The sequence below is a fragment of the Marmota monax genome, unplaced genomic scaffold (assembly GCF_021218885.2).
Source record: "Marmota monax isolate L192 unplaced genomic scaffold, Marmota_monax_Labrador192_F-V1.1 WCK01_AAM20220418_F8-fsc00033, whole genome shotgun sequence".
Classification (NCBI taxonomy): Eukaryota; Metazoa; Chordata; class Mammalia; order Rodentia; family Sciuridae; genus Marmota; species Marmota monax.
The window spans coordinates 11,730,238-12,803,791 of record NW_026694282.1 but is presented as its reverse complement, the minus strand read 5'-3'; the positions used below and the strand labels follow the sequence as shown (position 1 = coordinate 12,803,791).

Below are 1,073,554 nucleotides of genomic sequence, written 5' to 3'. Positions count from 1 at the left end.
GTTTTAACAAAAACATCTCATTGTTTTAATGTTGCATTCATCATCTTATTGAGTTTTCATGAAGACAAAACCAAACAAAAATTCCTAGTATTTAATAGATTAAAAGCTAAATGAAGCCAGGCTCAGTGGCATATGCCTGTAATCCCAGCAACTCAGGAGGTTAAGGCAGGAGGATTGCAAGTTCAAAGCCAGCCTGAGCAATTTAGTGAGGCCCTATGCAACTCAGTGAGACCCTGTCTCTAAATTAAAAATACAAAAAAGAGGTGGGGGTGCTGGGGATGTGGCTCAGTGGTTGAGTGCCTTTGAATTCAATCTCTGGTACAAAAAAAAATGCTAAAGTAGGAAGTCAACCTAATTAAACTTTGTTTTTGTATGTGGCTATTAAGTCTAATATCTGTTTAATATCTGTTCTAGAGCAAATAATATCATATGATTGAGATCTGCCCTCACATATTATCAAATCAGCAATGGAGAATAATCTACACATTTTCAAGAAATATAAAGAACATACAGGACAATGAATATAAATAAAATTCTGTGTTTATTGGGATAACTATTCCCCACAATTGTGCATATCATTCTATGATATATGTCTTTGTATTTTATATTGCCAAAAACTTCTTAATAACTGATATTACAGGCGGCGGAAGCCTTTAGTGAACTGACAGATTCTGATTTATTTGTCTAAAATTTAACTATTTCACTTAGGGCTCTTCTTTTTCTTTTTTTTTCTTTCTTTCTTTTTTTTTTGTACCAGAGATTGAACCCAGGTGTACTTAACCACTGAGCCAAATCCCCAGCCCTTTTTATTTTTTATTTTGAGACAGCCTCTTGCTAAGTTGCTTAGGACCTCATTAAGTTGCTGAGGTTGTCTTTGAATTTGTGATCCTCCTGCCTCAGCCTCTGAGCCACTGGGATTACAGCATACACTACCATACCCAATTTCACTTAGGACCGTCTTAATCAGGAGTATAATTATGTAAAGGTACAACAGGGATATTTGGTCCACATGAGTCTATATGAAGACAAAACCTTGGTAAAGATGCTTAGAACTTTTAGTCAGGATAAAGTTGAATTGGAGAAGGTCACATTGGCTGGAAAATAAAGAACTGAGTCTTTATTATGCTCTGGATATAGGTGCCCCCCCCCCAAGTTCCTGTGTTAATGAAGAAATATTCAGAGGTAGAATGACTGGATTATGAAATCTGTAATCTTATCAGCCCATCCTGGTTTGAATGGACTGACTTTTTTTTTTTTTTTGGTACCGGGGAGTGAACTCAGGGGTACTCAACCACTGGGCCACATCCCCAGCCCTGTTTTGTATTTTATTTAGAGACAGGGCCTTGCTGAGTTGCTTAGCGCCTCACTGTTGCTGAGGCTGATTTTCAACTCCTGATTCTCCTGTCTCAGCCTCCCGAACCGCTGGACATACAGGCTATGGTAACTGTAGGTAGGTGGGGCATGGCTGGAGGAGGTGGGTCACTGTGGAAGTGCCCTGGAAGGGTTCATCTTCCCTCTGGCCCTTCTCCCCTGCCCTCTGTTTTCTGGCTGCCATACCCAGGAGCTTTTCTCTGCCAGCCTTTCTGCCATGATGTTCTGCCTTATCTTAGACCCAGAGCAATGGGCCTGGCTGACTATGGACTTAACCTCTGAAACTAGGAACCAAAATAAACTTGCTCCAAGATGTCTTTGTCAGGTATTTTGATCACAGAAACAAAAAATGGACAACCACAGTTCCTTACCCGTCTGTGAATCCAAATGCAGCCCATCCTCCAAACCCTGCAATATTACCCCCTTTCACTCAGACTTTAAGCCTGGGCTCCAGCTGCCCCCTACTCACTCCCTCAACCTGAGCCCTCCTTGCTGGGCTCAGTCAAGCTGGGCACACACGCTGGTCACTCACTGGAGTTGGACATTTCTCCCCCAAATCCCCTTCTCTAATGTCTCGCCTTCAAGCTCTCTGAGATGCCACCTTCTCAGTGACAAACAACTCTGCTGATCACACCTTGCAGCACTCACAACCCCCCCTTTCTTCCCATTCCTTCACTTTTCCCCACAACACTTATACCATTTTTAAAATTAGATTTGTTGCACACTATCTCCTCCCACTAGAATATAAACTCCATGACATCCGGAATCGCTATATTGTGTAGAGATATGTATCACCTGGAATATAGTTTGTCACATAGTACATGCTCAACAAACATTTGGCAGATGAATAAATTCACATGGGAGATAAATGCCTAATTAAGATCTACTAGAGAAAGATTAATCCAAAACAATATATAATAATGATAACATCAATTTGATGCTGTAACACCAAAAGTTATATATCAACTAAGTGCTATCAAGTGCTTTTTATAAACTAAGTACATTCTAAGCATTTTACACGGTTGTGGCAATGACATGAAATTGCTTCTCCATGCATATCCTTGCCTTATAGTCAAGGTTACTAAGAAATTCATCTAAGGTCACAAGCAAGAAAATGATGAAGCAGGATTTAATTCACACAATTCTCCAGAGGAGTCACATTCTTTTTCTGTTTTCAGGGCTGGGGATTGAACCCGGGGCCTTCCACATGGTAGGCAAGTGCTCTACTACAGAGCTACATCCCCAGCCCCAAGTACCCACATTCTTAACACTAGGAGGGATGCTTTCACCCATTTGGCACTGGACACTCTTTCAGACTGGTCCCCTTCTCTGGACACACACTCCATGTTGTTAGCAATCCAGTCTTCAGTTTCTTTCCTGGTCATATGTTCTATGGTTGCATTGGCATTTCTATGATCAGTCCATCTGAGATCAGATTGTGCATTTTTTTCATACAACAGGTATTGAAGACTATAAAGGAGACCCTGAATCAAAAATAAGATGGGAAAATGGATCGGATGGGGAAACCAATTTTGTCAGAATTACTTATTCATTGGTGATGTGAGGGGAAGACTAAAGGCTAAAGGGGGATTCCCAAGTGAGCAGGAGGTGGAAACCAATTTTAAAAGTCCATAAAGAATTTCCCAAGGTGGGTTCAAGGTATTGCTATGACAATTTGAAAGGTACATAAGAAATTTCCGGGTCTTGCTCCTTGCCTCTAAAATGTAAGCAAAACATACATTTCACTCACAGGAATCCAAGCAGGCTTTTAAAAATTAATAAAAAGAAATACCCAAAGCACGAGATGTTATTTTTATAATCAATGATTTGAAAAACTATCACAGTTAATTTTTGCTAATTTTCCTCTTCCACTAAATAAATTAAGTGGCATTACTTCTTCAGTTATAATATATGTGGGTACATGAACCATCAGAAATATGTAGCTGAAAAGCAGTAAGATTATTATTGCTTATATTCCATTTACTTAATTCAGAAATAAATAGGGATTCATCACATGCTAAAAGCAGCAATTTGATTCACTCAAACTTCCTTTGAGGTCACTGGAAGTTATACAGACCATAAATGTTCTCTGGTTCCTGATTCCATTGGGAGATCTTTAATATGTCAGGAAGCAATACAGGCTTAGGTTTTAAGGCTGGATGAAATAAATATGCTGTGATGAAAATAAATATGCTGGATGAAATAAATATGTCCATTCCTAGGGCTTCATTAATATTATTCACAAAAGAATTCAACCACAGAACATCGAAGGAGGAAGCATACATCAAGAGATGAACAGATAACGGATAGAATATAACATATAATGATTTAAGTCAATAAATCTAAATCAGATCATAAAATCATATATATATACACAATATATTAAATCATTAGATAAGCATATGCTGCATGAAAGTAAGGAAAATTCATTCAAAAAAGTAAGCTTCACCCCACACTTCTAAGGAGCAATTTGTAGTACAGACCCAATTTCAGCATGAGATTGTACAGATGGCATGAAGTGTAGTGTTAGTAATAAGCACTAGCAGGAAATAATCTGGACCATGAATTAAGAAAAACCCTGTGATCTTACAGGTTTGAAATTTAAAAAAAAAATACAACTCCAGAAGACCCTAAGAATCATAAACCAATCATTTCCCTGTCCTGTTTGCATTCATAAGAAGGTAAGCCTTTGGTCTCATAATATTTAATTGGAATTCAAATTATCTCTCCTAAGTGACTTCAAAAAAACTTCTGTGTCACTTGGATAGAGAAATATGACAGGAAGGTACTCAAACCCCTCACCTGTTGTAAAAAGGACAGAAAGCTGAGTAATTTTAAAATAAACATCCTTGCTGCTTATGCATTCCAGAGTTACTGCGTTAGAAAGGACTAGGGGAGATTTGAGATGGCAGGCTAGAAGGCTGCATTCCCAGTCGCTCTGTGGCTCTGGATTCAAGCAGCGGGAGTACTTCTCAGCGAGGTGGGTGAAAGATGGATTTCACTAAAACTTATTATTGGACAGTCAGAGTGTCTTGGAGACTCAGAAATGTGGGTACACTAAACAAAGAAGAAAGTGTACATTGGAGCCAAGGCAACTGTGACAGTGGTAGTGGTGCTGGTTCACTACAGGAAGAGGGAGAAGCTGAGATCAGAAAAGCAGCCTGAACTTAGCTGATCCAGAGGCTGCATCGCCAACTAGTATTTGAAAAGTGCTCTGTTTCTCAGCTGGCTGCTGAGAGCTAAGGCGGGAGCCATCTTGAGGAGGCCATGCTGCAGCTGCAAGGGAGCAAGAAAATCAGAACAAACATTGACATTCTGACCAGGCAAGCACCTATCCTGTGGCCCAGGGTGTACCTAGCAGAATGGAAGGGAAAAAAGAATAGAGAAGATTGTACCCAAGAGGATTTAAGTCAGAAAAGTGAAGATTTTCCTCTGAGTCTGGTGGCTCACGTGACCAGCCAAAGAAGTCTAGGAATCTGAACCCGTAAGTGTGAATATATTCAGGGACTAAGACTAAAAAGACTTGTTTATGGGCAGCAGAGTGTGTGAAGGATTGGCTCCCCTGTTCCATGAGGCTCAAGAGATTCAGACTTCTGACTGAGCTCAGCAACTGCCAGGCCCTGGGGGTATGTTGATCTCATCTCTCTGACACCACTCAACTAAGTCTCAAAGGCTGACTAGACCTAAACTCCAGCCACAGAACTCCTCTCACAGAACTCTGTAACAGCCCCACCCTGGGAGTGCATAGATCTGGTCTGCACAGACAAAATTCCAGTTGACAGTACTGGTCATCCCATCCTACTTCATACTGATGATAAGGGAAGCTGAAACTTATTTCAACCACCTTCAGCCTTAGGCCACTACACTGGGCATCCTGGTGAGCAACACAAAAAGAAGTGGTTACCATTCCCTAAACTGCCCCCCCTCCTTAGTACATAGCCCAAGAGGAAACAGGAAGAAAGACAATTGGGCATAGACTATGACAATCCATTCTCCTGTACTATTTTTGACCTCCTCGGTGGAAATGATTCCTTCATTCATTAAGAATCTTTTTCTCTCTGGGTGTGTGTGTGTGTGTGTGTGTGTGTTTTCTTGCTGTGCTGATTGGTTCATGGACATATACATATTTTTTCTTTTTTCTCATGAATAGCATTTTTTAATGATGTTATTTTTCCTTGCCTTGTTGTTTGAGAGTTAGGGTTTTTAGTTTGTGTATTTTGGGTTGTTTGGTTTGGTTTTAATTTATTTATTTCTCTTGTCTCACTCTCTTTTCTTCTCCTGCTAATAGCCAGATTTCCTTGTTCTCTCTTTCTCTCTCCCTTTACTTTGTTTTTCCTATTTTTCTCCTCCTTTCTTAAAACTATCACCTAATACCTCTCTTCTGCAGTCTCTGTTCACTTTTTGAAATTATAAACTCCTATCACATTTTATTTTCTTTTAATTAACTGCATTTTTACCATCTTTTGGAACTGATGCATTTATATAACTCCTGCCCCCATCATTCATACTGTTGCAATTATTGCTGGTGTAGCATTGACACCTGTTGTTGACTTTAATGTAGGATCCAGTTTATGGTTACTTATTGTTTTTGCTGTTGGCAATTGTTGAACCTAAACTTCTGTTTTTTTGTGGTAATTAGCATTGTAGATGCCATAGTAGGAACCAGGTATTTACTTTAATACTATATATTGTTTGCATTGTTTGGTTCCCCCTACTATGAGGTTCCCTACAGAGACAGGACACGTTTATAGGGTACTGACTCTGTTGTTGAGCTCAACTTAACCAAAATATAGCATACCTTGCTCCACAAAGTAGTGACACTCAATCTTTAGCTATACTGTAATACAAAGAATAGAAAAGAGAAAAATACAAATTAACAACCAGGCTCCAAATAGAAATGGTTAGGGGTGGGGCCTCAGGTTCTACCCATGGCATCCACTGTTTTAGCAAAAACAGAGAGAATTAACACAAAGGGAATCTCAATCTAGATCACGCTAAGGCATATTGGCAAATGAAGACTCTGCCCTAAACAGGCCCATACGTGAGTGGAAGAGAAATCCCTCTCCCAACAGATGCATGAAACTCAACACAGGGATACAAAACATGAAAAAACAAGGTAACATGACACCTCCTAAAGTTCATAATTCACCAGCCACTGACCCAAAAGATGTTGAAGTGGATGAAATATAAGATAAATAATTCAAAAGAATGATTATAAAATTGACCAATGAATTTCCAATAGACCAAAAAAAAAAACAATTGAACGAATTAAGGAGTCACTACAGGATATGAATGAGAAATTCAATAAGGAGATAGAAATGCTGAAAAAGAATCATACAAAAATCATGGAAATTAAAGACAATAAATCAAATAAAAATTTAGTTGAAAGTCTCTAATAGAGTACATCATGCTATAGACAGATTCTTAGAGCTAAAAGACAAACTGGTCAGTCTTGAACAGTCAGACTTTAAAGAAAACAAGTAACCATGACAAGAATATAAAAGAACTCTGGGACAATATTAATAGACCAAATTTGACAATCATTGCAGTTGAAGAGGGTTGGGAGATGCAGGCTAATGAAATGGATAACTTTCTCAGGGAAATATTATCAGAAAAATTTCCAAACTGTGAGAATGAGATGGATATCCAGATACAGGAAGCATTCAGAACACCATTGACAAAAACCTTTTTATGTCACATTATAATTAAAATGCCAACATACAAAACACAGAATTTTAGAAGTCTCAAGAGAAAAACATCAAGTCATAGTTAGAGGAAAGCTAATCAGAATCACTTCCAATTTCTTAGCACAAACTCTAAAAGTAAGGAGAGCTTAGAATAATGTGTTCCAAGTCCTCAAAGGAAATAACCCAATCAAGATTGCTATATCCTGCAAAGATATTCTTAAAAATTGACTAAGAAATAAAAACCTTCCAAGATGAGCAGAAACCAAAATACTTCATGACTACTAAAACAGGACTTCAGAACTTTAATACTTAAAACAAAAGAAATAAAAAGAAATTCAAGAGCTCAGAAATGACAAATCTCATTTGAAGAGGAGCTAAGAAAATGAGAAATGGGATCAAATTAAACATCAATAAGTCAAAATGGCAGAAATTAATAAACATCTCTCTATAATAACATTGAGTATCAATGGTCTCATCTCTCCAATTAAAAGACATAAATTCTCAGGATGAATAAAAAAACAAGTCCCAACTATCTGTTGTTTGCAAGAACTGTACCTTACAGGCAAAGGCAGCCACAGGCTGAAACTGAAAGTATAGAAATTGATATACCACATGAATGGAGCTCTAAAACAAACAAAAGTAGCTACTCTCATATCCAACAAAGCACACTTCAACTCATAATTTACCAGAAGAGACAAAGAATGTCACCTCATACTCATAAAGAGAAAAATCCAACAAGAAGATAGAGCAATAACAAATATTTATGACCCAAATGTGGGTGAAACTAATTACATAAAAGAGACCACTACTCAAAGTGAAGCCTCAGATAGACTCCAGTATAATAATACTGGATGACTTCAACACAGTTCTCTTACCATTAGATAGGTCTTCCAGACATAAACTCAATAAGACTCTTTGGACTTGAAAAATTTGTAATATAAATCAAATGGACTTAACAGACATCTATAGAATATTTCATTGAACTATAGCCAAATACACTTTCTTCTAAGTAGCTCATGAACCTTCTCCAAAACAGACAATGTGTTAGGCCGAAAAGCAACCTTAGCCAATACAGAAAAAAAAGGGGGGGGCATAATTCCTTGCATCTTATCAGATCACAATGGAATAAAATCAGAAATCAGAACAACAAAACCCTACATAAATTATATAAACATATGGAGATTAAACAATACACTTTTAAATGATTAGTGACAGAAGAAATCAATGGAGAAATTTAAAAATTCTTAGATTTAAATGAGGATAGTGATATAACATACAAGAACTTCTGAGACACTTTGAAGGCCGTTCCAAGAGGAAAGTTTAGAGGTATGAGTACTTACATAAGGAAATCAGAAAGATCCCAAATAAATAACATGATGATGAATCTCAAGGCCCTTGAAAGAGAAGAACAAACCAATTCAGTAGAAAGAAGGATATAATTAAGATCAGAGCCCAAATCAATGAGCTTGAGAAAATAAAAAACAATACAAAAAATTAATGACATGAAGACTTGTGTATTTGAAAAGATAAATAAGATTGATAAGTTCTTGGCCAAACTAACCACAATACAAAAGATAGAATACACAAATTAATAAAATTAGATATGAAAAAAGAGAAATCACTACAGACATCAAAGAAATTCAGTGGATCAATAGGGACTATTTTGAAAACTTACACTCCAATAAATTGGAAAACCTATAAGAAATTGATACATTTCTACGAAAATACAGTCTTCAAAACTCAATCAAGAAGACATAAAAAAATAGACTAATACTTGTAATGAGATAGAAGCAGTAATAAACAGTCTTTCAACAAAGAAAAGGCCAGGAGTGGATGAATTCTCAGATGAACTCTATCAAACCTTGAAAGAACTAATGCCAAAACTCTTCAAATTATTCTGTGAAATAAAAATGGAGGCAAAACGTTCAGTTGAGAGGGCGCTGGAAGATGGTGGCGAAGGGAGTGCATCACCCCCGTGTACTGCGTCACTGTGCGGGAGAATGATGAGTTAGAACAGCTAAAAGCTATCTTGTTAGGAATTTCCAGCAAAATTGGGGTGCTCCAAAACCTAGAGGAAGGATTTCCATCGCATGAGGATCAGCTATGGGGGCTCAAACGTGAGCGATTTGTCCGCACGGAGGGTCACACTGCTTATTCAGCAAATCGCCCCGTGGCTAGAGTCTGCAGCTAGAGTCTGCGGTGCGCGCTGGGAAACGACGAGATAGCAACGCAAAGATACAGCGCTGCAGATTCTGCGGGCTCCTGCCAGCTGTGCAATCACTGTGCTCAGTGCTGAATTCTGGGTTTGAGACGGGGGAAGGAAGCGATCCAATTCGGTTCTCCACACCGGTCAGACCACAGAGGAAGCCAGCAGCCACCATCTTGGAGAGCTGACATCACCATCCCTGTTTTCGACTGATCGCAGCTCATTCAGCCATAGAACAGGTAATTTCAGGCTGCCATTCGCCTGCGTCTCACAGACAAATTACTCAGGCTCAGTGCTAAAGAACCCGCGGAAACTGCTTCTTGGAGCCTGCTCCTATCAGAACATACACCGAGCCCGGAGCGGCCAAATTCCAGCTCCCGGAACTGCTCTGGCGCAGGGCTAAAGAACCCGCGGAAACTGCTTCTCGGTCCAGGTCCTGCTGAATACTGTGGAGGTAAATACCAACCGAGCCTTCATAGGCAGTGGCAACAGGATTGAGACAGGGCTTGTGAGGGCCGGTCAGGACTCACCCGTTGCTTTGGTCACCCGGCAAAGGGAACGAAATGCTGCCATTCGCATGGGATACCAACATGGCAGAGATCTGATGTCATCAGAAAGCGGCGGAGGAGAGAACTTCATCGATACCAGCGGCGACAGAAACAGTTGGTCTCCTGGTAAAGAAAGTGAGTCACAAACACCCAAGTCTCTCTCTCACTTTGTCATCAAGCCAGAGGGGCAGAGCAGAGCCGCCGCCCGCGCCCGGAACAGGCCCAGCAACCCGCCGGCGTGGTAGTCACGTCACCCCAATTGGAGTAGGGGCCGAGCAGAGCCGCCGCCCGCGCCCGCAAGGTAGGCAGACCTGCGACCAACCAGCAGAACAGGCCCAGCGGCCCGCCAGCATGGTAATCACATCACCCCAATTGGAGTAGGGGCAGAGCAGAGCCGCCACCCGTGCCCGCAAGGTAGGCAGACCTGCGACAGACCGGCAGAACAGGCCCAGCGGCCCGTCAGCGAGGTAGACAGATCACCCCGATTGGAGGAGGAGCACAGCCGCCACCCGCCCCTGCAAGGGAGACTTTTCAACTATACAAGAGCAATATAAATATATAGGGGGAAAATTTCAAAAACACAACAGTTTCACCAAGCAGAAAGAAACGCAAGCAGTATGAAAAGACAAGGAAAGAAAGGACCACAAGCAATGCAGGTCAACGCAACTTTAGAAGAGGTAATAGCTGCAGCAGATGGAATGTCAGATAAAGAATTCAGGATATACATGCTTCAGATGATCTGGAGTCTCAAGGAAGACATCAGACAGCAAAATCAGACAATGAAAGATCACTTCAACAATGAATTACATAAACAAATCCAAGAAGCAAAAGATCAAGTATACAGGAAGATAGAGGTTATAAAAAACAAACAAACAGAAATCCTAGAAATGCAGGAAGCAATAAACCAACTTAAAAATTCAATTGAGAATACTACCAGCAGAGTAGAACACTTAGAAGATAGAACATCAGACAATGAAGACAAAGTATTTCAACTGGAAAAGAACATAGACAGCTCAGCAAGACTGTTAAGAAACCATGAGCAGAACATCCAAGAAATATGGGATAACATCAAGAGACCAAACTTAAGAGTCATTGGGATACAGGAAGGTATAGAGGTCCAAACCAAAGGAATGAGCAATCTATTCAATGAAGTAATACGAGAAAACTTCCCAGACTTGAAGAATGAGACAGAATCCCAAATCCTAGAAGCCTACAGGACGCCGAATGTGCAAAATCATAAGAGATCCACACCTAGACACATTATAATGAAGATGCCCAACATACAGAATAAGGAGAGAATTTTAAAAGCTACAAGAGAAAGGAAGCAGATTATATTTAGGGGTAAACCAATCAGGATAACAGCTGATCTTTCAACACAGACTCTGAAAGCTAGAAGATCCTGGAATAACATATTTCAAACACTGAAAAAAATGGGTTCCAACCAAGAATTGTGTATCCAGCGAAATTAAGCTTCAGGATGGAAGATGAAATTAAAACCTTCCACGATAAACAAAAGTTAAAAGAATTTGCAGCTAGAAAACCATCTCTTCAAAACATCCTCAGCAAAACATTACAGGAAGAGGAAATGGAAAATAACAATGAAAACCAACTGTGGGAGGTAGGACAGTAAAGGGGGGAAAATAATCAAAGAGGAAAACAAACCATGTTTAGTAACAGAAATAAGCAAATATGGCTGGAAGAACAACCCATATCTCAATAATAACCCTAAATGTTAATGGCTTAAACTCACCAATTAAGAGACACAGGCTAGTAGAATGGATCACAAAACAAGACCCAACAATATGCTGCCTACAGGAGACGCATTTGATAGGAAAAGACATACATAGGCTGAAGGTGAAAGGTTGGGAAAAATCATATCACTCATATGGACTTCGGAAACAAGCAGGAGTGTCCATACTCATATCAAATAAAATAGATTTCAAGCCAAAGTTAATCAAAAGGGATAAAGAGGGACACTACATACTGCTTAAGGGAACCATACACCAACAAGACATAACAATCATAAATATTTATGCCCCAAACAATGGTGCAGCTATGTTCGTCAAACAAACTCTTCTCAAGTTCAAGAGTCTAATAGACCACCATACCATAATCATGGGAGACTTCAACACACCTCTCTCGCCACTGGACAGATCTTCCAAACAAAAGTTGAATAAGGAAACTATAGAACTCAATAACACTATTAATAACCTAGACCTAATTGACATATATAGAGTATACCACCCAACATCAAGCAGTTAGACTTTTTTCTCAGCAGCACATGGATCCTTCTCAAAAATAGATCATATATTATGTCACAGGGAAACTCTTAGACAATATAAAGGAGTAGAGATAATACGATGCATCTTATCTGATCATAATGGAATGAAACTGAAAATCAACGATAAAAGAAGGAAGGAAAAAGCATACATCACTTGGAGAATGAACAATAGGTTACTGAATGATCAATGGGTTATAGAAGACATCAAGGAGGAAATTAAAAAATTCTTAGAGATAAATGAAAACACAGACACAACATATCGGAATCTATGGGACACATTGAAAGCAGTTCTAAGAGAAAAATTCATTGCTTGGAGTTCATTCCTTAAAAAAAGAAAAAACCAACAAATAAATGATCTCATACGTCATCTCAAAATCCTAGAAAAAGAAGAGCAAAACAACAGCAAAAGAAGTAGAAGGCAAGAAATAATTAAAATCAGAGCTGAAATTAATGAAATCGAAACAAAAGAAACAATTGAAAAAATTGACAAAACTAAAAGTTGGTTCTTTGAAAAAATAAAGAAAATCGACAGACCCTTAGCCATGCTAGCAAAGAGAAGAAGAGAGAGAACTCAAATTACTAACATACGGGATGAAAAAGGCAATATCACAACAGACACTTCAGAAATACAGAAGATAATCAAAAATTATTTTGAATCCTATACTCCAATACATTAGAAGATAGTGAAGGCATAGATAAATTTCTTAAGTCATATGACCTGCCCAGATTGAGTCAGGAGGATATAGACAACCTAAACAGACCAATATCAATTGAGGAAATAGAAGAAACCATCAAAAGACTACCAACTAAGAAAAGCCCAGGACCGGATGGGTATACAGCAGAGTTTTACAAAACCTTTAAAGAGGAACTAATACCAATACTTTTCAAGCTATTTCAGGAAATAGAAAAAGAGGGAGAACTTCCAAATTTATTCTACGAGGCCAATATCACCCTGATTCCTAAACCAGACAAAGACACTTCAAAGAAAGAAAACTACAGACCAATATCTGGAATGAACCTACATGCAAAAATCCTCAATCAAATTCTGGCGAATCGGATACAAAAACATATCAAAAAAATTGTGCACCATGATCAAGTAGGATTCATCCCTGGGATGCAAGGCTGGTTCAATATACAGAAATCAATAAATGTTATTCACCACATCAATAGACTTAAAAATAAGAAACATATGATCATCTCGATAGATGCGGAAAAAGCATTCGGCAAAGTACAGCATCCCTTTATGTTCAAAACTCTAGAAAAACTAGGGATAACAGGAACATACCTCAATATTGTAAAAGCAATCTATGCTAAGCCTCAGGCTAGCATCATTCTGAATGGAGAAAAATTGAAGGCATTCCCTCTAAAATCTGGAACAAGACAGGGATGCCCTCTCTCACCACTTCTGTTCAACATAGTTCTCGAAACACTGGCCACAGCAATTAGACAGATGAAAGAAATTAAAGGCATCAAAATAGGAAAAGAAGAACTTAAATTATCACTATTTGCAGATGACATGATTCTACACCTAGCAGACCCAAAAGGGTCTACAAAGAAACTATTAGAGCTAATAAATGAATTCAGCAAAGTGGCAGGATATAAAATCAACACACATAAATCAAAGACATTCCTGTATATCAGCGACAAATCCTCTGAAATGGAAATGAGGACAACCACTCCATTCACAATATCCTCAAAAAAAATAAAATACTTGGGAATCAACCTAACAAAAGAGGTGAAAGACTTATACAATGAAAACTACAGAACCCTAAAGAGAGAAATAGAAGAAGATCTTAGAAGATGGAAAAATATACCCTGTTCATGGATAGGCAGAACTAACATCATCAAAATGGCGATATTACCAAAAGTTCTCTATAGGTTTAATGCAATGCCAATCAAAATCCCAACGGCATTTCTTGTAGAAATAGAGAAAGCAATCATGAAATTCATATGGAAAAATAAAAGACCCAGAATAGCAAAAACAATGCTAAGCAGGAAGTGTGAATCAGGCGGTATAGCGATACCAGACTTCAAACTATACTACAGAGCAATAGTAACAAAAACAGCATGGTACTGGTACCAAAACAGGCGGGTGGACCAATGGTACAGAATAGAGGACACAGAAACCAATCCACAAAACTATAACTATCTTATATTTGATAAAGGGGCTAAAAGCATGCAATGGAGGAAGGATAGCATCTTCAACAAATGGTGCTGGGAAAACTGGAAATCCATATGCAACAAAATGAAACTGAATCCCTTTCTCTCGCCATGCACAAAAGTTAACTCAAAATGGATCAAGGAGCTTGATATCAAATCAGAGACACGGCGTCTGATAGAAGAAAAATTGGGCTACGATCTACATACTGTGGGGTCTGGCTCCAAATTCCTCAATAGGACACCCATAGCACAAGAGTTAATAACTAGAATCAACAAATGGGAGTTACTCAAACTAAAAAGTTTTTTCTCAGCAAAAGAAACAATAAGAGAGGTAAATAGGGAGCCTACATCCTGGGAACAAATCTTTACTCCTCACACTTCAGATAGAGCCCTAATATCCAGAGTATACAGAGAACTCAAAAAATTAGACAATAAGATAACAAATAACCCAATCAACAAATGGGCCAAGGACCTGAACAGACACTTCTCAGAGGAGGACATACAATCAATCAACAAGTACATGAAAAAATGCTCACCATCTCTAGCAGTCAGAGAAATGCAAATCAAAACCACCCTAAGATACCATCTCACTCCAGTAAGATTGGCAGCCATATGAAGTCAAACAACAAGTGCTGGCGAGGATGTGGGGAAAAGGGTACACTTGTACATTGCTGGTGGGACTGCAAATTGGTGCAGCCAATTTGGAAAGCAGTATGGAGATTTCTTGGAAAGCTGGGAATGGAGCCACCATTTGACCCAGCTATTCCCCTTCTCAGTCTATTCCCTAAAGACCTAAAAAGAGCATGCTACAGGGACACTGCTACATCGATGTTCATAGCAGCACAATTCACAATAGCAAGACTGTGGAACCAACCTAGATGCCCTTCAATAGACAAATGGATAAAAAAAATGTGGCATTTATACACAATGGAGTATTACTCTGCATTAAAAAATGACAAAATCATAGAATTTACAGGGAAATGGATGGCATTAGAGCAGATTATGCTAAGTGAAGCTAGCCAATCCCTAAAAAACAAATGCCAAATGTCTTCTTTGATATAAGGAGAGTAACTAAGAACAGAGTAGGGATGAAGAGCATGAGAAGAAGATTAACATTAAACAGGGATGAGAGGTGGGAGGGAAAGGGAGAGAGAAGGGAGATTGCATGGAAATGGAAGGAGACCCTCAGGGTTATACAAAATTACATACAAGAGGAAGTGAGGGGAAAGGTAAAAATAATACAAGGGGGAGAAATGAATGACAGTAGAGGGGATAGAGAGAGAAGACGGGAGGGGAGGGGAGGGGAAGGGGGATAGTAGAGGATAGGAAAGGCAGCAGAATACAACAGACACTAGTATGGCAATATGTAAATCAATGGATGTGTAACTGATGTGATTCTGCAATCTGTATACAGGGTAAAAATGGGAGTTCATAACCCACTTGAATCAAAGTGTGAAATATGATATATCAAGAACTATGTAATGCTTTGAACAACCAACAATAAAAATTTAAAAAAATGGATGCAACACTTCCCAATTTGTTCTATGAAGCCAGAATCACACAGCAAAACCAGAAAAGGACACCTCAAGGAAAGAAAACTACAGACCAATATTCCTGATGAGTAGATGCAAAAATCTTTATAAAATATTAGCAAATTGTTTTCAACCATATATTACGAATAGTGTATATCACAATCAAGTTGGTTTTATTCCAGAAATGCAAGGATGGTTCAACATACACAAATCAATAAATGCGATTCATTACATAAACAGAATTAAAGACAAAAATCACTTAGTCATCTAATACATGAAAGAAGGCCTTTGATAAAATTCAGCACCCAATCATGATAAAAACACTGAAGAGACTAGGGATAGAAGGACCTTAACATCATAAAGGCTATATGTGAAAAAACCCAAAGCCAGTCTCATAGCAGATGGGGAAAAACTGAAAGCATTTATTTACTTTAAAATCTGGAACAAGGCAAGGATGTCCACTTTTACTACTTTGTTGAATATAATACTAGAAATTCTAGCTAGAGCAATTAGGCAAGAGAAGAAAATAATAGTGTATGAAAATAGGGAAAGAAGAAATCAAATTATCACTATTTGCAGATGATATACCTATACCTAGAAAATCCAAAAAACTCCACCAAAAGATTGCTAGAACATATAAACAAACTTAGCAATGTAGCAGGTTATAAAATCAACATACAAAAATCAATAGCTTTTCTATATACCAACAATGAATCTGTTGAGAAAGAAATCAGGAAGACAATTCCATTCACAATAACCTAAAAAATAAAATAAAAATAAAAACTAGGAATAATCTAACCAAGGAGGATAAATATCTCTTACAATAAAAATAAACAATGAATTTGTTGAGAAAGAAATCAGGAAAATAATTCCTTTCACAATAACCTAAAAAAAATAAAATAAAAACTAGGAATAATCTAACCAAAGAGGAGAAATGTCTCTTACAATTAAAACTATGGAACACTGAAGAAAAAAATTGAAGACCTCAGAAGATGAAAAGATCTCAGTAGAAAGAAGGATAGACAGAATTAATATTGTTCATGGATAGGCAGAATTAATATTGTAAAAATGGCCATGCTACCAAAAACAATATACACATTCAATGAAATCCCTATCAAAATAACAATGACATTCTTCACAGAACTAGAAGAAAATAGTCCTAAAATTCACTTGCAAGAATAAAAGACCAGAATAGCCACAGCAATTCCAAGCAAGCCAAAAAAAAAAAAAAAAAGCAATGCTGGAAGTATCATAATATCTGACATCAAATTATACTAAAGAGCTATTGTAACAATAAACTGCATGGTACCAGCATAAAAACAGACACATGGACCAATGGTGCAGAATAAAATAACAAACCCATATAACTTCAGTCATCTGATCCTTGACAAAAATGCCAAAAACATACATTGGAGAAAACCAGGCTTTTAAACAAATGGTGCTGGGAATGTGAAAGAATGAAACTAGACCCTATTTTTCACCCTGCACAAAGATCAAACTAAAAATGGATCAAAGACCTAGGAATAAGACCAGAAACTATGCAACTTCTAGAAGAAAACTAGGGTCAACACTCCACCATATAGGCACAGGCAATAACTTTCTCAACAGGACCCCTACAGCTCAGGAAATAATGCCAAGAGTTAATAAGTGGGATGGCATAAAATTAAAAAGCTTCTGCACAGCAAAGGAAACAATCAGGAATGTGAAGAGAGAACCTACAGAATGGGAGAAATTTTTGCTAGCTATTCTTCTGACAGAGGATTAATATAAAAAAGAACTAAAAAAAATCTTTAAACCAAAAATCTAATTAATAAATGGGCAAAAGAAGAAATACAAATGCATGAAAAAAAAATGTTCAACATCATTAACAATTAGGGGAATGTAAATCAAAACTACAGTGAAATTTCATCTCATACCAGTCAGAATGGTAGTCATCAAGAATGCAAACAATAATAAATGCTGGAGAAAATGTAGAGAAAATGAATTCTTTTATGCTGTTGATGGGATTGTGAGTTAGTGTAGCTACTATGGAAATCAATATGGTGTTTCCTCAAAAGGCTAGGCAAGAAAGACAATATGATGCAGCTAAATATTTATGCACTCCTCGGTATTTATCCTGAAGAATTAAAATCATCTTGGGGCTGGGGTTGTGGCTCAGCGGTAAAGTGCTCGCCTAGCACATGTGAGTCCCTGGGTTCTATCCTCAGCACCACATAAAAATACAATAAAGACATTGTGTCCAACTACAACTGAAAAATAATAAATATTTGAAAAAAAATTAAAAAGAATCATCTTACTACAGGGATACATGTATATCCATGTTTATAGCAGCAAAATTCACAATAGCCAAACTAAGGAATCATCCTAGGTGTCCATCAATGGATGGATGATAAAGAAAATGTGATGTGTGCGTGTGTGTGTGTGTATACACTGGAGTTCTATTCAACAATAAAGAAAAATAAAATCATGCTATTCGCAGGAAAATGGATGAAACTTAAGACCATTATGTTAAGCAAAATAAGCCAAACTCAGAAAGCCAAAGGTCATATTTTTCTCTCTTATGTGAAAGTTAGAGAGGAAAAAGGAAAAGAAAGTTGAGGGAGATGTGGGAATCTCAAAAAAATCAAAAGGAGACCAATAGAGGAAAGGGTCCAAGGAGTGGGAGGTGGGAGAACCAGGGGAAATTCTGGGGAGTGATATTGGTCAAATTATATTGTTATATTGTGTATATGTATGAATATGTAACAACAAATCCCAGCATTATGTACAACTATAATGTACCATTAAAAATTGTGGGGAAAAAAAGAAGAAAGGACTTGGAACAGAGCAGATGAGTATGCTAAGTGCCTTATCAGGAATTAGAAAGACATTTTAGGGGAAAGAAAGGCTCAGAATTTATTTACTGAGGATTAATTTGGTGCCAAGCACTGTGCTTGACTCTGGATGTATTATGTCTCATCCCATCTTTGTAACATTTATGGAGGGAAGTATTGGTGACAGTTCACTAGTCTGTGAAAGTAGAATCTGGGTACTGATTGCATGCTGGGACAGTGGTAGCTCACACAGGGGAAATCCCTATCCTCATGTAGAGCTATACATCATGCATTTTATTTAGAGTATATAAACTAATTCTCGTCACAATCCTAGGAAGCAGTCCTGTTACTATTTCCATTTTACAGGTGAGGATATTGAGGGTTAGGGGTAAGAGTCTTACCCAAGGTCATGTAGCTGGTTAGTGGTGGAGCTGGGATACACACCCAAACAGTTTATCTCCAGAGCTTCTTAATCACTGTATTATACATACATACATACACACACACACACACACACACATACACACACACACAGATTATTCTTCCTTTCAGCTTGTTTGCTTGTTAAGCTGATGACAGAGCTTCTTACACCATGAGGATCATAAAATAAATTATCCCTCAAAAGCCCACAGAAGCTTGGGAAGCAAAGATGAGAAAATTTCACAAGGTGTAGTGAATCCCTCCTTCACAGTATAAAAAAAGGGTGAGTCTGATAAAAACAAAACAAAACAAAACAGTTACTGAAACTTAAAATAATTGAGGGAGAGGAACATGTGGGCTCATTGCTCCTGTTGCAGAGGTTGCTAACCAAGCAAGCCAGGAGGGAAGCTAAGCCCCTACACTCTCCATACAGTCAAGAGTCCAGGGAAGCTCTTGCCCCTTTGGTCCCCTATCAGAGGGGTTCATGTCACCCAAGGGCCCCACAAAACAGTCTTGTTCCTGGCTAGACTATTGCCTTCCAGGGAAGACTTTTACGTATTGAGGAGAGAAAGTAAAGATTTTTCTCCTCAGATCTGGTTGTGCAAATATTCAAAACTGGAAAACATGGAAAAATCCAACCTGACTCAGTTAACATTTTCACCCCTGCTGTGGCTGAGCACTCTTCCTAGGCTCTTAGTCAGTTATAGTAATCTATCTGCAAATGTTAGAATTCCACAGATTTCACAATTTTTATGGTCAAATAAGCTTGTAACATTTTTGGCAAAACATTAGAAAAAGATTTCCTACTAGAGAACTTTTGAAACTTTGTAGGCTCTAACATGCACCGTTACTGTCTAATAGAAGCATACATGTCAAGGGAAGTGTTTTCCAAACTAGCTAATTGTGGAAGCTTTTTATAGTACTACAGTTGATGGAACACACTTTGGGAATACCATTGTTATGGTTTAAAGTAAGGTGTTCCCCAAAACTCATGTGTCAGACAAATTCAACAGGGTTTAGAGGTGAAATTATTAGATTGTGACAGCCTTAACCTAATCAGTATATTGATCACTGATAGGGATTAACTGGGTGGTAGCTATAAGCAGATAGGTTGTAGCTGTGGGTCATTGGGGGTGTGCCTTTGGAGTATATATTTTGTACCTGGCAAGTGGAGTCTCTCTCTCTGCTTCCTGGTGGCCATGTCCAGAGCCTTCCCCTGCCACACTCTTTCACCATGATGTTCTGCCACACCTTTGACCCAGAACAGTAGAGCCAGCCATCTGTGAACTGAGAAACTCTGAAAGCATGAGACCCAAAATGAACTTTTCCTCCTCTGAAATTGTTCTTGTCAGGTCTTTTGGTCACAGCAGTACAAAGGCTGACTTAAATAATAATCTTCATTGGATTTCTGTAGAATCAGGAATAATGAATCTTACCCTCATGTATGGATGGATCCCAAATGATATTGTTTTTAAAAAATATTTGTTTATAAACAGTAAAATTCCATATAGTAACCATAATAATTATATGAATTTTTCTCAAGATGTAGTGAGAGGGCTGGCTACCTGTCTCAAAATCACAGGGGTGCTACTTAAAGAGGTAGGTTTTTGGAGGGAAGGATAGCCAGCGTCTCTTTGCAGGGTTCTTTCTTCCCATGGGAATCCAAGCCGTCCTAAAACTTACAATCTCAGATAATTAGCAAATAACAAAGCACAAATACTCAAAAATATATTTACAGGAAATGAAGCCCCTTATATATCTAGTCCACATGGGTTCTGGAACTAGACAAAAGGAAAATGGCTCTGGTGGTTTATTTAAGGGGGTCCATCAAAGACAGGGATAAGGTTTCAAGGAGGAGTCTTTCTTTATGATGTCTTGCAGTCAGCAGGTTGACTGACATCTTGGATGATCATACCCATCTCAGGTGCTGTGTGGGATCTTTGGCAGACCTTGGAGAAGTTCACCTGCATTAGGTGGTCAATCCCTGTGGGGGGTGCCACAGGGAGTTCCCGATGCCACTTATCCCCTCAGGAGGCTACTGTGACAGTCCACACACAGCCCACAGGTGGCTGGTGATAGCAGGTTGCTGGGCCTTGCTCAAGAATTACTAAATCAGAATCCAGAGAGTGGGATTTAGAAATTTGCATTTATTAGAGCACCTAATGCACTCCCTTGACTTTGACCACTGTAGGCCTTATTTATATTCATCTTTGAGTGCCACTGTATCAGGTCTGCATGGCTATGTAATAAGTCATAATAGATTTATTGGCCTAAAACAATACAGATTTAGTATCTCATAGCTTTTGGAATTGAGGAAGCTGGCCATGATGTAGGTGTACCCTGTTTCAGGATCTCTTACAAGGGCTACAATGAAGGTATCATCTGGGAAAGGATTCATTTCTAAACCCATGTAGCTGTTGGCAGGATTCAGTTCCTAGAGGGCTATTGGATTGAGAGCCTCAGCTGCTTATTAGCTAATGGCTCTGGGGAACACTCTTTGTCTTGCCACATGGATCTGCCCAATGGCAGCTTACTTGACCAAAGTCAGCAAAGGGGATAATCCATTTATAAAATGCAAGTTACAATCTGGTTTGATGCAGTCATAAAAGTGGCATCCCATCATTGTTGCCATGCTCTAGTGGTTAGAAGCAAGTTACATGTTTCACTCATGCTTACAAAGAGGAAATTATCACAAAAGCAAGAGTAACTAGGAGAGGATCATGAGGGGCCATCTTGGAATCTGTTTTTAGAGTCAGTGGATGGTTGCAGGGCTGTTAGCCACTAAGTATCATCTCCAGGTGATTTAGGCAACATGAGAATGATTTCAGAATGAGAGAAATACTGTTACTGCTTTGTATTCTAGTCACAAGCAGGGGTTCAATATTCTAATTTAGCACACAAAATAAAATATGAGAATCCAGAAGGCACTATAAATTCCTGACAGTGCCACAAAGAAAGAAAGGAGATGACATTCTATTCAAAAGAGGCTCCTTCGATTTTACTAAAATATTTTTGGTCTTTGAAAATTTAAAATCCTGCATGATATATAACTTGACTATTTTGATGAAACAGAGTTCATTATTAGTTTTATAAAATTATAAGGTTGAAACTAATTATTTATTTAATCACTTATTCTATTTTATGCAGTGTGTGAAATTATTATTTGGATTTAAGGAAAATAATATTCAAAGTAATATTTTAAGCAAGGCCTTGTGGCTTATGTTCATGGGCCACAACAACTAATTAAGATCTTGTAGAATTTATCTGCATTTAATGAACTTTGTTCAAGGTAAGGATGACTGACTAAGTCAACATTCTTTGAAAATATGTTTTGAACTATTCTGTAACATTGTTTTATTTCTGAAATTGTATATGTCTTCAACTTCATTGCCTATTCTACTGACATGCTCTGCTTCTTAATAAAAGGGTATATAAGCTGAGTGTGATGGCACACACCTGTAATCTCTGCTACTATGGAGGCTGAGGCAGGAGGATTGCAACTTTAAGCTATCCTCAACAATTTAGTGAGATCCTGTCTCAAAACTGAAAACTTTTAAAACAGCTGGATATGTAGATCAGTGGTACAGCACCCCTGAATTCAATCCTCAGTATACATATATTTTTTAAAAAAGGATATGTGAAAATCTTACCACTCCTAATCATTACATACATAGAAAGTTTAGTAAGTAAATTCAACCCAAAAGAAATGAAAATCTGGCCACTCTTAGTCCATATGTACTTGGCAAATTCAGATAAGTTCAAACCAATAGACATTCAACCCAATAGATATTTAAAGGATCCACTTTCTGTGAAATTTAATTTTCCAAATTTCCAGTTTAGCAAATTCAGAGTCAGAGAAAAGGTAATTAGTTCATGATCGTATGGATAAAATTAATGGAGCTGAACTCAAATATAAGCCATCTTACTCTGAGCTCAATGATCTTGTAGAAGAAGATACAAAAATAAGAGGGGGTTTATAATACAGATGTGGTCAAGAAACATAAAATCATACATAAAATAAATCAAGTCATAGATAAGAAAATATAATCCAATAACATTCTTGGCACTGACAATGAAGGCTTCTTAAGGTTTTTGTTAAAGAATTAAAATATTATTTAATATAAAGAAAATGAACACACTCCTATAAAGGGAAGTTTCTAACATATTGAGTAATAGACTATCTACTTTTATTGAAAACTAATTACAGCCCCAAATTATAACCTTCAGGGAGGAAACATTCAATTTTTTGTTTCCATAATCTCTTCCCACTAAGTAAAAACGTTTCTATATTGAATTAGTAGGTTAGAGCTACCAGAGCAAAGTTCCACCAACTGAGTGTCTTAACCTGCACCAATGTATCATCTCCTGGTTTGGGAGGTCTGAAGCCCTACATCAAGTGTCTGCAGGTGGGTTTCTTCTGAAGACTGAGAAGAAGCACCTGTCCCAGGCCTCTCACACCTTCTGGTGGCTTGCTGGCCATCTGGCTTTCCTCGGCTTCTGCTGCATTCCCTCGTCTCTGTCTTTATTTTATCTTCACATGACGTTCTCATTCTCTTTGTGTGTCCCTCTGTGTAAATCACATCCTGTTTATAAGAACACCACTTATGTTGTTTTAGGGCCCCATACTACTGCAGGATAATCCCATCTTAACAAATTGTATCTGCAGCAACCACATCTCCAAGCATGGCCACATTTTGAAGTATGGGGGTTCGAGCTTCAACACAGGAATTTGGGAGCATACTATTGAGACATTTCAGAAGGAGGATGAATCAATGCACAGAGGAAAATTAGAATCAATATTCAAATTAACTGAAATAGTTTCATGAAATCTAACGCTATTTTTAAAATAAGTCTAGCACAGTTGGGCTCTACCAAGGCAATTACCTGTGGAGAGCATTTGTCATATCAGCAAATAAAAATAACTGTCCTGGGACTAGAAGAGGACTCAGCAGAGAGAGGAATATATGGTGAAACAAGAAAATTCTCTTTTGTGTTCAAAAATGCAAAGCTGACTTTTGGCACTTGAATGCTTCCTGAACTAAGCACTCATTGACCAAGCACTTGCACATCCTTGACAGATTTGGGGCACACAGTGGTTGACATGTCTCTGGCTAGTTCTGTCTCCTGGGTATCATCAGGTCCAGCTAGTGGTTCCATGAGATGCCACTCCTCCTCCTGTGAAATTCTGTGCTTTACCAAGCTTCCTCATGGCTGTGTCCTCCAAAGCCCTGTGGTGGTTTGTAGCCCCATGGGGTATGCTTGCTTTAGGTTTCTCTCTTATGTTGCAGACTGTTAGAAAGATACCAAAGGAAAGGCTTCCAAAGGTCTGCCAGCTCTTTATTCATTCACATTCTTTCCTCCCTCCCAGCCTTCACTTGACAATGAGCTAAATGGTCCAAAAGAAAACCAGTGCTATATATGGGTCCACTTGCCTTTGGTTGACTAAGGCTCCCAGGCTGAGGCTTGCTAGCCTGACATCTTTTCCCTTTGACGAGTCTTCTCTGCTTCTTCCTCGCCTTAGGCAATTGAACTCAGTGCTGAGTCCATTTCTCTAGGTCATGTTCAGGATAGAACCAAAGGTTGGACTTAATTTGTGAGCTTTCGCTGCACTGGAAAACTTTCAAGTCCTTTCACAGTCATCCTGAATTTTCCTGATGCTTGTGGTATTTTGATTACCACTGTCTCTTAGTGTTGAGAGGCTATGATGAACTATAGCTAAAACTGAGATGGGAAGATAGGTGAGCCTTTAATATCATGAAGAAAAATTGGGTCAATTTACTTTCCTGTCTTTATGGCTTATTACTTGAGATAATATATGAATAATCTATGGTAATATTATATCAATAATCCATGAAATATTACTATTTATTCCTGAGTACTCTTATGACCACTTAAACTTTATATTCATTTTTCAATCTGTATGTGAAGTAAAATATGGACTTTGTTAATAGAAATATATGAAACAAAACAAAGATTTTATATAGGATCTAGGTTTTAGAATCCCAATATGAGAGTTCCATAAAATTTTCCCCAAGAATTATAGTTAAACAATCCGTAAACCAGAACTTGCAGGGCATTTGGATTGAATCTTGCTTTCTCTGACTAGTTTTTAGCACATATTTTGATTGTACTTACCCCAAAGAACATATTGTAATTGTATTAAAACCAAAATGGTCGATTTTAATTTTACTACATAGAATATCAATGGTTCTTTAAAACCCAGAAACCAATAATTAACATTATTTCTTGAAACCATATTTATTAACTTTCAGAGAAACTCTTATAATGGTTTATTTGGAAAAAAAATACTAAAACCCATTTTAGTGCCAAAGATGAAATAGTATGGAGATCGAGTCACAAAGCTCTGGGGAACGCTCCGCAGCATTCTGACTCCCACGGGCAGTGATATCATAATGTCCTACTTAGTCTTAAGACCTCCTGTGACACAGGAAGGAAGATCTGAGGAGAAGTCACAGATCGCTGGATAAATCACAACAATTTCCCAATGAGTTTTATATTTTTTATTTTTTTATCTGGGTTTTTTCCCTCAGGGATTAGCAACCTGAAAGCGAACATGGAAGGTGAGTAGACATTTCGAATATCACAGAATGGTAGATGTGAACGATGACCCTTAACCATGGAACACTGGTATGTGGCAGCTTTGTACAGGATGGTGTAAAGTTTATTGGGGGACATGGCATTACTTAGATTTTAAATCACTTACTCAAATTGTTTATGAAACATTGAGGTGGAAAGCAGAAAGTTGCAAAGGAAAGCAACATATTTCTGATCCATGGCGTGTTGTACGTTTTTTAGAGCTTCCTGAAGTGAATTCTTCTGATGAAGATTATTATAAAGAAGATGAAAATGTGGATAATAATATTTCCATAAGTGATGAAGGAAACAATGCTGAAAGTATTCCTTTTATACAACATGAAGAAGAAATACATATGGATACTACTCCTGCTAATGAGAAAACTGGCAATTACTACAAAGATATAAAACAATGTAAGACTTTTAAGTTAATAGCAATATATATTAAAAAAAACCTGCAACAATAGATTTTTAACAGCTTTGATTTACCTTAACTCTCCTTTCTAAATGCTTAAAATCTTTTGGTTGCCTACTTCTTAAATTCTGATTTGCCATATACACTTTTCAGCATCTAAAATGAAATCCTTATTTTCCTACAGTTTATTTCCTGAGATGTTGAAACTTTAGCAGGATTCTCCTGGAGATTATTCTAATGACTGTAGTTCATCACAGCATTGTGGCTACTTACCTCATTTGATGGTTAGTTAAACAAAATGTATGCAAAGGGGTGTGTTGGTTCTATAAGGCTTGTGAAACAAAGTACCACAGTGAGTACTCATAGGCTCAAAACAGTGGAAATCTCTTCTCACAGTTCTGGAGGCTGGAAGTCCAAAATCCAAATATTAGTGGATCAAGTAAAGGCTCTCCCCAAAGCCATGAGGGGGAGGATCCTTCCTTTCTTCCAGCTTCTGCAGCCCAGGTGTGCCATGGCTTGTGGCAGGAAGTCTCTCTTCAGTCTCTGCCTTACCCTCTTCACAGGGTGTTCTTCCTGTGCCTCTGTGTCCACACTTCCTCCTCCTTGTAAGGACATCAGCCATCTGAGTAAGAGCTCATGCTACTGCAGTTGTCTTCATCTTAATTACATCTGCAACAAAGCTGTTTCCAAATAAGGCTACATTGTGAGGTACCAGGAGTTAAGACTTCAACATAAGCTTTTTTTCGGAGGGGCTGGGAAGGGTGGACACAATTCAACCTATAACAACATTACTTTAGATGTTTGAAAGTTCCATTGAAATTCAGTTTTATAGGGCTGGGGATGTGGCTCAAGTGGTAGCGCGCTCGCCTGGCATGCGTGCAGCCTGGGTTCGATCCTCAGCACCACATACAAACAAAGATGTTGTGTCCACCGAAAAATAAATAAATATTAAAAAAAAAGAAATTCAGTTTTATAACTCACTATTACTTTATATGGGTTTCCTTTCTGCAATTTGTTATAAGGTGTACTATTCTAAAAAGTAAAAACTTCATAAGAAATTATTACTAAAACTAAAGACTAAGATCAAATTTAATTATTATGGGATCCTTATTAACATTAACCAAAGAACAACAGAAAAAATAATGAAGATATATATATATATATATATATATATATATATGTGTGTGTGTGTGTGTGTGTGTGTGTTTGTGTGTGTATGCATTCCGGTGCTTTTTCGAAATTATAATCAATAAGTTGTACTATTGTTTTCTCTTTTATTAAATACATCCCTAATCACAGAGGTGTGATAGCAGGAACAGAGGCAGGAGTAGTTCTAGGTGACCTCTGGAACACCTCTGCATATAGATATGCAGAACAGAAAAGTTCAAATACATCCTCTTCAGGATGTACCTCTTTTTGTACCAAACAGGATCTATAAATCAATTTGACAATTGGCAATTAATTGACAATTACTTTGATTTTAAAAACTCTGAAATTTTATACATAATATACACAAAACACAAATGAGCTTATACAAAGTACTTTTTTTATTTTAATAAGTTTTGGCTCTTTTAACATCTACCTCATTATTTTTAATGGATACACAGTATTCAATAAAATGATGTTCATTAATATATCAATTATCTCATTAGAGAACACTTAGATTATGTTCAATTCCCCCTAATATTCTTGATTATATTTCTCTTTGGCTAAAAGCTATATACTGAAATTGTTGAATATTAATGTCTTATCTTTTTAAATATTGGTAGATACCCCAAATTGCTTTGCAAAAAATTATTCACCAGTTTACATCCCCAAAATTCTCCACAATGAATAACAACAATTATAATATTTGAATGTGATAAGTGACAAATATATTTTCTTTGCTTTTGTAATTTGCACTCTAATTATTTGTGTGATTGATATTTTCCTTAATCCTTAGTGGGTATTTTTAATTTACACATCTGTGACTTAACCTGTTAATATCTTGTTCATTTTTCTTAGTATGGATTTTCATTGATTTGCAAGGGCTCTTTCTATATATAGTATATTAACCTTATTTCTATGATAAAAGTATTAACAATTTTCTCCCAGTCTACTGCTTATCTTCAAAATTGAGTATCATAGAGAAAATTTTGAGTTTTATAAAATCAATTCTGTTAATTCCCTTATAATTCCTGCATTTTCTGTCTTGCTTAGACAGGCTTTATCTAATCCAAGATGTTATATTTTCCTAACTTTTTATAATAATTTCCAACTTTTGTTTTTAACTTAAATCTAATGATTTTTTAATATGGCATAATATATGTTAAGACATACTTTTCAAAGAGAAGAACTGATTATCTAACACTGATTCTCTCCTTATGTGAGTCTCATATTTAATATGATCCCATTGTCATATGAAATTGGGTCCATTGTTGCTCTATGTATTGTTCTTTATCTGAATTCTCTGAAATACCAAAGTATTTCAATTTTTTAATTTTTCTAACTCATAATATGAATGTTGGCCTGTGATTTTCCCCATAGATCCACCTCAGAAATTTTATAACAAATTATGTATGTTAATGGTACTATCTTTTTCATGTTATATGCTTAAAGAAATTAATACATTATGTAAATATTAAACATGCACATGTATTTATGTGTGCTCAAAATTTTCTGTCATCCATGATATTTTGGAAAGAAGAAACACATGTTTATATATGTTCAGTTTGCAATTTTGCCCTAAATTATTTTTACCCCTTGGTTGAGTGAATATGTTCATTAGCTTTGAACTGTAACCAACCTGACAATGACACTTAGGGGGTAGCATTCTTTCTGTTCATGGGTAAATGGAAGTATATGTGGGAGACCTTATTTGTTGTTGATCCACTTGGTTTTTAAGCTGAAGTGTTTCATAGTCTCACAGAAGATACAAATGAATGTTTCTTCCTTGTTTTTTGATAATATCAGTACAAACAATGATTATATTGCACGTGTACAAATTTATTTTGGCATCTCTTCTGTACCAACATATTTTTTTCCAAGAATTTCCTCAATAATTGTTTCTTAAAGACATTCAGCTTAAGCATACTATTTTGGCTTTTTTTCATATGAATTTTCTGTTTGACCCTGGCCCACTTTCATTTTGTTTTTGTTTTTTGCGGTTCTTGGGATTGAACGCTGGGCCTTGTAAATGTGAAGCAGGTGCTCTATCACTGAGCTAATTTTCTATTCCTGTTCTATTTATGTTGAAACAGGATCTCATTAAGTAGCACATGTTGACCTCAAAATGTAATTCTCACACTTCAGTCTCCCAAGTAGCTGAGATTCCTGCAATGTATTACTGTGCCCTGTGTATTCCTCCCCTCATCCATCCTTCCTTCCTTTCTTTCTATCTTTCTTGAAGATGAAAAATGACTCAAATATTTTATAATTTTTAAAAATTAGTGAATGTGTTTTAAAGAAAAAAAATTCCTGTGAGAAAAAAATTTAATGAATAAGTGACTTATCTGTTTGCTGAAGACTTTTGATTTTATGTTTTCAGATGTGTTCACCACAAAAAATCCAAATGGTACAGAATCTGAAATAAATGTCACAGCAACAACGGGTCTGAGATTTGCTGTAAAGCACCGTAAGTCCTGAAAGTCACTGTTGAACATATGAAAGTTCTTAAAGCACCACAAGACACTGGTGTGTAGGAAAGAAGTCTTTGTTCCTAAACAGACTAAAATTCTCCCTCTAAAGTAGATGCTATGATGCAGGGATCCAGCTACTTCTGGGTTATCCTTTAGGTTTTTCTCATTCTTCCTCCCACTCTATATCCTTGAGGCTCAGGTCCATTGCCCTGAAAATTTCAAAAGGCAGAGATGCTCTTACAATTCTAAACCTCATATTTTGGGTCTGCAGGGAAAGGAAAATAAAATAACTGAATTGAGGATTATAGGAAATGATGCAACTTTCTTCAACCTACATTTTTGTTCCTTTCTACTTTGTAGACCTTCAAAAGCCTTCAACAGAGAGGAGAGAAGGATTCTGGCTGTGGCAGTTTCAACACTGGGAAAACCCAGACTGAAAAATGCCCGATTATAATTAGGCATTAGCAATCATGGAATATTTCTGAGCAATTCCAAACTTTGTGAGACAGTGACATTTCTGAGGCAAACATTAATTAGATACTCCCTCATAGGAATCTGACTTGTGCATAGCAAACATCTTGAAGTATGTGGGATAAGAACCAGATACCCATCTCTCAAGCAGTGCAGGTACCTCACAACCCCTCAGGATGTGTGCTCCTGAGAGCCATAGGACACAAGAAAAAGCTACCCAAAACTAAATTGTATCCCCACAATCCAGGCCCCCAAGGGACTGTCACAAAAGTTGGATAGGGATAAGGAATTCCTGCAGTGTTCAAGGGGATTGTGATAGAGGAGACACTCTGTCATGGGAGGGATGCCCTAGAGGAGAGTCCCTGGAGGCAATGGAGATCTCCCTGATAACTTTGAAGATCACTGAATGAAGTAGAGATCCTAAAGCTGGCAGGGAAAGGGAATGCTCCTCTCCCAAGAAGAAGAAAATGATTGTCTAGCAGAGTTTAAAGATTCCTTACCATTCATTTGAGTCTCCCCTGAGTCAGCATCAACTCTAGTAATGGGTTTCCCTTTCCATCCTTCCTTGTCAGCAGGATACCTGAAAGGGGTTTGTGGGCTCAGGCTGGATTCATTCTGCCTCTCTGTTCAACTCCCCACTCCTGGGAGGGTCTGAACTCCATATGGAACTTGCACTGGCTCCTGCATTCAGCAGTTAACTAAAAAAAAGATTGCCAACTACATGGGGGAAATGGGCCTCCAGTCTCAATTGTTCCCACACCTGTCTCAGTGATGTACCTCCAGACAGACACATTATAGACTGAGATGGGTGCTGAATGAGGCCTGCCGATCCAATGTGTAGTCCCAAATCCTTTCATTCCAAACTGTTTCCAATTGACAAGGACACTCTCGGTGCCTCCTCTTCATGTCATCACATTGAACAACAACCAGGCTGCTCTGGACTACAGCTGTCATTTTAAGGTTGTGCCTTGACCTTTGAAACCAAGTGTCTTAGCCAGTGATTTCCCAGACCTCCAGAGGAGCCTGGCCCCCTGGGCCTTGCTTTTCCTCTCTCTCAAGTTATAGGCATGTTAACCTCACCTCAGGCAGCCCATCATCCCCAAATCTTATTCTTCAGTGCCTGGTCCTTTCCCCTCTGTAAGTTATTTCAGGAAAACTTCATCTTTCTCTTCCATCTCTTCTCTCTCCTTGTCTATGTTGTATTTTTGCTCCAAAATATGCTTAATATCGTGGATGTTTATCCAATATTTTCATATATTGATAATTCTTTATCTCTCTTCCTAGGTAAAATTGCCAGGATAACAACTGAAGAAAAACACTTTCGTCGCAAAATGCCAAGTATTAAAACTACTATATTGTATTCATATCTGGATCATGTCATATGATTTAAAATTATAATATTCACCACTCTGAGCATTATGTAAAGGAATAGCATGCTTAAAGAATTTATACTACTACATTTTAAAGTCACTATAAAATCTTTTAAGTGGTAAATGTCTTGAGTCAAATTTCAGATGTTTCTGGCAAGGAGTAGGTACTGGGATTTTTATAAATTTTATTTTCAAAAAGTGTTATGTTTGTATCTACATAAAATACATACTGCTAAATGAACGTATATTTATATTGTATAAAAGAAAACATTTACCAACTTAAAATATTTACATATATATCTGAGTTTTTATTTATATACATATCAATGTATTAGATATAACTTAATAATAATGTAAAAATCTACCTGCTTGAGGAAGAAATATATATATGATAGAGTCAATGATATGGGTTTCCTAAATTATTAAAGGAAAAGATATTGTGAGTGAAAGTTTACAAAATCAACACCACCACTTTACTTTTCTGCCAAGATTATTTTTCCTTAAGAAATATTTGTAAAATCATAACAATACAGGATGGGTCTACTCTAAAGTCTTGAACTAGGTGTCTAATTTAAGACAATGTATTCTTACTTATCATTTTTTTTCCTACAGAAACAACTCCAAATGTTCCAGATTTTTGGACAATGTTAGCTAGAGGTAAATTCATATCATAGGCAGCTGGGAAAAAAGATTTGGTTCTCTAAAATCTTGTATAAGAAAGCCATGATTAGTCTAAATACGTACAGTGCTAAGAATAAGTCAATGTTTTGTTGCCATATGTAATAGCAGATGCCAAACAAACCCAGAGAGGTGCTAAAGAGAGTTTTTAATCCACTTCCCCAAAGGCTTATTCTCATATAGATGTTAAAATCTAGTTATTCAATTTAATTCATGATTAAAACTTTTAAATAAGGTTCTTGCACAATATAGGCCCTCTAGTATTTGCAACAGGGTGCACATAAATATACAGAGATGCTTGTAAACATGCAAAATATTTATCAAGATATATACATGCACAAAATTTATATGTATCATAATATATATGCACACCTGTCCAAATCAGTATATGCATGCATGTATAAATAAATGTATGTATGTGCACATGTAGTTATGTATATATACATGTATCACACAGATATACATGCATGCTAAATGTGAAATATATACAATATTCAGTCAATCCTCACTGTTTGTGCATTCTGTATTTATACTCTGTATCATCTACTCACCATGATACCTTTGTCACTCAAAATCAATGCTTTCAGCATCTTCGAGGCTATTTAGACATCAGGAGAACTTCATATATTTTTAATGTCCTGATAAGAACACTCAGTCATCCCTTCAGCTGGCCCCCAAGTGTGGTGTTAAACTAGCTGGTTAATTTTCTTTAATGCAAGAAGGCAGTGATGTGTCTAATGAAGAAAATGTATGTGGTAGGTAAGCTTTCTTCAAGCCAGAGTTATACTGCTGTTTACTGTGCAGAACATATTATCATGAATATTGAGAACAGGACCTACATCCTCTATAAACACATGATCATAAACATATATTAATTTTACCTAGAAAATGTTATTTGCCATGACCATCAATTTATTGTTTTAACAGCTATAAATGGAACAACAGTGAGCATGGATGATAGAGATCAATTATTTCAACCAATTCCAGGTAAGAAGAGTACTTCAGTTAATAGATACATAAATACTCACATGTTTATTATCCCTTGGTGATACTATTTTCCTAGTAAAGTGTAGTGCAGGCAGGAGGGTGTCCTGGTGGCCAACATCACATGAAAGAGGACATTTCCTGTTTTAGAAGAGTAATGATTCCTGAATATTCTTCTTCAGTTACCAATTTGCAGACGAGTGCTTCATAGCTTCTATTACTGACCCAGAGAAACAAAATAGAGTAGTAGGTGAGTGGAAATACAGAGAAGGCAGTCTTAGAAAGAAAGAAAGAAAGAAAGAAAGAAAGAAAGAAAGAAAGAAAGAAAGAAAGAAAAGCTTTAATTGCAGAGGAATTTTAAGTTTAGCGAAAAATTTAACTTAAAGTACATAGGGGTCCCACATCCTATGCCTCTTTATTTTCCCCTATTATTAACATCTTGCATGGGTGTGTCACATTTGTTAAAATTTATGAAATAAGAGTATGATTGGCTAAAGTCCATAGTTTACATTAAGGTTCACGCTTTGTGTTTTACAGTTCTTTGGGTTTTGAAAAATGCATAATTTCATGTGCCCATCATCAAAATATAATACACAAGTTAGCTCTGTAAGAAACTACCAAACTGTCCTCCAGAGTGGCTGTACTATGGCACACTCTCACCAGTAATGAATGTGAGTTCCTGTTGCTGAATACACTTTACCTTAATGGAGTAATTGCATTTTTAAAACAACTCCTAATTTGAATGGACACTTTCATGAAAAAGCAATGTGTTAATTTTCCCCCAAATGCCTGTCCTACAAAAAATGATGGAAAAAGAAATATATCTGGTGATATACCCAAGACCTGTCACCCCAGTTCTGTACTGAATTATTTGAAGAATGTCACCATTTGCCTTGTGGTGCTTCAAGAAAATGGAGTGAGTCTTTTTTGTTTTGAAATGCTATCCACAGGGATCACTAATGCTGGGTCATTTTAAAAATGTGTTATTGTTTCTTTAACTGAAGTGATTAAATGTGGCTTGATTGATTTTCTGTCGTTTGCTGAGCACACAAAGGGTATTCTGGAGCTTTAGCTGCATTATTATGTCAATCCTCACAGCAACTCCATGAAGTTGGATTTATCTCCATTTTATAGAGAAAGAAACTGAGGCTTAGAGCAAAAACCTGTCCCACACCTGTAACTGGCTATTTCAGTGATTAGGAATTCCAAACTCTTCTCTGGTTCTGACCATGACCTTGATAAATGCACTATGAACAAGCCTCTTTAGAATGACTCTTTAAGGAGTCAGAAAAGCAACTTAGGAGAATTTTCCATTTTAACAATTTGTTGGAGGTCTCAGAGTCAGCTAACAGCCATTGACTGCTCTCTACATCTCCTTCCACAGGGAAGAAGATTACACTTTGACCATTTTAAGTTTTATCAGAGAGCTCAGACATGGGAATTTGTTATTGCTTATTAACTATTACATAAAAGAAAGATCTTTGGACCATTTGGAATGGGGGTGGGAGGAACTGTGAAAAAAGGAAGGGACAACCAAGTTTATTAAGTCAGATGAATATTCAGGAAAAGGTCAGATCTGTCAGTAAAGAGGCATTTTTTATTACTAGTTTTAATAATTTTCTTCATGTCTCTGGATCCAGGCATCATTTTTTGATTTAACTTATTTTTAAGAGTTAAAAAATGTTTGCATTTCTCGATGCACTGTCAAGTACATTAGATTTAGTCATCTCAGTAATTAAAGGCAAGCTAAGCCCTTAAACCTCATGGAGAGAGCCTGCACACACCATCCTTTTATTTCAAAGAACAACCAGTACATGTTGCAACAACAGAACAACATCACCCTTTTCTTCTGAAACACTAGTGCCTTGTGTGTACATTAATCATATTAATAGTCATCTCTACAAAGATGATCAATTACTTTAACTGGTTTCCAGGAAAGTCAGGGAGAAAGTCTGCTATATACACATTTTGACATCTGGTAACCTGGATTTAAAGTCAGACTCTACCACTTACTAGCTGTGTGCAAGGGGAAAATTCATGAACTGCTGAGATCCTGCAAAATGGAGCTAAGGACAGCTCCTCCAAGAGTGCTGTGAAGGGTAAAGAGGAAGGAGTGCTTGGCGTGGGAAGTAGCCTTCTCTCTGAATTGCCTGTGGTAGGAGAATGAGCAGTGGACACTGAGGGTGGCATGGGGTTTCTCTGCATCTTCTACCATCCTCAATCTCCAGGGAAAACATCAAGAATTCACTCTTCTCCATTGCCTTTTTTTTCTTTCCTGTCAGAATCTGATGTCAACACTACAAAAATAAGCAAATCAGATGATCTAGAGGATATCAAGATCAAATTAATGCTGGGTATCTCATTGATGACCCTTTTCCTATTTGTCGCTCTCTTGGCATTCTGTAGTGCCACACTGTACAAACTGAAGCAGCTAAGGTAAGCTCACCAACCTCTGCAGTGTTTATAACCGATGCATGCTGTCAAGCTCAGTCCTTCCTGTCCTGGGTAAATTGTTAGCATATTGTAATGCCTGAATAATGGAGCTGTCAGTCTTTCAGTTTGAGTCCATTTCCTCTATTCCCAAGGAGCATGGGGCCATCTCAGGCAACATCCTACTTGAACTTTTCCCCAATATTTTCAATCGTCAGCAATAGGGATGAAAAGAAAGCAAGGAACTGGGAGATGGGTGAGCAAGGAACTGAGAGATGGGCGAGCAAGAAATGAAAGACGGAGACCAGGCAGAGATCCATAGGAGAATTTGTCAGAGCTGACAAATAAAGGCCATCTCTCCATAGACGGAGAGAGGCAACACAGGCTTGAGTTCTGGGACTTTTATGGGGCAGGTTCAGGGAGGAGAGCCAGGTGGGTCATAATATAGGAGGTTAAGGGTGGGGTTGATATGAAGGAGTGGTGAGCCTTTCTCAGAAAGTCCCTTTGGGCGGGAAAGGGAAATTTTTCTTAAAATAGCAGCTGTCACTTAAAATGACTTATCCAGATGCTAAGCAAGAAACTTACAAGGAATATATATTTTCCCTTAATAGCAGATCTTCTTAGGGTCTAACATTTTTCACCAAAGCAAGCCTTGCCTGATACTCTTCGGAAAAGCAGATCCTCTGTCTCATTTATACTTTGAAGTTTATCCATTTGTTCCTCTGTCTCATTTATACTTTGAAGTTTATCCATTTGTTCTTTCTCATAAAAAAAAAAAATTCAACTAAAACCTGGGGCTGGAGTTGCAGCTCAGTGGCGGAGCACTTGCCTTGAAAGCCTGGGGCACTGGGTTCGATCCTTAGCTCCACATAAAAATAAATAAATAAAGATGTTGTGTCCATCTACAACTAATTTTTTTTTTAAAATCAACTAAAACCTGAATAAGGGGCTTGTTTTTTAAATTTTCATTTATACAGTGTGACCGATTATTTTCAAAAATCCTAATAGAATTGTTTCATGTTCACAGTTAACAGTAATTCTTTTGATTATTGTATTTTTAATAAATCATATTGAAAGACCTAAGCAACCTCATTTTACTTGGGACCTCATTTTGCTCTGAAACTTAACCCCTGACCTAAAGTCAGGACATACTACAGAAAGCTCTGTGCAAACAGTTCTCTTGGAAAAGCCACAGATGGTGATTGCCTAAGATAGGCCAAGATATTGAAATATCTGAAATTCCAGACAACCCCCCACCTAGGTGGGGTGACCAATATCTAAACCAGAAGTCCTTCAGCTTGGCTGTATCCCCCTTGGGACAACCCTCATGGTTTAAACCAATCATTTTTAAGAGCATCAACCTCTTGAACTAACCAATATTCCTTTCCAGATTCTTTCCCACCACTTGATAGGCTAATCATGTTTTAGAGTTGTTATTTGATTTTCCCGCGGTGTGTGATGATTTGCTAAGAGATGCTATGATGTTTGTGAAGTCCCTGCCTTCCCCAAAGAGTGTATAAAACTGCTGTAAATCCTGGGCTCGGGGCCTCTCAGCATCACCAGCTGTTGTGTGTGCGGAGGACCGAGCTAGCTCGCAATAAACACCTCTTTGCTGCTTACATCGATCTTGGTCTCTGGTGGTCCTTTGGGGGGTCCAGAACTCAAGCATATCATTGGGGGCTCGTCCGGGATCCCCCTTATAAGCCTACCCAGACATCTCGATTGAGAGGTGATGAAAACCCGGCCGGTAAATTAAGGCATTGCCGATGTGTAATTTTCGGTACTCTGGTTGCCTGCAGGTTTTGGTTCTGTATTTTCTGGTCGGCAAAAGGTCCTGGTGGACGCACTATAGGGCCGCTGACGGGGGATTGTGGGAGACGTCCCTAGCCCCTTCTGGGTTCTGAGTGGATCGCCCTTTACTAAAGGCGTCTGCATTTTGTAGCTGACAGATCCTCCATCTGCCTCTGCTTTTAGTCTCAGTTTAGCAATCCACACAGCCCTGTGCATTCTGTGTTATCTGTGTTTGTTTCTATTGTCCTGTCTGCCTCCACCTTGACACCCTGGCAAGGGAACTAATCCCCCTCAGAATTTTTGCAGGTCGTAAGCCACCAGGGGAGTCCAATGGAAGATCTACTCTGCCTTCTGAAATCCTCTTTGAAACGCTATGTGAGGCATTTGCTGTCTGTCTGTGTTATAATCTTGATTTGGGGAATAGCTGTAGCTGTTTTCTCTTTCCACTTAGACATGGGACAAACTCAGACTACTCCTTTGACCATACTGACTGACCATTTCACAGATGTTAGGGAAAGAGGACATAATTTGGGAATAGAGATAAAGGAAAGAAAGCTAGTTACTTTGGGGTAGGGTGGCCACCGGAGGGGACCTTTGACAAAAGTGCAGTCCTCCGAGTAAAGAACGTGATTTTTCGCCTGAGAAGAGAGGGACATCCATAACAGATCCCTTATATCTTAGGGTGGATGGACTTACTTGAGGACCCCCCTAATTGGCTAACTCCCTTTTTACATGTGGCACATGAGGCCAACATTTTTGTGGCAAAAGAGGTTGATTCTAGGCCACGAACCCCAGTACCTACCTAACCGTCAGCCCCCCCACCCACCGTATCCAGTCCTCCAAGGGGGCAAGGACCCCCTTCTCTCGGAATCTGCACCCCCTCCCTATGTGCGCCCCCAACCAGCCCAATGAGGGGGGTGCAGAGGGAGGAGCAGGAAGAGCAGAGCAGACGGGGCACTGGAAAGACCAGCAGTGGGAACCGGAGGGGGAGCCCAGCGCGCCTTGTCCCCTGCCCAATATCCTGACACCACCCCGGTCTTGCCCCTCAGGGAGATAGGGCCCCCTGACAAGACCGAGAACCCTAGACTTCAGTATTGGCCCTTCTCCACTAGTGATTTATACAATTGGAAGAATCAAAACCCCCCATTACTCTGACAGCCCAAAGAGTTTAATCTCTCTCCTGGATAGTGTTATGTTTACTCACCAGCCTATCTGGGATGATTGCCCAAAATTGCTCCGCATTCTCTTCACCACGGAAGAAAGGGAAAGATGATATGCTCGAATTCAGGACCCCTAAAAGACCACCAGAGACCAAGATGGATATAAGCAGCAAAGAGGTGTTTTTTGCGAGCTAGCTCGGTCCTCCGCGCACACAACAGCTGCTGATGCTGAGAGGCCCCGAGCCCAGGGTTTGCAGCAGTTTTATACACTCTTTGGGAAAGGCAGGGACTTCACATACATCATAGCATCTCTTAGCAAATCATCACACACCACGGGAAAATCATAAAACAACTCTAAAACATGATTAGCCTATCAAGTGGCGGGAAAGAATCTGGAAAGGATTATTAGTTCAAGGGGTTGATGCTCTTAAAAATGATTGGTTTAAACCATGAGGGTGTCCCAAGGGGGTACATGCCAAGCTGAAGGACTTCTGATTTAGATATTGGTCACCCCACCTAGGTGGCTGCGGAGGGGGCGGGGTGCGTCTGGAATTTCAGATATTTCGATATCTTGGCCTATCTTAGGCAATCACTGTCTGTGGCTTTTTTTCGAGAGAACTGTTTGCACAGAGCTTTCTGTGGTATTTCCTGACTTTAGCATTGCAGTTGGTCAGGGGTTAAGTTTCAGAGCAAAATGAGGTCCCAAGTAAAATGTGGTTGCTTAGGTCTTTCACATATATTTCTTTAGTCCATTAAAATTCTGATGCTAAGTATTTAGTCCCTCTAATTCCATGTCATTTTACATGTTTCTTATTACTCTTTAATTAAAAAAATATTTTTTTTCTTTTATTTAGTTGTACTGGTAATTCAGTCCAGGGGCATTTTACCACTGAGCCATACCCCAGCCATTTTTATTTTGTATTTTGAGACAGAGTCTTGCTAAGTTGCCCAGGATGGCTCCAAACTTGTTATCCTCCTGCCTCTGCCTCCCAGATAGCTGGAATTGCAAGCATACAGCACCATTTCCATCTTATTAAACTTTTGCTAAGGCAAACTTCATTGTTTCAGTAAATAGGTTTCTACATTGTAGTCTTAAGGTTTAAAAATGCTTCATCTACATAGGCTTTAAATATAATAAGATTAATATTAAAGAAAAGCTATATCATTTACATACTGTTATTAATGAACTAGTACATTGGACAATTATATTACAATTCAATTATATTTTATTTCTTATAAATAAAATATAAATGAATTATATTGAATTAGTTACAAATGTGCACACTTAAACACAATTTTTGTTATCTGTTCTTTTTTTTTTCCAGTTATAAAACTTATGACAGTCAATACTCCATCAACCCAGAGCTGGCAACCCTATCTTACTTTCATCCGTCAGAAGGTGTATCAGATACATCTTTTTCTAAGAGTGCAGAAGACAGCAGCACATATTTGTATGCCACTTCTCCAGAGCTGAAACCATTAAGAACAAGGATATCAAAATCTAAAACCATAACAGATGTGGTTTCCACATGCTCAAATGATGCAGGCTTAATTGAGGCATCATGTTTACTAATTAACCGTGAAGAGCTGTGTGAGGACAGCCATGAAGAGAAATAGATAACTTTAATTCTTTTGTCATAAAAAAAGATCTTTGTGTCTCACATTAATGTCATCATTTTGAAATTGCTGAGACATTTAATTTGTTTTTCCATTTTATCAGACTGAGATCTGGGCTGCTCACCACTTGAAAACCAATTTTTATTTGGTGAGAGTTGGTTGAAATGAATCAGGTTTACTAGATGTCCAGCACTTTGAAAGATGGTGGGGCCTACTGTCCTCAAAGCTCCATCTTAGGGGATCCAGGGAATAAAGTACTTTTATAGGAAAGAAAAGGCAGGCAGGGGCAGAAATGCTATATGTTGAGTGAGGTCCTTTTTTAAAACTATTTTTAGTTGTAAATGGGCACAATACCTTTATTTATTTTTATGTGATGTTGAGGATCAAACCTAGTGCCTCACTTGTACTAAGCAAGTGCTCTACCATAGAGTTACAACCCCAGCCCAGTGAGGTCTTTATTATCCAGGGCATGTGTTCTCTTTTTCCTTCTTCTCTGAAACATTGCAGTGGACCTCAAACTCCTAGGGGCTAATTCTTATAACTCTTTTTAGACAAATGTTTCTTTTATGCAAATTAGTCCTTATAACCGTGTATATATGCTTTGCTTTAGTTGATGCATAGAATTAAAAGAACCAGGAGTGGCATTGTATATTTTCCTATTATCTGAAAGTAACCAGATGTTCTGGTCTCTGTAAATCAAAAAAAAAAGATTATATAGCAGTTAACATCTTAACCCCATTTAGTTGGGGTTATTCTTTAGAATTTAGAATGCCAGGGGAAAAGGATGAGATGTCAAAAGAATTAAAGAGGGGAAGATACCTTGCAAAAAAAAAAAAAATCAGAGAGAGTAAGCAAAAGTAACTGTCAAGGACAACTCCCAAGGAGTGGTCACTGTTATGATTTCCCACTGTAGATCCTTCATTACATTTCTATGGAAAGTAGGCCTTTGACTCAATTCTGGTTACTTCCTGCTGAATGCAGAAGAATGGAGATTTTTGGAATAGAAAGCTTTGACATGGTGAAATATATAATTTTTGTTCTCATTTATTTTTCCTTATGGAAAGGGTTGTTCTGTACAAGGCATTCATTTGCATAGTTTTTGTAGTATAATACAATAAATCCTTATGTAGGCTCCCATTATTATTATTAGGGGTGTTAAACATTCTTCAAGGATGGATCTGTCCTCAGATGGCATCTAAGAAAATAAATTTGAAAACAAGTCTACTCCTTGTAGAAAAGAAGTTTTATATTCTAAAGTCTTTGGTAGTCAAGTAGCCTGTCATCTAATTTTATCAATGCTCATTTCTACTTAGGATGAAATATCAATGTATAAGCACAGAATGTATTCACAATTTTCCAGCATCCCTGTCCACAACTTTATCATTCTTTTACCAAGGAATCATCAGATTCCTTTAAGTTAGCAATATACTCATCATCACTTATCTTAGTTATACTGTTCTTTGAATATGTATTTTAAGATTCTCTGCCAAGGTATAGTTCCAGGCAGGATATGGAGAAAAGGGGCAGATGTACTTTCCATTGGCAGAGCTCACTTGACTCTAGAGCGATGGACCCCAAGGCTTTACTCCTACAAGCTTGCCTCCAGGATGGAAGGGGCAGAATGGCTGATCCATCAGGTGGGCAAATCTTGAAAGAGCAAAGTGACATGAGGTCATTAATATCTGCCCCAGCCGTCCTACATATTGTTTAATCCCAGATTCATTTTCTAACTTAAAAGATGAGGCACCTATCATAAAGGTTAGAAAAGAACTTATATACAGAATTTTAAAGGGCTTAGTTTAGGCCCACATCAGTGTGCTGCCCTAATTTGGAGCAAAGAAATAGGTAAAACCTTATCCCATTTTAAATGAGTCTATTGACAAAGTTTAGACCAAGTCCTTTTTAAGGTATGATTCATCTTTTCTGTTTTTCTCTGTGGATTACAGTCTCCATAATGAATATTGTTTCCAAGTTATTTGTAAACCTTTACTCACTTTTGGGGTGACTTTAGAGGCAAACAATGGTTCATTTTTACTTTGAATTAGCTTGGGAAGTCCAAACCTGGGAATGATTTACTTAAGCAAAAATTTAATCTCCTTAGTTATCGTCTTAGTTTTAATAGGATGTGCTTGTACCCTGCCTGAAAATGTATCCATAAATACTAATAAAATTTTTAAAAGACTCAAAGTCTATTTGCCTGCGTTCAAAGGGACATAACCCTTTATATCATATTCACTACTCCATCTACTTCTGATATATGAGATGTGTTCAGTCTTTGGATTATTTTTAACACATAAATGATTTCCTTGAGTGACCTTATCAACTGTCTTGTGAAGATGTTGAAGAGAAAGTAAGGAACGAGACACAGGTAAGCAAGAAATCAAAGATGGAGACCAGGCAGACATACAAACAAGAATTTATTTGTTAAAGGTGACAAATATGCAGGAGGCTCAGGAATCAAAGCCAGGGCAAGTCCTAATGCCTGTGGTTAGGGGTTGGGTTATATGAGGGAGTGGTGAGCCTTTCTCAGAAATGCCCTTGGGTGGGAAAGTGAAACTTTTTCCTTAAAATGGCCATCTAGATGCTAAGCAAGGAGGTGTGGACCTTTCAAATAAGGCCCTATTAAATCCATCAGTACATTTCTGCCATAATCTGTCCCTTCATGAAGGTGTTTTAAAATTGAATATGCCAGACCTTCAGGGAGTAAACTGATCCTGTGGTTATTAATTTTCCACAGTTAAGTGTGAATTCATATCAGTGAAGACACATTCTTGGACTTCTTTAGCAGTTCTATCAGAATTCTGATTTTCTCTAGTCATGTGGGGATCACTGTTTTGGTGTCGTGGGCAGTACCTAATAGCCCATTGGGATGGGAAAGCAGTTGCCTCTATTAGGGCCAGAATTTCCATCAGATGTTTGATGTCCTTATTTCCTGAAGTTAATAACCTTTTCTCCTTCCAAGTAGTTCTATGTGTGTATACTATCATAAAGGCATATTTGGAGTCAGTACAGATGTGTACTTGTTTTCCTTGTGACAACTGTAAAGCTCTAGTGAATGCAATAATTTAGCTTTATTTGTGTACATGTGCTGATCAGGAGAGCATGGACTTCTAGTGCCTTATATTCAGCTCAGTATCATTCTTTTTCCACAAAGCCGCTCCCATCATTGTGATACCACCGGTTACCAGTGACGAATCCTGCTTCCCCACGTGTTGAAGTTTGAACATTAGAGAAGCACGCCAAGGCAAGCATATGTAGCAGGGTTTACTTAAAAAGGGGTAACATAGACTTCTCCCGGGAGAGAAAAGGGAAGGGGGCCATAGCTGGTATCATGCTATCCCAAGAGGAGAGGTGTTCTGCCTTTTTATATGTCCTAGGCTTCTTTTGTTCTCCTGCCTTTTCCCCCCTTCTCCTTCCTGCAAACGTGACTAGGCCCAGGAATGCTCGGTGGGATGGCCCAAAGCTGAGAAATAGGTAGGCTGAGGGGGGAAGGGCAGGGTGAAGTAGCTAAGGACACAATAACAACCTTATAGTTCCCTGTAGGGAGAGGAAATTCCTGGGACAGGTTACCTCGGCAATGGGTTGAAGTAGGGGCAGGTTCTTGATAAGATCCCTCAGGGGACAGTCTCCAACTTCCCAGACTCACTCAAAATTGGCCTCCTTGATCGACCTGACTCGATTTACCTATCGACACTGACTGCCTGTCTAATTCTGGCTTCAATTGTATAGTTCACATTTATGAGATGTCAGTGGTTGGTTTGATAAAATCCACTCTGCTGAAATAGACTGCATCAAGAATTTTTAGACAGTTGTGTTTCCAAATCAGATTCAGTTTCTGTTATTTGGGAGCAAGGTGGCTGGATTTAGGGCTGCAGTAGCTCTCAAGACAACATTTGTATTATTCAGTAAAATAGCCTGATCTTTGCTATTTGCCCTGCCTCCATGTTTAAGAAATTTCTGTAATACTGGCTGAATTTCTTTGAAAGCTTCCTTTTTGAGAGGGTACTGTTCCTTATGTGGTATAGTAGCTCCCTCTATTAAGGCATTATTTACCAGTTGTGAATGTATGGCTCAACCTGTGGGCTCCTTCACCCACAGAGCTTCACTGAATTTCTCATAGACCTCAGGGGAAAAGGATTCTTGTTTCCTTTTCCGGGTGAGAGGAAGCAGCTGCTGTAAACCTAGAGCTTGTTCTGGCGAGAAGTGCTTTTTGAAGAGAAAATCACTTCAGTGTTTAGTTTGCCAGCAAATTCTGTCCTAATAATGGAATTGAACATTCTGGCAATGCACTGAAAACCGTTTCAATCTAAAATTCCATCGCTGACATTCCATAGGCCAGAGGATAGGCTTTTGTTGCATTTTCCCTGCTATGCCTGCAATTAATACTGTCTTTTGACTATTCAGAGTGTCTTCAGTATCTACTAGAATGTCAATCATTTGGTTCCCCTGTACCCAGGACTCCTGTGGGGAAATTACAGTCAGCTCTGAAAAATTGCAGGGAGCCTCTGGGCTTCCTCATTCATCATTCAAGTCTCAGTCCTGTCTCACCATCTGTTTGTGTGCTTTTTTTTTCTTTCCCTACTCCTTTAATTTCACACAACCACACTTTCAGTATCCTTCCTCTTTGGAACAAGCACATTGATCCCTTCCTGGGGTCTTTTTTTCATACTTCTCTGAAATCATTTTTCTTTTTTCTTTTTTTCTTCTCATGTTCAGTCCTGCAGTAGCCAAAGGAAAAAAAAATCATAGCCCACCTTGCAAAAATAGAATAATGCAGTCATTTTCTGAGGATCATCTTTATATGGTGGAATAGAGCCTTTCTTTGACAGTTTGGATGTGAGGTATCACTCAAAAGCTTCTGTTAATGCAGAAATAATCAGAGGTAAGTGATTAGATTATGAGCTATAACCTAACCAATTCATCCTAGTTTGAATGGGCTGACAGGGTGCGAACTGTGGGTAGGGTGGGGCATGACGGAGGAGGTGGGTCACTGGAGCATACACTGGAAGAGTACCTCTTCCTTGTAGGTCCCCCCCTCCACTTCTGCTTTGACCCCACCATGAGCTAAGCAGTTTTTCTCCACTGGGCCCTTCCCCATATGTGCTGCCTCATCTTGGGCCCAAAGGAATGGAGTCAACTGTCTATGAACTAAGATCTCTGAAGCTGTAAACCCAAATAAACTTTTGCTCCTGTAAGTTATTGTTCTTGGGTATTTTGGCCAGAGTGATGTAAAACACTTTCAAATTTAACAAATCTGAAGGCGAGAATGGAATATAAGTCCAGTAATGATATCCTGCTGGCTGGCCATTATGGTTAGAGGATATTTTCTTGCTTGGAAATTGGATGTTCCCTGGCCAAACTGAGTGCTTTGTGGGTCTTAAAGGGAGAGACAGCTCCTGCCTCACTTTTGTATTTTGGAGGAGGCACAGCTCCGGTGTTACTTCATCAATTGTTCATAGGAGAGGTGGTACCATGACACCTGCACCAACAGGGAGCAGATTTAAAGCATTTAAAAGACCAATTTCTTTATCTTTCTCTTCAATCTGAGTTTCATAATTCAGGAGAGGAATGATGGCATTTCCTGCTCTCTCAACCATCAATCTATTTCCCTCTTTGTTAGAATCCTCATGTTGAATGAGCATGAAAGTTAGTATATAAGGGGTTTCATCCCATTTACTTGACCTTTGGAAAAACAATTCTGATTGTAAAATAGTATGGAAACTTGAAGATTTATTAAGTAGTCACCTTTCATCAGGATCAAACACATCCTGGCAACAGTTTATTGCGAAATAATGCCAAATCCTGCTTAGTGGTAGAATCAGAGCTGAAAGCTATCTACTCAGTATGTAGCTCAGAGGACTCTTAGATGGTATTGAAACTGAGCCACTTATTCTAGACATAAAAGTAGTTAGAAGAGAAAAAGCCAAACCAAAGCAACAAAATACTGTCCATAAAAATAAATCCCCCCCCCAAAAAAAGCTGTGAATACTAGTCCTTAGAGTCTTATCTCACAATTACTAACAGGGGCCAAATGACCATTTAAATAACAAATGGAAGGATAGAGGATCACCAAAGTTTACTATGGTGTACCTTCCCTGGCATGGAGCCTGTCAAATCTCCAAAACAAGAAACATTTATTCCTTCTATATATTCAATGAAAAATTATCTCACTTTTGTACTGTGGGTATATAGTTCAGTAGTAGAGCAATTGACTTGGCTACATAGGACCCTGGTATGCACCCTAATAACACACACACACACACACACACATATGAACTTCTGGTTGTAAAAAGTAATTTAAAATGTAAAAATAATTTAGGGTATGGAAAACTCAATAAGTAAAAGCATCCTAGACAGATACTTATGAAAGATATACATTCTAAGCTGCTTCATTCATAAATGCCGCAGTCTGGCTGGGCACAATTCAGGAGCCACTTGTCAAAAGAAACTAACTTTATTTTTAGAACCACACATGCCAAACAAAACCGCTCCTCAGGAAAAACCCTCAGAGCCCAACTGCCACCACCGGCTTCCCACAAGCCTCTCTCTCAACCACAAGCCTCTCCACCTCCCACAATCCTCCTGCTCTTGAGGCTGATTGGCTGGGTCGCATGGGCGGAGCCAAAAAAGTCCCCCAATGAGCAGCTCCATGGTCTGAAAGGGCAGGGAAACAGCCCAATGAGCATCACCGCAGAGGAGCCAATCAGCTAGATGTTGCTGGGGCTGCTGTGAGCCAATCATCAGCTGGCAGTCTGAAAGTTTGCTGGGGCCCCTTCGGCTGTGGCTCTCAACACATAAATAAGGAAATGGACCTATTTTCCTTTCCAGGGCAATCTGAGGATTTTCAGGATACACATCCCCACTTACTGAGTGCCTCCTTGATACTAGGCATTTTAGTGCGTTGTATCACATTGAATTCCACTATCCTATGAAATGTGAGTTTATTTTACCAATTAAGAAATGAAAACTCGGGGCTGGGGTTGTGACTCAGTGGTAGAGCACTTGCCTGACATGTGTGAGGCACTGGGTTCAACCCTCATCACCACAAATACATAAATAGATAAATATCCATCAACAACTAATAAAATATTAAAAAAAGAAAAGAAATAAAAACTCAAATAAGCTAGATATGTTACTGGAGGCCTTGTGCTTAAGAGGGGCAAAGCTACAATCTGCTTCCCAACTAAGTTTCTCTCCATAATTCAGGAAAGTGAATATTCAAAATTACAACACAAGTCAAAAGATGTTGGGATCAAGGTAAGCCCTCAAACCCAGAGGACTGGGGTTCATTAACTCAGGCGTTCTTTCAGTGCCACCCTCCAGGAAGTTGCTTCCCTATCTTTGGCTTACAAGGTCTCTATGATCCTCCTTCCCCATGCAGAACAGACACATACTACCCTCACCTGCCTCTTCTCCTACTTTCTACCCTGGGGCCCTTTCATCTCCGTTTTCTCCTCAGTCTCACTCACCATTGGTTGAGAAGATGAAGCTCCACCCCAGTAGACATGGACTATTTAAGACCCAACTCTAGAAGAAAAAGAGGGAGAAGGACAGGGCTGGCTTTTGCCTGATCTCTGCCCATTAACAGTTGGCAGTGTCTGAGGCAGCAGGGTTGCCTTCAGCAGCAGCCCATGCTACCCTCTGCTGGTTACTTTTGCCATTTTCTATGCCCTTTGGACAGCCCAGGTTGGGTGCCAGGGTCTATACTGCCAGTTCAGGCACCAGGAGCTGTGATGGAGACCCAGTGTGGCAGGTGGTTGCAGCTGCTTGGAGGTGCTCCAGTTGCAAAGCAGCCCTGTTGAGTCCACAGGTGGGAAAGGGCTTGTGGGAAGAATGTCAGGTGGGCTTGGGCAGGGGTTGACTGCCAGCTATTCCCATCTTTTACCTCTAACCATCTGTCCACTATCCTGGAGAGGCACTAAGAACTTTTTAAGGTTGGAAATAGGTGTAAGGGTCCATGTTGAATCATAGAATCGGTCTCTATTTCTACAGTAAAGTAAGAAAGATAGTTAATGAGAATAGCATGATTCAGTCTAAAATGGTTGAAAGACACATGTTAACCATATTTCAAAAAATTGGTTTCTCACCCTCAGACTCCTTGGCACAGCTTGAGGTATCATTGTAAAAATGCAAGCAAGCTATCTGAGGGAGCTGGGAGGGATACAGGAAGGATGTCAGGGAGTCCCTATTGGTCTCTTGTCCCCTCTTTTGCAAGCCAGGAGAGGGTAGCTCAGCCCAGGCTGGTGGGGAGAGGTCTTGCATTTGTCACGCTGGCCCTCCAGGTCACTCCTATGCCTGCATTTCCTGGACAGGTTTTCTGGACCTCTGAGCTGCTTCACCAGAGAGGGCAAAGCAAAGCAGTCAGTCTGTGGGTTTCTCCCCATTCTAAAAGCCCCCTTATTTCCTTCCCTGATTTCCCTGATCTGCCTCTGCCCTCACTGAGGATTTCAGTTCTGTCCCTCTATTCCTAGAGTTGTATTTTGCTGGTTTTTTGTTTCCCTCTATGGTACTTGGGGGTTATTTCCTCTAGATTGGCTGGGGTGGGTGAGGAAACACAAGCACTTGCCTTAGAAGTAGGAATCAAGCTCTCTCAGAATCCCCAAGCATCAGCCTTCCTAGCACAATACACCTGGACCTATTTTCTCTTTCTTTGTCCCTCCTGCTCAAGTCCCAACCTGTGCTGAACAGTGAAGGTGCTGATGTGGAGGTCCCATTTGGGGAGTTTCCCATGGGCCTTTTGGGTGGTCACACAGTTCTTGAGACCCTGGGTTGTCTGGAAGAGGTCCCCTTGATGGGAAAGACAGCTGGTATGGGCTGGCGGTTCCAGCACATCCCTTCTTCCCCCTGGGAGGAGCTGGCCCCACCACCCAATAAGGAGAAAAGAACTTAAGAACGCCTTGCACCTGAGATATCCCATAGGATTGCAGGCACCACCTACATTCCAGGCCGGTTGGAGATCTGGGACCAGGAAGCACTCAGAGCTAGATGGTGTATTCTTAGGTAAAGCACATGGCTACTCCTGGGAGAACTGGACCCCAGAGGACTCTCAAAATATCATGTGCGGTATTTGCAGGTTGTCGTGTGCACATGAGTGATCTTACAGGGTTCTGCCCTTCCTCCCTTCACCATTCCCAATGTGGGATTATTGTAAGGGATGTCCTGTGCTCTGTGAAAGATAGGTGGAGGACCTTGGTAGAGAGTAGGACACCCCTGATGAAGGGGGAGGAACAGGCAGCTCAGCCTTTGCTACATGTGACAGGAACACAGAGTCATTACCTTCTGAATCCAGCTGTTCTGAACCACCTATGCCTGAGCAAAGATTCTAAGTGTGCCTTCAAGCTTCAAAATTAACTCTCCAAATCAAGCTGCTGGTGAGGTAGGAAAGCTAAAACTACTTGTGTTCATGAAATATAACCACTGCTTTTTTGTTTTTTGTTTTGCTGTTTTCTTTCATAGTGCCACCCACCACTGTTTACCAGCCCTTCTGAATCACCAGGGCTTAGTAGGATCTGGCTTTAGCATCCAAGGGCATCTCTGGCTGTTTATCCAGAGGTTTCCGCCCATTCCAATTTATTAAAGAAAATTTAAACCCAAGCATTTATATTTGGATCCTGGGATCAATCTCATTCTCTTCCTTGATCCTCCCCTCCCTCCTCCATGTGAAGGTTACCTTCCCAGGTGCATTGTTTGGGATTTCAATGGAGTTAATTTCTTCATAGAAAAGGAATGGTAAGTTGAAAGGCTCTCAACCAAGAGAATCTTTGTTGCCCAAGGAGGATGCATTTGTGTGTTATGTAAAATAAACTGAGTTTTAAGAAACATATTTGGACCACCTCTCAGATCTGCAATCTCTTGTTTGGGAGAAGGGAAAATGTTTAAATTATCCTAAAACTGGTATAGGGAAGTGGTCTTGTAAAGAGGGTGGAGGATCTGATTCTCATAGTATCAATTCAGGAAGGGCTGCTAGGGTGTTGGGGACAGATGCTCCTTCAAGCCTTGTGTCATGTCTGGTCCTCTCCTGTGAACCCCACAGAATTTGCTGGAATTTGCTCTTGATGATTTTTAGGTATTTATGGATATTGGGAGTGGTGTTTGGTGTTTGAAACATTCTGTGGACTCAGGAGCCTTAGAATGTTGAGACCTACTAAAAGATAGAAAGACTAATGCTTTTAATAACCATTTCTTGTGTTCAGAGGAGATGTTTTGGTGCCAAAGGCAATATGCATTTACCAGTAAGTGACACCTCTTTTCTATTGACAGCGATAGGTGCAGGTATGGAAGTATGGGAAAGAAGCAACAAAAACACTGAGTCCATCAAGACTGAGGTTAAGGCAAAGGAGAAGCAGCTGTCCACTAGTGTACACTGGCATTGAACTCAGAGTCTTCTGGCCTCCCCAACTGACACAAGTAAGGCAAGATTTTCCTGAGGACGATCTGTTCCCAAAGGAAAAATGTCCTGAATCATCTAAGAATGAAGACAGTCCACCTAGAAAGTAGGTGATAGCCCCCAAATGTCCAGCACATGATTGATTGATTGATTGGTTTGTTTGTACGTACCAGGGACTGAACCCAGGGTGCTTAACCACTGAGCCACATCCCCTGCCCTTTTTATTTTTTTATTTTGATACAGGACCTCACAACATTGCTTAGGACCTCACTAAAGTGCTGAAGCTGGCTTTGAAATTGTGATCTTCTTGCTTCAACCTCCTGAATACTGGGATTACAGGCCTGTGCCACCATGCCCCACTCAGCACATGATCTTGAATGTGACTCTTGGCTCAATTATTCTGCCAAACTGCCTGGGGTATCAAAAATCAAGGGGATGAGACCCATCAGGAGCATTTCTGCTACTTGAAAACTCTATGGGTAGAAATCGGCACAAACTGGAGACCCAAAGACTTTATGTTTCTACCCATGAGAATTATAGTCAATCTTCATGAAGCTGATGAAGATGATCTTATAATAGTTACCTCCAGTCATGACTCCTCAATATATTCAATGACTTCAAACACCAGAATGTGGATGAAAGGATACATATCACTCGCCCTGGGAGGGGGGAGAGACATTTTCAAATTGGTGGCACAGAAGAGGAAAACATAGGTAAAACTACCACACAATAAATTATGACAGTAACAAATCAGAAACACTTTAAATCTCTCAGGAAACTCCACTGAATGTTAAGTAATGTGAATTTATGGAGTTGTTGAAACCCATGTGTCTAAGATGGGAGGCCTTGGTGAGGAGAAAAAAGTGTGGCTGTTATTTCAGAAGGTCTATCCTGTGCACCTGGCAGTGAGAAAATCCTAAAGAAAGTCGTTCAAAGAACCAATGATGTGTAAGAACTATTCATGATACTTCAGGGAAAGAAAGTGGATGTTGGTGCTCTCCAAGCCAGCCCCCGTTCTCTGATGCAGACGAGCTTGCCAAAGACAGAGTGCTGGGAGTGTGAGAGGGGAGTGAAGATTTCCCTAGCTTTTTTTTTTTTTCTTTCATTACCTTAGAATCTTTATTTTTAATGTTTTGTAATATGTTTTTCCTAAAGTGGTTAAGCAGATTTTCATCTGGCTATGAGAACTCTTCCAAACTTAATAAATTATGATGATAAACTTATACAACCTGGTGGAAAGAATGTCCATGAGATGATACAACTTTTGTAATTGTCAGGTTTCAATTAGAATAATCTAGAAAATAGGGCTAAAACATTCAGTAATCACATCATCCAGAATTAGTTATTGCCAGACTATTAAAATGGGGGAGGGGGGATGAGGGGATGTAATCAAGAGTGCTTACATAGCATGTGTGAGGCCCTGGATTCAATCCCCAGCAACACCAAAAAAAAAAAGGGGGGGGGAGATTGGGGGGGGAAGGATCACATAAGCACAGTGCTGATAACAGGTGTTTAATGATACAATGCTCTTCACAGGGATGACTACAGAGACTTTTTAAAACTAATTTAGGAATTTATAACCATGCATCATAAATCTGAAATAAACTACTTTCTTACCACAAATACTTTGTAAACACTGCAACCTTTCTTCTCTCCAAAATAACCCTAATATCACATGAAAACAGTTAATGGGGGAACCAGAAACCTAGATTTATGAACAAAACTATAAACAAAATGGAAATATGTAATTCAGTGGTTTGGTAAAAGCAGGGAACTCAGTGCTCTTCACTGTGCTGCTGTGCTCTTCTTACTCTTGCTCTTTCTGTCTCTCTTCTTCAGCCCATCCATGTTAGCTCTCAATAGGTTTGAATAAGCCATCTGAAATTTATTCACTTCTTTGGAGCTCACCACTGTGCTGATCTTCTTTTTCCCATCCGTTGCTCTCAACAGACACTTGTTGTCTGAGGGCTCAACGCCCTCCACAGAACCCTTCCTCGGTGTGGGTTTAGTTCCACCATCATCTGCTCGCTCTCCAGGAGCACCATCGCAGCGCTACCGGACGCTTCCGGTCAACATAAGCACTGAGCAGTTGGAACCCGATTTCCCTAGCTTTGAAAACAGAAAATTAATGGAAAATGGTTCTGCTTAGGGTCTTCCTGAGAGTGACACCTGATCTGGTTCTGATGGCACATTGTAGGAAGGTCTTGGAGTTTTCAGTGAGTTCACAGAAAATGAAGCTCAGAAAGGAAAGAATACTAAGCAGGTTGGTGAATTTTTTCCCTCCTTTATCCTTTTTTTTCTTCATCTACTTATTTTTCTTAAATATAAATTATATATGTATCTTTATGAAATTATATATATATATATATATATATATATATAGTATTTTGATGACTAATATTTTGGAATGAAAAGGAAAAAGACCTGATCATTGACCAGCCATACTATCTTGACATTTGCCAGAATTCATAATCAGTAATTCATAGTCAATTTTTACAAATTAGAGGTTTCTTTTTTTTTACAGGAATCTATTATGCATGTGAAATTATCCAAATTCAGTGCTTTTATACATTTTTATCCTAATATCTAGGACTGTCTTTTGTAAGCATAGAACCATGTGGATTTTCAAGAAATGTGCTAAATTTATTGTGCTTTCACTATTCTAGAATTGTTTGATCCTTTTTCCCACAAGATCTCAAAATCACTTCTGAAGCAAAAGAGAGAATTGTACACCCTGATGAATTCAACATGAGTCATTTACTTCTTTACCTCCATCTGGCAGAAAACTTTAGCACAACTACCTTGTAAACTCTACAGTTATTTCAATGTTTGGTATCTTACCTTTCACACCAGGGGGCATAAGTGGGCAGTCAGTAAATTGATTCCTACTTGTGAGGATTTTCCAAGTGTTAGGTTTCCCCATTATCTGCCATTTTCATTAAAAGTAGGTGTATTGTCTTCACATAGCCTTTTAACCATAAATGTCTGTCCTCTTTATTTGCAGATTCAGAATTTAGGAAGAGAGTGGCAAAGGGAAGCTGTTTACATGATGATCAGGAAGCAGATAACACAAAGGCACATCCCCAATGACCCACCTCCTCCGAATATCCCTTACCCACCTTTAGTTATCATTCAATTAATACCATCAGGGATTAGTTCACCAATTGGGTTTAATCTCTTGTAACCCTAATATTTCACCTATGAATGCTCTTGCATTGTCTTACACATGAGCTTTTGGGAAACACCTAATGTGATACCCACCTAATCATGATACCCATCAAAGGCGGTACAGATAAAGGCTACCATTAAGGGTAGACAGGCTTTTGTAGCAGCCACTTAAAAGCAGATGAAAGTGTGTTTACATGTTCAACCTCTCAGATCCAAAGGAAAGGTATAGGAAAATCTGTTATTTTCCACTCAATCAAAGTGAGATTTTTTTCTTTCAAATATTTCTTCTAAAATCCATTTATTGCAAACTATAGTCAATGACACACAGCTTTATATGAAAAGTTTGACATGATTCTTGAATATTTTATTGTTTATCCCTAACTATAACCTTACATATGATAGTATTTTAAGTATTGTTTATGAAACAAATTGCATTATAAATTATCTAAGTTTTTTTAAATATGTACTGGGGTTATATTTTGGTATTTTTTTGTGTGTTTGAATTATTCAAGAACATTATGCATATTTCAAACTGCAAAGTAAGTGTTATAACAATAATTAAAATAAACCCTAAACATTTAGGACCAATGTCATTAAAATATAATTCTAGAAAATTCACTCATACAGTTTTCATCTGGATGTGGATATGTCAAGTTTTCCTTTACATTTATTGGGGACATTTTGTTGGGGAATTGTATTTGTAGCTGGAGAAAGTTCACCAACAAAATGAAGTATTTCAGACATTCCTGTGGAAACCATTCTTTCTGTCCTGTAAAGGTAACGTAAACCAAGTATGGACGCAAGAATTGCATCTCATCACATCTGGCTTCATATTCAGCCTCTGGAGGTGAGGCTGTATTTTTCTTTCTGATCCCTAATTCAGAAAAATGCCTGATCTGTTGAAAAGAAATATCAACATAAAATTTAAGTTACTATTAAATATGGTTATTTTCATTTTATGATATGATCTGTGCTTGTGCCATTTTTAGAAGTTTGGCCTATTGTATCCTTGGAAATTTTAGGTATTTTCTTACATCTAAACATCTATGGATATGATTAATTTAGGTCTTTTCAATTTTTTCAAAGGAAATTTTCACATTGGAATGTACAGAGAGCAGTGTGTATGTATGTGTATGCATACGAGAATGAGAAGTTCAAATCTCTGCTTTGGGAACCTGACTGTAGCAACAGCAGTACAGTGAAACCAGTGACTACCACGTGGAAAACATGCAGAGAGTAGGGTACACTCAACAGTCTCACTTCACCTCTTTGTGAATCTAGACAATTCCATATCTTGTATTTTATTCTGCATTTAAACAATGGGAAACTTGAAATTATTTTTCAATTTGAATTTTACTTGTTTCTACAATTCTTTCATACTGTTTCATAATAGCAGTGTTAAATCAGACAAAGTGCTTCTCAAACTCCCAAATGGTTTCTCTGTTGTACTAGTAGGTTAGAGCTACCAGAGCAAAGTTCCACAAACTGAGTGGCTTAACCAGCACCAATGTATCATCTCATGGTTTGGGAGGCCTGAAGCCCTACATCAAGTGTCTGCAGATGGGTTTCTTCTGAAGACTGAGAGGCAGCACCTGTCCCAGGCCTCTCCCACCTTCTGGTAGCTTGCTGGCCATCTGGCTTTCCTTGGCTTCTGCTGCATCCCCTTGTCTCTGCCTTTATCTTCACATGATGTTCTCATTCTGTGTCCCTCTGTGCAAATCACACCCTGTTCATAAGAATACCACTTATGTTTTAGGGCCCCATACTACTGCAGGATGATCTCATCTTAACAAATTGTATCTGCAGCAACCACATCTCCAAGCAAAGCCACATTTTGAAGCCTGGGGGTTGGAGCTTCAACATAGGAATCTGGAAGCATACAGTTCAACTAATAACATCTATTGAGACATTTCAGAAGGAGGATGAAATCTAACATTATTTTTAAAATAAGTCTAGCACAGTTGGGCTCTACCAAGGCAATTACCTGTGGAGAGCATTTGTCATATCAGCAAATAAAAATAACTGTCCTGGGACTAGAAGAGGACTCAACAGAGAGAGGAATATATGGTGTTCAAAAATGCAAAGCTGACTTTTGGCACTTGAGTGCTTTCTGAACTAAGCACTCATTGACCAAGCACACTTGCATACCCTGGGCAGATTTGGGGCACACAGTGATATGTCTCCGGATGGTTCTGACTCCTGGGTATCACCAGGTCCAGCTGGTGGTTCCATGAGATGCCACTCCTCCTCCTGTGAAATTCCGTGCTTTACCAAGCTTCCTCATGGCTGTGTCCTCCAAAGCCCTTGGTGGGTTGCACCCTGTTAGACACCAAAGGAAAGGCTTCCAAAGATCTGCCAGCTCTTTATTCATTCACATTCTTTCCCCCCTCCCAGATTTCACTTGACAATGAACTAAAGGGTCTAAAAGAAAACTAGTGCTATACATGGATCCACTTGCCTTTGGTTGACTAAAGCTCTCATGCTGAGGCTTGCTAGCCTGACATCTTTTCCCTTTGACAAGTCCTGCTTCTTCCTCGCCTTAGGCAATTGAACTCTGCTGAGTCCATTTCTCTAGGTCATGTTCAGGATAGAACCAAAGGTTGGATTTAATTTGTGAGCTTTCTCTGCACTGGAAAAATTTTCACAGTCATCCTGCATTTTCCTGATGCTTGTGGTATTTTGATTATCACTGTCTCTTAGTGCTGAGAGGCTATGATGAACTATAGCTAAAACTGAGATGGGAAGATAGGTGAGCCTTTAATATCATGAAGAAAAATTGAGTCCATTTGCTTTCCTGTCTTTATGGCTTATTACTTGAGATAGTATATGAATAATCCATGAAGATATTACTATTTATTCCTAAGTCCTATTCTGACCACTGAAATTTTATATTCCTTTCTCAATCTGAATGTGAAGTAAAACATGGACTTTGTTAATAGAAATATATGAAACAAACCAAAGATATTTTATATAGGATCTAGATTTTAGAATCCCAAAGAATTGTAGTTAAACAATTCATGAACCAGAACTTGCAGGACATTTGGATTGAATCTTGCTTTCTCTGACTAGTTTTTAGCACATAGTTTGATTGCAACTTACCCAAAAGAACATATTGTAATTGTATTAAAACCAAAATGGTTGCTTTTCATTTTACTACACAGAATATCAATGCTTCTTTAAAACCCAGGAACCAATAATTAACATTCTTTCTTGAAAACATATTAACTTACAGAGAAACTCTTATAATGGTTTATTTAAAAACAACAATAACCCAAACCAAAATAGTATCAATGTTAAATCAGACAAGTGCTCCTCAAACCCCCAAATGGTTTCTCTGTTGTATCAGAACAAAGTTCCACAAACTGAGTGGCTTAACCAGCACCAATGTATCATCTCATGGTTTGGGAGGACTGAAGACTGAGAGGCAGCACCTGTCCTGCTGGCCATCTGGCTTTCCTTGGCTTCTGCTGCCTCCCCTTGTCTCTGCCTTTATCTTATCTTCACATGATGTTCTCATTCTCTCTATGTGCCAAAGATGAAATAGTGTGGAGATTGAGTCCCAAAGCTCTGATGAATGCTCTCCAGCATTCTGACTCCCACAAGCAGTGATGTCATAATGTCCTAGTTAGTCATAGGACCTCCTGTGACACAGATAGGAGGCTCTGAGGAGAAGTCACAAATCACTGGATAAATCACATCAATTTCCCCATGAGTTTTATATTTTTAATTTTTTTATCTGGGTTTTTTCCCTCAGGAATTAACAACTTGAAACCCAACATGGAAGGTGAGTAGACATTTCAAATATTACAGAATGGTAGATGTGAAGGATGACTCTTAACCTTGGAACACTGGTATGTGGCAGCTTTGTACAGGATGGTGTAAAGTTTATTGGGGGACATGGCATAACTTAGATTTTAAATGGCTTTCTCAAATTGTTTGTAAAATACTGCAGTGAAAAATAGAAAGTTGCAAAGGAAAACAACATATTTCTGATCCATGATGTGTTATACTTTTTTTTAGAGTTACCCAATGTGACATCTTTCAATGATGAACACACGACTACAATTGTTCATGCACACGGAGAAGGAACTACAATTAATCATGCACACGAAGAAGAAACTCATATAAGTTTTACTCCTCATCCAAGTACAGTACTTCATGGGGAAACTACTCCTGCTAATGAACTTCATGGGGAAACTACTCCTGCTAATGAGAAAACTGGAAATTATTACAGAGATATAAAACAATGTAAGACTTTTAAGTTAATAACAATGTATAAAAAAAAACCCTGCAGCAACAATAGATTTTTACAGCTTTGATTTACTTGAACTCTCCCTTCTAAATGCCCATATCTTTTGGTTTCCTATTTCTTAAATTCTGATTTGCCATATACACTTTTCAGCGTCTAAAATGAAATCCTTATTTTCCTACAGTTAATTTCCTGAGATGTTGGAAGTTTAGCAGGGTTCTCCTGGAGATTATTCTAATGACTGTAGTTCATCACAGCATTGTGGCTACTTACCTCACATTAGTAAGAAATTACCTCATTTGATGGTTAGTTAAGCAAAATATATCCAGAGGTGTTGGGTTGGTTCCCTAAGGCTTGTAAAACAAAGTACCATAGTGAGTACTCAGAGGCTCAAAACAGTGGAAATCTCTTCTCCCACAGTAATGGAGGCTGAAGTCCAAATTCCAAATGTTAGTGGATCAAGTAAAGGCTCTCCCCAAAGCCATGAGGGGAGGATCCCTCCTTGCCTCTTCCAGTTTCTTCAGCCCCAGGTGTGCCATGGCTTGTGGCAGGACCTCTCTCTTCAGTCTCTGCCTTACCCTCTTCACAGGGTGTTCTTCCTGTGCCTCTGTGTCCACACTTCCTCCTCCTTGTAAGGACATCAGCCATCTGATTAAAAGCCCACCCTACTGCAGTATGACTTCATCATAATTAGACCTGCAACAAACCTGTTTCCAAATAAGGCCACATTGTGAGGTACCAGGAGTTAAGGCTTCAACACAGCCTTTTGGGGGAGGGGGTTCTGGGAGGGGTGGATACAGTTCAACCTATAACAACATTACTTCTAGATGGTTGGAAGGTCCATTGAAATTCAGTTTATAACTCTCCATTCCTTTATATGGGTTTCCTTTACACATTTTGTTATAAGGTGTACTATTCTAAAAATTGAAAAGTTCATAAGAAATTATTGTTAAAGACTCAGATTATATTTAATTACTCTGGGATCTTTATTAACATTAACTGAAGAAAAATTAAAAAATATAAAAACAATGAAGATATATATATATGCCATATATATATATGGATGCCATATATATATATATATATATATATATATATATATATATATATATATATATATATGGCATGTATATATACATTTATAATTCTAGGGCTTTGAAAATTATAAGCAATAAGTTGTACTGCTGTTTTCTCTTTGATGAATCAGTATCTCTCTTCTATAGGTAAAAAACATCTCTTATGTTCACAGAGGTGTAGTTAGCAGGAATAAAGACAGGAGTGGTGTCTAGATGACCTCTGGGTCACCTCTTCTGTGTTCTGAATGGAGCAGCTGAAATAGTTCCTCTTCAGGATATGTGCCTCTTTTTGAACCAAACAGGATCAATAAATCAAGTGCTTGACAATTACTTTTATAGAAAAACTTAAAAGCTCTCCATTTTTTTACAGTACACAGACAAATGGGATCGTACTAAGGACTTTTATTGAGAAGACTGGAGGTCCTCGCTAGCCTAGCGTGTTCACCTAGCATGCGTGAGGCACTGGGTTCGATCCTCAGCACCACATAAAAATAAAATATATGTGTCCACCTATAACTAAAAAATAAATATTAAAAAAATACTGGAACTCTTTTTACATCAACCTCACTATTTTTAATGGACATCCAATATTCCACCAAATGATGTTACTTAATATATCAATTGTCTCTTTTTAGAATGCTTAGATTGTGGGCAATTTTCCCGTATGCATTTATTCTTCTTAGACATACACTTGGGTGTATCTCTCTTTGGCTAGAAATCAAGTACTGAAATTGTTGAATAAAAGGAAAAATCTTTTGAAATATTGGTAGATAGCACCAAACTGTCACCCAAAAATTGTTCCCCAATTTACACCCCTCATGAATGCTCTAGTACTTCACCCAATATGAATAATGTCTACAAAAAAAATCATACTATTCTGTGAGGGTTTTTATTTTGGTACTGGAAATTAAACCCAGGAACACTTAACCACTAAGCCACATCCCCAGCCCTTCTTTTAGATCTTATTTAGAGACAGGTTCTGGCTAAATTGCTTATGGCTTTGCTAAATTGCTGAGGCTGTCTTTGAACTCTCAATCCTCCTGCCTCAGCCTTCCAAGCCACTGGGATTACAGGTGTATGCCATCGGTCGTGGCTGGTTCCTATTTTGTGAGTTTTCTAAGTGTGAAATATATTTTCAGTGCTTTTGTCATTTGCACTGTAATTACTTGTGAAGTTAATCATATTTCATTGTATTTATTGAATATTTTTTACTTTTGTGATTCTTTTATTTATATCTTACCTGTTTTTATCAGATTTTATTTTTGTTGATTTGTAAGGACTTCTCTTAAATGTAGTATATTAATCCTTTTTCTATGATAAAAGTATTAACAGTTTTTCACAATCTGTTGCTTTATTGTTAAACTTTGTTGAGTATCTTTAATCATAGATAAATTTTTCAGCTTTACTAAATTTATTAATTCCTTTATAATCTCTGCACTTTGTGTCTTGCTTAAAGAGGCTTTATCCAATCCAATATGTTAAATTATTTTCCTAAGTTTTTATAATAATTCCCTATTTTTGTTTTTAACTCTTATACCTTAAATCAGTTATTTTTGTATATGGCAAAAATAAAAACATTATATTTTCAAAGAGGAAACCTGATTATCTAACACTGATTCTCTACTTACATGAGACTCACATTTAATATAATGTAGTTCTCATGTGAAAAATGGTCAATTGATACATTTTTATTGTTTTTTTTTTCTGATCTGTCTGTTCTCATAAAAATACCAGAGCATTTTTATTTTATACTTTCTCAGTTCACAACATGAATGTTAGCCTGTGATTTCCTTTTGTTTTATTTTTCCATAGGTCCACATCATAAGTCCACAATTCCCCCCCCAAATGATAATATAGCAATGGCGCCATCTTTTCTATGTGTATTGCTGAAGAAAATTAATATATATGTAAATATTAAACATATATTCATGTATGTTCAAAGTTTTCTGTCATCCATGATATTTTAGAGAAATGTTCATGTTTTCTGTGCACCATCTTGACACAATTTACTTTGTCTTCTTGGTCAGGTTAATATGTTAGTTTTGAACTGTAACCAACTTCACAGAAGACTCTTAAGAGTAGAATTCTTTTTGTGTATATTAAATTGACGTGTATGTGGGAGATCTTGATTGTTACTGAGCTATATGGATTTTAAGCTGATGTGTTCCATAGTGTAACAAAGTTCAAATGAATGTTTCTTACTTGATTTTTTGATGACGTCAATACAAGCTGTGATAACATTCAACATTGCCAAGTCTACTCTGGCAGCTGCTATATACTTGCACAATTTTCTGTGAATTTCCTTAGTAATTGATTCTCAGGGTCATTTAGCATAAGGATATGGCTTTTTTTCATGGATTTTCCTTTCAAATTTTTTGGTGCCTATTATTTATTCAGAAGACTGGCTTTCATTGTGGCATATTTGTGTATGTAATTTGATCAATTTCACTCCTCACTACCTCCCTTATCTTTCCCTCCTCCCTCTTCCTATTCTTCTTTCCCCTAGTGGTTTCCCTTTTACTTGCGTGGTGTCCCTTTATTCCCATATTTATATCACTTCCACATTCAAGAGAAAAATATATGATACTTTTCTCCCCAAGTTTGACTTATTTCCCTCAATATTATGATCTCTAGTCCATCCATTGTTCTTCAAGTAACATAATTTTATTCTTTATGGTTGATGAAAACTTCATCATGTATATATACCACATTCATCTGTTGATGGATATCTGGGCTGATTCTATAGATTGACTATTGTTAATTGTGAAGCAATAAACATGGGTATGCATGTATATCTAAAGTATGCTTCCTTTAATTCTTTTGCACCAAGGAGTGCTATAGCTAGATCATATAACAGTTCAATTTTTAGCTTTCTGAGGAACCTCTATACTGATTTCCATAGTGGTTGTACCAATTTACATTCCTATCAGCAGTATGTAAGTGTTCCTTTTCCTACATATCCTCACCAACATTTATTGTTAATTGCATTCTTGATGATTGCCAATTTGACTGGAGTGAGATGGAATCTCAGTGTAGTTTTGCTTTGTATATCCCTGATGGCTAAAGATTTGAAAGATTTTAATGTCTTTTCATATTATTGATTTTTTTGAGTTTTTTTTTAGTTCTTTATAAATTATGTTGGAAGAGTAGCTGCCAAAAATTTTCCCTGGAAATTTCATCAAAATAGAGGAAAGATGAGTAGAGTAGGTGAAGAAGATTGAGGAGAAGGAAGAAAGGACAGGAAAAGGAAAAACAGTAGCATGAATCTGACCAAACTTTTGTATGTGCATGTATGAATGTGGCTCCATGGATCCTGGCATAAGGGATATCCATAGGACACTAATTTAAAAAATAAAACTAAATAGTTTGAACAGAGATCAGTGGAGTGGAGCGAGGGGAGTGGTAGGGTGGGGATCAGGGCAGAGTGGGTTACTGGGGATTGAATTGGAGTGGGTTCAGTTCCTGACTTTGTGATAATATGAAGGGTGTATCCTGATATTGTACATACAACTAAAAAGAGCAAGTTTAAATTTTTTTTCTTCCGTTCTATAGAATCCTTTTCATTCTCTTAATAGTTTCCTTTTCTGAGCAGAAGATTTTTAATTTGATGCAATCCATTTATTGATTCTTGGTTTTACTTCCTGAGCTACAGGGGTCCTATTCAGGGAGTCTTTGCCTGTGCCTATGTGCTGAAGTATTTCCCCTATTTTTATTCTAACAGTTGCCAAGTTTTTGGTCTAATTCCTAGATCTTTGATCCATTTTGTGTTCACTTACTTATACAGGGTAAGATGCACGGAATCTAGTTTGTTTTCTGCACCTGGATATCCAGTTTTCCTAGCATCAGTTTTTAAAAGACTGTCTTTTCTCCATTGTATATTTTGGGCATCTTTATCAAGAGTCAGGTGATAATAACTGTGTGGATTTCTCTGTCTTCTTTTTTGCTCCACTGTTCTACTTGTTTTTTTTTTTTTTTTTGCCAGTACTTTGTTGTTTTTGTTATTATGGCTCTGTAGTCTAATTTAAAATCAAGTATTGTGTTGCCTCCAGCATTGCTATATTTGCTCGGGATTACTCTGGCAATTATGGGTGTTTTGTTTTGTCACAAATTTTAGGATTTTTTTTTAAAGTTCTGTCAAGACTATGGTTGGTATTTTGGAGGTAATTGCGTTGGCTATTTAACAATGTTAATCATGCCTGTCCGTGAAAACAGGCAATCTTTCTCTCTTTTAGCACTTTATTCAATTTCTTTTTTCTTATTTTTTTTTCATGAAGTAAATTTCTTTTTTTTAATTGGTTGTTCAAAACATTACAAAGCTCATGACATATCATCTTCCATACATTTGATTCAAGTGGGTTATGAACTCCCATTTTTTACCCCAAATACAAGTTGCAGAATCACATCGGTTACACATCCACATTTTTACATAATACCATATTAGTGACTGTTGTATTCTGCTACCTTTCCTATCCCCTACTATCCCCCCTCCCCTTCCCTCTCATCTTCCCTCTCTACCCCATCTGCTGTTGTTTAATTCTCTCCCTTGTTTTTTTTTCCCCTTTCCCCTCACAAACTCTTATATGTAATTTTGTGTAACAATGAGGGTCTCCTTCCATTTCCATAGTTTCCCTTCTCTCTCCCTTTCTCTCCCCCCACTCGTCTCTGTTTAGTGTTAATCTTTTCCTCATGCTCTTCTTCCCTGTTCTGATCTTAGTTGCTCTCTTTATATCAAAGAAGACATTTGGCATTTGTTTTTTAAGGATTGGCTAGCTTCACTTAGCATAATCTGCTCTAATGCCATCCATTTCCCTGCAAAATCCATGATTTTGTCATTTTTTAGTGCTGCGTAATACTCCATTGTGTATAAATGCCACAGTTTTTTAATCCATTCATCTATTGAAGGGCATCTGGGTTGATTCCAAAGTCTAGCTATTGTGAATTGTGCTGCCATGATCATTGATGTGGCAGTATCCCTATAGTATGCTCTTTTAAGGTCCTCAGGGAATAGACCGAGAAGGGCAATAGCTGGGTCAAATGGTGGTTCCATTCCCAGCTTTCCTAGGAATCTCCATACTGCTTTCCATATTGGCCGCACCAGTTTGCAGTTCCACCAGCAATGTACAAGTGTACCCTTTTCCCCACATCCTCGCCAGCACTTATTGTTGCTTGACTTCATAATGGCTGCCAATCTTACTGGAGTGAGATGGTATCTTAGGGTGGTTTTGATTTGCATTTCTCTGACTGCTAGAGATGGTGAGCATTTTTTCATGTACTTATTGATAGATTGTATGTCCTCCTCTGAGAAGTGTCTGTTCAGGTCCTTCGCCCATTTGTTGATAGGGTTGTTTGTTATCTTGTTGTTTAATTTTTTGAGTTCTTTGTATATTCTGGATATTAGGGCTCTATCTGAAGTGTGAGGAGTAAAGATTTGTTCCCAGGATGTAGGTTCCCTATTTACCTCTCTTATTGTTTCTCTTGCTGAGAAAAAACTTTTTAGTTTGAGTAAGTCCCATTTGTTGATTCTAGTTATTAACTTTTGTGCTATGGGCGTCCTATTAAGGAATTTGGAGCCCGACCCCACAATGTGTAGATCGGAGCCAACTTTTTCTTCTATCAGGTGCAGAGTCTCTGATTTGATATCTAGGTCCTTGATCCATTTTGAATTTACTTTTGTGCATGGCGAGAGAAAGGGGTTCAGCTTCATTTTGTTGCATATGGATTTCCAGTTTTCCCAGCACCATTTGTTGAAGATGCTATCCTTTCTCCATTGCATGCTTTTAGCGCCTTTATCAAATATAAGAAAGTTGTAATTTTGTGGATTGGTCTCTGTGTCCTCTATTCTGTACCATTGATCCACCTGCCTGTTTTGGTACCAGTACCATGCTGTTTTTGTTACTATTGCTCTGTAGTACAGTTTGAAATCTGGTATCGCTATACCTCCCGATTCACACTTCCTGCTTAGAATTGCCTTTGCTATTCTGGGTCTTTTGTTTTTCCATATGAATTTCATGATAGCTTTATCTATTTCTACCAGAAATGCCGTTGGGATTTTGATTGGCATTGTGTTGAACCTGTAGAGAACTTTGGGTAATATCGCCATTTTGATGATGTTGGTTCTGCCTATCCATGAACAGGGTACATTTTTCCATCTTCTAAGATCTTCTTCTATCTCTCTCTTTAGGGTTCTGTAGTTTTCATTGTATAAATCTTTCACCTCTTTTGTTAGGTTGATTCCCAAGTATTTTATTTTTTTTGAGGATATTGTGAATGGGGTGGTTTTCCTCATTTCCATTTCAGAAGTTTTGTTACTGATATACAGGAATGCCTTTGATTTATGCGTGTTGATTTCATATCCTGCCACTTTGCTGAATTCATTTATTAGTTCTAGTAGTTTCTTTGTAGACCCTTTTGGGTCTTCTAAGTATAGGATCATATCGTCCGCAAATAGTGATATTTTAAGTTCTTCTTTTCCTATTTTTATGCCTTTAATTTCTTTTGTCTGTCTAATTGCTCTGGTTAGTATTTCAAGGACTAAATTAAATAGAAGTGGTGAGAGAGGGCATCCCTGTCTTGTTCCAGATTTTAGCGGGAATGCCTTCAGTTTTTCTCCATTTAGAATGATGCTAGCCTGAGGCTTAGCATATATAGCTTTTACAATGTTGAGGTAAGTTCCTGTTATCCCCAGTTTTTCTAGTGTTTTGAACATAAAAGGATGCTGTACTTTGTCGAATGCTTTTTCTGCATCTATCGAGACGATCATATGGTTCTTATCTTTAAGTCTATTCATGTGGTGAATAATATTTATTGATTTCCGTATATTGAACCAACCTTGCATCCCAGGGATGAATCCTACTTGATCATGGTGCACAATTTTTTTGATATGCTTTTGTATTCGATTCGCCAGGATTTTATTGAGAATTTTTGCATCTATGTTCATTAGAGATATTGGTCTGTAGTTTTCTTTCTTTGAAGTGTCTTTGTCTGGTTTCGGGATCAGGGTGATGTTGGCCTCATAGAATGAATTTGGAAGAGCTCCTTCTTTTTCTATTTCTTGAAATAGCTTGAAAAGTATTGGTATTAATTCTTCTTTGAAGGTTTTGTAAAACTCCACTGTATACCCATCTGGTCCAGGGCTTTTCTTGGTTGGTAGTCTTTTGATGGCTTCTTCTATTTCTTCCTTTGTTATTGGTCTGTTTAAATTGTGTGTGTCTTCCTGACTCAATCTGGGCAGCTCATATGACTTAAGAAATTTATCGATGTCTTCACTGTCTTCTATTTTATTAGAATATAGGGTTTCAAAATACTTTCTAATTATCTTCTGTATTTCTGTAGTGTCTGTTGTGATATTGCCTTTTTCATCCCGTATGTTAGTGATTTGAGTTTTCTCTCTTCTTCTCTTCGTTAGCATGGCTAAGGGTCTGTCGATCTTATTTATTTTTTCAAAGAACCAACTTTTAGTTTTATCAATTTTTTCAATGGTTTTTTTTGTTTCAATTTCGTTGATTTCCGCTCTGATTTTAATTATTTCTTGTCTTCTGCTATATTTGCTGTTGTTTTGCTCTTCCTTTTCTAGGGTTTTGAGATGTAGTGTGAGTTCGTTTATTTGTTGGTTTTTTCTTTTTTTGAGGAATGAACTCCAGGAAATGAATTTCCCTCTTAAAACTGCTTTCATTGTGTCCCATAGATTCCGGTATGTTGTGTCTGAATTGTTGTTTATCTCTAAGAATTTTTTGATTTCCTCCTTTATGTCTTCTGTAACCCATTGATCATTCAGTAACATATTGTTTATTTTCCATGTGATGCAGGATTTTTCCTTCCTTCTTTTTTCATTGATTTCCAGTTTCATTCCATTATGATCAGATATGGTGCATGGTATTATCTCCACTCCTTTATATTTACTAAGAGTTGCCCTATGGCATAATATATGATCTATCTTTGAGTACGATCCATGTGCTGCTGAGAAGAACGTGTATCCACTTGATGATGGTTGATATATTCTATATATGTCGGTTAAGTCTAGGTTATTGATTGTGTCATTGAGTTCTATAGTTTCTTTATTCAGCTTTTGTCTGGAGGATCTGTCTAATGGCGAGAGCGGTGTGTTGAAGTCACCCATAATTATTGTGTTGTGGTCAATTTGACTCTTGAACTTGAGGAGAGTTTCTTTTATGAACGTTGCTGCACCATTATTTGGTGCATATAAATTGATAATTGTTATGTCTTGTTGGTGAATAGTTCCTTTTAACAGGATATAGTGTCCTTCTTTATCCCTTTTGATTAACTTAGGTTTGAAGTTGATATTATTCGATATGAGTATGGCCACTCCTGCTTGCTTCCGAGGGCCATGTGAGTGGTATGATTTTTCCCAACCTTTCACCTTCAGTCTGTGTATGTCTTTTCCTATCATATGAGTCTCCTGAAGGCAGCATATTGTTGGATTTGTTTTTTTGATCCAGGTTACCAGCCTGTGTCTCTTGATTGGTGAGTTTAGTCCATTAACATTTAAGGTTACAATTGAAATATGATTTGTACTTCCAGTCATGTTTATTTATTTATTTATTTTAGTTTGGCTAGTTTTAACTTTTTGGTTGTTTTCCTCCCCCTTTACTGAGATACCTCCCGCTGTTGGTTTTGGGCACTGTTTTTCCATTCTTCTTCTTGTAGAATTTTGCCCAAAATGCTTTGCAGTGCTGGTTTTCTGGCTGCAAAATCTTTTAGCTTTTGTTTATCGTGAAAGATTTTAATTTCATTGTCAAATCTGAAGCTTAATTTTGCTGGATACGGTATTCTTGGTTGGAATCCATTATTTTTCAGCGTTTGAAATACATTGTTCCAGGATCTTCTCGCTTTCAAAGTCTGTGATGAAAAATCAGCCGTTAACCTAATTGGTTTACCCCTGAATGTAATCTGCCTCCTTTCCCTCATAGCTTTTAATATTCTCTCCTTGTTCTGTATGTTGGCTATCTTCATAATTATATGTCTTGGAGTTGGCCTATTACAGTTTTGGATGTTTGGGGTCCTGTAGGCTTCCAGGATTTGGCAATCCATTCCATCTTTCATCTCTGGGAAGTTTTCTAGGATTATTTCATTCATTAGGTTGTCCATTCCTTTGGCTTGAATCTCTGTGCCTTCTTCTATCCCAATGACTCTCAAATTTGGTTTTTTGATGAGATCCCATATCTCTTGGATAGATTGCTCATGAGATTTAAGCATCTTTTCAGTATTGACTATATTCTTTTCAAGTTGATAAACTTTGTCTTCATTATCTGATGTTCTGACTTCTACTTGATCTAGTCCATTTGTAATATTCTCGTTAGCATTTTTAATCTGGTTTATGGTTTCTTGCATTTCTAAAATCACTGTTTGGTTTTTTTTTAAGATCTCTATCTCCTGGTAAAGCTCGTTCTTTGCAGTTTGAATTTGTTTGTTTAGTTGGTTTTCAAAATATACTTTCAATTCTTGGATTTGCTGTCTCATGTCTTCTCTAAAATTCCGTTCCATCTGAGTTAGGTATGCCTTGATTTCTTTCCCTGTCCATGTTTCTGATGCTTCTAGGTCCTCCTGTAGATTTAAGTTGTCCTGCATTATCTGTACTCCTTTTTTCCCTGTTTTTTTTCATGTTGTTCACGTTACTTTCCAGCTCTGTTTGACTGCTTTGTAACTGCTTTCTCCTATACATTTGTTTTGGCTTTGTTTATATCTGTTGTTTCTCCTTTGTGGTGGGAGATTATGCCTATAGATGTTGGGCTTTATTGTACTTTAGAGCTGATTCATTCAATTTATAAAGGGCTTCCGGATTTTGTATGCATATAGTGATTTGTTTTTTGTTCTTAGGACTTTATGTTGGGTGCTATGAAGGTATACGGGTTAGTATGTCTTGGCTACTTTAGAAGATTGCTCTACTGAAGGGGGATGCTAACCGTCAATTGGATCAGGGTGTTGGTAGTAGCTAGGTATTTAGGAGCACTATAGATGGCCTCAAAACATTCACCTGTTTGCATTTAGACAGTTAAACGAAATGGAGGACGTAATGCTTGGGATGAAAGTTGGGGGGAAGGGGAAGGAAGGTGCTCTTGAAAAGTAAGAAGGAGGGGGAGTTAGATAGCATAGAGGAGAATGGAAAGAACAATAAAACTTGGAAGGGGAGAGAAAGAGGGAAAAAGGGAGAGAAAAAATAAAATAAAATAAGAAATAAAATTAGGTCTTAGAGATCCATTTTCTTCTCTTCCCGTAGGCAAAGCTGTGCCCTCCGGGCTGAGATTTGCCCTCAATGTGTCAACAGCAATCCCTGTAAGGCGGCTCCTGGGAGTCTCTCAGTCCTGTTGGTCCAGAGCCGTTTCACTTCTACAGCCCCTCCTCCCCTTCCTCCTGCCAGCCAGCCAGGTCCTGTGCACCGGAGGAGGTTCTCCAAGGATTTGGTTACACTTTCAGCCCCTCTGGGTGCTCTATTTCCCTAATGACTGAGCACTCTCTCTGTCATTCATCTAAGCCCCAGTGCTGTGGAGCTGTGTTCTGGGAGTCAATAGTTTAATTTTTCAGGACCCCTTTGGTGGGCACACCTTCGGAGTCTGGCGGCTAAGACCATTGGTGTCGCCACTGGTGGTAATGGGAGTTGGGGGTCGAGGATCCCATCTGCTTCCCTCAGCCCCTACAATCACGACCACTCCGCTGGCAGTAGGAGGAGTTGGGGGTCTGGAGTGTCCTCTGTTTCCCTCCGCCCCTACTGTCACGCCCTCTCAGTTGGCGGTTGGGGGAGTTGGGGGTGGGGAGTCTTCTCTGCTTCCCTCCGCCCCTACAGTCACGCCCACGTCACTGGCAGTATTGGGAGTTGGGGGTCGAGAGTCCTTTGGCCCTTACAGTCACGCCCACGGAGAGATTTTGAAGTTTCCCGGTTGTTTGTATCTGATGCGGGTGGGAGTCACACACCTGCTAAAGTAGATTCCGCTGGGAAGGAATCTCTTTGGCTGAACTTTGGTGACTTCCCCTCTCTGCAATGGCGGGCCCCTGCCTCCTTGCTGGAGTGTCCGAAGGGAGGGGTGGAACTGGCTTGTCTCTGGTCTGACCCAATCTCTGGTTTTAGTTCCCAGTTCGCTATTTCATAAAGGCTTGGTTAGATTTCCTTCACGTCATCTGGGGGGGGGGGGAGCCGTTTGCTGGGTGGGCGGGGCCGTTCGCAGTGGGGGCGGGGCCGTTAGCAGAGCTGGGAGGGCACAGGCCGTCTGCCGGGCGGGGACCCTTCTCGCCTCACAGGGCCGCTGGGGGCCGCCTGCAGAGCCTGGGGCGCTGGCCGCGGGCGGGGCGCCAGCAGAGCCCGGAGGGCGGGGGGGGGGGGGGGGGGGGCGTTTGCCGGGTGGACGGGGCCGTTAGCAGAGCCAGGAGGGCGCAGGCCGTTTGCCAGGCCAGGCGGGGACCCTTCTCGCCGCGCCGGCCGCCGGGGGCCGCTTGTAGAACCCGGTAGGCAGTGGCCTCATGGCTAAGAGCCGGGCGGGAGGGGTGGCCGATCACTGAGCGAGCGGGGCCACCAGGAGAGCCAGGATGGCGGGAGCCGTCTGCCGGGCCAGGCGGGGACCCTTCTCGCTGCCCCGGGCCGCCGGGGGCCACTTGCAGAGCCAGTTGGGCGGTGGCTGCGGGATTGGACCTCTGCGCCCGCGTGGCCGGCCAAGATTCACTTGTCTGGGGCCAACTGTCACCTCTAATATAACTTACTACTTCCTGGCAGGTCTCCTTTCAGCGGAATTTTGCTAGAAGTTCCTCAGTAGGTAGAATGTAGCTGTTTTAATGGGTGTTTCTGATCCGGTTAATGTGGAGATACTGAAAGTGCTGCTTCCTTGCCGGCCGCCATGTTGGATCCCCCCTCAATTTCTTTTTTCAGTATTCTGTAGTTTGGATTGTAGAAGTGCTTCACCTCCTTCGTTAGGTTTATTCCTAAGTATTTTTTTTAAAGCTATTGCAAATAAAATTGTTTTCCTGAGATTTTTTTTGTAGTAGATTCATTATTGGTATATAGATTTTTGTATGCTTAATTGTATCCAGCTACTTTGCTGAATTTGTTTATCAGTTCTAGCAGTCTTCTGGTGTAACCTTTAAGGTGTTCCTAAGTATAGGATCAATCATCTACAAATCGGGATAATTTGACTTCCTCCTTTCCTCTTTATATCCCTTTTCTTTCTTTCTCCTAATTGCTTTGGCTAAAATTTAAAGTACTATATTGAATAGCAGTGATAAAAGAGGGTATCTTATTCTTGTTCCTACTTTTGGGGGAAATGCTTTCATATTTTTTCTACTCAGTATCATGTTGGCTTTGGGTTTATAATATATAGTCTTTATGATGTTAAAGTAAGTTCCTTTCATCCCTAGTTTTCAGGGGTTTTATCATGAAGGGATGCTGAATTTTGCTGAAGGCTTTTTCTGCACCTATTGAGATGATCATATGGTTTTGTCCTTATTTTTATTTACATGGTATATTACATTTATTGATTTATATCTGTTGAACCATGCTTGCATCCTTGAGATGAAACCAACTTGATTTTGGTATATAGTGTTTTTAATGTGTCCTTGAATTTGTTCATATTTTATTGAGGATTTTTGCATCTATAATCATCAATAATGTTGGTCTATAATTATCTTTCCTTGAAATGTCCTTATCCAGTTTTGGTATCAGGGTGAAACAGACTTCATAGAATGAGTTTAGAAGCATTCTCTCCCTTTCAATTTCATGGGATAACCTGAGTAGTATTGACATTAGTTTTTTAAAATTTATATATAATAGCAGAATGCATTACAATTCTTATTACATATATAGAGCAAAATTTTTCATATTTCTGGTTGTATACATAGTTTATTCAAACCAATTCATGTCTTCATACATGTACCTTGGATAATAATGATCATCATATTAAACCATCATTAATTACCCCATGCCCCCTTCTTTCCCCTCCCACCCCTCTGCCCTATCTAGAGTTTGTCTATTCCTCCCATGCTCCCTCTCCCTATCCCACTATGAATCAGCCTTCTTATATCAAAGAAAACATTCCGCATTTGGTTTTTTGGTATTGCCAACTTAATTTAGCATTATCTTCTCTAACTCCATCCATTTACCTGCAAATGCCATTATTACTCAGCAATAAAAGAGAATAAAATCTTGTCATTAGTTCTTTAAAGATCTGGTAAAATTCAACTGTGAATCTGTCCAGTTCTGGGATTATTTTTTATCCAGTGGGAGACTTTTAATTATCATTTCAATATTATTGTTTGTTAGTGGTCTGATTAGATTTTCTATATCCCCCTGGTTCAGTTAGGTCTATGTGTCTAAAAATTTTTCCATTTCTTCCAGATTTTCCAATTTGCTGAATATAAGTTTTCAAAATATTTCCTTTGGATCCTCTGGATTTCAGTCTTACTATTGTAATACATTTTTGTCTCTTATTTATTTTATTTTATATTTAAATTTGTTCTAATGACAGCAGAATGAATTTTGACACATTGTACACAAATGGAACACAAGTTCTCCTTCCTTTGGCTGTACATGGTGCAGAGTCACACCAGTAGTATAATCATACATGAATATAGGATAACAATATCCATCTCATTCCACTATCCTTTTCATCCCCACACCTTTTCCCCTCCCCTCACTCCCTCTGCACAATCCAGAGTTCCTTCATTCTCCCCAACCCCTATTATGGATTATCATCTTCAGAGAAAATATTCAGACTTTGGATTTTTGTGTTTGGCTTATTTCACTTAGCATGATATTCTCCAGTTCCATCCATTTACCTGCAAATGCCATAATTTCAATCTTATTTAAGGCTGAGTAATATTTGATTGTGTATATGTACCATACTTTATCCATTCATATGTTGAATATCCATATGATATTCATGTAGCTAGGCCCCATAGTTTAGCTATTGTGAATTGAGCTGCTATAAACATTGATGTGGCTGCATCTCAGTAATGCTGATTTTAATAAGCTTATGCTTATTTGGGGTATAATTGAAGAGTGGGATAACTGGGACAAATTTTTTCCATTCCAAGTTTTGTATGAAATCTCCATACTTCATTACATAATGCACCAATTTGCAGTCCCACCAGCAATGTATGAGTATACCTTTTTCCCCACATTTTTGCCAACACTTATTGTTGCTTGTATTCTTGATAACTGCTATCCTGACTGAAGTGAGATGAAATCTTAGAGTAGTTTTGATTTGCATTTATCTAATTACTAGAGATATTGAACATTTCTTCATATATTTGTTGATCAATTGTATATCTCCCTCTAAAAATTGTCTGTTCAGTTCCTTAGCCCATTTATTAGGCTTATTTGGTTTTTTGGGTGTTAAATTTTTTGAGTTCTTTACATATCCAGAAGATTAGTTCTCTATCTGAGGTGCGTGTGGTAAAGATATTCTTACATTCTGTAGGCTCTCTCTTCATGTTATTGATTGTTTTCTTTGTTGAGAAGAAGCTTTTTAGTTTGAATCCATCCAATTTATGGACTTTTGATTTTACTTCTTGCACTTTAGGAGTCTTGTTGAGGAAATTAGTTCCTAAGCTGACATGGTGGAGATTTGTTCCTATCTTTTCTTCTATTAGGTGCAAGGTCTCTGTTCTACTGCCACTTTGAGTTGATTTTTGCGCAGGTTGAGAGATAGGAGTTTAATTTTATTTTGCTACATATGGAGTTCCAGTTTTCCCAGCACCATTTGTTTAAGAGGCTATCTTTCTCCAATATATGTTTTTGGCTCCTATGTCTAGTATGAGATAACCATATTTATGTGAGTTTATCTCTACGTACCATTGGTCTGCATGTCTATTTTGGTCTATATGCCAATACCATGTGGTTTTTGTTACTATTGCTCTGTTGTATAGCGTAAGGTCGGTATTGTGTTGCCTCCTGCTTCACTTTTCTTGCTAAGGATTGCTTTGGCTATTCTGGGTCTCTTATTTTTCCAAATGAGTTTCATGATTGCTTTTTTCTATTTCTATGAAGAATGTCATTAGTATTTTAATAGGAATTGCATTAAATCTATGCAAAGGTCTTGGTAGTATAGCCATTTTGACAATGTTAATGGTCAAAATATAAGAGCATGGGGGGATCTTTCTATTTTCTAAGGTCTTCTTCAATTTCTTTCTTTAGTATTCTTTAGTGGTCTTTCATCTCTTTCTTTTTTTTAACCTTTATTTTATTTTTATTTATGTGGTGTTGAGGATCGAACCCAGGGCTCCACATGCTAGGCGAGTGCTCTAGCACTGAGCCACAGGCCCATCTTTCATCTCTTTTGTTAGATTTATTCCAAAATATTTTTTGAGGCTATTATGAATAGGGTAGTTTTCCTAATTTCTCTTGCAGTGGATTCATCACTTATGTATAGAAATGCATTTGATTTATGAATATTGATTTTATATCCTGCTACTTTGCTGAATTCATTTTCAGTTCTAGAAGTTTTCTGATGGAATTTTGTTTGATCTTCTAAATATAGAATCATGTCTTTGGCAAATAGAGATAGTTTGAGTTCTTCTTTTCCTATTTGTATCCTTTTAATTTCTTTTGTCTGTCTGATGGCTTGGCTAGAGTTTCAAGGACTATTTTGAATAGAAGCGGTGAAAGAGGGTATCCCTGTCTTATTCCAGTTTTTAGGGGGAATACTTTCAATCTTTCTCCATTTAGAATGATGTTAGCCTTGGACTTAGCATAGATAACTTTTACAATGTTGAGGTATGTTCCTACTATCCCTGGTTTTTCTAGTGTTGTGAACATAAATAGGTGCTATATAATGTTAAATACTTTTTCTGCACTTATTGAGATGATCATATGATTCTTATCTCTGAGTCTATTGATGTGATGAATTACATTATTGATTTCCATATTTTGAACCAACCTTGCATCCCTGGAATGAAATCCACTTGATTGTGGTGCACTATCTTTTAAATATGTTTTGGTATGTGATTTGACAGAATTTTATTGAGAAGTTGTACATATATTTTCATCAGGGATATAAGTCTGAAGTTTTCTTTCTTTGATGTGTCTTTGATTGATTTTGGTATTAGTGTGATACTAGCTTCGTAGAATCAGTTTGGAAGTGTTCCCTCCTTTTTATTTCATGGAATAATTTAAGGAGTATTGGTGTTAATTTTTCTTTAAAGGTCTTATAGAACTCAGTGGAGAATCCATCTGATCCTGGGCTTTTCTTGGTTGGTAGGCTTTTGATAGCATCTTCTATTTCATTTTTTAAAAACTGATGTGTATGTCCTCCTGATTCAGTTTGGGTAGATCATATGTCTCTAGAAATTTGTTTATGTCATCGAGATTTTCTATTTTTATTGGACGTAAATTTTCAAAATAGTTTCTAGTTATCTTCTATATTTCAGTAGTGTCTATCATGATATTTTCTGTTTCATCATGAATTTTAGTAATTTGAGTTTTCTCTCTTTTTCTTTATTACTGTAGCCAAGGGTTTATCAATTTTTTTTCAAAGAACTAACTTTATGTTTTGCAAATTTTATGAATTGTTTCAATTTCATTGATTTCAGTTCTGATTTTAATTTTTTTCTGTCTTCTACTGCTTTTGGTGTTGATTTGTTTTTTTTCATAGGGCTTTGAGATGTAATGTTAAGTCATTTATTTGTTGACTTTTTGTTCTTTTAATGAATGAGGTCAATGCAATGAACTTTGTTCTTAGCTCTGGCTTCATAGTGTTCCAGAGATTTTGATATGTTGGTGTTCTCATTTACCTCTAAGTATTTTTTTATTTCCTCCATGATTTCTTCTGCTATCCATTTGTCATTCAATAGCATGTTATTTAGTCTCCAGATATTGGAGTAGATTCTGTTTTTTTTTATTATCATCCATTTCTGGTTTCATTCTGTTATGATCTGATAGAATGCAGGGTATTATCTCAGAGTTGCTTTGTGGCATAAGATATGGTTTGAAAGGATCTGTGTGCTGCTGAGAAGAAAGTGTATTTGCCTGATGATAGATAAAATACTCTACGTCCATTAAGTCTAAATTATTCACTGTATTATTTATTTATATAGTTTCTTTGTTTAGTTTTTGTTTGAAAGATATATCTCATGGTGAGAGAGATGTGTTAAAGTCACCCAGTATTATTGTGTTGTTGAGAAGGGTTTGTTTGATGTACACAGATGCTTCATTGTTTGGGGGCATATATATTTACAATTGTTATGTCTTGTTGATGTATGATTCCCTTAAGCAGTATGAATTGTCCTTTTTTATCACCTCTAACTTACTTTTGTTTGAGGTCCACTTTATCTGATATGAGGATGGAAACCCCTGCTTGTTTAAGCAGTTCATGTGAGTGATATGTTTTTTCCCAAACTTTCACCTTCCTTCAGTCTTTTCCTAGGAGTTGAGTCTCTTGATGACAGCATATTCTGGGTCTTTTTTTTGTAAATCCAGTCTGTCCATCTATGTCTTTTGATTGATGAGTTTAGGCCATTAACATTCAGGGTTATTATTGAGATATGATTTGTATTCCCAGTCATTTTGGTTTATTTTTTGGTTTTTAACTTGACTTAGTTTCTCCTTTAATTGACTTTCCCTTTAGTGTAGTTTCTCCCTTTGCTGGTTTTCTTTTTTTTTTTTTTTTTCATTTACTCCTTGTGAAATATTTTGCTGAGAATGTTCTGCAGTGTAGGCTTTCTAATTGTGAGTTCTTTCAACTTTTTTTTATCATTGAAGGTTTTTATTTCATCTTTAAATCTGAAGCTTAGTTTTGCTGGATATAAGGTTCTTGATTGGCATCCATTTTCTTTTGGAGCTTAATATATTTCATTCCAGGACTTCCTGGCATTGACATTCTGGATTGAGAAATCAGCTGAGATCTGAATTGGTTTCTCCCCATGTGTAATTTGATTTTTTTTCTCTTGCTGCATATAAAATTCTATCCTTAATCTGTATGTTAGTCATGCTCATTATAATGTGCTTTGGTGTGGGTCTGTAGTAATTTTGCACATTTAGGGTCCTGTAAGCCTCCTGTATTTTATTTTCTATTTCATTCTTTAAATTTGAGAAATTTTCTGATATTATGTCATTGAAAATATTGTGCATTCCTTTGGTTTGTATCTCCACACCTTTGTCTGTTCTGATAAGTCTTTTTTTTTCTTTTTACTTAGAAATTTACTTTTTTTTCTTTTTCCTTATATATGACAGCGGAATACATTACAATTCTTATTACACATATAGAGCACAATTTTTCATATCTCTGGTTGTATACAAAATATATTCACACCAATTTGTGTCTTCATACCTTCACTTTAGATAATAATGATCATCACATTCCACTATCATTAATAACCTCATGCCCCCTATTTTTCCCTCCAACCCTATCTAGAGTTTGTCTATTCCTCCCATGCTCCCTCTCCCTATCCCACAATGAATCAGCCTCCTTATATCAAAGAAAACATCCAGCATTTGGTTTTGGGGGATTGGCTAACTTCACTTAGCATTATCTTCTCTAACTCCATCCATTTACCTGCAAGTGCCATGATTTTATTCTCTTCTAATGCTGAGTAATATTCCATTGTGTATATATACCACCGTTTCTTTATCCATTCATCTATTGAAGGGCATCTAGGTTGGTTCCACAGCTTAGCTATTGTGAATTGAATTGCTATAAACATTGATGTGGCTGCGTTACTATAATATGCTGATTTTAAGTCCTTTGGGTATAGACAGAAGAGTGGGATAGCTAGGTCAAATGGTAGTTCCATTCCAAGTTTTCTAAGGAATCTCCATACTGCTTTCCAGATTGGTAGCACCAATTTTAAGTGCCACCAGCAATGTATGAGTGTGCCTTTTCCCCCACATCCTCACCAACACTTATTGTTGTTTGTCTTCATAACAGCTGTCATTCTGACTGGAGTGAGATGAAATCTTAGAGTGGTTTTGATTTGCATTTCTCTAATTTCTAGTGATGATAAACATTTTTTCATATATTTTGTTGATTGATTGTATATTAACTTCTGAAAAGTGTCAATTCAGGTCCTTGGCCCATTTATTAATTGTGTTATTTTTTTTTTGGTGCTTAGCTTTTTGAGTTCTTTATATACTCTAGAGATTAGTGCTCTATCTGATGTGTGAGGGATAAAGATTTGCTCCCAAGTTGTTAGCTCTCTATTCACCTTACAGATTGATTCTTTTGTTGAGAAGAAGCTTTTTAGTTTGAGTCCATCCCATTTATTGATTCTTGATTTTAATTCTTGTGCCACAGATGTCTTATTAAGGAAGTTGAGGCTTAATCCCACATGATGGAGATTAGGGCCTATTTTTTTTCTTCTATTAGACTCAGTGTCTCTGGTTTTATTCCCAAGTCCTTGATCCATTTTGAGTTGCGTTTTGTGCAACTCAAAATGGTGAGAGATAGGGGCTTAATTTCATTTTGTTGCATATGGATTTCCTGTTTTTCCAGCACCATTTGTTGAAGAGGCTATCTTTTTTCCAATGCATGCACCTTTGTCTAATATAAGATAATTGTAGTTTTTGTGGATTAGTCTCATCCTCTATTCTGTACCATTAGTCTACCTGTCTGTTTTTGTGCCAATATCATGCTGTTTTTGTTTCTATTGCTCTGTAGTATAGTTTAAGGTCTGGTATAGTGATGCCACCTGCTTCACTCTTCCTGCTAAAGATTGCTTTAGCTATTCTGGGTCTCTTATTTTTCCAGATGAATTTCATGATTGCTTTTTCTATTTCTATGAGGAATGCCATTGAGATTTTGATCAGTATAGTGCTTTTGGAAGTATGGTCATTTTGATAATATTAATTCTGCCTATCCAAGAGCAAGGTAGAACTTTCCATCTTTTAAGGTCTTATTTGATTTCTTTCTTTATGATTCTGTAATTTTCTTTCACCTCTTTTGTTAAGTTGATTCCCAAGTTTTTTTTTTTTTGAGACTATTGATATGGCATGGTTTTCCTCATTTCCCTTTCTGAGGATTTGTCACTGATATACAGAAATGCCTTTGATTTATGGGTGTTGATTTTATATCCTGCTACTTTGCTGATTCATTTACTAGTTCTAGAAGTTTTCTGGTGGAACTTTTAGAGCCTTCTAGGTATAGAATCATATCAGCAAATAGTGCAAATTTGAGTTCTTCTTTTCCTATGTGTACCCCTTTAATTTCTTTTGTCTATATAATTTCTCTGACCAGTGTTTCAAGAACTATGTTAAATAGAAGTGGTGAAAGAGGGCATCCCTGTCTTGTTACCACTTTTATAGGGAATGCCTTCAATTTTTTTTTCATTTAGAATGATGTTGGCCTGGGGCTTAGCATAATTGGCTTTTATGATGTTGAGATATGTTTCTAGTTTTTCTAGTGTTTTGAACATAAAGGTGTGCTGTATTTTGTCAAATGCTTTCTCTACATCTATTGAGATGATCATATGATTCATATCTTTAAGTCTATTGATGTGATGAATTACATTTATTGATTTCCATATGTTGAACCAACTTTACATCCTTGGGATGAATCCCACTTGATCATGGTGCACAATATTTTTGGTATGTTTTTGTATTTGATTTGCCAGAATTTTATTGAGAATTTTTGCATCTGTGTTCATTAGAGATATCGGTCCAAAGTTTTCTTTTTTTGATGTGTCTTTGCCTGGTTTTGGAATCAGAGTGATATTGGCCTCATAAAATGAGTTTGGAAGTGCTGCCTCTTTTTCTATTTCCTGAAATAAATTGAAGGGTATTGGTATTAGTTCTTCTTTAAAGGTCTTGTAGAACTTGGCAGTGTATCCATCCAGTCCTGGGCTTTTCTTGGTTGGTAGACTTTTGATGGTGTCTTCTATTTTGTCACTTGAAATTGATCTGTTTAAATTGTGTATATCATTCTGATTCAATTTGGGCAATTTATATGACTCTAGAAATTTGTTGATGCCTTCAATATTTCCTATTTTATTGGAGTATAAATTTTCAAAATAATTTCTAATTATCTTCTGTATTTCTGTAGTGTCTGTTGTGATATTTCCTTTTTCATAATGTATGTTTGTGTTTGAGTTTTCTCTCTCCTTTTCGTTAGCATGGCTAAAGGTCTGTCAATTTTATTTATTTTTTCAAAGAACCAACTTATTTTTCTGTTAATTTTTTCAATTGTTTCAATTTCATTTATTTCAGCTCTGATTTTAATTATTTCCTGTTTTCTGCTGCTTTGGGTGTTGATTTGTTCTTCTTTTTTAGGGCTTTAAATATGTTAAGTCATTTATTTGTTGACTTTTTCTTCTTTTAAAGAATGAACTTTATACAATGAACTTTCCTCTTAGAACTGCTTCCATAGTGTCCCAGAGATTTTGATATGTTGCAAGTGTTCTCATTTACCTCTAAATTTTTTTAAATCTCCTCCTTGATGTCTTCTGTGACTTATTATTCATTAAGTAGCATATTATTTAGTCTCTATTTTTGTTGAAGTGGATTTTATTTCTTACTTTATCATTGATTTTTAAGTTCATTCCATTATGATCTGATAGAATGCAGGGTAGTATCTCTACTTTTTTATATTTGCTAAGAGTTGCTTTGTGGCATAGAATATGGTCTATTTTAGAGAGGGATCCATGTACTGCTGAGAAGAAAGTGTATTCTCTCATTGCAGGATGAAATATTCTATATATGTCAGTAAAGTCTAAGTTATTGATTTTATTATTGAGTTCTATAGTTTTTTTGTTCAGCCTTTGTTTGGAAGATCTATCTAGTGATGAAAAAGGTGTGTTAAAGTCACCCAAAATTATTGTGTTGTGGTCTATTTGATTCTTGAACTTGAGCAGAGTTTGTTTGATGAATGTAGATGCTCCATTGTTTGGGGCACATATATTTATAATTGTTAAGTCTTATTGATGTATGTTTCCCTTGAGCAGTGTGTAGTGTCCTTCTTTATCTTTTTTGATTGACTTTAGTTTGAAGTCTACTTTATTTGATATGATGATGGAAACCCCTGCTTGCTTCCACAGTCCATGTGAATGGAATGATTTTTCCTAATCCTTCACCTTCAGTTTGTGGATGTCTTTTTCTATGAGATGAGTCTCTTAGAGGCAGCATATTGAGTCCTATTTTTTTAATCCAATCTGCTAGTCTATGTCTTTTGATTGGTGAGTTTAGGCCATTAACATTCAGGGTTATTATTGAGATATGATTTGTATTACAAGCCATTTTTGTTTATTTTTGGTATTTAACATGACTTGGTTTCTCCTCTGATTAGATTTGATTTTCCTTTAATGTAATCCCTCCCTCTGCTGATTTTCCTCATTGTTTTTCATTTCCTCTTCTTGGAATATTTTGCTGAGGATGTTCTGTAGTGCAGGCTTTCTAGTTGTAAATTCTTTTAACTTTTGTTTATCATGGAAGGTTTTTATTTCATCACCAAATATAAAATTTAGTTTTGCTGGATATAAGGTTATTGAGTGGCATCCATTTTCTTTCAGAGCTTGGTATATGTTGTTCCACAATCTCCTGGCTTTGAGGGTCTGGGTTGAAAAATCTGCTGAGATACAAATTGATCTCCCCCGATATGTGATCTGATTCCTCTCTCTTGCAACTTTTAAGATTCTATCCTTATTCTGAATGCTAGGCATTTTCATTATAATGTGCCTTGGTGTAGATCTGTTGTAATTTTGTACATTTGATGTCCTGTAAGCCTCTTGTATTTGGTTTTCCAATTTGTTCTTCATGCTTGGGAAATTTTCTGATATTATCTCATTGAAGAGATTATTCATTCCTTTGGTTTGCACCTCTGTGCCTTCCTCTATCCCAATAACTCTTAGATTTGGTCTTTTGATGCTGTCCCATAATTCTTGGATTTTCTGTTCATGTTTTCTAACTATCTTCACTGTGTGATCAAATTTATTTTCCAGGTTGTATACTTTATCTCATTATCTGATGTTCTTTATTCCAAGTGATCTAATCGGTTGGCTATACTTTCTATTGAGTTTTTTATTTTTCATTTGATTTATTTCAAGGATTTCTGACTTTTTTTTTCAGAGTCTCTCTCTCTCTCTTGAAGTAATCTTTTGCTACCCGTATTTGCTCTCTTATCTCACGTTGGAGTGATCAATTTTTGCCTGTATTTGCTCTTTTAAGCCATTCTTTAATTCAGAGATCATTTTAATTATGAACCTTCTGAACTCCTATTCTGACATTTCATCAACTTCACTGTCCATGGCTTCTGTTATTTTAGTGTCCTGGTTGTGTGGGGGAACTTTCCTCCCTTGTTTTTTTATATTTTCTATGTGTCTTCCTTTCTTGTAGTGTGGATCTGAGATATTACAGTTTATTCCCTATATTCTTATAGTACCACTATAAGAATATTGAGGTATTGTCTGTACCTCACCTTGATGTTGGGCTTCCAGACACTGTTGTTGTCCCTCAATGAATGCTACTGCATCCTGGATCTGGGTTCTGCACAAGTTGGTGTGGGTGGATCTGGGCCACTGGGCTTGACCTCCCTCAGTGGTCTGCTGGTTGGAAAGGGTGGTCCTTTATCAGAGGCTAGGCTCTGGTGAGTGTCTGCCCTGCCAGGGGAGGGGTGGATCAAGCCTACTGTGTGCCTGGGACCCACAGAGGCTGGTGTGGGTGGATCTGGACCACAGGGCTTGACCTCCCACGGTAGTTTGCTGGTTGGAAGGGCCTGATAAGTCTTAATTTTTTTTTTATGTTATCTCATATTTCTTGGAAGTTCTTTTTGTGGATTCTTACCATCTTCTCTATACAGTCGACTTTATTTTCAAGAATGTATATTTTGTCTTCATTGCCTGAGGTTCTATCTTCCAAGTGGTCTAGTCAGTTGGTGATACTTTCCATTGAATTTTTAATTTGGTTTATTGTTTCCTTCATTTCAAGGATTTCTGCTTGATTCCTTATTATAGTCTCTGCCTCTTTATTGAACTGATATTTTCACTTCCTATGTTTTCACTAGGATACCACCCTTTATTTTGAAGATCAGTCTAACTATATACCTTCTAAAATCCTTCTCTGACATTTCTTCTATTGTTTCATCTATGGATGATATTGTAGGAATATCTTGGTTTATTTGAGGTGCTTTGTTCCTTTGGTTTTCATGTTGTTTGTGTGTCTTCCCATCTAGGTGTGGGTTTGAGGCAGTATAGTTTCTACATTGTAGTCTTATAATGTCCCTGAAGTCTTCTAGTACCTCACCTTTAAGGGGGAGATCAATATTAACAGCAACCCAATGCAAACAATATACAACCTTAAACCAAACAACTCCTATTAAGGCAGCTACAGTTTTGTCACAATAAACAGAAATGATGGGTTCAATTATTATCTATGATATAAATAGTAAGTTTGCTAAAAGGGTTTGCCATTTCAAATGATGGACAAAGAGGGAATAGAAATAGCATAGGATGTGAAGTTTATGAAGGAGAAGGAGAGAAGATAGAAGTGAACATTTATAGTAAGAGCAAAGGAGGAATTAATAGAGGCTGGCTGTTAGCATGAGAGAAGTGAGAAAGAGAATCTAGGGAGACAGATAAGTGAGAGAAAAAAATACATATATATTAAAAAACAGTAAAAATATAAAATATAAGAATACACACAAAAACCCCTGTAGTATACTATTCAGACATCCAATTCTTCAATAAATTGATGCATGAAAAATATTGGGATTCAAAGATGGTAGAGGTGTGAGAGAGGGGTAAAAAATGAAAAGTCTCTATGGAAATTTGAATGATTGCTTCCATTGGTTTTCAAAAATTTTCTCAGCTTCCTTTCTCTGCCAATAGGTGGAAGTTTGATGGTAGCTCCAGTCTGGTGAGTGCCAAACTGGTTAGCTGGGAGAGCTGATGGCAAGATGCCCTCACATCCTCTTCAAGTCTTCCCACCCATTGTTGCCAGCCCCTTCCATCCCCAAGCACTTCCGGACTCACTGGGTGGGAGAGAGCCTATTCTCTCTAGTTTTGACAACCTGTGCTCCTCCCAAGGAACTGCCCCCATTCTCTAGCTTTCCACAGGATTGCCAAGCCCAGACTAGCCCACGCAGACCCACATGCAATTTGACGGACCAGGGCTTCCCCAGGCTCTGCCTTGCTGCAGTCCCAACATCTCAACACCATTCCAACTTGCAGAGAAACCACAGAGATGCACTCACACAAAGAGCAAATCTGCAAAGAGGCAGCCAGATGGTGGCCACTAGCACACCTGGCAGAAAGACCTCAGGTGTAATCAGACCTGCAGGTCCTCCAACAATAGATCTCCAGACTTAGGCAGCTGCACGCTGAGATGGTGCCAGTGGCAGTAGCAAACCTGCAGGCCCCTTGGCCCTTGACCCCAGCCCCTGGCTTGTGTCCCAAGATGGCAGCAGCTGCATGTGACCAAACCTGTGGGTACCCTGACAATGGACTTCCAGGCCACAATGGGCAGCAGGTGTTCCTTGGGTGGTCTGTGGGTAAATGGCGAGCACTTGTTGGGTGGGTTGCATGCAATGTGCAGGCTAAAGGTGGGAAAACAGGCAATTGGCAGGTGGTCATAAGTGGTCAGCAAGCAATCTGCACTCAAAAGGCATATAATTTTATTAATTTGATTTTTCTCTTTCTCTCTCTTTTGGTTAGCTTGGCTAGGGATTTATAAAACTTGTTTATTTTTTTGAAGGACCAACTCTTTGTTCCATTGATCTTTTATATTGTTCTTATAGTTTCTATTTCATTAATTTCAGCCATAATCTTTTTTATTTCTCCTATTGATTTTTTTTTTAATTTTTTTTATTGTGGGTTGTTCAAAACATTACAAATTTCTTGACATATCATATTCCACACTTTGATTCTAGTGGGTTATGAACTCCCACCTTCACCCCATACACAGATTGCAGATTCACATCAGTTACACATCCATTGATTTACAAATTGCCATACTAGTGTCTGTTGTGCTCCGCTGCCTTTCCCATCATCCACCCTCCCCCCTCCCCACCTCTCCCCTCCCCTCCCCTCCTCTCTCTCTACCCCCTCCACTGTATAACCCTGAGGGTCTCCTTCCATTACCGTGCAATTTCCCTTCTCTCTCCCTTTCCCTCCCACCTCTCATCCCTGTTAAATGTTAATCTTCTTCTCCTGTTCTTCGTCCCTACTCTGTTCTTAGTTACTTTCCTTATATCAAAGAAGACATTTGGCATTTGTTTTTTAGGGATTGGCTAGCTTCACTTAGCATAATCTGCTCTAATGCCATCCATTTCCCTGTAAATTCTATGATTTTGTCATTTTTTAATGCAGAGTAATACTCCATTGTGTATAAATGCCACATTTTTTTTATCCATTCGTCTATTGAAGGGCATCTGGGTTGGTTCCACAGTCTTGCTATTGTGAACTGTGCTGCTATGAACATCGATGTAGCAGTGTCCCTGTAGCATGCTCTTTTTAGGTCTTTAGGGAATAGACCAAGAAGGGGAATAGCTGGGTCAAATGGTGGCTCCATTCCCAGCTTTCCAAGAAATCTCCATACTGCTTTCCAAATTGGCTGCACCAATCTGCAGTCCCACCAGCAATGTACAAGTGTACCCTTTTCCCCACATCCTCGCCAGCACTTGTTGTTGTTTGACTTCCTAATGGCTGCCAATCTTACTGGAGTGAGATGGTATCTTAGGGTGGTTTTGATTTGCATTTCTCTGACAGCTAGAGATGTTGAGCATTTTTTCATGTACTTGTTGATTGACTGTATGTCCTCCTCTGTGAAGTGTCTGTTCAGGTCCTTGGCCCATTTGTTGATTGGGTTGTTTGTTCTCTTATTGTCTAATTTTTTGAGTTCTTTGTATACTCTGGATATTAGGGCTCTATCTGAAGTGTGAGGAGTAAAGATTTGTTCCCAGGATGTAGGCTCCCTATTTACCTCTCTTATTGTTTCTTTTGCTGAGAAAAAACTTCTTAGTTTGAGTAAGTCCCATTTGTTGATTCTAGTTATTAACTTTTGTGCTATGGGTGTCCTATTGAGGAATTTGGAGCCCGACCCCACCGACTGTAGATCGTAGCCAACTTTTTCTTCTATCAGACGGCGTGTCTCTGATTTGATATCAAGTTCCTTGACCCATTTTGAATTCACTTTTGTGCATGGCGAGAGAAAGGGATTCAGTTTCATTTTGTTGCATATGGATTTCCAGTTTTCCCAGCACCATTTGTTGAAGATGCTATCCTTCCTCCATTGCATGCTTTTAGCCCCTTTATCAAATATAAGATAGTTGTAGTTTTGTGGATTGGTTTCTGTGTCCTCTATTCTGTACCATTGGTCCACACGCCTGTTTTGGTACCAGTACCATGCTGTTTTTGTTACTATTGCTCTGTAGTATAGTTTGAAGTCTGGTATCGCTATACCGCCTGATTCACACTTCTTGCTTAGCATTGTTTTTGCTATTCTGGGTCTTTTATTTTTCCATATGAATTTCATGATTGCTTTCTCTATTTCTACAAGAAATGCCATTGGGATTTTGATTGGCATTGCATTAAACCTATAGAGAACTTTTGGTAATATCGCCATTTTGATGATGTTAGTTCTGCCTATCCATGAACAGGGTATATTTTTCCATCTTCTAAGATCTTCTTCTATTTCTCTCTTTAGGGTTCTGTAGTTTTCATTGTATAAGTCTTTCACCTCTTTTGTTAGGTTGATTCCCAAGTATTTTATTTTTTTTGAAGATATTTTGAATGGAGTGGTTGTCCTCATTTCCATTTCAGAGGATTTGTCGCTGATATACAGGAATGCCTTTGATTTATGCGTGTTGATTTTAAATCCTGCCACTTTGCTGAATTCATTTATTAGCTCTAATAGTTTCTTTGTAGAGCCTTTTGGGTCTGCTAGATATAGAATCATATCATCTGCAAATAGTGATAATTTAATTTCTTCTTTTCCTATTTTTATGCCTTTAATTTCTTTCGTCTGTCTAATTGCTCTGGCCAGTGTTTCGAGAACTATGTTGAAGAGAAGTGGAGAGAGAGGGCATCCCTGTCTTGTTCCAGATTTTAGAGGGAATGCCTTCAGTTTTTCTCCATTCAGAATAATGCTAGCCTGAGGCTTAGCATAGATTGCTTTTACAATATTGAGGTATGTTCCTGTTATCCCTAGTTTTTCTAGAGTTTTGAACATAAAGGATGCTGTACTTTGTCAAATGCTTTTTCCGCATCTATCGAGATGATCATATGGTTCTTATTTTTAAGTCTATTGATGTGGTGAATAACATTTATTGATTTCCGTATATTGAACCAGCCTTGCATCCCAGGGATGAATCCTACTTGATCATGGTGTACAATTTTTTTTATATGTTTTTGTATCCGATTCGCCAGAATTTTATTGAGGATTTTTGCATCTAGGTTCATTAGAGATATTGGTCTGTAGTTTTCTTTCTTTGAAGTGTCTTTGTCTGGTTTAGGTATCAGGGTGATGTTGGCCTCATAGAATGAATTTGGAAGTTCTCCCTCCTTTTCTATTTCCTGAAGTAGCTTGAAAAGTATTGGTATTAGTTCTTCTTTAAAGGTTTTGTAAAATTCTGCTGTATACCCATCGGGACCTGGGCTTTTCTTAGTTGGTAGTCTTTTTATGGTTTCTTCTATCTCCTCAATTGATATTGGTCTGTTTAGGTTTTCTATATCCTCCTGACTCAATCTGGGCAGATCATATGACTTAAGAAATTTATCTATGCCTTCACTATCTTCTAATTTATTGGAGTATAAGGATTCAAAATAGTTTTTGATTATCTTCTGTATTTCTGAAGTGTCTGTTGTGATATTGCCTTTTTCATCCCGTATGCTAGTAATTTGAGTTCTCTCTCTTCTTCTCTTCACTAGCATCGCTAAGGGTCTGTCGATTTTGTTTATTTTTTCAAAGAACCAACTTTTAGTTTTGTCCATTTTTTCAATTGTTTCTTTTGTTTTGATTTCATTAATTTCAGCTCTGATTTTAATTATTTCTTGCCTTCTACTTCTTTTGCTGTTGTTTTGCTCTTCTTTTTCAAGGATTTTGAGATGAAGTATGAGATCATTTATTTGTTGGTTTTTTCTTTTTTTAAGGAATGAACTCCAAGCAATGAATTTTCCTCTTAGAACTGCTTTCAATGTGTCCCATAGATTCCGATATGTTGTGTCTGTGTTTTCATTTATCTCTAAGAATTTTTTAATTTCCTCCTTGATGTCTTCTATAACCCATTGATCATTCAGTAACCTATTGTTCATTCTCCAATTGATGTATGCTTTTTCCTTCCTTCTTTTATCGTTGATTTTCAGTTTCATTCCATTATGATCAGATAAGATGCATGGTATTATCTCTACTCCTTTATATTGTCTAAGAGTTGCCCTGTGACATAATATATGATCTATTTTTGAGAAGGATCCATGTGCTGCTGAGAAAAAAGTGTAACTGCTTGATGTTGGGTGGTATACTCTATATATGTCAATTAGGTCTAGGTTATTAATACTGTTATTGAGTTCTATAGTTTCCTTATTCAACTTTTGTTTGGAAGATCTGTCCAGTGGTGAGAGAGGTGTGTTGAAGTCTCCCATGATTATGGTGTGGTGGTCTATTAGACTCTTGAACTTGAGAAGAGTTTGTTTGACGAACATAGCTGCACCATTGTTTGGGGCATAAATATTTATGATTGTTATGTCTTGTTGGTGTATGGTTCCCTTAAGCAGTATGTAGTGTCCCTCTTTATCTCTTTTGATTAACTTTGGCTTGAAATCTATTTTATTTGATATGAGTATGGACACGCCTGCTTGTTTCCGAAGTCCATATGAGTGATATGATTTTTCCCAACCTTTCACCTTCAGCCTATGTATGTCTTTTCCTATCAAATGCGTCTCCTGTAGGCAGCATATTGTTGGGTCTTGTTTTGTGATCCATTCTACTAGCCTGTGTCTCTTAATTGGTGAGTTTAAGCCATTAACATTTAGGGTTATTATTGAGATATGGGTTGTTCTTCCAGCCATATTTGTTTATTTCTGTTACTAAACATGGTTTGTTTTCCTCTTTGATTGTTTCCCCCCCCCCTTTACTGTCCTACCTCCCACTGTTGGTTTTCATTGTTATTTTCCATTTCCTCTTCCTGTAATACTTTGGCTAGGATGTTTTGAAGAGATGGTTTTCTAGCTGCGAATTCTTTAAACTTTTGTTTATCGTGGAAGGTTTTAATTTCATCCTCCATCCTGAAGCTTAATTTCGCTGGATACACAATTCTTGGTTGGAACCCATTATCTTTCAGTGTTTGAAATATGTTATTCCAGGATCTTCTAGCTTTCAGAGTCTGTGTTGAAAGATCAGCTGTTATCCTGATTGGCTTGCCCCTAAATGTAATCTGCTTCCTTTCTCTTGTAGCTTTTAAAATTCTCTCCTTATTCTGTATGTTGGGCATCTTCATTATAATGTGTCTAGGTGTGGATCTCTTATGATTTTGCACATTCGGCGTCCTGTAGGCTTCTAGGATTTGGGATTCTGTCTCATTCTTCAAGTCTGGGAAGTTTTCTTGTATTATTTCATGGAATAGACTGCTCATTCCTTTGGTTTGGAGCTCTGTACCTTCCTGTATCCCAATGACTCTTAAGTTTGGTCTCTTAATGTTATCCCATATTTCTTGGATGTTCTGCTCATGGTTTCTTAACAGTCTTGCTGAGCTGTCTATGTTCTTTTCCAGTTGAAATACTTTGTCTTCATTGTCTGATGTTCTATCTTCTAAGTGTTCTACTCTGTTGGTAGTATTCTCCATTGAGTTTTTAAGTTGGTTTATTGCTTCCTGCATTTCTAGGATTTCTGATTGCTTGTTTTTTATAACCTCTATCTCCCTGTATAGTTGATCCTTTGCTTCCTGGATTTGTTTGTGTAATTCCTTGTCGAAGTGATCTTTCATTGTCTGATTTTGCTGTTTAATGTCTTCCTTGATACTCCAGATCATCTGAAGCATGTATATCCTGAATTCTTTATCTGACATTCCATCTGCTGCAGCTGTTACCTCTTCTAAAGTTGCGTTGACCTGCATTGCTTGTGGTCCTTTCTTTCCTTGTCTTTTCATACTGCTTGCGTATCTTTCCTGCAGGTGCGGGCGGCGGCTCTGCTCTCTCCTTATTCCAATTGGGGTGTCGTGGCTACCACGCCGGCAGGTCACTGGGCCTGTTCTGGGAGCTGGTGGTGGCTCTGTTCTGCCCCTACTCCAATTGGGGTGACGTGTCTGTCGTACCAGCAGGCCACTGGGCCTGTCCCGCTGGTCGGTCGCAGATCTGCCCACCTTTCGGGCACGGGTGGAGGCTCTGCTTTGCCCCTACTCCAATTGGGGTGTCGTGACTACCCCGCCTGCAGGATGCTGGGTCTGTTCCTGGCAAGGGAGGCGACTCTGCTCTGTCACTACTCCAATTAGGGTGGTGTTTGTACCCCGCCGGCAGGCTCCTGGGCCTGATCCGCCGGTCTATTGTAGGTCTGCCTACCTTGAAGGCGCGGGCGGCGGATCTGCCCTGCCCCTCCTACCACGCCTGCGGACCCCTGGGCCTGATCTGCAGGTTGATCACTGGTCTGCTCACCCTGCGGGCACGGGTGGCGGTTCCGCTCCACCCCCACTCCAATTGGGGTCACGTGACCACCACACCGGCAGGGCCTGATCCGGGCGTGGGATAAGGATCTGCTCTGCCCCTACTCGAGTTGGGGTGACGTGTGTACCACACTGGCAGGCCACTGGGCCTGACCCGCCAGGCTGTCACAGGTCTGTTTACCTTGCAAGCGCGAAGGGAGGCTCTGCCCTGCCCCTCCTACCACGCCCATGTACTACTGGGTCGTGGGTCTGCCCACCTGGCGGGTGTGGGTGGCGGCTCCGCTCCGCCCCCTCTCCAATTGGGGTCACGCGGTCACCACGCTGGCGAGCCGCTGGGCCTGCTCCGGGGGCTGGCGGCGGCCCGGCTCCTTCCCTCTGGCTCGAGGACAAATTGAGGAGACTCGGGTGACTGAGCCTCACCCCCCTTACCAGGAGACCAACTGCTTATGTCACCGCTGGTATTGATGAAGATCTCTCCTCCACCGCTTTCTGCTGACATCAGATCTCTGCCATGTTGGTATCCTATGCGAATGGCAGCATTTCGTTCCCCTTGCCAGGCAACCCAAGCAATGGGTGAGTCCTGACCTGCCCTCAGCAGGACCCGGACCGAGACACAGTTTCCGCGGGCTCCTAGCCCCGGTCCAGGGAAGTTCCGGGAGCCGGAACTCGGCCGCTCCGTGCTCGGTGTAAGCTCCTATAAGTGTAAGCTCCAAGAAGCAGCCCCCGCGGGCTCAGTTCCGGGAGCCGGAATTCGGCCGCTTAGTGCTTGGTGTATGCTCTGATAGTAGCAGGGTCCAAGAAGCAGCCTCCGCGGGCTCCGCAGCCCTGAGCCAGGGCGGTTCCGGGACGGTTCCGGGAGCCGGAACTCGGCCGCTCTGTGCTCGGTGTAAGCTCCTATAAGTGTAAGCTCCAAGAAGCAGTCCCCGCGGGCTCAGTTCCGGGAGCTGGAATTCGGCCTCTTGGTGCTTCGTGTTTGCTCTGATATTAGCAGGGTCCAAGAAGCAGCCTCCGCAGGCTCCGCAGCCCGGAGCCAGGGCGGTTCCGGGACGGTTCCGGGGCGGTTCCGGGAGCCGGAACTCGGCCGCCCCGCGCTCCGTGTTCACTCCGATAAGATCAGATTTTAAGAAGCCCCCAGGCGCTGAACCCTAGCAATCTGTCTGCAAGCCGCAGGCGAATTGCAGCCTGAAATTACCTGTTCTATGGCTGAATGAGCTGCGGTCAGTCAAAAACAGGTGTGGTGACGTCAGTTTACCAACATGGTGGCTGCTGGCCTCCTCTGTGGTCTGACCGGTGTGGAGAACCGAGATGGACCGCTTCCTTCCCCGTCTCGAACCCAGAATTCAGCCCTGAGTGCCTCTCCTATTGATTTTAAGATTGATTTCCTCTTGTTTTTCTAAGACTTTAAGATGTGCCACTAGGTTATTTATTTGAAATCTCTCTTTTTGAAATAGAAGCACTCAAAGATGTAAGCTTTCCTCTTAGAACTGCCTTCACTGCATCCCAGAGACACTGGTATGTTGTGTCTCCATTTTTGTATGATTCTAAGAATTTTGAAATTTCCCCCTTAATTTATATAGTGAGCTACTTATCAATCAAAAGTGTATTGTTGAATATCCATGTATTTGTATAGCTTCTAGTTTTTTCCTATTGATTTCTTATTCCATTGTATTCCGAGAAGAGTCAAGAGATTATTTCAAAGTTTGTATTTGATAAGACTTGCTTTATATAATAGTGTGTTGTCAATTTTGGAGAATGTACCATGACTGGCTGAAATGAAAATATATGCAGCTGCTATTGTATAAAGTAGTTGGGTAAAGGATTCTGTGTATTTCTGTTAAGTCCAACAGATCTATCATAAACTTTAAATTTGGAGTGAGATGGTATCTTAGGGTGGTTTTGATTTGCATTTCTCTGACTGCTAGAGATGGTGAGCATTTTTTCATGTACTTGTTGATTGATTGTATGTCCTCCTCTGAGAAGTGTCTGTTCAGGTCCTTGGCCCATTTGTTGATTGGGTTGTTTGTTCTCTTATTGTCTAATTTTTGGAGTTCTTTGTATACTCTGGATATTAGGGCTCTGTCTGAAGTGTGAGGAGTAAAGATTTGTTCCCAGGATGTAGGCTCTCTATTTACCTCTCTTATTGTTTCTTTAGCTGAGAAAAAACTTTTTAGTTTGAGTAAGTCCCATTTGTTGATTCTAGTTATTAACTTTTGTGCTATGGGTGTCCTATTGAGGAATTTGGAGCCAGACCCCACAGTATGTAGATCGTAGCCAACTTTTTCTTCTATCAGACGGCGTGTCTCTGATTTGATATCAAGCTCCTTGATCCATTTTGAATTCACTTTTGTGCATGGCGAGAGAAAGGGATTCAGTTTCATTTTGTTGCATATGGATTTCCAGTTTTCCCAGCACCATTTGTTGAAGATGCTATCCTTCCTCCATTGCATGCTTTTAGCCCCTTTATCAAATATAAGATAGTTGTAGTTTTGTGGATTGGTTTCTGTGTCCTCTATTCTGTACCATTGGTCCACCCGCAGCCATCATGAAGTCAAACAACAACAAGTGCTGGCGAGGATGTGGGGAAAAGGGTACACTTGTACATTGCTGGTGGGACTGCAAATTGGTGCAGCCAATTTGGAAAGCAGTATGGAGATTTCTTGGAAAGCTGGGAATGGAGCCACCATTTGACCCAGCTATTCCCCTTCTTGGTCTATTCCCTAAAGACCTAAAAAGAGCATGCTACAGGGACACTGCTACATCGATGTTCATAGCAGCTCAATTCACAATAGCAAGACTTTGGAACCAACCCAGATGCCCTTCAATAGACGAATGGATTAAAAAAATGTGGCATTTATACACAATGGAGTATTACTCTGCATTAAAAAATGACAAAATCATAGAATTTGCAGGGAAATGGATGGCACTAGAGCAGATTATGCTAAGTGAAGCTAGCCAATCCCTAAAAAGCAAATGCCAAATGTCTCCTTTGATATAAGGAGAGTAACTAAGAACAGAGTAGGGACGAAGAGCATGAGAAGAAGATTAACATTAAACAGAGATGAGAGGTGGGAGGGAAAGGGAGAGAAAAGGGAAATTGCATGGAAATGGAAGGAGACCCTCAGGGTTATACAAAAGAACATACAAGAGGGAATGAGGGGAAAGGGAAAAATAATACAAGGGGGAGAAATGAAGGTCAATAGGGGGGGTAGAGAGAGAAGAAGGGTGGGGAGGGGAGGGGAGGGAGGAGGGGGGATAGTAGAGGATAGGAAAGGCAGCAGAACACAACAGACACTAGTATGGCAATATGTAAATCAATGGATGTGTAATTGATGTGATTCTGCAATCTGTATATGGGCTAAAAATGGGAGTTCATAACTCACTTGAAGCAAAGTGTGAAAGATGATATATCAAGAACTATGTAATGTTTTGAACAACCAACAATAAAAAAAAAAAAAAGAAAAATAAACATAAACTAATAGTAAAAAGATAAAATAAGAAAAAGTACATGTATGAAGACATGAATTGGTGTGAACATACTTTATATACAGAGATATGAAAAATTGTGCTTTATAGTATAATAAGAATTGTAATGCATTCTGCTGTCATGTATTTAAAAAGAATAAAATCAATTTTAAAAAAGATTAAAAAAAAAAAAAACTTTAAATTTGGTAAGTCTATGATTTTCTATCTGGAATGATCTGTCTCAGAGTGGTAGATTGAAAAACCCCCACTATTATGTTGAAGTCTGCCAATACCATTATATCAAATGTTTGTTTTATAAAATTGGGTGTACCAATATTATATCTTCTTGGTGGACTATTCTGTTTACTGATATACAATGATTTCCTTTGTCACTTCTAGTTTTAGCTTGAAGTCTGCTTTGTCTGATATTAAAGTGATTACTTCTGCTTGCTCTGATTCCATTTGCATGCAATATCATTACCCCATTCACTTTAAGTATTTGAGTGCCTTTGCATATGAGATGTGTTTCTTTGAGACAGCATTCAATGGGTGTTGTTTTTTAAACCAATGTGCCATACTATATCTTTTATAGAAGAATAAAAACCATTTATATTCAGAAAAAAGAGAAAAACAAGGGCCACTTCATCAATTTGCCTGACATTCTTGTGCAGAGGCCATGTTTATTTTCCTATAAAATTCCAGTTTTAATATACATATTACGGGACTGAGCAATCCTCATGAATTTTCAGTTTGACTCTTGCCCCACTTTCTTATTTTGAAAATAAAAAAATACTCATATTTCTTATAACCTCTTTAGTTGTTTAGAATTAGTGCATATGTTTTAAGGAAAAAATTCTATGAAGAAAAATGAACATGAAGTGACTTAGCTGGTTGCTGAAGACTTGATTTTTTTTGTTTTCAGATGTGTACACCACAAGAGTTCCACATGATACAGAATCTGAAATAACTGTCATAGCAACAACCGATCTGAGATTTGCTGTAAAGCACTGTAAGTCCTGAAAGGCACTGTTGAACATGTGAAAGTCCTTAAAGCACCACAAAACACTGGTGTGTAGGAAAGAAGTCTTTGTTCCTAAGCAGACTAAAATTCTCCCTCTAAAGTAGATGCTATGATGCAGGGATCCAGCTACTTCTGGGTTATCCTTTAGGTTTTTCTCATTCTTCCTCTCACTCTATACCCTTGAGGCTCAGGTCCATTGCCCTGAAAATTTCAAAAGGCAGAGATGCTCTTACAATTCTAAACCTCAAATTTTGGGTCTTCATGGAAAGAAAAATCAAACAACTGAATTGAGGATTCTGGGAAATGATGCATCTTTCTTCAACCCATATTTTTGCTCCTTTCTGCTTTGTAGGCCTTCAAAAGCCTTCAACAGAGAGGAAAGAAGGATTATGGCTGTGGCAGTTTCAACACTGGGAAAACCCAGACTGAAAAATGCCCGATTATAATTAGACATTAGCAATCATGGAATATTTCTGAGCAATTCCAAACTTTGTGAGACAGTGACATTTCTGAGGCAAACATTAATTAGATACTCCCTCATAGGAATCTGACTTGTGCATAGCAAACATCTTGAAGTATGTGGGATAAGAACCAGATACCCATCTCTCAAGCAGTGCAGGTACCTCACAACCCCTCAGGATGTGTGCTACTGAGAGCCATAGGACACAAGAAAAAGCTATCCAAAACTAAATTGTATCCCCACAATCCAGGCCCCCAAGGGACTGTCACAAAAGTTGGATAGGGATAAGGAATTCCTGCAGTGTTCAAGGGGATTGTGATAGAGGAGACACTCTGTCATGGGAGGGATGCCCTAGAGGAGAGTCCCTGGAGGCAATGGAGATCTCCCTGATAACTTTGAAGATCACTGAATGAAGTAGAGATCCTAAAGCTGGCAGGGAAAGGGAATGCTCCTCTCCCAAGAAGAAGAAAATGATTGTCTAGCAGAGTTTAAAGATTCCTTACCATTCATTTGAGTCTCCCCTGAGTCAGCATCAACTCTAGTAATGGGTTTCCCTTTCCATCCTTCCTTGTCAGCAGGATACCTGAAAGGGGTTTGTGGGCTCAGGCTGGATTCATTCTACCTCTCTGTTCAACTCCCCACTCCTGGGAGGGTCTGAACTCCATATGGAACTTGCACTGGCTCCTGCATTCAGCAGTTAACTAAAAAAAAAGATTGCCAACTACATGGGGGAAATGGGCCTCCAGTCTCAATTGTTCCCACACCTGTCTCAGTGATGTACCTCCAGACAGACACATTATAGACTGAGATGGGTGCTGAATGAGGCCTGCCCATCCAATGAGCAGTCCCAGATCCTTTCATTCCAAACTGTTTCCAATTGACAAGGACACTCTCCGTGCCTCCTCTTCATGTCATCACATTGAACAACAACCAGGCTGCTCTGGACTACAGCTGTCATTTTAAGGTTGTGCCTTGACCTTTGAAACCAAGTGTCTTAGCCAGTGATTTCCCAGACCTCCAGAGGAGCCTGGCCCCCTGGGCCTTGCTTTTCCTCTCTCTCAAGTTATAGGCATGTTAACCTCACCTCAGGCAGCCCATCATCCCCAAATCTTATTGCCTGGTCCTTTCCCCTCTGTAAGTTATTTTCAAGAAAACTTTTTCTCTTCTATCTCTTCTCTCTCCTTGTCTGTATTGCATTTTTGCTTCAAAATATGCTTAATCGTAGATGTTTATCCAATATTTTCATATACTGATAATTTTGTATCCCTTTTCCTAGATACAACGGTCAACACGACTAGACCACAAACTGAAGAAACACCCTTTCATAAATATGTGAAAAGTATTAAAACTACTATATTGTCTTCATACCTGGATCATGTCATATAATTTAAAATTATTAAGTTTCACTACTCTGAGCATTATGTAAAGGAATAGCATGCTTAAAGAATTCATACTACTACATTTTAAAGTCACTATAAAATCTTTTAAGTGGTAAATGTCTTGAGTCAAAATTTAGATCTACCTGACAATGGATAGAAACTGAGGATTTTTATGAATTTTTAATACAATATTTTATATGTATAAATATATATGTATGAATGAACATATAAAATATAGATACATGAACATATATTTATAAATATATAAAGTACATAATATTTATGTGGATCAATATATTTATATAGATTTTAAAATATTTAATATATTTTAAATGTAATTTAAATTTTGAGGAATATGAAAATTTCTACCCTCTTGGGGAATGAATGTATCTCTGGTTAGTCACTGATGAGTGTTTCCTAAGGTTTTTCAGGGGAGTGGGAAGCTATAAAATTAAAATCACTTTTTAATTTTCTGCCAATAATATTGTTCCTCATAAAATATTTGTGAAGACATAGGAACCCATGGCTCTTCTCTAAGGACTTGAATGAATGGTCTTGTTGAAGATAATGAATTCTTACCTGTCATTACATGAAACCCTAATTCTCCAGATCAGGAAATTCAAGTATGATTCTAATATAATCACTCTCAAATAGTTTGGATTTTAATGATGCTAAAAAAAAGAAAGAAAGAAAATAAAAACCCTGATCTACTTTTTTTGTTGTGTTTAAAGATGAAAAGTAGATTGTCCTGGTATCCCCATTCTTAAGTATCCTTAATAATTTCTGCTAATGGGGAGGGGACATTTCTAAGTTCTTAATCAAGCATTCAAGTCTGAAATGATCTGGCAACTATGAAAACTTCCTAGTCTCCTCTCTGGTCATATTCCCCCAACCATATTCTTTGCTCCAGAGTATCTGAAGCTCCAAGAGCTTATTTGAACCTGCCCATCACTCTGCCATAACTCATGCTCACAGCAAGAATGATCTTTCTCTCACCTCCTTTGCTCAAGGAGTGATTACTAGAACTTTACATCAAAACTGGGGCATCACATGCCTTTTGGGGTGTTTCTAGACCTCACAGGTGATGATGAATTAGGCCCTGTGTATAGTACATGTCCATTTGTATAATTATCCTGCAACAAACCAAAAATTATTCTTCTCTGCCTCCAAGTTAGGTATGGGTACCTTGAGCATAAAACCCAGGCCATGTTCACTCCTGTACCTTTAGTTGAAACCACAGGGTGTGATATATGGTAGAAGTATTAGATATGAATGCTAAATTACTAAACAAATAAATGTTATTAAATCCAAATTACCTTATTATGTTATTCTTTTTTAAAAAAAAAAACAGAAACGACCCCAAATGTGCCTGCGTTTTGGACAATGTTAGCTAAAGGTAAATTCATATAGTAAAGTAGCTGGGGAGATGTTTTGGGTTTCTAAAATTTTGTATTCAAAAGCCAAGATCAATCTAAATACTTACAGTGCTAAGAACTAATAAGTCAATGTTTTGTTGCCATATGTAATAGCAAATGCCATACAAACCCAGAGAGGTGATAAAGTCACACAGTTTCTTATTCTACTATGCAAAATGTTTTATTCTCCTGAAGAGGTTAAAATTGAATAATTCAATTTAATTCATGATTAAAGTTATTAAATAAGGTTCTTGCACAATATAGTCCTTCTGTGTTTGCAACAGGGTGCCCTTAAACAGAGATACATATGTACATACAAAGTATCTATCAAGATATATGCATGCACAAAAGTAATATGTATCATAAATATATAGGCACACTGTACAAATCAGCCTATGCATGCATATATAAGTAAATGTATATGCATTTAGATGTACTTACGTATGAATGAGTGAATGAGCGTGATGTACTGCATAGATAGATGCATGCTAAATGTAAAATATATACCATATGCAGTCAATCCTTACTGTTTGCACATTCTGTATTTATACTCTGTATCATCTACTCACCATGATACCTTTGTCACTCAAAATCAATGCTTTCAGCATCTTAGAGGCCATTTGGACAACAGCAGAACTTCAAATATTTTTAATGTTCTGACAAGTACACTCAATCATCCCTTCAGCTGGCCCCCACATGTAGTGTTAAACTAGCTGGTTAATTTTCCCAAATGCAAGAAGGTGGTGATGTGCCTCATGGAGAAACTATATGTGTTAGGTAAGCTTTCTTCAAATATCTGTTTGTTTACTGTGCAGAATATAACTACCATGAATACTGAGAACAGGCCCTACATCCCATGTAAATACATGATCATACATATATATTAATTTTACCTAGAGACTGTTATTTTCCATAACCACCAATGTATTGTTTTAACAGCTATAAATGGAACAACAGAGGTCATGGATGATAGAGATCAATTATTTCAACCAATTCCAGGTAAGAAGAGTACTTCAGTTAATAGATACATAAATACTCACATGTTTTATTGTCCCTTGGTGATACCATTTTCCTGGTAAAGTGTAGTGAATGCAGGAGGGTGTCCTGGTGGCCAAAATCACAAAAAAATAGGACATTTCCTGTTTTAGGAGAGTTACAGTTCCTGAATATTCTTCTTCAGTTACCAATTTGCAGATGAGTGCTTCATAGCTTCTATTCCTGACCCAGAGAAACAAAATAGAGTAGTAGGTGAGTGGAAATACAGAGAAGGCAGTCCTTTTTTTTTTTTTAAGAAGTTTTAATTGCAGAGGAATTTTAGGCTTAAGGAAAAAATTAGCTTAAAGTACATAGGGGTCCCACATCCTACCCCCCTTTACTTTTCCCTATTATTAACATCCTGCATGGTCGTGTTACATTTGTTAAAATTTATGATTAATACAGTATGATTAAATAAAGTCCATAGTTTACATTAGGGTTTACACTTGTACTGTACAGTTCTTTGGGTTTTAATAAATGTGTAATGTCATGTGCCTACAATCACAGTATATTATACAAGTTTCACTATCCCAGAGTCCTCTCTGCTCTCCACAACAATTTATCCACCCCATTCATATCCTCTGAACCTTGGCAACCACTGATCTTTTCCCTGCTTCTTTAGTATTTTTTTTTCCCAGATTGTCATATAGTTGAAATTATACAGCATATAATCTTTTTCAGAGGGTTCATGTTCACCCAGCAGCATGCATTTTAAATTTTCCATATATTTTTGTGACTCATTTCTTTTATCATTAATATCCATCATATAGATGTATCCACTTTATACTCCCATTGAAAGACATTGTCTTTGATTCCAATTTAGGCAATTATGAATAAAGTTACTATAACATTTGTGTGCAGGTTTTGGTGCAGATGTAAGTTTTCAACTATTTGAGTAAATACCTAAGAGCACAATTGCTGGAGCATGTAGTAATACTATGTTTAACTTCCTAAGAAACTACGAAACTGTTCTCCAAAGTGGCTGTACTATGGCATATTCTCACCAGTAATGAATGTGAGTTTCTGTTGCTGAGTGAACTTTATATTAATGGAGTAATTGCATTTTTAAAACAATTGCTAGTTCAGATGGACAGTTTTTATGAAAAAACATTGTGTTAATTTTCCCCAAAATGCCTGTCCTACAAAAAAAATGTTGGAAAAAGAAATTATCTGGTGATATATCCAAGATCTGTCACCTCAATTCTCTACTGAATTATTTGAAGACTGTCACCGTTTACCTTGTGGTGCTTGCTTCAAGAAAATGGAGTGAGTCTTTTATGTTTAGAAATGTTATACATAGGGATCACTAATGCTGGGTCATTTTAGAAATGCTTTATTGTTTCTTTAACTGAAGTGATTAAATGTGGCTTGATTGATTTTCTGTCATTTGCTGAGCACACAAAGGGTATTCTGGTGCTTTAGCTGCATTACTATGTCAGTCCTCACAGCAACTCCATGAAGTTGGATTTATCTCCATTTTATAGAGAAAGAAACTGAGGCTTAGAGCAAAAACTGCCCACACCTATAACTGGCTATTTCAGTGATTAGGAATTCCAAACTCTTCTCTGGTTCTGACCATGACCTTGATAAATGCACTATGAACAAGCCTCTTTAGAATGACTCTTTAAGGAGGCAGAAGAACAACTTAGGAGATTTGTCCATTTTAACAATTTGTTGGATTATTCTTCAAACAGTTGGTCTCAGAGTCAGCTAACAACCATTGACTGCTCTATATATCTCCTTCCACAGCGAAGAAGATTACACTTTGACCATTTTAAGTTTTAAAATCAGAGAGCTTAGACATGAGAATTTCTTATAACTATTACATACAAGGAAGATCTTTGGACCATTTGGAATGGAGGTGGGAGGAACTGTGAAAAAGGGAAGAAGTGACAACCTGGTCATCTAAAGTCATTGTTCAATAAACTTTATTAAGTCAGATGAATATTCAGGATAAGGTCAGATCTAGTAGTAAAGAGGCATTTTTATTACTAGTTTTAATAACTTTCTTCATGTCTCTGGATCCAGGCATCACTTTTTGATTTAACTTATTTTAGAAAGTTAAAAAATGTTTGCATTTCTCGATGCAATGTCAAGTACACTAGATTTAGTCGTCTCAGTAATTAAAGGCAAGCTTAGCCCTTAAACCTCATGGAGAGAGCCTACACACACCATCCTTTCATTTCAAAAAACAACCAGTATATGTTGCAACAACAGAACATCACCCTTCTCTTCTGAAACACTGGTGCCTTGTGTGTATATTGATCATATGAATAGTCATCTCTACAGAGATGATCAATTACTTTAACTGGTTTCTAGGAAAGTCAGGGAGAAAGTCTGCTACATACACATTTTGACATCTGGTAACCTGGGTTTAAAGTCAGACTCTGCCACTTACTAGCTGTGTGCAAGGGGAAAATTCATGAACTGCTGAGATCCTGCAAAATGGAGCTAAGGACAGCTCCTCCAAGAGTGCTGTGAAGGGTAAAGAGGAAGGAGTGCTTGGCGTGGGAAGTAGCCTTCTCTCTGAATTGCCTGTGGTAGGAGAATGAGCAGTGGACACTGAGGGTGGCATGGGGCTTCTCTGCATCTTCTACCATCCTCAATCTCCAGAAAAACATCAAGAATCCACTGTTCTCCATTGCATTTTCTTTCTTTCCTGTCAGGTGTTGATGTCAACACTACAGAGGAAGACAAACAATCACTGCTAGATGATCTCAAGCTCAAATTAATGCTGGGCATCTCGTTGATGACCCTTATCCTTTTTGTCACTCTCTTGGCATTCTGTAGTGCCACACTGTACAAACTGAAGCAGCTAAGGTAAGCCCACCAACCTCTGCAGTGTTTATAACTGATGCATGCTGTCAAGCTCAGTCCCTCCTGTCTTGTGTAAACTGTTAGCATAATGTAATGCCTGAATAATGGAGCTGTCAGTCTTTCAGTGTGACTCCATTTCTTCTATTCCCAAGTAGAATGGGGCCATCTCAGGCAGTATCCTTCCATGATCTTTTTTTTCCAATATTTTAAATAGTAATCTACATATAGAAATAATCTTAGTAAACTGGAAAATAAACAGAGTATGTTGACAATGCTTTATATGTTGATAAAACCTTGGAACAAAAAATACTGTGCTTCTAACTACCACATTTGCTTAGGGTCTTACATTTTTCATTCAAGCAAGACAATAAAAAACCTGCAAATTTGTTTCATTTCTATATTCAGATTTATGCATTTGTTCTTATGGAAATATTAAATTCAACTCAAACCTGAATAAGAGGATTGCTTATTTAAATTTTTCACAAAATATAACACATTAATTGTAGAAATCCTAACAATTGCTTAATGTTCAAAGTTATTAATAATTATTTTGATCATGATATTTTTTATGAATGGTGTATTTCTCTGTTTCATTAAAATTTGTATCCGAGTCATTTATTCTTCCTAATTCCATCTCATTTATATATTTAATGAAAGTTAAACTTTCATTATAGTAATCTTTACTGTTTTAGTAAATTGGTTTTTAAATTCTAGTCTTGAGGTTTGAATATGCTTTTCATTCACACAAGCATTAGCTATAACACAATTACCATTTAAGAAAAACTATATCATTTATATAATGTTATTAAATAACTAGTACATTGGAAAAATTATATTTTAGCAATTCCAAATACTTTTTAAAGTTGACGTAGAAAGTCACCCTATTGAAAATATGCTTTTATTCTTTTTCAGCTACAATAATCAGTACAATCAATACTCCACCAACCAACAGATGACAAACACATCTTACTCACCACCATCAGATGATATATCAGATACATCTTATTCTGGGGGCAGCAGCACACATTGGCCTACCACATCCTCAGATGCAAGAAGATCAGGCTCAAGAATGTCAAAATATAGAAACATGACAGATTGGACTTCCACAGGCTCAGATGAGACATTCTTAAATGAGTCAGATATTCCCATGAGCGAGGAACCTAGTGATGACTAGATAACTTTAATTCTTTTATCACACACACAAAAAGACCTTTCGGTCTCACGTTGCTGTCATCATTTGGAACTGGTGACATTCCACTTTCTGGTATCTTAAGAGAAGGCTGTATGCAATAAAAATTATCCCGGTTATGTAAATTAAAGGGAAACGTTGAAGGAAATAATTTAAGGTGTGGAAAAACCATCAACTAAAACAGTCCTGGACAGTGATTTACAAAATGTATTCAGTGTGAGTGCATTCATTTCTAAATAAAGATTCTGATATATTTACCTTATGGGAGCATTTTGAGATTTTTTAGGAGACTCATGACTGCCTATACCTCAACACTAAGGTCACCATCAAGGGAAACAACACACTTAGCTCAGTTTTCATTGGCCAAAGAGTTTTTCCATTAGCACATGAAACCAAAATTGGCATACTTCAAAAGTTTCAAAATCAAGAAGCTCCTCTCAAAGACAAAAAGAAAAAGATTTTTTTTTTCCATTTGTAAGTGCCCATAATCCTTTGGGATAAATTATTGTTTCAGAAGACAAAAAAAGAATGGATTCCAGAAATCTGTAGATGAAGATTCAGAGACTAATCTTTTAGAGCTGAAGTGCCCTACTCTCTCTCCCCTCTCAAGTATCCAGGATCATTGTTCTCCATTTCAAGAAAAGCAAAGCATCTCAAAAATTAATTCAAGCTTACTCATGATTTTTAAGGGTATCCATGCCAAGAATATTTGAATTTACAAAAAAAAAATGGAATAGGGTTGGTATTATTATTATTATTTTTGTAGAAATTGGTTGCAAACAGGATATTAAGGCATGCATCAGGTATCTTATGGATATGTGTGGATGTGGAGAAAGAGTAGGAATAGGGCAAGTTCATTGCTGCCATCAATTCTCACCACAGCAATACCTTCCACTTACTAAGTACCTCCTTGATACTAGGCCATTTAGTGCATTATATCACATTGAATTCTACTACCCTGTGAAAGGTGAGTTTATTTTACAAATTAAGAAATGAAAACTTGGGTAAGCTAGATATCTTACTGGAGGCCTTGTGCTTAAGAGAGGGAAAGCTACAATCTGCTTCCCAACTAAGTTTCTCTCCATAATTCAGAAAGTGAATATTCAAAATTAGAACACAAGTCAAAGGATGTTGGGAAGCATGTAAGCCCTCTAGCCCAGAGGACTGGGGTTCCTTAACGTAAGTGTTCTTTCAACCCCACCCTCCAGGAAGTTGCTTCCCTATCTTTGGCTTACTAGGTCTCTTTGATCCTCCTTCCCCATGCAGAACAGACACTACCCTCGCCTGACTGTTCTACTTTCTACCCTGGAGCCCTTCCATTTCCATTTTCTCCTCAGTCTCACTTACCATTGGTTGAGAAGATGATGAAGCTCCACCCCAAGTAGACATGGACTATTTAAGACCCAACTCTAGAAGAAAAAGAGGGAGAAGGACAGGGGCCGGCTTTTGCCTGATCTCTGCCAATTAACAGTTGGCAGTGTCTGAGGCAGCGGGGTGGCCTTCAGCAGCAGCCCATGCTACCCTCTGCTGGTTACTTTTGCCATTTTCTATGCCCTTTGGACAGCCCAGGTTGGGTGCCAGGGTCTATACTGCCAGTTCAGGCACCCGGAGCTGTGATGGAGACACCCGGTGTGGCAGGTGGATGCAGCTGCTTGGAGGTGCTCCAGATGCAAAGCAGCCCTGTTGAGTCCACAGGTGGGAAAGGGCTTGTGGGAAGAATGTCAGGTGGGCTTGGGCAGGGGTTGACTGCCAGCTATTCCCATCTTTTCCCTCTAACCATCTGTCCACCATCCTGGAGAGGCACTAAGAACTTTTTTAGGTTGGAAATAGGTGTAAGGATCCATTTTGAATCATAGAATCGGTCTCTATTTCCACAGTAAAGCACTGTAGAGAAAGATAGTTAATGAGAATAGCACGACTCAGTCTAAATCAGTTGAAAGAGACATGTTAACCTTATTTCAAAAAATTGCTTTCTCACCCTCAGACTCCTTGGCACAGCTTGAGGTATCATTGTAAAAATGCAAACAAGCTATCTGAGGGAGCTGGGTGGGGTACAGGAAGGATGTCAGGGGGTCCCTATTGGTCTCTTGTCCCCTCTTTTGCAAGCCAGGAGAGGGTGGCTCAGCCCAGGCTGGTGGGGAGAGGTCTTGCATTTGTCATGCAGGCCCTCCAGGTCACTCCTATGCCTGCATTTCCTGGACGGGTTTTCTGGACCTCTGAGCTGCTTCACCAGAGAGGGCAAAGCAAAGTAGTCCCTCCTCAGTCTGTGGGTTTCTCCCCATTCTAGAAGCCCCCTTATTTCCTTCCCTGATGCCCTGATCTGCCTCTTCCCTCACAGAGGATTTCAGTTCTGTCCCTCTATTCCTAGAGTTGTATTTTGCTGCTCTGTGTTTCCCTCTATGGCACTTGGGGGTTATTTCCTCTAGATTGGCTGGGGTGGGTGAGGAAACTCAAGCACTTGCCTTAGAAGTAGGAATCAAGATCTCCCAGAATCCCCAAGAGTCAGCTTTCCTAGCTCTACACACCCTGATCAGCAGCCTTAAGTGTGAGCTCTTATTTTCTTTTGTTCCTTATGACCATATGCTGAACAGTGGGGGTGCGGGGAGGGGGGGTGAGGGGTGAGGGGTGGGGGGATGGGAGGCTATCTATTCTAGATGTTTACTGTAGGCTTTCTGTGTGATCATGCAGTTCTAAAAGCCTGGGTTGGCAAGAAGTGGTCCAGAGGATGCTAGGAAAGGCGAATCTTTCCCTCCTTCTGGGAGGACCTGGCACCACCCTCCCTCCCCCCACACACTCTTATAATGAGAAACAATGAAAAACTGCAGGACACCTGCCTCTACTCAAAGGTCAAGGGCCAGACCCCTGCAGCTCATATCCAAGTCAGGGAGGAGGTCAGAGTCTAGGAAGAACAGCAAGGGTTGGTCACGTTGAGGTTTGGGTCTCTCTACAAGACAGGCACACATCCACTGCTGGGAGCACCAGACCCCAGAAGAACTCCAAATGTCATGTGAGGTATTTGCAGGTTGTCCTGTGCACGTGAGTGGTCTTGCGTGGTTTATCCTTTTTCTCTTCACCGTCTCCAATGTGGGATTATTGTCCTGTGCTCTGAGAAACGGGTAAGGGGGACCCATGGTGGAGAGTAGGACACCCCTGATGAAGGGGGAGGAACAGGCAGCTCAGCCTCTGCTAAATGTGGCAGGAGCATAGAGTCATTACCTTCCATAGCCAGCTGTTTCCAACCTGTGCCTGGGCAAAGATTCTAAGTGTGCCTTCAAGCTTCAAAATTAATCCTCCAAATCCAGCTGCCAGTGGAGTAGGAAATCTTAAAATGTTTTTAAGTTTAGGAAATAAACTTATATATTGTATAACCCCACCACACACTTTTTTTTTTTGGTAGTCCCTATTAAGTTCTTAAGCTAAAGTAACTCCAGTTTGAAAATCAGCACCCGCCATCGCCATCTTAAGAAGCCTACCCAGGCATGACCTTCTCCTTAAGTGCACCCCAAAGAGTTCCTAACTATAGAAACCACAACAAAGAGCCAAGTAATAATCACAGGACTAGATAGGTTATTTTTTAACCACTTCCTTGCCCATGATCATATAGTTAAGAAGGTTTTCCAGCAGGCTGCTGTGCCTTGCAGAAGGGCAGCCTGGCAGATATTCTCTGACAATAAACCTTTGCTTGGCTCAGTGCTGTATCTCTCATGGATATTAGTGCCAGCTACCCTAACAGTACCCTACAGCACTGCTTACCAGCCCTTCTGAATCGCTAGGTCTTAGTATAATCTGGCTTAAGCATACAAGTGTATCTCTGGCTGTTTATCCAGAGGTATCCACCCATTCCAATTTATTAAAGAGAAGTTAAACCCAAGCATTTATGTTTGGATCCTGGGATCAGTCTCATTCTCCTCCTTGGTCCTCTCCTCCCTCCTCCATGCAAAGGTAACCTTCCCAGGTGCATTGTTTGGGATTTCAATGGAGTTAATTTCTTCATAGAAAAGGAATGGTAAGTTGAAAGGATCTCAACCAGGAGAATCTTTGTTGCCCAAGGAGGATGTATTTGTGTGTTTTGTAAAATAAACTGAATTTTTTTTTTTAATTTTTTATTGTTGGTTGTTCAAAAAAAAACTGAATTTTTTTAATTGGTTGTTCAAAACATTACAAAGCTCTTGCCATATCATATTTCATACATTAGAAATATTTAATACATTAAACATATTTAATACATTAAACTGAATTTTAAGAAACCTATTTGGACCACATCTCAGATTCTGCAATCTCTTGTTTGGGAGAAAGAAAAGTGTTTAAATTATCCCAAAATTGATATAGGAAAGTGATTTTGTAAAGAGGGAAGAGGATCTGATTTCTCATAATACCAATTCAGGAAGGCCTGCCAGGGTGTTGGGGACAGATGCTCCTTCAAGCCTTGTGTCTCCTTTGGCCCTCTCCTGGATTTTCTCAGGAGTGTGAATCCAGCTAGTGCTGAAGTTTTGCTCTTTGTTGATTCTTAGGTTTTTGTGATTGTTGGGAGTGGTGTTTGGTGTTTGAAGCATTTTGTGGACGTCGGGGGCTTAGTAAGAATGTTGAGACCCACACTAAATGAAGGAAAGACTAACACTTTAAATTGCTGTTTCTCATGATCAGAGGAGATGTTTAGGTGCTGCCATTTAGCTTTCATCTATTTGAACCATTCCAAATTATCACTGTTTTGTAATAATAAGGTAAATATTTTATATCCAAAAACTGTGTTATTCGATAGTTTAATAATTATATTTAACTTGATGTGTCCTCTAACATAATTACTATAGTAATAATTCATGAGCATCCTTTATTGAGTATGAGAATGAGCTAGACATTTGAGAACTTACTACAGTGATAATGACCTCTCCTTTACCTTCTCAGAACTGCTTACTTAGCAAATTACCCCTTGCATTTAAGATTTGTGTTAGAAGAACTGCTATCATGGAAGGAAGTTACTTGCCCAGGATATTCTAGGATCTGCATTTCATCTCAAGTAACTTTTAAAGATAAAGTTCATTTTCCATTGACAGCAGGGGTTCCAAGTATGGACAAATGGGAAAGATGCAAAAAAATTACTGAGTCTATCAAGACTGAGTTAGAGGAAAAGGAGAAGTGTTTGTTCAGGTGTACACTGGCATTGAACACATTCAGAGTCTTCTGGCCTCCCCAAGTAACAAAGGTGAGGAAAAATGTTCCTGAGGACAACCTATTCCCAAAGGAAAAATGGGCATAACCATACAATAATGGAGACAGTCCACCTAGAAAGTAGGTGATAGCCTCCAAATGTCCAGCACATGATCTTGACAGTGACTCTGGCTCAATTATTCTGCCAAGCTACCTGGGGCAACAAGAGCAAAGGGGGAAATCTTCATCAAGTTAGATTAGGGCCCAGCTTCCTTCACAAGACTCCCAAAACACAAGAAATAAAATCAATGAGTGGGGTGGATTCAAACTAAAAAGCTTCTTCTCAGCAAAAGAAACAATCAATGAAGTAAAGAGAGAGCCTACACTTTGGGAGTAAATTTTTGCCATACACACGTCAGAGCAGTAATCTCCAGGATATATAGAGAACTAAAAAAAAAACTTCACACACACACACACACACACAAAAAAAAAAAACCCAATCAATAAATGGGCTAAGGAGCTGAACAGACACTTCTCAGAAAAAGATATACAACCGGTCAACAAATATATGAAAAAATGTTCAACATCTTTAGCAATTAGAGAAATGCAAATCAAAACTACTCTAAGATTTCATCTTACTTCAGTCAGAATGGCAGTTATCAAGAAATTGCAAACAAGTGTTGGCAAGGATATGGGGGAAAAGGCACACTGATATGTTGCTGATGGCACTGCAAATTGGTGCAACCAATCTGGAAAGCAGTATGGAGATTCCTTAGAAAACTTGGAATGGAACCACCATTTGAGCTAGCTACCCCACTCCTTGGTCTATACCCAAAGGACTTAAAATCAGCATACTATAGTAACACAGCCACATCAATGTTTATAGCAACTCAATTCACAATAGCAAAACTATGGAACCAACCTAGATGCCCTTCAATAGATGAATGGATAAAGAAATAGTGGTAGATATACACAATGGAATATTATTCAGCATTAGAAGAGAATAAAATTATGGCCTTTGAGGGTAAATGGATTGGAGAATATTATGCTATTCGAAGTAAGCCAATCCTAAACAATCAAAGGCTGAAGTTCTCTCTGATAAGTGGATGCTGATCCATAATGGCTAGGAATAGGAGGCATAGGAAAAACAGAGGAACTTTGATTGGGCAAAGGGGAGGAAGGGGAAGGGAAGGGGTATGGGGACAGGAAAGATGGTGGAATGCAGTAAACATTATTACCCTAAGTACATGTATAACTGCACATATGGTGCAATACTACATTGTGTACAATCAGAGAAATGAAAAGTTGTGTTGCGTTTATGTAACAATGAATCAAAATGCATTTATATATACCTAAGTAAAATAAATAAATAAATTTATTAAAAGAAAAAAGCAAAGGAAAGCCAGGAGTGGTGGGGCACGCCTATACTCCCAGTGGCTTGGGAGGCAAAGGCAGGAGGATTGCAGATCAAAGCCAGCATCAGTAAAAGCAAGGTGCTAAGCAACTCAGTGAAACCCTGTCTTTAAATAAAAAATAAAAAATAGCTCCTAAGCAACTCAGTGAGACCCTGCCTTTAAATTAAAAATAAGGCTAGGGATGTGGCTTAGTTGTCGAGTGCCCCTCAGTTCATTTTCCAGTACAGGAGAAGAAAAAAAAAAAAAAGCAAAGGGGCTGAGACCCATCAACAGCACTATGACCCTTGCAAAACTCTGTGGGTAGAAACTGTAAGATAGCACTGGAGACCCAAAGACTTTGTTTCACCAATAAGAATTAAAGTAACATGAAGCTGATGAAGATGATCTTATAATAGAATTACCTCCAGTCGTGTCTGCTTAGGGTCTTCCTGAAGGTGACATGTGCTCTAGTTCTGATGACACATTGTAGGAAGGGCTTGGAAATTTCAGTGAATCCACAGAAAATAAAGCTCAGAAGGGAAAGAATGCTAAGCAGGTTGGTGAATTTTTCCCCCTATCATCCTTTTCCTTCATCTAAGGGAGTTTTCCTTAAATACATTATATCCTTAGCCTTAGATTATAGCTCCTGAGAAGTGTGACATTGGTTTTTTTCCCCCTAAAAAGTGAGATAGATTAAATCATTGCAGAATTCTCACAGTTCTTCTAAGTCCTTCAAAAGAAATGCTAAAAATTTTATAATTGGCTTTTTAAAATAGTGAATATACATATTCCATAAATTTTATTTCATACCTAGCTAGCATTTATTTTATTTTTAATTAATTAATTATTTATTCTAATTAGGTATATATGACAGCAGAATGCATTTTGATTCATTGTACACAATTGCAGCACAACTTTTCATTTCTCCGGTTGTACACACCTAGCATTTTTCTGAATGATGTGGTACGTGAAAGATGGGACATACTTCAGTTTGTTATAAGGAAAGTAAACTATGTACTTTGCCGTACACTGATCAGAGGACCAAATCTCAGCTTTAGGAATACAGCCGTGGCAAAAGCAATGCATAAGACCAGTGACTACCATGTGGTGGACACACAGGGGACAACATCCTCACCTCTGTCTTTTGTGAGAATTGATCATTTCATGCCTCATACGTTATTTTGTTATGAGTGAAATTACTTTCAATTTAATTTTACTATAAAACTTAATGGGGAGTTTTATTTCTTTTTTATATACAAAGTAGGAATACTAAATAGAAACATATTTTCTTGGGCCAAGGATGTGGCTCAGTGGGAGAGCTCTTTCCTAGCATGCATGAGGTCCTGGGTTCTACATCTAGCACCAGCAAGAAAAGAGAAATAACTTTTTTAAAAGATGGGGGTGGTGCTGGGGATACAGCTCAGTTGGTAGAGTGCTTGTCTTGCATGCACAATGCCCTGGGTTCAATCCCCAGCACCACACTCACACACACACACACACACACACACACAAAGTATGTTCTTCTTTTCTATAGTCCATTATTCTATATTTAACCAGATGCCGAACAGAAGGTAGCTCATCAGAAACAGACTTTCTTAATGTCAGAACCCTGGCCCATCATACCTCATGAGTAAGACCGTACTCTGTCAGCCCTTTTCTTGAGGAATATTTGAAAGTTTATAAAAGATAGAACAAAGCCCTTAACGAGGTCAAGATTGTATCATGTGATATATCTGAAGATACAGTCACACAAATCTGGTAACTAAAAGGTGGAATACAAACTCATGGGGTACAATTAGCAAATAACTTGATTCAGTTTCTCTTCACTACTTCTTTGAAGCCAGGCTGTGGGACCAATTCTTTCTTCCTGCTTGAATGACTTTTTCAATTTTTTTTTTAAGTTATAAAAAGTCCCCTGGTTACTTCTAGTGATAAGAACTGGCTTAGTTTCTCACCCAGTACCTTGCAGGTGGTTGAATTTGGGTTTCCTCTGCATGTAACGGGCTGGCTGCAAAATAAAGCTAAGAAAGAGAAAACAGTGAAGAAACCATAGGACACAGGAAATAATTTTAGAAAGTGGGGGACAGGACAGCTGTCCCATATTAGGGATCAAGCTTTCACACTGAAAGAGCGAGGGAGAGCTCGTGTTTGCTTTATTTATATGGGGGAAGCATCAAAAGTTTTTCATGGAATATTCTTTTGCCAAATAAGGTAGGACCACTGTACAGTTTCTAATGTACAGTTTAATTTACAGTTTCTAAACTGCAGTACAGTTTCTAATGGGTTATGCCCCACTATGGAGCTATGGTCACGTGCATTGCACAATCCGTTGAGTGGGAGGGGCCACAAAATAGTTTGCAATGCCAAATCTAAGTCTTCCTGGCTCAAGGCCAAGCGAAGATGCTCAAATAAGCTCAAATAATTTACAGGTGATTGTGGGAGACCAACCTTGCACGTGACTAAACTACTCCCTGGCTGGGAGATGAGGTGTCAGGTGGCTGCTAGACTGCCCCGCCCTTCTTGGGTTGGAGGGACAGTGTTTTTGTGCATGGGCGTGCCTTCCTACAGTCCCATGGGTGGAGCTATGCTCACTTATTCCTTTGTAATATTACCCCTTGTCCTGTTTGGGATAGAATATTCCATGGAAATACCTTTTGTGTGTCCCCTTATCTTACTGTGTCCTTGGGTGTGGCCTACCCAGGTGTCAGTCAACCTGCTGATAGCAGACATCATGAAGCTAGACTCAGGCCCCTGAAACCTGACACCTTGCCTCATTTGAATAGCTTCTCCTCAATAAAATGGGTCAGCACGTGCGGGCCCTCTCCCTCTGTCTCTTTCTGGGGACCCTTAAGGTCAGAGGAACCGTCACAGCAACCCCAAAGAAAAAGGTATTTCTGTTTCTTGTGTGATTTTTTTGCGCAGCCTAGTTAGCCCAGTTCCTCTGGAGTGGCCCCTGAGTGTTTTAGTCGCAAACGCAACCTGGCAGGTGATGTCCCTCATTAGTTCCATTATTTTCATATCAAAGCAATAGTACACTAATCAGTGCAGTTATCTTCCCCCTCTTATTTATCTATTTATTTTTGACACAAGGTCTTGCTAGATTGGCCAGGCTGGTCTTGAACTCATGGGCTCATAAACTTCATCCTCCCAAGCAACTGGGACTGCAAGCATGTACCATAATGCCTGATTTCTCTTTTCCCCTTTAAGTGGCATTTGTGCCTAATGAACCATAGTCCCTACCACTCCCTATAACTTACACCTGCTTATGTTCATCTATGGGCCATGCCTGGTGTCTTGGAAGCACCTGTGTTTGCAATCTCTAGTCAAAAGCTTTTTGTCCAAATTAAAACCTTTGAAATTGGTTAGCAATAGATATGTCCCCTACTTTTATGAATATCTTCAATACCCCATATGAACTGTGTGAGTAGTAGGGAGTAGTGGATTAGGTTAAAGGAGTCCTAACTAGTAGACTAAGTCTCACTAGGTTGAAGGAGTCCCATTTAAGGTGTATTAGACACTACTCAGCTCTGACTTTTGCAGTTTGGAAATTCAACTTCAATAATTACAGATTCCTAATCTATTAAGAGTTCTTTTTATTTATTTGTTTGTTTATTAAAATCTTTACCTAAAATACAACTAAGCAAACACATGTCTGAACATTAGATTTGGGCTTTAAGATGCCATTTCTCTGACTGAGGTTCTAAGAGTTGTAAAAAGAACCATTGGTACATGTAACAAGAGACAGATTTCAGATCACCAAGAGGAAGTCTTTATAAATGATGTGTATCCATCAAACAGCTGCTTCACAAAGCAGCAAGCTGCCAATAGCTAGACATTTTAGGAATGCAGTTTTAAGTTGTCATCACAACAAGGAATTCCTGCACTGAGAAAAGACTGATTTAAGAATTCTTTTCATTAATAGGTAAATTTATGTACTGTACAATTTACCCATTTAATGTGTACAGTTTCGTGTTTCGTGATTTATTTTTTTTGTATATTGACAACTGCAATTTTAAAACGCTCTATCACCTCCCAAATTACCCTGTATCCTTTATCTGTCAACCCCACTCAGACCTTACCGTTCTAGGCAACTAAACTACTTTCTGCCTCTATTTATGTCATATGAAAGATACTCTCCTAAAATCAGTAAGAAATTACTATTTTTTATACACAGCTCATTAAGACAAGTCAGCAAAAAAAGATGGAATATGTGAGAAATAAGTAAAGGGACTATTATAATGATAATATATTTCATTATAATTCTTTTTTATTTCTGTAAGTTTTATGTTGTCCCCTCTTTCACTACCAATAATTTGAATATTTTCTCTGTCAGTCTAGCTGAAGTTTTGTCAATCTTACAGATCTTTTCAATGAACCAAGCAAGTTTTAGTCCCATTGATTGCCTTTATTATTTTTCTACTTTTTATCTAATTAATTCCATTCTGGTCTTTATTATTTCATTCCTCCTCTTTCTTGGGATTTAGTTTGCCCTTAAAATTCTAGTTTCTAAAATGAAAGGTTAAGCTACAGGTTTGAACCTTTTCTTTTAAGATTTCTTTTTTAGTTGTAAATGGACACAATACCTTTATTTTGTTTTTTTTTTAATTTATTTTTAAATGTGGTGCTGAGGATCGAACCCAATGCCTCACAAATGCTAGGCAAATGCACTAACACTGAACCACAACCCCAGCCCCAAACCTTTTCTTTTTAATAAAGCCATTTATAGGTACAAATTTTCCCTCTAGGCACCCATTTAGCTGCATCTCGAAAGTTTTCGTTTTTTATATTTCCATTTTTATCCATTCCAAAAATTTTTCTAATGTCTCATGTGATCTCTTCTTTGATGCATTGATTATTTAGGAGACTGTAAATTTAATTCTCACAAACTTATTTTCCCAAGTTTTCTATTATTGGTTTCTAATATCATTAAGCTCAAAGAACATGCTTTGTGTAATTTTGAGGCTTTTATGTCTAGTGAGAGTGATTTTGTGCCCTAACCTAAGGTCTGTACTGGAAAACATTCCCTGTGCTTAAGAATCATGTTATTCTATTCTTGTGTCATGTTCAATAGAGTCCATCACATCTAGTTTCTTCATAGTGTTGTTGATGTCTCAGTTTTTTTCTTGGTCTTCTGACTTGTGTCTGTTATTAAAAATGAGTGTTGTAATTGTCAACTCTTCATTGTTATTTCTCCCTTCAAGTCTGTTGATTTTCGCTTTATGTGTTCTGGTTCTCTGTTGTGAAATGAATATTTATTTATATTTGTTGCATCAACCTAATTGGTTGACCCTTTTATCATTGGAAAATATGTTTTCTTATCTTTGTTTTAAAATGTGTTTTGTCTGCATAGTCATTCCAATGATCTTTTTAATACTGCTTACTTCTTGTCCTTTTACTTGGAGTCTACTGTGTCTTCAAATCTAAAATGTGTCTTTATAGAAAGTCTATATATACCTCTCTTCTTGTGCTCTGTGATCCCAGTCCTGCAATCTGGATCCTCAGGTCTGTCCCTGGTCTTCCTAAGGTGCCTCTTCCCAGAGTCAGTGGTTGGGGGCCTGGTGAATCTGGCTTCCTTTGTTCAGGGCCAGAGCTCCTTTGTTGCCACACTCTGTAGAGCAAGCCAGTGGACACCCTTGCCTGAGTCACAAAGGGTGAGCAGGGCTAGATGTGCACTTTCCAGGAAGAGGTCCCCTCTTGCCTTCTCCATTCCCCTTGTTTGTGGTGGGGGCGGGGAGGGAAGTAGGTAGGATTCTCAACTATTTCTCTTTTTTTGATAACTAACATATCTAGTCATCAAGAGCAGTACTTCATGAACAAACTTGGTGTGCATTTCAGGTACATGGGAATCTTGTTAAAAGGCAGATTCTGGTCCATTAGGTCAGGAAAGAGCCTCAGTCCTGAATCTATAACCAGCTCCCAGGGCAAGAAGCTAGAGAAAAGGAGTTGTTTGAATTTGGTTGTATTTTGAGTAAAACCAAATGGTTGTGCTTCTCAAACTCCAATAAATCTTATGTATCAAAACTAAAGCAATCTAGACATTTTAGAATCACCTAATAACTTCTCACACAGAATTTTTCTTCTACAAAAGGATTTGCCAAAGAGTGCCTAGCAAATTCTGCTAGAGATTTTAATAAGAAATTAGAGAAAACTTAAAAGCAATCTATTAGAATGAGGGAATGTGGGTGTGGTTCTGTGGTTGGAAGCAGATCCTTGAACTTGAATTTTTCTGCCATATGAGAATCATGATGTATCCTTTATGGTTCATGCTTGTAGGGTTCTGTGGTATCCCTAACTGGACAGTATTAAGAATCACTAAGCATGAAGACCTGGATTATGTATCCTCTGTGCTATCTAAACTTGCCCACATGTTTTTACTTTTCTGAGCCTCATCTAAAAATGAGGTCAATATGTTTATCTTGCTAAGATAATGTAAAGTTTAAATCAAAGTCCTAAATTCATTATGAACCACGTATTACTGATATAATTCTTACTCCTCCCTTACACAGAGCATATAATGTCAGGTGGTACAGGGAAATATACTGTATTTTTTATTTTTATTTTTTGATTTTTGATTGAATGATGGGTATACAGACCTGGAATTCTTTTTGGGCCATTGCCTTACTTAATATTAATCATATCTAAAAGGGTTAACAGACTCCAACATCACTTTCCCTTTTATGTTAAAAGGGGAGAAAGTGCTATTTAAATTTCATTGAACAACTCATCTTTTTTTTTCTGAGTGCTCACAGGAATTATTCTCTAAAGGCATCTTAAAGACTACTGCCTTCTAACTGAAGAACAGTTACATGCCAAACCTTGACAAATCAGGAAGCATTGTTTTAAACCCAGGCATGACAAAAACTTTTGTAAATCACAGCATGACAAAAACTTTTGTAAATCACGGTAAGTAGATTTGAACTTAAGTCACCCTTTCTACATGCTAAAACTGGAACATAGGAGGCCAACTGTTCTGCTATTTCTTAGTGGAATTGAGATTTGTGACCAGCATAATTAGGCTATTGATAAAAGCCTATTATTTCCTTTTCCTTTTCACCCCATTTTCATTATCTGAGTGCTTATTTTATTTAAGTAACCTATCTTGTTAAATCCTCACAGCAACCATTTTAGGCTGGTACTGTTAACAAATGAGAATCTGACAGTTAAAGGGCACTGACCAAATAAGCCTGGGTTTAAGCCCACAGAGTGCAAAGCCAGAGCTCCTACTCTGAGCCACTATTTGTATAGATACCCAGTACCATGCTTTGAACCCTGCATACCCTGTCATTATGAATTCTTAAGAAAATATTATTTTTTCTTACTTGTATTTTCCTCCAAATACTAGGTATTGTTAGTGTGTACATCCCTATAAAAGAGAAAAAGAGGGAAACAGAATGCATACCATCCATCAATGATCAGAGTTTGAAATGCAGTCATGGAAATGTTTTTCAGTAACTAGAAAATATTAATCTTCATCTTTTGAAACTTTAAAACTAATCATTGGAATCATCTTCGCCATTTACTGTTTTTATTTGTCTCATTTGGCTTTGTTTCTTGAAATCCCTTTGGTGGAGGGCAGTGTATTTTGTGGTTAAGAACAAAGATGAGAGCCGGGCAGTGGCACATACCTGTAAGCCAAGTGGCTTGGGAGGCTGAGGCAGGAGGATTGTGAGTTCAAAGCCAGCCTCAGCAAAAGCAGGGTGCTAAGACACTCAGTGAGACCCTGTCTCTAAATAAAATACTAAATAGGGCTAAAGGATTTGCCTCAGTGGTCAAGTACCCCTGAGTTTAATCTCTGGTGCCATCCTAACCCTAAAAAAAAAAAAAAAAAAAAAGAAGAACAAGGAGGAGGAGGAGGACATTAAGCAAACCCAGGGTTGGATGTCAACTGTCATTCACCTCTCTCATGCTTGGTTTCCTCATTGTGAATAATGGGGTGATGGTAATCATCCCATCAGGTTGCTATGACAATCAGTTAAAGTCATAAGGTGAAGTGCTGAGCACAATGCCTGCCCCATAGCTTGATCTCACAATAGATACTCAAATAGGAGATGCCCTCATCATCATCATCAGAAGCAATTCAAGGATCATTAATAGAAAACAAATATTCATACAAGGGTCTAGTGAAAAGGCCAATGCACTCTCAACAAAAACAGAGATCATTGTGGGAGACAGTGGAAAGATAATAAAGAAGCCCTAACTCCTATTTCAGGGACTGTTACATGTTAAAGTGGGTGACTGATCAAGTTGGCTGTAGTCAACTTGTGCTAAAACTACAATTGCCTGGCATTGTGCTGACTCCAGAGGTGGACAGGGGAGGCCCTGTGAGCAGCAGCAGCCCTGGTGCCATAGGAGCTCACCAGTGGTTCTCCTTTGAGTAATCCTGTCACTTTGTGATCACACTAGCTATGTGCCTGCTACAGGATCAAAAATGCAAAGGCAGGTTTCTGCATATGGGTCTGTTTTTCTTCCCCTCCCACCCCATCTAGTCATGAATAATTCTACTTTGTGTTTGTTTTAGCTTCTAAGAAGATCTATTGTGGATATGGAAAAACACATGCTATGACTCCTGCAGGCAAACCCAGTCGGGTAGAAGACTGTAATCATCACTTTGGCCCAGTGGTAAGCCATAAAGGCAAGTATTTGGTAGTTCTGTTTTATTTGTTTGACAAACCTGTGCCACTGTTGTTCAGAGGAAAGTAGAATGAAGGGTTCAGTTCAATGTTTGTTAAATACATTCCTGGAAAGAGAAACGGCATCAACTCCAATGTTTCAATGGCAAACATCTACTGCTGACCACCACTTTTACATTTTTTCTTGAAGGCATTTGTCTCTAGAACCCTCAGGGCCTCCCCTGTTCACCTCAGGCTGTGACAGTTTTTCTGTCTTTTAAGACTTCAAGTCTGCTGCCTCAGGATCTCACCTCCTAGCCATAGGGTCAACATTATGACAATGTCTTGTTAAGAGCGTCCCTTCTGATCTCCCCTCCACTGCTCTCTGAGAGAACCTCATCCCCTGTGAGTTTAGGGTTGCCTTTCTCCTTATACTTCCTTTTATAAAACCTAAGTAAGCAGTGTGTAACTGTTTTGCTCAGTTTTCCCCTTCCACCTTGGCTATTCCATATCTCCTTTTTTCAGGCTTCCCCAGACTCAAGCTATTCTCTGCAGATAACCTTAGCTAACATTTTCCCTGGGTGACCCTGGAGGAAGCATCCTTGTTTCTGCCAAAGCTCCTCCCCTGCGTGTGCATTCTGTCCTCTAGCACTTACTCAGGGGCTCATCAGACTCTCCTCTCTAAGATCAGCTCATTTCTCAGCACACCATTCTGGTATCTTCCCTTGGTTTAAACAAACAAAACCTTAATGATCCCAAGTCTCCTGCTATATAACTACTCTCATTTTTCTGTCTACTTGTCTTCTCCAGCTGGCTCCACTCCCACTGAAACTCACACCAGTGACCTTTAGGCGGGCAGTTTTCTTATACACTTTACTCTTCTTTTCAGCATTGTCCCACCTTATTCTTCTCCTTCTCAGATTCCATAACAACCCACACTTGTGCCTTTCTTCTTTGCTTTCTAACTACTTCTTTTCAACCTTCTCTGATGAATACTCCTCATACCTTCTAGTTGCGACCCTCATCTCTTCTTCCACCCCTTCTCCCTAGACAAACTCATTCTTTCCTATGGTTTCCTATGGTTTTAAACTTTATTATGGTCTAACTGCTGTCAGCTCCTAAATGTGCTCCTCTAAGGATACTTTTCCACTAGACTCCAGGCTTTGCTGAATATCCAGCTGTCCATCTCTCACAGGCCACTCAAGCATAACTTGAGGGAAGATGAATTTCTCGTCCTTATTCCTAGCCCTGGGTCTTCTCCAGCACAATGGACTCTTGTGGTCCACTCAGGTGTAATTTTTTTCCTGTTTAAGCCCAGAACCCAGTTCCACCCTCATCACCTTCTTCATTGTGTTCCCTTTGATCCAGTGAATATACAAGTTCCATTTGTCCTACCTCAGAAATTTACCAGAATTGCTTCCTCTCTACTACCTGAATCCATGTCCCCTCATCTGTCCTTGACTGCCACAGTGGCTTCCTTCCAAGTTACACTGCTTCTTTCTGTGCTCTTCCCTTTGTTAAGCTCCCCACTAACCTATTTTCTACCCAGTAACCACCAGAATAATTTTTTAACCATTATATTTCTGTGTATATCATGCCCTGCTTTAATTAAACCCCACTAGTGACTTTGCCTGCTCTCTTTGGTGCCCATTCCCCTCCTACACTCCCCCTCACTATCTTCATGCCCACTGGGCACCTTTCTGGAGCCTTCTTACCTAGCATCATTTCCACTTTTCAAGTGGCTGGTTTATGACCTTCTTTATGTCTCCAAATGTTGCCTCTCAGAGTCCTTTATTGATTTTGGTGTCTAAAATAGGGTTCCCTCTCCTAGGGCTGTACCCCATTCCTTCCCTTCATACCACTTAACTGAACTTTGTAATGACTTAATAATTTGTTGTCTGCCATCTTTAAAAGACTAAGTTTTTAGAGGAATCATGTTTGTTTGTTTGTTTGTTTCTCTCCAGAACTTAGCATAGTACCTGACACAGACAGGCCATCAGTAAGCATTTGGATAGATAGTGGACATGTGAATTATTTATGTGGCTGTAAACATAAGTATGGATGATATTGTAGTAAGTTCTATGAAGAAAACAACACAGAGGAAAAGAAATGGAAACTGTGGGCGATTAAATACGGAATAAATAATGTAGTAAAGTAAGTCAGACAAGTTTTACTTGTCTTTAAAGCATGGAGAACTCAGTTTCAGGGTGTGGGGGTGGGAGCTATGAATCTCCCAAAGAACAGCAAGGAGAGAAGACACTGAGGAATAACAAGTGTAGCGGACAAGGTGATTGGGTTGACAGAACCACACAGAGCAGTGAGCAGAATGAGGACTTTATGATGAGCAGACTTGAGCTTTGGGCTGTTTTCCCACCTGCTTTCTCTGGCCCGGTTACTTATGCTCTCAGAACTTTTATTACCACATCTATAGAAAGGGTTTTATATGGAAATTCAATGAGCTGATGTGTCAAATCCTGGACACATAATGAATGTTCTGTTAACAGTGGTTCTCTGCTTCCTTTCTCAGCAGAGGAGAAGAGGAAGCCGTGGGCTGCCAAGATTGGATGAGTAATGTCTGAGTTGGTTAAGCAAGAGCCTTCAATGCCAGCCAGCCAGGGAAATTTGCATTCGATCAGTAATGTGCAAATGAACTTCAAGTACAGTACTTAAGGAGAGGGATATAATGAAAATAAGCTTTAGGAAGATCAACCCTAACACACTTTATGTATAAACTAATACAGAGGCAGAGGATTTGTCAGGGAGCAGTTGACAGAACATTGTCTTGGGCTAGAGGAGGGGCTCAGTACCTGGCCAATTACACAAAACAAAGGGTGCATCTACAGTGCCAAGGTTGGAGCCAATGTCTGTATTGTGGCCTCAGTCTATGTAACTGGGTGATCTTCTTGGATTATAAGAAAACCTTGGATAAGTGAAAGGAGAAGATGGTTGGAGCCAATCATTGAAAGAGTTCAGTAGAAAGAAAAGGTCGGGGAGTAGGAGTAGATGTGGAGAGGATATTTGAAGTAGTTTGTGGAGTCAAGACAGGATAATGAAGTGAGGATCTAGGGGAGCTGGTGGACCAGGGCAGATGATGAGGTGAGGGGATGAAACGTGTTCATGACTTTGGACATTATAATTCACCTTCAAAGCACAGCCCCTGAGAGTTCTTATGGTAAATTTTGGTAAATGTTTCCTGCTCACTGTAATATCTAAAAAAAAATAACTGTTGATAGTGGTAACATTAAAATATTTGCACAGTAGAGTCCTTAAGAGTCTTTGACAGTAAGATAAGACACACATTCGTGGTTCTTAACCATTTTGCCTTGTAAAAGCTTATTTGTTTTTATTTTATTTTTGGTAGGTTTGCAGTTCTTGTGGCATAGAATCTTAATACCACTGTTGTGAACTTAGATACCCTGGTGTCAGGCTGCCAAGGTAAGACTTTTCAAACAGGATGCTGCTTGTTTCAGTTACCACATCAGCACAGACCTTAATGATCAATAACAATTTGAAAAATGTTTCCATTGATGAAATTTTCATGACTTGCCTCTACAAAAAATAGAATAATATATTTGGCAATGCTTGTCCAATGCTCACAATCAAGAAGGAATCCCGGAAGGCTTTGTGAAGGTTTTTGTCGAAGTCCTGGCTGCTGATGGTGATCAGTGTGTTTGGGAGGTGGTGCATTGATTTTATGTTTTATTACTGTAGCTACAGCCAAATGATTGAATAGCATTCTAATTTCCAGGGCCTTATTTCTCAATCACCTTTAGCTTTTGAAATGTTTGTTCACACATTTTCAGATGAAGCATCTGAAACTTAAAAGAATTAGTAGACTTAGTTAGCCAAGTTCATATGCCTAGTAAGTAATGGAGCCAGGAATTGGCTCTTGATCCTCTTTTTATTTGCTAATTTTTCTTTGTATGTAATCAGTGGCAGTTATAATTATAAAATTATTGAGATTATATGAGTGAAAAAGGATTATGATACTTGTTATATTCCCAAATTGGCATAAACCTTTAAATACTTTTAAAAACATCATTGTTTATAGAAACAGAGAAATCTTGGTAGAGATCTTCCTTCCTTCATATAAAAAATAATAGTAAAAAGTGAAGAAGAAAACAGAATTGGAAATCACAAAACCAGGGGTACCTCACCATTTACCAGCTGTGACCACTGAGCAAGTCTCCCAGGTACTCTAAGCTATCAATTATGGGATTAATGACAACTTCTCAATGAATGCAAGAAACAGATGCTAAAATACGGGGCCATGCTTTGTACATGTCAAACATCATGTGAGTAGTCATCTATAACAAAACATAATTAGGGTTTTATTCCCTATAATATATTTAGAAAGCAAATGTGTGGAGTTTACTTATAATAATGGTAGAAGGACAGTGTTATCATTTCAATCTTAGAACTTTCTGGAAATAACATGCTGCTTCTAGCTTACAAAGCAGATATCATTGTCATACTCTCTCTAGGATTCCATGTTTATATGGTTATAGTAAAGATTCTCTTGTTGAAGCTGTTTTTTTCATTCAACTGGGAACCTGGCACTATATTGTCCGGTGAAGTAGATACTAGTCACATGTGGCTACTTAATTAAAGTTTAAATTTTGGCTTCTGGGTTGGACTAGCTATATTTGAATGGTTGCTGAGATCCTGCTGATATTTTTCTTCTTCTAGTGAGGTTGTAACTTAGAAGATCCCTCTTGGCACAAGGTCTGGCTTGTGCACTATTTTGCAGTGGTACTGGGGTCTGATGAGTAGGGCCCATGGAATAGCCATGGAGCTGAAGCCTGAGCAAAGGAACATTTGGAGGGACTATAGAACTCTGGGGTCTGGGGGTCAATAGCGCTGGTACCTGGGGCGCAGGCATTCCCACTGCCACATTGTTTTTGAGGTAAGGGTGCTTGTGAAGTAAGCTGGGGAGGCACAAAAGAGTACATAGGCATGTGCTTGTTCAAGTGGCTCAGGGGTCAGGATAGGGCGTATTCTCTATGGTAGCTGAGCTGGTGACAGGAGAGGCGTATATGAGGGCTTAACTTTAGGGCCTGGAGTCTGAATTAGCTTGCTATGGTATCTGAGATGTGGACAGGCCCAGTGTGGGCCTGTAGAGCACCTGCAACTCGTCTCAAGAGCAACCGCTGCTTGACGTTGGAGCGAGTGGGGGTGTGCAGCTGTGCATCTCTGAGATCCCCCAGCAGAAAGAGCTGTTGGTTAGCTCAGTGGCAAGAGATGCCAGTGTTTTCTGCCAAGCAGGTTGCTGGGGACCAAAGTGGTTCCCACCCATCGTGGTGGGTATCAGTAGCCTCTGCCTTTCTTTGCACCTGTCTCTTTGGCATCTTGAGACGCCAATATTGCCAATAATGCTCTCCTTGTGGATCCTCTCGGTTTTTGCCCTGTTTTGTGACTGCATATTCCTTAGTGGGTCCTTGAGCCCAGTCTGGCTACTTTCGATTTGTGAATAGCTTTCTATATGTATTATATTCTATATCCTGTGGGAGGATGAAGGTTGATATCTCCTTCTGTCCCATCTTGCTTATGTCACTGGATATTTCAATGGCTCTTCATTTGAGTTTCCATTTAGTTCATTATGATAGGCTGGCAGCTTGCTCTTGCTCTGTATCTCCTCTTTAATATGCTACTGAGAAAAAAGAGCACTTGGGATAAATTCAGTTTCCTTATTTCTGAATACATGAGATTGTTTAGGAAGGCTAGAATCTCAAACTTTATGTAGCATGTTGAACTGCTATTGAACATTGTAACACAAAAAATTCTAAGCCCTGGGTTCACATTGGAAAATACCAAAGATATGCTGCCCTGAGACAAGAAAATGAACTAGATAGAAGGCTTCTAGGAGAACTTTCCGACTTTGTGAGCTTTGAATTTTGTTGTCTGATAGCGTATACTCACCAGCAGCCACTCTACATGTTTGTTACTGACAGAAGTTAATAATCAAAGAAAATTTTCTTAAAATATAACAAAGATTTGGCAATTCCTAGGAGACATAATCCTGGACAAACCATGGATAGGCAAGACATTTATTCACTTATATGATCTCGGTGCAACATGTTTTTACAGCTTAAATGGTAAACTCACAACTGATCTAAACAAACTTTTTACAATGTGCAATACATGTAGGAATGTTAATTCAATATGATACATGTCACACATCTCCCAAATCTCTCTCCTGGCTATTTTATTTATTGGAATACACAAGTCAATATTACCATAGAAACCAAAAGGTAAATTCCACTAATTCATCTATTAACCTTGTTTATACTTTTCTGAAGGTTCTTAGGTGTCTAAGAAATTTTTTAGGTGTCAGTTCAGAATGCTGACTTAGGGGCTGTAGAAACAGAAGACAAAGCTGTCATATGATCAAATGAAATTGGACTGGCTTCTTCAGGTAAGGGGTGAAATTGATAGAAAGATCTTCCACATCATTTGAATGTAACAGATATTCTTAAATATTAACCCATATCCTGTTAGAATTCATATATCTTCCTCGCTTTTCTTACCTGTGCTCTCAGGGTAACTGCTAGGTTTATTAACCATATTTTGCTTCTACACAGCTAAATATTTTATAGCATTCAATTATAAAGGCAAATATCAAAAAATATCTAGGACAATAAACAAATTATGTATTACAGTAATTGTAGTCTCATACCTTCCTATGAAGTCCATGTTTTTAGAAAAATATATTATTGCATAACCACAGGCACTCAGATTTCAGCACATTCTTACTTAAAACAGTATATACAGTCCTACTGGAGTCAGAGTATACTACAGATCCACTCGGGGGGTTGGGGTTGAAGGTCCCAGACGTACAGCAATATATGTACACACTCCTATATCACATCTCTTGGCAGAGGCTTGCTTGTTTTCTCAGCTTGCATCAAGGATCTCTCATGCCAGTGAAGGGGAACACAGGACACGCAGGTGAAGATGTTCTGTCCTAGGCTGCTTCCTCAGCAGAGCAGTCGATGCCCGCATAGGTAAACTTCTCATAAAGCGTGGTGTTCACGTAGGTCTGGAAGAGCAAGATTGGTTCAGACACAGGCAGCCTCAGCTCTGCCTCTGCAGGGGCAGTAACGATGATACCCTAGTTTTCTTTGCTTGTTTCAATTCACATCCTAGATCTTTAGGGACACTTTCCTGTCCTCAATCTCTCTATTGTATTTGACTTTTTTCCTGAAAGTGGATGTCGTATGCTTCCTGTCCTTAGTCTTTGAGCTTCTGTTTCTCATGATTTCTCAATGCTCCCCCTGAAATAAGTTCTCTGGGGCTTCTTGCTCTGTTCATGTGTCCCAGGAGTGATCTTACCCATATTACTGGTTAAATTACCACTCGGGCTTTGGTGAAGCCAAAATCTGTTTCCTAGATTTACTTAGCTGTATCAATCTGGGGCTCAACAGACAACTACCTTTTAAAAATATTGATAGGATTCCTGATCCTCCTTTAGTAACCTGTAATCTAGACTTGGTTATCTACTTGCTGAGTGTCATTCAGCAAGTTACTTTTACCTGAGTGTGTTTTTTCGCCTACAAAATTAAAGGGTCAGCATATAGGCCCAAGATTCTTTCTAGCCCCAATAGGGTAAGTCTGTGTGTTGTTCTAGCCTGTATATGACTTTATCTTGTACACAAATTTATTTCCCTCTAATTGTAACTTCCTTGGAATTGGGGGGCACATCCTTTATATCCCTATATTATCTAAGAACTCGTTAAAATCGTATCCGTGATTTTTGATGAATCGCCCTCGGTGCTTCAGGAACTCCAATTAAAGAGTTCCTGCTTCAAAGTGTCCACTCACCTTTCGTTCTTCTAACATTCTGTTTAAGGACACCAATATCTGGGCAAATGAAGGCCTCTCGTAGGGCTTCTCCCGCCAGCATTGTCTCATTAGATCATACCTTTGAGAACAAGAAGTTTAAGGGTTAACTCTGTGCTTCAGTCCTGGGTGTGTCTTAGTGTGGGGCAGGAAGAGAGGAAAGAGAATTAGCAGAAGATGAGAGCACAGCACCCGGAAGTTTCCACTAGGCTTCCTGGCTCTCTATCCACATCCCTTCTCCTCCACCCTGAGTGCTATTCCTGCAGGATCTTGGTTTCCACTATTCGGATCATCCAGAATGAACTGTTCTGTGTGTGGAGCAGCATTTCTCTTAGAATACTACCTCTCAGAATGGGAGTGTGTCTTGTAAAATGCTACCCTGGCATCTTCCTCTTAGAGGCAAGACTCTCAGAAGCCCTGTCATTAAAAACAAAAGGCTCCAGGGTCAAAATGGCAAGCAGGCCTGCTGTGGCAGCATCAGGATGGTGGCTGGATGGTATTCACAAATGGTATTATAATGCTACAGGATTTAATGAGCTGGGGTTAATGCGAGATGATACAATGTAAAAGAAGCCATAGAAGGCTTCCTGAGGACCTTTAGAATGACAGGGTGTTTTGCATCAAGAGAGCCCTGGACCAGACCATGAGGCATCAGATCTTGCCTAAAGAGCAGGGAACAAAAATAGGAAGAGGATAATATCAAAGAGGTCATTCAGGAAAGAAGACTGGAAAAAAGCAGTAATCGTGTGGTTGAAATCTGTGGACATAACAGTCCTCGTAGTATTTTTACAAAATTGGTTAAGCCTGAAGCACACAATTTAAAAATCATTTGGTCTGCATGTATATTAGTTTAAATAAATGTCTATCACAATAATAAAGGCCTGTTTAATTAGGTGTGATGGACTGAATGTTGGGCAGTCACCTCAGAACCAGGAAACGGTTCACAGACACCAGACACCAAATCCACTGGCACCTTGATCTTGGATCCCAGCCTTCAGAATGGTAAGAAATATGTTTCGGCTTATAAACCATGCAGTTTATGGTACTTTGCTATAGCAGCCTGAACTGACACCAGGCTTAACATGAAGCCCTCTCAGCTTGCCTGACCACAGAGCTCCCTTCCCCTTGTATCATTTATTTCTTGCAAGACACTAGAAGATGTGCTCTCTGTGGTCAGAACCTCTTGTGTTATGCAGCTCTCTGGGACATGCCCTAGACGTACAGAAGCAGCATGTCTAGGAGTGGGCCCAAGACCCCACATACTGAATAAATGCCTTGAGGAAATCTTAGGTACACAAAAGGCTATCAACTATCAGTCAGTTACAGATACTAGAATGATTTTACTGTAACACATTTCTTTTTTCTTTTTTTTTTTTTTTGTAACTCATTTCTTAATGATGGGAGTTAATCTCCTATGGAATGACTCTCACAAAGTGATATCTGAGGAACTTTGTCTACTAATGGTCCAAGTACATCCAGGTTTGCCCCTATGGCTTATATGTATGCTATTATTAATAGTTTTCATTCTCACAAAGTGGCATAGTCTGGACAATAAATTACTTGTTCAATCTAGAGCCTCTGAAATCTCCAGGCAAAATTAAAAAATTCTATGCATTTATTTCAGATGTTGTCCTTCCTCATTTCAGTCTTGGCAAGATTCATACCTTAAAATCCTCCTAGATTTCTATGCTTGGAAAACTACTCCTGCCTCTCCATTATGTAAAGGTCTTAGTATAGAAGTACTCCTTTTCTTCAGCTCTCTGGGGTCTCTATGCGGTGTGTGTTGATGGGTGTGTAGGTATCAGTAACTTCTTCATTAGGGTGGACCTGTCCAAGCTGCACAGGAGGAAGGTTGAGATAGAGCAGCCCTCAGGGTGAGGCCTGACTTACACCTCGTCGTCACAGTTCAGGGGCTTCTCCAGCCTGTAACCCTGGGGCAGCTTCTCATAGAGTTCTGCACAAGTCATCCCACAGTAGGGGGTGCCACCTGAAAGATAAAGTGGTGTAGCTTTGAGTCCCTCAGGCATAGCAGGCAGTGCATCCTGACCCAAAGCCAAGAGGTGAGGAGGGAGACAGGCTATCAGCGAGGTGAACACCTGCTCTGCACCAGGCTGGACTTGCAAGGCAAGAGTGCACCGAGGTGCGACCATTCCTTCAGGGGAAGCCCTATTACTGACTGAGCTATTTTTCTTCCCTAAGTCTGCCTATATGAAGAACAGCTGCTGTGCCCACAGGATTTTTCTAACTGGAAAGTCAGTAGTTATGGAATTCCTATTTTATCAATAATAGCTATTGTACATTTTTAATTATAAGATTAATATAGAAAAACTTGGGATACAAAAATAAGGGAAAAATCATAATGGTTCTTATTATTTTTTCTGTGTAATGCCTTAGTTTTCTTGAACAGTTAAGCATAAAATTGTAGAAGTAAACAATTCTGATACCCTTGCACAAGCAGAAACAACCTATGAAGTTCCTGGCCACTATGTCAATAGTATTCCATATGTTAGGTGTATGGCTTTCAAAAAGAGAAGCATGAGAATAACTATACTTTGTGGAAACCTGTAAGGTTGTATTTCCCAGTTACATCCTAGCACCACACACAAACAGTGACCTGTGGAATTATTAGGCAGTGCTGGAGGGTCCCCTCCCTTTGCCCAGTATCACCTGGTAGGGAAACATACTCACCTAAGCTGACGATCTCCCATAGCAACACACCATAGGACCATCTGCAGGAGGGAAGAATGCAAAAACCTTTAATCAGCAAATAGGTTGGCCACTCCACTTCCTGCCCCCAAAGGTCAGGGTGATCCATCCTTTCTCAAACAGAGAAATGTAAAATGTCTGCTTCCTGGAATGTGGCCCTGCACACAGTGTGGGCTCCTTGTAGGCCAATGGAAGGGTATAACAGGGAAATGGGCTCACTTTGCCAAAACCCTTAAATTACTTTAAGTAGGAAATGCAAAGTAGTACTGTGAAAAACGAGGAAAATTCTAAGCCAGTTGGGTCTGAGTCAAATCCCCTCTCTGCCACCTAATACTCCTATGACCCAGGCCAAACTACTGAACATTTGGTAGCCTCTTAGTGAGTGTGTGTGTGTGTGTGTGTATATATATGTATGTGTGTGTATATATGTATGTGTGTGTATATATGTATGTATGTGTATATATATATATATATGAAATATTTTAACTAAAGTTTTATTCTATACAACTATGAAATACAGATTTTTACCCTTTTGTTATTGCAGATTGTCTAGAGACTGCATTACTGTGTGGCTGGAGGAGAAAAAATATATATAACAATGCTGAGGGGGCAGATCTACAACAGAGATGGAAAACAGTCACCCAACAGTCACCCAAGACTCAGCACTCGGGGCGAATTGACCAAGTGAAACCCAGTCCTTTATCTCAAAGGCCCCTCGTGCAAACACAACTGAGGGCTGGTAAATGAATATTTCATTTAATTTATTTGTTTATTTATTTTTGACATTAGTTCACAACTATTGCTAATTGTTGTACCCAACAGATAGAAAGGATTTTTTTTTAAAGGAGCCAATTGCCCTCTGAGGAAAGGATAAAGACCACCTCAGCTCCTGGGAAATGTGGCCATGTCTTTGCTCACTTCTTCAAGGTGCAAGAGGTACACTTTCCAGAGTTAGATGACCAGCAGTGAGAGAATTCTGTCTCTGCAATTGTGCGGATCAGAATATCTTAGCATATTTTTATGAAAGTGGGGAGACCAATCACTGCTTCAGAATTATGCAGAGATAATATATGAAAGGGACCTTGCAAGTGAGGATATAGTAGCTGCCAGTCCCCAATGTAGGCATAAGCAAAACCTCTGAAACAAGTCACCCTCTGGGCCTCAGCTTTTTCTTCTGAAAATGGGGTGCAAGACGAGATGGTCCAGTCTCAATCCCAATCCTTTTGACCACTGCCAGCCTAAGACTTGTCACTGCAGGCAGACATGGCCCTACTATGCCACCACCTGTGCTCACCAGCAACTATTCTGGGCTGTGTCCTCAGAGCTAGGTCCAGGAAGGGGAGTCAGAGGCAGGATCATATGCCCTTCCTCTAGAGATCACAAGGACACAACTTGAAGCAAAGGAGCCCCCAAACCTGCTGTCAGTGATTTTACACTCTGGAAACTGTTCTGTGGCTTCATTTATTCTATATTTTCTCCACAGAAGTATAGGATATTCCTGCTTCTCTTTTAAGCCTGTTAGATGTTGATTTTTTCTTGGGGGGAAAAAATCCCTTAGCAATAAGAAGATTACTCACACATCACTGTTGGTTGTGTACACGCTGTAATTTAGGGACTCGATTGCCATCCAGCGCACTGGGAGCCTTCCCTGTAGAGAAGAAAGGGAGAGGTCACTCAGACAGGGCAGGGACCCTTCAGAAGTTCTGTGCTGGGCCTGTGTCTTACTCAAGGCCCATAGAGAACCCTGTGTGGTGCTCAGCAGACCTAAGGCACGGCAGACTCAGGAATCTTTGCTTTATGAATATCCCAGCCACAAGCATGTTTTCAAATTCAAAAATGTGCAAATAGTGCTTCACTTACCTCAGAGGGCCCCTGTAACAACTGTACATGAATTTGTGGATATGCACATTGACACATATTTGACCATTTACCTTGTGGTTTTCAAGACCATCCAGTGACTTGAAGAGGCAACAGGTGTAGAAACTGAGAATTGGAATGTGGGAAAGGGTAAAGGGAACACTGGGGTGGGGTGGAAGACCATGCTTGGAGGCCATGAAGGATTGCATTTTCCAGAGGAGGAGACACCTGAGCCCTATTCTTTAAGATGTATAGGCATCATCCAATATATGAGGAGGAAAGAGCATTTCAGGTCTCGGGGAACAGGATGCACATGTATCAACAGAGGCTGAGATAATTTCTAGCCAGTGCAATTTACATTGTGTTTGGAAATGAGACAAAGACACACACTCACCCTTTGGGTGCCTGGCCCTCACTCCAGTTACTCCCATTTTTTTGGCTCATTGAGTCTCCATAGGCAAAATGAGATGTGCACTAGACATTGTGAAGCTTGGTTTCAGACTTTTTTTTTCCATTTCCTCAAATTCTATATGATTTGTAGCTCTTTTCCCATCCACCCACCCCAGGAATCATATGATTTGCCACTGACAGATCATCTCTCACTTCCAGAGTTTTGTCCAAACTTTATCAGCTGCACTTCAGCTACATTAGCCGGTAGCAGGGCAAACCCAGGAGTACTAGAGCATGTTTCTCAGCACTGCCCAGCAGGCATGCTCCCAGGCCACTCATCCATGCAACCACCCCACCCCCATCCCAAGGATGATTCCTCAATGTGCCGTCTTCTCCCAGTTCCACGTGGAGTGACAATTTTCAGAAGCATACATATATGATTATAAATCCCAAAAGGTACTTCTGTACTTTTATATTCAAACATCAAAGTGTCCTTTCCCACATCTACACCTTTAATATTCTCATACTCACACCCTCAATCACTCTGCATCCACCTCACCCTGTCTCCCACCTGTTACTCCAGCTCTCTTCCCTGACATGGCTAAGGATGGAAGGTAAAGCCCACTCTGACTGTGTCTTAGGACTCACTTACTTCCAGCCTGCTGACTCTTCTAACCTCACAACTCCCAGTTACCAAGTTCCATGTGCACTTTTTGTTTTTCTTTTTACTCCAGCTGGATCTGTCCCTATAGTTACCACCTTGGTTCAGGCCACCATCATCCACCACCTCATGACAGCTGCTTGTTCACTGACCTCTGTGCCTAACTGACCTCACTCTAATAGTCTGTCCTCCACACAGGACATTTAAACAGCAACTCTAACCACATGGTTCTTTTCCTTAAAATTTCTTAATATCCCTGTCCCAAGTTTCCAAATGCTTAGCTGGAATTCAGAGACCCTGTAACCCTGCTCCTGTTTCAGCAGTACTCTCCAGCTTTGTTGAATTACTGGATTTCTAAAGGTCTCTTGGGCTCTCCTTTCACTCTGTACTTTTTGTATATGTGTACCTCCAGCTCAGCTGACTCATTTTCATATCCAGTATCTATTCGACATTTACTGTTAAACTCAGGTTTTGACCTCCTCCAGGAAGCCCTCTCTGACTGCCCTCAGTCTTGGTTCAGTGCACTTCTCCAGCCCCCACGGCATGTGTGATTTCCTCACCCTTAGCATTCATCGACTACTAAAATTGCTAGTTGTGTGTCTATGTGTGAGCTCTCCAAAAGTGGAGTCTGTCTCTAATATATGTTACCCCCAAACCTAGCATAAAGCATGAGACATCATGGTACTAAATAAATCAATGATGAGGGATGATGGTAAAATTTTAAATCACTTAGTACAGGAGTTTGTGGCAACACTTTTTATAGTAGAATACTCTAAGAGGATTTAACAAAAGCCCAAACTAATGCAGGACCACTGGTATCAAAAGTATCTAGATGGTAGGACTCAACATCTGTACTTTTTTAAAGCTCCTCAGATAATTCCAAGGTGCAGTGAAAGTTGGAACCCAAATTTAAAAATTGGACCAGAGTTTAGCTATTGTGAATTACACTGCTATAAACATTGATACGACTGTATCCCTGTAGTATGCTGTTTTTAAGTCCTTTGGGTATAGACCAAGGAGAGGGACAGCTGGGTCAAATGGTGGTTCCATTCCCAATTTTCCAAGAAATCTCCACACTGCTTTCCATATTGGCTGCACCAATTTGCAGTCCCACCAGCAGTGTATGAGTGTGCCTTTTCCCCCACATCCTCCCCAACACTTATTGTTGTTTGTCTTCATTATAGCTGCCATTCTGACTGGAGTGAGATGAAATCTTAGAGTAGTTTTGATTTGCATTTCTCTAATTGCTAGTGATGATGAACATTTTTTATATATTTATTGATTTACTGTATATGAATGGATAAAAAATGTGGCATATAGACACAATGGAATATTACTCAGAAATAAAAGAGAATAAAATCATGACATTTGTAGGTAAATGGATGAAGTTAGAGAAGATAATGCTAAGTTAAGTCAGCCAATCCCAAAAAACCAAATGCCAAATGTTTTCTCTGATATAGGAGGCTGATTCATGGTGGGGTAGGTAGGGGGAGCATGGGAGGAATAGATGAACTCTAGATAGGGCAGAGGCGAATGGAGGGGGCATGGGGTTAGAAATGATTGTGGAATATGATGGACATGATTATCCACAGAACATCTATGAAGACATGAATTGGTGTGCATATACTTTGTATATGACCAGAGCTATGAAAAATTATGCTCTATATGTGTAATAAGAATTGTAATCCATTCAGCTGTCATATACAAATAAAAAAAATTAGACCAGAGAAGATAGGCACTCTGCCCTCTAGTGGTGCCTTACTGCACTGCACCATCCTTGCAAAGAGCTTATACCTCTCTACTCTTTTCTCCTTTCTTTTCCCCTTCTTTTTTCCCCTTGCCCAGTCCCATGCTGCCACTGAACACAATACTCTTCTCTTATGAAACAGAGTTGGTCCCTGATCATTCTCTGCCCCTCTCAGCATCCCTAAGCTCTCCAAGAAATCCTTGTCCTTTATGAAACTCCAAGCAAACAAGGGTTAGTCTTAGGAATCTGAGAGCATCCAAACATGTAGTCTATGGAGCAACCATCACTGGACTTGTATAAACCCCTCCATTCCCTCATTCGGGATGCCACAACCCCCAAATGCCAGAGTGAAGCAGCAAGTAATTCTGTGAAGGAGATAGGAGTTGGGAGGGCTAGACTGTCCAGTGATGGGGCCTGCTTTCTTTACAGAGGAACACCTGCATTGAGTGGGTCAGTCTGCATAGCCCTGGAAAGAAAGGACTGTCTGGAAGTCAGCCCTCAGTGGGGTGTCTGTGGCTTCTGAAAGTGCTGGTAATAAGACTGCAGGGCCATGGGTAGGGCCAGCGGGACCCCATTTCAAGCCCTCATCAAAAAAAAAAAAAGATCCAAAATGATTATGTTCACTAGCTTTCGACTATATAAAAATAGGTATACTGTGGAAAGAATAACCCCAAAATAAAAAGCTGTCAAGGTAGTGAATTATGGGTGCCTTCCTTAAAAAAAATGCTTCAAGTATTGTTTCTTGTTTATCTTGTTAGTACCCAAAATAAATACATTAAGAAAAAAGGAAACCTGGATATGAGGATAAATGCAGGACTCAAGCCTGGCTAAGAGGTAATTTGGTGCCTACCAAGAAAAAAGACCTTCTATTTCACTTGACGACTGGAGCAATATCAGGGAAACTGAGCCTAAGTAATTTTTCTGACCTAGAAAAGAGACAGCCATAAAGAATAAAAAGGGCTGGAATGTAGCTCAGTGGTAGAGCACCCCTGGGTTTAATCTCCAGTATCACACACAAAAAAAAATTACAAATTTCCTACAGGGTCTCTTTATGATTTAGGAACCCATTAAATATATTTCCTTGATTTGGGAGAAGTTAGTTTTTGTTTCTCTGAGATATTTGCTGTTCATGAAGAGATTGTCAGAGCTCCTCAGAGAGTTGAGACAAAGACATTGAAGGTCCTAGACTGAATACAGACAAGACAACCTGCCTGAATCACAAGGTCTGAATGTTCAATTACATAGTCACATGAGACAGTGTGTCCATCATTGACCATATGGAGACCGTATCATCTTAGGAACCAAAACTTGAGAGATTGCTTGCTGGGCCAGGCAACATTTGCCAAGATACAGTCCTATTTCAGTCACCACAGAGCACTGGAGTTCTAAGAGAAGTGCCATGAGGAGAAGGAGGGTCCTTGGGAAGTATGTTGGTTATCAGCGTCTATCCTGAACTCACCATCGTCTTTTTCACATATACTTCTTGACCTCGGGACAATCCAAAATCTGCTATTTTGGCTACGTAGTTTTCACCTACTAAAATGTTCCTGGCAGCCAGATCTCTGTGGATAAACTGAAACAAACAAACAAAAAGCATGTATTTTCAGCATAATACTTGCTTTTCCACTAACTTATGTTAACACAAAGCCCTGGGGGCCAGTTTAAGAAACAGAGAAGAAATAATAATATGAAAAGAGATTTTTAAAAAGTCACCAGAATACAGTTCCCTTAAAGTACTTCTCCAAAAGTCTCAGATAGTATATTGTGCCAAATGACCCTACCACATCCTGGGAGAAGCATTTCAGAAAAAAAAAAAAAAAAAAAGTACAGGTCATTAAAAGTTCTAGTTACAATGTAGTGCCCTTTGCTATTGTGCATTATTTAGAGGCAAACCAAAATAAGATTTAAGGATTCTCACCAAATACATATTATGAAATGTACTAGATAAATAACTGTCATTATTGGGCATTGAATTGTATACTAAAAGATGGGATATTAACAAAATAAAATTAGGGAGACTGTAAGAAGGGATTGAAAGGTTGACAGAAAAATCATGCAAAACACGAAAGCCCTGACTCCAGAAGGAAAGATGCCCAGAGCAGGGTCCTCAGAGCAAACCTGCTTTTGGCTCAAGTAGTCCATGCCCCGGGCCACGTCTGCAGCAAAATGAAGCAGCTGCTGGGAAGACAGCGTGGAAGCGGTGCTGTTGGCGATGGCGAATGCAGGGTCTGTCTCCAGCACGCGGCTCTTGCGCAGAAAGTCCAGGAGGTTTCCGTGGGGGGCGTACTCGATGGCCAGGTACAAGTAGCCTGTGGGGAAAGGACCAGGGCATTGCTGCATCATCAGCTGAACAGCTGTGAAATTTGGGAGATGTACTATGGGCCTTGGCAACTGCTTACAAACTCCCTTCTGTCTAATGGAAACACGATGGCATTTCCCCCCAAATGGATAGAGCTTGAGAATGTCTTGCTCAGCGAAATCAGCCATCCCCAACACTAAAGGCAGAATGTTTCCTCTGATAGGCGGATGCTAATTCACATTGGGGGTGGGGGGGGGGCGGCTAGAGAGAATAGAGTTACTTTGGATTAGGCAGAAGGGAGTGGTGGGGTAAGGGGGTCAGGAGGATAGTAGACAGTACATAGGATAATAGAATGAATCAGACATGTGCATATATGACCACATGACTGGTGTGATTCTACATCATGAACAACCAGAAGAATGAGAACTTATACCCCATTTATGTATGATATGTCAAAATGCATTCTACTGTCACGTATAACTAATTGGAACAAATGTAAAATAAAGGGTTAAACAAACAAACACACAAAAGAAACACATCCAGTGCTACCAAGCTACTAATGCTGGGGACATGAGGGACTATAAGTGGCTTCCTCCTACAGTACTCTAAGCCGGCAGCCAGAACTCATGGCATTTCTCTCCCCGACTCTCCTCTCCATTCCTACCAATGTGAACTAATGTACCACCCAGAAGTGCTTTCACCCACTGGGGAATATGAGTAGAATGAACTCAAAGCATCCTTTTCCACATCAAGAATAGCCAATCCCTAAAAAACAAATGCCAAACGTCTTCTTTGATATAAGGAGAGTAACTAAGAACAGAGTAGGGTCGAAGAGCAGGAGAAGAAGATTAACATTAAACAGGGATGAGAGGTGGGAGGGAAAGGGAGAGAGAAGGGAAAATGCATGGAAATGGAAGGAGACCATCAGAGTTATACAAAAGTACATACAAGAGGAAGTGAGGGGAAGGGGAAAAATAATATAAGGGGGACAAACGAATGTCAGTAGAGGGAGCAGAGAGAGAAGAGGGGAGGGGAGGGGAGGGGAGGGGAGGGAGGGAGGGGAGGGGAGGGGAGGGGGGATAGTAGAGGATAGGAAAGGCAGCAGAATACAACAGACACTAGTATGGCAATATGTAAATCAATGGATGTGTAACTGATGTGATTCTGCAATCTGTATATGGGGTAAAAATGGGAGCTCATAACCCACTTGAATCAAATTGTGAAATATGATATATCAAGAACTATGTAATGTTTTGAACAACCCACAATAAAAAATTAAAAAAAAAAAGAAAGAAAAAAAAAAAGATAGTTGAGGGTTAGTAAATGAATTCATTAGCTATAAACGCTATAAATGCTTAATTTCACCATTATTCACCATAATATTCTTCTTTATTCTACAGGTTAATAGATAATTTAACTTTTTGAAATGTTATCTGCATGTCTAATTTGTTTCTGCATTTAATCTAGTATGAAATTACTTTTAAAAGCAAAGCTTGAGGGCTGGGATTGTAGCTCAGCAGTAAAGCGCTCACCTAGCATGTGTGAGGCACTGTGTTCGATCCTCAGCTCCATATAAAAAATAAATAAATAAAATAAAGCTTTGTATCCAACTAAAACAAACATTTTTAAAAAAACTTTATAGTTATATATATTATATTATATTATATATATTATACATATTGGGTTCATCCTGAAAAAATATATGCATGGAATTTGGTTTCAGTTCATGATCCCCCTTTTCCCTCCTGTTCTCTCTCCACTACTGATTCTCCTTCCTCTCCTCCACTAGACTTTTTTTGCTTATCTGTTTATTTATATTTGATAGGTTTTTTTCTACTATGCATAAAAGTGAACTTGCCTGTAGTAATTTACATATGTACATAACATTATTTTTAAGAATTCATTCTACATTGCCTCCCCTTACCCATCTTTCCACTCTGCCTCTCAATCTCCTTCTACACTACTGATGTTCCTTTTTCTTTTTTTTTTTTTTTACAGCTTTTATATTATTGAACTTTATGTACAAAATCATTTCAAATAAACATTTAATGTAAAAACAAAAAACAAAAAAAGAATATTCTCTTCAAGTCACCTTTAATTATTCGTAAAGAACTTATTATGTGTCAGGTATGTTATTCCAGCCTGTCTCTAGCTTTCCTTAAGGTTATTAAAAACGATTAGATACTCACAGTGGAAGGACCCACGCATTCTCCCCTGCCTTCTACTCATTCAAAACCCTAAGTCACCATTTTGCTGATTTAGGCCACTGGCCAGCAGAATATTGTTTCAAAATTTGTATGTTGCATAAAGAAACCAGAAAACCCAACTAGGAAAAATAAAACAATAGTTCCTAGAAAAAATTATGGTCCATAATCTAAATTTTAATTCCAAGGGTTTCCCATCCCCCCTCCTTTTTTTGCTTTGATAAAATTTTTGCTCTTTAAAGCCAGTGAAATCTAAAGCAATTTTGCTGGTGTATTTTTTATAAGGAGGTTTTATTTTGATAAACAATTTTAAATGTCAAATGAATATGAACTTCAAAACTATTCTAAGAAATCAAAATTCTGACAAAAAAAGAAATCTTCTAAATTTGAATTCTGTTGTATTATCAGGAAAGATAGAATTAAATTCTGGTATGAATATGCTTTCTCACATCTTTAGTGAATTATAAATTTTAGGAGCCAAAGAATTATGTGCTAATATGATGATAGAGCAAAATTTTAAGACACATATTTTTTTCTCAGTTGTTGATGTGATTTTCTTTTTAACTCACTGCAATCCCACACTGATTATTGTTTTCAGGAAGTCACTCAAAAATAAATGTTATTACTTCATTATGTAACTAAGGGACATGATCTGGCTTCCAGAATTACACCCTTATTGGATCATAAAATGATATACTGTTGAAAGTACTAATATTTTTAGTTTAATAAATTGAGGAAATAGAAGTAGTCACTTTTCTATTGTTGGTGTTTGTGCTGCAAAGCCAACAAGAGGTTGTCAAGTTTATAAATCACTGCATGGAGCTTTTCTGTGGAAGTAAACTTTTCCATGAGGAAATCAGTTTAAGCATAAATTCAGAATTACAAACCTATGCAGCATGCAGGGGTGAACTCAGATTTTTATTGTAATCTACTCATCCATAGCTCATCACACATCACAATAGCAAATACTCAATAAATATTTGAGTTCACAATGTAAGTTTGAAAGTGTTATGCAGAATAGTTGTAAAGCTCCAATCTAATTGAACATGAACACCCTTTGGATACAAAGAATATCATATATAAGCTGCTTATTATCATTATTATTGTCATTATTTAATCTAAGTATCACCAATGCTTTCATATTACACTACATTATTGGTATTCACGGTGTTAACATTCAGATTACCAATTTTCTTGGGTTCTAAGAACAATGAAAAAACAGACAAGAAGAACCTGTGCATGGCACTCTTTCAGCTGGTGACGGTACCCTACTCCCCACTAGTAGTAATAGTAGTTGAGAACACCCCTAGGTTTGTGAGGATGGGGCTGGTAAGAGCTGTGGAAAACTTTGGACAGTAATAGACCACTGCAGAGGCCAAATGATCCAGCCTCAGCACCTCTCCACAAAAGATGGCAAACTAGCCTAGAATTGGGATTGGCAGGTGCAGTTAACCTCACATTCTATGTTTTTCAGCTATAGCCACCACATGTATTCCCTTCTTGACCTTGTGTCTGATTGTCTGTTATCACCTAGCAACCTGGAAGTCTTCAGTGTACAATTTCTAGTTTCAGTGTGAACTCAGTATATGAGTAAGATCCAGATCCATAAGAAGAGGAGATGGTCAAGAATCTGGATGGTCAAGAATCTTCCAGCCCAATTAAACCTGTGATTGCTCCAAAGCACAATGATTAAAAATATATATACCTCAAGAGGAACCACCACCAATTTAAGAGTCAGAAGGAGAAGGAGAAGAAAAAGAAACAGTTGTGGTTGAAATTGAAGAAGAGCTTGAACTTGATGTTGGTTGCCTGGAAAAGGACTGTAGGTGAGGGTAGAAATGACCCCTGATGTGAAAGAGAAGATTCCACCTCTCCTAGAGAGTGTTAAATTTCTGGAAACAGATGATGTACAATCATAAGTCAAAAAGAAGACAAGCTGAAGTCCTACATGTTGTTGTTGTATCGAAAATTTGACTTGTCAAATTTTCTTAATAAAGCTTTACAATTAAAAAAAAAAGATGGCAAACCATGGCTCAATCCATTAATAGGACTAGAATTCAATTGAAACTGCAACTTAATAGGTAACCTTCTTAAGATTATTATTTTTCTTAGTTTCAGTGTGGAATGTGCCTATTTACAAAAAAAAAAAAAAAAAAAAAAAAAAGATAGCCTGGCAGGAAAAACAAGAAAAAAGCACCTTACCTCGATGTTCACATGCTCCCAAGAGATTGATGATGTTTGGATGATGTCCAAGTTTACAAAGCACCTCTAGTTCTCCCGCAAAGTCCCTGTGGTCATCTTTGGAGGCATATTCTGGGAAGGAAGTCAAGGGTTGTGATCCTTCTTCACTGAACCTTTTCAGATGTAACTGTCTCCTCTTGCTCCCCAGGACCTTCAGGTGCACTCAGTCACCATCAGGTCTGGAAAACTGTACCCACAAAGAGATGCTCTAAAGTAGAGCTTCTCAGCCTCAGCCGAGGACTGACAATTTTCTGCCATTAGGGGCTGTCCTGTGCATTGCAGGATGTTTATCAGCACCCAGACCTCCACCCCCTAGATTCCAGTAGCCCAACCAAAAATGTACAAGACATTGCCAAATGGCACTCAGGGGAAAAAATTGCACCTGAATAAGAACCACCACTCTATAAAGTTTTCTTGATTAACTCTCAAATACTCAATGAAATAACTCAGTAGAGGTTGAGCTGACCCAATGTTTAGATTTTAGCTCTTCCAGCTAAATCTGCCTTCTAGAGACAAAAAGCTAAGGAAGAGAACCATTTTTGGTGAAACATCACCAACAATGCACTTGCTTTACTTTAATAATTTTAACTTTTTAACAAACCAGTCTTGCTAAACAAATCAAATCCCAATGACATTTTATAGGCATTCCTGTAGTCACGAAACTGAGTTGCATTTTTTTTTTCTATTCTTTTTGCCCTGTCTTTTCAACACACGTTGGCCAGAGGGAAAACCACCAGCATGGTTGGTGTATGAACTGACCCATCAGACTTGAGTGTAGGACAGGGTGCTATTATTACTGATTTTGGAAAAATTACATGGTAGGGGACGGGGAGAATGCAGGTGGCTGTCTGCATGGTTGAATGTGCTGAGAAATTGCAGTGACGTTTTAGGTGGGCTAGTGATACCTATAAAACTGACAAGAAATTTCAAGTCCAATGCCCTGTTCACAGCCACAGGAGCCTCACTGTGGCTCTGGCCCAGAGAGTCAATGTCTTAGGAAAATTTTGCTCTTGCTTCAGTAACCACCCTTGGATGCATTGCTCCTGCTGCCTCATTAAGCTATTTTACCTCTTCATATGGGTATAAGATGGAAAATCAGGCTTGGGTCATATCCCAGTACAAACTGACTTCATGTGATTCTGCACCCTGTCTCCTCTCACCATTTACACAAATTCTCCATGACTAAAGTAACAGAACAGAAGAAAAATTTCTGGCTATTAAGGTTGTTTTTTTTGTTGTTGTTGTTTTTTTTGTGTGTGTGTTTGTATTTTTAAAAGAAATACATTACTATCTCTAAGCATAGGTAATGTTTTGTTTCTTGATGTGGTCTTCTTAACAATGCAGAAAGCAGATAATTTAAGAAGCTCTAGAATTAATTCTCATCTTGGGTTCTATATTGCAGTCTAAAAGAAGGAAAGCCCTCAGTGACCTTAGAGAGTCCCCAACATAGAACTGCACAACACCACAGTTAATCACATTTTCTGCTCTAAGGGACCATTTTTTGGACACACAGGCTGTAAAATCAATAGGCAGCTCCACAGTTAAGTCCTGCAGAAACTGCCACTTCACACAGAAGGCAGCTGTGCTGCCAGTAAGCCAGACATTCTGCTTCCTCAATACTTATTATCCCATCTTATTAAACAGGTAGGTACAAACAGTCTTGAGCTGGATGCTGTTAGAAAGGATTTAGTTCTTATGGCTTTAGATCAGTGCTTTTTACACTTGAGTATGCAGAAGAACTTGGTGGAAGTGAAGGGGTGGTTACTGGAGATTGAATCCAGGGGCCCTTTCTACCTCTGAGCTGCATCCCCAACCCTTTTTGTTTTTTACTTTGACACAGTTTCCCAGATTGGCTTCCACCTTGCAATCCTCCTGCTTCAGCCTCCTAAATCACTGAGATTACTAGCATGTACCACCATGCCTTGCTGTAAGAACTACTGAGTAAGCCTGTTTAGAACAGAGTCTCATATTCATTCAAAAAACTTGAATGAATTGGGTATGGGAAGGTCAAGTGGATGCATTTCTAACAATGTCTCCTGCTGGGAGCCATTAGCCAAGTAGGTATGACAATTTCCTTGCCAGCGTACCCCATGTTGCAGTGACATTGAATGTAGGTGACCTTGCTCAAGGACCAAGGCGGATTAGGGTGTTCCCGGTTTAAGATAATCAGGTTTAGGGCGTTCCAGGTTTAGGTTCCAGGTTTAAGGTTTAAGATTATTCCTGCTGGGAATAGGGCGTATCCTGCTGCCTGAGTTCCCCTTGAGTTCTCACGGGATTCAGACAGTATTTTTGGGGAGACAGAAGCCCAGTGGAGGTGGATTTGGGCAGAGAACGTGGATTTCCCCAGAACGTGATTGTAGACGGCTGGTGTGATTTTGGGAATAAAGAGTTGCTGTTTGAATCTACAAGCTGTGTGGTGGCTCGTGATTGTGTGCCCAGCCAGACTGCGGCAGTCTCCAGACATTTTGGTACAGAAAACCCATGGAGATTGTTATTCAAAAAAGTATAGTTTCCAAATGTAATGCACTCCACTATTGTCATGTATGTAAGAAATAAAAAAAAAAAAGTATAGTCACCAAATAGGATCAGCATCATTTAGGAATTATGAGATCCAAATTCTTTGTCCCTGCCCCAGATGCAGCCCAACAATTTTGGGGGGTTTTGTTTTGTTTTGTTTGTATTTTTCTTTGTTTTTGCAGTAGTTGGGATTGAACCCAGGGGCACGTTACTACTGAGCTGCATCTTCAACCTTTTTTATTTTTTAATTTGAGATTAGGGTGTTGCTAAGTTGCTAAGGCTAGACTTGAACTTGGAATCCTCCTGCCCTTGTCCCCTGAGTTGCTAAAATGATAGCCATGTGCCACTTCAATTGGCTCATCAGAGTGATTTTAAATAAACCTTCTAGGTGATTCTGATGCATGCTCAATTTTGAAACCAATCCATTATGATAAATAATGACGTGCCCCAAAATTTAGCAGAATATGACAGAGAATCAGTGTTTCCAAATTCCCAGGAATCATGACACTGGTGTTGAATGACTCCCACCTTCACATCTGCCTCCTGATACTATCACAGGCTGCATCTCAAAGGAAGCATCATCTTCAGCTGCACACTGCAGGCACAGCTGACAGGCCAATTTTTGGTTCAAAAATATGTAAGGGCATAGCGGAAAAACTTCAACAGGAAATCAAGTTGTCTCCCCACCCTGCTGAAATGCTGACTATCTGTGTAACCACTGACCTTTCATTCTCTTGATGGCAGCGTCCATCCGTAACCCATCCTTCTTGATGCGCGCCTTAAGGACCTGGCCAAAGTTGCCCTCCCCAATCACGTCTTGAAATTTGATGTCATTCCAGTCAAGCACTGGATAAATTGTGGGATCCGGGTTGTTTTTGGCCTTCCTGTTCAGGGCCAGAGTTCCTGAGTTGAACTGCACAGCTGGTTCTTCCCGCTGGAAAAATATTTTTTTTAAATTGTTTTTGTACTATTCTAAGGTGAATGCCTTCTGATTTGTATCCACACCATGTGAAAAAAGAAACAGTATATCTAGTTCTAGAATGGAAGTGGAAACTGGTTTCATCTCACAGGCCACTCTGAAGAAGCCACTACGTGGGTTTAAGTCTGGGCCTCAGTGGAAAAGCATGTCAATTAGCCATGCCCTCAAAAGCCAAGAAAGGACAGAATAGCTATGCATGCCATGGGTTGGTCATTCCCAATTTGGTCACACTTGAATTTTCTACTCTGCCATGAGTGTTCAGTTCTGGTGTGGAAAATAACCTGGGAATCCTATATGGAACAGGCACTGAATATGAGAGCCCTCCTAGCATCATCTTGGTCCTGGTCTATTCTTGGCACTCTCATTCTCTCTTATCCAAAAGTTTAGAGTCTCTAAAGCCTCAGGACAGATAATGGTTACAGCAAAACCCAGCATGGTCTCTTATTCTCTTGAATCCAAATGGCTCCTGACAGTATCCTAACAAAGCACTGATATCATGACAAGCTGCAGAACTCCAACCCCCTTGGTCTTTTCTTTCCAGTGACAGCCAGAGTTGAGCCAGCTCTGGCATGCAGTCAGACAGTGCAGTTCCCCTGACCTCCATGGAGGGGAACCTTGGGGACTCTGGCTCATAAAGGAATACCTCATTTCAAACATGGCATTATACTTGTTTTATGTACAGAACTGATAAAGTCAGATACCAAGTAATTTTACCCAGCTTGAAATCATAAACTAGAGAAATGTCTAGGTTTTAATATACCAATAAATAAATAAAAGACTCACGTGGAATGGCTATTGGTAAAGCATGACCTGGCAGATCTTTGCTATAGGTCAAAATTCCTAGATAAATAACAAGGCAGCACCAGGTGCTACAAACCGAGTGCAGGCTGAGTGTTCACAGGAATGGGAGGCATGCATACATGTATGATTCTTATAAATGTGAGGGATGATGGGATTGAGGGATATGTTAGAAGAGGGAATGGGAACTAAGAATAGGAACATGTGGGGAGACCTGTCTAGGACAATACATCATTTCCTGTCACACTGAGTAAGGTCTGGTTACGCTCATGTCCTTCCTTACCCAGAATGTTCAACTCATCCTACTGCAAAATTGTTCCCTCAAGTAACTTATCACTAGGACAACCAGTCCTCTCATTTTGGGAAGGAATGGAGAGCAGCTCTGTTTCAGGCCTAGCTTCCTGCATAATTAAGAGTGCCTGCTTTACTCTCAAAATTATTCTGGTTTGAACAAGAAATAGTCATGCTACATATATCCATTTGATAATGGAAGCCAAAGAGAACATAAGACTTGCCTATGGGAATTGTTTACTTTGCAAGTAAGGTCTCCTGTTCCACATCGTTAAAGTGAAGGTCCTGTCTACATGTGGAATTGCACTTATTAGCTAAGAAGAAGATGAGACACTACCACGTTTTGGAAGGCTTGGGCCATTCTCCTTTGAACATTTGCCTTCTTCAGCTGCAACATGATCAGAAAGGCCAACAGCACCGTCAGGCAGGTCATTCCAGCGGAGCCAAGGATGGCTATCAGCAGCATCTTCCCTCCGCCCAAGTCTGCTGGGGCTGTGCAGGAGAAGAGAAGTGAAGCAGATGGGTTAGATAGGTAGACAGATGGGCCAAGACTGTCTGTGGGAGAAGACACCATGTAATAGGAGTGAAGCAGCCCTAGTTCTGCCACTGAACCACTGTGACCTTGGGCTGATCATTTATTTTCTGGAATTTAGTGAAGATAAGTCTGACCCCCAAGGTTGTTACCTTTTATTTAAAGTGTGCTTCTAAAATAGCAATATGCTAATCATTATCTATTTGTTCAACTTTTAATTCCAAACAGAGTCACAAGTAGATGAACAATATTGAATAATAGTGAGAATGACTGACCAGATGGATGATCTCAAGAGAGTGCCTCAATCTCCCCACCCAGAATGCTTTAATGTTCTGTGATGCTAAGAGCTGAGTGTATAAGTTGTTTAGTTTTCTTCTTTCCTTGTTTTAAAGACCTGAGAGAGAACACTGGATGATATCCAAGGGTGGGAAGGAGGGAAAGATGGTAGAAGGGAGAGAGGGATAAGATAGAAGGGGAAAAATGTAATTTAAGGCTCGAGTCAAAATAAGCTATTAAAGACTGATCTAATCCTTCTACTTCTTTCCCTTATTTAAATTTAAATGCAATTAACTCAATATATTTTATTAATAACAACACATAGATCATGATCCCAATTGAAGTATTTATCTGTGTTCATCTTCCTCTATTTCTATGTACTGTGCCTGAAAAGACATCTAGAAAGGTGAGGATATTTTTTATTGTGTTCTTGTTTTTAAATATTTTTTCTTTGTACTTTATATATAGCTTGGGTTTAGTACCAATAGACATTTTACCAAAACATAGTAATTATAAAAATGATACATTTATTAAGAATGTGATCTGAAAACTATAATTCTCTGCAATTGGCAGATGCACCATTCCTTGGACATTTCAAAATCGTTCCAGAATCAGAAATGAAAACACAGGTTCTTTTATATCTTAAGCCATAAGCAAACCTTTAAGAGAACCAGGAAATTTTTAGTTCTCTAAGACTTTCTGTAAAAAACAGATTAATCCAAATTATAAATTTGTAAAATTCATCTTTCCTTCTGAAATCCTATTATCTAGCTCCCTTACACACATTGTACACTGCAGAGGGCTAGGAGGCGCCATGTGCAGACCTGGAGGAGACCCTCAGTGGCAGGCTGGACCACGTTGGGACACTGCTACATGTGATGACATTCAATGATCACAAGCAGTGGCACAGTGTGCTAGGCACCCTGGGAGGATCTCTCTCAATCTTGAAGAGCTTACCCTCCCCAAGGCAGGGGTGAGGTTGGAGTTAGACATGAAGATCTAATAACCTGGATTAGAAGAGTAGAAGAAAACTCAGAATAGCATAGTATTATCCAAGCCAAAAGGAGAATTCATTTTGAAAAAGAACGGAAGGTAGTTCTTGGATCCTACTGAGGTGCCCAAATCAGCCTGTCTTCCATAAGCAGTTTCCTCACTCTTCTTTCACCACAGAATCAAAATTCTTTTTCCTCAGAGTATTCTTAGAATGTCAGATTGGGTATGGCACTAGGCTAATCTGTTTCAAGGTTTAATAGAATATGGACTGACGGGGTCCTTCACTTGTGCACTTTGATCTTAAGGACCTATCTAGAGATAACAAAACCTATTAGGACAAATGAATTGTGACACATGTATGGGGTAAACCCATTGAGGATTTTTTCCTAATGCGATCCACTCTACCTACCTTGAGACTCTGGGAGGGTCATCAGCTCATGGGAAAAGGACGGGTTGCTTGACCCAATGTTGTTCTCAGCAAAGATGTCCATCTGGTATGCCGTTTCAGGCTCCAGGCCCTTGAGCTGATACTGAGTGATGGTGGCATTCTTGATCTTCACATCGATGTGCTGGTCTTCATTCTTGCCCTGAACCTTGTAACGGATGATAATGGAAGAAATAGAATAGCCATCCAGTATTGTCCAAGAAACCACAGCCGAGGAATCTGTGATGTTGGAGATCTTGATGTTTTCTGGTTGAGGCGGGAGAACTGGAAATTTAAAAAAGAATTAAGATATACCACCATCTCTTAGATTATCATGCTTTTGAGAAGCAGTTCATATCACCTCACACACCATGAATGGCAAATGTGTGTTTTCTCGGATGGTAATTCCAACCCACTGGTAGTGGCACCGGACTCTGTGCAGACTGGGAAGACTGGCACAGACAGAGAAATGGCAACACACCTATCACCTACTTGTCTCCTTATACTAGATGAAGACCTCAGAAATTCTGTTACTCTACAATCTATGACAATGTTTTCTCGATGTGGGGAAGAATGAAAAGAATAGATGAGCCAATGTTTACATAGTGTTTACAAAGTACCAGACATCATCTAGATCTTTCTATGTATTAACTCATTTACTATCTTACTGTTAAATACTCAGTCACAGAGAGATTAAGTGACTCAGCCAAGGTCATACTGCTATTAAGTAGAAGTAGGATTCAATTCTGTTAATATGGCTCTGTTGTCTGTAGTCTTATCCAATGTGTCACATGGCCTCGGATTCAGATTCAGTGGGTCTGGGACCAACATCTGCATTTTAGAAGGTTCTTCAGATGAGTCTTTGCCATAAATTCATTTATGGAATAGAAGGCAAGTCTGTGTATACATAAGAAAATGTGTTAAGCTCTTAGTAGACAAAGTGCTACAGGGATTCTGGGAAAAGTAAGATCACATTCCATTCAGGACCACAGGCAGGAGAAGAGAGAGAAGATTTGAGGTTTCTAGGTTTGAATTTGACATGCACAGAATCAGTCCTGAACCTCACTGTAACTCCTTCCTAAAGGGCATAGGCTACAGGGGAAGTTAGACTGTTTAGAATGTGCCTCCACATTTAGACCTTCAGAAACACATCAGCAGGTACAGAGGTGGTGCTGATATTTTTATTCAAATTTTAGAAATGAGAAAACTGACTTCAATAACTTAAGGAACTTGTACTGGTCCCTTAATTGGCAATTAGTAGACTCAGGCTGTTTGATTCCATATACCATTGTCTTCCCATATGAAGGTTATAAGTAAATAAGAACCTTTTAGAAGTGTCCTAAGCCATGCTATTTCTATCCTAAACCCTCAGAGATTCTTCATTCTAAATTTCCTGTTTCTACCATATCAATTCCCCATGTCATGCTCTTTAGGTAACTGTGGCAATTTATGAGAATTAGATATTGGATTTTGGGCCTTTCATTCCAATTGTTATTCTCTTTGTCTCGCAGGTGATAAATTACCCAAAGCACAATTAATCAACAGTCTGTCAGAACTCCCTTATATCTAGTAGTGAGCTTTTTGGATTTTTTTTACAAAAATATAAAATAACCTTCCTTTCCACAAGAAGATTACAGAGTAATAGAAATGTGAACATTTCCAGATTTCTATGAACACATGTTTAATATTTGTGTAGTTGTACCTCAAAAAATTCAACTTCATAAACAAGTTGTCTTCTGAGCACAAATGTAATCAGTGCCCTGTTGACATCTGCTAGAAGAATTATGAATATTGATACCAACTAAAAATCATGAATTTACCTCAGACAGTTTATGTGTTTTGGGCCTGAAAGGAGTTATCCTCTGAGATAACTCAATGAACCTCTGATTTAGAGTCAGTGAACCTGGGACTAGTATCTCCATGTTACTAGGTTCCCCAAATGAGTAAAAAATGGATTATAAAATATTTTAGGAAACATTAATTAGACTTTAAGTAATTTTGAAATGTGACATAACCCCTAAAGAAACCTTCAAGACCCAGACTTGCTTTGAAGCTGTTGATTGCCAATTCAGAGACAAATTGGTAGCATGGTTTGAAAGGAAAAAGGATGATAGGAAAGGAGGGAGAAAGGACAAAAAGGGAGGAAGAAAGAAAGGATAAAAAGGGAGAGTAGGAAAAGAAAACTGAAATATGACTTAGGATACTACTTTCAGTGAGTATAATTTTTGTTTAATTCAATAAATATGATGCTGATCCTATGATCAATAGTCCATAATCCTAATGAGGGTAAAATTTATACAGAATAGTAAATTAGCATAAGATAATTTTATAAAAGAATATAGTAATTCACCATACAGTTATCAAGACACTTTACAAATATATAGTTAATTTAAACAGGCTGGAAATGATATAGTAACCAACATAGGTCAATGGAAGAGAACAGAGAGCCTAGAAGTAGAATCAAAATCAATATGAAAATTAGGGATATGATACAGAAAGTATCACAAGTCACTAGGGGAACTATTCAATATATATGGCATTGGGACACATGTGAATCAATAAGATTTTAAAAAAATATTAAAATATACTGTAATAATAATATTCCTATATGTTAAAGACCTAAATATGTAAAACACAACACAAGAACTACTAGAAAAATACAAGGAATATACTTATGGCTTGTAGCAGGGAATGATTCCAAAATACAAAAAACAGACAATCAAAAAATCCAAAATGTACAACTGTACAGGAAAATATTAACAGGCCTGAGTGCATCAAAATGTGAAGGATATACGGGGTAAAAGACATAAACACATAAGGTTAAAATAAATGATTAGAAGAGTATATTAGCAATGCATAAAACAAGATGGAATACAGATTATCTTTCCTGATTAGTAAAAATATATAATCTATAGCAAATGGACAAATTACATCCACAAGTATATTTTTTAAAAAACACACAAATGACCCATGTACATAAGAAAATGTGCTTGACCGTGTTAGTCATCAAGGAGATGAAGCTTGAAATTAATAATGGGATGTCTTTTTTGCTTTTAAGATTGGAAAAACTAAAAAGGGCTGCCAGTATTAAGTGATATAAACACAGGGGAACAGTATAGATACAGAGATGTGAATCCAGTGCCCTCAAACTCCACGACTTTGGATAATGATGATCAACACGTTCCACCATCATTAATAACCCCATGCCCTCTCCCTTTCCCTCCAACCCCTCTGCCTATCTAGAGTTCGTCTATTCCTCCCATGCTCCCCCTCCCTACCCATTATGAATCAGCCTATTTGACCCAGCTATCCCTCTCCTCGGTCTATACCCAAAAGACTTAAAAACAGCATACTACAGGGACACAGCCACATCAATATTTATAGCAGCACAATTCACAATAGCTAAACTGTGGAACCAACCTAGATGCCCTTCAATAGATGAATGGATAAAAAAAAAATGTGACAATGGAATATTACTCAGCAATAAAAGAGAATAAAATCATGGCATTTGCAGGTAAATGGATGCAGTTAGAGAAGATGATGCTAAGTGAAGTTAGCCAATCCCAAAAAAACAAATGTCAAATGTTTTCTTTGATATAAGGAGGCTGAGAACAGTCTTGAAGTGGCAGAAGCTAAGCCCCAATGTCAGTAGCTGAGTGCTATTCAAGTGTGACTAGAGAAGCATGAATGACTTACTGTCGCTGAGGGTCCACGCGATGAGATCTTCACTCCATTCCCCCTGGGCCTTGGTGTTGACTCTGGCTCGGACTATGTACTGCTCTCTGGGGTGTAAGTTGTTGAGCAGCACTGAAGTCAAGTTGCCTGGCACTTTAATATTCTGCTGATCACTTTTTATTTGCACCGACCTCCTCTCTACTTCCACATAGAAGTCATCTTCTGAGCTTGGAAATATTGGTTGCCAGGTCAAATTTAGCGTGGTCTGACTTTTTGGTAGAAGACTGAGACCTCGTGGGGGAGGGAGTCCTAGGAGAAACCAGAAAGATCATTATTTGACAGAGGTCAGAAGTGATGACGTCCCCAAGGGACATCTTGGAAGAATAACTTTGGCTTCTAGAACAATATACAACTTCACACGCCGTCAAAGAAACACAAGCTAGCAGCCATATGACACTTGTTTTGCTGCCCAAATAGCAAATCTTTAAAATAATATGTAGTTTGAGTAACTTCAATACAGGAGTATAACCCCACTGGAGAACTTGGGGGATATTTCTTTAAGAGCCTTAAAAATGACTGAAGAAATAAATCCTGAAGGAAGAAGAAAAACTATGTGCATGGAGATGTTCATTATAACATTATTCATAACAGCAAACAATTGGAAAAAACTAAATAGTCAAAACAGGGAAATTTTTGATGAATTATACTATAGCCATCAATATATTAAAATAGATAATTAAGAGGAGTGTGGAGACCTAGTAAAAATATATATAGTGCATGAGTGAAAAAAAAACTGAGTGCAACTTGGTAAAAGTCATCTAAAATTGGTAAAAGATAGGAGGGAAACTATTGAAAATAAAAACAATGGGTTTTCCTAGGTTGTAGGGTTGTGAGTATTTAGCATTTGTTACCATTTTGAGAAATACATTTTAAAGCTGTTTCAGGGATACTTCCCCTAAGCAAGGGGAATTTCAGACATTATAGCAGCTGTGATGGCAAGGTCATCCCTTTCCCTGCTCAGTTCACATCCAGGTATCAGCTATGCCAGTTCTGATGGTTCACACCTGTAGTCCCTACAACTTGGGAGGCTGAAGCAGAAGGATCTATCACAAGTTTGAGGCCAGCCTCAGCAATGTAATGAGGTCCTCACTAACTTATTGAGATCCTACCTCAAAATAAAAAGTAAAAATAGCTGGAGATGTAGCTTAGTGGCAAAGCATCCTAGAGGCCCCCCCCCCACACACACACACACAAAGTATCAGCTATGACTACACACTGCCATAATTACCCACATGAACCTCCGTGACCAAAGAGGTGGCGAATGGAAACAATATGGATTTTAAAATCAGAGAGCAGGAGCATGCCACTTTAGTTTCATGACCTGGTGCAAATTCATAGCCCTTCAAAGTTACCATGTAAAGTAACACGAAAATACTCTCTTCCAGACTTAGGAGGAATGAATGAGATAATGGATGTGAAAATGCTTTGAAGGTATTGGAGGCTCTGTTTATATTTCTTCCCTCCCATCCTGCTTCCTTCTTTCCTCTTGTGTTAATGAACAAAGGAGGAAACTACGGGTTCAGTTAATAATAGTAATCAATGTATAAATCCCAGATATAAATTCTTTTCAAAACAAGATGGGTATCCCCTCATTCGTGCATTCTCAGTGGCAATGTTACCAACCCTAGGGGACAAAAAATGGCTCTTAACAGCATAAGAAAATATTAGATTATTACAATGGTTCATAAAGGGTCATGATACACAGATGGACACTATCATGGTATTAAAATGTCTTGGGGAGAGGAGAAGCCTATTAGGACAAAAGTGTTTTTAAAAAGCTACTTATGGAGTGATTTTAAAAAAAAATGAGGTTAAGAAACACTGCTCTGACTCTTGGTTAGAGATGAGAGGAAGGGGCTGCTTTCATTGAGCTGGAAATCACACCAGCCATCCTGACTGCTCTCAGACTAGTGAGAACCAGCGACCAGGCATGCTATTGCACTTTAGCATCATGCTAAAGATGGTTCTTTGGTTCTTTCTCTAAAATCTAGGCAAATTGGGTGAGATGGTGTTCACTCCTTTTGCTAATCTCTGAAGTTTAAATTCCAAAGTCAGCCACCCAGAGTGGTAGGCAGGCTTACAATGGCAAAGTGGCCTGAAGAGATGATGTTTTGGAGAACACATTGGAGCCTCCCAAGTTTGTGTCTCACAGAGGAGACGCTGGACAAATACAGACACTTCCCTTTCCCTTGAGGAGCATGGCAGCCCTTCCCCCTGCCCTGACTGCCCTCTTTCTCCAACATGTTCAGAATATGTTTTCTTCCCTCTTCTGTTGGTCTCCCTGGCTTTCACCACCTCAATCAACACACATAAACAGTGCAACTTTCAGATGAATTAAAAACCAGCATCAGCAAAATTCAGATGGGAAAAGGAGAACCTTCAAGAACTCCCTTCCCGTCCAGCCTTGAGAAGTACTTTGAAGTATTCCAAGAGACTTCTGAATACATCCTGGTTGGAACATATTCTGAGGACTATATGGTGTGGGCCTGTGAAGGATTTATATTCTGTTCCATAAATACTGCCCATCTGAATCAAATTAGGACTTCCTTCTTCAGATTCATCAAGAGAGAACAACGATTTGCCTTTTGGCAGCACCCTGTTGACACATATGAGTTCCCTTCATTTTCAGTTACAGAGATCCCTTTCTAATGTATATACACCTTCTAGTTTTATTTATTTATTTATTTATTTTGCTTTCACAACCTGATGGGTTCCCAGGAAGCCAGTTCTTACTTGTGCTTAACCTCTACAAGCCCCAGAGTAGCTTTTGTGTCTCATTTGGTTCTTTAAGGATGCTGATCAGATGAGACTGGTGGGTAATGAGGGGAGAGCTGTCTTTATTGGGGTGCACAATCCCCCCAGAGGATCTAGGTGTTCTTCCTAGTTCTCTCACTGAATCATTCCATATCCTCCTGCCTTTAGTAAGTGGACAAAAAAAAAAAAAAAAAAAAAGAACAATGTATGAAATAAGGAAATGGCAACTTTGGCCTCATAGGTAAAAATAAGAAACAAGGATATGGATTCTGATGATCTAGTACGGTACATGATTCATAAGACTCGTCATCACAGGCAAATTATTAACCACTCTGAAACTCTACTTTTCCATCTTTAAAGTGAGAAAGATGATCATTTTTACCCTATAAGGTAGTATGATTTAAATATATATGAACCTGGAACTATAAAGAAATGACCAGGAGAGAGTGAGATAATGATTATACACAGTGAATAAGTCAAAGGTCCATAAAAGAGAACTTTACAGAAAATCACTTTGGTGTTTCAGAGGAGGCCCCTGGTGGCAGAAAGCTGCACCCCAGGTAGTGTCAAAGAGGCTGCAAAATAACATCAAGAGCTTCTCCATTAAACCAGTGGAAGGCCAAAAGGTACCAGACGATTTTGGTGAATTGAGAAATATCTCTACACAAATTATGTATAATATGTAGACCCAAATCAGAGAATTTACTAGAAATGCAAATTATTGAACCCCAGAGCCCCACCCCTACTTCAAACCTGCAGAATCAGAAACTCTGGGGATGGGCTCGGCAATCCAGTAAAACAAGCTCTCCAGGTGATTCTGCTGGACACTGATGTTTGAGAACCACTGATTTAGCAACAGGGAGGCAAAGATTGTAAGAAACAGTCTAAGGAGATAAAACTGGCTATAGGAGGGAGAGCTGGGAAGTGGAGGGGTAAAGCAGTGGGTGCTGTTCTTTAGATAAAAGCCTTTCATTCTATTTGAAGTTTTAATCATGTGTATGAACTACTTTGAAAAGTTAGAAATTGTTTTAAAAAATAAACAAACTGAGATTTCTAAAGTATGTCTGTGGCAGAAGCCTGGCCTGGACCCTTAAGATGGAAACAGGAAGCCGGTGGTGAAATACAGGAGCCCAGGCTCAGCACAGTTGCTGCTAAGTAAATCTCAAGTCCTAAGGGATGTCCCTGCCTTCCTGAAGATTCATCTGCTTCCTTTTCTGTCCCCGTGGATGGCTGCAGACCCCCTCCCCCAGGGAGACAGACCAGGAGTCCAGCCCAAATAAAGGCACTGTTTGGCCTGAAGTTGCCAGCCTTCCTGTCACTTTCCCACCCATTCAAAAGCAAACTCCGTCCACCTCCATCCCCACCCACCCACTCACCCACCACCACCCTTCCTGGTCTTCCTTCCTCTTTCCCTTTCCTCCCCCTCCCACCCTGCTCATGAATAAATGCCTGTTGGCTTCAACTGACCGATAGAAGCTGTTGTGAACCGTCTCACGGGTCCAGGATGCCCTTCCCCGCCCTCTCCACGACGGACCAGCTGCACACAGAGCTCGTACTCTGTTCGAGGTTCCAAATAGTTGAGTGTAACAATCTCATTTGTCACTGAGAAGAGGAAAAGTCCAGGAAACTTCAGTTTGCATTTTGTTAAATTGTTTAAACTTGGGAGGTTATTATTGCAATGTAAAACAAAATTAAATTTTCAAAAAGATAACATCTGGGTGAAACAAGCAATTCTACCTTTAAGGCCTCACTTTTTCAGAATAAGAAAAATTAGAGTTTTTGAAAAAATGTTGCCAGGTCACAGTGTGTCATTACGTATAATCTCTGTGCCACCTGCACATTTCTGCCCTTGTGCTTTTCTCTTTCCGTTTGCAAAATAAGACCTTACAAATTTACTATATGAAACATCATACTTAGGAGGAAAAACTCAATTAGAATAATTTTATTTTTACCGTTTTCAAGTGCATACACTGATTTTAATCAAGTTATTGAGCAAAAAGACTCTTGAAGGGTTTGCTTAATGTGATTGGACAACCGATTTGTAATAGTCACATCATTATAAGGAAGGGTTCTGAAGTCCCTGGAAAATACAGGATTATTTTCAAATAGCATTTTCTCCTTAGTTATTTGCTTTAGCCAGCCTCTGTATTTCCATTGACATTTCAAAGGTAAATTTTTTCTTTACCCTAAGATAAGTTCCTAATTGGCAAGGGGGGCGGGGGGGGAAATAGACTATGTTTAACAGTTCTTAGAAAAGTACTCTATGGATATTCACTGGTAGACAAGGTGATGGCTTATTACCGCCATATGACAAAACGGGCCTGGCCACTGATGTTGGAAACAGCTGTCCAGCAAATCAGCTCAACATCTCTGAGTCTAGATTTTAATTGAATCTACAGTAAAACGAGAAGAACTCAGTAGCAATATTTTGACTTCATCCAATCTACCTAGGTTGTCAGCAGCATTATTGAATCCAAACCCTACTTTTCTTCTTTAATAACTTTCTCAATTATCTACATACAGTAGATACAGAATCATTTTTAGGAAATCCTGGGCAAAGTAAGATTAAATATGGAAGGATACATGTTTCCTACAAGCTGCATAGTGACAGGTCTGTCCATGAGATGGCTCAATTAGAGCATCAATTGATATTGCTGTTCTATTTTAATTTTTAAATTATGATTTTATATCATACGAACAGAACTGTAATTTGTGTTTCAAAATAAATTTAACTGTTATCGTGAACTTTTGACATTTTGTTACATTTTGCTAATTTTTTTTCTTTTTTCAGGAAGTTGGAGGAGCGTGATAGAGCTCTCTTTAACCACACCTCCCTCTTCCCCCACCCTAGTCCTGTTTGCAACTGCCCAAATCCTGAACCTGTGTGTTCAGAGTCTGCAGGACAGGGCAAGACATGAAAAGAGAAAAGAGTAAATGACTTAACAAGGCACAAAGAATCACCCCTAGGATTTAGGCAAATTAAGTCTGCCTTTCCAGCAAGCCCTGGGCTTCCTGTTTCCACATTCATGGTGTAAACACATGTTTTCACCATGACCAGGCAAGAGAGAGTGCTCAAGGCAGAACTGGAGATCCAGAGAGGCCTAGACAGGAAATACTGACCTAGATAGTTACTCACAATGCAAACGGGCCCTGTGCCCCTAGTACACAGAGACTTCCAGAAAGTCAGTCCCAGAACTTAGAGGGCCCCCCACACTCTCCTGAATATTCTGAAATGGAATAGAGGGTAGTGGCAGGGAGAAGGGGATTTCTATATTTGGGGAATAATATTTTTCCTGATGTCATATCCCTGGGGCCCCTCCTGTACAAACCTTACCTTGAATGTGTCTCCAAGCCTCATAATGATTAACAGGTTTATACAGAAGTTTCTTGGATTTGATTGGCCCATCCCCAAAGTAAGGCTCAGAGCTGATGTTGATGATGGCAAAGTTATGTCCAGTGTCAATCACATTCGGTGCATTCAGGGGCTTTGGAAGAACTAAATAAAGTTAAAGCGATAACATTAGTCCTTAGGCTTTGGGGTTTTGTTGTTGTTCTTAATAGGGGTAGAGGAAGAGTGCTTTACATTTCCAAGTCCTCTTGGAGTTCTCTGCTCAGATTCAATGCTCTCTGAGCTCTCTTGCTTTGATCTTGTTCCTCCTACCCATTATCCAAAAAATTCTTCCCTAAAATACTCCTCAGCCCACACCCCTTGGTGGATTCTCCTTATGCACATAGGATTAAAATCAAAACCTGTACCATGACCTGCCAGGCCTTGCATAATTGCTCACTCTAACTCCAAGCCTTCTCTTCCCTCATCCAGTACCCTCCAATCCCGTTCACCTTTTAGTTCACTCAACCGACAAGCACCTAGCTCCTTTCCCTCTCAGCCTCTCTGTTGATGTGCTGCAAGGAATCCACCTCCTATTATTCTCCCAGTTAACTCCTACTGAACATTCACCTTTTAGCCCTGATATGGCTTCATCACAGGAGGCTGTCCCAGAACCTCGATTAGATGCCTGTGTTATATGCTCTCAGAGAACCTCTACTTATTTTTCCTTGTAATTTTCTGAGTTAATTATTCTAAGTTATTGTGATTATTTTATTGGTCTTCCTACCACGTCATGTATTCACTCACTCATATATATATGCTCTTTTTTCTGTTTAACAAAACACAGATTTATTATTTTACAGTTGTGGAGGTCAGGAGTCTGACATGAGTCTGACTGGGCTACCATGGAAGTGTCTGCAAGACTGTGTTCCTTACTGGAGGTTCTAGAGCAGAATCTACCAGAGACTACCTGCCTTCCTTGGCTCCAAGTCTCTTCCTCACCTTCAAAAGCCAACAAGGTCAGGTCTCTGTGACCCTCCTTCCACTATGATGCCTCTCTTTCTGGCTATGGTCAGGAAAGATTCTTGCCTTAAGTCTATCCAGTGGGCATCCACTGGAGAGTCTAGAACAATCTATCCATCTCAATAACCATGCATTCTCAATGGAAGTGAGAGCAACTCCAAGAAGCTGAAAACTGGTTTTTGGAAGAATCAAAAAATTTAGATATTATAATAGATTGTAGACCTCCAAAAGGTCACAGTCCATAAATGGATGTACAGTACAGCTGTAATGTTGAAACTTTATGGTGCTAGGAGTTTTAGAATAAAATTTTTAAAAGAGCTCCTCAGTCGAATGATAATAAAAGAAGGTTGTAAAACACTAGACTCTAAACTACTATAGGGCAAAGACCATGAAGGTTTGTTCACCAGTACAGAACCTACCAGGTGCTCAATAAGTGTGTGTCAGTGAGTTTCCAGGAGCTCAATAGCTCCATTAGAAAGAGACCTTCTTGGGCTGGAGATGTAGCCCCATGGTAGAACACTTGCCTAGCATGTGTGAGGACCTGGATTCCATCCCCAACACCTCAAAAGTGGCGGAGCGGGGGAAGGTTTTCTTAGAAATACATACCTGGGTTTTCTTTCCCTCCTCAAGAATGTGTATTATATGATACGGAAGCTTCAGATATCAGAGGACAATTCAACATTCAGTAATTTTAATTTTCTTTTTTGTCTCAACACTGACTTAGAAGTGACCTTCAAGGATACCCCACTTAAAATTGTAGTCACCTCTCCAGCCTACCCCAGCATTCCTTACCCTACTTCTGCTTTAGTTTCTTCCATGGCACTCAGCATTTTAACCAATGTTACAGGTTATTTATTTGCCATTTATTTCCCCATAGGAATATAAGCAAGGTGTAAGAAGTTATTTTGATCATATGAATTTTCTACTGAATAAAAGAGATTTGGGCTTTTTTCTATAATTAAAAAATAAATAAATAAATAATGAGTCCAAGATGGTGTACATGGATTCTCAGGGCAAAGAATTAAAGTCTATGCAGTTGTGTTTATGTCTCTGCTATTACTGACCTCCTTTTAAAACAGTACTATGTTCTGAGTACTTATACCACTTCATTTATGGAGGTTACATCTGGGATCTCCCAAAGGATTTCTAATTAAATAATGGGGTGGACTAGATGCTATACAACTTTGGCCATCCTGCTTCCTCATCTGTAAAAGAGACTTCAAAAGCAAAATGGTCTAGAAAAGATAGTTCTGGTGTTGAGGTCAGGAGACCCAGATTTAAAACTAAGATTGGCCACTTATCAGCTGTGCTACCTCGTACACTTTAAATCCTCCGAATTTGTTTCCTCACTGGAAAAGGAGATAAAAATATCTGCTGTCCAAGGCTCTTGCAAAGATTAAATAAGATGAAGTATGCAATGACTTAGTATTTAGATATTGTAATATCAGTGCCATTTGTAGAATTTATACCGGAGAGCTATTAGGTATTTTTGTCTAAATGAGTTCATATGTCACTTCCATATTTAAAATTCCTTGTTATGTCTATGAATGACCAGCCAAGTTAATTTGTATTTACCTCTAATTTATTGTTTCCCTTCAAGCCACAAATGTATACATATTCACTCAGGTTAATTAAAAAATTTGAAATACCAATTTATAACAGGAAGAATGTCCACAAACCTGAATTCATGAACAATCATTCATGTTAATTTTTTAAAATAGCTTCATACTAAGTGAGTGATCTTCCAAACAGATTCTCCAAATCATTCTTCATGATGAGTAGAAAGTCACAATGATGAAGCTAAACTTATTGAGAAAACTTACTGAAAAAATGTCACAACAATGATGATAAAATAACTCTCAGGGGTTGAGAAAATAAGCTTCATTTATAAAGAATGGCTCATGGAGGTTAAGTTCATTTGTTCAAGACCACATACAAGATTACCAGCTGTTAGAGACAAAACTCAAACCCAAGGCTATGTGACTTCAAAAAGTATACTCTTGATCTTTTTATTCTACTTTCATGGACATGATTTTAATAAAAAAGACTCAGTATCCTAAAAAATACCTCAAAAGTATTTTGGTTCCCCAGCAATACATAAACACCACGCATCAAGGGTGTAAGATCTTCCCATGGAAAATGAAGCTTACCTTTAACAGAAATGTTGAAGGGCTTTTCCACCATCCCAGCCACTGTGTTCACACTGCAGACCCACACCCCTGAGTCAGGGGGGAGAATCCGGTGGATGGTGAATATGGCCACTGAGAAATGATCTGTGTGGTTAAAGTCTTTTGGCTGAAATAGTCACGTACAAAAAAAATTAATTAAAACTTCTAGGGATTCATAAACACAAAGGTCCAAAACACTGACCCCATCTCATTGTTTAATAAGTTTTCTAGGAGAGATTAAGTAGCTAAATGTAATGCTAATATAATTATGGCTTATTTCCAAAGCTATTGTAGTAGCCCTGAACGTTTATATTGGATGGATGCCCTCTCAGATCCTGCTGTTGTATTTATGTTTGGGAGTGTGAGGAAAACACAAGTGAGGAGTCTAATTCCCTTTAAACTGCTTCTGATAGCATTTGTTCCTTTCTGGTCTTATACCAAGATGGCTGGGTGGGAGGATAAGTGGTTTCCTAAGTGTCTGAGGAGCTGTTGGGTGTGGTATCATGGAAAAAGCCAGGGATCTGAAGACACATGGACCTTGGTTTACTTTTGATAAATTCCTCAGCTACTTAACCTCACCCTGCCAGTCTCCACTTTTGTAGAAAGGGGGACAGGTAGGGCTACGAAGCTATGAGTGGAGGGCAAGATGGCAGCTGAGTAGGAGGTTCCAGCAATTGTTTCCCCACAGAGAAATCAATTTGAAGAGCTATTCACACTGCTGTCACAAGAGCTAAAGGAAACCCAAAGCGAGATCATTGTACCTGCTCTTAGAACAAAAATGAAGACATACTGAAGAAGGTATCAGAATAAATCGAACAGAAAAAGAATAAGTAAGCTTGAACACAGGCTGTGTGGATATGGAGGAGAAAAAATGGGGAAAAAAAGTGAAATAAGGAAAGCTTATGGGAATTTTGGGATAGTATTGAGAGAAAATATTTAGGTTACTGGGGTTCAAGAAAGACTTGAGAATATCATAGGGGTACAAAATTTATTCATACTGATAACAGAAAAATTATCAAACCCAGAGAAAGATACAAATGTCTAAGTAAGGAAGATGAAAGATCACTGGTTTGATTTAACTCGACCAAATCTACCACAAGATGTATTATAATGAAATTCTCAAGGGTTAAAGAGAATTTTCAGCCAGATGCAGAGAACATACCTGGAATCCCAGATACTCAGGAGGTTGAAGCAGAAGGATCACAAGTTTGAGACCAGCCTGGGAAAGTTATTATCAAGACCCTATCTCAAAATAAAAGGGCCAGGGATGTAACCCAGTCGTAAAGCACTAGCCTAGCATGCACAAGAATTCTCATGAAGACAAAGGAAACACATAATGCATACAGGTGTCCCAATATCTCTGACAGAAGACTTCTCAGCAGAAACTTTCTAGGCCAGGAATTAGTAGGATGAGATTTGTACACTAGAGAAGGGAAAAAGAACTGTCAACCAAGGATGCTTTACTCGGCAAAGTTATCCTTTAGACGTCAAGGAGGAGAAAAAGACATTCTAAAACAATCTGAGGGAGTTTATCACCACCAATCAGAGAATTTATCCCAAAAGGAATGCAAAAGGGGATTGTCAAATTATAAAACAGAGACACCAACCAGTAAGGGGAAAATATCAAAAGAGAAACAAACTCACTATTAAATTCAAAGATGAATCCAGAATACCCTAACAGTGCAAACATGGTACCTAAATCACTCATATCTTCAGTGTGAAGACTAAAATATAAAACAGTTAAAATAATAAATATTAATATATCAAGAGATAAGCAATTTAGAAGTATAAGACATCAAAAATTCAAATGTGGAAAGAAATATAAAAAATTTTATTAGTGTTTTAATCTTTTTTCTTTGTTTATTATCCTCTATTTCTGAATAATTTCAAGTTGCTATGACTCCAAATAGCTGGTTATAATTAAAAACTATTTTTTGTAAGTCTCATGGTAGCCACAAAGCAAAAGTCCTTATTAGACAAACCAAAAATAATGAATCAAAACAGACTGCTAGAGAAAATCAGTTAGCCATAAAGGAAGACCATAAAAGAAGGAGAAAGAAACAAATAACAAAATGGCAATAGTTATACCTTCCCTATCAAAAACTTACCTTCAATGTAAATGGGTTAAATTCTATAATTAAAAGACAAAGCAGCAAAATGGATGAGAAAAAAAAAGACCCAAATACATATATATATTGCTTATAAGAAACTCACCACCTTAAAGGACACGAGAGGACTAAAAATGAAGAGATGCAATGCAAACAGAATCCAAAAGAAAGCAGGAGTAACCATATTGATTTTGGATAAATAGAGTTTAAATCAAAAGCAATAAATAAAGTCAATGATATAATGATCAATTTAGTCAGTTTAGCAAGAGGAAATTTTACACACACACACACACACACACACACACGTAAAGACAAACACCCAATCCAATAGTAGAGCACTTAAATATATAAAGCAAATATTAATAGTAGAAAACTATATTAAATATTAATGGGAGAGATATATTTCAGTACAATAATAGTAGGGGACTTCCAGAAATGGACAGATGATCCAGGCCAAAAATTCAAAAAACTAAGACCAAATAGACCTAATAGACTTTCCATCTAACAGTTTCTACATCTGACAGTTGCCACAGTGCACTTTTTCCCCTTCAGAACAGAACATGGAACATTTCCAGGATAGATCATGTTATGTTAAGGCTCAAAAAAGTCTCAACACTTTACTTTTTTACTCTAGGGATTGAACCCAGGGGCACTTAATCACTGAGCCACATCCCCAGCCCTTTTTATTTTTTATTTTGAGACAGGGTCTCACTAACTTGTTTAGGGTGTTACGATGTTGCCAAGTTTGACCTTGAACTTGCGATTCCTCCTGCACCAGCCTCCCAAGTTGCTGGGATTATAGACATGGGCCATGATACCTGGCCTCAGCACATTTTTTAAAAACTGAAATCATATCTTTTTAGTCACAATGCTTTTAAACTTGAATTAATAACAAGAAAGACTTTGGAAACTATATAAGCACATAAAAATTCACCAACTTACTCCTGAAAAACCAATGAATCAAGGAAGAAATTAAGGAAATTTAAAAATTTCTTGAAACAAATGAAAATGGAACTAATATACCAAAACCTATGGGATAAAGCAGCATCAAAAGGGAAGTTCATAGTAATCAAAACAGAAAGGTCTTGAACAAATTATCACTATACCTCAAGGAACTAGAAAAACAAAACAAAAGAAACCCATAATTAGTAAAAGGAAAGAAATAATGAAGATCAGAGCAGAAATAAATGAAATAGGGACTGAAAAGAAGAATGCAGAAAAAAAAATCAACGAATGAAGAACTGGATCTTTGAAAAGATTTAAAAAATTAACAAACCCTTAGCCAGACTAGGAACAAAAAAGATGACTCAGATAAAATCAGGTATGAAAAAGGAGACAACCAACACCATATAAATGCCAACAATCATCAGACATTATTATACACCAACAAAATGGAAAAATTCCTGGATACATATACCTTATTAAGATTAAATTATAAAGAATTAGAAAACCTGAACAGACTAATAACAAATAAGATAATTGAATTAGTCATCAAAAGTCTATCCAAAAAATCCTAGGATCAGATGTCTTTATTGCTGGCACCAACAGCTGATGCCATCTACCATGGGCAAGTCAGAGAGGGAGATTAAGAGAACCCACATTTTGGATGGCACTAAGGCATGTCTTAAAACAGAGAGGACAGTTATCAGGGACATTATCAAGCACACAGTGAGCTGTGCTTTGTTTTTGTGTGAGAAGGATGTGGCGCATCTCCCAGTGGCCCACAATGAACAGGGACAGCCACCATCTTTTCCTACTGTGTTTCCATGGCCAGTGGGTATGGGTCCAAACCCAGGTACCCAGACCTGTATAATTCTAGCTGGGTCTGAAAAACTGACCTGGCAGAGGCTCACCACATGACCCAGAGTGTAAGTAGAAAACCAGGTGATTATTCTCTCTTTGCTGGTTTTCAGTTTTATTTTTCATGAAATATTTTATTGAGTGTATTTTGTAGTGAAGACTTCCTAGTTGTGAATTCTTTTAATTTTTGTTTATTGTGGAAGTTTTCATTGCATCATCAAATCTGAAGCATTAATTTCATAAACAAGCAGGAGTTTCTACCCTCATATCAGATAAAGTGGACTTTAAACCAAAGTTAATCAGAAGGGTTTTTAATACTGCTTAAGGGAATTATACATCAACAAGATATAACAATTATAAATATTTATGCCCCAAACAATGGAGCATCTATGTACTTCAAACAAACCCTTATCAATTTCAAGAATCAAATAGACCACAACACAATAATACTGTGTGACTTTAACAAGTCTCTCTCATCACTGGATAAATCTTCCAACAAAAACTAAATAGAGAAGCTATAGGACTAAAAAATACAATTAATAATTTAGACTTAACAGACATATAGAATATTTCATCCATCAATAACTGAATACACTTTCTTCTCAACAGCACATAGACCCTTCTCTAAAATAAACTACATTTTAGGCCACAAAGTGATGCTTAGCAAATACAAAAAAAAAAAAAAAATCGAGATAATATCTTGCATTCTAACAGATCATAATGGAATGAAATTAGAAATCAATGACATAACAAAAAAATAGAAGCTATTCTAATACCTGGAGACTAAATAATATAATACTGAATGATCCATGGATAGCAGAAAAAAATCAGGGATGAAATTAAAAAATATTTAGAGGTAAATGAGAACAGCGACACAACATATCAAAATCTCTGGGACACTATGAAGGTGGCTCTAAAAAGAAAGTTTATAGCACTGAGTTCATTCATTAAAAGAATAGAAAGTCACAATTAAATAACCTAACGTTACATCTCAAGGCCCTGGAAAAAGAAGAACAAATCAACATCAAAAGTATAGAAGAAAAGAAATAATTGAAATCAGAGCTGAAATGAATAAAATTGAAATTGAAAAAACAATTCAAGAGATCAACAAAACAAAAAGTTGATTTTTTGGAAAAAAAAATCAATAAAATTGATAAGCCCTTAGCCATGCTAACCAAGAGAAAGGAAAAATTTCTAAAATTTGTGATGAAAAAAGAAATATCACCATAGACACCACTGAAATACAGAGAATAATCCAACTATTTTGAAAATTTAATACTCCAAGAAAATAGAAAGTCTTGAAGATATCAACAAATTTCTAGAGACATACAACCACCCAAATTGAACCAGGAGGACAGAAATTTAAACAGATTCATTTCAAGCAATGAAATTGAAGATGCCATCAAAAGTCTACCAAGAAAGAAAAGCCCAGAACCAGATAAATCTCAACAAGTTCTACCAGACCTTCAGAGAAGAATTTACACCAATCCTCCTCAAACTATTCCATGAAATAGAAAAGGAGGGAATGTTCCAATCTCATGAAAGCTAGTATCATCCTGATTCCCAAACCAGACAAAGACATCGAGGAAAGAAAACTTCACACCAATATCCCTGATGAACATAGATGCAAAAATGTTAATGAAATACTGGAAAATCGCATACAAAAACACATTCAAAAGATAGTGCACCATGATCAAATGGGTTTCATTCCAGGAATGCAAGGTTTTTTCAACATATGGAAATCAATAAATGTACTTCACCACATCAATAGATATAAAGACAAGAATCACAAGATTATCTCAATAGATGCAAAAAAAAAAAAAGCATTTGACAAAATACAGCATCCATTCATGCTCAAAACACTAGAAAAACTAGGGATAGTAGGAACATACCTCAACATTGTAAAAGCTATATATGCTAAATCCAAGGCCAACATCATTCTAAATGGAGAACAATTAAGAGCAGTCCCTCTAAAAACTAGAACAAGACAGGGATGCCCCTTTTCAATTCTTCTAGTTAACATGGTCCTGGAAACTCTAGCCAGAGCAATTAAGCCAAAGAAGGAAATTAAAGGGGAGTGCCCATGGGGTTGGGGTTGTGGCTTAGCGGTAGAGTGCTCACCTAGCACGTGTGAGGCCCTGGGTTCAATCCTCAGCACCACATAAGAATGAAATGAAAATAATGTGTCCAACTACAACTAAAAAATAATAAATATTTAAAAAAATTTTTTTAAAGAAATTAAAGGGATGTATACAGGAAAAGAACTGAAATTATCCCTATTTGCTGACAAAATGATACTATACTTAGAAGACCCAAAAACTCCACCAGAAAACTTATAGAATTCATAAATGAATTCAACAAAGAAACGTGATATAAAATTAACATCCATAAATTAATTGTTTTCCTATACACAAATGATGAATCAGCCGAAAGAGAAATTAGGGAAACTATCTCATTCACAATAACCTCAAAAAAAAAAAAATCCTTGAGAATTAATCTAACAAAAGAAGTAAAAGACCTCTACAATGAAAACTACAGAACACTAAAGAAAGAAATTGAAGAAGACCTTAGAAGACAGAAAGATCTCCCTGCTCTTGGATAGGCAGAATTAACATTGTCAAAATGGCCATACTACCAAAATCATTACATAGATTTAATGCAATTCCTATTAATATACTAACAACATTCTTCATAGAAATAGGAAAAGCAATCATGAAATCCATTTGGAAAAAATAAGAGACCCAAAATAGACAAAGCAATCCTTAGAGAGAAAAAAGAAGCAGGAGGCATCACAACACCAGACCTTAAACTATACTACAGAACTATAACAACAAAAACAGCATGGTATTAGTACCAAAACAGACATGAAGACCAATGGTACAGAAAACAAGACATAGGCACAAACCCATATTAATAAAGTATCTCATACCAGACAATAGGCACCATAAATATACACTGGAGAAAACATAGCCTCTTCAACAAATGGTGTGGGAAAATCTGAAAATCCATATGTAGCAGAATGAAATTTAACCCCTCTCTCACTGCACAAAACTCAACTCAAAATGTATCAAAGACCTAGGCATTAGACCAGAGACCCTACATGTACTAGAACAAAGTGTAGGTCCAACACTGAATCATGTTGACTTAGGAACTTCCTCAACAAGACTCCTAAAGTGCAAAAAAAATCTTTGCTACCTGCACCTCAATGCAGGATATATAAAGAACTAAAAAAATTAACACACACATAAAAATAATCCAATTAAGAAATTTGCAAAGGAACTGAATAGACATTTCACAGAAGAAGAAATATGAGAGGTCAACAAATATATGAAAAAATGTTCAACATCTCTGGAAATCAGAGAAATGAAAATTGAAACTACACTGCAATATCATCTCACTGTAGTCAGAATGGCAACAATCAGGAATACAAGTAATAATAAATGTTGATGAGGATGTGGGGAAAAAGGGACTCTCATACATGACTAAGTGAGACTGGAAATTGGTACAACCAATCTGGAAAAGAGTATGGAGATTCCTCAGGTAATTTGAAATGGAACCACCATTTGACCCAGTTATCCCACTCCTTGGCATATATCCAAAGGACTTAAAATCAGTATGCTACAGTGACACACCCACATCAATGTTTACAGCAGGTCAATTCACAAGAGCTAAACAATGAACCAGCCTAGGTACCTTTCAACAGATGAATGGGTAAAGAAAATGTGGTATACATACACAAGGGAATGCTACTCAGCCAGTAAATTCATGGAACTGGAGACTATCATGCTAAGTAAAATAAGCCAATCCCCCAAAACCAGAGGATGAATATTCTCCCTAATATGTAGATGCTAACTCACAATAAGCAGGCAGGGTTGGTGGTAGAGAAGAATAGAAGTACTTTGAATTATACAAAGGGGAATGAAGAGAAGGGAGGGGAAATGGGAATAGGAAAGACAGTGGAATGAATCAGACATTACTTTCCTATGTGCATATATGATTACATGACCAATGTTATTCCATAGGAAAGACAATGAAATGAATATGACTTAAAGTTCCTAAATACACACATAAATACACCACAACGAATCTCCACATTATGTACAACCACAAGACTGTGATCCTAATTAGAATAAGATGTGCTGTTTGTAAAAATATATCAAAATATACTCTACTGACATGTATAAATTAAAAGAATTTTTAAAAATCCTAAAATTTTAAGAAACCATACACACATACTGCAGATGGCCAAAGAAATACTGAGCAAAAAGAATATAATAGGAGGTTTTACACTACTTGACTTCAAACTAGACTACAAAGCTACAGATTTTAAAACAGCATTAGTATTGGCACAAAATTAGACACATAGACCAATGAAACCATATAGAGAGCCTAGAAGTAAGCCCACACATCAGCAGCCAACTGATTTTGACTTAGTTGCTGAGAATTTGCACTGGAAAAAAAGACAGTCTTTTCAGTAAGTGGTGCTGAGGAAATTGGATATCCAAATGCAGAAGTACAAAACTACTCTCTCTCATCATATACAAAAATATAGAAAAATCAAATTAAAATGGAATAATAATTAATAAATAAAGTAATAATTAAATCTATGAAACTACTAGAAGACTACACAAAGGAAGTTCTTGAGGACATAGGCCTGGGCAGGGTTTGAGAAGATCCAAAGCCCAGGAGACAGAAGCAAAACTGGACATAGGCAATTACATCATAGTAGATAGCTTTTGACCTCAACAGAGGTCAAAAGTCATTGAAGTGAAAAGACAAGCTATATATGAGAGGGAACATTTGTAAACTATATATCTGACAAGAGATTATTAGTGGATGATACACTCGAGTAGACAGTTCTCAAAGGAAAACATACAAATGGCCAACAGGTACATGAAATAATACTGAACTTCAGTGGTCATTAGAGATGTGCTGTGAGTCTCCCTATATTTTTCACTTTGTTCTTCTAGCTTATACTCACCACCGAGGTCTCAAAACCTCATTCCCGTTAGAATGTCTGTTAAAAAAAGAAGCATAACCTTGCCAAGTGTTGGCAAGGATGTGGAGAAAAGGAAAGGCTTGCACACTTTTGGTGGGAATGAAAATCAGTACAGCCATTGTAGACATCAGTATAGAAGTTTCTCAAAAAAATTAAAAATAGAAATACCATAAATTCCACTATTGAGTACATATCCAAAGGAAATGAACTCATTATGTTAAAGAGACATCTGCACACCCGTGTTTATTGCAGTACTATTTACAATAGCCAATAAATGGAAACAACCTGTCTCCAACAACGGATGAATGAAGAAAATATGGCAGTAGACACAATGGAATACTATTCAGCCATAAAATGGTTGAAATCCTGTCGTTCTTGATAACCTGGACGGAACTGGAGGCCATTATATTAAGTGAAATAATTCATGCACAAAAAAGGCAAGAACTACATGATCTAACTTCTATGGGAAGTCTAAAAAAAGTTCATTTCACAGAAGTTGAGAGTAGAATGTTTACCAGAGGCTGGAAAGAGTAGAGGGGAGGAAGGATGTGAAAATGTTGAGTAAAAGGTACTACATTAGCTGGGACTGGTGGAGAGGGCCTGTAATCTCAGCTATCCTGAAAGCTGATGCAAGAGCCACACAAGTAAGAAGTCAGTCTCAGCCACTTAGTGAGAACCTGTTCCAAAATAAAATAAAAAGGTCTGTGGATACAGTTCAGTAATCAAGTGCCCCTGGGTTCAATCTCCAATACCAAAAATAAAGAGAAGGGAAGGGAAGGAAATGAGAAAAGAAAAAAAAGAGAGAGGTACTAAAGAGCCCTTGCCTAGCATGAACAAGGCTCTATGTTCAATCCCAGTACCACAAAAAATAAGTAAGTAAATAAACAAATAAGAAAGAATGCGTGCACAATTCTATGATTAGATAGAAAAAAGATTTGTGGTTCTATTATCCAGTAAGCTGACTTTGGGTAGTGTTTGATGATAATATGGATGCACTTATCCTCATTTGAACATTATACAATGTATACATGTATCAAAGTATCATACAGTGACCTATGTACATGTATAATTTTATGTATCAGTTAAAATTTTTAAAATAAAAATAAAGGATTAAAAAAAAGAAGAATAGTATAATTTACTGTTACTGGAAGGTGGGCATTACTTCTACTAGCTCATGGTAAAGCCAACAAGATTTTTGGGAACTGTCCATTAGTTTCTTCTACCTAATGCATTGTTTGAGATTAGGAACATTTGATGTGTGGACAATGGTAACGGAGAATTTTATATACCCTGCTCCCAAGAGGTCCCTCATACCTATCTTTAGTCAAGTTGATTTTTCGGTCATCTTTATTTCAAAATCTATAACTTTCTATTAATTAATTAGGCCATTAACTTTCCAAGGATTGCTTATAACATGAAAAAATTTAGAATGGCTCCTTTCTCTGATACATTTGGAATGGCTGGGAGAGAGAAAGGAAGATGTTGGATAGTTAGATCAGTCCTATCCAGCAAAATAGAAGTGCTGTGGCAGCCCTAACTAGGAGAGCAAAGTGAAGATGTACAGGGAATCCTAAGAAAGGCACTCAGATCTAAGGGGTTCTGGGGAGCGTGGTTTCTGAAGTGGAGATGTGGAAAGGAGATTCAAGACATTTCCATGTAGAGTCAAATGGATCATACTGAACTTTCCTCTTCTATACTCCCATAATTGCTGCTCTGAAAAGCATGATAGGAGTAGACCAGTCAATAAAACTCCATGTCCTAGTAGTACATGAATGTACGGGCCACCTTACATTTCCTGAATATGAGGAGTTACCGATGTGGGGATATGGTGAGGGCAGAGTCTTGCAGTGTGGCATGTATGCACAGTGTGGTATGTACATCCAGCTCGCCACACAGAGTTGGACAGTTCTGTAGGACACCTTCCATCCTTGATACTCAGCTCCATTGACCCCGCAATGGTGGCATATTCCCAACCTCACACTGCAGAACTGGCCATGCAGAAGAAACTAGTGAGGCTGCTCTGAGTCTGTTCTGCATCCACCAGAATATGGCATTTTATCAAAGCATGCTGGCCAAGGAGGATGTAAACACTGAGTGAAAATCTAGCCTTGAGAGAGTGATTACCATACTGAAACCATCTCATGGTATTAGGAAGGCAGATTAAAAGTGGCTCTTACTTGGAGCACTGTCCCATCTGGCTTCACCAGGGTCATTTCTTCATTGGCAGGTAGTGGCCGGCCAGAGGCTTTGCAAATGGGATTAAATTTACCACTGTTTACTTCTATATGATCTGGCAAATCCTCTATCTTTGGAGTCATCCTTGGCATGCCTGAATGAAGAAAAGAGAGCCATGAAATCTGATCCTGAACCCAGAAGTAATAATAATAATAATAATAATAGCTAGTTCAGCAAGTCATGCACAGTGCAAGAGATTTACAAATATTTTATCATCACATAATAAACATGTGAGGTGGGTGCTATTGTGATCTCCATTTTATAGATGAGGAGACAGTTCAAAGAAGTGATGTGAAATGTAACTTCTCAAAATCAAATTCTAGTCAGCAGCCAACTCCAAAGTAGTGCTGCCAATAATGAAGGGGAAAAAATGTCTCTGGTATTAACAAAGGTAAGGGGATCAGACTTCTTTGCCTAATATCTGCACAGTAGAGAATGAATTATGCTGAAATGCAATTATATCATTCTGAACTTCAGGGTCTTAGGGAAACTTGCCATTTGTGATTTAAATGATCCATTGTTAGTATGTATGGGATATGGCTTAAGTATGCCCCCCAAAGGTTCCTCTGCTGGTAACTTGATCCTCAGTGTTGGGTTTTAAGTGTTGGGATCTAATGCAAGATAATTAGGAAATTAGGGGTGCCATCCTCAGAAGGTGTTAATGCGGTACTTTTGGGACCCCATTTAGTTCCCTCAAGAGTAGGTTAATATAAAAACAGTGAGCCTGATCCCGGAATCTCTCTGCCTTCCTGCCATATCATGTGATCTCTTCTGTATACACTCCTGCCATCTGCCATGAAACTCACTAGAGCCCAAACAGATGGGACCACCCGATCTTGAAATTTCAGTTAAAGAAGTCTATTTTATAAAGTACCCAGTTTCAGACATTTTGGTATAGCACAGAAAACAGATTGGCATAGGTCAGTAAAGGATATGGGAACTGATCACCCCAACACAATGTGGAGAAGGGAAGGAGGAAGAAGGCAAAACATTGATCCTTTCCCAATAAATCCTTTCCCAGTGACAAGACAATCCTAAGAAGGAAGCACACATCAATCCTAAAAATGGCAGTCCCTGGATAAACATTGATCCTTTACTATACAATAACCCCTGGAGGAAAAAAGATAAGCACTGAGACCCTCCATTCCTGCCCAGTAAAAACAAGTTTCAAATTCTCACAACCTATTTCCAAAGTGCCCAAACTGACATGTTCTGTCAATAATTAAGTCACACCTCAGTGTAACCTATAAAACCCAGGCCCCTCTTATAACCAGTGGCTGTTTTCTACCCAGAAAATGAGCCCCTCTGATGCCTTACTCCACTGCTGAATAAAAGGCCTTGCTGATCCATGAAGTCTGCTCTCATCCTGGTTATTTGTGCTTTCATTATGGTGCTGAAACCATTTTAATTATTTTTGCTTATAAGCAAAACTTGTCTAACACTTAGTAAAATATAACAGGAGACAGAGGTGCCCTAAGAGCAGCAGTAATTTATGTGCTCTTGCATATTGGTGGTGGGAAAAGGTGAAGTCAAAGTAAATACATCAATATTGATATTTCATCCTGATATCTCATTTCTCAGGCTTAAATTGACATGGATAGACATGGATAGATGATTAGAAAAGCTACAGAATTTTGGAATCTAAGTAGCTATTCAAGGAGGAATTTTTTAAAAAGTACTTTGACACTTTAAAAGCATTCCATTCCTTTATTCTTGCATTTTTTGAAGTTGATCAGAGGTGAAGGGGATGTGCTTGAGGAGTGGGAAATAGTGGAAGGGAGCTGCTCTTTGAAAGCAGGGACTTAGGGAGAGTGCAAACTTGTGTTAGGGTCGCCCAAGCAGAAGCATACATTTTGCAGCATGAACCTTAGAACAGAAAGGAAGCAGTAAAGTACAAAATCCAAATTCTTTAACTTATGAATTGCCCGTTTTCAATTCAATTCCCTGGTACCTAAGGCATTTCCTTCCCTTCTCAGCATTTAATCTCTGCCCTGCTGCTAAGTCCAGACTTAGAAAAAAGAAAATGTATAAAGCTAAAGAGTTTAAAAGCCTTTGGGAAAACCAATTTTTGGTATCTTCCTCTCTATATTTCTGATTTCAAAACTAACAAGAGAAAAGACTCTGACTGTCTTAATCTGAGTGTAGATTTCACTGAATGTATATCTTTTTTAAAAATTATGATTGAAGAAGTAACATTTTTATATTTTTAAAATTTGAAAATACATAAAAGGCATGCCTCTCAATTTTTTAAAAAAAGCATATTTTGTGGGTATTGATTAGCAAACTTTCTGTAAGGAAAGCAAGTATTTTTAGCTCTACAAGCCACTGTACAGTCTGCCCTGGTAGCATAACAGCAGCCAATGTCTGTATATGGTAAATTAACAGGTGTAGCTGTGTTCCAATATAATTTTTATTTACAATAACAGTAGAAAATGAAAAAGAATTAAATACTGATACATTCTATAACACAAACTTAAAAAATAAGGTAATGGAAATGAAAGAAGCTAGCTACAAAAGATCATATGATTCTTTTTTTTTAAATACTTTTTTTTAATATTTATTTATTTTTTTAGTTCTCGGCGGACACAACATCTTTGTTTGTATGTGGTGCTGAGGATCGAACCCGGGCCGCATGCATGACAGGCGAGCGCGCTACCGCTTGAGCCACATCCCCAGCCCATGATTCTTTTTTTTATTGGCATAAAATCTTTACAGACAAAGTAAATTAATGATTGTCAGATACTAGGAAGCGTTAATAAAAGTTACTGCTAATGAATACAAGGGATTTGGATTTCGCATGTTGAAAATGTCCTAAAATTAGATTATGGTTATAATTGCACAATTCTAAATATACTTTAAAAACATTAACTGTAGATTATAATTGGATGGACATTATTATCCAAAGTACATGTATGAAGTCACAAATTTGTGTGAATACACTTTGTATACAACCAGAGATATGAAAAATTGTGCTCTATATGTGTAATAAGAATTGTAATGCATTCTGCTGTCAAATATAAATAAAAATTAATTTTAAAAAGTGAGCATTATGGAATAACAATTATATCTCAAGAAAGCTATTAAAAACAGTGGATTGAATTTGACCTATGAATCTGAATATGCTGACTTCTACTCTAGGGTAATTTCTGAAGTAGGATTATTTAAAATCTCATTTTGAGTCTAATTTTTATTATCTGTTTCATTTTTTTCTCTCTTTTTGAAAGTATGCTTTGTCCAAATCCCTCCAAATAACTCTTTCCCTGTTATGCAGTTCAGGGGAATGCCTGGTTCCAGGGAAGGGAAAAGAGATGACCAAGCTCTCTAGGGCCTGTCCTCACTTGCTGTGCGACAAAGAGAACAGGGTTTCCTGCTGGTGGGAAGAGGAATTTAAAGATAGAATAAGGACCAGAGAAGAGAATTTGAATGCTAGTTTTTAAGCTTTGCAATAAGTTCTTCTTAACTTCTGGAGGGAAATGGAAGTAGTGGGAGGATTCTGGGGCAAGAGCCCCACCAGGACAGCTCTGTGGAGACGCAGTGAGCATGCCCCTGTCTACAGTGTTACCTTGCTTTACCTTCTCTCTCACACTGGAGCCCTTGCCATCCTGGAGAGCAGAGACACCCTTGGAACCGGTCGCACGTCTCCCCATTAGTGCAGCTGCACCTCAGTTTACAATCTGGCCCATAATAACCAGGGAGGCATGCTGTAAACGAAGACATCACAACCACTGTTAACACAGGGGAAGGAGGAAACGGAGGCTGAGAGTAACTGGTTCTAGTTTTCCCTCCCAGCTATCAACTGTGCTGATTCATATAAGGTAGTATGTGATTGATGTGAATTACCAGGAACTTAAAAGGTTGGAGAGTTCTGCTTCCAAAGAGTTGAATAAGTTCCTACCAGAAAAAAAATAAATAATTGAAAGCACTGAAACGTAGAAAAAAAGAAAAAAGAAAGAAAAACAGAGAAACTGAAATTTGAAAGACATAACGGTATGTTTCTCATTTTTCAGCTTTTTGCTTAATTCTTGGGTACAACTGACACCACACAGGGTGATTAAAACTCCGAAGAAAACCTGTAGTCTTACTGGCCTGACAAATCAGAGGACAGAGCTGGGACAACTACAGCCACTGGAAAGTAAGAGGGAAAACCTCAGAAAGGGAGAATCAGAGAGAAGACTCAAATCTTTGGCTGACCCTTGAACCACACATATTCAGGACCGATTCAAAGTAGCCCAGCTAAAGATTAAAGAGCTGACCTGAGTTTGACCTGACGACTAAGAGTCAAAGTTTGCAGCTCAAGTTCTACCTAGTTAATTGCTTATGAAAGTAAAACAAAATCAACATTCCTCAAAGGAATCAAAGCAACTCTGGAGGCTGACGCAGGAGGATAGCAAGGTCAAGTCCAACCAGGGCAACTTAGAGAGACCTTGTCTCAAAATTAAAAATAAAAGGGGCAAAGGGTGTAGCTCAGGGGTGAAGCACTGTTTACAGTACTTAGTACTATAAACATGTAGGTCAGTGGATCAGAGAGCCCATAAATAAATCCACGTATTTACTGTCTAATGATTCTACACAGGTACCAAGAACACAAAATGGGGAAAGGATAATCTCTTTAACAAAAACTAGATAACCACAAGAAAAAAATTAGATCTCCATCTCTCCACATAAACAAAAATCAACTCAGGGTAAATTAAAGACTAAAACATAAGACCTGAAATTATAAAACTACTAGAAGAAAACATTCTGAAAATCTTTTGACACCAGTCTGGGCAATTTTGTTTTGTTTTATTTTGACATGATCCCCAAAGTACAGAAAACAAATGCAAAAAATAGACAAATAGGATTGTATCAAATTAAAAATCTTTGACACAGCAAAGGAAACAACAGAGTGAAGAAGCAATGAATAGAATAGGAGAATGTATTTCCAAACTATACATCTGATAAGGGGTTAATATCCCCAATACATAAGGAACTCAACTCAAAAGCAAGAAATTAATCTGATTAAACATGGGCAAAGCAGGTTAATGAATGGAGTTGGAGAACATCATCCTAAGCAAAGTAAGCCAATCCCCAAAACCCAAAGGCCGAATGTTCTCTCTGATAAGTGGATGCTGACCCATAATTGGCGGGGAGGGCATGGGGAGAATGGAGGAACTTTGATTGGGCAAAGGGGATAGAGGGGATGGGAGGAGGCATGAGAGCAAGAAAGATGGTGGAATGAGAAGGACATCATTACCTAGGTACATGTATGATTGCTCATATTGTGTGACTCTACATCATGTACAACCAGAGAAATGAATAGTTGTGCTCTATTTGTGTATAATGATTGAAATGCATTCTGCTGTCATATATAACTAATTAGAACAAACTTTAAAAATGCCCCCAAAATGGGCAAAGAATCTGAATAGACATTTCTCAAAAGATAACATACAAATGGCCAACACGTATATGAAAAACTGCTTGATAGCGCTGATTGTCAGGGAAGCACATTTCAACAATGAACTATCACAACCTGTTAGAATAACTATTATCAATAAGACAAGAGATAAGTGTTGGTGAAGATATAAAGAAAAGGAAGCCCTTGCACATTGTTGATAGGAAAGTAAATATGAAAAACAATGTGGAAATTTCTTTTAAATATAAAAAATAGAACTCCTATATTGTTTTAGTCAACCTTTTCACTGCTGTGATGAAAACACTTGGCAAGAAGAATTTTAGAGGAAGAATGTTTATTTTGGAGCTCACGGTTTCGGAGGTTTCTGTCCATAGATGGCTGGCTCCCTTGCTATGGGACCAACATGAGGCACAACGTCAGGGCAGAAGGACACAATGAAGGAAAACAGCTCGAGAGCTTAGGGAAGGACAATCAGGAAGCAGAGAGACAGCTCTTGCTCACCAGGGACAAAATATAAACCCCAAAGGCACATCCCCAGTGACCTAAATCCTCCAGTCACACCTTATCTGCCTATAGTTACCACTCAGTTAATCCCTATCAGTGGATTAACACACTAATTAGGTTAAAATTCTCATCACCCTTCCATTTCACCTCTAAACTTTCTTGAACTGTCTCACACATGAGCGTTTGAAGAACACTTCATATCTAAACCATAACACATGTGATCCAGTAATCTTACTTTCTGGAAATGAAATTGATATCTCAAAAAGGTATGTGCTCTCCCATATTCCTTATAGCATTTCACACACACACACACACACACACACACACACACACACACACACAGGAGTAATATTCATCCCTAAAAATGGTAGGAGATCCTGTTATTTTTGAAAACATGGTTAAATCTGGAAGATATGATGTAAATGAAATAAGCCAGGCGCAGCAGGGCAGAGACTACATGATCTCTCATAAGTGGAATCTAAAAAAGTCAAACTCATAGAAGCAAAGTCCAATAGTGGATGCCATCAACTGTGGGTAGGAGAGGGCAGGATGTTGGTCAAATGGTACAAAGTTTGTTTTGCAGGATGAATACTTCTGGAGATGTACAGCATAGTAGCTGCAGTTAATAAACACTATACTGTGCATTTGAGATTTTCTAAGAAAATAGGTCTTAAATATTGTCATCACAGACACAAAAAGATAATTATGTGAGGGAACAGAGATGTTAGTTAACTTGATAACTGTAATCACCAAATGCTTGAATAAGGTCCATAGATGATAAGATCATAACTTTTTCATTTTTGAACCTTGGTTTGGATCTGACCCCCAAACTGATTTTTGTGGTTCACTGAAATACAACAAACACACACATCTTCCAAGATCTTCTTATTCAAAGAGTGATCTAAAATTCAACAGAAATAGAAGCATCTGGGAGCTTGTTAGAATGCAGAACCTCAGGCCCCATTCCAAACCTACCAAATCACAACCTGTGTTTTAATACAATCCCCAGGTGATGTGTCTGAGATACACTATGACATGCACAGTCTCGTTATGAAAGCATCATTTCTCTTGAATGAAAACATCTGTGATTTAAAACCCTGTATCCTAGCAACAGATGGTTGACTGTGCTGTCCAGGTGGGTCCTACTTTGATTCCCAGCAAAATGCATCTCCTTTGCACACCAGCTAGAATGTTTTACCATCAAGGGAGTGACCAGTGCATACCTTCATTGCACTGCAGACCCTTCCAGCCTGTGGCACAGGAACAGCCATAAGGGTCTGGGAGACAGAACACATAGGACTTGCATCCCTCTGGTCCACTACACTTTTCTTGACAAGTTCTGCCGAATGTGTGTAGTTCACAAGCTTTGGGGGGAAAAAAAAAGCTGATTGAGAGTCCAATTACAACTACTTGAAATGAAGGATTTTTTTTTTAAGGAATCTCTCAGGTGAACAGAAAAGGTAGTCTGATCTCAGCCAAGGCTTGGGCAGGATGAGCACACATTTATGGCCCATTTTACACACAGTCATACTGCCTCACAGACAGGATATCAAGGCTGCCACTCGGTTTCACAAGTTATACACTGCACAAACCAAGGTGATAACATTCACATTATAGGCATCATGGATTTGTGTATTCGTTATAGCTTTAGAGTGGCTGGTAATAAAGCATCTTTTGGAAAGGGTATCATTTTTTAATTCTTGCAAAGGCAGCATATAGACTAATAGAAGCCATTTAGCTTCCATTCTTGATGCCCAGATTTAGAATTCTAGATCCAATTAGTGATTGCTTTTTAAATCCACAGCTTACTCACCAAGGACTCTCTACTTACCCTTCTCACATGTCCTTCCCATAAATCCAGGAGGGCAAATGCATTCCCCAGTATCTTCATGGCAGACACCATTGTTCATACAAGCAGTACAGACACGCTGACATTCAGGTCCCCACTTCTGAGCTTTGCATCCTTTTTTTATGAGAAACAAGGTAGTGGTGAGCAAAGTACAATCACTCAACAAACATTTACTGAGCACCCATTATGTGCCAATCATTTTAGTGGACATGGGTAAATGAAGATAAAATAGCCTCTGCTCCTCACCATAATAGTCTAACATAGGAGATATATCTAAACAGTAACTAATGATAGAAACAAAGACAAGAAATACTAACTCTTATCTTGCAGGTACAAGAGGGCACAAATGAAAGCTTCCCAGAGGACATGGGATAGGAGTGGAATTTGTAGGACCACCTTAACAGCAAAAAGCACAGGGCTGGAAAACGTGTGGCAGGCAAAGGCAAGGCATGGGAAAAGAGTCTGGCATGTTCAGGGAGCTGCAGGTGCCATTAGAGACTGTAGCCTTATTTTTTAAAGTGTAATCCCTGACAGGCAGCATCTCCATCACCAGGGAATCTCATAGAAATGCAAACTTCAGACAGATCCTCTACCCACAACCTACTAAATGAGAAACTCTGGTGTCTGCCTAGTAGTCTATGCCTAATGAGCCTTTGCAGTGTTCCTCACGTATGCAAGAGTTTGAGAACCACTGGTCTTGAGTACATGAAGGAGGGATAAGGCTAAAAAGGAAGGAGTGGCTTAGAGCATCCACCCCTTTGTGAGCTGGAAAGTATACAGCAAACAAGTGAAACAAGAGACACAAGCCAACAGCACAAGGATGGGGAATTCAAGAATCATCTTTCCTGATTATTTCCCTCCAATAGTTGGATATTTAAAGTTGTTCGTGAGGTCTGAGGATACCTTCTTATATAAGAAACACCCAGCAGGTCTGGGATGATGCTTTGTGGTCAGGAATTTGGTTTCATTTCTCATTTAGAAGGAATTAATCTTTGTCCCTGAATGTTAATCTCACAGAGGTGAGCTTGGACCTGTGCCTATAGCGGATGCAACCTGACCATCTCTTATGTCAAGGATGCCTGGCTATCGGTATTCTAAAATAATCAAGAGAGATTATTCTCTCCTGTCAACAGAGACCATTTCTTACAGCCTTCCACATAATAAAGCCACAAATTGTGGAAAATCCAATATTTATATTCCTTAATAAAGAGAGGAAGGGTCTGTACAATTAATGATTTCTCAAGAGCCAGACCACAGGCTGTTTAAAATGATGGCAGACAGTGTAGATGAAACTGTCCTCCAGCTCTGTGCCTACCCATGGAGCTAACCCAGACTCACTCCTGATCCCAGAAAGGAGGAAAAAATAAAGCTTCAGGGGACAATAGGGTGATCTCTTAGGGATGGAGAAGTCAGGACTTTGTTGATAACCAACAAGTATGCAATTAGGCATCTGTGATTTTCTTCAAAACCTTGTGATCCTGTATTTTAAGATAACAGTATTCCTGGCACAAAGAAAAAAAAAATACTGTGAAAATTTTTTTTTCAGGGAGAAAATTTATACTGAAAAGAAATGCAATAAATGTAACCAATGTTATTTTTTAAAAATATTTATTTTTGTAGTTGTAGTTGGACACAATAACTATTTATTTATATGTGGTGCTGAAGTTCAAACTCAGGACCTTGCACGTGCGAGGCGAGTGCTCTACCGCTGAGCCATAACCCCAGCCCCACCAATGTTATTTTTAATACAAAATCTTTTAAGCTCCTAGGCTACAGTTCATCCCAGAAAGATACTCTCCAGCTATATGAGGGGAACAAAAGCCTTCAGCTTCCCTCATTTCTTACTAATATCAAAGAAATCATACTGGGGGAAATATTCTCAAATAGGATGATTTTGGCCCAATTCAAACTTCCTTAGATTGATTTCAGATATTAGCAGTGCTTCTTAAATAGTTTCATTAAAATTCCTTGACAATATAAGGGGGAGAGAACACACACTCCAGGCAATCAGGACATCAAAAATGTGTTTTAAGTCTTTTGCTTTATCTTGAAAATTCAGGTGGGTTTCAAGTTTTAGTCTACACTAAATTTTATTTGTTCTCACATTAAAAAAAAATCAACAACTTAAGCTCATCCCACTGTGATGTTGTAACATACTAAAAAATACTTAACTGGTCTCTAACCCTGGTTCCCAGCACACAGCTCCTAAAATCCTTGGAATCTCCAAAGTAATGACTTCCCTATGTATGCTAATGAGGTGAGTGGCAGCCAGGAAGCCCTAAACAGCTTCACAACAGGAGCTGATCACCAGAAAGACCAAAGCATCATGTGAGAGTTGGGACACTCAGTACCACCCCCCGCCCCCAATCTTCAGAAAGGGGGTAAGGGTTGTAGGCACAAGTCCAAGTTCATCAGTGTGAGATCAACATTCAGGCACAAAGGCACCAATGGCCATTGATTCAAATAATCACACCTGCCTAAGGGAGCCTCTATGAGATCCAAAAGGACAGGGTTCAGAGAGCTTCACATTGAAAGGTTCCTAGAGGGTATCTGTGCCCTATGTATCTCTTCCTCACAGTTGCTCATTTGTTTCCTTTGTAATATTCTCAATAATAAACTAGTAAATGTGAACATTTCTCTGAGCTGTCCTAGCAAATTAATCAAACATGAGGAAGAAATCTTGAGAAACTTTGATTTACAGCCAGCCAGTCAGAAGCACAAGCCATAACCTGCGGCTGGCAATTGGCATTTCAGATGAGAACAGTCTCATGGAACTCAGCCCTTAGTAGGTGGGATCTGATGCCACCTCCAGGTAGACAGAGTCAGAACTGAGCTAAATTGTACGATACCCAGCTGATGTTCACTGGAGAATTGCTTGGCATACAGGTTTAGTGAGAACAGAGAATAGGAAAACCATTCCATTGTCAAACAACCATGTATCAATCTGAAGTTTCTGATGTTCCTAGACAAGGATCCCCATTACCCCAGACCCTAAGTTCCTTGGGAACATGGGAGTGAATCAGACTAAAAACTATCTAAATGTAATGAATGAAAATCATTTACTTGCCATTCACATTTGTTTATCTAATTCCATATGTAATTCTAACTGGTAATTACCCAAGGGACAGGGATTTATATTGTTATACTCTTCTCAACACTAATACAATGCTTGGTCTAGAGTTATGATCAATACATTGTACTGAATGAATTAATTTATTGAATGAATTAACTTATTTATTAAGTTATCTTCATGAATCATAGATAGTATTCGGAAGAATGATAGCAGCTCATGTACTTAGACCTGAAGACCTGAATATTTAATATCACAACTAACCTAATTTTTCCCCAAGAGCTGGGAAAAAATCCAGGACAAATCTTCTGCTTTCTGTAGATAAATTTCATGTAAAAATTGCTAATGGAAAGTCCCACTTCAATAGTTATAACAGGTAAAAATGTTTTCACTAGCTGAGTGTGGTGGTATACACTCCTGAAATTCCAGTTAATTGAAAGGCTAAGGCAGAAGGATCTCAGGTTCAAGACCAGCCTTGGCTACTGAGACCCTATCTTAAAATAAAAAATGTAAATAACTGAGAATATAGCTCAATGGTAAGGCATCCCTGCTTCAATCGAAGGAAGGAAGGAAGAAGGGAAGAATGGAAGGAAGGAAGGAAGGAAGGAAGGAAGGAAGGAAGGAAGGAGGAAAGAAAGAAAGAAAGAAAAGAAAAGATATTTGAGAGTTAAATGACCTGGAAAATGTGGGATTTTTAGAAAACAATGTTTAACTAGAGGTTAACCCAGTTCACCCCACCCCACAGCAGACACTTTTCAGGGAGATTATCCTGCTCATTGCAATCCCCCTTTTAATAGGAATGATTCTGCTATTCATGTGTGAGCCCCTAGTGTCTAACTATAGCATGTGGCTCCTCTCTCTTGCCCATAACCCCTTAATCTAGGCTGATAGAAATCAGATATATGTTAGGATGATCCCATCTTTTCTCCTGGGAATTCAAGATCTGAAAGGAAAGTACATTGTGGGAGCTAAGGTACAGTAATGGCAGCATCCTAGAGAGAAAGCACTCCCCATTCCCCCACCACTGAGCTTCCATCTTTCCTGGAACTTGCTTGTTGGTTTTTTTTTTTTTTTTCATCAATTCTCTAAGAGTCTTTGTTGTCTTTCCAACCAATCCCTGTTTTTTGTTAAGTAACAAGAATAGGTTTCCTTCCTTAAAACTGAAAGTCCTGCCGGGCACAGTGGCACATGCCTGTAATCCCAGTGGCTCAAGAGGTTGAGACAGGAGGAGCGCAAGTTCTCTGAGGCGCTAAGCAACTCAGAGAAACCCTGTCTCTAAATCAAATACAAAATAGAGATGGGGATGTGGCTCAGTAGTCAAGTGCCCCTGAGTTCAATCCCTGATACAAAAAAAAAATAAATAAATAAATAAAATAAAATAACTGAAAGCCCTAACACTACACCATCACAGGGGGTGGCCTTACAATCACTTACTCCGGACTATCAGCCTGGTGAAGGCCGATGTGAAGAGGTTTCCTCCTATGTACCTGGCGGAGTACACTCCAGCATCCTGGGGCTCAGCACGATGCAGGTTCACTTCTAAAATATCAGGTACTTCATGCCGAGGCACAGAGTGGATAAAGGAACCTGATGAGAGAGAAAAGCAGGAACAATAGGTTGTACTCAAACACTCCTATTTCCTCATCTATCCTTGCAATCAAACCATCTCACATTTTACATGGATGAATTTGGGCCTTATCATATGATGATGGTCTTTTATTGTGTAGAATGTCATGCACATTCATGAGTGTACAGTGTGCATTTGAACACCCTCCCCCTTTACTTAGGTAACCAGAGAACCTAAGAAGGCTTCTATCAGCCAGAACTGAATCAACTTGCATCATCATAGCTTTACGGCAAACATCTGCCCCTGAAAACCACAACAGGATAATGATCCAGTACATCATCTGTGTTATCTGATGCCCTGCACCCTGGTGCTGGAAGGAAGTGAAACATGTACTCACCATTTTTGTAAATCACTGCATCTTCTTCCTTAATTAACACCTTTCTGAAAGATATAGTCACATTATCTCCCCTGTCCACAGTCATAGTCAACGTAGCTGGTAGGAAGGAAGCTTTTGAAAGAGACGACAAATACCAAAAATGAGGTCACACATTTTCCCCAAGGAAAAGTAGAACACCAAATTTCGAAAGATGAGACCTGGCATTTGCTAGGAGTCAGCTGGTTTTTATGATATGGAAAACAATGATGGCTACTAGATTTCCATCTTTCTTAAGATCTTTTTGAAAATTCTGACAAAAGAAATGGTCATTTTTTCTGTAAAAATAAAGATATATATACAATAGACGTATAGATAATTATCCTATGCAATTGATTGGAGAGGCAAGGACTGTTAACATCTAATACCCACCGAAGTCCTGACATTAACTATAAACTATATACTAATCATAAATCTGCCATTCTCTTCCAATTCCTACTGAGTTTCCTCAAAGTGGAAAAGAACATGAATAGAACATGAATTTCCTCAAAATGAAATGAGCACATCTGCCACATGGCTTTTCCCTTGGTCCTTGGGTGTGATGGTAGTTGCTTCTCAAACTAATTCTAATTCCTTTAGAATGCTCCAAGCATTTCCCAAAATAGAATGAGCACAATGCTGGACTAATGAAATATTGAACAGTAAAGGATGAAACCTAATATCTTATTTTTCTATCCTTTAATTATATATGTGTGAACTGACATAGTTATGGAACTGGACAGTACTGGGGGAAAATGGAACATTATTCTATCTTTGACTTATAAATTCAGAGTCAATTCATTGAAAACTTCTGTCGCTATGCCAACACTGGAATACAATATTGCCTGAGACCTTTGGGTTACTGGAAAAGATGGTGAATATAATCTTGTCACATTCTCCCAGCTGCAAGAGTTTCTGAATTCCTTTAATTTATACCATAATCTGCAGAGAACCACACTCAGTGGAATGAGGAACGATTAACTTTAGACTTGTAAAATTAAACAATGTAAAATATAAGGATTACCACTAAAAGAAGGGAAACAGTACATATAATTTTATTAAACATGGAGGGCAAGAGAGAATGTAAGTAAACAAAGGAATAAAATGAAAATACATAAAGCCAAAGAAAATCATGGTGGAGAAAAGACAGAAAAAAGATGGCAGAAGACATGCAAAATACATGGTTTAAAAAATTGAACAACTCAGAATGAATTAAAATAAATATGTAACCATGTACTATTTTCATGAGCTATACATAAAGACAAGTCAGGTTGAGAATAAGGGGATAGAAAAATAGGTACTAAACTAACTAAAAGAAGCTAAGCTTTGCAACATTAATATAAAAAAAATTACTAAGGCCAAAATTTTTAGGGATAAAGATGGTCTTTACATGAAAAAAAAAAAAAAAAACAATCCACCATTCTAATAAGTCTCATTACAAGATGTCATTCTCATATCTTGTTCAGGAAGATACAATAATCCTGAAATTGTACACATACATAACAATACAGCTTCAAAACTCATGAAACAAAAACTATTAAAGGAAGAAACCACAAGCATACTGGAAACTTTCAGAAACTGGTCAAATGGAAAAATCACTATGCAAAAACATAGAAGATTTGAAAAACACCATTAAAATGTGTTGAATATTCATGGGATCCTTACCCAGCTATCTCAATACATGTTATTTATAAGTGTTTTACCTCCCTATGAAGCACAAAGCACATCTCCATGAATAACAAATTTCTAGAAGTCAACAGCAAAATAACAAAACACCCCAAGATATGAATTCAAGAGTTTCAGCCAAGGGCCAAGATTTGAAGAATAGAGAGACTCCTGCTGAGGACCTTGTGCTTACTCAGCCAGTCATTGTGCCTTAGTTCTTGTTTCATCTGTGGCTTTCTGAAGGGGGCTTGAGAGAGACTGATTAAGAGCTGGACACACCTCTGGTTTAGATAGCAATCCTGTGAGGGCAGAAGATGCCTCTGAACCATGCTCAGAAGGACTTGGTTTCTCTCCTATTGTCCTTGGCTGTGGGCTGACCCTGCTAAGTTGGGCATAGCATACTGCCAGGACTTCTCTGGGAGGCCAGGTATGTAAATATCTTTAATGCAGATGACAACCTGGGGCAAACCCAGAGGGAGCATAGAGTAGCCCTCCCATAGTATGAGATGCAAGACCTGGGTTTGATTCTGCCCTCTGCCACTTACTCATTCTTGAGTCACTTCACCTCTGCAAATCTCAGTTTTCTCATAATTTGGAAGTAGTAACATCTACTATAAAGGCTGTTAAGAATATTACATGATTGTTGGGCATAGTGGTGCGTGCCTATAATCCCAGCACCTTGGGAGGCTGAGGTAGGAGGATCACGAGTTCAAAACTAACCTCAGCAAAAGTGAGGCACTAACCAACTCAATGAGACCCTGTCTGTAAATCAAATACAAAATAGGGCTGGGGATGTGGCTCAGGTCAAGTACCCCTGAGTCCAATCCTCTGTACCCCCTCCCCCCAAAAAAGAATATTAAATGATGGATGCCAAGCCCCTGAGTTGCTAATAGAATCCTTTCAACAAATAAACAGCAACAGTGCTGAGCTGATATTTGTACTATAGATGTGAGTGGGAGCTTTCTTGATGGTTCTAAAATAAACTCACTGCAGGGAAGGCAGCAGGGATCAGGGAAGGGGGAAACTGGCTTTGTGGGGCTCCTTCTCTCAGTGACTAAGTGCTTCATGAAGCCATTCTAACACATGAAATTCTTGCTCTCTGCAAAAGGTTTCTGGGCTCCTGAGAGAGCTTTTCCCCCAACCATTCCATGCCAATTTTCCTTCCTATGTGGTTTGTTTATATTTTCTGGCCCTTTGTGCAAAGGTTATTTAGTTGACCATGGGACTTCTCACTCAGCACTGTATTCTGAAAAGGACCTGAGATTCTCCAGTAGGCTCAACTCCAATGTAGTTCTCCCCCCTGCTCTGGCCCTTTTTTTATTTCAGACTTTGTACCTTTTAAGCACCCTGCTTTCACACCAGCGCTCTGTTGCTGTCTAGTCCCTTGCCTCCTACATTCATGTGTCCAGGCTGACTGTCCTCTGCTGGGTACTAATGAGGAAGGGCTAACTTTCATGTTCTACTTTGAGCTTCCTGATGCACAGGAGCCTGGCTTGGGTTTAGTACACATATTGAGGTTGTGTGACTTTGGTGATCGTAAAAATAATAGTGCCTACCATGTACTAGGTACTGTGTCCTAAGCCCTTTAAGCAAACTAAATCTTCATAATATCCCTATAAGATGGGTACCACCATTATGTTAATTTTACAAAAGAGGAAACTAAGCTACAGAGAGTTTAAGTAACCTGTTCAAGGTCACATGAGAGCTCGGGAGACCAAGGATTTGAATCGGGGAAGCTGGCTCCAAGGGCTCTCACAGATTACATAACATGAGCACTCAGAAGGGTTTCAAGTCCAAAGAGGGCTGGGGATATAGATCAGTTGGTAGAGTGTTCATCTAGCACGCACAGGGCCCTGGGTTCACTCCCCTGTACCATAAAGAAAAACTGGAGGAAAAAGTACACAGTAGTCAGTTATAAACAAAGATGTTTTTCATGGATTAAAAATAATTGATCTAAATTTCAGCTGTCTCCTTTAAATTTAATATTAGATCAATACTGATGGCAATAATGCAGTATTTCATCCACATCCACAATTATTTTGTCACAACAGCTTTGTGAAACTAGCACATCCTCAATTTACTCATGTCAGAGACAGTTAAGGACAGCACAGTCCCGTACCGAAGGCCTCCTAACTGAATAGGTGAAGAAGTTGAGACACGAACACAAGAGGTCCACACTCACTCCTTGGCACCAGCTCTGTTGGCCTGCACCCTTAGCTCTCGTCACTCATGTCCAAGTGCTGAGTTTCCTTCCTTCTCTTCCGCTTCTTTCCCCCACACCTCACCAGCTCCTACTCATTCATGGGTCTCCATGTAGATGTCTCTGGGGGCCTTGCACACTTTCTAGAATCCAAGTCAGGTGGTCTCATGGCTACTCTCCAAATACCCTACCCTTCCCCCATCACATTCCTGCTCACGGTGAATGCCCCCTACCAGACTGTGTTCCAGGGGTATGTGGAGGCAGGACCTAGAGTGTTTTGAAAAGCAGCACAGTGATGGTTAGAGCCTGGCCTCAGGATGGGACCTGAGTTCGACTTCCAGGTCCAATGCTCACTAGTGAATGCATTGAAACAATGATGAGCCTCATCTATTAATGAGTCTTAGTTGTGCTCCTCTGATTAGCATAAATGAGATGGCAGCATATATAATGTTGCCAGGGGAAATGTCAGGCACAGAAAAAGTATTCAGGAAATATTAACATTGCATCTCCATTAACATTGCAGCACAAGACAGACTCAAGAATAGTTATACGATGAAAAAAAAGAATGAATTTAATTTCAGGTTTTCCCATCTCCTTTATGCTTTTAATGTGTTTATTTGTGCTATTTGGATACAGATGGTTCCCCTCCATCAAACTCACAAGTCATGTTTGGGTAGTTTGATGTTCTTAATGTAAAGCTATTTCTCAAATGAAAACAGGAAGAAAAAAAAATAAACCCTGTGTCTTTTCTAATGGATTATTCTGAAATAGTTCTTTGGATCAAAATTTATTTATAACTTCCTACCCCCAAATGAAATCACCTGTGAGGTTTGAACAAACTGCTGTTGATTGTTTTGGATGAGGCCATTGATAAAAATGATTTGGCTATTTGGGATGTGTGAGCCAACATAAGCTGTGTTTTGGCACATCTCAGATGGATTTTCCACTTCCTCCCAGATGCACATGTCAGCAGAAGTGGGAATATACTGATGTTTATCCTCTCCTGCTGTGTCCCTGAGCAGGCATTTCTGAGATCCCAGGATGTTTTTCTAGGGAATGAATAGCAGCATGAGGACAGTTGGGGAGGTTTTCTTGATTCACCATGATGGATATCACTTACCCTGTGCCATATCTCTCCTACTGGGTGGTCAATTAAAAAAAGCAGAACCAGTTCCCCAATCTGAGAGGCTGTTATTGCAACTACAGGAGAAAACATGCCATCTATTTTTCCATTTTGATTAAACCTCTGCAGTTATGTTAATATGTGATATTTAAAAATTCTACAATTGAGTAGGAAAATTAACAGTCCCACTAAATTACTACTCCAAGGCAACAAAATAAGAGTTGTTGAACATGTTCTGTGAACCAGATAATGTTGGTATTTTTATTTGATTCTTAAATTTTCTTGTGGTAAAATCTTTATCTTCCACTCTTTTTCAAATAAGGAAAAACTAGAACCCCAATTAAGTGATGTGCCTGAAGTCCTACCATTCAGTGCAGAGCTAGGATCAAACCCATGTCTGGCTGACTTCCACACTTCTACTCTGTGCCCTGGGTCATTTTGTAGGGTTGTAGAATTGTTTTCTTATTTAAAGAAAAAGTGCTCAAAGAAAGACAATTGTTATCATTGAGACCAATATACAAGGGTATAAATGTGAGGGTTACAAATATAGGCTCTGAAATCATATCATTAACTCTATTCTGCACATCGATGTATGCATGGGAATTAACATGTACACCACCTTATTTAAAACAGCAGAATTATGTAGGTATTATAACTATTTCACAGATGGTGATAAATGAGACTAACAGAAGTTAAATGACTTGCTTAAGGAAACACAGTTGGTAAGTGGTAGAGAATTCAAATTCAGGTAAGTATAGGTCTAAAAGCCAATCTCTCTTCACTATTGCTCACTATCCAAGCCTGCCTTGCCTTATCCTTTACCTGTGGTGATCTAGACTCTCAATTGGGAGACATTATTGCAGTTTATTTTTAACTCCCAATGGGGATACATTTTACTATTTATATATTGTCAGGGGTAATCTTGGAAGAGCCTAAGAAGAACTGGGTGGTGCTCCTCACTTCACTTCCATGAAACCATAGAGTAAAAATCTCATATCATCTTCATTCAGGACATGGACACTCAGCAGAACATTTACTTTTTACACAAGTCAAATCCAAAATGACATATGAAAAATAATAGAGCTGACTTTCAGCCGTGATAGCTTTGGCACACCTCACATCCTTTGTTCAACCTCTCTTCCCTCACTGGAGGGCTGCATTCCTGGGAATTTCTGTTGTATGCTTTTCCCACTTGCTCTGGTGTCACTTAAAGGTGAACATTTCAGTTTTGGTAAGAAAATCCTTTCCTTCATTTGTAATGAATAGCGATGTTATCACTTTTGACCTTAAAATAAGCTTATTGCCCTCAAATTTTTTACTTACCACCATTAACAAATTCAAAGAAATGTTTTCAGGTGGACCCCAGATACTAGCTGACTAAACTCTTGCTCCTCAAAATATGGTTTGTGGTAGAGCATTTTCTTATCACCCAGAACCTACTACCCAGAAGAGTCTCAGGACTCTTCCCTAATGACTGAGTCACCATCTGCATTTTAGCAAGACCCATAGTTGATCAATAAATATGTTCAACACTGAGAAACATGGACCTACAAATCCTGTAGATTCCTATATAAGAAACTAACAATGAGAAATGTGCAGAGGTGTGTTACTTATCTGGGTCAGCTTAATAATAATAATAGTAATAATAATAATAATAATAGTTGTTGTTGTTGTTATTATTATTATTATCATTATTATAAAACTAAATCCCCAAAGAGCTCACAATACCATTATTTTTTAAAATAAATTCTGAACCTTTGTGTCTAGACAGTATTAATTTGGAAAGGACTTCTGTATTTTAGGTATCAGCAACCCAGAGAAGGTGTCTGGATGAGAGGCTGGATCATTCCAAGGAGAGGGCATCACACACAGCTGGAATCCATGCTTGTTGCCACTTAAGTTTGCAATGCCCTCACTCTGAATCTTTGACTTGCTTTGGGAAATAAAATGAGGCATAATCATGGGTAATTCTGTGCCTACGTTGTTCTCTTGCACTTCTACCATATTCATGAGATCATACCTAGGTTGGCCTGCTGCAAGATAATAGCCACATGGAACCGAGCCAAGTTGCCCCAGCCAAGGCTAGAGTGAAAAGCCTGCAGCCAGCCAACACCATGTATTAAGAAAGCCCCACCAAGGCCAACAGAGTCACTCATCAACCCAGCTGACAGCCTCACACTAAAATGCTCCATGTCATATGCCATTGTGATTACATTACACAATATAGTTGTGGCAATAGGTAACTGATACATCAAGTAACCAATTAAATTGAGCTACTTACTGATAGATATTACCCTTTTGAAGATTTTATTTCTACATAATTTTCTCATGAAAATATTAACTTCTAGTATGAGCATTTAGGAAAAAACAAAACAAAGTATCAAATGAAAACTTAATGAGAAATCTCAAAATAACCAATAATTTGGCAATGGATTTTTTTGCCATAATTTTCATATGAAGACATGACTATGTTACATGTATACAATAAATGTCATAAAGTGAACCTATGATATATTTCATATCATGAACTAGACACAATGTCTACCGAGGGAGTTGGGCTGGATGGTCTTTTATGTCTATTATTCTAGGTACCCGAGACAGCAATCTTAGGTCCCGAGACAACAAAAAGGTCCTTGAGCTCTACACTCAGACAGTTCATGCAGCCTCTGAGGGAGCAGCTGCCAAAACAAAAGGTATGTGCTCCCAGTGGACCTCACCTGTCCACATTTAGGGGCATATTACCTTGTTGACGCATCTTCATGGTCCGTATCCTTATTGCCCGTCCTCGAACTCGCCCTTCACAGAAATAGGCGCCATTGATTTTACTAGCCTTTTCTCTCTTCCACACGACTTTTTTAGCCCATTCTCTGGTCACATCTTGGGTAACTTCCAGTGGATCTTGGTGCTGGTTCATTAAGGCTTCAAAGTCTCTCCCTATGGTGATGGGCTCATGGGGATGCCATCCAGAGGCGATGCAGGTGAGGGATGTTTCAGCATCAGATACAAGAGGTAAGGAATTAATCAAGATCAAGTCCATGGCACCTTCCACTGTTCCTAAAGGAAAAATGGAGAATAATGCATGCTGAAGGCCATTAACATGGCTCGTGGGGTAAACTAGTATTGTCTAAAGTATTGTCTAAAAATAGATAGTCTTTCTAAAATTCCACTTGTCACCAAAGCTTCAAGACCCTTTATCACCCAGACCCTGCTAATTCCCTTGCCCCTCTGAATACCCTGGGGGCAATGCACTGTAAATCCCACCACCACCACAACAAGCCATGCACTATATATCTCTATGCACTATATTGCCTGAGACCTACTTGGGCACTCTGTAAATTCTTGTTGAGCTGAGATAAATTATACTAGAATTACTATCATTATTCATTATAACTAGTAATTATTATTAGTTATTATTGATGCTATGTAGTATTGCCAAAATAAAGTGTTATAAAGAAGCAACAACTGCATTCACTCATGCCAATGAAATAGAGCCTCATTTTTTAAAACTTCCCCAGTTTTACATTAAATTCTTCACAATGAGAGGGACAGTGACTAAGTGAAGTCTGCATTTTCCTCTGAACCTCATTTGCTTCCTCTTTAAAATGGTGACAAATTCAGAATTTTTGTGAAGATTAAATAACCTGCCAAGCACTGTCATATTCTGAATGCCCAGTGACCATATTTCATTTCTCTTTCTTCTGTTTTCAGAACACCTAGTCACAAACCTCACCCCCTTTCCAAGCGTAAAACAAAACCATGCCTGACCTTTAACATTCGTTCTATAAATGTATTCCATAAATGATAAAGCACACTTTAAAAAAAAACTTTGTTTTACTTTCTTGTTATTTCTCTCTCCACCCACCTACAACCCCCAAAATCTACCACATTCTTCTTCTCTATTGATTTCTAAAGTTTCTAACTTGAATAAGTGGAATCTGTCTATTCTCTCCTTTATAAATGTGGAAATATCAGGGATGAAAAATATTTTCTAGCTCTGGTGATGGTTGACCCCAAGTTTACACAACATGATCAGCAGAATAGAAAGATCAAGCACATTCATTGGATGATGAGGACCCAACCGGAAACTCAAAGACCTCTATGTAGATATAAAGTTATTCAGGCAAGTTACACTCTGTTTAGTTTAATACCCATTAAATTCTCCCAACAACCCTCTGTAGCATGCTTTTTTTATCTCAATTTTAAATATGAAGAGCTGAAGGCTCAAAAGATTGAGTAGCTTGTTTGATCTTTCAGAGCTATGTAAGGCAGAGCTGGGGTTTAAATGCTCACTCATCCGTTAGTCCTCAAATACACCACACCCTTTCCATACTTAAAGTCTATCTATTTGCCATACACTCTGCCTGTAAGACTCTTCTTCACCATTGAACTAACTTCTGTTCATTTGTTGGGTCTCAGCTTAAACGCCACTTTCTCATAGAGGGTTTCTCTGCTTGCTGTATATAATACCTACACATTCTCATCCCATTTTCTTCTACCTCAGCCTCCAGTTTATTTCATAAATATCACCATAATTTGTGATTACTTTATTTATTCTATTCCCCTCAATGGTAAGTTCCATGAGCTATTCTGCATAGGAATGGGAACTTAGGAATTGATTTATATAGAAATACTCTGCCTAATTTTGACACATACAGAACTTAAGTGTTTGTTGGATGGATGGAGTGATGCCAAAACTCTATTCCAGGTCTATTCCTATTCCTACTCCAGGTCTGTCTGATCCAAGTCTATCCACTTACCATGCTCCTAATTTTATAATAACTAACTTAAAAATGAAAGCACTCCCATGAATCTAAACTGATCTCCTTTCCATCATCAACAGATTGTTTTGATAACTGAGTTTTTAGGAGGCAAAAACAAATGTTATTGTTTTTACAAAATACCATAGATAGGTGATCAGTAGTTCCTGAGCATCTGCAGTCAATTGGCATTCATTTATCAGACATTATTTGATAATCTACTTAGGCCAAGCATTGTGCCTGGTATGAAATTCGATTTCGAGAATTCCCTTACTTGGAGTTAAATCTTTATCTAGTTATTTAGGAAGAAGAATTTCAAAGTCAATATAAGCATCGTATATAGGGGATTGAAGGACAAAAAAAAAAAAAAAACCCTCTCCTATAATGGATTTCCCAATCTGACCACAAATGGAAGGATCTATCTTACATCGAACCTTGTGGATAACTTTTAAAATCTCAGGAAAGGGGACAAAGGTTAGGACTTTTTAAAAGTGTTGCAAAAGAGGATGAGAGAGGAACCCTAGCAGTGGAATTACAGCCCCCAAAATAGCACCAGTACACACCTCCCTCTTTATGTGCACACCCAAACTAGCACTGCTTCCAAGCGAACACCACCATATCTCCTGCGCTCATCATTCCAGGCATGTTCCAGAAGGGGTCATCGAGAGGAAGGAAACTGTCACTCTTTCAGCTCCAGTTAGATCCAACCCTATTTCTAGGGCCAGTTGAGTGATTTGCCAAAACCATGGGTTCTGCTCTAAATTAACACCACTGGCACTGGCTGAGGTTTATTTAATGACTGTAGGAAATAATAGAAAAAGCAGATGATTTGAAAAGACAACCAAGCTTCAGCTGTAAATAGTTTCTAGGTATGGATCTAGAGACTTTTTTCCTCTTGTTCTTCCAGTTATCTCCCTCTTCTTTCAATAATGAAAAGGGAAATTGTATGTACTCTGAGAGTCCGGACTTGATTACATTTTGCCACCTTATTTAACATGACAGTTACAGGAAGCTTTCTTCCATCGGTGAGCTCTGTCCTTTGTAATACCAACTACAATCAAAACAGAAGGATTGTACATGTGAGTTTTATATATAAGAGGAGATAACCTATCCTGAGCTGAATCATTTGCCTAGTTTTATTAAAATAAGAATCTGTATTTACTTGCATATGTCTAAAGAATTTCTAGAAAGTGACATACAGAACTAAGAACACATGTGACCTATTAGGGGAGAACTGAGTATTCAATGAAAAACAACAGGGAAAGGACTTTTGCCATATGCATATGTATAGCTTTTAAATGATTTGAATATTACCCATGCACAAAAATTAAATGTAATAAAAGTAAATGTTATTGGTTTTCCCTTAAAAAATGGATTATTGGAAGGGAATCAATGGCCATAAAAATACATGTCTCTTACCACCTATCCCTATAGCCACTCTTAATCTTGGATTGCATTCAAATAATGCATTTTCACTCACTCTCTTCTTTGGACTATTAAGGAATGTGATGTCACTCTACAATGCTGAAAAATGGGGTTAAAATAAAATTTAAAAGGAGAAAGGTGGCTACACTGGGCCTTTCAAAGAGAATAGAGCAGAGGCCCACCCCACTACAATTGGTACAACTCTGGCCTGTGGCTTCTTGAAAGGATTCTACTGCTGACACCTTGAGAGGCATTACTGAACAGCACAGCTGGCATCACCCAAGGAACTGGTTACTAGGGACACTGTCCTGAGAATAACCATGGAAAGACAGATCCCACATGGACTCATGCCAATATCAGTTCCCATGCCTAACTCTTTTCCTTACATTACAGCAATCCTCTCCAAGTCATCCATTTTAACTCCTTTTTAACTCAATATTGGGGGCTAATATTGAGTTTTTTCATCATACCTACAGCCTGAGGGGCTCTGATCAAATTTACTGATTAATTCCATTTATATTTTATCAACAAGGCCAAGAATCTTCCATAAGTACAATGTACATTGAAATCCACACATCTTATCTTTTTGAGTGCAATACTATTTTTTCATAGCAAAGATTTCTTAAGCACTTTACAGTGTTTACATAATTGTGTTCTTGGCAAAAAAAAAAAAAAAAAAAAAACTTGCCTTGTGGCAAGACGATTGTTAATTTCCAAGTGAATCATTGATCAGCACACTGAAAACCTAATCCTACTCTCAAATGTCTTGCTCACTGAATTTGCTGTGAACTCTACTCAGCAGCATCTGATCTTTCACAGATGCATTTTCTCACCAAACCTCATCATGGTGAATTCAAATGTCTAACTCTTGTTTTGCATTTGGATTTTGTTATATTCAATATTGTTTTGAAAAATGAGCCCTTAACTAAGACATGGAAATATTTTTCTTCAAAAATAGCCAGAGATTCTACTGTCATGTATAACTAAAAAGAATTTAAAGAAGAAGTAGAGAAGTGATTTTGGACTTGAATCACAACTCCCATGTAATCGAACTAAATTGAATGAGAAATTAGAGGCAGTGCCACGTTTTTTCAAACTAAATCTCAAGGAATAATTACTTCTCATTTTCAAAAAAGGTGTTCCTGAAGTTTCAGAGAGTAGGAGAGGTCAAAGCAACAGAATGAATTCCAGACACCCACACACATGCACTCTCAGCAAGCTGCTCAATGTTTTTTGTTTACATTTGGGATCCACATCAGATTTCATTTGGGGAAAAATGATTCTGCTTAATTAAAATCATAAAACCTCAGAGGTCACCCATTTTAACTCCTTTTTAACAGATGAAGAAAATGAATGTTTAAACATGAATGTCAATAAAACATTCTGTTACAGCACCACATGCTTGCTCCAATTAGCATACCCTCGTCTATTCCAGTTCAGCACAGCTGCACATAGTCAAGTGCTGATTAACCTAGCTCAATGATCTGGAAGCATTGGCAGGCCAAAAGGAAAAACCAGGTTAAATGTTTGCACAGTGAGTCCATTCCCTTGTGCATTACCTCAGAATTTTTTTGGGGGGTGGAGTTTCATTAACGTGTTTGGAATATGTACCACATCTTCAGAACAACCTTCTGTATGGTTCTTAAAAGTTTAAACATATTAGCTATGTTTACAATTTTTTGAAGTTGTTTGTGGTCATTTTATAGGTATTTTAAATATTTCTGAATATTTGAAATGACAGTCAGGACTACTCTGGCCAAAAGCACTTCAGAGATCAGGGGATTGGCAATGAACTGAAAAGGCCTTAGCCCAAAGCATTTCTGGAATCAAGACCCATTGGCAATGAGCCAAAGAAGCAAAGACAATCCCAAAACTATCCAGGGTACTTTGTGGAATGGCTTGAATATTAGGTATTGTTTAAACTATCTAGTAAAGGAATAGTCTCTTCAAATGTACTCAAGTCATTTATGTGTCCATTTATTCATTTACTAAACAAATGTACTGAGTACCTTTGATGTGTTCACTGCACTAGGCCCTAGAGACACAACAAAGAGTAAAACAGGTATGTTCTCAGCCCATCCCTATAGGTTTTCACAAGAAAATGGGGGACAAAGACATGGAAAATGAATTACACTAATAAATACAAGGTTGGTACCATGCTAGAAACTATGAGAGGGAGTAACAAGATACTATGGACAGAACAATGGTGAACTTAATCAGACCTGACTTGGGAAGGAAAGGTTTGGCAACATTTAGTCTAAAAGAATATTGGAATTACTGAGACAGAGCAAGGCAGATAGGAGAAGATAGAAAAGTCTTCCCCAAAAGGATAACTACTAGGCAGGGTTTTAAAGAATGAATAAATATTTAATAGGATTCACTTCTTAAATCTGTCCTAACACTGGCATTAATTTCTGTTTTGGGGTTCTAAGACCTACTGGCGCCATTTCTCCGTGTCAACACTATGTTAAAGTATTTTTAGTATCTTCTGTGACTTCTTGTCTCCCCTGAAGAAATACAGTTCCCAGGCATGCTTCCAACACTTTAATCTTTTCTGTTGTTGTTCTCCATTATCCTTTTATGTATTAGTAAATCTGAGCCATACTCCATCCTCAAGGTTCCTTCCAAGAAAACATTAGGCAATTAACAAGATGATACCGAAATGCACAAGACTGGAAATAACTAAAGGAAGTCACTAACTTTTTATTGTATACCTGGGAGTTTAGAGTTAGACAAGGCATCCTGGATGTGGCTGGGCTGTGTCTTTCAAACAAAGTATTTTCACCCAGGAGTTGTGCCAAACCAGCCTCCCCTAAGGGCATGCCCACTTCCTGTCTCTGTTTCCCAGCCAAATGCGGACCTTGTCTGTCTGTTGGAGAGAGTAGTATCTTCTCCCCACCTTCAAATGCCAGAAAATTTCCATCAAGACTGAATAACACAGGTTTTAATTAGAATTAGAATCAGTCAACTGGTGGTCAACTTTTTATTTCCAGGAAATAGGCAGCATCCACAGAGTGAGACTTTATTGAATGTCTTGTACATGTGTACATCTACATGCAAATCCATTCTGGGAGGTACGAGGGTGGAGGAAATAGGGTCAAGGATATTTTTAAACTGGAAAGAAACTTTAGAGATTGTCCAGTGCAAGCCTTATGCTTTATAAGGGGTGTTTTAGAAAGTTTTGTTGCTGCTGTGATCTAAGGCCCTGTCAAGTACAAGTTCAGAGGAGGGAAAGTTTGTTTAGCACTAAGGATTTCAGAGGTCTCAGTCCATAGTCAGCTGGCTCCATTGCTCTGGGCTCTTGATGAGGCCACACATCATGGAGGAAGTGTGTAGTAGAGGAAAGCAGCTCAGGATATGACCACCAGGAAGCAGAAAGAGGTAGGGGGCTCCTCCACTTACCAGGGACAAAATACATTCCCCAAAGGCACATCCCCAGTGACCTGCCTCCTCCAGCCATATCCTGCCTGCCCATAGTTAGCACCCAGTTAATCCATTCAACTGTATTAAGGCACTGATTAGGTTAAGGATATCATAACTCCATGATTTCACCTCTAAACTTTCTCACCTTATCTAACACTTGAATTTAGAGCACAACTCATATCTAAACCATAACAATGAGCAATAGGAAAGAGACTAAGGGCCTAGACAAGACATCGGTTGGTTGTCATACAAAGGAGTAGTAAAGCCAACTCTTGAATTCTGATTTTCTAAGGCCCTTTCTGTCACCCCAGGGTTGCAGTGTAAATGGCCAAATCTTTAGTGAGACAGACTTTAGAACATTTACAAATCTGGTAGGATGCCACCTGGAGAATCCTGGAGCTTGGTAGTAATTAGGATAGGAGGAAAGACACTAGAGATAAGTGGTGAAAAATTTGGAAACCGTACAGAACAGAGGGAATAGAAGTACCAAGGAATGAATATCACAGACATCCCTAATCCTGACAATCATCTTTCCTATTTACTTTGCCCTGAGAAAGAGAAAGGGATGCTCTATAATTGGACCACTTCCATCCAGCACCAAAAAATCTGGTATGGAAGGATTCTGTCTTTGTACCCAAGCCACTTTCTCTTTCTGTACTCTTCTTATTCAATCATCTACCTCTCCCCTATGCTGCCCTAGGATAAAACCCACATTGCACATACTCAGAATCAAATACCTCTATTGTCTAAGACATCATTGAACAAAACTCTTTTAGCTTCTCAGGGCCCTGTTCTCCAGCTCCCCAAAGAGAAAGTTATTTAACTTGACTGCACCAAAAAGAGAGTAACCAAGGATTAAAAAAAAAAGAAAGAAAGAAAGCCAATCCATTCCACTGAGAACAGTTAAAGGAGCAAGCCAAAGAAATGAGTCTATAAGGAAAGCAATTCAGAATTATAATTGTTCTAAATTAAGATTGACAAAAGAAGTCAAGCCCTCCGAGCAGGCCTAAGATTTTACCATGTAGGGAAGAATGCTAACACTTTTTTATTATATACTATATAAGAAACACTGTGTTAGGTACTTTACAAATACTATCCAGTTAAATTCTCACTTTACAAATGATTTTTTTAGTTCATTAAAGTTATTCATAGTAGTGTTCATTTTGACATATTCATAAATGAATATAACATAATTTGCTCCATTTCAATCCCCAGAACCTCCCCTCTCCCTCCCTTCTTTCCCCCTGGTCCCCTTTCTCTTATACAAAAATTAACTAAAAATGGATTGTGTAAAATGTTAAAATAAAAACTTTCAGGGGGGATATAGGAGAAAAATATTCATGATGTTGGAGATAGGCAGAGAGTGAATTATTAGCTATGACACCAAAATTTTGATAAAGAAAAAGAAACCAACCAATTAGACTCTATCAAAATTTAAATCTTTAGTCTATGAAAGACATGGTTAAGAAAATAAAGACAAATTATTTGCAAATCACCTACCCGAAAACATTTTTAAAGACAAAGAAGAAAATGCAAGGGAGTGTTTTCAGGCCCAGAGACACACAGGAGGACTTTGTGTTAGGTCAGGTAAGCAGTCTCCTGAGGTTCAGTGCAAAGGCCCATGGGCAGCTGCTCAGGTTCTTCAAGTAGCCTCCTTGCCCTATCCCCCCAGGCTGCCAAACCTCTCAGCTGGATGCAAAACTGTTTTTCCAGAATTACTTGCAAGTGAAGAGAATTGGTCTCCTGTTAAGGTCAACCTTGAAAGAAAAGAGTAAGAATCAAAAGACTTTTGAAGGAAACAGAGAGCACCTTCCTTGGCCTAAGATTGTATAAGAATGTATAAGAAGCTCTAAACTCAACAGTAAGAAAACAAACAATCCAATTTTTAAAAAGTAAATAAATAAGCAAAAGATTTAACACATTTCACCTAAAACAATACATGATAGCAATGAGCACAAAAAAAATATTCAATATCATTAGCCATTAGCACAAAGCTAATTAAAACCATAACAACATGCCACTACACACTTATTTGAATAAAAAAAATCAAGAGCTAGTTAGAATATTTAGAATTATATTTCTTTTGTAATTTTAAAAGATTTTATTTATAAAAAGGCACATGCAATTATACTGTCATGTATAACTAATTAGATCAAATAAAAAATAAAAAATTTTAAAAAGGCACATGCAATAATTAATCACTTTAATGGCAGCATTCTAATTAGTCATTACATTGTTTCTCTCCTGCTTTAGATAGTGACTCCCTGAAGCACAGAATTCTACTTTATTGACCTTCAACTCCCCAGCACCATGCGCTAATTGACAGATTGTACCTCTATTGAATATGTTTGAGTCGAATCAAAAGAATTCCAACAGGAAGGGAAAGTACTATGCCTAAAACCCAGGTAACTATTTTGTGAATTGCTAATCGCCTGGTACAGTCAACTATTCCTGGGACAGTAAAGTAGCTATAAGAGCTTTGGTCTTAAAGTTCTGTCTCCTCATTTGTAAAATAGGAGCATAGCTTTGAAATCATTGATGCTTGCATAAAGGGACATTTTTATCAGCATGGTACAAAGCCAGTTTGATCAAGTAAATCTGTATAAAACTGTGGTCTGTGTCCACCCCCAACAAAGGACTGAAAATGGCTTTGTGTCCTGCCTACCTTCCCTCATACTTCAAACCCATGCTGACAGGAAACAAGAGCCAAGGAAGGTGCTCTCTGCTTCCTTCAAAAGTCTTTTGATTCTTACTCTTTGCTTTCAAACAGGAGACCAATTCTCTTCACAGGCAAGTAATTCCGGAAAAGCAGTTTTGCATCCAGTTGAGAGGTTTGGCAGCCTGGGGGGATAGGGCAAGGAGGCTACTTGAAGAATCTGAGCAGCTGCCCATGGGCCTTAGCACTGAGCCTCAGGAGACTGCTTACCTGACCTATCACAAAGTCCTCCTGTGTATCTCTGGGCCTGAAAACACTCCCTTACATTTTCTTCTTTGTCTTTAAAAATCAGTCTGTGAATAGTTAATATTCTGCTCCTACCAACACTTTTGTGGAATGTTCTTTGGCTTTAAAATTCAACTGAATCTGTCTTTCAACCCATGCTTTAGCTTTAAAGTGGTGGTCAAAATATCCTAATAAGAATGTTGTGCAGACTAAAGAGATCTTTTATGGGGAAGTGCCTGTAAAGCACAAAACTATTTCCTAGGGAAAGGCCAAGTCACTTGCTTGATATTCTAAAACAACAGAAAACCTGATGTTTGTCCTAAATCATTTCATGAGTAAATAGAGAACCTGACAATGAGAGGTAATTTTCTCATCTTTTGCCCAGTGGGTCTTCCCTCCCGTTTACGGTACTTTGCTTTTCTTCCCTCTGGAGCAGGACACTAGCTCTGGATTCTGAATCATCAACTCTGCTGGCTCACTAACAGGGTCATGAACTTCACCTCGTGGAAGAGGGTAAAGGGGCCCTCTAGGTTTATATCATTTGATTTAGGAATTCCTTTATTACAGGAATCTCTTGTTCTTCAGGCTTAATGTGAATTATTTCTATGACTGATTGCCATCTATTTGAAAAGCAGCTTGTCTGACCATATTCCCTTTCCTCCATCCAAAAAAAAAAAATCCTGTGCACTTCCAAACTATAGACACTTTTGCCAGATGGAATTCCAACTGGATACTACATTACCTATTCCCCTCTTAAACTCAGGCCTAAATGTCTCATGAAATATTAAGAGGAGGTTCCTCATTGAGAGGGCTCTTAAAACATCCTAGATATGGCCATATTTACACTAATCCTCTTGAGCCCCCATCAGGCCCAACATATTATACATAGACCTACATGGAGTATAGGTATGGTATGTGGTTGCTCATGATGTGGAGCTACACTGGTCTTGTATTCATAATGAACATAGGAAAGTTATGTCCTATTTATTGTACTGTCTTTCCTATTCCCATCTCCCCTCCTTTCCCTTCACTCCCCTTTGTATAATCCAATGAATTTCTATTCTCCGCCCCCCCTCCTCCTTAGCACGAGTTAGCATCCACATATCAGAGAGAACATTTGGCCTTTGGTTTTGGGGGATCGGCTCATTTCACTTAGCATGATAATCTTCAGTTCTATCCATTTACCAGCAAATGCCATAATAAGGGCACCTAGGTTGGTTCCAGAGTTTATATCCAACTGTGAATTGAGCTGCTATAAACATTGATATGGCTGTGTCACTGAGTATTTTGATTTTAAGTCCTTTGGGTATATGCTGAGGAGTAGGATAATTGGGCCAAATTTTCCAAGGAATCACCATACTGTTTTCCAGCACCAATTTGCAATCTCACCAGCAATGCATGAGTGTACCTTTCCCCCCACATCCTCACCAACCTTTATTATTACTTGTATTCTTAATTCAAGCCCCACATTTCTTCCAACAACAGTAGAATAATTTCAAACAAATTGGGAGCTCTTTAGGAATCACATCTGGAATCTTCACATGAGCTACACTGCCTGTCTGCATTGCCCTCCTCCAATAAAGCCTCCTCCATCCACAGTCAACTGGCTGATTCCTGCTTGGTTCCCCGGATTTGTCTCATGCACTCACCTACACAGGAAAGCCTGACAGATTCCACAGAGTGGAGGCTCTGTCTTACTAACTAGGCTGACTTGGTACCTAGCAGGCACAGCAGTGTGACAGGCCTTGATCTTACATTAGCACCTGCCATGCATCTCATCACACTAATGACATAGGAGAACTCTTCTTTTATCTTCCTAAGTAGACAACATAAGATCAAGTGGCTCTGGCAGCAAGGAGACAGGGCTATCTATCTGTGCAGTCTCTTGGGGGAAAACCACACAAAAATATGAAAATATGAAACCATCCAAAAATATAAAAGCCAAAAGGGCAATTTCATTCATTGTTCCAGTTGGATATTCTGGGTATGGCTGGGTCCATTTAGCATAAAGATTTATTTACTCCTTCCCCCTTTTTTCTTGAGATGGGGTCTTGCTATGCTACCCCTTTTTTTCTTGAGATGGGGTCTTGCTATGCTACCCAGGCTCAAGGGATCCTCTTGTCTCAGCCTCTCAAGTAGCTGGGACTACAGGTGTGTACCTTCATGCTGGTTCTAGTATACACATTTGGACTTCATCCTGTAAGAGTCTCATTTGCTAAGACCAGGCTATAATGGGGGTTCTTCATTTTGACAAGGTGTTCACCTCACCAGCTGCTCTCTAGCCTTCCACACCCACCTCTGGGGCTGCAGAAACTGCCTGTCTCAGATTGAGTAAAGCTCATGGGTAGCACCAGTACAGAAGGAGAGTTAGCCAGGGTAAGTACTCTCCCAGCTCCCTCCCTAGTAAGCCTTCTGCAGAAGCCACAGTTCTTATGGACAGCCAGTCTGCTCTCTCTAGGTTCAAAAACTGCTCCTTCCTTTTGCACATTTGGTCTACACTCATTCTAAGCAACACTCACAAATAAATAAAACCAAATTTTCTCTAGACTGGCAGGAGGGAGATAGATGCCCATCCGTGTATCTATTCCCCCAGCCTCAAAGCAGTCCCTTGGATACCTCCCATGAGCTGCTATTTCTTTAAGAAACACAGTTTGCAAATCCCCACTATCAAGTATTTGCTAGTTCTGTTTTTCAAGGACTGTTTCAATTATACATGACTGACTGATAGAAGTATTTTAATAACATAATAGCCATAAGTTATTAAGTACCTACCACATTTCAGATTTTTTAAATGCATCGTTTAGTTTATGCTTACAACAACATGTGAATTGGACATTGCATCTTCATAGTGCAGAAAAGGAAACTGGCTTAGACAAAATAAGGATCGGTGATGACTAAATGAGACCTCAAATGTAAAACATGGGATTAGTGTTCACAGCCCTACCTTTGATCTGACAGAGCTTGGCAGGGTGGGTTCTCCATATGCACTATTTCATTGATTATCCATTGTCGCAGTTCTTTCATCATTCCACATGAGCACTCTGCAGACCTTGTGTAAGACTTTGAATCTAAAATAGCAGGTTTCCCTTGGATCTTGTTTCCCTTTCATTCTCCTTGCCCAAACTCAGCAACTGGCTCTGGCCTTAGTGCAGAGATTATGGCCTGATCAGTACTATGGAAGACACCACTTCTGCTTTCTTAGTGAGCTCATCAACTCCCAGAGTTTCAGTTACCACCTGTTCCAAATCTAGGTATTTCAGTCTAACCTCTTCCCCACTGTAAACACATTATAATAACGCCTGCTGGATCCTACATAGTCAATTAAAGTGCAGTATGTGCAGAATGAACTCAGCATATATATACTTTCCCTCTCTTCCTTCTTTATTTGTAAAAGTCTAACCTTTTCAATCACAAGTGCTTGCAAACTCCAAGTTCTTGTCAACAATTCTCTGCCCCTCATCAGTCCCCTGGTCTGTCCATTCTAGCTCAGTACAGTCTCTCATATGCAACCCCTTGTTCTCTCTCACATGAGCAACTGCAAAATTTTAGTATCAGTGGTCTTTTAGACCCCCTCCAGCCTTCCCTTTCCTGGCCATTGTGGACATTGTTTCTTCTACTAAAGACACCCTCCCTTATATATATTTATCTGCTGAGGTCTAATCTCTTCCAAGGTGCTACTCAAACCTCATTGGTAATAGGGATTTGTGTTCCATATATTTTTCACAACTTAAAATACAAAGTTCATGTACAGATTGTCTGTTATGATTTGGATGGAAGGTGTCCCCAAAATGCTCACAATGTATGACAATGCAAGAAGGTTCAGAGGAGAAATGATTGGGTTGTAAGAGTCTTAACCCAATCAGTGATTTAATCCCCTATAGGGACTGACTTGGTAACTGAACTGGTCAGGTGTGGCTGGAGGAGGTGAAAATTGGGATATGGCTTTGGGGTATATATTTGTATCTGGAGAGTGAAGTCTTTCTGTCTGCTTCCTGGTCACCATGATGTGAGCTGCTTCCCTCTGCCACACTCTCCATGATGTTCAGCCTCACCTCAAGCCCTGAAGAATGGAGCCAGCCTTCTGTGGACTAAGACCTCTGAAACTGTAAGCCCCTGACTAAAGTTTTTCTCCTCTATAGTTGTTCTGGTCAGATCCTTTAGTCACAGCACCAAAAAAAAAAAAAAAAAAAAAAAGCTGACTAAAACACTGTCATAACAGAAAATCCAAACCTATCACATCTGTTTCTTGAATTACAGAAAATAAAGAGGATTTGAAGATTTAAAAAATCTGAGATTGCATCTACTTAATTTCATATAATGGAAATATATCCACATACTTAAGTCTGACTTTCAGATTTAAAATGTCATTTGCCTGGCAACCTATAGCCTCTCCCAGCTTCCCACTAAAGACAGGAGAAAAATGAAGGGCACCTACAGTCAACCTACTGTCACATCTAGAAACCACAAAGACCAATGGAATGAGACTGAAAAGAGTATTTTTATCATTGAACTATTTTAATGTCAATTATTCCCCTCAAAATTGAAATTATATACTATAGAAAGCAAATTGAATCTCAAGTTTCATAGTAAGTTAGGAAAGACTTGGAAAGGAAAAGGATGAACGTGTGCACAGTTCCTCAATACTATGTAAGTCTCAAAATATGTTTTCCTTATTTATTATTAGAAATAGAGAAGTGTGGACTAAGGAGTGCTTTTGAAAACTTAAAGGTAACAAATAATAAAGTTTTACAAACAGGATGTATACATCACAAATGACTAGGGAAGATCAATGTAAACAAAGTCTAAGCCAAATAAGCAAAAAGAGGGGAAAAAACACCAAAAAGGAACAGCAGGAAAGTGTAAAACAAAACAAAGCTTAAGTCAGTACATCAGAAGCTAAGATTAAGTAGTATCAATGATTTAAAGATAGATATTTAAGTTAGCATATAGGAAGACAAATACTCTGACACTATGGAAAAATTTAAATCTTCCAAGATGATGCTAATAGGAGACACACTAAGCACAAAAATCACAAAATCTTAAAATCAAAGAGATGGGCAAAGAATTTATCAAGAAATTAAAAGAAAAAGGCCAAAATTAAAGGAAAATAAAGCAAAGGTAGTAATATACATTTCAGAAAATGTAGAATTTAAGGTAGAAGGCATGAACTAGAACAAAGCCTAACTTTTTTATGTTGTTGGAAAAGTAAAGCCCATAAGGGAAGCGTAGAGGTTATATGTCTTTGTGCCTTGAATCAGAGAATCAGTATAAAGAAAAAAAAAACTGATAAAAGCAAAAAGAATGCAAGAAAAGCACAGGAGTTTTTGAAGATAATATCTTAATTCTCTCAAATTCTGGCAGGTGAAGTAGATTAAAAATCAAAGGTAAAACTTGAAGATACAAAATAATTTCATAATTGTATGTAATTTTTTCAGGTATTTATAACTCTACACCTTAAATCAGAAAATTCCCCTTATTTTTTCCCCGAAAACCTTCATGCCATACTTATCAAAGTGATTGTGCCCCACAGAGCAACATATTATTAAGAGACAGAGTTTGGGTTTTTTTTTTTTTTTTTTTAAGGTACTGGGGGTTAAACCCAGGGCTTCATGCTTGCTAGGAAAGCAGTCTACCACTAAACTACATCCCCAGCCCAGGATTCAGGGTTCTCAAGATCAGTGGGTAAAAAATTATGTAGAGACAAAAGTACTCTTGACAATTCTTTAAATAAGCCATGAAGGATAATGTAGACATACATCATTTATTCACAGATATAACAACCAGGCTTTCCTCCAGCACTGGAGTAGATCACCATTTCCTTGGTGAGAATCAGATATAAGTAGTTGGCTGGCGTTCAAGAACTAGGCAGCATTCACACATGGTGGTCACAATGGGAACTTCAGGAACCAAATAATTGATACTAAGCTTGGTTTGGGGTATATGCCCTTGAAGTGAAGAGCATGTGGAAATCACTTGCATTATTTATATTTGTTTTGTACATCTTTTAGACCAAGAATATATGCTTGAATTTGCCTAATAAACTTGATATATCTTGAAGGTGGTATTCAAAATAATCTAATGACGCAGACCAACCATTGAAAATAGACACACGTTTGAGCATCAGAAAAGGAACCTGAGAAATTCTGATGAGCCAAGACATTAACTTTTTTGTTGCTGAGTCATGGGTAGTCTAGAGATCCTAAAGGAGTGCCCAGGAAGCCAAGGCAGCAGGACAGGGGAACTCAGGAGACCTAATAGCACTTATTTACCAAATGGTAGAGAACTATTTCACTCCTTAGAGCTAGTACAGAGAACCAGTGTATGACAGTGGAACTTCAGCCCTTTTCTAACTCCTATTATGCCACACATACACAAATTAATGAAGTCTAACAAAGGGAAATTGCCCAGGAAATATTCCTGAAACAACAAAATTACCCTATACCACAATAAATCAAGTTTAACAATAAATTTGGGAACGAAAATGGAAGCAAACTAACATCTTAAAAATCATACAACAGTCTTCTAATGATTCTCAGAAAAGTTCAAATGTTAAAAAAAATAGAATTTCTAGAAAAATAAGAACTCTACTTTCAAAATTGCTGTAAGTCCAAAATTGCTTTCAAAGACATCGTTTTAAATATTTGCCTATTGTAAACAAAACAATAACTCCACTTAGGAAACCATTTTAAAACAACTAAGACTCAAAAAAGGCAGAGAGAGGAAAAAAAAACTAAAAAGGGGGAAAATGAGAATTCTGAGATGATCCTTTATGTGGATACAATTCATAATACCAAGCCTCGGACATCTATTTTGAAGTAAAACATTGAGAGTAAAATGTTGAGAAAATACTTTAAATCACAAGAAAATCTCATGTATAATTTTCAGCTAATAAATCTTAAAATACACATAAGATGATTTGTTAGGAAATACAAATTTGTAAAGTTAAACTCAATAAGAAAAAACCTCACCGAGCATGTTGGTTTATGCCTGCACTCCCAGCTGTTCAGGAGGCCAAGGCATGAAGATCACAAGTTCAAAGCCAGTCTGACCAATTTAGTGAGGCCTTAAAGCAACTTAGTGAGACCCTGTCTCTAGATAAAATATAAAAAAGGGGTGGGGAATGTGGATCAGTGTTTAAGTGCCCCTGGGTTCAATCCCTGGTACAAAAAAAAAAAAAAAAAAGTAAAAGCCTCAACTATATCACCCAAAATTCACAGGGCCAGCTGGTGAGTTTATATAATATGAAAATATTGCTGATGAGTTTATATAATATGAGAATATTTCTTGAAAGTAGAAAGCAAGGCTACCAATCCATTTAAGCTGATATAGTGCTGTTAAAATAAAGCTAAAAAATAATTTTAAAAAAATACTACATCTCTCACTGAAAAGCAAAAATCCCTAATATTAGCAAAGGAATTCAACACATTTATTAAATGATCTGTCTTCCATAGTACTATGGATTCATCCCCAAAAGGCAAGAATGTTTTAATATACCACAAGTATGTTAAAATATGACCTAATAACATTACATGAAAGGTTCTATATGAGATTTTACCAAAAGATAAAAAAAAAAAAAGGTTTAAAGACAAGGAGATGTTTTATGTTAAGTGGAAAGGCAGAATTTTGGAAAGACAAAAACTCTAAATTAAAAAATAAATTTAATGTAATCCCAATCAAAAATCCAACAGGTGGCACAAAAGGAAAGAGGACACAAAAAGAAATGCCAAGCAATACAATGGGCAGCTGAAGGATTTGACAAATACAGTTGTTTTGTACTTAATATGAAGTTGCTTCTACTGTCCCAGTATAATTTACCTCTTTGTTTCAATTATTCAGTTCAGTGAGTTACACTCACAAATGCATTGTCTGTGTTTATGAGTGTGCCTCTGTCCCAGTGTGTGTGTGTGTGTGTGTGTAGAAATTGTTGCTGTTCTTATTTTTAAATGAGGTGAAAGGCTGAGTTGCACATCTAGATGGACATGCAGCTGAACAGAGAAGCACAGGCAGGAGTAAACAAGAGGGTGTATGAATTCAACTAAATCAAAACTGAAACCCAGGCAGTGTTAGAGGAACCCATGAAAAGGTAAGAGCCCTGGGCATTCACAAGGGAAAACTTGTAGAGGCATTGGAATTCCACAGAGAGGGGTATAAAATTTTATCTTATCTAGAAAATGTTGATAGTGTCGCTGGATGGTAGTATTGTACATAGAAAATGAAAAGATAAATATTTTAAGAATTGAATTCATCAGAAAGCAAGCAAGCTACTTGTGGTCGACCCACTAAGCCTTGGATTTATATCAGTGCCTTCACCATGGTGGCATGCCTACATTATCTTCTGCCTCCTGATGCCTGTGCAGGGCCATGCCTGTCTCAGAGTGCAGGTGGTATAAAGGTGCAGGGCCCAGATTAGTACTGCTGATCATGAGAGCCACCAGTATGTGGTCAGAGGCTAGGCAACAAGTCATCCCGAGTTTGAATTCTAAATCTGCCACTGTTCGCATAGGTCACATAGTACCGTAAGCAAGCTATTGAGCATCTATGCCTCAGAGTGGTCATCTATAAAAATGGAGGTAATACACTAGAATTTCCCTGTGGATGGATAAACATATGCAGATGTAATAAAATGTTTTATAAATTTTATGGAAGCTATAGTAAATGTACGGCAAGACTGGATAGGGAGAGTAGGGGAAGAGAGGGATAGGGAAAGGCTGATAAACAGATACTAAGGAGAAAAAAGTGTGGATATTCTATTCACAGGAGGGTGACTATTGATAACCACAATGTTCTGTATATTTTTAAAAAGTTAGAAAAAGGATTTTGAATTTGGTACTATAAAAGTGATAAACATTTAAACAATAGCTATATTTACCCTGATTTGAACATTATATAATATATCAAGACATCACATGGCACTCCATAAATATATGCAGCCTATATGTCAATTAAAAAGTTTGTGGCACATAGAATAGTCAATAAATAATTCCAATAATGATTATGAAGATAAAGGTGATAACAATCAGTGATTACAGAAGCTGTAAGACCAATGAAGAGAAAATGGGTCTGGTCCCCTGCAAAATCGTCAAAACCAGACCCCATTGAGCTGACATCCTGCCATCAGAGTCTATCATGGGGAAAAGTTAATGTTTGTGATAGCATTTTCACCTTATAGCTAGAGAAAATAAGGTACAGAGAATAAGCTGATAATTATATATAAAGACAAAAATTGTTTCTTAATGCCCATTTTGTCCTTTTTTCTCGTGTCATAACAGCCCAAAGAAACAATACAAGAAATGAGCCACAGTTGGCACTTATGCTTCTGAAAACTCAGATCTGTATTCCTTCCAAGTCCTGGCCTCCTGAGCTGCATTGCTAAAACTTCCATTCTCTATTTATCAAATCATTAGATGGATCTTGATCTAGAAGGAGATTATGAAAACAAGTTTCAATTTGTGGACTATTCAGTGGTGAAATCTGAGAATGACATCCAAGGATGACACACATTTACAGTGGAGGATTACAACTGGAAAACAAGATTTACATGGGTTCTAAGAATGAAATTTAAAATCCCTGGATTCAGAATTTTAAAATATGACTAATCAGCCCAGAGTCCTAGGTATCAAATATAATCTGATTCTCCTAATTTGGGTTCCTAAAGGCATTAAAAACTAGGTTAAATTGATTATAGTGCTTAGATTGTGGAATATAGAATGTGATCAAAGAATCAAAGAAAGCCAGAATTTTTCTCTGTTGTGTGCAATTAAAATTCAAGCTTGGCTGAGGTCTGTGTGGTTAATTTCAAAATTTTAATGTTTAAAAGGGAGAAACACTGAAATGTTGCTGAGAAGGATGTAACTGTACACATTCAATAGAGTCCCCAAGGTCCTAAAGGACTTCAAGTTTGTGGGCAATGAATCTCAGAGTAAATGAGATGATGTTAGCTCTCTAATCCAATTATACACTATATCAATACTAATATAATGACAGTTCATATACCCAAAATTCTTCTTTTTAGCAAACATGTTTTGCTACTCCACTGACAAGAATCAAACTCATCATGTTCATGACTTTAAATACATTCCCTCAGCCAGAACATTCAGTCAAAAGCCCCAAGTCTTACCAGCCTTTTCATACAGGTATGCTTATCTGATTTCCAGCTTAAAGCAAAGAGAAGATACAAATCAACTTTCCATGCTTCACAGTCCAGATTCAAACTGTACTTCTAACTCCTGGTCCAATAGTCTATAACTATTCACGCAGGCTACTCAGCAGTCATTCTAGCTCCAGCTGTCGTTGCCAGAGCAAATCCCCACAGCTCATATCAGTCATTCCCCAGTGTGTTCTTACTGAAGTAGAGGCATTGTTTTACCAAGTAAAATATTATGTTAAATAAAAGGGTGAGGCCCAGGACCAGGCCTGGGTCACACCCATGCCAGCTGTGCTAGCCCCTTAGGTCCTTCCTTGGAGCTACTAGAGCTCTATTAAGCAAGAATGAAGCCACAGGCCTGCTGTATAATGGGAGAGTTGTAGGGAACAAAGAAAGTGAGGACTTGTGCCACATAGCATTGTAATGACAAAGGGAGCCAGGGGAAGATCCTGGAGGGCAGTGGCGGGATACATTCTTCACCTTACTCCAAGTCAACTGACAGTGCCTCCTAAAGTTTATGAGAGGGTGAAAAGCAAAAGACACAGAGCATATGACATTCCTTTCTGATGGTGGAAATTTCTGGACATTACCAGCTACCTCATGATCTAATAAACTACAACCTATACAGCATTAAGTTAATAATGTACAGGTGACCCTCTCATCCCAGTTTTGGTGTTCACTTTCACACTTCCCCCTTCCTCACTCCACTTCAGGTTTATCTAGGTGGCAGGATTTGTTTCAGGCTTTACTCAGCAATAACATGCAGCAAAGAAAACCTGTATTAGCTCTGTGACTGCACTCTCCATGTGATCCCTTCTGGTTTATGGTCCTATAGTTAAGACCTCTGTTTTTCTCTCTGGGCTCCTGCAATATAGCAGAGCACACACGACTGTGTTTCTCTTTAAAGGTTATAGTTAACTGATGTTTAATCTAAACAATCAAAGCTATCTCTCACTCTCTCCCTCCCTCTATATAGACATAGGTATCTTCTTGTATCATTAAGAAGCACATCTGGTCAAAGCATTTAAAAAACTGTTCACCTTTTACCTATTGATTTTTGATGCTTCCCTTTTCCAATGTTGCTTTCATGTATAATTACAGTCTCTTTGGAGGCTTTCTATTCTGCCACATTTATCTGCCACATTATTTTTTGTTTTGCTTTTGCTTTTCTTTTTTTGGGGGGGGCGGAGGGGGTGGGTACTGGGGATTGAACCAGGGATGCTTCACTACTGAGCTACAAACCCATGGTTCATGTTTTTGTTTTTGTTTGTTTGTTTAATTTTGAAACAGGTTCTCACTAAGTTGCTCAGGCTGAGCTGGAAGTTGCAATCCTCTTGCCTCAGCCTCCTGAGTCACTGAGATTACAGGATTGTGCTTTTGTATTTTAAATACTGTTGCTAGAGGCATGCTTATACATTCTATTTTATAGGGAATCTCTTATCATTAACTTGACAATACCTGCAAGCCTTTTTATCTTTTTCAGATGAACTTTAGAATTATTTTTCTCAAAGACCTCAAAAACAAAACTTAAACTCTCTTAAATAAATGTCTCTAATTCTAGGGGATTTGGATCCCATTACCCAGTTATGCCATCCTTGCCAGAAACAGAAGTCTTCAGTTACTCAAAATTTGTTTTTGATTGTTAATATTTATTATTAAGATTATATTTATTTTTGAATCTAAGTGTGCTAATCCTGTTGCCTGCAATATTTTCAAATTAGGTGTTACATGAATAGTCTTCAAGATCTCAAAAGGACCAGATTTATTTTCCTGAATGGCATACATATGTTTCCATATTAATTTCAACTATACCGACTCTAATTGCCTTTTTTAAGTTTTTATCTCTATAGGCAAGATGTAATGAAGAAATAAATTCAAGATCAGAAGAAAATTTACATGGATATTTCGGATGAAAGAGCAAGAAAGGATATTGCTGCCTGTTTGAACTGGATTATTGATAGGAGACTTAACTTTTCTTAAGTAATATATCAATTTATAACAAACTACTTAGAGGGGAAGGGGAAATACTGGGGAATGATATTGGCCAAACTTCATTATTATATTGGGTACATGTATAAATATGTAACAACAAATCCTACTATTCTGTATAATTATATGCATCAATAAAAATATGGAAAAATTACAATAAAACAAACTACTTTGTAAAAAAAAAATAAAAGAAGAAGTAGAAGAAGAAGAACAACAACAACATCTGATTAACTCTAGCAGCTAGATTTTTTAAAATGTTTTTCTGCGTCTCCAAATGTTTCTACATGAACAGGATTTTTAATCAGAACAGTGTCCATTTTAATGAATCTAAAACACACAAATGCTATAGTCTGTAATAACTACCTGGAGTTCCCGTTTTCATAGCTTTTATCCCCTAAACTTCTAAATCAACTGAAAACTAACTATGAAAGACATTTCTGTCTCTTTTTGTCTTATTTCAGTTGGTCATCTGAATATCCCAATAAAAATGTGCAGGGAAGAGATCACCTCTGAAATCTCAATCTCTAAAAAACACTGCATTAATGAACTCCATGAAAGTCAGGAACATTTTATGGACTCAAAATATACAGCAATCCTGATAAATGTAGGTCCTTTTATAATTATTCTTAGCCTATTAGATGATACTGATTTTGGAATAAAAATAATCTGAATTTGTAAAATCACAAACAATAATGTATTTAGTGGTATTTTAGAGCATTCCAATTTTTAAAAAAATACATATCCTTAATGTAAATCCTTTTTTAAACATTAAATTGGGTTTATCCAAACACAGGAGAAATTGTTAGAGAGAAACATTCTACCTTTTGCATACATTTTGATGTACAGCCTTCATTTTTTTTCTCCTAGAATAGATACAGGGAGAAACTGAAGAAATCAACATATATAGTTATTTCTAGGTTGAAATCAAATACAGTTTCATATTCTGAATGTTTATTTAATCTTATCATAACATTTTAAAAGCTCTTGCTGTACTTTGCCAAGTTTTTTTCTAAAAACTATAGTATGAGAAGGAACATTTCACCAGCCCTACACTGTGTTATTGAGTATCTCACTGGCTTTTAATCTTTCCTAGTTGGACGTAGAAAAATGATATCTTGTTTTGGTTTGATTTTGTCTTGTGAATTTTTTCACAGGCTCATTAGCCATTTGTATTTTCTCCTTTTGTGAACTATTTGTTTCTCTATCAATTTAAACATTTTTAGTCTACCAATTTTGATGAGCCTTTTAATAAAAAGTTTAATCTTTTATTTGCTCTATTTGTTGTTTTTCTAATTTTTTTGCCTTTAAATTTGCTTATTGTTAGAGTAACAGTTTGGGTATTTATGTAGCCAATTTGTTTATTTTTATGGTTGCTTCCGTTGTTTTTAAACTTAAGTCTTTTTCTGTATGGAAATTCACCATAGACTCACTTCTGTCTTCTTGTGATGGCTAGGGTTTTGGTGGGTTTTTTTGTTTGTTTGTTTGTTTATTTTTTAATGTATTATATATCTTTTTTAAAATACCTTTGTTTATTTATTTGTTTTATGTGGTGCTGAGGATCGAACCCAGTGTATCACATGTGCGAGGCAAGCGCTCTGCTGCTGAGCCATAACCCTAGCCCCTGGATAGGGTTTTTGACATTTAATGCACTTGGAATTTATTTTAATGTGTGGTAGTGAGGCAGGACAGATAGCATTAGGTAGGAAGGAGACAAGCAGGCCAAGAGTGGCCATGATGTGCAGTCCATAGTTAAAGTCCACTCTCGCATGGATTAAAGGCCACATTTAATTATCACTTTCGCATACTTTAATCAGAAAGAGCACTATTAAATCAGTTATTAGACTTTATCCACAGATCTAAAAGTAACTTCTTTCCTGACCTGGACCAAAGAGCAGGTCGGAGAATGCCTGTTTTTAACAAAAAGATATTTCTGTGATTTATATTTTTAAGACCTGATTACTTCATCCATACATCATACTCTCCATCAAAGTCACATTAACATAGTACTATTTAAGTTCCCAAAGCAGAACAGGAAAGCATCTGATGGGAAAATTATTAGAGTTTTTTTTAATCAGAAATAGAAAAGAGGGTTGGGGTTGTGGCTCAGTGGTAAAGTGCTTGCTTAGCACATGTGAGGCACTGGATTCGATCCTCAGTACCACATATAAATAAATAAAATAAAGGTATTGTATCCACCTACAACTAAAAAAAAAAATTTTTTTTAAATAGATAAAAAAAGACTTGGCCTCTAGGAGGTAATGGTCAACATGCCCAGGCATTAACACAAATGAGGGCTTAAAAACACCCTCTAAGGTCAAGTCTCTGGGCTATTAATCTTAACATGTATAAATACGCCTAGCTAAGACGTAGCTTATGTGTTCCTCTCCAAAGCCCATGCTCTATTCTATTTCTCCCTCAAAAAAAGAGAGAAAAAAAAAAGTGTGTGTGTGTGTGTTTGTGTATCACACACACACACACATACACATAAAATACATCTGTGCTTTTTTTTTTTTTTTTTTTTAAGTATCAGGGCTCTCAATCACTGAGCCACATCCCCAGCTCTTTATTTTATTTAGAGACAGGGTCTTGTTAAATTTCTGAGGCTGGCTTTGAACTTGCAATTCTCCAAGCTCCTGGAATTACAGAAGTGCACCACCTGGCAAGGCCTATGCCTCATTTTAACCCATCCTTAAATTCCTTTCTGGTGACATCAAGAACCCTCATGGCCCAGTTGAGTTCCACCTCCCTTTTGTAAGACCTCCTTGGGACTCCTGCCCTAGTGATAGTGAGAGATAGGGGAAAAAAAAGTTGTTTTTAAAAAACAGAAAACCAGTTTTCCTAGAGCTATTATTTCTTTCTCCACTGACTTGTGTCCTTTATTAAGATATTAAAATGTTATATAAATGCAGGTCTGGTTCTGGCCTTTCTACTCTGTTGATCTGTCTACTGTCATCATAGAATTTACTCCACTTTAAGACCTAGCAGAGATATTTAAATCACTCTTCTTTTGCAGAATTTTCTGTTATTTTTCTCACTAAAGATTATAACTTTATTTTTCCAGATAAATTTTTTTTTTAATTTTCAGACCATATCTTTGGGGAATTAATAGCAAGCAATGTTTAGGACATATAGGATGAAAATTATAAAAGTTTGTGTGAATATATAGGAAACCAACATCTAAGATTACATCAGTTTGTGTGTGAGAATGCGTGTGTGTCCACATACTGGGAACTGAACCCAGGACCTTGAGCATGCTAATCATATGCTGCACCACTGAGTTTATGCAAGGAAATATTGTAAAGATGTCTCTTTCCCCAAAGTCATCAGTTTAGTGGAAATATAATCATTTACTGAATATCCAGTGTGGCTAGGGCTTAGGCGAGGCTCCTCAAACTGTAGAAACCAGAGATCATTCTTCTAAGATGAGAAAATATTTATCTGTCAGGAATAACTGGCAGATGTCTGTGATAGAGAGTGGTAACTCAGCAGGGACCTTGAACTTCTTTACTGCTTGTGCCAAAACCTGGAACAAATATTTTATTGGGTGGATATTTGGATAAGTCACTCAATGAAGGATGGAGTGAAAACTGAAAGCCCCGTTTGCATAACAGTCCAGGGCTCCTGCTGAGATTTCCAAAGGAGATGAGGTTGGATAACTACTTGGCTCTTATTTGCAGTGTGTTGGTGGTGGGTAGGGGAGATTGTCTGGAATAGTAGTAGAGGCAGTGGAAGAAAGAGAAAGGATCAAGTGGGAGTTGGAGAGGAGTTTAGTCATAAGAATGGAAATGTGTCTATTTGTGAATCTTAAGTTTTGTACACTGTACAAATCTTCAACCCACCAAAAATTCCAAGATACTAGCCTATGGAGTTGGATCTGTTTTATGTTGGTTTGACATCTCAAGGGGTTGAGTCCCATTTGTAATGACTGTGGGTGAGAAGGGCCTATCTCAAGGGATGCAGTCACATCTGGTTACACTGTACAGTAGTGGAGGCAGAAGCCCCTCCACCCACTAACCTCAATCTGGGTAATGTGTCTACATCTAGCCACCTGCTTTCATTCCTCCATATGTTTGTCGCTAGTGTGTCCTATCAGAAACATCCTATGATTTCAGTCAGTGGAGCCTGAATCGATTTCTCTCACCTGTGCTGCCTTGCTCTGCGCTTGCTCTGTACTCCTTGTGAAAACGTGATAACTAAATAACTCAGACTGCAATACACTGTCTATCCTCATTATTTATGGTTCTGAGTCTTTGGATTTGCCTGCTAACTAAAATTTATTTGTAACTTCAAAGTGAATACTGGCAGTGAATGTTTCCCAGGCATTTGAAGGCATGTGCCTAGTCCTTGATGTACAGGTTCCCAGCTGAGGCGGACCAGGCTTCCTTCTTAGCTCACCTACAATAAACAAGTGTCCTCTTCATGATAGATTTAGTGTCACTTTTGCATTTTTTGTACATTTTGTTGGCAATTTCACCATTTTCTGTGGTCCTCAAGCATAGGGCTGAAGTGCTATCTAGCATTCCTGAGCTCAAGAAGCCAGTGATGTGCTATAGGAGAAATATGTGTTAGATAAGCTTTGTCCAGACAGGAGTGCTATTGGCCATGAGTTCAGCATTTAGGAATCAACCACAAATTTTAAATGATTTGTCTTTAAACTAAAACATACTTGAACGGGGTCATATACAATCTGTTGACAAAAATGTAAACAGAGGCTTATAGAAACCCAGTCCTGTGTTCATGGTTGACAAAACATGACTACCATGAATGACAAGAATCTTCCAAATGTCTAGCTGCAACTCACACCCCAGCAGCAAACTCCTTAACAGCCAGGTCTGTGATTTATTTACATTTCTACCTGAAAAGTGTCTGATGGAGCAACGTGCAGACTGGGGGCTTATAAAATACAGAATAGGAAGGGTTGAGAGTCAGTAAGTTATGTTGAGAAGGGACCTGATGGAATGCAATAACCTTTACGACCATGGAGGATTCGAAGTTCCTCAGTGGGTGCCTGAAACTGTGGAATATAACAAATCCTATGAGATGTATTTTTTCCATAAATACATTGACAAACTTAATGCCTTTTCTATTTTAACTAAGCACTTATAACACATTGAAGCCATAACTTTTGCCGTTTGAGGTACAATAGCGAAAATAGCATAATATTTTTTTCTTCCAGGTTTACAGACAGAAGATTCCTTCTTACCATAGATCTTAGCAACCTAAGCATACAATGTTTTTTCCTTCCTTATTAAGAACTTACATTTTGTCATTTTCGGGTTCCCTTTGGCCTATACAAACTGCCAGCATTGCTACTGTAACTAATATTAAGCTAAGTGTTACTTAAACATAATAAGTACTGTACTACATGGTAGTCGATCTAGCACCTAAGATGGTCCCTAGCTAATGAGCAGGTAGCATATACAGCAATGGATATGCTGGACAAAGGGATGATTCATATCTTAGATAGGGCAAAGTGGTGGAGTAGAAACAGATTTCATGCCATGCTGGAATGGTGAGCAATTAAAAACCTTTGAATTGTAAAGCCAGGCGTGATGGCTCACATCAGTAATCCCAGTGGCTCCATAAGCCAAGACAGTAGGATCACGAGTTCAAGAACAGCATCAGCAACTTAGTAGGTCCTAAGAAACTTAGCAAGGCCCTATCTCAAAATAAAAAGGGATGGGGATGTGGTTCAGTGGTTAAGCACCCCCGGGTTTAATCCCCAGTACAAAAACAAATTAACTGATTTTAAAAATAAATCAAAAGCGCTGGAAATGTAGTTGAGTGATAAGAGCATTTGCCTCACATATGTGAGACCCTAGGTTTAATCCCTAGAATGGAAGAGGGAAAAAAATTTACAAAGAAAAACTAAACAACTTCTAGTTATATATATAAACAGAATTAACTATTTCCAACTAGTAGGGGCTTGGGAGTGTAGATCAGTGATAGAACACATGAGGTCCCTGGGTTTGAAAAAATAATAATAATAATAATAATAAAATCACTTGAAAAAAGTAAAAAAAAACCTTACATTTATTTCTTGACTTTGTCATGTAATATTTTTGGCTTAAGGTTAACCACACATAACAAAGTGTCAAAAGCTAGACTACAGATGGGGAGATTACTGTACAGATTCTTGGAGTCAGGGTCTTCCTAGAAGCAATTATCCTCACTGTATAATGAGACATAGAAAATAATAATGACAGTCAGTGTCCATTGAGCATTTGTCATAAACCTGTATTTTATGAAGCATTTGACAAGCTCCATATTGTATTATTCTCACAACTCTTTCCAGTGGGAAATATCATTATCTTCATTTCACAAAGGAGGAACGACTTATTCAAGGTCACCCAGCTATCACATTGTTGAATGGGCTCCTGTCCAGATTTATCTATGCATAGATAAATAGGTGCTCTAAACCATCTGGTCATAAGGAGAAAAAGATGAACTTGGTAGGAGTCATAATCTATAAGTTTCATCAGAGAGTGACCCACAGGATATAATAATAATAATAAGGCTCCTAATAGAAGCCAGCCCATCATTGGCTCTCCTCAGCATTAACGGGTGAACAATGATGTAGTCAACAGTGATTTTTCCCCCTAGCTGGCAATGACAGTGCCTTTTGTTTGATTCCAGAAGCAGCTGGCAGGACTCATGTATTACTCACGGTGGAATCATACTTCACTGATGGCTGACGTACTTTACAGTCACTCTGTGGTCAGGGTTGTGTCTAGGCCTGGAGATTACTACAGGCCTCTGAATGTGGCTGAGCTTCTGCAGCTGTCATGTGTTTCTGGCTCCAGTTCTACACCTCTTGGCAGGTGGCTTGTGTGGAAAGCATTGCTGACCCTGGGTGTGAGATGCACAGGATGAAGGGGGCTGGGCAGGCCAGGCAGTGCAAAGCAGGCTCATGCTGCCAGGAGCCTGAAGTCTATGCTATGAAGCACTTATACACAGAAAAAGGGAGATTATAAATGCATGATTTGGGGACTCTTCAGAAGATCACTCCTTTGAGTCCTTTTGCTGATACAGAATGCACTAACACTAGGCCAATTTGTGAAGGAAACCTTTCCATATTCACTCTAGGGGTGAATCTTCCACATGCAGGGATAGTGATAATTAGATGGATAAAATTGGTGCTAATACTAATATTTACTTTGTGTTTTCTAAATATAAGCATTGCTCTAAAAATGATTTATGAATTAACTCACTTATTCTTCCACTAAAACCCCTCAAGTTTGGGACTATTGTGATGCATATTTTACAGATAAAGCCAAGTAACTTGCACCATGATACAAGCTGGTAGTGGTTGTAGGTGGTTGAATTATTGGCTCCAACTCTTTTAACTCTCCTTCTGCATACCTGCTCTGGGACCAAGTGTAGTTTCCAGCCCTTGAGAGTAGGCTTGGTATATCAATTTGAGAGTGATAGTGTGCTAGTTCTAAGCCCAGGCCTTAAGAAACCTCACTTGTTTCTATGAAGCCCTCTTGTGTTTCTAATATCACCAAGAAAACAACTAGCCTGGGTTCCTGCTGATCCAAGAGGGAGGACATAGTAGCAGAGCCACCCAGACAACCCACATACCTGCAGCAAGAAGCAGAGCTGCCCCAGCCACTTCACCCTAAGGCAAAAACACTCATCCCAGGCCACCCGTAGATGAGTCAAACCTCAAAGAACCCAAAGCACATGACCAATCAAGTATTGGTTTAGTCATCAAGTTTTGGAAGTAGTTTGTTACACAAGAAAAACTAACCCATACAAGAATAAAGTTTGTTTTAATCAGTTTTTCACTGCTGTGATCAAAAGACCTGACAAGAACAATTTTAGAGGAAGAAAATTTTATTTGGGGGCTCACAGTTTCAGGGGTCTCAATCTATAGACAGCCAACTCCATTGCTCTGGGCTCAAGATGAGGCAGAAATCATGGCAGAAGGGTGTGGAGGAGGAAAACAGTTTAAGACATGGCAATCAGGAAGCAGATAGAGATAACTCCCTTCACTACAAACAAAATATATATCCCAAAAGGCACATCCCAAATTATGCACCTTCTCCAGCTATACACTACAGTTACCACCCAGTTAATCCCTATTATGGGATTAATGCATTTATTAGGTTAAAAATCTCATAACCCAATCATTTCACCTCTAAATTTGCTTGCATTTTCTCACACGTGATCTCTTGGGGAACACTTCATAACTAAACCATAACAAAGTTGGATGCAAGCTCAGGCATTGTGCCACACAATACCCTCTTTAAGCTCTAATTTGTATCACCTTCCACACTTGGTGAAAGTGAAGGAACTTAGGTTCTAATGAGCTGAGTGAATTTGAGCAAAGAACCTGTAAAATGAGCCAGTTAATGTAAATCAGTATATCTGATTTACACAGGCACAGAACATTAGCTCCACATGATAACTAGTAGAAGAAAAAAAAATGGATTTGTTGGGTGTGGAGGTGCACACCTGTAGTCCCAGCTACTTGGGAGGCTGAGGCAGGAGGATCTCTTGAGCCCTGGGGTTGGGGGCCAGCCTAGACAACATAATGAGACCTCATCTCTAAAAAATAATAATCATAATTAAACAAAAATTTTGATCTTCTGGGAATTGGTATTCTATAAAGATACTGCAGAAATACTGGGACAGATAATCTTTTAAATCTGACCGTTCTATTATTCTGTTATTCTAGGTAACTGTGTGGCTCCTCAAAAACATCCACCCCCTGGGTGGTTCCTAAATACCATGTAAAATAATTGCTTACTTCAGGTAATTTGGGGATGACATTCAGGGGAAATTGAGTGTGTCTGGAAAGGAACAGTTTTCTCCCTCCTTCTTCAAACCCCTGTATATCCTGCCTAAAATCTAGAGCTAATGCTGACAGAGAGAAGGAGCTGACCTCCTTTCTACCAGCCTGCTCTCTAATCAAACTTACAGTAAAGCGCATGGAACCTGTCAGTTCATGAGCCATCTCTCAGAAAGCAATCTCTGCTTACTTGCCCTATTTCCCCACCTCCTACTTACTCCTAAACCCAAGCCCCTCACAATCACTAAAAAGGCTTTGCAACAGCAATAAGTAGCCAACATTTCCAGTCTGTGTCCCCTGCTCCTGCCTCCACAATTATTTTTCCTTTTGTAGTGCTAGGGATGGATTCCACAATTTTTGACGTAGTTGAAACTCCCTCCTCCCTTGGCTTAACCTTTCAAGACCCTGTGTTTCCTCTTCCTTTCTCCACATTACCCCTTGATGTAAGTATTCCCAAACCTGCATGCTATCCTCTTCTCTGGACAGGCCCCGTGCCATCTCGCCCCTTTGCATAGTTCCTGCTATATCCTGAAGGCTCCCACATGTCTTTGTCCCTGCCATTCAGCCCATCTCAAGCCAAATTACCTTCTTCTCAGCCCATTTTCCCCGACTTCTTCCTTGCCACCTCCTTCAATGTACCTGACAGTATAGCCACACAGAACCACTTCATAAGTTCTTAAATGTTTTATCCTGCATTTTTTCATGATTTTCCCTCTGCCTAGAATGATTTTACTCACTTCCATAACTGAATATCCATGAGGCTTAATCCTAGCCATCCTTCTCAAATGTCACCTCTTGGTGAGACCCCAGTTGTCTCCTGGGATTATTTGCCCCAGCTGCCATGCTTCTGTCTGCCTATCTTAGAGTAGGGCTTCTCACCCACCAGATTGCAAGCTGATTGAGCTAGGGCTCTTCTCTTCACTATGTTTGGGCCAATGCCTAGCAGATTTCCAGGACGAAGGAAGAACTTAATAAATGTTAGCTTGAATGAATGAATGAATGAAACTGACCTACCCTTTTCTCCATTGATAGGAAAGGCTTTCTGCCTAACTGCCTGACCTTTCCTGTATCCAAAGCATAAAGTATGTCTTGACTACAGTTTGACTAAGAATGCCAACTTTCCAGGATTCCTGGGAGAAGCAAGATTAAAGCCCAAGGCAGTCCTTTGAGACATATTGATTTCCATGAGACCCTTTCACTTTATTCCTGTCACTTAAGTTGCTTTAATATGTTTATTTGAACTCACATGTACATACATAGTTCTAAAAAGGATGAGATTAAAGGACAAGATTGGTTAGAGCAAATCTCTCAACCTGCATTCATTCACATATTGCTTTTGTGGTTCTTACTCGGTCTGCATGCTACCTCTATAATTTATTCCATAACCAGTTTTAAAATTAATTCAAGTTTATTAACCTCATATTGCGCCATCTTCATAAAATCACATCATGGATATGATACATACACATCTATCTATAGATAGGTAGAAATTTATATATATATATATATATATATATATATATATATATATACACACAAAGAAATATTACAACTTAAAATATTATTCTGAGTACCACATAAAATCATCTAGCAAGCTAGCAATAGTATATATGACAATTTAGAGATGCACTAGTTCAGAAAATTTTTTTTAATTTTTTTTTTTATTGTTGGTTGTTCAAAACATTACATAGTTCTTTTTTTTTTTTTAAAGAGAGAATTTTTTTTTAATATTTATTTTTTAGTTATCAGCGGGCACAACATCTTTGTTTGTATGTGGTGCTGAGGATCAAACCCGGGCCGCACGCATGCCAGGCGAGCGCGCTACCGCTTGAGCCACATCCCCAGCCCCACATAGTTCTTGATATATCATATTTCAGAAAATTTAATCTAAAGCAAAGTTATTTATTAAATCAGTTCTCTGCTGGCACTAGTGTACTATGTATGCCTGGTGCTAAAATATTGAAATATCAAGCACAGCTCAAAGTCCAGGGGACAAAAACAACAAGTAAATTGTAAACTGCAATTTAATGTTCTAAGTACTATGACAGAGGCAAACACAGGGTACCTCTGTCTGACCCTTCTTGGGCACCAGTGTAAGCCCCCATCCCAGCTCTTGTTCTAGTTGCTCCTGCAGAGGCACTTTCTGAGCTCTGAGCAGGTGCAATCTCCAATTAGTTCACCCAGAGCCCATCTAACTGTAGCTCACATTCTCACTAGCAGCAGCCCACTGAATTACTACATCACCCTCAATAGAAGGGGAGGACAGCAATGGATAAATGTCACTCCATTTCATTCTTAATTCTGCATGTCATCTTGTAGAACTTCTCAAAAACTTCTCAGAACTGCATCCTGGTGCAGTTCCATTACCCTGGTCTCTCACCTGGAATCTCTCACTTCTCTTCCCTGGAATGACCTTCTAGGTAACTGGCCTATAGGTGTGGACCTGCCTCAGGGCACAATTTTTGGCCCCAGGCAAAAGCAGGGCCCTAATTCATGTAAGGAGGTCTGTCTTTAAAGGGGTGACACCTGAGCTACACTCTTAATCATGGGTATGTAGGGCGGGTGAAGAGAAAGTGAAGAAGGTGTTCTGGGCAGAAGAAACAAAACGACATGAAGGCTTGAAAAGAAATATTTGGGAACTGCAAAGAGCCCGGCATGAAAGGAACACAACTGTAACACACCATGAGGGATGGAGAGTCTCAAGAGGTTGGTACAGTAGGCAAAGGCTGGCCCTGAAAAGTCACTGGCAATAACTAACCAATACCACCAGCCTCTTCTTAGGTTCTGAAAGAGGAGCCATGAAGAGCAAAATAGGTGGATGTTTAAATCAACCCTAGAAGACAAGTGTTTTTCAAGATGCCAGGGGTATGGACACTAAGATTTGAGGGTAAGGGAAGGAAGAATTAGAAGATGCAGTGAAGTGAGGCAGAGCTGCCTGCCCCGCCACCTGCAAACACAGACTCACAGACTCTCTCTGCAAGCTGGTTCCAAAAAATTCAATAACAAGTTTAATCCAAAGCAAGGCAGAGACCACTTGAATTCAGTAAATTGTCAATAACTAGAAAGTAACAGGTTCAGGATAAATAAGATGGGGATCTATAGATGACAAATCATTCTAGAGCCTCTGTTCCGTCAAGACCCAGAGAAGAGAGGAAATTGTAGGCCGGCAGGGAAAAAGAGGAGAACCCCATCTTGTCAGCTGGTTGAGCCACAGAAGGAAATCCCCCACCTGACAATTCAGATACTTCGCAAAAGCCCAAGAACTCATAGCTCTAAGCACCTCTTTCTCGTCCCTGGTGCAAACCAGGCTTAAGGCCTGAAGAGAAGCCAGGGAGTCTCCTCCAGAGGATGAATTGTGTGCACCAGAGAATGGAAGCTTGAGAGGCTGCAGCTTTGTGTATAAGCAAACAATCAAGAAAATCTGGTTTCTATTGAGGGCTTACTATGTACCAACACTGTAAAAGTACTTTTAAGTAGTTTGTTGTTTTTTTTTTTTTAAATAATCTTCCCTGAAACCACAGGAATAGGCCCTATTAGCCTCATCTTCCAGGAACCAGCCTGAGGTGACCCTGAAACACTAGTTAGAAGACAGCACAGTGAAGCATTTTAAAGAGCTCACAACTTGGGTTTACGTCACTCAGTTTAACTCTTGTCTCCATCATTTCTGATGAGACAAGGTCATTCAGGACAATTCACTTTCAAGATAGAGAAACCAATTCAAAATAGCTCAAGCAACTGAAAGAAACTGGTCTACATAACCAGAAGATGTAGGGATGGGTCTCTGATTCCAAACCAATAGACCCAGGGATCAAATGGTATCATAATGCCTGTCTTGGTTCTGTTCTGTGTTATGGGTCTCATTTGCTCCCAGGAAAGACCAGCGTCCTTCAGGTGATCAGGGCAGTAGCTAACTCTAAATAGTATCCTCAGTGAAAAAAGAGCTTTGCTTTCAAAGTCCTCATAAATCCCAGGGAAGGAGTCTAAATAACTCTATTGGGTCCTGCATTCTTCATTTGAATCAGTTATTAAACAGATGGAACATTCTGTGATCAAAGATTGGTAGTCCCATCAGAATCACAGAGAGAAAGTAAGGCAGTTCTTGAAAAGTAGGAATGTTGAGCAGTTCAAAATAATGTATGCCTACTACATTTTAATTTCGGGCAAGTCATTTAACCTGTGAAAGCCTTTGTTACTCCGTCTATTAAAAAAAAATAAACAATAGTACCTGTTGTGCAAAGTTGTTGTGAGATATTAAAAGTCATATTAAACACTTGACACATAGAAGCAGTCACTTTATGGTAGTCTTTTTGTTGTTGTTGTTGTTATTGGTACTGTTATTGTTTTGTGATTGTTTAGACATGGGATGGGAAGTTGAAGTCCATCCCAGATCTCCAGATCGTCATAAAGCACTCCTGGCCCCAGGGCGGTGTCCTCTTTGGCCCTGCAGCCCGACGCCTTGCACAACCCAGGTTGTGTGTGCCAAGGTTAAGCTGGTTCACCGTTAGACTGCCACAGAGCAGTTGAGTGCCTCCTGGCCCCAGCAATGTCAATACTGCCTTCCTGGCTCCGCCTATTGTATCTGGAGGAAAGTGGCTGAGCATTGTCTTCCAGAGCTCCCCCCAGGAAGCATGATATCACCCTCTAACAAAAGCGGGAAAGCTGACAGATCTGCCGAGATGGGTGTGGCCACCACACACACCTCACTGGTCGGGCCAGTGCTCCCTGCTTGTCACAGAGGCTGTGACAAGCAGGGAGAAAACAGCAGCCACCCACAACACCCGGCCGCAAGCTCTGACTAGTCCTTATATTTTCTCCCTGTCTTTGTCACCCCCACACTATGTTAGACACAACTCTGAAGTAATGGGAAGGTACTCCTCCTTTTTGGCAGACACTTAGGGAAAAAAGATGGTCAGATTCCTGAAGGGACAGAAAGAGATGAGGGTGGGGGTGTGTGGGTGGGAGGAAGCAGGCCTGGCTCCATCTAAAAAATCATTCTGCACGTGTAATGTGGAGAGTTAAGGAATAGTCTGGCCAGACTGGTGGGAACTGGGTTATCAGTTAAAATTCCAGAAGTAAGGGAGGCAACTTTAGACATTCCCTTTCCTGAAGGCCGGGAGAGACGCCAGCTGATCTTCTGACACCCCTCCCAGCCCTGCTCCAGCACTGCTGCCAATGCAGCTGGCTCCCTGTAAAATAACACATTTGCAGACCCATGCCCAGTGCCAAGCATGGAGACTGTCACCCTGCTGTCCCTGTCTTACTGATCCCCTTCTTAAAATGCTCCTTCTGTTGTGACTGAAATTCCAATTCTCTAAAATCCCAGGAAAAGAAATCTAATTGGTTTTTCTTTTCCTACCAACTCCCTGACTGCTGCTGCTTCATCAAATCCTTGGCCATCTTCTCTTTCTCTTCCCTCAAGTCTTGGTTTATACCCACGCCCCTGACTCTACTTACCATAAACTACAGATTTCTTTGTCTTCATTTCTTGCCCAGTTCCCTTCTTTTGAGCTTCAGATCTAGAGAGCCAACTTTTTGCTAATTATCTCCCTTTACATGTAGTAACCTCAAAAGCATTATTTGCTCCAAATCCAATCAGTTCCTTCTGCCATGTTTCCCAACATAATGAATGGTACCACATTATCCAAGTAAGAATGCAGAAGTTTGATGACTCTCCTCCCTCAGGCCACCTCCCACAGGCAACCATAACCTAAGGCCCACTCAAACCCCAGTTCATTCCTATAACCTTCCTTCCTGAAATGATGAAAACCCAAATTGGTCCTAGCCCACAGTCCCTGCCATCTTAATCCATCCTCCACACTATTATTGGAGTGAATTTTCCAAGGCATAAATCAGATATGATATGATAGGACAAGCACTCTGCTAAACTTCAACATATAGAGTGAGGCACAAACTATTTCCAATGACCTACAGGGCCCTTCCCGATATGACCCCAATGTTTATTAAGGCCCTTTCTGATCTGACCCCAACCTTATCCTACTTGGGGTGGGGGCGGTTAGGGAAGAATGGAAGTACTTTGAATAAGACAAAGGGGAATGAAAGAAGGTAAGGGAGGGGAAATGGGAATAAGAAAGATAGTAGAATGAATCGGACATTACTTTCCTATGTTCATATACGAATATATGACAAATTTAATTCCACAACATGTACAGTAGGAAGAATGGGAAGTTATACTCCACACATGTAGATGTCAAAATACATTCTACTGTCATGCATAACTAAAAAGAATTTAAAAAAGTTTTAAAAACTACTTCCATCTTATACCCCAAATTTACTCAACTTCCTTCCTTAAGTTTGCCCTGATATTTCACACCCCTACCTACCTCCATATAGATTGCTCTCTCTGATGAAAAGTTCTTTCTTTTTTCCTTTTTGTCTTAATTTTAAAATTATTTGGCTACTCATAACTCATAACTAATATTGGCTGTGCTTTTTGGCAATATTCATGACTATTTAGTAATTCTTGGAAAGTGAGAAAATTTCAAGCTAAAATTGTTTTCAAATATCATTCATTTTCTTTATATTAAGTTTAATTAAGTTGACATTGTGTTTTTAGACATTCAATTAAATATTTATGTTTAAGGGTTGAAGTATAGTATAGTTCAGTGGCAGAGTGCTTGCTTACTGTGTGTGAGGCCTTGGGTTCACTCCTCAGCACTGCAAAAAGCAAACAAATATTCATGCTTCATTTGGATGTTGAGGCTTCATTGCATCAAAGTAAATTTTTGTAGTCCTTGAAAAGCTCAAGATGAATTGTAGGCATATGAGATAAATTTTGTGTTAATATGATAGAGGTATTATTCAAAATAGAGGTATTTACAAAATCTGAGATTTTCAAGAATTAAAAAATGTTTTATTAGCATTTGTACTATGTTTACTTGCAGAACTATAAGGTCCAAATCAAGAAATATCAAATATCAAGTAAAGACCTGCTTAAACATGCCTTTATGAATGTATCATGTATCAACAAAGGGAAGAAGGAAGTTTTCTTTTCACTTTGTTGACAGGAAATATTTAACATAAGCTAAACTTTTAGGATACGAGTGAATACTACTTACAACAAATACAAAAACTGATTGTAACTATTTATTACTACTATTTCCTCCTGGCTGAAACCTTTTCTACAACATTTCCTTTTTCTTTCAGATCTGTCGTGGAGTATTAACGGTTGTTTACCACCTTTAATTTTATTCAATAAAAATTATTAGACATTAAATACATGGAATACGAGGATAGAAAAGAAATGACATCTGTTCTCAAATATTTTAGAGCCTTATTGGGCTAAATTCATGTGCCCAGAGCTCAAAGACACAGCCTCCAAGGGCTGTACAGAACTAAGGGAAGAACAACAGCAAGGGACAGGTTTGGCCCAGGCAGGCAGCGCTGAACTGTTTGGAGAATGAAGATGAAAAATGCTATTTCCAAATGGATGGAACAGCATGAACAAGAGCCAAGAAGAAAATGTGTAGATTGTGGAGATTGGCCTGGTTGAAGCAGAAGGGCCATGAGCAGGATGAATGGGTAGGGGAGACATTGAATAGTGGGTGAAGTGAGCTGGCTTATTGAGCGAGGAGTGGCCAGTGCATGATTTGAGGAACTGGATAATGTTGAGCTCTTGTAGGAGGACACTGAATAGTGAGAGACTTGCCTGCATCCTGGAAAAGATGACATCAGTCTTGACTAGCATGGTGGTCCTCACAGCAACACTTCTCCTCTGACTATATTGGCTTCACTTATTAAGAGAATTCTTACTGGTTCAGCACTTTACATGCAGTATCACCTTCGATCTTTTTATCAACCCTGAGAAAAGGATAGTCTCATCCATAAAAGATGAGGATAATATCCCATTGGGGCTTTGACATTATCATCTCACATCTGTGACTTCATGCTTTCAATCCCTCGACTTTCCCACTAGGTCTGTTGTCAAGTTTCTTGGGGTCATCAGTGTTTAATGGCTGTGTTCTAAGCTGTGGATTGGAGTGAAACGATTACTGTCTCTGATTTGGGCCTTTTATTTCTGCTAATGCAACATATACTTTCTGCATTATCTTTTAGCAAGTCGAGCATGTGTTAGCTCCCATGAAAGTTATGTATTACCAAAATCCTGGGTGTCATAAGAAACTTTCAACAAGCCAGTTCTATCCTACATTGAACATACTAAATCCAAACACAATTTTGCATTTATCTATTTTGAAATGGTATCTTTTGATTTTAGTAAACCCTTGTAGCCTAGAGAAATCTATTTGAATCCCAATTCTGTGTGCTAACAAGTAAGTCCTCCACAACAAACAGGCACAGGCACATAACACAATCCCTCTCTCTCTCTCTCTCTCTCTCTCTCTCTCTCTCTCTCTCTCTCTCTCTCCCTCTCTCTCTCTCTCTCACACACACACACACACACACACACACACACTCACACATACAATCACACACATACACACATACATATCTTTTAATGAGTACAGCCTTAGGAGACACTGATAATTTCAGAAGAATTGAGAGCTCATTAATCTAAATCCCTCAGAGCACATACAGTCTTTTGAGATGGACTTGGAAGGCTCCTTCCCTTCTGGAGAGATTCTTAAAAGAACTAGACTCTTCCAGGAGGTTCTCCCAGGACAGGGCTGAAAGGGGAGTGCTAAGACCTCCCTTCAAAGAGGATGCATAAAGGGGACATTTGTGAAGGAAGTAAAACCTCTCTCCTTTGAGAATAATCCCAAGGTGTGTCTTTGATCCCAGCTTCTAGACTTCCACCCTTGACTACTCCACCTTGACTCTAGTCGCCCAAGATCTTTGCTAAGAAGGAGGCTCCACCTGGGCCCACTTTCCTTACCCAATAACTGCATTTCCTCTGCCACCCCAGAGAAGATCTCTGCCATCTCTGAATTCATTCACTGTTTAAAATGTCAAATGAGACAGGAAAGAGATATGAAGACATGGGACCAGAGACTTTCCCTTTGCATCAGCGTTGATCACATAGCACATTCCATAATAAAGCACAAAGAGTAATTTTGGTGCAGGAGGGGAAAATATATTCAACTCTTCAGAGAGAACTACCTAGTTTGAGGATGGGAGAGTAAGGAAAAGGTAATATGTTTATTAGAACTTGTTTGTAAGCTGAAGTTGGCAATGATTCTTAACTGGGAAAGGCAAGTATAAGAATGTAAGAATTTGTGGGAAGGTTTCTGACAGCTACGTATCTCTTCCAACCTCTTATGGGTCAGCATCTTCACCAGCCAGAGTCACTTTTATTGAGGCAAATGGACTGTATTTTTTCCAATTCTCTTGGTTCAAGAAAAAAAGGAGTATGAAACTACCCATTGGACAAGAGAGAAACCTATAAGCTGTACGTCGCTTGCCCTACTGCTCTAGTCTTGCAGTGGAGTCTGGCTTGAATGGGTTCCTACAGCTATGGACACGAGCAAGCTAGATTGCTTTTGCGCAACAGCCAAGCCTTGAGCATTCATGTTCACAGAAGCTAAAACTGAGAACACAAGATAGGACTCCACACAACAGACCTACCCCAGAAATTAACATTGTGAGGGTCCCCCTTTCTGTCTCACAAGAACATGACCTCCTCCCTGCCCTCTGCTTATTCTCTGGAAGTCAGTGCTGGGGGGGGGGGTCTTTCTCCCCACCCCCTTCTTCAAGGTACTAAAGTCAGACACATAGTAACTCTTTTGGCCACATAATTTTTTTTTTTGTTTGTTTAATTTTGTGACAATGTTTCTAAGCTTCTAATTGCGAAGTGATACAACATGGTCATTTATGGGGAAAAGTGAATTAAAACAGCTCTGTGTATTATTTAACCTAAAAGGTACATCAGAAAAACTGAAGGCACCTGGAATTTGCATTCCTTTAATCCCTAATGTAGAACTGGTTTCAGATTTTGTATCACTAATAAATATGACAATTGGAAAGAAAGCAAACCCTGGGTTCAGGAAAGAAAGCAAACCCAAAATTGGGAATCATAATTATTTAAAGGTGATTATAGAGAAATCAACATTTTGCATTAATAAAAACAATCTATATACTGAAACCATCTAAGAGAATCTTTCATTTTTCATAATTTGTTTTAAACATTCTTACTCTTTAAAATACTTAATTTTGCCAGGCGCACTGGCATATGCCTATAATCCCACTGGCATGGGAGGCTGAGGCCACAGAGGATTGCAAATTCAAAACCAGCCTCAGCAATTTAGCAAGGCCCTAAGCAACTCAGCAAGATCTTGTTTCTAAATAAAAAAGGGGCTGGGGTTAAGCGCCCTGGGTTCAATCCCCAGTACAAAAAAAAAAAAAAAAAAAAATCAAATCAAATTTCCAATACATTTTTTTATTTAAAGATTTTTTTTAGTTATAGATGGATATAATACCTTTATTTTATTCACCCATTTCCATGTGGTTCTGAGAATCGAACCCAGTGCCTCACATGTTCTAGGCAAGCACTCCACCATTGAGCAACAACCCCAGCCCCTCCAATACATTTATTTTTGAAAGTGATATAGAACAAACGGTATGCGATTCGGTTATCTTATTGAATTTTTAAATACTTAATATTTCAAACAAAGAAAAATAAGAATATAAACTGCACTGCTAAGTAAATTTCCCCAAATTCATTTCCAATATCAATTTAATTTCCATTATAATAATTACAACATTTTCAAGCCAGAGGTAAGAGACTGATGGCAATGATAATGTATGTGTGATCTGCCACTCAGGTCTCAATGCTGCTCAGCCTGTGTCACACAGGTGGAGAAAGCTACTGGGGCACACCACTATTGAAAGAATCCGTGCAACAAGTACACTAAGTCCCAACACATTCTGGCCAACCACTTCTTAATGCCACACCAGGTCTCGGTACTCTCCTGTGCCCAGTGATCTGGGTAACTGTCTAAGCTTTAACTTCACTGGACCAATAAGCACTATGAATTGCTATATGCCAAATATTGTTTAAAGTGAAATAAAGATTATGTACTACAAAGCCCAGACTTTGGCTGCTTTCATTAAAATAGGATGGGAATATGAAATCTTTACAGAAAAATATTTTTGTTCTTGTTTGACAATAACAGTCTGCACATTGTCTTAAGTAGGTCCCCATAATACTTGACATGAATATTATTTTTTAAAACTTAAAGGTTTTCTTTGAAGCAGGTAAAAATAAGTTTTATTCTGGTTTATTAATAAGGAAGCACTCCAGAATGAGGAGCAAGAAAACAGTGCACAGTAATAAACAGAGCTTTCTAAATCAGGTGACTTAATCAGTCCACAGAGAGTTTATGGCAACAGAGGAGGCAATCACCCAAAAGAGCTCTAGAAAAATCAGTTTTTGCCATAAGGGCTTTGAGTACATATATTAACTGGAGAGTCCTAGAGAAACGGTGCGGATGCTACAGCCACCCCTAGTTAACCAGCACTAAGATTTGGTGAGAGAGCCCAGAAAGTCGCTATTTTTAAAAACATGAAATAAAAATAAAATAAAGCCAAACCTTACCAGAAAGGAGCAAGCTGACTCCATAGAGCACGAGGCCGGCTAAAGAGTCCATGCTTTCCCAAATCTCTCCATCCAGCGTCCACAGATGTGCATGAGGTCCCAAGGATCCTTTCAAAAACCCAGAGCTTTGTGACTTTCCACTTGCATGTTCTGCTAGCTCTTGTTTACAAGTTCGAGGCAAGAAGGAACAGCACAGAAGCAGGCTGTAACAGTCTCATTTCTGTCTGAGCACAGGGAGTTTTAAGTTCCTTTTTCCTGTTTCCTTTGTAGATTAGGATGGGAAAGGCTGTATCTTAAAGGCATTTGGTATCAGCAGGGCTGGGGGCACTGCAAGCCCTGTCCATCTTGCAATTCATCAAAACACTTATCTGTTGCTCCTGCTTCTGCCTGTGCTGCTGTTGTAGGAGTAGAGGAATTTTTGTTGAAAGTTATGAGTCCTGGTCAGCATTTTCAGAAACAATGGGGGTATCCTCTCATAGGCGGAGACCTGGGAATAACAAGCTCTCCACCTATGTATGGTATGTGATGAAGATCAGGCCTGGGGGGGGGTGGGGGGACATCTAACAGCTCTCCCAGCTTCAGAAGGGTCTTGTGGGCGTGGGGAGCTTTTGCTTTTGTATTCTCAGTTTAACCCACATGGTTTGCATTGGGGGGAAAAAAAGTTTCCTGTGGCGAGAAAACACAACCTGGAAGGCGATTAATTTGAGAAAGCACCGGTGAGGTCAGTTCTCAGCGTAACCAAGAGAGAACAGAGTCCAAAATTGTTAGTCTGTTTTCTTTCACACAGATGGCCTATTTGCTGGCCAGGAGCCCAAACACAGGCATGCTACTAGCTATAGCTTTAATTTTTATTAACATTTCATCTAAAAAGGTGATCTAATTTCGTGAAGCACTTGGCATAGTACGATTTTAATAATGAGTAAGGCACAGTGGTGCATGCCAGTAATCTCAGCTACTCCAGAGGCTGAGGCAGGAAGATGACAAGTTCAAGTCCAGCCTGGGCAATTTAGTGGGAGCCTGTTAGAAATTAAAAAAAAAAAAGGCTGGGGGTGTAGCTCAGTGATAAAGCACCCCTGGGTCCAATACCCAGTATCAAAAACAAAACAAAGATTTTTATAATGGGAAGAATTTCACAGTTATTAACCAACAGTGTTTCAGAAGTAAGTTATATACATATTTTTAAAAAGTAAAAATCAAAACAAATTCCCTCTAACCTAGGAGAGAAATAGTATACTTCAGGGCAGTGAGAATCCATGGGCCAAAATAAAGGTGCCATTGGAATAATGATATCTAACACAAGCTCAGAGACCATATTCTTATCCAGTGATCATTTCTTCACAGTATGAATTATAATTTTAGGATAGAGTAGGCATTCCGCTCCTCACTGTCTTCCCTCCTTAGTAAAAAAAAAAAATTTCTACCCCATTTCCCACTCATTATGGGAAAAGGCAGATGCTACCAATCTTGAGTAGTTCCTGATCCAGGTTTTATCACATTAGAGATGATCATAAGAACCAAATGATATTTCCAGCCTGCGGGGAGGGCAAACTTGATGCTCTGTCTTCAAGCACACCTGGAATCAAATGCCGACTCGGCCACATGTATTTGAGACAAGTTAACAACATGGGTTTTAGTTTCAGCAAATGTAAAATGATAATAATAACTCCTTTGTGGGGTTTTTTTTTTTGAGAAGATTAAGTGAGGTTTAAAAATACGTATAAACACTAAGTACCATACCTAGTTCATCAAAGGTTTTCATTAGATGTTAATATGTTTATTTCTTCTCATATCTCCATTCTGTTTTTTATTTAGGTCCGAAGAGCTTCTGCCAAAAAGCTACTCTCTATTCCTGTGAAATGGCTTTTAAGTTTGGCATTGTAAAGGACCAGGAGTCTGGCATTGTGGGCTCTAATGTCACCTCTGCCATGATCTACCTGTGAGACCTCAGGCAAGTTGTTTCCCACCTCTAGTCCTGATTCCTCAATTGCAAAATGAAATATTTAGACTGGATGTGACCAATTTCTCTTCAGGTTCTATCATCTCAGAAGTCTAAAATGACTTAGTAAATGGTTCTACTCTCAGCACCCCAGGTTGCTCTCCTAGATCCTTTAATCTGAGCAGTTGTGAGAAGATGCTGGATTTGTATCTGTGTCACTGTGAAAACCTGGGAGGGTCACACATGTGTTGTTTTGAAAACATAACAGCTAAGATTTCGTGAGATCCACTGGCCTACTCTGTGGGGCAGTAATGAAGGGCCTTGGAAACAAGCCCCTGGGCACCTACCTCCCCAGGCACAAGCTTCCTGTTTGTTTTTGAAAACTATGCCCGGAAGTAATCATTGCCTAAAGCCTCACCTGTTGTCTATTTCTTGTGGGCTGAAGGTGCTACCTTGCTGTCTTTTCTAGGCTGACTTCCTGTTATTCAGAAAAGCAGCTTATTTTCATCCTTTTCCCATTATCCAGGAAAATGCACTGTTACCCAGAGATGTTGTTCAAGTTCTTCCTCTCTCCATTAACCAGAATGGTTGACTCACCTTCATTCTTCTCTCTACATTCCAGATGTTTCAGTTTAATTCCCTCTTACCCAGAAGAGTGAAGTGGTTTAATTTTACCTTCCAGGATCCATAAAGATTATCCCATTTCTTTCCATTATTATCCACAAGAGTGGCTCAGTTTAATAAAGGCTGCTAGGTTTCCAAAGCCTATGCATCCATAAACTAGGCAAAAAGCTAAGCAGCTTTTCTCTGGGATGTCAGAATCTTCAGCATAGAGAAAAATTTCCAGGCGTCAAGTGAAGGTAACTTGTGCATGAAAATTGACGGACAACAAAGTGTGGTGATAGATGCTTGTAATCCCAGATTTCAGAGACTAAGATGGGAGGATTCCAAGTTTGAGGACAGCCTCAGCAATATATAAGACCCTGCCTCAAAATAAAAAATATAATAAAAAATAAAAACAGAGAAAGCTGAGGATATATCTTAGGAGTAGAGTACCTCAGGTTCAATTCCCAGTACCACAAAATAAATAAACATTCCAGAAACTCCAGATTTCTGCCCATGGATCTTAGAACATGGAGAATTTATGAAGAGGCAGTATGAGCTTCACCAAACATTTGGGGACCAATAGTTTGCAGAGCTGATTGGCAACAGGTTGGGAAGTTGCAAAACTGGATGGCACGGCAGGATTTCCAAGGGAAGGGCGAGGCCACTTCCATGTCTGGACAGGATTTTTCCCAATACATAACATATTAAGGAAATAAGCTGGACATGGTCACAACCCTTCTCCAGAAAACCAGTAGTGGCCATTAGAGCATCTTCATTCTCTGAAGCGTCCCCTTGAGGAGAAGGCGAGACGACCTTCACTTCTCAGGTGCTCCATCCCTCTAGAGAAGTTGAAAATCTCTTTGAGAGCTCAGCCTCAGAAAGATCTCCCCTATTGTCTTATAGTCTGTTCTTTTCAGGTATTAATCGTAATTGTTAATTACACATTTGTGCCTTTATTTTATTTTATTTATTTATTTAGAGAGCATCTCCCTATGTTGGGCAGGCTGGTCTCTAACCTGGACTCCTCCCTTAACCTCCTGAGTTTGGAAATTACGTGTGCATGCCACCAGGCCTGACAAGATTTTGTGTTTTAAATGTTTTCCACTGCCCCCTACTTGACTGCAGTCTCATGAGACTGGGACTATATATACCTTTATACCTTTATTATTCACCATTAATTCCTTGATCTGAGTACAGTGGGGTTTTTGTTATTTGTTTGTTTGGTACTGGGGATTGAACCCAGGGGTGCTTTACCTCTGACTATACCCCCATCCCCTTTTAGTTCTTATTTTTGAGACAAGGTTTTGCTAAATTGCTGAGACTGTCCATATAATCCTATTTCATCCTCCCCAGTCGCTGGGATTCCAGGTCTGTGCCATTGTGTTAGGTTAGACCTTAAACAAATGCTTAATGAATGAATAAAATGAAAATACTTCCATTGTTACTCATATGCACATGTCAAGAAATGGGCTTTGGAATCAGGCTGCATCTGCTGTATCTATAATTTACTCTCTGTGTGACCTGGGCAAGTGAAGTCAGATCTCTGAACTTCAAGTTTCTCATTACTAAAATGGAGGGGAAACAATAACAAGTTAGGCAAGGGACCATAATACATACCTGTAATCCCAGCCGCTCAGGAGGCTGAGACAGGAAGAGCATGAGTTCAAACCCAGCCTCAGCAGCAGTGAGGCACCAAGCAATTCAGTGAGACTCAGTTCTAAATAAAATACAAATAGGGCTGGGGATGTGGCTCTGTGATTGAGTGCCCCCGAGTTCAATCCCTGGTAACCTCCCCTGCAAAATAATAATAATCATAACAAATTAGTAAGATCTACAACATCAGGCACAAATACATACTGAATAAGAGTACTTGAGGCTTCCTGCTTTACCCACAATCACCACCCCCTTGGACTGTTAAACAGCTATTTGCAATGAGGAAATGAAGTCCCACACAGGCCAAGTAGCTTGCTTGGTTATTGGTAAAGAAGCAGTATCATAATTCTGATCTATTGGCCTCTGATTTTTGCAAGTTTAGTATATGTGCATTTTTTTTCATAGTTCACTTCATAAACCACAATATGCAAAAAAAAAAAAAAGTTCAAGAGAAATCACTGAGAGAGTAGTTCATAAATTTAGGAAAGCTTTTGAAATGAAACTCTGACAAGTAATGAAAAAGTCTGGTGACACTGAAAACACAGTTCTCAGCATGCTTCCAAATAGTAATAACTAACATTGGGATCTATGGGTGCCCACTGCCTTGCTCCAGGAAAGCCAAAGGGTGTTCCCTCATGAGTCCATACCAAATCAGTTTAATTTGGAATTTCCAAACACAGCAGAACAAGAAAGAAAACCAAATTGATCCAAACAAACAAGGTACTTGGAGCTAATATTTTCATTTTCATTTTCTGCCTTTTTTACTCAACAGATTAAAAACATCTATAGACAACATTAAAAGTCTTAAAGAGATAGATCAGCAAAAATATAAACAGATAACAAAACAACTTTTGTGAAAGTCTATGGAAAATAACTTACCAATGCTACTACAACTGGCACTGTATGTCTAGAGGGCAGTATCACAGATTTGTAGCAAAAGCCTTATAGTCACATCCTTCGACACAGAAATTCACTTTCATGATATACACAAAGCCAAAATCAAAGAGGTGCTCCAAAATGTATGTTTACAAATCTTATAGAAGCATTGTTGGTAATAATCAAAACCAGGAAACAATCTGAATAGCCAACAAATATGGATTTTTATATAAATCCTGGAACATAATAAGGTACCATATAAATATTAAAAATTGTGGTAAAAGCATATTAACATGGAGATGTGAAGATGGTATGGTATGGTATCATATTAACATGGAGATGTGAAGATGGTATGGTATCTTCTTATGGTATACTCTTGATTGGAGGGGAAAAAACAATTTGGACAGGATACACACACTCAAACATACACCAGTGTCTCTGCCAACATATATCAAAATATTCAAAGTGACTACTTCTGAGTTGTTAAAATTTTTGTTTTCTTCTTTATAGTCTTCTATATACCTAACATTTTTCAAAATAATAAGCATATACATACAAATGAAGAAGACAGAGAGGAAATCCTTGAAACAGTTGATCCAGGTCAACAGTATGTACTTTAAAGCCCCCACTGACAAAAAAAGAAACCAAATCCAAAAGCACCTCCCCCTTCAGGAGTTGATCAAACAGATCAGGTGTGGCCGGCCTGGGCATCCTGCCTTTTGCTGGGCTGTAGACACGGAGCCTCCAGACTATCGCATCTCTCTGACTTAAGGACTTGGATGAACGTTTTTGTGAACCCGTTGTTCTTAAGAGTGACTAGCAGAAAAGGAAGGGTCATCAACAATTAAGTCTTGGCCTGCAGCCAGGACACCACAGTTAAAGTGGCAACACCCACTCTGGTCTGGAGTATGGTTGTGGAAAATACCTGACCCTCTCTGAACCCCATTTACTCTAAAGTCCAAGCTATTGCAGAAGTTTTCCTTTCCTGCTCTCCCCTTCTCTGTTTTCTTTCTTCTTTCTCTTTTAGCATCAAAACTAGCACTGTGCTAGTTGTCAGAGGAAGAAACACAAAAATAGATGTGTTTTCTGCTTTTGAAGCTTATAGTTACACAAGCCGAGCGACAATGCATCCAAGCAGGAAGAGTTAAATAACCAAATCAGGCATCGGGCGGTCAAATACCCAAGGGTAGGGCAGGCAGTAAAAGTCTTAGTGGTTCTTGGCTTTGGTCTCCTTCAGGCCATACCTCTTTTCCTTCTCCTGGCACTTCCTTGGCACAGGTAGCATCCCTCCAGATCAACTGTAAGCCCCTCTGAGGGCAAGAGCTTGGATTTTATTTCAGATGATCTTGCATTGTTTGCGAGGATGCCTCTACAATCACTACGGGACAAAAACATAAAATAAGCTTTATAAACTCATTTTGTAAATCATAAGAAAAAAAGAAATCCCTATTCATCTTTCAAAGTACAGTTCAAATATTGTCTCCTCCACAAAACCTCTCTGTAGGTAGTTGTTAAATACCTAATAAACCACTTATTACTTATGAGCTTAACACTACAATCAATTATGTGTTTCATGACTCTGGGCAACCGCTCATGTTCCCCTGGACCATTCTGATCCCATGTGTCCACTCAAATGCTTGTCATCGTGGTAGTTCAGCTTCAGGAGTGGACTGACTATATGGCACCTGGGTTGACAGGCCACAAATCTCATCCTTTAATAAGTTAACCTGCCTTTGTACTATGGCAGGCCCCCAAAATCCAATAAAATGAATGGAAATATGCCAGTTTTGTCAAAGCCCCGGCTTAGAATTGGCACATCATTATTTCTGACACATTCTACTGACCAAGTCACAAGGCTAAGACTATGTCCGGGATGGAAAAATAGGTGCCACCTTTTCATGGAGTCATAAAGTCATAATGCAAAAGGCAAGAATAAAAGAAAGAATGTGGATCATTTTTAAAAGTCAGGTTTGTTGGGATTTAATTTAGATACAGAAAGAAATTATACCTCAAGAGACTGTGGTTAAAAAAAAAACTGTATACCTTAAAATTTGCCATCATAAGTATTTTAAGTATACAAGTCAGCGGTGTTAACCATGCTTGCACTATTGTGCAGCAGATCTCTACAAGGGATTCATCTTGCAAAACTGAAACTCTTTATTCACATTTTCCCTTCCCTTCAAACTTTGTCAAGCACAATTCTACTTGTGGTTCTCTTAGTTTGACTACCTTAGATACCTCATGGAAGTGAGTCATGCAGTATTTGTCTTTTTGCAACTTGGTTTATTTCTCTTAGCATAATGTCCATATGGTTCACCCAAGTTGTAGCATGTGACAAGATTTCCTTCCTTTTAAGACTGAATAATATGCCATGGTATTTATTATATACCACATTTTCCTTATCCACTCATTGGTCCATGGACGTTTGAGTTGCTTCAATCTCTTGACAGTTGTAAATAATACTGTGCAAACATTTCTTCAACATCCTGCTTTAGATTCTTTTGGATATCTACCCTAAAGTGTGATTGTTGGATCACAGAATAATTCTGTTTTTAATTTTTGAAGGAACTCCCTTACTGTTTTCCAGAGTGATACAACATTTTATGTTCTCTCTAACAATGCCTAAGAATTCCAGTTTCTCCACATTCTCTTCAACATTTGTTAGTTTCTGATTTCGTTTTTGTTTTTTTGATGGTGGGTATGAGGTGAAATTTTACCTCTAGGATTCTTCATACAGTTTTATTACTTTTGGCAAACTTATGCCTTAGTAAATCAAATCTTTAATCACTCCAATTTTCACCACCCCAAAAGTTTCCCTGGGCCCCACTGTGTAGTAAATCTCTCCCAAACAATAGCCCTAGGCAATTCCTGATCTGTTTTGTGCTCTCATAGTTTTGACTTTTCTGTAATGTCATGTAAAAGCAGCATATAGTATATAGGTTTTGAATCTGTTTCCCTTCATTTAGTTAAATTCATTTGATACAATTACGTATTTGTATGTATGACTTGTATCTTAGTTAATTTTCTATTGTTAATAATATGATTCCACAGCCAGGGTAAATTATAAAGAAAAGAGGTCTATTTTGAATCAAAGTTCTGATCCAAAGACAAGAGTCCACATCTGATGATGGACATTTTCCAGAAAAGTCCTGAGGACACACAGAGTATCATATGGTGAGAGATAGGGAGCATGCGAGAGAACTTATATAAGCTGGCTTTTATAGTGGATACACTCTCAAGATTACTCATTTGTCCATTAATAACATGAAGGAATGAACCAATTCATGACAGCAGATCCCAAATAACCTCTTAAAGTTTCCACCTGAACTCACCTCTTAATATTCCATAATGATATTAATTTCAAAATGAGTTTTCAAGGAGATGAACCATACTCAAACCAAAGCAAGTAGCTTATTCCTTTTTTGTTCCTGAGAAGTATGTTATTGCATGAATATACCACCACTTAATTCATGAGCCATTTGTTTTCAGCTTTGAGTGATTATGAATGAAGTTCCTGTAACTTTATTCATCTGTATAAATCTGCAAGTATTGTATGGTGTGTGTGTGTGTGTGTGTGTGTGTGTGTCTGTCTGTCTGTCTGTCTATCTGTCTGTCTTTCTGTTTTTCATTTCTCCGGGGCAAATACCTAGACTAGGAATTGGTTGATTAACAATAAGCATGGGTTTAACTTGATAAGGAGCTGCTGAACTTTTCTGCCATGGGCTGTGCTATTTCACATTCCCCTTACCAATAGTTGTAGTCAGGTTTTTGTCACTGTAACCAAAATACCTGACAAGAACAACTTAGAGAAGGGAAAGTGTATTGGGGACTCATGGGTTCAGAGGTCTCAGTCCATGGAAACTCCCCCCCCCCCACACACACACACACACCAATTCCATAACTCTGGGCCCAAAGTGAGGCATCATATCATGGGGGAATGGCCCAGTGGAGAAAAGTTGCTTAGCATATCGTGGGGTCAGAAAACAGAGGGAAAGGGAGGGGAAGGAGGCCACAGGGAATATGCACCCTTCCAGAGCATGTCCCCCAGTGATCTATCTCCTCCCTCCATGGTATACCTGCCTACAGTTACCTCTCAGGATGAAGTGATGAGGTTATAGCTCTTACCATCCAATCATTTCACTTCTGAATGTTCCTGTATTAACACAAGAGCTTTGGGAGAGGACTCCTCCTATCCAAACCATAACACCAAGATGTAAATGTTCTAGTTATCCTACATCCTTCTGAGAACTTTTGCCACTTTTTGTTTGCTTTTAGTCATCTTAATAGGTATGCAGAGATAATTCAATATGATTTTACTTTGTATTCTCCATGGCCAACAATATCGAGTACTTTTTTGTGTTCATTTGCCACCTATTTATCTTCTTTGATAAAGTGTTTTGGTAAAGTTTTTGCCCACTGTTTGATTCCGGTTTTTTATAATTAAATCTGGAAGTTCTTCTCAAAAACTTTCTGTTGTTTTGATACAGGGTCTTGCTATGTTGCCTAGGCTGGGCTCAAATTCACAATCATCTAGCCTCAGTCTGCCATGCAGCTGGGATTACAGGCATGTATGTGGCTTATACTTTTATCAACTGTGTAATTCACAAATATTTTCTCCCAATCTGTGCCTTATTTATCCCTTCTCTTAACACTATCTTTTGCAAAGAAAAAAATTTAATATGAAAGGGAGTTCAATTTATCATTTTTTCCTTTTCTAAATAGTGTATCTGTGTTGTATCTAAGAAATCTTTGCCTAGTGCAAGATTACAGAGATTGTTTCCTAGGTTCCCTTTTTTTCTGAATGTTGTATAATTTTTATACTTAAGTCACTTATTTAAGTTATTTTTTGCATAAAGTGTCAGGTGTAAGTTAATTTTCTTGCATGTGGAATCAATCCAACACCATTAGATGAAAAAATTATTCTCTTTCCATTTTCACAGATTTTCTTTGTGTCTTTATCAAAAGTTGACCACAAGTATGGGTGTATTTCTAGATTCTCTACCTGTTTCTTTAATATATATGTATGTTCTTTTATCAATAACATACTGTCTTGGTTACTGAAACTTTATAGCAAGTCTTGAAGTAAGGTAGTATTAGCTCTAACTTTTTTCTTCTATTTCAACATACTTTTTTTTCTGTGTGATTGTATCATATTTATTTTTACTATTAACCCATATTAACTGTAAAAAGTAATGGGATTCACTGGGATTTTCCCCTACTTGCATACAATATGCATTGATCATATCCTTCCACCCTTCTTCTACCTTAAACCCCCGACCCCTGTCCCAGTAACCTCACAGTCCCTAGTATCATTTACTTTCAGGTTGACTTTTTTTTTTTCTTTTTTTAAATTTTCAGATATGAGAGAGGTCTTGTAATATTTGTCTTTCTGTGTCTGGATTATTTCACTTAACATGACGTGCTCCACTTCCAAGGAATTTTGCTGCAAATAACAGATATCATTCTTCTTTACGACTGAATAATATTTTCTTGTGTATACCTACAATATGTTCTTTATCCAGTCATCTGCCGATTTTATATCTTAGCTTTTCTGAATAGTGCCACAGTGAATATGGGCATACAGGCATCTCTTTTGTATGCTGACATTTCCTTTGGATATATTACCCAGGAGCAGAATAGCTGTATCATTTGGTAGTTCTATGTTCAGTTTTTGTTGTTGTTGTAGTTGTTTGTTTGTTGAGGAACCTCCATACTGTTTTCCACTATAGATGTACAAATTTATATTCCCTTTAAGAGTATATAAGAGTTTCTTTTTCTCCAAAACACCTTGCCGACAGTTCCCCCAACCTCTCAACATTGTTTAATTATCCTACTTCCCTTATATCCTACTGCTTGCTTTGAACTTAATTTGCTCTTTGTTTTCTAGGTTTTCTTTTCTTTCTTCTTTTTTTTTTTTTAGTAGAAACATATCTTTGAGACCTTTAAAAAAAAACACTCATAAATACTATAAATTTTTCCCTAAAGATTGTTTTAGCTTTACTGGACACAATATGTTGAAATTTCATTTTCATTTAGTTCCAAATTTCATCTAATTTCCTTTTATCCTAGAAATTATTTAGAAATACTACGTTGCTTAGTTGCTAAAAACGTGGGGAATTGTCCAGGTCTTTTTCTGTAAATTCTATTGTGATCAGAGAATATGCTTTGTATATTTTAGTTCTTTTACATTTATTGAGTTTTGTTTTATGGTCCAGAGTGTGGTCTGTCTTGGTAAATGTTCCCATTCGTACTTGAAAAGAAAGTGTATTCTGCTGTCATTGTGTGGTCTCTTATAACATTTTCCATTAGATCCAGTTGGTTCATAGTGTTAAATGTTCTATCTCTACTGACTTCATTTCCATTTTCATATCAGTTTCTAAAGGCCAATTATTAAAAGTGCTACCTGTAATTAAGGATTTATAACTATCCTTTCCATTCTATAAATTTTTCTTCGTGTATTTTGAAAGTCATTTTTTAAGTTTATTCATATTTAGGAATTCACAGTTACCTGTCAGTAAATTAAAGTATTATTTGTGTGTGTGTGTGTGTGTGTAAATACACACTGAACTATACCCTCAGCACCTCCACCACCCTCCTTTTTGTGAAACAGGGTCTCACTAAGTTCACTAAAACTGCCTAGGCTAACCTTGAACTTGCAGGTCTTCTGTGTCAGGCAAAATCCCTCAGTATCTGGAATTACAGAGGTGCAACACCAAGCCTGTCTCTGAAGCATACTTTAACATTAATTGTGGTAATTTTTGAAATTTGACACAGCAGACCTATTCTTTCTTCTTTGCAGTTCCTTTTTTACTCATATCTCTACCTTAGAAAGAGCTATATAGAAAGGAATCTTGAAGTAGATACAGAAAGCTTTGTTTACCAGGTGAACCAAGGCAGTAAAAAGAAAGATGGCAAACATTTCTGACTAGTGCTCCAGTAATCTGAGCAAAAATGCCTTTGTTTCAAAGGTATGAAACAAGTTACCCATAAGGGGAAATGGAAGTGATTAAGCCAGGATGCACTAAAGGTAAGGAAAGATGTGGCCAGAGACAATATTCATTAAACAAACAGGGTCCAGATTTGGTGCTCCCTCCTATGGCCTAAAATAATTGGAAATAAAAGGTCTGCAAGTCAGGGAGTTGTTATGATCAAATTTTTATCTTACAAAGATTACTCTTCAAGCAGTGATGTGTTAAATTTGTAGAGATTAAAGCCAGGAAAACATGATAGATGAATATTGCGATGTCATATTTGAAGACCATGAAGATGACAACAGCATCATAGGTGGAAAGAATGACAAAATTATAGAAATATTAATTTTAATGACTGTTAGGGGTGATACAGACAGAGACTAAGGCCAATCCAAGTTTGCCTTTTTGTATAATTTGTATAAAGCATTTAATCATAATATATCATTATCATCATTATCATCAAATACAGCTCACATATTTTTCTATGGCCCTCATAAAACACATTAAATCAGGCCTCTACTGGAGAATCTGTCCTCTTATTGTCAAATACTTATGTGCCCATCTTTTATTATTGACTTTGGGCTCCCCAAGGGCAACAATTTTTTTATGTCATATTTATCTCTGTATCTCCAGCAGCTATTTTTACAAATGTTTATAGAGTTGGAACATGAAATACAGAGACTTTAAACGCTATTTAGAGACATTCTGGATTGGAGAAGTTTATTTTGATAACTTGGAGAAAACAAAGGCAGCTCAACTCATTTCGACATAAGCCAAAATTTTCAATTCAGTGTTGTTAGCATTGATGGCTTAAATGTCCAGGAAAATCTCTCTGAACCGAGGCTGTTTTATGCAGATAAGATATATAATATCCATATATATATCTGATGTATATGTATCTGTCCATAGATATCGAAGATATCTCTGCCAGGCCTGTCAGGAATGTAAGTTTGTCACTGTAAACTAAACTACAATCCTTCCATGTTTAAGCACAACTCCCCAAACTACTAGAAACTCAGGCTCAAATCTCTGCTTGTGACTCCCTGCAGATACAGTAGTGGGGGCTAAATTCCAGGCCACATGGAAGTCCCCTGCTTTGTGACTCAAGGCCTACTCACCAGCTCTGCATTGTGAACTGTTGATCTGGCCTGCTGTGCCCTACAGAAGCCACCCTGCCAAGCTCTCCCGCTTTATCTGGAGCTACCTGCCCTTTGCCCTCTGCACTGTAGACACAATGGCCTCCTCAGCGTTCCTGGCACATTCCAAGCTCATATCCCATAAGCCATTCTTCCCTCATGGACTTTGTAGCAGGTTCCGCCTTTGTCTTGAAAGCTCTCTCTGTTAATCACACTTCAGCTAAGTGGGTAAGAGATGGAGAAGAACAAAATGAACCTGAAAAGAATGTTGTTAGACTGTGCATCATCCCTTCAACCACACCCACCCAGAGATAGCAATCGGCCCTTCTTGTCAGATGAGGAAAAAAACAATAAAACAATTGTAATGAGGAATTTAACAAAGATAACTCAAAATAGAAACTAACTTTTTTTTTTAAAGTAAGAAGATTTTTTTTTTCTCCTGCATTTGGCAAAATACTCTTTAAGTCAGGACCATGGGAATCCATGCTGCAGTTTTTTAGACACCAGAAAGTCCATATTCGAATTGATGTCTAAACCTGGCATTCCAGTATCACATTAAGTTAATAGTGTTAATTGATAATTTTCTATTCTTTAACTTGGCATAAAGAACAAAGTCCACAAGTAGGAAAAACTTTTTAAATCATTTATTTATTTTTAATTTAAAATATAGATTAAAATGTGGGGGCATTTTAATAGCACCTAGAGACCTATACACAATGTGTAAATATGAAGCTACATAATTTGCATTCTAGAAGATTTAACCAATCTGGCCTGTCTGTAAATTGAACACACTAGGGTCTCCCCCAAGTACAGTACAGAGTGTTGTTAAGAGAACAGGCTTTGGAATCAGAAAAGCAAATATAAATGCCTCTGTCCACCATTTTCTAGTAGGTTGCACTAGATAGTTAAGCCTTAGCCTCTCATCTGTGAGAGTACTTTAAAATTTTTTTTGTAGCTGTAGATGGACACAATACCTTTATTTTGTTTTTATGTGGTGCTGAGAATCAAACCCAGGGCCTTCCACATGCGAGGCGAGCACTCTACCGCTGAGCTACAACCCCAGCCGCTATAATAATATTTTTAAAGTAGTTACCTCATGAGGTTGTTAGAAGTATCAAATTAGATAATATATGGAGAACATGCAGCACATTGCCTGGGAGAGTGTATGTAAGAATGAATATTACTATTTTGTTTTTAAAGTTTTTAAAATGACATTAATAGCCGTAGCTCAGAGGAAGCTTGAAAGCATATCTCACTGATTAATTTAAAAGAAGCACACAATTAATACAAGATATGTCCATATAATTTAAAGTGATCACAAAAGTAAAGGACCACAACAAACAATTCATTTATCTCCAAAAGCAATGTTTTATTCAATGTGCCCTATGGATTGATCACCTATTTCAAATACAGAAAAACACTTACTAAACCTCATTCTCCTTTAAAAATAAAAACCAAATTCACAGTGCAAATAGAAATGAAAATAAACTTCCAGTTTAGAGATAGTGAATTATATGTGTATTAGCGTCTTCTCTCTCTCACTATCCATTAAAATAAAATATGTCAATTTTTAAGGACATAAAACCCCAACAAGACAAAGAAAATGGAAGAGAAAACAGGAAACAACAGAAATTCGGAAGCTAGACACTGTCAGGCCAGAGTTAACTGATACAGGCAACGTCAAAATGCTACTGCTAAGTGGTCAATGTGGACAAGCGGTAGATACTGCAGACCCTGTAAAAGATCATAAATTATTGACCACTTGTAATAAGAAAAGGGAAGTGGAATAAAATTAAGAGGAGTAGTTGAAAGTGTGCTTAAAACCTGTTAGATAAAATAAGATACCATATCACACACACTAGGGTGCTGTAATGAAAAGACAGTGGCAAGTGTTGAATGGGATGTGGTGCATTGGAGTCCTCATACACTATGGTGGGAGAGTAAATGGTGCAGTCATTTACAGACCAGAAGTTCCTCAAATGGTTAAAGAGTTACCCTATCATACAGCAATTCTACTCTTAAGCATATACCCAAGAGAAATGATTATGTGTCCACATCAAAATATGTAATAAAATGAATAAAGATACCCATAAAATGGAATATTATTTGACAATTAAAAATGAAATACTGATACATGTTATAACATTATTCTAAAGCAAAGAATTCATGACAGCAGAACACAGTTTGATTCATTATACACAGTTGCAGCACAACTTTTCATTTCTCTGGCTGTACATGACATAGTGTCACACCATATGTGCAGTCATACATGTACCTAGGGTAATGATGTCCATCTCATTCCACCATCTTTCCTGCCCCCATTCCTCCTCCCCATCCCACCTTCCCTTTGCCCAGTCAAAGTCCCTCCATTTTTCCCATGCCCCGCCCCCATTATGAATCAGCATTCACTTATCAGAGAGAACATTTGGCCTTTGGTTTTTTGGGGTTGGCTTATTTCATCTAGTATGATATTCTCCAACTCTATCCGTTTACCTGTAAATGCTATAATTTTATTCTCTTTTAATGCTGAGTAATTTTCCATTGTGTATATATTTCACAGTTTCTTTATCCATTCATCGACTGAAGAGCATCTAGGTTGGTTCCATAGTTTAGTTATTGTGAATTGAGCTGCTATAAACATTGAGATGGCTACATTACTGTAGTATGCTGGTGTTAAGTCCTTTGGGTATAGACGGAGGAGTGGAATAGCTGGGTCAAATGTTGGTTCCATTCCAAATTTTCTAAGGAGTCTCCATACTGTTTTCCAAAGTAGTTGCACCAGTTTGCAATCCCACCAGCAATGAATCAGTGTATCTTCTTCCCCACATCCTCACCAGCACTTATCATTGTTTGAATTCTTGATAATTGCCATTCTGGCTGGAGTGAGATGAAATCTTAGAGTTGTTTTGATTTGTATTTCTCTAATTGCTAGAGATATTGAACATTTTTTCATATATTTGTTGGAGTTCTTTATTTTTTTTAAATATAATTTATAAATACATGGGCTATTTTGGAGTTGATGAAATGTTCTAAAATTGATATGATAGTTAAATAACTTTTTAATGTAAAAAAACATTGAATTATATACCTTAAATGGATGAATCTTATAGTATGTGAATTATATTTCAATGAAGCTGTTCAAGAAGAGTGGGGGTTGTTTCTCAGGATGGGATAAAAATGATATTTTGTCAACACAGTTATGAGCAATAGGATTAGGCTGAAGTTTTTAACTGAATTTGAACTTTGTACCTTCTTTCCCCTTGGGATCCTAAAAAGTTGAATAATGTTTATCCTCTACAGAGAGGGATTCAGTGTATTATTGGGGTATCTGACTAACCCAAGGGACCATTTTGCTACAGTGCGGCTCACAGTCAACAAAATGAATTCATCCTTAGAGCTTCCAGTCAGCCCTTGGGTGCACCACTCTTACAGCAAAACAGGTATTTGAGGGAACCTTCTAATGTAAAAAGAAAGGCTCACAAAAACATCCAGAAGAAAAGCAACCTGAGCTGGATATGGTGGCTGGCAGCAGGAGGATTGCAACTTTGAGGCCAGCCTCAGTAACTTAGGAACACTCTCTCTTCAAAATAAAGAATAAAGGGGTGGGGATGTAGCTCAGTGTTACGACTCCTGGGTTCAATCCCAAATTCTGAAAAAAATAAAAAGCAAACTGACCTGGAGGAAAGAGACTATGAAGGAAGAAGTAAATCAGCATTTAAAAATGATTAATATTAATATCAGAAATTAAAACAATAGAATTTTATATTTTAAATAGTCAAATACATCTATATAATGAGATACTATTACATTACTCTTTATATATATATATTATTTTGGTGGTGTATCAAAGCTACATCTCCAGCCATTTTTATTTTTTATTTTAAGACAGGGTCTTGATAAGTTGCCCAGGTTGCCTTGAACTTACCTCAACTGCCTGAGTATCTGGGATACAGATGTATGCTACCACATCAGGCAGATGTGGACTATTTTAAAAGCATATTGCTATATTAATCTGGGTGTGCTGGTGTAGGCCTCTTATGGAAGGCTGAGGAAGGAAGATGATGTTAAGTTTCTGACCTGTGTTTGCCATTTGGTGAGACCCTGTCCCAAAATAAAAAATAAAAAGGGCTAGGGATAGAGCTTAGTGGTAGAGTGTATGCCTGGCATATGTGAGGCCCCAGTACTTGGGAGCAGAAAGGCATTATTTTGCTCTATGAAAAAAAAAAGCCATCCTGAAAAGACTACATATTGTATGATTCTAATTATATGATATTCTGGAAAAGGCAAAAATGATAGTGATGTAAAAAGATCAGTGGTTTTCAAGGTTTAGAGGACCACAGCAATAGTAGGTGGATTACAGCAGATTTTCAGGGCAATAATGCAATTCTGTGTGACAGTGTAATGGTGCAATATGATATTTTTCATTGTTAAGCCATAGAACTTTACAAAGAGTAAAACATAATGTTTGCAAAATAAAAATTTAAAAATAAGGCCAGAGGATCTCAGAATGACATATAGAAAATCACAAAGGAATCGATATTACAAATATCAGAAACAAGCTCACTAAAGTGGTTGGGGAGAAAAGAAAGAACCTCTTAATTTTAAGTTGCAGCATTGCAAACATTAAACTATGGAATTCTCTTAATGTTAGTAAAGTTAGAATTTTTTTTACAAGTGACACCTCCAAATAAAGCATGAAATGCTCAAAGATGAGTCCAAATTACAGGATGTTTATTGTGACAAAGAAACTTTCTTGATAGGGTGTCTCTAATTTTTGAAAGGGAGTTCAGCATTCCATTTTTTCCCCTAATTTTTATAAAGTATCTATTTAAAAATAGAAAGTAAAAGTCATTTCTCTGCTAACCCAGGTCAAGTACTTACCTATTATGTTATCTTATTCCATCTTCCAGAAACTTGAAAGATAGTAAGTTCCATTTCATTTTTACAAAGGAACATTACATAAAAAAATGACCAAGATCACAGACTGTGTGGTACATTTTCCATGAGTTTTTATGGGAAATAAATATAAAAATGAATAATTTTAATATGGTTTATGCATATAAAACAAATATCTTATTACAAATTGCTAAGAATAGAAACACATAATGAATGTAAGTATTACTTATTAAGTTCAGTTATTGTTCAGTGTTTTCTGAAATTTTCAAAAAGGACTTCATAGGCAATGAGTTTTGAGTTGGGCTTTAAAGTGTGGGTAAAATATAAATAAAAGGATGTGAGGAAAGAGGAATTTCAGGTGGAGACAGCTAGAGTCAAGAACATAGTGGTAAAGAGTGAACTGGAGTAAAGTACTTAAAAAGATATATAGGCTCTGCAATCTATATCTACTAATTTCGTGGCTCTCCTAAAGTTCATATTTAACTTTCTTCAATATATTAACAAATATGGAAACAACAGCTAAATCATTGTCAAACAATGTAAGCACTGGGAGACTTAAAATTTCCCAGAAAACACACAGACAGAGAGTGGCAGAGTTGGGGTGTGAACAGACATTCTTGGTTTCCAAGTTCTATTCTTTTTTTTTCCCTTGCATTTTCTTATTGTATTTTTCTTATGACTGCCTTATTCTCCTTTTATTTTATTTATTTATTTACCTTAATGTGTTATATATGACAGAAGAATGCATTTCAATTCATAGTACACCTATAGAGCACAATTTTTCATCTCTGGTTGTTCACAAAGTAAAGTCACACCATGTCTTCACACATGTACTTGGGGTTCTATTCTCTCTATTCATTCTTCATTCACAAATGAGGAACTCAGGACAAGCTGAATTACATAGTATTTATTAAGAAATAATACTATAAGGTCATTAAGTGAGGTCATTCCATTCTCATTTCTTTAAAAACACACACAGAATAACAGAACAAAGTATAAATAGAACACAGTCACCAGGTTCTGTCATAAACAGGAGTCAAAATAGACCAACAGTTTAGCGAGGAAGATTATTCTGTTTGGTTTGTGTTAAATTTGAGCCTCTTCTAAAAAATATTGGATTTCAGGAGCACCTTTTACAGAAAAATCCTCCAAAGAATGGTGAAAGCACTTGAAGCTTTGACAGATTTTGTCAATTATTTGTATTTATGCTTGCTTACTATAATGACAAGGAGTCCTTTTCTCTTCCAGTTACATGACTAAGTTGTAAATTGCCCTCTTGATAGGTGTTAGGCATGTGCCTTTCCTTGGCTTGAGAGTTTAAATTACCTTCTGTCATTACCCTCTTTGAAGACAGATTTAAAAGAAGAGATGCAGCCTTTTTTAGTGAGTCCCATGCTTAAAGATATGCCTGGTCTCTACCTTCACCCTCTTCTCTTCAGTTCAATGGAAACCTGATAAAAACCAGGCCTGGGGCTTATCCAAACCAAGAGAATGAAAAGAGACAAACCCACTGTTGCAGCAAAGCAACATTTTTACCCTACTCCTGTTTTCCCAGGAACTAAGAATTTCTCTCCCTCATTATGAACACAGTACCCACTTTGAGTTAGTGTTATTTTAAAAAAATTAAATCAAGACTACTTAGTCCTTTAAAAAGATGACAAATTTCTTAGTAAAATGTGTATAAATATTTTCTAGAGTGGTTTTATCTTAATACAATAATTGGAATGTAAGAAAGAAGAAAATGAAAGTAGTTGACTAAATTTCCAGTGGATTGAGAAATAAGCTAATAAGACTACATTGACAAATTTATGTCATAAAATATATTTCAAGTTTAATCAAACATTTTTAGGAGTATTTGAATTATTCTGAAAATAACTTACAAATTTATATGTGCCTTTTTCAAACTTATCTCTATTGTGTTTTTTAAAATTATTTTACTTGCCATGTATTAATCTTTTTTTTAAATGGCCTATTGTTAAATGGTGAGCCACAGGAAAGAGATCAGATAATTTTAAGGTTTGACAATATTGAACAACTTTTAGTCCTTTTATTTTTGTGACACATTTTTTAAAGTAAATGTCCATATTAAATGTGTCAATCCTTGTTTCATATGTGTCTCTCAGGTATAGACCTCATAATGGAAATTACCGATGGAATCATTTTTAAATTGCTAATGAGATTCTGGAATGTTCATCCTTTAAAAATAAATGGTTAGGGACTGGGGCTGTGGTTCAGCGGTAGAGCACTTGCCTGGCATGTGTGAGGCACTGGGTTGGATTCTCAGCACCACATATAAATAAATAAAATAAATGTCTATCAACAACTAAAAAATATTTTAAAATAAATAAAAATAAATGGTTAGGTAAATTTGCTTTAGGAGGGTTTTTTTCACTTTTACTTGTGAATCATGGAATTTTATTCTGTACCCTACAAAGATGCACTGTTAACTTAATAAACTGAGTAAATTATCTCTGCTGAGTTTCCTTAGGCACTTATTTAACTACCTAACAGCATCACCTGCACTCTCACAGAGAGTCCATCCTTGGAACTCTCTCTCTTTCCTTTACCCTCAATCACAGAAAAGTGCCGAAAATTGTTTAAGAACGGTGTGTCTGCATGCTGCATACCACAAAATAGGCCAAAACATAAGAAGCCAATGTAGTGGAAAGGAAAAGTATGTATCAGCCACATGATTGTATATTACCAAGATGCTCAGACATCCTGTTTTGAGACACCAGTGCTATGAAGGGGAAAGTCACCTATTGATGAAAGTGAGCTTAGGAAAATTTTTATTTCTGTAGTCATTCTTCAAGTCTGGTACTTGTCTCTGTCCCCTACCCAACCCCACTTCCCAATTACAGTAATTAGAAAGGAGGACATACCCCAATGGAATTCTTCTTTGTTTGAAACTTCCTTACCAGAAGTTTATTGTTCTCTCTTTAAAAAAAAATCACATTTATTGCTACATAACAGTTGTGTACATGTGACATTTTCTATTAAAATGATTTAAAATCTTTTTACATTTCTTGCTGCTAGTAACTGACCTTGCTGCTAATAAGTTTATCATTACCTATTAAAATTAAAAATGCAATACCCTCCTACCTAGCAATCCTACTCCTTGGAATCTGTCACAAAGAAATAAACACATCAGTAGATAAAGACACACAAGGATGCTTATTGCAGCATTATCTGCAGAACCAAAAAATGGCAACAAAATGAATGTTCAGACAATTAAGGGGTTGCTGACTAGATAATGCTCCATCTAAATCATAGAATACTGTGTTGCCATTAAAAATATGAATTTAAGGTACACCCAAATGAATCAGTTATTTGCCACACGTAATGCTAAGTGAGAAAATATAACCTATGTTTAAAAATTGAAGATTTTTAAAAGCCCTGTTGTTTGGAGATACACACACACACACACACACACACACACACACAAAGTAAGTTCTCATAGAACTTTATAAAACAAGAGAAAAAGATGATGGAAATATATTAGGCTGTTATCATACTTTGGAATGGGATTTAAAAAAGAGGAACCAAGAAAGAAGATGAGATTAAAAGAACAAAATTCACTGTGGAAGTATGCACATGATCACATTTATGCATTCTCTACAATTACAAGTATTTCTTTGAAAAGTAAATTTTCATTGGTTCTTTTCAGTTATACATAATATTAGGATTGATTTTGACATAATTATAAAAGTATGGAATATAATTTTTTTCTAATTCAGTTCCCTTTCCCTCCCCTCCACTCCCCCTCCCCGTTCCTTTCTCTCTATTCTATTGATCTTTCTGATATTATAGTTGTTTTTTTTAATTAGTACTTTGCACAGATACATAAAGGTGAGATTCACTGTGGTATACTCATATGTGTACGTAGTTAGATTCATTCCACTGTTCTTCCCTTATCCTGTCCCTTCTCCCTTCTCCTCCACTCCCTTTCTCTGCCCCACTAACCTTCCTTTTATTTTGATGGAATTCTCCCTCTTTTTGTTTTTTCTTTCTTTCTTATTTTGAACTAGGATCTGCACATCAGAGAGAACATTTCACTTTTGATTTTCTGGATTTTACTTATTTCACTTAGGATGTTGATCTCCAGTTTCATCCATTTACCAGCAAAATGCCATAATTTCATTCTCCTTTATGGCTGAGTAATACCCCATTGTGTGTATGTATATGTGTTTATTTATGTGTGTGTGAGTGTGTGTATGTATATATATATACACACACACACATAAATAAACACATATACACATATATATATACATATATATGTATACATACACACACACATATCTCACATTTTCTTCATACAGTCATCTGTTGGCAAGCATTTTGTTTGTTCCATAGCTTGGATATTGTGAATTGTGCTGCTATAAACACTGATGTGGCTGCATTCCTATAGTATGCTGATTTTAGATATTTAGGATATATATATACACACACACACACACACACACACACTCTAAGGAGTGGGGTTACTGGATTGTATGGTCATTCCATTCCTTTTTTTAAAATTTTTAAATTTGTTTTAATTAGTTACACATGAAAGTAGAATGCATTTATGCACTTCAATATATCATATATAGATGGGATCCATTCCTAGTTTTTTGAGGAATCTCCATACTGCTTTCCAGAGTAGTTACTAATTTGCAGTCCCATCAACAATTATGAGTGTTCCTTTTCCCTTATATCCTTGTCAATACTTATTATTATTTGTATTCCTGATAATTACCATTCTGACTGGAGTGAGACAAAGTCTCAATGTAATTTTGAATTGTAGTTCCTTGCTTGCTAGAGATGTGAAACATTTTTTTCATATATTTATTGGCCATTTGTATTTCTCATTTTGAGAACATGTGTTTTGTTCTTTTGCCCATTTATTAATTGGGTTATTTGATTTATTTGGTATTTTCTGAGTTATTTATATATTCTGGGTTTTTTTACTATTTATTTTTTTTATTTATAGGTGGACACAATATTTTGTTTTTATGTGGTGCTGAGGATTGAACCCAGTCCCTCATGCATAGTAAGTGAGTACTCTACCTCTGAACCACCAGCCCAGCCCTATATTCTGGATTTTAATACCCTGTCTGAGGAGCAGGTGATAAAGATCTTCTCCCATTCTGTAGGCTGTCTTTTCATGTTCTTAATTAATTTTTTTTCTGTGCAGAAGCTTTTTAACTTGATGCCATCCCACTTATTGATTTGGGATTTTTATTTCTTGTGCTTTAGGAATCTCATGAAGTCAATCAGTTCCTGAACCTGTATGTTGGAGTGTTGGGCCTACCTACATTTTCTTCCAGCAGGTGCAGGGGTTCTGGTATAATCACTAGGTCTTTGATATACTTTGAATTTTTGTGCAGGGTGAGGGATGGGGTTAAATTTCATTCTACTACATATGGATTTCCCATTTTCTCAGCCCCATTTGTTAAAGAGGCTCTCTTTTCTCCAATGTTTGTTTTTGGAACATTTCTCAAGTACGAGATAACTGTGTTTATGTGGGTCTCTCTCTGTGTCTTCTATTTCATTGGTCTTCATGTCTGTTTTGGCTCCAGTATCATGCTGTTTTTATTATTATAGCTCTGAAGTATAATTTGAGCTTTCATATTGTGATGCCTCTAGCATTGCTCTTTTCACTTAGGATTGCCTTGGCTATTCCAGAACTCAATTTTTCCAAATGAATTTTAGAACTGCTTTTTCTATTTTTGTGAAGAACATCATCATTGGTACTTTGAGGAGAATAGCATTGAACCTGTATAACACTTTTGGTAGTCTGGTCATTATGACAATATTAATTCTGCCTATCCCAGAACATGGGAGATCTTTCCATCTCTAAGCTCTTCTTCAATTTCTTTCTTTGGTGTTATATAGTTTTCATCATAGAGATCCTTTGCCTCTTTTTCTGTTCTTTTCTTTCTTTTTCCTTTGAGATTATTGTTAATGTAATATTTTTTCTAATTTTTTTCCCAGTAGATTCATTATTGGAGACCAGGAAAGCAATTGATTTATGTATTTTGATTTTGTACTTTATTAAATTTGTTTATCAGCTCTAGAAGTCTTCTGGTGTAGTATTCAAGGTCTTCTAAATATAAGATCATGTCATCTGCAAACAGAGACAATTTGACTTTTTCTTTTCCTATTTGTATCCCTTTAAATTCCCTCTCTTGCCTGATTGCTCTTGAGTATCAAGAACTATGTTAAATAGAAGGGATGAGAGTGTGCATCCTTGTCTTGTTCCTGTTTTCAGAGGAAATACTTTTAGTTTGGTATGATGTTGGCCTTGGATTTGTTTCATATAGCCTTTATGATGTTAAAGTAAGATCTTTTTATCCCTAATTTCTCTAGTGTTTTAAACCTAGATGTGTACTAGACTTTGTAAAATTCTTTTTCTGCATTTATTGAAATAATCCTGTGATTCTTGCCTTTAACTTTATTTATGTGATGAATTACATTTGTTGATTTGTGTGTGTTAAACCAAGCTTGCATCCCTAGGATAAAACCCACTTGATCATGATGCTCTATATCCTCAATGTGTTTTTGAATTCAGGTTGCCAATATTTTATTAAGAATTTTTGCATCTATGTTCATCAAGGATATTGACCTCAAGTTTCCTTTCCTTAATAGGTCTTTGTATGGGTTTTGTATCAGAGTGATACTGGCTTCACAGAATGAATTTGGCAGTGTTCATTCCTTTTCTATTTTATGAAATGATTTGAGGAAGACAGATATTATTTCTTCTGTGAAGGTCTGGTAGAACATGGCTGATAATCTGTCTGGTCCTGGGCTTTTCTTTGGAGGGAAGCTTTTGATAGCTGCTTCAATTTTATTACTTGATATTGATCTGTTTGTGTTTTCTGTATCTTCGTGGCTCAATTTGGGTAGATCCTATATATCTAGGAAATTGTCAGTATGTTCAAGATTTTTCTAGCTTATTGAAGTATAAATTTTCAAAACAGTTTATAACGGTCCTCTGGATTTCAGCAGTGTCTATAGTGACATTTCCTTTTTCTTTTTTTTTTGTCTTTATTATTATTTTTTTTTAATTTTTATTGTTGGTTGTTCAAAACATTACATAGTTCTTGATATATCATATTTCACACTTTGATTCAAGTGGGTTATGAACTCCCATTTTTACCCCGTATACAAATTGCAGAATCACATCAGTTACACATCCATTGATTTACATATTGCCATACTAGTGTCTGTTGTATTCTGCTGCCTTTCCTATCCTCTACTATCCCCCCTCCCCTCCCCTCCCCTCTTCTCTCTCTACACCCTCTACTGTCATTCATCTCTCCCCCTTGTATTATTTTTCCCTTTCCCCTCACTTCCTCTTGTATGAAATTTTGTATAACCCTGAGGGTCTCCTTCCATTTCCATGCAATTTCCCTTCTCTCTCCCTTTCCCTCCCACCTCTCATCCCAGTTTAATGTTAATCTTGTTCTCATGCTCTTCATCCCTACTCTGTTCTTAGTTACACTCCTTATATCAAAGAAGACATTTGGCATTTGTTTTTTAGGGATTGGCTAGCTTCACTTAGCATAATCTGCTCTAATGCCATCCATTTCCCTGAAAATTCTATGATTTTGTCATTTTTTAATGCAGAGTAATACTCCATTGTGTATAAATGCCACTTTTTTTTTATCCATTCATCTATTGAAGGGCATCTAGGTTGGTTCCACAGTCTTGCTATTGTGAATTGTGATGCTATGAACATCGATGTAGCAGTGTCCCTGTAGCATGCTCTTTTTAGGTCTTTAGGGAATAGACCAAGAAGGGGAATAGCTGGGTCAAATGGTGGTTCCATTCCCAGCTTTCCAAGAAATCTCCATACTGCTTTCCAAATTGGCTGCACCAATTTGCAGTCCCACCAGCAATGTACAAGTGTACCCTTTTCCCCACATCCTCGCCAGCACTTGTTTGACTTCCTAATGGCTGCCAATCTTACTGGAGTGAGATGGTATCTTAGGGTGGTTTTGATTTGCATTTCTCTGACTGCTAGAGATGGTGAGCATTTTTTCATGTACTTGTTGATTGATTGTATGTCCCCCTCTGAGAAGTGTCTGTTCAGGTCCTTGGCCCATTTGTTGATTGGGTTATTTGTTATCTTATTGTCTAATTTTTTGAGTTCTTTGTATACTCTGGATATTAGGGCTCTATCTGAAGTGTGAGGAGTAAAGATTTGTTCCCAGGGTGTAGGCTCCCTATTTACCTCTCTTATTGTTTCTTTTGCTGAGAAAAAATTTTTAGTTTGAGTAAGTCCCATTTGTTGATTCTAGTTATTAACTTTTGTGCTATGGGTGTCCTATTGAGGAATTTGGAGCCCGACCCCACAGTATGTAGATTGTAGCCAACTTTTTCTTCTATCAGACGGCATGTCTCTGATTTGATATCAAGCTCCTTGATCCATTTTGAATTCACTTTTGTGCATGGTGAGAGAAAGGGATTCAGTTTCATTTTGTTGCATATGGATTTCCAGTTTTCCCAGCACCATTTGTTGAAGATGCTATCCTTCCTCCATTGCATGCTTTTAGCCCCTTTATCAAATATAAGATAGTTGTAGTTTTGTGGATTGGTTTCTGTGTCCTCTATTCTGTACCATTGGTCCACCCATCTGTTTTGGTACCAGTACCATGCTGTCTTTGTTACTATTGCTCTGTAGTATAGTTCGAGGTCTGGTATCGCTATACTGCCTGATTCACACTTCCTGCTTAGCATTGTTTTTGCTATTCTGGGTCTTTTATTTTTCCATATGAATTTCATGATTGCTTTCTCTATTGACATTTCCTTTTTCATATTTTGTTTTGTTTATTTGAGTCTTCTCTCTCTTTCTTTTGATTAGTTTTGCAAAGGGCTTTTCAATATTTTTTATTCTTTCAAAAAAAAAACAACTTTGTTGATCATTGATCCTTTGTATTTTTTTATTCTCAATTTTATTGATTTAAATAATTTCCTGTAGTCTACTGATATTGGTGTTAGTTTGTTCTTTGTCTATGGTCTTGAAGTGTAACATTAGATCATTTATTTGGTATCTTTCTATTTTTTTACCATTTTAATTTTTGTATTTGTTTTAATTAGTTATACATGACAATAGAATATATTTATGTACTTTGATATATTATACATAGATGAGATATAATTTCTCATTTTTCTGAGTGTATATGTTGTAGAATTATATTGGTCATGCAGTCACATATATACATAAAGTAGTAATGCCTGTTTTGTTCTACTATCTTTCCTATCCTCATATCCTCACATCCCCTTCCCTCCCCTCCCTTCACTTCCCTCTACCTAATCTAAGGTAACAATATTCTTCTCTAGTGCCCCCTGCCTTATTCTGAATTAGCATCTGCATATTAGAGAAGACATCTGGCCTTTGGTTTTTTGGGATTGGCTTATTTCGCTTAGCATGATATTCTCCAACTCTATCCATTTACCTGCAAATGCCATAATTTCATTCTTCTTTAAAGCTGAGTAATATTCCATTGGGGATATATATATATATATATATATATATATATCTCACATTTTCTTTATCCATTCATCTATTGAAGGACACCTAGGTTGGTTCCATAGTTTAGCTATTGTGAATTGAGCTGCTATAAACATTGATGTGGCTGCATTACTATAGTGTGCTGATTTTAAGTCCTTTGGGTATAAACCGAGGAGTGGAATAGCTGGATCAAATGGTGGTTCCATTCCAAGTTTTCTAAGGAATCTTCATATTGCTTTCCATGCTGGTTGGACTAATTTCAGTCCCACCAGCAATGTATGAGTGTACCTTTTTCACCACATCCTCTCCAACATTTATTGTTTCTGTATTCTTGATGATTACCATTCTGACAGGAGTGAGATGAAATCTTAGTAGCTTTGATTTGCATTTCTCTAATTGCAGAGATACTGACCACTTTTTCATATATTTGTTGATCGATTGTATTTCTTCTTCTGTTAAGTGTCTGTTCAGTTCCTTAGTCCATTAATTAATTGGGTTATTTGTTTTAATTTGTGTTAAATTTTTTTGAGTTTTTTATATATCCTAGAGATTAATGCTTTATTGGAGGTGCATGTGGTAAAGATTTTCTCCTAATCTGTAGGCTCTGTTCTCATTTTATTAATTGTTTCCTTTGCTGAGAAAAAGCTTTTTAATTTGAATCCATTCCATTTATTAATTCTTGATTTTACTTCTTGATCTTTAGGAGTGTTGTTAAGGAAGTCAGATCCTAAGCCAATGTAGTGAAGATTTGGACCTATTTTTTCTTCTATTAGGCGCAGGGTCTCTGTTCTAGTTCCTAAGTCTTTGATCCACTTTGAGTTGATTTTTGTGCAGGGTGAGAGATAGAGGTTTAATTTCATTTTGCTACATATGGATTTCAAGTTTTGCCAGCACTATATGTTGAATAGACTATCTTTTCTCCTTTGAATATTTTTGGCACCTTTGTCTAGTATGACATAACCGTATTTATGTGGGTTTGTCTCTGTGTCCTCTATTCTGTACCATTGGTCTACAAGTCTGTTTTAGTTCCAATACCATGCTGTTTTTTTGTTACTATAGCTGTGTAATATAGTTTAATGTCTGAAATTGTGATGCCTCCTGATTCACTTTTCTCTTTAAGGATTGCTTTGTCTATTTTAATAGGAATTGCATTAAATCTGTTTAGCACTTTTTGGTAGTATGGCTCTTTTGCCGATATTAATTCTGCCTATCCAGGAGCATGGGAGATCTTTCCATCTTCTAAGGTTTTCTTCAATTTCTTTCTTTAGTGTTCTGTAATTTTTATTTTAGTGGTCTGTCACCTCTTGTGTTAGATTAATTCCCAGGTATTTTATTTTATTTTTTGAGGCTATTGTGAATGGGGTAGTTTTCCTAATTTCTCTTTCAGTGGAGTCATCGCTGACATATAGGAATGCGTTTTATTTATGGGTATTGATTTTATATCCTGCTACTTTGCTGAATTCATTTATTCTAAAAATTTTCTGGTGGAATTTTTTTGATCTTATAGATATAGAATCATATCATCAGCAAATAGTGATAGTTTGAGTTCTTTTTTACCTATTTGTATCCCTTTAATTTCTTTTTTTGTCTAATTGCTCTAGCTAGAGTTTCAAGGATGATGTTGAATAGAAGTGGACATCATTTAGAAAGATGATGATGTTGAATAGAAAGAGGACATTCTTGTCTTGTTCCAGTTTTTCGTGGGAATGCTTTCAATTTTTCTCCATTTAGAATAATGCTGGTCTTGGGTTTAGCATATATAGCTTTTACAATGTTGAGGTATGTTCCTAGTATCCCTAGTTTTTTTGTTAAACTTTTTTCTTTTTTTAAAGAGAGAGAGAGAGAGAATTTTTAATATTTATTATTTTTTAGTTTTCGGTGGACACAACATCTTTGTTTGTATGTGGTGCTGTGGATCGAACCCGGGCCGCACACACGCAAGGCGAGCCTGCTGCCGCTTGAGCCACATCCCCAGCCCTATCCCTAGTTTTTCTAGTGTTTTGAACATGAATGTGTGCTGTATTTTGTCAAATGCTTTTTCTGCATCTATTGAGATGAACATATGATTCTTGTTTTTAATTTTATTAATATGATGAATTACATTTATTGGTTTCCATATGTTGAACCAACCCTGCATCCCTGGCATGAACCCCCCTTGATCATGGTGCATAATCTTTTTAGTATGTTTTTGTTTGTGATTTGCCAGAATTTTATTGAGAATTTTTGCATCTATATTCATCAGGGATATTGGTCTGAAGTTTTCTTTCCTTGATGTGACTTTGTCTAGTTTTAGAATTAGGGTGATATTAGCTTCATAGAATGAGTTTGAAGAGTTCCTTCTTTTTCTATTTTATGGAATACTTTTGAGGAGTATTGGTGTTAATTATTCTTTGAAAGTCTTGTAGACCTCAGCTAAGAATCCATCTGGTCCTGGGCTTTTCTTGGTTTGTAGGCTTTTGATGGCATGTTCAATTTCATTACTTGAAATCGATCTGTTTAAATCGTGCATGACCTCCTCATTCAGTTTGGATAGGTCATGTATTTCTAGAAATTTGTCGATGTCTTCAATATTTTCTATTTTATTGGAATATAAATTTTCAAAATAGTTATCTTCTGTATTTCAGACATGTCCATTGTGATATTTCCTTCTTCATCTTGTATTTTAGTAATTTGAGTTTTTTTCTCTTTTTCTATTCATTAGCATGGAAGAGATTTATCTATTTTTTTTATTTTTCAAAGAACTTACTTTTGGGGGGGGGGCTGGGGATGTGTCTCAAGCGGTAACGCACTCGCCTGGCATGTGCAGGGCGCTGGGTTCGATCCTCAGTACCACATAAAAATAAAATGAAGATGTGTGTCCACTGAAAACTGAAAATATAAAAAAAAAGAATTTACTTTTTTTAAATAACCAACTTTTGTCTTGTCAGTTTTTTTTAAATTGTTTCTTTTGTTTTGATTTCATTATTTTCAGCTCTGATTTTAATTCTTTCCTGTCATCTACTGCTTTTAGTATTGATTTGTTCTTATTTTTCTTTGTCTTTTACATGTAATGTTAGGTCATTTATTTGTTGACTTTTTATTCTTTTAATGAAAGTGCTCAGTGCAATAAACTTCCTCTTAGTACTGCCTTCATAGTGTCCCAGAGATTTTGATATGTTATATGAATGTTCTCATTTACCTCTAAGAATTTTTAAATTTCATCCTTGATTTCTTCTACTATCCATTCATCAGTCAATAGGGTATTATTTAATCTCCATTTGTTACAGTAGCTTGTATTTTTTATTTTATCATTGATTTCTAATTTTATTTCATTGCAGTCTGATAAAATGCAGGGTATTATCTCTGGGTTTTTTTGTATTTACTAGAGTTGCTTTGTGATATAAGATATGGTCTATTTTAGAAAAGAAGCAATGTGCTGCTGAGAAAAAAAGTATATTCACTTGTTGATAGATGAAATATTATATATATATATATATATATATATATATATATATATGTCTGTTAAGTCTAAATTTTTGATTGTATTATTTAGTTCTATATTTGTATTATTTAGTTTACGATCTGGGTTGAGAAATAAGTTGAGATACGAATTGGTTTCCCCGTATAAGTAATTAGATTTTTTTTCTCTCACAGCCTTTAACATTTTATCTTTATTCTCTGTGTTAGTCAATTTCATTATAATGTGGCTTGGTTTGGGTCTGCTGTAATTTTGTACATGTGGGGTCCTATCAGCCTCTTGTATTTGATTTTCCATTCTTTAGGTTTGGGAAATTTTCTGCTATTATGTCATTGAAAAGATTGTGCATTCCTTTGGTTTCTATCTCTGCTCCATCATCTATTCCAATAACTCTTAAATTTGTTCTTTTCATGTTACCCCATAATTCTTGGATGTTCTGTTCATAGTTTCTTACCATCTTCTCTGCATGGTCAACTCTACTTTCAAGATTATATATTTTGTCTTCATTGTCTGGGCTTCTGTCTTCCAAGTGGTCTGGTCTGTTGATGATGCTTTCTATTGAATTTATAATTTGTTATTACTGATTCCTTCATTTTGAGGATTTCTGCTTTTTTTCACAATCTCTATGCTTTTATTGAAGTAATTTTTCACTTCCTGTATTTTTTCTTTGATTTTGCTCCCTATACTATCCTTTACTTCACAGATCAGTTGAACTATGTACATTCTTAACTCCTTCTTGGACATTTCTTCTACTGTGTTTCAGTGGCTTTTGGTGTTGAAGTGTCTTGGTTTGTTCAAGGCACTTTATTCCCTTGTTTTTTCATTTTGTTCATGTGTTTTCCTATCTAGAAGTATGGACCTGAGGCAGCACAAAATCTACCCTGTAGACCTATAGTGTCCCTGAAAGTTTCCAGTTCTTCGCCTTTAATAGTGAGATCAATATCAACAGGACCCAATGTAAACAATATATAGCCTTAAACCTAATAGCTCCTACTAAGGTGTCTCCTGCTTTCTTGCATTAAACCAAAATGATGAGTTCAATAACTATCTATAGTATAAACAGAAAATTTGTTAAAATGGTTTACAATTTCAAGTAGTGGACAAGAGAACAGAGGTAGGGTAGTACGTTATGTTTGCAAGGGAGGAAGAGAGAAGCTAGAAGCAAAAATTCACAGGAAGAGTGGAAGATGGGCCCACAGAGATTGGCACTTGGTTGGAGAAAAGTTGGAAAGAAAATCCAAGAAAACAGACAAGAGAGAGGAAGAATAAAAAGAGAAAAAATTAAAAACAAAAGAACACAAAAAAATGCAAAACACCATTTATATATCATTGTCCTCCACACACTGATGCATAAAAAACACCCTGTTCCAAATACGGTAGAGATATTAGTGAATCAAAAAATAAAATAAAAAATATCGTTGGAAAGTCGAACTGTCTCTGTCAGTGTTCAAAAGTTTCTCAGCCCTTTCTCTGACGTCTCTCAGGATCATCAGACCCAGATCAGCCTTCAGAGACCCAGTTACTATCCGACTGATCTGGGCTCCAGACACTTCAGGCTCACCCATGCTACAGTCCCAAGATCTCAATGCTGCTCCTACTTGCAGAGAGACCACCAGGGATACATTCACTCAAAGGAGCAAATCTGAGATGCAGCAGCAAGACAAGGGCCACCAGCACTTCCAGCAGGAGGACTCCAGGCATCTCCAAACCCAGAGGCATCCCCATTCTGGACCTGCAGGTCCCCACTGGAGTCCCCAGATGGAGAATCTTGTGGTGTTAAACCTACTGGCACCCAGGCCCCAGGCCTTGGCTGGTGTCCCCAAATGGGTGCAGCCATGTGCACCCAAACCTGGAGTCTCTCTCAAGCAGTCTTCTAGGTGGTGGTAGCAGATGTAGTGGTAGTGGTTGTTGGTAGCAGGCAGCAGGTCAGCAGCAGTGGTAGCTGCAACTGCAACTGTTGGGGCAGTATCACCAGGTGATCTCTGGGGTTCAGGAGCAGTGTCTCGTTAGTTGCATCCTGGGCAGCAGTGTCTTCTGTGGAAGCAGCAGGTGGTTTCAGCTCTAAGGGCTGCACCACCCAAAAAGAAGACTTCCAGGTGACCTCAGGGTGGCAGCAGTGGCATCAGAGGCATCAGTGATGTCAGTAGCAGTGCAGGCTGCAGCTGACTGGACAAGAGACCTCCCTTTGTCAGCAGCAGTGACCTCAGAAGTAACATAGGAAGCAGCCAAGGCTGTGCCCCTCTTTCTATTTTTTTAATGTAGGAACTCCATGCTATAAACTTTCATTGTAGAACTGCCTTCACACTGTCCCAGAGATTTTGATATGTTATATCATTATTCTTGTTTGTTTCTAAGAACTTTTTTTAGTTCTCCCGATTGTTTGAATGGTCTTTTTAAAAATCTTTTTGTTGATATCTAATTTCATTTCATTATAATCTGATAAGATGCAAAGAATTCTGTTTCTGTGTCTGTGTGTGCATTTGCTAAGACTGTAAATATGATCTATTTTAGAAAATGTTCCATGTGCTGCTGAGAAGACAATGACTTCAGCTGTTGATGGATAAAATATTCTATAGATGTTAGGACCATTTGATTAATTGCATTTTTTAGTTCTGAAGAATCTTTACTTAGTTTATGTCTGGATGGTCTATCTAGTGGTGAGAGAAGTGTGTTGAAATCACTCAGTATTATTGTATTGTGGCCTATTTTTAATCTTGAGAGAGTTTGTTTTGTGTAAATAGATGCATCAATGTTTGAGGTATAAATATTTACAATCATTTTATCTGATTCGATTGGATGATTCGATTCCCTTAAACAGTATGAAGTGCTCATCTCTGTCTCTTCTGATTGATTTTGGCTTGAAGTCCACTTTGTCTGATATGAGAGTAGCTATCCTTCCTTACTTTTGGTACCACTTGCATGATATGTCTTTTCTCATGCTTTTACCTTCACCTGTGGATATCTTTATCTGTAAGGTGAATCTCTTACAAACAACATATTGTTTGTTATTGTAATTATAATCTAAACTGAAAATTTATGTATTTTGAGGAGTTTCTTAGCTTTTTACACTCAATGTTATTATAGATTATTTTTATTCCCTGATATTTTTATTTATTTCTAATGCTTAATTCAGAATTGATTATCTTTTCAATTGATTATTCTTCTAGGGCAATTTATCCCCATGCCGGTTTTCATTTTTATTTTCCATTTCTTCTTTATGAAATAGTTTATTGTAGTGCAGACTTTATGGTTATGCATTATATTTTAGTTTCTGCTTATTATTGAAAGTTCTTATTTCAGCTTCAATTCTGAAGGATAATTTTCCTGGGTATAGTAATCTTGGTTGGCACTCACTTTCTTTCAGAACTTGATATGTATTATTTCAAGCCTTCCTAGCTTTTAGGGTCTGGGTTGAGAAATAAGTTGAAGTCCAAATTGGTTTACCTCTAACTGTGACCTGTTTTTCTCTTGCAGTTTTTAAAATTCTATCCTTATTCTATATGTTAGGCATTTTCATTGTAATGTGTCCTGGAGAAGATATTTTTTGATTCTGCCTATTTGGAGTTTTATATGCATCTTGTATTTGAATGTCTATCTCATTTCTAAGATTTGGAAAAGTTTTGAATATTATTTCAGTAAGAATATTGTGCATTCCTTTAGTTTGCATTTCAGAGCTTTCTTCTACCCCAGTGATTCTTATATTTGGTCTCTTGATGTTATTCCAGATTTCTTGAATATTCTGATCATAGTCTCTTTACATCTTTTCTTTATGGTCAACTTTATTTTCAAGGTTATATACTTTGTCTTCAAGACCTGAAAATATACCATCAAAATTGTCTAATTCATTGGTGATACTTTTCATTGAATTTTTAATTTGGTTTTTTTATCTTTCATTTCCATGATTTCTGTTTACTTCTTTTTCAGAATCTCTTTATTGAAATGATTTTTCACATACTATATTTTCTCTCTAATTTTACTCCCTACATCTTCTTTTAGCTCATTGAACATTTTAACTATGGACTTTCTAATTCTTTCTCTGACATTTCCTCCACTGTGGTGTCGATAGAGTCAGTTGTTGATGTTATGGCTGGTTTGTTCCCTTGCTTTCTCCTATTGGTATATGTTTATCCATATTGGGATGCTTATTGCTTCTTCTTTTATGCAAAACTATTTCATGAGCTTCTTTTTCTTAAGAGCCCTGGGCTGGGTGTATATCTAGGTATATGTGGCCTCTGCTCTTTCCTGTATCAGCACCAATTTGAGAGAAGCTACTGAATCTTATTTACTACAATCGCTTCAGAGCAAAGCTACATACTATTCAATCTTATGAAAAATTAAAGACTTTTTGATACTCCACTTTATAGTTCCCCACCCACTGGCTGCTGCTGATCCAGGTGTAAACTTATAGTAAAGTTCTGGAAAATATTGAATAATTAGTTTTTACTTACAATAAAATTGCTACAACATTATATAGGGGCTAAAAGGGAGAAGAGAAAAAAATGGGCAAAGTGGGGGCAGTAGGGAGAAAAGATAGAAAATAAAAATACATACACATCAGTGTATAAAGGAGAAAAAGATGAATGAACGTGTGTGGATTTGAGGCAGTAGCAGACAATATAAGAGGAAGAAGAGTGGGTAAGAGGACAAGTATAAACCAGAAATAGGAAAACAAAGAGAATGATACCAATTAATGCTTTAATTAAACCAAGAGTGGAAATATCATTAAATGGGTTAAGGACACAAAGTTGGCTATTAGGGTAACAACTATCAAATCAAGATAAAGAGTGATATATATGATCAAAGTTGACATTAGAGTTATTTATAGTAAACCATGCCAAGATGAAGAAAATTCTTACTGACAGTTGGTTTGAAATTCATTAGGATTTGGGACATTTAGAAGATTTCCATCATTCTTTGGCTTTGGATCACTCCATAGATGCTGAAGAACAGGAGCCACTCCCCAATTGTACTGGATCTCCCACCAACTAGTTCTCATTTGTCAGTGCAAGGACCTGAATTGACTATTCAGAGGGTGTGATATTATTTCTGATGTTTTTTCTATCATGTGCAGGTGTTTAAGATGCAAAGCTCTGGGCTGTCTCTGTGATTGCCATGGGTCGCCATGTACTTGCTCCCTCCTATGGGATGGTGTAGAGCCTGGTGGCTGTCTAGAAGCACAAGTCTAGTGATTATGGATTCTCTGTGTGTGATCTGTGGTGTAAAGGTGTTCCTTCAGCTTGTTCACCTATGTTCTAGTTTCCACTGCCTCAGGTTGGGAACTGTGGGTGTCTGAGGCAGTGTTCAGCTAGTGTCCAAACATCCACCAGCTATGACTATGGGTCAGTTGGGGTACTGTTGCTCTCTGTTCTCTGCTGCTTTAGATCCAGGCAGCTTTCCACCTTGACTGACCTGCTGCTGGCTGTGTTCATGATCTGGACACCATTCCTTTAGGCTTTGTGGGACTTAGGCAACTTCCTGCTGTGATCACCCACCCACTGGCTGCTGCCATGATAGGAACCATCCCTCTGTATTGCTTGGAACCAGGAAGCTTCCACCATGATGAGCCCCATGTGTTAGCACAAAAGACCGAAGCTTGACACAAACTTCATGGATCATCTTAGCTTTTTATTCAGGAATGAAGTTCATGCAGGAACGAAGTATGAAGGAACCTGGTGATGGACCCACCTTTGAGCCGCTGATCAAGGGAGGAATATGGACTTACATAGGTCATACTGGAAGATAACCTAATTATTGCCAGAGCGTGTCTAATGAAAGGTCCGGGGTCAGCAGTCAGTGGGCCAGATGGAGGGTCTAGTGTCAGTGTTCAGAATTTATCTCTTTCCTTTGGGGTCTCATTGTACTGTGAAAGGACTTATTTTGGGAAGGATTAATACTTTAACTTCTTCCCAGAGATTGCCAGTCTAGGCTTGGATGGATATTCCCCCACACCTCGCCCAGTCTTGTCACTGGGAATGAATGTATTAGGAAAGTATCAATGCTATCAATGTACAATGGCTTTCTTTTTCACTCCCCTTCCCCAGGATGCACTATTTTGTGTTTTTTCATTTTCCATACCCAACACCATGCAGGCTGCGGCCGTGTTCAGGCAGACCTTCTCTTTAGGCCTCCCACCAAGATCCTGGACATCTCTCTATGCTGCTGGAAATACAGTCAGCTTCCCACTGTGATATGCCTCCTGCGAGCACCAGTTCCTGACAACTTTCCTTTCCTCTGTGGAACCAAAACTGCCTTCTCCTTTGAATCTGAGCTCTCACTTCCTGCTACAGATCCCCTCTGCTCAGGCTCCCTCAAAGGTTGTGTAAAGCGCTGTGTTAAGCTAGCCCTTCCTGGGCTGGGGCTGCTCTACCCCACTCCCCTTGTTCATGGTGAGAGTGGGGGGGTTTCAGTGACTTTTAGCCAGTTGCAATCCCTCCACAAATCCTTTCTAGAAAGATTCTTAGATGCCACGTGGATTTAAAGGGCAACCAGTCAGCTAAGGGTGCCACAAATGGCTGTGGAGCCTGGCACATCTTGCTGGCTATAGTTTGGTTTTGAATTGCTTGGTCTGTTTCAGTGACCCTGCTGATCTTGCCACTTTTCAATTCGGTCTGCTTTTCTTTTCAGTTGTTGTAAAGGGAGTGAACTTAATGTGCTTTTTCTCTTCTCTTGCTGTTGCCCCTCCCATCTTCTTCCTGCCCTGGCCCCAGTTCAGGGTTTGGGAACTCTGCCCTCATTTTCTTCTTCTGTAATCAAACTTCGTCTCTCCAAGTCTCAAACTGTGTAATATTGGGTCTTAGAGCATTTATTCTGTCACTTGTCACAAATGAGCTGTTTCTTTAATTCCTCCGTGTGCTTTGGGGATATCAAGGATCACTGTCTAGCTCGTTCTGCCATCTTCTTCCAATTAAGCTACATATGAACTATTCATAAACACTTTTTTTTTTTTAATAAAAGGTATTGGACTGGGGATGTGGCTCAAGCAGTAGCGCGCTCGCCTGGCATGCGCGGGGCGCTGGGTTCAATCCTCAGCACCACATAAAAATAAAATAAAGATGTTTTGTACACCGAAAAGTAAAAAATAAATATTAAAAAATTCTCTCTCTCTCTCTCTCTCTAAAAAAAAAAAAAAAAGGTATTTCTGTTGTTCTGAAACCCAGCTTTCCTTCTCCTGGAAAAGTTGTGGTGATATACCATTCTCAGCTGATGGAAACCCGACTGTGGGCCTTCTGTGACATTCAAAACATCCAGAAAGAAGGAAATCCAATGAAGAAAAATTCTATAGTGATTGCTGCTTATCTAGTTTTGATCACTCTCAGAATCAGGATATTGGTTATCCAAAATAATTTCTTAACTATGGGAGTAAGTTTCTTAATTTAGAATGTTTTAATGATAAAAGAAAAATCATCCCTGCGCTGCAAGTGTACCTCAATGGTAGAACAGGTGCTTAACATGTAGGCCCTGCATTCAATCTCTAGCCCACATGTACACCCCCCCACACACACACATAATTGTTCATCTAACAAGTATTTGCTAAGTAATTACCAAATGTAACATTATTCTAGAAATTGTTGGGAATGAATGAATCCACACTATATGCTATATATATTACATATCATATATTATGTAATATATATATATCGCAATACAGAATTTATCATAGGCTATTATTTAGTTTCAGCTAAAATTTAGCATGTTAGAACTTCAATTAAGATTTTTGAATGGCAACACCTTATACAAAATGAAAAGGTAAGAAACAGACTGAGAGAAGATACAATATAACAAATGATTAGGCTCCAAAACAGTAATAAAGCTTTAAGAGACAATATAATACAAAATAGGCAACAGCAATAAAGAGGTAATTTCTAGAAACAATAGTGTCCAACAGTCACACTAGTTACCATAGAAATCCCATTAAAACAATCCAGAAAAATTTAAAATCTGAAAACACCAAGTTTAGGAGTTGACTGGTGGGAATATAAATCAGCACAATCTCTTTAGGAAAAACAATTTGAAAACATTCATTCCCTATGATCTCACAATTCTACATCCAGGTAACTAAATTTGTATATTTGTGCACAACAAGTCATGTACCAGAATGTTCATTGAGGCACTGTGTTGTAGAAAAATATAAAACACCTTAAATATCAATCAGTATCACTGAAAGAAAATCATCCACGGTTTATTCATACAGTAGAATATAATACAGAGGAATTAAAACAAATAAAATCAGAACCAACAAGGATAGTTTCAATAAAGTAATAGCTAATTGAAAAACAAGGTAGAATGATATCTATTATGTAAATTTTAAGAACTTAAAACAATTCTACATTTTTTTTAAAGAGAGAGAGAGAGAGAATTTTTTTTAATATTTATTTTTTAGTTTTCGGCGGACACAACATCTTTGTTTTGTATGTGGTGCTGAGGATCGAACCTGGGCCACACACATGCCAGGCGAGCGCACTACTGCTTGAGCTACATCCCCAGCCCTCTACATTTTGTTTATAAACACATATATAGAGTAAAAGCCTGAAAGGATAAACACAAATTTAAGGTGGGCTTTGGGATGGGTGAGGGAAATAAGTCAGACAACACTATATTTGTAATCTGATGTCATATTTGTTATGCCACAATATCTGTGAAGACAAAATATTAACAATTTGTTAATTCTAGGTAGTGAGTACACTAGTGTTTATTGTAAAATTCATTGTATTTATTGATTTTTAAAGATTTTTCAATAAAATCAGAAGTATTACCATGACTGTTCTGAAAAATTGGATAGTAGAGAAAGGCAAGAGTTCAGTCAAGGTCCAAGCAAAACACTATAGGGTTTAGAATTAATGCTGTAGAAACAGAAATGAAAAGAAATATTGGCAAGGTGGTATTTTAGTGGTAGTTTTAAAAGCTTCTGATGAATATGAAGAGTAAGGGAAATGAAGGAATAGATGATACCTCTGAATATTAAATGCATTTTTCACATAGAAACTTTTTTAACAGGCATAGATTTATTGAAAGGGAGAGTAATACTCAATAATGTAGTGTAGGGTGGGCAGGGCAAGAGTGTGGCTCAAGGACCCAATGTCTGGGTGAGTATGGTTTTATATGCTGAGATGCACCTTGGTTTCCCTCACTGCTTGCGCCATTTGTTCCTATTTATTACTTGATTTTTGCCTGATTAAGAATACAGAAACTGTGGTGGGAGTTACTATGGCAATAAGCCCTCAGTGATAGTTTTCATAATAATGGAACTTTCCTAAACAGAGACATTATAATGTCATAATAACTCATCTGCCTGTCTTGTACTTCAGCTGGCATATTTCTTGCATCCTGCCTCTGCCATCTTGACATTCTTAAACTCCTATCTCATTTCCCCATGAAAGAAATGATCCCAAAATTCTTTTTTGAGTAGCTAAGGGGATGAGGGTCTTATCTTCTGTAGTTGCTTCAGGTGGGCTGGGGGCCACTGTCTTTGCACAATTGGGGATCACAAAATTCCCTATCTGGTCAAGTCAAGACAGCAGGCACTTGGGTTCATTTGTGGGATCAGTTTGAAGCCCTGCTGTGGCACCAGATAAGAAGAGATAAACTTTGTTAGCAGATTTAACAGGCATGGTGTGAGCAACAGAATTAGGAGCAACAAAAGTTGGCCCACCAAGGGTAGCAACCAAGATATCCAGTTCCAGATTTTGACTGTGATCTTATGACTCTGACAGCTGCTGCCAAATCTTGGAGTCATGGTCTGCTAATTTCTTTCTTGCACATGAAACTATCCTAGATTGGTTTATATAAAAATATCATTTTTCCTTCAGGAAGACACAGTCCCCTCTTTTTGATGGTTAGTAGAGCTAATATTCTTTGATCTGGAAAGTATGTTTAATGAGTCGATTTGGTTCTGGAGTATAGACTTACTTTTTGCTTATAGTTTGAGCTGGTGAACAGTATCTCAGCTGGATAAAAACCTGGATAAAATTAAATCGTATATTGTCATAAATGTCACTTGAAAATACTTACTTGGGATAACTACTGGCTAACTATTTCAGGCATAAAGGTAAGAATATTATACTTCCATATCTTGTTGGGAGGTGCTCTAATGCTTGGCTGGTAACTAGCTGCCATATTTTTAGTTAACTATGTTGAAACAAGTTAACACAAATGTAGTGGCTTAATGCAACATCAATTTATTATCATGTAGCTCTAGATATCAGAATACTAAGGTTTTAGGGGAGACTGTTTTCTTACTTTGTGTATCTTTTACAGACTATTTGTCATGTCTCGGCTCATGGTCCCTTCCTCTACTTTCAAAGTTCATCATTCTACCCTCTCTCTACCTTTATTGTCGCAGCTCCTCTTTAACATGGACTCTCCTCTTCTAAGGATGTTGTGATTAGTGTCTATTTGGATAATTCAGAATAATCTCTCCATCTCAAGATTCTTCATTTCTTCACATTTGCAAAATCTCTTTTGGGAGGAAATGTATTTTCAGGCTCTAGGAATTAGGATGTAGACACCTTTGGGGACCTTATGTGTCTACCCCCAGTGATTTGGAAATCTTATTTGCACATGTTTTCAACTCTTTGCTCATTCACTGTTTTTGCTTCAATGTAAAAAACTTAAAAAATTTTGAAAATTTAGAGGCACACAGGTGAATTTCACTACAATCAACAAAATTAGAAACTTATGTCTATCTTATCCAAGAAGTCCTCAGTACCAATCTGCCATGCGACCAGCACGCTAGCTTCATACTAGAGGTTCTAAGCATAAAAGTTAACTAGTGAGATCAAAATAAACACACTAAACTCAATTTACCTTTTTCTTGACCGGCTCCTGCCTCAAGCCACCTGTTGGGGTAGCGAGGTTTACACAAGAGACTAGCAGGAGAGAGGAAGGGGCACGCCAGAGAGTGGCCTTTTATTGGGGAACAAGAAATTCAGGGGAAAATTCCATCCAATGAAGATCGAGGGGGACAGTATTCCAAAGTCAGGGTCAGTGATTGGTCTCAGGGTCAGTGGTCAGTCACACCCCCATACAGTCGGGCTCTCGCACCTAAAAAGGGTGGGGATAAGTTCTGACACAGCTTGGCCGGAACACCCCACACCCAGTCAGGGAGGTGCCCAATCACGTGTGAGAACGGCTTCCCACAAGTACCTCTTGATAATAGATGGGAGCCAGAGGGACTCTTTGTCTTTTACCAATCATTTTAAATGATTGCAATATAAGTTATGATTTTCAGGGGCTCGGGGTTTAGCTCAGTGGTGGAGTACTTACCTATCATGTATGAGGCACTGGGTTTGATCCCAAACCACACACACAAAATGATTTTCAAGTTTTAAGACTTATTCCTCACCCCCATTTCTCACTTCCAAACAGTGAAATCTGCTTCAGGCATGTTCAAATGTATGTTGTGCTTCCAATGCAGTCAACTTGGTAATGCAGGTTTTCAGCCCAAGGATGTTGCCTTTATTCTCAACACTTTTATAGCTTCGTTTTTGGAATTGTCTTTAAAGACAGTTCAGCAGACACACAGGAAAACACAGCTCGTTATTTTAAGGTCACAAGGTACTTTGCCTACTCTGTCTTCTTCCCTTCCCCATTGTTTTAACCCACTTAGCTTCATCCCCACTCCTTCCTCTGCTGATATTAGTGCCAGAGATCTGTGAGGCTGAGAGGAAGGCCTGGGGAGCCAGAATGTGACTGCGAAGGGGGCAGGGAGAATGTCATACAGCTCACATGGCAGCAGACTCACAAATAAAGTTTATTTGTGGGATCCAGCCCATTTCACATACTGAATAATAATAATTTATAATTTGCTGAGTGTCAAGAAATCATGCCATTAATATAAATGTATGTTGAGAATTACAGATAGCCTTTTTGGTATACTATTTTTTGGCAAGAGAGGTGGGATCACTGGGGAAGAAACTGAATAAAAAAATAACAAAACTCATCTATGTACTGATTCTTTTCAAAGAATGTCTTAATTCAGAGGCTTTTTAAGAACAATTCTATAATTCAAAGCTTTCCAACTCCAGTAATGAACATTTACTAGTTTGGTACATGCATAAATGAAGAAAATATTGATAATGGCATCATGTGAAATATCTATGAATATAATAAAGACTGCAAACATTTTGAAATACTGGAGTTAGTAAGTGTAAACACCAACTCCAAAACCTCTGATATTTTCAATTACTGAATTTATGTGATATTTGTTATCCAGATTCTTTCCGAGGCCCATTCGGAATATAGTATCTAAAATATTCCTGTTACATATTTTAATTATATACATACTTATATGCATTTATATTTTTTATACTTGGACCAATTAAGATTATTCCTCAATAAAATATATCTAGAACTGAAGAGTAATCAAAGGAAATACAAAAAATCCTACTTTAGATTGTAATCTCACATAGGAAAAGGTTTTTTTCCCTTTTACAGGACAGACTTCCTGTATTTAACAACTGCCATTTGGCTTCCTCCAGTGGCTCATCCCCTTGATATCAGAATAAAAACCTCTAAATTCTAAACCCATGCTGTTCAATTTATAGCCACTCTCCACATGTAGCCACTGAGTATTTGAAATGTGCCTAGTCAGTGCCTACAGACTAAGATGTGTTACAAGAGCAAAATATTCAACAGATCTTACGGATTTATAATGAAAAAAATAATGTAAAATAGATGTCATGAATAATTTTCTGTTGACTACATGTCAAAATGAAAATATTTTAGACTGCTAAATTAAACATATCATTAAAACTAATTCGGCCTACTTCTTTTGACCTTTTAAAGGAAGGTAACAGGGTTTTTAAAATTTACATATTTGGTTTACATCTGTAGCTCACATTCTGTTTCTATTGGACACTGCTATTTTAAATCATCAGGGTAGTATTTCTTCCATAGGATCAGATAGCTTATTAAACATGTTTGAGTTATATTTATGCAGAAAACAAATTTGATTCAAAATATTTTAAAACACTATCTACTTAGTCACTAACTCTCTGAAAAAAATAGTTTTGTCTCCTATTTTCCAAATGTCACACAAACCACAGAGATTTAAATGACTAACAGTTGTATAAGTTGGACAAGTTGCACAGGTGCTCTAAATTTTGACCTAGACTAAGTTGCAGCATCTTTATGTTTTATGTCTTCTTATATACCTTCCTAGAAAATCAAGTAATTTTATTTTAAAAAGTTTTGCCTAGAAATAACAAATAGTTGACCGTAGCAGATTGATAAATGTGATAAATGGGAGCTTAAATGATGGACACAATAGATATTTCCTCAACTGCAGTTAAAAGAAAAGATTAAATCAATTACTAAAATTGTCAAAAGTTTTCTCTTTAAAGGTTTTTTTTTTTTTTTTTTTTTTTTTGAGACAGGGTTTCACTAAGTTGCTCAGGCTGGTCTCCCACTTGTGATTCTCCTGCCTCAGTCTCTGCAGTAGGTAGAATTACAGGCATGTACCACCTTTCCTGGATCTCAAAAGTATATATTTTAAAAACTATCAAAATACTCATCAATTTCAGTACTACACAAAGAACTATCTCAATTATATTTACAGAAGGGCAAGTTTGGTACTCTTCGGTTTTTCCCCCAAAAAGTATATGAGTAAAATCCTATGCCTCATCTATTATCATCATCTCTCTAGATATGTCTGTCCATCTATCTGTCCGTCCATCCATCTCCAGAGGAACAGAAATCAGTCCTGTCTTTGAATAAGCTTCAAAAAGTTCCCTTAGATTATAGTCATTATGCTAGGGTACATTTTAGACATTTCTGCTTCCAAGCAGAATCCAAGAGACTGTTTGAAGCACTCTTTTAAAAAGATAGTAATGAATAATTTTATTAAATATCTCTTCTACATTAACCAAATGGTTAATATGGTTTGCTTAAAGTTTCATGTGTGTTTGGCATTAGGGATTTGAACCCAGGAGTACTTAACCACTGAGTTACATCCAAGCCCCTCCCTGCCCCCACTTTTTTAAAATTTGAGACAGGGTCTTGCTAAGTTGCTAAAATTTTGAGACAGGGTATGGCTTTGAACTTGCAATCCTCATGCCTCAGCCCACTGAGTCACTGGGATTATAGGTGTGTCCCACCACACCTGGCAACTTTTGAATTGTTCAGATATAATTCATATACCATAAAATTCACCCAATGAAAGTATAAAATTAATTTTTAAATATTCAGTTGTGCAAACACCACTATATTAGAACATTTTCATTATCTCAAAATAAACATTGTGCCTTCAACTCTCTTGCTTTCCATACTTAGGCAACCACTAATAATATGTGGATTTATCTATTCCCAATATTTATATGAATAGAGCTTATAATAGTTGACCTTTTGTGTCTAGCTTTTCACTTAGCATGTTTCAAGCCTCATCCATACTTTAGCATGTATTATTACTTCATTCCTTTTCATGGCTGCATAATGTTACATTGTGTGAATATACTGTATTTATCTGTTCATTAGTTGATGAATAATTGGGTTATTTCTACTTTTAGACTACTATAAATAATGCTGCCATAAACATATGTATATAAACTTTCATGTGGATATGTTTTCAATTCTCTAGGGGATTATGAGAGAAGTTGCTAGCATTTGCTAACTCTCTATTTAACTTTTGTGTATGTGGTGCTGCGGATCAAACCCAGGGTTTGTACTTGCCAAGTAGACATTATCTCTGAGCTACATCCACAGCCCTATGTTTAACTTTTCAAGGAATTTTCAAATTGTTTTCCAAAGTGGCATTTGCCCTGCCCTTTTAATTTGGATTACTCCTATGAGTTTTTGGTTGAGTCTATCTTACCCCAAACTAATTCAGTGCAATAAGCATTCACTGGTCAGCTCATGTGCCAAAGGGTCTATTTGGCAGAGAGGATAGAGATGACTATGACACCAACCTTGTTCACAGGGAACCCACAGCCTGATGAAAGACCTCAAAAGTGCAGGAGAAATAAGTGAGAGGTTCTTCCTACCACCTGGCATCTGGCTCAAAAGAGGAAGGAAGAAATACTTGTGCCCTATGAATACAGGATGAGTATAAGATATTCAAATAACCCTGGTACTTTACAATTAATTATACAAATCATATTCAGGGCATATTTAGCAATGAAACTTTTATTGTTTTTATTGCTGCTGCAGCAGATTTTTATACTTTTAGATGAAACAATCCATGCTAGCTGTTTCTAAAAATTATCTACATCTAGTGACACTTTACAAGTGTATGGGAAATTAACTAATTAGGATCATATTTTCACTAGTTATCTCAATCACAAAATTACTGAATTTGAAATTAGTCGGACACACAAGAAACTCAGTTAATTCTAACAGCCAAAGGGAAAGAATTTATTTAATTTGGCAAACTAAAACTACCTCAGTCTCCCATAAAGCAAAGAAGAGATACCTTAGGGGAAAAAAATTAGGAGTGGATAAAAAGGAGAATTAAATGAAAGTGATATTATAAAATCATAAAAAAGTGAAGTAAAATGTTTCAAGAAGGGAGAGGTTAATAATGCTAAAACACTATATGGAAATTATACTGAAATAAAGCCACAGTCTACTAATTCTAGTAATAATATATCACTGAGTATATTAATGAGTAATTTCAGTGAAGTAGAGGTAATTTCAGTGTTTAGAAAAAAGAGTAAGATTTAAAGTAGAGTAGCATTTGAAGAACTCTGAATGTGACATTAATGAGAGAAAGAGAAGGGAAGGTGTTTCTATGCTTAGGATGAAATTGATGAAAGAAAGATTAAAGCCACAGGAGAAGGACAACAGAGGAAGATTCCTAAAGAATTTGGAAAAGGTATGATGAGAACAAGTGAAGGAATTACACTTGCATAGAGGGGACTTCTCTTAGAGGAACTTAATAACTATGCTTCTAGGATACATGTTTCTTCGAGAGAAGAATGGTACCATTAACAGATGTTTGTGTGGGGGCAGTAGTGATGGAAAAGTTAAAGAAGTATAGTGACTACTTTATACAGTATTTTATAAACAAAGAAATTTCACACACATTAGATGCCATTGAGTCTTATAACAACTCTGGATATAGGCTCAGGAAGTTGAATGAATTTCTCAAGAGTCCTTGTGATAGTGAGCAGCAAAGATACTTCTTCAGAGCTGCGTTCCTCATTAATAACAGAGGAGCAAGGTGATGAAGGAAAAGAACCATGGGAATGGGGACTAGCTTGAGCAATATCAAGGGACATTTTTCTACCTGTGGGATATCTTTGTGGAAATTAGAATGATAGTTCAATGAATGATAGTTAAATAAATGTCCAACCATATTTGTGTGGTGGGTGCTTCTACCACAATGGAAGAAGTGGGAATAAAGTCAGACTAGTAGAACACAGAGAAAATGGTTGACTTTATGTGGTAGTCAAAATCCCAGGGATTTCTCCTTTATTGGAAAATAATCTGTTAGTACTAAATTTCCTCTGCAGTCTTGGAAATGCCCCACCCCCACTTTTTTGGCATTATAACTTCTGAGGCAGTGAACACACTATGTCAGTACATTATCTTAGTATAGAATTTCAGAAAATCAGTTTGAAATACTTTTAAAAAATTATTTGCATCAGTTCACATTCCAATTCTGAAAAAAGTGAGAGACATGGCTTCAGTACCCGGCTCAATGCTATGCTGAATGAAGTTACTGGTGAGGGAAAGGAAATATTTTGGGAATTTAAAATCTGACAAATTAGTGTGGTTATACAAATTTGTATCAGAAAGCCAATCTATGTTCAATGAAAAGGTACTGGAGAGAAATTTTGAACATTTTTTCCCCCCTGGAGCTTGTTTTCTGGATGAGGTGGGGGCACCTTAGAGTGATATTTTTGTAAGAGATTTGCTTACCTCCTATTACTTGGTACTCCTTTAATCATCTGCCACTTGAGGTGTCTTACGAATATCTCTTATGATCTAACTGGCTACCTCCAGCATGCCTCTAGGAAAAGGAATAAAAGCAACTGGACATTTACAGTTTCACTAGATCTCCTTTTCTAACTTTGATATTTCTGGTAGAAAAAGAAACTGAGCCAAAGAACGGCTTCATGAGAAGACTCCAGAAGGGGAATGCCATTTGACTTTCTGATAACCACAGCAAGTAAAGGACAGATGCTCACGTGACATCATAAAGGCAGTAACTCATATACACTCCAAGGATTCAGACTTCATCCATCCATCTACTGTTGGCATTTTTGTTATTTCCTCCCAAGGGATGCTTGCTTTTCACTGTGGGCTACATGGGAAGTTGGAGAAGCTGGAAAAGCAATTTTCTTTTCCTCTCCTGCTTAACCATTTCCCCTAATCCTGAGACACAAGGTCCCTGCTTTGTCCTTGGAATGGGGGTAGATAGTGATGGGGGTTGGTCAATCACTAAGGAAACTCTCCCTACATCCAGTAAACTAAGGGAAAATTCATTTCAACAAGAAGCTAATTAAAGATTGAGAAAAACTTTTTTAAATGAATTATATTTTCCTTTGATAAAAAGCATTCAGATTGAATTTATGGATTGTATCAAATATTTTCACCTTCATGTTAGGCTAGACTTCCTCTAATACAGTGATTTGTCTGTTGAAAATGATAACAGAATATGAGATAATATTTCAGTTTGACTAGTCAGCTTAGCTATTGTCTTCTAATTTTAAATGGCTAACTTAGTAATAGTTCTTTCTTCTTCTTCTGCCAAATATAACCTCAACTGATTAAATCTGTCTCCCCCTGGCTTTATCATGTTATTATCATGATTACCAGAAGATTTTGAGATAAAACAATTTTGAAGACTTCATTTTCATATTTTTTAAATTTTGTCTTATGAAAGCCTTATCTAGTGTGCCTGAGATTCTTTTAAGTAATAGACAACTTCTGACTCATGCTTCTTCCAAACTCTCCTGTATATTGGGTATGTTGGACTCTCCAATGAGTATTATTTTCCCTCCTGTGACACAGATTCTCCTTTATGAGTAACCACTTGACTTATAGGAACACAAAGAAAATGACCAAGCAGAATAGCTTAGGTTTTTCCAACACAGGTTAGGAGATTTTCAGAGAAGCAAGTAATTTCAAAGCGTTATGAAAGAATATATTAAGGCAACAAAGAATAATCAAAGATCTTCTAAAGTAGTAAGAAACAGAGCGCCTACAAAATAAGAGAAAATCTTTGCTATCCACACCTCATAGAGAGAGCATTAATCTCCAGAATATATAAAGATGCAGTATCAATTAAAAAAATACATTATGACAATTCTCTAGTAGTCCACATTGATTTCTTCCCTGAGTCTAAACACTAATAATTTATTAAGGTTGTTTATACTGAAATTGTGTAGCAGAAGGAAAGAGCTACAGAGAAATTAAGGCCACAGAACTCCTAGATGTACTACTAACTGATATTTTCTCTAGTGTGATATTTACTCCACACTCTAGTTCTAATCCTGCATTGAATTTTGTGCCTCAGCATGAGACTTAAGTATGGTCCAGTTATTAAAAAAAAAAAATCAAGAACTCGTTCTATATATTGATAAAAGATGGGAAAAATAGACTTGCTAGCTTTCCCATGTTGATCTTCATTAGTAAAACTTCTCAACTTGTTTGTTCAGTCTGCAGCTTCTTTCCACATGACTTTCAAGGTGTTATTTTAACACGAATGGAACTCACTGAGTGACGTGACTGAATGAGGAAGAGCTGGTTCATGCAGATATTAAACTCTAATTCTATCCCAGCAAAGAGAATATTCTTGTTTGATTTGTTGAAAGGCTCTGAGAGGAAGGAAGAGACATTAGTGAGAATTTCCCTCACATAAAACATGTTTAAGTTTAAAGAAATCCTGCTCAATTATGTTCCCCAAATATCACATATGAGTAATTCAGAACAGAAGTTAGAAACCTTGCTTTTTAAATTTTTTTCCTGTCAAGCTTCCTAAATGACACACACACACACACACACACGTATATATTTTTTAATATGTCTTTATTTTCTGGGTAAAGACAGGTGTTCTACACAGAGCCAATGACCAAAGAGTTGTTGTACTACCTGTATTAGGCAGCTTAATGTTACTGTAATGAAATTCCTGAGATAGGCTCTTTGATCAAGAAAAGCCCTCAACTGGTAAAGGCCTTTCTTGTTGGCAGAGCCCAAGGTCATACAGATTATCACATGGAAAGATATAGGGACTATGCATGTCAATCTAGTTTCTCTTTTCTTATAAAGTGACTAGATTTAAATCATTGGGCCTCTACCCTTATGACCTTATCTATAATCATTTTCCAAAGGCCTAATCTCTAAACACCATAATTAGATGAAGTTTCCACACTCATAATGATTCACAATGGGGGCCAATTTTCAACACATGAAGCCTTGAAGGACATTCAAAACATATCACCACCATACATCCTTTAAACAAGTAGTACATATATAAAACTTTGTTTGAATTTTCATTTTATTTCTAAGTATTATCCGTACATGATAGGCAATTTAGAAAATCCTAAAACGCTTTAGGAAGATTAAAACCACCCATAATCCAATCCCACCACTCATTATTAATAATAAAAATTTAGTTGGTAATTAGTTTGAAAGGGCCCAGGAAGAAGAACACAAGCAGAAAGAGAAGAACTAAAGAAAAAGTAAAGCTTTAGAATTTGCTTTGAAATGGGAAAAATAAATAATATTTACCATAAACAAGTTTATCAAATTCCTATCCTCTAAGTATCTATAATGTAGAATCATTACTGAAGAGAATGTAGGAATCAGTTCTTTTGCCTAAGTCATATCCTGGCTCACCTGTGGTTGTTACTATAGATAGCAGCAACATTTCTTAGCAGTCACGCATATACCTAAAGGATCCTTTTTTTAATATTTATTTTTTTAGTTGTTGTTGGACACAATACCTTTATTTTATTTATCTATTTTTTATGTGGTGCTGAGGATCAAACCCAGGGCCTCAAACATGCCAGGCAAGTGCTCTACCACTGTGCCACAACCCCAGTCCCCTAAAGGATCCTAATCACCAAATTACACCAATTACTTTATGAATGAAGAGTTTGGCAAACTGTCATCAAAATTCGTTACTTGTTACTTCTACTGAATTACAGATTTCATCTCTTTAATTCCCCAAAGAGTATTTTCTTGTGAATTTAAATATGATAAACACTTTATGCTACCAATTTTCAGTGGAAAATTCCACATAACCTCAAAAAAATAGAAATCTGTGGTGGCTAGAAAAAGACACACTTAGGAATCCCCTGGAGAAAGCCAAAAAGCTAACCAAAGGACTCAAGGAAATGAAATTATTTTATATATAACATTTTGCACCTCAGACCACGAGTCTTATGTGACCTAGGGTCTGTGAAAGTAAGAGCTCTGAAGACAAACATTTTTGGAAATGCCTTACAGTATATACTCTTCTTGAGTGTGTTACACATTATCATGTTAAGAGCTTTCAGTAGTCAAGAAGAAAACAACATTTCCCTAACTTCTCTGACCATGAATCTATTCGTGGTAGAACACTTATTAATAATTTAAGGAACCCCTTTCATGAATGTCACCTTAATGAATTCATCATTGTCCAGGATCTTCATCTATATATTAGTAATCCTAAACAAGCTCAACAAGGGTCATTCCTCTACCTAAACTTACAGAGATTAAGTTGAACAATTTATAGTGATAAATATTTACTTTAAAAATTAGCATATATGAATAAAATGTTTAGCACACAAATGATGTCTCAATGTAAAAAAACTTCACATTTTGGTCTTCTTTTTTAATTTTTAAAGAAACAAATGTTCTTGTTTCAGGATACTGAGAAGAAGATCTACTTGTTGAACATGTTATCAGAACAAAAGAAAGATAGTTTTAAAAATATTTTATGCTGGCCAAGGTGACTCATTTCTGTGCTCATCTATAGTTACTATAACTACTCTTCAAAACTGTGCTAATTACTATACAATTCTAGTTCTTGTGAATTTTCTGTTCAAATGTTTTGGTTAATACTTACAAATTAATCTATTTAAGTCTTTCTAATGGTACAAAAAAAGGGAATACAAACTCCACAGTGGAAATGAACAGCTATAGCCATAGTTCAAAAAAGTCTACTGCAAGTGCAGCTTTTCTTTTAAATTTCATTTTTCCTGGCATATATATGTGAGAAATATTTTAAGAATGTAAAGATGTAAAAGTTTTAAACTTTAATTTAGGATAACTGATACATAAAGAATATGTTATATACATGATATGGCTTTTAGTATGATAGAATACACATTAAATATACCCTATTTAAGAAGGTTCAATGCTAAAATCTCTTTTCTATATATCTTTTTCTAGAAGCAAAATTGATAAGCTTAATGATTTAAATGCTAAATCAAAATCATATTGCCGCAGTCTGGCTGGGCACAATCAGGAGCCACTTGTCAAAAGAAACTAACTTTATTTTTAGAACCACACACGCCAAACAAAACAGCCTCTCAGGAAAAACCCTCAGAGCCTCAACTGCCACCACCGGCTTTCCACAAGCCTCTCTCTCCCACACCAGCTTCTCTCCACTCCCCCAATCCTCCTGCTCTTGAGGCCGATTGGCTGGGTCACATGGGCAGAGCCAAAAAAGTCCCCCAATGAGCAGCTCCGTGGTCTGAAAGGGCAGGGAAACAGCCCAATGAGCATCACTGCAGAGGAGCCAATCAGCTAGATGTTGCTGGGGCCGCTGAGAGCCAATCATCAGCCAGCAGCTGGAAGTTTGCTGGCAGCTGGAAGTTTGCTGGGGCCCCTTTGGCTGTGGCTCTCAACATCTCCCCCTCTCTGTTTAAACAACAAGCATGTGGCTTAGGGACCGTGCCTGTTAGGCAGTCCAATTCAACATATGGTCCTTACCCGTCATCGGATGAACTGACCTCTAGGCCTCAGCCTCCTGTCTTAGGTTGATACCACTGCAATTGGATCATACCCGTCACTGACTACTGGTCCAGCATACAGCCATACTTGTGGATAGGCCTTTGCACCTGTGGGGGGGTGAGGTTCTTTGCCTCACCTCTGTTGGCCCCCAAATTTTAGACCATCACTAGTAGAGGAGGATGCAAAATGCCATGACATTAAGCCAATTTAGGGCTCCTTTGAAAAATTGTACCACCGGTGACACCATCAGCAAAAATACTCCAGCACTACCACAATTCGCTGTACCAACAGATAGTTCACAATGCATACAGGTGAGCTCACAATGTGTCCAGGCAAGTTCTGCAAGCAGTTCAGTGATGGCTATTGTAGAAGCTGTAGATTGGTTTTATCTTTGACTTCACCAGCACTGGGATGAAGATAGGAATTCTGGCAATAATGGCTAAAGAAAAAATTATGTAACATTACAGAAGGCACTAAAAGAAAACAATTTTCTTAACAATTTACATTGTCTTCACCAGCACTGGGATGAAGATAGGAATTCTGGCAATAATTTTTATTTCACCTTCATAATCGGGATCAATTACCCCAGGACTTATCATAAGTCCTTTTAGAGTAGAAGAGCTGTGTCCCAATAATAAGCCTACTGTTCCTTTGGGAAGAGGTCCTTTCACCCCTGTGGGAATGATTTGAACTCCCATCTCTGGAGTTAGTACTGCTCTGGCGGAGGCGCAGATGTCCAACCCTTCGCTCCCTCTGGTTTGTCTGATGAGGGATCTGATGGACAATGTGTCCTGGGCACTACCATGATGGGGTTGCTGGGTTCCTCCAGTGCTCCGTATATTTGTGGTTTTGGGCCCCGGAGCATTGGGCCCCCCTGTCCATTTTTTGGCAATGGAGCCCGATGCCTTTCTCCACGATATCGTGGATAAACACCTGGTCCTTGTTCGTTTTTTGATAATGGAGTACCCTCTATGGTGGTTTGAGAACGGCATTCATTAGCCCAATGTCTCCCTCTACGGCATCGTGGGCAAATACCTGGTATTCTACTCCTTTGATACCTAGTTTTGTTAAACCCTCCTCCAATGGGGCAATTCCTTTTAAAATGTCCTGTTTGTTCACAACTGTAGCATGTTCTTGGCCTGGCATCTAAAGCCTGTTTTACTGCAGCTGCCACAATTTGCCCTTGTTCATTAATTTCTCTGGCATCTAAAGCCTGTTTTACTGCAGCTGCCACGACTTGCTCTTGTTCATTAATGTCTCTACATAATTTAATATATGTGTTTAAATCTTCATGTTTCCATGGTCTAATGATATCTCTGCACCAACGATTCGCTTGCTCATAAGCCAGGTGTTTTAGTAATGGCATTGCTTGTTCTGTATTCCCAAAAACTCTGGTAGCTGTTTGAATAAGCCTATCTACAAATTCAGCATAAGGTTCATTAGCTCCTTGTATTACCTTAGATAATTGACCTTGTAAACCTCCATGTCCTTGTAAAGTCTCCCATGTCTTAATTGCATCTGCAGCAATTTGTGCATATACACCAGGATCATATGCAATTTGTTGCTGCTGATCCTCATAAGGTCCCTTTCCTAACAACATATCTAGATTTCTCTGAGGATAACCAGCTGCTGCATTTCGCCTAGCCGTCTCCTTGCAAAATTCCTCATTGGCAACCTTCCATAACAGGTATTGTCCTCCATTTAGCACAGCTTTACACATATTAGCCCAATCTGCTGGCGTCATGTTCAAGTTGTTAATGGATTCGACCATGCTTACAGTGAAGGGTGCTTGAGGACCATAGGTTGTTACAGCCTCTTTTAGCTGCTTCACTGTTTTGAAATTTAAAACTTGGTAAAATCGCTGCCCTCCTGCCTCAAATACAGGGCATGTTAATATTTGAGATCTTGTCTCAGGATCCCAACTATCAACTGCGGGGGTTGGGGGCCTCCCAGCATATGGAGGTGGCGCTGTTGGTTGGACACTTACACCCTCTGGTGATAGAAAGGTGTTAGTAGCAGTCTCCTGTTGTAACTTTCCCCCTGATGGCTTTTTCTGTTTTACACTTTCTTTCTCTGTCTGACTAGCTTGAGAGACCTTCTCTTTTACTTGAATCTTTTCCTCTGTCTGACTAACTTGAGAGACCTTCTCTTTTACTTGAATCATTATGTCTTCTCCTTCCTCTACCATTGTCTGAACTGAAGGCTTTGGACTAAGCAAATAAGATATGAACGTCCACAATGGCAATGTGCCATCTGGCAGAGTCCCTGGGCTTTGCTTTTCTATTCTTTTTAAATCTTCACCATGATGGTTCCATTGTGATATATTTAACAACTCCTCCTTAAAAAGCCATGGGCTACATTTTTGTATTGTATCAACGTATGCCCTGATTGTTCTTGATTTTACTGAGATGCCTCCTTCCTCTAACAATTTACTTAACACTCTTTCAGTTTGTTTTTTACTAATTTCTGATCCCGGTGCTGATAACGCCAAGGTCGCGGGTTCGTTCCCCGTACGGGCCACCAAATGCCGCAGTCTGGCTGGGCACAATCAGGAGCCACTTGTCAAAAGAAACTAACTTTATTTTTAGAACCACACACGCCAAACAAAACAGCCTCTCAGGAAAAACCCTCAGAGCCTCAACTGCCACCACCGGCTTTCCACAAGCCTCTCTCTCCCACACCAGCTTCTCTCCACCTCCCCCAATCCTCCTGCTCTTGAGGCCGATTGGCTGGGTCACGTGGGCGGAGCCAAAAAAGTCCCCCAATGAGCAGCTCCGTGGTCTGAAAGGGCAGGGAAACAGCCCAATGAGCATCACCGCAGAGGAGCCAATCAGCTAGATGTTGCTGGGGCCGAGGAGCCAATCAGCTAGATGTTGCTGGGGCCGCTGTGAGCCAATCATCAGCCAGCAGCTGGAAGTTTGCTGGCAGCTGGAAGTTTGCTGGGGCCCCTTTGGCTGTGGCTCTCAACATCATATTCCATGTATCTTTCCTAGAGTTGAGACATAAAAAAGTATCTCATTTGTTGCCATAGGCGGATTAGGTGAGCTAAATGAATCTAAATAGTCAATTTTCATTTCTTTATCTCTTGGTTCACCAAACAAAACAAATAAAAACATAACAGAAAAAAAGTGACACTTGTATGCAAACTCTTTATTGAACTATTTTACTATTTAAAACATTATTCCTTAAAGCAGCCACATTGAAAATGTACAGAAATTTTCAAGAGTAAACTATTTTAGTCAGCTTGTACAAACTTTAGGGGCAAGAAGATACTTCTTTAGAGACTGCCAGTTGATTTAGACTCAGTTTCTGTTAGTGTTATGTAAAGCATCCATGATGGTTTTATTGTACTCTGCAATCTGCTTGGTCACATTTTTAATAATGGGCTGATAATCACTCTCTTGACTCTTGGTTGCTATGACTAACCACATGAGTTAAGGAGAACACTGTTAATAAAAATATTCATCAATTGTCTCAGAAAGGAACTAAACCATACTAGTATTTATTGAATATAAATAGTATAGAAAATATGCACAATTAAAATACTTTCAAAATACAGTATGTTGTTTTAACAGGTTAAGCATCAATTGAACCCTAAGATAAGCAAAACTTGTTTAAAAAATGTTTATCCACAATATTCTTAATGTTATGTATCTCAACCGAATTTCTGCTCTTAGAACAATAATAATATTCAAAAGAACCATGCTCTCTAGAATACAATACAGAATTTCAGGCAAATTTCTAGATTTCTCCCCATTTCAAATCACCTATTTTATGTTACACAAAACCAGAGAGCTAGGCTTTAAGCATGTTGTGAATGTCTTTCTATTTTTAAACTAAGTTACACTACTCCTGGGAAAAGAGTCCCTAACTCATCTTATTTAGTGGTAAACTGGGGTACATTCTGGCTCTCAAGTGAAGTTCAGCAGCACCCTAAAGGAGAACATATGCCACCACTTGGTCAGGATCTAGTTCTCCAAGTAAAGATGTCCCTGAATTGAGTCAATGAAGGGAAAAGAAACAACTTCTGAGAAGATATTTGTCACCTCCACAATATGTTTTCAGCAGCAGCTGCCTCCTGTGACTGCATAAAGATGCATAAAAAGAGGGGGCTGGGGTTATGGTTCAGTGGTAGAGCACTCGCCTCGCACATGCAAGACTGTGTGTTCGATCCTTAGTCTCACATATAAATAAATAAAATAAAGTTATTGTGTCCAACCACAACTACAAAAAGTAAATATTAAAAAAAAGATGCATAAAAAGATGGGATGTAAGCATCATTTTGGTAGAAATGAGGTTGAACTGGCTGAAACATGGATGAAATCAAAGGTCAAACTTATATTCTCACAACTCACTTAAAATTCCATTTTCTGCCCTGATATCCAAGATACAGTATTATATACAAAATTCTAATATATGCAACTATATTCATATGGTTATATATAATTCTCCTAATAACTCTCTTAGAAAGAAATACTATTTTAGAGGTAATAAAATTGAGGTTTAAACAGGTTAAGAAAACTATCCAAAGTCCATAAGCTTAATGACTTAAATGCTAATAGGTGGAGTGACATTAAAACTAGATTTCCTGACTTGTACACTTAATCACTATGCTACAGTATGATTTTATACTCCTCTTCTGGCAATTCTCAAAGTCTGCTTTCTATTTATTAATTACTCTGGGAGAGTACACACACACACACACACACACTCTCTCTCTCTCTCTCTCTCTCACACTCCCTATCTTAGAGTGAAAACTAAGTATTATTTGTTTATGCCCCACATAGTTAGCTCAGTGTTTGGTACATATTAGGTATTTGGTAAGTGTGTGTTGAACTAAATTTGAGCCTTTAAAAACATTCCTAGAAAGAAAAACAGTCAAGTTCATTTGCACCATTTTAAAGGATACATTCTTTCATCACAAAATTATTTTGCTCCTGGTGTTGCCACTTTCTCTCCAAATTCGTAAGCTAAAAACACAAAAGAAAAATGTTAACTGGGGCTCATATTAAAAACAATTATAAACCCTTCAAAGAGGATAAAAAAAACTCAATTTTAAATCTTATCAACTCTTTGAATTTTATTGAGATAAAGTTATGGTAAATAAAAAAATTTAGGAATGATTAAAATAGTGGTAAGTACACTGAGACAATAATGACATCTATAAAAGGTTTACTCTGCATGTTTATTTTAATTAGAAATATTTAAAATGTTTATTATACCAATGAACATGCCAACTGAGACAATTTATGATTTTCCATTTCCTAAAAGAACTTAGAAAAAAGGGACATGGTGAGAATCTCTCCTTGAAATCTGGAAGTCTAATGCCACTGGAGTAATATATATTCTAACACTGTCAAAGGTTCAGCTATATAGGAAAAACTTCCTTATTTCCAGGGTTAAATTTCCTGTCTAATTTCACAAGCTGTGATAAGAGTAGAGCTGCAGTGTGAAGATTATAAGAGGGTTTGCAAAAAGTTGGCACTGGTACAATAATTTCTGCATCAACAGGAAGCTAATGTGGATATTATATTGATGGTTGCTTCCTCAGAAGACAATTTCACTGTTATAGAATTAAATTGTTTTTCTGATTTAATTAACCTTGTAACTCTGGGTTATGGTCTTTCTTTTTTAAGATGCATAGTTTTTCCTAAGAAAAGGACTGTCTGAAAAATGAAACAATAAAAAAAAAATTCTGCCTGGATATTTCAAAGAAGTAATGAACATTTTTAAAAGTATGGTAACTAAAGCAGCTTTAAAAAAGAGTTTCTACTCTCTGTTAAGATTGTTTTCAGGGTCTAATTTCAGTCTTGATGTAGCACCCATCCCACTCTTCCTCCAAAGAGATAAATCTGGATATTAAGATGAATTATAACTAATTAATTATGTGAACTATATTTGCTATAAATTAATACTATTAAATCAGAACTATTGCTCCCAAATAGAACCTTGAAGTTAAGATAGTCTTAAGGAAGCAGTCAGCACTTTTTGGCAGTAAATCTCTAATAACCTTTTGCAAAGTCAAGTACCAGACTTTTTTCTCTTTGTTTCATACAAAGAAGTGGCCTTCTTATACCAATGGACCTCTTAAGTGCTACACAAATAATGATAGTAAAGTAATGGTCAGATGGTCAAATTCCTTTTTTATTATAGATCTATATTATTGTCTTTTCTTTAAATATCCAAGGACATCATGAAGCTTAAGTCCATTTTTTAAAATCTGGGGTTTTTTTCACTATAATTTATTTAAATAGCTTCTTATATAAAATTATTTATAGATGTTAAAAAAACAGTTTTTAAGAACATAGTTATAAAAGATGGGACACCAGGATTTGATTTGATCAGCTGGGAGTCACAAATGACAACAAATAATAGAGGCAAGGATTTAATATTGTAGTATCTGTTATAATTTTGGAATAATCAATATATGGGGATAGTAATTAGCACTTAATGTGGAAATAAACAAGGTAGCCACTGATTGACTCTAAAAAATGGCATTTGTCAAGTGTTTTCCACCTTAAATCATCAATTCAAAGAAACAAGAGGACCAAGAAGGGATAAAAAATACAGCATTTTTTTTTCTAAGAGCCATCTGAGATAAGACAATGACCTCACAAACATTTTCTTTATGTTTCTTCTCTAGCACATATTTCCACTTGAAACAAGCTAATTTTGTCACTTCCAAATCTTTATCTAGGTTTGAATATGAAGTAGAGATAGAATAACTGAAAAGTAAATCTGAATTATGCAAATTAGTGATTTCTAAACTTTTAGTAGTTGTGGCAAACTTTTATGAGACTACTTCTTTCAAGAATATAAGGTACATTGTTTTTTTTAAATAGTATACCTATACAATAGAATTGCTTATTATAAAAATGTCATAAAAATGAAAACAGTCTGTACATTTTTAAGTAAGAAAATGTTTAAAGACCATATGCACATAAAGATTTTACTTTTTAAAAACAATATAATTGATATGAATGCATGAATGCTAAGGGAAAAAAGTCTCAAGGATTATACATCAAAATGTTAATAAGGGTTGTATCTGGATAGTAGGAAAGTAAAGTGACATTTTCTCTACCATGATCATATTAATGTATAAAGGAGGAAATTTTTAATGTATTCAGTATGTTAGTGCAAATTGCTAATACAGACTCGATATGAAAACAACTAATCCTTTTCTGTCCATAATTACTAGTTTTGTATATGATACACAATGCTTCATTCAGTCATTCAAAAAATACTTACTGAATATCACACCTGTGTGAAAGCTAATTGTACAGTGTTGAGGATAAAGTGAATGAGACAGTCTAGAAGACTGCTCACAGTCTAGAAGACTTCTTGGTAATTACTCTTCAGGTAATTACCAAGAAGACGAGTGACAAGAAAATGGGCTACAGTTATGTCTGTGCATCCTATATAAATAATTAGAGATGTGAACCAAAAGAATAGGACAGATAGCCTAAAAGGAGAAGTGAATTTCAAAATCATTTTAAAATTTTGTTTTACCTGAGCATGTGTCTCATTTTCTTGCAATTGTGTTTTTAATGTTTCATATTCTTTGTTTAGCTTTTCCATTATTTTCTTAAAGGCATTTCTTCGGGTTGATAACACTGTTCTCTCCTGATGTAATTTCTATAGATTCAAACAGAAGTAAGAGGCTATAGCGAATATCCAGTAAGCCAATATAAATCTCATTTGACTCAAATAACTTCAGTTATTATATTATGGTAAAATTCTACCAAGGCTAAAATTACTCTAAAACATGTTTGAGTTAAAATAAGCTATATTGATATTGATTCTGTTAAAATAACTCAGTTAATATTTCCATATCTGTCCCTACCCTACAAAATTTACTTTAAATTAATGAAAATGGCAATGGAAAGACACTGACAAATTTAAAGTAAGAATGTTACATCAAACCTGAATTTAACAAAGTTCACATCTGTTGAAATGCTCTGTATTAACTAGTAGCTTGTACTGTTTTTGAACTTTTTTCTTTTGTTTAAAACTTTTAAGTCACTCTAAATTCCTACTACATATGTAAATGTTCTCAACCTGTTCTCAGGATACACTAGAGATCAGTTTAAATTCAAAGAGCGATATGTCAAATACTAGCTTATATGTCAAAAAATCAACTGAAAAAGTTCTATAAACTACATATACATTAACCAATCAAGAAAAAATTTGAATTATAATTTTATAAGACTTGGTTACCATTTACCTTTTTCTTTTCTTCACCTGATGATTTTAAAGCTGGCAAATCATTATATGTCTCCAGATCAGCTGTCATTTGCTTAATTTTGCTTTTTAGAGACTGTTGTTCCTCAGTCATCTTACTTTCCAGAAGCTCCATTTTCTGTAGATCCAACTGTAGACGTTGACTGTCTGAAACATAAAATTTTTTTTAAATCTCATCTTGATTTTTAAAAAATATTTTTTAGTTGTAAGTGGATCTTTTATTTTCTTTATTTATATGTGGTGCTGAGGATCGAACCCAGGGCCTCACACATGCCAGGCAAGTGTTGTACCACTGAGTCACAACTCCAGCCCCTGAAACATAAAAATTTAATGTCATAATTCATCAAAATTTTATTCCTTTCATATAAGAAAATACAACACAATAATTAAAACTCATGTTTTCTGAGAGTATCTGCAAAACAAAAACATGCTCACTGTGACTCTTGAGACCATATAACTTAAGGGAGAGGGGAGAAATGAAGCTTTGGCAACCAATTTAGCCTGCTATATATTAGCCACATCTGCCTCCATGCTCATATAAACATAAAAACATACATGAGTTTTGTGTGTGTTAAGTAATATAAATATTATGAGATAAACATCTCTTATTTTTAATAGAGTTATGATATATCCACAGTTATATTTAAAAAATCAAGTTATAAAATGATATATATTTGAAAACAATTTTATAACTATACATATATAATTTTTTTTTAATTTTTCACTGTTTGCTATAATTTCTATAAATTCACTATGACCAATGAGTTAGCAAACAGATTGCTCCTCGGAGAAATACAGGGTTGGGTTCCTGCCAGTCTGTGGTCACAACACTTTTGTCAGTTGACAAATACACAATCTTATTTTATGTGTGTTTCTGTTTAAACACGTTATTCTACACAAGTTGGTGATTTCTTAACAATGAACTCATGGACAACAGCTACATGTGAATGAAGCTTATGTAATATACATTTTGTCCATAAGGCACATAACAGCTTTCATGCCCTTAGGAACACCAGATAGCATATCAGTACTTTGCTTAGAGGCGTTTTTAATAGCTTGATCACAATAGAGAAGCACAAAATGTGAAAAGAATTTTTTTGCTGGCACTAAATACCTAGCCAAAAATGAAACTTGTTTACAGCACAAGACCTGAGAATAAGAAGTCATACAGTTAGTTGCCTTTTTCAACCTCTATAGGGAAAGTGAATATTGGGCTGTTCAAATTTTTCATCACTCTGTATATGTCCATGAAGAGCTGTAAAAATGCTGCCAAGTGTTGATTTGGAGTTTCAAATTAATTTAAGTGAACAGGAAAATTCACAAATATGAAAGCCATGAAAAATGAGAACTGCCTATACCCATACATGTACATGTCATTCTTTTATTCAGAAGTACTGAGCATCTATTAAATGCCAAATAATAAGGATACTCTAGAGATCAGTTTAAATTCAAAGAGCTATTTTCTAGAGGTAGAACCAGGCAATTAGATAAATATTTACAATAAGCTAAATGACTATGAAAACAGTAATAATACAGGGTGCCATAAGCACATGTGGCAGGGTCAAGACCACTCTCTTGAGACAGGCCTTTTAACTGAAGCAGTAGGGATTAGTAATCAGCCAAACAAAGGTTAAAATGTTGACTTCAGTCAAAATACCTAGAAAATAAGCACATTTATGAGGGATTAGTAATCAACCAAACAAAGGTTAAAATGTTCCAGAGAAAACAATCAATGGGTATAAAGTCTAGAGGCAAGAAAGCATGGACCCCTAAACAAATAACAGAATTCAATATGTTGAATATTAAGTAGCATCTAATAGTCTTATTAAATGAATATTCATAGTAAAAAATAGTGCTTCAAAGTCACTGAAACACACATTTCATAAAAGCAAGTAATAAAAAAGGGGGTGTTATATAATCAAATCTTTTAAAGTTGGTATAATTAAAGCAGTATTTTCTTGAATGTTTCCTTTATTCCCTCTTAAGAGTTTTAAAATTCAAACATATTGACACACATTATTAAAATATACATATATGTATACATACAAACAAATATAAATATAACAGGTCTTAATGTTGTGGCAAAGAGTTCTATTGGATTCTTATCTCTACTAAGGTTGGAAATGTTACAATGAGACTCAAAGTACTGAACAAATCACTAAGATGTACAGTGTTTTAACTATTTTGTACCCTTGTCTCAGATGTTGAACACCTATAAAAATTTAAATATAGCATATAATTGTATAATATATTACATAGCATAAACTTATAATACAATTATAAAATTATATTAGTTCATAAAACAATATATAATTTCCAGATTATGATTGCAAGTCTATTTTAATGTACCTATGTCAATTTTGTTAAGATATCTGTATAATTGAAAACTTAAGATTTAATGGGCAAATGCTCTAAATAAGAAATGTGCTTATTTTCTAGGTATTTTGACTGAAGTCAACAGTTATATACCTGAAAATGTAATTTGAATATATACTAGTGAAATTATTTAAGAATTATACAAACTGATTTCTCTAGAGAAAAGGAGAAAATGGTTGGTTGGTATAGGGTAAAGTTTATCTTCCTTTAACAACAGGTCCCCATGAAAAGCTAAAAGCTTCTCCAAGGGAAGAGACAGGAAAAGGATGCAGTCTAGTTCCTTCTGATATGCTATGAAGTTGCAAAGTTTACCAAGCAGTGTGTACATAGTAGCAAAATCTCAGAAGGAACCACTTTGACCTGGGGAAATGTTTCTGAAATATTGTGCCCTCAGCACATTTGTTTACTCCCTGGAGTTTCCTTTCCAAAAATATAAATAAAAACCACGGCTGACAGACTCCTTGCCTCTTTACTCAAGTGGTACACCAGTGTTTCCCGACCTTCCTGACTTCTTTTTCTTTCATTATCAGCCCCTTAAGGAGCATTTTCAAGCCCCCTGTACATTACTCTCCTTAAGATTTTATATCCTAGATGTGTTGTTTATCTGTTTTTTTCACTTGTCCCCAAGAAGCAATGTTACCCACTTTGGGAACAATACTACTCCATTAAAAATCATGATGTACACTAAGAAAATAAGGCGAATCCCAACTATAACCTCAAGGATAGAAAGGGAGGCAATTCACAAAAGGGGGATACAAAATGCACTATATCTGAAAGCTGAACAAAAATATTATGTCCTTTGGTGATTTTTACATACAAGGAATTTCTTGAGGTGGAGGATGACATAAGAGGAAGGAAAGAAAGAATAATTATATATTTGGTTCAAATTAGCACAAAAATAACTCAAAAATGACATTAATTTGGGGGTAAGAGAATTTAACTGCTAATAAGAAAAACTTCCAGCAAAATCTTTAAAATAGTAATAAACTGGATTTTTATTCTATTGAAGCCAGTTCTCAATCTTTTTCAACTATACATCTCGGAAGAAAAAAATAATTATTGCTTTTTTTGTTTTAAGTATAAAAGTATTCAAGGAATACAAAGTCCTTATCATTGAATTTATTTCCTGTTATTGATTACTTGCTTTTATGATTTCCTGTCATTGATTACTTGCTTTTATGAAATGTGTGTTTCTCAACAGCTGTTATACAAAGTCAGCTTAGGAAAAAAAATATGTTGAAATAATATTGACCTTAGAGAAATGAAAAAACTTAAGCACTATGGTAAAAAACACAAAACAGAGGTTTTCTAGATGAAACAAAATATAAAATTCCTTAATTTATAGGCAAAAAGGAAGTAAAAATTTTAAAATAGGCACATATATCCAAAAGAAGTAAAAATATTTCACTGATATGAGGTATTTAAAGTACTCAAACACAGAAACAGAGGTAGAATTGTGATGGCCAGGGGATAGGGGAGAGTTGTTCCATGGGTATGAAGTTTTCAAGATGAAAAAGTTCTAGAGTTCTATTGTATAATAATATTCATACAGTTAACACTACCATGCTGTACACTTAAAATGGTTAAGATGTTAAATTTTTGTTATGTGTTTTTACCATGATGAAAAACATACTTAGAGTCAAACCAATAGTGGATATGAAACAAGGTTAGTATGTACTTCCTGCGGTTGCTTGGCATGTAATTCAGATACAAAAAAAAATTATGGCAAAAAAAATCTTGGCATAAAATACACTTAACTATACAGAAAACAGCAACTATTTACTTATAAGTCTTTTTTTTTTCTATTTTTAATTTTTTAATGTGGGTTGTTCAAAACATTACAAATTTATTGACATATCATATTCCACACTTTGATTCAAGTGGGTTATGAACTCCCACCTTCACCCCATACACAGATTGCAGAATCACATCAGTTACACATCCATTGATTTACATATTGCCATACTAGTGTCTGTTGTGCTCCGCTGCCTTTCCTATCCTCTACTATCCCCCCTCCCCTCCCCTCCCCTCCCCTCCCCTCCTCTCTCTCTACCCCCTCCACTGTATAACCCTGAGGGTCTCCTTCCATTTCCATGCAATTTCCCTTCTCTCTCCCTTTCCCTCCCACCTCTCATCCCTGTTAAATGTTAATCTTCTTCTCCTGCTCTTCGTCCCTACTCTGATCTTAGTTACTCTCCTTATATCAAAGAATACATTTGGCATTTGTTTTTTAGGGATTGGCTAGCTTCACTTAGCATAATCTGCTCTAATGCCATCCATTTCCCTGTAAATTCTATGATTTTGTCATTTTTTAATGCAGAGTAATACTCCATTGTGTATAAATGCCACATTTTTTTATCCATTCGTCTATTGAAGGGCATCTAGGTTGGTTCCACAGTCTTGCTATTGTGAACTGTGCTGCTATGAACATCCATGTAGCAGTGTCCCTGTAGCATGCTCTTTTTAGGTCTTTAGGGAATAGACCAAGAAGGGGAATAGCTGGGTCAAATGGTGGCTCCATTCCCAGCTTTCCAAGAAATCTCCATACTGCTTTCCAAATTGGCTGCACCAATTTGCAGTCCCACCAGCAATGAACAAGTGCACCCTTTCCCCCACATCCTCGCCAGCACTTGTTGTTGTTTGACTTCATAATGGCTGCCAATCTTACTGGAGTGAGATGGTATCTTAGGGTGGTTTTGATTTGCATTTCTCTGACAGCTAGAGATGGTGAGCATTTTTTCATGTACTTGTTGATTGACTGTATGTCCTCCTCTGAGAAGTGTCTGTTCAGGTCCTTGGCCCATTTGTTGATTGGGTTGTTTGTTATCTTATTGTCTAATTTTTTGAGTTCTTTGTATACTCTGGATATTAGGGCTCTATCTGAAGTGTGAGGAGTAAAGATTTGTTCCCAGGGTGTAGGCTCCCTATTTACCTCTCTTATTGTTTCTTTTGCTGAGAAAAAACTTTTTAGTTTGAGTAAGTCCCATTTGTTGATTCTAGTTATTAACTTTTGTGCTATGGGTGTCCTATTGAGGAATTTGGAGCCCGACCCCACAGTATGTAGATTGTAGCCAACTTTTTCTTCTATCAGACGGCATGTCTCTGATTTGATATCAAGCTCCTTGATCCATTTTGAATTCACTTTTGTGCATGGTGAGAGAAAGGGATTCAGTTTCATTTTGTTGCATATGGATTTCCAGTTTTCCCAGCACCATTTGTTGAAGATGCTATCCTTCCTCCATTGCATGCTTTTAGCCCCTTTATCAAATATAAGATAGTTGTAGTTTTGTGGATTGGTTTCTGTGTCCTCTATTCTGTACCATTGGTCCACCCGCCTGTTTTGGTACCAGTACCATGCTATTTTTGTTACTATTGCTCTGTAGTATAGTTTGAAGTCTGGTATCGCTATACCGCCTGATTCACACTTCCTGCTTAGCATTGTTTTTGCTATTCTGGGTCTTTTAGTTTTCCATATGAATTTCATGATTGCTTTCTCTATTTCTACAAGAAATGCCATTGGGATTTTGATTGGCATTGCATTAAACCTATAGAGAACTTTTGGTAATATCGCCATTTTGATGATGTTAGTTCTGCCTATCCATGAACAGGGTATATTTTTCCATCTTCTAAGATCTTCTTCTATTTCTCTCTTTAGGGTTCTGTAGTTTTCATTGTATAAGTCTTTCACCTCTTTTGTTAGGTTGATTCCCAAGTATTTTATTTTTTTTGAAGATATTTTGAATGGAGTGGTTGTCCTCATTTCCATTTCAGAGGATTTGTCGCTGATATACAGGAATGCCTTTGATTTATGCGTGTTGATTTTATATCCTGCCACTTTGCTGAATTCATTTATTAGCTCTAATAGTTTCTTTGTAGAGCCTTTTAGGTCTGCTAGGTATAGAATCATATCATCTGCAAATAGTGATAATTTAAGTTCTTCTTTTCCTATTTTGATGCCTTTAATTTCTTTCGTCTGTCTAATTGCTCTGGCCAGTGTTTCGAGAACTATGTTGAACAGAAGTGGAGAGAGAGGGCATCCCTGTCTTGTTCCAGATTTTAGAGGGAATGCCTTCAGTTTTTCTCCATTCAGAATGATGCTAGCCTGAGGCTTAGCATAGATTGCTTTTACAATATTGAGGTGTGTTCCTGTTATCCCTAGTTTTTCTAGAGTTTTGAACATAAAGGGATGCTGTACTTTGTCGAATGCTTTTTCCGCATCTATCGAGATGATCATATGGTTCTTATTTTTAAGTCTATTGATGTGGTGAATAACATTTATTGATTTCCGTATATTGAACCAGCCTTGCATCCCAGGGATGAATCCTACTTGATCATGGTGTACAATTATTTTGATATTTTTTTTATCCGATTCGCCAGAACTTAATTGAGGATTTTTGCATCTAGGTTCATTAGAGATATTGGTCTGTAGTTTTCTTTCTTTGAAGTGTCTTTGTCTGGTTTAGGTATCAGGGTGATGTTGGCCTCATAGAATGAATTTGGAAGTTCTCCCTCCTTTTCTATTTCCTGAAGTAGCTTGAAAAGTATTGGTATTAGTTCTTCTTTAAAGGTTTTGTAAAATTCTGCTGTATACCCATCCGGTCCTGGGCTTTTCTTAGTTGGTAGTCTTTTTATGGTTTCTTCTATTTCCTCAATTGATATTGGTCTGTTTAGGTTTTCTATATCCTCCTGACTCAATCTGGGCAGATCATATGACTTAAGAAATTTATCTATGCCTTCACTATCTTCTAATTTATTGGAGTATAAGGATTCAAAATAGTTTTTGATTATCTTCTGTATTTCTGAAGTGTCTGTTGTGATATTGCCTTTTTCATCCCGTATGCTAGTAATTTGAGTTCTCTCTCTTCTTCTCTTCGCTAGCATCGCTAAGGGTCTGTCGATTTTGTTTATTTTTTCAAAGAACCAACTTTTAGTTTTGTCGATTTTTTCAATTGTTTCTTTTGTTTCGATTTCATTAATTTCAGCTCTGATTTTAATTATTTCTTGCCTTCTACTTCTTTTGCTGTTGTTTTGCTCTTCTTTTTCAAGGATTTTGAGATGAAGTATGAGATCATTTATTTGTTGGTTTTTTCTTTTTTTAGGGAATGAACTCCAAGCAATGAATTTTCCTCTTAGAACTGCTTTCAATGTGTCCCATAGATTCCGATATGTTGTGTCTGTGTTTTCATTTATCTCTAAGAATTTTTTAATTTCCTCCTTGATGTCTTCTATAACCCATTGATCATTCAGTAACCTATTGTTCATTCTCCAAGTGATGTATGCTTTTTCCTTCCTTCTTTTATCGTTGATTTTCAGTTTCATTCCATTATGATCAGATAAGATGCATGGTATTATCTCTACTCCTTTATATTGTCTAAGAGTTGCCCTGTGACATAATATATGATCTATTTTTGAGAAGGATCCATGTGCTGCTGAGAAAAAAGTGTAACTGCTTGATGTTGGGTGGTATACTCTATATATGTCAATTAGGTCTAGGTTATTAATAGTGTTATTGAGTTCTATAGTTTCCTTATTCAACTTTTGTTTGGAAGATCTGTCCAGTGGCGAGAGAGGTGTGTTGAAGTCTCCCATGATAATGGTATGGTGGTCTATTAGACTCTTGAACTTGAGAAGAGTTTGTTTGACGAACATAGCTGCACCATTGTTTGGGGCATAAATATTTATGATTGTTATGTCTTGTTGGTGTATGGTTCCCTTAAGCAGTATGTAGTGTCCCTCTTTATCCCTTTTGATTAACTTTGGCTTGAAATCTATTTTATTTGATACGAGTATGGACACTCCTGCTTGTTTCCGAAGTCCATATGAGTGATATGATTTTTCCCAACCTTTCACCTTCAGCCTATGTATGTCTTTTCCTATCAAATGCGTCTCCTGTAGGCAGCATATTGTTGGGTCTTGTTTTGTGATCCATTCTACTAGCCTGTGTCTCTTGATTGGTGAGTTTAAGCCATTAACATTTAGGGTTATTATTGAGATATGGGTTGTTCTTCCAGCCATATTTGTTTATTTCTGTTACTAAACATGGTTTGTTTTCCTCTTTGATTATTTTCCCCCCCTTTACTGTCCTACCTCCCACTGTTGGTTTTCATTGTTATTTTCCATTTCCTCTTCCTGTAATGCTTTGGTGAGAATGTTTTGAAGAGATGGTTTTCTAGCTGCGAATTCTTTAAACTTTTGTTTATCGTGGAAGGTTTTAATTTCATCTTCCATCCTGAAGCTTAATTTCGCTGGATACACAATTCTTGGTTGGAACCCATTTTCTTTCAGTGTTTGAAATATGTTATTCCAGGATCTTCTAGCTTTCAGAGTCTGTGTTGAAAGATCAGCTGTTATCCTGATTGGCTTACCCCTAAATGTAATCTGCTTCCTTTCTCTTGTAGCTTTTAAAATTCTCTCCTTATTCTGTATGTTGGGCATCTTCATTATAATGTGTCTAGGTGTGGATCTCTTATGATTTTGCACATTCGGCGTCCTGTAGGCTTCTAGGATTTGGGATTCTGTCTCATTCTTCAAGTCTGGGAAGTTTTCTCGTATTATTTCATTGAATAGACTGCTCATTCCTTTGGTTTGGAGCTCTGTACCTTCCTGTATCCCAATGACTCTTAAGTTTGGTCTCTTAATGTTATCCCATATTTCTTGGATGTTCTGCTCATGGTTTCTTAACAGTCTTGCTGAGCTGTCTATGTTCTTTTCCAGTTGAAATACTTTGTCTTCATTGTCTGATGTTCTATCTTCTAAGTGTTCTACTCTGCTGGTAGTATTCTCCATTGAGTTTTTAAGTTGGTTTATTGCTTCCTGCATTTCTAGGATTTCTGTTTGTTTGTTTTTTATAACCTCTATCTCCCTGTATAGTTGATCCTTTGCTTCCTGGATTTGTTTGCGTAATTCGTTGTCGAAGTGATCTTTCATTGTCTGATTTTGCTGTTTAATGTCTTCCTTGATACTCCAGATCATCTGAAGCATGTATATCCTGAATTCTTTATCTGACATTCCATCTGCTGCAGCTGTTACCTCTTCTAAAGTTGCGTTGACCTGCATTGCTTGTGGTCCTTTCTTTCCTTGTCTTTTCATACTGCTTGCGTATCTTTCCTGCAGGTGCGGGCGGCGGCTCTGCTCTCTCCTTATTCCAATTGGGGTGTCGTGGCTACCACACCGGCAGGTCACTGGGCCTGTTCTGGGCACTGGCGGCGGCTCTGTTCTGCCGCTACTCCAATTGGGGTGACAAGTGTACCACGCCGGCAGGCCACCGGGCCTGATCCGCCGGTCGGTTGCAGGTTTGCCTACCCTGCAGGCGCGGGCGGCGGCTCTACTCTGCCCCTACTCCAAATGGGTTGACGTGTCTGTCGTACCAGCAGCCCACTGGGCCTGTCCCGCTGGTCGGTCGCAGATCTGCCCACCTTTCGGACACAGGTGGAGGCTCTGCTCTGCCCCTACTCCAATTGGGGTGTCGTGACTACCCCGCCTGCAGGACACTGGGCGTGTTCCTGGCACGGGCGGCGACTCTGCTCTGCCCCTACTCCAATTAGGGTGGTGTGTGTACCACGCCGGCAGGCTCCTGGGCCTGATCCGCCGGTCTGTTGCAGGTCTGCCTACCTTGGAGGCGCGGGCGGCAGATCTGCCCTGCCCCTCCTACCACTCCTGCGGACCCCTGGGCCTGATCTGCAGATTGGTCACAGGTCTGCTCACCCTGCGGGCACGGGTGGCGGTTCCGCTCCGCCCCCACTCCAATTGGGGTCACGTGACCACCACACCGGCAGGCCACTGGGCCTGACCCGCCAGGCTGTCACAGGTCTGTTTACCTTGCAAGCGCGAACGGCGGCTCTGCCCTGCCCCTCCTACCACGCCCATGTACCACTGGGTCGCGGGTCTGCCCACCTTGCGGGTGCGGGTGGCGGCTCTGCTCCGCCCCCTCTCCAATTGGGGTCACGCAGTCACCACGCTGGCGAGCCGCTGGGCCTGCTCCGGGCGCTGGCAGCGGCCCGGCTCCTCCCCTCTGGCTCGACGACAAATTGAGGAGACTCGGGTGTCTGTGCCTCACCCCCCTACCAGGAGACCAACTGTTTATGTTGCCGCTGGTATTGATGAAGTTCTCTCCTCCGCCGCTTTCTGATGACATCAGATCTCTGCCATGTTGGTATCCTATGCGAATGGCAGCATTTCGTTCCCCTTGCCGGGCAACCAAAGCAACGGGTGAGTCCTGACCGGCCCTCAGCAGGACCCGGACCGAGAAGCAGTTTCCGTGGGCTCCTAGCCCCAGGCCAGGGAAGTTCCGGGAGCCGGAACTCGGCCGCTCCGTGCTCGGTGTAAGCTCCTATAAGTGTAGGTTCCAAGAAGCAGTCCCCGAGGGCTCAGTTCCGGGAGCCGGAATTCGGCCGCTTAGTGCTTGGTGTATGCTCTGATAGGAGCAGGGTCCAAGAAGCAGCCTCCGCAGGCTCCGCAGCCCTGGGCCAGGGCGGTTCCGGGACGGTTCCAGGAGCTGGAACTTGGCCGCCCCGCGCTCGGTGTTCGCTCCGATAAGATCAGGTTCTAAGAAGCACCCAGGCACTGAACCCTAGCAATCTGTCTGCAAGCCGCAGGCGAATTGAAGCCTGAAATTACCTGTTCTATGGCTGAATGAGCTGCGGTCAGTCGAAAACAGGTATGGTGACGTCAGCTTTCCAACATGGTGGCTGCTGGCCTCCTCTGTGGTCTGACCGGTGTGGAGAACCGAGATGGACCGCTTCCTTCCCCCGTCTCGAACCCAGAATTCAGCCCTGAGTACGGTGCTTGCACGGCTGGCAGAAACTGCAGCGCTGTATCCCTGCGTTGCTATCTCCTCGTTTCCCAGAGCGCGCTGCAGACTCTAGCCGCGGGGCGATTTGCTGAATAAGCAGTGTTACCCTCCGTGCGACAAACCTCTCGCGTTTGAGTCCCCGTAGCCGATCCTCGTGCGATGGAAATCCTTCCTCCAGGTTCCGGAGCACCCCACTATTGCTGGAAATTCCTAACAAGATATCCTTTAGCCGTCCTGACTTGTCATACTCCCACACAGTGAAGCAGCACACGGGGGCAATGCACTCCCCTCGCCGCCATCTTCCTTCCTCTACTTATAAGTCTTAATTCAAAGGTATACTATGATCATTCTGTATGCATTTATAGGTCCATAATCCCTTTTCTAAAACTCCTGGGCAGTTGTTTTCAGAATACAGAATTCTTTGGATTTTAGAAAAGTAATATATGCACATACTAATTATAATATAACTTCCATAGCAGGGTCTGATGCAGCACCCAGTCACTGAGTTAATATTTCTAAAATAAAGAGTCATATAAAGTGGGATAATTAAAGACAACACATAGTCTCATGTCAATTCAGGTCAGGTTTGATTTTGCTGTCGAGATCTTTTTAGATTTTGGGAATCCAGATAAAGTACTGTGGGGTTCATTCCATTTCAAGAATCTTTAAACTGAATTGACAAAAAATAATTAAATTTTTATTTCCTATAATCTCATTAATTGCCAGAGTAAGTCTAAGTAGACAAAAACATAGCTAACTCAAATTCACCATATACCAATATAAGAAACACTGTAGTTAGAATCTATCAATCCAAAAGATTTCATACATTTTTTACATGATTTTATCCCAGCCTCTTTAAGCTAACCTTTGTATGTTTCTAATCTCTACTTGCCCCATCCCAAAGACAGCCATTAGTCACTTATGACTTTTGTACACTTGAAATGTGTCTAGACTGAATTAAAACATTTGAGTATAAAATTTCTCACTAATAGTAATATTAATACAGATTCTATATAGGTGAAATGATGATGCCATGGATACACCGAGGTAAATATATTAGTATAATTCACCTGTCTCATTTTACTTTTTAAAACACGGCTACAAGAAAATTTTAATTATGTAGTTGGCATTATATTTTTCTTGGACAGCGCTGCTATAGTTGCATGCTACTGAGCCTGGCTGAATCTATTTAAATTAACCATCATCCCTTCTAGGACAATTGCCCTAATTATCTAAGATTTAGCTAAATATGTGCCCTATGTTGTTCTGTTGTTCCTTATGCTTGCTTTGCTTCTATGATAGCACTATTTCATTGTATTATCATCTCTGTTTGTCATTCTACCACATTCTACCAATTGAAAGTTCCTTGAGAAAACAGGCTGGGTTTTTTTGTTTTTTTTTTTTTTAAACCTCTGTATACTCAAATATTCTCTCACTACCAAACTCTATTCAGGCTTTTTTGAGCCCTTCTCAAATAGACCTTATTCTTGGCCTATAAAAACTCCAGACTTGCAACACAATCACTAATTCTTTCTTCCCCCCAGATTAAAAGATTTACACAAACACTAACATAATTCTAACATCTTATGGCTGCATTACTAGGATGACCCCTTAAAGTACACGCCTGAGAAAACCCAACATTGCCCAAAGAATTTACTGTTTGTTCTGATATCTGACAATAGTCCCCTGAGCACCTGTCTTAGAACATTTACTAAAAAAGGCTTACAAATGGGAAACCGTCCTCAGTCCCTTTGAGTTGTATACACATCATTACAACTCAGAAGTGTCTTTCTCAAGGATCTGAAAGCCATTCCTTTGAAGTGTAATCATTAGGAAGGTCAGAGTCTCTATAGAAGCCTACATAGGTTAATTGACAATTGGCTTAATCAACAGTTATGCTGACCAAAGTCTGTTGTTTTTTCAATTCCCTATTCTAATGAACCTTCAGGGATGGGGGAACAAGCAGACAGGCCCTGCATCTGTTTTTTTCCCTAAAATTCCCAGTCATCTCTGTAGAAATTGAAGTTAAATTTAATTCACACTGGATCCTTTCTTTACTGCATTATTACTTCATTACTGATAAAAATGTGTTCTTACCACTTTAGCATCCAGCTTTAACTTTGATATTTCCCAGGACACAGCACAGACAAGGAGGAAGTACAGATGTTTCTTGACTAACAATGAGATTACTTCCAAATAAACCCATTTTGAAGAGAAGTTAAAAATGTACTTAAGATACCTAACCTACTGAACCTTATACTTAGTAACACAGTACAATGTAAAATACTGGTTGTTGACCCTAATGATTGCATTGCTAACTAGAACCTGTGGCTCACTGCTGCTGTCCAGCACTGTAAGAGAATATCACACTATATTATCATTAGCCAAGAAAAATATCAAAATCCAAACTTCAAAAGAGTTTTTACCGAATATGTTTTGCTTTAGTACCACAGTAAAGTCAAAAGAAAATTATAAGTCAAACTATCGTTAAGTATAGGATGGTCTACGTTCAATAAATGTTGTTATATGAATGAGAATATACTAATGTAATACTAGTAAGTTGATAAAAAATAGTCATATAAAATTATGAGACCACAAGTGATTGAAGTAATACAAATTCTAAATAATATATTTCCTCAACAATTTCCAAAGAAGTCAAAGAGAATAACATTGATATATTTTATATATAACATTGATATATTTTATACCCTTCCTCAATGAGATTTTCAAAAACAACCAGAGAGAATAACATCAATAAAAAAAGTTCCAATTTGTTACAAAAACAAATAAAGAAAGAATATAAAGTCTAGGCCAGTTTCTTACCTGAAGTCAAATTCCTAGCTGTACTTTGTGATTTCTGCATTTCAGTAGATTTAAAATGAAGGTCATCTTGCATCATCTTTAACTCTTGATTGGTGATAGATGATATCTGTTTCATACGATTTATATTCTATATTTATAAATAAAAATAGAAAAAATTCCACTGACTTAACTCTTCAATAAAAACCACTGAGAAATACTGTGGAAGAATGGGATGCTTTCATTAGTATTATTTTTTTTAAATACATCATATAATTTTGATATTGCATAGAAATTCAAAATCTCTCAAAATAAATAGGCAATAAACTCAATTTTTAAATTTACTTTATTTCACGGTAGAAAAAAATAAACTACCCTATTTTACGAACTGGTTGTAGTCTTAAAACTAAAAATATTGAAAAGGGATCAGGGACTTTCCTATAATAGTATCACACATATCAGATGTTCAATAAACTATTTTGATAATTCAATTTACTCATTGGGTATATCTAGAAGAAAAAACTCTATTTATAATGAAAATTACAATGTAAAGTATATTAACATTTCCACATAATGTTTAGGTTTTGAAATTTTCTGAGTAAAAGTTTTTCTACTACTTCAAATAAAACAGGGAAGAAAAAAAAATCTTAATAATTACTTTAATAAGTCCCTCACTTATTGCTGAATACCGATATTATACATATTTCATTCTTTTCTCCTATTGCCTAATTAACTAAGACTTTGCTAGAAAGAAAAATTAATAAATTAAATAAATAAAATAGCAAGCAAAGGAATATAAAGGAAATAGTTTAAGTGAGCAGACATAATATGAGCCTTCCATTTTTGTATTTGGAAAGTTAATCACAGTGAAAATAATGGGGACACAAAAACACACACATGGTACTTACTCGACTACAATGCTCCAGAAGTGCAACAATGTTGGCTTCTATCTGTGCCTTCCTTTCCAGTTCCTGATTCTTAGTTTCCTCAAAAGTCTCTATAAAAGCTGACAGATGAAAAATATGATAAGAGAGAATACTGCTGTATATAGTTAACACTATATAAACCCTGATTTTTAGGTCTTTAAAATTAAAATACATTTTAGAAATTCAAAACAAATATAAATTTTAAACTACCACTGCTTAATTTTTTATTAACTAAAGGATAATTTCTCAATAAGAACATTTCTACAAACTTTCAAAATTTTAAAGCCTGTCGTTATGAACTTGATATGGGTAAACTAGGAAGTTAAAAATATAGGCTCAAAAGAAACAAACAGTAAAAATAAAATAAAAATCAGAAAACATCTGTTTTTACATAGGTTCTCCTTGATACATCTATAATTATTAACACCTATAATTGGCCATTGGCTTTATGAAATTAATATTACTAAATATCTATTTTATCTGAAAATGTATATTTAACTTAGGTTAGATTAATCTCAAAATAAATTTAATAATTCATTCAGATTAAATAAATAGTCTAGGAAATCATCCCTTCATCTTTCTAATACAGAACTAGCACATAATTTTGCTCTTATTTATACTCTTCAAGTGTTCCTACGGAACTTTTAAAAAGTAAAAAAAAAATTAGTTACAAATTTTACTATTAATACGAGATAAACATCAATATGGTCTATCTTTCTATTATACTTTTTTTCTACTTAAACATTTAATATATTTTTTAATCAAAACAGTCTTTAACAGAACTTTTTTTAAATGAATATGGTTGTCAGAGACCATAATCAACATTAAAAAAAAAAAACTATTATTTATGCCCCATCTTCAACATTTAACTACAGATCTTAGCTACCAATAGCCTGCTTCTATATCAGTCATATATTAAATAATCATATGAGATTTTTACACATAATAATGTCTATCAGAGGTTATTTTGTTAAGAAAACAAACTATAATAAACCCTTAGGAAGAAATCTGGATGAAGTGCCTTGCAATTTTTAAAATTCTGGAAGATAGGAATTCTTTTAATTCATTCATTAAACATTTAGTAGGTGAATATTTATTAAGATACATCTAAATGTCAGATGCCATACTATTTCCAACATACGGAGCTGTGACACATCATTCCTTGATCTTATACCTACTTCTCTACTAAAAAGCACTTAAAAAATAAAGAAAACAAGGAATTAATTTTGAAATAATTTTTGGTACTTGCTGAGACTGTAAACAAATTGAGTTATTGTGAAATCAGAATTGATAATTGCCATTTTGTAGAAAGTTATCTATGAAGGTTAACAATTGACATCAGACCTAAACAACTTCAGATATTAGCAAAATGATAATTAAAAAGGAAACTGGTAGTAGATAATTATATATTTTATAAATATACAAAGTTTAATTTAAGATCTATTTATAAAGCTGAGATTAAAAAAAAAAGTGAAGGAAAAACTCTAACCAAAGACCACTAAAGTTATAGTTGGTAACAGAAACAAGGAAAAAGAGCAGAGGTGAGGGCTAATAATTGAGACATCATAAAAAGCTGTAAAAAAGTGAAAGATATGAAGGTGAACATAGTCATGTATAAGAAGACATTCAAGGGCTGGGGATGTGGCTCAAGCGGTAATTCGCTTGCCTGGCATACCTGGGGCGCTGGGTTCGAGCCTCAGCACCACATAAAAATAAAATAAAGATGTTGTGTCCACCGAAAACTGAAAAATAAATATTAAAAAATTCTCTCTCTCTAAAAAAAAAAAAAAAGACATTCAACATTCAAACAATAAGTGGTCTATAGCTCCCTCTATACAAATTACAAATGTAAATACTAGTTTTAGACGCTATCCCCATTAAAACAAAACAAAAAACCTCATGCCTACATGTATGTATATGTATGTGTGTGTGTGTATATATATATATATATATATATTCCTTTTAAAATTCCTAGAAATTAAAAAAGTGCTATAATTATTCATATTTTGCATTTATTAGCCATTATGTCTTCTTAAAATGGGATCTCTGATTTGGTATCAATGAAAAGCAATTTGAAATATATTTTATAGTTATAAGATCATCACTTACTGTCCATATTTTCCTCCCTTTTTTTTAGCTCCTTGTATTTCTGATTCATTTCACCTATAAGAAATACAAAATATAACATATATTTCAAAACTTCCAGTTATAATATTCTAAATTAGAAATATCTTTTAGGTTTTCTATATGCAATTATTCACTGAATATTTGATATTTTTAATTGGTTGAAATTCTTTTACATTAACTTACAGAGTATTTTAAAGGAGCTATATATATATTTGTGACTTGACTATTTGGAAAAACAGTCTCCTGACTGGAAAGGACTTATAGGCTTTCTATTCCCAGGGTGGGGCTAATAACATATGAACACTACTGATGACAGGAAGCCTAAGTTCTGAAGGAGATACATTCTGTCTTTAAATAGTTCACAACAGCAAACAAGCTATCAGGGTAACATCTCTCAGAGAACTTATAGCCTAGGGATTTAACAAATAATTAAAGTTAAAATGTACTAAGTGCTTTCATATGAAAAACAGGAGTAGACAGCAAGGACAACTAATCTGGTTCGGGGACTGGGAAAAATTCTCTAAAGGAGTAAATTTTTGCTGCATATAAAGAATGAATACGAGTAGCTAAGGAGGCTGAAGCAGGAGGATTCCAAATTTAAAGTCAGCTTTAGCAACTTACAGAAACCCTAATCAACTTAGAACTTTTCTTAAAATAAAAAATTTAAAAAGGGTTAGGGATGTGGTTCCGTGGTTAAGCACCCCTGGGTTCAATCTTTGGTACCAAAAAAAAAAAAAGAATAGGAGTTACTTTGTCAAGATGTAGAAAATGGAATGTCAAAGAATTACCAATACCAAAGTGTGGAAGTGAGGATGGATATGAAAACATGAGAAACTGAAAGTGGTAGGGCTAAGAGAATGTGAAGTTTTAGAAAGGTAGCACAGAGATGAAGCAGATTACAAAACACCTTATAAAATACATATTAAAGACTGGACTTTCTCCTAAAGACAATTATTGAAGAACTTTAAGAGGGACTAAGTTTGGATGAATGATGAAATATGCCTGGAGTAGGGTAGATCTAATAAGCATGGAAATTGGATTTTCATTTGAGACATTCAAGAGCCAAAGTGAATGGGTTTTGCTGAGGATTAGAGAGGGAGGAGTCAAGTATAATACACAGGTTTCTGGCTTAGGCAACTGAGAAGATGGTGGTATTAACTGGAAAGGGGAATGTCGAGTTTAATGAACATGAAAGACATGTCTAAAGGGACAAAATACAAGGCCCAGTGAGATAAATGAAATATAACATGTCAGCCTAACAAAGAGAACATTAGGGATCATGATTACTTTATAATAGGATTTTACAGTAATGCTGAGCTTTGGAGGCACACAGGGCTATTTTGAATAGTGAGATGGCTGCAGCTCCCAGCTCCCAGGTAGAGAAAAAAGAATAATGTGTGATTGTTTCAATCTGTAGTTTCTTGATCCCAGTCAGTTAATTCTCAGCTTTCTGTGGAAACTAGTAAGCTTAGTAAGATGATACCCAGCAGGTATGAAAAGAATAACAAGCTGAATATTTCTAAGGGAGATCCAGATTAGAAGTGGCCTCTAGAAGGACTTTAAGAATAGAGTTCAACTTTTACACTTTTCTTGTGATTGTATTATAACCACTATAGAAAGCAGTATGGAAGTTCCTCAAAAGACTAGGCATGAAACCATCATATGACCCAGCTATACCACCTCCTTGGTATTTATCCTAATTAGTCAACACACTATAGTGATATATTATAGCTGCACAATTCACAATAGCCAAACTATAGAACCAGCCTAGGTGTTTATCAATGAATGAATGCATAAAGAAAATGTGGTATATATACACAACGGAGTTTTATTAGCTATACAGAAAAATGAAATTGTAGGAAAAATGGATGGAACTTGAGACAATTATGTTAAACAAAATAAGCCAAACTTGGAGTCAAGGTTCATATATTTTCTCTGACATATGGAAGCTAGAGAGAAAAAAGGAAAAGAAAAGTAGGTGTGTGTGGGGGGCAGGGATCTCATGAAAATCAAAGGGAGATCAGTAAAGGAAAAAGAGCAGGGGTGAAGGAGAGGGGAAGTGCTAGGGAGGGACACTGGTCACATTATATTGTTATAGTGTGTGCATGTATGAATGTGTAACCACAAATTCCAACATTATGCACAATTACAATGCACCAGTAAAAAAACTAAATAAAAACAATAAATAAATAAGAATTCCAAGAAAGTGGGTAATCACAGTGGAAAGTCCAAAGACTAAAGTTCCAATAGTCAGTGTGTGTTCTATATATCCTACTACATGGTATTGAGTTTTTTTCAAGATCTGGGTAGATAGTAAAGTTAGGAAACAGAGTAATAAACTGGGTGTAGAACTCTAATTACTGGGGAAGCGTGGATCTCCATGTGCTTTGTGGTGAGTTACGAGGTCAGCAAACTACTTTTTTGCCCTATGGTCTGAAATTGCTTTTCTCAAATTCACTGAGGATAGCCTTGATGCTGAGAAAAGCTTCAGGGTCCCAAAATATTACTGGTAGTAAAAGGCTAAAAGTGAAAGATAAAGTGAATACATGTGGTCATGAGTTCCTAGCTAGGCTACAATCAGTACCAATGGGAAATACTTTGTCAACACAGGTAAGGCTCTGAATACATTAATAACTTTACTGAATGACTACATAGTGAAAATTAACAACAGTATACTAACAATAACTATAATAATGCAGTATGATTCGTTGTGAGGGAGAAGTGAGAGGTAACTTGTTATTAGTAACAAATTTTTCATATACCTAAGTTTTTAAAAAATATTATAAGACAGGGCTAAAAATTAATCCCATAAAAATGTCAACCATTCACTTACCTTACTAAATTTTTTTAATGGAAAACAAAGAAAAAAAGCTAAAGATTTTAGGATACATGATCTGGGACAACACTACTCTTGATCAGAGAGTGATACATATAAATGTCATTAAAATATACGTGAAGTACTAGAACATCTAGTAGCTCTGAATCTGCCATGGCCTAGGTTATAAATAAAGTCCATAGTACCTTGTTTTAGCTGTCTGAGAAGTTCCACTCTTGAGAGACTGATCAGGCATTAAAGGATTAGGAAGAAGGCCTGGATTCTTAGCTTTATGCAAATTTAATTACCACCTTTTATTTCTTCTTCTAAACTTATGAGAATTCCCTACACATTCCTTTTTTATTTATTATCCTGCTTTTGATCCTCAAGGCAGGAGGTTTTCCCTCTTTTTCCAAATGAAACTGCTCTCAATACAGTTCTGAGTCCTAAATTATCAAATCCAAAGGGCAGTTTTCAGTTTTTATCTTACCCTGCAAGATTTGCCATTACAGACGGATTATTTCAATTTTCTTATTTCTTTGTTTCCCTTTATGCTTTGTTTTTGCTTTTTATGGGGGGGGGCAATTTTCTGTCTTTTCTTACTCCCAGATCACTTTCTGTCTTCATGGGTTCCTCTTCCTTCTTCATTTAAAATCTGAGTTAAGTACTAATGAGTTAGTAACAATCTCACTCATTCTTGTGGTTTAAAAGCCCTCAAATCTAATGTTTTCCCTGATTTTGAAATCCTTTCAACATCTCAAACTTATAATTAAACTTATTAGTTTTCCCCCTCAAAATCTGCACCCATTTTAATTCCTTATTACATTTGTTTTTTACTTATGTGCTGCTGAAGTGAGCTCCATATTATATTTGAATGTCCTCACAATCTACTTATTATCCAAGTCAGAAACGTGGAGACTCTTCCCCTCATTCTCCTCAAATATTCCTCCTAGCTGTCAACATATTGAATTGGAAAGTATATCTGGTACATGTCTCTAGCTGCAAGCTGGCCAGCCAGATTAGATGGGACAGAGCTCCACATATCTCAGCAGAATCCCAAGCTTCAAAGAAATTTCCTCTGATATCACGGCTAGGAAGGAGAGTGGTAGGAGCATTAGAACTGGTCTATTCTGTGATTTCCAAGTGGAGAACTGATATCTTACCTGCCAATAAAAGGCAATGTAGAGGTGTGGGCAATCCTAAGGCAGGATAAGTGTGATTACCAAATCTATCCTTGGATTCAACATTACAGGAAAGTAAAAGATCACAGATAGAAAGAAGTAAATCAGAGTATCACATTGGCAGTGTAATCATGCAAACAGAAATATTTGAAGTGGTAGGATCAACAATGAGGAAACCAAAAAAGATGGGAAGAGACACAATGATACAATGGGGTAATTTTGGAAATATCCTCTAATTCTGAGTATCTGCTGTGATTATAGTTCTACATTCATTTATTTATTCCATATATTTACTGAGTATCTACCATGTACTATTATACATACTAGGGATAAGATAAGGAACAAGGTAATTTTTGGCTTATCCTCAAAAGGCTTATGATCTATTAGTTTGCAATAACAAAAGGTATAAAGAAACATAAGTGCTGTAACTGAGTTATGTATTAAGCATTATGATAATCAGATGGGTGAAAAGTAGTCAGGGGTTTTTACATTATCAGGCAATTTAGAAATAAAAGAAATAATATATTTTCCTCCAAAAAATATACCGTAATAAAACTTGTACACAAAAACATATACTTCAAATTCAGGCTCTTCCTCTCCCTCAGACAGTAATGAAGAAATGGGTATGGACTGTTACCATAATCTTGGGCTATAGCAGAAAGAACACCATTGCTCTTGGATACTCCCTGCTTCAGCCAGCCAGTGGAGATATGGTCTCTTCACATTACCAAGAGATTGAGTGCCATCTGTTCTCACTGTGAGGAAGTTTTGAAATTTAATTCTCTTGTCTCAGGGTAAAGGTTGGAGCTATCTTGATTTTCATACTTTGAGAAGTAGTTCTGATCTAGAGAAGATCTGATTATGATTTTCAGGAATGGGTAAACTTCCCCAATCTTCCCTCCTGATTATAAACAAAAAGAGATGTACTAAAAACTCCACTGACCTCAAGGCCCTCAACTCAGCAAGCCTTCAAATTTTGGAGCTGAAAGGGCAAAGAAAACAGAATCAGGGAGATGGAGCAAAAAAAACCAAAAAGACTTCTGCATATTCAGGTGGTTCCTTTCCTGCACCTGGGGCAAGCTAAATCTCCCAGTACTTCATGTGCTATGTTTTCATTCCTTATTACCATTCTTAGTACTACTCCAAATGAATTCCAGTTCTTTACCCTTTTATAAGTATTATGCCAAGAAACTTATGATTCCAAGAAGACTATCACTTCCCATAATCTTAGATAGGTTGCAAAGTTAATGCAACCTAGGATTTCAGCTGTAATGTAACCTAAGATTTCAGCTGTTCTCAGGGCTATATCCCATTAATCCATAATGAGCTATTATTACACCCCTTGTAACAGTTTCACATATTTTAGTTAGCCAAGCCACTTTCTTTCCTTCCCTTCCCTCCATCTTTCCATTCCCCACTCCTGCTGTTTGGTGCTGGGGATAGAATGCAGAGCCTTGTGTATGTGAAGCACTCACACTTCCACTGAACTCTATCCCCAAATCTTGAGCCTCCAATTTTCTTTTTCTTTCTTTCTTTTCTTTTTTGATTGGGGGTAGTAATAGGGATTCAACCCAGAGTTGTTTTACTACCAAGTTGCATCCCAAGTCCTTTTTGATACAGGGTCTCACTAATTTGCTCAGTCTAGCCGTGAACCTGCAATCTTCCTGCTTCAGCCTCCTGAGTTACTGGGATTACAGGCATGTGCCCATGAATCAGGCCATTTTTATATTTCAACTCCTACTTCAATTTTAATTAGTTTGGGGATCTATTAAAGCCCATCTGTTTATATTTAGTCCATCTTTCCCACCTAATTTTCACATGCCATTACAGCAGTATCCAACAAATTAGAAGTGAAAATCCTTCTAAATTGCTCTATTAAAATACATATGAACAATGTTTTAAACAAACTTTTGGCTTTAGATGTCATCCCACTTACTAACTATACATTCCCTGCAAAATATTTTAAATTCTGGCAGAAATATATCTTTAAAATTATGGAGACAAGGTCAGATAATTCTACTTCTGAATGCAAGAGGCACTTTAAAAAGTATAATAAAAATTCTCTAGACATGTCATAACAGTTAAATAATCGCTAAAAGCCTCACCATTTCTAAAGAAAATAAAAGAAATATATGGACGATCTTTTCAACAGAGTAATATCAATCAGACGGTAGGACTAGTAGTCCTTGGCATATACTAAATGCAACATAAGGTCCTCAATTATTTTCTAAAGCAATGGTTATTAAACTTCAGTATGAGTCAGAACCACCAGGAGGGCTTGCTAACACACAAATTATTGTGCTCTGTTCCTGTTCCAAATTTAGTAGGTCTGGAGTAGGGTCTAAGAATTTGCATTTCTAAGAAGTTTCAGATGGTGCTGATTCTCCTGGTCAGAGACAATTCGACCATTTTAATGAAAAATACCAAGTGTAGTCTAATTAATTTCCACATTGAACAATAATGATTTGTTCCTCATGGGATATATAGTGAGAATACAGAAAGTAGAAATGAGTAAATGCCATTTATTATCCCAGATACCAGAAGACAAAAGCTTTGAAATTAAAAGATTATTTTGTATATATTTAGAGGAAACTAATGGAAAAAACTTTCTAATATAAGCTTAGAAAACTATCCAGAAAAAATTACTCAAGTTTCAGTCTATAAGCTAACAGCATTAACAACACTATTAGCTAATATTTAGGATAACTTTTGAAATTGAGTCTTATTCTGAGTCACACAGACACATATATCCTGCATTCAGCTAATCCTCATAATAAGCCTATAATGTAGGGACTATTATTATTTCCCTTTTAAAGATGAGAAAACTAAGGTAAAATTAGTTTAAACATTATGTCCAAGATTGAACAATAAAAATAGCACAGTTTGAACCAAGGTACTCTGGTTGCAGAAAAACACTAGTCTTCCTTAAATATTTTTTTTTAATTTTACCTGATATAACCAACGAATAATAGCTCTTAACTGAGGTCTTAGAAATCTGACTATAAAGAAGTATCTTACAGACAAACTAAAGAAAAATATTACATTTTGTACTTTTACTACTCTTCAAAGATGCTTGTAAATTATAATAAATACTTTCAAAATTTAGAAAAGCAATCCAATGTTTCTACCTTATGTGTACTTCCATTATGATCTATGTTTATCACATCGTAATAGTTATACATTTATATGCCTGTGCTGTTAATAATCTATGATAAGGGGGCTGGGGTTGTGGCTCAGAGGTAGAGCGCTCACCTACCATGCATGAGGCACTAGGTTCGATCCTCAGCACCGCATAAAAATAAAATATATTGTGTCTACGTATAACTAAAAAATAAATATTTTTTAAAAAAATAATCTATGATAAGACTTAAAACTGAATCCATATTTGGAGTACTGGACTCTAAGAATGAAGAAATAGTTTTTTTTGTTGTTGACTTTTTTTTTTTGTGAGTAACTGTGCTCAAAAACCCCTCCTAGAGGTATGTGACTGTACTTTGTTAATTGTTCATCAATCTAATCTCTGTGTATGGATTCTTAGAAAATTAGCCCCACCATGTGGTTAATGGTAATACTTCACATTCAGGCTTTTAAGAACAGTCCAAATTTTCAAACTGGGAAGAGATGAATATATTACCTTGACGGACAAAAATTAAAACACTTATATAGCTGGCACTGATAAGGAAACATGTTTATATACTGCTGCTGGTTGTATAAAATGGGTCAGCATTTTCTGAGAGGAAATTTGTAAAACCAAAATTATAAATACTATTCTATTCAAAATTTCACTTTTAGAAATTTATTCCCTACAAGTACTGCATAAGTAATAAGCATTAATATAGGATGTTTATTGCAGCATTTTTCTTGGAAATAGAAAAGCAGAAACAGTGTAAATGCCAATGTGGATACAGCAAATACTATACAAACATTACCATAATAGCGGCTAATGATTATCACAAGTGTTTCACATGCACTATAGGCGTTATTCTTAAGTCAGACTTCACAGCTCTAATATTAACAATTATTCTTTACCACTTCCCAGAATAAGGTATATATACTTTCATAAAATAATGTGCATTAAACATAGTTAAATGAAAAGACTAAAGCTCAAAAGAACTATGCAATATTACTCCATTTAAAAAATTAAAATTTGTAAATGCATAGAAAAAAATGTAAAAGGCTAAATATCAAAGTATAAACAATGATTACCTCTGAGAACTCAGATTATCTAAGTGTGAAAAGAGAGATGATTTTTTATTTATATACTTTTGTAGTACTTGAATTTTTCCACATTAAATACCCATCAGATTCATTTTTTTTAATTACAATTTTTAAAAATAAAAATAAGCTGAGTCTTTAAAATAACTTTAACAAGTTAAGAAAAATAATTTTTAGATTTTATTTTTTGTTTGTTTGTTTGAGATGGAGTCTCACTATATTGCCCAGGCTAGCCTCAAACACCTAGGCTCAACCAATCTTTTTGCCTCAGCCTGCCTGGTAATGGGGACTATATGTGCTAGCCACAGCAAATGTTTTTAAAAGCCGGAAGGGGTGATTGAGGCTAACTGCACAGTCAATGAAAGTACATGAAATGGTCATTTGGAAGATAACACTCTCTCTCTCCTCTCTCTTTCACACACACACACACACACACACACACACACACACTTGTTAAAAGCCAATAAAATGAAGCATATCCAAGTGATACGTTTGGTAATTTCTTGGTAAAGATGGCAGATTGAACATGCATATCTAACACTGACCTCCTTCAAACTCCACTAAAACTATAGAAAAAATAATGTTTAAAGTATAAACACCTGCCAGGCATGGTGGTGCACGCCTGTGATCCCAGCAGCTGGAAAGGCTGAGGCAGGAGAATCGTGAGTTCAAAGCCAGCCTCAGCAACTCAGTGAGGTCCTAGGCAATGCAGCAAGACCCTGTCTCTAAATAAAATACAAGAAAGGGCTGAGGATGTGGCTTAGTGGTGAAGAGCCCCGAGTTCCATCCCTGGTACCTAAATAAATAAATAAATAAATAAATACTTCCAGCAACTCAGCAAAGAAAAAAAAAATTAGAAGATGGAAGTGAAGATGGAAGTGGTAACTAACTTAGCAGACTTTTGAAAATCTAATCATAAACCTGCATTGAGTAAAGTTGAGAACCACCCTGCCTAAAGACTCAGCAATTTCACACAGTAGTAAAAACTAACCACTTATCATCTACATCCTAAAGAATGGATTATCAACAATCTTGAGTCAAGGAACTATTGAGAATACAGATAATACAGATAAATGTCTACTGCTTTACTGGAAAACATGAACCCAAGATACAAATCCTCTAGAATGAATGTAATAAACTCTTTGTAGTTAAATCCTCTTTGGGGAAGAGGATTTAACTACTTGCATCATCTTAAAATGAGGGGGCCCAAAGAAGTAACTAGAGCTCAATTTTCACCTTTAATTCAATTTACAACTCTTTCTCTGCTAAAATGTGGGTTATTTAGTTCATTTCAGAAACATTTACTTAATGTTTACTTTTTCAGATGCTGTATTGAGACTACCAAAGTCTTGAGGACTTTTAAAAGGGAAGCAATTTAGAGAGACCCTATCTCAAAATAAAAAATAAAAAAAGGCTGGGAATGTTGCTCAGTGGTTAAATAACTCTGGGTTTAATCTCTGGTACCAAAAAAAAGAAAGAAAGAAAGAAAGAAAACAAGGAGGACAAACACATGAATAGATAATTGCAATATAAAGTAATCAATGCAGTGATATGTTCAAGAACAAACATGATCTAAAAACATGGAGGATGGTCACTCAGTCCCATTCAGAAAAAAGTCAGGGAAGGAAGTTAAAAGTTATGCTGAATGAGAGGATACCTGAGCTTAAAGGTCTTAAAGGATGAGAAATTAATCAGCTAAAAAAAACAGGAAAAAAGAACATTCAAGATAAAAAAAAAAAAAAAACCAAACAGTAGCCGCAAAGGGTTAGGGCATGAAACAGTTTGCTATATGGTTTCTAAATGTAAATTGTTAACACAAAGTGTGAAGATGATGAGGGGTGGAAGGGAAGGTCAATGAAATAGAGTCTAGATTACAGAGGGACTAGTACGACATGCAAAAATTCTTTAACGTTATCTTATATGTCACTGGCCAATCACTGTTAAACAGAAGAATGACACAGAAGCATACTTTACATAAATCACTCTGGCAATATTATGGTGAAAGAATCTGAGAGGGGGCAAGACTGGAGGTGGGGTGACCAGTTAGGAGGCTACTACAATAGTTCAGGCAGGAAATAATGAGGTCCTGAACTAACAAGTAACCTTCTAACAAGTAACCATCTAATAACCCCCCCTGTGCTGTTAAACCAATAATCTAAGATGATTACAATACAGCAGAACAAAAAAAGAATGCACTGATATATACATACACACATATGTATATATCACATATATACATGAATATATACATAACATACATCATATATTTAACACATATAAATGCTTTTTGCAACCATTACATAGAATTAGATTCTTTTTCTGCCTTAAAAAAAGGACAAAGATTAGAAAGCAAAAAGAGAAATGGAAGCTAAAATCCAAAGCATTCTGCACTTCATTTCTCTCAGAACCAGCAACTAATAATACATTGTTACCCCCACCACCCAAGACATTTTAGTGAAAAAACTTAGGAAGAGGAAAATTTAGAACATATCCTATGAAGCATCAAAAATCAAGAACATTATAAGATTTTTCAGAATAGTTTTGAATATATTAATAAAGAAAATCAAGAATACTAGTCTATATAAACAAAAGCAATGAAATTATTCAGTAAAGAAAATACTATGGTCTAAAGATATAATATTTCAGTTAAGATAGGAAGAATAAGTCCTGGATATATATTATACAACATGATTACTATCAATTAATAACAATGTAGTATATTCTTGAAGATCACTAATAAGAGTGGATTTTGAATATTACTACCAAAAAATAAATGTGAGGTAAAGCATATATTAATGTTTATTGAGCCATTTTATAATGTATACATATTTGAGAATGTTATGCTATATGCAATAATTTTTGTTAATAAAAACAAATTATTAAAAATAAGTTCTTAACAATTTATTGTGAGTCTATCTTGCTATATGTGACTTTTAATATATATAAGCCCTGGTGAGATAGAATAATTATATTCACTTTTCATGAGAAAACTAGACTTGGGCAAATTCACTTACCTAATAATGAAGTTTTAATGTCTATCTGCTTTTGATGCCTTATTGAAAGCCACACACAGCTATATAAAAATTAAACTATTTAAATCTAAGAACATTTTTATTTCACAAATGCAACACTTTAAGTCAGAAGGTTAAAGCTTAGATTTAGGCAATGGAACTATGACTTTGGAGTCAGAGACCTTGGTTTAAATCTACACTTTATTCCTTACTAAAAAACAAAACTTTTTTGAGCTTCAACATGTATAAAATGGCTTAACAAGGCTTCACAACGTTCTTGGAAAGATGACAAAGCGACTATCCCAGGTAAGCAGTAGTAGGTAATGATATTATTTACAAATCAACTAAAGCATAATAAAATTTACATGCCACTTTAAAAATCAAAGTTAATGGGCTGGGATTGTGGCTCAGCAGTAGAATGCTCGCCTTGCAGGGGAGGGACCCAGGTTCCATCTTCAGAACCACATTAAAAAAAATAAATAAATAAAGGGACTATGTTGTGTCCATCTACACCTGAAAAATAAATAAAATTTCTTTAAAAAAATCAAAGTTAAAAAAAAATTAAAACAGACCACTCTTTCCCTGCTGTTTCCTTAGCCATAATAATTACATGTGCACATTTTATACCATGAGGTGGGCAAGATTATCCTGATCTTTCCCTCACTGACTCATAAGAATATACAATCAATTAATGATAAACAGAGAGAATATTACCTAGTTTGCAGTTAATGTGCCACAGGAAACCCACCTTTCTCTCCTTTATTAGAAAGAAGCTGGCCAGGAAACTATAATGCTCAGCCTCTTCCTCTATCCAAACATACCACTATAGTTTCCAAACCCCCACCACAGAATTTCCACCTTTAGACCCTAAGCTTCCTTAGCTGTTCAGATCCCTGTGCTGTTTCTTTAAATCCCACTGTTGGAGAAAGTTGGGTGAAAAAGAAGATAATAAGTGCCTGCCACATCATACATGAAACTGGCTGGGAAATTAATTTTTCTTGATTATTTGTGATAGCTGTGTCTTGATTCTCACCTCTTCAAACTCTACCAATTTCCTTAATACTGGACCACACTGAGGAAGTAAAACTTAGGAATCTACAATTATTTTACTTCTTTAAGAACCTGCTTTGTAAAACACTGAATAAATTCTTACCAATATGCAAACATGAGGTTATTACAAATTTTTGTACAAATCAAATAATTGCTTTAATGTTACTCATAATATTCAGCAGCATATAATTTAGTAAAATTAAAATGTAAAGAATTAAATAATAAATCCAAGGTAGTTAAATTATTGCTGAGATTCCAGATAATGCTATATTAATATTACTATAAAGCTATTAATCTACATCATAAAAATGTAAAAGTACATTAGATACATTACCTTGGTGTTCCTCTAAATCCATATCAAGTTGTCTAATTTCTTCAGTAAATTGATTTGTTTTTTCTTTTATATCTGTTAACCTGTTGAAAATATTATTTAATATATTTATGAAGATAATAGGATGCTCAGTAAAAAACAAAGATGTTAGGATATCTTTTCTAAGTTGCATAATATCTAGAAATAATATACCCTATTCTGAAGATAATACTATAAGCCTAAAGAGAAAATCTTTTCTAGACCCGTTTTCATGATTCCTATTTAGAACACAAGTGAATTCTGAAAACACTAGGTTGCCAGGCTACAAGAATAAACTGTTCCTTTTAAGCTTGACTTGCATATTAGTAAAGTAGAAAATAGTTAGCAATCTTATTTTTGTAGGTTTGTAAAAAGTAAACTATGGTGGTACTCAGAAAGGGAATATTTACTCATGGTCAAAATTATACAGGTCAAGCCAAAAGCAGTGACTCACACCTGTAATCCCAGTAGCTAGAGATGCTGAGACAAGAGGATTGCGAGTTCATAATTGGCCTCAGCAAAAAGTGAGGCACTAAGCAACTCAGTGAGCCCGTCTCTAAATAAAATACAAAATAGGGCTGGGGATGTGGTTCAGTGGTTGAGTGCCCCTGAGTTCAATCCCTGGTACTTAAAAAAAAAAAAAAGATTATGCAGGTCAACATGTTGATAAAAAGCAGTAATACTTACTACAAAGCTAACAGTACTCAAGATAATGTCATACTAGAATAAGAATAGACATACATATCAATGTATTAAAATTGTAAGTTCAGAAATAAGATCATATGTGTGTATACAGACAAATGATTTAGGACTAGAGTGCCAAGAAAAATAAATAGGTAAACAATGGTATTTTCAACAAATATTTGAAAAAACAAAAGTAAAAAGTTATCCCAGCACTATGCACAAAAGAATAAAATTGTTCTGCTATCTCACATCATATATAATAATTAACACAAAACAGATCAGAGATTTAAATGTAAGAGCCAAACTGTAAAACTCTTAAAAGAAAGCTTAGGCACAAATCTTCATGACCTTGACATTGGTTTCTCAGACATGACACCAAGGGCTAGGGATGTGACTCAGTGGTAGAGTGCTTGCTTAGAATATGTGAGGCCCTGGGTCTGATATCCAGTAATACACACACACACACCCCTCTAAAAACATAAGCAATAAGAGAAAAAAACATTTAAGTAGACATTATCAAAATTGAAAACTTCTGTGTTTCCAAGGACACGAATAAAGGAGGAAAATGATGACCCACAGAATGAGAGAAAATTTTTGCAAAGCATATATCTGATAACAGTCTTGTATTTAGAACATGAAGAACTCTTACAATGTAATAATAATAAAGCCCCCATTTTAAAAACAGGCAAGGAGTTCAATAAATATTTCTCTAAAGAAGACATACACATGGTCAATATACACATAAAATGAAGCTCAACATCATTAACCATCAGGGAAATGCAATTCAAAACCATAACAAGATACCACTTTATACCTGTTAGGATGACTAGAATAAAAAAAGACAGATAATACAAAGTAATGGTAAGGATGTAGAGATACTGGAACACTCATAAGCTGCAGGTAGAAATACAAAATGGCATAGTTGCATGACATCCCAAGCTTTTGTCTTCTGCAATCATTTGATCCTAATGGACTCCAACTCATCATGTTAAACAGAATACCACATGAAACAACAATTCTATTTCTGGATACACACTCAAGAGAAATAAACATGTATGTCCACACAAAAACTAGCACATGACTGTTCATACCAACATGATTCATAATAGCCAAAAACTGGAAACAAGCCAAACATCCATTACCTGATGAATGGATCAATAAATTATGGTATATGCATACCATGGAATATTATTTTAAAATACAAAGAAATGAAATACTGAAATATGATACAACAGAGATGAACCCTCAAATAATTATCTTAAGTCAACAGATCCAGTCCCATAGGACAATATACATATGATTTCTCTTATATGCAATGTTCAGGATAGGCAAATCTAGGGAGACATAAAGGAGATGACTGGTTCTAGAGCTGGGAAAGGGGCAAGGGAGGTGATGGTTAAAAGCTGTGGAACCAACCTAGATGCCCTTCAATAGATGAATAAATAAATAAACTGTGTGTATGTGTGTGTGTGTATATATACACATATATACCCAGCTCTAGAACCAGTCATATATACATATACACACACACACATAGATATATTGTGTGTAGATATATATACATACATATATATATCTATGTATATATATATCTACACACACACACACACATATACATATACAATGGAATACTACTCAGCCTTGAAGAAGAATGAAATTATGGCATTTGCAGGTAAATGGATGGAGCTGGAGAGTATCATGCTAAGTGAAGTAAACCAATCCCAAAAAACCAAAGGGCAAATGTTTTCTCTGATAAGTGGATGCTGATCCATAATGGGGTGGGGGGCAGCAAGGGAAGAATGGAGGAACTTTGGATTGGGCAGAGGGGAGGGAGAGGAGAAGAATGGGTGTGGAAGTGGGAAAGATGGTGGAATTAGATGGACATCATTACTCTATGTATGGGTAAGACTGTAAGAATGGTGTGACTCTACATCATATACAACCACAGAAATGAAAAGTTGTACTCCATTTGTATATAAAAAAAAGCTGTGAGGTTTTATTCAGGTGACTGAATTGTTCTAAAACTGACTGGGTTCTGGTTGCTCAACTCTGTAAATATACTAAAAAATTCTGAATTTTATACTTTAAATATGTGAAATATATGAATTATATCTTAATACAACTATTTATAAAAAGCACTTATACTATTCAATGGCTCTAAATTAAACACTCATTTACTCAAAGAATAAAACTGCAAACTGCATCAGTATCCTCAATGTAAACCATACGAAAAATACCTAGAACAATATGTACTCTTGAACTTTTAGAATGTAATTCAGGAGATGAGAAATGAACATAAAATGTACTTACTGTCTCTCCATGCTGGCTATTTCCTGATTATCTTCTTTAACCTATATAGGCATAAAAAGAAAATAGTATTTAAAGAATAAGTTATTATTAGACTACCTTAAGGAGAATTTCCTTCTAGGGTATGTTGTATTAAAATGTCAAATCTAGTATTTTCCTTGAAATCTATTATTTAGAATTCTACCTTTGAAGGTATATAGAACATCACTAAGGAATTATTCAGATTCCATCCTGAGTAAAAACTGAAATACACAATTGTATCCACAAGGCACCATCAGATTCATATCTCTTCAGACCTGGATCAATTAGCTGATATAAGTATCTAGAATTTGAGACCTTCCCATACCCTAGGATAAGGTTGCCAGATTTTTTACAAGCCCTGTTAAAACAGAATTTCAGATAAACAATGAATAACTTTTAGGGTACATGTGCACAATGTAATATTTGGAATATACTTACCTCAAAAATATCTTTCTCCATATATATATATATATATATATATATATATATATATATATATATATATATATATATATAGATAAAGATATATGAATTTTAGGTGGCTTGTATGAAATTCAAATTAACTAGCTATTCAGTATTTTACTTGGCAATCCTAGCCCAAGATTACTCTCTCCTTCATTGCTTCCACCGACTTCTTCCTAAGAAACTTTAGGAGTTCTAAATTTTAATATATTTCATAAGATTATAAAAAACCCACTGCAATCCAAATCCACTGGGCTCAAACCTAGACTACAAAGGAGTTCCTGACTAGAGCTATGTGCAAATATATATTCTAGTCTCCCAAGGACCCTAGAGTTAGGGTATCTCAGGATAAATATGCTAATTATAACTTATAACTAAAAGTTAGCCTTGAGGTACAAAGCAAGCCACTAAGTACATGTGACATGATTCTATGACATAATTTCATAAGATATCTTAATTCTATTTCCTTCATGGAGGCACTGATACTAACAACTACCAAAAGTCATTAGACTTGGGATATTTCATTTCTAAGTGAAAGGCCTAAAACAAATAATGGAATACATCATATCTTCAGTAAGATTATATAACTATTTAATCATCAATAAAGAAGAGTTTTGATGTTTCCTAGTTAAGGATCCAAATATGAAATGGCCAAAATATGCAAAATGGCCATATAAAATGAGGATTTTACCAAAAAACAAAACAAAGCAAAAACAAAAACAAACAAAAAAAAACAGTTCATGTGAGAACATGATTTTTCTCTAAATTTTCTTGATCAAGTATTTCATATTTAGGTGAAATTAACTTTTCACTATTGTTTTTACACAATAAACTTGTACCCACAAGGCACCATCAGATTTTCTAGTGCTTATTGGTTTTACTGTGCATGTCCCTTAAATAAAACAAATCAACACATTTAATAAAACCCAAACTATTAAATTTAAGTATAGTTTTTTTTTTTTTTTACCTGCTTAAGTAATCTCTCTCTCTCCTCCATTGGAGATCCCATGCTTTTGTCTTCTGCAATCATTTGATCACGATGGGACTCTAACTCATAAAGTTTTTCGTGCAGCAATACAGCCTCCTGTTTTACCTGGGAGTGTGCTATTTCCTAAGGAAAACAAAAGGGGAAATTTAATTAGGGTCTTTGTAGGTTTAGATAAGGTCATTAAAGCCTAATCCAATATGACCGGTGTCCTTATAAGAGACCACAGAGACACACAGTGAGAATGCCATTGATAGATAGTATAGGCAGAGACAGAAGTGAGGCAGCTGGCAGCTTTGCAAAGAATGCCAATGACTGATGGCCACCACCACAAGCTAGGATAAAGCAAGGAAGAATTCTATCCAGTTTCAATGGAAACATATCTCTGAAGATACCTTGATTTCAGACTTCTAGCTTCCAGACTGTGAAATTTTTTTTTTTTGTTGTTCCTTTAGGCCACCCAGTTTGTGACCCTTTGTTATGGCAGAACTAAGAAATTAATACATGAAAGTAGAATAGTTATTATCTATTCTCTACTATTCTACTGCTCACAATAAGAAAATAAGAATGAGATAAAATTTTTATTAGATAACAAAAGGATCTAGGAATAATGGTAGTGACAGTGATGATTAATTGACATTTGAACCTATTATTTCTTGAGCATTTGTTCCTGCCAAGCACTGTACTCCACATGTACTTTATATGCTATCTCTAATACTGAAGCATTGTTCTAGGAGGTAGAGTTATTACTATCACCTCCATTTGACAGATGAAAAAACCGGGGATATGAGGTCTAAATAATTTTCCGAGTTAACAGAGATACAAATGGTTATATTGATATTTGAAACCAAGCCCACAGCATAAATGAAAACAAATTCTTTTAAAATATGTTTTTAGTTGTCGATGGACCTTTACTTTGCTTTTATTTCTATGTGATGCTGAGAATTACACCCAGTGCCTCACGCATGCTAGGCAAGTGCTCTACCACTGAGCTGCAACCCCAGCCCCAAATTCTTTGTTTTTCCTTCTCCATTTATTTATATTTTCTAGTGCTAGAAATCAAACCAAAGGCACCAAGGCCTGATATATGCTAGGCAAGTGTCCTAGCACTAAGCAACAATCCTAGCTGCATGACCAAATTCTTAAGAGGGAAAACCTCTTTTTTGAAAGTAGAAGAAATCTTTAAAAAAGGAAAATGTAGGCAAGGGAAATATATGAAAGTCCATAAACAATGAGATGGAGATATATATATATATATATATATATATATGTGTGTGTGTGTGTGTGTGTGTATACACACACACACACACACACACATATACAATTTAAGAAGATTAGCTTTAGAAAGAGAAAGAAAAGGTATGATAATAAAACATATATAGAACGGCAGATATTTTGAGGTATTCTTTTTCTTAATAATACCTCTTTCCTTTTGCCTAACAATATGATACACTTGTTCAAACTCTATGTTGCTAAAACTGTTCTTGAAGACTCAAGCTTATTTTGACACTTGTTTTTTTTTTTTTTAAATATCCCTGTGAACTAAGTATGAGAATACAGAGTAGAGAACACAAATTAGATATTAAATAAACACTAGTCAACTGACAGCTATCTGACATGTTTCTTGAACAACAAAACCAGAATAAACAAATAAAAATAAAAGAATTCTGGCAGAAGTTAAGTAGAAACAGTGATCTGTGTTTTCTTGATTTGAGAATATGGTTAATGTTTCAAAATTTATTTTAGGCATGTATATACAATGCCAAAGAATAGTGGCATCAATTAAAAAAAAATACAACTAAACTAAGGTTAGAGCTCATGGTTTTTTCTAAGGAAACTAAATTTGTCAAGTGAAATGAGACTTCACTCTCCAATCCACTTCAAAAGACAATGAGAAATTCTTCATGCCAACTATATTAATATTAAATGTGGTTCTTCTTCCTTAAAGCATATTTCCATTAGCACAGAAATCCAAGGAAAAAAATTCTATGTACATAATTGTGGACAACTAGACAGAAAAATCAACTCACTATTTTTAAACAGCACATTCTTTTTTTTTTTTTTTTTTTTTTTAATTTTTTATTGTTGGCTGTTCAAAACATTACATAGTTCTTGATATATCATATTTCACAATTTGATTCAAGTGGGTTATGAGCTCCCATTTTTACCCCATATACAGATTGCAGAATCACATCAGTTACACATCCATTGATTTACATATTGCCATACTAGTGTCTGTTGTATTCTGCTGCCTTTCCTATCCTCTACTATCCCCCCTCCCCTCCCCTCCCCTCCCCTCCCCTCCCCTCCCCTCTTCTCTCTCTGCTCCCTCTACTGACATTCGTTTGTCCCCCTTATATTATTTTTCCCCTTCCCCTCACTTCCTCTTGTATGTACTTTTGTATAACTCTGAGGGTCTCCTTCCATTTCCATGCATTTTCCCTTCTCTCTCCCTTTCCCTCCCACCTCTCATCCCTGTTAAACAGCACATTATAAAAAGAAAGAATTATAAATTACTCATGCTTTTTTTTTTTTTTTTTTTTTTACAAGGGAGAAGTCAAACTACAACTTACCAAACTAACTACAATGGGTTACTAATCCTATTATCATACCTCTCTTAGTCTGTAAAGGCAAGCAAAACAGTATACTGAACTGAACTTTGAGGTACAGACAGTAAGTACACTGAACTGCCACAGATATGAAATAATAATTCATAGGAAAAAAATTCCACCAGCTAACAAATATATAAACAGAGACACAACTTCATGTATAAATACATGAAAATTAAGACAAAGTAATAGTCAGGTATGGTGATGCCCACCTGTAGTCTCAACTATTAGGAAGGTTGAAGTGGAAGAACTGTTTGAGCCCAACAGTTTAAGATCACCCTGGGCAACACAGCAAGACCTCATCTTAAAAGCAAAAACAAAAACAAAAACAAACAAAAAAACAGACCAATAAACTGAAAAGTTGTATAATCCTTGCTGTTAATGAGTGTAGGAGAAAATAAACTCTCAGATAAGTTACTCTAGGAGTAAAACTTGGAGCAATATTTTGAGAAGTAATTTGGCAATCTCAACATTTTAGAAGTGTATACTTTTTGGTTTACTGTCAGAAATTAATCTTATGATATGTAACTTAGCATAAAATATGCTTTCACTGGAGCATCATTGAGTGTTTCAGAAAATTACAACTAAATTATTCATCTACAATACTGTTATAATCATGCAACATAATACCATACATTAAAATAAGGGGAATCTCTAAAATGATGTAAAATGGACATTCCATAGATGATGTTGGGCTGTAGATGAAACTCAGCTGTAGAGCACTCAACTAGCATACACTTGCCCATGTGGTGCTGGGTTCAATCTCGGACCTCCCCTCCCCCACCACACAAACAGATGACAATGTAAAGGTGAAAAAAAAAAAAAAAAACCTCAGATAGCATATGAGCATTTCAGGTATGAATCCCATTTGAAGTTTTCCACAACTTTAAAACCAAGATAGAATTATAGGATTGTTGTGAAGATTAAATGACCTTGCTAGTGATATGTGTTAAGAGCTCAAAAATAACAAAGGAAGCACTCAATAAATATCAGTTCTGTCTAGAGAAGGGACAAGAAAGACATTTTTGCTTTCATCTTTTTTGATTTTTTAAATCATAAACATGTTTCGTGAATTGAAAATTGCTTTAGATAAACAAGAAAACACAAGCTTTTTACATCCTGAAAGTAATTAACTAATCCCTCTCCCTTTCCATTTGTTTATAAGTCTCTTGTGCACATATTTATTAACTCACAATTATATTTTTGCATTTCCCAACAGAACAGAATAATTGGTTTTGTATATGATAGATAAAACTAATTTCTTATCCAACCAAAATCTTTGTGGTATACAATGGGAGGAAAAATTACTGAAATCCTGTTAGTAAACTGATAAATAAATATCTACATACTTTATAAGTTCCATTAAGGAGGCTAGGGATATAGCTCAGTTGGTAGAGTGCTTGCCTCCCATGCACACGGCCCTGGGTTCAATCCCCAGCACCACTAAATAAATAAATAAATTCCATTAACAATCAGCTAGATTATCTTTTTGTAATTAAGTTATATAAGTACTCTTATTTGATTTTATACTTACAGTTTCCATGCTCTCTTTTTTCATGTTCAGTGAATCTAGTTGTTGCTGAAGTGTATCTAATTCCTAAGAAGGTGGAAGAAAAGGCAAGTAGAAATTACAATAACAATTTCTATTTCATTTTCATTTCAAATTTACACAGTAAATTTTGAAAATATCCTCAATTGATATCTTGCATATTGACTAGAATTTATTAACATTTCAATATTTCTAATTTTTACTGATTCCTTTAAAAACTTTGCCATATACCTTCAAAAAAAATTTGTAAGCTTGTCAAATGTGGCTAGATCTTTTCATGATGAATCATTATGGTGTTCTGATAATTTTAATTATCAGAAGCTTTAAAATTAATGATGTCATTGCTTAAAATTCAGATTTTTTTTTTTGGTCCTCACAGCAGGAATTTTATTTGGGTTGTCAGAACTTCTCCAGCCACTGGAGTCTGGGCTGTCCCTGACCACTGCCTGTTCACAGGCTGAACCAGCTGGGGATACTGCCTTGCCAGGGGTTGCTGCTCTTAATTTTGATTTTTAACCACATTTTTAAAAATATTTTGCTCATATCCTAGGATAAGATCCTTGTTATGGTTGGATGTGAGATATTCCCCAAAACCTCATGTGTGAGACAATGCAAGAAGGTTCAGAGGAGAAATGATTGGGTTGTGAGAGTCTTAATCCAATCAGTGAATTAATCCCCTGATAGGGATTAACTGAGTCATAACTGACGTGGTAGGGTGTGGCTGGATGTGGGTATTGGGGGTATGGCTTTGGGGTATACATATTTGTATCTGCAGAGTGGAGTCTCTGCTCTCTGATTACTAAGTGAGCTGCTTCCCTCCTCCCTCCAGCCCTGAGGAATGGCACCTGCTACATATGGATTAAGACCTCAGAAACCAGGAGCTGCAAATAAATGTTTTCTCCTCTGCAATTGTGTTGGTGGGTCCTTTAGTCACAGCAGAAAAAAAGCTAAAAAAATCCTTAAACTGATTATTCATTATAACCCTCAGAAAAATTAAGTATACCTTGGTCCTAACAAAGTATTTGGTAACTATTGTGTCATATCTGTAATATTTCTACAATATTTTTCTTCAAAGCTTCATTTAATCTTGTTTGTTTGTTTTATTTTTGGTGCTAGGGATTGAACCCAGGGCCTTATGCATGCAAGGCAAGCACTCTATCAACTGAGCTAATATCTCCAGCCCCACTTCATTGTATCTTATAAATTTTGTCTAAAATAAAAGTTTAAACTAAAATGTCACTGAAGGAAATATCTGAGAAACTAAAACAACAGTCATTATGGGCATTTACAGGGCCTAAGTCTTGCTAACATTTTAAGGAGCAGCTAGATATGAAAGGCACCATCATAACTGAACACTGAAAGTATTATCAATGACCCCTCAGTAGCCACCTAAATTGTTACTTACCTGATTAGGGAACAATAACCATTCAAACTGAGGACATAACAGGTGAAAGAGTTGCTGTTTATTAGACAGGAAGAAAAAGAAAGCTAATATCCATATGGTGGCTCCTTTAGTTCATGAGGTCTTTTAAAGTTCTCATTAAAAAATCCATAAAAATGCAAGCATTTTCATGTATCTTTATGATATATAAAAATGAAGAATGCATAGAACTGAACAAATAATAATTATATAATGTTAATTAGCAGAAGATCTTGTTAAAATGAATACTCTGATCACCAGATCTAGTCAAGCTCAGGGGATGCTAATGCTGTTTGATTTTCAGATGCTTTTAGTAGCAAGACTGATATATGCCTAGCACATTATAGTAATTAATATTACCTGCAACAGTTTCTCATTTGTGGTTTTCATCTCTATGTACTTGACTTGTTTTTCAGGAGACATATTTCTAATAATACCATCTGCTGCTTGTTTTTCTTGTTCAACTTCTTCTTCTACACTTCTAATTTGTTTTTCTTTCCTGAAATCAAAAATGCACAATATTTCCTTTACTATATTGAGGGAAAAACTCAAATAATTCCAGTTAGGTCTTAATTTAATAGAGTACCTAAAGATATTGAAACAGTGGTCTTCATAAACACAGGCTTATTTTTACATCTTTCTCTTTTCCATCTCCAAATCCTATTTCTATATTCTTTATTTTACTTTACTAAGAAAACAGATTAGTACAGAAGATCCTTAAGTCCTTATACATGTGAAGATACATTTACAACTTTTGTTGTCATACACTAGAGACAAATATAAGATAGTTAAGTTTTAGAATCATGGTTTTCTTTTCTTTTTATTTTTAGTTGTAGATGGACATAATACCTTTATTTTGTTTATTTAGTTTTTTTATGTGGTGCTGGGGATCGAACCCAGCGCCTCATGCATGCTAGGCAAGCACTCTACCACTGAGCCACAACCCCAGCCCAGAATCATGGTTTTCAAACATCCTTTAGTCACAGGAAATCTTTGAACAAATGAAAACTTGTATAGAAATCTGACAAGTAAATCAATGCAGCTTTGCCTGAATTGGCAAGTAGGGAGACCTCTAATACAATTTGATTTTTTTTAAAAAGAAACCATACCTTTAGATTAATGGTAAGCTTTACTTAGTTGGACATGGTGATAATATACCTATAGTTTCAGTTACTTGAGGGTCTGAGGCAGGAAGATCGAGCCCAGAAGCTCAAGGCCAGCCTGGGCAATATAGCAAGACTCCCCATCTCTTAAAAAGCATTAGTAACAACAATGAAAATGGTTGAGCATGAGGCTCATTGGTAGACTAACTGCCTAGCATGCTGGATTTGATCTAGCATCATGATAAACAAGCAAATAAATATCTATAATAGTATGCTTTGGGCTAGGTTGTGGCTCAGTGGTAAGGCACTTGCCTAGCATGTGTGAAGCATTGGGTTCAATTCTCAGCACCACATATAAATAAATGAATAAAATAAAGATCTGTCAACATCTAAAAAAAATTTTTTTAAATATTATGCTTTGCTTAAATTCCCTTTACCTACCAATTTAATTAAAATAGTTATCTAATAAATTATCACTATTTTAGCATTATAATAGTCCCTAGAAATATAAATGTTAAGTAACAGTGAAGTTAATTAGAAACAATAACCATCTTATCATATAATTACAAGAAATACCAGTGTTGTGTGCCTTATGTGTAAAAAATAGAGTAGATAAAGTTTCAGGAAAAAAAAGATAGTTGAGACAGAACCTGTGTAAATACTTAAAGATTTTCATATAAAAGCCTGATTTAATGTATTTACAGTCTCAGCATCTTAAAAGTTCTAATTTGGCTTCAAACTCTGATTAATCTATCACGATTTACTGTATTTTGTTCATAGATATCAACTACAGTTTCACAATCACCAGCTAAGCCCAGTGGATGCACAGATCCCCATATTCTTCTACTCACCACTAGCACAAATAATCTAAACTCCAAAATTTTCCAACAAACATCATCTTGAAATAACCAAATGAAAGATGAACATAATGAGACAGATAACTAATGCATTCCCTTTGAATTTTAATTACAATAATATAACAAATGTGTTGCTGTTATTACAATTTACATAGGTATATGAGTTCACAGAACTTCTAAGCAGAAAGTATCATCTGTTTAAATCTGTTTTATTGAGCAAGGATACAAAAGCCCCAAAGTATCAATCTTTTAGAACTAAATCATTCTAAATTTCGTGATTATTCTACTATAGTTAGATGGGAACTAATGTTGTAGAGTTTCCCATTTTACAGACAGGAAATTATAGCATAAGGAAGGTAACTGATTTTCTGAAGGTCATATAATGGTCAACTGACAGGTCTTTTGGTAATTTGAGCACTTTGCTCCTATTTTAACTTGCCAGTAAAACAACCTGTGAAGGTGTCATAAAAATGAGTAAATAACAAGTTGAAAGGAAATGGAATCCAAACATAGTGTTATACTTTTTCAATTTGTATCTTTCTAAATACAAATTTAGGACTAACAAGTTACTTTAGAAACAATATATCTTTAAAAAAAAAAAAAAAAACCTTCTCAATATCATACACTTTAAGTCACAAAGTTAAATTGTCAATTTGTCAATATTTTGATAACATTTTGAAGAGTAAGAAACATAATTGTTGCTTAGTGCGGTGAGGCTGACTTTGAATGTGCAGTCATCCTGTCTTAACCCTATCTCTAAATAAAATACAAAAAAAAAAAAAAAAAAAATAGGGCTGGGGATGTGGCTCAACGGTCGAATGTCCATGAGTTCAACCCTGGTACCCAAAAAACAAAAAAAGGTTAAGCAAGCCCCTTCCTTGTTGCACTGAAAAAGTCAAAGAAGAAATTTTTCTTCTAGTCAATCTTTTGCTAAGGAAGTTCAGCTTTTTTTTTTTTTAATCACTTATTCACTGGGTACAAAGGTTAAGACAAAGTGAAATCATATGACATACTTTTTTCTATGTGAGCTCCTCTGTGCCCAGCTCTAATGGTGTAGAAGAAACTGAATAAATTTCTTCAGCACACCAGTCTCAGAGACAAAAGGAAAAAGTAAAGGTAAGATGATATATATTTATAGGTTTGGTTGTTGCTGAATTTTAAAAATTAACTGTGTTAAATCTGTACAACAATCATTGCCTTTAATAAGTAATGAAAGAGCAGAAAATGTGATTATATTTTCACATGGTCTACCTCAAAAATAATATAAACCTAAAACACAACCAAGAAATCTTTCCCAAATAAAATTATAATGAAATATAAAGTAACTATTTTTTCTTTGAAGAACAAAAGGTTGAATCTATCCACTCAAATTCATAAACTTTTTATTTTGAAATATAATATTAATGGAGCATTTAACTGAAAAACAAATGTGCAAGAGGAAAAGAACCGCTAATAGAAACTATTGAAACTGGGAAACAATTATTATCCTTACTTGTGTTTTTTTTCCTTAAAGTTTTCCATTTCAAGTTTTTAAATTTGCACTCATATACACAAAACCAAGAACAAACAAAAATAATCTATAAAACTGGTAAGGACAGGAATAAAGTTAACCATCAATCATTACCATCTTACTCCAAATACACTGAATTCTGGCACAAATAATTAAAGCAGGTAATGAGAAAATTATGTATGGATTTCATTTAACCTATATAATTGTAACATCCATTTATTTCATGGCATATAGTAACACATCAATAACAAAATCCCTGAACTTGTACTTTAAACCTCATTAAGAATATGACTTCTTTTTTTATAACTTATCATTTCCTGTCTAAAGCTCTTTTTTTTTTTATGTGAAGTGTACATTGTAAGCTATGTAAAAGGGCTCTTAATTTTATGAAATAATTTTAAAAACTGATATTCTACTTGGTTTCTATTTTTATTAGTTCTAAATAATCATTACATAAAACTCAAAATAATATTTCAAAATGAGAAGAAAAATTCCAAAAGAAGAAAAACAGAAAATAATTGTTTTCTTTTTAAATCAACTTTTTGAAAGTGTACATTGACTCATGAACAATTTCTTCATAATCTTCTGACTTGCCACTCTGCGGAGATGATTTCTTAAAGGCAGACAGCAATACTGCCTTTCAGTGTCGTGATGATCAATAGTCACTCTGTCTCTAAAATTTTTCCCGCTCTCAAAAGGCACACAGATATGTGGCTCAGTGTATTTCACAACTTTAGATCTAATAATGCTTTAGATTTGTTGAATGTTTCCTTGTACAGAACCTTGAACTGAGCATATGCTGTTTTTAAGTCTAGAATTTATCAAGAGGAAGGAAAACATTTACTTTTTCTTTATTTGTACTAGGGATTGAACCCAGGGGTGCTTTGCCCCTGAGCTACACCCACAGCCATTTTTATTTTTTATTTTGAGACAGGGTCTTGCTAAGTTGCTTAAGGCCTTGTTAAATTGCTGAGGCTAGCCTCAAACTTGCAATCCTCCTGCCTCTACCTCCCAAGTCACTGGGATTACAGATAAGTGCCATTGTGCCAGTGAAAACATTTCTTCTTCTAAGTCTTGTAATTTTATTTTTTAGCACACTAGAGAAAACAATTATTATTAAAAAGATAACACAGCAAATAAATTTAAGACTGTCCTATTTACATTTCCATGTACGCTCACAGTCCTACCTTCCTTTATTTCCTTCTTCACCTGCTTCTATTCCACATCAAGTCCTTAAATTCAGTTTTCTTTGTAGTCTATTTGCTTCCTTTAATCACCCCTATCTACTATATATATCTGAAAAACAGCACTTCTCCCTTACTCATCTCTCCATTCCACCAGAAACTTCAGTAAGAACTTTACCACACCACTGAGAAATACTGCAACAAACCATTGAAGAGGATGTGTAACTATCCATAGAGATCATTAAACACACATAAAATATATTTTGTAAATTTAAATTTAGGCATCTCCCTTTATGGGCAATGGACAGGAATAGTGATAGCTTAAACTCATTTCTGGCTCTAAAAAGGTTCTATTATTATCTATATTTGAGTTGCATCAAATCTAGGAGGCCAAATAGCTTTTTCTAACAAATTTATGCAAAGAGAGAGTAGATGGGGAATAAGGTTAAACAAATCAATGAACTGAAGGCAATGAGTACGTTGACTACAATAGACTAGCACTGAAATAATAAATTCCTATTGCTAATGAGAACAAACTTTAGTAATCTGAAAAGAATCTTCTCATGAAGATTAGTTTTTCTAATTCCAGGTTTGTTGAAATATTCTCCTGGAAGCATCTTAACTGTTACAAATGCTCTAAGAAGGCTTAAAAGACTAAACTTTAAAAGACCCCTAATGACAGGATGTATTCATACCCTTTCAAATCAGAAAATTTGTCTGCAGAAGAATTTCCAGTGTCAACTTTGAGAAAACAGAATGAGAAACAAAGATCATGAATAAAATGATTAAATGGAAAGTTAATGATTTAATAAGAATAGCATTCTGCAACAAATGGCAATTTTTGGTAAAAAATAGCATATGAAATGCAGCCAATAACACAACTCCTGCCCAAAACTTGGAAAAAATAAATAAAAGGTTAAAAGGAGTATTAAATTCACAATGACACAAATAATAGAGGGTACAATAACAATAAAACTTACAAAGCACAAAGTTAATAGATGAATAGAAATTGACTGGGAAAGCAAAATTTTCCCAAGTCAGCAAATGGAAAAACACTGAAAAGCCACTTGATTTATATTCTGCAAGAACTTTGAATGGTCCAGAAATGGCAGCACCAGGTATTCTGAAAGTAGAGGAGGGGCTAGGTTCAACTTGCTTAGTACGTGCAAGGCTCTGGGTTCAATCATCCTACCAAAAAAACCCAAAAACCTTTGTTCTAAAAGAATCTTTAAAAAAAATCTAAAATTAATGACATTTATGGATTCCTTAAGAAAACAGTCAAGCAAGTTCACTCTGAAATGCTAATTCCAATCCGCTTTTCAGTTCCTCACTCTTCTACATAACCTCACAACAAAATATTAACATATGAACAAAGCCTCCAAAAAACTGGGAAAGTATAGCTTGGGGACACATATTCTATTTAAGGGAAAAGACAACAAAAGGCACACATACACAAAACAATAATAAAGGCAAGAAACTCAACAGATACTGCTGCAGAAAATATTGAGAGAACAAAAGTTCTTAAAATTAAAAAGAAGACAGGAAATAGCAATCTTTAACAGAATTTGAGAATAAAAATTGAGGATGCTTCAAAACATAAGAGATGTAATATAGGAGAGTAGAAAGAAAATCATTCCAGAAGGTTTAGTACATAATAAGGTAGTTCTCCATAGAGAAGCAGGACTTGGAGGAAAAAAAAAAAAGTGATGAAGAGTATTGTCAAAATTATTAATGGAAAAATTCCCAGAAATTAGAAATACAGCTTCCAGATTCAAAGTAACAATCAAGTACCCAGTTTAACTGATGAAATTAGACTGTCACAAAGACACAGAATCATGAATTCCAGAATGCTGATTTTAGAAGCTTTGAGGGTTAGGAAGAGGCAAGGTACATTAAAAGGATAAATAAGTAAAATAAGGTAACAACTGAAACTCAAAAGACAATGGGGCAAGAAAATCAACATTTTCAGGAAAAATTATTTCCCATCTAGATTCAATTTCTAGCCAAAGTATCTTTTAAGGTCCAAAAAAAATTTTTCCATCCTATGTACTTTTTCCAGAAGTTATGAAGCACCACTGAAATGAGGTAATAAGCCAAAAAAAAGGGCATTCTAGAAAAACGGGAATCCAATAAAGCAGGCAAAAGAGAATTTCTGTGATAAGGGCAGAAGTCAACAACCATGTAGAAAGAAGGCCCATTGATCAGTTTCTCTAGCTTAAAGCATGGTAGCTCTTGTAAGCAAATGAAAGAGATTAAATATCTAAAATGCATTAACTAGAGAATTGCCATGAGAGAGTGTGAACATAAATTCATTTAAAAAAGAAAAAAAAAACCAGTCTGATTAATTTAGAGTAAAAAAACCATGTAGCAATGGGAAAGTAATCCTCTTATGTGGCTCATCACTGATAACTTATATGTACTTGTGATAACATAAATGCTGAATAGCCATCTAAAATTACAAGTGACTATATTTGGAAGTCAATGATGTATTTAAGAGTAGGATAGAGAGTATTTGAAAGAAAGCTAAACATTTTCATCTCCCACAGTTAGATATAAGCCAATGGATTAACACCAACAAATAACACCTAAAATTGAAAATTCAAGAATTAGCAATACATGAATATAATCAAGCACACATATACACATAAATATACATTCTTCTGGACTTTCTTTTTTTACATATTTAGTAAAAATTTAAATGTACTTTAAAGTTTCTTTCAAAAGATCTCATGAGACAACTTAGAAAATATTGTCATTCTCCACAGGAGCTTTTGTTAAGATCAGAGTGCAGGGATGGGGAATAGCAATGAACTTGTTTCTTATTCTATGTATCTTAAGAAAAAAGAGATTTAAAAGAAAAAAAAAATCCATATGTTCTCAATAATCTTTACAGTTCTTGTATTTACTGAGATGAAATACTCTCTTCTCTCAGGCCTGCAATATGAAATTCACATGCATCACAGTCTTGTTTTGGCCCTTCTCCATGCTATTATTATTGGACAAAAGCCAGACTTCTAAAATAGTAAGTTTTTATAATCAAGAGAAATGTCTAAAATATCTAAAGGCAAACACCACCACCACAAAATCTGATCCCTAAACTATTCTTTAGTTATTTGTATATATTCAAATCTGTGATCTGAGTCATCCTAACTTGACAAAGGTAATCTTTACTTTGTTTTTAAATTGAGTTCTTTAAAAGTTGATGAAAGAAGAAATCTGTAAATTTTCACTATAAAATCTGAGATTAGTTCCAAGACATAAAAACCACAGCTTAAAATTATAGAGGAAATTTCAACTGCAAAGACAGGCAAAACAATAGTATTCCTTTGTATCTATATCCACAGAAGGAAAGCACTTCAGGTTGTGTGGCTCATTAAATTTACTCACAGATGCTCAATTTCTGATATAAGACAAAATATTTCCTTTTAAAATATGAAACTTTTAGCTATTGGCCCAACAAAGCTTAAATTGGGTATTATTTTTTAATTATTTAAGAGCGCTAGCTATGTGTTGTTATCTCCACTGATTTTAAAAAATTATACATTTTAAATAATTCCCCTAGAAATGCCTAACTTGCATGTTAAAATATTAAGTTAACCAAATTATGTAATATTTCTACACATAAAACAGCAATATATCAATATTCTTTCTCTCTGTAATGATTACATTAATTACAGTTGGAAGATATCTGTATAACATACTACAAGCATTTCCCTACTTATTCTATTAGAATTTCCCTAATCTTCCCCATTTCATCATTAAAAACACTCACTTTTCCACATTATAATGCCTAAAGATGAGATATATTTTTTCCAAAATGATTTCCTTCCAACATCAAAGTGCATGAATATGAAATTTTGAGAAATTATATTATTTTTTCCTGATTAATAAAATTTCTAATTTTTTTTCTTTTTTAGGAAGTCAAATGTAATTTCACTGAAAAGGATTATTCTTTGATTCCAGTGGGTATCAATAATAATGTTACTATCCTTGATCTCAGTTATAACAAAATTACTTTGAATGTTACAGACACAAGGGTGCTACAGAAGTATTTTTTACTTACTGAGCTCTATTTGATTCAGAACAATATCACTATCTTACATAATAGTAGTTTCAGTAACCTCTCCAATCTAGAAATCTTAAATATATGTAGAAACTCCATTTATGTTATTCAACAGGATGCATTTGTAGGCCTAAATAAACTAAAACAATTACATCTCTGCCAAAACAAAATATTACAACTAAATCCTGACATGTTTATGCCGCTAAACAACCTGAAACTTCTGAATCTGCAAGGAAATTTGATAAGCTACTTTGATGTACCACAACTATTTCATCTGGAATTAATAATTTTATATGGAAATCCATGGAACTGCACTTGTAGTTTATTCAATTTGCAGAACTGGTTGAAAACATCAAATGTGATACTAGGTAAGGTATCATCATTTAATTAAAATTAAAATGTGATTAACTTTTCGCATTTTGCCCTAGAAAAATCTTTTTCATGTTTAAACAAACAACCAACAAAAAAATCCAGCTGAGTGTGGTAATGCATTCCAGCAACTAGAGAAGTTTAGATAGGAGGATCGAAAGTTTGAGGCCAGTTGGGCAACTTAGTCACTGCCTAAAAATTAAAATTTAGAAAAGGATGGAAATGTGGCTCTGCAGTGGAGTACTCTTGGGTTCAATAATCAATACTGACAAGAAAAAAAGAAAGAAAAACTATCTATTGGGCTAAAGTTGTAGCATTTTGCAAGGCTCCAGAATAGATCCCAGCACTGCCAAAAAGTCAAGAAATAAAATTTCTGTTAAAGGAAAGCAGGAAAAAATATTTAAATAGTAACTGCTGGGGATTTGGGATGTAGCTTAGTGGTGGAGTACCTGCCTTGCAAGCATGAGGTCCTGGGTTTGATTGCCAGTGCTGTGCAAGAAGGAAAAAATCCCCAAAAAACCATCTCTAAAGAGTTACTCTCCATCCCCCACCCCCTGACTATAAAGAAATTTAAATGTATTGGGCTTGCAGAGACAACACATAAGACCAATTTTTTTTTCTTTAAGTACTTCCTGTTTATTATTAGATATCTTGTTGTAGAGTAGGTTAAAAAAAAAAAGGTGTCTTACTTTGTTAACTGCAAACCAAACACTGCTTGAGATCCAGACTGTAGCCACTATCATAATCATAAAATCTTTATAAACACAGACTAAAATATATAAATAGTTAATGCATTTAAACTGTTTTTATAAAGTAATGGGAATGTGTATCACCCCTCATTGTGTTACTACGCAAACACATCAAGACCTTGTTATAACATCCTTAATAATGATAGACATGTCAAAAATATAGATAAAATAATTATAAATGTTGCTAACCATTCTTATTCTCTATAATAAGCCTTAATTTATTCACTCTTATTTACCAGAAAATGAGAACATCACCATGTGTAGCTATCCACACAGCCTGAAGTGCTACAATATCAAAACAGTACCCTATATGGCTGAATGCTACTCAAAGTTTGCTTCATCTATAACTGAAGATCTTTATGTTCATTTTCAGTCCATTAGCAATTCAACTTTTAATAGTTCTTTAAACAATTTCACAAGAAATTCAGGTAATGTATTGGTTTTTAATATTAATATTGCTGGAGGTGTTATAAAAAATAAACAGTCTTTCTTTATTTCTTTATTTTGAATTTCTATCAACAATGTAAAAGAACATTTCCTCATCTCAATGAAAGATTTACAAAGTACTAGAATTCAATGTAGGCTCTCTTACTTATCACCCAGATACCACAGTTGATTATTTCACTTATTTGAGGCAAATTATAATTTTTTAATGTATGCAAATCAATACTTGTCTTATGTGAATGAGTAGAAATACCTGCAAAGACAAGTGGGCAAGGGATGAGTATCCTTTATCCAAAATACTCAGTACCAGAAGTGTTCTGAATTTTGAATTTTTTTTTAAATTTTGAAATATGTGCATATACATAATGAGATAGAAGCCAAGTGTAAATATGAAATACATTTGTTTCAAAAACACCTTATACATATATCGTAAAGATAATTTTAAACAATATTTTTAATGCACCTGTGCTTTGACTAATGTGTCACATTAAGTCAGATGTGAAATTTTCCATTTAAGGAATTTTGAGCATTTTGGATTTTCAGATTAAGGATGCCCAAACTGTAATTATTTTAGGAAAAGGTATTATTTCACCATACTATAAAATATCTTTTATTTAGTAACTAGTAACTTTTGTGTACCAACATTGGAGAGTAATAGGAATATTACATATCTTTTTCATCAACTTAACCAAATCTCTTTCTCTTCCATTTAAGAACATGAACCTCTTGGAAAAAGTTGGGTTTTTCTTGTTGGTGTTGTTGTCACTGCACTGATGACTTCACTCCTCATCTTAACTGCTATCAAATGCCCAATATGGTATAATTTTCTGCTTAGTTACAATCATCGTCGCCTAGAAGAGCATGAGGCAGAAACCTACGAAGATGGTTTTCCTGGAAATTCAAATTCTCTTCCACAGATAGGAGATATAAACTCTGAAGACACTACAGTAATATTTGAACAGTTACATTCATTTGTGGCAGAAGATGATGGTTTTATTGAAGATAAGTATATAGATACCCATGAACTGTGTGAAGAAAATTAATTTTAAAATGTTTGACTGCTGATAAAATATCAGACCACTCACAGTTTAGATGTGGAGACTTGGATATGTAAAACATACCAAATTGGAGCTAGTAGATCTTCATCTTAATTAATATCATATACACAAATATCATAAAAATGTTTTTCTTATTGAGCAAGGGGGGCCAAATGAAGTAACTGACACTCTTAGAGCTAACAGTTACACAATTAGTTAATCTACAGTGCTAGCATTATTAATCTCAGCAGTACTTAGAACAAGTAAAAAGGCAGCTAGTGTATTATTCATTAAATAAATGAATATATTCTCACAATAACACATATTTGTGACATAGGACATATTAAATTATACTAAAGTCCCAGTCATTAAAAAAATAAAATATTTTAGATTTATGTCATGAGTTAAAGAACAGAGAACTTCGACTACACACTAAGATTAGTTCTATGCTCACAGACTAATTTCATGGTATTGAAAAATATTTTATGTTAATGGTTCCTGAATTAGAAAAACATATTTACTCAAAACTTAGTAGAAACTTAAGCACAAGGCACAGTGTTCAGGTATAATCCTTAATGATTACTACCGATTTCAATCAGAAAAAAAGGCTATCACCAAATTTCATGATTGGCACAATTTAGTACCATGGTGGCTTCTCAAGTGGGCATCACAATTATTTATGAATTCTATTTATAAAAACACACATTTCTGCCTCTCTCTGGGAGATTATTCGAATGAATCTGTGCTGGGACTAAGGAATCTTTAGTTGGTCCATGGGTAGCTGATAACATGGAGCAATGTTTCTCAAATTGTTTTCTAGAACACTAACCTCCAGAGAGACATTCAGAAGTATTTATAGGATAAGAAAAAGGTACATGGGCCAAGCACAGTGGCACACCTGTAATCCTGGCTACTTGGGAGGCTGAGATAAGACGACTGTATTCAAGGTAGCCTGGGCAACTCAGCAAGACCCTTTGTCAAAATAAAATTTTAAAAAATGGCTGGGTCGGGGGTGGTGCACACCTGTTATTCCAGCAGTTCAGAAGACAGAGGCAGGAGGATAACAAGTTCACTGAAAGCCTTAGCAATTTAGTGAGGTCCTAAGCAACTTAGCAAAAAATCCGTCTCAAAATAAAAAATAAAACGAGGTGGGGATGAGGCTTAGTGGTTAAGCACCCCTGGGTTCAATCTCTGTACAAAATAAATAAAAAATTAAAAATAATTGGGATACATACAGCTCAGTAGTAGAGCACTTGCTTAGCATGGATGATGTCCTGGGTTCAATCCCCTGTGTGTGTCTGTCTGTCTGTCTTTCTCTCTCTCTCTCTCTCTCTCTCACACACACACACACAAATAAATAAATATAAAAAGAAAAGAGAAAATTTAAAGGGTGCATGGTCAAATTACTATAGAAAACACTGTGTTTAAAAGAAGTGAAACAAGATCCCTTGATATATAATATAGAACTTATCTGAGACTTTACTAAGCTAAACTGCTTTCTCATCATTCAAGAGAAACATATTAAGAATTTTTCAAATTTATTTACTTGGTACAACTACTAAGAGCTCATAGCACAATAATAGTCCAAAGAACATACTCTGCAAAACACTAGCCCTAAGACTGTAAAGGAAGAGTTCATCTAAAGTCATTATTGTCAATTCCCTTATAATCAACCGGCTGCAAATATAATTTTAACAACTCATTGATGCTAACTGATGTTAAAAACTGTAGTAAAATCTGTAATTTTAATATTCCACACATAGAAATTAGTGTATTTATCTGTTATCTTAAAAGATAAAGATCTCTGAAACATTGAAATATACTTATGGATGAAATGTGGATTTTCCTCATCATAATAAATGTAAAGCGAAAGCTGTGGATGAACAGGGTTATTTATATGCTGAAAGAGCTAGGAGATGGGTACATAAAGGTATACTATTTTTGTGTATGTTCAAATTTCTCTATAATAAAGTTTTTTAAATGTGTATGTACTTGATAATTCCTTAGAAAAAAGAGACTACAAATGTACATCTTGTCATGATCTGTAAAATAGTCATTTTAAAAGCTATATCAAATTCTACTTTGAGGAAAATATCTACTCTGGGGAAATAAAATCTGTTTATGATGATATATCCTTTGAAATAGAAGAACTGAAAGTTTATAATACATATTTGCTTGTGTTTATAGAAGCATATTTTCAATAAAGAATATGAACATTTTGTCTAATATATGTTATCCATTGCCTTAAACTTCAATTTTAAGAATGAGATAATTACAGGGATACAACTCATCTTTTTCCTAAATAAGCTATCATTCTATCTTATCTTTGCTAACTATAAGGTGCAATTATTAATATCTGAGAAACACAATAAAATATAATTACAAATGAACAAAGGTTGTATCTAATCTCTAAAATCCAAGAAACTTTTATCATTATATTTTACGTATTCAATAAATATCTAACTAAATAAAGAAAAATAAATGGGTGTAAAATTATAGTTACATATGTTTTAAAGAGCAAATGATTTTGACTAATCCCAAACTAGGAAATGTAGACATTAGAATTGGAAGAGAATCATTAGTTTAAGCATGTACAAGAATAACCGGCTTGTTATGGATAAGTTTCCCATAATGAACCAGATTTTCATGCCACACTAAATGATGGTACAAATAGGAAATCTGCCATTTCCTGGTCTCTCTGAATGTGCAGAGTCAAGGCAGATTCTTAGGTTATTGAGATGTTTTACATCTTGTTAACACAAGAAATAAATATATCCTCAGTGCATATGAAAGTAAACTTCATATAAATAGATTTTCCTTTAATTTAAATTTCTGCTTAAAAGAGAAAAGAATCTATTTTACTTTAACCTTAAATGCAAACTGTAAATATAATTTTGAAACTGGTGACATCTCAGGACAAATTATGATATTTAAAATTTTTTTTCTTTAATCAAATGAACCATACACATTAAAACTGTGGTATTTTTAAACTTAAATCTGGGAATATATTCCCGGATAAAAATCTGCAAAACATTTAGTTATAATATTGATATATCTGATTGAGGTATTATATAACTTTTCAAATAATGGGATAAATGGGGACTCAAATGTTCTAAATTCTTTAAGGTTTTTATATTTTTGTAAGGTTTTTTTTTTTTTTTGGTAAACTTAGGATAAATATTTGATAAATGGTTTCAAACCAGGGTAACAGATAGAAAGAGGGAGAGAAGCAAAAAAAAAAAAAAAAAAAGAAAAAGAGGGAGGGAGGAAGATTTCAAGTAAGAATTTGGTTTCAAAAAAATAGGTCTTTGTGTAAGAAAAGAAACTGCCAATATTTTCAATTTCTTAGAAAGCACTTTACAAGCCAGGTAAAGTGGTACAAGCCTATAATCCCAGAGGCAAATGAGGCTGAAAAAGGAGGATCACAAGTTCAAAGCCAGGCTCAACAACTTAGCAAGACCCTAAGCAACTTAACAAGACCCTGTTTCCAATAAAAATAAAAAGGGCTGGGATGTGGCTTGGTAGTTAAATGTTCCTGGGTTCAATCCCTGATACGAAATAAATAAATAAATAGCTATCAAATAGATAAATAAATAGCTATCAGGACTGGGGATGTGGCTCACTGGTTAAGCATCCCTGGGTTCAATCTCTAGTACAAAAAAAAAAAAAAAGTACTTCACAATAAAGCACTTCACAATAGCATCAAGTGATAGGAGAAAAAGAAACTTTTGTTTTAATCAATAAAAAAATCATAGTTACCTTTCAAATGTTTTATTACTGTGTTTCAGTATTCTGTCATGAAATATTTACTGTTTATGCAGAAGTAACATGACAGTGTATTTGTTATTACTGAATTTCATGATTTTTGTTAGTAATTATCCTTGCTCTCAAACAGATTTATATTAATACATTTTGGGTCCAGAATGAGCTTATATGTGTGTTTATACAAAAATAGCTCATCTTTTATGTTTGTGTTGTAATATAAAGAATCTAATTAGGGCCCAAAATTTCATGAAAAATAATTACATCATGTCTACTCATTATCTTTGTATGTGTTACTGTCACTGTCACTGTCACAGTTAATAACAAAGTCAAAGCTAGCTAGTATTTAGTCTTTAGATAGGTTATAAAGACACAGATAACCTACAAATATAATATAGAATACTAATATAATTATCAACAATGCTAATAAAAATTTAAATAGTCTACTAATGAATTTTTAGTTGAACTGGGGTTAAAATATCATAATCTAATTAATATTCTAGGTTAAAATTATAAATGGAAGATATAATAACATTCTTATCTCAAATTAATTTTAGGTTCTTAGAAGCAGAAATTGTTTATATATAATCTATATAGTCATTTTCTTCATACAGAAGTTTGTAATTTAGTGGTAAATGAAGATAACATGTACAAAAATAAAACTTCCATTGCAAATATTTATTTTTAATTTAAAAAGGCAATAGAAAAAAAGTTAAAACTTCTATAAGGAAATAAATAACTCACTAGTTAAACTACATAGTAAACTCATTTATAAATCTGATTTTAAATAGAATAAACTTACGCTTGTCTTTCAGTAAATATGATATCCATACTTTGTGTTTCTCGATCATTTTGAGCTTTAAGCTGAAGAAATAGTTAACACAGAGAAGTTAGTTATAAAAATGTAACCATTAAACTGAATACTTTCTTTAAAGGTTATTCTGGTTATGAACCAAATACAGATTATAATAATAATCCTAATGCCACAAAGATCCAGAAAAAACTACAGTAATTGTTTCATTTAACAAAGAACACCATGAGATAAAAAGAAAGAGCTGTTTTCATAAGTATCATAATCTCATGCCAAAAATATTCATTGTTCTTCAGTGATCTGTTAAATAATCCAATGTAACCTTCATTTATAAAAACAACATCTTAAAAATTTACTGGTTTTCAATAAACATATGATTAATAATGTGAAGAATTTAGAACCAGCATGGGTTTTTTGTCTCACATCACTCAGTATTTACGTGAGTACTCCTAGTTGACATGACCTGTGCAAATCTAGAATAGAATGTGGACATATCCCAAATAACTGACAATGCACATGAAGAAGTTCTTTTTATTTCTAGCACAGTTTTTAATATGTGAATTATTCTGTATCCTAAACATAAAAATAATCTACTAAATTATCATGGTTTTAGAATCTTAAATTTAGAAGAGTCATTTTATAAACTATGTTTTTACCGAATAGTTTCTGGTTATATAAATAAATTATAAGCTATATAAGTTATGAGCTTTATGTTATTTTCTTTCTAATGTTTATAATCAAAATAGGCTAGCTATGAACATTTTGTTGTTTTCTACCAAATAGTTAATCTAAATACAATTTTTATTTACCAATCAAAGGTCAGAACATCTGGCATCATAGCTACTCATTTTTTCCCCTTAAAACTATAAAAAGATATCATTTATCTCTACTGAGTAATCAACTCCACTTATACAAAAATTAAAACTGAAGTATTTTTAACTAATCTATAAACAAGCAATATAGCAGACATTCTAAGGCTGAGTACAAGGCCAATTCAAACAGAGCCTTGTGGACAGACAGTGAAGCATCTATTTGGAGGAGCCACTCAATAGGAGGAATTTAAAAAGAGCAACTAAGGGGGTTCATCTATAACAGTGATATTTAGAATCAAAGTAATGTCCATCTCTAAGGCCTAAAAGATTTTACCAAACTATTTCTAGATATAAATGCTTTATTTTGAGGATACTATTTTTATAAATCTATTGTTTATATTTATAAATTCTCTTACCATGTTGTAATCATTCATTACTTCTTCCATTTCAGTATTGGTATTAAGTTTATCTACCAACTAAAAATAAAAACACAAAAAAAACCCACATTCTGTTAGTCTTAACATTCTGTACAATTCATAATCAAAGTAATTCAATCACACATAATGAGTAGTAATTTAAGTACCAATACTTGAAAGCATCTTATCTTTGAAGATAAAAACAAATATTGAGCTAACTAAATAAATACATATTATGCATTTGGCCAAAAAGTAAACTACATTTTAGTGTGGAAAAATAGGTAATAATGAAATACTCTTCCTGCAACTCGTACCTTAAACAGCTTTGTCTGCTCTGAAAAGACAAAAAGATTAGAAAAGACTAAAGTTTGCCAGATTAATCACTCTCTTACTTTTTCCCTAGGAGAGAACATTAACAGGTTTTCAAATTTACACTGCTGAAAAATAGCTTTCTTTTTTATTTTTATTTATTTATTTATTTATTTTTTAAAGAGAGAGAGGAGGGAGAGAGAGAGAGAGAGAGAGAATTTTTTTAATATTTATTTTTTAGTTTTCGGCGACACAACATCTTTGTTTGTATGTGGTGCTGAGGATCAAACCCGGGCCACACGCATGCCAGGCGAGTGCGCTACCGCTTGAGCCACATCCCCAGCCCAGCTCTCTTTTTTTAAAAATTAAAAAAAAAAAAAAAAAAAAATCAACAAAGGAATCCATAGACGACACAACAGTAAGCCTACTTCAAAAAGTTAGGCAATGATATTAATAGCTAGCACAAAGTATTTGTGCCAAATACTGTTACATGTACTAACTTATTTAGTTTTTTTAGTATTACTCTATGAAGTAAATACTATTGTCCACATTTTACAGATAAATTTAGGAAGTACTGGAACCAGACAGGAAATCAAATTATTTAAACACTAAAAGCAAACAGTGTAAGTGTAATTGATGACAAAAGATTAAGCTTTATTAATATAGGATATATATCAGTATACATCACATTTTCTCATTTGTTATACACATAAGTGCTAGTAAGACTTAGTATTTATTAAATGCTAACTATAGGTTAGACACCTAGTTAAGTGCTTTCTATTTATTGGGTATTAGCTCATTAAACCTATAAACAGCATATTTTATACATTATTAAGATCTTTCTTTTTGTTTTAGGTGAGACAAGGGATTGAACCCACAGGAGCTTTACTACTAAGTTACATGACCAGCCTTTTTAATTTTGAGATAGGGTGTCTTGCTAAATGGATGAGGTTGGCTTAAATTTTGTGATCCTTCTGCTTTAGTCTCATGAGATGGAGGGATTACAGGTAGGTGTTCACCACTATGCCCAGCTTATTAAGTAACTTATCAAATACATTTCGGCATAACTAATAATTACTTTTATATATTGTCATTCCCCATCTTATAAGAATATTCTCTCATATTTAGAATACAATAACATTTACTAAAGAAAATATTACTGAACATGAGATGTTACAAAATGTTTGTTATGGATTGTGTGGTTCTGAAAATTTAAGATTTAACATATACTATAATCAGCAAAATTTTATTGATAAGCAAAATATAACAATATAAAGTAGATATATCATAATATATATAATCATTTTTAATAGGAGTAGTGAGATAAAAGTTTATTATTTTCTTTAAATCTGGACACCACTGCTGTATAATGTTCCGAAGAGTCAGAATAAAGAAAATTCTCACAATGAAAATTTTCATGGAAGCAACAACACCCAAAGGCTTGAGGCAGTTATCAGTAGTTCTAAAGCAACTGTTTTTTCTTGAAGTTCACATTGGAAAGGATCCTTGGTGTCAAATATACTCTATTTGACAGAATGTACACACAATAAAACATACAGATGGAAGTAATTGGTGTGCTAAATAATTAAATTTTAAAAATTTCATGATGGCAAAATTCCATAAAAGGGTAAAGGTGTTTTCAAAGCAGTGGCATTGTTGGTACCCAGTAAATTCTAGCTATTAAATTATTATTTCAGTATTGTTATAGAAAGAAACGCATGTGTGTTTGTGTACTCATAAATTAATGTGTTTTAAAACATATTAGAAGAATACATATCAATCTGGTAAGCCAAATAATTTCTGATGAGGAAAATGAAGGAGAGAAGAAAGGGGCACTTTATTCTCTACATATTTTATAGATTGAATCTTTCACAACAACTATATATTCATGTATTCTTAAGCTGTAAAAAAAAATGAAAATATTCAAAGCAAATTCTCTCAGAAAAGAGCAAATACCATGTTGTAGTCTGCTAGTTGTCCTTGAAACTCTTTGATTTCAACAGCTAAAGTCTCTGCCCTGAAAGCATAAAATAAATACATTCATGTAAACATTATGGACAACTACTAATTCATATTCTATGGATATGTAATATTGAATGAATACTAAATTAATACTTATTCAGTAGTAAGAGTACATAAAAATATCTTTCATATTTTAACTGCAAAGTTACTTACCTCTTTTCATATGACAAATACACTGAATTCTCTTGATTATGCATTTCTATTTCTTTCTGAAGTTTATTAATTTCAGTTGTAAGTTCACTTATTTTACTTCTGTAGAGAAAAGAAAGAAGAACGTCAGCCATACTTCCAATCTAGAAAAGGCTTTCTAGTTACAAAATTCATATATATATACGTGTAGATTGTCTATAGTTACAACTAATGAATAATTCTATTTCCAACATGATCAAGGTTGGAATTTTCATTTGTATTCATAAGATAAAACCACAAAAGATGTATTTGGAACTTAACTGCCAATGACATAACTAACTACTTTCCTGAAATGGATTACAGGTCACAAATAGTAATAGAATATACCCTCATGTTTTTGTGCTATCCACAGTGTAACAGATACAGTCATGATAGATTATTTCCTCAGCTCTATAAATATTGTATCCATCACTTTTGTAAGTCTAGATAATTAATAAAACCAATTAAGTCCTAAAAAAAGACTTTCTAGTTCAACAAAACAAACTTTTCATAAATATGCAATAATATAAATAGAGTGAAATTCCCTAAGAAAAAAAGTTTCAATGGTTTATTTGACTAAGAATAAGGACTATCTCGTCTAATTCTACTCAACTGATAAGAAACTGACATAGTTTCTCTAATTATTAAGAAAGGTCAACAAGGAAGAGAATTGAAGCCTAGTCAAACAGATGTAGATTCCTGTCATTCTTAAAACTGCTACAATTTTTCAATAGTGGCATTACTGACATTTTAGGACAGTGACTAATAACTTTGTGGTAGAGGGCTATCTTATGCACTACAGTATGTATAGAAACATCCCTGGTCTCGATGCCAGCAGTAAAAAACCCCAATTGTGACAACCAGAAATGTGTATAAAAATTGCCAAATATGGGCTGGGGCTGTAGCTCAGTGGCAGAGCACTTACCTAGCATGTGTGAGGGACTGGATTCAATCCTTAGCACCGCATTAAAAAAAAAAAAAATTAAACAAAATGCTGTCCATCTACAACTATAAAAAAAATTTTTTTAATTGCCAAATATTTACTAATGGAATCAACCCAGTTGAAAACTAATGCTCTAGAAAAACAATTATACTAACATAAATATTCTTTGATGCAGAAGCACAAAACCTAAAAGGAGGCAATGCAATAAGCAGGCATTGTTTTATTTCCTTTTTTTCTTTTGATTAGAATATCACTGAATATCAGAGACATTATACATCTCACAGACTTACTGTCTTTGTTATTAACCTTAGTTTTAAGGAAAGATGGCCTCCTAGGAATTTGAGAATCAAAATGATCCTCCAGGTAATTAAGAAACAAAAGAATCAAGAACTAAGAAAGTAAACAAGGCTTTTAAGGCATGATAGAAGAATGGATTAAATTAAATGGAAATAAGAGAGAAAGAAGATACAGATGAGGAGCCAATAGGAAAATAAAGTAAAATTGGAAAATGTAGATAGAACAATAGGAAATCCAAGCATAAGGTAGGTAGAAAATGACCAAAAAGTTCTCAATTTGGAGCTGGACATTTGACAAGTTCTTAATTTAGTGCTTCACACTTAAGAGACATATGACAAAGCTTATGGATTAATTAAAATTAGGTCATATTTGTAGTAACTTACCAAACATATATTTATCTAAAACCCCCTACTGATTAGGGTGTCACAAAAAAGTATACAGATTTTTTTTTTTTTTTTTTTTTGGTGGTCTGGGGATTGAACCCAGGGCCTTGTGCATGTGAAGCAAGCACTCTACCGACTGAGCTATACCCCAGCCCTCCATAGATTTTTCCTTTTTTATTAGGTATAACAGGTGACATTACAATAACACAAATGTTATGTTTCAGAATACCAAAAAGTTTAGAATATTATGTTTATCTTCAGATGAAAACAGTAAACTTTATGATATGGTTTGAATGTGCATGTCCCCAAATCAATAGTATTAAGAAGTGAAGCTTCAGAGCTGATTAGGCCAGAAAGGCTCTTCCCTCATAAATTAGATTAGGTACTATATTATGAAAGGGCTGGAGGGAAGTGGTAGGCCCTGTTTTTCTCTTTAATTATGTGAGAGAGAGGACACCTAGATTGTGCTATCTATTGAACCAGCCCCTTATCAAACACTGATCCTACCAGTACACTGATCCTAGACTTCCTAATGTCCAGAACTAAGAGAAATAAACTTACATAATTATTAAATCACCCAACTTCAGGCATTTTGTTATAGAAGTACAAACAGACTGAGACAAAATATATAGCTCATATATATGCAAATACATAAAATTTTATATCTCGTCTAATTCTATTATCGTATATATTTTACAGAATAGCCAAATAAACCAGAAATTGATAAACTACAAAATAATTCTTAGGCATCAACAGATACCTAATTATTATGATAAGAACCACAGATAAAACTTCATGATCACTCATAGAAAGACATGTTTATTTAACATACCTAAGAAGTCCGAGATAATAAGATTTGTCTAAAATTTGCCTCTGGGGACCTGAAAAAATGTTTAAATGTTAGTGTTCAATCTCAAAATGCCAGCAAAATAGCAAAAATCCAAAGCACAACCAGAATTATACATCATAATTCTCAGACAGCTTTCATTACTGCCACCAAACATTAAGAAAAGAGAACTAGTATCTTAGAATCATGATATTTTAAAAAGACCACAAAGATGGAATGAGGTGAGACTATTAAGATAGTAGATTCATAGTACAGGCTAGCTAAATGGAAACTAGGCATAAGGGAGCTTAAAACAGAGCTTCCCCAAAGAAGTTTCTCTGATAACAAAATATAGTAGGACTGTCCAATTAAGAGTAGATACATGCAACTACTGAGCACTTGAAAAATGGCTGGTGCTACTAAAGAAATTAATTTTTATTTTACTTAATTTTGAGTATTACAAATGACTATTAGATATTGGAGACTTTAGATATTCCTAAATGTGACTAAGAGACAACAATTTTCCGAATTTCTCTTAGGAGACTTTTAAAAACATGATGTTAGCGGGGCGTGGTAGTGCACGCCTGTAATCCTAGCAACTCAGGAGTCCCAAGCAAGAGGATGGAGAGTTCAAAGCCTTGAATATACTTCAAAGCCTCAGCAACTTAGTGAGGCTCAAAGCAACTTAGTGAAATCCTATCTCTAATAAAATATAAAAAAGAGCTGGAGATATTGCTCAGTGGTTAAGTGCCCCTGGGCTCAATCACTGGTACCTGGTACTAAATAAATAAATAAATAAATACATGCTATTACATTTCAGTAGAATGAAGAAAGTATTCCTAGGGGTTTGGGGCATAGCTCAGGGATAGAGTATTTGCCTAGCCAAGTTCAGGGATCTGGGTTTGATCTCCAGGCATGGCAAACAAAACAATAACAAACAAGCCCAAAAAAGTATTTCTAGGTTTAAATGTTCCAAATTTTATAAGGGATGAAATGCCTTGCAAAGTGTGAGAAGTAAAGTCTAGAAAGTACTGCCTGTAATGTCTGTTCTTAGTAGAAAGGAAAAATGTCTTGTAATAACTGGAAATGGGACTTAGAACAAGAAAGAACAAAAGTCACAGCAGATAATGGTGCATAGTGGTAACAATCTGAACTCTCATGTAAGGCTTTGAAGTATATTCATAGAAACTGACCATTTTAAATGACACTTGGTCTGTTTTGAAGGAAGTTTATATAAGATAAATATCTGACATATTCTCTAGAAAATTTAAGTATGTTTCTATCCTTAATGTTTTTTGATAAGTAACATTAAACATTTAAAAATTACTTTGAATACATTTTAAAGATTAGTTGAACGACTATATAATTTTGCTTCATTTTTTATCGTATTGATAATTACTAAAAGTCATGACATATTATTATAAAAAGTACAGTCATCTCAAGGCAATTGTAGGGAATTGATTCTAGGACCCCTGTATAGACACCCAAATCCAGGAACTCTCAAGTCTCTTATACAAGATGACCTAATATTTGCATATAACCTGTGTGTATCATTGCATGTAGTTTAAATCATCTCTAAATTACTTATAGTATCTAATATAATGTAAATGCCATAGAAATAATTGTTGCACTATATTGTTTAGGGACTAATGACAAGAATAGCCTGTATGTGTTGAGTACAGATGCAGCTTTTTTCAACTATTTTTGATCTGTGGTTGACTGAATCTGCAGATGTAAAGCACTGAATAATAAGGGTCAATTGTACTATGTATCTTAAAATTAATTTTGTAATAGCAGAATATTTTCTTCCCTGTTAAACAATTTGTCACAATAAAGAACATAATGATTTTTTTTTTTTTTTTGCTGGTAGTTGAACCTAGGGCTTCCATAGGCTAGTTAAGTACCCTTTATTGAGCTACATCCCCAGCCATTTGTCAAAATAAAAGAACTTTTCACACACAAAAAAAAGTTTACCAAGGTTTGTTTATATATACCACATACACAATATGCATTCATTTTTCTAATGATTTTCTAAATAGATGCATAATGAGAGATTCAGAAGAGACTTATTTGCTAGACTTCATTCCTTATTTAAGAATTAGAATGGAGGGCTGGGATGTAGCTCAGTGGCAAAGCGTCTGCCTTGCATTCGCAAAGCCCTGGGTTCGACCCCCAGTTCCAAAAAAGACAAAAAAAAGAACCCCACCAAAAAAAAAAGATTAAAAAAAAAAAAAGAATTAGAATGGAGCCAGAGTGGTAGCACATGCCTGTAATCCCAGCGGCTTGGGAGACTGAGGCAATAGGATTGAGACTTCAAAGCCAGCCTCAGCAAAAACGAGGCACTAAGCAACTCAGTAAGACTCTGTCTGTAAATAAAGATATAAAATAGGGCTGGGGATGTGGCTCAGTGGTCCAGTGCCCATGATTTCAATCCCCAGTACCAAAAAAAAAAAAGACTGGATCTTTCTAATTATTAGGAAAAAAGTAATATTTCTTGACTCACTGATTATAAATAGCAATATTTTAATAGCATCACTTTTATATGAAAACTACTAAAAAGTATATCAGAATATTGCTACATGATTTTGAATTCAGAAAATATGAATATTCAGAAAAATTAATATCAAAATAACTCATGTTTATAACTTACTAGTTTACAATGTGTTTTCATATTTATTCTGTTTTTATCTCACAACAATTTTATGAATCAAACAAGAATTATGTTCTAATTCTGATTTGGTTATATGGTAATGTAATACTTTTTGTACAAAATATACTCATCTTCATAAAACAAATACCTTTCATCCCAGTTTTCATTCCACTCAAACCTTGCTGTGTTACAGGACGATCAGCAACTTTGATCTGAGATGACAGAACACCACCAGTCCCCAAAGGACCACCACGAGAACCTGGTCTTGCTGTTCCAGGGGGCAACTAAACAAAAAGATTTTACTTTCATTAAAATAGTAAAAAACAGTCCTTCTACTATTATGAGACTGCAAAGATAATTTGAAAACTTAAAATTCTACATAATTAGTAAAATATTCCTTGCATTTTTACTGTATGGAATAATAAATACTATTATTCAATATTATTAGATAATAAATTTCTTGAATATTTAAATTTATGTACATATTATATCATATATTTCATTAAAATTTTAAACTCTATGTGTAGATATTATTTAAAATATCTCCAAACTAGAAAAGAGCTAAACGTCTATCATAGGAAAAAGTTGAATAAGTTGTAGCAAATAAAAAAGCAGTTTTTTTAAACAGTTTATAAAATTAAAAAATTGTAATAAAACAAAAAAGTCTGGAAGATCTTATAAGAATAGGAACAATGGCTAGCTCTACCTAATGGTAACAGTTGACTTTTATTTTCTGCTTTATATAAAGTGGTGTTTTGGGTATAATAGTGGGTATATATATTATCTCTAAAATAAAAAAGGAGGAAATCTTCATTTTGAAAAAAAAATGGTTATGATTCCATAACAACATGGCCATGTAAATTACTGAAGAGCTTATATCATTCAACAAGCATTTGTAATCTCTACTTCAGATCAGCTAAATCCAGTATAACAGCACATACTCCGAGGAAAGAACAAGACTCCTTTTTCATCAGTTCATAAAGTATATTCAGGCATGGGAAAGTATAAAAGACAATTTGAAACTGTTCCAAAATATTCCTCCTCCTTCTGTTTATTTTCGTACCTTCTTTTTTGAAACTCTCTCTCTAATAAAGAGTAAAATTTACAATAGTAGATAAAATATGGCGTAGAAATTTTAGATAGGGGTTGGATATAACCACTGCCATTCATTTTGGTTGTTTTTAATTCTGTTAGTTGATGACTTTTAATTCTATGAAACAACACAGTTCTTTAAAAGATTATGAAAATTGCGTGGGAATTATTTGGGGTAAGGGGCCAATAACAGTACACATTCCAGAGAAAACATTGAACACAGAAACAATATCAACTACAAATTCAGATGAAATGATTGCAGCGTTAACCTGAGAGATTTCTAGAAGAAAATGCTAAATCTCTGGCTGGGTAAACCTTGTAAATGATTTTTTCTTTTGCTTTATGCAAGCATAATTTTGAGAGTTATTCAAATAACTTCTACTTCTTTTCATTCACCAGATGAACATATATACAAGAAAGTATAAATTAAAACCATATACATTAATGGATAGATATGTACTCACATGGAAATATATTCAGAATATATGATTGAAACAAAAGAGAGATGCAAAACAATGTATATATTATGTGCATGTACCAATATGTTAAAACAAATCCCTTCAATATGTACAACTATATTGCTCCAATAAAAAAAATGGAAAGAATATCAATGCACATGGTATTATTCTGATTTTGGAACAGACCAAAACCATACAAATTATATGTGCATATGTATTTGATTGTTTATAAATAAATGCACAGTAGAAAAGTCTAGAAGATAGACACAACACTATTGACAGTGTTTAGACATTCAACATGAACTCCATTACTTTGTTGTTTGCATATTTTAAGATGATTATTATTTTTGAAAATACAAACATTAATAAGTGGCAATGTCAGATTCATTTTGTAAATAATTAACAAGCATTAATTCTTATTAGAACAAAAGAAAAAGATATAGATATACTCTTAATATATTAGACAAATTTTACTCATTAAATTCATTGTATTCATTTCTGTTTTAGTTGGTTTTTGTTTGTGTAGCCATTAAAGAATATTCAGTTTTCTCTTTTCATGAAAAAAAAAAAAAAAAAACAAGAAAAAGATATCCTAGCTTAGTATATCTAAGAAGATGTCAGAAAAGTCATTTCTAAATTGATGTGATAATACACCTGAAAACTCTAGAAAATTCTGAAAACATGAGGTACTGATTTTAACAAAGCTATTCCTGCCCCCCAAAATAAACATAGGACTAAGAATTATCTGTTGTTCGCGGTTAACTTAAGCATCAGCTTTAAGCACCCTCTGAGTTAGTCAAAGCCATCTGTGTGAATATCAGAAAAAATATTACAGACACTGTGGTATATTCATTTCTTCCTACTTTATTTTCTATGCACATATAAATGCATGTTTATAAGTTAAGTTGAGGTTACACTTTTTTTTTTTTCTTAAGGCTATATTATAAAGAATTTTGCCAAGTGTGGTGATACACCTGTAATCCCAGAAGCTCGGGAGGCTGAGGAAGGAGGATTGCCAAGTTCAAAGCCAGCCTCAGCAACTTGGCGAGACCCTGTCACTAAATGCAATATAAAAAGAGATAGGGAAGTGGCTTAGTGATTAAGTGCCTCTAAGTTCAATCCCTAGTACCAAAAAGAAGAATTTCTTTTCTCAAATATATTTTAAAATAATTTTTAATGACTATCTAATAGCTCATTATAGGGATAAAAATATCATAATTTAAGTCTCACTTGTCATAAGGTCATTAGGTCTCAAGATTTTTCTTATTATGATACTTAAAAATATGTAATCATCTTTACTGGATATTCTTCTGCTGAGAATTATTCTGTAAACTTTATCCCACTTTTTCTAATATAGTGTTTTTCTTCTTGATTCACTGATTTATGACATTATGCTCTTAACATTTAGCAGTTTGTTTCTAAAATTGCTGTGGCAATTAGAATATAGTTTCACTCATACTCAACCTTTATAAAAAATTTTTATGTAATTATGTTTCTTATTAGTTTTGCTTTTTTATTCTAGATGAATTTTGAAATAATTTTATAATGGCATTCCTTCCATCCTTCAGAAGAAATCTCATGGAATTCTGATTGAACATAGGTTTATAGACTTAATACAGAAAAAACTCTTTACAAATTAGTAAAGTTTGCTATATCATTTAAAGATTATGAATTCTGTTTTTATAAATATTTTTTACCAGGTTATCATTTTTCTTGGTGTTTTCAATTTTTTAATTCAAATATATAATTCTGAAATTACTCTCCTTAGGGTTGGGGATATGACTCAGTTGGTAGAGTGCTTGCCTTGCATGCACAAGGCCCTGGGTTCAATCCCCAGCACCCAAAAAAAATGCTTTGAAATTATTCTCCTTTTCATTACTTGGCATTTCAGTTCTTATTAGAAAGTCCTAGCCTATATCAAGTTTATACGAAATATAATTTCTCTAATGCAGCTGTGATTGTATTTTCAAAATATCAAGTTTCAAAACTATTTAGAATTCTGATAAAAGATGTGAGAGAGGGATCAAAAACTTTTTAAACAAATAGTTTGTTTTTGGAATGTTCTAATGAATACTCTATGCTTTTACAACTAAGTTGAAATGCCATCTTAATCATTAATTCTTACATATGCTTGATTCTATTTCTAGTCTATTTTATTTCGTTTGATTCTGGCACCAATGCACTGTACCATTTAAAATTATTGTAGCTTTAAAATAAAATTGAGGATCAGCAACAGTGGGCAACATCTCTCAGTGGTATCGTCTCAAAATTGTCCCATATTTATATTTTCACATGTTTTACAAAAAACAAACATATTGCTGGGCATGGCACACCTGTCATCCCAGTAGCTCAGGAGGCTGAGGCAGGAGGATCACAAGTTCAAAGCCAACCTCAGCAACCTAGCAAGGCCCTAAGCAACTTAGTGAGATGCTGTCTCAAAATAAAAAATAAATGGGCTGGGGATGTGACTCAGTGATTAAGCATACCTAAATTCAATCCCTGGTACCAAAAAATTACAAAAAAACAAACAAAAAGTCATTTATATAACATTATGCTTAATGAATAAAGGAACACAAAGCAGAATCTCTCATACAGAGAAGTTTTCCAACTTCTACCAGGATGTATGCATAAGCATTCTACAGATTTGTTTTATTTAAACTTACTCCAGTTGCCACTCGATTATTTCCTGATAGGGGTCGCATTCCAGAAGGAGGCCTTCCTGTCAACCCAATTCCACCTCGTGAAACAGGGCGAGATGCTGAAGCTTTGTGATTACTGGCCATTATTTGTTCACTTTAACCACTGTTTGGAAACAATAAATAGTTCAATTTTCCTTTGATGTCTTTTGTAGCAAGATACAATTGTCCCATTATACCCTTTCTTCAAACATTTAATTCATGACGATTATTCTTGCAAATTACCATTCCAGGAACACTATAAGGTTAAACCTGCTTTGATTTGTTCAAATTTGACATTAACCTATTATATTATGTCCCATCATCCTATACGTAGGATACCTATAAAAACAGAACAGTTTCATAAATGCCCTATAAAGGTCCATAGAACAACAGGGCATAATGGGTTAATATTCCATTTAGAACTACAGGACCATTTATTACATGATTTTTCCTCATTTCCCTGTTATTTTACAAACTCCTCTAAAAACACACTCTCTCTCTCTCTCTCTCTCTCTCTCTCTCTCTCTCTCTCTCTTTCTCTCTGTCTCTCTCTCTTTGGTATTTCTGATCCTTAACCATGTTTCTATTCCAACTTCTGTTCCTACCACCATCAGCAAGTTATTTCCTACTAACTGGAAAATCAAGTCTTTTATCACCTTTAGAACACACAAATTAACCTAATCCATTTTGCCCTCCAATCTCCCTAGCCATCCCCATTCTCATCAAGATCAATCTCTATTCTGATTTGCCCTCTTGATCCCATCTCTTTTGGGCATTACCCCCATTCCTGTTGATTTCTTGAAACTTCCTCCAATCTCTTAAGTCAGTTTTTTGCTAACCATAAAAGCTAATCTCTTGATCTTAAACCATCTCTAACTCTCCCCCAGATATTCTTTCTTTGTGTAACCAATCTTTTAAGAAAACCCTGTTTTTGCCAGGCATGGTGGGCATGCCTGACTCAGGACACTAAAGCAGGAGGACTAACAAGTTCAAGGCCAATCTCAACAACTTAGCAAAACTCTGTCTCAAAATAAAAAAGGTTCTCTCATTTGCAGAAGCTAGAGTATTATAAAGGAAAGGGGGAGGGAAGGATAAGATTACTTAAAGAACCAATCAAATTAATAAAGGAGTGAAAGAAGTCTAGTAGAAGAAGGGAGTGGGGAAGATCAGAGGGAAAAGGGGGAGGGAACAGGAGGGATCATAAACTGAAACTGATTTCTATGAGGTATGAGTTTGTTGGGATGAACTCAACTACTATGTACAGCCATAAAGCTCCAATAAACAATTAAAAATTAAAAAAAAAATAAAAAGGCTGGTGATGTAGCTCAGTGGTAAAGGGACCCAGGTTCTATTCCAAGTACTCCCGCCCATAAAAAGAAGACCTATTTCCACTATTTCCTGGATGCCCACTATTCCATTCAAATGACTCCTGCAAATATTGCCAAGAATGTGTCATCTGTTACTAGTTTCCATTCTTACATGAAACCATCTCCATAATATTCTCCTTTTGAACATCTTTTTCAGTCTCCTAGATCTTATTCTGCCCTTCAGTAAGAGCATTCCCCAAGATATCATCCAGCCTATTTTTCTTTTTTTTGCTCTAAGCTCTCATTAGGTCACCTTATCTACACTAAGGGCTTTAATAATTAAAACTGAGGATTCATAACTCCTTATCTCCAGCCCTGACACACTCAGCTTAAGGTGTTTATATCCAAATAATTACTTAACATCTCAACTTAGATGTTTCCTAAATATTTCAAAATAAATATACGTAACTCTAAACTTCTGATCATCTCCCCAAGTTATTCTTTCTCTTGGCACCATCTTCTAGTCGTACATAAGTCAAACACTTCATCCTTGATTTCTCCTCTCCTTCACTTCCCAGAGCTTATCAAATAGTTCTACTGATTTTATTACTAACTGTTTAACATGTGTCTTCCTCTCTATTCCTATAGCACTGGTCAATTCAAGGCCTCCCTGACACAAGTGGACTATTACATCAGCCTCTTAACTAGTTCCCTTGCCTAACACACAACTTGCCCATTATCTTCTCTAGGAATCCTTCCATGACCACTCCATAACCACCTCCACTTTCTTCATTTTGAATTTGTTGGTCAGTTCTATATGCTACTATGCATTGTGCACATGTATCTATCCCAATTGATATTACCAATTTGTCTAAGTATTTCTCTCCCTTTACAGGGAAAGCTGGATTTTATTCATCTTTATATCCTCAGCATCTGTCTCAGTGACAGGCAGAAACTTCGTTGACTTTTATATCTTTTCAATCTCCTCTTATACTAAGAGATTGCCAATTACAAAAATTTACTAAATTTGGTCAGGAGTATAGCTCAGGGATAGAATGCATGCCTAGCAAGCAGAAGGCCCTGTATCAATTCCAACAACAACAACATAGAGGAAAATTTTACTGAATAGTCAAAACAAAGAAGTGATAAATGTTTGCAGAGATAGATATTATTAATCCAATTTAAACATTACATACCACACATATTGAATCTCATGTTACCCCATTAATATGTACAATTTTATATATCAGCTAAATATAAATTTAATAAAAAATTTAAAATAAACAAAATGCTGATGCTCACAAACAAAACATATGGCAAACTAAAATAGTTTCTCTATTTTTATAACCTATACCCAGTTCTTGCTTTTTTTTTTTGCAGCACCATGATTAGTATTTTTTTTTTTTTTTAATGCTAGGAAATGAAACATAGGGTCTCATGCATCCTGGGCAAGTGAGGCAAGTACTGTACCATTGAGTTACATACTTGGCTCTTTCTATTCATTTACTTTGAGTCAGGACCTGGTTAAGTTGTCCATGATGACCCACAACCTGCAGTCCTTTTACCTCAGCCTCCAAATCACAGGCATATATCACCGCACCTGACTTGCTTTTATTCTTTCTACTATCTACTTTCTACTGTAACTATGCTGATGACTCATATATCGATATCTATCCTCCTGTCCTTTAAACTGGACACCAATTCTGATTTTCATTTTTTCACTGGAAATTCCTAGTCAGATATACCATTATTACCTCATATTGTTAAGTGTACTTAACTGCCGTTTTGAACTCTGCAGACAAAGCAATAGCATTATTTCAAATGGAAAGGGGAATTTTTTAAAATGAGATTTTGAAAGGAGAACGGGGTTTAATTTTAAAACGGTTTCTCCAAGAGCTAGTACAATTAAACTGTGGTTTCCAGCAGAATGAGTCACTCTCATTTTAGCTTTCCTGATAACTTTCAAGAAAACTGCCAATATACAAAAATTCTGATTTTCTTTGCCTCTGCTCTACTGGTAGTGGGGAAGGCTTAGCATTTACATCAGTCTCAGTGGGATTAAGAAAAAGGGGAAGGAGGGGCAGTAGTAACAAACTCTGGGATTCATATATTCACACAACCTTCGGGATTATTCACACAATCACAGTTGTGGGCCTGTCAGTTGGTGCCACATAGATTAGGGATACAAACTTTACTTCTGACAGTTACTATCTGCATAATCTTGACACGCACTTAGCTTCTCTGGATGTGTTTCCTCATATCTACAATAAAGTGTGGCCATGAGCTCCACCTTGTAGAGTTATTGTGAAGATCAGATACCATACGTAACACATTTGGCACTGTCCTCTCTAAACCAACCATTCCCACAAGTGTTACTAAGTCACTTCCACTGCAACCAAAGGACATATCTACTCCTCTGAGTAAAATCCTTCAGCCCACAGGGACTCTCTCTGAGGCTCTGGAATTCTTCCGTCTAGTCCCGCTTGGAGGGTCTTCTCAGGGGATTCCTGGAGATCTCTGTGCACCCTTTGCTGGAATAGAAAACTTCAGCGGCCGGGCAAGGGGCCCGAAACAAACCCCTAAGAGCTGAAGAATTGGATAAAATCAGCGCCACCTGAATAAAGAACCGGCGCACAAAGATGTGAGAGGAAGAGATGGAACCTGGGCTTTCTCACCTCCACCGTCGCGGAAGGAGGGCGATGGCAAGGGTTCAGAGCGCTCCAGTCTTTCCGAGGCCGTCACTGCGGAGGAACCCACCAGCAAGCTTTTCCCTGCCCGCGACTCCCGGTCACTCAGGGGCGGCTTTTTAGGCCCTCAGGCCTAACCAGCTACGGCTGCGTGGCGCTGCGTATCCTGGCAACCGGGGTGGGGTGAAGAAGGGCCCTGCGCCTGATTGGTCAATCCTGGGCCTAAGATCCGGTACCCACAAACAAACGAGATCAAACTTCTATCGCGATATTCGAGAACTAGCCTTGTTTTTTTCAACTCATTTTTGGAAGAAATGACAACAGGCAGGTTGACTAGAAAAAAGGAGAACATTGTATTGAGACACTTTGGTTTTCTTGACAATAAGTGGGACTTCTGAGTGCCCGACCTGAACCGATTCTATGTAATCTGATGCTCATACCCCAAACATGTATACGAACCAGACTTTAGGGAGTTTACTTAAGAAAGGGTGAAAGCCTTGGCAAGTACACCCAGTGTCTAAGACTGCAAAGGTCTATCTGTAGCAACCAATGTCCAGCATCAGTATGTTGTTGCAGGCAGCAGTGCTTGTTCTTAGTGCTGTTCTCAAGAGGGAAAACATGGCAGAATAGCATGATGGCGCAAGGTTGCGCAGTGCAGGACATAAACAGAAGCAGAGAAGCAGAAGGGCTGGGGAAGGAGAGAGAGAAGATATATTCTGTTGTTTTTAAGATGCCTGTAATCCCAGTGACTTGGGAGGCTGAGGTAGGTGGATCCCAAGTTTCGGGCCAGCCTGTGCAAATCAGTAAGACCTTTTTTCAAAATAAAAAAGGACTGGGGATGTAGTTCAGTGGTAGAGTGCCACTGTGTTCAATCCCCAGTGCTAGGGGTATGGTTGGGGATAGATAAGGGACTATGTAAATAATCATAAATTTATTGTAACAGTATTTGTGTCTTAAGTTCCTGTCTGGCTCAGGACAGGAACTCTCTCTTCCTGGAATCCGTATTCCTGTGCTTTTCACTGTCAAAAGTCTTGTTCATCATTCAAGTCTTAACCCATATGTTCTTTCTTCAGAGAATTCTCTGGCACTCCACTGAATTAATCTCCAATTCCCTCTGCCTCTTCCCTATTCAACATCCCCAATGCACCCTGTGTTTTTCCTACTAAAAAACTCTGAAAGATAAACTTTAGCATATGTTTCAGTTAGCTTTTGCATCACTGTAAATGAAATATCTAACAGAATAACTTCAAGGAGAAAAGTTTATTTGGGGCTCATGGTTTCAGAGAATCCACTGGTGGCTGACTTCATTGCTGTGGGTTCAAGGTGAGGTACAACATCATGGTGGAAAAATTCAGTGGAGTAAAGCTAGCTACTCAGCTCCTTGTGGGGTCAGGATAGAGCAGAAAGCAATAGGGCATTCCCACAGTGACTGACCTCCTCCAACCATGCCCATCTGCCTAGAGGTAAGACCTAGTCAGTCTATTCCAACTAAGATGGATTGATGAGGTTACAACTCTCATGATCTTATCATTTCACCTTCAAATATTCCTGCATTGACAGTAGTTTTTGAGGGATACCCCCCAATATCTGAACTATAACAGCATGTGAAAAGTTTAAAGAGCTTGAGCAGGTAGCAGTTGTAAACCAGAAGTGGTTTAGGACTCTGTTAGAGGTGGCTGAAGGCAAACATTTTATAGAGTTTATGTAGAAGCAGAATAAAGATTATTTGAAGCTGGGAGTGGTGGCATATGCCTGTAACCCCAGCTATTTAGGTGACTGAGAGGAAACCAGACTCAGCCAAAGAATTATACACACACACATATATATATATATATCCATAGTCTGGTTGGCCTATTGGTCATTTGACTAACCCTAAGATAACAACCAAGAGATTACTTGTTATTGAATAAGGTCAGTTATGCCAGAGCCCATCGAAGAAAAAAGTCACACAAAAAACAATGGATATTTGCAGTATGAATGTAGATTTTAAAAAAAAAAAACAAACTTTCAGAAATAGCATCATTAAATTTTTCTAGAGCAGAATACAGATGATATTAATGAATGTGTTAGTGAATATTTACATCAAGTGAAAAAATACTAGATCCACTGATGGCAGTGTCTATGGAAAGAAAATGGCTATGAAAATTCAATGTACATGTCCTTTGACCAGCAATTGCACTTCTAGCAATTCAGCATATATTCTTTTTAAAAAATATTTTTTGCGTTGCCAATGGACTTTTTTATTTTTATTTATTTATATGTGGTGCTGAGAATTGTACCTAGTGCCTCACCCATGCTGCACAAGCGCTCTACCACTGAGCCACATCCCCAGCCCTCAGCATATATTCTTATTGGATTCATGTACATATATAACACATATGTTCATAACCAAGGTTATTCATTTGAACAGTATTTGTTACAGCAAATGACTAGAAAAAAATCTAAACACACTGATTAAATAATACTAGAGCCCTAAAATCTCATTATTTGATTATTTAAAAAATGGGATGGACACATGGCTCAGAGATACACTTGCCCAGCATGTGTAAGGCCCTGGCATCATACTGAGAATCAAAACTGTAATGCATAACTCAGTTTACATAAATTTTAATATTTGGTCTGGATTGGGTAACTATACTGTTTTTTCTGGAAAAAATTTGTAACATCATCTAGAGTAGTCCTACATGCCCTCAGGCACATGGCAGGAGAATCCAGAATTTGTCACTTTGTACACAGATGGAGAGTAAGAAGAAAATGTTTTAAATGTATGAATTGCTTAACATGTAAAATATTGTAGAGCTCAGTTTTGTGTTCACAAAACTTAAGTTTAGTCTGAGCTCCATTACATTCTTGCTATGTGATTTAAGTTATTTCAGTTGTTAACTAATTTAAAAAATACTATTGAACACGTGTCATATATGAGATTGTTAGATAAGTTGGCTGATCTTCTGCCCTCACTGATTCCATGTATTCCCTGATTACACAGGAGGCTCCCTTCAGAAAGTCCAGAGGAAAATTAGGCAGCTTTTGATTGGCAGCTTAAATTTCCTTTTACTGTTGAGTTCGGCTTTAGTGCAGGAGCAATAGCACAATGGCCTCCTTGTTGATTTATATATATATTTTTTCTGGTGCTGGGGATTAAACCCAGGGGTGCTCTACCACTAAGTTACATCCCCAGTCCTTTTCATTTTTATTTTGAGACATGGTCTCACTAAATTGCTCAGACTGGCCAGAAACCTGGGGTCCTCCTACTTCAGCTTCTAGCATTGGATTACAGGTGTGCACAATCACACAATTCAACAGCTGATCTGTTTGTTGTTAATGAGGCAAATTCTTTATTTGTAAAATGGGAGTAATAAAACCATCTGCCTTGCAAGGTTATTGTGAGGACTAAAAGACTGAAAATTGCTTTGTACAGTGGAGAAAGGTTCACCGAAGATCTGGTATATATGTCAGTAAACTAGATGGTTGACATTTGAGATGACAGAAGGAAATTTAGTCTGGTAGAAAAGACACACACATTTATGTGTTAAAATTCAGTGAATACTACATTGAAGATAACAAAATTGCACTGGTCTACAGAAGAGCCAGAAGATGATAAACTGATGTTGAAATGCGACAGGTGGTAAAAGGCATTATAGGTTTTTTTCATTTGTTTTTAAGATTATGTACAAAAAGCATGGAAACATGAATAGCATGATGTGTTCAGGAATGGTGCTAAAGTCAATACGGTTGAGGGATGGGAGGAGGCACCAGAGATAAATCTGGAAAGGAGATATAAAAGACCTTGTATATTGCTATACTCAAGAATGGAAAACAAAGGTTACTGAACGAAGGAATAACACAATCTAATTTTTAGAAAGATAATCCCATTTTAATGTGTAGAATTGGCTGGAGAGTAGGGGCAAAGAGTCTAGAATCATGTTGAAATTTAAGCAAGAAACTCTGGGGCGCGGTGAGGCATGCCTGTAATCCTAAGGGCTCCAGAGGCTAAAGCAGGAGGATCAGGAGTTCAAAGCCAGCCTCAGCAATAGGAAGGCGCTAAGCAACTCAGTGAGAGCCTGTCCCTAATTAAAATACAAAATAGAGCTGAGGATGTGGCTCAGTGATTCAATCCCCGGTAGTCCCTTCTCCGCCTCAAAAAGCAAGAAACTACTAAGTAGAGATTTCTAATAGCTAGAAATTCGGATCTAGAGTTTGGAGATATCAATCAGGGGATATACATTTAGAAATAAGCAATAGTAAACAGTCTACCCAGGAAGAAGTTGCTACAGCAAAGCAAGTATTAAGATGTCAACATTTCAGGACTAAAATCAGAAACAGAAACCAGAAGAGTGGTGATTCCAAACTTCGAATGAGAATTTTAAGAGGAAAGAAGTGAGAAAGGCGCTAACTGGACTTGGCAATTTAGAAGGGGTTGTGGCGAAGTGAAATTGGTGGGAGGGAAATTGTTGGAGGACAAATCTTGTGGACAGTCGCACTCAACGTGGTCCAACGACGACAGGCAACATCACCCGGGTGTGCTTAAAAACATATATTCTCAGGCCCACCCTAGATCTACAGAAGAAAAAAGCCACCAGACGAATGGACATACTGCCTGAAAGAACGGACACGGACCACCATACTCATTAGCTAATCTGATAGCAGTGGGCAAGGAGACTGGGATAATTTTGAAACGAGGCAAGCGAGGTTAGTTTGACTCCAAGGGTTTCTTGTTTTCATTGAAAAACAACGTTTACCTTGTAAAAGTCTCAGGAGACTCCGTAGAGAAGGCGGGGAGAAAATGGGGTAAGTAAGCCCTAACACAGGAGTCACGAAGCAATCTCCACCGCTACGCAGGGCGCAGCGCGGAGACTCCAGATTTAAAATATCCGGGTTTGGCTCACAGGCCGCTCACACCCCGCTGACGCGCGGCACTGTGGGATTTGTAGTTCTGGCGCGAATCCCGTATTACAAGAAACAGTTCCGCCAAGGCACAGCAAGGGACCAAGTAAGCAAAGCACCAGGCTCGGCCTGCACAGAAAGACCGGGCGTGGTTCTCTCTTCCTCCACCGGCGATCCAGAGAGCAGGAGGGGAGCGAGCCGCAGCCCCGAGTCGGCCTCGACAGTCGGGACGCACAAACTCTGCGTCATGGCGGGCTGAGGTGGATGATGAATTCCGGCGTGCAAGTCAGGGTTGCTGTGTCACTCGGCTCGCTCGGCGCGCCCCTTCCCCGCCGCCCTTCCGCACCGGCTCCCAGGCTCTTCCGGTCTCCCGTCGCCCCTCACCTGCAGGCCCAACTCCCGCGGCAGCCGGTGCACGCCAGGTGTGCCCTGTGGACGGATCTCGCACAGTGCCCGGGTTCCGGGCGTCCGACCCACACGGGCCATGGCGAGCGGCGCCGCCAGGTACCGGCTGAGCTGCTCCCTCCAGGGCCACGAGCTGGACGTGCGGGGCCTGGTGTGCTGCCTCTATCCGCCGGGAGCCTTTGTGTCGGTGTCCCGAGACCGCACCACCCGCCTTTGGGCCCCGGACAGGTGAGCGCTGCGACTTGGGCTGCCCTTGGCTACGTTGCCGGCTTCCCGCAGGGAAGGAAGAGCGACCCTTCCGGGCTGTATACTTCGTTTCCTGCCCTCGGCTCCCAGGTCCCAGCCTATTTTCAGAGCTGTGGCACTTTAGGCGCACAGTGTAAGACTTCAGATTTAAGTGGATCTAGTACCGGTTCGGAGGACCAGACACCTGCCGCCTTGTCTTAACTTGACCACTTCACGAGTTGGTGACCTTGGAGGATCCTCTTACTTTTGAGGGTTTCAGTTTTGGCAGAATATCTTCCAAAGTTTCTTTTAGAGTTGAAAATTTACTGATGCCAGGTGCACCCTCCTAAGTGAGGTAATGTGAAAGCATCTTTCATATTGGTGATTTGTTGTTTTTCTTTTTTCCTAGAAGTTGCTCCGTAGTCTACCTTTAGATCTCAAAAATTGCATTACAGAAGGTTGCATTGAATCCTCTCTTTGTGGTGCAGGTTTGAGTATTTTAGTCTGGGCTCTGTGATGGATCACGTGGATGATACCCCTAAAATGCTTATTGCTGTGTGGATATGCTCTTTTCTTGAGGAAGGCTCATTGCCTTCAAAGTTTTATCAACCAAATTCTCAAACTAAATAAATAAGTAAAAAGGTCCAGATCAAGTTTAAGGGTTTACAACTGATTGTAATTGAGGTTACTTACTTTGTTTAGTAAGTCTCACATCACTAGAGGTTTCAGATTTGGGGTTACCATTCTTAAATTCAGTTGATAACTGTTGAATGCCTCTTTTTTGTATCCTGAGGAGAAAACAGACAATTCACATGTTTATGGAACTCTCTTAATCTGCTGAGGAAGATGAATTGACATATGTATTATGAAGAATACAGATAAAGAATGGCGGGGGGGGGGGCGGGTAGTGTTAAAAAGGAAGCTTCTCCAGGAGTTGTTTTTGTTTTTTAAAGCTGACATCAGAAGCATGAGATGGATTGTGCTGGTCTTGGGGAGGGAGAAATGAGGATGGTTGAGCTGGAAGATCTAAAATGAAGGAACAGCCTGGACAGCAGGAGGAACACTGAGGCCCTGTATTGAGAAAAAGGAAAGTTCCTGTGTAACAGGAGGATATAAATGGTGAGGTGAGCCTGGCAGGAACCAGGTCATGGAGTTCAGAGGTAGAAGCATTCAGATAGTTGGGAGTATGATGGGATTTCTTGTTGAGAAATTTTTGCTATCCACTGATAGAAAATAAATTGGAAAAGGGACAAGTGTGAAAGTAGATCTGTTTGGAGGCTTTTGCAGTAATGCAGCCTACACATGAGGGTAGATTAGACTAGGGAAATTATACAGCAAATTCCTGTATTGACTTGAATAAAATGATCTCTAAAGGTCTCTTCTAACTCTTTAAGGTTCTGTGGTATTTCAAACCACTTATAACATGTTAGGTAGCTGTTTGTGTATTTGAGAACAATGATTAATTTTGAGACTTTAAAACGGTCCTCCAAACATAACTAATTAAATACATTTTTTAAAGATTGGCTGTATATCTCAGTGATAATGTATACTAAGAAAACACAATTCAATCCTTGGCACCAAAACAAAACAAAACAAAAAGTAAATGCATAGAATCAAGTTCAGTAAAAACATGCTCAGAAGGATATAAACATTGTAGGAAGATGCCTATTTTAATAGTGGAATCCTGTCATTAAACTTTTATATGTTTGTAGGATTGTGCCACGTTGACAAAAGTTTAAATCACTGGAAAGTTGCATAATCTAGGAACTTGATGAACTTTGGTCTAAAATGATCTTGTATTTGAGAACTGATTCTAATCTTCTATTTGAGAACTGATTTAAATCACATTATTTTTCCCCAAATACATTCAGGTATTTATATGAAAAACTTGCATTTTGCCAGGCACAGAGGTAGATATTGGGGTATTACTGAAACAAGATTATTTTTCTCTTTCCAGCGCGCTCAAGTTAGAACATCTCCGTCACTAGGTGACTGACATTTTATGCTTCCTAACTAGAATGTCTCAAACTACACCTTTTGTGTTATAAAAGGGTTCACAAGGCTGGCATACTGACAGTTTTTATTTCATGGGATATTAATAAATTAATGAAAGACTGTACAATGCTTGGAGTCAGGTAGTAAATGAAATATGTATTCACAAGTACATTGTCAGTATGGTTCTGGCTCAAGGTAGTAAGTATAGGGATGAACTAGAATAGAATTTACTTCTCAGGAGACACAGAGTTCTCTTTTAGGATGGACTAAATCAGATATCTAGTCTTAAACTGAAATCCATTGAAAACTCAGAAAGTCTCTGGACCTTTTGAAGGTCCTTTGGACACTATTTTTCAGTAGTACATAAAATTGAGCCAGCCAACCTGCTCCTATTTCATGCTACTTCAGGTTTCCATAAGCTGTCTTCTTCGTACTAAATTGGATCTCCCAAGTCTGTCATCACTTCTGGGTTGGGAGAGATGAGATAAGGCTTCAGCATCTTTGCCTTTTGAAAACTATCCATATTGGAAGATACAACTGCAGGTTGAAGTTCATACATTCAGTATTCTCTGATCATGCTAAGGATAAAGTGACTTCTCCCTCTTGTAAACTCAGTACTTTAGGTTCTTCATCCAGTATATCTGTGGGGTTTGTTAGGAAACCAAAGCAATTCCTGTTCCCTTCATATTGCATCCCAAATTTCTCTTTCTCAAAGGCAAAAAATTTATCTAACTCCTAATTCTTACATTTTACGTCTATTTCTCTATATAAAGATGTGTTCTGTGCAGTATTTAATTTTAAAAGATTTTAAAAATTTAGAAATTCAAATATTGGACTTATTTTCTAAATTTCTTTTTGTTTTTCTCCCATTTAAAACAATATCTTCTTTCTCTTTTTGGCTATAATTTTTATGGAATTACCTTGACTTATTTGTGAAATTTTGTCTTTGTCTCATGGTTGCAGTATTTTCAAGGATCTTAATGATTCTTATTTTTCTATTTTATTTTATTTTTTTCCCTGAGTGGTCTGTTTCCTCCAAATTGATGGGTTGTTTTTGTTTGGTTGGTTGGTTGGGTTTTTTTTTTGGGGGGGGGGGGACTCATATGTTATGCTGGAGGCATTTCCTCAGATGTTTGGTAATCTGTATTGTGTCCTTATTGTTGAAGATGGAGAATAAAAAGCTCTTGGGAAGTTCTGTGCTCTTAGCTGGCACTTGTTGATTTTGAACTTAATTGGTGGGGCCATTTCCCTGGGCTGATCTCCAGCCTCAGGTGTTTTGTTTTTGGTAATCTTGGGCTTTAGTATGAAATTACATGTTTCTCACAGTTCCAAGACTGGTGCCCCCCCCCCCCCATTCAGACTCACCTTTTCTAAGTAAAAGTTTCATACCTATGCAGAGTACAAGAAGGGTATAGTTGCCAGTCTGGGGTGGCTGGCAGTCTTTTCTTTTTCTTAATACTTAAAAGCATTTTTTTTTATCCATTCAAAAACTACTTAATGCTTACTATGTAAACCGTTGTGCTAGTAATTTGGGAAAATATAAAGAAAAATCAGATCTGGATTCCACCATTACAAAATTCATAGACCACTATGGATGATGCATACAGACATTTATGCTGAGAAGTGCTAAAGGACACACATACATAGACTTAGTAATTTACCTAATATTGATTTTATTTCCCCCCCAGTACTGGGGATTGAACCCAGTGGTGCTCTACCACTGAGCTACATCCCCAACTCTTATTTTTTGTTTGAGACAAGATCTTGGTAAGTTGCTGAGGCTGGCCTCAAACTTATGATCTTCCTTCTTCAACTTCCCAAGTAGCTGATATTACACATGTGCACCAACCCCACCACCCATACTATAGATTTTTAAACATGTATTATTTTAAAATTTTCTCTGGGCTTATTGATAAATGTTTTCAAAATAACATTTTTAAAAACTCTCTTAAATGAAGTGAACAAAAATTGGCTACTACCAATTATCTTCCTTTGAAGATTTTTTTCATATGATTCAACTGATTATGAAGATTTTCTATTGGTTATCCTTATTCTTGTTCTGTGCTTTTTCCCCATTTCTGTAGATTTATAGTGCTCATAATCCCCCCCCCCCCATTTATTTTTATTTTGGTAAAATACACCTAGGGGGCTGGAGTTGTGGCTCAGCAGTAGAGCACTTGCCTCACATGCATGCTGCACTGGATTTGATCCTCAGCATCACGTAAAAATAAATACACAAAATAAAGGTATTATGTCCATCTACAACTAAAAAAATATAAAATATATAGCAATCTAACAAAATTTAGTTTTGTAACCATTTTTATGTATAAAGTTCAGTAGTATTAAGTATGCTTTTGAGGTATGCAACTATTACCACCATCCAGCTTCATAACTTCATCTTATAAAATTTATACTCATTAAAATAATAAATTCCCATGCTTCCTTTCCTTAGCTCATGGTAACCATCATTATGTAACTGGCTTTTTTCATTTAGTATTATCCTCAAAAGTTCATTCATATTTTAGAACTTGTCAGAATTTCTTTCTTTTTGAAGTTAAGTAAAATTCTGTTGTTTGTGTTGACCACATTTGTTTATCCATTCATTGATTGATAGACCCTTGGGTTGCTTCCACATTTTAGCTATTGTAAATAATGATGCTGAACATGGTTGTCTAAATATCTCTTTAAGACTCTGGTTTCATTCCATTAGAAATATACTCAGAAATGGGATAACTGGATCACATTTTTTTTTTTTTAATATGGGAAATTGAATCCAGTGGCATTAACCACTGAACTACACCCCAGCTCTTTTTCATGTTTTGTTTAGAGACATGGTCTTGCTGAGTTGCTTAAGGCCTCACTAAGTTGCTGAGGCTGGCTATGAATTCACAATCCTCCTGCAATCGCTTTGCAAGTCCCTGGAATTACAGGCATGAGCTACCATCCCTGGCTGTTTTAGTTTTTTGATTAGAAAAATCATCGTGCTCTTTTCCACAAGAAGAGTCTTGTTCTTGGGTGAAGTGTTCTGTTAGTTCTAGTTGGTTTATTGTGTTAAGCCTTTAATTTCTGTACCTATTTTCTGTCTGGTTGTTTTATTCATTATTGAAAATGGGGTATTGAGGTCTTCAGCAATTATAGTAGAACTATTTATCCTTCAATTCTGTCACTTTTTGCTTTGTGTATTTTGATGGCCTGTTATCTGGTGTATAAGTGTCTATGATTGTTTTGTATTCTTGCCATATTGCATTTTTATTAATATATAATAATGTATGTCTCACTTTTTTAAAATTAAAGTCTATTTGGTCTTATATTAGTATTGCTAATCCTGTTCTCTCTTGGTTACTGTTTTCAAGGAATTTTCCGTTGTATTTGTTTTTAGATCAAAAATGAGTCTCTTGTAGACAGCATATAATTGGATCATATTTCTTAAACCATTCTGCCCATCTGTCTTTTGATTGGAGAGTTTAATCCATTCACATTTATAGTCATTACTGATAGCATTTTAATGTTTATTTTCTGTATGCCTTATAGCTTTTCATCCTCATTTCCTGCATCACTGTCTTCTTTTGTGTTCAGTTGATATTTTGTAATAAAAATTTAAATTCCTTTCTCATTTCCTTTTGTGTAGATTCTTAGCTATTCTCTTTGTAGTTACCATAAGAATTGCATTGAACATGCCAAACTTTTAACTCTAATTTGAATTTATACAAGTTAAATTCAATAACATACAAATTCTGCTCCTTCACAACTCTGTTTTTCCCCCTTTTGGTTGTGGGTGTCAAAAAACTTCATCTATACATTATGCACTCCAAAACATTAATAATTATTTTAAATGTATTAGTCTCTTAAATTGTAAAAAGCAAAATATAGAGTTGCAAACCACTGCTGTATTACTAGATGTATTTACCATTGTTGAGATCTTTATTTCTTCATATGTCTTTGGATTACTGTCTGAGTTCCTTTCATTTTACTCTGCAAGACTCCCTTAAGCATTTCTTGTGGGGAAAGTCTCTTGGTAACAAACTCCCTTGCTTTTGTTATCTGGGAAAGTTTTAATTCCTCCTTCCCTTTTGAAGAACAGTTTTGCAGGGCATAGGATTCTTGGGTGAAGGGTTTTTTTAAATTTTATTTTACTACTTTGAATATATTGATACATTTCCTATATCAATATATTGATATAGGAAATGTATCAATATATTTCCTTCTGGCCTCCAAAGTTGTATGTGTGTGTGTGCACACACACGCATGTGCCAGTGCATGCATTGGGAATTGAATCCAGGGCTTTGCACATGCTAAGCACCTGCTCTACTTCTGAGCTATGTACCCTAGACCTTCCTCTCAAAAGGCTTTGATGAGATCCATTATCTTGAGAGGATCTTTATATGTGATGAATTATTTCTTTCTTAGTGCTTTCAAGATTCTCCCTTTGAAATGTGTCTCAGTGTGGGTGTCTGTGTCTTGAAATTTGTTGAGCTTCTCTGGATGTGTATTTTCATACCTGGGATTTTTTTCAGCAATTATTTCTTTAAATATTTTCTCTTCTCTCCCTCTTTATGTATATGGTTCTCTTGATTGTTTCCTATAGGATGCAGAGGCTCTGTTCACTTTTCTTTCATCTTTCTTCTTTTACTGAGACTTGATCATTTCTACTGTCCTATCAAGTTCACTTAATATATAACAATGGATTTGTAAAGTAGTATATACTCTAAAGTTCAGCATGAATGCAAAATGAAAATGAATACTTGGACAGTTATGTTCTAGGGTAAGGCACAGGACAAATATTTATCTATTAATTGTCTTGTTTTTCTAGTCCTAACAGGGGCTTTACAGAAATGCACTGTATGAGTGGCCACTCTAATTTTGTATCTTGTGTATGCATCATACCCTCAAGTGACATGTACCCTCATGGACTGATTGCCACTGGAGGAAATGACCACAATATTTGCATTTTCTCACTGGACAGTCCAGTGCCTCTTTATATTTTGAAAGGTCACAAAAATACTGGTGAGTATAACACTTTGGTGTTTTTCTAATTGAAGTTTTTAATCCCCTTGAAAGTAATATTTACATATTTATTTTTTCCAAGTTTTTGTTTTCTTTCATCTATAGCTATGGCTTGATAGTGCAAAACTTTTTGGGTCACTTTAGTTCTGTGAAATCTCTGTTCCAAATCTACTTGTGAATTTAAAGATTGATATGCTGGTATATATATGTGTGTGTGTGTGTGTGTATGATTTGTTTTGTTTTATTTTACAATGGTGGGGATCAAACCCAGAGCCTTATGCATGCTAGGCAAGCACTCTACCATTAAGCTACACCCCAGCCTATATATAAAAAGTAAAGTGTTTATTTATAAAAGGAAGAGGCTGTATAATTTTAATATACTTCATGGATTACATCTTCTACTATTTTGTGTAGTGAAGTTATGTAGAACATGTCTTTATCTTTTGGCTGTCATCTCTTTGCAGCAAATTGAAGACCAGGAAGAAATGCATTTACTAATCTAATATCAGTATTGAAGATTTTTAAACTTGTAAATACCATTTTTCCATAATTTGTATATATTCCTGGTTCTGTGGTGATTCTGGATTTATATATGGCAGAACAGCTCTTTGTTATGAAGTGGCAAGCTTGATCAGTCCATTTACACGGACTTATTTTTATATTTATGGCTGGAATAATTTGGGACATTACCCATAAATATTTTAAACTTAACTCCTTTGAAAAAATTGTAAAATGTTTGTATGTGTAAAATATTTCACACAGAGTGAAACAGATTTTTACAATTTTTTTATAGAAATCTGTAAATATATACAAAATAGATACTAGGGTTTTGTTTTGTTTTTGTGTGTGTGTGCATGATGGAGATTAAACCCAGGGTCTCACCCATGATAGGCAAATGCTCCATCACTGAGCCACACACCCAGCCCAAAATTTGGTATTCTATAATGAGTTATTACATAATCATATATACGAGAGAAAAATATAATAATCCCTTCCACCTCTGTATTTATATAGCTTTAAAAGATTATCAACAAGTGACCTATTTTTTTTATCTTTCCCTCTATCACTGTTATTTTAAAAGAAATTCTTGATATACTATTTTATTTACAAATATAGCAAAATGTAAACTTTAAAACAGGGATAATCAAACTTTTTTGTAAAGGATCACATACTAAATGTCTTAAGAAGTTTCAAGCCATATGACTACTATCATTACTCAGTTCTGCCACTATAGTACAACAGCTGCCATAGACAATAAATAAATGAATAAATAAATAAATGTGCACATCATTTAAACAAGTTTTAGAGGTAAGTTATTCTATCTTAGAAAAGTGATCCAAAAGAAGAATTTTTTTTTAAGTTAACTATTTCCAATGCACTTCAGGTACTCTGTACATAAGTGCAGTAATAATAGAACATTCCAGTGATTGAATTTACTGGCTCTCTTGGCACTTGAATTTAAACAAACAAAGAATAATGAAGTATTACAGAAGTGTTAAGTCAGTCTTTAAAAAAAGAATTTTAACTATTTGAAAAGCAACTTTTCATATAAATGGGAAAATTCACTTTAATTTCAACATCTAAACACAGAAGTTCGTGTATTTATTTGTACAGTAATATCTTTCAGTGTTTGTTCCTAAGAACACTAGTTCTTGTATGTGGATACATTATGCATCATAAGGATGTTTTGTGTTCTCATTGCAAAGACTAGTTATGCAATTCTAGTTTCGTTGGCATGGTGGTGGGTACTTTGTAGTCCCAGCTACTTGGAGGCTGAGGCAGGACGGTAGCTTAAGCATAGGAGTTTGGTGTCAGCCTATGGAATATAACAAGACCTCATTTCCCACTCCTCTTTTCATCCCCAAATTAAAATAATTTAATCTCTCTGAATTTTAGTCTCCTAATCTGTTAAATGGAGCAATATCTGGTTCCTGAAGTTGTTGCAAACAGGAATACACTTTTTATAGTGTTGGACACATGGTAAGCACTCAGTAACTTAGCTGTTGATACTCAGTCAAGGTTTCTGTCTTCTGCTGTGTAGAGAGAGGCTCAACACTAACCCACGTTCAAGACCTCATGTTACAGATTTTACCTACTACTCTTTGTCCTGCTTTCCTTTTCCACCTAATTTTTACCTTAGTATATTGTATTTATTTTCAAAGTCACGTATTAAATTTTTCTAAAACAAAGTAGAAAATAAGGAGAATATTAATTTAACTGGAATTTTAATCAACTTGGTTTTTAAATTTTATTTTTGTCAAAGAAAAAGTATTTTCTCTAAAGTTAAGGACCCTTTTTTCTCATTTCTGTAATTTCTATTTTTACTGTAGCCAATTTTTTATATGTTGCAGGAGGTCTGGGAAGCACTTACTTTTTCAAATGTTTTAACATATAAATCAGGGTAGGCGAGGTTCTTATACAATATAGTAACAAATAATTCCCAGATGTGACATAATACAGAATATATCTCATTCACCTTACATGTTCAACATGAATTAGTAAAGGGATACTGCCAGATTTTCTCAGAGACTCAGGTTGATAGGGGCTTTATCTTTACTTGTGCTTCAGCAGTTCTTGCAGCAATGAAAGGAGAACTTCATATACAGGAGGAAAATACCATCCCCTTATGTGCTTGAAAAGGGAGAACTACCGCAGTGTGCCTTCTGGTCCCTAGCTACTTAGATTGTTCTCCCTTCTGCAGGCAAAATACACCCACCTCCCAAACAGTCCAAATTCCCACCCAGTTACAGCATAAAGCCCAAAGTTAAGTACTTCGAAGTGATGTATAGTATTCTGAAAATCAGGGAAATGTTGTTTAGGTGTTTCTACATCAGGTCTATATGTAGTTCCTCTTTAATTCAGAGATCTGTGAGCTAAAAGCACCTATATCACCCATATTTGTATACTATTATGGAATGGAGAAGACCAAACATTCCCATTAGGAAAAAGAAACAGTGCAAAATAGCAGTTCCTTGTCTATTGCCATTCTGAAATTCAAAGGAGTGATTATTTCAAGAACCTCCTACTCTGAAAGAGATTTTTTTGATCAGTTCCTCCTGATCCTGCAAGAGAGGTTACAACCCTTATTCTTTGTGGCTTTGCTTTGATTCTCTGGAATACTCGTCCTTTTCTAAGATAATTAAAAAATATATTTTTAGCTTTTGATGGACATAATAACTTATTTTTACGTGCTGCTGAGGATTGAACCCAGTGCCTCACACTTGGTAGGCAAGCGCTCTACCATTAAGCCACAACCCTAGCCCTCTAAGATAATTTTTAATATTTATGATTTTGAGCCTGCATAATTTTACATTGAGATAGTAAAACATTTAATTAACTATTCTAATACTGTTGAACTTTGATCTTGGCTGCAGGTTTTTGTTTTGTTTTCATTTTTGTCATTTTCTTGAAAGTGACCCTAAATATTTACATATACAGGGTTTCAAAAATCACCTGCATTATCTTCCTATGGTTGTTTCTTAGAGCCAGAAGGAATTATGCAGCCCAGTTAGTCCTGTTCCCTCATTTTACAGACTAGGAATCTAAGGTTAAGCATCATTATCCCAATGGTCACACAGTTTGTTTATATCCAAGCATTCTGCCACCAGAGCCTGTGCTCTTGACCACTGCATTCTTCATCTCTATTGAGTTGAACCTCAGTTGGCTATTCACTTCACAAAGTGTTTTTAAAATTGCAATAATTGGGCTCAGTGGCAGAGCAATTGTCTAACATGTGTGAGGCACTGGATTCGATTGTAAGCACCACATAAAATAAATAAAATAAAGGCATTCTGTTCATCTACAACTACAAAATAAAAAATTAAATTGCAATACTTTAATAATTTGCAAGGTTAAGCATTTTTTCTCTATGAAAATGTATTAATTAATGACTTTTTCTCCCTAGTTTGTAGTTTATCATCTGGGAAATTTGGGACATTACTTAGTGGCTCATGGGACACAACTGCTAAAGTCTGGCTGAATGACAAATGCATGATGACCTTACAGGTACAGTATGTCTGTGTGAATATTCTAGATAATAAACAAGTATGATAATTCTATGCAACTTAAACTGATACCCATTTTACCCACAGGGTCATACTGCTGCTGTATGGGCAGTAAAGATTTTACCTGAACAGGGCTTAATGTTAACTGGTTCAGCAGATAAAACTATTAAGCTGTGGAAGGCTGGAAGGTGTGAGAGGACTTTTTCAGGTAAGATGGGGTAGACAATTTAATTATAATTAAATTTATTATATTGTTTCATTATTATTACTTCTTAGTTGCTCAGATGATATTTTTCTCAACAAATTAGAAGCTTAAAAATGACATTTGAAAAATATCAGTATTTATGAGCCAGTTAATTTGGACAAATGTAATTTTCTGACAGTTACTGTTTAGTATTTTTTCTAATGTTATAATGAACCCTCTCATAAAACAATCAAGTGTAGACTAATAAAAAGTTGTCTGATATGCTATAAAATGTGTTTGCTTTTTTGTGTTTTTTTTTTTTTTTTATTGTCATTTTAACAGGTTCAGGCTGAAAATTGAAGCATCCTTACTGATGGTAGGTCAGCAGTATAATCTTTAACTGAGTGAAAGCATCATTATTGTCTTTATTTTGTTGAAGTACATTGTTTAATAATAATAAAATTTAGATTTTTTTAATCTTGTGGGTTTCCATAGAATACAACTACACTGAGGTATCTGCTGTCTAAGTTTTAATAATTTGTTTGTTTTGGTGCTGGGGATTGAGCCCTGGCCCCTCTGCTGTCTAGTATTAATATAATTGATTTATTTATTTGAGAGGTATTTAATTTCGGTGTAAGTTTTTGTTCATCACTACCCTGGATAATACTTTGAAAAAAATAAAAGTAAAAAGTCCCTTTATACACATAAAAGTAACTATAGGTGGAAAATAATAAGTTATAATTAAGTATCCCTCTGTTTTCTGCATCAGTATTTACAATTTATATATCAAGTCTTTAATTTAGGATAACGAATCTAAATCAACAAATACTGAACATGAAAGTTTTGTTTTCTCATTTTCTTTATTAGGTCACAACATCAGAAAATGTTTTGTTCTTAAACTTAGGAGACACTTACTTTTTAATATATATTTTGATATATTTGAATATTGTGACTTTTATGAATTATTCTTGTTAAAGAAAAATTGTTAGAGTCTGTAAACAAGTCAAGATGGCACCTGGCATTTTGCAGAGGGAGTGGTTTGTGAAGTAATGCCAGCGAGCCATTAAGTGTGGAGATTCCTTATTGGTTGACTGCTGTATCTAGTTTATGTTAATTAAGATAAGCTGTGTGTAAGGTATATATACCCCTCCTGTCCTACAATAAATGGCTCCCACTCCTGCTGTATCAACCTACACAAGTTGCTCGTCACCCCCCGGTTAGTTTGCTGCAGCCGGACTACGGCAAAAAATTAAAAAGGAATTGTCAGGTGAACATGAAGAATTTTTGGAGTCAAAATACTGTCTCTGAAAGGTTTTAGGAAATAATTTAGAAAACAATGTGATTGAAGCAAAATAACTTCTGAAGAATAGAAAATATTGCCATAACTGAAATACAAATTTTGATTACCAGGCTTTTCTATAGAAAAAAGGAAAATTTTGTAACTTGAAAAATCAGTTTTTACTACTAATATGTTTTATAATTTTAGTAAACTCTATGGAGCCATTGAGCAAAGGATACATTTTTTTTTTTTTTTTTTTTAATGCAGGGCATGAAGACTGTGTAAGAGGTTTGGCAATTTTGAGTGAAACAGAATTTCTTTCCTGTGCAAATGATGCTAGTATTAGAAGATGGCAAATCACTGGCGAGTGTGTTGAAGTGTATTATGGACATACAAATTATATTTATAGCATATCTGTCTTTCCTAATTGTAAAGGTAAGAGTAGTGTATTCTTTGTATTAAAATTTTGTTTTGTGCGTTATTTCATTCTACTCTTGAGCTGAGGACAGGAGGGCTGCTTACTTAAATCAGCTTATTGTTAACTAAATATTTCCTAAGTATCTGTTTTCCCAAGTGGAGAAAATTATATTGCCATCTTTATATTAATTCAGATTAGTGGTTGTATTATAAAATGTTCACAAGTATCTGAGGAATGACTTTCTGTAATTCATTGGTACATGGTATAGTTTATAAGATGTGAAGGAATTAAAACGTGATTTTTGAAGTTGTATATAATTGACTAATATAAAACTTAAAACTAATTTTAAAACACATTGAGATTTAAAAGATCTGTATATCTAGAAAGATGTTGTTTATAAAGGTTATTATTTATGTCTAAACAAGTTTTTTTTTTTCCCATTTTCATTAATTTTAGATTTTGTGACAACAGCAGAAGACAGATCTCTGAGAATCTGGAAACAAGGAGAATGTGCTCAAACAATCCGACTTCCAGCTCAGTCTATATGGTGCTGCTGTGTGCTGGACAATGGTGACATTGTGGTTGGTGCGAGGTATTTATATTCTAGTCAGTCAATAAATTTTATGTATCTAGGCCTATGATAGGCACTAGAGTGTACAGAGGTAAGCCATAGGAATAGCAGGTGAAATGAGAAGACTGCATATTTCCATTAATTGAACAAAGTAGGAATAACAACTATTACACTAATGACACATGTATTACACTAATGATACATGATATACAAGTATTGTACTAAAAGTTGTACCGTCCAAACATTGAATGTAAAAGAAGTTAGAGGATGTAAAAATTGGTGTGGGAAAATTTTCTGAAGAAGAAGAAATTCAAATTGAATTTTGAAGGTTAATGAGTAGGAAAGGAAATTAGAATTTCCAACAAAAGATATAAGCTTCTATGGAGTCAATGTGATATTCAGAGGAGATGAGGGAAAAGGATGAAAAACTAAGGCTGGGAACATTAAATAGTGGATATGATGGGGCTTAACTGTGGGAAACCTTGAAAACCAGCTATTTTTCACATTGGTAGTTTAGGGTTAAGGTGTTATAATGCTCAAGCAAGAAATATTATTAAAGTGAACCTTGTGTGTCATTAAATATATATCTTAAATTTAACTAGATGTGATGTGACAGGAAAGCAAACTAGAAATCACCTGCAGCAGTAAGATGTGAAGTTAAAAATCAGTGATCCCACAATGGCACTGGATAAGAAATAAGATAATTCAGACAAAAATTATGAGAATAAGAATGAAAGGAAAAGATAATACTTTAAACTTTTGGTGGCTGGCAATTCCCATCAATAAAAATGGGAAAGTGGGACAATTAATTTGGTGCAAAAGTTATAACTTTGGCTTTAGACTTCCTCTGAGTGTTGGTCAGCTACATTCATGCCAGTAGATCATGGACAGTTGGAGCCTAGTTTAAGAACTGAAACTAAGGTAAAGATTTATCTAAAACTGCCATAAACAAACTATTGGTCACCTTTTTCTGAAGGAAGATGTACAGAGGAAGAAGAGAACACTAGGAACCGAATCTTGCAATACACTGTGGATAGATGGGGCCAGTATGTTAAATAGTACAAAGGAATCCAGATGATGAAATGGAGGGAGATTATCATCAGTGTGGAAAAAAGAAAATGCTAGAGGTGTGAGGGAATTGAAAATTAGAAAAGCATTAGGATTTAGTTTAAAAATTGTTATTAGTAACTCTTTTGATGTCCTACTTTGGTAGAAAATGATAGAAAAAATGGTAAGAGGAAATAAAGAGTTGTTTGAGAGATGGATGAAAGAAAGGATTACAGATTACTCTGGCATTGAAGGTAATGGGAAAAATGTGATAGCTGTAAGAAATACAGGTTTAATGAAATAGAACTCTCTTTTTTTTTTTTTTTTTTCCAAGTCAAGAGTTGGTTTGTTGGCTTAGTTTTATTTTCCACTAAGCATATTAGAAGTTGAAGAAAAAACAATTGAAAGAGGGAAATTGATTTACATAGAAGATTCTGTGGAATTGAGTGGGATGAATACAATTGAAAGTAGCTAACTTGGCTCTCCTATTTCAAAATTTAGAATTGAGGAACCATAGAAATGGAGTGATTTTTTTCGGGAATAAAGTTTGAGGGCTGCTTTGCAGTCTAAACTTAAGGCCATTGTTTTTCTTTGATTGAGGTTACTGCTCAGTACTAGTAAGGTAAATAAAGCCCGTGCTTCCCTATTGAACATCTTTTATTTTATAAGTATTAGGGTGGGTCTTTGAGCCTTGTATAAAGTAAACCAGTGCACTATCCTTTATAGTAAAAAAACCTATGTAATGTTGACTTTAAAAGTAAATTGCATAATTCTAGTAATTGTTATGATGGTAAGTAAATATTTAAAAGTTATATTAAATATGTATTTCTGTGTCCATTTTCGGTAATTTATAATATAGAGTAATGTGCTGGGGTTAGTATAGTGCTATAAATAAATACATAGTAACATTTCTCATATTCACAAATGAATTTTTGCTTTGGATCATTCAGGTGTGGAATGTTGATATACTATGGCAATGATTTTTAAAATCATTGTGTTTGTTTTTTTTATAGTGATGGTATTATTAGAGTGTTTACAGAATCAGAGGATCGGATAGCAAGTGCTGAGGAAATCAAGGCTTTTGAAAAAGAGCTCTCTCAGGCAACCATTGATTCCAAAACTGGTGATTTAGGGGACATTAATGCTGAACAGCTTCCTGGGAGGGAACATCTGAATGAACCTGGTAAATATTGCAGTGTTTCTAATAGCAGTTTAAAATGTCACCACATTTGCCTTTGGGAATACTAAGAACAGATAAGAAGGGAGAAAATGTTGTTTTGCTAGTGTTTCATTGTTATTCTCATTGCCAGATTCTGTTTTTTGTGAATTTTTATTACCACAGGTAACTGCTATGAGAAACTATGTTGCTCTTGCACCTATCTCACAGTATAGACTTTGAGTGATGCTTCCCATCAGGAATTTTTCCTTTTAATAAGAATCTCAACACTTAGCTCAAAAATAGTAAAAACTTGAAAAATACATAGGTAATACTTTTTGGCTAATCGAATTCCCTGAAAGAGTTATAAAGACTAAACACAAAAGTGAATTCAAATATAGTAATGTCTACAAGTTAGGGATCATTTGAGTTTGAAATCCAAGAACAAAAGTCATCTCAAGTAAAATCTTATGGATATATCCCTGACCCATTACATCATCACTTCTCAAAACTAGATTCATAGAACCCTGGGGATCTGAAATTTGTTAGGATGCTCATGAGGTCAAGGCTACTTTTATGATAGTAGATGTTATTTGCCTTTTTATATTTTGTAAAGGTTTGCACTTAGGATGCAAAGGCAATAGTGGGTAAAATTGCTAGCTCTCTAGCAGAATCTTTTTTTTTTTTCTTTTGGTAATAAGTATTGGGATTTAAGCCTAGAGGTCTCCCACATCCTAGTAGTACACTACCAATGAACTATGTTCTCAGCCTTTTATATTTTATTTTATTTTATTTTGAGACAGTGTCTTGCTAAGTTGCCCAAGCTGGCATTAAACTTATGATCTTCCTACTTCGACTTTCTCAGTAGCTGAGAGGGATTACAGACGTGTGTCACCATGCCCAGCTTAGAATCACATTTTTTAAGCCTTGTATTATTTCGTAAAATTTCTTTATAACCATTATTTTCCTTTGGTCACTTTCTACTAGAATTATTACTAAAATAAAATTCTCTTTTAAATCTCATGTATAAATTTTAGTATTAAAATTTTTCTTTCTAAATGTTTTCAAATTTTACTCTGCCATTCTACTTTTGATTCTTACAATTTTTGTTTTAAGGTACTAGAGAAGGACAAACTCGTCTAATCAGAGATGGGGACAGAGTCGAAGCCTATCAGTGGAGTGTTAGTGAAGGAAGGTGGATAAAAATTGGTGATGTTGTTGGCTCTTCTGGTGCTACTCAGCAAACATCTGGAAAAGTTTTATATGAAGGGAAAGTATGTTAAAGTACTTTCTAACTATCATTATCTTAGACTATTAGACAAATTATAGGTATTTTTTTCCCTGTGCTGATAAATTTTTCTTTGGTGCTTTGACATTGAAAACTATATTACTGTGGGAAAATTATCTTTTTACCTGTGTTGAAATAGATTTTTAAAATATGTCTTCCATGTAGAGGAAACTGCACTTAATAGGCAAGTTAGCCATAATCTGTCTTTTAGAATTCCCATATATAACTTTTCCCACTAATTTTGGATTGGGGACTTCTCTTCCACCTCTCATCTAATGCTACATCTATTGCTTAATGCCTGGGTGTATTTAACTTGACAAGTCTTGAGGGATCCTGCAGGGCAGTGCTTATAATGCCAGCAGGTTTTGGTGAGTAGGGTACCAAACAGCTGATAACTTTTCTCTTGAGATGAACCAGTTGGAAATCTTCCTTTGGTTCTTCCTTTGTCTAATAGAATTAATGTTATAATCCATTTCCCATCTCCTTTCTCCCCACCCCCTGTGAAATACTAATCTTACAGCACATAAAATTACAGTTAATCTTTATCTGCCAAAGAGGAAGCTTTTAGCATTGCACTTTGGAGAAAGTTTAGGCATTGTAATTATTAAAATAAAGAACACATTGACCTCTGTGTTATATATATCACTAACATATGAAATTTTTTTTTAATGTTCCCATTATAGGAATTTGATTATGTTTTCTCAATTGATGTCAATGAAGGTGGACCATCATATAAATTGCCATACAATACCAGTGATGATCCCTGGCTAACCGCATATAATTTCTTACAGAAGAATGATTTGAATCCCATGTTTTTAGATCAGGTGGCTAAATTTATTATTGATAACACAAAAGGACAAATGTTGGGACTTGGGAATACCAGTTTTTCAGATCCATTTACAGGTAAGTTAGGGTTTGTATTAACTCATATCCATCTGTGTTAGCTTTCTGTTACTGTGATTAAATACCTAAAGTTTTAACTTAGAGGAGGAAAGATTGTTTTTAGGATCAGGGTTTCAGAGATTTCAGTCCATGGTCATTGGTTGTATTGATTCACATCATGATGTGGGGAAGGTGTGATACAGCAAAGCTGTTACCCCATGGCAGACAGGAAGCAGAGAGAAAGCAAGAGAAAGGGGTCAGGGACCAGAAATAGTCCCCAAGGGCATGCCTTAAAGACAAAGTCCCTTGGTACCACCTCTTATAATTTCCGACACCTCCCCAGTAGTCTGTTGAACTATATCAATCCATTGACGAGGTTAGAGTCTTTGTGATCTAATCACTTCTCAAAAGCCCCCTCTGATTATGGGACTAAGCTTTAAACATGAACCTTTGGAGGATATTCCAGATCCAAACAATCAAGAGTTAGTTTTTGACTTTGACCTTTTTGAGGGGTGTGGTGATTAAACCAAATGCCTTGGGCATTTTCTAAGCACATGCTATACCACTGAGCTATATCAGCAGCTTGGTTGACTTTTTCTGATGTGTTTAAAACTATGATTAGCTGTTTAAATTCTTTTAAAAAATCTACAAGGGATTTTTACCTCACATCTATGATTGATATATTTTTAACCCTTGAATTATACAATTCTGTGTTTAGAAATAATTATTCTTTCAAAAATACAGCCTCACTGTAAACTAAATAAATTAAGAAAATTTGATTCAGTCATTTGAAATAAAAAGAAACTTCTAAGTTCCTTTATATAGTTCCCCTGTTGTGCTGGGGTGCTTTTAGAGACTCCCACATGCTAGGCAAGTACTCTATTGCTAAGCAATGCACCTAGACCCTAGTTTCCTTTTGTTGTTGTTGTTGTTACCAGAGGTTGAACCCAGTGATACTTAACCACTGAGCCACATACCCAGCCCTTTTTATTTTCTATTTTGAGACAGGGTCTTGCTAAGTTGCTTGAGACCTTGCTAAGTTGCAAAGACTGGTCTGGAATTTGTGATCCATCTGCTGAAGCCTTTTTAGTTGCTGCCTTGATTCCAGGCATGCACCTTAGTTTCCATTTTATAGTAATACTTAGTAAAATGAAATTGTTTTCACTGGGTATAGTGGCAGCAGCTGAGGAGGCTGATGCAAGAGGATCCCAAGTTCAAGGCCAACCTTGAGAACTTAGTGAGACCCCATCTCAAAATAAATAAAAAGGTCTAGGGCTGGGGTTATGGCTCAGTGGTAGAGCGCTTGCCTCACGTTTGTGAGGCACTGGGTTTGATCCTCAGCACCACATAAAATGAATAAATAGAATAAACGTATTGGGTCCATCTGTAACTAAAAAAATTAAAAAGGTCTAGAGATGTTGCTTGGTGGTAAAACACCCCTTTCACTGGGTTCAATCCCCAGTACAACACACAAAAGAAATTATTTTCACATGAAGGTAAATTAGTTAGTTGTACATCAACTCTAGGGCTGAATTGTGATTTGCATTCCACATGCTTATTTCAAGTTAGTTTTTAACATTTTATGTAGTATCTGAAATGTTATAAATGGGGTTAGGAGAGCATGCCAGTCTGTAAAGTAGTATTAGCCTGAAACTAAAATTCCAGTGATTTTTTTTTTTTTTTTCTAAGTTCTATTTTCTTAACTTTAATGGTTTTCTGTCTTGGTTCCAGCACATAAATATTAAAATCACTATAATCTAATATAAAAAGAATTGCAGGTGATCTCTGACCTAAATAATATACAATCAATTCCTATCCCATTCCTATATAAATTCACTAAAATTCCTGCTTTCACTGTTGCTATCAGGACGATGGGCATTAAATGCTAATCTTTTAGATTTTTAAAATATTACTACTAATACTAATTAAGTTAATTAGAATTAGCTTACTAATACTAGTAATTACTACTGATAATTAGTAAATACTAATAATTAGTAAAACTAGCATTAGTCTGAATTTTGGCTCCCAGAAAGTAGATTATGATCCTAATAGTATTACCCTGAGTTCTAGATCTAGGAATCTGAGGAAACAGAATGCCGCATCTTTGTTTAAGGCCTACTCTAAATAAAAATTTGAAATAGGTAGTTTATTGTTAATTTTTTTGTTGTTGTCGTTTCTTTGTGTGTGAGAGAGAGTGGGGGAGATACTGAGATGCTGGGGATTAAAACCAAGGCCTTCAATATGCTAGGCATGTACTCTGCTATTAAGCTATATCCCTAGCTCCCCATTGTCTTAGTGACTTAATTTTTCACATGGTAGTGATTCCCTTGATCTACAAAAACCCATAGCCTCTTCCTGTCTCAAATTCTTACATAGATCTGTTCTTCTCTTTTGGGTACTCCATGTTTCCACATTTTCTCTCTTCTCCTTCTAACCCAATGTAGATTGCCCATTTATAAAAATAAAACTAATCTCACCTGCATGTTGGCTTAAACAGAAGTCACAAAGTAATTTACTACTGAACTAAAAATGATTTAGCCCTCCAAATACATGCAGTTAACACAAAAAGAAAAAAAAAATTAGATGCTTAGTGCCTGGATATTTCTCTTGTTGAAAGTTCAGCCTCGGGTCAAAAGAATGAACTCTCAAAATAATAAACTCTCCCTGCAATGCTGGTTAAGCCATCTTGTGGGATGAGGGCAGGTATCAAGGCAGTTGGTTGTGCCTGGAAACCTAGCAACTCTTTGGCTTATTTTGCTCTTCCCAGATGTTATAAACATTCTTACATATCTTTTTGTGGACAACCTGATTATTTCCCTAGAGCTACTAACACAACATGTATTCTCATATATTGTATGCTTGTAAATGTATAAATGGAAATATTTTTTTGGTAGCATTCTTACCCTTTGTAATTCTTTCCACCACTAGTTAGTTATAAGCTTCAATGGATATAAGCAATTTTTCTTCCCTGCTGGATCCCTGGAACTGAGTCTACTGTTTGACACCTGAATTAATGAACCAGAGCTTCTCTAGAAGATTAACATTCAGTGCCTGTGGTTTTGATAGCAACAGCAACAGCAGGAATTCTAGTGAATTTGTATAAGAACAGGAATTTACTATATGTGTATATTATTTAGGTCAGAGATCACCTGCAATTCTTTTTATTTTAGAATACCAGTTATTTTAATATTTACATGCTGGGGCCAAGATTAAAAAAAAAAGCATTAAAGTTTAAGAAAACAAAACTTAAGAGAATCACTAAAATTTTAATTTCTCCCCAGCCATAATGCTCTATTATATTCATGTGACAGCTTTTCTCTTCAGCTTTTCTACAAGTTTGGGTTTTTCTAATGTAAGTATTATACTGTTTATGAAATTCAGAATTTTGGTAAACGTCAGCTTTTCCTTTATTTTCTACACACAGGTGGTGGTCGGTATGTTCCAGGCTCTTCAGGATCATCCAACACTATGCCAACAGCAGATCCTTTTACAGGTGGGATGCAGTTTTAACATATTCTTCTTTACCACATAGATAAAGCATTTTGCATTATGTGGTTTTACATTTTAGAGGTATTATCTAGTAACTGATAATTTCCCTTAACTACATTTTCAATTTTGATTGATCTCCTTTTCTTTAACTTCTAATTTTTGCTTTTTCCTGGAATAATTTTGTAGATCTCCTTATGATTCTTGAATAGCCTATTTTTAGAACCCATCATTTTCTCCCATGGTTCTTCCTGCCAGGAGAGTAGAATAGTACAAGAATATAGGTTTTAGAGTCAGACAGACCTTGGTTGAAAATCTGGCTCTACCACTTACTTGCTAAGAGGAGTTGGCAAGTTACTTAACCTATCTCAGCCTATTTTTTTTATCTGTGAAATTAGATAATAGGGGAGCCCATCAACCAAGACACAGCATGAGCGCCATCATTGGTGAGATGCTACCAGTTACAAGCAGAGAAGGAGCTGTGTGAGTCCTGATATTGGATGGAGCAATGCAATCAAGAAGTCAGCCCAGGCATATTTTACTTAGCGTGGGAGGAGACATTTCACCTGACTGCCCAGGATTAGTCTTCCTAATCTAAATTATTAATGGCCTTCCTGCAGCCCATGAAGTGTCTTTGTATCTCATGAGAGTGAATTACTTACTGAGGTATGCAAGCCTCAGTGTCAATACTACTGGAAAAAAATCACCAGAGTTGGACTTTAATGTAGCTGAAGAAGTCTGTATTTCAGAATGGCTCTTGATATCTTTTGTGATGCTGTTGTTGGATCTTCAGGCAGAGTTCTTGGACAATGTACCAAATTTGAGAAGAGATTCATAGCCTTTATGGAATCCTCTGGCCTTACAGTCTTAGTACTGTGGGCTATAAAAATGACCACCCTACGATCTGCTCAGCCATAGATTGGGCCAACACACAACCTTAGGTCAGTGTCGTGAAATTGTGAATTGCTCTCAATGAGCTTCCTTTTTCTTGTGGATGAACTGGTGGCCCAGACAAAAGTAGTTACACCCTACGCATTGATAGCCAGTGTACTAAAATAACGAAGTATCAAGCCAAATGATGTGGCAGTACCTTGACTATTAAGGAAGTCTTTGATGACATAATGTAATTTCAAAAGACCTAAAGAGTGGATAATTGATGACTTTATCAGCAGTTCTGGAACAGTGATGCCTTGAAAATTATTCTAACAGAGTTCCAAAAATGTCACTGGTGGCTTTTTTCTGTTACCAACAATATCAAAAGAATTCCTGGAACTATTCATCATAACCAGAGCATGTCTCACTGTTGCACAGTGTCAGTAACAGAAAATGCAGTAATTGTATAGATATGCAGATAACATACTAAATGTCTAAGAGAATTGTTTTTATGATCATTGAACTACACTTATATAAAAAATTAGATAAGAGCACATACCATATTGAGATATGAAAATTAAATGGCAAAATACTTATAAAATGTTTAGCAAAATGCTTGAAATACAGGGCTGGGGATGTGGCTCAAGCGGTAGCGTGCTCGCCTGGCATGCGTGCGGCCCGGGTTCGATCCTCAACACCACATACAAACAGATGTTGTGTCCGCTGAAAACTAAAAAAAAAAAAATTAAAATTTCTCTCTCTCTCCCCACCCCCCTCTTTAAAAAAAAAAAGCTTGAAATATATATAAGGAATCAATATATATTAGCTATATTATTATTGTTGATGTTGCACCCCCAAATAGCATTGAGGCCCCAAATTTCCCCATATGGCTTACACCTTAAATCAACCGTAATTCATTTTTCTTTTCTTATTAATTTATGCACTACTCACATTTCTTATATCTATTAGAATGATCTAAGAAACTTATTTAAATTAATTATCCCAATGTTGTACCCCCAGAGATTTTGATTCCCTCAATTAGTGGGGAGATTAAAAATGCTTATACTTTAATCCTTCACCCAAGGATTCTGATTAAATGGTCTTAGTTCTGGTTTGCTCTAATGTATCTCTACAAGTTCCCTATTTGTTTCTAGAGGGGCACCAATTTAGAGTACTATGTTATGAGTAGACTCTGGGAATCTGCCTATTAAATAGGTAACTGATTCAGGTGATCAGAAAACACATTTAGAAAAGTGTAGGACTATAGTCTGCTTTTTAATAGCATAATGCCTTGGGCAAGTTATTCAACCTAAAATATTGTGAATTATAATGGTGTTTAGTTAATATTTGAATGAATGTGCATATAAGATGCTTACCATGCTGGCTGACATAATTAATGCTCAACAAATCTACTTATCTGTAGTTTCATTGTTGTTGTTATTATTTTTGGCAGTACGGAGAATGAGCCCAGGGCCTCATGTGCTAGGCGAGCACTCTACCACTGAGCTACATCTCCAACCCTTTTTAATTTTTTTTTTTAAATTTTGAGACAGTGGCTCAGAAAATTGCCGAGACTGGCATTGATTTTGTAATCCTCCTGCCTCATACTCCTGCAGATATACGCATGTGCCTCCACACTTGGCTTTTGTTTATCGTTTTTTTTTATTTTATTTTTTGTTATAGTTTTTTTTTTTTTTTTTTTTTTTTTTTTTTTTTTTGTGTATGTCACACTGATTATAGCAACTCCTACATTATATACAAACTCAGGCCGGAACATGAGCTCATCTTCCTCCTTCACTCAAAGGCTAATCCAGTCCTCTGAACATCTCCAACTCTTGCTAATTCTGCTCTTTCCCTCTTTCCCTCTCTCCTTCCTCCCTATCTTCCTTTCTTCCTTCAATAAGACAGCCACAAGTATGGTCTCAAATGTAAACTGGGCTGTTGTCATAGCACCCCTAACTATTATCTAAGTCTCTTCCAATTGTCTTATGTGCTCGCAGGTAGCCTTATTCTTTTCTTTTTTAGTATAGAGTTCACATTTCATTTTGGAAAGCTTTCTCTTTAATCCACTTGTTTTTGTAACTTCCTGAATTTCTATAATTATAATGTATAAGACATCCAATGTTTATTTTGTCACTTGAAAATTACTTTTTTACCTAACATTTATTGGGCACTTATTATATGCAATGCACCTCTCTATTTTCTGTATTAAATTTTATAGCACATTTATTATGTATATAAAGGTGCTATTCTGGAAGTATGTCTAATACTAAAAATAAGTTATGTAAAGAAAGAATAGTATGGACTTTATAATTTGTAGTTACTTTTGCTTACCAGGAGTATTATTACATTGCAGGTGCTGGTCGTTATGTGCCAGGTTCTGCAAGTATGGGCACTACTAACATGACTGGAGTTGATCCATTTACAGGTATATACTCTTAATATTTCTCTCTCTTTTTTTTCCTCTTTCTCTCTCTTAATTTTTAGAATTCATTGGAACTTTTAATGGAAAAGTAAGAAAATTTGTATCGTTTTCTTGATTGAGAAATCTTTTCATAGTAAATAATTTTCTTGGCTTGGCTTTTAGAATTTTGTTAGAATTATCTTTTACTACACATTAGAGTCATCTGGGAAGCTTAAAAAGAATAAGCTCAAGCTCATCCCCAGAGATGCTCAGTGGTTTAATATTGCTCTAGGTTAGGACCTTGACAAAGTTAGTTTAATAAACTTTCAATTTGATTTTAATATGCACCAAGAATTGAAAACTAGTGTAGTAAGTTGGGCTTCTCATTACCCTTAGAAGAATCTATATTTATTCCAATCTCTGTTCCTTCATGCTTTCTTAATATGCTGAGAGTATTACTCACTTTATTGTTATCCATTGTTTGTTTTTTTCCCCTGTATCTGAGAATTATTCCAATCTCTGTTCCTTCATTCTTCCTTAATATGCTGAGAGTATTATTCACTTTATTGTTATCCATTGTTTGTTTTTTCCCCTGTATCTGAGAATGAACCCAGGAGCATTTAACCACTGAACCATATCCCCAGTTTTTTTTTTTTTTTGAGACAGGATCTCCACTAAGTTGCCGAGGCTGACTTTGAACTTGTGATCCTCCTACCTTAGCCTCCCAAGCTGCTGGAATTATAGGCATGCCACACCTGGCTTATCCATGTTTTCTTTAAGAAGACTAAAAAAAACTTTGTTTTTATGATTTAGGCATGAGATATTTGACCTTCTTCTTAGCAACTAATGTCTTTTTATCCTATGTATCTAGCCTAGAGTGTGATACAACTCATCACTAAATATATGCAGGCATGTTTTTCTGTTTTCTGTATTTCTGTAAAATGTAAAGCTGTGTCTGTGATTCTTCTCTATCAAGGTTGACAGATCTCTGGGCATGTAATTGCTATTACTACCATGTAATTACTATTTTATGTTTTGTGTGATTATAGATATGTATGTGAAAATATATCCATATTTATATGCATATGTGTATAATAATTTGAATAGCACATACTGTACAAGCAGCATAAAAGAAGTTCCCATAAGGTCATCACTCTACTTAAGAATAGCTTGGCATATGATTTTATAAGCTGATTTTTAATTTTAGAAGTAACATTGATTGGCAATATTAAAGCATAACATAATTAAAATTATGGATTCCTGAATGAGAATGCTTAGATTCAAATCTGCTTCTTTTTGTCTGTTTTACCATGAAAAAACTATTTGATGTATCTGTGCCTCTGCTTTTCTCATTTGCAAAGTTGAGATAATATCTACCTCCTAGAATTATTAAAAGCCAAAAAAAACAAAATTTATGTAAGCAGATTTTTGTAGAATGTGTTTGACAATTGCTAAATTATGTATTATAACAAAAACCAGGCTTAAATTAACAACGTTCCTTCCCATTTTCCAGATGTTAGTTTTTAGTAGTTTGTATCTAAACTGGACCTTTATATACCTGAGTCCAACCTGTCACCTAGATAAATGAAATGCCTCCAAACTGGTCTGTGGTCCATACTGTAGCCAGTGATCTTTTTACAGTTCACTCTGTTGATCAGTTTCTTGAGCATGGTATGCTGCTTTCTACTTCAGGAGCTTTGAACACAGTTTTGTTTGGGGATACTTAAACCCTTTGCTTTGTTATGTTATTGATTGTTTAACACCCCCTTACACACACCTATATGTGTCCTTTGCCATATCACCATTCTATCATGCTCTCTTTAAATTCTGTATTTTTCCTTCAGATAATTTTATTGTACTTAATTATTTGGATATTTATTTATACTGTCCTTATCACAGCTTGTAGGCTATAACAACCAGGAGTGCAGGTAGTGTCTTTATGGTCCATCTTTGATCATGTCAATGAATGTTTTATACTTAACAAATAGAATTCATTTTGTACACTTATTACTTGGTGTATTTTTATTTGCCTTTACTCCTTTCTATCCTTTATATAATCAGAATATTAAATCTGTCATAATTTTTGCAAAATACCTTAGTTTTACATTAGAACAAAAATGGAGTATAAATAAAGATTTAAAATGTTAAGTAAGATAAATTAAAACCAAATGAGGTAGCACACACCTGTAATCCCAATTACTCATGAGGCTGAGGCAGGAGAATCCTAAATTTGAGGTTGTCTGGGTATCTTAGTGAGACCCTATCTCAAAAATAAATAAAGGGCTGGGGCTATATCTCAGAGATAGAATGCCCCTGGGTTCTGTGTTTTTTTAAATTCAAAAATTAAAAATCTTTCTTTTCAATTAGTGGCTCATAGAAATAATAAATGGTCATTTTTAATTGTCCACTAACAATGAAAGTGCTCTATTGACTTTGATTGCTTTTGTGTCATTTTTTTGTTTTTTCAAAAGAAATCCCAGTATAGGAAAAAATGTAAGTAAATAAAATAAATTAGATTTAAATTATACTTTCATTGAAATAATTTTATTCCATTGAATTAACTGAATTGTCATCTGGTGCCAGCCTTTATCATCAGATACTGAATTTTGGTTACTGTAATAGAGACTTAATGAAATAAAAATGTTTAAAAGAATACAGGAATTTGCTACTTGGGAATTTATAAAGAAGATATAGAAAGTGATTAGAGAAAATGACAATGACTATCATTTAGAGTAAACAGTAAAAGATATGAGAAAGGAGAGATCATTATGTTAAAGAAGATAGGAGTGGAAAGTTTCATAATTGTTTTGCATTTAGACAGATACAATACCTTTACTTACTGATTTTATGTGGTGCTTAGGAGGATCAAACCCAGTGTCTCACGTGTGCTAGGCAAGTACTCTACCACTGAGCTCCAACTCCAGCCTATGTTTTGCGTTTTTTGATCGTTTAAAAATACACAATTTCAATTAAATCCTTAAAACAGAAAGTAGAAAATATAAAAACTAAAGGCCTTCTTCTACATGTAAGCTTCCATTTTCCAAAGCAAAAATGTTTATATCAACAAATATTTCTTGTGGATGGGCTTTTTTTTTTTTTAAGTTACATGTTTTTATTACATGCACTAGTAATTATATATCTCAGTACTTGTGAAAACAAACTTAGGAAAATCTCATTTTTGATCATTCCTTGTGATTGTCATGATTATTTATTTTGTAAATAGGGAATAGTGCCTACAGATCAGCTGCATCTAAAACAGTGAATATTTACTTCCCTAAAAAAGAAGCTGTCACTTTTGACCAAGCAAACCCTACACAAATATTAGGTAAGCCTTTTTTAATTAATTTTTTTCACAATCCATATACTGTTGGAAACACTGTGAAAGCTGTTTTTCTAAAATGTGAGAAATTGGGTACTTATATGAATAGAGGCTTCTATTGTGGTATTATACAGCTACATTTACTACAAATGTAAAACTTGGTGATGGACCCTTAATACTTTGTAAGATACCTTACCAAATAAAGGATAAATATTTTATTATGACTTTAATGAGAATAAAACTATAGGAGGGAAATATAAGTTCCACCTCACCGTCATTTCATGTTGTCAGAAAAAAGAAAGTGAGTAAAGCATTTGAAAAACAAAGATCTTATTTTTTTTTTAAAGAGAGAAAGAAGAGAGAGAGAGAATTTTTTTAATATTTATTTTTTAGTTTTCGGCGGACACAACATCTTTGTTTGTATGTGGTGCTGAGGATTGAACCCAGGCCACACGCATGCCAGGAGAGCGGGCTACCGCTTTAGCTACATCCCCTGCCCACAAAGATCTTATTTTTAAAAATTTAGTGGCTCATAAAAATAATAAATGGTCATTTTTAATTGTCCACTAAAAATGAAACTGCTCTAATGACTTTGATTGCTTTCATGTTTTTTTTTCCTCAAAACAAATTAACAGTGTTGTTTCAGACTAAGAGAATTACTATCTCTACCACAAAGATTATGGTGAAAATTAATTGAGATAATGTAACATTTGTATCTAAATAGAAGGCAGGGTTTTTGTTTGTGTGTTTGGGTTGCTATTATCCTTCATATTACCTTTGTAAAAATCACTGATATTGATAGCAATTTTCTTAATTTTTTTGGAGAAAAATATATATGCACACTTTTGTACATATATTTGAAGAAATGATATTAGATGACTCAAAGTTTTTGTGATAATAAGGACATAGATATTAAAGATACATGTGATAACTCTGAAGGAAATTATAAACACGAAAGTCAAAGTAATATTTTATTAAGTTTTAAAAATATTGTATGTCAAATATGCATATTGAACTCAGTATATTTTAAGTCAGTTAATGCTTTACTGTTTCATTGAGTCATAGAAGTTGGCATAATTTGACCAAAAATTTGTTATAAATTTTCTCATTGGGGAAGTAGGAGTTTGACTTTTACTTGGGTATATATAATATAATGTTGCTTTGAAAATCATTCAAAATGGTTACAAATACAGTATACTTTAGAACTAAATTAAAATATATCATTTTCTATTAAAAAAAGAAAGCGTCACAGGGTAAAATTAAAATGATCACAGTTATCTTTTTTTTTTTTTTTCCAATCATATAGTACTTAGCCAAGAAATACTCACAACCCTTATTTTTATTTCATGGTCTAGGCCAATTGCTGAGAAAAGTCTTAATGTCATACAGTAGGATGTTCTTACTGAAGGAAAAAAAATGCCTTTTATGATTATCTGGCTAACTGTAGTTAAGAGGATTCTGAAGATTTCTCTTTGGGTTTTAGGTAAACTGAAGGAGCTTAATGGAACTGCACCTGAAGAGAAAAAGTTAACTGAGGATGATTTGGTACTTCTTGAAAAGATACTGTCTCTAATATGTAATAGTTCTTCAGAGAAACCCACAGCCCAGCAACTTCAGATTTTGTGGAAATCTATTAACTGGCCTGAAGGTAAATAAGCACTCTTCCACATATAACTAGAAAGCTTTTATTTCAATCCCTACAACTGGTGTTTCAAGATTAAATAAAAATTAACCTGAGAAGTTTGAATCCAAATTGTGAAAACTTCACAAAGGATTCACTATATCATTGTAATTCATAATCTTGTCTTGATTACATGCCTTATGAGAATCTGAAGGTACAAGCTGAGTATACCTTATCTGAAATGCTTAAAGCCAGAAGTGCTTTGTATTTGGGAGTTTTTCAGATTTTGAAATATTTACAGACTTTACCAGTTGAGCATCCTTAATCTGAAAATTCAAAATCCAAAATACATTTTGAAAACCTGGCATTTCAGACTCGGCATTTCAGATTAAGAATTCTCAATCTGTATCCAGGCATGGTGGTGCATACATGTAATCTCAGTAGCTCTGAGGGCTGAGGCAAGAGAATTGCAAGTTCAAAGCCAACCTCAGCAACTTAGCTAGGCCTTAAGAAATTCAGTGAGGCCTTGTCACTAAATAAAACATTTTAAAAGGCTGGAGGATTGGTTCAATGGTTAAGTGTCTCTGAGTGTAATCCCCAGTATGGGGAGAGAAAAAAAAAAACAAAAAAACCTCAATCTGTCATGTCTGTCATATAATGATTCCTGTATATACAACAGTTTTTATACCATTTCAGCATTTGTGCATCCCCTGCAGGTGATCCAAGAAATTTTTTGTGATTTTTAATCTTAGGCTACAAACACTTGCTATATGATATTTAACCTCTCTATTATGTCAATTTACATCTTAATTGCAAAAGTGTCCTCTCCCCCATTTTTTTCATGTCATTTATTTATTGGATAAAAGGTCATTTTGTTCTACAAAATGTCCTACTTGGTAGATTTGACTGATTGCTCACTGTGTTCCACTGTATTTTTTTTTCTAGTAGCATTATTAGATTTTATTTTCATTGGCTTATTACTTATTTTCGAAGATCCTTTATCTTTTTTAAGATCCTTTGTAAATGATGCTGCATACTACTTTTATATTGTGGTGCATATAATATCAGAAATATCAGGTTTTCTCACTTGGAGTAATGCCAAGATTATTGCATGAATTCAGATGTATCTATCCAATCCCTTGATTACAAAGCTCCCACCAATCTATGAGTATTCTTATGGCATTTGTTGGTTGAATTGTTCTCTAAAAAAACTTTCCCTGTTCAACCCATTAGTATTGTTATAGGAATTTTATAAACAAAATCCCCATTACATTAATTCAGTTCATTATTGACTACTGTGTGTCATGCTAAGTTACCTTATTTTATAGCATATCTGGATTTATAGCAATAAATTCAGTAAATATGAAAAACCAACTAATGTATTTTCCAAAAATATGTGTTTTGTGGAGCAAGCACATGATTCTTTTTTAACATTTTCTAAGATGAGCATATCTTAATTTTGTAGCAGAAAGAAATAATCCTTTAAGAAAGCTTAATAAGAGCTAGGTGAGGTGGTACATGTGTGTAATCCCAGATGCTTGGGAGGCTGAGGCGGAAGAATTTCAAGTTAGAGGCCATCCTTGGCAACATACCAAGACCTTGTCTCAAAATAAGAAGGGCTGGGAATTGTAGCTCAGTGATAGTGTGTCCCTGGGTTCAATGCCCAGTACCACAATGAAAAACAAATTTTTTTTTTTTTTTTTATTAATACTCAAAGGAATTTTCTAGATTTTCATAAACATTAATGAAATTTTCTTTTTAATAGATATTGTCTTCCCTGCACTTGACATTCTTCGCTTGTCAATTAAACATCCCAGTGTGAATGAAAACTTCTGCAATGAAAAGGAAGGGGCTCAGTTCAGCAGTCATCTTATCAATCTACTGAACCCTAAAGGAAAGCCAGCAAACCAGCTGCTTGCTCTCAGGACTTTTTGCAATTGCTTTGTTGGCCAGGCAGGACAAAAGCTCATGATGTCCCAGAGGGAATCACTGATGTCCCATGCAGTAGAACTGAAATCAGGGAGCAATAAGAACATTCACATTGCTCTGGCTACATTGACCTTGAACTATTCTGTTTGTTTTCATAAAGACCATAACATTGAAGGGAAAGCTCAATGCTTGTCAGTAATTAGCACAATCTTGGAAGTTGTTCAAGACCTAGAAGCCACTTTTAGACTTCTTGTGGCTCTTGGGACACTTATCAGTGATGATTCAAATGCTGTACAATTAGCCAAGTCTTTAGGTGTTGATACTCAAATAAAAAAGTATGCCTCGGTATCAGAACCAGCTAAAGTAAGTGAATGCTGTAGGCTTATCCTAAATTTGCTGTAGTATTGGGGAATGGGGGCTGAGATTTTAAATTGATTAGTGTTTTTTTTTTTCCTCACATTTTTCATGACTGATTAAAGATTATTAAAAAAAATACTGTGGATTAAGTTAAAGTTCAGATCTTGTAAACTGGCAAGGAGGGGAAACAAAGGAGAAATAAAATTTTTGCACTGATGAATTGTGAGATTTTTCCTGTGTAATGTGGATAAATTTTCAAGAATATAGAAACAAATTAAGAAAAAACTGTAATCAACAACATCACCATCACTATGTCATTTTTCTCCATACCTTAGCCATTCAGAAGAATACAAGGGCTTTTATATAATCTGTTTTTACTAAACTGTTAGTTGTTGGTGGTTATCTTTTATTTTAACTTCTTCGATTACTTTCATTGTTGGGTTCTATGAACATCACTGACATATTTCAAGGTTTTGTTTTAGCATTTACTATACATTTTTAAATATTGTTATACGTTGAAAAGATAATTTCTTGATTTAAGTCATTTATAAATAGAAGGTATATTTGTTTTCTAGCTAATTTTTAGATGAAAAATCAAATAGATAAGTTAGATCATATATCAATTTAGACGAGAGGCCTTAAGTTGCATATAGGTTATATCTAGTTTCTTTTCCCCTTCCATGTTTGAGATAGCTTCATTTTCATTCCAGCAATGATATTTGTTTACTTTCAGTTATTTCCATTATTTAAAACATGTTCAATTTTATTAGGCACTATGTAAGCAAACCTGTATCAATCTATGTTATTTGAAAGTCTAAAGGCTGTTGTGTGAAATTAATGTCTTGGATCCTCCAATATGACCCACACAGTATACTACACACTTTGACATTTACTTCTCCAACCAGCTTTAAATGAGGGATGGTATTATCTCTGTTGCAAGTCTAAAGATAATGGAATGAATCATGATAGGAGAAAACAAAGAAAACCCAAGAGTGAGTTAACTATTAAAAGTACTATAATTTCTCAGAGAAGGTGGTCAAAGAACATCCTTTCTGAACATCTTAGCAACTAAAACAAAGAACCATCCATTAATTTTAGATGATTGGTTGTGTCTAAGACAATCTAATTTCTTAAGCAAATTTTTATTTTTTATGTGGGAGAAATGTTTTCACCAAAAGGACTTGGCCTAAAATCATGAGCAACATTCTTAGCATTTGTGGTATTACCGTGGGGGTTTCCTAGCCAATGCCAAATTGAACTCTGAGAAGGACCTTTTTTCCTAGCATGGGAATAAAAGTTTCTGATTCTTTAGATTAATCAAGGAAAAACTTCTGGATATCAAAAGGAAATCAGTAAAATGTAAATAGAGGGGGTATGTACCTTGATAAGTATTAAATCGTACCTTCTCGGTGTGCACCTGGACTTTAAATATTGTTTGCTAGCTCAGAAGCCTATGCTTTATTTTTTGTTGAATCAGGATTTAAATTGTTACATCAAACTTAAATGACAAAACTAAGAATTTAACCTGGATCAGACTGGTTCCATTACAATACGCTGCCCTCTTAATACGTCAAGTCTACCATGTAATTATAGGTACAATTTGGCTGCAATATTTTGAAAAACCAGGTACCCTTGAATAATTGGACATAGTCTTATTTAACAATATGAGTTCACTCTACACAGTTTAGGGGTGGCAAACTGTAAACACTGTTTGCCTTTTACTATGGTGAAATATTCTTATAACATTTTTATTATCTCATTCCATGTTTATACAGTTTAGCAAAAGGAAAAAAATAATTCCACTTGAAGGATGTGTTAAATAGTGGTTTAATTATTTAATGATTTTACGTTTCTTTAAACTTTTCTGTGATTCTCCTAATGTTTTTATTTCTAAATATAAAAGTAATAAACATTCATTGAGTAAAATACACATTCACCTCACCCCTCCAAATAAAAATTGCCTGTAATCTTATTGTCTAGAGAGAACCATTCTTATATCTTATGGCATGTTGATATGTATGTAAATATGTGTCATTTTTGTATCATGCAAAATGTTCGATCTGATTTTTAAACCTAACATATAGTACACATATCTCCACCTATTAATAAATATGATATTTCATTATATGAGTATACCCATGACCTACTATCTGACACTGTTTATAATTCTTTGCTATCAAGCAGTGCTATGACAAATTTCACAAGGAATATGTTTTGTACATGTAATTGATTCATCAATTAATCAATTTAATGAATGTACTTAAGACTGATACCCATGGCCAAATCACCTCCAGTGGAATAACTCTTAACAAGTAGTATACTTCAGATTGCATTTGAAAGTCCATTGCCACTGGGTGTGGTGGCATATGCCTGTAATCCCAGAGGCTGAGGCAGGAGCATGTGAGTTCAAAGCCGGCCCCAGCCCCTTAGGCCGCAAGTAACCCAGTGAGACCCTGTCTCCAAGTACCAATACCTCCTCCCAGCAAAAAAAAGAAAAGAAACCCCATTGCCTGCAAAAGACATAATTATTCACTTTTTAGATACATATGTTTGTGTTGTGGTTCTCTTATGACTAGCTGAGTTTGATATAGCAATCAATATATGACCAAATAGCAATGTGATTAAATGTTATATATTTCATAATCTTCCTAAGTGATAAAAGACGCATATCTGAAAATATTTCAAAGATAGTTCTGGGGATGAGTTGGAGATAGGTTCCTTAGTAATACCATTGTGTACATTATGATTATTCTGTAAGGAAATGATAAAATGAATAGAGGACTATTTGTGATGTATCATCATTCCTAGAGGTCTTGAGAGAAATTATCCACTTGAGATTAGAAAATGTTAATCTTCTAAAAAAGTAATTTGAAATTATTCAAATTTTAATTCATTTTTTCTGTAGAAAATTCTATGCAGTATAGTTATGACAAATACAATTTGAAGACTTTTAATAGTTAATACCATTTTACCATGAGTTTTTCCCTTTAATTTTTTAATGCAAATGCTCATACATTAAAGTGCTCTTCAATTTATGAAGGGTTATAGCCTGATAAATCTATCACAAATTGATAGTATCTTAAGTCAAAAACACACTTAATACACCAAGTCTGCTGAATATCATAGCTTAGCAACCCCAGTGAACTGTAGAGTATTGTGTGCTCACTCTCATGATTGTGTAGTTGACTGGGAGCTGCAATTTATTGCCCCTATCCAGCACATGAGAGTAGTTTACTACATATAACTAGCCTGGGAAAAGTTCAAAATATGAAGCAGAGTTTTTCTTACTTCTTTCACATCATCATAAAGTAAAAAAAAAGTAGAACCATTGTAAGTTAGGAACTATATAATCTACAATTGTTAATGTTTTGTCATATTTTCTCTCTCTGCATGTAAACTTTCTTTTGAAACTGCTTAAAATTAAATTGCAGAGGCAATGTGCAATGACACTCAGCTGTAATTCCAGCTATTTGGAAAACTGAGGCAGGAAGATTATAACTTTTGAGACCAGCCTACGCAGCTAAGTGAGAACCTATCTCAAAAAGGGCTGAGGTGTATATTATCCATTCATCTGTTTGAAGGGCACCTAGTTTGGTTCCACAGCTTAGCTATTGTGAATTGAGCTGCTTTTAAACATTGATGTGCCATGTCACTAGTGTATGCTGATTTTAAGTCCTTGGGGTGTATGCCAAGGAGTAGGATAACTAGATCAAATGGTGGTTCTGTTCCAAGTTTTCTGAAGAATCTTCATTTTGCTTTCTAGAGTGGTTGCGCCAATTTGCAGTCCCACCAACAATGTATGAGTGTACCTTTTCCCCCACATCCTTGCCAACATTTATCGTTACTTGTATTCTTGATTGCTGCCATTCTGACTAGAGTGAGATGAAATTGCGGTGCAGTTTAATTTGCATCTTTCCAATTGCAAGACATGCTGAGCATTTTTTCATATATTTGTTGACTGATCGCAACTGGGTTAGTTAGATTAAGTTATTTTGGCAAGAAACTCCATGGGTGATATGTATTTGCTCTTTTGACTTGATTGTATCATATCTGAACTTAAGGAAGCCTTCTGTGAAGTGTCTGTTCATTTCCTTTTTGCATTTATTGATTGGGTTTTGTCTTTTTGGTGTTAAGTTTTTTTGAGTTCTTTATATATCCTGGAGATTAATGCTCTTTTTGAGGTGCAGGTGGCAAAGATTTTCTCCCATTCTGTATGCCCTGTTCACATTCTGATTGTTTCCTTTGCTGTGAAGAAGCTGTTTAGTTTGATACCATCCAGTTTATCAATTCCTGATTTTACTTCTTGCATTTTAGGAGTCTTGTTGAGGAAATTGGTTCCTAAGCCGACATGGTGGAGATTTGGGCTTACTTTTTCTTTTAGTAGGTGCAGAGTCTCTGGTCCAATGCCTAGGTCCTTGATCCACTTTGAATTGATATTTGTGCAGGGTGAGAGATAGGGGTTTAATTTCATTTTGCCACATATAGATTTCCAGTTTTCCCAGCACCATTTGTTGAGAGGCTCTCTCTTCTCCAATGAATGTTTATGGCACCTTTGTCTAATATGATATAACTATATGTATTTAAGTTTGTCTCTGTATCGTCTATTCTGTACCATTGGTCTTCGTGTTTGTTTTGGTGCCAATGCCATGCTGTTTTTGTTACTGTAGGTCTGTAGTATAGTTTAAGTCTGGTATTGATGCCTCCAAGAATCAGGGCATTTTTAATAACATTCTTTATAATTGTAATATCATTGCACTTAAGAAAATTACTAATTTCATAATATCTAATATCTAGTCCATATTTCAGATGTTCTTGTTTGCCCAAAGAATGCCTTTTGCAACTTATGCTTTGAAAGGATCTAACCTAAATAATCAAGACTTATTTATTGTATTAGTTATATAGTCATATGTCTCTTTAGTCTCAATCTAGAACAGCCCATCTTGTTTTTAAAATATTATCTTTGAAGAGCCTAGGCTACTCTAGAATGTGAAGCCCCACAGTTTTTATTTATACTATATACTTCTAAAATCCTTATGTATTATCTATTTTTGCTTAATCAATCACTCCAAAAATTAATGGCTTAAAAAATATGGACTGGGAGGTATAGTTCAGCCACAGGCTACTTGCCGTACACGCACAAATCCCTGGGTTTGATCTTGAACACTTAAAAAAAAAATTCCCCCCACTTATCTCACAGCTGCTAGCCGAATCCTCTCATTTGTTTCACATGACACTAAATCATGGCATCAGTTAAGGCTGATAAGTCACTTTTAAAGGCTCTGGGGACAGATTTATTTTGAAGCTCACATGAAGCTGATGTTCATGTCTTCTTGGGTCCTTGAACTGAGTTTCCAGCTAACTGTTGGCCAGAATGGTTGTCCTTGTGTTTTGTTTTTCTTTTTCTTTGGTCAACACGACAGTTTGCTTTATCAGAGCCAATAAGAGAGAGTCTGCTAGCAGGACCAAAGTTGGAATCTTTAAAACCTAATCAAAAAGTCATATCTCAGTATTAAGTATTCTGTTGGTTGGAAACAGGTTACTCAAAGAGGGTGGATTACTAAAGGCTCTGAATACCAGAGATAGGATCCTTGGACACCATCTTAAGAGTCTGCATATGAAAACTGTTTCCTATAAACTGAACTGAAAGCTACAGCCAGAGACTTGGTTAGATTAAGAGGAAATTATTTTGGCAAGAAATTCTATAGGTGATATGTATTCTTTTTATTATTATTTTTATTTATATGTGACAGCGGAATGTATTACAATTCTTGCTACACATATAGAGCACAATTTTTCATATCTCTGGTTGTATACAAATATATTCACACCAATTCGTGTCTTTATACATTTACTTTGGATAATAATGTCCATCACATTCCACCATCATTTCCAACTCCATGCCCCCTCCCTTCCCCTCCAACCTGTCTGCCCTATCTAGAGTTCCTCTATTCCTCCCACGCTCCCTCTCCCTATCCCACTATGAATCAGCCTCCTTAAGGCCCTTCTGTAAAACAGATATTACCTGGTATTCATCCTAGCATTAAAATGAGTTGCTGGGGCTTCACATTTTTCCCTAAAGGAATATTTTAGGGACTTTTAACACAAAAGAGCCAAAATTGACTCAAGGGACACCTTGAGGAGTTAAGCTCATGAGCAGAACGTTTGACTCACATTCCCTTTGGTCACAATCAAAAGACTATAGGAAACTGCTCATGGGAGCATGGGCTTTCTCTTAAAGAACATCACCACTCCCCCACCCGCGCCAAAACTCCAGGTGGATTTATGTAGCATACTTAGGACAATGGGCCCACAAGATGTGGGACAACCCCAAATCACAATTGCCCAAATGGGGTCTTTTGAACCCAAAATTGATATATTTGTGCAGTCAATTGCAAAAAGTTAGTTTTAAAAACAGAGTGGGAAAATTACTTTTAGTGGTACCTAGAAGTATCCAAAAGAAATTCAAAGAATAGTCCTTCTCCAGGAAATGAAAAAGAAATTGTCAGAATTTATTTCAGAACCAAAAAAGGGAGATACCTGGATTTTAAAAAGTTCCAGAAACTTCTACCACCTTCGATGCTCCTCTTGCTCCCCTCCCAGCTGCTCCTTAAGCACCCCTTTTACATCTCTTGTTAAAACTTTCCATACCAAATCTACCCTGTTCTCCATCTCTTCCTGAGGTAATACTTCCTTCTTTTTATCCTCTTCCTCTTCCAGACAAAACCCAATCTGCTAGAGTCAGCCAACCAAGACTTGTGTTCTGGCTGTTCCTTTCAGGAAAAGTCAGTAACTGGTAGAGGAGCACCAACCTTAATATTATGAACTCTGGAATAAATCTGAATTTGAAAGAACTGTCAGACTAGGTGTGATGGCATATACCTGTAATTGAAGCTACTTACAAAACTGATGTAGACGGATCACAAGTTCAAGTCCACTTGGACAAATTAGCAAGATTCTGACTAAAAATAAAAAGGGCTGGAGATGTAGCTCAGTATTAGAGTGTTTGCCTAGCATGCACTAAGGCCCTGGGTACAATACCCAATACAAAAAAAAAAGAAAAGAAGAGTATTGTTAGGGATTTTCCTGATCCAACCAAGGCCCCCATAGGATTTGCTAGAGAATTTGACCTAAATATCCAAACTTTTGATCCAACCTTTATCGGTTGGTTCACATGTTAGTTTCTGAAGGAAGAGCTAAAGAATGGTTAAAAAAGCAAACTGGTATAATCCATTAGAGGATTTTAACAATGTAGATGCAAAAAGCTGTAACCAATCTTGCACTTTAACTTTTCCAAAAGGTGGTAAATTGAAAGAGAGAATGAGAGAGCAATGACAACAAAATGCAGACAAATCTGTGCTTATTACAAACTTTCTTTGGGAAAAAAACTTTCAAAGGCTATTTTGGAATGGCTGATGGTCAAGTTTTAGACCTATTAGAAACAATAAAAAAATCATTGACTATTATACATTCCTGGACATTCAAAAGTAGATTCCCCTGAAAAGAAAAGCAGTCATCTAGTAGATGTTATGCATCCTCGATCTAAAGGACAAATTTATTGAACAGCCTTCATAGTTACTATTAAAAGAGGTACAAAAGTCCCTGAGAAGCACTTACAAATACAAAATAGTAAAGGAACAACTATCCCCTTTAAAATTACTGTATGGTACCCCAAATGACAGACCAATTCTCCCCGTGGGATTTTAGTTACACTTCTTACAACATATCCATGAGTGAACTCATTGGAATCCTGACATAATGATAACCTGGGTATAACAATATTATTGGAAAACATCTATTATAGTTGCTCAAAGGGTGTATTCCCATTGCACTGTCTGTCCCAAATGTAACCCTGGAAAGCTATTTATGGGTCACAAGGACAATTCCTTTGCCCCTGGGACCTTTTGAGATATGACAATCAAAATTTGTTCATTTGATACCATATCAGGGATATGAATACACTTTGGTAATGATTTGCACTTTTTCTCATTGGGTTGAAGTACTTCTATGCTACAGAGTCACGGCCCAAATGGTAGGAAAAATCCTACTAGAAAAGAATATTTCTTCTTGGGGAGTCCCTTCTGAATTCCACTCTTAATGGCAAATACATTCCTTTAGCTAAATAATTCAGCCTATTTGTAGGTGAATGGCCAATGTTTCAACATTTTCATTATGCTTATCATCTTCAGTCATCGGACATGGTAGAATACATAAATGGAATAGTGGAATTGGTAGAATAGATAAATGAAATAGCAACAATCCAACAGGCAGAATTGACAGTTTTAAAAAATGTTTTATTAAGACATTGTACATAATTGTGGGGTTCATTTTGACATTTTCATACATGCATGGAATATAATTTGCTCCATTTTAGTCCCCAGTAATTCCTCTCTTCCACCCCCCACGTTCCCAATGTTCCCCTTCCTCTACTTCACTGGTCTTCTATTTTTTTAAATTGATGCTTTATAGATATGCATAACGGTGGAATTACTGTGGTATATTCACATATGAATGTAGCATAATTTGCTCTTTTTCATTCTGCAGTTCCTCCCCATCAAACCCCTTCCTATACCCCTTTGATCTCCCTTCTATTTTCATGGAATTCCTGCCCTTTCTTCTCATATTTTGCTTTGGTTTCCTCATGTGAAAGAAAACATTTGACCTTTGACTTTGAGTCTGATTTATTTCACTTAGCATGACATTCTCCAGTTCCATCCATTTTTCAGCAAGTGACATAATTTCATTCTTTTTGGTGCCTGAGAAAACTTCATTTTGTGTTTGTGTGTGTGTGTGTGTGTTTATGTATGTGTGTGCATTACATTTTCTTCATCCATTCTTCTGTTGATGGGCACCTACACTGGTTCCCTAACTTGTGAATTGTGCTGCTATAATCATTGATATGCCTGTTATCACTACAGTATGCTGTTCTAGTTCTTTTGGATAAATACCAAGGAGTAGGATAAATAGGTCCACTTCTGTCAAGGTCTTACTAAAATTCTTGCAAAAAAAATTCAAAGTTGAGTTGTTCCATTCCTAGACTTTTGAGGAATCTGTATACTGCTTTCCACAGTAATTGTACTACTTTGCAGTTCCACCAGTAATGTATGTGTACCTTTTCTCCCATATTCTTACCAGCATTTATTTGTATTTGTGATGATTGTCATTCAAACTGATGTGAGGTGAAATCTCAGTGTTTTTTTTTAATCTTTTTCTTTTTTTAATATTTTATTTATTTTTTAGTTTTTGGCGGACACAACCCGGGCCGCACGCATGCCAGGCGAGCGTGCTACCGCTTGAGCCACATGCCCAGCCCCCTCAGCGTGGTTTTGATTTGCATTTCTGTGTTTGCTAGGGGTGTTGAACATTTTTTTTTTTGTATATTTGTTGGCCATTTGTGTTTCTTCTTTTGAGAAATTTGACAGAGGTTTCTAACCTTCCCTGACCAAAGACTATCCTGCTGTATTTATTCAACCTTTGTTCCACTCCATTTGGAAAACACCAACTTTCTCTTTGAAATAGCAGGGAACCTCACGAACCTACCTTAATATATCCAGGTCTTCTCAAAAGAGAAATTCTCCATTACTGTCAAGGTCTTACAAAACTTCTTACAAAAAAAATTGCAAGTTAACTAAGGATTGTTTTAACAGACAGTTCCTGGGAGACAAAGATATTATGAAAGATCACAATTTTCAACCTGGAGAGGTTTTCTACTGGAAGTGAAATCAAAAGACTCTGTATCCAACTTTTTAAGAAGGGACACAATCAGGTATGGTTATACAGTTCCTGTGTAGCAAAATTAAAGGGCATGGACTGGATTTATCTTTCTCATATAAAAAATGGACCTCCTCTGGAGTGGACCTCCATACTCACCAGAGACAATGAAAATTAACTCCTAGCAGAGTACTTTTAAAATTAAAATAATGTACAATTTAAAATTGTTTAATTGAACATATTAATAGTAATGTGAGGTTTCTACACAGGTATATATTGTGTGGTATTTAAATCAGGTTAAGCATATCTGTCACAGGTGAGTGGGGTGCTGAAGCTCCAAACTTTAGTTCTTGTCCGGATGAAAGAAAATCTAGAGTCAGACACTAAAAACCAAGCACAAGAATTTTATTTTAAATGAAAGTAAAGCTCAGCAAAGATTACTCTCAAGAAAGGAAAAGAGTGGGTTGCCTCTGAGCAGAGAACCCAAAGCAAACTAAATACTACTTCCAAATGTATTACTTATTTGTTGCCCTGAGAACTGAGGTCTGCCTTCTGCAGCTTTCTGCAGCAGTCACCAATCAGATGTCTAACTCCTCCTTCACATCAAGCAGTGGAATTTTTTACTCTAGTTGATCCTTTCTGGAACTATCATCGCAAGCATCCCATTCAGGGGGGCTTCATCTACAAGCAATTAAATGTTAATGTGGGCTCTGGGGTCAATAACTGGGCAAATTTCATCTTAGTACATCTGTGCTACTGAAGAAATTTTCCACTGATACACACTGATAAACCTATGGCCATAAATCCTAACTGTACAATGATCCCAGTTAACCCTGTCAGGAGTTATCCCCATCACGTTTCTTTCTTGACGTATTTCTTAATTGACTCCCCTCTTTTGCACCTGCCCCTGGCTCCAGGTTAGTATTTCTGTTGTTTTTCTACAAGTTGTTTGATTATTCATTAGTCTTCAAAACAATTTAAAGAAAACCGTGATCTTATGTTGTAGGTTTGCTTCTAATGCTGATTACTAATTACTACCTAACACCTTCAAACAGTTATCATTTCTTCCTGGTAGATTATGATTAGCTCTACACGAGGTGAAACTGCAATCATCTGGTATATTCTGACCTAATTTGCATGTTTCTACAGACTCCATGATACTTTTTTCCTTCTTACCATAATTCTTAAAAGGAATGTATAACATAAGTGAACAACCACCAATTGATGTCCTGTGTTATTTTTGTCAATCAGTGCAATATTTGAACAACCTGTTTGCTGTAACATTTTTGTTGTTGGTCTATAAAAACCCAGGCTTCACTGGGTGTGGTGCCTGCCTGTTGTCACACTCCTTGGGAGGCTGAGGACAGATAGTTTGAGCTCAGGAGTTAGAAGCTAGCCTGGGCAACACTGTGACACCTCTCAAACACAAAAACAAGCAGCAAAAACCCAGACCTCTCTTACGCCATTTTGGGAATACTTACTCTAGATAACTAGAATTCACAGCCACAGGTGGCCATCCTAATTTTGGTCTCTAATAAAACTCTCCGTTCTTACTTTCAGTGTGCCTCAACTTAACCTTCAGGTTGAAATACTATCATCAAATGTCTTGCCTTTTGAATGTCTTTTTTCTAAATGCCTCCCCACCCCCACCCCTGGTACTGGGGATTGAACCAGGGACACTGAGCTTCATCTGCAGCACCCTCGGCCCCATCTTCTTAAATTGCCCGTAATGGCTTTGGAACTTGCAATCCTCCTACCTCAGCCTCCTGAGTAGCTGGGATTACAGGCATGCGCCAACCCACCCGGCTCTGGGCACCTTTCGAAGTAACGTGATAATATGCCTAGAAATGACTCCTAATGAAGAAAAAGAAAGAAAAACAAGAGGCCCAAGATTCCCATTCTTCTACAATTCCCTGAAGTACACTTTCTAAAAAAAATTGCACCAGTGACGGCAACAAGATGAAACTATTTTTCCCTAAAATTTGTTATACCGTTATTAGTGTACAATTTAGAGACCAATGGGGAGCCAGCAACTACACCGTTGCTTTGTACTAACACCGAAAAGAGGTATCCAAAAGGCAGAGCAGCTGCAAAGCTCCACCTTCTGTCCTTTGTAGACGCAGAAACTCAAAAATAATCCCAACGAGGTCGCCAATACTGCGCCTAACCCGCACCAGTTTATCACCGCAATTGGCGTGGGCAGCGCGTCAGGTCGAGACACCGCCTCCAGGAACAACACACCACGGTCTGCGCCAAGGCCGGAAGTGACGCAAACCCGCGACGCCAGCGCTCGCCGTCCGCTGCTGCTGGAGTCAGATTCAGTAGCTCCGGAGACGGCGGGCTTTCCCGGATGGTTGCAGCGAAGGGATCATGACGGGGAAGAAATCTTCCCGGGAGAAGCGGCGCAAACGAAGCGGCCAGGATGCGTCCGCGGCACTCGCGGCCCCCGCGGCCCCGGACCTCGTACCGGTCCTTGCCAGCAGCGGCAGTGGAAGCACCAGCGGCTGCGGGAGCACCAGCGGTTGCGGGAGCGTCAGCTGCTGCGGCAACGCCAGCTTCAGTGGAAGTGTCACCGGCGCCGGGAGCGCAGGCAGCTGCTGGGGCGCTAGCGGCGCGGATCGCGGCGAGCGCCGGAAACGGAGGAGCACCGACTCTTCTTCCAGTGTCTCGGGCTCTCTGCAGCAGGTGCGTGCTCTCCCCTCTCGCCGCTTCCCGCAGCTGCCGCTGCTTCGGAAGAGGGAGGGCTACTAGACCCGGTGGGGCTGAAAGCCCTAAGGTCCACTGGTTCCCGAAGTTCACGGTCCTGAGCCACGGTGAACCCACTCCGATGTCTTGAACTTCCAAGTTTCCGGGTTTAGTGAAACAGTTAACTTTGTTATTTTTTGAACTTTAGGTTCTTTCCACTCGTGGTTTCCTTTTTTTCCGTAAAGAGTATGTATGGGTCAGGAGCTTGGTGGCCTTCAATGCCCTTGTGAGCCAGACGATTTATTTCTCTATCTTCACCTTTTGGGTTAAGATTAACTCCACATGAGAAAAATTGAGGCCCAGAGAGGTTAAGGAGCAGGAGTTGTTAGTAGCTCCTAGATTTGAATCCAGTGTCTGGCTCCACAAAAGCCATGTTTTTATGCACCATATTTTATGCAGGTTTACTAACATACCGCCATTTTTAAATTAATTTATAATTTATTAAAGAACAAATGAATTCATACTTAAAGAAAAAATATGCAAGGCTCTCTTTGTGCCTCCACTATAATAGTTGATAGGCAGCCTGTATGAGCTGAAGGAAGAACAGGTTATATTTGAGTAATTCAAAGGCCATTTTTCTGAACGGGCCAAATAAATAGTCTGTATGATCCCAAGGGCAATGTGAAGTCATTGATTTTGTTTTGTTTTGGAATTGGGTATTGAACCCCAGGGGTCTTTTTATCACTGAGCTACAACCCCAGTACTTTATTTTATTTATTTAGTTTTGTTTACATGGTGCTGGGGTTTGAACCCAGTGCCTCTCTAATGCTAGGCAAGAGCTTTACCACTGAGCCCCAGCCCTTAATTTTTACTTTGAGATAGGGTCTTGATTATTTGCTGGGACTAGCTACCAATTTACAGTCCTCCTACCTTAGCCTCCTAAGTAGCTGGGATTACAGCCTGCTTCACCTGTAACTCTTGAGACTCTGGAGGCTGACACTGGAAGATGGCAAGTTCAAGGCCAGCCTAAACAACTTAAGGAGACTCTGTCTCAATTTTTAAAAATATTTTTGAAAAAGGGCTAAGATTGTAGTCAGTGGTAGAGCACCCCTGGGTTCAATCCTCAGTGGTGTCCCTTCAACAGAAAAGAAAATGAGTGTTTTAAATTACTGAAATTACTTGGTTGCTTGGAATATGATTAAATTATGTAACACTTTTAGAAATAGTGGCTTATGGTAAATTTACTGCTTATGATATTTATGATTCCTAACATTGTATTGCTATTTTATTTATGTGAATTTAAGGAGAATGACAATGCTTACATGAAACTTTTGAGTAATAGCTACTTGAAGGAATATCCTGATTCACCAAAAGTCTAAAAGTATACTAAATGTTGACTGTGTTTTCATTTGTGTGTCCTGCTATATGTTTCCTTCATAGCTATTTCTTGAATTAATTGTGCAATAATACTGAATATTTAAATATTCTTTCCTGTTTTACATAAATGTGCAAAGAGGAATTTGGAAATGTTTAATAAACAGTTTGTTAAAGTGTTATGATGTTATGTACATGTTCTACGTATTTTAAGTAGTATTATTGAGAGTTGTATATTCTTTTAATTTTAGGAAACCAAGTATCTTTTGCCAACTTTGGAAAAAGAATTATTCTTGGCAGAGCACAGTGACCTTGAAGAAGGTGGACTGGATCTGACTGTGTCATTAAAACCAGTTAGTTTCTATATATCAGACAAAAAAGAAATGCTCCAGCAATGCTTTTGCATTATAGGAGAGAAGAAGTTACAGAAGATGCTTCCTGATGTGTTAAAGGTACCTCATTTCATTATCAGACTGTACTCATACATAGATAAACTTTGTAGCAATCATGTTACTGAATACAATTTATAATTGGGTGATACCATTTAAAACAAGCTACTAGAAGAGGTATAAGAAAAGGAATTTGGAGAGCCATTGATGGCCTTGTATATTTAAAAATGTGCTGAGAAAAAATATTTTAGAAAAATTTTGACACTATGGAAATAATTCTGTTAAATGCAGGCAATGGTAGTAACTACATAAGAAGTAAACAAATCTTTGTGATACTTCAAGAAATACTGTTGTATGACAGTATACAATGATTTTTGTAATAACTTACATTTCATTAAATTTTCAAGAGTTTCCATATATTTGTTTTTTAATATTTTTTAGGAAATATGTTATTTTGATTTTGCAGTTATAAAAGAGGATTTGAACAAGTTAAGCCCAAGATCATGTATCTAAAGTATATAAAGAATTGAATATTTAAACCTTTAGAACAATTAGACGTAACATAAATAGGCTATGATTAAGAATATCTAGAAACTGAATCACACTTTAGTTTCTTTAACAAACATGGTTTTATTACCATCAGGTGTCTCAAATGCATGAGTTAACTGACAGTTTTTCAGATTTCCTCTTATAAAAAGATATATGTGAATCTACTTGGGGCTTTAATAATTTGTTTTATTTTAATATTTCGTTGAACAAAAATTTTCTCACGATAGCAGTTTTCCTGTTGATATTGGACCTATAGTACGTAAATGCAATTTTTTAAAATGTCATTTTCTTTAGAACTGTTCAATAGAAGAAATTAAAAAACTATGCCAAGAACAATTAGAACTCCTGTCTGAAAAAAAAATCTTGAAGATTCTTGAGGGTAAGAATGCATATTTCTACATTCTGGTAACTTTTTATACTATTTTCAGCATAAGTCTTGGGTATTCTTTCTCATAAATGTAACCGTAAATTCATTTTTGGGGAATCACTGAAAAATATCTTCTGTTTGTACTGAAAAATATAATTTACAGGGATGTGGCTCAGTGGAAGAGCACTTGCCTAGCATGTGTGAGGCACTGGGTTTGATTCTCAGCATCACATAAAAATATATAAAAAAAGGTATTGTGTCCATCTACAACTAAAATTAAAAAAATATATATAATTTATATATCAGAATAGAATTTCAAGAATAAATTTGATATTTTTTTCTAAATCTCACATAGATAAGAGCATAAATTTGTACATTGTAATAGATAAAATTTAAAATGTCTGTAAAAATACCATTAAAAATTACTGAGAAGATAAAGATTTTCCTTAAAATAATTTTTAATTCCACTTTATATTCTTTATAACTTTTCGTGACATATTGCATGTTATTTCTGCTCTGATAAGACCCAGATGCAGAATTAGAAGAATTCATTGTGATTTGCCAATACTTGTATATCCCCTTGAAGTATGACTACTCTTTGTGATGCTGATTCTTCTAGAATTTTGGATTTTCAGGCATTTTTTTTTCTTTTGGAACATCAAAGATTTTAATATTGGCATCACAGAAAAATAAACAAAAAATGGATGTGCAATTTTAGACAGAACAACTTTTTAAATGTAAAACGTTTAACTGTGTGTGGTGGCACACTCTTATAATCCCAACAACTCAAGAAGCTGAGGCAGGAGCATTGCAAGTTGGAGGCTAGCTTAGACAACCTAGCAAATGAGACCTTGTCCCAAAATAAAATTTTAAAAAGGGCTGGGGAGGGCTGGGATTGTAGATCAGTGGTAGAGTGCTTGCCTTGCACATCTGAGGCACTGGGTTCGATCCTCAGCACCACATAAAAAAATAAAATAAAATAAAGGCATTTTGTCATGTACAACTAAAAAAACTTTTTTTTTTTTTAAATGAAAAGGGCTGGGGATGTAGCTCAGTGGTAGAGTGCTTGCTTAGTGTGCATGAGGCCCTGTGTTCAATCCATTGTACTGCCAAAAAAAAGAAAAAAAAAGAGGTTTAATGGATTTTATAGCTCTGGAAATAGATGTATAGGTAAGTATGTAGTCTTTAAGTAAATAAAAATATGTTATTGTGTGTATGTGGTGAAGGGAAGGAAATGAGAAAAAAAGCATCCAGATTCATTTTAAATACAAATAATTGAAAATGTAAACTTTTAACAACTATAAAGTTTTAAAACTTGCATCACTTTTAAAGGTGACACTTCTGTGTAAATGATTCTGACATTTTAAACAAGTTTTCAATAGTGTATTTCATTTACAAGGTGACAATGGTATGGACTCTGATATGGAAGAAGAGGCAGATGATGGCTCTAAGATGGGATCTGACTTAGTCAGTCAGTAAGTTAAAAAACTTTCATTTTCATTTCAAAATTTATTCTTTTGGCAGTTCCTAACATCAAGGATATGAATAATTTTCTGTGTTTTATTTATATTAAAATAATTCAATAATGCAATTGTTTACTTGTAATAATTGAGTATTTTAGTATATATGAAGATTTACCTAATTGCTTGTCAGGATTATAGTAATTTTTCATTAACTATTATACATAGATATAGAACAACAGTGATGCTAATCTGAAGCAGAATCACATCTCTTGTTTGGATTTTGAGTATACTATTCATGTTACTCACGATTTATTAAATACCTACCCTACCAAACACTGTAATGTCTATTAATTTTGGGTGACAATAGTCTGATTTCAGAGATGAGCTTGTAAGGTTTATTTTACATATGTTTACATAATCTTTTACATATAGGTTTGTGTGTATACATACATATTCATATTTACATATATACATGCATATATTTACTTATAAGTATGTGTAATTTGATTATTATGATGACAAAAGTGCCAGAAGTCTTGGGAAGCTTACTAATCAAGAAGCAATGTGCTGATTTTTTTTTTATTATTATTATTCTTTATTACAGCATATCAAACTTTCATTCACTAACTTTAATATCTGTTGATGATTACTTCCCAAAAATCAATTATTATCTGGTAATTGCCAAAGACCAACATGTATCTCTCTTTGCAAAGCCTGACATTTTCACAGAAGTGTAAGAAAAGCTTTGTTGTACAGGCAATATCACAAATACAAGATTACCAGAAGCAGTGATATAAATAAGTAGTACATACTTAAGCTGAAATCTAGAATTTTTTGATTTTTAATAGAAGACTGGTAAGCATCACCAAAAAGAACAGTTTCATGTTAAAACTTAGCATCAAATTATTTACTTTTCCTAAAGGATTAAAAAGGTGTTACTATATTGTTTGATTGCCTCATAATTAATTGATGGCTTTTGGTCATCACATGCATCTTGCTTAGGGTGTTCCATGGTGATTTATACTTAAATAGAAAATGTGCACATTTTTAATAGGTCTTATTATTGGTTTTCCTTTAAAATACGCATGTCTGTAATCCCATTTACTTGACTGAATCAAGAGGTTTGCAAGTTTGAGATCAGCCTCTGCAGCCTATGGAGACCCTGTCTCCAAAAAAAAAAAAAAAATTGTGCTGGGATGTGGTTCATTGGTTAAGCACTCCTGGGTTCAATCCTCAGTACCAAAGAAATAAATGAAATACTTAGCTGGGAATACTTTATATAATATACTAAGCTTCATCAGTTAGTAGCATTTTACAAGGCCTGTTACTTTTTAGTACTTTTGAGTTTCCTTTTTCTCTTTTGTGGAGATGGGGATAGAACCCAGGGCCTCATGCATGCTAGGCAAGTGCTCTACCACAAGCTACATCCCCAGCCCTAAGTTTCTTAAATCATCTTCATCATTTTGTTTCTTGATGTTGCTTATAGAATTCTAAATTGAATTTTTATTTGGCTGCATTAATTTTTCCCTTTATTCAAATCTATTTTTTCCAGTTTGGGGATATTAATATTTAATACCTTTTTTTCCCCCATACTTGAGCACTCATGCCACCTTTTCTACTGTTGAAAGCCATTGAATGGATGCCTAGTTAGAATAGAATCTAATTCTCTTAAACATTACAACAAAGTACAGTACAGTGCTTGACTTTTGAATTATTGTAATAAAAATCATTTCTGTCTGTCTCTTTAAAAAAACATAAAGGTATTCAGCTATTTCAACAAAATTTATGGGCTGGGGATATGGCTCAAGTGGTAGCGCACTCGCCTGGCATGCGCAGGGCGCTGGGTTCGAATCTCAGCATCACATTAAAATAAAGATGTTGTGTCTACCGAAAACTAAAAAAATTCTCTCTCTCTCTAAAAAAAAAAAAATCATGAATTAATTCAAAATGACTGTTGAGAAGAACTCATTCATGCAATGTAGTTATAAGACAGGTCACATGAACTTTTTTTTTTTTTTTTTTTAATGTGGTACTAGGCATTGAACCCAGGAGCTCTCTACTACTGAGCTAAATCTGTGCCCCATTTTATCCTTTGTGTGTGTGTGTGCGAGTGTGGTATTGGAGATAGAACCCAGGGCCTACCCCCATCCCCATTTTTTTTTTTATTAGTGTATTATACATAATAGTTGGGTTCATTTTGATAAAATCGTACATGCATGGAATTTGATCTACTTCATTTCAGGGCCCAGTGCCCCCTCTTTTTCTTCCCTCCCTTCCCCTGTTTTCCTTCCTTTACTGGTTTTCATTTTACTCATTTATTTATTTTTCTATTTATTTTTGGTACCTTATAGATGTACATAAAGGTGAAATTCACTATGGTATGTTTATACATTTACATAGTATAATTTTGTTAAATTTATTTCGCATTTCCTCAGCCCTTTTTATTTCTTATTGTGAGACAAAGGTCTCGCTAAGTTGCCCAGGCTGGCCATGAACTTGCAATCTTCCTGCTTCAGCCCCCTAAATTGCAGGGATTACAGGCATGCACCATTGCACCCAGTGACATTAAGTTTTTGAGTGCTATAGTGAGTGGGTTGAACAGTCATAAATACAGGTAGAGCATCCCTAATCCAAAAATCTGGACTGCAGAATCCAGACTTCCTGAATGTCACATCAGTGCTCAAAAAGCTTTGAATTTTGGATTTTGAATTTTCAGATTAGGGATGTTCAACTGGTAAAGTTTATGTAAATATCACCAAATCTGAAATACTCTGAAACCTGAAACACTTCTTGTCACAAGCAATTTGGATAAGGGATACTCAAACTATATTTCCAAAAGCTTATGGAGCTCCTACAAGCCAGATCATTGAGATTCTTCTGAATGACCTGAGAAAATCATATATATATATATATATATATATATATATATATATATATATATATATATATATATATATATGTATGTATATATTAAATCAAATTTCTAAGCTACAGAATATTAAGATAACATTGAGAATAATAGCTAACATTGAGCATTGTGTGCCAGGCACTATTTTAATTCTTTTGTATGCCTTCATTCATTGAATTTGTTACAACAACCTTACAAGGTGGGGAAGTATCATCATCATTCTACAGAAGGAAAAAAGAGGCCCTAGTTGATTTATGTGCCTTAGATTCTACAGTTGCTTGTGAAAGGTGGAGGCAGTGTTATTCATTTGTAAAGTGAAGATAACCCTCGTTTCTTAGAATTATAGAGATTAAGTGAGCTAACTTGACTAGTTTGTTCTTATTAATAATATGTTAATTATGAATGAGGGAAATGTTCTGCAAAGTGAAGCAAAGAAAATGGTAAAAGGAGATGATATGGAAATATAATGCCTTTAACCTGACTTTTCTTTTCCTCCTACTTCCTGGAGTAGGAAAATTACCTAAGTGAGCAACCTCATGCAGCCAAAAAAGGAAACATGAGTTTTTCAGTTGTCCTAAGACATCTTAGAACAAGTTTAGGCAGGGAACTTCATTTACCTTGGCATTGAGCAAAATCTGAGGCATGGGGTAAAGGCAGGTTTTTTTTCTTAAAGCCTTAGAAGCCTGCTTAAGAGGCCTTAGCTGGCAGAATCCTTTGAATCCTCTTGGAATGTATGACACTTTCCTGTTTGCTTTTGTGCTTAGAGGGACAATTCAGTCCTCAAACCTCCTTCCTGTACTTCAACAGAAGATTCAGTTTAACAAGTTTTGTGCTTAAAATTCCCATGTTTTCCATAATCTGATGCTTTTCCACTCAAAACAGTAGTCTGACCTATCTGGATGCTGGATGCTGAGTCATAAATAGGCAAAAAATTAATTAAAGGAATTGAATAACTTGGGTGTGGAAAACTAAACTGAATAGCTAGAACAGGCAACTTCTCTTGGGCCCTGAATTGATAGAATATAGGAAAGAAAACTTTAATAAGGTAATGAAAACCTTCAAGAAAATAAGAACACAAATATAATTTCAGAAACTAAAGAAATTCTGATTTCTAAATTTAGTAGACAGACTGATAAAGAGATTAGTGATGATTAGGAGCTGAAGCATTGTCCTGTAAGATCAAATTGTTTAAATAGATACAGGGTGATAGAAAAACCTCAAGGAAGAAAAAAAAAAGAATGTAAATCATTATGTGTAGTTCATGGGAGCCTGGAAGATAATTTTAGAAGACCTATCACACAGGTAAAATAGCTAGGAAAGTCATGATGAAATGATATTAAATGTTTTAAGTTAAATACTTGCCTTTAAGACTGTAAGTGCAGAAATAATGAGGAAAGATCTTGTTACGGACTAAATTGTGTCCTCTCAAGATTCGGTGTTGAAGTCCTGTCCCCCGGCAACTCAGAATGTAACGTTATTTGGAGATTAAAAGGAAAAGATGAAATTAAAATGTGATCTGTAGGGGGGAATGCCAATCCAGTATGACTGGTATGTCCTTATAGAAAATTCGAATACACTGATAAGACACTAGAAACTAATCTGTCTGTCTGTCTTTCTGAGTGCTTACACTTCTTAATTGGGGGAACTGCCTTGCTGGTGCAGGTGGTCCTATGAAGCTAATAGTGCCACACAGAAGCTTAAGAGAACCAGCTATTGCTGTCAGACTGAAAGAATGTAGCTAGGAAAGCATTGACAGAAATAGCAAGCAGATAGAAAGGAGAAAGTCCCTTCATCTTTTTTCTTCCAAATCTTCTTTGTATCTTCAACATTTCAACACAAAGGTAAAAGTTAAATAAAGGAGAATATAAGAATAACAACAAAGGATAAAAATTCTGTAAACTTTATCTTTGTAAAGATCAGAATATAGAGAAACTCCTTTTGGATTTGATGAAAGAAATAGGTAAAGAATAGTTTTAATTGTGATTAAGAAGGAAGGAGACATACCATAGGTATGTGTGAGTTTGAAAGAATAATGAGAATCCACATGTAGAATTGTGTACACAGACATGAAAATAGCAAATAAATGTGGCTTTTTTTAGCAAAATACAATTTAAATTGATCCTCTGCAGAAGTGGAAACTTGAAAAGTTTAATGTAGAAGAAATCAGAAAGGTGGCTACGGACCTGTTGAGAAAAGCACAAAGATGAGAAGGATTCACATCTGAATTAATACTTACATGAGTCAATACACGTAATGTGTTTACAACTAATAAAATGTTTAATAAATGCCAGCTGTTGTTATTTACAAACAGGTCACACGTGTGTCATCTAAAATAGTCCCATTCCTAGGAAAAGATGAAAATGTCTTCAGTTACAGTTTCTGTAGTTTTAATACTAAAAATCTCATAATGTAAACATAGAGAGGATTATAGTCCATCTCTTTGAGAATATAGATTTGTAGATACAAAAACGATAACTTATATAGAATCTAGCAGTGTATCAAGTGAGTGATTACACTGCTAAGTACAATTTACTCCAGGAATTTACAAGGAGACTTAATTAGAAAATTTGTTAGCATAATTTATCAATAAATAAAAGAAAATTACATGATCATAAAAGTAGATGCTATGCCTTTGATAATATTCACTTGTTGTTTTATTGTATGTAAAGCGTACATGATATTTTGATATACATTGTGAAATGACTACTCCCATCAAGCAGATTAAATTGTCCATCATCTTGCACAGTTATCTTTTTGTGTATGTGGATATGAGCACCTAAAATTATTAGCAAATTTCTTATATACGTTACAATGCAATATTATTAACTGTAATCCCCATGCTGTACATTAAATCTCTAGACACATTCTCCGTAACTGCATCTTTGTACCCTTTGACCTATAGCTCCCCATTTTCCTCTTGTTTCTCCCTGCTATGACCACCATTTTACTGTCTCAATGTATTTGAGATCATGCACTACTTTTTTTCTGTATCTGACTTTTTAAACCTAGCATACTGTCCTTCAAGTTCATATGTTTTCCCAAATGACAGGATCCCATTTTTAAAAGCTGGATAATTCATTATGCAAATATGTATAAATATGTTTATATGAATATATAAGTGTATATTTGTGCAAATGTATATAAATATATATTAATATATATTCCATACTTTTTGTTGTTGTTTGTTTATTTTGGTTCTGGGGATTGAGCCCAGGAATACTTAACCACTAAGCCACATCCACAGCCCTATTTTTTGTATTTTATTTAGAGACAAGGTCTCACTGAATTGCTTAGGGCCTCACTAAATTGCTGAGACTGGCTTTGAACTCACGATCCTCTTGTTTCAGCCTCCAGAGCTGCTGGGATTACAGGCGTGTGTCACTGCGCCCAGCTCACGTTTTTTTTTTAACCACTCATCTTCCAGTGGACATATAGGTTGTCTCCATATCTTTGTTGTTCTGAATAAGACTGCAATGAGTATGGAAGTAAAGAAACATCTGGGGCTGGGATTGTGGCTCAGCGGTAGAGTGCTCCCCTAGCATGGGCGGGACCCGAGTTCAATCCTCAGCACCACATAAAAATAAAGGCATTGTGTTGTGTCCGTCTACACCTAAAAAATAAATATATATAAAAAAGAAATATCTGAAGTGACAACTTCATTTTCTTTGGATAAATACCCAGAAAATTGGTTTACTGTATCACATGATAGTTCTATTTTTTACATTTAAAAATTTTTTTTCTATAGTTGTGAATGGACAGCCTGCCTTTACATTACCTGTTTTTTTTTTTTTTTATGTGGTGCTAAGGATTGAACCCAGTGTCTCACACATGCTAGACAAGCCCTTTACCACTGAGCTAAAGCCTCAGCCTGCTAATTTTAAATTTTTTGAGGAATCTTCATAGTCTTTTCCATAATGACTGTCCTAATTTATATTCCTACTAACAACATACAAGAAAGGGTTATTTTTTTTCCACATCCTTGCCAACACTTACCTTTTGTTTTTTCATAATAACCATCCTATCAAATGTGAGGTGATAACATTTTTGATTTGCATTTTTCTGTTAGTGAGGTTGAATACTTTTTCATACGGCTGTTGACCATTTTTATGTTGTCTTTGGAAAAATATTTAGGTCCTTTTTCTTTATTTTATCGTTTATTTTGCTATTGAGTTGTGTGAATTCCTTATATATTTTAGATATTAACCCATTATGAGACATATGATAGCTTTCATTTATTTTTTATTCTAATTTGTTATATATGACAGCAGAATATATTACAATTCATATTTCACATATAGAGCACAATTTTTCATATCTCACACCATAGAGTCATACCATTGATGTCTTCATGCATATACCTAGAGTAAAGATAGTCATCTCATTCCAACATTTTTTTATCCCCATGCCCCCCCTCCTTTCTTTTCCTCCCCTTTGCCCTATCTAGAGTTCATTTAATCCTCACATGCTCCCCCTCCCAACCTCACTATGAATCACCCTCCTTATATCAGAGAAACCATTCGGCATTTGGGTTTTGGGGATTGGCTAACTTCACTTAGCATTATATTTTTCCAACTCTGTCCCTTTACCTGCAATTTCATGATTTTATTCTCTTGAATTGCTGAATAATATTCTATTGTGTATGTATGCCACATTTTCTTTATCCACTCATCTACTGGAAGGCATCTAGGTTGGTTCCACAGTTTTGCTATTGTGAATTGTGCTGCTATAAACATTGTTGTGGCTGTGTCCCTGTAGTTTATGCTGTTTTTAAGTTCTTTGGATATAGACTGAGGAGTGGGATAGCTGGTTCAAATGATGGTTCCAGTCCCAGCTTTTCAAAGGATGGTTCCTTTCCAAGGAATCTCCATACTGCTTTCCATAAATGCTGCACCGGTTTGCAGTCCCACCAACAATGTATGAGTGTGCCTTTTTACCCACATCCTCGCCAACACTTATTGTTGTTTGTGTTCTTAATAGCTGCCATTCTGACTGGAATGAGATGAAATCTTTGATTTGCATTTCTCTAATTGCTAGAGATGTTGAACATTTTTTTTTAATATATTTGTTGATTGATTGTATATCGTCTTCTGAGAGGTGTCTGTTCAGTTCCTTGACCCATTTATTGATTGGGCTATTTGTCTTTTTGGAGTTTAGCTGTTTGAGTTCTTTAATTACCTTAGAGATTAGTGCTTTATCTGATGTGCAAGTGGTAAAAATTTGCTCCCAAGATGCAGGCTCTCTGTTCACCTCACTGATTGTTTCTTTTGCTGAGAAGAAGCTTTTTAGGTTGAATCCATTTCATTTATTGATTCTTGATTGATCTGCCTTGTTCTTAGATAGACAGAATTAATATTGTCAAAATGACCTTACTACCAAAAGCACAATGCAAATTTAATGTAGTTCCAATCAAAATTCTAATGACATTCTTCATAAAAATAGAAAAAGCAGCTATTTCATCTGGAAAAATAAGAGACCAAGAATAGCTAAAGCAATCCTTAGCAAGAAGAGTGAAGCAGATGGCATCACTATACCAGACCTTAAACTACACTACAGAGCAATAGTAACAAAAACAGAATGGTACTGGCACCAAAATAGACCAGTGGTACAGAATAGAGGGCACAGAGACTAACCCACACAATTACAGTCATATTAGACAAAGATGCCCAAAACATGCATTGGAGAAAAGACAGCCTCTTCAACAAATGGTGCTAGGAAAACTGGAAATCCATATGCAACAAAATGAAATTAAACCCCTGTCTCTCAGCATGCACAAAACTCAACTCAAAGTGGATCAAAGACCTAGGAATTAAACCAGAGATGCTATACCTATATAAGTAAGCCCAAATCTCCATCATTTTGGATTAGGCCCCAACTTCCTTATTAATAAGATTCCTTTAGCACAAGAATTAAAATCAAGAATCAATAAGTGGGATGGATTCAAAATATATGATAGCCTTTTTTATTTTGTTGATTGTTTGTTTTCTTTGTAGAAACTTTTTAGTTTGATAGTCTTATTTGTTAAAATTTGAGCAATAGTTCCTGTAGGTGAAAAAGATGGAATAGAAATGACTTAGAAATGCTAAACACCATCTGTCTAAAACTTTACTACCCACATTTGAATTAAAATGAAGAACCAGATAGGAATCCTGTTACAACCATGATTTCAACAGTTTCTTAGAGATTCTAGTGAATAATTACAGTAATATGATAATTTTTTGAAAAAAAAAGAAATAAAAGTATCTTCTTCCAGCTTATAAGATTATAAACCTAGAGTACTTGAGAGTTTTCAGTTTAAAAAAGATTTAGATAAAATGAGCATATACAAAATGTGTGTAAGAGAAAGTAAATGTTACTCTTTTCTAGGAGAAATCAGGAATTGGAAAAATATTCTGTTTATAATAACTATAAAACTATGATATACTTTCAAGTGCATTTAACAGAAACATAGAAAGAAAACCATAAAACCTACTTTAAAACAAAAAATAGTGGGCCTAGTTTGTGGCTCAGTGGTAGAGAGTGCTCGCCTAGCACGTGCTAGGCCCTGGGTTCGATCCTCAGCACCACATAAAAATAAATAAATAAAATAAAAGTATTGTATCCAACTATAACTAAAAAATAAATATTTAGATAAAATAGTTGTCTGAAAAAGAACTTTACTTATATAATCTATGGCAGGGGTGGAGGAGTGATATTCTTAAACTAAAATCCTAGAAACTATAAAAAAGTATTTGTGTGAAAAATGTTAAAAATGTTTGAATGTCAAAATATGGCATAAAGTTAGTAACCAGAGAGATGATCTTGAAGAAATGTAGACAGTTCCTGACTTAACTATGATTTGACTTTATTATGGTGCAGAAGTGCACCTCATACAATCCTTCTGGTTTTCACTTTTTTCTGAATACTGAGTTATACTTAGGAATTATCTGGTGTGCAGTTGCACAGGAGGGTGACTATATATAACAGTTATATTGTAGGTATTTCAAAAAGCTAGAGAAGAAAGGGTTTTGAATATTTTTTATCATGAAGGTAAATATTTGAGGAGATATGTTTTAATTGATTTAACATTATGTATACATGTATGGAAACATCAATACTCCAGTAATATGTGTAGTATTTATGTTTTTATGTATCAGTTTTACATAAAATCACATGAAAAAATAGTCTTTGTTATAGATGATTTTGCCTAAACATAAGTGGCCCAAGCACAAGTTTAAGGTAGGGTAAGCTCTGATGTGCTGTGATATGTTAGGTGTATTAAATGCATTTTAAACATATATTTTCAGCTTACATTGAGTTTGTTGGGAAGTAACACCATCATAAGTCAAAGAGCATCTGTACTTGGCAACAAGAGATAATCAGTAATATTAAGCAGAATTGGATTTGGGAATGGAAACACAAGTTGGAGTAATGTGCTTAGAAGATTCTTTTGGAAGGAGCCATGAACAATGGAATATAGGCAGCCTTTTAGGAGCTGGAGAAGATAAGGAAATGGATTTTCCCTTGAAGCCTCTAGGAGAAATGCAGCATTATTTCCACTTTCTGGTTCCTTTAGATTTATGACCACCAGAATGTCTCTAGAATTAATTTGTTGTTTTAAGTCACTAAATTATTGTTTGATAAAGGGATAACAGAAAAATAATACAGCATACTTGATTCAGAAAGACCTGGGCAATAAGCCAAAATTATAGATTGGTTTCCTAAATCCATAGGAGTTTTTGTTTGATCTAAACAATGTTTACAACAAACATTTAAAAGCCTAGTGGCATCACACCAAATTCTGGATTTCTGAGTTGCCTGAAAAATCAGATCAAGCAACTTTTCCTTGAAACGCAAAAAAATTATTTGGGGCTAGTACTGCTACTCTTTGTATGATATGTATATTTTAGTATGCTGCATAGTACTTTACTCACCTAAACATTTAATGTATAAAATGTCTAAGATGAAAAGAAAATACACAAAGGTGGAGGTTGGCTTTGGAAATAATTATGTCAGTTCGTCAGTTTCTTATTTCCTGAAAAATAAACCTTTATTTTCTTGTCCAAGTTTTAGTGAATAAAAATAGTTTTTAAAATGTCTAGATAAAGCAGTCTGTATTATTAATACATAATTTGATTTTTTCTGTTAATAGGCAACCTATATTCCTTTAGTTTTAATCAGAAAGGATATAACATAAATAGAATTGTCCAAGAAGCTGTAAATTGATATCTTTCAATATGAGGTAAACGTATAAGTGTGGAATATTGAGTGTGACCTATATATATTAGTTTCCTTTTAACCCATTAAAGTTTTGTTTGTTTGTTTGTTTGTTGGTACCTGGGATAGAATTCAGAGGCACTTGACCACATCCCCAGCCCTATTTTGTATTTTATTTTGAGACAGGGTCTCACTGAATTGCATAGTGCCTCACCCGTTGCTGAGGCTGGCTTTGAACTTGGAATCCTCTTGCCTCAACCTCCTGAGCTTCTGGGATTACAGGCATGCGCCACCATACCCAGCCCATTAAAGGTTTTAAGATACAGAAGTACACACAATCGCTTGTGCACAAATTATAAAAATTCTAAAACTGTCTTTGCATTTTTAAGTAATCTTATTACATTTCCACCTTTATATATTTAAATAGTATTTCTCCTCTGAGGTCAGCTTTCAAATATATTTTCTTCCCAAAGTTCTCTGATCTCTACTACTGTTTAAAAGATTATTTGCTTACTTTAACCTTAATTTTTTTTTTTTTTGGCTACCATAAGTAACAACAACAAAAAACAGTTTTTAAGAATAGTTATAAGGAATTTTTGACAGTGTGCTACTTAAAACTCAAAATTAGTTATGAATTTTAACTTATAAAAATGAAAAGGAAAATGATATTTAGGAACTGTGACGAATAATGTTCATAGTTTCTAAATATCATCACTTTTAAAAAGGTGAGTGATGGTATTGTTACCTTAGGGAAGCAAATGAGCTAATTTTTATTGTATTGCACATAGTCTAAAAACTTTAGCATCTCTAATTTTTCATTGTTTTAAAACTATTAGGATTGTGACATGACTTACAAAAGTCACAGATTAAGATGAATTGCTTTAACAAAAATAACATTCTTAAGAAAATAAGATAATACATATCCCTGGATATAGAGTGTTGTATCCTTGGAGATGGGCTGGCAAAGAAGCTTTATTGTACTTAAAATAGCACTAAAAATGAGAACAGGTATTTGCGCTATAATGTTAGATGATTATGCTCCAAAGAATGTGTTTATAATGAAATTTAAGTCTGGAATAGTGCAATGAACTAATCAGGATTGAGATTTTATAGGTAAAGAATAAAAGTACAAACACTTTAGGGAAATCTTTGTAATGTTTTAGAATTGCCTTCTCTAAATGCCTTTTTATGAATTTTAAATGAATGTACTTTTGTTGAGTGATATTGCGGGAGATATCAGTGGAAATGAATTTGTATTTCCCAATAGATAGTAAGCAGTGCTGAGATATTATAGTTTTAGATAATAAATTCAAAAATTTAGATTCTCAAAATAAGTTATACTACAGAGTAAGTTACATGTGAGTGTTCCGGAACTGTTGTTTCTGGCTGCTGCTACTTTCTTAGCTAATTTAGAACCTGCCTATTCTCTGCTATCAAATTCAAATTTTGAATGATTACCTTTTTAAAAAATAAGATACTTCCAAATGGGCCTTAAATTTAGGAAATACATATGCCGAATAGAACCATTTTTACTAAACTATTTAAATATCTAGTGAAATTTATAGGAAATTGTTTTGTGAAGTGAAAAGTTCCTTGTAAAAGAATTATTTTAAAATCTCCATTTAGGTTGTCTGTTTAGTAAATCTAATATATGGATGCATTGTTTAAAATAGAACACATGGATAGTCTTAAAATACAACAGCTAAAAAGAGCAAGTTACTACTTAAAATTTACAAGCTAATGGTTACTGGTGATACTGGATTAGTTTTGTGTAAAATTTCTTAGATAGTCTATAGTTATTCCACTCTTCAAAAGAAGAATTGTTTCCTGCACATTGTTTATGGTCAGGATAGGTACTCTAGAGAAGGTAGAACAAAAGAAAAACTTACAGGGGATTTGATGACTGATTTGCAGTAAGATGTTTATTCTTGAGAATTGTGCTATTCCTTTGGCTTGGTCAATTGTATTGTCGAAAGCAGCAACTAGAGTTGTTTGTATGACCATTTTCAGTTGCTGAATCCTAGCAGTAACCTGTGGTAGAACTCTATTGCTGTTTATTGGTTTAATAAACTTTCATATATACAATTTATAGTCCATCTAGTTTCATGGCCCAGTTAGTAGCCAAAGATTAACAGCCATGTTAGTTTTCCTATTGAACTTCCATAACACAACTACCACCGTTTGTTTTTAATAATAGGAAGCATCCATGCCTTTTTTCATGAGTTGGAGCTGCCCAGTCATTAGAGTACTGAGTTTGTTTCAGTTTAAGCAATGTGTATTCCTGGACTGTGTATGTATAAATAATTTTAGAAGGACTGTATTATTCAGCCAGGTGCTGTACTTGAACAAAACTTGAACTTGTTGGGAATAAAAGAGTCCTCCATGAATGGCTGTTATTAAAATTAAATGCAATAAAGTATTTTGAGTATAGTTTGCTGTTCCCCCGGAGAACTGGATTAATCTATAGTACATACTTAATTCATACTTTTATCAATGAATAGAAAAATAAGCTTCAGGTAGACCTGAGACCTGAGACCTGGACTTAATTGGGAATGAGAGACTTGGGAGTTTGACCTGTGGTTAAACAGTCAGCTCATATAACCACTCTGCAATGCATGTGGTTGTTGAGTGGCATTTACTCATTTTGTTTAACTATGATAGAAAAATTTTAACATACAAAAAAGACAGTAATACCATTAACGCTTGCATTTCTATCACCCACTTTATCCCTTCTCATGTTATTAGTTTGTTGTTGTTTTTGGTACCAGGGTCACTTAGCCACTGAGCCACAGCCCCAGCCCTTTTTATATTTTATTTTGAGACAGGGTCTTACTAAGTTGCTTAAGACCTCGTTAAGTTGCTGAGGCTCTGGTTTTGAACTTGTGATCCTCCTACCTCAGCCTCCCAAGCCCCTGGGATTACAGGAATGTGACACCATGCCCGGCTCCTTCACATGTTATTTGAAATCCCCACCTCTCAACTTTTTCCCAATGTGATTTTGAAGCAAATTGTGACCTATTTACTTCTAAATGAGAAACAGGTAGACACCTTTCCAAGGTCTTTGGAGCATACCCTTAGCATAGGAATGAGCTTCCAGAGGCACCAGGTGGGATCTTCATTTTAGTTAAAGTATACAATCTGCCAATGGTGTTCTCTGTGGGAAACTTTGAGGGATGTAGAAAGCAATGTTTTCTGTTTTGGTAGCTACCTGTACACAAAATAGTTACATATTCTTTTTATACAGAAACCTTAATTTTATACTGTGCCTATTGTCATTTTTCATCAATTAATTAATTGAGTCATCCTGCTGCTCAAGCACTGAGTTAGATGATTTACAGGTTATTTCTCTGTTTTTTATTCTTTCTCCATCACTTGTTTTAAAAATTGAAGTTATTCTTAATAACTTACTTATTGTATTTATTGTCCTTTCCATTTCATTTGAAAAATAAACTCAGTGGTGTTAAAAATGTTCTAAATTGGATATTAAAGACTGTTCTCTAATATGCTGTGCATTTTTCCTACCATATGAATTGTTTGCTTACCAAGAATCACTCATGTTTCTTTCTAATGCAGTTATTATAATTGTACAGTTTATTTAAATTAAAGAGAAGGAGGTGAAATACTAATATGAAAAGAGTAGTTGATTAATTTGAATGCTTTGGAAATACAAAAAGTTGAGATGTGGAAAAGTAATCAGTGGTGGGGAAATAATAATAAAAGATGGGAAGAGACATTGTACAAATATAAACTATATTTTTTTGCATTCAGATTTTTTCATTTTAAATAAGCCAAAACTAGAAATATGACATTGGTTTATGTGAATTGGATGATATAAAACTATTCTGTGAAATTATGTTAAAGGCAAGGCCATGGCCCCATATCTAAAGATTGGTGAATTTAAGGAGTTTTTCTGTTTGTTTATTTTAACCTAAAACTCTTAAAATTATGTTAAGTAACTTTAAAAATTATTTTCCTGTGTTAATAAATTTTTTTTAGGTTAGTGACATTTCCTTTCTATATTAGGGAGTTTCTGTTTTGCTTTTTGCTTTTTGTTTCAAAAAATGTCAAGCACATAGAAAAGTAGAAAGAATAGTATAATGATTTTTCATATTTCTGTTGCCTAGATCTAATAGTTATTACAACTCTTCATATTCATGTCATCTATTTTGTTGTCTTTTCAATAAATGATAGATATTTTAATTATAAGTATTTTTAATTTTTGGAAAACAAAATTGTAATCCCCATATAACCATTACATCTTTATAATACTCAACAAATTTTGCAATATTTCTCTAATATTGTATGATGGCCATTTTATATTTGTATTTTCCCACATGTCCAACAGGTGTTTTACCTATCTTTTCTCCAAAGCAGAGTATAATCAAGGTCTATATTTTGTACTACCTTTGATTTTTATATCTCTTAAGTCTCTCTTAATTCTGAACTGCCTCCTCTTCCTTTTTTTCTATTCTTTTTTTTTTTTTCCTGGAAGAGGTGATGGTGCTGGAGATTGAAATCAGGGCCTCCTGTGCTAGGCAAGTGCCCCCTCCCACCTTTAAAAAAAGTTTAGCTTTTTGAGGAAATAAGATAAGTTCTTCCTATTAATATCTTATCTGCTGGCTTTCCCTAATTTCTTCTTCATGATTTTGTTTGTCTTGTTCCTATATACCCTGAATTTTCATATAAAATGGGAATAATTTATTTTAATTAGTAAATGTGTTAGTTTCTTATTTTTTCTGTCAAAAATTACTACAAACTTAATGACTTAACCTGGACACAGATTTATTTTCTTATATTTCTGAAGCTCAGACAGTAAAATCAGTTCTACTTAGCTAAAGTCAAGATGTCAGCAGGATGGTTACTTTGGGAAGCCCCGAGGGGAGAATCCTTTTCCTTGCATTTTACAGCTCCTAGTTGCTGCTTGTATATTTTGGCTTGTGGGCCAGTCTCTTATCTTAAAGTACAAGACTCCAGTCTCTGCTTCCAGTATGACATTGCCTTCTCTAATTCTGAGTCTTCTTGGGGCCGTCTTACAGTGACTGCTGGAATCACAGTGGACTCACCAGAGTTATTAAAAAAAAAAAAACAACAACTTCCCAGCTCAAGGTCTTTAACTTAATCACACCTCCTCCCCTTTACCAAATAAACTAACTAACATAGGTTATGGAGATTAGAAGGTGGGGTTATTTGGTGGTCCTATCATTTAGCCTAGCACAGGGAAAATATGAAGCTGAAGTGGGGTGTTGGCACACACCTGTAATCCTAGCTGTATGGGAGACTGAGACAGGAGGATTGCAAGCTGGAGGTCACCCTTGGCAATTTAGCACGATCTTATCTCAAAATTTTAAAAAATTAAAGAGACTGGGTTTGTAACTCATTGATAGAGTGCTTGCCTAATGTGTGTAAGACCATGGGTTCAGTCTCCAGTAATATAAAGTGAAGCTGAAGATAATAGTTGACCCTTACTGAAAGCAATGGTGTGTGTGTGTGTATTTTTATGTGTTTCTGTGTACATTTGTGTCTATTATATATATGTACACACATACACATATACTCACATTAAACAAAGGTCTAAAATGAAAATAAAACCTTTGTGTTTTACCTTCCCATCCCATTCTATCCTCCTTCTATCCTTGTCTTTTTTCCAAAGTAGTACTTCTAAACCTTTTGCATGTCAGGAATCCTTTTGAGATCCTTCCTCAAAATAATGTTTCTTTAAAAAATTTTAATTTACAGATTAAAATATAACCACAAAGGAGGGCTGGGTCGTGGCTCAGTGGTAGAGCGCTTGCCTAACATGTGTGAGGCATTGGGCACAATTTTTAGCATCACATATAAATAGATAAAGTAAAGGTCCATCAACAACTTAATTTATATATATATATATATATATACACACACACACACACACATATATATATATATTATACACACACACAAAGGAAATCAATTATTGAAATGGTTAATAATATTAAGATATTTTATAGTATAGTAATAATGTATGTACTTATAAACGTGTTAATACGACATGGCAGCAGTTCTAGTAACTTTTGTAATTTAAAGTAGTTAGGACTATTTTGGATATCTGTGACAGCTATATACGTGAAGGGATCTATGATTTCTGTTGGTGACAGTGTCATAGGCACTGGTATTGCTTAAAAAAAATGCTTAATTTCAGTTAGATCTCAGTGAAAGTGTAGATTAATTTCCGTCATCTCTGCCTGGCTGACTAAAGTCCCAAAGATATCTACATTCTAATCCATAGAATCTGTAGATGTTAGTACAGTCAGCAAAAAGGAACTTTGCAGATGTGATTTAAATGTTATGCTGAGGTGGGGAGGTTTTCCAGGATTATCTGGGTGGGCTCTAAATGCATTCCTGTGTATTATATGAGGAGGGCAGAAGTAAATTTGATACAAAGGAAAATACTATATGGTAAAAGCATAGGAAGGCAGAGTCAGGAGAGATGTTGACTTCGGAAATGGAGGAAGGAGCCATGAGCCTAGGAATAAGAGGAAAATATCTCTAAGTGCTGAAAAGGCAAAGAAGCAGTGTTCCTTAGAGCACTGGGAGTTTGGCCCTACTTGATAGATTTAGGCTTAGACTTTTGGCCTCCAGAATTGGAAGAGAAAACATTTTTTGTTATGATGGTAATATGTTACAGCAGCTTTAGGAAACAAATTTACCGTGCAAGCTCACAGACCACTTTAATTCAACCCACAGATCTGGTGTGTGTGTGAGAGGATGAGGTAGAGATGTTCCAAGGTCCCTTGCGTCAGGTAACTACTGCTAATATTTTCTTGTGTATCCTTTGGGTCAGGAGTGTTATACCTGTACCAGAGTGTTTGTCTTTATCTATCTAGTGCTGTTGTTTAACATCTTATTTGAATTGTAAGTACATACACATAGTTCAAAAAATTTAAAAGGATGTAGTGACAATAAATAAGTCTCTCCTTTTGCCATTCCTCATTCTTTTCTTTCAATAAACAATCCCAGTAAACTATTTCTTATGTATCACTTCAGAGCTGTTCCATACATATACAAATGTATGTGTACATATATATTTTCTCCTTACACATGATAGCGTGCTGTGTAAATTGTTCTTTGACTTTTACTATTAAGTTGTTTCTGCATAATAGTGTTTTTTTCTTGGATTTTTGCCCTATCCAGTACACATAAGGCTTCTATATATTCCAGGATACATTGTTTGATTTAGCAGTATCTAAACAATCTGTTAATAGACATTTAAATTATTTATTATTTTTTGTTACTATAAGTGGTATGAATATTTATGCAATTGTAGGGCTTTTTTGTATTTATGAAGGATAAATAACTAGAAGGTAATTGTTCAATCAGTTGTTTTGGACATAGACATCACCATATTTAACTTACACTGTTTAATTTATACTCCCCCACCCATGTGAACTATTTTAATATACTTCAGCTGATATAATGTTAGCCAACATTTTGGTTTATTCTGGTAAATAAAAGAAACTCCTGGAATTTTAATTAATGCTATTTTATGAATGAAATTGATCATCTTACCACAGAGCTGTTTGAATGTTCTTTTCTGTGAACTCTGTCATTTGTTTACCATTTGTGTATGTGGGTTGGGGGACTTTGGGTATTTGTAGTTTTTCTTTTATGGTTCAGGTTTTAATTATTTTTCCCCTGTGTGTTTGCTTGTTTTGACTTTGCTATGGCTTTTATTTTTGCATGCATAAATATTTCATGTTTATATTGTCTAATTTTATCAATCTTTTATGGTTTCTGGCTTTTATATTTAGAAAACGCGTTCTTTATACTTTCTTTTAGTACCTCATAAGAGATTTAAAATATTTAATTCTTTGACCCATTTGGAATTTATTTTGGTGTAGGTTTTAAGATGGGGCTTTAAAGGTCCCTTTTAGCTTTCATCTTACCATCTCTCTCTCAACAAGTATCATGGATAAACTCAGGGTATTTTTTTTTATAATTCTTAATTAGACTGCTAAGTACTAAATTTGTTCTATGTATTTATCTTCTTTCAGCTGCATTTATTGTTAATTCCCTTATTTGTTTTGTGTTACCACTTTGTGTGAACCTGTATGTTCATTAATGTTTTCTTTTAAGTGGAAAGGCTAATGACATGGATGTGATTACAAAATCCACAGTACAGAATAATACAAAAAATCATACTGTGAAAAGTAAGTTTCTTTCCCATTTTTTGCCCTCTGTCTGCCCTTGAGAATTATTAGTCTTTTATTCCTTTTGTTCATGTCTTTGTTTTCATTGAAATTTTCCACTTTTAAAATCGTAATTCTGTTTTGATGAATTGAGAGCACATACTACTTTTTCTAGTAAAGAAATATTTTCCTTCTGTGGCTTTGAGGTCAAATTCTGAATGAAAATTGATTTTATGCTTTTATCTACACAAACACACATACGATATAAAAGCCTAAAGAAAGCAGTGAAATAATTTATGATTTTTAGTTGGTCTTTATTATTAACTTTTTAGAAAACATTCATGGCTTATGTATTATTTTTTATATTTATTTCCAATTTTTTTCTTTTAAGCTATTAATGCATTAGAGGATTTTTCTCACAATGAGATCCATTTGCCATATTGACATTCTCTATAAGCTTTAATTCTTGTAGATGGACATACACACACACACACACACACACACACACACCCCACATATATATTTAAAAGTAGCAGACTGAGTTTTGAGCTGATAAAGGATAATAAATTGGTTATCTGGACACACTTGTGCTCTCATTTCCTTTATAAATTGCTATTAGGCTGTGATAGGTAGAATATTCTACATAATAGCTAAGTTTATCTGAAATAATACAATAAAGTTTTCAGGAAATCTTTGGAGAAACTATTACTAATTATTGACAACATCTTGACTTATAATTCTTAGTATGCCACATTTTCAGTATTAGAACCTGTGTGTTTTACCTTTAGAAAGTGAATTTATACTGAATTTTTGAAACTGGAAAACACATGAAAACAGGATTGTATGGATAGAGCAAAGAAGAGATAATCACATCTTTAATTTTTGAAATTACTTTAAAATAGAATAGGTATAGAAAATTGTTTAGTCATAAGTACTTTAGATCCCCTGGCATCGTGTGATGCACACCTGTAACCTGTTACTGGGGAGGCTGAGGCAAGGTTCTCAAGTGGGCAATTTAGTGTTTAGACTCTGTGTAAAAATAATACTACAAAGGGCTAAGAACACTTGCATGGAGTGTGCAAAGCCCTGGGTTCACTTCCCAGTCATGGAAAAATGAAAAAGAAAAGAAAAAGAAACTTGAATTACAGGTTGGCAGTTTATACAGTGAATCTTTAAAGAATCATAATGTGAACCAGAGAAAGATAGGGAATCATAACGTGAACCAGAGGAAGAACTGGGGTGTGTTAACTAATTCTATTATATTATTTGGGAAAAATAAGTGGAGATGTTTTTCTTTAGCAGAGATAGTGTTAAGTTTTGATGTCTTTTGTGGAATGGAACTGATGAGGAACTCAAAGGTATGAATTGACTTTATTTACTGTTTGAAAAGACTGAGAAAAATTAGGATTGTTTTTGTCTCATTACATAGGGTTTGAAGTTTACAGTTAGCTACCATATTTATCATTGTTTTGAACCAGTTCTAAGGCTTTTATATGCATGATTTAAAAAAAAAAAACATGAAATGGTTTTATTTAGCATAGTAAAGTTTATCTTTTTAAACGGAACAGTTCTGAAAGTTTTAATAAATGGATAGATGTATGTCTACCACCATAATCACAGTACAGAGTACCAGTGAGTTTGTAGTCAATTCCTTCTTGCATCCGTACACCCAGCATAACCGACCACTGTTCTGATTTCTGCCCCCTTGCTTTTTCTTTTCTTTTCAGCACATCATATACTGTAGATGGAATAATAAAGTATATGGTTATTTGAATCTAACTTCATTTAGTTAGCATGGTGCATTTAATAATCATACATGTTGTATATTTCCCTCATTGAGGTACTCTAGAAGGCAGAAGAATAGTGTCTTAAAGACATTTATCCTCTAATCTCCAGAACCTGAGAATATATTACTTTACATTTATAAAAAGGGTTTTTGCAGATATAAAATTAAAAGCTTTGAGATTGAGAGATGATCTTCTATTATCCATGTTGGCCCAATTGAATCACCTATGTTCTTAAAAGGAGAAGAGAGAAAAATGGGTCAGAGGGTTGTGACATAAGAATTTTAAGCTGCGAATGGTCTTCAGCTTAAAACCATCAAGGAAACAGGGACCTGCCACCTTAAAGAACTGAATCTGCTCAAAACACAAAGGAATAGGAGGTGGATTTTTATCTAGAGGCTCCAGATAGGAAAACTGCCTGCAGATGTTTTTATTTTATCCAGTGAGACCCATCCCAGACTTCTGCCCTTCAGAACTGTAATCAAATGAATTTATATTCTTTTAAACCATTAGGTTGTTGTAATTTAAAGCAACAATAGAAAACTAATACAAAGGCATTAAAATTGTTTCAATTTTTTATTGTATGGACACACAAATTCATCTTACTTAAGCAAATATTTAGGAGAAGGATTGCTGGCTCCTGTCTGTATCCTTGCTGATACTAAGTATGAGAGTTTCATATGTCAGCTGTTTTTATTTTAGTCTTTCTAATTTATAGTGGTAATGCACATTATGATTTTAATTTCTCTAATAACTTTTCATGTGGAATTTCTTACTGTTTATTAGATATCTGTGTATTGGTGAAGTGACTTAATTTTTTAATCTATTTTAAAATTGTGTTGTTTTCTTATTATTGTGATCTCACAATTCTTTATATATTCTGGATTTTTTTTATTTTAAAGCAGGTCTCACTGTTGCCCAGGCTGGCCTTAACTACTGGGTTCAAGTGATCTTCCTGCCTCAGCCTCCCAAGCTGGGATTATGGGTGCATGCTACTGCACCTGACTTGATAGAAGTTCTTTATCAGATGTGTGGCTTGCAAATATTTTCTCCAGTCTGTTTTTGTCTTAATAGTCTCTTTGGAATAGTAGAAGTTTTTAATTTTGATGAAATCCAACTTACCTGTTACTTTTATTTATAGCCTAAATCTGATGACATCCTTGCTTAACCCGAGGTCATAAAGATTTTTTCTATATCTTAAAAGTTTTATAAATTCACACATGTCAGTTTCTGTTTCATTTCAAGTTAATGTTGTCATAAGGTATAAAGTATAGGTTAAAAAATCATGTCCATGTAGACATCTGATTTGTTAATACTACTTTTTCAAAGACTAATCTTTCTCCATTAAATTGCCTTTGAAACTTGGTTGAAAATCCACTTGTTCCTATATATGTAGTTTTGAAATCTAATAATATACATTCTCCAACTTTTTAATTCTTTTTAACCCCCCTCCCCCCTTTTGACTATTTCTTATTTTTAATAGTAGAAAAGATAACTTGGCTTCATTCATTCACCTGTTCCCCTCTCCAACCTCCATTCCCTTGTACTAGGGATTGATCCCAGGGCTTGAATGCATGCTAGGCAAACTTTGTACCTCTGAGTTACACCCCCAGCCAGCCAACCAATTTCATTTTATTTTGGGACAGGTCTCACTAAATTGCCCAGGCTGTCCTTGAACTTGCAGTCCTGCCTTGGTCTTGGTCTCTACATAACTGGGATATAGGCCTTGGTGCTGCTGTTTTGTTTTTGTTTTTACTTTCAGGAATATGGAGAAAATAATACAGAATTATACCTTTTGTTATGCCAGTTTATCTGATTCGTTGTCAGTTGACTTTTGCCAAAATGAAAATGATCAGACAGGCTCGGTCCTGTTTATCATTTTGTTGAGGTACTTTCCTAGTATTTTTCATTTGGACAAGAAATTGACGCTCCTCCCTGACATTTAGAAATATACGTATGTTAAATCTTTATAAATTCCCATGTGTTATTTTTTTAATTAAGTCTTTCAGTGTGTTAGTTTGATTTTTTTTTAATTCATGGATTTATAAGAAAGGATAGCATTAGGTAGTTAACTATTTGAGTAAAATAAAGTTTGGAGTCTGGGTATGTAATTCATTGATAGAGAACTTGCCTAGCATGAGGCAAGTGTGAGGTCCTGGGTTTGATCTCTAGGAAAAAGAAAGAAAGAAAAGAAAGTTGGACTAATGCTAATTTGAGAACTTAAATATCTGACTTTCTTATAATTCAAGTCCATGCTTGTAAATTAGGCTGTTTTAAAGAAAGAGCATTCACTTGAAAGAAGGGAATTAGAAAAAAAAATAAATAAAAAACCAGTCTTATTCTCTTGTTTTAAATGGAAAGGAACACAAAGATCATTGCAGAATTTTTAACCCAGACTGGCTTTGGCAATGTGTTCCCTGTCTTGCCCCATCTTTCCAATTTTTTGTTAGCAAGTTCTTAAAGTGTCTGCTAGAAAAATTTAAATGCCATTTAAATATAAATTGGGGTTTTCCAGTTCTGGCTTTCCTATTTTAGGTTTTGAGTATGTCTTCTCACCTGAGAGTAGACTTTTCAATTTTTATAAAACTAGAAATAAGAGACATAGATTTTATAGTTTTCTCATACTTCAAGACATTTCCTTTTTTGTAAATATCTTGCCTTTCATGCTATCTCATGGAGACAGTTACATTATATTAGAGAACTTTAATCATATAATTTTAAGAGTAAAGTCTATATCTTAGAAAAATTAGTTAATATTTTTAACTTTATTGAAAACTGTTTCTGGGTTTTTTTTTTTCTTTCTTGTTCCCCCACACCCATCCCAGATACTACTGGTATAAAAGCATGTAGCTTTTCATTTTTCTGCCACAGGGTGGTGTAGTATACCTACTGTCTGAAATTCTCTTGGTGGCTTCAATAACCTGATTAAATCCAAGATAAAATTTTATATAAGTTCATGTTGAACATGCAAATAAATAGTTTATGACAAGATAATCTTTATAGAGGAATCTAATTTTATTGGGGGGATGTTTAAGGGACACTGACAGTTTTTATTACATTTTTTCTTTTCTTTTTTTTATCGGGGATTGAACTCAGGGCCACTCAACCACTGAGCCACATTCCCCAGCCCTATTTTGTGTTTTATTTAGAGACAGGGTCTCACTGAGTTGCTTAGTTCCTTGCTGTTGCTGAGGCTCACTTTGAATTTGTGATCTGCCTCAGTCTCCCAAGCTGCTGGGATTACAGGTATGGGTACTGTGCCCGGCTTTTATTGCATTCTTATTGCCTAAATTATTTGAAAATAATTTCAAACTTACTAAAGTGTTGCAAGAATAATACTGCTGTAAGAATCATCCTTATAACCATTATCTGTATTTACCTATTAACATTTTATCCCTTTTGCATACACAATTACATATGCAAGTTTTATTGTTGTTGTTTGTGAAACATTTGAGGCTAAGTTAAATACATCATTGGCACTTTGCCCCTAAATATTACATTGTGTTTTTCCAAAGGATAGCAGTATTCTGTGGTGTAACCACAACAAGTATCAACTTTGGGAAATTTAACATTGATTAAATCCTTTTGTCCAATCTGCTGTCAGTATTTGAGTTTGTCTTTTGATTCTGAAATATCTTTTATAACATTTTCCCCTCCAGTTCTGTGGTCTCAAATCAGTTATAACGTTCAGTTTTCATGACTGTTTGGCCTCCTTTAACCTGGAATATTTCCACAGCTGTTTGTCTTTCATAACATTGACATTGAACTTTTCTTATTAGAATACTGCTTATTGATGTGTAACCGATGTGATTCTGCAATCTGTATTTGGGGTAAAAATGGGAGTTCATAACCCACTTGAATATAATGTATGAAATATGATATGTCAAGAGCTTTGTAATGTTTTGAACAACCAATAAAAAAAAACAACAAAAAAAAAGAATACTGCTTATTTCCATTTTGGGTTTGTCTGATGGTACCTTATAATATAGATTACACATTCTCAGAATACATAGCTTTATGTTACATATGTCCATCTTCCTCTTATTGATTATGTTATATTTTGTTTAAGTAATTTTTATAAATTTATTTATTTTAATTAAATTTATTTGAACTGATACATAAAATGCAAAATTATACGTATTTTTTTATTAGTTGGTCAAAACATTACAATGATCTTGACATCATTTATCATACATTTGATTCAAATGGGGTATGAATTCTTATTAATTAATATTAATTAATATTAATGGGGTATCATGATATTTTGGTACATGTGTACATTTTTATAAATTTAGATATATGTATATACATAAAGAATTAAGTGCCATTCAAGGATGTATAAAGCAAACAAATATTTTCTCTAAGGGGAACTACTTAGATGTTCTCAGTAGGTAATATCTAATTTGATTAAAGGCTTGAGGTAGCATATTTTAACTTTCCTTCCAAAGTTCTTTATTTTGTCCCTGGATTTTCAAGAAAAATTGTTGAGATCTTATCTGGGATCTCCCTATTATTTGGTGAAAAAAATAAAATCTGAGTAGGTGATATTAGACAATAAAGAAGCATAAAAATGGAGACATGACAATTATAAATCATAGATGTCACAATTAATACCAAAACCAAATAATTTTTTTGTTTGAATTCATACTTGTATTAGTGAAGTTTTACTATAAAATAAACAAATGCATGCCAAATATGTTGAGTAGAAAGAATATAAACCTTTCAAAGAACTTATCATACGTCTTTTTTAATCCTTATTTTGAGGGATTTGGTGCTGCTAACTAGATAGAAATAGTTTTGTGACTAAGGAAATTTTCTAAATATTTTAATATGTTAACCTTAAGGTATATATAAAAATTTTCCAAAGGCAATGGCTACATATTTTGAGTAAGATATACATTTATTTCATTTAAATATTTACAGTTTTTTGATTTTCTATTTTGTCAAAAAGTATTTGTAGCATCAATATTAGATAGTATAATGCTGTCATAAGAAAAGTATCAATTTAATTTGCAGCTCTATTACAGAACATAGTGAAATGAAACTTTTTTGCATGATTTTATATTTAATCCATTTACTTTGATTACATATGTACATTACATATAAATTATGCATTTTCTACATACTGTAGACATCAAAGCATTTGAGGTATGAAATTAGATGAATATAAAGTAATTTGAGTTCCAAAATGTCCATTAAATTTAACAGTGGAACTTAAAAAATTATTGGATACTGCTGTGAGTTGTGATTTCTCCCATCAGCTATCCTGGAGAGTATTGGAAGGCAGAAAAAATTACCTCCATGTTCTTTCTAGGTGTGCACTTTGATTTTACAAAGAAATATACTGCTTAACTTGGTAGTTGTTTGTAGCTGCTCCTTTTGACACTAGTGTACATGTTTTTGAGTCTTTGGAGTGTACTAAACGTTACCTTGGGGCTTAGAAGGATTCATTATATCTTTCTTTGTGCCTAACTTAATTCTAAGAACTTGGACCGTAAATATTCAATTGAATATACTTTAAAAATTCTTATTTATGTTCATTTCTCAGACAGGACACCTGTATAGATTCTGCTTCGTCTCTGAGAGAGAACAAACAATCTGAAGGTTTGGAATTAAAACAAGGTATGATTCAGTACTTACTTTTTGTTTAATTTTTTCTGATAATGAATTTGCACTGTTCCAACTTGTCCCATTTTACAGATAGGAGAACAGAGTAATTTATTTGGTTGAGGATCAAAAGAAGAAAGAATTTTCTTTGTTTTGTGGTTCCTTTAGTTATTAGAGTATCAGGTTATACTTTAGTTTCATGTAGTTGTGTAGAGATGCCATCAGAAAGATATTGTCATCTTGAGTAGTTTTAATTCAGTAATTTTTATTATGTATTCTCAGGTATGAGACTATGGGGATACATTTAGTGAGTAGCTTTGAGTTGTATACAGAAAAAAATATGATAAGTTTATAGGATAAAATTTCCCCCTCAGATATTTTGTGCTTATTTACTCTTAAAGAAGAAAGTGTTTTCTTTAAATTGATAGTTTTTTAGGTAACCAGGTAGTATAAATAAAGAGATTTTAATTTATTTAAACCTCATAGATTAATACAGTTAATCTTTAAAATGTCTTTTTGGAAAATGTCACTAGGAAAAATTGAAAGTAAAATAAGTTTTTAGTAGTTACACAAATACCACCTAATAATTTTCATTTTTCTTGTGAAATCAAAGAAGTGAGAATATTTCAATCAAGGGGATTGGATTATCTCTCTCTCTCTTTTTTTTAAAGCTACTGAAGATTGAATCCAGAGACATTCTGCTACTGAACCTACATCCCCACCCCTTTCTACTTTTTATTTCAAGGAAGGATCTTGCTAAGTTTTCTAGGCTGGGCTTCAACTTAAGATCTTTTTTCCTCAGCTTCTATAGTAGGCTGGATTATAGGCATGCAGTACTCTGCCCAGCAAATTATCTGTTATCTTGAATGACTTAGAATGGTTTGTATAAAATTTGAGTCACAGGGACTTCTTTGGTAAAGAGAAATAGGCCATCAGTATTTTTTTTTTTTTTTTTTAACTTGTCACATCTGGGCATAGTGGCACATGCCTATAATGTCAGCTAGTGGGGAGGCTGAGGCAGGAGGATCACAAGTTTGAGGCCAACCTTAGTAATTTTGTGAGGCCCTCCCTACATAATTTAGTGAAACCCTGTCTCAAAATCAAAAGGGCTAGAGTCATATAGCTCAGTAGCAAAGTGCCCCTGGGTTGAATCCCCAGTACCAAACCAGTAAAAAACTAAAAAAAAAAAAAAGAAAAACAAAAAGCCAAAACTGGTCTATTACTAATGGTAAATTAACAAAGTGAAAACAATTGGATAATTAATTGAATCAATTTGTTCATTTTATTTGTAGTGAAAACGAGATTTAGATTTTTCTATAATTCTAATTTATATGCAGAGAGATTTATTAATGTTTCTGATGGTTTTGAAATTCTCAGTGCTTTTCAAAAGTCCTCTTTTGTTAGCCTTATAAATAGACACAATTTATCTTTATCTTAAGTACCCCCACAGAATAAACTCAGATTTATAGTTTTATTGGCATTTATCATATGTAAATACATGTCAAACTTATTATTTTCATCTAATGTCATCACAGTCACCCTCTTATACTTCATGTATACTTTGACTATACTACTATTATTTCTTTTCTTCCTTTCTAAACCTCTTTGTATCAAATGAGCTGGCAGTATGCAAAATATGCTATTAGATCATCTGGGGAGAGAAAAACGTCACATACAGGACAGAAAAAGCTAAAAACAACAGGTTGATTCCAATTTTCTATGGGGAGGGATGGAAACTTCATTGTACAAGTTAGCCAGGCTTCCTTCTAAGGGAAGGTGTTTTTCTGCTTCTGTGCTCGGGTATCCAGAGTTCTTCAGAACTACCTTCCTACTGCCAACAGCCTATTTTGCTGTGATTTTCTTTGGTAAATTTAATTATTGGAAAATCAACCATGGAGGTACAAGGAGAAAGGAAAAGATTTCAGAGTAGCCAGATGGCACAAAGTCTAGGCCTTTTATGCTTACAAAAGCCTGCAGACTCTACTAAGGTTCTCACCTAAGGCATTAGCAATCACAAATGCACTGCTGGCATCAAGTAGAGATGGAAGACATAAGATCCAAGTGTTAACAGTACCACTGCACAATTCATGCTCACATTGTGACTAATCTGTAGAAAATGTTAAGTTTCAACATAGTTTTAAGAAAGCATGAAGCTAAGATCTTTAGAAAAATATCTATAAAGTAACTGTAATGTAAAATAGTTTGTCATATAATTATATAAGCATGAATTATCCAAAATGTTTGTTTATGCAGAATATCTTCCAGATAAATAGCAGTATAGCTGAAATCTGAACCAGATAATAAGTAACCAGATAGTAAGTTGCCTGGAGTTAACCAAGAAGCTGAGGTGTATCAGGAAATGGAAATCCTGGTCAGCTCAATAAAAATTATTCCCCTTTTTCTAAATGAACTAATTATTATCTACTTATAATATGCAAAACTCTCAAAATCTGAGACTGTATCTCTAACTTTCTTTCATAAGTAACAAGTCTTGCTCACATCGAGCCTAATAAAAATATTATAATGCTTCTTGCAAATGCATTGTCATTTTAATGGCTTGACCATTTAAGAAAATTAACTGAAGCATATTTACTACAAAAGTAACCCTATTTTTAGTAGATCAGAATATATAGTAGCATTTAATTTTTCATTACTTTTTCAGGGAAAACCTTATTATATGACTTATTGGCATATAATACTGACAAGTTATTTAAATTGCATTTTAAGTTTCTAAAACGCTTAAGTGTTGCTTGAGTGATTATTCAAGTAATACTCAAATATTAACTGAATTAGTTAAATTGAAATTGTCCTTTCTTTGTCTAGTACTGGTTGCATTCATTTTCTTGATAGGGAATGTCTGAAACTGGCTATACTGAAGAGGAATATAGGAATATACACTAGCTTCTACCAAACTTAATAATAGACGAATATCTAAAGATCTTTTACTGTGAAATATTACCTAAACGTAAATATAATCTGTTGGTTATTTGGTTGGTACTATTGCAAAATAGAAACTCCTTTGTTAAAAATAGTTTCTTCAATCATTCATTGTCAGCCAAAGGCCATTTATAGGAAACATCAGTAATAGTTTTATTCTTTAGCACAACTGTGTGTATATTCACATGGCATATTTACGTGTGCAAGCTCACTGCAAGCCTGACATCTTATGGTTAATTTCCTAGGATTTTTAGAAATTGTGTTATTAAAAAGATTTAGTTCCCTTTTTAAAATAATGATGGATTGTTTAATTTTTAAGTGGTCATTTGTTCTATAATTAAAAAATGAAAAGCACTATTTGAGGTATTTAATATATGGAAAATATTTGTTAAAATATCAAATGAACTTATGCTAATATTAGTAAGTTACCTTCCTATAGACTTATTTGTGAATAAGTTTGCTCAAGACATTCAGCAGTATTAAAACACAGGTCTGTATTTAAATTGTTTACAATTGAGAATGTGTGTAGTTGTGTGATTTACTATAACTTTAAATATTAGATTCTTATGTTTGAATTTCTTCTTGGGAGGAAATTAGAAAAATTTTAATACTATACATAAGCAGTAGCTGGGTTAAATTTGTACATTTAGATTGAAGAGAATAGTTGAAATTTCTGGTAATTACTTTAATATTTGAAGGGTTATTAATTAGAAGAGTTATTAAGTTTGTTCTACATGGCCCTCAAGAATAAAAATAGTCAGTAGATAAAATCATTACTAGACAAAAATTTCTAGTTTAGTTTATTTCAGATAATCAGAAGTGTCAGAAAATGCAGTAGACTAAGTTCCTTATTGCTGAAGAAGCTCAAACACAGGTTACGTAAACCACCACCTGGTGATGCTGTTGTACAACAAATTCAAAGCAATGGTTGGATCTTTGGCTTTGATGCTGAAATTCCTTAGAAACTGTAAGGTTTTATCAAGACAGTGCCTAGTGTATTATTTGTACTCGGGAAGAGTTCTGTTTTCCTAAGTTGTTTAGTGAAAGCGGAGTGAAATATATAAACTTGTTATCTCTATTGTTTTTGGTCTATCAGAGTAAAAGAAAATATGCTTGATTAATCTTTAGGCTTTTTGATAGTTCTTTGAAACATATTCATTTGAATGAAGACATTAAGTGATATTAACCACATGGCATAGAAATTGATCAAAATCAGTAAGGTGTCTACTACATTTTACATTAATTTTCTCATGAAAATCCTTTCTTGTTAGAGAATAACATGCAAACACAAAATGTGCACATAGAGATTTGCTTTGGTTAGGCTCAGATCTTACCAGTTTTAAAAAAAAAAAAATGATTTTGTTGCTCCTGAAACTGTGGTTTGGCCTTCAAGTTCATGAATTAGTGAATGTCAGACAACTTTGAGAGCTGCCTCGTTGAGTTAAGGGTATAGCTCAGTGGTAGAGCAGTGACAGCTCAAGGTCGTGGATTGGAACTCCAACAACGCAAACAGAAAGAGAGAGAGAGAGAGAGAGAAAGAGAGAGAGAAAGAAGTCGACAGATGGACTTTAATAGGGGAGAATGTTTGTTGAAGTTTAACTAATGGTGATGAAAACTTAGAATAGGTATTTTTTTTTTTTTTTTTTAATGGACTTCTTTCAGCCAGTCAGACCAGTGGTCACCAAAGTGTGATTATCATACTCCAAGGAGATGCGGAAAAAAAAAATACTAGAAATTCTAAAATAAGTAATATAAACATTTATTTTTAAGTTTTTCCCTTTAAAAAATTCTGATTATATAAATATGTAAAATTTGTGATAGTATATATACATCAGTTTATAAGTAAATAAAATATATATGCTCAGGTGGGTGTTTGAAAATGTTTTCACTGAGTGGTTGACAGAGGCTTTTTAGACTATCATAAAGAATACCAGGGATTAGAGAATGGAAAGATGTTGGACTATGTGGACAGAGTTTCAGTTAGATGGGTTCAGTCAGTTTTAGTCTTAGGATAAGTTCTAGAGATCTCTTATATAGCATCATGACTGTATGATAATAATATATTGATTATATACTTGAAAGATGCTGAGAGAATTGATCTTTAATGTTTTCTCACAAAACAATAGGTATGTAAGGTGGTAGATATGTTATAGCTTGATTCAATCACATCCTAATGCATACGTATACCAAAATAACCACATTATATACCATAAATATGTATTAATTTTTACTTATCTGTTTAAGTAGGTAAAGACTAGAATCAAAAAGAGTGAAGAAATGAATTTACACTTAAAAAGAGTTGAGTTTTGCTGAAAAGAATCTCACAGCCTTAGACAAGGAAAAAGTGCTGTTAGGAAAAAATTTTTTAAATAAGAAAAATGCCATCAGAGAATTTATTGCTTTTTAAAGGAAAAGAGTGACCTTCAACTAATTAAGCAGCATTTGTAGGCCAAGAATTTTAAATGTCTGTCTTGTATGCATTGCCATAGAAATTTCTGGATTGGTGAATAAACTGTTCACTTTTTCTTTGAACACCTAGATTGCAGATGTGAGTGTTAGAGAGCCCTAGGGAGACTGAAAAGAAAGTGTTATATGTATCTGGAGTTGGAAATAGAGAGAGATGTACAACTGTTTTAAAAGTTTTGTCTAATTCCTTTTCTTACAAGCCCTTGATATATCTCCTTAACTGACTTTACCAATTAAGTAATCATAAAATGCAAATTCTGAGCATTAAGTTTTAACATCTTTAAAGGATTTTAAAAACTCTTTCTCGGGAAATGATGTCCAGTTCAACAGTTGAAGAAATAACAAAAGATTACGGTATAACCATCATTGAAGCTTAAGAATTAACATTTCGCTGAACTTTTTTCACAAGCTAATGGCATCAGTAACCCAAACAGGATCCTTCCCATTTTCTAATTTGTCTTTTTCTTTGAGTAGTATTTGAATGAAAGGCTGAAAATTCTATTTGGTATGGAAAATTAGCCCATACTGTTTTTGTGCCTTTAGAAGGCTTCTGTGTTGCTTTTAAATGTAAGAGTTTTTCCTAAGATTAAAGAAGTCACCAAGCTCAGTGGAACATACCTGGAATCCCAGTGACTGTAGGGAGTGAGGGTGCTGAAGCAGGAGTATCAAAAGTTTGAGGCCAGCTTCAGCAACTTACACTCTATCTCACAATAGAAAGGACTGGGGGTGAACTCCTGGGTTTGATTTCCAGTACCCCAAAAAACAAAGAGCTGTGGCATGGTAGTGCACACCTTTAATTCCAGCAACTTGGAGGCTGAAGCAATTTCAAGGCCATCCTTGGCAATTTAGCAAGGTACTGTCTCAAAAACTAAAAGGGATGGGGGTGTATCTCAGGAGGAAAGAAAAACAAAACAAACAAAAACAACCCTTGGTTTGATCCTCAGTACTACAAAGAAAAAGAAAAGGTAAATTTGCAAGGTTTTGGGGTGCATAATACCCCATGTCTGTTTTTATCCTGAACGAAATTACAAGCCAAGTGCAGTGGTGCATGCCTGTAATCCCAGCTACTTTGGGAGGCTGAGGCAGGAGGATACAAGTTTGAGGCCAACCTCAGAACCATAGTGAGCTCTTTTGCAAAATTCAAAAGTGGGCCAGTGGACTGAGGATGTTGCTAAGTTGTAGAAATTGATTCATTATATTGAGAGAAATGTTTAAATTCTGTCCATTTTAACATTCTGTCCTGTAATACATTTCATTGGCTCTTAGGATATACTTTTAGGGCAGCTACTTCAGAGGTTGTATAGTTCAAATCTTCAGTAGGTGTTTGGGCCCCGTTGGGACACTGGGTACTTTTCAGTCATTACATTCTTGTCCAGTTCATTAGGAGTACCTTTTTATCAAAGTGCTTCTAGGGGAAGATAGTAAATACTAGGCCTGAATTAAGATTTTTGCCTAGTCCCTAATTTAATTAGCAGTTTGAGCTGCAACATCATGTTGTTGATAATGTGTTTTTCTTACAGAAAAGTAAAAATGTTTAATTAAAATTAAAAGAGGGTTTTTTTTGGAGGAATAATTTTAGGATTACAGAAAAATTGAGCAGAAATAATAGAGATTTCAAATATATCTGCTCACCACCTCTCCCCCATTGAACCAATTAATGCATTATTATTAACTAAAGTTCATAGTTTACATTAAGTTTCCCTCTTTGTATTGTACATTCTGTGGATTTTGATAATTGTATAATGACATGTGTCCACTATTACAGATCATACAAACTACTTTCTCTTCCTTAAAACTCCCCTGTGTTCCACCTGTTAACTATCACTCCCTTCAACCCCTGGAAACCACTGATTTTTTTCCCCCCACTGTCTTAATAGTTTTGCCTATTCTCGAATGTCATACAGCTGGAGTCACTCATTTTGCAGTCTTTTCAGATCAGATTTTTTCACCTCACAATATGCATTTGAAGTTCCTCTGTCTTTTTGTGGCTTGATAGCCCAGTTCTTTTTATCAATGAATAATCTTCCATTTTATGGATTATTGCAGTGTTTATATGTTTGTCTATTGAAGGATATCTTGGTTGCTTCCAGGTTTGGGCAGTTATGAATACAACATTAGTGTGCAGATTTTTGTATGCACATAAGTTCTCAATTCACTTCGGTAAATACCAAGTTTAATTTTCCAAGAAACTGCCAAATTCTGTTCCAAAGTGTCTGTCATTTTGCATTCCTACCGACAATGAATCGAAAGTTCCTGTTGCTCCACATCCATTTTTTTCATACATTTATTTGCCATTTTATTTTATTTTATTTTTGAGTCAGGGTCTCACTAAGTTGCTGAGGCTGGCTTTGAGCTTGCAATCCTCCTGACTCAGCCTCCAAGCCTCTGGGATTTAGGGGTGTGCCACTGCAATCAGGCCACCTGTTCTAATTCTAATACTTCCTCCAAAGAACATGTTGCTCCCAAGCTTGTTTTTCTTTCTGGTCATACTGAAACTGAGTCATTTGTTTTCTGTTTCTCTTAGCCTTTAGCTTTGTTTTTGTTACTTGTGTAGATTCATACCAGTCTTCTATATTAATCATCGATTATGTGCTCTTTTAATGTGGTCCATTATAGAGAGTCTTCTGTAGTTTTCACATTTCTTTGAATATTTCATCATTTGGATACTTAGTTACATAATTATTGTACTTATGCATCTTTTTATAGACTGTTCTTTCCCATGAAAATACCTTTTTATTGATCTTTCTGAAAAAAAAAAAAAACAAACATACAGGACATTTTAAAATGTGATCTCCCTCTTCAGTATTCTAAACTCTAAGTTGATACAGGTATTTTTCCTAGAGGTTCCCACTACTGCTACTTCATATATCTTCTCTTGTGGAAAGAATTAGGGTTAAACTGACAGCTTTTATTATTTTTCCTACTTATTCAATGAAAATGATCCTTGCTTTAAGGAAAGGTTTCAGTATGTTTAATGAAATACACTGCTACTTTTTTGTATGGTGATGATATCTGGCTGCTTACTATATGTATATGTCATGGGTACTTTCACATTTTCTGGAATTTGAATCAAGCCTTTAGTGTATCTTTCTGAGCTTATATATTAAACAAGGAAAAGAATACCATAGGAAATGTGATTTTTTGTGAAATAGACAATGATGTTGAGCTTGTCTTCCTTGGTTGGGTGGATTATAGAGCACTGAGATGTTACTAGCAGAAAATGTTTGAATGTGAGACTTATTGAGTAAGTTCCAACAGATTATTGGTGGGAAAAGTTGCATGATTCTAAACCCCAGTACTTGGAAATAAGGGTCCTGAGAGAGCTAGTCTATCTACTTTCATTTTTTTCTGCTTTCACTTTTCCCCCTTTGGGTGTTTTCATATGCCTTCCTATATTTTGATATTAAACTTTTGTTTAATGGCATTTTAAGTGTTTTCTTCCTGTTTACCTTTACTAGAGGAAAGGTTATAGTGAGGATCTATCTCATACATCAATTTGTTACTGTGCCCCAATGGTAGACGCAAAATATTTATCTCTTGTAAGAGTGTTACTAGACATTCCATTGTGCTTTTATCCTGGAATGGCGATGTCTTCAGAAACATTAATTTTGGATACTATGCTTTATATATTATCATCTGTGCATTTCATTTTTAGGCTCACACTCTTCTGTGTGGGTTTAGATCTGGCACTTTGCCTGCATCCGTGTGTTCCTGACATTTGAGTTTCATCCTCTGTTAATGTCACCTGTTAGATGGTACTCATCTTAAAGATCTATCCCATATCGCATATCTATGAGGATCTTGACTTTTCCCTGTTGCCTATATACTGTGAAAGTCTACTTCATACTGCATGATTTGACACTTTAAAGTATGGTGTCCATACTTTAAGCATACCATAAGCACTATGACAGCAAAAGCTATATCTTTATCATGCCATAAATATTTTGTTACCTTACTTGTAGCATTTTGCAAGGCCTGCCTCTTCTGTGGCCTTTACAACACCATTATGGCATGTGTAATGATACTAAGTGAATATAAATTGTTTCTTGGAGCAGTCTCTTAAAGGGTTAGTTAATGGATTTGTTATTCATAAAAGTTGGGTTTGCAAGCTAGTGGATACTAATGTTATTTGCAAAATCAGTGAGGGTAAAATAGAATACTGGGTAAATTTTCTCTACTTAATTGTTTACATTTTCTTCTTTCCTACTACAGTTAGTTATACTAGGATTAAATCTTGAAAATCATGGTCAAAACAATGCAGTTAAATGTAAATCAATAGTTTCATATGCTAGATGGAAAAAAGGCCAAGTCCTGTTAGTTTTAATGAGAAGACTGAAGGCCATTACAGAAAAGTAAGTTTGTTTGTTTATGGGTGAACTCAGAGGTACTTGATCACTGAGCCACATCCCCAGCCCTATTTTGTATTTTATTTGGAGACAGAGTCTCATTAAGATGCTTATTAGCACCTTGCTTTTGCTGAGTCTGGCTTTGAACTGGTGATCCTCCCCCCAGTCCAGAAAAGATTATTCTTACATATTAAAAGAACAATTGTTGGGCTGGGGATGTGGCTCAAGCTGTAGCGTGGGCATTGGGTTGGATCCTCAGCACCACATAAAAATAAAATAAAGATGTTGTGTCCACCAAAAACTAAAAATAAATATTAAAAGGATTCTCTCTCTTTCTTAAAAAAAAAAAAAAAAAAAAGAACAGTTGTTTCCTGCAGCTCACTCAAACTCCTAAAAGTCATCAAATGGACTTTCCACCATTAGAATACATTTGAGATGTGTTCTTTGTAACTTGAAACTTAGGAAAATCAAAATTATCTGTTCTCTAAGAAAAGAAATCCATGGAGGCATGTCATTGCAGCCCAATGTATCATAGACTTTGCTACTAATGAAAGGTTCCATCAGGTCAATAACACTGGAGGCCTTGGAGAGCTGAGATTCAGAATCAAGAGGGAAAGATGCTGAAATGTGTCATTATGAATGGCATCATCATGGAACATGAATTATTTAAAATCAGGTGGGAAAAACTAATTAAAGGGAAAATCAAGTAAAATAGCTTAATCCTTTTAATAACCAGGTCTATGATTGCCTTGTAGGAATATTTGATTTTCTTTTTTTTTTTTCATGTTGCTATTTATACTCCTACCCTTTCCACACCCATTATATTATTTTAAAGTAAATCCCAAACATCTGAAGTTCATTTGTACATATGATCCTTATTTACAATGGTTTGACTTAGAATATTTGACTGTACAATTGTGCAAAAGCAATATACATTTAGTGGAAACTATGCTTTGAATTATGAAGTCTTCTTATTTTCTAGGGCTAAGTATATACAGTATAATATTCCTTCACACTCTTGCTGTAGGTTAATGAAAATGTTTGAACACATTTAAAGTAGGCTAGACTAAACTTTGATGTTTCGTAGGTTAGATGTATTAAATGCACTTGCAACTTAACTGTATTTTCAGCTTATTATAGGTTTATCAATATGTAAACCCATCATAACTCAAGGAACATCTGTAGTGCATATCTGTCAGAGTTAAGAGTTGTCTCTTTAAAATATAACCACATTACCTTAAATAGCAATAGTGTCTTAATATCCCCAGGTAATTAGAAAGTGTTCAGAGTTAACCCGGTTATAGTCAAAGCTGGCATTTTCATATTAAGATTCACCAACTGATTCAGGTGTTGTCAGCCTTACACTTAATGGTTATAGTAGCTATTGATTATTGTCTAGATCCATTATTTCATTAGGGGTTACAGAATAATGATATTTTAATATTCAGATATTCAAAGTTAGGTTTGCCTCTGATTGTCTTATAATATTTCTTAAATAATGTTTATGAATTGAGATCCTAATAACGCCTTCATATTTAATTGGTTTGTGCTAAGTATTTTTAAAATCTATATGTTCCTCCTTTTTCCTTTCTCCTTGCCTTTGCAGTTTGTTTCTTGAAGAGGCTGAACTATTTGTCCTTTAAAGTTTTTCAGTTTTGCTAATTGCATTCCAGTATTTCTGTCTCATATTTTCTATAAATTGTAGTTTTAGAGGCATTATATGATTCAGATTCAACATTTTGGCAAGAATACTTAGAAGCAATGTTGTTTTCCTCCCATGAGGAAGTATATGTCATTGCTTCTCTTTTCATGATCCTGTTACTAGCCATTGAAATTGTGCGTTTTCCAGTCATTGATGATAGTACTTTTTGTTCTCTGAAGCTAATTGCTGTGGTTTGAGTGTGTCCCCCAAAAAACTTCATGTGTTTGAAACTTAATGCCCAAATTTGTATGTTAATGATATTTGGAAGTGGGCCTTTGGGAGGTAACTGGGTTAGATGAGGTCAGGATCATGGCCTCCCTGAATGGAATTAGTGGTTTCATAAGAAAAGGAAAAGAGACCTGAGCTAAGCACACTTGATGTATCTCTGCCATATTATGACAGAGCAAGAAAGATCTCCCCATATGCCAAGCAGATGCTGGAAGGTAGAGTTTATTTTGGCTCATGGTATTAGGGTTTCAATCTATAGTCATCTGATTCATTGCTCAGGGCTGGAGTTGAGGCAGAACATCATGCGGGTAGGGCATGGCAAAGGGAAATTGCTCCTCTTACAGCAGCAAGGAGGCAGGGAGAGGAGTGGAAGGAGTCGCAGAGAAGATGCACCCTTCCAGGGCACAACCCGAATGACCCACCTTCTCCAGCTCTGTTCCATCTGGCTACAGTTACCGCCCAGTCAACCATTGAAACTAAGATGGGCTGATCAGGTAGCAGCTTTTATAATCTAATCATTTACCACTCAGTAATCCTGGGTTAATAGGAGCTTTGGGGGGACCCTTCATATTCAAACCATGATACCCTCAAATTCTGATATTTAACAGGTGATGCTCTGCTCTTGACAAGCCCTTTCAGGATGAAGACCTTCACCCCAGATCAGTTTTCTGATTTATTTTTCTTTTCCATGGTCTCTACTTGATTTCTGACTTACTCTGTCATTTTATTCAAGTCCCTGCTCAAAATGTTGCCAGATCAGACCACAGTGATCATTGTCTGTGAAAGTATCCCCTGCTACTGTCTGCTTGTCCTGCTTTCTTTTTCTTCACAGCATCTGACATATTTGTGTATTTTCAATCCCTCTTCCATGACTTAAAGGTAAAGATGTTTTTGTTCACTGCCACTTCTTTAGTGCTTAAAACAGTGAATATCCATAGTAGGTGTCCAGTAATTCTTGGTGAATTAATTATATTAGGTTGATGTTGAACTTCATCTTCATCTCTTAACCTTTATTGCATATTTGGAATCTGTTTTTCATTCTCTTCTACCTTTTTTTAAAATTTTTTTTCTTAGTTGTTGATAGATCTTTATTTTATTTATTTATACGTGGTTCTGAGAATCGAACCCAGTGCCTCACACATGCCAGGCAAGTGTGCTACCACTGAGCCACAGTCCCAGCTCATTCTCTCCTACTTTTTGAGAGATTTCTTTAACATTATCCGTTATCAACCATTAGATATTCGCTTTTGAGAACTGTATTTTTAATTTCTAATAGTTGTTCTCTGGTTCTCTTTCCCTTTGCATCCTGTGTTGTTTGTGAGTGCAGTGTGGACTTTGTAAGAATGCTAATAGGCTCCCTCCCTCAGTGGATTATTCTGATCCCTGAATTTATTTCTTCCTTTATTCATCTTGGTACTTCTTTTGTTGTAACTGGGTTTTTGTGGTAGCTGGTTTGGGTTTCTTTAGCAGCTGTTTAGAAACGTCGGTAAATGCTCTTTCTTTGATGGAAAAGTAGATGGGATAGTAGCAAGGAAGGAAAGGAATGGAGTTCAGTTGGCTCCATTGATTCTGAGGGAATTTAATTTTAATTTTTGTGCCATTTGTTCCACAGTTAACTTAACTCTTCCTTGCTTCCAAGATTTTTAAGAAGAATTGTCCTCTTCTGTGATTTGGTTTTGCTTTGCTTTTATTTTTCTGTCAGTTGGATCCTGTCTATTTATATTTTGTAAAAATCCTGCAAAACTTTTTTTTTAATTTTTAGATGGTATCTTTTCTTGTTAACTAATACTGATTTTTTTTCTTTTAGCACTTTTTTCAAGATTGTATTCTTTTAAAAATAATTCATGTAGTCTACAGTAAAATTAGAAAATTCATTTTCCTCCTCTACTTTTACCCCCCCCCCCAACACCAGGAGTAATCACTATTAATAATCAAAAATGCTTATATCATTTTTAGTAAAAAATATGATTATTACTCTTTGGTTTACTTTTTGACTTTAAAGATATATATCTTGGTAATTTTTCTCTCTTACTAATAATGTACTGTCTTTTTTCCAGAAAAATTAAAATTCTGGTTTTTACTCATAGTAAAAAGTAATATCTTTTTAAATTTGCATTTGCCTAATTAGAAACTGGGTAGAGCATTTTTTGCTTATATTTATTGGCCCTTTGTTTTCCTGTTTTTTGAAATTCATGACTTGTTCCTTTGTTCATGTTTTTTTCCCCTAAAGACATATAGATGTTCTGTATATTCTTATATTTGCATTTTTATAAATGTATTTGATAATATTTTTTGTAGTTCTTAAAATTTTACTTGTGTTTTTCCTTTTTCAAAAGTCTTACCAGTTTTATTTAGCTAAATCTGTCTCTGTTACTTCAGTGGGTACTCTGCAGGAAAGTCTCTCTGAAGTGTCTTAAATGGTACGCAATATTTTAGGGATCAACCCATCTTACTGGAGGAACAAAATTAGTGTAAGGAATATATCGTATCTTTTTTTTTCTTTGTGAAATGTTTAGTTATTTTGCTGCTTTGTGACATCAGCAACTTGAATCTAATTTTTTATTTGCTCTTTGCTGTGCTGCTTTTGATTATTATGTCTTTATTTTCTTTTTTCCTTTAAGTCTTTAATAAAGCTTGAAAAATTAAGTGGACTTAAGCCCACTAAATAAGTTTGCAAATTTATTTAGTTTACAAACTGATTTTTAAGATTTTTATTACGTTATATGATTACTTCTAATTATTATCAGAGTAATTTTTGAATGTAACTTTGTGGAAACGAATTCTAAAGCTTCATTAAAAATAGATAATACAGGTAATGTGGTATCTATTTTTGTGTATTATCTTTTATTACTGGTTAGGTTTTATTTAAAGGAGTAGAAATGATTTGCCTTTTAGTTGATTTGTTACCCTTATTCATCATCATAAACCTGTGTGAAAACTTGATGATGCTTCTTTGTGGAATTCTTTTTTAAATTTTGAAATATTTGTTAACCTATTTAAAAATAAAACTAAGCCCACTATTAAATAAAATTTTTATGAAAATAACTTCATTTCTTAAAACAAAAATTGATGAGAAGAATGGCATAGTTTTTACATGTGTGTAAATCTCTGTTAGCTTCTATATTCCTTCTCTGGGTTATAGTGTTTTGGTTAAAGGATATGGAGAAAATCCAACCACGCAGAAATATGTAGTTAGAAAATGGAGAAGGATTTTAATAACCATTTCAGATAATTGTGAATGTTCTTTAATACTAAACCCAAACTGGTAGTTTTTTAAAGGACAGTTGAAATTTGGGTCTGAAACCATATCAGTGAATATTTCGTACTCTAGTTACATTAGAATTCATTGGTTAATTTGTATTCTGGATTGATCTTTTAGTTACACATAGTTTTGTACCATCATGCATTTGTTACTTAGAAGATATTGGTTCACCAACTATAAAGATCTTCGAAACATTGATAGATTTCATTATACAATACCAAAAAAATCACATTTATTAATATACCATTGATATCATAAAAAACTTTTTTTAAAAGAAATTTTTTTATCCCACATAATAGTGGGATTGTGACATATTTGTTATTTGTGGAACTCTTTTTTTAATATTTATTTTTTAGTTCTAGGTGGGCACAATATCTTTATTATTATTTTATTTTTATGTGGTGCTGAGTATCAAACCCAGTGCCTCACGCATGCTAGGCGAACGCTCTACCACTGAGCCCCAGCCCCAGCCCCTATTTGTGGAATTCTTTTATAACTTAAGAGAATACTCATTTCCCCTGAAAACACACACATACATACAAATGTTTGTGTATATCCTCACATGCATGCAGAATGGCAGATCTGAAGCACAGCACATAATGACACTGAAATTCTAAGCACTTGGAGGCATTAGGGATAAAGATATTTCTTTAAAAAAATGTATAATGTTTACCCTTTTTACTTTGAGTATCATAATTGATAGAAAAAAACCTATGATTTTTTAATGCCAATGATGAGAGTAAATTATTTTTGGAAATGTATTCATGTTTGCACATGATGCTTTTAAAAATGTGAGTTACTAATTCTGCTAGAATGAACTAAATTCAGCAACAGTGGAAAAGACCTGAGGTATGGTACTAAAATCTTCAAAGAATTTATTGTGTCCCAGTATATAAGTCATGTCACTTGTTCTCAAATTTGTAAAATAAAGTGCTTTGCTAAGTCATTTCATTTGTATAATTCTACAAAATTTTGGCATGTGTGATATGGTTATTTATGGACAGATGGAATCTATGAATATGTTTAGAATTACTGTATTACTGACAACTTGGTCATTTGGATTATGAATTATAATTTTAAATGTAAACAGAACACCAAATGTATAGGGCATCATTTCTTCAGTGATAAGCTAGATGTACTATTTTTTTATATAAAAGCAAAAAAAATGAAGCAAAACCCACTTTCTGCTTACTGAAATGTTTGAAACATCCATAGAGAACATAAATGAAAAAGAGTGTCCAGATTTTTTTTTCTTTGAAATATTGGGCTTGTATACTTAAATATTTTGATCCTGAATCTTTGATACTAATAATTTTATAAAATGAAGATTTTATTATGTAAGCTTGGGAAGAGTAGTTCTTTAGCTGGGATTCATTTCTAAAGAAGCTTACATAAACAGTTTTAAAAATGATCTGAATTAAGTGATAGTATGTATATAGCTTGGTGCTTCTTAGCCACTTAGAAAGTATTTGAGAGTATAGACTTCCTCCCCAGGAAAATAAAATAAAATGAACTTAATAAACATTTATTTCCCTTTTAAAAAAATTACACATACTCTTATAAATCCCTGTAGCCTCTTTGTAGAATTATAAGCTGGTGGTATGTTACAATGACAGTCAAATTTACCCCCATATAAATTCAAAGCAAATTAATTTCATAAGAATGTTTCTACTTTTAATTTTGTGACAGCCTATGTGGGATTGTGTAGTTGTGCGTAGTTTTGTCATTAGATACTGGTCTGTGGACTCATGGAATAATAAGTAAACCTCAGTTATAAAGTTGAGACATTACTTTTCTCTAAAATATCTTATCAAAAAAAGTTGGTAAAAAATAATAGAGCATAATTTACTTAATTTTTGTGGCTACGACTGTCAGAAATTTTTTTTGGCATAATCCACACGATGGATATGTTAAGTGAAAAGTGAGTGGTAACCATATCTTAGGGGGAAAGAGAGAACAGTTTACTCACTGTATATTCTGTTGATTTAATTTACTATTATGTTATGACCTTGGTCTTTAAAGATACTCTTGGATAATTTTCTTTCTTTTTCTTTTTAATTTTTATTTTGAGATGGAGTCACACTAAATTGCTCAGACTGAGCTCAAATTTCCCATCCTCCTGTCTCAGCCTCCCAAGTAGATGGAATTACAGGAATGCACCACCATGTCTGGCTTTCCTTCATTTTCATAGCAGAGAAATTGAAAAGGTTTATGCCCAAATGGCATACTTAATGGCAGTCTAAGAATTAGGACTAAATTATCCCAACTTTCAGATTTTCCCTCTCTCGGTCACCCATTCTGTTCATTATCTATTCTGTTCATTATCTAATAATAGAAAAATAAATCACATTTTTCAAAAATTTGTATTTTAAAATCTTTTGAAAAGTCTGAAAATTTTCATTTCAAATTAGTGACATCAGATTTAGAATTAGAATGTTAGGTTAAAGCTTGCTAGGCACTAAAATTAATTTTCTGCGCTTTGGACAGCTCCGCACATCTTTTCTTGAATTTGTTTTCGACTTAAATTAGAATACTTAATATAAAGCATTATTTCTTTTTTAAAAATTGTTCTTTTTAATTGTACATGACAGTAATAAAACATTATATCTTAAGACAAAAGGCAATATTCATTTTTCTGTAAATTTTTTCTTGTTATTTGGAAATACTTGCTGCTTTGGGGAGATACGTAAAATATTCCCTGGCATCAGATAATTAAAATTCCAACTATATTTTTATACATTTTATTTGTAGATGCAAAATAATTTATTGATTTATTTTCCACTTTAATTTTGGAATAGGGAGTTGTTTTTTAATTATAAGAATATAGGAAGGTGGGGCTGGGGTTGTGGCTTAGTGGTAGAGCGCTCTCCTAGCACGCCCGATGCACTGAGTTTGAGCCTCAGCACCAAATAAAAATAAATAAATAAAGGATTGTATCTGACTACAACTAAAAAAAAAAATTGAAAAAACGTAGGAAGGTTAGTCAAGGTCAGTAAATTGTTTTAGAACAGTGGAATAGAATTGTTTGTCCTTCCTATATGTTCTATTATTAGCATTTTCCATCTATTGATCTGTGTTTTGTAAATAAGGTTTCCTTACTATTAAAGAAAGTTATCAAAGCCAACATTTTGAAAATCATTACTTTTCAAAAAATTAGGTACTTAAGAGATAAATAAATTTGAGGTATAAATGAGTACCTAATGTTATAGATGATGCCTGGATTTAAGTGGTATTCAGCATGAAGGCTGAGGTGGTTGAGATTCATAATCTATTTATAATTCGAGGTCTTAATATCAGTTATAGAAGTTTTAGAACAAATGCATTTTTAAAAATCATGCTGTATTAATTTTATTAATTAAAAACTCTCTTCATGGAGACTTATTTTATCTTAGAAAATGGCCTTAGGCATTCTCTTTTAATTTATTGATTCAGAACCAAGTGTTTGAAAAAGCATATGAAAAGATTTAGGATAATTGCAATGCACAAAGTGTCCAGCTTGCTGATGATATTTTCCTTTTTTTCGTAGTTTATAAAGCAAAAATTTTAAATACCTTCTAGAAGGAAATTTTACTTCTTCAATAATAAGTACTCTATCCAAAGAGTTTTCCCCATCAACTTACAGTTTGTAATGTGGAAGCCTCATTGTGATATAAAACATTACAATATTTTTATTAGGAAGAGAGATCATGGGTGCTCCACATGATGGAATGTTTCCCAGTACTTCTGTGTTGTAATAAATTGCAGTAAAAAAAAAAAAAAAGAATTTATATGAAATTTGATCTGTTTTGAAACTTGAGCCAGTGGGATAATGGATTGTGCTTTGGACTCCAAGGTGGGAGGTGGGGTCCAAGTAGCCCTTTAGTCATGCATAGTAAGGACATTTCAACGCAGGGCATTTAGGTTACAAGGTTCTTTCCCATTTTTTGTTGTTACAGGCAAAGGGGAAGATAGTGATGTACTCAGTATAAATGCAGATGCTTATGACAGCGACATAGAAGGCCCATGCAACGAAGAAGCAGCTGCTCCTGAGGCCACAGAAAATACTGTCCAGAGTGAAGCTGGTCAGATAGATGACCTGGAAAAAGATATTGAAAAAAGTGTGAATGAGATTCTGGGACTGGCAGAGTCTAGCCCAAAGGAACCCAAAGCAGCCACCCTGACTGTTCCTCCACCAGAAGATGTTCAGCCTTCAGCACAGCAACTAGAACTGCTAGAACTTGAGATGAGGGCAAGAGCAATTAAGGCCCTAATGAAAGCTGGTGATATAAAAAAACCAGCCTAGTTATTTAACTTGAGTTTGAATTTTAGGTGTGTTTGATGAAGCCACATCCTATACTTTTGTATCTAAAGTTTATTTGGGGTCTTATGTGGTATTTCTTATGTAATCCTATTAGGTAAACTCATCCTAGGCCTAAAATACTTATTGTTTTTGTTTTGTTTTTTAAACTTTTATATTATAGATGTGTGTTTGAATTCATGGCACATACGAATGCTATTTTAGATGAATAGCTATGTTTGCAAATACTATCTTCAAAGCCATTAGGGAAGAGTCATGGTATTTTTTTCCTTTGTTTTTCAATGTTTGGCAACAGACCCAAAAGCTTTAAGAAGGATTGACCAAGCATGTTTCTCTTAAGGCGACTTCTATTTTGCAATAAATATTAAAATTTTTGCTTCTAGATTTGTTAATGGTTTAAGAAATTTTGTTTTGTGTATATGTAATTTTAAAATATTTACTGTTTTGAAGATGCCATCTGTGAATATGGATTTCCTGGTTAAAACTGAGTAGTAGTTTTTGTTGTAAGGCTTAGAGATCTGCTCTTCATGACTGAGTAAAACTTTTTTTTATAAAGAAAAAAAAGACTCAGTTTAAGGCAATTTTTAATAATATAGAATTAATTGCCCATATTAAATTCCAGCAGACAAGCCATCCTAACAGGTATTTGATCCTATTGAACACTTTGTTCAAGTTTTTTTTTTTTCCTTCAATAAAAAGGAACAATTTTGATTTACATTCCAAGCTGTCAGGAAAAGGAGACTGTTTTATTCTACAAGGTTCATCTGGTGGTGTTGCCTGAAGATCTGATGTGCTATAATTTTATGAATCAAAAATAATAAAAGACTTACCATTCTGGATCTAAAGACTTTTGATACTTTTCCGAAAGTAAAGTTAATTTCAAGAACTTTTGATAAGTTGATGTTATAATTAGTCTAATTTTGTATAGTTTTTGTAAACAAATTAGCATCCTATCACAATTACAAATGTTCCCCCCAATTGGTAATTGCAGTTGTTTGATACCAAAATAAATTTAGATAGGGTCCCTTAACTTAAAATAAATTAATTTTTTTCTAAAATATAAATCTGGAGCTGTTTTTATATTTGAAAACAAATGTAGTATATTTTATTTATAAGTCATGTTCTACTGATATGAGGATTTTCCTTATACATACCTTGCAGGGATTGTTTTACTAGCTGACTTAATTATATGTTTATTTTAGAGGGTATTTTAAATGGATATAGAGGACATTTGTGAAACATTGGTGTTACAGTTACAAATTTACATTTTGCTTCTGAATACGTCTTTAAATAATCCTGTCACTATCTTCCTCTCCGAATCTAACAAAGCATAGAAACCTGTGTCACTTGAAGTGTTTCTTTTAAGCTGGTAAATGTGAAGATGACTTAAATAGTGCTCACAGTTATCACTTCATCATGAGAAAGCATTGATTATGGTAAAATAATTCTTCTAGTCCAGCTTAAGCTAAAAGTTAAAATAATAAAGTAGTACAAACTAAACTGTATTGCTGCTTACTAATTATAAAATGTGATAAATGGCATTTGTGTGATTAAACGTAAGAGTAGGAAAAGGTCTGAGTGTTGTGGATTATTAAAGCCCTCATCTCTTGAAGTACTGTGTGTCTCTTCTGTTCAATGTGCAAAATGCTTTGGAGAATATTTGATTGGAGTAGATATGTGTGAAACAGAATGAACTGAGTGAATTAGAGACTACTGAGATTCCTAACTTTAAAAAAAAAAAAAAAAAAAGGGAAACAGCTTTTTTTCCTCTCCCTGTCTTTTTAATGTGAACAGATTTAAGAACTTTTTGAAAATGACGGGCTTTAGAAAATAGGAATAAGTTTGTTTTAGAAATGCCTAATAGGAAAGTGCCTCATTGATCTGAGGCTGCCATTTAAAAAGTTAGTTCACAGGTATTTATTGCTTCTAAGGTCTTCAGTCTTAAAGACAAATCTTAAACCCAGAGATGTTATAGATTTTAGCATGGGACAGATTGATGAGTAAAGATAAACCTGTTGCTTCTTTTTATGCTTGATTCTTTCCTTTTGTTAAGGTAAGGAAAATGTTTGGTAATAATTAATTGGTAATTAAGCTAAAAGAGAAAAAATGGCAGCCAAAATTTCCACTTAATGTCAAATAATTCTAGTATTTGAATTGGGATTTGACCCAAAATTTGAATGTTGTATGGCAACTGATTACAGGTCCTCTGCATTAATGAGCAACTGTCCCAAGCAGTAGGCCTTGGATCACTTTGAAATGTTCTTATATATTGATTGACATGTATTTTGAAAACTTATTGCCCAGTTACTAGTAAAACATTGCAATTATGAAAAATCACCCCAAACCCTCAAATCTTTCTATTGAACACCACCAGTTCCTTAAGATTATCATGCAGTGTATTCTTTCATTATAAATGTTTTTGCCAAAACCAGTTTACAGCAAAATGTTAGATCCTAGAGCATGATTAGTTATCAGAGTAAAGGCATGCTGAATCACTGGAAGAGTAATACAAATTGCAAAGAAATATTCATTTTTCAGTGTCATTTTTAATGTAGATAAAGCAGGAGTGAACCGATATTTGGGTCACATATTTAGGCAGTCTGAAAGTTTTTAAAATTCTTAGTTCAGTGCCATCATAAAAAGAAAGAAAAGAGAGTCCAGGCATAGATACTTTGCTTTGATCATATCTAATTCTGAAAAAGACTAGTGCTTTAACTTAAAACTTCATTTTTAGTTACTTTTAATTTTAATTTTTATATTTAGGTAGACTCCCTTTTTAAACAAGTGCTCTAATGAGTATACCAATAGAAATTCAGATATATTTCCTTGATATTTGATAACTATTTACAGGTGCTCTGAGATGAAAAGAATGTGTGAGTTAAGAGCAGAGAGTTCTGATTCTGCCCTAACCAACTGTATACAAATGACTGTAAAATGAGGGAAGTAAAATATTAGCCAAATATATGATTTCTTTCAGCTATATTGGTCTGTGATCCCAATACACAATATAGTAAAATTTATGAAAACAGAATTCTTTTGATATGTATTTTTTATATCCTCTAGTCCCTCCCCCTCCAATTCAAAATGAAGCAATTTTATTTAGTCTCTGTTCCTTGCTCTTGCTGGATATGAACATCAATCGAGTTTCCATTTTTTTCCCCTTACTACAGTCTTCACTGTCAGGATCTCTTGGTAAGTATACTGCCTATAATTACTCATTTTGGTCCATAAACTTAGTTTATTTTAACTTCTTATTTTATTTATTTCAAAATAATACATAAATAAATTTAAGGTTTTTCCCCAAAGAATCTAGTGAAAAATAGCACTTTATTTCTCTGTCCTTTTTATATGTAGCTATTGCTACAGAGAGGTAATAATTTTCAAGTCTTTAGCTATTTCTTATAGCATTATCTCTGTCTGTTGCAAAATAACATGATTATTCTGCTGCTTCCTGATATTTTGGTTTTAGAATTTATCTGTTTTATATTTTGGAATATGAAGACTAAGCTCTAGTTCCTCTGCCTCTCCCCGAAACATTCCTTCCTTTATCTTCCCAATATAGTGCAGTTACATTACACTTTCTGGTAAAGTAAGTGTTCAACAATTATAACTGCTTTGACTCTGGGTTTACTGTGCACAATTGAACTGTGTGTATCTGTAATTGTATTTCCTTCTTTGGTCCAATTTTGTTTTAAATTTTTTAGAATTAATATAATTGCCTAATTATTTCATTTGCTCAGTATTTCTAATAGCAGGCATAACTTATACCCAGGCTGTCCTCTAGAAGTACAGATCTCTTAATAGGTTCAGATACATTGCATAATCGTTTTTTTTTTTCTTTAAAGACATTCCTCTGGAACATTGTGTTCTTTGGTAATCTGAATTGGTTTCTCTTTACCTCATGTTGGGGCCCCCATTTCCTGAATTCTGTCATTTTCTTTTAGTTTATTTCTTTATTTTGACATTCTTCCTATGAAGGACTGCATGAACAATAAATTGTTTTTTGATTTATTTGTGTGACAGCATGGCTCAGTTCTATCCATTGAAACTTTATGTGAGTGCAGATGTCTAGGCTGGAAATCCTTGGGAGCTCTGCACCAGTGCCTTCCAACTTGCACTGATGCTCTTGAGAATTCATTTGTCATTCTGATTTTTGATACTTAATGTTTTGTCCTATTTATTTCTCTTTGGAAGTTGTCAGGATCTGATCTTTATCCTGACTGTTCTGAAATTTCTCCATGTGTCAGGGTATGGATATATTTTCATCCAGTAAGTTAAATATTGTGAACTCTCAGGGGGGAAATTGAAGTCATTCAGTTCTGGGAAGTTTGTATTATTTCTTGGGTAAGTTTTTCCCCCTTATTTTCTTATAATCTATATTCCTGATTCTCATTCTGATATATCTAGGCCAATTTTAAAATTTTATTGCTTCCTTTTTCTTCCATTTTCTAATATTTTTTCTCAATTTTGTTTTCCTATGACTTTTTAAAAATTTCATATTTTTAATATCCAGAAGATCTTTTTGCTGTTTTTATTTTCTGACTATTCTCTTTTCAAAGCAGCATTCTATTCTTGTATCTATAGGGCAGTGGCTCCAGCATGGAATCCCAGTGACCTTGCACATATTCTGGTTGGCCATGCAGTCAGAGCTTGAACTTCAGATTGACCTAAGTCTTGATGGACATAAACCCTGTGATCCTCCCAAGAACATGGCAAGACAGTCTCAAGAGGAGCCCTTACATGACCATTTTCTCATTTGCCTTTATTCTGGAAGTCTTCCTGTCTTTCAAGAGTATGTCTTGAGGCTGTTTCCTACCTGCTTTTCTGGGTCCTTTGAGACCTGAGACTTTCCACCTTTCCCCTGCCTTAGGGCAGAGCTATTAATAGGCTATAAAATTGCTTAGCTGCAGCAAAGCATTAGCTGCACAGCAGCAGGTGTCACATCACTCCCATAGTGTTGTCATCTGGTCCCTTTTGTGATGATATCACACAGCACAAAGGCTATGCACTATTTCATTATGTATTTTCTCATTATCTGTGTAAGTAATAAACTTTCTGAATCAAAAAAGCACTCTTGCTTCCCCTACTGATTGAACCTGTCAGGACTTGCTTGGCCCTTGCCTAGGCCTTGTGTTTAGCAATTTCATGGATAAATATTAATTTTAATGGTTATTTTCTTTGGCTTCTTGCCTTCTGTTTCCTTCAAGTTAATTTTTTCTTATTTGTTTTGCTATTCAATATTTTCTCAGTTTTTTAAAAAAAATGCTTGCTAATGTTTTACTGCTTGCATATATGAGTAAGACGCTAAAAAGCTAGTAGGAAGTTTGTGACTAAGGCTCTGTAATGGTGGAATTCTCTCTCCAGCTGGATATCCACAATATGAAGACTTTTACTTAATCCACCTATGTTCGATAGGCTAACCCTGCCTTTAATTCTTCATGCCTGTAATCTCAGCGATTCTGGAGGCTGAGACTGGAGGGTTGAAAGTTTGAGACCAGCCTTAGCAACTTAGACCCTAAGCAACTTGGTGAGACCCTGTCTCAAAAAAATATAAAGGCCTGGGGACATGACTTAGTGGTTAAGCACCCCTTACTTAAATAACTGGTAACAAGAAAAACAAAAACAAAACAAAACAAAAATTCTACTTGGTATATTTGAGTTTAGAATCTCTTCCACTTTGCCAAAATCTTGAAGCTGATGAATGAATGCTTGTTGCCTATGTGTGTGGAGACCAGCTTTCATGTTCCCCTTCCACTCTGAGGAAGAACCTGGGATCCTCATTACTGTGCCTTACTTGAGTTTATGTTAGAATCATGTTACTTCTTACTTTCTTCTCTCTGTGCACTTAGCTTGTAACCATCTTCATCTACTAAGTCATTCCCATTCATTTGTGTTCCAATTTCCAAAATTTTCTTGACCCATCTGTCATCTTTTTACTGTCTAAAACGGATTATTCCTTTTAATCTCTTTGCCATTTTAGTGGGCTTTCATGAAGGAGCCATGACAAAGCTCAGTTTTAATTTGAGTTAGTCGTTTCTTCTTAGTGTAGGTCTCTGTCCAAGAGTCGGGGTTGGTTGCTTTAGGGAGTTCTCAGGGGATACACTGCTCCAGCTCCTTTTAGATTGTATTATTAGACATCACTTTGACCTGCTATTATTAGAGACAGAACCCCTCCCAGTTTCAGCTGACAGCCTCACATTGGCTTGCCATGATTTGTACTGATTTTAGATGTCTCCTGTGTTCAGGTTGTTTAGCTGTCCAGATGGCTTCCCTTTCTTTCTCCCACAGAAGTGCTGATATGGTTTTATGACTTGTTAGTGGTTTGTTCTAATCTGATTATATTAAGGAGTTTGGGGGTATACTTAGTTTTAAATGTGTTGGTGTTTCTATTGCTTTGCCTAGTTTTCTGTGGGAATTTGAATAGATTCAAAAACTGTCATGTGGAGAGTATGCGTATGTTTTTATTTAAAAACACTTAGTCTTATTTGTATATGAATAATATTTTATATCCAAGAAAATAATTTATATGTAAATGATATTATTGAATTATTTTCAGAATTTTCTTAAAATTATTTTGTTAATTTTGATGAATTTTCCTTGATGGTAAAAGTTATTTTTCTTTTAAAACTAAAGCCTGCTTTTGTTATCTTACTTAGAAGAAGTTGTTAGTCTAAAATAGCAATTTAGCACTGCTCATTAAGAGCATAATTTAATTTTATTAGATATAATTTATAATAATTGTTGTCAGTTGAAAGATTATTTATTTATTTATCTTTTGGTACTGGGGATTGAACTCGGGTGCACACTACCACTGAACTACACCCCCGAGCCCTTTTTATTTTTTGAGACAGGGTCCCACTGAGTTGTCCAGATCGGCCTGGAACTTATGATCCTCCTGCCCCAGCCTCCTCAGTAGCTGGGATTATAGGTATGTGCTACTGTGCCTGTCTGAAAGATTTTTTAAATTATGAAGTAGAAAGTACTGTATATTAAAATGAACACAGAACTTTTTTTCCCTGTAAAAGTATGTAACACTTTTTTTATTAGAGTTTTATAGTTATACATAGTAGTTGTATTCATTCCGACAAACTCATACGTGCATGGAATTCAATTTCAGTTCATAATCCACCCCTATCCTTCCCCCCTTTTCTTCCCATCCTCCTTCCTGTCTCCCATATTCCTCCCTCTATTAGACTTCCTTTCCCTCATCTATTTATTCATATTTGATTGGTTCTTTTGACCTATGTATATAGGTGAAGCTCCCTGTGGTATATTTATGTATGCACATAACGTTATGTTTTAAGAATTCATTCTGCTTTGCCTCTCCATACCCATTCCTCCCTTCTGCCTATCACCTTCTTTCACATTACTAATCTTCCCTTTATCTTTATGGAAACATAACTATGGATTCAGAAGGACCAGTATTTTAATGTTCTTTTAAAAGTTTTTTTAAAAGATTTCACTGTGTCACTTTTAAAAGAGAAGTTGTTTCCTGTGAACAATTTATATTTGTTCATTACTTTTCTGTTTTAGTATATCTTTCCCTGAAACATTCAAAGTTCAGAAAAGAGCTAGAAGTTGTGGTAATTGATCCTTCCCCTTCATCCTCCAGAAATATTTGACATGAGATTTTTAAAATAATATTCTGTTTTTAGTGTGATATTCTAAGTCACCAATAATGAAATAATGAAAATTTGGTATTACTGCTATTATGTTTATCGGTCTATATAACATAGTCTCAAGAAAAACTAAAAACCAACTTAACAAAAAACCTCTCTGCCTGAAAAGAGATTCTGGAAGCATCAGTAAATATAGTTTTTGTCTTTTAGTGGAAAAGATTGCTTGATGTAGTTTTAGCTATAAAACAATTGTTTTGGTGTTAAACATCTGTGTAATAGCTTTTTGTGGAATTTTTCTATTAGTAAACATGGAAGACGAGAATATATCAAGAATGCTATGATATCAAATTAAAATCTGAATATGATGTCTTTTGACTTATTCATGATTATATAAACCTTCATGTTTATTTCTACAACAAATCTGCAACATGCAGAAAGAAAAAAAAAAGTTTTTTTTTATGTTCCCTTATTTATAGCCAAATTTAAATGTTAAAATACTGCATTTTCTTGTCAAGTTTCATGTTTTATAGTTCTTTCTTGCTATTAACATTAAAATATGTAAACGGAATACTTATGTATTCTGAAGCCTGTAAAAAGGTTTTTGTGGGGTACTAGTTAATCTTACTGCTGCTGTAGTCACCAGAGAAAGAGCCAAACTGTAAATACTGTATAGTTATGAAAATGTAGAAGAAAACCAGTCATTCTTGTTTTTTAAAAATACATGTTCATATACTCAGCTGTTCTCTAAATGTACCTTAGGATGTCATTTTTTTCCTACCTGGTCTCTAAGTAGAAAATCTCTTGTCAGGATGTGAATTTTAGCGTATGGCAAAATTCAGGCTTATGTAACTTACTGCTTCACATCTTGAACAAATACAATCAATCCTTCCCAATTACAGAATACATAAAATCAATCCTTCCCAGTTACATCAACATATGACAACTCTTAAGAACTTGGTGTTCGTATTTCTATTCATATATTAGTGCTAAATTATTTTTTAAAGCCTATAGCCTTTAGTGAAAGTTAAGAGTCTCATTGATAGCTATTTATTTATTTATTTGGTACCAGGGATTGAACCCAGGTGCATTTAATCACCAAGCCATATCCCAGCCCTTTTTATTTTTTATTGGAAATAGGGTCTCAATTAGTTGCTTAGGGCCCTTCTAAATTGCTGTAACTGGCTTGAACTTGTGATCCTCCTGCCTCAGCCTCCCAAACTACTGGGATTATAGGCAGAGGCTACCATACTTATTTCTTAAATCCCCCCCCCCCCCAATTTGTGCATTGATATAGAATTCAGGAACTTTTAAATTACAGTTTGGGAGTTGTCAACACATTTCATTGTGAATTGGCTTAAAATTATTTTCCTTGATTGTCCCGGCCGGCAGGACACATCAACATGGGCGGCAAACCTAGGTGGGGAGGAATGAAGGGACAAGAGACGCGAGAGATGACAGCAAGACAGGAGTTCTGATCAAGCTACAAACTTTTATTGTTCACACAGGGGTATTTATATGCTGGGGATGGGGAAGCTCTCTTATCGGCAGTTGCTGGATGTCTTCACAAGGTGAGATAACCTCAGGATGTTTCAGGAGGACAGATGGCCGCAGGATGTCTCAGGGAGATAGATGGCTGCAGGGTGTCTCCCAGGCAGAATGTCTCCCAGGGGGCTGTTTCTTGTAAGTGTCAGGCTATTCTTTGAAGGAGAACTTCCTTCTAGCCCCTGACATCTCCCCCTTTCTTATATAAAATATTTGACCATACCTTACCGGCCATGTTTTTAGGGGGTGATAGAGGCTCTGTTCCTCTAGGAGGCCTTAGAATATCTCCTAATCCAAGCGAGCGTCTTCACTAGGAGATTTCGTGGTGGCCTTGTCATGTTTTTGGAGGAGACAGCTTTGAGGGGGAAGCATGCCAACCGCCATGCACCAGAGCGTGTCACTCAGAGGTCTTGGGTTTTGGGATCCGTGGATCCATCCTCCTGCAGTCCTTCCTGCACCCTCCGTTATTTTGGCCTAACATCCTCACTCCATGGGTGCGTCCTCCCCCAATCGGAGGGGCCCATGGAGGAGCGAACCCTTAGGGCAAGGGCAGAAGATGGTTGGTCAGAGCTGTTGCTTATACTTTTATATAAGAAAGAGAGATCTGTGGGGATGTAAACTTAAGAAATAAGCCTGTGAGAAGGGTAGAACATCCTTTTAAATGTTGGCAGCGCAGTCTTCCATCTCCAGACGATGATAGTGGACCTGTATGGGCTTAGAGGCCAAAATATTAATCTGTTCTTTAATAAATTGTACCAGCCTGTTTATAATGCAGGGTCCTATGGACACCATTAAAAGTAAACCCAACAAAGGGCCTAATAGGGGAAGAAGGTAGGGTAGAAATCCATTAAGCCCAGTCCAGAGGGGATTTTCAAATAGTTCCCTTCGTCTCTTTTCTAGATCTTCTTGAAGCTGCTTAATTTTAGTGCGTACTATGCCTGATTTATTGGCATAAAAGCAGCATCGTTCCCCTAAGGCCAAGCAAATACCTCCCTGGTTAGCTGTCAGCAAATCTAAGCCTCGTCTGTTTTGAAGGACCACTTCTGCCAGGGAGTCTATTTGGTCCTGCAAATCTTTAATGGTTCCTGATAGAGTTTGTACATCATTTATAAGTTGTTGAGACAGGCAACGGTAAGAGTGTATAGCCGTGCCTAAGCCAGCTGTACCTGTGCCCACAGCAGCTGTTATTCCAAGGCTGGCAAGGAGTGGTAAGGCCTGTATTGCCCGCCTGTGTCTTTTGACTAAGGTGTCTAGGCTAGGAATGGGTACAGGTTCGTCTCCTGGGACAATAGTTTTATCAGGGAGTAATAAGGCAAGAACACAGCCACCGGTCCAATTCACTGGAAGCCTGGGGAATGCCGAGTTTCCTCCACACATAAAAACTGTGCCATTGGGGGGACAAAGAGGTGGGGTGGGTGAGGAATAATTTTGTACTGTTGAGCAATTTCCAAAGGAAGTAACTCCAACATCAATATCATAGGTATTATTCTGCATTGCGCCTAAAAGACATAATGTAAAAGTGCCTATAGGCTGTACTTTAAAAGGAAATCCGGGTTGGCATGTATTATCATTGTCTATGATAGAATTAATAGGAACTGCCATAGGCATGATTGCCCCTGCTGTCATGCAGAGCCAGCAATCACCAGCAAGGGTGGGGTTGGAATTATTAAGCAAGGAGAAGGTAGTTTCCAAAATATCTAATGTATTGGTATCTAAATCTGGGAGCTGGGATTTAGGCAGCATTAAGGGATGATATGTGAGCTCAGGGATTTGGGGTTTCAAAAGTTTGATTATCTGAAGATGCTTGATAGCATCAGTGGGTCCTCCACCATCAGAGACCCCTGTAGGGGCCTTAATGGGCCAGCAGGAGGGTTTACCGACAGTGCCTTGGCACCCAGCTGACTGTAGCTTGGTGTATTTGCCTTCTCCTCCCCGGTCAAAGAGAACGGAGGTATAATGAATAGTGGTCCCCCCTGCTGCATGAGTTTTAGTTAGGGTGGCTTCAAAAAATTGTTCTCCCTGCTTGTTAACACAAATTGAGGCCGACGCATAACAAGAGACATGCATCGCCTGGGTATGCGTACAAGTTGCAGAACAATTTTGGAGAGCTTTACTTGTACTAGGGGGAATAATCTTTGGCTTGTTAACACATACCCATTTAGGCTGATGAACTCCTCCGAGTTTATGGTCAACCTCGGCACGGAGGTAAGCCACCTTCGTCACGCAGTCAGCAGTCTGGGTCCAACTAGTGGGAGCCTGAGTCCAAGATCCTCCCTTGCATTCGCATGGGGGGCCAAAAAGGTACTCCATGATGTTGGAAGGTGGAGGGTCAAGGCCTCCGTGTACGAACCTGTTCAGTAGAAGTGCCTTAAGCAGGATCCTCACACAGATTGTTGGCTGCATCTGCAAAAGAGGAAAATTTGTCCTCAGGGGGAGGGCCTCCGTCCCTGGGTTGAGGTAAGTCATTAACCTGTTTAACCAGGCGTTCTGGTAACCATCTTGGGGCTGCTTGCTCTTGGTCCAAAACACAATCTGAGCCTCGTCCCCAGATGAGGACAGGATCTGGGCCTTTCCATTTATTTGTAAGGGGATCGCGCCACATAACAGGTGGGCGAACAGAATTGGACGAGGGATCCCAGTGTCTGTCTGCGGCCGAATGGCCTTCACTGTCTAGGGTAAGAAAATTAAGGGCAAATAATGCATGGTTAAGGCGATCCCTGGGAGTGGTAAATACAAGGGCAGAAGCCTTAAGGCGGGTTAGCCAAGTTTTTAAGGTAAGGTGGGCACGTTCCACAATGCCTTGGCCCTGAGGGTTGTATGGAATTCCAGTAGTATGACAAATTTGCAAGGTAGCACAAAACTGTTTAAACTTGGCACTGGTATATGCAGGACCATTATCTGTTTTATTATGTATTGGTTTACCCATTACGGAAAAGGCTGAAACAAGATGAGAAAGGACATCTTTGGTAGCCTCTCCGGAATGTGGTGATGCAAAAATAAAGCCACTGAAGGTATCTATAGAAACGTGTGTATATTTGGTTTTTCCAAATTCAGGAAAATGAGTAACATCCATTTGCCAAACCTGATTGGGCAGTAATCCTCGGGGGTTAACTCCCAAGTGTTGAATGGGGAGGGAGACAGCGCAAGCAGGGCATGCTTTTACTATTTCTCGTGCCTGTTGCCTGGTAATTTTACGAAGTAATCGAAGGCTCTGGGAATTTAGATGGTGAAGATTGTGTAACTCTGTGGCCTTTTGAATGGAGCCAACAAAAATTGGAAAGATGGAACAAGTTGCTGCATCAGCTTGGGCATTACCTTGTGTTAGAGGGCCGGGAAGATCAGAGTGTGCCCTGATGTGTCCTAAGAAAAATGGGTGTTGTCTGGCCTGAATTAGCTGCTGAAGCTGGTGAAACAGAAAGGCCACATTGGAAGAAGCCTTAATGGCGGGTGAAATCTCCAGCAGGGGCACAGAATGAGCAATGTAGGCACTGTCTGTATAAATATTAACAGGCTTATCAAAAAATGTTATAAAAACTTGTGTTATGGCAAACAATTCCACAAGCTGTGCTGACTGATAGACAGTATCAAAGGTGGTAGGCTGGTTATTGACAACAAAGGCTGCACGGCCATTACTGGAACCGTCTGTAAAGACAGTAAGGGCTTGAGGAATGGGAGCCTTTTGAGTAATTTTGGGAAAAATAAATGGATGTAATTGGGCAAAATGTAAAAGGGGGGTCATTGGGGAGGTGGTTATCAATTGTTCCCAAAAAGCCTGATAGGGCAATACCCCATTCATCCCCTGTCTGTAGTAAAAATTGGGTTTGGTCCTTAGTATATGGAATTAAAATATTATCAGGGTCTTTGCCAAAATGTTGTCGAGAAAGCAAGTGACCTTTAATAATAATAGAAGCTACCTGAGCAGGATAAACAGTAATAACCTTGGAGGATGTGGTGGGTAAATGGACCCAAAGCAAGGGGCAGCCTTTATTTTTAAAATGTGGATCCCTCTGCCAAAATATTCCTGTGGGTGTATGAGGAGTGTGTAAAATAACCAGAACCAGAGGAAGGTTATAAGAAATTTGTGTAACAAACTGTTGGGCAATGGCTTCTGTGAGTTGGTTTAATGCCTGTCGTGCCTTGGGAGTAAGCTTCCGAGGGGAGGAGGGGTGGGAATCACCTCTCAAAATATCATTAAGGGGCAAAAGTACACAAGTGGGTAATTTTAAATATGGTCTTAGCTATTGAATATCCCCCAGTAATTTTTGAAAATCATTAAGGGTGTGAAGATGGTCCACACGTAGTTGTATTTTAGGAATTTGGATCTGATTATCTTGAAGTTTAAGGCCCAAATAGGTATAAGGGTCCTGTGTTTGAACCTTATCAGGAGCTATCTGTAGTCCCAAGGTAGTGAGGGCTTTGTAAAGGTCCAAGTAACAATTATTAAGATCATGGGTATTAGGAGCAGCAATTAACAAATCATCCATATAATGTAAAATATAAATTTGTGGCCATCGCTCTCTCACAGGGTCTACTGCTTGAGCGACGTATTTTTGGCAAAGACTAGGGCTGTTGGCCATACCTTGGGGAAGAACCTTCCATTGAAATCTCTGCATAGGGCCCTGAAAATTAATGTGAGGGAGACTAAAGGCAAAATAGGGTCTATCCTCAGGATGCAAAGGAATGGTAAAAAAGCAATCTTTTAAGTCAATAACCATTTTACAATAGTTTTTGGGAATAGCCACTGGTGTGGGAATGCCTGGCTGTAGTGCTCCCATCGGGCACATAACTTTATTAATGGCACGCAAATCTTGTAAAAGGCGCCACGTGCCTGATTTTTTCTTGATAACAAAAATAGGAGTATTCCATGGTGAGGTTGAGGGCTCTACATGGCCGGCTGCCAGCTGTTCCTGCACTAACATGGAGGCAGCCTCCAATTTTTCTTGGGTAAGGGGCCACTGATCCACCCACACAGGAGTCTGAGTCTCCCAAATAATTTTATCTGCATGGGGTACAGGAGGGTCAGGGACCGACACTAAAAATCTGAATACCCAAGTCATATGTATTCGTTTTTTGTATGGGTTGTATAGGCTCAACCAGTCCTTGTCTCAGTCTCCCAAGGCCTGTACCAGGGACAAAATTCATACAAAGCATTTGATGAGTCACCATGGAATTGGGACTGGCAAGAATAACTTCCATTTGACTCAAAAGATCTCGGCCCCATAGGTTAACAGGGAGGTCAGGAACAATGAAAGGAGTGACAGTTCCCTTATTACCCTCTTTATCAGTCCAGCTAAGAGCCCTAGAGCTGACCAGAGGATTTTTTGACTGTCCTATCCCTTTAAGGTCAGTCAAGGATGGGGTGAGGGGCCAACCTGATGGCCAGTATTTTTGAGAAATAATTGTGGCATCAGCTCCAGTATCTAGAATTCCTTGGAATTCCTTTCCTTCAATAAGTAAGGTAAGGGTGGGTCTATTGTGAGAAATGGGCTGAACCCAATACACATTAGAGGAGCCCAAGGAGGCAGTCCCCCGCGGTAGGGTTTGGGCGGTGGAAGTGCCTCCTGAATCTAAGGGAAGGAGTATTAATTGTGCAAGTCTTGTTCCTGCTGGGATGGCCGCAACTCCATTAATAGCTGTGGCCAGTATTTTTATTTCTCCAGTGAATCATTATCAATAATGCCAGGGAAGACCTGAACACCTTGTAAGGTAGTAGAGGCTCTTCCAAGAATAAGGGCACACGTATGAGATGGAGGGGGACCCATAATTCCAGTGGGTATTATCTGGGGCCCTTGCATTGAGTCTAATATTGTATCGGTGGCGGCACAGAGGTCCAATCCTGCGCTGCCTGGGGTGGCTCATTGGAGGGAGGCAATTGTGAAGAAGGATTTTGAGGTAGGTTGGAAGTTTGGGAGGGAACAAACCTTATTGCCCCTGGGTTTGTCCTGGGGGAGGTCGGGCCCAGGGGCTGGCCCCACAGGGAGTTTCCCGAGAAGCGGGAAGAAATAGGCTGTCCAAGGGCATTTGTCTTAGATCTACACTCATTGGCCCAGTGACGACCTTTACCACATCTAGGGCAAAGGATGGCTGGGGGCGGTTTAGCCCCGGTTTGAGGAGACGCTATCCCTAGGCTTTGTTCACTCGGACACTCGCGTGCAAAATGGCCAGGTTGTTTACAAGTAAAGCAAGTACATTAGCCAGGATTGCGAAAGGCCCTGGTAAAGGCGGCACCTATGGCAAGACCCATGGCATGGGCTGCACCCGCCCCGGCACAGAGTCTAATAAAGTCAGAAAGTTCCCCTTTATCCTTATGTGGTTGAAGAACATCCTGACATGCCGGGTTGGCGTTTTCAAAGGCAAGATGTTTTACAAAGGTGCTTTTGCTTTCGCTTGGTCCAAGCAAGGGTTCCGCGGCTAGGTTAAGCCGGGCAACAAAGTCGCTATAAGGCTCCTAGGGCCCTTGCCGAATTTTTGCCAGGGAAGTGGTAGCCGAGCCCTTTTGAGGGAGGCGTCTCCAAGCATGTAAGCCAGCCGTCTGAATCTGCGCCAAAAGTCCAGCAGGGAAACACGCCTGTTTAGGGTTAGTGTCAAAAGGCGCATTGCCCACTAGCGTAACATAAGTCCAGGATTTAGAGGAGGCCTTAGTTAAATTTTTTTGAGCAGTTTCCCAACAGTGCTCTTTGAAATCTGCATTCCATAACAGGAAGTCTCCGGCACTGAGGGTAGCTCGGGCTAAAAATTTCCAATCATTGGGAGTAAGCCATTGTGCGCTGTGGCTTTCTACTAAAGCCAATGTGTAAGGCGCAGTAGGGCCATAGTGAGCACAAGCCTTTTTAAGTTTTTCAAGAAAACGCAGGCTTAATTTTTTGTAGACACTCTGGGTTCCTTCCTGCCTAGGGGTGAACTCCTCATCCTCTGAGTCCTGATCTTCCTCTTGCCATTCCCCCGCTTCCTCCTCTTGATCCTTCTCTGAGTCTTTGTCCTCAGCCTGGGCGGGCTTATCTATCTGACTGGTGGTGACTGGGAAGGCGAGAACAGGCCGATGGAGCGGCTTAGCCTTTGTATTAGACCACCTTGGGCCAGCTTGCCTTGACTCCGTGCCTGAGGCTAATGAGCAGAGCTCAGAGTCAAGGGATCTTAATTCTTTTAAAAGTTGGATCTGTTCCCATCTGTGTTGGAGAGACTCTTGCAAGGGAGCCAGGTTAGGCAAGGGAAGTGGGGAAAAAATATCTGAGGGGGCAGTTGGCCCCTGAAGGGCTGGAGCACAAAAGGCAGGAGGGATATAGGAGGGAAGTGGATGTGTAAGTCCTATAGGCTGTGGCAGGGTCCTGAGAGGTGGCGGGTCTTCTGAATGGTAGCAAGCTGCTTCCTTCTCCAAGGTAGCCTCCTCCCCAGGGGTCAATGTGTCTCCGGGATTTAAAACTGGATAAAGGTGGTTGGTAACCATTGGAGCCTTATTCATTAGGGTGGGATTTTGAGGGGGACCAGGAAGGTCCCCAGGGTCCTGGGGAGACTGAGAAGGGTCTATGTCTATACTAACTGAAGGGCATGCCGAGGGGGGACGAGAGGTCTTTTGCATAGCCTCTTCCCCAATCCTGACAAGTTTTAAGGTACCATTGTCAAAGGGTGAACTTTTAAGAATTTCATTAATTAAGTTCCAGTAAGAAAAGGTGGGAACAGGCACCTTTTCTGGGCCAAAGGATTCATAATAATCTTTTAAACAGTCTCCTACTCTAAGCCATCTTTTACCATCAATGGTCCCTTCAAGGGGAAACCGTGGACACAATTTTCCTATGTATGAAAAGAATAATTTTAAGTCCTTTTTTGTTAACATGCGCCCCCCGTGTCTTGAGGGCCTCCTTGAGGCCTGACAAAAACAAATCATGTGACGAAACTGCTTGTCCCATGGTGGGTCACTCACCGTGCCTCATCCTGGAGGATGGCGTTCCCCCTCAGTCAAAGGCTCGAGCACACATTGGGCGCCAAATGTCCCGGCCAGCAGGACACATCAACGTGGGCGGTGAACCTAGGTGGGGAGGAATGAAGGGACAAGAGACACGAGAGATGACAGCAAGACAGGAGTTCTGATCAAGCTGCAAACTTTTATTGTTCACACAGGGGTATTTATATGCTGGGGATGGGGAAGCTCTCTTATCGGCAGTTGCTGGATGTCTTCACAAGGTGAGATAACCTCAGGATGTTTCAGGAGGACAGATGGCCGCAGGATGTCTCCCAGGCAGGATGTCTCCCAGGGGGCTGTTTCTTGTAAGTGTCAGGCTATTCTTTGAAGGAGAACTTCCTTCTAGCCTCTGACACGTGATTAGTGAAATAGTTTCAGAAAATAGAACTTTGGTTGGTTTACATTTAGAGCTTAAGGAACTATCAAATGAATGAAAACTGATGGGCACATATTAAACTTCATGAGCTTGCTTAACATACCTGCTTCCAACTAGCCCTACCTGACTAAACTTTTCTGTTTGCCATTTTTTCTTTTTCTCTTCAACCTCACTATTAACTCCTTTCCTTTGCTCTTCTGTCATTTTCCTACCTTTCACTTTCTTCCTTAACTGGTCATTGTTTGAGACAAAGATTATTTTTTAAACATTTATTTTTAGTTGTAGGTGGACATAATATCTTTATTTTATCTTTATGTGGTGCTGAGGTTTGAACCCAGTGCCTTATGTATGCTAGGTGAGCACTCTACTACTGAGCCACAACCCCACCCAAAGACTTCTTTTTTTTTAAAGTCTTTGTTGTATTCTCAATTTATAAACTTTAAGAAAAATAAAATAAAAATAGAAGCCTGGTGTGGAAGCACATGCCTATTTCCAGTTACTTGGGAGGCTGAGGATCTCGAGTTTGAGGCCAGCCAGCCTGGGCAATTTAACAAGACCCTGTCTCAAAGTTTTAAAAGAGGCAGGGGGTTATAGCTCAGTGGTAGAGTACTTGCCTAGAATGAATGGGGCCCTGGATTGTTTAAATAAATAAATAAAATATATGTCATAAAACTTAAAGACCTATTATTTAGATTTTTAAATAAATAATTGGGAATTTTATAATTCTAGAACCAGAGAAATAGACCTCTTAATTAGATGAGATCAGTTTCAAGTACCAACATATTTTAATTTTATTACAAATGAATTTCAAAAGCATACATTTTTAAATATTTTTTAATTGTCAGTGGACCTTTATTTTATTTATATGTGGTACTGAGAATCAAACCCAGTGCCTCACACATGCTAGGCAGGCACTCTACCACTGAGCCACAGCATACATTTTGAACTAGTGTCTTTTTGTTATAGTAAATGGTCAAGGTTTTTGGCCATGTCACTGTCACTGTCTTCTTCCCTTATATCCCAAATCATTTCAGTACATAAAGGCACTCAAATATTCTTTTCCTCCAATATTTCTCCCACAATGTGAATTTAAACAAGCAAAAGTACATGAATGTTACGTCAATTTGAGTTCAAAGAATTTTTCTTAATTGTTTGGCTTCTTGATTCCTCATTGATTCCCTCATTTCTCATTTGTAATATTGTGGGTTTATTGCAAATAATTTGGACAAAAGATAAAACTAGAGAGAAATCCTTCTCTGTGAATATAATCTTGGCTTCTCTAATATTTAAAATCATCTATTGATTCAGTTAATGGTGTGCAAACTTTTTTCACTAATCCAATTATGTGTGTGTACATATATACTCATGTTTATTTATGATAATATTGACAAGTATGAAATATAAAAGGCAAAGTACAATCTAAAGAGAGTGCATTTGCACAAATAGAAAAGCTATAAGGTTGATACCCTTAAGATCTACATATGTTCAAGATATCACAAAATTTTAATATCCTAAAATTATATGTAAACTATGGTTGCTAATTCTTAAAGCTCAGAGAATGTTGGAGGTGTGATAGAGTGTTGGGAGATATGCAGAGGAAGCACATTCAACAGGAAGAAATAACATCCAAAATGTATGATTAGCTGGTTGTTGGAGACTGTTCAGTGCAGGGGGAAACATCACACACTGAGGAGTTTTTGTTTATCACTACACTGTGAAAATTGATGTTTCTAATGATGAATCTGCAAGAAATGCGATTTACGTGCAATTGTGTGTAAATAAGTTTTACTGTAAAAATAAAATATTTAGGTATGAGAAAACTTTATGTGGGCAGATACTTTTCTCGATTTACTAGATAAATGAGGTATCATTTTGAGGAAAGTATTTGAAAACATGATTATATGCACTTACACTTGCTTTGAGGCCTGGTTGCAATCACACTCTTAAAGTTTACTGGAAATTATGTGGTTTTTGTTCATTGAAACAGTAGAATAAAGGAAATGAACTTGTGTACTCTGTGATAGATGGCCACTTATTGTCTCTTAAAGCATAAAATATGTTCATCACTGAAAGCTGAAATTAGTCCCCAAACTAGTGTGTTTTGTAAGACACTTTTTATAAACTCAGTGAAGAACACAATTAGGGATAAAAGCTTTAATGCTTGGGGGGGATAGGTGGAACACTTAGTTAACATACATTGTTTAACATCACTCTAGACATTCTGTTTCTATGCAGTAGTTGCCATTATATATCTAGTACTTCATATAAATAAGATTTTTTTTTAATGATTGACTGTAACCGAATAATGCAAACCCTTTGGTGGCATAGTCAAAGTGAAATACACTTTGCACATAACAGATATGGGTATGGACACCGAAGAGGAGTTCATTCAAAACCTTCAACACTATAGTTAAGAAATCACACTTTTTTTAAGCCATAAGTTTGCTTCTTCACGATTCAGTGCAGTATTGCTATGAACACTTTTCTGAGTGCCTTGTTATTAATTTTTGGGTTTGTATTATCCTGCAAGGAGAGGTCCCAAATTATACTTTCACAATTGTTCCTGTAAACATTTAAATCTAAGTTGTCAAAGCAATGAGTCTATCCTTTGTTGCAGATTTGTAATAACACCTCAATAAAATAATAAAAACACAATAAACTTAAAATGTTCTTTTAATGTTTTAAATTGTGTCATTTCTCTTTTTTTAAAGGATGAGGTGAAGGAGAAAAGAGAACGTCAGACTTTTTTTATTTAATTGAACTAACAGCATGTGCTGACAAGTAATAAATAACAGCGATTCAGAGTGACTAAATAAATTGGTTTCCACAAGCAATGATTCATCTTCTGTCTTTCATTGCCATCAGGCTAAGAGACAGCTTCTTTCTGTCAGCTTATAGGAAAGATATTTGAGAATATAACAATCTTGTTTCTATTCTTGCTCTAGTAAATTCTATAGTAGTTCACTTTAAAATATTTAGATATAATTAAATCTGGTTGTTCATTTACTTAAAGATTTTGTGAATTTATAACTGTTCAATCTGATGTTCCCATTTTTTTCCTTTGACTCCTGAGTTATTTAGAAGTGTGTTATGTTAGTAATGCTCCTTAATGTATTTCTATAATTTTTACAATTTTATTGATATTCATATACTATAATGTTCACCCTTTAAAATTGTACAGTTCATTGGTTTTTACAGAGTTAGGTATCTGACAACACCATCTAAATCTACAACATTTTTATCACCCTAAAAAGATACTTTATGCCCATTCACAGTTACTCTCCACATCTGCCTTCCCCCAAGTCCCTTGCATCCACTAAGGTATTTTTTGTCTCTAGGATTTGCCTACACTGCTCATATAAATTAAATATGATAGGTGACTTTTTGTGTCTGACGTTATTTTCAAGGTTCATCCATGTTGTCAAACATATAAATACTTCATTTTATTGTCAATTAATGTTCCATTTACAGATTTTACTACATTTTTTGTTTATCCTTTCATTTGTTGGTTGACTTCTGTGTTGTTTCCACCACTTTCTGGCTCCTATAAAAATGCTTCTGCGAACATTCATGTGCAAGTTTATGTGTAAAAACATGTTCTCACTCTTTTAAGAATTTACCTAGAGTAGAATTACTGGGTCACATGGTAATTATGTTTGACTGCTTGAAGAACTGAAAAACTGGTTGGTGCTGGATTATTTTTATCCACACAAATAGTCTTGAAACCTCCTTACCGAGATACAGTTAAATTACTTGAGGGATCTCAAGTTCTCTTTTCACATTGCTCTTTGATTAGTGCTACACTGCCCTGAGAATTCTCACTGCCTCTAGTCCTTTCTTCATTTTCTCAATTTAGAAAGTGATCTGTGCCCTGCCTGGGTTCCCCTGCCTTGCTATGGCCTGGAACTCTCTCAGAACAGCAGTAACACTTACCTCATTTGTTTTCTGCCTGACAAGACTCACTGTCTTTTGTTATACAGTGTCCAGTTGTCAGGATTTGCTCCACACACTCTGTTCTCTGGTTGTTTCAAGTGGACAAGTCATTCCTGTTAGTGTTGCTCCACTTTGACCAAACGTGGACTACTCATTCATTTTTTTTTTTTAACCCCCAGTACTAGGGATTGAACTCAGATGCTCTACCGCTGAGCTGCATCCCCAGCTCTTTTTATTTTTTACTTTGAAACAGGGTCTTGCTAAGTCATCCAGGCTGGTCTCAAACTTGTGATCCTCCTGCCTTAACCTCCCAAATAAGCTGGGATTATAGTTATTCACCACCACACCTGGCCTCACCTTAATGGGTATATTCACTGGATATGAAATTCTGGGTTGCCTTTTTTTTCCACTCAGTACTTAAAAGGTGTTCTACTGTCTTCTGTCCTCCATAGTTTCTAATAAGACCATGGTATTTTAATTGTTCCCTTTTTAATTATGTGCCATTTTTCTTTGGCTGCCATCATAAATTTTGCTTTATTTTTCCTTTCCTCATCTGAAACTAGAGTTACTTATATATTAGGCCTTTTAATATTGTCATAAAAATCCTTGAGGCTTTTTAAAAATAAATTTTCTCTCTTATTCAGATTGGATAGTTCCCTGCACTATCTTCAAGCTCATTGATTCATCTCAATTTTATCTCAGTTCTGCTATTAAGCCCATAGTGACTTTTAAAGTTTTTTACATTGTGTTTTTCAATTATAAAAATCTCCATTTGGTTCTTTTTTATATTTCCTCTGTCTTTGCTGAAATATCTATCTCTTCATTCATCCAGACGTTATTTTTCTTTACTTCATTGAGCATAGTCATAATAGCTGCTTTAATGTCTTTGTCTGATAATTTCAATATGCAGGTTATCTTTGTTTGCCCTTTGTAGATTGTCTTTAAAATGAAGACAAATTAATGTATATTGAACAGATTTGTTACTATCATCTCAATTAAGAAATACAATATAGTTAGCACTCCAGAAACTCTGGGAGTTTTTTGGGTTTGATTTTTTTTCTTTGTTTGCAGTGCTAATTTGGTTTATTTTTCAATCAGAAAAATTATCTTTATAGGATAAGGGAGATAACTGATTAATCGCATTTCTGAAAGAGAGAAGAAATACTAAGGTATTTGTGTTAGTCATCAGAGCTTTGTAAATCAAAATCTTGATGAAATACCACTGAACTACCATCAGAATAGCTAACATTTAAAACTTGACTACTCATGCACTGCTTGTGGGAGTATAATGGGTACACTATGTAGGAAAATAATATATCAATATCTTCTAAAGGTGAACAAACTTATAACCTATGGCCTAACAATTTGACTCCTAAGTATGTATCTGTTGGAAATGTTTATATATTATACTGAAAGAGGTAAAAATGTTCACAGTAAAGGCATTTTTAAAGCCAAGATTTAAAAAACTACCGAATGTCCCATCAGTAGGCTAGTGAGCAATTCACCTGTCATCTGTTTATGGAATGGGAGGTTATATAGCAGTTAGTATGAACAAACTGCTACAACATGCAGGACGGAAGATTTACAACTGTGATGTTGAAGGAAACCAGATGTGGAAAGGGTCATGAAGAGTGATGGTTACATGGATATGTTCTCTTTGCCAAAACCCATCAATATTATGATTCATGGACTTTTCTATGTTATACTTTAAAGGAAGCTAACTTTTTGCTAAAAAAAAAAGAAAACCCTCCCTACCGTATGTTTGTCTTGTTCTTTTAGCAAGATCTAGCAATTTAGCTACATTCTCAGCTTCTCAAAACACATTTTTTCCTATATCTATATTTGGGAGGATATCAGATTTCTTATGATTGGAATCATTGAATGCTGAGTTTAGTTTCCCGGGGCATAATCTATAACCGTCCTAGAGGCACCATGTATCTCTGAGTTCCATTTCCATGTTGGAGTTATTTTAAGATGTTATTTATATGTTGTGTAAGCAGTCCTCTTCCAGAATCTTTTACATGCAGATAGTTGAAGTCTTCAAGAGAAAGTTGAGAATTATAATACTGTATATTTTTATAGTAATAATATTCTTTAAAGCCACCAAAGAGTTTAGAAATGGAATTACTGTGTAAGATTTGTGGGACCTTTTAAACTCATAGAAAAGACTTGGACTCAATTACTTCAAGAAATAGGCTATATTTATTTTCTATTTCTGTGTAACTATCCCAAAACTTTTTTTCTTTTCTTTTTTTTTTTTTTCTTTTTTGTACTTTTGGAATTAGGGATTGAATCCAGGGGCTCTCTACCACTGAGCTACATCCCCCCTATCTCATCCCTGGATTTTTATTTTTATTTTTTGTTTTACATTTTGGGACAGTTCTCAATAAGTTGCTAAGGTGATTCTCCTGTCTCACCTCCCCCAGTTGCTAGAATTTCAGGCATGCCCCACCATACCAGGTTTCTATTCCAAAACTTTGTAGCTTAAAACCACCCAAACATTTATTAATCTCATAAATTCTGTGGATCAAGAATTTAGTTACAGCTCAACTGGCTTCTCTGGAGCAGTATCTCTTACAAGGACAAAATCAAGATGTCATCTGGGGTCACACCTTATTTGATGACTAGACTTGAGAGAGAACCCACTTCCAAGCTCACTCAAGTGATTTTTGGTAGGATTCCATTCTGAAGACCTCAGTTTCTCACTGACCATATGTTAAAGACCTTCCTTGGTTCCTTGCCACATTTTCCTCTGCACAGCAATTTATAACATGACACCTGTCTCCCAAGCAAGAGAGTAAGAAAGGGTAAACAACATGAGAGCCTAAGTGTTTCATTCTAAACATTAAAAGTGACTTACTAGGTCCAGCCATAGGGAATTACAAAGTAGGGAATTACACAAGGACATGAGCAGCAAGAGAAGGAGTTACCTGGTGTTGTGGCACACACCTATAATCCCAGCTTCTCCTCTGGAGTCTGAGGCAGGAGGATCACAAGTTCAAGGCTAGCCTGGGCAATTTAGTGAGAGACTGTCTCAAAATACAGTCTAAAGCCCGGCACAGTGGCTGGGGAGGCTGAGGCAGGAGAATCGCAAATTCAAAGCCAGCCTCAGCAATTTAGTGAGGTGCTAAGCAACTTAGTCAGACACTGTCTCTAAATAAAATATAAAGTAGGGCTGGGTATGTGGCTCAGTGGTTGCGTGCCCCTGAGTTCAGTCCCCAGTACCACCTCGAAAAAAATTAAAGGGGTGGAGCTATAACTCAGTGGTAGAGTGCTTTGGGTTCATTTCCCAGTATTAGAAGAGTCGTTGGGAGCCACCTTAGAAGCTATCACACTGGGCTTTTTCTATGAGTAGCCAGGATGGCAGGATGGGGTTAGAGTACACAGCAGTTTGTCTTCAGTGAAGATTTTCCTTTAGTTGATTTGTTCTGACATTTGTTCTTTAAGGTGTTTGTCTAATCTTAATTAATTTGGACCAAAACATAATCTCTTCACATCTTAAACCTTTTCTCTGCACTTCCATTTACCCTATTTTTTTCTCTATTCCCTGTCCTATGTAGCAAAGAACTGTCTTCCTATTTTGTAAGATACATTGTCCTAATTCTAAAGGTATATTCTTGCTTTTTGAAGAAGTAAGAAGTAAAATGTTAATTCACTTATCCATGTTCTGTTCTCATGCAAGAGGGTGTTTGCCTATGTAAGTGTTGGTTGGTAGAACTCTCAGCTGGGATTTTTTTTTTTTTGTGCCACCCACGTTTCGTTTAGCAGTGGGAGTTTTGATTTAGGTCATCATATTTTCCTTTTAACTACATCCTTCAAAGGAGATAATTGATGCCACTAGTAAATTTTAAAAAATCTCTTTAAGGCCTTCTTTACTTGCAATAAAATACTGTATTATCATCTGTTTTTCTTAGTGTTGTACGTAATGAATTTTAAAAAGACTTGAAATGATGGTAGCTTTCGGCCCTTATTAAACAACAAAGAAAAATTATTGGGGAATAAATGTACAGTTCTATGAATAACTGTTTTTGGGTTGTAAAATCACATTTATTTATGTAATGTTTAAATAATACCAAGACAGATGGTTAATAATTCCAATCTGCAACCATAAATGTAAAATAAGTTTATTTAAAATCTTTTTTAAAATCAGATGGACATGTGGGGAATTAATCTTTTGCTCTTTCCATGGAGAACAAATTTAAAATAATATACAAATATTTAGAAAGAGTTTCTCAGTCATGGAGCATTTCTCATTTTGCTTCTCATTGGTACCTCTCTTATTGTTGGAAATGCTGAAGTTTTGAAATTCTCCTTTTCTGTAGTGGGTGGTCCTCCCTTTTACTGAAGAATGGATTTTGTGGCCACTGAGTCAGCAGTTACTTTAACTTTAACTGAAAGAGATGAAGTTTCTAAGAGTTTATTACATATGTTTCTTGCCACTGAGTGAACAAGAAAAATGCATACCCACCAGTGCTGACTGGTTGGTAATTTCTGAAACACGATGCCACAGCTCCTCATAAATAACAGAGTAACAGAATCATGAAGAATTTGGCAGAGATCAATCTCTAGATGGATGAGTTAGTCTATAAGCAAATAGCTGCTCGACTCCCTTTGACTTTTAAGAATGCTCTATGTATTTTCTAACCTAAGCTCTTGGATTTCAGTGAATCTCAAGAGATCACAAAATTTTTACAGACTAACAAAGACCAACAGCTCAACATTGGTGTGTGGTGGTACATTGTATTTTAAGTGGGAAACAGGTGGGCCACACATGCTACTTCCAGGGACTCTAATCCTTACCTTGCTATCATGGAGATTTGCCAGGACTGTTGAGTGAGCTGAATTTAACACTGGTGTCATGGGATGAGAAAGCAGTATGAATTTCATCAATGATCTGTGAAACTCTGCCAATAAAACATTTGGTGGCCTAGTTGTTTTATTTGTGGCATATTTATAAGACTGCATTAGCAATGTCACACACACACACACACACACACACACACGAGAGAGAGAGTCAATTAACTTAGATCAAAGCATAAGCTTGGAGCTAAAGATATTTTCATTTCTTGCTACTTTTCTCCAATAAATGTGCAAAGAGACTAAAAACTTACAGCAGTTTGATAGATATATCATTTAATACTTCTTGTTGTTCTCATTGGAACCTGCCAGCATTCCCGTCTCTATGAATGAGCAAGATGATCTAAAAGCAAGTGAATATAATTTGAACTTTCAACTGTGATATAAACCCAAACAGTTCCTGATAGCATCCATCTCCGCGGACAAGGAATAAGGTAGCAGGAGATGCCTAGAAATGGTCTATGAGGTATCGACAGACTTTTGGCAGGTGTCAGCATGGTGGTTAGAAGTTTGAAAAGAAGCTGGACATGGTGGTTTATGCTGATAATCCCAGCTTCTCTGGAGGCTGAGAGAGGAAGATCACAAGTTTGAGGCCATACTGGACAATTGAGTAAGACCCTGACTCTAAACAACAACAACAACAGAATGCTGTAGCTGTAGCTTAGTGGTGGAGTGCTTTGCCTAACCTAGCATGTGTGGGATGTGTGAGGCCCTGTGTTCAAAAGAGTTAAAAAAATTATGTGGTATTTTTAATAGTCTTTATATTATGTTTGCCTCACAGTAATGCTGTTAGGCACAGGAAGATCTGATCTTTTAGGTACTGAATGGAGTGTGCCTGGCTAAGAGATTTGTGCCTCTGTTGGTTGGGATATGCAACGGAGTGAGTGTCTTCACCACCTTGTGAAGGGGCACACTGAGGCTTAGAAGAGTAGGAGTTGTTCCAAGTCCCTGCTGTGAAATCACAGGATGAGAGGGATTTTCTATTCTGAACACCTGATTCCTAATCCCAAATATTCCTAACAGAAAATTCTAGGTAGAATAATATGAAATATAAGAATCTTAATAAATTGTGTGTGGCAGGGGCAAACTTGTATTACAATGAGCATAATCTCCAAACCTAAAAATAGCATGAGAGAACTAATGCACCAGTGGTCATGTTAGCAATCGTGGAAGGAGGTAGCAATATTTTGTTTGTTGATGTTAACCAATAATTCTCTACTGTAGCAACAAGGCAAATGAGAATTTGCCTAAGATGTTTTAATAGTCAAGTGCTAGAGACTTATTTATTAATTGATTTTTGTGAGAGGAAAAAGCAATATTCAGTTTGGCACGTTCACTTGAAGAACTCTTGAGAATCCAAAGTAGAGCAGTTCAGGGAGCAGAAAGTATTGGGAGCAAAGATTTAGTAAATTAATCTGTTTCTATGTCTCCCCCCACCCACACACAAACTTTTCTTGAGGCTCTATAAGAGGAGCAGGTTTTTTTTAGGTACTAGAACAAGCAAAGGCTTAGATTATACCAGCAGGCATTTAAAATAAGCACTTTATATATGTCAAAGTTACTCCTGTCCATAATGCCAGATGAAAGACTTTCCCAGTAACTTTTCCCCTTACTTGTTTAAAAAGAGTTTATAGTAGTATGGTAGGTTTGTGGATCCATCTGGCTTCCAATCTTGTTCTTCCACTGCAATCTATAGTGAATATGGACAAAATTACTTACAATTGCCTATTCTTAGTTTTCCTAACTGTAAACTAGGGTTAACAATACCTGGAAGAGTTGCCATCAGATCTAAATGGGATAACATGAATAGTGCTTGGTATGTTGGGGCTAAATGCAAGCAGTCTCTTGCTGTCTTTTTGGAAGGTTTGAACTAGATGAAAAGAAATGAACAATATCATTCATTGATGAACTTATATTCACTGACATTATGAGAGGATCTTTTAAGGACTAACAGAACTGCTCAGTCAATCTCTGATTCTAGAAATCTGCATTTCTAGGATAATTTTGATGCCCAACTAAGTTTTAGATCACTGAGCTACATAAATGCTTAGAATTCTATTTTATTATTTCCCATCACCATTTTGAAATCAATTTAGTTAGATAGCTCATATTAAACAGTGTTAGAGTCATCTATACTTAGCTTAAAAATATTTTCAGTCATGGGCTTGGTTTTGGAGGACAATTTGTATTGCTTTTACCAAATTTCACTTCCCTAGCACTAATACAGCCTGATTTATGTGATAAAATTCATTCCACAAATATTTATCACATACTGTATGCCAGACACAGAGCTAGTTGCTTCTAATCAGTTAAAAAAAAAAAAAGCAAACCCCTGATTTTGTGGAGCTTAGTAAATTTGAGCTTGTTGGGTGTTTTAGCCTTTGCTGCAATTATAATTTTAAGTGTAATAAGTGACCAAACAGACTGGGTGCAGTGGTACACTCCTGCAGTCTGGTACTAGAGAGACTGAGGCAGGAGGATTACAACTTCAAGGCCAATCTCAGCAACTCTGTGATATCCTGTCTCAAAAATTAAAAGGGCTGGGGATGTAGCTCAGTGGTAGAGTACCCCTGAGTTCAATCCCCAGTGCCACAGAATACAAAATAGATAGATAGATAGATAGATAACCAAACAGAAAGTTTGCTAGCATACATAGTTACAATTTGTTTTTATTATTTATAACATTTTATTATTGAAAGTTTCCAAATACATAGAAAAATTGTCAGGATTTTACAGTGAATATCAACATACCAGCAGCTAGATTCATTCAGTAACATTGTATTATACTTGCTTTATTACATTTATTTCCATTCATTAACCAATTTTATTGTTTGTGATGTATTACAAAGTAAATTGAAGACACTAGCATACTTCACCTAAATACTTCAGATACAGAGTTTAATATTTGTTAACATTTTTTTCTAATTTTTTTTGTAGATGTAGATGGATAGTATGCCTTTATTATATTTATTTTTGTATGTAGTGCTAAGGATCGAACCCAGTGCCTCACACATGCTAGGCAAGTGCTCTTCCACTGAGCCACAACCCCAGCCCTGTTAATATTTTTGATGTAAAGTTTACATTAAAATGTACATTTTAAAAATATATGAGTTCACAGAAATTTTGCAAAAACACATGTATCAAGATGTAGAACACGGAATGTTTTCTGATTTTGCTTCCCAGTGAATCTATCCCCCAAACCACAGATGCAATCCTGTTTGAGTTTTTTACTCAATAATTTTGATATTCTAATATCATGTAAATGAATTCATGCCATGTTTGCTTGTGTAAGATGACTTTTACTCTGTGTACTATTTGTGGATTGATCCATGCTGTCTCATGTATCAGTAACTTGTTCTTTTGTGTTGCTGGTTTCATTGCTTACCATAGTTTTCCTGTTCTTCTCTTGATGGACACTGAGGTTGTTTGTAGTTTTGGCTATTTGAGGAAAGTAGCAGTGGGAATTCTTGCATAAGTCTTTTGTGAACATATTTTCATTTATAGTAAATAAATAGCTGCTTGTAGAACTGTCCTTACAACTTTTAGAAGAAACTGCCAAACCTTTTCCCAGCACACTGTGTCATTTATCTTCCCATTGACAGTGTTGCTCTGGGTGCTCCATCCCTCGCCCACATTTGATAGTGGCTGTCTCTGTATCCATTTGATCAATGTGTAGTGGCATCATCTTGTGGTTTTAATTTGTGTTTACTTGATAATGCATGTTGCTGAGCACTTTTTTCATGTGCTTATTGGCCACGTGTACATATATGTTTTTGACTCCATAAGTTCTTTGCCCATTTATAATTGGGTGGTTTATCTTTCTGTTGTCACAGTTAGTTCTATATCCTAGATACCAGTCAGTTGTCAGTTATATTTTGCCAATCTTTCCTCCAAGTCTAATCAGTTGTCAATTATATTTTGCCAATGTTTTCCCCAAGTCTATATCTTGCTTCTTTATTGTCTTAATTGAGTCTCTTGATGAGTAGAAACTTTAAATTCGATAAGGTTTAATTTAAAGATCCTTTTTTCTTTCCCTGTATGATTATTGTCTTCTGCGACCTGGGAACATATGTTAGGTATTCATTTTCTATTTTATTTCCATTTTCACTATTTTTTAAAATTGATGTTATTATTTTTTTAAATACATGACAACAATGGAATGCATTACAATCCTTATTACTCATATAGAGCACAATTTTTTATATATCTCTGTATATAAAGTATGTTCACGTCATTTTATGCCATTATACATGTACTTTTTTGCATTACAATTCTTAATACACATATATACCACAATTTTTCATATCTCTGTTTGTATATAAGGTATATTGACACCCAATTCAAGTCTTCATACATGTACTTTGTATAATGATGACCTTCACATTCCACCATCCTTGCTAATCCCCTTTTTATTTTCACTAATTTTTGAGACTAAGTCTTATGGACAATATCAAATAAAATCCAGTTAAATTACTTTTACATATGAACAAATAAGTGAAATTTAATCAGTTTATGAGAATCCTATTAGAATATTTTTCCTGACAAAATGTGCAAATATGGAATTATTGAAAATCTCACCATGTTTCGTAATTAAGGTTTGTTTTCAATCATATAATTTAAGAATGATAAAGGTTCCTGTGATAAAAGAGCAACCTTGACTCAAAGAGGTGTTTTAACATACATTGGTTCAGGTACCAGGAAAGGCACTGTTCTGTGCATTTGGTTATAATGGCAAATGTTGGGCAAGAATAGCAGCACCCATGTCCTTTGAGTCAGTCTCCTTGCGCAGGGTCCCCAGGAGGAAAGTGAGAGTAGAAACCGTGTCCTCCTTGGTTATCTTATTCTTCATGTTCCCAGTTGACCTCACACTGGTTCTCCTAAGTTTCACACCTTCAATTCTGATAGAAGATGACCATGGCTGCATTCCTTCAAGCAAAGTTGTCACTTGTGTTCCTTTATGAGGTTTGGACCCCAGCTGCTGTGTCAATCTGACACACTGATGAATGAACAGGCCATCTGATATTCTGTCCAATGGAGGGCATTGGCTCATTTAAACACTCACCTAACATTTGCTCTGAAAATGGATTTTCTGAAACTTTCCACTTAAATAACTGTGGATTAACTTTCAGCGAGGCCAGCATAGTGGAAGCTAAGCAGAGCGTATAAGCCCAGACTGTTGGGCCGCTGCACATTGTCACAGTTCTGCCTTAATTCACTGCATATTGCTTCCTTTGAAATTTGCAACCAGATTCTAAATTATTCACCTTTTAACATCAGGAAATGTTGAAAGCATTTGGCCATTTGTTCACCTTGTTTGAACAGTACATCTAGGTAGGGTAAGAATATATTTGCCAAAGCAAAGAATACGCCTCTAAAAGATTAGACTGGTAAGTTCAAAATGGTCTCCGTTGTAGCTTAGACAAGGCATAGAATGTTAATGATCGTATTTTTATGCAGTCCTACTAGTGATAGCATTCCATGTTGTAATGTCTCCCCCAAAAGATTTTTTTTATGAACTTAAAAAAGTTTCTAATATAAAGGTTATATTATTGCCAAATGCTAGTTTGAAAGAACCAAATAGGATTTTGAAGATTACCCATCTTTGACAATGCCTTAAATTTTTATCTCCTTATCCATTCCTCATTGCTTTCTTTCTCAAGACATTATGGTTTATTGTGTCTCCACTAGGTACCTTGCATGTGATTTACGCAGTGAATGGCCCTGCTTTTGGAGCAAGTTAATGATATAATATCCCCATTTATATTCAGAGCAGTCAACACTTCCTAGCTCTCAGAATAATAAAAGCACCTGCATTTAATATACATGGAAGAATGGGAAGGAAAATAGCAGATAAGGCACAATCAGGTAAGTGTAATCAGATAAAATATCACAATATTATAGTAGATCAGCATCTGGTAATGACTTGAATTTTGAAAGACTGACAAACAGCGTGGCCTAAAGCAGCCAGGCGTACCTCATTCAGAGCAACTCTTCCCAGAGCTGATTGCTCCTCTCATGTGTTTTCTGGCAGATTAAGCAGGTAGAGTTTCTTATTTTAACTCTTCTAGAACTACACTGTGCCATTGGAAAAACACTGGCAATGTTCCTTTTAAGCCCATCCTGGAAACAAAAACAAATGACATGTCTAAAAGTAAACCTTGTACTTGCAGCAGTTATCTCAAATTGATCCAAATCAATTTTATTAAAAAGCAAATTTTGCAGTACTAGGCAGAGCTTTCATTTATATCTTTGTACTTGCCTGCACGGCATGGACATTTTATTCTTTTTTTTTTTTTTTTTTTAATAGCAGGGGAAAACTGTTAGGTTATTAGAAACTGATTGCCCTCTGAGAGCATCTTCACTTTTGACCATTGGCAGCTGGTAAACCTAGCTGTGTATTTTCAGCTTTGCATGAGTCCTAATGTACAGAACCATATGGAGACAAGTAGAAAGCTTCAAATTTGCCAAAGTAAGAACTTCACAAACCCAGTTTGTAGATGAAATTTAGCAGTTTTCTTTCTTTTAAGTTACTCTTTGTTGGAGGCCAGTGACCTCTTCATTTAATTCGTTTCAGCTTACCAGGTGCTGGGGAGGATCGAATGTGCAAGTTGCAAGAAGTGAAGCAGGCCCAGGTGCAGAAGGGCTGTAGTACACATACAGCCAGCTGACAGTCTGCCCCAGCATTGGCATCCCCAACCACAGGAGGGCCCAGCTCCTTCGTGGAGGGATCAGAAAGCACTGGATCTTATCTGCTATAATCGGAACAGGATGTTTTATGCCGAAAATTGAACTGATAGCTCTATCTACTGAGAAGGCTTTTGTTCACTCTCTTGTTCCTCAAATTGTATGCTGTTTTGTTTTGTTTTAAGGGTGGCAGCCCTTGGCTTTGGCCAACCAGTGTTAAATGAACTTCCACAAATATGATTATGAATGAAATGAAATAACTGTCCATTGCATTTGGAAATACTCTGTTTCTGTGGAAATGGCTTTTCTCAAAGTACCTTATTCTCTCCATCTGCCTTAACTTAAACTGCCATAACAAAATGCTATAGACCAGGTGGCTTAAATGACAGAAACTTATTTTCTTACAGTTCTGGAGGCTGAAATCTGAGATCAGAGTGACAGCATGGTGGGATTCTGGTGACAGCCTTATTCCTGTCTTAGAGACAATGTTCATTTCACTGTGTGCTCACATGACTTCTTCTTTGGGTATGTAAGTGCAGAGACAGAGCAAACCAACACTTTGATGTCCCTGTATTAACCCCATCATGAGGGTCCCACCATGTTGACCTTATCTAAATCTAATTACTTCTGAAAGGTCCCATCTCCAAATGCCACATTAGCAGTTATGACTTCAACAAATAAATTTGTGTGGTGGGGAATATTTACAATTTAGTCCATAGTATCACCCAATTGTTTTATCATAGCAAAGTTAATAAGGTTGGGACAAAGAGAACTGTCTTCAAAATGTTGACAAGTCAGCCTTGGCAACTGAGCCAGACCTTGTCTCAAAAAAAAAAAAAAAAAAAAAGGTGTGGGGAGTTGCTGGGGATATAACTCAGTGATAGGGTGCTCCTGGGTCAATCACTGGTACTAAAAAATCAAAATAAAAATATTTAAAAAAGTATTGACATGAAGAGTATTAGAATATTAGTAGTTCAGTCCTGTGTTAGAGAGCTTTGAGTTGTTGTGACCAATATGCCAAACAAGAACAACTTAGCGAAGGAAAAATTAATTTTGGTTCATGGAGGTTCAGCTCATGGTTAGCAGCTTCATAGCTCTGGGCCCAAGGTGAAGCAGCACATCATAGTGGAAAGGTGAGACTGAGGAAAACTGCTTATTTCAGAAAGCAGAGAGAACTTGAGTACAAGGATCCAAGGGCACATCCCCAGTGACTTCCTCCAGCCATGCCTACCACCCATTGATGCATTCAAATTATTACTCTCAAATGGATTAATCCTCTGTTTAAATTACAGCTATCATAATTTGATAACTTTACCTCTGAACATTCCTGCATTATTTCACACATGAGCTTTCCGGGGGACACCTCACATGCAAACTATAACAAATCCATAATGGAGCAAATATCAGTTGATTGAGAGTGTTGATAGCCATGTGCTTTGTCCTTTCTCACCCATGCCCACACCCACACCCATACTCATGTAGCCCTACTGTACCTACTTTAGGTTTATATAGGATGGGGTCAATCACAGAAAATGTCTGTGGCAGAAATTAAATGGAAAAATAACAACTTTCAGGATGCTTGTAGTGTCAGCAGTCTCTTGTGTTTTCTATCCTTGCAGTAACACAGACTAATCACTGATTTCAGAATGATAAATTAACCTACAGGGAGCAAATTCATTACCTAGGAAATTTTCAGTAATATACTGAATACCAAGGTTGGAAAAGAACTGATTTTCAGAAGATTTCTAATAAAACAAGTTGAAAGCACAAAGGAGTTTGTGGAGAATCATGGGTTAATTACAACACCCTGTTTCCCAAGCATTTCATCTTGTATAATGTTTGCTTTTGGAAGATGGACTGAGATTTACGTTTTACAGTTGAAATACTGAGCTTCTTCAAGGTCATGAGATAAGATTGAGATTATCAATTTGAGCATGAATTGCACAATATTGAAAGTTGAAAATGCTTCCCCCAATAGCTTTTTGTTTTATTTTTGCATTTTTGTTGTAGCCTATAAGGAACAATCAAAGAAGCCTGTTGTTATTATTTTAACTTGTCATTTTGTGAGTCTGGGCTATGAAGAGCAATGCTGGCCATGTTAGAAAGAGATGTATCACTCTCTGATTTATGATAGGCAGCTTAGATAAAGCATGATCCAAGTTATTTTAACTTCTAAATTGAAAACCTTTTTTCTGCTTGAAGCCACATTAAGAAGTATTTCATAAATAGTGATGGCGATGATGCAATCAGCCGGTTTTTTTTCTGGTTCTGCCTGAATTCCTCACCCTTTCATCAGATCCCTTTTCTTGTGGGACTATGATACTATAGTCAGGAGTAACAGAACTATCTGAAGTGTGGCCTGAGCTTCCATTCATCCTGAGTTTTTAGTTATAGATGTACTATCTGTAGATGGGGGTGAAGCATAAATCTTTCTAACTTAAGGCTGTGGCATATACATTTGCCATCACCATCCTATTTTGGATATATGAGGTTCTGGTTTCTTAGAAATGTTAGTGGGGAAAAAATTCAGAACAATAGAAGGATTGGGGAGAACTATAGATTTGAGGACTCTCGCCGTTAAAGACAATAAGAATCATCATCCTGATAGAATCTGTGATTACTTCCCAAAGCAGCAAATGTTGTTCTTTTCCTCTGTATATAATTTGTGTGGAAGATTTTAGGTGACTAAAACAACAACAAAACTGAAAACAAAAACAATATTTCTTAGTTACCTTTTCAATTATATTTTGAGTCCTTTACTCTCACCAAAGGAAATACCCAAGTCCACCTTTGTTGAATGCATACCCCAAAATAAACTTGGTACATGTGAAGCTTCTGGAATTAGAAAAAAATTCAATCTTTTGGTGCACCAGTTTTTGCTGCCTGTTCATTGGGGGTCATTTCACTTTTTGCTTTAGCTTTCTCATTTTAAAAGTAGGAGTTTCTCATGCCATGCGACATGTCTTGATTTTTGCTTTGAAAGATAGTCCAGTTCTCTCTGTAATAACTGAATTGGGGTTTCTAATGTTCATTACCACCAGAAAGTTGCTAACCTCCAAAAAGCCTGGAGAGAGGCCGTGGTATCAAAGCTCACTTGTGAAACCAGCAGGGAAGCCCTTCCGAAGTCTGCAGATTGTGAATGTTGCCTGTATATGGCAGGTGTCTCTGGCCTGGAATCTGGTGGCTGAGAAGTTAGCCTTGGGCCAGGCTAAATCTAGAAGGAAAAAAAAAAAAGATAAAAAATTCATTAAAAATAAAATGAATATATTATTTTATGCCAGTTTTAATACTTTACCCACTTCTTAGCTTAATTCTAGATATCAGAAAATTTTGTCATGATGTGGTGGGCACATAAATTGTTCAATATTTCTATAAAAACATTATAAAATACATAAGTAGATTTCCAAGGTACTTTGTTGGAGATGAGAAATTATTAAGTATCAAAAATAATTAGTGGAGAAAAATCATCTTAAAATATAGTAACTTTGCTGAATAATGAGTGTTACAATTAACATATTCTACAAATCTATCAATACTGTGGCTTCACATGTCCTTGTTCATCTCCAAAATTAATAATGACAGACACCAAGACCCTATTAATATTTTAATAATCTAATAGGCACAGGCAAGCATGCAGCAGAGAAGAATGTCAATCAGTGGCCAGAGCTATTGAGACATCTCAGGAGACTTCCAGGTGGGTGAGCTAAGTCCTCATAATTCTTTTCTTCATTCTTCCTGGGTTCATTTTCCTAGCATCATCCAGTTTCAGCAGCTGTTCTAATTTTGAGCAGAAGAATGATGTGCTTATAAAAGACAAAACTGTGGGCTAGGGCTATAGCTCAGTGACAGAGCTGCTTGCCTAGCATATGTTAAGCACCAGGTTTGATCCTCAGCACCACATAAAAATAAACAAATAAAATAAAGGTTTTCTGCCCATCTACAACTATAAAAAAAATTTAAAAAAAGACAAATCTCACAAGAATATTTAGGATTCTTTATGTCCACTGTATATTTTAAGGAATACTAATGTTCATGTCAGTTTGTATCTTTAAATGCTGTCATCTGGAAAATAATAGGAGCTTTTATAAATAATATATATTTGGGAGTTTGAAGAAATAGATTTTCTCTGATTTTAGCATGAGCAGTCTCCTTGCTCTAATCATTTCCAAATTCGTCTTCACTACAAATTATGTAGCATGTATAGACTACTATGGATTCTAGAAAGAATAAAACTCAAATGAAAGGAGGAAAAAAAACAGTGACCAACACATATAAAGTGCTTAGAGGGTAGTGCCCCACCCAAAGAAGGTCCTTCACAATGTTAGCTTCCTGTTCTTTTTGCTTCTGAGAGGCTCATTTCCACAGGAAATGATGCTTGACTTTCCTATGTTGCACACAATCTATTTTGTAGCTCTCATAAAATTTTCCTGAGTTTAGAGTTGAAGATTTATTAATAGTTCCATCTTGCAAGAACATGTCCATATAATTTGTTGCCAATACAGGTTGTTCTTCAGAGGAGGAAGGTCCCTGCTGGGGGTTAAGTCTGGATGGTTTTGAAGAATCATTTGTTGGAGACCACACAGGACCAGAGAGATCACACTACAGAGACTGAATTTCAAATCTAAATACCACTACTGATCTCTAGAACAAGGTTGGGAGAGACGTGGGGGAGAAGCCCGTAGAAAAGACATGATTTCAGAGAAAAGGGAATTTTTGCCAGGAACCCAGAATCAATATGACCATCCCATAACCCACACCCCCAAACACAGGTTTGATACCAACTTCTGGAATCTGCATAAGGCCACAATTCATTCTGTTCTTAGAGGCTTCTGACACTTGAGCCAGTGATGATTTATTTTTTAATCCCACCTGATTGTAGTTAGGGCTCACAGGCAAGAAATAAATTTCTTCTCACTGTTTTAAAAAATATTTTCTTATAATTTAAAGGGCTGATTTTTGCTTTCCTTTTCACTCTGCTGCCAGGTTGCCTGACTAGGATTTTTCTCTCTATAGCCCTACCCAACACCTACCCTAATGTGCTTGCTATATTTTCTGATAATTCTCATGGTTTCAGTCCTCACCAGATTTCACTAAGCTGTTGTGCCACGCACATATTATTGGAACTAGCTCCCTTCTTGTTCCTGCATGTCAATCCCCTATTCTTCCTCAGGGTCTACTCCAGCATCAACTCTCAGTGAAGTTTTCTCTTCCTTCTTGGGTCCATTGAGTTCTGTTCTTTTTAATTCCACAGCACATTGAACAAAGTGTATGCACAGAGTTGTACTGATCTGTAGGCGTGCTTGTCTTCTTCAGCGTACCACGTAGGCTTCTTGATGACAAGGACTACTCCACTGGTTTTTATGTGCCTGATGCATAGTGGGTGCTGATGGAGCATATGCTGAACAAAGGTTTGACATGTTCTCTTTTGTTAACATGCAAGAAAATAACTTGACATCAGTAGGGAGCTTGGGACATGAAAGAAATTAGTGTAAAGAATAAATGTTTACCTTTCACTGTGTGCTTAAGACATGGAAAGCTACATATATTTAATAAATGTAGGTAAAAATAATTGGTTTGGTGATGGTAATGGAGCAGTCATTGTGGTGTGGGGTAAGGAGGTAGAGCAAGAGCACTGGTCACAGGGTTCTAGGCATAGCTTTGCCAGAGAACCTTGCCACCTCAGTTCTTTCTTGACCTAATTTTTTCATCTTGTGGAATAGAAAGACAGGAGGAAGTAATCTTACATGAATTTAAGGTAATTCAAGCCCTAAAACTATCATCTAGCATAGTGGTAGCAGTTAAGAAATGCCAAGCACTGCCACAAAGTCCTATCTCTGTACCCCCACACAAAGATACTTGAACATTTCTTGTGTCCTATTCAGATTTGGAGTCTTCTAGACATTTTTCTTTTCTTCTTCTCCTTCTTCTTTTTTTTTTTTGATATATATTTTTAGTTGTAGATGGACACAATACCTTTATTTTATTTATTTGTTTATTTTTATGTGGTGCTGAGAATCGAACCCAGTGCCTCACGCGTGCTAGGCAAGCCACTCTACCACTGAGCCACAACCCCAGCCCTAGGCACTTTTTCTTAATTTCTTCCTTTTGTGCTCATTGCCCCCTTCCTCCAGGCCTATGTGTTTTGCCTTGAAGTTGTAGAGCAATTGGAACATAGTGCAGTATTATGTGGCTCTTCAGTTCTTCCTTCAGGGTGGCCTTGTGCACCTCTCTACTACCCCTTTACTCATTGCTCCTCACACAAATCTTGGCCTCTCTCCAGCAAACTTATTTCCATCAGGCCCAGACAAGATTTTTAAGGTCTTTCAGGGCGTTTTGCTCTTATTTTCTGTGCAAAAGCTATGTTGCCAGAGAACTCTCAGATCATTTCCCCATCAGTTTACTTCCCTTTTTTCTATTTTCTTAGAACCCACTTTTAATATGATGATAGCACTGAGTACTGTTTGCTGAAGGTTTACTGTGTGTTTGTATTGTGATGGGGGTTTACATACATGCCTGATTGCTTACATCACTAAACCTTTCCATTGTTCCTGAAGGATGAAATATAATCATTTTGGAGATGAGAATATGTTCTCAGATTTTTTGAATAACTTGCCAGGATTGTCTGACTCCAAAGCCAATGCAGTTTTCACCATATCATGCCATGTCCTAGCATATGTAGGTCCTCTTCAGTTTTTTGTTTTGTTCATGTCAGTTTTTTATTGGTTTCAGAAACAATTATATCACCAATAAGAAAAGACTTTCACCTCACCTCAGCACATAGAAGTTTGTGTTTTGTTTTTTCTTATGTTTTTCTACTCTTTGTTTAGAGTCACATATATTTTAAAGAGTATGACCATAATGTGGAATTCGATATTATTATATTAATACAAATTCTTCAAGTATTTTTTGTTATCTTTTTTCATGTTATCATTTTAATGGCTGTATAATTTTAATCAGATTGGTTTATCATAGTTTCTTAAAAAGTTTAATACTGCAAAACATATAGATTATTTCCATTTTATACTATGATAAATTATAATAATGATATTTATGTACTTTTTAAAGATAAATGGTAGTACATTGACTTTTTTAAATATTTTTTTTTTAGTTGTCAGTGGACCTTTATTTTATTTATATGTGGTGCCGAGATTCAAACCCAGTGCCTCACACATGCTAGGCAAGCACTCTACCACTGAGCCACAACCCTAACCCTACATTGACTTTTAAGAAACTTTTTATTATGGAAATATTGATGTATTTATAAGAGAGCAGATAGGTCCTACTTGGACCTATCATCCAGTTTCAACAATGGTAATCAACATTTTGTTCATCTTGTTTCATCTAATCACCTTTTTATTCAGAGTATTAAAGAAAATTTCAAATATCTTGCTATTTCACTTGTAAATACTTCTGGATACATTTGTAATGGATAAGGCCTCTTTACTAAGGTTATCTAGTATTCTATGATCTCCATTAAGGTCTATGTTTAAATATTCACATTTAGTTGGTACAAATTAGGATCCAAATATAGCCCACACATTGCAGTTGATTGTTACCTCTTTAAAGTTTCATTCATCCTAAAGAGTACACACACACAAAGACACACACTTTTTTAATGCCATCAATTTGTTGGATAAAACAGGTCATGAGTCTATATAGTATTCCAACAGTCTGTTGTTGATTGTCTTTTTAAGGTATCATTTAACTTCTTTATCTACTCTATTTGTTTTGATTGTGGTTAGATATAAAAAGTTTAATTAGACTACAGCTCAGGCTGGGGATACAGCTCATTGGTAGAGTGCTTCCTTCGTATGTACAAGGCCCTGGGTTCAATCCCCAGCACCACCAAAAAAAAGAGAGAGAGAGAGAGAGAGAGAGAGAGAGACAGACAGACAGACAGACTACAGCTCATTTTTTAAGGAAGAATACTTGGTAAGTATGGTATTTTTTAAAATTTGATATCAACTTTAACAGAACATTTTACCCCTTCATAAGATCTTTTTTTCCTTGTTCTTCTAGAAAGCCTCTTATGTAGGCAGCCTCTCCAAACTTAAAGCCCATTCATGTTGAGTCATGTGACTGGATCCCTGCTGATACAAGCTTCTGTTCTAGGGTACTGAAACCAGTTTTATTTTAGCCCCTTCAACCTTGGCAGAAAACTAAGAATTGCCTGAAATACTTTTGAAAGCTATTGGAAGCCCAAGAAAAACCTGGATTTGAAAAAGAGATAATTGAGAATTGAGGAAGGATGCTTCAACCTTCGACATTGAATATACTGGTTCACAGGCTGAGACAGGACCATCCTCTTGGCTGCCTTTACAGGTCAGGGAAGGGCTGAGACAATACACCTGTTTTCTGCTTCTAAACTCTTTGACTTTAGGTTAGTTTAAATGAAGTTTCTCTTGGTAGAATGTAAATATGGAAGGCTATCATATACAACAGCGAGCTCTGTGTCTGTCTCCATCATAGTGATTCCCTGGGCACAATAAGAAAGCCATGGCTGGAATGTGGGGATGTGGTGTTCCTATCTCCTTATAACACATTCTCCCTTGTATTTTATGTGGTGTTTGAGGCATCTCTTAAGGCCACATAATAAGAAGTTTCCCACCAAACAAAGCAAAGGAATATCCATGATGTGAGGCTCCCAGCATTGTCTAAGACTTAAGAAGGCAGAATAATTCTTTTCTTTTTCTCTGGATCCCAGAAAGTAAAAACCATGTATGGTTTTTCCCCTTAGGTTATTAGACAAAGTCAGATCTTCCAAATCTTGGTTTGCCTGACCATTCAAATCCACTACATCTTCACACTGTTGGTAAAGACCTAGCATCACTGGGAAAGAAGATGTAAGGTACCTTTGCAACCTTCTCCACCAACCTTAAAACTGGAAATGCTCGATTGAGGTGCCATTATATTTTTCAGATATATGCCAGAGGCAGTTCTAAGAATGTATTAATAGGATGGAGATAGCTCAAGACAAGAGCTTCAGAGAGAAAAGAGCTGTGAAGTGCTTTATTTAAGAGGGTGGCCTTTCTTTTGGGACTAGATTCAAGTATCTTACTTTGTCCTTTTTATCTTATTGGACAGGCTATGTAATAGAGACTTTGAATTTTGACTTTGAGCTGTAGAAACACAGAAACTTTCCTCATTCTTTTAACTTCTGGTTGCTCATTTTATTCATTACTATTTTATGGTGTAGGCAACGTCACTGGAAGGTCAGTCACAGAAACTGAGAATCCAAGAATAGAGAAAAACTCTGAACATAAAACATTGTTTAATTCTATGTTTTTAATTAAAATTATTTTATTTACTTAATCTTTGCCCAATTTAAGATAGAATGTTAAACATTTTTTTTTTCTGTTAAGGAATGACTTTGTCATATATGAGCTGTTTTTGAGAATCCTTATTACTCTTGTGTTTTCCTAATGTGCTTCTTCAGGCATAGGAAGCAATTCTTTCTCTTTTCTTTAGAATATTTATAAGTTTTTAAGTGGACATTCTGATAAGCCATATTCTATTTGCAACATTCCTTCTTTGGTCATATGGTCCTTATTGCTCCTTTGATTATTCTATAATGTGTGTGTAGTAAGTATAGGATTAATGGATTCAATGGAGTATAGGCAAACTATAGTAAATGAGAGGCTGGAACAGCATCTTATTTCTTTTTGTTTTGAGCAATAAGGAAAAAAGCAAAATTGAAAGAAAGATAATGCTTTAGGCTTGAGTTTATACAAAAAAAACTACAGCAGTTTAAAGTTTCTTTTAAACGTTCTTGTTCAGCAATTCTTAGAGAGTGGAGTGTTTATTAGACAAGCTCCAACTCTTTAATACTTTTACCTTGTACATGATGGAACTGAAGTTCCTGTGGTTTTTCTAGATCAAATGGATACTTAGTTGGTAAGTCTACTTAAGTTTCTCCCCTAATATCGATGTTTGTTAAACTTAATCAACATTGAGTAAGAATGGCAAATGTTTACCTTAGAAAAGATTAAACTAAGTTTTCACTTGAATTGCCTTTCTATCAAGGAATATTTCTCATTTTATAAGAAATCTTAGTTTCATTTTCAACATTGTCACTTCATTCTGTTATGGGTAAATACTAGAACTTCAAAATGGTAAGCCCCTATTATATGATATAAGACTATAAATGCTTTTGCTGTACCTTCTAAAATGCAAGGTGAGTACTTCTAGGTTGTTTTTCCTGAGTTTTCAACAGCATTGAATATATATACACCCACCAATACAGGGAGGACAAAAATTATTTAAATGTAAATGAAGAAGGTTGGTGACTATTTCAAAGGTGAGTCATGAATCTTTTGTCCCTCAGATTCTCTAGATAAAAAATATGAATAAGTTGGCTCCAAAAATTGTAAATCTGCCTCTTATTTGAGACCTGGTATGCATGTTGCTCTTGCAGGTGCTGATTCAGGTTTTGTCTTTTCCTTTCAATGTCCTCCATGTGTTCAATTATCTTCTCCTGGCACTCTACTTTTGGAGAGAAGCTTTGTAGAGCCCAGAGGCACCATTTTCTTTTGTCTTATGTTAAATTGCTGTGCCCAGTCCTTCCCTGTGAATACATACAATTTGTAAGCTGAGCAGTTCGTATGGGCTCCCTAGCAATGTTCAGTCCATATTCAATTCTTTCTATTGCATAGGCAGTTTGGGCTTTTAAGCAAATAAGGGAATAAATTTATATAAATATTATATATATATATATATATTATATATATATATATAATATATATTATATATATATTAAGTTAAAAAATAAAAGCTTGACTATCAGACATGAATCAGATGTGCTATACAGACTAATCCGTTATTCGAGCTTATCTGGAACTGCATGAATTAATCTTAATCATGTCTATTCTTTTAAAAATATCAACAGTTAAAAATTGCATGTCTTATTATTAAAAATGGTTTTGGAGCTGAGATATAATCTCCTAAATGAAGGAATAAAAATAAGAGCAGGATGAGCCAGCAACCATTTTTCTTCCTAAAAATTTAAAATAAATGGAGATCAAGGAATGTTAGACATTGTTAAATAAATCAGAGGTCTTGTGACATTTCTGATATTTTATTAACAAAATTTTGATTTGATTTATCTCTTTAAAATAACTAGCAAGGTATTCTCTAAGTGCTAAAACATAAATTACAAATGCAAAAGCTTGATTTATGTTAATGGTTGATAATGTGTAGGGCATGGCAAATGATCACAGGTTCTGCAATATTCCCTGAATGGAAGGATAGATTCAGAAAAGTACTAAAGAAAGTGCTGCCTTAGGCTCCATTTGTTGATATATAGATGATGGCTGTCTTGTAAGAAATGATATAATCTTGATGATGTGAACTTTCACTTCCATTTCAGACATCTCCAGATTTTAGTGAAATCTGCTCGACAGTTCTGAGTGCTGCCCTGTCTCTATGATGGATCAGAAATGTGCAGATCTCTACAAGGATAGCATAGGAATTTAAAAAAAAAAAAAAAAAAAGTCTGACTACTACTTAGGTAATATTTGGTCTTTCTGATCTCTTGCAGTAATATTTACATTTTTATATTTCTCAACATACCTTCCTTTCCCCCACCTCTTAGACCCTGAATAACACCAGCTGAATTGCCAATTCCCAATTCTATGTCAATCCGAGATATGCCTTCTCTAGATTACTTGGGTTGCTCAGTATTTTAAGAAAAACCACATGATCCTGAAAATTGGAACTGCTCCACATTTTTATTTTCCAGACTCAAGTATGTTTGTTCCGTCTGCATCATTTAGCCATCTTCTTGTGCTGTGTATGGTTGTCCCCTTCTGATCCTGTATGTCTCCCCTTAAATGTGACTCACTCAGAGAATCCTTCCCTGACCTTCTTATCTAAGTAGGTTCCTTCTCACACACTGCTCTGTTTATTTCATGACACTTTACACTCTACAATTCTGTTTTGGTGTTCATCTAACTTGTCTGTCACAACAACAAAATTTCTTGTGCCCAGGGACAGAATCTATGTTAGTAATTGGAGTAGTGGTGTAGTTATTGGCATGTAGCAAGCACTCAGGAAAAAAAAAAATCATTAGATAAATAAGTAAATTGTAAGAATTCATTTGAAAAAAATAAACATTTTAAAAACTACTGATTTTTACAGTGCTGCTTTTTTTTTCTTTTTTAATTTTTTATTGTTGGCTGTTCAAAACATTACATAGTTCTTGATATATCATATTTCACACTTTGATTCAAGTGGGTTATGAGCTCCCATTTTTACCCCATATACAGATTGCAGAATCACATCAGTTACACATCCATTGATTTACATATTGCCATACTAAGTGTCTGTTGTGTTCTGCTGCCTTTCCTATCCTCTACTATCCCCACTCCGCTCCCCTCCCCTCCCCTCTTCTCTCTCTGCCCCCTCTACTGACATTCATTTGTCCCCCTTGTATTATTTTTCCCTTTCCCCTCACTTCCTCTTGTATGTACTTTTGTATAACTCTGAGGGTCTCCTTCCATTTCCATGCAATTTCCCTTCTCTCTCCCTTTCCCTCCCACCTCTCATCCCTGTTTAATGTTAATCTTCTTCTCATGCTCTTCAACCCTACTCTGTTCTTAGTTACTCTCCTTATATCAAAGAAGACATTTGGCATTTGTTTTTGAGGTACAGTGCTGCTTTTGAAGGAATGTAGCCATAAGCCCAAGAGATATTCTTACAGCTGTTAGGTTGCATTCCCTTTCAAATAAACTTCGCCTGCCTGTGGTGGTTGAATGAAGAGACCCTTGTGTTCTGAATTGGGAACTCACAGCAGTTGTCCAGCTTTTGTAATAGCAGCTCTCAGCCTCCCTTTGTCTGCAGGTGCACACAGACCGGTGCTGTTAACATGTGCCATCTGAACACACCCAGGGTGGTTTGTGATTCCCAGAGCCCAGACTGAGACTCACCTCTTTCCTCCCAATTCCAGAAATCACATTGGGATGTAAGTGAGTGAGTTTAAGTCTTTACAGAAATTGTCTTGAATCTATTCAAGTGTGTATCAAAAGGCAAAAGACAAACCAATTATAAATTTTAGGGCTCTTTTTTAGTAGTAGTAAATTACCTGCTATATACTTTGCAACTAGTCAGTACACGTCAGTGTGTCATGATACATAATTTTTGAATTGGTGTTTCAGAAGTTGGTCTCAAACCTCTGGGGAAAATTTTATTATTTATGTAACTTTTGGGAAAGAAGAAAATGCATATAGTTAAGAGCAAAAAGTGGCAACCCTATAGGAGAGGAACTCATGAAAATAATATTTACAATAAAGCCTATACTGATACTTGATAGGTGTTGACTTGCAAACCCTCTCAATGATTAACATAAAATGCTTATTAAATAAGATGAGCCATATAAAATGTAAATATTAGCATCTTTAGTCTCAAAATGCAATTTCATATAGCCCAAACCAATAAATTTGTTAATATTTTCTATTGTTTATTTAAAATGCACTTGTAAGTTCTGGCAAAAGAAGAAGAGTAAATGTGTCACAGTAGATCAGATAGAGGTGATGGGAGGGGAGGGGAGGGGGGGATAGGAAGGGCAGCAGAATACAACAGACACTAGTATTGCTGTATGTATAAATGTGGCTGTATAACCAATGTGATCCTGCAATCTGTACACATGGAAAAATAAGAATTCATACCCCATTTGAATCAAATGTATGATATGTCAAGATCATTGTATTGTCTTAACAACCAATAATAAAAAAAAAAGAACTAAAGTTTTAGACCAATACAACTCACTCTTAAAACTAAAGGTGAACTGAGTTTCCATTCTAGCTCATAGTTTCTTGGGAGAGAAATGATTACTCTATATAAAACAAGGTTTTTTAAAATAATGAAATAGAATAGTGATATGTGGGCAACTACATAATTATGTAAATTACATAGTTAAATCAAGTCCTGTTTTAATGATAGAAAGAAGACAAGCTTACTTCTATGAAAGATCTCATTTCCACCATTGGTTATAGCTGCTCAATGTAACTACAGTCCTTTGGCTCTTATTGGCTGGGTGAAAGAAGCAGTGTTGAATTAACATTATCATGTTACTGTCAGCATGTGAGATTTGCCTGCAGTCCCAGCATTTTTAGAACATTTGATGTTAGTTGTGTAACACTGGAATAAAATTTGCAAAAAAAAAAAAAAAAAAAAAGAAGAAGAAGAAGAAGAAGAGTAACCTAACAGTGAATCTTTTGATGTCTTTTTTAGTGTCTTCTTTGCCAAGATAAGCCAACCATCATTGAGACTGTCAGTCTTGCTTGGATAGCCTTGCCTGGCCCAAGTTTATGTGCTATCAGGAGACATCTCTAAGCCATAGAAGTTACAATCTAGGTAGAAGAACAAGATTCATCTGGGAAGTAAAGTTGTATTTATATATGCTAGATTATGCAAATCCAACAAATAAAGAACAGCTTTTCTTCTATGGTTCCTACCATGGCTCACCATATATGTATTTTAAGAAAATTTTATATTTATAGAAAAGTTGCAGTGATAGCATAGAGAGTTCCCACATATCCTTCACTCAACCTCCCCTAATGTTATATCTCACATAAGCATGGCATATTTGTTTATCAAAACTAAGATAGTACCATTGGTATATTACTAATAACTAAACTACAGACTTTATTCTGATTTTACAAGGTTTTTTACTAATATCATTTTTCTCTTCTAGGATCTAATTGGGGATACCACATTACATTTAGCTTATATGTGTCTTTTTTTTTTCCCAATATCTTTATTTTATTTATTTTTATGTAGTGCTGAGGATCGAACCCAGGGCCTCTCATGTGCTAGGCAAACACTCTACTGCTTAGCCACAACCCCAGCCCCATATATGTATCTTAATAATTGATAAAATATAAAAATAAGAGGGAAAATATTTTACCCATGCTCAGACAATACTGCTTTAATATTTATGTACATTCTTTTCTCAATGCTTCAATTTAACATATACCACACACATTTTAGGATTGGATTGCATTTATCATTTAGCAAATCATATTACCTATATCATTTTAGTGTTTGAAAACATTTTAATGTGTGCATAATTTTTATCATGTGAATGTACTATTGGTTAACATTAGCAGATTTTTGAATAGTGGTTGTAATTTTTTTTTTCCTCTTACAAATGTCACTGTGCAAAGGGGAGGGAGAGGTGGGGATGGAGTATGGGGGCAGGAAAAATGGTGGAATGAGGTGGACATCATTACCCTAGGTACATGTATGACTGCACATATGGTGTGACGCTGCATCATGTACAACCGGAGAAATGAAAAGTTGTGCCACAATTATGTACAATGAATCAAAATGCATTCTGCTGTTATGTATACCTAATTAAAATAAATAAATTAACTAAAAAAATGACACTGTGATGATTTTCAATGCATTTGAGCTTTGGGCGCTTTTCATATTTCTACAGGTAGATCACAAGGAAGACCATGTTATGTAAAGACCAAAGGATTCTCCACTCTTCTTATTTATTTTTTTTAATTCAAGAGTAATACTTTTAAACTATACTGAAATCTCTAAAAAATGCAAGTGAAAATCTCCTCCTGCTCTATTAGACTTACTTCCCTGAGGAAAAGAAAGCATTGTGAAGTTTCTGGCTTTAACCTGAGCCAGTGCAATTGAAATTATTGGTGGTGCAGCCATGAAAAAGTACAGCTTTAAGCCTAAGATTTTCATAAGTGTTCCAAGTTCCAATGAATTCTTGGGAAGACTATTATAGCCCCATTATCTTTTGACTCATGTCTCAGGGTGGCATTGATTGGGCCTTTCCTGTGATTTTGGTTGACCATTTTTAGTTTCAGAATTTTGCTAGCCCTTTGTCACTCAATAGTAATTTTGATTACTAGATAGCAGATATCAACATGCGGGGGAAGATCCCACTTGTCTTTGCCCTCCAGAATAAATAATTCAGCTGTTTCCAGGGGGAGCCCTGTAAGGCCACACCCTTGTGCTGCAGTAAGCTGACACTTGTTAGTCTTGAGGCTGATTGAAGGAAACATCATGGGATCCTTGGATCTCAAAGCCACAAGCCACAATGCCTGGACATTAGGAACTCTCTGCCTATTGTGAGGGCTTACTACTACTGGGGAACAGAATTTGGATAGTGAGAAAAGTTTGGATTCTGGAGTTAGACAGACCTGGTCTCAAATCCTGGATATAGTACCTACCAGGAACTCTTTGACTTTAAGTGAGTTATTGAACTCCTGAACCTGAGCCTTTTCACCTGTGAACACGAGATCATTATATAGGCTGTTGTACAATTTGAGTGAGATGTTAAAATGTACAGTGCCTGGCACATAAGACACCATTGGATAAAATTTTATTAAATGAAGGTATGGATGAATGACTCACCTTGCTGGTTAAACATTCTATTTTGAATAGGGATATGGCCATGTGTTATATAAAGCACAATAATATATCAGTAAAATGAATTAAATGTTAATTTCATGTCCCCCACCCCAAGGTTTCTGTCAGCATAAACCAACTCTGGGTAGACTATATTGACTGAACACTGAGATCCTGACATCTAAAAATTAAAACAACAGGTCTTTGGATGGACCAAGCCAGAGCAACTCCAGGATCTTAGAAGCAGAACATAATGGATCTTTAGAACATTAACAACTTTGTTTCTCATCTCTAGTGATCTTCCATCAGGTGCATCAGCTCTGGTCAGGGAGGCAGGGGCATGTAGTACAAGCATGGCTACTGGGGATCTGCTATGGTTTGGTTATGAGGTGACTCTAAAAGTTCCAGTATTAATATAGGAGTAAGAATGATTAGATTATGAGAGCTGCAACTGAATTGGTGGATTAATCCATTTGATGGATTCATAGTTTGAATGAATTACTGGGTGGGAACTGTAGACAGGTGGGGTGTGGCTAGAGGAAGTGAATCACTGAGGTTGTGCCTTGGCGATTATATATTTTGTCCCTGGCTCCATGCTCTCTTTCTGCTTCCTGACTATCATGAGGTGAGCAGTTCTCCTCTGCCATGCCCTTCTGCCATGATATATATCCTCACCTCAAGCCCAGAGCTATGCAGTTGGCCGACGATGGACTGAACTCTAAACCACGAGTCAGAATAAACTTTTCCTCCTTGAAGTTATTCTTGTTGAATATTTTAGTCACAGAGACAAAAAGCTGACTAACATAGTACCCCTCCTCTGCATCAGGAACAATTCACAGGGCAAAGGTGAATCTTGGGTGCTATTAAGTTCAACAGGCTTTAATGAGATGTAATTGATATACAATAAGCTGCATATATTTAAAGAGTATCATTTGGTACATTTGAGCATGTGTATATACACCCAGGAAACTATCTCCATGATGAAGACAATGAATATATCCATCATACCTGAATGTTTCCTTGTGCCCTTTTGTATTTCTCTTCTCTTAACCATTCATACCCCTCTACCTGTTGTAGGCATCTACTGATCTGCTTCTGTCATTGTACATTAGTTTGAATTTTCTAGAATTTTGTATAAATAGAATCATATACCATGCACTTTTTTTGTCTTTTTGTACTCACTGGAATTATTTTGAGATTCATCCATGTTGTAGCATGTATCTATATTTCATTCCTTTTTATGGATGAATAATATTCTATTATGTGGATATACTACAATTCGTTTCTCCATTTAGTTTTTGATAGTTATTTGGGTTATTTCTAGTTTGGGGGTATTACCAGTAAAACTGCTATGAACATTCATGTACAAATAGGTTTCATTTTACATTAAAAATCTCAAAACTCAACATTAAGAAGACCAACAATCCAATTTTTAAAAATGGGTAAAACATGAAAAATTTGCCAATGAAGGTATACCACTGACAAGCATATTCAACATCATTAACCCCCAGAGAAGTTTCTTCAAATAAGAACTAATAACCTTACCTTATTATAATGCTTATTTTTATGGATAAGAAAACTGAGACTCAGTGAATTAGGCAACTTGATCTAAGGAGAATTGAAATTTGAATCCAGGCCTGTTAACCTCTGCCTAAATTCTGTGTTATACAGGTAATATTGATTAGAAGGAGGCTTCAAAAGCTCAGGTTGGAAACATGGGGACTCATGAATTAGAAATACAGTTTCCATTTCCTCTCCTGATGAAAGTTTTGGCATCTATTTCACCCAAAAGGTAAACAGTCTATGCATTTTCCAACATCCAGCTTTGTCTAGATTCCCCTAGAGAAGTGTTCTCGTACAAAACTCACCAAGGCTTCATTGGTCCAATAAATAAACAGTTTTGTTTAACCATGATGATGATTAAGAATAGGAGCTTTTTTTAGTTTTTGTTTTGGCTCTGACAGATTTCAGTTTGAATCTCTTACTTAATTATGTGATCCTGGGCAAGTTACTAAATACTTGGAACTTTGATATCTTCATCTGTAAACTGGTAACGATGGCACTGATCTGTATTTTAAGAGTTGGAGGAACTGATGTATATAAAGAATTTTACACCATGTCCTACACTTATTAAACCTCAAAACACTGAGGTTACTTTGCCACCAGAAATAATACAAACCATTGTTAAAAAAAATGTGTGTTAAGTATTGCACTCACGATAAAACATAAAACACTAATTCATCACCGGGTTGTATTTTGTATTCCTCTGAAGGACTTACTCCCTCCTGTAAAAAATGGTAATTCAAGGGAAGATGATGGCATTTAATTCTATAAGAATTATTAAGAAGTAAGTGAAATATTTATACTTTAGTTATAAGTGTTAGAACTACTCTTTTGTGGGAATATCCATAACTGTACTTCAGCCACTTTAGCTGAGTGGCCACATGGAGTTTTAGAGTTTGGTTATCAGATATGCAGTACCCACATAGTAAAGAAATCAAAGTAAATGTAATAAAGAGCTCTATGGAGCAACATTCCTCATGCTGAGAGAACCACAGCCCGGTTACAGTTTTGCATGGCTTTTAGACCCCACCAGGCACTCACACTTACTGTAAACTTCCTTCACCCTTGGCTTGTTCTATTGCCAACAGTTCTTTTCCCAGGCCTTGGAAGTGCTACTTCAGCTACCAGTGACGTCTTTTTCTCTGTCATACTATGTTTTTTTTTTTTTTTTTTGAAATATGGTGCATGTTTTGGTTAGCACATGGGGGCTTCCTCTAAGCACCTGGATATGGGATGGTGAGGAGAGGCAAGCCAGTTTCTCTACCAGATGCCTCCAGCAATTTCTGCTCCAGTGGTCTTGTAATAAGCTGATCCTGCAGAGAGAGCCTGGAGTTCTACTGTTTGGCTCCAATGCTGATATGCAAACTTCCCAGAAGACTGGCCCTGAGAACAAAGTTTTTTTTTTTTTTCATTCTGGCAAGGCCTTGCTCATTTTCAAAGCAGCTGGGTCAGGTGATCTCTGTCATCTCCCAGCTATAAATACCTGAAGTCGCAGGACATTGGAGCTCTGTCTCCTGCAGCATAATTTAAATGGTCTCCAGTTATGCAGGTTTAATTCTGACATCTCCAGCTTTAACCAGGGGATGGTAAGATATTAGGGGAATTCCTTGAGCACAAATGTTGACATGTTTTCTTTGTGTGCCATTGTTGTGTTTGACCTTATCACTTTTGCAGCAATTATTGCTCTTTCAAATTTAAAACAAATGTGCAACACTTTACAGATTCCTAAATTCAATTAAAAGGTCTGTAAGTTTTGCCCATAACACACCCATTCATTCATTTTTTTAAACTGTGGTAAGACATACACAACGTTCTTTACCATTTTTAAGTGGAGAGTTAGTTTGGTAGTCTTCAGTACTTTCATATCGTTGTGTAACCATCATCAATATTCAAATCCAAACTCTTTTCATCTTGCAAAACTGAAACTCTAACCCATTAAATAACAATTCCTTCTGCTCCCTGCCATACCTTCTGGCAGTTACCATTCTACTTTCTGTCTACATGTATAAATTTGACTATTCTATGTTCCTCCTATAAGTGGAATTATACAGTATTTGTCTTTTCTTCATTTCATTATCAGGCACATTGATAAAGCAGAAGTTAGTGGACTTTCTAGTACCCTTAGCAAGGACACCCATGTAGAGAGTTAGGTGCATCTCTTATTTATCTTGAAGTCATTAAACATTTTGTGTGTCTGGATTTCTTTCTTCTGATTCCATTTTCACAAATCAACCTTTTGATTGTGGTATGGCTCCCTAACATATGTAAACTAGTTGTCTCCTGAGCATCCTGTTTATACTATATAGCATTGTATTGCAGTTTGGGGGATACTCCCATCCCTAAACTTCAGAGATAAGCCATAAACCCATACTCTTTGTCACAGTGATTGATTCACAGACAGTGATCAAACCCTAAATCAACCCTCTGACTAAGAGATTAGTTCACGGGACAGATTCTTTTCTAAGTTAGTCCAATCAAGGTGAAGGTTAGAATCTTTATTTGATGGTAGGGCAGAAAGAAGCCTTCCTTCTTTTACCAAAATTGAATAGAAAAATGAATATCATCTTACTGCTACTAACAGCCATTACATAGCCATGAGCAGTTGTACTAGCAGGGTACTAATATAATGGAATATAGAACTGATATATGGGCAGAACTATAATTCTTGGTGATAGCCTTAAGGTGTTGGATCAAGTCTTGTCTGAAGAACTCCGTACTACAGATTTTTTTAAGTTATATAAGTTAATAATTTAAAAATTATTTAATGAAATTTGAGTTGGTTTTCTATTACTTATTTTTAAGTACACAAATCTGTGTAAAGGGTCATAAAACAATGGTAAAGTTGACTTTATGTATTCTAGCATTTTTGGTACTAATTTCTCATTGTGAAAAAATATGTTGGTATTCTGATTCTATACATTAGTTTCTTCAACTTATTTACTGCAAGATATGGATTCATTCTCAGGATCCTGACAAAGTTCAGCTTCTGGGTTTGTCCTACTGAGGATCATGGTCTATTTTCAAAGTAACAGATATCACACTGTGCAGGCATCCCAGGAGATGACCTTAGCATATTTGTCACCTTCAAGGTTCTCCTAGGACTTGTACTTGCTCTTCTTCTCTTTCTGTTTTCATAGCCACTGGAAATACTTCTGAACATTCGTGATAGCTCTCAAGTAGCAGCTAGTTCTTTTCACACGATTGGCCAACTGACCTCTAACCCTTGGTCTCACAATACTAGAAGTCACCTTTTTAGGTTCTGTCACATTCTCCGACTACAAAAGATAGTTAAGTCTCCTTCCTTTAAAGTCTGAGCCCTTTGCATGTGGCAATAATAGAAGTGATATTGTCTAACAAATTGCCTAGAATATAACATGTCCATTTGGAATCTAGGGGGCCTTTCTAGTTTTGTCATTGGCAGTCTAGAAAATGTTGGAAGATACCAAGTCCATTGAAGGCTCAAAATTTTCTTGGTCTTGTTTAGCCACTGTCTTAGACATTTGGTGTTGCTGTAATACAATATCACAGATTAGGTAATTTGAAAAAGAAAAGAAATTTATTCTTCACAGTACTGGAAGCTGGGAAGTCCCTTATCAAGGTGCCAACATTTGGTGAGAGTCTTCCTACTGTGTCCTCACATGGTGGGAGATTAAAAAATGAGAGGACAAGAAAGAAGGGAAAAAAGGCAGACCTCATGTTGGTTTTTTATTTTTATTTTTTAATCTGGAACCCACTTCTGGGAAAACTAACCCACTCCTGCAATGGTAGCATTGATCCATTCATGAGGGAAAACCCTCATGACTTTATATGAGGTCTTAAAGTTCCCACCTCTCAACACTTTTGCAGTGGGTATTAAATTTCCAATATATAAATCTGGGAGATGTATCCAAGCCATATTAGCCACTCTTCTTACTTATCCAGACCCCAGAGATTTTTCTGATGTTGGAGTTGTGCATTCTTAGTGATTCACTCTTCCTACTCCCTGTAAAGAAATCTATGTATTACTTCTCTTTCCTCTACTGGACCCTGGGTAAAAATATACACAGAGTGGAAAACAACATATTAATGCTAGGGTTGTTCCCAAGTGGTGTTCTCATGAAGCATTTCTTCATAAAAGGACTCAAGATGCAAAAAGAGCAAGAGCTAATAAAAAATTAAAATTATACAGAAAATCTGAGTGTGTATTAGTTTTAATTTTACCCTAGAAGTTGCAGGTCCTCCAATGCAGGGAAATTTGTAGATGAAATTATGTTCAATGGTCTCTTGATAACTGTCCCTGGATACACATTCCATCAATTGTGGCTAAATGCAGATCTGTTCTCCTGTCAGCACCAAGACATACTTGGGATTCCAGTTCATAAACATTTAAATGCAGTCACTCAAAACCTATTGTGGCCCTGAGTTGTATTTTCTCATTTTTGGTGATGGGATCATTTTTTTTAACAAAGCATGCTGTCTGTGTGGACTGGTTGAATAGAGTGCCCTGAAAGTCTTTAATAAATTATAGGTGGATTTATGGGTTCTGCTCAGGGCCATGGTAGATTGGCTGAGTTGAAAAATAAAAGGGATATATTTATCCATTAGGTCCAGTGGGTCCTAGGTATTAGGGGAAAGAGGTTCGTGGGTGGAAGTTGCTTTTTTTTTTTTTTTTTTTTTAATATTATAGACTCCTGTACATGAGAAACTTTCTAGAACTCAATTATTTCACATTAAAGTGACATGTTGTCTAATTGGTCACTTAAGAAAATTTCCTCAGTGTCATCCAACTTACATTCTGGAAAATCATGGTCGTGAGAGAACTCTCAAAGTCAACCTCACAATTAAAATAGGAAAATGTCAGCACAATCCAAGATGGGTGGGTCTTATTGATGGGCTTAGCACCTCTGAGAACAGATACTCCACATGTTGGGTGTGTGGGAGACCTTGCCTTTTGGTTTTATTTCCCCCATCTGTTTTCTCCTGCTGAAGTTAAGTTTCCGGCTCTGGAGAAGAACATCACGTTATATGATGGGTGCCAAGCTGAAGGACGCCAAAGTCAAAAGTTTTCTTGACCAATCCTCACAGGACACAGTGTTCACTCGCTGGTTCCTGAGTCACCCTGCCAATCAGCACCCGCCACGTCATCAAAGCAACCCTTCTTAAGCTGAAGCTTGCTGGCTCACGCTGCTGTGGCTCTCTTCCTCTCCTTTTCTTACCCTTCGGGAAGCCCCACAATAAAATCTCTTGGTTGAATTTTCTTTTTTTTTTTTAATTTTTTATTGTTGGTTGTTCAAAACATTACAAATTTCTTGACATATCATATTCCACACTTTGATTCAAGTGGGTTATGAACCTTCACCCCATACACAGATTGCAGAATCACATCAGTTACACATCCATTGATTTACATATTGCCATACTAGTGTCTGTTGTGCTCCGCTGCCTTTCCCATCCTCCACCATCCCCCCTCCCCACCTCTCCCCTCCCCTCCCCTCCTCTCTCTCTACCCCCTCCACTGTATAACCCTGAGGGTCTCCTTCCATTACCATGCAATTTCCCTTCTCTCTCCCTTTCCCTCCCACCTCTCATCCCTGTTAAATGTTAATCTTCTTCTCCTGCTCTTCGTCCCTACTCTGATCTTAGTTACTCTCCTTATATCAAAGAAGACATTTGGCATTTGTTTTTTAGGGATTGGCTAGCTTCACTTAGCATAATCTGCTCTAATGCCATCCATTTCCCTGCAAATTCTATGATTTTGTCATTTTTTAATGCAGAGTAATACTCCATTGTGTATAAATGCCACATTTTTTTTATCCATTCATCTATTGAAGGGCATCTAGGTTGGTTCCACAGTCTTGCTATTGTGAATTGTGCTGCTATGAACATCGATGTAGCAGTGTCCCTGTAGCATGCTCTTTTTAGGTCTTTAGGGAATAGACCAAGAAGGAGAATAGCTGGGTCAAATGGTGGCTCCATTCCCAGCTTTCCAAGAAATCTCCATACTGCTTTCCAAATTGGCTGCACCAATCTGCAGTCCCATCTTGGTTGAATTTTCTTCTCTGGTGAGTCGCTTGCCTTGAACCACAACTTCTCTGGCACTAATGTTTCCCTGCACATGTTACATTTTTTATCTCTGTGCTCCAAAGGTAAACCTTCATAGCCACTCTCATATTATTTCCATTTTACAGATGAAGAAAGGAGGTAAAGCATGAAAATGGCAAGTATCTAGCATAGAATAAAATGCAAAATAAATTGTCGGAAGAAAATAAGTTTGTTTATATTTTGATCAAATGTCTCTTTGAGGTAAGGACAAAGTCCTATTTATCTATGTATTCCTAGCACTAACAGAGAATTGGGTCCAGTAGGTACTTAATAAATTTTGGTGAAAAGTGTGAGTGAGTGACCAGTTAGTCAAAAATCTCCTTGTTTCAAGTAGAACAAAAGTGATTCAAGATAGAATATACTTTATTAAATGTTTTTCTAATTATAAAAATGATAGATGTTTATTGGGGAAAATTAGGCTAATACAGAAGAATGTATAATAATATACTTTTCATAGTTATCTATAACTTGGAGACAATAATTTTCCTTCCAGTCTTTTCTGTATCCATTTTTCCTCTGAACTGATGGGTCCTAACATAAACATAAGCAAATCCTTTCATGTTCCCTGAAACAGCCAGAACCCCCACCATGGAAATATGAGGAATAAGACTGTGACATAAAAAGAGAAATGTGAGAAGCACAGAAGCTTTGGACTTTCTGTGTACAGGGTTCAGAGATCTCATTTCAATTTCAACCCCATTTCCTTTTCTGCTTTACTGGGAGAATGACCTTGAAGGAGGGAGAAGTCACTCTAAATAGACAGAACAGTCTTGGCCACAGCCCAGATCTACCACCCAGGTGCAGAGGAGAGCCCTCTGATGTCTCTTGAATGATTTAGCTTTATTGCCTATTGTCTCTCTCCCCAAATTGCTTTTAGGATAAATGTTCCAGCCAGAATCCATATAGAGGACACTAGCTTCCCAAGTAGCTCACAGGATGTGGATGTTTTTTATGAAACATCCTTCAAATTGACCATTAATGGAAGCTGTATTTTGCACCTTACAATGAGGAAATTACAGTGCATTAGGAAGTTCTGCATTCTGGCTTAGGCAGTGAATTAGATGAGGGATACAGGCTGGGGTGCTTTCCTACTGGGCATAATACTCAATTTATTTTCATTTACATTAATTTCTCTACATCACTGACTACACAGGCATTAAACTGTTAAATGCAAGCAATTCCCAACTGTTTGATGCAAATAGAAATGTTTAATGAATAATAATAGAAAAGAAGCCTATAGACTAACCAATATGCAAAATCGTGAGAGCGTGTTAATCAACCTTTACCATTGCAGAGGGCTTGACAAACTCCCCTCCCTCCTTGCATCCTGCCATCCTCCCCTCTTCCAATTTTTCTTCGAAAAGAAAATAATAATAATAAAGTACATTTAAATGGAAGAAAATAGAGTAATGTAGTATTGTTTGATGCTTCACCTCTTACATAAGCACCATGAGAACTTATCTGGAGGATTCCATGAAGCTTAAAAAAAAAAAAAAAAAGAATCCTACCTCCCTTTGGCTCTAATGATGAAGTAGTTCTGCTGATGAGACCAAAGGGGATTTTAACGTATAATGTCTTCATCTCATACAGCTACCTACTGTCCCCGCAACCTCACCAGGCTGTTAATACTAGAGTCAACTTGAGGAAAAAAAGATGGGCCCTTCTTGTTGGCACTTTATTCAAAAGCTTCTGCTTCTTTGGGTTATCTCTGGCAGTAGGATCTTAAAGCCTACATCAAAATTAATGGATCTTCCCCCTCACAGTTTAATTACCACCCAATGACTTCACTTGTTGTGGTTAAAAGGGAAACCTGGCTCTGTTCTTCATGAGCAATATGACCAGGTAAAATTGCTTTAACTTTTGTGAACCTCAAATTCCTCATCTGTGGAATGGCAACAAATACCTGTTGTGCGTGATTATTTCCCACACCCTGGCATACTCAAGTCTACAAAAAACACACAAAGAGACTGGATGGAAAAATAGCAGAATGTCAATGGTAGCTGTTTCTTCTTTTTTCCTGTTCTATAATAAGCAAATCATAAGCACAAATAACCTAGACAGGTGCAGACCTCAACAGATTCGATGATGACGTTTATTTATTCATAGATCCAATCAATCAGGCACCAGAGGGGCTCACTTTCTGGTAGAAAATGGCCACCAGTTACAGAAGGGGTTTGAGTTTTGTAGGGTACAATGAGGGTGATTTAATCATTGGAGACAAAGGATGTGCCAATCAGACAGTCAGGAAACTAGTTGCGCAGGTTAAAAATTTAACTCAGGAAAGCAGTTGTAAAAAATTGGGTACTCATTATTACCAGGAGGAGATGAGATAGGAGCTCAGATCCTGAGGGATGAAAACTCGGATCCCACCCAGTGCTCTTCTTCTTCCTGGGGGTTCACTGTTCCCCAGAGTTTCACTATTTTCTGTTTCCTCCTTCCAGAACTAATTGACTCTGGGAGAAGGTTAACGTACAGGGCCTCTTCTCTTCAGGACCCATTGTTACTGGAAGAAGACTTACTAGGAGAGGTTTAATGTTTATTTCCCCTCCCCTCCTGGGCCACACTGACCTTCTGTTCTTTTTGAGGTTGTCTTGGGGATGTTATTTTCCATAACCCTTCACAAACTATCTTCAATAGGAAAATTATGATTTCCATTGTTTTTATGATTTCTTGATTCAAGCTCACATAGATTAAAATGATATCTGTTGGAATTTCTTTTTCTTTTCCTCTCATTTATACAATCTTTCCTCTCAAAAGAGGAATCAAGGAAACAAACAGAAAAACCCAGGGTATATTAGTATTAGTTTCCATTTGTTGCTATAACAAATTACCACAAATGGCTTGGTGGCTAAAAACAATACTAATTTACTCTCTTGTAAATTACAGGTCAGAAGTTTGAAATGATTATTATGGGACTAAAATCAAAGTGTGGCAGCTCTGCTAATTTCTGCAGGCCTTGGATGGAGAATCTGTTTCTTTGTTTTTTCTGGCTTCCAGTGGCTGCCTATATTCCTTGGCTTCTTCCTCCTTCCTCCATCTTTATCCTAGTCTTTGCTTCTGTCATCACACCATCTTCTTCCCTTATAAGAGCCTTTGTAATTATACCAGACTCACCCAGTTACATGACAGAATCTCCCCATTTCAGCATCCCTAGAAAATATCTGCAAATTTCATTTGCCATATTAAGGTAATTCATGGAGTTCTTTTTTTGAAGTGGAGTGGACATCATTCAGCCTTCCTCATGCTTATAGAAGAGGTGGAACATTCAATCAAAACTAGGAAAGGAAAAGCAGCAACAAAAGTTCCTAATACTGAGCAATAGCAAGCCAACTGCTTTATATAGGAGATTCTTTCCGTTCTTACAGATGAATCTGCACAGGACCCACCACACTCAGGGAATTCAAGGTATTTGGGTCTGGTATGAATACACAAGTTGATGGTATCCAATTAAAAAACCAAAATCACTGTACCCAACAATGAAAAACCATCAGGTCCCTTCTCTCAACATCTCTAAGATGCCAGAAATTCAGTCTAAAATTATTATTATTTCTGTGAAATGTCAATTCTTTCTATTAAAAGGCACCAGAAAGAATTCAAGTCGGGGACTGCTCCTTGATTCAAAAGCAGCCTATTTTCTCCAGCTTGGTACTAAGATGTGCCAAGAATAATTTTTTTTTTTGTAAAGCAAAAAGGTTTAAATTATTATTTTTGTTGCAAAAATGCCACAGGTTATTAAAGTAACATCAGGAATGGATATAATCAGATCTCATCTATTATTAATGAGGTTCTGCCTTAATGTGATCATTATAGGTATGTGCCTCTCACCTAGAAGCTATCACCTAACATAATAACAACCTGAAATAATGAGTTGCCAGCATGATATTTTTCTTTTGTGAAGGGTTATACCTATAGGGTTGCTTTTCTCTTATAGCAACAACAACAATAATAAACTGTATCATTTTAGACAGAGACAGGTGTAGATTTTATTTGTAATATAATGGTTACTGCTTAACATCTTTACAGTTAAGATTTGCTACAAAGCCAACACAAAAATATTTTGAAAACTGTATTATTGCTACTCATAATGATTATCCCAGAGCTAGAAAAACCTCATATGACTTTCTATAACATCTCTCTGTGTGTGTGTGTGTGTGTGTGTGTGTGTGTGTGTGTGTGTAAGAGAGAAGGAGAGTTCCAAGATATGATTATGCTTATAGGTTCATTTATTAAGAAATTAGAAAATATTCTTTGCCATACACATACCTTTTAACTACAATCCCTTTTTTTCCTCTAAGGCAATGGTTCAGAAAAGACATAAATGAAGTCTTTGTGAATAGAGGCAGAAAGAGACCACATCCTGAGTCGTTTGGCTTCTGATAGCATCCTTTTACAGCAAGTTATTACAAATAGTTGTGCTGAGGCTTGCTTACAAAATCCTGTTTAATCCTTAGTGCGTTGAATTCTACAGGATGCAGTTTCCTGGAGACCAGATTAGGCAGATTTAAGTATCAGGAATGAGAGCGGGTGTAGAAATGAGGGTCAAGTATCCAAGGACCTGACAACAGCAAAATTGGTTCACAAAAGCCCAGTGTTAGCAAGTTACATCCTTCACCCCTCAAATGGTTATTCCACTGTCCCACTTCTCCCTCCCTTCATGGCTGGACTCCACTTTTTCAATCTTCTCACTCCCAGCTCTGCAATGTGACTCTCGCTTTACTGGTCTAGTTTGGGGCAGTCTTCAGTGATCCCTCTCAGGTATTCATCAGACTTCATCTATCCTTGTCCCTACTAATGAGATGCAGACTGGAATGTTCACCCCCTGGCTGGATGGCTGCACAAGAATGTCCCCACAGCATCTCAACCTGTACAAGTCCAGTTTTGCTCATTGGCTTCTCTGCTCTCTTCAACTTCTATCCTCACCTGTCCTTGCTGACCTGCTTAGTGAAAGGCTTTCTCTTTCTCTGACTCCTTCAGTCTAGAAATACCTCTGTCTACCTTTGCAGTTCCTGGATTCTATGCTTTCTTGCTTGACCAAGTGGTAAGTTTCCCCTCTCATGTCTATTCCTGCTATCATTATATGGACAACTACAGTAACCCTTTAACCCTTTAGACTTCCTTCTGCTACTATGCCTCCCAGCAATGGTGGAATCTTGACACTGTTGGTAGTACTACTTCAGGGAGTGGATGCTTAATAAATGCTACTTCGTTGTTTCTTTAGCTTCACAGCTTTTTCTGGTAAATTGAAAGGTTCAGTCTAGATAAACTCTTAACACCCAGCCGTGGTCTGATATTTTGTATGTCTCTAAGAAATGGAGGATGGGGTTTTCATTTGACTTCTGCCTGAGTATTTTATCACTGATAAATTTGGGCCCAGGCTAAATAGTGATAGCAATATTTTAGGCTCATTCTTCACTCTAAATATCTCTCTCTCTACCCCATGGACTTTGCCATTTCTCAGGGTAACTCAAGTTCTAGAATCAAGTATGCTCAGAATATGAACTAGACTAGGCTGAATAAGACACTGGACCATTTTCTATGGGGTGGACTATTTGAAATGCCATCTTCCTATCTATAAAGGGAGGAGATTGAAATAGGGAATTCTAGGGCCCATTCTGCTTCCCAAATGTCTGTATCTCCTTAGGACCTTGTTTATATGCTAAGTTGAGGGTTTAAAATGATTTATTGCAAAGAATCACATATTTTTGTGTGCATGTTCTTCAGTTTTTCAAGGTGACCATGACTATGTGTCTCTTAGATCTCTGACTAATTATTGGAGGCCTAGCAACTGGTCTCGGAAATCTATCCCTGCATCATTCTGGCTGGCCTTCCAAGGCTGCTGCCAATGATACAGAGCAGGTCTGTACCTGGGAGACACAGGATTCTACTGACTAATGAGGTTCACTCAAGGACTCCCCACCAGCCTTGCTGAACTCTTCTTGGAAATGAGTTGCATTTTCAGAGACCTCTACCCAACTTTCCTGCCTTCTCTGTGGCTTTGATCTCCGCCTCCTTTGACTCCCTCCTCATTTTCTCTCACAGGCTCTTCTCCTAATAAAGTTTTCTTATGTCTTGGTGACCACTTCTCAGATGCCCTACCTTAATATACAACCTGAACTTGATGTCATAATAAATTTACCTTTGCCCATGGAATAAAATGGAAAAATTTTGTCTGGTTTTAGCATTACTATGGTTTGAATATGTTTCCTTCAAAATCAGATGTTGAATCTTGGTTAGGAGTAAGGGCTCCTCCTTCATGAATGAGATTAAAACCCTTATAAAAGAGGCTTTAGGCAGTATTTGACTTAGTTGCTCTTTTGTCCTCTGCCATGTTCTTCCCCTCCAGAAGCTGCGGTGTCAAGATGCCATCTTGGGAACAGAGATGAGGCCTTTACCAGAGGATGCCACTGCTTGCATCTTGATCTTGGACTTCCCAGCTTCCAGAACTGTGAGAACTAATTTTCTGCTCTTCATAAATTACCCAATCATAGGTAGTTTGTTACAGCTGCATTAAACATGTTAAAACAAGCATCATTTGTACACCTGCAATCAATCCTGTGGATTCTCTTTTCCATAGCAAAGGCATTCATCCATTCATCTTTTCTTTAAATTTACCCTCCCTCTAAACTATAAGAAAGAGCATAATATTTTTAGAAAATGCACATATGTGAAAAGAAGAAAATAAAATTACCCATAATCCCTCAACTCTCATATAACCATTGCTTTCTGGTCTCTTCTACAATAAACAAATAATTCTTTTATAGATAGTAACAACAGAGGTTGATACATATAATGATATAGCAGAGGAATTGGCAAACTTTTTCAAATGGCTAGATTAGTGAATATTTTTAATTTTATTGGTCATAAAAATCTGTGTTGCAACTTTTCAACTCTGCCCTTGGTAGGGTGAAAACAATCATAGACAACACATCAATACGAGGCTGTGTTCCAATGGAAAAAACAGGCCTTGATACCATGGTTAACTAATCCATGATTTAGTGAAAGAAAAGATCTTGCTAAAAGATCTTTGAGTAAATGGGAATATTCATATCCTGCTTAAAATTACCCAGTGGGGCCATAGAAATCAGCCCCAGGGACTTGTGTAAATTGGCAGCTGAAACAGAGGGTTCAAGCAGAGTCACGGAAAAATGACTCTCTTGGAGGATGCCAGGGCACAGGGGCACAGTCCCTAGAAAGTGTGAGAAACTCGTGTTTGTGTGGAACTTTCTCCTAAGGAACTAGCTATGATTTAAAGTGAGAAGGGGAATAACAAAGCTGACAGCTTCATTGTGGTCTTTTGCTGTTGTCAGGCATGAGTTAAGAAGATTGCAAACCCTTCCTAATGTGCTTTTCCCATTTAATTTTGTGGCTGCATAAACTTTCATAGCAAATAATGAGTTGGGGCTGTAGCCCAAATGTTATGGACTCTTTATGTATCTGGAGAGCCTGTGGAGAGAGGCGCTGCATTCTAATGGCCTGCTTAGCCAGGCACCGGCTGGGCAGAGCAAGCTGGTTTTGGCTTGAAGAGGGATTCTGCAGAATTGGAAGGGAACCCACCAGAGAGCTCCTTGGCCACATTGCTACCCTTTGCTCTCAACAAAAGCATTTTTTCCCCAAGACATGACAGCTGTTCCTCTTGGGTCAGAGGGAATCTGTCCCTCAACTAGAATTCTGACTCTGTCTGTCTTGATTTGGGTGTTGAAGGATAAATGCTTACCTAGGAGTCCTGTTTTCGACATCCACGCTTGCACTCCTGTTTGTCCACAGAAATGAACATTGACTACCTATTCGCCCATCCATCTGCTGTGATGGCACCGTGCCTGAATCCTGGCAGGGCAGGGATACTACAAGGGCTGGAACTTCAGGGCCTTGTGTTTGGAGGGATAGCAGCGAGAGGAGAGAATAGGAAGGGCGCAGGCATGGGGAGAAGAGAGGCCATTGTTCTCACATTGCCCTCGATCTTAGTCACCTAGCCTTTCCATCCACTGGCCCTGCCTTACTCCTCCAGGAGTTGAGTCCGTTAGACAACTTGGGGGTGAGAATTGTGCCTGGGGACATGAATTTTGGAATCTGGCCCCAACCACAAACATCTTGGAGTCAGCATTTAAGGTAAAAAGAGTGGAGGGCAAAAAGCAGTTTATAAAATGATAATGCACAATGGTTCCCATTAATTTAGAAGTGTGTGTGTGTATGTGTGTGTGTATCAGTATTTCTGGAGGTGGCTAGTGGGATTACAGGTGATTTATATTTTTCATTTTTTATTTATTATCTTCTGTTAACTTTTTTTTCAACAACAGATATGTGGATGAAAACAAAACACAAATAGCCGTAGAATATTAGGTATAAAAAAGACTTTACTGAAAGACCTAACCTCTGCCTAGGAAGAAACTTCTGTCCAAGGAAGAATTTCTAAGCCCACTGTAAAATGTTAGACAACTGGTGAAATTCAATCTGAGACTTCAGGACACTAAAGGGCCTGAAAGCAGAGGGGCTGGTGCAGGGGGCTGGAGCCAAAGAGTGTGCCAGGTCAGTAGGAGGAGGCCAGACCCTATTCATCGGTGTTATTTTACTTTTCTCTGAGAAAACTTCAGTGGTTCCCACTATCCCCAGCCTTTCCTGTAAGAGTTGACTTCTTCCTTTTCTGACTCCACAAAACATTTTGTAGGTGGCTGTCAGAACAGTTTTCTATTGTAGGTGGTTTTCATTGATACATTCTGGCCGCTCTCTCTGTAGAAGGGGCATGGGCTGTTGGAAGGGAAAGTATTATCTCCCTAGCACTTAGAGAACCTGGTTGATGGTGGATGCTCAAAATAAATCTCTCCATTCCTCCAACCAGAAAACTCATTTTTTATTGACTTCGTTTATTGTTTTCATTTTTATTATTTTTGGTAAAATATAGATTACAAAATTTATCATCTTAACCATTTTTAAGTATATGGTTCAGTAGCATTAAGCATGTTCACACTGTTGAGCAGCCATCACCACCGTCCATCACATTAATTTTTATCTTCCCAAACTCATTCTCCATATGCGTTGGCAGTAACTTTCCATTCCTCCCTCCCTCCCTCATCCTCTAACAACCACTACTTTGTCTCTATAAATTTGCTTCTTCCAGATGTCTCATGTAAGTGGTCCATCCAATATTTGTCTTTTGTGACTGACTGGCTTGACTTAGAACATCCCCATTCCAGCTGTTTCCTCCTCTCATCTGCAGTGCCCATTCCACTCACTTGATCCCCCTTATTATGACCCTAGCCCCATCCTAGGCACAATGAGATACTGAGGCATAAGATGAAGCCCTACCTATAAGACCTCTGTGGTAGCATGTTTCAGAATTTCCTTCCTTTTGAAGAAAGATTAATATTTCATTGGATGTTTTTACCATGTTTTGCTCAACCACTTATCTGTTGATGGACACTTGGCTACTTTAAATAATGCTGCAATGAAAGTGGGTATACAAATATTTGTTTGAGTCTTGCCATCAATTCTTTGGGTAGCTACCCAGAAGTGAAATTAGTCAGAAAACTATTTTTTAAGTATGGATGTAGCCTGGCATGAAATGGAAACAAGAAGAAAAGAGAGTCATCAGTGTAGGAGTTCAAGAGTCTAGTAGGAAAACCACAGATTTACCTACTGAATCAGAATCTCTCTGGGGACTAACTGGGCAGGAATCTGTATTTTTAAGTACTCTTAGGTGATTCTGATGATTGGCTAGGCTTGAGGACCACAAAACTCCATGATTTTCAAGGTCTTCTCCCACTCCACAATTCAATAAAACTTTTACCCCCTCCTAGCCACAGGGGTTCTATGTCTTTTTCCTGTCATAATTTCAAGAGTAGCTCACTGTCTAATTCTCACAGGAGTTAGAATAGCAAAATAAATTATATCTAGTAAAAGATTATATTTGTCCACAAGGACAAATACACCTGAAACCATAAATTAAGCACTTTGGTATGTCATTGTCTTTACCTCACACCTTTGCTGTTGATTTTTTCAGTATCTAACCTGTGTATAGTAATCCTAACAACCATTTATTTTATCAACACTAACAACCACTTACCATACTCTTGTACATACAACATTTAATTTGCCTCAAATCTTTCAAGGCACGTATTCGCCTTCCATATTGCATCAAGATGCTGAAGCACCAAGGTTTTAGCATGTGATGGGATCTATAATTAGATCCCATTTTTGTTTCCTGATATCACATTGATTGTGATAATGTTTGTAGTTTGCATGTGTGCAGTGACATCTCAGAGATTTGGAGTCTAAAGGAAACCCAATATAATGATGTCTGGCACTGAGATTGGAATCTATGTCTCCTGATTCCCACTTTAAGGTGCACAGAGATTCACTTTGAAATTTTCATGTTTACTCCTGGCTGACTGTGAACTCTTGTAGGTGTGGCTTCATCTTGTGCCTCAATATCCTATTATGTCTAACAGGGGGCAAGTTTTGGATTTCAATCCAGTATAACTGTTTACTACTATGAGCCTGCAGGCAAACTATTAGACTCTGAGCCCTAGCTTCCTCATCTGTAAAATGGAAATATGAGTCAAAGTTCATTAGAAATAGATGGTAAATGCACCCTGCACAGGGTCTGACACATGTTGGCACAGTAACTATTAAATCTTCTCTAACCTCCTTCCCAGGAAGAAGCATGCCAACTTCAAGGAGGAAACTGGTTGGTCAGTGGAAGGAAGCTGCATTGCTGATGCGTTGGGATTGCTGGAGGTTGATCTTAGGGTCAGACCCAGAAAATGGCTCATTTTACATTTATATCAAATCAAGAAGGGTCCAGAGGATGTGGTAACACACTTCTATGCAAGCTACTCTAAGAGGCTGAGGCAGGAATGTTGCAAGTTCGACTAGTCCAGGCAACTTAGTGAGACCCTGTCTCAAAATAAAAAGAGTTGGGGATCCACCTCAGTGATAGAGTGCTTGCCTCACATGTGCAAGACCTTGGTTCAATACCCAGCACTGCAAAAATAAAACAAAAAACAAACCATAATACAATTATACACCTGTATTAAAAGCTGCGTTATTACCAATAGGCAAGAAGTGAAAGCAAACCAAATGCCCAGGGGCTGGGGTTGTGGCTCAGTAGTAGAGCGCTCACCTACCATGTGTGAGGCACTGGGTTCAATACTCAGCACCACATAAAAATAAAATAAAGGTATTTATTGTGTTCACCCATGACTAAAAAAAAAAAATTTAAAATACTTAAAAAAACCCAAATGCCCATTTATGGGTCAATAAACAAAATGTGCTATATATACATAAAGGAATACTGGGAATACTGTACAGTCTTAAAAAGGAAGAAAATCCTGATGAATGCCATAACAGGGATGAACCTTGAGACATTATGGTAAGTCAAATAAGTCAGTCAAAAAGACAAATACAGTATGATTCCACTTGTATGAGGTCCCCAGATTAGTCAAACTAACAGAAAGTAGAATGGTGGTTGTTGGGGGTTGGGGAAGAGGGAATGTGGAGTTGTTTAATAATAAACACAATTTCAGTTTTTTGAGATTAAAAAAGTTCTGAATACTGATTCATTAAGTAAGTGAACATACTTACTGTCACAGAACTGTAAACTTAAAAATGCGTAGATGGCATTTTTTATGTTATGTGTATGTTGCCATAATTAAAAATAAAAATTAAAAGAGTCCAGGAGTTATAGTTTCCATTTAATTCCAGCTGCAACATCAGGCTACATCTTTATTTTCTGAGTCTGAGCTGAGAAGCTGAAGCCCTTTCTTTGGAGATAAAACTCTATCCATGCGGCAACAGGTGGAAAATAGCTTCATAATTTTCAGATTAGCAGACTTTCTCTGCTAATGTCTTCCTAATTATCATGTAGACTTTGCATTGAACCATAATTATTATCAGTTAATTAGACCTTAAAATGTATCTTTGATAACACCTCTGGCATTTAATTATGTAACTGGTAACTTATGAATGTTATTAAGGGGATATATGACTACAGTAAAGTATAATTAGAGCTCATTTTTGTTTCTTGATATCACATTGATTGTGATAATAGTTTGTAGTTTTTATAGTTTATTTGGAAATGGTCACATTAAATTGATAGTCTATAAAACAAACACCCATTTTAGCAAATAGTTTTAAATCCTATTAAAAAGAGAGAGGCCATGAGAAAAGGAAAAGGGAATGATCACTCTTGATGCCCTTTAACAAAAGTTCACAATAAATAAATGGCCTGTTTTCAAGGCCATTTCTTTCTCTTAAAAGCAAATAAATTTAAGAATTCATCTCATAAAATATTAATTCTTACTGTTGGAAAACAGAAAAACAATGACCAAGCTACTTCTACTCTTGTGAAAGTAAAAAATACTTTTCTCAAAAGTTGAGTGCACTTAAAGCACACACAGAGAGAATGAGCAGTGAGTCTTTTGTTGAATGAAGTCTCCCTTTTAGAAGAACATAGTTCATTTCATATCTTTGTAGGAGAGTTAAAGGTCAGCTAGAAATCAATTCATCCAGTAGGATTAGCTGGTAGATTTGAAGTCCCTTGAGGGCCAAGATCTTTCCCTTTTGTGATTTAATATCGCTTACAATTCCTAATGCACACCGGCTGGGTATTTAATGAATATTCATTGCCTGTTGAGTTAGATGGCTTGGGGGAAATTAAAGAAACTCTGCTTTATGCACTTTCTCTCTGAAATGGGGACAATGAAACACACCTTTAGAAAATAAGTTGAGATTCTGGTGAGAAGTCTGGTGGATTAGCAGATATTTGGCCACAGAGGAGCCTGGATGCATGAGGACTAGTGGGAGCAAAGAGGAAAGGAAACGGAAGCAGGTCAGGTGTGAAAATAAGCCACCTGACACATTCTCATTTGGTGAAGAGTTTTAGTTCCATGTCTTGATTGGTAATAGAAATGTGAAACATTAGCTGGAATTTTGGGTCCTCTGAAATGTAACACAGATGAGGAAGCTCATTGCTTAACGCCACAAGGAATGAAAGAAATCCTTGTCTAAAATCAAGGAAGTATGTTGCATCTGTCATTTACAGTAAGTTCTTGTAAACACAATTCTCATTTTTTAGTTGAAATTAAGTGAGAAAATACTAAAAACATTTTGATAACATAGCTCAGCTCTGCACAGAATAACAACTGCCCTGATGGCCTCCTTTTGCTAAATAGCAGCTTGCTGCTTATATACAATTTCTGGGACTCAGAAGCCCTTTTCTTTTTTAGCTTTATCTGTCTTAGCCAATACAAATAGCTTTGATTTGATCATTTGTGCACACTAATTTACACTCTTTCTTTGCAATGAGTGATCCTGTGGAGAACAAAAGCATGTAGACAATAGACCTGCTCAGAGAACTGTGCTGCAGGCTGTAGAGCTTACTGGAAGGTAAGCTGGAATGGCCAAGAGGGAGAGGTCCTGACTGTGTGATTGCAGAAACCATGGCTTCACCTATAGAAATAGAGAAATTTGATATCTTTGGTGCAGGAGTGTCAGGGCAAGAGATTATATTTGCAAAGCATACAATTGGTGCTTAATAAATGGCAGCTAATTTTCCTCTAAATGACTGTAAGGATCTGAGGTACAAATTGAAAGTCCATTGAAATGAGAAACCAATCCATTAACCAATGAAGAACATGAAAATGGAAGTAAAACCTGAAAGACCAACCTGTTAACTCAGAGGAACTTGAATGTGCTTTGGGAAAAAGTAATTGGGTTCCCTGGAACCCTGTAAGTATGTTTTGTTTTGGGAAGTGCAGAGTGATATCTCATGAAGGGGCCTGGTTAAAGACCAGAAATCTGGCCCATTCTTCTGTGGATTATGTGACCTTGAACAAGCTGGCTAAATGTAAGTAAGGAGATTGAGTTAATTTCTCAAATTCCTTCCAGAACTATGATAATGGAGGTCTGGGAACAGGAATAGTAGGGTTTGGAATCAGATACAAAGAGACATCTAATTTTTTTGGCACTATTTGCTGATGATATGATTTTATACCTAGAAGACCCTAAAATTTCCACCAGAAAACTTCTAGAACTAGTAAATGAATTCAGCAAAGTAGCAGGATATAAAATCAACAGTCATAAATCAAATGCATTTCTGTATATCAGTGACAAATCCTCTGAAAGGGAAACGAGAAAAACTACCCCATTTATAATAGCCTCAAAAAAAAAATACTTGAGAATCAACTCAAAGAAAGGGGTGAAAGATCTCTACAATGAAAATTAAAGAATGCTAAGTAAAGAAATTAAAGAAGTTCTTAGAAAATGGAAATATCTCCCTTGTTCTTGGATAGGCAGAATTAATATTATCAAAGTGACCATACTACTAAAAGCACTATACAGATTTAGTGCAATTCCGATCAAAATCCTAATGACATTCCTCATAGAAATAGAAGAAAACAGTCATGAAATTCATCTGGGGAAATAAGAGACCCAGAATAGCTAAAGCAATCCTTAGCAGGAAGAGTGAAGCAGGTGGTATCACTATACCAGACATTAAACCATACTACAGAGCAATAGGAAAAAAAAAACAAAAAACAAAAAACAGCATGGTATTGGCACCAAAGCAGACTGATAGACCGATGGTAGAGAATAGAGGACATGGAGACTAACCCACAAAACTACAATTATCTTATATTAGATAAAGGTGCCAAGAACATACATTGGAGAAAAGATAGCCTCTTCAACAAATGGTGCTGAAAAATGGGAAATCCATATGCAACAAAATGAAATTAAACCCCTATCTCTCACCATGCACAAAACTCAACTCAAAATTTATCAAGGACTTAGGAATACAACCAGAGACCCTGCATCTAATAGAAGGAAAAGTAGACCCTAATCTTCATCATGTGGGATTAGGCCCCAACTTCCTTAATAAGACTCCTTTGGTGCAAGAATAAAATCAAGAATCTATAAATGAGATGAAATCAAACTAAAAAGTTTCTTCTCAGCAAAAGAAACAATCTGTGAGGTGAATAGAGAGCCTACATCTTGGGAGCAAATTTTTACCTCTCACACATCAGATAGAGCACCAATCTCTAGGGTATATAAAGAACTCAAAAAGCTAAGCACCCAAAAGACAAATAACCCAATCAATAAATGGGCCAAGGACCTGAACAGACATTTCTCAGAAGATGATATACAATCAATCAACAAATATATGAAAAAAATGTTCATCATTGCTAGCAATTAGAGAAATGCAAATCAAAACTAAGATTTCATCTCACTACAGTTAGAATGGCAGTTATTATGAAGACAAACAATAATAAGTGTTGGCAAGGATGTGGGGAAAAAGGTACACTCATACATTGCTAGTGGGACTGCAAAGTGGTGCAGCCAAATGGAAAGCAATATGGAGATTACTTGGAAAATTGGGAATGGAACCACCATTTGACCCAGCTATCCCTCTCCTCAGTCTATATCCAAGGGGCTTAAAAACAGCATACTTTAGGGACACAGCCACATCAATGTTTATAGCAGCACAATTCACATTAGCTAAACTGTGAATTAGATGCCCTTCAATAGATGAATGGATTAAAAAATGTGGCATATATACACAATGGAATATTACTCAGCAATAAAAGAGAATAAAATCATGGCATTTGCAGGTAAAGGGATGGACTTAAAGAAGATAATGCTAAGTGAAGTTAGCCCATCCCAAAAAACCAAATGCCAAATGTTTTCTCTGATATAAGGAGGCTGATTCATAGTGGAGCAGGAAGGGGGAGCATGGGAGGAATAGACGAACTCTAGATAGGGCAGAGCAGTGGGAGGGTAAGGGAGGGGACATGGAGTTAGAAATGATGGTGGAATGTGATGGACATTATTATCCAAAGTACAGGTATGAAGACACAAATTGGTGTGAATATACTTTGTATACAATCAGAGATATGAAAAATTGTGCTCTTTATGTGTAATAAGAATTGTAATGCGTTCCACTGTCATATATAAAGAAAAAATTAATTAAAAAAGAAACACAATATAATAAAGGAAGACAATTAACAGAAAAAAAAGAGACATCTAATTTTTAATCCCAACTCTGAACCTGTTTCTCCCTATAAAATAGTATAAAAATCAGTATTTTGGCAGTAAAAAAGGCATATTAATATATAAAAGCTCATCATATTAATATATGGAAGTGTTATAAGCTTCCACTTCCTTTTCTCCTTCTCCACATTGTCTGTCAGGGATTACATCTCAGGCTATTTAGTCACAAATATATCCGTGTATTAGGTCTTCAATAAGTATTGACTAATAATGAAGATTTTGTTTCTGTAAGGCCTTGCCTGCCTAGAGTGAGTGCCCTTTTAGTCTGGGTGAGGCTTCATCCTCTTCTTTATGTGTTTCAAATTTTCTTACTTTAAGCTACTCCTGGATGAGACAACTGGGGATAGGCATTGCCTGTAGCAGGTCATATATCACTGAAAAAGGGAAGGGGTTCTGGGCTGTTTGTATGTGTAGGTTTCCCCATTTTATACAACTTAGATTAGTTCAAATTAAGTAGTTGTTTCCTGGGAAAAGACTGTGATATTTATTAGTGTAGAATGTAGTAGTAGGTTAAGAATTAGCTAGATTTAGGTTTAAATCTGACCTCCCGTATTTTAGTTCTGACCTACTTTAATTCTCTAGGATTCAGTTTTCTCGTCTGTAAAATGGGGCCAATAACAGTACCTATTCTCTAGGATTCAGTTTTCTCGTCTGTAAAATGGGGCCAATAACAGTACCTACCTCCTAGCATTATTGCAGGGATTAGTGAAATGATATTTATGACATATTTTACATATGATACTTGGCACAAAATAAATGCTTGCTAAACAGAGATTAAAAAGGTTATTTCAGGGCAAGTGTGTATTCATTCAGGTGAAGAAAGCAAGGCTCAGGGGGATCAGGTAACGTTTAAGCTGCCAAAGGGAAACTAGGCCCTTGCTCTCCTGTTACTCAAGACCAGGACTTTTCCTATTTCAGCATCTTTCTGAAATTTTTACTAAGAGTCATTGCAAGTTGGGGTGGAGCTCAATGGCAGAGCACTTGCCTAGCATGTGTGAGGCCCTAAGTTCAATCCCCAGTCACAAAATATGGCTGGGGATGTGGCTCAGTGGTCAAGTGCCCCTGTGTTCAATTCCCAGTACCCACTCACTCCAATAGAGAAATAAAATTGTGTTAGATGGCATTTAATAGTTTATCAAAGAGGGAGTCATATAATTAGGGTGCCGTTATTTTCCTCTTACAAAATCTGGCTGCTGCCCGCTGGTGCTAAGGGTACAAAATTATATTTCATTGAAGATCTTTCCACTGTGTAGGTTTGAATCAAATCTTGATAGAAATTAAACATGCACCTCTCCAAACCAAACATTCATGCACATTACTTGCCTAGGAGATGTGAAGTTACAATACAAAGACCACCTAAGCATACCAATGGGTAGCAGAATGACTTCACCTTTTATAGAAAGTAATCCATTACTGAGAAACCATCACAGGCAATTTGGCACAATTGAATTTCATCTTTAACCTTTTACTATGACTTGTGTGATTAGTCCACTGAGGAAGTGGTTTTCAACAGCATGATTAAAACACTTTGAGAAAATAATTTCTGTCTTCAAGTACCTGTGTACTTTTTTTTTTTTTGCCAAGTGTTTGTCCTTTCTCATCAAAAGAAGAGCTATGAAATGAAGAATATTGACTTTTAACATTGTCTTGGATAGAATTGAAAGATCATAAACCAGCGGAGTCAAAGTCAGGGTGTGGATCTTGAGCAGACCTAGACAATAGAGTTGCTTGCTGGATGATCATCAGGATAGGGGTGCACCAGCACAGCATTTTCAGATATGAGAATTCCACCTGCTTACCAGAAATTTGTTTTTTTTCCCCCTAAAGTTAGGAAAAAAGTAAAATTTTACTAAGAACTTACTTTAAACAACAGTGCAATGACTCCATCTACCAGGAACTAATATTATTTTTAAAAAGATATTTTATTACCAGAAAAATTGTACTATTTTACCCAAGAAAAGACAGTTTTTGTATTGGTTTTACCATTTTATTGGGAGGCAAAATGGGCTATGGGCCATGTTTAGAGTTCCCTATAGGAATGGCCTGGTCAAATCCAGTTCAAACTGATTTTAAGCCAAAAATATTCCACTTCTATGTTTGCCACTGGGCCTCAGATTGTACTTGGAGGTTCCCAAATAGTCTTCAGAATCAGTGACTTAAACAGGCAACACAAGTTGTACACATTATCATAGGCAACATACATCACAGGGAGGAGTGTCATAAGAATTCAGCTAAGTGTACTGAGATCCGCAAGTCTGAAGATTTCCAGTCATCATTCTGAACTCTGCCTGTCCTTTGCCATTCTCTTTAGAGAAACAGGATCTTGTGCCACTGCTTCACAGTACTTTACATCTCAACAAGAAGAGGATATGTTCTTTCTAGAGTGAGTGGGTTGTGGGTGACCTATCTGAGCTCACTGGCTCACTGAACAGTGATTAACATTTAAAATGTATGCAAACTAGACTCCTAATTAAAGTCCAATAATGTAAGACTTTGAACCTATTCACTGCCTTTGGAAATAATCATAGATGCCTGCTGCTTATCATGAAAAAGTCATTATGGCAAATGACCAACTCCCCCACCTTCTCCTCTCCATCACCTGCAAAAGTGATTCTCCATTGCAAAGATTTGCACATAGTGCATGTTGCGGAGTCAAATGTCTCCTGGTAGCTGTAATTGTTATGCAAACGATCTTGATTACAGGAGGAATAAAATTTACAGAGCTCCTCTCAGAGGTGAATTTGCAAGCACACTCCAAATTAGGGAAGGGTGGATACTGGTGTTGATTCCAGGGGTCATCCAGAACTCTCCATGGAATTTGGACATAGCAGTGATACAGGCAAAGTGATCCTTCCATTCCTTCTCCTACTCCTTCCTTTGCTTTACTAATTCTTTGTGGGAAAGTAGATATGAAAGAGAGGGAATTAGAAAAAAAAAGTTGCACTGTTGGTCTGTGTTTATAGTCCCAGTCACTCAAGAGGCTGAAGCACGATGACCACTTGAGCTCAGGAGTTAAAGACCTGCCCAGGCAAGATAGCAAGTTAAAAAAAAAATAATGAAACCCAAAAGAGGTCAGGGGACGAAAACATTAAACTCAATTTCTTTGATAAAGAAGAGAATCCAAACAAAGCCTAATACAGAAAAAAAGATAAAAGAAAGAAGTGATATTTACTGTGCACTTGACAGTGCCAGAGAGTCTTGTGGTATGTGGTACATTTTCTCATTGACCCATATAATAGCCTGATGAAGTAGGTTGCATTAGTTTACAGGTGAGGAATTTGAGGTTAAGAGAGGTTTGTGTACATGAATCAGGTTATAACATCTCAGAGCTAAGCTTCAATTCTAAATTTATCTGATTAGAAAAATCATGGCCTTTGTTATGTCCTTGTTGACTCTCAAAATTACTCAAAAATGCATTCTTAGAAATGAATTTTCAGGAGACATGATTTCAGAGCTCTGGTTTCACTTCTTTATTCCCCAGGATTTCAATGCCATGGGGACAATGTGGCTACAATGCCTGTCTGTTGTATAAGAAGCTACTGACATGACCAGTGTACCATGGAGCTGGCATGGAGCACACTGGGACATAGGGTTATAACAGCTCAGGGAACTCTTCAGTGTGTTATACTAAGACCTCTCACTATACCCTGTGTAGTAGATGCAGGGTGGGTCACTTGTACTAAGCAATTATAAAATGTGGTCAGCAAATGAATTCATTTTTATCTTTTGAAGATCATTTGATGATGATATTTAAGAAATTCAGGTTACTTCTTTGGAAATTTATGAACAGAAAAAGTGATTCAGAGCACCCTTTTACCCATTAACCATCCTCTGTCTCCCACATCCCCAGCCTCTAATAATCACTGTTCTGCTTCAGTGAGATCACTTTTTTAGCTTGTACATGTAAATGAGGACATGCAGTATTTGTCTTTCTGTGCCTGGCTTATTTCACTTAACACAATGTCTTCCAGTTCCATCCAGGTTATGACAAATGACAGGATTTCATTCTTTTTTGTAACTGATAATATTCCACTGTGCATGTATACCATGTTTTCTTCATCCATTCATCTGTTGATAGACACCTAGGTTGTTTCCATATGTTGACAATCGTGAACAAAGTTGTAGTAAACATGGGAGTTCAGATGTCTTTTTGATATACTGATTTCCTTTCCTTTGCATATATGTTTACAAAAGCAATACCTACTCCATCTGAGAGCTTGAAAGCACACATACACACACATACTTGCCTAAATCACAGATCATCTATAGCTTCTCCCCTGAGGTAACTTGACAAAAGATTTTGTTCCTTGTTTCTTCTATTTCTCAATATAGTGATAATTACCTTTTATAGATGGCCTAATTTATAAATAAAATGTAAAATAATTATCCAGTGGCAATTACATAACTTCTAACTTGTTCACCTTTTACTGTTTTTCTACATCTTTCCTTGACTCATCCGTTAGTCATTTTACTGCTCTTTTCAGGGACATAGGAAGAAAGATAGTTTGTTTCTTTGGGTGGTGTCATGGAACCTATAGAATCTTATGCTATACCAGCACTCTAATGTTATTGATTTACTAATACTCAAAGATTATAGATAATCATCTTGTTTTTTTTTCATTGTTTTTAACTCACCAAGTTTGTGATAATTTGTTACAGCAGCCAGAAGAACCTAATACAGTGATTTTAGATTTTAGGCAAGTTTCAGTAGTTCATTTTAGCTTAGGTTTCTCAGTTGTAAAATGTAAAAATAATAACAATATCTACATCATAGTGTTATTGTGAAAATTAAAATTATACTTTTGTATTTATGATGCATAAATACATAAATACATGCATAAATACATATGATGAGATGTATACATATGACTTTTAATCTTCCCAAAGTCCCTGTGAGATGGGTATTATTCTTACATATATATATATATATATATATATATATATATATATATATATATATATATATATATAATATTAATTGTAGATGTTTCTCATGAACATTACACACACACACACACACACACATCCTGTGAGGTAGAGGATTCTAAATCCCTAGGGAATAGCAATACCATAAATTGGAAGAAAAGTCTCTAAATTACGGCTGTGGAAAAAAAGCCCTTCATTGACTGGGAATACCTGCATGGGATTGACATGTAAATAAATTGAGGTTCATTTCTCTCTTTTATAGAAAGTCATTAATTTGGTGGCTTATTGTTACAGTGGCTAGTATTATGCTAACTAATACAACTTCAGAGATCTTTGCACATGCAGGAAGCTTAAAGGTCACCAACTCACTTTTCTAGATATTATTTCTTGTTTGTAGGAGAGTCTGTCAGGGAAAAGTTGTTGATGCGCGTACCCAATGATTTTAATCTTGAACTTATTGGAAGAAAATGAGCACAGAATCTGTAAAGGCCATTTTGAGAGTCACTTTTCTGACTCTAGTTGCATACTAATTAATATCATGGAGCATTAGCAAACTAAGTAAGGAATAATTATTAGCTATCAGATTCTGAGTTTAGGAGAGAAATGATACTATATTGTGCATAATTTTTGCATCATTAAAAATTAAATCTCATAAGCATAATGCCTCAAATATCAATCTCTGACACTATCTACAGATGACAAACTACAGTATGTAAGAGAACAATTTGCTAGGTAATGGTGCAATATTTTCTACATTTAGACAGAATTTCCCCCCAAAAGACAAAAAGACATTTTGTATCAAAGAATAAACATAGTTACTTAATACTGCTTTTGTTTATATTCAGGTCCATAGATAGGATGATCCATTGAATGGACTGTTGTATAGAAAACTTTTCTATAATTTTTCTATTTTTTAGATGATAATTTAATGAGAAGACTATGAATCTCATTGTTCAAAAAAACCCATGTTTTAATCTTAGTTCCATGACCTTATTAACCGTGTGAATTTGAGCAAGTTTCTTAATATCACATATTTTCAGTTTTATCACTTGTCAAAAGGAGATATTCAACCTTACCTCACAGAGTTTTCATGTAGATTAAATGTGATTCAATAGTTAAAACAGTTGACACTGGGTCCAACACATAGCAGACACTTAATGAATATTCCTTTCTTCTTTTCTCTGTGTTTTTGAGCTTTCTCCCTGAAGGGAGACCTAAAACAAGACTCTATTGCTCCTTCATCAAGTCATGCTCACAGGATGAACTATATAGGGATCAAAGACTGCTGACTGAGCCTGCACTGTGGCCTGTCATCTTAGCTACTTGGGAGGCTGAGGCCAGAGAGCCACAAATTCAAGGTCAGCCTGGGAGACTTACAGAGACCCTGCTTCAAAATAAAAAATGAAAAGGCCTGGGAATGTTGTTCAGTCGTAGAGCACTTGCCTAGTATGTGAGGTCCTGGGTTCAATTCCCAGTATGCACAAAACAAATAAACAAAACAAAACAAAACAAAAAACTGCTGTTAGAAATCTCCCAGGAGCTCTTGCTCTTGAAGATCTGTCTGGAAGATCTCTGAGTCAGCTATTAATGCCACCACAGGCGACCCCTGTGGAGGGTGCTGAGATTTCTGTGGAAAATAGAAGAATTTCTGGCACCTGTACCTCTTGGTCTGCTTTGCTGTGAAACCTGTTATAGTTCTCTCAGTGATGATTTTAAGCTTTCAAGGAAAAAATAAAATAAAAAAGGGTAGCTTATATTTGAGACTCAGAACATGTACTAGTGTGAACAGGATTCTGGATTTTCTCTTGTGTTGGTTCCAGAGCTACATTGATGCCATTTAATCCCTGCCCACACGAAAACCTAGTCTACGTTCAAATTAGGATCAAGAGAGAGACTGAGTATAGTGCCCATTAACTGATGATGTCGTGACTTCTATACTTAGATGGAGTTTGTGTTTTTTGTTACCCCAAGCAACCTATTTATCCTCCACATTCCTCAGGTTTCTTTTTTGGAAATGGGATTAGACATCTTTGTTTATGTTCTTCCTCAAAAATTCTTAAAACAAACCAAACTACTGCACTGCCATTAATAGTTTTGTCATATGGTAGTGTGCTAAATAAGTGCCTGCCCTTCCCCTCTGTGGGGAGACATGTTGGTGTACTGGAAACTGCTCAGACTTTAGAGCCAGAAACACTTGTGTTCCTTTTCCTATTTTGTCTCTGAGGAGTCAGGATGCCACAGTGAGGTTACTCAACTTCTTCAGAATTCAGTCTTGCATCTGCAAAGTGGGCATAGCAATACCAAATTTATAGAGTTATTTTGAAGATTAAATGAAATAATATATAAATATTGCAACTTTCTCACTCCCTGTATCTCTAAGCTTAAAGTCAAGTGCTGTGGTTTAGTCATGAGGTGATTAATGAAGTATCATAATGGGTATGCAGAATTTCTAAGTTGCTTCCAAGAAGCTATAAATACTTCAGGGATTTTCTAGATGTTTGTGATTTATTAGAATTTACTTTCTACACACATACTCTATTCATTTAAAAACCATTTAAACTGGATGTAGTGGCCCTCGCCTGCAATCCCAGAAACTTGGGAGGCCAAGGCAGAAGCATGCAAGTTTTAGGCCAGCTTGGGCAACTTAGTGAGACCCTCTCTCAAAATAAAAAATAATTTCAAAAAAGGGGTAGAGATGTAGCTCAGTGGTAAAGTACTCCTGGGTTAAATCCCCAATACCACAAAAACAAACAAACAACAACAACAACAACAACAAAAAGCATTTCAATCTTTTGATTTGCAAAGAGAGAGGGAATATCCAATATATTAAGACCACCATTTTGAAATGGAAGCCCCATGTTTGAACCTTTTTAGGATCTTTATTTTCTTCCCTTTACTGAGTTGCCTCCCAATTAATAAAGCTGTGTATGTTGGGACAGAATAGGAGTCATGGATATGTTCACATTTTTATTTATACAAAATGACGAGGAAAGAAAAAGAAAAATCACACATTGAAGGAGAATGAAAAGAGATTAGAAATAATGAAATAGTTCCCTCTAGATATTAAAGATTTGAAAGAAATCTTAGGGGTTTCCAAAGAAGTAACAAGATTAAATATAAAGAGAAAGAACATTCGCTTGAGATTGAGGGGATCTAAACTTCTTCCCAGCCCCGTCATTCCCGCTTTGTCATTTGGCCAGCTTGTATCCACTCTCTGGGACTCGATTTTTATCTTCCATAAAGTGATGGTAAAGGAAAGATGCTACCCAAATGGTTTTACTTGTCTTATTTATATCTTGAAACCATTAAAGTCAGTACCTAATTCATTGCATGTCTGGGGAATTCCCTGCCTAAGGTAAAAAACAGGATTCTGTGGAAAAGAACAAATGATAAATCCATGATATAAGAATTCTATTTTGTTGAAGAAAAGGGACTGAGGGTGAAACACAAGGAACCAGAGAAGTTATAGCATTCTCTTAGAATATTAATATAGAATACTCATTTGGTAGACTATGACACTTTAAGTTCAGTATGACCTACCCACAGGAAATGGAATAAGCCATACTGAGCCATTAAAAAGGTAATCAGATGGAAAGAATGTCCATTTGTAACAGTGTCCATCTGCCTCAAAACCTTAGTAGTAGTAAGATAGATAGAAATAAATTAATTAATTTTTTTAAAAAATGAGGCAAAGTCACCAAATATCTTACACATGTGTTTTTATGTGCACACATACAAACAACTATAAATGCTATAACTGGATGCCAATAATTTATATGGCTTTTCCATGCAGATTGTGCCTAAGAGCCTTACTAAACAATAGATCACACAAAAAATTGAAAGTAGAGTGCTTTTGAATAAAAGAGGATTGGACATCAGGACAGTTCCTTATATCTTTGAATACCTTATATCTCTTTGTGTCTTTGAAGTTTTGTTTTTGTATAATAATATTAATGGAGAGAGGAGAACAGAGGGGAATATGACATAAGTTTATTCTTTCTTGCTCAGAGTGAGGAAATAGCAGCTTTCAAATGGTAAAAGCCAAGGTTTTTGGAAAAGGTGAAACAGAAAAGATTGATGGTTGGGATTAATGGAGATTTCATTCATTGTTTTCACTTAGTGAATATTTATCAAGGGCCTATTATGAACCAAACTCCTGACACTTTTCAAAGGGAAGGTGAGGGGGCAGAGAGGAATCTGATGTTTATAAAAGACATGTATGACTCGATGTGGAATTATTTTACCAAGATGTGAAATTTCCAGGAAGAGGGGAAATGGGAGTGAGGAGTGGGGTCTGCAGGTGAAGTCATGTGGTAGGTAGGAAGGACGGAAGAGACGACAGCTACAGAGCCCATGTAGGAAGAGAATAAGAGAAGTAGGGAATGTTTTAAAGAAAAATGTCACATGGCAAAATAACTAGAAGAGAAGATAGGCTATCTGAAAGCAATGGGAAAGAATATGGTTAGCATGAAAAGGCACTGACTGGGCATGACGAGGAGTGCCCCTGGGATTCAGGCATCATGGAGGAGTTAACCAGGATGGCTTTAGAACTATACTGGTGCAGGGCTCAGTGGTGCACTCCTGTAATCCCAGCGGTTTGGGAGGCTGAGGCAGGAGGATTGAGAGTTCAAAGCCAGCCTCAGCAGAAGTGAGGCACTAAGCAACTCAGTGAGACCCTGTCTCTGAATAAAATACAAAACAGGGCTGGGGATGTGGCTTGGTGATGGAGTGCTCCTGAGTTCAATCCCCTGTACCAAAAAAAACAAACAAACAGAAAAAACAAAAAACAAAAAACCTACACCCGTACAGTACAAGCTCTCAAGAGGGAGAAAGAACGCTTTTATTTTCAGCAAGGAGAGAGCATAGCTCTGCTGTGAATGGAAGAAAACAAACCTACAGAAGGCAAAGGGGAGAGTAGTCAAGTTTATTAGCCATTAGGGTGTGTAAGTCACTTGACCTCCGTTACCTGATCAATCCTGACAATTCAAAAATATTATACCCATTTTTTTCCCCCAATAAGGACAGATGAAAACTCAGAAATTTTAAGGAATTGGTAAAGGTCACACAGCTTAGAGGTAGGACTGGTATTCCAACCCAGGTCTATTTATGTGCAAATGAGTGTAGCAGTCATGATCTAGCCAGGACACTGAAACCACAGCAGTTAATTTTATGGAATTGAATATTAAAGGTGTTCAAGGCGGCTTGTGGTATAACTCAGTGGTAAAGCATGTGCCTCACACACAAAAGGCCCTGGGTTCAATCCCCAGCAAACTGCACCCCCATTTATCCCACCAAAAGTGTTTGAGAACTGAAAGTATAAAAAGAAAAAAAAAGTGAACATTAAGATATCACAGAGGTAGCAAGTAAGGAGTGACCTGTCACTGGGTTGGTGAATGTTCTGATCTGGATGTGCAATGGCCCCAAAAGGCCCAAAAGATGGGGATTTGGGGGAAGTGATTAGATCATGAGGGCTCTGAACTTATTGGTAGACTAATCTATTGCTGGCTGAATGGATAACTGGGAGGTGGGACATAGTTGGAGGAAGTAAGCCACTGGAGATGCTCTCTCTGGCCTCTTCCCCACCCTCACACTCTCCTTCACAGCTGCCAAAAGCTAAGCTTTCCTCCACTGTTCCCTTCTGCCATGATGATCTGCTAACCCTCTACAGACTCAAAGCTCTGAAATCATGAGCCAAAATGAGCTTTGCCTTCTTTTATTTATTTATTTTTTTACAATACCTTTATTTAATTTACTTATATGTGGTGCTGAGGATCGAACCCATGGCCTCACACATGCTAGGCAAGTGCTCCACCACTGAGTCACAACCCAATCCCAGCTTTTCCTTCTTTAAGTTGTTCTTGCCAGGTATCTTGGGCACAGTGATGGAAAACTCAAACAGGGAACAAAAGAAGGAGGTTAGAATTATCAAATTACCTAGAAGCTTGAAGGAGGGCCCTTTGAGCTAGAACCCAGGGCTCTGGAGCAGTACACTGCTTGCTGGTGCTAGTGGCTATGAGTATGAGTTGAGGCCGTTGCTGACGGTGCTGGGGAAACTGCAAACTGGAATCAGTTGCCGCTGCTGGAGCAGATGGCTGCTGTCAGGGTGAAGCAGTGGTGTTGGGGTGACTGATGCTCAAAGGTACAGGGAGCCATGAAAACCAGCAAGTCCCTTCTTCCTCCCCTTTCCCTCCGTTCTCCCTTAGTGCCCCCTGTTGGCAGACTCCAGCAAAGCAGCTGGCAAAGGAGAAGCTGCTTGCTAACAAAGCCCAGCATAGAAGAGTGGATCTGAGGCAGGGTGCTTAGCTTGAAGACTAGAACAAAGAGGAGCTCAGGAACACAGGTTCATCACCACCTGCCCCTAACAGTTCTGAAGGGTTTTATGTTTAACAGAAGGAAAGCCAGACTTTGATATTAGTTTTGGAGAAAGGAACATGAACAGCCGTGTTTCACTAATTTCTGCAAATGAATGTAAAATCGAAACTACAAAATACATTTGAAAGAAATATAGCTTTAGGATTTTCAAGTATATACAGAACTCCTTTAATTGGGTGTTAAATAAATAAAAATGTATGTTAATTGCCCCTGTGCAGTGAAGTAGAAAAAAGACAATTAATTGTTTAGCTACTGAAGATTCTCTGCTATTAGGACATAAGGACAATTAGCTTTTAAAGCATTGCTCAGAACGTATACTTTTTTTTTTTTTTGCCAAATGTTTATTTTTTACAAAAGAGAAGAGAACAAACCAAACCCTTTCCACAAGAGCAGCACTTTTGGAAAAAAAAAAAAAAACCAAACAACAACGAATGCTAAACAGGATTTAGGAAAGAGAAAACATCACCAAAGCCCATGGGAATAACAATTCCTGATTAACTGTAAAAAATGGAGAATCTAATTGAGACAGATGACCAGATTTAGGAAAAATAAACCTCACCATTAAAATCTAATTAAATATTTGCATTTCAGCATTAAGTTTCCTCTCAAAAGTTTTGTGAACAGCGGGGTGACAGTGAAGATTATTGACTATAATTTGCTGAAGTTTTTAACTAAATTAGTTTTGTGCAATGTATGGAAGGTTTACTCTGCTGCACTTATCTGGTGGCTGCTTTATTATTCTTTTAAAGTGAATCATTTATAACTGTTCTCAGAGATCTTTTATCAGCCACTTATCTCCTTCAACTGGACTTGTGACGCCAAGGGATAAAATGAATTGCTGGCTAATATTGTGAGAATTAATCAGACCACAACAGCGGGAGAGTAATGACTTACTTACAGTTAGACATTTGCATTTGGCAGTAAAATCACAACAAAATATAAGGATGTTTAATCTTTGGCTTCGACATGAACATTGGAACATGTTGGCAATACAAAAAAATAAAATAAAATAAAACCTGCAAAAATTGTGTGTTTTAATCTTGGGTAATTACCTAATCTGAGATGTTAATTCTGAGAAGAAAGGTCTGTTTTTGATACAAAGAGTTCTCCCAACCCCCATTTTGGTACCTTTGAATCAAAGTGGTCTAGTTTTCTGAGATACTTTTTCTCTATTAGAGACCTTTGGAGAGATGAAGTAAGTCTTTTGACCCTCATCTGACCTTCCTCCAAAGTCCGCTAGTTCTATTTAGTTCTGTTTCCTTTCTGTCTCTTGGCCCTACAGTAATTTAGAAGAAAGTGGTAGCAAACCCAACACTGAGGTGGTGGAGATATTTCTGCAGCTGCGATTTTTTCATACACTGCTCACTCTGTTTTCTTAAGAGTCTGGCATCTTCAAAAAGAGGATTAGGATTTTGGTTGCTGTACAAACACTGGAGAAGGAGTACAATAAAAAATTATTTCCTGGTTTAAGGTCATTGACTCAAAGGCATTGGAGATGTACCTATGCTTAATAGTCACATTCTTCAATTTATATGTCTACAGCCAAAGTGCTCATGGCATCCATTACTATTTAGGTCTGGTAATTTGCAGGAATGCAGATGTTCTCAGTAATCACGGTTTTTGGCCTATGCAGGGCCCAAGCCCATGTAGATATACATAGACATACACAAAGCGAACCTGTTCACAGAACTCACACAGATCCCTTTTTCTGAGCTGTGTGGTGTTGTACGACGCAGAGACTCCCAGGGGATCTGCATTTGAATCTCATTTCTACCCTGTAAAGTCTGTTTCCTGGCCATGTTATTTTACGTCTCAGAATTCCATTTTCCTTGTGAGTAAAATGAAGATAATAATACCTGTCTTGTCAGTTACCACAAGGATTAGAGATTGTAAAGGAAACACACATGTCACTTGTTCAACAAACGATAGTAGATTGTTTCTATAATCAGTAGAGAATCAGCACCTTTTGATTTCCTGCATTTTTTGTGTTTCTGGATGTAGCAAAGAAAAAAGCCTGCACATTTGGCTGAAGTAGTCCCTGGGTTGTAGCTGCAAGAAATCAAAGCCCAGAGTCTGTGTTTGGACTGGTGCAGCTGTAGGCAAGGAGAGAGAGTCCCTGACAGAATCTCGTGCATCTTGTATTAGAGTCTTTCTGAAGTCTACCTTCCTAATTTCCAGAGCAATTCATTAATCTTGTCCTGGAGACTCCTCAAGGGCAGAGACTATGTTTGAGTTTTCTTGTATCATTAGAACCCACACATAGTAGGTGCTAGTAAAGACTAAATGAAATGTGTGGCGATGGTGAGGTTTTATTTAATCCCAAACTCCCAGATGACATTATTGTTCCTTTTCCAAGATTCCCCTCATTTCTACTTTGCTATTTTGCCAGCCACCTGCTCCTTTGGCCTTTGGTCAGAATTTGAACCAGAATTGGAGATAGAGGCTTTGTCTTCTGAACCAGCTCTATGGGAAGCAGATCTCAAGCAGATTGTCATCCAATTTCCAGTCTGAAAAAATGCCAGGGTCAATTGATGGTGTCACAGACCTGGGAGTGGAGAGCAAGTATGTCGTGAATTTGCTGTTCTTACTAGTATTTTCTTTTATCCATTAGAATTTAAACCCTCTTTAGATTTTTTTCCTTAAATCCCTAAGGCTTGGCTGGGAGAAATGAGGGAGTTTAGAGGGAAGAGAACCTCCTGAATCTCATTTCTTCCCCTGACATTACTTAAATGCACTGTGGTAAAGTTTGGCTCTCTCAAAACATATGGAGGGGCTGGGATTGAGGCTCAGAGGTAGAGCACTTGCCTAGGATGCATGAGGCACTGGGTTCGATCCTCAGCACCACATAAAAATAAAGATATGTGTCCACCTATAACTAAAAAATAGATATATATATTAAAAAAAAACATGTGGAGACAACATGTACCTTGAATTATCTTCTTTACAGCCAGAGGCTGGGCAAATGTCTTACTATTGAGCCAGAATCTGTTGATTTCTTAACTGGGATCAAACTTCTTAAAGTCCCTGGCTGAAAGTGAGAAGGTCACAGCTGACAGTGATACTAGCTTACTTTTGGCAAACCTGGGGCTTAATTTGGAATTCTGATCCAAAATTCTTGGTGATGTTAGGAAGGTGTGATAGTCCATTCTCTTCTACTATAATAGGATACTTGAGCCTAGGTAATTTATAAAGAAAAGAGGTTTGTTTTTCATAGCTGTGGAGGTTAGGAAGTTCAATATCAAGGTGCTGGCATCTTGCTGGGGCCTCCTTGCTGTATTATAACATGGCAGAATACACCACATGGCAAGAAAGATCAAGAGATATCCAACTCGAAGACTCAAGCCCTTTAATAGTTGGCTTAATGAATCCATGAGGGTGGACCTGTCATGACTGAGATTCCTTACATTAGGTGCCATTTCCTAACATGGTTGTGTTGGGATTAAGCTACCAACAAATTATTTTGAGGGAACACATTCTAATCCCAATAGGTGGTTATCTTGCTGAGCCTACATCTTCTTTAAAAAGGGGATAGAACTATCCCCTTACCCCAGGCATGGCGAGGGTAAAGAAGTTAATTTTTGGTCATAGTATAAATTGGAAAGGGTCATTATTATTCTCATTATTATTATTATTCTCATTATTATTATTATTATTGAAAATAGGTTAGCATTTTAAAATAAAACTAGTCATGCTTACTATAAAAAAATTCCAAAATACGAAGAGATATGAAAAAGAAGTCAACTCAAATCACACTACCTAGAAATTATTAGATCTAAAATTTGATACACATCCTTCTAGAAATCTCTGTAGGATAAATCATAATATATTAACAAGTTTTGTGGCCTATTTTGTTCAACTGAATAATATAGTCATAGATATATTTCTATGTACATAGTATTTCTTTTTTCATTTTATTATGAAAAATTTCAATTATATACAAAAGCATTCATAATACTGTATACCCCTCTGTTCCTGTTATCTAATATTTTTTCTAGTTATGTCTCCCTCTGACTTCACCCCATCCCACCTCATCACTGGATAATTTGAAAACAAATGCTAGGCACCATACTTGTTTTAGTTTCCTAGGGTCTGCTATAACAAATAACCACGTGGTAAGTGACTTAAGCAATCAAAAATGTATTCTTTCATAATCAGGAGGAAAACAGTATGAAGTCAAGTGTTGACAAGGTTGATTCTTTATGGTGGCTCCAAAGCAGAATCTATTCCATGCTGCTCTCCTTGCCTCTTGTGATGCCAGCATTCTTGTTGGTTGGTTCTTGGTTTGTAGTTACATTGTTTCCATCTCTGCCTCTGTCCACATGGACTTCTGTGCATGTTTCTGTGTCTCTCTCTATCCTCATCTTTTTAAAATAAAGATACCAGTCTTTGGATTTACAGTCCACTCTAGGCCTAGGATGATTTTGTCTTGAGACTTTTAAGTACATCTGAAAATATTATTTGCAAATAAGGTCACAATCTGAGGTTTCAGGTAGACATAAATCTTAAGGGGACATTATCCTACCCACCTATGTCTCAGTACCAATCTCCTGTTGTCTGAATATTCTACCATTTTAACCTGTTCTGCATTGATGATTGTACTGGTTGTTTCTACATTTTCACCTAATGTATGTCTTTCTCCTGTGCAAGGTGGTTGGGTCCAAAGGACTCAAATTTTCCATTCTGATACACGTTGCCAAACTATCTGGTAGAACAAGTGTACTGATATACATGTCTGAACAACGCATAAGTGCACTCACCAAACCTCGATGTTTGTCCATTTCCTCAGTCTTCACCAATTTTATAGGTGGTAAATATCTTTTATTTTCATTTTTTTTACAATTATAAGTGGATATGGATTTAAAAAATATAATATGTGACAGTGATGGAAATGAGAGAGAATGGCTAGGAATGCTTGAATGCTTGGGCTCAAGAGTGATGCAGACCAAATCATTTTCACGAATACTACTTGTATCAAGAAGTTCAGTGGAAAAGCACTAAAGAAATGCTATTAATCTTCTATATGTAGGGTATATACATTACACTGTGGGATGCTTATAGTAGAAAATGAATGCCCTGCAGATCAAGGAAATAACCTCTTTAAGTTTCTGTGGACAATTGTAACAAAATGTTCAATCTAAAGGAATTATTGCCCATTGGAGGTCACTTCTTTAACCAAGGGGCAATACTTTTTCCAATTACATATTTCACAGCCAGGTTTTATATTAGGCCTTTGTTCATTTTGAAAAAAAAAAAGAAAGACCATTCTTGATATTCTCCTGTCCCATTTACCATCAGTCAGACCTATCAGGTTAGCTAACAGAATTATGGGGCATGGCCAGTTCTCTGGCTAAAGGTCAAAGGCCCGGGAGACTAGAATCATCACTTCCACCAAGGCAGGCTTGGTCCTATAGTTTGCTTTTCTTCATTTAGTAGCTTAGATTTAAAAATACACAATTTGTTTTTTGTTTTGTAATTACTAAAGTAATGCATGTTCATTTATAATATTTAAATGAAAAGGTATTGCATATAATAAAATGTGAAAGCCCTTTCATAGCACTCTAAGAATGATTTGGAATAAGTTTTCCAAGATTTTTTCTTAATCATATATAAACATTATTATTATTACTGTCTTTTAAACAAAATAGGCTTATGCTGTCCTGCAATTTCTTTTCTTTGTTTTTTTTTTCACTGATTCAGGACATCTTGCACATTTCTTGTCATGAAAATACAAGATATATTTCATTTTAACAGCTACAGTGTACACTGTACACTGGAGGGATGTATCATAATTTATTTAGCCATTTCCCTATTGATTTGGGCTGTTGCTGATTTCTCACTCCTGCCAACAGTACTTCACACTTTTCATGTAGAATTGTCCATTTTTGCAGAAATTTTCATAGGATAAATTGTTAGGTGAATGATTGCTGAATCAAAGAGTAATGCATGTGTACTTTACACACCGATAGATTATGTCAATTTCTCTTTCTCCTTCCAGGAAAGGTTGTTCCAGAGTCTTTTCCCACCAACAGTACCTTAGAGTCTCTAATATCCTCATTTCTTTTTTTTTTTTTTTTTTTGCTTCTTTTTTTTTTTGTAAGTTAGACAATGTCTTTGATTATTGGAAACCAAGTCTTCTAGAACCCACCCAAAACTTCGGTTTTGGGGTCAAGGAGACATTTTCCAAGTACCTCATTTTTCTTCATGTAAGAATCAAACTGGTCTAATAAGTGCCCCACAAGACATGGCCCCCAGGGGACCCAGCAGACTACGTGGAAGATTTGGGGATATTACTGTTAACAGGAACAATTAATGCTGAACCAGCAGTCTTAAAGCAGTCCTAAATTTTGTGCTCTTGGGTTCCTAGAAGCTAACGTTAGCAGAAATATTCTTCACCTAACAGGCTGTGTAATGAATAATGATGTCAACAAATATTCATTGAATGTTTACTTTATGCATATTTTAATTCCATCTGTTAGCACAAAAAGACCGGGCTGGACACAAACTTCCCAGATCATCGCAGCCTTTTATTCAGGAAATGGATCACACCTCCAATGAAATCACTTTCCTGGTGGAAAATGAGCTACTGGACGCAGGAGGAGTTTGGGTTTTTATAGGTTTTACCAAGAGGTTATTTAGCGAGCGTGTCAGTTTGGGCACATTTGGGTTTTTGGGTTGGAGGGTTGGTGGCCAGTACTTGGAAAGAATTTATCTTGGAAGAGATTAGTGTGTCTTAGAGACTGTCATTCTAGGTTTGTTGAACCACTTTCTCCCCACCTGTGACCAGCATCTGAAAAGGATTTATCTTGAAAGATATAAAAGCTATCAATGTATGGCTTTCTTTTAAACTTCCCTTTCCCAGGCCACACTATCTTGGGGTTTTTCATTTTCCATATCTAACACCATCCTCACAGCAAACCTGAAACTTCAGTATTATCCTACCCATTTTAAAGACGGAGAGCCTAAGACTTAGAAAGATGAAGAGACTTTCTCCAAAACAACCAAGAGGCAAATCCAGGATCTACATCCATTGTCCAGCCCTGAAGCCCACATCCTTGAATGACCCAGGGCTCTTTCTTAGCAGTAGCACCTTTGGCTCAGGCTTTGATTCTTAACGGACATCTCTAGTCCAGGGATTTGGAACAGTAGGCTTTCTTAAGTTTAACCTCATCCACTGACTATTCATTCCTCCTTTCATTCACTCATTTATTCATTGGATATTTACTAAACCTATGCCTTGTGATTGATGAAAGAGGAGTGGTTCCCCTCTTGGTCTCTCAGAGTCATTTGGGTAGAACCCAAATGTTCACAGCAGAGAAGAGAACTGGCATCATGAGGAAGGGTTCAGGATGTCCTGGGAGCTCAGGGGGAGGCACCTATTTCTGCCTTCAGCTTTCTGGTGAAAGTGCAAATGAGGTGACATCTGGATGAAGACAAGCCCTTTATCTCCCACAAAACAACCCTGATGCACTTTGGAAAGCTAAGCAGGGTTAGATCAGAGGTTTGGCTTTGTGGAGAGCAAAACAGGGACTTAGTGTTTCAAATGAAAAAAAATGTATTCTTTTTATCTGATAATGGGGTTTGAAAATTTAAATAATTCATAGAAACTAGAACCACTGGTGAGTTTCCTGTTATCTTTCAGTGCTTACACACACACATATCCAATTCTATTATAGTTCTCTTTTAAAATGTTCCTTCTTCATCCCAAAATAAATAGAGGTAATATGTCAATGTATCCCTTTCCTTTCATTTTAATCAGGTGTATACTATTTCGGTAAATGGACTTGTCCAATGTGTGTCTAATCTCAATGGACGTTTTGGGATCACTAATTTTTAATATTGCAAACAACAATGCAGTGATTCTCTCTGTTTATATTGTGTTGGAACCTTGTTCTATTTTTCCCACAGGAAATATTTCTAGAAAGGCAACTGCTGAATCCAACAAGGGGATATATTGCCAGGTTGGTTCTAAAAAGTCTTACATCAACTATACTCACTCTTGCTGTTTATGAGAGTTCAAGAACCCAGTGCAGATCCTGGGGCCAATCACTTTGTGCCTCTGTTAACATTGGCCTAAATCTGTTTCCTTGTGTTTGAAATTCATTAATAATACTCAACAGAAGGGATTACATAAGTGAAGTGAGATAATCTTTATACATGAGGGTCCTAGTTGAGTGCCTGGCACAAAGCAAGCAGTCAATATGTGATAGTTGCTGGATCTGTAGAAAGCTAGAGCTCTGGGAAGCAGAGAAATACTTTTTCATCTTCCTAATAATGAAGTGATTTCCATTTCTGGTGTGATGAACTAACCAATGCACAAGGAGAACTCCAATATGGCCTTCCTGTAAAGGACTAAGCCTGGTCCACACATGCCTTTGTATTCTGTATGCTCGTGTGGAGGTTCCCCAAGCATTCATTTCCTTCCTTCCACCTTATTTATCAGATTTAATGTATCCAGGACACCATCCTGTGTGCCTGAATGGCCAGGGTTGAAAACGCTTTTTCTTTTTGCAACACAAGGCCTTTTAAAAAGGGTGTTGGCGATCTGTAATCTGGAACTGTTTCATGAAGTCCTAGATCACTAGCAGTGAGATAAATTGGATCCGCATAGTAACACATTAAAAACAGGGACATCTGCACAGCTTCCCCCAAGTGCTTTATAACTGGTCTCTTCCTTTTAAATCCACATCTGTTATATAGCTCCCAAGTAAATGGCACACATTTTGCTTAAAGACAGGACAGACTGTAAGGACTAAATTTTATTTTTTCTGACCATTAGTGCCTGCCATCAAACAGATTGTGGAAATGCACACATTTTTGAGATGTAAGCAGGCATTTTGTATGCATTCCCACAAGGGAAATAGTCCATTCCCCTTAAAAATATGTATGTGTATAAATTTATTTGTTAATATGCATGTTTGCTTCTTTACTTAGGAAATATTTTGAGATTTGCAGTGGGAAATTCTGAATTTACATATTGTTATATGATTTAAAGGAGTGGTGTTTAAAATTACATTTTTTTCCTTCCAGGAATAATATAATCTTAATAATTGTTGAAGCTGGGTGATAGATACAAGTGGGATTGTTTTACTATTCTCTCTATGCACGTTTAGAATTTTGCTTAATAAAAATTAGATTGAGAAAAGTATATTTTTTCTGAGCCAAAATATACTGTTTCATCACACCGTGTCCATAGCAGAATATATGAAATTCTAAATTAGACCAAGAAAAAAATCTTTAGAGCTTAAAGTAAAATCAAATGACTAAGAACAACCAATATTCTGTTGGCCTTTGATTAGAGTCAAGTGTTTTTGTGGTATTACAATCTAACTGAGCTATGAAGAGTCAGTGTAATTTACTTTGAATTATAATGTCCAACATAAGAATTTTAAAATCCCATTCTGTAGTCTCATCTTTTGATTATTTGAGATCTCAGTTTAAGTCTCTCTCACCACCCCCATTTCCCAACCCCTCCAGTCTCTTTTTTCTTTTTAAGGGTTATTTAACTTTTCAAGTGATATAAGCCAACTCAGAACATGAGAATTAGCATTAGAAGATATGTTTTTGAATCTCAGTTCTATGTAAGTCTGAGAGATTTAATTTCTCTGAAAATCTGTTTTTTTTCATATAGAGAATTGATATAAAAATAATCCTTTCAGGACGGCTGTAAAGATTAAAAATAGAGTGAATAAAATATGCTTTACAAACTGTAAAGCCCCTGCAGCTGGAGGATATTGTGATTACATCCTCAGAGGGCTCTATCATCTCTGAGAATAAAGAACACTTGTGTACCCAGAGTACAGAATATACACAGAATAGGATAATATCTTTCCCCTCTGTGGGACAGTACAGAGGGAAAGAGTTTGATAATCTTATTCACCAAGTAGTGGTTTTCAAATGTTAACATGCCCGCGGGAGCTTGTTAAGATTTTAGACTCCCAGACCAATCCCTAGGATGCTCATTCACAAGGTCTAGGGCGAGGGGTAAGAATTTGCATCTTTTTTTATAACCATCCCTGGTGATTCTGATGTAGATGGCCCGAAGATGACAGTTTGGAGAACATGGCTTCTATGGTGTAACAAGTTGTACTTTTGAAGGATTTTTCTAGTTTGCAAGAAGACTCTGTGAGAAGGGAGTATTTAACCCCAAGAAATAAGTCACTAGAAATGAAATATCACACAGCAGTGTAGGAAAGAATTTTGAATGGGGCATTCTTCAAATACCCAATAATAATTAAAATTCAATTTAAACAAGAACACAGTTTTAGGTATACGTGTGTGTGGGTAGGGGGGTATATTAAAGCTTTTCCAGATTATTTTTATTTTACGTGATTCTATCCTTTAGAGAATTTATTGGGGAGAGTATTTTCTGAATTATTTTGAGTATAATTATTGTTTTGTCAGAAGAACATACCTTTACCTTTAGATAATTGACTTTGCAGGAGTATGTTGCTTTGTTAAGTGTGATTTTTATTTAGACTTAGGGCTAAAATATTTCCTGTGGAGAATATATCTTTGGCTTTGTAATATAAGTCAATGGAAAAAATAGGTTTTGATTAAAAGAAAATTGCTTTATAGTCAATTTCTTTATAAGAATTGGGACAATTGCATTAGATTAGATTGCCCTGTATACCTACTCTCCTAATGTTATTTACTTTTTATAATACAGCATTAGTCAATGTTCTCTCTCTCCTCTTGGGTTTGCCATCTCTATTCAGACTCTTTACAGTTTGATTTCCTAAATACACAATATTTCAGTCAAATCATACAAAGTATATAAAACTGTTTTGGAAATTATAGTATTATAAAAATGTAAGTGATCTTTTAAATTATAGTGCTTCCTTCCTCTACTGAATCCATGTGCTATGCCTGGAGTCTCACTAGATTCTCAAGAGGTTTGGCGTGAAGGATAGTCTACATACATACCATTCTCTGTTTAGGTAGAACTCTACCTGGAATTCCTGCCTCCTACTCTGTAGATTGAGGTAAACAAGTAGATTGTAAAGTTCCCCCTTTATTTTTTATAAATTCAGGACAAGGAAGTAGAGCTAAAAGTGGAGAGCTCTATCCAGCAGGGGAAAAACCTCTTGCCCAACCATTCTCCCTTAATGCTAATTTTAACCAGATGGCAGAAGTATTTTAATCTTTTTACCAGATATTGGTGATGACTCTTCTCAAGGTGCTTTAAAAGCAGAATCAGAACCACATCTTCTTTTCACTGTTGCTCAGTCAGAGTGCTAACAGGAGGTTGAATTTGTCCCAGATGGCTCAAGTCAAAGCACTGTCCTGTAGAGATTACTTTTAGGTGTGTGAGCAGGCTGACAGGTGTTGAGGCGCTCAGACAGCAATGGTGGGGAATCCCTGTCACCCAAGAAGATAAAAAAGCAAGAGAAGGAAAGAGTGTTGTGGTAGTGCAGTAACAATTGGAGCCACAGGGGAGGAGGACCCGCTGGCTACAGCTAGATGGTGGCAGGACATACAGACTGACTGAGGCTGGAAAGGAGCAGAAGAGATGCCGCAGCTTCTCTTTCTGTTGTCTCTCACGGGCTGTCTCTGACTAGCAGCCAGTTGGCAAGGGAGTCCAGATGATGGGCTTCATCAGATGATGTGCCAGCAAGGATGGACATCCTCAGATGCAGAACAAAAAGAGGCACAACATAGACTGAGGATAGGGGGAGTTAATAAGGACACCCAGCAGGATTGTTCTTCAGCAAAAACTGACAATCCTCTCTCTCCATTTCCCCAAATCTTCCATCTGCTTCTTGCCAGGTAACATCTTTATATAAAACAAGGCTTTAAACTCTGATTGATTTGTGTTCAAGTACTTTTGACTGTAAAGCATGAGTATGGTGATTGTCCTGAGAAATATTAGTTGATCAAATTTTTTTCACATGAATGAATTGGAAGTGGGGAATTTTTTTCTTCTTCTTTTGGTCCTAGGGATAGAATCTGGGGAGTGCTTTACCACTGAGCTACATACATCCCCACTGCTTTTCATTTTTATTATTTGTTTTTGTGGTACTGGGGATTGGACCTGGACCTCACATATGTAAGGCAAACCCTCTGTCACGGAGCTACACCCCCAGTCCTTATTTTTTATTTTGAGAGAGAGTCTCACTAGCTGATGTCAGACTCAAACTTATGATCTTCCTGCCTCAGCCTCCTGAATTGCTGAGATACATGAGGTGGGGAAATACTTAATGGGTCTGAGAATATTTATATTTTAATTGGTGTTTTGAATCACTAGAAAAAAAATAACTTGACATTTTGTAGGAAATGAATTAGTACTATCATAGTGCTTAATATATTTTTTTGTCAGTTGTCTACATGTGAACAAAGATTATTCAAAGTGTTTCACTGTAGACTTCTGATCCCAAGGGGTTTGCGACATAGCTTCTCTGTAGTATATTTTTATTATTCAAATTTCTGCTTTTATTAGAAATATTACCAATTCTACAAACTATTTAGTTTTATCCTAAACCTGAGCTTCATCCTCCTGTTGAACCCACTCCCAGGGATGTATTGTAGAGTGAGAGTGAGGGAGAGGAAGAAGAATGGATGAATTAAAAAAAAAATGGTGACCACCTTAAAAAAACAACAAGCAAACTATGATGTCAAATTGGCAGTGGCAAACCTGGTCAATAAAATATGAGTATAAAAATGTCCTGTTTATTGGCACGTTATTTCATCCCTCTAAATTGTGTGTAGTTTGGCATAAATTGAGTTTACAAATAAATATAAATTGATTAACTGCTAAGTAAGTAAAATGCAGTATTGTCACTTGGACCAGTTAAATGATTTGGATTGAAGGAAGGGGAAACCACTGGAGTCTGTAGCATGAGCACTTGATATAACGAGAAGTCTGGGGAGAACCGTAGCAGTGACTGATTGGAGGTCGTAGACATGGTAGTGACAGTTGGTGGGTAGTGTTGGTAATCATGGTGAGATGTGGAGATGGACATAGGATGATGATGGCACTGGCAATACTGATGGTTGAATGGATATCGTTGGTGGCAGAGTTGATGGTGTTCTCGGTGGTGGAGGTAGTATTAGAGGTTGTAGAAGTGAAATTGGAGGGTGCAGAGCTGATGTTGGAAGTGAAGATGATGGTAAAGATAGACAAAGTGGTATTCGTGGTGCAAATAATTCAAGGATGATAACGAGGCTTAGAAGTCATGAAGCTTTGTGAAGAGAGATGATGCCATCTGACCTCTACATTTTTAATGTGTCTTTGGTTAGAAACAAAAAAATAAAACTTAGTAAATTTACTTGTGAGGAGATTTATCAAACTAAACACTCACTTTGCAGATGCTCTTTAAGCATTTCCTTAATTACAGATATTAGCATCATGCTGAGCCAAAAAGCACCTCTCCTGTCAATTTCCACACAGTGCCCAAGTTCTTTTAATAAATATTATTCAACTCCAATTATTGGAAACTTTTGGAACAAACCTGGCTTCTTCTATTCAAAACAGTGCACTTGAAAGTTGATTTTTATCTTGAAAGTAATGCTATTTAGTTAGGGATTATCTTTTCTTTCTGTTTGCAAAACAGCTGGAAATGTAGCTACTGAGATTTGATATTTGTCTTCCTGCACTTGACTGCCAAGCAAAATAATTTCATTTGTAATCAACAGACTGTACCTTCATAAATTAGCATAAGCATATACCACTGAAAGGCTGAATTGACAAGCTTGACCTTCCAGTAGATGTGATATATGATATTTTTTTTTTGAGAGAAAAGGATTTTCTTTGCCTCTTTGAATATTTGAAATGAAACAAAATGCTCAGAATAACATTTTTTTTTCATTGTTTAAGGTAAGTGTCCTGCCTTCTCCTTGGCAACAGGTGACTTTTTCTCCCAGACAGAAGAACAAAATTTGATTCCAAAGACAGCCTGAATTCTATCCAACAGACTTGTGTTGCTTAAACAATTGCAATATGTTTTCTACTTTGATATAGTTAAGAATATCAAGTACAGAGAAGTACACTTTTAATAACTGGCTTTTATATTCTTTCTCCTTTTTATAGATGAGAAACATGAGGCTTAGGGAGGAGTCATACTAAGGTGGCTGAGGCTTTACTGCCTACTGGAACCTACAGTCTTAATCATGATGTCATGTTTCTGCTATGATCCTTTTTTTTTCTTTTTAATGATTTTTAGTTGTCAATGGATATTTTATTTATTTATTTGTATCTGGTGCTGAGGATTGAACACAGGCATCACACATGCCAGGCAAGCACTGTACCAGGCAAGCACTGGCATAACTCCAGCCCCCTGCCATGATTCTTACCTGCTCGAAAACCCTCTGTTTAAACTAATACTGTTAGAAAGGAGTACATACTGAGGACAAAAAAGAAGAACAGAGGGGTAGGGTGGGCCAGGGATAGAGGAAGAAAGGGGCTAAATGTTCAATATAATTATAATTAATAGTTTAGATAAAGAAGATTTTAGAGGAGACATCAGTAAGCCTTCTGATTATTCTTTTTAACCTGTAGTTATTAAGACTGCAATTATAACTCTATAATATAACCTCATTAGTAATGTCTTCATCCTTGGGAGATCAGCTGAGTTGTTTCTCATACCTCAGTGGGTACATTCCATCCAGGTCATGGGAAATTATGGCCACTTTACACTTCTACAGCCTCTCTCCCTCTGCTCCCAAGTCCTTTACATATTAAATGGCCAGGAAAGTTTAACAGAAAAGGTGTCATGCAAAGTTTTAAATTTTCAGGAGGATTCCTCTAAATATGTTAACAGTGTCCCATTAAGGTCCATGGGACAGAGTGTCTTCACTGTGTAACCCAGCAACTAGAGGTTGGGGTATTTGATATTAAAGTGTGTATTTATAAATTACTTATAATGGCATTAAATACTTTATATAATTTTTTTTTGGTACTGGGGATTTAACTCAGGCTACTTGACCACTGAGCCACATCCCCAGCTCTATTTTGTATTTTTTTAGAGACAGGGTTTCACTGAGTTGCTTAGTGCCTCACTATTGCTGAGGCTGGCTTTGAACTCTCGATCCTCCTGTCTCAGCCTCCTGAGCTGCTGGGATGACAGGCATGAGCCACTATTCCTGGCAGCTCTTTATAATTATTTAAGTAATTACTATTTATATATATATTACTATGTTCTAGGGCCTTCTCTAATTCTTATAGCAAGTCTTTCAGGTAAATATAAGCCAGTCCATCCATGTCTTTCCTTACATCACATGGCTTCTCTAACAGATCTTATTCTTCCCAAGGTTTTTTTTTTTTTTTTTTTTTTTTTTAGTTATATATGGACACAATACCTTTATTTTATGTATTTATTTTTGTGTAGTGCTAAGGATCGAACCCAGTGCCTCATACATGCTAGGCAAGTGCTCCACCACTGCCACAACCCCAGACCCTCCAGTTACTTTCTGAATATGAGTTGTACCTTCACGTTGCTTTATAGCAGCAGTAAAAAGCTTTTAAACCTTTTAATGGACTCCTTGTCTTTGCAAATTAAGGAAATATTTACACAAGTGATTAGCATGGTCCAGTCTCCAGGATACCAACCAGATTGTGACATATTGAAAATTGAGTTTGGTAGTTTAAAAAGCAAATGATCTGATTCAGGAGCATAGGGACCGCCCTTATTTACTGCCAACATGGGTGGAGCAGTCTATAGCCAGCTTCCTGCCTTTGCCTTAGTAAGAGTGTATCTTGTAGTAATGTCCTTTGAAATTGCACTAGGATCACATTCACAATGGAAAGACAGCTTAAAATGATCTACTTGGCTCCCTCCTGAAACCTCATCTACATCGGACCCTGGATCCATCCTGTCCCTAAACAGAAGCATTCAAAGTAACCCTTGCTCAGCACTCCATGGATTCCATATCAGTACAACCTGGCAACTGCTGCCTCCCTAGTCTTGTAAGATGGATTTTTAAACAGTTATAATGCCCCTCATCCTCACATGCTTTGTGATCTGCAGCATCACTTTGTTGATCCTCTCATTGGCTCTGCTGCTTGCTTTGACCTATTACAGTACAGTGGGATTGATACTGTGTGAGTTTCAGAGTCTAGACCCCAAGAAGCCTCATGACATAGCCTTTCCTTTTCTTTTATCACTGTGCCAAAACCACTATATAAGGAAGGCTGCTGGAGAATAAGCCCCTGCAGGATCAAGACACCCTTGCCCACAACAGTACTGGTCTCTCCGTGTGTGAGTATGGTCATCTTAGACCTTCTTTCAAGCTGATCCTCTAGCGGCATGCAGCTGCATGAGGGACCACAGGAAGCAGCCAGAAGACAAACTGTCCAGCCAACTCAGAAAATTATAAAAAATACTGAGTCTTCAGGTTTGAGGTAGTTGTTATGTAGCAAAGGCTGATTGACACATTGTATTCTCCATTTCCAGTAATTCTGAGATGAAGCTCCCTCAGATAAAAATAAATAGTTTGGGTTAGATCTTATGTTAGGATGTTTCCACTAAGAACACAGAAGATATTTATAGGATATAATAGAAAAACAGGGGAAAAAGAAAAATCATTTGACTGGAGCAGAGTCTTCAGGAATATGACTGAAATCTAGAAAGGTAAGTTAGAATGAGATTGAGGAAGAATTTGCATGCAACGAAGATGAATATTCATTTTAGCTGCTTAACTATGAAAAGACTGTAATGAAAAGAAAAGTGGAAATGAGAAAATGAGATTTTATGGGCATTGGTGAAAGAGCTTGATGTGGATGATGAGATAGATCTGAGGGTGGAGCCCAGATGTTCTTGGAGCAGTCTTCTTGGCTTCTTTCATGGTTTAGGTTGGAGCTCAAACTGTACCCTGATGAACTGTGGGATACAGAGAGGCCAAAAAAAACCCATCGAGTCACCCAAAATGAAGTTTCACCAAAAAGTCAGTAAGCCCAGCTGTTTCATCCCGGGAATGTGCTAGTCACCACACAGACACCATCTGTGTATAACGAGGAGGCTCTAGTAAGGAATTGTCACTGTGATGTTACTCTGCATGTTGTCGGGCCTTGGTTGTGATTATGAGTTTTCAGTTTTTAGCAAAGCCATGAGAAAGAAGTGTTTATAATTTAATAGCTTATAAAAGAAAATCCAGGCTGTAGAGGTTTAAGTCAGCTAAGAGTGAAGCCTGTGTTAAGTTTTAGAGGTAGTACAATATTGACTGCTCATAAAAGGGAAGACTTAGATACATTTTTTTTTAGTTGTAGTTGGACACAACACCTTCATTTTATTTATTTATTTGTTTGTTTGTTTATTTATTTATGTTTATGTGGTGCTGAGGATTGAACCCAGTGCCTCACATTTGCTAGGCGAGTGCTCTACAGCTGAGCTATGACCCCAGTCCCAGAAGACTTTGATATTTTAGAGGCTAGACCACTGAGTTGTCTCAGAAGAAGCTTCTCTTCTCTTCCTGCTTGCTTGGAGGAGGACTCGCCAATCTTGTTGGTCAGATTTCATGTACATGTGTTTCTCTACAAAGATCACTTATGTAGGTATGATTCTTCCATTTTCATTTTTTTGTGTGACTTCTAAGGAATATGGTCAGAAGCTAAGACCACGTAATATTCCCTTTTATTTTTTTCTCCCACTTGTGTGTACCTGGGAGCATTGACTTCCTCCTCCTCCTCCTCCTCTTCCTCCTCCTTCTCCTCCTCCTTCTCTTCTTCTTCTGGTACTAGGAATTGAACCCAGGGACACTTGTACCACTGGACTACATCCCCAGTCTGTTTTTAAAATTTTTATTTTTGAGATAGGTTCTCTCTGAGTTCCTGAGGGTCTCACTAAGTTGCTGGGGCTGGCTTCTAATGTGTAATGCTCCTGCCTCAACTTCCCAAGTAGCTGGGATTACAGGTATGTGCCACTACAACTGGCCTTCTTCAATTTTTTTTAACCCTAAATAGAAAACTGGAGGTAGATTTGACTTTAGTGACTCCCTTTAGGTCCCTATACCCAACCCCAGAGGTTTACCAAATTTAATGCTTGGTTTACTAAGGAGTTTTTTTTTTTTTTTAATTTAAAAAATGTCCATGTTTTTTGTACATTACAGATGTACATAACGGTGAGACTCATTGTCACATATTTATAGATGCACACAATATAACGATATAATTTGGCAAATATCTTTCCCCAGTATGCTTCCACCCCCACCATCTCTTTCCTCTACTTTCATGAGATTTGCTCATCTTTCTTTTCCTTTCTCTTTTCTAACTTCCACATGTGATAGAAAATACACAAACCTTGATTTTCTGAGCTTGGCTCATTTTGCTTAACGTAATATTGTCAAGTTCCATCCATTTCCTACAAATGATATAATTTCATTATTCTTTGTGACTGAATAAAACTCCCTACCAAAGGGTTATGTCCTAAGCCCAATGAATAAAGGAGTATGACTTTGCTGTGATTCATCATTGATACTGTAACCTCCAAACCTATCATAAAAGGAGGAAGAGTAAGTATTCTTGACTAACCATCATTTAGTGGTACTCAGATCTCAGTCTTATCTCTACAAGATATCAACTGCAATAAAAGTGTTGCATCCACAATTACTGAATGAATCCAGACCTTTAAGGATGAGGAATCTTAGGCGTTAGCTTTTAACCCAAGGGTTAAATAGTCCTAACACACTGATGCATCGTATTTTTTTCAGGGCAGCTGTAATGATAGCCCCTGCCTACTGGAAATAGCTTAAAGCCACAGCTTGCCAGGCTAGGAATGGGACCAAACCATACATGGTAAATGTCGCACAAAGACTGATTTACTTTCAATTGTGTCATTGAGAATGCTTCCTGTTGCAAATAATTTAGGACCCCAACTCAACTGATTTAGACAATGAGGGCCATCTATTATTTCACAAAAAAGAAGTTTGGAATTATAGGCAAGGGTCTGGACTAGCCAATTCAGTGGCTCAATAACATCATCAAGGGCCCAAATTCTTTCCATTTTTCTTCTCTGCCACTCAGTGTATTGACTCTTGTTGCCGGGCTTGTCTCTTAGTGTATTCTACTTTCTGCAGCAGCTGAAGTAAAGACCACTATCCAAAACTAGAAGAAAAAGTGGCCCTTCCTCATGGCTATTTAGAAGAACAGGGAAAACTTTCCCAGAAGCCTCCCTGTAATTCTGATCTTCTGCTTGTTTCCAGAATTGTATTGCAGGCTATCTTTTCAACTGCTTACTTGTAAGAGGAATGAAACTAACTCAATTAGCTAAGGTTAATCAAGAGTCATCCACTGGGCACTGGGTGTGGCCACCTTTCCTGATTACAAGACTGCCTGAGAGACAACCTGAACAGTGTTTCTGTAAAGCAAGGGAGATGGGGAGGAATGGGAACCAGGGTGTCTGGCACAAATGACTTCTGGAGAGTCAGCTTTTCATCCGTGTTTCTGTGTAGCCTCTGCAATGCCTAGTTTTCCGTGTGTGTGCCAAGTTGAAGGTAGGATTTGTTCTCTGATGGCAGTCACTTCCTCCAGAGATGGAGTTGCCCTGCCTCTGTAATCCATCTCCTTTCAAAGCTCTGTGGTGATAAAGGCATGATGCTTTTACTGAATTGTCTTGTCCTAGCACATGTTTCAATAGTTCTAGGAACTTGAAAGATACTTTCCTTCCTTTTTCTTATCCTATTACTGTCTTTACTTCACACTTAACAGTAAGACATTTGTAAAATAAGCATCAAACATAATATGAATTCTACCAAGATACAAAACAATGACAACTCCCCTCCTCAACCCATGTTCCTAGGACATTTATATCAGTCATTCAGTAAAATTTGGAATTTGGTAGGGCTAATGAATTCTAGCACAAATGTTTAGCAATTCTGTGCTCTTTTTCTAACTTTGAGGGATCCTGTATTAGTTTCCTGATGATGCTGTAATACATTACCACAAAGTAGGAACTTAAAACAATACAAATTTATTATCTTATAGTTATGGAAATCAGAAATCTCAGAGTCTTACTGGGCTAAAATCAAGGTATCAGCAAGTTGTCTTTGCTTCTGGAGGCTCTAGGGGAAATCCATTTTCTCGGATCATTTCTAGAGGCTGTGTTTCTTCACTCAGGCTGCTTTCAAAACCTGCAACATGGGACAGAGTCTTTCTCCTGCGGCCATCTCTCTTTTCTGCCTCTTTCTGCCATTGAGGACACCCTTGATTAACTGGACCCACTCAGATGATACAAAATGATCTCCTATCTCAGAGTCAACCCATGAGCAACCTTAATTTCACCTGCAACCTTTAATTCTCCTTTGTGATGAAAACAAACATATTCGTAGGATTAGTACAGAGACATTGTTGGGGACCATTGTTTTTCCTTCTGCAGATACTATTTCCACCCTTAAGTTGCCAGGGACTGTCATGGCGGTACCTGTGGAGTGAGCACGGCCTCTGGAGTAAAATCTCAGTCCCATTTCTGTAGTTCTGCCACGGGTACTTGGACTGGTTATATAACTTCTCTAAGATTTAGTTTCTTCATATATAAGATAAAATTAATACTTATCTCTAAGGGTTGTAAGAAATTATTAAGGTCATAATATGGAGAATCCCAAGCCCAGTGCCTAACTAATGTGTTCAGTGAGATGTCACCATCACCATTCCTATTGTCTCTGAAAGTACATAATATTATGTAATCATTATATACATGTTATGTAATGGTTATAAACATTATATAATCTTTCTTTCTATTAATAGATGTTTGGGTTCCAGTGCTAGCCTTCATTTCAATGTAATCATTGACTGGTTGTTGTTTTCATCTGTAAAATGGGGATAATAAAACTCTCTTTATAGCGTTTGGTAACTAATGGATCAAACTTTCATGTAGTAACTTTACAAAAATAATTGAATTTTAACATTTAACAAAGCATCACATTCAATGCTTAGGAAATTTCAGGGATCATTCAGCAGAGAGAGGGGATATTTTGAGGGGACACTAGACCTTGTCTGTGCCTCTGAACTATAACATGTAGGAGGCCAGAAAGAACTTAGATAAGGGAGGAGATAGACAAAGGTTAAAATGAGTTACATAGATTTCCTGTATATTTTTCCATATTAACTTTGTCCTCATAAATGTTTCAAGTGGGAAGTTGGTGGTAAAATACTGAACATGAAATTACTGCGATTTCACATAGATGACCCCTGTTGATGCTTCTTTATGTGATAAAAGTACCTTAATATTATCTCAGCAGTAGATATTTTCTCAGGGAAATTTTTTGTAAGCTGCAATTGCTGCTAAGGAGGAGAAGTTTAATTCCCCATGCTATTGGCTGTTTTCTTTCTTTCTTTCTGTTTTTTTTTTTTTTTTTTCCTTCTTAGCTGGGATCGGAGGCAAATGTGTGATCAGGGAAAGGGACATCGAGGCTTCGCTGACTGAATTCCCAAGTTTGCAGAATCAGAAGGGATTCCTGCTCTTCAGTTATGCCTGGCTGAAGACAGCATTTTCTTCTATGATGTATATGTCACTTTTCATTAATTCTGAGAGCCCTGTTCCTTTAGAAACCAGGGTAAACAGAGTAGTGTATTGGATTAGATCTCTACCGTGAATAAATTTATTTTCTAGCAAGTGTAAAAAATGAGCAAGGCCAAAACCCCCCAGAGCAGAAAATGTCACAGTGATTGCTAATACATTACTGCACAGAGAAAGGCCTAATAAAACCCCTATTAGGATGTCATACCTGCTTACGACTGAATTCTCCAGAAAGTTTATTTGATATGTCTAAGCCAATTATCAAAGTCTTAGTGATAAGAAGCAGCTCGATGGGCCTGAATGTGTCAGAATAGAATGACTAAATTGTGGGAATTCATGGGCCTCTGCTTTGAATAATTAACTTGGCTCTTTGTAGAATGCATACGCTTTGGAAACTAATTTTCTCTTTGCACAAAGCATTTTGCCCTTGTGCTGCCTTTGAAAAGTAAACTGTTTAGCTGTAAGGTTATTCCCTTTTTCATTTTATTGGCATGAGCTTCCTTCCCTGTCTTTTCGCCCCACCCTTCCCCTTGCTCTTTGTCTTGTGGTAGCATCGTTCTTACCAGGCTGATGCAAACCTCAATTGGATGTATGATAGGCAGTGATGACATTTCCTCTAAATGGAATTGAACCATTTTTTCCTGCAATGATATTATAATATCTTGCCTGTTTTTGCGTTTTGTTATGACTAAAACACCAACCTTGTTTTTAAAGGATATGAAGAGTTCCCCTGCCTCCCCCACAGAGAAGTATTGTTTGCATAAATAGTTCTGTAGATAAAAGCTTAAAAAAAAAGGATCTTAATTGATTTGTAATTTCAAAGCCAATGATTTGGATCAGACTAGGTAGTAGGTTTGTGCAAACAACCAGTCAAATTAGATGGCATTTTCTCTCCCATAGGTTTCTTCACTTTAAAATGGGTCAAACAGAGCCTTTGCTTTTTTTAATAGGTAGATGAGTGTTTCTCAGTCTGTGGTAAAGCCAAAATGTGAGTTGATGTGTGGACAGACTTCATGTTCTGTCTGGTTCCAGGGTGGCTACCAGAGTTTGACTTCATCACTTTTGTGTGTTGACATCATTCCTTTGAGATTTTACTTCCCTGATAAAGTTATGCTTGGACCCTTTGGAGACCTATGGGTTTATTACTCACGAAAAAAATCACTGGGAAAAGAACAGGGATTGGCAATAGCAGGGTAATGGTGTTGGAACTTACTACATGATGAAGGACTTCCCTTTCTTTTCTTTTCTTTCTTTTTCTTTTTTTCTTTTTTTTTTTTTTTTTGCACCTTTGCTAGATAACTGGAATTAACATCAGGTGGCTGCACACCTGGCAAAAGGGTCATGAATATTAATGAGCATTTAAAACTTATTGGAATTAATATAGTAAAATATGTAGTCTCAAGATATAGTTATGAGTGTCTTAACTCTATGTATTAGAAAAGATCCCTTCAATTCTGGTTCTAAGAAACCTGTTTCAGATTATCTTTTCCCTGGACGAATCAATTACTCTGCCTTATACCCTGCATTTTGGCCCGAACAGAGAGCTTCTGATAAAACCTTACAGGAAGAATTAAATGTTGACTTAAAACAAATGGCAAAATCAAAGGTTCTGTATTAGGCTGCTTTTCTTTCACATTCACACAAATAATCAATAAAACCTGTGAAAATTGTTTAGCTCAATGGAGTTTGCAATCACTGAAATCTGTCAAGATTGATTCCCAGCTCTTAAAAGTTTCACTAACTGGAAGAGTATACACGTGTATATGGAAAAAACATGTTGACATGCACCCCTTCTGCTTTTAGGTCTCTTTCAGAATATGCTTTACAAATTTTAAAAGATTCTTGTAGGAATGACTCTCACTCCAGCATTCTTCCTCTGTCCACACCTTTCACCATGGTTGGTGGATTATTAAATCCATCACAGGAAACAAACAAATGAACAAAAGGCAAAGGCCTCTGGGTTCTTAACCACTGATGACTATATTGACTGATATAATCCTCTAGGGTGATTCTCAGGGAGAGTAAAAATAAAAGCAAATGCTTGAGTATAAAATTACTCCTTCTCATTTAAAAATATGCTTGTGGGAGGAGGTTGGTGATGATCATAAAAAGCAAATAAGTGATAAGATGTCACAACTCCAAAAATGATTAAGAATCACTGCTCTGAGAACTTGCATTCTAAAGAAAGCAGCCCACATCTGTACAAGTGTCTCTTATACATATGCTAATCAGTTCCACTGATAATTTTAGCTTTTGGTTTGTTTTCTTCCTGTCATTATTTTATGTTCTTATTTGCTAGGCTTCTTATGCACATCCAGGGGAACACAATTGCTTATCATTCAAGTTCAGGAGAATATGGTAGGAATATATGATAGTCCTGTATGCTCAGATGTTTTCCTTCAAGGGACAGAAATTGGTGAGCGCTTTTGAATCATAAGGGTTTGGGTGAGTGGAAGATAATGGGGAGTAGAGTATGGATTTATGTCTCATGTCATATTAAAACATTTAAATGTTTCTGGTCATAATGATCTGCCAATTCCTTCATCTCTTCTCTAAATGGCTTGTATTAAAATGAAATATTTAAGATGTGGCATTGCAGTAGATTCATGAACTATTTGTTCTTGTTCTCTTTTTGAAACTAATGATGGAGAAACCCTTCCCTTCAGCCGTGACCTCTACCAAGTTTTCTTAGACCACATCTAAAGCAGCTCTCCAAGGCTGATGAAGACCTCACAATGAAAATGGAGACACCACTTTCAACCAAATCCCTTTGGGAATATGATCATCAGAATGGCATCCAGGCATATAAATCCCATGCACAGGCCTGCACTTTGTGGGATACAGACTGGGCAGTTCTGGATTTCCAGACCTCTTCTCCGCAGGAAAGTCAAGCCCACCTACCTGGTACCATCATTTCTTTATTGCCTCCCTGAGGGTCTCAACATCACATCTGATTCATCTTTCCGGTTTGATCTCTCCATTTCTCTTGGCTGTCTCTCCTTCTTTCTGATTCTGTTCCTACCCAATTATTTGTTGCCTTCCCTCACCTCCCTACCTGAACCTTCTACCTTCCCCCAGCCTCCTGGCCCTTACTCCCATTGGCAGAAACCAGCTAAGAGCAAGAGAGAAAGGGTGCCTATTGATGCAGGCCATGTGGGTTAGACTTTCAGGTCACCAGGTAGCCTGGACCAAGAAACTGGAGCTGCCTAGCACACTGGGCAAAATGCCCGGCACATAGAAACTGTTGTTTTTGGACCCTTTCACCACTTTTGCTTCCATGTGCAGAATTCTAAGCACATTTACTTTCCTGTTTTTCCTTAGTTAATGTTTCTCAAAAGACCAGAGTGCTCTGAGTATGTAATAAATGTTGATTATTATCTCAAGACATTCAGATATCTGGGCATTGACTCTACTCTAAAAAGGAAAGTTTTATGCCTCCCTATCTATGCTCAGTGACTCTCCTTCCTGAGGGTCACTGTTATGGCATCTTCCTAAAGAAGCTGTCTCAGTGAAAAATCACTTTAGGGCAGGTTGCTGTTGCAGTATAAGACCCTCCTAGGGTTTGATAAAGTGGAATTTACTTGGAGGAAGACTGCATTCTCAGTGATCCTGGGAGAGGAGGATTATGGCTTCTGTGATGTGTACTCTCCTTCCTAAGAAATGCTGACCAGAATTCTTTTGATTCTTTTAGCTTCAAGACTTTCCAAATATATCTTTAGATAAATAAGCTTGGCATATTTGATTCCCAATTTTCATAAAGTCCAACTCTGTTTTTTTTCTATTTAATCTTATTTTTAAAACTGTCTCATGAACATCATTTTCTTTTAATTTAAGTATGAATTTATGAAATTGTCATTGAATTGGAATTTTCCATGTAGTGGTTTGTGTGACTGAGTTCACAATATATGTTTTGTTTGCTTAATTTTCTGCAAGTGAAACATTAAGACCATTGGAAATGGGAAAGCTCATTTGCTTGCACAGGTATCACATCCTAAACTAAGCTTATCTCCTTTCAATGAGTTGGTTTTTCAAAATAATTGGACTTAGGAATTTTGATCTTGTATTTGGAGTAAAGTTGTGCCACCCAAAAATAGAAGAAAAACTTTATAAGTTTGGAAGATATTATAGTCTGTTTTCTGTTGCTATAACTGAATATCACAGTCTGAGTAGCTTGTAAATAAGTTCATTTCTTATAGTTTTCATAGTTTTTAAAAGTCCAAAGTGGAGGGGATTTTGCTCTGCAGAGTTTCAAGAGATGGCAAAGGACATCACATAGACAGTTCTAGTCTCTCTTCTACTTCTTATAAAGCCACTAGTGCAATCATGGGGCCTCACCCTGATGACTTCATCAAATACTAATTACCTCCTAAAGCCCCCACCTTCAAATACATTAGTGTATGATTTGGGGGATTAATTTTCTAACACATGGATTCCAGGTGACACACCCTAACAGTTGCACTTGACAAGGCCACACATGATCAAGTTATGTATAGCATGTCCAGAAAGAAAAGTTGGAAGAAAAACAGGAAAATACTATGTGAAATATTTTTGGAGTTTGACTTTTGTGTCTTTACTAGCTCTCTATTATTCTATTAAGATGGTCCCCTTTATTATAGTTTCTTTCTCTTTTGGAGATATAGTCCTTTGTGAAGTGCTAACCAGGCCCCAAGTTTAAGAAAAAAAAAATTATAAGTGTTGGTCAGATGCTGTGTTACAAAATAGGCTTAAGGAGTCAGGCACGGTGGTGGTACTCTGGAGGCTGAGGCAGGACGATCACAAGTTCAAGGCCAGTCTGGACAACTTAGGGCTGGGGGTACAGCTCAGTAGTAGGGCATTTGCCTACCATGTGCAACTTTTAGGTTCAATCACCATACCATAAGAAAAAAAAAAGATGTTTAAGGAAGAAGTATCTCTTTACGACATCCTTAAAACTCATTAGAATAAATCCTATTGTAATATAAGGACTGGGAAATTGGCTTGGTGCTTGTAATAAATATTAATTACATCAAGAATAGTTCTTTCAGAGGATCTAATTTTGGCTCATGGACTAGCTGACTACACATGATAATGGGCAGAGTTGGGTTGGGCAGTTTTAAGATGGCAATCCTGAGCATTGGGACTGTGATGGGGATGTCTGAAATAACATGGTAGGAGAGTTCTTCAAGATTTTCAGCAGCACAGGGAAGCCTTCAGTGGCCTGAGGAGATTTTGCCCAGCATTACTTTACAGACCTTACCAATACCTCGAAAGTTGTGCCAAGGTTCCGCCTTTACCATAAAAACTTAGAGTGTGAGCTTTACATAATGACCTTATTCAGGGATTCACCTTATTTTCCTGTAGCTCCTGTTTCCACACTTGTCATATAAATTGTAAATTGAGAGGATTTGTGTGGATGGTGAGTCTTGATCAACAGCTTCATTGTGGGGAGCTTCTGGCTTCCATCTGGCAACAGTGTTTCCATCTTGCTCCCCCTTCATGGGACAGGCGTGTGATACAGCATCAGCAAAAAGCTGGTGTGTTCACAGTATGGATTTTGTGTTTTGTCTAAAATAAATTCAAATCTTTAATACCTATTAAAAGTGAAGCTTTCTCCTTGTTTGGAGTAACATCCAGTCCCAGTTACTTTCTGCTTGGGTCTTAGAAGGGCATGGCAAATTCTTAGCCCATTTGCTACTTGAAGAGTTTGTGAGTGCATTTTTTTTTTTATTTTACTATCTTTTTAAAAAATGTTAAATTTTTATTTATAGGTGGACATAATATCTTTATTTCATTTTTATGTGGTGCTGAGGTTTGAACCCAGTGCCTCAAGTGTGCTAGGCAAGCATTCTACCACTGAACCACAACTCTAGCCCCTTGAGTGCATATTTTTAGAAGTATCATATTATGGTTACATAATTAAAATTTGGAGGGTGAGGGATTTTAAAGAATGATTTCTCTGTTAGAGATATATATATTTGTCCTTGTATCACTGATCATAAATATTGAAACCTCATCTGCTTTGTGACAATAGGACAGCAGCTGTAGTGACCTGTTTACAACTTATAGACTAGAGGGCCAGAAATGAAGAGAAGAACACAATGACTAAATAGGAGGTTTTGTAGGTATGGTTTCACCCAATAGAGTGTAAATCCCATGATGATGCCAGAGGAATCTTTTTTAAAATCACAAAATGAAAATGAAAAAAAATAAAAAATAAAAAAAAAGCATCCTCTTAAGGGACAGTGCTTCAAATAGTGAGAGCAGGAGTGTGTTCAAATCATCAAGGCCACTCTCAGCAGCAGTGGCAAGGCTAAATCACCACCTCTCTTACTTTTTAATAACCTCTCCGGTACCCAGAAGCTTTTGTAAAGCCAGAAAGCTGTTTGTTTATTTAAAGAAGCTCATTATATAAGGATTCTGCACATATCCCTTAGCAAATCCTGGACAATCTTGCTTAGAGCCTTACAGAATTTATTTTCCTCTTTAAATCTGCAAACAGACCTAGTGGATCAGGTTTTCCTTCTTCTTTCTTGGACATCTATTGTCTGTCCAAATTATCATACCACATCCCTCTCCTCCAGTTGGTTCCCTAAGCACAGACCTTGTGGCCTTGTCCAGATGTCCTGCCAGTGTTTAGGAGGGCCTTTGCTTGTGCCTTAGGTTCCTGCCTGATAACAATGCCCCTAGGCTCACTCATCTGAACTGGTGGGAATGACCAGAAATCCCTGTGTGCTCACTGCTCAGCTCTGATCCATTAAAAATAAAGGATGGCCAGGATGGCCAATGTTTCTTCAGGTTATGGCCCATAGTATGTTGCCCGGTATCTTTTTTTTTTTTTTTTGTACCAGGTATTGAGTCCAGGAGCACTTAACCACCAAGCCACATCCCCAATCTCTTCTTATTTATCATTTTGAGGCAGGGTCTTGCTAAGTTGCTTAGAGTGTCGCTTAGTTGATGAGCCTGGCTTTGAACTTACAATTCCCCTGCCTTAGCCTCCCTAGCTGGTGGGATTATAGGCTATGCCATAGCATCTGCTTGCCTGGTATCTTCCAATGAGCAGCTAGTGCTTGGCAAATCTTGTTGGCATATACAAATGAATGGCATTGAGGCCTTCTGAAAATATGCCATATTTTTATAGTGTTTGTTAATGTTATCATTTTAAATCTATTTGTTTGACGTGTCAAGTTCTTAATCTTGGCTACAGTTTGGGATCACGTGGGGACCTTTAAGAAACTTTTAGTTATGGGCTTCATCTTTGAACATTTTGATTTAATTGGGCAGGTCTTGGATGTGCATTGTAATTTCCACAGCTCCCTGGGGGATTCTAACATGTAGCCAAGGTTAAGAATTGCTGCTACAGAGTGTGTACTCTATTAGAAGGAGAACTGTATGTTCTTATCATTATATTTCAGCACCTAATTCAGTGCCTAGCACCTAGTTGGTGCTCTTTAAATGATTATTGAATGAATTAATACAAGTTAAAATAGAGCTTCTTCTAACTCATTAGGACAACACAATAAAAAGGAATTCAATGTGTAACAGTGATCCACCTTATGCTACGAATATAGCCCTTGTTGCTATGCCACTGAGGCTTATTTAAAAAGGGACATGTCTTTTTTTTTTTTTTTTTTTTTTGCTGTTGTTGTTTTTCCCTTTCCCCCCTCCCTAATAAGATTTATGGAGACAGATTTATCTTTTTTCCCCATTTTAGGCTTAACTATCTGTCCTTGAGCACACACTCATCGCAGGAAGGAGATGTCTCTGGAAGATCTAGGAAGTGACTATCTCCCAAATTAACATGTGAAATTCAACATACCATCAGGGCACACCTGAGACCCCTGGTCAGAGAATACCCAGAATGTAGCTTTTGAGTCCTCTTTCTAAAACCTTCTGTTCTCCCTTGTGGGTCGCTAAATCACAGCGTCTGGGACAAGAGTTCCCTATGCTTCTCCTTTGCTAGCAAAGCAAAAAAAATATTTTTTTCCTCAAAATTGTGTCCTCGTTTTTGAATTGGCATGAACTGCCATCTGGAACAAGGACCCAGTTTCGATAACAAATGTACCAGGATTTTTCTGATGATGGCTCCATTGTGTTACCTGTGATTAGGCTCAGATTGCTACAGCATGGCTTTAAAGGATCCTGCCCCTACAACATCCCAGATCATCTTAGAGAACATAGATCTTCCAATCTCTGGAGTTTCAGAGCTGCGGTTCATATTGGCCGAATTCAAGATGGATGGTCTGATGGTTAAGCATATAAAACTCTTGGGAAAAAAGTATTTTGAAACTCAACATCTCTTTTTTTTTTAAACTTCTAATCAGAAGGAAAATTTTAAAGCTTGGAGATTTTGTATGAAAAGCTGCTCGACTGTTAATTAGGTGAGCATTAGGAGAAAAAAAGAGAAGAAGAAAAAAAAGTGATAGCTTTAGTAAATGAGGAGAAAAATGCTTGCACAGTAGCAGATCAGCAGGTAATTGAAAGATGAAAAAAAATGAGCAGGGGTAAATTTAAGACTAGGGTTATGTGTTTTACCAAGAAATGCAAATTTTTTTAAAAGAAAAAGCTGAGGTTTTATTTTTTTATAATATCATTTAGATATGATTGAATTTAGGTAAAATATAATACTTATGGAAAGATATAACTTAAGTGATGAGATTCTGAGATGAATATGGATTCCGATCCTTATACAGTTTGCATTTTGTTAGGTGACCTTGAAGCTCTTTTCTTCCCCTTGGAGGCACTTTTCTGCCTACCTTTCCCTGAAAATGTGAATTGCCTGTGTGCTCCAGCTCTGTAGCTACCTCTGGTGAAGAGAGGGCAACATTGTGGACAGATCTGGGACAGGGGGTCACTGCCAGAGTTTACCTGCTGCTAGGGGTTACCTACCATACCAGTGTGAAAAGAATTTCAATACAAAACAATGTCTACACCTCTGTAGCTTATGAGACAGAAGTTGGTATTCATAGAGGACAGTGCCTAACCAACTCTTTCACCTTCATCTTCTCCCTCAGAGATATAACAGGAACATTTAATCAGGCAGTGTCTTCCAATGTTTGACCACGGAATGGTCTCACAAATGAAGTGAAAACCCTTTTGGAGTTATCCTATGCCTTCATTCATAGGCCAAGCAGCATGAAAACCATCTGTGTATCTTTTCATTGATGGACAAAGTCTCCAAATGTTAGCAGAGGTGACATTGAATGTTTTTAGTGACTGTCATGACATCAGAAGGGACACTGATGTAGAACTGGAAAGTAGATTGGAGTCTCCAGTCCTGGGCATTCCCCTTTATTTCCTGGCTGATGGGGAGGCCTGAAAGTTCCAGTGTAGGTAAGGTATGTCTTGAGTGGAGGATGCAACCTGGGAGCCTATTCCCATTGACGTAGATGTATTTTGATTTTGTAACAAGATGTTGTAAGTAACTGCAAGTAAGACCAGCCTATTAGTTGATGTAAAAACTGCTCCATTATCTAACCTCAGCCTGTGTCTCTGGCTTATCTCCTGCTTTTCATCTCTTGTCTTCCAATCTCCAGCTTTGTTGAACTAATTACAAATTCTTGAAAGCACCAGACAGTTTCCCATCTTCCTGCCTTGGTGTATATTATTGCCTCTGCCTGGAACACTCTTCCCCTCTTTGCATTTCTATAAAACCTCTCCCTCTTCCTTCATGACTGTCCAATGGCCTGCTCCCAACCCTCCACCGCCAAAGGGTGACCACTTCTTCTCTGCACCCCTTTATTTTTCCTATATACCTTTATGATAGTACCCATTACACTGCAATGTTCAACACTTACTTACATGGCTCTGAATCCCTTCAAGACACAAATTGGAAGTATTTTCCACATCTATGTCCCCACACATATACTAGGTAGTTGATAAATTTTTCCAAGAACTAATTAGTGCTTTTGTGTAAACAGAGAAGAGTCCATCAGAATTCTGTTGCAGAGAGATTTTAGAGTTGAGATCTTTTTCTTCTTGGTATCATCTCACTCAAGTTAAACAACACTAAATGTTTTAATCTTTCGCTAAAGAACTTGTTGTCCTCTTTCTAGTCATCCTTGTTATGCCTTTTTTAACCTTTTATCTATTTTTCTCTCCATTATTTAAAAAGCAAAATGGCCAGTTCTGGACACAGAACACATTTAAGGGGTGAGCTGATAAATAGACCATTGGAAGGCTTCTTTTAGAGTTGTTGCAATTCACATTTCTACCAGGGCATTCCATCCCACAATAATTTTCCTTTTTTCCTGATGACAGGACTTCATTGCTGACTCATACTCAATTTGTCTCCTCTGACCCCTGCTGGGATTATTTGTCACTTGGTCCTTGGTTGTCTCTTTGCACCTCTATTTATCCATGCCAGGTTTTGTCCCCAAATGCCCTAGCTTGATATAACCTGATTTTTTCCCTTCTCTTAGAGGGTATATATTCTGGTGGTCATGTCTGCTTTAAATTGTATTCTGGTCTTTCAGGGTCTATGATGATGACTCATTTGGTCACAGCTTTAGATGTATTATAGTCTGTTCCTTGGCTGGCTTGATGAGAAAAGGGGACACTGCTGTGGTTGCTGTGGCAGTGTCTCTGTAGGGTATCAAGTACAAGATTTGTTCCAGTAGGAGATGTGCATAGTTAGGTCTCCAGAGAGCCAGGGTTGCCTTTCTGCCATTTTATCAGTACAATAATTGGGCAAAAAACCAAGAAGTGGTGTTGGCCAGGGACTGGGCAACACAGGTGGATGAGCACCGTCAAAGACACATTGTCACTTGAGCCAATTGTCTGGCTTGGCACCAGCTCTGCCACTGCTTATCTGTGTGACCTTGTTCTGGTCATTTAACTTTTCTGAGCTTAAGTATTTTTTATCTGTTTAATAGTGATAATAGCCTAGTATCTCATAGAGATTTTGTAGAAATTATATGCGTTAACACTTGCTCATAAAGTACTCAGCACTATTTCTGGCATGCAGCAAATGATCAATAAAAGTTGACTATTGTTGCTTAAATCCCATCAAAGGTGAATTTATTATTGATTTTTCCAATAAGAATTTTTGTCTAAATATGGTTTTCCTTCCCTGACCCTTTTAGCACTATTATTTGTTAGAAATCCAAAGAGAGTTAAATTCTGCATCTTTGAATTGGAGGAGTGATCGTTTTCAAATGATGCCCCATGAGGGACACCCAGTATTCCCCAAAGGCTTTTCCAGGGGGACTGGGGAGGAAAAGGACTTGCAGAAATGGGACAGGTGGGCAGCTATGGTCCTTCCTCTCCCATCATGCAGGGCAAACTTGTATCTATCTGTTTTACATATTGGACTTCCACCTGTGTGTTTGCTTAAAGAGAGAGTTCTTGAAGCCAAAGGCATTAGAAAATTCCCTTCCAGCTTGAAAATCAGTGATTTTGAATATAGAACATAATGATAATTTGATTTCCACCATTATTTTGTGAATGTTGCATTAACGATTTGGGAGAATTGCATTACAAGTTGCCTCATCCAATGATGTAATAATCAAATAAAAGGGATTCTAATCCCATTTAGTCAGCTTCCCTCTGTTGTTCTTCGTCTGCTTTGAGAGGACTGTCAAATTGAATTTGTTGTCCTCTGTGTTTGCCAAAGTTTATTATTTCAATTTACAGCAGCAGAGATGTTATAACCTGGTCTTTTATGTCCTCTGTTGTGTTAGCACCAAGACTGTGCCAATCTGCACAAGAGAGTAATTATAGGGCAATAGGCCTTCCTTTGGCTTTCAGGAAAGCCACCAGGTCTTTCTGATGTCTGTTGGAGCCTTGAGGCAGAATTGGGACCCAGGGATTTCATCTTCTTTTCTTATTCACAAATATCTTTAAGAAAATTCAGCAAATCGCTATTTAAATATTTTCTCAAAGCCAGAAATAGACTAATACAGAGTAAAGCATGGGCTATATTCAAAACTAAATGCTCTGAAAAGAGAGGGATAAGATCAAGCTCTAAAAGCATTTGATTCATTGTGCATAAAGCATGCAAAGCTGGGTTCTTATTGGTATCAGGATGCTCAGAGAATGATTCAGAATAAGATCTTGAAAACTCACGTGGAGGCTCCAGGTCGTACCTGCTGTCTGTTCTGTAGCTGTTTGAAGCAGATTATCTGTCCTCTCTGAGCTGTGAAGATTAGGCTCTGCTTTTCCATCTGTAGTCTCACATTGAGCCCCAGTGCTTAAATGTGCCAGAGTGATAAAAAATTGAACAAGAAGAAATTAATAAAGATTATATTAACACTTAAAATGATAGTGGCAATATGTGCTTTTTGTAAAAATTCTAATAATGCAAAAAATTCATAGTAAAATTTCTGGCTTTCTATTTTTGATTCCCTTAATCTCATTCTTTAAGGTAATCACCGATAGAATTTGAAAGTAGTTCCATCCAGACTTTTTCTTTGTATAACAAATACAGCACACACATACATATAAATATATAAAAATATATACATGCATACCAATATACACAATATAATTTAAAAATATAATATAAGTTGATTGCATACTTTTGATATTTTTCATGTTAGTATATGTGGATTTACCTTGTTTTATTAAGAATGAGAATCATATTCTTGGGAAGCATTTAAATTCTGACTTTCAATAAAAACCCAGACAACTAGCAGAGGGGTGGGGGGTTTCTATCACCACCTGCATCCAGTGGCTTTGGCTCTGGCTCTGGTGACCTTGGCAATGGTTCTGTTATTAAAGATGGCCTCAGGCATGGTTAGGGAACAATGCTTGCTTTTCCTCTGGTCTCTGGCTCAGGACACACACACACACACACACACACAGGGAAAAAAATGACACAGAAATAAAGTTGTTTTTTTTTGTCTAGCAAATTACACAAAATTCCCTTTGGGAAATGAGGGACCCCTGTGTAATTGGGACCCATGTCCACAAGGCTTGGTGGGCAGTAGGGACCCTCCTTCACAGGACTTTTCCCCATTAGCTAACAGAGCAGGGTTAAGTGAGCCATCAGTGCAGCCAGCAGGTCTGGCTGATTTGTTGATACACTGGACTAGAGGGAAAAGTTCTTAAACTAATTCACTTACGATAAGGGAATGGCTTCTCCTCAAAGGCAAAGCAAGGAAAGATCCTCCACTTCTCAGTAAGCCTGTCCAAATTGTCTGCCAACCACTGGAGGATGAAATTGAGTCTCACACTACAGCATGTATTACTAAGAGTCGACTAGCCAGTAAATATTTAAAGGGTATAAGCTAAGCTTCTCCATCATTTACCTGCATTTTGTTTGGATGACGAGAAGTAGCAGAGTGCACTGCAAAGTGAGATTAGGTGCTTGAAATGCGGCTGCAGAGATTAAATGCATTATTTCCTGAGGCGCCCTTCATTATGGTGAAATGGTAGAGGACAGACTTCCTGAAGGGTTTTCCACTTGGCTGCATGATTAAGTGTTCAGGGAACTATATAATTGATAATATACTTTTTTATATTCCTGTGTAAATAATTTCTTTATTTAAACTTCACAATGTCTAATATTTAAACACTTGTCAAGCAATAACTCACTGGTGGCAGAAAATTATAAAAGTCTAACAGCAGGATTAAGGATGTTATGGCTGGAGCTGATTGATCTCTATAGTTTTCTTGAAGAGGAATCTTACCACAGAGGTATAATTTGTGAAATAGAACCACACTGCTCAGTAATTTGAGCAGTTCTGTGGGAAACTCTGACTCCCTCTCAGTTTGGCCTATTTTTATTTTTTAAACAGGGTATAAAGTGTGTTTTTAATTCTCTGGCATGCATGCACATATATATTTTAGTCCTTTTTTTTTTAAGTAGAAGTCTAATAAGGGAAATATATGGCTCTACCCCAATCTGCGAAATCTGTCATCAGTTTAAGTATATTGTCCCTATATGAAGACAATGCCAAAGTCATTTGTGTAAATAATGGCAAAAAGGAGCACTACCAATTCATCATGGATGGGGATTAGAGTGTTGAAGGAATTTACTAGGAAATCAGTATTTGTCATCACGTTTGTCATGGTTTATAAATCCCAGCCTAATTTACAAGGGTTTAAGGCCTTTCACCCAGATATAAAAAGTGACCTATTAAAGTTAACTAGCCTTCTTTATCTGGACTCATCTTTTAAATTTACCATGTGATTAAATATAGTAAGGGAAGGTGGGGGGCATTTAAAGTGCAGCTGATAGTGCTGTGACAGGAGATGAAGGCTGCAGAGTAGGCAAAAAAATGCCCAAATCGGGGAGCAAATGGGTTTGCAAGTGACAGAAATAAAAATCACCAAAGGAAACTGACAGTTCAAACAGGATGTTATTCGTAAGTTTGATGTTATATTAGTGGGCAAACATTTCCAAAGGAAAGATTGATAGGTATAGAAAGTGATAGGGGTAGAAAGATTTGTGTAGAATGGAAAAGACCCTGAAGTTAGGATATATCACTGCAAAAACAAACAAACAAAAACATAGTTTATAACTGCATTTAGAGAAGAAGAGAAAATATCATGATTGTATGAAAATATATTTAAACCCAAGTCTGAGATCCTGTTTCCAGCCTTAACATCAAATTCTATTGGTTTAAGACATCATTAAATAGATGTACCACATGATCCTGTGATCCTACTTCTGGTATAAATCAAGAGGAAATGAAATAATCTACTAAAGAGATACATAATTGCACACCGATGTTTATCATAGCACTATTCTCAAAGACCTGGGAGCTATCCCTTTGGAATATCACCAAGACAGATAAGGCTCTGTACCCAGTCTGGTGAGGAAATGAGTCTATCCTCAATAAGGGACAATGACCAAACAAGATGGCCTCATCACATTGACTGACGCTCCTCTAACCCCCTCTAGTACTTTTCCATTAACTCACCACCCCTATTTTTGGGTTTAGACAAATTCACTTTCTTTTTCCTGTTCCAATAATGTTGAATAATGTATTTTTTGCCTGTTTAACTGGTTTGATTGCAATTTTTCTTTTACAGCACTCAGTCAACATTTGTTGAATTGAATTAGAATAGTTTCAACTTTTTATTCTCATCTACAGTGTCAGCAGGGGGGGGAAACTTTCTGGAGAGTATCAATGCTGGGAGAGACGTTATAAAACTAAGGGATCTAGTAGATGACTCCAGGGTTCCACACCAGAGAGGTAGTCAAACATAGTATGAAAAATGGAGTGATATTCTCTTTTAATACAACTTTAGGTAGCTAAATTATCTTATTTGGAATAATTTAAAGAGAATTAAGTTATCTAAAAGTGCCTAGCAGATTTCAAATGCTCAGGAATATGTATTAAATGACAGAGTAAAGTCTTTGCTATGTGGTACTTATTTCCTCTATAATAATCCTGATGAAACCATTCCTATGGATGGAATTTGGGGTTGGCCTACGTCCCCTATTTTATTGATCAAAAAACAGAACCAAAGTGGGCACTATGACTCTTTAGAAGAGCAAGAACTAGAAACCACATTGCTTTATGTCCAATATTGTGATCTTATTATTCTCTTCTGAAAATCTGAGGTCAACTTTGGTGTTATAATTTTACTGGAAGGGGAAATACAACTGCCAGGGCAAGCCTGGATGTGAAAGATAGTAACAGAATTGCGTAGGTGGAGAAATATAACTTGAAGAAAGAGAAGCCTCTTTTTTGTTTTGTTTTTGTATTGGTACATCTCAGCTACATAGAATTTTACAGCTGACATAGCTCATTCACATGCATCACCTGATTTGATTCTCCCAAACAAGCTCGGCAAGGTAAGAAACAGCTTGATTAAATGATTTACCAATGGTTACCTAGCTGGTAAATGGGAGAGCAGAAACTAGAATGAGATTTTAATTTCATCTAGCTAGAAAAACAAGCTGTGTGCCTATGGCGGGTGCTATATTAAATCTCAGAGACAGATTGTGAATGAAGAGAGAACAGACAGCAAGCAAAAATATGTTTATAACAGTTGTGATAAATACAACACAAAAAAATTCAGATTGCAATGAGAATTTATAAGGGGATCATAATCTGCCTGTTGGCAGGGTTCAGACCAGGAAAGGCTGGCCCAAAGGTGTGACACTTAGGCTCCCAGACTCTGTGCAGACTCCCATTTTTAGAGTTCAATACAATGACCTCTATACTCTGGTCAGAAATGAATCATAACAATGTTAGTGGAAATGAGAAATCTGAGTGAATAGGGTGCTTTTCTATTTAAAGCTATGTATTTAAAGGTGTACCTAACTTTCTCATGGTTTTAAGACACTTTTTCTCTTACACAATGATTATTATAATAAACAAATTTATCAGTGAATTACTTGGGGATATCAAACATTTTAAATTCTACATTAGTCTTTCCAATTTCATTTAGGATATTTTTATTAAAAGAAATCCCAGTCAGTCTTAAACTAGTGATCTCAATCCTGGGGTAATGCCCATCTCATCCTTTCCTTTTCATTTTATGAATGGAGGAAAGACCTTTTCCTAACATAATAAGTCAAAGGAATAAGTTTGTACCTTTACATTTGTGTGGGAGATAGGATTAAAAATAATAATGAGACAAACAAACTCATTATGCAAAGATGCATAATGTCGTCTCAGGAAATGGGAATGAACAGAGAATTTAAACAGGCTGTTTTGTGTGCTGGCTAGGAAGTTTCCTAGCGAGCTCTCAAGTCAACCTTTATATAGATGAGGGTGACAGGGCAGAAGGAGGGCCAGCTGAAATTGAAGGCTTCTCTGACAAAGAGAAGGCAAAGGCGGGCTGGGGTGAGAAGAGAGAGAGAGGTTTTTTTTTTTTTGATCCCTGTTGCTCTTTCTGCAGAGAATTTCTTTCTCGGTCTCTCCTCCTGGCCTTCCTTATATCTATCAACAGATTCTGTTTATGCCTAGCTTTGTTGAAGGCAGTTGGGCTGGTGGAATGCCCTCCCTCCTTGGAATGTGTCAAGGTACAGAGGGTAAAAGCAATCAATGGCCCTTCCTGGCCCCCACCCCTCCTCCTGCCCTTATAAATACTTTTATTTGCATTCTGTCACTGTGGTTGCTGCTTATCCCTTTGCATTCGCCCTCTCTAGTTGAAAGTCATTAATCTGCAAATGCAACTAATTAGCCCTTTACTGTTCCGAGAGCTGAAAACCTTGCTCACCCATCGTCCTAGTTTATTGGATGCCAGAGAGTGTACACTTAAGGATCAATGGATCTTGCCAATACAAGGAGTGCTCTGCATAATTACACAATTGGCCCCAGTCAGCTATAAAATGAGAACTGTACAGAGGGCCTAAAACCTGCTTCTGAACAGTGCAGTTGCTTAAACCACAGGCTTACATTTCTTATTTTCTCAAGTTGTGCCCATTTAGTGAGGTAAACCATCTCAATCTATCTTCTTGAAGAGGGAGGCACAGAAAATTAGGTGAAATTGGGTGCATTTTGGCCTTGACACTTTTCCTTTTGGAGAAAGGTGGACCTCCAAACCTTAGGGTTGGTGTGAGATTGGAAAGGCCAAATTGCTTTATCTTATTTTTTTTTCCCAGTGGGATAAAAACCTCTTTTGATTCCAAATTAAAAAAAAAAAAACTAAAATGCGTATGCTTAGCTCTACTAGGAAAAAAAAAAAAGCGAAACAAAGCAAAACAAAAAGACACACTACTGACTATATACTTCCAGAGAAAACTCCTCATCCTCTTAAAGGAAAATAATATTTCTTCAGAGACAAATGTGTTAAAGCAAGTGAAGGACAGGAAAGCACTGGAAAGCTGCATTGGGTAAGCAGTTTAAGCCAACAGAAGAACATCTTCCCTACTTCTTTAGTCAGGAATGCAGCATCCACCTTATATGTGTGTGTGTGTGTGTGTGTGTATGCAAAAATGGCTTTACCCCAAAAGGAAAGTGAGAATTGGGAAGTACTAGTAAGAAAAAAATATGGGGGAAAATTTTTTATCTATATGAGAAACAGCCTACTATTACCTATACCTGATAGTCTTGGAAAGACAGAGTTAGCGCAATTGGGGTAGTTGAATCTTGCTGAGAAGGGAGTAGATTTTGAAAAGAGGGTTGCTGCTTTCACTAGGCATAATTCTCCACTGCCCAAGATTCACATCATTGGTAGACACCCTGCACAGGCCCATGTGATGGGTCTGCAGCTCTGTTTATCAGCTGTTGTGAGCTGGGTCCTTTTGGGCCCTGTTTGAGAGATGGGATTCAAGGGTAGTGCTGCACTAGAGAGCTCCCTATCTTTATCTTTGTCTGGTGCTTATGTTGTTCTTCTCTAACTCCATCCATTTCAGAATATAACTATTTTTTAAGAATAGCTAACATAGTTGGCTTTCCTCAAAGAACACCTCTTTGAACAATTATCTTTTCAGTATTTGTTTTTCTCTTTTGCTTGTTCATCCCACCCATACCACTTTAGTGTTTGTCCAACTTCACTAATTTTCAGAGAAGTATTATCAGCAATAAGATGATAGAGAATAAGCCCCCTTTGTTCTTGAATGCATAGTCTAATGCAGTACATGTTTTTGGGTCACAAATCCCTTTAAGAATTGCTATTACAATAAACTTTTCTCTTCACAGAAAAAAGCACCTGCCAATATCCTCATATATGTTACTTCGAGCTTTCGGAAATTCTTTATGAGCAGTTGCTTCTTGAGGTCCATGGTTGCAGGCTAGAAAACCTATGGCCAAAGAAAATGCTCATGAAATGGTATATAAAGCATACAGTAGGACCTACGAGCACATCATATTGCAAAATAATAATAGACTGCAATTTATGGTAATGACTTAAGATTCAGTCTCTAGACAAGACATGAGTCTTCCTCTTATTAGTTGTGTGAGAAATGATTTAAGCTGTTGAACCCCTTTGTAAAAAGAGACTAATAACCATGTACCTGGTTGGATTGCTATTCGGAAGCAGGATGTGGGACATGGTTGCCCTAAAAAATATGAGTGGTTGTCATTGTTGCTAGCTGGGTGTGGTGGCATTTGTCTATAATAACAGCTACTGAGAAGGCTGAGGCAAGAGGCAAGTTGGAGGCCAGCCTGGGCAATTTAGAGAGACTGTCTCAAAATAAAATTAAAGGGATGGGAATGTACCTCAGTTGTAAAGTGCTTGACTAGATTGTGTGAGATCCTGAGTTCCACCCTGAGTTCAGCCAAAAAAAAAAAAAAAATACTGGTGGTTGTCATTGTTACCGACGAGGCAGGTTATTAGTTGCACTCAGTTATTCCAGGACATTCTTTTTCCCCTTGTTAGGCAGACATATTCACTAGCCTTTGGGAAACAGAATCTGCTGGACATTCCTGAATGTCTAGCCCTTTTCCTGTTTAGCAACAAGAGTGGTCCTACTTGAGTGGAAAAGCTAGTCTTATGCTGTGAAAAGCAAAGAGATTCATGTTTTTAACAATGATTTAATTCACGTTGGATTGAGATGACTGTGGGCTAAGGAACTCAGAGGAGGTAAATGCCTCGTTACCTTGGGGGCGTTTGTTCATCCAGAACATTGTTCAGCAGTGGCTGGATCTTTACCTCTACCCCTTAATTTTTGCACACCTTGATTTTCAACATGAGCTATTTGATTTTTCTTTTCCTCGAATTTCCCTTTTATTAGGGGTGTTTCTTTGTTCAATTCTAATCAATTCAGCTCAACAAATAAGGGCATATCTTCTATCTCCCAGCCACTGAGCTAGATACTAGAGAGGCAAAAATGAATAAAATACAGGTTTTATACTTAGAAGTCCTCTAGGACTCCATAGTCTGGTAGGTATGATATCACCAACATCCTCATCACCTCTGTTTATTAAGTACATATTCTGTGTCAATCATTGTGCTCACCATGACGCAGATATTATTTCATTTTGTTTCACTTTGCTGTAGGATCCTCTCTCAAGGATTATTTCTATTTTTATCCCCTAACACTGGAAGCTTTCATTTGCATGCTCTCTTTCTCTCTCTCACTCTCTCTCTCTCTTTTTTTTTTTTTGGACTAGAGGTTGAACCCAGTGGTGCTTAACAACTGAGTCACATCCCAGCTCTTTTTACATATTTTTTTTATTTTGAGACAGGTTCTTGCTAAATTGCTTAGGACCTCGGTGAGTTACTGAGGCTGGCCTCAAACTTGTGATCCTTCTGCCTCAGCCTTCCAAGCTGCTGGGATTATAGGCCTATGCTATTGTACCCAGCTCTCTTTTCTCTCTTGAACTCCACCCAGCAGTTCTCGTTCCTGCTCATGGCTACTCTTCTGAGCATGTGCAAGGCCTTTTTTTGGCCATCTACTCAGCACTTGTAGCCCTAGAGTCCTCCAGAGTGGGTCTGGCTATGCTTTCCACTCTTCCTACACTTGAAAATGAAAAGTGATACATGGTTTCCCCGCATGCCTATCTCTCTATCACACTACAGAACTGACAGTTCCTCACAGGTAACAGATGAGTAGAGTAAGGACTAGAGGATTAAGAGGACTTGGTCAAGATCCCAACTGTGTGCAGGAGGCAGACCTTGGATTTTGCCATGGATCCTTTTTATTTTTTTAGGACTGAATCATTTGGACAGGTATGTGATTCCTATTAGTTTCTTAGCTATTTTAAAACAATCTTTTTGTATTCAGGAACAGTTCTACTTTTCTCATGTTGCTTTCATCCTGCTCAGGGGTGTGGCTGGAAAATGTTTCTAGATGAAAATACAGTCGTTTCTATTTGCAGAAATGGTCCAAATGAAAACTTCTCGAATGTTGCTGAGTTGCAATAGACACAATTGAAAAAATGTCATCCCTCCTGCCCTGTCTTTAAGTGTGATGATTAATGTACCATCACAGGATGATCTATGTGCCCATAGATTACTGCTTGAATTACTGTGTCTACTTTATGACTTATTGTTTGCCTGTGATCACTGAACATTTTAGTTAAAGATAAGTGAGGGATTAAAGCACTTTCCCTTTTTCTTGGTAAGAATTTTTAAAAAAGGAAGAAGGAAAAAAGAAAATGGAGAAACTAGGTAAGAAAAGGACTGTACTGACACTCAGTTGAAATGAAGCAACTAGGATCAAATTAATGATTTATCTGTGAGGCACTCAAAAAGTTTAACAGATGCTCAATGGTAAACAAACCCAAGAATCTGTGCTGTGATAGATAGTTGATATTATAGGATATCAATATTGTTCTATACTTCATAAGATCATGGATATGAGTGCATTAGCAAATCACATAATTCATGCCACTCTTGCAAAGCTTCCAGAGATGAGACAAATGAAATTCAGGTATCTAAATCAGAGGAATTAAAAAAAATATGCATTATTGATCCAGCTGCATATTGCAGTGTTCTCATGCATGTTTTTCTGCAGTTGTTTTTTTCCCCACTGTGGCAGAGGAAGGGGAAAGCAAGCCAGTCTTTTAAATTTATTGCATTACATTAGTTGCACTCTAAGATTCTTTGAAGATGATTGTCTTGTGGCTTCCAGTTCCAGATCAGTGGACATTTGGCTGGAAGGATTTATATTTTGTGCTTAGAGAACTGGGCCTTAAATCAGTGTTAGTGTGGGCTACACAGGATTTGGTTTTTACAACTACGATAACTAACTCACTGGGGAAGTGTATGTGTGACCCTGTCCTGATATTCCAAGGGAAGTAGGCTGGATCATCTTTGCTTTAAATTCTAAAATATAATACAATGGAAACATTAGCTTTCCTGTGGCCATGAGTTTGTTGCACTTGGAAAAAGAGATTCTGTATAGAGGGGAAATCGTCGCATTAGTTTGTAATTTGTAGGAGAATTGAACATTTGTTCCACAGAGAAAAACACTTCAATTGAATTATATCAAATTCAGGGACATTTTAAGCAGAAGGCTGCCTAAATCCCTTCTAGCATTTATATTTTTCTTTTTTTTTTTAAATTTTTTTTCTTCTAGAAACAATGGTAGAAATATCCCCTGAGAAAGATAGGAAAGTCTAGATTTATTTTCATCCATTCATTTACTTGTTCCTTTATCTAAACATTTATTCTTCAGTTAGGCACCCATAGAAATCAGACTCTGCTTTTTAGGCAGTATGTAGTTTGGTGGTAGAAAGCAGATTAGGAAAAGTTCTATCATTCAGTATGTTAAGGGCTAAGACACACACACATACACACGTACACACAAACACACATGCATACACAAATACACACACAGAGGAAGAACAAAATGCTTTGCGAACATAGAGTGTTAAACTGCCTGGAAGAAGAGGATAGCCTTAAAATGGGATGCTCAAGCTTGGTTCTCATGAGATGCTAAAATTTATTCAATTTAGTAGATCTGCATGCTTTGTATGCCTGGCAGTGTTACAGTATAGACCAGAAGCAGAGATTTACTGGAAGGAACTCTAGGACTCATCTGGGGGCAGTCTCCCCAATGCAAGAAGCCCATCCACAGCCACCTTAACAGTAGTCTTGACTTGCATTCCTTCACTCTCCCACAAGTCAGCCTGTTTCACTATGGAATTAAAAATCTGCTGACTTTTTTTTTTAGCCTATTGTTTCGATTATATTCTATGATATAAAGCAGGGCAAACAGATAATTGTATTCTCTAACATGACAGCCTTTTTAAAATTCACAGTAAATTTGTGATTAACTAAAACCTGTAGGCTTTTTTTTTTTTTTTTGGTTTATACAAAGGATTGTAAACCTTTCCTGTATCACATTTGTGTAATTTGTTTCTTGAATCTGGATGTAAGACTTTATATTTATTTCTGTAAAATTACTTGTCTTTGTTTTAATGCTCTGGTTTAAAGATAAGTTTAAACCTTTCTTCTGACAGCTCTCACATTAGCTATTCTGTCCCAGTCTATGCTATTTATAAACTTGATTAATATGCTGTCCATATCGTTATCCAGGTCATTATTGAAAATGTTAGAGACTGGGTGGGAGGACAGAGCCCCAGGTGTTCTCACAAATCATTTCCTTTGGGATTTGTTTAACTAGAAGGAACTCAGCTTAACCACCCACGCCTACTTCATGACTATCCAGAGAACGTCACGGATGCCATGGCCATACAGCCTGGTTTGCTCAGGAGAGTCCCTGGATACCTGGTTAAGTCCTGGCTTATGTTAGCTACTTAGTGTAATTAAGTTGCACGTATGTTCACTCTGAGAAATATTCTGGCTTGGTGAAGAGTTTGACGCCCTTCTTGATCATCAGGGCACCAGTGACTTGGGAGGAATTCAAGAAACACCGTGTCCTGGTGCTGTCCTAGCTTACGTGGCCTATCATTCAGTGCAGTAAGATTCGCTTGCCAAATTTGTTCCTTATCAGCCCATTAGTCATTGAATCTGTGTCTTTTTTTAAGATGTTGGTAAATTATCCTGAGATATTTTTATTCCTATTGAGAATTAAATTTAAACTAACCAGTCTTATTACAGTTTTTGCTTATTTTTATACTTACTATGTACTAGACATTCATCTGAGTGTTTTGCAAGTTTTGCCTCATTTAATTCCCATAATTCTATGAGGGGATTAGTACTCACATTTACCAATAAAGAAAGTGAGCTATAGTAAGTTAAAAAGCTTTCCCAAAGATAATAAAAGGAAGAGGGACCAAAAAAAAAAAAAAAGTCAAACCTAGACAATGGAACTCCAATTTTCTCTGATATCTAGAATTTAGTGTTTTCCCCATTTGAAATGTGATACACACACACACACACACACACAAAACCAACAAAAAAATAAACAAACTAAAAAACTCTAAATACAAAACCAAACAAAACTCACTAAAAACTGAAAATGAAGGAAACTGATTTAAAAAAATACTCAGTCTTGTACAAAAATCATTTAAAGCGGGGCAATAAAAATAACATAAATTTTCCAGGGAACTAGCAGTACTTGGTGGAATTTCACACTTTAAAAACACAAAGCTAAGGAACAACTGAAAGGTTAAAAATGTAAAGGATAAGTTTTGTTTTCTTGGTTGAGTTTAAGCTCTGTTAAGTTTTGTTTTCTTGGTTGAGTTTAAAGCTCTGTTAAGTTTTGTTTTCTTGGTTGAGTTTAAAGCTCTGTTAAGTTTTGTTTTCTTGGTTGAGTTTAAGTTCTGTTTTCCTGAAATCTGGAATTTATGTAAATGTCAAAACAACTCCCGGAAAACCCACTAAATGTATATAAGCTCTGCTTAAGTTGTTTTCAGGGCTCTCAGCTCCTCTCAAGTGAGCTCTGAGCCCCAGCATGCTGGACCCCCAATAAACCCTCTGCTGTTGCATGAGACAGTCTCTTGGTGGTCTCTTCCTCCGACACTCGCCCGACCTTAACACAACCACAAAGTGTCTGAAAAATGGGTCACGAAAGTGCCAACTGTGGCTCAGGGACATTCTCCCAGCCCTTGAAAATCTCTGGCTCTGTGCTTGGCTTACAATATTGTCACCCCTTTTGGGGGAACCCAGGAAGGTAGAAAAAGACTGGTGGGCCCGAAAGCCCATTTTGAGTCATGTCTCTTATAAAGCTGATCATTTCATATTGTGAGAATTCATGTCTGTCTGCATGTCACAACAAAAATTTTTAAATTAAAACAAAGATATTATTTCTAAGCTATTTCCTTATTTTTGCATGCTTATTTTGTATTGCCTGGCACATATTACTACTCAATAAATGTCTGTTGAATGGATGAACACATTTCCACAATAATTCTCTGCAATTTAGAAAAGGAAGAAAGGAAGGGGTATATCTTCATCACAAAGGCTCTTTGTGTTTTCTTGCTTTTTTTTTTGGTTTAAAATGCTGAGCCCTGTAGTTTCTCATACCTGGAGATTTTCAAGGATGTTACTGACTGTGGAAGGGATACCCCTTTCTCACCCTCTCCAAGCACATTCTTCATTCTGAGACACATAACTTATTTATTATGTTATGCTAATGAAGGTTCAGCCAGTGGTTTAGAATGTGCCATTCTCTGTGAAAGGCAGAAAGAAAAGGACCCTATAAATACAAAGAATCTGGACCAGAGAACATTTTATTACAAGACCCGCTTCTTTCTTAAAGACAGTAAACATGATGAATTTCTCTTTGCAACTGAATTTATGAAGATAGATGATTCTCTCTGTGGTTGTTTTAACTGGGTTTGCCTTGCGGTCTGAAGCACAGTTGCAAACCCACACAAATACATTTATTGCCATGCCTAATGTCAGGATGTCATGTCTTCCATATGACTGAGTGGGACTTAAAAAAGTGACATTGTGTTTTACCATAGGGATGCAAAAGACTCATCCAATTTACATGTTCCAGTGGGAAAGGCCCTGGTGTTTTCTGTTTTCTGAAACTGTGAACTGCTTTAAATCCTTCTTCCACAACTTTTCATAGTCCAAGATCGTTTCAAAGTCAGGCTGCTTAAAAAATATTTTGCTGAGATTTTTTTTTTTTTTTTCAAATGCCAATCCAGGAATTTGTGGTAGAACTTTGTATTTGATTCTCAGATATTCAGTTCACACTTGGGCTTTCTGCTGAGCTGACTGGGAAGGGAGAAGGAAAAGTGAAGGGGGAGGGGATAGCTCAGTGTTTTAAGTGTCTCTCACACTCAGGAAACTGGTCAAGCCTGGGTGCACATGCACAGCCACACAGGGGAACGGGCTCCGCTTTGCTAATGATGGCAGTGCGCATCGTTGGTTATGCAGATCACAGAGGAAAGCCATTCTGCTTAGCTCTAATTCCATCAGGATCATTTACCTTTTGAAGGATAGAAAAGAATGAATTGAAGATCAAAATCATCAGCCTTATTTGGCTTCATCCAAGATTTATGGCAGCCGCTTTCAAGGGCAACTGAAAAAAACCAACTGCGGAATTCACATCTGTACCATTTCTTGTCTTTCAATATTTCATAAATGTTACGAGCAAAGTCAATCTCTGGGGACATTAAAATTAAACAACCTCTATCCCTCTCCTATATTGGAATGAGAGCATATATCAATAATCTCTGTATTTAAATATTCTCCTCTGTATCATACCTGTTGAGATTAGCTGTCTCAGAAGCTTATGTTTAGTTTACTATTCATTTACCAAAGGTTATTATAATGTGGAATCCGTGTCTTTGTGATGTCAAAAGCATTAAACTTTGATTTAAATTGTTAATAATACAGTGCCCATTATTGCCAGCTTTAGACGTGCATTCATTTTTTTGAAAAGCAAACATTTAAGGGATATCACCAACATTTGAAATGAAGATATATTGTCCTTAATTTAAGGACCTTGATGTGTAATAAAAAAAAATCAACTTATTAAAACAAAAAATACCAAGAGGACATTTGCTGTGATCTCTGAGGAAGTAAATAAGGTTGCGTTGGTTTCTTTAGATGCTTTGATTAGTTTTGACAGCAAGAAATATATCTTGCATCCATATGATAAAAGACTACAATATAAGTGAGGCTGATACAGTGGCTCACAAATTATCCTGAGGATCAAGCACAGTGGACAAAAATTGATAAGGCAAATTAGCTTTCTATTTGCAAGATGCTTGAGACCTCTAAACTTCTGTTTATAGTGAAATGTTTATTCTTAAAGAAGTTCTGAGTGGATTTGTTCTTACAGATCTTCTTCATGGTGGCTTTTATTATTTCCAATGAATGACTGCCTTTCATAGCTAGATCTGTCAATGCTGTGGCTTTTAGGTGCAATGCTTCTTGTCACAAGAAAGGTCAAATGTCAACTGCAGGAGGGAAACCAGCAAGAGCTAACTAAATGAAATTTTACTCATGGAAAATGCTTAATAGTGAATGAACTGTTGTTGCTGGAATTGATGGTGGAGCCAGAGAGTTCTAAGTTCAAATTTGAGTTCTACCCTATTGGCTGAGTCACCTTGGACAAATCACTCCATGTCTCTGTTGTTAAGCTCAATATCTTTTCTGCAAAGTGGAGGTGCATTGCAGCTGTGAGTTGTTAAATGACTTGACATATCTGTTCTGTGTCTGGAACAGTGCTTGTTGCATGGAAGGGGCTGGATAAATGTTGGTTCTTTTCTCTAACCTTTTCTCCTTATTAGGATTTAAGGTGGTATTCACAAAATGGTCATGAGTGTCAATTTCATGTGTTTATCTTGGAGAGTATACTATTTATTTACAGAACTGCGGGGGGGCATGTGACTTAGTTGGGATACCTTGGAACTGGGGTGATGTCCTTGACCTCCAGTCATCTCTGCAATCTCCTCACTACTTTTGCCCTCTCCCTCCAGTCATGTTAGGTCACTGGATGCACGTCCACACAACATGCCATTCTTCTTTCTGCTCCACAGTCTTTGCAATTACTGTTTCCTGTGCCTGAAACAAGTTTCCTCCTGGCCTTAGCAGGAGGAAAGAATTACCTTCTCCTCTGAGATGTTAACCCCTCAGAGAGGCTTTTCTTACTCAGTCTCACTGCCCCCTCACTACCATTTTCTGTACCATGGCAACCTTTTTATTTCCTTTACCCACTTATCTAAAATTATAACTACTGATTTTGTTTATCATCATCTTCCTGTCTTTTTTCCTGCTCTAGCTACCCTGTCTTGCTCAGTACATAACACAGCAGGTGATTAGTGGTAATAATGACATTCACAAGAAGAATAACTAGCACTTGAAAAGCTCTTCCTATGTGCCAGCTACTGTTCTTTAGATATATAAGCTGTTAAATCCTCTTGAAAACCCTATGGGGTGAGTACGGTCATTTTCCCATATTACAGGTATAGAAAATGAGATGCAGGGTAATTACGTGAGTTGCCTAACAGTAAGTGGAATACATGAATGGATTCATGAATTCTAGTGAGAGACCAAAATTCTTCTCCACTTTGCTTCTTACTGACCCCTTCTTGCTCTTGTACCAATTAGGTGCTTGGGTTTAGGATATACTACCCCAAAATATGGCCCCACAGCATTTGAGGAAATAGAAGAAAGAGGAAGTTCTCTTTGACCTCACCCCTCATGCAAAAAGATAAAAGGATTCTCAGACTTTCCTCTAAAGTGGATTGTAAGACTTTCATTCCAGAGGTGCCCTCCCTTAAAGACACAGAGACATCAAGAAGAATCTGCACAAAAAGATGTTGATAAATTCCCCATAGTCAATTACCATTGGACTCTATCGTTTCTCCAATTATATTTCTCTACAACTACCCATTTCTTCACCAAACTTGATGTGCAAATACATACATTTGCCCATTTCTCGGGGTCTTCATTTCCAAAGGTGCCTATGGCACATACAACTTATATTAAATAAACCTGTATGCTTTTTCTTTTTTTGCTAGTCTGTCTTTTGTTATAGAGGTCTTGGCCATTAACCTTGTGATGGGTGACAAAATAATTCATAAGACATTTTCTTTATTTGAATCTACAAATGGTCACAGATAGGTTCATCTTTATCCCCTTTCTCCTCTCCTCTGCCCCCTACCTGCCTGCCCTGCACCCCACCTTCCTGCCCTGCAGGTAGGCATGGGTTTCACATTTCCCCAGCTGGTGAAGGGAGATGGGGGACTGAATTATGTGTAACATGGATCACTTATACAAGAAAGTACTGCCATTCTCTGAAGTCTAGGGGAATCACTTATAAGACCTTAGTAGGTGTGAAAACTGCTGAGAAAGGGAGTTTAAACACAAATATTGGTCTTCACGTATGCCTGATGAAGCCATGCAGCACTAATACTTCTGTTAAGCAAAGCAGTCATGGAGTGGCATACATCTTTTTCATTTTGGGAAGTTTATTTTCTGCTGAGACAGTTTTCATTTTTTTTTTCTCTTGTAGACACACATTGCTAGGGTATTGATGGCGTCTGTTTATACACTGAGTGTCTCAGACATTATTTTCCCTTCATGGAAGACTTGGTGCCCTTCTTGGAACAGCACCATGCACTGAGTGGTGAGAGGGTATCCCTCAGGGGCACTGGAGGTGTGTGGGCCTGTGGCCCCAGGTTAAATGTCTCTGGATTGCCATGCTGCAGAGCCAGCCCAGCTTCTACATTCTGCCTCCTCCAGCTGCTGTTGGCTGTCCCTTTGGCAGCTGTCAGGTGCCCCAGATGCTGTCATCTCCTGCCTTATTTTGTGCCTCATTGTCAGAATGATGGCTCAAGGGTGGATCCACCTCTTCTAAAGAGACAAGTTGTGTGGACTTTATGACAATCCTTTTCCACGAGTTTTTTTTTTTCTTCTTTCTTTCTTTCTTTTGAGTTCTGCTGGTTAGGATGACTAGACAGTGTGGCTTCTAGGTAATCAGTAGGGTGCCAGTTTTCCTTTTTGTAATTTTACCTTGTGATTATAAAAATGTAGAGTTTGATAGTAATACAAATATATGGATGCATTGATTCCACATGTATGTATTGTTTGCCCCCCGAGTGGCAGACACGGTGCTAAGCACCAAGTTACCATAACAACTGCCCTCATGGAGCAATGGACTGGACAGGCAGCCAGGCAGCCAGACAGCCATAAGCACATGTAACATTGTGACTCTGAAAAGGTGTACACAGGAGCAGATATAAAACAGGGACTTAATCCTGACAAGAAGGTTAGGGAAAGCTTCCCCGGGGACATGACTTGGAGCTCAACTGTGAAAGGTGGATAGGAGGTCATGAGGCTAACATTCACGAAACACTCTATTCTTTTTCAAAGAGGTTTTCTACTCATTATTTCATTTCACTCTCCCACCAACCCACCGAGTCCTTTGTCAGAAGATGAGTCAGGTATCAAGGGAGTTTTGTGACTTGCATCAGTCATATAAGTAGTGAGAGGTGGAGTGGGGACCAGATGCCCGTCTCCTGACTCCTTCAGAGACGGGGGTGACACATCTAGGTTCAGATTGTGCTCCCCTCATTATTATTCAAGCAAATTCTATTCTTTTAGTTGTTATTTGGCCTTTGGCATTCTCAAGTATAAAATGGTGACTATTAATGCTTGTTTTACAGAGTTAACAGAGACGATGTATTGAGATGGCATAATACTTTAGCACATTTTCATTTTTTCTTGTGGTTCCTTTCTCTGTGGCTTTGTTTTCTGTCTGTTGTGCTATCCTTTGCATGCTCTGCAGGAGGCATGCATTCTGTGATGGGGGAACTTATAAATCACCCCTGTATCCTATGTATACATCGGTTCTGGAAACTCTATATGGACATACGCACTTAAAGCAACTTCATCCTTTCTAATGCATCAGGCAGGACTTTGCACATTATTCTTAGATATCTAAGAACTACGTCTGCTAGATGCAGAGTTAACCCTCCAGTGTAGCTGTTGTGTACTGGTTCACTCCTAGGACCAGAGCAGCACTGATAATTTTTACTACAGCTGGCTTGAGAAAGCTCACATTTAAATTAATACTCAATTGTAGCAACTAATTCATTGTAGCCCTTTGGTACATTAACTTCTCTTTTCCTTAAAATGTCTTTTTGCTCCCTAAATAGTCAGGTTTCATATTTTTATACCAACTGACTTTTGGGAAGCAGGCTGCCTGTCAAGGAGAGTGTATGTATTGTAGAGTTAGTTTCTGGTTTTGAATGTATCTGGCAACACTTATCAGATGGGTGACCTTGGTTAGTCAAGTTATTTAATTTCTTTGTAACTCAGTTTCTTTGTCTGGAAAACGTGCATGGTGAGAGGTTCTTTACAGATGCTAGTTAACTAGGAGAGAGAACCACATGAAAACTTCCTCATGTGTAATTGAGGATAATATTAGTTATACTCCTTGTGTGATTGGAAAGTTGAACAGAATACTCTCTTGAATGCTCAGCACAGCATCTGGTAGATGATAAATGGTCATCATTATGATGAGCCAGATATTATTCTAAGAGCTGGAGGGGCTAGAAAGTGAGCAGTGTATCTATGTGTGTGTGTAGAGGCTTGGGATGCACTTTGTTTTGGGAAAGGTTTGGGACAAACAGGGAGCCACAGTTCAAGTACGGCTGTGAGCTCTGAGCCACTATTGATTATCTCTTGGATAAATCCTGTCAACCTTTGAGCGGTATCCTCTATCTGGAAAGTCACTGGGCAATGTGAAATCGTTTCTGGCAGGAGTTCCTTACCATTCTTGATTAGACTTCAAGACCAAATCTGCAACCATTTTTCTTTTTCTTTCACCTCACCTTCAAATATTCTACATGGTTAGTTTTTCTGTCAAACCCAAATGACTGCAAATCATTGTGCAGAGCTGGGATATGTGGATAGGTTTTTGATGGATGGAGTTGAGCCACAGAGTTTTGATCACTTGCGATGTTGCTGATGCAACCTCTGACCGTGGTGGAACCTTTGAAAGAAGAGGACTTCATGCTGAAATGTGCCTGTGAAGAACAGTGATAGTGGAGGCAAGGAAAGGCCCAGGTGATGGGGGCTGTGTGAGAGGAGTGGGAAGGCTGTGTCTGAGAGATGTGTGTGGGGGGAGTGTTATATCTGACAGAAAGCGGAAGAGTATGGAGTGAGGACCATTTTCTGGAACTGCCAGAACTGATGATTATATACTATGCAGCAGGTGGGCAATATTATTGCTTTGGAGATAAAATTTAAAAATTCTCTTGATAGCAATAAAATACATTATAAACTTGGAGAGAGAGGCCAACATAACAAAAATTTTCTGAATATGGAAAATAGGTATTTTTCCAAGTGCTGATACTCACGGGAGCCTTCTAGCCAAGAAAATGATTACTTAAAATCTATGTCTTTTAATTAATAAATGGTGACAGAAACAGATGACAGATGAGGATCAAAAGAAAATAATTTGTTTCTGAGTACTTATTAAACAAAAAAACACTGAACAGTACTTCAGCATTCTGAATTAGAGCAAAAATCTACCCATCCATCCATCCATCCACATATCCATCCAACCATCCATCTATCCACCCATTTATTAAACACATATTTATCATGTCAAATGAGGATCCATATCTAGTATTTTGCTCCAGAAGATAGCACTAGAAATAATGCATAAAAAGTTAGTCAGGCAGTTTTCAGTTGAGAGATGGAATGAATGACTTGTCTTAGGAGAAAGGGACCTCCCCCCCCCTCCTTTCCTTGCATTAAAATTTCTTTCTTTTTTTCTATGTGCCACATATTTTTCTGGGCACTGAGCATTCTGTTTAGTGGAGCAGTATTAAACGAAACAAAAAAAGCTAATCGAGCTATTGATAGGTGCTATAAAATAATGTCAGATAAGGAAGTGCTGTGATGATGGGGTGGAGGGGTCTGCTTTAAAGAGGATGTTCCTCGAGGACTCTCCAAGGAGGTGGTGTTTGAGTGGTGTTCTGCATGAGGAGTAGGACCCTGGGAAAAGTGTTCAGGCAGAGGGAACAATAGGTGTAGCATCCTGAGGAGAGACACAGCTTGACACCTTTGAGGAATACTCTATTACGTGGAAAGTCCAATGAAAAGGAAGGCAGGGAGTCCGCAGAGGGGCTTGCAGGTCACAAGAAAGAGTTTGGATTTCACTCTGTGTGATGGAAGAAGCCCTTGTGAGTTTCCAGCTGCAGGATAATAGGATCTGATCTACTGATGTAGAGGATCATTCTGGCTGTTTTGTGGAGTGTGGTGTGGAGTGGGGAAGACTGGATCCTTTGGATTCTGTTCTGTTCATACACGTTAAAGGAACAATCCCTCTATTTTTTTAAATTAGACAATATGCTAGTTAATACAAATACTGCAGCATTTCTTATCCAATGGGGTCTTGAAATACTTTGAAACATTTTTTAACCTCAACTGAAATTTTACTGATTTAGCTATGAAAAGATCAGACCAAACTATGCACTCAATATAGGAGTGAAAATATAGCCGTGATAATTCAGTCCTTTGGTGATTTGAGTGTCTTTCGCTGCAGAACTTATCTGTATTCTGTTTGAGAAGTTTGCCAACTTTATTCCCACTCTCTATGTCTGTGGTGGTAACCCTGCAGAGTACCAGGTAATGATGGTGTCAGTAACACAGCACTTCTGTATGCCAGGCACAGTTCTAAGTATTTCCGTTGTACTTTATTCTCACCACAGTTCTCTGACTTGATTCTATTGTAGTCTCCATTTGTGGATGAGGAATCTGTGGCTCAGAGATTAGGAAACTTTCCCAATAACATACAATGGCCAGGATCAAATCGTGGCAGGGTAGGCTAGGGATCGGTTCTACCACACTGCCTTTCTGTATAAAGAGGAGCATAAACGCCCCAAACAGAAGCCAAACCTCAGATCTTAGTATGGGATTGCTCCAGAATTGTATTTTTACCATGTTCAGGCTAGGATTGGGGTCCTGGGTCTTTTCCTGGGTTTCAGACCAGTCATCTTGTTCCATGGGTCTGTATGGGAGCTGCTCCAGCCACCATGCCCACCCTCATCCCTCTGGCTCCTCTGTTATTGTGTCACAGCCTCCTGCACGTTGAGTCTCAAGGTAGTTATTTGCCTCTTACCCCCAACACTGGCCAACTCTGATATCAGCTGCTTAGAAAGTAGAAAGAAAGGACTGGCTTGGCTTTGTGATGCTGGCTCACTTGCTCAGGGACAAAGAGGAGGGACAGAGTAGGACTGGACAGCTGAGATGCCAGTGAGGGGGACCTTGGTTCTTGCGGACCCTGGTTGGTGGTTCCAACCAGGGCCTTTGATGTCCTAATGGCCACTGGGGGATTTAAGGGTTTCCTTGAGGATGTTTTTAATTTCTATGAAGCTGAAAGCATGTGATTCTGGACTCTGCTGTCATGGAGAGCCTGTCCAATGTCTTTTTTGCTTGCTTTCATTGTACCCTCTTCTTAGTGTTTTTTTTTTTTAATTGCTATTCCTTCAAAGTGCATTTGTAGATAGCTTAATATGGTAAATCATGATTTCATTCATAATTTGCCCAATCATCATTGTAAAGTAGCAAAAAGTTATGAGTTTAATAGAAAGTTTTTATGATATGGGCCTATCCCTCTTGGCCATGCAGGGCTCCTGACGTGCTCCTCCCTAGCCTGAGCTCCTTCATATGGAAGGGTGGGAACTGTGCCTCTGTGTCCTCTCAGGGGACAGAGATAAGGTTGGGGAGGCTGTCCCTGAGGTTTGGAAACATCTCTTGGTGCCTTTCTCTTTGGCTTTGGGAAGGCAGCATTCCAAGCGCTTTGCCTTCTTTCCCTTACAGCCCTCTTACAATGGTAGGTTGGAGGTGGTGGATGGCAGTGGCCTCACAGAAAGCCCTGGAGGGATAGTTGGTCCCCAAAGCTGAAGACTCTCTTTAGACTGTGAGGAGCTTGCCTTTATTTGGTGTTTAGCTTTGGGCCTTATTTAGAATAGAAGAACAATAGAAAGAGAAAATTCCCTTTTGACATCCTGAAACAGAAAGGATTTTGCCCACAGATGTTTCTTTTTATCCTTTTCTTTTTAACTAGAAAGGCTCATTTATTTGCTTAAAGGTGTCTAGCAAGATGAGAGCAGATTGAGGGCTAGAACCCAGGTGGTCCATTGATTCTGGGATCTTATTTTTCATTGTTACTATATTACTCATTTCCCCCTAAAGTATGAAAACTGCTCCTTTCATACAGGAGGTGAATCATGAAGTGTGTGATGAGAAGCAAGCTAACTGCTTTCCTTTGGGTTCCATCTTGTGCTACCAGCTTTAGGAGGCACAGAGGTGACACTTTTGCTGATCCAGTGCCTGCTTTTGTTCAGGATGCAGACAGTTAAGGCAATGTCTTCTTTCCTTGTATTTGCCATATTGATGCCCAGATTGGGAATCAGGGAGTTCCTCTGGGTACCCATGTGACATGGCCATGACTATTGAAAACCAAACTTCACCCCTGGGTGTAGAGACAGGGTCAAGATTGCAGGGGCACCTTCACTTATGCTGAGATCAGCCCAAGCATACAGTAAAGAATGTTCAGTGTCTACCCCAAATCATAGGCCAGTTCCTTTCTGAACCCTCTTGCTGTACTTTGTGTAGTTCCATTGTGACAATCATTCATGGTACCAGGAGTAACACCAACAAGTAACACAGGTGAGGCCAAACACAGTAGTTTTCTTCAGACTGTTCTGCTTAAGTGGCCATGGGAGATTACTTTAGGCTTTTTTGAGGTCAAGGTCCTGGGGGTGAAAACCTCAGGGACAGCCTCCCCATCCTTATCTCTGTCCCCTGAGAGGACACAGAGTTACAGTTCCCACTCTTCCACATGAAGGAGCTCAGGCTGTCAGGAGCCCTGGGTTCTCTCAGATGTGAATGCTCCACTACTGATTATCATTACTCCTGCTCTATGGCTGCAGCCTGTTTTAAAGATAAAGCCACATGCAAAAAGAAGTGTAGCTAGAGACAGAGTGAAAGACAGGTACCTGATGGCATTCTTTGAGCCCCTGGATCTAGCTGTGCCTGAAGCCTACCATGCAATTCAGATTATGTGGGTCAATCCTTTTCTTTTTCTTACCCTATTCTCAGGGGGTTCAAGTGATATTTCTTTATTTCTTTCCTTTGTAGCCTAAGGTCTTAGAAGGGTGTCCTGCTAACGGCCTTAAAATATGGCTAGCATTTTAGAAAAATTAGAAATCCGGGAAAAGGCAAATGAATATATCATTCAAACCTAAAGAGGAGATTTGTGGTATATTTTCCTCTTCATTTCCATTGAGTGCTGAAAGCAGGGGTTGAGACATATGTTCAATATAAGGACATGGGTATGAATGGTTATTATAGAGTGAATTAAGTCTCCAGGAACGGTTGGAAAAAAAGTAAAAAGGATTGGCATTCCAATGTGCAGCCAGCTTTGTGTGGTGCTGCTTGAAAACAAGTGACAGATGACTTCCCAAATTCCTCACAACCGTAATTTCCTCCAAACAGTGCTGTTTGTGGCAGCACTTGCCTTAAAAGCCCTCCCCACACACCATCCATTTGTTGCACACAATGAAGCTAATCCTGGGCTGGCCCCCAGGCTTCTTCCTGCTTCATCGACTTTCTGTGACAGGTGAGAAATGGAGAAAAACAGCTGGGCGGAGGGGACAGAAAGGCCTCTGCTCCGCGGAGGGGCTCCCTCCAGCCAGAAGCAGGTGGAATCTTTATGTGCCATGATTAAAGAGGCCGACTTAAAGCCCGTCTCGCCGCATGGAGCTCTGCTGGGAAGGAAAGTGGGGCAGGCAGGGGTGTTTTTCTTATTCTTGAGTTCTGTTTTTGAAAGAAAGAGTGCTGGAGTTTCTGCAAAAAACACTCAGAGGCCCCGAGGGGGGAGAGGCCTGGCTCTCAGGTGGGGTGGATGGAGGCTCAGCTGGACCTGGCATTGGCTGATGTCGCCACAAGGTGGCACCCTGACTTTTTTAATCTTTGTTTTCAGCGCCCGTCTTGAGAAAACTTGTTCTGATCACTGCAGAACTCAGGCAATCTTGGCTTCGGTTTCATAATTGATGAAGCGGACTTTGTATCCGAGCCGGAATCGTGTTCCCAGGTCTCAGACAGGGTTGGAATTATTACGGTGTCGTTATTACCTGCGTGGGCTCCCCCTCTTCCTCCCACTTTGCCCCCCTCTGCGTCTGCGCCTGGGACGAGCAGAGCTTCTGTGGTGGTGCCCAACCAAGTTTGTTAAAATGTCCATTCTGTTGTGGGCTGACAGTGTGATCAAACAAAAAACAAAAGAAGGGTTAAAAAAGTGAAATAAAAGACATATAAGATAGAAACACAATTGTTTTTTAGTTTCAACAGGCATAAAAGTACTTTTTGATAAGTGACATCAAAACAAGGTTACATTGGAAAAGAGAATTATAAAAAACAAGATAGTTGCTTACTAAAGGTGTGGGTATAGGCAGTCAATATAAGGAGTCACTCCTACACCTCTAAATAACATGTTTGTCCCACAGTCCTCACAAATAAGAGCAATTCTTCATATTAACTTGCCTATGTATACACTTGGAATTAACCATGTGTGTAACATAAAAAGTCTTCAATGTGAACACTCTAGAATCTTTCTGAACTTATCATAATTTAGGTTGGATTGATGGCAACACTTATGGGACACAATGTAAATCTCAACTGTTTTGAGTTTTGTGTTCATAATACCCATAACAGAAAAACTAGAGAATAATGCAGGAAGAAAATTACTTTGGAATAGTTGAAAGGAAAGCTAACAGTTTCTGATTCATTCTCTCTCTCTTTCTTTCCTTCTTTCTTTCCCTCCCTCCTTCCTCCCCTTCCTCCCCTCCCTCCCCCCTTCCTCCCTTCCTTCCTTCCTTCTTTTCATCTCATCTTCTCCCTGCTCCTTGTGAAGTTCCCTCTCCCTGCTTCAATGTGCTTTCCTTGCAGGGTCCATGGGCTTTGACTTCTGAGGGTCAGCACCTGGACTTTTCTTGGGACAATTGCTCCAGAGAGCAGGAAGTGCCTAGGAGGTCACTTCTCATCTCCCAGGATGGCACTAATTGGTGACCAACAGGTGCAGCTGTAGGAATGCTTCAGCTCTCTTGTTCCAAGTGGGGCCCTCTGAGGTATAATTCACCCTCAGAGTTCTCCTGCAGGACCAGGCCAAAGCTACCCTCATGGGATAAGCCTACCACACCTCTTTGCTGTCTCTGACCTTGGTCTCTCCCTTCCCATATTCTTCTGGGAGCGCTTCCTTCAAAAACCACTTCATGTGAACCTTTGTCTCAGTGTCTGCTTCCAGGGAGCCCTGCCTGAGGCACCATCAGCTTTACGTAGAAATTGGCATGGCAGACTGTAAAAATATCTGTATGTTTTTTGAGTTTTTGGCTTTCAGATACTGACATATCCTGTTGATGGTAACATAATCCAAATGACCACTTTAGGAAATAAACCCAATTTACTTCCTTGACTTCTTAGAAAACTGACAAGATAGAGATATTTAATGTGCCATATTTCTTACCACATGTTTGAAGACATTTGACATATATATTGTTTTACATAGATCTGTCTTCTTTTTTCTCTTTTCTTTCAATTAATCTAAACCCAATTATTTACACTTAGAGAAGACACATCTAAGAGTTTCCTCTTAAGGGTATGTGGTGTGACTAAAAGGGGTTTTATATATCCCCCTACCACTGTGGATATTTTGAGAAGATTGTATCTACCCTAACCTCTTATAGATGACACCCTCAGAAAAAGCTATTCTAAGATGGTCACTTGTCATCTAGATTTACTTCAAATTAAACAATATGACAAAACATAATAAATTCAAACTAATCTGGAGAAATGATCTTCTGAAATAGTGAAAACATTTAGGAAATCTTAAAATGTGGGGAGCAGTTTAATTACCTTAAAGTATATGTGTGCTATAATGTCAACTGTCCCTTATTACAGACAACTCTTATATACTTGGAATTTTCAAGTTGTCATTTAATCCTTACAACCCTGAAAATGAATTAGTTTTCTTCCTACTATTTAAAAATAGATGAGGCATAGAAAGAGAGTAAATAACTTTTTCATGGCTTGCAATTAGTAAACAGTAGAGCTGATATTTGAATCTGGGTCTTTCTACCAAGTCTTTTTCGACAGTTCAAAAAAAAAAAAAAAACACAAACTAAACAGCTTTAAGGAAGGATCAACAACCGTATTTTCATTGGTTTGTAAATGGTATTGTTAAAGTGCCTTTAATACTTTAAAGAAAAATTTTAGAAATTATCCTTGCCATGTTATTTAAAAACACAACTGCTAACATCCATGTCTTATTTAGTTTTCACAACAATTTCAAGTTGGACACTTATGGTCTGATTTTGTAAGTGGAAAAGCAACAAAACTTTAGATAACTTGTCCAATGTTACATAGATAGTCAGTGGAAGATATGGGACCTGGACCCAGAAACCCATGAGCTCAAATTTTATGCTACTCACTACTAATATGTAGCTAAAACTAACTTTCAAAATGAGTTGGGGCTTCATTTAATAATACATTTTTTTAAACATTAAAGGAATTAATGGACTGAGTGTTCTTCAGAAATTCTTTGTGAATGTAGAGCTTTTCTTTCTTTCTCTTTCTTCTTTCTTTCTGTCCCTCCCTCCTTTATTCATAAAGAATAAAGAATAGAAATTTGAGTTTGCATTACCTGTGTAAACATGAAATGCAGATATTGCATGCATTAGTTAAAGGCAAATAAACACAATAACAATCACAGTCTGAGCAGTCATGTCGCTGAATGGATGGCCATCTTGCGTCAACCTAAGTTAAATAAAGAACATCTATGGCTGGGCAGGAACAAAAGATTCCTTAGAATTTAATTTGAAAACAGTCTAATGCAAGGCCAAATAATGATCACTTTTCTAAAAACCTATGCCATTTAAGCTGAAATGATTGTTAACCTGGGAAATTTTCAAGGCAGTTATCCCCAATCACCCATCAAACAATAAAAAAAAAAAAAAACAAAAAACGATCAGCTAGATATCATGGCAGACTGAGGTACAGTCATCAGGAGGTCATCATATGAAAATTCCTTATGGAGAATGTCAGCTCAGTTGACTCAGTGGGTGGGAATACTGACTTGAAGGTATGACTTCCTTAAAGTATTTTGCTCCTCATTCATTCCCAGTAGGTTTATAAAAAGAGGAAGCAGACCCAGAGGTATTGCAGCAGCTTGCCTTGATATTACAGAGATGCTTTTGTTCTTATTCCACCATATCAATTTTCTCAGTAGCTTTGATTCTCTTCCTACTGTTCACCTGTAAACAAAACCATTGTTCACTTTTTTTTTGGATGGGGCAACTATGAAATTCAGAAGGTTCATCATAGCCAGGTGTTTCTCTGCACCTGGTGTGTGTGATCTGCAGAGCCAAGGGATTCATAGACAAACACAACAGGACTCATTGTAGACCACACAATTAATCATTCCAGGTTTCTGATTTGTTTCTTAAAACTTTCTATGTTCCTGTAATGGGAAAAAGACAGCTTCATTTATCACGCTGTACCTCATGCTGTTCTTCAGCACCCTCCCCCAGGCCCCTCACCATCCCCAAACTTCTGAAACATCTGCTGTGGCCACCATGAGAGGGTTTTCTTTGTGTTCTCTATTCCATTCACCTTCTCAGCATCTTGGTTTTAAGCTCTCTGATTGTGACTGGAGACTAAAAGGCTAATATTCTCAGTGGAGATGAATAATTAGCAAGTTCATTACTTCTGGTGCCATTCACAGCTCTTTGCCAATGATTACATTTATGTGTGCATATGACATATTGCCTGATGTTGTCAAAAGAGCACTGGACTGGGAAGTGGTTAGGCTGAAGTTTTGTCTTGCCTCTATCACTGAAGATTTGTCTGGGCTTGGATATAGTGCTTCACTTCTGTGGACTTTCAATACCTCATTTAATAGGAAATACGTAGGCTAGTGTTTCCCAATTTTGGATGTATATTAGGTTAGCAGGAAATACAGATCCCCAGGTAAACTAAATCAGAATTTGTGAAGAAGCAGGAGCCCAGGTATTGGTATTCTTGGAGTTGTAATGTTTACTTGGGTTTGAGCACCACTAGCCCAGATGATCTTTAAGGATCCTTTAGTCCCTAAGAGGTGTGTGTATGGTGTGTGAGTGTGTGTGTGTGTGTGTGTGTAATATGTATATGTTATATATATTATTTCTTAAGGTAGAAAATTAATATCATATTTGAATGAAAAGTTGGAAGAAAATACTGACTGATTTCACTCGTATGTGAAATAAAAAAATGTTGATCTCATAGAAGTAAAGAGTAGAAAAGAGGTCATCAGAGCCTGAGGAGGAAGACACCATGGAGGGTAGCTAACAGATTCAAAGTTGTATTCAAATGGGAGAAGTAAATTTGGACCTTCTTTTGTTTTGGGGGGTAACGGGGATTGAACTCAGGGGCATTCGACCACTGAACCACATCCCCAGCCCTATTTTGTATTTGTTTAGAGATAGGGTCTCACTGAGTTGCTTAGTGCCTCACTTTTGCTGAGGCTGGCTTTGAACTGTCCATCCTTCTGCCTCAGCCTCCTGAGCCTTTGGGATTGTAGGTGTGCGCCACTACAGTTCGGGTGTTCTGTTGCACCCTACGGTGACTAAAGTTAACAGTAAGGATTGTATATTTCAAAATAGAAGTTTCTGAATATTCTCATCACAAAGCAAAGATAAATGGTTGAGATGATGAGCATGCTAACTATTCTGATTTGATCACTATATAATGTATACAGATATCAAAACCTCAAATTGTACTCTTTAAATATGTTCAATTGTAAAATTTTGAAAACCTATATTTATAATTGGTCCTCAAAATTTTAATTGTATTGTTTGTTTAATATCCCATCCAATGGATGGTTCATAAATTAATTATAAGTATTACTGTCTTAGATGGGAAAAAAATTTCAGCATAAGAATTTTGGGTAGACACAATATTCAGTACTTTAAAAGATCTAAAAGTTCTCAGGTGTAAGGATCAGTTTTAGTCAGTTGTGTGAAGAATATATTCATTCACAGAAAACCTGGTTATTTGAGTACATATGCTGGCAGGTAGGTAGACATGATGGTAGAAATCCATGGAAGTTCTATTCTAGATTTAAAAAAAAATCTTTTAAGTGAGGGAGAAATAAGGTTATGAGATAGGATGGGAAAGATGTTGTTGGGGAGGTGTGGGAAGAGGGAGTTGTGAAAAATTGTTCATAAGTGTGGGAGACTAAATGTGCTACGGAAGTTTAATATGATTGCCAGGAATGTTAAGGGCCCATTTGAGGTTGGTGGTTGTGAATTTAAAGTGAGACCTGTCAGTGTGGTGGTGTGCTTTTGGCTGGCTGGGGTCCCTTGGACAGCCTTCCTGGTTACTTCCAGAATCCCCACTCTGCGTTTCTTCCTGCTTAGCAGCTGCTCCATTTGGTTCAGTCTTGGGCCAGTTTTTGCTTATGTTTAACTGGAATGGTGTTCCTCATCTGCTTGGAGCTGGCTGCTGCAGCTGGCTTGGATCTCCTAGTTTCTTGCTGGTTTTAGACAATGGGCCTTGGCTGGATTTCTGGCTTCTCTGAGTTCCCGAGGCCTTATGCATTTTCCTCCAGAGTCAGTCAGAGACAAATTCTAGAAGGTAGTAAGCTATGTGCCATGCAAATGAAGGAGTGATAAAGTTTGTGAGTTGGAAGTTTGAGCTGGAGACTTTTCCCAGGAATCTTTTTTTTTTTTTTTTTTTTTTTAACTGATTGGAACAAGACTGCTATAGGGCAACAACTGTGGATTTGTCTCCCTCTTCCATAGACTGTCAACAGCCTGATGCACATGAATGGCAAAGTCACGTGTACCAAGATGCCTTAGTTAGGATAGGGCAAGTGGCTGTTGGTCATCCAAAAATAATTGAAGTAGTGAACTTTCAGACCAACCTGATGCATATGACAGACTTCAGGACAACTCAGGCTCCATGCTGACCTTTCTCTGAGATAGAGGAAACTGAAAAATGAAATGTTTACATTGTTCATTTTAGCCTCAGTTCAAAGAGATTGGGAAACTAAGAACCAGCAGGTGATCAAGTGGGAGTATTCACGTAGAATAAAATGGACTACGTGTTCTTCTTGCTGAACAGGTTGTGCATAATATCTTTAGATTTTGGCATTGAAAAGTAGAAGGAAAGAGGCTACCATTAGTTTGGCAGACTTATCAGGCTGAGTTATGTCAATTGTATTATGCTGTTTCCAAAAAGACAGTAGAGTCTGTGAAATTTAACAGTGTCTGTCACCACTTGACATATTGGCTAAAACAAAAGCAGATTGAGGAAATGACTCACAATAGTTAATTGTCTCAATAGTTCGTCTTTCCCATCTGCACAGTGTGTTGAATTTGATGACATCTGATGGGAACTTTGTGGAAACTTAATGCACCAAATTGTCTTCAAGAAGCAAGCCTGCTCTGTTGTTTTTTCAGTATCGTTATGTTGGTATCTGAGATCTCTGCTTTATCTCCTTTACGGCTTAGGTCAGACCACACAGTGTGTTGACTTAGAGACTAGGAAAAGAAAAGCATACACATTTGTAATAAAGAAAAAAAATCCAGTGAATAATAATTCAAAATCTGCTTTTCACCTAAAGAATGGATTATATATTTTGTCTTTGATAAATTCAAAAGCAAAGGGAAAATTGTTCAATATTTCATAAAGAATGAAGTTCAGGATGATCTACGCAGAAAACATTCATCTTCTGTTATCACATGAATACACAGTACATCTGGCTTTGAATCTAGGATGCCACTCAATAAAATTTATCATTTCTGATCAGAAGCCATTAATTTACAATAGTGGCATTGAATGTATAGCTTTGAACGTGATAGTTTTAAGTCCATCTCTAATCAATCTAGGCTTTCTCTCTGTACTGAATTCCTTTGTAGACCCCCTGAGAAATGTAACTCTTGATTCCTAACCCTTTGACTTATGTGACCTAAGGAATAATTATATACTGAAGCCATGGGTGTCAAGAAAGGACTGGAGACTTCCTGTAAGAAAATCTGCCAGTGGGGCTAAAACTTAACTCTATGAAAGTTGATTGTTTTGGAAAATATTTCTAGCATTTGTTTTCTTGTTGGACATCTATAAATGAATCTATCCACCTACATTGAAAAACCATTATTTATGGGAGAGAAGGATTAGGACTGTCCCCTATAGATAGATTTCCTTATTCAAGATATAAGTGCCATATTTTTGTGGTTGTACGGAAGTGTGATGGTTTCTGAATGAATTGGCTATAAGGAAGCAAGGTGTCCTGTTTAATATAGAACAAAATAAACCTAAGACAAGACTTCAAGGCTTTGAGAAGATGGGCTGGAACACCTTCTGCACAACTCAACAGGGCAAAACCCAGACAAGTAGCCCAAATCATAATCAGGTTATGGCTCACTCTAACAAAGGAAGATTTAATAGAATGTTATAAGGAAATAGCTGTCTACTTCCTCCCTGGTAAATCTGCTGGGTGTTGGTCCCTGAATAGCCCATAGTGTGAGAGAGTCTTTTCAATCTAGATTAAGGAAAGCTAGCACAAGACTAGAAGTGAATTCAATCCCTCCACTCCCTGCACTTTAAAAATAATTAGGATAATAAAAAGTGGTTGGGATTGGAGGGCAGATGTGGTGAGGATAATATTCAGCATTCCTTTTGAATGCCTTGTCTCACTAGATCATGTTTATATTCTCTGAACTGTGAAGAATTCAAAGGTCTAACATAAAGCAAGAGATGGCACCCACCCCCCCAAAAATCATGCTACCTGTTTTTGGAGGGGACTTCAGAATCCCCCAATTCCACCCCAGTCTAAGAGGGTAATCTTGCACATTCAGCAATATCCCATCTTTGGAGATGATAGGAACTTAGTTGCCATCTTTCAGCCTAATATGAAGAGCAAATTGCTCATTCTCTTTTGCTACAAAAGAGACCTTTTCATTTTTGTGGACTGTATCTAAAACTGTCACAAAGTAGGAGTAATGAATCAGAAAGAACATTAGTGAAATAATTTTACTCATGTAGATGAATGAGAGTTGAACTTTTTTTCTTGCCATATCTTTGAATTCCAGTTCATATTTCTTCATGTGAAAGTGACTTTTTTTCCCCTTCTGGATTTATGTTAAGCTGAGCAAGCAGTTCTGGTGAAATTAAGCCCACATATAAACAATAGATTTGGACAGCTCAATTTTGGTCCTGAACTCCATTAGAATTTCCCCCTCCTCTACTTTATTACAATTTCTGATTCTTTGCTTCTTGTAACCTACTTTTATATTGAATATTACATTTGTGCAAGGCTATGCCAAATTGGTATTGGTATATACTGATTGCCTTGCTTAGGAAAAGTGCTGAATTCAAGTTTGAAATGTTTTTGTTTGACAAAACTTTTCGAAAAGAGGAAAAAGAAGACAGCATTCAAAACCTAGAAATCATGGTTGTGTTTCTTTGCTGTTTCATATAGTTTTTCTAGCAGGGGTACAGTAAGGTCTTGATTCTTAACTAGCAGTTAGGATACATTTATGATCAACATGCAATGTATAAATGAGATGAAGTTAGGGGAGACTAATGGCAAGTCCAAAGAATTCCTGAAGAGTTAGAGGAAGCATGAGTCATTTAACATCCTGAAGTCTATAGTTAGAATAAATAATGGTATTTGATTACAAATCAAACAAGAACTGAAGAACTATTAAGGGTAAGAGGGTAAGAGTGAGAATCTGTGACATGCCAGTAAGTGTTCTGATATCTTCATGAGTGAACCCTCACTGGATCCTGTCAGCAGCATTGTGAAACACTTATGGGGACCCCCAGTTGTGAAGCCTCATGGGGACCACCACTTTACCAATGAGGATGGTGAGGTTCAGAAAGTGCATTTGATGTTTACACTGTAAAACTCTGATCTCTATCCAGGTTGTTCAGAATTTCAAACTCCTATGCTACTTTGTGATCTTGAAGAAAAGAGTTTGTCTGCATTCTGTGTATAGTCTGTCCTTACAAAGAGCCTTTGAGTAAGACAGAACAAAGTCAATGCTAACAAAGGAAATAAAAAATGGGAAAGTGGCTGCTTGGGAGGAGGTAGGCTTTGCAGGATTGGGAAAGATCATGAAGCTACAGAGAAGTTGTAATTGGGCAAAGACTAGAGAAACATGGAGGTTCTGATGAAAAATTGAGGGCACCAAGATAATATAGAAGTTTGAAGGGACACATAACAAGATTGCTTTCCTTAGGGAGAAAAAAATAACATCAGTCATGCAACTTTAAGTCACTTGCTAAGAAGAAAACTACAGAGTGGCTTAAAAGATGTGAGCTGCAATTGTACAGATGTAAAAGTGAAGTGAGCATCAAAGCTCATGGTAACGGGGATTTGGGGAAAGACAATGGGTAGCTTTGTAGGGGGTTAGGATATATTTGCAATTTCTCAAGCCATGGTATTTATATAATGCCTTAATTTGTGTAACTCAGATTTATTCCACCTATACAATACTTATGTTTGAGTGCAATCAAAACACAAGGGAAAAGATCGATTATCCTAGGTAGAAGTCAGTTATAATTAGAGTTTATTGCTTTCAGACAAGAATCTTTGAAAATTCATACTCCAAATAACCCTTCTTCCATTGCCAACACATTTATCTGTTCTTCATTTTATTTTTAGAAATCCAAAGCTTAATTGTCTCAATAGGACACGATTCTCTCCTAAAATCCCTAATGAATTTAGCTATTTTAAAAGCAAGACTGTGGGAAAGCAGGCCTGGTACATGGAGGATGGTTGGCGAAAGCTGGAGAACATTTGTAGGAGCGTGGGCTGTGCTTATCCATGTTCAGGGAAAGGGCTGGCCCACGATGAATAAAGAAGCACATTTAAAATAATGCCTTTAATATATTACGAACTGGGAGCTTTTCCTTAGTGTATCTCTTATTGTTTCATTTCTTTTTCTTGCTCGTTAAATACAAGGCAAAAAAAAAAAGTGCATTGCTTTTATGTTTTAATTTCCCAGCAGCACTCTATATTGGAGACAGTAATTAATGAAAATTATAGGCTAAACATTTTAAAGTTTGCATTAGATACCTAAAGCTTGTTTCAGAAAAGAATCTCCCATTACCTGAAGATATGTGAGGGTGTGTAGCATGTGTGGGCTGCATGTCCAAGCTCTCTCTCTGGAAGACTTCAACCATGGCAACATGGTGACATCTAAAATAGGCAGTCGTTTATCAGAGATTACCATTCCCTACTCCTGCGGCATGATTTTCAGTGTAATATTCACCCTTTAATAAGCCTTAGCTACTAGATCCATTTACATTTCAAGAAAGAAATAATCCAGACAGTATGTTCTACTAACAACATTAAGTATTGCTGAGCTATTTTTTAAAAAAGCTCAAAAACGTGATTAGAGGGATATGGTGAATAATATTTTACAACCCAATTCATGTGACAGTATTATATAATAAAATGGGATTTTATTCCAATTTTTCATTTTGTAATTGAGCATAGCAACAAAGAATATTGAATTGGGCTAGGTGACCTAGGAAAATGAAATTCTTGCCCTCATTTAGAAGTGAATACATTTTTTAAAGAGCAGAAAATATTCTGCCCAGAAGAGTTAAATGGGAACCATAGAATAAATAAATAGTGATTCCCTAAACTTTTCCCAGATTAATTCTAATCTTGGAGTCTTAGGTTGAAACAACTTAGACATCTCATCATGACTGTCCCATAAAATACAATGCTACTTCCTGAAAGCTATTAAAATGAATGAAAGGATTTGTGGTGCAAGAAAAATGAGGGCAGAGGCAGGTGGGAAAGAGCCAGTCATAAAATATACAGCTACAATTACACAGCTGTACTTTCTAGTAGACAGTCAAAGAATTAATTTAAATATATACTGATCAAGCAGTTTGATGCAGCAAAAATATTTAGGCAACTGCCAGTAACAGGAGTAATAGAGCAAGATGAGCAAGACCTATTTCCCTCAAGGCCTTTGTAGCTTCATATGTTTGTGTGTATGAGTGCATATAGTAGAGGGTGGGCTGGAACTAGGTAAGTGTGAGCTCTTAAGCATCCTATTGTAAAAGAAGGAAAGATTGATCATCTCAGGCTCAAACAACAACAGTGACAAAATTCCCCTACATACATAGGAATAAATGTTGCATGGCACATGTATCCTCAGAGATTTTTTTCTTCCCTAGTCATGGCCTATTTCATGGCCAATTTACCTTTATTTTAATTTTTTTCCTGATTGCAAAAGATTTCAAAAGGTAATTGAAAAATACAGAAGGAAAAAAAGAAAAGTAAAATCATCTTTAATTTCTCTACCTAGAGGTGATAATAGTTATATCTTCCCAGGTTATTTTTTTTTCTGGATATGTGTACACATGTGTGTATGGTGTGTGTATGAATAGGTTATAGTTCTGCTCCCTTTTTATTTATTAAAATGTATTTTAAATATTTCTCCATGTCATCAAGATGCTTTTTGAATGTCTGTGTAATAGTCCATTATGTAGGCAAATGGCAATTTAAATACTACCTTATTGCTTTGCATTCAGAACATTCCTGTGTTATGACTTAGATATGAAGTGTACCCTAAAAACTCAAATGTGAGATAATGCAAGAATGTTCAGAGATGAAATAATTAGATTAGGAGAGTTATAACCCAATCAGTGGATTAATCCATTGATTAACTGGTGATAACTACAGGCAGGTAGAGTGTGGCTGGAGGAAGTAGGTCATTGGTGGTATGTCTTTGGGATTTATTTTTCTTTCTACTGGTGAGTAGAGCTCTATTTCCTGGTTGCCATGTCTGGAGCTGCTTTCCTCCATCACACCCGTCCACCACGATATTCTGCTTTACCTCAGGCCCAGAACTATGGATTGGCTGAGTCTGGACTGAATCTCTGAAACTATGAGCCCAAATAAACTTCTCTTCTTGTATGTTCTTCTTGTCAGGTATGTTGGTCATGTAGAAGCAAAAGGTAACTAAAACAACCCCCCGCTTTCAATCTAAAGGGATGTCTTGATAAGTTTGCAGCCAAATATTTATATACATACTGATTATTTCCCTAATATAAATTTCTAGAATGGTTGGATCAAAGAAAATGCATGCATTAATTTGTTTTTTGATGTATAGAGAGACTGAGGAGTCATCTGCTTGACCAGTAGTGAGCATGCTCAGTCACTGGTGTGGGTTGGGAGTTCCAAAGAAGGCTGACTTTGGCTGGACCTCAGTGGCAGTTACTGGCTCAGAACCTGGAAGCAGCACTTCCAATTGAAACGGACCAGACTACCTTGCTTTGCCCTGACAGCTTTCGAGGAATGATTAAGAGGAACATAGGCTATTCTAGGCTAAAGCTATTTTAACTTAAAAAAGTAGGGTCAACAAAAAAGATTTGGAAGGGCTTTATTTCTTATTGGTGGTATATACTGGTTAGGTCCAGTAAATCTTGTTGATTGTTCAACTCACCATTGAACTTTCTATAGATAGGCTGAAGATGTGTAAGGGCAGAGAGAGAGAGAGAGAGGAGGAGAACTCCATGGGTTGTGAAAGAAGCTGCTGGACTTTGAGATGGCATTAGTTGTCTGTGAGACACACAAACTTGTAGACCCTGTAGAGGTTGATCTCTTCCACCATCCCAAATCAGCTTTCCCAGTGACTCCATTTTTACCTGTCCTGTACCTGTCTTCTTGAAAAGAGATCTGAGTCAAGATACTTAATCAATATCTATCCTCTTAAATCCAAAATGAAGCAAAGCCTGTAATCTTATTTCATTTGGATTGTGTCTCACATCACCCTTTCCCAGCCTTTAAAAGCACATGTCTTCAGTTCTGGAGTAGCTTCATTTTCTAGTGACTCTCCCACTCCAATTTCTCCCCTCCGGTTTCCAGCTTACTATTTCCTAAATGCTATGTAACCATTTTCCCTCAAAAAAACCTGAAGCTACTGCAAATAACTCACCTAAGGCAGGCTGTGAAGTTTTTCAAGACAGGAGCTTCATCTTTGTAGCTCCACTGTTTAGTGAAGTGGCTGTCACCTACACCCATGTCAGCCTCACAACAAGTCCATGAAAGCTTTGAGTGGGCAACTGAGGCTCAGGAAGGCAAAATGATCTGCTTAAGGCCACATAGCTAGTAAGTGTCAGAGCAAGGATTCAGTCTTAGGTCTGGTTTTCCCTAAACCACATGAACTCGGCCGTACCATAGTACCGCCACTGTCAGGGATCAGAGACTTTCTCCATTAAGTTGTCTTAATGTACTTCTATCACATCTCTGAGATTAGTGCCCTTCCCGGGGCTATTCCTTGCTGTAAAGACATATATTTAAGGATGTTTGGGGATATAAAGGCCTGGTTGATGAAGACAATATTTTGGGAGAAGGCAGACCTTAAGCTAGGCCTTGAAGGTCAAAATGGGATTTGTCCAGCAGAAGACCAGGGCAAAGGGCATTCCATATCATAGGAACAAACACCAAAGGTATTGAGACAAATTACAGACAGTCCTGTGAACGATGATGAAATTGGTCTGTCTGTGGAAAGATTTCACATAGTCTTTGTTGTTGGAAACAATCTTGCCGCAAAGGAATGGTTCCACTAATGCCCTGGAAGCATATCCCATGATTTCATGGTTTGAGGTACTGAAGGATGAAGAGAAACAGCAGTCTTTCTGCATGGCCAGAGCAGAGAGAAGAAGGCATTCTGGTGTGCAGCGTGCTTTCATTTGGGACTTTTGAGTCTTTGTCATGAGAGAATTCCTGAACAAAACACAGATTACAAGAGCCAATTTTGTTTCTTGGCATGGCTTTAATTTTTATGATAATGTCAACCTTAAGAAATATTTTCACCCCAAGTTTACAAAAGTGAAAAAAATGGGTTGGCAGGAGTTTGAACACATTATCAGAAAGAAAATATTTATTACTGGCTAATGTAGCCAAAAACATGTTGTTGAAAGGGACCTGGCTGATGACAAACAGTAAAAGAAGAGACATTGGAATCATAAACCCAAAGTGGTCAACAACCATAACATGGTAAATCAATGTCATAAGATTAAAATGAATCTTTTGAAATGTATTAAGTTAAAAATACAAACAACAGAATATTGTATTTCAATAAACGAAGGGAATTAATTATAAATCTGTTTTGGCTTTTGTACTTGCCTATTTAAATTTATGAATAAAGAGCCAAGGAATAATAAGTATGTTAGCTTTTAAGTTATACCATATTCACAGGACACAAGAAATATTTGTAAATTGATACAATATTTTGAATTTCTGCTTGTGTGAGCATCTATGGGAATGAGGGGGAATATCACATTACCCCTGTTCATCATCAGGTCCCAGCTCTTCCATTTTGTAGCATAACTGCCCTGGGATTCCAGCTAGCAGCTATGCAATTTACTCAAGGTCTTTGACTCTGCCCTTTTCTGAATTTTCAACCCCTGTCGTCCTTGAGATGAGAACAGAGTATATGTGAAGCATGTTTTCAGGCCTAAGCCTCAGACTCCCTCCTGGAGGAAGACCAGCTTGTTAGCTTCCACATCCACAAATCATTAATATGCCCAGACATCAGTTTACCAGCTCAGGTATTGACAGTAGAGGCTGCTCTTTGCAGAGATGGGTTCTTTCCCTAAGGGCCTGCTATAGTTTGTTAAGATTTTGGGGGGCTAGGAGGCTCCATATAGGAAGAGTGGTCAACTTCCAAGACTTTGGGTCAACCCTTCTTGTGGCTTTGTCTTTTTAAAGAAGCTGATTCCTTGGAGCCCTGCTTGCCTCTCAGCTATTCTCCTTGAAGGTCCCCCATATGATGATCACATAGCTTGTTCTGCACTTTTGACCCAGTCCTGGTCTATCTTTGGTGTCTACTTAGTGTCCAGAAGTAAAAACCAGTGTATGCATAGCTGATCCTTGATAGCCTGTGCCCAGGTTTCACCTGGGATACCAATGAGGATGTGTTTCTTGTTGACAGGGTGGGGCTGTCCAAACCATGCCTGGCCATGACCCGGTGATGGCTACCTTAGCTTTGGGGTTAGTTGTCACTTGATTTGAGGAAGAAGTTGAGGTTAGGGTCTGACATAAGAGGTTCCTTTCCTCCTTCTTGAAACACCATCAGGCCTACACATTCCTACCTTTCAGAGCCAGTTGGACAGTAATGGGGCTGGTGTCATAAAGGGGCCCCCTCCTGTTTTCTATCAGACTGCCCACGTCTTGAGAGTAGGGTTTATGTCTTATTCAGGTTTCAGCACAGTTCTGGCACATGGCAGGCTTTCAATAAATATTTGTTGCATATAAAGATTAAAAGATTGAAAGAGGGTGAATGTGAGGGAATATTCTAGTGGTCATCTTGCTCTGGACATTTAATGTTTTCAGTGGACATTGTGTTGATTGTGCAGTTGTTACTTTAGTAACCCCTTCATTGCCTTTCGGCCCTGAAGAGTAAGTCTAGAAAGAAGTACTCCATTTTTTTGGAGAATTTTGGGGTTTGAGATTAACCTCAACTTCAGAGAAGCCGTCTGGTCAGCTATTGTTAAGGGCACATGGCTTGTTGTGATCCTCCTATGGCCCAAGCCTTGTATCCACATTCCAGTAACAGGTTGCTGTCTTGCTCCATATTCTCTGTATCCTTCACATGTCCCATTAGCACATGATCTGCCTGGATTGTCTCATACTCTTGGGATGTAGGAATCCTGACACTGGGCCTCAGTCCTCATAGCTGGCTGTCCACTCCTTGCTGCCCAGTGACTGCTGCCAGTTGCTTGTCCAGGTTGCCAGTCTCCCATGATGCAGTGCTCTGCCCCCTCCCTGGTCAGTTCTTTCCCTAGAAGCTGACCACTGGGCTTCTGATGTTTACCTACCTGGTGTATCTCTGCCCATTGCCTGCTCCTGGCCTCTCTTGTCAGTCTCACCCTGTGCATGATTGAGTTCCATTTCTGAGAAAAAGTGCATTTACTGTGTTCCCATCTGGTATCTCTACCATGCTCTGATTTGGGAGCCTCTCTATCCTTTATACAAGTTGATTTTACTCTTGGCTCTGGATCATTAAAGAAATATTGTTTTCTCAGAGACTGATTCTAAATTTGTGCAGAATTTCAGTTTTGGAGAGAAGCTTAAGGTTGTGTATGGGGCTATGGGCCTCTTTGTGGAGGTCACATGTCCTTGGGTATGGGTTCTACTGTGTACACTTCATGTGATTGTGCATGCATGTGTGTGCATGTGTATGTGTGTGTATGAGAAAGAGAGAGAAAGAGGGAGGCAGGGAGGGGAAAGAATGCGCGAGAGCATAGCATTCATTTCCCTTTTGGATGCTTTCTGACAAGCATATTACTAAATAACGTGGATAGGAATAAGATCAGCTTTTTTTTTGTCACCCTAGATATAAAGGAAGAGTTATGTGTCATGTTGTTTAGTCTACCTTGCCCATGTGATATTTTTCTGGCCTTCATTCTTGGTCTCTCAGTGGACTTAAGGAAGTTTTATTGTTTTTATGAGAGAAAAAAGCAAAAAATGGTGGGCATCTTGGCTGGGCTGGGCTGTATAAAACTTGGCAGCAGCAGGAGAAACTTAAAAAGATGATGTAGTGTGATGTCTGAAGAAGAGACTAGCAGAGTGATCCCATTTGAGTATTATATGCTGTGTGTCTACAAAAATATCTTCTCAGAACAATTAAATTTGCTTTCCTCTGTTAGGGAGAAAAACTTTTCATGTTTACCTCATTGATAGGTGGAGAGAAACAGAGGAATTGTTTTAGTTTTAATACAATATTTGGATACTCTTCCTAACCTTAAATTTTTATTAAATAATAGTTATAGGAATATTACTTTGCAGCTGACCTTTTGGGATTGCTTTTCCCCAGTGAACAATTTTTTTTTCCATTTTTAAATGTGTATTTTAAACATGAGTGTGAGAGGGATGGAATGTAATTGCTCTATTTGTATTTTATCCACTCATGTCTAGGGCAAAGGGGAACATATTATACAATATCTAGGAGGTAATTTATAACTATTGCTGATATTGACAAAACATATCTAGCAGATGCACGTTTTTGTGTGAGTATGCCCATAGGAAGTATCAATGCATTTACGTGGGATGGTTGGTATGAATGTGTGTTTTCTCTTCTTTAGCCTTCATTGCTATATTCAAAATTTTGAGTTGGGATTTCCTGCCCTTTTCTGTATTGACACTAGGGTGTCTGAAGCTACATATTTCCAGTATTGCTTTATTTCTTGTCATTTACATCATAGTATACTACAAATTTCAAGCACATTTTTGTTTTAAAGAGGAAAAGTTTGTTTGATGGAAGAATTGCTTTTTATGCCCTGTAGAAGTGAGGGTAAGCTCTATGACGCAAAAATCACTGCTGCTATGTTGGAAGTAATGGTGGTCACACTGCTGAAGAAAGTGACTTAATTGGTCCCTTGTTGCTGACTTATCTACCAGTGGACCTGAGCAACTTTCATGATGTGAAGACTACTGCAAACAGAAATCATCCTTTAAACTTAGATATGCATATGATCTTTTTTTCTAGTTAATTTTGAGAGCACTTTAATAGTTTATTTTTAAAAATTAAAAATAAAATATTTTGAATTCAGGTCAGATAAAAAATGACTACATCTGTTATCTGGGAGGGGGCAGTAAAATTTCAGAACTCAGAGCTCCCCAGTTATAAGTTCAAGACAGACTTTGGTTCACAGGTCAGTTGGCAATACAGTAAAGTTATAGAGTGTGGATCTGTTTGGGGACAGGTTAAAGGGCTGGGTAGAGGTTCAGAGGCATCATTTCGAAGACTTTCCACTGTTAAAAATAACCTCACAAAAAGCTGGATAGCATCGTCCTTTGCTTGACATTCTGGGTTAGAAATTTTAAAAGGGTTTTCCTTGTGAATGATATTGGAATGATTTTATTTTGGTTGGCAGAAGACCAGTAATGCAAAGCAGTTACATGTGGGCTAAGTTGATTGTAGATAGATACTCCTAGCACAGTTTTGGAAACGAGTAATCAAAGAGACAGATGCTAGGTAATAAAGCATACCAAAACCCTCTCCACCCCTTGTACCCATTGAAGAACTTACTAAATCAAAAATTATAGGCACAGGTTTGTTTTAAGGAAGAGTAGTTCCTAAGAATATGTGGTGCCAAAAGCCAATGTTTGTGTTTTGAGTGTGTTTAGTCCATGAGCAGATGGAACTTACCCAGTGATTTTATTCACCAGCTCGATTTCATCTGGTTTCACGTGCCTATTTTGGGGTGACATTATGCTTGACATTATGGGGAGTCACTGCAATTTAGCTGTGTTCAAAATGGAATAAGCTACTGCAGATATTTGGCACCTTTGCTACAAATGAGGAGGGGGACAAGGTACTATGTGTCTCAGTGTATCCAGGGGAGAGTTTATACTCTATGAAGAAAGTACAACTGTGGGTACAATACCTGCCAGAGCCTTTGGACAGATTCAGAGCATGACTTGAGTAGGCAGAAAAGACTGCAAGTATCCATTTTCACCCTAAGCCTAGATCCTTGTTGTCTTTGGGCCTTCCTGAACTGAGGAAAGAACAGGAGCACTCTAAGTGCTGAGTTTGTTGGTAATCAGAGAAATACTTAGGGGGGATCAGAAAAGAGATGATTGAATAAGGACTTGGAATGGTCTAAATTGATCTTGAGAGAAAAAGGGGACTTAACTGAACTTAATGTAGTAAATAATTTGACTAGCGAGGAAATTATCTTGTTTCTGCATCAAGATAAAAATATGTAGGTGAAGAGACAGACAAGATCCAAGGAAAGCAAGGAATAGTGAAAGGAACTGGGATTGAAGATAAATACCCATGAATATCTTGGGTATTAGAAACCTGTGTAGCTATTGTAGGTACGTTAATATGGTGTTTGGTAACAAAATACTAATTTATTGCAATTACATACTTTGATAAAGATATGCCTTTTCCAGGATAACATTTATGGAATTTGGCATTTTTTTGTTTGAATATATAAGTTCAAAACAAGAAAAAAAAGCTTATTATGTGATTTTTTTGATTTTTGTCTAAGTGAAACCAAGGAGAAATATGTCTTCCAAGGCAATAACCTAAATAGATATTTCCAAGCAATACAAACAGGAACATGAAACAATGTTCAATGTCACCAATCATCAGGGAAATGCAAATCAAAACCACTGTGAGATACCACCTCACCCCAGTAATAATGGCTTATATAAAAAAGATGACAGATAACAAGTGTTGGCAAGGATGTGGAGAAAAAGGAACCCTTGTGCACTGTTGGTGGGAAAGTAAATTGGTACAACCATTATGGAAAACAATATGGAGATGCCTCATAAAATTTGAAAGTAGAACTACCAGTAACCCCACTATTGGGTATATATCCAAAGGAAATGAAATCAGTATGTCAAAGAGACATCTGTTTCTTCATGATCATTGTATCACTATTCATAATAGGCAAGAAATGGAAACAACCAAGAATGTCCATCAACTGATGAATAAAGAAAATGTGGTACATATTCACAATGGAATACTATTTGGCCATATAAAGAATGAAATCCTGTCATTTGTGAAAACATGGATGGAATTTGAGATCATTATATCACGTGAAATAAGCCAGGCACAGAAAGGGAAGCACTACACCATCTTACTCATATGTGGAAACCGAAAAATTGATCTCATAGCAGAATCAAATGATGGTTACCAGAAGCTGGGGGAGAATAGAAGGGAGGGGAGGGAGGGATGAGGAAAGTTTGATCAATGGGTACTAAGTTACAGTTTGATGGGAGCAAGAAGTGCTGTAGTGCTATTGCCCAGAAGAGTGACTACAGATAACAATAATGTGTACTGAACATCTCAAAAAGGTAGAAAAAAGGACTTGGAAAGTTTTCACCACAAAGAAATGATAAATGTTTGAGGAGATAGGTATGTTTAACCTGGTGTAAACATTATACAATGTACACATGTATCTAAACATCATGTTTCCCCATTAATATGTACATTTTAAAGTTTTTATGAATTAGTTTTAAAAACCCAATTAATAAAAAAAAAATGTCTTCCAAGTAGTCAGATTCCCCTTTCCTCAGTTCTTCTTTCTGTACTCAACTTCCTTTTCAGGTGGATCATGGCCTATGACCTCACTTTTCGTTTTACGGTCACAGTCTGCTCTCTGGAAGGAGATTCATATTAGTCACTCAAATGTTAAGTTTTAACGGAGGACCAGTTGCTCTAGAAACTTGGTCTCTCATGGAAGAATAACCAGCCTTGTCGTGTATCAAGGAATGGCATTCATTAGGAATCTGAGGAATTAGGGCTATTGGTGGATCAGGGGCCATTTTCAAAGACTAATAACCATCCCAAGTGCCATAGCTTTCTCATCCTGCTCTTTCCCGGTACCAGTTAGCTGTTTTTATGAGTGGACATTCTTCTTTTGCTCCATGGCTGACCCTTTGGACTTGGGGGAAATACATTTTCACCCAAGGCTGCAAGAATCAGAAACTTCTTTGGACCCCTTTCACTGAAAACTGCTTCTGTGCACCGACCAGGCTCAGGCATGAGATGGTTGGGTCCTTTAAGGTACAACAGTCCTGTGCTATGCAACTGCTATGGCCTGTCCCCTGGACACACAATCATGAGCAGATTAATTAAAGCACTTCAAGTACTCCACTTGAAGCTGATGAATAAGATGTGGTCCCCTCCTCCATAGAGATCTAGCAGTTCAGATCTTGGAGATGAAAGTCAATCGTATAAGGCAAAAATCCTCTTTCAGTGTCCATGATGGTTGTTAACCCATCTTGCTTTAATTCTTTTGCCTGGCCATCTTGTCTGAGGCTGTTTGATCTTTTGTAGAATAGCTCCAGTCCCGACAAATTCTCTCCTCAAATATTGAATTAAAAGTTGCTTCTTTGTAGCTTCTTCCTATTGTAGAATCAAGTCCCTTTCCACCATTATAGTTTGTCAGAGCCTATAGAAAGTATGGAGGGGCCCCATTATAGACGTACATGCAAGGGAAGTTAAATCATGGGCTTAGCTACTACAGAAACCTGAATCTCTGGGTTAGGACTGGGCAGGATTCCAGAACAGGTGCTGCAGGTATTTTGCATCTGCACTTTAGCTGGTCCCTTTGCACCTGTTTTAGTTGTAGGATAACCCAAAGCTCTTAGAGGGAGTGGGTCCCTTAATAACAAGGTTGGAAGAGTAAAAGGGCTTGGCTATCATATTTATTGTATTTATGATTACAACTTAGCCTGAGAGGGGAAAAAAATCCCAGAAAACCTCTCAGGAAGAAGAAACTTCAGTAGTCTTGACAGCCAAGAATGAAAAAAAAAAAATGTCCAGAGTGGTGAAGGCTCCATCTTATAGGCCAATTCTGGGCTTATGTCAGGACCCTAACTCAGACAACTTTGTATTCAACATTGAATCTCTGGATCTCCCCTGCTCTCTGTGTCATGTTACACCAAGAGATTGGCTTCTAATTGTTCCTTTTCCTGTTATCTTGTCAACAAGGGGGCCCACACTCGCTTGGGCCAAAGTTAGATGATGCTTTCCACTTTATCCCCTCACAGGTGATGTGATTGTACTCCTGGTTTTTTGATATCAAGTGTGTGGGGGAGATTATATTAGAAATTTGTATGTTTCCTAAACCAACCCTATGGAGTGAGAAGTCCCTATTGACGATCAATTTCATCCCCCAAACAGCTGGCACATCGGGAAATTAGTCTCTACAGTTGAGTTCTAGTTTGTATCCTGACCAATATCTGCAGAAATAATGGTCTTTATTAGACAGGTGGGTTTCTGGAAACCCCACACCCAGGATTATTACCTAAAAAAAAAGACCGAATCACGAATGCCCCTTTCTGCAGGGTTCCTTAGTGCCTGAAGGCCTTTGTCTGCTCCAACATGGCCCTCCTAAGATGGTAATCTTATCGAGAGCCACTTGAGAAGAGATGGTCCACAAGAGGACCCTCAGGAAGGGTCCTCTGTCCCCTCTCTTCTGCCTAACTTCTGTGGAGCAGTTCACTTCACTTCTTTAGCCCTGCCTAGTCTTGAGTTTTGGAAAGAAGCATTGTTGTCCATTTATTCACTACCATTTAGTTTCCTTTCTCAGAGAAAAAGTACCTGATACATAAAAAAAGAAGCCCTGACACTCACTACTTTCAAGAGTCCTTCAAGGTTCTTTGATTTTTCCCTTTCCATTCTCAATTTATCAGCATTAGTTGAAGGCTTGGTCAGGCAACTCTGGAAAGGTCAGGAGGCTCTGATCTGATAGGAGCCGGCCTGGCAAGACTTTTCATCGTGGGAGGAGCCCGTGTAGATACTGGAGAATGGGTCTCCCCCCTTCTGTTTGTTTTCTCCCTTCTCTTCATTGTTTCTCTCCTCCCTAACCCTATAAACAAGCCTATGTTCCAGACAAATCTGGGGATTTTAATGTTTTAGCTAATTGTCTTGAATACATATACCACAATTTGGACTTCCATTGAATATCTGCAAAGCCACGTTGAACACTTATGGTTCTAGAAAACATCCTGAGATAAGTATTCCATAGACATTCCCTGGGTTGAATCCAACTGGATGAAATTTTACTTTGGTTGGACTGCAATCTCATTGAGGAGTGGGTACTGGAGCTGAAAAAGAAGACTGGCTTCTATCCTAGGTGATGAGCTGTATAGTGTTGTATAAATGTTCATTTTCTGTCTTTCTCCCTGCAGCCCTGTGACCCTTACTGTTTTCCCTTCAGGCTGCCACAACCCAGCTTGCACTCCTCCCCCTTAGAAGTTCTGAGGTTGATTTCTTGAGTGAGTGCTCCTCTCCTTCCTTCTCCTTGATAAGATTGTCACCTTTCTGCTTCTCTCCTCTTACTTCCTTTGCTTGGCTCCTTTTCTTTCTGCTCTCTTAATTGTTTTAGAGCCTCTAGTCTTTGCAGTCAGAAATACATATTTTCTGCTTCCTGCTCCTGCTAAATAGACAGTATGAATCCCATAGAACTTGAATGAGGGACATATCTCTACTGTACCTGGTGACTCCATCTATAGTCACTATCCTAAGACCAGCATACTGATTTCTTTTTTTTTTGTCTCTGTAAGTTGATCCACTGCTTGAATTCTGTAGTCCTGGATTTTCTTTTGCAGTTGAAAGCTGCTAACCCCTAAATGGAAACTCAGGGAGGCAGCCAACTGGGAAGAAGGAGCTTGTTTCCTCCAGTTGGTCTTAATAAAAAAACAGTGATGTCATAAAAATAAAAGAGAACCCTGAATTCTTATCATCCTCCAAGGAAAGTTCCCGGGACAGTTGTTCAGCAAGCTCCCAAACCTCCTGGATCTGTTGAATTGTCTGAAAAAAATTTCCCCTTTAAAATTGACCTTAATATTACCAGAAAATTATTTGACTTTAAAGATTTGACATTAATGCTGTAATAGGAGAAGCATGTACATATAAGGAAGCCCTTCTTGCTATTATGAGTTTTGCTGAGAGTCCAGGTGTTGGAAAAATTTCAACCCTGATTATGACTATATAGGGATCTTACCTCGTCATCTACTAGAATGCCTACATTATTGTGTATCACTTTATCAGTAAGAGGCCTACCTTATGTGAGCTAATTCTGATATATGAATCAGAATTATATATATAAAGATTATATCTGATACTGATTTTGTAGAGCTGTTGGGCCTCATGTCTGAGACCAGAGTTCAACTAATTTCAAACCTCAGGGCCACATCTCCCTTCTTTTCATAACCACATCCTATTTTCTCTCTTGGAGGAAAGAGAAATAATCTGGACCCACTTGGGAAATGTTTCCTCTTCAGACTGACGTGTATAAATCACACACTTGATCCCAGGGTAAACAACCTGGGGGGGAAATTCCCTGGAACCAGAACCCAAATGAGGGGCCTTTGCCGATGAGTGGTTGCCTAGGACACAGGTGCCACCCCTAGTTCAGCTTCTTGTCAGTAGACTTCTCTCTCTACTCTTAATAGTAGCATCGGTCTCATCTCTGTACCAGGGACAGAGGTATTGCCTCTGATCTTGGGCAAGGAGGAACATACTCTGAGATCTGGACTCTAGATCTCATTTTCTTTTGATTGAGAAATATTGTGCCTGGAATATAGAAGGGGTTCAATCTTGGTTTGGCTGGTGTGACCATTTGAAGTCGGGGAGGTTCTTGCTCTTTGGTGATTGGAATAGGAAATTGGAAAGTCAGCTCTCCATCATCTGACAGAGTCACCTCCACCCTTTTATGAGCCTGAGGAGGCTCATAGAAAGAGGCCAACATTCACAATGGTCACTGTGCAGCAGCACTGCCCTTCTGCCCTCCTGGTCACATTTTTTTCTTATTATTGTTTTTGATACGTCTGATCTATCACTTGATGGAGTATGTTACAGAGTAGGCAAAGCCTTCACTTACCACAAAGAGGATACCAGGAGTGCCTTCAGCATGGAAGGCCCGCAGAGCCAGGCCTGCAGGCTCTTTATCTCGATGGATGTCTTTCTCTTCCTTTGGGGGCTCATTGCTTTTAAGGAAGTTTGTGGTGGAAACTTCCTCTTTCTGGGGTGGGAGAGGTATGGTAGTTTCCTTAGAAAGCAACTTGATATATTCTAGGCCACACTGCCCTTCATCATCTGGATTTGACTGACTATTGTGCATCACTCTATCTTTTCCTCTTGGAATATAACTAGAAAGGATTTGCAGAGGCCATACCTGAGAATCAGTTAATAGTCAGAAGAACAAATTCCCCTTTTCTTGTGGGTTTGAAAATTTGTGTATATTCTGAGCTCCCTAGAAAGCCCAGGTGTCTTGTTCCTCTCTCCAGGTTCGGAGGAACTTTACATGCACTCATGGAGTATTCATACTATTTTGAGTGTTTATTGGATAGGTAGGTAATTTTGTACCTTCTTATATTGGTGGGTAATTTTGTACCTACTTTGTAGGTTATTTTTTCTTGTAGACTCTACTTTTGATGATTTTTCATGCCTTAGAAATTCAGAAATTGTTGGGGAGATGGGACATTCTTTTCTGTTCCTTGTCTTCAGCCTTCAAATATGGGAGCCTTTGCTTCAACAGACTGGAATATTCTCCTTAAAAAGCCTCATATTACTGTTACCCTACCTCACTAAGGCCAAAGCAGGGTTCAACAGGTGCCCTTCAATTTGCTTTATCCCGCCCCCATGTACCTCCCCCTCACCTCTTCCTTCTTCAACTGTTAATTTTAAAACACTAGTTTTATCTGAATTAAGAAAATTTTCAATGCGGCTTGTGGGGGTGCTTCAGCACTCTATAGTCACTCCCCTGTATCCTTGGGTTCTTCTTTACCTATCATAGTTTCAATTTATCTTCTGCACATATTTACTTATTGCATTTACTCTGGAACCCTTCCAGGCATTTCCACCACATATAAACTAGAGTCTTCAGTGAAGTTCTTGCTTCTAAGAAAACATTGATTCTATGAATTCTTAAAGCCATGATCTTATCCATCTGTCCTCTGAATATCCCCTACAAAAAAGCTATGTTTTGATGAGGAAACATGGAGCTTCCAAATCCTGCCAGTGAGAATCACAATGGCATCTATTGCCACTGACTAGAATTCCCCAGTGAGTACTCAATGTCAAAGAGAAAATACTTGTTGGGGGTCTCCATTCCCCTGTTCTCAATCCGCAGGGCTTCCTATCACTGAGGACTTGGTGTATCCTTTATGAAGTGAAGGACTGGACTTAAGATTATTTATTTTGGTTTGCTTTCTGGGTGGCCCTAGCAGTGACCAACTCTAAGGATATGGCAACAGCACCTTAATCTCTGCTTAGGTGACTGTAAACATCAGGCATGAGCCCCTGATGTATTCAGTGTTGGAAAAGAAACCCTCCAGGAGCAGGGACCAGATGTTTTGTCAGCTCTGGACCTACTCAGGATTACTTGGAGTTTTCCCAAAGGACCATATAGCAGTCACCTATATGTCCATCCCACTAGGAATGCCAAGACCTCCTCCCTTTTGCCTCTTTTGGAAAGTTGGATCCAGCCCTCCGGCCCAATAGTGTTGGGATTACCTCTCTCTGGCCTGTGGCTCAGTGTATTCCACAGCATCATTTTTCTGAGGCTCTTCCTCTTGGCAAAGCTCTCTGCGCAGTGGCAAGAATGGGGGTCCATTGTCCCTGGAGCTCCTGTGTTCTTGACTTTCAGCCAATCAGTTGGTAATAATCTACAACGGCACAAATTTAACAATCTCTACAGGAAAACCCAAGGGGGAAATTCTATAAATTCATTCCATTCTGAAGTTCAACAGGGCTTGTGTAAAGTTCTCTGTCCTCATTGGTGAGGCCTGAGGATTATGTGGCTCAAACTGAACAAAAATCACTTCCTGCAGTCTAGGAGGGTAGAATTCCATTTTCCCCAGGAAATCTTCCATGGAGAACACTTCAATGTTCTGAGCAGTTGCTGAATAGACACATGAATAACTTCCTAGCTTCAGGAAAGGAAGATCTTTGGTTTCTTTTCTCTGGTCCTTTAGCCATGTTCTGCATATTATGATTGAAACCCTCTTCTGGTTCCTGTGGGCCCCATGGGAGCTCAGATTCCCCAAGGTGCAGTTACTCTCCTCTTCTGCCACCACTCTTTTGATTGTTGTGTTTTCATTTTTCTATTATTGCTCTAAAATATTTATGAGCAAGTACAAGGCAGAAAACTTTTATCTTTTTTTTTTTACATTTTTTTGTTCTTCTTCCTGCCTTATTCATAAGTGGATGAGATATTTACATAGTTTTTGAATTTGAGTAAAATTTTTATAGTTCTGCATAGTTGGCTGCACCTAGGATCAATTTGGGGGGAAGGACTGAGGATTTGTCAGTATTGATAAGACACATGGTGCTTTTCTGCTTATGATCACACATGAGAGGTTTATTTTTAATAAGACTGGAAGTAAATACTTTCTTCGTGAACTCTGCCGTTGGTCCTCGGTATTGCTGCTCTTTTGTCTGACCAGCCAGTCACAAACTGGTTAGAGTAGAAGTTTCAGGGTTCCCTTATGCTTTATTAAATGGTCTCTCCCCAGGAGAATGAGTCTCCCAAGGAGTGAAGACTTTTTTTTTTCTCATTTTATGAGCTCTGCAAACCCTTTCTAATTATATTCTAAGAGAAAATGTCCCAGAGAGCATATTCCATAGGAGTCCAGATGATGGAGGCTAAGAGGTGAATAGGATCATATTTGTTTATAGGCGTTTATTTAGCCACCACTCTGTGGGTTCTGGCTAGGAGACGGAGAGTGCCAGTGGGAGTTCAAATATGAATAAGAAATTGCCCCATAATTAATAACTTAGAAGCTAGAATATTAAAGTTTTTAGAAGCATTGGCTTCTGGGACACTGCTTGCATCCAGGCTTTCTCCTGGGTCCTTGCCTCCTGCTCTGTATCTTCTAGTTGCTCACACATCTGTTCACAGCTCTTGGCTCACCCTGCACACACTTTCTTGGTTGCCCTAGACATAACCACACTGACTTCTGCGTACTTTGTTCGCACTATCCCCAGGCCTATTTCTTTGGGTCAGGGCCTGATATTTATTTTCTTTCTTTTTTTGTTTAAATCTAAGCCATTTAAAAAACTATGGGAGTAAACCATTCTTATTATGGAAAGATGAGACAGTGGAGATGAGCAAAAAGAAGACTGACACAAAATCACTGCTACCCTCTAACCCTTGTTCTCTCTAAAGATCGTCCCCCAGATTTTCAGGCTACGTAAATCCTGTTGTGGGTTAATGTGATCACAGCCATATGTCCAGTCATGGACATATGAAAGGTATCTTGGGAATCTCAGCTGAATAATCTGTATTCATTATCTTGTTATATTTACCCTCGGCTCAATCCTAGCCACTTCCTAATTCAAGTGAAATCACCCTCTAATGTCAGAACAATGTGAATCTAATGTAGAAGGACATTAATGCCCTTTATATGAGTGTGGCTACCAAATTTTGTCAATTCTGTGCCACAAGTATCTCTGGAATTGACTCAGCACCTCACTGACATTGCCTCGGTTTGCACCTTCACCAACCCTTGCCTGGACGACCTTGCTTCCAGCTCCCACACCAAATGGTCCATTTTTATACCTGGTCAAAGCCACTCTTCCAAAATTAGTATGATCCAGTTATTCCTTTGCTTAAAGCCCTTTTTTGTTTCCCCACTGCTTAGAGGATGTAGACCCAGCTGGCAAAGCCTTTGCCGACATGACCACTGCATAGCTGTCTTTTCTTTGGTCCCACCACTTCTCTTTTCATGAATTTTGGATTTGCACTTACCACATAAGGTCTTCAAACTGTTCTGCTCCTTTCCTTCCACTGGGGATGCTCTTTATCTTTTTCCATCCTTGGCTAACTTTCATGTGTCCTTCTGTAGTCACTGTCCGTCAGCTACCCTCTGCTTGGCCCGTTACATGTCTGACTGTTCTCTTGGGCACTGGTCTTAGAGACCAAACTGCTGGAGATTGGAAGAGACTTAGAGAGTGAGTGGATCCATCCAGTAAGAGAAACAGGGAAAGTTATCCCAGCCACTGCTAGCAAAAGCAGGAGGCTCTCATACAGGGAAAATGCATGAGCCCTATACCACTGGAACAAAGATAGTGAATGGCTATCAGCATTTCCCTTTCTCAGGTGCCTTGGGACTGCTCATAGAACTTTATGACTTCTTTTTTTTAAAAAAGTTATTGCCTTGTTCCAAAAACGATTTAAGGTGTCACACAAAGATGAGATACTATAATGGAACTAGATAAGTGAAATTAAAAATAAAAGGTGAAAATATTGTGCCAAAGGGAAAACAAAAGTAGTTTGAAGCTGTAGAATGAATATTGCTACCTTTCTATATATTTGTCAGAGGGGATCTGCATCTTTAGCTCAAAGCATTATCTCACTTAAAAGAGGGAATGTGATCATTACCACAGCCCTATGATTAAGGGAAAGCACAGTCATTCTGGAGGCTGGGTCTCAAGAGGCATTTCTATTGGGCTTGTTCTCACAAAAAACTTTGCTTTTCTTTTCCCCATTAGAGACTGCCTGAGATATTAATATTAACTCAACTTTATATGTGCCAGCTATATGGAGCTCGGCCTTCTAGGAAGGGAAGGAAAGATTTGTTCTGGGTCTCCAAAGCCTTTTGGGTGTTCTTGATTTAAATGGGTTTCTCAGTCCCTACAATTTTTGAGATCTAGATTTCAATAATTCTTTGATTTGTATTCTGTTCTGCTTTAAAATTCTCCCGGCTGTGTTCCCTCCACCCCCCGTCTGAATCCATTTTCGTAGGATATATATATATATATATTTTTTTTTTTCTATTTTACAGGAAACATAGAAATCAGAGCCAAACTTGGAGTGGATTTCATTTATTCAACAATCTGCTCTATGCCAGTGACTATGGTGTATACTAAAGATGACAAGCATAAAGGGGGGGTGTATGTGGGAAGAAAATGTCCCCAAGCAAGCATCTTGCCTGCATCATCATATACATTTATCTATATCTCCTTCTGTTTACTCACTTCATTTCAGTCTTCTGATAGTATAGACAAAGATGGAAAACCAACCCCCAAAACAATTCTTATCCACGTGTGGAATGTTTCCTCTTGGGCTTATGTGCATCCTTTATAATTATAAAGGAAACCATAGATCTCTGGGGTTCTAGACTCAGTATGTGAATATGTTGGTCCTCGAGGCAGATGGACTGGTTCCCACTGGTGGCTGGCCTCGATAGTGGAGGAATCTTACTTGAGTTTCCTGCTGATGTGCCTCCCTTGCTTGCTCAATCTAGGGGTTTGGCAAATGTGGAGATTTTCATCCTGCTTCTGATGTCTCTCTTCCCCACATAGTAAGTGGGCTCCTCAGCAATGGAGGATGGAGATGACAACTGTGGTTCTTATATAAGGTGTCCTTGTGGAGGGTTTTCTTCTCTCCAGAATGAGATGGTCTTTTCACCTTTTGTGGGAGCAGTGGATGGTCTGAATGGAGGTATTTCAATCCTGGCGTGATTTGTGTGGTTGCTGGATATTGGTGGGGGTGTTTTGGGGACTGGGGAGGCCACTTCCCTTCCATTTCAAAGTGCTCCCTGCATAGGCTGTTCTATATTGATTCAAACATATCGGTGATAATTACTGAAGTCTCTCCCAGGAACGGAGATATTGGAAGCTGCTTTACTGGTTTTCATCCTGCTTTTGGTTTTGATTAATGCCCTTTATTTTGACTTACATCAAACTGGTATTCTACAAAGTGAAGCCTTGCCTCATCTTCTGTTGTGTGTTCCAGAAGGGATGGATTATAGGTTGGAGGACCGTGGCCATTAGGTCTTGCTAAGAGGAACTCTCACTAGGAATTAGTTGAAAATCCAGGCCCTTAGTCTCTTTGGATACATTATTGTGTCATTAAGGGGGCTCCTCTGCTTGTTTCTTATTTAATACTTTCAGTCCTCTTTAATAGTCCAGAAATCTGGGGTGGGTACACTGCTGCTGGAAAATTGATGGTAATTACCACAGTCTTTTCAATATAAGTCAATTAACATTGTTTCTTCTATACTTGTTCAAGTTCCTTTTCATTTGCAAATGGATATAATACATGTGCAGGCCTCGTTCAAGAGAGGGAGAAGGAGGGGAGGGGGAATATTAGAGGCTAGCCATTAAGACCTCTGTGAAGTAAAAGATAAGCTTTTGGAAGTCCCAAACTTCCCCTTTCTATCCAGGTTCTGAGTTTTAGTTAACCTTGGAGAGTCTTGGCTTGGGGTGGGAGTATCTTTTTCTTCCCTCAGGTTCCGTGAACACTGAATGAAAACACAAAAACAAAATCAAGAAAATCCTTGTTTGAGGCTTTTCATATAGTAGGCTTTGCAGTTTGGAATTTGCTAGCAGATCTCCCCTCTGGTGACTTCACTTTTGCAGTGGCATGTCCAGGGTTGCTGAGTGAGAAACATTACCCTCCCTGTGTTGGCTCTGGCCTGCTATTCTGATGCCATGACCTGATTGCCCAAGATCATTTGGCTAGATCTCCACTTCTCCTGGCCCACCTTCTCCACTTCCCTGGGGCAAGAATTTAAGTTTGTCACTGGAGTTGGAGTCTACCTGGAATTTGGAGCCTGCTTGATTCTTTCTTATTTTCAACACTGGTCACTGGGTGGCAGGGGCTTGCTTGGTCTCCATTACCTTTGTTAGCCTTTCTTAGTTCTCTTTCATTCTGACTTCCTTGGTCTCCTTACCTCCCACTGTGCATTCTCAACTTTACTCCCAGCACCACAAATTGCGGGTAATCCTAGGCACTGTGTAGCTAGAGTGAACAGTTTCATTGTGTGAAGATAGTGGTTTCTACCATCCTGGAACACTGGATAAGAACATGAACCTTTTTCTGTTTCTAAGTTAAAACACACACACACACACACACTCAAAAAAAAAAAAAAAAGAAAAAAGAAAAATAACCCCAAACAAACCAAAATCAGGAAACCCACCTAGCATTATCAGAAGCTTCTGGTATTTCTCATATTACTTTTTAGTCTCCTGTCTGACACAGTCATGGTCCATGATCTGGCCAATCAGTGTTAGTGAGAAGTGGTTTCCTTTCTCATGCAACAAGTTCTCTTTCTGTGCTTCAGTTTCTCTTCTTTAAACACAAGGAAAAGATCTTGTTTGGAATCTAGTTAGCCACCTTCTCTCCACTGCTTCCAGCTTAAGTAAGTCACAGCTCTTGTTTCCATTACAAGAGTCACTCTCAGGGTGTTTACACAGGTGGGGGATTGCACTTCCAGGCTGTGTAAGGGAGAAGAAGAGCTGCTTGGTTGGGTGAAGTTATTTGTGAATCCTGTGCTTCCTCAAATTGATCCCCCTGACCTGACCCCAAGGCCAACAGCATCACAGTTCCCTCTGGATCTCTTTTGTTCTTTTATACTTTAAAGTGTGCAGTTGTGTATTTTCTCAGTGCTTTCTTCTGAGGGACAACTCAACTCAGTCAGATCTGGGTTCTATGCCTTTCCTCGCCCTACTGGACAGCTTCTTTGATCCAGCCAAAATGCTTCTTAATCTCTTTATGTCCAGGGACCAGTGTATTCTGGGAAGATTCCTCAGGCTAAATGTTCTTGTCTTGTTGGCTTTCTTAAACACTTGATTGACATTGAGATGAATGCAACAAATCATCAAAGAGGTAACTCCCCACTCACTTAGTAGACAGCCGAAGCCTTTGGGAAGATTGCTCCCGTCCCTGTGACCTGTGGCTAGCCCGTTCTCAACAGTGCAACAGTGTCTTACCTTTTCCTGGAGCTTTACAATAATCTTCTAAGTATAAAGCCCTCACTTAATACTTCTCCAAATATTCTTTTTCCCTCCAAAGTAAAACTTTCCCATGGGGACATTTTTTTTTTTTTTTAATATCATGGGATTTGCTTCCTTGATTCTGATATGTATATGCTAACACATAACAAGGGTGGGAGGGGAAGAATAGAAGTTCAGTAAATTAGACAAAGGAGAATGAAAGGAAGCAAGGGGGGGGGGACAGGAAATTAAAAAAACAACAACAGTGGAATGAATGTGACTTAGCTTTTCATGGGCCTATCTTTAATGTCCTATTTTTATATAGTGGCATTTAGGGATAAGTAGCTTCCTTTGTTTTGGGAAGGGCAATTTATAGATTTTCTACCTGCAATTTTGTGTCAATATTATTATTATTATTATTTTGTCAGAAGAGGTGCAGATGGTTGACCAGCACAATTGTTATCTTAATCTCAGATGTACCCTTCTCAGGTTACTAGATTCATGAGTGAGCATTGATTTCATGTCCTCCTAACAAAATTTTTTTTCCTATTCTAACATTATAGTTAAAAAGAACAAAAAGGCAAAATTACTCATGAAAGATTTTCCCTTTTAATTTTTGAGTCTTTTCTGATATTTGATCATATGTAGATATGATTTTTATGTAATTATAACCAGAATTTGAATAAAATTTAAAAATTGAACATTCTCCTTGCTATTATTGTCTTGTAATGATTGTTTCTAATGAACATATAATTTATTGATAAGATTTTGGTATCTTCCAGTGTCTATTTGCCCAATTTCTTTTTCTTTGAAAAATATTGTAAAATAAACATGTTTGTATATAGTGCTTCTTTCACTTGATTACCTTCCCTAGAGTTAGTTACTGGGTCAGAGGGTATAAATCTCTTTATAGTTTTGGAAACAGTTTCTTAATTGTATTTCAAAGTGGAGAACATATTTCTATGGTACTGGGGTCAAACCTAGAACCTTGTGCCTGCTGGGCAAGCACTGTACCACTGAACTGCATCCCTAGCCCCCCTGCCTTTTGTTTTTTAATTGCAAACAGTCTTAAATGCATCTGTAGTCATTTAGGGGATTGAGTGGAGGACAGAGTGTGGGGGTAACTTAGAGCAAAGTGGTTGAACAAATGGTTCTTTTATAAATAAGCAAAGCCAGATTTAGAAACCATAGAGTCAAGGTGAATGTCTGAGGTAATTAGTTCCCTTGACTTTTATCCCTTATGTGCCATTTTCTCTTGTTACCTTTTGGTCTCAGACAACATATAGTCTTTTACCCATGCATCCAGGAAATTCTTGGAAATTCCCTTATTGTCTTTCTTCTTCCAAGGTTTACTAGGAAATTATAGTCTCAATAATTCAGTTTATAGAAACAAGCATTCCTTCCCTTGCTTTATTTCCTTGATAACTTCTCCAAATAATCAATCTAATATTCTGTTAACTTGTTTCTACTTAAGGTTTGAATATTCTTACACACACACACACACACAACTTAGCTCCACATGGTAGATGATAATTTGGCTGAGGAGAAAACAGAAATCTGGGTTAATTGATGTCAAAGTGGGATCATGTGAGAGGGCAAAAATATGAAGGCCATTCATATGGCCCTGGGCTGGCTTCCAACTCAAAAAGTTGAGTCCCAAGTAGAAAAAGAGGTATAGTAGGCAGGAACCTGGAGCAATGCAGAGGGCCCTGGCAATGAGAGGTCTTGGGCAGAGTCAATAAAGACAGGAGAACTGCAACTCTCACTCAGGTTATGAGTTTACACTCCTTTGACCTCATATCCATTTCCATAAAAGGAGAGGGAGGAATAGGGACAAAAGGAAAGGAGAAAGTACATCTGTATTCCTGCTTCCCTAAAGGCTGACCTGCACAGAGTTGGTGCACAGGGTTAGCCAAAGCATCAGCCGCTGGGGCACTCTGAATCTCTTTTAAATGACCAAAATGCCCATCTGATTATTGTGGAAGAGATAATGAATCTAGAAGATAACCACAAAGATTAAAGGGCTACTAAACAACAGGGCCAGATGGTACTAGAAGGAGTTCCTCATCACCCACTTATAAAACTAATTTAAAAATATTAAAGAAGTTCTTAACTTCCTGGAGGCCTCTATGGATGAAACTTCTGCAGAAGAGAATTTAAAGCAACTTGGAATTGTTCCAAGTTACTTTAATTGTTAACAGCATCAAATTACTTTACTCCCCCTCAAAGATGGATGCTAGGAAACGTCTCTCAATAATCTCTATGACTGTATGAAGGAAGGTCAGGCCTTGGAAAGTTTCCAGTTGAACTTTTAATTATGAGGTAGTTAACCTTTTTCAGGGACGTTCACCATTCCAAAGGCCAGCTCTGTTCATCTAAATGACATGTTACAACTTTTCATTTTCAACACAATGTAGATCTTTGGTACATACACAGACACTCTGATGTTAACCTGATAGAAGGCATCATTATTAGAAGGAGATTGTCTATACAAAGGGCCACGAGGACCAGGAAGTTTTGAGGAGATGAAAATTGTCCCTTACAATTAAATGGCAGACTACCTGGAAACAGTACTTTCTATGGTTGATAACATAGGATATAAACTTTTTATATCTTAAGAGAAGATACTATTTAGTGAGTGCTTATTACTAAGTGTCATCATTGTGCTGAATCCATATTACCTGCAAAACCATAGTCTATAGTAATTCCACATGGTTCTTTTCTCATCCCCATTTTACAGATGGGAAAACAGGGCTGAGAAGGTTAAGTAATAGTCATAAATCCCACAGATGTGAAGTTGTAGATGTAGCTTAAACACAAGGTAGTGAGATTCCAAAATGTGCTTTCCTAAATCACTACAGCCTGAAAATACTCAGGAAATGAAATCAAACAAGGCAAATAGGATGCAGAAGAAGTGGTGACATGTGAAGTTCAGAACAAGGAAATATTTGAAGGAAAATGATCATTCTGAATAAGCTTTCAGTTTGTTTTGGGTTTTTGGATGAATAGTTGGATTTGCCAGGGAATCAGGATGATTCCCCACTTGACTGCAGTAAGTTGGGCAGCAGTTCTGCAAGAGACACTCATGAAGGGGTAAAGCAAATTCACTGATGTTAACAACCACAGTAAACACCAAGCTCCTGTACTAGGTACGGTGCTATAAGTCTACTGTGCAGAATTTTAATGCTTCTGTTAATTTATAAGGTTACTGCTATTATATATGGGAAAATAAACTTAGATCTTAAATAACTTTCCCAAGGATGCTTAGCCAACAAATGGCTGAAACAGCCTTAACTCCACTTGTCTCAAACTAACTGCCACTCTCCAATGCACTTACCTTTTCTTTATTTTGCCTCTAGCTGAAAGGAAAAACAAAAGTATATAGTTCATCCACCTGGCTGTCAGTTGGAAGTGCTGATAGGGGTTAGATGAGCAGCAGACTTCTTTCAGAAGACCTGTGCTTTAGAAAGCAAAGGTCAGCCCAGTGTGTTATTTCTACAGACTGTGTTGATGCAAGTGAAATTCAAACACTTTCATTTGATGAGAGTAGTTTGTTCTCAAACTGATGAAAGTATGTTATCTGATATTGGAATAATTAATTTCAGTTACTTAAATTAAGAAAAGAAGAAAACTCAAAGCATTGAAAGAAATTGAATTTATATTTGCAGAATAGATTCCTGCAGTGTATTTATCTTTACTGAGCTCAATGTCATTATAACCAAATTATCAGAGAATGCTCATCTTTTATATAAATGGAATTTCTTACTTCATTATAAGAAATAAAAGTTACATCCAAAAGGGAAAATGCATAAGCTCTACTTTTAGTGTCCTTTAAAAACCCAATATATTACCTGCTGGTGTCTACTCAGTGTGCCTTGGAGTTTGAAAGGTATTCATAATCAGGTGATTTCTTTTGGATATTGTTTTTACCATGGTGATCTTCTAGGGGAGGTTAAGTTTCTTAATTGCATGATAGCAGAGTAGTAATCTATGGCTACTAAATGTGATGCTTATCTCTCTTAAAGCATTTCCTAGAACTCTGTGTTTGGATAGTACTTATTTCCCACTTGTCACTCAGTGAACCCTTCTGTGAGTCTTGCAATTACTTGGATGGGCTAGATCTCAAATTCTTGATTTATTGCAAAGAAAGGGAAACAAAACTAGGAAAAATTGTTTCTACAAGCTAAAATCATTTTATATTTTTAGAGCTTTTAGTAGTTTATAAAGCACTTGGACCAAATAATTCATTTTGAGACAAAAATTATAGGGAAGCTAAGTAATACTTTCAAGGAAATATAGCTAACATGTCAAACCCAGAATTCCAATCTGTGATTTCTAAATAACAAGGCTTTCACTTAATATCATTCCCATAAACTTCTTTGGGTAATAATGACTTCTATACCAATTTAAAGTTATTATTGGTGGAAAAAATGAATAGCAAAAACAAAATATAAATGGATACGTGCAACAACATGGATAGATCAGACATAATGCTGAGTTGAAGAAGTCAGACACACAAAAACATACGATAGAATTTCATTTAAATAAAATTTGATGATAGGCAACCAAGGACTTTCACTTCTGGCCACAGTGGAATAATAGGATCAGATTTATTTTCTTCCCTGAAACAACTAAAATCCAGACAAAACATAGCAACAGTTTTCAAGACATTGGCCAGCAAGCAGCTAAGGACAGTGACCCTTGAGAGATGGCAAAGAAAGTAAGTGAAGCCCAGCTTTCTCCTGGAAAATTTCTTGATTGAAGCATTGGAAAGGGGATATAGGGGAATCCTGTGGTGTCCCTAGTTAAAGGAGACAGAAGTCAAGGTGGCTAGAATTCTCAAGACTGAGTATGGGGAAGAGAGAGAGAAAGAAATCCAGAGGTTCACAGAGGGCTTCCTTTGAGTCTTTAACTGAGTATTTATTGATTTATTCATGTAAGAAGAAGAACCATCCAAAAAGATTAGTAGAGACAATGGTTGGAGCTCACTTTGTGGCCCAAATGGTTTATTTTCCCAGAGTTTAAAACCTCATTATCCAGAGGACTTTGGGTAGAGAACTAACTCAACAATTGAGAAAAATTAGCCCTATCTCTGGTACCAACAAATAAAGCTTAAAAGCAAGACTAAAAGTAATCCAACTCTATCCAAGTAACTTAGCTGTGTCCCAGAACAAAGCTCAAAAATATTTATAGAAATAAAAAAAATTGCCCAGCATCCATAAAGGTAAAATTTATGATATCTGGCATCTGATAAAAAATTGCCAGGCATGTAACAAAGTTGGAAAATATAATCCATAATGAGAAGAAAAATCAACCAATTGAAACTGATTCAGAAATTATACAGATGATAGAATTAGCAGACTAAGAAATGAAAATAGTTATTATAACCATACACCATATGCTCAAGAAAACGGAGGTAAGATTGAACATGTTAAATAGAGACATGGAACTTACATAAGACCCTAAAGTAGATAAAACTGATCTACAGTGAGAGAGGTTAGAACTGTATTTACTTTTAAGGAATACTAACGGTGGGGAGCATGAAAATGTACTTTGAAGTGCTGAAAATATATTTTTGAGTAGTTTAATGTGGGTGTGCACATATGTAAAACTCCACTGAATCGTGCACTTCAGATTTGTGTATATTAAGTTAAATCTTTAAAAAAAATTCTCTTGTCTCATTCTGCTTACAAAGCAGGTCAGTCAATATGAATAAGCAGGTATTTTATTCCATTGGATGGATCAAAATAGATGCATGTTCTCTCAAGAATCTATAATGTGGGGCTGGGATTGTGGCTCAGCGGTAGAGTGCTTGCCTAGCACGGGTGGGACCCGGGTTTGATCCTCAGCACCACATAAAAATAAAATAAAAATAAAAAAGATGTTGTGGCCACCGAAAACTAAAAATAAATATTAAAAAATTCTCTCTCTAAAAAAAAAGGATCTATAATGGAAGTCCAGTAGGAGTCAGAGATTAGATATCATGGAGTAATTAGAAATTAACTGCTTCACAGAAATTTATCTACAATTTGAGTTACTTTAGTGCTGACTGCTCAATGAGGATAGGAATCATATGTTCAGTAAATGTCCTTGGTTGCCATTATCTCTTTACAGTTTTTGTCCATGAAGGTATAAGGAGACTGGATCCAGTGTGATTTATTCGATGCATTTAGGGGCGGAGATAATGGAGGGAGGGTCCATTTATAGAAATAAAGATTAATCACATCTGTTTGCCCAGGAAGTCTGTATATGTGGTACACAGCAAACTATCAGCCATTTAGCCATGTCCAGGAGAATACTGTATGTGGAAACAAAGAGACAACATTGGGGTCTGTCTGGCTATGCTTCATCTCTTCTGGGCATAAAAGCTATCAATAAATGTAGGTTTCTTCTGTTTCTCTCTATACTGCCTCCTCCAAATACCAAATACAAGCCACAGAGGAAAGAAAGTTACTGAGGGTATCCCTCTGGGTTATCATGATGATATATTTTTGGACTTAACCACACTGTCTCTATGAACTTTTCTTCTTTTCTGTTCTGGTTGTCTGATTTTAATATCATGAAAGCTGTCATGGTGGATTGATTTCATTGATGACATCACTTAATGCCCTCCCTGCCCTTTGCCTTATAACATTATAGGCTGCTCTAGTTCTGACTCCCTCCAGGGGCTTGGCATATGTCTTGCTTTGGTCAGTTTGGACTTCAAAAGCACTTCAGAGTTTTTTTCTTCTCTTGCTCCTCTGCCTTTTCCATGAGAATGTGGCCAGCCTAGTCTCCTGAAGGATTATAGACCTTGTGGAGCAAAGCCATTTCATCCCTCCGGAGGCTACTCTGGGGATTCACTCAGGACCCCAGAATGCACACTCCTAGGGTGAACCTAGTTGAGATCAGTCAGGTCTGGCCCAGACCAGCAGAACTATTCAGTCAACTCAGACTACTGACTAAATAAATAAATGCTAATTATCTCAAGCCATTGTGTGTGGTTGTTACGCAGCATTATTGTAGCAATAGACAACTGATACATGGCCTTGTGTCATAAATCCCTTTGAATCAGGTCACATTTGTTTTTCCTCATTCCATATATTGTGGGTCTGGCTCATGGCTCAGGCTATTTAGTATTTCTGAGGTCCTCTAATAACCCCAAGGAGGAAAAGTGCATTTCAGCACCCCTGTCCTGCACCTCAAGTACCCAGGCCTTGTGTTTTCATGGTTGTGTGTTAACTGGTGGTCTGATTTTATTTTTTTTAATACTATAAATTATCTTAAAAGTATAGAGAATCCTACAACATTGGTCCTATATTCTTAATTCCTATTACCCAGATTGTTTAAATCTTTTCTAACTTGATCTAACTTGTATCAGTTTTTCCCAGGGTTGCTGTATTAAAGCACCAGGAAGTAAGTGGCTAAAAATAGCAGGGGTTTATTTTACAGCTTTGGAGTTTAGATGCCTGAAGTTAAGGTGTCAGGACTGTGGTTTCTCAAAGGCTTGGGGAAGAGTCTGTTCCAGACCTTTGTTAGCCTCTGTTGCTGCTGACAGCCAATAGTACTCCTTGGTTTGGAGTTGCATAATGCTAGTCTCTGTTTTCATCATCATATGGGATTTTCTCCTCCTGTCCTAATACTGTCTTAATTTTTATATTTTCTGGAGAATTTATTGATGTAAAATTATTTTTATCAAGCACTTGAAAAAAATCTATACTCAGTCTTTGGTTATATGTTCCCTGTTGGGTCTCAGTTGTAATTTATGCTATCAGTATTGTATTTTTTTCCTGTACGAGGCATTCTATCACTGAACTGTAGCCCAGCCCTTTGTATTTTTAATTTTGACCCAGGATCTTGCTAAGATGCTGAGGCTGGCCTCAAATTTATGATCCTCCTGCCTTAGACTCCACATAGCTGGAATTACAGGAGTGCCCCACCACACCTGGCTTTTTTTTTTTTCCCCCCTGCTTGGTCTTTTATTTTCGGTCTCAGTATAACTTCACTATTTTATAGCTATTTTCAAGGAACATTTCCTTTGGCTTTATTCTGTTGTTCCTTTTCTACTTCCTAGTTTGTTGAACTGAACATTTCACTGAATTCTAACTATTCCTTTAAACAATTAGTTTAAGTCTATAAATTTACCTCTAACTACTTCTTTAGCTCAATTATACCTGTCTCAATTTGTCATTCTGTCTCAGAATTCATTTATTTATTTTTTGTGGGGAGAACCAGGAATTGAACTCAGGGGTGCTTAACCGCTGAGCCACATCCCCAGCCCTTTTTAGTTTTTATTTTGAGACAGGATCTTACTGTGTTGCTTAGGGCCTTGCTAAGTTGCTGAGGCTAGCTTTGAACTTGAAATCCTCCTGCCTCCGCCTCTCATGCCTGGAGGATTACAGGTGTGCACCACCACGCCTGACTCATAATTTTAAATGTTTGGGAATCACAGTCTTATTATGTATGCTCTTTATATTTACAAATGATAATTAGTTATTTTGAAAAATAACTTTAAAAATTGTGTTGTGGAAGATAATATAGTAACATTTATTGAGCATTTCTTTGTGAATTAGTACATAGAAAATTTTTGTGTATTCTAGAAAGGAGTATGTTATTTTTCATTATTAGGTGTAGAGTTCTATGCACCACTCAGAACGAACTTGTTAATTGTATATTAAAAATGTTCTATGTGATATATTGGTTTTACATATATCAATTTCTGCAGTGGACACATTAAAATCTAAACTTCTCATTTTTTCTTATAATTTTGTCATTTATTCTCCTATATGTCTTGCAATATACTGGTGGGCACATTATTGTGTGATTTTACATCTTCATGGTGAAGTTTTTTTTTTTTTAATTTTTTTTATTGGTTGTTCAAAACATTATAAAGCTCTTGACATATCATATTTCATACATTAGATTCAAGTTGGTTATGAACTCCCAATTTTACCCCAAATACAGATTGCAGAATCACATCGGTTACACATCCACATTTTTACATAATGCCCTATTAGTAACTGTTGTATTCTGCTACCTTTCCTATCCTCTACCATCCCCCCTCCCTCCCCTCCCATCTTCTCTCTCTACCCCATCCACTGTAATTCATATCTCTCCTTGTTTATTTTCCCATTCCCCTCACAACCTCTTATATGTAATTTTGTATAACAATGAGGGTCTCCCTCCATTACCATGCAATTTCCCTTTTCTCTCCCTTTCCATCCCACCTCATGTATCTGTTTAATGTTAATCTTTTCTTCCTGCTCTTCCTCCCTGCTCTGTTCTTAGTTGCTCTCATTATATCAAAGAAGACATTTGGTATTTGTTTTTTAGGGATTGGCTAGCTTCACTAAGCATAATCTGCTCTAGTGCCATCAATTTCCCTGCAAATTCTATGATTTTGTCATTTTTTAGTGCTGCGTAATACTCCGTGGTGTATAAATGCCACATTTTTTTTTATCCATTCATCTATTGAAGGGCATCTGGGTTGGTTCCACAGTCTAGCAATTGTGAATTGTGCTGCTATGAACATCGATGTAGCAGTATCCCTGTAGTATGCTCTTTTAAGGTCTTCAGGGAAAAGTCCAAGAAGGGCAATAGCTGGGTCAAATGGTGGTTCCATTCCCAGCTTTCCCAGGAGTCTCCATACTGTTTTCCAGATTGGCCGCACCAGTTTGCAGTCCCACCAGCAATGTACAAGAGTACCCTTTTCCCCACATCCTCTCCAGCACTTGTTGTTGTTTGACTTCATAATGGCTGCCAATCTTACTGGAGTGAGATGGTATCTTAGGGTGGTTTTGATTTGCATTTCTCTGACTGCTAGAGATGGTGAGCATTTTTTCATGTACTTGTTGATTGATTGTATGTCCTCCTCTGAGAAGTGTCTGTTCAGGTCTTTGGCCCATTTGTTGATTGGGTTATTTGTTTTCTTATTGTTTAATTTTTTGAGTTCTTTGTATACTCTGGATATTAGGGCTCTATCTGAAGTGTGAGGAGTAAAAATTTGTTCCCATGATGTAGGCTCCCTATTTACCTCTTTTATTGTTTCTCTTGCTGAGAGAAAACTTTTCAGTTTAAGTAAGTCCCATTTGTTGATTTTTGTTATCAACTTTTGTGCTATGGGTGTCCTATTAAGGAATTTGGAGCCCGACCCTACAATATGTAGATCGGAGCCAACTTTTTCTTCTACCAGACGCAGAGTCTCTGATTTGATATCTAGCTCCTTGATCCACTTTGAGTTAACTTTTGTGCATGGCGAGAGGAGGGGATTCAGTTTCATTTTGTTGCATATGGATTTCCAGTTTTCCCAGCACCATTTGTTGAAGATGCTATCCTCCCTCCATTGCATGCTTTTAGCTCCTTTATCAAATATAAGATAGTTGTAGCTTTGTGGATTAGTCTCTGTGTCCTCTATTCTGTACCATTGGTCCACCCTCCTGTTTTGGTACCAGTACCATGCTGTTTTTGTTACTATTGCTCTGTAATATAGTTTTAAGTCTGGTATCGCTATACCGCCTGATTCGCACTTCCTGCTTAGAATTGCTTTTGCTATTCTGGGTCTTTTATTTTTCCATATGAATTTCATGATTGCTTTATCCATTTCTACAAGAAATGTCGTTGGGAATTTGATTGGCATTGCATTAAACCTATAGAGAACTTTTGGTAATATCGCCATTTTGATGATGTTAGTTCTGCCTATCCATGAACAGGGTATATTTTTCCATCTTCTAAGATCTTCTTCTATTTCTCTCTTTAGGGTTCTGTAGTTTTCATTGTATAAGTCTTTCACCTCTTTTGTTAGGTTGATTCCCAAGTATTTTATTTTTTTTGAAGATATTGTGAATGGAGTGGTTGTCCTCATTTCCATTTCAGAGGATTTGTCGCTGATATACAGGAATGCCTTTGATTTATGCGTGTTGATTTTATATCCTGCCACTTTGCTGAATTCATTTATTAGTTCTAGTAGTTTCTTTGTAGACCCTTTTGGGTCTTCTAGGTATAGAATCATGTCATCTGCAAATAGTGATAATTTAAGTTCTTCCTTTCCTATTTTTATGCCTTTAATTTCTTTTGTCTGTCTAATTGCTCTGGCCAGTGTTTCGAGAACTATATTGAATAGAAGTGGTGAGAGAGGGCATCCCTGTCTTGTTCCAGATTTTAGGGGGAATGCCTTCAATTTTTCTCCATTGAGAATGATGCTAGCCTGAGGCTTAGCATAGATAGCTTTTACAATGTCGAGGTAAGTTCCTGTTATCCCTAGTTTTTCTAATGTTTTGAACATAAAGGGATGCTGTACTTTGTCGAATGCTTTTTCTGCGTCTATTGAGATGATCATATGGTTCTTATTTTTAAGTCTATTGATGTGGTGAATAACATTTATTGATTTCCGTATATTGAACCATCCTTGCATCCCAGGGATGAATCCTACTTGATCATGGTGCACAATTTTTTTGATGTGCCTTTGTATCCGATTCGCCAGAATTTTATTGAGGATTTTTGCATCTATGTTCATCAGAGATATTGGTCTGTAGTTTTCTTTCTTTGAGGTGTCTTTGTCTGGTTTCGGAATCAGGGTGATGTTGGCCTCATAGAATGAATTTGGAAGTTCTCCCTCTTTTTCTATTTCCTGAAATAACTTGAAAAGTATTGGTATTAATTCTTCCTTAAAGGTTTTGTAAAACTCCGCTGTATACCCATCCGGTCCTGGGCTTTTCTTGGTTGGAAGTCTTTTGATTGCTTCTTCTATTTCATCTATTGTTATTGGTCTGTTTAAGTTGTGAGTATCCTCCTGACTCAGTCTGGGCAAATCATATGACTTAAGGAATTTATCAATGTCTTCACTATCTTCTATTTTATTGGAATATAGGTTTTCAAAATAATTTCTAATTGTCTTCTGTATTTCTGTAGTGTCTGTTGTGATATTGCCTTTTTCATCCCGTATGTTAGTGATTTGAGTTCTCTCTCTTCTTCTCTTCGTTAGCATGGCTAAGGGTCTGTCGATCTTATTTATTTTTTCAAAGAACCAACTTTTAGTTTTGTTAATTTTTTCAATAGTTTCTTTTGTTTCAATTTCATTGATTTCCGCTCTGATTTTAATTATTTCTTGCCTTCTGCTACATTTGCTGTTGTTTTGCTCTTCCTTTTCTAGGGCTTTGAGATGAAGTGTGAGCTCATTTATTTGTTGGTTTTTCCTTTTTTTGAGGAATGACCTCCAAGCGATGAATTTCCCTCTTAAAACTGCTTTCATTGTGTCCCATAGATTCTGATATGTTGTGTCTGTATTTTCATTTATCTCTAAGAATTTTTTGATTTCTTCCTTTATGTCTTCTGTAACCCATTGATCATTCAGTAACATATTGTTCATTTTCCATGTGATGTAGGATTTTTCCTTCCGTCTTTTATCATTGATTTCCAGTTTCATTCCATTATGATCAGATAAAATGCATGGTATTATCTCCACCCCTGTATATTTACTGAGGGTTGCCCTATGGCATAATATATGGTCTATTTTTGAGGAGGATCCATGTGCTGCTGAGAAAAAAGTATATCCACTTGATGATGGTTGATATATTCTATATATGTCAGTTAAGTCTAGGTTGTTGATTGTGATATTGAGTTCTATAGTTTCTTTATTCAGCTTTTGTTTGGAGGATCTGTCCAATTGTGAGAGAGGTGTGTTGAAGTCACCCATAATTATTGTGTTGTGGTCTATTTGATTCTTGAACTTGAGGAGAATTTGTTTTATGAACGTCGCAGCACCATTATTTGGTGCATAAATATTGATAATTGTTATGTCTTGTTGGTGAATGGTTCCTTTTAACAGTATATAATGTCCTTCCTTATCCCTTTTGATTAATTTAGTCTTGAAGTCAATTTTATTCGATATGAGGATGGCCACCCCTGCTTGCTTACGAGGACCGTGTGCATGGTATATTTTTTCCCAACCTTTCACCTTCAGCCTGTGTATGTCTTTTCCAATCAGATGTGTCTCCTGGAGGCAGCATATTGTTGGATTTGTTTTTTTAATCCATGTTACCAGCCTATGTCGCTTTATTGGAGAGTTTAAGCCATTAATGTTTAGAGTTACTATTGATATATGGTTTGTACTTCCAGCCATGTTTGATTATTTATCTTCTTTTTTTTTTTTTTAATTTAGTTTGTTTCTCCATGGTTAGCTTTCCCCCCGCCCTCTGTCATGGTGAAGTTTTTATTATGTCTTGCTTGATACATATTGATGATTTTCCTCTTTAAATTCTATTTTATCTAATATTGTTTTACATTTCATTTATCCTTAAAAAACATAAAATTCAAGCATCTTTATTTTCAACCAGTGTGCCTATCTTTTATATTACAGATACATTTAATTTCTATTGTCTTCTTGTAGTTTTCAATCAATCTTTTTGGTATTTCATTCTACTTTTCTGCCTTGTTTGGGTCCATAATGTTTTATTTCCTTTTTGGTTTCCTTTAATGGGTTGGAAACTATGGATTTTAATATATGCGTAAAGTACAAAATCTATTTATACCTGTTAAATACACAGTTGTATTACCTATGAGATGTATTTGCATGGTATATTTTTCTGAAATAGCACATGTACTTAACTATAAATTTTTGTAAGTTTTTTTGCTCCTTAATAATACAGAACTTTAGTATACTTCAGATACCAATGAAACAATCCCCCCTTCTCCCTGTTTTTGTCTCGAGTTTTAGTGTTGCTTTAACTTTACACAGAATTTATTATTTTTTTATAGTCAATTTAACTAACTTCAACAATTTGTTAATTTCTCTGCACAACCAGATTCCTTTTCTTTCTTCCCTCTTAAATCTCTTCTCTTTTTGTTTAAACACTTCTTTTAGTAGTTTTTAAGCAAGAGACTATGTAGAAACCCAATTAGTTTTGCTATATCAAAAATAACTGAAGATATTATGTGTAATTTGAACAGCATAATAAAATTCTTGGAAACAATTCTTTCAGTAAATTGAAGATATTATTCCATTGTCTTTTGCTGTCTATTGTTACTGACTCAAAAATCTGCTTTCAGTCCATTTGTCATTACTTTGTGGATCATTTTGTTGCTCATGGGGCTTAAGACTTTCCTAATTTATCCTTCATGCGTCACATTGTCTCTAGATGTGCTAATGGGGATTTATCTGTTCAGCTTTGGCTTTTAATCCCCCAATTTTACTTCTTACCACTCCCTCTATTTTGTTCTATGTGAGCTCTCATTCCTCCTATGTAAGTATGTGTTGGATCCATTCATATTTTTGGTATTTTTATTTTCCTGTGCCACATTTAAATTGATTTCCTTAGTGTACTATCTTCCAACTTACTTCTATTCCCTCTAATTGACTTTGACATCTATTTCGTCTGAATTTTAAAATTTTAGTTACTTTATATTTCATATAACATTTCTGATGAATTTTCAACTTTTTTTTCTTTGTTTCAGTTTTTGTTTCATGTTGTGTTCATCACAGATTTATTCCCTCTTTATCTTTAAAAATGTAAAATAATATTTTAAAATTATTTTGAAATTGCTTTCTTTTTGGGGGGGTTGGGGCTAAGGGAGGAGTTAATAGGTTGCTGCTGATTTTTTAGGTTCTCTCTCTCTCACCATTAATTTTCTCATGTGTTTTGAAATTGTATTTACAGTCTTATCTTGAGTAAGATTTTTTTTCCCTCTGTACTAGCCCCACCTTGAATATGGATGTTCATGTTTTCCCCTGTTGGGTAGCTTGAGGTCTGCAGCTCATTATTGGTCCTATGACTCAGAGCTCATGTTCTATTGAGACACAGAAGATGTTATTTATCCCTCCAGTCTATTCTATAAGTTCTCAAGACCTACCAACATGTTCAATGATGTGCTGAAAAGCCTCATGGAATTCAGTATATAGTTCTACTCATGCCTAAGGTTTGTTACTACTGATGGATATGTGATAGGATCAGGAAGGGACAAATCCAGGCACAAACTTCCTTATACCCTCTTTCTCCCATGACGGGACACATCTTGTGTGCTTCTTTCTCCAGCAATAAAAAATGCAGACAGATGTGTTCAACATTTCTACCTGAGGATTTCCACTAGTAACTCTGTGCCTGCATGAGGTTCCTAGGGCTGCCTTGACAAGTTATCACATACCTGTGGCATGAAACAACAGAAATCTATTCTTTCACAGTTCTGGAGGCCAAAAGTGTGAAATTGAGGTGTTAACAGTGTTGGTCCCTTGTGGAGACTCTGAGGGAGGAGAAATTCTGTGCCCTTTCCTGGCTTCTGGTGGCTTCCAGCAATCGGGAGTCTTCCTGGGTTATGGAAACATCACTCCAATTGCTGTCTCCATCTTCACATGACCTTCTTCTCATTGTCTCTTTGTTTTAAATCTCTTGTCTTTATCTTATAATCACAACTGCCATCAGATTGAAGGCCCTTTTATCTTTAGGATGATTTCATCTCAAGATATTTAATTATATCTGCCCATATCTTTTTGCCAAATAAATCACATAAGTTCTGGGGCACTGGGACATGACATGAATTTTGGGGTGTCACTATGCAACTCACCACAGTGTCAAAGGTTTTTATTGGGGTCTGAGCACATAGGCACCCTCTGCTTCAGCATGTACCAAAAATCTAGGCTCCAAGAAGAAAAGCAGGTATTCACTATAGATTTTACTGTTTATATAAACAGTCTAGGCACAGTGAGCTTTCTGTATTAGGGACCTATCTGAGTGTTAAATCCTAGATGCCAGCTAAGGGCCAACCTTGTAAGCAGGTCCTAAAGAGAATAGCTCCAAGCCTCTACTCAGCTATTTTGTGTACATTCTACTCCTTTCACCCATATCCAAGGCATTTTTACAGCAAATTATACAGCATTGACTTTGTCATGACCTCTGGGGTCCTGAATTTAGCCAGTTAAAACAAATCCCATTAACCATAAAGGCTTATCTTAGAAAGCCTAGTGGCTTCCTCAAGTGATGTGTCCTCTCTCAACTTGTAGCTTTTGATTGGAGGTACAGCTATGAATGCAGTTAGTCTCTGTATCAGTAGTATAGAGCCAGCCAGCGGTTCATTTTCAAATGATCCCAAAAAGAGTAAGCCCCTTTCCAGGGCAGCTCTATGTAGCTCATTTAGGCCATTCAGTATGCACAATGTTCTCACAATGTCCTCACAGTGTGACTCCACTGAGGGGTTTGCTAAACCTCCAATAGTCCCAAACTCTGATTCTCATTCCATGAGTAGATGGATCTCTAATTTCGGTTCAGCAGTATTAGCGCTAAGCCTGAAACAGTCCAGAGCAGACAGTAGCTGGCTTCACTGTAGAGTCAGGTCTAGGTAATTAGGATCTTAAATTCAGAATTCCAAAAAATGCCAGTGGCATTTCTGCTGCAGTAGCAAATGCAAGGCACTGAAAAGTCAGATATCTACAAAGTTCAAGTTATAAGGCTTTCCTGAAACCATTTCACCTGATCTGAGAGTCCAAACTGACCCACTCTCAAATATGCACAGTAGGCTGGAAAATCATGAGCTTTTAAGGATTGGGCATTTGATTTTAAGAGAAGCTCAAAGCTGCTTGTCAAAACTACAAAAGTATATTTCCATCTGGAGAGTGCCTCTATTTTCATGTTTTATCCCATTCTTCAGAGGCTCCAATAGACAAAAGCCATAGCAAAAATCATCAGTTATGGAGATTTGTTCAGTTCAATTCAAAGTGTTAAATTTCAACTCATTCACTCATGTATGGGAAAAAAACAAAAGGAGCTATGTACAGTTTTTCTTTGTGGCTGCTCTCTCTGTAGCATATATGAAATCATACAGTGATTTTAAAATCAATTTTTATTATACATAGATGGAGTAGCCAGAAAATACAAAGCCATTAAAAAAATCCTTTTTTTCTTCATAGCAAGTTTTGTTCCAAGCCTTAGTAGTGAATTCAGCCTTTACAGAGTTAAATTATAGCTACACAGAGATCCCAACTGGGATGCAAAGGGTTAGGGGGTTCTGCCATTAGGGTCTGCTGGAGAAAGGGCTTGAGTAGATCCCTTTTTCTCTTGCTTGGAGGACAGAGAGCAAATAAGCAGTTAATGTTTATTGTTTCTGAGCCATTCAAGACCCACCTTTAAAAATAGTTGGGCTCTTTTCCTTTCCACTTGAAGAGCACGAAAAAGCAAAGATGTTAGGTAGACTTCTCTTTTCTTTTTATTATAGCTAACATGGCCTCAAATAGCCAGAGAATGAACCAAGTCCCTGGGATTGAATCTATCATTTTCAAATTGCATAGGTAACTTTTACCCCTCTTATAACAGATAAAAGCTCAGCTACTCTGTGTGTGTGTGTGTGTGTGTGTGTGTACGTATTTTTGTGTGTGTTTTGTGTGTGTGTTTTTTGTGTGTTTGTTTTGTGTGTGTGTATGTTTTATGTGTGTTTTCTTTATCTGGTGCTAGGGATTGAACTCAGGGCTTCCTTGTGTGCCAGGCACACACTTTGCCACTGAGCTACACCTGCAGCCCCTTCTAGCTGCTGTTTCGAATCATGGATAACTCCATAATTGTCAGGGCACCAGACTTCCACCATGTCCTTTCCCTTCTTTTTTGTTCCCCAGAATAATACTGTCGCCATATTTCAGTGACTGGGGGTTGTTTTAGTGCATCTCACAGCTATCACAGTTTTAGGGAAGCTCTAGGTTTCGGTCATTATAAGGTTATATAGTAGCACTCTTAGATTTAAGCATGTAGTTGGACTCTTGGCTAAAGTTTACTATAGGATATATGACAGAATCACTGAAGAAAAAAGCCAGTTAGATTCTGGAGAAATCCACTCACACACTTCTTTAGATGCTTTCCCTCCCATGAGGAGACCCATGGAATGAATGTGTGTGTGTGTGTTTTGACAGTGAACACTGTAGACACATGTGTGATATTTCTGCCCAAAGGGAGCCTCTGGAGTATTAGAGCTCAAGACTTTTGGGGGGGGCTTGATCATATAGGCCCCTTTTGTTTAACTCATACCAAAGCTTTAAAACACCCAAAAGGAAGGCAGATGTTAACCACAAATCACTTTGTTGGTACACACAGCCTGGGTATGGAGAGCCTCCCTTAATAGCTAAGGCATGAGTGAATGCCTAATTTGCAGATGCCAATCAAGGGCCAACTTTGTTGAGCAGATCTTTCTCTGTCTGTGTCCTCAAAGGTGCTATGGTAACTTTTCTTCACATGGTCACTAAGCCAGGAGGTGGGTTGGCCCAGATCATGACTGGGAGACTGTGTTTGCCTCAATTTTCCCTAACATCTCAGTTATTCAGCTGTTATGTAGAATGCAGCCCAACTCAGCCCAGGATTGACCTGCTAAACATTGTTGGCTTCTTTTCATGGCAAAGTTGTCCCACTTTAGCTGTTTTTTTTTGGGGGGGGGGTACTGGGGATTGAACTCAAGGATGCTTGACCACTGAGCCCCATCCCCAGCCCTATTTTGTATTTTATTTAGAGAAAGGGTCTCACTGAGTTGCTAAGCACCTCACTGTTTCTGAGATTGGCTTTGTATTTGAGATCTTCCTTCCTTAGTCTCCCCAGCCACTGGGATTACAGGTGTGCGCCACCATCCCCTGCCAGCTGTTGGTTTTGGAAGAGACCAGCCTCAGTCCCTTATGGTGTGTGTATGACAGATATCAGACCCAGAGCCCAGAGAGTTTGTAGCTTCAGCTCCACTTATTGCCTGTGTTCTGGTTTATATTCTCTAACATGTGTTTAGATTCTCTTTTTAAGAATACCATCCACTACTGCTTTTTGTTTGGAGCAAACCGTGGTATGCAGGGGAGACAGACTGTGAACCTAAGATGCCATTGTAGCCTCAAGGTGCCCTTTAACTTTTTTCCACACCACGGCTGCTTTCTCTACTCAGATTTGGGACTGAGCCCCTTGGGCTTGGCTGGCCTGGAGGATAACTCCACTAATAAGTACTACACTGTGTTCAAAACTGCCTTCCACCTGTTTCTGGTCTATTGTCCTCGTGTCTCTTTCTTTAGGAAGAATTATTCCTCTTGAGATTCATTAGTGGGCTTGCCTATCAGTGTCTGTCTGTGAAGGGGAACCCAAGTAAGTGTTCAAGCTAAGATTACCCTACTACTTATGGGATTTGGTTACAACATATGACTCCAAATGAAACAATAAAGCCTATCATTTCCTCAAAGTCATTGTATTCATTGTAGGGAGAGAAAAAAATAGCTAACTTATAAGGCAACAGTTAATTAATTTTCTCCTCTATTAATCTAAAATGGTTCTCATTGCATCTATTAGCAACAAATATTTTGGTTTCTCAGCATCTCTTCTCAATTTTTTTTTGTTTTTGAGAGAGAGAGAGAGAGAGAGAGAGAGAGAGAGAGAGAGAGAGAGAGAGAGAGAGAATTTTAATATTTATTTTTTAGTTTTTGGCGGACACAACATCTTTGTTTGTGGTGCTGAGGATCTAACCGAACCCGGGCCGCACACATGCCAGGCAAGCGAGCTACCGCTTGAGCCACATCCCCAGCCCTCAAATTTCTTTTTAAAGACATTTATCTCTTTTCTATTGTGTGAGCTGTCTTGGTATCACAGTAAGTCCACATGTGAACACTTTTGCTACAAAAGTCAAGGAGGATTGTGGGTACTGTTGTATTTTTTTACCTAGGTCCTTTCCATCACCACTTCAGTCTACTAAAGGATTGGTGGTGGGACCTCAGTTCAGTCATTGAGTTGCCCTTTCCCAGAATACTTGACTCTTGAGTGGAGGTGAGGACAGAGCAAAGTGATTGCTTATTCCTTCAGTGGAGATGGGCAAGCAGCAATGCAGTTTGTTCTTAGTGACCTTCTATACTGGTTTGTGTTATTCCTAGAACCTAGTATGGAGACATGAACATGGCTCTTTAGGTAAGATGTGACTGGCATGTACTTAGTGATTTCTATAGATGATTTAATTCACTTTCTATATATTCTTTAATGTAAGATAAAATTTATCTTTCACCTATAGTATGTTATACAGACTACATGTATATTGTCATGAATCAAAATCTCTCACTTTTTTTTTTTTTCTGTTGTTAGGAAAGGCTGCTAAACCTGGTGTACTGGAACAGCTGATTTTTAAAATCCCAATTCCTGGTTTAGAGTATTTGAAAATCATTGTACATAGATAGATAGATAGATTTAACCTTCAGAAACATGTTTCATATTGACAAGATGATTTTGAACTTTGGTTCTGTCAGCTTTGTGTCATGTGAAATTTTGCCAAGTTTGCCAGTCTTAGGTGTCAAATTGATTTGAAGTTGCTAGTATGCTGCAAGTGACACAATTGAATGGGCTTTTCAATCTGGCATACCTCAAATACTTTCTTTAAAATATAGACACTCCATTGGTCATCTTTGGTCTTATATTCTACCTCTTTTAAAATATTTTAAATGTATGATTTCTTAAAAAGAGTTTGTTTCTGCCGGTTTTCTTCTTTATGCTTCTTCATGGCTATATTTACTACTACCTCTGTGAGCACACTTCTGACTTTTTTGATGCACAAATACTATAAATTTCAAAACTGTGACTATACATCCTCAATGGCATTGGCTTGTGAAGGATAGGATAATAAAACACTGTTATTTAATCCTTCAAAAGTAAGTACCATTTATTTTCATTCCAGTCTTCTGCTGGGAATTGGCTTCCAGAATTAGGTTTACCCAAAACACAAGACGGTAATAGAAATTATCTCTCCTTTTCTTCAGGGAGTATGTCTTTTCCCTCTATATCTCTTATTAAATCATTGATCAGTACATTTAAAAATTTCTCAAACCAAATGATATATGTATATGGGTATTTTCACATGAGTAGATCCCTGTGGAGTAGCAGTGCCTGAGGAGGCTTCAGAATTATGGATGCTATGCAGGGTGAGGAGCGGATACTGGGCAAGTAGAGTCCTTGGACACCAAGATGTTCAGCCTCTGCCCAAATTCTAGAGAACCATGCATGGTACTGAAGCTGATGGCTCTGGACCTCACAGAGGTGACTTGGATAATGGAAATGTCAGTTATCTGGAGATTTTCCACACCATAAAATATTCTAGATTCTGCTTAGGCCCTGAGAGTTGAAAAAAAATATCAGCACTGACAACTTGCCTGTAGTCTTGCAGAATGTATATCTGGATCTGAATAAAATTGTTATAAAAGCAATAAAGTGATATTAATATACACCTGACAATACATACTCAGTGAAGTTGACATAAACATCTCTTAGACTGTTGATTTACTAAGAAGAGAACTTCCAAGTAAACTTTAATGCAGGCAATTAGGGGCTAGGGTAAAGTCAACATGTATTGCATACTTACTATTTACTAGGCTCCATATATTGCATTTTAGTTCTTTTGCTGAGGCATGAAAAGATAGGTATGATTGACATATTGAAGTTGAGGAAGCAGTGTATATGATTCAGAGTTCTTCAGAGAAACAGAAGTGAGACACACACACACACACACAATACATGTATATTAGTTCGTGCAGTTTTGGAGGCTGAGAAATTCCTAAATCTATAGTCAACAAACTGGAGACAAAAAAGAGCCAATGCTGCAAGTTCCAGAACAAATCTAAAGTCCTGAGAATCAGAAAAGCCAATGATGTAAGTTTGTACCAGCTACAGTTGTCAGGCAGGAGGATTTCCCTTTTATTCAGTCTTTTTGTTTGGGTCAGGTGTTCAATTGATTCAATGAGACCTGCCCACCCACATTAGGGAGAACAATTTGCTTTACTTAGTCCTGTGATTCAAATGATAATCTTATCTAGAAACAATTGATGGGCACGTGCAGAATAATGTTTCATCAAATATCTGTGCACGCTATGTCCCAGACTAGTTGGCACATAAAATTAACCATCACAGAGGGTAAACAATTGATTATTTAGTATATAATTACACATTATATACTAAGTGGTAGAACAAGAACAAAACCTCAACACTGGAGCATCCCAAAGCTTCTTTGTAAAGTTTGTATATTCCCTGCTTGGTAGCTGCTAATTACTTAGGCTACTATAAGGTCAATAGGCAATTGACAAATGATATTCCTCTGGTTTTCTTTCCTACCTCACCTCTTCACATTGGAAATACTGATCCTAAACTTCGTGAGGTTGGGAAAGTCTGTGACAATACCCAGGTAGGCTACTACCCAGGTAATACATTCCAACCTGCAGCTCTTCCCTTTCAATCCTTGGTGATCCAGTATAGGTCATCAGGACCAATTCTGCTTTTAGATAGAGTTGAAGTCTCTAAGGCTGGGCTCTGATGACAGATCAGATGATTTCAGCTAAACTCCAGCCCATGTGGCAAGAGAATATTGAGAATTTTTGTGTCTTACAGCAGATCAATAAGAGATCCTTTTCAGAGGCGGAAAAGGGGTGTGAATAGAGGAAAGTATAGCAGCTACTTTTTCCTTTTCTTCCAAAAGAAATGAGTTTGCCATGCTCAAAGCAGCCATTTCAGTTATGCAGTCGGAAGTCCTTTTCTTGAAGTGCATGAGCTTCAAGCTCAGAAAACAAGACCTGTGATAGGACATCCCCCCACCCCACTCCACATGCTCTACACATACCTGCTCAAAGCCCTGAGGTGTGATGTGTTAATGCATTAATAATATGGGCTCTTCGTGTAAGCAGGGGAAGGCAGCACATTTGGTTTTTTGAGTGTACTTTTTGAAGACAAAAGAAAAGGAAATGAGGGCTTTTGAACAAGGCAGAGTGTACATAATTAAGTGGGAAGTGGGAAAGCCTGCTTCTGCGAGCTGGTTTTAATTGTTTTAAATAGGCTTGCCTCATTTTGACGGTCCAATTTCTTCTCTTTGCCTATCATCTCGAGCTTTATCTAGATTTGCCCTTTCAAATGCAAAGAATTAACCTTTGTACCACACAAAACCGTCACTTGAATATAGCTTTCCCCATAGTGCCAGATTTTAACATACCACTGCACAGTGACATGCCTGCTGCAGCTTCTGCAGCTGGCCCTGATCCTTCACACAGGAGTTTCTTTGCCTGCCTTTGCACTCCTGGCTTCCTGGTTGATACTCTGGAAAGAAGAAGAATTTGTATCCTTCTGGTCTAGGGGCTCTGGAAAATCAAATAGGGCAAAATAAGGAATCAGGAATTACAGTGGAATCCTGTTATGACACAGCTCGCCATGGTGTGTTTGAACAGTCCTCAGGTCAATCTGCTTCCTAGAAAAACACCTACAAGCAAGAAGGCCCAACACCATTCTTTATGTTGCACTAAAATCATAAAAAGAATCCTTGATTTAATTTTCTTAAAGACTGTAAAAATTATTAAAGATCTTGATGAGTCAAGAAAAATTAGATGAGAGGAGAAGGTGCTGGCTGCCGCGCAGCCGAGTGTGCTTTAATTGACAATGTACTGCAATGTATGCCTGAAGTACTTGAAAAGCAAATTTGGGACAACTTTACCATCTAAATGCTTGGCTGGATTAAGCGCCTGATGAGGATGGTTTTTCAGCAAGTTGGAGTAAGCACGCAATCGGAATAAGAAGAATTGTGTCAGAGCTTCCAATCACTCCTGCAAGGTAGGTGGGCCTGCGACCCACAGGCAGAAGAGGAGCAGCGGCCTGCTGAGAGGCAGAGCCGCCCCCTCCCCCCGCGCCTGCAAGGTAGACAGAACTGTGACCACCCACAGAGCAGGCCCAGCGGCCTGCTGAGGGGCAGAGCCGCCCCCCACCCCCCGCGCCTGCCAGGTAGGCAGAACTGTGACCACCAACAGAAAAGGCCCAGTGGACCGCGGCGGGGCAGAGCTTCCAATCACTCCTGCAAGGTAGGCGGGCCTGCGACCCACCGGCAGAAGAGGAGCAGCGGCCTGCTGAGAGGCAGAGCCGCCCCCTCCCCCCGTGCCTGCAAGGTAGACAGAACTGTGACCACCATCAGAACAGGCCAGACCTGCAACCGACAGACAGAACAGGCCCAGTGGCCTGAGGAAGGGTAGAGCCGCCTCCCCCCCGCGCCTGCAAGGTAGGCGGACCTGCGACCCACTGGCAGAACAGCCCCAGAGGCCTGCAGAGGGGCAGTGCCGCTGCCTGCGCCTGCAAAGTAGGCAGAACTGCGACCACCGACAGAACAAGCCTAGCGGCCCGCAGAGGGACAGAGCCGCCGCCCACGCCTGTAAGGTAGACAGACCTGCTACCGACCGGCAGAGCAGGCCCAGCGGCCTGCCGGCATAGTAGGCACATTGCCCCAATTGGAGGAGGGGCAGAGCCGCCGCCCGCGCCTGCGAGGGAGACTTTGCAACTATAGAAGACCAATATAAATATATAGGGGGAAAATTCAATAGCACAACAGTTTCACCAAGTAGAAAGGAACGCGAACAGTATGAAGAGACAAGGAAAGAAAGGACCACAAGCATTGCAGGTCAACTCAACGTTAGAAGAGGTAATAGCTGCAGCAGATGGAATGTCAGATAAAGAATTCAGGATATACATGCTTCAGATGATCTGGAGTCTCAAGGAAGACATCAGACAGCAAAATCAGACAATGAAAGATCACTTCAACAATGAATTACATAAACAAATCCAAGAAGCAAAAGATCAACTATACAGGGAAATAGAGGTTATAAAAAACAAACAAACAGAAATCCTAGAAATGCAGGAAGCAATAAGCCAACTTAAAAACTCAATTGAGAATACTACCAGCAGAGTAGAACACTTAGAAGACAGAACATCAGACAATGAAGATAAAGTATTTCAACTTGAAAAGAACATAGACAGCTCAGCAAGACTGTTAAGAAACCATGAGCAGAACATCCAAGAAATATGGGATAACATCAAGAGACCAAATTTAAGAGTCATTGGGATACAGGAAGGGACAGAGTTTCAAACCAAAGGAATGAGCAATCTATTCAATGAAATAATACGAGAAAACTTCCCAGACTTGAAGAATGAGACAGAACCCCAAATCCTAGAAGCCTACAGGACGCCGAATGTGCAAAATCATAAGAGACCCACACCTAGACACATTATAATGAAGATGCCCAACATACAGAATAAGGAGAGAATTTTAAAAGCTACAAGAGAAAGGAAGCAGATCACATTTAGGGGTAAGCCAATCAGGATAACAGCTGATCTTTCAACACAGACTCTGAAAGCTAGAAGATCCTGGAATAACATATTTCAAACACTGAAAGAAAATGGGTTCCAACCAAGAATTGTGTTTCCAGCGAAATTAAGCTTCAGGATGGAAGATGAAATTAAAACCTTCCACGATAAACAAAAGTTAAAAGAATTTGCAGCTAGAAAACCATCTCTTCAAAACATCCTTGGCAAAACATTACAGGAAGAGGAAATGGAAAATAACAATGAAAACCAACAGTGGGAGGTAGGACACTAAAGGGGGGAAAATAATCAATGAGGAAAACAAACCATGTTTAGTAACATAAATAAACAAATATGGCTGGAAGAACAACCCATATCTCAATAATAACCCTAAATGTTAATGGCTTAAACTCACCAATCAAGAGACACAGGCTAGTAGAATGGATCACAAAACAAGACCCAACAATATGCTGCCTACAGGAGACGCATTTGATAGGAAAAGACATACATAGGCTGAAGGTGAAAGGTTGGGAAAAATCATATCACTCATATGGACTTCGGAAACAAGCAGGAGTATCCATACTCATATCAAATAAAATAGATTTCAAGCCCAAGTTAATCAAAAGGGATAAAGAGGGACACTACATACTGCTCAAGGGAACCATACACCAACAAGACATAACAATCATAAATATATATGCCCCAAACAATGGTGCAGCTATGTTCATCAAACAAACTCTTCTCAAGTTCAAGAGTCTAATAGACCACCATACAATAATCATGGGAGACTTCAACACACCTCTATCACCACTGGACAGATCTTCCAAACAAAAGTTGAATAAGGAAACTATAGAACTCAATAACACAATTAATAACCTAGACTTAATTGACATATATAGAATATACCACCCAACATCAAGCAGTTACACTTTTTTCTCAGCAGCACATGGATCCTTCTCAAAAATAGATCATATATTATGTCACAGGGAAACTCTTAGACAATATAAAGGAGTAGAGATAATACCATGCATCCTATCTGATCATAATGGAATGGAACTGAAAATCAACGATAAAAGAAGGAAAGGAAAAGAATACATCACTTGGAGAATGAACAATAGGTTACTGAATGATCAACGGGTTATAGAAGACATCAAGGAAGAAATTAAAAAATTCTTAGAGATTAATGAAAACACAGACACAACATATCGGAATCTATGGGACACATTGAAAGCAGTTCTAAGAGGAAAATTCATTGCTTGGAGTTCATTCCTTAAAAAAAGAAAAAACCAACAAATAAATGATCTCATACTTCATCTCAAAATCCTAGAAAAAGAAGAGCAAAACAACAGCAAAAGAAGTAGAAGGCAAGAAATAATTAAAATCAGAGCTGAAATTAATGAAATCGATACAAAAGAAACAATTGAAAAAATTGACAAAACTAAAAGTTGGTTCTTTGAAAAAATAAACAAAATCAACAGACCCTTAGCCATGCTAGCGAAGAGAAGAAGAGAGAGAACTCAAATTACTAACATACGGGATGAAAGAGGCAATATCACAACAGACACTTCAGAAATACAGACGATAATCAAAAATTATTTTGAATCCTTATACTCCAATAAATTAGAAGATAGTGAAGGCATAGATAAATTTCTTAAGTCATATGATCTGCCCAGATTGAGTCAGGAGGATATAGACAACCTAAACAGACCAATATCAATTGAGGAAATAGAAGAAACCATCAAAAGACTACCAACTAAGAAAAGCCCAGGACCGCATGGGTATACAGCAGAGTTTTACAAAACCTTTAAAGAGGACCTAATACCAATACTTTTCAAGCTACTTCAGGAAATAGAAAAAGAGGGAGAACTTCCAAATTCATTCTACGAGGCCAACATCACCCTGATACCTAAACCAGACAAAGACACTTCAAAGAAAGAAAACTACAGACCAATATCTCTAAGGAACCTAGATGCAAAAATCCTCAATAAAATTCTGGCGAATCGGATACAAAAACATATCAAAAAAATTGTGCACCATGATCAAGTAGGATTCATCCCTGGGATGCAAGGCTGGTTCAATATAAGGAAATCAATAAATGTTATTCACCACATCAATAGACTTAAAAATAAGAACCATATGATCATCTTGATAGATGCGGAAAAAGCATTCGACAAATTACAGCATCCCTTTAGGTTCAAAACTCTAGAAAAACTAGGGATAACAGGAACATACCTCAATATTGTAAAAGCAATCTATGCTAAGCCTCAGGCTAGCATCATTCTGAATGGAGAAAAATTGAAGGCATTCCCTCTAAAATCTGGAACAAGACAGGGATGCCCTCTCTCACCAATTTTGTTCAACATAGTTCTCGAAACACTGGCCAGAGCAATTAGACAGACGAAAGAAATTAAAGGCATCAAAATAGGAAAAGAAGAACTTAAATTATCACTATTTGCAGATGACATGATTCTATACCTAGCAGACCCAAAAGGGTCTACAAAGAAACTATTAGAGCTAATAAATGAATTCAGCAAAGTGGCAGGATATAAAATCAACACGCATAAATCAAAGGCATTCCTGTATATCAGCGACAAATCCTCTGAAATGGAAATGAGGACAACCACTCCATTCACAATATCTTCAAAAAAAATAAAATACTTGGGAATCAACCTAACAAAAGAGGTGAAAGACTTATACAATGAAAACTACAGAACCCTAAAGAGAGAAATAGAAGAAGATCTTAGAAGATGGAAAAATATACCCTGTTCATGGATAGGCAGAACTAACATCATCAAAATGGCGATATTACCAAAAGTTCTCTATAGGTTTAATGCAATGCCAATCAAAATCCCAACGGCATTTCTTGTAGAAATAGAGAAAGCAATCATGAAATTCATATGGAAAAATAAAAGACTCAGAATAGCAAAAACAATGCTAAGCAGGAAGTGTGAATCAGGCGGTATAGCGATACCAGACTTCAAACTATACTACAGAGCAATAGTAACAAAAACAGCATGGTACTGGTACCAAAACAGGCGGGTGGACCAATGGTACAGAATATAGGACACAGAAACCAATCCACAAAACTACAACTACCTTATATTTGATAAAGGGGCTAAACGCATGCAATGGAGGAAGGATAGCATCTTCAACAAATGGTGCTGGGAAAACTGGAAATCCATATGCAACAAAATGAAACTGAATCCCTTTCTCTCGCCATGCACAAAAGTGAATTCAAAATGGATCAAGGAGCTTGATATCAAATCAGAGACACACCGTCTGATAGAAGAAAAAGTTGGCTACGATCTACATACTGTGGGGTCGGGCTCCAAATTCCTCAATAGGACACCCATAGCACAAAAGTTAATAACTAGAATCAACAAATGGGACTTACTCAAACTAAAAAGTTTTTTCTCAGCAAAAGAAACAATAAGAGAGGTAAATAGAGAGCCTACATCCTGGGAACAAATCTTTACTCCTCACACTTCAGATAGAGCCCTAATATCCAGAGTATACAAAGAACTCAAAAAATTAGACAATAAGAGAACAAACAACCCAATCAACAAATGGGCCAAGGACCTGAACAGACACTTCTCAGAGGAGGACATACAATCAATCAACAAGTACATGAAAAAATGCTCACCATCTCTAGCAGAGAAATGCAAATCAAAACCACCCTAAGATACCATCTCACTCCAGTTAGATTGGCAGCCATTATGAAGTCAAACAACAACAAGTGCTGGCGAGGATGTGGGGAAAAGGGTACACTTGTACATTGCTGGTGGGACTGCAGATTGGTGCAGCCAATTTGGAAAGCAGTATGGAGATTTCTTGGAAAGCTGGGAATGGAGCCACCATTTGACCCAGCTATTCCCCTTCTTGGTCTATTCCCTAAAGACCTAAAAAGAGCATGCTACAGGGACACTGCTACATCGATGTTCATAGCAGCACAATTCACAATAGCAAGACTGTGGAACCAACCTAGATGCCCTTCAATAGACGAATGGATAAAAAAAAATGTGGCATTTATACACAATGGAGTATTACTCTGCATTAAAAAATGACAAAATCATAGAATTTGCAGGGAAATGGATGACATTAGAGCAGATTATGCTAAGTGAAGCTAGCCAATCCCTAAAAAACAAATGCCAAATGTCTTCTTTGATATAAGGAGAGTAACTAAGAACAGAGTAGGGATGAAGAGCATGAGAAGAAGATTAACATTAAACAGGGATGAGAGGTGGGAGGGAAAGGGAGAGAGAAGGGAAATTGCATGGAAATGGAAGGAGACCCTCAGAGTTATACAAAAGTACATACAAGAGGAAGTGAGGGGAAAGGGAAAAATAATACAAGGGGGACAAATGAATGTCAGTAGAGGGGGCAGAGAGAGAAGAGGGGAGGGGAGGGGAGGGGAGGGGGATAGTAGAGGATAGGAAAGGCAGCAGAACACAACAGACACTAGTATGGCAATATGTAAATCAATGGATGTGTAACTGATGTGATTCTGCAATCTGTATATGGGGTAAAAATGGGAGCTCATAACCCACTTGAATCAAAGTGTAATATATGATATATCAAGAACTATGTAATGTTTTGAACAGCCAACAATAAAAAATTAAAAAAAAAAGAAGAATTGTGTGTAGCACAAGGCCTTGTATATAGTGTTGTTGCATTTAATAGTAAAAAGCTTCCTGATTTGGCTTTGTCCCCCATTTCCCCCACCTCATCAGGCTAATATGACTTGGGCTAATTTAGGCCACCAGGCCACTTACAGAATTCTCTTAGGCACAAGTGACATTTTGTTTAGCTTTGTTTATTTTAAGTTGTAAAATGGATGTCTTTTGTCAGAGAATGGACTAACTCAAAATATTGTAATTAAAACTAAGGGCCCTTCCTATTAATAGAAGATGAGCAGGATCTTTGTTTTTTTTAATGTGTTGAGACTAGTACATAATTATCAGCTTTAATCAGTTTGCTGAAAATCTGTATAAACTCAACTTCTGAAATAAAGCATTTTGATCTTTTGGAAAAAAAAAAAGAAAAATTAGATGAACAGGAAAAAAAAACCCATGAAAATTACTCATACACTCCTCACACAGAGGGAACCTTGGCACATATCTTAGAGAATAGATTTTAAGACTTTTCCCATATATAGATTTAAACATTCACAAACATCACAGAAATGGACTCATTGTATGCATAGAGTTCTAAGACTATTATTTTGGTCATTGTTAATAAATATCTAAATATACATAAAATGTCATTTTTTGAAACAGTGATCCAGTATTGTCCAGCTGTACATTGTGCAGTGTTTTTGAAACAGTACCCGATTGTTGGGCATTTTAAAAAAAATATTTTAATTAGGTATATATGACAGCAGAATGCATTTTGATTTATTGTACACAATTGCAGCACAACTTTTCATTTCTCCGGTTGTACACAATGTAGTATCACACCGTATGTGCAGTGATACATCTACCTAGGGTAATGATATCCATCATGTTCCACTATCTTTCCTGCTTATTGGGAATTTTGATTTTCTATGAATTTTTCTTTAATGTTAATAATCTTGTAACATGATAGACATCACATTAAAATATTCACTAAACCCTTGTCCATGTGTTTTATCTGGAGAAATTAATAGAATTCCTTGTGTTTCAGAAATATCTGCTAGCTTTTGAAATAGAAAGTATATATCAGTTATTTATTGCTGCATAAAAAACTCTCCCAAGATTTAGTGGCTTAAAAATGACAAACATTTTGCTCATAGATGTGCAATTTAATTAGGGTTCAAATTGCCTCAGGCTTATCTCTCTGTGGTGCCAGTTAAGTTCACCTGGGAATGACAGGTTTACTTTTAAAATGGCTTAATTACGCAGCTGGTTCTGATTTTCAGCTGGGGACTAGTTTGGTGTCTTGTCTTCAGTTCCTCTTCACATGAACCTCTACATGGGCTGCTTTGACTGTTTTAGAGAAAGGTGATTGAGTTCCCAAGTGTGAGTGTCCTAAGACAACAGGCAGAAATGCATGGCATTTTTATGACCTACTCTTGAAAGTCTGAAAGAGTATCCCTCACTGTACTCTATTGGTTAAGGTTATCACAATGACCCATCCATGTTCAAAAGGAGGCCATAGATTTGACCTCATGATAGAGAAAGTGGAAATGTTTTAGAAGAGTATATAGGATGGAAGATATTGTTGCCACTTTTGAAAAATACAATCTGAAATAAAGTGTAGTAAAAATAGGGTGAAATGGGATTTAGAATTTTGAAGTATTTTATTGATAGCCATTTTTTTTCTGTTTTTATAATTCATAAAGGAAATGTAAAAATTTAGGGGATTTACCCATCAGTCAGCAAAATGATTATATTTTAAAACTGGAGAGGGTCTTAAGGATCAAAGAGATAAGAGGAACAAGTTAAATAAAAATGCATTTGAGAAAGAAGGCCATCAAAGGCCAATGAGACCAATTGCAGATGCCATTTCCAAAGCCACAGGTGCACTATTAACTTCAGGTTGTAGAATAAAGTTTTATTAGTTGGTCAATGTGTGATATGTGAATGGATCAGAGGCCAGGATAGTAAGGACATTCAAAATAAAGGAAATGTTGAAGGAAAAAGTGTGAATGGCTACTTCCTTCATGGACATGGCTATTAAGGAAAATACAATCACATTTCATTTTTTTTTTCTGAATGTCACAATTTAACTACTGGTATTCTGTCTTCTTGTAAGAATACATCTTTATGAGCCAATTTCATAGAAACCATATGACTGGATGTTGACCATTGCAAAATGACTTTGCTATTAGGACAGTATCTCTGCTACTTTTTTTTTTTTCATTCTCCACTGAAATGCCCTAGAAAGCAGTGAAACTGTTGGTCAATAGGTGATTAAGCCCAACTTTACATAGATTTAAAGTGCTTATCAGAGTTCAGGATCATTTCTTCCTTTCTTAGTTTGAATTATATTTGACAATCAAGTAAACAGTTCTCAGAGTGACAAGAGTAGACTGTAATGTCCCTCAAAGAGTGATCATAAATGCTTTTTCCAAATGCAAATATATATTTTTAAACAATAGCAAAAACCCCCAAAAGGTCATGCATTACTCAATTTCTCTCTTGTGCCACTACACTTGTATTGTGGCAAGAAAGTTTTGGAAGTTTAGTTCAACATTGACAATTTAACTTTAATTAACTTCCTGCATGCAAATATATAATGACATTTGCAAAAACAAGAGACCCCTTTGGAAATTAGATTTGAAGAGATTAATAAGCCCAAGAATCTAAATTTGAATTACTCCACGGACAGCATGTGGAGTAGCAATTATCACCATTATTTGATAGGCAATGTTTAAATTAGATTTAGATTTAGTCTTCCTATTTCTTAATCAGAGGTATTTTTGCACTCTCCCCCTTTCCAAGACATTTTTGATTAACACAAATATATGTGAATATGTGTATATGTCTGTATGTGTTTTTGAGCGTGCATGCATGAAATTGGCCAGAGATGCCGCTAAATATCCTACAATGGACAGGCAGCTCCGCACAACAAATATCCAGTCTAGAATGCCAAATGTGTTGAGTTGCAGAATCCTGGTTTTGGTTTAGGCATAAGAAATTCACAAGTACGAGTGTTATGAAAAACCTTGTCTCATCTACTGCTGCCAAAGTACTGAAATCTGGTTTGCTCATTTTCTTTATAAGTGTTCCTCCTTTCACACTTGAATAGGATCCTTTAACTTGGGGATCAGAGCCACAAAGGAATTAATTGACCATAACTAGACTTACAAAAAGGGTGAAGTATAAACAGATTTTCTGAATAATTTGCTTAGGCCCATCTACAGGCATGACTCTGTTAAACTACTGTTTTCCTGTATTAGAATCTGGTAACATCTATGGAACACAGGGACCAACCCTTCATTAGGTCCTTAATAATCAGTTTTACATAGAGGAAAATGTCTCTATTAGTGTACAGAGGCTCATTAGTTTCCCTATACATTTACTATTTAATTTTTAAATGTGAAGTTTCTCTGCTTTACCTCTTGCTGTTTTATTGATTGCTCTTTTCTTGTTCCTTCTTCTTCATCTCTTTGTGATTTTACATTCCTGTGTTGTCACATATCTGTACAAGCAACACTTCTGAGTGTAAGCCCTCCAGTTGCTTGGGAAGAGCTTCCTGATCTTTGTGCCTCGTTATTGAGCTGCTTTCTGTGTCTTTTCTGATAAGGCTGAACTTTTTTGTTGACCATTTGCTTAAAACTCTCAGCTGAATATGAACACAAACGCTTGTTTGGCTATATGGATCTTGGGTTAATGATCTCAATAATATTTTTGCCTTTTAATTGATTTGCTTATTATAATCTATACTGTTCCAGAAAAGATTTGATGACATTTACCAAAGCACTTTTCAGGACTTCCTGACTACTTTGGCTACACTGCCTGATAGCCACACTAACTATAATCCAGATAGAACTACAAGCCAGCTCTTTTTGATATTTGAATATGGACAATCCCTCAGTCTCAGAGTCTAGGGAGGGATTATTTGCCTTGTCCTTGAAAACTGAAGCAGAAAGAAAACACATCTGTCACTAGAAAGCCCATATCTCTTAAGATAACTTTTTTTACTCTCTTCTTTTCTTGTTCCATTCTTGGAAAGTTTCCCTTTCTCCCAGAAGGCAGGAGAAAGGGTATACTTAGCATGTCAAACCTATGGCTACTGGTCCCTCCAAACTACTGCTATCCACTAAGTAAAATTGTCTTTATCTCTTCTAAATTTTTTAACTCTTCCTTGAGCCACTAAATGTGATCTAACTACAGAAGTATAGAAGTAATGGCAAAATTTCTGGGTCACAAAGAACCAGAAAGATCAGTAATTAACTGTGTAATGAAAATTTGAATGGTTAAAGTGGTAGGAAATTATGTATTCCTTCTGTTTATCCATGGAGACCTAGACTTTAGAGATGGGCATTTGGCAAGACTCCCAGAACATTCACACCATCACTCTGTGGTGAAGAGTTAAGACTGTGGGCTGCAGATCCTTTCTTAAGGTTAAAGGTCAGTGACATATTGTCCTGTTGCAGCTGAGGACCCACCTCTGAAATCACTCCTGTTAAGAATTTTCTCATTTACAAAATCTCCTTTATGCAAAGCTTTCCTTTGGCTCTAATCAGAAATTTAATTTATTCAGAGATAAGGAAAGAAAAGGGAAGATCTTAGCTTCTCTGATGTGAGGGATCTAAAGAAATTAGAAGTGAGAAAGATAAATATCAGAGCATCAGCACTACACACATTTCCTAATGGATAAGATCTTTGCTTTTGTTATTTTAATTTTCTCTGCATCAAATCCGATAACCTATGAGACTTCAATAATGATGATGCAAAGTTGCTAGCTTTCTAGGTCTCATGAGAAAGGCCTAAAGTAATTTAGAAATTTTATTTGGGTCCACAGGGAAGATAGACTCTCATTCATTCATTTGTTTATTCATTTGTGAAGGCCTGCTATGTAAATATATGTCAGAGCAGGTTATGGGTATGAAAAAACAAGTCAAAGTATTGGGAATGCATGATATTATAAGGAAAAAATGTAAATATAGGATATAAGAGCAATCAGGCACAAATAGGTGGCACCTGAAAAGCTGCTGATGAATGTTTTTCAGCTGAAGTTGGGACCCTTTACAGAAAAGGCTCTTGAGTTGAGTCTTGAGTAATGTTAGAACATTGTTTTAGCAGTTTTGTCATCACTGTGACCAAGAGACCTAACAAAAACAAGTAGAGGAGGAAAAGTTTATTTGGGGCTCGTGGTTTCAGAGGTCTCAGTACATAGACAGCCAACTGAGCTCATTTCTCTGAGTTTGAGGTGAGACAGAACACCATAGCAGTAGGGCATGCTGTTGGAAGGCTTCTCAGGACATAGCAATGAGGAAGCAGAGATAGATCTGCTCACCAGGGACAAAATATAAACCCCAAAGCTATGCCCCTAGTGATCTACCTGCCCAGAGTTACCACTTAGTTAATCCATATCAGTGGATAAATGCACTGATTAAGTTAAGACTCTCAAGCCCAATTATTTAACCTCCAAATTTTCTTGCATTGTTTTATACATGAGCTTATGGGGGACACCTCATATTTTTGGCAGATGGGGTGGGAAAAAACATTTAAGGCCAACAAAATGCACTTGAGAAGACTTGGAGATGAAAATTAACAATGTGAGAATTTTGTAGCATGGATTTCATTCTGGGGATCAAAATTGGATTGGTTGAGAAGCAGATAAGAACTAGATATGTATTATGTTTAGAAATGTTGGCTTTATTTTTCAGATGGTATATTCCAATGTATATCACATTTGGTGTTTACAATCATACCTCTCTTTATCAAGATGTGCTTTTCAATTATGTTATCATTCTCTGATAAGTACACAGAGAGATGATGTGAGGGGGTAGAGGGAAGTGAGAGACAGAAAATTTTTTTCCTTATAGAAACAAGGAAAATAAGAAACTGATGTGGCCATTATTAATGGTTAAACCAATGGAATATGGAGTACATTAGTTCCTTTGTACAACCTGTCCTAATGGTGGCAATGTTAGAAGTATAGAACATCCAGAGAAATCAGGGAAAGTACGTTAGTGAATATTTGAGGGAGGAACATTTTCACCCACAGCTCCTAGATTGTGTAGTATGGTAGTTTGAACATGAGATTAGGGTTAACTAGAAATCCAACAACTCTGGAGTGACATTAGCAAGAAGGCAGAATAAGGAGTTTTCTAATATTATCTCCTCATGGTGCTTGATTTTGACCCATGGTAAAGAGTACAGTTTTGGGAGTCTGGGACTCCAGCACAGAAGTTCTAGCACACACTGTTGGAACAAAAATTTAGAGAATAGATGCATTTAAGAAGGTAAGAAAAACCATTTCACTTCACCTATATCATCTCTTTCCCGACCCAAGGGAGCACAGCTCATGCCAAGAGAGAGACCCCCTCAACTCATGATTCTTCTGCTACAGAAAAGTAAAAGTATATTGAATGAGCCCCTGGATTGCCTAGATGTATAGGACACTGCCCAAGGGACCTACCTACTTCTTGCCCTGTCCAGAATATTAAATAAATCAGCATGGCTTAGTGATTCAGAGAGGCTGGGAGCAGAGGAGAGTGGGAAACTGACAGCAACCAGAGCTCAGAACTCAACAAAGGGCTGCATGTCTGTATTAGTCAGTTTCATGATACTATAATTAAATACTTGTGGTGGACTAACTTTATAAAGAAAAGAGGTTTTATTTCGATCACAGTTTTGGAAGTACAAAGTCAAACTAGCCTTATGCAGACTTTGTTGGGGGCTCCCTTTGACTCTGTCACTCCATGGAAGATGAAATGTTGGGAGCAGGTGTGAGAGAGTAATCACACTGCCAGGCAGGAAGTTAGAGATTCAGGGTTGAGACTCAGGCTTTTATAACAACCCACTCTCATGAGAGCTCAGGGCTCCCACAAGAGTTATCTTAACCCTTTCTGAGGAAGACCTAAGGACCTTCCACTAGGCCCCACCTCTTAAAGGTTCCCTACTATTTCTCACTGTCACATTGAAGACCAAACTTCCTACACAAAAACCTTTTGGTGACATTCAAACTGTATCCAAGTCACAGTGGCAACTGAGGGGAAAAGAAAGAAAAGGAATGATAAAAAAAAAAAAAACACATACAGGACTTATTGCTCACCATTGTAGAAGTCGCAGAAGGAGATGTGAGAGAGACAAAGAAGGAGAAAGTTTATCTAAAGAGATAATGTCTAAAAACTTCCTAAATGATGCAAGAGATAAGGACATCTAGGTATGTGAGTCTCAAAGTTCTCAAAAGTGGTTCAACCCAAAGAAGGCCTCATTGAAATGCATTATAATCAGATTGCCAAAATCAAAACAAAGATTTGAAAACAACAAGAGAAAAGAGAACTGTCACAGGCAATTCCCAGTAGCCTATCAATCAGCAGATTTCTTAGCAGAAAGTTTACAAAGGCCAGATGAAAATAGGGTGATATGCTTAAAGTGCTGAAAGAAAAAGTAATAAACAAAAATACTTGGCAAGGCTGTCTTAAGAAATGCAGGAGGATGTCAGCAAGAACTTTGACTGGATGTGCTTGTTAAATATCCCTCCACACAAAATACCACAACAAGGAGAAAGGCATTGCATTGAAGTGTTTGGGACAGTGTCAGAGTGTAGTGGGGATGTGGCACAGTTGTTTCAGAGCATGGAAATACGTGATGTCCTTATAAAGAAGAGAAATAAGTACATAGCATCTACTGCTTTTTCTCTTAAGATCAACCTTGAGTGGGGCTTTATTCAGTGGGGAAAGGATAAGCATGGAGCTCTGGGCAGTCCCCACTCACACCACAGTCTCTGAGGCATTTGTTACTGGAGAACACTGTCGCCTATCCAGGCCCTGAACCCAGTTTGGAGAGTTGTCAGATTACCACACTGATGCACTGCCTTGGAGAAAGGGCCCATCCAATGTTGTACCCTCACCACCCGGACTCTTGATGTATGGATCCATCTTGAGACCCTACTACATTGGGCCCTATGAAGCAAACTGGGAAGCTGCCCTTGGCAACTTGACTGAGCCAGATCAACAAACCAACCAGCAGCCCTCTCTACCCACAAGCTGTCCCAGAAATGCTCAGGTGGGTTTACCCACCCACTCTTGGCCCCAGAAAGCAACCAGGCAGTCCTGTTCATCCTTCCATTGTCCCAGAAGCATCTGGGTGGTCCTGTGAGCACATTCAGCCCTGGGAAGCATCCAGGAAACCAGCTTGGAGTGGTTTGGCATCCAGAGATCCAAGGAAGCAGAGGAGCCCACCCACCTCCAAACTTGGGAAACAGTTAAGCAACATTTCTTAAGCGTTTTGGCTCACTGAGCCCTGCCCATCCTCACGTACACAAGAAGCATTCTCAGAAGCATTACCCACTGAGACACTGAAAAGTAGATTCTTGACCCTGCTCATGCATCCTCAGCCATAAGAAACAGTTGGACAGACATCTCTAAGCGGGTTGGTCCTTAGAAGCCCCAGAAAGTTCCTCATGCTGTCCTTGGGCACTGCAAGTGTTCTGTATGGGCCCACTGGTGTGGTCCAGACCTTACAGAGCCTTCAGACACAGGCAGGTACTGCACCCTGCTACTGGGCATAATGTCCCACCTACCTGGTCCCATTAGAATGGCCCATCCTTACACAACCTGTAGAACCACAAATCTGGGTATAACAAAGCTGGGTACAACAAATATGGAGCTACCAGTGAGCTTGTCCTGCCTAAGGTAGCTATATTTCCAGTTGGCAGTACAATCTAAAACCTTTTAGAACTTAGGCCACAGAGACATTGGCAGATACTTCCAACATTGATTCTAGTTGAAAAGCTGCATTGACACTACACTAATTTACCCACCTGGAACCAAAGCCAACACAGTATATCCAATCAACATGAGAGCACACTGTCAACAGAAAGCCTTTTACTAAGAAAGCCACCCTATAAAATTGGTAGAGGTAACTAACCCACCAAATGCACAAATATCAATATAGAAACACACACACATACACACACACAACAAAACAAAACAAAACCCTAGGTAACATCCAAAGGAACATAATAACTACCTAGCAACAGACTCCAAAGAAAAGGAAATTGATAAATTGCCTCACAAAGAATTCAAAGGAATGATTTTAAGGAAACAAAAAAGTGGGGGGTGGGGTGGGAAAAGAAGACTCAAACAAAATCATAAATAAAACTGGAGATATAACAACTGATACTTACAGAAATATTAAAAAAGGTTCAAAAGAGACTACCATATGCAATTTTATACCAAGAAATTGGATGACCTAGAAGAAATGTATAATTTCCTAGAAATATACAACTTTTCAAGACCAAATCATGAATAAATAGGAAATATGAACAGACCAATAATAAATAAGAGTTAATACCCATCCAAATTAAACTCTTCCAAAACACTGAAGAGGAAGGAATACTTCTGAACTCAGAGTAGGCCAGCATCTTATTAGGCCAGATAAGCTCATGGCTCAGAAAAAAAATAGAGGCTAGTATTCCTGATGAACTAAAAGTTCATCTAAAAGTTCTCAGTAAAATACTAGCAAACCAAATTCAGCAGCACATTAAAAGGATCATACTGTTATCAAATGAGATTTCTCTCTGGAATGTAAGGATGGTTCAAAATAGGCAAAGCTCAATCCCCCCAAACCAAAGGCTGAATGTTCTCTCTGATATGGGGATGCTAATACAGAATAAGGGTTGGGGAGGAAAGAATAGAAGCTCATTGGATTAGACAAGGGGAATGAAGGGAAGGGAGGGGAGATGGGAATAGGAAAGACAGTAGAAGAATCTGACATTACTTTCCTATGTTCATATGTGAATATACGACCAGTGAAATTCCACATCATGTACAAACACAAGAATTGGAAGTTATATTCCACGTATGTATAATATGTGAAAATAATTCTACTGTCCTGTATAACCAGTAACAAAAAAATTTTTTTTTTAAATTTTTTATTGTTGGCTGTTCAAAACATTACATAGTTCTTGATATATCATATTTCACAATTTGATTCAAGTGGGTTATGAGCTCCCATTTTTACCCCATATACAGATTGCAGAATCACATCAGTTACACATCCATTGATTTACATATTGCCATACTAGTGTCTGTTGTATTCTGCTGCCTTTCCTATCCTCTACTATCCCCCCTCCCCTCCCCTCCCCTCCCCTCCCCTCTTCTCTCTCTGCTCCCTCTACTGACATTCGTTTGTCCCCCTTATATTATTTTTCCCCTTCCCCTCACTTCCTCTTGTATGTACTTTTGTATAACTCTGAGGGTCTCCTTCCATTTCCATGCATTTTCCCTTCTCTCTCCCTTTCCCTCCCACCTCTCATCCCTGTTTAATGTTAATCTTCTTCTCATGCTCTTCGACCCTACTCTGTTCCTAGTTACTCTCCTTATATCAAAGAAGACATTTGGCATTTGTTTTTTAGGGATTGGCTAGCTTCACTTAGCATAATCTGCTCTAATGCCATCCATTTCCCTGTAAATTCTATGATTTTGTCATTTTTTAATGCAGAGTAATACTCCATTGTGTATAAATGCCACATTTTTTTTATCCATTCATCCATTGAAGGGCATCTAGGTTGGTTCCACAGTCTAGCTATTGTGAATTGTGCTGCTATACCCACCTAGGCAAAGCATCAAACAGGGTATACCACACTAACAGAATGAAGAATAAAAAACATATGATCATCTCAATAGATGCAGATAAATCATTTGGTAAAATTCAATTTTATACCCGAAATAAGTAGTTTTCAATTTCTTTGATCACATAAGACCAGGTTGCTTATTTGTAGCATATCTCTTCTTTTTGCAATCTCTCCAGTCTTGTTTAAGTAAGCTAAATGGCTTCTCAGGTATTTCTCCCCAAACTTTCTCACTTCCATTTCCTATCTCTTCCTAAAACTCAGTCTTTCCCAATGAAGATATTGACTCCTGAATCCTATCTCCACTCCTAAATCCAGTGTGGTGGTCATGGTGGGAGAAGGGGAGAGACAGAGGCAGTCTCTTATTCATTGCAAAATTTTGGATTGGTTCCTTCTCAGCTCCTCTGGAAATCTCCCTTTTTTTAATTAAAAAATTAAAAAAATAAAAATTTTAATTTAAAATCCTCTAGTTTACCTCTGACTTCTTTCATTTCTCAAATCTTTTAATTCATTATCCCAATTAACAAAACAAGAGGCCCGGAGGACTAGCAGGCAACGATGGCACATTTCTCTAAAAGGAAGTGTGTTGGAGAGAGATTGTAGAGAAGAGAGGCTGGGGAATATTCACAGCCAATGCCTTACCAAGGGTGAGGATAGGGTGGATTCTGTCTGAGTGCAGCAATGAAGGAATGACTTGTCTCTATAAAACTGAAAAACAATAGCAAAATATCAAATGTTGACTTTCTTTGTATTATAACTATGAACGAGCAATTCTAACATTGTCAGTAGTGAAATACCTACTCCTACCCTTTGTCCACCATGGCTCACAAATGTAGAGTTCTTGTGCTAGTCCCACACTGATTTTTATTTGTCTTTGTTGCATTAAATGACTGCTTCTCTTAGATCCTGAAGTTTTCTTCTGTCATGTTATTCTGAACCCATTTTGTCTGCCTGATTTCCTCTCTGAAGAGGAAGTTGTGCAGTAGAAGGTCACCTTTCAAACGACATGGCTTTTCTCCCTATAATGACAACAAGCATGGTAATGAAAAGAACAGAGCTGTTACTTGTGATGGGAAAGGAGACAGAAGTGAGCCTTGCTGTTAGTCACACTGTCCAGGATCAATGACACTCTGCAATAGCATCAACGAGTCAATTCACATATACAAATGGGTTCTCCCCATTGGCTGCTGTCGAGTTCAATGACAATTGTTTGCCTTAACTATAATTGTACTCAATTCCCAGAAAGAGAATAATGACTTTTTACAAGCTTTTTAGGTTGTTTTACTTTTAGAATGTTTGCAGAAAGAACATCCCCAATAGTCAATTTTTATGCAGACAGACACCAATCTAACTTGTATTGCTTAAGTGATTATGTATATGGAGGCTATAGCCAGGACACTTAATTCTTTTTTTTTTCCAACTTCTGGACTGATTAACTTGAAAAATAAATATTGACTAAAGCAAGGACTTATTGCCTTGATGTTTTTATTTTCTAGAGCAGATATCACCTTGAAATCCACATCACTAGCTTCCATGAAGGTTTGCTGTGAACTTTTTGTTCCTATTTGTAATCTACTTTCCAATTAATGCTACAACTGCATTCAGTGTATGTCTACAAGTGGCTCTGTAGGGGTTAGAAAGCTGAGATTAACATACATCAGTCACTTTAGGAATATTTTCCAGCAACAAAGATGAAGTAGGATTGAGATATTAGGGAGGAGTTTGACTTTACTGGTGAAGCTGAAGTTGACCTATTTGCTCTTCAGCTGCAAGACCCACACAACCCAAGTTCCCATCCCAGATGCTGTTTTCACCAAGCATACCATAATGTTACTGGAAATAAAGACTAACTGCCTTTGAAGTCAACTTGAAGGTTTTCTTTCCTCTCCCTTTGCTAGAGGTTTGAGCTCCTTCTAATAAAAATCTTGGCCAGCTGATTTTTTTTTTAGCCCCTCATCGAATATTCTTGGTGATGAGAATAGTATTGCTCCCAGGTACATCTCATTTAATGGTATAATAGTATGAAGCTCTAGTTCTTAGACATTCTTTTTATTTTGAGCTAAAATTTTCTCCACTGCTTGTCTTCTTGGGTAATAAAAGAAAAAATAAAGGAAAGGAAAGCAAACAATTGTACCTCCTGTTTGCTAGAAGTAGAAAGTTAGACTTTTATTGGAATCTTGATTATTCTGTACATACTCCTTATGCATTTATTAGGTTATAAAGTGAAAGTGGAAATTTTGGAGAAATAAAATTCAAATCTGGGCTTCAGAGTGTTTTTAACATTCAGGACCTCTATGGGTCTTACCCTGGAGGCACTTAGCTTGCATCTTCATATCTTTGTTTCCCCACCCCATTTTTAGGTTAGCAAGTATAAAAAGATAACAGAATTATGAATGACAGCTGCTAGGACAGGTAGTGGTTGTTATAGTTTTTGTATATGTGTGTGTGTGTGTGTGTGTGTGTGTGTGTGTGTGTAGGGGAATTGCAAAAAGGAATAGGGAGACCCTAATCATTTTCTTCTTATGATTTGGGAAGAGGAAATTCTGCCACCACTCCTCCCCTCCTCTTCCCTTGCCCCCATAATTGCACAATTAGATCCATCTCTTGTCTCTCATTTTAAACACCCAGCTGCTTCTCTGAGCTAGAGGCTCTGGTGACATCTTTTAGTACCATGGACATTTTGGTTGGGAAGGAATATCAGCCTCTAGAAGCCATGTTTCTTTGTTGAGCCTCAGCAGAAATCATCCTGCCCCATGGCTCCTCTCTGTGAGATAGAACTGAAGAGGGCCCTTCAGGTTTAAGGAAAAGAGAAAGAAGTTGACCTTTTATGGGACAACATGAGTAGCACCTAAGCTGGAGTCAGAGGCCTGGGGATCAGATAGAACAGGTGTGAGCATCTGAGGGTATTGACCTCCCTTGCTGTTTAAAATCCCAAGACCATTAGGGAAATAAATTTCAATTATAATCAAGACAAGACAAATGTCTCTGTCCCCTGTCAAATGAGTAGGTGAGATTGTGATGGAATGTAAAGTTCTTTTCAGCTCTCATAATCTGAGAATCTAAGCTTCATATTGAATTAAAGAGTTCAAAATCAGGTTTGAGTTGAGGGTGGGGGAAGAGAGACTGTGTTGTTATTAAGACCCTTTGTAAAAATCCTTTTGAAAGCATTTACCCTGAACTTGAAAGTGATTTACTTTCTCAAACAGTAGCAAAGCTTTCTAACCAAAGGACTTCTATTCAGTATGTAAGGTGGAGGGAACAGTGTGTGACAGACTAAAGTGAATGCTTTATGTTTGGGTGGGTTTGAACATATCTAAGGTGACTATTACTTTGATGAAGTCTTTTAGGAGGAGTTACAGGGATGAAAGCACAAATTTGTATAGCATAAGCTTATAGAGTGTGTTTAACTGACTTAGATATTGCCACAGAAGCAATACTACTCAAAGGAACTGTGTTCACTTAAAACAAAACCCACAGAAGCTACACAATTGAGCCCCGAGGATATTAAAAACATTACTAGTGACCAAGAAGGGGAAACTACAGAATCATTGATCCTCTAGTTTGATGGGTTTCATTTTTATAATGAAATCCTTTATTGTTCTCTAATTCCCCGAGCCTCAACACATCCTATAATTTCTCTCTTCACCACCATTATTAAGCAATAAACAGTTTTGGTTAATGAAATATTCTAGTCCATGGGGACCTGTCATACACATCATGCATAGAATGCCAACTGAAAAGAACTTTTTAAAATGAAAAGACATACTGTGTTTTATGTTCATTCTGAAAAATTTAGGTGCTGTTAACAAAAGAAGAGAAAAATTATTTTAGGCAACTACAACAACAACAAAATCAACACACATACTGCACTCCAAGACAAACAAACAAAACCCTGCAAAACCCCAAAACAAAATATGTTCATATAAGAAGGTGGAAATAGATTATATTAGTTGAGGAACTATTTTAGTAAATTAGATTTGAACAGATGGCAGGGGTTTAAATTAAGGTAGAGGTAGTAGACATGCACAGAGGGAGAGTGATAGGGAAGTTATTTAGGAAGTAAAATTTATTGGCCCCAGTTATATGGTAGAGAGGGCAGAGAGGGAGAACTGAGAGGAGTCGGGACGTTCCTTAAGCTTTGCCTTGGAAGACTGAGTGGATACTTACTAGTGCCACTTATCAAAGCAGAGGCCATGGACAAAAAGCTTGCTTTGGGGAAAATATGACAACTCTTACCTTGACATTTTGCATTTGAGATGTATATGGGCATCTTTGAATGAAAAGCCTAGTACACAGATGAATGTCCAGTTAAATTGATCTATAGCGCATGACTTATGGCTAAAGATGAAGGAATGAATGGGATTTCCAAGGGATACAGTAGTCAAAACAGTATTCCTATGGACTCTCCATTAAAATGATAAAATAGATTAGAATAGAATATTATTCCAGGAGGAAAAGGAGGTTTCTTAGAAGTTAAAGGAAAGGCTTTTTTTTTTTTTTTTGAGGAAAGTAAGGAAGAGTAGTGCAAATATCCCAGATAAGTCAAGTAAATTAAAGATCTAAAAAGTAACACTCACAGCAGAGCACTTCTTTTCCAGTCCTCTTGTTTCTCTAGGGTGCAATTCCCATGTACTTATACCTATTCTCTCATCTCTTTCTTTGACCAATAGCAATGGCCGTTAGACCATTTTTCTGGACTGGAGCTTATATATTAACAAACATGACCACTGGATCAGGATGAGATTTGGACTCCTCCTCCTTCCTCTTCTACCTAAGACAATAAATAGAAAGCAGGGTTCAGTGTGTCTGCCCTGTAGACTCAAACTTATCCTTGGGTTGACTGGTCCTGAGGAGGTAGGAAGTTGATAATCTCTGCTGGTTCTCACATCTAAGCCATATTTTTCAATATTAGCTTCATCATTTTTCCTTCCTTCTCTTCTGATGCAGAATTCCATAAAGTAGAAATGTACTCTTTCTTCTCCAGGATATATAAAGAACTCAAAAGACTTAACACCTAAATAAATAAACAACCCAATCAATAAATGGGCTAAGAAACGGAACAGACACATCTCAGAAGAAGATATACAATTGAAAAACAACTATATGAAAAAAATATTCAACTTCTCTAGTAATTAGAGAAATGCAAATCAAAACTAAGATTTCATCTCACTCCAGTCAGAATGGCAATTATCAAGAATACAAGCAATAATAAGTGTTGACGAGGATGTGAAGAAAAGGTACACTCATACATTGCTGGTGGGACTGCAAATTGGTGCATTCTCTCTGGAAAGCAGTATGGATATTCCTTAGAAAACTTTGAAGGGAACCACTATTTTACCTAGCTATCCCCCTCCTTGTTCTATACCCAAAGGACTTAAAATCAGCAGACTATAGTGACACAGCCAGTCAATGTCCATAGCAGTTCAATTCACAATAGTTAAACTGTGGATGCAAATTAGATGCCTTTAAAAAGATAAATGGTTAAAGAAACTGTGGCACATATACACAAAGGAACATTACTCAGCTCTGTAAGAGAATTGGCTTACTTCACTTAGTATGGTATTTTCCAACTCCGTCCATTTACCTGCAAATGTCATAATTTTATTCATTTGACATTTGCAGGTAAATGGACGGAGTTGGAAAATACCATGCTAAGTGAAGTAAGCCAATCCCCAAAAGCCAAAGGCCAAATGTTCTCTCTGATAAGTGGATGCTGACCCATAATGGAGGGTGTGGGGAGAATGGAGGAACTTTTATTGGACAAAGGGGAGGGAGGATAGGGAGGGGAAATGGGGGCACGAAACATGATGGAATGAGATGAACATCATTACCCGGGGTTCATGTATGACTGCACATACGGTGCAACTCTGCATCCTGTATAACCAGAAGAATGAAAAGTTGTGCTCCATTTGTGTACAATAAATTAAAATGCATTCTGTTTTCATGTATAACTAATTAAAAAAAGAAAAAAAGAAAACTATACTTTCTTGTGCTCCATCAAACCTTCCAAAAATAAATAGTAAAGTTGGCAAATATGATCTCCTTGTTGTTTTCTGTGTAAGCAGTTTTAGTCAGATTTTAGAGCACTGTAGAATGAATAGGGAGAGAGGAAATAGGCTGTGAATAAATATGTTCTTTTAGGAAACACGAATTCAAGGAAGAAGATGCTTGCTTAGAAGATGTAATGTCATGGAAGAGCTTTTATTTTTAAAATCACACGTCAAATGCTTGATTGTGTATTGGAAAATAAGCCATGGTAAAGATTTAGGAGAAAAGAAGTGGCAATAAAAATGAATCAAAGTCTCTGAGACTTTGGGGTTGAAACTCAGAACAAAGCTTGATGGTTGACCATGGTTAGAGAGAAGGACAAACACTTCCTGTGAAACAAGAGGGGCTAAGAAAAGGATAGGCTTGACTGAAATTAGTTATCTATGGTCTTTTGGTAAGTTAATTGAGGAGAGAAAATGATAACTGTGGTTGAGAGAGTTCACACATCTTCACGAGTCTCTGTCATAGAAAATGAAATTTAACCCTGGGGCACTGAAAAAGACTTTGGAAGTTGTTAGAGATTGGATTATTGGACTTAATTCTTTGCTTCAGTTTGTGGTAATATATTCATACTCTTTGCTACATAAAATTAGAAGGCCTCTGCATTTTGGGTAAAATGTACATCCCACTGGAATTGGGCTCCTTCATGGGACTTGGTTTGGACATGGTATGCTAATTGGTAAATATGAACAGAGGACTTGTATGTGCTTGTGTTTGGCTTGATCAGCATGAAAAGGTCATCTGTAAGTAGCCTCTACACCTTTAGACTGGGCTTCAGAATGACTATACACAAAGCATAAATGATCCCAACCCATAGCTGTGGATCCTACTGAATACCGTTTTGAGAAGACGGACCACAGATCAAATGTTCCAGCCTGCCCTCAGGCACCACTCAGAATATGTATAATTATTATTCTGCAGGAAAGTCCTTCATATACATGAAGACTCCGTCTTATGTCTTTTTTTTTTCAGATTAGATATCATTATTAGTACTTGAATTCTATTCTCACACTTTCCCCCAGTATAACACTAATCTACGAGTGTAGTTTTTAGATTTTCTCTTTCCTTAGATTGATTTCTCTGGAGGCTATCAGCACTTGGATTCACACAAGGGTTGGGAGAATGTATAAGACCACATTTCTTGGTAGTGTGGACACAGTGGTCACTGTTGGCTTCCCAGAAATGGGAATGGACTTCTCTGTAGCTGCTCTGAGAAACAGGACCAGAAAGCAACTTTCTAGGAAACTAGATCAGTCAGGGTCTGGTCAGGAAATGAACCCTTTCAATTATTTTAACAGAGATAATTTTGTATAAACAACTGCTAAAGGGTAATGAAGAACTGAAAGAGAGCAAGAACTGAAGTCCCACAGTAGGGAGAAATGGCAGAAATCAGCTACCAGCCCTTGGGCAGGGAAAAACACTGGTTTCCAGAGTCCCAGTCCCAGGGTCGCAAAGCTGACAGAGGGTGGACTTGAAGGATTAGTTAGATTCAACATCTTCATGCGTGAGACCATGTCTCGTCCATTCTCATGGCTCTGTGACAAGTGTGTATGTATGTGGGAAGGAATTGATTTCCTAGGCCAACCTGGTGAGGTCTGAGCTGCCCAGCTGCACAACTCTGGCACATGACATACTCAGGCAAGTGATTTTCTTCTCAGAAATGTGTCTTTAAATTTGCATGTTTTACTCTCATTCAGGAAAAGAAACAACCAATCATCCGGCCACCCATGAGAAACAAGAGGAGCAACACTGCTGCTGTCTTTATTTTGCATTACTCCTCTGTGGCCTTCATTCCATTCTGGGTATCTGGCTTGTGTTGCTATCACTCTCCAAAAGGGGCTTGCTGTATAACACTGAGCACCTCACTGTTTGTTGCTAGAGCTACTGGCTACTCTCAGGTTCTTGTGTTGATTTCTTTGGGATATTTGATACCATTGGGTCTTCTCTCCTTGAAGCATTTCTTGCCTTTATTTTTATGGTTATGCAATGTTATTTCATTCCCATGTCTTTGCGCCTGAGCTTTCTTCTTCTCTGTCTTTTCCTCTCTATTTCTGTTTCAGTTAGCTCTTCTGTCCATCATTTTTCACTAACATTTATTTTATTTTTATGAAAACTCAGCATGATTCTAGGCCTTGGAAAATTTACCTTCTCTAAGATATCTTGTGACCAAAGACATTGCCTCCAGAGCTGAATCCTATACCATCCATTGTCTTTGGAGAAAACATCTTTAACTATCATGCATTAACACCAATGAGTTCTCACACAAATTCTAATGCTTTTTCTCCAGTTATCTACTGAATAGTTGGGCATTCCATAGGTGCCCTATATGTGGTTAAATATATTAAAATTATCTTTCTCCTTTTACTCTAGTTTTTTCTCTATAGGCTATCTCCTATGCTGAACAAAATTTATGGGAGGTCATTGTTTTGGACAAGCCTTCTGCACTAGGCCCTGGCAGACCAGACCAAAGCAGAATGCAGCCACTTGTGTGAAGTGCCACCTGATCAAACTAAACTTTGAAATGGTCCAGTTTTTGAGGGAATAGGAGATTGCAATCAACGTGATTCAGCATAAGAACTCCTTCTCCCTGGTTAAGCCTTTAAAGAAATTAGCTTCAAAATAACTGGTCCACAATCTGTTCTCTGTTTCTGCTTTCTTTAACCTATTTCTGCCTATAAATGTAAATAACTCTGTTCTGGAACACTAATTCTATGTTCTAGAATGACATGTTTCCTGATTCTAGAATCACAACAAAAAGGCAAATAGCTTTTTAATTTTATTTTTTCTTTTTAGATATACATGACAGTAGAGTGTATTTTAACATATTATACATACATGGAGTATAACTTCCCATTATTATGGTTGTACATGATGTGGAGTCATACTGGTTGTATACTCATATATGAACATAGGAAAGTTATGTCCAAAAGTTATGTACATTCTACTGTCTTTCTTAATCCCATGCCCCCTCCCTTCCTCTCATTCCCCTTTGTTTAATCCAATGAACTTCGATTTTACCCCCTTATTGTTTGTTAGTATCTGCATATCAGAGAACACATTTGGCCTTTGGTTTTTTGGGCTTGGCTTATTTCACTTAGCATTATAGTTTCCAGTTTCATCCACTTGCTGGCAAATGCCAAATTTCATTTTTCCTTATGGCTGAATAATATTTCATTATGTATATGTATCACATTTTCTTCATCCATTCATCTGTTGAAGGGCATCTAGGTTGGTTCCATATCTATTTTGAATTGAGCTGCTATAAACATTGCTATGGTTGTATGACTGTAGTATGTGGATTTTAAATCCTTTGTGTAAGTACCAGGGTGTGGGATAACTGGGTCTAATGGTAGTTCCATTCCGAGTTTTCTAAGGAATTTACATACTGCTTTCCAGAGTGATTGCACAAATTTGCAGTCCCACCAATAATGTATGAGTGTACCTTTCCCCCGACATCTTTGCCAACATTTATTATTACTTGTATTGCAAGTAGGTCTTTAAGTTTGTTGTATCATTTTTGGTGCCTACTATTACTCTTTTCTAGAAAAGTTCCAGTTATATTGTATGTTTCTGGAGGCAAATTTATCACCTTTCTTTCCTATCACCTTTTATCCACTTGAAGTTCCTGGGGATAATGAAGAAAATATAGCATATCCAATAAGTAATCTTCCTATCCACAAATTTGTCCAAGAAATACTAAATATGTGTCTTTCATGGGCCTGATTGGCACTGCAGGTGCAGAGGTGTGCACACATCCCTTTCCTTTCTATCAATTGTAAATTTAATTTTTTTTTTCCTTTGAAATACCTTAACCTTTCTGTTCTCTTGCTGGGAACCCTGAATTTCAAAATCCAAAACCAAAGTAGATATATGTTTGTTTGTTTACTGTGTGCTTCAGGTGGTGCCCAGGTTGGTTTTGTTTATTTCGCATAGCTTATTTTGTAACCTTTCATTGGTTTGCAAAGCAAAGTCAAATCATTTTGTCTTAAAATGATTGGAAGGCATAACTCAACATAAGGCAAACAACCAAAAACAACCAAATAAATATTGGGCAAAGGATTTGAATAAACATTTCTCAAAAAGGGATACACTAATGGCCAATGAGTACATGAAAAGATGACAACATCATTAGTCATCAAGGAAATACCAATCAAAACCACAATGAGGTAAGACTGCACACCCACAAGGGTGTAATTTAAAAAAATGGTAAATAAGTGTTGGTGAGGATGGTGAGAAATATGGACCCTCTACACTGCTGGTGGGAATGCAGAATGGTGTAGCAACTGAGAAAACAGTTTGGTGGCTCCTCAAAAATTAAAAACAGAATTTCTATATCATCCAAGAATTCCACTTCTGGGTATATATCCAAGAAAGTAAAACACAGGTCAAAACAGAAACATTTACTTGACTGTTCATAGGAAATTATTCACAACATTCAAAATCAACCCAACTTCCAGAAACTGATGAATGGATAAAAATACAGCATATTGATACAATAGAATATTGCATAGTCATAAAATGATTCTGCTACGTGGATGCACCTTGGAAAGATGCTAAGTGAAAGCATCCAGACACAAAATGTCACATCTTGTATAATTCCACTTAGAAGAAATGTCCAAAAGAGGAAAATCCATAGAAGCAGGAAGTAAATTAGATGTCCTGAGGACTGAGAGGGAGGGGGCAATTGTTAATTGTTTAATTGTCTAATTGAAACAGGGTTTCTTTTTTCGGTGGAATTCATGGTTATGGTTATACTACATAGTAAATGCATTACATTCCATACAAGGGTACACTTTTAAAGTGTTTTAATATTTTATTGTGTATATTTAAGGTATACAACGTGATGTTATAGTATGCATATAGATAATATAATGGTTACTAAAGTGAAGCAAATTGACTTATCCATCATCTCACATAGTTATTTTATTTATTTATTTTGTGTGTGGCAAGAACAGCTAAAATCTATTCATTTAGCAAAAATCCAGTATGCAATAGAGTATTTTTAGCTATAGTCCTCACCTTGTACATTAGATCTCTAGCCTTGTTCATTTACATATCTGCTAATTTGTATCATTTAACCTGTATCCCACCTGCCAGGTCCCAACCACCATTTTATTATCTAACTCTGCATATTTGACTTTTTTTTAAGTTTCCCAAATTGTACAATATGATGAATTTTGTATGAGGTGTATTTTACCTCAACAAAACAGAGATTGGAAAGAAACTGATTGAGATTGGAGTCAATGCAGACATAGAAGAAGGGATAACATGAAGAATGGTTGAATAAGTCAGGGACTTGATTCACTGATAATAGAATAGGGAGTAAGACCAAACTTCTGTAGCCAGTCTGCCATTAGTAAATCCTTTTAAAAACTTTTATTAAAAATGAAAGTCTACAGGGAGGAAAAAGGATTTACTATGTATTGGAAAACATCAAACAGAAAGCTATTAAAAAGCTTTTCCTGACAATAATTAAACGAGTCACTATATCCTGATCACTGTGATTGGTGTCACCAATGAGTCTTTCTTGTTAAGTGTTTTTCCCTCTTAATAATTCCATAATCTTATTCGCACAGATTCAAAAGTGAGAATTAAAGCAACACTGATTTAAACAGGCAGCTTGAAGACACAGAACATATTCTAATCTAATTTTCCTGTCCAGAGGAGACCAAGGTGTAAGTAGGGGAGGACATGATTAAAGTAAGAGTAAATACTTCAATGTTCTGGGCTTGCCTTTAAAATGCTACTGCTTCCTATTTCTGTTCAGTCCATAGTGAATATGGGAATGCCAAAGGCTAAATGGAAACTCCTGTCCCCACTGGGATGTTTCCAGTGTGACCATGGCTTATGGTTAAAGGACGGAGGGCTGTGTCTTCCTGTGTGCTCTCTCTAGAACTGAATGGCCACTAGTAGAAAGTGGCAAGAGCTAAGTGACCCTCTGAATCTAGAATGATGTTGGGAAGCAAGGGAGGGGACATAATGACCAGGGGCCTGGCTTCTATAGTGAAGGGAAGGGTGAGGCTGGAGCTGACATGCAGTTGGTTTGCCTCAGGACTGCCACAGACAGCGTGAAAATACTGGTTGGTAAGTGTCTGATGCCTTGAGCCTCTACTCTGTCCTGCCCTGCTCCTCGCAAGCCAGAAACTAGAGAGTTAATGTGTGGCTTTGCATGAAGCCTCCAATTCCCCGAGTTAACACCTGGCCAGGGCTATTTTGGATGGCTTTCTGCCTATGCAGTACCATTTGCTAAGGGTATTGAATATCACCTCAGAATAGAGCTCCCTACGACTGAATCCTTAAGACCCTGATGTTCCATTCTAACCTCAGTTCCTGAATTAGGAAGCACATTCTTTCCTGGCAACCCAGCCAAGCCACCCTAGTATTTAGGGTATCCAATTTATATCTTCGTCTGATTAGAGGGTTTTGTGATGTTTAAAGTGGTTTTATGATTTTTACAGCAGAAAGAAATTATAGAAATTTTATTGTTTCATGCTGAGCCACTAAAAATTTCTGTTTCTTCTCCTAACTAGGCTGAGGAAGATTAAAAATTTGAGGGACATACTTTAAAATCTTTACCTTTCCGGTCACCAGGCAAAAATTCAAAAAGTTTCTCACAGGCTTTTTTTTTTTTCCCACTTCTTTCTGATTCATGAATTCACATTTCAAATAAACCTCAGATATTCAAACTTTCAGATTGAAGGTATGACCTTAATGATGTTTCTTTGCACTTGTTTTATTTTCTAAAAATTATTTAGTTTGATACCATCAGCTAAAATCCTGAGTGGAAAGATAAATAAACGGTAGTTGGAACTTGTTATCGTATTTTTCCTTTCTAGTTCAGTTTTCTTAATCACAATAAATTGGGTTGGTCCATTGCTAGTGAAAAACACACAAGCCGTTCTGGGTTGTGGATGGAGTTAAGAGAAGTTAAGCCCTCTGAAGGAGGCAGGTGTTGGTGGTGGCTGGTTGAAATTGGTGGAGACAGAATAGTTTGGTCCTGGCTTCCATCCAACTGACAGATCTTCATATTGCTGGGAACAAAAACATGGGCATGGCCAGCTCCCTGAGCTCAAGTAGTCTTTGCTCAGGACTTTTATAAAGCAGTGGAACAAAGGAGAAAAACCATTTATTCCTTTCCTTTTATCTTTTCTTAGCTGAGAAGTATGTGAACTTGGTAATTATTTTATGTTCTTAAAAATTTCAAGAGAATTAGCTTATTCTTCTAAAGAACACTGAACAGAAGAGAAAATGCTGTTAATAACAAATGATTTCCATCTTCCTACATTCTAGAGAAGATTTTAATTGATTCTCAAAAAAATGTGGCTGGAACTCTAAATGCTATCTTGGACCTTGAGGAAAAGGACTAGATGAAGGGAGAGCAAAGGAGTGTGTTGGTGTTGCCTCTGGTCACTTTATGTAACCACAGTACCAGCTTCAGTATTGCTTACCTTCTGAATTTTTAATGTGAACGAGAAGGAAATTGTATTTTGCTTAAGCCCCCTGTGTTTTAGATTTCTTAGTTAACAAAGCCAAACCAATTTTTTTTCTACTTTGAAGAACTAGATCTTTGTTATGATTTTCTGTTTCTCTATAGCATTACATCCTTTTCAGTTCATTTCATAGATCCCACTGCATATCTACAATACATCAGGCATTATAGAAAGCACTGTCTATTCAGTGGTTAGCCAAAGGAAGTTTCTACCATCTGAAGCATAGTGGAAAAGATAGACAATAAAGTTTGAGAAATAATCATTTGTTTCCTGTTTTTACTACCTTTGTTTCCCTCCTGACTACATTGAATTGTGACCTGTATATGTCCTTCGTTTCATGTCTTAGAGTCAGAGTAAGGGACCATATAACTTTATTATTTCCTGGAATGACTTTCAAAAGTCATCGGCATATGTGACTTTCAAGATGAGGACTCTGTGACGCCGGTTATCTTTCCACATAAAATTTAGAAAATCCTGTATGAAAAGCCGATTTTTACATCTAGTGTATCTTCAATTTGAGGATTGTCTTTCCTAGTATAGTGAGGGGTCTCTGTGTGTTGTTCGTGTGTGTGTGTGTGTGTGTGTGTGTGGGGTGCATCCACATACACATGCTTGACTTCTGGTGGTTGTGTTCCTTTTGTGGTTTAACAGGTGCTAGGATTTGCTTTTGTCTTTACTCTGCCTCTGCTAAAAATCCATATTTGTTCCCTAATTGCTTTTTTTTTTTAATGACCCTCAGCCATTTTATGGCTTTCCTAATTAGGTATTCTCTAACTCACTGGTTGTGCGAATGATAGCTCAAGACTACTCTCTCACTCAAGGTGTCTGTGGGGACTATGGATGAGGGAGACAATGGCCCTGTAACCATTGGCTCTGTTAGTTGTGTGGGTCCTCAGAGGCTCCACCTAACATGCTGATTTCTTCCCTTGTGGGATTTCACTGATGCTGTAACTTTGGGTGGGTTTGAGTCCCTCTCCTATAACCTAACCTAGTCCTGTGTCTCACTTACCTCTTTACAATAGCCCATTGCTCAAGGACAGAAGCAATATTTTGGCCATGAAAGCAAACTAAGAGAGGACACTTGGAATTTATCTTAAAGACAGAAAATAATTTATTGATTTCAAAAAGTTTAGCCCCTGCTGAAACAATCTGAAAAAACCAGTGGCATCGGGTCCATTAAATTCAAGAAACCATAAATTTCAGTTATTGGCACAAACATTAAGTATCTTGATATGTAGAGCTGCAGTCTGATAATATTGCTAAATTTGGGTTCTTCATGACAAGATATTGAGAAATCCATGAAATTTATGACGTATTAGGGCAATGTGCTATGTCACTTAATTGATGAAAAATCCATCCTCTTTGAATCATGTTATGAAAACTGCTAGCAAAGAAATAAAAAGAATCCAAAGTTCAGTACAGATGAGTGGAAACTTTGGGGACAAACACGGATTAGACTGTAGAAATCCTTTTAAAATGTCAACCTCCTCCTCTGGGGTGGTGGGGGTTGTCAGTTCTTGCAAACTTGAGGTTGTGGGAGCAGCTTCAGGGGTGCGGGAGGCTTGGCCGTCCAAAATAGAAAATCTAGGTTTGCCTGGATTCAAGCAGTTTTCTTTGCATACCCACCTTAATTCTCTCAGTCCTCACAGGGGTCAATAAGTAGAAGAGAAACAATGGTTATGAAAAGAGTTTTTTGAGTCAGATTTATGTGGTAATGGTGGAGCTGGTTTGCAATTCCAAATGCTTGTTCTCTTTTATATTCCATATTTTCTGTCTACTGTTAAGTTTTGGGTATTCTGCCTGGATTTATAGTTTTCCATCATAGATTCCATTTCTCCCATTGTCTTTCTCCTCATTATGGGTCATCTGTTCCTGCTTCTTTACATGCCCAATGAGGCATGCCCAATATTGTAAATTCATCTTTGTAGGTGATAGATATTTTTGGATTCCTGTATGTGTTATTGAACTTTGTTACAGTACACACAGCTAGGTGAAAACAGTTGGCCCCTTTTGGGTGGAATCAGAACGTCCTTTAGATTGGGGCTGTTTTTCCCCACTAGGGAGGCACTACTCTTCTGGTTATGCTGCTTAATGCCCATGAAGGGTGAGGCTCTTCACTCTAACCAGTGAGAATAAGAATGATTCCCAGTACTATGTGAGTACCGAAGATTGTCTCATCTGTTCCTTTCTCATGTTTCTTTTTTCTTGTTGCGGTTGGTTTCTTTATTTGTATAGATTCAGCTGAAGACTCACAGAGGACCTTTTGCAGATCTCTAGGGCTTTGTCTGTGAGCAGCTCTTCCTGGTTGCTCTATGAACATTGGCTGTCTTAGTTTCCCTAGGCAACCAGTTCCATCTCCTCAACCCAGGGAACATATAGGTCCAGCTGGGTTCCCAGGATCCCCCTTGGTGAAAACTTTCCAGGCAATAAGATGTAATACACATATGGCTCATCTTATTTTTTCCTTATTTTAGAGATCATTGTTCTGCGCCATCTGATGTCCAATGACTAAAAGCCACATTTTGCCTATTTTGTGGTAGTTGTCTCAAACCTGTTTTGAAGTTGTTTCAAGTTTCTAGTTTGTTTACTCCATCTTGTCCAGAGTGGAGTTCCCATTGTTTTAAATATTGTAGCAGGTAAATTCCCTCTGAGTAGACATTCTGTCCTCAACAGGGATCTTGCCTCAGTGTCCTGGTGTCTGAGAGGGATTAAAGACACAACTCATTCTGGTATAAACTCAGTTCTTATCTATGTAATCACACTGCCTCTCTAGTCTCATCTCCTCATTGAGGCATGGTTCCACATTGAATACCTGAGTAGGTTTGTTCTTTGCTTCATTCATTAATCTTTCTTTTATTTACCCCTTTGCTATAAGTTACTTAACTTTCATGTAATCATGTACATTAAACTCAATTACTGGAGAATTTCAGGGAATCAGTGACTTCCTTCTGGGAGTCTACATTCTAGTTACTGAGAACAGCAGATGATCCACATGGTTGATTGTGATGGTTGCCGTGAAGGAAAAGCACAGGTGGCACTATAAGAGTATATAAGTAGGTGCCTAACTTCACCTGGAGTATCAGGTTTCCCTGATACTATCAGGAGGTGACTGTAAATTGGGACTGGCTATGGATTATAAGATAGGACTGTTTTGTTTTGTTTTACTAAAGGAGCTACACTGTTCCAAAATTGTTTCTTGAGTAATTAGCACAAAATCCAATGTCTGAAAATAAAACATTTCTGACATATCACCCAGGACCCCAATTGCAGAGAAAGACAATCAAATGGGAAATGTCTAACAGAACTTTACTGAATCATTAGACATACATGAAAATGATTAACATTATCATGTTAATAGTTATCTATTTTAGATTGTGGGACTCTGAATGATTTTTTAAAACTTCTCATTTTTCTCCAAATTTTCCAAAGTGAATCTGCATTGTTTCTATGATTAGGAATAACAACAACAAACCAGAAAATGAACAAAAGGGAGGAAGAGTAAAAGGAAAAAAATATAAAACATAATTTAGGTGTTTAATAGGTGCATCCGTGAACGGATCCTGTAAGTACCACCTGGAGACATTATGTGTCATGTGGCAAAACATCAATGCTGTTTCCAAAGACACATTCTCAAGCATCAAATGGGTCATTTTACCAACCATTTGGGAAACAAATTCAAAACAGAATCTTGTCTTCAACTTCTGTAGAGTGTGACGCTTGTCCAGTTTTTTAAGACTGGTCTTGAAGGACATGGGCAGATGTGCGTGGTAAGCTGGTGAGCCTCTTGGAGGATGCTTATCTCTTCCCATGGGTGTAGTTTCTTGGCATGTGGAAATCACAGCAACTCTGGTCCTGGAAGAATTGTGTGCCAATGTCACAGGGAAGGCAAACGGGGGAACATCTCTGTGTATGCTGCTATTTTTAAGCAAAACCATTTTCACAGAAACACGACTTTTCTAAATTTGGAGCTTTTAAACCATACTCATTTCTTTAGAGCTCTGCATGCAGACCTCTCGTGGGCCCAACTAGAGGAATAGGGGACTGATGTGAAGTTTGAATTATTTATTTATTGTTTGTGAAGAAAATGATATCTTTCTTGAATCATTTTTACTTTGTTTTCTTCATCATTTTATGAAGATATAATTGATATATAAAAGTATACATATTTAATGCATAGGTTGTGGGGAACTTTAACATACATGTATATTGATGAACCTTTATTGCAATCAAGATAATAGGCATATTCACCACTGCCAGAAAGTTTTTTTATGCCTTTGTGTGTGTATGTGTGTGTGTATTTGAGATAAGAACATTTAGTATGAGATCTAATCTCTTAATTTTTAAAATGTGCAATACACTGTTAACTATAGGTCATATTTTGTACAGCAAATCTCTAGAACTTATTGATTTGTACAACCAAAACTTTGTTCCTTGAATGACAATTCCCAATTCATACTTCTCTGAGCCTGTTGTTCTTTTCTTTACACTGTGCACTTGTTTTTGGTGAGCCCAATTCTCAGATAATGGTTTCCTTCTGCTCAGAAATCTTCTCAGGGAAGTGTTTGGTATATTGTGTGATTGGGTCATTCTTCTTGCATTTATTCTATGAACACTTAAGGAATGGAAATATTTCCCAGACAGTGTGTTGTAAGGCACAAAGTCATGGGACTGTATTCCCAGCCAACTGTCTGGTACTAAAGATGGTCCCTTGACAAGTAGTTACATAAAGAATAAATTATAGTTGGACTAAGAGCTGTAAAGGATGGGTATGTGGTGCTCCAATACTTTATAACAATGAGACCTGCAACATTTTAGTGGTTAGGGCATGATGCTTAGATTTATAAAAGACACCTAGACTTATAAAATCTAATGTAATTTAAGGACATCTGGAAGACTCTGTTATGCCTCAAAATTATTTATGTATCTTTATGCCAAGATTTAAAGATTGAATATGCCTGTTATGTTTTTTTTTCTAACATACATCTAAATGAAAATACCTGTTATCAGGTATTTTAATTTAAAAATTCATTTCTGAAATACCTAAAATGAACTCTTATGCCACCAATGGTCCATTTACCCCACTGTGAACCCAGATGCTCTGAGTGTTGATGGCTTTCAGTCATCTTGAATTCATGAACTAGGGCTCAGAACATAGGTGTGACATCCATACATGAGCAGTGCAGGGAAAGGAGAGTGATGGGAACTAGGGAAGAGACAGAAAAGATGCAGGTGATTGAGTACATAGAGGTGATATAGCCTGAGTTAGGGGAGACTCAAGGAAAAAGGATGGGGGAAAAAGTAGAAGGGGGATGCCTTTTAGTCCATGATATGCCATCTCTCCCTCCATTGGCCAAAAGTGAGCAGAATTACTTCAAAGCTTCAAACCAGCTCATCTTTTTTTTTAATGGGTTGGAGTGTTGAGTTCCTCTTTGGGGTATATCATTCCTTTGTTGTGTCTTATATATATGTAAAGGTACTTAATGGAAATAATGAGGTATATTTTTCACACTCTGAAACTTAGTTTATTGTCTGAAAATATAAACAGCTATTTTATTGAGCCACCAATCCATCTTGGAGACTTCACTGGCTTTTATAGTCTTTAAGAAGGTGGGGAAAGAGAGAAGAAAATGATTTTTTCACATGTGAATTTTAGATTTAGAATACCTTGTGCCTATTAAGACTTTTCATATATGTGGAAAATTCCATTTTCCTGTTAGTACTCACTAGCAAAGTATGAGACCCAAAGAGAAAAATGAGAACTGGAGACTATCTTCCATCTACTGGAGAAGGGATCAGAAAAAGGAAAGCGGACTTGGCACAACACAATTCAAACTCTGTATCTTTGTTAGTTTGCAAGGGGTGCTATAAAAAGAACCATAGACCAGGTGGCTTAAACATCAGAAGTGCATTTTCCCACAGCTCTGGAGGCTAGAACTCTTGAGATCAGGGTGTTGACAGAGATGCATCCTTCTGACAGCCTTAAGGGAAGGACACGTTCCAGGCCTCTCTCTTGGCTTGTAGATGGCTGTCTTCTCCCTGTGTCTTAAAAATTGTCATCTCCCATCTGCATCTATAGTCAAGTCTTTTCTTATAAAGACACTGGTCATATTGGACTAAGGCCCACCTTAACATCCTCATTTTAACTTAATTACCTCTTTAATGTTCCTATCTCCCCAAATACTCAAATTCTGGGGTACTTGGGGTTAGCATTTCAATGTACAGTTTTGGGGAGGACATAATTCAGATCATGACAATATCCCACACATTATTTCAGATGTGATAAGCTAGATTTTTTTTTAGAGTTTTCAGAGTTGATCACTTTGCAATTATTCTGTTGAGGCCATAGGTTAAGCCTATGGTCAGGGTTTCTCATGTAGTGAATGCCACTGTTCTGGAAGAGATGGATCCAGAGATAAGAAAGGAGAGTGATGGGAACTAGGGAAGAGATGGAAAAGATGCAGGGGATTGAGTACATAGAGGTGATATAGCCTGAGTTAGGGGAGACTCAAGGAAAAAGCTGGGCACAGTGGCTCATGCCTGTAATCCCAATGGCTGGAGGTGGGGGATACTGAGACAGGAGGATTGCAAGTTCAAAGCCAGCGTCAGCAAAAGCCAGGTGCTAAGTAACTCAGTGAGACCCTGTCTCTAAATAAACTACAAAATAGGGCTGAGGATATGGCTCAGAGGTTGAGTGCCCCTGAGTTCAAACCCCAGTACCCACCCAACATCTAGAAGTCAAGGCAAAGATTAGGGGAGAGAAAAAATCCTGAGCTTCAGGAAAGATGGGCCTGGACTTAGGGTTATAGAATTGCCTAGAACATGTGGCAGGGGAACAAGGTAAAGATTATGTTTTGCAGGCATGAGATAGGCAAGGTGACACTGTAGGAAATATCACTGAGGAAGAGCCTAGGGCTCATGTCTCAGTGTATCACATATAGTATCAGGAATGAATAGGTGTAATATAATTCCCTTTTATTTTTCATGTAAAATTTTAGAATTTTTTGAAAAAACAATGAAGCTGAGTTTCTGTGCTATCATAAAGAATCAAAGGAGCATCTTTTCCATGCTGCAGCTTCAGGGATTCAGAGAGACCAATATTTCTCCAGTCCCATTACCCACAGTCCTGGTATGGTCCTAGAGCTATCACAGCTTTAGGGCAGGGATCATAACTTGAAGGCTGACAAAGAATTAGAGCAGGAAGAACAGAATAGACTCAGAAGTATTGAAGGGTGCAAGTAGATTATTTTGATCTGTAATGTGGGGAGGGACTAAGTAATTGTAATTTGGCATTAATACCTATGTGGCCTCATCATATTGCCATTAGCAATAAGGCTTTTGTGTAATGTTCTCAGGATCAATATTTCTTAAATCAGATGTATCAGTTACTACTCCTTTATTTGCTTTTGCAAGTTTTGGACTAGACTTTTGCAAGAGGTAAAAACAGTTGACTTAAGTCATTTTAGTTTTGAATCTTTTAATAAAATCTCGGAGGCACTAAATACAGTCAAACTTCCTTACATATCAACTGCTGCCATAATTCTTGTTCCTTTCTGGTCCAGGAATCCACCTAAGAACATGGGGGCATTTAGCTGTCAGGGACTCATCAGTCTCTTTCAATTTGGATGGGACTTGCACATCCTGCATGCTCTTAAGAACATGGATCTTTACTTTTAAAGCATGACTTTTAATTTGGGTCTGTCCATGTTTCGCCATGACTGTGCTCCAGTGCAGAATGGAATTTAGCAAGGTGTTCAATGTGATCACTGTCATCAGACTGCCACTGCTTCTAGGCCTTCTCAGAAAGGGCCAATAGGTGTGTGTGCATATACACATCTATACCAGTGCCAATTCCCATATTTATCTGAACGTATTTGTCAAAAAGCCTATGAGGCTTTAAACCCAGTGTAATATTTAAAGGTTCTTTTAAACCTCCCTTCTCCATGGTTGTAAAATCCCTTTATAGACAAGCTGGTTCCTGTTATTCTATATATTTTTACTTATCTGCTCTTCAGTTGACTTATTTACCCAATCTTCCAAGTATTCCTGTCATCTTCTCCCTTTGTCCCTCCCATATCCCACCATCTTGCCACTGTGTCTGCAGATGCCAGCATCTTTGCCCCAAGATGGGAAACAAAGTTAATGAGAGAAGGGAAGGGAAATAAAGATCAAAAGTCCTGGGACACTTCTTTAAAGTCAGTTTGGGTTGGCTTTTCTGACACTTTGCAGCCTAAAGCATGCTAACAGATGCAATCTGGAACATGTTATTGCATTATTCATTTGTAAGTATGTCTGCTTTGCTGATTATGAACCCCTGAAAAAAAGGACAATACCTGAATCATCTTTCTATCTCCAGGGGTTTCCACAGTGCTTGTAACATGATAGGTGCTTGGTAATTGCATTCGGTGTCAGTAACATAAAAATGGTTAATAAATAATTATCCTCCAGGAGCCAGTGGAAATAATACAATCAGATAAATTCTGCAGTAGATACAAATGAGAAGTGGGATGGGCACACAGGAAGAAAGAGAAACTTAAATGGACTTGCTGACATAAACAGAAATGAGAGGTGTGTTCAGTCAAATATGCATGCTATAAATGCCTTTATTTTGTGCAGAAAGTAATTAAGAGAAGCCGGTCAAATAACTACATGTCCTGAATGCGTGGGTTTGAATTAGAATTAGAAGCTGAATGAATAGCTGTAAAAAGTCCCTCAAACTGTGATATTGGTCAAATGGCACCTTCCTCATGGCAAAATCCATTTTGTTAAACTTTATATTCAAAAACTTCAAAAGAATACAGTATTTTCCAGCCAGAGGAAGAATCAGGACTGATTCCATCTAAAAACCAAGCAAAATAGTTACAATCTACATCTCCATAGTCCTTTACATTAAAAAGTGATTACAGCACCAAGAGCATAGGGGCTGTGTCCACTTCAGTCACCAGATATCCTCAGTTCCAGCTTGACACTGAATGAAAACTCCCTCCCAGTTCAATTTCTGTTCAGTCCTCTGCACCCACTGGGAATGGCAGACATTACATTCAGGATCAACATATGTCTTTAAATGTCTCTAAATGCCTGTGACCCTATGGTCACTTTCTGTTTGCGTGTTCCCACTTCAAGTTTCTTGAATTGTCCTTTCCTGGATTTTCAAGATGCTCATCCTTGGCTCCATGCCTCCTTCTTTCTGATATTCACTTGATTCCCCTCCTTGTAGATTAATTGTCTCAATTTATCTTTCTAGAAAATGACAGCGAAACTTCCCTTTGGAAAGCATTTGCTAGGAATCCTAAGATGAGGTACTAGGCAGAAAGCAAAGGAGGAGAAAAAGGCGCAAGGTGCAGAGAGTGTGGGCCATCGAGCCAGAACTAGACTCTAGGTCTCTGATCTTGCAGCTCCAGGGGTTTTTTGAGGAGAAAACACTGAAAAGGAAGCATGGAAGGGCAATTTGTACATTTCTATGGAATTTTGAGAATCTGGGATGAAAGCTAGTAAAATAATCTCACATTTCTGTGCCTCTAGCAACAGCCTCCCTTCACATGGTTAAACTATGCAGTCAGACAAGAGAATCAGTTCACTCAAGTCACTCTTTCTGTCTTTATAACTTAAACAACCTGGTACGTGGCACTGATCAGGGCTAACAGCAACCATGAAAAGGATCACTCGAAATAAAATATTAACTAATGCAGATCTGCTGTGTAAGTGGCTTGATGCATGGTAAATTGCATTTGCAGTTGGCCAAATGGAAAGTGATATATGTTGGGCACAAGAATAATAAATACAAGGAGAGATCAATTGAACTGAACTAAAGTGGTGCGGCTTTGAAAGACGACTTAGAGTTATGTCCTCCAAACATGGCTAAAAAAAGGACTCAATTAAAAAGTAAATTGGAAAACTATAAAGTAGCTGACACAAATACAAGGTTAAGTTTATGGAAGTTATAAATGCTAAACAGTTTCCCTCTCCGATTCCAATTTCTACCCACTCTGATTCTTCTCATGCTTTCCATTTCTTTTTATGAGTATTATTACGCAACGGGAGAACAATCAGTTATATCAGAGCCATTCATTGTAAAATTTGTGTCAATAATTTTTATTGAAATAAAACAAAAACAGAGGAGTTTGTGTCTACAAGCATGCATAAATAGGAAAGAAAAGCAAATTATTATGCTATCAGGGTACCAGGAAAAGTCTTTGAACTAAAAGGGGAAAAAAGAAAGAACTCTCCCTGTGGAAAGAATAGAATGTGCTTCATTTCAATATCTATTACGATTATGAAAGAACCAGAGCATCCCATGGCTTTGAACAGTCTTTGTGAGCAGAGCTTTGTGTCAGGGCCCTGGTTTGAGGGGTGAGAATCTGGCTCCTCCGGCTGGAGTGATGTAAGAAGCCCTTCAGGGGATTTTTATTTTAAATGTAGATTTTTTTTTGTGTGTGTGTGTGTGTCTTTATGGAATATGCACCTCCCAGACATGGTGTGGAGGCAAATGCTAAATTAACTATCATTTTGGTTTCAGGGTTTGAAAATTATAAACATGTAACTAACACCAGGCCTAGTGCCAGGGCCATAGAATGTTCTGATTGGAGGGATGTTAAAAATGAGGTAAGAATTATGTGGAAAATGAAAAGGTCTCCATCTCTCTTTCTCTCTCTCTTTTTTTTTCTCTCTATGCTTTAAAGGATACCCTACCACTAGCATGTAAGCTCTTCTAGATAGGGAGTGCTTTCATTGTTTTTAAGATCTCTAGCTTTCCAGTACTTGGTATACAATGTCACCTGGTAAGAGTGGATCATTCTTTATTGATTTGATTACCTCCAAATTTATTATGAGTAAATTAGTAGCAATTGTAAGTTTGTTAAGCTGGGTAGAACCTATTTTAAATATCTAGCAAAAGGGTTGGGATTAACAGTTAATAAGTGTAAGAGTAATATTAAATAACAAATAATAATTGTGGCCAGAGATCATCACTGTGCATATATCCTTGAACAAAGCTGGAGGGAAAAGAAAAACCTTTTTTTGGACAACCTGTTCACGCTCTTCTGAAGTTTCTAGGATGCTGCAGTGTTGCTGGGGCCCTGCCATATACCTCTGCGCAGGAGGTTTAGTCTTAGTGCACAATGCTGACACCATCCTCTTCTCAATCTAGAAAGGAGATAGAAAAGTTCCATCATAAGAGGCCTGTAGATGAGTTTGTAAGACTTTTGGTCTTGTTTATGTCATGTGCAAATGAGCTAGTCCCAGCATGTAGATCTCAATAGAGGTAACCATTCACATAAAAATAAATGCCAACCTTACTTGGTCAACTGACTTAAAGCAAAACATATTTCCAAGTTAATTTCTTTATCTGTGCTGTACATTCCTTGTTCACTACCAGACATTTTCTGTCATCTTTGTTTATTTGTGATTGTTCTGCTTTTCCTCTTCTGCTTGAAGTCCTCCACTTGACTTTTGCTAACTGCCTTGACTTAGCTTTTTAATTCTAATATCAAAAGTCAAACAGATATCAACATTATTTTATGGTAATTCTTTCCAACAGCAGCCATAGATTTATAGATCACAGGTTTGAAATTACTGAGCTACCATGAAGTCCCACAGCCTGGTTTGTGTTTAGGTGTGCAAAGAATGGGTTACCCCAGTTAAGGGCCAACAGCTGAGATCTGTTGGTCCTGCATAGTAATGTATGTATATATGAATGAATGAATGTGTGTGTGTGTGTGTGTGTGTGTGTGTGAGAGAGAGAGAGAGAGAGAGAGAGAGAGAGAATAGTGTATTTAGTGATTAGTTGATAACTTTAATAGTGAGCAATTTCACATACAACATATATTTGACTTCTCTAGAAAAAAAAAGTCCAACTTAGATAGCAAAGTAAAATGATTATGAGGGGCTGGGAGATGGAGACAAAGGGGAGATATTGGTGAAAGGGTACAAACATTCTGGAGGGTCAAAGTCTAACACAACAATTATAGTTAATAATAATGTACTGTATACCTGAATTTTGTTAAGGAACCAGATCTCAAATGTTCTCGTCACACACCCATTCATTGGTAATCTTGTGGGTTGATGGATATGTTAATTAGCTTGATTGCGGTGATCATTTTACAATGTGTACATAGAGAAATCACTATGCATACCTGAAGTACAGTTGGTCCTCATATCTGTGGGTTCTGCATCCTTCGATTCAACCAAATGTTGGTAGAAAATATTAAAAAGAAATTGTGTCTGTATGGAATATATACAGTCTTGTCATTATTCCCCAAACAATACAGTATAACAAGCCTTTACATTGTATTCAGCAAGATAAGTAATCTAGAGATGATTTAGATAGGATGTATGTAGGTTAGATGCAAATACTGCCATTTTTTGTATAAGGGATTGAACATCCAGATTTGGGTATCTGCTGAGGGTGGGGTGTTGGAAACAACCTCCCACAGGTACTAAGGGCAGACTAAAAAAGATAAAGGTATGATTCATGGAACTGAATTATAGCAGTCTCATTTACAACACTTGGTATGTGCTGTCACATTCTCAGAATTGGCCTACTTCTTTCATTTACATTCCTGCCTGGCTCCTGTAGGCTTTTAAATTTGCCACCCTTAATTCAAAAATAGCAATCCTGGTCTCTTGCCTGGCTTTGAAGGACCTACTCTGGGAGCTCTTCCCTTCATCCCCCAGCCCTTGAGTAATGAGCAGAGCTGTTTGATAGCAATGGGCCCTGGAAGGCAGTACAGGTTCAGATTCAGCAGCAATTATCAAATGTGTTCTATGAATCAGCCAATGCATTTTCTGTTGAAGAGACTAAATCTTACCTAGTATCCTTAAGTCCTGACGTTTATTTTGAATTGCTGTGACTGCTGCATATATGTGTTAAGCCCCCCAAATTCCCTTCAAGTTTGTTCTTATGAAAAAAAGTTGTGGCTAGGGCTGGTAAAGAGCAGGTCTTCAACTTTGAATTTGACCCCTGAGGATGGACAAGCTGATGGAGAAGAGGCTTCTCCTGTGGACACCACAGACCTCCTGCTCCAGAGTTAGCTGGAACGGGCGTGAGCCACCGCTGCTGACAAAGAGAAGTAGGTGCTGATAAAGGAAGACCAGATTCAGTACTGGGCAGTCTGTAGAGGACTTCTGGGGCCAGATGTGAAAGATGGTTGTGTGGAGATAGTCTTCTGGGTAGGGAGGTGGCACGCAATTTGAGATGATATCACTGCTACATTGTACATCTGTCTTCTGAGCATCCCCATGCTTCTTTTTTTTTCCCTGAAGGAATGAGATCTTACATTTTGCAATTAAAACACCCCTCCACCGCTCCCCGACCCAAATCCAGGGCAAATGTATTAGGACAAGACCTTGGGGAGGTTAAAAGGGAAGGGAGAGGGAAGCGTTGATTAAGAACTCAGTGTACACATAGGTGGGAGATTGGGGGAGGATATGCTGAAGCCAGAGAGATTTCTTAAAGATGCAAAATTAATAATGTCACTTCCTGGCTTGAAGACCTCATGTCAACCCTGTCCAACAAAAATATATCATCCTCAAATGCAAGCCACATGCATAATTTTTGATTTTGGGGTAGCCACATTAGAAAAGAAAAGATAAGTGAAATTAATTTAAGAACATATTATATTTTATCCAGTTCAAAAAATATTATTTCAATATAATCAATGTAAAATTATTAATGTAATAGTTTACATACTTTTTTCACATGGAAGTTTTATGTAAAATATTTTCTATTTGGAGCCTTTCTCAATTTGTATTAACCACATTTAAAGTGACTTCACCTAAGCCTTTCCTCGTCCATATGGAATAGACAGACCCTTCCAAGTTATTCCTAGGGGGGAGGGTCTTTAGAGCTCCTGGGCAACCAAAGATGAGGTTGCCCACTGAGAAGTGGTGTAGCCTGAGTGAGGTGGCTTTCTCCACCTGAGAGCAGTTTCCTGGTCAGGGGAACTAAGCTGTGTAATCCTGAAAGGGGCTCTTGGGAGTGCATTATAATACCCACTATACCCCCAATCATCTTGTTTATCTCCTTTTTTCTCTAGTTGCATAGTTTTTGCAGATTATTTTCACATTTATCTTCCTTCTCCAAAATTCCTAACATCCAAGTTTGCCTGTTCAATTCTAGGTTCTCTTATATTCTTTATGTTTCTACTTCTTTAGTCTGTATTTCTTGAAAGATAACATGGATTCTGCTGGTGAAATTGAGGATGTCTTTAGATGGTGTGTAGGAAAACTTTTTTCTTTATATATTTATTTCACTGCATGTTAAGCTATCATGTAACAACACATTAAATAGGAAATTTCGGAGAAATTACTGCTTTGGAAGAGATTAAAGTTGGTATGTAAGCTAAAATTTTAATTGATTTCTAGAAAAAAGTACTAAATAATTGTACGTAGATGTGCTTCACTGATACGACAAATATTGTGACTCAATTTGGAACCACGATCCTGGGTGATTGCATTCTTCCCCTGGCTTAAACTACTGACATACTGACAGCTCCATTTATATCTTCAGCTTAAACCTCTCCTTGGAGTTCAGGCTCTTATACCTGACTGACTACTTGACAGTTCCTCTCAGATGTCTCACAGCCTTCCTAAATTTACTGTGCTCAAACTGAACTCAAGTTGCCTTCACCTAAGCCCTTCCTCGTCCATTCTTACCTACTGCCTGTGTTACTCAGAAACATGGAAACATTCCCTGATTTTTCCTCTTTTTTTACCTTGTACATATTCTGCATAAGAATTCCTTTTTATTCTATTGCTGATATTTAATTGACACTGTCCTCTTTTCTCTGCGTTGCTAGCACACCAATTCAGACCATGAGCCTTTCTCTCCTGTGCTATGTCAATATTGCTCCTAATGATCTCCCTGCTTCCTCCTCTCTTCATTCTCCAGACCATAATTTACCTAGCAACTGTTAGGGTTTGGATATGGTTTCAGTGTGCCCCCCAGAGATAGTGGTACCTTTATGAGGGGGAATCTCATGAGAGGTGCTTAGCTCACTGAAGGAAGTGCCCTCAGAAGAGATTGAAGTAGCTCTTCTGGGACCCCAACAGCACCTAAGAGTAAATTGTTGTAAGAGTGATTTTGAGCCCTGAATCACCGTGCTGCTTCCTGTTTGTCAGTGTGATCTCTTGTTCCAACGCATACATCTGCTATGATGTCATATACCAGAGGCCAATTGGCGTGGGATGCCCAATCTTGGACTTTCAGCCTCCAAACTGTGAGTTTAATAAACTGTGTTCTTTATAAAGTTAGTATGCCTCAGTTATTTTGTTATAGTAACAAAAATGGACTAATATAATAGCCAAAACATTTTTTAAAAACTACAATCCTGACAATATAGTTATTTTGTTTATTATTCATCAGGTGAACTTCCCATTCACCTCAACTAAAATCCAAGTTGTTGAATAGGATCTCCAAGGCCTGTATTCACTTATGCCAGTTTCATCTTTCATTTTTGAGAGACATCTGTAGGCTATGTGTGGACTTCATTGGCATCACAGCCTAATGAATAGGAGAATCTGGTGTCTGGGAACTTCCAGTGGACATTTCCTTTGGCTGACTGCCCAGACACATTGTGAGCCCTATTCAAGCTCTGACAAAGGTCCCACACAGCACCAGAAATGGGGTGACCTGATGTAGCCACACAGCCCCTCTGAGATGGGTGTGACATGCCAAGATGCCAATCAGCTGCTAACTGTAAGACATCAGGAAGCAAGACTCCACCCTTGAAACCTTATCTCTGCCTTTGATGTACCCCCTTAAATAAACCACCAGAGCCATTTTCTAATTGTCTAGCTCCAGCTCCTGTGTGAACTGGACCTACAAGGGGCTCCACTTTTGAAACTATCTTTCCGACTTTGTCTTTTATTCTTCACTAATTATTCTAGACTTTAATTTCTTAGGTGGGATACATCCTCTTGAGCAGGAAGAAGGACCCCCTCATGAGGCACTGGATGCCTCTCCATATTTCATCATTACCTTTTTTGACCACTGACCTCTAATGAAATTGTTCTCTTTTCTGTTTGAAGCAATTCTAGCTCTTTTTGAACTTACCTCTGTACCTGTTGTTTCTTTCTTATAATACTGTTTTCCTGGCTTTTTGGATGATTGGCTCCTTGTACTTAAAATATCGCTATAAATGTTACCTTCTCTTTCTGTCTTTGAACTGCCTATCCTGGTCCTGGTAACTATACATTTTTTTTTTGCTTATTGTTATAAATAAAGAAGTCCATAATCATAAAAATATTTTTTTCAGTGAACTAATGAGTAAATGAAATGACTATATTTATTGAAATATTCTTTAATGCCTCTCAGAAAGCTTTCAGTTCTCTTTAATGGAGGTCTTGCAATTTATTTGTGAGAGAGACAATAGTTTTGTCTTCTGTGTGGCTCCAGAGGCCATTTCATTCCCCTCCCTGGTGGCTGTGCTATGAGCAATCAGCAGGCCTGTGCTGCCTCAACAAAAGGACAGCAAAATCCCTGGCTGACACAGATGTTGATTTTCAAGGTCTCCTGGCTGAGCTTAGGATGCCTTAACTTGCTCCCTTTTCTAATACAGTTCTTTCCCCAAACAAGCAGATGCTGCTCTCCTGTGCCCCTCATCCCTATGTAAGGTCCTAAGTAAGGTGGTATGGGACCAGGGGCTCACTGGAGCTCAGTCCAGCCCAGCATGACTTACAATAGGATAATGGGGATCAGAGACCTGCTCACTCTGCTTCTGTGTCCTTGTACTTAGAACAGCAAATGGCTAGGTATACTACTAAAATTGAATTTGTCATTTCATTGGTATGAGACATTTTTCATTATATATTCAAATTCATTGCTACAGATATGTAGGTAAACTATTGATTTTCACTTTTCCATACTCCACGATCTTCCTAAACTCTTATTAGTTTAAATAGCTTTTTATTTCACTTGCTTGGAAATTTTAGGTAAAAATACAATCACATCATATACAAAATAACTTTTTTTGTCACTTTTGCAGTAATAATGCATCTTATTTTTATTATTACCTTTTAATTTTTAGTATTTATAGGTGACAGTGAAACAATAAGCATTATATCTCAATTCTGATTTGAATGAAAATGCTTTTGTTTTATTGTTAAGCATGAAATTGATTGATATAGGTAGTCTTTGCTTCATCAGGAATGACTTCTTTTTCCTATTTTATTAAAAAGATTTTTAGTAGGTTGTCTTTCAGTGATAGAATGGCAACCTCATTTTATTTTTTAAAATACTTATTTTAAAAAATTGATAAATAAAATGATAAACATTTATTGTATGCATCATAATCTTCTAAAACATGTATACATTGTCAAATGACTAAATCAAGATAATTAAAATTTATATTACCTCACATACATATCATATTTGTAGCGAGAACATCTAAGATCTATGATCAGCAATTTTTCAAGAATACAATATATTTCTATTGACTCTAGCTGCCATGTTGCAATTTAAATATCTTGAGCTTATTTCTTTTATCAAACTGGAATTTTCTTCTCTTTGACCAAACTTCCACCCAACCCACACCCTAGCCATTATTAACCACCATCCTACTTTTATGAGATTAATGATTTTATATTCCACCTATAAATAAGGTACAGTATTTGTCTCTCCACGTCTGATTTATTTCACTTAACATAGTGTCTTCCAGGTCCATCCATGTTGTCACTAACGAGGGAATTTTTTTCTTCTTTTTATGCCTAATAGTATTTTGTTGTGTATTTACACCACATTTTCTTTATCCATTCATCTACTAGTGGACCCTTATGTCGATTTTATGTCTTGATTATCGTGAATAACATTGTGAAGAACAGCATGCAGTTGTTATCTCTTTGACATACTGATTTCATTGCTTTTGGATATTGTTAGGGTTTTGATATGGAATGTCCTAAAGTCTCATGTGTTGAAGGCTTGGTCTGCAGTGAAACAAGTTTCAGAGATGGGGCTTTTGGGCAGTGATTGGATCATGAGGGTTCTGTCTTCCTCAGTGGATTCATCCATTGATAGAGTCATATCTTTATGGCATTATTGGGAGGGGTGGTGGAAACTGTAGGAGATGGGGTCTAGTTGAAAGAAGTGGGTCAGTAGGGGCATGCCCTCGAAGGGCATATCTTGTCTCTCACCCCTTCCTTGCTTTCTTTTTGTTTCCTGGCTGCCCCCAAGGCAAGCAACTTTCCTCCATTAAACCCTTCTGCTAAGATGTACTGCCTTGCCCAAGGGCCAGAAACCATGGAGCCAGCTGATCATGAAGTTAAACCTCTGAAAATGTGAGCCCCGAATTAATCTTTTCTCCTTTAAGTTGTTTTTCTCAGATATTTTGTCACAGTGATGGAAAGCACTAACACAGATGTATATCATACCAACAGTGTACAAATGCTCCCTTCTATTCATATCCTTGCTGACACATGTATTTTTCATCTTTCTGATGATATCCACAAATTCTAACAGGTGTGAGGTTATAGCTCATTGTGGTTTTCGTTTGCATTTTCCTAAATGTATATATTTTTATATACCTGTTGTCCATTTATATATTTTTTGATAAATGTCTGTTCAATTCCTTTGCCCATTTTTCAAATAGGATATTTCTTTGCTATTGAGTTGTTTGAGTTACTTGTATATTTTAGATATTAATCTTTATCAAGCATATGTTTTTTGAATATTTTCTCCAATTCTGTAGGTTGTCTTCTCATTCTGTTTATTGTCTCTCTAACTGTGTAAAAGTTTTTTTTTAGTTTGATGCAAACCTATTTGTCTTTTTTCTGCTTTTGTTGCCTGTATTTGAGGGGTCTTGTAAAAAAAAAATCATTCCCCAGACCAAGGTAGAAATTTTCTGCTATATTGTCTTCTAGCAGTTTTATACTTTGGGGTCTTATTTAGATCTTTAATAAATTTGAGTTGATTTTTGTATGTGCTATGAGATAAGGGTCTAATTCTTTGGCATGTGGATATTCAGTTTTCCCAACACCATTTTTTGAAAAGATTGTTTTTCTGCATTTTGTATTTTTGATATCTTTATTAAAAATCAGTTGGCTGTAAAACTATGGATTTATTTCTGGGCTCTCTAGTATATTTCATTTTTTTTGTTTCTATGCCAGCACCTTGATGTTTTGCTTTGCAGTATATTTTGGAGTCAGATAGTATAATTCCTCTAACTTTGTCCTTTTTTTCTCAAGATCGCTATGACTAGTTTAGGTCTTATGTGGTTTCTTACAAATTTTGGTATTTTCTCCTCTGTTTCTGTGAAAAAAACGTCATTAGAATTTTTATAGGAAAGCCTATCTCTTGTTAGGTCCAATTTGTTTCCTTGCAACTTCTTCCTCTTGGTCCCACTTTATAGGTGAGTACATTTCTTGCCCTTGCTTCTGATATCTGTATCATGCTATGCTTACCTCTTTTCATGATTCCTCAAACTGTCCCACATGCACTGAATTTTTAGCTTCTTCATCGCATGTGTTACTCTCTGGACCTCTTCAAGTTTCCAATGTTTCTTTTAAATTGTGGCTGATCAATGTGTAGGTCCATTTATTTTCCTTCCTACAAAGAGTACATAGTTATCTTTAGGCCCTAAACCTTTAACTCACAGAATTATAATGACTAGTCCCTTGTATTCACAAAAGTAAAGTGAGCAGTCCCAATGAATAGTAGTCCCTTAAGTCAGCTCCAGGACTATATTGATCCTTGTTTTGAGGGTGTCAGAACCTGGGGCAAAGGTGAGACTACCCTCTTTCCCAAGTCCTGTGGAATCTAAGAAGGGCTTTGACTCTAATAAATCCTGTAGCTTTACAGTCATGAAGATAAATGTTATTCTTGACACAGTATAAGCACTGGGATATATGGTATGTTTTAAAGAAGTTGATATAAGGATTTCAATGTTTCATAGCCTTGAAATCCATGAAGCAAAATGAAGAAATGTCTCCAAAACTTGGCAGAGGGAAAATATGACCTGCCCTGAGGCATCAGTGGCAGAGCTATTGAACAATCCTGGGAGAAGGTTCTTACCTGTAAAACCTTGTGAATTACTCTCTGTTTTTGACAATTATACTATAATTTATGTTGGGTTTTATTATTGTGCCCCCCAAAATTCTCAATGAATGGAATAAATAGGCTACTTTCAGAGCCACAAAAGCTTATTTTAGGACAACTGGTAGCAGGAGAAAAGAAATGTGAACTTCCTGTCTCTGTCTTGTCACCTGTCCCCTAAACTCTAGAGACATCTCCAACTGCCTCCTGGGTATTTCTCTCAGAATCTTCCTGTACCTACCTTATTTTCAACATTTATTTTTTCCTCTGAACTAAACTTGCTTCCCCCGCCCCATTGCCTGTTTGGTTGTGGTAAAAATTGTTACTGGTTTCCCACAATGTACTATATCCTTCTAAAATAGTAATAGAGTCTCTATTAACTAGGAAAATGGTCACTCAAAACAACTTCCACATTTCCGGCCTCCCTGTTTACTCTTTCCAGTAGGATGTAAGTGAAAATGTCATGTGACAGTAGCTGGAAACCCTCTTTAAATGGCAGTCATTGGAAGCACTCTTTCTTCTTCATCCATTTCTTTCTTCATGGTCACTGGAATGAGGAGATGATGGCTAGAGCTAGTACAGCAGCTTGGACCCTATGGTGACCTTGGGAAGTTGTGAGAACAAAAAGACTAAAGGAGCTTTGGTCTCAGCCCCCTGGAACATGGCATCATCCCTGGATTACCTAGCTCTGGACTTCTCAGAGAAAGAGGTCTAGGTTGCAATCTCTGTTACTTTTTCTGTTGTTTCTGTTAACAATTTTCTGTCATTATTCTTCTGTGTTATTGTCTTTTTGTTTGTTTGTTTGTTTGAGATTGGTTCTTGCTATGTTACTCAGGCTGGTCTTGAACTTTTGGGCTCAAGAAATCCTCCTGCCTCAGCTTCCAGAGTATCTGGGATTACTAGTGTGTGTCACTGAGCACAGTTTACCATCATCATTCTTGCCAACCTAGACAGGAAATTCCCAGTTGTCCTGTTAGATAGTTGCTCAATGGAGACGAGGAGTTCTAAAGCAGAGATGTGTCCACAGTCCTCTTTTATTGTTAATGTAACCATCATCTCTTATCAAGACGTTAGCAGCACAATAGAACATTCTCTTGAGAGTTCACTGTATTTCAACACTCTTCTCACCTATTTCCTCTTCAATATTTCCTATTAAATAAGCATCATCACATTGCTCCTTTGTATTCATATCTCTGTTATCCTCAAGTAGAAAGGAAGGCTCTTAGCAAGTCATTTAAGACCTTTTGCCAAATCTCCTGAAAGACTGGTTTTCTCCTGGCCACCCTGCATCCCCTACAACTACTGAAAATGCCTTATCTAATCCCCAGTTGCACTTCCCTCTTTCTCATATCTCCTTGATTGTGCTTAAGCATTTCCCACTGCTAGGAATGACTTTCCATCTTTTCTCTCTCTGAAACACACCCCTGCATTATTCAAAACCCAGCTAATGTACTGTAGTAATTATAGGCAGCATTTTAAAGTTCTTGCCAGGGTCCAGGCGCTGAACTATAAGGCTGATCCAGTGGGTCTGTAGTGAGGCTAGATATTCAGCAGTTCTAATAAGTTTACAGGTGCTTCTGCTGCTGCTGTAGGACCTAAACTTTCAGTACCACAAAGCTAGTGCACCTTTTCTCTCTCCGTCTTGTAAATTCTTCTAGACTCACATATCAATCTGGGCACTGCCTCTTCTAATAATCACTAGACTTATTTCTGCTGAAAGAGGAAAGAGTGATTATCAGGTCTGTATTCTCAGGTTGTAGCTCCTTACCTGGAACAGAGTGGGCATTCAATGAATTCTCATCATCTGATTACTGACTGTTCATTTATGTGATGGCAGCCTAGGCTAAAGAAACATGGGAGGCGCAATGAGATGCAATTCAATTTATAAACTAACATCTTGGGAACCCTTTCTGTGTATAGAGTTGTGACTGGTGCTTTGAATACAGAAAAAAGGAAAGATATAGTCCCTGCCCACAGGGACCTACAAAGAAGCTGAGGAGACAGACTAGCATCTAGATCACTAAACCACATAGTGAGGTATGATGCAAAGCAAAAATGATTCATCAGCAGTAGGCAGTCTCAAGAGGGGACCATTTGTTCTTCATGTGTTTTTGGGGAAAGTGTTGATGGCCATGTGAAATCAACTAGAGGAAATAGTAGGCATTCAATAGGAGATCATAGGGGGACCTGTTTCAGATAAAGAGAACAGAACAAGCACATATCTTTTTAGGGCCAACATTCAACTCACTATAATTCACATTTTGCAAGAGAGGAAACTAAATCTCAGAGGAGTTCCTTCACTGATATGAGATCGCACAGGTAACAAGAGGATAGCTCACAATTACAAACTCTACCTCTCTGCTTCAGAGCCTATATTCTTTTCAGCAAATTTATTGCAGTGTTGGTTAAATATCAAATACATCATTAAAGCTCCAGGTTGGCAGAGGATATCCTATTTATGATCAGGGAACTAAAGTTCACTGCAAAAACACATGCTTGCTGAAGGGTTATGGAAGTCTCAGAAAGGAAGAGGTTAGATTTCCAAATATCACCTTATGTGAAAAGCTGTATGAGTTAAGCATCCTGTCATATGATAATCCTGAACAGAAATATATGGATATGAATCAGTAAGCCTTTGAAAATGGAAAAATAAAAATGGAAAGCATAGGAAAATGATTTCTGTATTTTCTTAGTGTTTGACATGTATCATACAGTATTATTCATAGTTGAAGCTGCATTCAGTGTCTAATAAACAATTATGGTGTGTCTTTGTGGTAGTCATTGTGGCCATAACAGGAGAAAGAAGATAAGGTAGATAATGCAATGGAGTAGATTCTTAATATTTATAAGGCCTATTCTGAGGTCCTGGTAAACTATTTTTCTAAAAATATTGCCTCATATAATTGCTTCTATCAAATTTACACACAGCAAAAAATGTGCAGAGTAACAGGTAAATTACAAGTGGGGCTGGTATGTGGATAGAGGGTGGTGGGATAGGCTCACTCATTCATGGATTGGTAGATTTTCATGTTTAACCAGCACAGGATCCTAAAATGTGCCTCAACACAATGTCAGGTATGACATATTATGAACTTTCAGGATTATTGCCAAAATAATCAGGATGTAAACACTAAATTTGCAAGAGCTTGTTCCCTAATATAGCTTTAAGGTTCCTGGACTGTATAGACATTAAACAAGAACAAGAAACTTTGAGCTCCATCTAGTGATGACTCAGTCTTTGAGAGGAAAGGAAACCATACACAATTTAAAACAGGTTGACATTTGTATACCATCCTCGATCTCAGCTGTTGAAATACACCACAATTATAAAGCTCAAAGCATGGGAAACACACTTTCTATAAGCTAGGAATCCTAAGAGACAGAGGCAATGAGGTTTTGATATTTTTTTATATTTTATTTCAACTAATTTTCTGAACACAACCTAAGTGATTTTATTTTTCTGAGAGTTTTGTTCTATCATCCTGGAGAGTGATAGGGGGAGAGAGACCCTGAGGATCAAAGCTTCACACAAGACAGAAATTGCTGTGGATGAAAGACCTGGTGGCATAAGGTGAAAGGGAACACCAGGGCCAGACTGAGTTTATCAGATTTCTTTAGAACAAGAACAAGCTCCCTCCAGAGATTATCTCAGTGTAAAAAGACCTATTCCATGCTAAACAGATACTTAGAAAATGGCTAGCATAGGATTTGGCTCAGCCAAAGTGAATAAATATGCTTGTTCTCCAAGGCTGTCTCTGGGTTGGCTCAGATCCTGCATTCATTCTTCCCAAACACCCAGCACAGTGTCAAATGTAGCCTCACTTTCCCTCTCTCATGCACATCTTCTGATTTGCTTATCTTCTCTGTTATACTGTGAGATCCCCAGCATATTGAAGATGTGCTTGGCACACACGTGTTGGTTGAATCGAACAATTCATTGTTTATTCTCAATTCCTGGCATGGGCCTCATGCAAAGAAGGTACACAATAAGTGTTTGCTAAAGTAATCACTGAATCAACCAGAAAGATAGTTATGCGAGAATAGTACCTAGAGGAAGTCATTTAGAAAAAAAATTGATAATGGATGACAATAGGAGAAGCTGTGAGAGGCTGAGATGACCGGGAAACATACAGAATACTAGTTTATGCTCATATTCAGCACTTGTAAAGTAACGTTTTCCAGGGGAGGGACATCAAATGAAAGAAAAGATGACTCCAGTAGCAAGGCGTGAAGGTCTCCATTTTATTGGAAATATATAGGAATAACCTTGCCTAGGGAGTAGGTTGATCTCTCCCTGAAAATCTCAGCAAAGGTAATCTTAAAAGGCTCGTCCATGATGGAAATATATGATAAAGGGCACATATTCTGAACTTTGAGTCTGTTAAAAAGAATGAGTACTAGAATGATATTTACTCATTTTCTTTCTTTTTATCCCAGCCTCAACCCCAGGCAGCTCAGACACAGAGTTGGGGCTTGCTAATGACAACTGCAGTGTAGCCTGGTTCTGGGTTGTGGATACCAATTCCATGATTCTATGGGGTTGGGGCAGGTGGCCTAGTGGGTGAGCTCAGGACCTCCTGTGGTGACTTCACCTCCTGTCCCTGTGATTTAGGCTGTCAGCTGAACAGCTGCTTCTTTTGTTGTCAAGGTGATTTTCTTGGGGCACAATATCAAATGAATAATTAGTGATGAATGAACTGGGGAAGATACTTAAACTGAGTTTCCTCTACAAGTCTTCCCACAGCCCACCATCTCTGTCAGCTTGCTAATATTTTCAGAATGTAAGCAAATCATGCTGAAGCTGTGTTCACAATTGTTATAAGAAACTCTAGCTCTCAATGATTATTTTTCTTGTATGCCAAAGATCTCTTGGAAATCTACATAAGTATAAGACTTCCATTACTGAAAAACATTTGTATGAAGTTCTACTTTAGGTTGGACTTCAGAGTGTCTGAAAATCGTATTCCTATTTGGACCCTGAGACTGATGTAGTGGACTTTAATTGATCACGGTTGGCTTACTGTCATCTGGCGATGGCAATCTACTTTTCATTTGGGGAACCAGCTTTTTCCCACATCATGCCATTCCTCAAAAGGCTCCTCCTTCATCTTCAGACATGCCAACATAGAATTCCCTTCCACTGGCTACAGTGATTCAGGTGTGGCATTCAAGTATGATAGATCTACAAAAAAGACCATACAAAAATAAATACCCAAATCTGTGATGTAGTCCTGCCCTACATAATCAGAAATGAGAATCGGAATCTGGTTGAGAAGAGAGCAGAAAGATTCAATTCAGAAAATTTTCTGATGATAATTTGAGAGGAACTTATCAATGTAAGACCTAGAATCCTGTCTGACCTGCTTTGCCTATGGAAGGATTTGATCCAAGCTAAATAGAGCAAATCCCTAGGATACTGGCAGATACCTTTCACATCTTACTTTTAATCCCTTAAATCAATGATTGATAAGGACTTCTGATAAAATGGCATATTCTTGCTCCACCCCTTAGGAAAAAGTCAATTACCTCTTAGGTTACCAAGGAGGCTAAGGTCATAGGATCCAGTTTATAAAACTGGATTGGAAAGAAATGCACAGTTTGATTTTTTTTTTTTTATTTGCTACTGTTGCTACTATGTTAACAGTTGCTTCTTGGCAGAGAGAAAGGGGGATAAAGAAAGCCTAAGGTTTGTTTCTCTAGAAATCATAGAGGAAACAAAAGAAAGCTGTTTTCATAGACTATAGTGGGTTTGCCAGCAATTATGTTTTGTAAAAAATAAATAATGCATTCTGTTTCCAAAAGGCCCTGACAAACTATGATAGAAAAAAAAAAATCAAGTCTTTTCCTTTGGTTTTAGGGTGGCGAGTTTCATGACGGAAATAAAGTGAGTCTGTGTTCTCTAAGTAATTTATTAGCGCATCTTGGCACAGCAGCACTAATGGGCTTGCTGCCAGGTATTCCGAGCTGCAGTTTGTCATGTCTGACTCTTTAGTTCTTTCAAGCAATTGAAGAAATGGCCTTCTGCAGGCTGTCAGTGACAGATTCTAGCTCACTCACATAGATAAAGCTCAATTAGCTCCTGGAAAAAGCATCTTTTAAAAATGCAATGAGCTGCACCATGAAAGATAGGTAGACAACAGCACTGGAAACAAAATAAAATGTTACTGTTGAGGAAAGGACGTGTCCACAATGAGCAAGTGCACAGTTGTCTTTTGGGACACTTCCCTCCACTGAAAACAAAGGGCTGATCACTTTTAATTAGGTCAAGTATTAGGAGAGAAGTGTGAAAAGATCAGCCATCTTGAAGAGTTAGCAGATCATTCATTTATTCATTCACTGATGACTGAGGCCCATACTCTATACTTGCAAGGAATTCTAGCTTAGAATGGATCAAAGTAACTTCTCACTGGTTAAATGTAGCCTCCAAACCAGGTGTTTAATTTGCATAATATTTTAAATGTTGAGGTAACATTTTAAAAATCAGGGCATTTTACACATACACACACACACACACACACACATAAGTCCAGGATTTTGGCATCTCTTAAAATATTGATACACCTGGGAAATTGGATGTATATTTATCATAAAACTGACTTTTGCTAAGTATGACAGTACCCTGAAGTCAGGGTGGGGCTCTTCCTGTTCAATAGGGAGCCCACAGGCTCATTTCTCTCATTACTTGACCAGCTTTGCCTTGTCTGAGCAGGAGTCTAGTTTGAGTTTGCAAAACTGTGATGTCCAACAGTGATTCTGAGGTCCTCCTGCATCAAAAGCACTTAAGATTCGTATTAAAAATGGAGAATCCTGGGTCTCTGCTCTAAACCAAAGAATAAATATGTTTGGCTAAAAAGCATGATGATTCTTAACCCAAATTAAAGCTGTTGGAACCACTGGGCTCAAAGACCAGATAGAATTACAGCCTTTAAAAACAGATATTAATCTTAATGTCATAAATAGACTCTTGTTAGGACACTCAATAGAAATATATTTTTCTCCTAATTACTTTACCTTCCTCTTAATGGCTACTTTCCCCGCCTGAAAACGTCAGCTAACCAAAATTGCTCTACTGAGAAAAACTTAAATGACTTACTGTCTGTCACTGACTTAGGCCAAAATTTCAATTTGGAGATAAAATCCACTACATTTTATGAACTAATTTGTTCTCTGTGCAAGTGGTTGAACTTGATAGCTATATTTGTTTCTGGCACAGCTAAATCATAATTACAGGAAATAGTCTAGAGCTAGAATTCAATTGGCACAAAGCCTAAATGAATTAATAAAAAATCTCTATTCCTTCCTTCCCTTCCTCCAGGCACTCTTCCCTATTTCTGACAGACAGTTTTAGCTAGGAAGACTCTATGCAATCTATTATGATAACAACATAGAATCCTTACATTTGGATGGTGTTTCAAGTTTACAAAGCACTTGCAGTTATGTCATCCCCTGTGATTCTTTCTGCCACCCTGAGAAATGGGGACAGATGAAGAAATGAAGCCTGAGTTCCTACTGCAGATGGTGGGAGAATGAAAAGCTGATCACTAGATTTTGCAAATTCATGTCTACTTTTGTTCCATTACATTAATCCCCAAATTTGTAATACTAGATTTGTCACCTATTAAAATGCCCTTGTAGTTTTATCCCAAGTAGGTGCCACATCTTGTAGAAATAAAGCACTAAGGAGCATTAACAGAATCTTTTCAAGAATTGTCCAAAGAGAACAGACAATAGCTCTTGTTGACTGATAGATGATGACACACAGTCACTGTGTTCTCAGGGCTGTGGCACAGTTTGCATTGTTTGTTTTAATGTAATTCCTTTCTGTGAAGTTTTTTTTTTTTTTAAATTATCCCATTTCCTTATTTCCTGTATGTAGGCAAATAAAGTAATACATTTTACAAATTCTGTGAGATCTCATCATATCATTCAACTTCCATCCAATGTTTCCCCTACCCCACTCCAGAGACCTCACTGTGCCATGCCCTGGATGTTTTGAATCATCCAAAGTTCTCAGTGGTCTGACTCTTCTCTTGGTTTTCAGGAAAGTCCTCATTTATATTTGGGGAGCCAAATGCTTGAGTTAATGGTTGAGATCAGGAAGGAACTAACCAAATTACAAACTTGAGTGATGTTATGATAAAACCTTAACTTGAAAACTGCCTCAGTTAGTGACCACCTGGGCTATAAATGTGGGCCAGATCATCCCATCAACCCCATTTCGAAACCACCCTTTTCCCTATCCACCTGTGTTTTGACTGATGTCTCAACAATTAAAAGTAAATGTTCTTTATAGTTTGGAGTCAGGAAGTCCTGAACAATGTTTGAACTGCCAGTCAGACATCTGTGACTTCTAGTAAATTAAGTAAACTTAATTTCCATCATTTTCTGAAGTGATTTTATGAGAACTGATAGCACACACATAAGCATCAGAAACATACTGGCTCATTTTCAGTTCAAGAGCTATTGTTCTTATTATCCTCTGAGTGTTAACATTAGGCTAACACCCTAATAGAAATAAATTTATTATTTCCTCAAGAAAGGAATAAAGGTGAATAGAACATCGACAGGAAAGCTAAATGGGTTGTAAGGGAGGTAGGTCAAGTCCAGATCCCTGTGAGAAGCTTAGCCATGACATTGCTGAATGAGTGGACTCCAGGATAGGCAGAGACCTCAAAGGTAGGAGAGGATGCAGTAGAGGGATGGAGTGGCCCTTCACTCATGCAGTATGATGACATGGTACAAGTGACTTGGATTGTGTAGTGAGGAAGACTAATCTGGTCTAATACCTAATGTCAGCATGGCTCCCTGAAGATTCTGTTTCCCTGGTTGTGATGTTTAGATTTTGAATTTCAGGGTTATTGAGAGAATTAGATATAATAAATACAAAGCACTTATTACTCAGTGATTAACCAATTTGTGGTAAATTTAAAAAGAGCTCTGGTTTTTCTTCAACTTTTCTGTGGGACTGCTTTTGTTCAGAGAGCTGAAAAGATGTACTAGGATTACCAGGGTCCTCTGAATTCCTGCCTCTGATTCCAAGGGTCACTGTGGATGCCATTGCTTTAAATGGAGCCTTACCTGTCAGTCACCCAGTAGAACAAAAGGGCAGGTAAAGAGGTTGACCAGACTTCAGGAAACATGAAGATATGTTGATGTATACCATGATAACTAGTATATATTATGTGTTTAGTAGTGCCAAGAAATAATCTGATGAATTTAGATACCTTGTTTTGTTTGTTTGTTTGTTCTTCATAACAATCCTAGTCTAATTTGTAGAGGAGAAAATTGAGACACAGAGAAATTTCATAAATTGTTCAAGATCATGCAGGTTCTAAGTGGCAGACATCATATTCAAAGCCAGATTGCCTGACTCCAGATCCTGATCTCTAAACTCTCTTTGGTAAGAAACACGTTTTAACCAAAGAAAACTATGCTGTGCTTTGTTACGACTCTGGCCGAATTGCTGGAGTCAGCAAACTTTTTGCCAGGGAAAGCTGTTCTGCGGATGTCAAGAGGAAAATGAGGTTATGGATCTCTTCCTGTCTGGGATGTATATTTATTGTACAGTAGGATGTAATTTAAATTATTCACATTTTATATTTTATGGAAATTTTAGCTTCTGTAAATCTGAGTTAGATTTCAGTTAGAGTTATGTGTAATAAAATTCTTATAAAATCCATTTAAAAGATTAATGATAGATATATTGTAGAAAATTAATTCCGGGTATTTTATTTTCTCAAGTTTCCTGGATCTTCCAGTTTCATTTGCAGAGCCTTTCTGGGTGACAGAATCTTCTATGTTTCTAGTTAAAGGCAAGAGCAAGGTGGCTTCCTTTGCTGATCCTGTGGATACAGAATCTTCTCTTAGAAGATGTCAGCTAGCTGGGCGTGGTGGCGCAAGTCTGTGGTTTCGAGGCTGAGACAGGAGGATCACAAGTTCAAAGCCAGCATCAGCAACAGCAATGCACTAAGCAGATCAGTGAGACCCTGTCTTGAAGTAAAATACAAAATAGGGCTGGGGATGTGGCTCAATGGCCAAGTGCCCCTGAGTTCAATCCCCAGTACCTCTTCCCCACCCCAAAAAAGACATCAGCTAGTTCTAAAGAATCACATAAGAAGCTCTCAGATTTGCATCAAATATCTTGGAGTGAATCCACCACTTATTAGCTGGGCAAATCTATGGAAATCACAAATTACCTCTGAGATTGTTCCTACTGCTAGAAAGTGAGGACAATATATTACTATCTCACAGGTGGTCATTGAAATTAAGTAAACACTGGCTAAATGGGAATGAAAAAGGTGGTTCTTGAGTTGGGGCTTGAAATACAAGGAGGTTCATGAAAGAAATGAACAAAACTAGTTATGAGTGTTGTGGAATCGTATTATTGTTTGGTGTAGCTAACACAGAGAAAGTTTGCCAGATAGGACAATTTCCACCACTTCATTCCACCAGATTGCTCATCTAAAAGGGAATATTCAACTTTTCACTTATTTCAATTCCACTAGCAATGGTTGGATTCTTCCTCTGCACAACATGCTGTGTGAGGTGCTAAAGTGCCACGGATGACCAAGGCTTAGACCTCCTTGAAGGTGCACCATGAAAACTGGACACAAGAGCAACCTTTTCAGTTAAAGAACTGGCTGTCTCTGGTTGTGATAAATGGAAACCTATTGAAATTTAAAATACAATACATGTTTCCTCAATACACATTTCTTATAGTGACATAGGTCTCTCAGCAATATGTAATTATTCTTAAAAAGGTATTTTGGTTGCTAATCACATGTAGGTGAATTGATAAAGTTTCAGGGGAATCCTGGCAGGGTGAGCAGGGTTGAAAGGGATAGCAGAAGAGGCACTCTGGTGCTGAGGCAGGCACTTGGGCTTTGGACTCAGACAGGCCTGGATTTAAATCCTGGCTCTGCTCTTTAGCAAGGATATATCATTGTGCAAGTTATTCTCCTTCACTGAGGTCATTTTTTTTTTATTTGTGTAATGGTGACAATAGTGTCTAGCTTGCAGGATTGTGAAAACTAAATGAAGCAACATGTTTGGAAATCTCATTTTATAAAACAGGCAAAGATCATCCATATGTTATTAAACAGAATTTCCCTATGTCAATCAGCTCCCTTGCATCTTAAGCCTTTGAAAACTGAATCATCAAAATCTTCGGGAAAATTTTATATCAGCTTGGTTTTCTCTGTCCAGTTAAGACAAAAGTGATTCCTTTTGGATCGACAGGGTATCTCTTTTCCATCCATACTCATCTCTCTGTCCTTCCGTTGGCATAATAATGGCACGTGGTATAATAGACAATGTACAATGAATGCAGTAGAACTATTCATAAAAGAAATATAGACTATTATATCTCAAGATCTTCCCCTCTCCTAAACCATTTTTACCTTTTTTTTTTTTTTTTTGTCACGAGGAGCAGTGGGTCTGTTCTTTCAACTAAAGCTCTGTTCTTTCCTTGTGCTCAGGGCCACACTTGCCTTTCTCAAGGACCAACTCCATTAATTAACTATCATTTATTCTCCCTCCCTCATCTTTATCTTTAACCTCTTAATGCACATTACAGTGCGAAAGACAATCTCATACACAGGAGCTGCTCAATAAATCCTTGCCCGAGCACGGAAAACAGTTCTTTGATTTAGAGGAGGATTTGTCAAAGAATTCTTTTAAATTGCTTATTCCTTTGGTACAATAATTTTCACATTTCCAGCTGCAAAATCCTTTGCTCAAACACAGTCTTAACTGGAGACTCTGCAATGCGAAAGCCCAGCGGCTCTAGCCAGGTAAGTGCAGGCAGGAGGAGTGAGAGCCAGAAGCTTTGCATGCTCACTACCTGCATTTCCCCTCTTTATAGATGAAGTTTCTTTGCAGTACATTTGGCACACCCTGGGCACATTTAAAGTGTGATTTTTACATTTCATACTACTGGTAAAAATTATCAAACACAACTTCTGAGGCTCGCATCATTTATCATTTAGATAGCTTGAATATCACAGTCATATTCTCATTTCCCAAGTTGTTCACATTGTTGACACCCACTGCCATGAGTGATAGGTTTTTATTTTGGTCAGTTTTCAAATGAAGTGCAGCAATCAAACACAAAGTGGTGCCTGAACCTTCTCCTACTGAGGAGCATTAGCAGGGCAACAAGATGGAGCTGTGCTCATCAGATCTCAGGTTATAAGCAAATAGTGATAAACCTTGTCATACAGGAGAGGGAAGAGTTGCTTCCATTAATCCCATGTCTGTGTTTGATGAAGGAGCACAAACCACTCTGCACACATTGTTTCCTCAATACTCAAAGACATTTTACTAAGCCAGAAAGCCTCATCAAACCTAGTTTTCTTTGCTTCCCTATTAAAATACCGCTGGCTGCATGGAATAAATTTGGATGACTGTCCTTTGCTGGTTGCTAGGTTTCCCCACCTCTTGCTATAGTCTCTCATTTGTTCCTTTGCTTTTTGTTCCTGCTGCAGTACCTTTGTTGGGATGCTTGAGGAATATTTGTAAATTTGTGTCATATTTACAAGAGCCTGGGTTACCTCTGTAGTTTTGCAACAATAGAAACCAACAGAAATCTAAATCCTCTTCCAGAAAGCTAAGGGAACATGTCTATTGGATACTGGTTGTCTTTCTTCTGTTCCTCCCATTGAAGGTAGAATGGCTGTAGTGTATCAAAAGATTTATTAAAAGCAAATCAACCTCTTCCAAAGCCCACAGTAGCTCTTCCAAAATTTACCAATTTCTTCCAGCCTCCAACCCTCACACCATTTGTTTCAGCAGAAAACCTTGTTCCTTCTTCAAAAATGACAGAAGCAGCAAGAACAAATGTTTGAAGGTTCCAGCCTGCTCACTCCAGACTTGTTTGTGTGTTTACTTCCCAGATTTTTTTTTCTACTTTTTCTTGGAAGAGAAAGTTTTTACTTTTCTATCATCCAGATTCTCTCTCTTTCTGCATCTTGGATCTGGACCTTTCATTCGTCAATCTTTCTTTTGACAAATTCAAGTTTCAGTCTCTCTAGTGTTCTCTCTCTCTCTCTCTCTCTCACACACACACACACACGCATACATGGAGACTATGCAGCTCCAAAGTACCTTCCCTACTTATAAGGTCACCAGTGACCTGCTTATTGCCATGTCCATTCTTTCCTTAGCTCCAAACTAACAGAATCTTGGTAGTACTTGGCATATTTAACCATTCTCCTTCCTCTTTCCTGAAATTTTTTTTCCATTAAATATTTCCCAGTCATATTGGTCAGGAACTGAAAAGGAAACTCTTGGCATGCCCCAGGGGGGTAGCTAAGGAGAGTTAGTAGAGGGATATTGTAAAGGTGTAAGCAGGGTAACAGGAGGCCACAGAGGTCGCTGGAGTTCTTTGGGGGCTGCCACATCCTGGAACCATTGCCCACCCTCCACCACATGAAGACCTGAAGAGGAGGAAGGAACATCTATTATAAATTGGGCAGCTGTAGGAGAGGATCTCTGACACAGCTGATAGTCTTTGATGGAGGAACTCAGTTGACCCAGGCCTACCTGGCAGGAAGAGACCAGGGGAGTACACACTCCAACCTCACTGGCAGCCTGCCTTAGCCCCTCATCCTGACTGCTGCCATGGTCAAACTTAGAAGCCATACGGAAGGCCGCCATTTGTTTGATAGAGTCCCTAAAGACAAATCTCTTCAGGGTACAGAGCAGACCACAGCAAGGAAGGGTAACTGAGTGGGTGTATTGAAAATATCCAGCAACATGAATGAATATTTACAAAGTGAGAATATAAATAATAATAATAACAAAAATAAGAATATCTTCCTGCATTTATCTTATCCCATAAAGTCTTCTCCTTATCTGGGTTTCCTATTTCACTTAACTTTAGCCCCTGAGACTTTTTTGATTTTTTTGCTGGTTCACTGATACATGTAATTTATGTTTTACTCAGCATTCTGTGTTCTCAGTGGAAGAGTCCATTGAGGAATCCCCCTGAGAACATGCTGGAAATAGAAAGTCCTCAGAATACTTTACAGGGAGGGGGCAGGGGTACAGGAAAGATGGTGGAGATGGACATCATTACCCTAGGTACATGTATGATTGCACGAATGGTGTGACCCTAGTTTATGTACAACCAGAGAAGTGAAAATTGTGCTCCATTTGTGTACAATTAATCAAAGAGAATTCTGCTGTCATGTATAACTGATTAGAACAAATAAATAAATTTAAAAAAATGAATACAGAATACTTTCTTCTTGGTTTCTTAAGGTGGCAGAGGGGAATGTTTAATGTGCTCTTTATTCCCCTAGGTAGGGGATGTCATTGGTCTTTATAAGACAAAGAGAGAAAATTTGTCAACAAATCAGATTTTAAAATGATGTGTATGCTTTGGGAGTTTCTCGCTATGAGCACGAGAAATGTTCCTTTGTCCTCAGACTTGATCTACTGTCTTGGGCTCCAGTCCCTTACTCATGTACCTCTATGTGATTAGCCTTCACCCTCAAAGTATTCTAAGTGAAATCTTCCTCTCTATTCAATTATGCTTCTTTTCCTGAATTCTCTATTTTGTTTAGGGATATCACTGTCCAGCCAGTCATCAAGCAAGACACCTTGTTAGTACTGGGAGTCCTTCTTCATGGACTGGTCATTTCCCAGGTGCATCTCAAGAGCAGGTTGCTATGTGAAAGGTACAACACAGCCCTTTTGCTTTTTTTCTGCTTGGGTTGGCAATCTTATTGATTATAGCCTCCAAGGAGACTGCTGGGCTTTTCAGAAGCCAGGCTAGGTCCTGTGATTGTTAAGGATCCACCTGCTTCCCCTTTTATTCCTGTGACTGTGCTTCCAAATACAACTCTTGATAGATACTAGCATGGCCTGTTTATTTGACCCACACTCAATTTCCTGGAATATGCAAAGGAGCATGGTTATCTAAGAGAAAAGTCTAAGTATGAGCAGCAAACATGATTGTTAAGATCCTATGTTCATCCTGTTCTTATGCTTCCTGTATGAATTCCAGATAACTAATCTTTAGTTTTCTTTCAACTTTGTTTCTGACAATTTAGTTATCTCATGCTGTGAAATGTACCATACTTCACCTGTGCAACCTCATTTGTCTATTTGCACTAATTGATAACACTGATATTGTTGCATTTTAAGTTTAGAGTTTCCTTTAATTAATTCTGTTCTCTTAACCCCATCTGTTTTAGTCAAATTTTCTGCTGCTGTGACTTAAAAACTTGACAAGAACAATTAGAGGAAGAAAACTTTATTTTCAACTTCATGATTTCAGAGGTCTTAGTCCATAGACAGCCGACTCCTTTCTTTGAGGCCTGAGGTGAGGTATAACATCATGGCAGAACAGTGTGGTGGAGGAAAGTATTTCAGGATATGGCATCAGGAAGCAGGGAGAGTGAGAGAGGGTGGGAGGAGAGAGAAAAGAGACCCCCTCACCATGCAAAATATTTAAATCCTGAAAGCATGCCCCCAATGACCCACCTCTTCCCTCCACATCCTACTGCCTCTGTAGTCACCACCCAGTTAATAACCACCCAGGGGATTAATGCGCTGATTAGGTTAAGGCTCTCATAACTCAATCATTTTACCTCTGAACCCATTTGCATTGTCTTACATGTGAGCTTTTGGGGGACACCTCATATCTAAACCATAATACCATCTCTCCTCTGGTCATCAGTTCTCATCAATACTTCCCCCTAAATAGCTCTCAAATTATGTCTCCTTTCCACTTTCATTGTTTTACTTCTGATTGTGTCTGGACTTCTATAAGACTACTAAGTGACCTCCCTGAAGATCTCCACCAAACCTCAAATGGTGTGTAGCACGTCCAGAGTGATCTTTCCAACATGTAAATCCAATCGTATCAGAGATCTGTTTAAATCATTGAGGTAGAGTTTTTAGTGTCTCTTTCTTCATTACTGGCATCTAATGTTGCACCTGCTCATTCTGCTGGTTAAAGTTACTGGGAACATCTCAATCCACTCATGTGGCCTCCATACTCACTGGGATTCCTGGGTTGCCTGTGGTTCTCTCATAGCCTGGTGTTTTCAGGCTTTATCTACTCTTCAAATATTACCTTGACATTGACCCATTATGTCCCATTGTCCTATATATAGGACATCTATAAAAACATAAAATTATATAGAACTCCTCATCCTCTAGGACAATGGGACATAATGGGCAAGTTGAAAAAAATTAAAGCCAATCTGATTAAAGTTACACTTCTTGTAGGTAAGAGCCACACACAGCAATGAGAGTCAACAACATTCTCTTCTTTTATGGAGAGAGTTCCCTTTAAGCAGGATATATTTCTATGCTCAACTACAGAATAATGGTTAAATTTATCATTACCAACTCATTTCTCTTCAGAGCAATTGAATCTGTATTATCTCTAACTTAGATTTCCTACAAAGGTAGAATGAGTCAGAGGAAACTTCTAGAAAATTTTAAGAGAACACTTTCTCTCAGCCTGCTCTTAGCCCAGCTGCTTCCATTTTCTACTCTAGAAGAAGCTGAGGACAATCTTTCAAAGTCTTGTGATTGATTTCTTTTTTGTTCTTCTGACTCTCCTTCAATTGCTACATTTCAGCCACCACGCTTCCTTGCTTCATCTTTCTAACTCAATTTCATCCACAATTCAAAGGCCTCCTGTCAAAATACTCTAACTTACCTCTCTTTCTCTTTGATTTTAGCTAATTGATGTCTTTCTTTTTTCACCCCCAGAGAACAACTCCACGTGGTAGGTAGGTGACAGGGATACTGGGGTTGCCTTTGTAGAAGAAGACACAAAATCCAGAGTACTGTGTGTGCGTGTCTGAGCAAACAGACATCCAAGTGAATTTTCAATATTTTGGCTGACAGGAAGCAGAAAAGCTAACCTACAATGACAACTACCACAACAAGAAACAAACAAAGAAACGGAAACAGAAAAGAAGCTGGGGTTGGAGTAGGGAAGAACTGCAACAGTCTTGTTATGGTTTAGTTGCAAAGTGTCCCCTCTTAAAAGCTCATATGTAATACAATGCAAGAAGACTTTGAGGTGCAACATTGGTTATGACAGTCTTAACCTAATCAGTATGTTAATTCCCTGATAGGGATTAAGTGGGTGTTAATCTTTGCCAGGCAGGGTATGGCTTAAGGAGGTGGGCATTGAGAGTATACCCTTGGTGTTTATATTTTGTCCTTAGTGTTTATATTTTCTCATGTTCTGAGCTGCTTTTCTTTTTCATGCCTGTATGCCATGATGTTCTGCCTTACTATAGGTCCAGAGCACTGGAGTCAGCCATCTATGGACGGAGACCTCTGAAACTGGTGAACCCCAAATAAACTTTTCCTCCTCTAAAATTGTTCTTGTCAGGTCTTTTGGTCACAGTAGTGAAAAGATAACTAAAACAAATCTTGAGTAAAGTTAATAGAAAAATTTGAAATGTTTTAAACATGTGCTTCTAAAGCAACAAAGCAAGTCTGAGAATTTGAATAAAGGTGCCCAACTCTCCTAATGGCCGTGTTAGTTTTGTGTGCTTTAGGCCACTTGCTTCTATTTGTAGACCCAAATTGTGAATCTACCATTTCTTAAAATATCAGATATACTTCAGGTTTAAAAAAAAAACACAAAAATTTTACTTTGGAATTCTAAGCCAGGGTGAAATTTAATCACAGAGTTATAAACCTTGCAAGCAAGGGTTTATCTGGAATTGCCAACATAACCCCAAGTTCAGCAATGCAAATGACACTGCTATAATATAAGAAATAAGAAAGCTTTCAGTATGTTGTCTAAGAACTTGAGCACATTGAAAGTGATTTATGAGCAAGCAGACTAAGCATTTAAATGCCTTTCCTAGCAATGGTATATTTTTCAGTACAACAAGCGCTCTCATATACGATTCTACATTCCACGACAGCACCGCTTCTGACAGTATAAGCCCTTTCTGATAGGGTAGCATTTCCAATTCAAGATTAAAATCTTGGAAACTTGTCAACAGAAAAGGATGATAATATGAGTGAAACTGCAGCTATCAGAGAAAAATGCCTTGCAAGTAATTTCTGTAATGGTCAACGTCTAGTAATTTTCTCTTCCCCTTCACTCTTAAGTAAAGGGGTTGGCCTGAAGGTCATTTTAATATTTTGGATAAGTATAGTTACAAACCAGGAATTCATGAACACAAGAAAAAGAGAGTTATTTAATACCACAAAATCAACTTTTTACATTGCCTTTCTTATTTCCATTTCTAATGCAGGCTATAGGGAATGTTTTTCTTTTGATGAATGGTGGTTTAAGCAGTGAGTTGACAATAAATCCTTGAACTTCATGAGGCACTAAAAATTAGAGGATCAGAGAGTCTTAAGTTTTCTCGGGTTTATTTCCATAATTTTTTCTGTGCTACTTTATTTAATCTTCCACTACTCCAGAGACTAGGACTGAATGACCTATGAGGTCTTTTTTACTTTTTTCTTATAATTCTCCTTTTCTATTTAGGATGTGGATGATCTCTCTAATTTCTGGTGTGCCCTTGGCTATATGTAGGTGAACTGGGGTGATTCTTAGTTTTACCAGCTACATGGGATGGAGTATTAAATGCCATTTGTGGGCCAAAGAGTACATCTGACAAAGTTGAAACCATTAGCACATTTTTATTACTGTGATCTTTCTAAAATAGTTTATTCCCATCATAAACTATAGTCACCAATGTGAAAATTTAAATTCCAATTTCTTCTTTTTTTTTCTTTGATTAGTCCTGACTTTGTCTTTTTAATGTTCTTTCCCTCCTGAGTACAGAGCATTTCTCTCCTCACTGATCTGAATACTTCAAATCACATATAGGTATGTGCACATACACATTTGCATTTATTTAATGGTCATTCCAGTGTTGTTCAATGCGGAGTTATTAACCATCTCCTGCTCCCTGCCAGCCCTGCCAGCCGGGCTCTGTGCTGTGCTTTGAGGTATGCAGTTTCAAATAAGACATATGCTTGTTTCAGGAAACTCACGGTCTCATAGAGGAGCTAGACATCGAGTCAGTCTGCCATGGCACTTTATAGAGTGATAATCCTAGGAGAAGGATAAACAGAAGAGAAGGAAGGCTGATAAAAGGACCATTGAACTCAGTCTCTGGGGTAGGAAAGTCTTCCTAGGGCAGCGCTTTGCAAAGTATGGCCCCTGTACGGCAGCATGCTCGCCACATGGGAACTTATTAAAAATGCAAATTCTCAGGACCCATCCCAGTCCTACTAAATCAAAAACTCTAGGGATGAGTCTTCCATCTGTTTTGTAACAAGCCCTCTGGGTGATTCTGATACATGCTTAAGTTTGAAAACCATTGTCCCAGAAAAAGTAACAACTTTGTGAGAAAAAGATGCTCTATTTGCCAACAGACTCATTTACATAATTGATACCTCTTGATAATTATGTCATCTGTTAAGATCTCCCATTGTTTTCTAAACTGTAAAAAACAAGGAAAAGGAAAAACAAAAAAGAAAAGAAAAAAGAAAAACAAAGAGCTTCCACTTTTGACAATTGTTACTTATGCTTTGACTATTCAGAACAAGTTTAAATGGCTTACAGGTAAAATTCAGTCAAATAAATAATTACTTTAGAGTCACACAATACAAAAAAAATTAACATCATTAGGAATAAGAACAACAACAAGAACTGTTTCTTTTGAAAACTAAATAATCTGAATTGACCAAATTGCTCAATCCTGCTTAGTGTTCCTATAGGTCTAGTTTGGTGTGAGAACGTGAGGACGTCTGTGTCCTGGCACCCAATATTTTGGAGTATTCTTCTGAGACATTTCTGGGACATGATGGGCACATCTTTCCATTCTTAGCCCTTTCCTCTTAATAGTCCCTTTTCTTCATGGGAGTGAAAGCAAATGGAAGAAAAGAAAACACAACAAACAATTTGAATAGGACTAATTAGGTAAACTTCTTAGTTATACATTATAATTAACACCTGAAAACTTTTAGTTTTTGAAAAGAATGTATGCATGTTTCTATGTATAAGAACCAACTATGTAAAATTACTGGTGAATTGTTTTATAAGGAATTCTTTGAAAATTAAATATGTATCTTCAAACAAAACTCCAGAAGTATTCATTGCATAGAGGTACTACGAAAATTAAAAAAAAATTAAACATCTTGCTTTGTTATTTTATATCTTATTTAATAATGTTGTTAATCGAATCTACTATTATAACAATTCATATATGTCATGCTTCAGATTATTCCCTGAGATAAGAAGTAGCTAGAGGATCACTAAATCTTATACCATAGAATTTTCAAGTATCTTTTGTCATTATTAAAAACAAACCCTAGAGCACTTGACAGTATTAAAGATATTCTTCATCTGTCCTCCTCATCCTCATCTGTTTTAAGCTCCTGTGATCTTTTGGGACTTTGTAATACTTACCAACTTGACCCTCAGCCTTCTTGTTTTATCCCCCCATCCTGTTCTAACTGTATCTTTACTGGATTCATTCATTTCTCTAACATGCATGTCTATTATCTTATTCTCACAATTAAAATAATGAAGTAGTCTTTTCTGGGATAAAGCCTTTCATAATCAGATCTTTATTGACTTTTCATTTTCATCTTCTTACATTTTTAATTTACCTCTTACACCTGGATAAATTATTTGCAGCTTTTTTTTTTTAAATTTTCCTACTCTTTTCTCAGTTTTGTGAGTTTGAGGCTGCAATTTCCTTTACTTGAAATTTCCTCTTCTCCCAGGAATACCTGGATGACTTGTCATCCAACACCCCATACCAGTAAATTTCTTCAGTAAACTGAACCCTTTATATTTGTCTCATTACAATGATATAAATAATTTGTGAATATACACAGAAGCCATATAAGTAAAACACATGGACAGGGTATACCATGCCATCTTCAAAATGCTGCTGTTGCTGTGTACAGAGGATTTAACTGTACTTGTGATTATTTATATCTTAAAAAGGAATTTGAAGCCCATATGGCAAAACGTTCAGATTATATAAACTCAGGTAGAGGGTGTAAACATCCTGATTCTCATTTTTTCTGTATTAATTTTTTTTTCAATTTCTTGATTTAAAATAAACTGAAGGGGCTGGTGCTATAGCTTGGTTGCTAGAGTGTTTTCCTCACATGCACAAGGCCTTGGGTTTAATCCCCAGCACCACAACAAAATAAAACAAACAAACAAGCAAAAAACTAAAATAAACTGAGAAATATGGTAGCTTACAGGGTTGTAGAATGTTTTCTTTGGGAGATTTCAGATCTGACTAGAAGGGAAAAATTTAAGTTATAAGTTCCACCATGTCTTTTTGTGTTCCAATCCACACTGATGCAACTCCATGGTAAGGAAACCAATGTCTTTCATGGGAGTCCATCTGAAACTCAGTGTCTGTCCCATTTCTACTTTTTGGAAGGCATTGAAATAGTTCTGGGCTATTCTGTCCTCCAAATATGATTCTAGGGATGTGGCTTCATGTTCCTGATTACTCTTTTTGGAACATGCTCTGCTTACTCTCTTAGTGCATAGAGCCCCCAAAAGGACACAGTCTGTAGAGAGGAGCAGAAACATCATCTCACTCAGATTCAACACTGTACTTGGTTTGACATAGTCTCATGTTTACCTTGACACTTTTAAAAGTGAAATCACAGAAATGGATCATGAGAAGGGTGCTCCCACCAGCCCTGGTTTCCTCCCTTCTGCACCTATACAATTGGATCACTAGCCCTGGTTGTAGTATGGCTTGCCGAAGAGGTTGGGAAAAGATGTTAATTCGATGAAAACATTTTGTTGAATTTACTGTGACTCATTAATTGATTTCTTTGGGACACGAATTTCCCGAGTTTGTACAACTGTAATATCTTTCAGGCTGCTTCTCCCTCAGTCTTGTTTCCAAGAGTGTCATGAGAGAACTTGCCAAAAGCTTTCCTGAAATCTAGATTTCCTATTTCTATTCTATTTCTCTGATCTCCCAGTGTAGTAACTCTGTCAGTAGGAAATGAGGTTAGTCTGACAGGACTATTCTTAGTGGGCTCACGCTGCGTTTACCACTTCCTTTTCTAAGTACTCACAAGTCATTGTTTAGAAAAATTGTTCTAGAATCTTGCCCCAGATCGATGTCAAGCTCAGTGCTCTGTAGTTCACAAATACACGTTCTTTCTCTTTTTATAAATCAGAACGACATTTGCCTGTATCCAATTTTCCAGGGAGTCTTTTCCACTGCGGGGTTCCTTAAGTTCAATGACAGCAATTCAGCCACATCCACAAGTTCTCTGAGTGTGCTAAAATGCACTTCTCAGCCAGGAGACTGGGATTCATTTGGAGCAGTACCTTTTAATCTCCTCTACAATTTAAAAAATTCATCTATCAACTATTTGAATTGATTATCCTAAACTGTAGTTGAGGTCCTGTTTGGTTTGATGGTCAATATCAAAGTGAATCAAACCAAGCAAACAGTGTTATTGAAAATGTGGAAGCATGTGTGGTGCTATGCTAGGTGGTTAGATAATACAATAAAATAAATCTCATAAGGAACTTGGAAGAAATGAAACTTGTAATACCCTAACCCATGTAGTTCTATTTGGGAGCAAGCCAAACTTCAAAGAACCAATCCTTACCAGCAATAGAAATATAAAAATAACTCAAGTCTTCTACATATATTTCTTGAATAACATAAAGTGCACCCAGAGATTCTAGAAATACTCCTTAAAATTCCCTTCATTCCACTCTACTCCCCTTATTTTATAAATGATCCCACTCCAATCTCTTCAACATCCCTGAAAAATCTCCTTTAGTCCTCTGGAAGTATCTCTCTACACTTCTGTTTCATGATTCCTTATTTCTCCTTGTGAAAGCCTGTGAACTGTTCTGCCAGCAATTCTCCTCTGGGAGGGAGAGGACAGGGAAGAAGAGATCCAAGAGGGCCAAGGCTGAGTTCCCATTATTAGCATAAAGGAAATGTTACATATGTTCACAGGTTCATAAATTAATATGTCATACTTATAAATAAGGAATATTAAAAAGATGGCACTAGATAATAGACAAAGTGGATTCTATGGCAGTAATTTGTAGATAAATGAAAAATCAGCTCAGATTTAAAAAATCAAGTCATTTTTATTTTTATTTTTTATTTTTGCATGGAGGTAAAATTTAATCAGAGTTTTGAACTGTCAGAGAAAGGGGAAGGTATATTAAGGGTTGCAATAGAGCTTGGGTATCTACCAGCTGTCTCAGTGACTAAAGATGGTTGGCAAATTCTAAGCTTGGGCATAGGTTAGGAAAACCTTGCATTTGTCATAAAATCAATATTTGAGTTCAAATATTGATATGCCAATAGGTGAAGGAAGGGGTAATGATGTGGTGCTAAGTGAGCCATCCAGGATGCCAGGACTATTGGGAGAACACCAGGTAGGAGTAGAAAGCAGGACAGCAGGACTAGATTCTGACACATAGATAAAAACAACACATAGATTCTTGAGGTCTTTCTTACATACAAACTCCTGGTTAGGGGATTCCCTTTATTGAAGACCTACTTTGTGCTTTGAATGCTGCAAAGCACTCTGGATATCTTATTGCCATAATTTCTCCACAATTCTGAAATGAAAAATAGGTAGGTAGTATAACTGTCATTTCACTGGTGAGCATAACTGAGCTCAAGGAGCTGAAGTCGTTTGCTGTAGTCACACCACTGCTGAATGGCAGAATGAGGATTTAAACTCAGATGAATCTGACTTCCAGGCTGTTACCTTTCTATTGCAGGACACTGTCTAGATTAAGATAAAAATCAGGACTCAAAAAGACTTCTCTTTTTGTCCTCATGAAATGTCTTCTAATCAAAAGACAAGGCAGAAGTCCATGCCCTCTTTCAAATAGATCACCGTGTTCTGTTCCTTTTATTAAACATACTTTTCCTTTCTATGTTAGAGAAAAGTGTGATATAATTGTTTCAGTAAAGTAATGTCACTCTATTACTGTGCACAGATGAAATGCATTTTCAGATAGACATTCTATTTGGGAGTTAATAATATCAGGAAAGTGAAATCTGCAAAGATAACTTTTTGCTGTCTGATTACTTACTGCATCAGAACAATGCTTGGTGGATGCCTGGCCCTTAGCTGAACCGAGTTTTCTAGTTATTAATGCAACAGGTGCTACAAAATGAGGTCTGTGAATCAAGGGCCAATGTGAATGCAGAGAATAAGATGGGAAGCAACGGATAGCTCAGGACAAGATGTGTTATATGGGGCTACAGTGTCCCTGAAGTGACAGATGCATATTGCTGAGCAAAGGCTCTTCTAAACTGCCCTGGCCGTTAATCCAATCAGAAACCTGAATTCTAAATTAAAGCAAGGAAAGGACAGAAGAAAGACAAAGCACCCAAAATTTAGAGCAGAAAAGTCCCAAGAGATAAAACTACAGGAACAATAAGCTGCTTTTTTTTTCTGTTTGTTTCTATTTGCCTCCATTTCTTTACGGGGTTTGGAAGGCCTGGTTGGAATGACTTAAGTTGAAAATGCTAATGTGTAAATGGGATCAGACTTTGGGAGGACAACTGACTACAGACAATTGGCAATAGATGCTGAAGTATTTGTGCAGAAATAAAAGCCATTTGTGAGTGTGTGTGCAATGTTTTCTTGTAATCTGCTTCACTCCAAGTTCAGATATCTAAAAATGTATAGCAACATCTTGACTGATAGGTTCAAAGCCAAGCACGACTATACATCAATGATTGCTTCACTTTCACCTACAATGCATCCTTTCCCCGTCTTTTTCCGTCATTGGTGACATACCCTACAGTTCCTCTTCATGTACTGTCTTGTTGCTGTGGCACGTTAAATAAGCACTTCCCCTGTTGATTTGTATTATATGGGCATTAACAACATAGTCTCAATATTCAGTTCCTGGGCAAATGGACACAGGATTAAGGAAATATGGACTTTGGATCTACCTCTGTGTTAACTGGGAAACTGAGCATAGAGCAGAAGTCTGGTAGTATTGTCTCTGAGTCAAGGCTGTCTTGGATGGACGCTTTCTAGCAGTATGATGTTAGACAGATCCTCTGAGATCTCTGAGCTCTGTTTTTTCCTTTGTAAAATGTGGGCACAGTGCCAATTTCATAAGAAGTTGATTGGACCAAATAAGGTAAAGGAGAATATGATGTTAATATTCCCTGTCAACTTGAGTATGGTATCCAGTGATTTGGCAAAACACAAGTCTAGAGGTTGCTTTTAGACATGTAGACTTTGAGTAAAATAGATTACTCTCCACAATGTAGATGGGCCTCATCAAATCAGGTGAAGACGTCAACAGTAAAGATTAAGGCTTCCCAAAGGAAAAGCAATTCTATTTCAAAATTGTAACACAGAAACCCTGCCTTAATTTCTAGCCTGAAGATATTAGACTGAAGACTACAAAGTTAAATTTTAGCTGAATTTTTAGTCTGCCAACTGGCTCTGTGGATTCTGGATTTACTAATTCCTTATAATCCCATTCCTTAAAAATCTCTTCTCTCTGCGTCTCTATTTCTGTATCTTTCCCCCCTTATGTTCTTTACATACACATATTCTGCCAATTCTATTTTCCTGGAGAACTTTGACTAACAGGAAATAAATCACTTGGCTGATGTACTCTTCTTGGTATATGGACCTCCATTTTCCTTGTTTATACCATGAGGAGGTTGAGTCTGTAAGCTCTAGGGCAATACCTAACTCTCACACCCTCATACTCAAAAATCTTAATGGAGAGTCCTGCATCATAAAAACTATCCTTGTGGGAAAAAAAGTATTAAAGTGTCTAAATCATTTTCTATTGATTTTTTTTTTCAGACTTAATTGCAGTCCTATTCATAATGTTATGACTGGTTTTAAGTTGCAAGTGTTAAAAGTACGCCCAATATGTTCTTGATAAATTGAACGTTAAGAGAAATTTTGTAATATCCCCAAAGATTTTCACACTCAAAGAGAACTGTGCTCTTCTCCTTGTTATGTATCATAGGCTGGGGATTGCTGGCCCAGTGGGACAGTTTAGACAAGGAAGAGGTTGGGAAGGAAGTCTCATTCTCTCAGTGCCATGTGCTAGTAGATTTCATAAGGGAAAAGTGTAATGGGAGATGGGAATTTTGAAGGTAAAAGCAGTCTCAATTTCTGACCTTGTTTTGTTTATTTATTTATATTTTTTAAAGGAAGACAAAGCAGCACTTTTGTTTTTTGGAAAGGATGCAAATTTCATGACAGAGATCTTATCTCTATTAGCACACTCCCCTCCCCTGTTGAGGACCTAATCTCTTATATTCTCACTTTTTTGCTTTATTTTTCTTAATAGAATTTGTTACTTGTTGGTATTTATTTCTCATGTGATATTTTGGTAAGAATAGAAGGCCTGTGAGAGCAGAAATTTTGTCTACTGCCTTCAGTACTGTTCTTTTGAGCATCTGTAATTGTATTGAGGATGCAGTAGATATTCAATAAATATTTGTTGAATATACAAAAAGCTGGAAACAAATTTCCTGTGTTCCATCACTCTGACAATACCTAATGTTTTGCACTGAGGGTAACCTCCATGGGTGCATTTTTTTTTTCTTTATAAGGCAGAAATCCTGGTATAAGATATGGCATATCTTGGTTCATTTTCCCTTGGAAGGGACTTAAGAAATTTCTAATTGCAAATCTTTAGGGAATGGTGAGTGGCATTATTTCCAGGACCATGCTACAGGTGTGGTAAAGTTGCTCCTGTAGTATCTTCTTGTGGTAAGGCATAACAAATTTAGTAATTGTACCTGAGGTGACTGGACAGTTATGGGATTTGTAATTAGATAACTCAGGCTTTGATCACATCATAGGCAAACCTTCTGCTGGGTAACCATTTGTTTCAAAACTTAATAGCATGAAACAATTTGTTAACTGTTACAGTTTCTGAGAATCAGGAATCTGGGATGTCCTTGGCTGTATGATTTGGATTCTAGGCTTCTCCTGGGGTTGAATCAAGCTGTGGCCTGTGAGAGTCATCTGAAGGTGCTAGAGGAAACCCCAGGAGCACTCATGTGGCTGTGGCTGGTGGCTTCAGTTCTTCACCTGGAACAGTTTGGTTTCCACTGGAGGGAGTGACAAGAGACGTCCCTTGCTGTGGTAGATTGCAGGCCTGTACCATACAATATGTGAATACAGGAAGTGAGGTATTAGGAGGCCCGTGCGCTAAAGGCGTGGTCCTCAAGGTGGTGCTGTTGGGAGGTGAAGGAACCTTGTGGACTGGGCTTTGTTGGCAGTCCTTAGGTCATTGGGGACATGCCCTCCAAGGGGTTCAGTGATCCCAGCCCCTTCCTCTTCCTCTTTCCTTTTGGTCATGAGGCCATCGCAATCTGGCACCCCTACTAGAGGCCCGAAAGTAATGACCCCTGTTCCTATCATGAACTCAAGCCACAAAACCATCCAAAATAACATTAATCTCTTTATAAATTAATTATCTTAGGTATTAATAAGGGGCCATCTTTGAGGCTGCCTAGCACAGAAACCAAATCTATCCTTTGAGTTTTAAAAAAAAATTTTTTTTAGTTGTTGACGGACCTTTATATGCGGTGCTGAGAATCGAACCCAGCGCCTCACATATGCCAGGCAAGTGGTCTATCACTGAGCTACAGCCCCAGCCTCCCACCCATTGAGTGTTTTATGGAAATAATGACATTTTTCTATTCCTGGTGTTTCATCCCCCCCAATCTGCATACTTATGCTCTCCTCATATTTTAAAACTTAAAAAAAACCAAATACACTATTTCACATTCTGTGTCTGATAATACTAGTAACAGAAGATTTTGCTTATCTGAATTTGTTGTTGTTATTGTGTCTTCTGACTGTCATTCAAGGTGTCTCGATCCCATGTTTTGTTTTGTTTTACTTTATTTTTCTTAGAACTTTGTGTATAGAAATTCTTCAAGGACAGATTTTGGGTATGTTTTTGTACAGAGGATTTGCATTTGCTTCTGTCAGGTGCCTGGGATCTCTTTTAGCCCAAAAGCACTTTGAACAAAATTCCTGGCTTATAATTTTTTTTCATATCACTCAGGTAATGCAAATTTAGACTGAACAATCATAAGAAGATTACCTTGTGTTTATAAATCATACGGAGGAATTTTCCTATCTCAGTCAGAATCATATTTGAAATCAACAATTATCCTTGCACTCTCTTGAGCTGGGTTTGTTTCCAGTTTACCCTTACACTAAGGTCAGTGCATTTCCAGCTGCCACTTTGTGCAGAAGGGTCTCTTATTAGACTGCCCACCTTGACAGGGGTGGGCTGTTTTCTTCCTCCATGTTCTTCACCGCTGAGAACTGAAGCACATGTCCACTGGCAGCCTCTGTGCTATGTGCTATTTCCCTGCCTTGTTACTATTTTTGCCTACTGTTTGGCCTTTCAGAGTAACTCGCTAGCTCATCAGTACATTAAAAATAAAACCATATTCTTAAAATATTTCATAGCATTTCTAATTATTTTCATTTGGAAACATAGGTCAAGGACTCTCCTCCCCCATATGGTTAGAAATGAGCTTCTTCCTCCTCATTACTTTCCAAGTTCTGTTGGATTTTATATATATATATATATATATATATATATATATATATATATATATATATATATATCCCAGAATTGGAATATAGTTATAGCCTACATGTTATCCTTTCACTTAGGGAAGGCTTTGTTTCAAAACCACATGCAAACAGCATTCTCTTACTTTCTGGCTTTCTCAGTAATATAAGAAAAAAGGACATATAATTTTGGGGGGACTTAGTGAAATTCCTGAAGCAGAATCTACTGGCTTTGGAGAAATTTGCCTCCTTTCTTTGAGTGCATATTCCAAAGTTTTGAAATTTTCAGAATAGAGGATGATGTGATGGGAATCTAAACTCTTGTTCTTTACCAGCATGGAAGGATGGGTTCATGCTGACTGAGGACATTTTAAATCTATGATTTCTTGTTCGTTCTTCATATTGTAATTTCTCTTTTGTGGTTCCATCTTTCACATTAAATATCCAATTTTAAATTCTGTTGTCTAATTGATTTAATGATTAAGAAAATGTTCCTGATATTCAGCCTAAATTTTTCTTCCTAATTTATTCCCATTACTCCTGGTTAATTCTTGAATAGCTAAGATTGATGAGACACTGAGAGCTAATTAATTGATCGCTAAAGCATCATGGTATCATCCAACCCTGTAGTGATTTCCCTTAGTTTTAGAAACACTTTTAACAGTAAACTGCATTGTAAGGCCATTTGTTGTTATTTCTAGGTGTTTTCTGCCAGTGAGTTTAAGTTTATTATGTTCCCCAAAGATGTCACCTGTATGCATAAGCGTATAAAAGGCTCAATTTTTACTTAGACATTTTCACTTGCTTATCTGTAATAGAGTTTATTGCTTTTGCAGAAAAGACTTTCAAATCTAAGTGACCTTCTGGGAGCCACTTTTGGGTAATTCTTTACAAATACCCTTTGAACATCAATTGGCTCTCACCAAGCATACTGCCCACTCCAGGGTCCAAGCTTTTTTAGTTATATCTTTCTCTGAACTCTTCTTACACCTGCAATACACAACCAAGTACAGTCCTCTATGGTTTTCCTTGGTGCATTTTGTAGCCTCAGTGTCATGAAAGTTCCTCGAATGTGAGAGAATTTGGCAACATCCTCCATTTTGCAAGGACCATGCTGGAAGATGCAATAATACATGCTTGGTGAAGGGCAGTGTGACCGTAATATCCAGAATAGGTTCTTCAGAGTAAGTGGAGTTTGATCTGAATCAAAGTGATGGAGGAGGATTTAGGCAAGAGGAGAAGTAAAGACAGACATTTTAGACAGGACAGGCCACAAACAGGGTGTGTAGGTGAGGCATGCAGGGTCAAGTCACAGAGTGGCTGCTGTGCTAGCATCAGAACTTAGACTTGAACTTGAATGAGAATGGGAGTTCACAGTTGGGGAGGGGTTCATAAGTATTTGTTGTTAATACTGTTTATGAGATTGTATAATAAAATTTTAAACTCTTGTTTGGAAATAGAATGGAAGGAAAATAAGTGGCTCCTTTGTTACCTTCCCTACCACCACCAGCTGGTGTAAGTTGCTGCAAGATTCCACATTAAAAAAAAAAAAAAAAAAAAAAAATCCCTCTCCCCAAGCCCTTGCACTACCCGCTTTGGGGAATATTTATGAGAGGTGCTCTTATGAAAATTTTTATTTTCCCCTGGTTAAAAATGCAACACGGTCTGGGAAAAACAAAACCTTGTGTATTTCAGTTCTGGTGTGTTCAATTCTTAGATACTTAGCTGACCTGAAGGGACTGTTAGGAATTGCTTTTCACATCTGTATGATAGACAGGCGAGGCACATCACTGCTACAAGGAAAAGGACAGGATGAAAAGGGTAGGATTTAGTTTTGGAATTTGAATATTAATTTTTAGTGGGAGGATGGAAATGAGATATATTTTTATTAATTTATCAATTTCTTTTTTCGTTTTCTATATTAACCTTTAGAAGAATGCCTTTGGAAAAAAAATTCGTATGGTACTGAAAGTCTTTTTAGTAAACTTCTAGAATTTTAAGCACTCTATCTTCATTCTGATGAGATCTGGGAAATGTTGCCTTGTAAGTGCCTTATCTTGGTATTGTATTAAAACATGACTGTGGCATTTATAAAATTACCTCAGAGCAGTGCCCAAAGGATTCTTATATTTTTTGCCTTTCCCTGCTAATGAGCAGCCTGTGGGAAGTGAGTAGGGTCAAGGTTATTCAATAATGTTTTGTGCATAGTTTTTGTTGGCCAATATGGGATTTACCTTGATACACTCAGGATTTATTGGTTGGTAGCTATATTAATGAAAGAAAATAATTTTTTCCCTTCAGGGAGCTCTGGTAGAATCACTGTACGTTCTTTCATGTGTTGTTAATTTCCTTTTAGATTGAGGGTCATACCTCCGCACCTCCTTTCCTTTCATCTCTTCCTGTCTGCTTACTCTGGCATGTTGGAGAGGAAAGAAAAAAATGTTTTGAAGGAAAGAAAGACAGAAAATGAGAGATCAGGGAGGCTGAAGAGAGGAGACCAGAAGGCAGCCATGGGAGAAGGGAGAGAGAAGAGGGAAAAGAATGTGAAATGGAAAAATGAGAGGAAAAGGGAAAATGCAAAAAAAGATTCACTTTCCTCTCTTTTCACATTTCAATCTGCTAGACAGACACTCACAGGGTAATGCCTTGGGAGTGTGGAGGAATGAAAGTCGACTTATCGGTTACTAAGCAAGAAAATTCAAACTAACTCATGGTCTCCAAAACAGCTTGAGACAGCACCTGTAAAAAAAAAAGTAATAGGACTAAAATACATTGGACATGCAGTTGTAACTTTCATTTGTATGAAGGTAAAACATACTCATGATTTATGTCCTTTTTGATTAACATTCTGAGATGTATATGTGTATACACATAGGCATATTTTATTTACAACCTTGTTTTGGCAGTCATCTGGCATCTAAACTACCTTATGAAATATTGCATAAGGTCAAAGAAACAATTCTAAAGTGGTAATAATAGAAATTAAAAGGTAAAAGAAATGGAGGAAGGCAGCTTACCACAGAGATATCAAGTTTTATTTTAATTTTTCTGCCTGAAGTTTTATACAATAGATAAATCTTTCCCAACAGCATAGGCTAAGGAATATATCATATCAACTTGCAAGTTATTAACTGAGTTTTTTTAGACAGATATCACCTCAGTAACTGCTCCAAATGCATTTACTTTATTTTAAAGGTTGTTCTTTCCATTATTAATGTCATACTGAATCACAGAGCCATTTACGATGAAATGTGCTACTCTAAAAATCCTGTAAATGCATCTGCAATGGTTGCTGATATGTTTCAACTCATCCTAAAATATACTGTAAATTTTTGGAAGATGTTTTTATCTTACTGTACGTACTCCACAGACTGTTAGAATCCAATTTATTAACTCTCTGGAAGTTGAAAGGTATGCTGAATAAAGTGATACCAATATTTGTCAGGATTGGCTCAAATTATGTGTTTTATGAGATAACACTACAATTCCAGACTCTGAATGTCTTACATAAATAATGATTCTTGTGGGGGTAGTATAGACAGGTTTAATGAGCTTCAGAAGAGATTTTTTTTTTTGCTCATTAAAACCAGAAAATATCTCTCCAACAGTATTTGTAGTATTCCCAGTGAAATTGGAAAATATTACATAAAGACAAAAAAAGAAGAAGAAGGAGGAGGAGGCTTCAAGTAACCCCATTAAATGGCTTTAAAATTATTCTGCTGTAAAGATGTATGGAGAATTAATGGAGGAAATCTCAACTAGGATTCCAGAGACCTGAGTTTGTGCTCATTGTTGTTGTTGTTGTTTTCTTATTCTCTGGATACTTTAAGATTATTAAATTAATTTTCAATCAAGTGAGATTCAGTTGTTTCAAGTATAGAACAAGGAAGCTGAATTGGCTATAGGGCTTTCAGTCTAGATTAGTCATCTTTCTAGACCAGAAAAGGTTTTCCTTGGCTCTCAGAGAGAAGGTAGAGAGTCATTTTGTGAGTCACATGTGTCTCTGTGATGTCAGGGTCATTTAAGCAAAACAAAGTAGATGGGGTTTATCTAGATTCCTGGTGTAGAATCTAGAGCCATGAAATGTAAGAGGACTGATTTGGGGGTTCTTTTAGAGATTACCTGGATAACAAATGAATTCATGCTTCTCATTTGGCACCTAAGCCAGCTGAGTCCTGAAAGACTGAAGAGCCTGGAAGTCTCTGCATCAAGTAAATGCTGGCAGGGCTTAAACCCAGCCTCAGTTTCCCTTTCCTGTTACCATTTCAACAGTTTCTCTTAGGACAGGACATCATAACTTCAGTTTGGGTGCAGATATAAATGACTAATGAGTCTCCAAGTATTTTTCTGTGGGACATAATAATAAAATTTGACGAGTAGCAGCAACAAACCAAGAAAAGTCTGGTCTTCAGAGGGTGCATGTGCACATTTTTTTCTTTTTCATTCTTCCAAGTTGGCCCCAAGAACTTTCACTAATCTCACTGGTTTCCTCTCCCCTTACTGTTTAAATTAAAAAAAAAAACCTGATCTGGACTCAAGCAATAGCCAAAAACTCTGCATGCCTTTGTCTTTACTTCTCTCAGGAGAAGAGGACCAAGTTTCTTATTTAACACCCTTTTAATGATGATTATTTATCTCCAAATACTGTGTGGGCTCTGAAGCTAGTGCAATGAGCCAGACTTGTTTCCTGACCTAGTAAATTTGTATTTCAGTGATAGGGATCACATCCTATCCCCCTCTTTTTTAGTTTCTCTCTGTCTCCTGCTAGCAGAGGAGAAATCAGCCTTAGGTTAAAAGACAAAAGTTCCTGGGTGGTACTTAGCCACATTCTTTTCTCAGAGGTAGAAATCCCTTTAGGAGGGGTACAATGTTTTCTGTAAAATTCAAATAATAACTCTGATTTTCATTTTTCTTGGTGTGCATTAAAGGCATCAAAAATTTTTTTCTGAAAGAAATGGTTTAATGCCAATATATTCTTCCTGATTTTTTAGCAATTTACATTGGACTCAAACAGGAACACAAAAGTGGCCTCTTAAGAATCTCAAGGTTCCAAAGGACTATATAAATATTCTATGTGCCTTCACAAAGGAAGGCACAAAGCAGACTGTATGTAGGATATTTTCAAAACCTGCCATGCACAATCTTTGTTACTGCAATATTTTGGTTCTGCTTCAAACAATTTCTTCTACCTTGTGTAATTATGGCACTGAATAAATGTTCAACATTAAAACAGTTAGTGCTTTTTAGCTTCGGGATGGCTGTGTTTCAGAACTGATGGAAGCATGTGCCTCCTGGATGCAAGGTATGGTATAAATGCAACTTATTACCATTTTAGGCAGAATTCCCAGGCTGGCATTTAGCAATTAAAAAAGCAAAGCTAAACAAGCCCAAGAGATCAACATTCCGTTTTCTTTTGGCCCAAGATGCTCAGTTATTATGGGCAAATCACTAGAAGTCCTCCCTGTCCTTTGTTGGCCCTTCGTAGCCTCTATTGCAACACAGGAAGGAAGCAAGAGAATTATTTTTTCATTTCTGATCATCAGTGGAGAGTCTAAATGAAGAGGTACAAATGGCTCTTTCAAGAATTTGTCAAAGCAAAGTTCACATTAGAAAAGATTTACTGACTTTCCCCTATCAATAGAAGAATCTCTCTTGATATTTCTAGGCCTTTATCTTCTCTTCAAAAGCACTCTGTCCTGGGCTTAGGTTTGCAAGGTGCATGGTCGAGGGGAAGATTATCTTCATAGGAAAATGGAGATTTAAAAAGATGTACTTCTGGGAGAGCATGGTTTAACAAAACAGATATTTCCCTAACTCAGAGAAAAGAAACTCAACATTTAAAAACCTTATACACTAGGGATTCCTGAATGAGTGATGGATAAAAAATACTTTTCTCCTGTTTGGGTTCAGGACTTTTCATGAGACTAAATCTTTCTCCAAAATGTTGTTACCTTTAAATATTCAGTATTGATTTCTGCCTATTTTTTTCCTCCCAAGTTCAAGGTCATGTACTTTTTGACTGGCTTGTAAGGCATCCATACTTACAAGGAAATGTGAGATTTCCTTTCCAGGGACTGCTATAATCTTCTTTCTGATATTGTCTGTATAATGAGTCTATGAACTCTAACCTTAAGACCAAATCACTTACCATTAGTGGCTTGTGTTTGGGTAAATCACATGAACAGAGATGACAATGATTTTTATAGTCAAACCAAGTGCATTAGTTACAAGTATATGAACCTAAATTTGACTTGAACATATTTTATCATAAATTTTCTCATGAATAGGCAACAACCGAATAGAAATATGTTAAGCTGAGTCTAAAATTAACTTTCAGATGAAGATTTTATTATCTTCTTGACATTTTTGTTCTTTTTCCTCTTTAAATGTGAACTGGGTTTCAGTTCTTGCACTAGTCTCAAGCTTAGGTGCTTCATTTCATGCTTTTCCTAGAGATCAGCAACCTATTAGTCCACGTGCTGAAGGACATTTGGAGTATTACATAGCCAGAGAAAGGTACACACGAATATTCAGTTATAGCTATTATTTCAAAGTAAATACTTGTGTATTTCTCAACGTCTTAATGATAATCAGATTGATAAAGCAGGCAATAGAAGGACACAGCATTCACTAAAACAATGACATGGTGTAGGAGGACAAAATCATGTCTTAGTCATGATTTTTAAAACCATTTTGTGTGACACCATTTTGTGTGACAAGCCAATCCCAAGGGATAGATGACATGATGCATTTGTCAAAAAAAATGCACTGAACTTTATAACACAAAGATGGTGTCTTTTTTTTTGGCACCTGTGTTCTTGGGAGTTGAACCCAGGGCTGCTTAATCACTGAGCCACATCCCCAGCCCATTTGCCCATTTTTATATTTTATTTAGAGACAGGGTTTCACTAAGTTACTTGGGGCCTTGGTAAGTTGCTGAGGCTGGCTTTGAACTCACAATCCTCCTGCCTCAGCCTCCCAATCTGCTGGGATTCTAGGCCTATGCAACTATGCCCAGTAAGAGTGTCTTAATGTATACAAATTTGTCAAAAAATAACATGAGAGGTCAGAGGATCCCAGGATGGAAAGCAGACTATGAAAAAAGAATCTAACTGCATCATGATGTATGAAGCAACCTCTCTAAAGAGGTGAGGGGTGAGTTGACTTAGATAACTTTGGAAATGGTTAGAATCTGTAAGAATAAAAACAAACATAAGTAGGTGGATCACTACTGTGTTTTAACTGATAATTTTTTTTTACCACAGAGGTACAGTAATAAATTCTAAAATTTTTGTAAGTACACATTGGAAATGAACAATTGAGTAAATGATTAACAAATGCTGAGAGCCAGGTTTCTTGGTTTTGAAGCCAGAGGTTGTAGATAAACAAGACAGGAGGCTAGAATGAGCTATGTATTAATGGGTTAGCATTGTAGACATCAGTATGAACTCGTGTTTAGCTTAATATAAAGGCAAATGGTTACACATAGAAATAGTTATACACACACAGGAGAGTTACCATATACATGTATGTATTTCCCTGTTTCGTGCTATAGACTGAATGTTTGTCTCCCCTCTTTCAAATTCATATGCTAAAACTCTAATCTCTAATTTGGTGGTATTTGGGCAATAATTAGGTCATGAGAATTGAGTCCTTCAAATGGGGTTAGTGTTTTTTTTAAAGATGAGACCAAAGAGCCTTGCTTCTCTTTTCTCCCCCTGCCATTTGAAGGTATGAGGATGTAACTGTCTACAGCCAGGAAATGGGCCATCAGAATCCACCCGTGTTGGTACCCTCATCTCCGACTTCCATCCACCAAAATTGTGAAAAATTGTTCATGTTGTTTAAGCTATCAAGTGTATGGTATTTTGTTAAAACAATGTGAGAAGACTAAAGCTTTTTGTCAGTTAAGAGGTCTTAAAAGCAATGATGCCCCCATAACCATAAGCATAGAGCCCAGTACTGGATGGTTTCTAATATTATTGTTCAGTAAAACAAACCAGAGGTCCTTGGATATAATGACTGCTTCTGTGACAGTAGCCGGAAATACCAGATGAGCCTCGAGCAATTTGTGATGCCAGAAAGCATAAAAATACTCAAAACAAAAACAAAACCCATAAGTATGTAGATATGTTGAAAGAACACAGGTGCCAACTAAAGGCTCCCAAAAGCCAAAGCTGGAAAAATTTGAGTGACAGAATAAAGTAGCATTGGATTATAACCCAAAGTATAAAATGTCTATTTATGAGCCCACACTTACATAAAAAATCTAGAAACTATCATTTTAAGTGAAAACAAGCCAATCTCCAAAAACCAAAGGTTGAATATTCTCTCTGATATGTGGATGCTAACACACAACAAGACAAGAACAGGGAGGGAAAATAGAAGTTCATTGGTTTAGACAAAGGGCAATGAAAGGAAGGGAATGGGGATAGGAATAGGAAAGACAGTAAAATGAATCAGACACAGCTTTCCTATGTTCATATATGAATATACCACCAGTGAAACTCCACATCATGTACAACCACAAGAATGGGATCCTAATTAGAATAAGTTATACTCTGTGTGTGTGTAGTATGTCAAAATATACTGTCACATGTATCTAAAAGAACAAATTTTAAAAGACAAGATGATTGAATAAGTAAATACATGGGGCAGAATAGAAAAATGTGCCATTTAAAATGAATGGTTTCAAATAATTTAATTATGTAGACTCTTCCCCCAAGAGATGGAACATCTCTCCCACTCCTTGAGTAGGAGCTTCACATAGTGATTTCCTTCTAAAGATAAAGTGGTGGGAGGTAACTTAATAGTGGAGAAAATTCACAAACACTATTCTGGCCAAGTGATCAAGCTTAGCATCACAGTGAAAACTCATTGATGGTACATGTACTTTATGTGGCATGATGAAAATTGCACTTTACCTATGTATTCTTCCTCCACACCCATAGGTCCCATAAGTAATGATAATGGGAAAAAAACATTGAGACACCAATTAAGGGGCAGTCTACAAAACCCTTCTCAACCTCTCAAGGTCATTAAAACAAGGAAAGTCTCAGAAACTGCCATAGCCAGGAGGAGAGTTAATGAGATACGGCCACCAATTGAGATGTGTTATCCCAGATGGAATTTTGGAGTAGAAAAATGGAATTAGGTAAAAATAAGGAAACCTAAATACAATATGGACTTTAGCTAATAGTATTTCAATATTGGTTTGTTAATTTTGTGTTGACAAAGACCATGCTAATATAAAATGTTAGTAATAGAAAAACTGGGTGTGGTCCTCTCAGGAACTTTCCATACTGTCTACAATGTTTTCTATAAATATAACACTATTTTAAAATTAAAAGTTAATTTTAAAAATGTGTAGCTGCATTATCATAGTGAAATGAAACTCAAAACCACAATGACATATTATATCACCCCAATTAGAATGGATAGTATCATATTAACCCTCCCCACCCCCAAAGCTGGTAAAGATTCAGAGAAAGGGAAATTCTCATACACTATTGGTGGGTATGTAACCATTTTAGAAAATGGCATGGGGGTTGAAGAAAACAAAAAATAAATCTACCATGTGGCCCAGCAATCTCACTACTGGGTATATGTCTAAAGGAATTGGAATCAGCATGTTGAAGGGCCATCTGTACTTACATATTTATTATATAATCAATCTAGGTGTCCATTGACTGATAAGTGGATACAGGAAAAAAAATATACATACAATAGACTACAATTCAGCCATAAAAAAAGAATGAAGTTCATGAAGTTCTGTCATTTGCAGCAACATGGATGGAACTGGAGGACATTATGCTAAGTGAAAGAAATCAGGCACAAAAAGACAAATTATGCATGTTCTCATTTACAAATGGAATCTAAAGTTGATCTCAAAGAATTAGGAAGTATAATAGTGGTTATGAGAGGCTGAGAAGCTGTATGGAAGAGGAAAGTGGAGATAGGATGGTTAATATGACAGGTAGGAGGAATAGCTTCCAATGTTCTATAGCACAGAGGTGTAACTACAGCTGACAATAAGTCATGGAATATTTCAAAATAGTAAGGAAAATTCTGAATGTTCTCAACACAAAGAAATATGTTTGAGATGATACATAGTATCCCTGATCTGATCATCACACATTTTATACATATAACAAAATGCCATAATGTAACCTACATATGTGTACAATTATGTGTTAGTCAAAATATATTAAAAATAAATAAAAAATAGAAGTCTAACTAGGGCATGACATAACCTGGAGGAATATAACTACTGTAATATCATCAGTTCTTTTGTTCCTTATTTTTTTTTCTATCATGAAGTAGAAACTCCAAAATAACCTAGGTGCTCTTCATAATTTGGTTACAAATTTGTTGCATTTATTTTTTTATATTATTTTTCTCCCTAAACTGTAATGCATTTTTAATACTCCAGTCAGATTGTATCTTTACTCCAGATTTCGGTTCTTTGCTTGGGATGCTTTCACACTTCTCTGTTTTCAAAATCCTATCTACTCTGAATAGCATTCTGGTAATCCAGCTTCCATGAAAAATATCAATCAATCAAACAAACAAACAAACAAAAACCAGTCCCTGAATTGTAGTGTTTGCCTGTGTCTACGATATAAATGCACTGACTATGGCTGATTCTGCATTACCAATGGTTTAACAACTAGCTAGAAAAATTCCTAAATGTTGAAGAAGATGCTCTCACAGAAGTAAAATATCATATCCTTTCAGCCAGCATCAGCTCCTTGGAATTCATTCTTTGCTGAATTCCTTCCTATTTTCCAGGTACTTTTGAAGAAAGTTCACTGGAGAGTATTTACTGACAGTTGGGAAGTAGTCACAAGAATCTAGAAGAGCTAGTTTGAACATTGGCTTTGCTCTGCTTAGCCATGTGCATTTGAGAAATTATTTAAATTTTATGACATTCAATTTTCTCATCTGTAAAATAGGAGTTAGACCTGCCCTAATTACCTTCCAGAGCTGATTGTGAGAATGAAATGACATGACTTTAAAATATTTTGCTGTGTAAATACATGATTTTATTATTATTATCTGCTGTAAACAATTTGCATGTGTTCTAAGCTTAATAAAAGGATATATTTCACTTGTTTAACCAAATATGTAATATTTTCCTTCCACCTCTTGGATTCTGTTCTAGGAATTGTTGTCTCCTCTGAGATAAACTGAGTTTGTGGAACAGTATTAACTTAAGGTTAGGGTGAAGGTGAATGAATGAAGTTCTTGGGGGCAGTTGTCCAGTGAATTTAAAGTTAGAATTTCAGAGAAAACCATGAGATATCACAGTGTATTTGAGCAGAAGGTAAAGGCAGAAGGCCTGTGATTTGGAGAATTGGAATCATATTAGCCCAAAAGACTGTTCCTGCACTAGGCTGGATCTTTATAATTACTGGGTTTTCACCATGATTAACCATGTGGACAAAGGGAGTGGTTTGATGGATTCACATCCTGTGTCTTTTGTTAGTTGTGCAGTCCTGGTCTAGCTACTTTGTGTTTTGGAGCTCCATTTTATGATGTCTTTGAAATAATGATCTCTGTTATAACATTTTTGTAAATGACAAAATGTAAAAGTTATCTGGCATAATATTAATATTAATCCTGAAAGTTTTGCATGAATTACGTATTGTTAGAGTTCCAAGTCCCAAGGTCAGAACCATTTTGAATGTCCCAGACTATTTTTAATCCTTAGAAAAGCCAGCAGGTTAAAAACATGCTTCTTTCTCTAGGTATTTGTTTAAGGTAAGATTATCCTTCTCTGGACCCTGGTGCCTTACATATACCAAACCTGTTTCCTAACTGATTCCCTTCAGCTCTCAGTGTAATAGCTACTCTGCACTTAAAGTTGGTATAGGGCTAATTAGCTAGTGGAATTGCAAAGTCACGATTCACTTTAATGTAAAAATTGCAATACCCAGGGAAAGCGCTTTACCCAAGATAGGTCTACATACACCACAGTGTATGCACAGTGCTTCTGAGCAAGGACCTCTATCAAAAATAAAATAGGAACTTTATTTATTGATTTTTATAAACACAAAGCTTCTTTTCATTTTCAGAGACTCTGAACCAGTAGTGTTGGGTGGCCCATTTAAGAGGTCAATGAATGTTAATTTAACAAGAACCTAATATTAATCATATGGAGGCTTAATATTCATATGAAATGGGGATGAATTATGCAGAAAGATTTTATACCTGTTCCTTCTCCCTTTCATCTGTGTTTTAACCAGAAATCTTTGTGAATTACACATTCCCTACGGCTGAATTGACTTGTAATTGCCCTTTTTCTTCTCCAAGTTAAAATTTTTATGGTGGAAAATACCTTTCTCATTCTGTATTTTTCCTTCTGTTAAGGCAGATTTCTGCTTTGGATTGAAATGGAGCAGAAAAAGAATGTATGTTTTCCATTTTTATTGTAAAAAAGTATGTAAAAGAAGGTTTTTGATATATAGGTACTGGTTCTTATAAATAATAGATATGAAATTAAAATATTATGATGCACAAGAAATTTGTAATGATTAGAAATACAAATTTGTTGGGTTCCGTTGGTTTTGCAATGGTGGAAAGTAGAAAAGATTGGATCACTGACAACACAGACTTCACAAACATCTCCATCTTAGTTTCAGTGTTAATGATTTTTAGGTTATTTTGGTGATGGGATAAGAGAAGAAATTGAGATATGACAGTCAAAGATATTGTAATATTGGGCAGGTTCTCTTAAGATCCTATCGACTCTTTTTTACTGGTCCTGATGCTCTTGAGATGAGGTTGCGTAGTTTTAATTGGGGTCATAGGTAATATATTATGAAGTCAATTAAACCTCTAGACATTGTGCATCCAACTGGCCTGTGATCTTCCCTGGGTTATATAGGATCCTTTAGGAGCTATAGCTAAAGGAGAAGATGGCTGGTATTAGCTTAGAATCTACTCTGGACTGTGCCAGAGTTACTGAAGTAGATACCAATTTGAAATTCCTTGAGAAACTTTCACTCATGACATTTTGGTATATAAATTTGGTGCAACTGCATTCCTATGATGGTATCTGTCTCCATGAAATTATTGTAGGCTTGTGCTCTACAAAATGAACATATACTTCATAAATGCTCATATAAACACATGTATTATTAGAACTGCAAGTCACATTTTGACCTGTGTACACATGATAGTGGCTGTAGACATCCTCACCTGGGAATCCCCTTGAGTAATGAGGAAGTTGAGATCCCAAGAAGGAACACAATGGACATCATAATTCCCATGAGAACGTAAGAAGGCAGGGTGGGTGCCCCAGCACAGGGCTCTTTCTGCTATAAAACAGTGTGTATAAAAATAAGTGGAGACAGGTATAGCAAATTCTTGTAATTCTTGTAATTTTCTTGGAAACTAGAAATTTCCAATCCACTATGAAACAAAGCCCGGCAATTTCAGTTTGAGCTTGAGCCTTATTGGTTTGTTTTTATTATATTTTCATACTGAACACATGCCTTCCATAAACATGGGATAACAAACACCTAAAACACCAAATGGTCTTGATTATTTTATCTCACAATTGATCAAAGGGGGTTTAACAAATGCCCTCATTGCATTTATTTTGTGAAGGACTTTCTAACTTTTATAGCTCTTCCACTAAGTTTTGCCTTGTAAATAGTGTAGATTAAACCGAGGTTAATAAACTGAAGCAACAAAACTCAGGCATTTATTGAAAACATGAAATTTTTTTTTAATTTCATCACAGAAGTATGTGGAGCTGCTCTGGGGGATGACTGCATTTCCATATGTTTAAAGGAAAAATGAAAGAAGATATATTGTAACAAATACCTATTAAATGCCAATCATTGTATAGCCATTATTTAATCCTCAGCCCATCCTTATACTCTAAGAATATAGTCTCTATTTTCAGGTGAGAAAACCAAGGCTTAGATTATATGACAAAATGGGTGTGATTAGGGTTAGAACCAAATTCTAATTGCAAAGCTGAGGCTTTTCCTGGAATAGTTAATCCATAATATAGTAAAACAAGCTTCATAATATGCTTTTCCTATAGCTATTTTCAAATGTCTAAGTGCCTGCGTGGAACATGAGTAGAAGAAAAAGAAAGCAGGATAAAATCCCCTGCAGATAAGTTTTTTAATATAAATGGTGCATGCTGTTCTTTGTTTGCTTGGCTTTACAGTGAATCCCAATGCTGTGCAACTCTATTCCTCTCAAGACATATGGAAAGAGTTTTATGTTTTAAACAATTAGACTTGACAGAGCTATTGTTTCTTTCTTATTTAATATCCCCCAGTTCTGGAGCCCAGCCAAAATGTGTATTCTGTCTCCAAATTTAATTTGTATTCCTTCTTTATATCACTTAGTTGTCAGAAGACAGCAACTTAATGGCATTTGTTGCTGTGGCTTAGAGCATCTGGGTTATGTCACTTGCCAGCTGACCTGCTTTGCTTAGAAGAATAAAGTTCTCTGTCTAATGATCTTTTGGAGGCTTGTATCATGGGTGATTCTGCTTTACCAATCCTAGTTTGTTCTGTAAATGTCATGAGAAGACAAATTTCTAGATATTAATTTGCTTCTGTTAAAACAAGGAAGGCAGTTATAAATATGGAAGGAGTTAGGATGAAGGATGTTATAGAGGAGAAATTTCTAAAGTCACAGTTGTTGGTGTGTAACTTGCTGCTTTGGAAAATTTGAAACTTCAAGGAAAAAATGGAAACAAGGGCCATGGAGTGAAAAAAGAAATACATGTCAATATTTTGTGTCATTTCAATTCAGTCATTCAAACTAATTCAAAACTTATTTATAAGAGTAGACACTGTCCCAGGTGCTGAAACAACTTAGCTTACTTTAAGGATTTTTGTAGTCAAGCAAAACAGGACTATTCGTGTAGGTAGTTTTGAGAAAGTCACTTTACCTCCCTGGTCCTTTGTTTTATCATCTGTTGGAGGAAATCTTTTCCGACCACTCACATTTGGTGACACATTTGGTAACACTCATTAAGGCAATGTGTTGTGATTGAAAGAGCATTTGCTTTAAGATTGGTAATGAATGTTACCGTTCTGGCTCTGCTACCATTTCAGTCCTGGCTCTAATGTTTGATCCATGTAAGTCACTCAGCTTTTCCGAGTCTCATCTGAAAGGTCAGAGCAACTGATTTTTCCTTGTAAGGGTGTATGTCATGAGACTGAATATAATCTCTCTTGTGCATGTTCATACTTTGTGTAGTGTAACAATCAAATCACAATTTTGTTTTTATTGTTGTTGAAACTGATTGTTGCTCTTTACTCAAGAGTGGGTACACTAGTATGGTTTGTAAACAGTTACCACATACATGCACAATTGATATCTGTGGAACAAAGCCTGGTTCTATGACCACAAGAAGAGTGATTTTAAAAGTCAACATTTTCAAAAATGAGTAACTCTTTGATAACAGAAAAGTCTCTGACAATTTTTCAACTGAAGTGTGATTTGTTTGTCAACTTTCAGGAAAGAAGCATTTCATTAAACTGATATTTGTTGAGGTCTGTAGTAGTTGGTCACTAAATATATTTGTTTTCCTCTTTGTGATTTCCTTTCAATATGAAAATTCCCCCCTTGATGGATGTTAGACTTTGCCATGTGTCTTGCCTTAGCCAATAAGATATGAGAAGAAATTAGAGGTGCCATTTCTGAATGGAGGCTTCAAGAGAGGCTGTGATTCATTACTGAGTTGTTTCTTTTCTATCACAGGACCAGCAATGTTCCAGAAAATGGAGGGTCAGGTGGGGTGGGTATCAGTCTGGCACGAAATAGTGTGGAGTTATCTTGGGATAACATACAGTGTGAGCAAGACTTAATTTTTTGTTTTTAAAATCTGCTAAGAATTGATTTTGCAGTTGCATTATAATCTAGTCTACTCTGATTATACTGTGCTTACTAGTAAGAAATACAATGGTGAACAAATCATGTCTAGTTTCAAGTCCTTTAGGGATATCTCAGTAAAGCAAGACGTTATAATGATAGATGATGCATGTTGTAGTAGAGAGAGTATGCAATGCTGAGGAAAGCAAACCCAACCTTGGGATCAGGGAAAACCTTTTCAATAATCTGCATTTATGCTGACAGTTCATAAATAGGAGTGAGCCTGGCCAGGGATCAAGAGGAGGAGGAAAGTACTGCAAATAAAACAAAATCATAGACCAAGGCACAGAGGTGACAAAGGTCATGGAAGAGCTGGGGAACACATGTTGAGTATAGATACAAGACAGAGTAATGGGAAAACTGGTGAGATAACACTAATGATAATAATATTGAGCATTCATTAGCTTTGTGCTAAGTGCTTTCCATACTTTTCCTCAAGATTGTTATCATTATTTTATAGATGAGGAAATTGAGCCATAAAGAGGTTTAATAACTTGCCTGTAGCCAAACATCAAGAATGTGATTTTTATCTGAAGGGTAATAGGAAGCCACTGAATAGTGTTACACAGAGGAGCCTCTGATTCAGATTCGGATTTTGGAGAAATCAGTGTGGCTCTAATTTCCAATTCATAATCCAGTCGTGGATTTGAGTGAGTAGGGGCCTCAATGTCTGCTTCTCAGTCATATGACTCTTGATTAAAGTGATGGCTGACAGGTAGAATACCTCAGGAGAGGTAATGTTCTGAAGGGGACTGGGATGTATGAGGAAAAGTATATCGTGTGTCTCAAGACTATTAAGATTTGGATAATAGTTTTAATAATAACACAAGCATAATAAAATGATCCCCAAATGAGCTGTTGTACCTAATTCAAATTATGGGTATGATATTACATCAATATTTTGAGCATTTCAATTTACTTTTGACTATAACATAATATAGCAAATCAATTAAAGGCAAAGCCAAAAATCTTTGAGGCCAAGTTAGTGGTCCATGTATTCTTCTTTCCTTATTTACTGAGGCTGAATAATAGTGATTATAATTTGTTTTTCTTTGTCAGAAATAAAGAGATATTATATGGACCAAGAGGGGAAAGAGTTCCACATAAATGACAGTGACATCTCTGACAGTTGTTTTCTGTGAGTTGTTTGGTGTCCATCAGAGGCCTCTGGAGACCTGGACCTGACTGAAAAGGTCCCCAAGTCAAGATGCCAGCGACCGTGATTAATATGAATGCTATTCTGGTCATTGTAGGACCTTTTGCTTCAACAGAATTCAGAAAAAGATTGCAGGTAATTTTGACATTTATAGTTGACTTCCTATAACCTCCTGCAAACTCTGTCCCTAGAACTCCAACTCTTTCTCTCCCTCACCTTTCTTTTTCCATTCCCCTCTTTCTTCTTCTCCTTCCTTGCTTGTTCCAGTGACTAGTCTATTTTTCCTCTTTTAAAACAGCCGGTGTCTGCAGAAAATAACATGCTAGAAGTGAGCCGACTGCCAATATGCATAAGAAGATTTATTGCAACAGAGAAAGGATGTTATGAGACATTGCACATATTAATCTTTCCGTTTTGGTCTATAAAGACCCGGGTTTGGCTACTTTTATTTATATGCTTTTAGAGAAAAGCAGTTAGGTCAGAACAGGAGATTCGGGGGATGATAGACAGAGATTTACAGCTCAAGTGTCCAGGAATACAGGCTGGCTGAGCAATTGTGGCTTCTCCTTAACAGCCACGGACAGGCTGCATCCTTTGAGGTACTGCTCCGCGAGGCCGGCTTAGCAGAGGTTTTCAGTGCCACTCTTCCCAAACTGCTGGGCCAGTGAAGTTGTCAGAAAAGATCAGTGTAGGTTTAGGAATTTTTTTTTTTTTTAAGTTTTCCTGAAATAACCAATAATGAGTTGCCGGCTTAGATAGCTCTTTTTATAGATCGTGCAGCAGCTGGATCAAAATCTAATGAAGATGTTTGCATCTGACAATGGCAGGCCTGCACATTTCCATCCTATTTCTTGAGTGCGCAAATGCATTTCATTTGGGAACATGAAAGGCATATTTAGTGACAACTGATGGTTCTTTGTTTTTTAATTCCCAATAATGTCTTCAGTAAGTGCTTTTGTTAACATTTTTGCATTATACAATAGGTGACACAGGAAGATAATCGGTGTGCTGAAAGCAATTAAAGAGTTTATATCCAACTTGTTCTGCCTATTAAATGGATCCATTTGGCATGGAAGCACATTAGCATCTTTACAGTGGAATGATTGTGGAAATAGGTTATTCACGGGGCTTATGCATCTTGCTCCTGCTGCAATAAGACATATCTTCAAGATTGGAGAAAAGGAATGAGCCATTTTTCTCCCCTTGGAACTGTAAACAGAAGTAAAACTATTAATAGATGCTGTAGCTAATCCCAGGAAGCTGCAACTGCGAGATTAAATAATGTCGCAAAGAGAAAGCTGGAATGAAGGGAGGGGAGGGAGGACAGAGGGAGAAGAGAGGGAGGCGAGTTCCCTGATCACTGAACTGCATTAGACAAGGACAAACTGAAGGACTTTGGCTGATCATAGGATTGACAATTGGTATAAAGAGGAGATTCCTGTTTTCAGCAAAGTAAATATCACTCCATCTATTTCCTGAGTACTGTTCTAATGGGAATATTTGTGTTTTATTTTTAAAGTAGTAATGAAGCTGATTTTAAATGGGATTTGGATGCTACGGAGATGCAGCTGAGCCTGAAGGAGACACATAATCATTGTGAATCAAAACTTATGTTTTCTGATAAAAGAAACAGAGAACTGGGAGGCCTCTGGGTGAGTGTACAATATGAGACTGGAACCCTATTTTTACTGCTGCATAGAATGAGTTATAACAAGAGGGATTGGGATATAATTAAATCTCATACATGGCATATTAGAAATGATTAGATGTCCCCAAGTTTTATTCCTACTAATACTCTTGGACTTTGGCTGATCCTCTATTCGATACTGACTGTGAAGCATTGTGAGTCACCTGCTCTGCTAAGGATCATCACATCTCTCTAGATCTTTATAGAAACTGGGAGGTTGTATTGTCCATACCATTGAGTGCTGTTCAAAATGTGGTCCATGAACACCATCATTATTACTTGGAAACTTAGAAATGCAAATTCTCTGGCTTCACACCAAACTGAATAAATCAGAATTTCCTGGGGTGGGGCCCAGGAAGGTATTTTAATGTGTAATAGGACTACAGATAATTTTTATGTCCACTAAAGTTTGAGAAAAATATTTTTATAGTTAAGTCTGAGTCTCAAGTGTGTTTTTGAATGATCTTTAAGATCACACACCTTCAGAGAAATAGAGTTGAATTTGATTTAGAATTTCCTACTATGTCCCAAGCTGATTTCTTTTATAGGAGTTTTACATCTGGTTACCCCCTTGTACATAAGAAGCTTAGTCTCTGAAGATAGTCTTTCATTAGAGATTGTGGTCTAGGATACTATCACCAGTTATGTGGGCTGGCGACCTATGCTGGGTTCACAAAATCTGGCTATATCCATAACTGAGAAAATGGCGAAGAAATCACTCAAGCACACAGAAATACCTCTTCAGAATCCGGGACAGCTCTTTGACCTTAGGGGTCCATTGGAAAGAGAGAGCTTGCACCTGGATTCTTTATTTTTATAGGTGGGCACACAAAGGAGATTCAATGGAATGTTCTTTCCAAATAAGGCAAGGGGTCAGGTTTCAGGGGGTTGAGTCTAGCTTTGTGATGTCTTGTGGTCAGCAGATTGACTGACATCTTGGAAGGCCACACCTATCTCAGGTGCTGTGTGAGATCAAAGGTAGATCGACTGAAAAGGACACATATGTCATACAGCCCAGTCAGGGAATTAATGTCAGTCTGGTCCCCTCATGAGCTTAAATGCTCACAGCTCACACACACAGCCCATGGCTTGATGCTTGGAATTTGCGGCTGATTTGAGCCATTATTCCTGTTGAGCTGTATTTCTGTTAAGCCAGAATATAAATTCTGTTGTGTTGGCCAGTGTGATGGAGTCTAGACTGGGCCCCTTTCTAGTGTTCAAAGAGATGAGGAAAACATAATGATTGACAGGCCAGAAAATGAAAGGGGTGTGGCATCTGTTCATCTCTCAACATCCTTATCACTATTAATTCTGTGGGGAAGAAAAGATCTTGGTATGTTATAAAAGTAAATCACATTTATTTATGATTACAAATCACTAAAATCAGCTATGTCTTGACTTAGGTCAAAGGATTTCTTTGGGAGCATAAGAATATAGACTGGCACCCGGGGAAACAGGTTTATTGATGTCTAGCCCTATTGACTGTCATTCTCTATGCTTGAATAAGCATTAGCTCAGGCCTTTGCAATTCAGAAGGAGCTGGATACTCATTAGAGTATAACTGCTCTTACTGGCATCATTTTCCTTGTACTTCACCCTTTCCCCCCTCTTACTTGACAGCATTTGGAAGTCATGACCCATAACTTGAAATGCACTATTTATTCAATAAAGGCAGGCTTTCAAAACAAAACTAATACTGTCATTTGATAGTTGATATCTTGAATAAAGGGTTTCAAAGAGGGATTTTGTTAGAGGAAAGAACCTTTGGCATTTTAGAGAGAGAGGTTTTAACCATGGGTCTGCCATTTGCTGGTTTGTATGTCCTTAGAGCTCTCTGAATCACAAATTCCTTCTGTGAATAGAGAGGGCATTTCATGTCTCATAGATGGATTGAGTGCATTAAACATAAAGTGACCATACTTTCAGTTTGTGAGGGATCATCCTGATTTGTACCTGTTGTCTTGATGCAATTATTTATAGAATTTCTTTTCATTCTGAAAGTGTTCTGTTTTGGATGATAAACTATATAGTCACATTAATTAAATAAATTAATATATGTAATGTTTCATGTTCTCCATATTTCTATTATTGGAAATATTGCACTTGGCAACAAGTTGTACATCCTCACCAAACCAGATTTAGTTTTTCTCCATGGAAAACGAATACCCAGATACTCGGGGCTGTGGCTATATCTGCTAGAGGGTTTGACAACCTGTCCTTTCCTGTGCTATCCTTTGGCCTGGGCCACCTCTTCTTACAACAGTAATAGCAAAACTCACTGGTCACTTAGGTAGAATTGAGTTTTACTGCTGTCTAGGGAGTATTGTATTCTATCTATTGTGTTACACTTAATGTATTGTCTATTGTATTATGCTATAGGTCTCTGAGAGGGCCATTGGAATAGTGTTTGGGACTTCTAGAAGAAAATTTATGATACATTAAGGAATTATCATATTCATTGAGAATACTCATTTTGTGCCAGGTACTGTTCATCTCTGAACTCAGTGGGTCATTCTTAGCCCCATCTTACAAATGAGGGACCCCAGATTCAGAGAAGTTAAGAAACATTTTAAGATCCTGCATTTAGTTAGAGGAGAAGCCAGGAGTCAAACTCATAGTTTGTTTTTTTTTTTTTTCCCTCCTTCTACAACAATGCTCAAATGCTATTAATGATGAACAATTCTAATACCACAGAACATATGAGTGAAGCCAATCAGTTTAATGCTAATCTTGGCTTCCTATCTTTGACAGGTGGAGTACAAATACTTTGTTTTCAGGTAGGGAGATATTTCTCAAACCCACCTGACACTTCTTTGAACTTAATGTTTCTTTGCCACATGCTCGTCATAGACACAGCTTTGTATAATTCATTGAACAATCCTGATATTAATTGCTTTTACCCTGCAGCCTCTGTCAAACATCTCAAAATTAGAATTATTAAAAAGCAGAAAGTCTGCTTTGGGTCTGATGTGGGTGGAGTAGGAAGAGGAGAAAGAGGAAGAAAGGCAGGAATGACTGTCAGATCAGACCCAGTCTGCTTAACGGGAAGGGGACTATTTTGGGGAAACCTGTTTCTTCCCTCTTCTCCAACAATTTTTGGTTAATTCTGACCTGCATTAGGTAGATAAAGATAAATGTGAATTTTAAATTATATTTAATCTTCATTAAAGTAATTATCTCTCTTAATGAAGAATTTGCTGGGTTGTGGTTGTGCAATGGAGTATAAAATCCTAAGTGAATAAAATCAATTTCATTTTCAGGCTAGCTTTTCTGTCCATTAATAAACAAGACACAGAAAATATATTTGCTCAGAGTCTTGCAGGCTGCTCATAGCTCACAAAAAGCCAATACCACTTACAAAAGCAGGACAGTTGGCTCTCCATTTCTCACCCTTCATTTTTCAATCTAAAGGGGAGCTTTCACCCTAAGGAAGTTCCCTGAGTTTCCATACTGGGGCTGTCTTACTAAGCCCAGCAGTCAGACGATTGCGGATGATATCTCACACCCAAAAGGCTGTTCTCATGAAATGGTGTTTGTGTTGTGCAGTGTATTTCATCTAAGTGCTCTGGTTTATTAATCATATAAGTATGAATTAGACACTGGCATGCTTATGTTTCCTAATGTATGAAAATTGCTTATTTATTTCCGTGCTGTTACAATGGAAAGAAACAGACTGGTTCTAAATAGCAGTGTACTGTAGTGTGAAGCAATTAAGTGAGTTATGCATGCCCTTCAGGAGGAGGATAATGGGAAATTGGTGCCAGCTAGTCCTCACTGCTGCTGATGAAAATAGAAAAGAACATGTTATGGAGGAACACGGACTTGTCCATATTTCAACGTAAACTTGGGAGTCTGCTATTGTAGCTGAATCTTAAGATTTGGCTCCTGTGAACTTGCTGATTTGCTTCCTTATCATTTTTGCAAAAAACACAAAAGAGCTAAAAAGAGTGCCATACATGGGAAGGTAAGAATTGGTGTGGTTGATGACAAGTTTTCCTTCTTTTCCTTTTATATACCCCTGGAACTTAACAATAACAGATGCAAACCACCCTCAAACCCAAATGTGTGCATGCCACTATCCCTGCTGGTTGAGTGCTGTGTAAAGAGCGGCAACATATTTTTTTTCCCCATGGTGCATGAACTTCTATGTATTGAGTTAATGACTTACATGTTACTTATTATTAGATTACATCATGCTTTTGATGTGCTGGCTTTTGATCCAAATGATATATTTTTTAAAATAACAACCATATGAAGTGGTTTCCTTACTATTCTCATTTGTGTATAAAGAAACTAAGGCACAAAGACATTAACTTGACCAAAGTTACACAGCTGACAAATGTCAGAGCTGTTCCTTCAACTGGCTCTGTAGCTCATGCACCTGGCTGTCATGCTTCCTTGATTCTTTCAGGGTAACCAGGGTCATATCAATGGATCCCTCAGTACTTCTGTTTCTTGTCTGTAAAATGGGGGAGGTGATATTCCTGAGATCCAATTCACCATGTTAGATATGATCTCATTCATCCTTTGTAATTATCTGTAAGGTTGAAAAATTCTTTTGCCTGAGAGGAAATTGGCTCAGAGAATTGTGAAGCTCTGAGGTTACAAGAAGTGTAAGAGATGGAGCAAGGTTTCAGATGTACTTTGCCTACACTAAACCCTACACCTCTTCTATCTTATTATGGCTATAAGGGCCCTGAGGGGGATGTGCAAGACAATGGATGTGAAGTGCCTAACATTTCCTGCACATTATACACTCAATGTAAGTAAACCCAGCCAAGGTCTGGCAAATTGCTTGGAAATGCTTGTTGTTATTTTTAATGCCTGTTCTGATGATAGCAGAGGTGAGAGTTTTTAATGGCAGGACGTGTCCTCCAGGATGCTGATCTAGCAATAGTCAATAGTGATGTTTACTACGCTTATCTCCAAGGGACTTTAGTTCAGAGAGTTACAAAATAGAAAAGACTAGCATAAATATCTTAATTACAAATGGTAGATAATGTTCCCCAAATTTCTCTCCTAAAGATGTGGTTTCTGTTGTCACCAAGGAGCTCAGGAGGCAAATTGACTTTTAAAATTTGTGTTTTAGATTGAGAAAATAACACAAGTCAAAGGAGAGTGTAAAAATGCCATATACTCACTCTCCAAGATAAGTACATTTTAAGAAATATTTGTTTCAGATTATTTGTCTGTCTTTCTTTCTTTTTATTTTTTGTGGTACTGGGAATTAAACCTAGGGCCTTCTACAAGTTGGGCCAGCACTATAAGATTCCCAGCCCTTCCTATATTTTCATTTTGAGACAGGGTCTCTCGAAGTTGCCTAGGCGAGTCTCAAATTCTAGCATTTTCCTACATCAGGTTCCTGAGTCCCTGGGATTACAGGTGTTTTCCACCATGCCCAGACTTGTTTCAGATTATTAAAAAAAATCATTTCAAACATATGAGGGTCTCCCATATCCATTAAGTTACCTTTCCTTATTCCTTCCTTCTTTCCCTTCATCCAATCACCATCAGGAATGTTGTGAAAATCAAATGCATATATTTAACTTTTTGCTGAATACATATGTAATCACACACAATGAAGGGTATTGTTCTAATTTTTAAGTATTTACATAAATAGTAAGGTACTTCAACATATTTTTTCATATTAATCTCATGTTAGTGACATTTAATCATGTCAATACACACATTATCATTAGTATATTGTATTTCATCCTCTGGATATGCAAAAATTTATTAAGTAGCCTATTTTTGGACATTTAAAGATTTTACAATTTTTTGTCACACTAAATAGAATCCTGGTTTTCAGCTCCCATTGTTAGGGTTATGTAACTTGCTCGCAGCTGACCTGCAGGGATCCATTTCTCTTTCTCTTGGTAATATCTTTCCTTAACTCCCAGCCCTGTTTCTTTGCTTTGTTCTGGGACTGCTACTTTGCTGCCTTCTTGGATTTCTGTTCTTTGTCATCTTCCCTCCTTTCTGGTTGTCCCCTGTAAAGAAACTTAAGAAGAGTTAAACAAAATTTTTGTTCATTACACTTGTAAAAATGACAAGGCCATGCAAAGGAGGCTACTACCGTAAGGTTTTGTAGTTGGAGAGAGATCAGGCTCAGCTCGGAATACAATGAGAAAAAGTGGGAATTTATACTAAAGGTGCAGTGGATAGAAAATAAGTGAGAGGAAACATGAGGGGTAAGGGGGATTCTGGTTAAACACATCTCCCAGGGTTCTTGCTGAAGGTAGGCCAGAGGGATCACACATAATCTGGGGGATGGTGCAGAACAAGGAACCCACTCCTACCCTTTTAATCTTCTCCTTGGCATCACATGGCAGCAGCTTAGCACAGCATTTTCCAGAATTCTCTGTCTCCTGTAATTTTGGGTTACAGTCTTCCAAAGAGAAGCAAGTAACTCATGGCAGGAACATGCAGAAGCAGGGGAGGGCAAACCTGAGTGGTGTCCTCCAGGTGCAGCAGGCCACTGAGATGGAACGGATGACTTTGTCTGTAGTTCACTTCCTTGGGATTTGCATTGCTGTGTGGTCCTCTCATTCCCGTCATTGAGGCGTGTTGTATTTGAAATATCCCTGGTGCTCTCAGTTCTACCTTGTTTTGCTTTAGCACACCCTTCAGGAGTTAACTTCACATGCACACGATTGGAAATACTTTTGCTTCAGAACCTATTAAGTAGCCACGTACTGTCTTTGAGCTTTCATTTTATGTGTGTTCCTGTGTTTTTGCTATTTTAAAGTACTCTGATTCTTTGATCTTGATTTTTTTTCACATGAAATCTGGCCCTGTCTCATACCGGAGGCTTATTAAAATTTACCTTAAATCCTGGTTTCTGTAACATGAAGATGTTTCCTATGAGCCTCTCAAACACTGTGCTGGGCAATCAGTGGAGCTATTCTTTTTTGGAAACTCTTTCCTTTCAGTTCTGGAAAAATTTCCATTTTCCTTTAGTTTTGATAACTTCTTCCCTTTCCTTTGTTCTCCTTTTCTGTCATCTCTGTTAGATATTAAAGGTTGGTTGTTTAGATTTGTTCATTTTTTAATTAAAATTTTTTTTTCTGTTTTCTGTTTTGAGAGTTATATTTGATTTTTGAAAAAAATCAATTTCATTTTTAATTATCAAAATTTTATTCTTGTTTTCTATAGTCTGTCCTTCCTGCCTCTTTTCCCATTCTTCCTTCATATTCTGCATGTGAATTTCCCAGATTACTGTCTTTAAATTTTAATTTAATTAATTAACAAAACATATATTTACAGCATAAAACACAATGTTTTAAAATATTTTTATATTGTAGAACAGCTAAATCAAACTAACATATTATTCAAAACTCATCATTTATTTGTGGTGAGAATCCTTAAAAGTCTACTCTTTTTGTTAATAATTTTCCAGTATACAATACATCGTTATTAGCTACTGTCACTATGACGCACACTAGATCTCTTGACCTAACATTTCCCTAACCACTTCATACCCTTCTTCTGATGACTAGTATTCTATTTGGTTTCTCTGAGTTGGACTTTTTTGGATTTTATGTATGAGTGAGATATTATGATATTTGTCTCTTTTTTTTCTTCCGGCTTCTTTTAGTTAACATAATGTCCTCTAGGTTCATTCATGTTGCTGTAAATAACATGATTCCCTTATTTTTAAAGGCATTGTGTATGTACCCAAAGGCATATTCACCATTTATCCATTCATTCATTGATGGACACAGGTTGATTCTGTATCTTGGTGATTGTGAATAATGCTGCAGTGAACACAGGAGTCCAGACACCTCTTTGGGGTACTCATTTCAGTAGAATTCCTGGATTGTATGGCAGCTCTAGCTTTACTTTTTGAGGAGATTCCACACTTTTCCCTGTTCTCCATTTGCTCACCAGCACTTGGGACTTTTAGTTATTTTGCTAATAGCCATTCCAGTAGGTCTAATCTGTAACCTCATGGTGGTTTTAATTTGTACTTCTATGAGGATTAGTGATGTTGAACATTTCATATATATGTTGACCATTTGTGTCTTCTTCTGATAAATGTCTATTCAGATATTTTGCCCATTTTTAAATGGGTTTATTTATTTATTTATTTTTGCTATTGAATTTCTTGCATGTTTTGGATGTTAACCATCTCTTATTTTGAGTGCCTTTATACACAAAGTAGAATTATTTTGACATTTTTATTGGGGACATATAGATCGGTCTTGCATTTTTATCCAGTCTGATGATCTTTGTTTAAAATGGGAAGTTAAGACCTTTTCCATTTGATATAAATATAAAAATGGCTTAATTTAATCTACTACTTGGATATTTACTTTCTCTGTCATTTACTTCCATTTCCCTTTCTCTTTCCTCGCCTTTTTGGATTAATCAAATACAATTTATTATTGCATTTTATCTATCTTTTGGGCTCGTTAGCTATAATTCTTCATTCTTTTATCGTAGAAGTTTCTTTAGGATTTATAGAATACATCTTAACTTTTCTAATTTTTCTACTCTTAACTCTGTACCTTTGACTTATCTAACGAGTGGGCATTTGCATCCATCTGGTTTTCCTGTAATCCAGTGTCAGTTAATAGCTCCTATTCCCTTTTGATTTTGGTCTTAAAGAAAAGTGCAGCTACTGGGCTAGAACTCTGTCAGTGCATGCATTTGCTGTGTGCATGTGTGTGTGTGTGTGTGTGTGTGTGTTGTGTTTGTTTGATTATATTTTTAGCACAGTGGTTTTCAATCACATTCTGTCCTGAAAGCACTTGGAACTTTTATTAAGCCTCTTCTTTAGCAGGGAAGTCTGTTGTAGCCCTGAATTTAGTCAGTGATTCTATCTTTATTCCCTGTCATGAAAAGTGTTTTGTTGCTGCCTGTTACTTTGCAGGGATCAGAGTATAGTTATTTCTGACTGCTTATGGACTTGGAACCCAGCAGGCCCCTGGCTTCAGCCCTGCTCATCACTGTGGGTTTCTATTCCATTTCTGGTGCAGTGTACTAACCATCTTATTTGGGGAGGGGGGGGGGGCGCTAGGTATATTTTTAATTTAATTTAAAATATATTATTTCCAATTTTTATTTGGGAGCAGTACAAGAAGCTCAAAGCATAAGCTGTTAATTTGTAGTCTCCTCTCCTTTTCTCCCCCAAGATATTGATAATAAGTGGTTTTCTTCTTATATACAGCAGGAAAAGACAATTTAAAAAAGCATCAAAAAATGGGTAGAACCCTCCTTACTTTGTTTCTGAAGGCTCCTATTTGTGTCATAGAGTTGCTAAGTCCTTTTCTTAACTCCATATAAATTTGCTATTTGGTAAAAGGATTTGAGAAACAGAAAGTCAATTATTGGTTTGGGAATGACCTGATTTGTAGGATGATTGGTAATGTTTCTTTTTTTAATACTTGTATTTTAATTCAAAAGTGCACTCAAAAAATTATATGACAGAGACCTGCCATTCTTTCTGTGTAGAATAAAGCAGCTATGTAGGGTGAGAAAAAGAATCCAAATCTTCTTGGGGTGTTCTGGTCCTCTCTATAGAATGAGCACCTTACATATTAGGATCCCTGGTGCACTCTCTGCTTTCCTTTATCACTATAGCGTCTCAAAACTATGGAAAATTTTCTTTTTAACTCAGATGAAACAGTTTATTGTCTTCTTCCATCATGTGTAGCACTGTAATATGCCTATTTTTTTCACTCTCAAATAATCTGGAGATGGTGGAAAAGAAACACCTCATTTTTATTATTCTTTTTCTCAGCAAACTCTTACATCCTCATTAGAGCTCACAAACATGACAACACCTGCATCTTACCACCTGCTTTTGTTTGTGTGAAACAAGTAAATTCCTCTCAGAGGTGACATTGCCATTACTACAAAGTGCAGGAAGTTACAAGGGATTCTTGATCTGCTTTATTCTGGAAAGGTGTTTGTTTGCTTTGGAAGAATTTAGGCTATATTCGTTGAATTTCTGATAATTTCACGAAAAAGCTTAAATAAAAGAGGGCAATACAATCTTCATTAAATCACAGAATCGCATGATTAATAAGTGATTTTTTTTTTCTGAGATGATCTGATTACTTAGCTGTTTTCTGTTTTAGAAATCTCCAAGAGCCTGAATTCTGGAGCCAGAAATGAAATTACTTAAGGAATCTATTAAGTATATAAAATGTGTAAGTAAAATATCATGGGATAATTTATTTTGTGTCTTCAGCATTAGGCTGGTCTCATTAGGTTTCATTACATACACTCATAAGACCCCAAATGAGAATACTTCCAAATCCACAGTAATTTCCTGAAAAAAATCCATAATGGTGATAACATATTGTATCAGAACTACAGTAAACAGTTAGGATATTCATTTTAATCAAAGGCTCCCTCACAGCAAAGGATCTGGAGAGGCCAGTAATAGGCTCCTGTTGTCTTCTCTTGAAGTGCCATATTGGATACTCTGTCCCTTTCAGATTAAGAACAACTAACATGATCATGGAATGCCTCAGGACCAGAAACTCTGAGTCTTAAATAGGGCTCTTAGACTATGCTGGGCATGTAAATACTTCATTTCTGTGATTAGACCCAGTGTCAGAGTCCTCTGGGTGTCTCAACGAAACTAGGTGTAAACCATCAGTCATGCTGATAGGGTAGTTTAAACAGTTCCCAAACACCGCCATTGAAACATACATTTATTGTCTTGACCAGATGTCAGTACCATGCAGGCAAATCTCTGATTTCAGAAAAACAGCTCAAGCCAATTCCATGCCTGCTGGAATTAACCCTCTTAGCGCACCTATTTTAGTGATGAGCTAAATCTCTAATCCCTTCAAGGTTTCCACAGTGGCCTCTATATTCAGTATAGAAACAATCACTACAGATTTCTGAGTAAAGGTATGATATAGAATATTATTGGAGCTCTGCTCTGAGGAATGTGGAAATGTGGATCATAGAAATGCAGAGTGTTGGGCTTTAACTGATCTCTAATACCCTTAAGAAGAATATTAAGAGATTTGGGAAGACTTAAAAGGAAATGCACTGATCTCTAGGTACCATTGAAGGTTCATTAGAACAAGTCATCAGATAAATTGATTGTATTTTCTGCTATTTAAATAAAAATAAAATTTTCTGTATTTTTAATTGCAAAGTGATTTGCAAAACATTTCATAATACTTTTGTGGACAAGATGAAGGAATTTGATAAGACAAATGAAACTTAGTGGAAAAATTGTATCCAAATTGTCCTTCCATAAAGGCACAAATCTAGACTAGATAGCTAATATGAGGTAAAGATGTAAAGAGGTGGTAATAGGCTAGAAAGTTGGACCGAAATGATTAAAATTAAATTTAATTTATGTCCATATTTCATTGAACAATAGCTAATATTCTTCAAATATTTACCAGGTGCTAGAACTTTCCAAGTGTTTTAATCAGCTTTTTTTCTTTTTTCTTTCTTTTTTTCCTTTCTTTCTTTTTTCTTTTTCTTTTTTTTTCTGCTGTGACAAAAAGACCTGACAAAAATAATTTTAGAGGAGGAAAAGTTTATATGGTGTTCACGATTTCAGAGGTCTCAGGTCACAGATGACTGATTCCATTTCTCAGGGCCTGAGGTAAGGTGGAACATCATGACAGAAGAGGGTCTTAAGGAAGCAGCTCAAGACATCACACCAGGAAGCAGAGAAAGGACATAATATATACCTAGAGCACACCTCCTAACTACCTACTTCTTCCAGTCACACCCTACCTGCATACAGTTACCTTCCAGTTAATCCCTATCAGCAGATAATGCACTGATTTAGGTGAAGGCTCTCATAACCCAATCATTTCACCTGTAAACTTCCTTGCATTGTATCACACATATCTTTTGGGGTACACCTCATATATAAACCATAACACCAAATATCATCTTATTGTGTTCCCATGACTCAAGAGGTTGGTGTTTTTATTGACTCCAGAATTTCCATGTGCTCATGAAGGCTCAGGGAGTCTAAATAATTTGCTTGAGCTTATACAACTTGTAAGTTATGGGTTTCAGTCTTAGATAATTTGATTACAAATCTCAGGGATCTTAACTAATCCAAGGGAAGGACTGGGAGAACTTGGTGCATTATTTTAGCAAAATATTTCAGATATATAACATGCTCAATGTAAGCCCTGTGGAAACTTCTTCAGCCACAGGAAAGCAGGTTGTATTAGCTTTCCTCTCTCTTTCCCCGACTTCTTTCAACGTTATTTTAAATGTAGGTAATAAAGTCTGGCTCTGATAATGTTATTCCTTTTTCTGAAAACCTTTGACAACTCCCTCTGGCCTACTACATTCTTCTACTCACCTTACATTTCTGGCCTCACCTCTCATGACCCTCTCCACACCATGCACTAGTCACTTTAGGCAATTTCTGCTTGTACACATATCTGGATATCTCACTTTCTCTGCAAATGAAACTATTGAAAACTTGTCCTTCTTTAAAGGCCCAGATCAAATGCTGCCTCCTTCAGAGGTAGCTGAAAGGCTCGGAGAATTATATAACAAGAGTAAAAATTATTGTCACGATTATTGTGCATGAATTATTCATGTGCTACAAGATACCATATACAGATTTTTTGGTTCAGCCATCCACCAATTACCAGTCATGCATTATTTTCAGAGAAACTGAACTCACTTATTCTGGCCTTTTGTATAAAACTGGATGAAGAGCCAGCAGAGTCTGCTAAGGCTATTGTAAGAAAGTGACCCATGAGCAGCCACAGCGGGTGGAATGTATGTAGACACAGCGGCTGTGATAAAGCTTCCCTTGAGTACCATGCCAGTGGGATGGGCCAGGCTGTGTGGTCCTGTGTGATTTCCTCAGAGATTTGGAAGTGGGTTAGAATGAGCTTAAAACTTGGTCATAGTGTTTTAACAGTCTATTCCTTAAAACTCTCCATAACAGTTTCCTCCAAGAAGTATCTTATTATCTTAAAACAATATTGTAAACAATATTGAAATGAAGTGATATTAATGTCTCAATGTTATAAGCAAATAGACTCAGAAAGATAAAAATATTTAACCTATGCCATGAAGGTAATTGGTGACTTAGCTGACATTGGAATCTGACACGTGTGTCTGAATCCAACGGCAATGTTCCTTCTATCACTGCCCATAATTAAGAAAGGGGATCCTAATTACTTTTCCCTATACCCATTAAAAAGCCATGATCAAATATGCTTCATGTTGTGAAGGCCAGAATATATTTGCAAAGAGATATTTTTAGCTTTTTGAACTAAACTGTACTTTTGAGTAAGTTTGTAGATAGAAAATTGTGTGCAAATGCATAAATTGTGGCACTTGATGAATTATAAAATAAAAATGTACATGGAAGTTACTTTGAAAATGCAATCCCTGTTATTGAATAATGTGTGGCAACCATATGCAATAAGTAGAGATGAGATGAGGACATCATTCTGTTACACTTACATTAACTCTAATCACATTTTGTAGCTGATGCTCTTATGAGGCCTGCCAACGAACATTTTAGGTAAATGAAGAGTTAGAATATATAGCCTTCAGAAAGCAGGCACCTCTCCTGTCAAATAGGTAATTACAGAGGCTATGACTCCATTAGGAAAATGGTAGCCAATCAATGTAAACCCTAAGAGCTCAGAACCTTTGTAATTGATTGAGAGATTCAGTGACTTCAATGCAATTGAGTTTCAAATGTAAGTAGCCAATATTTGGCCAGATGGCTGCCATGAACTCCAGAGGGAGTTTATGAATTTAATGAGAGCAATGGCTATACAATTTAAGTCACATGTGCTGATACTGAATGAAATATGCAGATCAATATTGAAACTGCAGCCTGGGGTATCCAAACTTTCATTTTCTGAATCCTAATACTGATATATATTTTAGCAAGTATGCAATTGCTTATTATATAAGATCTGGAGAAACTTTTTTAATGCAAATCAAAATTGTTGTTTGGGACCATAGTTTACTTTTTATGTCTTCTGAGACGATCCATTACATAGTTTAGGATAATTTAGGGATTCTATTTCAGAAGTGACCAGTTTTTGCAACAGGAGACATTTAGGTTTATTCATTCACCTAATTGTTTCTGCAAGGCTAATGTGAATGAGATATAGAATTGGGGATAATAAATGGGCAAGTCAGACATGGTTATGAATTGTGTCATAGAAGAGCTTAAAAGTCCAATAAAGGAGAAGAGAAATAATTTTTCAATGATTATAAGACAAGGTTGAAATAGGTATCAATAGACACATATGAAGCAGTAATCCTGCCCATTATTTAGGTTTTGTATTGTGGGTAATTGAACAGATACTAATAAGAGTCGAGACTTTCACTTTTAGTAAAAGACAATTTGAACCAACATTCTGAATGACGATAACAAAAGCAGTTGGACAACATTAAGGAAAGCATATACAGCATATGTTATTTAATGATGGAATAAGTTTTGAGAAACGCACTGTTTGGAAATTTTGTCATGGCAGGAACATTGTAAACTAGATATAACCAACTACACACCTAGGCTACATGGCATATGCCATTGTATGTGTGGTCTGTTGTTGACTGAAACATTGTCATATGGCACATGATTATGTACTTGAACATACAGAAGAAACTAAAAATATTCTGAAGGATTATGGAACCATGATTTAGCAAAGATGCATGGAGAGGTGAACCCAGTAGTCAGGTTGTTTGCATTTTCTGATTATTGGTCAAAATGTTGAGTATTAATTTTGACAGACTTATGGGACAAAGTAAACAGAAGTTACAGTTGAGACTCTGTCACAGTAGGGACCATGGTACTGTTCTTTGGGTTTGGAACCAGAATGGTTAATCATCAAGATGACTGGGAAGCCAGTCAGCCCAGTTTTGGGCCATGTGGGAGGCCAAGAAAACCTTAGTCTTAGGAACTGAGGAGGGTGATTGCTGGTGTCTCAAAAGACTTGACTCAAGCAACAAAAAATATTTTCTGGAAGAAGTTAAATACTTTTGGAGATTTAAAATTCATATTTTCTCTCTCTCTCTCTCTCTCTCTCTCTCTCTCTCTCTCTCTCTCTCTCCTGTTGTTCTGGGAATTGAACTAGTGCCTTGTACCTGCTAGGCAAACACTCTACCACTGAGCCCTATCTCCAACTTCTAAAATTATTTCTAAAAATTCCATGTCTATCACTTCATAAAAATTGACCTGGCATACGGAGAGAGAAGCTGATGTAAATAAGAGTATGCAGGATTATCGAAAGTTTAAAATAACTAACTAAGCTTAGTATATAGAAGACAATCAAAACCAAGCTTGAAAATTTTGAGAGAACTTAAAAGTGATTAAAAGAAGACACTAATTCTAAAAAGCAAAGAAAAATTCTAAAATTAAAAAAATTTTAAAAATCTGAATTACATTTATTTTAAAATAATTTATTTAGCTGTGTATTTCCATTTCATGTACTTCTCTAAAATATGTTTTACATTTTACATTAAAAATAAAAGATATATAAAAGATAACACTTTTTAAAATCAGTTCATAAAGAATATGTTAAATCTTTGACCTCATTATTGGACTCAAACTTTCATGGCAGTCTTATAAGACAGAAGATATTATTTCACATATGAATTGGAAAACAAGACAGCTTTAAAGGATTTAACATGACATAGCTGGGAAAGAGTAGGACCAGGTTACAAACCTAGATCTGTGTGACCTCACCTTGAGCCCTTATCTATGCTGATGAAGGTTTGTGGAGTCCCTGCAAGGAGGAATTGTGTTTGAGGATCATGCTCAAAGTGACACTATGGTGGCTGAACCTTGTTTCAGCCATTGATGCTCACAGTTCTTGAAGAGATGATGATCCTACCTGTCAGTATTATACCCAAACAAGAGGCAGCCACGACACATTGGTTCTTTCAAAATGGCGATTTCTTAGGTTTACCCAAAGACCTCCCTCCTTAAATCCTATACCTGGAGTTGTAGAGGATGTAGATAGAGGGCACTAGGTTCCCACAAATGAAAAGTCTATTCTTTTTTTTTTCCTTTTTTGACTTTAAGGAGAAATCAGCCCTCTTGTGCTATACAAGCTCTCTTGTGTCTAATTTTTTCACCTATGGTTATTTTATTTCAGGAGCTTGGCTGCTTTATTTCCTACCATTTTCTATCTTTGTAGTCTAGGTGTTTAATTGTGTTGGTGTTTTCTTTCCCCAAAAGCCACTCTCTCCCAGCTGCTTATGCAAAGTGCTCATTTCCCATCCTCCACCAGAACTTGGAATTCTAAAGGATGTTTGGAGAAATTCACTTGGCTAAGCTGTAGAAATGAACCCTTTCACACTTTTCTTCAGCGGGGTGGGTATCTATTTACCTTTCTATTTTTTAGCTAATGCTATTTGAATGATTTTTCCAGAAAATAATTTTTTTTTTCCAGGGGTCATTTGCTGGTTCCATTTCTAGATACATAAGTGGCTGGCATTTTTAGTTTTCAACATTTTTTGTAACCTTTTCTGGTTAAAAAAAAAAATCTTCCCTCATTAGGCACACTGCCACATATCATAAACAATGAGACTATTTTCTAACCCAAATAAGTTTCATTGACAGCTATCTGTGCCTTCCAACGACTTGGTATTCAGTAAAACAAAATAAAACCACACTGTCCAGGCCATGGGCCATCAGCTACTTACTGTGGTGGGCACCTCTCCAGTGGTGCAAATCACATTGCACAAATGACATTAAACATGAAATGAGAATATTCCTGGGGATGGGAGTCTGGAATCCATATTAGGAGGAATAAATCAAGGAATTGTTCATTTTAACAGTAGAATACTGAGGACAAAGGAGCAGAGGGGATCCCTGGGCCATGATAGGAACTGCCAGGTGTAGGTGGAGGCAGACTGTGGCTCAATGTGAAGAGCTTTTACCTAATGTACAAAAAGAGTTGAGGAATAGGCTGCTGAAAAAGTCAAAGTTTCATCAGTAAACGTATTAAAACACTGGTGGTAGCCAACTCTAGGAGGTTAGAAATGGGGTTCTTGCAGTATGGACAGGACCATTTGTGAAAAAAATATACTTGACCTTTTTCTATACTGGTCTCAGATGTCAGCAGCTATTGTTTCCAAGCTTTCGTCCATTAGGGCACATTTTAGACCATGCCCCCACTTACGTATATGCAGGAACTGCTTACTTAAACTTTTTTCTTACTCTTAGAAGAAATGAGAATAATAAAAAAATTTTGGACAAACCATATATAATGCTATGTCACAGACCTAGGAAGGAAATCTAAGACTGAACTTATATGCTACATTTATAGGCATCATAAAAATTGAGGTTCAGGAGAGAACATGGAGGTTTTTGTGTTTGTATTTTTCCTTGTCTTTGTTAGACATTGTGTCTCCATTTTTTTTGTTCATTCTCTTACTAAATTGAATAGTCTCCTTGATATACCATGTGAAATTTATAAGAAGTCACTTTGCAGTTGAATCAATAATTGAAGTAGCACAGATTAATCCAGAATTTGATCAAGTATTTGTGCTCTGAATGTTGTGTTGGGAAAGAAAGAAAAGATCCTTCGAGGCATTGTTTTCTGAAAACTGGTATTGAAGAAAAAGGCTTTCACTTACTTGAGTAAGTCTTTTAATAACATAAAAGCAAAAACAGCTCCAAGCCCTCTGATTTCTGCTTTTCTGACCTATTTGGTGTTGGAAGTTAGAGAGGGTTGGCTTTTCTAATCAGTTTTATCTCAATAATCTCTGACTTCAGAGACAGTAGTAACAGAACTAACTGGGCAGAAAAAAATTCCCCAGAGAGCCATTTCAATTTGTAAACCTTTGGTAAGCAGTTTAACATGAGGATCTTCAACCCTAGAGGAATCATATCAGGGTTTAATAAACCTCAGCCCAAAAGAGAGACTTTTAGATCTAAAGATTTTATTTGAAAGCAAAAGTAAAGACAGTGAGGGAAAGTAGACCTTTGGTTTCAATTATAGAACAAAAGCTATTGATGGCTTTATTTTTAAACTTCACCAGAGCTTAAAAGAATAATAATTCATCTTAGGTTTTAGGATTTTAGTTTTCAACATTTCCTTGTGCCTGAAGACCTGAGCTCTCGACCATCATATACCCAAGCCATTGGATTTACAAAACAGAAGAATAATTCCTTTTCTCAGGACAGAGAAAAAAGTCAGTTATGAAAATGTGAGTTTTTAAATACTATTCAAAACTTATGCTTCTCCTGATGGAAAGATCCATATTACACACATACAAAATACAAAGATTTCAAATAAATGTTTGATGCTTTAAATATTGCTTGAGTCTGGTATATGAAGCTTTTGTTTTTACCCTCTGAAATTTCTACCATTTATAATCCAGCTCCAAATATTACAAGCTCTTGATTGACTGCTTTTGCTCTCAGCCTTGGATAATATGTGCTTTTTATTTTTTTTTAACTTTTATGTACATTAATACAAGCAATTTAGAATCTTGGCAAAGATTACCTCTTAATATTATTCCCCAGAAATAATATATGAGAGTAGAGGATGATGGGAAATAGAGTTAGGCTCAATTCAAGGGAGAGAGCTTTAAAAACAAACAAACAAACAAAACAACCAAATCACTACTTTGTTGCCTTTGGGGGATCATCAGGATTGCTCAAGTTCTTGTAGGTCATTTTATCCAGGTGCGTGGCTATATCATTGTCCTAATTTTCAACCAGTTGTCAGTTGGGATCCTATATTTTATAAATAATATATTGTTTTGCAGGCTCCAGAAGTGATTAGATTGAGGAGTATTTTTTTAAAGTTTCATTTGTACAGATGAGGTGAGCCAAAGAGTCAGGAATATATGGAGAACAATATGACAAATGGTTCTGTGTTTTAAGCAATGGATGGTTCTTTACAAAAGAAGTTTATTATGCTAGTGAATTTATAGCCAGCACCAAAAAGACTAGCCATTCCCATCTAATCACTTTAATGCTTTTAGTATGTCTCTGTATTATGGAATCATTTCTGGTATATGTGGAATAGTTCTGAGACTGCTACTGAGTTCTCATGACATGCCAGCAACATGCTAAGTGTGTTATATAAGTTGCATCATTTTAAAAAAATTAATTAAAAAATGACAGTGGAATGCATTACAATTATATATATATATATATATATATATATATATATATATATATATATATGCCACAATTTTTCATATCTCTGTTTGTATATAAAGTATATTGACACCCAATTCGTGTCTTCATACTTATACTTTGGATAGTGATGTCTATCACATTCCACCATCCTTGCTAATCCCCAGCACCCTCTCTTTCCCTCCCACCCCTCTTCCCTATCTAGAATTCATCTATTTCTCCTATGCTTCTGCTTCCTACCCCTCTATGTGTCAGCCTCCTTATATCAGAGAAAACATTCGACATTTGTTTTTTTGGGATTGGCTAACTTCACTTAGCATTATCTTCTCCAATGCCATCCATTTACCTGCAAATGCCATGATTTTATTCTCTTTTATTGCTGAGTAAAATTCCATTGAATATATATGCCACATTTTTTTTTATCCATTCACCTACTGAAGGGCATCTAGGTTGGCTCCACAGTTTAGCTATTGTGAATCGTGCTGCTATAAACATTGATGTGGCTGTGTCCCTATAGTATGCTGTTTTTAAGTCCTTTGGGTATAGACCGAGGAGAGGGATAGCTGGGTCAAATGGTGGTTCCATTCACATATTTCCAAGGAATCTTCATACTGCTTTCCAAATTGGCTACACCAATTTGCAGTCCACCAGCAATGTATGCGTGTACCTTTATCCCCACATCCTCGCCAACACTTACTGTTGTTTGTCTTCATAATAGCTGCCATTCTGACTGGAGTGAGATGATATCTTAGAGTAGTTTTGATTTGCATTTCTCTAATGAGTTGCATCATTTTCAATCCTCAACAATCACACATGGTGTGTAGTATTATTATTTTTATTTTAAGGAAATGGTAACCGAGGCTTCCAAATTGTGTTGCATAACATAAACTGAAAAAGAGGCCAAGTTGTTTACTATTGCAGGAAAAGTATTCATTCAGATGATAGGTTGAGGGGCCAAGATCGAATGCTTGTTATTCAACTTCAGACCTTGTGCACTTCATTCTTCTGCTCGGCTGCCTCTTTGTCAATTATTAGTTGACTTATGAATGGACAAAAGAAAGTTTATATTTTTATATATGTTTGTCTATCTATCTATCTATCTATCTATCCATCCATATCTTTATAAAGAAGAAGTATATATGTATACAGTATTTATATACATGGGTAAATGATGTTGTAAGTTTTTTCATGATATTTCCTGTCAAGGCCCATGAATTCTTTTGGAGCATGTTTTTTATTCCTTAGTAATTGGCTGGTTGCACGTTTTAGTGAAATTAGACAAATAAATGTTGTCTAGATCTCCTTTTTGGCAAGTGCATTTTATAAGCTGAGGTTAGGGCCAAAAAAGTAGCCCTATGAGCTACTTCTGGCAGACATGAAGATGAAGTTTGCATGAAAGGCAAACTAACAACCAAACATCTAACTTTTAATTTTGAGATCACTCCTCAACATGACCTGGGATTAGATTGCATGTTGGTTCCTGGTTTGGAGTTCATGTGTGTGTACAAATTTGTCACATAGCAAACATTTTGAGTATCTTCTTGGTTCTAGGTACATTCAAGGAGCATATAATGTGCTGTATTCTTTTATGCAAGCAGCTCACTTCCAAATTGTGTTGCATAACATAAACTGAAAAAAAAAACCTGATTATTTCTCTCATATCTAAATACTTTCTCTTAGCCTTATATTGAAATAATTCCTCTTTAAAGGATTTTGTTTAAAATGATCCCAGCCTTTCTTCTGAATTTCTAAAATTTTGATTGTTTTTGGCTTGAATTTCTGTCTTTCTTCATATTTATTTAACTCCTCTTTTGCCTCCTTTCCCCATACGTTTGTACTAACTTTTCATCTTCTATTTTTTTTCTTTTTACGGGTAACCCTTGTATATTCTTGAAGAATCAACTTGGGCAGTTCCTTTGCTGGAGCCCCTTCTCCCATCTTGCTCCTGCCAGGGAGGGCTGCTGGTGGATGCCACTGTCTAGGCCTAAACAAAGTATCCTGGGCACATCTCTGCCATAGCTGCTGTTCCTATGGCATTTGAGTGATCTGACCAAATGTCTAGATTCCCCTCTGGACTCTGAGCTTAATACGTGTACCACTCTGTTTTTCTAACCCTTCGGGCATCATTACACAGAAGAATGTTAGACACGTGGTAGGCGTTGTTAAGTGTTTGTGGAATTACTAATTACTTGAAGACTCAACTCTCTGCCCTCATCATCCCTTCTCTTCAGAAATTCTTCCTTTGCTGACCTCCTATGGCAGGAACAAATTGTACCACTTATTTAGAAATTAATCATTTATTGCTCTGAGAGTCCCCTTATATTACTGCTATTTAAATCTTATCATGCTGTTTAATGCCTTCTCTATGTTCTCAGCTAGATTTTGAACTCCTTGGAGGTAAGAGGAAGATTTTATAATTTGGGGTGTCCTCAGGGTACCTCAAACACTGCTTTGTATTTATTACCTGCTTGCTAATATTGGCTCATGAATTGCTAAAACCCTTTAAAGAGCAGTGAACAAGAGCTCCCCCAATGCACAGACTCCACTGCCATTTCCTTTTTCACTCTCCATTTCCTCAAAGATCAGGGACATTGTATAATAGAAGGGACTTCAGAGAAGCCCTTTTATTTCTCAAAGGAGTCAAAAGAAACTTTCAGGGAGAGACGATTGAAGTTTTTTGTTTTCTTGTGGAAAGATAAAATACAGTGGCTGTGGACATCTTCATTTTGGTCTCAGTTTTCTCATCTCTACACATGGGTGTGTTAGTGTAAGAAGCATCTTCCATAGACATGCTGGGACATGCTGAGACTCACTGAGTTGGTGACTCTAAGTAACAGCAGCCATTGAACTGGTTAGTCACATCTGCTTGCAATTGATAAGGAGCTGTAAGGGGCACTAGCCATAGGCATGCCTAGCAATGACTGATGGCAATCGATAGAGAGCACAGCTGTAATTATATCACCTAACTGGACGTAACCAATGGACATTGACTTTCATTGGATGTAACCAATCACCAATGTACACCACCAACTTGGAACTGTATTTAAATTGTAAGTCCTGCCACACTCAAGAGTTTTTGCTCCAGGGACATCAGTGAGACTGGCTGCCTTTCTGTCTGTTCCCGGACTGACTCCAACATTTCCTAATGTCCAGCCATAGGCTGGAGAGAACCACCAGACAAGGACAACGTCTGCTCTTTGGCTAAGAGAAGTCACATGGAATCGGAAGTATTGTGAGGCTCATGGTTGTCCTAGGATGGTGTGATTTGCTTATAGTGTTTAATTTAATCAGTGTGCTCCTGCATACCCAACACTTTTTGCATTAAATGTTTGTATTTAATGATTGGTGTGAACAAGTGTATGCTTGCATTTAAAGATAATCCGCCTCCAAGTAATTATTAATGGTGCCACTCGTGATAGTCATCTTTCTGTCACTGTGACAAAATACCTGAGATAATCAGCTTATAAGGTAGAAAGATTTATTTGGGCTTACAGTTTCAGAGGTTTCAGGTCATGGTTGCTTGATCCCATCAATTTGAAACTGTGGTGAGGCAAGAAGGAAAGAATATCGTGGTGGGGAGTATGTGGCAGAGGAAGGGGGGGGAGAGAGAGAGAGAGAGAGAGAGAGAGAGAGAGAGAGAGATGTGGAGGGCCAAAGGAGCTGGGGTCTCAATATCCCCTTCAAGGACATGTCTCTAGTGACCTAACTTCCTCCCACTTTGTTTCTCTATCTCTTAATAGTGCCATGGGCTGATGATCACAGCTTCAACATGTGGGCCTTTGGAGGACAGTCCAGGTCAAAACCACAGCTGGGGGGCTGGGGTTGTGGCTCAGTGGTAATGCGCTTGCTTGGCATGTGTGAGGCACTGGGTTTGATTCTCAGCACCACATAAAAATAAATAAAGAGAAAAGGCCCAGTGGCCCGCGGTGGGACAGAGCTTCCAATCACTCCTGCAAGGTAGGCGGGCCTGTGACCCACCGGCAGAAGAGGAGCAGCGGCCTGCTGAGAGGCAGAGCCGCCCCCTCCCCTTGCGCCGGCAAGGTAGATGGAACTGTGACCACCCACAGAGCAGGCCCAGCGGCCTGATGAGGGGCAGAGCCGCCCCCCACCCCCCGCGCCTGCAAGGTAGGCGGAACTGTGACCACCAACAGAAAAGGCCCAGTGGCCCGCGGAGGGGCAGAGCTTCCAATCACTCCTGCAAGGTAGGCTGGCCTGCGAGCCACCAGCAGAAGAGGAGCAGCGGCCTGCTGAGAGGCAGAGCCGCACCCTCCCCCCGCACCTGCAAGGTAGACGGAACTGTGACCACCAACAGAACAGGCAAGACCTGCAACCGACAGACAGAACAGGCCCAGTGGCCTGAGGAAGGGTAGAGCCGCCCCCCCCCGCGCCTGCAAGGTAGGCGGACCTGCGACCCACTGGCAGAACAGCCCCAGAGGCCTGCAGAGGGGCAGTGCCGCTGCCTGCGCCCGCAAAGTAGGCAGAACTGCCACCACCGACAGAACAAGCCTAGTGGCCCGCAGAGGGACAGAGCCACCGCCCGCGCCTGCAAGGTAGGCGGACTTGCTACGGACCGGCAGAGCAGGCCCAGCGGCCTGCCGGCGTGGTAGGCACATTGCCCCAATTGGAGGAGGGGCAGAGCCGCCGCCCGCGCCTGCGAGGGAGACTTTGCAACTATACAAGACCAATATAAATATATAGGGGGAAAATTCAATAGCACAACAGTTTCACCAAGTAGAAAGGAACGCGAACAGTATGAAGAGACAAGGAAAGAAAGGACCACAAGCAATGCAGGTCAACTCAACGTTAGAAGAGGTAATATCTGCAGCAGATGGAATTTCAGATAAAGAATTCAGGATATACATGCTTTAGAAATCCTAGAAATGCAGGAAGCAATAAACCAACTTAAAAACTCAATGGAGAATACTACCAGCAGAGTAGAACACTTAGAAGATAGAACATCAGACAATGAAGATAAAGTATTTCAACTTGAAAAGAACATAGACAGCTCAGCAAGACTGTTAAGAAACCATGAGCAGAACATCCAAGAAATATGGGATAACATCAAGAGACCAAATTTAAGAGTCATTGGGATACAGGAAGGGACAGAGTTTCAAACCAAAGGAATGAGCAATCTATTCAATGAAATAATACAAGAAAACTTCCCAGACTTGAAGAATGAGACAGAATCCCAAATCCTAGAAGCCTACAGGATGCCGAATGTGCAAAATCATAAGAGACCCACACCTAGACACATTATAATGAAGATGCCCAACATACAGAATAAGGAGAGAATTGTAAAAGCTACTAAAGAAAGGAAGCAGATCACATTTAGGGGTAAGCCAATCAGGATAACAGCTGATCTTTCAACACAGACTCTGAAAGCTAGAAGATCCTGGAATAACATATTTCAAACACTGAAAGAAAATGGGTTCCAACCAAGAATTGTGTTTCCAGCGAAATTAAGCTTCAGGATGGAAGATGAAATTAAAACCTTCCACGATAAACAAAAGTTAAAAGAATTTGCAGCTAGAAAACCATCTCTTCAAAACATCCTTGGCAAAACATTACAGGAAGAGGAAATGGAAAATAACAATGAAAACCAACAGTGGGAGGTAGGACAGTAAAGGGGGTGAAAATAATCAAAGAGGAAAACAAACCATGTTTAGTAACAGAAATAAACAAATATGGCTGGAAGAACAACCCATATCTCAATAATAACCCTAAATGTTAATGGCTTAAACTCACCAATCAAGAGACACAGGCTAGTAGAATGGATCACAAAACAAGACCCAACAATATGCTGCCTACAGGAGACGCATTTGATAGGAAAAGACATACATAGGCTGAAGGTGAAAGGTTGGGAAAAATCATATCACTCATATGGACTTTGGAAACAAGCAGGAGTGTCCATACTCATATCAAATAAAATAGATTTCAAGCCAAAGTTAATCAAAAGGGATAAAGAGTGACACTACATACTGCTTAAAGAACCATACACCAACAAGACATAACAATCATAAATATATATGCCCCAAACAATGGTGCAGCTATGTTCATCAAACAAACTCTTCTCAAGTTCAAGAGTCTAATAGACCACCATACCATAATCATGGGAGACTTCAACACACCTCTCTCGCCACTGGACAGATCTTCCAAACAAAAGTTGAATAAGGAAACTATAGAACTCAATAACACAATTAATAACCTAGACTTAATTGACATATATAGAATATACCACCCAACATCAAGCAGTTACACTTTTTTCTCAGCAGCACATGGATCCTTCTCAAAAATAGATCATATATTATGTCACAGGGCAACTCTTAGACAATATAAAGGAGTAGAGATAATATCATGTATCCTATCTGATCATAATGGAATGGAACTGAAAATCAACGATAAAAGAAGGAAGGAAAAAGAATACATCACTTGGAGAATGAACAATAGGTTACTGAATGATCAATGGGTTATAGAAGACATCAAGGAGGAAATTAAAAAATTCTTAGAGATTAATGAAAACACAGACACAACATATCGGAATCTATGGGACACATTGAAAGCAGTTCTAAGAGGAAAATTCATTGCGTGGAGTTCATTCCTTAAAAAAAGAAAAAACCAACCAATAAATGATCTCATACTTCATCTCAAAATCCTAGAAAAAGAAGAGCAAAACAACAGCAAAAGAAGTAGAAGGCAAGAAATAATTAAAATCAGAGGTGAAATTAATGAAATCGAAACAAAAGAAACAATTGAAAAAATTGACAAAACTAAAAGTTGGTTCTTTGAAAAAATAAACAAAATCGACAGACCCTTAGCCATGCTAGCGAAGAGAAGAAGAGAGAGAACTCAAATTACTAGCATACGGGATGAAAAAGGCAATATCACAACAGACACTTCAGATATACAGAAGATAATCAAAAATTATTTTGAATCCTTATACTCCAATAAATTAGAAGATAGTGAAGGCATCGATAAATTTCTTAAGTCATATGATCTGCCCAGATTGAGTCAGGAGGATATAGACAACCTAAACAGACCAATATCAATTGAGGAAATAGAAGAAACCATCAAAAGACTACCAACTAAGAAAAGCCCAGGACCGGATGGGTATACAGCAGAGTTTTACAAAACCTTTAAAGAGGAACTAATACCAATACTTTTCAAGCTACTTCAGGAAATAGAAAAAGAGGGAGAACTTCCAAATTCATTCTACGAGGCCAACATCACCCTGATACCTAAACCAGACAAAGACACTTCAAAGAAAGAAAACTACAGACCAATATCTCTAATGAACCTAGATGCAAAAATCCTCAATAAAATTCTGGCGAATCGGATACAAAAACATATCAAAAAAATTGTGCACCATGATCAAGTAGGATTCATCCCTGGGATGCAAGGCTGGTTCAATATACGGAAATCAATAAATGTTATTCACCACATCAATAGACTTAAAAATAAGAACCATATGATCATCTCGATAGATGCGGAAAAAGCATTCGACAAAGTACAGCATCCCTTTATGTTCAAAACTCTAGAAAAACTAGGGATAACAGGAACATACCTCAATACTGTAAAAGCAATCTGTGCTAAGCCTCAGGCTAGCATCATTCTGAATGGAGAAAAATTGAAGGCATTCCCTCTAAAATCTGGAACAAGACAGGGATGCCCTCTCTCACCAATTCTGTTCAACATAGTTCTCGAAACACTGGCCAGAGCAATTAGACAGACGAAAGAAATTAAAGGCATCAAAATAGGAAAAGAAGAACTTAAATTATCACTATTTGCAGATGACATGATTCTATACCTAGCAGACCCAAAAGGGTCTACAAAGAAACTATTAGAGCTAATAAATGAATTCAGCAAAGTGGCAGGATATAAAATCAACACGCATAAATCAAAGGCATTCCTGTATATCAGCGACAAATCCTCTGAAATGGAAATGAGGACAACCACTCCATTCACAATATCTTCAAAAAAAATAAAATACTTGGGAATCAACCTAACAAAAGAGGTGAAAGACTTATACAATGAAAACTACAGAACCCTAAAGAGAGAAATAGAAGAAGATCTTAGAAGATGAAAAAATATACCCTGTTCATGGATAGGCAGAACTAACATCATCAAAATGGCGATATTACCAAAAGTTCTCTATAGGTTTAATGCAATGCCAATCAAAATCCCAACGGCATTTCTTGTAGAAATAGAGAAAGCAATCATGAAATTCATATGGAAAAATAAAAGACCCAGAATAGCAAAAACAACGCTAAGCAGGAAGTGTGAATCAGGCGGTATAGCGATACCAGACTTCAAACTATACTACAGAACAATAGTAACAAAAACAGCATGGTACTGGTACCAAAACAGGCGGGTGGACCAATGGTACAGAATATAGGACGCAGAAACCAATCCACAAAACTACAACTACCTTATATTTGATAAAGGGGCTAAAAGCATGCAATGGAGGAAGGATAGCATCTTCAACAAATGGTGCTGGGAAAACTGGAAATCCATATGCAACAAAATGAAACTGAATCCCTTTCTCTCGCCATGCACAAAAGTGAATTCAAAATGGATCAAGGAGCTTGATATCAAATCAGAGACACGCCATCTGATAGAAGAAAAAGTTGGCTACGATCTACATACTGTGGGGTCGGGCTCCAAATTCCTCAATAGGACACCCATAGCACAAAAGTTAATAACTAGAATCAACAAATGGGACTTACTCAAACTAAAAAGTTTTTTCTCAGCAAAAGAAACAATAAGAGAGGTAAATAGAGAGCCTACATCCTGGGAACAAATCTTTACTCCTCACACTTCAGATAGAGCCCTAATATCCAGAGTATACAAAGAACTCAAAAAATTAGACACTAAGAGAACAAACAACCCAATCAACAAATGGGCCAAGGACCTGAACAGACACTTCTCAGAGGAGGACATACAATCAATCAACAAGTACATGAAAAAATGCTCACCATCTCTAGCAGTCAGAGAAATGCAAATCAAAACCACCCTAAGATACCATCTCACTCCAGTAAGATTGCCAGCCATTATGAAGTCAAACAACAACAAGTGCTGGCGAGGATGTGGGGAAAAGGGTACACTTGTACATTGCTGGTGGGACTGCAAATTGGTGCAGCCAATTTGGAAAGCAGTATGGAGATTTCTTGGAAAGCTGGGAATGGAGTCACCATTTGACCCAGCTATTCCCCTTCTCGGTCTATTCCCTAAAGACCTAAAAAGAGCATGCTACAGGGACACTGCTACATCGATGTTCATAGCAGCACAATTCACAATAGCAAGACTGTGGAACCAACCTAGATGCCCTTCAATAGACGAATGGATAAAAAAAAATGTGGCATTTATACACAATGGAGTATTACTCTGCATTAAAAAATGACAAAATCATAGAATTTGCAGGGAAATGGATGGCATTAGAGCAGATTATGCTAAGTGAAGCTAGCCAATCCCTAAAAAACAAATGCCAAATGTCTTCTTTGATATAAGGAGAGTAACTAAGAACAGAGTAGGGATGAAGAGCATGAGAAGAAGATTAACATTAAACAGGGATGAGAGGTGGGAGGGAAAGGGAGAGAGAAGGGAAATTGCATGGAAATGGAAGGAGACCCTCAGAGTTATACAAAAGTACATACAAGAGGAAGTGAGGGGAAAGGGAAAAATAATACAAGGGGGACAAATGAATGTCAGTAGAGGGGGCAGAGAGAGAAGAGGGGAGGGGAGGGGAGGGGAGGGGGGATAGTAGAGGATAGGAAAGGCAGCAGAACACAACAGACACTAGTATGGCAGTATGTAAATCAATGGATGTGTAACTGATGTGATTCTGCAATCTGTATATGGGGTAAAAATGGGAGCTCATAACCCACTTGAATCAAAGTGTGAAATATGATATATCAAGAACTATGTAATGTTTTGAACAGCCAACAATAAAAAATTTAAAAAAAATTAAAAAATAAAAATAAATAAAATAAAGGCCCATTAACAAATTAAAAAAAAAAAAAAAACTACAGCAGGGGGGCAATAGATAAATAGGGTTTTGGTGAATGGTCAATGATATCATGCGTGAAAAGCATGTAAGTGTCTAGTACACCTTAAGTCATCAATAGAGGTTTGCTGTTATTCTTGTGAGCTTCACTATGCACAATCATTCGAAGGAGTTCCAGAAGAAAACAGAGTCCCTTGGAGTTAATTCATTGGTTCTATTTAGGAATAATAACAATGCTTATGTAGTTTTATTCCTATGTGGGGTACTGTTCTGGGTACTTTACATATCAATTCATTTGAACCTTCAAACAACCCAGTTAGATACATCCATGGTCATCATCATTTCAAAGATGATGCCAGTAAGGCACACACATCATCCAGCCACGCACCTAATAAGTGGCAGAGCTAGAATCTGAGCCCACGCTGCCTGGTTAGAGAATCTATACACTTAACCATTATAAAATAGAGGGCTCCTAGAAACCTCTATTCCACATCTAATCTGTGCTGGGTACTGAGGTTAGAGAGATGAATTGGTATAATCTCTGCCTTTATGCTTTCATAATTTTGGGTGGGAGAAACACCAGCTAGCACACAATTACTAATTAATATCATAGGGGCTTCAATTAGGGTAATCTTTACATCCCAGTTTGCCTGAGATGATCTTAGGTGATGGCAGTCAACCAGCATAGTTATTATTAGTGTTTTGACATTTCAAAGGGTGTTGGTTTGGATGATAAACTATGGTTTCCATTAGTTTTATTAAGGGGTTGTAGGAGATGTTCTGGAAGCTCAAAATAGGGACACCTGACTTTCTTATGTAAGGCTTCACCTGACCATCTTACAGGAACAGAAGCAGCTGCCAGATCCAAGGGTATTTGCAACAGAAAGCAAGGTCATAGGAATGTGAGAGTTCTGGAGATGTTCAGGAAAGAACAAGTAGATTGGGGAGGCTAGAGTGAACCATTGATTCTCAAGCCTGACTGCACGTAAGAGTCTCCTGAGGAGCTTTCAAACATCCCCATACCCAGGTTACACCATGTAAATCAAACTCTCTAGAGCTGATTTAAAAAGCTCACCAGATGATTTCAATATGGTCTGAGAGTCTCGGAGTAGTGAACCTCAGAGAAATAAAAGAGGTGATAGGAGGTTGGGAGAGGGGAACTCTGCAAGGATTGACTCAGGGAGGGGTGTGGGCAAAACAGAAAGTGCTGCCAAATGTCACTTCATGAAGGTTCTGGTTTTCTGCAGAGCCACAGCCTGGTTGGGGTAGGTTTGTGAAGCCCTTTCGCTACTGGTTCTTTCCTGTTTGGGTAACAAAAAGAGTCAATGACAAACCTTGGGTTTTAACTTATACTTTCTACTCACAAAATGAGTTTTATGGCCTTAATTCAGCTTGTAGTAGCTCTCTCTGTGACCCAGAAAACATTTCAGTTGTGCTGAGGTTACCAAGAATTATTAGACATGTGAGGCAGGCCATGCTCTTTTATAATAAGAATAGGCATGAAAATATCTCAGAACAGTTCTTTCTTAAAAAAAAAAAATCCCCACAGTAAATTATATTAAAAAACAACAACAATAATAAAAAGCTCTCTGTTGATTTCTGTGAAGGGAATTGAAGTTTAGGTAGCTTTTTCTATCTTTTGATTGTTTTCTAATCTAGCCTGTGTTTAGAAGGTGGGACCCACTAATTATCAAGACTGATTTAGTGTATCAAGTGAAATTCAAAGGGTGAATAATACTGAACACACTTTCCATTGCAGAAGGACTCTCTGCCCTATAGTCAATTTATAGGTAGTATGCACCTTCCCTGAAGTTAGATGTTGACACTGTGCTCTTTGGGGACAATGAGGAGATAAATTACTTTAACTGAGTAAGTAGGATTCACTGAACCAGAGAAAGAGGGACCTCACTTTGGCTTTGTACTTTAGAGGACTTAGGTCAGACTCTCTGGCCCTTCCCTTCTTCATGGTGCAGTATGTCCTCCATTAGGAAAGTCCCCATGGTCTTTTGGAGTCCCACTCCCACTCCCCAATTCTGGAAAATGCTTTGGATATTTGTGACCCTGGTATTCCCAGCCAGAATAGTCTATCCAGCTTCCAGGGCTCACGTAGGCCTCTTTCTTGTTGTGGGAAGAACAACCATGTTTGTGGGCATATCAGTGGGCTTGACAGTCTTGGGGTAGCTGTTTGTGGGGATAGCATTTGGATATAAGTGATTTACATGGATCAATAACTTAATTGGAGCATTCTGCATATGCAAGGCCTCTCACAGGGTAGGACAGAGCTGGGATAGGAAAAGATGAAAAAACTGATTCTTCTCATGAGATCATATCCAGGCTCATAACTCCAAGGAGTCTCTGGATTATAAATTTGAATCTAGTCTTTCAGGTCTCTATAAAGGTACTTTTGCTTGGGTTAGAGGATAGAATCCATCTTTTAAAATTTTAATGATCTGCTTTATAATTTTTAAATTTGTAGAGATATAAGTTTCTATTTGGATTGTTGATCTGGGCCTTTCAAAAATTAGGAGTCAGCCTCGAACTAGGCCACTTAAACAGTAGTATCTAGAGAAACTTGAGTTCCTTGGGAGAAGGGTGAGACCACATACCTGTTTGTTTCTGATTACCTGGGCCTTATTTGCCCAATATTCTATGTAACACTGCATTAGACAAGTTATCAACTATTGTTCCAGCACTGGATATAGGTACATAAAATGCTTGTCAATATTTGTGACTAAGTGGGACCTGCAAAGTTCAGAACCAGGGGGAGGGATCCACATTTGTATCTTGGTAATTTACAATGAATTGGCTGAGGGGCACAACCAGCAGTCATAGAGTACCTCCCGTACATCAGGCATGTATTAGCCACTTTGCTTTGGTTTTCTTTCTATTCCTTGCAAGGTAGTGATCATTCCAGTGTTAAATATGTAGACGCCTTTGTTTAGGAAGTTAAACAACTTTCCCAGAGCCCCATAACAGCTGGATTTACTTACTGGTCCCTATTCAGGATTCAGCTTCCAAAGGGTATGCTTTTTTTTCTATCCCTGATCCCCTCCCATAAGAGTAATAAATGTCCTTCAACGAAAAAGATAAGCAAAAAAATTATACCAACAAGTTGTGTTTGGCTTTTTTGAGATGACTTTTATATTTTCTCCCACCTCAACCCCCACCCAGCTATCACCCTGACTCCTTCCTCTTTCCCTGTCTAATAATCACTCTAATTATTAACTTTCTAAATGAACCTCTAAATAAGCTATTTAAGTTTATTCCTATTAGATGGGACAACAGATTAGAAATCCAGTGCCACCTGGGGTGGGAACGTGTTAGATTTCCATGCTAATGCCTCATGCATGTTTTATGCCTTAGATTAGCAGCTAATGTGGCCATTGATCATCTCATGTCATATGAGCTACAAACCTGCTGCTTGAGCTAATTCTTTAAAAACCTTGTTTCCAAATCAGTATTCAAAGTCCAGATCCAGGTTTCTGGTTTGGAAAAGAGGTCATATTTGCTTTTTCGTGGGGGGTCAAAAACATTTTTCTAACTATTTGTCTTCTTTGTAGATAATAAACAGGATACAATATATCATTGGAGTTAGTTAGATTTGAGAAACTGCCAAAGTGAAAGTATTTCTGAAAATGCAGTCCTGGAAGCACTTTATATTCTATATAGTTTATATCTATGCTACTTATGAGAAAAAAAAGTTAAGAGTTATCATTTGAAAGTCTATTAAATTTATATTTGGTTTGCCTAAGCATTTATCCTATTAAGTAGGAAATTGAGGACGTTTTTACTTCAAGTTGTATAGCTTTACCATTAGTGAGGTCTAGTTCAAATTCTGGTCTGTTCACTTAGTAATTGTGACATTATCATCTCTGAGTCTCAGTTTTTTTTTTTTTAATTGGAAACATGATGATCATGAAAGTGCTTACCTCATAGAGTAGTTATGAGGGTCAACTTAGACAATAAATATAAAACATTTACTAGTGTCTGGCACTTAATAAATATTCCTAAACAGTTATGATTATTTGATTCCTTTGTCAGGTAGACAGTCCTCTTGGTAAAATATGACAAATGAAACTGTTACTGGTGAAATGAGATGGCTGTAGCTCACCTTTTGTCTTTCTGGTTACAGCTAGAAACTTTTTACAGTTCAGTTGGAAAGCTGCTGGAGGATTGGTAAAAATATTAGGTTTCCTTCTTCAGAAGGACCCTTTTAGTCTTTAGCATTTGAGCTATGACCTCTAGCTAAGACAGAGATAGAGGAAGGCATAGCGGACACCAAATAGCACCAATCTCTGGTGGGACCATATCAACAGTGGACAGGGATACCACTCCTGCAGCCCAGGAAGAGGGCAAGTTCAAGTTATGAATCACATAGTTGGTCATGAAGATGAGAGGTTTGCTTCTCTACAACCACTTTTAAGGGAAATAGCTGGAAGTTGGCTGGTGCCAGCTCTTCCTTATTTCCTTGATGTCCATCCTGACATCTATCCTCCTTTGTCTATACATATATCTCAGAAAATATTCACATTGATGCATTCCTAAGGGAAATAGATAGGGTTAGCACTTTTCTAGATTTCTGGGGAAATTTTCCAGGAGCAATCATGGGAAGCCAGGGCTGTTCTGTTGCTGGCAGAATGTAAGCATGCTGGGCTCTGGGCTTGGCTTGCAACTCTCTTCCCCTTGCAGCTATATCGTAAGAGCCTGGGGAGCATTACGCAGCCATGTGAGGCTCTCAATGATTCTCTGGCTGCCAATAACCTCATGAGTTTCAGGCTGCAGAACAAAAGTTTTGGTGATCAGGGAATATTTGTTTCAACAAGAAAGTCCCTGAAGTACAGTGGAATCAGCCATGACTAGTGAGAGAGTTGGGCGGTCTGGGTTAGGCAATTAGGTCTGAAAGTGTTGCTTGGCAGAGTATCTTGTATAACCTTTTCCTTTTTCTTTTTTTATTTGTTTGTTTGTTTGATGGTTGAGAGGATTAGGTTGAAACTGTTGTCACTAAATCTACAAACCTATTGCTCTTTCTCTTTTCCCAGAAAAACCTGTGGTTTTTCTGGTCCATTTTAATACAAGTAACTTTAAACATATAGATGTCTATATGTTTGTGAGTCAGGCGCTCCTCTTTTCACTAAAGACTAGATATATAATTTTATAATTAATGAAGAACAACTTTATTTAGATATTTTGTCCCCATCCCCCCGTTGAATGTACAATTAAGATCTTTGTTAACAAATCAAACCACCTTTCATATTTGAAAATGCCACCCAAGCTCTTAGTGCAATGCTGAGAATGTGATGTGTGATTAGCACTTTGACAAACACACAAGGTTGGACTTCAATAGAGGAAATCACAGGGTATTAAGCTTCTGACAGAAGAAATATTCTGAGATTCAAGATGGTAATGGATTTACAAGGTCATAGAGTTAAAGAAAATGCTCTAGACATTTTGAACTATGGATGGAACTGGAGATTGTTATGTTAGGTAAAATAAACTGGGTGCAGAAAGACAAGTACTGCATGATCTCACTCATATGTGGAATCTAAAATGGTGATCTCCTAGAAGGCAAGAGTTAATGGTGGTTGTGAGAGGCTGAGGAGAGTTGGAGGAAGGGAGAAATGGGGAGAGGTTGATCAATAGGTGCTAAATTATAGTTAGGTAGGAGACCAAAATTCTGGGGTGCTATTACATGGTGGAATGACTATTGATGACAATAATGAACTGCTTAATCTCAAAAAGCTGGAAGAAGGATTTTGAATATTTTTGCCATAAAGAAATGATTAATATTTGAGGAGGTAGAGATGTTTAACTTCATTTAAATATTATACAGTGTATAAATATATGAAACATCACATGGTACCACATTAATATCTATAATTTTATGTTTTTAATGTATTGGTTAAAATTTAAGTTAAAATTATAGAAAAACTATGGCTGCAATAAATATTAATTAAAAATTTAGGGACTTGCCTTATACATTTTCAAGGGTGGAATGGTATTCTGCAAGAACATTGTAGAGCAAAAGCTGTTGAGCTGCAAGATATGATTCCTGAGATTGCTCTTTCTATGGGATCCTGGACAAGTAGCTTAATTCCTCTTTTATAAAATGGACATAATAATAATAATAATGATATCTGCTTCATAGAGGTGGTGGTGGATAGAAAAAAGTAGTTCACATGAAGAAATTGGGCCAGAGTAAGCACTTCATGATGTGGAATATTATTATTATCATTAGTCAGGAGCCTGATATACCTTTCACTAGAATATCTCTACTTGTATGTTCTTCTTGGGTTACTTTTTTTTTTTTAAATCTCGTGCCAAATATGGAGAATTTGTTATCTGGGGTGATAGTGTCTGAGTAGCCTAATAATGGCATGCTCACTCTCCATGCAGTCTCCAGATCCTGTACTGATGCTCTCTCATTTCCCTTACTATGCTATTCCATGTTCTGGTAAGTTTGCTGAGCCTAGTCACTGCTTTAGTAGTATTGCTGGGGGTGTGAGATTGGTTATGCTTTCCCCTCTCTTATGAAGTCTTGAAAATGATTACAGTAACAGGCTTAGCAAATCTGTGGATAAGCCAGCTCTCAGAGGGACCACCCAGGACATTAGTCTGGGTGATCAAGCAACGATTCAGAGCTCACAAAGAAATGAAAAGATACAATTGCTGAAGATAAAAATGTGATCCATAACTTAAGTTAAAATAAAAAAAATTAAGCACTGTCTTGGAAAGAACTGACTCAATAATCTAGAGAATTTTATCAATTTCAGGTCAGGTTGAGGCAGTAATATGGCTTGGTAGCCACTGTTTTCTCCAGTACAGTTTTCTGTTGTCATGCATGCAGGATTGGACCTGAACTTCTGTGGCCCTTGATCTAAAGTGACATTCCTGGGAAGACTAAGCAACTAGCAAGCCTCACTCATTAGGGAAGTGGCTTACCAGTAAACACTGTCTTAGAAGTCTAGCCTGGAATCTGAGCCCCATATTTTATCTTCATTATGTCATTTAATGAAAGCAGGCCATAATGAACACATCTGCATCCTCATTATAGTATGAATTTCATGGACTTGCTGGTTGCTTACAAAGCCAGAAAAAGTAATGTTCCATCAGAAATGCTAAGGTTCTCTGGTCCAATAGAGACAAAGACATGATAGGGTAAATTCCTAGTACCATGTTTAATAGTCAGCTCATATCTGAAATATTGTTCTCTAGTTTTGGTGGGTGTCACAACTTCAAATGGTTGTTAACAAACACTTGGAGTTGAGAGAGCAATCAGAATATGAGATCAGGCTGAGGAATTTGTCATAAGGAAAAAAAGTTGAAAGAACTGGAAAATGTTTAGTTAGAAAAAACTAAAGGTGTGGAGGAAATGTAGTTGCTATTTTCATATACTTGAGGATATGTCATGGATAGAGGCTTATGATTTATTCTGAGCTACTCCAAAGGATTGATCCAAAGCCAAGAGGTATAAATATCAGTTCTACAGATTCAGCATGAGGAAACACTTTCTGAACTGGAAATGTCCAAAAACATCATGGGTGGCCTAGAGAGAAATGAAAGTTCGGTCTTCTGAACTGCTTGCGAAGAGGCTGCCTCACCACAGGTCCTGAAAGGCTGTCAAGTGTCATGGCCATGCACACAGAGTCTGCCACTACAGTGTCTGGATGCTCTTCTGGCTCTGTCTCTGCCACCACTTGCTAGCTGAGAGCTCCTGGAGAACTTATAGCTCTGTGCCTCAGCACTCACCTCATAAATCCTCATGGAAGCTCCTGGTTGTAAAGCAATGAATAGTGAGAACTCAGCAGTGTCAGCGTTTCTTATGATTGTTACCTAGGAGTGCTGTAGAAAGGATTTCTGTACTGAGTACAGGGTTTCATTAGAGTTCCTTCCATTCTGAGAATATTGCTTCAGTTACTTATAATGATACAATTAAACTGTTAATTTTATGAGTGGACCATTGAGCTTATGAATCACTATTTATCTCTAAACAGTGTCAATCTGACATATTTTACTTCACCACTATAAATACAACCCAAATACAAATGGAAACATACAGGTAAGAGAAAAGACTTGAGCATGCATTTCATGAGGCTGACACAGTGATAGCTGTTCTGAAAAGACTGGCTTAAGTGTTAATTTTGGCAATTTCTATTGCCCATTCTATCTATGAGTTATAGTGTACATAAACACATAAGGTGTTTTATGTTAATCCTTGAGAGTGGGTTTTTAAATTTCATGTGAGTAAACCAGGCATATTGTTAACAATATAATTTGAGCTAAATTGAGCTCCTTGTAAATTGTGAATGGTTTATTATTATTCACTGAAATGCATTTATCCTGCTAATGCAATATTGCAGCTTTTTTATTATATGTTAATAGTTTAACAGCCAAAGTTAAATGCTATTAATAAAATGGTACAACTAATGGATCTCATTTGCAGAGGTCTATGGTTTTCCTCAACATTTTATTGGTAAAGTTGAAAAATGTGATGTGACACAAAATGACACAAAGCAAAAGCAATATGAAGAATTCAATACAAAGTTGGAAAACCTGAATTGCTCTCAGCTAAGGCAAAATAAGGGGGGTAATATGGTACCTTGTGCCTTGCTCTACACCAGCTGGTTGAAGAAGAAGCATTCTATTGACAGGTTCATTTGTTTCGATTATATTTCTTTTTCTAACTATGTCTAGACGGGTAAAACTAGGCAGAGTTGATATCTGACCAAAAAGAAAAAAGGAATACAAACAATGTGTTCTCTCCCTCATTTTCTCCTAAAGAGGATGATTTCTAGCAAACAGATAGTGACTAATAGTATTCTACATTATTTTTCCTATATAGACAGAGACGATATATGTGGGGAGCTTTCACATTTTCCAAATGTGAATTGGCTGCTCTTGAACCTATTAAAAAATAATATTAAAAAATATTATTAAAAAAATAACTGAGATTAGTCTAGTTCTGTTCTTTGGTCTAAAGACATACAATTTATATAGCATAGAGTATTTACAGAATAGAGGAAGTATAACCTCATGACAGTAAATTCAAGATATTAGAGAATTTCCTCTACAGCACACTCTCAGTCGGTGATATGCTTAAACCTCTGAGGATACAAACATTTTCTCACTGCTCTAGTGCACAGAGGGAGGGCCACAAATCTTGCTTTATTCAGTGCTAGTTGGAGACTGACGGAGTATTGGGTTGCATTGTGGAAAAATCGCTTTATGAAAGATGTTGACAAGCAGAGGTGATTGAACATAATGGAAAAGAAATGCATAGCTATGTTAACAAGTAATGATGGGAAAACCTGGTGATGGAGGTGCCATTAGGGGAGAATAGTTCTGCTTAAACATGTCCAAGGCTCTTGTGAAGAAGATAGGATGGGTTCATTTTGAATGACTTTCCCAGAATAAGTTAGCCAGAAAGGTATCTGTATAAATACCAGAACATATACGATAATGAGGAAAACACTATAGCTCCATACATGATGTGCAATCCTTCTAGTGACAAATTCTACTTTTTAGGGTTCTTTTATCAAAATCTGACTCTCCTTTCATTTTATGGATTTTTGCTTGCTTATTACCTATGGAGATAATGTTTTAAAGACTACTATTATATTTGGATTTGTTTATTTTTTAAAGGTTTTGACAAGTTTAAGCATATATTTTGAAATGCTGCAAATACTGATTTAGACTGTGATTTTCCTTGTGTTTGACTCATTTTGTCCTAAAAAAAAAACAAAAAAAAAAACCAAAAAAACAAAACTCTAGTAATGCTTCTTGCCTTCAGATATACTTTGTCAAATATTGGTGTACCTATATTACCTTTATTTTAGTTAATATTTTCATGCCCTATTTTTTCATACTTTCAACTTTTCTCTGTCTTCATATTTATGCGGGATCTCTTTTAAGCATAATGTTTAAAAGATCCCGTATGATAATCTTGGTTTTCTTTTTAGTATGTAATTTATTTTTGTTTAATGTAATTACCAATATAGTTGGATTTAAAGTGGTTACCCTAGAGATTACTGAAAGAATTCTTGATTTATTACAGCATAATATATCTTATTACTTTTTCAATTCCATGATAATACTGGAACCCTAAAATCCTCTAATTCCATTGATCCTTCTAATTTTTAAATGCACTTTAATCTTGCTTATATTTTAAATTAAATTAATACTAATATTATTTTATATGTTGAATACTAATTTATATTGATGTACATATTTAAATTTCCCATTCTGTTAATTGCTTTTCATTTCCATGTTTCTAGTTGGGATCATTTTTTTCTACCCGAGAAACTCCTTTTAGTATTTCTGTGTTTCAGGTACACTAGTGATGAATTCTCTCCGTTTTTGTTTCTTTGATAATGTATTTGTGTTAACATCAATTTTGAAAGATTATTTTGCTGGACACAGTGATTCAGGTTGGCAGTAATTTTCTTTCAGTATTATAGAGATGTTGATTTCCCTTTTGGCTTACATCTTTTCTTTTGAGAAGTTAGTTTGCAGACTTATTGTTTCTGCTTTGAAGAGCACAAAGGTTTCTGTTTTGTTTTTCCTTTTCTTGTGTTTAAAATCTGATTCTGTGTTTAACAGTTTAACTATGATGTGACTAGATGCATTTTAAAAAATCTACTTAGTCTCTGTTAAGTTTCTTGAATCAATAGGTTAGGGTCTTTGATCAGTGTTAGAACATTTGATCACGATCTGTTCATATATTACTTTATTCCTATATTCTAACTCTCCTCTCCTCCTTGTACTCCCATGATACCATTTATGATTTTTTTTCATTCTTTTTGCCTCTCAGCTTCAGTAACATATTTTCTATTAACCTTTTAGTGTATACTTCTTGTCTTTATTTGATAAGATATGCTGTTCCCTTCTTTCAATTTTTAATTTCATGGATTATATTTTCAGTTCAAGAAAGTCCATTTGAATATTTAAAAATTTGTAATTCTCTTTTGAAATCTTTGTCCTTTTATTAATTCCACTCACTGTTCTGACAATTTCTAGAGCAAATTAATCATAATTTTTTTAAAGTCCTTTCCTGATGACTTCTCTATCTGGGTTGTCTGTGGGTCTGTTTCTTCCTTGTTTGTTTTTATTTCTCTGCTCTATTATTTTTCACATGACCCTCTTTTCACATGCCCGGTACTTTCTGATTGTATCTTGGATGCTTGCAAAGAATCTTCAAAGGCTTCAGATAACCTAACTTTCTACTACCAGGGATGATTTAGGCTGTGTTTTGCTAGGCAAGGAAGGATAGAGGGAGGCACTGATCACTTAATGCAATCAGCAACTGAGCTATGTTGAAGCTGGGTTGGGGTTTTACAAGATTCATTTCACCTCTGGTTGTCTTTAATTTCACATCTGTTGATTTAAAACTTGGTGGATCTTTGTCTCCTCAAAACTGATGCCCCACCAGGGAAATTTCTAGTCTGCTTTTCAAAGATTTACAACTTAACTTTTTAGCCTCAAGTTACTTGTAGCTTCATAATTTGATAAATGTGTTAAGAATGTTTGAGGTGTTCAAATCTTCAATCTTGACATTCTAGACCATTCAACCACCAAATCTCTGCTGGTTTTTCTGTCTCCCTGCAGTGGTTGCTGGCCAGGGGAATATCTGCATTCTGAACCTCTAGGCCATACCCAGAATTAGCAAATGCTACCAAAGAAAAGGCAGCTTCAGACTTGCAGCTCATTTCTGAGGGATCTCTGATCCTAGATATTTTACTTCCTCCATTTGTTGTTGCTTTTATGTTTTGTGGTTTGATGTCATGATTTTTGTAATTCATCTTGCTTTTCTCCTTGCTTTCTTTGGAGCATTTTCCTCTGCATCAAAGATGCAAGACTATAAATTGAGTTTATATTTTTTTTGCTTAATTTAGATTGACCTTAGGCAGAACTGTAACCTTGGCTGTAATACTTTAACAATAATTATTTTTCTTCCTTTTGATTTCATTATTTTTCTTGCTATCCCATAACATTCCAAATCTAGAATCTATTTTTTGTTGTTGTTGTTCTCTCTTAGAGATCGCTATTGTTTGTCTATATAGTGATACTTGGACTCTTCTACCTTGCATCCTATCATATCTAAACTTCCCTGACTTAAGTTTACTCTTTTAGGACCCTCCTAGGGAATTGGTTAATACTTACAAATTATAACCAAAGAGTTGGTGAGTTATGCCTTGTTATATCAAAACTGCATTTCTATTTTAATAGAATTTACACATAGCTTTTTTTTTTAACCCATAGTTTTGCCACAAAGTATTTGTAATGTGGGTAGGACTTTCTCCCCTTAGAGTAGGAAGAATGGGTGAGAAATATGCAGAGGCATCTTCCTTTCCACCACTCACATAATGAAAACACTAAAAAATTTACATTATCTAATTTATGAATTAATTTAATTAACAAACATTTGTTAAGCCCCTGATGTTTATAAACCATTTTTAAAGTCACTAAAGGAATACAGATATGAGAAGACAGATTCCTTCTATTAAAAATATTGATTAAGTAAAAAAGATAGAACAGGTACATGACTAATAGTGCTACAAACCTTAATGGGACAAGAACGAAACAACAAGAAGAAATAATTAAATAGTATGGGCTTATAGAGAAAGGGATCTCCTGTCAATCAATCAGATTATGGATTCCTTTACAGAGAAAGAAGCTTTTCAATTGGGTTTTGAAAGGTGGGCATTATTCTAGTGAGGATGTGTGAGGAAAGTTAAAAGGGATTTCCAGATGGAGAGAATATCCTGAACAAATGTGAGAAATGTGAGAAGTACAGGGAAGCTCTGTCATGGAGTATGTTTGCATTAGGAGATGGGAAGAGCAGTGACCTTTAAGCAACTTCTCCTGGAATACTGAGAATGAACCCTTGATTACCTGCAGAGCAGCTTGACCTTGACAGCTGTTGAATGTCAACAGGCACTGTGCCAGGACCTGAGGATACAGTAGTGCTTGATAGTTTGTCACTCATTCTCTAATAAGCTTCTATTATTTTATTTATCCTAAGATGAAGAGAGAAAAGTGTCAATTGAATATGAACAAAGTGTTATTCTACCAAGGAGATCTTCTTCCCAGAGGTTTTTCCTATTTCCAGCACAGAAAACATAATTTTTTTCAGCATTATGCAAGTATTTATAGTATCTGTCAGATTTTGCCTGTGCTCCCAGCCAAAATGAATAATTAAGATGAAAATATTCATTTAGTGTATCTCAGCTTTCATTGATTTGTCCATTATTTATTAATGCTCTCTCTTCCTCCAGCCCTCTCTTCATGCTTCCCTTTCCCTTCTTTCCTTCTCTCCACTAGTATTTACTGAGTGATGCCATGTGCCAGGTCCTGTGGTGGAGTCTGAGGTTGCAGCAGTGTATTAAGCTTCTTCCCAAGTGCCAACACCTGATATTCCCTCCTGTCTGAACTCCATTTTTTCTTGTGTCTCCTTACCATGTAACACCTAAGATTCTTTATAGAAACTTTAGTTGTAAGAATGCCAAATGGAAAGCAACCCAATATCCCTTGCAGGTAAATAGAAAAACAAATTGTGGTGTATTCATACAATGGAATATCACTCTACAATAAAAAGAACACAGTGTTGATACACACAGCATGGATGGTTCTTAAAACAACTGTGAAGAAGCCATACAAATAAGAACACATACTGCATGATTTCATGTATATAAGACTTTTTAGAAACACAAACTATCAGACAGAGAACAACTCTATGCCTGGAGAAGAGGCATGCAGGGAGGGAGGATGGGTGGGGGGAGACTTGCAGATAGGCAGGAGGAAACCTTTAAGGGTTGTAGATATGTTCACTATCTTGAGTGTGGTATTGTTTTCATTGGTATATACATATGTCAATACTAATAAAATTGTAAAATATATATATATATAAATATTAAAAAGCTTCTAAAAAGAAAAAAGAAAAACACACAATCTCTTATGCAATTTTTACATTGTTGTTTCTACTAATAGACTCTATGTGACTTTGTGAGAAAAACCAGAATTTTCTCATTCAATGATCTCTCTTCAGTAGCTGGAGTATTTACTGGTTATTCAGTAAATACTTCTTAAATGAGCAAAGCAGGAGATAAGATATACTGCCATTGGATTATATCATATTTTGACCTTGCTTTGAAACTATTTAAATGCTGATTGGGTCCTCATGCTTTTCATTAACCATATTTTCCTCCTTGTTGTGAAGGCAGTGATAGCATGAATGTCCTTGAAGAATGTTTTCTAAAAAAGGTTTCTCCATTCCTAACCTAAAATAAGCCCAAACTGAACTACGAATTCTAATAGGAATTTATGTTAGAAATGAAAGCCACGAAAGGTTAGTAAACATGGAGAGACAGCTAAACATCTTGCTTGTAATATTTAGAGATACGTTTGCCTCTGAAGGAATCCCACGGTGTGGAATCCCATCTGGATATGTGAATTAATGTTATAGCGAAATTACTAACTTCTGTTCTGCCAAATGTTTATGACTGTGAGTGGTGTCCATCACATCGACCAGGAGACTGATTTCATTCTCCTAGGTTTTATAGAGATAGTCTCCAAACAGTAATAGGAGGCAAAACTCAGAACAGAATCTCAGTACTTCCCTCTCAATTGCTTCTATAGTGTCATCATTTTAAAATTCTTTTCTATTTATTTATTTATTTTGGCTTAGGGGGTCATTAGTCATTCTGAAGTCTCCTCTACAAGAATTTCAACTCTGAGCTATTTGAGAAATTATGAGGGAGTTAAACCTGGAGTCTGTCTTGGAAACTAGTCTATCATTTTCTTCCTGGTATCCGCAAGAGCAACACCACTGTGCATTAAAATGGTAAAAACATATATTACGACAATCCAATAAACAGCCTTCTATATAAATGTAAACACAGAAGCCGAATTGCCTCAAATGTCGCAGCTCTTACTCTTTAACAGTGCTTTATATTCTCCATCCTTATTCATTTCACTGACTCGGTACTGCAAGACTCTGCCTGCCAGCTTCCCTTGCCTTAAAATAGTTGTTGGAGCAGCTGCGAATGTTCTCAATGACAATTGCTTTTGTGATTTACTCAAAATCTTGACAATTTTTAGGTCTGGAAGAATAAAAAGCCTAAGATCTCTGGGGATATCACTGTGCAAGATCATATTTAATCTTCTCGTACTATCTTCCCTTAGTACTTTTCTGTTTCGGTACACTGCCACAGGAGTTGTGAAAGACACCCTCCGCCATCTCGTCCCTTCTGACAGCTATTATCTTGTAGCTCTGTTCTTTTATTTCATTTGGCATCCAATAACATCTCAAAATTTTCTTAGACTGCATTCACTAGGATAATAGATACTCCCTTAGCTTGCAGAGTATAATTTAGTCTCTTGATTTTCTAAGCTATCTGTTGAATATATGAGGATTTAAAAAAAAAATAAGGGGTCATTAATACTGGCCCATTTTTGGTTGATAACAAGAAAATGAATAAATTAAGAAGAAATAATTGTTCTTGGATCTTGAGATTCTAAATTCATTATAAATATGGAGGGACTTCTTTAACTCACAGAGCTCATCATTGTGATCTTGTAATATCTTGACAAGAAAAAATACTGTTGTCTAAGTTTGAAAAGTCAACACTGTTCCACAGGCAAATTAGTGAAGGAAAAAAGGCTGTTATAACTTGGTAGAAAGTCCACAAATATATATATAGAAATGAGATATTTTACATTTCATAATGATGAAATGGGTCTAAGTAAGTCATATTACTTCCTGATTTATATGATACTAAATATTATTCCTTACACTTTTAAATGGTTTGTATAGATTCATTATGAGTTATGAGCCCTTTGCAAACCTTTTAGAATATTTCTCAATTAACTTCTATAGAAACACTATTGACACTAAGTATAATTGTCCTAAAAAAGCTGGAAGAAATAATATCTACAATTTGTTCTGAATGGTTTATGAATTTCATTTTGTTTTCACCTCCCACCCTGCAAAACCATCATGGAATTTGTACTATGGATGAACCTCATTTTACAGATGAGAAAGCAAGAAAACTGAAGCTTAGAGAGTTACAAAACTTTTCCAAGTATGTATGCCTGGTGATTGGAAATCACTAGGCTGAACTTGAGTCTGTAATCATCAAAGGTTTTATTCATTCTAGCCACATCTCTCCCACACAACCCTTTGGTGCTATAGAAGGAAGAAATAGTGGGTTCACCTCCCTATTTTGGATGTCTGCAAGGAAACAAATCATAAAATATTAGACCTGGTTTAGTAGTGAGTTTAAGTGTGGAATTGTGGGGGAGGATGCATCATCAAATCATTGTTGTGTTTTCAAGTTTAATGGGAAGCAAAAGTAACCTGGGCATTGTCTTATTCTGTTCAGCTGCTAGAACAAAAGATCATAAGCTGATGGCTTATAAACAATAGAAATTTATGTCTCATTGTTCGGGAGGCTGGTAAGTCGAAGATTAAGGCACAGGCAGATTCAGTGTCTGGTGTGGGCCTGTTTTCTGGATCATTAGTGATACTGTCTTTTTGCATAGCTTCAACATGTAAGAGGGACAAAAGAATTCTGGGGTCTCTTTACAAGGCACTTATCTCATTCATGGGGACTTTCTCTAAAGGCCCCATCTCCTAAAACATCATTTTGGGATCTGAACTTTTTGGGGGATGGAATATAAATATTCAGTCTGTTGGAGGCATCTTTATAAAAAAGAAAAACTCAGTATCATGGTTTGGTTTTTCTCCTTTCTTCTCTCCTGCTGATTGGAACATGGATGTTGGCCACAGTGGTAACTTGGATCATGAGATGGAGGGAGAATTCATAAGCATGGTGTAGGGAAAGACAGGAGGGGGACTCAGGCCCTGGATTGCCTTCCTTGGGAGGTTTACAGAGCATTCTAAAAATAAATTATGGGAAGATTAGGGATCTGATCTCATCTGAGAGTCAGGACAAGCTTTTCCAGAAGTGACATTTAGCAAATATTTGAAGGTTAGGTGGGTGAAGTGTGGAGAATGAGCTGAAGCAGGGAAATGGAGGATTTCAATCTAGAAAGAAGATTACTGTGAAGAAATGATGCGTGTGAACATTATTTGCAAAGTAACATTGCTCTAACTGCAAGGCATCCTTATTATGAAGTTTGCTTCTTAGCCCATGCTTCAAGGCCTGCTAGCAATTAATTTTCTGCTCAAGCCTCACCACTTTCATCTCTCATTACTCCCTGCCACAAATTTCAGACCTGGCTCATCAATTTGTAGCTGCCTTCATGCATTCTTCTCTGCCAACTCATGCCATTTTCAAAGGATCCATTAAGCTCCACTTCCTTCACAGAGAACGTTCTGATAATAGTTCTTTTCCACTCACTTCCATTTGTGTTTCACACTCATTCTTAAGCTGCATGACTTTCCCTGAATTCTTCATCTGCTTTCTCCACTTCCCATGTGGGTTCTAAAAGTAAATACTATTAGTTGCAGTTTCTTTTCTAAACTGGAATGCCTAACTTATACCTCTACCTCAATACATTTTGTTGACTGAATGGCTGGGCTCAAGTTGAAAGTCTATCCAGTTCTGTCTTCCTCATAGATGTTGCCCGTTTGGTGACAAGATTCTTAGAGGACCAAATATAATCATTTCTCATTTTTAAAACTCTAATATTAAGGGTGGCCCTGACCAATTCATCAGGGGAATAAAGTTTTGCTCATTACTTCAGCTACTTTGAAGGTCTGTGGGTAAATGATGGTAGATGGATTGGGGCTATGATGGCCAAATGCAATATTAAATCTACTCTCTGTCTCTCTCTGGTCTGCCTGGTGAACTTTGATGTATTGAATTTTATATTTCAGAACCAATTTTCTTTTGATAAATTCATGCTCCAGGCTTTACAGGATGCACCATTGCATTAAGGACATTCAGATAAATGATCAGGTATGTAGGCAGAATGTGTCATCCATGACGTGGGTGGCTTCTCCTGAGGTCTTCGATCCTTTTGACTCTTCTTATTTGGTGTTGGGATTGCTGACTATGAAAATGGATGCAGAAAGTTTGCCATCTTTAGGGACTTTCTGTATCATCTTCATGGCACTACCGCACTTGAGTGCTTCTGTTAAACTACAATCCTAACACTTAGGATTTTAATAAGCAAAATCTCAGTAACTCAGAGCCAGGACAAGAAGATAGGAGAGTTCCATAGAAATCAAGAGCACCAACCTAACATATCATTTATATATATATATATATGTATGTATTATATATATATTATATATATATATATATGATCTAAATCTTTTAAAATATAATTCCTCTTAATTTTTTCTTTTTACTTCCTTGCCTTTTTACCTAGAAATTATGCAATGTATTTCCATTTTTATTTATTCAATTAATGTTTTCTGAATACCTATTCGATACTAAGTACTAAGAATAACAGTAGAGAAAGTAAATTTTCTCTGAAAACCTCAAGGAACTTACAGTCCAGAAAGAATTGGTAAGCTTTTTCTGTAAAGAGACGGAAGAGTAACCATTTGACTTTGTGGGCCATATATTTTCTGTCATAACTACTCTGCCATTGAGAGCAAAAGCTACTATAAATCGTAGACCTGTTATATCTGTCTGTCAAATACCTACTCATCATTAAGACTCCCAAACACTATGTGCAGCCTTTCCTAAGCATGACAAATGGAGAAAGCCACTCCCTTTGCTGTGCCCAGCTGTATTCTGTATGGTACTTTCTCAGGGCACCTGTTACATTTGCCTTCATATGTTTGTTTTCCAATTGTGAAAGGTGGTCCAGGCAGAAGGAACAGTGTCTGTGAAAGCATGCCTCACAGACTGTTCTGCGTGTTAAACTGGTTGGATCAGACGAGAGGAGTGGTGCGAAGGCGGGAGGTATAAGTGCAGTCAAGTAAAGTGCTGGGCAGGGATGTGATCATGAAGACTAGAGTTTGTCAGGCCATTTGGACTTGATTCTCCCTGCCCAAGGGCTTTACAAAAGGGAATGCAGAGGTCAGGTGCATGTTAATGGGCAGATTAACATTCATAAAGATCACCCCAGCAACCTGGTGAAGTGGGTTAAAGCTGGAGGCAGGGAGCGCAGAAGGTTGGATGCCAGTCTGTTAGGATAAGGGTCAAGGAAGCCAGAGCAATGATTTTTGCTGCAGAGGCCTTGGTTGTCGCCAACATGGACAGTCAAACTGCAAAACAGAACCATGGCTGCAGTGGACCCTGAATAAGTCAGAAGCTGTTCTAGAGTGGTCTGATTTTGATAGCCACAGTAGTTCTTGAATGTATGTCTCTACAGAAGCCATTTTCCCTCTTTTGAGTTTATATCCTTAGTTGCAATATGAGAAAGAAAACTTAAATGGTTTAAAACTATCCCATAGCTCTAAATATCTGCAGATTAATTGAGTACCACTTATCATTTTTTATATAAGGGTCTGTCTCCATTCCTCTACCCGTCTTTTGTATAACTTGATCATTCTTAATCCAATCCAAATAAATTTTTAGAGAGCACAGTTCAGGACTTAATTTTTTAGGAGTCATGTTGAAAAATTTTGAGGATACCTTATAATTTTTTATTTTTGTTCTCCTACATCCCCATACCTTACTGATTCTTCCTGTGAAATATTTCATGAATTTACCCTGCCCCCAACTTGCCACCCCACAATTCCACATATACCTTCTGAATTTATTAGTTATTAAATTGGCTTTTATAGTCCTTTAGTATGGTCATAACTCACCTCTCCAAATTTATCCTCCTTTGTTGCATTTATATCATTCTTGCTAATGTTTTATGTAGGGATCTCTTTTCTGTATAAAGTAGAAATATCTTCAGTTCTATATGGTATTTTTTCTGTTCTTGAAGCATTTACTGCAATGCTTATAGTTAATACATGGCAACTTAAAGCTTCATAGGGAGACATCATGTACAACCACAGGACTGAGATCCTAATTAGAATAAGTTATACTCCATGTATGTATGATGTGTCAAAATACACCCTACTGTCGTGTATATCTAAAAAGAACAAATTTAAAAAAAAGAGATGCATGGGTGGAATAAGGAATCAAGCTTCCTGCCACACAGATGCTATAAGCAGTGTGTTGTCTGTTTTGTACCAAACAACCATGATTTTCATAGAAATGAGCATCATCAGCCACTCTCTTCCACGGTGGTCTGATTTTGATAGCCCAGAAATAATTGAAAAAAGACTTCTGAAAGAGAGAAAGAAAGAAAAGAGTCCACAATCTCTGCATTCTAAATATTGAAAGGGATTATTTACCTGTGGGGTCTACAGGTAACAATTTGCATCTTGGTTTATGTGAAGGATGGAAAGCCCAAGCATCTGAGTGGGGCTGCTGACACAGCGGGGATTCAAGAAGCAGAGCAGGGAGCCAGAGCTGGGGCTCAGGGCCAGGATGAAGAAATTAATAATCCACTTATTATTCAGAACAGCGAATGGCTGCAGGCTATTGGCAAGAGGTTTAGCAATTATCTGATTAACTGCTAATGTTACACCAAGAAAGCTCTTCAAGACTGTACTTTTTTTGTTAAGTGACACAGAATGGTAAGAAGCTGCTATTTTGTGTAAAAAGCTGAGAGCTCCAGGTAGGTGGGCCATACCAAGACCCTGGTGGGCAGTCACTCTTTCAAAGTTGGAAGCAAATGGCCCTTTTTTGCTGCTGTTATAACTCTTCCTGGAAATATCAGCTTCTCTATAGTACCATAACTCAAATTTAATATGAGAGCTGAAGTTGTTTTCCTTTTCATGTTGAGCTCTTGCTTGGAACTGGAGGGCCAGGTATCTGTCTTTACAATGGGAACTTAGAAAGCAACCAAGCATCTCTCTCCTAGTGACACCCAAGTCAAGCAGGGCCCGCTTTGTGCTGTAGATACAAAGTTCACCATCCTCTGCTGTCTAGTCTAGTTACTCTTAAGAAATTACCCTCATTTTAAAACCAAATGCCACTATTGTGGCCTACAAGTCCTTTTTTAAAAAAAAAAACCTCCATCCATTCCTGCCTTTCTTTAGTACAGTGATCTCTTTGGGTATTCACCAAAAATTTGTTAAGCCTATGCTGCCCTAAGAACTTGATCAAGATTCATCAAGACTAGACTGTGTGAGCTATAAGCTACCTTTTTCAACATCTGAAAGTAAACTCAGTTTTTAATTATATAAAATAAATGTGAAAGCATTTATTGTGTCTAAGTGGCAGTGATAACTAGAATCATAATCACAATTGAATCCCACTCCCACTTAGTTTTTGTTCCTGATGATTCAGGAATCTGCAGGATGTCTCAGAAGTAATGTTGAAAAGCAATTTCCTATTTCTATTGATAATATTCTAGAGTATTCTCAGCAAACTCTACTCTAACCCTTCATGTCCCAGATATAAATTCCTCCCACTCTCCCTTCCAATCTGTGGAGGAAAATTGACTTCTCAAATGTAAACATTTGATTTAACTTTTCAGTGGGATAATCACTGAAGCCAGTATCAGACAAAGGTTAACCAAGAGGACGTTCACATAAAAACCTTTCACTTTGTCACAGTTCATGAAACAGAGGTGTTCTGAAAGCAAAGGCATTTTGCAGTTGAAAAGGCACTTAACTGAGAAATCAAGTTCTGTATAGAAGTATTACAATAGCTTTATTTCCAAAATCGGTTAATGGAAAGTCTTTCATGAGGATATCAATTATACCATGGCTAAAAAGTCAATTATGTAGTAATTGGAGGATAAAATAATGGATTTATTTTAGGTAAATTCAAAGTCATGTTTGAAACGTAGCTCTTCATTATTGCATCCTTGATGTATGAAATTAATTTTATCTATATAACAGTATTCATTAAATGTAAAGGTTTAGTGATAAATGTCTTACACAAATTTGAGAACTATAGTATGAAAACCGTGGGTGGAATTTTTAACTGATTGTACTTTAAAAAAAATTGGTAATTCCACTTTCTAATCTACTTCTCTTTATCATTTGCTTAAAATGAAGTAATAGTTAAGTTTTGAATTTATATGTTCTTAAATGCATTAAGGGTAATAATTGTATTCTACCTTTGTTGTTACTCTAAGCTTACTTCAGTCTTAGTTGGTCTTCATTGAGAACAATGACAAGCAAGGGTTAGCTGGGAAGATGGGCTGTTTCATGCACATAATTCCTGCACTCGTGTTCTGAAACCCCTTTCCTTTTTCTGTGTAAGCATGTGTTTGTTACAGAGGCAGCAGTGATGTTGTCAGAAGGCAGCAGCTCAGGAAGGGTTATGCCTGGCAACCTTTCAGAGAAAAGGGAGCCTGGCTGGCCTCCTCAGAGGTATCTCCTGGTAATCTGGAAGTGGTAGGAAGGACTCTCTCCAGGGCTTCTGTGACTGATCTAGTAACAGTGGAACTCATCCTTCTCTAAGAAATAATTATCTTGTGTTTCACTCCCAGCCCATCTTTTCTATTAATTCTGAAATCTAGAACCTAGAACTTAATAAAGCTACCTATTCATTGATTATCCTTAACGTTAAAATAACTTCCAGATTTGGAGTTATGATCCCAAATGTTCCACCGCTTTCAATTATCCATTCATAAAATAAGTAATTATTGAATGCCTGCCTAATATATTCTAAACACTGTATTCCAGGAAATTTAAAAAATTAATTCCTTTATATAGAAGATGAAAATGCCAACCTTTTGAAATTTTCTGTTTTATAGGTATCTTATATCATTTACTGACATTAAAAAGAAATAGAATAGAAAAAGAAATCACACCAAACATTTTGGATGTTATCTGGGTTATCTATTTCCAGCATCCAAGCCACAGATCCAATTACATATTGCAGCCAGTGTCATAATTTAGCCCTTCTAGGCTATAAGTGCTCTCATGCCAGAGACTTCATTAATTGTTATCACCATGAGCTTTACAATCCTGTGAAAGTACGTTGCACATGCTAGGAAGCATATAATGCTTATTGAATTGGATGAGAAGATTTTACAAATCTTCTATTGGATTTTAGTTCCCTTCAATATGTCAAATTGTGAGTCTATGTGTCAAACTCCTGCCCAGTGTAACTGTTAAAGAAATACAGAGGCAATGTGAAAAATCTTTATGCTCAAAGAATGTGAGTTGGGCCAGTGGAACACAATTCACGGTGTAGAATGATTAAAGATGAGGAAATGTCAATTTGTGAGTAAATGGAAAAGTTAGTTATATCCCTAACTGAAAATTTCCTGCATCCTAAGAAATGATCTTTGATTACTTTTACATCTGACAATTACATCCATGTTGCATTATTGTCTTAGTTATAAAGATGAAAGTCTGGGCTGTCATGTAGCTCAGTAGTAGAATACTTGCTTAGCATTCATGGAACCCTGGGTTTGAGCCCCAGAACTACTAAAACATTGTCAATAGAAAAACCTGGATTATTGACACAATTCTAATAGAAATGTATTATATGTCAATAGAAAAACTATTATTGATTTTGTGAGCCAATATCTGATGGTTTATTAAATTGATAATTGATGATTTGTTTATATGTGTATATATATACATATATACACACATGTATGTGTGTATATATATATATATATATATATATATATATATATTTAAATATTAACTGTCCAGGTATTGTTTATCAAACTTGGATACTGATAAAATACTCAAAAATAATTGCAATAGTAATCATAAATACACTTGAATAATAAGAGTATCCAGTTACTAAAGAAATATATTGCACATTGACTTGATTAATTGGTTGCAAAGTAGGGTGTCTCAAAATGTCTTTATATTCATTTAATAATTAAGCCAATAAAAACTGAAAATTGGTTTTGTGCCAGGCACTTTTCTAGGTGCTGAAAACAAAGCAGTGGGTGAAAAAGTTCAATTTGTGGGGGTCAGAGAGGCAAGATAAGGAAAATTAGCAAATACAAAAGTAAATAAAAATACATATACATACACACATATGTGCCTAAAGGTGATAGGAGCTGAATCAAAATAAATCTGCATAATGGGATGATTGCAGTTTAGGGCAATTGGAAAAGATCTCATGGGGTTAGTTTAAAGTAATTAGAGAAGATATCATAGATATAGTGGTATTAGAGACAAAGAAGTGAGGAAGGGACACCTGGAGATGCCTGGACAGAGTTTGAGGTGGAGGAATGGGAGCAAAGACCATGAGATAGGGCCATGAGAAAGTACTCAGATCTGACTGACTGCTTGGGCTTTTTCAGTGAAATAGGAAGCAAAGTCATCTCTATCCTATGTGGGTAAATAAATGCTAGAGATTTGAGAAGACAGAAGATGTGATATGGTCTTCTAAGAAGTTGGGTTAAGTAGTAGAACCCATAGTATCATTTCTTGGCTTTGGGAAGGAACTGCTTGAGCTAAATGCTCTTCAGCTTTGAGTGAGACCAGTTGGTACACTCATGGGATTTTCTTCAGCTACCATCTATAGCTACAGGTATGGAATCAACAGAGTAGGATATATTTAGGATTTGAGTTTTATCAGGTAAACTGGATCAAGGAGAGAGAAACAAGGGAATTGAAGATATAAGAGGGCAATGAAAAGAAGGTTGGAGCAAGAGATTTTTCCTGACAGTGACTGATCACCTGTAGCACTAATATCAATTACCAACCCTTCTCTTATCACCCAGTATCCATCTTTGAAGTTGCTCAAGACATAAACCCATGAGTTTATGACTCCTTTTCTTGAGTTAGGTTCCTGGGAGCAGATCCCATGACAGGATTCCTTGTGTGTGACTTATTAAAGAGAGGTCCCAGGGGCAAACTGGTAAGGAAGTTGGGGAAACAGGATAGGTAGGAGAGGATATCCAGCACAATATGTCTTAGGCAGTTTTCCATAGAATGTAGATTCACTCTGATCTCTCAAGGAAACTCAGGACTATAGTTTAAGTCACTACATTGTCTTGACTCTGCATAGTGAGTTGGAGATTTCTTACTTCTATACTCTCCAGACTTTCCTGAGGGCATGTGAACTTCCAGGCTCTGAGCGTTCTATGCTTGCAAGCCAAGTGGATTCCAACGGCTTGAGGGCTGTCCTCCAAAGAAATAGTAGGTATTGGCTGTTGGAAGCAGAAATTTAGCAAACAGGAAGGACAGGTGCATAGAAAATGCTTAGAAAGGATCCAAGGCAATCTGAGTAGAACACACTGTGCTACTGTTTACTTTCCTTCCTCTATAGCATCCAATTTAACAGAGAATTCTGCCATTCCTAACTCTAAATATGTATCTACATATATTTATACTCTCTCTCCCTCCCATTCTCCCTTCCTCTCCTTCCATCTCTCCATTTTTTCTATCTATATTCTGTTCACCTTTGTCTATTTTCTTTAATGTCATTTTCTTTGGTCCATTATAATATTTTTGCTGCATTTTCCTAACTGATTTTCCTTCTGCCATGCTTGATCACATCAATTCATTCTAGAATTAGAAGAAGAATGTTCTCAAAATATATATCATGTTATATTAATCATTGGCTTACTACAATTCAAATTTCTCACGAAGCTCTTTAAGATCTGTGTCTGTCTATCTGTCTGTCTCTCTTTCTCTCCCCCCCCCATCTTTTTTGCCTATACCATCTTACCACTCACTATTTTCTCTAGAAAGTTTTAGTTGAAGTTCTTGGAACACCCCAAGCTGCTTCTTGTCTCAGATTCTCTGTCTGGAGGCTTCTTATCATCCCTTCCATCACAGATTTACCCTATCTGCCACTCTTCCAATGGTGCCCTATTACATTATGCAGAATGAGCTTCCACTGCCCTCATTAATCTCAGTTAATGGTCTGTTTCCTTTACAGCATTTTCACAACTTGTAGTTATTTTTATTTATTAGTATGTTCCCTCCACTACAATGTAAGATTTATGAGGGCAGTGACTGTGGAACAGCATGCTTATTTTAGGACCTGGCACACAGTAGGCATTTGATGAATAAATTCTTGGATGAGTGTGCTAATGCCTAGGTGGATTGGATTCTGGCCCTTGTTCCCTTGTGCTCAGCCTAGTTAAATAGGAGGATCCACTTCCTGTTAGACATTCCTGCTGTGTATTCCTCTTTTCCGAAATAGACTGAGCCTGAGGTGTAAATCCTGATGCCTTCTGGAGGTGCAAAACACTAAATCTACCAGCTACCATGACCTTTGCATAACTGACCATGAAATGAAATAGCTGTGAATGTTTGAGGATTTTGATTCATTTTACTTTTGTGCCAAGCATATAATTATTACTCAGTAGACAGTGTTTAGAGTTGTTATAATAAAAAACCAATGATGTGTTTTCATATATTCTTCTGAATATTAATAATTTTATTATGTTTGTTTGTTGTTGCTGCACAAATGATTTAAGACCTGGGAATTTTGAAGTACAAATCACTACCCTTGTAATCTAAGCTCATACATGGATACTTAGTTCTTTGGAGACCAAATCACAGATCATTCAAATTTATCTTGATAGATTTCTATAGATAGTTGCCTAACATTGGAAATCATCAAAATATTTTAAACTATGACACATTAAAAGAATTAGAAATGTTACATTTATTCTTCAAAAAGCAACACGCTTTAAACTTTGCATGAAACTTTCAAATCTCATCTCTAGTGATGAATGAACTGTATCTATTCTCTTACATGAAATATATATTTACCAGTGGCTGAAATATAGATCATTTTAAAAGTATGATTTTATTTTAAATATCTAGAGGAAACATTGATCCCACATTTTTCATTTTCTGCTCATGGAGCTGATTGATTTCTAAATTACTTTGTGACGATGATCCAATTTAAGGTTTAAAATCCCACAATGACAAGATTTTCAGGTTATGAGGAAATTTTAATGCTCAGTGCCCAAGTCACTTTTTATTATTAAACTAGACACTTGGGGAGGCCATCAGCTCTTTTCTCTGCCAGAAAACCATTGGTGCATTGCAGCGGCACTCAATCTAACTGTGATCTGACCTCACATGAAATTTCAAGAATCCTGGCTTTTGATATGGAAGCAATATGTTTGTTTATGACTCTGTGAGCAAGGCACAGGCCCAGAGGCCCTGTTCACTCTTATTTTGAACTGATCGAGGCTTGAGCAGCATTAACACCTATAAGAAGCTGACATCCAAGAAAAATACCCCAAATTCCACTGAGCAAGCAGGTTTTTTTTTTTTTTTTGGGGTAGAAAAACTTTAGTGAGGTATAATTTACATATCATAAAATTCACTCATTCAAAGTGTACAATTCAATGATTTTTTCCAAAATCTATTATGTTGTGTTAAAATTCAGTCTTAGAGCATTCCCTCATATCTGTAAGGTCCCACACGCCAATTTAAAGTTAGTCCCCACCCCTAGGCCAGATAACTGCTAATTTCTTTTCTATAAATGCAGTATTTCTGGACATTTAATATAAATGGAATCATACAATATATCATCTTTGGTGTCTAGTTTCTTTCTCACTAATATTATTGAGACATTCATATTATAGCATGTATTGGTGCTTTGTTTATTTTTATTGCTGGATAGCATTCCATTGCATAGATATTATATCTTTTGTTTATCCAGTCACATATTAATGAACATTTGGGGTTTTGGCTACCATGAATAATGTTGCTATGAACATTCATGTATTCTCTGAGCAGGCAAAAATTTTCATTTTTCTTGGGCATAATCCTAGCAATGGCATTATTAGGTTGTGTGGAAGTCCTGTGGAAATAGAATATTTTAGAAACTAAAAGGAAAAAAAAATGAGCTCATGGCTTGGTAAGCTGAGGGTTTACAAAAATAAATGTAAGAAAATTTTGCACTACTAGGATAGGACCGAGGGATGCTCTACCACTGAGCTACATCCCTAGTCCTTTTTACTTTTTGAGACAGGGTCTCACTAAGTTGCTGAGGCTGGCCTTGAATTTGTGATACTCCTGCCTCAGCCTCCTGAGTCACTGGGATTATAGGCATGTACCACCATGCCTGGCTGAGAAAAAAACCCTTAGAGAAGCTTATCATCCCTGAAAGAGTAAAACAGCTTAAATCATTAGACTTCTAGAAATCATTAGACTATAAGGGAAAGTATGAATACCATAGCAAAGATATAATTTTAAAGAAGAACTCTCTTCAACTTGTGGGTGTGGAGAGTTTATTCCAAGATGTAGAATACTTTTAAGGTTTTCAGACATCAAAAAATAAGGTAAGGAGAAAGGAAAATACAAAAAGCACTGGGCTACCTGTGAATAGCCTAGTATGTAAGATATTCCAATGACACTTTTTGGTCTCCTTTTTGGTTGAGACCCAAAAGACCTGGAGCATTACACTAGTGGACAAATCACCAGTATTCTACATTGAGTTGTCATGGTCAAATGCAGAATGTACAAAGAAACTGTGAAAGCAGTTCTGCCAGGGACCAGCTACCAAAGAGAAGGATCTGAACTTGAAAGAGAAACAAAATAGTTGAATGAGGAATTTTCTCCATTGTAATTGTCTTTGAGCTTTCCATTTATCACCTCCATTTGTCGAGAGAAAAGGGAAAAATCTTTTTCATCTTAGGTAAGCTAGATGCCTCTGACTTTAACTTTTAACTTTAAGAGGGCCATGTGGTTTCCTTGATGCATTTCCTGGAGTTTCAGTATGAAGAAGCAGAGCAGAAATAAAGCACTTTGCCTTCTGGACTGGTGCTACTCTTAAGTGAATCATCTATTAAAATTTCTTGGGTTATGTGGGTGAGTGAGTTGGCCAAGGGTTGTTTTCTAAGGATCCTGTCTAGAAGTTGCCTGGAGGAGTCAAAGACCATGGTAGACTGGCGAAGTAGTATGAACAGCCTGAATCATCACAGAGGCTGAGGGCTAGAGTCTTAAGTAGGAGGTGAAGCAGGAGCATTGCTCATATTTGGCCATCAGGCACTCATTGAAACCTTCTCTCCCAAGCCAGCAGAGTCTCTGCAAGAGAAAGAACCAACCCACCTTCCTCAGTTGCTTTCAAAGTGAGTACTCACAGCCCTGAGTTCTTTTCCATGAACCCCTTGCCTCCTCAGTCAATCTCAGTGGAGTCGGAGCTCTAGGATACTTTTCCAGTGGAGCTAAAAGAGAGAACAGAAGATGTCCATATAGCTCTTGGTTCACTGCAGTTGTCTGAGCTGCAAGCCCAACTGACATGAAGGGAAAGAGAGTCTTTTAGTTGAACAAAGGGGTTGGATGGAAGATGATCAGCATGCATGGGAGACTTTTCATTATTAAAATAAAACTGTCGTTGGGACTGAAGGAAACTAGAGGGCCAATTATCATCCATGCATAACTAAGTTAGCTATGGGACTTGCTTGAGATTTCACACAAGAGTAGAGAAAAAAACCATTGGTAGCATATTTAATGGTGGAGTGGTACAAAGAATAAATATGTTCTCTGCTTGCGTCCTGTGTCCTATCACTTCCAGGTCACTCCATGTAATGGTTTAGGGCGTTCAGGGTGTTACTGTGAGTTGTTCTAACAAAGGTAAATTAGAATCAAACCTTGACATAATTTATCAGTCATGGGACTCCATGGACAGAGAGGAGATAGATAAAAATAATTACATGTTAAGAAGATTAATTGGCAAGTTGTCTGTAGATTATTTTTGAGAATAGAGATTTCAAAAATCCTAAAATTCTCAATGTTGTGTACCAGTCACAAACACAAGATGGAATTATGGTAGTGGCAATCAAAAGTGAAGTTGACTTCTTTTAAAAGAGGTACTTATAAGAAAACTTTGCCTTTCAAAATAAGCAGAAAGTAGCACAACAATTTTTTTTTCTAATTGTCTTTAATGTCTTAGGTCCCCCAGAGAATCCCCTAGTGCTGAAAGGGGATTGAAAGAGTTAATGTTTCATCCCAAACACCTTAGCACCAGAGATTTTTAAAATGGGTGATGAGGAGGAGAGGATTTATTCACTGAACTCCCACAGGGCTGTGAGTAGACTAAGTAAGTAGAAAATCCAAAAAGTGGAGAGAGATCAGAACATAGCACCTCACTGCCAAGAATTTTAACAAAACAGCATGTTCCTGAACATTACTTCCCTGAAAACCAAGAGAAAATGAGAAAGTTCAGACTTTAAATGTCAGTGAACTGTTATGTTGCAAAGTTAGTAGAAATATATATTTGCAACCCTAAATGCAGTTCAATAGAGCTTTATGGAGAAGGCAGAGTTTTCTAAGAGGTTTTGGTTTGCAATTAGGGTGCTGAGGCTATTATTAGGACAGGTTGATGTGATGTGTGGGAGGGAGAGGGATAGCCCAGTTTCCCAATTAGATACCATTTACACTTTCAGTTTTAAAGGAGCTTCCAGGTCTAGCCAGAACTCATTCTACTTTCTGGGAGGGACACTGGATGCTCTCAATGACTAGGCATACACCATCTGTATGTCTCCTGTCTTAATTTCACAAGTCTGCACATCTTGAGCATAAGTTTCTCTCCTTGGAATTCTAGCGTAAGGCCAATAGTAGCAGTCACTATTCATTGAGCACATAACCAAACATGACATAATCACTTCATTTAGTTCCAGTAGAACCCAGTAAGAAGGATGCTTTGTGGGTGAAAAATCAGATTTTGAGGGATATTTTGGGACTTGCTTAAGGGCACATGACTTAGTGATAGATGGGATTAAAAACAGATCTGTATTACTCCAAACTCTGCTCTGTCCACACTGAGTCAGTCAGAAACAAAACCACGAGGACTTCAGGGAACCAAAAGAGATTCCAATTGCTGGGGTTAGTCATTGCCTCCCTGTGCTAATACCCAAAGGCTTTATGGGGTGGAGAATGAGCCTTCTATTTGCATAAGCTATTTTATAGGCATTTTCATGAATAGTGTACGTGTCACCTAATTGCATCTTATCTCCAAGGGTTTCCAGAACACATATTAGTATGTCAATTCACTTCCCTTCTTCTTTTTCTAGAATGCTCACCTTTAATTCCTAAAGAATTGTGTTGTTCTTCCAAGAGCTGAAGTCGCTTGGCTGTTGTGTGTGTTTTCATTTCAGGGATGTTTAATCCATGCATAGGGAGGTTCAGTTTCGCCCAATTTGAGTCCCTCACTTACAAATAGTTTTCTACCTCTTTTACCTTGAATCCTTTTTTTTTTTTATGCTTTTCCTTGACTACCTCTTATGCTGTATTTGTCAAAGTCTTTCCCTTGGCTCTTCCTTTACTTCATTGGCATAAAATATTTTCTCATATCTTGATTTTTTCTTTCTGGAATCAGATATTTTCTCTCTCCTGCTGAAAGGAGCTAATCTTATTTCTTTTCTTTTTCATTTCTGCTTTTTTTTTTTGGCTTTTATAATCTATCAGGTCTGGAATTAAATTGTTACTACTAAACTTAAATTCCTACTAAGTATGGCACGTTGAAAAGGCTACCTAACATCTATAACCAAAGTTACTGTCTGAATTTAAAAATATATATATTTATACTTTATAATGTCATTGAGAATAAAACAACATGCAATGTATGTCTTGTTTCTTGATTATAGTATATTTTCCTCTTTTCTTTTTCCTTGTGAGTTCTTTTCCTCATTTTTACCTTAGAGTCTTGATCGGTACTTCTTTTCTCCAGTAATAGTTGACCCTAATTATGGTTGAAGAAATGATAGCAGTTTTGCATTGCTGCTTTGGGCCTGGCCTATTTATTATGTCCTGTTGCTGTTTCCATAATTTAAAAGTTGATTCATCTAGTATTTATTTATTTTGAAATGTCTCAGGCCCACAGATACATTGAGCAAATAGGCAAAAGTCCCCCACTCTCTTGAAGCTTTCATTCCATTGGGGTAGAAGGAGGAAAGATGGATAATACAAACAAAGTTTAAAATATATAGAATGGATCTTTTGGGTTTGTGAGCACATTGAGGTGCTATGAGGGTGGCATGCTCTGAGGGGGAGAGAGCTTTGTGTCACCTCCAGCCCCCATACCTTACTGGCTGTACCTCTTTATTTGGTTGTTCCTGAGTTAAATCCATCTGCAAAAACGTGAATCTAGACACAGACTTTACACTCTTCACAAAAATTAAAACAAATCATAGATATAAATGCAAATCTATAAAACTCCCCCAAGATAACAGAAAATCTAGATGTCCTTGGGTTTGGCAATGACCTATCTTGATACATCATTATCACCCAATGTTATTAGGATTCACTTTTGGTATTGTACTATGGACTTTTTCTGATAATGATGTATCAAAGTAGGCTCATTGATTATAACAAATCCCTAATCTGGTGTGGGATGTTAACAGTGGGGGACGCTGTGTGTATGTGGGGTCAGGAGATAAATAGGAACTCTGTACTTCCACTCGATTTTACTATTAATCCAACAGTGCTGTAAAAAATTAAAGTCTGTTAAAAATGTTTGATGAGTATTTCCTGCTTGTCTTCTAAACTCAACTATTTTCTGACTTGTTGCCATGAGTGGCTACAGAGTGCCACATTGTACCAATTTTGTTATCACTAACAATAATGGTCAAATTCTTTTCTTATTGGCAAGAATTCCTCTCAACTTGGTGATATAGCAAAATAAATTTAGGTTTTCTACATGCCTCTATGAGGCAGGTAGAACATCTGGTGTTTTTTCTGCTAGGGAAAGGAAGAACTTGCTTTCTAACGAGTTAAGTAACTTATTGCAGGTCACACAGATTGTGAGGTTTGAATTAGATATTTGATTTTTTTGTCTCTATTTTGGGCTCTTTCTCTAAGATTATACAGTAAGAAAGCATTTTTAAATTAATCCTTTAACTTCTACAGAATATGGTAGAATTTATAAATAGTGTTTTTGGTGCATATCACAGTTGAAACATTGGTCTACTGCCTTCACAGGGACTAGTTAATAGTAGTACCACAGAGTATTATGGGCCCTTTTACTTCTATGCAGAGGTGTGGCTTCTTAGGTCACGTCTAATATGTATATTGTTCTTTGAAAACTATCAACATTCTTGTTTCCTGGGAGCCAGAAATTCTAAAAGCATTGAAACTATAGAGAAAGCACAGCAAAGATATGTACGTAAAGAGAGTATATTCCCACATTACTCTCCAAAAAAGCACAGATTAACAATTAAAAAAACAAAATGTTGAGCAACTGCTGACAAAGGAAGAGTATTTTATGCAAGAAGCAAATGTAGTGACTATTTAATTTTCCAACTTTTAAAGCAATAACACAATAGAATATCAACTAGATCAAATTAGAAATAATTTACTTAGAAACACCTGCCAAAGATTTTCGTGTGTGTGTGTGTGTGTGTGTGTGTGTGTAGGGCAGAGTTGACAGTTGTAGAAGAATATCTTCTCTTCTGTGATAGAACTTTAGTGGGCAATTGATTAAAGTTTGAGTTTCCCAGCCTTTTTTGAAGGTGTATGTGACCATGTGAGTGATATCTTGTAGTGAGACACTATTGGGAGTGAAATATGCAAATTTCCTGTTGTTCTAGAAAGAGAAAGAAATTGGTTCTCTTTCCAAACTGAAATGAGTGTGTGATAATGGGAGCTGGAGCAGCCAGTTTGGATCAAAAAATGGAGCCAAATATTGAGGATGACCAAGCAAAAGAATAGGATTCCACTACCCTATGGTTTTATGTGTCAGAGAAATAAACTATCTTCCTTAAGCCTACTCTCATTTTTGGTCTCTCAGTTATAGCAGCTGAACTAATAACAGAAATTAATGTCAAAACTCCATTATATTCAATTTATATTTGTTATCTATCATTACTCTGAAACTAACAATGATAGCCATGTATAATGTTCTCTCTTAAATCTATTTTCTCATTTTTTGATGTTTCTATAAATGCTATAGTCGGTAGGACCTTATGTATATCATCATTTGGATTGAAAGCGCTACGATCAAATGACAGTGAGTGAGATATAGAGATGGGTTGGGGCACAAGAACCTCACATGACAATAGTGGAAAAAATTAGGATCCTCCAGTGAGCATATCACCTGCCAGTGCTGCACACAGCATGGGAAAGGCCTGTTTTATCTCAGTGATCCAAGTGGAACACCTCCATGAATTTCCTCATTTAATTAATTCCTTGCTCTGTTATGCACACAGCTTCAATTTAAATAACACTTCTAAGATTTTATTTCCTTATCTTTAAAATGGAGATAAATACTTTTTAAAGTTCCCTCAAGCATTGCTTGAGCTATATTTTATGCTCCACTAATGTTAGTGTCTTGTCATGAGCATATAAAAATCCAGTCCCAATGATAATACAAAAAAAAAGTAAAAGGATAGCAATACTATTTTTTTTTCTATTAAAGAATAGAATTAGTTTATAGGGGAAAATGCCAGGGAGGAAAAAGAGAAATGGTTGCTGTTAATGCACAAGTGCAGTCGCTTACACTTTGGAGCTACAACTTTGAGCCAGGCATACTGACTAGGATAGCCTTAATTTAGACTGCCAGCCCCATGAAGGGGAAGGAGGCATGGCACACTGTGGAAAACCTTTTCCATTTAACCTGCATCTATTTTGGTTGTGTTAGTTAGAGCTGAAGGGAGTTAAGTATTTAAGCTGAGAACCTATTGATTTAAGCAGTACCATTCTCCTACGTTCTTTTTCTTCCTACTGCTTTCTCATTATTCTTCCCTTTTTATTTGCTCTTCAGACCTCTGTTACTTAATGAGTTCACATATTCATCGAATTCTCCACCAGGATGCTTATTTCCTGATCCAGGAAGTTCATTAACATGTGCAAATAATAAAGACTTGGGGTAGAAATATCTAAAGCAATAGATTGGCCCCTTGTCCCAGTTTCTGTCTTTGTTGTTTCCTGACCTATGCATTATTTTTGGTTTTAGAGAATCTTTAAAAAGTAGTTTGGAAAGAGGAAAGTAGGAAAACCTGAATACATTACAGTTTTTTTTTTTTTCTTTCAAGTGCACTTCCTACACTTTGAGATTCCCTGCCTCAGAAAAATTTGAGAAGGAATTTAGGGACTGGTAAATACTCATCAACCCTTTCCTTTCCCTGAATGACTGTAAAAACTGTGATAAGACTGCAGAATAAACCTTCATTATTTTAAAACAGAAATTTGGGGTGACTAAAAACAGAGAGCCTGGAGTGGTGGTACACGCCAATAATCCCAGCAACTGGGGAGGCTGAGGAAGGAGGATCATGAGTTCAAAGCCTATCTCAGAAAAATTGAGGTTCTAAGCAACTCAGTGAGACCCTCTCTCTAAATAAATGCAAATTAGGGCTGGGGATGTGGCTCAGTGGTCAAGTGCCCCTGAGTTCAATCCCCAGTATCTGTCTCCACCAAAAAAAAAAAAATAGAGAAAAGAGACTGAGAGCATTACTTACCCTAACTGATATAACTGACAGAAAATCATATCAACCAAAAAGGACAATTCTTTGAGTTGAATGAATTTATCTCTATGAAAAACTCCACATGGGTCTTATTACCATTATTTGGATAATTTCTGCCAGGGACTATAACCAGATTATTGTTTGCCGGTGCACATCACACCTTTCATTGAGAGTTTCCAGAGTCTGCTCTTTTATTGCACTCTCCCCCCATGGTGGTCCAGAAATGTGATCTTTCTGAGGCCACAGGCTCCTTGGTCTTCAGTTGTTGGTGCATTCTGCTGTCTCACTTTCCAGGCTCCTTGTCTGTCCTTGGGATGTTAATAATGACATTGAACACCATCATGCTTCCGTTCAAGTGATCCATCAGTTTAACCTTACATCTCCCAGGAACCTTTCCTGAGATACAGCCCCTCTGAGCCAGGGTTTAAAGTCAGTTTTTACAAATCACTGTGATGGGTTACTTGCTAAGGTGGGGAACCTTGACAGCTGTGACAGAATGCTTCTGTGGATAAAATGCAGTGGGGGAAATGGCTGCAACCATCCTTTTAAATAGAATCAATGTTTGTTGGCTGCCGCATCATGTTGTATCAACCTTACTTTGGTGGCTAAAACTAAGTTAGCCTATGATAAATACCCCTCCTAGGACCTCTCCCCTTCCACAAGTACCTTGAAAGTAATATAAGAACACTGATCCCAGTGAACTATGTTAACCAAAGCAGGCATTTCAAGACTTGTTTTCTGTTTATCCTTAGGGATGATTTAGCTGAAATTTCTTGTTGGGGAGTGTAGGAAAATATCTTAAAATTCTGTTGCTCAACAAGATAAGATTACAAGCTTGTAGCTATTAAGTTCTATATTTTCTTTATATTACGTCTTTTTTTAACCCACAAATGGCATGGAACCATACCCCTGTCCCCTTTTTTTGGTACCAGGGATTGAACCCAGGGGCATTTAACCACTGAGCAACATTCCCAGCCCTTTTTGCATTTATTTAGAGCAGAGTCTCATTGAGTTGCTTAGGGCCTCGATAAGTTGCTGAAGCTGGCTTTGAACTCATGATTCTCCTGCCTCAGCCTTCCGAGCCAGTGGGATTACAGGCTTGTACCACCACTCCTCACAGTATTCCCTTTTGATGCTGTTCCTGTTGTGATATTAACCACATGTGGTCTGTGAAGACAGAGCATCGGGAGTTTGGCTAACTTCTATTATAACAGTTCTAATAATCAACATAGAAGAACAGCTGTGATCATGGCAGACAAACACAGCAAGACAAATCTCAGAAACATTAGGGGACAGTTCTATTGTCACACCTAGAAAATTCAGAGAAAAATTAATTCAGAGATTAGTTCTCCTCCAATCTTTCCCTTTAGAGAGAAAAGGTGGTGAATATCATGACCTGGGAAATTTCAGAAAACGTTCCTTCATGTGCCCAACTTAGAAATTTCTCCTGCCCTTGCTTGTTGTCTCACACCTAATGGCAAGAAAGTAATTAACTATTTTGATTTCAAAGACAGTTCTTCAAACATATTCTTACCTAAGTATTGGCCTAAAAAAATTAAAGAAGTAATGGTGACAAGGTATTATTTAAAGAGGAGATAAAATCTAAAAGATTTTATATTACTTTAGTTAATAATTATGTACTAAGAAACACAAGTGCTGGTTATTTTCATGGCTGTTGGAGAAACAAAGATGTATAAAACATGCTACCTCTCCTGTCAATGGAACATTGATTCTTTAGAGTTATTATATTTTGCTTTATCACTCAATTGACACAATTTATTGCATAAAGTACCTATATTCTTCTAGAATTTATGTGAATGACTTAGCTTGGGTTTCCTTGGAAGCAGAGCTTGGAACAGAAGATTTTTTTTTTTGCAGGTATTCGTTTGGGAAGCAATCTCAAAGAGCAAGAGTGCTTGGAATAGGGGACAGGGAGCAACACAGTCTACAGATGGCCACTGTTACAGTCCACCAGCACGCGATCCAGTACAAGAAGGGCAGAGGTAAGCGGTGCTGCATTTATACCCTAGCACTTTATAATCTAACTGAATGAAGGAAACAGTCATCACTCTAAAGTGATAGTAAAGAATATTAACAATACATGGTTGAGGACAAAATTGTTTGATAGAGACCAGGGGTTCTCAACTGGAGTAGATTTGCACCCTCTGTAGGCCATGCCTCAAGACATCTGGATGGAGATTTTTTTTTGGTCACAGTGGCAGGAGTGGGGTGGGTGGGGAGGTATGCTACTGGAATACTGGTATCTGGTGGGTTGAGGCTAAGGATGCTGTGAACATCTTACAATGCACACGACCGGCCCCAGTACAATGAGATATCTAGTGCAAGATGTCAAAAATTATGCTGTTGTGGAGAAACCTTTTACAAACCGAAATGCCCGGGAATCTAGTTAAGATTCAGATTCTCATCAATAGGGCTGGAGTAGAGCATGACATTCTGCTTTTTCTAACAAGCTCCTAGTTGTGCTGCTGCTGCTAAGTCCCCGTGCCACCCTTTGAGCAGTGCTATAGTTCTGTTCTTGAATGTCCCTCAAAGGTCCATGTGTTGAAGACTTGGTCCTGGGGATTGTGGTGCTATTGGGAGGTAGAACCTTTAGGAGGTGAGGACTTTTGGAAGGAAGTTAGGCTACTCAAGGCATGCTCTCAAAAGGAAATGTGGGGACCCACACTGACCCTACCTCTTTCTCTTTTGCTTTCTGGCCCCTGGAATAAAGAAATAATAGGGCAAAAAACCCATAAATTAAGATCTCCCAAACTGTGAGCCCAAACAAACTTTCCTCTTTATAATTTGATTATCTCAGGTATTTTGCTATAGTTAAAGAAAGACGACCAAAAAAGAAGCATTGCTACAGAGAATAAATATTGTAAAAAACTATAAAAGTGATAGTCTAATGACAAAGAGAGGAACTTTTCTTAAAGGAAATCCCCCAAAAAAAGAGAAAAATTGAAGGTAGCTTAGATTTATCAAAGGGCAGGAAAGAGAGTGGCATGAGTAAAGGAGAAAGGGTGACAATTTTCAGCACAATATCAACCTGATTTGGGGAGAAGAAAAAGGCATGTGGTGCAAAACTTGGATTGCAATACTTGCTTCATCCTTAACATGGCTCTGTGCCTCAGTTATAAAAAGAATACCTCAGAGCAACATGATAAGGAGGTTAAAGTGAAATGAAATCATGTGTATAAATTTTATCCTCTTCATGTGTAATTTATAGCCAGACTTGTGTAGGTTTGAATCTCAGTGGTGCTTCTTGCTGTTGTGATATAAATTAGTGCTTTACTAGTTTTGTTTTTTTCTTTTTTAATCAGTGAAGAATTTAGTAAATATTGGTTCCCATATGGAACATGGGATGGTGTTTTAGGAAACTACACTTCGTATTCATTTATTACTATTTGCCACTGTTTAAGTGCTTTATATTTTTTCTGGCCATTTTGAATTTTCCCCAAACTACTAGATGTAGGTAATTATTGACCCCCCACCTGTTTCCAGATGAGTAATCAAGGTTAAATAACTTGCCCAAGGTCATGCAGTTAGTTAATGGCATAGCTAAGACTCAAACACAGGCTCTTGCCACAGAACCCTCTGCATTTAGCAACTCTATTGCTAGTTTTTATTTTATTTTTCTATTCTTATTTCTGGCTTTTATTTCCTGCAAAGATTTTGCTGTGTCACTTGATTTGCTCAAGAAACTTTGGGATTTTCATATTTTCAGGTTATCATATAGGACTCAGCAAAGGAGCTTCTAACTGGTTTGGCATTTTCAGTTTCTCTGGATGTGGACTCTTCTAGATCAATTGCTTTTTACCTGTCTTTTTCAGGATCCCCAATTTTTCTGCCTCTTAGGGACATTTTTTTTTAAATTTACTGAAGAAAACAACCTAAAATGAAAACCTCTGTTATCTCAGACCATTTCAAACTATGTCACACACTGTATATGCCCCTACCTCCACTTCCCTTGAAAGGGGAGGACATGGGTCAATGGTGCTTGGGCAGAATGTGACATTGCTGATTCCCCATTTTTAATATTCTTGGAGGAAGATGTGAGGTAGGACAATAACATGCCAGCAATTAAAAAAAAGGTGTCATGAAATCTGTTGTGACATATTTTATACCATCCCTGTAACTGGGTAAAATGAAATGACAACACGGGACAGAAACACCATGAGTTGCTTTATTTCTGTTGCTTTGTCTCTCACGCTGAGTTGAATGCTTTTCCCGTGGAGCCTGTGATGCCTGCTTGGTGGAAGATCTCTGGCACTCCAAAGCAAATACCCTCCACCAGCCTCCCATTCCTAAATAAGAGGAAATTACAACCCTCCTTTCCTGGGACTTGTCAGTCACAGAGGCAAAGGAACCTTTAGAGATGGGTTGGAGTATGTCAGTCAGTCAAAGAGTCAACTCTGGCATTGAACAAATGGTGCGTTCCTGCACGCAGTGCCAGCAGGCAGCTTCTGGCTACAAACTCTTTTGCAGGGATAAAAGCCTTCCTAGTGGAGTTCTAGCAATTCTAAATATTTCATGCCTGCACGCGCACACAAAGTTGCCATGGGAAGGCTGACTTGAAGATGTATTATCAGCTTGGTAGTTTACAAGTTAAAGTTTCTCATTAGCTTGTCTTTCTGTACCCCATATTCTCCCAAGTCAGAAACACAACTCTACAAGCATTTTCTAAGAAATTATAATTTCCATCTTAGATATCATTCCTCTTGAAATCTGTCAGCTCTGCCTTGTGAGTTCTGCTAAAGAAGTCTCACCCTCTAACAGGGAGGTAGCAGAAGTGCTTTATCTTATGATGTGGTTGCAAGTATTTTGTAGAAATCAAGTTGTGTTAGTGGGATGTTTTTATGTAGTTATCCCCAAACAAAATAGCTTAAAACTAATTAGTATTTATTATCACTCTGTGGATAGGAATTTGGACAGGGTACAGTGGAGATATCTTTGTTCAATGGCATCTGGCCTCAGATGGAATATTTGAAGACTGGGGGGTTGGAGCCATCTGAAGACTTATTTCCTCACATGTCTAGCAGTTGAGGCTGACTTTTGGCTGGGAGCCCAGGTGGGCTGAACATGTGGCTCTGGCTTCCTCGTAACAGGATGGCTAGATTCCAAAGGCAAGTGTACTTAGAGAGAGATATTGATTTTTATAAACTGTGAAAGTCATACAAGATCACTTCTGCACATTCTTTTGACTAATGCAATTATAAAGTTCTGCTCAAGTTCAAGGAGACTTCTCTGTAAAGCCATGTCAACAACACATTATAAGAAGAACATGTTGGGTAGGACATACGTTGGTATGGTCATCTTTGAAGAATACAACTGGTTTGTCAAATGCAGCTGAAAAAAAGCTTACTACTTTGGGAGTGGTGTCTGTGCTTTACAGTTGTAATGTACGAAATGGTGGAAATGCATCAATTGTTACAGTCTGACATATCTATGTAGTACTTTGCAATATCTCAGTTGCTTTTATATTTAATATTAAAGTATCATTTGAGGTTTCATTAAGTCAGAAATTCTCAATCCCACCTCTTCATCTTTGAACAAGGACACTGATGCTCAGAGAAATATAACTACCTTAAATTACCTAGGTATTTAATGGGAGATTTTAATTATTTGATGGAGGATTCATTATATGTCATTTGGATTAAATCTTTAATTATGTTTGTGTTTTTAAAAATTTTATAGCCTATGTTTCAGCTACTTAAAATATTGAGAGGAATATATTAATAATTTTCTATATGTCCACATAACCTTTTTAATTGTCAGTTTTCATTATAATTTGAATATCTATCTATCTATGTGGAAGTTTTGTTGTTAGGTTGACACAGATTTAAAACTTTTGTATTCATTAGATAAACTTTTTCTTATTATAAACTTGCTGTTCAATATCTCATGCAATAGTGACTTTGTAGTTTTGGAGGATCAGAGTAAATTGCTGGAGTCATACTACCCACAGCCAATACTTTACCATTTCCTAGGGGCTCTATTTTGTTTAGCATCTGACCACTTAACACAGCAATCTCTGTTAGTATCTCCATCCCAGGCACCATCACCTCTCTCACTCATAAGTGATTTTTATAGACTGCAAACTCCCTTTTTCTATCTTTGTTCATTCAAGACCATCAACCAGATGTGCCACCCCTAAGTCAGATTGTGAAGTGCCCCTAGGGTCAGGCAGAGCCTCGTCTCTAGGCTTATGCTTTGGCTTTGCTTCTTTCTAGACTGTTCTTTTACCAGATATCCACATAACTCCCTTCCTTCCTTCAAATGGCATCTCTTCATGTGGTCTTTCTGACTTCTCTATTTATAATGGAAACTCCTAATCTGACTCTCCCAGTCTTCTTTGTTTGTATTAGTGTTCTGCAAAGTAGTTATCACTATCATCTGATGGCCTATATAATTCATTATTTTGGCTGTTGTCTTTTTCTACTCAGTGTAGTATAATCACGAAGGCTAAGAGTTTACTGTATTTAGTACATGTTATTAGAATGTCACCTGGTATATAGTAGTTATATGTATATTCAATGTATGAGCAACTGAAATAATAATTTTTCTAAAAGTACTTTTTGTGCTTAAATAGTTTTAGGTGGATGCATTATTTTGTTTTTATATGGTGCTGAGGATCGAACCCAGTGCCTCATGTATGCTAGGCAACACTTTACCACTGAGCCACAACCCCAGCCCTGACTTTTCATCTTCTTAACAGTGTTATTTGAAATGCAGTTTACAATTTTTAAATTTTAATATTAATAAATTTTTATTTTCTAGTTAAGAAATTTTACTATCCATTGATCTGTTTGCCCATCCTTACATCATTACCACAGTCTCTTCATTATCATAGCTTCTCATTAAGACTTAAAATGGTATTTTTTAATAAGAAAAAATTAGAAAAAATAATAAGAAAAAATGTATTTATTCTTATTTTCCAAGATTGCTTTTCTTAACCTAGGTCCTTAGCATTTCCATATACTTTTGGAAGTATCTACAAATGTCTGCTGTGATTCTAAAGTGAAATGAAATTGCGCCTATAGATCACTTTGGGGTAATTGGTAAAAACTTCTGGATATTGCTGTGAAGATATATTTTATATGACATTAACAATGGAATCAGTACACTTTCAATGAAGAATATCATCCTCCATCATGTGGGAGGGCCTCATCAAATCAGGCCTAAAGGAAAAGACTGAACTCCCCTGAAGAAGAGCGCATTCCGCCAGCAGACAGTCTTCTGACTCTGGCTGCAACATCAGCTCCTCCCTGGGTTTCTAGCCTGCCAGCCTGTTCTGCAGATTTTGGAATTTCTAGTTTCCACACCCACATGAACCAATTCCTTAAAATTAATCAATAATCAATCAATCAATCAGTCAAGTTCTCTATCAACCTCTCTCTGGAGAGCCCTGACTAATATACTTGGTGTCAATGTCAATAACATAACATTTCTCAATTGCATTTGAGAAAACAGATTATATTCTCCAAAGAATATCATACCAATGTATGTCCCATCCCACATGCTCTTTTCCTATAATGCTGGATCCAATTTGCTGATAGTTTGGTAACAATTTCTATATTTATATTCATGAGGGGCATTGGTTTGTAATTTTCTGTTCTAATAATTTGTTAGGTTTCAATATCAGAGTTAGGCTGGCCTCATAAAATGAGTTGAAAAGTGACTTTCCCTATTGTATTACTTGAAACAGTTTGGGTATATTAGTAGCTCTTAAATATTTGTTAGCATTAATTAGGAAAGCCATGTGGGCATGGAGATTCTTTATGGAAATATTTAAATTCTTTTTATTAAAAAATTAGGTGTAATGGCTCTTCAGATTGTTTATTTGTTCTTGTGTCAATTTTGGTACATTGAATTTTGCAAAGAAATGTTTGTATTTTACCTAAGTTCTTCCATGTACTGACATAAAGTTGATCATGTCCCCTTATTTTCTTTTTAATGACTGTAGGATCTATGTTTATAATCTCTAATTCATTCCTTATATTGATAATTTATGTTTTCTTGTTTTTTTCCCTTGATCTTTTTGGGGATGCCGGCTTTATTAATCCTTTTGTTTCCCCCCAGAGAATCAACTTGTGTGAATTGATTGCTATAAATATTGATGAGGCTGCCTCACTATATTATGCTGATTTTAAGTCCTTTGGGTAAAGACTGAGGAGTAGGATAGCTGGATCAAATGGTGGTTCCATTCCAAGTTTTCTAAGGAATCTCCATACTGCTTTCCAGAATGATTGCACTAATTTGCAGTGCCATCAGCGATGTATGAGTGTACTTTCCCCCACCGTATCTTTACTTAACATATATTGTTGCTTGTATTCTTGAGTGTTGCCATTCTAACTGGAGTGAGATGAAATCTTAGAGTAGTTTTGATTTGTATCTCTCTAATTACTAGAGAAGTTGAACATTTTTTTCATATATTTGTTGATTGATTATATATCTTCTGAGAAGTGTCTGTTCAGTTCCTTAGCCCATTTATTGATTGGGTTATTATTATTATTATTATTATTAGTGTGTGTGTGTGTGTGTGTGTGTGTGTTAAGTCTTTTGAGTTCTTTATGTATCCTAGAAATTAGTGCTTTATCTGATGTCCGTGTAGTAAAGATATTCTCCTACTCTGGGGGCTCTCTTGTCACATTATTGTTTCCTTTGCTGAGAAGAAGCTTTTTAGTTTGAATACATGCCATTTATTAATGGCATTCAATAGATAAATGGGTAAAGAAACTGTGGTATGTATAAACAATAGAATATTAGTCTATTAAAAGAGAATAAAATTATGGCACTTGCAGGTAAATGGGTGGAGTTGGAGAATATCATGCTAAGTGAAGTAAGTCAATCCCCCAAAAAACAAAGGCCAAATGTTCTCTCTGAGAAGTAGATGCTGATCCATAATAGGGGGAGTCATAAGAAGAATGGAGGAACCTTGATTGGGCAAAGTGGAGGGAGATGTGGGGAAGGGGAATAGGGGCAGGAAAGATGGTTGAATGAGATGGACATCATTACTCTAGTTACATGTATGACTGCATATGTGGTGTGATTTTACTTCATGTACGATCAGAGAAATGAAAAGTTGTGTTCAATAAATCAAAATGCATTCTGCGATCATATATATCTACTTAGAACAAATAAATAAATTTTAAAAATTTTAAGACACACCTTATTTCTGTTTCTTTATAGAAAAGAAGCAGAATAAAAATATATGTAAACACAAAAAAGAATCAACTGTGATTCTGCTAGTATCTAACATCTTTTATTATTTCTTTTATTTTTTTTATTTTTATTTTTTTTTTAATTTTTTATTGTGGGTTGTTCAAAACATTACAAATTTCTTGACATATCATATTCCACACTTTGATTCTAGTGGGTTATGAACTCCCACCTTCACCCCATACACAGATTGCAGATTCACATCAGTTACACATCCATTGATTTACAAATTGCCATACTAGTGTCTGTTGTGCTCCGCTGCCTTTCCCATCATCCACCCTCCCCCCTCCCCACCTCTCCCCTCCCCTCCCCTCCTCTCTCTCTACCCCCTCCACTGTATAACCCTGAGGGTCTCCTTCCATTACCGTGCAATTTACCTTCTCTCTCCCTTTCCCTCCCACCTCTCATCCCTGTTAAATGTTAATCTTCTTCTCCTGTTCTTCGTCCCTACTCTGTTCTTAGTTACTTTCCTTATATCAAAGAAGACATTTGGCATTTGTTTTTTAGGGATTGGCTAGCTTCACTTAGCATAATCTGCTCTAATGCCATCCATTTCCCTGTAAATTCTATGATTTTGTCATTTTTTAATGCAGAGTAATACTCCATTGTGTATAAATGCCACATTTTTTTTATCCATTCGTCTATTGAAGGGCATCTAGGTTGGTTCCACAGTCTTGCTATTGTGAACTGTGCTGCTATGAACATCGATGTAGCAGTGTCCCTGTAGCATGCTCTTTTTAGGTCTTTAGGGAATAGACCAAGAAGGGGAATAGCTGGGTCAAATGGTGGCTCCATTCCCAGCTTTCCAAGAAATCTCCATACTGCTTTCCAAATTGGCTGCACCAATCTGCAGTCCCACCAGCAATGTACAAGTGTACCCTTTTCCCCACATCCTCGCCAGCACTTGTTGTTGTTTGACTTCCTAATGGCTGCCAATCTTACTGGAGTGAGATGGTATCTTAGGGTGGTTTTGATTTGCATTTCTCTGACAGCTAGAGATGTTGAGCATTTTTTCATGTACTTGTTGATTGACTGTATGTCCTCCTCTGTGAAGTGTCTGTTCAGGTCCTTGGCCCATTTGTTGATTGGGTTGTTTGTTCTCTTATTGTCTAATTTTTTGAGTTCTTTGTATACTCTGGATATTAGGGCTCTATCTGAAGTGTGAGGAATAAAGATTTGTTCCCAGGATGTAGGCTCCCTATTTACCTCTCTTATTGTTTCTTTTGCTGAGAAAAAACTTCTTAGTTTGAGTAAGTCCCATTTGTTGATTCTAGTTATTAACTTTTGTGCTATGGGTGTCCTATTGAGGAATTTGGAGCCCGACCCCACCGACTGTAGATCGTAGCCAACTTTTTCTTCTATCAGACGGCGCGTCTCTGATTTGATATCAAGTTCCTTGATCCATTTTGAATTAACTTTTGTGCATGGCGAGAGAAAGGGATTCAGTTTCATTTTGTTGCATATGGATTTCCAGTTTTCCCAGCACCATTTGTTGAAGATGCTATCCTTCCTCCATTGCATGCTTTTAGCCCCTTTATCAAATATAAGATAGTTGTAGTTTTGTGGATTGGTTTCTGTGTCCTCTATTCTGTACCATTGGTCCACACGCCTGTTTTGGTACCAGTACCATGCTGTTTTTGTTACTATTGCTCTGTAGTATAGTTTGAAGTCTGGTATCGCTATACCGCCTGATTCACACTTCCTGCTTAGCATTGTTTTTGCTATTCTGGGTCTTTTATTTTTCCATATGAATTTCATGATTGCTTTCTCTATTTCTACAAGAAATGCCATTGGGATTTTGATTGGCATTGCATTAAACCTATAGAGAACTTTTGGTAATATCGCCATTTTGATGATGTTAGTTCTGCCTATCCATGAACAGGGTATATTTTTCCATCTTCTAAGATCTTCTTCTATTTCTCTCTTTAGGGTTCTGTAGTTTTCATTGTATAAGTCTTTCACCTCTTTTGTTAGGTTGATTCCCAAGTATTTTATTTTTTTTGAAGATATTTTGAATGGAGTGGTTGTCCTCATTTCCATTTCAGAGGATTTGTCGCTGATATACAGGAATGCCTTTGATTTATGCGTGTTGATTTTAAATCCTGCCACTTTGCTGAATTCATTTATTAGCTCTAATAGTTTCTTTGTAGAGCCTTTTGGGTCTGCTAGATATAGAATCATATCATCTGCAAATAGTGATAATTTAATTTCTTCTTTTCCTATTTTTATGCCTTTAATTTCTTTCGTCTGTCTAATTGCTCTGGCCAGTGTTTCGAGAACTATGTTGAAGAGAAGTGGAGAGAGAGGGCATCCCTGTCTTGTTCCAGATTTTAGAGGGAATGCCTTCAGTTTTTCTCCATTCAGAATAATGCTAGCCTGAGGCTTAGCATAGATTGCTTTTACAATATTGAGGTATGTTCCTGTTATCCCTAGTTTTTCTAGAGTTTTGAACATAAAGGGATGCTGTACTTTGTCAAATGCTTTTTCCGCATCTATCGAGATGATCATATGGTTCTTATTTTTAAGTCTATTGATGTGGTGAATAACATTTATTGATTTCCGTATATTGAACCAGCCTTGCATCCCAGGGATGAATCCTACTTGATCATGGTGTACAATTTTTTTTATATGTTTTTGTATCCGATTCGCCAGAATTTTATTGAGGATTTTTGCATCTAGGTTCATTAGAGATATTGGTCTGTAGTTTTCTTTCTTTGAAGTGTCTTTGTCTGGTTTAGGTATCAGGGTGATGTTGGCCTCATAGAATGAATTTGGAAGTTCTCCCTCCTTTTCTATTTCCTGAAGTAGCTTGAAAAGTATTGGTATTAGTTCTTCTTTAAAGGTTTTGTAAAATTCTGCTGTATACCCATCGGGACCTGGGCTTTTCTTAGTTGGTAGTCTTTTGATGGTTTCTTCTATCTCCTCAATTGATATTGGTCTGTTTAGGTTTTCTATATCCTCCTGACTCAATCTGGGCAGATCATATGACTTAAGAAATTTATCTATGCCTTCACTATCTTCTAATTTATTGGAGTATAAGGATTCAAAATAGTTTTTGATTATCTTCTGTATTTCTGAAGTGTCTGTTGTGATATTGCCTTTTTCATCCCGTATGCTAGTAATTTGAGTTCTCTCTCTTCTTCTCTTCACTAGCATCGCTAAGGGTCTGTCGATTTTGTTTATTTTTTCAAAGAACCAACTTTTAGTTTTGTCAATTTTTTCAATTGTTTCTTTTGTTTCGATTTCATTAATTTCAGCTCTGATTTTAATTATTTCTTGCCTTCTACTTCTTTTGCTGTTGTTTTGCTCTTCTTTTTCAAGGATTTTGAGATGAAGTATGAGATCATTTATTTGTTGGTTTTTTCTTTTTTTAAGGAATGAACTCCAAGCAATGAATTTTCCTCTTAGAACTGCTTTCAATGTGTCCCATAGATTCCGATATGTTGTGTCTGTGTTTTCATTTATCTCTAAGAATTTTTTAATTTCCTCCTTGATGTCTTCTATAACCCATTAATCATTCAGTAACCTATTGTTCATTCTCCAATTGATGTATGCTTTTTCCTTCCTTCTTTTATCGTTGATTTTCAGTTTCATTCCATTATGATCAGATAAGATGCATGGTAATATCTCTACTCCTTTATATTGTCTAAGAGTTGCCCTGTGACATAATATATGATCTATTTTTGAGAAGGATCCATGTGCTGCTGAGAAAAAAGTGTAACTGCTTGATGTTGGGTGGTATACTCTATATATGTCAATTAGGTCTAGGTTATTAATAGTGTTATTGAGTTCTATAGTTTCCTTATTCAACTTTTGTTTGGAAGATCTGTCCAGTGGCGAGAGAGGTGTGTTGAAGTCTCCCATGATTATGGTGTGGTGGTCTATTAGACTCTTGAACTTGAGAAGAGTTTGTTTGACGAACATAGCTGCACCATTGTTTGGGGCATAAATATTTATGATTGTTATGTCTTGTTGGTGTATGGTTCCCTTAAGCAGTATGTAGTGTCCCTCTTTATCTCTTTTGATTAACTTTGGCTTGAAATCTATTTTATTTGATATGAGTATGGACACGCCTGCTTGTTTCCGAAGTCCATATGAGTGATATGATTTTTCCCAACCTTTCACCTTCAGCCTATGTATGTCTTTTCCTATCAAATGCGTCTCCTGTAGGCAGCATATTGTTGGGTCTTGTTTTGTGATCCATTCTACTAGCCTGTGTCTCTTAATTGGTGAGTTTAAGCCATTAACATTTAGGGTTATTATTGAGATATGGGTTGTTCTTCCAGCCATATTTGTTTATTTCTGTTACTAAACATTGTTTGTTTTCCTCTTTGATTGTTTCCCCCCCCCCTTTACTGTCCTACCTCCCACTGTTGGTTTTCATTGTTATTTTCCATTTCCTCTTCCTGTAATACTTTGGCTAGGATGTTTTGAAGAGATGGTTTTCTAGCTGCGAATTCTTTAAACTTTTGTTTATCGTGGAAGGTTTTAATTTCATTCTCCATCCTGAAGCTTAATTTCGCTGGATACACAATTCTTGGTTGGAACCCATTATCTTTCAGTGTTTGAAATATGTTATTCCAGGATCTTCTAGCTTTCAGAGTCTGTGTTGAAAGATCAGCTGTTATCCTGATTGGCTTGCCCCTAAATGTAATCTGCTTCCTTTCTCTTGTAGCTTTTAAAATTCTCTCCTTATTCTGTATGTTGGGCATCTTCATTATAATGTGTCTAGGTGTGGATCTCTTATGATTTTGCACATTCGGCGTCCTGTAGGCTTCTAGGATTTGGGATTCTGTCTCATTCTTCAAGTCTGGGAAGTTTTCTTGTATTATTTCATTGAATAGACTTCTCATTCCTTTGGTTTGGAGCTCTGTACCTTCCTGTATCCCAATGACTCTTAAGTTTGGTCTCTTAATGTTATCCCATATTTCTTGGATGTTCTGCTCATGGTTTCTTAACAGTCTTGCTGAGCTGTCTATGTTCTTTTCCAGTTGAAATACTTTGTCTTCATTGTCTGATGTTCTATCTTCTAAGTGTTCTACTCTGTTGGTAGTATTCTCCATTGAGTTTTTAAGTTGGTTTATTGCTTCCTGCATTTCTAGGATTTCTGATTGCTTGTTTTTTATAACCTCTATCTCCCTGTATAGTTGATCCTTTGCTTCCTGGATTTGTTTGCGTAATTCGTTGTCGAAGTGATCTTTCATTGTCTGATTTTGCTGTTTAATGTCTTCCTTGATACTCCAGATCATCTGAAGCATGTATATCCTGAATTCTTTATCTGACATTCCATCTGCTGCAGCTGTTACCTCTTCTAAAGTTGCGTTGACCTGCATTGCTTGTGGTCCTTTCTTTCCTTGTCTTTTCATACTGCTTGCGTATCTTTCCTGCAGGTGCGGGCGGCGGCTCTGCTCTCTCCTTATTCCAATTGGGGTGTCGTGGCTACCCCGCCGGCAGGTCACTGGGCCTGTTCTGGGAGCTGGTGGCGGCTCTGTTCTGCCCCTACTCCAATTGGGGTGACGTGTCTGTCGTACCAGCAGGCCACTGGGCCTGTCCTGCTGGTCGGTCGCAGATCTGCCCACCTTTCGGGCATGAGTGGAGGCTCTGCTTTGCCCCTACTCCAATTGGGGTGTCGTGACTACCCCGCCTGCAGGATGCTGGGTCTGTTCCTGGCAAGGGAGGCGACTCTGCTCTGTCACTACTCCAATTAGGGTGGTGTTTGTACCCCGCCGGCAGGCTCCTGGGCCTGATCCGCCGGTCTGTTGTAGGTCTGCCTACCTTGAAGGCGCGGGCGGCGGATCTGCCCTGCCCCTCCTACCACGCCTGCGGACCCCTGGGCCTGATCTGCAGGTTGATCACTGGTCTGCTCACCCTGCGGGCACGGGTGGCGGTTCCGCTCCACCCCCACTCCAATTGGGGTCACGTGACCACCACACCGGCAGGGCCTGATCCGGGCGTGGGATAAGGATCTGCTCTGCCCCTACTCGAGTTGGGGTGACGTGTGTACCACACTGGCAGGCCACTGGGCCTGACCCGCCAGGCTGTCACAGGTCTGTTTACCTTGCAAGCGCGAAGGGCGGCTCTGCCCTGCCCCTCCTACCACGCCCATGTACTACTGGGTCGTGGGTCTGCCCACCTGGCGGGTGTGGGTGGCGGCTCCGCTCCGCCCCCTCTCCAATTGGGGTCACGCGGTCACCACGCTGGTGAGCCGCTGGGCCTGCTCCGGGGGCTGGCGGCGGCCCGGCTCCTTCCCTCTGGCTCGAGGACAAATTGAGGAGACTCGGGTGACTGAGCCTCACCCCCCTTACCAGGAGACCAACTGCTTATGTCACCGCTGGTATTGATGAAGATCTCTCCTCCACCGCTTTCTGCTGACATCAGATCTCTGCCATGTTGGTATCCTATGCGAATGGCAGCATTTCGTTCCCCTTGCCAGGCAACCCAAGCAATGGGTGAGTCCTGACCTGCCCTCAGCAGGACCCGGACCGAGACACAGTTTCCGCGGGCTCCTAGCCCCGGTCCAGGGAAGTTCCGGGAGCCGGAACTCGGCCGCTCCGTGCTCGGTGTAAGCTCCTATAAGTGTAGGCTCCAAGAAGCAGCCCCCGCGGGCTCAGTTCCGGGAGCCGGAATTCGGCCGCTTAGTGTTTGGTGTATGCTCTGGTAGTAGCAGGGTCCAAGAAGCAGCCTCCGCGGGCTCCGCAGCCCTGAGCCAGGGCGGTTCCGGGACGGTTCCGGAAGCCGGAACTCGGCCGCTCCGTGCTCGGTGTAAGCTCCTATAAGTGTAAGCTCCAAGAAGCAGTCCCCGCGGGCTCAGTTCCGGGAGCTGGAATTCGGCTTCTTGGTGTTTCGTGTTTGCTCTGATATTAGCAGGGTCCAAGAAGCAGCCTCCGCAGGCTCCGCAGCCCGGAGCCAGGGCGGTTCCGGGACGGTTCCGGGAGCCGGGACTCGGCCGCCCCGCGCTCCGTGTTTACTCCGATAAGATCAGATTTTAAGAAGCCCCCAGGCGCTGAACCCTAGCAATCTGTCTGCAAGCCGCAGGCGAATTGCAGCCTGAAATTACCTGTTCTATGGCTGAATGAGCTGCGGTCAGTCAAAAACAGGTGTGGTGACGTCAGTTTACCAACATGGTGGCTGCTGGCCTCCTCTGTGGTCTGACCGGTGTGGAGAACCGAGATGGACCGCTTCCTTCCCCGTCTCGAACCCAGAATTCAGCCCTGAGTGCGGTGCTTGCACGGCTGGCAGAAACTGCAGCGCTGTAACCCTGCGTCTCTATCCCAGCGCGCCTTGCAGACTCTAGCCGCGGGGCGATTTGCTGAATAAGCAGTTTTACCCTCCGTGCGACAAACCTCTCGCGTTTGAGTCCCCGTAGCCGATCCTCGTGCGATGGAAATCCTTCCTCCAGGTTCCGGCGCACCCCACTATTGCTGGAAATTCCTAACAAGATATCCTTTAGCCGTCCTGACTTGTCATACTCCCACACAGTGAAGCAGCACACGGGGGTAATGCACTCCCCTCGCCGCCATCTTCCTCTCTCTCTATTATTTCTTTTATTCTCCAATTTTTTGTGTCAACGTTGTTCTTTTTTGATCTTTGCTTCTATTGAGCATAAATTTAGATCATTGATTTTAATTTTTTCTCTTTTTAAATAATGAGAATTTAAAGGCATTAATTTTCCTCAGGTAGACATGTTTTTTGATTTGCTTGGTAATTTCTTCCTTGACCTATGTATATTTAGAAGGGTACTTTTTAATTTCTAAATATTTGTAAATTTTATAGATATTTGTTTTTGATTAATAATTTAACTCATATGATTATAAAAGTATTCTGGATGATTTTAAATCTTTGAAAAATTTCTGAGACATACTTTATAGTTCATATATACTTTGGGTAAACATTCTTTGTTTTTGTGAATAGGTTATATAGTTCCAGTTTTTTGGATCAAATATTTCATGAATCTAATTTAGGTCTGGTTGATCAAGGGTGTTTAGATCTTTTACTTTCTTCTGATTTCTATTTTTTTCAGTCACTAAGAGAAGAGACTGCTAAAAATCTGTAACTGTGATTATGAGTCACTCTGTTTCTCTCTTTAGTTCTGTCCACTTTCCTATCATGATTTCCCTGTTAGTGTTTTGCCCTTATGAAATATGCGTTACTGTGTTTTTTGCCTCTGAAATAAATTTCAAACCTATCAATACCCCTTTGTTAATTCTTACCACATAATCTAAGTTTGTTATGAAATTATTACATGTGATGCGACTTTAACAAAAGTTATCAAATTTTCTATTAACTCAAGGGATTAAATTATTTAACTAAAGTTAAGTGACTGAAGGTAATATTCCATGCGTATGCCATGATCCACATATGTTGCCAATAAAAGGACTCAGACTCACACAATCATTCAAGACATCACCTTTTTTTGAGTTCCACCAATACAGCCCCCAAATTGCTACCATATTGCCTGAAACTGGCTAACAAAAGTTGTTATTACATGTCATACTTTTCTGGGGTGGATCCTGGAAAGAATATATCTGCCTTTTGTCTCTATTCAATTGATTTTAGTTACCCAGCTACTTCCAATTCAAAGAGAAAACTGGGGAATGTAGACTAGCTGTGTTACCAGAAGGAGAAGAAATTACATTTAAAAAAAAATTAGCTCAGAGGGTTACATAATGTATTGAATTCCTGCTCACATAACATACCATATCTTCCATTACCTTGGAGGAAATTAATTATTCTTGCCTTTTTCTTATTATGGCTTTAGCTTTGAGCCTTGGTTAAAATATTTGTCACAGTCCTTCTTACATTAGAGAGAAGTAGGGATTCATTTCTCTTTCTCACTAGATGGTGAATCTCTTGAAGTAAAGGAATTATGTGTTATTGATCCTTGTGTCCCTACAGGTGCCCAACACAGGATTACACATGTGGTTCATAGATAATTGATACATGTTTGTTAACTAAATTGAGGGAGGACTATAATTCAAAGTTGTTGAGAAATATCCAGAATTTCCATTTTAATCATTTGATCTCCCATTTTATTTTTCTGGAGGCCAAGGATGAGAGAAATTACATACCATATTCATACATATATACCTAGTTAAATGTTTGAACTGGAGTTAGAACCCAGCTGTTACGACCGAGAGTGGGAATTTCTTTTTGGTAACCTTTCCCACCATGATTATTGTTTTTCGATAGAGCTAAAACAATTAAAATGACATTTTCAAAAACATTAAAAGTTTTGTTGATGACATCTCTGTCAGAAGCTACTGCAGCATTTTTAGTTTTATGTTCATTAATATCAACTGTGTCTCCAAAGTATGTTTCACTTTTGGAACATCATTTTCATTTTGGTACACGAACAAATGGGAAAGATAAATGCCAATAAGGGTCAGAATGTTGTCATCCTAGAAGGAAATGAGGATAAATTGTGTATATCAAATATAACCAATTCTTAATATCTACACTTGAGAAAAATGTATTATTACAAATCATTACAGTTCTTTATCTGGTTATTGAAATCAGAGCTGAGGCTGATATTCTTTTCAAGGTAATGCTCAGTGGAGGCTAATTGCTGAAACAAGTTAGCTGCTTCACATTCCCTTGATTCACTTAATGGTTAACTGTGTGAACCTGGTCATGCCAAAAAATGTCCAGATGTTTGGTCAAAGATCATTCAGAGGATGTTTCTGGATAAGATTACTATTTGAATGGCACACTGAGTAAAGCAGATTTCTCTCCCTGATAAAGTGGGCCCCATCCAATCAGTTGAAGGTCTAAATAGAATAAAAATAAAAATTCTAAATAGAATAAATAAAAAAATAAAATAAATAAAAAAATTCTAAATAGAATAAAATAAAAATTCTGACCCTCTCAGAAGTCATAGGAAACTCCTCCTGCCTAACTGCCTAGACCTCAGATACTGTTTTTTTCCCCTGCCTTTGAACTTGAACTACAATATTAGTTTTCTTGTTTATTAAGTCTTGGAACTTGGGAAACAATTATATTGTTGGCTCCCATGGATCTATAGTTTGCCAATTTAAGATTGGGATTTGCCAGCATCCATAATTGAATGATACAATTTCTTACAATATTCATAATATTATAAAGTAGATAGTTTTAGAACATTAAAAATTTTGTTGAAGACAACATAAAAGGTGCTACTATGCCCTTTTTAGGTTAATGTTCATGAATGCTAACTGTGTGTCTCCAAAGTACATTTATAGCACACAAGGACCCAGACACACACACACACACACACACACACACACACTTGGTTTTTGTTTCTCTGGGAAATGCTGATTAATACACAATGTCATAGAGGGGGAGCAGATACAGGTTTGCTTGGATAACAAAGAGTTAACCCCTTTAGATGAATACATGAGAAGAAATTATGATTGGTGTGTTTCCAAAATTAGAAATGCACACTTAGCAATTGTATTTTTATTTATAATTTTTAAATAACTCCTCTGATTACCATTTCTGTTCTCATGATGAACCAGGATTCTGCAGTAATGTTAGAAGAATGACACTTGGTTAGAAGTTCAAGTGACATGCCACAAGTACAAGCCACACAATCTGGATCTTTTCAATTAAGAATGTTAAACATCATGTGGGAGGCTATTTCTTTTCACAAAAATAGAAGAAAGCTCTTCTAATGATAAAATTGTTTTCTGAAATCTATCAAAAATAGAAGACTTACCCATAAAACCTTATTATTTAATGTTTTATTCCTCCCTGTGTCATATTCAGGGAGTGATTGATAAATATTTCCTCTATAGTAAGATTACTGGACTGTTCTCAGGTATTAGGCCAAGGAGTTCTGCTGTCACTCACAGATGGCAAATCCCCTCCTGTCACAGAGAGGAAGTGAGCCTATTCAAGCTGCATTTGTGTTTGTTTTTTTCTATCTCTAGATGATTGTGACTTGGATTAACACTGACATTATTTTCTTAGCATAGGTAGATCTTGCCTTAATGAAAATCTATTGATTAGTGCCCTGAAGATGTGGCTGGAATTTTCTTCAAAGGCTTGTTTAGCCTCAGGCTTATTATGTTACAAAAAGTGAAGAATTTAGGGGGCTGTTTTGAAGGTCAAGGCTCATTTGATTTCGGCACATTTCTACCTTTGACAGATAACAGAATCTTAATAGAAAAAAGCTCCTTACCACCAACCATTACTTAGAAAGATATCCTTTAGGAAATTTTCTGCTATAAAATACATGCTTCTCAAATTACTCACTACTTTCTGAGATGTCCATTCTTGTCTACTTTCTTGAACTTTTCTGAGACAGACACAGTAACGTTTCTCATGTCAATCTTCTTGAAAATCTAATTTACATCAAACAAAACATATATAATTATTTGAAAATGGCTTATTTCACATTTGAACATATAATTAGAAACCTGAATGTCAAAATAAGATATTCAATCCAACCAATAGTATTGTTCAGCTAATATATGGGTATATAGTGGCAAACATCATCGCCTGGTCATATCAAGTTGAATAAGACTCATTTCTTAATTTCAAAAAGATGACAGTTGGATATTGGTAACATATTTAAGAGTCAGCAGAATAGTTTGGTTGAAATAACCCTCTGCAGTTTAGAATTGTAAAATCTGAAAACTATATATCTATATATAGTATCCACACTCACCAAACAATATGAAGGCAGATAATGATCAAAAACAAGATGAAGTACAACAGGTAAGATTTGCTATTTTGAGATTCTTTGCTTGAGATCATGCCCAGTAGAGGATAGGAAAGGTAGCAGAATACAACAGTTACTAGTATGGCATTATGTAAAAATGTGGATGTGTAACCGATGTGATTCTGCAATCTGTATACGGGGTAAAAATGGGAGTTCATAACCCACTTGAATCTAAAGTATGAAATATGATATGTCAAGAGCTTTGTAATGTTTTGAACAACCAATTAAAAAAAAGAGAGATCATGCCCAAACTTACCTGAGGGCCTGAAGACAGAAAGCCATTATCTTTTTGGCTTGGGATATAAGATAAATAGTTTGGGGTTGGAAAAATAGCCATAAAGTTAGGGGAAAATTATGGAATGAAGATTCTCAGAGCAGTTGACCCCAAATCTGCATATAAAATCCACTAAAATTCTTAGTGATGTGCTATTAAACCAGCTCATCTGTGCTGTTAAATAGGCTGACATGCTTGATGGAAATCCTGTGGGGTACAGCAAAAATCAACCAACCAACCAACCAAACAAACAATATCTGGAAGTGAAATGATTCATTCAGAAATGTCAAATGATGGACTTTGTAAGGAAATAAGAGTTTGGAGTTTGAATTCAGACAAATTGTCTGGTTCTGTGGAAAAAAATCACTCAGCATGTTAATATAGCATTATCTAGTTTTTACAATGTATTACTCATAATATTCAATAAATTTGAATGTAATACAAAATAATCATAATAATATAAAATAAATTTGAAGAAACAAATACTATGACCTATACTCATCCCCCCAAAAAACTAATATAAATTGATTTGCAGTAACTCAGATATAGCATTTGATAGAGATCTTTAAAGTACTTATAAATATTTTAGAACATTATGGAAGATACAGGTAGAATGAATAAAACAATGGATAATTTTAGCAAAAAAAATAGACAATAAAAAGGAGAGTGTAGCACTTAAAATAGAATAACTACAATAAAAAGTCACCGCTGTATTGAAGGTGTCAGAAAAAGATTAAATATTTGTGAAGATAGGTAAATAAAAATTATCAGTGTAAAGAACAAAGATAAAAGGAGTGAAGAAAAATGTACAGTGCTTTGGAGACATATGAGCAGTGCTAAGTAATTTAACATACATATAATTGAAGTCCCAGATAGAAAGAAGAAAGAATGGGGTAGAATAAAATGGAGCTAAGTTCTAGGGCAGAGGTACTGAGTCTGTCTTATTGACAATTTTATCCTCACTTGGGAAAGTGTAAAAACTGTGAAAGTATGTATTTGCTGATTATTAACATTTGATGAACACATAAATAAGTGTATAGTCTTAGACTCTGAGCAAATACATTGTGTAACTATTAACTTTATGAAATCAGTGAATAAATAGGTGAGCAGTATATGCAGATATGTCAGCAAATTGAGGTGGTGAATAGAGTCTAGTAATGCTTGACTCTTTAGAGCATAAAAGGAAACACTGGGTGTTATAGAGAATTCTTTTAGTTATTTTCATGCTTTCAAATAATTGAATCCTCTACTTTTTCCTGGGTTTTCCAGTGACTAGTTTTATTTTTCCTCTCATGTTCTATTTCTGAGCCCTGAGCTGGGTGCCAAAATAGAAGTGTATCATTAATTATTGAGTAGCATTAGCTATCTGGCCAATAGATTGACATTCAAATTGCATTGTCTTGACATACTTGGGTCAAGGACTTATAAAACAAAATAAGTTAAATATAGAGTTAGAGACACCATTTGAGGACAGAGACTGATAGGAAAAGGGACCAAATACAATGTTGCACTTTCCCATTATGAAGTTTTAGGATCATTACAGTAATTCCTCAGATGCTAGGTTCCAGGTCCCCTACAGATGCCCAAATCTGCAGATGTTCAAGTTTTGTGTATAAGATTGTGTAATATGTGCAATTCTCCCATTTTCCTTAAATCATTATTAGATTATAATACCTGATACAATGTAAATGCTACTTAGACAGTTACACTGTATTATTTAGGGAACAACAATAAGCAAAAAAGAATCTGTACATGTTCAATACACCTCCAATTTTTTCTCTAATAAATTTTGATAACCATGTGGTTGAAACTCTAGATGTGTAATACACAGATGTGGAGGACTGATTGTCCTTGGATTAGTTTAAAAGAATTATTGTTTTAAGCTCTGGACATTTCAAAGATACTGTGTATAAGCACTGGAAAGCTGCTAAATTCGAAAGTCTTGGTGCCTCCAGCTCTTCGTGAAATCAAAGCTGGGAAGTAATCACAGATCATTAGGAAGACCTGTCTTTTTAATGGTGTTTGGATGAAGATAAGTTAGCCAAAAGGTCTGAAGGGAGGACACACATTTGTAAGAGAGAACTAACAATAAAAATTTTGCTAAGGGAAGAGCCTTTTCTTTCTTTTTCTTATCTTTTTTTGTTTGTTTTGTGGTGCTGGGGATTGAACCCAGGGCCTTGTGCATGCAAGGTAAGCACTTTACCAACTGAGCCATATCCCCAGCCTCTTCTTTCATTTTCTTCTTTTTCTTGGTGAGATTATATCTGTGCTATAGTTCTTTTCAGGATTTCAAAGACCCACTGTAATAAGAAGTTAAAACAAGTTCCAATTTTTTATGGTGCTTTTGGTGTGCAGGAAAAAAAAAGTAGGGGAGAAAAAATTTATCTGTAGTAGAGTGAAAATAATAATTGACTTATAGCCAAGTGACCCAGGACACACCCAGTTTTCCCTAATCAGTTGTGTAATATTGGGTAATCATATCCTCTCTCTGAACTCAAGTTCTTTATGCATAACATAGACTTTCTTCAGGCTCCTTTAGATTTATGAAATAAAATTTAAAAAAGAGATTATAATCATTTTCAATTATTTTCCAAACAGAATCATATAATACTCTTAGATGATTATATATAATCACCTAATTACTCTAAAGACTGCTTCTACTATTATGTGTCCATTAATACCACTATTATTATGTTTAGGCAAAAGCATCCATGACTGAAGTTTAGACTTTTTATTTAACTTTGTGATTACTGGTAAATTGAATATTTGAGGGTAAAAGTAAAACAAGTCTAGTAGCAGAAAGCCTAAGGACTTTGGGAAGATACTAGGGAACCTCTTGTTTCATTAACTCTACTGCTATGGTGTTTCTGTGGAGATATGACTATTCATTAACGAATATTCATTGAACACAACTATGTACTAGGCATTGTTTTAGGTGTTGGAAATGAAGCAGAAATACCTGCTGTATATGATGCTTGTTTGGTATATATTTACTTTTGTTTAACTTTATTATTCGATATGCACTCTTTATGAAGAGAGAGAAATTCCAATGTTAACACTGACTGGGAGAAAATATTCAGTACTGTGTTAAGAAATACTCTGCTTGGGAAATAAAATGGCAGCAGGCAGATCTGCCTATGAGGAACCTGAGAGGATAGAATTGTACAAGCACTGAATCTCATTTTGTGCCTTTAGGTAAAAGAGCCAACACATTCAAAGCCAAATCCATCCAAAGTCACCCATTTTTATATGAAGCCATCTAGCACAGACACACTGTCATATGTTACAATGTTCCCTGCCAAAAAATTAATTGGCTCAGGCTGACTTTGAATCCATCCCAGATTTTCACAGTACTTGCTGAAAGGTTTGTCTACCTCAAGAAAACTTTTATGAACCCAGTTCCAAGTTTCAAATTTTTACAAAAACCTGAAACCAAGCAAGATTTTCTTAGCTTCCTGTTTGGTTCGGAGGCACTACAAGCTCTAATTATGAGGCCTCGAGGGAACACAGGGAGACAGACACTGAAAGAAAAACCTCTGAAACAGGTAATTAAGGAGGAAAACCACATCAGGAAAACAAATAGGAATCAAAAATCTTAATTTGAAACTGCAAAATTATTAATATATATTCTCTGAAAATGTTTATATAAAACATTTACCAGAAATAAATAACCCAGGTACTATTTTACAGGTACTATTTATTTATTTACTGGTACTATTTTACAGCCCCAAATAAGTTTTAGAATGAATGCCAAACCCATACAGAAGGTGATACATAAATAGAAAACACAAATCAGAATACTTTCTCTACTACTCTCAACCTTGTAAATTTTTGCATCTTTTCCCTTTTATTTACTGACATTCAAAGATGGGTTAGCAAGAATAAAAAAGAAAAAGTAAAAGTTAATTAGAAGTGGCATTTGAGTCATATATAGGGCATACCATAAAGTTGAGATTTAAATGATCAAATTAATTTGTCTCTGGGTGACTTAACCAACAAAATCAGTCCCTATATTTGGTTTCAGTCTTTGTATTCAAAATAGTGCCAGATAATCAAATTGCATTGTTATATTTTCCACACTTACCTTTAGTTTTAGGTCAACATCTAGCAAGTGAGTCAACGCAGGTTGCTTTTGCTCTTGTCTGTAACTTTGTAAGATTTTTAAAATTTGAAGACAGTTGAATTGTTTTGAGGAAAAACTTATTTATTTTTAAGAGGAACCTATTTCCTTAGAGTGGTTTTTTGACACCAAAGCTCCTTTGGGTTTGTCATTGAAATAGAAATATCCGTGAATATGCTGTTATTTCAGTAATTAAGGAGGTTTTAAGCACCTACTATGTGCCCCATTATGGGATATATATAAACTTAAGGATTTACTCACTTATCATAATGTGGAAACAATGCTGGTTGCATTACATTGAGCATCTATGTGGTTGGTCTAAGCAAAAGTCAAAGAGGGAAATATGGAGCAGTTTAACTGAGTGTGAGGGCATTTGATCTGCAAGGTCAAGGATACTTAGGGCTTCACAGGAAGTGATTAAAATGCCAGGCAAGCAAGTAAACAAACAAGCATGACTGAAGGAAGAATTAAGGAGGATATTTTGATTGGAAAGAACATATTTACTAAAATTCAACAGTGTCTGTGTTGCTCAACAGAGTACACTGGTGCATTTGGATAGATAGGAGGAGCCATTGAAGGTTTGATAGCAAAGCATGAAAAAATATTTGGTTGATTTGTCTTCATTTAGTTCACCTTTTAAAAATCTTTTCTGATTTTTGATGATCTAGGCCAATGAATGACAGTCAGAAGGATAAAGAACTTCATGAAAGGGTAGTGGAATAGGCAGTAAAGAACCCTGACTATCAAGTCTCACTGCCTCAAGCTGCTTCTAGCTCTTAGTAGCTGTATGGCCTCAGCTTTGCTTTATTGCTTATATGCAAAAATGGACATAATGGATAAGCCTCATAGTGTTTTTAAATGAGGAAATTATTAATATAATAATTGTTCATGCATGTAGAGCCTGATATCTTGTTTGTAGAATATACTCCTATATTAGCTATTGTATTGTGATTATTATCTCATAATAATCAAATAACTGGGTTTCAGCTGTTATAACTATCTGACCTTGAGCAAGTCATTTAATCTCTGAAACTTACTTATCTCAGAAGTAAAATAGGGATGGATGGAAGTAATAGTACCTACCTCAAGGTAGAGTCAAAGAATTAGTGTATATGACAGCACATTGTAAATGATAAATCACTATGCCAATATATATTTTTCACTGCTATTGACTTATTGACCTTGGCATCTGCAGCCCTCTCTAAATGGATTAAATTATTAAGGATAAATGCAACAAGAATAAGTCTGGAAGTATACCAAAGTTTAATAGAGTTGGAATAAAATTACAATGTTAATTATACAAAAGTGATAAGCCTATACCAATATTACAAATATTATCTAGTTACAAATGTTTGCTTCCCATTTGATCATGAAATTGTTGAGGACAGACACCATTCTTCAATTTTGTTTCCTAGAGTACAGTCTAAGACTTTGCATATAATAGATACTTTATTGTTACTAATTAGATGAAAATGGAAAGGGTGTAAATAATTCATGTTTGTGGTACATATTAACAGATATTATGGTAGTATACTTTTGTCCTTGATATCATAATAAGTGAGTTTAGATGTATCTAAGGAATCTTCCACAAGCTACTGGAGGCTTTTTGAAGACTGTACTAATTCTCAGATAATAATAAACAAGTTGACATGTATTATTTTTATCCATTGTAGGATATATCATTGCAGGTGATAGAATCACATATGAAAAGTTTGGCCCTACCTCAAAATTTTATCAGAATATTAATATTATGTGGTTATAATTAGGTATATTGCAATTAATCATGTAATTTTCATAATTTTGAAGTTAATTATTTTTCCTACAGAAAATCTGGAGACCCATGTACAATCAAAAGTAGTCAGCAGTATTATTTTTAGTAATTCTAGACACTTCCTTTCCTACTTTACAAAATTGTAAGTCATTTTTACCACTTCAAGGACATTAATACTTTAACAGAAGAGAAAGTTTTCATTCAAAGGAATAAATTTGGAATTATTTTCCTTATTAGATTTTGTTTTGCTTGTAAATAATTCTGTTCTCCTGAATAATGGGGTTTCTTGAAAACCCTTACATTCCATCTTGAAAATGAGGCACATTGTTTACTCACATAAATGCTGGAAATAAGTGCTTCTAGATTGGTTACAATTATTCTTGTGTTGTTTTTACTTGTTTTTTTTTAATTTTCCATGTATAATAATAAAAGTAATAATAATACAAATGTTCACATAGTACTTACTGTGTGCCTTTCTCTACTTCAGCCACTTATATTTATTCATTTATGCTTCATGCAAACATATCACATAGATATTTTCACATTCAATTTTTTTAGCAGAGGGAATGAGGCTCAGGGAGGACAACAGCGTGACTGAATTGATACAAGCTGTAATGAGCTGGGATGAGAACCTAAACGGTGCTGCCCTGGAATCTATTCTTCCTTATGGAAATAGGGAGTTTCAGAATCCCAAATCAAGACGTATGAACTGGCATGCGTTACTGTATAGGTGCAAAAGGGAGACATATTTGCAAGTAGGACTATGCTCTCAAATTAGGATTTATTGCATCACTATAACCAAGAGGTATCTTTTTCTCTCAAAGCTGAGTCTCAATTCCAAGACTGATCATGCTGGGCTTTCCTCATTCAGCAGATAGAAATGATAAAAGATGGAAGAAGAGAATCACTTCCTAGGTTTAACAAAAGGTTCTTCAACTTTCTTATCATGTTATCATATTAGTGAATTTTGAGAAGTGGTGTTTTTATTTCAAATAAAAGAGATAATCATGAAAATTTCAAGAGACAGCCAAGAGCATAGTGCTGTAGATATAGAACAATGTGCTTCAGATGTGAGGTGCTCTCAATTGGGAACTAAATCATTCCAAGGACTGCCTATTTTGCTGTTTAATACATGTTTCTGCCAATTTACTAAGCAGAGAGAAGCAATACTTCCTTATTTTCACACAGATTTTTGGAGGGTTAAAATTTCAACTAAAGGCTGGGTGTGTAGCTCAGTGGTAGCGTGTACCAGGACCTGGGTTCTTTCCCCAGCATTGAAAAAATTTTATTTTTCAGATAAAATTGAGCTACTAAATTTGGTTCATCTAAGATGCCACCTTAAGGTCAGGTTTTTATTATTGTTAAAATATCTACAGGAAAACCTCAGGGGCTTGAGAAGAATCTCTAATATTTATATTTTCTAGTATCTGTATGGTATTTTTTCTTTTGCCTGAAAATAACTTTCTGAACTCTATATAATTAATGAAAAATGTTCAATGGTAATCTGTAGCTTCTAATAAGAGTTGAATTGAGAGTATGAGCATTTGCAACAGTAAATGCAGAAAATGAAGTAGGCTCGATTTACATTGAATATAAATTAATGAATAACGCTCAGTGGAAGTACAACTTGTTCTTCAAACAAAATCAGCCTTCTAAGGGGTAGTATTTTGTTCTCTCCCTTCAAGCATGTAGAAGCTGGGCCTAATGGAAGGAAGGATATGGAATGTTTCTGAGTTATTCTCTTCCTTGAAATGCTATGCTCGACTTTCTTTGCTATCTCATTTCATGGCTTTCCACCAAGCTCCTGTCTTAGTTGATGCTCCTATGACAGAAATACTATAGAATGGATGATTTGAGCAGCAGAAATTTATTTATTACATAATTTTGTAGGCTGGGAAGTCTGAGATTGAAATCGTCCATTTATGCATACAGCATACACTAGGCCCTTAGTTATTCAAGGACAAAGGTTATGTCCCTATTCAAAATATTTAGTATGAAATGGATATTCTTTAATGACAAAATGCATTAAAAAGGTCAATTAGTACTATTAAAGTTATAGCAATGGTCAAATTAAAGTTCTGTTTCTTTTTATATTTCTTTTACTTCACAAATAACTTTACCAGATGTTTTAGAACACAATATAACTTGCTTATCTTGGTTCTCTGATGTGAAACTAAGAGCTTATAAAATTTAAGCATGTATTAGTAAATACGAACTTTTTTGCATGAGTGCATTTAACAAATGAAAAATGACTTAGATGATGAAGTGAAAAATACTCAATTTTACATTTACTTTTTATCCCATTTAGACATTAAATAGAATCTTTCAAAAATAAAGACATATATGTCATGCCTTTATTGCTTGAATTATGTGAGTATATGTGTAAATAAGTATTTATAAAATGCATAGATTCGAAGTTTTAAAATAATGGGTTACAGAAGTCATTAATTGAGTAAAGAGTAATATGGTAAAATATTTTGTTTTCATTTTAATGCACAGGATTTACAATCAGGCAGATATGAACTTTGAGTCTATAACTTATTGGTTGTGTGATTTGGGATATTTCCAATATCTCTCCCATTTAATGTGGGATTGATAATATGTATCCTACGGAATTTTGATTAGAATTGAATGAGATATTATATTTACAGTGCTTAACATAGTTCCTTCCGTCTAGCAAATGGTCTTGTTTTTGTGGTTATTGTTATAGGATATGAACAAACAATTTCATAGTCTTAGTCTTTTCACTCATTTCAGTGTCTTCATTTGTGAGATGGTAATCATACTCTTTATCTAAATGTTGGTTCTGAAGTTCAAATGGGATAATGTCTCTGAAAATACATTGTAAAATGTAAAGTATTCTTACACAAAACAAAAATAAACAGTTGTGTGGACTTTCATTTTGAAGAGGTAGAGTGATGGTTAGAGACAATATACTCTCTGAAAATACCATTAAACTGTAGTTCTATAAGTTACAAAACAACCTCTAAATTTCCTGCCTCACTTCATTTTCACATTCTAATATTTGTTTCCAGGACTCCTTCAGTTTCCTTCATTTCTCACTGTGTGGGAGACCTAATCAGTGTTGAAGCAGGCTTACCAATTAATCAAAGGAAGCACTTGTCTCTTTTTCTGACTGTGTACAAAACACTAAGCTTTGTTTTATCACTTTAAACAGATTTGCTCCACGACTACATCTTCAAAACTGCCAATAAGTGCATTAGACTTTCCTTTTTAAACCCATGTATAAGTGAATTTTATTTCTTCCTGCTAAGCATTCTTTCTAAATCTGCATGTGTCACTTTTCGTTGCATTTCTAATGTTTCATTCAAACGTGGTTTGGTCTTTTTAAATGCTTCTCAAATTCATTCTCCTCTCTGGTACTGGTGGTTATGTAGTCACACTAAGTCTGAGCATTACAACTTGACACAATTCTACCCTAAAAACTGCAGCCCTAGTTATTTTCAAGAGCTATTATTTTCCTTAAGTCTAATAGCACAACTTTGTATCCTTTAATGGTTTGTGAAAACATTGTTTATCAAGGAGCCAACAGGTGTTATATTTATTCTTGTTTTTAAGTGGGAAAATCCTTAGAAACTGAAAAGTAGCTTTAAAATCATTGTTAAGTATTATTTGTTTGTAATGCCCTTCCATTAGTCTTGTGTACCATGGCATAATTTATATTTTTATACTTTAAATTTTTAAGGTGACTCATAATATTGTACATATTTATGGGCTCTGGCATGATGTTTTGATACAAATATATGTGGCATAGTGTTCAAGACAGGGTAAGTGTCTCTATTTCCTCACATAGTCAGTATTTTTTTATTTTTTGTGGTAAGTACATTGGAAATCCTTTCTCTTTTGAAATATACAATACATTTTCCTTAAATAGTCACCCAACTGTGCAATGAAACACTGGGACTTACTTTTTCTAACTAACTTAGTAGCCATTGACCAACCATTCCCTATCCTTCCTTTTTCCAGTCACAGTTTTTATTAACCAGTTTCCAAATCCATCCTCTTCCCGTATATTTATATAGTGGGGAAAATATCAACAAGATCTAGATTTGTTTTCTTTGACTAGTATAAAATATTCTCTTTGGATTACCAGGCTTGTTCTTATACCCTAACTGGTTCTTCCAGATCCTCCACTGGTCAAATTTTAATGACTTCCGAAGTACCAAAGAAGAAAACATGGAAATGCCCAAGTGTGAATTTCAAGTTGTTTAGCAAAAAATCCAGGTAAAAACCTCTTACTCTTGAGAGGCTATAGTTAAGAGTGTGGACTTCATCATTAGGTAAAAGTAAGCTTAACCAATAAAAAATTTAGCTTTAGATTTTAACAGCTGGAAGATATTTGAATTATTAACGTCTCTGAGTTTCATTGTTACTTTCTGTAAAATAAGAAAAGTTGTGACGATTTTACGAGGTCTGATTATTATGAAATAAAATAAGACAATATAAATTCTCATTATTCTTCTTATCACTTGTTAGCTCATTAAAAAAGACAACGGGAAACAGTGAAGTGAAATTCATACACATTCTTGAGTAATTCTGAAGTCCAGCATTCCCAAAGTCACATTTGAACCAGTTAGAAATTCCTTTGACCTCAAGTGACAGGAATCCCAACTGTCCTGGCTGATATAAACAGGAGTTTAATTATAATTTTTTTTCACAGTAGTCCAGAGGTAATTGTTGGTATTGTTTTAGAAGCTTAATGATATCATAGTTGATACTTTGTAAATCTCTTGTACATTTGTTCATGATTACAAGAAAGTTGCTATAGCCCAAGGTATTACATAGATGCAAAAATCTATAATATTAGCTGGTAACATATAAAAAGAATAAAGCGTGATGATTAAGTGATACTTTTTCCATAAATATTTTCATATGATGTATGAGTACAATAATAAGAAATCTAAATAACCATACTAAAAACATTTTTAAATATATAGAATCATCTTAATAGTTGTAGGAAAAGTCTGGCAAAATTTAAGATTCAGATGCCCAGGGTATGAAAGTGAACTTCCTCATTTAAATAAAGGACATCCACATAGAACAGCCTACTGAGCAGTAATGGTAAAACATTAAATACTTATCTAATATTGAGAATAATGCAAAGATGTTCCTTCTTAAAATTTTCATTAAAATTATTTTGGAACATGTAGCCAGTGCAATCATGGAAGAAAAAAAAAAGGAATAGTTATGGGAAAGGAAGAAAAAAACTCTCTCTCTTCAGAGTTGATACAATTGTTTATGTAGAAAGTCCTGGGTGGGTAGGGACCTGTTAAAAGTGAGAACTGAAGTTACTAAGATCTGAATACACAAAAATATATAAAATCAATTGTATTTCTGTATACTAGCAATGAATAGATTGAAAAACAATATCAAAAATATGTAAAATCAACTGTTTTTTGTATACTAGCAATGAAAAGATGGAAAAACAACATCATTTATAATAGCATCAAAAATTGAAATACTCAGATAAATTTGACAGAATATATACTTATCCAAGAGAAATTGAAAGGTATGTCCACACAAAGAGTGTAACATATTCATGTTTTATTTGCAACAATCCCAATCTAGAAAAAAAAAATCTCAATGTTCATCATCAGGTGACTGGGTAAACAATATGTTATATCCAAATAGTGTAATGCCATAGCAATCAAATAAATGAACTACTAACACTAGACAACCTGGATGGATCTCACAGACTTTATGCACGATAGAGCCTACACAGTATGGAGCTATGTTCAGAAGAAACAGATCCATCATTGTTTGGGAAGAGTATTGATTAAATGGTACATAAGAACTTTTGGGGATGGTGGAAATGGTTTATATTTTTTATTATAGTTATATTTGTAAAATTATTAAAGGATTTACTTTAAAAGGGGTAAATGTTTTTTTGTGTGAATTATATTTCAGGATGATAGATTTTCAAAAAAAAAAAGAAATGTTAGCCTTTCTAGTTACAGATATTCATAAAAAATATTCTAGGTATAGAATGCAGTGGTACTGGTGCATCACTGAATAGAAGTGACACAATTGTCCTCAGAAGGCAGGGAGTTAATACTGGTGCCTACAAGCTAATCAGAACCTGTTGAGACACTTAAGGGAACAAAACATTGGGATGCAAAATTCTAAAGTGAATGAAAATATGTCCAATTTACAATCAAATAAAAATGCGGTGGGCATAAAGCCAAAGAATATTCTTAGATTGGACTTTGTTTAGCATTCTAAATTTAACCAGCTGGAGTTCTTTAAGTACATTCTTATTCAACATTTTGAAGTGAAGTGTTTGCTTTTTATTTTAAAATCTGTACATCCTCGGAAAGACATAAAAAAGCACAGTTTTCTTTGTAATAAAGAATATGATGGTTTATTGCAAGTTTAATACATAGGGAGCAAAAATTACAAACTGCCCCTCCCTGTGTTGTGATAGATTTGTAGCAAGGCTGATGAAAGGCAGGGAATATAAAGTGAACTGGATTTAGGATGGTGATAATGCGGTCTTCTCCTTGTGGGTAGAGATGTACGAGGATTGCCTCAACAGAACAACAAAAAGAGCTATATGGTGTATGACCTATTTTAATTGTCAATAGTGAAGAGATATTTGTGATATAGGAAGTTTTCTAATAATATATTATTCTATAATACATCTTGTTATATTTTAATAAGATTTTAAGGTTCTTTTATAACTTTTTAGTCTGTTTTTTTTTTAAATAAACATTTTCCTCAAATAAAATGTTTATTTATATTTTGTGGTGTTGGGCATTAGACTTTGGGCCTCATGAATGCTAGGTAAACTCTATACCTCTGAGCTACATCTCCAGCCCCTGAAATGTATATTTATAAAACATGAACTTCTCTATTTACAGACTTGACAGTCCTTCTCTTGGGTTCATTTGTTCATAGACAATCCATGCCAATGAAGATTCTTTCCATACTAGCACTTGACACAACAATTAAAGCAGGATATTGAGATAGTTTTAACAAATTTGGGGAAGCAGTTCATTTCCTTTATCAAGAGAGGTTGTTTCCTTAAGGGAATTGAAAATCATGTCCAAGATACTAATTTCCTCATAAAGAGATTTGGAGGGATTCTTTTTCCCATAGAGCCAATATTCCAATTAATCCATCCAAAGAAAGAGATTTCTTATGTAGAGCCAAACTTGAAGCACCAGAGTATGATGTCATGAATTTTAAAAAGGAGACTACTCTGCCAGATACTTGAGGCTCCAGTGCACACACTCAGTGCTTCAGAATTAGGTTGACTGGATACATGATTTGTCAAATAGTCTTTCTGCTTAATAAACACCTCTTGATGCTGAAATCTTATTATTTTTCTCTTTAAAATTTTTGGGACAACATTATATGGAATCCTCACTTTCTAAAGCATCTGATCTTTTTGAAAAGCTCCCTAAATATGACTCAAAGAAGTGCTGAGAAATATAAGGCCAGATGAAAGCTAGAAAATACTGACTGGTATGCATTTAAGTTCACTAACATGGATCTGATATTTGTTCTATAGTTCTGATCAATTCAACCAGACTAATTATGGATCTGAATATGGCTCTGTAGTGTTCTAGAAACTTCTTCATGGAGAACCATGAAGCACTAGAGCATCCCATATCACTGGCTAAATTGAAATGATAACCCAGGCATCCATATCAGGGCTAATAACCAATGAGAAATGAGGGCAACAGCTTTCCTACTTCATATGTTGAGTATTCTCCACTTTGTTTCCTATAAAGAAGTTGAAATAGAAGCTGTTTGATTTAGGATTTGGCATCTGAAGACACTGAGTGACATAGTATCTAGGGCAAAGTTATTATGAAAATAATATTAAGTAGGAAGAAGAAAAGTAATTTACTTCTAAAACAATAGTGGATAGAGTTTGTGAGATGAAGAGTCATGTCACAAGACAAAAACAATCCACATTTTTTTTGTTCAGAAATTTTCAGAAATGTTAAAGTGTAGCAAAGTGAGAAATACACATTGCTCTTGTAGATAATTCTCAAAACACATTCCATGGAAAAATTGTAAGGGACTAAGTAACAGAGCCTCTAGCTAAATGGAGGTTTGTGAGGTCATGTGTACTCTGCTTATTTATGGGTGATGTGAATTGTCTTGTTTTGAAGTTGCTGATTAATATACCACAGGGGTGACAGAAGACAACCCTTCAGTGATATATTTGAATTCTAAAGTCATATACTGACTTTTAAAGAAATTTCATGGGAGAAAGAAACTGTCTTTAGGTACCTAATAATGTGCAGTTATTAGTCTGGGTACATATATAGCTGGTCTCAGTTAAGTGACAAAAAGGACGATGTGTAGATATTTAAGGAGAATGTTGCATTTGGAATATAAAAAAATTAATCTACACTCTTCGGTGAGACAGATTGTAACTGGAAGAAGTCATTTTTTTGGTCAACTGTATGTTTTAAAGAATCATTTAATTTAAGATTTTGTGATAATTAAATGTGTAGTCATTTGGTTTGGAGAACAAGTATAAGGCTATAATACTATGAATCTTTTATAGGTTTTGTCAATTATTTGGGACTTTGGCCATTCAATGTCATGGAAAGATGGTTGCCTAAATGTCAAAAACATTGATAGAATTCTAAGAATTTATCAGCTAGTGTTATGTAGGTAGACTGTACATCTGTGTGGGTGAAATAATTTAGGTATGTGTGTATATGGGGGGTGGTTTAAAAGTGTTGATAACAATGTTGTTGGTTAAAATGACTTTCACAGAGGTTTGGAGATGGGCACCTTTTTTTTGAAAAAGTTTCTTTTCAGCAAAAGAAACAATCTGAATAGAGAGACTACATCTTGGCAGCAAATCTTTACTCCTCACACATCAGATAGAACACTAATCTCTAGGGTATATAAAGATCTCAAAAAGCTAAACACCAAAACATCAAATAACCAAATCAATAAATAGGCCAAGGACCTAAAGAGAGACTTCTCAGAAGATAATGTTCAATCAATCAACAAATACATGAAAAAATGATCATCATTACTAGTAATTAGAGAAATGTAAATCAAAACCACTCTAAGATTTCATCTCACTCCAGTCAGAATGGCAATTATTATGCATTCAAACAACAATAAGTGTTGGTGAGGATGCAGGGGAAACGGTACACTCATACTCTCCTTGTGGGACTTCAAATTGGTGCAGCCAATATGGAAAGCATTTTGGAGATTTCTTGGAAAATTGGGAATGGAACCACCATTTGACCCAGCTATCCCTCTCCTTGGTCTATACCCAAAGGACTTAAAAACAGCTTACTACAGGGACACAGCCACATCAATGTTTATAGCAGCACAAGTCACAATAGTTAAACTGTGGAACCAACCTAGATGCCCTTCAATAGATGAATGGATAAAAAAATGTGGCATAGATATACAATGGAATTTTAGCAAAAAAAGAGAATAAAATCATGGCATTTGCAGATAAATGGATGGAGTTAGAGAAGATAATGCTAAGTGAAGTTAGCCAATCCCAAAAAGCCAAATGCAGAATGTTTTCTTTGATATAAGGAGGCTAATTCATAGTGGGATAGGGAGAGGGAGCATGAGAGGAATAGACAGTCTCTAGATAGGGCAGAGGGGTTGGAGGGGAAGGGAAGGGGCATGGGTAATTAATGGTGGTGGAATGTGATGATCATTATTATCCAAAGTACAGGTATGAAGACATGAATTGGTGTGAATATACTATGTATACAACCAGAGATATGAAAAATTGTGCTCTATATATGTAATAAGAATTGTAATGCATTCCACTGTCACATATATATATGTATAAAAACAGAATATTAAAAACAAAAAGGGTGGAATAGTAATATAATACTAAGTTAAAGTATTATAGTATTTATATGTACATGTGCATGCATACATAGCTTTGCTATGATAACACATAGTATCAAAATTTTAGTGGCTTAAAACAGTAAATATTTGTCTTTTTTTGTTTTGTTCCTAAGTGCTCAGACTGGCTGCACCTCCATACTTGCTCATTTCTGTCTTCTCATTCTTGAACCTAGGATGACAGACTAGTCCCTCTCTGTCCCAAACTTATATTGTACCCATGGCTTAGAATAGGAATTCAAGAGACCCTCAAAATTGTGCAAACTTCTATAGAACTTGTATTTGGAAGTGGCATGCATCATGTCTGACCATATTCTACCCCATAGAAAGTTGCATGGCCCAGCCTGAAAATGAGGTTGAGAAGTGTTCTATCTACTCTGGAGTGTAGCAACTCACATGAAAAAGGTCTAACCCTTCCACAGGGTATTAACCATTAACAGGAGAGTTGAAAAATTATAGCATAATCTATCATAGATACATCTGCTGTGTGTGTATTCAGGTGGGATTTTAGTTATTTTAGTAATTGATTTGTTCTTTTTATGCATGTAACTTATTTATCAAGCTTTATTAAGATCTGATTGATAAATATAACTTCCATAATATTTAATGTGATTTGATGTAACTATATTTTGTGAAATGATTGCCAAAATCAAGCGAATTAACATATCCATCATCTCATATACACTTAAGAAATACTCCCCTTAGTAAGTTTTAATTATGCAGTATATCATCATTAACTGTATTCACCATGGTATGCTCTAGATATTCAGAATTTGTTCATCTTATAACCAAAAGTTTGTGCCTTTTGACCAACCTCTCCCCATTTTCTTCACCCTGCAGCTCTTGGTACCATTATTCTAGTCTCTATTTTTAATTAGTGCCTATTAATTACAGAAAGCAGTGGGCTTCATTTTGGCATATTCATACATGAATATAATATTTTGATCAATTTCACCTCCCGCTTACCCACTGTTACCTTCCTCTCCCTCCTGCCCCAATCCCCTTCTGCTTCTTCAATAGTCTGCTTTCTATATTCATGTCACCTCTCCTGATCAGTTTCTCATATAAAGTCCCAAATTTAAGAGCCTGTCAGAAATATAGTTATCTGTACTGGTCAATACTATAAATTCTTATGTTCAGATAAAATGGGTTGGGCCTCTTATGCCAGGCCACATAGATATTTTTAAAAAGAATGAACATTGTTTTTAATAAACTATAATACCCATTAGACATTTCATACTACTGCTCAAAATTTGTTTTAAAGCAATCACAATTTGTTTCAGAATTTATTCATATAAAATCTAGAAATTTTATACAAATAGATTTGTATAGGCCTAACTGTATTCTACGACTCATTAAATTTACCTCATTGTTGAAACCAATACATAGCAACTCCAGGAAGACTGCTCCCTGAGTTTCTATATTGAAAAACACAATTTTATTCTTATAAAACTTTTATTTTTCTTGGGTCAGAGAGATGCTGTTTGGTGGCTATATTAGTCCTTTCATGACTTGGTAGTGTCAGACTTCTTAAGTATTGTTGGGCCTTTTGTAACACTCTGAGAGTAACATAACAATGTACTGGACGGATACTCAGGGAGTTAATGACTAGGAGGCAGAGGGAAGGATCCGAGGAGTTAAGCAGAAATAATTTCTTATAAAACCAAGGTGATATGTAAATCAGTGACTTCTGTAGAGACCATAAAAAGAAATTCACAAACTATTTTGTGATGGCAAAGTGTGAAGATTAAAACATAGAATATTTACTTAATAAGGTGTTTTTATATGTTTTGTATGGCTTGCCTTTGAAAACATTGGGTCAAAAATCTGTGCTAAGAATGTAAACAAAAAAATTGCATAGACATAAGAGGTGACTTTTCTTTCAGATTTGAAATTTCATAATATTTTCCCGTTAGTATGAATAAGTTCTTTAGTCTTTTTTTTTCCTTTCTGTATAGCAGGTCCACTACAGATACTTTATCTTTTTTTCTTGAAAAAGTCCTTTATTTTGCCTTCATTTTTGAAAGATATTTTTGCCAATGTAGAATTTTATTTGGCCAGCATTTTTTTTTTATTTTTTTGACTTCAATAATTTCATTGTCTTTTGGCTTCAATAGTTTCAGACAAGAAGTCAGCCATCCTTCCAGTTGTTTCTGTCTTATACATGTTATGTCAGTTTCCCCTCTAGATTTAAGTTTTCATCTTTGATTTTCAGCAGCATTTTGGCTAAAACGTGCCTAGGCGTTTATATTTTTAGACTTTTTTCATGTTTGGGATTCATAGCATTTTTGATGTGTGGCTTTATTTAATTGGTAAGTCTTAGTTATTATCTCTTAAGTATTTTTTTTTTTCTGTTTCATTATCTTTCTCCTCTTCTTCAGGGACTAAAACTGTATATATGTATACATCATTAGAAATTATCTTCCTACTTCCTGAGGAAGATAAATCACCCTTTATCACTTTGTTTTTCAATTTGCAAAATTTTTGTTAACATATCCTCAGGTTCACTATGATTTCTTCTAAAATTTCCAGTATTCTCTTAAGCCATGTAATTGCTTCATTTCTGTGTAATACTTTTTATTTGTAGCATTTCCATTTGATTTTGATCTTAGGGCCTCAGTTTTCCTATCTATAAAATGAAATGAAATTAGAGTATTTTTTTAACTTTCTTAATTCTTAGTTCACTATGATATAAACTCATTTCAGGCATTTTTTTTTTTTTTGTGGGGACATAATGGGCACAGGTCTAGCTGATTAGCTCTTCTCTGAAAGGGAGAGGGTTACTAATCAAAGTTACGATAACAAAAAGAGAGCTTTTCTGGGTAAGCTGACAGAGAAACACTGAATTTAAACCACTTATTTTTGAATGCAAATTGAAAGTAGAATTGGTTAGCCAAGGAAAGGAGAAAATGAAGAAAATCTTTCAGCATAGTATCAGGTTGACAAGCTTATTTTGGATACCTTAGAAAGTAGCTTATGAATAGACAGCTGTCTGCATGTCAAAGACTATACCTAAAACACCATATATGAGTTTTTAATACTTTAATGGCTTAACACATAGTGCCTATGTATAGACATAACAACTGGATGCATTAATTGTGTATACAAAACCCACTGAAATGTGTAAACAGAACCTTAAGAATCATATTTGTTCTTGTTGCCATCTATTTCTTGACTGAATTGAATGATAAGTTCAGTCAAATATTCTCAGTTGCTTAATAGATTTGGGGCTAATCAATCTCTAACATGGCCTCTAACGATCCCTTCCTTCTGGTTTTACACCCTGTGTAACCTCCTACTTTTGAGTGTGGGCTGAATTTAATGACTTACTTCTAACGAATAGAATACAGCCAAAGTGATGGGATGTCATCTCTGAAAATAGATGATAAAAAGATTGTGGTTTTTCTCTTGGGTGCTCTTTCTTGCTCTTCTTGGATACTGGCAGAAGCCAATTTCCCTGTGGTGAGGCAACCCTGTATAGAGAGCTGTATGAGTGAATTCAGAAACAAATCATCTGAGGCCTTCTTGCAGCCACAAAAATGAAATTGAATGTGAATCTCTTTGGCATGAAAACTCCCACTCAGGAATAGGTCAGGAATAGATCTACTTCAAGCTGAGCCTTGAGATTACTGTAACCCCAGCCAAAACCTGGACTGTAACCTCTGTGATAGACCCAGATCCCAGACCATCTACTTTGGCCACTTCTAGTTTGCTGACCTTTAGGAAATATGAGATAATAGTGTTGTTAGCTGTTAAGTTTTAGAATGATTAATATAACAATAGATAAATATTACGGTTATTTATAATGAAGTCTGATTTTCTTAGTTTATATATGCATGCCATCAAGTGATTTGCACAATGGATGAAAGTTATTGTCACACACTTTATAGTAAAAGAAATGAGGTTTGAAGTCTTATTCAAGGTCTCAAAGTTATAGTAAATGAATCAGGATGTGAATTTATATCTACTGATTATAACATAACCTTTTCAAATATGACCGTGTTTCAGTTCACTGAAACCTGGCAAAAAAAGGGGAAGGGGACAGCAATGAAACTACTTAGCAACATTGCTGAATATATATTAGTGGACTGTGATTTGCCATCCTCAGAATCTAGCGATTATTGTGTTACAAGATCAAATAGTGGACTGTGTATATTAAGCAGTTAGATTCTGAGTTGAGAGGTTTTAATTATATATGGTAATAAAATTTAGAGTCAAATCCCTAGACTGCTTGGGAAATATGTAAGTCTCTTGATTTTGTTAAATTAGCTCTTTCTTTTCCATTGTAACAAATTATGTGACCCCATTTTAAGTGACTTCAGTTTGTCTTATCAGTACTAAAAGAGCCGTCTGCATGAAGGTGACATTTTGTGCTGTCTCTGTGGGTTCCCCTGGCCATTGACGTCCATCGTAATGTCCCCAGTGTTTTTCATCTCCTCATTCTAATTGCTATACTTTTGGATGCTGGCCCTGATTGGGACAGGCAGTTGAAATGGCTTATATAGGGTGATTGACACTGCCTGTATAAATACCTATTCTCTTAAGCCCACATCATGTCACAGGCTGTCAGAACTAGTCTAATGCCAGGGCCTTTTCATAATCGTAATTAAAGTATGATGCTCACTCATCAATTATAAGTTCATAAATTAGGCTTTATTTTTAAAAAGGCACTCTTAGAACTCTACATGTAAGAGTTGAGCATTCTTCTCCTCTTTTTCTGCTTTTGAAGAGTTGTAGTTAAGTTCATAGTTTCCAGACAAAATTAGTGTTTGAATTAATCATTATTTGAGTAGCTGTAAAACCTGCTAAAATGCCAAGTAATTTGCTCTATCCCCAGTAAAGACTGTTGATGGATGGACAGCTGTTAGAGAAAGGAGAAGGCTTATGAGACTGGTAAGAATTTTACTGGGTGTAGGGCATGAACAAGAATTAAGTATGGCAGATAAATTCATGAACAATTCTAAATTAATTCTCAGGATATATCATGATTATTCGTTTCAAGAAGTTAGTTATGAAAGAGAAGGGCCAATTTTTAAATGTGAGGCAGCCATATGCAAGTTAAATTAATTGCAAGGTGGCTTAATTTTAATATCTATTCAAAGAGAACTATTTCCAAAGTCCTGTGTTTGCATTTCAATTTCACTCCTCCTTATTCTCTTTAACACTCCTCCTCTTTTTATTTTTTCGCTTTAATTAACATGAATGTCAGTTATCTTCTTTTTTTAATATTTATTTTTTAGTTTTCGGTGGACCCAACATTTTTATTTTATTTTTATGTGGTGCTGAGGGTCGAACCTAGGGCCCCGTGCATGCCAGGCGAGCGGGTTACCACTTGAGCCACCTCCGCAGCCTATCAGTTACCTTCTTGGTAATCTTGGCATTGTTCCTGCTCCAGGGTTATGTATGGGATATACATGTCATAGAACCACAGAAAGGGCCCAGAAAGTAAATGTCGTTATTGATAACTTTTGAGAACACCAGTCCTGTTTCAGAACCTCTATTCTAGCTATAGGTTTTGCCTCATAAAACTGTAAAAAAAAATTTTGTGATAGAATTCAGTGGATTCCCCAAAATTAAAAACAAAATTGCCATGTGATCTAGAAATGCCACTTCTCTATGTATATCAAAAAGAATTGAAATCAGGATTTTGAAGGGACTTTATTTAGCAGAGTCAGGACTTGGAAATGTTCAATGATCAATGCATCATAAAGAAAATATGGCACATATATATGATGGAATATAACTCGGCCTTAAAAGAAGGGGATACCAACATCAGTGGAAAAACCTGCAAGGCATTATGCTAAGTGAAATTCGCCAGTCACAGAAGGACAAATACATATATGAAGTGTCTAAAATTGTCAAACTTATAGAAACAGACAGTAGAGTGACAGTTGTCAGGGGATGGTGGGGAAGGGGAAATGAGGATGTGCTGTTCAATAAGTCTAGATTCAGTTACACAAAATGAATAAGTTCTAGAGATCTGCTGTACAGTATTGTGCCTGTGGTTAACATTACTATACCATCCATTTAAAAATTCGTTAAGAGGTTAGAGCTCTTGTTGCATTTTTACACAATAAAAATGTCATTATTCTGGTATAATAATTATTTTAAGATTTACCTCCAAAATGGGCCTTAAAAGGCCATTTTATATATATCTTAAAAGTCTAAGAATAATTTTCATAAAATCAAATTTCAGATTTAAAGCAATCTTGATCAAAATCAGAATTTTCCTATAGTTTGATGAATTTTTTCAAATTCATATCCTTGTCTGAAATCTGATTTTTAATGGATTTTTTCAGTAAATCAGTTTTACATTAACTATATAATATTTATGTAGGGTTTTTAAGCTAATACAATAAATATTTATCAAGCACTCATTCAACTGAATGAATACTTTTTGAAGAAATCACAAAGATTATCACCGAAGGTATTATTTTTAAGCACTGACTTTATACCCTACAAGTTACTTATTTTTAAATAATTATGAACCATGTACGACACGTATTGTCACTAACAGATAAAGAAATTGAGAGAGTTTTATTAGTTTGCATAAGGTCACATATCTTGCCAGAAGAAATGGTTGTAAGTTAACCTGGATGAGTTTTACTTCAAAATCTACACACTTTTCACTCTCCTTTGCTGCTCTGCTGAAGGTCATTTCCTGGGACTTAAATGCTTTCTGTTTTATGTGGGATACAATTCCTGAGAGAAGAGTTTGGGAACACATGATTCTTAGAAGGAGTGCTCTAATGCAAATGGAAAGCAGGACAGGGAGGGAGAAGCTAAGTCCTAATACCATCTGGGCTGAACTCAGGAGCAGTACTGCAACGTGACTGCACCTTAGAGTGACACCTGTGTATATTGCTTGTATCAGTTAGGTAAAAAGGACTAAGTGGAGGAAGGTGGGAAAGACCAATCAGTCTGGTTTCTGGGGACTAAGAGGTTTTCCCTGATGAAGAACAGTGCTAAAAGGGGGACAGTGTCAGGCAAACCAGGGTGGTCATCCATATACATGGTTGCCTACTTGGTGCTAAGGTAAATTCCCCAGAGAAGGAGGAAGCCATATGCATTAGCATCCAACACTCATAGCACCTGGGGATAAGTGCAGGGTCTAGTCAAGAGGGTCTGTCCTGGCCATGACTGAAAACCACTGTACTTTTCCTCCTTAACTTACTGTGATAGAGAAATCAAACAGGCAGAGAAGCAGACAAAAGCTGTACAGTAATATGGGAGTACATGGACTCTTCTGAATCAACTCATGAGCTTTGAGTAAACTGGACTTTTAAGGCCAGAGGATAAGAATTAATTTAGACAGATTTCAGACCTTATAGTACCCAGCAACTAACAGTTATGGAAGAGAGTCCTTTTCCCTGAATAAAGTGAACGTGTCGTGGTGTGAAATGGCCTGACAGTGTCTGTCCTACCTCTTCCATCAGCAGTTTCCCACTCATTCTTTGAGGTAGGTCATGCAACTTTGAGGAAGAGGCTGCTTTGGAGCTGGAAGATGAAATCAAGAGAATAACTCCTCATGGCTTACAGATTTTGATATAAATAAAATGACTAGTTTTTTTTTTCTCTGATCTGAGTCTCCAATACTTCTCTTTATGATTTGTTGAGAAGAAGTTATATTTATAAAATAACCCTGCTAGACAGAGATACTCTATTGTAGCATTTGATACAATAAATATTAAATGATATTCATTATCATCATAATAAACTTTTACTTATTAGGGGTTTTAATACAGAATCAGAAATCCAAGACACTGTATATTGAAATGATAGAATGGAAATATTAAGCCCCCATGAATCATAGTCCAAAAGGTATAAGCATGGAGTGATTTTTTTTCTTCAAAATTTCAAAGACAATTATATTTGATTGAAAATTATTATTCTCTAGGCTCACATTACTGTAGTTACTATGCCAGATAATAAGAGGCTTAAATTACAGTTTAAAATGTGTGAGTGGGGAAAATGGCAACATTCACAAGAGGGAGGCCTTCACAGCTTGCCTTGTGTTCATCTTCCCTGTACTTCATGAGTTTGCCGGCAGAGACTTACCCACTGGATTTCAGGGTTAGTTTGGCCACACCTCTTCTACCTTCCCAGATTTCCCTCCTGAAGGCCTTTGGTGGTTGCTGCCATCAGTTTCTGGATGGTACCTGTGTGGAGGGGATTTTCTTGTCCATGGAAGGCCTGCTGCCAACGAGTCTGTAATTTTTCTCACATGAGCTCTGATCTTGATTTGAGAGACCTTTCTCTTCAAGAATATGGAGGAGGACAAGATAGCCCTGAAGTGTCAGTTTGCTGACCCACACAACAGTCTTTCTGATCCTGTTCACATTTGTAACAGCAGAAACCTGTTCATGTTATGTTAGAAAGCAGCACTGCCCAAAATGTGCAGTTGATCCATCCCTGGGTTCCTGTCAAAATTATTTGGGTACCACTATTTGATCCTCCAAACATATTACCATGCTTAAGAGACTAAGTGGAAGAAGACTTTTCTAAACCCTTTTTCTAACTCTGGGTCATGTTAAAAACCAAGTTTTTTTTAATTTTTTTTTTAATCTTGAAACTCTAATTAATTTTTGATGGGAAACTTGCATCCCCTGGAAAGATGTTTTCAGAAATGCTAGGTGAAAGAGTCTTTGCAGAAAGGACAAATAATTGGGGGTGCCTTTTTGAATACCTTCTGCTTTTCTCATGCACTCATTGATCCCCTCTGATCCCTATTACTCTGCTCTTGTAGCATCTTTATCCTTTTGAATAAAGAAAATAATGTTGGAAAAAGAAATCACATCCTTTTCAGAAATATGTTGTGGTACTATTTTGAGATACAAATAAGAGGTCATCTATTTTACCTGTGTCTGAGACTGTGTCTGTACATCTTCCTTTGCTTTTCACAAGAGAAAAATCTGAGGTACCAAGAGGGATAGAGGAAAAGGAAGAAAAACCATATTTAACCGTCTTCTTTCCTGTAGATTCCTAAACATTTAAACAATATGTACGTGTGTGTATAACATCAAACATGATCAGAGATGAAGTAGTATATTTAAACATTTGAACATCAAAATCTATTAAATGAAGACTGTGATGGAGAAATACCCAAAACATTCAATAAAGCTTTTCAACCTGAATATAGGGTTACCATGACAACAAAACTAAAAAAAAAAAAAATTCCTCTCCTTTATATAAAGTTGCTGAAAAAATGCCCGTGGTGGAAGCAGCATGGAGTACTCAAATTTATAACTACTGAACAGAGGTACAAAGAAGCTCCAAAACACTTGATGAAGCTTCAGGGCGAACATTTTAATATCTTCCTTTAAAAACTAATAAAGAATGATTCAAGTAATTTCCACACCACTTCATTTCTTCTTTCATCTAAACCATTTCGAGGATTTCATGCTATTTTAAAAAATAATTTTCTGTGAAAGAAAACTGTCGATTACAATGGCCTAATGAGGAATATTAATAACATTGATCCTAAAATAGGTTTGGAGAATACCACGCATGGCCTGGAAAGGTTTCCTGCACAAATACAGCCGCAGCTGTCAGAGTGATGCTGACTCAGTGCTGTGTGTGTGACTTATGCTCCCTGTGTGTTCTTGGGGGAAGCCTTGAAATACGCATAGACACATTCTGCTAGAGAAAACAGACACAAGGCACTCGATTATCTTATTTTCAACCTTGAAGGGGTTTTTGTAGAAGAACCACAGGTACATGTACATGAATGCATCCATGTTTTCATTTTGTGCACATACCTGCATGTGTATGGGTATAAATTATATGTATGTATGTGCCTATGCTTGTGAATATAGTTTATTTTGTATGTCAATGCAAAGAAATGATTTCACAGGAATGAGAGACTTACTGGGACTTAAAATTTCCTCTCAATGATGTGTGCTGTGAAAAAAATTAAGATGATACATGTGCCGGTACCTAATATAGTTTCTCTTACCTTTTCTATCTACAGAAAAAAAAAGCAAAATTTAGAAATTAAAAACTTCAATGTAATGTTCTTACTAGGAAAACTTCAGGGTCAGGTCATCTGGGTCTAACTGGTATTCATAGCACACATCAAGGAGGAATGTGCCAGATCTTGAATCTAATTCCTTATTTTCTGAAGGTAATTTATGACTATAATGTGAGCAGGTGTTTTTCCAGTTAACATCCAGTGCTGTTGGACTGATTTTGTTTATGTGGTAGTTTGCTTGCTTATGTTTTCCCTAGTTCGAGCCTGCTTTGCAATGAGTGATTCATAAAAGTAAGGAGAATGTTGCTTCCTTGCAACCTATTTTTATGGAGATGAAGGTAATCATTCTATAGTTTCCCTCTGCAGTTGGCACAAAATTGCACATACATAACAACACACACTTTATTTCAAATACATTGGTCTGTGAGGTAGGTCAGGCATGGTTTTCTAAAAAATATACGTGTAATAACTCATTAATATCCCTTAGGCTCTGTGCTTTTGGGGCAAATGCCTATTGCTTTTAGAGTTAAGTGCCATTTTTTCCTCCCTACTATGTTCTGCAAAGCACTCTAATTTGGCTTACGTGGATGCTTCAAGTCCGGTTTTTTTTTTAAATGTAGATTAGAAAGTATTCTATTAGAAAGTATCATCATCATCATCATCATCATCACCTGGAAACTTGTTAGAAATGTAAATTCTCAGGCTGTACACCAGATTTACTGTACCAGAAACTGCAAATGTGCTCAGAATCTGTATTTTAGTAATCCTTACTGATCATTTTGATATCCCCTGAAGTTTGACAATTGCTCATTTACAGGAGAGCATTTAAGTTGATAATATGGATGACATTGTCTGTGACAATGACAAGTAGGAAGGAGAGGAGAAAAGAAGGAGAGTAACTTAGAGGTTTGGAATCAAAGGAGAATGTGGGGATCATTTCATGGCTGCCCCCTTTGTTTCTTACATGAATCCCAGAAAGATTAAATGGCTTGCTCAATATTAGAAGCACAGCAAGAAAAAGAAGTACTATTTACAAATTCTAAGATGAGTAAAAGTAGAATATTAAGTGAGAAATAGGAAAGACTCCTATATTTGTGATGTGTGTGTCTTTGACAATGCAGCCCTTTCACTGATACTGCTGAGTTCAGCTTCTGGTGCACATAGTGTTGGCTCACTGAGATTTTACGCCTAAGAAGCCATTTTGGAGGTGGAGCTGTGTGACAATGATGCTTTTCTATTTTTGGAGAACTCAAGAGCAATCATTGTTACCCCAGCAGGCGTATTGTAAGGTCCATACTGCCAAGGGTAATGTCCCACTCTCACACAGAACATAACAGTTCTAAGAATCACCCACAATAAAGTGGTATAAAAAAAGAATCCTAACTTCTGAAATATAAACTTCTGTGGCAGCATTTCTCAAAAATGAATGCAGGTTAGAATCACCTAGGAAGTTTTAAAATTTCTGATGCACATCCCAGATCAATGAAACTGGGTTCTCTGGCAGTAGGATCCGCATATCAGTGTTTGTAAAAGTTCTCCAAATGGTGTTAAGGTTTAGCCACATTGAAGATCTGGAGTTCTATGGCCTTGACATTTAAAGCATGGTCTTGGCAAAAATGATGTCACCTGGGAGTTTTCAAAATACACAGGTACCACCCCTAGTAATCAGATTCTACATTTTGACAAGATCACAAGTTGATTTGTATGCCCATTAAATTTTGAGAAGTACCAGTTTCCTACTTGAAACTGAAACTCTTTGCTGATAGATAATTTTTAAAAATACTGAAAGGAAAATTAGAAAATAAAAATTATCCAGAATCTCACCAGTGTTAATTTTTTATATACACGCACACACACGCATACAAGCATACATAATTTATATTACATATATACTTTGTATTTTATATACATTGCTTAAAAGACCCTCTTTGCACAGTCATGTCTTATTCTTAAGTTGTTGTTATCCTGCTCAATATTATACAGGGAAATTTTTCCTGATGGGTTAAAAACCTCTTGTAGAAAGGCCTACAATGTGTTTATTACTCTTGTGTATGAAAATCAATCATTCAGGGTTTGATATTTCATTTTTAATAATTTATTTAAAATTATTAATATTAAATTGTATTTTAAAAATCCCACTTATATCTGATCTGAGTGGGACCTGAGGAGGACTGGTATAAGCCTCTCGCTTAAGTGAACTAAAAATGCACTGAGGAAAAGTCTCAAAGTAAAGCAAGACAAAATAACCTCTGTGCACAAATAATAGTCTTGAAGAAAAAAATTTCATTTGTTATGCGTTGGTTCTTCCAAAGCATTTTCACATTTCCAAAAATTCTTTAAAATAAATCCATGCATTAAATGTGTTCCCAACTGCTCTTGCACTTCAGTGGAGTGAAGGGAAAGGGGTTAATAATAAAGCAGTGTGGTAAAGGAAAGGTTTTATAAAATTAAGCTGTCTATTTTTATGGGCTGTTGAATTTTATGGGCTTATCATATGCAGCCAAGGAAATATGAAATGAAGGAAACGGACTTGCTCTTTAGACTGGCTGTCACTCCTTCATTGTGCCAAGCAGAATGTCACTTCTTGAGCAGTGTGGAATAGAGACAGTGCTGGTCAACATAAAAGGGGAAGAAGGTCATAGGATTTGGGGATTTGTAAGGATCAGTAAGTAAGTCCTGGTTTGTTAAGTTCAGCATGGTTTATTGCCTGTTGTCATGAAGTAATTTTTGCAGCATTCTCTTTGACTTTCAAAAATGTCCCAATTGGAAAATGGAGGGTACTATACAGAGAATACCAAACCCGACTCTAGCACGTGATAGAGGAAGAAATTCTGAAGTCTTGACTGTTGTTCTTTGAAACAAACGACATTTTTCAATGGTTCTCCATTGTCCTCTAGCTCTAGACCAAGGTCTTTTATCTTGGTGTACAATGCCCTCAGTATGATATGGGTCCTGGTCACTCTTTCGTCTCTCTCTTCTTTTTCTCTCTGCCTCTTTTTCTTACTCTGGTTCACCTCTCATTTCATGTCATATGACCACACAGACACACTGAGATAGTTCTAAGTGCTATTTTCCAAATATTTTCAGCTGTCTCCTTTTTAAGGTATATGACTACAATCTTCTAGGTGATATCCATTGGTTATACTGAGCAGCAAGGGTGATAGCCTTGCTGGGTGACTACTGATGGTATTCACGTTTCCTTTTTGAACTTTGTGCCAGAAGCTTGAAATAATAATTCCATCCAGGAGGTCATATTTTTACATTCTAATATTTTCTGAAGGTTGAACTTATTTTTCATTTTCTCATTTTCCTTCAATTTCAGTGGTCTTTATGGATTATTTTTCAAATCATAATGTTACCATAAATCTTTTTAAAGGTGAGGCATAAATAGATAAATAAATGTCAAACATGGTTCTGAGTACTGAAGATCCAAGAATCAACAGGACCAAGACGCTACCCAGAGAGATTGATGGCCAAAAGACTCAGATCAGTAACCAGCAGTTATCCCAAGTTCTATTGAATGTTATAAAGATACTTTTATTTCTTCACTTCTCTGATTTTCATGAGAATATAATGTCTTTAAATTGTCTCCTGTTTTTCTCCTCTGTATTCATTCTCCCTCTGGAGAGAGCAAATAACTTATACAATTGGTACATTTGGGAAGAAAAGAGTTGTCATGCTTGGCAGCAGGGGAAACCAGCACTGTTGTCTGTAGATGGATAAAAAAAAACGTCTCTTATTCTGGGATTGAGTAGTCAGAACATTGCTAATCACTCATGCAAAACTCCATTCTCCAACTTGATCTCGATCAAGAACAAGTTTTGGCATTTTGACTTCTGGTTTGTCAATCCTCAGTTGTATTTCTTAGTTTATTCAGAACCTGAGCAAGGAAGAGATGTGCTATTGGGGTATCCTTGGAGACTTTAGCATTTGGTCAACTGACCAGAACAATGAGGATTAAAAACAAAGACTTCCAAGTAGGTCAGCAAACTTCTACTATAGAAAGGCTTTTGGGTTAGACAGGTCACTATGACCTTGACAGTTTATGGAGGCTTATATTAGGCCAGAGAGAGAGAGAGAGTTTTATAGTTGTGTTGTTTGCTTTTAACTGCTATAGCCTGACCAAGTGGCTTTAAACCAGTCACATGGTTGTTTGACCTTGGCGACTGACTGAAGTAAGCAGTTATTGTAAAAGTACTTGGCTGTGCAGATGTGTGAGGGGACCACATGAGTGCTGCGTAAGTGGACAGAACCTTTCTGAGGACGAGTGGCTCATAGAAACCTTCAGGGATAGGTATGTTGTGGGTAGAAACTCAATTACAGTATGTAGGTCTGATCTCTGTGCATGTAAACAGAAAAAAGGCTCAGGCCACATGTCCTTAGCAAGGGAGAGTTTCAGAGTGAAGCTGCGGCTGGGTGGAGGCTAAAACATTATTATAGAAAATGTGATTCTTGAAGTGTTTTAGCTGAGTTAACAGAATGATATCTGCTCTTTTAAAACTGTTATCTTCCTGGCTTCTGTGGGGACATCAGAATTCTAAGCAGTTTCAAGATTTAAATTGTTAGTGCAAGGTCTGGGGAAACATGACATTGATGGACTTCCCCAAATTCCATTATGTATCCAGGAGAAAAATATAGGAACAATGCTTAGTTGTAGGTGGCCTTCACATCTCAAGATGCACATCCTGTATGGGGCCTCAAGTTGGGTCTGGTTTGGTTAATTTCCTAGATCAGAGGAATCTTCCTCAGGAGGCCCATTTGGAAGTAAGGAAGCCGCTGTGCTAACAGGCACCGGCTATACCTGCTCACCTGGGCACCTGGTGCCACATCTCCAGAAAGAACCTGTGTCCAATTTGGAGGTGTGGAGGATGAAAATTGAGGTTCTTAATAAAAATCCTTGAGAAGGAAAAACAATTGATAAGACCTGCTAAGTAAGTCTGCCACAATTGTAGATTTTTAAATTTTGTAAGATAGAGCTTCTCTCTGAGAGGTGATAGAATGGGCAGATAGGCTGATCTCCTCAGTATTATTAATGAAAATTCATCTCAAAAAGAGATATTTCTGAAGTGAATTTCACAGGTTAAGGAGTCTGAAAAACTGGCCTTGACTGGCTCAAACCTGAAGCCAACCAAGATTTCTTCCATCTGTCTTCTTTCCTTCAGTTTATACTATTGAGTTTCTGCTGTGGTCTTTGCTAAAAGTACTGAATTCTTGGAATATAATTTTAAAATTGTTTGGGGGAATAGGGATCACTGGGATTTCTAAGTGTGGTGGGTATTGAGTCCATATGACAATAACTTTTGTGTTCTATTTAATTCCATGGACATTTTATAAAAGAGACTCTGGGGAGTTAATTAATTCAATGTCTCCAGAAACCCATGGCCATTCCCATAAATATCTAAACCAACCCGTTGAAAGAACCTGCTTTTCTTCAGACATTGAAAAACCCTGGCTTAAATGAGTAGAATGAGAGATTGGAAAGTGTCATTTGGAGATGTTAATTCAAGAGTTTTGTATTTGAAATTTTAACTTCCAATAGCAATATAATCTAATTTGAGGTTTTTAATTTCCTTGAAACTTAACATCTTTAAAATTTAAATTGCAAGAGGATTTAAAAATTTAACTATGATCTCTCACTGAGAATTTGATAATAGAAAAGAGCTTAATTCAAACTTGGAGATCTTTATGTTGTTTGCATTTTGTTATGCATTATAGCTTAATGTTGTCATTTGAACTAATTGCAGATTATCTGACATGCAATGAGGATAATGTAGTTGGACAAAATTAGAGATGGGTAATCCAATAGGGACTGAATTTTCAACCCTGTATGTAAAGTTGCATTGGAATTAATTTAATTAATGATGTGGCCCAGAGCCATCTTTGGAAAAAATCTGAGCTATTCCCCAGTGGTTTTGAGAAAATAACCAAATTTGCTGGGGTTGGTATTGCGAGTTTCATGAAGGCATAGAAGCAAGGCTACATCTTCTTTGGAGATAAACACACTCATGGTTCTCCGTAGGTGTAGCAGTTAAGTCCAAATAGGTTCAGAGGACAAAGGTAGTGATTTTAGAGGGACACATTTCTCATTTCTCTGCTTTCCTTGTGGGGAGATTTAAAAGCTCACTTTTGGTCTTGACATCCTCCTTTATTCCTGTGGAGGTGAAGTCACTTATTTGACTAATCTGGGAAGAATAGCATTGGCATGCTTGAGGAGCCCAGCTCTTCTTCCTCTTGGGAATGGGCCACCTGCTTCCAATCACTTACCTTTGCTCCTCTGGGTTTGACTTGTGGATTTCTTCAGAAGCCTTTCTGGGAGCAGATGTACTATTTATTAGAATACCCTGTTATCTGTAGATCAGATGGTGCTATTATAGATCTCTTTATAAGATGAATTATCAAATTATATTATATTAATATAAATAGATCCTCAGTTCTAATTGTTAGTTAAGACTTCACAATGGATTTATTTTGTTTGGAATTACTAAAAGGTGCTATAATTCAGTGGCTACAGAGGTATCACATTGGCAAAAGTTATTCTCTAAGTTGAAAGTCTGGCTTGCTCTTCCTGGAATCAAAGCCATTGAACAACTGATGAGGCATCCACATTACCATTACATATAGAGTATAATACAAAGAAGGTTGTGAGTATATTTTAAAATTGAGTATATGGGTACTGTTAGATTACTCACTGAGGATTTTTACATACTTGAAAATTCATTCTCTAGAGAGATTCTTTTGTATTTCCCTTGAAGTTTCTTTGAATATCTGAGTAATATTGTTTTATGTGCTTTCATTTTCATTGTCTTTGCTTATCAAAGGCCATCACTCATTAGCCTTTATATAAGTGTTGTTCTTTTGTATTTTGTTAAATTTTTCCATTTTTTTTTTTTTTTTTGTATATTTACCTCCTCCTTGGACTTGGTAGAAACCTGAGGTTGGAACTGAATCTCTGGGTCTATTCAGCTTTTGCTTAACAATATTATTAGGAATTAAGTGCTTACTATGAATTTAAAATTGTAATAAGTAAGATACTGGAGAGGCAGCAACAAGCAACATTGTAACAAATATAAGCTTCATTGTTCCTTACTTTTGTACTCTGATCAGAAGCATTTCTGTCCTCCAGAGCCCAAAGCTGAGCAGGGCATTTCCACTTCCTTTGCAAGTTGCAAGTGATTCTCTTTTCAGTCTCACAAGAAGTCATCAGTGAGCTGCCTCAGCTACTTTTGCCTCAGTAACAATGAGGGAGGGTTAAAACTACAAGCAAAATTTTGAAACTAAAGTCCCTTGTTTTAATAATATGTGCAGCTTTTGTTTTCTTAACAAACATCTCTCTCAAGGACTGTATCAGGTGCAAGTTCGTGTGGATCTCCTGTTATTCATTTCCCTCCTTTTGTTCCAAGTAGGAAAGAATGGGTCCCCGAAAATTTTAGACAGGATTCTTACCATTTCCCATCAGGTAATCCATAGGTGGATCTTTCCTGCACTAAAGTTTACAGGGTGGAAGTGTGCCATTTTTCCAACAGAGGGCAGTGTGTGTTTGCTGAACGACAAAAACTCACCAAGTTCAAGATCTGGAAAACTGTCCTCTACAGAGTTGAAAGGACAGACACTAGGAAGCAATTTCTTTCTTTCACTTCTGATTTTGCAGTTTTGACTCTAGTTACATTTTTTTTAGTGAAAATTATAAAAAATATCTTCTCTCAAGTATCTCTGACCTACAAGGACGAAATTGAGAAAATAAAGGCAAAAATGTACAGAGAGGATCCTAATCACCCTGATCACAATAATTAAAAAATTAGCCCGGGTCCATGTAGAAACGATTGTGTCAATGCTGGGATTCCATTTGCACATTTTTTTGGTGCTCTTTTGGTGCTTTGGGTTTCATGACACAAAAAGTAGCTTGGTGTGATTCGCAAGTTGATAAAAAATTTGACATATGTAGCTTTAAAGTTTGGTCACTTAAAAAATTCTTAATTGATCTAGCTGAGTCCCGAGACTACCTTCTTGAACAGGAATCCTTATAAAAATTGTAGTTGATTGATATAACAAAACTAATACTTATTAAATGTTTGTCTGGAATTATAGCCTTATATGACTTATCCCTTTTAATTTATATGACATCTTTAAGAAGTGGACATTATTCATACTGTTTTATAAAGGAAGAAACAGGGTCAGAGAGGTCAAGTAATCTCTTTAAATCACCCAGCCAGCAAGTGGCAGAATGAAGCATTGAAGTTGGGGTCTCTTATGTTAAAGTATATGTTCCTTCCAAATCTCCCAGCTCCTTAAATCTTTACTGATCCTGAGCTAAGAGACTGGCTCTGAAAATTCTTGAATCATCTAGTTGGAATCATGGTAAATAGTGATTCAGTATATTGAAAACACACACACACACAGTGGTCAAAACGTGTGTGTGTATGTATGTGTGTGTGTGTGTGTATATATATATATATATATATATATATATATATATATGGTCAATGTAGAATTTTCTTCTCATCTAATTTTAATTTTTTTCTTTGCTCTTAAGAAACAATATATATATATATATATATATATATATATAAACTTATTTTCTGCTGTGCCTGGATGAAAAGGCCAGACAGGCCAAAAATTAAGTAAATAAGTAAATTAATTAAATAAAATTTAAAGGAAGATTTTAACAATAAGTTAACAAGGCTCTGCAAATGAACCCAGGTCCCTGTTTATATAGTTGATTGAGTCAGAAAGAATTATAAATTTGAACCCATGCATGTCTGATTCCATCCTCAAAGATATTTTATAAAAATCTTGTTTTCTCCAGAGATAAAGAAATAATGAGAGGTAGAGGAAAGGGAAGAAGCCATTGCCCGAAGGACAACTTCTGAAGGAATTTTGTCTAGACTACTTAGAAGGAATAATCTTCCAAAAAGGAAGTGGTTTAACTATTGACAATTCATTGACAATCTGTGAGTCAGGCACAGAGAAGAGGGACTCAAGCTTTAGGAAAAACTGGACATGGTTTCACTCAGACATCCTTAGCAGACACCAGACCACCAGACAGGGTGGGCGCCAACTGCATTAGCCTCTCCATTATCTTAATTTCTTTCCCCTCAACAGGGCAGCCTGCCTTTTGAAGAGGATTCTTATTGTCACAGACAGTCTCGTCTTTTTCCTTTTCCTTTTATTTATTTATTTTTCATAATGAATAAACACAGAGGTCCAGGCAGTCAGAGGTAGAAGCCAAACACAAGTGTTTTCAAAAAGATCTCTGAAATAAACACTGAAGTGTTGTATCTCATAACCCTACACAAAACTGACAGTAGCCAGCTGTTGTCTGAGCTCAACATGATTCTAAAGAGCCGAGAGCCATGAGGCGAAAAGGGAGAAAGTGAAAATAACTCCTCTCCTACTGAACCATAGATGACAGATCAGCCAAAAAGGACCCTGGAGGAAACAAAAGTCAATGAGGCAAAAGTCCTTGCAAATGACCCCTGCCTGCTCCCCTTTACAACTCCAGAAATAATCCACCCAAATGGTCTTTTATTGGTGCAGCAGCATCTGAAGGCAGTCTCTTTCATTTCATTCTCTTTCTGTGTATTTGCTGTGAATCTTGAAATGTTTGTTATCTCATAACACCAATTTCCCAAGATTTTAGGCTTTTTTCCTCTCCTATTTTCTGTATTTCTCTATTTCTCACCTTTACTCCCTCCTCCCCACAATGGTATGGAAAGTAAGTACTCAGTCTTCTTGTCCTTACTTTCATGGACTCTGTGAACAGCAAAGTTCCCCAAGCACTTAAGGACTTTCTAGGCTCCATGTGAATTACCCTTCTTATAGCTAGAAATTTACTATTGTTTCAAATATGATTCCCGGTTGGCAGGTGTTTTGGTTTAGATATGAGGTGTCCCCAAAGGTTCGTGTGTGAGGCAATTCAAGAAAGTTCAGAAGTGAAATATTTGGGTTATGAGAGCCTTAACCTAATCAGTGCATTAATCTACTTAAATAGATTAACTGGGTGGTGACTACAGGCAGATAATATGTGATTGGAGGAGATGGTCATAGGGAGTGTGCCTTTGGAATTTATATATTGTCCCTGATCTGTAGTGCAGCACTTTCCCTCCACTTTCTGATGCCATTTCCTGAGCTGTTCTCCTCTGCCATGCCCTTTTGTCCTGATGTTCTGCCTCATTTGGGCCTAGAGCAATGGAGTTGGCCATCTATGGACTGACACTCTGAAACTTGTAGCTCCAGATAACTTTTTCTTTCCTGAGATTGTTCTTGCAAATGAAAAAGCAATGAAAAAGCTGACTGAAGAGTAGGAGAGAAAAGTCTGAAAACATTTAATATGGTCCAAGTTAAACAAAATCTAGTTTTGAGGCTCTGTTTGATCTTAGTTGCAAGAGTAGAAAGGTGTTGTAAGCAGTCATTTTACTTATCAAAACGCCTAAGGCTTATTCTGCAGGGGAGTGTGTAAAGATACATCTGGGGGGTAGTGAGAAAGGGTTTGAAGGCTAAAATGCTATGTATGATAAATTCCTGTGAGGAGGAGATGCAGGCTTATTAGGCCTTGTGATGGGCAGATGGGATATGTCATTGAAGAATGAGTCTATAACATGATAATAGACTGAGATTTAGTGAACAGCATGGCTCTTGGCCATGGTCCTGTGGTCACTCTGGCCAAAGAATGTTCAGATGGTGTTATCTGATGTTGATTTTTATAGTGGTTACTGTTTTGTGTTCTAGTCTGTTGTCTGGTATCTAAATCTTCAATGCAAGTTCATACATGCACTGTCCTTATAGGAGTAGTGCTTTGATGAATGCAGACAGTAGTCAAGTTTAAGTAGTTGTGGGGGAAAGAGGAAAACAGGCACAGAAACAGGGATAAAGGGAAAGCACCAAGAAATCATCAAGTGCAGAAATTTATACAGAGAAATGACAAGAACAGTTAAGCCCAGACTCACCCTAAATCCACAGATTCTCCAAGAGTATAGAGTGCCCAGTACATAGAATGAAATGAATTCACTGTAGTCATGAAAGGTAAAAAAGACTTCTGAGGGATGTGTGTATGTAATTATATTTATTTGCCCTTTTGAGTTGATTTCAATTGGGTTTTGTGTAATGATTTTTTTTTAAGCTGAACATAGAGTTATTTTAAGTTTTGTGTGTTTGGTTTGCTGAAGGCTGATCCAAATAAAGTAGAGTATTAAAATGATTTTCAGTTTGACTATCATTCAATTTTCATACAGACATTTTAGCATTGTTTTGTATGTTAACTGGGAAATACAGAGGGTTTTTGGTTAGGAAGCCATCCTTATGTTTACTTTTATATTGTTTCTGAAAAAATATATAAGTTGTCAATAGTCATGTATTGAAGATTTATAAAATTCCATCTTTCCCCTCTTCTTCATTTTTTTCCCTAGAAGATTTATTATTGTCATAAGACAAAGTATGTATCTTTTGCTCTCACTATGAAAAGCAATATAAAAAAACTCTTGCCAGTTTTCAACACCAGGTAGGATGAAAACATAAATGATTTAAGTAGGGGAAAGATAAACCATTTTGTTGTGCTCACCATGCGGTCCCGCTACAGTGCTCCAAAAAAGACTTAAATAATACAACAACAAACAATTTCGATGGGCTAATTATCCCTTTTTGTTTATTTACTGAGTCTAAGCTCCATACCCCCTACATATTCCTTTTTCTTTTTTCAGTTATGACTGTAGAGTCAGTTACTGAGACCAGTCCTGCGGTTGCTTTCATCCTAACAGATACAACCCACCAGCAAAGGAAGCTGTTTTGACGTTTTAATATTTGTTTATTTTGTATTAGAATCTTTACTTGCTTCAATTTTATTTGTTTGATTTTTTTCTGGGAGGAGAGGGCTTTCCCTTTTAGGTTGGAAACTACCTGGTGTTTCCTTTTTGCCATTTACTGACTCTGTCATTAAATGTTTCTGGTTTCCATTTCTGCTTTGATTTGGCAGAGAAACCAGACAGCACTCACTGCTTCCTTATACTTTGTAGAGTTATCTGGGTAGCCTGTTCCCGGCATGTCCACAGGTATAGTTTCAGTATTTTCTTTTTTGAGTGAACATGCCAGGGTAAAGATTCCTCTTTGGTTAACTGAGGTCTGTTTCTTTGTTTTCTATTCATGGCGTTTCTCACTGATGTATGGCTCATCTTGCCAGCTGTAGAAAGCCCTGCCTATCTGGCACGAAGCTATGCTGTTGCTAGACAATTTTGACTCCTGCACCTGACATTGATCTCTTGTCCAGAACATAGAGGTCACCTGTTCATTGCTGGTAGTGATCCCTCATCTCACTGTAGACACAGTTGCCTTGTACAGACAGATCAAGTTTGGTCTCCATTCTCTGTCTGCATTGCATTTTGGTACCTAGTCATTCAAAGTAAGCAAAGAGGCAGAATTCCTTTGACTTAAATTACACATGTCACCCACTTGAGTGACTGTGTATCTGGTTTTATGGTGCCAGGATTGTATATTAGAAGTAGAGGCAAAAGAAGCAAGTTTAGAAATTAATCCATTAACCCCTCCACCACTCTTTGAAGAGCCAGCTTTTTTACAGAGGTAGAATAATATATCTGTGGACTATCTTAACCTCACAAATACATTTAGTTAGGATGTTTGCTTGTGAAGGCACTACTCTGCCACTCTGGCATCACGAGAATGTGCAAGATCAAAATTATGAATCCCTCTTCTAAAGAAAAATACTGTCCTTTTTGTAGATGCAACCATGAGACTTTTGACACATAGAAAATAAGCTTTTCAGATTGAGTTCTCTGGAGGCCGGCAGGGTAAAGGGTGAGCCTGTTCCTGTTTTACCAAGACAAAAGCTCTTCTTCCCAAAGTGTAGATGTGTAGGTCATGGGATTCTTTGAGTTGGCTTGTGGTCAGATAAGATTCAAAATGCACTATTTAGATAGGAAGTTCATGGGCCATCTGCTGTTGGCTCCCTTTCCCCTTGAACTCCAAAATGACTTATTTGAAATTTAATGTCATTTTTGGTAAGTCTCAGTACAGAAATGGTATCAAACATTTATTATGCTGGATTGTCAGCTATAAGAAAATCTCATCTTCAGAATTAAAAGTGTGTATTTTTCTGTGAAGATGTCACTCTCAACAGGGTGGCCCATGTGAGCTATCATCCCCAATAGTACACTTCTTAGCATAAAAGGAGTAGCTAAAATGCCTGGATGATCCAAAACAGTGCATTCACCACATTGGTGGGTTGCTTATAAAAGAGTTCTATTCAAAATTACTTTCAAAAATAAAATTCTTGCTAAAAACTAAAACTCACATGTCAACACCAAAGAGAATTTCCAGTCAGGGTTTTGGTCTTCAGAAATGTTACTTCTGGGGCCATAGTGATTGGAGTGGGCTGGGCTGGGCTGGACTAATGGTGTGCAAGGCAGAACACGGAAGGTGAATCTACCCAGATCCCTGAGCTCTGTGATTGTGGCTTGCTGAATGAGGGCCCTCTCTCTGTCCTGGTGCTGCAGGGAAATCTGGAGCAGCACTGGCTGTGGCAGCACCATCCAGCCCCATGGCTCCACTGCAGGGGCCCCCAATCCTTCCTCTGCCTCAGTCCACAGCTGTCAGGAGAGCAATGCAGCACAGACAGGACCCCAGCACCTTTCATTGCCTTTTCACCCTGAGGAACCTGGGAAGACATACCCTAAATTTCTGGACAGATTTTCCAGCATAAGAATTCTAGGGAGCAAAAACAGAGAAAGCTCCTTTTCCCAACCTGAAGATTACATTTGCAGGCATGACTGCTTACCAGCACCTTCAGAGAAAGTCACTGTCAGAGAAGGAAGTCCTATAGCTTTTTGAAGTGATGATGGAAGATATGAATGGACATGAAGAATAAAAGGCACCATTGTGGTGAAAGAACTTCAGTATCAAAAAAGAAATGGTGATGCAGTACATTAATACTGTTTCTGAGACAGAAAGTCTTAAATGTAGGCAAGAGATTTCACCTCAGAAATTCATCTATGAACTGAAATTTGGGTCTGCAGATGAAAGACTTCTATCATACCTAGAGTCCCTTCAAAGTGTCTATCTGGCAATCCTTTGAGTATCTAGTCTCAGGTATTTCATGAGAGTAACAGAAAATGGATCAGTACAACCTAACAACTTTGAACACACGAACTACAATTAAGATGAAATAGATGGATTTTTGGAGATGCATGAACTACCACGAGAACATAAACATTAGATGGTTCAATGACCACTAAGGAAATTATGATCCTAATTTAAAAATCTCCAAAAACATCTTCAGATATAGATGTCACTGGGAGAATTTTCCCACACATTTAAAAGAAGATCTAGTACCAATTCTATACAGCCATTTCAGGAAATGGAAGGAACAGGGAATAATTCATGACTTATTTTATGAAGCTGGTATTACTACATAGTTAAACTGGAAAAGACAGTGCCAAAATAAAATAATGGAAGAAACCCAAAAGTGACAGACCAAAGTTCATCATAAATATAGGCATGAAAATCCCAATATATAATGCACTTTATTGGCAAGCCCAGGAAGTCATAGGGTTGAATGGATTGATGTAGGAAAAATCATATTACAAAATTCAACACCTATGGATAAAAACTCTCAGAAAAATAGGAATAGAGAGTGTTATAGGTTAAATTATATCTCCTAAGCATATGTTTAGGTTCTAGTCCAACATCTACGAATAAGGTCTTTTTTTCAGAAATAGCATTCTAATACAGTGAAACAACGACTTGGTCTATTCCTTTATGACAGACAGCAGACATCTGTCATAAGGGAGTAGAGCAAGTCGTTGTTTCACTGCAACTTGTATCCTTATAAGGAGAGCAGAGGAAGCTGTTGATTCACTGTGTTTCACATCCTTATGTGATTATCTTCTCATATTTAGTTGATGTTTTTAGTAAAATATTTGAATTTCCATCCCTTTTTCTTTGGGTATATTCTATAAGTATTTGGTTGTGGTTCCCACCATACCATTTAACATGAAAAGGGAAATCACTCTGATGCTAGCCCATAGCAGTGTAGCTTTAGTAACATACAGAATTCCATTCCAGTTCATCTCCATCCACATCTCACTCAGTTACATTGTAACAAGTACATGCATTGTGTGTGGAATCAAGGCTGAAGTGGCCTCTGAGAGCATCTATGCCTCAGCAGGGTGAGGCAACTTTTTAGGCATTCCCTGGGCCAGGAGAATGTCCCATAATTTCTTTTCAAGGAAATATTCTCTTCTTTATCCTGGAGCTCTTAGTGTGATTAGTCTTAAAACTTCTTGAGATGCTCTCAAGCTGTCTTTCCTATTGTGTTTAGGCAAAGTACTTAGCATCTCTTTGGGTGCTATAATATCTTAAATAAGTATATCTTCCTTATCCACAGTTTTACAAGACTTCTCTGGCCAAATTTCAAGGTTTTAGAATCCCTTATCTCTGTTTTCTGCTCCCCATTCTCATAATAAACCAGGCTAAAAGCGGCTGGCAATATCCATGCTAGTGACTGCATGCTGTGCTACCTTGAAATTTCCACCACCAGATTAATTAGTCCATCTCTTTAAAGTTCAGTCTCACGTAGAGTCTTGGGACATAATAAAAATATAATAAAATTCTTGAAAAAACATAATCAAATTCTTTGCCAGAACATAATGTGAGTGGCCTTCAGTCCAATTCCATACAGAGTCCTGATTTCTCTCTGAAACCTCATGAATATGATTGCATTCTTGTTGTCATTCCTCTTTGAGCTCCTATCAGAATCTCCCATTAAGCTCTGTTTACCACATTCTAAAGCTTTTCCAGTGTGTATCTCTAAACTAATAAAAATTCATCCTGCAAACCAGCTTTGAGGTTTCTGATCCACATGATCAGGTTAGTCACAATAATAACCCCACTTCTTCAGTTAGATTTTTGTCACTGTACCAAGCCCCCCAATGAGAACAACTTAGAGGATTAAAACTTTACCCAGGCTCATGACTTAAGAGGTCTTGGTTAATAGATAGCCAAGTCCATTTGCTCTGGGCCCAAAGTGAGACAGCACATCAAGGGCGGGGGGGCGTCATAGTAAAACAGCACCCTTACAGGTCATATCCTCAGTGACTCACCTCTTTCAGCCATGCCCCACCTGCCTACAGTTAGTCCATTGAAAGTAGGATGGCCTGATTAGTTTACAGTTCTCACAATCCAATAATTTCTGCATTAACACAAGAGGCTTTTGGGGGCACCCCATATCCAAACCATAAATGACTCAGCCTGTATACTCAGGACACTGAGGTTAAGAGGATCACATATTTAAGCCCAGTCTGAGAAATTAGTTAGACCTTCTCTCAAAATAAAAAGGATGGGGATATACCTCAGTGATAGAGCAGTTACCTAAAATGTATGCAGGCCCTGGGTTAAATCACCACTATATCCAAAAAAAAAGAAAACAAACAAACAAACAAAAAACAAACCCAAATAAAACAGGGTGTTTGAGGGCTTGAGGAAATGAGTTCAACCTTTTTATCTCTTCCATCATATGAGGCTACATCAGCAAAGTGCTTTGACTTTGAACTTGCCAATCTATAGAACTGAGAAAAAATAATTTCTGTTAATAAATAACCACAGTCTAAGTTATTTTGTTACAGCAGCATGAAGGGATCCACTCATCTGGAAATGCCTAAATTTCTTACCTCTATGGTAAGAACACTTTTGCTGGTTCTAGGATTCTTGGCTTCCCCATTTTGTCCTTTATCACTCTGAATATATCAATCCACTGCATTTTTCCTTCCAGAGTTTCTAGTGAAAAATCTGATGAGGGCCTTATGGGGAAGTTAATCTGAATCCTTCCTCTGTCTCAACCTCTTAGGTGTTAATCTATGCTCTATAATGTCATCGGGAGAAGAACATTTTGCTATAGTATCACAATGTGAGTTAGGTGCTACCATCCTTTTGATACCAATAATTCAGACTTGGAAGTAAAAGGAGTTGAACACCTGAGTGTAGACATGTTGAAGTCTTTCAAAGCTAAAAGTTATTACAGTATTTTTTTTAGACTTTACATGAAATGTCCATGGAAGTACAGTACAAATTTTAATTTCTAAACAAGTAAATGTAAGTCTCCATACTTATTTACTCCATACTACTGAAGCAAACATTTCTGTAGTTCTTTCAGAAACATTGTGATTCCAGCGAAATGGAGAGCTGAGACAATAAAACCAGTGGTCAGCCAGAGGACCCTGTATTTTGTGGATCCTGACATCATGGTATGGGCATTGGTCATATGGACTCAAAGAACTGTAGGAGCAACGTGTGCAAACTGGCTCAGGCTTCTCTGCATGGGTTCTAGCCAGGAGTGCCTCTTGATCCACCTGGACATCAGGAGTCTCCTTTGCCTCCACTTGCAAGAGACATCAGAGACTGTTTCCCCTGTGACACTTTCCCTCTGCCTTGCTCTCCTCTGACCTTTCTCTCTTCTCTGCTTTCTTAATACATTTGTTTCTCACAAATTGCATAACAAAACTGATGTTCCAAAGATAAAAAAATATTATTTCTTTTTTCCTGGAATTTTATCCATCAGTAATTCCATTACTACAGCTTTCTCCCATCAAACTACCTTAAATGTCATTTTGAGGCTTGACAAATCTTACTCATTTTGGAACCTCCTAGAATAACTTGGAACTTGTCATGTAGGTAAACACTTAAAAATATTGAACAACCGAATCTTATAAGTCAAAAGTCAGGTATAGAACTAAGTATACTTTTTATTTATTTTTTTCCCCACTGTGCAACCCATTTCAGTACCAGCAGCCTAAGCACACAGAAGCCAGGCAATGGTTTGGGACCACAGTGTGCCCTGGCATGGGACACTATGAAAGGCCCAGGGGGATAGACTTGCCATATGTATTGTACTTTTGAAAGGATAGATGCCATGATTTCTAGCGTCTCAGCTGCTAAACATCTTTTACTTGCTCTAGAGTTTGACTGATCACATCTTCTAATTTGCCCAGGCCCCCTTTTTGTCTTGGCATTTGGAGGATTTACAACAGATTTTCACCTTTTAAACAAGCAGTTATTAATAGCTGCACTAAAATAAACAATGATGTAATACAAAATTGCTTGATATATGCAAGATAGGGAAAACATAATTAGAATAAAAGGGATTATTTATAGACCAACATCCTTCTCTAAAGGAGATAGGCTGAGCCACACAGCACAGGCACACATCAATATATTTGTAGCTATCATGTGAAAAATGAGTTATCTGAGAAGGACTTTATAGATTGACTTTTTAAATTAAAGTAATAACAGGTTTATAATTTAGAAAATCAAATGCTTCTATAAGGTGCATCTGGCAGTTCCCTGACATACTCTCCCAGTTCCCAACCCTTTTCCCAAGAAACTATTAATTTCTTATTCAGGTATTTAAAAGGTTCATATTTGCATTCTGATTTTCTGTATTGATAATATGTTTCTTGAATTTTAAGCTGCAGGCATTGTCCTCAGCTAAGGCATTTTATGAGTCAATTGCTTTAAAACATAGTTAATTATCTTGACCCTCTAATTTGCTTAATTTCTTATATACCTCTCACTAGTTCTTCCTCTGAACACCATATGAGAATATAGAAACCAAGTGAATATGGCCAAAGACATCAAATAGTATGCCACTTTCTTTTTTTCCTCTGTAAGTCTTTCTCCTAGTTCCCATAGAGTCTCAAGAATGACTGTGCCCACAGACTTATTATCATCCTGGGCTTTCCTTTTTCAGTAGTCTAGAATTTTTGTCACCTCTCATGTGTTTGTTTCTCTCTCTTCTGAATTCTAAGTATTTCTGGTTTTTTTTTTTTTTTTGACAGATCCTTCTATCCTCAAGTAGTTTTTAAGAGGTGATTTAAAAAATGATTCATATTCTTAAAATGTGTTTAGTAGTTTACACATAATAGTGGGATTCATTCTGGAATAAACATACATGCATGGAATAAAATTTGCTCTATTTCAGTCCCCAGTATCTCCCTCCCTTCCCATGTTCCCCTTCCTTCATGCTATTATTTATTTATTTATTTATCTTAATTGGTGCTTTATAGTTATTCATAAAGGTAGAATTCACTGTATTATCTTCTAATGTCCCTAAGAAATTTACTTACCTTATTATATTTTTGATTCCTGAAAGTTTTCTTAGTTACTTTTGAAAACATAAAATTCTTTACCAATTGGAAAGAGGCAGATAATCTCTCATCTCTCCAAATAAAATGATTATAGTTTTTCTCTCTTGTTCTTTGGATTATAACTATTTTTTTTTCCAAATTCTTTGTCCTATTTGGCTGTTGTAGTCATTGTCTTCAATATCAGAGGTGTTAGTCAAATATTTGGTCCTTGGCTATTGATTCATATTTAAGAATGACCTATTAAGTATTTGCTGAAATACTCAATGTGTATGGAAAAGATTTGTTGGGGTGGCCTCACTGTAGGCTAACCGGGAAGGGGCATATTATTATAGGAACCTTGAATGTCAGTAACTACAGGTCTTATCTCTAAACTGTTTAGTTCCTCCAGTTCCTTTCAATGGTGCTAGGGATACTGTATAATAAGCCCATTGCACAGGGTAGGCACAGCTGATCGTTAACTGCTCTTTTATTTTTCTTCTCTTTTTTATTGATTTTCTTTTTTTAAATACACAACAGTGGAATGTGTTACAATTCTTATTACACATATAGAGCACAATTTTTCATATCTTTGTATAAAGTATGTTCACGCCAACATGTCTTTATACGTGTACTTGTTTTTTTTTTTTCATTTCAATTCTTATTACACATATGTATCACAATTTTTCACATCTATGTTTGTATATAAAGTAGGTTGACACCCAATTCGAGTCTTCATATATGCACTTTGGATAATGATGTCCATCACATTCCACCATCCTTGTTAATTCCCTGCCTCCTCCTTTTCCCTCCCACCCCTCTTCTCTATCTAGAATTCATCTATTCCTCCCATGCTCCCACTCCCTGCCCCACTATGAGTCAGCCTCCTTATATCAGAGAAAACATTCAGCATTTGTTTTTGGGGGATTGGCTAACTTCACTTAGCATTATTTTCTCCAACGCCATCCATTTACCTACAAATGCCATGATTTTATTCTGAGTAAAATTCCATTGTGTATATAAGCTACATTTTTTCTATCCATTCATCCACTGAAGGGCTAAACAGACATTTAATTTAGCTCTCTTTACCCCATTTTAGGAGTATCATCTGCCTTTCTTTCAAATATATTGGGCCACAAATTTTTCCATGCTTTCAATTTCATAAATTTTTTTGCTGATGCTTCGATTCTTAACTTTCTCTGCTTGTTTTCATCCTCTCAGTTTTGTTGACATATTTCTTTTGTTAAAATAACTTTCCTTAATTTTCCAGTTTTCTTTGTCCTAGCTTGATACTTTCTAGTTTCCTTTCATCGGATTTTTGGATGGAGGAGAGAAGAGCTATAAACACATGAGTTCTGGCTACCTTCTTCAACTGCAAGTCCTGACAAGCTATCTGTGTGATAGCTTTGAAAAAGTGTGCTTCCCCTTATTTGTATGGACTTAAACAGTGAATCTATAATCTTGGAGCACAGGTTTTAGTGATTACTTTGCATGTCTCTAGAATGCAACATAAATGTGATTTTAGAAACTGGCCTCAGATATAAAAGTTGCAAGAATTTCTCACTTAGCTCACTCCAGGTAGGAGATTTTTGCTAACTTAATAGAAATAAGGACCTAGTTTCTGTTACCTTACTAGGCCAAAAATTCAAATGGAATAGATATGTTAAGGAGTAAGATCAAAAAGCCTATGGACCTAACCTCTACCCCAATTTCAGGGATTCCTAATTCAAACCATATGGCAGCTTAGAAAACTGTTAAAATTATCTACCTGGATCTCTGCAGCTACAATGTGGTTTCTGCAGACTGGGGATCAAAGAGAAGGATTATAGAATATAGCTCAAGGAAGGACCCTGAATATGAGCCACACCTCTGCTGGAAAACCTGTCTAGTCTCAGAGTCTTCCTGGAAACACTGCCCTGGATGATTTCCCATTTCTTCTTCATTCTCCAACAGCACACACCTTCATTAGCATGCTTGACACATTCACAAAGCTCATTGATTCCTATGTGTGGAGCTGCTGACTAGTTGGCAATTCACTTATTTGTGGCAGCTGCCTCCACTAGACTGTCTGCTCTTTGAGGTCATGGGCAATGTTCAATTTATTCTGTATACCTAATGCATAAGGCATTGGTTGAACTATACATCATATTCATTAAATGTTTGTGAAATTAATGAAAAAGATACCCTATAGTTTGTTCAATTCCATGCCTACTTTAACTGTATTAAGCCAGGAAGACATTTGAGATATGACAAATAATGATCAGCCATCATTTTGAAACTTATGGATTAGAGTATCTTGCTAGGAGACAATATTTACAGATTCTTCTTCCAATATCAGATTTTCATTCAAGTTGTTAGAAGTGACAATTGACTAAGACAACCACAATCTTATCATTACATGTTTTTATCAGGTCAGTTTCTTGATAATGCAAAAAACAATGCATTATGATTTTAACATGAGAAAACTTTGAAACCTTAATGGTTTGTGATCCTTTTTCCTTCATCTGAAATCACTTTAGCTTATTGTTTGGCAATACAATATGAAATTCTGAGTCTGAGGAGCTAGAGGCAAGATTCAGTTCTGTAGTTTACTAACTAAATGGTTTTTGAGCAAATGGTTAATTACACTGAATGGTGTTTTCCTGGTCCCCCAATGGTTAAAACAACAAAGGGTTATTATCAAGTTTTGATGGGAAGGCATAACTGAACTAAAATGTGATAAATTTTGATTAATGTGATAATACATCACACATGCAGATATACACTAGGTATTGCCAGTATGGCAGTAAGAGATAATCCACAGTGTTTTAATTTTGAAAAAAAAATTGTATTTTTGAGTCCCAATTTTGACTAAAGGTTGGAAGGCTTCCCTTTGAGGAAATGCTTGTTTCTAAAGGAAACTGTGGCAGCAGGAGGCTGTTCTTTAATATGACGTCTAGATGTGGGGACAGAAGTTGTTACAGAAATATTCACAGGTAGCTTAATAAGCTGCTAACACTGCATACCTCCTAGAAGAGAGAGGTTGAGAATAGAGAAGGGGCAGAGTCTTAGATGCTTAATATTTGTGAATGAAAATAGCGGATTCCATCCATCCGTAATCCATATTCTCTGTTAATACTTCAGGGCAGGATTTAGCTAAGCAGATTAATAATAAAGTTGAATGTTGCAATGGAAGTCTTGTACCTTATTGTTAAGGACATTTGTTTCAAAATCTTGACAAAATTCTTAGCCAAATTAATTCAGAGGTATGTGTTCTTATGAACAGGAAATTCCATTTTCTTTTGATTTCTTAAATTATAGTAGTACCATAATAATACATTGTGAAAACAAAATAATCAAATAAAATAAAAATATAGAATAAAATGTGAAATTGTTTTTCTCCTTCTCTCCATATTCTACTACTCAGAGATAACCAATATGAATATATATTCCAAACTTTTCTCTATGGATTATGCATATGCATGTCTTTATGTCTTATTTCTTGGACACACTAGCATTTTCAAGTAAAGAAAGGTTGTTCTAGGATAAGGCATCTTCCTCTCATTTTTTATTTTTTAAGTACAAGAAACTCAGGTTGTCAAGTTACAGATTCACAGCATTCTAAATGTTATTTTGCCACTTAACTCTGTGACCCTTAGCATATTTCTTAAATTTTGTAACCTCTCAGTTTGTTCATTTGTGAAATAAAAGTAAAAACATTGTATAAAGTTGTTATAAGGAGAAAAGAACATGGGAGTTATAGGGAACTGAAATGAATAAATTAAATGAAATATCATATACCATGTAACTACTAGAATAGTAAATCAATAAGTAAGGCAAGAGAGATTGGAACTAATTCCCATCTCTCTTCCCTTACTCCTCATTTTACTATTTGTACCTATCAGTCTTTGCCCTATCCAAAATTATGGTCATGTTCAGAATGGATCACTGACTCTGAGAAAGATCTTGGGACTATTGTGTTGAAGATTGTCATGGCAGAGTGGATAGAGAAGGCTCTGTCTCTCAACCCATGGAACGCTGTACTCAGGCAAATGTAAATAGTAGAGTATTTCAATATTTCTTTCTCTCTGTCTCCTTCCCTTCCTCCCTCTTTCCTTTCCATCCTTTCCTCCTTGTTGGGAAAAGTCATCTAAATGAGATGGAGTAGAGGTGCTGGTAGAGTTTGGGGCTGTGGACAGAGTAGAGTCTTCTTGCTCAGCCTCTTCTTTATTTCTGAAGAGTCTGAGATGCCTGCTCAATCCGTAAATGAATATGAAATATGACCCATCTCATCCAAATCCTTTGATTTTTCAGATGAAGAACATCTTTTGGAATGTTCATGTCATCAAAATGTAGGGCATTCAGCCTGATTGGAAAATCCTGCCCGTGCCTTTCAAGTTGAATATTCCACTTCTTGAAAAGTGCTTCAGTACTTGCTGGATCTGCAGGTGTTTACTGTCTCTGGGGCTGCAGTCCAGATTCTAGGAAAGGAGGGAATAGCAGCCACCTCTCCAGTGGTTTATCAAAGACACCTCAATTTTATTCTGGCATTTAATCTGCCACAGAAGCCATTTATTGCTTCGTCTTCCTGAGTAACGTGGACACTGTCACTTAATTAACTCACCATTTGACTGCATGTTTAAAACTGTCAGGTGGGAAGTAAATTTAGTGCTGTCTTATGATTAATAAAATACTAAAGTCTCATTTTGTGAAAGCCTTGTAGCTGACATCTGTGCAAAAGCTACCAGGTTTGTTGGTTGTTATTTGGCTTATAATTATGTGGACTGACAGAAAAATATCTGCATTTGTTTGTTCCTTTTTATATATTTGTTTTTAAATCACACCAATATGTATGTGTGTTGGGAGTAGATGTGGTTGGTTAAACTGATAGAAATATTTCATATTTAAACAAATTAAATGAATTATCAAGTCCTTTAATAGGTATGCTTTGTTGAATAGTTTTATGGTCCTAGAATTAATAATTGCTTATTTTTTGAGTGATTATTTATGGTAGCAGCTGATCTAGGGTCATTTACATATGTTGTTCCAACTAATCTTCACAATAATTCTGAAAAATAGCATCATTCTCATGTTTACAGATAAAAAACAAAGCACTGAGATATTTAGTTATTTGCACAAGATGGTTTACCTCAAAATTGACAAAGTTGAGCTTTGAATACAGTTTTATCTCTAAATTCAATCCTTCTATTTATTCCAATGGAAGAATTGTTTTGATTAAACTCACCGTCCTTTTTGTAGCAGTGATGCTTGGACATTTTGGCCATTGTATTTTTTTTTTTAATTTTTTCTCCTGCTTTATAACCTCTCTCATCTCAAAGAGATTTGTGCTGGAGACCATCACGATCATTTCTGTGTTTGGTGATTTGCTAAAAAGACCCTTAGAATTCAGCATCCAGTTGTCTGTATGGGTAGGATTCATTATAATGAAAGGATACAAAGCAAGTTATGAAGGATATTGGTCAATTGGCAAAGTGTGGTGGTGTTGGGGTTTTTAGCTTCTTCTATCCACTCCATCCCACAGAGAGGCTTAGGAGAGCACACCCCAACCAGGATGGATCAAGAAAGGTAAGGATAGGACAGCCACCCACCCAGCCTTCCCCACTGGAGGACAATCAGATGTACCGGGGGAGACCAGTCAAAGCAGGATCTCATTTATTGAGGAAGCACACACAACTTATATAAGAAGTAAAAGCCAATCATTTTAAAACACGGAAAAGCAGGAACCAATCAACAGAAAGGTCAAGTCAGCAGGAGGAATTAAGGAGCACGAGCTGTGCAGGAGCACGGAAGAGAAGTAAGCCAATCAGGGAGGTTTCAAAACAACTTCAGTGTCCTCCTACTGGCATTTAGCCAGGCGCCTTCTTAGTTTTCGGCTCCACATGGTGGAAACCAGGTGTGAGCTTCCAAGAGTCCTCTAATTGGCAGATACATTTAATTCTTGTGACATTGTGTGAAGTGTTGTCTACTATTAAAGCATAGTCAAGATGCAGCATCCAATGTTTTGGGGGGACTGTTCATAAAGGCACTCTCTAACTACCATATTCCAAGATGTCAAATTCCAGAAGGAAAGCAGCCACATTGTTTGCACTTATAATTTAGGTACAGTGAGATGCTTTTATCATGTAAAGAAAGCTTTATGTCAGTGTAGAGAGATGTTTATCAGTCAAGTTCCAAGATGCTAGTCAACAGCCATGTTTGCAAGCAGGCAATTTCTAAAGACAGCAGTCTCAGGGCCTCTATGTTAAATCTTGTTGCAGAAGATTCAGATGATCTCATTCTTTTTCATTTGCAATTCTTTCTTTCTTTTTGTGATGCTGGTGGTTGAACCCAGGGCTTCACACATACTAAGCACACACTCTACCACTTAGCTACACCCCAGCCCTCATTTGTAATTCTTAAAAATTAAATTAGAAAAGGAATAAGGTTCATGTCTTGGAGTGTGAAATGATGTATGTTAGAAATATATAAAAACATTATTCATTTATGGATTTCCTTCCCTCCCTGCTTTTATTTCCTCCAGTCCTCCCTTCTACCTCCCACAAAGTATTTGACACCTATCTTGCTAGGAAGTGATTTAGAACAGAGTTAAGATCAGAGGCTCTGAATCCAGAGTGGGACGCAGTCCTAATTCTGCCAATTATGCATTACATGGCTGGCATTAGGCAGGTTTCTGAGATCCTCCCTGTGAGTTTCTCCTTTCTGAAGACTACACTGTGGGCTTCCCTCATTGAAGGACATGATGACTCCACCTGTTCTGTACTTCCTCTCTGAATACAGATTGGCTCCTTCTGAAGCAGGGCTGAGGACATTTTAGGGGTTGTCAACAATAGATCAGACCACTTTGAACTTTCCACACAATGTGAGAATTCTGGATATGAGAACAAAAACTGAACAGAAATTGGGAAATTTGGTTACATTCATATGTGGCAACACTGACCAAAGAAACCACTTACAAATGCTTACCTGTACTTAACACAGTTGAGTACCTCTCACTGGACCAAAGAGAGTGATCAACGCTAGAGTTTATCAGGATGTTTTGGTTCTATGATTTGACCTTCTAAATTTCTAATTGATGGCTTGCCCTACTTTCCTTCCATTTTTTCTCTTTTTATTGATAGTTCTGTAAACTATATGGTATTTTCTTTTCAAATCATGCTTATACACAAACACATACAGGACAGGAGTTATACTGATTGCATCAGCCACAAGAATGGATGTGGCATTATTTGTGAGGTGGGAAAGAGTAAAAACTAGTACTTACCTGCTGCTTTTTACATTGGTAATTTGTCATGTGTCTGTAAAACTTAATTTTTTTTCCATTTTGTTCTGAATAAGAAATATCTTCCTAAGCTAATTTTATACAACATATACTTATTAAGCCAAAATTTTCTTTTCTTTTCTTTTTCCTGCATGGGACCTCTGCCAGTACAACTTAGGCAAACAGGACCCACTAGAAGTCCCACATTTTAGAAAGGCCTCTTATGATTTTCTGTGTTTCTCTTTCCCTTTCTCTCTGTCTCTCTCCCCCCCTATTTCTATCTTTCTCTCCCCCCCCTCTCTTATGCTCCCCTTATTGAGAGGTACAAGGGCACATCTGTTATTTTGGATCTAGAGCTAATCCCAAGCAGTTAATCTCATTTAGTACCATTCAGGCCCCAGCATAAGGCTTTCCCCCATCTTCTTCCCATAAAAGTGACTGATTCTAAATGCAGTAAATGTCTGTGTGTCAGTCTGCTGCTTCTGTTCCAGATGGACCCCACTTCACAGTGGGAAGAGTTTGAGCAATAGGAGGAGCACTTTCATAGTTAAAAGAAAAAAAAAAAAATCAATGGTTGTGTCAAGTCTTCCTCTGCCAGTAAGAATGCAAAATATCTTGCATAATGAAATAACTTTCCCAGAAATAATGAATATCCATTTTTTCTGCTTATCTTCTTGTTCTGAAGCATGTTTTCAGAGATTCTCATAAATTAGTACAACATGAACAACACTGTATACAGAGGCTGAGGATCATTATCATAGGTCTGGATCTCACTGTCTGATACAGGTGGATATTAGAATTAATTAAAAATAAAGAACATTAAAATTTACCTCCTTGATTATACTAGCCACATTTCAGGTGCTCAATAACTGCATATGGTGAGCAGCGATGGTACTAGATGACACAGTCTCAGAACATTCCATCTTTGCTGTAAGTTCTGTTATTAATATTTGTGAGAAACATACAATATTTTAATTATGTATTAGTCCTGAACCCTGACAAATAGATGGACACTGAATACTAGAATTATGAATAGTTGTAGTTACATATCTAATGAATAGTTAGACAAGTGTTGGTAGGCCTCCAATTAGACTTTTTCTCTGAGTCCTGCAGATTGCAGCAGAGATGGATGAGGTACTTGTCCTTTCCTCAGATAGCCTCTGTATTACCAATACCAATTTCTGTGGACCTTTCCCTGACGAAACTACTTTGAAATCTTTGGTTGGATATAAACCAGATTCACAAAGGTGGACAGAAGCATTTGGTAACCACTTGAATTACATAATATGGTATCATAATCTCACCCAATGCATATAGCTACTTACATGGATAAATTTTCATGAAATATATCTCAGTACTCAGTAATTATAGCCTTCTTTAGTCGGATAGCAGTTTAGATAGTGCCTTATGGGCCTGCTAATCTGATTCCTTAAAATGGCCATGAGAGGTGGTGAACTCTTTCTAGTTAATTTTGATCTTAGTAACAATGGATATTGCATAAAATTTGGAAAAGAACAAAAGGAAAATATTTATTTTATGATTCGATTTCCCCCCCCCCCCACACACACACACAGTAAATTTTACCTTTTTCTGAAATTGAAGAATAGATCCATGGCTTTAGGAATGGGAGGCTGACAATGTAGTGATTATTGCTTTGTCTGTTGCAAAAGATCTTTTGCTTGCTTTAAATGTGTTCATGGTAAACACTGTGTGCTGTTTACCATTAAAAAAAAAAAACCTCAGCATGTGATCTTTGTGGAGATTAATTTAGAGGAAATAATATTAACACAAGAAAGTCTGAGTCCTTATATCAAATAATAAACCTTTATCTCTCCATTAAGACCACAAGGGCTAAGGAAATAGGAAAACCATTTTCCGTTGCTATTGATGTTGTTATTTTTGGAACCCAAATGTGTTATTGTTAGGTTTATTACATATTTAAAGAAACAAGTATTACATTATTATTTTTCAGAATCTTCTCCTGAAAGTCTACTTTTGACCTGGACATTTAAAAGTGAAAGAGAAGAAATAAAACTCTTGTATTTTGGCAAAAAGATGTCCAGTTAGATAGTCACAGCTCTTTCAAAAGAACTGTGTAAGGAACTGGAAGCTGGGAAAGGTGGTCACAATTTTAGGGAAGTTGCATTATACTGTTTACATTTACTGAGACTTTTGCTCTTGTTTATGGAACATTTCCACACAAGGCTCATTGATTTTCAGATTGCTGAATCACAAAGCAGCTGCTTCTATTAGATGCACAGTTACTTAACTTACTACTGATTACCTCATGAGTACATAATTTCTCAGTCAGTCTCTGATCTATAGTACTTGCTCTTGAGGTCATCTCTCACAATGCAGAAAAGCTTTCTCCATGACTTGCCCATCCGTGTGGCAATACTTTGATGTCATTTGTCCCTGTTTATTATCTTTTTGTCACTTAGAAGAAAAGCATTTTTAACAGAGAAAAGATATTTGGTCCAAATCAGCAGTGGTTCTGTGTTTTCCTAATATTTAGGATGGAAATAAATAAAAGCAAATCTATTGAAGGATTTTTTTGGTGGTGGGATAGGGACGGTATAGGAAACTACTAAGAAAGTACTTCTTAAGTACCTAATTATAAAAGTCATAGAAATAATGACAATATTGTAGACTCTCATTAACTCGAGAGGGCATTGATTTTGTAAAGCTATGATTCATCTACTTCTTGTTCAGACATGATTACGTGATGACAATGATTTTGAGTTGTGTCCATTGTGAAACAAATTTTGAGTCTGTGGCTTCATTAATTACAAGCCTCTCTCTATGTCGGATTGTCTGGCATTGTACTTGTTTGTTTGCATAAATCAAAACACAACCTCAAAAGGTTTGCTTGCATTTTCTCTGATGTGGCATAAAGGTCATCCAATATCTCTATGGAAAAGAAAAATACAGAAGGTACTGCAGTGGCAACCCTGGAATGTCTTAGACACTGCCTGGGGGAAGCTGGAAAGTCCTTGCATATGAAGGCTTAGCCCTGAATGGTAAAGGGGCTTCAGAATTTCAAACTCATCTGCTTGTGTAGGAAAGTGAATGTTATGAGAAATGTCAGCTTTGAAATCAGAGGGATGTCAGTTTCAATCTTGACTCTGTCATCCAAGAATCTATGGATTTGTAATTTATGAGACATGTTAGGCATCAAATGATGGTGGTCGTTGCCATATTCACTGTTGATTTTAATATTAGCATTTAAATCCCGGCACCATCTTCTTATCTCTTTTTCTATAAGATGGTGTGAGACATTGTGACTTAATTTTTGTAACCTTGTAGTTTCTTATTAAAAGATTATAATGCCCATCTAATAGGATAAAATTAAATGAGAATTCAAATTAGAACCTAGTAGATGACAGTGGCTGAATGGCATGTACCAGGTTCTACTGTGTAGTTTTGATTACTACTAGTTTTTTTTTTTTTTATTCTATCCTGTACAAGTTAACTCCTAAACTCTTTTATGTACATTTGTAAATGTTCCCAAGTTGTTTGGTCACAAAACATAATGATATTTCTGTTTAGCCAGAAACATCATAAAGACATTCTTGATAACATAGGATTCAAAGAATCCTTTGAATAATTCTGGAAAATTCTTGCAATGTTTTAGAATTCCTTTGGAGCTTTTAAATTTGAGCTTTAATGTGAAATGCAAAAAGAGCTAAACAGATTAACCCTACAAAATCCATAGATGAAAAATAGCTCACAAAAGCAAAGTGTTTCATTGATATCAATTATTCATTGACTCTTGAAAGTAATGATAATAAACATCCTTGAGGCTGCTGTGCAATATGAGATCAGGGCTAGGGCAATCGCAAAATAAAGGCATAATAAGTATAATTGATATTCACTGATTCTATGTTACTAACAAAACAACCTGCATAACTGAGCAGAAAAATGCCTTTTAAAGGGGACTAAAATTATCTCCTTGGATTCTAAAAAGTGTGTTTCTCCCCATGAAAATTTGCTGTGAACCAAAATAGCACAAACTAATAGTTATCATTTATGGAGGGCCCACTATGTAATGATGCTTTTTATTTCTATTCCGTATAACAACTTTGCAAGGCAGATTTCATTATCCCTTTGTTTCTGATGAGGAAATTGAGCTTAAGCAGGGTCAAATAATTGTCCAAGGAAACTTTTATATACCCCTGGGAATAATTGTTGTATTTCAAATGCCTTAGGTGTCACTCTGACTCAGTCCCTTGCTGCTCTACCCACATTAATATCTCCTCTTGAAAACTGAGTCATACAAATTACATTAAAGTACTGCATGCTTAACTTCATAGGACTAGAAAAGAATGAGTATAAATTCCTGTATGTGGACTTGCTGACTATAATGGCCCTTCTTGCTGTTGCTGTTTTCAATAAACTTTTACGTCAGACACTGTGCTAGGTATTGAAATTAAAAAAAAAAAAAGAACACATTTCCTTACCTTCAAGGACTCCCAGTCCAGTGCAAGGTTGACAAATAGATTGTTCAAACACCATTCTTCCCTCTCCTACTTCTAGTAGTAGACATTACACGGATGAAGCTCCCATATGTTTTTCAACAATTCTTTCTCAACAGTGATTCTAGGAAATCTCTGAACATTAATTACAATGAACACATAATAGAAACAAAATTCATCTGCCACTCCTGTTTCAGAGGACAAAGGTAATTGGCCATTCAAAATACTCTGTGACAGTATTGATAGAGTTGTGAGTAGTTGCATCTAGGGTATTACCAATTTCCATGGATACAAAAGGAGAATATAGTTGCCTCCAATTCTGGAGGGTGGAAGAGAACAGACAGAAGATTCCACATAGAGATTCTTTGTTTTTGCAGTGCTGGGAATTGAACTGAGGGCCTCACCACTGAGCTACTGCCCTAGTCTTTAGATTATTAATCTTAAGGAATAGGTAGGAGGGTAACAAGAGACGTAACTGTGATTTAGATAGAGGTCAACAATGAGGAAATTTTATATGTCATCCTAGGAAGTTTGGAATCTACCATGTAGGTCAAGGATTTTAAGGTTCTGGAGGATTTTACAAAAGAAGTAAGTCAACCAGGAAAGCATTTTGAAAGAGGGGAGGTCCATGGGGGCATGTATCTTAGAGAAGACTTGTGAAATACTGCAATAATCTTGGAAAGATAAAGAGAGGGTCGATTAGAATAGCAGCGGCAGTAATATAGACAGAGTCCTGATCAGGAAACAGCTTCTGAGTGGATTTAGATACAGAGCAGATAAACACTAGCAATTGGGCAGAATGAGGAATTGTATGAAAGAGAAGTAATAGCTAGGGTGACTTCCCTATTTCTGAACCAGGTGACTGAGTTAATAGTAGGAAGAAGAGGGAGTTGTAGGCATGAGATGTAATGATTTCACTGAGGATAAAACACAAAGACATGGATTTATATTACTACACAGGATTATTTGGATTTTTGTTTGTTTGTTTTTGAAGCCTAATACCTATATTTAAAGCATATTTTAAAATATGTTCAAGAAATATTAAAAATGAATTTTGATGTTAATCCTAAGTAAATTTTGTACACCAGTTATCTTTACTATTGATATACTTCTTTGTTGGGAAAAGTTAGAATCAATGAATATCATTGATCTAATCCTGAGAATGGAGAAATAATTATTAGGTTCAATTGTATTCCTACACATGGATACCAATGATGGGCTTACATTTCAATTCTGGGTTAGAGCTACTTTAGCTTTTTGGATGGCCATGATTCCAACTAATCAGCTCCAATAAACATTTCTTACTGGAGAATTCATCAGTCCTAAATCTATTGAGTATAGATTATATAAATAATTTATATAAATTGAGAAATCTTTATTTGTCTTACTTTTATTGACAAATATTATTTACTCAACTAGAAGTGAAGAGACTTATTAAAATGAAAATATTATGGATTGAATGACCCCTGATTTATCATGTGCTGACTACAAATGGATGTTCCAGGTTACTTGCAGAATACTCCATTATATAGAATATTTTGTGTATACACGGGCCATTGACTTTCTTGGAATTGTGGATTTTTCTTTTTTCTTTTTTTAAATTTATTTCTTACATAAATGACAATAGTGGAGTGTGTTACATTCATGGATTTTTCTTATACTCAGGAACTACTTGGTTTCCTCAAATTGTGTTTGAATCCTTTGACCTCTTATAATGGTAAAACTTAGTGTGTGTGTGTGTGTGTACGTACCTATGCATGTAAGAGGAATTTTAGTTTTGAATAACCATTTCTATATTTGATAAAGAGTAAGGGCCACTGAAAATTGTGAATACATAGTTAGTATTTCCTCTAATATATTCCTGACTTGAGGATAAAAATGACATTTGATATTTTAGTGGTTCTTTTTTCCTATAAAACCTTATCTTAAACTTCAGAATTTCTTGCTTTATTTTTATTAATTCTGTCCTTTTAGAATATATTATACAATACATAGACAAGGTGCTATTTAGCTATGTAGAGAAAGACATTTATTCTTTTATTCAACCTTTAATAGAATGATTTATTGATTGCCCAGTTTTTGAATAATATTCTTCTACTAGCTTAAGTTGTCTAAAAGTATTTTTTTTTATAACCTAACCTCAAAGAACTTTGAATCCAATTGCTGGGATAAGAGAAATATTGTTAAATGTTAAAACAATGTGTAAAGTTTATATCTGGTCATCTTCTAGCTCTGACTCTATAGATGTGGACACATCATTTATTCTTTTATCATCTTTATATATGATTTATGACTATGTGATTTACAAGATTCCTTACAACTCTAATAAAACCCAGAATTCTTTGGCCCTGTTGATTGCCATGAGCAAAAGAGAGAAGTACAATTTTAGAAATAGAAGAGTTCCCTATGGCTACACTCACCTAAACACTGATCAGACCTACTTGTTTTCACTGGGAAAAAAAAAATGATATGAGTTGACAGTGCAATGTGTAGAATTCCAAGCAGGAGATATCTTCTCAGTTCAGGGCTTTGGCTGCGCTCCTCACTCTCCCTCCTTTATGGTTCTCCTGTGGGAATCATGAGCACAACATCTGTTTGCTATACTGCTCTTTGAGGTTGAGGATGCTTCTGAGCAAATCTTTAACTCCACTGTGATCCTTAATCAACTAACTTTGTCATGGGAAGGCAATGTATCTGGGCCATATGTCACTAAATATAAAAGTTCTGGAAGAAATAGAGAGGTGGAATTTTTTGCCTCTTGTTCAGAATACATGACCAGAATTTCATGAAGGTTCTGTTGTTAGGCCATCCACTATTGATACATGTAGTGAAAAGAGGTTAATAGATGGAGGTAGTATGAGAATAAGAATGAGTGAATAAATAGGAATTTATAAATTTGGCTTTCTTGTTGCCTATAGTATGCTACAGTTTTTTAGTTGGGTTTTTTTATTTTTATTTTTTTACTATTGTTGATTTTTAAATTCTTAAATTATTTCCTTAGGAAGATTTTATGATAAATGATAGAAAGCAACAAACTCAGGAGCTAAACTTTGGAGTTGTTGTGAAAACATCTCCCAAATTAGTTATTTTCATATTTATCTCTGATGTTTTCTTTGGAGAAGAGCTTCAACTATTGTTTTTTTCTCTGCCTTACTATGACAGTGGGTGAGAGTGAATTCATACTCTGATGTGTGACTGCTTATGGCAGATTAGATTATAAGGATCTGTTCTGAATAGAATATTCTTTATCTCCACTGAGTGCATATTCTCTTTGTTTGCAGAATTCTATATTTGTGTTTAAACTACTCTTATAAATCCAATGAGCATTTTACATGGATTAAAAAAATAAGCTCTTATATGTTGTAATCCTGGTTGAGATTTTGAATAAGTTTTCTTTGTTTTTTCACTCTTGTTCTCTGTCTCAGAAATAACAAAAGCGTATTGCTTTATTCTCTCAAATTCCATCATATTTTTGCAGTTAGTAGAAAAGACAGTATTCCTGTGTCTTAAATAGCATTGTAATCTACATAGCTATATGATTTTAAATGGCCAATCCAATTTATAGTGTCAAAACACTTTTATTTCTGCTCAGGAGGCTTTTCTACCTTATTCTTATTAATATTACATCAGATTCTTTAACTGTAGAATCACTAACAGGGGGCCAAATAGAATTCAGAGAGATATTCTTTATAAATGTAATGAATTTGAGTTGGACTAATTGAGAATTCTGAATTATTTTAAAGATTTGACCTGGACTTCTGGTAACTTTCGCACTATTTATAATAAAATGCTTTATGAAGCAATTCAAAAACAATTACAAGGTTGTAGACAAGCAAATGCTTTTCTTTTCTTTCATTTTTATAATTTAAGAATTTCTTCATTATAAAAGTAAATATTTTTTTCTTATAAAATTTTACAGTACTGAGAAAGTAAGACTAAAAAATCATGTATAATTCCACTAAAGAGAAATGGCCACTCTTAAGTATTTACACTCATTCTGTCTTTTTCCTCTCCTGGGATTGAACCCGGGTTTTTTCACATTAGGCAAATGCTCTATCACTGAGCTACACTTTTAGCCCTATAATGTGTTTTGAAGTTTCATGTAAATATAAGAATGATCGTATACTTCATGGCATTTTATCATTCTTTTTTTTTATTGGTTGTTCAAAACATTACAAAGCTCTTGACATATCATATTTCATACATTAGATTCAAGTGGGTTATGAACTCCCATTTTTACCCCAACTACAGATTGCAGAATCACATCGGTTACACATCCACATTTTTACATAATGCATTTTATCATTCTATGTTAAATAAAATATTTTATACATTTTAAATATCTATAATGATATACAAAATGGTTTATTTTCTTTATGGTGGGATATTTAAATAAGTTTTAAATTTTTTTATGATCATAAGTAATTTATGAATGAATATTGTCCTACCTAGTGAAAATAATATTTACTGAGCAAGTATTAAAGTTCATACACTATTCTTTTTTCTAATAATTTCATTAACTCCTGCTGATAGTACCATCATGCAGATATTATTGTTCCCATTTTAAAAAAGAAATGACTGGCCCCCGCCTGCAAGGTAGACGGAACTGTGACCAGCCACAGAACAGGCCCAGCGGCCTGCTGAGAGGCAGAACCGCCCCCTCCCCCCCGCACCTACAGGCGGAACTGTGACCACCTACAGAAAAGGCCCAGTGGCCCGCGGAGGGGCAGAGATGCCAACCACACCTGCAAGGTAGGCGGGCCTGCGACCCACCAGCAGAACAGGCCCAGAGGCCTGCAGAGGGGCAGTGCTGCTGCCTGCGCCTGCAAAGTAGGCAGAACTGTGACCACCGACAGAACAACCCTAGTGGCCCGCAGAGGGGCAGAGCCGCCGCCCGGGCCTTCAAGGGAGACTTTGCAACTATACAAGACCAATATAAATATATAGGGGGGAAATTCAATAGCACAAAAGTTTCACCAAGCAGAAAGAAACGCGAACAGTATGAAGAGACAAGGAAAGAAAGGACCACAAGCAATGCAGGTCAACTCAACGTTAGAAGAGGTAATATCTGCAGCAGATGGAATGTCAGATAAAGAATTCAGGATATACATGCTTCAGATGATCTGGAGTCTCAAGGAAGACATCAGACAGCAAAATCAGACAATGAAAGATCACTTCAACAATGAATTACACAAACAAATCCAAGAAGCAAAAGATCAACTATACAGGGAAATAGAGGTTATAAAAAACAAACAAACAGAAATCCTAGAAATGCAGGAAGCAATAAACCAACTTAAAAACTCAATGGAGAATACTACCAGCAGAGTAGAACACTTAGAAGATAGAACATCAGACAATGAAGATAAAGTATTTCAACTTGAAAAGAACATAGACAGCTCAGCAAGACTGTTAAGAAACCATGAGCAGAACATCCAAGAAATATGGGATAACATCAAGAGACCAAATTTAAGAGTCATTGGGATACAGGAAGGGATAGAGTTTCAAACCAAAGGAATGAGCAATCTATTCAATGAAATAATACGAGAAAACTTCCCAGACTTGAAGAATGAGACAGAATCCCAAATCCTAGAAGCCTACAGGACGCCGAATGTGCAAAATCATAAGAAATCCACACCTAGACACATTATAATGAAGATGCCCAACATACAGAATAAGGAGAGAATTTTAAAAGCTACAAGAGAAAGGAAGCAGATTACATTTAGGGGTAAGCCAATCAGGATAACAGCTGATCTTTCAACACAGACTCTGAAAGCTAGAATATCCTGGAATAACATATTTCAAACACTGAAAGAAAATGGGTTCAACCAAGAATTGTGTATCCAGCAAAATTAAGCTTCAGGATGGAAGATGAAATTAAAACATTCCATGATAAACAAAATTTAAAAGAATTTGCAGCTAGAAAACCATCTCTTCAAAACATCCTCGGCAAAACATTACAGGAAGAGGAAATGGAAAATAACAATGAAAACCAACAGTGGGAGGTAGGACAGTAAAGGGGGGAAAAATAATCAATGAGGAAAACAAACCATGTTTAGTAACAGAAATAAACAAATATGGCTGGAAGAACAACCCATATCTCAATAATAACCCTAAATGTTAATGGCTTAAACTCACCAATTAAGAGACACAGGCTAGTAGAATGGATCACAAAACAGGAGACGCATTTGATAGGAAAAGACATACATAGGCTGAAGGTGAAAGGTTGGGAAAAATCATATCACTCATATGGACTTTGGAAAGAAGCAGGAGTGTCCATACTCATATCAAATAAAATAGATTTCAAGCCCAAGTTAATCAAAAGGGATAAAGAGGGACACTACATACTGCTCAAGGGAACCATACACCAACAAGACATAACAATCATAAATATATATGCCCCAAACATTGGTGCAGCTATGTTCATCAAACAAACTCTTCTCAAGTTCAAGAGTCTAATAGACCACCATACAATAATCATGGGAGACTTCAACACACCTCTATCACCACTGGACAGATCTTCCAAACAAAAGTTGAATAAGGAAACTATAGAACTCAATAACACAATTAATAACCTAGACTTAATTGACATATATAGAATATACTACCCAACATCAAGCAGTTACACTTTTTTCTCAGCAGCACATGGATCCTTCTCAAAAATAGATCATATATTATGTCACAGGGCAACTCTTAGACAATATAAAGGAGTAGAGATAATACCATGCATCCTATCTGATCATAATGGAATGAAACTGAAAATCAACGATAAAAGAAGGAAGGAAAAAACATACATCACTTGGAGAATGAACAATAGGTTACTGAATGATCAATGGGTTATAGAAGACATCAAGGAGGAAATTAAAAAATTCTTAGAGATAAATGAAAACACAGACACAACATATCAGAATCTATGGGACACATTGAAAGCAGTTCTAAGAGGAAAATTCATTGCGTGGAGTTCATTCCTTAAAAAAAGAAAAAACCAACAAATAAATGATCTCATACTTCATCTCAAAATCCTAGAAAAAGAAGAGCAAAACAACAGCAAAAAAAGTAGAAGGCAAGAAATAATTAAAATCAGAGCCGAAATTAATGAAATTGAAACAAAAGAAACAATTGAAAAAATTGACAAAACTAAAAGTTGGTTCTTTGAAAAAATAAACAAAATCGACAGACTTTAGCCATGCTAGCGAAGAGAAGAAGAGAGAGAACTCAAATTACTAGCATACGGGATGAAAAAGGCAATATCACAACAGACACTTCAGAAATACAGAAGATAATCAAAAATTATTTTGAATCCTTATACTCCAATAAATTAGAAGATAGTGAAGGCATAGATAAATTTCTTAAGTCATATGATCTGCCCAGATTGAGTCAGGAAGATATAGACAACCTAAACAGACCAATATCAATTGAGGAAATAGAAGAAACCATCAAAAGACTACCAACTAAGAAAAGCCCAGGACTGGATGGGTATACAGCAGAGTTTTACAAAACCTTTAAAGAGGAACTAATACCAATACTTTTCAAGCTACTTCAGGAAATAGAAAAAGAGGGAGAACTTCCAAATTCATTCTAGGAGGCCAACATCACTCTGATACATAAACCAAAGACACTTCAAAGAAAGAAAACTACAGACCAATATCTCTAATGAACCTGGATGCAAAAATCCTCAATAAAATTCTGGCCACTCGGATACAAGAACATATCAAAAAAATTGTGCAACATGATCAAGTAGGATTCATCCCTGGGATGCAAGGCTGGTTCAATATACGGAAATCAATAAATGTTATTCACCACATCAATAGACTTAAAAATAAGAACCATATGATCATCTCGATAGATGCGGAAAAAGCATTCGACAAAGTACAGCATCCCTTTATGTTCAAAACTCTAGAAAAACTAGGGATAACAGGAACATACCTCAATATTGTAAAAGCAATCTATGCTAAGCCTCAGGCTAGCATCATTCTGAATGGAGAAAAATTGAAGGCATTCCCTCTAAAATCTGGAACAAGACAGGGATGCCCTCTCTCACCACTTTTGTTCAACATAGTTTTCGAAACACTGGCCAGAGCAATTAGACAGACGAAAGAAATTAAAGGCATCAAAATAGGAAAAGAAGAACTTAAATTATCACTATTTGCAGAAGACATGATTCTATACCTAGCAGACCCAAAAGGGTCTACAAAGAAACTATTAGAGCTAATAAATGAATTCAGCAAAGTGGCAGGATATAAAATCAACACGCATAAATCAAAGGCATTCCTGTATATCAGCGACAAATCCTCTGAAATGGAAATGAGGACAACCACTCCATTCACAATATCTTCAAAAAAAAAATAAAATACTTGGGAATCAACCTAACAAAAGAGGTGAAAGATCTATACAATGAAAACTACAGAACCCTAAAGAGAGAAATAGAAGATCTTAGAAGATGGAAAAATATACCCTGTTCATGGATAGGCAGAACTAACATCATCAAAATGGCGATATTACCAAAAGTTCTCTATAGGTTTAATGCAATGCCAATCAAAATCCCAACAGCATTTCTTGTAGAAATAGAGAAAGCAATCATGAAATTCATATGGAAAAACAAAAGACCCAGAATAGCAAAAACAATGCTAAGCAGGAAGTGTGAATCAGGCGGTATAGCAATACCAGACTTCAAACTATACTACAGAGCAATAGTAACAAAAACAGCATGGTACTGGTACCAAAACAGGTGGGTGGACCAATGGTACAGAATAGAGGACACAGAAACCAATCCACAAAACTACAACTATCTTATATTTGATAAAGGGGCTAAAAGCATGCAATGGAGGAAGGATAGCATATTCAACAAATGGTGCTGGGAAAACTGGAAATCCATATGCAACAAAATGAAACTGAATCCCTTTCTCTCGCCATGCACAAAAGTGAATTCAAAATGGATCAAGGAGCTTGATATCAAATCAGAGACACGCCATCTGATAGAAGAAAAAGTTGGCTACGATCTACATACTGTGGGGTCGGGCTCCAAATTCCTCAATAGGACACCCATAGCACAAAAGTCAATAACTAGAATCAACAAATGGGACTTACTCAAACTAAAAAGTTTTTTCTCAGCAAAAGAAACAATAAGAGAGGTAAATAGAGAGCCTACATCCTGGGAACAAATCTTTACTCCTCACACTTCAGATAGAGCCCTAATATCCAGAGTATACAAAGAACTCAAAAAATTAGACACTAAGAGAACAAACAACCCAATCAACAAATGGGCCAAGGACCTGAACAGACACTTCTCAGAGGAGGACATACAATCAATCAACAAGTACATGAAAAAATGCTCACCATCTCTAGCAGTCAGAGAAATGCAAATCAAAACCACCCTAAGATACCATCTCACTCCAGTAAGATTGGCAGCCATTATGAAGTCAAACAACAACAAGTGCTGGCGAGGATGTGGGGAAAAGGGTACACTTGTACATTGCTGGTGGGACTGCAAATTGGTGCAGCCAATCTGGAAAGCAGTATGGAGATTTCTTGGAAATCTGGGAATGGAGTCACCATTTGACCCAGCTATTCCCCTTCTCGGTCTATTCCCTAAAGACCTAAAAAGAGCATGCTACAGGGACACTGCTACATCGATGTTCATAGCAGCACAATTCACAATAGCAAGACTGTGGAACCAACCTAGATGCCCTTCAATAGATGAATGGATTAAAAAATGTGGCTTTTATACACAATGGAGTATTACTCTGCATTAAAAAATGACAAAATCATAGAATTTGCAGGGAAATGGATGGCATTAGAGCAGATTATGCTAAGTGAAGCTAGCCAATCCCTAAAAAACAAATGCCAAATGTCTTCTTTGATATAAGGAGAGTAACTAAGAACAGAGTAGGGTCGAAGAGCATGAGAAGATTAACATTAAACAGGGATGAGAGGTGGGAGGGAAAGGGAGAGAGAAGGGAAATTGCATGGAAATGGAAGGAGACCCTCAGAGTTATACAAAAGTACATACAAGAGGAAGTGAGGGGAAAGGGAAAAATAATACAAGGGGAACAAATGAATGACAGTAGAGGGGGTAGAGAGAGAAGAGGGGAGGGGAGGGGAGGGGAGGGGGGATAGTAGAGGTTAGGAAAGGCAGCAGAACACAACAGGCACTAGTATGGCAATATGTAAATCAATGGATGTGTAACTGATGTGATTCTGCAATCTGTATATGGGGTAAAAATGGGAGTTCATAACCCACTTGAATCAAAGTGTGAAATATGATATATCAAGAACTATGTAATGTTTTGAACAACCAACAATAAAAATTAAAAAAAAAAATAAAAAAGAAATGACTGAGACTGAGAGATATTCTATAACTCCATGATGATAGCCCAGCTCTAGTTGTGTGATTTAACCCTTGAGCTGACTGAGACCAAAGTCCCTGTTCTAAGTTATTACACACTATTGACTTTTTATGTTTAGGAATGATCATCTCTAAGGACTAATTTCTATAAATGCAAATTCTGATTTTAAAATATACCCATTTAGATGGTTTTCTAAATTTGAAGTACAGTATCAATTTACAGTCCTAACTAGCAGACTTAAAACAAAAATATTTTTAAAAGTTTGATTTTAATAGAATTGTTTTCATTCTTCTTACTAAGCAGGGCATGGAAAAGTACTTAGAAGAACTTGGTAACCTGAGAAATGTTACTATTGATAGTAACAAGAATTACAATGGTGGTGCTGGTGCTACTATTATAATAAGCCACGGCTACATTTTTTCTGGGCCTTTTTTGTGCCAGTGTTTCTGTAATGAAATTTACCTATGTGATCTTACTCAGTAACAGGAATTACTGCCGATGTTCCATAGCCAAGATTTATAGAAGTTAAACTATTTTTTAGATCATAGAGCTATAATGCAATGGAGCAAAAAAATCAAGTACCTGTGAGCTCCAAATCTCCAACCTATATATGTATCATCAAAATAGACATTTCTTGAACTCATGTGCATTTTTATTGCTGTACTACTGTGGATTATAGTAACTGTTAGAGTACCATATCTGGTAGTCACACACCCATCTTCTTGTATTCTAAGTTTCTTGAGGACAGGAACAGATTTTGTTTTTATCAATATTCATTCCTCCTCAGAGTTCTCCTTAAAGAATCTCTTAACACACTCACTCCACCCTTTGTCTCAAGATGCTTCAAGGTGCTCATAATGCAATAGTGAATGAAGAAGGAGTTGGTATCTGGATCTAACATGCTAATTATTTTTCATATCTGTCCATTTTCAAACATGTTCTCTAAAATTCCAAAATCTTTATATATTATCTCTTTCCCCAAACTCTTCCAAGAAAATCTTTTTATTGCTTTGGTGTCAAAATCTAGTGATTTATCCTGTAGAGAAAATTGTCTTGATTGCCTGGGGTCTAGTCCCTTATCAACTTTAGTCAATGATTCCCTTTGAATTATTTTCTCTCTACAGTAGCTCAACCAACTCATTGGGTTCAATCTGTTTTCTGCCTTATAAGGCTTTGAAAGGCCTATCTTTGAATCGGTCCAATCTTGCTTAATCTTTTCATTTCTAAGTTGGGAAAGTTGAATCAAGGCTAATCTTCTTTATAATTCATACTCTTAAAACTCTTAAAACTTCCAATATTAGAGTGTCTGCTCTTATTATTTTGCAGCTTTAGCAATATCCTTCCAATTTGTATGCTTAGGCTTATCATGAGGTTACTGGTCTTAGGAGTCTTAAGCAAAGCGTGTTATTTATAGGTGTGCTTCTTTCAATGTTTAAAGTAATGTGTCTGAAATTTAGGAAAACAGAATTTGAATGCTAAAGATTCATAGAGCCTTTTCACAAAAAACACATGTGGGCGTGATAAGAGAGTATCATACAGACTGGAAAAAGATGACTCTGCTTTAAGAGAGAATCACTTTGTTGTGTGGTCAAGTTGTCAGTTTTCTGTGTTGTTCAGTCCCAGGAAACTATAATTAAGAAGCAAGTTCTTTCTAACATGTTGCATTTTGTGGACTTCTGAGGATGCTGGATCCAGAATCTGTAGCATTAAATATAGATTAAGTACTTTTACAGCTTATGCCACAAAAACATTATCCAAAAGTTTATATCAAGTTGTATTGATGTTTAAGGCAGATTTTTAGAGACAGTCTTTTCCCTTAGATATTTTACAATTGAAGAGAGGTAATGCTGCCACATAATGAGGAAGAGGCATCTAGTTAGCGAGGGAAAGAGATAGTTTCTAGGTGGAATACTCTGTTGAATCGTGTGTGCAAGAAATATTTAATCCTCTAGAACCGTCATTGCACTAAACACAAATGTCATTTATTACTTATAATAAATCTGGGAAGTGGATTCAATGATTCCCATTTTATGAGTGAGGAAATATGTTTAGAAAGGTTAAACAGCTTGCCCAAATGCACACAGATAATTTTTGCTGGAATATGGATTTAATATGAGTTTATCTGACTCTAGAGCCTGTGCTCCTAGCCACTTAGCTTTATTGCTCATCAACAGAAAGTGTTTCTCAAAGTAGGGTCCAGGGCTCTCTGGTGGGCTGCCAAGATTCTCTAATGGTCTATAATAAGATTATAAAACAATGTTATTTATTGACATTTTTATAGCTTCTGATATTTCATAGACATGGTTTTTATGAATTGCTAATTTTTGTAATCTGCAAAGTTGTTATTATCCATAAAACAAAGCAAGTATATTTCTACAGAATGCTAGGGTTTTTAATCTATTATGAAGAGTAATTGCTCAAACTTGCATAATTTATTAATTGTAGATACAGAATTTGGACCAAGGTGCTTAACTGTTAAGGTTCTCCTTGTCTTAATTCTGACCCCCAGAGAGAACTAATTAGTAATATAAAAATAACAAGAGAGTTGGGTCAAAGTAACCAAATCATCTTAATTAACTTCTTGGAAATGAGGGGAAAGTAAATACTGAGAACAGTAGAACTGACTTACATCATTAGCAACATCATTGCAAACTTACAACAAAAATAAATCAACCCAAGAACAATGGAGAGAAAGTGTGTGTGTGTGTGTGTGTGTGTGTGTGTGTGTGTAGCAGTTCCAAAATGAATTTAAGAGAGATAGGTAGCTATTTAAGAAATAATTTTAATTATGCTTCTAAATAAGCCCAAATAAGAAGGAAAGGGTAGATTATTTAAATTAATCAGCATTATTTATATTCTTTACCAAAGTAATGCTGAGGTCAAAGTTGATAAGAATTTTATAAATGGTTTAGACTGTTGTATAATTCAGAAGTTTATAGGTGAAATAAAGTCTTAATAATTATCCTGGGAATCTTTATAAAACTAAAGCTCAGAAATTTTTCCTAACCAAAAAGGATAATTTGAAAAATGAACTTCACTAGTAGAACATATTTGTAAATTACAGTTTACATGTGGGACTATCCATCCATCCATCCATCTATCCATCCATCCATCCATATTCTGAGCACATATGAGACTAAATGATTACATGAATTAATTTCATACATATGGTATTCTATAAGTATTGAGCACCTACTATATGCTTGATAAATACTAGACTGAATAGATTTAAAGACAATTAAGACATGATTCCTGTATGTGTTATGTTGTGATTACCCTTAGAATATAAGTGGAGATATTCTGGGAATAAATTTGTTAAAAAGAAAGCCTAAAAATGTAACTGACTGAAGCAGGAAAGCAAAATCATTTTTATTCATTTGTTTATTCAGTAATTATGTGTTTAGTGCCCTACTATACTCCAGGGGCCGTTTTAGGCACTGAGGATACTGTTGGAAATAAAATGGACTATGTTTTTAATCTCACAGGATTGACATAGTAGGGGAAGACAGATAATATGTAATTTGAAATGTGCCAAAAATTATAGAGTTTTATGAGCACAAAATGGGTGATGTAGCAAAGAGTATCTTGGGCAGCTGTATTGGTGGTCATCTTTAGAAAAGTCTTTGAGAGGGAATATCAGAGAAGTTAAGCTAACCAATAAGGATTTAGCAGTACTGAGTTTCAGTGTGGGAGTATGGTCAGTTCAATGGACTCATTTGAAAATTGGCTGTGTATTCCAGGACCATAAAGGAGACCATTAGGGCTGAGGTACAGTGAGTAAGAGGGAGAGAGGCAGTAGGTGAGGTGGGAGACATGTCAGGACCACATCACCAAGGCCAGGAAAGGGAGTTTGAATTTCATTCTAAGTGCTCATGCAAACTATTGGAGGGATTTAATCAGGGAAAGGACTTGTTCTAATCTATGCTCTAATAAGATCAGTCTGACTGTTATATGGAAAATGGACTTGAGGGAGCTGGTTCAGGGTGGAAGCAATTACTATGACATGAAGTCAGAAAGCAATAAAACAATCCATGTCTAGATGAGGTCAACACATAGTTCACTAGCTCCTTTTAAGTAGTCAGAGAAGATCTCTATGGAAGAGATAGAAGTTCAGATGTTATTTGTTAAGAAAGTGTTAATCAATACTGTAATACTGAAAATTGTGGATGGCATACCTTAGAAATAACAACAACAAAAAGTCCATGCATGTGCCATCAAGGAATTTATAGAACAGCAAGAAACAAATATGATTTGAACAAGTATTTGATTACAGAAGGGGAAATCTGAAAGTGAAGAGAAGTTTCCCTGATATGCACAACCACAGGAATGGCTTTGCTATTGCTTAAAAAAGGAATGAGGAGGATAGCAAAATAACACCTTCTCTCAGAGTGGAACAAGGATCTTTGGGGGGCCTTGAATGACTTCTCATGTAGAGCAGGAATTGGGAAAAGGAGATGAGGGTCACAGAATCCTGATGTGAGACTTTGACATAGAGACTGGGCTCTGATATAGAATAATGCAACATGATCAGTCATCACCATTTTGGAAAATGGACTCTGCTCAACTTCCTCTGTAGCCTACTTAGAGAAGGGTTTATTTGCTCTTAATAGAGCATAGTGACAATCTTTGGAGGGAAAAGTTAACCATAGTTTGTTTAACTGATGCCTGCTGTCCTTTGAGTCTGTGGTCACAATGGTAAAGTGAGAGGGCTAAAATGTAATGAGTACTGGAGACTGATTGGTTATGTGCTAATGCCATATGCATTTGCATTCTTGAAAAATTCATTAAAATATATTCAGCAGCTTTATTTTATCGTTTGTTTTATGTGCTTTTTAGAGAAAAGAAAAACACAGATGAAATATTGTTAGAAGTAGTCATATTTTTTAGGCATTTGAAGGTGACAGTGTAGGGTGGCATAAAAAATGTATCATCCTTTCATACATTTTCAAAGCATTTACAGGTAATTGTAATTCTCAAAATAACCCATGATGAGGGGAGAAAAATCATCTCCATTCTAGAGCTGAGAATGAGCTCAAGAAAGTTTGTCTCCTAGTAAATTAGTGGTTGACAGAAGAATAGATTTCTGGGCTCTTGTTCTATTTCCAAAATATGTTACAGTTGCCTATAACAGACATTACAAATTGTGGACAATATATCACATGGTTCCCTGAAATATAATAAATTGCATTTATGATTTTTATTATTTTATGCTGTTTTGGCAATGAGCAAAGCTTTTAAGGGTATTTGATAAATATAATGATATTTCTGTCCCTCTGATATTTTCTACTAAACTATAATTTATAAATTTTTGCATTTGTCAAGGAATGTGTTTCATTTTATAGTTAAAATCAGTTTTTTTTTAAATCTCTTTTTTTGTAAAAGGCAGAATTGCATTAAACTCAATAGAAGAATCTCATGCAGGACTGTGTTTTAAGTATTAGTCTGTACAGCAGCCTTCTCAGCACTGTTACTCACTAACGACACAGAAAGCATTTAGGATCTAAAACTTCATGTACTTTCTAAGGCAGAAACTCTTAATTTCCTGATATTCTACACTTCTGAAATGACAAATTGCTTTCAGTTAAGCTCACAGCACAAGAGACATTTCTAACCATTTCTAATCCTCCACCCCCAACCACTGTCCAATTTCAAAGCGTAGTAATCTGAACTTCACTTTGCCTCACATCTTCAAGGCTTTAAACGTTTGCATCAGAAATTCAAAGACACCCTATTTTAAAGTAGTTGGACTGTCAATATTTTCAGCATGATTTTCTTTATTGTAACAGACCGTGGTTATGGATGGCAGTTGTAAAAGCCTGTGCTATTTTCTCTCTGTGTATTTGAAATACAGCATGGATCATCACCATTCGGTGAGTTTTGGAGAATGAAAAAGGTATTTCAAGCTAATAAAGAAGGTAACATGCCATTTCAGGACTGGGATCGACATGCACAATGGCACAGAGTAATGAAAGGACTAGGCACGTTGCACGAAACCCTGAACATGAACCAGAACGTCCATCACTGTTCTACCCGAGATCTGTGGCATATTAGTCTTCGTCATCTCAAGAATCTTAAAAAATTTGGACACTATTGGTCATGAAAAAAATCATTTCGGTTTATGAAATAATTAATGTGTTTTATATTAAAAGATAATAAAGTGTAACATTTCTGATATCATTTGTTCAAAGCTACTATCACCAGAAATATGGTCTATCCAAAAGAGTCACCAAACACATTTTTCTGGTGAAATGTATTAATTTATTCAACAAATATTTATGAAATATGGCATCAACATATGTCCATGTATTAAGGTCTGTGATAAATGTAGTTCTTATTCTTATTGAGGTGTCATTTAGATAGACAATTAACAAATGATTGTAGTTATGAGGAAAATACAGAATTTTTTAGAGAGGGAAACTCAAGCCATCTTAATGTGTGATAAGGATCTACTTATGTAAAGAGGGTGGGGGGAGAACATTCCAGGGTGGTAATGTATTGTTTTGCTTAGATAGATTTTGTAGTTAATAGGAAATAAAAATGACTTATTAATATTTTGTCCCATTCTTTCCTCATTTGATTTGCAACTTCTAATATTTTAAAATTCAAAATGCAAGACTAAATCCATTAAGTCCTTTTGAAAATGTTCTTTAAGAGCAAACAAACAATGCACAGATGATCTCTAGGATTAGAGAGAACAGCAAATGAAAGATTATACTTCCAAGTACAAATCAGATACCTACCCGGGGAATAGGTAGGCTTCAGACTAAGCTGCATTTGGTCTAATTTAGAGAGTTGCCTTTGCTTCTTGGTTCTTTATGATACAGAATAAGAATCTCTGTTTATTAGATTGTATAATAGATTGGCCATAGGTACAGTTTTACCTCTTAAACAAGCAGTGTGAGAAGCTTGCCCCAAACTGATTGCCCATGTGATCAGAGTTAGTCTGCATTTCTCCATATACTCTTTGTTAATGTTTTCCTCTTTTCTTTACAGTGTGGCTTCTCCTGAGTCTCTTTAATTCCCTCCTTCTCTTCCTTTCTGATTCTACTGCTATGCAGCCACCTTTTTGACTTCACTCCCAGAGTTCTCACAGTCCTTGCTTCTCCAGAGAGCAGTTTTCCTGTGGACTTTAACAGCCCAAGATGCTGGTATGGAAGGAATATGCTTCCATATTCCACAGAAACCCAGGGGAAAATGTGCTCACCCTAGGCATCTAAGTGGGAGGATATAACCAGGCTGCTGCTCTGTTTTGTCTTCATATTAAAATTGCTTAAAATAGTCACCACCATGTAGAACACAATCCTCAAGAGGTTCAACTTGACTTTATAAATGTGGAAATGCAAGAGAAAAAAATAAAGTGGGGTCCTTTTAAAACCTTTTAAAACTCTTAGTACTGAAAATTACAGTAAAAGTAATGGGAACCTACTAAAATCATTGAACTATCATTCTTCCTTTCTCTCTCCACCCCCACTCGTCCCCTTTTTTTTTTTTTTTGTACCAGGGATTGAATTCCTGGGTGCTTAACCACTGAGCCACATCCCTAGTCTTTTCTTTTTCTTTTTCTTTTCTTTTTTTTTTTTCTGTTTTAGTTAGAGACAGGGTTTTGCTGAGTTGCTTAGGACCTCTGTAAGTTGCTGAGGCTGGCTTTGAACTTGTGATCCTCCTGCCTCAGCCTCCCAAGCTGCTGGGATTACTGGCAGGCACCACCATGCCAGCTATCATTGAGGTTTTATCTACATTATTTGTTGCTGTTTTCTTCATAAAGTATTTTTAAAATTATTTTGTTATTTCAAAAAGACAATAAATGAGCTGTATTTTCTTTTTCTTCTTCCATTATCAGTTACAAAGGAAAGGCAACTCAGACATAGGACTGAGAAAAGTCTGCTGGACCCTCTGAAGTATAGACCATTAGAGGTAAGGAGGCCTTTTCCTCCCTGTCCAGATGCTCTTTTGCGCCCTTTCACCCAAGGAGTTGCAGTAGTCAGCATTTGGAAGGGCAGAACTCTAGGGCCTGCTGACAGTGGCTTCCTCTCTACCCACTGCTTTGCCTCTCCCCTGTGGAGATGAGCACAGCAGGAGATGCAAGTGGTGCTGACAGCTGCTAGGACTGGGTGATTGAAATAACAGCCAGTGGGTTAATACAGATGAATGGGCTTTCCTGGTATTTTAAGTACTGAGAATTGGTGCCCAAAAGGTAGGATTAGATGACTTTAGAACATTTAGTACATGAGTCACTCTCTGAGACTGATTTTTTTTCTTTATTATAAGAACAACTAAGAATCTCTTGTCAAATATTTAGTTCTATGATGCTTTTGTAGGAGTTTCATTTCTTAGTATGAAGAAATATCAGGACTTGGTATCATGTGGGTAGCATTTTGGAAACTTGATAATCTCACATAAATGAGGAGACATTTTCTTTCCTCAGGAGACCTGAGTAGAATAGTGGGCTTTGGGGTGGTAATTTAGGGATGCAGTTATTTGAAAATTCAATTAATATGAAAATCATTTATCAATACTTTATTTTTATTTCTATAAGATCATCTTATAGCTAGTATAAGAATATTTTTATGTAGTCAACAGAATCCTTTTACTTAAGGTATCAAGTTCCTCATGCAATGACCTTTAACTTCCTTTTAAAGAAAAAAGAAATGTATTCTCTGAAAGAGGTTAACTTTATCATAAAGCCCTGCATTAAAAAAACTTCTTTTTTATATTTGGATAATATATCACGATGTTTATTATATGATATTTACAAATTTGCCGTATATTGTTATGTGAATCATTTATCTAAACTTTAACTTGTACCAATTAAATATTTTTGCTTTGAATATTGATGGAAAACATATATCCATCCATCAACTAAGATGGTAGGTGGTGGCAATAACATTTTGGTGGAAGTAAAAAACAATATATATTGTGAATCCTTTTTTAAAAAAATGTTTTTTCATGTTGAAATATGTAAATTAAGGCATGTTAGTGGTCTGCCTCTTGTTATTAATTAAATATAGCAATCACAGTTTTCATCAATGGTTCTTAACTTTGACTCTACATTAGAATCACATAGGGAGCTTTGGAAAATCCATATGCCCAAGGCATTATCTTCAATGTAGATATCATAATATCTGTATTTTAAAAAAGGAATTTTAATGTTGACACCTGAATACTTGAAGTTGGATATTTTCTTTATTTGACTAAAGTGATTTTAATTCTCATTATTTTCTGACATTTACTGTGTGATTTTGAGAAAATCTCTTAGCCCTATTTTTCTTAGTATTTTGATTAGGTGAAATGACAATGTGAAGAGATTTAAAAAATGATATGTTCATATACACATGGAAATACTGTAATAATCATTTTCTGTTTAATGAGATTTCCTATAAATACTGAAAGATATCCTGAGAATTTTCTTTGTTTTAAATTTGACAAAATTATATCTGTCCTTGGCTACATAGGTCAAGAAGATTGTGGTTGCTCTAGTAAGTTTGCCTATTGACTCTTACAACTAAATCTTCAATTTGGAAGAGTTGATATAACTATTTTTTTTTTTTTTTTTTGGTTTGGAAATGTCTACAACCAGCTGGCCTGGGAATCTTGAGTGTCTGGGATAATATTTCAAAGAAGCAGTACAGAAAAATCTACATGCAATGGGGAGAACTGGATACAGATAAAGAGGAGGAGAAAAAGGAACAGGAGATAACAGAAGCAAAAAAACTCAATAAATATGTATAGAAAGCATAGGAGGATAGTATCCTTGCTTTTGTGGAAGGGCAAATTAAACTGAGGTGAGGCAAGATAACAAGAATAGTACAAGTGTTTGGGCCAGAGAAATATCAGATTGAATTCTGGTTCAGCAATCTACTCACTACCTGAACTTGGGTAGATTATTAATTGCTGTATACCCTAGTTTCCTCACATATGATGACCTGGCATGGCCCCACACCCATGGTTAGTATTCTAAAAAATATAAGCCAATATTTTTGTACCTAAAGTTAGAATGTAATTGTCAGAGAAGAAGGTGTTGAGTTATTAGATAGCAGTAAACAAGGTCTTGGGTAGATATGTACAATATATATACAATTGAGAATGCACTGATGAATAATAAATGAGAATTTATAAGAGTAGTGCATTAGCTTTATGTTTACTGTTGCCAAAAATACCCAACAAGAACAACTTAGTGGAGGAAAAGTTTGTTTGGGCTCATGGTTTCAGAGGTTAGTCCATGGCAGGCTGACTCCATTTCTCTGGGTCCAAGGTGAGGCAGAATGTATTGGTGGAGGGGCATGGTGGGGAAGACTGCTCCATTAATGGCATCCAGGAAGCACAGAGAGAAAGGGTTGGGGGCTGCAGGAAAGATGCATCCTTCTAGGGCACAGCCCCAATGACTCACCTTCTTCAGTCACACCCCACTTGCCAACAGTTACCACCCAGTTAGTCCATTCAAACTAGCTTTCATAATCTAACCATTTTACCTCAAATATTCCTGTATTAACAGGAGATTTGGGGGAACATCTCATATTAAAACCACAACAAGAAGGTAGAGAGAACTGTGACCACGCACAGAGCAGGCCCAGCGGCCTGCTGAGGGGCAGAGCCGCCCCCCACCCCCCGCGCCTGCCAGGTAGGTGGAACTGTGACCATGGACAGAAAAGGCCCAGTGGCCCGCAGCGGGACAGAGCTTCCAATCACTCCTGCAAGGTAGGCGGGCCTGCGACCCACCAGCAGAAGAGGAGCAGCGGCCTGCTGATAGGCAGAGCCGGCCCCTCCCCCTGCACCGGCAAGGTAGAGGGAACTGTGACCACGCACAGAGCAGGCCCAGCGGCCTGCTGAGGGGCAGAGCCACCCCCCACCCCCCGCGCCTGCCAGGTGACCACCGACAGAAAAGGCCCAGTGGCCCGCGGTGGGACAGAGCTTCCAATCACTCCTGCAAGGTAGGTGGGCCTGAGACCCACTGGCAGAAGAGGAGCAGCGGCCTGCTGAGAGGCAGAGCCGCCCCCTCCCCCTGCACCGGCAAGGTAGAGGGAACTGTGACCACGCACAGAGCAGGCCCAGCGGCCTGCTGAGGGGCAGAGCCGCCCCCCACCCCCCGCGCCTGCCAGGTAGGTGGAACTGTGACCACGGACAGAAAAGGCCCAGTGGCCCGCGGCGGGACAGAGCTTCCAATCACTCCTGCAAGGTAGGCGAGCCTGCGACCCACCAGCAGAAGAGGAGCAGCGGCCTGCTGAGAGGCAGAGCCGCCCCCTCCCCCTGCACCGGCAAGGTAGAGGGAACTGTGACCACGCACAGAGCAGGCCCAGCGGCCTGCTGAGGGGCAGAGCCACCCCCCACCCCCCGCGCCTGCCAGGTGACCACCGACAGAAAAGGCCCAGTGGCCCGCGGTGGGACAGAGCTTCCAATCACTCCTGCAAGGTAGGCGGGCCTGAGACCCACCAGCAGAAGAGGAGCAGCGGCCTGCTGAGAGGCAGAGCCGCCCCCTCCCCCTGCACCGGCAAGGTAGAGAGAACTGTGACCACGCACAGAGCAGGCCCAGCGGCCTGCTGAGGGGCAGAGCCGCCCCCCACCCCCCGCGCCTGCCAGGTAGGTGGAACTGTGACCACGGACAGAAAAGGCCCAGTGGCCCGCAGCGGGACAGAGCTTCCAATCACTCCTGCAAGGTAGGCGGGCCTGCGACCCACCAGCAGAAGAGGAGCAGCGGCCTGCTGAGAGGCAGAGCCGTCCCCTCCCCCTGCACCGGCAAGGTAGACGGAACTGTGACCACCATCAGAACAGGCCAGACCTGCAACCGAGAGACAGAACAGGCCCAGTGGCCTGAGGAAGGGTAGAGCCGCCCCCCCCCCCGCGCCTGCAAGGTAGGCGGACCTGTGACCCACTGGCAGTACAGCCCTAGAGGCCTGCAGAGGGGCAGTGCCGCTGCCTGCGCCTGCAAAGTAGACAGAACTGTGACCACCGACAGAACAAGCCTAGCGGCCCGCAGAGGGACAGAGCCGCCGATCGCGCCTGCGAGGGAGACTTTGCAACTATACAAGACCAATATAAATATATAGGGGGAAAATTCAATAGCACAACAGTTTCACCAAGTAGAAAGGAACGCGAACAGTATGAAGAGACAAGGAAAGAAAGGACCACAAGCATTGCAGGTCAACTCAACGTTAGAAGAGGTAATAGCTGCAGCAGATGGAATGTCAGATAAAGAATTCAGGATATACATGCTTCAGATGATCTGGAGTCTCAAGGAAGACATCAGACAGCAAAATCAGACAATGAAAGATCACTTCAACAATGAATTACATAAACAAATCCAAGAAGCAAAAGATCAACTATACAGGGAGATAGAGGTTATAAAAAACAAACAAACAGAAATCCTAGAAATGCAGGAAGCAATAAGCCAACTTAAAAACTCAATTGAGAATACTACCAGCAGAGTAGAACACTTAGAAGACAGAACATCAGACAATGAAGATAAAGTATTTCAACTTGAAAAGAACATAGACAGCTCAGCAAGACTGTTAAGAAACCATGAGCAGAACATCCAAGAAATATGGGATAACATCAAGAGACCAAATTTAAGAGTCATTGGGATACAGGAAGGGACAGAGTTTCAAACCAAAGGAATGAGCAATCTATTCAATGAAATAATACGAGAAAACTTCCCAGACTTGAAGAATGAGACAGAACCCCAAATCCTAGAAGCCTACAGGACGCCGAATGTGCAAAATCATAAGAGACCCACACCTAGACACATTATAATGAAGATGCCCAACATACAGAATAAGGAGAGAATTTTAAAAGCTACAAGACAAAGGAAGCAGATCACATTTAGGGGTAAGCCAATCAGGATAACAGCTGATCTTTCAACACAGACTCTGAAAGCTAGAAGATCCTGGAATAACATATTTCAAACACTGAAAGAAAATGGGTTCCAACCAAGAATTGTGTTTCCAGCGAAATTAAGCTTCAGGATGGAAGATGAAATTAAAACCTTCCACGATAAACAAAAGTTAAAAGAATTTGCAGCTAGAAAACCATCTCTTCAAAACATCCTTGGCAAAACATTACAGGAAGAGGAAATGGAAAATAACAATGAAAACCAACAGTGGGAGGTAGGACAGTAAAGGGGGTGAAAATAATCAAAGAGGAAAACAAACCATGTTTAGTAACAGAAATAAACAAATATGGCTGGAAGAACAACCCATATCTCAATAATAACCCTAAATGTTAATGGCTTAAACTCACCAATCAAGAGACACAGGCTAGTAGAATGGATCACAAAACAAGACCCAACAATATGCTGCCTACAGGAGACGCATTTGATAGGAAAAGACATACATAGGCTGAAGGTGAAAGGTTGGGAAAAATCATATCACTCATATGGACTTTGGAAACAAGCAGGAGTGTCCATACTCATATCAAATAAAATAGATTTCAAGCCCAAGTTAATCAAAAGGGATAAAGAGGGACACTACATACTGCTCAAGGGAACCATACACCAACAAGACATAACAATCATAAATATATATGCCCCAAACATTGGTGCAGCTATGTTCATCAAACAAACTCTTCTCAAGTTCAAGAGTCTAATAGACCACCATACAATAATCATGGGAGACTTCAACACACCTCTATCACCACTGGACAGATCTTCCAAACAAAAGTTGAATAAGGAAACTATAGAACTCAATAACACAATTAATAACCTAGACTTAATTGACATATATAGAATATACCACCCAACATCAAGCAGTTACACTTTTTTCTCAGCAGCACATGGATCCTTCTCAAAAATAGATCATATATTATGTCACAGGGCAACTCTTAGACAATATAAAGGAGTAGAGATAATATCATGTATCCTATCTGATCATAATGGAATGGAACTGAAAATCAATGATAAAAGAAGGAAGGAAAAAGAATACATCACTTGGATAATGAACAATAGGTTACTGAATGATCAATGGGTTATAGAAGACATCAAGGAGGAAATTAAAAAATTCTTAGAGATTAATGAAAACACAGACACAACATATCGGAATCTATGGGACACATTGAAAGCAGTTCTAAGAGGAAAATTCATTGCGTGGAGTTCATTCCTTAAAAAAAGAAAAAAACCAACCAATAAATGATCTCATACTTCATCTCAAAATCCTAGAAAAAGAAGAGCAAAACAACAGCAAAAGAAGTAGAAGGCAAGAAATAATTAAAATCAGAGGTGAAATTAATGAAATCGAAACAAAAGAAACAATTGAAAAAATTGACAAAACTAAAAGTTGGTTCTTTGAAAAAATAAACAAAATCGACAGACCTTAGCCATGCTAGCGAAGAGAAGAAGAGAGAGAACTCAAATTACTAACATATGGGATGAAAGAGGCAATATCACAACAGACACTTCAGAAATACAGAAGATAATCAAAAATTATTTTGAATCCTTATACTCCAATAAATTAGAAGATAGTGAAGGCATAGATAAATTTCTTAAGTCATATGATCTGCCCAGATTGAGCCAGGAGGATATAGACAACCTAAACAGACCAATATCAATTGAGGAAATAGAAGAAACCATCAAAAGACTACCAACTAAGAAAAGCCCAGGACCGGATGGGTATACAGCAGAGTTTTACAAAACCTTTAAAGAGGAACTGATACCAATACTTTTCAAGCTACTTCGGGAGATAGAAAAAGAGGGAGAACTTCCAAATTCATTCTACGAGGCCAACATCACCCTGATACCTAAACCAGACAAAGACACTTCAAAGAAAGAAAACTACAGACCAATATCTCTAATGAACCTAGATGCAAAAATCCTCAATAAAATTCTGGCCACTCGGATACAAAAACTTATCAAAAAAATTGTGCACCATGATCAAGTAGGATTCATCCCTGGGATGCAAGGCTGGTTCAATATACGGAAATCAATAAATGTTATTCACCACATCAATAGACTTAAAAATAAGAACCATATGATCATCTCGATAGATGCGGAAAAAGCATTCGACAAAGTACAGCATCCCTTTATGTTCAAAACTCTAGAAAAACTAGGGATAACAGGAACATACCTCAATATTGTAAAAGCAATCTATGCTAAGCCTCAGGCTAGCATCATTCTGAATGGAGAAAAATTGAAGGCATTCCCTCTAAAATCTGGAACAAGACAGGGATGCCCTCTCTCACCACTTCTGTTCAACATAGTTCTCAAAACACTGGCCAGAGCAATTAGACAGACGAAAGAAATTAAAGGCATCAAAATAGGAAAAGAAGAACTTAAATTATCACTATTTGCAGATGACATGATTCTATACCTAGCAGACCCAAAAGGGTCTACAAAGAAACTATTACAGCTAATAAATGAATTCAGCAAAGTGGCAGGATATAAAATCAACACGCATAAATCAAAGGCATTCCTGTATATCAGCGACAAATCCTCTGAAATGGAAATGAGGACAACCACTCCATTCACAATATCTTCAAAAAAAAAAATAAAATACTTGGGAATCAACCTAACAAAAGAGGTGAAAGTCTTATACAATGAAAACTACAGAACCCTAAAGAGAGAAATAGAAGAAGATCTTAGAAGATGGAAAAATATACCCTGTTCATGGATAGGCAGAACTAACATCATCAAAATGGCGATATTACCAAAAGTTCTCTATAGGTTTAATGCAATGCCAATCAAAATCCCAACGGCATTTCTTGTAGAAATAGAGAAAGCAATCATGAAATTCATATGGAAAAACAAAAGACCCAGAATAGCAAAAACAATGCTAAGCAGGAAGTGTGAATCAGGCGGTATAGCGATACCAGACTTCAAACTATACTACAGAGCAATAGTAACAAAAACAGCATGGTACTGGTACCAAAACAGGTGGGTGGACCAATGGTACAGAATAGAGGACACAGAAACCAATCCACAAAACTACAACTACCTTATATTTGATAAAGGGGCTAAAAGCATGCAATGGAGGAAGGATAGCATCTTCAACAAATGGTGCTGGGAAAACTGGAAATCCATATGCAACAAAATGAAACTGAATCCCTTTCTCTCGCCATGCACAAAAGTGAATTCAAAATGGATCAAGGAGCTTGATATCAAATCAGAGACACGCCGTCTGATAGAAGAAAAAGTTGGCTACGATCTACATACTGTGGGGTCGGGCTCCAAGTTCCTCAATAGGACACCCATAGCACAAAAGTTAATAACTAGAATCAACAAATGGGACTTACTCAAACTAAAAAGTTTTTTCTCAGCAAAAGATACAATAAGAGAGGTAAATAGAGAGCCTACATCCTGGGAACAACTCTTTACTCCTCACACTCCAGATAGAGCCCTAATATCCAGAGTATACAAAGAACTCAAAAAATTAGACAATAAGAGAACAAACAACCCAATCAACAAATGGGCCAAGGACCTGAACAGACACTTCTCAGAGGAGGACATACAATCAATCAACAAGTACATGAAAAAATGCTCACCATCTCTAGCAGTCAGAGAAATGCAAATCAAAACCACCCTAAGATACCATCTCACTCCAGTTAGATTGGCAGCCATTATGAAGTCAAACAACAACAAGTGCTGGCGAGGATGTGGGGAAAAGGGTACACTTGTACATTGCTGGTGGGACTGCAAATTGGTGCAGCCAATCTGGAAAGCAGTATGGAGATTTCTTGGAAAGCTGGGAATGGAGCCACCATTTGACCCAGCTATTCCCCTTCTCGGTCTATTCCCTAAAGACCTAAAAAGAGCATGCTACAGGGACACTGCTACATCGATGTTCATAGCAGCACAATTCACAATAGCTAGACTGTGGAACCAACCTAGATGCCCTTCAATGGATGAATGGATAAAAAAATGTGGCATTTATACACAATGGAGTATTACTCTGCATTAAAAAATGACAAAATCATAGAATTTACAGGGAAATGGATGGCATTAGAGCAGATTATGCTAAGTGAAGCTAGCCAATCCCTAAAAAACAAATGCCAAATGTCTTCTTTGATATAAGGCGAGTAACTGAGAACAGAGTAGGGTCGAAGAGCATGAGAAGAAGATTAACATTAAACAGGGATGAGAGGTGGGAGGGAAAGGGAGAGAGAAGGGAAAATGCATGGAAATGGAAGGAGACCCTCAGAGTTATACAAAAGTACATACAAGAGGAAGTGAGGGGAAGGGGAAAAATAATATAAGGGGGACAAACGAATGTCAGTAGAGGGAGCAGAGAGAGAAGAGGGGAGGGGAGGGGAGGGGAGGGGAGGGGAGGGGGGATAGTAGAGGATAGGAAAGGCAGCAGAATACAACAGACACTAGTATGGCAATATGTAAATCAATGGATGTGTAACTGATGTGATTCTGCAATCTGTATATGGGGTAAAAATGGGAGCTCATAACCCACTTGAATCAAATTATGAAATGAAATATGATATATCAAGAACTATGTAATGTTTTGAACAGCCAACAATAAAAAATTAAAAAAAAAAAAAACCACAACAAGTAGATATATTAAGCCATTAGAAATTGAAATGGTCCCACACCCATGGTTAGTATTCCAAAAATATAAGCCAATATTTTTGTGCCTAAAGTTAGAATGTAATTGTCAGAAAAGAAGGTGTTGAGTTATTAGATAGCAGTAAATCATAATTATAGGTTTTTATTCAATTTGGGTGGATGGTGATTATATAATTGCAATTACTTTAAAGCTTCAGAGAACCTTAGAGGTTATCATTCTATGGCCCTCATTTATTTTTTTCTTTTTAGTTATACATGACAGTAGGGTCTATTTTTCCAGTCTTATGGCTGTATGCAATATTGAGATTCACTGTGGTGTATTCATATACGTAGATAGAAAAGTTATATCCGTTTCATTCCATCGTCTTTCCTATTCCTATCTCCTGTCCCTTTCCTTTAGTCCTCTTTGTTTAATCCACTTAACTTCTATTCTCCCTCCCCACCTTATTGTGTGTTAGCAAACACATATCAGAAAGAATATATGACCTTTGGTTTTTTGTAATTGGCTTAATACACTTGGTATCACAGTCTCTAGATCACAGTCTCCACTTACGAATAAATGTCATAAAGTCATTCTTTATGGAAGAGTAATATTTCATTGTGTATATAATACCACAATTTCTTTTTCTATCCATCTCTTGAGAAGGGTACCTAGGTTGGCTTCATAGCTTGACTATTGTGAATTGAGCTTCTATGAACATTGATGTGGCTGTGTCAGTGTAGTATGCTGATTTTAACTCTTGATATATACTGAGGAGTGGTACAACTGAACTGGGTCAAATGGTGGTTCCATTCTTAGTTTTTTGAGGAATCTCCATAATGCTTTCTGGCACTCATTTAACCACAGTACTTGCCAAACAATAATTTTGAGCAATAGGATATGACAATATATTTGATATTCTAGGAGATCTTTGTGGGGTCTTGGTGCAAGACATGGATCTGGTTGAAGCTATTGTCTTGGTGAAAATTCATACATATTTAGAAAGACATATTATGGTGGACTAGGGCAGTTGTGCTTAGTTGATACTGCTCTTTAAATCTTGCAGAAAAGGATCTAGTGGATCACAAAATCTGCAATCCTGTAGAGAAAGTTCAGTAAAAATAGCTAATGGAGAAATTATGGTCATTCATCATAAGGATTATAATTTTCAAGGTCAGAGATATATTACCCCCCCCCCACCCCAGGTTTACTAATCTTATATGTGCTCAGGAAAGCTACTGTGTCTCTAGCATGCTCAGGGACATCTCCACAATTTTGCTTCCTCTTCTGGGTGCAGACTAGCATGGTTCCTGTCAAGTCATCCTCTCCCTCATGTTCATTTCTAGGATTGATGCTCTTGCCTGTGTTTAGGTTTTGTGCCCTCTAAGTGATAATCTTATTCATTTGTATTCCTTTCTGCTATAGAAACCACAAAGCAGCACTCTCTTGGATGTTTAATAACTTTGGACCCAGATCTTATACATTTCCTGTTTTCTTTCTCTGGTTTTTGACAAGCACTATCAGCAGAAGAATTCAGACCAGAGAACACCAGGAGCACAGTGTCATCACCTGAAACTCTGCTGCTTTTTGATGTGGACTCACATACTCAAACCAGGTTGGAACTCCCTTTTATTTTAAGGTAATTTCCCTCTAGGGAAGTTTTGGTTCTCTTTCTCAGAAAGCAAAAATAAACAAAAATCCTTGCTGGAGTCTTTCCTCCATAACATCTTTTATATTTTAGATTCTTAGACATTTTCTTTTAGAGTCTTAGACATTTAAATTCTAAGATGATTGAAATCTAAGCATTTCTAATTAACTAGTTAATTATTAATTAATTCCAATTAATAGTGAACGTTTGACAGTTTTGAGTTAAAGAAAGTCTTTGCACAATGACACACTCTAACAGTAATTGTGCATCAAAAATTGTTTGACAAATCCCTTTATAGAAACATTTTCCAACACTGAAAAAGTTACCCCAACTAAGTTCTCCTGGATCCTGGGTGAGAAAGAAGAGGATAATTCTTCTGAAGGTGAAAAGTGTAAATTAAACCTCTAAATTATGAACACAGTAGAACATCTATATGATTATAGAAGTTTTCACATGTCAATAACCTAAATGTTTAGCAATGAAGTTTAAATAACAAGCTGTTTACTTCCAAAGAGCAGTTTCTGTACTATGATTTGGAAAATTCTTGTTTGCTATGTGCCGCTTTATTGATAAATGCAATTCAACTTTCCCTCAGTGAGAAAGTAAGGCATTAGACATCTGGGACCCACAGAGCAATGAGCAAGTCTCCAAATTTTAATGGGAGCAATGCCATTTTTCCTAGAATCATTAAATTTCTTATCTTAAGAATGCATGTGTGCTAACTAGCCCTTTTGTATTTCATTCAAATCCATCAGTTTTGAGATGCGGCTGCACTCCATTCTAACAGATGAAAACCATGGGTTCTTTATTGAGAAGAAAACCATGTCTCTTTAGTGTCAGATCATGCCATGTCATTGTAGAGTAGATTTCATATTCACTGCTTCAACTTTTGTAAGGTGAATGATCAAAGCCAAGTTTGTGTAGAAATCATTTAGATGGTTATGAACCCATAAAAAAAAGCAGTGAGCTTGTTTGTTTTTTAATCACTGAACTTTCACATTAAAGCTGGGCTGCTGTGGGTGGCATATTTTTCACAGCATCCTCAATTTGTCTGCAAAATGGATTGGGCCAGAGGGCCCTACTTTACCAGACTGTCTTTTTGCTTTAGAGATACACTACTTAGTAAAATTAACGAAATGAGCATTAGGTTTTGTTTGCCTTTCCTTGAGATATTTGTCTAGGATAGGGAGTGGTGTTTTTCTTACTCTGATTTCATATATTGTGTATATTTAGAGCTCAAAGAAAGTTTGATTCTTTTCCTCCTTCCTTGCCCCCCTTGGTTATTATCTGTTCTCATCACCTCCTTCACCAACAGGGGAAATGAGCCTGAGAGATCAAAGTAGACTTGCCATGGTCACATGACCAAGTCAGGTCAGAGATGAGTTTATGACCAGATTTTCTGGCTCCAGTTGGACATTTCATCTAGAACTCTAAATTAACGGGTGTACTTCACTCTCACTGCAAATTAAGCAATAGTTAATATACCTTGTGTAAAATTACACAGAGTACTAACTATTAATGTAAAATGAGGGACATTTTTAAAAATTAATTTATTTATTCTAATTAGGGATATAGGAAAGCAGACTGCATTTTTGATTCATTGTACACAATTGCAGCACAACTTTTCATTTTTCTGATTGTACGTGATGTAGCATCGTATCATATGTGCAGTCATACATGTACCTAGGGCAATAATGTTCATAACATTCCACCATCTTTCCTGCCCCATACCCTCTCCCCACTCCCCTCCTTCTTGCCCAATCAAATTTCCTCCATTTTTTCCATGTGCCCCATGCTGCCACAATTATGAATCATTATCCACTTATTGGAGAGAAAATTTGACCTTTGACATTTTGGGATTGGCTTACTTCACTTGGTATGATATCCTCAACTCCATCCATTTACCTGCAAATGCCATAATTTTGTTCTCTTTTAATGCTGAGTAATATTCCATTGTGTATATATACCACAGTTTCTTTATCCATTAATCTATTGAAGGGTATCTAGGCTGCTTTCACATTCTAGCTGTTGTGAATTGAGCTGCTATAAACATTGATGTGGCTGTGTTACTATAGTATGAAGATTTTAAGTCCTTTGGGTATAGACTGAGGAGGGGAATAGCTGAGTCAAATGGTAAATCCATTCCAAATTTTCTAAGGAATCTCCATACTGCTTTCCAGAGTGGTTGCACCAATTTGCAATCCCAGCAGCAATGTATAAATGTCCCTTTCCCCCCCAACATCCTTGCCAACACTTATTGTTGTTTGTATTCTTGATAACTGCCATTCTGACTAGCATGAGATAAAATCTTAGAGTAGTTTTGATTTCCATTTCTCTAATTACTAGAGATGTTGAACAATTTTTCATATATTTGCTGATCAATTGTATATCTTCTTCTGAGAAGTGTCTGTTCCGCTCCTTAGCCCATTTATTAATTGGGTTGTTTGGTTTTTTTGGTGTTAAGTTTTTTGAGTTCTTTATATATCCTGGAGATTAGTGCTCTATCTAATGTGTGTGTGGCAAAAATTTGTTTCCAAAATGTAGGCTCTCTCTTCACCTTATTGATTGTTTCTTTTGTTGAGAAGAATCTTTTTGGTTTGAATCCATATTATTTATTAATTTTTGATTTTATTTCTTATGCTTTAGGAGTTTTGTTAAGGAAGTCAAGGTCTAATTGAATGTGACAAAGATTTGGATTTACTTTTTCCTCTATTAGGTTCAGGGTCTCTGGTCTAGTTCTGAGGTCCTTGATCTACTTTGAGTTGAGTTTTGTGCATGGTGAGAGATAAGGGTTTAGTTTCATTTTGCTGCATGTGGATTTCTGGTTCTTCCAGCACCATAAAAATAAGGCAAATTTTGTAATAGTGACAAAAAGCCCAATTTTTAGATGGGCAAGAATTTGGAAAAAAAAATCACCAATAATTTCCAATTAGGACTATTTTGAATGTTACCATGTATTCATAAAAGCAGCTATTCCTAAAAGTACACACAATTTCAAAATGGTTACTTATGCAAAATATTGCTTCTGGACAACATAACAATGATTTCAATTAATCCAAGTCTAGATTTATGTCTCAGAATTCTAACACCTAATGGGAACTTGGCATGTTTTTGCACTAAAGCTGCCATATGAGAGTCAAAGCCTTCTTCTATCTTGAGTTCTATTGCTGGTGATGCATTGTAATCGTTTTTTGTTGTTGTTGTTTTTGAATCCTAAAGCCCACCACTTGACTCAAAGATCCTACTTTGTGGATACTTTATGTATTTGGAAAGGTAACATATGCCCCTTTCATCTATAGCACTGCCATCTCCAAGTATCTTTTGGAGTCCATGCAAAAGGATATTTTCTAAAGAAGAAATCATCCTCCATCACACACTTTGCAGACTTAATATATTTTTTGAGCAGTGTCTTCAGTGGTGCTACTTTCTTCATTTTTCTTCATGGTATGACATAGCTGTACAATTTCTCCACCTACTCAGCTATCACAATCTCTTCCCCCAGTGCTTTGTAGGAAGCAATGAGACAATGTGAAGGACAGCCACAAGTTTGGTTCTCTTTCTAATTTAGGAAGATATGTCCACACTCACATGGCAAGATCTGTGAGAGGGTGGGTGGAAGAGTGGGCTGTAATAGTCAAAGTCAAGTTATGTTTCAAGGGATTTTTGCGTTTATGCTAACTTTCATTTCTCTTCATTTAGTATATTTGCTTTCTATGCGTAGAATTTTATTTTCAATATTCAGGCTTTTTTTTTTTTTAACTGTGAAGAGGTTTATTTTCTGTATTTTAATTGAGTTTAAAGTAGTCAAGTCCATTCTGGGCAGTAATTGTTATTCCAAGGCATAAAATTCTTATTCTCTATGAGAGAGAAGCTACAATTACTAACTTGTTTTTTGTTTGTTTGTTTGTTTGTTTGTTTCAAGCTTTCTAAGTGGGCAGTTGGTATTATGTCTGTAAAATGAAGAAGCTTTATTAGATAATTAATGGATGATGTGAAAATAGAGTAAGATGATGCACATAAAATGCCCTTACTATGCTTACTATACACATAGTAAGCATTCAATAAATATTAACTCTAGTGATATTAATAGTAATAATAATCTCTTTTGCAGTCAGAAGAGGAGTGAGGTAATTAGAGTAATGTTAATCTTTACATGAAGATTAACATTAAGTTAATCTGTGTGTGACCAGGAAGTAAAAACAAATTTCTAGAAAATATTTTGAATACTGCTATGATGTTTTTTTCTTCTATAATGGCAAATACTGTTCTAGAATTTATGTGATGAAGCCATATCTGTTTTGACAAAGGATTTAAAAGGATTATTATAAAAACAAAATAATATTTTATATACAGGAAATCAGGATCAAGAAATAGGAAAGCACAATATTATACAACAGAAAAGGACAATGTTTGTGCTTTGTTGAGTTTCTGTTGACTTGTACTTGACTAAGCAAGGACAAAAAGACCCTTTAGTTCTGGTGTCATTCATGAAAGGCCTCAACTTCTTAATAAGGTACATATAATGCCCCAGAAACCCCTTACCAGGCTATCTTCTTCATCATAAAACTCTATTTCTATGTCTTTTTTTTTTTCTAAACTCTGCTGTCTTTTGTATTCTAATTATTTAATTAACTTTTGCAAATCCTGCAATTATCTCAGAATAGCAAAATTAAATTTCTTTGTATTTCTGTTTGTGCCAAAGGCAAATCATTAACTTCTTAAATATAAGCATTTTAGATATACCACCATTTTGTAACTCAGTTTTAATCATTTTTTTTCCATTCCTTAATATACTTTGAATTTCCAAAAGGGGAAATGGTCTGGTCCATGCTTTGTTTTGACCTTTGAGGGTAACTAGCAAAGAACCCAGGTGGTATTGTTCTAAACAGATTAGCTCTAGCTGGTCTGAGGGAAGGCATACCAGAAATGGAAGAGAGAGACTTAGAAACTGGAAGAATTGTGGGATAGCCATGAAGAGATTGAGATTGCTGCAGAAACAAAGGTTTTTAATTATACTTTGAAGTTAGAGTTAGAAAATCTTCTATAGAAGCTAGTAGTATATATTGCATTTTAAAAATTATTGAAGATCCTTTCCCTGGAGTTTAAAGTCATTAAACTAAAAAATTTAAACTTCTATTGCATGTGCCTCATCAATACATCAGTACTCTCATACTGCTAAGAGACAAATACATAAGAGAAAAGTGTAAAAATATCACAATGATGGATTTGCAGTTGAGATGTATGAATAACTTGATTTATTTCCATTTGCAACATAGACAAACAACCCATTACCTGCCTTGAGTATGACTGGATTGGATGCATAAATAGCAGTAAAATTTATGTTAATTTTAGTATATGTAAATTCTTTTTATTAATACATTGCATTGAATATGAAATGTGTGCTCGACCACTACAGACCTTTAATAAAATAAGAGCAACAGGAAATCCATCGTTTATATGATGGGCATAAAAATACAAATTAAAAATCAAACAGTAGGGGAAAACAGAATGTTGTGAGAGGTTGAAAATGAATATATTTATTCAAATATATTTGTCCTTTAGCACTGATAAATTTTGTATATGCATCAAAGAACAGAAAATATTTCTATTTTTTTTATTTGGGTTAATGTAGTCATATGCAGTGCTTGAGCAAATAAATTTATTCCTAGAAATGACATTCAAATTTGAATCTTATATATTGATATGAAGTTATGAAAAAGTTATTGCTTAAAATTTGATTTTTTAAAAATTTCATTGTTGTCCTAATCTTGAGTTTATTCATATTAACAATGCAGAAGAGAAGAAAAACTAATTCACAAAGCCTAGTTTTAAAAGGAGATATTTCAACAATTTTTCTATTCTAAACAATTAAATATGTGCACACATGGAATTTTCAAGAGTGCAAAACATTATTATGTTATTATTATAGTCACTGTATTATACAATAGACCTCTTGAATATTTTTCTTCTAATATTTTATATCCTTTGGCCTATATCTCCCCACAACATTCTCCCTTCCCCAGCTCTGGTTAATCACCATTCTACTCTCTGTTCTGTGGGTTCAATTATTTTTAGAGTGCACGTATAAGAGATTATATGACATTTGTTTTTCTGTGCCTGGTTTACTTTATTTAATAATATGTCACTCAGTTTCATTCGTTTTGTTGCAAATGGCAAGATTTTCTTGTTTGAAGCTGCATAGAGTTCCATTGTGTATATATACACCATATTTTCTTTCCATTCCTCCTTTGATGGACACTTAGGTTGATTTTTAAATTTTGGTTATTGTGAATAGTGCTGCAATGAACACAGAAAGTAGGTGTCTCATTGACATACTGGTGTCCTTACCTCTGGATGTATACCCACTAGGGGGGTTGATTAATTATCTGGCAGTTCTATTTTTAATTTTTTGAGGACTCTCCACATTATTTTTCATAATGGCTGTATTAATTTACATTCCCACCAACAGTGTGCCAGGGCCCTCTTTTCTCCACATTCATTTCAACACTTATCTTTCATCATTTTTACAATAGCCTTTCTAACAGCAAAGGATATTTCTAAATTTTTCTATAGAAACAAAGTTCTTTCCTAAGCAGTCTACCAATGTTAACTCACTTAATTCTGTAATAGTTCTATGAAGTTGATTCTATTATTGTCATGTTTCAGATGATGAGGTGATAGAGAGGTTGAGTATCATGCCCAAAAGTACACTCTGGGCAGAGGCAGGGTTAAACCATTCAGGTCTAGAACCCACATCATAATTATTGGAACCCACATCATAATTGTTGTGCAATGGATCAAAAAAATGAATTTTGAATTTTACTATGGTTTTCTATTAGAATAAAACTCAGCTGGCAAGGAACTGAATGCAGCTTACCTGAGAAAAATGTGTAAGTCAAGGCATCCCCTTGACATATCAAATTATCTATTACTTAGGAAATTTGCCGTTGCCTCCTTCTGAAATAATCTTCACTTCACTCTTCAAAACTGGTTCCTTTGTCTTCTTTCAGTTATCAGTGGAAACACCCTTTCTGCAGTGTAAATTTTGTTTTTGATGTTATCGATTTATCACTTTGATTTTTTTTGTAGAATGCTTTGCAATCTGTAATGGATTTAATTTTTTTTAATCTCATTAGAATTTAAGTTCTATGAGGCCATGACTCTTGGAACTCATCAATACATCACTACTTCCTAGGAGAATTCTCTTTCATAACAACATCTCAATAAATATTTGTTGAATCAATGAATGCCTGAAAAGAAGGATTAGAAAAAGGCAAAGGAGGAATAACAGTTATCAGCATATATGTTCATGAAGTACTATATGTCAAAGCACTATTTGAACAAGAAAAAAGTAGAGAAAAGAAAAGCAGTTCTCTTATAAACTATAAGGAACCTATGAACTCTGCTTCACTGAAACTATAAAAATAATAGAAAGGCAAAACACTGTAAAATTCTTAATTTCAGCTTTCTAATTGACTGCTTGAATTTCACTTTCCTAAAATAAGAGCAACAGATAAAGCTTTGATTCTCTTCTAATATAATTTCCTCTCTTGGGCTGAGGATTTAACTTTAAGTGGTAGAGTGCTTTCTTAGCATACAAAAGGCCCAGGTTCACAGGACTGGGGAAAAAGAAAATTCAGAAGTCACATGACCTGGATTTGAATCCTGACTCCATAACTTAGAATGATGTAAATTCTGATCCATAGCTTTCTGATATTCAAAATAGAAAAACAAATGCACCCATTCTAAATGGACTTTTTGTCAATTGTACAAAACAATGCTCGCCTCTCCACCTACAGGACACATCCTGACATGTAATGGTGATTTAAAAATCAAACATTAGTTTTCAAAACTCAAAATAAGAAAACAGGTGAGTGATATGATTATCAGACATCTTGGGAAAATGTGACAATACCATTTGTTATTCTCTTGTGGATGTATTTATACATGCACTATGGATTTTTAGGAGAGTTGATAAACATATGCCAAAATCATCATATTTTCATGGCAAGAATTACAAAAAAAGTTTCCTTTTTACCATTTTTTTCTTTTATCTTGAGATGAATCCACTCAACACATATCTTGGTGAAGTGTCAATATCTGAACCTAAACTGGCAAAGTCTGGTCTGGAAAAATTGGACTATAGAATACCATGCCTATTGATATTATTTGCTGTGATAATTGAACCTTTTAAAATTTTTAAACCTATTCAATTATATAAACAAGAATCTAAAACTCCTAACTAAAATTTATCTCCCCCCCATATCTAGGTGGTAGTTAACAAAAATAGTTTCAATTTTTAACTATTTAGCATATGTGGAAGAAAACTATCTTTACTGTATTTCAAGAAATCTGTGAACTTTATTTTTCTTCTCAAAGGATTTTTATCCATAATTTCTCATGATTTACTATAGAAAAACTATAGTTTTTTTTCATTCCTTTTTTCTTGGCATTTGATAATGGAAATAAGTAGTTTGACACCATAGAAAAAATTAAAAAGTTTCCATGACAACATATCATAGTTGAAATATTATATGATTTCTGCTTTCTAAAGAATAATGCACTATCTAGCATATTCAATCATGTTATATACAAAATTCTATTCTGTTTGATGATTAATACTGAAGAATAAATAAGTTTATATCTTGAAGAAATAATGGAATCTACTTTTAGTTATGCAACAAATGCCATATGATTTTGAGAGAGGAGGACTTGGGTTGTGAAGTTTGCACATGAATTGACTGACATGTACCTTATGTGAATTACTCCTTATGCTCATGTTTGAAGTCTAATAGAGCTGTTGAAACATTTAAACATGTTACAAAGGATGTAATGTATTAACTACTATTGTTACTCCATTACCCTCCCAAAACTACAGTGCCTGAATGTAATTCAAGTATGTTTTAAAATATTTCTTATAAATGTACACAGTACCAGGAATAGCCAAGACTATAAATGTGCATGTACACAAGTGTATATGAGGAAATATGTTGTTATTATATCTATTTACAGGAGTCTTTCTAAGGCTAAATGTCCAAAAATTCTAGATTGCTGCAACAAATAAACAGGTATTTTAAGATTTCTGGCTAATATAAGTTCTTTACTTTCAAGAGCCTTTGTTCCTGTGGTAAGCCCCTGCCAATGGAGGTGATATAGAGAGTTGTCATTTATTGAATTAAATAAAATTAATTTTAGTATAAAATTATTCTTAGCTAAATGTTGCTCTACCTAAATTCACTGCTACCTACTTAACCTTGGTCTATGTGGACAGAGTATAAAGTAGTAAGTCTAAAGAACATGCATACAAAAAAATAAAAAATAAAAAGGACTGAAACTTTCTCTTGCACATAATATTGTTGAGTGCGTTAGGATAAAGGCTATTAACAACAATAAACGAGGGAACTAACTGCAAAGAATTTAGGAAATATCAATAAAAATTAATCAGAACATCTAAAGAATTTTTCTTAAAAAGCAGTGCAAAGCAGCTGAAAAGACAGTTTCATGTTTGAGTGGGAAATATTCTGCTTAAAATGGGAATAATCAAATTTACAAAGTGCTTGCCCTTTGGGAAGGTACTTATTGAGATATTTTCCTTTGTATTCCATCACCATCAGACACTTAAGTAGTATTGGAAAGAGCCAAACTTAAGTACAACAGCTGCTGTTTGTTGGACATTACTCTGCGCCAGGTGTTGGACTTGGTGTTCCATAAGCCTTATTACATTAAATTCTTAAGATGACTCACTGGAATATATACTATTTTGATCCCCACTTTTTAAAATAGCTAATTTATATTTAGAGATATTAATGAATTTGTCTAAAATAAAAGCTGGTATGTATTGGTTCTGGAGTCTGAACTCAAGATGATGTGATTTTTAGAGCTACAGCTCTTATCTCAGACCCTGTGTCCAATTGGGCCTAATACTTTTTAAAAAGCGTTAGACTTGGTTCTAAAGTTCAAAGGCCACAAAAAAAAAAAAAAAAAACCAAAAAAAAAACCGTTACAGGTGCCTCCTTGATCAGGCAGTTTCATTGAGTATGGGCAGCAAGCACCAAAGCAGCAGGGCTAAGATAAGAGCTCTTTCTCTTCCTCTATTAAATCAGATAATCATTTTCTTTATCCATTGCAATGAAGTCTTATATTATAAATGCCTTTGGCTACAGTGGAGAAGAAACAATTGTTTGAATCTCAATATTGTCACTGAATTGGAATTTAGATGTCTTTCTTCCTGTGGGCTTTTTTTGTGTTAATGCAGAATGGCTTAGATTATGCATTATTTCATAACCTAATTTTATCACATAGAGATGAATGATCTTCTTTGAAAGGTTTCCCTTTTTTCACAAATGGAGACTTCTAAACAAAAACAAGATCACATAGTATGAACAAAATAACTAACATAACATTATTTAAAAGGTTATTTTCACTTGTTGTTTTATAATTTATTTTGTAGGACAAGAGCAGAGAACCTAGAAATTAATTAGTGTTTCTAATTAATTAAGAGCAGAGAACCTAGAAATTAATTAGTGTCATGAGTACTGCTCCCAGTTAGTACAGAGGTAAATTTGATATTTTCTATATAATATTAAATAGAGAGGGGTTTTTTTCCTCTTAAGCATAACTTTAGATGTTTTTCAATTCTGGACTTCATAACAAATATTGAATACATCTGGTTCTCCAACAGATGACTCATAATTGTTGGCCCAGCATAATCTATATTTTTAATTCCACTTAGTCTGAACAGAAGTTTCTTGTAATGAGTGCTCATGCCCAACAGGAATAGATTCAATGAACTTTGGGGAAATTACCTCTGACTTTCGTACTGTTTGCATCATCTAGATGTCACTGATAAATTCCTTACAGAAGGAAATGATGATAGCCTTTTAGGATTATTTCTTATGACCTAAGGAGCTCCTGTGATTCTTCAGTAAAAATGGAGTTTATTTCAAACATAAAAAATATGAAGATTTGATTAGCTGAGAGAAAATTGGAGCCAAAATGATATTTATTTTTTGGATCTAATGGTAAAAAATCTGAGGAAGAGGGCTACAGAAGTCCTAGAAATAATTACTGATAAAAGCACTCATGCTTATTCCAGTAGAATAATAGGAGGGAGATCTTATCACTGATCATTCTAGTACAACAAAATTTCTATACCATGCAAAAAAAAAAAAAGATTATTTCATAGCTTTTGGAGACCTTTTATAAAACAGAAAGACAGCTCCAAAAATCATCTAGATATCTTCTAGAAGTTTCCTCTGTACACGTATAATATCTTAGATATTTACACCATAATACTATGAAAGGAAATATTTTATTTATATATACCCTACTTAAAACTAGATTACAACATTCTAGAAAACCATATATATAAAATAGTAGTATATAAATAGCACTGAGAAATCATGATTCATTTTTTATCTAGAATTTGAAATAGAATTTGTTAAGCAAGTATACAGTTTGATTATAGTATAAGTCAGACATTAGGAACCTGTATGTAGATTTATAGGTTCCATAGATTTTGTGACTTTTTTTAAACATTTCTGTAATTATTCTTAGAAAATTCTAATAAACTTAAAGGCAACATTATAGAGTGAAAAGGTCATAGATTTACCTTCAGAAGATAAATTTATTTTGACTCAACTGAGCAGCAAGGGGTTCCTTGACTATTTATGTAACTACTGTGAACATTAGGTTTAGTTGCAAAATGGGACTGATTAAATTCCACTTTGTTGAGTGATTGGGAGAATAAAATGAAATGCTGTAGGTAAAGTACTTACCAAATATCCTGGTAACATGTAATAATTATTTGCTTTCCATACCTTTCTTTAATTATATAATTCCATTAGGAAATTTCTGGTAATAACATATCATAATTACATTCATGCACAACTAAGGAAAATAGACATAAAGAGACACCTATACCCTTCACAGGTATGGTGGTGGCTGCAGAAATTGGAAAAACTGCCTTGTCTCAGAATAAGAGATAAGAGAAGACTTACACTGGCAAGGGTAGGATTAGCCTTGAACTGGCCCAGGAATGCAAACATTGGACTTGGAAGAAGGAGTACCTGAACCAATAGCTCAGAGAAATAATTAGAAAAGTCACTGGTGGTGCCAGTTTCTACTCTCAGGAGGGAGACATGGCTTTCGTTGATGGGCTGAGCCCATCCTTGAACACTTAGTGGACCTATTCTATTGAAGGTGCGAGTAATCATTAGTGAATGATAGGTGGCTGATTCATCTAATGGATGGCTCAAGATGTGATGACTGGCAAATGTAACATGGAACTAGTGCAGAGTGGGGCTACACATTCTATAGGTAAGAGTGCTACTAATAGAGAACCCAAAGCAATGATATATATTTTGAGAATAGGTCATGAAAGGCATCACAGCTTCTTTTAGTCAAGGATCACTCCCTCTAGGGGAAACAAGAAGCCATTTTTAGGGAAGACACTCAAGTGGCCCTGTGGAGAGTTCCATGTGGTGAGATAACATGGTCTTCTGCCCACAGCCATGTAAGTGAGCCATTTTGGCCGTGGATTCTCCAACCCCAGGTAAGCCTGCAGATGACTGCAGATGTGGTCACCATCTTAACCTCAACCTTGTAACAGGCTAATACAGGACCATACAGATCAACTATCCTTAAATTTCTGACCCATAGAGAGAGTGTTAGACAATAAATCTTTGTTATTGGTTCTGAGCTCTTATGTTTTGGGGTGACTTGTTACATAGCAATAGGTAACAATAAAACCATAAAAAAGGAAGAAAGAAAAAAAGAAACTCACAAACTGTATGCTAATATTTATATATTTTAGATGAAAATATTTTTACACAGATTTTACTCTAACAGATTAGAATAAGCACCAGATTCTTGTAAATAATCTTTTATTTTAGATAAGTCAGATAAGTTTTTTTTCCTTGTCATTTGAAAATGAACATAAATATGTTCAAGGAAGGTATTCTTTGTTGCCGTTTGAACTTCTACATTTTTTTCCCATAAGTATTGCATTTATATAATTTTATTTACTGTTCAAGCTTCTAGCAAAATTCTAGCTTCTATTTTCTTTGGGGAATTTTTTTTAACTGACCCTGGTGTGAGCTTATTAGAGCTATCATAAATATTTTCTAAACCAAAATGATCATTTACACATTTCAATGGGCCTAAAGAATATACTTGAAAATCTCTTCTTGACAAATATTGAAAAATAAAATGAACACCTCTATAGATCATGCCAAAATGAACCGAAAACTGATTTTAAGATGGCAAGGGTCAGGTATGCCCTGTCACTCTACAGTCGGTTATACTGACAGAGTCCAAACTACTGTTTTACTCAGTAATCAACTAAAATTTTAAAAATTATTTTGAGAACGAATTTCAGCACAAAATAACATCTTAAGGCATCTTTTCCCATCGAGATTATTTTCTCTAATGTGATAAGAGCTCAAATGTCTTTGAGAGGGTTCACCTCAGTCCCCATGTTGATTCAGCATACCATGTTGTCCAAAGCATACCAACCCTTGATAACGATTTTTTGATAAAGATGGTATTTAAATCTTAGGAACAAGACAATTCTAGAACTTTATAATATTTCTCTGCCAGGGTTCTTACAGGGTAGGTGATGAGGAAACTGAAAATGAGAGAGAGGAAGAGAAGGACAAGAACAGCAGCCAGGGATAGGAGATGTCCCAAAGCTACCCACACAGATACACAACGTAGAGTGGTAACCCTGAAGTAACTGACCAACATATCTATCTGCTAGATCAAAGTGTAGCTTAATCTGAATAAATAATCTGAGACATGTTTACTGTTTTTTTTTTAACAACCCTAGGGATAGAAAGCTTATATCCTCTCTTTTGGAGAGTCACATGAGGATTTAATATTTAACATAGAAATGTTGTTCCTAAATATTTCTGTCTTTAATGTTTTTCCATATGTCCTTTCTAGAAGTAGATTAGAGATGACTTAGCTTTCTTTGTGAACTCTTATTCTTCAAATATGAGGCTTAAGGAAATTCCTACATATCCATATAGCCAGAGGATCTCAAAGGGATCTTTTTATTAGCCTGGAATTCACCCATTTTAGCAAAAGGAACAGGGTGGAGTTATATTATTCATTTGAAAAATTCTGACAGAACTTTTATTGTTCATTATGATGAGTTAGCCCAGTCGAAAGAAGATGTCAAGCCAGTTTCACTTTAGCTAGAAGAATATTCAATGTTGAAATGATACTTACATTAATTATAATGATTAAAATGCCTATTTGGCAGAAAGCTATAAAGAAAGAAGTGAACTATCTTTGATAATAAAGTAAGGAAATTAGTTATTTTTTTCTTTAATATGTATAATCATTGAATATAGTGCATAAAGAATGGACTTGGATAGAGTCCCAATGAGGGTCGGTAGAAAAGAATTTTGAGGGATATAGTGGGAATTGAGCTTGGGTACAGAGATACAAAAGATTATGGAGTCTTGAAATTTTGGAGTAAGGTGCTTTCGTTAGTTGAATTAAAGAGCATTGATGTTCATGAGAGTAAAGTTCCTAGTGATGCTGTAATTCAGAAATCAGATTGAGGATGAATTTTGAGAAGGAATAGAGTCTAGAAAACTATGGGAAAATTGAACAGTGGATGGGGTAGGAGTAGTGGTAGAGTCTAACGGCTTCCACAATACACAATGGAGGAATGAGAAAGATGGTGCTCATCCATGGAGAAATTTGGGAAATATCCTTATATCATAACATTGTTCTGCATTAACTCACATTCTATCCTAAAGTGACTCAACCCTTTGGTGTTTTGGAAGTTAGGAAGAAATGATTCCAAGAAAAGTTGCTGTTGATGGAAATTTAGTTCCTGTGAATAAGTCGACCTAGTGGCTGAAGTCTTACATGAAGCCCAGAAAGTTGGAATTAGGGATTCTGATTGCGAGCTAGGGCCTTGAGTTTTACAGTACATGGGAGAAAGTACAGCACACCTGCTCCTAGTTGAATCTCTGAGGGAACATGTTAAGAACAGATAGTGAGTACTCTTTATGTGTTTGTTAATAGAATGAATTCTTGCTTTTAAGAAGTAATAAGACAATCACATTTCTCACAGTAGCTTACTTTCTTTTTTCAAGTTGTACACTCTAGCCATATTTAACTATTTGTAGTCCTGTTAAGACTACCATGAAGATACCTCAGAGGTGAGCTGTCTTTGAATCATCCTGGTCAGGATTATTCTTTGTTTTCTTGGTTCACTGTACTTCATCTTTATAGCGCTGAATGTATAGTCTTGTTGAGTAGACTTTGAGCTTAGAGATCACAGACTGTGCCTTTCCCATGTATTACTTATATCATGGTACTTGGCACAGAGGAGGTGTGTTCAGTAAATATTCATTGAACAAGTGAATGAATAAATGAATGAAAGGAGACTCAAGTACCTTCTGACACTATTCATAACAGAATTTCATAGACCTTTAACCATGAAACTAAAAAGTATTTTGCAGATAGAATTTCTCTGTGAGTTTTATTTTGCAGGCAGTCTTACTCTTACTGAACATGAGAAAGATTTCTCCCAATTTCACGTAAATTATACAGGCATAGTTGTGGTTATTTGACAGATGGATCAGAGCATTGAATATCTCAAACAGCTCTATTTGATGTGCTCTGCTCCCAAGTTAGGCAACTAAAATATGAGGATTTGTGAGTCTTAATATCAGATTTAACACCAAGCCTGATAGTGAGTTTAGTCACATTATTTTAATGTTCTATAGCCATGGCTACATTAAGAAAATCATATTTTCTTTTTGTGAGCTGCCCCAAAGCCATTATAGAAAGAAGGATATGAATAAATGTAATACAACTACAACATTAAAGTTATTCTCTAGAGATATTTTGGGGAATTGTGTTACAATCTAACCATCTAAGTAATAAAATCTTGACTCAGGAGACTTCTGGGGAAAAAATCCTGATGGATCCATGAATCATCCAATTATTTAATGGAGAATATTTCCTTCTGTAGAGTAGATCCTAGTTGGGCTATGACTCCAACTTTTGATGGTTTTCTGTTCTTGAAAACTCCTTCTTCCTCTCTGCCATTCACATGGTTATAATGACAGTAGCCCGACTTTCCATGGCTTTGAGCAACCAAGAGGGCTAATGATTTGGAATTGAGCCTGATATTCCAGTGTCCAAGTCATTTTAATGTGTGCTGACTTAGGAATAGAAATGTATGCTAGGTGACTGTTGGCAACTGTGGTTTTCCTTATGCAATTGAAGAAATGACGAAAGCCAGTCATACTAGAGGAAGAATGAAACAGAAACAAATGAACAGAGGAAAGAGGCAGAGAGCCAGGGACTCACTGGGCTATCTATAAGCCACAAGGAGTTTGGTTCACATTTTCCCTGAAGCCTTGCATTCCTACAATATTATATGCCCCAGCTCAAAGGCATTTCTGTTACTTGCAACCATTCTTTTTAATTGGTCACAGAGACACAACCTGTGTTACTTTTCATGCTGGAGGCAGTCAAGAATGGTAAGGAGTGGTGCAAACTGACCACTATCACCAGAATCCTGTAACAGCTTCCCTCCTCTTCAAAATCTGCTCTTTGGGAAGAAGCAGAAATTCATTTACAGTAGTTACACATGACTGATACAATCTCAGAACCAGTCAATGCATTTTCATTTTTAAGGAGTTCAAAATTTAAGCTAAAAAGAATGGCATTCTGGGAAAAGGAAGGAATTAGAGTTGATTCCCTTTGTCTCTTTTTCCCTTCTAACTTTCCCTTTTATTTTATCTTTTCTTTTTTCCCTTCAAAGAGTTAGTAGAGATTTCTGGATCTCTAAACTCAGGGCACTAAGTACTGTGCAAATTTTCTCTGTCTAGAACAAACTGGTAAATCTTGTATCCTGCCACAGTCTGGCTGGGCACAAATCACGAGCCACTCAAGCAGAAACAAACTTTATTTCCGAACTCCCACAAAGGCCACCCACACGCCCTTCCAGGAACACCACACACTAACTGGAACTCCCTCTACCAGAACTCCACCCACCAAAGTAGCAGGCACCTGAGGCAGACAGTAGGGGTCTATATACAATTGAATCTCAATGGCTCCCTGGTGTCACCTCTCAACCACTCCCTTCTGGCAAGATGCCATGAGTCATCCGGACTAGGCTATGGCCTTCAACAGTATCCCTCCTTGACAAGGTAGCATCAGTCCATTTCTTTATGTCTGCAAGTTTCAGTCATTCAGTGACGCACAGTGTTGAAGATAGGAAGTTGGGAGTCAAACCAGATGTGTTGTATGACATTTGGCAAGTTACAGTTCTGAGTCTCATTGCTCTCCGTAAAATGAAAACGATTTTAACCACATTTAGGGCTAATCGTTGAAATATAGCATATAGCACAGTAAATGATAGTGCTATTTAACAGTACCACTTAGCAATTTTCTCACCTGTTCCTCTCTGTTCATTTTTAACTTCTAATTTGAGACCAGATGTCTTCTTCTTCTTTTTTATTTTTTTTTTAGTTCAAACACTGTGAGTTACATACATCTTTCCCTTCTCCCAGGAACTCTCTATCCCCTACTTTTACCCACACAGGTCAGAAATGGAGCTGAAAATAATCTTAAAGTCTAACCTGATCACTCTCTCTCAGCTGAGGAACATGGGGTGAGGCTAAGAGGGTGGCTAAATTTACACAGCTGCTAGTGCATGGTCTTCTCCCAGTAGCAGGAAGCTCCAAAGTAAATACTGCTCATCTTACTGGTTTTCTTAAAATCTCCTCAGCCTGGGGCTTCTCCAGCTTTTATCCTAAGGCACTTCTGAAGGCAAAGAACAGTGAAAGCATACCTTGAGGGGTGAAATGTTATCACAACCACTTTTTTGAAGTCATGCTTTATGTTTAAAATTTATACACATTTTGTCATTTCCCCCAAGAATATATAGTCATGTCTGTTTTAATATAAAAGAGAAGTTTTCAAAGTTTCATACCATTTTATAAAATTGTTATACCATGGAGAAGTACTAAAATTATCCTATGACTTCTGTTCTCCCAGGGCACCACTGGGTACTTATATTTCTCCAGATTGAAAAATGAGGCATTTGGATGTCACTTTTTAATATGATGCCTGTTTTCTCCATTGCCCTCCACATGTTCAGAGGGAGACTAGAAAACCTGACTGTAATTACCTTACCTTACCTTTTAGGGGTGACAGCAGTTTAAATGACTGTTATAAACAGATTGCAAAATAGAAGTACCATATACACAGCAATGCTGGTGCTGTAATCTCACATGTCTTGGCTTCAGAAATATTGGAATAAACAAATTATTTTCTGGTCCTAATGTATCCATCTATTTTAATAACTTTAACATTTATCTATATATTGTAAAAATAACAGAAGTTTAAAGGTGGAAACTGAATTCATAGTTTTTGAGTCATGGGGATGACTATGTAGGCTGTTGAAAAGTAAGTAGGCATTTTTTTCTTTAACCAGAGAGGAAAAAAAAGAGTAACTTTACTTAGAAATTCAGCAAATTACAGAGTACTGCCGGTTAGTTCTTATGGACTTGTATGCATGGATTCTTCATTATGTAGAGAGCTAATGCATTTAGCGGAACATTTTTCTTTTTTAAAGTGCACATCATGAAACGCAGTCATGAAATAAGCTTCTCAAGTCCTGGAAACCATAAATTCCCAATGCTATAACTTAATCTTCTGGAAATTCTCCAAATAGCAACCCAGAGTTCCCTTGAGTGAAATGCTCTTATTTTCTCCCTATGTGCATTTAACTCTCTTCTTTATTGAATAAAAAAAGGATTTAGAAAACGGACTTGGTTTATTGCTTCTAATAAAAGAATTGTAATCTGAATACTCAAGGATGTAATCAGATCATAGCATTTCAATTGTATTACTAATATGGCCATAAAATAAATAAGTTGCATGCTAAAAAAGCTCACCATGCAAGCGCATCTTGTCATTGTGTCCCATCTATCTTTGCTTGCCATTTCCAGCCTGTCAGCATTTCTTTCTCAGTTCTTGAGCTGCACCTAGTGATTTTTCACACATCCTTCGCTGCTGTCTTGTTAGCTTCTAGTTTAATATATAGAGATAGGAAGAATCATCGTACCCCATTTATGCATCTTTAGTTTTTGGACTCCCAATTTGTCACCTGACCACTCTGCCTGCTCCTCTCCAGCTTTGCTCATTAAATCAGGTACTAATGCATGAAAGTGGATGTTTCTCATGTTGATGTTTTCAAACAATTGGTCTTTAAACTCTTTGAACCTTGCAAGGTGAAGTTTGTCCCTGGTGATAGTCTCTAATAGAAAAAATGAAACAAGAACTCTTTTTATTTTAGCTTCTTCAGTGATATTGGAAATCATAGAAAATAAGAATTTCCGTATAAAGTACTAAAAATATATGTCAAGAAACAATTTAATTGGTACTTCAATTATTTTTGGTGGGGCAAGTGATCTTATCTTCTCCTATCTTTGGATGGTTTGTATTTATATTAAGTAGTTTATTTAAAAAAACAATAAATATGATAGTTCTGCATATTAGATCATCAAAATTAAAACTGATATTAAGCCAAATAATCAGATTTATGATAGCACAACTTTAACAAAATGGAAACATTTACTTAGTGAATACATGAGCAACATTATCAAACTTTTTTAAAACAAAGATTAAGCTCAAAAGTGGTGACAACATTCACTGATGGATATTACTGTTGTTTCAGTGAGAAATTATATTTGATAATCAAATTTCATATTAGTCAATAAAGAAATCAATATTTTAGAATAATACACATTTTATTTTTATACTGAATTCTGGAATGATTTTCTCTTCCACTTTGTCATACCTATGGTCACCATGGGGGTGAGGGGGAGCCTTTGACAGCAGAGCTCAGTTACAGCCAGTGTTATTGACTTCCAGTAGGACATGAGGCACACCCTGGAATTTACCAAATCATCACAAATGTTTTCCTAGTCAGAGGATTGCAACAAATATCTTCATTTCCTTCATTTTAGTCTAAAAATTTACCCTGTTGCAATAATACCTCTAATATACCACATCAATAAGATCTTGTTCTTTCAAGCGGTCGCTTTGTAATTTTTTTTGAAAAAGATTTATGTTTCTTTTGGAATTACGTTCAATAATAAGAACAACCTATATCTGCTAAAGGTCTATGGGTACAACTTTTTTTTTTTAACTGAAGTATTTAACTTAGTTGAATAAACAATTGAAGTGATTTCCCCCTCCTCATTTTAGTATTAGTTTGTAGTTTTCCTGATTGAAAAAAAATAGCTGTTTCATCATTATGTGGTTCAAGTCACTGCTAATAGTGAGTACACTTTAGAGATAGGGTTGTGTGATCAACAGGCGAATGAGCATCCAATAAACATGGAATGTCTTAAATTTCACAGTGTCAACTCTTCTTAAGTCATTTGAGCTACTATTTCTCAAAGTGGAAGAAGGTTGAGATGGCTTATGGAAGTTATTTACTCCCTTTTTGAAGCTTCCAATACTATGCATGTCATAGATATTCAGTTGGAGAGAAATGCTAACTAGTCTTCTAGATTCCCTATGCTTTCACATATCCAAATTCCCCACTCTTGCCCCCAAACTTCTTTGCTCAATAACCATAATCTTTGATCCCTATTATGGTGATTCAATAATGATTAGATCATATTGTTTTGAAATGTTAATATATGTAAAAGATAAGTGCACTGACTGGGGGTGTAATTGACATTCCTTATAGTAAATAATACAAATAAGCAAAGCCACTATATAGCAAAAGAAAATTTTTCTAGTAAGAGGAAAAAAAGAGAAAGATCATGTCAAATAGTACTGAAAAATCAAAGTAAGCAAATAGAGACATTGCAGCTAGGTAGAGAGGTGAGCACATGAGAAGAGCATTAGAGGATCATTCATCTCTGGGCCTTTTTATATGGTACTGTGAGTTTGGGCATAGCCTTGATCCAGATAACTTGGCCAACTGATGGAGAGAATAACTAATGAGAAAATGCATTGAACAGTAATGAGCTTGGTGTTGCCCTTGGAAATCCTTCACATGTTATCAAATGGATAGCTCAGCTGCCAGGCCTGGGAACATATTTTAGTTTTAATAAAAGCTCCAGTTGTCATTTTTTGAGTCATTTTCTGTACTTGCTGTATGAAATAGCTGTACAGATAAGGCACTCTTAATAGTAGTGCTGTGCATACTACTCATTTTTAATAAAATTGAGACATAAATTTTTCTTTTGACTTATTCATGTAGATAAAGTTTATTGAATTATTTTAAATTTGGGGTTTCTGAATGTTATCCATTTTATTTGAAAAATAGGGATCATATACTAACTTATAAATGTAAATTCCAGGGTTTAACATCACTGAAAGAAAATTTCAAACTGAGTGAAGTACTTGTTTCATCTTTAAATCATCATTCTATTTTTTTAAATTACCTCATGCCTAGTTACCCTCCTCTACATTATGGGATTTTTGTTGGTTTTGATTTTTGCATTTTTAAGGTTATATTTAGAGTATTTACTATGTGCCAAGCACTGCATTAATTTATTCTGTGCACTATCTTACTTAATGATCAGAATAATCTCATAAAGTAAGATACATTTTTCCCTATTTGACTAGTGAGAAAATAAATTCAAAGAGATTAACGATAATACCTAAATTTACACATAAAATAAATGGCAGAGCCAGAAATTGAAACCAAGTCTGTCAAACTCAGAAAAGCCTTTATTCTTAATCTCTGTGTTTTATTACTTCCATCATCCAGAATGGAACTCCTAATCTCTAAGATGTGAATTTAAGGACAATTTTTAAAACTCTATTTTTATTGTTTTTGCAAAAACAACTGCAGCAATGGAAACCTAGGAGACACCAGACTGCATCATTTATAACATTCTGGAATCTATTAGTAGAGATTTAAAAAATATATTTGACACAAAAAAAGCATTTTTGCATTCATTCATTTATCCATCCTTCAACAGATTCATTCAAAATGTACTAAGCAGACAGTCTGCACTTTGCTGCCGCAGTCTGGCTGGGCACAATCAGGAGCCACTTGTCAAAAGAAACTAACTTTATTTTTAGAACCACACACTACAAACAAAATAGTCTCTCAGGAAAAACCCTCAGAGCCTCAACTGCCACCACCGGCTTTCCCCAAGCCTCTCTCTCTCACACAAGCTTCTCTCCACCTCCCACAATCCTCCTGCTCTTGAGGCCGATTGGCTGGGTCACGTGGGCGGAGCCAAAAAAGTCCCCCAATGAGCAGCTCCGTGGTCTGAAAGGGCAGGGAAACAGTCCAATGAGCATCACCGCAGAGGAGCCAATCAGCTAGATGTTGCTGGGGCCGAGGAGCCAATCATCAGCCAGCAGCTGGAAGTTTGCTGGCAGCTGGAAGTTTGCTGGGGCCCCTTTGGCTGTGGCTCTCAACATCTCCCCCTCTCTGTTTAAACAACAAGCATGTGGCTTAGGGACCGTGCCTGTTAGGCAGTCCAATTCAACATATGGTCCTTACCCGTCATCGGATGAACTGACCTCTAGGCGTCAGCCTCCTCTCTTAGGTTGGTACCACTGCAATTGGATCATACCCGTCACTGACTACCGGTCCAGCATACAGCCATACTTGTGGATAGGCCTTTGCACCAGTGGGGGGGTGAGGTTCTTTGCCTCACCTCTGTTGGCCCCCAAATTTTAGACCATCACTAGTAGAGGAGGATGCAAAATGCCATGACATTAAGCCAATTGAGGGCTCCTTTGAAAAATTGTACCATCGGTGACATCATCAGCAAAAATACCCCAACACTACCACAAGTCACTGCACCAACAGATAGTTCACAATGCATACAGGTGAGCTCACAGTGTGTCCAGGCAAGTTCTGCAAGCAGTTCAGTGATGGCTATTGTAGAAGCTGTAGATTGGTTTTATCTTTGACTTCACCAGCACTGGGATGAAGATAGGAATTCTGGCAATAATGGCTAAAGAAAAAATTATGTAACATTACAGAAGGCACTAAAAGAAAACAATTTTCTTAACAATTTACATTGTCTTCACCGGCACTGGGATGAAGATAGAAATTCTGGCAATAATGGCTAAAGAAAAAATTATGTAACATTACAGAAGGCACTAAAAGAAAACAATTTTCTTAACAATTTACATTGTCTTTAAGAGAATTATTAAATATAATGAAAAGGAAAGGTGAAAGTAAACAAACAGATCTGTTAACCTTCTTTTTTGTTTACATATTAAAACAATCCTCAACAGTTGTTTACCCAATTTAAATTAAACCATATAAATCACATGAAAAAAAAATATTTGGATCCATTTTATCATGAGCGCTCATCATATATGATATATGGACATACGTACATTCAAACATATAACACAAAACACAAGTGTGCACACATAATATAATACATACAACACATAACATTATAGTAAAGGCCTTATAACTTTTTACAGGTGAAATCTCCATTGCAATGTTTAAAAACTCTATAGTCAAAAAATAGAACTGATCAGCAAAACATTAACCTAGGTCTGTATGAGCTCAAAACACAAAATAGAACTTCATGATATGGCAAAGGGCAATAATAAAATAGATATTGAAAAAAGCATCCTGGTTCTGTTGCAGATGTAAGAATAGCCAAACTGGAGTTTTGGATATCAGTTGTTATGGATTTGAGCCAAATCATCTTCTTTTTGGTCTGTAGAAATCGCTTTAGTTAATCTTTCTGGAATCCAAATCGGCTGCTGTTCTCCCTGTGGAAACACATAAACAGACCCCCGACTCCAGACAATCACTGGGTCAGGACCTTGGTTAATCTCTCTGGAATCCAAATCGGCTGCTGTTCTCCCTGTGGAAACACACAAACAGACCCCCGACTCCAGACAATTACTGGGTCAGGACCTTTCCATTGTCCTGTTAGAATATCCTTCCAAAGTACCTTGGGCTTATGTACATTTTTTGGACACATATGCCTTTCTGCAGCACTAAGTCCTGATGAATCCAAATTTAAAAAGTTTAGAGTAAAAAGGGTTATTTTAAGTTTATCTTTGGGGAATATATACCCCTTCCCAATTCCTTCTTTTTGCTTTAATAGGTACATTTTAATAGTTTGATGAGCTCTTTCAACTATGCCTTGTCCCTGTGGATTGTATGGGATTCCTGTTATATGAGTAATGCCAAATGTTGAGCAAAATTGTTTAAAAGAGGTAGAAGTATAACCAGGGGCATTATCTGTTTTTAACTGTTTTGGAACACCCACAGTGGCAAAATTTTGTAAGCAATGAGCTATAACATCTTTAGTTTTTTCTCCGGCATGAAGGGAGCCCATCAAAAATCCAGAAGAAGTATCAACTGTAACATGCAAATATTTTAATTTTCCAAATTCTGGCAAGTGTGTGACGTCCATCTGCCAAATATGGTTAGGTATCAATCCTCTAGGATTGACTCCAAGATTAACTTGTGGTAAAAAGGTCACACAATTTTGACATTGTTTTATTATTTGTCTAGCTTGTTCCTTAGTTATTTTAAAATGCTTTTGTAAAGTATTAGCATTGACATGGAACTTTTTATGAAAATTTATAGCTTCTTCTAGTGTAGAGAAAATATGTATGTCATGTGTAGTTTTATCTGCTAAATCATTGCCCAAACTAAGGGCTCCAGGCAATCCTGTATGTGCCCTGATATGTCCTATAAAGAATGGATCTTTTCTGTCCCAGATTAGACTTTGTATAGTGGAAAGCAAAGAGAAAACAGTAGAAGAAGGGGAAATCCTACCAGCATCTTCAAGAGATACTATAGCATTAACTACATACTGACTATCAGAAAATAAATTAAATACAGAATCTTTAAACATCACAAAAGCTTGTAAAACTGCATTAAGCTCTACCTTTTGAGCTGATTGTTTGGGTACTAAAAATGTAAAAGTTTGATCAGGGGTAACTACTGCTGCTGTACCATTATTTGACCCATCAGTGAATATATTTGGAGCATTCATGATAGGTGTTTTTCTTGTCATTTTTGGAAAAATTACAGGATGCAATGACCAAAAAGACAATAAAGGATTAGATGGTAAGTGGTTATCAAATGAAACATTAGATTTGCACATGATTATTGCCCAAGTATTTAACTCATTAGCTAACTCATCAATTTGATTCATAGTATATGGAGTAATAATTTTATTGGGAGAAATTCCAAACACTCCCTTTGCTGCTTTTATTCCTTTGAGTATTAATTGTCCTACAGCCTCAGGATACCTAGTAAGAATAGTGTTAGGAGAATAAGATAAATGTATCCATAATAATGGACCTTCTTGCCAAAATACTCCTGTAGGAATATTTTTTGTTGGTAGTACAATAAATAATAAAGGCAAACTTATATCAATTCTATCCAAATGCATATTTTCCATATATGTTTCAATGATTTTTAATGCCTTTCTTGCTTCAGGCGTTAACATTCGGGGTGAATTTGGATCTGATGGACCTTTTAGGATATCAAATAAAGGTCCCAACTCTCCTGTTGGTATACCTAAATAAGGCCTTATCCAATTTATGTCTCCTAATAACTTTTGAAAGTCATTAAGTGATTTGAGTTGATCTACTCGTATTTGAATTTTTGGTGGATGGACCATGGTTGAGGATAATAGAACTCCTAAATAATTAATTGGAAAATTTAATTGTACTTTATCTATTGCTATCTCTAGATTATAATTTTTTAATAAGTTTGTAAGTGTGGCATAACATTCTAGCAATGTGTTTTTATCTTTGTGTGCTAATAATACATCATCCATATAGTGAAATATTTGTAGTTCAGGATTTTGATTTCTAAGTGGCTGGATTACTTTGTTAACATAAATTTGACACATAGTTGGGCTGTTAGCCATCCCTTGAGGGAGTACTTTCCATTCATATCTCTGATCAGGACCTTCATGATTCAGTGCAGGGATAGTAAATGCAAAACGTGGACTATCCTCAGGATGAATTGGAATTGAAAAAAAACAATCTTTAATATCTATAACTAAAACATACCAGGTTTTTGGCAAAGCAGACAACTGAGGAATCCCTGATTGAGCAGGTCCCATAATAACCATCTCATTATTAATGGCTCTTAAATCTTGCAATAATCTCCATTTACCAGATTTCTTTTTGATGACAAAAATGGGAGTATTATGGGGAGATACAGAAGGTTGTATATGTCCTTCTGCTAATTGTTGTTTGACCAGGTCATGGGCTGCTTGTATCTTTTCTTTAGTCAGGGGCCACTGAGGAACCCATACTGGTCTTTCTGATTTCCAAGTAATTTTTATTGTCTCAGTGGCCCTTTCTGAAAATCCAACCCATGTCTGTCTGTTCCTTGATCTATTTGTATTGGTGCTGCTATACCTTGTTCTTGTTTTTCTAATCTTTTTCCTTTCCTAAAACCTTGTCTAGTCATAATAGTGGGTGCATTTTGGTTGATGTTATTTGTTAATGTCAAACCTAATTGATCTAGGACATCTCGTCCCCATAAATTTACGGGAAGATGATCCAATACATATGGCTGTATAGTTCCTTCACATCCTTCAGGATCCTTCCAATCTAATACCATTGCACTTCTATGGGGATTAGTCGCCACTCCTAGGCCTCGAAGCGTTTGAGTGGCTTGTTGTAATGGCCAATGTTTTGGCCATTCTTGACGAGAGATGATGCTAAGGTCTGCACCTGTATCCAGTAGCCCATTAAATTCATGTCCTTGAATATTTAGTTTTAGCATGGGGCGAGAATCTAAATTTAAAGAAAGCATAGCCCAATCTACACCTGTGGAGCCTAATCCCTTGGAACCTCTTTCTACAGTACGACTGGAAAATTTATCATGTAGGCTGGGTATTATTAGTAACTGTGCTATTCTATCTCCTGGTGAAATTACTGATATACCCTTTGGAGAACTGGCTATAATTTTTATTTCACCTTCATAATCGGGATCAATTACCCCAGGACTTATCATAAGTCCTTTTAGAGTAGAAGAGCTGCGTCCCAATAATAAGCCTACTGTTCCTTTGGGAAGAGGTCCTTTCACCCCTGTGGGAATGATTTGAACTCCCATCTCTGGAGTTAGTACTGCTCTGGCGGAGGCGCAGATGTCCAACCCTGCGCTCCCTCTGGTTTGTCTGATGAGGGATCTGATGGACAATGTGTCCTGGGCACTACCCTGATGGGGTTGCTGGGTTCCTCCAGTGCTCCGTATATTTGTGGTTTTGGGCCCCGGAGCATTGGGCCCTCCTGTCCGTTTTTTGGCAATGGAGCCCGATGCCTTTCTCCACGATATCGTGGATAAACACCTGGTCCTTGTTCGTTTTTTGATAATGGAGTACCCTCTATGGTGGTTTGAGAACAGCATTCATTAGCCCAATGTCTCCCTCTACGGCATCGTGGGCAAATACCTGGTATTCTACTCCTTTGATACCTAGTTTTGTTAAACCCTCCTCCAATGGGGCAATTCCTTTTAAAATGTCCTGTTTGTTCACAATTGTAGCATGTTCTTGGCCTGGCATCTAAAGCCTGTTTTACTGCAGCTGCCACAATTTGCCCTTGTTCATTAATGTCTCTGGCATCTAAAGCCTGTTTTACTGCAGCTGCCACGACTTGCTCTTGTTCATTAATGTCTCTACATAATTTAATATATGTGTTTAAATCTTCATGTTTCCATGGTCTAATGATATCTCTGCACCAACGATTCGCTTGCTCATAAGCCAGGTGTTTTAGTAATGGCATTGCTTGTTCTGTATTCCCAAAAACTCTGGTAGCTGTTTGAATAAGCCTATCTACAAATTCAGCATAAGGTTCATTAGCTCCTTGTATTACCTTAGATAATTGACCTTGTAAACCTCCATGTCCTTGTAAAGTCTTCCATGCCTTAATTGCATCTGCAGCAATTTGTGCGTATATGCCAGGATCATATGCAATTTGTTGCTGCTGATCCTCATAAGGTCCCTTTCCTAACAACATATCTAGATTTCTCTGAGGATAACCAGCTGCTGCATTTCGCCTAGCCGTCTCCTTGCAAAATTCCTCATTGGCAACCTTCCATAACAGGTATTGTCCTCCATTTAGCACAGCTTTACACATATTAGCCCAATCTGCTGGCGTCATGTTCAAGTTGTTAATGGATTCCACCAAGCTTACAGTGAAGGGTGCTTGAGGACCATAGGTTGTTACAGCCTCTTTTAGCTGCTTCACTGTTTTGAAATTTAAAACTTGGTAAAATCGCTGCCCTCCTGCCTCAAATACAGGGCATGTTAATATTTGAGACCTTGTCTCAGGATCCCAACTATCAACTGCGGGGGTTGGGGGCCTCCCAGCATATGGAGGTGGCGCTGTTAGTTGGACACTTACGCCCTCTGGTGATAGAAAGGTGTTAGTAGCAGTCTCCTGTAGAGGTGGTGCTGTTGGTTGGACACTTACACCCTCTGGTGATAGAAAGGTGTTAGTAGCAGTCTCCTGTTGTAACTTTCCCCCTGATGGCTTTTTCTGTTTTACACTTTCTTTCTCTGTCTGACTAGCTTGAGAGGCCTTCTCTTTTACTTGAATCTTTTCCTCTGTCTGACTAACTTGAGAGACCTTCTCTTTTACTTGAATCATTATGTCTTCTCCTTCCTCTACCATTGTCTGAACTGAAGGCTTTGGACTAAGCAAACAAGATACGAATGTCCACAATGGCAATGTGCCAACTGGCAGAGTCCCTGGGCTTTTCTTTTCTATTCTTTTTAAATCTTCACCATGATGGTTCCATTGTGATATATTTAACAACTCCTCCTTAAAAAGCCATGGGCTACATTTTTGTATTGTATCAACGTATGCCCTGATTGTTCTTGATTTTACTGAGATGCCTCCTTCCTCTAACAATTTACTTAACACTCTTTCAGTTTGTTTTTTACTAATTTCTGATCCCATATTTCTACTATAATACAACCCAACAAGATAACGCCTAACAAAACTGAAACTGAGTGAAACAAAATTGGAACAACACAAAATCATTATAATAGCCTCCTGAAATGTCCATCCGTCCTTTCTCCCTATCTGTTCCTCAGATGTGAGCGGTTTTTCTTCCATCTTACACATCTCCAGGGACAGGCAACTTAAAACAAAAGTGAAACAAAATAACAAAAGAAGAATCTTAAAATGGCTACCCATCCTCTCGCCCTGCCCTCAGGGGCGAGCAGTTCACTTACCCTCAGTCGCTCCCCGTGCGAGCCACCAAATGCCGCAGTCTGGCTGGGCACAATCAGGAGCCACTTGTCAAAAGAAACTAACTTTATTTTTAGAACCACACACGACAAACAAAATAGTCTCTCAGGAAAAACCCTCAGAGCCTCAACTGCCACCACCGGCTTTCCCCAAGCCTCTCTCTCTCACACAAGCTTCTCTCCACCTCCCACAATCCTCCTGCTCTTGAGGCCGATTGGCTGGGTCACGTGGGCGGAGCCAAAAAAGTCCCCCAATGAGCAGCTCCGTGGTCTGAAAGGGCAGGGAAACAGTCCAATGAGCATCACCGCAGAGGAGCCAATCAGCTAGATGTTGCTGGGGCCGAGGAGCCAATCATCAGCCAGCAGCTGGAAGTTTGCTGGCAGCTGGAAGTTTGCTGGGGCCCCTTTGGCTGTGGCTCTCAACACTTTGCTATGGCATTTCAACCATTTTTACAGTTCTCTCTGGTGCATGGGAAGCAAATAATACAATTGAATTATGTAGCGTTATGAACAACAAAAAAAGGCCTTATTCAAATGTGGATAGCTCTGGGGCTGTTTGCTGCAGACACTTAACTCTTTGTCCAAAGTGTCAACCACTTTTTGGATGTGTCAGTTTTGATTACTTTGCTAAATTGAAGGGTCAAGGTAGGATAAGTAGATGACTAATTCATTGAAGTAATTCATTAATGAGTTGTTATCAAGAGGATAATTTAGATAAAAAAATATTGCACCTGTCAAGCATAGATTGAACCCAAATAGTAACACAAAACAGTCAATTAATAGTAAGATGACTTAAGTTCTGTACTAGGAAGTTAGAAGGCTGGGAGAAGACTTCAAATTATTTATAGAGGCAAACAGCATGTTCTCAAATAAAAAATATTGAATTTCTTTTTATAAAATTCAAACAAATTTAAAAATGTCACAAATGTCAAATAAGTAACAAAATTTTTGAACAACAACAACAACAAAAATCAAGTGTATGTTTTTTTGAGTATCTACTATCTGGTAGCCCCTGTCATAATCCACTGTGTACTCAATGAAGTTGTGGAATCTTTAAGCGTTTCATGAAATTTGAGTAAGAAATAGCATAAGCTACTTATTTGAGTTCAAATCCTTGGCTATATTTATGTTTACTGTTCCATTTGTCTTTCAAAAGTACTGTAATAAATATTTAATCCAGTTATTCCTTTTTTGAATAAGAAGATAGAGTAGATGAGAGGATTTGTTGAATATTAGCTTTCAGGAAGTGATTGAATAAATAAAGGATTTGGAGGTAGGAAACCAAGCAGCATTTATTTTATTGAAATTGCCCTTTTAAAAGACAATTTAATGGAATAATTAATTTCATACTTGTCAGCCACCGGATCCGTGTCAGATAGGGATAGATTCTTATTAAGAAAGGCAGGCATTTGCAGCTTGTATACTGTGGCTGGAGGATTTGATTTGGAAACTATTCAGACAAAAGAGTTCTTGTTAGATTCTCTTAGAATTGACCCTGAGTCTAAGGGCTATTCTGAAGAGAGTGTTTGACTTCTTTAACACCGAATGGTTTCCATTTTGGAAATTGTGCCTGAGTGTGACTAAGTCTCCTAGCCAAATTGGTTTAAACTCTGAATGCCCTCATCCTTGACTACTTCTATTGGGATGCAAGGAGACCAGTCTTGAGGTCAGTGAGATTACACGAAATGTCCATGGACCGTAATACAGCACACGAAGACATCTGCGCTGTGTCACACCTCTAAGTATGTGTGCACCAATGCCAAGGTGGAATTAGAATGAGGAGCAACCACTCTCAAAATATTTTGAGAAAAATAGTGCCGGTACATTGGCATTCATCTCTGGTAACAGTTGTTCTCCCAAACAGGCACTGTTCCAAATCACAGACTTCAGAGAAGAAGCAGTACGCTTATTTTTTTCTTCCCTGAAGTATAACTATATCTTATCATTTCTCTAAGCCACACTCTACCCAATGTGAAACTAAAATGGTTCATCATAAATATTATAGATGAGTAATTTAAGTAAATTGGTTGGCTATTTTATACTTCTCTTGTGTGACAAGTAAGTTTTCTAATATTATTACAATATTCATGGTCCGGTGCTTTATTTTTTTTTCCTTAAACCTCATTCAATCATATTTCCTGTAAATTAGGGTGATAACTCTTGGGGTTCAATTGCCTGTGAGAAGTTAGGAGCATCCTGTGGATCAGAGACCACCTGGTTTCATCACAGTTCAGAACTGGCTCTATGTTTTTTCATCTAAATGTCAGAATTTTAGTCCTGGCTGGCAGCTGAGGAATTGTCAACTTTCCTGCTCATTTTCAATCCCTATAATAGCCCTGCAATTACACAGCAGGTACGTTGGTATTTTTCTTTCTGATGGTAGTCTCCTCCAAAGGAAAGGTGTCATTTCCCCAAGAGCTAAACACAGGAGCTTAGAATGTAAGACTTCAAATATACAAATATTTTCTTCATGTGCTTTTTTTTTCTTCCTCTGGAGAATTGCCTGAAGAGAAACAGCAATTCTAGTAATTCAGGAAAAAAAAATTAAAGATGTAGCATTTTGGTTGCTTTTATATAAAATTAAAGTAAATAAAATAGAAGCTTGGTGTTTGTAGCTTGACAAGAAATTGACATGGGACCAAAAAAGAGAGAGAGAGAGAGAGAGAGAGAGAGAGAGAGAGAGAGAAGAAGAAGAAGAAGAAGAAGAAGAAGAAGAAGAAGAAGAAGAGGAGGAGGAGGAGGAGGAGGAGGAGGAGGAGGAGGAGGAGGAGGAGGAGAACAGGAGGATAATGAGTAAAGAGAAAAAAAAGGAAAATGAAAATATGAATTCCACCTGCATTTTATTAGCATACTTACTGCCTTGGAACTTCTATTAAGGAGTTAATACAAGTTGAAAATATTAAAACTGTAAATAGTTTTAGAAATCATTTGGCTCAATAGCCTCATCTTATAGAGAGGAGATAATGAAGAGAGTATGCATAAAAGCAGAGAAATGGAAGAGGTGGTAAAAGAAAGACTGGCAAAGAAAGAGAAGCAGAGAGTCTGAAAGATTATCTTCTAGTTTACTTTTCTGGAACTTTTTTTTTCTTCAATTGTAAACCTCAATATGTAAAATTATAAGTTATGGTAGAGAAAAGAAATTTATATTCATTTTGTATAATTGTTAATCTGTTTTTTCCCCTGCCAGTACATAACATTTTGATTTCCAGCTGTTTATTATCCAAATCATTTCCTGCACTAGATAAAGTGCTACCAGCAGGACTCTAAGATGTTTTATGCTAATGAGGGGGAAAAAATCTTGGACAAGTTGCAAAGCATAGATTTTTGAGTGACATGGCAAAATAATCAGAATCTAAATGAAAAGAAAACTTGGGTAACAGCCATTACATTTAATATGCCAAAATAACTGATTGACATTTTAATTAGATGAGAAAATATAATTATATTTTTAATTCTGAAAGGACCCCTTGCAAGAAAGATGGACATTAAATTAAAAAAAAATACTTGCAATAACACAAAGGAGTAACAAAGAATATTAAGATGCACTCAATTTTCAGTGTTCATGACATGAGTTATTAATTCTATGGATCATGAAGCAAAACTTTTTGAAAGTTAACTTGCATTTACCCTTTTTGACAACGGTTTGCATTATAGTGATTGAATCTTATTAAGAGAATTGTTTGCTATAGCTATTTGTCTTCATTTTGGCAGCTCTGGCATAAATATTTAATTTAATTTATGTTCCAAATTTAAAAAAATATCTCTATAAAAACTAAGTGGCTGAGCCATACCTACCTGACCACTATAAAAAAATGAGGCTGTATATTGGTTGCATATAATACACGGTTCATCAATTTGAAAAGAGACTTTATACAACTTGAAAAACTTAAGCATTTCCAAGGGCTATGGAGATGAGATACTTATAAAAAACAAATATAAGAGGAATAGCAATTTGAATGGGAAGTCATAACTTCTCCTGACTATTCATTTTGCTTTTTAAATTTCTCTTTTTGTGAGATACTTCTGATAAATACTGGACATTTTTTAAAACAGATGCTATCATAAAAATAATTAATTAGAAAAAATTAGACATAGGAACAGAATCCATCATGGGGGAGAATACAGGCAGTAGGTTGTACAAATACCTAATAGATCTAATTGTAAGATAGTACTGTAGATTTGTCTTCAGGTACTGATGTGAATCTCTCTATATACTTACCTATCTTATAAGTGAAGGAAGGGTTCTCGCTGATTCTATCTTCCCAGGATGGCCAGAAAACTAAAACCCATCTCACATACTCTTACACAATGTGATCTTGTGCTCTTCCATGAAGAGGAGAAGATGAATTTTCCCTTATTTGAATCTAGGTTGATTTGTGTGACTCACTTGATATGTGTAGAATATGGTGAAAGAAAAGTCACAGTGTGACAGAAAGTCACTGTGTGACTTCTGCAACTAGATGAGAAGAAACCTTGCAGTGTCTTCCTATTCTCTTAGAACACTTACTTTTGGGATGGTCTCTCTTGAACCTAACTAGGAAGTCAGGCCAGGTGGAAAGTCTATGTATAGATCCTCTCATCAACATGAGCCTGGCCTGCAAGTCATTCCATTTTCAATGACACACATGAGTGAAAAAGGCCTCAGATAAGCACTGGAATAGTCTATAGACCAAGTCTGCCTGCTGCCTATCTTTGTAATATCCATGAGCTAAAATTAATTTTTACATTTTAATGCATTTCAAAGATGAATATGTGAGATAAACTGTACATGCCCTTAAAACCTAAAATATTTACTATCTGGCTCCTTAAAGAAAAAAAATGCAGTACCTGTTTAAGTTGATCCCACCTATAAACATCATGGAGCAGACACAAGTCATCCCTGATTTTTCCTGACCAAATGCCTGAATCTTAGAATCCGAAAATAATAAAATGGTGTTTCTTTACTTCAGAAAGTTTGGAGTGGCTTTTTATGTATCGATTGGTTACCAGAGGAAGCATTAATCCACTTTATTTTTTTCTAAAAAGATCTGTGTGCATAGCTTCTATAATAACAAATTACCCATGACAGAGAATCCCCAAGTTACATGGATGGCTTGATCTTGTTATCATGAGTCTGGATTATGCTTTAGTAGTTGAACTTGTGTCTTCAGAAGATCTTCTTAGCATTTACTATTTAGTGAAGACAATTTTTTTTTATTGTCCATTGAGAGTCTTAAATGTTTAAATAGATAGTAATAAGAAAGCTCTCCTAACAGGTTACCTTATTAAAAATAATTGAGAATTACATGAGGTAGTAAAATTTAACTCATTGGTTAATTTAGTTGCAATGCTATATAAACTCTGATATGCTGCATATTCCATGGGGACTTTTTTCTCTGAATTTTCTTCATGTTCAATATTGTGTCTGTTTGAGCTTTCCAGATAGTATTGGAGTAGAACCACACCTCCTTTACAATAAGAATACATAGGCCTTACCCACATCTTGGTTAGCCCTCTCTTGAGGGTAATAATATATCTTAAACCTTTCCATTTTTATAAAAAACACCAATTTTTCTAGACTATAAATCTAAAATCCAAACTATGTGGATATTACTTAATCAATACTACCTACTGGTAACATTACAGGAACTTCTAAGTCATTAATTGACAGTCAGTTGTGCATTGCATAAGAGGTAACATTTTAATCATATATCTTTCTTTTTAAAAAATATATAAACACAATTAATTCAAATTTTACATAGAATCTTCCTTTTCTCACTATATGTAGTTGGAGTATGATATATATATGTGTGTGTGTGTGTGTGTGTGTATGTGTATATATATATATACACACACATCTCAATTTACAACCTTCCTTTCCAAATGAAGAAACACAGATCTACTTTATTCTTCTTGATGATTACATAATTTTTCAATCTGTAACTGTGTTAGATGAATTTCCATGAATAATTTTTAAAGTAACTTTGCCTAGAGCCTGACATAGTGATAAGAGGGTGACATGTCCCCTGAATCCTGCAGAGGATGTGATTGTGTTGTTTGAATATTTCTACAGGTAGCAAAGCAGGGAAGTGAAACCTGTTTGGTTGAAGACCTGGTGGAGTAATGTTGGCCTGACTTATTGGTCAACCAGCTAGGTGGGTAGTCTTTCCCACTTCTAGGGGAGTTAACCTGAGGGGAATAGGGGGACTTGCAGTTAGGCCTTTGGACCTTGTGAGGTTCAAAGATGTCAAGGCAGCATTTAATATTTTAGGTCTTACAATAAAATCATTGCCTATGTCTTTTGATTGATGAGTTTAGGCTGTTAACATTCAAGGTTATTATTGAGATATGATTTATATTCCTAGTCATTTTGATTTATTTCTGGTTTTGGATTTGTCTTAGTTTCTCATTTGTTATATAGGAGTATAGATCTTGCCTTTGCTGATTTTTACTTTTTTTTTTCCACTTCATCCTCACGGAATATTTGAGAATGCTCTGTAGTGTAGGGTTTCTAGTTGTGAATTCTTTTAATTTTTGTTTATCATGGAATGTTTTAATCTTAGCTTCAAATCTGAAACTTAATTTTGTGGGACATAAAATTCTTGGTTGACATCCATTGTATTTCAGAGCTTGAAATATATTAATCCAGGACCTCCTAGCTTTGAGGGTCTGGGCTGAAAAATCAGTTGAGATCTGAATTGGTTTCCCCCTATAAGTAATTTGATTTTTTTTGTACTCACAGCCTTTAAGATTTTATATTTATTCTCTGTATTAGTCATTCTCATTATAATGTGTCTTGGTGTGGGTCAGCATTAAATTTGTACATTTGGGGTCCTGTAAGTCTCTTGTATTTGGTTTTTCATTCCATTCTTTAGGTTTGTGGAAATTTTGTACTATTATATCATTGAAGAGATTGTGCATTCCTTTGGTTTGTATCTCTGCTCCTTCATCTATTCTGCTAACTATTAAATTTGTTTTTTTCATGTTATCCTATAATTCATGGATGTTCTGTTCATGTTTTCTTACCATCTTCTCTCTATGGTCAACTCTACTTTCAAGATTATATATTTTGTCTTCATTGTCTGAGGTTCTTTCTTTCAAGTGGTCTAATCTGTTAGTGATGCTTTCTTTTGAATTTGTAATTTGGTTTACTGATTCCTTCATTTCAAGGATTTCTGCTTGTTTTTTTTTCATGATCTCTAACTCTTTATTGAAGTGTTCTTTCACTTCCTGTATTTTTTTCTTTCATTTCACTCCTTATACTATCCTTTACTTCACATATCAATTTAACTATATACAATCTAAATTCTTTCTCAGACATTTCTTCTACTGTGTTATCAGTAACTTCTGTTGTTGAAGCATCTTGGTTTATTTGAGGTGTTTTAAGGAAACTATAGAACCAAATAATACAATCAATAATTTAGACTTAACAGACATGTAGAATATTTCTTTCATCAATGAGCAAATATACTCTCTTCTCAGCAGCACATGGCTCCTTCTCTAAAATAAACCATATCTTATGCTACAAAGCAACTCTTAGTAAATACAAAAAGAAAAAAAAAACCCAGAGATAATTCCCTGCATTCTATCAGACCACAATGGAATGAAATTAGAAATCAATAATAAAATAAAAATAAGAAACTACTGTAACAAATGGAGACTAAATAATACACAATCAAATAATGAATGGATAGTAGAAGAAATTAGGATGAAATAAAAAATTTTTAGAGATAGATGAGAACACTGATACAACATATCAAAATCTCTAGGACATTATGAAGGCAGTATAAGAGGAACATTTACTGCATTGAGTGCATTTATTAAAAGAATAAAAAGTCAACAAATAAATAACTTAACACTACATCTCAAAGCCCTAAAAAAAGAACAAACCAAAAGCAGCAGAATGCAAGAAATAATTAAAATCAGAGCTGAAATTAATGAGATTGGAACAAAAGAAACAATTAAAAAAATTGACAAAACAAAAAATTGGTTCACTGAAAAATTAAATAAAATAGATAAACCCCTGGCCATGCTAATGAAGAGAAAAACAGAGAAAACTCAAATTACTAAAATACAAGATGAAGAAGGAAATATCACAACAGACACATCTGAAATACAGAAGATAATTAGAAACTATTTTGAAAATTTATACTCTAATGAAATAGAAAATATCAAAAACATCAAAAAATTTCTAGAGACATGATCTACCCAAACTGAATGAGGAGGTCAAACATGTTTTAAAAATATCAATTTCAAGTAATGGAATAGAAAACACCATCAAAATCTTACCAAGGAAAAAACCACGACCAGATGGATTCTTAGCTGAGTTCTACAAGATTTTTCAAAGAGGAATTAACACCAATACTCCTCAAAGTATTCCATGAAATAGAAAAGGAGGGAGCCCTTCCAAACTCATTCTGTGAAGCTAATATCGCCCTGATACCAAAACCAGACAAAGACATATCAAGGAAAGAAAACTTTAGACCAATATCCCTGACGAACATAGATGCAAAAATTCTCAATAAAATTCTGGCAAATCGCATAGAAAAATATATTAAAAAGATAGTGCACCATAATCAAATGAGATTCATCCCAGGGATGCAGGGTTGATTCAATATATGGAATCAATAAATGTAATTCATCATATTAATAGACTTAAAAACAAGAATCACATGATCATCTCAATAGATTCAGAAAAAGCATTTGGCAAAATACAGTGCACTTTCATGTTCAAAACACTAGAACAACTAGGGAGAGTTGGAACAAAATTCAACATTGTAAAAGCTATTTATGCTAAACCTAAGGCCAGCATCATTCTAAATGGAGAAAAAAAATGAAAGCATTCCTGCTAAAAACTGTAACAAGATGAGGATGTCCTCTTTTACCACTTCTATTCAACATTATCCTTGAAACTCTAGGCAGAGCAATTAGACAAAAGAAAGAAATTAAGAGGATACGAATAGGTAAAGAAGAATTCAAAATATCACTATTTGCTGATTACATGATTCTTTATCTAGAAGATCCAAAAGATTTCACCAGAAAACTTCTAGAACTAATAAATGAATTCAGCAAATTAGCAAGATATAAAATCAAAACCCATAAATCAAATGCATTCCTATACATCAGTGATGAACCCATTGAAAGAGAAATTAGAAAAACTATTCCATTATAATAGCCTAAAAAAATACCTTGGAACCAATGTAACAAAAGAGGTAAAAGAACTCTACAATGAAAACTACAGAACACTAAAGAAAGAAATTAAAGAAAACCTCAGAAGATGGAAAGATCTCCCATGCTCCTTGATGGGCAGAATTAATATTGTCAAAATGGCAACACTACCAAAAATATTATACAGATTTAATGCAATTACTATTAAAAACCCAATGACATTCTTCATAGAAATAGAAAAAGCAATCATGAAATTTATTTGGAAAAATAAGAGACCCAGAATAACTAAAGCAAACCTTAGCAAGAAAAGTGAAGCAGGAGGCATCATAATACCAGATTTTAAACTATACTACAGAGCTATAGTAACAAAAATGGCATAATATTGGCACCAAAATAAAGTTATAGACCAATGGTACAGAACAGAGGAAACAGAGACAAACCCACATAAATACAGTTATCTCATACTAGACAAGGGTGCCAAAAACATACATTGGAGAAAGGTAGCCTCTTCAACAAATGGTGCTGGCAAAAGTGGAAACCCATATGTAGCAAAATGATATTACAACTCTCTCTCTCACCTTGCACAAAAAAAAAAAATCAACTCAAAGTGAATCCAAGACTTAGGCACTAAAAGAGAGACCTTGCACCTAATAGAAGAAAAAGTAGGCCAAAATATTCACCATGTTGGCTTAGGAACTGACTTTCTTAACAAGACTCCTAAAGCGCAAGAAGTAAAATCAAGAATCAATAAATGGGATGGACTCAAACTAAAAAGATTCTTCTTAGCAAAGGAAAAAAAATCAATAGTGTGAAGAGAAAGCCTACATTTTGTGAGAAAATCTTTACCACATGCACTTCAGATAGAATACTAATCTCCAGAATATATAAAGAACTCACAAAACACACCAAAAATAAAAAATAATAACCCAATCAATAAATGGGCTAAGGAACCGAACAGACACTTCACAGAAGAAGAAATACAATTGATCAGCAAATGTATGAAAAAGTGTTCAACATCTCTAGCAATTAGAGAAATGCAAATCAAAACTACTCAGAGATTTCATCTCACTCCTGTCAGAATGGCAATCATCAAGAATATAGGCAACAATAAATATTAGCAAGGATGTGGGGGAAAAGGTAAACTCATACATTGCTGGTGGAACTGCAAATTGGTGTAACCACTGTGGAAAGCAGTACTGAAGATTCTTCAGAAAACTTAGACCGAAACCACCATTTGACCCAGCTATTCCACTCCTCAGTTTTTACCCAAAGGACTTAAATCAGCATATTGCAGTGACACAGCCACATCAATGTTTATAGCAGCTCAACTCACAATAGCTAAACTATGGAACCGACCTAGGTGCCCTTCAACAGCTGAATGGATAAAGAATATGTGTTAGATAAACAAATATTACTCAACTTTAAAAAAGAACAAAATTATGGCATTTGCAGGTAAGTGGATGGAGTTAGAGAATATTATGCTAAGTGAAATAAGCCAAACTCAAAAAAACCAAAGGCCAAATGTTTTCTCTGATAAGCATATGCTGATCCATAATGTGGGGGAGGTAGAGAAGAATGAAGGAACTTGGATTGGGGAGTGAGAGGAATGAGAAGTTGTGTTCCACCTGTGTATAATTTGTCAAAATGCATTCTACTGTCATGTATAACTAATTAGAACAATTTTTTAAAAAAGACCCAAGTATCCTAACTTATTTTGAAATGACTTCACACACATTTTAGTAGGAATTAAATTGTCAACAGGTAGTTCTCAATTTTACTTATTTTTTGTAGGTACAGAAGGGCAGTGGCAACCTGGTTGTCATGTGTGTCCTTTGTTAGTTACATAAAACATTTCTGAGTCATAGATTACTTTTAATGTAACCAGAAAAGAATTCAAGGTAGGGCTTACATTTTATGGCACACCTTTAAGAGACAAACTGAATGACATGAGTTCTCAAGGCTCTATTTCAAATGTTTTTATCCATTAAAAAGAGTCAGATGAAAGGTGAAAAGAAGTGAAGATTTTAATAATGAAAATACATTCTCTAAGAAACAGCTTCACATTATCTTAGTACAATGAGTTACTATCCCTAGAAGGTTTTTATTGTTTTATACAGGACTGCAAAAGAACATAAAGACTGAAGAATGCAAAGACCAAAATGTAAAAGACTGGACATATTTGGATTCCCCTGTTTAGCAGAAGAAGAGAACTAGCCTGATAAGTACCAGGTACCATAGCAAGTCCTACTAAGCCTTTTAATGGTCATTAAGTTATTTTACATATCAATAACATTTTCAGTAGGTACTTGTATTTCTATTAGTATAGACAGGCTAATTTCCATAACAAACAATCACAATAATATTAGTGACTTAATAGTGGCTCTCATATCACAGTCAATATATGTCAGGGAGGGTTAAGTAGTGGCAGCCAGAATAAGCAAGTTCTGTTCATTATAGTTATTCAGAATATAGCTTTCTTCCATTTTTATGGCTCCACTTCCCTTAATATAGCCTTCTTTCATTTTTGTGTGCACTTCTTCCATAGGACAACTGACTAGCAAGTGAAGAAAGTGTGAAAAGTAATGAAGGATACACATAGGATACATATTAAGGACAGGACCAGGATGGTACCTTCCACTGTTCATTGGCCATTTTGGTCACAGAATCACATTCTTCCAAATACCTGCAAAGGAGGTTGGGAAATGTAGTCAACCAATCTTCCCCAAATGAAAACAACTCTGTTTTTTTTTTTTTTTTCCAGTAATGGGGATTGAACCCAGGGATGCTTTACCACTGAGCTAAGTCCCCAGTCCTTTTTATTTTTTTATTCTGAGTCAGGATTTTGCTAAGTTGCCCAAACTGGCCTCACACTTGCGATCCTTCTGCCTCAGCCTTCCCAGTGACTGGGATTACAGATGTGAACCACTGCACCTTGTAAAATGACTCTGGTTTTGGTGAACCCATTGCTGTATCTCTGCTGCAGAAAATTGAGCCAATTTTATAAACAAGAAACTGAACCTTGGAGAAGTTAACTACAAGACTGTTATTTTCTATTGAAAGTCAATGTAATTTCATTACATCAGAAAGTTCTTCAGGAACAGGTGAAGAAGGTACATTTTAAAACTAGGAAACTTTAATAAAACTTTAGAGGATGTCTTGAAGCAGCAAAAAAGGGGGGTATTTTATCTGTTAATGGACAATTCTAGATAAGTAATATGCAGCTCAAGTCTAAAGACTGAAATATGTGTGATATGTACATATGTTAATTTATATATATCTTTATCTGGCATACATTATTTCCCCTAAATCATTGTGTGACTTTTTGGAGACATTATTAACGAGGTTATCAAGATGCTTAGCCAACTTTCTCACAGTGTTTCGGTTTATGTAGCAACTGGATGGATATATTATCACCATACTTTCTTCCTAATGTCTCATGATAACTCAGGCTAGGTTATGGTTTTTATACTGGCATGAAATTCAGCTATTATAAATCTGAGCCATTCACTCAGTAACCTTAACGTGTAGGCAAAGATGCTGACTGATCGCTTGTGTAATGATCTACTACTGCATTCATTCTCTGTGATCCATTTGTTTCACTCCTAAAACGAAAATCATTAAAAAAACGGACAGGAATCATTTGATAATACCTGCTTGAGAATTTCAACTACGTGTTTTTCTGTGACCAGAGATTGTATAAAATATAGAATGAGGTGTAATTAAAGATAAATATTTTAATCTGGAAAATATTTTTTTCCTTTATATTCCAACATGTGAACAATATATTCGGACTTCAAAAATCTGTTTGACAGTTATTTTGGCAGAATGGAAAGTACTGTGCAGTTGGTTTGAGAAGTCTGAGTTTGGATTCTGGTTCTGCAAGCATTATGGCTACAGATTTTCATGGGTTAATTAGTTAATGCATTCATTCAGGTGAAACACTTCATGCATTAATTCATTTAGCACATGTCTATTAAGTTCCTACAATGTATCAGGCATTGTCAAGTACTGCCAGTGTATAAAGAACTTAAAAACAAAAGAGTGTTCTGTTTTATAAATACCTGAAGATCTACAAACACAAAATACATCAGAGTTGAGCTATGTATAGATACTTGAAGGGACAAATGTGTCCCAAACACATCGAGAACAGTAAGAATGAAGCATAAATAAGGAAAGGCATGATAAAAATTTATACACTTATTTTCATCTTTAGCACTTTGAATGGAAGGTGTATGGGTACATTCTAAGCTGTTATACTTAAGGTGAAGCCCATAAAAGCATATTCTTAGGATGAGGAAATTAGAACAGGGAAGGGCATATGACCAGATTACATGTATCTACCTCCATTATTTTGGAGTATATGTGTCTATAGGATGTCCAAAGTTGTACCAGGGGAAGGCTTTAAAGGATGAGAATAGTGCATAGGATGATACACACCAACTTCCAGAGAGTGCCTCCTGGTAATAGGCTAGTTTGGAAGGATAATGAATTAGAATTTAGTTTTATAAAAGATATCTGACTCAAATATAACAAAAATTTATCATGTATTTAATATCAGTAGTGAGGACACACAAGCAGTTTAAGCTCTTTTGGCACTTCTATGTATATTGGAGATTTTTCATAAATTGGATAAAGTACTGGTAAAGATTCAACATAAAAAGAACTAAAATATAAACTTCTTTTCACTATGTTATGTTAGCTTTCAGAATAACTCAAAAGCATACCTTTGCTCTTAGCCTGTTGAAAGTTCATGGAAGCATCAGAAAAATGAGGACATAATACAAAGTGTATGCACATAAATGAATAATATATTTTGAAATAGCATGTAAGTCCCGACAGTCAGCTGAGACTCCTAGTATTAGATCATCCCAAGATGTCAAGTGCATGTTTCCGAATATCAGTGCTCTCTTTTGTCCTGTGCTCTTCATCTCTTCCTTCAGACCATCTCATATTTTTTCTCCTCGTTTCTTGTCCAGTCTTACCTATCCTCCTCACTCTACTTATTTATAACTGTTCTTGCCCATGAGCATCTTGCCCTATTGTGAGTACCTTTGCTCTTCAAAGTCCTAAAGTTCTGTTGACTATACTTCTTTTAGTACTGGGCCTTATTTTTTACCTAATTTCAGTGGTAGTGACAAAATGCAGAAGAGTGTGCTATAAGGGAAGGAGAGGTCAAGATTTCCACTGAGAGAGATGATATATTTTGGTCTCTTTAATCCATGAAACACTCCGACACTTTTCTTGCCAGCTCATTTTTCTTATATTCCAAATCAGAGTGAAACTCTGTGTTATTTCTCTTCCCCACTTCAGCTTTCTTAGAAGGATGAAATTGGGATGGTGGAGAAATATGATCTAAGTAACTTTGTGTATCAGTACTAAACCATAAATCCCAGGTGGGCACTTGCCTCGCATGTGTGGGTCTCAGGGTTTGAACCCAAACACCCCCAAAACTAAAACTAACAGAAGGAAAAGACCAGGTGGGGAAGGAGTTTTTCTTAGGGAGCTCTGTCACAAGTGCACTATCGCATCTTTGCTTTTGTAATAATTTTTTAGAAAAATGAAAAATCATGTTTGTTGTGATTATCTAAAGATACACTGTAAATGATTTCTTAGAATTTTAAATCTCCTTTTTTCAATCCTTAGTCAAATAAATAGTATAGCTACTTGCTTAAATATGTCTTTGTAATCTTGTCCTTCTTTCCTCACCTTGGGAAGAGGTTGGGGACAGAAGAGATGTGCAGAACATAAGACTGAAGGAAACGTAAGATGACCTCACCTCTTGGGCAGCATTTTGATAAAGTGAAAGAAGCATGGTAAGGAGAGGCAGAAAACTTGGGCTCAGGTCTCCTTTCCAACTGTGCAAGATTGCACCGGTTGCCTATTGTTTCTTGTCTTAGTTTCTTGAGATCTATACACTGAAGAATTTAGCATTCCCCATTTCTTGGGATACAGTAGGAATTAAGTAAGAAAATGAACAGAACAGCTATCATGGTAGTAGGTATTCCATGTTGGTGTTCTACCTTTCAGTTCAAAGTTCTCCATTTAGCACATGAACTACTCTGGGGGAGTTTTAAAGTTTTTTAAAAATCCTATTTCTAGAGACTTACTTTTAGATTGTATAATAGATTGCTTTCAGGGGCATTAATTTATATAGTCCCTGATTGTTTTGATGCTTAGATGTTCATTTTGGCCACATATAGTAATAATTAAACACTAAGAATTTACATGGATTCCTGGGTTACAGAGTCACAAGAAATAAACCATATGCCATGTGGTGTTCGAGTGGTAAGATATCCTAGACAACCTCTATCCAACCATCTCAGCTTAACAACAGTGAAGCTGAGGCCTAAAATTAATAAGACATACTCAAGGGAGCAAAACTGGTTAGAAAAGAGCTGGGGGATGAGCTCCATCCTAATCTTAGTCATGATTGCTGTTACACCAGAATACTGAGTGAAACAGAAGCTTGAGCACCATGTAATTCTGCAGTTTCCTCATGAGGGCATGGATTATTATTGAATCACCAATGTCTAATGGTGAATGACATATTACAGACGTTCAGTAAATCATCTGAAGAATTTCTGATTGATGATATAGGTGACTCTGGTATACATGTTGACTGGATAGAATACTTTAAGTTATGTTAATTAAAAATAAGGATTGAGAGATACTATCTCCAGTTCCACTCCATGGGCAATCTCATCTCTGGATTTCCTTCCCAGAGTTGTCATTTTTTTCCTCAAGATTTAGATGAAATTGGGTTAAACCCCTCCTATCAATTCCATGGCTTAGAAAGGCCTAAACTCCTCTTCAAAATTTCTGAAAATTCAAGAGGACATTTTCATGGCTACTTTAATCTCTCGATTCTTAACTTCTATTTATACAAACTTTAGTCTTTATCAATCCTCATGCAAAATTCTGTATTTGCCCAATACAAACACAGATACTCAACTTCATTCACAAAAACCGTAAGTGAAATAGCCTTTTTTAAATATGTGGAAAGGAAGAAACATTTCATTAATGCAAATAATTTTTAATTTTTAATTTTTGGCATCTTTATGCTGGCTAAGTCTTTCAGTCATTGCACACAACAGAATTTTACTGACCCTCTTACCCAATCTGCTTAGCCACTTTCAAGCTTGATGAAACTGTCACTCTAGCTTCTCTCTTTCTACTTCAATTCTAAAATCCCCAATACTTATAGTTCTCTTGTATCATAAAACACAGGTTTATCCCCTTCAATTGACGTCTTGAGTAATCTATAACTCAAACCTGGGAGGGTTGGATGAGATGAGGTTGTGTATCATATTCCAAACCTACTCTTAGACTTTCCCTTTCTCAGCTTTGTGAATGGAGGGACTTCTTTGGACTTTCCTTATATCTCTGTCATTCCTATTTGTTCTGCCTTTTGGAAAAAGAGTATCTCATCCCATTGATGTCTGAAAAAATATACTGAAATTAGTTGGCCCATCTTCTTTCTCCTGCATCTGAAATCCAGATGCATTGTGTGGGTACTCACTTCACCCTGTGAATGGGGAAAGGCTAAGAAGGCTGAGGCCTCAACACATGCATTCAGGATCCATCCCAGGAACATAACACTATGTTTTAAGAAATTTAGTTCTTGCAACTGGAAGTTTAGTCTCCTTTGCTTATTTCTAAATTCATTACTTTTTTCTGTTCCATTCTTTAATTTCTGTTTGACTTTATAATTGTCTTTTTTTTCCAATTTAAATTTTTAAACTGAAGTTGGTGTGTAAACAAGTGCCTTGGGTATTTTAAAAGTAAAAATTTAAACATATTTAAACTAAAACTTAACCACTTTCAAAGACACCACTCAACATCCAAAGAACTATGTTATATAAAAGTGAAATGAAATTCTCTTCTACTCACTTCAGTAGAAAGGGATCTAGGAAGAAATTATCTTTTGTGTTAATCTTAAGCATATGCTGGGAGCCATTAGCCAAGTAGGTATGACAATTTCCTTGCCAGCGTACCCCATGTTGCTGACATTTTGCAGTGACATTGAATGTAGGTGACCTTGCTCAAGGACCAGGGTGGATTAGGGTGTTCCTGGTTTAAGATAATCGGGTTTAGGGCGTTCCCAGTTTAGGTTCCAGGTTTAAGGTTTAAGATTATTCCTGCTGGGAATAGGGCGTATCCTGCTGCCTGAGTTCCCCTTGAGTTCTCACGGGATTTAGACAGTATTTTTTGGGAGACAGAAGCCCAGTGGAGGTGGATTTGGGCAGAGGAGGTGGATTTGGGCAGAGAACGTGGATTTCCCCAGAACGTGATTGTAGACGGCTGGTGTGAGTTCGGGAATAAAGAGTTGCTGTTTGAATCTACAAGCTGTGTGGTGGCTCGTGATTGTGTGCCCAGCCAGACTGTGGCATTTGTGCCCAGCCAGACTGCGGCAAGCATAAATGTTATATCAAGCTGTAGAGAGTCTACATAATGTTTTAAAACTACACATTAGATCATCTTTTAGTACTTAATGTTCATCAGAACAAATAACTAGTTGTCTCTTTTTTTTCTGTACCATTGAGAAGAATGTCATTTGATCATTCTAACCATGCGGAGGCCTTCGGTCATGTCCACCCATTCCTTGAGGATTTTAGCAACTAGCTTACTGTATTACTTATCAACTTATTTCCTGTCATAAATCTTGAACATTTCAATACCCACAGAGAAGATGCTTCCAATAAACTGGTCTCTGGGATTTTGGAGTACCTCATTTCCAGTGATTTTCTTTTGCATTCACTTCAACTATATTTAGTTCTCTAGGGCTTATCAATTTCCTTAGAATGTCATAAAGAGGAGAGTTCAGGATTAGGAACCACAAGAATCATCTGTGGCAATACTACTATTGGTTGTGGAATCTAGATAAAGTCAGTCTACCACTTTGCCTCAGTTTTCTCAGCCATCAAATGGGGCTTAAAATGTATTTATCTTTGTCTTTCATGCGGTTTGGCTCTTTGAAATAACAGGAAGAAAATATTCTGAGAAACTGAAAGAAGAAAAACACCAAGATAAAGGGTAAACTGTACATTCTCTGGGGATCCTGGAGGAATGCAATTCATTCCTCACTTTCTTTACCTCCTTCTCTCTGATTGTGCAATTCTGCACCACAATCTGATATCCAAGGAGTAAATGTGTACAGTTGCTATTTATCCTGCCACTCTCAAAAGCAAGAGTAAAACACAATACCACCTCAGTGAGTTGGGCAAAAAGACCTATGTGGAAAAACTGGAGGAGGAAGAGAACTATTTGAAGGATATTAATATCAAAGACTTAATTTGGTCGTTTTTGCAGAGTTGAGTTAATGGATTAAACTTGTGGCCGTTTTATGTAGTTTTGTCAGAAAGTGATGTGTCAGAATTTTTACATCTGAGATACTTGCTCTTTTAAGCTGACTGGAAGCATCAATCATAGGTAAAAATTTTCCTGCTGATAGTTCTCTTTTCTCTCGTTATCAAAAAAGAGGAATTTATATGTGATTTTTCAACAGAAATAGGAGTAGAAGAAAGTCAGTTCATTTCAAAGACACTTTAAAGTGCCTGAATTTCCATTTAACTTTGAAAACAAACTTAAACTGATATTCTGAATTCTATTAACAATCATGGCTGCACAAGCCCCCATTATCATTCTTTTCACTTTGACTTGGTGGTCTAATATGAAACCTTCCGAAATACTATGTTATGGTGATTTGGGGGTTCAGCTCTGCAGATTCTGAGAGATAGAAAGGAAGTTAACATTCTACAGACTGACTAGGTGCTCAGTACTATTCTAATTTAGTTCTTTGCATTCATCATTTATTTTATATATAATCCTCATGGTAACCATTTGAGATAGGTGTTACATCTTCCATTTAACAAATGAGGTTACTGAAGCTCAAAGAAATTAAATGACTTGCCCAAGGTTATTCAGCTAATATATAGCAGATTCAGGAATCAAGCTCCAATCTTTTTCCTTTAAAGCCTGAACTCTTAGACATAATCTAGTCACAGTAAGAACTTTCTGAAAATTATGAAGTGAATCCAGCTTAAATTTATATCTAAATTTAGAGGTCATTAGTTTTAAGACTTCAGTTGAAAGATACAAACAGAAAGAGAGAAAAATATCTATCCCAATTAGTGTGATATATTACAAAATGACTTAAAGTGAGATCAGAAGAGGTTTTTTTCTTTTTTTTCCTTTCCCTCTTTCTTCCTTTCTTTCTTTCTTTTTATTTTTTTTTTGTCTCAGCTGTCTAACTATCTAGCTCTGTGACCTGGTCCACCACTTGGGACCTCAGATTTCTCATCTGTAAAATGAAGACGTTGAACTTAATGATCTTTACACCCTTTTCAGCATAAAAATATTCTGTGTTTCTGAGTAAGAACTAGTCAAAGTGCACTTTCCTTTTTTCAAAGTCATATAACTAGTGAAATGAAAGGAGGGGATACTCAGGAACAGGCACAAAACCACATGTTATGCATTTTCACTGTATCATATCTTTATGTACATAATCTCATTGAATTCCCTCAACAAACCTTTTACAGTATTATTCACTTCAGTATTATTGTACTGAAGTGAAAAGACACAGAGAAGTGAATCAGTTCACCCAACTTTACTAAAACATAATATCTAAGAAGTCTAGTTAGAAAAAAAAATTATCACTCTGTAAAACAAATAAGCTTAAGTTTTAAAAGCTGATGTTTGCTTGTACTAGACACATTTGATCATACAAAGTTTATTGTGTAGTTTGCACATGCATAGGGCCTATTCATGCTATAATTATGCAGTAAAGAAATAAACTTTTGATTCAGCATGTTTTTCATTATATATGAATGCCCAAAACTTAGTTTTCTAACTAGTGTACTAAATTTATTATTGTAAATATTTTGAATAAATGTTCAAAGTATTCACTTTAATTAGCCCACCCACCTAAAGGTAACATGGAGAAAAGAAATACTATTGTATCTTATCATTTATGCATACATTCTTGCTGAAATCAACTGCAGAAAGCCATAAGGAGAATAAAGTCAGAAAGAGGTTGGAGAAGGGAGGCAGATAGTTTCAGACCTTGCAGGTAACTGAGCTGAGAATTTTTATATTCTTAAGGAAAACAAGTAGTGTATAAGGATTGCATGATCTAGATTGCAATCCAAAAAATCATTTGAGCTGCAGTAAGGGGAATAGATTGTTGTGGTGCCCTAGAGAACAGATGAACTAGTTATGATAGTATTGTGGTAAACCAGGTAAGAGAAACAGTGGATTATATGAGGATGGTAGCTATGGAGATGGCATGAGATGGATCGGTTTGACAAATACATAGGAGATGAAACTGACAGGACTTGCATACTGATGGGAGTCAGAAAGATGTGAGGAATAATAACTGCTCAGTTTCTCTGGCGTACAACTGGACGGTTGAGCTGGTAATGAACTGGGTTGGGGGGATTAATGGTGGTGAGAGGCAGATACTTAAATAAGTATATAACAGAGTATGGTGCTTTGCCCTGGAATTTCTTCTAAAGAATGTTTTTTGATAGATCCTCTTATTAATGCTCCTATCCTCCTTTGAACACAAAATTCCCAGAAAGAAAATAAGTATAATAAACATAATGATGTACATTTGACAGAAAATGTCCTTTGATGACATTATTCTCTTTTTCAGACTAGCATTTGTTCTTTCCCCTTAAAAGCATTGTCACAGAATGTGAAACCTCATTTGTTGTGGATAACTAACAGCTGACATTTTTGAGGAATGAGAGAAATACAGATGACTTTGGCTTGATTAGGAGATTTCTTTGACCAAAGTAATTATTCAAAAGGGAAAAGTTAAGTATTTCCGTGTCATATGTATTTTAAGTTCAGGGTGATTTTCTCTTCAGCTGCCAAATGGCCAAAAGACGTGTCCTCAGCAGGACTCTTTCTCTATCAGGAGTGTGTTTAGATAGCCTATTCATCTAGCATTTTTTGCAGTGGGACTTAGATGCTATGAGCACCCTAGTGATATCCAAAATGAGAAAAAAAATCTAGTATATATCATCTTATATATTGTGAAATTACTGACTAGAGGGCATTCATTTATTTCTAGAATTGTCCTGTAATATCTTTCAGCAATTTCCATTTGAAATTCAACTTCAAGGGGTTGAGCAAAACTTCTTATTGGAAACATCCCCAAACTCATTTCACATGCTGTGAGTGCATCATTAGGACAGTGACTACTGACTAAGCTCTGCTATGTGCGAGGTTTATGCTATGTGCCTTTCAAGTATTATCCTATTTACTCCCCCACAAGAATGCTCTGAGGCAGGTACTGTTGTTCTAGCCATTAGGCACAAGAGGCAAAATACCATTGATTACGGATAACTCAGTCATTATTTTTGCACGTTGTTACAGTTATATATATTTTTGGTACATTGAAACATCTATGCAAGAGAGAGAGAGAAAGAATATAAGGAAGGAAAGGGAAAACGATAAAAGTTTTCTCTATTATTTCAGAATGTGAAAGTGCCTTTTATTATAAATACAGCTAAGAATCATGGCTCTTATTATATCTGGTCATTATTATTCTCTTCATGATGACTTAGATTTCTGTTCTGCTTTTCTGTAGATACTGGAAAAGCATACCACAAGTGAGAAGAAAAAAAAAAAAAACAGCCTTCTGGACTAAAAGGTGAGCTATTTAAATAAATCCACAGAGGTTTCCATTTAACTATAAACATTATCCTATGCAGTTATTCTTCTGGGGACCAAAAAAATATGTTTAAAATTTTTCCCAAATCCAACACTTCCCTTTATTCTAGTGTTCTCCCCAAAGCCTGGAGATCCTTTGGATCATATCTAAGTCTCCTTTAAGATCTCAGTTCCTATGGTCTTTGAGCCATAATCAAATACTTAGTTAATACTGGTGTGCTGCCCACACCACATTCCAAATGTTCTGCTGCCTATGAGACAGAGCAGAGGAATGGGATTTTCAAGCTGAAATTAAACATGAACGGTGGATAATTGGAAAGAACAAAGAAATATTAGGTAGAAAGGGTAGGGGTGGGATACTGAAGGAGTAAGGAGACTATCCAGATTTAGATCTGTCTACTTTGCCACTTTGTAGTGGTTTGAATCACCAAACTAAACTATTTTGTATTTAATGTTTATCCCTTGCTTCATTTTAGGAATGAGGTTTCATGTATTCCTCAAAAATATCACAGATATGCTAATGTGAAGATATGAGAGCTCACAAATCTGCATTTTAAACAAAATCTTCCAAGTAAGTCAGGTAGCACTGAAGTTTGAGAATAGTTGTCTAAAGATATCATTTTGTCTGTTATGTATTTTCCTTGAGGGAAAACAGTCATATCATGAAAATACAAGGGACTTAAGTACAAAAAAAATATGCTTGTCTGGATGAGTCGTCACAGGGGGTGTAAATTCCCAACAATTTTTATTTGAGGGCTCACTTCCTTCTTATTTCTAGTTAGGATGAAACAATCTGTGGGAAAAAAGAAAGAAAGAAAGAAAGAAAAGGGCCAGTCTGTCTGCTATTGTCACTGTTAATCTGAAGCCTATTCTGCCTTCTGGAACTTAAAAATTTACAAGTAGATCAGAAAATGGGGGTGGGGAAGAAGGTGGGACATGAAAGCACTTTCATAATGCACCTGGAGATTTTAAATATTGGAAGGTCGCTTGCTCAGGTACAGGCTTTATTTTTATCTCTTCTCCAGAATATTTAGATCTGACCATTGTGCCTGCTGCCTTCTCTCCCAGTGCCACTGGGGCTGTCTTGAAAGGAAGATGCTTATGTAAAGAAGACAAGTGTGGGAAGGCGCACATCAGCTTAACAGACCAAGGAACTCAGCAATTCCACCCACCGCTTCCTTCCCAGAGCAAACTCCCGAGAGATGCACTTCTAGCGAGATGTCTGGTGCTTTACAATGCTTCCCCAGCCCTTTCTAATGCGATGATTTCCTCCTGATAGCTTAATTTTATTAGATCATAGGAGCACAGTCAGTAATGTGAAAACACTTAAAGGGAAAGAGAAACTTTCAAAGCAGCTGTTTAATGTAGGGTGTTTTTTTTAAAAAAGAACCCATGGGGTGGGGGTGAGAAAACTAAATCCAAAACCTTACAAAATAAAAGCTATTTAGGCAGGCTAGCTTTCCCTTTTCCTCTATAAGTAAAATATTCATGAATTCCGCCACTATGGTACTGTATGCTAGATGCAATCAAAAACTCTTATGCAGAGCAGAAATCATTGAAAAGTGTACTGTTGCCTTACAATACTTCACAGAAAATCCATGAAATCTGCATTGCAAGGCGCTGTCTCTTCCTGTAGCAACATTGCTTCACCCATTTCCAGCGGAGGAAGCCATGATCTTTGCTTTCTGTGATACTATCGGAACAAGATGCCTGGAGCAGGTAGCCGGCTGGTGTAAGGGCTGTGGAGTGTAAGAAGCTCTGAAAGTAGGAGAAAACACTGAAAAGGGGCAAATAATCACATTCAGGGTCTAATCAACATCAGTGCCCTATAATTAAACTCATGGAAACATTTGGTGAACTGGAGAGCTGAAAAGACATGCTACTTCAAAACACAGCTTGTCCTTGTATGTGCGATGGGTCATGTAATCTGTTTGACCACCAAAAATGTGTCCTTATTCGTGTGTCCATCTATCTACCCATCTGTCTGTTTATGCTTCTATGGATACATGCATTCATTTAGTATTTTGGAGTGTCTAGCATGTTCCACGCATCATGAACCAGGAACACAGAATGGATGACCTCACACCCCATCACGGGAAATCTCTTATCACATTTAAATAGAGACAAAGTGACATATTTCTGGTTAAAAATGGCGGCTGGAACACATATTTACCTTAGGCTGACCTCATGGAAAGATAAACAGGAAAGAATGAATGATAAATTTAGGTGACCTCAGAAGGCCAGCTCATGGAAATGACAAAAGGAGATTCAGAGAAACTACTCCTTTTATACGAAAGGATCCTTGAGGGGCATGGGTGAAGCTTCAATCCGATAAAAGGGTTGAAAGTCTATTTAAGAAGCAGTAATGACACCAAAATATTCTACTTTGCATCTCCCAGCCAGGGGGTAGTGTCTCTCCCTCTAGACAGAATAAATAAGAGCTTTATTCTTTGGTAAGTGATATCAGAGGACCTCTGCTGTTGAAAAATACAAGTAACAATGAACAGTAGGGTTCCTGTCCTAAAAACACAGTAAGTTGTTACAAAATTGTATACTGAAGACTGAGGCCTCCCCTTGTGCTGTTTTTCTCTGGGCACTGATTGCTACATAGGAACATTCCAGCCAGATCTTGGAAGAACATTATCTACTGCAACTAAGAACCTCAACCTCTTATTCAAAAAATAAGAAAGCAAACATTAATTATATCAGTCACATCAATGTGTAATAAAATCATCACCCATCAGGCTTTCCTAAACCTCTGTTCAGCTGTTAATTTCTATATTCTACTTTGTATAGGGATCTGTAGAAATTTGAGAAAATTCTCTCATATGAAAAAGAGCAAAACAACAACAACAAAGAAGTATGTTGGCAGAAATAGAACCTATGTGGAAGAAAAAGTTGCTCAAACAAAACCATTCCTTAGAAAAATTGAGATATAAAAGATAGCAGCTCTCTGAGCATTTGGGTCAGGGGGAAGCACAGTGCAATCTGGTTAAATGGATATTTCGAACAAGAATAAAGACTATAGTGAATGTGGATAATGTGACCAGTTTTGAAAAGGTGAATTAAAATGTCTTTGATTTAGTTATTCTTCACAGAATCATGTTCCTCGGGTTTCCTCCATCATATCTATAGCATTCCATGAAAACATGCGTTTGACACCAGTACATTAGAAAACACAGTTTAAAAAAACATACAGAGGAAAAAAATAGGAAAATGTGCGCCCCTCTCATATTCAAAACTATCAATAAAACCTTTTTTGTTTTACTGAGCCTCAGTATTCTGGCCAATGATTCACTAAATAAATGAATGAATAAAAAACTTAAGAAGAACCAGAAGGGCAGTTGTCAAATGGAATTGAAATAATTAACTTGAAGATAGAAAAGAAATATGAAGATACAAAGATGAGGGACACACAATAAGTATCAAGTTTCAAAAATAAAACAAGTAGAGGCCTTTTTGGATCTCTTATCACTCAACATCATTTTTTACTTTGTAATCATAATAGGTTAAGAACAAGTTGAAGAAATGAAAGCAGAAAGGCATTCACAATCTTATTTCCAACACAACAGAAATGTTATTGACAATAACAACAGTTTAATTTAAAGACCGGTTATTTATGATGTTAATAAATTTAACAAATTTGCAATTCATATCAGCACCATTCAGGTTAGGCATTGTTATTCCATAACTGTAAAATGTGTCATTGTTCCTAATAGACAGTGTCTATTACAGGATACATTATTTAATTTTTAAGGCACACATTTTTTGAGCACTTACCAAGAGCTATGTTTCTAGGCTGTAAAAACACACATACCTAAAACAAAGTATTTCTTCACCACTGAAGATAAATAGTAGAATATTTTACCATTAAGGGAGTATGTGTAGACATAGATGAAAGGAGTAGTGCGTGGTAGTAAAGGTAAACAAAATTTGCTCAACTACTTTCCAGTGGCAGGCACTGCATTATGCTATTCAGTTATCCAGAATACCTCGAGAAGGAGCTATAATTTCCCCTTTGGATGCCAAACAAAGTTAAATCTCTATCTGTTCAATGGGCTGGGGTTGGGGTGGGGGGGCTACTGTCCAAAGTGAAATATAAATCCACTAAAACTATACTTTGGTATTTATTGAATTCGGTTTTCTAAAAATAATACATTCACTTAACAAACAGCCATAAGCACTTGGCAAGTACCCAGCTCTCCTTTAAAGCTGGCTAGTCTCATATTCTAATAGTAGAAAAAATAAGATAACAAGGCTGAAAAGAAACAGGTGTATGTCAGGTGTATGCTGATGAAAACCAAGGCAACCCAAGGGGCTTTCTAGAGAGTTAGGAGGGGAAAAGGAAAAAAAAAAGCAGAGGGGGGCCCCCAGCCAGATTTTTTTTTTTTGCATTTTTAACCTGATCGACAAAGTCACTGGCTTTCTTTCCTTCAACATATCTGTGTTCCTGCACAATATGATTTCTCTCTGCTGGCCTCTGGAAGGCACTTCACAGCACTGTGGCAGATTCCGTTCTTAAAATGATCTCCCAAGGGATCTAAGGTTTCTGGAGATGCCTTTACAGAAGGTCCCCTGGGTAATGGCTGAGGGCATCACACCTGGTCGTCCTCTTGGTTGCCTTCTGCCATACCCTGTATAGTATCTTGTTAAGGATTGGGTCTGAGGTGTTCCCCCAAAGCTTCTGTGTTAATGCAGAAGTGTTTGGCGGTGAAATGGTTGGAGTGTGAGAGCTGTAACCTAATCAGTCTATCCTCTGTCGACTGGCTGGGTAATAACTGCAGGCAGGTAAGTTGTGACTGGAGGATATGGGTCACTGGTGGGCATGCTCTGGAAGTGTGCATCTTACCTGCAGAGCATGCCCCTTCTCTCTCCCTCACTCCTTGCTGACATGAGAGGACAGCTTCCCTTTGGCATGCCCTTAGCCCTGGGGTGTGCTGCCTCATCTAATGCCCCCAAAATGAAGTCAGCTGTCTGTGGACTAAGACCTCTGATATTATGAGCCAAAGTAAATTTTCTTCCTCAAAATTGTTCTCTTCAGGTATTTTGGTCACCTGATTTGAAAGCTGACTAAACAGGGCTCTATGAAAAATATGTGACCCTGATTTCTCCCAGGAAATCCTGGTGCAACTGCCCCAGCCATCTAGGACAGCCCTGGATCATTTGATTCCCTGAGTTCCTGGAACTTCACATGTTTTCCCTATCAATGCAGAACTTGTGAACTCTAAGTCAAAGACATATACCTATGTAACTTACATTTCCTCAAGGTAAAAATGTAAATTTATGTTTCTAATGTGCTGTTACGTGTATGTTAGTTTCAGAGTCTCCAAAAGCAAAGTTGAGTCCCTCAGAAGTGGGTGGGGTAGTGTGTTGCATTTTTCTTTTTTTAATTATCTATTCCTCTTATACCTGGATTGTACTTTGAGTGCAGTAGGTTCTCAAACCACATTGCTGTTTCCACTCAAAGAAGTCTGTGTACTCATTCAACAAAACCTTACTGAGTATCTATGCCCTATTAGTATGTAGGCCCTAATAATACCCCCTATTATTCAGTTGCTTTAGAGCTACCAGGAAGTGGACAGATTGGTTGGTTACCTTGATATGTTTATAACCTCTTGATGGAGATAAAAACAATACATACATGTGTAGTTATAGGATGTCTACAGGCAGCCCATAAACAGTATAACTGGTAAGAGCTGAAAATTCAGTATGAACTTAGGCTCAGGATATTAAGGCAAAAATTAATTTGTGAATCTGGAACTACAACTTAATGAAAAAAAAAGCATTTGAATTCAGGAGGCTATTCCCAGTGTGGGGAATGTCATAAATAAAGGCATAACTTTCAGAAAGAAGTGAACACATGTGGGAGATAGAATGCACACCAACCTGGCTAAGTCAGGTAGTTCTATGAGTGGGGAGAAACAAGGTCAGAAGGATTAATTGGGACAACTTAATAGCAGGCTTGGAATCCCCAAAGAAGGGTATAATTTTATTGTAATAATTAACAGGAGCTGTTATCTATTTTTGCACTGGAGACTCATTCAGACAAATCAGAACATGAAAGCATTTTAGAAAGCATTCACAGTGATTCATTGGTCACTTGTACTTCATTGTAAAAAAAAAAAAAAACAGCAATATGCTCTTACATATGGAATCAAGATGCCACCATGACCAACCTGGAAACTTAAGCCCTACTAATATAGACTCAATTACCTATTTCATACCACGAGTAAGCCAATCTAGTCCCTCCCATGCCCTATCTCCCATTGATTTCTTCTCAAACAGAACCTTCTTTATGTGAAGATCTTCCTCAAGTTTGAAGAGATGGAGAGCTTCTGGTAACAGACACACAAACCATTAAACAATGAACATTAGCCATTATTGTACTGAAATGTTTTGTTCAATAGCCTCTTTGTTTTTTTCTCCTCCTGCTACACTTTGTGTTCTCTTCTCAGAAACAAACAAAAAAAAATCAAGCAGAAATAAAAAAATAAGCACTTTCATTCTAAAACCAGAAAATATGCAGTCTTCTCTATTCTCCGGAATTCGGACCATCCTGCAACAGGTGGGGCCGCTTAGTCAGGAGAGATGGGAAGTAGTTGGGTGGTCTATACATCATTCTCTTCCTGGCCTAGCAGGTGCTTCAGGTTTTCCTACCAAGTTTGCAATTTCTGTCAGCTACAAGGAAGAGAGGGTATGTCTGTCCCACAAGTTAGACACTGGATAGCTCTGTGTGAAGCCAGATTTATAGCAATTAGAAGCATGTCACACAATCAGCTCTAGAAGCCTCCAGGTAAAAGCAGATTCTATATTTCATTGCTTTGTTGACAAAACCTTCTCTTTAGCTATTTCCCCCTATATAAACTTTGGTTAATTTATAAGGGCAGCCCTCTCCCATGTTTTTATTTTGAATGTCACATTAATACACTGAAAACCCTTTTTGGTATCTTAATGAACTGGATGATTCAAACAAATTATCTCTATTTCAGAATCACAAATTCTGCCTCATTGTTCAGGAAATTTCTAAACTATTATCTCTGGACAGTCTACAGTGCTTCATTTCAATAACAGAGTATCTTTGTAGAGGGCTTTTGTGTGATTCCAGAGCAGTTCTTTGTGGCTCTTCGATTTCAGTTACACAATTTGTGTGCTGATTTTTTTTTTCTCCCTCTGATTTGTGGAACTCAGCATTCTAAAAAAGACCGATGTTGGCAAAGGGTTTGAGGCTGGTCTATAATATCTGGACTGCAGTTGGGCTGACTCCCTCTGGAAGGAGGTGGGGGGGGGAAGGGTAGAATTCTTCTCTTCCTCTGACTGAAGGGTGGGTCCTAATGTTCATTGCTGCTGATGCAGAACTCAGCTTAAATGATATAGGACGTGAGGGGGCGGCAGCAAGTACAAAACAGTGAAATAAATTACCATATATATCATGTTCTGGTGGGTAAGATAGAAGTGATGTGTGTAATGAATCAAAGCTGGAAGCAGTTCTGGTGCGTGGCGATAGTGAGGGAGACAGAGTTCTCCGGGCTCAGCCTCAGCTTCAGAGGGCTCTGCATGAGGAATATGTGAGTAAGCAGAAACCACTCACTGTAATGTGACAAGGGAGGACATTTGTGAGGACACAGGAGACCTTTCGTTATTGTAGTGGGGATCTGTTATTTCGCCAGCCCAGCACTCTGGCTTTCCTGTGGGGAACTTCTCCACCCCTGCAGCATGAACCTTTTCTCATGCACTCAGTTAATGACCTCCCCTCCCCTGCAGAAGCACAGACATGTGACTTGGGTTGGACCACAGTCTCCCTGTCTCCCCTGATCTGAATTTTGAATAGTGATACACCATGTTAAAATGATTGTCTGCAGCTGCCCCATCCTGACAGCAGAGCCTGGGAAAGATGATACGTTTGTTTCTGCTCCCCAGAGTTAACCTGGTTCCTCCCTATCTTTTAGCCATGGCTGTTTGTTTCCTTTTTATTATGTAAACTACTGCATATTCTTAAAAGCTATTTTATCTTCTGTTCAAGTTAGTCAGGGTCCATTCCTTTTGTTTTTAATAAATTATTCCAGTTGTTGAAATTTTCAGAATTTTGGGGCTCTAAGCATCTTGGTGGTCTGTGGAGCTGTCAGGCAGATTCTGTATAAAGGTTGTCTTCTTGAGTTTCATGTAGTCAGACTGGAAGAGAGTCATGGTAAAATAGAAAGAGTAACAATAGGTACATGAGGGTTACAGTTAGAATTGGGGTATTGTGCTGAGGGTGTCTATAAGCAAAAGGAAGAAAGAGCCTCCTGTGGATGTCATGGGTCTTTCTGAGGCTAGTTATGAGAAGTTTGTAACTCCTATGAGTCCAAAGGCTCAAACTAGTTCCTTAGCCTAAACTGAGGCTCAAGACTCTAGTTCAAAACTATAGATGGACATAGATCTGTTCGGAAAGCTCTGCTTTCCCATCTGCCACAGAGCCATTATTCCTTTATCCCAGAAATGAGAGTTAAGTCAAATGACACTGAAAAATACTTGGCACGGGGGTTTAGTACATGGAAGGCACCCAATTAACTGTTGATCCTGTTCGTCCCTCTTTTTGAGCTCTCAATCTTCCTTCAAAGATTCTAATGAGGCTGACAGATTAAACAATGCATTGAAATGACATATATTTGTTTCAGGCTTTTTGTTTTTTTCAATAGAACTGCTTTCCCCCAGGGATGATGATGATGCAGATTATCTAGGCACAGATTTTCTTTTGGAAAACTTTCATTAGTGGGGCATATTTTGCTGGCCGCAGGCCTAAGAAAAGTCTTAAGAAACTCAATGATTTAAAGATGATGAAAATGCAACACGTTATATAAATTTCATAGCCCTGGCCTGACTGGATAGTAGATACAAATCATATCCCATTAACATTTCTTCATTTCATTAACTCCAAAGCTCCACTTGCTAATGAACAATTAATCCCCTATTGATGTCTTTTCCAGGGCCCAATGAGGGCTGTGCCCTGGGCCTGCCACTCTCTTGTATCAGGAGGGTAGTGCTACTCTTGTACTGATGCCTTGTGGTCACCCATCACATTTTGCCACTGCTTGATCTTGATATGAGGATATCTGCCCTCCCCTTCCTGTCTATCACCCATCCTGGGTAGAAATCATGCTTTGTGTTCTAAGCAATCCTGATTGTCACCACCATTGTCTGCATCTTCACTTTTGTACTCTGCTCCTTCTCTTTGAGACTCAGAACTAGTCTATTAGTCTGAACTGAGGATGAGAGTATAGATGGACAGAGGTTGGACCCTTGTTTGGATTATCCTAATATTCATATGCATGGATCATTTGTACAACCCTTTCATACTTTTCCAGAAAAATATAAATATATAAGTTTATTATTTATATGTTATAGGTAAATTACAAGTAAGCTACATATATATTTATATAGGATACATTATATATAAATTTATCCCTTATTAAATGTATGTATGCACTAGTGTGTATCAAACAAGCAGAAACTCAGGAGGTCGATTTCATCCAAGTCCACATTCCAGACATATCTAACAACTCTCAAACCTGGATCAACTAGGTTACCATGTTAGTATCTAAATCACTCGATATTGTCTCAGTGTCTGATCTATTTTGCATTCAACCATGATTTGATTGAAATTCTATAATATAATCAAAGAGGGCTATTTTAACTATACTCTCTTAGAGAGTAAGGTAGGTATTTATAACTTACCTTTCTAATTTTTTTGCAGAAACATTGTGCTAATATTAACAAATTGTAATCTTTAAGTACTGAGAAGAGAACTTAAAAGCAAGATTATTCATTATGTTACCCCCCCCCCCAAATTCTTAAGAATAACATAAAGTACAGCAATTGTAGTTGTTAATGTTAACTTCTGTGCAACATAATTCATGTAATTGGGTACTTGGATAAAGTGTTTTGTTTTATTAAAGTAAAACTCATTTTTTTTGCTACTATTTTGAGATTAGTTGTTAATGGCAATTTTTAGGATTTCACATTTTTCTTAGATTGGTTTAAAGTAAACATCATTCTTAATCTTGGGAAAGCACACTAAAATACTCTATGAAAATATTGTAAATTCATTAAGATTTTTCAATGAAGCAAATGATCCTGGCTGGGAGGATGTTTATTTATTTATTTTTCCAAGGTTGGAAAAGAATTTTTTGACAAATAGAGCTGGTCATTTTGCATTCTATTATGGTTTTATCTTGCTTCCTTTCTCTATTCATTTTGTCTTGGTTGTGAAAATTCTGAATTATTTTAAAAATGTGCTGCAAGTTACAAGTTCTTCCATTTCATTCAGTGCCCTCCTTTTCTCTTATTAATTATGAAATTAGATTTATATGACATAGATGCTTTTTAAGGAGAGAAGCAGAGAATAGTTCGTAGTTGTTGTCTATATCTGACATCCCACTGCAATGAAGAGAACAGGGATTTTGAAATATGACAGTAATGAATTCAGTCCTGAATCTGCCCTTGTTTGTTGTATGACCTCACCAAGCACTTCAGTTTCCTTAGGTGTTAAATGGCAAAATGTGTACAAAGATTACTATAAAAACTAGAAAGTCTGGGCACATCACCCCTCTAATGTGGAAAATGAAGTATTTTATTCCACTTTCATCTTGGGGCCCACTCACTTTTCCAAGCCAGCCAACAGCCATTGGGGAAATGATTTCTTCCCACTATTATAAAGCTGTCTGTCATCCAAATGTGGAATACATGGTCCTCTCACAGACGCTATAATAGGAGGTGGAACAAAAAGACCTCATATTTCTCTAAATTGAGCAGTTGGCCAGTTTATGGATGCTTCTAAGACTCATAATTCTCTAAATCTATTTATGATGATTACGATCTAAGCATCACATTTTCTCAATCAGTTGATCTGTTATTGAATGCTCCTAACTAGTTACTAGATATATAATTGCTATGATTATTTTAAGTTAATTGTATGTGTTTATGAGTGCAGTGCCTTCAAGGATATATTTTTGAATGCAATATTTGATATATTTCTCTTTTTTTCATAGAGAACATTGTATATGCATACTACATTTCATTTGCTAAAATAAAAGTATTCAGAAACTTTATTAATAAAAATGCACATTGCAAACTTATTTAAAATAAGATCATTAAAAAATTAATATCCAATAATGGGGGATAGTTATGTAAATTATTCTACATTTTTATCACAGAATATTATTAGATTTTTTAAAATCATGCATATGTTGTAAGGACACATACAAATTAAAAATGAGAGACTTAATTCTCCCTGTCCAAAATAAGAGATTTCTCTCTACTTTTTAAAAGAAAACTTGTAATTACAAGTACTTTCTCATCTCTTTGAAAAGTATATAAATTCTCTTGAAAACTGAATAGGCCTTTTGTCAGCTTTATGACCTAGGAATGTCTTTTTTATTCTTGATGCATTATAATTATACACAATAGTGGGATTCATTATGCCATATTTGTACATACATATAACGTGGTTTAATCAATCTCTTTCCCCAGTACCTTCCCTTTCTCTCTCCTCCTCCCTTTCTTGTTTGCTCCCTTCTATTATTGTTATTCTTGTTTTAATTAGCACTTTATAATTATACACTAAGATTCATTGTGGTATATTCATACATAGACATAGCATAATTTGGTAATTTTATTGCCCAATACCTACCCAGGCTTTCCCTGTCTTTCCTTCCTTCCTCTGTTTATCCCTTTCTGTTACTCTATTTCCTCCTCCTATTTTCAGAAGCTCTCTTCCCTACCCCACCTTATTTTCTTTTACTTTTTAAATACTCCATCTCTGTCTCTCAACTTCCCTAAATGTGAGAGAACATTTGATCTTTAACTTTATGAGCCTGATCTGTTTTACTTGTTGTGATGTGTTCTCCTAATATATCCATTGTGTATGCATACCACATTTTCTTTATCCATTCAATTGTGGTTGAACATAGAGGCTGGTGCCATAAGTTGACTACTATGAATTGCACTGGGGTAAACATGGGTATGAATATATTACTATAGTATGCTGATTTTAAGTCTTTTGGCTAAATCCTGAGTAGTGGGATAGCTGGGTCATGTGCTGGGTTCTAAAAGGATGTCTTTTTCAAGGACTGAGGAGTCATCTTTTTGAAATATAAACATTAAAAGAGTTAACACAATACCTGCTAGTTTCTGGAAACTGCTAGTTTCTGGGAAAGGATAAGAGCTTAATTTTGGTGAAAGCTTTGTTCTAAGTTGCAAAAATATCCCCTGCTATGAAGATATGAATGGCATTCCCCCCCCCCCCCCAATAAAGTTAACACAGGTGCTTAGCCCAATTGCCAAGTAAATCTAGGATGAACTATGTGTGTCAAAAGATGATGTCAGTGGGCTTGGGTTGTGGCTCAGCAGTGGAGCGCTCACTTAGCATGAGCGAGGTCCTGGGTTCGATCCTCAGCTCCACATAAAAATAAGTAAACAAAATAAAGATATCATGTCCAACTACAACTAAAAAAAAAAGATGATGTCAAATTTTCTTACTTGAAGAGTGGTTATTATTTCTCTTGAAGCCATGTATGTATGGTTTGTATCTGCTTGTCTATGTAAAAGTGTGTTTCTTTCTTTCTAATCACTTTGCAGATTGCTTGTGTTATTTATCACATTTTGGTTTAATTCTTATTAAAAACATAATGGTTTTCTTTCTCTTCTACCTTTATGCAAGGTTTTCTAGGTAAGAATATTTTGTCTTTAATTATATTTCCCCCACAATGTTAAAGTGTTATTAACATGGAATAGCAAGTTAAAAACTGTACAAAATTATATATACATATGTTCTTTGATGTATAGCATACTCCCAAAAGCTCAATGTAAGACAGTGCAAGAAGGTTCAGAGGAGAAAGGATTGGGTTGTAAGAATCTTAACCCAATCAGTATTTAATCCCATGATAGGGATTAATTGAGTGGTAACTGAAGTGGTAGGGTGTGGCTGGAGGGGGAGGGAATTGGGGCTTGGCTTTGGGTATATATTTGTATCTAGCAAGTGGAGACTCACTCTCTCTGCTTTCTGATCACCATGGCATTAACTGTTTCCCTCTACCACATTCTTCAGTCCTGATGTTCAGCCTTACCTTGAGCCCTGAGGAATGGAGTCTGCCTTCTATGGTCTAAGACCTCTGAAACCATGAGCCCTCAAATAAGCTCTTCCTCCTCTATAATTGTGCTGGTCGAGTCCTTTAGTCACAGCAGCGAGAAAGGCTAACTAAAACATTCACACACTTTAAATATATATATATATATATATATGAAAAGATTAGGCAGATATCCATACAAAGATATTGCTAGTATTATGATTTTTATTTTGCCTATTTTTTCTTTTTAATTGTTTTCAATGTTTTTCTATGGTCACATGCAGTACTTCTAAGGCTAGAAAGTTATTTTTAAAATAAAATAACTTCATCCTTTTCAATGATATTCTAGAACTTAAGTGCAATCATCAAATCAGTGATAATAAACTGAAATTATTTTTTTCCTCTCCAAACATCATGCATGTTTCATAAAGTTATAATTCATGAATTGTAGAGGAACTGAGGAAAACATATCATGGGTGAGAAACATCAGAAAGCCAGGGAGCTACAGTCTTATCTCTCCTTTGGCATGTAAAAAAGACAACTTCCATACACTTTGGTAAAGGAGAGCAGAAGACAAAAAAGTGTGTGTGTGTGTGTGTGTGTGTGTGTGTGTATATATATATATATATATATATATAATAAAGTAGTTGAAAAATGTACATTTTTTTGGCTCTTAACTATCATGTTACTTTCACCTTCTGTGCAGCTTTTCTCTAAGAGTGACCACATCTAAATTTAAAGTGATGGATGATTAAAAACACAGGGCTAATATGACTGTGCCAATGATAGCAATGAGCTAAAAGCAGAAAAAAGAACATGGATTCTGGCACAAGAGAAAATCCAGTAGCAATTCTCCACAGGCAGCAAATAATTTGTTTGAGTGCATAATTAATAGATTTGTCAGAAAGTACTTAGATTGTGAAATATTGCACATAGCCCTCTTTCCAGATGGATTAAGATGAATGGGTCCTCCAGCAGCGTATGAAACCTCATTGCTCAGCGGCTAGAGAATTGCTGCATCTAGAGTTGTTTGAGTCTCTGCCTCTTTGCACTCTCTTTTCTCTTTCCCTAGCTGCAGGGGGAAAAATGAATAGAATGCTTCTAATTCCAATATTGAATGGTGTCCTTTACCTAAAGGGCATCCAAGCAGACAAAATTAAATCAGATGCTCAATGGGGAAACTTTCCACTAAGCAGGAATTTAAAACAGGAAAATGTATTAACATGTTGAAAAATGGTTAAATTAAGCCTATCTGTGGATCAGAGGTGTGACTTTTCAGCAACAAGCCACAGATATATTTCATGTGCAATTGCCTGCACTTTGAGAAGTGACACATGCCTTCTTTACCCTTGGAAATAGCCATGTAATGCATACCTGGGGGACTCTGATAGAAATTGGCTGGTTTAAAAGAGTATGATGAGAATCCAGATTCTATTTCTTTTTAGAATATAGTCTATATGAAAAAAAAAATGACCGACCAATGATTTCTGCCTGCAAATTTTTGTTACAGATGAGAATTATGGGCCTTAATGAGTGACAGAAATGACTTTGATTCCAAGACAGTGGCCTCTATTATTTTGGGTGCCCTGAAGAGTTGAAATAAGAATAAATAAAATTAATTCACCTCTTAAATTTTTATTTATGGGAAGAATTATGTTATGTTTTGGGGGGAATGGGAGATAATTTAATTTTGTTTTTTGCTTTGTTTCATTTTTGCATTTTACTAAAGTGGAGAGATGAGGTGGAGACATGGTTCAGCATCTCATGGGGGTCTGATGCAATGTTGTTGTTGTTTTTATTATTATTATTATTATTATTATTATTATTATTATTATTATTATTAAAATTTCCTTCCTCCCAAGCAAATATTTAGCAGAGTCTTGGAGGTCAGAGCTATATCTAGTTTCAAGAGGAGGTGGTTTATAAAACTGATGGTAATTAGTGGCTGTACAGAATATTTTCCAGAGCAAATAATTGTGAATGGCACCAGTAAGCACTCCAGAAGTTGTTATTTTAATAGTCTAGTTGAAAACATTGGCCTTTCCCCAATAAAATTAAAGCCATGAAATCTAACCAGGGCTGACAATCAAAATTTATTCATTGTTTAAACATTTATCGAGGATTTCCATCATCCTGGATTATGTGAATCCAAGTCACGTAACATATTTATTAAAATCGTAGATTTCTAGGGCCTGTCATCATATCAGTCAATCAGAATCTCTGGGTGGTGCCCTGGGAATCAGCATTTACCATGGCTGGAAGCGCTTTCACATACTAAAACCTTGGACTCTGCTTAAAGGTTGGGGCCTGTTTTATCACTGCAAACCTCCCCCAGCCACTGCATTCAAACTTGACCCAGGAAGTTCCTCAGACAAGGGAAAGGAGGGAAAACTGCAAAATAGTTTTACAATTTGGAGAGATTTTTTTTTTTAAAATAGTTTGCTGCTTTAATTTTCATTCATTCATTTATTAATTTATTTATTCTTTCCTAGTTCAACAAATACTTATCGAGAATCTGTTCTGTATCATGTATCTGTAAATTCTGGGAATATGATAAAAATAGTGTCATGTTCCTTCCACCTTCTACTCTGGAACCCATGCAGGTGAAGTCCTTCAAGCAATATAAAGAACACTTAGGGGCTGGGGATGTGGCTCAAGCGGTAACGTACTCTTCTGGCATAGGTGGGGTGCTGGGTTCGATCCTCAGCACCACATAAAAAAGATGTTGTGTCCACCGAAAACTAAAAAATTCTTTCTCTTTCTCTTAAACAACAACAACAACAATAACAAAAAACACTTAGCTCTCAGATCTGATGAGAGTCCTGGCTCAGGATGCCTGCTTTGTGTCCTCTTTGTTTTAAAAATTTCTCTAGACTCTGAATTCAGCTTTCCCGTTTTACTTCTATTTTGGTTTCTTATTCTTTAACCCAAAAGCTTAATGTTTGGGAAGCAGGGAATTAATAGTAAGCCAGAGAAGAAATCAAATGCTATCAGAAAATTCAATAAATGAAACTAAAGCTTCTTGTACAAAATTTTGTTTTAGATCAGAGATGCCTCAAAAACATGGAATAAACTTTGAGAGTAGGTTAGTATTAAAATAAAAACTAGATATCTATAATATTTTGTGATCTGTCAGTGTAAGAAAAAAAACACAGAAATTTACTTTATGATAAGCTCTTCAATATCATCATTTCTATTTTCTCCTTCTTTGTTGATCAGAATCAGATGGAACTCTGATTTTCTTTGAGTAAATATAACCATGATGTTAAAATCATAAGAGTGTAGTCAAATAAATTAACTTGATACAAAGATTTTCTGGTAGCCACAATGGAAATATTCTAGAAAGAGAAAAAGTGTGGGCATTGGATGACCTTTTAAAGTCACTTTGAGAGAAAAATTAAATGGCAAATGAATTCTAATTCTTATCTCTCTCAATATATCACAGCAAACTATATGGAAATATATTCCCATGGTAAGCTAGAAGGAATAGCTTAATGATTTAAAACATCAGGTTTGCAATGATTAGAAACCATAGAACAGTCGGTTTGAATCTCAAAACACTTTAGCTTAATCTTCTCTCCTTCTAAAACATGTCAATAGAATATCTAATTTAGATTCTCCTGTGTGTGTGCGTGCACTCACACGTGTGTATGTGTGTGTAGCCACATATGCAGTTATTAAGGGAACTGATACCTCTAACAAACAAAACCCGAGGGTTTTTGTAAGAATAAAAGTTTCACAAAACTATTTGCTTCTAGAAACAATTTTTCATGATCTTCTTTTTAAGAAGTACAGAAAAGCTATTGATAAAATTGGGGAAATTTATAGCTTATTTCTCCTCCATTCTAGGAAAGCAAGCTTAGAATGCTTTGCCTAATGTTACACTGCCCATTTTTAATCAACCCCAAGGAACCTGATGATATACAGTCAGTCTAAAGGGTTTGCTTGCTGCTTAAGCCCATTGCACATGATGAAATTGTATTTTCTCAGTCTAGGGAAAGAGATGCTGAGGATGACAGTTCCTCTTGAAGTGTCAAGAAAGACCTTGAAAAAAATCAATAACTCTCCAGTGGTATATTAAATGCCTATGGAACAAATGTAATTTTTTTATATAACTATTGCAAAAAGTTTCTAAAATATACCTAATTTAGGTGTAAATTTTGTCAAATCAGCATGACAGGGCACTAGAGAAGATATGGATGCACAGCTACACTGTCTGCAGATCAAAAATCCATTTTTTTTTATTTGACATGTTGAGTTTGGTGTTTTTAGTATAAAAGTTTTACCATTTTTTTAGAAAATCTGAATCTTTTGATCCTAGAGCCTAGTATCATGGGGAACATTTATAAAAGTTCTTCCTATAACTCCAGGCCAATTAGAATTAGTTAAAATTAGGCAAGGGACATTGATCTGATTTTAGTGAGCCAAACTGAATTATATATTCTAATAATCTTTAGAAAGGAAAAGAAAAGAAGTACATTTAACTTAACATTTGCATCCTTTTGGAGAAGTTTTACTCTTCAGGGACATAAATTTCAGTAAAAACTCTTTCTGCCCTCCTGATTCTGAAGGTAATCCGTCGCAGCAACATGCTAGTACTTAGCACAATGAAGGCAGCTCTTACAAAGGGATTGAAAGGAATCCAAAATATACTTCTGTTAACTCATCAAAGAAGTGAAACTCTCTCAAGTCACACCACCTTCATTATGATGGCAGCTTAGTTTCAGAAGAAATGTTCAGAGGAGAGCCCTGGAGATGTTTTGCTTTTAAGTAAAATAATTTTTTTTCTGATAATGTAAGTAAAAATTCTAAGAAAAATTAGAAAAATTTAGACCTAGAAAAAAAGTATAAAAACATAAGTCTGTAATTCCTTTCCCTGAAAAAAAACCACTAACACTACTTTTGGTTTATTTTCTTTCACCAAAGGAAATCTTTTGTTCATTTAAAATAAAACTTTGCTTTCCTTTATGCTTAAAGTAATTGTTTTTTTTAATTTTTATTATTGGTTGTTCAAAACATTACATAGTTCTTGACATATCATATTTCATAAAAGTAATTGTTTTAAAATTCTAAATTACACATAAGAGCAAATGATTACGCATAGTAACAACAGAAGTGTGTATTCACAACTTCAATTTATCAAAGGTTACATTTTACAATATTCATTACCAATATTTTTAAATTAAAATTTCAACTATAATTGGCTCATCTACTGTACATCATCCCATTGCTCACTCTGGGATGTAACCACTTCTTGAAGGGTTATATGTTTAATTTCCCCACACATCCATGTATTTATAAGCAAACAACATAACATTCGGATTTATTTTTATTTATAACATATGAATAATATGTTGTGCATATTTCTGCATCTTTTATCGCTCAACATCATTTTCTATATTCATCTGTTAATCAGTTTAACAGAATTCATTCATTTTAACTTATCTAAAATAGTGTACTATATGAATTAAAAATTACATAAATATTCTACACTTTTCCATTCCCACACTGAATCCGTGAATTTTTTCCTTTATATTTTTCTTTCTTAGATTTAGTAAATAACTATAATTATACAACTATAATCTTTGTAATTATATATAGTAGTTGGGTTCATCTTGACAAATTCATGCATGCACGGAAATCGATTTGGAAAAGGTGGAGGGAAAAAAGGGAGGGGATCATGAACTGAAATCAATTTCCTTTACTTTTTTAATATTAAAAGAATGCTTTAAAGAATATCATTGTGCAAATTTGCACACAGTGGCTATTTCAATTTTAATTAGTAAATTCAAATTATTCTATGCAGTAGTCATAAAATATGTTCTTATTCCTGCTGTGTAAGGCAGGATGCAGTTCTCCACGTCCTTGATAGCAAGTAATGTTCTCAGATTTTATTCATTTATTTTTCACTAGATGTAGTTGTTCTCATTGTTTTAACTTGTACACATCTTGTATTACTAGCAAAATATCTCTTCATAAATATAGTAGCTTTTCTATTTTTTCAACTTTCCTCTTCAACATTCTATGGATTTTATATTGACTTAAATGTATATACGAATCAGTTAATTTGAAATTTTTTACATCACAAATATCATCCTCCAATCTATAGTTGATGCTTTAAAATAAAAATTGACACAGTGTCTTTATTGGACATTAAAAACAATGCAAACAAATTTATAAACATTTTAGTTAATTTTTATATCTTCCTTTAGAAGTCCATTCTCATATCAATAAAGACATTCTCTAAAATTCTTTTGAGTTGAAAATTAATGCTTTTTTCCCTCACATAAACTGATTAATATATCTTGAATTTCTTCTTACTTCTGAGGAAAAGACCTATATTTTAACATATTTATTAGCTCAGTATCATTTATGGATTAGCCTATCATTGTATCTTTTTTGTAAGGCAATTCAAATTCAATACAGATTCAGTTATTGGATACATAGCTTTTTTGTTGTCTTAAACATATCATTATTTCAGTTTCAAATTCTTAACACATTAAGCATTTGAAAGTGTTTATTTTTAATTTATGTGAATTTTATACTTCCTCTTAATTTTTTGTCGGTGATTTCTGATTTATAACAGTGACATCAAAGAGCCTGTTCTCAAAGAGTTGGGACCACAGCCTAGTTGTGCTAGGATGAACTGCTGAGAGACCAAATAAAATACCTGTGATGGCATATGTTATGGTTTAGATATGAGGTGTCCCCTCAAAACCTCATGTGTGAGTCAATGCAATAAATTTTAGAGGTAAATGTTTAGGTTATGAGAGTCTTAATGTAATCAGTGCATTGATCCCCCTGGTAGGAATTAACTGGATGATAACTGGAGGTAGGTAGACTGTGGCTGGAGGAGGAGGGTAATTGGGATTATACCTTTTAGGTATATATTTTGTTTCTGGAAAGGAGAATGCTTGCACTCCTCTCCCCCTATCTTCATCCTGGGGCCATGTTCCTAGTGGCTTTCCTCCACCCTACACTTCAGCCATTATGTTCTGCCTCACGTCAGGCCATGAGGAACGGAGTAGGCCATTTATGGACTGAGACCTCTGAAACCATAAGCTCCCAAATAAACTTTTACTCCTAAAATATTTCTTGTCAAGTCTTTTAATCACAGCAGTGAAACAGCTGACTAAAATAGCATATGAGACATAAGGTATATTGAAAAATGTTTTAGAGAAGATCTCGTGGCAACAGGCTAGACAGAGAGCACTTCCATGCCTCACAACACTTCACCAAATAGAGTAAATCTTATGATGGTGTTTTCAGTGGTGTTTAGCTGAATGAATGGCATTTATCCTCTCTACAAAGCCCTCAATTCCATGCCAGTTATCACAGGAGGAAGGGCTTATAAGTTAGGCTACAGTAACAATGGCATCACTAATTTACATAGCTTGCTTTGTTCCTTGTATGACTAGTATTCCAAGGAGCAGTTGTCCTCGTATGTGTGTGTGTGTGTGCAGGAACATAGTTCCTAAAAATAACACTAGTTTACCCTATTTGCAATATACTTGAGAAAGAAAGTCAATGTCCTTCCATATAGTATTGAAATGAGCATTGCAGTCTAGGCCTGCTCCTATTGTTACCTTAACTTGACTAGGTTCTAGGAAAGGGAAAGTGGCATTTCAGGGACATGGTGTTTTCCTGTTTTCTATTTCTTTAAGGGTGAACCACTCAGAGTTATTCCTTATTATTAAGAATCTTTTAAAAATATTTTTTAATTGTTGATGAACCTTTATTTTATTTGCTTATTTATATATGGTGCTAGGATTCGAACACAGTGCTTCACATGTATGAGGCAAATGCTCTACTGCTGAGCTACAACTCCAGCCTCATTATTAAGAATCATTACTATAGGGGTTAGGGTTGTAGCTCAGTGGTAAAGTGCTTGCCTTGCATGTGTGAGGCCATGGGTTCTGTCCCCAGCACCACGTAAAAATAAACACATAAAAAAGAATAATAAAGATATTAAAAAAAAGAATTGTTACTGCATAATTCATGCTCAATTTTATTGGATATTTCTTATATGCTTGAAAAGATTATAGCTTCTTTTAATGAGGTCTGAGTTTATCCATAAATATATTGTATCAAGAATAACATTTATAATTTGCTAAGTAACTTAGCAAGATTCTTTCTCTAATAAAACATAAAAAAGCTTGGGGATGTGGCTTCGTGGTGAAGTGCTTCTGGGTTCAATCTTTAGTATCTCCCTTCCCTGCCCCCCCCCAAAAAAAAAGAGAGGGAGGAGAATAATATGAAACAAATATGCTTTTGAAATGAGAAAGCAATGCTATTGCTTCTTCTCACAAAGCTTATCTAATTGAGCAGGAAATTAGGAGGAGTCACTCACAAGATATAAATCTCACCAAATAAGCATCAGAACAGAAATAGAGCACATTACTAGAACTGGCCAGTGAAGGAAGATTTCAGCATCCATGGATCTCCCTGAATATGCTCAAACAAGTAGATAAGAGAGAGTTCTGCAGAGCAGATGAGTTCCTTGGATGTTTATATTCATTCACATCTTTCATGAAATTTGGAAAGTTCTTAGTTATTATTTGTTCATATATCTCTCTGCCCCTATGTCTCTTCTTCTGGAATTCCTATAATACAAATGTGGGTCAGTTTAATGGTGTCCTGCAGGTCCCTTGGTTCTGTCTACTTTTCTTCAATATTTTTTATTTCTGTTCTTTGGAGTTATTAACTTCCATTGTTCTGTTTAGATGTGCTGATTCTTCCGCCTGCTTGAATCTGTTTTTGAATTCATTTCGTGGACATTTTTTGTTTCAGTTATTGTAATTTCTCACTCTAGAATTTCTTTTTGGTTTCTTTTTAAAGGTTTTCTATCTCTTTTTTCATTATTATTTTATTTTTTGCTTATACCTTATTTTCTTAATATTCTTCCTTCCTTCTTTTAGTTATTTAAGCATCTTTTAAACAGTTTATTTTTCAAACATGGTAGCACCAGCCTGTAATCCTCAAATGAGGCAGGAGGATTCCAAATTGGAGGTTAGCTTTGGCCACTTAGCAAGACCCTGTATTAAATTAAAAAATTTTAAAAATGGGGGCTGAGAGTGGAGCTCAGTGGTAAAACCTTTCTGGATTCAATCTCCACTTCAGGAAGAGAAAGAAATCACAAACAAACAAACAATTGTATTTAAAATCTCTGATAGACCTTCCATCAGTTCTATTTTACTCTATTTTAGGGGTACCATATATATTTATGTCTTTCCTTTGAATGGACCATATTTTTATTTATCTTTACATGCCTGTGATTTTGTTGTTGTTGAAAGATGCATATTTGAACTTAATAATGTGCTAGTCTGGAATAAAATGACTCCTATGGAAGATGGAGAATTTTGTTTTTTAATTGTTCTAGATAATATGTGCTAAGGATCAGTGTGAGGTGTAAACTTAATAACTCTCGTATCTTTTCTGAGCCTAAGTCTTAGAATGACTTGGAATGAAAGTCATGGAATAATTTTCTAGTTTGCCCTGCATACATGGTTACTTTTGGATTTTCTATTTTTCAATGTTTGGCTTCCAAAGGGGGAAAGAGAGGGGGAAAACGGGTACAGTAAAGCCACTGGCTTTAAGTCCTCATAAAGTCACTTCTTCCTGAAGGGAAGGGCCTACAACAATGGAGGGAGGTGCTATAGCATTGACTTCCACCTGTTTTTCTACAAACTCTGTGATCAGAATTAGCAGTGAACAACCAGAGCACAGATGCCTGATACTTAGAGCACAGGGTCCTTTTTACCCAGTCTGGTTCCTGGAAGCTATGTGTAGGCTACTTCTTCACAAATTCATATATAGCTTTCTTTCATAATAAGAAGTAAGGTATGAGTGGTTATCATTGTACTGAGAACTGAGAAAAGTAATTAATTGAATTAATGGCATCTTACCATTGAAACCTTTCCCCTGGAAGTTGCAACCCTTTAATAGAATTCTGAGTTCCAAAATAGTTACCTCAGACAGATTCTGCTTGTGCAATTTTTATCTAGGTAGGTAGATAGATCTCTGGTACTTTTTTTACTCTGTCACCTTTCCAGATACTGTTTGTTTTATCAATTTTTAAATTCACATTTAAGGATGTGCTTTTGTGTCCATCTTGGTTCAAGATTATATTATCTTCCTGGAGAATTGTTCTTTATGAAAGTTCTCTCCTCTCTCCTGCTAATATCTTTTGCCTTAACTCCTGTTACTCATTTTTCATTCATTTACTATTCTTCTCTATTTGACATTATACATAAGATGGATATTTTGATTTTTATAGCCAAGGCAAATTTAGTTTTATCCACACATGTATATCATTTTCCACATACACAGTCTTATTTAATCTCATGCCATCTTTAGGGCCTAATATTCCCTTTCATAGTATATTTTATAGTTACTAAGAGTGATTAAAATATTTTCCCTGTAATTATTAGTTTTTGAAAATTTTTATAGCTTAGCTGGGAATAGTCTCAGGTTTCTTTCATATATATATATATATATATATATATATATATATATATATATATATAAAAATGACAGTGGAGTGCATTATAATTCTTATTACACATAGAGAGCACAATTTTCATATCTCTGTATACAAAGTATATTCATACCAATTCGTGTCTTCATGCATGCTCTTTGGATAATAATGATCATCACATTCTACCATCATTTCTATCCCCATGCCCCCTTCCTTCCCCTCCAACCCCTCTGCCCTATCTGGAGTTTGTCTATTCCTCCCATGCTCCCTCTCCCTATTCCACTATGAATCAGCCTCCTTATATCAAAGAAAACATTTGCCATTTTTTTTTGGATTGGCTAATGTCACATAGCATTATCTTCTCTAACTCCATCCATTTACCTGCAATCAGGTTTCTTTTTCTTGGGTGTTAGTTCTTTCAAAATATGAGTCCTCTGTCTTGTAGCTTGATACTGTAATCTGAGACATCTTTAGTCTGTAATTGTGCTACCATTATGGGATATATGATGTGTATCTCTGTGTGTGTATATGATGTATGCACATATATACACACATCATATATGTATATATTATAAAAATGTAGGATACCCCAATTTTATATCTTATGTATAATCTAATAGTACAGTTAATATATAATATATAATATGTACATGTGCATATATCCAGAAATATATAATTCCAGAAATTTTTACTAATAATCTTGGGAATTTAGCTCAAAATAATTCTTTATTTTTTTCAAAAGAATTCTTTTTCATTGTTTCTTATTGTATTTGCTAGTCCTGGTTTTCCTATTTTCTTTTTTTGTAAGGAAAATAAAGGGAGACATAGAGATAAGATGAAGAAAAGATGGTTGAATGACAGAATGGCCAAGCTTCCAAGCTTGCTTTATTTATTTATTTATTTATTTTCATTATAATAGAATAATTTCTTTAATTTTATCTAATATTCTGTTCATGCCCAGTTTTCCCCAATTATTGCCCGAAGAAGTCTTTTTTACAGTCCATTTGTTCAAATCCAAGCTTTATTTATGTCTATAGGTTACTTTAGGTCATTAGCATCATTCATACATATTGTTTATTGTATTACTAGGCAGGTTACAGACTTAGCAACATTATGCAGCTTATTCCTCAGTTACATACTAAATTGCACTGCACAATGTTAAGAGCTTTGTGTAGCTCTCAAGAAAGTCCATTGTATAAAGTTATTGTTATGTGGAAAGGTTTAGGCTCAGTGAAACATTGTGGTTGTCTAACAAGAGAGTTCATTTATTCCAAGGAGCTGTGTGCCTGAGATCAAAGTCGAGGCTGATAAGACTCTAGCACAGAGCTTCCTCATGCAGGCATTGTCACAGCAGCTAGACATTGCACATGTATTAGTTATCTTACTAGTTCCTAGGAGAAATTTCAGGGCATTCTAAGGGTGGGAAACAGAGTGTCTGCTACCCTCTGGGAGTTTGCTCACCAGAGGAATCCTTCCCTATATATTTCTACAGTCAGAATCCCTATACTTTTTCATATTGACATTTAGATTTTTAACTTTCTCATTAAACATTCAATGCCCATTAGCCTTCATTATATATGTTTACTTTATATTCTTGGCCTGTATTCTGGATGATTTGGTCACATCAGCCCAAAAGCCCCAATATTGTCTCCAATATTGTATTAGCCATCTTATATTTCATATTTCTAGCCATTATTTTAATCATTTATTTCATTATTGCTTTTAAACCTTTTAAAACCTATTAATAACTTTAACGATACTACTTTTGTGGTATTATATTGTTATTATTTCTTGTACATTGAGTACCCCTTTCATTTCTTGCATTTGCTGATTTTCTTTTATGGATTTGTTTGTTCTGTAACTTTTCACTTTAGATTCACTGAACTTCTGGTGGGATTATTTTTTCTGCAGGTTTCATGCACCCTGAGCAATGAAAGAATGCCACATGGCTGTTTCTTATTCCCTTTTTTGAGGCTCCAGGTAAGTCATTGGCTTTAGACCAGAATTTATACTTCTTCTAGAAATTATACATTTTTATTCCTCACAAGAATACAGTAAAGAAAAAAAATCTTCTTCACTTCTACTTCTACACACCCTTAGTCTAGAACCGTTTGTAAGTTCCTTTTCTCTTTCTATGGAAATTATTTCAGCTTTTTTTTTCTCTAAAAAATAAGTAAGTCCAAGTTTTTTTGAGAATCCAATCTTATTCCCATGGTTTGAAGACCTGCAATCATGTATTTGTGCCCACCATACCTTGCTGAGTATGAAAGACAGCCTCATATTTCCAAGTCCTACATCTAGATCACTATTCCCCTGGATCTCAGCAACAGCTAAATCTAATTATTTTGACTTTGAGTTTGCCTTTTATTTAGCATCTGTGGATTTTCCTTTTCCCCTTTCATTAAAATTTAATTTTGATTTAAATTATTTATCTTTGTTTTTTTGTAAGTTTTTACCCAGCCTTACTAGGTATTTGTAACAGAGGAGGTATAAATTATACCAAGTTTACCTTTATTTGCAGAATTTCTCTGCAATTTTTCTCAACGTTGAAATCATATTTTATATATGCAACTCAGCTTTTGAATTCTGTTTAATATTAGAGCAGTAACATTTTTCTATGTATTAAAAACCATGACACAACTTAAATGATTACCCAATATTTCCTTGCATGGATGTACCATATATTATTTAACCATTTTACTCTGTTTTGACATCTAAATTTTTATGTTATGTTTTTCTAAGTTATGGTATAGTGAATTTTTTTTCCTATGCTCCACTTTTTGCTTGCTTTTAGGTTAGTTCCTAAGGATTATATCTAGGAGTGAAAACTCTAAGCATTTTACAGCAATTTTTAAAGCACTATTAATGGAATGGTGCAGGCATGTGTTTATATAAATATGTTTAAATAGAACCTTTTAGAATCACTAAAATTTAAATAAGCTGAAGAGGGTAGTACATATGTCTCTCTACAGATAATAGCCCAGAAGATGTAATTAGCTCTAAACTATCATTTCCCAACAGGTGGCTATTTTTGCCTTGAATACCTCAAGTGACAGTTATTATGCAACCTTTCTTGGCAGCTCCTTCCATTACTTAATTTTCTAATATTACTGTTATAGAGATTTTCATAATATTTAATATAAATTACCTTAAGCTTTTCTTTGAGCTATAAATATGTATTTGTACCCTCTCACCCACACACTTAATAATTAAGAGCTAATTAGTATCTATGTAAAAAAGTATAGCTGATAGATCCCCAAAAATAAAAGTTCAAATTTCTTCACATAAAGAAATGAAAGTTTCAAGAAGTAAAACAGAAAATGTAGCCCAGAAATAGTATCAGAGAACCTCAAAGAGAAATAAATTATCTAGCTACCCAGCTACAGGCCAAAGCTGGCCAAAGATCAATAATAGTTACAAAACATTAAGTCTTCTGCCTTTAGGGAAGCAACTAAAATCTCTACAGCAATTAAATAGCCCAAAGCAAGAATGTGAACCAATTGATCAGAGTTATGGGAGGCAGATTTTGGCTTACTATAAGAAGAACTTTCTGAAGTTGGAGCTATCCAGGCACAAAATCAGGTGGTGAATTCCCTAACATTTAAGGTTCTTCTGCATAATTTGAATTATTGCTTATCAGCCAGCATATTCTAGAGGAGACACTTGCATCATTAGCCTCCAAACATTTTTTAAGAATATTTCATAAAATTAAAAAATCTTATAATGAAGACTCAAGATAAAGACATCACCTCTTGATGTAAAGGCCTGAATCCCATTTGTGAAGATTGTGCCCACATTCTCTAATTATTTCCCAAAGACCTCACCTTCAATGTGGTATCAACATATAAATTTTGGGGTGACATAACAACCAGCCAGTAGCAATCACACACATTGTTTTGTATTAGATTTTTTCAAGCTAGAAAATATATTAAAAATTATCTTATACTGCTCAACACAGAATTAGAACATGTAATCTGTATGTATCTTTCTATCTATATGTATACACATCCCAAATTCTATGTTTTAGCCATAATTTTTTAAAATATTAGTTCTTGATCTTCTAATAGTATTTTGTCTAAACTAATTTCAATAAATTTTTCAACATCCTGGCCTGTTAGTTCACTGAATTTCTCTCCTCAATGATCTTTTGACATCATTTCTTCTTCAGACACTCATCCTACTTTTATCCTGTATATCAATGTTTTTTAAAGTGTGTGTATCTTTAGCATTATCCAGGAAATTAATACTTTATAGACATCTAAAATCTTGGGTGTCTTGAATGAGAACCCACTGAATCAGAAACTTTGGTCATGAAGTCTAGAAATTCATATTTAGTAGGTTTTCTAGGTGATGCTGATAAAAAAAAATGTTTGATAGCAAATACTGTGAGCTCATCATTATTTAAAATTGCCAGGTAATCTCAATTTTATGTAAATCACTAAGTATAACCTCCCATCTGTCTTGATTCCCCTATCCAAAACCTAGTCCCTAGTCCCAAGTTCATTGATCCTTCCTCCATTTCTCCATCCTTTAACTTCACGTTGCTGCTACTACTACTACTACTACTACTACTACTACTACTACCTTTCCTAGTTTAAATTCTGTGATTGAACATGGTAAATACTTCCACATATGTATCTTCACTCTGTAAGTTCTATCGTATTTTGTCTCCTGTTGTACTCTCTTGCCAAAACCAACATCTTTGTTTTAAATCTAGTTATCTAACTTTTCTGAAGTGATACCCTTTCAAGTTGGATGAGAGAATAATTCATAGTCATAATGGATTTGTCTTTTAAATTCATGGAGCCTTTAAAGGTCCTTAATTGCTGCCTGGAAATCTTATTCCTCTTCATTAATCTATTGGTTTTCCCATTTTCCTATGTAAATTTATTTGGTCTCCTTGTTCCTCAAACAAAAAAAAAATACTTTGTATAGTTTGTTAGAGCTCTCTAACAAAGAAGCACAGACTGGGTAGTTTAAATAATAGAATGTTATTTTCTCACAAGTCTGGATGCTAGAAGCCTGATATGATGGTGTAGACAGTATTGATTTGATCTGAGATTCCTCTCCTTGGCTTGCAGATGGCTCTCTTCTCCCTGTGTTTTCACATGATCATCCCTCTGTGTGTATCTGTGACTTAATATTCATATAAGGGCATCAGTTACATTGAATTTGGGCCCACTCTAATGACCTCATTTTATTTAATTACTTCTTGAAAGACTCTATCTACAAATACAGTCTCTTTCTGATTTTTTTTTTTTAACTGGGGATTTCAATGCATGAGTTTTGGAGAAGTATCATTCAGTCTATAACATCTTCCCATTTTCCTTATCTGATGATCTTGCTTCCCTTTATATTGAGAAAATGGAAGCAACCAGAGTACTTTCGATTAATTGCCCCAAACCTTTTTCTTTATGTGCCTTCCAGTATATTACCATTTCTTCTTTTCCTGTCTATTCTACTGCAAGCTCCTTCTTGATCTCCTTTGTTAGTTCTTCCTTTTTCTCCCAGTCTTTTAAATATGGGCTTTCCATAGACTCATCTATTGGATTTCTTGTCTTCTGTCTGTATACTCTTTTTTTTGGCCTATTTTATCTAATTTCTGGTGCTAAGTAGTATATATGATATGAATCCCACATTTATACATTGTTACAGTTCATTTTAGCAGCTATAAGAAAATGCCAAAAACTGGGTGACTTATAAACAACAGAAATTTATATCTCACATTTCTGGAGGCTAAATATTCCAAGATTAATTTTGATTTTATGTCGTGGAGGACCTGCTCTCTCAGTCACAGATGATACCTTCCAGCTATGTCCTCACATAGTAGAAAAGGCAAGGCAGTTCTCTGGGGCATCTTTGGTAAGGGCACTAATCCTATTGATGTCCTCATGACCTAAGCAACTAGTTTCTTTAGCTCTTACTAATGTATTTTCAGATGTGTATAGGTGTTGAAATTGATATTTCTGTGGAGAGATGAATGCTGAGAAGTCCTAATTTCCCATGTTACTGATGTCTGTCCTCCTAAAATCAAGTGTTTAAGATAAACTCTGAACATTTTTTAAGTGTACATTAACTAGAGTCACCATGCTTCTAGTTTTGACCAAGGCAGCCTTGATGTTTTCTTCATCTTGAGAGAACTTGAGACAAGTTTCTTCCAGCGTTGATCCCCCTATTCTTCCTCTCACCCCAGCCCTTAGGGTGTCTTAATAGCCTAATCACAGAGGTCCCTCTCATCCCTTTACTTAAAGAATTTTACTTTGGCAAAACAGTAATTTTAAATTATTTCTTTGCCATTTTGAGACAGAAATGTTTTAAAAAATCTCTTGGCAATTTTACAACCCAGGACTCTCTTTTTAAGGAACTTGTAACCATCTGTCTGAAATATAATTCTCTAGTAATACATAATTCCCATCTCCTAGTATGTCAGGGATGATCAACAGCTTAACTTCACTGGGCAGGCTACTGGCTCCAAGTAGTAAAATTACCATTCCCTTTGTTAATGCAAGTTAACAAATAGAAGGAGCTTATGATCTCTTGCCACATCTCTTAAAATATTTCCTGTCCTTTGGATCAGCAGAGTTGAGTCAGAATGAATTCTGGTCTCTTTTCCTTATTGCAGTAGCCCTGAATAAAGTCCTCCTTATTTAACTTGGTACGATGTAATTTTTTTGTATTGCATTTATTTTCTTGTATTTTTTTTCTATGAGTATTCTATGAACCTTAAATAGTGCCTCTATCTGTTTAGGTTCTCCACACATGGCTATTGGATAAGTTAATTAATGAATGATATTTTTTTAAAAAAAGATGGGAGCACTAAATTTCGGATACAAAACTGCTCAGAGCATTCTTTACCTAAGTCATGATATCGTCAAATGTTCAATATGGTAATTAATTACTATTTAGTGAACCTCAAAGCCAAACCAGGATAAATATGTATTATGAACAATAAATTGTTGTTATGGGAAACCACTAAGATTTGGGGGTTATTTGTTTTATAGCATAACCTAGCATATCCCAACTGTATTGTTCCTTAAAATTACCTTCCACTAGAGGAAATTCTGGAAAATTGAAATCACGAATTGGTAACAACTTTTCTTAAAATTTCAGTGGTTTTATTTAAGTAATACTTTCCAGTACCTGGAAAGAAAAAGTAGTTAAAAAAAACTCTTCATTCCAGCAACTGAAATAATCATATACTAGCTCCTACAAATTTAATGAGATGTCTGATTAATAATATATAATGGGCAAAGTAAATATTATTTTTTTCTGAATGGATCGTATCAAAAACTTATACCAAGAATGATAATTTTCTTGGTTTAGCTTTTGTTTTTAACCCTTTAAATTCCAATATTATAAAGAAATAGGCTGTTGTTTCTGATAAGAAAGAAATGTTTCTACATTTCTCGTTATTTTAGAATTTTTATAAAATATTTTATTATGACTAAATTAAGACTATTTAAAGAGGGCCTTCCAAATAGCTTTTATCAAGAAGTTTCTCCTCTCATTTTAGCTGAAGGTCTTCAGTTGTCTCCTGCTGTAAGTCTGTGACCAGTTACCCTTGGGGATTTATGGGTCCTTCAGAGGCAATGGACAAAAACCAGTATAAGATAATTCTTTATCTTAGTTCCCAAAGTCTCTCCCTTTACCAATGTTTCTCTTCTGTTTCTCCAAATGTTGCTGTGTGCCCTGTACCCCATCTCGCTTTGCTTTACTCTTCCTTGTAAGATAAGTTCTGATGCTAACATTGAAATGTAACATTATTCAGAAGTTGATATGCAAAAATAATTGGACTTGAAAAATGACAGGAATGGTTTGAGATAGAGAAGGAATTCCATTATAAACCAGCTCCAAAAGAGGAAAATGACGTGAACCCAGAAAAAAAATAGGTGAAAAAAGGAGAGGAACAAAGAGGGGAAGCACATGAGCAAGGAAAATGAGTGAGAACAGATATTGGCTTTGGATGTAGGAATAGGAAAAGTTTAGAAGGCCAAGAAGGGCAAGTGTCTAACCAGGCATTTGAAACCTGAGGTGAGGGAGAAAGGGTTTTCTGAGAAGGGCTTGAATGATGCCACAAACTAATTTTTTGTACCATGTAGTTACTCACATGGTGGAATTAACTATATGATTAGTGAGTTTACTTGACAGATTTAATTTCCTCACTTATTAGGGGCTGATGTTCAACTATTTGGGAAAAATACAAAAAGGATCGAAGTGTCAAACAAGAGAGTTGCATAGAATAATATGACATGTGATCAGAGAAGAGACCTAGAGGATGGTAAAAGATCATTGCTAGGACCTTTGGCACCAATGGAGTACTACAGTGTTAATAGCTACAGGGTGTTGTAAGGACTAAAGAGAACAGCAAATGTGGGTGTGTGTGAAGGCACAGGACCTAGTGCATAGAAATAACTCAGTGTCACCTCACAAGGATGCCTGTCATCTTGTTAAGCCACGGAAACAGTATGGGGGCCAATAATGACTATATCGGTATATGTCATGTAACAAGCTAGGCTGCTCTCAGACCTTCAATTGTACCTGTACCATTTGGGAAAGAACAACTTTATAGTATAGCAAAGGGGAACTGACATTTAGTGATGTCTTCCACATGCTACTTGGCATTTTAATCTTCAAACATTTATATCAGTCTATATTATCCCCACTCTGTACTACATATATTGCATGTATAGAATTATGCACTGAGCTTCAGGAGATTTCAGTAACTTACCCAAGATCTTCTCCAGTCAATTTCTAGTTGGACTCTGACTTAAGGTCAATTCTGTTTCTAAAGTCCAAACTGTTTTTGATCATATCATGTTTCCATTTTATGTGACATTATGAAAATAGTGACAAATTTGTTAAAAAAGGCAAAATATTTACTTTAATAAGTACCTATGAGAATCACATTTCCTTCCAGAAGTTAATATCCTATTGTACCTTTATTGCCTTCCTCAAAATTACAGAAGTTTCGCATCAAGTGTAGAGTGAGATTAGCTCCTGGGTTAGCATAAAAATACTTCTTTCAGATCAATATTTATTTTTATGAGATGACATTTTTTTTTTAATTCTCAAGTTTTGCTTCCAATCTTCTATCACTTGTGAGAAGTGCTTTTTAAGTAGACTATTTATACCTTGAATATGTCACAAGTTTTTTTTTTTTAAGTCAAAAACATTTAAAAAACAGATTGTTTTTTTCTGTTAGGGACATCTGCACTTAGATGTCCTGTTTGAGCTGCTTATAACCATCTCCTAATTTATCCCTACCAAAGTGTAGAAGTCAGGGTTTCACCACATTTAGACCTGGTAGTTCGTAAGTGCTTTAAGTCCATACTTTCAGATCTGAAAGAGATACTAGAGAAGATATTTTCTAGTCAAAGCAACTAGAGGATACTCAGATAAACTTTGTTGTTCTTCTTAATCGAAGAACACAATGAACTGTGTTGGAATCACATATAAATTTGTAAAATTTTCTAACTAAGAAAATAAAAATATAAAGAGGAGACCCTTTATGAATTGTTTTTATGGAGGTGTACAAATTTAGGTTCCTAAATGCATATAATTCTCACATAGTAATTTGTTTAACTCTGACATGGTTAATTATTGCTACTATAATTCTGTTCCTCTGAGGGAGAGGGCAAAGGATTCAATGATTCAAGGCGAGTAAAAACTTAACTCTCAAATGGTAACATGTTCATGGGGCTCGTTGCAGGCTTTCTTCTCCAGAGGATATCTGAGTCACAGTCCTTGGTTGGCCAAATTCCATTGGAATACATCAAATTGCAAATCAGTGTGTATGAAAATTTGAATTCACAAACACAAGGAAGGAAACAGACTAGATTATGTGATCCTCTAGTGAATTTAAAATGAGACATGATATTTAGATACTCCGGCTTTTAGATATATCAACTGGATTTTGATTAAAAATTCCAGTAGAAGCAGCTCAAGTCAGTCAGAATCCTCAGATTTCAGTTGGGTCTATTTGGAACTCTGGGCAAATCACTTTACCTAATGAGGACCTCAGTTTTATTCATTTTAAAAAAAATCAACATGGGGCCTGAGCCATGGTTCTTAAGTTGGAAAGGAGATAAAACAAGCTCATAAAAGAAAAGAAAGAAAAAAAAAGAACTGATTTATTATGTAACTAAAATTTTAAGAATAATATGTTTTAAAAGTATCGACTTTATATGAAATAGAACATAGGAGGTCTTTCTGGGCACCATAATCAGGAAAGTTGAGTCAGCAACTTCTGACTCAATTCTGCCCTCTCAGTGACCCTAATGTATAAAACTGCCTGTAACCAGATATTTTTTTCTAAAAAAATCTCTGACTTCAATCTTTTTGACTCTCCTTAGTCTTCCTTGAGTCACAAACTCTTTCTCTAACCCTTTATTGTGACCAGAATGAGTAACTGAGTAAAACAAAGTAAGTGACCAGCAAGATTTACTAATGCAACCATTGATAGGGCCTGAATCACAATGGAGGAACTGTGGCATTTTTAATGCAAATCAGGAACCTAATGAGGAGAAATGATTTTGGGAAAGCAACCCAATATATATCCACCACAAATACTTCTTGTTTTTTTTTTAATCTTGATTTTATTGTCCGTGGATCTATCAAAATAGGGGATATTTTAGAGAAACCCACTGAGACATACTGAAGTAGAGTCACTCTGATTAAAGTTGAGTGGTTGCTGGAGACTTGAAAGTCACCAAACCATGTGATCTCTTAAGAGATTCCTAAATAAATCATGCTATTATTGCTATCTCTTCTTGAGTGTGTCTTAAGCTCCTCATGGGAAAGTACTGGGTCTTTGTCCTTTATCATTTGCCTTTGTCCATTGGTTTGAGTACATACTCTTGAAAGTACTAGTATTGATGGAAATGCACATAGTTCTCCACAATATCAACCAATAAACATTTTTCTCCTCCAGGTGAATAACCCTCTCTGGAATTCAAAATGCTCATGAAGCTGTAGCACAGAGGGAATCAGCACACTGCACTGCCACCTTAACAGACACCACACAGTACAGTACTCCTTGCTATGGAGGTAAGTGCTACTTACCCAGCTGCTCTATAGAGGTTTTTTTTTTTTTTAACAAATGGAAAAGACATTAAAATCTCTTTACCTAGATGCTCTACTCCATTTTAACACAATATGGAGCAAAGACTGGGAAGAGTTTTAGTTAGATCTGGCCCTTGAGATGGTAATAAAAGTCAGCTGCCTCAGCATTAAAACATCCCAGTGAAGCTCTCTTGCAAATCTCTACCAAACCTATGCGATGATTTCCTCATCCCATCCCACAACTCAACTTTAGTAGTGTAGTTGTTACTGATAATGCCTATTTTATAATGATGCTGGTGGTCTTGAACCTTTTTGTAAACCTTTTGGGATATTTTAATGTTTAACCAGCATGAACAACTTGTTCTTCAGTATTCCAGCAAGTGAGGCTCTGCTTTAGTTCTGTATCAGATACAGGCTATAAACATTTTACACTGCAGTGCATTGTGCAAAAGAAAAGAGAAGTATGTTCAGATAACTCCCATCATAATATTAACTTTTTGTTTTCTAGTATTCCACAGGCATGCACTCACATTGATATATTATTCTGCACTCATAATACAACCTAAGAAAATCACAATGTCAATCCATCATGTTTAAAGATGAGGTCATCCAACAACTTGGAAGTAAATGAATTTGGTTTATTTGTATAATCAATACTTTTGCCTAAGCTATATCTGTATGAAACCATGTACCCAAAGTGCTAGATCTGTATGGTACACATTATAGAATTTTGTAAAGAAAAACAAGAATAGTCCTTGAAGAGCTCATAGTCTAGTGGAGGACAAAAACATCGAGTTGCATTTTTGGACATCTTTTTTGGACAAAATTTTGGACAAAATTCCCAAAGGACTATTATTTTCAGAATTCGTTTGCATGAACAACTTAGTTTCTTTTTTGTAATTGAAATATTTTCTACTCACAACTGCTGAGAAACATGCAATAGATATTTCTTTTTATCTTTAACCATCTGGAAACTCACAATCAAATTCAACTTAATTATTCTACTTTAGATTATTTTCTAGTTCTGGATTTTGTATATTTTTATTGAGTGCCGAATGAGGGTTATTGAACCACTTTAAATATGTTTGGAATAAGATCTATCTGTAGAGAAATGCATAAGTATTAGGTTGTATCTTTATCACTTAATAATCACTCAAACACTTGTATCAGGTGTGTTCTACTTTGTGCGAATCTTTTTTATTTGAAAAGATATAAGGCAGTTACATTTTAAAGAAGTTAAATTTGGGAAATCATTGTTTAAGAGATTTATACTTGAATATACCTCAGAGAGATAACTTGTGAAAAACAAAGAGTAGTTCTCAATAAATAGTAGAGTTAAATTATCATCTTGAATGATACAGCTCTTTCTTTGTTCAAACATAGTGGAGAGAAGATGATTTGTATTAGTGACCAGGTTGTGCCTGTATATAAATTATTAAATATTTGAATAATTAATGATGAAGATCCCAGGCATTAGGAGGCAGTTTTATTTTCACTCTGAAACATTCACTATTTAAACTGGTTATTTCCTTTTTCTCTGTTCTGGTTATTCATTGCTGTATAATAAACTGCTCATTAACACAAGTCTAGATTCAAGGGTAGGGATATTAGACTTCAGCCTTTATTTGGAAAAAACTTTGTTCATCCTTATTCTCTCAGACTCCTCTTCCTCTGCCTCCGACCTTTTTTCCTCCATTTCTCTATTCCCTAACTTAATGACTTACTTAGTATGTCATTTATTTAGTTCATTATTTTCCTGGTTAGAAATTTGAGAAAGTTTTTGGTAGGCCAGCTGAAACTTCTACATTATTTCCAGAAATCTCCCCAGTCACAGCCAAGAGTTCATGAAGCAACTTTATTTTCCTTGCCATCACTGAGACCATGTTGCCAAACTTTTCACCACTACATTACCATGGCTATTTTTTTCCCTTTGGTTTCCAATAACATTTTCCTCATTGTACTCACTAGCAGACTCCTTGAAATCCTTCCAATTCCTGCCTGCTGCCTAGTCCCAAGGTTAAAGCTATATATTTCAGGTTTTCTTTCTGATAAACATCTACTTCCAAGTACCAGTTTCTGTTCCATTTATTTCTGTTTATTTATGGCGATGTAACAAATTACCCCAACACTTAGTACATTAAAACAATTTTATTTTACTCACCATTTTGTGGATCAGAAATTCTAGAATGAATTGGCTACAAGATCACCTCATATCCAGAGTGTCAGCTTTCAAGATGACTTCTTTGTTCATAACCTCTTGTGCCAAGTTGATGCTGGCAGTTGATGCTGAGCTGCTTTTGCAGTGGACCAGAGCATTCACATGTGTGGTTGGTTTGTAATTCAGCATGGAATATGGGAGCATCCTAAGATCAAGAATGTTTATTTCCTGGGCCAATACAACAAATTTCCAAAAACCAAGTAGTTCAATAACAGGAATTAATTTTCTCACAGTTTTGGAGGCTGGAAGTCCGAAATCAAGTGGCTGCCAGGGCCAGGCTCCTTCTGAAGGCTTCCAGGAAGGATCTGTCTTTGTCCCTTCCTGACTCTGGTAGCTCTTGGCCATCTTTGGCATTCCTTAGCTCTTGAAAGCATCATTGCAACTGCTCCCCCTGTCTTCCTATGCCTGTCTTCCCTCTGAATGTATCTTCAGTCTCCAATTCTCTCTCTCCATATAAAGATATCAGCTTTTGAATTTATGGTCCTCCTCTAATTGCAAATAACCCCATGCTAACTTGACTCTTGATTATAATGCCAAAGACCCTATTTCTAAATAATATCACATTCACAGGTAGGGTGGAGTTTAAGACTTCAACATATTTTTGTGGAGCATAGTTCTATCCACAAAACTAAGTATTTCAAAAGATGTGGGCTAAGGTTGTAAAACATTTTAAAAATGTAACTGACTACTCTTGAAGGTCCAGAATGTCCTTTCTGGCACCTTCTGTTAATCAAAGAAGCCACTAATTCCAGCTCAAACTCAGGAGGAGGCAACTAGGCTTACATCTCTGTAGGAGGAATATTAAAGATTTGTCACAGTCTTTTACCTACCATGCCCACGTTTCCCTTTTCCTGTTCTTTTTCTTTCTATTTCTCTATCCTTCTCTCTTTTCCTCTCAAGTATATTTTAACTCTCAAATATACTTTAATTCTCTATTTTTTGTTACTTTTTAAATTTTTTTTATTGGTTGTTCAAAACATTACAAAGCTCTTGACATATCATATTTCATATATTAGATTCAAGTGGGTTATGAACTCCCATTTTTACCCCAAATACAGATTGCAGAATCACATCGGTTACACATCCACATTTTTACATAATGCCATATTAGTGACTGTTGTATTCTGCTACCTTTCCTATCCTCTACTATCTCTAAGTTAAATTATCTGCTATGCAACTCAACTAAATCACTGATATATAAGAATATTTCAATATAACTTCTTGTCTTAAAGTGGTTTCTATGGTTTTTAATCGAAACTTTTCTGGCCAGTTTGTGAGGTATATTTTTGTGTGGAACAGGGTCACAAAGGCTTGTGTGGTGAGAGCGTTAAAATGAAGAGCCTGTGATGGATGCTCTCATGGACCCCCGTGATTGATGAAATGCCTTCTCACTAAATACCAAGTACAACTACTCTTTCTATTCCTAGCAGTTTATCTGCTCCTTCCTCAGAATGGCCTAGAAATCAAGTATAAATTGAATAGTTTTTAGAGCTCCCATTTAAGAGATCATGGAACAGATTTAAAGAGAAGAAGAGGAACTTGCTCTATCTCTCAAAGAAAGGCCGTTGGGAAGGACTCGGGATACGGCATCCATTTGTCTTGTGATGCTGCTGATATATGCTACTGTCTTGAGGCTTTAAAATATTGACTATGTGGTTCTTCCATTTCTGGTACTTGGTTGCCATGTTAGCATTACTTTCTAAAGCAGAAGCTCCAAAAACACTCAGTTATGGGCATTTTGAATAAAAAGCTACCTGTCTTTCTATGTGTTATTCATTTTCAGCATAACTGTATGAATGTGGAATTACTTTTCAACAGCATTGATGGTGTTTTCCTATTAAGATGCCCTTTATCTGGCCCTTCTCGATGTGGCTCCTCCCTGAGGGAGGGCTATACTTCCCATTCACTGACTTAACATTGGCCACCTGACTAGCTTTGACCATGTAAACTGAAAAAAGGGATTTTTCTCACTTCTGTGCAAAACCTTCAGGAGCCTTCCTGTGTTTATGTTATCACTCTGCCAGAGCCTGGTATGTCTCCAGTAGTTCCTCATCTTTGATCCACATCTTGGAAAAAGGGAGCAGAGTCCATGCTGCTTCACGATGACAACATGATGGGAGCCAGTATTAAGCCACTGACATTTTCATGTTTTGTGGCTACAGCATAAATCAATAGATATATCATCTATTAGAGTAAAGACTTTTCAGGGAAACGGTAGCTGGGCTTTTTCAAAGCAGCCACATTGCTTCATTTCCATAGGGCACTGGAAAAATTTACATGGTTACATAGAATTTGATATATTCATCTAGGTAGCTTCATTCAATGATTAAATTATTGGCTCTTCAGTTGTTTTGATTTTTACTTTCTATTTGTGTGACATTAGGAAAATTCTTAAACTCTTCAAATTCTGTCACCTCATCTAGAAAATAGTAATATATGGCTTCCTGGAATTATTGAGAGAATCCAATGAACAAAAAATCAGGGGTTCTCAAAGAGGACAATTTTGCCAATAGGGGAATCTATGACAGTTACCAGGAAGCGTTTCTTATTGCTGTTACTGGTGTCTAGAAAAGTAGAAGGTAGGAATGTCTCAGAAAACATCCTACAATGCATGAGGAAAGCCCCACAATAAAGAATTTTCTGGCCCTAAAAGTCAAGAGTTAAGAAAACCATGAGCTAGAGCAAGGTGTTTATTTAACAAAATTCCTGGAACAGTAAAAGACAAGAAAGTGTTTGCCACATGTAATAATATTGAATGGACTGAAATAACAGCTGGAAATATTTTAAAATTATTAGTGTATAAACTGATCCAAATTTTTCAAGTTTACTAATTAAGATCTGTGTTGGACCATAAATCTATATGTATCTCTAGAAAAATCATTGCTCTTTGAGATGGTTTGGCAATGGCATTCTGTAAATCCCACAGTGGTTATATCAGTAGTAAAACTGAAGAGACTAGGAATTCCCTAAAGTTTCATAGACTTTTTTATGATACGCTTCAATTTATGGTAATTATTGTCAGCATACAATGTACTTTAGGCAGGGTTTATAAAATCATATGCATTTAAAATGTTATATAAATATGTAATGCATAAAAGTAATCTGCCTGAATAATAAATATATTTTATCCAAAGAGTAAATAAAACAGCTCATAAGAAGCTGTTCCAATTACTCAGGTAAACACTACCTTCTATGCTTGACTTTCTTTCATTGTTTTGAGTCATGGGAATAAAACCAGAAATACTGTCTTGCAATAAAATTTGGAAATGACATCATCTAAAGCATCCCAAAAATCTTATATAAAAGTGTTACTGTCCTAACTCCTTTTGTCAGTGTTCAAGGGCACTCCAAAATTGCTTCATGAGTTTACACTCTAACAAGAAACCCTATAGTAGCTGATAACAAAGGCCAGGATGAATTGTATGGAAATGTGGAAAGACTGGAAGATACTTTGGCTGCTAGTGCTAGTGACTAGTGGGTGATCTAGAAAAATCCATTTTCTAGGCATTATTATGATCACCTCAAATGTACATATGTAGAGGCAGATTTCCATGTTTCTTTCTGGTTTCTCTCACGACTCCATACACCATGCTGTATACATATATCTTTTAAATTCCATAAGTACATAGATCTGCTAAATAGACTGTTAAAATTAACTGAACTCACTGATTTTCCCTGTGTTATTGTTTTGCTTTTAGTCTTTTTTTTAATTTAAAAATTTAGGAGTAGACTAGTCTTCAGCAGTGGAGAATATGAAAAGTATGGTAAAATATCCCCTTAGATTATGAACAGCTGATAATAATGACAACAACATTAGCTATCACATTCTGGTGACATGTTATGTGCCAAGCTCTGTGCCATATTGTACATGCATTATGTCTCAGTTTATTGTAACAATAACCCTGAGACGGAAACCTTATTACCCATTTTGCATGTGGGTGAATTAAGACTTAGTGAACATTAAAGGTCATGTCATATGTGTGATTTTCAAGAATGCTATTAGCCAAAGCTTGGTCTTGACCGCCACACCTCACAGTTAACCTACCATTAATTGACACCCTGTACTGTAGTGCTGATACACTTCTACTCTCTGAATATGTGGTTCACTTTTGCTTCTCCATGGGGACGCTTCTTGATCTTATGCATTTTCTCAGTGCATCTCTATACTTGCATTGCCACTTCGAAGTCTTTGTTGCCCTTCCTTGAGGACCAGTTGAGTGGCAATGAAGGAGAGATCCTAGACCAGCCCAGAGACACTATGGCAGGATAAAACCCTTACTTATAGGTAAATAAAATGATCAGTGTTCTTAGTTTATTGTTCCTATCTACCACAGGGATTCTGTTTGACTTTATGTAATTCAAGATAAATTAGGAAAACCTAGTTGTTCACCCATCATGGCTCTCACGTCTTTGGGAATTCTCATCCTCTAGATGAAAGAAGGAAATTGTTTAGTGACTATCTTTATGGAAGAGAAGATGGTAGTCTCTAGAAAACACCATTGCTTACTTCAAGTGCCATAGTTTTAAGCCTTGTTCAAGACGATGAATTTCTTATGCTAACATTAACTTGTCTTTCTTGAGGAAAAAAATAGCAGTTCCCTTCTATTAGTCATTTATCATTTAATATTTCTAAGTAACATCCTCAAGGCACCTTAAATAGATCCTAGGATATTTTTGTTTACTTCATACACTACTTACTACTTGCCAGTTTTTATGAACTATGTTGTTTAATTCATGAAACAACACTCTGATTTAAGCACTGGTGTCATTACCACCTTAGAGCTGAGAAGACTGAGGCTTAAAGAGTTTAATAATTTTCCCAGTGTTCCATAGCTAAGAGCCAGTCAATTCAGGGTTCTAGCCCAGTCCATGTCACTATAGCATTCATGTCCTTAACCACTGATATATCACTGAACTGGGAAAATGAAGTCAGATTCATCCACCACTCAAATTCTTCCATCACAGATTTTTAAAAGGCATGCTTGGAAGAAATTTGTTGCTCAAACTCCTATATAATTATTTTTAGTTCAAATCTGAACAATTTATAGAAAGTTACTCATAAATATTGGATTAATGAGCGTGATTTCTATTGTTCCAAATAGAAATCTTGATGACATTAGAAAAGCATTAAAACCTTTGTATTTTAATTTAAATATGCTACACTTATATGCAATGATTTCCCCGTTACCCTGCGTCTGGAAGTCAAGCTCAGATCTGACTTTCATTTTTATGAGTTGTAGCCATTGTGCAGTTAAATAGGACAGTCCCTACTGGACTAATAAAAGATAAGTCAAGTTTTCTAGGCTGACTTGGAGCTAAATCAGACTGTCATCCTGACGCAGCTCAATTTAGATAGTGTCAGAACTCTATTTGTGTGTACATTGCTCTTACCTACTTTCTTAAACTGCACAAGAAAGAATTATATTATTAAATAAAAATAGAAGTGAAAGAAGAAATGAAGCTACAATTGTGCTGAAATCTTATAGGGCAAAATGGAATCTATTCACTCTTCAGTTGTTTGGAAGCTTACACTTTATACTTTATATAATATGATTATAATTTTATAATCCCTTTCTGTTATTGATTAATAGTTATTATATTTTTATCTTAAGATATCTGCTTATCGTTTGTTGTGTAAATAACACAAAGTGTCCTTTTGTTGGCTTTTGTTAGTTAACTTAGTAAAGTCCTTTGAGGTAAGTTTCACAAATTTGCCAATTTTATTCTTCAAAAGTGGGAAAATGTCTGTTGAATATTAGTAAATTCTAACCTTACCTTATTTTTTAATTATTTTTTTAGTTATATGTGACAGTAGAATGCATTATAATTCTTATTACACATATAGAGCACAATTTTTCATATCTCTGGTTGTATACAAAGTATATTCACACCAATTCATGTCTTTGTACATGTACTTTGGGTAATAATGACCATCATATTCCACCATCATTTCTAACCCCATGCCCCCTCCCTTACCCTTCCATCCCTCTGCCCTATCTAGAGTTCGTCTATTCCTCCCATGCTCCCACTTCCTACCCCACTATGAATCAGCCTCCTTATAGCAAAGAAAACATTCGGCATTTTTTTTGGGGGGGGATTAGCTAATTTCACTTAGCCTTATCTTCTCTAACTCCATTCTACCTGAAAATGCCATGATTTTACTATCTTTTATTGCTGAGTAGTATTCCATTTTGTGTATATGCCACATTTTTTTTTTATCAATTCATCTACTGAAGCGCATCTAGGTTAGTTCCACAGTTTAGCTATTGTGAATTGTGCTGCTATAAACATTGATGTGGCTGTGTCCCTGTAGTAAGCTGTTTTTAAGCCCTTTGGGTATAGACCAAGGAGAGGGATAGCTGGGTCAAATGGTGGTTCTATTCCCAATTTTCCATGAAATCTCCAAACTGCTTTCCATATTGACTGTACCAATTTGCAGTCCTAGTAGCAGTATATGAGTGCACCTTTTGTACACTCATATACATACTCTCCTTTGTAGGACTCAAACTAAAAGTTTCTTCTCAGCAAAAGAAACAATCTGTAAGGTGAATAGAGAGCCTACATCTTGGGAGCAAATCTCTACCCCCCACACACCAGATAGAGCACTCATCTCTAGGGTATATAAAGAACTCAAAAGCTAAGCACCAAAAAACCCAAATAATCCAATCAATGAATGGGCCAAGGACCTGAACAGACACTTCTCAGAAGATGCTATACAATCAATCAACAAATATATGAAAAAAAAATGTTCAACATCACTAGCAATTAGAGAAATGCAAATCAAAACCACTCTAACTTTACTTTCATTGTTATGAAAGAAAGAGAATTATTTACCAACGTAGCAAATCCATTTGCAAGCTTAGAGAAATTTCTTTTTGCCCTGCTCCAGTTCACTTAAACTCGTTTCTCATTTTTCCTACTTCCTTTCTCTCCCATCATCCCTGAAATCAGAATGTTTCTGGAATTTAGATAGGAAAAGAAAAAGAAAGTGAAGTGGGGGAAGGTGGGGAATGGTTACTTCTTAGGACTTTACCCCCAAATCCAATTTAGGAATATTTCCTGAGCATTAAAATGTGAAGGCTGTCTAATTTCCACAGATCCGTTTATGATTTAAACGAGTCCTTAGCAAAAATTTTAAGTAGTGAAAACATATCTTTGAGATTCCCAGCCTTTTCCCTCTGAGGCCTACATCTATTTCCTATCTTCCTTCACTATGCCACCTGCATGCATGCTGCTGAGTGCTTAAGATTTACCCAAAGTCTTCCTTTTTCTTAATAGGGGGCTCACTTTTGGAAATGATGTCACTCTACTTATTCTTTTCAACAAATAAACAGATAATGTATGCCAGGATTGTGATATGAATTCTAGCATAGAGTGGAAAAATATCTTAGGCGTTGAGTAAGAAGAGAAGGATAGAATAAAGTCCTGCTTCATTGAACAAGTAAGTTCTGTGATACACTCTATGATATAGCACAAAGTGTGTGTGTTGTGTGTGTGCACATATTTTCAAAGTATTAATTTTTAAACTTAGTTTTTAATAATCTGATCAATCCCTGAGAGTTTAACAAAAATCTACTATGATAAACCAGAGTAAACTGAAACTACTCTTAAAATATTTGGTACAAATCCCAGCAGGGATCCAGATTTAGAAAAGAAAATGTTGATCAAATAGTGGAATGACTTAAGTTCACAAACAATCCCTGCAGGACATATGAGCACATAAGGTTAGTTATCTTAAATGTGCTGAGGTGTTCACTATACAAATCACCTAGGCAAACCTCTTTTCTTTAAGTCTCTTATCTCCAAGAACTTTTATGATTATGCTTTAGTATCAATGAAGAACCACTCAAAAGCTTTAGAATGTCCTGGTCATGTGATCCTGAATGATTGCTATGGTTTTCATTGTTGATTATGAATTGATAATTTTACATATTATTCTCTGTAAGCTTGGTTAATGTGGACTATTCTCTTCTCTCCGATCTGATAACTTTCTTACTCTGTATAACTGAAGGGCAGACCTTGAACTGGGAGGAATTCAATAAAGAAAATGTCCTCTCACAGTCTTTTGGAACCCTGCCTGCCTGCTTCTCTGGGGACACTTACTTTGCTGTGTTCCTTTGTTTTGAAATTCCACATTTATAATGAGAAGAGACAACTTTACACATAAAATTGTGTTTTGTGGCAGGGCATTTGCCTCCTTCTAGCTAAATGTGTAAGATTTTTTTTTTTTTTTTGTCTTTCTCTTCTCATTTTTCTTCTATGTTTGAGTGGATCTTGCATCTAGAGTTAACTAAGGTCAAGAAATGTTTACAACAAATACATTGAAAACTGTGAGAAGTATCTGCAGGGCTCAGTGGATAATGGGGAGTGTAGGAGGAGAAAGACAAGTTTCATCATCATATTTTATAAACTAGCTCTTTTCTGTGTAGTTAAAAGATGTGAAATGCGTATTGTTGCTGCTCATGCTGATGTCAAAGAGGGCAAAGACAACTTAAGTACTTGGTTAATTTGTATGTATCTTTGATGCAGAGAACAAATAAACATAACTTCATGAATATATAATGTTGCTGATGGCAGCTGAAATTATTTCTGGTCATCATTATGGCTTTTATCCAAGGTCAATGCTGCCTGTTTGCGGTAAAATTGTTGAATGGTTTTATTATCTTGCTTGAAACATGTCAAAGCAGCCAGTTGGTTTCTGAATCACTTATTCTGAATTCTGTGCTTTGATGCAGTTCATTTCCAGCATTTGGAAGGACTGACTTGGAAACATCATGTCTTGGCCTTCTCCTGTCTCTGGAGGGGAACCTCTGTCACATTCTGAGCTGTGGAGGCTTGATTTCCAAAGGAAAAAAGGAGGCTTATTGGAGGATGTTTGGGAGCTATCTAAGGAAACAGATCAGTTTTATGAAAAAATACAATGATGTGGGATGATAGCTCATAGAAATTATAGAATACTGGTGGAAACTAATGCCACAGTTATAGTAACATAACTGGCCCATTTTTATCTTTTAAAGGTGATTGTTTTCCTCACTCTAAATGCAAACCATTATACCCTACAGAAAATTTAGAAATGTTATTGTTGTTGTTGTTATTATTATTATTATTTGGTGGTTCTGGAAATTGAAACCAGGGATTTGTGCATGCTAGGCAAACATTCTACCAACTGAACTATTTCCCCAGTCCCTTCATTCACTATTTGTTCTAGACATAAGAACTTTCATAGCAAAGAGGAAGAAAAAACAGCCCAACTTGTTTTGTGAAGTCAGTATAGTCCTGACACCAACGCCAAATAGGTTCATTATAAGAAAAGTAAAGACCAGTGTTCCTCAGGATGACAGGTATAAAATCTTTCACAAAATATAAGCAAATGAAGTGCATCAATATATAAAAATTAAAAGCATTATTTCAAATGAAGTTTATTCAAATAATGCTAATTCATTTTAATATTCTCAATGCAGTCAATCTAATAAATCAGTCTAACAGGTAAAAAGAGAAAAAGTCACATTACCACCTCAATTCAGAAAAAGAATTAGGCAAAATTTAACATCTATTCATAATGAAACCCATCAAAATCTGAGGAAAAGGGGAATTTCCTCAACCTGATTAAAATTTTATGAAAACCTACAACTTGAATAATGTATTTTCTTTAATTTAATTACATTATTATGATAAAGAGTCAGAAAATCTAATGCTGTTCTATTTACTAATGTGGCATTTCTATGAATCACTCATTGAAATTCCTGGAAGCCCTTTTATTCATATATAAAACGGAAACACTAATAATATTTACCTCAAACAATTTTTGAAAGACTCAAATAATTTAAGTACATGAAGGTGCTTTTAGTTTATAAAATGCTATTTAACTTGATTTGAAGAACCTAGAGAATTAAAATTCTTTAAACTTCTCTGACCAGTACCCTGAAAATCCTAAAATAGAATTTCCCCTGAGCTATGTATTACCTCAAAAAAAATTTGTTTTTTTTTTTTTAATTAATGGTGACCTGGAAAGCAATTTAAATATTTTAAAATCCTTTTCTGATCCAGGGTTTCTTTCTGAGTTTTCACTTGTTGGCTTTTCCATTATAGCTGAATGGAGTTTCTGAACATGAATGTCAATAACATAATAGGGTCACTTCCTCAAGCCTTCATGGAGGATCTAGAAGAAGGAAATTGAGGATAATGGATTCAATTATTTGTCAGTTTATTAGTAGATTTTCATTTTATACACTCCCACTAACCTTCACCCCCAAAGGCAACTATGGTCACACTCCAGCGCTTTCTTCTTTAAAGTAAGTCATATTCTTATGCTGACTGCATCAGGGAGAGAGAGAGTGTCTCACCCTCTAATAAGGTCTGGGAGATATAAAGAGTGATCTTAATGCTTTCTAATAGTCCTCATTCCTTGTACCAAACTAATTTCAAAACTCCAATGTATCCTTGGTGCTTGATAAAACTTTATATTAGAGGAAACTGTAAAGTATATGGTATTTATGCTGCAATTAGCAAGGTCATTATTTTTTGAAACTATTTCTATTATTGATAACATATAAATTTTAATTAGATTTTCCCCCTTAGGGCTCAGGTGTTTCTAATACAGATGTCAAAATGGAAGAAATTATAATTCCATAACAATAATGAAACTCATTCGTTTTCCACATGGTACAAAGAAATTCACAAATCTTATGTTAATTCACAATTGTCAAAGACTTGCATTGTAATTTTGATATATTTCTTTGTTTCTATTATAATTTTGTCTCCAACAGCAAAGGAGGACCAGATAGGTGGCTGAAACAGTGAAACAGATTTTTTAATAGGGATCTAAATTTCAGAGAAAAGTTAGTGGTTGGATAAATGGTGAGCCTTTGGAAAAAATCATAGGCTTTGGGATTTCAAGGACTTCAGAAATAATTTCTTTCAAATCTCTGATTGTAGAGATGAGAGAATGATATTCATCTAGAAATAAGTACCTCAGAATCAGTAGCTTGATTTCAGACCCCAGAAGAATTTAACTTGTTAGGGGCCAGGTTAGAAATTAGGAGTGAGATTCAGAAATATAGTTAAGTGGAGCAAGAATGATAGACTCAGATCAGTGGGCCTCAATCATAACCTGCAAACTGGAGTCTAGCTCTGAGGAAGGATGTTAGCATCGCTGAAGAAGGCTGGAACACAGCAGGATGGGCTTGGGGAGTGACTACAAAGAACTCAAAGCAATACTGGCCTCCTGTGGGTCAGACCTCAGGACTTGAGATCTCCCTTTACTCTGCTGAAGGCACAGTCCTAGAAACAGAACTGACACTGGAACCTTAGTGTCCCCAGGGGAAGATAAACAAAAATTTCCACATTAATAACAATGAAATGAAAGTCAAGGATTCTAAGGTTTCTAAATTCAAATTGAGTGCATGGACCCAGAATGAAAAATTATACTTGTATTTAAACTTGAAATATTGGAGTTATAATATGAATGACTCATAATATGAATGATCCCTTGAGTATTGTTTGAGTCCATCAAAACTAACAGATACTGTCTGTGGACAATTCCATTCTAGGAGGATTTTGATCTAATTCGTGCTAAACTAGTAGGTACATCTGTGACCTTGAGCAAGTTCCTTCAACTCTGTTTTTTATTTTTTATTATAAGTACAATGGGGAGAATTAGTTTAGTTAGTCTCAGATTTTCCTCTAGCATATGAAAATTTGTAAAAATAATAACCATTACTGATATCAATTCTAGTATATTTGCTTTTTAATATATAACTGTGTAAATTTCTTATAACCTCTTATAACTCCACCAATTGCAGAGTATTTCATATCATTCATTTTTCATTAAGATGAGTTCTCAAAATTTCAATACAAAATGCTTTTAAAATTCCTTTTATATAATGATTAAGAGTTTTCATTAAGTTGCTATAAGTTAATTAATTAAAATAAATGAATTAGTTGTGCACACCTGTTCTCTTTTCCATGAAAAAGACATAATCATTTATTTTTGAGGGTTGGTGGTATTCCTTTTAGTTGTATTTTTTTGTTTTGTTTTGTTTTAAGACAGATAGTTCTAATTTCATATTTGTTCTCCAAGGAAATCAGCCTCACTTGATATGTATGCTTTTAGTAACTTAATGTAATTAAAATGTTTTGCATAAAACAAGTTTTGTTTTGATTTATTGTTTTCAATTTCTCCTCAAAAGTACTAATCCAAAGGTAACATCTTCCAAATGTTTTTAGTTTTAGGGCTAGGAAAAAATATAAGAAAAGGAACTAGCTAATGTTTAATGAGAATTTCCTGTTACTTACAGTGTAGAAAGATTTATTTCCTAAGAATCATAAAAGTAGATCTATGGAATTTCATATTTACAAATAAAAGAGTATAAATATGAAGTTGTTTCAAGTTTTGTCATTTATTAGCTATATGATCTTAAGAAAATTACTCAGTCTCTAGACTAGTTCTTCAACATATTCAGTGTGAAAAACATTAGCTATCAAATGGATTGTTTAATGATCTAATATACACAGAATACCTGAAATCTGGTGAACACTCATTGACAAATGATATTATTTCCTTAGAAGATTATTTCCTCTGATGTTTTAAGAAAGTGAAGATAAAACGATTCTCAAAAAATTGAGAAGAATGGAGTCAAAATAAGTGGATGCAGGAATTATTTCTATTGTACCTCAGTATTTTAATTACACTGTTTTTTTTTCCCCAGAAGCTACAGAAAAAGACAACTGAATTAACATAAGCATGATTCATCCTTGTATAAACTAAGTGGTTTGAAAGGTGTTTAGTTGGCGTGAATTGCCTTACTCTAAAAAATTGATGCGTGAAGTAGATGCAATTATCCAAATTGATGTACATTTATTATTTTATGGCATATTTAAAAAATCTAATTTGACATATCTATAGAGGAAAGACATTAGATATTGAGTTACGGGAGAGAGAATTTGTTTAAAAATTAAAAATTAACAAACTTAAGTTCTGCTTGCTTCTTTAGCCAAGCTCTACATTCAAGGGTCTGCCATGTCCATGGCACATGATAAGTCTATCAAAGGGTCTACCATCTAATATAGATCCTAGCACAAAATATGTTCTCATTAACTGTTTGGTAAATAATTTCATAAAAAAGGTAGTGTGGATACTAAAGGAAAATATGTTTTTTATAAAATGCTAGAAGAAGTCAGAGGAAAAAGAGAGCAATCTAGCCATTGTGTTGAAGGAGGCTCACTAAAGATGTAATATTTGAGGGGGGCATTCCAGTCTGAATAGAATTCAAATAGGATCATGTGGAAGAGTGATAATTGGGTTCTAGGAGAGAAGATTTCCATTGATTCACCTAAAAAGACATTATGTAGTCAATGGGCAGAGTAATATGGATCTCTGCTAGTTTCAAGAGAGAGGAACTGGCCAGTCGCTTAGTTCTTCTTTTATTATGTCTGGAGCAATGTTGCCCCAGAGGGAGAATTAGGGTCTCTGGTTATTTCCATTGGAACTTACACTTCAGACCTTCAGGCTATACCCTAACCTTTTCTCTGCCACAAAATTCTTTTCTTTCCAGATTTCTTTGCCCATGCCACTATCACCCTCTATTCATATGACTGTAAGAACCTCATTAGTTAATGGGTATTCCAGCCTTCACTCTTGCACTACCTTCCCAATCTCATAAGCAACCTGTTTACATCAAAGTTGCAGCATATCATTACATTGTTCAATCCTCCAACAGATAATAAATTTCATATTCTTCATATAAATATTACTTGTATAATTTCAGATGATAATTTTAGAATCTTACAAGATATTCAGGATCTGGCTCCCTGTTATCTCTCTGCCTTTGTTCCCTAAAATTCTTTATCCTTGCTCACTTTGCTCCAGCTTACTCCATATAGCTTGAACATACAAAGAACACTTCTTCCTTTATCACTGCTTTCAGTGTCTAGAATGTTCTTCCCTCTGATGGCTTACTCTCTTACCTTCTGCAGATGGTTTCTCAAAGGTCACAAAATCAATAAAGATTCCATTCAGATTCTGCTACCACTTTGCCTTTCCTTTACCCTTCTTCTTTCTGCTTTTTATTCTGTGACTACCTTAGATTATGGACATATACCACTAGAAATAAATTCAGTGCCATAGGATTTGTTGAGGAAAGCCTCTCAGGGTCAACGTATCTGAAAATCCCCATTCCCTTTTCCCATTTAGGGATATAAGTGGACCAGAGAGAATTATGCCCCAATGGATGAAACACATTCCTCTATGCTCCCATTATATAACAGCATTTCTATTTTCTCCCGATGAGTCAAGATAATTCCCACTCCCAGTAATATAACTGCTGGGCTTGCTGGTTTACTGGGACAAGGAGTTCAAACCAACTAGCTTAAAGTTTAGTGGAACTCTTACTGTACCTCTTATGAAAACATCCTCCTTTTGATATAAGGAGGCTGATTCATAGCGGGATAGGGAGAAGGAGCATGGGAGGAATAAACAATCTCTAGATCAGGCAGAGGGGTTGGAGGGGATGGGAGGGGGCATGGGGTAATTAATAATGATGGAATGTGCTGGTCATTATTATCCAAAGTAAATACACGAAAACATGAATGGGTGTGAATATACTATGTATAAAACTAGAGGTATGAAAAACTGTGCTCTATATATGTAATAAGAATTGTAATGCATTTTGCTTTCACATATAAATAAAAATTAAACAATTATTTCCTTTCCTCTAAAAAAAATCCTTTCTGTGAACCAGAGCCTCATTATACACACAGCCAAATGGTCTAAGTTTCCTTGAACTTTACCACCATCTCACTCTTTTGATGAGTGCTTGACATAAAATAGGCTCAGGTAACTTTTGAAAAATATGAATAAACAGTGATCAGATGTTTTTATTTCCTGGCTGACTTTCATTCCTATTCTTTTGAGGAAATAAGTCTTTTGTATTTCAGCCAGCTATCCCACTTGCTTTGAGTTGTATACCCCGTGTGTCCCTCAAGTGCTTGGTTATTGTCATGAGGTTAGTGCTGAGCATCTTCTCTGCTACTCAGACATCCATCTCATCTTCATTATCAATCTAGGTCCTGAGCTTGTCTGTTTTGCAGAGTGGTTGTTTCCATCACTTGTCAAGACCTGATCCCAATGTGAGCTCTGCTAACAAAGGTGAGAAACTTGCAGACTCCCTCAGGGATCCTGAGAGTCTAGTTCAATTTGGGGACATGTCCTGGGAGAGAGTTGAACACTTGCTTGCTACTAGGCACAAGGTAGGGGGTTGCATTTTATTTTGTGGGGAAAACACACTCATCACATTCCAGTTCTGGATCATAGGTTCTGTATTTCCAGAGTTGTTGCACTGGGAGGCAGCCTCTTTAGACCTGTCACCTAAAGGACCTTATATCTGTCAAGACTGATGGATCCTATCCATCAAGACTGGTCATTATTTCTGAGTAACTTTCTTTAAGTGTTCCCTGTATAGTCTTATTAAATTAATGCTAGTAAGTATATCTTTCAATGGACCTTCTCAGGAAAGATGGGGTTGCCATTGGCCTTCAGTTGCATGCTGTCAGTCTCCAGGAAGGAACAGCTGAATAGAAATGACACTTTATGAGTGGGTAATGGCAGGGGAGCATCAGTGTGTAGTTTGCCCCCAAAGATTTCCTAATGATGTCAAATTTAGCTGTGCTTTTAACTATTCCGAATATACTCAACTGTATTTGATGAGATAGCAAAAAGAGGCATTATTAAAGAAATAATGAAAAGATAAATACAGGGGTCAAAAAGAGTAGCCTTTCAATGAGAACTTTCTTTCCTTTCCATAAAAGAAAAGCAGAAAAGAATTTTTTTTGACCAGAGGCATACTCATGGGTCATTCCCAGCCACTGAAATCATTATGCAATTTATGTAAGTATGAAGAAATATCACAAATCAGACATTTCACGTTCAAATCTATTAAGAATACATGTCTCACTCATTGCTTCTGACTCATATATTTTAACTAAATATAACATCTAGCTTTCACATACTTTACTACCCAAGAAGTTGCTTCCTTTTCATTCTGACCTGGATATTTTTAACTTCTCACTGGGCTTCAAATACAGCTCTTTAGATTCACATTGAAACCAGACTTAATGTTAAACAACTTGTTTTCTCATCTTGCTCACTCTGTATCCACTATAGACCTGAAATCCAAAATCCATAGTGAGATCAGAAAGAAATGTGGTAGATTTTTCATTCTTCCCTGAACTCTACCTCCATCAGTATCAACCTTAACCAAAATATTTGATCACAAATGGGCTATCGATCTTTCTACATTTCCTTGCTTCCTCCAGCTGGATGGGACTTTCATTTACTCATGGAAAGAGAAAGATTCTTAGATTCAGACAGGTCTCGACCTGAGTTTTCTCTGTATTGTCTCTGGGCAACTTGGGATGATAATTTGGCTGCATGAACCTCATTTTTATCATTGATAATTAAGAAATGTACCTACCTTCAGAAAACATGAGCATTCACCAAGAATGTTTGTGAAAACTTATGAAAATGTAGGTTCTCAACAGGTGTTGGTTTTTTCTTTCACCTTCCCAATTCCCTTTCTTCAATGAACAAGTTGACTTATTAGGATTTGGCAATTTAATTTAATATATGACTGTTTGGAGGGCCAGACATAACATTAATTTCTAATGTAAAAAATACTGACTTATTCACTGAAGATTTCTATTCTGGATGAGTCACACACTATTTCATTTCACTTCTGAATACAATGCTTCTTTTTCTCTGACTTGGTCTATTGCTAGGAGGAGCACTGACCTTGCTCAGAGGCAGGGAGCAGTGTGGAAGAGCAGGCTGGTTTATGTTCTCTACTAAAATTATGCACAGGAAATAGGAAACTGATAAATCATTTAAAATAGGAATTTTAGCTGATTCTTTTCCCAGGAAAATTCACATTTATATATGTCTTTTGATTTGGTTCTATTCCAAAGATTAGTGATTCTTTTTTTTTATTTTTCCAGAAAACTATTCTTAAAGCTTAATGCATATTTTTTCTCTTACTATTCCTACTTTGTGTTTTCCCAAATTAAAAGACAATTTGGTTCAGTAACTCTTGCTGAAAAATTGTGTAAATTTGAGCAATATCCTCTGATACTTTGCCTCCAATGTGTAACATTATTATTATTAATTATTTATGGAGATTTAGAGTTAGAACAAAGCTTTAGAAATACTACTTTTAGGGAGAAAAGCTACTATTGGGTTGCCTCTTACACTGCAAGAGTTCTGTTCCTGTTTCTACTTTTATACTCAGAAAAAAATAGTACTTTATACATAACTATAGAAGTCTAATCACAAAAATTTTAACTTACCAAAAAAACTGAATTATGGTGAGAAACTGTTTTTTGAGGATAGTAGAGTCATCCCACTGTATTTGTGGGTAATACAGATTCCACCAACCATGGCTTAAAAAATATTTGTAAAAAGGTGTTATCTGTACTGAACATGGGTGGACTTTTAAATTCTTTTCTTTATCCCTAAAAAATACAGTACAATATCTAATTATTACATGGCATTTACATTGTATTAAGTATTATAAGTAATCTAGAGATAATTTAAAGTACACAGGACATATATGCTTGGTATATATAAATACTATGTTTTTTTATGGACTTAAGCATTGAATTTTGGTATTCTTGAAGTCCTGGGACTAATCTCCTGTGGGTACTGATGCACAACTTACACATTAACATTATAGTGCTAGCACTAACATGTACCAATATGGTGCCATGCATGTGGTTAACTTACTGAATATAAAAGTAGTAGGTAAATTTGTAAGTACTATAACAATAGTTAAGGTTTTAAAATTTGTTCTAAGTGACAATTGCTTCTCATGAATGAATAGCCTGATCTTTAAATATAAAATTCAATCAGAAGGATTTTCCTTTAAAATGAATATGGAGCCTGGCAGAAATGCTTGATGGTCAGAGTGAAGAATGTTGATAAAGTTCACTAAAGTATAATGTGAAATCTGTTACTACACATATTCACCTAATAAATACTTACTAGATGCCTACTGTGTATGAGGCTAGGCAGTGGGAATGAAAATGGCCAGAGCATTGTCCCTGTATTCAAGAAGCTGATACATTGTGAAGTAAGTATAAATGTAAATAAAGAGTTGAGTCCTTTATCATTTGTAGGTGCTGAGATAGAAATAGAAAAGGTAGACACAATTTCAAAAGATTAAAGAGGGAAATTCACTTTCATTGATTCCCATTAAATATAGGTTTGCATGAAAAAATAATAATTCAGGTAAATTAACGCCAGTTTTTAAGTAAGGTAAAATTTTGAGAATGTGGGTAAAGAGATCCTATTGCATGAGATAACACCTTACTGATAAAATGTTATTTTCTCTTTTTTTTTTTTTTGGAAAATTTTAGGGATAATTTCATGCAGATGAGATTTTAGACTTTTGATATTTTCTTTGCTTCAAGTTGGTCAAGTTTATGGGATGCAAAAGTGTTTGATTAGAATTTCAATAACGACTTTCGGTGCTGGATAATTTTGTGTGTATTTGAGCTGAACAGCAGATAGTGTGCAGAGTACATGGACTGGTAGTAATTGATAAATCTTTTAATGATTCAAAGTTTCTGCTGTTCTTGTACTGTTTTCTCTAAATCCCCAAAGATAAAAGAAGTTAGTTATTATAATGTTTACTTTATACCTTTGGCCAAAAATCATACAGAAATTTCTAGCTTGATTTACAGTCTAGCATATATATATTTTCCTTCCACTGATGGTTTAATATTTTAGAAAAATAACTTTCCATACTTCCACCTTGCGACTAGTCTCATTGTATTGTAATAACTTAATTTCAATATGAAAATAGATTTATTATTGGATGTTCTATTTATTCTTTTCTTTTCTTTTCCTTTTTATAATTTGACTTAGGTCATCTATATTTTGTACTTTAATAATTAATTCTCTTATCTTGTAATTTTTGCCAAACCTCTGTATGAAGTTATGGGAACAGAATTTTTACTATTGTATTAATGTGCATGCTTATAATTAAATTAACAGCTAACCATAATACATTGGCCAATTAGAGGCTAATTAATTTATTGAAAAACATTATTGGAAATATGGTCCACCTGAATTTGTTAAAACAACACAAACTCAGGCTTTAATAATTTTCTCTTATTTTGGTGCAGCATTTTAAAATGCCAGTGATATTAGGTAAGTTATTGAAACTATTTGTTGAAGTAAATAATGATTTCACTCTGCTTCTGTGACCAAAACTGAGCCTATGTTATTAAAAACAAAACAAAACAACAACAAAAACCTTGTTGGGTGGATTTTCCTTCTGTTCAGAAGGAAAATGTCTGCATCAGATGATGAGGCCCATCTAAGTGGGTGCCAGCAAGGAACAGCAGAATAGTATAGGCTTTAAAGAGCTCATCATAGTGTTTACTGGCTATGTGGTGTTTAGGAATCCACTTTATTTCACCAGGAATCAGGTTCTTCATGTACAAAAAAAGAAAACTTGGGTTGTTATTATTATTAACAGTGCACATAAAATGCACATAAAATGTTTTACATACACTGGTAATTGGTAATATTACTACTTATCATGTAGATAGAAACAATTCTGTGGATTGAAAACAGTAGAAGGGCATCTATATGCAAGAGTAACACAAAGTCATTCATTTTTCTCTGGATTTAATTTTGTCATCTATGAAATGAAATTATCAGGGTTTTAATATCCAATTCAATTCTAATTTCTCTAGGTTCACAAAAAGTCTATATCAGAATAAATCTTTTCATTTTGGCATAACTAAAAATGGAGTAGACCTGATTAGAGACTTGAAACACATATTATTTATGAGAATTAAAATAGATAACATGTTCCCAGAAATCATTATTATCTAACCAAATATACTTTATAAAATAAGTTGGAGATGACAACTTAATATTCTACTGTACCCTGTAGAACAACAGTACTCTTTCTTCCTAGCACCTTCTTTCCATGCATATCTCATGGATGTATAAGGTTTCTCCTACATAGATCCATTGCTCTCAAGGCCCTCAGCATAGCTGTCTTCCAGGAACACTTGTTTTTCTGATCCTGGGAATTTCTTTGATTTGTCACTGCTATATGAATCCCCCATCCTCACCCACAGGATCCCATGTCTTCTACTTTTTTTTATTTGTTGTCTTGATTTGATGATTTGTATTCCATGTAGTTTTATAGGACACAGTTCTTCAAAGTAAACATTGAGTTTATCCATTCACAGCTGCTATTTTGACTAAGCACAGAATTCTGGGCTTAATAACATTCCCATATCATTTCAATGGGTTTTCTCCATTGATTGTTAACTCCCAGAGTTGTCATTTAAAGACAGTGGCATGAATCTGACATAATTTTTCTATGTACATATATGAATATACTACAGTGACTCGCTCAGATACAACCACAATACTGAGATCCTAATAGAATAAGATGTATTCCCATGTTTGTATAAATATGTCAAATTATACTCTACTGTCATGTATATCCAAAAAGATCAACAACAAGAACAATGATAAATAGCATTATAATGCCCAATCTTTGTCAAATAATGAAATTTTTTTTCCTGGAAATTTTGACTGACTGGTGTTTTTTTTTAATGTTTTTTTTCCTCTAAATTCATTTTCTTTTTAAATTTTGAGACAGTGTCTAAGTTGCCAAGAGTCTCACTAAATTGAGTTGCTGAGGCCAGCCTCAAACTTGGGATTCTCCTGCCTTAACCTACTGAGTTGTTGGAATTATAAATATGAACCAGCATGCCCAGCCATCTAAAATTTTTATATAATGCTTCTTAGTTTGGGTATATTAAGAGTTTTGTTCCATTCGTTGTTCTCAGTAAACCTTTTGAATCTAAACATGTGTTTTAGTTTTAGGACAGCCTCTTATATTATTTCCTTTATTTTCATTCTGAAACCTTTCTTTTAAGATTGTTTGTCAGACTGATAGTGGTTCTACTGAATAGTTATTCTTTTATTTATCTCCCATTTTTCTCTTTTGCCTCTTCCTTTGATGTTTTTAGACTCTTATAATTACAATGGGATCACCCAGATAATACGAGATAATCTTGTTTTGAGGTCAGCTGATTAATAACCTTAAATTCAACTCCAATATTCTTTCAGAATAGTACCCAGATTAGTGTTTTATTAAATAACTATCAAGGCAGAGTCTTGTTTGCAGGGCATGGGGGCATCTTTGGAACTTTTTTCTCCAGTAGGTCTATACACATTTTGTCAGCACTCATTATCTGGCTAGTAGAGATTTTAAACTTTTCTAGACCAGTTTCTCTCAAACTTTGATATGTTTCTGAAAAACCTGGAGAACTAATTTGGAGCCCATATTCTTAAAGTTGCATAAGATCTGCCCTTCATATTTTTTCCAAGTTCTCCTGATAGTTCCAGTACCCACCAATGTTTGCTTAACATTCCTTGCATAATTAAAATACTTGTGAATATTTTAAATTCCAATGTATAGATATGCCCAGGCCAATTAAATTGGATTCCCTTGGGAAGGTGATTCAAGTGTTTCTAGTGTTCTAGACCAGTGTATTCCAAACATTAATCCAAATATGAATAACCAGAGAATTTTGTCAAATGTGGATCAATTCAGTTAAGACTTTGGAGTGGATGGTACTGTTTCTATCAAGCAAATCTAGGCCATGCCATGCTACTAGTTCATAGATCTCTTTTGGATTAGAAAGCTAGAACATTTTAACTTCTTATGTCATCTGGGATGTATGTCAGAAACATTGCTAGGGTTTCCAAATTTAATTCCATTTTAGCCAGATTGAAAATAAAACATTCTAACTTATAGCTCCATCATTAAAATATTTCAGAACATTTTATTTAAGATTCAGGAAACAAGTTTAAGTGTGTGTGTGTGTGTGTGTGCCTGTGTGTGTGTGTGAGAGAGAGAGAGAGAAAGAGAGAGAGAGAGAGAGAGAGAGAGAGAGAGAGAGAGAGAGAGAGGTACATAGCTTCCATGCACAATTACACATTCACATGTACATCTGCAATGCTGATTTTCTTCATTCAGTATATTCCAACACCTGGAAAAACATTGTATTTTTGGTTCCAAAACAACCTTGCCCTCTATTATGTACCCTAACAGTTAAAACACACAGATTTACCTACTGTTGCTCAGTGCTTCTTTCACAGTTGCCTCACTTGGTATGATATATCTTACATTTTGTTGTTTATCACAATACATACTATTTGTTCAAAGGAAAATGTACAGTGCAGAAAACTTGCATTAGGTTGCTAAAGTTGTATTTATATATTCATGTTGATTAAAACGGCATTCTGTATGCTTCATGAGAAGTCATTATTGAAATTTTGTTGAATCCCTACTGTGATGAGATACCTGTCTCAGGGAGAGCCCAAGAAGAAAAAGACACATTCCCCAAAATGCTGACTAATAATTAGAGAATGGGATGTTTGCTCTGAAGAATGTTCTTTTTAGAAAACTATGGGAGGGCTGAGGAATGACTTATTCATGCTGCCTGAAAATGCCCAGAATAGTAAAATAGAAGAAATGGTATCTGAGCTTGACTTTGATTAATAAGTATGATATATTTGATATATGAGTAAAATTTGGGCCAATAGCTACTTGTGAAAAAGATACAGAGAAAGCAAAAATGCAGTGATAAGAAATAGTGTAATTCTGTAACGGATGTGGAATGGAAGAGGAGCAGTAGGGAGATGTTTGGAGCAAGATCATTGACAAGCTTTGGCAATATTCAAAGAGCTTTGACTCTGCCTGCCAGATCACTGGGGACAAATTAAAACTTTTGAGCAGGGTGCCAATATGATCTGAGTCATGATTTAAAAGACCACCCAAAGACGATGGTTTGGAGCACTGCCATGGAGGTGACATCATTAACTCAACATGGAATTCCTTCCTACTGAGTTCAGGTGTGTTTTTATAATCTTTCTCAATGTACTACTCTGGGCTTTTCATTGCTAATTTATTGGAGTTGGCACTGGGGATGAAAACAATTTGCCATCCTGGGATAGGAGACAGGGGAGACACACTGGGAGATTATTATTGAATAGGGATGTATGAAGGGTGTCCAAAAAATCTCCAAGGTAGCAAAATTAAGCAGTGAATGGTTCTAGAAAAATGTCCTCAGACATGAAGTGCTGCATTTCAAACAAGACTGCATATTTTCCAGATAAAAGAAAGCCTATGAACAGTTTCATATTTCCCTTTAAGTATCCATGAAAGATTTTGGCTCAGAAGATTTAGTTTATGTTTGGTATTTGAACTAAAATAACAACAGGAATCAAAGAAATGACAGGGATCAAAAAATGGTCTGAAAATGTAGTGAGAAAAGCTATGTGAAGTTTTCATATAATTTTTTTCTAAGTTGTTTCAAATTTTATACTAGTAGGTACTATTCTATTTAGAAAAACAAGAAAACATACAAAAAATGGAAGTGAGGAATGAAACTAAGTCATAAAAGAAAAAGACTGGCAAATGTTGGATTCAATTATGAAATATATTTGTATTCCTGGACATGGTAAAAAAAAAATAGGCCAAAAAGACATTTTGACATGTTTTAGTTTATATATTTGCCAAAATCCATAGGTTACTTACTCTCCACAGCACTTGTTTGATGAGATATATATAGCTGAGGCTTGATTCATAGATGAAGCATGTTTTTAGACACCAATTCTTTTCCAGACTACACTGTTGATTGGCAAAGTAAGCTAGGTCTGATCAATGTACTTATTTGATTTAAAAGTAATGTAGATTCCAAATTTTAAATTTATTGACAATTATAATTGAAAGTCACCAAAGGTTATTGGATGGACTTAAGTATTATAAACATTATGAGATTTCATAGCTTTCTATTAACTATGAACAAAGGTTAACAGATTGAGGTAAGGGCATTGAAATGATTATAATTTAGTATAATATAAATCTTTGTTGTTTTTTTTTTGAGAGAGAGAATTTTTTAATATTTATTTTTAGTTTTCGGTGGACACAACATCTTTATTTATTTATTTATTTATTTATTTTTTTTTAATTTTTTATTGTGGGTTGTTCAAAACATTACAAATTTCTTGACATATCATATTCCACACTTTGATTCTAGTGGGTTATGAACTCCCACCTTCACCCCATACACAGATTGCAGATTCACATCAGTTACACATCCATTGATTTACAAATTGCCATACTAGTGTCTGTTGTGCTCCGCTGCCTTTCCCATCATCCACCCTCCCCCCTCCCCACCTCTCCCCTCCCCTCCCCTCCTCTCTCTCTACCCCCTCCACTGTATAACCCTGAGGGTCTCCTTCCATTACCGTGCAATTTACCTTCTCTCTCCCTTTCCCTCCCACCTCTCATCCCTGTTAAATGTTAATCTTCTTCTCCTGTTCTTCGTCCCTACTCTGTTCTTAGTTACTTTCCTTATATCAAAGAAGACATTTGGCATTTGTTTTTTAGGGATTGGCTAGCTTCACTTAGCATAATCTGCTCTAATGCCATCCATTTCCCTGTAAATTCTATGATTTTGTCATTTTTTAATGCAGAGTAATACTCCATTGTGTATAAATGCCACATTTTTTTTATCCATTCGTCTATTGAAGGGCATCTAGGTTGGTTCCACAGTCTTGCTATTGTGAACTGTGCTGCTATGAACATCGATGTAGCAGTGTCCCTGTAGCATGCTCTTTTTAGGTCTTTAGGGAATAGACCAAGAAGGGGAATAGCTGGGTCAAATGGTGGCTCCATTCCCAGCTTTCCAAGAAATCTCCATACTGCTTTCCAAATTGGCTGCACCAATCTGCAGTCCCACCAGCAATGTACAAGTGTACCCTTTTCCCCACATCCTCGCCAGCACTTGTTGTTGTTTGACTTCCTAATGGCTGCCAATCTTACTGGAGTGAGATGGTATCTTAGGGTGGTTTTGATTTGCATTTCTCTGACAGCTAGAGATGTTGAGCATTTTTTCATGTACTTGTTGATTGACTGTATGTCCTCCTCTGTGAAGTGTCTGTTCAGGTCCTTGGCCCATTTGTTGATTGGGTTGTTTGTTCTCTTATTGTCTAATTTTTTGAGTTCTTTGTATACTCTGGATATTAGGGCTCTATCTGAAGTGTGAGGAGTAAAGATTTGTTCCCAGGATGTAGGCTCCCTATTTACCTCTCTTATTGTTTCTTTTGCTGAGAAAAAACTTCTTAGTTTGAGTAAGTCCCATTTGTTGATTCTAGTTATTAACTTTTGTGCTATGGGTGTCCTATTGAGGAATTTGGAGCCCGACCCCACCGACTGTAGATCGTAGCAAACTTTTTCTTCTATCAGACGGCGCATCTATGATTTGATATCAAGTTCCTTGATCCATTTTGAATTCACTTTTGTGCATGGCGAGAGAAAGGGATTCAGTTTCATTTTGTTGCATATGGATTTCCAGTTTTCCCAGCACCATTTGTTGAAGATGCTATCCTTCCTCCATTGCATGCTTTTAGCCCCTTTATCAAATATAAGATAGTTGTAGTTTTGTGGATTGGTTTCTGTGTCCTCTATTCTGTACCATTGGTCCACACGCCTGTTTTGGTACCAGTACCATGCTGTTTTTGTTACTATTGCTCTGTAGTATAGTTTGAAGTCTGGTATCGCTATACCGCCTGATTCACACTTCTTGCTTAGCATTGTTTTTGCTATTCTGGGTCTTTTATTTTTCCATATGAATTTCATGATTGCTTTCTCTATTTCTACAAGAAATGCCATTGGGATTTTGATTGGCATTGCATTAAACCTATAGAGAACTTTTGGTAATATCGCCATTTTGATGATGTTAGTTCTGCCTATCCATGAACAGGGTATATTTTTCCATCTTCTAAGATCTTCTTCTATTTCTCTCTTTAGGGTTCTGTAGTTTTCATTGTATAAGTCTTTCACCTCTTTTGTTAGGTTGATTCCCAAGTATTTTATTTTTTTTGAAGATATTTTGAATGGAGTGGTTGTCCTCATTTCCATTTCAGAGGATTTGTCGCTGATATACAGGAATGCCTTTGATTTATGCGTGTTGATTTTAAATCCTGCCACTTTGCTGAATTCATTTATTAGCTCTAATAGTTTCTTTGTAGAGCCTTTTGGGTCTGCTAGATATAGAATCATATCATCTGCAAATAGTGATAATTTAATTTCTTCTTTTCCTATTTTTATGCCTTTAATTTCTTTCGTCTGTCTAATTGCTCTGGCCAGTGTTTCGAGAACTATGTTGAAGAGAAGTGGAGAGAGAGGGCATCCCTGTCTTGTTCCAGATTTTAGAGGGAATGCCTTCAGTTTTTCTCCATTCAGAATAATGCTAGCCTGAGGCTTAGCATAGATTGCTTTTACAATATTGAGGTATGTTCCTGTTATCCCTAGTTTTTCTAGAGTTTTGAACATAAAGGGATGCTGTACTTTGTCAAATGCTTTTTCCGCATCTATCGAGATGATCATATGGTTCTTATTTTTAAGTCTATTGATGTGGTGAATAACATTTATTGATTTCCGTATATTGAACCAGCCTTGCATCCCAGGGATGAATCCTACTTGATCATGGTGTACAATTTTTTTTATATGTTTTTGTATCCGATTCGCCAGAATTTTATTGAGGATTTTTGCATCTAGGTTCATTAGAGATATTGGTCTGTAGTTTTCTTTCTTTGAAGTGTCTTTGTCTGGTTTAGGTATCAGGGTGATGTTGGCCTCATAGAATGAATTTGGAAGTTCTCCCTCCTTTTCTATTTCCTGAAGTAGCTTGAAAAGTATTGGTATTAGTTCTTCTTTAAAGGTTTTGTAAAATTCTGCTGTATACCCATCGGGACCTGGGCTTTTCTTAGTTGGTAGTCTTTTGATGGTTTCTTCTATCTCCTCAATTGATATTGGTCTGTTTAGGTTTTCTATATCCTCCTGACTCAATCTGGGCAGATCATATGACTTAAGAAATTTATCTATGCCTTCACTATCTTCTAATTTATTGGAGTATAAGGATTCAAAATAGTTTTTGATTATCTTCTGTATTTCTGAAGTGTCTGTTGTGATATTGCCTTTTTCATCCCGTATGCTAGTAATTTGAGTTCTCTCTCTTCTTCTCTTCACTAGCATCGCTAAGGGTCTGTCGATTTTGTTTATTTTTTAAAAGAACCAACTTTTAGTTTTGTCAATTTTTTCAATTGTTTCTTTTGTTTCGATTTCATTAATTTCAGCTCTGATTTTAATTATTTCTTGCCTTCTACTTCTTTTGATGTTGTTTTGCTCTTCTTTTTCAAGGATTTTGAGATGAAGTATGAGATCATTTATTTGTTGGTTTTTTCTTTTTTTAAGGAATGAACTCCACGCAATGAATTTTCCTCTTAGAACTGCTTTCAATGTGTCCCATAGATTCCGATATGTTGTGTCTGTGTTTTCATTTATCTCTAAGAATTTTTTAATTTCCTCCTTGATGTCTTCTATAACCCATTGATCATTCAGTAACCTATTGTTCATTCTCCAAGTGATGTATGCTTTTTCCTTCCTTCTTTTATCGTTGATTTTCAGTTTCATTCCATTATGATCAGATAAGATGCATGGTAATATCTCTACTCCTTTATATTGTCTAAGAGTTGCCCTGTGACATAATATATGATCTATTTTTGAGAAGGATCCATGTGCTGCTGAGAAAAAAGTGTAACTGCTTGATGTTGGGTGGTATACTCTATATATGTCAATTAGGTCTAGGTTATTAATTGTGTTATTGAGTTCTATAGTTTCCTTATTCAACTTTTGTTTGGAAGATCTGTCCAGTGGCGAGAGAGGTGTGTTGAAGTCTCCCATGATTATGGTGTGGTGGTCTATTAGACTCTTGAACTTGAGAAGAGTTTGTTTGACGAACATAGCTGCACCATTGTTTGGGGCATAAATATTTATGATTGTTATGTCTTGTTGGTGTATGGTTCCCTTAAGCAGTATGTAGTGTCCCTCTTTATCCCTTTTGATTAACTTTGGCTTGAAATCTATTTTATTTGATATGAGTATGGACACGCCTGCTTGTTTCCGAAGTCCATATGAGTGATATGATTTTTCCCAACCTTTCACCTTCAGCCTATGTATGTCTTTTCCTATCAAATGCGTCTCCTGTAGGCAGCATATTGTTGGGTCTTGTTTTGTGATCCATTCTACTAGCCTGTGTCTCTTAATTGGTGAGTTTAAGCCATTAACATTTAGGGTTATTATTGAGATATGGGTTGTTCTTGCAGCCATATTTGTTTATTTCTGTTACTAAACATTGTTTGTTTTCCTCTTTGATTGTTTCCCCCCCCCTTTACTGTCCTACCTCCCACTGTTGGTTTTCATTGTTATTTTCCATTTCCTCTTCCTGTAATACTTTGGCTAGGATGTTTTGAAGAGATGGTTTTCTAGCTGCGAATTCTTTAAACTTTTGTTTATCGTGGAAGGTTTTAATTTCATCTTCCATCCTGAAGCTTAATTTCGCTGGATACACAATTCTTGGTTGGAACCCATTATCTTTCAGTGTTTGAAATATGTTATTCCAGGATCTTCTAGCTTTCAGAGTCTGTGTTGAAAGATCAGCTGTTATCCTGATTGGCTTGCCCCTAAATGTAATCTGCTTCCTTTCTCTTGTAGCTTTTAAAATTCTCTCCTTATTCTGTATGTTGGGCATCTTCATTATAATGTGTCTAGGTGTGGATCTCTTATGATTTTGCACATTCGGCGTCCTGTAGGCTTCTAGGATTTGGGATTCTGTCTCATTCTTCAAGTCTGGGAAGTTTTCTTGTATTATTTCATGGAATAGACTGCTCATTCCTTTGGTTTGGAGCTCTGTACCTTCCTGTATCCCAATGACTCTTAAGTTTGGTCTCTTAATGTTATCCCATAATTCTTGGATGTTCTGCTCATGGTTTCTTAACAGTCTTGCTGAGCTGTCTATGTTCTTTTCCAGTTGAAATACTTTGTCTTCATTGTCTGATGTTCTATCTTCTAAGTGTTCTACTCTGTTGGTAGTATTCTCCATTGAGTTTTTAAGTTGGTTTATTGCTTCCTGCATTTCTAGGATTTCTGATTGCTTGTTTTTTATAACCTCTATCTCCCTGTATAGTTGATCCTTTGCTTCCTGGATTTGTTTGCGTAATTCGTTGTCGAAGTGATCTTTCATTGTCTGATTTTGCTGTTTAATGTCTTCCTTGATACTCCAGATCATCTGAAGCATGTATATCCTGAATTCTTTATCTGACATTCCATCTGCTGCAGCTGTTACCTCTTCTAAAGTTGCGTTGACCTGCATTGCTTGTGGTCCTTTCTTTCCTTGTCTTTTCATACTGCTTGCGTATCTTTCCTGCAGGTGCGGGCGGCGGCTCTGCTCTCTCCTTATTCCAATTGGGGTGTCGTGGCTACCACGCCGGCAGGTCACTGGGCCTGTTCTGGGAGCTGGTGGCGGCTCTGTTCTGCCCCTACTCCAATTGGGGTGACGTGTCTGTCGTACCAGCAGGCCACTGGGCCTGTCCCGCTGGTCGGTCGCAGATCTGCCCACCTTTCGGGCACGGGTGGAGGCTCTGCTTTGCCCCTACTCCAATTGGGGTGTCGTGACTACCCCGCCTGCAGGATGCTGGGTCTGTTCCTGGCAAGGGAGGCGACTCTGCTCTGTCACTACTCCAATTAGGGTGGTGTTTGTACCACGCCGGCAGGCTCCTGGGCCTGATCCGCCGGTCTGTTGTAGGTCTGCCTACCTTGAAGGCGCGGGCGGCGGGTCTGCCCTGCCCCTCCTACCACGCCTGCGGACCCCTGGGCCTGATCTGCAGGTTGATCACTGGTCTGCTCACCCTGCGGGCACGGGTGGCGGTTCCGCTCCACCCCCACTCCAATTGGGGTCACGTGACCACCACACCGGCAGGGCCTGATCCGGGCGTGGGACAAGGATCTGCTCTGCCCCTACTCGAGTTGGGGTGACGTGTGTACCACACTGGCAGGCCACTGGGCCTGACCCGCCAGGCTGTCACAGGTCTGTTTACCTTGCAAGCGCGAAGGGCGGCTCTGCCCTGCCCCTCCTACCACGCCCATGTACTACTGGGTCGTGGGTCTGCCCACCTGGCGGGTGTGGGTGGCGGCTCCGCTCCGCCCCCTCTCCAATTGGGGTCACGCGGTCACCACGCTGGCGAGCCGCTGGGCCTGCTCCGGGGGCTGGCGGCGGCCCGGCTCCTTCCCTCTGGCTCGAGGACAAATTGAGGAGACTCGGGTGACTGAGCCTCACCCCCCTTACCAGGAGACCAACTGCTTATGTCACCGCTGGTATTGATGAAGATCTCTCCTCCACCGCTTTCTGCTGACATCAGATCTCTGCCATGTTGGTATCCTATGCGAATGGCAGCATTTCGTTCCCCTTGCCGGGCAACCCAAGCAATGGGTGAGTCCTGACCTGCCCTCAGCAGGACCCGGACCGAGACACAGTTTCCGCGGGCTCCTAGCCCCGGTCCAGGGAAGTTCCGGGAGCCGGAACTCGGCCGCTCCGTGCTCGGTGTAAGCTCCTATAAGTGTAAGCTCCAAGAAGCAGCCCCCGCGGGCTCAGTTCCGGGAGCCGGAATTCGGCCGCTTAGTGCTTGGTGTATGCTCTGATAGTAGCAGGGTCCAAGAAGCAGCCTCCGCGGGCTCCGCAGCCCTGAGCCAGGGCGGTTCCGGGACGGTTCCGGGAGCCGGAACTCGGCCGCTCTGTGCTCGGTGTAAGCTCCTATAAGTGTCACAACATCTTTAATTTAGTTTTTTTATGTGGTGCTGAGGATCGAACCCAGCGCCCCACGCATGCCAGGTGAGCGCGCTACCACTTGAGCCCCATCCCCAGCCCTAGTATAATTTAAATTTGCCAGAAATATTTGTTCTATAATTTTTTAGTATAAAATATTATAGTAAATATAAAATCTTTACAGCTGAGTGTACTAACGAGGTGTATTTCCAAAATACATGTGTGAAACTGCCAACAATGTTCAGATTCTGTTTCATTGGAATCAACACTATTTTATCTTGTTATTGATTATAGATTAAAATAATGATTTTTACTGGAAAAAACACTATTTTATCCTGTTACTAGATTAAAATAATGATTTTTATTGAAAATATTCTTGAAAGTGACTGAATAAAGATATCACTGTAATCAATACTTCTGACAAATTTTGAGTTGGGTCTGATGCCACCTTTTGTATTTTTTCAATTTGTTATTGAATTTTAAAAAATACATAAACAGCTTTTCAAGCACATATAGTTTACTGAGAGTTTGTCATGAAAAAAAAATTACTCTCTTTTACTCCAGAAATAAATTTGTCAGCTTTCAATGAACACTCAGGAGATATTACTTTCTCTGTGTGTGTGCTATATAAACTCAAATTACACGTACAACTGGAAGAAAAGCTGTTATCACTTCTAAGTTTTAAATGACAGACACAGACATTCTGTTGTTTTGTAACATAGTTTAAATTGATCTTTGAATTCACGGTGGATTTGATTCCTTTAGTATGATATGGCAGCACACAAAAGGAACATAGATGAAAGATCTTTAGTTCATCATTAAAAACAAACTCTTTTGCTCTGTGATGTTAATTTAATTTTTTGACTATAGTTTATTTTTCAGGTTCTCTCAGGTACACTCAGCTCAGGAAGACACTCCTGTAACATAGAAGGGAAATAATAATATCTTTTGTCTTCTATATTTAACTCTGAAACTACTGTAGAAAAAATAAAAAGTCAATAGAATAAGCTTTTAAAACTCACATTTTACCTTGAAACTTTTCTTCTACCACAAAAAGTAAAAAGAAACAAAAACAAACAAACAAAAAAACTCTTCAGAGAAATATATAGTCATGACCTAGACTAGACATGAACTTTCTTTTAGATATTGTTAATTATGAATGAAGAAAATGTAAATTTGTCGAAATTGAGGCATAATTGTTTAAATCTACTCTAAGTTCTGCTCTTGATATGGAGATCATTAAAGCCTGAAGCAAAACATTTGCGGTTTTAATATCTGGTATTTCAAACAATAAATTAAAAAAATGATAAAGATAATAATAACTAAACCAATTATAATAAAAATATGTGTCTTGAAGTCAATGTCCCAGGGTGTAATCTCAAAACATCTAAAAAATGAGGAAATCTTTGCTAAACAAAGATTAAATTTAATAGAATTAACCAAGTTCAGTGGACAGTGTTATACATTATGCCAGGAATTTTTTTTTGTGGTGTAGAATCACTTAGGGCCAAAGATCTTTTAGCATTAGAAATCTTTATTCTTCATCTCACATCCCACACTGCCTACTGTGAGATCCTGCCCATGATAACTGCATACAACATAAGCTTTATACAAACAAATGTGGAAAAGATGTATTTCTATTTTTATTTTTACCATTAAAAGGATACAAGTGCATTTCCCATTTCTATATGCATATTGGTAACATACAATTTCATAAACTATAGCACACTAAATAGATAAAAGATTCCTTATTTATAGTAATCAAATATACATTTAAAAAGTAGAAGTCAACAATAATTTGTAAATGTTTATCCATTTGCAGGCATAGTTCTGCTAGATACAAAGAATATACAACATTATGTATCTATATATATATTGTATTTTCACATTCCCAAAATGTCAAAAAAATGCTATTAGTAAGTTAGGGGAATCTTTCAAAAACTAGATCATATTTATTTTTATGTTTATATAATTCTACTTTTTTCTATTACCAAGTTGATTCAATAATGTTGACATTTACAGCAGAAAGAGAAAAGAAAGGACAGGGAAATTTTTCTTTAATAAAAAATTTAAAAAACTAATTCTTAGGCTCATTTTTTAGTCATTTTTCCTTTAAATTGTATCTTTGAAATGGAGATTAATTAGATCATATAATGGAAATAAAAAGCCTGATTATTCCAGTTGAGTCTTAACATTTCAGTGCCTGTATTGTTGAGAGAAAAGTTTGTTTTAGTTTCAGTATAAAATAGTAAAGAGAAATATAAAAACACTTAAAATGAGTCTTCTTGAGTTTCCAAACATATAATTGAGTTTTCTTGCAATATCAAGTAAGAAAGGTAGAAAAGAAATTTCAACACTGTTATAAACTCTTGAAAAATGTGGTTAATAACAAAAGTGCTAACCTTCTCTTCAGCTATGCAATAAAAGCTTATGTGGAAACATAGCTGAAGTAAGAATAGAGAGAAAACTTTTTGTTATATTTTTTAGAATGCCAAATATTTGTAATGTGTAGCTTATATAGGAAAAAGAATATATATTTCTTATAGTAGAGCAGTACCATTTAGTTTTAGCTATGTAATTTTATTGTAGGCCCAAAGTTTCATCTTTGGTTTTTAAAATAGATATTCTAAGGGGACCATTTCAAAGAAATGAAGTTGTAAATAAATGGTTCTGGAGATACCTTCAACTGTGCATGTGGAATCATCTGAAAAGTTTTTTTTTTTTCCTTAGTGACAACATTATCTACAGGTTTTACTAGGAGCATAAAATATATACAATTTAAAGTTATATTCATTTCTGAAAGTAAAGCACTTAAAGTTGGATAGTGGTGAGAAGTGAAAAAAAATGTAAAAATGAGTTTTGCAATTAATTTTTGGCTTCCTGAGAGTCATCATTTGTAATGAATGATTATTTTTAGAAGAAAAAAATTAATTTATTTAGTTTTTATATTTTGGTTCTATATTTACACACAGATGCTGGTTGAACTGATTTCATTTTAGGTTAAGTCCATGTGTTTTACATGTCTTTTAAAAATTACTACATGATAAATGGATACTTAAAAGTACTCTTCATAGGCTTGGTTTGAATTTGCAAATATTTTTATATGTTTTTTTTTTATTCTCTCAAAACTTTCTTTTGAATCAGGCCACCAAGTAATGTGAAATTAAATACTATTCTAGTTTAATTTAATAAGAGTGATTCAGTTTTTTAAATACAAGTTTAATAATGGGATTTTTAAAAAGAATACTAGCCAACAAGATACTAGGAAAGTTACTTTCCATTTGGAATCTTTAGATACAATTTCTGTCATCATTTTATTATTTATCATCAGTTTATTGGGTTTGTTACACATACTGCCTATTTTGAAAAACATTTTGAAGTTGCTTATTATTTTTAAAACACTTATTATTCCCAAGGTTAGGTAAGGGATGACTTGTTTTCTCCCTAATCTGTTTCCCCCTTTCAAAATAAGACATATTTTGTCTCATTAATAAATTTCAGTCCTATGCCCAAGCTGTTTCTCCTCTGCTCACCCCTATTTCCACCCCTGACACCCTTTCAAGCCTGCTCTAGAATAGGAATGACGAACCTTGGGGGTCAAATATGGGCATTAATTGGCCGTTTTACTAGTTAGTATGGGTACTGTGCCTTAAGTCTCAGGCTCGGGTTTAGACTCAAAAAGCAAAGCTCCTTTTCCCCTTCTGACCTTCTAAGCTAAGCAGCCCTGACCATCTTTGTTTGGAAAGGTAGACATGGAACCCTTGAGCCTCTGCAACATTCTACAGTCCAGTTTTATTGAAACACTGTGTATTGGGTGTGAGCATGCTGGGTGCGTTTGGGGATATATTCAGCTAATCATAAAGCAATGCACTGTTTCCCATTAGACAGTTTTCCTTCACATTTTTTAGCATCTTTAGGATACAGGCACCAAGAACCACCAAAAACTCTCAAGAAAACTAATAAATTAAGAAATCCTTCCCCACAGACTGTTTGAGCTAGGGCTCATTTTTGAAGTGTATGATATTAGAGAAAGAGTCCTCTGTATTCTTTCTATTTCTGATTCATTCAAATGACTTACAATCCACTTAAAACACACAAATTAGGAATTAGCAAGTGTCTTTTTTATTGGATGGATACTGCAAAGATTATATTGCCTCTTAAAGCATCCTTAACACCAAATTTTAGAAAGCAATAATTCATAAAAAAAAGTTTTAAAAATTAGTGAGACCCACTAGAAGAAGGTGACTGCCTTCAAAGATTTTTTTAAATTTAAGATTTAAAAGGTAAACTGAAACTTTTTCAATGGAAACAATACCCTGAATTTAAAACAAAGGTTTTACTCCATACATATTTATGTGTAGATGTATACATTTTAGTAGCAAAGCATGATGGTTTCTATAGACATGTTTTTATTACATGTAATTTCATTCATACTTCCCTCTTGGAGAAATGTGTTTCAGAGCTTGGCTAAAAAAAATAAGTATGATGGCTGATTTCTCCAACTCTAAACAAACTTTAGGACCCAACTAAGTCAAATTTCATTATTTTATAACAGAATAAAAAGTAATGTTGGTATTTCTGTCTGTGTTTTAGATATTTCACTCAATAACTCTTCATGGAATACCTATTTTGGGAGGGGACTTTGTTATTTAAACACAGTAGAAAAAAGCATTGATCCATTTCCTGGCTTTCATGATATATTTGTGAAGGAATGGCTAAAAGTTGGCAAGGCCAAGAAGTAAAATGATTGTTTTCTAATGTAAAATTATATCAGGAATTAAGAAGAAGAATTCAGTGGTGAAATCCAAAAAAAAAAGAAAAAAGAAAAATTCCTACAAGTTAGTGCAAAGAAAAACCAAACATGAACTCATGTGAAGGACATTGTAAAAGTGGGAGAGCTAATCACATTTTACCTAAGATAGCAGGTATGACTTTTTAGATAGGTGCATTTTTTAGATAGATGTGATCTCTAAAAGGAACATTCTGTTAGAATGACTTCAAGACACTTGCTTCTGCTCATCTCTCAGGATCAAATTTTCATGTGTGAATTCAAAGCTATTCTTCCTCCAAGGATGTTATAGGAATCAGTGGCATTCTGATGTGTAATTTTCTTTTGTGGAAGTAAGTGATTAAAGCAACAGAACTATAAAGTGGTAGATGTTTTGTTCTAAATACACAATCACTGGAACCTTCGAGTTTTACATTTTGGGTTCCTAAATGACAGTCTCTTGAACTGTCTCTAAGTCTATGGTACCCGAAGAACAGAAGAACAAAGATTTCTATTACTATTTGTTCATGTCAAAAATGGCATATTTGTTTCCAGAGAATGGAAATCAAGATCCTTGGGTGCAATTTTGGTGCTATTATGTAAACTTAGACGATGAATCTTATTTCTTGAGTCAATGTTCCCTCTGCTTAAAATGAAAGATTTGGCTATGTCACTCTATGTTTAGTCTGCTGTTATTATTTCCATGACTCTGAAAATATTAATAAATTCATTCTATTATTTTTTTTTTCTCTGAAAGCTATGTTGATTCAAAGCATATTTATTGACAAGCTGTGCCTCTTTTGATTCTCTGCTCTAGTTAATCACTTATTTAAGTATAAAGTGTTGCTTCATTGAAAATGGATTTATTTGTGTCTGACAAATGGAGGAAACAACTGAACAAATTAGAATAAAAAGGAAATAAAAATAGAAAAAATAATAAGCCGGCAATAAAATAAATAAAATATGTCTTATATTATTGTTATATGTGGAAAGACATTTTGTTTCTAATTTTCTAGCAGCTAAAGAAATAAGAAAAAACAATAACCTAAGAAATTTATTGAATAAGGAAGTATGACTTTTCCAGAAAGAAAACTTTTGTTTGCTTTTTTCAAAGGAAACAATGTTCAATGTGGTAGATAACATCCTCAATATCTCAGAATTTTATAAAGCTGAGTCTTACAGTATTTTTAGTAGCTGGAGAGTGAACATCAAAACACATATCAATGTGACATTATGCCGTGGAGCTAGGCAGTATTCCTAAACATTGTCTCTAACAACATTTTGAGCTGGATGATTTTTTGTTGTGCATTGTGGGATGTTTGTCAGCACCCCTACTCTCTACTCAGTAGCTGCCAGTGGCAACCATCCACTGAACCTAGCTGTGATAACCAAACACATCTCTAGAACCTGGAAAATGTCCTGAGGATAGAAGAGCATGTGTTATCAAGAACCACAGACTGGTCTTAATTAACTAATTTCTAATTACTCAATTACAATGACAAATAATCCTACAGTAAAGAAATAAACCAGTCTTGGGCTTGCAAGAAATGCTTTTCTGAAGAAGTAAGATCTCACTAGAGACTTGAAGAAAAAAAGAAGCGTTTAGCTACCTAAAATGTAAGATAAGGAGAATACCAAATAGAATGATAGCATTCAGTGTGCGTACTGGTCACAAAGTGGGGAGGCAGGTATGGCCTGCCATTAAATCAGTGCCAGTGACTGAGATGACAAAAGGAGATTTCTTTTATTGTTCTGCCAACAAGTTTTGACCCAGCAGTGTTCTCCGAGTGTTCTAGGAAGGTGCAGTTTAAATTCTGTACCCTGGAGCTTACAATCTGGTAAAGGAACAGAAATAACAAACAGAACTGGGTAATAATTAAAGCCATTTATTGAGGTACTTCTAAGTGCAATAACAGAACATAAACATGGCATAACAGAACAGAAAGAGATCAAGATGGGTTGGGAAGATCATGAAGTGTTACAGGGAAATTCCTCCTTGAAAGGCTAATTTGACTGGGCACAGTGGAATAAAGGCTCTGGGGTGAGAGGGAAACTGTCTAAAAAATGGCCAGAGGTGGGTGGAACAAATATGCAAACTGATCAAAGATACATCTAGTTCGAAAGTCTTTCAATAGGGACTGAGGAAGTTTTGGGTTCCCAAAGCCAATCTAACCTATTTCATGACCAGGAGAGTATGGCCTCATTTGCTTCAGCATCTTAGGAGCCTATTAAAACTCTCAGGAAGGTTTGCAGTCAATGGAGGGAATAGGAATCTCAAAAGAGTTGCTATGACAAAAGACTGGCGCAGTGGTAGGATCCCTACAGTTGTCTTGGTGATTTTGATAGGCTAGTGGGCTGAATGAATCTAAAAACAGTTTGTATTTTTATTTTCTGTAAAGTCTGAATGCTGACATAATTCTAAAAAGTTTAGGGTCCTGAGCAATTGCCCAAATTACTTTTCTCCTACAGTTGGCTCAGAATAACAGGGAGTGGTTTCTTAGGTACTAGTCATAATCAAGGTGACCTTTTCCATATTAGGCCCAATTTCAATTTTTTAAAATATAAATGAAGCAAAATTATTAAAATAAGAAGAACCTTGATACCAGTCAAATGCTTTTCTACTAATGTTCTATCCATTGTATAAATGTTTACTATGCAGTGTTCAGATATTGCCAAATTAGTTTTAGCTCTAGTCTCTGCTTTTAAAGTGGGAGATTTGGGACTATTACATTTTAGGGAAATCCAAAGAATTTTGATGTGATAAAGAAAAGAAGTAATGCTGGCCCTTTTTGTAACTTCTGCTGTGGTGGAAATGATTGGCAGTGATGACTTCCAAACAGGTCATTATCTTGTATGAGAAGTTCAATCAGAAAGCTGCTCTTTTCTTTCAGTAATTACCTCAACCATAGGCTGGCAGAAATTCTTAGCAATGAGTTCTCACAAAAATTTTGCTAGTTTTGCATAGTTCATTTATTGTAAGTATGTGCAATATATATTTCAAACAAAAACACATGGAGATTTTATGTAACTTGAAAATAATTAGGAGTCATAAATTATATTTCATCTCTTTTTCTCCAAAGAAGAGAAAAGAATCATTGAATATATCTTGATAATTTACAGCCAAGCCTATTGGCAGGAATTTGACCAAAGATCTCTTTGACTAGGAAGTTCAGACAGGAATGAGTGATGGAAATACTGGACAGCCGGGAATTGAGTTTGAAGTGATTGATGGGCAAAAGGAAGACAGGGATGTTTTCTGACTGAAATGATGAATACAAAGTTTTGGGGAGGTAACCTGGCAGATGTTCATGAAGAGAAAGATACGGGGACAGGCCAATCTGTTACTAGGCACCTGAAATAATAAAGTTGTTCATTTATGTGTCAGGATTATCAGAAGCATTGGGAAGAGGAATAGGAAGGGGTTTGAATTTCTGCATCAATGCAAATGTTTCTGTAATCTAGTTTTCCTAGTTTGATTTCTTCAATTTCGCGTTGGTTTAAACAGGGGTTTTAGATATTGTATTAATCAGGGTTCTCCAAAGAAACAGAATCAAGAGGTGAAAGATGTGTAGACAATTTATTCTGAGAAATTGGCTCACATGATTATGGAGGCTGTGAAACTCCCAATCTCTGTTATCTGCAAGCTAGAGATACAAGGAATCTAGCAGTGTCATTCAGTATAAGCCCAAAGGCCTGAACGAGGGAAGCTCATGGTGTAATTCATAGCCCTGGGCAGATAATGAAATATAATGATATGCTCCTATATCCCCGTTGAAGCAGTGAGGCAGGCAAAAAAAAAAAAAAAAAAAAAGGCGGGGGTGGGGGGGCAAATTTCTCCTTTGATTGCGTTTAGACCCTGTTTGAATTGGATGATATTCTAGAACATTGGGGAGGACAATTTCCTGAGTATACTGACCCAAATTCTCATTTCATCTGGAATCACCCTCACAGACACACCCAGAAACAGATTTAATCTGGGAACTCCAAGGCCCACTCAAATTGACCCCTAAAATTAACTATGCAATGTCGTTATGTGTAATTTCCTCCAAATTTTCTATATCACCATATTTTAATAATGTTACATAAGCAACTGAAATCAATTTTGCCTGGCTTAGATAGAAAAAGGAAATTCAAAGAATTTGTTGAACTGGCAAGTCTGAAGAAGGAGAACACTAAAGCAATTCTGGGATGCTCAAGAATGAAAAGAGGCAGGTTAGCTCTCTAGTATACTTCTATTCCAACCCTTCAATATCAAGAATCTTCTTTCTATATAACAGATTCCCAAATAGTGAGATTTACTAGCCCAGTGGAGTCCATGCACATTCTAATATAGTCACACTCTGCAACTTAAGCCATGTTTAAAGTCCAAACCATGTTCAGAGGAGAAGAAAATTCTGAGAACAGGATGAATTTTGAACTACGAGGATGAGGGTCACATTCCACAGAGGGTGGGTGATGAGTGGGAGGAAAATATTTTAGCAATATCTCCTAGGAACACAGCACATTTATGTTGAAGGTAGCAACATGGAAAAGAGAATACAGTTGTATCAGCATATAGCAGTTATTTTTTAATATTTCCCCAAAGCTATCATATATGCATTCTTAAACATCACATAGAGAGGACTGGTAAATGCAGGCTTTATTCTAGGTGGCACTGTGCTCAAATAAAAGCTGAGCATTCATTACCAAGGAAGATGGGTAGGAAAGACACTGCTATAAACAACTAACAGTCTCTGCTATACTTGGGAAGGTAAAGTAAATAAAGTAGATTTATATGTATATATGAATTTATAATAGTAAATTATATACACATCAATAGCTGGTGTTTCCTGGAACACTGGGAACTTAAAAAAAAGCACTTCATGATTTGTAATTAAATTGATATTGACTGATATTTTTAATGCAAATTATACATAAATAATGGTGGAAGAGTCAACTCTTAAGAAAATGTTTTATTCACTATACCCCAGAATAGACTCATGGTACACATTAGCACTTTATTTTATTTCATTTTTTTCCTTTTATTTATTTTTAATTTTTAATTTTTTTACATGAGCTCTCTTCTTCTTATTATTATTTTTGCCTTACAATTCTTAATATACCTTTATACCACAATTTATCATATCTCTGTATACAATCATGGAGAGGTACTACATTAAACTTACTACTTAATGTTAGCCAGGATATTCTAAACTTACTGGTTCACGGAAACCAAATTTTCTTTTGTAAATTCCTATCATTATATATTTATATTTTGGGAAGCATTGAGCTAGCAAAGCAAAACTAGAAATCAGATTTAATGAACAAATTATTAAATTCATAAATTAAAAACTACATAGTTTAAAAACCATATGCAATTGCTACATTTTCATGTTTAATTTTATAAATAATATTTTTCTAATATTCTATTGTTGAATATACAAAATATTATAAAGCAGAAATTAACTACTTATGTATTTGTAACTTTTCTGTTACTCTAACAAAATACTTAAGGCCTGGTAACTTATAAAATAAGAGGTTTAATTTTCTCACAGTTTTGGAGGTTTGAGAGCATGGTGCCAGTACTGACGTGGCTTAGGTGAGGACCCCCTTGGCTACATCACATGGGGATGATATCTTAGGAAGCTAAAGAGAGAACAGGGAGGAATCAGTCTTTTCCTCGTCTTTGATAATAACTCCCTTGCAAGAAATAAGCAGAGCTCTATAAGAATTGCATCAATTCCTTCCAAGGACAGCAGCTTCAATGACCTAATTACTTCCCACTGGGCTCCACTTCTTAAAAGCTTCACACCACACCCCAATACTGTTACTCTAAGGACAAAGCTCACATAGGAACCCTTGAGGGATATGTTCAAACCATATCTAAACCACAGCATAATATTTTCATGTCAAATTCAAATTTTACTTAAAAAATAATTTGCAACTTAGCACTTAAGAATCATTTTTCCCAAAATTATTTCAAAAATCAAATTTTGAAATATAAAATCCATACACACATTTATTTAAAATAAGTTGAAATGTTTAGACATGGTTTTATAAGACCTATACGAATTACTTGAAAAAATAGTTGTAACTGGATGTTTATAGAAACAGCTCTAAGAAGAAAAAACTTCTTTTTCATGGACCATTCTTGCTACAAATCATTTGTCTTTAGTGATCTTTCATCAGTTTAAATGTAAAAGTTTCGTTGAAGAAGTTGTCCTTTCATTTTCTTTAACAAGATGGAGGGTCATTAAACTTAATAGATCTTAAATGTCCCTGTGCCTCTCACCTTTGCAACTGACAAAGGAAATTGGCTTAGTGGTATGAAGGCAATATTATATTAAATATATGTTCTGTAATTGCTTGTGACATATTATCCTATTGATAGAGAAATATGTAGCCAAGTTCCATGTGGTTATTACTTCTTTGAACATCAGAAATGATTCTAAGTAAACATCTTCAAAGACTTTTTTGAAATGAGTTAGCCATGTCTTTAGTCTGTAAATTACACAATACATACTATTTTCAAAAACAATGACCACTAGAAATCAAAGAATTTGTATATGAGAAGGATAATTTTCAAAGCATACTGCTTGAAAAATCAACTAGAAATTACTTTGTTTTATCTTCCCTGGACACAGGGCTTTTAAGAGATGTGATGTTATTGAAATTATATTTCAGTTTTTAGAATCAGCTTTTCATTTTCTTTAACTGCTTTTAGCAGCCATAGACATTGATATTGATGAAAGCTTTTAGATTTCCACATGAAATCTCATGTAAATAAATCTGCAATTAAAATATATTTTTGGTTAAGCACACATTCTTAAAAATATTTTTGTTATTACTCCTAATCCCAGAAAATTCTTTGCATGACTATATAGACATGAGTGGGTTTGTGTGGGCTTTATTCAAGAAGGGGTTTTCCTTGGCTCAATACATACAACTTCAGAAGTATAACCAAATCTTTCTTGATTACACTAAATTTTATAATATTTCAAAGACATCACTAAGGATGATGATGAGGAATTGCCTGTGATTGAAGTCATGTCTAATATTTGAGTTTTGGGTTAGTGACTAAGTGGTGATTGACCTTGAGCTTTGGATTATTATCACCGGCTGGTGGTCACCTGTTTGATTCTCCATTTATTCATTTATAAAATCAGATTATTCATTCCTGAGCCATTTCTAGATTCAGATTTCTCTATAATTAAATACTACAATTATAAACTGTGTATTTGAAGAAGATCAAAGATTTAAAAAATTGTCACTTAGATATCCTCTAAAAACTTTTTTTCTAAATATTTAATGTTAATAATTTGCTTGTGGTTTGATTTTCATCTGTAAGCAAATGTCATCAATAAACAATGTGCAGTACATTTTTGAGTAACTGAGGATTCTGCATTTGTTAATTTGAGTACTGGTTGCATTATAACTTGTTTGTTATACATTATGTCAATACTGAGTTAACACGAGTCCAGATTCAAATCAAAGATATTGTACATGCACTTGGTTGTAAAATAAACAAAAATTATCTTTAGTGTGCCTTCCACTTACCTTTCATGTACTTTGTATCCCATTTAAGAAGTCTGATATCCTTTATCAAAATTATTTCTCAGCAAAATATCAGTTGTAAATGACTGACAATAGTTTTAACCAGTTTATTTTCTGAAAAAAAAAGATGAATTTACAATAGATTTTTGGATAATAGACAATGTGTGGCGATGACATACTTAAGTAGCATAATCCATGTGGACATTACTTCTCTGAATATCATAAAAGATTCTAAGTAAACATCTTCAAAGTGATTTTTTGAAATGAGACAGCTGTGTTTCTAGTTTTTAAATGAAAGAGTATACACTACTTTCAATCAAACAGTGACCACTTTTATGATTAAAAAATAGAATATTACTTGTTATGTGTATTCTTATAAAAATGGAAGAGATAAGTACAAATTGCAACAAAATTCAACTCAAAGTGGATCAAGGACCTAGGAATTAAACCAGAGACTCTGCGCCTAACAGAAGAAAAAGTAGGCCCAAATGGAGATTTAGGATTAGGCCCCAACTTCCTTAATAAGACTCCTATAGTGCAAGAAATAAAATCAAGAATCAATAAATGGGATGGATTCAAACTAAAAATCTTCTTCTCAGTAAAAGAAACAATCAGTGAGGTGAATAGAGGGACTACTAATTGGGAACAAATTCTTACCACACACATGTCAGATAGAGCACTAATCTCTAGAAGATATAAAGAATTTAAAAATCTTAACATCCCCAAACCAAATAACCCAATCAATAAATGGGCCAAGAAACTGAACAGACATTTCTCAGAAGATGCTATACAATCAATCAACAAATATATGAAAAAATGTTCAACGTCTGTAGTAATTAGAGAAATGCAAATCAAGACCACTCTAACATTTCATCTCACTCTAGTCAGAATGGCAGCTATTAAGAATACAAACAACCATAAATGTTGGTGAGGATGTGGGGAAAAAGGCACACTCATACATTGCTGTTGGGACTGCAAATTGGTGCAGCCAATATGGAAAATAATATGGAGATTCCTTAGAAAACTTGCATTTTACCCAGCTATCCTACTCCTTGGTTTATACCCAAAGGGCTTAAAAACAGCATACTACAGGGACACAGTCATGTCAAGATTTATAGCAGCACAATTCACAATAGCTAAATTGTGGAGCCAACCTAGATGCCCTTCAATAAATAAATGGATAAAGAAAATGTGGTATATATACACAATTGATTATTACTTAGCATTAAAAGAGAATAAAATCATGGCTTTGCAGGTAAATGGAAGGAGTTGGAGAATATTATGCTAAGTGAAGAAAACCAATCCCAAGAAACCTCTGATATGAGGATGCTGATCCCTAATGGGGATGGTGGGGAGCATGGGAGGAATGGACAAACTTTAGATAGGGCAAAGGTGAGGGAGGGAAAGAAAGTGGGCATGGGGGTAGAGAAAAAGGTGGAATAAGATGGTCCTTATTTCCCTAAGTATAAGTATGAAGACACAAATGGTGTGACTCTCGTTGTATACAACCAGAGACATGAAATATTGTGCTCTATATGTTTGATATGAATTGAAATGCATTCTGCTGTCATATATAACAAATTAGAATTTTTTAAAAAAAGACACGCACAGTCCTGGCCTTCACAGAGCCTCAGGAAACTTACATCTAGAGAGGACGAAAGACACTGAACCAAGTTGTCCTCACAAAGCTAGGTCTCTGGCTTCTGTAATAATCTGATGCAGGACACATACACTAGTACTGAATTTACCTGCTTCTGTTCCTGTTACATAGAGCTCTGTGTGAGAAGAAAGTTATGAGGCTCATATTTCTTTTTAATTATTTTTAAATAATTATAAAGATTTGTATTAGGTGAAATATTAATAATTTTGCCATTCTGAATTAACAAGTGTTCATAGTTTTGCATTGTTTTTTTTAGTAGCTAATGCATGGTTATATGTATTTTATGTAATTATTAACATAGCATAATTAAGGTTTGTATATCTATTGCTGTTACAAAATGTTGCTTTATAAAATATTGTGTCTTTATAATGTTTTTAGGGTACACATAATATCTTGTGAAATGCTATAATCTACTTGAGCAACTCTGTTTAGTGAAATAGTTACACTGTTTCAAATAATATTGCCTAGAAAAGAATATCATACACATAGCTTTATTTTTCTATTGAATTATTTCATACAAGTAAAATTAAAGCATCATGGAGTGTAAACACTTTAATATCTTTTGTTTGGAATTCTTCATTCTTTTCTAAGAAAGTTTTACCAATTACCTCTTCCCTCATGAACAAGATGTGGTTATCTTATTTTGAACAAGTTATTGCTTTTATTCAATAAGCATTTAGTGGATACTTAGTTTGAACAATGTTTGGGATTGTACAAATAAGTGAGATTTAGAGCTGATCATTTGGGATTGTCTGTAGGGACAAGATAAAGGCTTTTTAGAGTCATAAAAAAATCCTAGTGGGCAAAGGGGGAAGAATTTGTGTTTTAGAAAAGACATTTAACAAACTCTATCACAATGAAGCACTGAGACATGATATCTTTAATCTGGTTCCACACATCATTGACCTATGTGCAGCATCCTGATCCTCTAACCAGCCCACTCCACTTCTCCCCAAGGACTGCTTCCAGTACCATCAGCTTTGAAAGTGACTTTTCCTGTTTATTGATGTACTGTCCAAGAAATTCAACAGGTTAACAAACTCCTGGCACAAACAACAATAACAAGGTAGCACAGCTATAGCTCAGCTAGAAGGTTACTTTAAAATAGTCTGGTGGTATCAAGACCTAGTATTTTCATCTACATCTGAGAGAGAATCACCAAGTAAACAGAGCATCTTTCATATCACTAGCTATGGTGGGTCAATCTATATACCAATGCTGTACTAATTTAACCCCTTTTCACATTCTCTCACATTTTTTATCTTTCAGAGCTTTATCTATGTTATATCCCTTAATACTCCCAATTTACAGGGAAGTTGTTGCTAGATCCTTTTTCTAAGTATGGAAATGGAGGTTCAGAGAACATAAGTTATCTATTTAATATTATGCTATTTATATTGTGAATCTGGGCTCCAGACCCCAAACTGGGTGACTCTGAAAATTATTTTCACTGGATCACACTACTCAGTTTTTCTTTGAGGTTTAGAAATTTTTACATCTATAAATTGGCTTTTTCTTTTTTCTACTTCTCATTTATTCTCCCTCTTCTTGGAGAAGTAAGCAATATTTAAGTTATTGAACATCAGTATATTTCATATTCTAAATAATTATCTTATTTAATTCTTATAATTACCCCAAGTAGTAAATACTTTTATCATGATGATCATATAGTGGATGATTGGAAACTTTACAGAAGTATAGAAACGTGCTAAGATCTCTCAGAAACTAGGAGAAGAACTGGGTAAAGTTAGGAATGAAACATAAATTCAATAGGCATTCAAGTTGACTGCTACAGATCAAATAATGGTATTGATCTAATTTTGATCAATAGATTTGGGGATTCAACCTTGAATATATCATTGGTTCCAGGCCAGGGTTGAATTGGAGAGCCTGACTCAGTCTGTAAGCAACAATAAAATATTGCTGATGTAAGTCTGAAAAATAACTGTTGTTCATGAACTCAGGCTTCCACCTCTGACTGTTATAGGCTGAGCCTTCAAATATACAGTGAATAAATGAGAGTCACCAATGATGGTATGAGATAAAATTTTCAAAATGAATAATGCATAGTGAAATGCTGTTTACCTAAATGGGATTTTAAATTTTCATTCCTATAGTTACATCTACCTAAGTGAAAGTTGAATAATGATATCTAATTAGAAGGCAATTAATACTGAAATAAAAGGCAGTTTCAAATAATTAAAAATGTTACATTGCATGTTTCTAACATATCTCTTATATTTTAAATAAAACAATTTTTTGGAAGTTAATTTCTCTAGACCTCAACAGATAAATTTTGAATAAATAATTCTGTAGGGCATTTAAATATTACCTCGTTCAGCATGTCTTGACATCTTCACCATATCTTGCTCTTGGTAAGAGCAAAGCTAGTCCCACCTTCTTCCATTCTTCACATGGTTCAATGAAGGCCACTCCCTACCAGATATCGGGAGCCCAGGTTACATCCTTTTTGTTTAAGGGAACTTTGATTTTTTTCTGTTTGGAAAGAATTAGAAGATATTAGACTCATAATTAATATCTCAATAGAAACATAATTGGTATCTTAATTCAAAAAGGCAAAATCTACTGTCCACTGGCTTAAATATTTTATACTAGGGATACACTTTAGTCCTACTACAATTTTGTTACTGGCTATGAAGTGCAAGCTTCTGAGCCAGGCATCACAACAGATATAGATAAGATAATAAACTGTTCCTTTCCTTCATGATCTTATATTCTAGAGGAACAAATAATTGATGGATCAAGAACAGTTTAATTGCCAGTTAGGGTCATGAACAACATGCTATGTGAGGACAGAATTTATGCTGGTCATTTATACTGATCTAATTAGAGAGAGCAGAGCATCCTTTGAACCATATCTTAAAGATACAGAATTTCCTGAGGCTTACGTTGGCAGGGTTGGGAAGGGCCAGGTGAGAGGACCTAGAGTAGGAAGAGGACTACTTCAGGGGTAACAGGTGGATGAGCAATAGTGTATAAAAGGAAAGTGCATAGGGTTGGAGGAGGAGAGACTTGTAGTTGAATGAGGTTGGAATTGGAGCCAGGGCTGGGTTGAGGGAGGCAAAGCTTAAAGACATCCAGCCATTCTCCCACCTTTCCTTCCATAGGGTGGGAAATCTTGAACATCTGCTGTATTTAGGCCTGTGCTAGACACTGGGGTTACATAAAATTAGAAAGGCTCTGACCTCAAGAAGTTCACTATGGCCTAGAGGAAGAAACAGATATGTTGCTGAATAATTAAAGTAAAGTGTAGTTGATGTTTCATAGAAAATGGAAGAGTAAGTTTTTAGCTATGGCCTCACAATAAAGGTTTTGAGTTACAAGAAAGAAATAGTTGTTTTCCACATGAAGAAAGAGAAGAACAAATATGTCATTGCTTGAATTCTGCACTATGACAGGAACAGGATTTCAGTTTTGTTTTCGTATAAGATAATATCTCATTAATCTTTTTTTTAAAGAGAGAGAGACAGAGAGACAGAGAGACAGAATTTTAATATTTATTTTTTAGTTTTCGGTGGACACAACATCTTTGTTTGTATGTGGTGCTGAGGATCGAACCCGGGCCGCACGCATGCCAGGCAAGCGCGCTACCGCTTGAGCCACATCCCCAGCCCAATATCTCATTAATCTTTGTAGCAGTATTTTTATCTCCATCTTATGGATTTAAAAAATGTAGAGTCTGAGAAGTGAATTTCTTAAGATCACATGGGCAGTATTGTAAGAACTAGACCATAACCCCAAAACTAAAAATTTAAGAGGTTCATAGCATTGCCAGTATGGTACCCTGAAAAGGAGAATATGATGTTTACCATTGTTAACTTTATCAGGAGGAAGACAAGTATAAGAAGGACTCTCAACCATAAAGTGAAAAGAGCTTATCCAACTCATCTCACTAACTCCAATGGCCCAACATTGCAGTTTTGTTCCAAATTGAAGAAACATTTCATGATCTGGATTGTTTCAATCTTCTCTTCAATAGCAATATCTACCTGTTACATTTTCAACTTTCTCAAAGCCTCTTTCTCTGCCAGTATAGTCATGCAACTGACAGTGTTGAAAAGGCTGATATGTAAACAAATTTGTGTAAATTTCCCAACCTACTTTCTTTACCACATCAAAATAATTTTCCTAGCATAGCAATTTCCTTTAAAAAATGAAGTCAGTTTCAGATGTAAATTTCTATTAGCTACAATAAGAAAGCAAAAAAGAAATCAATTTTATTAATATGTTTTATTTAACGCATAGCTGTTATAGTTTAGATATTAGGTGTCCCCCGAAATCTCACATATGAGACAATGCAAGAAAGTTTAGAGGTGAAATAATTGAGTTATAAGAGTTTTAACCAATCAATGCATTAATCTCCTAATATGGATTAACTGGGTGGTAACTGTAGGCAGGTAAGCTATGACCGGAGAAGGTAGGTTCCTAGAGGTGTGCCTTGTGGTGTATAGTTTGTTCTTGGTGAGCAGAGATTTTCTGATTCCTGATGCCATGTCCTGAGCTGCTTTTCTCGGCTACAGCCTTTAGCCATGCTGTTCTGCCTTCACCTTGGGCTCAGGAAATGGAGTTGGCATCTATTTCAGTTAATAGACCACTGAAACCATGATCCCCAAGATAAAACTTTTTCTTCTCTCATTGTTCTTGTGGAGTCTTTTAGTCCCAGCTGTGGAAAAGCTGACTAAAGTGATAGCCAATATATTATCATTTCAACATGAAATCAACACTAAAATTATTATTGTGTTACTTGTGCCTTCTAGTACTTTTCCTAATTTTTTGAAATTAGATGTATAGTTTATTCATATAGGACATCTCAATTTGGAGTGGCCACATTTCTAGTTACTACTGTATTGGACAATGCAGCCTGCAGGATACATATAATGAGTTGTTTTAACTCTGAAATATCAGGTACTGCAACAAGCTAGGGCAAATGATACTTTTGATTGGGAGTGTCTTTCTTCCCAGATCACAGCAAATAAGTAAGTCCAGATTTTCAACCTTACCTGCACTTTAGAATTACGTGAGGAGCTTAAAAGTTTGTGTACCACTGAAGTTCTGGTTTGGTTGGCCTGAGGTAGGGTTAAAATATTAATGTTTTGAAAAACATCCCAGATGATTTTATGTAACCATGGTTGAGAGTTGCTGAATTAAATAGGACCAATTGCTACCCTTGCTTTGACTAGAGTTAGGAACAGGTCAGGTACAAAGGCAAGAATAGCAGGAACTTGCTCATTCCTGACTTCAGTGAGAAGTAAGCTCTGAGAGCTTTCCTTGGAAACATCGATGACTGTTAGTGATCACACTTGCTTTGTTTTAAAGGTATTGATTGTAGGGATTATATAGTTCAGTGAACCTATCCTTATCAATCTTATCCTGATATGGACGTTTTTGTTAAAGTCAAAATAGAATTGACTCAAATCTTGAAAAGGATTGCCTTTAAGCATCTGATAAATTATTGCACTAAAAGGCTCTTAGTTAGATGATCTTAAAAATTGAAAATTTGGAAGTATCTATACTTCTGTCAGAACTGAATTCCTTAACTTTGTAGATAAAAAATAATGTTTTAAACCTTTGCATCTCATGTGAAACCATTCAGACCTCTGAATTTGCATTTCTCCACATGATCTGGGATTTGTACGTTGAGGAGGAACAGCAGAGAGGCTGTGTGTGTCTATCTACCATGTGTGCATAGGACTGACCCTCTATTAGCCACAATAGCACTTTAAAAAAAATTCATGAATATCTTCTACTTCATTTCTAGTTAATGTTGCATTTGTATCTAATGTTATAGATGCCATTGTGAATTATCCTTAAATTAAGAACTGCAAACTTCCTAATAATAGGGTCAAGTTAGTAAATAGGGTTTAAAAGGACAACACCAAGCTTTCCGAATGCTGAAGGAAATACCATCCAAATGAGTAGACCAATATGACTTTAAGTCTTCATTAATGTAGTAAAATTATTAGCACCTGGTTACCCAGAGAATATCTAACACTGCCATGCAATTGCTTTTTTATGATTATTACAATAGTGATTTATTCTCTTTTACCTTCTAACTGTTCTCTTTGGAGAGTACTTTCTTCTAATGCATATAGAGAAACCTTAGGCTTGTGACAATGATATTTACTACTCTCAATATTAGACTATTCTCCATTTTGTATCCATTTACAACATTCATAAAACATCTGCCCAAATGCTGAAATCAGCTCTGAGACAGTAAACTAATGGTGCCCTTCAAAATTAGGAAATTTGAGAATCTAGGATATGGAAGGCTATAATTACTCCAGTTCTCACACTGTAATCTGTATCTTTAGCCTTGGGACACAT

The 1,073,554-nt window shown here is 36.8% G+C and overlaps 6 protein-coding genes, 3 non-coding genes and 2 pseudogenes across 26 annotated transcripts; 6 read left to right on the top strand and 5 right to left on the bottom strand.

The window, feature by feature from the left end:
• Nucleotides 1–25,592: 25,592 nt before the first annotated feature.
• Nucleotides 25,593–40,145, top strand: Eqtn (equatorin). The gene is made up of 7 exons (XM_046467365.1): nucleotides 25,593–25,599; nucleotides 25,835–26,026; nucleotides 29,554–29,640; nucleotides 32,098–32,142; nucleotides 33,091–33,150; nucleotides 35,430–35,583; nucleotides 39,854–40,145. Exons 1-7 carry the CDS (start codon nucleotides 25,593–25,595, stop codon nucleotides 40,143–40,145), a joined length of 837 nt encoding a protein of 278 aa, XP_046323321.1.
• Nucleotides 40,146–84,265: 44,120 nt separating this feature from the next.
• Nucleotides 84,266–103,491, top strand: LOC124108819 (equatorin-like; annotated as a pseudogene).
• Nucleotides 94,619–94,724, bottom strand: LOC124108873 (U6 spliceosomal RNA). The gene has a single exon (XR_006856804.1). It is a non-coding gene; the product is annotated as a U6 spliceosomal RNA (small nuclear RNA).
• Nucleotides 103,492–124,489: 20,998 nt separating the features above from the next.
• On the bottom strand, nucleotides 124,490–234,594 carry Tek (TEK receptor tyrosine kinase). 4 transcript variants are annotated; one of them, XM_046467350.2, is made up of 23 exons: nucleotides 234,128–234,593; nucleotides 191,885–192,196; nucleotides 184,140–184,250; nucleotides 183,610–183,762; nucleotides 179,088–179,219; nucleotides 178,480–178,620; nucleotides 174,933–175,061; nucleotides 171,303–171,454; nucleotides 160,201–160,345; nucleotides 157,034–157,195; nucleotides 155,167–155,301; nucleotides 150,907–151,194; nucleotides 147,196–147,495; nucleotides 145,323–145,477; nucleotides 143,641–143,851; nucleotides 140,362–140,472; nucleotides 135,775–135,965; nucleotides 135,116–135,229; nucleotides 130,579–130,649; nucleotides 128,984–129,024; nucleotides 128,186–128,282; nucleotides 126,278–126,377; nucleotides 124,490–125,495 (listed from the first exon to the last, which is right to left on the bottom strand). In XM_046467350.2, the coding sequence occupies exons 1-23, from the start codon at nucleotides 234,177–234,179 to the stop codon at nucleotides 125,421–125,423; spliced, it is 3,378 nt and encodes a 1,125-aa protein (XP_046323306.1). In that variant the 5' UTR covers nucleotides 234,180–234,593; the 3' UTR covers nucleotides 124,490–125,420. The 4 variants fall into 4 exon arrangements, with proteins under 4 accessions (XP_046323306.1, XP_046323307.1, XP_046323308.1 ...); XM_046467351.2 differs by having other exon boundaries at nucleotides 145,326–145,477; nucleotides 234,128–234,592; XM_046467352.2 differs by lacking the exon at nucleotides 174,933–175,061 and having other exon boundaries at nucleotides 234,128–234,594.
• On the top strand, nucleotides 126,746–127,511 carry LOC124108801 (cytochrome b-c1 complex subunit 7-like; annotated as a pseudogene).
• A 55,574-nt stretch (nucleotides 234,595–290,168) lies between the features above and the next one.
• On the bottom strand, nucleotides 290,169–372,801 carry Ift74 (intraflagellar transport 74). The gene is made up of 21 exons (XM_046467344.2): nucleotides 372,634–372,801; nucleotides 367,883–368,227; nucleotides 363,886–364,024; nucleotides 359,821–359,956; nucleotides 357,029–357,077; nucleotides 354,559–354,657; nucleotides 354,340–354,400; nucleotides 352,075–352,134; nucleotides 350,838–350,899; nucleotides 335,318–335,456; nucleotides 333,523–333,585; nucleotides 329,362–329,505; nucleotides 327,915–327,955; nucleotides 324,906–324,985; nucleotides 312,282–312,335; nucleotides 310,155–310,252; nucleotides 309,271–309,397; nucleotides 295,264–295,427; nucleotides 294,549–294,674; nucleotides 291,949–292,009; nucleotides 290,169–290,460 (listed from the first exon to the last, which is right to left on the bottom strand). Exons 3-21 carry the CDS (start codon nucleotides 364,003–364,005, stop codon nucleotides 290,342–290,344), a joined length of 1,803 nt encoding a protein of 600 aa, XP_046323300.1. The 5' UTR covers nucleotides 364,006–364,024; nucleotides 367,883–368,227; nucleotides 372,634–372,801; the 3' UTR covers nucleotides 290,169–290,341.
• Trnaa-agc (transfer RNA alanine (anticodon AGC)) lies at nucleotides 335,833–335,905 on the bottom strand. The gene has a single exon. It is a non-coding gene; the product is annotated as a tRNA-Ala (tRNA).
• Nucleotides 337,887–348,499, top strand: Lrrc19 (leucine rich repeat containing 19). Its single transcript, XM_046467345.2, has 5 exons — nucleotides 337,887–338,033; nucleotides 342,544–342,633; nucleotides 343,529–344,042; nucleotides 345,032–345,220; nucleotides 345,951–348,499. The coding sequence occupies exons 2-5, from the start codon at nucleotides 342,553–342,555 to the stop codon at nucleotides 346,277–346,279; spliced, it is 1,113 nt and encodes a 370-aa protein (XP_046323301.1). The 5' UTR covers nucleotides 337,887–338,033; nucleotides 342,544–342,552; the 3' UTR covers nucleotides 346,280–348,499.
• Nucleotides 372,802–373,000: 199 nt separating the features above from the next.
• Nucleotides 373,001–407,197, top strand: Plaa (phospholipase A2 activating protein). 2 transcript variants are annotated; one of them, XM_046467342.2, is made up of 14 exons: nucleotides 373,001–373,411; nucleotides 380,214–380,407; nucleotides 384,312–384,412; nucleotides 384,499–384,619; nucleotides 386,142–386,309; nucleotides 386,749–386,884; nucleotides 388,924–389,093; nucleotides 390,183–390,340; nucleotides 391,038–391,257; nucleotides 394,661–394,729; nucleotides 397,952–398,023; nucleotides 401,223–401,324; nucleotides 402,802–402,966; nucleotides 404,705–407,197. In XM_046467342.2, exons 1-14 carry the CDS (start codon nucleotides 373,263–373,265, stop codon nucleotides 405,268–405,270), a joined length of 2,391 nt encoding a protein of 796 aa, XP_046323298.1. In that variant the 5' UTR covers nucleotides 373,001–373,262; the 3' UTR covers nucleotides 405,271–407,197. The 2 variants fall into 2 exon arrangements, with proteins under 2 accessions (XP_046323298.1, XP_046323299.1); XM_046467343.2 differs by lacking the exon at nucleotides 373,001–373,411 and adding an exon at nucleotides 373,497–373,763.
• A 9,995-nt stretch (nucleotides 407,198–417,192) lies between these two features.
• Caap1 (caspase activity and apoptosis inhibitor 1) lies at nucleotides 417,193–1,020,181 on the top strand. Of its 14 annotated transcripts, none has more exons than XR_009228873.1 (14): nucleotides 417,194–417,618; nucleotides 419,244–419,444; nucleotides 420,225–420,309; nucleotides 421,697–421,772; nucleotides 448,359–448,432; nucleotides 530,982–531,083; nucleotides 761,201–761,432; nucleotides 762,817–762,949; nucleotides 829,221–829,345; nucleotides 923,308–923,381; nucleotides 934,454–934,553; nucleotides 985,554–985,616; nucleotides 1,011,125–1,011,193; nucleotides 1,020,144–1,020,181. XR_009228873.1 is itself a non-coding variant. In XM_058586399.1 (7 exons), coding segments are annotated over exons 1-7 (855 nt in total). In that variant the 5' UTR covers nucleotides 417,194–417,303; the 3' UTR covers nucleotides 535,290–536,321. The 14 variants fall into 14 exon arrangements, 3 of the variants coding, with proteins under 3 accessions (XP_058442380.1, XP_058442382.1, XP_046323297.1); XR_009228869.1 differs by having other exon boundaries at nucleotides 934,454–934,577; XR_009228870.1 differs by lacking the exons at nucleotides 1,011,125–1,011,193; nucleotides 1,020,144–1,020,181 and adding exons at nucleotides 969,864–969,945; nucleotides 986,662–988,907.
• On the bottom strand, nucleotides 892,032–892,166 carry LOC124108879 (small nucleolar RNA SNORA42/SNORA80 family). Its single transcript, XR_006856809.1, has one exon. It is a non-coding gene; the product is annotated as a small nucleolar RNA SNORA42/SNORA80 family (small nucleolar RNA).
• Nucleotides 1,020,182–1,073,554: the final 53,373 nt, after the last annotated feature.

Bases quoted from the DNA above. Each gene is read 5' to 3' on its own strand.
- Eqtn (XM_046467365.1), top strand. The intron at 26,027-29,553 runs GTAAGACTTTTA...TTATGTTTTCAG, and splicing joins CTACAAAGATATAAAACAAT to ATGTGTTCACCACAAAAAAT. The intron at 33,151-35,429 runs GTAAGAAGAGTA...CTTTCCTGTCAG, and splicing joins ATTATTTCAACCAATTCCAG to AATCTGATGTCAACACTACA.
- Tek (XM_046467350.2), bottom strand. From the start codon at position 234,179: ATGGACTCTTTAGCCGGCCTCGTGCTCTATGGAGTCAGCTTGCTCCTT. The intron at 135,966-140,361 runs GTAAGGTGCTTT...CTTTCCCCACAG, and splicing joins GGGAGCATGTGAACATCGAG to GCTACTTGTACCTGGCCATC. The intron at 130,650-135,115 runs GTGAGTTCAGGA...TCTTCTCTACAG, and splicing joins TATATGTGAAAAAGACGATG to GGAAGGCTCCCAGTGCGCTG.
- Lrrc19 (XM_046467345.2), top strand. From the start codon at position 342,553: ATGAAATTCACATGCATCACAGTCTTGTTTTGGCCCTTCTCCATGCTA. The intron at 342,634-343,528 runs GTAAGTTTTTAT...TTTCTTTTTTAG, and splicing joins AAAGCCAGACTTCTAAAATA to GAAGTCAAATGTAATTTCAC. The intron at 344,043-345,031 runs GTAAGGTATCAT...CTTATTTACCAG, and splicing joins AACATCAAATGTGATACTAG to AAAATGAGAACATCACCATG.
- Ift74 (XM_046467344.2), bottom strand. From the start codon at position 364,005: ATGGCCAGTAATCACAAAGCTTCAGCATCTCGCCCTGTTTCACGAGGT. The intron at 292,010-294,548 runs GTAAAACAAAAT...TTGTGTTTTTAG, and splicing joins AAAATGAGACACATGCTCAG to CTTACGAATTTGGAGAGAAA. The intron at 290,461-291,948 runs GTATCCTTTAAA...TCATGTGGTTAG, and splicing joins TAATTTTGTGATGAAAGAAT to TCATAGCAACCAAGAGTCAA.
- Plaa (XM_046467342.2), top strand. From the start codon at position 373,263: ATGGCGAGCGGCGCCGCCAGGTACCGGCTGAGCTGCTCCCTCCAGGGC. The intron at 384,620-386,141 runs GTAAGATGGGGT...TTTTTAATGCAG, and splicing joins GTGTGAGAGGACTTTTTCAG to GGCATGAAGACTGTGTAAGA. The intron at 394,730-397,951 runs GTGGGATGCAGT...ATTACATTGCAG, and splicing joins AACAGCAGATCCTTTTACAG to GTGCTGGTCGTTATGTGCCA.
- Caap1 (XM_046467341.2), top strand. From the start codon at position 417,304: ATGACGGGGAAGAAATCTTCCCGGGAGAAGCGGCGCAAACGAAGCGGC. The intron at 420,310-421,696 runs GTAAGAATGCAT...TTCATTTACAAG, and splicing joins AATCTTGAAGATTCTTGAGG to GTGACAATGGTATGGACTCT. The intron at 421,773-448,358 runs GTAAGTTAAAAA...TTCATTTCTCAG, and splicing joins GGATCTGACTTAGTCAGTCA to ACAGGACACCTGTATAGATT.